This window comes from Peromyscus californicus, unplaced genomic scaffold (assembly GCF_007827085.1).
Source record: "Peromyscus californicus insignis strain IS unplaced genomic scaffold, ASM782708v3 Scaffold_9__1_contigs__length_137607984, whole genome shotgun sequence".
Taxonomy (NCBI): Eukaryota; Metazoa; Chordata; class Mammalia; order Rodentia; family Cricetidae; genus Peromyscus; species Peromyscus californicus.
The window spans coordinates 126153879-127307311 of NW_026294617.1; the positions used below are offsets into that span (position 1 = coordinate 126153879).

The 1153433-nt window shown below is 39.6% G+C and overlaps 2 protein-coding genes and 2 long non-coding RNA genes across 51 annotated transcripts; 2 read left to right on the forward strand and 2 right to left on the reverse strand.

The window, feature by feature from the left end:
* Nucleotides 1–62387: 62387 nt before the first annotated feature.
* LOC128105825 (uncharacterized) lies at nt 62388–68564 on the reverse strand. Its single transcript, XR_008216510.1, has 3 exons — nt 68455–68564; nt 65160–65262; nt 62388–64021 (listed from the first exon to the last, which is right to left on the reverse strand). It is a non-coding gene; the product is annotated as an uncharacterized LOC128105825 (long non-coding RNA).
* A 28-nt stretch (nt 68565–68592) lies between these two features.
* On the forward strand, nt 68593–96000 carry LOC128106380 (uncharacterized). The gene is made up of 3 exons (XR_008216679.1): nt 68593–68764; nt 81594–87738; nt 95825–96000. It is a non-coding gene; the product is annotated as an uncharacterized LOC128106380 (long non-coding RNA).
* A 35029-nt stretch (nt 96001–131029) lies between these two features.
* Nucleotides 131030–762114, reverse strand: Adgrl2 (adhesion G protein-coupled receptor L2). 48 transcript variants are annotated; one of them, XM_052731809.1, is made up of 29 exons: nt 761796–762114; nt 625540–625628; nt 340415–340456; nt 273418–273590; nt 208410–208623; nt 182674–182783; nt 177253–177264; nt 175555–176355; nt 169431–169724; nt 168771–168874; nt 167714–167899; nt 166895–166933; nt 163960–164143; nt 156193–156318; nt 155701–155906; nt 154356–154529; nt 153184–153390; nt 152040–152260; nt 150719–150785; nt 143658–143749; nt 142790–142834; nt 142477–142503; nt 141643–141811; nt 138941–139069; nt 138164–138260; nt 136449–136577; nt 135614–135631; nt 133800–133838; nt 132958–133072 (listed from the first exon to the last, which is right to left on the reverse strand). In XM_052731809.1, exons 4-28 carry the CDS (start codon nt 273488–273490, stop codon nt 133801–133803), a joined length of 3762 nt encoding a protein of 1253 aa, XP_052587769.1. In that variant the 5' UTR covers nt 273491–273590; nt 340415–340456; nt 625540–625628; nt 761796–762114; the 3' UTR covers nt 132958–133072; nt 133800. The 48 variants fall into 48 exon arrangements, with proteins under 48 accessions (XP_052587755.1, XP_052587742.1, XP_052587735.1 ...); XM_052731810.1 differs by having other exon boundaries at nt 132970–133072; nt 133786–133838; XM_052731808.1 differs by having other exon boundaries at nt 133015–133072; nt 135580–135631.
* LOC128106710 (translation initiation factor IF-2-like) lies at nt 307636–349085 on the forward strand. Its single transcript, XM_052732238.1, has 4 exons — nt 307636–307927; nt 308011–308710; nt 320883–320982; nt 342909–349085. The coding sequence occupies exons 1-4, from the start codon at nt 307636–307638 to the stop codon at nt 342951–342953; spliced, it is 1137 nt and encodes a 378-aa protein (XP_052588198.1). The 3' UTR covers nt 342954–349085.
* Nucleotides 762115–1153433: the final 391319 nt, after the last annotated feature.

The window sequence follows — 1153433 nt, forward strand, 5'->3', positions numbered from 1 at the left end:
TTATCCACTTCATTTTAAGTAGTAATTATGCAAGCTATAATATTATATTCTCATAAAATGATAAAGTATTCTATTCAGGTATCTAAATTTAAGGGATAAATTAAAATTATCCCCTCACATGTACCTCGTGATATTCATCCCAACAAAGTTCTCATTAAGACAATTTCGTCACCTTAGGGAGATACCCTCAGGTGATTAAAACGTAAGTGATAGGAACACAGTATTTTCCCCACTACAGTTCGTTCCCTTCTCTCATTATCTTGTTTAGAAACTCATATGCCTTGTCAAATTAGCAAAAATATTAGCAAGTATTACAGTCCTGGTTCCCAACATTAGTTTTGATCATTTAGCTCATTTCTTCATTTCTCTGGAGGCTCAAAAGACCTTTGGCAATTCTGTTAAATGATCTCTTATTTTCCTCAGTAAATGTCATTTCCTTAATCTAGTAATTAATAAGAAACAAAGTCCCGTTTGTTCACTGAGTGCCTTTCTCACTTGTTTTTTGTGCTGTAGTCCTGCCATTTACCATTTTATTTTTTTTGCCAAAAAATGAGGTTATTTTTGCTGCTAACATTTAATTAGATTGCTTGATCCTTGGTTAAATTTTGTGGGTTTCCGTTATCCTACCTATAAGACCAACCCAAATGCTTCTTAAAATTTAATATTTTTATTAACTCATTGAGAATTTCATACATTCATCCAGTGCATTTAAATCATATTCACCTCAACTCCTCTAAGATCCATCCCCAAGCCCCCACCTCCACTTAATTTTATGTTGTCTTTTCTTTTCTTTTTTTTCTTTCAATAGCCCATGGAATTCAATCTGTGCTGTCCATATACTCACGAGTGTGGATCTACACTGGAGGTTGGTGGACTTACTCTGGGCCACACTGGAAGAAAGCTGACTCTTCTTACAGCAGCCTTCAATAGTTGGTAGCTCCACAGCTAGCAGTAAAGGCTCATATGCCTTCATACTTCCATGCTGGAGTGCTGGCTGGACTGACCTGGTATGGGATTGTACAGCTGGATTGACCTGGTATAGGATTGTACAGCTGGATTGACCTGGTATGGGATTGTACAGCTGGATTGACCTGGTATGGGATTGTACAGCTGGATTGACCTGGTGTGGGATTGTACAGCTGCATTGACCTGGTATGGGATTGTACAGCTGGATTGACCTGGTATGGGGTTGTACAGCTGGATTGACCTGGTATGGGATTGTACAGACAACCACTGCTGTTGTGATTTCATGCAGGCTAACTGTTTAACGGAAGTTGATATCTCTTGAAATGACAAAGTGACAAAGCCACTTGGATATGACCCTGACTACTGAATTACTACTACTTATGGTCACAGGGAAATGCATAATACAGACCAAACAAGAATCCTCAATTTTTCACAGAAGTCAGATTTCTTATGAACTACTTAGGCTACAAGTTTGTAGTGAATCATCATGATTTCATGAAGACAAAACTCAATAAACAGAAGATTTTCTTGATTACTCAAAATTTAGGCATAAGTGATGATAGACTAAAGTCATCCACGACTTTAAGCATTTCTTTTCCATAGAATTCAGTGTTTCAATGAACTGTTCTTTGTCCAGAGAATGTTGTCAATGGAGGCCTTTCCTTCTATGGCTCATGTGTACCATTCTGTGGTCACCTCTCTCCCTGTCCCTTCACCCATGTCTTCTCTACACTGTAGCTGTTTAACAGTAGGGCACCAGCTTGGTTAAGTTATGGACTGCTGTTTAACTAGCCCATTCTGGCTCAAAAGCATTGACTGTGGCCTACTTGCCAGGCATTATATGTACACTAGAGAAGAGATGGGTAGCCCTTACTCTCACGGGCGTATAGCTAGAAAAGAAACACAATGAAGAAACGTGCAGGCCAAGAGGATCATTATAAACTGTAAAAGAAAGAAGGAAAAAGAAAAAAAGAAACAGCACTACAACTGAGCCTGTGGAAGTAAGGGACCAGCTATGTATATCCCTCCTACTAAAAGGGGATGTGAACTTGCCCTGTTCAGAAACCTAGCAAGGCCAGTAAAGTTATAGCAAAAGGCCTTGACCTCAAGTGATATATCAGTATTAACATACTCTGTATCTTTCCTCAAAGTCAGTCCATTAATGGCCTGTTTCTTTTTTTTTTTTAAAGATTTATTTATTTATTATGTATAGTGTTCTGCCTGCATGTATCCCTGCAGGCCAGAAGAGGGCACCAGATCTCATTACAGATGGTTGTGAGCCACCATGTGGTTGCTGGGAATTGAACTCAGGACCTCTGGAAGAGCAGTCGGTGCTCTTAACCTCTGAGCCATCTCTCCAGCCCCCAATGGCCTGTTTCTTAACAGTATACAATAGGGTACTATAAATGTCTGCTTTGAAATCAACTGTCAACTCTTTGAGGATGATTACCAAACTTTACATATCTTGTGTCACTAGCTCCATAAAACCAAGAAGTGCCTTGTATGTATATTTGACAAGTGTCAGCCCAAATGTAATACCTGCACCAATGTAACCCTTCCTAATTATAGACCATTCCATTAATCATTTACCCATAGCTTTACCTCCCCATTAACTCACGACAAAATTGCAAGTCTTTCCATTTAAGAATAAATAATACTCTCTACCTTACCTCTACTTTCCCCATAGAGATGGCTCCTTTAGGTTACTCTGTGAACATTTCTTTAAAGTTTTTGTTATATCTATTTATGGGTGTGTGTGTGTGTGTGTGTGTGTGTGTGTGTGTGTGTGTGTGTGTATACACAAATACTCGTGTCAGTGTACACAAGGAAGTCAGAGGACAACTGGGGAATTGTTATTCTCCTTGTGGTTTTTGAGGATCAGACTCATGTCATTTGACTTGACAACAAGCACGCTTACCATCCCACTGGGTCTCACAGGAATGTCTTGAGAGAACTTCTTATTCATTAAAAGGCGTTCCTAACTTCTTACAACCTTCATTTCATTGCAACGGAAATTTACTTCTATCTTTTTATCCAGTTTTATGTATCTGAGTGATTTGCTTCCGTGTATGTCCCTGCACTGCTCTCATGCCTAGTGCCCACAGAGGCCAGAGAAGATGTCCAACACCCTGGAACTGAAGTTGCAGATGGATGTGAGCCATCATGTGGGTGCTGGGCACTGAACCCAGCCTCTCTGCAAGAGTAGCCAGTGCTCTTAGCTACAGAGCCAAGGCTCCCTGAACCTTACTTTTTTTGTTTTAGTTTCTAGTTTTCTACTTTAACAAACATAGTTGTGGTATGTCTGAATTTTAGAGTTAGGTTTGAATAAAGGAATTCCCTACTCATCCAGCAAACTTTCCCAGCTCCCTAAGGAATGTAACCCAGAATTCTATACACACTGTTTCTTTCTCTATGTACCTAAAATGGGGGTTAATTTATAAATCAGGCACAAAAAGAAATTAACCACAATGACTAATAATAAAACAGAATATTGTAGTGATATAGTGTGTACCCTAATACCCTAATAAGTTTACCTGAAGATCAGAGGACAGAACAAGCCACCAGATTAAACATAGAGGCCAGACAGTGGTGGCACACACCTTTAATCCTAGCACTCAGGAGACAGAGATCTGTTTGGATCTCTGTGAGTTCAAAGCCACCCTGGACTACAGGAGATTGACTCAGTCTAGGAGAGAAACAGAGCCAGGAGTGGTGGCACATACCTTTAACTCCAGTACTGGGAAGCACACATGCCTTTAATCCCAGGAAGTGATGACTGGGTGGAGAAAGGAATATAAGGCATGAGGAGACAGGAACTAAAGGCTTTCCAAATGAGGAAGCCCTCTTGGCTAGAGGCCTTTTGGCTAGTCTCTTTCAGCTGAAGCCTTTAGGTTGAGAACTCAGAGACATTCAAACAGAGGATTCATGGAATTGGCAAGATGAGGCGTGGCTGTGGCTTGTTCCTTTGTCTCTCTGATCTTTTAGCATTTACCCCAATATCTGGCTCCGGATTTTTATGATAAGACCTTTAGAAATTCATGCAACAGAATAATCCCAGCAATACATTGTAGTGAAAGATGCTTAAAACTTGTGAACTTTTCATTTCTGGAATTTTCCTTGTAATATTTTCAGATCAGTATCAACTACAGGCAGCAGACACCATGGAAAGTATAACCAAGGCAAAGGGAAGGGAACACCTGTGTATTTCTGAGCAGGAGCCAGCTTGCCCACCCTCCCTGTGGTTCAGATACTCCTGGATGACATTCAGGTAAGAGCAGTGTCTGCCCAGTGGGTGACTGTGGGGATTAAAAGCCCCTATGGGTGAGGGTCCCAGGAAGGTTAGTGAAGTCACTTTGCCCCTCGCCTGTGTCCAGATTCCCTTCTCATGCTTAGTCTTCTGCATCTTTCTCTATCTAAAATTATTCCTTCTGTGGGTTTCAGGCCACCATTTTGTCCTCATTTCTCTTTTCTCGTTCTCTCTGCAACAGCTTCATCTGGGTCCTTCTGCTGCAGTCTCTCCTGAGTGTCAGTATTTACCAGAACTCTCCTTTCAATATATAGCTGTCACTTACCATCACCTGAGAAATAAGGCACACCAAATCCTTATCCCTAGCCTCACGTTCTGGTTTGCTTTATTGTTTCTGTGACAAATACTATGACCAAAAACAGTGTGGGGGGAGGGAAGCAAGGCCAGGAACTCAAGCAGGGCCAATGGAGGGATGGTGCTTACAGGCTTACCTCCCCTGAGATGTTCAAATAGCTTTCTTATACAGCCCATGCCCATATGTCTAGACACAGTACTGTCCACAGTGGGCTAGGACTTCCTAAACCGATTACAAATTAAGAAAATGCCCTGCCGGCCAATCTGATGAAAGCAACTCTTCAACTGAATTCCCCTTACCTGGTGACCCTAAGTTTGTGTAAAGTTGACAGCTGTTGCTGATACTGAAGATCTTCATTTCCATTATAGACCTCTCTTCAACAGATTTCAAAGTGTCTTCACTTCTCTTTACAGCAAGGCCCTCTAAATCAACCCCACTCTCCCTGAAATCAGCCTCTCTCTTTTCCCCTGCATCTGAGGCCCTCCCGGCAGACATTGCTACTGCAGGTTCCCCATGCAGACTAAATGGGTTCTTCACAGCTCTGCTTTCCATTTCCTTCAACCACCAATATTCCTCTGGCAACCTTCCAGGCCTCCCCAGACGGTTTCTTCCTGTCTTTGGCCACCCCAATCACTTCAGCAGCCCGAGTGACCACCCGTCTTAGAAACACTGGAAGCTCATGTCAGTCCTTTCAGGCTCACAAAGATGCAGTCCATCTAGATACAGCGGCCAAGAAGAGCTTTTAAAACGCAAGCCTAATAATGCCATTGCCCTGCTTACAACCCCACGATGACTCCCCGAAGCTTTGGGGACACAGTTCAAATGCATCAGTTTAGTTAGAGACCCTGCGCCTGAGCTAGCTCACTGCCCTTAACAGCTCCCTTCTCACCCATTCAGGAGGCTGCCAGGGCCCTATAAAAATCTACTGTGCAAACCCTCCCAGCTAGGAATTAGGCATGGCTGCTTCCTGGGATGGCAAATGTGTCTGGTTCACCATCTTGCTCTCTGCAGAAGAATGTCTTCTAAGTAGAATGCTTGCTCTGCCCAAGGTAGCTCACAGTAGGGGATCTTCCCACCCTATTCATATCCCAGGCTCTCCTAATGCTTCCTGGTGCCCTCAGCCAGCACCTGAGTTTCTCAAAGCCTGGGAGGATCATGGACTTTTCTCTGTGCTGTGCTGGAGTTTAAACTTAGGGCCTTGGAGATATTTAAACTGTGCTCTGCCACTATAGAATCATCTCTAGAAACTGAAATGATTCCTATGGTCCATTCAGGGCGAATACTTACTGCTCCCCAAGCAGTTCAAGCCACTTCACACCCATGTCACTATTCCCTTCACCTTGCTATACACCTGCTATCCCCTACTGGCCCATAGCCCATTGCATAACACAAGCATCTATTGGCTTACTCAGGTCATCACTCTGGGTTTCAATACTTGAAAGCTTTTAGTGACTCACCCTCTTGGCTTTTTAATTAGAGACTTCTTTCCTGTCTTCTTGATCCTTTCTTCCAAATCTAGCTCAGTGTCTATTGTTTGAAAGTTACATTATTTCTCCTTCTATTCTACTAAAGTCCACCCCAGAGGTCAGGAAAATGTCATCTTTGTATCCCAGTGCCTAGGAAAGTGCTTAGCATAGCGTGAATGCCTAACATAGTGGCTTTTCAACGAACCAATGAACAAATTAATTTCACAGTCCTGAAACAAACTGCATAAATGTCATCTTGAAACATTTTTAGATGCTATAGAAATAGCATTTGACAATAATACATAAAGTTAGCTCCAAATATGTGTTAATATTAGTATTCTTAAACTAGACATAGCCCGAAATATCTCTAAGAACCACATGGTAGCCTTCCCCTTTTAACTTACACTTATAATGTATTGACTCCTTAAAAATTGAAATCAATGACCATCTATTTCCTTCTCTAAAAGGCCTGTATGATGAGGCAGGGAGTCTCAGCAGAGGTTGCCCACCAGTAGAATTATGTTGTATATTTGATGTGGATAGATTCCCATCAGGGAATAAAATAAGATGCCCTCATTCTTCCTCACTGTGCATTTGTGAGGCTCTTAGGAAGGAATATTCGCATTGCAACTTTCTGAGTAAGTTAGCTCCCGTAGTGTTTTTAATTGTGCCATTTATACCTGACACCATTATCCCTATGACTAAACACTATATTGCTGAACATAGATAGTTATTGGATATATTATTAAAACTGGGAGAGATGAATGTATGGAATACCAAATGCTAATATTATTTTCCTGATTTAGCACTTTGTAATTCTAAGCTTCAATACACACATGCACACACACACACACACATGCACACACACACACACACACACACACACACAGGCTATATTTAAATCATTCACAATGAGTCATGTTTGTAACAGCCAGCATTTACCAGTGTTTACTTCGTCGTGGTCTAAGAATTTTACCTACATTAATTAAATACATTTCAGTATTTAGACTGTACAACAATACTGAGAAAAAAGTGTCACACCACTACCCACTTTCTTTTTCAGATGAAGAAATAGGCATAGAAAGGTAAATAGCCCAAGGTCACATAGTCAGCCAATGATGGGACCTTCCTGAAAATCCAGTCACTACTAGGACAGGGGCTCTGTTATTAATCACTCTGAAGTCTTGTATTCATGTATGTTTCAATATAAAACAACAACTTGCATGGCGCTACCAAGAAAAATGCTTTAAAAATACAAAACAGTTCAATTTTGCCTTTCTCATAAATAGAAGGAAGTGCATGTACTAATGAATTCTGTGTAACTCGAATATACATACATTTCATGAAAGCTATGCATTTATCTCATATCTCTCCCACCAAGTAGGGCTCAACCTCATACAGGCAACACATGGAAGAATGGTGCCGAGTGACAATCTGGCAGTTATAAGGTTTTTTGATCAATAGGTTTCTAGAACTAGGTGAAACACATGATAAACGCTTTGTATGCAGTGGTCCATTTAACCCTCATTCATAGGTAGTTGAAACAGTGCTCTCCTTTCTGCTGGTATTTAGAGCAGGGATTTTTCCCAAGGTCACATGACAGTGATTCAAACACTAGCATGTGCTTGCAACATCAAGGTTAAGCTGAACTCCTTAAGTCAGGAGTGTTCTGACTGCTGGGAGACCGTGCACAGGTACTGACTGGCCGCAGGGTGCTCGTTTGTGAAACTCACTAGTCTTAGGTTCTGTGTGTGTAAGTCTAGAGAACCAACACTGTCAATTGTGTGGGTGTTAACATGGGAGAAAAACAGGCCACAAATAAGACTCTGCTCTGCATACTAGGCTCTGCTGCCATTTTAATTTACTTCTCAGTTGTTAATGAAAACCTTGGAGAGAGCATAATGCAGTCCTGACCTTGATAAGAAGGCATAAAGTAAGTCCCCAGAGACACTTACAGGGCATCCCTCTTCTGCATCTGTGTACACCATGCCACATGTTCCTCACCATCAAAGGGCCTGCCAGAATCTTAGGAACACAAACAAAACTGCTGGAGTAGCTGATTGCCAACTGTATAATTTGAGCCAGCCATGATGGGATCCCATTTGACCCCAGCACTTGTGAGGCAGGAGTGGGCAGATCTCTGTAAGTTCAAGGCCATCCTGGTCTACAAAATGAGTACAAGATCAGCCTTGTCCCAAAAATAAATGAATGAATAAAACAAAAACAATGGAAAAGTATAATTTAAAACATATCTTTAAAAAAAACTGTCAGGTGGTGGTGGGGCACACCTTTAATCTCAGTACTTGGGAGGAAGAACCAGGTGGATCTCTGAGTTCGAGGCCAGCCTGGTCTACAGAGCGAGAGCCAGGACATGCACCAAAGCTACACAGAGAAACCTTGTCTCAAAAAAAAATATATATATATATATATATATATATATATATATATATATATATATATATATATCTTTAAAATGTTCCTTTTTAATGCTATAACAAAATCAGAAACATAATGACTGATTGTAATGAAGAGTAAAATATAAATTTATACTTAACAAAAGTAGAACTGGAAAGAATAGAAGTTGTCGTCTAGTCCAGGATCTCACAACAGGAGCTACACTGTGAATATTCATTGAATAAATGAATTAGGTTGACATTTATACCTCAGGCTGCCTTCCACTAAATGGTAACATTATTGTGAACGATGTTATAATTAGTATAAAGAAATATCTAGCTAAAACCTGCAAATACTAGAATTTAAAAACTGGCAATTTTCGAGGCTAGTGAGACTCAGTCATTAAGACCACTGGCTGCTCTTCTAGAGGACCCTGGTTCAGCTCACAGCCCCCATGTGGTAGCTCACAACCATCTACATTACAGAGGATCTGACCAGCTCTTCTGAACTTAGCAAGCACCAGGCACACACATGGTGCACATACGTATGTGCAGGCAAAATAAATACATATAATAAAAATCTACAACTGACAATTCAGCATCCTAAAACAAGCTAAATCCATATTAGGCATGTGACTGGCACCTCTCTAGCTAAATAGTAGACCTGTTTGCAAGTAACTTTAATTGGTACCTTTCACTAAGTCCAGAGTTCAAATCCTACAGTATTTCCTTCAGTCTTTGAGTTCCAAGAGAACTCTCAGGCACAAAAACATGTTAGCATCAGACTCTTGCCATTTAGAATCTGATTCATTCAACGATTCTGTCATTTTTCTAAAAGTAAGAATAAAAGAAGTTTAATTTCATTACTAAGCTCCCGAGACGCCACTGAGCATGCCATTCAACTCAGCTGCAGTTCTCTGAACTGGACAGCAGCTCATTAGTCCTTCTCTTTGTTAAGGAATGCTGCGATCTTCTAGTTATTTGGCCAGATTTTACAAGCCAGAATACATGTTTTTCTTAATGTAGAATGACTCTAAGTCAGTCTGACCAGAAACAAGTAATGATGCTAACCTGAATAATTAGGGTCAGTCTTCATTATTGGAACAAGGGCAGCCTATTCAGAACTCTGTCATAGCATGACCAATATCATCACTCTTTGTTCTTTGTTTTTATATTGATATAATTAAACATCACACATCGAGACATGAGTTAATGGTATGTTGACCCCATTTATAATTATTTCCTTAATTATATATATATATATATATACACACATTTTATATATATATATATATATATATATATATATATATATATATATATATATATATATATATATACACACACACACACACACACAGATCCTATGCTACAACAAGTATGCTATCTTCCAAATTCTCTTAAAAACAACTTGAAAATTTCATTTATAAATCAAAGACAAACTCAAAAGAAACAATCACAGAGTTGTCTCAAATACAGTCTCCTTATTAATATGTCAAAAAATTACATGGAGTTAATTGACCTAAAGTAATGACACTATAGGGAGAAAATATGTTATTAGTCAAAGTGCCCTTTTATATATCCTTGGTAGTCTCCCATACAGACTAATATTGATACAAATTAATTTCCTAGTTCTGAAAAGTACTAATTTGAAGCAACTTGGCCTGATTTCCAGAACTAAATGTATGCCCTTGAACCATGTTTTCGATCCATTTGCAATATCCATCCTAAACACTGGAAATCCTAGTTTATCCTGGCTCTGATTCAACCTTCCAACATTTCTTCTCTGTTTACTTTGGTCTTTTGGAAGAGGTCCAAGTTTGTCTCAGTCTTTGAAAACAGATGAATGAAACTGAAATTACATTTACTGTTCTTTTGGCTCTTGTATTTGTTCTCAAAGACAGATCTAATTCCTCTAGTAATTTTCATAAAGAAAAATTACTAAATTAATTTATTTTAGCATTCACTAAAGCACAGATTATGTATAGCTAATATAACCTCACTCCCATTTTTTACTAAAAAAATAAAATCCTTACTATGGGACAGATTACTGTTTTCCTAGGTATGACTATAAAAAGCTTTACATAATGTTAAGCATTTTAGAATAACCTAAGTTAGACTCTTTTAGAGCTGAAGTAATTGAAGCCTGGGACAGCTAAGGACTTGTGTGAAAGTCCATGGAGAGTCTGGGACTACTGCTGAGCATAGTTTGTTTCTGCTCTCCTCAAACTTCTGTGACTGCAAGGAGAGCTCAGGTTATTCAACTCCTGACTTGATCTTCTAAATTTCCAATGAGTGGTTGAAAAGTCAACTCTTTCTCCCACTCTGTTACTGGACATTGACGTTATCTAGATCTCTCTCAAAAAAAGAAACAGGAATAAATAAATGTCAGGGATAATTGTAAGTCAACATAAAGAAAGTATGAAGGACCTGTCTTGAGAAAACACACAGTTAGTTGGTGGCAGGGTTGTAAAAGCTGTAGAAGATGCCAGCCCGAGAGACTGATAGAACACTCACTGAAGCTACATTTCCAGTATATAACTCTTAACTCCTCAAAGGTTTGCATGCACACAAGCAAAAGAGCCCTCACTCAGCTGAAAGGTATCTATGAATTTTTAGTAGTCTACCCAAATGCTTCAATTCAAACACCCAACATGTCAAGCATTGTCTTATAAAGATATAAAATAGCTTGAGAGGTGCTGCACACAAAGCAAAATAATGTTATTATAATGATCTGCTTAGGCCCCATATTCTTCCTGATTATTTGTTTATAAAGGCATCCAGGCATCAACAGAAGACGGAGCTGTAAATATGTACCTAGCCTAATATGAGGACTATGTTTCAGAAAACTCATGAATGAATCATTTCTTTTTTTGTAAGCCATAATCTTATTTTAAAATGCATAGCAAGCTTTCTATTTAAGGGCACTCTGCAGTAACTCTTACAAAGGATAATTCAAAATAATCACCGTATTCTGTTCACAAAAATGCAGAGGACAGAAGCTGCCTAGACCAGCAGGTGGGTTCTCACAGGTACCCAGCACTGGGGCAGATTGAGTGCCCTAAGTCAGGAATTCACAATTAATGGGGCATTTGTGCCAGGTCTGGGTATGACAAGAATTTAAACCACTTGGACAGCATTATACACAAAATAACAGGACCCAGATCCCATCACAAAAGATTGTGTTACCCAAAACACTATTCTCACTCAAAAGGAACTAACAGTTTATTTTGACCCAAGTATGGGTGACCATTCCTGTAAAGTGGGATTCAGGTTGCCCCCAAAATGGCATGTTCCACCACAGAAGTGAATTTTTACATATAAACTTTTGATAGAACAAATAAAAGCTGTAATTCAAGAAGCTTACCATGTATGGTGGTGAGGACAGCTTGTAGGTTGTTTCTAACAAGGCAGGGAGGGAACAAAAATCACTTTTATATGTTTCAAATGCTCACAATATTCTGAGCTTTGGGACTGCAGAAGTCATCGGTCTGCTAAGACTTTATTCCATAGGTTTTACCTAACAGTCAAAAGAGATGTTATGTCAAATACAGAGGTGGGTGATAAATTGATATTTAAAAAACTGAGGACAGTCCAGGGTAATTTTTCTTTTAATGACAACGCTCTACAAGCAGGAAGTTCTAATCAGTTACTTTTTGTTCCCCCAGAGTTTTCAACATAATGTGGCTTTTTTTTCTTTCAAGGGAACTTCAGTTCACAAATCAAAACCTCTTACACAAGCACTTCTGTGGATGTGAGTTTTGAAATCTTGGAATAAGTGAGTTTACAAGAAAGTCTGATAATAAAAGAATAGGAGGCAGCAAACACAACCAACTCTTTCCAAAGCTTGTCTTTAAAGGGGATTGGACAGATAAAGTATTAATGATTAGAAGTGGATGCTCAGTCCTGGAAGATTTTATTTGTTTAGTTCAGGTCTTCTTTTAAAGATGGAAAGTGCTCTAACCCATTTTTGCATTGACTTGTGTGAGTTTACAGAAAAGGAACTGGTTTCACGGAAGAATGAAGAACCATGTGTTCCTGTGCTAGCCTTGAATAAACAAGAGAGCAAGAGCTGCATATCTCAAGGAGAGGACCTGAATGAGATGGACTGTGGCAGCTTACCCCCAACAGAGGAAGAAAGTAACAAGGAGCATTCTGGAGAGGAAGCATGCAGGGCTGGGAGAGAGCGCGTCCAGAAAAGCACTAGTCATCGGAGCTTGACAATCGAAGTTCCATCTTTGGAACCCACATGATAAGGTGAATGCAGCAGCACAAGTCTGTAACCTCAGCTTTCCTGTAGAGACGTGAGAGTCAGAGACAGAAGACTTGCCTAAAAGGTTAGGAGACAGCCGGCCTGGAGTATATAGTTCAGCAGCATATACCAAAAGATTTCATCTCAAAATAAGATCAAAGAGAGAACTGACTGACGAAAGTTGTCCTCCAAGGCCCACAAATGTGCCAGGGCACCTGTGTGCCCAAACTCACACATATTTATCATGTGCACCCACAGAAGTGAGTAAATGAATGAATTACTACTCAAGTAAAACATGCAGAAATATGATTCCTTCAGATAGCATTCATTTTCCCAGTGAAGAGAGGAAATATCATCAGAGGAGATAGCGAGTATTAAGGACAGCGAAGTACTGATCTACAGAGTAGGACGATATAAAATAACTGTAAAATGACATGTAGAGAATTATTTCCCACTGGTCTGTCACATCACGGAATAAACGCTGTTCAAAAAGGACATACACTATTCTCACAAGTTGATATTGGTGAGTCCACACTGGGACCTACTGGCCACCACATTGTCTCAATGAAGTAGCAAACTATGCTGTGGTTCAGAGACAAACAAAGCTTGCCTTTCTCTATGCATAAAACATTTATTCCCTTGCCAAACTTCAAAATATCATTTGCTCATTTCCAGAGTGCTGATTCCCAGTCTCCAGAATTCTTTAATGATGAAATCACTGAAAATGCCCCGCAACCTCATCTTTGAGCTCTCTCAAGATCCCTCAGTGTATTTCCCTCAGTTTCTGTTCAGCTTGTCCGACCTGCACGACACATACTGAGTGACCTCCACACTTCCATATTGCTTATTTCAGACTTCTTGTCTTACAGTGTTGATGTATTTATGAGAACCTCTGAGACCAAACGAAGCATTTTCCTTCTTGATCCCATTTCAACCCTACTCCATGCAAAGCATACTTTACTTTCTCAAATATTTGTAACTCAAAAAAAAAAAATGCATAGATGCAAAGAGAAATAACCAATGTATAGAGATTGGTCCATGTGTGAGTAGGTTTATGTTTTGATAGGGATAGGATTTTATATACATCAGCTTTTTTTAAGCATCAGATTTGATATGCATAATTTTTTACATACATGAAATAGAATTGGATGTGTATGTGTAACTGCAGAACCTCAGCACTAGAGTTTTAGCATCACAAGCAGGACTTGATAAGGTCCTTCACTCAATGCTTACTTCCTTTACAGGTATAAAAATTGGTGCTTGAAAAATGGCCCAGTAGTTAAGAGCAGCTACTTCTCTTTCAGAGGACCTAGGTTCAGTTCCCCACACCCACCCAGTAGCCCCCAAACATGTTTATTTCCAGTTCTGGGGGATCCAATGCCCCCTTCTGACCTCACTGGACACCAGAAATACATGTAGTGTACATACATACATGCAGGCAAAACACACACATAAAATAAAGCTAAATAAATATTTTTAAAAAGAAATGAATAAGTGCTTCTATTCTCTAAGGCTTGGTGTCTCTCTGCCTGTAAAATAATTCCTCCCTTGAAGTTGTATTTAGGAGGGACAGTGTTCATACAGTTCTGTCACATAGTAGGTTCCTGGTGAGTTACTCTTATTTGTATTACTCTCTTCATAAGTCTTTTTTCCCCTGCAGTGCCAGACATTTTTAATAACAACAATAAATAAATGCCTGCTGAGTTAGATATTGCTATGATTTGATCTTGTTAATAGTAATGAGTAAATTGGTGGGTTTGATGCTTTCAAATCTAAAAAGAAGCCATCTTTTGATGGAGTCTTGCAACATCTGCAGTACAGCCACAATGGGTAAGATGTTTTTAAACTCACACATCAAATCAAATACCAAACCGTCTTCTATCACAGGCATACACAAAACTTCAGGCTGTGGTGTCCCAGCACACAAATCTGTATAGATGCAGGGTACCTGCAAACACAGTCCAGCTGCCAAACTTGTATCTGTCTTGTCCTCTCTTCCCTCCCTCCCTCCCTCCCTTTCTTCCCCCTTCCCTTCTTGCTGCTCCCCTTTCTTTTCCCCTTTCCCTCTCTCCCTCTCTCCTGCTCCCTCTCCTCTCTCCTTCTCACTTCTCTTTCTCTGTCCCTCTGTCTCCCTTTCCCTTGCTTTCTCCTATCCCTGTCTTGATTGGTCCATCTCTCCATGTGCAGTGCCGTAATGTATATATTTACGTTGCTCTTACAACAATCAGATATACCTTGGGCGACCTTATTATCGACTTTGCTGGTTTTCTCTCCACTTTTCTAAATGCCACAGAGAGCAAAGTCTAATGACAGTTAAGCAATTTCTTGCCATCGTACCTTCTACCTTTTCATCAATAACATTTTGCTAAAACAAACACATAATAGAAATGGATCTAGCTCATGTCACCCAAGCTGATTGGGGTGGAATTTCAAGGCCAGGAAAACAAAGCAGAGATTACTGGCTTGATGACTAGAAGAATCAAAGTTACATGAGATTGGGAAGAATTGTCTCCTCATTGATTCCTGAAGTAAATCATTCTCCTAGCCCTTTTACATGTTGACAGGTTAATGGAAAGAAATAGGCTTATTTCTTTGTTTGAGTGATATTCAATTTAATCACATTTCAGTGGTAAGTAAAGACAGTGAAGGATGAAAACCAAAACTGAAGGGCAATGTAGAGGGAGGAGCTGCACTTTGGAAAAAGCAGTCCTTCCCTTTTCAGGGGAATGGGTTCCATTACACAACTGATAAAAGGTCATTGTCATGTGTATTTCATTTGTCTTCTGTTTCATAATGGGATAGGCCAATAAATAAGCTTATCTTATCACTGGCAGAAACTGGGGAATTCACAGCTGCTATTTGTGTTGAATTATAATAGTAATTATAGCTATTGTCAGTATAGTGTTGCACTGTTTTTTAAAAGCAACTGAAAAGATTGCATTGGAGTGAATTTCAGAATATGCAGTTTTTAGTTATCTGACCCTGAGAGAAAAATATTTGACTTTCCGAGTCTTCATTTACTCATCAGGAAGATGGGGAAAGCAGTCAAATCCCCTTGCAGATTTTAGCAAGATTTAAAGATGCAGTTCTTGAAAAGCAGCTACAACTTAGCTGGGCCTAAAGAACAACCGGTTCTAAGACTGGGGAAGACAAAGTCTGTGCTAGCCTTGAAAATGAGAAAGGATGCCCAATAAATTTACTTTTATACTACAAGGTGTTGAGTCAGCAACGAAGCCGATGGATCATGGCAGGAAGGAATGGGGATGCAGAAATTAAAAGGACACCAGCAGCCTTTGTCCACTGTGTCCTAGGACCCCATATGACCATGGATACTAAAAGTCCATTGGGGTTGCTATTTTCATTTTTTTAATGAAAGTCTGGAGCTGTGTAAGATTAGAAAATGTGCTTAATCTTCACTAGTGATTGTCATATTTCATTTAAACACAAAATTCAGGATTGAATTTTTGACACTATTATATCAATCAGCATTGATGGGGGAGTTGACACCCACAAATAGCTCACAAAAAATGCTCCAGATGGGTATAGCAAAAGAGCAGGGTTTCATTCAGTTAATCATCTCTGCATTCTAACACACACTGTCCAGAATTCCCTTCCAAGAACCGTGTCCTAGTCCTGGATGCCCAAACAATCAAAGAAAATTATTAGATTCCAAAACCAAAACATATATTTGATTGTGAACATTCTGAAGTGGCGTCACTTTTCAAATCTGGCCTTTGACCATTTCAGATGCCCCATTGCTGAGAGATGCAATTTTATAAAATATTAAAAGCCAAAGACACCACTTAGAGCCCACATGTTTGAACTCAAGGGCTACTCCAGTCTTCATAACCTGGAAAACAAGAACAAATACCATGACTGAAAATGAATCACCACATGCATTATCCACAAGCTAAAGTAAGTTTTCTTTTAAACAGGTTAAAAAAACAGCAAAACCCATTAGCTCTATAAAATTAAAGCATAAAGAGGCTCAGAAAAATGAAGCTTTAAGCACTTGGATGCACGAGAATACAAGCAGAGTAAAACAGTATGCCTGCTAGGGAAGCAAACCTTTTCGAACAGCTCTAGACTTACAAACCATGGACATTTAAGTGACAATATTAGAGTCTTTCTAGTTGAGCGTGCAAATCACTAAATTGTGTATATAATGGATGATTACATGAGCATAATTAGAGTCTATGCTTGCAATTCACATTGGCATGCTTGATCAACATGCCTGCATTTCATTGAAAATAGTTTATGCACATATACAAATTAAAAATGTTTCATACTATGTATTTTCTTATTTATGATTTATATTTCTGATGCAGTGAAATAGTTCAATGTATATTCCTTGAAAATAATCTTGTTTTCTGCATTATTGTGTTCCATAATACTTTGTGCTATCGGAACATACATATATTACTTATCAGTTTGATTATATCTAGGTGTCATCTGGTTGTACCATAGAGTACTACTGTGCAGAAGGAGATGGTTTTCTTACCTTTTAAGCTTCATGTATGCCCTTTTCAGTAATATTATTAAGTTTCCAAGCATTCAGATCCCAAATGAAGCTTTTTCAGAAGAAACAGGACAGCTAAGTGGCTCACACAATTAACTCCAACACTTAGGAGTCAGAGACAGGTGGACATCTGAGTTCAAGGCCTTCCTGTTCTACATAATGAAACTAAGAAGGAAAAGGAGGAGGAGGTGGAGGAGGAGGGGAAGAAGAAGGAAAAAAAGAAGCATGCCAATCCAGCAAATTCTGACAATCATAGTTTACATGTCCGTTTTCTAAAGGTGGCCTGAGATTGATTACATGTCAGATTTATATAGAGGCCAATAAGATCAAATGGTGCTCAAATGTCACTGTTGCCTATAACTTTTGCAATCATCTCATAGAAAGGAATAAACATTGGCACCTTCTCTTTACTCATTCAACAACCTTCCCATAGATTTCAATGCAGCCCTTCTCAAGACTCAACATGACATCCTAACTCTTGACTGGACCTTTTTATTTGAATGTCTTTCCTGTATTTGATAAACATCAACTCTTTTTTCCTACATCTTTCCTCCTGTCCTAACTTTCCCATTCTCTCAGTCACTCATGAGAATTTTCTCATTGATACACACTTATTTGATCATCCAGTCCTTTCCTTTCTGTTAATTTTCCATTTCCTTTGTCTCTTCCTTTCCAATATTACCTCCCACCTATCATTTCTGAACCTTTAAATACATCAAATCTACAGCAAAGAAATCTCAATGCTCTGCATCCTCTCTACAATCATCCAAACACCACACTGTGATTCATTCCAAACTCTGTCTTTGTTATGCATTGGCATTTTCCACTGATTAACCATCACCAACCTCAAACCTTGTTCAGGCAAGTAACCCTAATTAAACTCTGTGGGACACACACACACACATACACACACACACACACTGGAAGTAGAGGGACTAATTAGAAAGAATGGGTTCAACAGAGGTGAGAAAGTAATAAAGAGAATAATGTGGGAGAATATAATAAAATATATCCAAATATCAAATTGTCAAAGTATAGATAAAAAAATTTAAAAAGTCATATCCAGTCATCAAAATGCAGTTACAGTGTTTCCATATGGAGACTAAAAGGAATCAGATAGGGATGTGTTCTGGATAATTTCATAATGCGTATTCTAGCCAGAGAAATTAAAACTCATAAGACATTAGCTAATGTGTCCAAGATTCCATGATTAGTGAATCTGATATTTAGACATAAGAAAAGTGATGTTGGGAAAAGATGGATTAGAAAGGGACACCCTGGTAGTTTCTAATGGCAGTGTCCATTTGTGTTTCCTACAACACTGTGCCAGTCAGTTTTCTGACACTGACAAAATGCCCAAGATGAACAGCTTACAGGGAAGGAAAAAAGGAATGGAAATGTGATGTCAGCAGCCAGACTTTTACTGGTCCCACAAATACATATAGGCCCTCTTCTTGTGAGGCAGTAGAAGAGAAAAGCAAGGTGGAGTGGTTTGGAAGCAACAAAGCAAAAACGTGATAAGACTGGGTGAAGTCCATGAGTTCCTAAGAGCCAGTGTTCCCGCAATAGCTGAGAGAGGTACTAATGGGTCACTTTCCGTTGAGAATTTTTACCTCTGTATTTGCTCTTCATTTCATTAGTTAATGATTCTGAGAATGTAGTTTAGTGGTAGAACACTTGCCGAGGTCCAGGACTCAATCACTAGCATAGCTAAATAAATAGCGGATGATGCTGACACTGATTGTGCATGCCTATAATCCCAAACTTGGGAGATGGAGGCAGGAGGATCAAGAGTTCTGGCCCTGACTCAGCTATATAGTAAGTTTGAGGCCTGGCTAGGCCACATGCGGCCCCATATTTTTTAAAAAAAACATTTAAAATGTTAAAAGTAAACAAGCAGTATTATCTACTGGCATCATTGCAGCAAGAGTCAGGAATGGCTTACCAAATTAATGAGAGTTAGCATGTAAAAAATTAGGCAAAATGTTATATATGATAAATGAGGCCTTCATAACATGAAAGAAAGAAGTTCTTTCATACTCTTTCCTATGGAAAGACATTCAAATAGAATAAAGCCAACAACTAATTACTTTTCTTCCTAGATTTTTTTTTTAATTCCTACATCTTGGTACCAGACAAGGAAGTGACTCAGTTACTTTTAATTATGGACAGAAGGGTAGATATAAAAATTTCATTTCAAAAACCTATTTAGAGATATAATTTATTTCAAAACCAAAGCCCATCATATTGATTGAAGCTTTAGGAAATCCAAAGTAAAAATAAAAGTAGATTGCAGCCATTTCTGGTTTCTGTTGTAAGGATTTGGCAGCAGTTGAAAGGTTTGGACCCTTTTCATGTGGCATGCCGTGAGATACTAAATCCTGAACGGGCTTCTCTGCCTTCTCCACATTCATCATCAGATGCTGGTGGGCAATGAGCTAGAGCCAGTCCAAGGCCCTAGAGCTCTCATACAAATTCTGTCCTTGCACATGTTAGGTGTCTTTGGTTGTAAATATTGAGACTCTGATTAGCCTCCAACTATAGCAATTCACAGGAACCATCTTGCAGAATCAAAATGGAAATGAGGCAGTATCCTCACCTTAAGAGACAGTTCAGTATCAGATGAGAGACTGTTAGTCAACTTCAGGCACCATGACCACAGAACTGATTGGACTGTCTCTTCCAGATACTTCACAGGATAGTGGGGCCTCAAGTGCCTCTTTTGTCCCTCAAATGCTTGCCTCTATATAAATTCTCCGAAGAGGAAAGCAATCTCCCTGCCCCAGGAAAATTATCTGTTGTTTAATGAAGGGCATTCAACAGCCTTGTTTTATGGCCCACCAAGACTCCTCAGAGAGTAGAGAAGTCAGCCTTCAGAAAAGTGGAGGCTTTCTTAAAAGGGGACGTCTGGGAAGTCAAGAAACCAAAGGATGAGTAGGTATATTAGGAGCCACTGTAGGACTGTAATTTTGTTATTTGGGGATATGTTAAAAGATTTAAGTCCATTTTCCCTAGAAAGCAGAGAGGGGTGGAATGTATCTATTATGGTTTTCAAGTGCCTGTGGAATTACTAAAGTTGCCTGTTTGTTCTCTGCAGGGGAATGGAAGCAGACCTCTGGCTTGGTTAAACTAAAATGCAAGTAAATCAGCTCCTCATTACGTAAAATTACACTATGATAAAGTGGATGAAGTAAGAGATAATGGGCTGGTGTTGGGGACTAGGATAAGGAGAGGACAATGGGAAGAACAAGGGGAGGAAATCAGGGAGAGAATATGAGCAGAGTGCAAGGGTGTTCATGTAAACGCAGAGTCAAGATGGCATCCATTATTTTATTATGTATGGGAAACAGCTGAAAAGAAAAAAAAATTAAGTTCTGGTAGTTCCTCAATAAAATGAGCATAGAATTGCCATGCTGCCCAGCAGGCCTGCTTCTGGGTACATGGATGCCTCTTCGGCCACAGCTTGGGTCTCTACAGTCTCTGTTGCCTGCTGGGTCCCATGACAACCTTCCATCTGCTTCACTGAGGGACTGATGCATACTCTTCCCTCCTTGTGGCTTCATTTGCATTTTCCAAGTGACTAATGATGCTGAGCGTGGTTTCAAGTGTGAGCTGGGCGTCTTCAGACCTTCTTTGGAGAACTATCAGTTTTGGTGCTGTACCTATTTCTAGTTTTTGCTTTGTCCTGTCTTTGTTCCCCTTGTTGTTAGTTTGTAGGGGTTTTTCATGTATTCTGTGTGCTAAGATCTTACCAGATACATTACTTGAAAACAAACAATAGATAAACAGGTTATGGTTTCCCCCTAATGTTCACAATCGAAGAGCCTGCAGGTATACTGTGTATTATGTAGGGCAAGCTTTCATTTGTAGGTTAGGAAACTGAGACTCAGAGAGTCACCCATGGCCACAGATGGTCAGAATTAAAAATAAAATCTACCACATAGATTTTCTAATGTATGGTAAAGACACAAGTTTCTATTACTCCCCTAGACGTCTTGCATCCTAGATGATTTGGACATGCCTTGACAGGATCGCATCTTCTATTTTTCATTTTGTTACCTAAGTCTTGTGATGTAAGATGACTGTAGACTCCCAACATGCAAGTCCAAGCTGAAATGACCGGCACACGAAGCTACCATCCTGCAAAGTCTGTCAGCTCTGTCTTAGCTTCCAAATGGATGCTTCTTATCAATGGGTACGTGCATTTCAAACACGGCAAAAGAAGTCTTTTCGGACATATTTAAACATGAATTTTACCACCTACACATGGATTTTTCTACTTACAAGTTTAAGGAACACACAAGAAAAATGAAAAATCTGTTGAAACTTCTTTACCTGTGGAATCCAGCCCTCTTAAGCTACCTTTTTTCACACAGCCATAGAGAAAAGATAGGACAGGCCACTAACTCTGTCAGCAAAAGCAGTAGTGACCTAGCCTTTCTCAAATGGTTCCAAGGATTTTTCTTGCAAGCCACTGACACCTAATATTCCCTGGTAGTCCTTCCTCAGATTGTCCTGATCACTTTTGGAGGAAATGCAAGAGTTTGCCCTCGTCCGGTCATACCAGTGAGGACAGCAGTTGAGCTCACACGTGCACACTTGCTGACTGACACCTGTCTTACAGCCGCCATCCGGTCAGCAACAGCTGTGCAGCACACTGGGTGCAGCTTCCTCCCACACAACATAACCAGCGATGTGAATTTAAGGTTTAGCACTTAAAGTGGGTATGAAGAAGTCGTTTTCATTTTATCATCAAATTTACCAAGGGAGGGGACTAGAGTGGGACAAGGATATGAAATGAGGGGAGGGGGAGCACACAATCTTTACCAAGGTGACGGAAGTGGTACATCTTGAAGTAGTGCATTGATACAGAGGAAGGGTCAGAACCATGAGAAAACCTCTCTGAGCTCCTCATCCCTTGTATCAATAATGTTCTCCAGGACTTCCTGTGTGCCTCACGTTTATCCTTCCGACCTAGCTAAGCTTACACCTTCTACCTTCTCTGCTTTCCTTGGGAAGTCTGGTGTGACTGTGTAAATCAAGCATTCATTAACTAGGAATTCAAGAATCATTGTTTTTATTCTCATAAATCTAAAACGATATATTTAAAAAACAAAGGTCAGAGTATATATTCACTTTCATGGGAGAAACTTCCATTGCCTTACAAAAGTTTCAAAATGCCTCCAACCAAGCAATCAGTCAGTCAGCCATCTATGATGAAGAACTAGTAACAGTCTAAGTAACTTTTGCCCACATGCTTTTGAGTTCTTCTTATAAACTTTTTAGTTGTAAAAGTATTCCTTCCAATCTGGGAATGGATTTATTCTGAAGCTACTGATGCCCTCAGACAAATTAATTTTTTCAAAAATAAAAAGCAGAAAATAAAACCAGTAAGTAGACAAGGATTGCCAGAACACCCTACCCCTACCCCCCCCCCAACACACACACACACACACTGCATCCCTGGAGCAGGGTTGGCATCCCTTCCTATTTTGCAGTCCTCTCTCCCTCCCTGCTCTGTTTCTGTCACATGTCACTCATAAGGCAGCATGGTCAGCATTCCTCCCCCCCACCCTCTTTTTTTTTTTTCTGCCCTGGCATCTTCCTAAGATGTGATATACACATGTGTTTAATCTTTGCTTCTCTACAAAAGCATCTGGCTTTTCTCAAAATCTCTTTCCGAACACCAAGGAAAGGTCGTGATTGGACTCAGCAACTTGTCATAAAGTGTTTGACCCGAACACTCAGCCCCAGGCCTCACAAAAAGGACTATTTTGCAATGTTGTTGAAAAGCAAGAAGCCACTTCCATGTCATCTCTAAGCAGGAACCAGTTGACGGATGGAGGGAAAGGACAGGCATGGAAGCATGGCATTTAGGAGGAGGAGGATCTGTCCCAGAAAACTTAGTGATGGCCACATGCTCAACCAGGGTTGGAGAATGCGTCTGTACTAGAGTTATCTGTGAAAGGTTGTGTCCGGAATGCACCAATAAGAAAGCATTTTGAGTTGGCGTTAAATATTGATGCAAGTGCGTCTAACTGAGCAACTTCACTTATGCAGTGAAACCTGCACAGAGTTGAATGACAAGAACAATGTAGTCTCAGAAATCCACTAACAAGTGAAATGGAACGTCAAAACTAAGCTCCAGCCCTGCAACTAAATGCCTAGGAAGCCAGTCCCAACACATTCTTCTCTGGGACTCTGCTTATGTACAAATAAAAGAATTGAATGAGCTTGTTTCAAATGGGAAAGGGTGAAGGTTGAATCCCAGACTCTTGAATTCAAGGGCACTTCAGTTCTGGGATTTGCAACCTTGTGATCTATGATAATCAACCTCAGATTTTTTTTTTTTTTTTTTTTTTTTAGAGGCTGGTCCCCAATTACAATGGAGGATCTTGTGGAAGGATGAGGTTAAGACCATTGAACAACAAAGTAGGGCTAGAGGTGTGGAAGTTTTGCAAGATCAACTTCTTGGAATTGTATATTATGCTGATATACAAAGATAATCTTTTTTTTGTCTTAACAGAGTTTTTTTTTTATTTTGCAATACAGTTCAGTTCTACATATCAGCCACAGATTCCCTTGTTCTCCCCCCTCCTGCCACCCTCACCTTACCCCCAGCCTACCCCCTATTCCCACCTCCTCCAGGGCAAAGCCTCCCCCTCGGACTGAGATCAACCTGGTAGACTCAGTCCAGGCAGGTCCAGTCCCCTCCTCCCAGGCCGAGCCAAGCGACCCTGCATAGGCCCCAGGTTTCAAACAGCCCACTCATGCAATGAGCACAGGACCCGGTCCCACTGCCTGGATGCCCAAACAGATCAAGCCAATCAACTGTCTCACCCATTCAGAGGGCCTGATCCAGTTGGGGACCCCTCAGCCATTGGTTCATAGTTCATGTGTTTCCATTCATTTGGCTATTTGTCCCTGTGCTTTATCCAACCTTGGTCTCAACAATTCTTGCTCATATAAACCCTCCTCTTTCTCACTAATTGGACTCCCAGAGATCCACCCGGGGCCTAGCCGTGGATCTCTGCATCCAGATCCCTCAGTCGTTGGATGGGGTTTCTAGCACGACAATTACTAACTTAAGCAACTATGTACAAATGTTTGATATGACTCAACAATATAGTCATCAATACAAAAATATAGTTTGAATTTTAGTTGTAAAAGAGTTTGTCATTTCCTCAAATCTGCATTCTCATTCACAAGCATTGTCATGGGTGACAGATAATATGGTGAAGTACTTCAGAAACTATAGATGTAGCCTTAAGGGGAAATAGCACCCCGTGTTTCACCCTAATTACTTTTAGTTGTCATAAGCCAATATACTCAGGACTGGGAAGATGGTTCAGTGGATATAATGCTTGACCAGAGCTCAGCACCCACATAAATGGCAGGTAGACATGTTGGCCCACTCACAATCCTAGCATTGAGAGACCCTGCCACAATAAATAAGGTAGAAAGCCACCAAGGAAAACCCCCAGTTTCAACCTTGGGCCTCCCACTAATGTGCATAAATGTACACACACACACACACACACACACACACACAACCTGTGCATACACACATACATACCATATATGTATATATATGGATATATATATGGATATATATCTGAAAAAATTCCCCATAAGGAAAAAATATTTATCATAATGGGATTTTTTTTGCTTTTCCAAACTTGTTGTTTTTTAAAATTATGTGTAGTTGTGTGTATGTGCATGCGAGTGCCCTGTCCACAGAGGCTAAAGGTGTTGGACCCCTGGAGCCAGGGTTATAGGTGTTGTGAGCCACCTGATGTGGGTGCTGGGAACCAAACTTGAGTCCTCTGGAAGAGCAGCAAGTGTTCTTAACAGCTGAGGCATTTCTCCAACCCCATGAGTTAAGTATTTGGTATTAAAATATTCTCAGATTCCCCTCAAAAGTTATTAGAGGAAATTTAAGAGACTATATCCTGAGCAGGCAAGAAGGGTTAGCACACAGAGGTACTGCCAACCAAGCCTGACAGCTTGTTTTGATCCCCAGATCCCATCCCACAGACTCCAGAGAGTTGTCCTCATCATCCACTTACAACCATTTGCAAGGATCTACATTCACATATACAAGCACACATTCTTTTTTTTTTTTAATAGAATTTAGATTTGGAAAAACTGAAAATGAGTAAGTGAGAATAATGCCTCCTTCATATTTCCATGAACATGAGTACAAATATCAGAAGTGACTATTAAAAACTAGTGTTATTGATTGCTTCCCATAAATATGGTTAATTACATTGAACCTCAGCATTTTTGGCTGTGATGGGCATTGTTTTTCATTAGAGTGCAATTAGCATGCATCCAACTGTTAAATCACAGGTAAAATGGACCCAAACCAAATGGATACTGTCTGAATTTTGGGAAACACACGGACGCAATGTGTACCACAGTGAAAATACAACTACAGAGTCGTCATGCCACTCATTTTGACCCCCTTTCCCTAAAATTTGAGTTCCTTTTTGCCATTTTCCTTGTGCTATGATGTATTTCCCTCTTTGCCTATTGAGGCTAGTATTAGACATACACAAAATGGTCTAACTGTTTAAGAAACTAGAAATGAAACCAAGTATCTTTGTGAAGTTGGCCATGTCAATGAACTGCCAAGTTTTTTGTACTGGACAATACATTGTTGTTGTTTAACCAACTCCCTCAATTATTTAAAATGCAAAATATGTTTCATTAATAATTGAATATTGTCAAGACAGTTCAAAGTGATCAGTTTTTTAGTTTCATTAAATTTTGTTTTCTTGATGGTCCTGTTGATGAAAGTATTTTTAAAAAAGAAAAAGCTGTTAAAGTGAGTGAGACCTAAGAAATTTTTTAAATCACTGAGGTACCACTTCACAAAAATGATGCTGCCCTGTCAGTTAAACTGTCTTCCCTCTGTGGGCATGCCTCCACTTTGCAGGGGAGATATACATATTGGCATGTATTAAAATAGTCTGAATCAAATTATCATCTAGTTGAGATGGGGATGTAGCTAGGGGACGTCTCAATGACTCAAAATTCCTCAGAGAGGAGCTGCAGTGTCAAACTTGTGATGTGGTGTCAAGATGAAATATGCTTTGAATTTTATTAATAGTATAGAGACATTCTACTGTTCTTCAAGTGCCATGCCAGAACCAGGCAAGTGTTGCCAATAGCAGTGGATGGAGATCCACACTCTTTAACACTCTTGCCACCAAGTACCTATAAAATGTTTATATCTGTAATTGTCAAATTATGTTAATTGACTACTGGAAAAACACTAGTAAGTTGAAGTGTTCAAAAAGTATATTTCTCAGACTCTCTTGGGGACTCTTCAAGCTAGGCACTCAGGGGACCTTTTTCCCTTTACCCCATACCTTGAAAGCACAGTGCCTTAAAATACAATCTTGGTCTTAATTTCATTTTGAAATACTTTATCAGGGAAGCAACCTCATTTAAATACCTGATGAGACATATATAAGGTTAGCAAGAATTTTACCTTCCAGTAGGTTTTGTTTTTTAGCTCAGTTGCACTAATATGTGTTAGGAATATTTACTTAATGTGAAGTTTGTACACACTGTACAAAATATTTCAAGCACAGCTCAGCAACCTCAGCCACGGGTAGGTGTTAACAATAAATCAGGCACAATTGTGACTTGAGAAGAAAATGAAATAAAATATTGGTTCCTGGGAGAGATTTATTTTTCCTTACCTCCTTCTCTCAGGTCAAAATAAATAGAGATTTTTCTGAATGTCATTACAACTTCAATGACTTCTCAATTTTTATGTGAGACTATTCTACTTTCAGGACTATAGATAACAATCCTTGAGTTGCAAAATTCTGACCATATTCTATTAAAATCCTTTTTCCACTTTTCTGTTAAACTGTATTTAATCCTTTGTGTCAATGTGCTAGGGAAGATAGTAAAGATACATCTGAACTTTGCCTGAAACTTCTTTAATCTTTTTTTAAGCTCTCATTCATGTAACACGGCTTCAGCAATCTGATTTCAACACCTCATCTCCCAGGGGAAAAATGCTAAGATTTCCAAGTTCAGAGACCAGTGGGAAACTGGTTCTCCTCCACTAAAAGGTGTTTCATTCCAACCACAGCTTCTCCACAGTGCCTCCTCCAGGCCTTTCAAGTCTTTTGAATTCCAATGGTTAGCAAAGAGGCCTTTTGTAGTTGCTAGAGAGCCCTAAAGCTGAGGGGACTGGTAATGACATCAGGCACAGATGGGCTCAGAGGATTTTTATGTGGTGATGGGGAGAAAAAAAATCAGACCTCTCACAAGGGTGGCATATACTACCAAGAACACACTTACCCAAAGCCTTTGTTCTTCAAGTTGGCCATAAGCACAGCTTCACAACCATTTTCAATTCTGCTTCATTGTCAAGGTTGTTAATGAGGTAGGATCAGCTGTGGAACAGACTGACTGATGATGAGTGTTCTGCTGTGTCCCTTAGCTTCCACTAGACACATGGAAAGATAAATACCTCCAGAAATGTTTGCTTGCAGGTCTGAGATTCTGTTCCCGGCCCTTGACTCTTTCCTCCCAGTTCCAAGAGTCCTCTCCAAGGAAAAGGAGTTCCAAGCTGTTCTTCCTGCAAGGAATGAACTCCACTCTTCTTGCTTTTTCCACTCAGTGCCCATTATCACAGCTAAAATGAAAGTTCTTGTTATCTCCTGCCCCTTTAGCACACTTGGAATATTTTTTGCAGAAGAAATCATGTGTTCTAATGGTGATGATATTCCCAAGCACATGGATATCTGCTGGCAGATGGAGGGCAAGTCCAAGCTCTCTAGGCATGAACTAACAATTAAAGCATCCAGCCCAGATTGACGATGATTGCTGTCTATCAGGTATCCAAAGGCTTTATGACCCAAGCTGACGGGGAGAGTCAGTTCGTGCTATGGCAACAAAACCAAGTCACACTGAACCATATGCTTGATAAAGAGCTTTTCATGTCTATTGAGTGTAGCAGGAATCTTAAAAGTTCTTATTAATAAAAACAAATCCAGACCAGGTACTGGAGTGAAATGCTGGATGGTCAGAGAGACAGAACAAGCCACAGCTAACCTCACCTGGCCAACTTCTCAGCTGATCCTGTTTCCTCAGACTGGAAGCTTCTGTGTCCTCATATCCAAATGGTTCTCAGCTGAACTGTGCTGCTAGAAACCTGAAATCTTAACCAGCCAAATGCTTCTAGTTTCTGGTCCTCATGCTTTATATACCTTTCTGCTTTCTACCACCACTCCCTGGGATTAAAGGCTCGCTTTCTGGGATTAAAGGCGTGTGTCACCATGCTTGGCCATTTCCAATGTGGCCTTGAACTCACAGAGATCCAGAGGGATTTCTACCTCTGGAGTGCTAGGATTAAAGGTGTGAGTGCCACCATTTTCTAGCCTTTGTATCTAGTGGCTGTTCTGTCTCTGACCCCAGATAAATTTATTAGGGTGCACAATATTTTGGGGAACACAATACTACCACACACGGGCAGCTTCAGCAATAAGTTTCTTTGTACCAGACAGAGCTAGATAGAGAGTGATGAACTACATCCAGTTCATATGATGAAAATGGTTCAGTGTGATTTTAAAAGCCTTAACCCCCACCCCAGAACAAACACAAACAACACTGTTGAACTTTTAAAATAATATATTAAATTGTAATAAATGTAATAGTAAACTACTGATCACCTTCCAGGGTTGTTAAATTAAAGGAATATTGTGATACAATGGTAAATGTAATCAGTACCCTCGATATCTTTATATGAGTTTGTTCCTTTTTATTTTTTCTCCTGAAAATTTTCTATGCAATGGAGAAAGTTTATTACTTCTACAATTGCTTCTACATGAAGGGAATCTACAAAGCATCAAAAGTTTAGGTGCCAGAGGACAGTTTGCAGGAGTCAGTTCTCACCTTTCACCATGTAGTTTCTGAGGCTCAAATCCTTGTCATCAGACCAACAGGAAGTGCCTTGTCCCTGTTTGCTGCGATAAACACTATGACCAATAGCAATGTGGGGAGGAAAAGGTCTATGTGGATGACACATGTCAGTCACTGAAGTCCATCACTGAGGAAAGTCTGGACAGGAACTCAGGCAGTAGCAGAGACAGGAACAATGGGGTAAAGCTGCTTACTGGCTTGCTTTCCAGATTGCTCAAATTAACTTTTTTAATTGAAAGTAGATTGTTTTCTCAGACAATATATCCTGGTCATAGTTTCCCCTCCTTCCACTCCTCCCAGTTCCTCCTCCCCTCCCCTCCAGATACACTCTCTTTCTCTCTCATTAGAAAAGAACAGGCTTCTAAGAGATAACCATCAAACATGACAAAATAAAATATAATAAGATGAATCAAAAAACTTTCATATCAAAGTTGAACCAGGCAACCCAACAGGAGGGAAAAAGTCCTAAGAGCAGGCACAAGAGTCAGAGACCCACTCGTTCTCATAGTCAGGAGTCCCATAAAAATGCTAAGTGAATAGCTGTACTATGTATGTAGAGGTCCTGGTGCAGACCCATGTAGACCCTGTGCTTGCTGCTTCAGTCTCTGTGAGCTCATATGCACCTTGTGCAGTTAATTCAGAAGGCCTTGTTCGCCTGGTGATCTCCATCCCTCTGGCTCTGACAATCATTACAAACCCTGCCCCCCCCACACACACACACACTTCTGCAGGATTCTCTGAGCTCTGAGGACAGGGATTTCATGGAGACTTCCAATTTAGTCTTTCTCTCCACATAATGTCTGGCTGTGGGTCTCTGAATCTGTTCTCATCTGCTGCTTGGAGGAAGCCTCTCTGATGATGACTGGATAAGGCACTGATCTAAGAGTATAACAGAATATCATTAGGAATCATTTTATTGTCGGCCTTTTTATTTGTTTATTTGTTTTGCTTTTGTTTGTTGTTTTGTTTTGTTTTATACTGATCATGTTAGGTTCTATCCTAGGTCTCTGGGTTATCCAGTCTCTGGTTCCTGGTCATCTAGGCATAGGCTCCTTCTTTTGCCATGTGCCTCAAATTAAACTAGACATTGGTTGGCTAATCCCACAAGTTCTGTGCCACCATTGTGTAGACAAATTTCTAAGCGGTCTTATTAAATAAAGAACATGGGGCCAAATATAGGGGTGAAAGCCCTAGAGATCAGGGAAATAATGAGAGCCACCAACCACCTTACCTCACCAGCTCTACAACTTCCAAAATGTCCCGACTTCCTGTCTACCCAGGCTTTTATTGCCTTGCTGTTCTGACCTCTCATTGACTCTTAGCCCAGCCACCTCACTTAGTTGTCACTGCCTGTCTGTACAGACCTCCAGGTCTCTATGGTTGGTACTGGGATTAAAGGCATGTATAACCATGCTTGGCTGTTCCCTAGTGTGACCTTGAACACACAGAGACCCTGCCTGCCAAGTGATCGGATTAAGGGTGTGTGCTACCACTGCCTGACTTCTTTGTTTACTTGAAATGGCTTGCTATTTCCTCTGATCTCCAGGTAAACTTTATTTATTAACATACAAATAAAATATCACCACATTTCAGCACAAATAAAATATCACCACACCACTGCCCTAGCATATTTTACAGGCAAGAGAGATGGTAGGTCAAAGGGTTGATGTCCATATTTCTCTTCTAGTAATCTGTAGAGTACCCTCTCTGTACCAAAGAGGCTAGCACATAGGGGGTAAAAGTTCTGTGTAGGCACCAGCTTGACGTCTCCATGTTAAATGGCTTGTGTGGATGTTGTCCTCAGCAATGGGGCCCTGCTGAGAGTTTATGGAGAGCAATCCTTTGTTTTTGCATCAGCCTTGGCTGTTTGGGGATTTCCATGGGATGCCCACCCGCCAGGACCACCTGCCCAAGGGTGGCATCACCCACCATGGACTGGGCACTCCCACATCAATCAAGAAAATAACCCCACAAGCTTGCCTACAGACTCTCTGGCAGAGAAAATTCCTCAGTTAAGGTACCCTCTTCCCAGAAGACTCTAGCCTCAGTCTAGTTGATCAAAAGCAAACAAACAAAACAAAATCAAAACATCTAACCAGCATATACTTTTATCCACTAAGCCATTTTTCCATGCCTAAGTATCTGTTTATTAATAACCACATAATATGTAATATTATGGAAAATGAGTTGTGGTGTACATGGGAATTTCTTGTTACCTTTGTCTGTAACTTTTTTGGATATTTCATCTTTACAGGTAATAGAGCTTGCCAGCAGCTTACTTCCTCTGGAATGCTGATTTTATCTTACACATGCTAACCTATGAAGATACTCCACTGTCACAGTCCACAGTACTACTGGTCAGTCTAACTTGTTCTCTTAAGCCCTTTGAAGTTAGGCAGAATCACATTGCTTTTTCTGACCAAGGAAACACAACCAGTGATGTGCACAGTTTTCAATATTTCAGGACGAAAGTGCAATATTCAACAGCCATTGTCAGATGTTTAGTACAGTATCTTTCCCCCACCTGAGTGGCACTAGAAACACAATTGAACTAGAACCTGGCATGACCCCATCCCTGAGTAACTACCATGACCTCCTCACCGCTTTGTTAGGAGGGAAATAGGCCTTGATACATTGAGCCAATTAAAACCCCAGACTGTTATTACAGGATGGCTTGACTATCCCAGAAGATTACCTGGTTACAGATCCATCAGTTAAATGAAATAAAATTTTCAGAAAACAAAAAACCGCTATAGAAAATTCAATCCATGAGGAACACATGTTTATCACAAAGTATTTATGATAATGGTATAAAATGGTATTTTAGGTAAAATAGAAATAAATAGGGGGAAGAGATGGGATGGAAACTTATATATTGACATTCACCCCAAAAAAATTAAAGAAGAAATTAAATTATCCTTTTTATTTTAAAAAAGAAATAGGAATAGAGTTTTCTCCATGTTGGGCTTTCTGCCAGTTTAGAACTTTTGAATCTTTGAAATATTTCTCTAGATTTGTAGGTATAGAGAGTCCCTCCAGATTCCAATAGGGAAATCCTTTTCGTTGTGCTAAGTCTTGGACTTTACAGGTAGATTTAGTGTTAAGTTCCCTGTGTCTGGAGATAACTCAAGACTGTGATCTCTTCTCAAAGTGCTCTCAACACTGGCTCTTCTTTCCATAATGAGAAAGGACTACTAAAGTAGCTAACATTAAAAAAAGAAAGTTTCTATTAAAAGAAAAAATAGTAATAAAATCCTGAAAACACCCAGCAATAAAGCTATGGGAAGACTCATTTTTCAATAACATAATTTTAAAAGGAAAGCAAATTAACAATCCTTATATACATGTTAGTTAGGTATTCCTTTCACTCTGACTTACATAAAGAGGGGGGAAATGCAGAGAAATAAAATAGGGATGCTTTTGAGCAGGTATCGGGCCTCCATGATATATATGCTGGACAGAAAGTCACTCTGGGCATCAAGACAGTACAATTCCCTCCTTTCCCCTTTTGGAGCTCAGATTAAGCAGAAGGCATTAGAATCTTAGGACTGAAGTCTTCAGCCAGGCATCACTCACAGCAAAGCTCCAGTCCAGTAGGTAAGAAATCTTACTGTGCATGCATTAGGACCTGAGTTCAGATGCCCAGAACCCATCACGTTAAAGCTGGACATGGTCACATGAGCTTCTAAAACTACTACTGGACAGAGAAGAGACAAGAGAGTCAAGGGGGCTTGCTGACCAGCCAGCCCCCTTATCTGAAAAAGAAAAATGGGAGAGCTCCACGTGCAGTGAGAGGTCCCTGGACTCCATGTGTGCATACATACATGTGCACCTAAGTGTACTCATGCGCATTCACTACACACAAAGGAAGAAAAGAAGGGATTCGGGGAGGAAGAAAGAAACAAAGACATAGAGAAGGGGAGAAAGGGAGCGAGAGAGGCAGGAGGGCAAGCAGCTTCTCTCTCGCTCTTTTTTTTTTTTTTTTTTTTTTGGTTGGATTAAAGGCGTGCACCACCACTGCCTGGCTCAAGCAGCATCTCTTAACACACTCTTTGTTTCCGTGCCACCAACCAGAGGTGCCAGCCAGTGCCCACTGGGGAGGGTCTTCTCTCCTTTTGAGAATGTTGAGAATGCATTTACAGACCTGTCCAGGGACACATCTCTTACTTGATTCCTGATCCCGCCCAGTTGACAACCAAGATTAATCATTATAGAGAGAATTTTTTAATAAACATTAAGCTTTTTAAAATTTTATTTTCCTATTTACTTATTCATTGTTTTTACAACAGTCTATTAGAAAGGAATGTGGTATCCTGTTCTCTGTCTAAGGTGCAGCCACTCCTGAGACAATGGCTAGAGGCCCACAGGTATGGGTAGGCTTAGTAACCATTTTAAATCAGATACATGTTGATATTAGCCTCTGCTTCTTGTTGGGGACTGTGCTGCTGCCACCAGCATCCTCCACGAACATCAGCTGCAGCTTCCTAGGCTTTCCAACATGAACTGAAGAGCAATGGCTCTCTGAAAATCTCCCAGGTCTTCAGCATCTGATGGCACTGCAGAGTTGTCCAGTTTCCTAGCCTGAGCAGCTACTGAGTTCTCAGCATTTTCAATGGGAAGACAGCCATCGCTGGACCACTCAGCCCCTATTGCACAACCCAAGCTATACACTCTTTTCCCTTATGTATATGCATTACTCCACCTCTGTTTCTCCAAGAACCCTGACTAATGTGTACAGCAAAGGCTGAAACAGAAGGGACCACAGCCTCTGACCTATTTTCTACAGGAGTGTATTTTTATTTGTATGTATTATATGTATGCATACGTATATTACTCATTACTCTACTAATGTCAGCAATCCTCTTATTGAATGAGTATAGTACATTGTTTAGATTCAACACTATGTTTACTTGACACAGAGGAAAAAACTGAGAAACTATATTCTTATCTTTTGGATTAATTCTACCATATTAGCATGGCTAGTATTGGGAGAAAGCTGAGAATGGAATAGAAAGTTTTCCCCCCAAGGAAGAGGAAAGCTTTACAATGGGGCTAAGTATTAAGAACCGATACCTTCTAAAGACATGGGATTCCTACAGCTATATAGAAATACAAATATAAAAATTTTACGTAGATTTATAGAGGTTAATTGTGTTTACATGATATGATTGTAGGAATGTGACACATATTTATTACCTAAAATAATTAGTAATAAAGTACAACAAGGGAGAATATGAATTGATGAACCAGGACAATAGAAAGAAAATGTAGACAAAATATTCAAAAGCTTAAACGTTTACAATATAATTTCTTTTCTTTAGCACCTTAAACTCCTTAAAAATAACCAAATGGTATTTTCCTTCTCCTGAAAAATCCATTTAGAATTGAATACATAACACCCAGGACTCCCACTGAGTCCATCTCTTCTTTGGAAAACTGCCTCCTGTACTTTAAATAGTCAGGTCTCCATGCTACAGTTGGGTTTATAATCTTCAACAACACACTTCTCATTATTTACAGGAAAATCATTCTCCACAGTGAAGCCTCTCCCTCTAATCCTCACTTCTGTAGCACTCAGGTCCAGAGCCTCAGCGTCCTCGCCACAGATGCTCACAGAATGACATTGACTCCACAGCTAGAGACCATGAGGCTGGGGAGCTGTACTCAGCACTGCAGAGAGTCTGCTCTGGGCAGCTAGACACAGAAGGCAGCAGGGCCTGGAGAGGGCGCGGCGGATGGAGAATGCAAGGCCTCTCTCCAAAGGCCGTTGCACATTTCTAGATATTCAAGGATTCAAAGCAGCAGGATATGGCCTGGTGAGTAGGAGATGCAAATGTTGCTGCTCCCTGTCCCTTTGGTGTCTGACACGATCTGGACCCTGTCAAACATTCCAACAAAGAAAAACCACTGGGTAGCCAGTTGGGATTATGTTCATAATGAGAAGGTGATGTGTTTAAGTGCTTCAAATAACTGTACACTTTGGTTATCCTGATAGCTAATTCTATGTATTAACCTGCCTGGGTCAACAGATGCCTGGGGAGGCTGTTTCTGGAAGGTGCTTTTGGATGACATTAACCTTAGTACCTTGGGTCAAACAAGCTGTGTTCAAAGAAAGTCAAATTGAAAAATTGTGAATTTCTCAATTTAGACTTAGCTTGTATTATTAATTTCTCAGCTTCTTATAAACCCCTAGAGAGTTACTTAGGCAATAGCATTTCTAAATGAGCGTGACCAGAAGAAGAATTAAACTATTCAAGCATTATGGGGAGGGATAATTGTGTTTAAATTCCTATACATTATTCACAATGTTGTTCACAATGATCAGAGGCCACAAATATATAGGCTGCTATAGCCAAGCTCAAGAAATCTTGAATTTAAGCTCAGCCTTAAAAAACAGAAATGGGTCTAGAGAGACAGTTCAATGAGTGATGTGTTGGAAGCATAAGCACACAGACCTGAGTGTGGATCTCTAATATCCACATAAGAAGCCAGACATGATGATGCTTATCTGTAACCTCAGTGCTAGGAAGTGGGTAAAGACAGATGAATCCTGTTAGATTGCCAGGCAACTAGTTTATCCAAAATGGCAAACTTCAGGTTTGGTTAGAAACCCTGTCTCAAAATGATAATAATTATGTGGAGAGCAACATACATAAGATATTCAAGTCGAACACATACATCCCACACCACTTAAGAGACAAATCCAATATGTAAAACACCACATAAGACACATCAGGCATACATTACTGAAAATTGTAGCTGTTACTAACATAAAGCATGCATTAGTGATGCCAATATTTATCAGGTACATTTATCAAAAATTTCATTTGAGGAAATAGGAAGGTTTTGTTTTGTTTTTAAAACGTGGAGGCACAAGAAGACAATTCCAACAGTATTGCACAGCCCAGTGTTTAGTAACAGAGACAATTCTCAATAACTGAAACAAGTGTCAGAAATGTCATGCACTGAATGAAGGGGTCACAATAGCAAGGCCCCCTCCAGGTATCTAAATGTCCCAGACAGTGGCTCTACCAGAATATCGGAGATAAGAGTGACCCAACACGCGATCTGAAAACAATTCTCCAAAGGATTTTTGTTCAGTGATTCCATAGATTCTACCAGTTGCTAGACCTAAAGATGTCAAGAGGTCACAAAAACAAATAATATATAACCCATCAGAACCAAAGAAACCAAGGCAAGGTTTCTCATAGTTTCAACAAAAGAGAAGATAATCTTTGTCTGCTCAGACAAATGAATCCTTCACTGTAATGATTGGTCCTGCTGTTGGAACCTCAAGTGAGAGTCTGTCTGTACAAGTTGCATAAGTTCCTGGAACAGCTTGAGTAGGTTCTTAAAGGGTTATGAGTTCTCTGAATTTATAATTTTTCAGAATTTTTCTCTATGCTTACTCAGTATCTCTCAATTCTCAATCTCATAGTCTTCTTGACCAGTTCAACTCCATTCAAATCAACCCCAAGTGACCTTTATCTTTTGAAATGGCAAATGAGACTGAAAACTTCACACACCCTAGAAGCAAAAATCAGTTTTTATTCTCATATTTATTTTTCTCATTTAATAATTTTAATGACATTGTTTGATTTGTTTTTACTTTATTGACTTATGACCCTTTTGATCCACCTATGGCGAATTTTATGATTCTTAATCTTTAAAAGCTAGTGTTTCGTACAAAAGTAGCTAACACAATACATAAGAGTAAAGCTGAAAGATGATTGGGTCTGGGGGGAATTTCATTTTCCTACTTACTTTCCCTGCCATAAAAACTAGATCAAACAAATTTAAGGTAGGAAGAAGGAACTAGGTTTAAGAATCAAAGAATAAAATTCCAATTTGACCATTCATTGGCTCCGTAAATATGCAATCCTCAAATCAATGTTAGAGCAACAGAGATAATGGAAGAGCCTTGTGTACAGTATGTAAAAGAGCAAGCACAGAATGAGACTGTAGAAGGCAGTTGAAACAGACTATGGCTTCCCAACCCTCTCTCTGTTTTCTGTATTACTAGTCTCTTACTAACACAGGTTAATCTTATTCAGTCCCCCAGCAACTACAGAAAGCCAATGACAAGTCTCATAAAAATATCTGTCTACATATTGTTTTATTGAACCAGAAAACTATGTCCCTGGGCATGATAAAAGGGAACTTGCCGGTGAAGTCAAGGCGATGGAGTGGGTGGGATTCTATTATGACTGTTCAGTAATCATGAAGGCTGGCTGTAGCTCCTCAAGCAGGTAACACTAGCACTAAGGAAACTGAGGCAGGGGGAGTATGCATTGGAGCCAGCCTGGGCTACATAGCTAATTGGAGATTAGCATGGGCTACCTATAGAAAGTCTCCAAATTTTTCAACAACATGTTAGTGGCTCAAACCAGTAACAAATTGTTATCATATAGCTCTGGGAGTCAGAAGTCCAAACTGGGTTCCCACTAGGTACTAACAAGGCTGAGTCCTTTCTGCCTGTTTCCCTGAAGAGTTCATTTGATGGCTTTCTTTAGACTCCAGAGGCTGCTAATAGTCTTGGGTCTACCACCCACTTCTCCATAAAAGCTGACCACTCAGATGCGTTTCTCACATCTCATTGCTATAACACTGCCTTACCCATATTTAGACTTTAGTGATTAAGTTAAAATCACCTAGATAACCCAGGCTAATTGAATAAGCTTAGAGAATTCCAATTAGAGCTTGATTCCATCCGCTACCATAATCCTTCTTTGCTATGGAACTTAACATGTTCATAAGTTCCAAGGCTGGAACAAGTACATCTTTGAGGGAGAGGTATTCTATCTACTACACAGATGTTAAAAGAGAATATACTGGAATACCTAGTGGGCCTGACACATCCAATGTGTGCCTGAAAAATTGAAGAATCAGAGACTGGCAATGTCAGACATAAGAAAGATTCCTACTCAACAAACCCTGCTGGTTTGAATGAGAAAAAACCCGGGACTGAAGGCATGGTGAAGGAAGCCTGCGAACCTGGGAAGGACCCTCACCAACAGTCTATGAGGAACGTGGACTTCAGTCCCAGAGACTCAAGAACCTGAGCTCCGTCAGCAACTGAAGACCCAAGAGGAACCCAGCCTGACCGACGATTTTAACCCAACAAGACCTGAGTTTGACTTGAAACTGACATCACTGTAAGATAATAACCATGCATTGTTTTAAGCAGCTAAATTAGCTACATTTGTGGTTATTTATGACATCAATAGAAAGATAGCAGAGCCAACAGCCTGTGTTGCCTAGTAGGTTCTAGCGACCTGTCTTAGGGATTCTGAATAAGCAGGCTGCTCATGTTTTAATCCCTCAACAAGTTAACATGAGGCACCATATTAATATATAATATGAGTGCTTAGCCCTGTGATGTCTTCCTCTAGTCATGAGTTTCTTTGACTACATGCTGATCCTTCTAATTTCTACTGTCTCCCTTCAGAGCATATATTTTCTACTTAATAAATATATATTAATCACCCACTATAGCACACATTTTGCTGCATATTGGAGAACTAAATAGAGATAGCCTACAATTCTTCAAATTCCTGTGACTCACTATACAGTGGGAGAAAATAAAATATATTTATTTCTAATTGCACAAATTAGTTGCCTTAGTTTCCCTAACAAATACCATGAACTCGGTGGCTTACAAATAAAAGAAATTTATTTCTTGTGCTGGCAAGATGTCTCAGCACATAAATCCCCTTGCCTTGGAGCCTGATGACCTACGTTTTATCCCTGGGGCCCATGTGGCAAAGGAGAGAACCAACTCCTAAAGTTGTCCTTTGACTTCCACTCATATGCCTCGGCATGCACAAGAGTGCACACTTGCTCACACACACAAATAGTTCATCAATTAACTGTAATAGCATATTTTAAAAGAAATGTATTCTTCAGGGTACTGAGGCTGGAAGTCTAATACCAAGGGACCCACAAAATCCAGTTTGGTTGGTTTTCTCACTTGGACATATTGCCAGCTTTTCATTGATTTTCACATGGCAGACAGGATGAGATGATTCTTTACACCCCTCTATAAAAGCATGAATTGTGTTCATAAGGACTGTACCCCCAGGACCTAGTTGTCTCCCCAAAGTCCCATCTCCTAATCCCATCACACTTGATTTTATCAGTGGATTTGATGAGATGGAGGGAGGTGAAGAGAGTTGGATCCCCGGGGCTTGCTTTTCAGCCAGCACATGCTACTTGGCAAGCTCCAGGCCAGTGAGAGATCCTGTCTCAAAAACAAGATGGACAGCCCCTGAGGAGCAACACCCAAGGTTGACTTCAGATTGCCACGTGCATGTGCACACCTGTGCACTTGAAAACCTGTACAAATTTGTGTACCCTCAGTCATACATAAAAACAGATGCATCAAAAATATAAATAAACAAACATTATTTGTAAAATAAATGAATAAGTAAAATAAAATCATACTCAAATGTGAAACTCAGAGGAAAGGGGCAACTCTCCCATTGTTCTTCCTGAAATGCATGCGCTAGTCAGCACACACTCTGCCAGGGCTTGAAATTTCTGAATGGGAAAGTGACTGTATCAAGACAAGTATGAGCATCACCAGGGGAACCAGCAGACCCTGGTCAGTCACTGGTCCTCAGATGACTACATAATGCACTCTGTGTGATACATAGAGATACATATGTGATGCATACTGATGTGGATCACATCAATGGCATTCTTACCTTAATCTAGTGATGAAAATCTAATATGAAGAGGGGAAAAACATACAATGTTTCTAATACATTAGGACATTCTACAAATGACTGACCTTTATTTCAGAAAAGTGTCAAAGGTCATGAAAGACTAATGATTGAGGACCTGCCTTTAAGTGGAGGATACATGGAAGGAATAAGAACAGAGGCCGTGAAGATTTCAGGGTTAGATCTTAGAACAGGAAACAAAAAATACATGGGAAAACCCCTGGTATTTGAATAGTCTTGAACTTAAAGTACTTTGCATTTAACACTAGATTGCTTTTCTGTTACTGCGTTAAAATACTCATCAAAAACCAACTAGGGGGAGAAAAAGGTTTATTTTTGCTTAGAGGTTATAGTCTGTTATCAAAGGAAGTCGGGGTGGGAACTCAGGCAGAATTTCCTGGAGGCAGGAACTGGAGCAGAGACCATGGAGGAGTGCTATTTACTGACCTGCTTTCCTGTCTTGTATAGACTGATTCCTTATCCAACCAGAACCACTTGCCCTGTGGAGGCACCACCTACCATGGGCTAGGCCTGTAGCATGAATCTTAAATGGTCTTATTAATAAAATCAAACCCAGGGCCAGGTATTGGGGTGAATGCTGGAAGGTCAGAGAAGCAGAACAAGCCACAGCTACCTCACCTTGCCAATTCCTCAGCTGATCCTGTTTCCTCAGACTGGATGCCTCTCAGTCCTCATCCAGAATGAATCTCAGCTGAACTGTTGCTCCAAAGCCTGAAAGCTTAACCAGGCTAAAAGCTTCTAGTTTCTGGTCTTCACGTCTTATATATCTTTCTGTTTTTGCCATCACTTCCTGGGATTAAAGGCTCACTTCTTGGGATTAAAGGCGTGTGTCACCATGCCTGGCTGTTTCCAATGTGGCCTTGAACTCACAGAGATCCAGAGGGATTTCTGCTTCTGGAATGCTAGGATTAAAGGCATGTGCTACCACTGCCTAACCTCTATGTTTAATATTGTGGCTGTTCTGTCTCTGACCCCAGATAAGTTTATTAGGGTGCACAATATTCTGGGGAACACAATACCACCACATAGGCCCCCCGACACCAATCATTAATAAAGAAAATACCCTTCAGACTTACCTACAGGCCAGTCTGATGGAAACAATTCCTCAGTTGAAGTTCCTTTTTCCCAGTGATAAGGTTACAAAAATTCACCATCACAATGATATTGTGGCCTTCGCTCTAAAAGGGGTGGAACCTGGGAGGATGGAGCCCATGCGTGAAGTAGACTACAGTCTCATGCAGTAGCCAACTTTATTCAGAGCATCAGGCAATTCATACTGTAGGGGTTAAAAAGAGTCACGTGAGTAAAGTATCCACTCACAAGGGCAAGCTGAATGTGGCAGGCAAGTGGGAGGTGGTGGGCAAGCCTGCATATGACAAAAACACGTTTTCCTGTAGAGCCATGTAAACAAATAACAATAACTAGTTGTGATGAATAATCCGAAGAAAACTCACTCCTGTCTGCTCCACCTGGAAGGACCAGGAACACACATTCCAGGAACAATTCCACGTTTTTAAAGAAACTGAGGTCAAAAGACTCTTGTCTTGTTTTCTTGGAGTTCTCTCACAAGCACTCAGAAATCTCCTCACAGGATTCCATTCTTGGGCCATGTTCTGACAGCCATGTAAAGTTTCGGGGTTTGTTAATTGTACTGTGATAATGTAAGATTTTAGGGGAAGTAGAATGAAATGAGCTGCTGTCACGGTTTGTGCACATGACCTTATGCAGCTAGGTTCATTTACAAACACATCAAAATTCACTCCCTGTAATGCCACCAAGGAAGTTCAGGGAGTGGGGAGGCTGAGGCAGGAGGGTTTCTCTGAGTTCAAGGCCAGTCTAGAGTACATAGTAAATTGTAGACCAGCCTGGGTTACAGTGTGAAACCCTATCTCAAAGAAAGAAGGAAGGGATGGGGGAGAAGGAAAGAAGGGAAGGAGGTAGGCAGAATAATATCTTTAAAACCATCATATCTAGATCGAGACTTCCAGGTCGGCCTCTGTTGAGCAGTTCTCTCTTGTACTGTCCTAGTCATGTCTGGGTGTCTGAAAATCTTCTCTCCAAAGTGGCCAATCAGAGACAAGTAGGAAGCCCAGTGCACAGTTTGGATTGAGTGGAGTGGGGGAAGCTGGGAACCAAATTGAGACGGGCCTGCTAATTTCACTCAGACCACCTGCCTAGCTTGGATACAAGCCAGTGACCTAAACATGATGGGCTATTACCAGCCCTCTGCTGGCATTCTGAAATGACTGCAGAGGGGACACGTTTGGAAATGCCAAGAGCTGCACGCGGCATAAGAACAACAGAGGAGAGAAGAGCAACAGAGGAGAGATGATTTTTCAGGAGTGTTCTACAACACCTTACACACACACACACACACACACACACACACACATTTCATAAGCACAAAGTCATCAGGAGCTCTGCTATGTGAATTAACAGGACTAGTCACTCAAAATAAAACTTTTTCTTAATAAGTTGTGACAATGTACAGCGTTATCAATGGGTCGGGGGGAGGTCCTCTAAAGCACATTTCCTAGGGCATTAGAATGGAAACTTTTAAATACAACAATTACTTTCTAGTTCGTTCTTTTCCTGTCAAGCATGCACACAACTGCTTGTTTTTTGTTCTGAGACTGTTCATAATATAATGAGTGATAGAAGAAAAAGAAAAGCACTATGATCCTCTCACCCCCAATCAAACAAATACATTTATTAACAGGAATTCCCCCCAAAATCTTAGGAGCTTTACAACGTCTCTGTTTTATTTCTTTCCTCTGTCTTTCATTTTTAAGTGCGTTCATACTATGATAAAGTGAAATGTCTCTCTCTTTTATTTTAAATTATTGTTATTGTTCCCTGTGCATGAACCAGTGACTCACACTGTGTCAGATGATAATACACCAGCAAATTTGATATTTAATGGATATAATAGTTGTAATAAAGAAATTAAATCGGATGTCATATGCAGAACGCGCATTCTTTTTTGTCGCTAACAATAAACCGAATTACAGCAGGCTAAATACTACAAAGCGAGTTGGTGGAATGGAAAGTGGCTCTTCTCAGATGAACAGAAGAGGCTCTGGAAGCATCCAAGGAATTGGCCACGCGATGCACTTCTCTGGTGCAGTTCTCTTTCTCAGTCCTTCAGCTTCATCCGTCAGAACGATTGACTCCAAACTCCACCCCGAAGAACATCACACTGCTACCTCTGGCTGTACCATACCCTAGAACCCAGGGCCACAATTTTACCTTTCCCTTATTAAAAATGTTTTTTTCTTTACATAATACATCCCTCTCCTCCTCCCACCTCCTCCCACCTCCCCTCCCATTCAGATCCACCCCCTTTCTATCTCTCATTAGAAAACAAACAGGCTTCTGTAGGATAATAATAAGATGAAGTAAAACAAAAACCAGGACATAGGAATTGACAAAACAAACAAACAAAAGAGCTCAAGAGAAGGCACAAGAAACGGAGATCCACTCATCTGCACACTCGGAAATCCCATGAAAATAGTAAACTGGAAACTTTAATATGTATACAAAGGACCTGTAGGGTAAAAAGTGGAAGAAAAAAACATAAATGAAATAAAATAAAATTAAAATTAAAAAGGTAAAAACAAACAAACAACAACAAAAACAAGAGCCCTGACATGCATTACGAGACCTGGAACCTCCAGTGGTACCCCTGAATCCATCTTCTCTTGGCCGTCTTCTGCTGGGCATGTAGCTTATCCGTAAAGTAGTTTGTTTCCCCAGTGAGTCTCACTTCGATGAAACTAAATTCCTATTTGCAAGTGGTCATCAGTTGGAGACTTCATCGGGGTTAGGAGTAGAGGCATGTGTCCACTTCTCCTTTTAGCTTGAGGGCCCCAACTGCTACAGAGCCATGCGGACAGGGCCACAGTTTTAATATGCATAAAATTTCACATGCTGATGAATGAGTCCACCATGGGCAAACAGCAGGGAGGGCAAGACGGAAAACTCATTTGTCCATTGTCCCACTTGGAGGCGGTTACTTTTTAAATTACTGATATTGGACGCTGTAGGAGTGCCCTTTTTCATAGACCCTAAAGCACTCCACTGGCCCCAGGAGTCACCAAGGCTAGTGGGTTTTAATAGTTATAGATCTTAAATGGAGGGTTAGAAAGTGTTTCTTTTCATTACAATTACAACAAGGAATTAACCCCAAGGGTATCCACTTAATTTCATAATATATAGACTGGAACACTAATGTGGCTCTTCTGCAGTGTAATAAAGAGGCAACAGGCCCTTCTCTCCCCAGGGTGGGTTTCTGTAAAATGTATCACACACACACACACACACACACACACACACACACACACACACACACACTAAATGAAGATGATTTGAAGTTAACAAGCTCCATAATGTGAGCAGCTCTGGTACCTGGTGTGAGCAGCCCTTTATAGGCAGTGAGCCTGGTGTGAACCAGCGTTCACAGGCAGCAAGGCCTGCTGCTGCTCCTTGCAGTGGGTGCTCACTCCCAGCACTTGTCTTGGAATCACTCCACTGACACAGGAAAACAGAAAGTGAGAGAAGGAAAGACCACTTACAATTAAATCCAGAAAGTCACCAGGATGACAGAGAGGCATGGAGTGGGACTTGTTAATTGCCTCAGCACTGAGATGAGACCAGTAGTGCATGCTGGCCAAGTCTGGTCATGTGAACTTAATTCTGCACTCTGTCAGCGACCTCAGCTCAGTTGTGGGAACTCACTTCATGCTGACAGGAACCTGGGGCAACACCAGGGTTAAGGTTGCCATCTCCAGGCTCCAAGTGTCTGAAGCCACTTCCTGGCAAAGATTTGATATCCGTGGTTCCTCCCGTTAGCCCTGGCCATTAAAGGCATTTTTATTTCCCAGGGCTTTCATGATGTCGGATGAAGGTCTGCAGGACAGACAAGAGGAAGGACACTATTTCAGAAACAAAGCTTCAGAAAGAACCAGTCGAGGGACATCAGGAGAGGCAAATGGCAATTCAATAAAGCACAACCCTTCCAGGAGAAGGTTGTTCCCGTATATTAGACATTTCCAACATCGTTGTAACATTTGACCTGCTCCAGGCCTCCCGCCAGCCATACCCTGGGACTCATTTCTTCCTTGCTGCTGAAAGTGTCAGCGAGGTAGAAATCTGCAGACTTCCCAGTCAACTGGAGGGAAACTAATGATCCAAAGAGAAGAAATAGCCAGTCACCCAACTCATTTGTTCACATCTATCATGCAGATCACTTTTCCAGAGCCAGATAAGGTTGTATATAAAAGCCACAAAAGAACTCTGGCTTCAATGAAAAGTACCCTTTTATAAATCAAAGTCCCTAGCTTCCCTCCTGAGATAGGAAGCACTGGCTTGAAGCAGATGTCAAGAGGGCTGCAGCAGAGCACCAGAGATGGAGAGTCTCTAGGGAGGACCACGGCAGACACATATCACGAGAGAGAGCTGGGAAAGTTCAGAGTCTCCTTTGACTGGCTCAAAGCTACAGAAACCATTTCTAGAAGAGTTCAGTATTGTTCTCAAGGCCCAAGTGACACAAAGGGAAGGGACAAAGGACAGAATGAGGAATCCATTAGAAACCAGTAGGGCAACCATGTATGTGGTTTATCAAGTGACCCTCTAATCAGCCAAGCAGCCATGTCTCTATAAGTGCAGTCCAGGAGCCCTGCAGGAAAATGCCCAAGCAATAAATATGTGGATCACTGACCATACTGCCTCCTCCCTTCCTCATTAATCTTCATAGAATACTGTGTCTCTGCATGCTCAGATCCATGAGCATACAAAACTTTAACTCATTAGAAATTGTGCTTATTTCAAAATAACTCCTAAAGACTCCTTCCCTGGTGACTTTACTTTTTCTAAACTCATGGCCTGTGGGACTTGAGGACTTGAAGTATTTAAAAGACATATATACCCACTTGTTTTAGTTTCTCTAAGCATGGCATACCCATATCTGCTCTTGCCTTTAACAACTATAATTAAAAAGAATAAGCTCACCTGTGTAGAAACTTATTTCTTTCTTTAAGTCTTCTTGTGCTGAAAACTGTCAATGCTTCTTATTTTATTTATATATTAAATAGAAAATGAGTACAAAACAATCCTCTAATTATAATTACATGCAATATACACCTTACAATGTTGATTTTCTGCATCTTCCCTTGGCACTATCAAATCAAATCATATCAAATATCAGCCTATCCAATAACAAGCAATTTAATTTCACAACCAACCCAGAGAATATCTAAATTTAGTATACCAGACAATTTGTCTCTGTTGGGTTATTTTGAGATGTTTTGGCTAAACTAATCTACAATAGCAATTTTCACATTGTTCAAGTAACAAATGACTTCAGCTTGCTGGTATTTTATCACTATGAGGGGCTCAAATATGTTCATATCAAATCATACCGGCTAAAATGTCTCAAATATCTACTACTGTTTATTTTGTTTATATACTGTTTGCTTTTTAAGCCTTCTTAGACACCTTAATCTTTTTGATATCTGATAAAACATCACACTATTTGATATGCTCAATTTCACTTTGTTAGGAGTTAGCTGACATTCTGCCAAAACTTAATTTAATATTTCTTGAATGATATAAACACATTATTACATAAATAAGATAGACAAAACCATGAGTCACCCATTACTTTCCTCTATGATAGAAGCTGTTTCAAAAAATGGGATTCACACACATGCATACAGGCCCCTCAAAAAGCCCCTGAATCTTTCTAGATGTCAACATTGCTACCAGAGGAGAATAAAAGGCATTTTTCTTTCTAACTCTGCACGGCCGTAAAATAAAAATTAATCCTCTAACAATTGTTTGAAATGTTGCCAACATGTACCATGCTGGCCAACAACCCTGAAGACAGTGGTCCAAAACCAAAAGCATCCATTTCTATCATGAAACCATTTCTTCTTTCACAGTTCTTGTCTTGTCAATGGAACAAATAATTTTCTAAGGCTGCAATATTTTTGCTGTCATTGTTTGTTTGATGTTTTGGTTTTGGGTCTTTGTGGAGTTATTCACTACCCTTTATTTCTCCTTGATAATCATTCCTATTGTATATAGCTTTGTGTTACGTAAGAACTTTCTTATTTAGACAAAAGGGGGAGATGTGGTGGATAGCTGTTTGAGCCATGCCCTGAAGCACCACCCCTAGTGACACAGCTGTAGCTGTTACACCCACCTATGACCTTGAGGTACCAGCACCTGGGGCAGGGCCACCAAGGACCCTTAAGACCTAGAATGCCCTCTCTTCTTGGCTGTCTCGTGGTTCTGGATGCTAAGATCTTGGACCAAGCTGTTCAGCATGGGACATAGCTCAGCTTTCCTGGACCCTACGATAAATCTCCCGTGATTGTGAGTTTACCCCCAAATAAATTCCTTTGATCATTAAATAGACTCCATGGATTAATCCCAATATTATTCCGTGGTTTTGCTTTATTTTTCTAAAGAGGCACTCTTTGATCATTGCCAGTCTTTTTTTCCCCCCTTGAGACAAGTCTAATACTACCAGGCTCATGCTTGGATGTGACAGACAGACCCTTAGGTAAGAGTCTGGGTCTTTGAGCTAGAGAAAGAGGATAAGGAGTCATAAAGAAGAAATGGAATTGAAATCTCTGAAGTAACCTAAACAGTGAATGAAGATGGAGAAAACATGAGAGAAGCATGGTCTGTGGAAAGGGCAAAGTTCTGGGCCAAGGCTGTCCCACATTTTAACTCTATAGATATTTCAAAGGTAAGCAACTCTGTTATTACTCCTGACAGTTCAAGGTTGGAAAACCAGCTATCAATTTTATCAGAGTTGTGGTTATCAGGGACCTTGATGAGAAAGCTTCAGGGCGGGCTGAGGGTGAAAATATGGTTAGCCTGCCTCCAAAAGAGAAACAAGTTAGACCAAAAGATGTTAAGGAAATCCCAGTGAAAAGGAGCAGAAGATACTGATGTTGTACATGGGGAGGGTTTTAGTGTGTAGATGATGGGGTGGAGGTGTGTGCCTGTGTGTGTGTGTGTGTGTGTGTGTGTGTGTGTGTGTGTGCTTTATGCACGCACATGTGTATAAGTGTGCTTGCCTTTGTGCTCAGGGAGGCTCAAGGAGGATGTCCTGGGCCTGCTCTATCACTCTCCACCATATTCCCTGGAGACAGGATTTCTTACTAACCTGGAGTTGAGTTGTCAAGCAAGCCCTAGAGATCCTCCTGTCTCTGCATCCGATAGTACTGGGCTAACAGGCACAAGACCATGCTTGATATTTCACATGGGTGCTGAGGATTTGAACTCAGGCCTCATGTTTTGTGGCAAATGCTCTTCTCCACTGAGCTATGTCTTCAGCTCAAGTGTTATTAAAAGCATTTATTCATTTCTTATGCATGTTGTGTATGTGTGTGTGTGTGTGTGTGTGTGTGTGTGTGTGTGTGTGTGTGCCTTTGTACACGTACACATGCCACCTGCATGCAGTAACCTGAGGTCAGAAGAAACTCAGATCCCCTGGAACTGTAATTATTGATGGTTGTGAACTACCATGGGGGTGCTCAGAACCAAACCTAGTTCCTCTGCAAGAACAGTAAGTACTCCGAACTTCTGAGCCACCCCTCCAGCTCCTCCAGTACTTTTTTAAAGATAGAAAACGAAGAGTGTACTTGGTTATCAATGCGACTGAAGTATAAGAATGAAACTGTGGCTTTGCAGGCAAACAAGGGGAGGAGATCCAGTAGAGACCAGCGTAGGAGTTCATCATTAGTGCTGGCTGAAGGCAGAGGTGGCGAGGCAGACAGGCTTTTTCGATCAGTGGAACAGCTGCCAGTGCTCAGAAAGTGTCCGTGACCCTGCCGTCTAAGGTGCTTCCTCGCAGACAGAATCTTCTGCAGCCCTCCTTGGCTCTCTTTTTGGCATCATACACTGTGTTAACTGGCTCCAAGTAACAACACAGACCCACAGACCTGGCTTTTTTTTTTGGGGGGGGGGGTCAGGCTATAACCTTAATTCCCCAAATAGAAAACAGAGACCCCAGAGAAGGAGCTCCATGTATAAAAGTTAAATGAATAAATAATGAAAGTTCTAAAAAAAAAAAACAGATCTTTTCTAAACTCCAGATGTTTTAACATGTGCCATTACCACTATCAAGTACTTCTTTTCCTACTAAAAAGTAAAAATAAATAAAATAAAGAGAGAGAGAGAAAGGGAGAAAAGAAAGAGAGAGAGAGAGAGAGAGAGAGAGAGAGAGAGAGAGAGAGAGAGAGAGAGAGAGAAGGGAGGGAGGGAGGGACGGAGAAAGGAAGGAAGGAAGGAAGGAAGGAAGGAAGGAAGGAAGGAAGGAAGGAAGGAAGGAAGGAAGGAAGGAAGACATGGTGACAAAGTCTGTAGGTAGTTGGGTCTATAGTAGTTGGCTCTTGAGAGTTTTGTGATAATCAGCTGGCACCACTGGGCATGCTACAAGCTGCAAACTGAGACCGTTAAAGATGAGCAGGTATTGCCAACACAAAGGATTCCCACTCATCCTGCTGAGGCTCTGCACTGTGTGTACAAATGATGGTGCAGAGAAAGGATCATTGGTTTAACAAACACCCAAGATTCAAAACCATTAAAAAGGAAGAGAATTATCCTTGGATGTTTGCCTAGCACATGATATTTGTCTTCTATAATTTTTGCTATTTTCTACCAAATCACTTCAGAGTTCAGTTAATATTGCTGTGCTGGTTTTCCACAGGCTGTAAAGTGAACCTCGGAGAGATTAAGCGCTCTCCACAAGGGCAGTTATCTGCAGCTGCTGAGCAAAGGCTCATGATCATGCTGCCTGCTTTTCTTAGCCCGACTAAGCCGACTCGCCTTCCGCAGGAACGAAGGCTTGGAGAGGTGCGAGAAGCACTCTGGGCACTACAGATAGTACTAATTTCACTTCTTTGGGCTGACTTGTATTGATCTGCACCAAGAATATTCATGAAAGTAAAAATAGTTCACTCATGAATATAAACCCTGCTATCGTGCTTATGCCTTGGTTGAGTTACATCAAAAAACAACTGGACGTTGTCCGGTGGCCTTAGATTTAACCCCTTGTTACACCAGTAAAACAGAACCTACGCTTAACATCTTGAAATCCTTTCAGGTTATCTTTCGAAGGTAAACTGGTCATCGCTGCCAAACAGAAAGAAAGCAGTGAAAGGAACTTGGGAACTGAGAAAATAGAGCGATTCTCCTGGGAAGGGAGGTGGAGAAAAAAGAAAAAGAGACAGCTCGGTGGACTGCAGCAGGGCGTTACCCTCTTGCTCCAACCTTCTGGTTTTTAGTAGTGGGGGAAGTTTTGTTTTAAAAGCTGGTCATTCTTTTAAGATTGTGTTCCCAATTGAGAAATAACATTCCATTCTTCTCTGTCTCCAGTGTAGGAGAATTTCACACCCTGGTTCCAAACCACATAGTAAAATAAAAACATTCTGCATGGGGTGTAGAATGACTCTTATAATATCCTTCGTACCATGCAAAGATTTTTTGCAAAAATGAGTATAAAGCGATATTGTTTGATTAGGTCCCTCAGATGAGGTCAGCACTAAGCAGCAGAAGAGGGAAATAGATCATCTTACCCGTGAGCTGTGAGGCCTGGCTCCCTCCCTCCTCCCGCCTTTCTTTGCTTTTTGCCAGTGTAGACCCTTGAAAACCACTGGGCTAGGTCTTGTCGCTAACAATGCCATCCTCCAGCTGGTGTAGAGAAGCAGTTCACTGATTAACTAATTCCTGTCTCTGTCTCTCCCTTACTCTGATCCAGTCAACTGCTGGCTCTTAGCCTGGATGCATTTCATTTTTCACACACAATCCAAACAAGGTTGAAAATCTTGAAGACAACACTATACCTGTTAAACAATATTTAAAAAATAGAAATAAATATATTTTGAATTAAAAGTAAATTCAAGTTTATTTCCTGTAGGATAAAGAATGATATATACATTTGATGCATGTGGGTTTGTTTTAAAAATTCACTGTTGAATGAAGAATAAACCATGGAATAGCATAACCAGATGCTTATATAGAGAAATAAAATAATTTTAAAATAACATAAAACTTTTACTTTTTTCTGTTTTCTACACTTTCTATATAATTAAAATATCTACTTATTTAATTCTTTATTAAAAAGGTTCTGTACTGTTAAAATACCTATAGTCCTAGTTTTTCTTTCTCCCCGTTAGGTATGTCTTACATCTTGGAACAGACATTTGTGGATATTATATAATATATATATATATATATATATATATATATATATATATATATATATATATATATATATATATTTGGATTAGGCCAAGTTTCTCCTCTCTGAGTCAGTTGATAAGGCAGGGATTTAGAAAGCAAAAGCATTATATAATCAGAATTTTATTAAACTGTCTGGGATTTTATAGATCATCTGTTGAAACCCTGCATTTTATAATCGAGAAACTGAGAAGGATAAAGTTAGAAAAATATTGAGAGCTGATGTGTGGGTGGAACTGATGGCTGTGATGGGAGGTGAATGAAATTTTCACATTGGTAATTATTTCAGAGTGCTCTGAACCTGGCAAGAACAGATCTAGCTGAGAGTACAACCCTGTCCTCCCAGTTCCTTCTCTTCCCCACTGAATTTTCTGAGGCTTTGCAGCTCCCACCATCAAAATGCTCGTCGCATCTCTGGGGCATCTATGCAGCCAAGGTTACCAAGCTCAGAGATAGTGCTATGGTACTTACTGGAACTCTACATTCTTGGGAGAACTCATGCCATGGATAAGTTGACCCCATTCAGCTTCCCTTCCAGTTTCCAGGCTGTGGAGTCCCTTGCTTGGTCAAGGGACTCCCCTTATCCTGTCCCTCATCTTTGGTCACAACAGCCCCAGCCCAGGCACACCTATCTTGAACATGGTAGCCTGCACATTGATGGTTGATGGGGGACATAAGAACCTAGAAATCCCAGTGGATGCCCTCCAGACCCCAATCCACAACTGTGTTAGGACCCATGTTCAGTGCGTGTTTGTGAATGTTAGGCAGAACTTCCTGGTCTTCATAATACTGTTGCCTTTTAAACAATGCCTAGATCACTACAGATGCCAGATGAGAGATTGTGAATTGGATTGAGAGTAAGTCCATATAGGTTCCCATAAAAATTCTCCAAGGGAATGTACATATTGCTTTAAGTATTTGTAAGTGTAAATAAGCAGGCACTGAAGACATGAAGTCTTACATGCTCTAAGCACTTGGCAAGATGGAAGCAGAAAATTACTTCTGCTTTTCTTCTCAATCTGTGTAGTGACCAGGCAGGAACTCACAGGGACCAAGCCATGGCAGTCATAAACTTTTATGGGTCATTTGCATAGAACCAGCTTTCTCCTGCGTTTGTATGTGGCAGCTTACATGCAACCCTTAGTCGGCAGTTTACAGTCTTTTACCCAGTTACCCCTAGTTTTCTTCACATGTTGAAGGCCCCGGCCCTAGTGCACGTGTATCACATAATTAGAAACACATTTTAAAGGAATTGTTTGGCATTGTAAAGATGTGATTGTTAATGTAACTGGTAAGCCTCTCCGACCTTTTTGACTTGCTCCATTCAGCTCATGATTTTGGTGTGTGTGATGGTAATGAGATGGAGACAACAGTGAAGAATGTCTCTAGGCCAAGCTGGCCAAGAACTCACTTCACAGTGAAGTACTGATCCCCCTACCTCTGGTTTCCACCTACTTCTGCAGACCTGAGTCACCACACCAAGTTTATAAGGAGTTGGAAATAGGACCCAGTGTTTCACAAAGGCCAAGCAAGATCTCTACCAACTGAGTTACAGCCCCAGTGTCTCAACTTGCTTTGAAATTAGTCTTGGTGTTTGCTCTCAGCCACAATTGCACTTAGGTGTTTGTCTTACATGTTGTAGTGACCCTGATTTTTCACTTGGACATTTAATTATCAGTGGCCTTGTTTACCCTGGAGGTACTGTTCCTTCTAGGGTTAATTAATTCTTAGAGATAATAAGAGAAGGCTACATTTCATATGCAAACCAACCAGTCCAGAGCCCCAATTACTTCCTTTCTTGACCACTATGATACTTCTCTAATTGTCCTGGGACCAAAGCAGGATGAAAGAGGAAGTCCCTACAACTCAAGAAAGTCCCTACATATTGGAGGCCACTGAAACTAGTCAGTCATGGGTCTTTTGCCCATTCTTCCTCATGGAAACAACAATAATGACTCTTAGCAACATTTTTTTCTTTACCCCTCCTGTCAGATAGCCAACCCTGATGCCTCCTTTCCTGCTGGTCCTGTGTTATGGTATATACCCTCTTCTCAGGAACTGTGAATAAACAACCACCTTTTCATTAACAATCATCTTTTGACCTATTGATCTCATGATTGTCTAATAGAAATAAAAACTGCATTTCAAAGCAGTTATCTCATTTGACTTTTATGGCATGCTTACAAAGTTGAGTTCATTTCTTCTTCTTCTTCTTCTTCTTCTTCTTCTTCTTCTTCTTCTTCTTCTTCTTCTTCTTCTTCTTCTTCTTCATCCTCCTCCTCTTCTTTTTCTTATTCTCTTCTTCATCAACAAAGAATAAACTCATCCATTTCTAACACTTACATTTTTTAAAAAACAATGTGCTGTAACATAAAAAATAACTTATCTAGTATAATAGACAGACTAGGGTTCAAATCCTTCCTGAGGTATGTCCAACCTCAAGAATCCCAATTATTCTATATGTGAAGTTCTCAGCTGTGGTAGTTTGAATGTAATTAGAACCCAAAAGCTCATAAGGAGTGGCATTATTGGGAGGTGTGGCTTTGTTGGATTAGGTTTGGCCTTGTTGGAGGAAGTGTGTCACTTTTGGGGTGGGCTTTGAGGTCTCATATATGCTTAAATCATGCCCAGTGTCCCAGTTACCTTCCTGTTGCCTTCAGATCAAGATGTAGGACTCTCAGCTCCTTCCCCAAAACTATGTCTGCCTGCACACTGCCATGCCCTGCCATGATAATAATGGAATAAACCTCTGAACTGTAAGCCACCCCAAATAAATGTTTTTCTTTATAAGACTTGCCATGGTCATGGTGTCTCTTCACAGCAATAGAAACTCTAACTAAAACAAAGGACTACTGACCAAGACTCCTGTGGGTCAAGATGTTCTCTGGAGACATCCACTCACCAGGGGTGAATCGTTAATCCTTCCAGATTGTACTGTGTGATTTTTCCATCTCAAATTATAGCATCTATGGGCTTCAGACAGTCATAGAAAGAACAAAGGAACTCATCTGTAGCCATAACTGTCATTGCCTATAAGTGACATATCACATCGATTTTCAGACCATGAGCCAGAAGGCATCATCTAATCTAGCTGCAAGGCAGATCATAAAATATAATAGAGTAAACTGACATCCAGTGGGGACTATTGCACTAATACTTCCACCAGTTTTGAGCTTTCCCCCTAAGGAAATGTCCTTACATACTGCCAACATAGTTGAAGGTACACAAAGCAGTCATGGCCATTGTGTTAAAAAAAATCAGTTATGTTCATCCCCTTTTGACTGCATGGATTCTCCAAGAGTCTAATCTGCCATTCCTTTCTAGCTATGCAGAACATCAACATATATTTACTGATAGAATGTCTTCTTTGATTACTTATACTTTAAAATATAAATGACTAAAATTGGAGTCTACTTTGTTCACATAATCACTTTTGGGGGCTAGAGAGATTTCTCAGAGGTTAGAGCACTGACTGCTCTTCCAGGGGACCCGGGTTTGATTCCCAGTACCCACATAGTGGCTAACAACCATCTGTAACCTCCAGCACCAGGCAATCCACTGACTTATTTTGGTCTCTGCAGGCAATGCATAGAAATACCAGTAGGTATTACACAGACATACCAGTAGGCAAAATACCATATGAATGGTGTATAGACATGCTAGTAGGGAAAACACACACTATGTAATAATCACTTTTGGCTCTAGCTAAAGGTTTGTTTGCTTTCATTGGCAATTGTTTTGATGCTTTAATATTTATTTCCTACATGCAAAACTATACAAGGATATCTATCTCAATTCAAATACTGCTAAGTTTGAAGAAAATTAGACTGTTTTTAGGTACCAAAGAAATTACATCAATCTGCCTTTCCTTCTTTGAGCCACTTTATTTCTATTTCTAATGGCTGCTTCTTTCTCCTCTACTGAGTGTGTCTTTCAAGAGCCCCTTAAAAGATGATTAAACTGGTACAAATTGCATGACTCCACATAATTTTCCAATTGAGCTGCCTTTGGGGATACAATTCTTGTATTACTACTCAGGCAAAATATGACTGCTGGGGTCAGTGACAACCTAAGATTTACCAAAACATATAACAGGATACACTGTGTCTGTGTCTGTGTGTAATAGCCCAGGCTTGCCTTGAATTCCTTGTGTAGCTGAGGCTGACCTTGACCTCCTGATCCTCCTTCTTCTACTTCCTAAGCTCTGTAATTTCAGAAGTGTGTCACATGACCAACTGTACACTGTGGTGGTTTGAACAATGCCCAAAGGGAGTGACACTATTAGGAGTTGTGGCCTTGTTGGAGGAAGTGTGTCGCTGTAGGGGTGGGCTTTGAGGTCTTTTTCTCAAGCTTCACTCAGTGTGACAGTCAGTTGACTTCCTGTTACCTCTGAGTCAAGATGTAGGACTTCCAGCTCCAGCAGCACATCTACCTGCATACTGCCATGTTCCCTGCCATGATGATAATGGACTGAGCCTCTGAAACTGTAAGCAAGGCACCTCAATTAAATTTTTTTCTTTAGAAGAGTTGCCGAGGTCATGGTGTCCCTTTACAGCAATGAAAACCCTAACTAAAACATACACTCTCTAACTCACCTCTTAGCTTCCTTTCAAAGAGAGCTTTGGGTGTGACAATGACTCGAATTTTCAAAGATTACTCTTTAAAAGGCAATGAGAATGTTTAAATGAATAGAGCTAATTTGTTACTTTCAGATTAATGTTGTCTTAGTAGTTTGGAAACTATGAATGTACTGAACCATTGGGTTATTTAATCTGGACCTAGTTAACAGGTTGCAGAAGATCTCTGTCAGTCATAGAACTTCCATAAAATGATATATACAACCTTTTATTGATTTTTTTTCTTATTTGTTGCAATGTTGTAATTTTCTAGTTTATATCCTGAGTGAGTTTAGAAATGGGATCATTACCATGAACTAAAAAGAAATGCAACTTAGGTTATGATCTCAACCATCCACTGAACTCAGCAGAGAAGCACAGTATTATAAATTAAAACAAGAAGGAAACATAATCAATTATGAGCAGAGAGCATAACCAGTCTGTAAGTAGCATCAATGACATCCGAATAACACAACCTTTGTAGAGTCCCATTCCAACTATGCTTGCTCAGTGCTGCGAAGCCTGAGTCAGATTCCCTAACTAAGGTTCTGGGGTATTGTCCATTCCAGCTCCCTCTTACCTGAGAGCAGGAGATGAGGGGAAAGTTAAAGGAAAGTGAGTTCATGCAAACAAACAGCAGGTCTCTGTGTTGGACACATGCTAATTTTTCTGCTAAGATCTAAAAAGTATAATTAATTGCATATTCTGCATCTGAGATCCCAAAGACAACAAGAGAGCCAGTCAGACCTCCCTGGGCATAACAAAATATTTAACTGGAGTGTGTTATTAATTCAAAATTTTGTTTTCTATTGTTTATACTAATAGCCCATCTGACCATCAACAGCTTCAAAAGGATGTGAGTCCAAATGGCCAGGGTAAGTATTCTAATTAAGAATCAAGATTTAGGAGTCATCCAGTCAATTACTTAGCCCTCAGCACAAACAAGTCCAATGAATTCAAAACTATATAGAGATGAGCTTAATCACCAATACATCCATCACAGTTAGGTTTGGGATCCTGTGAGCAACAAATATGATGTTCCAACAGCCAGGATGTGACAAGTTGGCAGGAAAATAAAAGGCAGTCATGATACTGAGTATTATAGGTGGCCAGGTGTCAGGTCCCAAGCCTTCACACAATTGAAAATGATTAGAGAATATTCCCCTTGATAAAGGTTCAGGGCACAAGATGCTGTTGAGCCCAGCAAAGGCAACTTTTCAACTACAGCTAAGGGAAGGTTAGAGGGGCCTAAGTAATAGAAAATAGCCAAGACCGATTTTGAAGCTTCCAATCAAATGTAACAAAGTGCATTCTTTTTTCCTGGGGATTGTGGCCAGGTGAGGGACCAGCTTATGAAGGCAATCTCTGTGTGACATGATTTATACGGAGGCCCACACAACTGCACACAATGGCATACCAGACAAACTACATGGCTTTCTAAATGAGATGGTTGCAAGATTAGAAGTAAACAAGATCATATATATGAAGGAACAAATCACAGCCTTCTCCAGTCACACATTCAATGTTTAATCTCTAAATTATCACAACCAGAGAAACCAGCATTTCCATGACTGTGGAATGAGTGACACTTGGTTTAGTGTTCTTCCCTCCAGGGAGTCTACTTTCCCCAAGAGGCCATGCAAAGAGGTTCATTTGGTCTTTTTTCTGGTATGAGATCATTGACAATGCCAGCTTTGATGTTTATTATCTCCATACGACAAATTAGAAATATGACCCCCCAAAAAAGAGGAGGAGGAAAAAATTGAAGGTGGAACAGACTATCCTGTCATGTTCTTATGAAAGAAGTTCTGTTTTGATGATTTTTTTTTTCTTTTGCTGAAGCCAGGGATGACATTCAATATGCAAAACAGCCAATATGGCCTGAGCACAGACCAGTCAAAATGCATGAAGAGCAACCCCACTCACATAGTGCACACTGGTGCAGCCCAGGTAAGGGCTGTGGCTTCTAAACAATAGAGGCCCTCTTTCCATTTGGAACAGAGGGAACTGCAAGAGCTAGGTTTGTTTTACAGAATCAGATGGAAAAAAAAATATTGCGAAAGTTCCCTTTGTCTCTGTCATCCTTCCTGTGGCTTCATGTTACAGGGCTTTCCAGACTCCTGGCAATCATGTCTTTTCCCTGTTAGACTCAACATCTATGTGCAAGAGTGATCCTCCAAAATAACACTCTGGACACAGATTTGGCCAAAGGAAGACAGTCAGTCCAGTTCAGTCTGTATTTGACCAGAGGATGACTTCTTTAAGTCCTCCAGGCTCCACAGGCACAGATGTGTATATATAGGAGTTTATCTGCCATGGACTGGTGCAGGAACTGGCAGTCCTCAGCAGGTATTCCACCTTCATGGAATCTTTGTTTCTTCTCCCTCCTGCCTATAGGTCTAACTGGAACAGAAGGTCAAGCCTTGTCACAGAGTCACAACTAATGAGAGTCTACTTTCCAGGCCACTGATGTAAAGAAGCTCTGAAAAGGAAACACACAGGAGGCCTAGCCCCTATAACACTTCACTAGCGTCTCCCATGCCAACAGAACCAACAATTCAACAATGGCAATCTCTGCTAGTATTTTTATTGTTGTTGAAGAAAAACACAGATTTCATCATTTCCATATTATCAGTTGTCAAGAGTCCTTAAGGGAGAGGCATCTGGCAGTTTGGCTGGCCTCAAATTTCTTTCTTTCTTTTTTTTTTTTTTTTTTTTTTTTTGCCTCAGCTTCACAAGTGCTGGGACTACAGTCATGTAGCACTACTCCTGGTTAGGATGATTACTGACATTCACTGAAACACTCCTCCTCCAAGGCCTTCCTAAAACAACACTTTGGTAGAGTTTCCTCTCAGTGTCCATGGGTAACTGGCCCCACTACACTCTCTGATGTGTTCAAGTGCATTATACACAATGGAATAATGTTTACATGTAGTCTGTACTCACCCACCCGCTTGCTTTAGGTCACTGCTACATTGCTCACAATGCGGAATACAATGTACATATTATGTAAATAGTGTTTGTGATGTATTGCTTTGTAAATAATGACAAGGAAAAATGTTTAGAGCAGATTTAGTTTTTAAAAATGATCTGCAGATGGTTAAATACGCAGCAGATAGGGAAACTTAGGTCCTGAGAAGTGACAGTGTACACACTGAGGAATTGGTCGATACTATTCTCTAATGCAGTCATCCGACCACCTCCAAATAAAGACATGCATATCCATACAGAGCTAGATACAGTGGAGTGGTGGCAACCAATAAGTAGCTTTGGCATCTTGGATCACTTCCCTATCTTCCACAGGTTTCAGAACCTTATCTGTGGTATAATGACAATAACACCCCTTTGCAGAGTTCTAGGGTGTAGTAAATGACACATGTAAAGGTCCTTAGAGTGGTGTATATGGTAAACATTCCACAACTGGTAGCAAATGGGATCTGTCTCCAAAATGCAGACAAAAAGGTCCTTTGATTCCGACAACTAAGTTTACTAATCATCAGAGGTTCTCAGATCTTCTTTTTCTAATTAATTTTTTTTCATTTTACATACCAATCACAGTTCCCCCTCCTTCCCCTTCTCCCACTCCCCTTCACTTCCTCCACCCCACTCATTCCCCCCTATCCACTCCACAGAGAGGCAAGACTTTCCTTGGGGAGTAAACAAAGTCTGGCATTCCAAGTTGAGGCAGGACCAAGCCACATGCCCCCTGCACCAAGGCTGAGCAAGGTATCTCTCCGTAGGGAATGGTCTCCAAAAAGCCAGTTCATACACCAGGGATAAATTCTGTGCTGTCATCTGTAGCATAAGAAGGAAAGAAATACGGTGCCTACTATCTGAAAGCTTACAGTCAGTTTGATGAGACAGACTGAAGGAACACTAGCCCACTTGACCATGTGGTTCTGGCAGGACCTGCCATTCTCTCCAATTCCCTCTGTGTAGACGAATTGCTAAATGGTGTTATTAATAAAAAACATGGAGCCAGATATTTAGGTCAAAACCGAGAGATCAGAAAGCAGAAAGAAGCCAGCCATGTTCTCACCACTTGGAGATCCTCAGCCAAAGAGACCTACTTCCTGTATACCCATGCCTATATGCCTTTCTGTTCTGACATCTCGTTTCTTCTCTCCACCCAGATATATAACTTCCTCTTCCTGCCCAGCTCTGTCACTTCCTGTCTGTCTGTACAGACCTCCAGACCTTTTTGGTTAGTGCTGGGATTAAAGATACCTACCACCACATCTGTCTCTGTTCTCAGTGTGGCCTTGAACTCACAGAGATCCAGATGGATCCCTGTCTCCTGAGTGATAGGATTAAAGGCATGTACTACCATTGCCTGACCTCTGTGTTTACTATAGTGGCTGATTTTTTCCTCTGATCCTCAAATAAACTTTATTGGGGTACACAGATGAAGTATCACCACACCTCTGCCTTGCTAAAAAAGCATTAGATTACATTCCTAAAGCTAACCACCAAGGTCTATTGCCTTATTTGACTACTTCCTCCTCCTTAGGCCCACACTACCAGGGTCCACCAACCAAAAGTCCCCTTTGGTTCATCTAATTAACATGCCCAATCAAAATATACCACCACATCCTAGCCCATTCTAACAGACACCCTCTCCTTTACTCTTCTTAAAATTATACCTGCAGGGCCATTTTGGGGTTAAGGAGAAACCTGGTGCCAGAAAAACTCCCAGGAATCCAAATAGGGTACCTGAACTGGCCATCTACTGTAATCAGATTGGTGAATACCCTAATTGTCATCAGAGAGCTTTTATCCAGTAACCAATGGAAACAGATGCAGAGATCCACAGCCAAGCACAGGGCCTAGCTCCAAGAGTCCTCCTGAAAAGGGGGAGGAGGGATTGAACAGAGGGGTCAAGGTTATGACTGGAAAACCTACAGAGACAGCTAAACTGAGCTCATGGGAGCAAATGGATTCTGGACCACCAACAGTTAGGGAGCCTGCATGGAACCGACCTGGACCCTCTGCATGTGTGTGAGACAGTTGTGTAGCTGGGTCTGTTTGTAAGGCTCCTAGCAGTGAGATCAGGACCCGTCCCGGGCACTTATCTGGCTTTTGGGAACCTCTTTCCCAGGCCCAGCCTTGATGCAGGCAGAAGAGCTGGGTCCTACCTCAACCTGATGTGCCATGCTTTGTTCAAGCCCATGGGAGGCCTGCCCCTTTCTGAATGGTGACAGAGGAGTGGATGGGGGGTAGATAGAAGTGAGGGGATAGGAGAAGAGGAGAGAGGGGAAATTGTGTAAAATAAATGAAAAGAATGTTAATTAAATAAAATAAATTTAAAAAAATTATACCTGCAAGATCATTTGCTCCTGTTTTCTGCCTGAGTCAGAAAGCAGCCACTTTAACTTTTCTTCTAGGCTTAATGAAGGATCTCTCCATGAAAACAGGTATTTGGGTGTGGTTTGTGCCTAACCCAGGGTCTGGGAGGAAACCCCCACTGTGTGTGTGTGGGGGGGGGGGGTTCTTTCACAGACCTGTATAATCCCATGAAAATGCAAGGAGTGAGCTCAACAAGGACACATATAAAGAGTGGGAAAACCCACACAAGAAGATCAACTTGCCAGATACCCCACACAAGCATTAAATAATGGTACTATGAAGTCAAAGGTTACATGCTAGCCATGCAGATCTGTACTCTTAGACTCTTGTATTAAAATGCAGCCTGTTATGGAAAGTCAACTTCAGGGTATTGTCCAACATCATTCTTCTGCTCACTGAAGGCCTGTGAATTGTATTGTCATTGGAGAAAGTCACATGCCCCCTAGTTGTTGTTTGAGCACAGGCATGTATTTTCTGATCCCTTAGCACAGGCATGGAGTCACTGTTTTCAGGGCACTAATCTTTTTTTCTGTTGCTTATGAAACCCTTCCCAGCATACCATAACACATAGCTGATGTTTTGAGATCTCCCACATCTTCCCTCTAGCCTTTGTTTTAAGCTATTTCATCCATCCATTCCTATTTCAACAGTCTTCTACATACATGTTGATGTCTAATTCTTGAATACCATCTGATGCACCCCTTATAAGAGACTCGGAGAATGTTGCTGAGTTGAACAGATGTGTGGTAAGAAGGGGAGGTCGCTATCTGAGTATCAGGTCACCTCAAATGCACAGCACCCCCATTCTTTTTTATTTTTTTATTTTTTATTTATTTATTTATTCTTTTTTTTGTTGTTTGCTTGTTTTTCGAGACAGGTTTTCTCTGTGTAGCTTTCTGCCTTTTCTGGAACTCCCTCTGTAGCCCAGGCTGGCCTTGAACTCACAGAGATCCGCTTGCCTCTGCTTCCCGAGTGCTGGGATTAAAGGTGTGTGCCACCACCACCCATCCCCAATTCTTACACTAGTGGCAATGTAACCATCTCCATGCAGAGTTCTAGTAAGGACTATGCCCCAGCCTTCTCCAGTCAAAGATTTCCAAGCAGTCTGGATTTGTAGCTTCTCCATTTCCAGGCCCAAGAACTTGCCCCATTTGAGGCTCTGTAGCCTTGCCTTCCTCTCTTTCTTCCTCCGTTTCTTCCTACTGCATTGGAAAATTACCATTAGTTATACTGTTAGGGTCCAAGAGAAGGCCCCAAGAAAAACCAGCAGTCACATACACAATTTAGCAAGAGCATTTATTGTTCCCCACTGGTTGGGGTGGCAAATTGCAACCCCAAAGGGAGGTTTCAAGCTCCTTGTAATAAGAGTGAGGGGAATCCCATGGAGGAGGGATTAATCTGGTGCTGGTTGGTGAAGGAAAGATTAGTCTGGAAGCTGAATGATTGGAGGCTGTAGTGGTTAGAGGCTTGTTGACGGGGGCATCTGCTGAGCCAGCAGAAGGGGCTTTGGGGTACCTGTTGAGTCAGCAGAAGGCTGTGGGGCACCTGCTGATTGGCTGCCCCTGAGTTGTGGTCTTCCCTAGAACCACTTGCTCAGTTCCAGACAGTCCCGGTAAAGTGAAACTAAGGCCTGGTCCCTGGCAGGGCTACTACAAACCTGTCATAGCTCTGGTCTGACCCCTCAGCCCTCTCATTCTCCCCTTGAGTAGTACATCATCTCATATCCTTGAGATGCTTTTTTTCTAAGTTTATAGGCTTGTAAAGTTCCCATTTTGGGGGGCCTTTGATCAGGTGTGACCCATGAAGTATAGAAATAGCCGCTATTTTCCCCATACGTTTCTATCTGGGCCCTATCTCTATCATGTCCAGGGCAAACATAAAAATGGGTGACTTCTTGCAATTTAGTACCAGATACCTTAATCCAACCATAAAACACTCACAAATCAAGCTATAGATCAAGAAACCAGGTCCCTAAAGGGGCTGCATGTGAAGTGTGGATCAAGAACTTTCCTGAGCCAGCATTGATGATTTTCCATGTGAAATTAAAGGGTAGGTGGGAGTTGTTGTGCCCCATGGTGACCGGACTGGAAAGCCCTGGCAGGCATGTGCTAAGGAAGCATAGGGACAAGCCCATCATTAAGCTAGGTGGGTGACTTTCTGGACTCTCAGTTTTAGAGGGTCCTGTGGGTGTACATTGGACCTCCAAAGTCCAGAGCTGGCTTCCTCTGGAGTGTAGTCCTCAGGATCAGCATGTGGGACCATAGGCTTCACATGTGGGAATGGTGAATCCAAGTGGGGACCAAATCCAATTTGAGAGTTGGTCAAACCAGGCTCCAAGGTTTCTTTCCTGTGCCTCTTGATGATCATCAGGTCCAGGTCCCCTAGCCAGAACTGTGGGACACATGAGGTGGTGCCTTCTCATAGACTGCATACAATTGAGGGCAAAGTTGTTTCTGTACCTAAGACAGAACTTGTAGGGAGGAAAGAAATCCTTGGCCATCAAATTCAGCTAGTAGTTCTGCCCTGAGGTTAGGCAGAATGGATTGTGGCCTGACATACGTGATCTTAAATGGGGTCATTCCTAGAGTATAGGGAGTTTCCCTTTGACTCAGCATTTCAGCCTATTAAGGGCAGGGGACACAGGATGACATATTCTCTTCTGTAATTACTTCCAGCTGATATTGGAGTGTTGTTGTCAAGGACCATGAAGGCTAAAAGACCAGTCAAAGGCTGGAAAAGGGGGCATTCATCAGAAGCATATGGTCATTTGACACAGCTGTAGAGACAGGGAACAATCATATTGGCTGAATTGGTCCATATCAGCTTTCAACAAGTCCAGAGTTCACAACTGTTTGCAGTAGGTTGTAGTCAGCAGCTGGTGCTTGAATGTGTCTGTCAGCCAAGTAGAAATCTGTTGAGACAGATATAAATTAGAAGAAAAAGTTAAAATTCAACTTTTAGATCTATAGTTTTAGTAATTGAGGAAGGGGAAGAGTCCCAAGACCAGGAGAGAGAAATATCATTCCCAGGAATACACAGGTAGGGAAACTTAAGCTATACTTATCTAGAGTCCTTTTGACCTGTGAGAAGTGGATCCAAGTTTTATGATTCTCTTGGTTCTCTGAAGCTTACATAAAAATTCTTTGAGTCCTAGCAAAAGCTACAGATTTGGGTTAAAAGCATGTACATTTTCCTCCTGTCCAGAGAACCAAGTTTAGATTGAGCAAAGATGTCTTTGACTTGATTAGAAGCATTTCCAAGTATATATTTAGAAGACAACCAAGAGAAATCTAAAATTAAGCTTGTGACTTAAACAGTAAGTAGTCATTGCTCTGTTAGCTTATCAAAACTCTGTTAATGTTAAATTCTGAACTTTTAAAACCTCAATATAACAATATCACAGAAGGAAAAAGAAATCTGAAGCATTTTCCTTATCTTAAATCATCTATTTATACCTTTGTAACTTGTATTTATATCTTAAATCATTTCCTGAGACCCTTAGAAATTATTCAAGCTTTCATATCCTCAGATCTTTATATATCTCAGTCATAGACTCTCATATCCACAGCCCTTATATAACTTACTGTCTCCAACCCATAAACCACCTACTCAAACCTTCATGACTTACTTTAACTTTCATATCTTAGAACATTTTCTTAGATCCTCAAAACTTGCAAAGACTTTTATATTTTCTTTCCTGTCTCATCATTTATCAGAGATATAAGCAGTTGTTATTATTATCATATACCCCTAGTGGAAAGTTACATCTGAAATCTGTTTGTCCCCCAATATGAAGCCTGTGAGTAAGACAAAACTATCTGCCTTTTCTTACCAAGAGACCCATAAGTTGTAGAATAGTGAGGACTGTGGCCTGATTTTTACTTACAAAGAGAACTGAGAAACAGTGTGCCCATTGCTCTTAAGGCTACAGTCAGTCAATATCCCCAGAGATCTGAGAAGGATAAATTATACCTATTATATCTGAGTAAACAGAACTGCAGACAAGGCAACTTCTGAATCCATTAAAAATGACAGAGACTAGTCCATACCAGATAGCCATCCCAGGCTGCGGGGGTCTCCACAGCATTGGAGACAGAGGTATGAGGACAGCAACAGTCTTCATCTGCCAGGTCCACAAGGTCAAAGTTTTTCCTGTGAAGGAGGAACGGGGGGAAGATCGATCTTACTTTGTCTAGGCAAAGGGGGGCAATCAATTCTCCAGTATCCTACTTGTCCATAGTCTGGGCCAAATCCTAACAGCAGGTGTTGCATTAGGCCATACTGCCCAGTGGTCAGTGTTATCAGCAATCAGGGTGGAGTCATTGCATTGTTCCATATCTTCTTTGGAGACCCTGGAAGTCATTGCTAGGAGCTGGAGTCTCTGTTACAATAAACTTTTTATTAAACATTTTAAATGCCATATTCTGCAGATATCTGGAGTATTTGAGGATTGTTTATCTACTAGATATCTCTGAACAGACAAACTTTATTGCTTGTTTTAAGCTTACTTTTAAGAACATGACTATAATTAAAGAACTTTGATCATTTATAAGATGACTGATTATTTACTTGTGCTCCTTAACAGTCTACAGTAAGTTAGCAGCTTTCATACGACCAGGACTTTCCTTCCTGTTAGGTTCAGCCCTAAAAATAATGATTTTGAATTGAAGCTCTTCTAGTACCAAAATAAAACCTTTTAATCATAAATAATGGGCTCAATAAAGAAACCAGAGCCATTTTGTGCATAAAAATGAAACAGGTTTGCTCCAAGTTGCTAAGGCTGTCTCTCGGTGACAAGGGAAAAATCCCCAAGGCCATATAGGAACAGGAGAAAGGGGGCATATGAGTTGGGGTGTGGCCTGTGAGCAGGAACTGAGGAAGCCTGGCGGCCAGCACTGTCCTTGATAAGCCATGGGGGCACCTGCCCAAATGCTCAGCCCTGGGAAAAGGACCCTCTCAGGGGACTAGAAACTATTATAGAATATGTTCCCATTTATCTAAATTCTCTGAAAGCTTGGTATTAAATATTTGGCAAAGACATAGGTACTTAGGTATAAATCTCTAAGTCAGCTTTTATTAATCTGAATAGACCTTTATAACCTTACATTTTTTATCGCCATATAAAGTGTATTCTAACCAAAGTTGTATCACATATACAGTAACAAATCTAACTTTATATTTCTATCATCATACAACAGTCTTCATCAGTGCTGCTGTTCTTGGTCTGATGGCAACTGTAACATGAATCTTAAAGGTCTTATTAGTCAAATCAAACCCAGAGCCAGGTATTGGGGTGAATTATGAAAGATCAGAGAAACAGAAGAACAAGCCACAGCCACACCACCTTGTCAATTCCTCAGCTGATCCTGTTTCCTCAAACTGGAAGCTTCTGAGTCTTCATCCGGAATGAATCTCAGCTGAACTGCTGCTAAAAGCCTAAAAGTTTAACCAGGCTCTAGTTACTGGTCCTCACGCCTTACATACCTTTCTGCTTCCTGCCATCACTTCCTGGGATTAAAAGCGTGTGTCACCATGCCTGACTGTTTCCATTATGACTTTGAACTCACAGAGATCCAGACAGATCTCTGCTTTTGGAATGCTAAGATTAAAGGTGGGTGTGCCACCATTTTCTGGCCTTTATATCTAGTGGCTGTTCTGTTCTCTGATCCCAGATAAGTTTATTAGGGTGCACAATATATTGGGGAACACAATATCACCACAGGCAACTATTCTTTATACCAAACATAAAGTTAGAGCCATATTTTTCTGAAATGGCTTCTTTAGAAATATTGCTTTTTGCAGACCAAAGTTCCCCATTTGTTTTGCTTTTATCTTATAAGCATTTTTCCCTATTCATAAACATTATAGGAACATTTAGACCACAGTTTTCATTTACAGGCCATAGACATGTTGCTGACAATTTTTAAGAAATAGGTTTTGACTTTTCTACAAAACTCTGAATAGTTAAGAGCTTTAATCTTGTCATTTCATAGGAGGCCAATCACATAGAGCCCTGTAACCTGGATGGCTGTGACATGATGATTAATTATTAGCCTGTATTTTTAATTATATGTTATAATTTTTAATAAGTCTGACATGGGACCTCAGTCCCCTCTTTCCTTTAAAGATTATGACCCCATTCCCAATACAAACATTTTGCAGTGGAGAATCATCAGCTTTATTTTGTTTTTGTTTTTAAATGAAGAAAATCAACCAGAATTAACATACCATGGTCAAATCTCATACCTGCTCTGGCCTTCTACAACTTACTATATACCCTCAGTTTCCAATCTCTGCTCCTCTGGTTCAGCCACACATTCTTATTTTAGACAACTTCCTCTTTCCTTTCTCTTCTCATCACTACTTCAGTGTCCTGCCTTCTTATTTTCCAGACAACATGAAATCTTTTATCGAAGTCCTTCTTGTGGTTTCCTTCAGTAGTCTAGAATATTGTATGGCTATAATATTTTAAACAAGAGTAGAAACATACATATACCATAACAAAAATAACTCTAAATTTACATCAACACATAGAAACCTGTACCAACCTGAAACATCTAAGACTTGCAGTAGTGTGGTGATATTTTATTTGTGCTGAAATGTGGTGATATTTTATCTGTGCTTTAATAAAGCTTTCCTGGAGATCAGAGGAAATAGCAAGCCATTTTAAGCAAACATAGAAGTCAGGCTGTGGTAGCACACACCCTTAATCTGATCACTTGGCAGGCAAGGTCTCTGTGTGTTCAAGGCCACACTAGGGAACAGAGCCAAGTGTAGTGACACACACCTTTAATCCCAGTACCAACCATAGAGACCTAGAAGTCTGTACAGACAGGCAGTGACAAGGAAGTGAGGTAGCTGGGCTAAGATAGCCAATGAGAGGTCAGAACAGCAAGGCAATAAAAGCCTGGGGAGACAGGAAGTCATGATATTTGGAAGCTGCAGAGCTGGTGAGGTAAGGTTAGCTGGTGGTTATTCCTATTTCCCTGATCTCTCTAAGTCTTTCACCCCTGTATTTGGCTCTGTGTTTTTTATTTAATAAGACCATTTAGAAATTCGTCTACACAGTAGTTTTTTTCTTACCCTAAACAATGATAATTTGTAACCAACTCCTCTAAATGATGACAAATATTAATAAGCCATTGGATCAGAATGAACAAAAATCATGTATTTTTCTGTGGAAACAAAAGCACAGTTTTTCTTAGGCAATGTCAGGACAGGAAGGGGTTAAAGGGAAGTAACTGACAGCAAGGACCTTGGTCCATAGTGAAGAATCTGGCTCAGGAAGGAAGAGGAGGGGATTGCCACAGCTACACAGCCAGCCTGTGAGCACAGAGTGCCTACCTGGTAGTCAGTATCCTGCAATAAAATGATTGTCAGCTTCCCCGGCTGTTGCAACAATTAACCCCAGTTTTTCTATCTGGCGTTTGAAGTCCTGCCCCAGTGTGCCACTGCTTGCTAGCCATCACAACACTGCTGTGGGATGGTCTGTATGTCAAATGTGTTGCTGATTGGTCAATAAATAAATCACTGATTGGCCATTGGCTAGGCAGGAAGTATAGGCGGGACAAGGAGGAGAATAGAGCTGGGAAGTGGAAGGCTGAAGAGGGGACACTGCCAGCCGCCATCAGGACAAGGAAGATGTAAAGTACCGGTAAGCCACAAGCCACGTGGCAAGGTATAGATTTATAGAAATGGATTAATTTAAGCTGTAAGAACAGTTAGCAAGAAGCCTGCCACGGCCATACAGTTTGTAACCAATATAAGTCTCTATGTTTACTTGATCGGGTTTGAGCGGCTTGGGACTGGCGGGTGAGAGAGATTTGTCCTGACTGTGGGCCAGGCAGGAAAGCTCCAGCTACACAACACGGCCACCACAGCTTAGCAAATATAGGAAGTGACTCAAGTGTTACATAGTGAGCAGACAAAAAAACAAAAGGACTCAACAGAGACCACAATGTACCAATATGGTGCACAAAAAAAGAAACCAAGAAGGGTTTTGTCTCCCTGGGGAGTTCTGTTTTGCAACAGAAGTGAACTATGTTCCCACTCAAACAAAGGGACCCTCTGTCCCAGTTCAACCAGGGGGACCCTCTACCCCAATTCAACCGAAGGGACCCAGTCCCTCTCAAGTGAGTCCGGGATGACTCCCGGCCCACAGGCAAAGGTGCCTTTAGCATAGTCAGGCAAACCTCGGCCTCCGGATTTAGTTAGCTCAAGCTTCCACGAGGAAGAAACACAGAACAAGGAGCAGAAATACAGAAGATGGAACAGAACAGTGACAGTCAGTCAGAACAATGACAGACCAAGACAAAGAGCACTCACACTAACACTTACTGGCCAGCCGGGTTTTCAATGCTCACATGTCAGGGGGTCTTAAGGGGGCTTCCCGGCCAATGCACCAATTGTTAGGGTCCAAGAGAAGACCCCAAGAAAGACCAACAGTCACGTATGCAATTTAACAAGAGCATTTATTGTTTCCCACGGATTGGGGTGACAAATAGCAACCCTGAAGGGAAGTTTCAAGCTCCTTGTAATAAGAGTTAGGGGAATTCCATGGAGGAGGGTGCATGATTGGTGCTGATTGGTGGAGGAAAGATTAGCCTGGGAGCTGACTGACTGGAGACTGTGGTGGTTGGGGCTTGTCGACGGGAAGGTAAGAAAAGCTATCTTTAGCTAGCAGAAGGCTGGGGGCTTGAGGGGGGAGAGGGGGTGCTGAGTCAGCAGAAGGCTGTGGGGCACCTGCTGATTGGCTGCCCCTGAGTTGTGGTCTTCCTGAGAACCACTTGCTCAGTTCCAGCCAGTTCCGGTAAACTGAGACTAAGGCCTGGTTCCTGGCAGGGCTATTAGAAACTTGTGAAAGCTCTAGTCTGGCTCCCCGGCCCTCTCAATACCTACATATTCTCTCTTCAGTGGTTTGTAGTATATCTTTCATTCTCAAATCCCCAAACTTCTCAATATTTTAAGGAACTGGTTAATATTTAAAGGTAAGCTTCTAGTTTCTCTTTCAAGAAGCCTAGGGACTGCAAAGTGAAAACCTGGCTTTTCACTACAATTGTCTCTGAAATTAGCTTCAAGAACAAATTTTGGATTTCAAAACATGAATATTTCATCCTTTGTTCTTGTCTGGGTGATGCCTCTCCTTGAAACAATGGCTGCCATGACTCAACAGGAGAGATCTGTGGTGCTGCTGAGTGTATACAGAAGGAAAGTACAGAGTAGATTTGAAATAGAGTCTGCCTTCTTGGCCTCTTTTTTTTTTTTTTAAATTTTAATTCTTAATTCCAAAAGACCAGAAAGCGAAATGGCACTGAACACACCTGTTCTCTAACTTGCCTTTACTATCCAATGGCCTAGAGCTCATAACAGGAATACAAAAGTGGGGACATCCCCAAACAGAAAAGCTGCATCATCACCCTGATACACAGGGTGAGTGAATATCCCAACTTCAGCAGAAAGAGGGCTTCCCACTGTGTGCAGTAAACAAGGCTATTCTTCAGAGGAGTGAGGACAGTGGGGGAGGCTGATGTGAATAGCAGAAGCCAAGGGTATTTTAAAAATCTATATGACTTCCTGAGGGCCACCATCAAAGAGTACTCAGTTGGAGTTTTTAATACCAACCCTACATAATAAGAGCCATTGTTCCCAAGTTCTGCAATGTGCTAACTGTTATCCTCCCATTATCTTATTTGTTGTTCTGTGTGGAATGGTTATAGCAAGCCAATTTCCTCTTGATGACCCTGAGGCTCACTCACTTTCTTAAAACCAAAAAGTTGCAGAGGTGGAAAGCAAATTCAATCACTTCCTCACTCTGCAATATAAGCTTTATTCTTTAAGTCTTTGTTCTTACAAGGAACATCGATTCCTTCCCTTCTTCTAAAATCCATCCCAATCTTGACTCCATGAGCTTATAAGCATTTGCTCAAAAAATATCCACAGACTGGGGATGTCACTAACACAGACTTCACTGTCCACTGCATGTGCCATTGCTTGCCTACCTTATGCCTTATCAAGCCATCTAATCTTCATTCCAGTATTGTTCATCTGTCCTCTGAAGTTCCCTCTATGTTGGGGAGGAGCATATATGTATATGAGGTGGATATGCACGTGTGTATGTATGTGTTTGCACACACACACACACACACACACACACACACACACACACACACACACCTCTGACAGAGGCCAGAGGAAGATGTCTGCCGTCTTCCTCTGTCATGCACTGCCATGCTCCTTTGTTGGCAGGGTCTTTCACTATTCCTAAAGCACATACGTCATGGCTAGGCTGGCTACAGCAAGCCCCAATGATCCTCCTGTCTCCCCAGCCTTCAGGGTTGGGTTCACAGGCATGTGAGAGACTACGCTGGCTTTTTACGTAAGTGTTGGGATCTGAACTCTGGCCTTCAGTGTTGTTAAGTGTCCCTTCAGTTTTGAAGACACTTGCACTCTTCACAAGATGCCTCCTGGGATCTGCTGATTTAGGAGTTACTGATAGTTCTCTGAAGATGTCTTCTTTTATTACTTTCCAAATTCATCCCAGTTAACTGTCTCAGATTCACAATGGCCAAGATAGTTCCACCTAAGAACCTTCTTCCAAAGAAAGGGCTGGTACTTGGGTCAAATCTCACCACCATTCTTGGCCAAGTACCCTCTCAACTGACTTTTTCCCTCCTAGTGGGTTGCCTTACGCAGCCTTGATATGAGGGCCTTTGCCTTGTCTTGTTGTATCTTGTTTTGTCCTGTTTGACTGTTTTCTCTTGGAGGCCTGTTCTTGTCTGAAGAGGAAGCAAGGGGGGATTGGGTCTGGGGGTGAGGAGAAGTGAAGGTGGTAGAGTAGAGGGAAGGGAAGCTGTGGTCGGAATGTATTATATGAGAGAAGAATCTCTTCTCAATAGAAAGAAAAAGATAGTTACATATTAATGAGTGACAATTAACTTTTGCTACATAATAATCCCCAAACAGGATGGCTTACAGCAGTATTTATTTTTTTAGCTTACAATGCTGTGGGTCAGCAGTTTGGGTTGGACATAGCTGAGAATTTCCCGTTTCACCTGGACTCGGTGCTTCTGTGGTCACTGCTAGTTTAGCTGGAAACTGGCTCTTCTAAAATGACTTTAGCTAGATGACCGCCTAGACATGTGCATGGAATGGTTGAGCAGAATCTCAAAGTTTTATCCTTAGAACTCATCATGTGCTATAGTTTCTGTCACATTCTATTAACTCAAACAAATTCTAAAGCCAACCAACAATCCAAGATTGTATAAAGGGATCCTGTCTTTTTAATGAGAAATGCTTATTATATTACAGAATAACACAAATATAGCAGAAATTCAAACAACTGCAGTCATGTTTGTAACAAGCCCACCGAAGTATCTAAAACTAAAATTAGTCAGAAAACAACAAAAAAAAACCATTCATGTCTATTCATTTAGCCATTTCTAAAGAATCACAGTTGCTTGCTAAAATGAGATGAATTTTTAATGAAAATGAATTCAGTTTGTTGAACATTCTTCAGAAAATGATCCTCAGCATTGAGTTAGTTACTCATGAAACTTCATGAACAGATGAGAAAATCATTGTCAATAAGAAGCTTGTGTCCCAATAGAAAAAAAATAAACAGATGAATATATGTAATTATAGATACAGGGGTACCTATGATGTTCCAGAGGTAGACACATAACATACAAGTATGTGGAATACTGGGGGATGTTTGATCTCTAAGACCCCCAAAAGAATGAGAAATGTGGAGAGATAATATTGAATCAATAGGTCTCAGACTTTTTGCTTCACTGACAGATCTGGGTTGCCATGAATGATATACTTGATACTAGTGATTATTGACAATGGTATATTTGATACTAGGGACTATACCATTAAAATAATTCTGCCCACCAATCTCCTTTTATTGTCTGTATGTTTTTGTCTTTTTTGTCTAGCCAAATATTAAATATTAGTCAATGTTGCTTGCTTTCTGTCTCTAAAACTCCCCACCACTCAATCTGTTTTTCACATCTATATTCCTCTATTGTTAGCACTTAGCATCCCAGGACTTACTTGTTCACAGTATGGAGGTGTGGCTCCCACTCTATTTGACTCAAGCAATTAAGTGCTCATCCAATATTCGAAGTCTCAATACTAATTAAATATTCATTCATGCAACTATTTATCAAGGACAAGCTACAGTTTAGAAGTATTATATAATTGTTAACAAGATAATAAAAAGCCTCTGTTTTCTTCACTCTACATCTATGGAAAGAGACTGATATTAAAGCAAGAAATACAAAGATGACTTTCAATTATGGTTAATACCCAATAAAGAACAATATACTATAATATGAGAACAACACAAGAAGTATCTAACTAGTCCACTGACAGATGAACAGATTAACCCCAAATGAGTTGGAGAGTTCCAGGGGAAGGACTCTACACTGAGATTATGTATGCTGTGGGTATGCTGAAGCCCAGCACATTGAAAGGGCAGGAAGATGGTCAATGTGGCTATATCCGGCTGAGTAAACAGCAAAATCATTAGTAGCAGGGCATGAAGGATAGAAAATATCTAATCTTCAGAACTGGACTACCTTTCATCATAAAGATATGTTTCTCTAAAATGTGTCCCATTTGGAATGGACAAAACATCAAACTTAGCCTGGACACACACTGTTCAATTCATTTGCAGTTTGTCATTCTGAGGGCACCAGGATTCTCAGCCCAAAAATTCACTGTCAATTCTGACTAGTCCCAGTTTCTTGGGTATTTCCTCAAAATAAAGCTGGCTGAACTTTGTTCAGTAGTTAGGATTTAAATAGATTCTTAGGAGAAAAAAAAATATGTTTCACAGGGCAGACAACATCTCCCAGGGAACTGAATGAAGGGTGGTAGAGGTGTACAGATAGACTCTAATTTGTTCAGTTTTATCTTCTCTTGAAGTTGGTCAAGTTGAAAAGACATGCCTGCTATCCCAGCCCTTGCAGCCTGAGGTTTGACTGACTCCTAGGACAACTAAGGATTCCAGCAACCCCTCATCTGTGTTAACGCTCCAAAAATCTTTCTGTATTTGGAATCTTCTGTTTTAACTTTTCTTGAAATTAGAACTTAGAACAAACGTGCTTCACATGCAATGAAAATATTTGGCTGCTGCTGCATGCAAAATGAAGCTGAAAAATCAAAGCTATAAAAACAAAAATAGAAACCTTAAAATCCTGGTTGGGGGTGGAGCTGAGTTGTAGAGTACTTGCCTAGTATTTGCATCCAGATCCAATTTCTAGTCACACACACACACACACACACACACACACACACACACGCATACACGTACACAAACCTAGTCACACATACCCACACATGCATACACATATGGAGAGGAAGAGGTAGGTAGAGACAGAGAGAGAATGCCTTCCACATTCAAGAGGCTTGCACTTGAGTTAGAAATGGTAATGTGTGTATGGAAAGCAAATCTGGAAGTAGGACCCAACCTTCTTTTCAGGGTACTTGGAGTTTCTCAGTGTACAGCTCAGGCTGTCTTTGAACTCTGATCCTTCTGATTTAGCCTCCTCAGCATTGGAGTTGTAAAGCTGTGTCAGCCTGCCTGGCTTTCAAAGTTCAGGCTTCCCCGAGGCTCACATATCTGGCATTGCTGTAGTTGTTTTTCTTATTGTTCTGATCCTGTAGCCTGTTTAGCAAATAGTTAATTTAAAACCATTGTTCTCTGTCCCCACTTACCTTGGGTTTCCCCTTCACAAGCTAGCAGAAAGTCACTTTGTCCTGAGCTGACGGGCACTGTGTTACATGTAGTTCAGGTCTTTATAGTCAGCATCGTGTTTTGCCACACTTACTCTGCATGTGACCCTATGGTTCATACTGTTCAGTTCATCTGGATTTAAAGAAATCTGTCCAAACTCCCAGGTCAAACGTTTGCAGGTCCCTCCTATTCCCCAGAGGTCACTCTTTCCGTGAGAGTGATGCAGCTTATTATCAATGATCAGAGTTGAAAATGTGGCATAGAATTGAAACACCTTCCATTTTAGGAGCTCAGCTCCTGCCCTAGGTCTTGTTATTTTAAACCTTCAGCTAAAAGTTGCCTGGAGGTGACTGAGTTTTCTTAGTCCCTGGGGAAGCTGCTGTGAATGGCTCTTCACAATGCTTTTTCGGAGAGTCGCCAAGTTCGGTTTTTGCAACCTAAGTGATTATGAGTTTAAATGCATGCCAGGGGCCATTCAAATTAAAGGAAGGAATGAAAGCTTGAAACAGAAAGCTTAAAAAGAATAGACAGACAAACGTGGAAAAAAAGGAACAAAGTCTAAAACAAAGTTTGGGATCTGACCTGCTCCAGTTCACCCCCTCCTTAAGTGGACCAAAGCTTGGGTTCTAATCTCACTGTAAGCGAAGTCCTACAGCAAGCTGGGAGCCGCTTCCAGCCCCAGTTCTGCGATAGAGATTGTATGCACCTAGGACATGGCTGGTACCCAGACCCAACATCTCCCATCATCCCCTGCCTGGAGCTTAGCTAAAGCCTAACTAGCCAGCAGAGCAGCACAGGAAGTAACTCATGCTCTGTTTTCAAATGAACTAATGGCGATGCATTGATTTATCCAGTCAATTATAAGTGTGAGCAACAGCCAAACAGGCACGTTACTTCAGGAAAAAGGGAGAAAAATTCCTCAGGTCACTGAAGTGGCAATTAGCATGTATTGTGAAGAGAATGAGGAGAAGAGGAGAGACGAGAAAGGGCTGATGAGGCAAATTGCCTTTAATTATCTTTAAATAGTTTCTCCTCTTCTTCTGATGCCATAAGACCCCCTGCAGCTCCAAAATAAAATAAGCCTGAGTTTTGTTTTCCTCTTGTAAATAGGAAGGCAATAGCCACTGTGGAAACATGTTCTTAATCAAAGGTATTAAACTCGTGGTTGCTCTTCATTTGAAATTGCCTGGGCTCATTATTACCACAGGGAAGAGAAGTCTAGTCACCATTCATCTCACATCTTGGTAAATTAAAATATTAATTACAAAATATGTTATTTTTGTCTTATATCGTAAGCGATTAGTTACTGTAGTTGGAGAAAAGAGCACCTTCCTTCATCCTGCGCTGAAGCTGGTCTCCTAACAAATCACTCCGAGCGTCTCTATCATTCTTAGAAATCAAATCAGGACATAATATGAATTTTTTTGAGAGCCATATGAATAAATTAGATAGCAATGTCATTACAAATTCCCATACATATATTTGTCTCAGAGATAAGTGTGCAATCACAGTGGCTGCACTCACATGCTAGGGTCATGTGACCTGTACGATTGGCCCTTTGCTGAGCCAGGGGCCTGTGGCCAATGCTGGGCAGAGCTGGAAAGGAAAGAAAGAGTGCTCCCTGTTCCCTTTCATTTCTGCCTCACAATGCAGCAATCGATCTTATGCCCATAGACACAAATGCTCAATCTCTGGGAAAAAAAAAAGGCAAACAAAGGCACAGAATAGGCATTAGAGCCCACTAAACCCTCATTGTCTGCTTCCTCAAAGACCCAAATCACCAGCAAAGTATTGAGACTACAAAAGAAAAGGCAGGCTGCTAGCCAACAAACCCATGAAGCAGAAGATGACATGGTACCACGGTACCTGCAGTCAACGCAGAATGATCAAAAGTTGAGTGCATTCTGCAGGTGAGGGATCTACATTAACTGCCAAGAGCGTCCAAAAGCCACATCCCCATTGCAAAATATTCCTACTTTGCCTGCTACTTGTGTAAGGCTTGAAATACGTGCTCCCTTGTAACCATCAAGATTCTCAGTGAGTAAATCACTACTTTCAGAATGAGCTGGAAGTTTGCAACATAGTACTAACACCCTCCCCCTGAACATCACCAAAAACAGACCTACTTGTTTGTCCACCTTTGTACATACCTCTCCATTAATTCCACATAGCACCAGAAGACTAGCAAAATAGTTACCTTTTTTCATTTTTTAAATGATTTATTTCTTTTTATTTTATATGCATTGGTGTAAGCATGTCAGATTCCCTGGAACTAAAACTACAGACAGTTTTGAGCTGCCATGTGGTTGCTGGGAATTGAACCCAGGTCCTCTGGAAGAACAACCAGTGCTCTTAACCACTGAGCCATCTCTCCAGCTCCACAAAATACTTTTCATTCTTTCATACACATGTTCATTTATCCCTAGCTGCTTAAGGAGTGGCTCATAGGTCTCTACATTCTACAGTCACTGGAAGGGTGCAGGTCATGGAACTTGGCAAGGCTCCACTGCCCAGCTTAATAATCTAAAAGAACAGACTTAAGTTCCTATGCATAAGATTCTTGATATGAAAAAACAGGTCCCTACAATGCCTCTTCAGAATGCCAGCGACCAGCAGAAAGTGTTGCCTGGATGCTATAATAAAGGGTCTGTCATTCTATGATATTACTGGGTAGAATAGCATCTCTGCAAGGTGTTCTGTAGAGCAATTCCCAAGCCAGGTAAGCTTGGAAATGTTAACACCTCAGACCTGTGCTTGCAAATGCACAGTGTACTTTAGCGTATAAAAGTCTCCTCTGAACCCCAGCAGAGAAACCTGTTTTAATATATTTAACATGAAGCACCCTTAGGGATTAGTGTTCTAAAGAACTCCCTACAGGAACTTGAAGAGCCTGAATGGAGTAGAGCGAACACTGGTGCATTTAATGCCATGGGCTTTACTATAAATGTTATAGTGCAGAAAAGTGATGTAGAAAGATTACAATCTTTTTTGATTTAGAGCTCGAAGTAAGAGACTCCAGTCACCAGGGAGAGCAGCCTTGAACACATGGCTTAGCTCTCACATTTCAGTTTCAAACTAAGCGGGCATGTGTGTGTATGTGTGTGTGTGTGTGTGTGTGTGTGTGTGTGTGTGTGTGTGTGTGTGTGTCAAGGAAGGTGAGGCTCAGCCTTATTCATCCTTGAACTTCTAACACCTCAGAGCCCAAAACTCTTATTAGAATTCAAGATGTTTGTAGAATGAGAAAGGCCCAATTTGGAAGTAAACATCACAGAATGGTCTAGTGAGTTTACCCTGTACTTAATTCCATATTTAATCCTATAATCCTTTGAAAGGAGGCCGACTGATCCTCCTGGAAGCAGACATTGGCACTAAGGGAAGAGTGTGAGAGCTACCTTTGAAGATGGGTCTACCTGGGAAAAAGGAAGTCGGGGAGAAAGACTGAGGAGAGAGGGAGGTAGCCCACAGCATAGAGCTGAGGAACAGTCATCCAACTCAATGGGGACCTCAGCACAAAGATGGCAGATATGCTCCCTCTCAGTTCCCACCACACTCTGTTACTGTTTGGGTTTGCTGGGAAGGTCATGGTATGGCAGGCACAAGGCTGAAGTAGCTCTCTACAATGCCCTACCTTGAGACTCCATTCTATCCACAAAGTTGAATGAGACTTTCTTTTCTTTTTTTCTTTTTCCTTTTTTCTTCTATCATTCCTCTTCTTTCTTTCTTGGAATATAGTCATTGTACATAGTGATGGGTTTCATAAAGACAAGGTTATATACGTTTAACCATATTCATTCCCATACCCTCCCCTTTCTCCCTCTTCTCCATCCTTCTAGCCCTCTCCCCTCTCCAGACTGTCAGACTCCTGCCCTCATGTCATACAAGATATGTGTGTGTGTGATTTTATGCATTTATATAAAATATAGACACCACAAATGAGAGATATGTGACACTTTTCTGTCTGGTTCTGGCTTATTTCACTTAATACAATATTTCTAGATGCATCCAACTTCCAGCAGTTGACATAACTTTGTTCATGACTGAATAAATTTCCAAAATTACAAATATGTGCTATATTATCATTATCCATTCACCTGCCAATGGTCATCTAGATTAGTTCTATAAGCTATTGTGAATAGTGCAGCAGTAAATGTGGATGTGAAAGTATCTCTATGGAATTTGAATCAGAGTCCTTTGGTTACATACCCAGGAGTGGAATAGCTGGACTGTATAACAGTCCTGTTTTTAAAGAATTGGCATGGGAAGTCTTTTCCTGAAGTAAGATCCATCAGCATATCTTTATGGTTGCTGCTGTGAGCCTCTTCCATGCAATAAACTCATTAGTAAAGAAATACACAGGGCTTAGAGTGTATACATGGAGAAATGTGTAGGTTGACAGGGAAGAACCAAGCAACAAAGTGCTCTTTCTGGGCCATCCTTCCTCTGCCAAATTCAACCTCAACCTTATACTTCTTCCTTTCAAGTCTCATGTTTTCCATAATGTACTTACCTGTTAATTCTATTATCCCGTTCGTAGCCCAGTAAAATGTTAGTTGCTGCTCTCATTGCTTGCTGTGGGATTTATCTTTCCTGTGTCATCTTCCAGGTTTTGTTCTGTGTTGCTTCTGTTTGTTTACAGATGGCCTCATGACTGATATGGATCTGATAGCAGGTGGATAGTGTTTCATACTTGCCTATTCTCCCCTTTTGTGAATCACTTCCCACCACTTAACACTCGACAAAATAGTATTGGCCAATAGATCAATCCATTAAGTAGACTTAGTTTCACCTAGAAGACTGAATCTATGTTCTCTAGGCTGAATGTTCCAAAAAGACCCTTCCCATAAGCTGGTCTGATATACACATGTATATCTGTGTAGATACACGTCTGCTTCCAGTATTGGCTTTTACTGACCCTCCTTCTGTCAGCTGTAAGGTGTCAAGGAGGGGAAATGGAGACTCAGTGGACATTTCTGTAATCTTAGTCAGGTCTGTCCCACCCCTGTTCTCCAAACTGCCAAACTTTAGTTTTATAATTGAACACAAATTGTTCACAGGCACAATTTGCCAGCAGTATCCCTCCCAATAAGATGGCCAGCATCTGCTCTACAGACAGGTGCTCAGAGGTTCTCCTCCCACTTGCTTCAGAAACCACAGTGGATAACAGACCCTCTTTTCTGTTTTCATTCTCTCTGTCACTCCTTCAGGGAGTGGTAAAGTCAATGCTAGATCCTTAAACCAGAGTTTAAGGAGACTTCTGCTAGTTTGGTCTACAGCCAACCTCTCTCCAAGGATCATCTTTCCATTTCACTGTTTATAGAATGAAACAACATGCTTCAAGGAGAAAGGAAAAGGCTGGGTTGACTCAGTTTCCTTTCTTGCTTGTTTGTTTTTGAGACAGGGTCTGGCCATGTAGTCCAGGCTGGCTCAAACTTGATCTTCTTTCTCATCTTCTTAAGGATGAGTCACTTCCCATGGTCGTCACTGTGCTCACCTCCATAATTTCTTTTTTAAAGTGATTTCACTTTTATGCCTCTGCCTCAATTTAGCGTATAAAATGACATTGGCTTCTAACCTAATGAAGTTTAATCTACTCATTCAAATTTGCTTATCTTTTCCTTCGTTTTAACTAAAATGATCATTTGGCCTGTCTATAATGTTCACAGTATTTAAAACAAGTAAATGTTTTCATGAAAATGTCTTGGAGTGTTTATCATTAAAATTGGTTCTCATTATACCTCATATGTTTATCCATTAGCAATCTCCTTTGTATCCTAATGCTAACTAAGAAGAGCATCAGAAAGCAAGTATTGGTTGATTAGCCAGGTGTGGTGACACATGCCCATAATTCTAGCAATCTTGAAGCTGAGATAGGAGAATTGAATGTTCTAGGAGAGATAAAGCTGCCTAGTAAAATCCTGTCTCAAAAAAATTTCTGATGCTCATGATGAATATTGGAGTGAAAGGGCAACTCAGGAGTAAAAGTCTACTTTTAGGGCTAGCTTCCCCAGGCTCTGATGACCCTCTGCCCCATTATCCAAAAGACATTTGTCCCACAGCCCTGTCTGATGTACAAATCTTCAATAAATGAGACTTGCAAAGGCTTGAATTAAGTCTATCACTTCTCAGATTTTTTTTCTGACTCCTTGTAAAATCTCTTTGGCAAAACCAAGTGTACCATTTGGCCACCTACATACCAAATCATCTCTTTTATAAACCAACGGGCTGTTTTCTTATTTTAAATACAATATCACTATAATTGCTAAGCATTTTCAAATCATGGGTAGAGAATTTTCTTTCTCACCTTGTCTCCTGTTGATATGAATTCAGCCAGGACTCCCTGTATTCTAGGTATCATGATAATTATTAACAATACAAATTACAGGCCTTTGCACTAAAAATGCTACCATTTGTGATTGGCCACAAGTAAGCAGAAAATGGGATATAGAAAGTTATACCAAATTGGTCAGTACCCAAGACTTAAAAAATAATCACAGGAAAGTTATTCAGCTAGCATAGGAAGAACCAAAGCAGCTTAGAAACCAAACACTCAGCAATCATACTAGTAGGTTGTTACGGTTTAAACTGAGCCATCCCAAAATAAGGTCAAACTCCAGCCTTCAGTACAGCAGAATTGGGTCTAATTTGGGTAATAAGGCCTTAATAGAACTAATCAGATTCAAATGAAGTTATTAGAGTGGGAGTTCATCCAGTGTGACCAGTGTCGCCACCAATATCTCCACAGAGAAAAGACCACATGAAGTCACATAGGAAAAAAGCCATATGAAGATGGAGGGCTAGAAAGTCACATTTATAAGCCCAGGAATGCCAGAGTCCCCAGAAAACCACCAGAACCTGGGAAAAGCAAGGGTGCTTTCTCAAGTGTGGTTCATTCAGAGGGGCCAAGCCCTGAAGACACCTGTGTCTTGGACGTCTAGCCTACTGAGTCCCCAAGCATGTTGTGCAGACACATGGAATTGGGCCCACTCCTGGATTCTTCCTGCAGCAGATCAGCCTGTCCTCTGCTGTTACACAGCCTGTGGAATCCCTAGTGCATCCTCTGTGAAAAGTTTCTGGACTTGGTATGTTCTACACATCACCCGATAAGCCATAAACACTTAGCTTCCTCCACAGCCAGCAGCTTGGAGCATCAAAGCTTGTGTCTCAATACCACATCAAAAATCAGGAAGCGCTAGCTGAAAGGAGACACCCGGATGGACTCTGGAGGCGAGCCATGGGCTGTCTTAAGAATGCTCCGAAAATAAATATCAATGGACTTTCACTTGAGTCCTGGAATGCCCTTTCCTGTTCCATATCTACCCCAGCCAGAAATATAAGGTGCTGTGCCCATTTAGTCTAAGGCTTGTCAGTAGCCAGGAGACAAGAGGGAGGAAGTGCAGCTCTCAGGCCACAAAGAGCCCGGTGGTCTTCCTCTTTGCAAGGACAGCGACAGCAAGCACCTGGGCCACAAAAGCACATTCTCTTGAGAACGTGCTCCAAGTAGAGGCTTCAGTTCCTCTTTGAAATAGCCTCACACTACAGAAGGCGTTTTAACAGGCTTCCATAAGGTCCAGCTTCGTGTATGTCCTGCCAGACACTTGAATGGAGGAAAGTAACCAATTTACTCGAGTTAAGTGTGGTTGTGCAAGAGGGCTTCAAGGTACCTCAACTGAATGGAGCTGAGAGGGGGATTGGAAAGGAAGAGCACTTGTTACAGGCCTCAGTGCTCCTTGGAGGTGGATATGCTGCATTAGTGAAAGGCACCACCTCATGGAAACAAAACAAAGCATAACCAATAATGAACCAAAATCAAATCCTGGGGATCCTTGGTCTGGCAGCTGGATTGCTGAGTCAGTAGTATCACATTTCGCTTTTTTTTTTCAATCTTATTTCAGATATAAATATGTTTTCTTTTTTTTTTTTTGTCCATCCATTTATTTATGGCTTTCAATATATCCCTGCTGCAGTTTCCTCCCCCTCCACTCCCAGTTCCCCCTCCCTCTCCCTCAGATCCACTCCTCCTCCATTTCCCATCAGAAAAGAGCAGGCCTCCCAGGGATATCCACCAAACATGGCATAACAAGATACAGTAAGACTAGGCACAAACATTCATATCAGGGCTGGGTGAGGCAGCCCAATAGGAGGAAAAAGGGTCCAAAGAGCAGGCAAAAGTGTCAGAGACACCCCACTCCCACTGTTAGAAGTCCCCCCCCCCACAAAAAACCCACCAAGCGAACAGCCATACATCTGTTCAGAGGACCTGGTACAGACCGCTTCAGTCTCTGTGAGCCCCTATGAGCCAGGCCTGCTTAGTTGATTCTGTAGGTAGTGTTCTCCTGGTGTCCTGGACCCCTCACTTCTTTAAGCAGATGGAGCTCTGCTTTGAAAGGCTGGGCCGAAGGGAAAGGGCAACAGGATCAAACTAGACTGAAGCTAAAGACAATTAACCATGGCTTTCGTGCTAAGATAAGTACCAAATTCAAACAATATCCAAAAAGCAGTGAACTTCGTTTCGGCTGCACTGCAGTATTTACTCATAGTCACTGAATTATCTTTCCCCAGTTCTCCTAAAAGGAGCTGTCCCTATCTCCTTCTCAGGAAAGCACCCAGCTTTGTGAGGCACTTGCCTCCCCCAAACCCCACCTTTTTTGTTTTTCGAGACAGGGTTTTTGTGTGTAGCATTGGTACCTTTCCTGGAACTCACTCTGTAGCCCAGGCTGGCCTCAAACTCACAGAGATCCGCCTGGTTCTGCTTCCTGAGTGCTGGGATTAAAGGCATGCACCACCACCACATGGCTCTTGCCTCCACTTTTCTGTGGTTTATGGTCAGATTTCTCTGAAGGTGGCATCTGGGCCTATCTTTGCAGGTCTCAATCCAGAGCACACACACCATTAATTATTCTGTAATGAATGACTAGCATACATCTGAGCTACCAAAACACCAGCAGCACCAAATTTAGTGTTTTGGGAGGCCATTTCTTCTACTGGAAGCAATACTGGTGTTTCTCCTGTCTGGGATTGTTAAGAACACAACTGGACTGAGCTCTCTACTTTTTGCAGTTCCAGGTGTCAAATCCAGGCTTTTGCATGGTAGCCAGGTACTCCACCACTGAGCCACACCCATGGTTCAAGTCCCCTTTCCTGTCTTATGTTCTTCTATAACTCTCGTTTAGGTACAGCTATGGCTTGGAACACAGGAAATAGCTAAACTAGGCAAGCAACTTACATATTATTAAACAGGTTTACAGAACAGGCACTGAGACTTTACAGTGCTTTATATGTACAGATGTTGCTACTCAAAGCTTTTAAGACTATGTTTATGCAAACTGCATGCTAGACACAATTTCTAGTCTTTATTTAAAGTTGTTCTTTATAAAACACAATAAACTCTTTTATAATTACAGTAGCTTCACTAATAATAGTTTGTTTTAGGAATTCAAAACATTTCATTGGCATTCCCATGTACCTATTTAACACCCTGCTCACCTAGGGATTTTGAGACTGCATCCTCCCCTGCACTCCCCTGGAGGGTGAAAAAGGAATCCCAGTCAAAGATTAAGCTTAAAAAAACAGTGCTTCAGACCTACTCAGAACTGAACATGTGGATTTTAGCAGAAGACTGAAGCATCTTGGCTTCCATCCAAAACAGATTTTGTGAGGGAAATTGTGCAATATCTCCACTAATGAGAAGACTATGCCCAAGCTGCACACTTTATAGTCCAATATTTTATTGCTAGAACTCAAAATAGATGAGGCATTGGGACTATATTCTAGAATGTCAGTGAAGTATCTAATTACTGTCTGATCATGTATGTCATCAACCCAAATTGAAATTACAGCAAATGTCTTAGAAAACAAAATGATGATTCAGAGTCTTTGAGAAAGACAGGTAGAATTTGGATTGGGAAGTCTGAAAATAGAATTGATTAGACTCTGGGTATTAGAAGAAACATGTATAGTAAACAAAAATATGTGTCCCAGTGTTCCCATTTCAAGACATCCACCCCACCTGGGAACCAGAAGTGAATCTCCAAGAAGCACAGCTAGAACTATGTGTCATATCCTCCCCATAGGCATCAGAAGTTCTTCAAGGAGAGAAATTTATACTCTGATTTGCAGTCTTACCTACTGAAATGAAAGAGTGGAAAAAGAAGACTGACTGGGGGACCAGTCCATAAGACTCTAACTCACTGTGTAAGCTCAAATTGCCCCTCCTTTGGAACTTTACTTTTCCTCACTGAAAAGAATAAAAGTAAGAGCAACAGTATTTACCTGGTAGCTGTGAAGATTTGAAATCATGAAGGAAAAGCAGATAACATGTTTCCTGGTAAATACCAGATGTTCAATGGAAGGCAGCTATTATTACAGCTAGAATATTAAATTACCTTTGCCATCAGCATAGACTTGTAGAAAATGAGATTCAGTTGTATTTATGCCCAAAAGCAATTTGTCCCCTATTAAAAAGATTTCAAATGTCAGCAAACAAAAGGGGAGAAAAGTCCTATTTTTTATGTAACAGAAAATGATACATAAAAGCTAAGTGGCTAAAAGGTTAAAACTACATTAAAATTAATAAATCAATTGCCAAGTGCAAGCTGTTGATATTCTGTTCTCTCCACTTTTGTTCTGTTTTACCCAAAGAAAAAACATAGTAAAAGCAGGAACTAGAAGGAGGAGGAGAGACTAATCTGTGGAAGAGAAGAAATCTATAAAGAAGTGAATGAAGGTACTAGAGTGAGCAGAGTTTATTAAAATAATTAAAGACAATTTTGCAGAAAAAAATGAGAGGGAAGAAGTGATTTAAATGTTATGATTCCTATATATCTTATATTTTTCTATACTTAAGTCATCCTGATATTAGATAAAATATGAAAGCATTTTAAACATTTTTTTGTATAAGCACGGCATTAAGGAGTCTATAGAAATAAAAGCAAACTAATAGGACCCTCGAGCAAAGTTTGATCCAAACTTGGCTTTTGCCTTGAGAGGTTTTGTTGAACTTGGAAGTCTTAGGTTCCATCTTGACAGATATAGTAGAGTTATTGGACAGTTGATTCAATCTAAGGTTGTCCCAAGTATAGTGCCTAGTAGAAGATACTTATGTTGGATGAATACGAAAAAACTCCACCTTAGGACAAACCAAGAAATAAAACATTCTGTATGATAGTCATGATCAGTAATGATGTTTTAAGACATAATCTTGATTCTAGATTAATGAGAGAAGAAATACCTCCAGACAGTAAATACAACTGGCCCGTAGACAGTTGAGTGACTAAATATGTGTTTTTTATATGATATAAAGTTCAAAAGCAGGTAATTTCATTGAATATAATGTTTCAGTGTCAGTGGTGTCAAGGGTAAGTGCCGGAAGAAATAGGAGTCTTCTTTATAGGAATTAAAATTTAAGTCTGTTCCTAGATAATATTATGGAATGTATAAGGAAAATATGCCACCCACTGTGGAAAAAAATCACAAAATACATCAAAAGAGAAGATACTATGAATGAGAATCAGGCAAAACAACATAAATAAAATATACCCAAAAGAACCTCATAAGCTCACAGCCATACACAGAATGTGAAGTGAACAACATCGATCTGTGTAAATTTCAAAAGCATGAAAATAAAATCATTGTAATCACTCAGGTACAAGAACGAACAAACATATTGCAAAAAGAACCAAACTAGAACTCATATAAATTGAAAAATACAATTATTTAAGTTAAAAAGAATCAATAGAATGGATAATATTGCTGAGAAAATAAATTAGTGAGTGAGAAGTTAAATTTTTAAAAACTATGGCATGCCCTTAAAGGCGACGTGATGTAGAAAATATACTCAGAAATAAAACTGAGACAAACTGTTCTCATTTCATTCTATTGTTCTGACAAAATACTTGGCCAAAAGAAACTTACACAAGGAAAGGATTTGTTTGGCTCATATTTCCAGGTCATAGTCATCTTTAAGGGAAGTCAAGACAGGAACTTGAAGCAGCATCCATGGAGGGACACTGGTTGATGGCTTGCTCATAGGCTCGAGCTTATCCAGCCTAGAATCACCTACCTAGGGAGTGGTGACCACTCACAATGGGCTTAACTCTCCTATACCAATTAACAATCAAGACAATCTCTTACAGGCATGCTTATCAGCCAGTTTGACTTAGACAGTTCATCAATGAAGCTTTCCTCTAAGATCAGGCTAGGCTGTGTCAAGCTGAAAGCTAAACTTCTCATCAGAAGTTGTGAATGGGTTAAAATAAGAAAACAGAAAAGAGTCAGTAAACACACAAAAGATGGGATACTTCAGAATCAATGAAGCTATACCAATAATCAGATATGAAAAGCCTCCAAAATTCTTCAAAGACGTAATTATAAAGAAGGCACACCTAGAGAACTGAAAATGAAACTAGAAGGTACAGAGATTTTTTTAAGGAGTTTGAATAGCTTGAAGACAGCCAAAGAAAAGTGAAGATTCATTTACAAAGAATAAAGATGATTAAAATGATGGTTGATGTCTCTATATCACTAACCAGAAGCAAGAAACAGAGAAACAATGTTTCACATCTTTAGAGAAAATAACTTGCTGTGTAAAATTTTATATCCTTGAGACAAAGAAACAAACTTTGAAGAACTGGGTTTGGGAAGACAGTTATGCTCTCTGAAAAAACACTGAGGTTTTTGGCCTAATGTGCATCTTCACTGAAGGAAATGATACAGTATCTTGGCAAATACTCTGTCATCTCCATAAATTCTTCCTGAAAGTGTGTCTGGACTCCCTGCATCTGATTAGCATGGTTCATCCATCTGAGTATCACTGCTCATCAACTGTGGAAAATTTAGAAGAAAATAATCCAATAGTCAAGAACAAACTGAGAACACCTATTGTTAAATATGTAAGTACTGATGGCATAAAATTGTCAACTGCAGACTAACATTGAATTGAGTCCTGTAGGGTGTGTGTGTGTGTGTGTGTGTGTGTGTGTGTGTGTATACATGCATATGTGTGTTTATGTGTGTGATAAGTGGGAGTGTTATTTTGGGAGGTGCACATGTGGGGGTGTAGATGTGTTTGCATTTGTGTACTTCAGAACCTCAGGTGCAATGTCGCAGGTGCCTGCCAGTTTTCACTGTTTGGAGCTGGCTAGCTAGCAAGCTCTATTCATGTGCTCTTCCCCTGAATCCTGTCTATTTCTAGGATTACAAATCTGCCTCCATACCTATCCTTTCTTTACATGGATGCTGAGAATCTGAACTCATCTCACAGCTGAGAGATGGTGCATTACCAAATGAGTTTCCCTCCTACCTGAAGTGAGCACGTTTTCATTTCCCCTTTTTGTTAGATTAAATGTGGAACTGAGGACCACATGCATGCTAGATGATTACCAGGACACTGTACTACATCTCCAGGCCCTTGTTAGGCATTTCTTGTGTGTCTCTTCAACTCCTCTTGACCAGGGCTGTGAATCCAGGCACAGCTGTGGCTGTCCTTACACAAGATGTCAAATCAATCAACTTCACCAAGTCACACAGTGGCCACCTGACAACATTACACCTTCCTACCTGAAGGATGTGACACTTACTCAACCCTTAAGTACAGAGTACAAAGTAGTCAATGTCCCCAAGAAAGAATAGGAGTTTTGGGGAAGTGATCATGGGAAAACAGTAAATAACGCCTCAGTCTGGAAATCCTTTGATGAGGCTTAAACTAAGGTGCTAACAGGTTGTACTCTGAACCTGAGGAGAACCGATAGTGCTTATCCATCTTCTCTACTTTACCTCACCTTTCTTCAGATAGGTAAACTTCTTGCTTGTAAACTTTTCTTCAGGTTCTGTTTCTTGGTGCTCAGAATAATGCAATACTTATAATTCATGATAATGGGTAATTGATTAACTGAAGATAAGGGCATCGAAGAATAAACAAGGTATTAAATATTCTAAAACAAAAGGAGATAAGTTGGTGTATTGATCAGGACTCTTTTGAGAAATAGAATCTTTCTTATATTGTATTATAGTAATTATATTTACTATATTATATTCATAAATAATATGGAACATGTGAGATTAGCTTGCATGGTTATTGAGGCTGAGAAATGTGATGATGTGTCATTTCCTAAACACTTGTATGACTCAGTCTGACTCAAGGACCCAAGAATCAAAGAAGCCAATGGACGATGCAGACTACTGTTCAGAGGGAAATGAAAAGATGAGGTATCCTGGCTCAAGTGGGGAGACAGGAAGCAGAAATGGGTTTTGTTTCTCCTCCTTGATTCTGTTAAGGCCTCGTTGGATAGGATGATGCCCAGCCACACTAGGGCAGAGGGCAACCTACTTTATTGAGTCCATCTGTTCAAAAACTGCAGCTGTCCAGAAACACCCTCAAAGATACACTCAGAAACAGTGTTTTGACTGTGGTACCCCAGGAGTCTACTCAAAACATGTAAAAGGAACCATCAAAGTTGAGGAACTGATAAGAGTTTAAGCTCTCTAAAGCCCTTTTACTGCATGAGCAATGAGCAAAATATGAAAAACTTTAGATTTAGTTAAGTGTGCATGTTAAAATATTTATGAAATCGTGGAATTATTAGAGTTATAAAGCATACAATTTCCAAAGAAGGTAGAAAGGGGAGTGGAAGGAGGGGTCGGAGATTCATCCAACTCAAAAGAGAAGAGAAATGGAAAGCTCAGACATGGAAGAACAATTCAAACAACCCAACATTAATTAGACAAACTCTCACAGAAGAGAAAAATGTCAGTACTATACAATCCACTTACAAGGAAGAGTTACATCTAAAACATGAAAACAGAGAACTAGCCAGATAAAATGTGAAACAAGATGACTGAGTAGAAAACAGGGGATGGCCATGGATTCACCATGCTGGTTTCTTTTTTTTTTTTTTTTTTTTTTAAAGATTTATTTATTTAGTATACAGTGTTCTGTCTGCACATATCCCTGCAGGCCAGAAGAGGGCACCAGATCTCATTACAGATGGTTGTGAGCCACCATGTGGTTGCTGGGAATTGAACTCAGGACCTTTGGAAGAGCAAGCAGTGCTCTTAACCTCTGAGCCATCTCTCCAGCCCACCATGCTGGTTTCTGATCTCAACACTCAATTGCTTTCCATGATGTCACCCCGTTACTGAAGAAAAACCAGTATCTTGTTCATCTTTATGTTATTTAACAAGGCAATATCTACTGAATTCATGAAATCAAAACTGTACAAGTGTGCAATCCATCAGAAACTTGCTCAGTCTTCTCAAGAAAGCAATGATATTTCACATAATTTATGAAGATTGATTTGTTCTGGTATTCCTATCCTAATAAATGGCTTTATTTCTCCCTAGAGAATAGCATCAAGGCATGACTCAACCTATAAACCATCTAGATGTGACGTCATGTGTGAGGTGGCAAGTGTGCCCATGAAAGATGGTTTTGCTTCCTTCCTGCACTTGCTCTGCATGTATTTATTTACCTGATCAGTGTCAGATGCGGTGAGGCACAGAGGACACATTGAAAATTAGATAAACATAATCCTTAACAGTTTGGGATTACAGGATTGTTGTTGGAAGGCAAATCTGCAATCAAAGGTATTTTGATAAATGTATCATGCATGCATTTTTAATACACTTTAAATTTTATTTCCTTTAGATTATATTTCTTTTAGGAAATTCCTTGACTGAAAAATAAAATTTCAGCTTGTCTTCACTCTATTAACTGGATAACCCTGGGCTCATAATTCAGTCAGTCAGATCCTTTGCTGCTGAGAAGTTCAGGTTTCTTATCTAAGAATTTGAAAATAATCCTTACCTCTCATTGTGACCGTTACCTAAGATCATCTGCCAGGTATGGCGATGTTTAATAAATGTCAGTTTCCAAAGAATCAAACTGTTACTCCCATTCCCAAAGTTAATATGTACCATATCCCATTTGTAAATATTAACCATTATTCATGCCAGGCATCAAGTTTCAGAGAAAGGGAGATGTCTAGATGTAGCAAGACCACTATTTATTGAAAGCAGGTTTTGGTGAACGAATCAGACATGTGATGTATGCATACCTGTTCATATATCGTATCTGTTACATAGTTGTTGGACTGTCAGCTATGCTTTGAATAATCTACTGGTATTTTCTTGCGATGTGATCATATTATATTCTGTATTGTTAACTCAAATACTTTAGGGCATTGCCCTCCACCCCACCTCCTCCAACACACAAAGGCATCTCACCTACAGAAGACTTACAAACTGCTGTTTTGACCAGTTGTCTCCAACTCCCTCTTTCCATAGCAGATATAGAAATGTATTATTGGACATACTGCATAAAACTAAAGATTTGGAAATTAATGGAGACCTGGTTGTCACAGGATACAACTATGCCTCATGGGCTATTAAAAATGATTAATATATGTCCCAGCAGGCCAACAAAGAGAAGGCCGAGATTGTGCATAACAACGAAGAATTAATTTGACCCACCACAGCAACAGAAAAGGTCGGTCCAACTTACTACATGATGACCGTGAGAATAAGTTAAAGGGTTTCACTCATTAGATCCTAAAAATGGTGTTTTTTAAAAGTGGCAAAAGCCCATAGTTTACTAGAATGAGCCACATATTTGGTCTCGTTGCACTGACTCAACCTTTCACTGGTGAGTGGTACCATACCTTTCATTCACCATGCCAGTGTGCTCTAAGTTAGCTGCATGGGAGGAGCATTGAACAAAGCCTTCAGGGAAAATACTAAACTCCTAAGGATGCTAGGTTGAAAGATGCTTTGTAAGTGTAAGAGTTTAATATTAATTATCATTATTCAAATGTTCATTTCCCCACATTTCCCACTTTGGGCAAACAATACAGAATGTCGTTTCTGCCTTCTGAAACACAAACTAAGGATGCTTGAAATGTTGCAAAGCTTTGTCTCTCTCCTCCTCTGTGTTCAGGGCCACATAGGAATAGATGATTTCCTTCTGCTCAGTAGCTATGAGATGAGCCATTAAATCTCTCAGATAGTTCGCATGTTTTAGTTCTTCAATGAAACATTTTAAAATCAGTTTCTTTTTTTTATTGTTCCTTTTAAAATACTCCTTTCCTAGCTTCATCTATAACACACATAATTTCTTCTTATAACCTAAGTATAGCCAGTCAAGTAATGGACATTTCTAGAATCCACACATGATAGAATAGGCTGCAGAAAATATTTTAAAACCATAAAAATGTATTCCTCTCATAAAATTAAAATCATTAATTATTTTGATATAAATGAATGGAAATAGCTAAATTATCAGTTCATCAGAGACTGGTTTAAAATTCCATCCCAAACTACTTCAAATACTACAGAAAAGTAAGTATCCATCTAGAGTTTATCTAATTACATAAATACTGCCCACATCATAGGAAATCACTCTTGTGGTAGGTGGGAGGAAGGGAGCCTGGGAGATTTTGGAAAAGGCTGAGGTATCTGTTCAGAGATTCTTCCAGTGACCTTGGATTTTTGTCTCTGCCACACTAACACAAATTCACACATTGGTCCATTCATGGGGAAGGAAGGAACTATATTTCTGTTTATTATGTGCTAGGTTCTTGATATATTTATTTTAGTTAAGCTTTACAAGACCCTAAAAAAGCAGATATTATTAGATGCATTTCACAAATGACTGAAGTCACGTGCATAGTGTGTGATAAATTTCACACACAAACCTAACAGTATGTAAATCTAAGCTCTTTGCAGTATTTTCATTCACTTATTCATGCATTCACTTACTTTATTAAATGTTGTATGTGTTCCCCATCATTTACTGGGAATACAAATACTTCTTTTCATGTCTGTGTCTACACATTCCTCTCTCTGTCTCTGTCTCTGTCTCTCTCTCTCTGTGTGTGTGTGTGTGTGTGTGTGTGTGTGTGTGTGTGTGTGTGTGTGTGTGTGTAGGTGAGATCAACCTCGGGTGTCGTTTCTGAGACATCATCCACCTTATTGTTGAGACAGGGTTTCTCATTGGCCTGAAACTCACCAATTAGGCTAGGCTGGCTGGCCTTGGAACCCCAGAAAATTGCCTGTTTCTGCCTCCCTAGCACTGAGATTTGTATACTTAAATAAATACTACTCACAATCACAGGAAATCACTCCTGTGGTAAGTGGGAAGAAGGAAGCATGGGAGATTCCAGAAAAGGATAATTATCTGTTTATAGATTCTTTCAGTGACCTTGGGTTTCTGTCTCTGCCACACTAACATAAATTCACACATTTGTGCATTCAAATATGCACCAGCACTCCTGGCTTTTGAAATGTGAGTTCTAGGATCCAAGCTCAGGTCCTCGCATTTGCAAGAGACTGTCTTCTCCCCAGTCAAAATGAAAATGTTCCTGCAACACAGTCACTGTCTTAGGGAGTCAAGAAGTCCATCCTGCAAAGGAAGCCTGGAGAAGGCAGAGATGTCTATATTTCTCCAAGGTAAGGAGGGCAATTGGCTCGTTCTTTTTGCCACACTAATAATTCTGAATTCCACACTCAGACAAGTGCTACTGTGGGACAAATTTTATTTTTTTCTCATACACATCTCCCTCTTCTACGAATATCCACTAATTTAAGGGAGACAGACATTTAAGAGCTTTCTTATGTTCCTTCCACCCACTTACTCCAATTGTAAAAAACAGACAGTTTGACCTTCTCATAAAGAAGGTGTGCACTCACTGTGTGAGCAGTGTAGGGCTCCCTGGTCTTAATGCCAGTCACCGTGGTGGTTATCAAGACATATGGCAGTACTGGGGGAGACACTTGCAACTGATCAGCACTTCTCTTTCTAGGCTCGCCACACTTCCCAGCTACTCCTAAGCTGTGTTCCCTATCTGGATCCGCGTGTCATCTGGGGTAGCTCACTGGACTTCCTTTTCTTCCCCAGGACCTGAACACTGGCAGGTGATGGTGAGGGAGAATGAGGGTAACATTCCCTGATCGCCATACCCTGAACATAACTGGAGACTGGATGAGGTCCCCGACAGACTGGCAAGAGCTGGAACCCATTTCTGGTCACTTCTAGAAGCAGCTGTAACATGCTCTTCAACTGTCCTGACTGCCAGCCCCCAGTGGGTCTCCCAGGGGCCAGGTCTTCAACAGGTTTCACAGGGAGTACTGCCAACCACTGCACTTGTAGGTGGACTAGGCTAGGGCAATACGCTTGGTTCTGGGCTGTGCGGCAGGGCATACAGAATGAGCTCTTTGTCATTTCTACTCTTTGTGAATCTCCGCTGCTGGACAGATGAAGAATGGCGAGCTACAGACGGACGTAACAAATTACCCATAAAATATATTCATAATCATCTGATAACCAAAAATGGGAGTCAGGCCACTGATCACATTAAACTTCTGTTGCCTTGGCAAAGACTTAAATTAACCTTGAAAAACACCCATAATCCTTTGGTACCTCACAGAAAGACTGCATTTCCCGTCCAGCACCATGGCTGCTTCCCCTGCTTCTTTCCCTGCTCTCCTCTCTCCTCCTGCCTCAGCTACTGTCTTTTGCTCTGTCACTCAGCCTTTTTCTGTCAATGAATGCTTTCTTCAGAATTCTGTCCCCATCCTGGAAGTTATGAAAGGGCTTCTATCATCAGCACACCATCATGGCTTCATATGCTAAAAAATGCCTGTAGATTCCTGACCGAAAGGAAACTTTTCTCAGAATTAAACTATATCTAGCAACAAAATGAGCCTCCAACGTCATTTCCTTTTATTGCTCTCTAAAAATCAAGGGAAATAAACAATCTCCTGCAATGAATTTTTGTGTCAAAAGATAAGAACACGGCCCAACTAATCAATCACACAGCCAGCCTTTTCCCTGTTTCTTTCAAGCCACATTTCTTCATGCCAACTTTTCTTCTGCTTTCTTTGGAAGGGTGGAAATTAGCGACTGCCAAGCACAGATACTGTTTCAGGCTCTGGGACCAAATTTCCTTGTGCCGCACACACATCATATTTAAAAGTAATATGTGTGTGTGTGTGTGTGTGTGTGTGTGTGTGGTGTGTGTGTATACACATATATATGTATATATATGAATGAAAGTAATATGTATTTATTATATTATTTATATTATGTATATAATATATATTATTTATCTCCTAAATTTTGTGAATGAACTCATTATCTGTCTAATCCCTTATTTTCTTAAAAGCAGAGTTGGAATGAACTATTTTATGCCCCTAAATAACTTGAAATCCCAACAATGCAGTTCTCAGCTGTCTCAGCATGCCCATGGGTGTGAGCTGCATTTATAAGATTGAGCTTATTTTACATATTCAGGATCAGGTACATTTCAGCATTTTGGTATTTTCTACCCTGGCTTGAAAAAGCTATTTATTACCACAAAGTCACCTCACTAGTAAATATTTATAGGCAGTTTTATTTCCAGTTTAGGATTTGAGTATCGTATCTTACGATACCTACAAAAGGCATTGTTGATTTGCTATTTTAGCTTTTGATAGAGAACATGTTTATGGCCTGGTGGTGGGAGGTTTCTTCTTTAATAATTTACAAAATTACCTGCAGTAAAAATTTTCACCTGTTCTTTGTTTTCTTCTTGCCACAGAATTGGAATTACATATAAAAGCCTTTCCTCCAGGAGATTTATATCTACCAGAGACAGAAAATCTCTACTTAAATTTTTATGAAACATCAAAATTACAGCCGGGCTTTAGCAAAACAATAGAAAGGAACCTTCATTGGGTGGAGAGTATTTCCAGTATTTGAAGACATCATTCCTTACCTCCCATTTAATCCTGATTTTCTTGCGAAGTTTCCTTTTCCGGTTCTATCGATCCCCTTGTGTGGACGTGCAGTGTGCTCATTTGTCTTTCCATCACAGAAGGTTCTGAGTCCCAACCACAGGGGCTAACTCTAGCCACAGGACCTGCTTCTCAAATGCTTGTGCTTTTCCAATTCAATTTGACATTGTTCCACTTCGGATTGATGTCCAGTCTCTTTCTTTTCCCTAGGACTGACCACTCCGTGCTTGGAGAGGGTGATGTGCAGACCACCTGGTGATCCCAAGTGAGAAACACAAAGCGAATCAGAGACAGAGAAACCCAAAGGCTGCCCTTCATAGCAATTTGGATTTTAAATCTCTCTTTATTGGATTATGTTTTAATAAAGGGTTTATGTAACATCCGCAGAGCTGTTATCAATTAATTACCCATGGAAATTTAAGGCATGTTATACAGTGGTAGTTATTATACCCAGGGCATTAGACATATGCTACATAAAAGATGCAGTCACCTTGAAATTATGCTGGAAAGGCTGCCTTGTTCCTATAGAAGATTATATATTCTAGTGTGAAAATTGAGTTAAAAACCCATCAGGAGATGAAGGTGGCTTGTTCCCATTGGTTTAATGTAGGCTTACATGTGCTTACAGTTTGCTCAATAGAATTTCAAAGCACTGCACTCAGTATTTGAACAATTTTAAGTCCTTCATCCCCACCTGCTTCTGTGGACAGAGGCTGTGTGTTGCAGAAAGCAAGCAAGCCTCACACTTGGGACACTGGTTGTTCTCATGCATCCATACAGAGTTACTCATGGATACTGACTCTGTCCTTGGCTGTATCCTGATGGCTTGAGAACAGGATCACCTGGATCCAGTGTCCAGAGAGGACTAAGGGGAATGATAGGCCAGGGGTAACATGGTCCCCAAGGTCTGACATACAGAGATAAGGAGAAGGGAACCCTCCAGCTCCAGGATGATGGCATCACCCTAAGTGAATAGCAGGGGAGTAGAAAAAGTTCAAGGAAGAGAGGAAGAAAAAGGATGCACTGAATCCAGGCACAGCAGAGATTTTCAGCTCCAAATAACATTGTTCCTCTGAGGATGAAAACTTGTCTTGCTCCTGGGGGAGTTCACATATCATCATCATCGTGTGTGTTATTTCTAAAGTCATCAGAAGAAAAATCACACCCCAGCCTGTTAGCCGCAAGAACTCAGGGAGTTGTGTAAGGCATTTTTAAAACTATAATCTAAAGTATCAGAAAAATCAAAGTTATTATTTTACGACATTATACTACATTGATTTTTAGAAAAAATTACCTCCACAGTTACAGTTTAATTTAAAATATCAGAAACCCATTTAACTACTCATTAAACTAATTTGCACAAAATCTAAGTTTAAGAAAAAAATCTTCCGAATATTTCACTACCTTGAAAATAAAATAAAAGATGAATTCATACATCCATTAGCCTTCATTTCTGATGTGTGTGTTCCTGGGGAGTCACTAAAGGGGAAATTGAAACAGAGGACCCAGACATTGTCCTTAGTCAGTGAATACAAGACCAGGAAAAGATACTCTATCAACATTCCAGGTTAAAAGTGACCTGCCAGGAAACCACACCAAGGGTGTGAGCATCTACAAGTGCCTAAGTCTATGAGAAAAAAACAAACAACAAAAAACTGGGGAAAGAAGGGCACCAAGCACTGATTGGCAGACATTACAGTGTCACAAGACAAGAAAAGCGATGCCCTAGGGAGGATATGCCAGGGTCCATGCCCAGTTCCCAAAACTGCTTATGAAAGGCAACTGTACTTCAGGTTGGACTTAAGTTCAAATATCCAATGGTGATTAGGACTCGGAGGAGGCCTTTCTTCATATCCCTGGGAGCCAAACTTTTCTCTGAAGTACTCAATAGCTCTAATATGAATATTAACAATTCTGTGGAACTGAAAGTGTCATAGATTTTGCCTGACAAGCTTTTCATCAAGGCCTAATTTCCCCTGTTGCAGTTTTGGTCATTCATTGCTGTCAAAAAGTAGCTTCAATGAAAATTCAGCTAAGTACTTATGACCAGTTTTGAAATGAACTATAGCTGATGTATGAAATGTGAAAGATCATCACATGAGAATGGAAATAATCTGTTGAACTTGGTGACTTGATGATGAAGACTCAGAATTGCAGTTACACAGTCAGATTTGTTGTCATGTGGCAATAAATCTCTGGTGATTAACAGTGCACTCAAATCTCTTGGAAACGTGAAGGTACCTGGGAGTTGAGAAGACAAGGATTATCATCATTATCTTATCACTCACAATGGTTTGATTTACCAAGACAAGTTTGATAATTCTGTCTGTAATCCTAAATCCTAATGTTTGGGTCTTAGACAGAGAAAGAATACCTAGAGAGATAGGTAGATGATGGATAATAGACAGCTACATAAGTGATAGACAATAGATTCATAGTATACAGGTCATCAAGCAGATGATAGCAGATAGATGACAGAAAACAGATGATAGAGATGGACATATGATAGACAGATAGATAGATAGATACATACATACATACATACATACATACATATATAGATAAATAATAGTTGTTTAATTAGACAGTTAATTAAACATGTGATTGTGGAGGTAGAAATACCCCATGAAGACATCTGGAAACAGGAACCCCTGAATGATGTGGTAGCAAGGCTCAATTCATGTATACTGAAGTCAAGGAAGTAAGGGTAATAAATTAAAATGTGAACTGGAAGGGCTGGCATCCAAAGGAAGAAGGGACAAAAGTTCTGACATCCAAGGGCGGGAGAAGGGTGTCTCAGGAGCAGAGATGGAGGGAGTACACTGTCATTTTTATTTGATGTTCTATTCAGTTCCCCTGACTGTTGAATGTTGTCGCCTCTCACTCACTGACTCTAGCAACACCCTCACAGGCAGTGCCAGGAAACTGACTCCCCCAATCTTCAGGCACAGTTCAGTCAATCCCTGTTGACAACCTAAAAACAACCTTCATAATATTGAGGAACATACCCTGTCCAAACTTTTTCAAGTGTCAATTTTATATTATAAAATTTTGACCAGACTCCCTAAAAACTGTTTAGCTTGGGAAAACAAAGATTCTCCACTAGCTGATTTAATTTGCATCTTGTCTTGGATACAAACGGCTTGTCATTTCTTGCCAGTTGTCCAGCACAGAAAGACCAGGAATTGCCAAAAGAACTGAGTATGTGGTTGTGTGCTGATGGTGATCTGGAGAGTGGCTGAGACACCCTGAGCTCTGACACATAACATGCATTTGGAAGATGAAGAAAAGATTAATGCTTATCCTAAGATGGAAATTAGAGGAAATCAGAAATGAAGCACAGATTAACAGACAATTGCTGGGGATGTCTTTCTGTATGCTGTGAATGTGTGTTGCTCTGATTTGGTTGATAAATAAAATGGTGATTGGCCAGTAGCCAGGCAGGAAGTATAGTATAGGCGGGATAAGCAGAGAGAATTCTGAGAAGAGGAAGGCTGAGTCAGGAGTTGCCAGCCAGACACAGAGGAAGCAAGATGTGAAGGCAGAACTAAGAAAAGGTACCAAGCTGTGTGGCTAGACATAAGTAAGAATTATGGGTTAATTTAAGTGTAAGAGCTAGTCAATAGTTAGCCTGAGCTAATGGCCAAGTAGTTTTTAATTAATAGAAGCCTCTGTGTGTTTATTTGGGTCCAAGCAGCCTCAGGGCTACGGGAGCTGAGCAGGACTTGGAAAACTTCAACTACAGACAATGGATTTGAACACCAAAGAAATTCAGAGGTCCTAGTAGCTTGAATTATCCAGTTTCATGCCTTTCTTTGATTTCTTTGAATCAAACTTATGGCTTTTTATAATGTAGTGAATCTTAAAGCTTTACTTTTAAATAACTTTAAATATAACTTTTTTTTCATTTTTCTTTATTAAGAAATTTTCTACTCACTCTACATACCACCCACAGATCTCACCTCCCTCCTCCTCCCACCCACCAGCCCACCCTCCCAAGCCATTAAACATCCCCACATCCCCCAAATCAAGGTCTCCCATGGGGAGTCAGCAGAGCCCAGCACACTGAGCCTAGACAGGTCCAAGTCCTTCCCCACTTCACCAAGGCTGTGCAAGGCGTCACACCACAGGCACTGGGCTCCCAAAAGCCTGCCCATGCACCAGGGACAGATCCTAATCCCTCTGCCTGGGTGCCCCTCAAACAATTTTAGTCCAGTTCCTTGGGGGCTCCACATCCACAAGTCTACAGTTCATGGACTTCTACTAGTGTGGCTGGTCATCTCTGCACATCTTCCCATCATGATCTCAATGTCCCCTGCCTGCAGAATCCCTCCTCTCTCTCATGGATTGGATTCACAGAGCTTAGCCTAGTGCCTAACTTTGGATCTCTGCATCTGCCTCCATCAGTCACTGGACAAAGGCTCTCTTAGTCCAATCAGGTGCTGACAGGCTCTGTCTCAGGGAACAGTTGTAGTCTTGGAGGGTCTAAATACAACTTTTGATTACAGGTTGAAATGTAAATATTTTGCTGGTTTGTTTCAGTCTCTGCTCCTTTATTCTTTACTTGAAAAGGCTTGCTGACTCTGGGGGGCTTTATGGGGAATCTCTTGTTGTTTGAGGTAAAGTCTCATTATATAATCCAGGCTGGCAGTGAATTATATTATTTTTAATTTTTTAAAACATTTAACAATTTTTTATTTTAAGTTTATGTGTTTTTTGCCCATATGTATGTATATGCACCATGTGCATGCAGTACCTATGGAAGCCAGAAGATGTCTTTGGATACCTTAGGACTGGAGTTACTGATTGCTTTGAGTAGCCACATGGGTGCTTAGAACCCAGTCTTGGTCCCCTGGAAGAGCAGCAAGTGCTCTTAACCTCTGAGTCATTTCTGTAGGCTTGGAAGTGAATTCTTGATTCTCCTGTCTCAGTTTCCCGGGTGCTTAGCTAAGTCACAGGTGTTCACTGCCACATCTAACCAAAGTCAATTATGGGAAGTAAATTCAAACCAATTAAAGACGAGCATGCAGCTCTTTTAAAATATTACATGGGAGGGCTGGGAAGGTGGTTCAGGTGGTAAAGCCCTTGCCTGGAAGATGTGAGGACCTGACTTCGATCTGTAGAATCCAAATAAAAGTCTGCCTGATGTATTAGTTCATGCGTGCAGTCCCATCACCAGGTGTATGGGAGTATGAGGGATTGGGAAATGTGGTGGAGAGAAGATTATGTTTTGCTGGCCACCCAGGCTAGCCTGATTGGTGACTTACAGGACAGTAGAGACTCTGTTTCATAGGAGATAGATGGTTTCTCTGAGGATGCCATCCCAGGTTGACCTCTGGTGTCTATATGTACATGCACACAGGTACTCCCTACATACACACCCTAATGCTATGTGTTCAGATTATAATCTGAGTAGTTGTTAGGACAGAAAGAGTAACTACCACTAGAAACCTGTGAATGTGAACTAACATTTTTTATGACTTGATGAAGACATTTCAAATCCCCTGTGCCATGTTTTTATATGGTCATTGTATCAGATTTTTTGGCTGTCACACAAAGTAGCACAAACTCATTGGCTTAAAACAACAGAAACTCGCCGGGCGGTGGTGGCGCACGCCTTTAATCCCAGCACTCGGGAGGCAGAGCCAGGTGGATCTCTGTGAGTTCGAGGCCAGCCTGGTCTCCAAAGCGAGTACCAGGAAAGGCACAAAGCTACACAGAGAAACCCTGTCTCGAAAAACCAAAAACAAAACAAAACAAAAAAACAACAGAAACTCATTTCCTCATAGGACATCAGGAGGGCCACAATTCTCTTGAAGATTCTAGGGAGGCTCCTGCTGTCTTTACTAGCTTCTGGTAGATCCAAGCTATTTGTCTGAGATTTGATTTCAGTATGTAGGCCAGGTTAACCTTAAATTGTCTCAACTTCTCAAATGCTGGGACAGGCCTGTGCCACCACACCCCTCCTGGCTTGTCTTCAGCTGTCATCACATGGCCTACTCCTTCTTTTGTGCGTCTCTGATCTGTGTGTGTCTTTTCAAATACTTTACTTTGCTGTTGTGGTTTGATTGTAAGACATCTCTTCATGTATGCATTTGAACACCTGGTCCTAACCTGCACTGCTCTAGGAGGGTGTAGACTCTTGGAGAGGTGACACCCTATGATAGAGGTAGATGACAAGTGATAGACCTTGAAGGTTATACCAACTTTTGGTTCTGGCTTGCTGGATCAGCTTTCTGCCACCTCATGTTCCCTCCACTGCCGTCAACATTGTTCCCACAGCCTTGTCTTCCCCACCATGATGAGCCGTAGCCTTGAGACGGTTGCCAAAGTAAGTCCATTCTCCCTTACGTCTGGTATTTCTGTCAGGAGGATTTATAAAGAGAGTGATACAGTCCCAGTGGTTGTTGTTGGATTTCAGCCCACTTGGATATTCTAGGGTGATCTCATTGAAGATTTTTAAATAACGTCTGCAAAAGCTCTTTTTCCAAGTTAAGTCACACTCACAGGTTCTTGTGGTGAGGCTGTAGACATACCTTCAGAAGAGATAGTATTGAGCCCGCTGAACTCACCTAGCAATGCTGTTCACTCATACAGAGATCATCATTGATTGGTCATTGGTTCAGCATAGGGACTGAAGCTTTCTGAGTCATTGACTCATTGTAAGGTCCCAATCACAGTGACCTTCTGACTAGAAGACAAATCTCTGGGAAAGATGACCCTTCACGTATTCTTTTCTTTATCTTGCTGAAGAAGACCTAATGTCAAATTGCTGGGGCATCAATTACTCTGGCTTCTTTTGGCTCAGGTTCTATATAGGTATTTTATTAAGTATCTTAGATACTTTTTTATTGTCATGAGAAAATACTGTGACTAAGGCAACTTGCATAAGAAAACATTTAATTTGGGACTCACCTTACTCTAGTAAGATTAGAATCCATAGCTATCCTGGACAGCCTGGCAGCAGGCAGGTAGGCAGGCATGACGCTTGAGCAGTAGATGAGAGCTCACATCTCTGATCCACAAGCATGAGGCAGAGGGTGAGGAAGGGAGAGAACTCAGTAACTGGGAATGGCTTTTGAAACCTCAAAGCCTACCCCCAACAACAGACCTCCTCCAGCAAGGCCACACCACCTAATACTTCTCAAACAATTCCACCAATTAGGTACAGTCAAATATATGAGCCTATCAGAGGCATCCTCATTTAAAACACCATGCCAAGTACACACACGTCTCATGAGGCTGTCATTAACAGTGGTGAACATGATGCTGTCAGGTCCCTTCTCCTATTCTCCTCTCTGCCTTGAAAACAACTTTCTCCTACTAGGCTGAAGCAACAGTGTTTAAAGAGTTTTGTTTCTTAGAAGTCTGGAGTTTAGTCAGAAATCAGCAAGCCCCATTGTTTGAGTTCTTTTCCATCATTATCATGATCACCTCATCTTCAAATAATGGACAAGCATTGAGAGGAAGACCTATTTATTAAACCTATTAGTTTGAAGTTGGGAGTTTTTATGAGTTCAAAATCAACATTTGTAAGTGTATTCTTCAACTCCAGAAGACATGGCTGCTTTTTCCTGGTGTCTCGGGGCACTTTTGACAGCAGCCTTTATTTTTAAGAACAAATGCATTAGACAGAAGCAGAGGAGGAGTCTTTATCTGTCATGATAAGGGACATTTACTCTTTTCACTTTTATCCTGTTCCCTTGTCCAGTCTTTACCAAGCTGGCAGGCCAGTGAACTATCCAATCTAAGAATTAATCTCCATAGTAGCATGTGTCCATATCCTTAAGTGAGAGGGTAGCAACCCTGATTCTGCTGAGAGTCAACAACAAAAGTCTCAACACTGAGCCCCTTCCTGGCCTCACCCTGAATAGTTGCCTCACCCCCACCCCCAGTTAGTGTCAATTCATATCTTTTTGCTCTAATGCAACTACAACTGTTACACTTCCTGAGTTCTGGAAATTTTCCTAGGTGAATTGCTGAATCTGGGGGATTGATGATAACCCCTGAATTTGTAAATATCTAATCAGAAGCTTGTGGCTGAAAAAGGAATGGTTCTGTGGAAGACTGGGATCTTTACCTGTGGAACTTATGTCACTTCCACATAGTTGGTGTCAAAGGCCACAACAGCGTGGAATTGATGCTTTCTTGACTGTATTTCATAGGTGCCTATTGTTGCCTGAATCTTGGTGTTTTTAGTTAACACATACTAAATAAGTAAAAGCCACAAATTTACTATCATAATTTTGGAAGTTAGGATTCTAAAATTGGCTAAGTATCATCCTAGCTGAAAGTTTTCCTGTGCCCCACCTGGCCTGCAGTCAGGACAAATCTGTCTCACTCGTCGGTCCTGCAGCTGCTCAGACCCAAGTAAACACACAGAGACTTATATTATTTAGGAACTGTATGGTCATTAGCTCAAGCTAATTACTGACTAGATCTTTCACTTAAATTAACCCATAATTCTTATTTATGTTTAGCCACGTGGCTTCATAACTTTTCTCAGTTCTGCCTTGTCATCTTGCTTCCTCTGTGTCTGGTAGTTTCTGACTCAACCTTCCTCTTCCCAGAATTCTCCTTGTCTGCTTATCCCACCTATACTTTCTGCCTGGCTACTGGCCAATCAGTGTTTTATTTATCAACTAATCTGAGCAACACATTCACAGCATACAGCACAACATCACCCATCATATCATGTTCCTTATAGAGGCTGTAAGAAGAAATATTTTTCCTCCCCCCTTCTTTTTTAGCTGCTCTTCAGTGAAGATGCCTCAGAATGCCATTATGTACCCTCTCTTCCCCCTGACATCATCATCTTTGTATGCTTACATTGTATGGAGACCGGAGGACTACATGCAGGAGTTGTTTTTCACCATGTGGATGTAGTCATTTGAACTCAGCCCCCCAGACTTGCTGGGTAAACACTCTTGCCCTCTGAGCCGTCTTACCTGCTGTCTACTTATGAGGCTCTTGTGGTTATCTAGAGAGTTTCCCACCTCAAGATCCTTAGGTCCATCACATTTGCTCATCAGTGAAAATATTCCCAGGTTTAGGGGTTGGAATAGAGGCTTGTTGGGAACTGTTACTCTGCCTACCACAAACAGCCTTATCAATGGAAGAAGGCTCAAAGGGAGTGGCCTCCATGAGGTTCTTGCTCAAAGCTGAATTTGCATTTTTGAAATCCTTTCAAAAGAAGCAAGTATATTTTGCTAAATGTAATTGCTTTCTGTCTACATAGTCCTTTCGTGTTAAAATTTAATTATTATTACCCTTAGGGTTGCCTTTCTTTAATTTTTTTCCTTTTTATTTCCTCTTACATACCTATTATTATTAACCCAGATCTCTTACATTCAAAGTTTATATCTGAGAATGGAGAATAGGATTCTAAATTCTATTGCTAACTTCATTATTTTTCTTTCTTAAAATGGCTTCTGATCTTAATGCCCTCATTTTTTTTTATTTTTGCATTAACAATACAGCAGCTTAGCAAGCGGATCAATGGATGAGCAGAAGAACTGGCTGTGTGAGTTACAAGTTGGTGACTGCAACTAACGGCTTGCATGTGACTGGAGAAGTCAGTCTCTCTAAAGCGCAGTTTCTTTGTCTATCTCAGGGAAATAACAACAATACGAGTTTTGTTACAGTATGCTAACTAGATTTCTATAATGATAAACTTTACAAGAGTAGACCTGGAATGAAGTCGGCCTTCTTCACTGTCATTACCACTGTTCACCTGAAGTCAGGCCTACTTGCTTTCATAAGAAGCAATTGACACAAGGTCAAGATGTCATCTGTTCTACTCTAAGGCTCCAATGTCCTGGAAAAGTAGGTCAGATGCCAGTTGTGAGTGTTAAAAATGACTGTTCTTTATTATTTAGTCTTTCTCTTTGTTTTTGTATTTGGAAGAAGGTCTCATGAGGCCCTTGAACTGGCTATATAGATGACCATAACCTGGAGAGCCTGATGTCCAGCCTCTACATCCCAACTGCTAGTTTTACAGCTGTCCTCATCATATGCAAGTTGCTTGGGGTCTTTTGAATCAAGAGCATGCTGGGTAGCCCAGGCTGTCCTAGAACTCACAATCTTCTTACCTCTGCCCAAGTACTATGATCGTAGAAGTATGCCATGCTATGCCCAGATAATACCTACCAACTAATTTTTGTAACCTGTGCAAGTAAGTAGTCTTTACTTGGTTGTGGTTAAAGTGGTGAAATAGGAGAGAGGAAGCATTTCTCCCTATCTTCGCTCATTTCTTTGAAGTGCAGCAGTTCATTGTACTCTGCAGCCATATCATCTCCTTTTACTTATCTGGAATCCCTGCAAGAAAAGAAGCAGTGTTGGTCCTACTGATCCTGTTTTTCCAGTATCTGCAGAACAGGGCATGCACATGCATCTCTTGCTAATATTTAAACTAATAAATGTTTTGATTGTTTGTTTCTTCATTTGACCTTTTTCTTGACCTCAATTGTTATTTCTCCTCTCTGAACTGTAGTAATAATTTAAGGGCTAGCCCAATGATTTACCCAGAGTACACTGCAGTTTTCATAAGCTTTTTGCCAATCTGGGGACTGGGCCTTGCCAAAGCTAAGGAAGTACTTTACCAGTGGGCTACAGCCTAATCCTTATTTTTGTTAAGGTATGTCTGACCACTCCATCACACTTACTTTAAGTGTGCTTTAAAATTCTTCCAATTATCTTACTTATCTAGAGCTTACTTTACATTAGATTTTTTTCACCACCTTTTTATCTCTATTAAATATGCACTGAAAGTTACCCCCTCCCCACGCTCCAGCAAGTAGTGTATCACATTCTTGCTATGTGCTGTGTGCCTGACACTGTAGGCAGTGGAGAGATACCCTTTGTCCTGCTCACCCTTTTCCAGATTCTGTATACTTCACAAAACCTTGAGAAACATGTCTATGATCAGTTAATAGTCTTATCATTTTGACTGAATTGTTCAACAAAATGTCTTCTTTTAAACAACATGACTGATTGATATACTGCATGGATCATACAAATTTCAAATGCAACCTCCTGTTTGCACTTTGCAACTCTAAAATGTGTGAGGTGTCTGTTGCAGGGCAACCAGTGGCACTCTAGGGTCATGTGTTATAGAACTTTTGCCTCAAGTTTTTGGACTCATCAATGTTTCCTATAGTAATCTCTTCAAGAAATGAAGGTATGAGTAGGGTTGGATTTTTAGAGCAAATAGCAAACTGTGCTAATGGGAGTCAGTGAGGAATTTAATTATTCTCCCAATTTCCAAAGTCAATGATGTATCACACTAATACATTTTTTTTCCTTTGCCTTTGCTTCATGCTAGTAACTGAAAGTAAAATGATGTCCTGGTTGCCAATGTGTCTGCAAAGGTGTCCACAACAGCATGTCTTTAGTGACTTCAGTGAAGATGTTCTTTCTCCCATTACTATTTGTCCCCATGACCAGGGGCAGAAATGCACAGCACACAGAAACAATGAAGTCGAGCTCTGATTCCAAAGTTGTCATAAAAGTCATCTTTAAATTTGGATAGTTTTCCTCCCAGATGATTTCTATTCTGCATGGTTGATGGTTCTTACCAGTCTTCTAAGGGCATTATATTTTGTTATCATATTTAATTAATTTTACTGACATTCTCAAAATCTTTGAAATTTCTGAAAATAACAAGAATTTTGTCACTGGACAAAGGCTCTATGATGACAGCTAGGTTATTTGCTAGGCTGGTCACCAGATAAACCAGTCCAGGCACCCTCTGGACCACTGCCAGCAGACCAAGGTGGGGTCAACCTTGTGGATTCCTGAGTGCCTCCCCAGCACCCTGCCTCTTCCTATTCCCATGATGTTCTCATCTATCATGGTATCCTCCTCCCTGCCCTCCCACTCTGTCCCTGTTCCAGCTTGACCCTCCCATTTCCCTATGTTCTCTTCCCCTACTCCTCGCCCTCTGCCACCCCCACCCCACCCAGTTCACTCATGAAGATCTCAACCACTTCTCCTTACAAGATTTTTTTTTCTTTTTACATAGAATGTTTCCATTCCTAGCGTGAAAAGAAAAAATATCTGGAAATAAAACAGCTACAATTTACAGCAGGTACATCTCAACCTACCTTTGGGCCACATCTCAATAAAGCTAATTACAGGATGAAATACTATGGCTAGAGGACATGTCTAAGACACTTAACCCATGAACCATCCTATTTTTCAAACAGAGGGTACTGTAGGGCATCAGTTTGGGTTTTTTTCCCCTTGGAATGTCATGGTTGACTGGAAGCTGGGGCTACCAGCACCTCATGAGAGTATTCTAGCCCCCAAAATGATTAACATAAAAACGTTGAGATACAGCTTCGACTGAATGCATACAGATTTCACCTCATGTAATACCAATAAATTTGCAAGTCCAACCATTAGGAATGGGCAGGTGTCCTCTGATTAGAGAAGGTAACAAGAATGGGAGTTATTCAAGAAAGAATACAAATTCCTGGATGTTTCCTGAAGGATGGACCAGAGTCAGTGTTGCTAGGTCACTTACCGAGACATGCAGAGTAGAAGGAGTCAGCAGCTGAGGCCTCCCACAGTGTGAGCCATCTTAAAGCACCACATCTTAGGTAAAACTCAGTGATAAACTACTAAAGCAATGGACATCTGCAAAAATGAAAAGTTCCCCTGAATTTGAAATCTTATAAAGGCAATAGCATTGACTATAAAACCTTGTTTAAAACCAGGGCATTTTTGTATGGAAAAGAGGAAAAGAGAGAAAAGGAAAGAAATGGAGGAACTGTCAGAAAAAGAGGGAGAGAGGAAACTAACCCAGAGGTACTTGAATTAAATGAAATGAACTCTGGCATTCTGGATTGCATCAGTTTCTTTTCTTTAATGTTTATCTCAGTTTACTTTCTGTTTGACTAAACATAAAGTGTAAATGAAAAATTAATTTCACAGAAAATTATTCTACACAGAAACATTCATTCTGTCAGATTCCCTACAATAGATTTTAGTCAGCCACACAAGGTCATTTACTTGTTAAAAAAAATAGAGTACAGATGTGGTAGTACATGCCTTTAATCCCAGCACTTGGGAGTCAAAGGCAGGTGAACTCTGTGAGTTCAAGGCCAGCCTGGTCTACATAGTGAGTTCAAGATCAGCTAGGGCTACACAGTGAGACACTATCTCAAAAAAAATTACTTTTTTGTTTCTTTCTGATACAAAGTGCCTGAAAAATGAATCTGAACTTTACTTTTCCTTAATATTTATTTTATTAATAATATCCATGTATTCATTTGTGTCATTAATCTCTCCAGACATATTGACTTTATGTGTCGGGATGACGCGAGAGCTCCACTGCTGTTCAGGCAGGAAGAGAAGCAGGGAATTGGTTCTTTTGGGGGAAGACTGACTTCCTAGCACGGAATACTACCTGGCCTGAGGTAGTGAATGAAAAATGAATTTCAGCATCATAGTTGGTTTGAGGCATTGAGTTATTGTGGAATTGAGGCATTTTGCCCTTTTTTTGGTCTGTTGCCTCTTTTGTTTGGCTGCTTTGTGCCAGTTTTGTCTAGCTCTTTTAGTTTAGTTCAGTAACTTGGAATTTTGACAGTGACAGTTGAGTAAAAGTAGTTTAAAAGGAAGAGCACTGAACACTCAGGAATGGGGAGTCCAGGCCTATCCCTGGATCTTTCAGCTCTGCTGCCCAGGCTTGCGTGGCTGTGGGACGGCAAATTGAGGCCTCTGTGGTACTTCATTTCCTGTCAGTAAAGGAGGGCTGAGACTGTCTTCCTTGATAAAAAGGACAGTGGGTAACCAGTGTGAAAACCTGTGTTAACCCATCACCTCCACTGTCCCCAGAGAGCAGGGAGAGGATGAAAGTCGGCGCATGTACCCATTCGAGGTGTTTGGCTTTCAAGAGAGAAGGGACAGAAGTCACTTTTCACCACCGCCTCACCGAACTGTAGATATGGTCTTTGGGGGTCCCAGGAAGAGGGGAACTTTCCGTTGAAAACTGTGGGTGTTGTCAACTATCACCTGTGTTATTATCTATAAACATGAGACCGCTAAGCTTGCCAAAGCTTTAAGTTAAGAGAAGCCAGACTCTGAAAGACAATTATCACTTGTTCTCTCTCAGAAAACTTAGACATAGATTTATAAACACATACATCATACATATACACATACATACATCATGAATACATACACACACATATACACATACACACATACATACATACATACATACATACATACATACACATATACATATATACACATGCATGCATATATACAAATACTGTGTTGGTTTGAATAGGAATGGCCCCCATAGACTCATAGATTTGAATACTTGGTCACCAGGGAGTGGCACTGTTAGGAGGTGTGGCCTTGTTGGAGGAAGTGTGCTGTGGGATGTTCTGTATGGCAAATGTGTTGCTAATTAGTCAATAAATAAAACACTGATTGGCCATTGGCTAGGCAGGAAGTGTAGGCGGGACAAGGAGGAGAATAGAGCTGGGAAGTGGAAGGCTGAGTCAGAGAGACACTGCCAGCCGCCACGATGAGAAACAGCATGTGAAGATACCGGTAAGCCACGAGCCATGTGGCAAGGTATAGATTAATGGAAATGGATTAATTTAAGCTGTAAGAACAGTTAGCAAGAAGCCTGCCACGGCCATACAGTTTGTAACCAGTATAAGTCTCTGTGTTTACTTGGTCGGGTCTGAGTGGCTGTGGGACTGGCGGGTTGACAGAGATTTGTCCTGACTGTGGGCCAGGCAGGAAAACTTAAGCTACAGAAGTGTGTCACAGGGGGGTGGGCTTTGAGGTTTCAAAGGTTAAGCCAGCCCTGGTTAAATGTTTTCCTTTATAAGAGTTACCATAGTCATGGTATCTCCTCACAGCAACAGAAACCCTAAGACACACACATACATGCACACATGCACATACATACATGCTCAGGACATGGAATAGACAAGTAACTGTGAAAGGGAGGAAGAGGTTTAAAGGGATGAGGATTGGGGGAACAGAGAGAGTGTGTAGTCTGTGTGACATGAGAGCGAAAGCAGGGACAATTTGGGGGACCAAAAAAGAAGAACCAAATAAGGAGACCAGCAGGAAGGAGACAACAAGAGAGAGGGAGAGATAAATAAAATATAAATATAATTGTATCTATATCTGCGTGTGAAAATGTCACAATAGTAGCTATCCCTTTGAATCATAACAGTAATTAATAATAACAAACCGAGTTTTACAAAGATGTAGATATCAAAACCTGAAATGATTATCATCGTTTCTTACTGATAATGACAGTAATTTGACCAAGGAGGCAGAATGACTCTATTCTTCAAAGAGCTATGTGTCTTTGTGAAACTCATTCCAGCCTGACCAGGTTTGGTTTCCTAGTTGACAGAAAAGACATTGCCGAGGAAGTCATCATTTCCTGTCTGTTTGGAATCTCCACATCCTAACCTTTGCCTCAACTCTGTCAGAAATGGAGATCTGAGCTAGGAATGGTGGTACACACCCTAATCCAAGCACTTGGGAAGTAAGGATTAAGAGTATCGTGAATTCAAAATCATCTTTAGCCTCACAACAAACTTCAAAGCTAGCATGGCCTATAGGAGACAGCGTCTCAAATCAAACAAATTAATAAAGAATGGAGATACAACTAGGGGATGGCATTTTGCTGGGTCCTCTGCTGCTATCTTGCAGTAAGCTCTGTAGGTTCTAGAAGCCCAGGGTTTGTGCTGGGGACACTGCTAATTCCTACCTGAGGAATGAGGGCGCTGAGGGCACACCTGAGTTACTCTCTATGCTCCAGTCAGTGATAGAATGTCAAAGATCTTAGTGCATGACTCTGAACACTGAAAATGGCACACTAAATCTTACCATTCTCCCCACTGTTTTATTAGCATTACCTGTTGAGAGAAGAGTGATTAAGCAGTGAGTGTTATCTTTACTTGCAGAGTCAGAGGAAACAGTGCATGCTGGTGGAACAGTGTCTGCTCTATGATTAGTGAGCGCCCCGGAGGGTAGAGCATTGGAAAAGGACAGCAGCCTAAGGCAGCATGAAGGGACACCCACCACCTCCCTGATGAGATATGAGAGCTGATGTAGTCTCATCCTGTTGCTGTGACAAATACCTTGACCAACAGCAACTTAGGGGAGGGAAGGGTTTATTTGGCCTGGACTTCCAGGTCACAGTCCTTGATTGAGAAACAGAAGCAGGGACTTGAATCCTCAACCACAGAGGGTGCTGCTTGCTGGCTTGCTCACAGGCTCACACTTAGCTAGCTTCCTTCTACAGTCCAGGGCAACCTACCTAGGGATGGTGAGCCCTACAGTGGCCCCTCGTGATTCTCAGGGTTCAAACTCTACACCATGAAACACAAATAATATGAGCCCAAATCTTGCCAATAAACCTCAGCCTGATTCCTGGTACCCATTCTCTAAGATGGTCCCATTACAACACTTAATTCATCTTGCATTTAACACCATTGTGTTGTACTTCTGCTTTTCATGGTGAGTTGAACACAGTCAGTTCCTACCTTCTATGCGCCTGCATTGCAGACCACATGATATTACTATGATCAAATAGAACCATCCAGCCTGGAGGAGAATAGAGCGAAATTAAGCACAGTCTCCATGGGCATTATGTAGTGTTTTGAATTCACCATCTGTGGTTTTTGAAGACTGAACAATAAGCGAGTCAGAATAAAGGAGAATCAACATCACACACACTGGATTGTGATGGGTTTTGTAGAGGAAGAGAAAATGAAGGAGATCTTTGATGGCCAGGTAGGGGAAGGGATTTGGCAAAGCCATGCAGGGGGAACACATTACACACAGGGAGGAGAGAAGATGAAGGTGGGCAATTAGAAGAAAATTAAGGTGTCTTTAGACTGAAGGAGAGCAGGAACTGAATGAAGGGCATAAAATTGAATGAGATTAGTGAAGGAGGGGAAAGAGGGGTAGAAACCAGGCTGCTGAGGATAAACAGAATGGCTGGACCAGGGAGTGAGAGAGACCTTTGTGCTTTGTTCACACTGCCCGTCTGTGCAGGCTATTTCCTCTCCTGCTGAGTTGAAAGGATGGATCCTCAAGTTTCTCCTTTTCTTCAACTTTCTTGGATGTTGTGAAACACCACATCCCTATGATTAGCGTTTTTGTCATTTGAACTTTTGATTAGACTAAAGACATTGCCTACAATTCTTCAACTTGGTCGCAATGATGTGGGAGGGTCTGTTAGCTTACCTGGCGGCATGAGACTCTTTGGCGAACTGTTCACACAGATTTGAATGTTTGTCATTTAGCCACACATTCAAAAACGTGCTTCTCATTGTTTTGCAGGCATTAAATATTTTTGGCAGGATGTTTAAAATCTGAATAAACAAATTAAGCTCTTACAAACGTTAATGACCAGGACAACCAATGCATTTCAGACATCATGGTCACTTCTGTGAGGATAATGTTTATAATGTGCAATCCCACATTTTTACATTTAATTTACTTATTTATCTGAGACAGAGTCTCTTATGTCCAGGTTGGCATAGCATTGAACTCCTGATCATCTTGCCTCTATTTCCCAAAGTGCTGGCATTACTGGCAAACACACCATATTCAGATCTTCTTTTAAAATATTACTGTGGGTGAGCATAGTAACATGTGTGCTATGGTACATGTGTTGAGGTCAAAGGACAACTTTAAGCATTAGTTCTCTCAATCTAGTGTGGGTTCAGTGGATCAAACTTAGGTCTACAGGCTTGCATGATAAGCTCCTTTATCCTCTTTTTTTTTTTTTTTTTTTTTTGGGTTTTTTGAGACAGGGTTTCTCTGTGTAGCTTTGCGCCTTTCCTGGAACTCACTTGGTAGCCCAGGCTGGCCTCGAACTCACAGCGATCCGCCTGGCTCTGCCTCCCGAGTGCTGGGATTAAAGGCGTGTGCCACCACCGCCCGGCCCCTTTATCCTCTTAGTCATCTTGCTGGCCCCCTAACACCTGGCATTTAAAACTAAATTTATAAGAGAAGATGTCTTCAATGTCTTTTCTCCCTCCTGGACATACAGTTACCAGTTACATCCTGTAAATCCTTTTCCTATTATCTCTCAAGAAAATCCTCCTGTGCCTCCCCCTCCTCTTTTGCTTATTATATGAACCATTTCAAGGTCTCAAGACTATGGTTCTCACTTCCAGCAGTCACTGATCACTAGAGTGGGAAAGCATATACAGTTCCATCACACATCTGTGCCTCACTGTCCAGAAGAAATGCCAACATTTAAAGTTGTGTCTTCATGGTCCCTAAACAGTCTGACTTTCACCTCCTCAATGGTACTTCAGTCCCTCTGTATCTCCTCCCTTCTTTTAGCCACTGTGCCATAATGAGAGTTCTTAGAAGTGGAGAATGATAGGTCCTTTTTTCATAACATTATATGTGTGTTCCTGTGTGTGTGCATGTGTATGTGTATGTGTGTGTGTGTCCATGTTTGTGAGGTATGTGCATATGGGTATACATGTGCACATACACATGTGTATGTCTATGTAGAGGTGAGACTTCAAGGCAAGCATTTTTCCCTCTTACTCTTTTCTTATTTTTTGAGCCAGTGTCTCTCACTGAACCCAAAGTTACAGGGATCTGAGTGCCCCCCTTCTCCAGTGATGGAATCATAGATGAATGCTGCCATGCTCCACAAAAGAGCCTCCTGCCGATCTGAACTCATATCCTCACATTTGTGTGACAGGCACTGTACTGACTCAGCTATTGTCCCAACTGCAACATATTACTGAAGGTTTACTTGACTAGCAAACAGCCAGAATTATCTCTATGAGTACTGTTGTTATGTTTATTATCTATAACACTAAAACAAGGGCATCTTTAAATATCTGCACATCTTCAGAAGTATTTAATACATGCATGTGTATGTGTGCATTTTTTTATTTCCCTAGTTCTCAGCTTCCCTCTCTGCTGCTATGTGAGGCTTTATTTGCTGTGGTGTCTCCTTTGACCTGTTCTGCATTGTGCAGTTCACATGTTCCTTATTTCATCTGTTCCACACAAACCCCAGGAGAAGAACCACCCTTCACAGACACCAGAGAGAGTTCTTCTGGTGAGGCAAATAACTTGCCCTATTCACTTGATCTCGTAACAAATCAAGTGCGTGTGTAAGTGGACCCCATGAACATTAGAAGAATATGTCAGCTGAGCACATGAAAGCCAGTTTTATCAAAAAGTTTAATCTATTTAAAACATGCTTTGGTAAAGCTGGCTTGTATAAAGTCTGGGCTTGGAACCTCAGCTCTGAAGGGGTCTTTGAGGAGGGTTTGGAGCAAATCTTCTACCCTAAAACAGAACCACCTGAGACACACGGAAATCTCTTCTGTTTTAAATAGAACACAAAAAGATTTTTCAAACCACCTTTCATAACCCACTGCAAAATTGGTATCTTACCAAAACACCTCCAGTGTAATGTAAATCATCCTGTAATGTCTACTTCCTATTTTTCTTTCTTCTCCAAAACTGGAACCAGTAGTTCCCTTTGATACTATAATAATCCCACTTTCACAGTCTTCAACAGATTTTTGCCTCAGATTATAAACTCCCCAGCTTCTTTGAGGTTGCTGTGTAGTCTTGACAATCTAATTCTCTCTGTGTTTGCACTAAACTTGCTTATAAGTTTCTCACATAACCTCATGAAGGCTAAAACAGAGCAGAGTAGGGGTTGCTATTGATGACCTTTGTAAAAACAATAGCTCGGGAAGGTTAGCCATTCTGCTATGCTGTTGGAGTCACTATTTTTTTTAAATAACCAGATCTTCATAGTCATACTTACATGAGTATATAGTGACTGTATTTGAACATTTTTATTATAAATTGATTATTTCATGATTTTTTTCATTATTTCTATGTATATATTTTTATATTTTTTGTAATCAAATTATGTTTGCATAAAGCCTTATTTACTTGAAAATGGTGTTTCTATACCCAGACCTCTTTATTCAGACTTTTTTTTTTTTTTTTTGGTTTTTCGAGACAGGGTTTCTCTGTGTAGCTTTGCGCCTTTCCTGGAACTCACTTGGTAGCCCAGGCTGGCCTCGAACTCACAGAGATCCGCCTGGCTCTGCCTCCCGAGTGCTGGGATTAAAGGCGTGCGCCACCACCGCCCGGCTTTATTCAGACTTTTAACTTATGAAAAAAAGCGTCTACTTTTCGTATTTAAGCTTTGAATGCTCATGATTTTGTTTTGTTTGCTTGTTTTTGTTTGTTTTTTGCTTCTCCTGTGACACTCTGCCCCCCTCCACAGAAAGTCAAAATGTTTTTACAGTGTTATGATATTTTTGTTCCTGTTAATCACTTCTCATAGAAGCAATGGTGTACCTTATAAACAAAACTAATTCTAGTTGATCTCTGGGTCTATGTTACATTAGTTATAAATGGGTTAAAATGAACTTTAATTAAATAATTGATATATTATGCTAAAGAACTAAGAATACCCAAACTACTCTTTTAAACTGTGGCAAAATATACATGAGATAAAATCAATCATTTAACTACGTTCATGTGGTTTGGTGCTTAAGAAAAGTCACATTATTGTGCAAAACCTTCACCATCATTCGTCTCTAGAACTTCACTCATCTCCTCAAAGTGAAAAGACAACGTGTGATAAAGAGAAACCTGGCGTTTTCTTTCTCTTACTCTACAGTGCTTGGTCATGGCTTTGTGGCTCTTTCCATTTTGTCAGTAGAGCATATGATTGCCATCGGCCCCTTTCGTTACTCTTCCTAGAGGTAGCCTCTTTGTTTTGTTTTGTTTTGTTTTTTGTTTTTGATGGTTTTTCAAGACAGGGTTTCTCTGTGTAGCTTTGCACCTTTCCTGGAACTTGCTTTGTAGACCAGGCTTGGCCTCAAACTCACAGAGATCCGCCTGGCTCTGCCTCCCGAGTGCTGGGATTAAAGGCATGCGCCACCACTGCCCGGCGAGGTAGCCTCTTGAGCTGGTTGGAAAGTTACTACAAATAGTTTCATCTCCAAATCTCAGTAACTAATATATGTTCTGGGAGACAGTTCTTTTCTGTACTGAGACAAGACCAGGCAATTCTAGGACCTTTATTGTTTCAGGTTGGTAAGACTCATGAAAAGGAAGTGGTCAGGATAGAGCAAAGTCTGTACTTGTCCTACCTGTGTCTGAGAACAGTGTGTAAATTATCGACATGCATCATCTCAAATGCAGGGTTGTTAGGCAGCTATCTTCTCCAGCTGGAAATGCTTCCTCCAGGAGGGAATTGGGAGGCTCCTGTTACTATGGAAACTCGTCAACAGGCCTCTCTGGAAAATTCTGCAAGGGACAAATAATTGAGGAGTGGGGACAGGACAGTCCTAACCCATGCTTTTTGGTGATGCAGTTGTCTTTCAGTTACCCAAACTCCTGTGAGTAGCTTAGCACACATGCTTCTCTACATGACCCCAGTAACCTCATTGTTTATCAAGGTTAATGTGGATGCAATCATTTCTCCTATGGATTTCCTATCTCTGGGTGCATAGGCGTTTGTTCACATCTTCCCAGGAAGAATCATACAACCAGTTTGCACTCTTTTTTTACTGAATGAATTTAGAAAAAGAAATAACAATGAGTGTAAGTTTAGTATTCAGAAATGCATACAACACAAGGCATAGATATTGGATGCTGGCTTTCTGGGTGATGTAACTGGTTTAGAAATACATATTTAGACAATGGAAACTTTACTGGTGTGTGTGGGGGGGTTGCTGCAGAGAAAAGAAACTTAAGGGACTCCTTAAGTTAAGAGCTGTATTCTATGGAATTTAAAACCTTAAATAAAAAATGTATATTTACATTGGGACAAAATCCTTAAAACTGACAACTACCCTTAAGAGATCATGATGCAAAGAAGTCAGAGAGTCCTCAGAGGAAGCAGGCAGCTTAGACAAACAAGCTACAGGAAAGGCATTCCTGGAATGAGATGTCCAGCCCAGCATCTGAACTATGGGCTGGAGACACGGGGAATGGGCAGGGAAGGCAGTTTGGTGTAGTCTCCCAGGTGGTACAGGGTCAGATTACAGAGAGCTCTCAAAGTCAGGACTGCAGATTTGAAAATGTTGTCCATAAAACAGGATGTCAAAGGAAAAGAGAGAGCAGAGCCTTGGGAAAGACAATATCTGGAGTTCCTTTAAATGACTGTGTGGGAGTGGAGAATGAGGGGCTTACTTCAGAAAGGTTGGCTATGATGCAGTGTATACCCAAGGCAGCTTGGTGGGACTGGGAGACAGGGTGGATTAAAGATGGGTGAGTAGAAAATAACCTGTTCAAATAGCAGGTGTCTTTCAAATAGTAGGTGCTTTATGGGCTCAGTGTTCCTTTACTTTTTTCCATGAAAAGGGTGTCAACTTGAATTGGTGAGTTGTTGAATGCAAGTAACAAGGAGGAGGAAGAGCAGGGGGACCCCAGTTTCATCTGTGGTCTTCTTATGAGTCTCGCTCTCTGAACACCCCCTCCCCCGTATCGCAGTCCAGTTTACTCCACCATGGTTATTACTGATTCAGGTGTGAAACATCCAAATATTTGTAATATTTTAAAAGTAAAGCCAAACTAGGCCAGAGGGATAGTCTTTGCACACGCCTCCAGTGGAATGCAGAAATGGAAACTTAGGACTCGGACTGACAACCATGATAAGCATGTTCGTGTTGACTTGAAGGCACCACACAGGGCGTCTTTGTAAAGATGTCTTTGGAAGACATTAACATTTAAATTTGTGAACTTAAGGACAGATACGACTGCCCTCCATAGCTTAGCTGTTCTTAACCCATCGCTTGAAGGTCTGAATAGAACACACTTCAAACTTCTCAGCCTCACAGGTTGTAGGCATAGATGGGAGCATTGGCTGTCCCTAAGTCCCCAGGGACTTCATTCAGACTTACCAACTTCCCTAACCTGATGGACAACCCCCCATGACAGACACACAGACACACAGACAAACACACACAGAGATGTACACACAGACACACACACACAGACACACACAGACACACACACACACACAAACCCTAGTGGTTCTGCTTCTCTGGAGACCCCTGACTAACACAGCAAATATTAAGTATTAATTTTCCTAGGAAAATCCTTGCCTTATGTGCACTGTTCATTTAGGGCAAAGCTTATACTGCTTCTCTGATGATCAAACTAGATTCTAGGATAAAAAAGCCTCTAAGCGTTAGTGGGTGATAAAAAGCCTCAGGGATACTGTACTTCATTTCAAACGCTTTCGCTTCATGAAAGTGAATCTTTCTTACAATATCCTGTTCAACACAGGCCCAGGAACACTGAAACTGCACCAACTTGCTACTGATAAACATTCGTATTTACAGCTAACCAATATTATTTAGTACCCGCTGCATTTTTCAGGAAGAAAGGAGCTTTACCTTGCTGTATAAATGTCATTCTTAAATCTTCCGAACTCTGTCCCTGTTCTTCGTGTTCTTCACACACGTGCCTTCCTTATTGGCTCTCGCTTGCACTGTTTGTGTGTCCCTCAGTGTTAAGTCAGGATCAGGATAATTGAATTTCCCTTGAAGTCCAGAGACAAAGTGATTAAATTTGAACCTAAATCTTTCTGAAATCGGCACCTCTCTTGTTTTTCAGATAGGAGAAATTTTACTTGCATTTTAGTAGAGATATAATTATCTTGTTCAAGATACTAGATCTTTTGAGAAACAATACAATATTATCTTGGGGAAAGAGAGGGTAATCAGAAATTCAAAGCAGGTTTTTCTTACAATTATTTTATGTATTCAGGAAGTAATTGAACTTTCCTCGTGTGCAGACATTTGCCATAACCAAATGATAGGCCTTCTAAGGAAGTGGTTCTCTATCTCCCTCAGCACAAAAGCAAAGTGAGAGAAAAATCTAATGCTTCTATGAAGCAAAATGGGAGAACACAAAGTGGTATGGGTGGCAAAGGCTGCTACAGTCAGAGCTGGCCCTGGGATTCTATTGACAGAGTGCTTGTCTAGCATGCATGAAGTCCTACACTCAATCCCCAGCATCACATACACTGGGCATGGAGGAGCCTATCTGCCATCTAGCATTGGGAGTTCAAGGCAGAAGTACCAGAGTCTGCCCATCATCCTCTGCTACCTGAGGCCTGTAGTCCAAACAAGCAGGGCTACAGTCACCCAGCAATGACAGCTGCAATTTATCTCCTCCTGAACTGACAGAGGTGACCTTCGGACTCTCCAGATGTGGGACCACCTTCCCATGAGTCACACACAGCACTTGGAAAGGGTAATCTCAAGCCAGAACTGGGCATGGTGGATATATGTACCCGGATTTTCAAATCCAGTTTTTCCAACAGCAATTCAATTCACCCCCTAAACTGAAAAGCCATTCTACTTCCTATATGCTTCAACTTTAATTTGACTGCTCCCTCATCCTCCACCCCAAATTGATGAGGGAATATGAATGCAGAACTCAGAGTCACGTTCCAACAGAGGCTGAGACTCAGTGCCAGAGTGACAGCCATCCCCATTCTCAGTAAGAACAAGGAGCAAGTGCTAATTAAAATTATAAGCTAGAGAGAGCAGGCATTGAGAAGAAGAAGCCGACCCTAGCCAATAATTCCAGAGATAAATCATACTTGATTTGCTAACATATAGATGTGTCCAGGAACTATGATGTACAAATGTCTTGAATACAGTTCCAATCAACCTGCAGAACAGTAATCAGGGAGGCATATAATGAGAACAGGCTCGTGATGATGAACAACAGGCAACATCAGGTCACCTTGAAACAGAACAGGACACAGAAGCCCAAACCATGGCTGATCTAAACAAGCAGCTTCTTCTTCTGAAATTCGTTCTCTCAGGTTTTGGACTTTCCAAAAAAACAAAACAAAACAGCCAATGATGTTCAGAGTTTCCTAGTTAGTTGAACTGTCAACTTGACACAGTTTATAGTTACCTGAGAGGGAGACTCGGTTAAGGGGTTGTGCAGGTCAGATTGGCCTGGGCATGTCTTTGGGCGATTGTCTTGATTGTTTATCAATGTAGGAGGGTGCAGCTCATTGTGGGTGGCTCCATTACCTGGGTCTGTTCAAGAAAGACAGCTACGCATGAACCTGCAAGCAAGTCAGCATGCAGTACCCCTCCACAGTTTGTGCTTCAAGTTCCTGCTCCAACTTCCCTCAGTGAGGGACTGTGACCCATAATGTAAGCCAAGGAAATCCTTCCCTCCCCTAAGTTGTTTATAGTCAGAGTGTGTTGTCATAGTAACAGAATGAAGCATGGGGTATCCTGGCCAAGTTTCACAGAGCCTCCTGCTCACCCTGTCCTCTGTGCCCTTTAGTCTCTTGAAGGGCTTCTGACTCTCGTGCCTATTCAGACAGTTCATTTCCAGACTGCCAGTGATAGAAAACTACAGGCATGTAACTGTAAGAATCTGAACTGGTTACATTCTCTCACCATCCACAGGCCTTCAGCACTTCGTGGGGCCAACAGCAGCAGCAAGGTGGGTCCTCACAGGAGAATAACAAGAGTAGGATAATGCAAAGTTTCGAACCTGGACACCTTCCACTGCATCATCAGTGCACTCACCTTTATGAAAAGAACGGACTTGTTACACCCGAGAGAGTGATATATTCCACAAGGAAGCAAGGACACTGGAAGACAGCTACATTTAGTCGGACTACTCCATCATGTCTCCAGGACTCACAGCTGTACCTGGATAAGCCCTCACTCCTCTCAGTCTTTGCATTATTTCTGATCCTTCTGTATGCACTCTTGTTCCTGAATCAGACTCTTTTAACTTGGTGAATCCTCTGTTGTCAAGGATGTCTCTTCAAAGTCTTAGACCAATATCTCTTTTTCACTATTTGCCTCTCTGTTGTATACGTCAGTTCATAGAAAGAAATACATGTGAAGTTCTGAGAATAGGGGACCTCCTGGCAAAGGTATACCCTACACATGAATACCAGTGGTTTGTATAATATCTTTTAGTGCCTGCAATGAACTTCTGCATGTCTAGCATGTTCATTAGCATTCCAGGGAATCTGCTCTGTTCCTTAGTGTGCTCTTGGAAGCTACAGCTCTTCCCTGAACATAACAAATACTTAATTAATTTATTAAGTATTACAGTTCATGTCTACACATTAATTAAACATCACATCACACTGTCTTTTAGGCTTTCAAATAAGATAACACTGGACCAGACTCCCAACACCATCATTCTCCAGCTCTCTGGCTGAAAACTGAGTAATTAACTTGTTGAAATTTTAGGCTGACCATTTTAAAATAGCACAGAAAGAAAGGAATCCAAGGCTAGTTAAGTAATATACATTAATATCATTAGTGAAGCTTTATACAGGAAAGAAAAGGCAGGAACCACAGTTCCACACTCTTGCATGAGTGAATTTCATGAACAGAATGTTGATAAACCACATACAAGGTATTGTATCGCAATTTCCACTACATCTATTGTAGGCAAGAATGAACTACAGTGCTAGAAGTCAGGTACTGCTGCATTTGGAGCTGCAATTGATAAGACACAGGAGGTTTGTGGGTCTGCATCTGTTTCTTGATGTAGGAACTACATTTATTATGTTCATCTTGAGAAAAATCAAGAAGTATTAACTATGGTGCTTCATTTTATCAACTTGATTAGATTGTACTCAAAGCACATCTCTGCATATGTCTGTGGGGGATGCTCCCAGAGAGGACTGTCTTGATTGTGGGTAGCTCCATCATATAGTCTGAAGGTCCTTGATGGTATGAAGGGACAAAGAAGTGGCCAGCTTGTGCAGACATCTACTGTGTCTTCCTGTCAGCCGCTGTGATGGGAATTGGTAGGGCCTGCCATACTCTTCCTGCTAGGATGTTCTGAAACCCTCCTGGACCATGATCTGAAAGAAAACTCTCTTCCCTGAAATAATTTTCTTAAGAATTTCATCAGAGTGCTGGGGAAGTAAAATGTTCACTGCCTTTTTAATTGGAATCTGTCATCAATAATAAACAATGAAGGGTATTTCCTTACACGAGTTAATATTAAATAAAGTAATGCCAATAAGGCACCGAGCTTGCCTCACTCTTTTCTCCGTGTCTGATCCCTCTGTCTGCTACTTTCATTCCCGGCCCAGACTCTCTTCACCAGCTGTGTCCTTTGTTTGGAATGATGTCTCTCCAGAGTCTTGGACCACAGAAACTGGCGTGAGAGAACTTGCTCAGCACTAATATTACTTCTTTTTTTTGTTGTTATTTTTGTAACCTGGGTGTGATGAAGCAGCTTCTGTCTCTACAATTTGAAAGCACTAGAGCACCCTTTCGGATTGACTCAACCTGTCTCCCAGACTTTGGTTCCACTATGGCTTTCCCCTGTAGAACACCCAGTGTCTCATCCTATCTGTCTGCTTTCCGTGTACTCTTCCATCTACTTGAAACACCCCTCTGCTCCGGTGTCATCCAGCCAACTCCTGCACAGCTTCCAAAACCCAGATCCAACACTATCTCCTCAATAACCCTTTCCCAGGACTCCATCAGTCAACCACTCTCTCTTCTTTTCTCATAATAGGTGAGACTTTGTGTTATTGGGTTGTAAAAATCTTTTAAAACCAGGTGCTTCCTCTCAACACTAGAGAGATGAAGGCAGGAGGGTCAAGAGTTCAAGCTTAGCCTGGGCTGCATAAAGAGACCCTGTCTAAACAAGCAAACAAACAACAAACAAACAAACAAGCACTTTTGTTTCTGTTTCTGGACATGCCACTTCCCTGGTAATAAAGTTCTTAGACTTTCTGTTGACTCATGTTTTCAACTTCCCCAAGTTATTCCACCTCATTAAGCCTATTTTTCACTAATAAAATACAAATAATATCTGTTACAGACTTGGTATGAGAATTAGAATTTTAAAAACAAGTGAGACAATGCTCTCCAAAAAGAGTTTGGCCAAAAGTCGGTGATAAATGAATGTTCATTACCACAGCTCAGGCAGGGTAAAGGCTTCCTTTACTCTGTGCTCCATCCTAACAGTATCCATTCAGCTAAGGCTAACTACTGAGAGAAATGACATAAGATCTGCGTACAGGGACCTGTGTACTGCTTTGCAGGGAAGAATGAGAAGGTGAAAGAAAAGAAGATGTGGATGGAGATGAAAAGCTGGGCATGGATTTTGTAAATTAGCTAAATTAATCTTTCAGGAGTCCCAGAGGCTTACTCCCCTTTTCTTTCCATAATACATTTTGCTGCACAGAGCTGAGGACCCCATTGGGCCACATGAAGAAAGGCATTTCTCACAGATCAGAGCCTGCTGGCTCCAGGACCACTGCTCATAGCATGCTCCTGAAAAAATTTCCTGGCCACATGGCTGGAGGAAGATAATACCAATCCAACTGAAGTCTTGATGGCTGATTATTTTTTCTCAAACTTAAAGTCACAAGGTATTTATGCTGCTTACAATATCTTCCTAATGAAAGAGGCTGCTATCGATCGACTGCCTATCTGGTGGCGGATGGTGCTGAGGCTCTTTACATATATTACTGCTAATCCTTGGGCCAACCCTGGGCAAGGTAGGCTGATTCCAATTTTCCGGAGGAGGAAACAATTTAGGAGAGGTTAAGTAAGAGAGAAGAGGCTTAAGCCCATGTCTGTGAGAATCCAAAGCTGCGCAGATCCTAATACCCCTGCTTCATTAGATGATTGACACGAATATCTCAGCATACAAATGAACACCAAAATCGAGTAAATATATAAGAAATGGATAACTATTCAAAGGTTTGCTGTTTTGTCTTTATGTATGTTAAAACATTGATAAATGTTACATGCTATAATTATTGTATTAGATAATCAACTATGAGGGTATGGTTTACATGGTTAAATTAACTCCTTCAGCAAAAGCCCTGGCATTGGGTAGGTAGCCAAAAAGTGCATTTCTTCAGGACCAAATGCTTGCATGTAGGTTTGTTTTAGAGGCCCAAACTGGTGGCAAATGCCCCAAGAAAACAACATGTAGCATGTCCATTTTCTCTTTTGAGTGAGTCAAAATTGTGGAGAAATTTGAGTGGAGACCAATGTATGAGGTGGCCCCAATGTCATTAGTCAGTTGTGTTTGTTGTTAGAATCTCAATGTTTTACTAAATTTTACATGGACTGATTAAAATAATTTAAATAAATGCTCCATGAATTAGAGTAAAATAAATCACTCAGGTGACCCTTCTAAAAGGACCTGTAGGGACAAGATGGTAAATTTCAAAAGTTGCACCAGATATGGGAAAGATGACTGGAAGGTGTAAGGATCATGAAAATGTCACTTTGTATGTCACCAGAGGACACTGCATCTGGGAAGTATCCCAGCTGGGGTAAACTATTTCCCATCATTCTTTGCACTCTGGAATTTTCCCATAGTCTACAGAGCTTCTAAACTTTAAGGTGCTCTCTCCTCTCATAGCACCTGAATTGCGTCAGGGTAAAAAGGCAGTTGTAATGGAAGGTTAAAAAGGAGGGAGCGAGATGTTGAATCTGTTTTTTTAAGAGTAGAAGTAAGAGAAATTTAATATAAGCCATTTTATATATCAAAAGAAATAATAAAAATGTGAGGGTTTTTTTTTTAATGTGTTTAATGTAGTCCAGGCTGCCCTTGAATATCATTCCCTTGTCTTAGCCTCCTGGGTACTGGGATTACAGAAATGAGCTGCTTGGCTAATGTATAAGATTTTTTAAAAAAAGAAAAACAGGATTATGAAGCCAGAAGAACACAGAGGCAGAAAAGAACAAAGGCAGGAAAAATACTTATACATGAATAAGAAAGACTAAATCATAAAATGAAAAGATGATACCTAAAAAATACAGTATTAACTAAAATGGTCATAAAAGTAAAGTAATAAAATAATGAGACAAGAGAAAAAAAAAAACAAAAGTTTGGAAAGGTCTAGATGGGAAGAAAGGGAGGGAGGGAGGCAGCGGGAACAGGGACAGAGGTTAATGGCATCCACTGGCCATCCAGCAGCCAGGAGGACTGGCCAGAACCTGCTGCCTTCTTGGAGTGGAGCCCAGGAAGTAAATCCTCTGCTCCCGCTGGACCTTTTCTTCACTTCGGAAGAAGCCGAGACCAGCCATGTAAGGTGCTTGAGACCTGGTTGCAGACTGGCCCCGGCAGAGCTCTTGGGGGTGGGTGTTCAGTAGGGTCATCCTGTTGCCAACACAGAAGTGAACAGAGCTTAAGTAAGCACAAATCTAAGTTCCGATTCCTGCCCACGGGGGCACCACCCTCAAGACTTGAGAGCAACAGTGGGAATTACCGCAAGGAACCGAAAGGGCCAGGGGCTCTAGTGTAACCTGGTAACAGCTGCTGCCTACTGCCCAGCTTGTGGGAGGGGCCTGGTTTTCAAGGGATAGGAAGTGTCACAAAGGGCCACAGGGCAGGGCCCTGCAAACCATCTTATTTCAGTGAAAATTTCATTTATTTGGGGCAAAATTTTATGTCTCTGTTCAGACAATGAAAAGACAAGGAGATGACAAGATATGAAAACCCCAAATGCTGAAACACACTTGAAAATTTTAAATAACATGTTAAAAGAGTACAGGAAACTGAGCTACTGTGATTTTTTTTTTACACAGCTTTTGCTGTTGGTTTGTTTCTTTTTGCTTATTTTTTTCACTTAGCTGTATTGGAAATAAAAATAAAATCTTCAATATTTCAGTTTTGTGTGTGTGTGTGTGTGTGTGTGTGTGTGTGTGTGTGTGTGTGTGTGTGAATGTTGGGTCCACTTCAAACTAATTAAACAGTATTATTTTATTAGTTAGTTGAGGACCCAAAATTGGATGCTGGGAATCAATTTTGATATTTTTCTTCCATTACAGCTTCTTCCTGGTGAACTTTCTGATTAAGTTATAGTCAAATGGATAAACCAGTAACCAAGATGGTCAGTATCACATTGGACTTCCACCTGGCTAATGGATGTGCTTCTGGGAAGATTTTTTTTTGTTTGTTTCTTTTTTTAGCTGAGTAGATTATCTTTACCAGGAGTTTGTACCTCAGAATCTATTTCCACTTCATTTTCTTTTCCATCTCTATGGATAAATTCTAAAGCAACAGAAACACCCCTCTCTGACTGAAAGCAGAGCTCACATCAATGCGATGCTGGGGTCGGGTGGGACATCTTCTTAGAACGCCAAGCAAATTCCTGTCGGTCAAATGCTCAGACTCAGTCAGAGAACATCTGTCATGGCCACTGCCACTTGCCAGCTGGGAGGCCTTGAGAACATTATTTTTCTTTTTTGTAAAAGTGGCAAGCAAAAATTCTCCTCAGAGGACTGTGGGGAGGACTGACTGACAAAAGCATAGGGTTTAGGACAGAGCTTGCCCGCTCTCTCATTAACTACTAAAAGGTAGATGTGGCAAATGTATTCTGCTTCAATGTGCAAATAGTGAATGCGACAAAATGATTCGGTCTATCTTTCAAACATTAGACAGTCATTCTTTTCTCTCTCACTCATTACAGGTTAAAATGACTCAGTGTCGCCCAGCCCTATGTTTGGGTGTAAAAGCCATCTATTTATTATGATTGATACTTCATCAGAAAACCACCAATGACTCTTTATTCTGATCAATACCCTCTGACACCTGTCATTATTGCTCCTGTTCCTTCTATGAGGTCGTTGCCAGCCCTTTTACGAGAGCAGCAAAAAGTCAGTCTTTTTTTGCCTAATAAAGTCAAACGGGAAAGCCATGCGGCTGTAAATGCTAAAATGCTCTTTTCAGAAGCCGAGTTCTGACTCATGATTTAAAAATGCTTGTGGAAAACTGCATAGATTGATCATTCATCATTGGTCTCTTAGGCTCACAGCTCTGGCTTGCTTAAGGATGACTATGCCTTTTAAATATTTCCACAAGATCTTTGTCCTTCAGCTTCAATGGTGCATGTGTATGCATGCATGTTAGTGTGTGTGTGTGTGTGTGTGTGTGTGTGTGTGTGTGTGTGTGTGTGTGTGTGTTTGCTACAGCAAACGAAGATTATGGTAAGCTCACCTGCACCACATTCCCTACTTATTAGTTCTGACTTCAAACACTCACTCACCAGTAACACTAAACCTGTATACATAATGACATTTCACAACCTATTCAGAAAAGCCTCACCTAGAAACAACAGGCTTTTAAAATCAAATCTGCCTGTCAAGACTTCTGAGAAACAGCATGCATGCCATCAGGACAAGGAGGAGGATGCTAGAGAAGCCTTATTTCAAGACGGGAGGAGAATTATTGGAAAATACTCATAGCGTATTTAATTGGCCTAGCTAGTTACTTGTGAACTTCGAAGTTATTGTTAATATTTGTTTTTGTTTTTGACAGGGAGATGCCCCTCTGGACTTGCAAGCTCAGGTCAGTGACCACAGTACCTTCAGATGAACTTGGGTGACTGCCAGCTGCTAAGGCTCAATGCCTTTGCAAGGAGGCACAAGTCATGTGTGCAAAGCAATGTTGCTTAAGGATGCTCAGCCTTCACATTCACACTTACCACTTGGTGGTGGTCTGAGCTAACCTTGTCTGTGATCCTTAGGAGATTCAATATGACCCAACAGAAAATTCCCACTCAAAAAGACAGTGAAGAAGATCGTGGTGAATCTCAGCCTACCCCCAGCCACCTAACCTTTAGTGCTCAAGCTCTTTAAGGTCCCAAACCAAGGAGCAGGAAGCACCTGGTAGGCAGTCTCACCAAAAACATCTTAATTTTATTATACTGGCTGGGAAGCAGTTCTCATTTATTTTGAACTTGCCAGTAACTTTTCCTACTGAAGTTCGAAGGAAAGTCATTTGAAGGAAAGGGGATGATCTGGAACTGTTTCCTTTGTGAAATGCAGTGTGGAGCATCATCCTTGGAGAAAACTTCAGGGTCATGAAGAAAAGCTGGCTTCAGTTCAGAAATCCAAATGGGATGCATCCTTTCATGGTTTTGTTTTGTTATTGTTGGTCTTGCTTTTTTTTTTTTAACTTAAGAGTCTAATGAATAAAAATTTTAGAGTTCAAATGTTTGGACCCATCCCACCCCATGAAACAGAGTAAAGTTCAGTTTTAAGCCTGGGTTTCAAGCTTGAATTGAGGAAAACATACATCATCCACTGCCCTACTCATCTGAATCCACCCACAGGAGAAAGGCATGTGATGTTTTCTTTCGAGAACAAGTAAGGGAATTTGTCCATTTCTTGTCTTTTGGGGGAGATTGCAATGATGATTTGCTGCCAAACAATCCCTGTTTTTACTGGCTACCATACTACCTCCAATGAATGTAGATGAGTTGGAACTGGCATTGCATTTAACTAACTTGTATCAGCTTCCACATAACTGACTATAAAAGCATACAAAATGAACGAACACAGAGATGTATAAATTACTCTAGCAAAGAGAACAGGAGACTTAACTTTCTTTATTATTTTTAAAGAAAGGGTGACTCCAGATAATCTTATATCAAGTATATGTAAGATAAATGGACAACAGAATTCTTATTGCCAGAAAAAGAGGGGAGTTGTCCCAGGTAGAGAAATGGCAAAGATAAAGAACCAGGCATGTAAGAACTGTGGATCTAGGAGTAGTTTCAGCAGACTCAAAGCAAGTAGACAAATAACAAATCCATCAGAAGTTAAGAGATAAATCAAATTTAAAAAGTCAGGGACTAAAGTCATGTCTCAGTGGGTAAAATGACTGATGCACAAGCGTGAGGACGCGAATTCGGATGCCAGCAGGTAGTGGCATATGCCAATAATCACAGTGCTGGAGACAGAGACAGGAAGATCCTGTTAACTCTGGCTAGCCAGGCTCTCCAAAGTGGTGTGCTCCAGGTTCAGGGAGAGACTCTCAAAAACAGGGTGAAGAAATTGAGGAAGATGCCTTGAAGTTAACTTCTGATGGACACTTGTGCCCAAATAGACAAGTTCACCCATACCCCTATCACACACAAACACACACACACACACACACACACACACACACACACACACACACACACACACACTCACACACTCACAAAGACTGCCAATAGACTCATAATTTTAACTTTAAAAATTAATTTGTGCTGGGAGGTATCCCATATTGGATTAAAAGCAACATATACACATTCCTTTTAGTTTATTTTAAAAACAATTGTTATTTTGGCAGCAAAGATGAATGAATTTCCAAATTGTATTGCTTGAGGGTTAAGACTAGTGAAAAAATGCTTTTTGTAAAGAGATCACTAACCATTTAGAGCCCAAGTACTTGTCCCCATCATTTCAGAGCTCTGAGAACTGATGGGAGAGAAAGAAATGGAAGTAACTGAACAGCCAACACAGCCTTTTCTTTTTTACAGTTTGAAAAATTCATGGCTAAAGCAGGCTGATGCTAACGTATACAAAGAAGTATGCACCTTACAATACCTCAGGGATTAAGACTAAAAAAACTGGCAATAATGCCGAAATGACAATTCCTGCTTAAATGACATCTTCTCCCAGAAAAGAGTTTGACAAACTCTGGGCCTTTAGCCTATCAATTATAGGAACTCTTTCTCAGAAGACTGTAAAACCTGGACGCTGAGCTTTTTAAGGAGTCAGTTTCCACTTGGTTACTGCATGGCTCCTCTTCAAATATTATTCAGGATTTACTCTGCCCTCCAGGAGATATGTGAACACAAACTTTAAATTATTTCTCCTGAGGCTGGAGAGATGGCACAGCAGTTGAGATGTTCTTACAGAGGACACGGGTTCAGTTCCCAGCACCTACATCTGCCTATAACTACAGTTCCAGGGGATCTGAGATTCTTCCATGGCCTCTGAGGGCATTAGGCATGCATGTGTTACAGACACACATGCAGATAAAACACGCACATAAAATAAAAATAAACAAATCTAATAAATATTTTAAAGTACAGAAATTATTACCCTTTTAAGATTCCAGTCACATCTAATTGTGTCCAATACTGTCTGACTGAGAAGCATATGAGGTAGAGTTTAGTGGATGACTACTGCACAAACCAGAAAGATCTATCTGTAGAAAAGTTTGCACTCAGAGTAAGAACTTTCCTTCATAACAGATCTTGCCACCCAGAGCAGCCTATTCTTCATGGTCTGTAAACTGGGAATGTGTTCAGAACTTGTCTTTACACGCAACTGAGAAATCCACTGAAGGAAAAAAAAATCAGGTGTATCTTCTGCCCGAATTTAATGGTAGAATTATAATTCTTCACTTATTTTATAGAATTTTAGTTCCCACAGCAACTCATTTTGCAGATTTTGTGTCATAATGAGAGATAATTGTAACATGAATCTATTCTATCCACTGCAAAGATAAGCAGGCAACCTTGCCCGCATTCTTTCACGTCACTCTGGATTACAGCCTGAGATTTCCTGAGGGAAGGTGGGATGGTACTGGAAAGGACCGCTTTGGTCGCGTCTACTGCTTAACATACATAAAAGTGCACATTGCTACTTGAAAAAATTCACATTTATTTACTGTCAAACCGTGTTAAATTTTACACTGGATATTAGTGATGGGCTCATTATTAACAGGTTTACACAAAGGGCTTGAAAGAAGAGCAGAGCTTGGCTGAAACAATTTACATGTCATTAGAACTTTACCATAAAATAAATTAATTACTAAATATAGGCAGAAGGAATATGGAAGAGTAATATTTCTGTTTTATTTTATTTTTTATTTTTTAAAAAAGAATAGGCACCTTTTGTTCACTAGAAAGCTTGTGAGAAGTGCCCAGTGCCCCCGTTGCCCTCTGTTCAAGAATAAACAGAGGGATGACCCAAGACCTCCAGATTTCCCCACGTTTGTGCAAGGCATGGCAGGACTGACTTCAAAGAGTTTTCTCCCCATAACACACACTCTTTTGGCAATAAGAAATTTCAATGTAAGAAAAGGACTAACCTGTCAGAGCGGAACACTGTCTACGGTGGAGAAGAAGCAAAACGGGGTAGAACTTACCATGATGGGAGTAAGAAAACACATTTCCTAGCGTGTGCAACCAAGAGCTCGTCACAATATTTTCTCCAAACTCTTTTAAAATTATTTTAATGACAATTATATCTTAGTTGGACACAAATGTATTTATTTTACCCTAGCAATAGAACAAAATATAATTTCTTTAGCCATTTCTTTTTTTCATGAGAATAGTTCATTGTACAGTTGAGGAAACATGAAATAAGGCCTGTGGCTTGATTGCTACTGGTTAAACATGTTTTCAATTGTTGCCTTAATGTAAAAGGTTTGCAGGAAGTGCAAACGGGTGCAGAATCTCTCTCCTGCTTTTCCAAGTCTTGTCAGGAAAAGTAAGATACAGTCGATTTGTCCCACAGGATCTTAAAGCCTACGTCTTGTATATAATACAATGCAGGCCTACAAAGACGGTGCTGGCCCTATTTACAGACTTAGTTCACCAACTGCCGCAAGTGACTTGGCCGGAAGGGTCTCTGGTTGGTTTCACAATCTCTCTACACAGCAGCAGAAACGTAAAATACCTGGTTGGCATCTCTTTTTCTTTGTAACAAATAATTCAATTTAGTATACTCTGTGTATATACAAAGTTTTCTTATGGTTTATAAAAATTCACAGAACTACGAGGTTCAGTCTATTTTGTTTTCCTACAGTGGAGAACCACGGGTCATCAGAGCCGACTTTTCAGACAGAGTTGGAGGGAGCTGCAGGGGCCGCTGGCAGAGTCTTTATCAATTAATACTTGCGCGTGGCCCTAGGCATGGCTGGACTATTAAAGACTCGTTACCAGCTGCATCTGTCCTTCCCTGACGTCCCCCTCCGGGATGCACCCTTCTTTGTTAATGGGGATGATGTAACCATCACTATTGCCTCTGCTGATCTGGTAGCACATCTGGAGCTGGCGGCCAGCTCCAAGATTTGGCATGCTTTTATAGTAAATGTCCTCGTTCTCACTCCTCCTGGAGGGAGACAGGTCCTCTGCCATGTCGGGGCTGCTCTCCGGGTAGGGAGAGTCTCTTAGGTTGGGCATGCTCGTGTACAGAGAGTCTCTGTTGGGGGACTGGAGGTGGTCGTCGGCCTCGGCCGTCAGCTGGGAGACGTAGCTGTCGGTTGCCTCCGGCTTCACTTTCTTCTGGGGTTGGTACAGAAGCGAGTGAGTCCGCTGAGGGATGAGCGGTGCCTCCAGCTCTTTGTGGCGGAACTCCAGCGCTGGGTTGTCGCCATGCATCAAAGATGAGGCGTCGGCCACGATCGCGTCATCTTCGCTGCTGCTGCCACCGATCACGGGTTTCACCGGGAGCTTGAGCTCCAGGTTGTGGGCTTTGCTGCCACCCCGGAGGTTGTTATGCACTAACTCTGAAATGATCATTTTCTCAAACGCCGTGTCATTCAGACTTAGTCCACAGTCCACGACCTGCACCCCGTCGTGGTAGTCCCCCTTCCGCAGTGAGTAGCTGTTGTTGAAGTTACCATTTAGCGGTAGAGTATCCATGGCACTTGTGTCCCTGGCATTGTTCAGTGAATGTCCTGCAACAGAAAAGCGTGCCGTTACCATTACTGCCTCTGGGCCTCCCGAAAGAAACTGCACTTGTCATATACAAAATGTTTTAATGTCGTTCAGGACAAAGTTGAATTTGAAACCTAACACTTGAAAAGTGCCAGGCCTTCCCGCATTCCCAACGGTAAACAGTTGCAACCCTTAGATGACAGGAAGAAGTGTCCAAAAATAAACACTGTTTTCCAGGGAGGGAAAATGGCATCCGGAATATTACTTGATCAATTTGGGGGACACAGTAGTTCATCAATCAGGTTTTGGTCCAATTTCGACACATTTACAAACAAGACTTCACTCCATGCCCTTGCATAGTTAATGCAAAGCAATTCATTAGTGACGTTTACATTTTAAAGTACAAGACCATGGTTCATAAAATAAAATCAACAGAATTTGTCCTAAACAACACTAAATTAAAAGGAATAAGTCACATACAGAAACCAAAAAGGCAATGTACAACAAAAGCCCACATAACTGGCAAGCAACTTGTAAACAACGATCTAACATTTCCTTTTTCTGGAGATGAAATTAAATGAAACAAAACAACAACAACAACAAAAAGGAATGAAAAAAATGGACAGATACAAAGAATTCATGTTGAACAGAGTCAGGCATCTTTCACACTGACAGGACCAGGGTCCACAAGCACCATCCAACACCACGACAGACAGCAGGTGGAATGACTCACTTTGGACAACTCACATTATGTCTGTCTGCTCAGGCTATCTGGCCTAAGAGTAGCTGATATATAAAAGAAAGTAAAATGATTTATTGTAACATGATGAAGAATTTCTAAGCTTCTCAGCAACTTAGTCAGAGCAAGGGTTCAACAAATTAGATTCCCAGCAAAGCAGCCTCGACTTTTCATTGAGTACTTCTTGTTATTTTGAGTTGTGTTTGCCACTTGATATGTCTAACGACAATGGCCTTAGGCTTCGGAAGGTCAAAGTTGGCCTGCAGCCCTGCAGACTGCATCAGTCACAGTGACAGTACCAAATGAACCAGCAGAGACTACTGTACGAGACTGGCCCAAAGACACCATGGGTATGGAGGTCAAATGCAGAAATGTTAGCGATTTCCTAAGTATGGGTCACAGAAATTAAACCAAGAATAGATATTAACTATGGAATGGGAGGAGGTGTCAATCTTAGCTAATAGATATTTTTTTATTCCTGAAAGAATGAAAGATTGGATAAATCTGCTTGTGATATGAAGAGAGATTCAAGAGGAAAGAAAACAATGGGAACATGCTGTACTTGAATCAGAATTATATTTCCAACAGACACATAAACATGTAAACTAAGACATCACAGTGATTGTCAAGCAAATGGGAAAAAGTCAGAGAAAATTAAATGGTCTACACGATGGGAAATTAGGTTCTTCAACCTCAAAATCCTAAACGGGGTGGGTGGGTGGGAATAATCACCAGTCTACAGAGAGGTCTGAAAAGAAAATTTAAAAAAAAAATCAACAAAAGAATGGCATGATGTTACTGAAATGAAACTGGCCACTGTGAGGCTGCTGCATCGTATGCAAGGCTTGGAGAAGGTCAGGAAAACTTTCATTTTTGGAAAAAGAGGAGAAATGCTCTCTTTATCATGCTCACTCCACTCTTAAAGCTGCAGATATCTTAGAAAACTCATTGTTCTTCAAAGAGAAAAGTCTCTGCATGGTACATACTTCACGACCAACAACTGACAGCCGATGGAGGAGTCAGCATTAGCCCATGCGAGCATACGGAAAGGAGGGCTTGTGTCTGTTATTCCTTCTTTTACAAAGAATGAAATCACTTCCTCATTACAAAAACTGTCAATTCCATTTGTATCACACTGAGAAAATGAAGTTGTGATTGTTATCTATAAGGCTTTCTTTTGTTTCCTTGATTAGGGTCCCTCAAATAAGTGCATTATATGCCACTCTTGCTTTCGATTATTGTTAGAAAACACTGGACACTTTTAAGTTGTCACATGGTGAAGACACTAGCGTCTGTTTCCTCTGCAATGAGATTCAATCATTTCTCACTTTCTTTCCTTTTTATCATTGCTTCCTAAGTATAAAATAATATATGCTGGGTATAATTCAAAAGGTGTTTTCTATGATATACTGCAGATTTAAGACCTCTCTGGTTTTGAAGAGGCATCTTTTTCTGCCCATGTTCAGGTAATTCACTTGAAGACTTTTTGCATAGCCTGTAGCAAGATTACTGTGGGAATGCAGAAATGATAAGTCAATTATTAAGCATTTTGGCTGACAGTACTTCAGGCTTTCGAGAGCAAATTATTTCAGCATTGCACAGACTTCAGTGTGGACAGCATTTGCTACAGACCTCTAGGACTAATGAAAGCCAGTATACAGAGATGCACTGTTGGAATTTGGTAACATTTTAGTTGCAAATTGTGAACCACTTGCCCGCTGAGTCTACTTCATGACTGCTAGGTATGTTTTAATTGTGCCCGTTAAAAATCATGCTGAAAAAATTTACATTTGATAGGCAAAGTTAAGTTTGACTCCCATACTTGTCTCTCTGTAGGTTGCTAGAGGAGAGCATAAGGAAAGTAAGAGAACAAGAGAATGAAAAGAGAAGCTGCAGTTACGTTAAAAAGGAATCGCAAGAAGAACAAAAACAACAGACAAACTGGAACAAAATTCTCTGTTTAATTTAATTGAAATTGTTATTCACAAGTATTATATGCTAGTTTTAACCATATGTTAAAATTTACCAAAAGCTTAAAAAATACTATTGAATATGTTTTTAATAAGCTAGTAAATATAGTCAACAGGACAGGTCAGTGAAAACCTCCCCCTCCCTCAATTAAAAGCCATGGGCACAGACTGACTTAATCACCCCTGTATCCCCAAGGTTCCTTACAAAAAAAGGAAAACTACATAAAGCTGCACTATACTATAGCTTGATTCTATTGATAATGCTGGATGTAGTTCTCTACACCTGGACATCCAAATTATCTTTAGCTAGTTCATTCCAGAAGCAAAATTTGTCACCAAGGTTTAGAGTCAACTGAACAATATATTATATAGATAGGATACCTCTAAATGATATAAATCTTGAAGATGGGCTCTCGGACCATGTGATGTCAGTCCTGTAATAATATATTAAGATTTATGCCACCTGTGTCAAAAACATGGATAATTACTGCAAATCTATCACGACTGAACTCTTACTATAATATAGTGCAGTTTTAGAAGCCTGGCATGGGCAATACCTTACTTTTTAATTTGAGAAACTAAAGATGTAAGAATAATAAATATATAGCAACGAGTTGTTTTAGAAATCGGATCAGAGCTCTGTTTAGCAGCAAAGAAAGACAGTTTTATTTGTAAGTATGAGCACACCTGGTGAGTTAAACACAGGAGCTGAAGGGGCATTACATACAACTGTTTCAGCGAGCAATGTGTTATAGGGGTTGTTAGTGCCGTGGGGTCGAAGAAGAGGGTTTGTTAGTAGGTAATTGCCAGTCATTCCTAAAGCAAAAAAACAGAAAAAGAGTCCATCAGTGTGCTTATTTCAGTGTTACAGTTGCAGTAGTTTTAGTGAATTCATCAGGGCAGTGGGCAGGCTGGCAACGGAAAGTCTGCTGGAATGTTCCTGACTCTATTTGAACTACTGATTTGAAGGAGAAAGGGGAGGGGGAAGTTCAATTCCAGGAATTCGCAGGTGCTTTCTAAGTCCCCCAAGTAAACACCTGCTGAGAATGACATTTACTAATTTATACAAAATCACTGTTAAACAAAAATGGCAATTAAATGCATGGAGATCAACATTATGCTTCAGGATGCTACTGCTTAATATTAAAACCCTAACCACCAAGGCCCAGCAGAGGGACTCTCAAACTTTCAGACTTACAGGTGTGGGACCGTCCCTCATGAAAACATCTGTGTTGATACTGACTTCCACACAAGCAGGGGGGAAAGCTGCTTCCACAGACATGTAAGAAGAATGACAAACTGCAAAGCTGCACTTATTAAAGGCACAGGCATACATGCTGGGGGGCGAGGGGAGGGGATGAATGATTAGACCAGGACGAGAGCGTTGGTTCTGCAATCTCATTCGCCAGGTTTCAGAAGTGAGTCTGTGAGTAACTGTCCTATGTGACAACCATGTCAATAGAATTAGGGCAACACGGGGGCCCTGGTGAAGCAGGGGCGTCACTCACTCTGCTAAAGCACAAACCTTTACTTATCAATCATGTTTCCCACCACTCATGAAATTTGACTAAAGTGAGGTTAAAATTCAGGCTGCTATGGATGTCACACAGACACCCTTTTCATTTCACAGCCGAACTATGTCATGACAGTTGTACATAGCATAAATCATTAAATCAAAACGAAAGCGTCTTTCCATGGACTGGTACAACAACACAAATTTTCCATGCTTGACTGAAATATACTAAGCTTTTATTTGGAAGTACCTGTGGCTTTGTGTTTATGCCTTAATCTTGCTAAGCTCCTACATTTCTGACCTTTATCATTTAGGAACTAAAATAATTTTTTGTAATAAATTTGAGTTTTATTACAAAACTTACTCAACATGTGGAACTATATGGAGGAAGTTGGTTTATATGCTTCCATGCATTTTAATTTACTACAAATACTTTACTACTTAATATTTACTTTAAAAATATGAAATAAAGGAACTTTATGAAAACTATGTAAATTTTCAATGTGAATTTGGCGCTGTTTTACACTAATAGCTACTGTAATTCTAGCAAAGTCTGAGGAAGACAACTTTCACAGATGTCTTAGAAAGGACAAGTAAGCACTAACAAGTGAAACCTTTTCATCTGTAACTAGGTATGTTTTCAAAAATTAATTTTTCCACACATGTTCTGTTATCATGGAGTTTAAAATTGTATTTTCTTCCATTATATTATGGAAATAATAGAAATCTATACATACTTCGATGAATGATGTTAAAAGTTGACCCCCAAAGTTTAATAACTGGTGATTTAAACCCACGACAGGTAAGTCCAGCGTCTTCTCTACAGTTAGTCTAGGCTCACACAAAGCACAAACTGTACGCTGTACCCTCAATTCCCCTAATAACTGACCTTGGTTAAGGGTAGAAGTGCTATTGATGTCACCTGAGATAAAAGAAGATTCAGACTGTTTCCTCACGGTGTCATTCCACATCCTCCTTATACGACTCTATTGACAGGAAACAGCAAGAAAAGCACATTACCTCATCAACACATTGATCATCTTAAATCGTTAGTATAGGACTGTTGTTTGGGCTTTTTAAGAATGTGTTTTGTTGTTGGTCCAAAGATGAGGATACCAATACTGCCCTGTTCCTACTAAGCACTATTTAATCTAACACACTTTGAGTGGGTTTGTTTATTTATTTATTTATTTATTTGAGGCAGGTTTCGTGTAGCCCAGACTGGCCTCAACTAGGTCTGTAGCCAGGGACAGCCATGAACCTTCTGCCTCCATATCCCTAGGGCCTGGATTACAGGCACATATCACCACATCTAGCTTTAATCTTCCACTCTTAGGAGTTGTTTTATTGCCTGGTTTAAAGTGGAGACAAAGAATTATTAAATGAATGTGACGAGTGCCTACTAAAAGCACTGTTCTAGATGACCTGAGAATATGAATTATGACAAACTTCTTAAAGTGCACTCCTCAAAAAGGGTGTTCACATCTACACAACACGTTGAGTACATATTTAAGAAGAAACTGAAATCAAAATCCAAAATAACAAGTGAGTACTTACTACCTAGATCACTACAATGAGGACACAATTAGTACATCTTAAACAGAACATGTCTCCGCAGGCTTTCTCTAAACAAGGTTAATTAAGATGCTGTCAAGCTCTTTGTTACCTGTGTGCCAGAGGAGTAGCGTGCACTGGTGCGGGTGGTTGACGCCTTCACAGAGCTGTGGGGGCTCTCGGTCGGGAGGCCGCCACAGCAGTACCAGTGTCTGAAGCACTTGCCATATTCTTTTCGTACCTGGATTGAATAAATCCAAGACCAGGGGATTAGTGTGGGCACACCGCTTCCTCCTGTTCTCTCTAGCTGAATGACCAGTGAAGAAAACAGAGAAAAATTAAACTTCTGTAGAGAAAACAGGTTGAACTTGACTCAAGTTCAATGTAAGTTGCTGAAATATTAGTCACTAGAGTAACCTCTGTCTGTCCACAGACTGGCTGATTGTAGCTTTACTATTTCATCTGGAGATGCTTTGGAGTTTACTATTATTGTGCAAATTCTGGTTGTTAATACAAAGTGATATAGTAAAGGTCTCTTCTAAGTACTTAGTAACTGTTTCTTGGCAAAATAATTAGACAAAGAAATTAGCATCTTTGATGCTTGGTTGTACATGATCAATTTGGAAGCCCATCACTGACTGACCTTTTATAAGCTTAGCCTTCCTAGGTAGTCAATACATAAACCTCTGGATTGCACATACAAGGCATCTTTGGCACGAAAACAAACCCAATAAAAAGCACTTTTATGCATTTGCCAACACTTAGGAGGGAATTTTTTCCCTGCTTTTTTGCTATGTCTACCTTTGTCACCTGAGGAGTCTTAGGTGTTGGTTCAGTCCATTAGCACACAATAGCATTATTTATGTAGTTTCTATTCACATTAATGAGTTATCTATGCTATTTCTTTTATTCCCTGAAGCTAGGGGATATGGGAAACACAAAAATACTAGCCTAAAAGAAAGTTTGGCTTAACCGTTAAAACGTGAAATCCAAGCAACTGAAATAGGCCCCTCATGAACAGTGAGCAGTATAGAAGTGGGAGGAGTGGGGAGGTGTGGGAAGGGGCTGCTAGGTGGTATATAGCTATACTGGTGTATAAACAAGGTTTTTGTAGATTAAAGCTAGACTTTGAAATTAAAATAGACAAGAAAAAAACTGTAGACAAAGAAAATCTTTTCCAGTAGATTATACAATACTTGAGACCATTCCCATCTCATATTTCTGTTACCTGCCTGCAAAGGCCCCAACTGACACTCCTTCCAAAATTAGATAATTATTGTCACAAGAAGACCTTCTAAGCCAAGCGTACCTGCACTGTCATCTTCTCTGTTTTATTAAGTGTCACATATTAGAACAAACATGAATGGCATTGTGCTTTCAAAGCATTTCCTGGGCCCAACTGGGCTCATTCAAGCATTAAAAATGAAGCTTTCATTTTAGTTTTTCAACTTAACCATCTTATGTTATATTCTTAACAATCTATCATGGCAACTCCCATGAAGAGACATGGAAGACTGAGTAGAACATATTCAGAAGGGCAGGATGTGTGATGCTTTTAAAATGCAGCTGTTAATGCAAGAAGCCAGTGGAAATTCCATGCTCAAGGAATACACACAGCTCTCTGAAGAAGCAGTCTCCTAAACCTTCTGCTGCCGAGGCTAAACTATATGTCAAAGCTCGTGGACATGACCTCTGAGAAATGATCAAGATGTGACCATGTGCTTTATGCAGGATGCTCACTTACATAAGACACACAGAGAAGTGGCAGTGGTTACCAAGGACATCCCTGTACAATGTTTAAAATGTTAAAGTATGTTGTTATTAAAACACAAGGTATCTTAGGAAAAATTCTACCCATGTAACGGTCATTAGTAGCTCTGAAAAGCTGTATAACCAAGACAATGGCAATCAAAAATGGTATTTTATCCAAATAACACCCTCTGGTGTTGGTTTTGCCTAATGCCTATATTGCTGTGACTGTACATTATCTGTCAGTATTTCACGTTCCACTGTCATTATCTCAAAATTACAGCTTATTCAAAGCTGATGGAAGCAACAACACTATCATCTTGTCAGGGCTGAAAACTTAATAGTTTTCACTTTCACAATTCTCTTTCTCTGTTCAATTTAGTGACCATGTAGTAATAACCGAATCAAAGACTACATTAGACATGCAGGCAGGGAAGGGTGATTCCTCGTGAAAGGCACATAAATTCTAAACTTAAATGGCAGCTAAGTTGTTTTCTTGGTTCCTTGGCTACAAATTCAAGGTTTTCATCCTCAACTTTCATTTTCAAATTTATTTTTGCTGACTCTACTCCACATACATGAAATCAAGACAAAATAATCAGAGGTAAAACACTAAATGGCAGTTGTTTTAGATCTTTCAAAATCACTCACAAGGTAACATTAATATTAATCTTTTGTATGTCTGGAGCTTTAAAAATTAATGCTATTTGTCCTTGGATTCATTTTCATTTTGGACTAGTGTATTCCTATGAGTGAGCTAAGACTAAATTGAACCTTGTATTTTTTTAAGCTTGTAACTATATACAGATATTTCACAAACTCTTCCACCAAAGAAGGGGCTCTTGCATAAGCATCTAGCTTGCTGTTGTCCCAAATGTAGACTCAGAAGGTGGCTGGTGCTATGCAACTCTGCAAGGGCGCTTACATTTCCAGACAGGTATTAAAGAAAATTACAATATGACACTGTTTCTGAACAAGCCAGCTGTCAGGAGAAATCTTCTCCAGCCCCATTCTCAAGTCAAAGGCCAAGTGAACGAAGGCTCTCCCCAGGTGTCCTTCACTTACTTTCTTTTGAAGAGCACAGTGGAAGATGAAAATGAACAGTCCCTGGAAAGCATTAAAGGTGGTGAAGAGATATGCCATCACAACAGTCTCCTCATTAACAAAAAGAAACCCAAAGGACCAGGTTAGGCCCAGGAGACACAGAAGGGCAAACGCGCCAAGCACCCAAGACCTGAAAAAATAAAGTGGACTTTTTTTTAACAGGTTCAATGAGGGGAGCAACATTTATCTCATTTAGTAACGACTCAGTAGTAGAGGTTGACTTGCTCTATGTTCACTCAAATTCAACAGCATTTTGGCTTTAACCTTCCATTGGTTAAGAAAGAACAACATTTAGTACTGCAGTCTCCAGTGAGTACAGCAACAGCGGGTATGGCCTTTTCTCGCTCCAGAATGAACAGGCATCAAAACTATATTAAAATGCAAGGCGTAAAATATCCCCCGTGGCTTTACTGTCTTTCGCGTGAATTTTAGTGAAAGAAATTAAGGAGTCCTTAATTAGTTTACTCCTATATTTTTATTCCTGTGGTGTACTCATATGACACTACATAATGTGACACCCACAGAAAGGTTAAATGGCAGATAATCACAGAGAGCCTAACTTCAGAGTCTAATAAACTCGACTGAGGTGAGCCTACGAAATTACAATGAAAGTATGAAGAAGCCTAGCTGAAATGAGTTAAAAACAAAACCAAACAAAACACAAGAACAAGTTGAAAATAAAATATTCTGGCAGAGATTCATCATGAAAAGCTTAAGAGAAAAGAACTGCAGGAAACGGGGCGGAATGAGAAGGGTTTAGAGTCATTGCATTCCATGTCTAACTAATGATCTTACTTGATAAATGGCTTATTATCTTCATAGCTAGAAAGCATTATAAGCAGAAAAGAGAAACAAAATTATTAGACAGAATTAAAATAGAAAGTAATAAGAAATCATTTATATATTTTATAAATTAGTCAAAATTAAGAATGTCAAAATGCAGAGGCAAGCAATTAAAAAAATAAAGGCATATCATAGTTTAAGGATACTACAGCAAACTAGATACTCCAAAATAACTATAAAAATTAAGAGCAATTCATGATACTGACGGATTTGCAAAAAAATATAAATCATGCTATAAGTTCGTTAATGTAGGGTTCTACCTTACCCAGGTAAGTCCGTATTATAGTAGCCATCACAAACACGGTAATTACTGGTGTAGGTGAGAAGACAGAGAGAGGAAAGGGAAGAAAAGAGAGAGACGCTAGCGATTAGCTCTCTCTCTTACCATGCAGCATGCAATGAAGCTGGCACTAACCTATTTAAAACATCTAATTAAAAAAATATTACCCTTACTATAATCTGCCATTTTTTAACATTAAAAATATTATTTTCACAATCCTGGCATATCCAACTTTAATACCTCCTTGAATTCTACATTAAGACTCGCATTTTAAAAACAAATCTGAAAATGCTTCCATAGCTGATTTAATGAATCAACAGCTATCAATTTTGGGTTAATTAGATAGCATTTTCACTAATAGAATAGTGCAGATTTTATTCAGCATTGAGATAAAGTAAACACTTGTTTAATTAGCATGAAAACAACAGATAATCTTCAAGATAACAATAGTAATAGAGTACATTCTCTTAGGAAAACAGGATTAGGAGGAGAAACTGCTCAGAATCCTTAAATCAAAAAGTCATTTAACAAAACAAACTTAATATAATCATATCAGCCATGCAAACAGGACCATCATTTGGAATTGCATTTTAAATTCAAATGAAATCACGATAGTGCTATGAAATTTCCATGAAGCCACAGAAACAATTTCTCCACTCTAGATCAAGTCAGAAATTATCTACTTCTTGACCAATACCCGCAACATGGTAATGGAAATTCAACCTCGAATCAGAAAGGGATTCACTCAGAATCCCTTCTACAGTTGCCAGAAGGCAGAAACGCCTGTGTTCCCTGTGGAGAATATCTTTTACTGAGCTCGTCAAGTATAACAGTTCAAATACAAAATACTTACTTAATGTTTTCCAACCTGCTAGAATCTGGTTTCAAAGTGTTTGAATGTTTCACCATTTTGCACAGCGTGATCACCAGGAAAATAATATTTAGCTGTTTTAATGAAGAAAGAAAGAATCGGATCACTATGAACAATGAATAAAATACATTTTGCAAATTCAGTTAATGAGTTCAGCCAGTTCAGTACCCACAGCATATGGACACTGTATACAGCGAGTCAATTTTCATTTATGTATACAGTGATGGGTTCAGTCTGTGTGGAAAACACCCTGGCTATTATGATCGATCTAACAGATCATTTGACATGGAATTGCAAGCTCATTAAGCCAGTATCATGTGGTAATGATTACATTAATTAAAAAAACCTAAATTAGTTTCTTTAGCTAAGTGTAGTCGAAGGCCTAAAAGCCACCTAATAGAGACCCTGAAAAGAATTCTGAGAAGCACATTTGCATCAAGAATCTGCAGTGGAAGAATTGCTGAGTTCTAAAGACCTGGCTGAGAGCCTACCTCTTGATGGTTACCAACTAAACCAGAAAAATGATGTCTGCACAATCTACATCTAAGGTAACTGAGAGGAGCCAATTAAATAACATTCATGAAACAGTTCAAACTAATAAGAAGGTAACGTTTTTACTGTCTGCATACTTTCCATCTAACTAACGTTAAAAGCCATTTGCCCTTTCTTCCCTTGTTTACACTTGCAAGAACTTGGTCAATTCCAACTGAATGAGTCCTACTAAGTATTCAGCTGTGTGAGGACTTTAGGGGCAATTAAAAGCAAACCAGGGAGGCTGGAATTTGATGTGGAAGTGCTGGATTCCCTAGAGGTCAGATGCGTGGACAAAGAAGAAAGTGGGGGCATTTTGACTGAGGAGAGGCAAAGGCTGGTAAATTCAGCAGCTTCTAGTCACAGACTGATAGTTGGAGGGGAACACTCCCCTGTTTATGCCCTAAAACTAGAGTTAAGTGAGACTACCCCTGAACCCTTCTTGTGGTATTTCATTCCTTCATTCAGAAGCCTAACTGTTCATGGTTTTTTGAGAACTCAGCATAACCTGGGGTCTTCCGGTCCTTGTGGAAGACTCAGGAAGCATATACTGTATGAGGAGATGCACTCTGCTTCTGGGTGAGAGATAATCAACTATGTTATTATATGACCCTTTTCACCCAGTCACAGTGACGCACAAGCAAATGACCCACACTAATTCGTTATTTCTTCTGATCTTATAATCATGATACAGGCCAATACATTAAAAATTTCCAGCTATCCCTATTAATGAGTTTGGGAGCAAGGCAAATACTTTAAGCTGTGTATCATTTTTTTTGCCTGATACATCTTATTATTTCTCTTAGATGTAAAATTTCCTCCTTTAAGGGATAAAATGAGGTTAAGGGGCATAACCTACACATGTTGACAGATGGTCTACCTTTCCATGATAGTTACTTAAGGGCAAAACAGATATTTGTTTAACTTCTTAAAAGAGTTATCAGGCAAAGAGAAAACCATAGGAACATTTCTTGCTTTATTTTTACAGGATTATTCCAGCTGGTTTAGAGACATGCTTTCATTCACAGAGATGGGACACATCACATATTTCACCCAACAGATATTTTCTTGACTGGCTTGTGCTGCACTAAGATGTGTTTATCATGCTGTGGACACTTATGACACAGCCTCTGCCTCTGAGAAATTAGAAATCTCTGTGGTAATGGAGTAAGCACCGATACCTTTCTAAGGAATCATGGTAAAGAGTATTTTTTCCATTTTTCAAATGCAAAGGCAAAAATCAACAGTGTCATCAGTTTACTCTTTTATACACTGGCCGGCCGCCTTGACTGGGAGGCAGCAGAGCACCCCAGCAAGTCCAGGCTCTACTTCGGTTCTCAGTCTACATTAGTCGGGGTAGGAGCTGCTGAAAGACACTCTCTATGTAAATATACTAAATACAACAGTCCAAAAGCAAGGAAAACAAAGGAATGGACTCCAACTCTTAGGTGAGATGGCCTTCTTTACAGAAGTAGATAAAAATCTTTCAATCCTCTATTTTAGAATGCCCTGAATGTAGAGTATTTTCGTTCGTTCGTTCTTTCTTTCTTTCTTTTGTTCATTTGTTTTACTTATTTGTTTATTTATTTATTTTTTTGATACAGGGTCTGATTATGTAGCTCTGGCTGGTCTATAACTCACTGTGTAGACTATATAGACCAGGCTGACGATGAATTCACAGAGATCTGCTTGCCTTTGCCTCGCAAGTGCTGGGATTAAACATGCATGCACCACAGCTATCTAGTTTAGAGTATTTCAAAAAGACTCAAAAGAGAATCACCTTAAAGATACAATACACTCCATGAAAAATTATGATGGAAAAAATAATAAAATGCTCAACGGGCTTTTATATTCAAATTGTTTTTCAAGTGTCTACGAATTTTCCACTTTAAAGAAATGGAAAAAGATAATGATAGCTAATGGCACACTGTCATAAAACTTTCAGTTAACTCATACACAATACTTTAGCCTCTGAAGAAAAATTACTTAAAAACACAGAAGTAATGGAGCAAGGGTATATTTAATAGGACAAAAATGCTGTAGTTTCTAAACAAAGTAATTATAAAAGGAGACTTATAAGGAGTACTCAAGGCACAAGATGGCAAAAAATGTCAATCTGAGAGTTTTCTCCATGCTTATTAAATATTAAAATTTCACTGATATATATTATTTTCAGTGAACCAGAGAAATAGAAAAAATGTTTGTGACATAGATATTGAAAGATTAAATATGCTACCATCACCATACACAGCGAACTTCCTCCTGGAATGGAACAGAATGTTGACTAAAGCACAAAGGATGTTTTATAGTTCTCACTTACCTAATGTTTAAATATTTTAACACTAAATTTCAGTTTCATACAATAAATGTTGTTACTATAATTTTTTCAGGAGGCAATACACTCGACAAAAAATTATGATTTTGTATGTTAGAGTGTTTTATCATACTTCCACTCCCGTTTTCTCCTCTACTTCTTCCTTGTTCTTTTAAAATGGAACAGTGGGACCCAAATCCAGACACAGAAAGGCAGGTAAGAGCAGCTTCAGTAAAATCTATGGTCCAGAACAGTCACCGTAAGACAACAGGCTGCTTTCAAATAAATGACTGTCTACAAACGTGAGTTCCTTTCTGTGCGTTTTTCAAGACATACATGACTTTCTAGTCTATACTACTGTATTTCCGTTTGGTCCGTTTTTAAATAACAGAATAGGTGATTTCATTTACTTTAACTTTTTTCCTTCCTTATTTTATTTTTAGTGTCTTCTCTAGGCTTTGAAAAACTAAAGAAATCCCAACAACCAGACAGCCCCCTATTTCTCACTGGAAGGCAGACAGAGACACAGAAGTGGTGACCACCCACACCACCTAGTCCTTCTGCTGTCACTTTCTGTCTGATTACAACACCCCCACCCCCTAGTCTTTGTTGTCCCCCCCACGAACACAAATACTACTAAATACTAATGTGTTTAAACAAAAGGGAATATATTAAAAGATTTATCAGTGGGTAAGGAAAAGGGCTAGGCTACATATACATGCAAAGCTTTGTCTAAACTCAATTACTCTCATAAATCAGTACATTTAGATTATTAAACAGAACTGTATTAGGTATGTATATTAACCCAACAGCCTAAATACACAGGGTGATAATTTATTTGGAGGGAGGAATTCGTTCAGGAATTATTCCTACATTAACTCTATACTGTGGGCTGATATATGCATGTGGGCATGTACAAGTCTAAACATTCAGATATTTCGTTATTTTTTAATAGAACTTCATATAAAAGTTGGGAGCAGAACCAGAAGGGGGTAAAACAATTCTACTCAGCAAATAAATAAATAAATAAATAAATAACCAAACTGGGATACTCTTCCAATGACTAATAATACCCAATCATAAATGCATAAATTATTATATTTAATTAATACTTTGCTAAGTTAATGGCACTGCGGAGTTAAGCATCACCTATGTTGCTAGGCATGACCATACAAAAGGGCTTTTAAAAAGGGAAAGTTCCCAGGGATTAGAGGAAAGCCCAGTTTGCTTTATGGTCATCAGCTTGCTCCATTGAATCACATCTGTCTGGGCTTAGCAGCTTTAAATTCATTCCACAGCTTGCAGGGCTGACATGGATATGATAAGACAGAAGAACAGAAACAGCGCTCTGAAATAACCTGGCTGAACTGCACATGTTCTGACCCTCTTTGTCCTCCCTAGGGCTTTTGCTACCTGGCAAATGCAAGTCTAAAACCGCACTTGTGTCTCCAGATCTGTGCTGTTAGCCAAGCAGAAACCGATTTCCCCTGGACGAGCAGCCAGAGAGGTGTTCTCTGAAGAAGACTTCTAAGTGAGTATGTGAGCTGAACTCTTACTGAACTGAATTAATTATTAATGATGCAGATGGAGCTGTCCAAATGATAAGAACAGCTCCTGACGTGTCATGATCCAAGCCTTCATTAAACCATTTCAGGCATACTAATGGTTTCCCCTGCTCATTACTAACTGGCACTTTTCTCATAGATATAATAAGTCCAGTGCCTGTAGGCAAGACATTCTATAGAAAGGCATTAAGTAGGAAGTTTTATCTCCCACAGCCTCGTACTTTTCTTCATAGAATATTACAAAGGTATACCTATTTAAAACTATTAAGTTAAAATGATTTCAACTCAGTCATAATTCAAAATACATTTTCTTGGAATAGTAAGAAATGTTTTGTTATAAGAATATTCCTTACAGGGACAGTATATAAAATAATCTGTATTATTGAGATTCATGTTAGAATTACATTTTTTTTTTTTTTTTTGGTTTTGCGAGACAGGGCTTCTCTGTGTAGTGTTGTGCCTTTCCTGGAACTCACTCTGTAGTCCAGGCTGGCCTCGAACTCACAGAGATCCGCCTGGCTCTGCCTCCCGAGTGCTGGGATTAAAGGCGTGCGCCACCACCGCCCGGCTAGAATTACATTTTAAATGTCTTCTATCACCACAGTATCTACTTAGGTGAATGTGTTTTTAACATATATATATATATATATATATATATATATATATATATATATATATATATATATATATATATATATATATATATATATATATATATGCTATACAATCTTATTTCTCAATAGGTTAGACATTGTATTTCAAGGTATTGTTTTGCATTCTCTCTGTGCCGGGATGATTAGAGGGCAAAGCAATCTCAGAATCTCAAGGAGATCTGTATGCAACTGTTACCTACTAGTTTCTTTTGCTTTTAGGTTGGGATATGACCTAGAGCCTTCCATAGTTTAGCCTGAAGGCAGAGTATAAACGATGACCAGAGACTGATAAATAGGGGGCTCTCATTATAAACGGGTGATGGGCCAAAATATCCTTTACCCATTTCTTACTGAGTACACATTAACTTGTTTTTCAGGAAAAAATGTTTTTTAATGTATTAGTTAGCTAACCTTTAGAGATAAAATTCTCAGTCAACAGAAGTAAGCATGTGACAGTTTTAGTCCCAAACATCCTAACACAGCCTTTATATTTAATTCAAAGTACAAATGTTTTTGCTTTAGGAGGTTCTAAAGAAGCCAATGTCTTTAAGGATAGTAACTCTATGTGGCCACCATTAGTCAATGCATTCTAGAATAAACTGAGGTTGTGGTCTCATACACTCAGGGGCAGAACTGTGGCCATTGCCTAGAGAGAATAATCTGATGAGAAATCACCATCTCAGGAACACTGACAATATTTCAGTGGTTTATACAGGCATTCATCTCAAGTGTTCATTTTGCTTTATTAAAGTAGCTGTGTGAAATAACTACAGCAAGAATTAAAATGTACACACTATTTTTCAGTGTTTTCAGTTTTGTTCACCAACAATGTTTTTAAATTAATTTTTTGTGTGAGATCGATATTAGGTGTCCTTCTCGATCATGCTACCTTATGTTTGAAGAAAGGCTGCATACTGAGGTGAAGGACAATTTGACTGGTCTGACTTGCGCGGTGTACGAGGGATCTTACTGTCTCTGTCTCCCCAGCTCTGGGGTTAGAGATTCTCCTGGCCACACTTGGATTCCTTTTCCCATGGCTACAAGTCTTCATGCTTGCACAGCAAGGGCTTTACTGATTGAACTATGAACGTTTCTTTCTGAATTTATTTCTTTATGAAACACTAGTTAACATTAAAACACCCTGTAAAGTTTCTTTAGGAAAAAAAATTAGAAAAAGAATTAATAGCAACAAAATATTTAAAATAGCAACAGCTACTGTGTTTAAAGACATTAATTCTGGATTGATGATATTTAAACTGGTGTTTTTTTTCAAGCTTCTAAAGGCTATTAATACTCATTTTTATCTGCATTGTACTGTAACTAGGTCAAAGTTTTAAAGTATAAAATCCTGATATTGCATTTCCAATATGATTACAGATAATATAAGAGGTTTTAAAAATAACTTAATGTTACTACTGTTGACTTATATAAAATTCATTTAAGAATAGTTACTAATTTTTAAAAAGTATATTAAGTCTTCAAAAGGAATCCTTATTTCTAATGAATTTAAAATTCATTTACTATCCTTTTTGTTAATCTAAGCTTTATGAAGATTTATGATCTAAAAGAATTTAAGGTATGGACATTCACTTAAAAATACTAAATTACTATTAGACTAAAACAAAAAATAAAGTAATGTTCATTTGCCTTTCTAAAACAGTCAAACAATTCTTAACACGGTGGATGAGTGGTTTTTTTTCCATGTCATTTGTTTATTTGTTATTATTATGCTGTTTCAGCACACTGATGTAGAAATAGCACAGGGTACGTTTCAGAGAGGTGGTTTTTCAGGCATAGTTAATTAGCCAGTGTACAACTTTCAATAATGATAACAGTCTAAATACGCAACACAGTATGGTCCTGTTAATAGACGTGTTTACACATCTTCGACTGCATAATTAGCAGTGAAGGGGCATATTTTTGTTTGAGTATGACTGTTACAGTAGCAGTTCAAAAGGCTGTGAAAGTAAGTCTGCTTACCAGAATAATGAAGGTAACAGGCCCAATGAAACTCCATATGAAATAGTTATCAACGTGAAGCCAGCAACTATTTGGGAAGGAGAGCAAATGTATTAAGTAGCTTTCCTGGATCCTTACATGAAGCAGAGAAACAAAACCACAAAAATTCAGCCAAGAAACTATCCCTCCATGTGCCTTTGAAAATTCATTAATCATGGGCAAGAAGAATTGTAATAATTCTGAATTGGCTCTGACCCAACAAAGTTTAGCAGTTTGTTTACTTCGACCTGCAGCAGGTTTCATTTTAGGCACAGTATTGGATAGAAGTTTTCATAGGGAAAACTAGATTTCCCACCCTAGCCCTGAAGCCCTAGGACCTTCAACTTCCTTAGAAATGATCCCAAACAATATTCTACATTGCATCATCATTCTAAAGTTTTGTATATAATCTTCAAAATTTGTCTTTTAGGTTGATCAGAATTAAATTGCTTAACAGAATTTAAAAAACATATTCAGAAGGCATTAATGGCAAAACAGTATAACATAAATATCTCCATTAGGAATGGACAAATACTGGGAGAAAAAGAAAAGCATACAACTTCCACAGCATTAAAGTATATGATGCACAAACTCATTAAGACACACTTTAGCTAGTGGTTCATATTTCATACAATAAGGAATCCTCATTGAATTTCTTTTGTTTATTTCATCATCAATAAAGTCATAGGTTTCTTGACTATAAACAAATCTTAACTAATTTTATCAGAGGAAAAAATAAAGAGTTGGAAGTCAAACTCATGCCTTTAGCCAATGAAATCATTAGAGAAGTGCTATGGCTTCATTCTGTCTCTGCTAATATCTGTATCTTTTAAGAACAAGAAAGGGTGACTCATTTTAATCCTCGCAAAGTTCCGGGTAAAATATTATCAAAGTAAAACACATGGGATAGAATGTATCCCATGCCATAACACTGCAGGAGAATCAACTGCACAGGGAGGTGCGGCAGCACGAGCTTAAGTCAGATGCATTAAGTTCAGGAGAATTTGTTACTTAATATCTTTCTGAGGACAAAAAGTTATTTAGTTTTTCAATTTGTTTCAGGTCAATCTTTTGTGTTAAAAAAGAAGGTCCATAATTTAGAATCTGCCTCACCAGAGAACAAATCCTTTGAACCCAGAAAATTACAGAAGACTTGATTGTAATTTGTGCACGGCATGCCCATTCTCTCCCCCAATAAAGCTTTCAGATGCTATTTTAGTCTGTCAGGGACCCTCACTGACAGCTAACAGGCTTTAAAAACTTATTCACTTGAAAAACATTCAGGTCGCTTGCAATTACTTACGCTGTTTCTGTCCCATAGCTCTTATAGTCAATAGCAGCCGAAACACCAACCACTGTGGCAGGGAACAAGTATCCGGCGACATAATAATATTTCTTCCTTGAATATTCGCTCTCGAAAACTTCAACTAACATTAAGTAGAGCTGAACACCTTCTAGGAACATCCAAGAAAAAGCTGCTAGAAAGAAAAAGTGCAAAAGCCCTGCGAACACAGGGCATGCAATCTGTGAGGGAAAGAAGAAAAACAGAAAGGATATCTGTGAGTACAAAGCGTCCACTCTCAAACGAGAAACAGTCACTGGCAGAATCACTAGTGTTGTTTAAATACCTCATCATCAGTATTTCTCACACACACACACACACACACGCATGCACACAACACACATGTATGCACACAACACACATGTATGCACGCACACACATTTTCCCATAAACGGACACAAGCTAAAGGCCTGGTAAAATATCAAGAGCACAATGTTTGAAAAACAGGCCACCAAGTGTGACAGACTTCCTCACTAAGCAATTACTATTATAGTGAAATTAAGTATCAAGTAGGAATAAAGACCTTTAAATTCACTCCTCAAACTCCCTACAGTGTACTCTAATGCCCCCACCTCGTGGGTGTTTGCTTCACAAGTTTGCAGAACAGTTGAATGAAGACACATTATCTCTATCTATAACAGAATTTTAAAAGCTTGTTTTAATGACAAGTATCTTCACTCTAATTATGTAGGATTAATTCTTTTTTGTTTCTGGGTCAGATGAATGCAGGGTGATGCATTAATGAATTATACTCTGTGTCTGACACTGAGGCCTTGTGATGATGAATAAATGCTGCAAGCGTGAAGAAAAGACTTTTGGTCAGAATGCCTATATAAGCAAAGTAGGAATTTGGAAAGTGCCATCTTTTTATTACAGGGTCCCCTGCAGACTTCTATTGTATAACAAGCGATAAAAATGCACTTGTACTTTATTTTGAATACATTCATAATAACGTTACTGAGTGAGCTGTCTTATAATTTATCACAAGTTATCCTTCACTGTGACCATCAATTGCATCAAACAACAATGTCAAATCCTCATGTCAGCATCACATCTGCACTCACAGCTAGTAGACCTAAGGTCAGCCAACTCAACAGGTACTTACCGAGTAGCCTGTCTTATCAATGCCTATGAGAAAAATAAATTCAGCAATGAAAAGGTTGATACAAAGGTTCTTGTGGATGGTATTGCGGTCACTCTGTAAACCTCGGAAGAAACAGAAGGTGAAGATGCAGATAGCTAGGCACACGAGGGAGACGACGATGCCCACCCAGGTGATGACTTTCAGCAGCAGCTCATGAACTCCGTTATACTGGAAAAGAGAAAGTGTGAAGAACGTCAGCATTCCATATTACCAAGAGGAATGCAGCTTCTAGCCAAGTCTCTAATGAAGAATATTCAGGTGTTCAAGCAAGGGATCACAGATAAAAATGTAGACTGTGTAATGGAGTTAAAGATTGTATTACTGGATTTATTACTTTAAAAGGATTTAACGAAGAGGGAGATTTTATATAGAAAATGATGCAAGAGGACAAATTTTTTAAAACAACTATTAAAACAATTATCTTAAAAATGTAGACAAAACATTTCCATGACATGAAGACTAATTATGATAAAAATAATTAGCATTTTAATGATTGTGCAGCTAATACATAATCCAACTTTTAAGTTTTCCTTTGCTCTTTTGGTTGATACGAAGTTTTGTACTGTTCTTTTCGTAGAATGAGCAGAGTCTGGGGTGAAAACCAGAGTCTTTCTCAGACTAGCCAAACACTACCATTGAGCCACATCCCTGGCCCCATGCTATGTACTGAATATTTTTTATTATATACTATCACCCTCTTTAACAAGAGGAAAAACTATGTAGTCATATTCCAGAAGGTTTTCTGATTTTTTTTCAAAGTCTGCAGTTCTATATAATGTGCCAACTGTTAAAGCAACATTGTGAGAGGGATTCCACAATTCTGTATTGGAATGGCATCCTACATCTGGGAGCCTGTAGTGATCTTAAGCTCCCACTGCTTTCTGTTCTTAAAACCCTTGATTGCCTCTGAAAAAGATCTTTCCACAAAGGTGGGCAGGAACTTAGCACAAGTTTGTAATGTGAGAAAGTACCAAGACTTCTGAGCATACACGGACAGGGTAAGAACAATTAGAGACCTGCATTACTTTGTTTGCTTTTTAGTTACGATAAGCACCCAAAGATGGACTGTTACACAAGCTGTTTTGAATCTCTGAGGTCTTTCCCTGAGACTAATTAGAAGTGAAAATACTTACTGAAATTTCCCTGTGGGCCATGAGAATAGCAAAATTGGTTAGGTGGCTGCATGCACATGTTGTGCGAGTTTTATTAGTGTCAACCAGCTTGCAGCCCTGGGTAGACCAATATCCCATCATGGTTCTTTCTGAGTAGTTCCAGAAGGAGCAGTTTGCATTGAAATAATTGTCAGGCTGGGAAATAAAATGACAAGATAAAATTAGGATTTTACACTCAAAGATGGCAACAGCAATTGTTTAATATGTGTAAAAGGTAATTTAGATTAAACTTTGCATGTTTCAGACAATAAAGTTTTTCATCAGCAAAATTGTAGACTATGTTATACAAGGCACATATCTAGCTTAAAGGGGGGCTTTATAGTCCGAAACACTCTAACGTGTACTCTAAATTACCAGAGATCCATTTCACACAATTACAATTTCCATCTTATGATTTTACCTACTGATGAGTACATTAGACTCTTTCCCTCTTTTCTGATAAGATTAAGGTTGTGAATTTGTTCTAACAAAATCCTTTAGTCACCAAGTGTCTTAAAAAAGAACTATGTTTAATTTGGGGTCCTTTTTATGATTACTTGTTAGTGACAGCTTAGATACACTTGAAACACAGTTGACACCATAAGGCTCTTAAGAGCAGATCAAATACAGTCAATATTAGACAGGCTCTACAACCACATAACCTATTCTTGTCTGTGCTGGACACTTGGTTATCTCCAGGCATTCATTCACTCTACTGTAACAGCCCATCTTCCAACAAAGCAGGAGCCTGTGCTGGGAGGCACCACAGACAAGGCAACCTCCTCAATTCTTAATTTTTAAATGCAATGTTTGATAAAAGCTGAGCCAAATATGATTAATTTTAGTATGTATATGTGCATGTATTTGTGTGTATGTGCTTGCATGCTTGTGTGCATGTGTGCAGATGCATGTGTGTACATGAGCCCAATATAACTAATTAAAAAATAATGATTAGCCATACTAAAAAAATTAGAGTCTTAAGAGTTAATATTCAGATATCCTGCTGCTAAGGTAAGAGTTAATTTTCATCCAAAAACAAATTAGAGTCATTTACATTTTCTTGTTGATTACTGAATTAGCTTTCATTAAGAATACACTTAAGTTCTAATAATCACTGAACCAGGCTCATTTAATTTTATGTTCACAGACTTAAATAAACTTGTGTCTCTGACCCAGTCCAACATTTAAAATTCAAATGAAAAGGTCTTCTCCTTCCCACCCAACCACCCACCCTCCTTCTCCTCCCTGCATCCTCAGCGTGCCAGCCTGGCTTTCCTTTCTGGGAGGGCTAGCCCTCCCGTGACTTCATTAGCATACACTAGCTTACATCAATGTGTGGCAGCGTGAACAGCACCGGGTCTGTCAAGTACACCCTGCTGGACTCCTTGTTGATGGAGACGGAAATGACGTGGGAGTTCACTGCAATGGTGCTGTTGCGACCCATGAAGTCTGCACCCAGCTTTATGGTCGCATTCTCAGTACTCAAGAACTGCCCCAGACTACGGTAAATGATGAACACCAGCTTTGCCAGCCCTAGGGAGGAAGAAATGTTCACAGGATTCACAACAAATCACTTCGGATGAGAAAGCAAGTGGCAAAACAAGAATACAGTTAGAAAATCCAAGGGACCATTTAGGTAGATCTAAATCAAGTCCATTGGGAAAGTAATGCATTATTTCAAATGCTAAGCCATTTCTGCTGTATTAAGGATAAATTTTCAAGACAGAACAGGTTCAACTCCACAGTTTTGTTTTAAAGAGGGAAAAGTAAGGTGGGAAGGCAAGAGAAGACAAGGGAAAAGCAGGGCTGTCCCTCTCACCGTTCCTGCTGTTCTGCTTGACGGTGTTTGCAGAGAGCTGGATGGAGCTGCCGGCCCCCTTGATGCCCAGAGGGAATTTAAAGTCTTGGACCTGCCCTTCGGTACTGAGTACAGCAACTTCCAGAGCTGGACGAAGCAAAGAAAAAAGGGGGGTGGTTATTCTTTAAAGTACAAATAGACAAAAGAAAATCCCAAAGGAATTACAGCTTTCTTTTTTCTATTTGCAAAACTTTGTTCATTTGGAGTTTTTGTATTATGTAACATTTTGGTGACCATCCCTAAGTGGAAAGTGAGTACAAATCTGAATATCTTCATGGCACAGGTACATCTCTTTCTAGATAGAAGAGATTTTAATAGAACTATGTAATGCAAAGTTTGTAGTTACACATTTTTCTAATTTCTACAAGCAGTAAGAGCAGTAGAGAATATTAATGAGAAACTGTCGGCAGACAGATGCAATTTCACTCCCTTCTTTGATACAAAAATAGTCATACCCCTGCACTCTCATTACTCAAATACTATTTTTACATTTTGGTTTTTTTTTTGTAAATATGAAAATACGGGCATTCAGAGATTCTTAGAAGTAATTCAGCCTCAAATCAAACCTCTCAACTGCAAGTTTATAGTGGCGCCTTAGACCCCCATCAGTGCAGACACAGGCTATTGCTCTTACTGACTCACACTGGAAAAGATCAAGCAGCAGGTAAGTAGATGGTCTCCCTGCTTATATTGGTTCTTCGTGAGGGGCAAGGTATCCAGTGTGGAAACATGACTGACTCAAGCATTTCTCCAAAGACAAAACCCAGCAGAAAGGCCCAGAGTGGCCAGTGGCAGCAGACACATGAGAATCATGAGTTCAAAGTCATCCTCAGCTACACAGAATATCCCAACCCAGCCTGGCTTTATGAGACCCTGCCAACAAAACAAAATAAAGCAAAACACTCACACCCTCCCTCTCTAATATATAATTATCTCCTCCTCACACTGAATGGGTCTATAATTACTAATTATTCCTCTTAAAAGCAAATAAAACAACAACAAAAAATCTGAGTTTCATGCAAATTCAGATGTTCCAGGCACACATGTAAGAATTAGCTAATTTCACTTACATTATATTTACTATTTAGCTTAAAAATTATGTTCATAGAAAAGAAAAACTGATATGAACTTTCTAAAGTAATAGGATTATTACTACACATGACTATTGATTTTTAAAGAAATGAAACAATGGATATGAAATAATCAACTTTTTAAAAGTAAGTGTGCATCAGCCAGCAAATATTGTAACAGAGAATAGAAATATTTCAGAAAAATTAAACCTGATGCAAAGAAACTTTCAAAACCTCAATAGTTTCTGACCTCAATGTATCAATTCAGTTTAATATACACTTAATTTTAAATAAATTTATATCTTCTCTTTCAGGAAACAGGATATCAATGTGTGCTAACCACTTCACAAGCTTCTCACTGATTAAAGTGTTACAAAAACAATCCTTAGTAAAATATGTTATATGCCACATTTTAAATATAATAGCCTAGAGAAATCAACAAGTGTAACTAGTTAGTATATTAGAGAACAGTATTATAATTAATCAAGCTTTAAAAATTAAATATTATTAGCAGAAAATGTTCAGTACATTTCAACTTGCTTGATGAAAAATAAGAAACAAAACTTTACAACACAGTAGGAATAAAGGAACAGTTCCCTGAGCTGGAGGTTTTCCTCTCAGAACGGTGGTTTGTGTCCATGCAAACGTCCGGGATGATGAAAACACCCTTTAAAGAAGAAGGACACTTACTGGTGTGTTTTAACTTAACATTATCTTAGAATGCTATGTAACAATTAAAAAAAAACAAAGGAAATGTAAACTGTGAGGGTATAACAACTCATTACTCACAGTAAATAAATGTAATTAAGAAATAGGCCATTGTGTAATTCTTTTTAATTTGAAGAACTCTGGTACTTGTTAGAATACCAATCTATGAGTAAAATATAATTCTAATAAAAATTCCAGCAAGACCTTATGACTGTAGAGGACTTAAAAACTGATTTTAAAATCCATATGCATGAGATGTACACAAAGGCGGTCAAGGAAATTCCTCAAGGAGAAATACTGAGGGGCTCAAACCTCCTAGCATCACTGAAAACAAGACAGTACTGCCCCAAAGCAGTAATACTAGATCCTGCTCCCATGCTGACACTTGCAGAACCTTGTTGGATGACAAGAGACGGGGAAGGGAGCACATCATGTGCTGACAGAAGCACAGAGAGAACCGATTCACTCACACGGAAAAAGCCGGATCAGTGTTTCTACCACAAAACACAATGAAACCGAAACTTCAGAAAGACTACAGGCAAATGTAAAACCACAAAGATGAATACCTTACAAATTTACAAAGTTATAAAACATGGGATCATTGTAAAATCACAGTAGAGATGGTTTTTCTAAAGCAGGAAGCCAAGAGTAAAATGTCTTAGGTATCAAAAACCCCAACCCTAAAATTAAAGACTAATCAATTAATTGTACATCATTATCATGTAAAATAATAGCTTCAAAATAGTTAAAAAGGAAAGGAAAGGAGTTTTTAAACTATATAATCCTCAACAAATTAGTGGTGAGAACACACACAGAATGTAAAGAAATAAAGAGGGAAATGCTGGGAACAACAAATTCACAGATAAAAACAAAACAGGAGAATGAAAAGCAAACAAAAGAAATGCATCAACACATAAGGAAACTACAGGTAAAAGCAGGAACGGAATCAATCCAAACTGGTGAACAAAAGTGATGTCCAAAGGAAGTGTCAGCCTGTGGTGGTGCAGTGTTTTCACCAGTGAGGACAGAAACTGGAAAAATTAGGCAGAGGAAAAACTGGAAAATATTTAGTAAAATGGATTAGTATAGTATGTCCTTTAAAAACTTTCTTGTAAGATACATACACACATGCCTAGAAACACACTGAACAAGAAGACCCACAAAAACTTTTGGTCTACCTTTCCTTGTCAAAATATGGGAATTCACTGAAATGCCTTTCAGGGTAAACTGTGGTATATTCTCAGATCAGATGAATGAACAGAGATGCACCTGACAGTAGATACACTCATGAGAAGCCTAACTGGGAGGGAAAAAAATCATCTAATGGCATGCATTTATAGCATGAAATCATTAGTGCCAATGATATAAATACAGTACACATGTGCAACCTGATTACTAAAATTGTAAAAATGAATCATAAGCAGTGGTTGAGTCTTAGAGTTTGAGGTCAGCTTAGACAAACCATCTCCAAAAAGACCCCAGGATAAAGGTAAATATTTATATAACAGCTAAAAATAAATGAAGGTGATAGTTATTCCCTACTTGATCTTGTCTATCGTGGAGAAGGTCTGTCATCAACTTTACTACCGAGGGAACATCTGTATTGTTTGTGTGTTTTAACTAAAGTGAATATATTATAATATCACCATGCAGCACTGCTGGATATTTATGCTGGTCACTATGGCACATGCCTTAGTCAATAGCTCAAAATGCATACACTTAATTCACTGGAGAGCCATCCAGAGTCTCACTCATCACAGCTTTATTTTTTTTCCCCCTCACTGGCTGCAGTGAGATGCAGGAGAGCCTCTGGGGAAGATGTTGATGGGGCCAAGGGACCTGCCAAGTCCTAGGTCAGTCTAGGCTCAAGGGAGAAGACAATACAGTATAGATAGTAACCAATCCAAGCCCAGGCTCCTGTCCACATAGCAGGACAGAAGAATAACCTCTGTTGTAAATCATATTTCGACTTTTTTTACAGCCATAATACAACTAAGTCTAAAGTGACAGTATGAGGGGTGGGGGGCATGGCGGGGTGGTGGTGGTGAGGAGGGGTTATATTGTCTACTAAGGCCATTCTGAAAATAAATAAAAGGAGATTTTATAATGGATGGGTTGGGCTTATCTTACCTAAACTATCCAATTAGCCTTAATGTCAGAAGGAAAGACAATGAACATGTACCACAGTGTTACTCAACAGAAAGTTCCTGGTGGGGAATGGAGGGTGGGGAGGTGGGGTTGGGGGGTCAAACTTGGCCTGCTCAGATACACTAGATCTAATTAGTGTATTGAACAGAGTTGAATGATGACCTGGAGATGAAATCAGCCAAATATAAAATGTGGAAAAGTCTACAGGATCTATCATCCTCTTTATTTCTCTATTAAAACAATAAGTTTTTTTTTTAAAAAAAACACACTCTTTTAATGAAAGGAAATTAAACCAACATATGGAATATAAAGACCAATTTTTATATCTACTTTAAGACAAAGCATTCATAAGAATAAAAGTGTATGAATATTATCTTCTGAATATATTTTCTTAATGTTTAATTGTACTTTTTCTTAATTTTAAAAAGGATACTGAAGACTCCACATTAATAATGATTTGCTGTAAAATAATACAATGTTGAGAAGTGCAAGCAAGATAAGATTAGGCAGATGATGCTGAAACTAGGTACCTGAAACTTTCAAAACCAAAATTAGAAATGTCTGCTATTCCCAAAAATGAAAAGCCACTTACTGAGGGAAACACTCAGTGTATAGATTTCTGGCCTAAGACATACACAAGGCACACATAAAGAATCCTATTGCTTATCAATCAAAAAGCAACTGAACTAGAGAAAAATAAATTAACAGATACTTCATAAAAAGATGAGTGAATGGGCCATAAATGCATGCAAATAATCCATCAGTTAAATGTTACTTACTGGGCATAGTGGTACATATCTCTAATCCCAGCACTCAGGAGGTTGAGGCTGAAGGATAGAGTTTAAGATCTATACAAGGAGATCATGTCTCCATCATACTAAGTAAACATATGTTACTTAGTAATCATAGAAATGCAAAATTAACCCCAAAATAAAGAGAGTGAGTATTGGAAAGATGAAGAACTAGTGAACTCTTACTCACTGCTGCTTAGAGACCCAGTGAAAATGAGAGCTACCATGTGGTACCAACTCAGAGTGAGAACTGTGACTAGATACACAGAACTGGGAGTAGATCCTTAAAATGGAGTCATACTGAACAACACGACTGAACTACAGATAATCAGTCTGGACAGAGGGATCTCAAAATTAACTCAGCATAAAAGAAGCAAGATTAAAAAAGAAGGCAAGTCAAAGTCAGGAGCCAAGTACAGTGACAGGAAGCAGTGGCTTCCTGGGCTGGAGGTGGGAGGAGACTGCCCTTTGAAGATAAAAATGTGGTCTATGCTGATGATTACATGGAGAACATTTGTTCAAAATTCATGAGACTCACATTCAAAACACACACCCATGAATATAAATTAGACCTCAAAGTTTACTGCAGATGCTGTCCTCATACAATTACACCATTTTTATGGGATCATATATCATATGAGTAAAATCACATTATGAAGTTAAAACTAACTGCTAAGAAGAAAACCAAATTGTTTTAATAATTGAAGATAGAGCCACCCTTTAAGTTTAGATAAGTGTTTCAAAAGAATAAGGAAATAGTAGGCTATTTTCAGAGTATGTTTAAAGACAAGTTCTAGGAAAAACAGAATGTTTTCTTCGTGTTTAAAACAACACATATTTCTTTTTTGGAAAAAAAACTGATTACGAATTAGAAATAAAAATAAATAACTATTTTAAAATGCTTAAGGTGACTTCTATGCTGATAACATTGGGGTAATAAGTATAAAGACTCAATAAATTCCAAGCATCGGTTAGTAATATCAGTAAAATGTATACACTGTATCCTAAATGAATATTCACAACATCTTTAAGCTTAAAATTTCAATAGAACAATCCTTCTGAACACAGAAAGATATATTAAGAAAATGATGATTTACAGACATTTAATTTTCAGTTTGTCTTGAATTGGGACAGAAAATATCTGGGATATATAAATGGGTTTGCATCCCTAGCTCCATGTATGTCAGGGGTAGTGGTGCATTCTGTAATCCCAGGAAGGTGGAGCCAGAGGTTCCAAAATTATCTGAGAAACAGAAACATGTTCTATGGCCACTTAAGGTTTAGAAGATCATAGGATTTAACATGGCCCTTCAAATTTTCATACACAATTGAAGTGGAGGGAAAAAAAATTTAGTTGTTTTTTTGTTTGTTTGTTTTGATTAACATTAGAAAATTTGGGAAACAAATTAAAGTTACAAAATATCACGCCATAAGTCTTTCTTGGATGCATTCACTAAGAGGATGGGGTCCACACCGCTTCTGTGCTTAGGGGTATGCCACTGGACACATCTGAGTTGTGTTCAATGTGTATGAATCAGCAGGAACTACCCTCAGGTCACAGTGGCTTTGGTGTTTTATTCATTTCTTACTGTGACTAAATTGTGTGAACATATTTTCTTTTAAAGAACCAGATACCTAAGATTATGGTGGGTGCATCATTTTGGCTTCATTTATACACTGATATTATCGAGTGATTTATATTTCTATACCTCAGAACAAATTATTTCACTTCATTTGAAAATTTTACATACATGAAATAAGCTTAAGCTTTTCAATTCAGGTGCCATATTTGAATCATGTCATCCTTTTTTTTTCCCGTTCCTCAGTTGTTAATATGCAACTGTGATATTGACAGTCATGATTTGGCAGTAAGACATGGCATTACATCCACAGAACTTCATCCATGTTGCCCTAAAGGAGTCGGCATGGCTTTTGGAGGAGGAGTGAGAGGTCTGGTTCTTTTCATGTTTTTTTTTTTCTTTTTTACTCATAATGAAACCTTTCATTTCAGTAACCTATTAGTAAACTTCAACTGAGGTTTTTCAGATGAAGTCTTCAACCTCACCAATTAAGTGTCAATTCTAAGCGGGAGAAATTTAAATATCAGTTTTTTTACTCTCCCACCAAATGTTGTCAACAATAGATTTCTGACCCTCATTGGCAGTATTTTAACTCCTAGCTTACCTTCCAAAACTACTGATATCTATTTGACAACATAGAAATAAGGCTATTTTATGCAACAAAATACGTTCTTCGCTGACAGTATCTTTTAGTGGGAAGAGGGAGAGATAGTCTCCCACAGGCCAGCTGACCTTCAACCTGGACCTTCTGGCTCCAGCTCTCTGGGATTGCAGAATGCACCATTGTTCCTGGTTTACATGGTGCCAGAGATTCAAAGCCATGGTTTCCTGTGTGCTAGATGAGCACCTCACCTCACTGTTTTGTTTTGTGAATCTCCCTCTAAAGCTATAGCCTAGAATGAGTCTTGGACTCATAGCAATCCTCCTGCCTCAACCTACCAAATGCTGATATTACAAGTATGAACCACTAATCTCCAGCTATTAAACATCTCATTTACCTAAAGGAGGTTGTGTTTAATGTTAACAGTCCACTCAAGTTTTACGAGCTAAAATAGTTGACTGGAAGAACACATAAAGTGATTAAAATTCATTAGGAATTGTTTTAAAAATGGAAAAGCATTTGCCATGTTCTCATAAGAAGTACTTTCATTACTCAAGCAATCTATATTATAGCATTTAAGTGCTCTTATTTTTTCCTTTTAATGATTTTTCAATTGAAAAACTCACACACTCAGAAAAACAACTTTTATAAGATACAGGCAGATTTCAGCTTAAGCATTCATTTTTATTAAATATGATCAATAATTTCTTTTTCTGAAAATAAGTAACTCAGCAAAAGAGAAATCTAATGCTGGGAGATAAATCAGAATGCAAACTTTATTTTCCTTAACACCTTTCTTCCAAATTAAATGTGAGCACAGATATACTCACCAATATTTTCTGTGGGCATTGAAACCCTGGTTGGTTCCAAGAGATTGTCTGCTAGAACAAATGCTCCTTCTTCCAACGTATCCAGTAACATCGTGGCTGTGTGTGCTTGCTCAGAAGAATTCATGTGTTTCCAGGAATCCAAAGCCTCGGGTCTCAGGAGGTTGTCCACTGTGTCAACAATTGCCTGCATCCATTAGAAAATGACCGTTAGTTCTGACTGCTTCCAGAGCACAGGGGATCGTTAACTGCTAACTAGTGACAACTGTGATGTTCACCTGACATGATGATTTACTTTTGTTTCATGACTCGGGCAACTGTAAGTATGGACAACTACTTCAAAACAGCACTAAGTGGATATTAGTGAACAGCTGCTTGACTTAAAGAGTCTGTAAGAAAGGTGGTTTGTTTTCATTTCTCTAATCACACTGCAATTGTTGAAGAGGACATGGAACTCCCAGCAGCAGCTCCAATTCTAATTTACTTGACTTACATGTATGGTCATTCAGCGCTACTGCAGTCACCCTATTTATAACTTCAAAATTTAAATGTAAGGCTAGAAAACACTAATGTTACTGGGGTAGGCCAGTATCTAACAGAAATTTCAGTCACAGTATTTTTTGAATGCGAACTCAAATAAGTTAGACTGCTTTACAGACGTTGTCTATTGATTATCACTTGGGTGTAAGGGTAGCTTTAAAGTTTATAAGTTACCTGTCTACATTTTCACCCTTCCGAATACCTATACAGCTAAAAGATACACACACACACACACACACACACACACACACACACACACACACACACACATTAACTTCTAAGGACTGGGTCTGCTTTTAGAGGAATGAGGAAAATAGCAAAATACTGGAAGGCTACACTGATGATTTAAGGAGAATGGAAATACATATGTGTTGCAACTGAGCTGCAAATATTCCTAAGTGTGGGCTTAATTTATCCCCATGCAAAAGAGCATTAAATAACAATATAACCCAGTAGGTTGGTCCACTGGAGGCAAACTCTGGTGCTCACATTTGCTGTACTTAGGCTGGGGTGTGCTGTGCCATGAATAGCTGGACAGCTGAATTCACTACATGTGTTTACTGTTCCACATGCCTACACATGATGTGCCATTAGGCCCGTATATACATTGTTCTGATCTACTGGTAACTGCTGAGGAAAAAGGACACACTATATATGAAAAACAACAAATAATTGCTAGTTTGAGGCTCTGCACTGAAATGAACAAGGGGAAAAGTTGTCCAAGGTTATTGTCAGAGTGAGATTAATTAGCTTAATCCATCTTATACCCTCGTTCCATCTGCCTTGTGAGCCACCATGACCTCCCTGGCAGGTGGAAGGTACTTCCAAGTGTTGTTAAAGGCTTTTTTCTCTTTCTAGTGGGAGATGGAATGGTCCAGAAGGCTCACATGTATACTTCTTCAGCCAATAACTAGAGTGGAACAGAAATTGGTCTGCTGAGGCCAGATTCATTAGTCACCAAGAAATACAGACTGGAGCCTCTAATCTAAGTTACAATTGAATCCTCTGTAGCCAAGTAGAAACTTGCTTCATTTGCATAGAGTAAGTCAGTTTCTGATTTGTAATCTAAGGAGGCTTATTAGTCTTGTCTGAACAGAGAAACTCATTGGAAACACACTGAAGTGACACTGGTCAGAAATTAAGGTCATATTGCGATGTATCATGTGTATACATTCCTCCTGATGACACACTGACATTAATTTGAAATTCTCCTTATTTATTACCATTTGCATTTTTTAGGTGCGATCAAGATAATCACCAGCCTAGTCATATTCCTGAAGCAGTCTTTTCTTGCCAGTCTACCCTTGGCTCACTGAGTTATGTTTTGGGCAACACACTGATCACTGCATTCCGTACATTAGTATCTTAAGGTAAACTTGAACATTTGAGTGCGAATTATTCCATAGATCTCTATTAGTTGCATCCTTAATCAGATTTTTAGGGGTCTTTAGAACATTACTACCTGAAAAACGGATTTCTCTCTGCCTTTTCTTGTAAAGGGATCAGGTCCAAAGGTGTCATTTACTAACTAGCGAGATGCTGTTCTTTGTGCCCATCCCTGACCTTGCCCACCAAGTTGATGAGGTTTCAGTTTCTGAGTAACTTCTCATTTCCAAAGCCACAAAAGTTCTTTGGTTTGTTCTCTCACTATGTGAATTTGTCCTTTGAGGTTAGGTTTGCCAGGTAATGGCCAACTCCCTCTCCCCGACAGCAAGGGACTTCTAAACTACAGAGCAAACCAAAATACAACAGAACTACTTTGGCTTCCTCACATGGAGATCCTCAGCATGCTGCCTATCGTTTCAATCCACTAGGAAGAAATATTGGTCCTAGCACAAAAGTGCCTCACTGCTCCTATCATGAAAAGATCTCCCACCTATCATATACTGGAACCACCGTAACAGTGTTCGTATTCCATGTCTGGACACCCATACTCAGCACCCTACTTCCAGAAGCGAATTCCCAAAGGGCCAGGACAAATCCTAATTTATTGAACAGTATACCCCAGAGATCAGAAAGCGGTGACTTTTACATGCACATATATTATACCCATACAGTCTTTGATATGATAAACTGCCGAGAATATATCATAGCTGTCTCAGGTTGTTGAATCCAGAGATGACAAGAGAAAACAAAGGGACTACTATGTGCTTGCTTCCAATTCAGAGGATGATCATTAAATTCTTGTATTTTTTTTGATAAACGGGAAAACAGCAAAAAAAAAATCAGTAAAATATTATTGGCTTATTCTGAGAAAAGCCAGCATTTTTGTACAGCTGATATGGGGCACATTATATAATTATCAAAGACTGAAAATTCTGAGTCATGCAGCAAGATGGCGTAAGCGTGGCAGGCAGCCGTGGAAGGGAGAAAGCAGGGGGCAGCACAGGAAAGATACCTTAAGGTAAGCCCTGCATGTCTTCTCTCGTTTTTGGAGCTTTTAAGTAAAAGAAGAGAAAATCAGAGGTTAGATTTTATCTGCTGAAAAAAATGAGGAAAGAAGAAATCCTCAAAAACTAAGTTGGCGTTCCTGATTGTCAAGTGGACTAGCTACAGATCTCCTCTGGGCATCTGGGCAACTCCTTTCACAGGCATTGCTGTCTCCTTACAGTTTTCAGCTCTGTTTTCTTAAGTGTCATTTTTTAATTATTATTTTTAAAAGAGAAGATATATACACACACCATTGTTAAAACATAATAGTCCACTTATCTATGGCTAATTCTGGACTTGAACATCTGAACATGGATGTAATATAAACATAACACAGTAAGTGGCACTTAGACATCTTAGTAAGAAAAACCTGGTGGTGTGATCAGCATTCTCCCAAAAACGGATACATCCTTCTCCCCAAGGCTGCCCCTAATACCACTGTGAGTCACACCTTTGTTTCAAGCATTGACAGCTGCATGTTTTCACACAATTCATTAATCATGTATCACAGAATCACTCTAGCTACAAATGCTAATTCTACAGAGAGAGCACTGACCACATTTAGATGGATCAAGTCACCATTAAGTAAAATCTGTCATAAATGGTGTCATTTAGAACTTTAAGGGGAAGGAGAACATTGCTCCTTTCTCAGTAATTCTTCCTGAGAAATGAGCAAACTGGGAAGTTAGTTCTCTAAGTGTGTGTCTGGGCAGCTGACAGCCAAGTTTTGAAGGGCAGAGAGCCGCCACACACACAGACCCATGTCCTTCAGTGGCAGAGATCCTACCTTGTTGTAACTCCGCCCAGCGGAATCCTTCTCACTAGGTTTCAGCTCCTGCAGCTGAGCATCGAGGATGTCCACCAACTGCTCCATCAGTCTCACTGAGGAGCTCACATCCCCGGCAAACACGGACCCTTTGGTGTGCTTAGCCAGTTCATTGGCTAGACTTGCAGCATTTTCTCCACTTCTGATCTGGAACGACAATTTGTATTATCTCAGTAAACCTCTCTTTCTGCTTGTGGCTTTCAGTTCTCTTTAAGCACCTCTGTTGTGGTCAGGGGAAAAATTGCAAATATGTCAAAATCTGCAACTAATTGAGACCAATAACTTTCTCTTCATCTTAAGAAGATTAAAGGCTTTTAGATCCTTAACACACAAAAGAAATACTTAACCAGACACAAAAAAGAAACAAAGGGGAAGGAGGGGACATTTTTAAATTTTGTTTTTCAATTGGCTCTCTTTTTCCTCTAACCACTTTGTTGTTATTTTAAATTTTTTTAACTTATTCCAATGATGCTGATTTTACATCAGACAACAGATAGTTCTGGCCACCTATTGTCTGTGTTTCAAAACAGGTAGATGGAGGAAAAATCAAAGGGCCCAATATTACAGTGCAAAAATCAAGGGAGTGACGTCCAGGCCTTTTGAAGGGTCATTTTCACACACTGTGTTGTAACCGTATGTGATACAAACATCTGTTTGCATTCTGTGGGTTCAGTTGCAAACTTAATGATACTTGATTTATTGGGCCAATACACTATTTGTCTTATGAACATCAAAAGAACCAGAACAAACTAAATGTGAATGAAATTAAACAAGTATGCATTTGTTAAACAGCTTAACACAGAACACAGCATACCCCCAAACAAATTTAACATTCAATGACTAGTATACAGACAAAACTATGCTTTAAAAGGAAAACAAAAACCAAAAAAAAAAAAATCAAAAAACTTTTATGCAGAACAAAGAACCACAGAGCCTGGTTTAACATAGAAAACTATATTATTTATGTTAGAACTTCAAGCCCTCAATCAACATATCACATCAAAACATTCCAACCCACCTTCTGAGCCAGCTGATTCACCCAGTGAGAGGTGCAGTTGCTGAGATCAGGGCCCTTAGGGTTCCATGTTCCTGTGGAAGCCATGCAGAGATACGAGGCTGTTCCTGTAATGGATGCAGGAAACAAGGGTGAAACCGAAGCCGTATTTTAGGCAAGCCTCTGGGAAATTGGCGCTAACGATCCTAGACTGTGTGTTAAATTTTGAATAAATGCTAATAGAAGGAGTTGGCAATAACCAACACAAAGTAGCATGCAATGCAAAAGATTATAAACAATAAGCATAAAGTCAGCATAGAAACATCTGACATTTAGAACAGAAAAAAAAAAAAAAAAACTCTTGATATTCTTGGGACTCATCCAAAGTGATGGTTATAATGAGAAAGACAGCTATAGGGGAGCCTCACTAGAGGCCTGGGACAAAAATCTCAGGTTTGACATAGGTAGGTAATGTGAGAGGTAATTCTGTGCCTGATCTTAAGTGACTTCAATAGTTTAAAACCCTTACGTTGTATAGAGAAACTGTATTTGTAATGTAACAAAATAAGGAAATTGCCTATTGTAAATATCCCCCTCTACCGAAACTGCTTCAGTGTCCTTTAGAAGTCACTCATTAAACTACAAATGAATACATTATATGGTATAATATATGGCAGGAAATACCTCTTGTTCCCTTGGGACAGGGTCGTTCAACCATCATTCCCCTTTGTGTCTGAGGCCACTTTATCCCCTTCGTTTCTAATGCTTCGCAGAATCTCTCTGGCAGGGGAAAAATATTTGTTACAGGAGGAATTTTGGTTGTAGAAACTGCTGGAGGTGGCTTTGTCCCTCTGCTTCCTTCCTGAGGTCCAGCTACTGTGGTGCTCACGGAGCCTCTCTGTGAAGTAGTGCTTGTGGTTGACACTGTGGTTTTGAACAGCTCAGCTGAAGAAGTTATTGTCACAGCTGTGGTAGGCACTATGAAAAAAAGATGAGTGTATTAATCTCAAACACACCCTCATGCTCACCTACAGTCACTTGTATGTGAACGTATGCATGCATACACACACCCCTTCACCCATCCATATATCCCAAATAAACAAATAGAATTATAGTAGGGAAGGAGAAGATGAAAAAAAAATCACTTCCATTACAATTTATTCATAAGGGTAAAAGATGACCATTTAAGCTTAATGGTAGCTCAGCTCTCAGTGAAATATGACCACATGATTTAAGTGCAATCTCTCCATAAAGCGCTGAACAAATGAAGGCAGTGCAGGAAAATTCTATTATACAAACATACTTTATCAACAAATGCAAAAGATCAAGGGGGAAAAAAACCTCTGACAATTATGGATAATTAGGAAGATAAAAAGATTTGAAGTCATCCACTCCATATCCTGCAGGAAAACAAACACTGACATCTTTCCAGCCAGCAGCCATTCTGGCTTGAGGGATTTTTGAGCATGCCTGATTACATCCAAACAGAAGAGAAGTTTGGCACGCTTACGCTGGTCTGGGTTTGGCATCTTTCCTTTGCAAGGTGGGGATGAAAGGGCAGAGCTCACCATGTAGTTTCGTATCCAGACAGGGGTTAGAACAGATCATGAATTCAAAAATCAAGCTTTCATTATCTCACTGACCCTTAGCAGAGAATGTAAAAGAACTGTAGTTACACATTTCAAAACAAAACAAAAAAAATTATTTTAAGAAAAGTTTTCTTTTTCTTTTTTTTTCCAGTCTTCCAACATTTCTATCAAAGAGTTAAATCAACTAGATTTTAAAACAACAGTACCCAACTGTTGTCTCCACTATAACTAAGCATTGGAAAATCTGTTAGCAAAAATTTACTACAATTTAAAATCTGTCAAAAATATCCAAAAGTTTTATTCTTATTTATAGATACTACAAATGTATTCTTAAAATCCTATGTACAGGGCACCCTTTATTTAAAATATACAAGTAAGTTATTCTTATATTATAAAAATATTAACATTGATATGCTCAAATGAAAATATCTTAGTGAGATCCATTACTATGTACAATGAACAAATATCAATTAAAACCCACTAATTTTGTGTTTTACCTATACAAGTAACAAACTGCAACACTGAGTATTAAAACATACATTCAAAATCACCATTATTTTTAACATTTTAGGCTGTGCCCTACAAATACTTATGTAATTCTTAACAGTTGAGAGAGCATGCTAAGTTAAGGATAGGTGCATCTATTTCTGGGGTTTTAGGTGTGACAAACTTCTAGTTATCATTAAATACACAACACTTTGGTTCTTCCTCCCTCCTCCCATCTGAATGGGAAAATTTTAAGCATGTGTTTTATTTCTAGGTTAAAATGATTGGTCGTATGAGAGGCGTCTATGCACATCAGTCAAATAACATGCCTAGCCAGCTGCTGCAGAAAACTACTTAAACCTGTCTATCTTTGTCTCTGGAAGTTCCCTCCTGACATCTTGTTAAACCTGTGTAATTTTCTTTTGATTACAATGCAGCTAGGCTTTTGGTGCTTTCTCAATTAACATTTGTCAAAGCATCACAATCTTTAGCAAAAGTGTCAAATGTGCTGTCGAATCAAGTCACGAAGGGAGAGCAGGGAATCAGAGGGAACTGAGAAAAGGGCAGAATGAAATGGTTTGGAGTTCCACCACCTTAGGTATCCCTGACACTATACTAATCAGTACACACGGAATCACTCAGATATGTATTAATACCACAATTACTGAGTGTTAGCTATGCTTTGGCAAAGAATAAGGCAATGTTAATAGCACAATCTCACTGGAATTATGTAGCATGGTACAGGGATGGACCCATGTATTTCTTGTCAATATACTAAACTATAGGGAGCAACTAGAATGTGTGGGATTTTTGAAGACTGAAATTTACTGATACTTCAAGGCATACCTTTTTATATTTTATTATTGAAGATGTGTTTCTAAAAATCATCATCTCTTTCCACAAATGGAGACAAATGTCAGTGGGGCATCAGGCAATACATATGCTGGCATTTATCCAGCATTCATAGCCAAATGTCATGACAACCAACAGTCTGGATCAACAGATCAAGTCTTACTGTTGCTCCATGAAGCAGGCACAAATTATCTTTTCACACACATGAAAATCTGGCCATGGAGAAGTCAGGTGACTGATTTAAGGTCACCTGGTTATACTCTTCAATGTTTGGCCTTACCTTTCTATGTAAGAGGTTGTTCAAAGACTGAGAAAGGACAGAGTCCTACAAAGCAATCTGCCCTTATTCTGGAATATGAGAAGGTGAAGTTGCATCATGAACATGGCAAAAGGTTCAACCTTTGAAAATATTCTCTGATGAGCAGCACAAAACAGAATTGTAAAATAAAATACCAACTCTTTTTACAAGATTCTGTTTATCAAAGCATCCTAGCAAACATCCAGTTAGGCTGACTTAGAGCTTTGCCTACCATGTATCATTTGAGTGACATCTAAGAGCCAGCACTAATGAACACATTGGCCTGGTACCCAGGAAGACTTTAATGAGTAGAAAACGATCCTGTCTACCATTTCTATCAGTGGAAAGGTATTTAGAAAATGTGACATATTGAATATTTTAGAAACATAACAAAACTGATTCCTTTGCTAAAACATTTCTTTTGTTACAGAATTATCAGACTTCTCATAGTCAAGACAAACAAATCTTCAGGAAATGCCCCACACTGACCTAAAGATATACTACTTTGTTGTTAATATTTGGAATATTAGATCTGTAGGAAGATTAAGAAATATCAAGTTCTGACCTAAAGATATACTATTTTGTTGTTAATATTTGGAATATTAGATCTGTAGGAAGATTAAGAAATATCTGCCGGGCGGTGGTGGCGCACGCCTTTAATCCCAGCACTCGGGAGGCAGAGCCAGGCGGATCTCTGTGAGTTCAAGGCCAGCCTGGGCTACCAAGTGAGTTCCAGGAAAGGCGCAAAGCTACACAGAGAAACCCTGTCTCGAAAAACCAAAAAAAAAAAAAAAAAAAAAAAAAGAAATATCAAGTTCTATGGACAAACTGAAGAGTTGAAAAAGAACCAGAAAGGATTTTTGACACGTATTCTAGAGAGAGGGAAAGAGGGAAAATTGGAAGTGGTTTAAGACAACAAAGAAAATGACTCACAGGGAGAACAAAAGCTAAACATTCAAATGTTAAAAAAAAAAAAGATCAGGAGACCGAAATAATACACTTGTGCCATCCAAAACTAGAAAGGCTTGATGTAAAAATGAGAAGAGTGTTAGAAGTGATGGGCTAGCACGGTGACAATGCACAAGGAAAGAACAGTTGACTTCGCAGCACCCATTACTCCTTTGGCCACATACAATCCAGAGCCCGTAACACTGCTTTCCATTTTTAAAACATGTTTTGTTTGTTCTATACAGCGTAGACTGTTCTTCAATCCTATAGGCTCTTCTTCCCAGGAGCCCAGTCCATTAAGACTTAAGTAGGAATTTTAGCTGTACAAGTCAGTTGCTGGTTTACTGGTTCACAGAAAGCAAAGACTCAATTCTTCTGGCTGCTCTGTCCCCTAGCCTTATCCATTTCTTGAATCTTGCTTCTGGAAAGCTGAATGTGCCTTATTGGTTTGACCTAAATCTATTGGCCAGGACAGTTGTGGGAGACCCCAGCTCTAGGCATATATAGAACTCACACCTCAGAAGAGAAAGACGAGTCTCTAGAAGCCAAAGAAGATACATTATAAGGAGAGAGAATAAGAATATGGGTCAAACAGCAGCACGAAAAATTTAGGTCAGGTAAAATGTTTTATTACTTAGGGTTTAATAAGGGGTCAATATGAATTTTTATGTTCTGGGAATATGAAAGAATGGCTAACTATTTGGAAAGATAAAACACTGTCATGGGAAGGCTCACTTGCTGCGTGTCTCATTTTCAAACTAGTAAGGACTCTTTCTGAAAAACACCTGAATTACCAAAGCCTTCTTGACTAAATTGCACCACCAAATGTACAAGCACATAGATCACAAGTGGGAAAGCCATTGTGACCGCTTCTCATGTTTAATGAGATGCTTTGAGACAAGAAGGTGAGTCACTGTGTTATGTAAATGGAATCCATACTCAATAAATACATCTATACACTATACATCCTTCTCAACCCTTCCACTATAGCCTCATTAGGAATCAGCAGTTGCTAAGGTATTCCCTCTCTCCCCTTCCCTACCCCCCCCTCCTTTTTTCCTAGTGAGGGGGAAAGATTTACTGCCACCCAAACAAATGTAATAGTTGTCAAGGTGGAGCAGCTTACAGAAAAGGTGAACCAGGGATCAATACAATTTTAGCTAATGCCTGAAGCTTGCCAATGCCTTAAGTCTTCCTTATGTGAGGCTGGAAGGATGAGACAGAAGCACTGTAGTACCTTTTAGAAAAATTAGGATGCACGAAGCATCCCAAACAGCTAGCCTCTAGAGCAAACAGACATCACATACTTTAAAACAAATGATTCTAAGAGGCTATCAGTAAAGATTTATGCTGTTAAAGGAGATTTCACTCCTGAAAATTTAACAACAGATTTTACAGCCGCATTTTTAAACCAAGGCTCTCCAGGCATACATGATTCATCAGTATGCCGTCAATGATCTTTCTTTACAAGTAAAACTCAACACGTATTTTGGTACTCTATGAAGACTCGAATTTGAAATTCAATCATAAAAGCTCTGATTTCCCCTTTTAAGGTACTGACCATGTGACAATATTTAGAAGTTATTAATAACATATTTAAAGAGAAGTGTTTGTGTGTTAATGAGTGTGAATGTCTCTAACAGCAGTGCTTTAGCAGATGGGTGTGTTTTACCTTGGTGAAAAGGTTAATATCATTTCACAAACTTTTCAGTTTTCAAATTTTTGAATAACTTCTAAATTTAAAAAATCCAATTTACTCAGTGAAGGAAATATTAATTTATACCTTAAACCTACAAACATTATTCATTTGAAAAGAAACCATTAGTACACATTCTATGATAATCATTAACAAGTTACTCTTTTATCCTGAGTATGAGGTAATCTCTTTTTAAATAAAATATTAATGTAATTACACCCAGAATCTATTTCTCATATAAATGAAATAATTGATAAATCAAATTATATTTCTAAAAATTTAACACTACTTTCCAAAACAATGTTCTTCTTGAATATATCTTCAGCAGACGCAAGTCAAAAAAATGCTAGCAGAGTTACCACAGATCATTTGGACTCACTTAAAACACATAGCCTGTATGTTCCAAGTGGAATTACAGAAATACAGACTTAAAATTGCCATGAGTTTATCAGGAAATGAAAATGTGCAATTTTTACATGATGGAAGAGGCAGAATTTTGAAGATTCCCTCACCTGCCCAGAGCACAGATGTCAAAACTCCAGAACACAGAACTCTGGCCTTGCATGTCAGACCTAGCCATTCTCTTGGGACATCCTAAAAGACAATTCCCTTAACCACCTGTGCCAAGAAGACTAAAGGCCTGAGAATACGGTGTAATCAGCTCAGAATACAGGTAAGGAAGAAAAGCATTAATGGGTTTGGAGGAATTACTTATGTTTAGCAATGAAATACTAAATCGAGCAATGCTATCATTTCTTGAAGTCAACATGTAAATGAACAAATTGAGTAAAAGAAAATTGTGCAAAACAGGGCTGCAATATACCAGATCATTCTTTGTGATTTAACTATGAGAAGAAGAAAAGCTATTGGGAAAAATTCAGAAGTCCCTTGAAAGAAAAGTAGTACAAATGATGGAGGGCTAACATCAAACATTCTTACCTTGGGCAGGGTCAGGTGGACCAAACTCCAGAGAATACCGTAAAATAAAGTTATTATTCCATACGTAGAGTTGGTTGTCTCTTGGATTGTAATCCACTGCAGCAATGTACTGATACTGGTTGGGGAAAGGAACGTCCACATATTCTCCCCGGCTTAACCGCGTGTTGTAAATGTAGTCAATTGTGTTCTTGCCTGCTTCACTTTCATTGTCTTGGTACACTGACCTGACCACATAGAGAACTCCACATATCATGAAAGCATTGGACGCTGCACGCTTGTCATACACTGTCTCCCATGTTGCTTCGAATCGAAGAGTGTATGGATTTAGCTGGCTAATCACTATCATTCCATTGTTCTGCTCGGTGGCATAAATGACCCATAAGCCATTTTCATCCACTGCCAGGTCAATATCAGTCTTCCCTCCCCATCTGTAGGGTGATGTATCATGGTAGTTGGCATAGTTGATTATGGCCTCACCACTCTTAATTCTAGTCCTCAAGTCAAATTTCACAATATTTCTTGTTCTTTCTTTGTTAAAGAAGACAGCTCCATCATATACCACAAATCCAGTACCATCTACTCGGTTTGGAAGTTTGTATGTTGTTGTCTGGCGGCTGTTTTGAAAATCTTCTAAAGAAGCATATTCTATTAAAGTATCAGTGCGGTAAGGAGTCCAGGGCATAAAATAAATTTTATCTGCAGCCTGAAGAGGGTCCTTGCACCAAGCACCTGCCTTTTGCTCAGCTTCATATATACATGGTGAGTCCACAATTGCTTTCAAGGTCCCAGGACACACAAAAACTAACAGTCACAGAAAAAAGACAAGAAGTGAACAGTTTTAAAAAAAAAATGACAAAGGTAATCACACATCATATTATTGATTACACATCAAAAGAGGAAAATCCATTTTATTTAGCATTCAGTTTTTAAAAGTTTATCTTTTATACGTGCTAGCCTTGTTTTCCAAATATTTTCTAAACAAGTTTCCAGCATATATAGTCGCTGGCATTTATTTTCACAAATACAAACCTACATTTGGGATCACTCATAACTAAGATAAAATTTAGATTTCTGAGTTGTGATTTTATTTAATAATTTGGAAATGCATGCGTCAAAACTTGGAACCTGTGCTTAAGAGTGGATAAGTATTTTATTCCAACCCAAACATTATGACTTCTAAACCCTTATACACCTTTAACACCTCCCACAAAATAAGGCTAATGAAAACTCAATGCAAAGACTTATTTTGAACTTTTTATAGAAGTTACAGGTGCTTCAAGTTGGAGAATATAAATTTTAGGAAAATGCAATCGGGAGTAGAGAAAAGTCAACACAGGGGAAGCATGATGAGATGACCAGGAGACCCTGTAACCATGGCATGCTACGGAGAGGGTTCTGGAAGCCAGGCAAGATGACACTTCAATAACAAGAAAATATCCAAGGGTGTCAGAGAAAGAGATACAGGGTAGAGAAGAAACAGAAAGGGTAGCTCCCCTTCGCCGACTTCAGAATTTTACCCCATCGCCAGATTAGCAGCCAGACAATTTCATTGTGAGCAGCTGACGCCTTTATGAGGTGCATTATGAGGTCCTGCTGATCATTTTAATACAGGAGTGTTGCAGGGGAGGGGAGGGAGGAGGGTCACATCCATAAGGCACATAACAGGGAGCTGGGGTTGAGACTGTGCACATTATTTACCTTTTTGCTCCACTTCTATTTTAAGCATCGGAAGGAAAATAAAAAAAAGTGCAAGGAAAAAAGAAAAAAGATTAAAAATAAATTGACTATTAGTCTAAGATTGAATTCGTAATAGATGCTAAATATAGGAAGAATAAGGAAGTTGTACTACTTTGGATAAAGAGAAACACACAGGAGAACCTAGCAGGAGAGAGATTCTAAAGTTACATAAAAGAACACGGATCAATCATTTTAGAAGATTAAGGAGGCAAGACAAATAAGTTGGCATGCTGCTTCACTTAGTGTGCCTGAATAAATAATGAAACTCTTCACTAATGCAAGCTAAACATACTCTTGCCTTGCCAAAGCCAAGTGGCCTTCTGACCAAGTTTTCCTTTATATATGTACACTACAGACATAAAAGCACGCACAGCTGTGTCATCTCCATTTGGTCTGTGTGAGCTTAATTATCAGACTGACTCTAATGATATCAGCATGGCAGGAAAATATATGTATAAGACTGACAACTTGGCTTTGGAGTTTAAGCCAAATTTAATAACTATTGAGATGACTACATTTCCCCAAAGATATTTAGATGAGAAGTAACTACACAGTCATGCATCTCAGTATATTTCAATTATTTTTCTATTATTTCGTATTTTTAGAAAAATACATCTTAACCATTTAGCAAAATGCCCCCTTTCCAGGAATATATAAATCTCCCTTCACCCAATAGGGACATTGAAGGGGTAGATAATGCCCATTACGTATTAGCAAATTTACTTAAGATTACGTATAGTTTACATTACAAAATTCTAATTTAATTTTCTATATCATATATAATATGCATTATCAAACTTGTAATATTAAATCTATTAAAAAAAAGTAAGTAAAATACATACAAGGGAAAAGCAAGCACAGGTGGCAGGGAGGAAAAGGAAGAAAGAATCATGGTTAGCTCGTTATGACATTGTCTTGACCATCATTTATTAACATATAAAGCAAGCCAAGCCAGCATGCAGCAACTGTCACACCCAGCATTCACATCCAATGTCTCGATCCACAGACCTTATGAAAGGGAAGTGCTTTCACAGGGCAGACCTGGCCCGGGCAGGACATGAGAGTAAGTGTAGGGAGAAAGCCTAAGTGGATTATGCACCAAGGAAGGTGCAATATGATTCTAGTTGACAGGTAGTCTCCTCCAACGAGGGCCCACACAGTGCAACTCTTAGATTTAGTGTAGTCTCTCAAGTATGTTGCCTGAGTATTAAAAAAACGACTCCACTGATGCTGTGTTTCCTCTTCTTCCCTTTCAAAATGCACCACAGTGTGTGACTACTGATTATTCAGAGTGTAGTTGCACATTTTATTACAATCTCAGCTTGATTACATATTTTTCAGAAGTATAATTATTCGTCAAGATAAAACAGTGACCTTCTGGAACTCCTTTGAGAGAAACATCACACAAATATTTTAAAAAAATTTTTTTGCCATAGCAACAGCATATAATTTCTAAATTAAGCTATAACCTGCTTAACCAACATGGTCTGTTTAAGCACTTTCAGGAAACACACTTGTTCTGATTGGTGTGCTTCTGACTGTGTGAGGGAAAACAGGACAAGCGCAGTGTGCTGTTTGGGAAGCAACACTTGTTCTGCAGCACTTGGTCCTAAGATCACTCCTCCATCAGGAGCACATTGTACCTGCTCAGAATCAATAATGGACGGGCATGGTGGGAGAAGGAGGGGAAAAGAGAACATTAGTGTGGAGGATGTTCAGACTGCATTTATAGACAGCTGTATTGTTCCTTAAGGAAACAATGATGCTACTCACATAAAGCAACTAGGTATAAAGGAGAGGATTAATACTTCTTACAACGCTTACTTATTACAAGAGAACTTTAAATCAGTTCAATAAAAATTTAAGGAAATGTATTTTGTATTGTCCATTCAGTAAAGATCACTGAATTATTTTTATTTGATGTAGTAAAATTACAGTGCAGTCACTGAGCAAAACATAAACAGAAATTACTTCATTTATTAATGATTTAAACCATATCATGTATGTAAATGGGTATTAATTTTATACAATTTGTAATTCCAATGAAAACTGAGAAAATACATCCAAAGTCAAAAATTTTTTTAAATAAAATCTTTGATGATTGATGGATGAATCTTTCAAAGAAAAAAAAACTCCATATAAAGATTTTTATATAATCAAAAAGGGCAGATATCTATCAGATCAGCCAAAATTCTATCTACCAGAAGAATATAAAAATACAATAAAATTAACAATGATCTGGATTCGTAATCACATGCCAAATATAAGCAATTTGTCTTAAGAAATCCTATGAATTAATTTGTAAGGATATACTTAATATTCTATGAACCAAACATACAAATACACACCCACCAACATCAGCAGAGGACTCCATGGATGTACAAGACAGAAAACAGACCCCAATTGACTACAGCCTACATACTCGGTATCTGAAGTGACACACTATTTCATCTGAAATAATCTCACATTTATTCATTGATAGTAATTTCATTCATCAACATGAATACAATTTATTCATTAAATGAGAGAACTTTTAGGTAACATTAGGATAAAATCCTTACATACTGTGGCAATTTGAAATAAGTAGGCACAAGATTGAAAAGTCATGCCTACTTATAGGATGTGAACTCCAGTCTGAATAATCCCCTTTCCCTCCAAGGTCCCTAATGACTTTTTAATGTACACTTGCATGCTGTGATACCTACATCCCATACACAATAAAGCATGCCCTGCCCTGCGTGTGTGTACGTGTGATTTTGATACAGAAGTTACCTGGACAAATGTAAAAGGGCACATACAATGTACCTGCCTGTTTACAAAAGAAACCAAAGAGTGGCATTTCTAAGTTCTCTACCGAATGAATTTATTGCCATTTTCCTGAAGTCATGGAAAGTCTTTGAAATCGTTTAGAACAGGATGGAGCACATTGGAGTCTATGAGGTTCCTGAAGGATTTGTTATGGATGGAGATTGGCATTAAGCCAAGTGGTAAGGCATATATGATAAACTATATATGATGGTGACATCTAAGTAATGTGAGAAAGGGTTAAGTAAGTGCTACAGAAAAGAAAATCATTTGTTAAAACAAGGAATAGTGAAAGCTGGGCCCTTAAAATAAAAGTGAATGTGAGGCCAGGCTATCACAGACAGGAGCATAAGGGAAGTGAAGAGGGGAGAATGGGGAGCAATGAGGATATGCAAGGCTAGAATAACCTAAGAATGCTCTGCATTGCATTTGAACATGGGCTGCAACCACGTGGTTTATAGTGTGTCACTGCTGTACGGTATATAGGAATGGTAACCACTTCTAGTCTTCAAAAAGGAAAAAAGCCATAGACTTATTTCTGCCTCTTGCAAACATCTAGAAAGGCAACAGCAAATTAATGACTGGGTTTACTTTTTATTTTGAAGGACAAAAACTAAATAAAAAAAAGAGCAAATACTTCTCTGAGTACAGCTATTTGCAAGTTTAGTGCACAATATACAATACTTCTGGAGAACTGAAAAAGTAAAATTTTGAAAGTTAGATGTTCCAGAAGATATCCACACTTTCCTTTCTTAAACAGCGCAAGAAATTACTTAAGAGTCTGAAAGTAATATTTGCTTAACACTGTTCTTGGTGTCTTAGACTAGGTTACAGGGACCAGGTTGCAGAAAGACAATTCTTGACAGCTCTGACTGATTCCACTGTTTGGGAGTGGATGCTGTATTCCTTGTCTAATTTGAGGACAGAAACCAGGCTGAATTCAAGGGAGAGGGACTTCATGGAACAAAAATTTTGGTTAGCTCAAAAGAATGCAATGTTCCTCGAGTGGCAAAGGAGAGATTAAGTAAAGCCATCGCACTACACAGGAGCAACGCTTTAACAGATCGGCTCACTCGGGGGCTTCCAGTCCTACAAATGGTACAGGAGATACTGAAAACACAAAGCGCATCAGCCATTTCACGTAACACAGGAACACAGAGCAGGCATGAGAAGAGAAAGATAATCTGTGTTTGGCCTTCAACTGACACCACAAACACGCACACACACACACACACACACACGCACACACACACACACACACACGCACACACACACACACACACACACACACACACACACGCACACACACACACACACACACGTACACACACACACACACACACACACACACACACACACACACACACACACAATCAATTTATCAAAATTGTGGCAGAGAGGACAGAGCGTCTCTTCATGGTATATGCTAAAATGTGTCATCACCTTTTTGGATCTGCCTTATTTATCAGAATTTGGCCTTTTGGTGTTTCTATGTTGCGATGGGGTCTCCCTATGTTGCCCAAGATGGCCTCAATCATCCTGATGCCTCTGCCTACAAGGAGCTGGGATTATGGTCACACATACACAACAGCATCTAGCTCCAACTGTTTGGGATTTTTTGGTTGTTTTTGTTCAGGCTTAAAGTATAGAAAAATTTCTGAAATCAGTGAAAGTACTGATCTCACACTCTCACTTCAAATGCTTCTGCACTATTGTGATATTAACTTTTCATTTAACTTTAAAAAAAGCAAAGGAAGAAAAAGCACTTCTAAACTAGCTTGTGACAATTAAGCAATGCATGCAAACCTTTAGGCTGTCTAAACTACTAAGGTATTTTCTCCCCTATCCAATGTATGAAATATAATCGAGAAGTATGCACTCTGTTACTGGAGGGAAAATGCTGGCACCTCTTTATAAAATTTCCAATTGGATTTGAAGTACTCCTGCAAGATTCTAAACATGATGCTAACAGTTTAAAAGTAGAAACAGGTACAAGATTTCAGTTTTTGTCTGTACTCTTGGCTTTGTTTTAAGCAAGAAGATTTCCTCACCGAATCTGGTTTAAAAAAAAAAAAAAAAAAAAAAAAAAAAAAAAAAAAAAAGCTTCCTTCCAGGACATGGAAGAAAGGGGACAGCTCTTGCCTCAGTTTCGGCTCTGGTAGCTTTTCCCAAGCACTCAGGTTACCACGACAGCAGGTAGCCATTCAATCCTTCATGATTAAACTGAAGTCAATTCCTTCTTCAGAAAACTGTGAGCCAAACCAATTTGTCAGCAACTGGTATTGGGCAAAAGTACAGATTTCTATCTGCCCTATTGAATAGCTAATTCAAGTTTGTTTTCTGGAAAAACACTAGCCTTAAAAGCCAAACACTTAAGAACACAGACAGACACTTGGCCAGCATCACACTATGGCTTCCTTCCACACTTCATGAAGCTAATTGGAGTCCCGAGTCTGGGAGCGCTTTGCATGCATAATGGTTTTGTAGGCCATAAACATACGCTTCTTTCCCATGTGTAGTCTTTCAGCTCCAACAAGGAAGGCTGGAGAAAGGAGAAAATACAAACTTCATACTTACTGTAAGGGACACATTCATATTGAACTTCAAGGTATTTGTAAGTTCCGGGACATGGGTCAGGAAATACATCTGACCCAGTAACTACTACACACTGTGTTCGATTGTTGCACCTGGAAAACAGAATCAATCAAGCCTGTGAAACAATGTACTTCTTTTTTACTTGAGAAATATAGTGATATAATATAGAACTTATTCATGAACCAAAAAATGCAGGTGAAATTAGATGGCATTATAAAACTCCTATTTTCTTTGTTTTTAATTTCTGTATCAAGGGTCACACTAAAATGTAAGTAGAAGTGAAAAGAAGATAGTTGACAGTCTTCAAATACACTGTTATGTTTTAATTTTCATCATATTCAATAGGTCCATGGAGAGAGAACAACCAGGCCACTTGATAACATATTTAAGAATTAAAAATTACAACCAGAAACAGGTACAATCAAACACAGGGTCATAAACTGAACAGCTAAGCGGGAAGTTGTCACAGCATACCCAAACACATGTTCTCCCAGATTTTAGCCTCTACATCCAGTCTGTGCTACATGTTCTACCACAAGCACTGTCTACACTCAGGACTATGAGGCACGTGCTAGCCCTTCCCACCTTGCATGGAGAGGCCTGCATACATGACAGAGACATGAGAGGCATCCAGCAGAGCGCCTGGAGCATAGTGTATGTGGAAGCACTGTTGCCGCTTTTCAGAGAAGCCGTGCTTCTGTCTGTGATGTGACTATGTACCCAGTTCTACACCGGGATGTTCTGAAAGTTAATATTAAAAACAATTCCATGAACACAATCCCTAAAATATCCTACATATTACTTTGCGGAAGCATTCACTGTTGTTCTCGTCATTAAGTCATCAGGGTCACTGGAATTAAGCAGTAACTGGTATTCCAGGCAAGATGATGCCTGAGTTACATAAACGCGCCCAGATGTTCTTCTCTTAAGCTTTGTAAAGGCAAGAACTATTTCTTTTATAATTTGATTTGATTACAGCCCAGTGGAATGGAATGTTTGCAGGGGTTTCATTACACTTCTTGATAGTATATACATTAAGAAGGCAAAGCAAGCAGAACCAGGGCATTATTATAAAATTTATTCAACAATTTGAATACCAAATATTCTATGGTGCATAAAATGACCGAAGTATAAAATAGCACTGTAAAGCAGTCTGAGAAAAGTAGACTAGCTCCCAGCACAAAGAACCCCAGGATGGTGGGAAGCAGTCAAATTAACGAGGGAGACATGTTAAGTCACCCACACTGGTATCACTGCAACTCAAAACCCTGGAGAGCTGTCCTGAAGAGAAGCAAAGCGTGAAAGGTCTACAGGATTAAATGGCTACATTTTTTTAAATTCAAGACATATTACAGCGAACTTCAGTGACTCCACAATATTGAATAAATTGTAACTAAGATTGCAATAATACGTTGTAAACACTAAAATAGTTGACTTTGATCTCAGTCTCTGAAACATATAGTATTTTTTTAACACATCCTGTCCCATAAATTTCAAGACCTTGGATGACATAAATGTTATGTCTCTTACAACACAATGTTTTGTTTTGCTCTTTCTCGTTTTTTTTCCCCACTTATTTGAAGAAATTGCCTATGGTTCGCCACTCAATAAAATGAATTATTTTAACACGAATTATAGAAATAATTTTTTATTAAAAAATTTAAAAGAGGGTGGATTTACTATTTCTCAATGGTTCAATATCTAATGTTTCAACTCATATAGAAACATAATTCTGACATTTCATTTTTCTCTTTCCTGGTAGAGCAGTAAGAAATGTCAGTGCTTCCTAAACCTCACTTGATCTTCCGGGAATCCTCAGTCCTACTCTATTCCCCATAAAAACTCAAGTCCTTTGACGTCCTCTTTTGTACTTATTCATATCTAAAGGGGTCATCCTTATGCTTCATGCTCCCATTTCTCAGAAAGCAAGAAAGGTAAACTTCTACATGTTAAACATATCTTTCATATTCTCCACTGTATATATTTCATAATCACTCATATTCTGCGATTTGTTTTCCAAGGGCTTGAAATATACTTGTAGAAAAACCATAAAATAACAATTCAGTGAGTAAACAAACTATACATATAGCATTCCTTCCTCTTTTTATTGAGGTTTTCTTTCACGTCACTAAATTAGAAGAAGGAGAAAGCGAGTTTGTATTGAGGCTGAAATGCATTAAGAATGTGAGGGTTTGGAAAGAAAGTGAAAGCACATATAGTTAAAAAGTCTTGCGATTTATATAATTTTGTGAAAAATAAAAAATATAATGACGCTGGAGAGATGCCTGCGGGTTAAGATTGCTTCTTGCTCTTCCAGAGCCCTGAGCTCTATTCCCAGAACTCACTTCAGGTGGTTCATGACCACTTGTAACTCCAGTCCCAGGGGACTGGACACCTGCTCTTGGTGTGCATGTGCGTGTGCACACACGTGTATACACACACACACACACACACACACACACACACACTTAAAAATGAATATATGGAGAATCGGTGTTTAGCTCAATGGGATCCAGCATACTTAAATCTGTACAAGGTTTGGTGTTCAGTCTCCAGCACAGAAAGAGGAGGGAAGGGAGGGGAGCAGGGGAGAGAGAGAGATTGAGGAAAGTTAGAGTTTTGGATTTTGGACTAATTCAATGGAGTCACTAAGAAGTGGAACTTAATTGTGAACAGGTTAATATAGTCATAGTTGTGGTCACCAGTATCTTTATTCAGAGATAAATGAAAGCTTTTGGAGGTTCAAATACAGCCCCAGTTGGGCTCAAGAGAAAAACACCCAGTATGAGTTCTCAATATGAGAAAAAAATCTGGCAGTTCATTAACCTGTGTGCTGTGGGGAACACCGTAAAACTGGAAATTGCTATAATTGAAAAAAATCAAGAATGAGAAAGCAATTACTTAGCCACAAAAGAAAAGTAAATTCCTACCAAGGGCTCAGCTTTCAATTTTCATTGCCATGGAAATGAAAAGGCAGCATAAGCCAAGAAATGAATTTAATTCTGGAGTCTGTGTCCACATAGGGCGGAGATCGAGCTTGACTCTCCCTTTCCCCACATAAAGAGCTATCTGTATGAGTAAAGTTGTTGTTGCACAAACAATTAAAAGCCTGATATATTTTGGTAACACCTTGTGGATTTTCAATATTAACAACACAGAGAGTAATCACAAAAATGAATATAAGTGAGACAAAGATATAAGAGAAAATGGGTTTCCTATAAAATAGACACTGGATTAATACTTGAAGATTTTAAATACTGTGTATCACACAGAGATGGATTCTGGACATAAACATTTCAATTCCAAATAATGGCACTTGGGCTGTTCTGTAGTGATGAAGATACAGGCATACTAAAGACAGTTAAAGCAGTGGCTATCAGAACGTGGTCTTTAGAACAGGATCAGTATCAGACAAGAGCTTGGAGGAAAGGAAAATGATCACAGCCCACCCAGAAGGGGGGGAACTCAGTGCTGGGGAGAACCCAGGGTAGTTTTAAATAGCAGGAGAGTGTGTCTCATTGCTCTGAACTCCACTAAAACAAAACATGGTAAGTTTAAATATTTCAGAAAAAAAATAAAAGATCATAGAAACAAGACAGAATAAATAGTATGATCTATTGAGGCATGTAATTACAACTTGCAGTGCCAATCTATCCTGCTTGGTCCTGGAGTCAAATGTTTCTGTTGTGCCTATTTTGAGCAGGCCTTACAATTATTTAGTGGTGAATCACAGTAAATATAACATCTAAGTACTTGCATACTGTTGTTTGAATCTTAGATGGTCTTTTAATTAAAAAACAAAACAAACAAACAAAAAAAACCCTGAGCCAGATATTGGGGCAATTGCTGAAAGATCAGAGAGACAGAACAGCCATCCATTAGTTCTTACATCTATGAAACCCTCAGCCTAAAGAGAGTGAGTTCCTGTTCCTCAGGCCTTATATACCTCCCTCTGCCCTGACATATTACTTCCCAGGATTAAAGGCTTATGTGCTTCCCAAGCAAGGGCATGAGATCTCAAGTGCTGGGATTAAAAATGTGTGCCACCACTGCCTGGCTCTGTTTCTCTCCTATACTGGATCAATCTCATGTAGCCCAGTGTGGCCTTGAATACACAAAAGATCCAGATGGATCTCTGTCTCCCAAGTGATAGGATTAAAGGTGTATGACACCACTGCCTGACCTCTATGTCAAATCTGGTGACTGGTTCTGTCCTCTGATCCTCAGGCAAGTTTATTAAGGTACCCAATATATCACCACAGCATATGTCTTATATAAACCTATTTTATAGGCAGGAAAAAAGGAATATACTTTTCCTAAAAGTTTGCTTCATAATTAAAATTTGCTATTTTGTCTGACCTAATTAATCAAATAAATATGGTGCCTCAATCCTTAGAAGGTATAAATGTAACTATCTAGAGTGGACTCATGAGGGAATAATGTCTACTAAACTTGGGAGTCTAGAACACTGTGCATAGTGCCATAAAAATAAATACAGATGTGCTTAAATACCCCTTCCAACATTCAAAACAGTTACTTATATTCTTCATTAAGTTAAATTACTCAGCTATATCACCTTGGTCTAGGGTAGGGTTCAGGGGTAGAGTTCCTCCTCGAACTATGTGAAGCCACGGATTTAATCCGCAGCATGGCAATACCAAAACTAAATAAAAAATCCAGCTTGTTTATTATTTTTATATTATTTCTGACCACAAACATCTGACTAGAATATTAGGAGGTTTTTCTCTATATACATACAGGGAACATCATACCAAACCAGAGATTTCCACATGAAATTAAAACAAATCCAATAATAAATGCTTCAAAACATCACCATATGCAAATAAAATAAGAGGATCATTATACTAATGACCTACATTAATATTGAAAATTTTACATCTTATTCCTAGAACCATCAATTACATCAAGAAAATACTAAATCCCTCTTTACACATTATAAATGGGTTTAAATACGGCAAAACACTGTATGTTAGACCGTATTTAAAAGCCCACTATTATAATCTTTCTAGGCTAACCTGAGGGAGTGGATGAAAAAACTGCAGCCAAATGCTCATCTTTATAACCTGAATTGAAACACCAGTCCGTCTGCAGATGCTTCTCCAGTGACTGCCAAGCCCTCCCCTTTACAGTATACTAATGAACTTTTTCCCAAAAATAAACCCAAATATTGAGACTATTTAAATCACTAATATCAATATATTTCAAGATCAGCAGAAATTGGAGCAAATATTAGAACTTGGTGTCATTGCTCAGGCTTATACCCAATAGATAAGAGAAAAACAAAAAACAAAACTACACAATACTCCAATGAACAACTCACAAATTTCTTCACCATCACAACCAGAAGGTGGGTTACAAAGGGTTTTAAACTATGTATTTGATCCCCTATATGTAGTCAACATTGGTATTAATTTTTAGGATATCCACAGTACTTTCAAAATTAAAATAAACTGCCTCTAGAAAATATGTGTAAATGATGAAAAAGTATTTCATGAAAGAATATTCATTTACATACTAGAATACCAAAATTACTTAGAACATGTCAGGTGCAGCTTGGAAGAGTTCTGAAATCTCAGCTGTCAAGGCTGAGGCAGGAGAATTTTAAATTCAGGGCTGCTTGGTCTTCTCTGACTGACCTTCAGAAAACTTCATACACAAAGCAACAACGATTAATTGGAGAAACACGGTCTTTTTATTTAGGAGAAACAAAATATTTACTGGTTCCTAAGCTACTGACCGTAATTGTATTGAAAAGGAATATAGCAGAGTACTAACTCTGTCCTAACTTGGGAAGATGAGTGCCAAAATAACATGCTTGAACATGATGAAGTACTGGGTACTGGCTTCCTGCTTGCAGTCTGTGAATCCATAAACATTGCATTAACCAGTTCCAGCTCAACTTTCTCATTTAGAAAAAGCATTACCTTCCCTAGAAGTTCATGGATAAGGTTCAACTGGATAAGGAAGATGGACTTTGTGCAATGTCTGGATAACCAGGAATTCCCCGCACCATGAAAATCCCTGCGAACAATGCCCTGGTAGAAAGCAGACACAGATCTGCACACCCAGAGACAGAGAACATGCTTTCCTCCTCCACTGCACTCTCTGCAGTGTGTGTATTCTTTCTTGTGTATAACCTCTAAAAGCAGGCTAAACTTCTCCATGCAAACTTGTTTCCATTCCAACTCTAATCTTGAATTGTACAATTCCCGACAAATTGCTTTCACTCTGCTTCTGATTATCTTATGCTCATTATTACACTTTACCAAGTGAAAGTATGGAGATGAGATTCCACGTGTAATCTATTGTGAGAGGTGTTTTAATCAATAGTCTTGTTCTGCTGATTAAGCAGAGGCTTCTGTTTTGGTAAGATAACATTAGCTTCTCCAGTCATGCTCCAAAAACCATTGGGAATCTTCCCCAGATCATTAGATATGCTACAATAAAGCTTTGGTGCATTTTCTTTTCTTCCTTAAATTACTTCTTCACTGTCCCATCATTCCCCATCACCAATGGCACCGCATTATTACTGCAGCTCCCCTGGAACTTGCACTCAAGCTATGTCTCCAGGCCATAGGATGCCATTTTCAATTGAAGCTTCTACTTGAAAATATAAATTAAGAAAATTTCATTATCTCCTGCCAGGGGCCATTATTCACCACAGTTCTAAGGAAGATTAAAAATGCAAAATCTACCAACTTGAACAAATACTCCAACGTGCAACAGAGAAGCTCGGTACTATCAGGACAGAAACTAAATTCAAGTTTGCTTAAATTTGAAACATCCTGCAGAATTAGTCCGATTCTTTACTGAGTGTGTGTTCAGTGAAGACGGTTTCCACAATTTCCTTCTCTAATTGGCATCTGCTATTTTTAAACTTCAATTACAACAAACTAACAATAATGGGCTTGTTGTTTCTATACTCCTCTCCTGCTAGTTACCTCCTATCGTAAAATGTTCATTTTTAGAAGAAATACAGCTTTCAGAGTGTTAAGATACTAAGAATGTTACCCGTGTTCATAGGACCAACTATAAACAGAACAGTCATGGTGGGAGCCTGGCATATCCCAAGCCACATCTGTGGTGAACTGTATATTCAAATAGGCAGAACACCTACAGCTGAATCTTCTATCATGGATCTAATTAATGATGGAGTAGGAATGGCATTCATTCCTGAGCTGCAAGTAACAATAAGAAATAATAATGTCAGTTGGCATACTTCATTCCATTCAAGTGCACAAGCTGAATGCATTTATAGGCCTTGTAAGCAAACAGGAGGAGATGAGGGACAACAAACTGAAAACACACACACACACACACACACACACACACACACGGAGAGAGACAGAGACAGAGACAGAGAGGAAAGAGGACTTGCCAGCTTCTAAGACTCATTGGAGGTATATATACGACAAGCATATAAGTATATGTTTCTGAATGACAGAAATGATTAATGGCTAATCTTACCATTTCGGCTTGTAAATAAGTATGGTTAACAAAAAATACACAGCAGACACTCATGTCTGCTTCAGTCCTGATCTGATAGAATTATGTCAGTTAGGACAAAGTTTTATATCATGAAAGAAAACAATATACAATATATAGGTTACTTATTTATGCGGGGAAGTACTTTTAATTTACAATCATTCTCATACATGTTAACACCTAAATGGTCTGGTTCTATTATTCTTACACTTGTCCCTCTTAATACAGACAGAGAATAAAATATTCCATATACAGCATCTTACCCCAGAAGCTGGTGAGAGCCAATGCAAAGAAATGTGTGCAAATGAAGTACTCAAGTCAAGCAAGACAGGGAGAGAGATCACCCCAAAGAATCAGGTGACAGTCATCTCTGGGGTCAGGAGGGAAGCTGCTGAGCACTCAATCAAGCACCTCTCTTTTCTCAACTAAAGTTTATAGCGAAATGTCCTCTTATCATCTAAACTTTCACAGTGCTATGGAAGCATGTCCTGCTTTCTTATTAATGATGAAGTGAGAGCTTAAATAACTGCTAGGTAAACATCACATTAGAAAGTTAGAAGAGATGTTCTATAGGAGAGTCCCATTTGTCACATGACCATGTTCTCATAATTCATTTAGTAACTTCGGTTATCTAGAAGAGTTCTACCAGACAGAACTTATTACCTTAGGCATGTTAGGCTATTGCTTGCATGAATTATAGAGTATTGCCTTATTTAGTGCATTGCAAAATCATTTTTGAGAGTTGCTACTGCATCAGAACCTAAAGCACCGAATGCTAGCCATGCATGGACAAATAATTTGGAAGAACTAAACAATTCAAACTCTATTCTGCTCAATCTCCTACATATTAGTGCTATCAAAAGTTCTAATATAATACTGATTTTTTTCAGGGTTGTAGTGATTAAAACTTTCAAACTGCTGTGAGAACAATTGTAGAAAAATCTAACTCTGCATATATAACCATAAAAATGAGTGTATTTTTGTGCTAGGAATACATAAATTTTATTTGACTGTTAAAGAATGTTGTGTGGAAGGAAAGTAGAAGGCCTCCTCCAAAGTAGTTCTGGGTAAGTCAATCAATGTCTGACAAAAAAAAAATCCTATTTAATTCATTGCTATGAGGCTATCATTCTTTTTTTTTTTTGTAGATGTTCAAAAAAGAGTATCATGAACAGCAACACCATCCATGATCAGTTTGTATCTCAGTAAACTTCTGTGCCAGGAAATATAACCACAACATATATGGATCTTAAAGCATATAAATGATTTGTTTCTTGCAGACTGCTAAAAATTATCTTAAAATTCCATTTTAATTATTAAAATAAGCATCTTGAAGTGGTGATGCTGTGAAAAAAACCAACTTTTTATGTTTTAGAAACCACTGAAACTCCTTGCAGTTTTTACTGGACCTTGGGGTCAGTTTAATGCAAATGAGGTTTGACTCACTCTGAGCCTTATTAATCCAGTACAAAATCTCTTGTTTGCAGAAATGCACATTCAACACAAATGCACTTGCTTTTATTAGCAAAACCAGAGGTATTTATTTACAAAGCACGCCACTGAGACTGCTCCATTCATAGGGTCATGAGGTCTAACTACTTAATGAAAAGAATAAGACCATTTTAGTGGGGACAAAAACTATACATTAAAAAATATATATTTCAAAAATATTGCTTTGCATCTAAAGGCTCTAAGACCTAAACTTTTAGTAATTCAAAAAACACCACCTGTAAAAATTAAGAGTAATTATTTATAAAAATGTTAACCTATTATACTTTGCACTTGCATAAGCTGTCACAATTTTAACAAGGGAAATGGGAAATCACTATGGGATGCCCTAGTTAGATTAAATTAGCAGCAAACTTGTTACTAGACTGTATAAAAGACACAGCATAACAAGACATGACCTTGCAGAGCCACAGAGCCAATCTGTGATGTCTTTCTCTTCTATACCTCTTGCTAATTATCTGCAAAGTTACAGACCCTTTTGTCGTAGGTTATTTTTCTTCAAATTGTGAGGGGATTTTGGTTTCTAAATATTTAATTAGTTTTGTTATGATGTGAGAATTGTAGATGCCAAGTGCTTCGATTTCCATACTCTACTCTGTCTAATTATCCTCAGATTCAGATTGGTCATCCCAAATCTTTCTCCTTTGTAATTATTTACTTCTGAAAGATCATTCAGTGAAGAAATATTTTCACCCTTATGGCTCTTCTTTGCCACAAATGGCTCTGCTGGTCTGTTAATTACCCGCTCAGAGGATTAGAGCTTGAAATAAAGCAAAGGAACTGTAACTGGAAGGAGTTTTGGAGGGCAAGACTGAGCCAGAGATGCATGTGGTGCTGTTTGAAAGTCACGTTAAGGATTACTCCCTAGGTTTGAATATGGTTTTGATAAACAGTAAAATTACACCATTGAGATTTTTTCCCCTGATTCTTTATGCTACATAGGTTGTCAGTTAGTCAGTATTATAATGAACAAAGGACAAATTCCCAGTCTAATTGATAACTAATATAAATAGTTTCTGCTTCTACAGATCCCATTTAGATTAAACACTGCAACAAATGTTGATAAGCATCCCATACAAATCAAATTGAATGCTCAGAAATAAAATGTTAAAATTTTTAAAGGTGTGGCTTATTAAAAAAACTTTTACAGCTGTGCAAAACTTAAAAATATAACTCTTTTAAAGTATTTAATCAACTGAGTGGAAGTCTCTCATATCTTATTAAAATGCTTGTAACACTGTTTTTATTAAGTGGCCAGAAAATGCCATTGATCATTATTAAAATTCCGTTCTAGATCACTTCCAAACATGACTTTTCTTCCCCGAAATTACCAAAACACACATTTGTTAATACTTTTATGTTACAACTATTCCTTTATTTCCTGCAGCTTCTAAGATGTTTGGTAGTAAATATATCTCATGGTTTACAAAAGAATGTATAAAAACATCTAGTGTTCTGAAAAAAATGATGAAAAGTTCTGAATGAGCAACTTAATATGTCTTAATAAGAACTGAGTTAATAAATCAGTGTTGCAGGACATATATGGTGTACATGCTTCTGTGAAGGTTCTACCAAGGGAAAACACTTTACTTTCAATACAGCCTGTTAGGAGACTAACTCAAAGGCAACGGATCTCTCTCTACTCACTTTAGCTTTGCACCCTATAAGAGCCATGATATCCCTGATCTCTTACATTGGCTTTTTGAAAGCAGGAGAAATTCATGCTTTGCTTTCATCAACTGAGAATCTACTCTTGTGATCAAATTATATCCCACCTCCCCAGAAGCAATCATACAGACAGTGCATGAATATATGTTTTTTTTTCACAATATAAAGATGTTAGCAGCTGTGCCTTTGTGACATTTGATTTCTGTACTCTACTTTAATTATCTTCAGATTTAGATTGGTCATCTCAAATCTTTTTCCTTTCTAAGTATTTGCTTATGAAAGATCATTCACAAATATTTTCACCCTTATGGCTCCCCTTTGCCACAAATGAAAATGCTGCTCTGTCAATTACAGGTCCAAGAAAAAGTTATATATCTATCAAATAGATATCAAGTTAGAGTCAGATCGGAACAACAAAACAGCCCTGTCAAGACAGTTTTACTTAGAAAAAAAGTCTAATTAACTGTACTTAAAAGTAAGAGGTGAAGCCAGGTGGGGTGCTCGGATCAGCCCCAAGCCCCAGGAGCCTGCCCACCCTTTGCCTTCCTTCCCCTAACCCTCACTTACTATTCAATCTGGTGGCTGCCAAGAAGTCAGTTTTTAAATCACTGGCCTAATATAATCCTCATGAACACAGATAAAGCACCCAAGATCAAGAGAATGTGATTAAGTTACTAAAACCACACCCGAAATCCAAATGAAAACACCTCCTCTGTAGTGCAGCTCAGAACTGATTTCCAACACAAGGAGAACAAAGAAAGTCTCTACAGGAGCAGCCTTTTCATGTAGACCTGCGGGTTCTTGATCATCTCAGTGGTCGGAAGCAGCTAGACACTAGTGCACTACTACATAAAGCTGGCTGCATGGCCATGCTGGAACTCTTGCCTCCCTGTCTGAAGAAGGTTCCCTTTATGGGCTTTAGGTCTCTGAGGTGGAACACTCTGAGCTTCTGGTACCAAGTTTCTCCAGTTCCCAGTGCTACCTCTGTGTGGCCTAAGAAGGTTCCTATGACCAAGGGCCAAGCATGGATGGAGAAAGCCAGTGGAAATCATGCTGACCCTAAGTATTAAGTTCTTCCCTTCCCTGGAATTAGAACTCAAAGAGATCTTTCTCTGTTTTCTTCACCTATGTCTACAAATGTCTGTGCATGTAGTTGTCCATAACTTACATTCTGCTTTGTGCTGAATGTCCCATACTTTATTTTAGTTAGTACTCAATTTGTCAGTGTCTAGAATCAAAGTGCAAACTTCCTATCTACTTGTCTAATAGTATTTATCTCTTAAGTACTCAGCATTTTGTCTTGTTTTATTATATGACTTCAGTGGTTACTAGAGCCTAAGTTTTACCTCCCTGGTAGATGTTAGGCTTCTTGTAAATTCCTGCATTGCTCAGAACTCCTTTTACAAAGAACAGTCACTGAATGAGTGCTTTCTTTTATTTTTTTTTTCCCCAAGACAGGATTTCTCCGTGTAGTTTTGGTGGCTGTACTGGATTTCGCTCTGTAGACCAGGCTGGCCTCAAACTCAGACAGATCTGCCTGGTTCTGCCTCCCGAGTGCTGAGTGCTGGGATTAAAGGCGTGTGCCACCACTGCCCAGCAAATGAGTGCTTTCTAAACTGGACTTCTTATTCTATGTTTCATCTTTTTGTTTGCTAAGGATTGAATAACCTTAAATGGTTTATGAGACATGTCAGTCATCTCCTTTAAAAAAATAAAAGCTGCAGAAATTTTGTGTAGGCATAGATGTTTATCTGAAGATTAAAAACAACAAAGGCCAAAGCTGGAAACACAGACCCCTGGGGTGCTAGAAGTAGTCACCTGAGCCTGGAGGATGGCCCCAAACGACCCTTAACATCCTCATCTGAGTATAAACATCAAATCCTTGAGAGACAATATAAAGAGATCAGTACTTTGTGATTCACACTCAAATTTAATGGAGTCTCATCTGACTGATAAATAGATGACAAATTTCACTGGCTTACCTCTGATAAATCAGAAGTAATCTTTAATCATGACAAAATATTCATAATCTAATCCTTTTATCAAATTGACTACCACCGCAGGAGTCTCGTGTGTTTGCACAATTAAAAACCCTGTGTTAGCTGCATATAATAAGGCATCACATTTGATGCAAATCCTTTCCTATTGAAATAAGTGCCAAGCTGACAGCAGGAAGTAGCTGATAAGAAAGCAACAAGGCATTGCTGATGGCATTCTTGATAACTGAACACAACTCATAAGCATTCAGTCTACAGCCTATTACCCAAAGAGCTCTTTTTAAAATGTGTGGATCAAGGGAAGCTTGCTTCTGTTGCTTCTCAGTCACAAGAGGACAGACACATCATCTTAAAAAGATGATAGATGGTAGGTAGGTAGATAGATTGATAGATAGATAGATAGATAGATAGATAGATAGATAGATAGAAAGATAGATAGATGGTAGAACAAATCTGCAATTACATATAGTAATACCCTGAAATAACCATGTACAAACAATATCTATGTAGAGAAAAATTAACAAGGTGTATGTGGAATTGTGTATTACTATTCTTTGCTATAAAACAATGAACTCTGCTGGAATCAGAGTTAATACAAGCCTCTCAGTGAGCCCTAGTATTCATTTCAATGGAGATATTACAAGCCTCTGCACAATGACTGCATGCTTTTAAGAATATAAGGAAGTGGGGGCGTGATTTGAAAGACTCTTGCTCCATGGCCAAAGGAAAAGAAAGGAAACTGTAATGCTGCAAAGAAAGTGGTAGATGAAGATGCTAAGGTGCAGAAACCAGAAAGGATGAAGTGAGGAGTGGACCTCAGTGTCCCCTCAACCTACAGGGTCTTTTCCATGATGTTACTCTGGCTGTTTCCTTTTCTCCATCCATGTTTGGAAGTGTTGCATCATGCGGGAGATTTGGTGTACCTGCTCTATGTTAGCAAACAGCTGAGTGGTTGGCTACAGTTTTAAGAACATCTGAGCAATGAGCTATACACACGACAGCACCTTTTCTAAACTGAACCCCACAAACACCAGTGTGGACTCTTGCAAACGTATATTTTTGCCAGCTATTCATGGACGCCTTTAGCTGACACAAGAGGGGGTGTGGTGCATCAGAGCTTAGTAAGGATTTGATAGTGCATACTAATGAAGCTTAGACAAAGACAGACTCTTCCTTAGTCAAACCTGGCTCCAAAGCCCTTCAATACAATAGAAATGAAAAGCTCCACGATTTATAACATGTACAAATAACATAGATATGTTTTTTATGACAATGAAGGCAGAAGGCTTCCATTTGATAATGTATTCCTAGCCTGAATTAGCTTTCTTTCAGTAACTTGTGTAGAAGGTGGAGTTCACAGGGACCTTGAGAGCATGAAATACCACTAACTTCATGCACAGGCAGGGATGAGACCAGAAGGCCATATGTTGTGAAGTACCCAACATAGCACATTTGAAAGCTAACAATGCCACACATCTAGAACGGGAGAAGCTCCTTAATGACTGGCTGAAAAGTCATCTTTATCACTTCATATTAAAGACCTATGACAGGCCTTATCATACTGTATACAACCAAATCAATACTACTACACAATTTTAGGAGTTTCATGACTTACAAAAGTGATAACTAAATAAGATATCCAGATGGAACAAGTATTCTAGGTGATAAATTTTATAGGTATAGTTTCCAGAACATATTTATTTAAAAAAAATAAACTCCATGATAGCTAAAACAGTACACTCACAGCCATTATGTATTTTATGATAGAAAATGTGGTCAATTTATTAAGCATATTAGATACATCATTATTAAGAAAAAGAAACATTGGGAGACCTTGCTCTTATCATTGACCCTTAACCATCTCCATTTCAACAATGTCATCAGTGCCAAAACGCCATTACAATGCCTAACACTCTTGAATCTCTGTGGCCTCAGCAGGGCAAAATCTACTAGGTTCAGTCAGGAATTTTTTTTTTTTGAGACAGGGTTTCTCTGTGTAGTTTTGGTGCCTGTCCTGGATCTCGCTCTGTAGACCAAGCCTGTCTCGAACTCAGAGATCCACCTGGCTCTGCCTCCCGAGTGCTGGGATTACTTAAGGAAGACACAAGAGTCAAAATACTATCGCTAAAGAGAAGAGATAACAGGACAAGGATGAAAAAACCATTTTTAGACTTGAACTGGGCAATTTCCTCTTTACCTTCTGTTTCAAAATGCCTAGTTTTAAAACTTAACTGCCATACTTAAAACCTGCAAAACCAATATCCTTGTAGGATTTGTTTTAAACTTAATATCAGCACTGTCCACTGGTTGAGCAACACAGGAAATGAAATCTGAGGTAGAGATCTCTAAGAGGCTTATTGGGAGAGTTCTAAACTCCATCAGAGAAGCTGAGACGGAAGCAGATTTGGGCAGAGTGAGAGCTGAACTCCTGGAAGAGGAAATCATCTGTCTGGATGAGGGAGCTACTGTGAAAGATAGTGAGGCTCAGCCTTGTCTCTGTCCTCTGCCACTAAATAACAGCTGCATCTGAGGGGGAAGGATTATGTCCCCCAAATCCTAGGCAGGTCTTGTGAGGGTATCAGCTGTGAATCCTCCTACAGGGCAACTCTGGGCACCAGGCAAAGAAGAAAAAATGCAGAGCCGCCCAGCACCTCCATAACTATGACAAGACGCAAGTCTATGAACCATTTTCAGTACATCTCATTTTCAGGGTTTTTATTCTATTTTATCTTCTTGTACACACTGACATGTCAATCCTGTTTACTAAGTGATAGTCAATGGGTTTCCTATGGAGCAATGAACCTTAACAGGCAGCTTTTAATTGGCCCACATAGGAAACCACACTACTATTAATTCCTCAGATACAGCATAAAATAAAACCATCGCTTCTCAAACTCTAGAGCAATTAGACCTCTCGGCTATTTGGCTAACTCTACTTCGTGATACCCAATGCAGTTAATTATATTTTTTGATGTTAATAGTCTCTGTCAGTCTTAAGCATAACTTTGCTTTGATGAATATTTAAATTATATTTGAATAAAAAATAATCTTGGTTACATTTCACATTCAGTAATCATTGCGGCTTAATAATGGTCTATTCATCAAGGGTTGAAATAAATGGAAGTGTACATACAAATGTCTTGAGTTGTCATGTATTAGTTATGACAGTAAGCCATCACCCTTCACACACCTGTTTATATATCTCCTTAAAATTTGTAATCGTTTTCATGACTAGCTTCAGACAACACATATGTGATTCCATAAATTAACGATGCAGTGATCTTAGGGCTAGATCAGGATATAATTTAATGTGTAGAGCTAGCTCATCAAATAACAAAGTATGCTTTTAAAAGTCAGTATAAATTTTCTTCTCTGGTCTGGATTTATGGTTCTAGCAAGTTCCAAAGGTAATGAGGGGCATGGAAACTCATCTTCTGAACGATCTCTTGATTAAAGATTATATTGAAACCACTACTAAAGACATGTAACTCAAAACACATTTCTTGACACATAGGCTATTAGAGCATAATAGTAGACGCAGGTGATGGTATGATCTCCGAAAGGGTAGAAGAGGGTGGGTGGAGAATGGGAAAACAATGTCTAACAATCTCATTTGCTTAAAATTTACTTCTCATTTAGTTTAGAACTCACTGATTTCCACCCCTATTAAAGTATGAAGCTTTAAATTAAGTATTTGGCATCAACTGTAGACATGGGTTATTCTATCTCAACACTTTTATTGAATGAATAAACATTTTACTACCATTTAATTAATGTCCTTTAAATAAATTGAATGACTGGGGTTTTTTAATTTTCCGCTTCTTCTCCCAAACTCTGCACGGCACATTTACGATTTTGCCTATTGCATTTGGCAGGTGCCCTATGTACTCTGTACTCCAACCAGGAACAGTCAGGTCAGGGGTAATCTATGAAAGCTGAACAACACTTAGCGTCTCAAATATTTAGTGACTGACAGAATTTTGCAAAAATCTTGCTGGATACACTATGAATACTATTCCCATTCTCCTTCCCCCTGTATTAGGTGCCATGGGAAACATTTAAATTGTGGTATGGCCTGGCACATTTATGCCGGGATTACTAAAAAGTATATAATGAGTAACATGAATATTTTCCACAGGCCATTTCTTCACCAGAACAGCCCCAAACTTCAAATGACATAAAATACTACAACAAATCCAGACTGAAATACCACAAACTGAGCTTCCATTAACAAGATCTCCAAATGAACGCAGTTGTTTTTCAGCCACAAGAAGGAAAGTGAAACAGACAAGTCAGAAAATGGAATCAAACCCTAAAGAGGGTTTAAATGTGGTACACTCTGCAATGTCCAAGAGGAGCATGACCTCCTCTGAAGCACGCTCCTCTCACCATGATATTTTAGCTCCCATCAGGACCAAAGTAATGGAGATAGGTGAGTTTGGTTGGACTGGAACCTTGAAAACGGAGCCTTAAAATCTTCCTCTCAGGTATCTGTCACAGTAATAAATCTAACACATGCGGGCAGTGTGTTAAGTAAGTCCTAAAACTATATCCTTTGGTGCCATATGTTTAGAGATGTCTTATGTTTACTAGTTATATACTACGCTTGACTGGTTTATAGGGAATAGACGAATATTAAGGGGCAACAGAATCTCTTCTTCGATTTTTTTTTGTAAAGAGATTTCTTCTAGAAATATGTGAAACAGATATTATTACCTCTAAAATTAATTGCAGAATAGCAGTCGGCACTAAACAATTTAAATTGCTATAATATATTTAAAGAAGGGCAGAGCACGGTGAGAAGTATGGCTCGTTAAAGTCTGCAAGACAGCTGAGTATGTATTAGGAAAAAGCCCCAGGAAAACTCATTTCTCACACTAGCTCTCCTCAGCCAATGTGCAAGCTAGAACATTAATACTGGTGTGATTTTGCTCTTACTATTACAGTCTGTATGTTAACAATTCTAGGATATAATTTCTAGAAAATAAGGGAAGTCATGACTTTTGATGGCTTAAAGTGCTTTAAAATAACTAAAGAGCTAGCTTTCCCTATTTAATAAAATGCATCAATAAATGCTGAGTGTTAAACTGCTAATCAGAAAACGCAATACAGATCCAGAACGGGCTGGATGTGGTGGTGCACATCTTGAGTGCCCGCACTTGGGCAGGTGAAGCAGGTGGATCTCTGTGAATTCAAGGCCAGCCTATCTACACAGAAAGCTCCAGACAAACAAAGGTTACCCAGCAAAACCCTTCCTCAAAACAACAACAACAAATGAACCAACCAAAACCAAAATGACAATAACAAAGGAATAAGGGCTTTCTCTATCATATATGTATGTGTGTTCAAACTTTCATTGATAGACTCATTAAATGTACAATGGTAAAAGCAATGTAAAATTATCAATTTACCTGGAATAATATTGGAATAATTTATAGTAAACTCCAAAGTGCTAATGTATACATGCATTGCATTCCTGATTATAAATAAAGTTTTACAGTGTAGTGGTAGAAATGCTTATTCCATTATACTTCAGCAGTATGGGTCTATGGGGCAGGGGGCAGAGAGTAACCAAACAAGACAGAAGAAAAAGTCAAATCCGAACCTGAATTATTGACTACAAAACAAACCTTACTGTTTATTTTCCTTTGGTTTTTTTCGAGACATGGTTTCTTTGTGTAGCCCTGGATGTCCTGGAACTCACTCTGTAGACCAGGTGGGCCTCCAACTCACGGAGATCTGCCTGCCTCTGCTTCCCAAGTGCTGGGATTAAAGGTGTGCACCACTACGCCCAGCAATTTCACTGTTCTTTACAACTAAGTTTAAACGTCTATTCTGTGTGCTTACTTGACCTGGTTACCAGAAGGCATAATTTATTTCAAGCTTTTTTATTCATTACCATTTCAGATTAAAGACTCATTTAAGAGCCAGGGTGGGTGGTGGCACACCTCTAATTCCCTCATTCAGGAGACTGGGGAGTTATGGCCCACCGTCTAAGAAAACCCCTAGTTTCGTTGATCTTCATCCTCTCTGTCCAAGACCAAAAAGTAAATGTAAAGTTGTAAAGTATTCTTGCAAGTCCTCAAGTCATACAAAAAGCAGTAACATTGTCTTCAGAGAAAAATGACAATCCATGATCCAGACAAGGGACACAGTATGAACGGGGTAAACCTTATATATGAGAAAGTGTCTGCAGAAACAAGATTGCAGACAGGTGCCCTCCTCTGACATCATCTAGTGAGAGAAATGTCTCACAAACGTCCATTTTACGGGAGACCCCCGGTCCCTGCAGTAACGGCCCTCTGATACAACCCTTGCTTCCTCTTCCTCCATCTAGGTGGGGCCACAAGAGACAGTTAGACGGCTTGTGTTATGAGATATTTTATAATGCATTAGTCTTTCACACACAGCAACTGTGAATGTTTAATATGGGTCATTTTGGGGTTCTTTTTTGTTTTGCCAATAATCTCCCCTTTCTGTAAGGAGCTCTTCGGTTTACATGTTGATCAGTAAGCCACATGCAAAGCATGTGTTAATTAGAGCCGTAGTGGTTATCCATTACTGTACTAAGATTCAAGAATCTATAGTAGCAACTCTCAAACCTATAGTCAAATTTCAAGTAGCTGTCTATAAACAAATTCAGCCAAGAGCAAGAGAATTCCTGAAACCCACTGCCAAGACACAGAAAATAAACTCAGTATATTTTGCATAGAAATGACAAGTCAGAAGCTTCTGAGTTATTTATTTTTCCTCATATGCATTTCATCCTAATGGATAAACGGTTGATAAACCTGACACCACAGACAGATGAAAGCACTTGGGATAAGCAGCCTAGGGGACGAACGCAGTTTCTCAGAAGCTGCAGGCTTGGATCCTGTGGGAAAGTATGAGTATACCGAATAACCCAAGCAAGCACTTACATTGACGACAGACCATACCGACTCCCCAATCCCACAAAACATCTATTCAGAAGAAAACACACAGTGAACTAAGGTCACTACTATGAAAATATGACTAGCATGGAAGAGAGACCTCAAGGTCTGAGAGAGGTATGTATAAAGTTTTACTGTTGTCTGTAAAGAGATTATCAGTAATTGTATACTAATTAAATTAAAAAAAAAACTTCCTAGAGCTCTGACGTGGACACAGGGCCTCTTTACGAAGACTGATTGATCAATATAAAGGCTGAGAGGTTTTTATGTCAAGGAGACTACACACCAACAGAAATCTATAATCATGAAGTCTGCCAGAACTGAGGTTGCATTTTAATGGATTCTTCTGGCTAACGTCTGAGCTTTGATACTCACCACGACTTATAGTAATGTTCCCTATGTGTTGTGTGTGTGTGTGCACGTGCAAGAGAAAGAGAAAGCCTACATGTATTTTCCTTTGTTTAAATAGTTCATATACAATTGATATCTATTAGTATATTTGCAAATAAGTCAGTTTATCAATTTTAAATAACAGAATGGAGCTTCCAAGTTATTGAAAACTGAAATTTCATATCCAGGTGTGATGACTCAGAGCTTATAACTCTAGCAGTTTGCGGGGAGTGGGGAGACAGTAAAACTGAGGACTGGAGACTAGCCAGGGGTACAGAGCCAAACTCTGTCCTAGAAAAACAAAACAACAACAAAAAGATGTAAAAATACATTTCACTAAGGAATTAATCATTCGAGACATAATTATTGGTTTTGGCCTCTGTGCCAAGTAGCTCCACCTTTCTTAGAGGCTCATAATACTTAAAAGGGGAAGGAAAGGACATCATATCATTAGTTTTAAGAACACATAGGAAGAATATGCATGCAGTGATGGAACCAAATATGCTGTCCACAAGGAAAGCTGCAAATTCACCAAGTGTGGTGAATAGAAGTGGAGACAGAGGGCCCCCTTCCCACCTTGTGTTGATAACCTGGTGTTCAACAATGCTACTTAAAGAGACACCACAGCCTAGCGCTACTCCAACAGAGGGTGCCTGGCAATCGCTCTGGCAGGCAGCAGAGTGAGAAGACAGAGCAGTCTTCCTACCAGCTGCACCTGATCTTCCGGTACCCACCAGGCTGCACTCAAGTGTCACAGAGATTCAGACCCTCCAACAAAACTGTGATTTGCTTACTAACCAAAGCTTCAGAGTAGAGCAGAAATCTCTTTGTTACTGACTTGAAAGAGTTCTAACTGTTTTATGTGAAGGTGTCCCCACAACTATTTTCAAAGATTGTTATAAAGCCACCATTATCTGTAACGGTGACTGTCCAATAATTTATATATTCAAGTATAAATAAATCTTTTCAAGGAAAGAATTTAATTCAACTTTTTTAGGATGAACTACTGAGAATACTTTAAAGACAAGCATACAAATTGAATATTACTCATATTTACTAATACAGGTCTGTTCACTCTTCTAAATGATCAGGAAAATAGAAAATAGAGTAACAGCAATTTCACTTCCACAATCTGGAATGGAAACCCAGTAGCCTGATTCTTCACTGATGAGGTGGTAATGGTGGAAAACAGGAATGAAGGCTCTGGCATGAAAGCCAAACACAACAGTTTGTGTCCCTCACCTTATGCAGAAAGGTAGCTTTGCAATTCAATGGAGAATTTCTAGTGTATCTATTTGAGCTTTCCAAAAAGAAATTTTCTATGTTAAAAAAACAAAAATGCCTCTCTTTGGTACACTATTCAATGATTCACTTTTTGAGAGCTCATAGATGGAAAAATTCACTAAACTACTTGAGGCTTTGTGTTTTCAGAGTGAACTGGTTGTATGTGCACAATAATTACTCATTGAGAATCCAGCTGCAAAAACACTGCCTCCCGGGTTTTCTTATGGTTCTTTCCAACTACACCAGTCAAATATGACAGACTTCCTTATGATTTACATCTTGACATACAATGAATAGGGTACTTACAAGCTCCCACTATGAAAATGTTTTTGAAATCATCTCAATCTTGTCTTTCCCTTTTCAATACAGTGTTTATGTTCAAATTGTCACTCTGCTGATTAAATAATTGTAAGCCACAAGTATACTTCAGTTTAAAAACGGGGCTTCAGCTGCTCTTTTTGGAATTATTCCTTTATTGATGCCAATACCCCATATACCTTTTCAAGATCTGATAATAGTGGTAGACAGGTCAACAACATCCATTCCCCAAATATAAATTTTTTCAGTATCTAAATCCTTTCGAAGTATAGCAGCAACAAGAAAGGAGTCCTCGTGTACTTAGAACCAATGGCAATAACTTCATATTGTATCTTGTATGCTTTTTACATCTCTAGTGAAGTTCACCTGTACAAGAACAGTAAGTTTGACACATGTAGTAGGTATTTGCTATGCACTAAATACGTGTATGTGTGTACACGTCTGGCAAGCAAGGAACAGCAGCAGCGTTATCCATCCCCCTCAGACAGACCTGGCAGATGCTCTGCACTAACTTCAAACTGCCTCTCGCTGCTTTATCAGTACAGTGAAAACAGGTAATCATCCATAATAAGTTCTTCACTTTCTGTTCCTGTCTGGCCTGCTTCCAGATGTCTTATGACTATTGTTGAATAAGTGGATCAACAAGAGAAATGGAGAAATGATAAGTAACTAACATGTCATAATATATGCAGGGCACAGACACTTCCCCTAACTTGAAACAACGTGTGCAAAATGTCCTCTGTGTTTAGGGTCTCTCAGCTGAAAGAACTTGAAGCAAAGATGTTTCAGATTATTTTTATGAGTATGGAAGGCTTGCCTATTATACAGAGTAAGTTGTTGGGGAGATAAGACAGAAGTAAAGACTCAGAATTCATTGTTTTACGTGTAACTTGGACACAGCCAGGAAGTAACCTCACAGTGTTTTCAGCAGAAATATGCTGTGACTGCAAATTCTGTCACACAGAATTCCATATGGTAGCATTTTCTGTTTGTGGTACCATGGGTATCACTATGCTATGATCCAGATTTTCTATTTTGGATGCTGAACTCGGAGAACCCCATATTGGTACCACTATGCTACAACCTAGACTTTCTCTTATGTATACTGAACTCACAGAACCCTTTTTACCAAATGAAGCAAAACACTAAACAGTAGCTCTGTTCAGTGATTAGATTTTCAATCTTACACATCTCGTTTGCAATTTGGGCTTAAGCAAAAGTATCTTTGTCAAGCACTATTAATGCAACCCAGACGGTGTCTCAGAGTCTCAATGCTAATTCCTTAAGAACTGAAGTTAGACCACTTCGATGGAACTCTTAAAACTTTGGCAACGTTCTCTGGTGTCTCAAAAAGATCTAGCAAGCCAGTATCCACATTCGAAAATCTACCTATAATGACTGTCAGTTGAAATATACTGATACATTCCATCCCAATCTATCCTCTTAAGAATACATATTCTTACAGCGTGGACAATGAAGGAGTAGTGTTGGCATTTCTTTCCTTCATCCCTCATATCCTTTTCACATCCTCATATCACATGTTTGCACTGTGTCTGTACTGACCACCCCCACACAGAATGCTTGTTATTCTCCTGGGGGACCTGCTAATCAAGTTAGAAATCTCATTATGATACTATGTCCCAGAGGAAAGGACACAGGAGAGAGTGGGGAAAGAAATTACTATTAAGTTCAAGGGTTTTTCTTTCAAGAAATTTAAAAATAATAATAAAGCTAAGTTATGTGACCCGGAGGTGTCCATTGAGCATACTTACTACTTTCTAAATACTGGAAGCCTCTGGTCAAAGCAGTGCTGGAATGGAGGTGCTGCTGATCTTGTTGGTCACAATGACAACAAACTACTGTGAACACCAAGCAATGTTCACTGAGCTGCCATGAACTCCAAAGTGTTAAAAACACAAGGCCAAGAGTTAGGTGCCTTGTGTCCAACGTAGGCTGGCCTTGGCCTACGATGCTCAGTTCAGGATTTTCTTCAGCCTCACCAGAGTGCAAAAGTACACATGTTTGAAACACTCAAATTTTGGTCTTTTCCTGGACTAGAGATATACAGATCCTCCCTCACAATGACCAGCAGCATTCCTCAGCTCCCATCTAGCTGTGTGGTTACAATGGTAAACAGCCTCCAGAAGACATGCATCTGAGTTGGAAATGTTTAAGTTTAGAATGGATTTACTGGGGCACATGACCCTGCTACGTTGAAGAGCATCTACCTACTTTCTGTCATTAATCAACTGGGACTTAGTAGGAGGATGAATTAAAAATCCTCAAATTCAGTGAGGCAGACGTTCTCAGATTACACTCCATTGCAGGTATTGAGGTATTCTGTCACATCTGAGTAAATACCTACTTTATACTCAGCTCTTGTAGACTGAATTACAATCCTCTAATGTAGTTAAAGATGGATCTACAATGATGTGTACACTTAACACAAATCATGATGCATTGGACACTCAGTGGCATCACATTTTATATTGCCTTGAACTTTAATTTTCCCAATTGTGGGCAAAAAGTATTTATTCAGTTACAAATTGTGAAGAAAATATATTTCTGCCTTTTGCCTTATACTTGGAATCATCTTGAGCAACGCATAAAGTAATGAAGGGAAAGGACTTGTTGGATTACAGAAAGGACCCCTATTAGACTTAGACTATGTTTACCTTAACTGTCTATGTACCGTTTGAAGAGGACAGATGTTCTCATTCAGAAATGTATCTCATTTTCAGCCAATTTTATACATGAACAGCACTGCTCCAAACCCATAACCTTCCCTGCAGCCATGGTTGGGTAAAGGTAAAGCCGTTCCCCTGGACATCGGAGGTCATTTAGCTGTTTGGAAGGATTTCATCTACAGTTCCATGAGGACACACGGGAACACACTTGGCTAGATGCTTCTGAACTTGCATCTATCCTTTTTCTGTTGTTGATTTAAGGTTAAGGACTGAGAGCACAGAACAAAACCCAGTTACATGTTGGAAACATTTACAAATAACATAAATGAGAAGATAATTTCCATCCTAAATGTACAAGAATTCTCAAAACTAAACAAGAAGCCTGAGTTATGGCAGGGGTGGGGGGGTAGTGTCTAAGAACTAATAGACACTATCTTAGGGAACACAAACAGAAAGCAGAGAGCACATGGGAATAAGTTCCACATTGCGTATCATTAAGGAATTACAAATTGAAACAAGGAGATGCTTAAAATTGGCTAATATTCAAACACTGTCAACACTAAATGCCAGAGTAAGTGTGTGCCAAGAATTCCAACCATTCTCTGATTGTAGGGGAGCAAAATGGTAAAGCAGCTGCTTTGGAAGACAGTTTGTACACATACATACACTTCCCCCACCCCTTTAGAAATGTGAGTGATGGGGAGATTGGCAGGGGACAGAACTTCTCCATGAAGTCCAGAACAGCCTAAAACTCACAATCCTCCTGCCTCAGCCTACTAAGCACCAGGATTTATAGGTAAGCCCCATCAAACCCAAATGGAGGTTTCTTATAAATTTGCATGAATTTTTATTATACATTCCAGTAGTTGCACTCCTGGGCATTTACCAACATAAGCTGAAAACACAACTCCACATCAGAATCTCCACACACACACACACACACACACACACACACACACACACACACACACAGTGGGGTTACATGGAAACATTGCACTTTACACTCGATTTTGATGTGACCTTAAACTGCTGTAAAACACTCATTTAAAACAACATAAGGATAAGGAGCAATTACTGATGAAGTTCCAGATACATAACATTCTTTATGATTATAGAAAATACTTCAAATTTCTGAAGTCCTGAGACACATGCTTACATGTGAAATATTCCTTCTTTTTATTTTATGGTCTATGAAATGAAGGTGTGTGGTCTAGATTCCTATATATTCTGTCATTTATAGTAAGATGATATGTAGATTTAAACATTACAAAAAACATAATACAATGCAGATATTAACATTAGTGAGTAAAAATCTAACAGTAATTCGCAAGCTTAGCTGTGGGTAGCATCTGTTCACTCTGGAAAGACACTAACTTTAACCATTGGCTACAGTACCTAAAACAGGACATGTGTACACACGTATCTACCTTTGAGTCATGATTTTGAAGGCATCAGGGAGGTAGCAGTCTGTGTTCTCCATCTGAAAGGGGTCCGCATCACAGATCTTGTCGTCTGTCCGACCATAGTTAGCACTCTCAATCATGATGACATCACTGCCTGGACATCGCAGGTCTATAGAATAACCTTCACAGGACAGTTCTCGTCTAACTAACCCGAATGGTAAGGCTGCTCTGCTGAAACCTAAAAGTGAAGAAGATTAAAACAGAAAGTCAAGGTTGAACTCAAGTATTAAATAGATTATTTCAATAAGGCATTTTCAAGAGACATGTTTCATTACAGTCAAGAGGTGTCAGGAATTCGTGTATTTATTCTTAATTAATTTATTCTTAATTCTCATTCTAAAGGTTACTATGAGGTACTTTTATGCATCTTTATCTGGACTCATCATCCTTATAAGACATCTTAAAATTACCTTTAGAAGTCATTTTCTCTATAGTCTAGTATAAACACAACTAAATGTCTTTTGTTGGTTCAAATAAAAACGACAAATTTAACTGACTTCATGAACACTTGTCAGTTTCATATGTATCTAAACATCTAATCAAGGAAGAACTGTCACAAGTGTAAAGACGACTCTTCCATACTCCATCCTTCTGTCCCATTGTTAATGTACACATATTAATTATTGGCAGAATCATTACTGTAACACTACTTTATATTAGAAGGTCTTCCTAAAATAACCGTGATAGTTATGACAATAATACATACAAGGGCACAATAACATTTTTAATTTATAGACACTGTTTGTAAAAGTGACATCACTGACAGGAGACAGCACTGAGCCAACCCATTTCAATAAAGACCATCAAAGAGAGAAAGTTTTTTATGTTACACAATCTATAAAATGAAGTAGACTATCTATTGCATTAGCTTTTCTACCTGTAAGACACAAGAAATGCTTACGTGCTGTATGAATTACATATGATACAACAGGTGCATGCACTAGAAAAGAATCGTGAGTGGAACATAAGTCGAGAATTTTAAGGTTTTTTAAATTATTATTATTAATGCATGTGCATGCTGGGATACATGATGAATGCACTATGGGCACATGAGTGGATGTCAGAGGACAACTTTCTGTAGTTGGTTCTTCCCTTCTACCTTACGTGGGTTCTAGAGTTTAACTCAGGTCATTAGGCTTGTGTGGCAAACACCTTTCTCCACTGATCCACCTGTCCAGGCTAATCTAAGCCAGAATCCCAAACCAGAGAGCCCATGAATTACCCTAGAGCACAGGCCGGTGGTCAGACACAGAAAAAGCGGAGGAGAGACGACAATGATGGAGGAAGACAAGTGGCTCTAGCTGCACCAGTGTGGGGAGCTACCTGGGGATGAGTCACCATAGCAACAGTCTCTCAGGCGCTGCCTGGAGTCCCATTTCCACTTCCTTGCTTGCTACCATCGACAACATCCCTTTAACAACTTTAATGTTTCATATTTGTTTATCTGTTGTGGAGACAGGGTCTCACTCTTTAGCTCTAGCTGGTCTGTAACTTGTTATGCAGGCAAGACTAGCCTGGAACTCAGAGATGACAGGCTTCTGCTTCCAAACTTGACTGGTAGGGTTAAAGGTGTGAACCACCACGCTGTTTTACTATCTCATCTCTATTGTTTTACTTACTCTGCATCCTGTGGTTCACCCCCTATAGTTCAATTACAGGAAAAACCCCCAACAAAGGCAGAAGAAACTGCTTCAAGTTATAAACTTCAGCCCAGCGTGTTGGGTGTGTCTGGATAAGCACACACTGGTAACCCCTTCTGTCTCTGCTGCACAATGCCCTCACTAATTCAAAGCCTTCTAAGAGGTGCCTCATCCTATAAAAGGGTTCCTGTACCACATATTCATATATCAGCACAAAAGCACTCCTCTAGACTCCAGAGGGAAGAAAATAATTAGATAACCTACAAGCATTTCAGGAGGTAGGACAATCCCCAAACCTGGGAAGGTCCCCCTAAAGTCCATGATAATATGAGAACACTGGACATAAGGAGGTGTGTGCAATTAACAAGGATGGAGCATGGACATAAAGCTTGGCGACTCAGGGTACAATGCTACCTGGACAAATGTATAAAAGGTATTTCTTCCCCTCCAAGGTCTGATACATTTGACCCCTTTTCTGATCCTGTATTTAAAAAGCAACTTAACTAATATTGCTACATTTGTCTTATTTAAAAATATTTGTATGGCTTCACAAACTCTTATTTATTTCTGGGGAAAGCAACGTGCAAATTCAAACAAGTGGCATCAATAAAATTTTAGAGTGTAACCTACATTAAAGGCTGAGGTGATTTGCAATTATAATTCCATAATAAAACAGAATAAATCATATTATTAGAAAATCTTAGGAATATTAGAACATGCTATTAAAAGACTGGCTTGGAGCATAGTTCATACTTGGTACTATTTTATAAAAAAAAAAAAAACAGAATTGATTACAAAGTTCTGTGATTTCTAAGCTGTGCCTTTTAGTTTTGGTTTTTGTCAGTGTGCAGGAGTCTAATCTAAGTGAATTTTCTTCTGCTTGTGAAAGCTACTCAAGGAGCAATGTAGCCCAGTGTCTTGCTATTTTGTTAACACAGAGGAAATTATACAGCCTACATCATAGTCACCCAAAATGGTCAAGTAAGGGAAGGAATGATCAGCATTCTTTAATTATTTAAGGGATGTCTAGTATGGAATCCACAGCAGGAAGCAGATCAGGGTTCTTGTGTTTCCACTGCAAAGAACTCAGGAGTTTGCTACAGCAACTACTGTTTACCTAAAGCTACAATGTCTGTTGTTTCAGATCATAAATCATCTCCTTGACGAATTCTGGCTCTTTCCTGTTTTCTTTGAACTTTTGTCTTTACCAACATGCTCACTGGTCACACATGATGCTCATCTTTAACACATATCTACCTGCTAGACTCTGATAAGGTTCTTAGTTACAATTCCACTACCCTGTATCTGTATGGCTTCAATAAATGGTACAGAATCATAATGATAAAGGTACTTGTAGAATTATACATACACGGTCTAATACAAAGCAGACAATGAATAGACGCATCCATACGAAAAGAACAATGGGCACTTAAATCTTTGTGTGTAGGGGGTGGGAAATCTTAAAAACTTGAGCCAACAAAACTCTATTTTTCTAAGTTCTCACTTCCTTTTCTGAACAAATAAAATTAGTTAAAAATTGTGTAAGATTTTCCCAGGTTAAGAGTCTAAACAATATCCTTCTAAACATATGAATGATGTTTTGTTGTATGATATTTTGTTTGTGCTCTGACAATTAAAGCTTTCCTGGAGATCTGCGGGCAGAGCTAGCCACTAGTTAACCATAGAGGCCAGGCAGTGGTGGCACACACCTTTAATCCCAGCACTTGGGAGGAGGAAGCAGGAAGATCAGGAGTTCAAGGCCACCCTGGGCTACAGGATATTGAACCAGTCTAAAAGAGAAACAGAGCCAGGTAGCGATGGTGCACACCTTTAATCCCAGCACTATGGAGGTAGAGACAGGAATATAAGGTGAGTGGAAACAGGATCTTGACCCCTATTCAATCAGAGGATTCATAGAGGTAAAAAGTCTCTAGTGGCTGCTGTTCTGCTTCTCTGATCTCTAGGCAAACTTTATTTGTCAGAACACAAACAAAATATATCATAAAACAATGTTTCAATTTTTTTCCCAGGGACCCACAATCAATAAAGCATCCGCTCTACTTCTCTGAGCTGTGGACATCAGGCATTGGATGCAGTGTGGTGGGACAATGCAGATGATAAGGAACTGTCAAGAAAATTCTCAAAAGTGTCTTATAAACTAGACAGGGTTCCTTTGTCACAGGACAGCTCCTCTCTGGATTAGCTATTTTAACCAAAGACTTATGGGGCAGGAGAAAACACAGAGATGTCAATTACAGAAAACTTCATAAACATTTTTAAGAAAAAGGTGATCTGTGCCTTCTTCAGTCACCCCACATTGCTTCGGTGAAAACTTGAGTGAATGTTGACCTCTTGGTACCTGACATGAAGGTCACAAGAAGTCAGAACATCTTCAGCAAAACTCAGGGCTTTCACTAAGGAAAACCAACGAATGACAAAAACATATTCCTGGCAAAACCAAACACAGTGACTCCTTGTCGTTCTGACTTACAGACAACAATCGCCATGGGTGTGGCTGTCCTTTCTTAATGCCACTTCTTCCTTTACATGACTTCCTTTGTATTCACAAGTGGCCATCCTAGAATACGGATCACTGAATGGGATCATGCCAGAAGAGGCACCCAGTAAGACCTTCTAAGAGGTCTTACTCCAGACCCAGGGAGTTAGGATCTTGGAGCAGAGGAAACTGAGACGTGTGTATTTGTCGAGGAAAACACTCATTTACTTCCACCAGTGATAGAGTGAAGATGTGCCAAGACCGTCTCTGAGGTCTTTTAAAAATAGTTTTATTTCTCTACTGAGACTGTGTATTTGTTAACTCTCTGTCATCATAATTCCTCTTAATTCTCTAATATGGTTTTATTCTAATCTTTGAACATATCCATAATAGCTGCTTTGAAATGTTTACCAGCTAAATCTATCATCTGGGCCTCTATCTAAGGCGGCTTCTGCTAGATGTGTTTTCTCCTGAGTATGGGTCAACCTTCTTGTTTGCATATCTTATAAAACTGTTGTTGAAAACTGTGCTTTTTAGACAATATCCTGCTGGCAACTCTGACTTTAGCTTTTCTTTTCCCGAGCTGCTGCCGCTGCGGCACTTTCTTCAGGGCCTGGCACAGATCCACAGCTCTGACTCCTCCTGAGTGCACATTCACCTTGCCTCTGCCCCGTGCTCTAGTTTTCAGCCTGGATTCCTAGAGATCACCCATCTCTGTGTGCAGCTCTGTGGTCCACCAATGACTGAGCACAAATGTTGCACAGAAGCTAGGAGCCCTTGGGAGTGTCTCCACACTCCGCTGGTCTGAGCGGGAGAAAACATCACTGAGGCCTTCTGAAGTCAGCCTTGGGGACTCCTTCCTGCCAAGTCCTCCCTGCCACCCTCTCTCCTGTCTTATCGCTCTTCCTAGCTAGACAAGCACACATGGAAAAGACACAGTTCCCATTGTTTCCAGGATCTGCCTACCGGACATTTGAGAATGCATGCCTGCACTGTCCTCTCAACTGAAACCCCCATCAAATGGAGCTAGGGAACTAGGAGGCACCCCCATTGGCACTTTCAGTGACAATAGCACTGGACTGTGGTTTCCGTCCTCAACTCCAAAGCCAGTCAAGTCCACCTGGCAGCAAAGCCACAGCTTAATAGGAACAGTGTTGCCCTGCAAAAATGCTACCATGGTGTAGTGAGGAGAGATGGGGTAAGTGGGAGCTTCATGCTAGAGGGCTGTGAGGTCCTACTGTTCCTGGTAGAAGTTCAGTAAATTTTCACAAACAAATGCTCACCATTGCCTGTCTGGCTTTGGTTCATTTCCACAGCCCCAAATAGCCATTGCAGAGCATTTTATCTCACCACTGTCAGAAACCCCTCTGAAGATATTTCAAATGTTGAGTGGCTAATGATCCTTCAAAAACCCTTATTGATGGGAACTATTAAGGTCACTATTTTACCGAGGAATAAATAGAGGCTATGGAAGATTTAAGTTTCCCATGGTTCCACATGCTGGAAGGATGCTCTGACAAGGTGCTTTCCTGACTCTCCACATCATGACAGACATCAGCAGTAGGTCTTGCTACAGAGGGTGTAGTTATGGTGTGCTGTGTGCTGTGAATCTTGGGGGAGAACAGGAGGAGAAAAGAAAACTGTGCATAATGGTCACGTACTCTGTCAAATGGCCACATGATCAACATCACAAAATCCCTAAATTAAAGCCTTGTAACCACATGTTCAGTACATGTATTCCTAGCTGTACTTGCAATCTATTTTTATTTCAATGCCCACCCCTCAAAAAAGCATTCCAACTGGCGAGGTGTAATCCAATCCATCCTGCAATGCTGACAATTGAAGAAAGAACTTGTGGGAGGATTCTGTGAGGGGGGAAAATCAATACTGCATCTTGGTGCTGCACAAATGTGGATACTGCCAAAGAGTGGCGCTCGGAGTGAAATGAACTGCTTTGCTCTGGTTCTCCTCTCGGAACAAATGATTCTGCAAAGACAGTTTCTTCCCCCCAAGCTATAAAATGTCAAGCAATAACTCTCCCTGCTCTAGGCTAGTGATTGGAGTAAATACCTCTGGGCAACAGGTGCAGGGACTTGGGTCTGAAATCATCTGCATTTAGGAGGCAGCTCCCAGTAACAGGCGCACTGCTAGGATGGTAACCTGCAAGGTCAGAACTGGAATGCCACGACTGGCTGTCACATCCTTCATAAGCATCTTTGCAAGATAATATGGTGCTTTGTCAACAAACAGCACATTGTTGGACTTGAAGCATGTGGTAACAAGCACTTGGCCATTCTACCTTGTCTCCATTCAGTCTTGTACACATTTCTGTAGGAATTGTGCCTATAAAACAGGTTCTTATTAACTAGAATATAAAAACCTCACCAGCCGGGCGGTGGTGGCGCACGCCTTTAATCCCAGCACTCGGGAGGCAGAGCCAGGCGGATTTCTGTGAGTTCGAGGCCAGCCTGGGCTACCAAGTGAGTTCCAGGAAAGGCGCAAAGCTACACAGAGAAACCCTGTCTCGAAAAACCAAAAAAAAAAAAAAAAAAAAAAAAAAAAAAAAAAAAAAAAACCTCACCTTCTCTGGTACTGCTAGTCTTAATTATTCTGAACTAACCCCTGTCATGGAGGGTACTGCTCATGCTGTCTTCAGGTCCTAGTGAGAACAGTGGCTTTTGATTATTCGGGACCTCCATGGAACTGGAGCTGTGACTTCAAGCTGCACCGAGACATTAACTCGGGCCACCACTTATTACTAGTGCTGGCCTATGAAATCTCAGAATTACTTCCATTTATATATGCTAATGAGGACTCTTCCTGCAATGAAAGAGTGGTAAGAGCAAGTTTCAAAGAGAAATTAGTTCACTAATAGTTCAACAGTTCCGTTTACCTCTGCATATTCATGGTGTCAATGAAACACAATTTTTAAAATCTCAAGTGCGTAAGAAAACTCTTTATGTTTAAAGGTAAGATGTTAGAGACATGATTTCAGGTAGGTTTGTGGGAGCTCGATGCTGTTCACTTTCTTGACGACTCCAATGTTTAAAGTAACTTTATCAGCGCTGATGAGATGGCTCATTGATAAAGGTACTTGCTGAGAAGCCTGAAGACCTGAGTTCAAACTCTGGGACCCACTCGTCAGAAAGAGAGACCTGACTCATAAAAATTATCCTCTACATCCGTAAGCTATCCTTTGACCTCCAAGGCATGCGTGGCATATGGCTGTCCACACTCATGCTCATGCTCGCTCTCGCTCTCTCTCTCTCTCTCTCTCTCTCTCTCTCTCTCTCTCTCACACACACACACACACACACACACACACACACACACACACAGATATGAATACATATGCATTAAAAAGGAGTATCTAACAGAGAAACCCTGTCTCGAAAAAAAACCAAAAAAAAAAAATTCTATAAAAAAAAAAAAAAGGAGTATCTATTTAAACTAAGACACCAAGGTTTCTGTGTCCACTGATATACAATTCCTTTGAGGTGTATGTGGTGAGAGGCCTAAACTATGACATGTGAAAGCCTTTCACCTATGGCCTTGTTTTAATACTAACAATAAGGAGAACAAAAGTATACAACTTCCATTGCCCAGCATAGGGACACTGGTCTAGAAAATGCAGGAGTCTGTACGTAAAGAAGATTGTGTGAAACCCAAAACACAAAGACGGTATTCTTGCAACAGAAAGCATTCCTTGCATTTAAAATAATATGACTACACCACTCAATACAGAGAGGCACGACATGCTTTAGCTTCTTAAGTCTTTTTTGTTTCTTTTTCGAGATAGGGTTTCTCTGTGTAGTCCTGGATATCCTAGAACTTATAGACCAGGCTGGCCTTGAACTCACAAAGATCTGCCTGCCTCGGCATCCTGAAAGCTGGGATTAAAGTCGTGTACTGGTGACCACACCCTGCTTTAGTTTCTTAAATCTTACTACATTTATTTCATTAAGTGTGTGTGTGTGTGTGTGTGTGTGTGTGTGTGTGTGTGTGTGTGTGTCCATGTGCACACACACGTGCACACACCTGTAGGCCAGAAGACAACCCATGGGAGTCAGTTCTCTTCTCCTACCATGTGTGCCCCATGGATGGAACTCTGGTCATCAGGCTTAGCAGAAAGCATCTTTATCCACTGAGCCATCTGCCCACGCTCTGCCTTAGCTTTCCATGTCATTTGGGTTTAGAATCAGTCACTTATTTTAGATTAAAAAAAGTTCACTCAGATGTTTAAAAATTATAAAGTTTCAAAAAAGTTTACTTTTTAAAAATCTTTATAGTAACAAGTAAAATCAATTTAAATCCAAAAATTCTATAGTTATCTTTGGAAATATATTTTTAAAAAACTTAAAGTAAGTCGGGTGTGGTGGCACACGCCTTTAACCCCAGCACTTGGGGACAGAGGCAGGCAGATCTCTGTGAGGCCAGCCTGGTCTACAGATCGAGTTCCAGAGCAGCCAGGGCTACACAGAGAAACCCTGTCTCGAAAACAAAAACAAAACTTAAAATGAATAAATGTATAATGAAAAACTGAAAAAAAATCTAATTACATAAACTACACGGGGCAAAAATTCTTACATTTGTGAAGTTTCACTAATCCTGGTGACCCTCTGGATGGTCCAATGTCAAAGTGTGGGAACCCCACCAGCTGTCAGGTTAAACACTAACACTTCGAAAATCTTCTCCATATTCTGAGAAAAGAACTCATTATGAGTCCTACAAAACATCTGGGATTAAAGTACTTATTAGAACGAAATTGATCTCTCTCTCTCTTAAAAACTTCCAAATTATCCACCACTGAGTAATAATTCACAAGTGTCATTAAAACACAGCAGTCTGCGTTATAAAACATGACAGGTTTAATCCTGCACTTTAAAGGAAAAACTCCCAGCAAGGATGTCTACAAAAATAACATAAGCCACAGGAAGAGGTGTTTTTAAGAGTCTCAGCATGCAACCATAACTTCTCCAAAGTTCACAAAGACAGACTTCCTTAATTCCAGTCTGCTTCAGAAACCTTGCCAATGGATTTCATATTTCATATTCAGACTCTCAGTATTGTGGAGTTACCCATAGCCTGTAGCTTGGTTGGTAGATTCCTTTTTCAGCATACAGGAAGCTCTGCGTCCAACACCCCAGGACCTCATATTTAGGTACTATGGTGTATGCCTGTAACCCCAGCAATGGAAGAGACAAAAGAATCAGAAGTTTAAAGCCATGCTCAGCCGCACATTCAATCTGAGGTCAGCCCAGGCTACCTGAAACCCTATCTCAAAAACAAAGGAAAAAGAATTCAAACAAACAAAAACAGCCCAAGGCTTCCCTGACAACTGAAAGGAAAGGCTGGCCTCGGGCTTAGATATTCACACTACACCTACTGTGTCCTGCTGCTCCTTTGGACACAGGAATACACCTGAATCAACATGATGATGGACCTGTGTCTGGGTAACTGACATGGAGGGAGGTGTCTCCTTGGGGAAGAGGGTCTTCATCTAACTCACCCTCTGAAAACTAAGCCTGCAGAAGGAACAGCAGCTGGAGATCAAAGTCAGTCAACTCTTGTGGTCATTAATTACACAAAAGCAAAACAAAAAGCAGGGAACCACTTGTTTCTTTTCAAGGAAATAAAGTATTCTTCCCAATATTTCTGTTTCCAGCTAGCTAAAAGCTACTAAAGAGTTAGCATCAGTCAGGAAATCTTCCTAAGCCGTTCACTTTGTACAACTAAGTCAAAGTTCTCAATAGTATCTGTATAATTCATGTACTGTCAACAAAGAAACTAGAAAATAATTACAGAATAAGGAATGAAAAACAATTTATTATCTCAGGTAGGGGCTGCCACCTCTCACTAATGAATAGAATCAATTTCACAATTCCCTTTTCTACCCCTTTGTTATCAGAATCCCATTAATTCTCCCACCCAGACTTGAAGAACTATTTGTTCTTAAAAGCAATGAAATAAGAAGAATACAGAAATGTGAAATTTACTCCTGCATCCAGCATGGTACCCCCAGCCAAACAGACTAAACAAGACCCCATTCCTTTCCTGTAACTTCATTAGAGTCCATTTCAACTACACTTCCAACAAGACTCACAGACCAAAGGGAACACAGATTTAGAGGGCTAATCTATCATCCTCCTGTTGTACTTAAATATAAACAATATATTTTTCTAAAATGCAGAAAAAAAGGCAGAAAGCTACTAATCACAATCTCATTACTTAAAAGGTAGGCTGAACACGGTTCTCAACGAGGGCAGCACCATACTTGAATTAGGACTTCTATATCAATCAACTTTTACAAGGCAACAGTAAACTCTCAAGTGTGAAGCGGCTCCACCTTGGTCAGGGAAGGCCAATTAGTGGGGATTCCAGAATCTGCATTAACAACTCTGAAACTACAGTGAAACCACCCACTCTTTTCTCTCATGCTCAACAGGGAATCCTAAGGTGACTGCAGTCAACCAGTGCTGACTCAAACAGGACTCCTAAAAGAGGAGGGCTCAAGAGGCCTGGCAGCTTCCCAAGGAAATTAATCCAGTTGGAATCCTGCCTTTCAGTTACCCATTCCAATCATTTGTCACTGAAAAAAATACCAGCCATCAATTTCTTTTTCCACTAAAGGATGGAGCAGTTTCACTCTTTCATCTTACACACCTTTATTACTATTTTTTTTTTTTTTTTTTGCAACAAGGTCTCATGTATTCTAGGCTGTTCTTGATCTCACTGTATGGCAGTGGCTGCCCTTGAACTTACCATCTTCCTGTGCTGTGCCCACCTCCTGGAATTACACACTTGGATCACCATGACCAGTTTAGCTCTAAGTTCCTTTTAAAAGTGACAGTTTTCCCTAAAATCACAAAGGAGTATCTAACTTGAAATTTTTCCTTAAAAAAACAAAACAAAACAAATAAATTAATACTACTGAAGACAACCAAGAAGTTGCTTCTGCCAGGAGGAAGAGTTTCCAACAGGATTCTAAGAGGGGAGCAGGGAAATGCCTGCTTACATTTGGCCTCTCCTTAAAAAATTAACTGCTGAGACCCAGAAAGTGTGGAAAGATTTCCTTTTATGTCCTCAAAACAGTGTTTAAAGTTTGGTTGTTGATGCTACATACAAAGAAGTTTAAGACATGGAACAGTCACTTCCTTGCATCAACAACAGATGTAAAAATTCCTAAAGGGTGGTAGGAACTTGTGGGGAAATTGAACCAAACCAGTAACATGACAGACACACACATATGTAAGACACTCCCTGAGCACTGTAACTACTGCACTTCTTTTTTTTTTAAAGATTTTTTTTTTTTATTATGTATACAGAGGAGGGTGCCAGATCTCATTACAGATGGCTGTGAGCCACCATGTGGTTGCTGGGAATTGAACTCAGAACCTCTGGAAGAGCAGTCGGTGCTCTTAACCTCTGAGCTATCTCTCCAGCCCCTGCGCTTATTCTTCTTAATGACACTTCTAAACTAATTAAAAACTCTAAGACACCCCAACAAGTGAAGAGGAATGCATCAGTCAGTCTCACCCCATCATACAAAAGCCAGAGTTGGCTGCAGTGAAACTCATTGCTTTGTGTGCTAATAAAAGACAAAACCAAGCATGTATTATAATTTTGACTTCATTAAAAAAAATCAAGTAGAAACAAGTATTTCTTTCTTGGTCATTTACTTTTTCTTGTTGGTTTGTGTCCTTGGAACATGCTAATTTCTCCCTTAGCTCATTCTGGACTAAGTTAAATAAATTAACAAACTTGCTAGAGGCAACACCTTTACTTCCACACCCTGAAGGAAGCCCACACAGTGTACAAGTCCCTCTAGAAGCCAAAGATGGTACTGTACTTTAGACAGAATTCCAGCCCATGATGAGATGCAGGTATTGTTTCTTAAAGGGCAGAAGAAGAAGAGACACAGACACTGAAAAAACAAATGGTTTTGTGTTGTAGTCCTGTCAACCACTAAAGAAAGAGGTAAAACATGATGCGTCTTTACAAATAAAATTACTGACTTCTCATAATTCCCCAAATGTTATACAAATCAAATACAAATCTGACTAATCCACCACTCAAGAAACTGACAAAGGAGAATTACTCCGATTTCAAGGCTACCCCGAGGTACCCAGCTAGCTAGGGCTATGTATTAAGATCCTGTCTCAAAATTCAAGAAAACAACTACCTTAATGTTGGCACACACACACACACACACACACACACACACAAAAAAAAAACAACTGTGTTTAATATTTTCTGATGTTTAACACAATAACAATAGGATTTAATGACATGCTGAAATAATAGAAAATTTGAATTTCAGTATTCTATTACAAAATTGTAATTCTGTCCATAAAATGTTTGCATATTCATTTCCCTCATTATATAAAAACATGTAACACCATCAATTATACTTTTCAACATAAAAAGCCAAAAAAATATTTATGGGCTACTCATTTAATGCATTAGGAATAGCATAGGAATGGTCAAGTCTCAGTGGATACTTGGTATCAATTTGTTTTGATAACTAATACTAACTGATGTTTGATAATGAATACAGATAGATTAAAAATAATAAAACATGATGACTGAGGTTGAAGTTTCTCACAAAGCTAAATTAGAAAGAACAAGATCTACTCATCAAAACCCTAAGGGTGGGGGGGGGGAGTATTGGAAGAATGATCAGCTGAGTCAGTGTTTTTTTTTTTGTTTTTTTTTTTTTGGTTTTTCGAGACAGGGTTTCTCTGTGTAGCTTTGCGCCTTTTCCTGGAACTCACTTGGTAGCCCAGGCTGGCCTCGAACTCACAGAGATCCGCCTGGCTCTGCCTCCCGAGTGCCCGAGTGCTGGGATTAAAGGCATGCGCCACCACCGCCCGGCGAGTCAGTGTGTTTTAAAATGTCTCCCTTCTGATGTATTCATTTAAATGATCTGTACAGTTGGAATGGAAGGATTTGCTTCTAAACTGTGTTAACTATTTCAGGTCAACAATAACAACTTCTGAACAAGAAGTTACTTGGTTTAGTATCTTTATCTATTAAAAATACAGCACCAGTATTTCAGTACCTCCATTTGAAAACCAGGAATGATATCGAATTAATTAAGGGTTGGTACACAGACTGATGGTTTAAGATGTAGTTTACCTAAAAGTATTACCCAAGTTGAAAAGCATCATAAATTAAGATCAGCAACTACAAATGTTTACTATTGTATTTCTCACTCCACACCCCACACACTTACCACATTTGTGAAGCTATATTATTATTAAGTTCTAGTTACCAATGACAAACTAGCATATGGTGAATCTGCTTTTGAAATTGCAATGAAATTCTATTTATGAAATACAAGCTTCCATCTTCTCCCAACAGATGAAAAACTGTCTCTTGGTGTGGAGTGCTTTACATAGACATGGATTGGGAAAATCTAAACACTAAACACTGAACCAAGAACACCAGGTCAAATAGTTTATAGGAAAGTGCCTACAAGTCAGAGTATCTTTTATTTCATTTGTTTGTGTTTGTGTTTTTTTATTTGTTTGTCTCGTGAGATTGGGTCTCACTGTGTACCCTCAACTGGCCTGCTACGTGGGTCTTGAAGAGATCTGTCTGCCTCTGCCTCCTCAGTGTGAAATTAATGGCACCATCACCACACAGGGCAAGAGAATCCATTTTAAATTAGGTCAAGGAAAGCAGGGCTGGGGATGTCATTTGCTGTCCAAATGCTGGCCAAGGCCTGGGCAAGACCCTGGATTAGATGACCTCTGGTAAACATCAACATCCCCCAAAGCCCAGAAAATGAAGTAAATATGAGTAGCAAATAAAAATAAATACTGTATTTAATGGTCAAGAACAAAAAGAATTTTTTTAAAAAATCAAATTTGGTTGCATTTTCTCCTATCAAATTACCAAAGATCTGGATGTTTATTATAATAATTGGGTTCATAATTTAAGTGCTTCACATTGAGTCATTTTTAATGTTGGAGATATATCAATCCATTTTTTGCTGCTTTTATTTCATGAATAGGAATTGAATGCAATTAAGATCACATTTACCCACATTTTCATTATGTTTATGCTATACTTCAGCTATTTCTGAGATCATGAACTCATAGAATCTTTCTGAAAAGATCCTTACCAAATCCCATTTATGATAATATATTCTAAAAACAATCTAACAATCTGACAGTAATTTGGACAAAAGGAGACAGTGGAAATTTTAATACTACGTAATATCCCACAATAGGAGAGTGATTTAGAGGATCTTGATAAAAGAGAATGGTTTCCTCCTTGAAAATACCATAATATTAAATAACATGATAAAAAATATTGTGGAGTCTGATCAGTTTGGAGGTGGACTCTGGAAAACTAGGAGCTAAGGCCATCATCGGCTACATGCGAATGTGAGGCCGGTTTGAGCTGAATGAGATTTTGTCAAGAAAACCAAACAAAATTATGATTACACTGAGTGATTTGGGATTGGGTGATATATATATATATATATATATCACTAGAGATGCCTCACAGGAGTGCTTGCTGCTCCTCCAATGGTCCTGAGTTCCTGGTATCCACTTTGGGGAGTTCACAACCAAACATAACTCCAGCTCTAAGAGATCCGACACCCTCTTCTGGCCTCCATAGACACCCACACACATATGTCAGATACACAGAGAAACACACACATATACACAAATGAATAGCAAAATGCATCTTTAAAAAAAGCGTTACAAATTTGCTACAGTATACACATGCATGGCGAGAAGGGGAGGTTTGGGAACTCCTTTCTCGCATAACAGAGACCAGTCCATTACACTAAGGGTTCCCAGTCACCAAAATGTACAGGAACCCTTGCCACCAACCCCTAGGGACCAGGTTACAGTGAGTGGATGAGCAAAGAAGCACAGAGCCCAGGAAGATAAGGGAGTACTGTCCCCTTTATGGGAACAACCCAACAATACAACATTTCCTATGCTCAGACCTGAAGTGAAAGTCCCATTACTTTCTTCTTTGTGGCTGAGAGCCACCATATCCTACACAGCAGATCCCTGTGTATAAGCAGAGACCCATGTGGCTTCTCCAAAAACGGGTGTCTCTCACCCTACCTGGAATGCATTTGCCCTGGGTGACCTGTGCCCAGATTTATACCACAGGGAAATCATTTGCTTAAGCAAAATGATTCCTGTAGATCTCGTGGTATTTTCCTCATTCCCAACTCACTCCAAACTGTCTCCTTGCTGTCTGTTTTTATCTACATTTCCCTACTACATCCCACAGTTGGCAATGTTCTGCTGTGTTAAAGTTTATATTCTGCAAGGTGGCTGAGAAAATTACTTGTCTGCAGATTAATTACAAATATAAAAGAGAGAAGCAAAAAGAGTTATCTCAGTACTAGAATGTTACTGTAGAAAAGCTACAATTTTTTTATTCCATTAAATTCTCTTAAATGACAGACACGCACTACAGAGTTGTCTTATTTTAAAATTTGATTCACAAATCCTTATCTTTATAACTTCACAGCATTCTCTCCAGTTGCAAATCCCTCCTGCATGCTCAGCTTTTTTGAATCCTCTCTCATCTAGGGTGTAGGAGTTTCCTCTACTTCAAACCTTCCCTAGACAATAGAAAATTGCCAGGAGACTTACCAAAAGACCGAAGGCAGAGATATAGTATGTTTTGCACATACACCAATTAGGTGCACAAGAGTCCCAAACCACACTAACAATGTTAAGTTCTTCAAAGAGAAGTCATCTGCTACCAAAGAAGAGAGGCAGATCTAGGGGAAGAGATGACTGATGGCTTTGTAGAAGCCAACACAGCAAGTCTCACTGAAAAGACAAAGAGAGCCAGGATACCCTTAGTCCTCTGGTAGCCAGCACTGCAGAATCATCCACCTTTTGCCGAGATGTTCTCGCAGACTCCCCAGTGACATGAATGCAATTCTTAGTTCTGCAACTGTATGCTGCAAGCCTGTAGGCTGAATTAAGTTGTCAGAAACATCTACTTGACACCACAGGCTGGCACTTTTGCAGGTATCCTTTTTTGGGCTCTACTACCTAGCTGTTGGGTGCAAATACACCTTGGCGGTCTTGATCTTCTCTGCTGGGTGTACTATTAGGAACTCTTTAATCATATCACTCTTTAATGCTACTTTGCAGATGTACTGTCTGACACAGCTCATCTGAATCTGAGCTAGGTTTCCAATGCTTGCTAGCAGAATGATCTTGCTTACCAACTTGAGGATCTGGTCTCCAGTTTCCCCACCTATCATATGGGAGTAACAAAGGTCCTACACCCCTTCTTCAGGTTTTGCAAACAATAAATAAATTATATGTAAGGATTAAAATGTAACAACTGCCGAGTGTTTGATTTTGCCAGCACATTAGTGGCGAGGGGGAAGGGGGGAGCCCCAATGTGTCAGCTGGCAATTCTGCCTTCATTAGTGCAGTTTTTAAAAGGTTTAGATCCCATGTCCAGCTATCCAAGGAAACAGACTAATTGGTAAATTATACAGCAGATATAACTGACTACATGTAAATAGTTTGAGTATGATGAAATCATAATTGCAAGCAATTAGAATTAAGCTAATCCCTGTTAGTCCAATTTCTTTCCTCGTTCTTCTTAAAGCTACAAGGGTAGCCAAGTCAGGAAAGCAGCATCTCTCCCAAAGACTGAACACATTCTAGATATACTGCATATTATCTCAATTCTCATGAGGACCCTGGAACAACTCAGGCCAGGAATAACATCCAAGCTACTTGCTGGACTCTTCACTCCTTCCTTTTTCTGACTGGAATTAGAAAAATTTCTCCGAGGGCTGTCCTCTGTGTCCTCTGTGTCACAGCCAAGCAGTACTGCCTCTTTCCCAAACAGAGTCAACAGCATACCCCTGGGTCCCCAAGACTTACCTCATGTCCCTCTAGGAAGTGTGAAATATTCTCTGGCTTCAGGATTTATTTATTTACTTATTTATTTATTTAACCATGGATTTATTAGCTATGGCAATCATCTAGCATGACAAAAACTCAATACAACCTCATTTTTACAACTCAGAACACGACGCTAAGAAGTACTTAAAGTTCAAAGTTGAGAGACTGACGTTGATGCTCCCCCCACATCAGCATACATGTAGAGTCCGATTAATAGCACTTTTCTGTTTCTAGGCCATTTCACCTGCACACTGCTAATCTCATTTACCAGGCAAATCACTGCAATCCTCACACAAACTGATCAAAATCTTTCCTATGGAGATGGAGAATGGGCTTAGTGGTTAACAGAACCTACTGCTCTTGCAGAGGTCTGGAGTTTGGTTCTTAGCAACAACGTCAGGTGTCTTACTACTGCCAGGAACACCTCAAGTCTCATGCACAGACACACACATACATAATTAGAAATACAATCATTCTTTAAAACATATCTCTAGGCACTGAAACTAAATACATTAAATGCACATTAAAAATGTGATCGTTTTGCTGCAACTAAGACTGTCTTATAAGCCCTTTTTATTTCTATTTCCCCTACACAGTAACGCTTTAGAATAATAAGCAATGGAAATTTTCTTTAGAAATTGCACATGAAAAAATTTCAAAGCGATTTAACAGCCAGTAAACATTTTAATGATGCAAACATCATGGCATGTAATGCTGCTGCCATTGTTCTGAGCATCGGTTGCAGCATGTCTTAGTTATCCATGCCAGATGATCAGATTTCAGGACTTCTACTGTCTCCCAAGGAACAAAAGAAAAGCTTCTAAGCCTTTAATCTATTGCTTGGGTCACCTTGATTGTCTGTATAAGACACAAATCATCTTTCTAAAATGCTATTTTATTATTTGGGGGCAAGTAAGTTTGCCTATACACATTACATGTAAAGAAGATCAGAATTCTGTGTAGTATGGTCTCTGTGAACTGGAAAGAGATTCCTATATAGCAAGCTGTGAGGAGCTTTCCTAGGACACCGCACTTTAGGGGAACAAGGAAATATTATTTTCTGGAGTTGGAAAGAGCTGTGTGGATTTCCCTACAGCTGTTGTCACCGTACCTACATGCCTACATCTCAAGCTCCTTGTTCAGTGTTTGGCTGAAGCAAAATAATCATACCCTGAGCTGGGTGAGATAGCGTGCCTCTGGAACCAGTGTGCAGTGGCAGAAAGAGGCAGAAGAATCAGGAGGTCAAGGTCATCCTTAGCTACCCAGTGAATTCAAGGTCATTCTGAGCTACATGAGACCTTGTATCAAAAACAGAATAACGATAATGGTAACCACATGAATACCTGCAATATTTCTAAATATTCTTACTTTTTAAAAAATATTCAATGTATACATTAATTGATCTGCAAAAGTAAGAGAAATAACAATGTCAAAAGTTTGTCAGTAATGGGAAATTATATAATTATCTTTAATAGAGAACTTTACAATCTTCTCAGGTATAATGAGGAATTTCTTTGTGTTAGCTATTTTCCTGGTGCTTATCACACTATGGCTTGAATTTGTGTGTTTTCAGAATAGAGATGGAAAAGAAAACACGCATGAGTAGTACAGAGATGGTTTCAATTATGTTCAAAATCCTCCAGCAAAGTAATTACTTCATAAATACACATTAATGAGCCAATGTAACCAATCATGTCCAAACACTATAGCATCAAATTTTAATTCTTCAAAACAATTCCATTATAACCTTTTAGCTCAATTTCCTCTCACTGAACAGCTCTTACTTGCTACTTTAAGGACTGCTTTTAACGTATGGGAGAACAAGTATTTGTTTGTTTTATTTTATTCATAAAACACGGTCTCCTGAAACTGGAGACCCTCCTGACTCATCATCCTGGGATCCTGAGATGAGACTCTGCCCTGTAGATACTTTCTAGCTTGCTATCAATTGTTCAAACGTTTAATAAGGAATCATCATGTTCTAAGCAGGATACAATCTACTAAAATAGACTTGCCCATTTCTACTTTTAAACAGCTTCTTAAAAATACACAATGAGAGTACATGACACAGTGAAACAAAGGCGAATGAAACCAAAGATGGACAAAGAAAATGATCCTGATTTGCAAGAGAGAGATCAGGAAGAGTAATGTTTTAAAAGTCCAATTATTAAGAATAAATAAAATGAAATAGGGAAGATTCTGAATAGAACTTCAGCAACTAAAGATCACATTAAAGTTGTCATCTATGCTTTCACTCTATCATTTAGCTCTAAATATTTTCATTTAAAAATACTATAAAGGACCTGGAGAGATGGCCCAGTCAGTACAGTGATTGCCTTGCAAAAGCAGAAAGACCAGAGTTGGATCACACAATCAGTGAAAAAAAGCCAGTCAGGATGGTAATTCCACCATAAGAGAGAGTCCCTGCCTCAAAGAAAATGTTGACAGCTCCTAAGGAACCACTCCAATGCCGTCCTCTAAGGGCCTGTACACAGATGCACCAGCATTCACACATGTACCTGTACACACATGCACCTGTGCACACATGCCCCTGGATTCACATGTATTCATCCAAAAATAATACAAATAAATCTAAAATCTATGTGATATGTAAATAGAAAATACCAGTCAAAACATTTTTCTCACAGTTCTGCTAACAAGGCAAATCCCAATATATGTTGGTCTCATTTTAATAATGTAACATTTCACATAAATGAACTTAGATGCTTGGCAAACGTATACAAAATTGTTCCAACACCTTTATCAAAACGCAAAATAAGCTGTGAAATCCTCCAAATCATAATCAGTGTGCTACAGAAACACCGCCAGCACCTAAGGCTTACTTGTTGTTTATGAAGACACATTTCTGACTCACTGGGTGCCATCATTTCACTGCTGGCCATCTCAGATGCTCTGGTAATTTACCAGTCATTTCCATGGCGCTTCTCACCTTCCTTACCACAAGCATTCTACTCATGATTCTTTCAGCTTTGCCGGCCTGGAGGGTCTGATAGGTGTGTCTAGGCATCGAGATCCATTCCTAATTCTTAGAGACAGCATGGAGGACTCTGCTGAACCTTCTATCCACATCCAAAGCATGCAAGAGTCAAATCCCTGCATTCACTACCTCAAATGAATGAACCCAGACCTGTCTTTAAAGAATATACTCTTAACAAAAATTAAAACCAAAGAGGCCAGTGAGACTGTTCAGCACATACAGACTCTTGCCCCGAAAACTTGATGATTGAATTAAGTCTCCAGAAACTATGTAAAGATGGAAGGAGAGATTTGACCCCAATGCTCTTGTCCCGTGACCTACAACACTGTGTCACACTTGTGCATGCACACACACCATGCACATTTATAGTATAATTTTTCACTATTTTAAAAGAATACACTCCAAAATCACAAGCTTACTTCTAGGCATCACAGTCTGATAAGTCACCTGCTTCCTATAATCACAAGGTTTTTCTACGAAGGTCTAACTTGCCACTCTTAGCATTTAGGAATAATTCCAATGTATACAGTACTACTGCTGCAGAGTATCAAATCCTACATCTTTCTCTCACCTTTTCAGCCCCCAAAGATTCTGTGCATGTGGCGTAGTCTATTAAAAAGTAATACTACCTAAGAAAGAGTAGAACATGTACGCTCTCATCTGGACATGCTGTGCTGGGAAAGACTTGATCATGAAGCTTTTACTTGCATTTTTATAAACTATTCTCCACTACAAACGGATTTCTTATAAGAAAACACTATAAATTTACTATGTTCACAATTGGTATCAATTCCATGAACATTTATAATTGTTTTTAATAGATGATTGTGACTTAAAAATATTGTCAAAGTTGCAATGCACCATTTATAAGGTGCTGACTTTGCCCACACTGGAACCCAGGAGGGAAATGCAGGCTTCCTCTCCCTGACTTAGGTAATGCAAACACTGCTGCCTGTCGTCAGACACTCTGGAGGCTGCCTCAGCAACCGCTCTGAATACACAGCCTGCACATTCCATCAAGGTTCTAAGACTGCTAGCAACACCCAGCCATCTCTTCTGCTTAAAGTGTAGATTCTTCTTAAACAATACTTAATATTGGGTATGAGCTTAATAGCCATATGAAGCGCACAACCGAATAATTTTTAATTGTCTATCTTGAGCTAATTACATAGGTGGGCTATGTCTTAATATTTCCAGACTTCAGGCCTAAGTGCATCTTTCTGAGAAAGTGTGCGACATTCCTGGAATTTCAGAGCTATGGTCTTTTAATCCATTACCAGTTTTCTACCAAGGGACAGCCCTCTTGTTTTCCTTACATTAATTATATATGGAATCTTCAGGCTGAAATTCTGACAGCAGGAATGTAAACGAGCTAAGCAGAACTATTTTTAATTAAAAAGAATACATGCAAATATACCATTTTCAATAGAAATTCAATAAATGCTTAAAATTATTTTTATTTGGAAGGTTTTGTTCCTTAAATAAGCAGCACATTAGTTAAGAAGCACGCCACATTTGATTATTAATTAATGCTGAATAAGTAGTTCACTTAAAGCTCTTTCTGCAGAAGCAATGAGCATTGGAAGATTTTGAGGAAGAGAAATCACAGACAACACAAATTATCTAACGGTGAGAAGGAGTAAGCTGACCTTCTGGCAAAAATATTATCTGATTACAACCAAATTTAAAAGACCATAATTTGTGAAACATGTAATGATGGAGGTGACTACAAAGAAAGAACCTATCTATGTTGCATCCAAAATGATACACAGAGATGATGCAAACTAGTTAATAATACTGCTCCCAACAAAAAGATAAAATTCATTTGGAACCTCTGCTTTGGAGATGCCCAAGGGGACTGTTGTTATTGCATTATTATTAAGTACTGAGTAACATCACCCAGTGTAAGCCTCATTTCATCTAAGTTAACGTTTCCTATGTGAACTGTGCACATTCTCACAGAACCGTAGGTGAAGGCCCCTCTGACCCTGTTTGAGACACCATGAGTGTGGGATTGTTTCCATATTCACCTGAAAAATAGTCACAGGGCATTCACATTTGGAAGAGATAGATTTTTGTGGAAATCTCAATCCTTAATTAAATCACAGAAAGAGTTTTTGAAGTAGTAAATAATAAATCACAATGAATCCTCAAACTGGTTGTCAAGGAAACTACTTTGCTTCTGGTGTAATTGCTGTTGTGCCCATTTGCCCTCTCTGACACCAAGCCTCATCATGCATTCTGGTCAGAGACTGAGAAAGTAGCTTTTCTATTCCTCTCAGGCAATCATGTAACATGCATTGAGCTTGACTGAACAGGGCCATGCGACCATACAAATGCTGAATTCAAGGCCTTTCCTTCTCTGTCTGGAGGCAGTAATTAACTAGAAAGCAGTATATTGCTAGCAAGGCTCAGCTAAGAAATGCAACCAAGGTGTCTTGGCAGCCCTTAGCAGCTGTGTTTACAGGATGTTTTTACTAACTTAATAATTTATTATCAGAAGACTTACTCGTGAACCCGCAATCCCCAATGTTTTAAAAGTTAAGTGTCAATGTTCTTTAGATTTCTCTGAAAACAGACACACGAGGGTTGATAAAGCCGTATGTGAAATGGAAGTAAAAGGGCAAAATCAGTGCCAAACAGACTTGGCCAGCTCAACACAGTCTTTCCTTTACTGTCCCCTTTGCTTCCATCTAATTACGTTGATCATCTTTCAGGTAAGAATAACATGAAATAAAATCCTGAGAGAAACTGGCAGCTCTCTGCTGTGAATTCCACACATTGCACTGTTTTCTGTTGTTTGTATTTCCTTGACTAGGATGGCCATAGAAGAGTCCTGTGTACAGACATAATTCTATTGATTTTCAAAAGACTGTATTAGTTCCCTTTGTGCTCTTAATCTGGAACATTTTTAAGTTCACTCAACTGGTAACTTCTCACTACTTACTTCAACCATTACTGAGAGGTAACAGCAATATCAGAAAATTTAATTTGTATACAACAGACACTGAAAAGTTAAAATTATCTTCATCAAAACAATGTCCTTGACTCGGTGCTCTCCTTCTTTCGGCCATGCATACCAGGCTTCTCTAGCAGGTCTGCTCTCTCACCTCTACAGATGGCAAATAACACTGGAGCCTAAGAATTTCCTAATGGTGTGGGAAAACGCACAGGTAATGTGTTTATCTCTTTCCAATGCATGTTTAGTCTGAAAATATTGGATTGACTTTAGTATTTATTTATTCATTTATTTTACGTGTGTTGGTGTTTTGCCTGCTTGCATGTTTGTGTGAGGGTGTCCTACCCCCTGGAACTGGAGTTACAGACAGTTTTGAGCTGCCATGTCAGTGTTGGGAACTGAACCTAGAACCTCTGGAAGTGCAACACCATACATGGCTATTTTTTCTATTTCCGATATAAAAATAAAACTAAAGAGCGATATATTGTATAATTTTGAAACAGTGAGTTAAACAATTTAGTATAATGTTAAGAAAGTTTATTTTAGGAAACCAAATTCTGTCTGTGTGTAACTCTGGGTAGAAAGGGCAAAGATTCTTTAAAGCCATGAGTCAACATGGGATGCTTGTGAGTTGGGCTGTGAAGAAAGCAGTTTTATCTGAAAACAGAAAAAGGATTTAACAGTCTAAGACCTGTGTGATATAAAAGGTAGCAACTGAAGTTTTTTTTTAAAACACCTATGGCAGTTTGTTTGCTTTGTCTTGGTTTATTTTTTTTTCCCTAGCGAAAGTGAGTGTATGTGTGCATGCGTGCCTGGGGTGGGGGTGGGGGATGCGTGTACATGCATGGGTATGTGTATGTAATAGGCCTCCCAAACCTAGCACACTCTCATATGGCCACATGATTCTCCTGTCTTTGTCCAGCTAGGACTGTGTTGTAGACATCTGCCATTATGCCCAATGTTATATTAATTCTGAATTATGAGACACTAAAGGAAAAAACAATAAGGGTAAGTTGGATAGTCCAACTCGTGTAAGCAAAGTATACTGTGGTATCAGAGGGGTGTGCAGGGGATTTCATCGGGGTCCTAACTGCCACTGGGTCATAGGAATCTTATGCTTTACATTTCGTGATGAAGGATCTCTTTCCTGGTTTTGTTTGAAATAACTGAGTTCACTCATTCTTTGTAGAACCAGCAACTGCACAGCATCCTGAAAATAACAGTAGAAGGGAATTTATGTTTCTTCAAAATGGTATGGTCTAAATTTGGTTATCTGCACATCAGACTGAAAGGAAACAGATCACATCATTCCCATTGGCTGGTTCTAATTTAATATGTAAACTGAATATTGCTATCTGTTTTCCTAGACTAATAAAAAATGCTGAAAAACCAGTATTTCTTGATACTCTAGCAGTACTCAATAGTTCAGGATGTTGTGTTTTTCTCTGCTGAAACTCTGACATGAGAAATGCATCACACTGTAGGTACACTCCATTTGGAGCAAAGTGATATGCCCTATGAAATCTTTTCTTTCCCAAAGAAACAAACTCTACCTTAACTTGGAAAGTTAATTATGTGCTTCGGTTTCACAAACCAACTGCTGTTGCCAGCTGCATTCTAAATACGAGTAAACAGAGACAGTTTGAGCTGTCAACAAAAGACATAATTAAGTAGGAAAGACACTGTCAATAAAACATGGCCACATGTAAAACTCTGGGAAGCAAACAGGGCCAACCACATTTGGATTACACAGTATAGTCAATACATTCTTAACCACTAAATAATAGGGTTCAGAAAGAACAATCTGGAAGGAGAAAGGTCTTCAAACATGAATGTGGAAAAACAAGATACTGTACAAGAGAAGATTAAAACAAATTGTTCCCTGCCTTCCTCGAGCTAGGATTCCACAGGAGAATAAAGAGGCACGTAAAACAATATGCAAGCCTGTTTTCCCAACTCTACTAATTTCTAGAAGCATCCAAGAGTTCTCCCATCAGATGCAGTGGGTATTCAGGTCTTAATTATCTGCTGGAATTGGCTGAGATGCTTATGAGGAATCTTATAAACTATGAACACACATTACACATTTTTCAGTTGGAAAGACGTCAAGAGTAAAGAAGGCAAGCACTCAGCCCTTCCCTCCGGCTCTCCTAATCAGAAGTTTGCATGAATGTTTACAGTGATTCTAATTATGTCATTACCCATCTAAGCAGTCCTATTTGGACACACTGTGAAGAACCCATCTTATTTTTCTCCTTTTTTTTTTTAGATAAAATTAACATTTCCTGGGAACAACAAAAGAACCTGAACTGTGTGTGATGTTTTTGTTATAAATGAGTATGTTCAGCACACAAAAGAAAAAATCTTAAATAAATCTACGCAAAGATGTTGTCTCCTGGTTGCAGTGAAAACAGAACTAAAAACCACATGAATTAGGGGAAAAAAAGTCACATCACCATTTCTCCATCTTCACATTTTACACACACACACACACACACACACACACACACACACACACACACACACGTGTGAGCGTGCGCGCGCTCACACACACATATTCAGGAAACTAGTTACACAAATTTTACCTAAGCTAAAGGCTTTTCATAAGACATTTCTAAGAAGCAAACAGAGTTTGTTTAAAAGGAAGGCAGGGGAGAGATGGGCTAGTTCGTTATGTACAGGAAAAACACATACACAACAATGGACTATGCACCCCAGGAGGGCTGGACCGCTTTCAGAGGCAAATCTGGGGAAGATAGGACGAGGAAAGTCTGAAATCTGGGAAATCCGAGACTTCCAGAAAAGCAAAACCACTGACTAGTACCGACTCATACAAGGAACAGACAAAGCTATTGTAGAATGAGGAATTAAAATAAGATTAACAGGACTGAAGCTGTGAAGAAAAGCACGACTTTCGATGGAGAGCAGAGTCACCAGCAGCAGGGAAAAAAATCTCAGAAGTCAATTTTTTTTTTCTCTTTCCTTCAGGTCCTACACGTAGCAACATGAAAACCAGTGATCCGGCCTTAAATCACCCACACATTAACAAAGGATTAACATGCACAGGGCTCAAGAATTCATGCTTTACTTTGAGGTTTTTATCCATCATTTTTTAAGTGTTAGATCAGCAAATATTCATAAGATGAACTAACATTATGATTTCATTTTTCAACATGCAAACCCGTTGGTACCACTCTGTGTGACGTGAGTACACTGATATTCAACAGATACAAGGGACATGTCCCAGGTAGCCCGAGGTCCACCTCCACCATGTGAAGACTGAAGATGCCACCATCCTGGGTGAAGGTGGAGAGTGAGGACAGGGAGAAAAATACAATGTCTTAAATTACTTTCGAACAAGCCAGTCTTATGAAAGAACTTCAGGCTGACAATCCCCCATTTTCTGTGCGAAACAGAAAGGATAGGTGGGGATTCTTGACTCTCAGGAAGACCGATGAAGTATACCTGCGTCAAAAATAACCCTTTCTGAAGCAGGAGAGGCAGTAAAACACTAGAAAACACTGCACATCCCGGAGTCACTCTTAGAAGGGAGACACAGAAGGACCTCCCACCAGACAATGAGGGAACTAGAACTGGCATCATTCTCACCCTCCAGCTTCATACTGCTGCTGTCTTGACTCCCAACCAGGTTAGACTGAACCTGTAAACATGAGCCAAAGTCACCTCCTCCTCCTAGGAGTGGCTGGCACAGGGCTTTTTGTGGGTTTGTTTTTCCAAGCAATAAGGAAAGAACCCGGCATCTCCCCAACTCCTCTCATCTGATGCATTTCTGCCCTTCACTCCTCTCAGGCGGGTCCAGTGCAGCAGTTTCTGAGCCAATCTATTACCTCAGTTGCAAGCATTTCGGGAGACTGGAGTGTGAGTTCAAGGGAAGATAGCATGGAAGCCTCATGTTTAGCCTTCATTTCTCTGTGAGTCTAACAGAGCTCCTTGAGGACCCATCTAAGGTCCTTTTAAATGGTTTGGGGGAAGTGTTCTATTTTCTTTAGAACTACTAACTTTTCATCTAAACTAATTCAACAATAATGCAGGAGGACCAAAATACTACTATAGTACCTAATAGGTCCCTATTTAAGAAAAAAAGAATCAATGTGTTTAAGAATAGGCCCATAAAGCATATAATATAGCCTAGTATTTACTGCACATTTCCCATGATGCCACTTACTCTAGCTTTTAGACTCTTCGCTGGCATTGAGATATCTTACTGTTATGAAACAGTTGAAAAGAACAACTTGGTAATTTAAAATGATACATAATGGCACCTCTCTGGCACTATACACTTTTAACTCCTCTTGTGAAGACCAACTGGCTGGATAGTGACTACTTGCTTTGTGTTCATATTATCACAGCAAAGTAAGGAATAAATGTCCTCCTTTGCTGGGAACCATTCAGTGTAAGAATTCCAGGACCACAAGTGAAGTGGCAAACTGATGACTATATATAAAAAACCATTCTGCTTAATTATTTTCAGCTTTTTGTAAAAAATAATTTAAAAGGTTAAATGCATGTTCTATTTAGTAGATAAAATAAATCTTCAGAAACTAATTTCTACAGTTAAGGAAGAAATCCATCAAAACACAAAGGCAATTTATCAATTGTCATGATTTCTTCAACATCAGTTCAGGTATTTCCCAACATGTTTTGCAAACATAAAATTTAGAACACATATACATGGCAAGTTTAATTTCACAGGTACAATTTTTAATGTTTTTGAAATATTTTCCAAAACCTCGTGCCATACTAAAAAAGTTAAGACACTTGTTTGTAGCTAAAGTTTTCCTGCCTGGCCCACAGTCAGGACAAATCTCTCTCACCCGCCAGTCCCAAGCCGCTCAAACCCGATCAAGTAAACACAGAGACTTATATTGGTTACAAACTGTATGGCCGTGGCAGGCTTCTTGCTAACTGTTCTTACAGCTTCAATTAATCCATTTCCATTAATCTATACCTTGCCACGTGGCTTGTGGCTTACCGGTACTTTACATCTTCCTTGTCCTGATGGCGGCTGGCAGTGTCTCCCCCACCCAGCTTCCTGTTCTCTCAATTTTCCTCTCTGTTAGTCCCGCCTATACTTCCTGCCTGGCCACTGCCAATCAGTGATTTATTCATTGACCAATCAGCAACACATTTGCCATACAGACCATCCCACAGCACTTGTTTATGAATAATTTTAAAAATTCAGTTCACAAATAGGAACACGATCTTTGTTACAATGACTTCTTTGCATCTGTGATGTGGGTTTCAGAGCAGGACAAGAAGCTGTGAGCCCACACTGGGCCACTGAGGAGAGGAGAGAACAGCACGGCAAGGCACAAACACCGGCTTCGACATGAGAGGTTTGTTTACCCGGAAACCCACAGCTTCAGAGTCGCTCCCAAATTTGATCAGGTGAGAACAAAGCTCCAAGGTAATCATAGCACCATTCTAAAGACTGAAAACTCAGTTTATCCAATAAAACTACATAGTATTTTACTACTGCAAGCAAATGGAAGATTAAGATTTTATAGGAAACATTTCCACTCATTTTAAATATATGAGTATACACACACACACACACACACACACACACACACACACACACACACACACACACACGCACACACACACACACACAGATGTAAAGGTATTTTTCTTCCTTCCAATTAAGATCAAAGTTCTGGTGTCAAGCCTAACTCATGATTAACATACCTGGTAAACATTTTTAATGATTTTAATTGCTATTGGGCAAATAAGCCACACTCAATAACTTCTAAAGGCAATATACCTAGACAGCTAACTATAAATGCTTGTAGCAAAAGTAAATAAATAAATAATAAATCAGTGAGCTCTGGCTCACTTCTGCAAAATACCATCGGTCCCTCACCTCCATTTCCCTCTCCTAAACAATCCAAGGGTTTTAAAGAAAATAAACAAAAAATCAAAGTACTGCCCTGCACTTTATAAGTTTATGGTTTCAATAAATGTGGCTCTAAAAACAGATACGACATATGCGAGGTAGTCAATTTACCTCTAGTTCATGGAGGCCATAGTGGACTCATGTCACTCCTAGAATATCTGCCACGTGTACTGCTTCAATTAGTCAGATTTTCAAGGAACTACTAAAAGATAAGCATTATCAGGGAAAGGATGGCAGTTGTTCATCTATGTGTCATGGCCTCCTGATGCAAACCCAATTTGCCTTTGTCCTGACAGCAGTAAACAGCTGCTAGGAAAGGAGCCCCCTTCCCGAGGCTGACTCCCATTATTCCAAGCTTGTTTGACAAGGTCACTCGCTGCGGGGATTTGTGGGGAAAAGAGTTAAGAGTTTAAACCACAGACAACCCAGATATTTGTATTTTGGTAGGATGTGTAAATAAAAAAGAATTATTTGCTCATTGGGCAAATAGGCATTTTACGTTTAACAATTTCAGAAACTTAAAATTCTAAGTATATACATAATTTTCCCGTAGTCCTCTTTTCTTTGAATAGCAGCTATACAAAATATTGAATTGCAAGATAACATTGAAAAGCAAACACTAATGAACAACAGACTATGGCCCTTGACTGCCTTATAAGGAGAGGGTTCCTATCAAGTGCAGAAGCGCTGGGGGAAACCTGAGACTGTGGTAGGTACACAGCTCTTCTTCACTTAAAGTTTCATCAAGAACTTAATTTGTAACTAATTTCATTAGAAAGAAGATGCAGATGACTCCAAGGTCAAAAATTCAAAATTCAATTCTGTCTTGATTTACCTTTAAGGTGGTGTAAACTTTATAAGAATGTCTTACCCATAATCCACCAATGGTCCAATAGGTGAAACTGACGCTAGGAAGCAAGGCTCATCTTGAATTTTCAGGTTCACTTATGACCTTTGACAGGGCATAAATCTACATACATGAAGACAATCTCAACTAATTAAGTTCTTCCCTTACAGAGGTATAAAGGGAGAGTAGAATGGCCATTTTTCCTTGCATATTATGGACAGGAGGCAGCAAGAATCATGTCTTTGTGGTTTTGAAAGTTCAAAGCATGAATAACAGAACTCTGACTCTTTTACACAGTCTTAGGACAATCTACCCTTAATGTCAACTGGAAATCTAGAGTTTAATAGTTAGTGACAGATAATTCACAGTGGTTTCAATTTTTTAACCTCTACATAAAACTAAAGAATTTATACATTTTCCTCCAAACCTTGATACACAACCAGCAGAAGGAATATGAATCAAGAGTAAATTTTAATACTTGACTCATGAATCACTAAAATAAAACATTATTTTCTGTAACGTTGGGGTTTGGAGATCTTCACTGTTTAAGAATTTGGTGTGTCCATATGGAAGGAAGAAGACAAGTGATAATTATCTCATAGGACCTCATTCTCTACTCAAATATTAGCATTATATTCACAGAATGTACTGGCCAAACTTCCCACAAACCAAATACTTAATAAAATTTATCAGTTCTGGTCTCATGTGAAAGAAATTCCAATTCTAAAACTATTTTGACTGCAGTAGTTGGGTGAGTGTCAGAGTCCTTGGAAGAGACCCTGACTCTCATTTCAGACGTACACTCATACCTACTACTTAACAATATTTACATAAAATGAGATCTTTTAACGCAGTTTAGTCAGAATTACAATACTGTTAAAGCATTTATAGGATCCCATATTTAGAGATTTAAAAGTAGGTACAATGATTGAATTTGGTTTGAATTATCCACTGATAACAAATAGTGACATAATAAAATAAGAGGACACTAATGTTAATCCTGGATGACAGACAGCTGTCAATCAGAGATTCCAACACTCTAGTGGCTCCCTAACTGGAGCTCACTCAGGACAGATTGTCAGCTTCATTTCTATTCAGAGGCAGCCAATCACCAGGACTCATTTACATCTCTCCATTTTCCTTACAGCATGTTAACAGCAGGCGGTCCACCCATACCATCTTTGAAATAGGTAGGTGGCTCAAAATGCCTTCATATTTCAGTCAAGATCTTGAATTAAAAATAAACTGGCACTTCCGTGTCATCATTTTCTCTACAAGATGCTAACAGAGAATAAACACAGCACTTACTTGCTCCTGGCTTAAGCTATGGTACTGCACAGCAGCCTCGCTACAGAAATCTGTGCCCTTAAATCCCCCATGCTCTCTAAAGAGTTGAGCATCACTTAAACTCACACAGTAAAGAACAAGCAAGACACTTTAAGTGGTTCTGATATTCCTTTTTAACTTTCTTTTTGCTTACAACAAATTGCTCACAATAACATTAAAACACATCACAAGAGGAAGAACACATTGGGGTTATGCTGGTACCCTATGGCAAGCAGAAAAAAATAAAGACATGCATGAAAATATCCGTGTCCTAATGACAAGGGTACAAACTTAATGGCACAAAATAAAAGACTTTCCAAAAGTATATGCCTCCAAGACACAGTGACATACAGCAAGTTAATGAGCACCAGTATTCAGTGGGGTTACTCCTTATGTGATAAATATCAATGCAAAAATGTTACAGGCAACATTCAAATCATCAATCAACATTACAGGGGATGTAAAAGCAAAGTAGAGGGTTAAAATCACCCAGGTTTAAAAACTAATAACCTTTTCTTGGAAGTAAAAAAGATGACTCTATTCTTGCCAGGTTTATAGACGAAAATCAGAATTAATAAGGAACTGTGGTTCCCACAGCCACAGAAACAAATTGTAGTGGTTTTTTTGTTTTTTGTTTTTTGGGTTTTTTTGCTCTGTATTAAGTTTTCCTTACTTGTGGTCTTGTACATTTCCATGAAGACAGAAATGGTGAGAACAAACCAGTTTACATCTTCATCTTCCACAGAGGGTGATGAACTGAACTTCCTAACAATGGCCGTGCATGCTGTCACCATCCAGAGACAAGTTAGTACTCACAGCTGAATCAGAAGGAAAGCCTACTGAAATAGCTAGGAATTTTCAGGATTTTCATTTATTAGCAACAGCCATTTACACTGACTTCTGACTAAATAAATATATCTTCAAAAATATATTATTTATTAGTGTTTCGACTAGGTAGTATCTTTATAACTAAATTAAAAGGCAAAAAAATTTACAACATAGTTTTATTCAAATAAAAGTCAGCCTATTAAAATTTTCACAAACAGTAAAATGGAAAACCACGAAAAATGTTTTTATGCTATACTAACACATAAACAAAATACAGATAAATACATTTCTATATCATGGCAACCAAAATTAAAAATTTGGTCATTTCATTATATTCCTTGTCTGCAAAAATAATATCATTAGAGTAAAATGTAGTTCAGTGCTAGAGCATTTTTGTCTAATATGCAATAAAATAGGTCCAGGGTTTCATCCATCCCTTGCATCACAAAACAAAACATCAGAAACCAAGCCAAACAAAAAAGAACTTTCATTAAGGTAACAATTATATCATAATTGATATGACATTTTAAAATGTGGTTTACATTCCTGTCTACATTTTTTGGAAGGGGTTCGAGACAGGGTTTCTCTATGTGGTTTTGGTGCCTGTCCTGGATCTCGCTCTGTAGACCAGGCTGGCCTCGAACTCACAGCAATTCTCCAGGCACTGCCTCCCCAGTACTGGGATTAAAGGCGTGCGCCACCACCGCCCAGCCCTGTCTACATTTTTATGTTTGCTTTATTTTAAAATAGCTTTTGCTATTTAAAATGTCACCTTCTGAAGTCTTTTATCTACCAGTATATACAGAAATGTTTCCAGAAAAGATAGATACCAACATTTGGTTTTACTTTGATAGCATTTTAAAAGCTGTGTGTAGAAAAAGATCACTGATTATTCCTCGCTATGATACTGCCTAAGTAACACTCAATAAGATTTAGGGTGTAGATGGAGTAGGAAAGAAAGCTCAATGGTTAAGAGCACTGGATACTTTTACTAAGAACCCAGGTTTGGTTCCTAGCACCCAATTGGCTGCTTGAAACCATCTGTAACTGCCATTCCAGAGATCTAGTGCCCCCTCTGGTTCGCACGGGCACTGAATGCACTCAGTGTACTTACATGCAAGCAAAACACTCTTACACATAAATTTTATAAATTAAAGTTTTGAAAAGATGTAAGAAAGGACTGAAGAGATGGCTCAATGGTTAAGAGCGTTTGTGCCCAATTAGGAGGATTGGAATTTCCCTTCCAGCACTCTGTGTAACAAGTTGGCCTTCCCACAAATACAGGCAACTCTGGATCCTGGGAATCCTGTGCCCTTTTCTTTCCTTCAGAATCATATCCACTCTTTTGCCCTTCATGGGGCACAGGTATTGCAACCATGTGTACATGTGCACATGTGTATAATCCCCCTTCCCCACAAATAAAGAAAATTTATCTTTTTTTAAAAAAAGATTTAAGGAATTCAAGTTTTCAATTTAGACAATTAAGAGTATGTGAAAGTTTTTCTACAAATCTGTGGTTTTAACAAATGCTGAGTTAGGCCCACCTCTAATCTATCTACGATAAATGCTCTCCACATTTTATTCTCCTTCTACAGTGAGCATGAATAGGGTTTATGAACAGACACCTGCACCAGTGTGGATGAAATTAGTTCTGAGTACAAGGCTGCCACCGGCTAAGGCCTTAATTCCACACAGATCTCATGGGTGCTGTTAAATTTTTCACTGTTTCATATGGAAGTATAGTCTTCTTGTTTAATTTTGATATGAAAGAGTATTGTACTGTTTAAGGTATATTGACCATATATTAAAATACAGATTCAAAGATCAGCAAGGCTTCATACTGTAGAGACCTGAACATTTAAAGAAATAAAAAAGAATCAGAAATTACCCTTGACTTCACGAAGAGTCAATCTAATCTTTTTAAAGGAGGCTAACATGTCTATGTAAATAGACAGGAAGTGACCATATCAGCATAGGGCATATGTATACTTTCTAGTCATGTCATTTCATGAATTTCCGATAATCCAATGACTTTAATATTTTGACTCATATTCACCCTTTCTCTAAAACTATGGTGAGGATTTATAAGTAGTTATAAACTGATAGACTAAAATATTCAATCTATGCATATGTGTCACTATTTAATTATAGCAATGTTTTATCTCTGCTTGGGATCTTTCATGGCTGTGAATCAATGTAGATGGTAGTTAATTTATTACTAGTAGAAGGATTGGCCAATGCTAGGTGGATTTCTTGAAAAGGAAAAAAAAGAAGCATCAACAGTATAGTCTAAAAAAGAATGCAGGGACTTTCGAGGTTTTTTTTTTTTTTCATATACTTTTAAAAGTTGCTCTGATCAGGCAACATCTGAGTTTTCTCATTTCTGATGTTTGAGAAATGAAAGGACTTTCAGGGCAAAACTACAGCAAGACAAAGTCTTTGCCCCCAACAACACAGAAAGACGGGAAGGGAGGGAGGGAGAAGGGAAAGGAAGAAAGAAAGGGGTTACTCAAACAAGCCGCAGATGGGCTACATCCCCAGCCTGGCTAATTTCGAAGTATGACTTGACTAGCAGTCACTTCCTTCTCTGTCTCTATCCTCTTGTTGGCATCTGACTTCACTGCTTCCCCGAAGACCTCTCTGTCCCTGCAGTGGTCTTCCACCTCCAACCCTCTTCTTTCTCAATGCTCTCTCCTTGTAGCAGCCATAAGGCCAATGGTCTCACCAGCAAGAACAAAGGTCGGATCCTGGAAGCTGTTGGGATAAATGTACAAGGCACAAGTGCAGGCCACCTCATCTCCTTTGTTTGTTTTGACCCAATTTCCCACAGCCAGTTACTTACATCTTACTGTCAATAATTAGATGATCAATGTGCTAGTCAGTTCTCCACCAAAAGATTTCTTGAACCTCTGATCTGGTCAAATATCTATTTAATTTGTACAGCCCAGCTCATCATTTAGTACACATTGATGATGATACTTTTAAAAACTGGTTTAAACAAAGACAGGACTACTGGCCCCATGAAGACAATATTTTAATGCAAATAAAAGGAGTCCCTTTACCCCAAAACCATAAAACACATATTTTTAAAATGCTAGTAAAGAAATAAAGATAAGGTCTAGATGTGAAAGTTTTAATTTGGCAGGTGGTATGTCAGAGGAAAAAAAAACATCAGTCAAAGGAAAAAAAAATCACAAAAAAATAGAATGATTCATGAACCACTTACGACTATAACGTTTATATATAAAGGACTTTAGTTGTATAGAGGAACTAAAATGAGACCAGTGCCTGAAGTCAAGGGACACCCCAGACAGTCTGCACAGCAGGAGGGAAAAAAAATCCAACTGCAAGATACCACAGGGCTTAGAAAGACAAAAGCCACACTACTGTTTTTAAGGGGATGCAATCCAATTTATCCTTTACCAAGTTCTTAGCTGTGTAAAATGAGCAGAGACAGCAGGGACAAGGATGACAGTGACCCTTGTGCATCACCTTTGTGGAATTTCATGAATGCATGTCTCACATTTAAAGTAACTTGTACCAAAGCAAGAAATGTTTTTTTCCCACAATTTCAACAGCATGTACCATAATACTCAGTACATACAAGTGGTACAGATGATCATTATCAATTAAACATCTAAGATGTATAAAAATAAAGCCAGTAACATTTAACTCTCTCTCTGTCTCTGTGTGTATGTGTGTGTGTGTGTCTGTCTGTCTGTCTGTCTGTCTGTCTCCCTCTCCCTCTCTCTGTCTCTCTCTCTCACACACACACACATACAGACACTCACACACACAGACACACACCTATCAAAAATAGAGGCTTTGTATCATGAAGTCGACTGCAATGGTACAATTTTGTATTTGTGTTAATTACAATTTTATTACCTGGGGAGGACTGCTCAGCTCTTACTTACATTGTCAATTACACTACCAGCTCTGAAATGATAAGAACCACATAGCTAGGTAGAAGGTAAAGTTATCTGTATAACAAAGAAATACCAACTTGGGGCTAGGGATGGACCTTAGTGGCAGAGTGCTTACCTAGAAAGTGTTCACAGGAACGAGGAGGGGTCAAGTAATAATCTAACATAGATAAATAAAATCTAAGCTCTTCATAGACTTACAAGGTAATCCTAAAATGTTATCTCAAATGAAGCATAGATATCACATGGAGATTTTAAATTGAATTACTTACTCTTGAGTTTGCAATTAAGTATTTAGATGTATTTAGTGACTGTAGCTTGTATTGCAAGCCCAAGTTAGCAAATTAGCTCCCTATCACTGCGTCTTAATCTATCAATCTGAGGTCAGTAGATAAGAATAAAGGAGGGGTAATCGGACACTGATTTGCACCTAACTGAAGAGTTGTTCTCAAATACAGAATTAAATGGAACACTCACCATGGGTCTCAGTGTGTTTTCTCTCATGCAGCAGCAGCACTCACTGCCTCTTGCCCTGAACCTTTCTCTAATTGAGATCTACCAAAGAGCTACAAGGCCCTGAGCACACAGCAAAGGAAGTCAAATACCCCAAGGATAAAATTCAGTTTGTTTTCATAGGTACCCTAAACAACACCCCATTCTTCATATGGAGTTCATTAATAAGGCCCCTTGTCCAACAGGATAGCAGACATAATACATGCAGTCTAATTCCATTATTTTTGGAAAGTATATATTATAAAACACAGAGAATTAAGCAATTACTAAAGAACAATAAAAATAATTATTCCTGCCCCAAATCAAACAAGATGCATAAAAGTTTTTAAAAGTAACTACTATTTTGCATTTTTATATTGTATATAGACCTCAAATTATTCTCCACCCAGAAACTCAATGCTGTTCTTAACTATACAAATTGTCACCATAGAAAACAATTTATATTCCAGTAAAAAAAAAAAAAAGCATTTATTTGCCACTTATGTGTGCTTAGAGCTTGCCCTTGGCTAATGGTTGCTGAGAATCATAAACAGATTCCTAGGATATACAGACAGGTCATGGATTTGATGAACGTGTAAATACACCAGGCTCATACACTGAAATTAGAAGTCTGCTGTATGCAACAAACACAATCAATTTAATAAGCTATAAACGTCAATCTTAACTGGACAATGAAAGATTAACTTGCATTTCACAAAACACAAAGCCCAAGGTAAAAATGTCATATTATATAAAGCACAGTTTGAGTAAAAAAGTTCCTGTTGTAGAAAACACATTCAACTTTTCTGTTTTGGTTTGCTTTGAAGATAGCGTCTCATCTATAGCCCAAGATGATCTGGAATTAATTCACAGCAAGCCTCCTGTCTCAGCCTTTCAAGTGCTGGGATTACAGAAGTGAACTACTACGCCTAGCTTCAAATAACCTTTGACTACCACAAAAACAACTTAAATTTTAATCACCTTTTACCATTACTTTTCATTTGTGTCATTTATACACTTTTTAACCAGTGTACTTATTTCTGCATATTCAAAGAAATCCGAATAAAGTCCAAGTTGCATTTTCCGTGAGCCCATAGTTGCATTATGCTAATACAAGTCATAACTATTCTGTGAAGCAGAATTAGAAACATAAGGACTTGACAGGCCTGTCTCAGCATAGGGCTCCTGGGGGACAGCCAAGGCACTGAAGCTGTGACACCATGAAGGAGGGACTGACAGCAATTCCTGCCAGGACCTAGAGGAGGAGAATCCCTCAGTGGAGTGACCTGCCCAGGAGTAGGGGCCTGACCCACAAAGGTGAAACGCACGGGTGGGTGGCAGAGGTGGCAGCGCTTCTCTCCTGTTTTCATATCAGCAAAGTGACTCAGAAGTCAGTCCATTTGGAGGATGAAGTTTGGTTTGAGGGGTTCTCAACCCGTGGGTCAAGAGCCCTTTGGCAAACCTATCTCCAAAAACATTTACATTGTGATTCAGAAACAGTAGCAAAATTACAGTTATGAAGTAACAACAAAAATGGTTTTATGGTTGGAGGGTCACCATAACATGGGGAACTGTATTAAAGGGTCGCAGAATTAGGAAGGTTGAGAACCACTGGCTTAAATAATCTTGGCCAGCTTATTCCTGAATTTTATGCCCCTTTTTCTTAATTTATAGTAGAGGAAAAAATCACTATATGATGGCTATAGGCACAAATTTAAATTCTCGTTAAATTTCACAATCTGTGTTGAATAGTTTAATTAAGTTATTTCAAATAAACTTTTAAATGTGATATAAATCCTAAAGAGAGTCTAAAGCAGACTGATAGTCTTCATGGGTCCTGTCCTGTATGGAGCCTGTGGGATACACCACGAAGTTGACTAATAGAAGTCACTGCATTCCCAAGTGTTTCTCAGGAGAATACATTATTGTCTCAAAATGAGTAGTACTAGCTCACATTTCAGAAAACAGAAAAATTAGGAGGACCCAGAGTCTGGTTTCATTTCTAGAGTGAACAGCTCCAGAGCTATCTGATCTGGGGAAACCATTCTCTACATGGAGAAACAATAAACAGATAATTAGATAACCTTGAAAGTAGCACATGTGAAAGCACTCTAAACCCCCAAATAAAAGGCCAAACATTACATGCAAAGGAACAAAATATGTTTAAATACTTCCACTTTCAATATTTTTAAGACTTCTACTATTACATAATACTTGATTCTAAACTTGTATCATGTCAGCATTCACAACTTAACTTGTGTTTGTCATCAAAACATTAAAAAATCTGCCCAGCACTCGGGAGGCAGAGCCAGGCGGATCTCTGTGAGTTCAAGGCCAGCCTGGTCTACAGAGCGAGATCCAGGAAAGGCGCAAAGCTACACAGAGAAACCCTGTCTGGGAAAAAAAAATTAAAAATCTGACAATACAATTTCAAACATGGCTCACTCATTAACTTACAATACTGAAAATGTTGGCTAGTGTCAAAGCTAACAGGAAACAGTTAAATTACAGGACATTTCAGGAGAACAAAATATGGTAACAGTTTCAGAAACACAGAAGGAAAGCTGAAAGGTCAGAGCCCTGGAGCTAACTTGCTGTCTTTTTCGGAGCAAGGCCTGATTGCTCAAGTGGAAGAGGGAAAGGAGGACACACAGAGTTAACACCGAGGGAAGATTCGAGGTCTGCAGATCAGGACACTGGGGACATGACTCTTCCAAGACAATCAAATCGAAGAAAATGAGGAAATGCCACTTTCCTACTTCTTTGGAAATATTCAGTGATTGAAATTTCCATGATAAAAAGATGTAAATGAAGACACTGATCACAATGAACAGAACCAAATAATCACAGAATTATATATAAAAATGAAGTTTCCATTAACACCACCTACTTGCCAGTTCATTCTCTGGAACACAAGCCAGCTATAATCATTTGAAAGAAAAGACAAGAGGCTTGTGCAATGAACTCCCTGCATGCTGCATATTTTTAGATGGAAAGAGGACCTCACCAAATCTATATGCATTTGCCCAGAGAAATGGTGCAATTAGAAACCTCATGTCGTCTTTATCCCATCCACCCCCATCTAAGTCTCCATATCTGTAAGCTCAATAGCTCACACCAACACCTCATGGATAGTTAAGATACACAGAATGAAGCCATGAGATACATACAACAATTACTACTTAGGGACATTGATGATTGTTTCCATAACATTAGGGCCTGCTAAAGATGCTATGTAAACAGTAGATGATAAAACTCAAAAACTCGCCGGGCGGTGGTGGCGCACGCCTTTAATCCCAGCACTCGGGAGGCAGAGCCAGGCAGATCTCTGTGAGTTCGAGGCCAGCCTGGGCTACCAAGTGAGTTCCAGGAAAGGCGCAAAGCTACACGGAGAAACCCTGTCTCGAAAAACCAAAAAAAAAAAAAACTCAAAATGTTTAGTATCAAATACACTTTGCATAGATCTCGGGGTTACTTACAGTAATAAAAACTTGAATTCTGGCATTTTTAGTTCTACTTACAAAGTAGATGCCACTTATGTGAGAAAACTGTAATTTTTAATGTTAGTCCCATCAACATTTAAGATGGCTGGAAGAATAAAATATCTGCTCTCTTCAGAGTAATTTAATCTTGGTCCTAAAGAACTGCAAGCATCTGAGGGGTGATTTAATACTTGTGACACATAATTCAATACATTTGGGTCAAATGTATTGACTTCTAATCTTTTCAGACAACTCCATTATTTTTGTTCCTAACACTAAATATATACAACTCAACTACCAGTCTTTTTGTATGGGAAAACATGCTCATCTATTCTGCAGCAGGCTCTCACTATATGATACCTCGTTTCTTGGTTTTAATTGGCCCAATATAAACAATTAAATTTCAATTTATACTAAATCAAATTTAAACAACAGCAAGAGACTGAGGTTTCCCACCCATCTGCTGCTGTGATGCCCGAGCCAGCACAATCCACTTCTAGCATCTTAGGGACACTCCCAGCGGGAAGCCAGCGAGTGCCCTCTGGGTCTCATCGTCCTCTCTCCTCTGCCAGTGAAGGATCTGGGCTAGTGAAGCAAAAAGATTGACAAAGTGGTTTAAAGAACTTTCTTCAAATTTCCAGAGATCCTTTCTGCATGTATCCCATAAACCCTGCTAGCCAGAGGGTAGTGGCAAAAATCTGTAACTGAGACACTTGGGAGGTCAAGATCTTCCTAGACCAAGAGTTTGAAGCTGGCCTGAGGTACATGGTGGTGATAGCCTGCCTGTGAAGGACAAGCAGATGGACAGATGGACAGACAGATGGACGGATAGGTAAGCTGAGGGTCCTTAAACACTACCCTGTACCTAAGAGATACACAGGCAAAGGGTGTAACCAAGCAACCCTCCAGTTCCATCCACTGTTAGTTGCCATGACTTGGGTATCTCTAATGTTTGGAGGACCACATGAGAACTGAGGTGAGACATCCTCAATTCCTACATAATAAGTCTTAATGTTACTTAGTCTATAGGTCAAAGATCAATAACTTAGGAACAGTAGAATCTAATTTCTAATTCACATTCTTATATCAGCTAGCTACAGCTACTAATCACAAACCCATCACCTAACTTTGCTGCACAGATGATCGTTCATAAGATAAAGTGACTTCTGGCTTCACACAATCTGTACACACTGTCACCTGAGACAGAAGTATAAACACACCACACACCACCTTCTCTGCCCTCTAGTGCTGTGGCTTAATTCTTAGAAAACACTCTAGTATCTATTTCCAGGGTTAGAGATGTAGGTCAGTGGCCTAGTGTGCTCAATGTTCTGGGATGGACTGATGTATATATTTTCAAATTTTATTTTCTCTACTGTCCTGTATATCCTAGTCTGTTTATTAATTCCTTATTATCTATGATATTCTGATAATCTCATATTGTAATCCAATGTTTCCCCTTAAGTTTCAAATTTAGAAGATTTTACCTTTTGTGCAAGTGAAATAAAATTACAAGATAAACATATTTTTAAATCAATTATTGTTTGCCATATTCAGTGACCAGAAAAGGATCAACAGACTCATGTTGAGGCAGAACAACTAAGCTGAAATTTTCTGAAACAACATAATTCATGATGGAAGTGCTTGGGGGTCTAAATCAAGCACTTCCCATGTCTATCACACTGTGAAGGGTATTGGGAAGTGCTACTGACAGGATCAATAGAATACGATTTCTTTCTGCCTATAACATCACCAAGCTACACCTTTAACCTAGAACCCTCCAAGACATTCTGACAGTTCTTATCAAGTGGTAGATGAGCTCCTTAAATTGATTTAATACCCAAATCATTAACTCATCTGCATAACTAGCTGTGATAAAACACTCTGATAGTTAATCATCCAACTAAAATGGCAGTAAAATGTGCACATATCCTAATATTAATGAAGATGTGTAACGAGAATTAACAACACAAGACAAAGACAGCCATTTGGAAGACAACCCCACCCTCAGTGAACCAGAATGAACTTGGTGTCTGAGAAAAATGAGAACGGTGGTGGATAAGAAACACGCTGGCAGCAGAAAGGGGACTGGAAAGCAGAGAGCCCACCCTCCCAGATCTGCCGTCTCTGTTTAGAGGCAGCACAGGATCTGGCTCCTTTCCAATCTAATTTCTTAATGTTTTAGACCCAAGAACTTAAACCATGTTTACTAATGATGCTCCAGTTACAGCAAGTACCTATATACAGTCTGTTTTCCCCCAAACACCTCCTTTGTCCTGCTAACATGGCAAACAATAAACTCACACATCATAGGAGTATGAACATTTGAGACAGGTTTGGCACATTTAAGAGGCTAAGGTACACTTCAGGAAAAAAATCCTCAGAGTCTGTGTGTGTTGTTTGGTCTTGAAAATACAGAAATCAACCAAGTAATTTTTTCCATGAGGGAGGGGGTGACTATTTGAAATGTTGCAAGAAATATAAATTTCCAGAACTCAAAAATTCAAGTACTTTTTTGTTTGCTTTTTAGGGTCTATAGGCTTTGGATTTTGCTTAATGTCAACAAAGTTCTTAAAAGAATTTTATGTTTTAAAAAAACCTCAAGTATTAAATTCTGAAGGAGAAAAGCAAGTTGACTTACTGAAATCACATGACATGTATTGGAATTTTGAGAGTTGTGTTTGTATAGATACACGAAGCCCTCTAAAAATGAAGATGGAAAATAGTTGTGCTGACACAATGACTCTTCTCTATGCAAACTGGAGGTAAGGGGCAAAAAATGAAACAGATAATGACGTGCACGAAAACGCCATCACGAAGCCCATTATGAGATTAGTATGCTAACCTAAGAAGTTAATTTGAGGGGAAAAACATTTAATTACAATCATGGCAAATGCTTTTAAACAAGACGATGCCCAAAGTATTAAAATATCATTCACTTGGTGACTAATTTTTCTTTCCTTGAATTCTCAAGCCACATCCGTTAAATACAACCTTTCTACATGAATTTGCCTGTTTTTTGTCTTTCATTGGTGGCATCTTTTTAATCCTTCTGACCAATTATCACAAATAATCTGATGTTCAAACATGAACACTGAGCTCTAAACAAATAATTACATGAAGATATACATCAAAATTTTATTTATTCACACAAATGTTTCCCAGCATGTCAAAAAATAAATAGTACATGTTATATAACTATAAACTCAAGGGATAAACTTTTAAAACTCCAAAGCAGACTAAAAATAAGCCAAGCAATGGAGAATCCACACTTTTCCTAAACTAGACAGCAGCATACTTCTGACCTGGAAAACTAATGACGAATGTATTTACCACAATTTCCTGTTTCAAATGCTACATTTTTTTTTTCTTGGTTTTTTTTTTTTTTTTTTTGGTTTTTCGAGACAGGGTTTCTCTGTGTAGCTTTGCGCCTTTCCTGGAACTCGCTTTGGAGACCAGGGTGGCCTCGAACTCACAGAGATCCGCCTGGCTCTGCCTCCCGAGTGCTGGGATTAAAGACGTGCGCCACCACCGCCCGGCTCAAATGCTACATTTTACAGATGACTTTGCTCCTCTCTTTTTCTCCTTCATTTGCTCTCATTTTTATAGCACAGTCTCTGACGTAAACCCTTACTTTAGAGAATTAAAGAAATAAGAACACTAGCCAGAAATGCTTACATCACAGGACCGGGGGGGGGGGGGGGGGGGGGGGGAGGCTCGCAGAGGAAGGCAGATCTCTGTGAGCTTGAGGCCAGCCTGATCTACATAGAAAACAGAAGAAAAAAAGGAATGAAAGAAAAGAAAAAAACTGAAAAGAAATCAAATAAAAACACTAAATCAGACACTGCCTGACTCTGGCTGCCCCAGCTGAGTCTACAAAGGTGTAACCCTACTTAGGCAGAAAGCAAAGACCAGATACAAGCATTTCTTGAACACTTTCATTCTTTCCCAAAGAAGTCCTTTATGTAGAAAACACAGAAAGTAATATTCACTCTCTGTATTTTTAGTTCTTCATACCAACCAGAACAAGTCCTGTTACTAAAACCTCAAAGAATGCAGGCCTTGCTGAATGAAATAATTGATGACTTTATCAGTAAATCACACCAGGGCTCAGTAACTAATTTATGTCCCATGTGCCACCATATCTGCCTGGCCCCTGCTATGCACAGAATTTCCACATTTAGCACCACTATAAGCCAGCAGAGTGACTGATCAAGGAATAAAATAAGGAACATCGGCATCTAAGACTTCATGTTTATTCTGGAGGTGAGGTGCTCAGAAGGTTACCTTCCTTCCAGAGTCACCACCACGGATCACTGTAGTCACTTTTATCTTTGTGTGTCCTCGTTTCTCTAGTCCAGTGATCCATTCATTTTCCTTTTCTATTTGAGACAAAATGCATTCCTGTGCATTTTTAAGGACCATTCTAAAAATATAACAGCGATCTAGTAGTTGACGGCACTAAGAGTGATGATTAATTGCTGAGTAAATACACACAAACATTCCATAATTGGCTATATCTGTTATCTTTATCACCTATGAAGAAGCTGTCACAAGTGGGGTTTTGTCTTAATCTCTGGTGGCTCTGCTGATCGAAGGAGCAAACGCTTGATCGACAAATGGGTTTTTACATTATTTTTCTCCACTTACCCGGAACATTTTTAAGTTATTTAATAAGAAATTCGTATTTTCAAATTACAAGATAATTTCTGAACTGTATGTCTACTATTAGGAACAAAAACCTTCCTGCATACAAGTCCTCAGTAGATGGTGAATGCATGAGAAGAGACTCATATTATGTGAAAGCTGCCACCAGAGAGAACCATCTGTGAGCTGATAAAGGATTTCTAACATTGCGTCTATGCGGTGCCAAAATATCTAGTCGATGCAATTAAAAAAGAAAGTTAAATAAGACGTCTGGCACCAGAGACAAAAGCATATGCTGAATGCTGTCTCTTCCATTTCCCAACATGCTGTCTGGGGCTGTGCAGACCTAGCCTAAGCACGACCCATGTGCATACATGCATGGACCTTTACAACCGTCTGGGGCTGTGTGGACCTAGCCTGAGCAGGACCTTTACAAACACGTCCTTATTTTTAAACCAGGGTGGTCAATTGCCATCGTATCGGCATCTAGAAACACTCCAAAAGTGGAAATAAAAGGAACTGTGCCTGAGCTGACAAGCTGATAAAGGCATTTGCAGCCGAATCTGTCAATCTGAATTCAATCCGTGGGACCCACAGGGCAGAAGAAGAGAATCTACTGCGGCTAGATGTGTTCTGACCTCTGTGGTGCATGTGAACACACACACACACAGAAAAGATGGAGAGATGATAGATAGACAGATGGATATAATATAAAAGTGAATAGTCCTTATTATACAAATTTACAAGCAATGTGAATTTTGTGTCAGTTCTGGGGATGAACGTATCTCTACAGTCATTTACACAATATTGATTTACTCTGTCTATGTCTCCTAAATATGGGTTCATCTCCTCAGCTACAAAATTGACAAAATACTCTGAACTGCATAGATCATTTGGGAATATGACCCAGGGCAGTAAATATAAAACATGTAGCCCAGTGCCTGAGATCCTGAGGAGTTCAATAAGGGGTCACTGTGGCTGTAGATTTATCTGAAAGTACTAAGTAGAGAGAAAAGCTAAAACGTCATTTCTGCATACTCACATCTATTATTTAATCAAAGCAAGACTTCCAGTAAACATGTTATAAATTATGGGATATTAAAGCTTTGGGAATATTTTTAATTCTGGAATTGATTATATCACTGACAAGCTTATCTCTGCAAATCATTATAATAACTTATACTTTAACAGTATTAACTTCATTAAATTGACTCTACAAAGATCCTATCAATTTTTTTTTCTCTCCTTTCCCAAATTTGCTTTTGAATCAGGGTCTCTCATGCAGCCCAGGTTGGCCTTGAGCATGCTATGGAGCCAAGTATGGTACTGAACTCCTGCCCCCGGGTCCCAAATGGATTCCAGGTGTGCGCCATCACATCCAGTTAATACAATACTGAGGATTGGACCCAACATGGCTTACTAGAGAAGCCCCCCACCTGGAGCGTACCTCCATTTTCTCTTTTCTGGTCTTCCATGTCTGAATTGGGTGAGTTCGTCATCCACCTTCATGGCTGGCACTTACACCTCAGCGTTCCAGACACAAAGCATTATAGTCACCAGCACTGCGTTTATCCAAACTCAACCACTCTCAGTACAGACTTTTCTGAGGGGACAAACTTAGCCTGACCATGAGAACCCATGAGCAACAAGACACACAGAACCCTGGCAATAAGTGGGGTTCCTTGGAAAGCTGCTCTGCCACATTACTGAAACTCTGCCTGCTGCTTCCTTACACTAAAAGAGCTGTAGAGCCTACGAGTTCCTCAAGAATTCTAATTGGGAAACAACAGGCAGTTCTGTGGTTAGAGCAGATCTCACGATGCTACAAGCTGCGGTAAGAACAAAACTGAGAGACATGAAATTTGAGTCAGACAACGAAAGCAGATACAGAGGGGATTTCTAAACCAGATAACTGAGCATCTAAGCAAACTCTGAGATCCTCCTGCTACTCCAGGTTTGGTGGTCAAGTAAGACATGGCTGCCTTCCGCTTCACCTTGCAAACCTTACACAAGTAACCTCCACTCCACGGTCTCTCTTCTCAACCAACAACAGATTTAAATGAATCATTCCTTCCCTCGCCAGTCATGTTCCAAATCTCATTGCCACTAACCCTGAAGTCTCAGCAATTCATACCTCTTTATCTGTTATCAGGGCGATTTTCCTCTTGTCTCTCGTTCTTTTTCACCGAAGCTGCAGCAATTGTCTTACTCAAGAAATAGAGTCAGAAGGCATACAGGGCCAGGGCACAGGATAAACCCAGTTCACAGATAGGTTTTATTTACCCCCTTGGTGTCTGAATTTTTTAAATTAGTTGCAATATTTTGAAATATGAAGACAGTATAGTCAAATCCAAGTTCTGACTTTTCTGCAGGGGGTTGAAGCTGAGGAGAGGGGATCAGCTCAGCTGATAATGTGTAAAAAAAAATCGTTATTCAATATTCTTTCTGCTTTCAATAGTGAACCTCACTCCAAAAAAGTAAATACTTCCAGAAGAAGCACCTATAACCATCTCTGAAGCCATCTGATCACTGTCACCTACGTGATGACTCACAATTCTTCCTTCCACAGGACACACAAAGGAAGCCCTTTGTGGCCCGGCTGCAGCAGCATCCTGTGCACCTCGTATCACTCCCTACCTTGAACACACAATGACCTAAAATGTAGACACAATCCACATTTTTACTGGTCATATTTGCCACCCTGCACTCCCTCCTCTAGCATGCCTTTCTCATTCTTTCTTTTTTTCCAGATGAGCAATTCTTGGCCACTCAGACAACTCTGCTACACAACGTTAGCTGGTTGTTCTTGGGAAACAGCTCTCTCTAATACCCTGACTAATAAGATCCATAAATGTTAGAACCATGTCTAGCACAGGACAGCCTGGCCACATGGCAGAAATCAAATAATTACTGCTTAATAAATGTTTGAATATTTGATTTTTAAACATCAATTCTATTTTTAATTTTTTTGTTACATTTATTTATTTGTTTTGTCTTTGTGCATGCATGTGTGTGTATATATGTGTATGAGAGCACACATGCCACTATGTGTGTGTGTGTAGCACAGGTGTGTGCATGATTGCAGGTCAGAGAAAAACTTGATGGGAGTCTGTTTTTTCCATCTACCATGGGTTCCAAGGATTTAACTAAGGTCATCAGGCTGGGCAATAAGAGCCTTTCCAAACTAAACCATCTCCCATGCCCCAACATGAACAATTTTAAACAGAAGGAATTTTGAAGTTTTTTAATGGAAGTAAAACACAGGATCAAGCTTGACAATTTTCACAAATTCACAAAGGTGATCATGTGAATTAAAATATGATGTATCAGACAGAGAGATCTCAGTGGTTAAGATTGCTGATCGCTCTTGACGAGGATGAGGGATCCATGTCTTCTTCTAAACTCTCCAGGCACCCATACATGTGGCATAAACTTACTTATGCAGAAACATGCACATACACATAAATAAAAATAAAGTACTTTTTAAAAGAAGATTAATCACTGTGCCCAAGCTGGCTCCACAGATAAAGTTACTTACTGCCAAGACTAAAGACTTGAGTTCCATCCTGGAACCCACATGGTGAAAGAGAAGAACCAATTCCTGCAAGTTGTCCTCTGTGACATGTATACACACACACACACACACACACACACACACACACACACACACACACAAATAAATAAATAAATAAATATTTAAGCTGTTGATAACCCACTGGACTTATTAGCACCACATCTTACTCATTCTGAAATTAACCGTTTGCTGTCCCCATGAGAAATGTACCTGAATACAATTTCACTGCCTGAGTGGTCAGTGAAAGCACACAGAGACTCAATCAATGCAAATGACAATGGAGTCTGGGTGTGAACTGGCAGGATGAATGCTGGGAAACTGCCATTTACCGCTGTGTGGTGATGTCAGAGGCGAGAACAACTCTCAAGGGCTGAGAGAAGTAACAAGAAGCAGGGTACAATGTTCATATTCTCAACACTTAGCACTTCATTACCTTCCCATAACACAAAGATTAGAAAAATGAAAGCAGAAATAAAAATTTTAATGGGAAATACATCAAGAAAATTCACTGCCCACGGGATAAGCAAAAGATAGAACATAAACTCTTCTAGAAAAAATATTTACATTAGTCAAGAAAGCACAATTAACCAAACTAATTAAAGGATCATTCTGTGAGCCAAGTTGTTTAATTTCAAGAATAGTAACACTGTTACAAGTGCTTCAAGCATAAATTAATTTGAACAGTTCTGAGCAACCTACTGTGATATAAATTCAAACAGAATAAAAATTTTAAATTCTACTTTCAAATATCATAGTACTATATCACAAAAAAAATTAGAAAATGTCAGTAAGAAACTCAAAACAATTATATCATGCAGTAATTTTTTTTCAGTAAGATAAAAAAAACCCAAGAAGAAGCAAGATTCATCTTCAATATTCCTTCATTAACGCTTGGGTTGCTTTCATGTTTTTTGCAATCCTTGAAATTTTCATCACTAGTTATCCAAATAGTTTGTAAATCAAAGTATTTTTAAAGACTCAAACATAAAGCCTAATTAAGCAGTCTAGTTTTCTTTAAACACCAACTCCCACTATTTCACTCTCAATGGTATCTCAAGGCCAACAAAACACTGATGACTTCTGAGCACATTAGGGGGTAAACCCCCTGAAAACCACAATCCCCACACAGATGGGTCTGTTATTCTGTCCTGCTTAGCAGCCTCTGCCTCAGAAACACCTGCACCCCTGCACTATCCTCCAAGGCATTCCTAAAAAACACCTGGGCAAGCCGTTTAGGAAAAGAACTAGACACTGGACGAGATGAGGGAAAATTGTCGGGGGGGGGGGGGAGCAAAATACATATTCCTGGCACTCTCTCAACACTTGTGTGGAACCAAGCTCCAAGCCGGCACCTGGTGAAGGGAACTGGTGGATGTGATGATTCCAATTTACACATTCAGCACAACGTTCTGTCTGCCTGTCAATTCGAAGCAGTTTTCTATTCAGTGATAACAGATACCCCAAAAGAATGCAGTGTTGAAATGCTGACGAGAATTCTGTGCGCTAGCTAGACCCTCTCTTCTGGACCAGCTGCCTTTGCCATCCCAACTCTTGAATGGATTGACAGCTCTTTACTTCTACTATGCTGAGGAGGGTAGGGAGACACAACCGATTTTTACATGTTAGATTTAATGTATTAGTTTTTTCAAATAAATACTGATAACATTTTTTTCTTAAGCAAAGTTAAATACTATTCAATAGCTTTCCTTAAGATTCTGTGGGTATATAGTACAACAGTTCTCACGCATGAAAGTTTATATTTATAGTAAATGGAGAATGTGTCAATATATTTTCTAAGTTGACAGAGACAATGAGCAAATAAGAAACAAGAGAGGAAGACATGAAAAGACATAACAATAAATGAGGTGTGCATCTGCAAATGCTGAATAAAAGAGAAAAAGCTGAAAGCTACGGAGGGACCATTTTACTTCTTTTTTTGTCTGTTCTTCTGACAGTTTTACATATGCATGCAATACTCTTGATAACTGCCCCCACACCCTCTCTTCATTCCATTCCACACTTATCCCTCTTCTCCTTAATGGTCCCTTTTTTAGATCAACAATTTGTGGGTTGGTTTTGTAACAACATTTAGTCCAATCAGGACATGTGTGAGACCACTAGCCTGAACAAGACATTGGAGCCTGGTGGGGTCATCAGTGGGTACAAAAGTCCCAGGCCCTCCCTGACTCTATATGATCATATTTTTAAGGAATATTATAAACACATAATTAAGTTAGTGTGTTTTTTTTTCAGGCAACTATAAATCCCAGGGAACTTTCACATTCTTCTTATACTAACATGACAAACCAATCAACTGTACTTACAAACTGTTAGTATTTATTTTCACATACATACCATTCTCCCTAGAATTACTATATCCCTTTCCCTCCAGGTAATTAGCTACCTTTTGTGAGAACAATGCTATAACAACTCTCTGACGCTTGTCCTATGAAAAAAGCAATCTATTCTTTAGCTGCTTTCAATGATTCCAAAAACTTTCATTTTTAGAATGGATGACTTTCTGAAATAAATAAGTACCACTGAGGATTGAGATATGATAGTGATTTTTTTTTTTAATCTGAGAGGAAACACAGCTACAAAGTTAAAGATAATAACAGACCAACAAACATGAGAGCAGGAAAACTCACTTCTGAAACCTAAATCCATGTTCAATGCATCCTTGGAAACCTGGCTCCTAAGCAAACCTGTGAGTTATACTGTACTGGATGTAGGCTAGAATTCTTAGCAGTGGGATAGAAAACAGCACCTTTGACCCCCACCATTCTAAGACAAATGCTTCCCTCTTCAAGGTCACTGAAGATAAAATATATCCAGTATGTACCATGTATTCACCTAAACAGAGTCTGTGATATTTTAAATCAAACAGAAACAGTCAGAGACAGCAATGTAAACCAGATATCCATTTACTAATGTTGAGAGAGTAAGAAAGTCTGACTGCCAACAACACAGGCTGCACACAACATGTATGGACATTTAATATGTCAAAATAGCATGTTGTGAAAATTCTTCCAGCAAAAGCTAGTCTATTATCACAAACCATAACTAAGTATGACCAGCAGCAAGGTCACTAAGAAGATACTAATTTTAAAGCTAGATATTTTTCAGATAGGCTGTATAAATCTGTATAAAATATCATAACAAAATGCCATTACTTGTTAAAATGACAAAAATGCTTACTTCCTAAAAGGAGCAAATCACAGGACAAGATCATGAGATTTTTCAAAGGACTAGAGGCAATCACTGATCAGCATGCCTACAATGATGTCGTTAAAATTACTTCCAAAGCCTCATCCCAAACCATAGAAAGCATACAGCTGAATTCAGTCACGGGACTTCCGAGAAGTTCCATGTTTAGGGAGAAGCAGCCAATGTCAGCTGACTCAGTTTGCAGAAGGTTACTGTCACCTAGATAATGGAAAGAACTAGAGGAATGGAAACACTGAGCTCTGAGTAACCAGTTTGCGACAATTACGTTTTCAGTACTCAGGTGTGAAGCCTAGTGACACCTTCTGCAAGCACCACACTCCTTAGGCCTCACATTTGTGCATTCAACACCCACACACTCAACATACTGCTTGTAGGTGCTTACTCGTGAAACTCCAGTCCCGTGAATGAAACACATTTAAAACCTTACCTGGGTGCTAAATCTGCTAGAATGTGTTTTAAAATCAACTAAAACACATGAGTACATTATTCTTAGCACTATTACAAATAAAAACATGAATAGAAGATTGTCAGTGGCCTCACGGAACTCACTGGAACATATAAAAGGATGCAAAATGGTCTGTAAAAACAGGCTTACTGGGAAAAGGTGCCTGTAAATCACTCTGTCCAATAAAGGCATGCTCTCACTTCTACTGGTCAGTTCCGATGTTCATTAGGTACTCCTGGACTGTGGTCTACTACACTCACCTATGTTACCATATGAATCCAGAGGATCTGTGCTTGTATTCTTTTTTTTAAAGTTTCCAAAAGAAACCAGTATTCAAAAGTAACCCCCACCAAAATTTAGCACAAAAAAGTAACTAGCACTGTTTTTAAGGGGGCATTATCTTGTGATTTATTTGGCTTGTTTTTGTGTTTTCTTTGAGACAGGATCTTAAGTAGCCCAGGCTAGCTTCAAATTTCCAATCATCCTGACTCTACCTCGAGGTTGCTGAGATCACAGGCATACGCCACTATACCAGACAGAAAATACTAACTGGTGATAGAATCGATGATGTTAACACACAACATATACTCAAAACCTAAAAGTGTGGGAAGAGGAAGGAGGGCAGAGAGGCGTTATCTGAATACTAGATACTAGAACAGAAAAGCTAGCTCAAAACTTTGTTTGCTAGCATAGAAAGCCTTCCAACTTACCCTAATGAACACTTAAAACCATCCTGTGGTGCTGGCAGATACTTGTTATATTGTGCTACAACACATATATTAGTAAGCAACAAACTAGCATCTACCAGTAGCCACTTCACAGAGTAGCTCTGGACCAGCTGAAGGTTTCTAGAGTGTGGATGTGGGGAGTGAGAAGAATGTTTGGGAAGGGTGTATGAGAACCTGAGCCAGGCTTCTAGCTGTGGCACAATGTCAACCATTTGGTGTGTCCTTAAATCGCTTCGGCATAGCAGATCTGTAAATGATCTCTGATTACTATACTCAACTGAAATGCATTCCAAAATAGAAGTTAGAGAAGCCAGCCATTCAAGTTACATATGGGGACTTCTCTTCTATAACTATGTCTTTAAAACTGTAGCCAAGGCCTTAAAAGCAAAAGTAAGCATACATAGTATCCACTGTGACAAATGTACATTTATCTTCTCTTGAGAGTCTTGCTACAATATTAAAATATGTGACCTGAAGACATACTTATATACTAGTTTTTGATGAAATCAGCCTTCTAAAGATGAGAGTAATTTAAGCTTAGTTTAATTATTTTGAACAAAAGTGAACAGAAATATTTGTTCACACCTTGTCACGGGATTTTGAATTTTACAGTATTACACTTTTAACTTGCCTTATCAGTTGAACAAAAGTACTTGAAATCACACGATTCTTACATTTGCTTTAGCTACAAATCCCTGCAGGACACTAAACTAAAATCTACTCACGAATGTTAGCAATAATTAGGGCCACAAATTAAGCCAAATACAAAGTGAATTCAAATGATCAAATGCTGTCACTTTAATGGTTCCAGTCTTCCCTTTGCTTAACATTTCTGAAAGTGACTAAGTGTATTTCGCTCTCCTAGTGGGCATTTAGCATTTTAGTTCAAACAGAGATGAGACCAAGTGGCAAAGATTGACCATCTTGCACACTGGGGTCACACCTATCCCCAGTATTTTTTAATCACTAAAGGTTTTCCACTCAATCTTCACCATCAATTAACAGCACTGTTGAAAGAGGAGAGTGACAGCTGTCAAAGACAAGCCTTCAAGGAAACAGACAGGAGTGCTGCCTCAGGATCCACCGCCGCCGCCTCAGGATCCACAGCCGCCGCCTCGAATGGGACAAAGCAGAGCCTCTGGGAGCTGTTCAGGGCGGACTACTTGCTGAAACTCTGAAACAGAGCCCGGGCTTAAGCAAGCTTCCCGGGGCAAGCCGAGTAAGGAGAAAGAATGACACCCAACGCCCAAACCTGCGGGGATTGGGGAGCCCTGACTTTAACTATTTGACGATGATAATCACTGAGAAATGAAAACTAACTATAATCACCACAGGCTTTCAGAATACCAACAGACTATCATCTCATCAATGTGTACTAACTTAGGAAACTACTTGCTTCTCAATGAAAACTTTCTGAAGATGTTTGGAAGTTGCAGAATCAACACAGTTGTATTATTTTGTTATAAAACAATGTCAATTTTAATATAGCTTTGGTTCTTTGCTTTGTTTTATTTGAGGGAAGGGGATGAGACAGAATCTCATCTATGTAGCTCAGGTGCACCTCAAATTAGCCCAGAACGGTCTGAACGTGTGATCCCCCGTCTCAGTCTTTGCAAGTGGTGGAATTACAGACGTGTGGCTACTTTGCCCAGCTCTTAAGATAGCTTTTCATCTGCCATGGTATTAAACAAAGAAAATCTTGAAATTAATTCTCTCTCTGGATAATAAGCATTAAGTTAAACAGTAGTGTAGTATATATTTTGAAGAATATTTTCTTCTGGAATGACACCTCGCAAGGTAGGAATGTCAGTCAACCAACTGAAGTCAAATGTAACATTCTATGGGGAAAAAGCTGGACTCAGCAATCAAACCTCGATGAAGGGACACCCCTTTCTGGGTCTTAGTTTCTGCATCTGTCACATAAAAGATTCTACAGTACTAATCTCCAAGCTGCCATCCCAGGTCTCAAATTCCTTAACTCTACCAAACAATGAAAACAAAAACACCTAAGGTACCTATATACAATTGTATATACAACTGTTTTTATTTCAAATTTGCTGTTTACTCCAATTCTGGCTTTCAAGGGCTCAAGAGACCACTGAAGACACACTTAATTTGCAATTTTTATTCTCATAAAATTAAATATTATCAATAATTTGTTTTTGTCCTTGAAAGACAGGCAAAAGGATTATATCCTCTGCTGTAAAGAAATATTGTATCTGCTGTAAAAGGAACAATAGAACATCTTTGATTACATGTATTATCAAGTGACATTATTACATGACCCTGAGTACACAGAACATCCTTAAGCCATGTTTCCTGACCAGTTAACACGGAGGTATGCCAGGCCTACAATCTTCTGGCCTTAACATGCCACAGAATTAAAACCGAAGTGCAATGATGACTGTTGAAATTGATGTATGCTGACTTTGAAAAAAGATTAATAGAAAATAACACAAAATAAACTTTCCCCAAATGAGTTAGGACAAAGAACCATATTTCACATTACATGACTGCTTATTAACTGTTACTTTAAATAATAAAACAATGTATTAAGATGATATTAAAATAATGTATCTGTGTAGGGTAAAATTAAAGTAGGGCAGACCCACAGGGGATAGAGGGAAATACTAAGAAGAGGGCAGGCTGCATGGTTGTTCAGGGATTTTTTTTTTCCAAAGCAAATCATCAGATAAAAGGTCATCTCCAAGCATACAAAACGGGATTAAAACATAACAAAATATAACAAGGCTCCCTGCATCCTGAGGCACCTCAATTCTTTCCTTAATAAGGGTCATAAAGCTGAACATGGTGCTGCTTCTGTATTTCAGCCACGTTCTCTCCGTTAAAAACAAATGACTTGCAATGACTGAAATCACTATCATGCAAATTCTGATTTTCTGAACATTTTAATAAGCACAACTCCAGGATACACATCTCCTCTCAGATACTATCAAAGTCTGTGCCACCAGGGAACTCGTCAAACATGATCCACGCCCCAGACACTGAGTCAGAATACAGGTCTTTAGATGCTCGAGCGACTCACAGCCATATGCACTAACTTCCGATGCACACTGTGCTGGTTCTGACTTTTAAGGTTCAGCATGACGTCTCTCTATTTCTCCCCCAGCAGGAAGACCTCGGTGAAAGAACAGTCCTTTCTGAGTCTTAGTTTCTTCGCCTGATAAGTGAAAAATTCTACACTACTAATCTCCAATCTGCCTTTCCAAGTCATTGCCTCTTTCCTATCTAGTTCCCCATCCAAATTACCTAACACTACCACTTCCACAGCACTCTAATATTTAAAAAAAATATATAGTGGGTCTCAAAATACCGTGGGCTCTGTATGCCACCAGCAACGCCCTCCTGAAGTCTCTAGCTTCAGTTAATACAACTGGATCTAAGATCAGACCATGAACCTCCTGCTTTAGATATTCACATAGCTTGACTATCTCTTATCTAAAATACTTGGGTCCAGAATTATTCCTTGTATCAGAGTCTTTCCGACTTGAGACCATTTTCCAAGACTTTCAGGCAAAAACTGCAGACAACAACAAAAACAGCACATGGCCTCAAATATCTGGACTTCAGAGCAATTTGTTTGAATTTTTAGATGAGGGAATGATCAACCTGTACTACAAAGAAAAGAATAAAAACCAAAGACAGAAGTGAGAACTCATGATTAGGCCATAAATATACAATTACATAGAAAAATGATTGCAAAGGAGCGGTTCGAAAGCACCTTATAAATATGCAATGAAACAAAAAGAAATTTTACTTGGCTTTCCTTTACTGAGCAATCCCTTATACAAAACACAACCTGAATTATCCAAACTCTGCTCACTACCACCTCTCTTAACAATCTATCTACACATCTACTTCATAAAGACAAATCTAGATTTTTAAGATGCCATGAAAAACAAAAAACAAAACAAAACAAAACGACAAAAACTCTTCAAAGCAGGGGTATATGACTGGAATTAAAAAGGTGGTATGTTCATCCAAGAGCTTGATCTGTGTCAATGGTCTCTCTGCTTTACTTTTCTGTCTTGTTTTTAACTATTACCGTAAGAATCTGGTCCTATCCTGATTTTACACCAACTTTACCCACACAGACAATTGGGTTAATATTTATTTGCTTCATTTTTAAATTAACTAACTACAGAATTTAGGGACTAAAGGTGTAGCTCAAGGTTAGAACACTTGCCTAGCATGAATAAAGCCCCCAGCACTGACAAATTTCAATTAAAAATATTTAAGAGTTATGGGAAAATACAAGTGAGGAAATATTTAAGACATGGATATAAGGGGTCTTAGTATAAAAATGAAAGAAAACCAAAAAGAAAATAGCTATAAATCAAAAGGGGTGTGTGTGTGAAATAAACCAAATGTAACGAAATCAGGATTGTTATCCAACCTTTAATGAGTGCTCTATTACAAAATCTTATTTTAAATTCTCATTGGAACTCCAAGCGATACAAATATTAAACTACCAGGCACACTAGAAAATACTTTTCAGAATAAAAATGGCATAAGACCATTACCGTTAACGAATGGTCAAGTGGCCGACAGAAAAATGGTCAAGTGGCCGACAACAACAACAACAACAACCCTCACATCACAACTTAACCCGTGAACAACTAAGTACACAGAAAATGTTTCTGTCCACACAAGTCATCCCCAATTAAGGAGTTACAATGAAAGCTTGGGCTGTATTCTACATCACTGCTAACAAGACATAGAGACATTAACACTCTCATGTCCTGGCTATCAACACGAACCCTCTTAGAAAAGGTGACTATGTGCCTACATCTCAGACTAGTCAGAATTCTAGGATTCCAGCCTCACAAAATAACTCACCCCCAAAGAAGTATTTCCTATGAAGGTATTTATCTAGTCTACACCTGAAAAAAATTAAGAACAAATGTCTGGTAAATGAAGGTGAAGGATAAATGTTTTTAAATGTATACATAATACATTCCATAACAGCTATTTAAAGCCGTTATCACGATAAGAGATGCAAAGGAAAATTTTATCTTTGTTTCATACACAATTTTGTATTTATCTGTAACATCACTATGTACATTGTAGAAAAATTTTTTAAAAAAAAGATGTATTTTAGGAAACTAATATGAAAGGTTCAAAGTATGAGCAACGTTACATTGTTACCTTAATTCCTTTTAATTCTCTATCTTTTCTAGTGAAGATGTGTTGCATTCACACTCGGAGTAAAAGGGAGATACTTTTAAGGAAAATAAGCTCTCAAGGCAAGAACACTGTCAGACATGAAAGTCAAACTCAGGAGAGCTCCCGGCGGATAAGAAGAGATTATAAATGTTGTTTGTGCTTCCTGGAGCGCAGATACGGAATTCCCTGCTCAGCTTTGCATTTTAGCCACGAGATCCCAAGGCCGGGACTAGGTATTCTCTTGGAATCACTTCTGTCAAGTTGACAAAAGGAATTGAGAGACAGGGTTGAAAGATGTCAGGAGATATTCACTAATCCACACTGATGTCTAATACATGTAGCCTGCATGGTTGTCATATGTCATTCTCTGTCACGTAGAGGAGGTGAAAAGAAATAAAGAGTGCCACAGGGTATTGAGCATATGTTTCAGTGAGACACTCCCTTAGTAATAGGCAAGATAAATCAGGTTTCCAAGGCATACCAGGTCCTCATTAATAGTTATGTTCAATCATCCGTATTATTATTTCTCTGATATTGCAGCCCAACTATACGGTAGATTTTAAAATAAAAAATAAAAACGCACATGATTTCAAAAACAAAGAATGTGCCTCCTCAAACTGAAACAAATGAATGGCAAATAATTAACAGAATTAAAGGCCTGAAAAATTCCAGTGCTTTCAGTGCTTCCTGTGTTTTTAATTAAGCTACCTTTAATATATTATTGATCGTTGCCAATGTAACAGTAAAAGTGATGAAAGTCTCATTTGCATATAAAATCAATTTCCTAAAATGTACTTTACTTTGAGAAAATCCTAACATGTATTTATAAATATTTGATACAGATTTTTCCACCCAAAATTTAAAGCTTAAAAAGTACCTCATTGCCAAGAACACAGTGATAGTGAGTTTTCTGGGTCAGCTGTTGTGAGAGACACACTAATTTACGATACTCTGTCGCCAGTCGTGAAAATACCGCTTCGGGAATCAAGAGACTCTAGCTATGAATCCCTTTCCCACGCCAGGGAAGTAAAAGACGACAGAATACAAAGTCAGAATTAAATAGAAAGTCAGAATTAAAAGTTAAAAAAAATTAGAACCCAGTTCTTGAATTTAGTCTCTAATTATAAAAGAACGTACACTAGCAGCGAAAACTAGTAAACAAAATGACCTCTATGGGGTTAGGAAGAGGCTAATGGTCCTGCAGCACCCACTGTGGGTGGCTCACAACAGCCTGGAACTCCAGCAGTTCTGGCTTCTCGTGGCACCGGCAGTGACATGCAGAGCCCCCAGGTAGACAGACAAACATATACCTAATTAAAAATAAAAGAGCCGGGCGGTGGTGGCGCACGCCTTTAATCCCAGCACTCGGGAGGCAGAGCCAGGCGGATCTCTGTGAGTTCGAGGCCAGCCTGGACTACCAAGTGAGTTCCAGGAAAGGCGCAAAGCTACACAGAGAAACCCTGTCTCGAAAAAAACCAAAAAAATAAAAAATAAAAAAAATAAAAGAAATCTGCCAGGCATAGTGGTGCACACCTTTAACCCCAGCACTCAGCAGGCAGAGATACGATCTCTTAGTTGGTGACCAGCTTGTTCTACAGAGTGAGTTCCAGGACAACCAGGGCTATGTAGAAAAACCCTGTCTCAAAAACAAAAAATAAAAATAAAATAAATCTTTTGAAAAATGACCTACGTATACTACAAAGAAACATTTCCAAAGCATGTGTGTATATCCTATTATTTTAATTTATGCAACTTTCACATTCAGAAAAAACATATCTTCAGCTAGAAACCAAGTAATTCTATACTATACATCATACTCAAATATGATGCTATCCTATACAATTTATAAGGGGCATTAAATTTACATTTTTAAACCCTATTATACATCATTACCCATGGAGAAGGTTGCCACAGTCAAATTATGTTACACTTGCAAGGCACAATAAGGAATATTTAAGGTGTCCTAAGGAGATGAAGTTAAGAGCTTGCTTTCTTAGAGAGTAAAATGGCATCAGTCTGCACTAAAAATATAAATACAAAAAAAAGTAAATGCTTTGTTTTGAATGGATGCTAATTTACCCAATCTCTGAGTTTAAACAATGAGGTTACATTAGCTATGCAGCGAGCACAGGCACAATTCCTATTAATTTAATGGGAGTTATGACTTCCATTAAGTTTAATAGGAGTCATACAGCCAAATCCCCATGTACCTTGCTGGAAATTCACGTCCTAGACATCAACTAATCAAACACACTGAAATGAACAAAAGTAGGTGATCTTGCTGGGCTCTGAAATCTAGTATGGCTTCTGTAAGTATGCTAGCTCAGGAGGGCCGTACGCATTCCTAGGAAGAAAATGAAGAAGGTACCACTGTGAAGACACTGGCCCTAAGCCCAGGAGTGCCACTAAGCCATGCCCACCCAGCCGCTAATTCTATCTTTGCAATTCAGTGTGAATATTTCTTTTCTCTTCTTAGTTCACTGCCAAAATAGGTTAAGTAAACAAAACAAAAAATAAACAAAAAAACAAACCTTTCCCAGAGTCTATGGTTACACTCAAAGAACCTGACCACCAGGATTAAAAAATAAACATGAATAAATGAAATAAAATAATCTGAAAATGTAAACATAAATCCCAAGAAGGCAAATGGTTTTACCAACTTCTGAACCATAGTGAATAAAATCACATTTTTTTTTCAAAAGTAATTCTCAAAAACTTACAATCCAGGCTGGGACCATAAGCTAGTGATAGTGACTGCCTAGCCTATGTAAAGACCTGGTTATCACGCTTTCATCCAAAAGCTCCTGTTCCCTCCCCACTACTCCAATTATGTCTTTGAGAATCACACCCTCCCGCGATGGATGCAGACTGGCTGATTCCAGGAAACCAGATAACAGCAGGCAGGGATGTTCCCTGATCCTGGGAGGCTGACATGTTCCCTGTGTGTGCACGTGTGTATGCAGGCTTATGTGGATGCATATTTATTATATGAATGTGGACGCAAGAAAAGTGATGCTGGTGGCCTGAACTGCTTTACTCCCCCTTCAGTTCAGCAGAGCAGTACAATCACTTCTTCCACCATACTCAGACTGCTCTGAAAGAAATATCTGTACACCAAGTAGCCTTTCTAATTCATATCTAACTGCATCTCTACCACAGCTACATATTAAAAATAGTAGTAAAAGAGCATTAGTGAAAAAGTTATACGAAAATTGTGCCATTTCCAAACTGGCTTGATACTATTTCCACCAGCATGTTCTCAGATTTTTCCGGATTTCTATAAAAATGTGGATTTTTTGCCGGGCGGTGGTGGCGCACGCCTTTAATCCCAGCACTCGGGAGGCAGAGCCAGGCGGATCTCTGTGAGTTCGAGGCCAGCCTGGACTACCAAGTGAGTTCCAGGAGAGGCGCAAAGCTACACAGAGAAACCCTGTCTCGAAAAACCAAAAAAAAAAAAAAAAAAAAAAAAAAAATGTGGATTTTTGTTTGCCATTTGCATCGGTTACAACATTTTTCTTGGAAACTGGGGTTAGCAACACTGTCCTCTGAGTTAATTAACTAGAATTCAGAGTTGTGAGGTCTAATGATACGTTCATTGCATAAAGAACTCGGCCTAAAACTGACAGTCCTGGCTTTGCTGAGGAACTGCCATTATTTGTCAGCTGTCACTCAAGTGAGCCTTCGTGGGTCTGACTTATGCTTGCCAGGGCTCCATTAGATGGCATAATTTAATTCTCTAGGACACAAAAATTCAATTTACTTTCCTACTTACTGATACATGATTCCACAGTGGGCTACTGTGCTTATAAAACTTGGCCAAAATAATCAAAGCACACCAGGTTCTCCACAGAACCGACTTGTGAAAGGCAAGGTCAGCTCTACAGAAATATAAACCAGTTATATGGAAAAATCTACAAAGCATGTCAAAGTGCAGTCTTCATACTATCACTGTTTGCACAGAGACACTACACAATCTTCAAAAATGCACAGGAGACTCAAGAACAGAGCAGTGCATTGTTTTGGAAAAATATCGCGTGGTAAACTGATGGACCAACAGAAGACAAGTAGCTAAATTTTCATATCATTAGTTTTATCATCTTAAAACATTTCAAATGAGTATTGAATTTGCTTTTGGGTATGCACAGGAAGAGATGAGGGCATAGCTCAGTGACAGAGTACTCCCACGGCAAGCAAAGGTCCTGGGTTCTAGCCCAGCACTTAAAAAAAATCTGGAAGATTTTGCACAAGAAATACGTCATAGTGATGAGATTTGTCAAAGCACTGAATAGACACTTCATAAACTTTGAGATACACCTCTCACATGGGTACTAATAGAGACCAAATTCAAAACCTCGTTAAGCCTCCACACTTATCCAAAGGAAAAAGCACATACACAGGAGAAATAAAAGCACTGAAGGAGGGAGAGATGGCCCACGAACTTCTGTGAGGCACCAGGTTGGTTGGAGGTTTTGCTTTTTTTTTTTTTCCTAATCTTTAGTGGTATGAAAACTCTTACCTCTGGGTTTTACTGAAAGGGTAAAGAACTGGCAAAACTGGTTAAATGTTGGAAAGAATCCAATCCTGGGTGGGCTTGGCAGGTGGGTTTTAGTCGGTGCCAAACCTCGAGGTGAAGCAATGCAATGGCCTGCTGAACCCCAATGCGTTCTGAGTCTCCATTCCCAGCAAAGGAACACAAGCCCCTGCATGAGAGGCCTACTGTGTGCATCTCTCAATCTCAAGCACCTACTCAGGTTGAAGGCCCAATAATGCGCACAGAGGGAGAGACCCACTAGGTTTGTGAGTGTTTGTGAGTTCTTCGGAAATGGTACAAATATTTGTAGATTTATCTCTCGTCACTCACCTCTGCAAAGGCAACAGTGAGGGGATGACTACATGTCCTCGGTAAGAGTGCTTGCTCTGTAATTTTAGGACATGAGTCCAAATCCCAGAATCCACATAAAAAGCTAGGTGTGGCATCGTGGGGGCAGAGACAAATGAATTACTGAGGCTTAATGACAGCAGCCAACTCCAAGTTCAGTTAAACACCTTCTATCTAGGGAATGAGTCCTCAGTGTGTGACAGAAGAGGGCTACCTACATCATCTTTTGGCCTCCATACACCTGAAAAACCACATGCCCCAGCATACAAATATGTACACACATACAAACACAGACAGACAGACAGATACACACACACACACACACACACACACACACACACACACACTTTTAATTGAAAAAAGTAAACTTAGTTAAAAAGGGGAGGGAGGGAGGGAAGGAGAGAGGGAGGGAGGGGGAGAGGGAGAGAAAGAGAGAGAGAGAGAGGGAGAGAGAGAGAGAGAGAAATCATATAAGCAGCAGGTTAATGGCTGAGAATTTAAATTTCTATCTTCTGTCCCATGCCCTTTACACCTAACTTTGATTGGTTTCTCAACAGGTGTTCACAGGTCATTATCTGGCTTCTGGTAATAAAGGCAGACAGTGTCATGCACAACTCTTCCAAGACAACCTCATGTTCCGCCAGGAGACTTTCTAGCAGTGTGCGCTCACTGTGGCTCCTCTTAAAGGCGGCAGTACGGAGTCCCTCCCTGGCTCTTTTCTCGACAGTAGGAGGGAATTTTTTCAAAAGCAACATGTCCCTGGCCTGATGGGGCAAAAATGAAATTTCTCTTAAGAGCAGATATGAATCCTGACCTGAGAGGTGACACACGAAATAAAACCACAGCATCTCATGAAAACACCTCTGCACGCGGCCCCCCACAGAGCGAAGCAACTGTGCTGGCAAAGTGGTCTCTCTATCTTGATTGGAAAATTTTTCATTATTGGACTAATGAGCCATTGGTCCACACCTGGAATCTTTTTCAATGTATAAAAACATTCAAATATAACAGCAGGAATTCAGACAGCGTTTTCCAAAAAAAGCAGATGCAAAATTATAGACCATACATATGATTTTCACAGCAATCCAAGCCTGAGATTCATATTATTAAACTCAGTTTCTGCCTGTTTATCATTATAGTACTAGTTATTCAGATATATTACACTTTTAGATTTCCCATCTTCAATTCTAAAGCAAAAAAACTATGTTGTCTTCAAATTAAGTATTAGCCTGTGTTTAACTTTCGAGTGAATATGTATGTTCCAAATACGGAAATATTTTCAAATAATCCTGAATATGTTAATCATTTAAATTATATTAAGTTGTATTCATTAATCAGATGTAGGAAACAGGGAGAGGAGGCAGAAAAATAAAACACAACTTTAAAACAAGTAGTTTAAACAAACTCCTTCTGACAAAATGAAAATGCTTAATTTGTCAAAGTTCCTCACAAAGACAATGGACAATGGCTTCTCCACACTTGACAGTGTGCCTTTCCCCTATCCTTTTATTACTATGTTAAAGCTGGAACATTGAAAAGTACTAATAAAACCAATCTTATAAGTCCAGTGCTTTACTCTACTGAGACTAAAAGAATCCACTGTATATGCAAGTATTTCTAAAAGTTTTTCTAAGTTAATATATTTTCTTGTTAAGTTTAAATATCATCATGATCTACTAGGTACAACATTGTCACATGTTACCTCTGTGTTCACTTCAGGCCTGATCTAAAGAGCACCTGCGTGACCATTTATTTTTATGTGACTAATACTGAAGACCATAAATAATGTGTATCAGAAAAATCCATTTAGAAACTAATAAATGATAGCTCTCGTTATTTAGAATAAAAAAATCTGTAAGTGTACATTTAGTTCTTTGAAAATTATGTCTGTTTTAAAAACTTAACTCACAATTATTTATAAATTTAAACATTTTGTAAGGAATGAGGTTATAGCTCAGTGTCAGAAATTCTATGTCATTCTTGAAAATAGGGAAAGTTGATTGATATCTTTCTGAAATTTTTCACACTGCAAAGTGTGGATGCATATTCATAAATAAGATACATTTTATTCCAGATGTTGCAGAAATATGACTTGGAAGCAAATTAAGAACTGCAACTTCTAAAACAGGGTTTAAAAAAATAAAAACTAAAGTGAAAAAAGTTGTAACAAAAGAATTCAAGTTTTCTTAAATAAAGGTAACCAATACATGTAAAATACATGCCAAAGGACTGCTGAAAATTACTGTATTCTGTAAATTTATAATGATATCAAATAAGGCATCTAGAATTTTCTATACCAGAGAACAGTGTAAGGAAAATAATTTAGCCACTACAAAATGAATTCAACGATTACTTTTAAAATAACAAAATAAGAATGTAGCCACTTTAACACAAAGAAGATTACATCCTTCATGTTCTCTTGGGTTTCAGAAAGAAAACGTGAACTGTGTCTTACCTTCTGTATTCGGTGAGAAACTGATTATAATGATAAACCACAGACTTCGCATTCTGCAACCAGAAGACACCATTATTGATCCCTTTAAATATTTTCTTTGTATTCCTTAATGAATCTAGTTACAAATGCCCAGCTTCATCGAGCCCAGCAGTCTGCATCATTGATCTTCATATCTGAAAAAAACAAACAAATCCATCACTTACTTTAAGGCTCTGGTATGTCGTCACTGCAAATGCAGAAGCAGCAACCCTCTGCCCTTCCCTCCATTTCGTAAGGATAAAATACATTCTGACTGCATATCCAGGAAGGTAAGTGCTCCTACACATAGAGTATCTGAGGCATTCTGAAAAAAAAGAAGCTCCCCCAAATGCATAGACAATCGTATTCATAAGTAAGTATATATATTTTTTCTAGTAATGATGCTCTCTTAGGAAAGCATGAACGCTTAAAAAAAAATCACTTGAGATAATACATCCATCTCTCCATGACATTAACCTTTTGATCATAGAAGTAGGTTTAGAATACATAACACCTCTAAATAAAGGTATAAACACATGCGCATTTATTGATCATAGTAAAGGCAATATAATATAATATTTTCCTCAGTTGTCTTGCAAGATAGATTGCAGATCTGATGAGCTCATTTTTTTAAACGAAGGTAAATAGTTGTTAACATATGGGTGTATGTTCATTTACAGCACATACACTTAAAATACCATCTTCAACCATTACTTCCCTGCTAATTACTCATAGAAGAAGCAGTTAGTTACTGTCGCAAAACTACTTCATTTTAATGCTTTAGGTTTCCTGCCATGGCTTTTCTTTGAGTAAGGTATAAGTTAAGATCAAAGTAAAATCACTGAGTCTACTTGACCCAAAGAAATACCCAAAGATCCTGAGCACTGTATCTTCAAGGGCTTTGGGGGTTTCTTTTCTTTTCTTTTTGAAGAAGCATCTAAGTCTAGGTTATTCTGAAATTCATCATCTTCCTGCCCCAGCCTGAGCACTGGCATTAAAGGTGTGTGTTACAAGACTGAGTAACATGGCTTTTTAAAAATAACTGATATAGAGTTGATTCTAAAAACTGATATAGGTTTTGATCATCCCTGATGGGCCCATCTTCCCAAACTAGAGAGAGCACAAAAGATTGAGTGTGGTTTCAAAGTATCCTCAGCTCCTAGGATCACATGAAAACAGATCATCTGAAGTCTTCCAGACAACTGGTTTACCTCCTTGTAGGGTAGTATAAGGAGTCATAGAGCCTTATAACACATATGAAATCAAGACAGTTCCCAAATACACTTGAACTTCCTGGTACAGCCTCCCACGATAAGGAAACCACTGTTCTCTTAAAGGTCCCCTCACAAGCTGGAACCATGGAATTGTGTAGTGTTTGCTGTCGGGCAAGGGGCAGGACCAGGGATTGAACTCAAGGCCTAATGTGCACTAAGCGAGCACTATACCACTGAGCTAGCAACCCTAACCTTAAATAAAGAGTTCTATAAAGTGGGGACACTGAAGGCATTTCTACTTTTTGCCTCTCTCAGGTTGTGTACATGACTCAAGACAAATTCTTAGTAATTTGTATCCTATCACTAAAACATGAAAAATAACAGCAAACCAAAACTTCCCTGCTAATCAAGTATTCTGTCACATCATCTGAATTACTCTTATCTGTTAGAAGCTCCATGTACCACAATCTATTAGCCGTTCCCTCTACTCTGTTAGATATCACTATGATAGAACTTCAATGGAAAAGTGGTCAGATTCTAAATGGTTTGAAACATAACATTCATCAAACTACAAAGGGATTATCACAGCTGTCAGCAACAAATATACCAAAAAGCACATAAGAAACAAATCACTGTGAATCTACTCTGTAGCATTTGCATATAAAAACCTACAAAAGTCTCAGATGAAAAGCTATCAAGACATTTCTATTATAAGAAATTGGTTTTCTCATGCCTACAGGTGAAGGGATAAAACTATGTCTGTATACCTATACACACGTCAGCCCATATTTTAGCTCTGTGAATACACTGAAGAGATTTTAGGTATGGTCATGATGAAGGGAGCAGTGGGGATCATGCAGCTCTAGAACACTCCATATGAACTTCTCTACCAAAAGAAAGAAAACAGAAACAAGAGGCAGCATGTTTCTTCCTCCTCTGAATGCAAACAACACAGGAAGCAGGAAGGCATCCAAACTTAATCTGATGGAGACAGGACACATCTCCACATGCAGAACTTACCAGCTCTCTGATAATCTTTCCCAGGGTTAGTCAAAGGACAATCAAAGAAATCTGTAGTCTATACTCACATGGCAAAGTTCCCATCTCAACACTGAAAGTTATTCGACATTAGATGGATTAAACAGCTAGTGCTCTGACACGCAACTAACTCGTCAATGAACACTTTCTCACACATTTCAATCTCTTCAGTCACCTGACCAGGCCGTTGAGAATGATTTCAATATGTGAAGGATAAGCACTCATTGCTACAATTAAAACTGAGCCCGTCTTTGGACGGCTCCATGAGCAAGCAAAGAATTTTGCCTCTCCAAGTTTTCCTTGCGCTGGATTCTCTCCTCTCGTCGAGCTTTCCACACAGGCAGCTTGCCCACTGTACCACTCTTACCCGTTTCCAGTTTCTTAGAGCGATCCAAGATCCGTCTGTCTTTGGTCACCCACTATTTGAAAGAGTCCTTGTTTGTGGGAAGAAAAGGAAGGAAGAAATCAAGGACTGATGTCTGCCTTGTAAGAAACAGCTGCCAAGATAGGCCAGTCTGTGTGGGGGAGAGGGAAAGGCAAGGGAACCGCACAACCAAGGCCTCTCTTGTGGTCTTTGGCCGGCACTACCACTTCAGAAACAGATTTTACACACTGAAATCCCATGTACTCTTTTTAAGGCTTGAGAATGTGAAACACACGTTACAGTGCACAGTCCACTTGACTAGGGGACTCTGTGTAAATGTCTATTTCTGGCAAAAAGAAAATTCTGGAATGTATAAAGTCATGGCTTCTTTTATGCAAATAAAGATGGAGCTCATCTGCCTGTGCAGTAAGTAAAAAGAATATCAAATTTATTTTTTCTCATTCTACAGCCTATAACGAATCACTTTCACATCAAATAAAATTATTTCCAGAAGTTCATACTTTTGAGTGCAATTTTTGAAAACTAAGTCAGAAGATTTTACTGCTGTGATCCAAATTAAAAACAACCCTTCATTGAACAAATGTTAATGAAAGCTGAAATACTTACAAACCACAATCAGCTAAGAATAGAATGAATAAATAAATACGGTGAAAGGAATCCAAGAAAGCTTTGCTCCTAAAATGAGCTGGAGCCGAAGGAAGCTCACACACATACATGAGGCTACCAGACCAAGCCTTCAAACCACCTGCAAGGACCCCACAAAGCCTGGCATGCTGGCGCACACCTATAATCTGAACAATCTGGAGCCTGAAGCAGGAAGATCACAGTTCAAGGCTCAACTGGGTTACAAAAAAAAAGAAAGAAAAAAAAAGGCTACAACTTTAAAAAAAAATAGAGGGGGCAGGAAATTCCCACAAAGCAAAATAAAACTTAGAACAAACGCAGAAATGGGCTACTGAATATCCTCCCAACAAACAAAAGATTACTTTCAATAATACCTCAGATTAACTACTTATTTGTATTTAGATTTTTAGAAAATCTTTTTCCAAACACATCAGAAAGCTTAGCATGACAAGGAGTCAGAATGGGCAGGGCAGCGCCATCTAACAGTTTATGTCTTAGTGAGACTGAAGCGAGCACAGTGCTCCTTAAACTAGCTCTAACTACAATCTTCAGCAAAGCCAGGCTTCTGACGGACAACCTCCTGTGCGTCTGTCTCATTCTCAAAACAAGAAGATTCCAGCCACTTTATCCTAATCTTGCTTCTGTGAACCACAAGCCATTGTCTACAAACCTCAGTCGTGACCTCTTTAGATCTGCACATCCTATTACTCAGCCATGTAAAAAGTCAATTAATGCATCCCTTACTAGGAAGCCTTCCCCAGCTGGGAGTGACTTCCAGGAATATGCCTCAGCACTGTGTACATCCCAACAGCCCTGGACATTTCAGACTAGGCTGTGGTCTTTCAGACAGTAACCTGCTTTTGTGTTTACTAGCTGCAATAAACATTCACATGCCTTCAACTGCCAGTGAGATTACTTCAAAGGGGAACACCAATGACCAGTTCTTAGTCACATCGTTATGTTGCATGGGCAGGAAATCATATTCACCCTGACGATGTGACATATATTTACCAAGTACAGAAGATAGGAGGCTGAATCACTGATAAGCATCATGTAGCTGATAGAACTTAACATCAATGATAATTCAAGCAAAAGGAAATTAAACTAAAATTTGCTAAAACTGATGAACAAAATGTGAGTTTTCTACCAAAAGCAAGGTTACTACAAAGAATCATTTAAGCTGATTTCCACTCGTGGACACGGGACTGCGTAGAACCTTGGGTATTAAATACAAAGAGAAGCCTTCAGACATCAAGGAGGGGAAGAACCATCGGAGACCAGCCAAGGTCACCGACCAGTCAAGGTCACCGTCCTTGACACTGCACACACACCGACGCCGTGGAAGTGAAGCAAGCATGCTCTGGATAAGTATTTCACACTCATATATGTCGACTCGAAATGAAAACCAAGTATGGCTTCACAAAACCTCTCTTTCTGATTTCTTTCTCACTATAAAATTGTAATCATTATCAGAAGGGGTTTCCCAACTCTTAGAAAAAGGGGGGGGCAGCCTTTCCATATTTTACTAACATAAATGCGTATTTTCAGTTTTCAGAAGTGTTTTCGGTTCCATCCATTACAGACAGGCTGGACTCGGCCCTCCTTGCTCAGACCTGAGAAAACACCAACAGCCCTGGGAGTTTTGATGCCCTGAGTGAACCTTCCAAATCACTAATCAGAGATGCCTTCTCAGTACCAGACACTTCTTTGGGTTTTGAGGTTCATTTTCTTCCCTTCTCAAGGACAGCATTGGGGGTGGTGGTGGCTGAGACCTTAAAGCCACGTAGCCAACAGGTAGTCCCCAGCCGCTCTCGCCCCCTCTGTCAATCCTTGCAGACACTGTTATCAAGATACCAGCAGTGCTTCTTGAACACTCTATGCTAAGGTCCCCTTAAGAGTCACAACTGGTCTTACCCTTGACTGAAACTTCTTTGTTGTGAAGGAATAAATCCTCCTCTGGGGCTCAGAGGAGCAGAAAGAGTTGGGGAATTCTCCTACTTGCATCTGCTTTATGCTATCATCTAGGAGTCTTGCTGAGCCGGCAAAAGAGGCTGGAGCTGTGGACATCAGGGCACAGTCGGGGCAGGCTGCCATCCTCCTCATTAAAACCCATCCAGTTGAAATGACAAAAACAAATAGCTGTCATTTTCAAACCAGTATGGGGGACAACTTATGACAGCACAGGAAACTTACAACTTAAGTACCAAGCAAAAGGGGGCTATGGGAAGGGATAGCCACAGAATAGGCAAAATTACCGCACTGTGTATACTGGAAAGCTGACAAATTCCTCAAATTTATATTTGAAAAAAATGTTACCAGTGTATTTTGTACCTATTATTAGAAAACATTTGGAGTATGACAACACAGAAGGTACAGAGTTCTTGTTGGGTTTGCTGTTTCTTTGTTTGCTTGCTTATTTTCACCATTTGGGTAAAGGAAAAGCTATTATGACTAAATGGCTGATTGACTGGCTGATTTAGGGTTTTTGAAATAGGGGCTCTTGTAGGTCAGATTCACGAGTAGCTGAGGGTATCCTTGAATTCCTTATCTTCCTCCCTCCACCTTCCAAAATCTGGGACTACAGGGGAATGTCACCATGCTTTATCCAGAAAAACTAATTTTATTTATGTTATTTATAATTTATTTACAGATGGTGTGCATGCATGAAGTTCACACATATGTGTGCCAATATATCCACACATATGGACACAGGCCCAAGGTTGATGTCTGGTATCTTCTTCATCGATCTTCACGTTATTTACAGAAGTAAGGTCCTTCACTGAACCTTTGAGCTTGTTTACAGCTAACTCACTTATTCTGGCTAGTCTAGACAGCCAGCCTGCTCCAGGACCCTCAGTCTCTACCTCAAGGGTGCTGGAATTAAAAACATCCACATCACATGTGGTCCACAGAGTTTGTTTTGTTGGTTGGTTTGTTTTGGTTGTTTCTTGTCTTTTTAGCTGAATACCCAAGTATGGATACCAGCACTAGACGTTGGACTTGAAAGAGGCCCGATCAGTAATCCTTGTAAGAATGCAAGCTTGGAGCTACAAGGCTCCTTCATTAAGTTCTCTGAACTTACTCAAGTTGATTAGATGGAGGAGCAAACATGTCCATCAAGGCTAAGGGGAATGCTGAGGACCCCTGACTACTATCCACCAACCCATTCAGGTTCTTACTAGCAGTTTCTAGTTGCCTTGCACTAAGAGTAAGTGAAAAAAACATTTCATCCAAAGGGAGATCACATTCTAGGTCAAAAACAACTCATCGGAATACATAGCTATAACCACCTAGCAAAATAAATAAATTAATTAAGCTAAATAGACAAACTAAATCATTCGAAGCGAGAAGCGTGCAGGCTGCTCCAGGGCAGCGAGGAGACAGCGGGCTGGGAAACACACCTATGGGCTGGGAAACACACCTATGGGCTGGGAAACACAAACACACCTATGGGCTGGGAAACACAAACACACCTATGGGCTGAAGTCATGAGTGCTGCCAACGAAGTTGATCACATAAACCCACTCCATATGTCCTAATACAATTTACTTTAGAGTCATTTTGTGATTATGAAAGTGTTGAAAAAAATCAGAAGAATAATGAGTTGATTTTCAAAATGTTTACATGAGCAAAACTAACATCCCTCAGGTAATGATAACTATGAATTAACTTAATTTTTAGTATTTCCAGTTGAGCTACCTTAATTTTACCCATTTATATTGCTATTTAAAGCACTAACAATTATATGTTATAAATTAACAAATTATTCTAGACTGATAGATCTCATGAATCAAACTACCTGAGAAGTTGCCTCTAAGTAAGAAAAACAAACACAAACATTAGCAATGTGTACATCTTCATTATCATAGAAGGAATCAATATTCAAATTCCCTCTTGATCTGAGTACAACCACTGAATGAAATAATAATGATCCAGGGTTGCTATATGTTACAACAACTAGGAGATGATGAGTTATTCTGGAAAAAAGCATGTGAATGATCTTTAAAAATATAGGAAAAATGACTTTAAAAGTATTTAGCAAGACCCCAGCATGGTGGTTCTTAAAGGTAACTCCAGCACTCAGGAAGACTACTACAAGTTCAAAGACAGCTTAGGCTACATTGTCTCAAACAGCAAACAAAAAGCCCAAGAACCAGTGAACCAAAGGGAAAATACAGCATAAAGCTGAAGAAAAAGTGGACATACAGCACCACAGGTTTGCAATAAACCAGTATACAATGCAATTCCCTCAGCAGCTGCCATTTTACATATCATCATGTAAGTCTGTACTTCTTTTACACTGAAGTGGGTTGTATTAGCACACTATCTGGTTCTCCCTGGCTAATGAGTTACGGGTAGGCCTTTCTGGCCTTGGATTCTGAAATCAATGTTTTTATCTTATTTACTTCACATACTAGTTAGAGTCTTGCGTTAGGTTCTAAAGGGATTGTTTGGAAAGACGAAAATATGATGAAGAAGCTAAAACTCTAAGGAGAATTAAAACGTCCTAGAAAAATGTCAAATAGAGAACATACAATTACTTAAAATTATCAAAACTTAATAGTAACCAATTTATTTAATATCAAAATAGGAGAAAGCAAAAAGTTTCTGCATGGCTATCTCCTCGAGATGTCTTAGATCAGCTGACAGCAGCTTACTGAGTTGTTCAGGGCTGAGATCAAGAGCACACTTAACCTGCCTACTGAGAGTTGGGACCCTTCACAAACATCTGGGTCTCAAGTTCAGCACCTGTACAAGCATGTAGGAACATCCATAAACCTACAACTGTGAAGTTGTCTGATTTTCCCACTTACAGACTTTGGTGCTGATGTCACTACAAGTAATATCAAGGAAAGCATTCATGGGCTTCCAGGGTGGCTAAATTCCTATTGGACTGGCAGCCACAGCAATTTATTCTACTCACATATCAACATGCCAGGAGAGACTTCAGGAAAGGACAGGCCCTGAGGTCACCAAATCCCCTGCCACATGTATCTACAAAGAAAACTCAAAATGTTTTTTCTTAGTTTGTAGAGAAAAGAAAATATATCAACTATTTCTAAATAATTACTAGCAGTGTTAAAAGATTCTGTTTGCATTCTTATAAATGAACAGAACAGACTGTCCTCTTCCAAAATCAGAGTTAATACTAAGAAAGAATCTTAGGATAGCCTTGGCTAAGGAGGGAGAACCTATCTTAAAAGTTTAACGCAATGTCGGAGAGGAATTTGTCATCTCCAGAAATAAATACCAACTGTGCCACTTTGAACAGTTAATAGTTGTTAAATAATACAATTTTTAAATTTTGTTGAAAATTCAGAACGTTAAATTTTATAGGTTAGTGCTGCCCACTCAGAGCTGGAGGAGGCCCGAGGTTTTCAGAAAAGTGATTTTTCAAAACGAAAATGTAATTTTACAATCCCTAGTAAAATTTCAGATGACACTAAGGAAACAATAAAACAGTGATGTTTTCACAAAAAGCAAAATAAGGTTACAAAAAAACTTATTCAACGTCTAAGTAACTTTACAAGACTTCATTTGCTAACTAATTAATTCGTGTGTGTGTGTGTGTGTGTGTGTGTGTGTGTGTGTGTGTGTTAATGATTTTCCAAACATTTTAATTTAAAGAGCTTTTCGGGGAGGAGACTGGTTGCGTCATTACATACAAGAAAAGAGGAAAAGCATATGCTTGAGTGACGCCTGCAATCCCGACACTTGTATGCTGGAACAAGGCCAGCCTGGGCTACAGAGTGAGAGCCGGCCACAGGGTTGCGGGGAGCATAGTGGTCGCCTTATAACCTCAGCAGGAAGATCACACATACAAGGCCAGCCTGGAGAGAGTGAGAGCCCATCTCCAGAAACCAAAAAGCTGATGTGAAAAGGTAAGAACCCATGACAGCCAGTGACTCTAGATCTCCTGAGTTTAAAGTTATGAACTGTTTCATTATATTTGGAAAGAGTAAAACCACCAAGCTTCATGCACAGACTCTGAGGGCATCAGAGCAGGGATCAGATAACATCGCTTATGAAGGACCAGGTAGGTAATAGTTTAGGAGTCAATAGACTCTGTCACCACTACACAACTACACCACTGAGTGGTAAAGATGATCACATGACTATCAGTGTCTACCTGCATTACCAGTGCCCTACCTCAGTCTGCCATTTTCAGAAAATTAATCTGAACATTCAGGTACAGGTAAATGAACCATGCTGATGAGAAAAACAAAACAAAACACCATTATACCAACAAGAACAGACAGATGTGTCTACCTCCATACAATCGGATCCATAAGTAACCCTCACCGTGTTGGGGAGGCTTAAAAGAGAGCACAGGACTTTACCCCGGCTGCTAAGCTTACTACGTTGTCTGGCATGGGAAAATGCAAAAGCCATCAAAAGAGCAACAGGAGCCTCAAAAGTAAAGAGGTTCGGAGAAGACCCCAGGTACTCCACCCTGAATGTGATGGAAATGGCTTTTTAGAAAAGTGGCCTCCCACACATAGAGTCTTGGTGCTCCTGACCCTCATGAGAGACACCGAGATCTGTCCCAGTCACACCTGTGTTAAGTAGGAAATTGCTAAGCTTGGGTTTGATGACTTTCTTCGAGAAAGCTAAAAATTGCACTAGGATGAATCACTAACCCTACTCCATATAACTATGAAGTATTAATTACTATATACACTGTTAGTTGAAAAGAATTATTTTCAAAGTTCTTTATTCCTATATCCACAACCAACCCTTGTTTTTAACAGCAAATGTGACTTTCTGCAATGTAATGCCCACTAAAATGCAACAAACCGTAACACACAACTCATAAATGTAACATCTTAAACTACAACAGATATCACATTAAAGAAAATGAAGACTAAACTTTTCTACCAATATTATACACATAAGACAAAGAAGAGAGAAGGTTACACATTTTTAATAAGAACATTATATTATGGTAGTAGTAATCTAGGTGTTTTACTGGAAGTAAAGTGGATTACTGTAAATGAAATTTTAAAATGTCTTTTCCATTTTACAGATAACACAAAATGACTTTTTTTCATGTCTCTGGCGATAAGGATAAATTTGCCACGCATTTAAATGGTGCCTTCGCTCTTCCCACCCAGGCTCATGAATTAATAATTCAGTGCCATTAATACAAGAAGATAAATGATAAAAAGGTTAAGGCGCATGGGCCAACCATATACACACACTTCTTTTAGCACAGTTAATACGTCCCTACCAATTACAGCTAAAACTTTTAAACAGTTTCCAATAGCGTTCTTACGATCTAAGTAGCAGCTTATACACACACGATTTCACAGGATACATTCCTAATAAATCTCCTGCTGGCCCCAAACAATCATTCTAGGGGATTAAAACACAACAACTGTTAGCATCAGTAATGCCGGGCACACTGTGTATTAAAGAAACCCCCTTGCCACTGTCAGTCTCCGGAAAACCTTCCAGACCGACGATCTGATTAAGACCGGATCCGACCTGTACCTTTTGATTGCTAACTTACTCTAACAAAGGAATAAATTATCAGGAAATAGTAATAGAGAAAAACTCCGTGTTTACAATGAACTTCCAGACACGGTTTGAACCTAGCTTACTAAATGTAAAATAGATAAACACTACTGATACCATCTCAATCTAAATTTTTAAAGCCAAAATTCCTCTGAAGCCTTGTTTAGAGTTTGAGGAAGATGCACCTATGTTTTGTAATTTATGGAGTTGGGTTGGTTTGGTTTTTCTAATGTTTTTAATCCCAAATACATGTATCATTGTCTCAATGTGCTTGTTTTAAATATTTATTTATTTATTTATTGACAATAGGGAACCGACTAAGGCCTGCAAAGAAGGAGGAGACGTACTGGCAAGAAAGACAAACTGAAAAATTAAAATTAAAATTAAAATTACATTTGTAAAACATCCAAACCAATCTAACCTCCAAAATACTTTATCTAGTACTCTACTTGTTCAAATTTATTCCCTCAATAATTGTGAATATGGGGGGGGGGATCTGTGTGATTGGTATGTAAAATGAATAAAAAAGTTCTTAATAATAATAATAATAATAAATTCAAAAAATAACTGTGAATATGCCTGTCACAGTGATGTCACTCCACACTTTTTATTCATATGAGGTCTCTTTTCCTTTTTACCTAACCATATTCTATACAGACCTGATACAGTTATGCTAAGACAGTCAATCAAACGACCAGGAACGAATTCCTCTTCTCCAGTCTCCTGCCACCATTCTGAGTCAGGTACTGGGTAGCTGTTACTGGGTCATCTTATGTTAAGTTCTTGATGAAAATTGTCAATGTTCTTCAGCCTAAGTCCCCTGACAGCAGAACAGGTCTGGTAGGGTAGGCATGTGATCCCAGTATCTGGGAGACTAAGGCGGGGGTGGGGGGGTGGGGTAGCAGGTTCAGCATCACTCTGGGTTACAGAGGAAGTTCCCGATGAGCCTGTGTAATTTAAAGGCCCGGTCTCAAAACAGCAAGCAAAGAGAGGTTGAGCTCAAGGCTGGAGTGCTTGCCTAGCATGGGTCAGGCCCAAGCTCCAATCTGCAGCACCCACACCCACACCGAAAGATTTCTGAATGCACAGTTTGTGGGGGCTAAGGTGGGCACCACAAACAATACAAGGATGCTAACAAGGGGCCGACACAGGAGTGATTCTACCATCCCTGTGAAGGTGATGAAGGCAAGCACTCCCGCTGAAGCATGACTTTTGTTCGTGGCTATAATCTTGATTGTGAAGTAGTGAGCACATGTGTAATAGCAAACATACAACAAACTAACCAACTATGGAGAAAACATCATTTTAAATTCATTTCTCCTTCATCTCACATCTAAACGTGAAAATGGCCCCCCTTTCTATGCTTTCCAGTTTGTGAAAATCTAGTAGGACATCATTTTATGTTCGCAGGCCATGCTTGTCTTGCTTGCTGTGTATGTCTGGACCACTTTTGACGCATCCACACTCTTATTTCTGACGGCAACCCCTCTGCCACTTATTCTTTGCCTAAAGAATTTCTTTTGCCCCTGCCCCCATTTAGGTTTATCTTGATTTTCTCTAACTGGAGCCCTGGTGAAACCTCCAATACACACCAGGAAACAAGGCTATTTTTAACCATGGCACTGTGCACTCACCATTATCAAAAAGTACGTGAAGAATCACTTCAGAAAATCAGGAGCTAATTGAAAACAGACCTGGTAACTTTCTCATCCATCACTTCATAAAGTGCCAGATACCGTTCAGAATGCAACAAGCAAACGCATAGGAACCAGGCTGAAGGGAAGACAAGAAGTCAGGAAAGAGAGCAGGAGGGAACAGAGCAAACTGAAGCACCACACGTGCATGATCAGAAGGTAGATTAAGGAAGTCAGTGGGATTCAGACACTGAAGGGCAGACCAGAGACAAATTTCATTCTAAATTAGAAAGAAATTTACAGGAAGATTTCAAAAAGGGGTTTTTTTCCAGGCAGGGCTATTTTTCAATTGAATACTCAAGAGTATGCATTAATAAAATAGCAATGAGTATTTTGTCAGAAAGATGAACTTATTGATATGATACAAATTATCTTATCATTTGCAGCATCTACAGGAGTCAAGCAAATCCCTCCAGTGAAAAATTTAAAACCACTGGGTCTCAAAGCATAGAGGCACCAAATTATGACTGAAACAAAGCTTGCAGCTCCAATCCAAACCAGCAGAATAGTCCCTGAGCAAATTAGTTAGAACAGTAAGTCTCTAAACACACAGAAGCACACATGCACACACACACACATACACATACACATGCATGCATATGCACATGTACATGCACGCATACACAAAACCCTCATAATTTAAAACAATTTAGAATGAAGTATGTGAAATTATACAAAGCTGCTAATATTGAATGTTCTAATTTTGCATTTAGATAAAACCTGAAAATTGTGTAAAGAACAGATTAGACATCTGTGTTGCAAAGTACACCCCAAAAAAATCTTGGTGATTTTTTTTTATTACAAGTGTTTTAAAGTAAGCTTACATTTCCACATATTTAATATGTGGGAAAAATAACTGCTCCTGCCAGTAAACTACCCCCTTAACACCAAAATATAATTGAACAGAGGTAATATATATGTTTAAAACAAAAACAAAAAAAAGTCGCTTTTATCTCCATTCTAAATAAAAATGTGAGCTTGGAATGTGGGTCAATGGTATGGTGTTTGCCTAGCATGAACAAGGCCCCAGAGTCAATTCAAACCTATATTGAAGCATGAAAAAAATTAAATGTTCACATTTTTCTTACAAATGCTAGAACAATCAGTAATCCAGTTCAATAACAACTCATGGGTCATCTCACTTCTATAGGACTGAGAGGTCACCTGAATGTTAGGATGTACCCCAGTCTCCAGTGAGGAACCCACCATGTATCTTGTCTCTAATGCACAATGTTGCTTTTTAGTCTCTGATTCATAGAGACTATGGAAAAAGAATGGCTACTTTGAAATCATACCAGCATTTGCAAACTAATTATCCATAATACATAAATTCAACATTGACAATAAGCCTAAGCAACTCATTTAAAAAGAGACACACAGGTATTAAATATGAAATTTAACAGGTTTTAATAATTAGACTCTGTAAATAGTGTGATATGTATGTCTGTCCTAATTTGGTTAAGAAGCGTTTCTCATGAAATATTCCTCAAACTAAATACAAGGAATTTATTCTGGCATTTCACTAAATTAAAATCCTGAAATCCTACAGCCTTATGTACAAATTTAGATTTTATTAATACTTTAAATCAAACCATAGTTATTATTCAGTTTCATCTAATGCAATTTACAGTAGACTTCTGCTGCGAAAGCAAGAACACAATGAGACCCTAATCAGATTTTAATATAAAGGCATTGTGGAAGGCAGGGAACCACCCTCCTGCCCTCCCCTCCCAAAAAGAACCTTGTCATTTCACAATTAAAAGATAAAGATCGTGCACTGATGATGTATGAGTATCCACTGAAGAAGGGAGCCGTGAGCAAATGGCTCTTAGCATTCCACAACATGTGCTGATGCCAAAAATGTGACCACCTGTGTTAGTATCTCATGTAAAAATTAAATGCCTTTGTCTCAGAGGCTGCTAGATGACTCGGTGGTAACAAGGTTTGGTAACAGTCCAAGCACAGATTTATTAAAATATTATGAAAACATTTCTTGAAATATTTTACCTTACAAACATGAAAAATCTCCGTTTTAAGAATTGTTATTGCTTTTAGTTTCCACAACCGACTAAACACAATGACATTCACACTTCAACACCAACAAGAATGCAGTTAACTCCTTTACTTCATGCTGATTACCTTGAATCTTGTCCCCAGCATGACTGATCCTTTCAGAAGGAAAAAGAAACAAGTCCACATCCGAGACCCTCAGACATGAATCCCTTTGGCTCCCTTTGCAAGACGTTAATAGGTAGGAGGATCCTAATGCTGGGAACGATCTGGGGCCAGGTATGCTGGAGCTGTGACTGAAGGTGGGGAGAATCTACTTTCGTACTTTCTATACGGTAACTACATCAGGCATCGTATCACGAAGGGGTAAGGTTAAAGTATTACCTTTGTACTTACAAGAAAGGATAAGCAACATGTTCTGGCATTTTCAGATAGAGAGAGACACCAACACTTCCTGTTCTCAGTATTAAGACCTTCATTTTGACATGGTAGTTACTGATTTATCATCTAAGCTACCAAAACTAGAAAAACCTATAATAAAAAGGGAGGGAGGCAGGGAGAAGGAAGAAAGGAAAGGAGGGCAGAAGGAAGGGAGAAGGAGAAACAGATAGAGACAGAGAGAAACAGAGACAGAGAGAGACACACAGAGAAAACATGAATAGGGGGACTCAGCCTTGAGCAGAAATGAGAAAAGAAGAAAATGGGAATCTGGCAAAAGCAAAAATGAAAGACAAAAACGGTTTCCAAAAGACATAGGCCACCTGAATACTGGAACCACCATTCACCAGCTTAAATCTACATCAATGACAGGTATGGAAAGCATTTACTGAGGGCAATCTGAATTCAAAACTCTGCCTTATTAGTCTGCATCACAAAACACCCTCCACTCTCTAGAAGCAAGACAACTTTGAGATGAGTCCAGAACACCCAAGATCACATGCCTATTCTACTGTTATCACTCCTGTATCCGTGAAAATCCTGAGCTACTTAGGTTGTAAACTTAATTATCATCATGAGACTCAAAGTCCTCATCTATCTACTCAAAGTACACTGAAGGAGCAGCCTGGTCTACAGAGTGAGATCCAGGAAAGGCGCAAAGCTACACAGAGAAACCCTGTCTTGAAAAACCAAAAAAAAAAAAAAAAAAAAAAAAAAAAAAAAAAAGGAGTTGGAGTAACAGAGTAATGTGGCAAAAGTTCAAATGTGCCGCAATCTAGAAACAAAACTCAGGCTGGGGTATGGCTCAATGGTACAGCTTTAGTCTAGCAAGGGTGAGGCTTGCTTAAGTGTAGATCCCAAGCATCTCCTGCCAAAAGGAGACCCTGAGAGCCCACTGTGACTGAGTCTACTGTGAGCCAACCCATCACTGATGACTGAGCACAGACAGGCTGTTGTTCAATTAACATATTACAAAGGACCACCAATCAAACCTAACACCACTGCCATCTATCATTGGGGTTGATCTTCTATTTCTGTTGGTTTTTGTGGCAACTCATATAATACCATCCAGACAGTCCTGGAACTCATGGTAATCCTCCTGCCTCTTCCTACAGAGTGCTGAGAGTACAGGCATAAAGGACCTTTGAAATTCTACTAAATATTTTTCACCCTTATAGAGAACAAAAGTTAGTAGGAATATTTTCTACTTTTTAATTTTTATATTTAATTAATTGTATTTAATTCAATAAATATATAACATCAGGAATTTATGATAAGAAAAGAGAAAGATTAACTTAGGAAAGACCAACTGCAATGAATAAAAAAAAAAATCTTCAGGGGCAGAGAGATTTCTAAACTACCTGGCAAGGGACAGAATGCTAACAAAGAAAACCTATGAATACTGACAATTAAGCTGGTTGTTTACAGAGCTCTTACAACAGTAGGAAGATTAGAACAATGACAAATATCTCAATGTATCTATCCAGGAAAAAGTAAACATTTCATCTGAAATAGATTATAATAGCTGCCTATCGAGACTCTCATTCATTCATTCATTCATTCATTCATTGAAAGCCTAAACCTTGTAGCTGGAAAACTATACAATGACTCATTTTATACAAGGAACTGAAAAACACACTACTTAAGCACACAGCAACTCACCCCCAAAACACTTATAGGGATAGATATAAAGGATGGGAAAATTTCTATTTTTGCACAAATATCACATGAAAAATACACATACTGCGATTGGGGATATGACTCAAGCGTAGAGCGCTTGCCTAGTATGCACAAGTCCTTCATTTCAGTCTCAAGCATCTCAATAAATAAGTCGTACATGTTAGCTTGAAGCAAACTGGGGCAGTGAGCATTTAGTTATGCTCCTCAAGAATTATGAGAAGCCGGGCGGTGGTGGCGCATGCCTTTAATCCCAGCACTCGGGAGGCAGAGCCAGGCGGATCTCTGTGAGTTCGAGGCCAGCCTGGGCTACCAAGTGAGTCCCAGGAAAGGCGCAAAGCTACACAGAGAAACCCTGTCTCGAAAAACCAAAAAAAAAAAAAAAGAATTATGAGAAAAAGGAAAGTCCTCTCCCTTGTGAAGGGGGTGTGGCTAGAACCTTAGTCCTAGGCTTTGATTCCTCACTCCCCCTTCACTTACTGGATTACACTCAACCATTACAATGTCTGTCCGTCATCACTGCCTCTCACCAGGACTGTCATCCACAGCTTCTAATTAGGTCTCCATCCCTGCCAATATTTCATCACTCTATTTCATGGCTACACAACGTCCGGAAACTAGCAACTCAATGTAATACTCTCTCAACTGAAAATACAAACGGTTATGCTCTACACCATCTTCACTGAGCAAACTCCTAACAGACACATCCCAAACTAACAGCCCAGTTCCGCCCCCTTCCACTCTCAAACACATTCCTCGAAGGCCCAAGCCTTTCTCCTCTTGCACAGCCCTGAAATCGACACTCCTTTCCACACCACTCATTCTGAATGCACGCTTCTTCGCTGTTTCCACGGCTTTCCCTCTACACTTCATTTGGTCATGTCTCCACAGTGTGCAAAGCTCCCGTTTCTTGCGCAAACCTCACATGGTTAGTCCCTTTCTTCAGGAGGGGCCTTAATAAACGTCCATGCACCTAAAACAAACAAAACTAAAGCCGCAGATTAATACTAAACTAGATGAAATGTGCTTACCACGAAGCTTGCTCTTGGAAAGGTTAAAACACGGTATTTTAAAAGACAGAGTTGAAGACTGGTACAAGCAAATGCATATTTTTGGTCTGGTAATTTGGGCCAACTTGGTACCAGAAATTCTGTCAAATATTTGAACCCACATGTGTGGCCACAATAACCTCTGTGGTATTACAGGGAACCAAAAACAACATCCTGAAGGTGAAATCCAAGGCACTGCAAAGACTGTGGATTATTAAAGTAAACCCCAGCCCTTGCCTGCCACTCATACAGGAACCCCACTGAAGACAGTCTCTCTGAGCTAGACGAGGGTAACCTACTTTCACAAATTGTACCCAGGCAGGAACCAGATCTTTTTCAAAAGATACTTTAAGTATACACTATATTTTAAAAAGTCTCTGAAAATACTTCCTATAACACCGAAACTTCCTAGTTGTGGACACATTAACACAGTTTCTTGAAACTGGGAGAGAAAAGTCATTGAAAAAATGGCAAGCGCTGAATCATTCAGGATTGGTAATATCTTGCAGCCTGAGAAAACTAAGCTGCATAAGACAGAGAGGGGTTGACATGGCTGCCGAGTGTTAGGATTTACTCATTCAAACACAGTTATGACCACCATAGAACCCTACTATGTCTGTATACGTGAAAAGTCAGCTGAGGTATCAGTAAAATTAAGTCTTACATGTGTAACAATTTCAAAGATGGAAAGGTCTGTCTTTCAGGTAAACAAGCAAACTGAGTATCTGTTATAGATTTTGAAAGATAGAGGTAAGTTTCTGGTTTTATTAGAACTATGAATGCTTATTTGCTCTTTTTTTTGAATCTGTAAAATCTACATGTGTTAAACCAAAATCACTCTGCTCTGGGTTGGTTATAGTCACCATCTGGGGTGTTCAGCCATCATCCAAACTTGAAGCTTGGATACAGTGAACTTCTAACCTCTGCTAAATCTGTAGCTGTTGGAAAGTGCAACCATGACTGGTCCCCCTTAAAGCTGTCTCTAGTGTCCTACAACAGTGACTTCAAAATCTTTACTTCAGCTCTTTAACACCTACATTTCACTTTGGGCTTTGTGCCAGGAGCTGAACCCAGGCCTTCAAGCATGCTAAGCACATCCGATCTACGCCCCCAGCCCTCTTTTTTTTTAATGAAACTATATGTTAAAATGACGAAAAATATTAAATCTTTCATAAGTACTTGGTATTAAAAGTGCCAATTTCACAAAAGATGAACTTTCAGAGATGAATGGACCTAAAAACTTGGAGAGGTCTGGATGTTCTCCAAAGTTACCATACAAAAGAAAGCTAATGAAAATGGTAACTATTAGCTCAAACTATATCCTGCTTTGTGGGATTCTTCCCAGCATTTTCAGCTTGACTCTCTGTATCTTCAATTATTGATTCATTACAGGTCTCTATCCAAAGCTCTGTGCTCAGAATTCCATACGCTTTTTAAATCCTTGCAATTTTCTTCTTATGAAGTAAATACAAATTAAGGACGACAAAATGCAGTTACCACATAATTTTACCAAGGTTGTAGAATCTGACAGAAAGTGAGACATGAGAAAAAAAAACTGAGATGTGGATCTTACAAATACACTAATTTATAGATAGTCGAACCTGTGTGCATCCAAAGACTAAGATGATCAACCATGTTAAGTCTCAGCCAGAGCATTTAAATATTTGATTTCTCATAAACTGGGATAGAATGATGAAAATCAACCAACTGAGGTGCGTACTTGCGCATGCCAACCCTCTTGAATAAACTAGCTTCCCTGTGCCTTTCAAACCACCCCACCACTCACAGACACTGAAGGGGGCAATACCCACATGGCACTCAATGTCCCTAAAGAGCTCCAACGGAAACTTCTACTAGTCCTTTTCAGGAAAAAAAAAAAAAAGATGTGATACCAAGTTTTACTTTGCATGCTGACAAAGGCCATCATAGTTTACAATAAGTAATCATCATAGTTAGCATTAAGGGGGAACCTTTCACAATGGTACCAAACATGGAGTGGGGTGGAGTGACAAGTTTTCCTGTACTAACCAGGGAGGGCGTGAGTACATCTGAAGTCACACGAGACCACTGTGCATTTCACCTACACAAAACTGGTTCGCCCTGCTGGTAGTCACTAAAAGCACATTTCACTCTTGGAGAAGGGAGGGGTCGGATAGCAGAAATTACTTTGGAGTGAATGGAAAAATATTTTCTTTAAAAATATTAAGATTTATTTTTTTTATTTAAGTATGTGTGCAAGGCTAGTAAGTTTATGTGCACCCCATGTGTCCAGGTGCCCAGAGCCCAGAGGCATGGGGTCTCCTGCAACTGGAGTCACAGGCTGTTATGATTGCCTGATGAGGGTGCTGAGAACAGGTAGAAAGCAAAGTCAGGTCCTTTCAAGAGCAACAAGCACTCTTCACCTCTAAGCCATTTCTCTAACCCCCAGAAAATAATTGTTGAGGAAGAAAAAAACATTAACAATTCAGTGGGATGTGAAAAATATCAATCTATCAAAAAGAAATTTTGATAAAAACTATCCTATATGAGGACATCCTCAAAGTATTAAAGTAATATGCAAAATGCTTAAAAAGTGGTCAGAACAGTGCCAGAGTGTTCTGGTGATAATGGAGCAGTTTTATACGTGCCCAGGAATTACAAGTTATTCTTTACAAACAGGCAACACTGCTTTAACAAGATTACATTAACAGATCAAAACTGTGTTTCCGATTTATTTTTAATTCAACACTAACGTCATGGTGATATGACTTCAATATTCCTGAAATTTTCCTTCTGATTGTCATAGAATTAACACGAAACAGTGAGAAAGAGACCTTGATGCATTGACCCATTTTCAGAACTGTTTTCTGTTTGCTTGCTTTGGCTTTTTACAATAGGGTTCTCACTCTTCATGATAATTCTCCAGCCTCATCGTTCTTAAAATTCTTCAAATATTTAAACAATAGTTGTAATATAAACTATTTAATTAACCATTGTTTTAAACAGATCAAATTCTTATTCTTTAGGCTTTCAAGAATATTCAAAGTATTGAAAAATCAATCCCAAGTATTTTGAAAACAGCAGTATCTGAAAGTGAGTTCTGGGTCAATGAAAAGGATGGGGGCCAGGGCACTTGCTGCCATGCTGGGTAGCCTGAATTTGATTTCCAGAACCCCCATTGTGTAAGAAAAGAATCCACTCTTGAAGGTTATTGACCTCTACATTTGTGCCAAGGCACATACAAGCCCCCACACCCAATACACACACACACACACACACACACACACACGTTACATATGTAAAAAAAACAGTAGACGTAATAGGATACTTGAGCTTTGTTCTTGGAAATTTTTAAATGTTAATGGCAACTGAAACAAATTAAATCTACTCTCATTTAATGGTTTCAATTACAGGTTCCTAGAATAAAATTTTACATAAACTAAATCCAAATATTTCATCATAAATCTATGCAATATAATAAAATATGAAACATGCTTTTACAAGAATAGTAATAAACAATTTCTTTGCAATGGATTCAGAGTTCATCAGTTTCTAAGCCACCAAATGGGCACAGGAGAGGGCTATTCTATTAAACAACAAAGCATAAACAATATACTTGGCCAACGTGTTCATTAATAATTTTGTCACCCCACTTATATGAATTCTATGTCATCATAATTCTACAAAATACTTTATAGGCATTAATCAGGGCTAAATCTTTATGGAGGTTATAATCAGAGAAAAGTGGTTTTAGAATATATTGCTAATATCGTAATGTGCTGCAGCTGTTATCCCAAACCCCAGACGTAAAGGAAAGACTGTCTTCAAATAATTTAAATTGCAATTCAAATAATTTCAACGGGACAGGTATTAATGCTTCACGCTGGTTTGTTACTACGAATAGATCACAACATCTTTGTCATGAGGACCACACCGGTCCTAAAACGACTGCCCAAGGATTTTCTTTGGATCCGTGTTAATCTTTTACTGAGGGACCTAGCACAGATAATAGAACCCTCTGCACTGATTTATATTTTGTCAAAATCAAAATGCCTTTCAAAATCAAGCCTGACTTAAGGAGCAATAGGTACAAATAGTTCTTTGAAACCATCACATAAAATTCAGTGATTAAAGAATTTTACTGAGTTTTACTCTTCTTTCTTAAACATGGAAATCAAAAACAGTAGGCTCACCAATCATATTTACATTAAAATATTTCAACCACACAGACACTGGAGTCAGACATAAAGCATAAGCTTTTATATTTTGAGTTTTTTATATTTCCTTAAGGATTGTTCGATTTGATATGAAGGCAAAACTAAAATGCTTCAATGAATGGGGGAAAGTGTGAAATTTTGAATTTTATTCTTCAAAATAATTGTAGAAATTTAATATTCTATGACCTTAATCCATTGGCTATTTTGTTAAGGGTTGAATGGGCAGTATCATGTGAATGCCACAAAAATCTATCAAAGTATACATAATAAAAAAAAATGTTCTTTAAACCTTTGTTAGACTTAAATTTGAAGACATCTGTGAGGCAGACAAGGAATTCTTTTGAAACAAACAATTAGAAAATTTTACCTTTAAAATAAAAGTGTTAATGTCTAAAGCCTATGGACATGAGAGAATTTAAACCAATTTTAAATATTTTTTTCTTTTTTCTCATCTAGGTATGAAAACATCCAGATTCATAACTTTTCATTCCTAGTTTCAAATATCCACAAGCAAGCTATGATTACTATTTAGAGTTTATGTTCTCTGCCTTCATTCAAAGTACTTGATATAACATTTGACTCATGATTTAAGGAAGATCAAAGACACACTTTTTAAAATGAACATCTTTCATTTTTATAACCCCTTTATTAAGAAAGTTACTTTGACAATATACTCATTACTTATTTGTATTATTCATAAATAAAGTCTATTCATAATATATCTTGCTTTTTAAAAAAAAATCAGTCTGCTCAAATGACCATGGGACCAATGCATACATATTTACTCTTAAATCATAAATTTACAAGTGAGCATGAGACGTTACATCATGAATTTATATTCTTCAAGATTATATGATAAGATTATCTGACAACTTACAGAGACTGCCAGGGCTGTTTCTAATTGAAAAGGGCTATCAATGCCTCCCATAACCATTCCCAATACTGTAAGTAACCAGCAGTATTTTTACAAGAACATTTGAAAACATTTTGCAATGGACTCAGATTTCACTAACCTAGGGGTGAGGGGAGTATCACTGAAATAAATGTTCTACTTTTAAATTTAAGACAATACAAGTAGCACTTACCCTAGCTGTACCTTTCCAATAACATCACAGAAGTTATGCACTTTGTGACAGCCCCTGCGTCTCGCCTCACAGTTTTTCTGGAATGAATTCTGCAGTAACCCTTACCTTGCTGAGAAGGAAGCAGAGGCATGAGCCGGGAGAGGGTAATGAACTGTACTATCAGGCTCTACTTCCCAGTGCCTACCCACTGGGATAAGAAATGTCCCTGCACAGCATTATTTAAGACAATGACACAAAGTTGGCAGTAAGGAATGCCTATCAATAACGCTATTGAAAAGGAGTATGTGGATGCTTGTGTGAAGCACAGCACCGTAATCCTGTTGAAGAATAATTGCTGTTGCTAACAGTTTTACCCTGTTATGAAAATGCTCCATAGAGCTGTAGCACAGACTTGTTGAGATAACACAGAGTGTAACACTTACACAAAAGCCCATGTCAGTGCCAAGAATCTCTCTATTAAACCATTTTTCTCACCTGCAGGGTTACTCTGTATAACAGTAATGATCTGACTCCGCACATTAGGTAAAGATTAGCTAATGGAATAATATATTCAATACAGTGAATTTCATTAAGAATCAAAGCCCTTTAAAATACAAAATAAGTATGTTTGTCACACCAATTTGGCAAAGGGAAAAAGACTATTACATCTCTCTTCAAGAATACATAAGTGGATAACCCTTTTTCATATCCCTCCAACAAGCAAATTCTCAAATATTACTTCATCAAAAAAATAGATGCTGGCATTTTCAATAGAAAAGCAGGCAATGTGAAACAAATGAAAATGACCCACGTACTTACTGCCCTAATTGTCAAAATGCCCATATCCAGAACTCAAACAGTTCAGAATGTCTTGGACATTCCGTTGGCACAGTTCATGAAAAGAACAGCTTTCAATCAAGCACTGCCTGTCCTTCTTGCATTCACATTTTTCCAAGGAATCAACAGTTCCCTCATCCCTTTCTGTAAGGTCCTTCCTGATGGCCCCCTTGTCTAAGTGTCACTGACTAATCTGCTCACTGTGACAAGCAGAAGTCTTTAACCTGAAGGAATCAGTCTTTGTTTCTGAAACAAGAACACATTCATCTAATTTAATCTATTGACTAAGTGCACAGGAGAGGGATACAATTTGCTACTTTGTGTTTATTGGTCATTTAATAATATTTTATACATCCTGGGAAAGGTCCTGAAACCTTATCATCTCTTCCTTAGTGAACATCGGTCTAGAGACTTTTCAAATGTGTTCTCTCCTAGAGGTTCAGTCAAAATAATATAAAATCTCAAAATGAATCAATCTGATGTGCTGATGACTTTTCTAATATTTTTACTAATTAGGGCACACTTGTAGTCTATGAATACAGGAAATGATAAACATTGAACTATTAAATTTCACTGGTATTTGGCCACCCTCAAAATACCTCACTTACTCACACATAAAAGTAAATTGAAAGTCTTTAATATAATTTTCAAGGGTAAATTATCAATGCAATGTGCCCTGACTATTTTATCTCATATACAAGCTCCCTCTGCAGGTAATAACAAGAGTTAGCAAACATATTTGTAATAGCTAAATACTACTACCTACCCTGTTCTCTCATTTGAGTAAAATGATGTTTCCTGAAAATTTGTGATTGACAAATAATTGCCTTATTCTCCACCCTGGTTAAGAAGGTAGCCTGGCCTGGCAGCATGCCCACACTTATCAGTCACCCTCAGGCTATTCACATTATGGGGGTGGGGGGACACAAACAACAAAAACAAAACCTGTTTACACTTAACCAGCTGAAGGCCAAGTGCCCAGCGCATGCTTCAGTCACCTTCTGAAGGCAGAGCAGGCAGGCAAAGAAGGTGCCTTGAAACCAACTGACAGGAAAAGACAGAAACTGTTTTAAATGAATACACCGCACATTTTATCTTAATCTTTCTCTCGGGAACTCCAAAACTGAGGAGAATATTTATTTTTTTAAACAAACTTTTATTAATTTAACATAAAATTGAAAATTTGAAAGACCATTATCTACACTGCAAATGCCATTACCTCTTTTGTAATATTTGTTTCAGAATTGCTTTTAATCTATCTTTAACCAAGACTCACTTCTGCCAAATGTCCATCCACCAGGTTGATATACATTAAGGTGCCCACAACAGGGAAGGGTGAAGACCAGTCTCAAATTCTGGGGGACAATGTGTAAACCCAAAAGTAGCTTAAAGGCAATGGTTGATGACGTCGATTCTATGATTTCTCCTTTCCAACACCCACACCACCCCTTTATAATATGTAAATAATGAATAGAAACAAGCCAAATCTAATTTGATTTGCCTTACATTAATTGATAACCTTATAAAAAAAACTGTTTTCTTTTTAACTTGTTTCTTTTGCCTTGGTTTGATTTTCTGATACAGGGACTCCCTGTAAAACCCAGACTGGTCTCCAGCTCATGACCAGTCTTCTGCCTCAGCCTCCTGTGTGCTGGGATTACATTCTTGTACCACCACACCCCACAAAGGTGATGCTTAAAGACAAAACTGTTAATGAGCAAATGAGAATTATAGGATGTGGGTGTGGTTCAGAGACAGAGCACTGGTCCAGCACGCACAGGGCTCCAGATCTTACCTCAGCACTGCAAAACTAACAAAAATGTAAACAGGGATTAATTTTCATGCTAATTACAGAAACAAAAATTCTATGTCACTGGATTTTTTTTTTACCCCAAGGAAACAAAGAAAATAAGGCAAAGGAATTTTAAAATGTAGGATGTCTGTGTATTTTAAAACCAGTAACAATATGAAAGCTGCCTTTTGTGTGCCTTGTGGGTACCACAGTACTCACAACAGAAAAAGCAAAGGGTATTAACATTCCTCTTTATTTGTCTATTGAAGTAAACAGAGAAGGCACAACTATCCAGGCATTATCTTCCCCATGACAGAGATGCCTAGGGCATTGTAACTCTAGTCTATGATTTCTATTTGTTGATGCATCTGAAACTACATGAAGCAGTTTTGTACTGTATCCATCTTTTTAAATATGGAAAACAAGACATGGAGTATGTTCAGCCTATCTATCTCCAGTGTACCCTTGTCAGTTCACAGGAAGCCTTCAGCAAGCTCTGTGAAAACATGAACAACTATAGAATACAGGAGCATAAACACAAAACAGAACCCAAGGCTGCTCCCAACAGCCACAGAAAGCAGGAGATTCTAAGAACTAAGACAACTTTAAGAATCCCAAAGTTAGGACTACAAGGAAGGAGCTGGGAACGGAACACAAAGGGAGAAGCTTGCTTAGCAGCAAGTAAAAGGCCTAGGCTCAATTCCTAGTACTGGGGGAAGGAGGTGGAAATAGGTGGAGAAAAGGATGTGTAAGAAATGTAATTTCTAATCAATAACCACAGCACCAAACACTAAAAGACAGAGGCTTTTAATGCAGGAGAATAAAATTTCCCTGTGGAAGGTATGTGTGGAGCGAGGAAATAAAAAGGAGAAAAATAAATGTTGCTTTTAAGCGAAGACAGAAAAATCATTTTTAACACTTCTTTTCTATGTGAGTGGAAGCTGAGAACTGATTACGTAATGGTATTCGACAGAAAATAAACACCAAGTATTGAGTTTATCAACATTTTATAACAGTTCACCCATTTTATGGAAAAGCAATGATCACAGCACTTCAGTTTTTCTTTAAATAATTAAATTTAGAAATGAGCATTTTTAAAACACAACAAACCTCTCCTTTGCACTCTCTATAAATAAACAGGGTAGCTATAGTCTACAAAAGAAAACATCAGTCAAAACCAACATCACCTAGTCTGTCCTCCAGCCAGCGGTTGCTTTGACAGGAACTGGGGTTAGATTATTCAGCCATCTAATCTCTGAGTGGTAATCAGTTCGAGGTGTAGACTGACACAACACGACCAGAGGAAGGATACTAACAGTGGGCAGCATAGGCAGTGTATGGTCCAAAGGCTGAGAACACCTTTGAGAGTAGAACAGAGTTGAACTCGCCACATCATTTAAAAAGAGATACCATAATCATACCTGGTTTGCATTTTAAACTTTCATTAATTTTTAGTACATAACTGTCTAAAAATACCAATGTGTCAGGATGCTCAGAATATAAATTGTTTGCTCAGTGTATATGGCTGGCAAAGAACAGGGGTTAAAGAGTGTACTTTGACAGCTAAACCTGCCTTTTTATTAGGACCACTCCGGCGCGTCTTTTTGCCACTACTGTGCTAAAAATTTCATTGTGCGAATCAGAAAAATACAGGGGCTCTGTATGCTTTTGTTCTGACAAAATAATATTGGTTTGATTCGATGGTCTGTCTTACCAGCTTCTGCCATCCTTCACAGCCAAAAACTAACAGTTCACTTTTATGTCCTTAGTTCACTTTTATGTCCTTTTCTTTTTACTACATTTGACTAAAAAAAAAAAAAATCAAGGTGATTTAACATATTCTAAAATAGAACTAAGACTTGGTCATGTATTTCAGGGTGCTCCTCCAGCCTGATTTTCAACCCTACATTTCTAATTTTATAAAGTATTGGATCTAGCTCTTTTAAAAGGCTTCTAGGGGTTTGGATTTTTTGTCGTTCACACACACACACACACACACACACACACACACACACACACACACACACTGCACACCCAGCTGTAACTGGGCTTCTTTTAAGGAAACTAAAATTCAGAATTCAGAGGTTGGGGTGCAATATCATGTCTGCCCTTTAACGTTTATAAGATGCTCCACACAAATTTGGGAGAGAAAAACATCCACGGCAGGACAGACTAGGACCCGTTTTCGTCCCCTACTTTCTTGTCCTGCACTGATTAATGCTTTGCTCTGCAGAGGGAGACATTATATCCGGGCTAAGACAGACCTAAATTTTACCCTCAGGCAGAAATCTGATTTAAACATCTCTATTTAAAGTGACATTTGTCCTCCTCCTTTCAACTGGTTTCCCTAGAAATTCCAGGAAGTTGACTTCATGACCTAAAAACAGCCTGGTGGCTTTTGAGCAGCTCTTGTGACTATCCCTGCACTAGGGTAAAGCTGAGTGCCAGAATGAATCAAGGTGGCCATAAAACAGGTGCCCAGATATCTGCAGCAACGAAGTCTGCACCACTTTACTGCGCTAAGAATTTAAGATCGAGGATTCCATACAACTCTAGTGTTGGTGATAAAAAAAAAAAAAGAAGAAGAAAAAAAGAAAGAAATCCTAAAATGTGTTCTTGTGGATGTTAACTGGCTGCCCTTTCTGAAGGGGGAAGTGTCTTCAGACTCCTGAAATCAGGTGTAGCATTTCACAATGCTGATCCCAAATACCAACTGATCAAAAATTCTAGAAAAGCAACCTCTATAACAAATAACAACACCCAAGAGTACAGTCTCCTGTGCGTTATGTAACAACTGCCATGAAAATAAAAAAATGGAAAGAGAAAAGAAAAAGGGATACATAATAATAATAATAATAAAAATCACCCAGTAAGCAAACACATGCACATTACAACAGGAGCCAACACCCTCACACTGCAAAGCACGGCGACTTTTGATATTATTAAGCAGTTTCGACAATGCTGGCAAGTTCCTACTAACCAAGGTAATCTAATTTCTGTTGCTTTTCAATCTAAATTGATTTTTTTTTTCTTTTAGCTGTTCTGGTAATTGAACAAATTTATACAAGTGTGATGGGATTTTACTTACCACCACACAATGCATAAAATCCTCTATGAAGACAAACAGTATAGCTTCATAGAGCTGTATTTTTGCTGTAATTAAACAAATGGTATCTGGATTTGCTTTGTGCTTTCCAGACATTTCCAAAGCGTCTGCTGTAACCGCACTGTGTTTGAAGGTATTAGGAGTTTGGTTCCTTAAACTTATTCTTTCCAGGTAGAATATGCTTGTCAAATGTAAGAAATTTTCCACAGGGGACAGGGCTGGAGAGAATAATAAGCTTTCCAAAACTTATTGAATTACAATTTATTTTAGAAGTACCCAAACTATTACTTGCAATTAGTCTATCAGACCAATGACCTAAAAATATTGATTTTTAAAAGGTATTTTTAGCTGATTGGACCTTCCTATTCTTATGGCCCACGGCTTGCCTAAAAATAATTACTTACATCAAAATTACTAAGGAGGTTTTCTAGTTTATAACGCACGCTTAAGGAAACCTACGCAGCAGACTGAAGTGCCTGACTGCAGTCTGATGGGTGCTAATTACTCCTTGCTTGTGACCACACCAGGTCAGTATACTAAGTGATATGACTCATAGTACCTAATTCCAGTAATTAACTATCTATCTGTATATTAAACAAATCATTTCCTTAAGCTGTTTCTTAAAGCATTTTTAAAAAGAGAGAAAGTCACCACTTTACCCAATCTTTGAGAACATCTCACGAAACTGAAGAGTTTAGAGAATAGTCCATCTATTTTTCTGATAAGATCACTCTAATTATAGTAATCTAATGATTAAGTACTTTTTTAACCTTTAATCAAGAATTATTTGCAGAGGTGAGCACTTGGGTAGGCCTGAAAAGCTTAGTGTTATGTAACAAAGAGGCTAACCAACCTATGATTTTCCTCTAGCTTTCAAGTAGAAATGTTTTCATCTTTGTTCAAAATAGTTCCAAAACAGTTCTGGATTGAGGCAATGTGAACTTGTAAGCACAAGAGCTGAGCTGACCAACATATCAAGAAGAATCCAAGTCCTTTTTACACCCAGCTACAAAAGTTGCTATTTTTAGTAGTTCATCGAAACCTTCCACTTAAATAGGCATACTTGTACATAACCTCCCTCCATAAATATGCACCTTATTTCTAGCACATATTACCTTGAAAATGACTGTGTTTTTGTTTTACAAAGATCTACTTTGCTAAAGAGCAGGCAGGTGTCAAATGAGCCCCTGACCCTTCCAGACCCCAAAGCAGATACAAAGAATCAAGATCCCAGAGTACAAGCCTCTTGCAGGGAAAGTTCTAAAAATAGCACTTGGCAGGATGCTCAGTTCTTCCATTCTTAAAATTGTATTTGATTCTTAAGCAAAACTCGCCTAACCTGAGTTCTAGTTATCAACACTTAGGCAAGTGGTAAACGTTTTCTATAAAATGAAAACGGAGCGTTCATAGGTGGGTACAGGTGTGTGACGCCCACATACTGCAATAAATCTCTAATGCTGTCTCTAGTGCATACTACATCTGTTAATAAACTATCGTTTAAATAATTTTTCACTAAAGTTAGGTCAAATAAGTATTTTTATAGAAAACAGGGCAGTAACATTTTATGACTTGGGTTTGCAGATCGCCTGTTACTCTGACCTTCACATCTCTGTCAGTTTTCTCAAAACCTATATGACTTAAGGACACTAAAACACACCCTAAAAATTTTAAGAAAGCACACACAGAAAGCTTCAGTACTGATCAAACAAAGCCTTGACCCTGAGTAAACCTTGGTTTTAAAGCTCCCCATCCTCTGCATGTTTTGAGAAACATCCAGAAGCCTGGTGTTTCAGCTGATTGTAGAAACCGCAGCAGTAAAAACTCCAAGTGCTCATCTTAAATTAGGACTCACAGTGCTGCGTGTGAGATCTATGTATTTATATTATTTTTTATGACATTCGGAAGTTCTGTTGGTTGGTTTGATGTTACTCTGCTAATAAAACAGGGCGAAAAGCCTGGAAAACAAAAGTTATTTATTGGAAATTCTCATGTCAAAACTTGAAGTAATTGGTTTGTTCTAGCCCACATGATTCAATATTCTGAATTCCCTAACTACCTGCTCCCAGGGCTATCTGCATTTCTAAATTCGTTTTCTGTTGCCAACACATACCAACCTAGTGATTGAAAATGGCAGCTGAAGTGCTTCAACTGCACGTTAATTTTTCTCTAAGTAGCCCAATTTCGTCGTCTAAATTCTAAGGAATCTCATTTTCACTGCATTTTATACCTTTGGAGATTTGTCAAATTCAGGATCACATAAAATGAAGAACAATATTTTCAAGGCAATTTTTGGATGATCACTAATAGCTCTCAAGGATGGTATGTTTTCTTCCTAACACTTAGCACTCAAAGCAGAGGAGTTACGCACCACTGGAGCACAGGAGTCACAACTACAATCAATTACACCCCCTCCCCACCCCAATACTACAGTACTTCTTTGGCTAGTGAACAAAGCAGATGAACAGCTATCATAAAATGATCGCAGGGTGATGCTTTCCATTGGAAAGACACTAAAAAAAAACACATCTTGATCTGAAAACAATTACCACTCCATTAAACAAAAGACTAAAATATTTAGGCAATTAATGGTGAGTTTTTCCGCTCTGAAACTGCTACATTAGAATTCATTTCCACTATTAAAATAGAAGCTAGGAGTCCCAACCCTAAATAAATAATCCTTCCTCCAAGGTAAGAAGGTCAATTCCTGGCCAAAAGCAAACATCACAGGTAAACCAAAAAGAAAAAAAGACAAGGAAGAAGAAAAAGAAAGAAAGAAGGAAGGAAGGAAGGAAGAAAGGAAGGAAGGAAGGAAGGCAAGCAAGCCAGCTTGCAATTTTCAACCATTCTATGTTTATCTTTGAAAAAACAGTTTTAAAAAACTAAAGTGAAATAAATACAAGTAATTTTCCTCAGAAGAAAATAGTTCTCTCTTGACCTCTCTGCCCTCCACAAATGCCCCACAGACCAGTTTCTTACTTCTTTCTTCACTCAAGTTCTGGGTTGCTAAAAGAAATTCAGACAACATAGTGTTCTACAGATGCTGGAAAAAACTGAATCAAACAAATGCCGTGTTTTTCTTGAAAAACAACTTTAAGCTAAACAAAAAAGTGTCCAGTGCCTGACAAAAATTTAAAGATGAAAACAAAATGGTATCTAAACACAACTACCTCTATTTAAATAAGTCATAAAATTTGAGTCTTTGTCACTTAGAAACCTTTCCAAACTGATACTTGTATCAGAAGTTGTGTTAATAAAGCTCACATGGGCTTTTAATTTTCAACAAGCTCTACTTCCTTTTATTCCCTATTAGTTTAGCAAGTATATAAAAGTTTCCGATGTGTGTCTTATCACAAAATAGCTATTGTTGTATAGACTAATTGGAAGCCCTTCTAATTGTAATAACAGAGCAGAGTGTGTCTTAGAAAAGCTTTGGGTTAGACAGTAAGGCTTTCTCATAGTGTTCCACCAAGGGCACCCCAAAAGAAACGCAAAGGAGACTATCCTAAAACAAAAGGTCACCGTTTTTCCTAAGAACAAACCATTTATCAATAGAAAATAATTGTCTTGCCATCTGCAAGCGCTGCAGAGCTACAGACAATGTTTCTTAGCTCACATAATTACGGAACAGGGAAAGTTGGGCAGCACAGCCTGGATGCTCCTTCCAGCCTGCACCCTTTACAATTCCCACTGCCCTTTGGGCCTCGGCTTGGACGCAAAAGGAAGACAGGCTGCAGTTTTCTCAATTGAGCTGAAGCTAAGAAACCTTTGATATGCTAATCACCCCCTTCAAACGGTAAGAATTCACACTTGCATTAATTCAAACAATTTGTGCAGCATGTGAAATGGCACCTCTTTTAGAGCGGGACAACAAAAGGAACTCAGCAGCAGAGCATGCGTTCCTCGGGATTCCATCACGCACCAGTTTACTGGACGGCGGAGGGGAGAGACAAAGTTCGAAAACACACCTGAACTTAAACAGATTTTTTTCTTTTAGAAGGAGTCTCTTAAGAATTTCTAGTAAGCAGCAAAGCACACTACATTTATAGTTACCTTTGGCTAGGCTCAAGACAGTTCTATCCAACCTGGATGCTGTCACGGTCACCCCCAAAAACTTCTGTATTTCTGTGGACGAATTAGTGGTTCTTTAGCGCCCGTTTCCTAAGGTTTACCCACCACAGACCCTGACTTAGCAAGCGAACTCCCAACAGTCAATCATTGACCAAACGGGCGTGCCTTTCTTCAAGGTTGGAACTAGATAGAAGGTAGGCATCGTCAACTCGGTGGGCAGGCTCAAGACTTAGACCAGAGGGAGAAATGAATGAACCAACCATTGGGGAAAGACGCCTCTGGAAAGAAGGAGCGAGCAGGGGAACCCAGAACTGGGAAAATGCCGAGGAAAAAGCAGCGGGGGGCGGGGGGGTGGGGGGTGGGGGGGCGCTCCTTAGAAACCTGGCCTTTGTAAGGGCAACCATCTGGTTGCCGCTGAGGCTCAGGCGCGCCCAGGCTGCCTGGAGAAGCTGCTAAGCAGCCTGACACCTTTCATGAAGCAGGAGGAAAACATTTCCTCCGTCTGAACAGGAGACAGCACGGTTTGTATCTGGAGGAACGGAATCTAGGGGCCGGGAAAGGGGGAAAGAGAAAAGGAGGGGGGGGGAGTCCCCGCACGCCAGGGAAGGGCTATGATGGGCAGCGCAGGACGTTGCTTTTGGAGGACAGGCCGGACCAAGGGCTATAAACACCCAGGAAGACGCACGTGCCTCGGCCTCTGCTCAGAGACAGCCCCGCGCTCGCTAAAGCCTCCAGCGATTTCTTCTAATCCAAACCCTGCAGTTCAGCGAAGAGGAAAAAAAAAAAACTTTGCGGGTCCCAAGTGCAGGAGTCCTGCACACTCAGGGACGCCTTCTCGCTCCGGGTCGCCCTCGTCCCTGTGGTGTGGCGGAAGGTCTCGAATCCAGGAGCCCACGCCCGCGACGACCCCAAGAGTCTCCCTCCCCTCGTGCTCCTCCCACGACTTCTTCTCCCGGCTGCATTCAACCTGGGGCTCGCACACGACCCAGCAGGCTCCCCACCCCAAAGGCAGCCCGGGAGCCCACGCCCCTTAACTTCTCCTGCAGGCCCAGCGCGGCCCGCTGCTGCCCTCTCACTGCCGGTCCGGGAGCTTCTCTGCCCTGGCCCCGGCCCGCCGAGTCCCCCGACCCCGCTACCCTCCCGCCCCGTCGCCGGGCTTCCCCGGCCCCAGCAGCAGGCGCCCCTAATCGCTGCCAGCCTCAAAACCGGCGCGGCCACATCTGGCTGTGCTTTTCTCTCGTCCTCGCCTCTCCGCACCACCTGACCAACGACAAGAAACGACGGCCCGCAACAACTCATCTAAGCCCTCCCCCACCGTCCCCTTCCCAGGGACTCGCTCCCAGGGACAACCCTCGGACGAGTCCCTGCCGAGCCTGAGGCCCAACACCTGGGGCAGGACAGCCAGGCCGAAAACGCACTTCACAGTCCCCTCCCCAGCCCCGCTGCGTAAAGAACCAAGGGCACCTTCTGCTCCCCAAGCTTTTTAAGAAATGCCCCCCCCCAATAATGCAAGATTAGGCTGGAGCTGCCTCGCAAGCCCGCACCCCCCCGCCTTCTCGGTCCCCAGCAGCCAGCCTGATTCCCGAGAGCGTGACAATAGCCGCACGCGGTCCGGCGAGCGGGCTGCACCGCACAGAGTTCTGCGGATCGATGTCGGCGGGAAGGGCTGCGCACGAGTGGCCAGCGCGGGTCTGACCCGGCGACACGGTCACCTCCGAGGCGGCAGCCCCATCTGGAGGAGCCCAGCAAACAGGTCTCCGAAGTCGGGCACAGAGGCACATGGTGGGCGCTTACCTCCGTGTGCGCCCCGGGGGGGAGGGCCAATCCGGTGCGGGGAGCCGTGCGGGGACACGGGCGCTAGAGAGGGGCCGCGGCGACCGGCACGGGGGGCTCCTGCTGCTCGAGCGCGCGCGGGGAGGCGGCGGCCGCGGCTGGCGGGCCGGACACGGCGCCGCGCGGCTCCTCGGCGTGTCCTCCGGCTCGAGTCTCCACCGCCGTCAGCCGCCGAGTCCAGCCAAGCAGCCCAGCGGCCCGGGCGGCTGCCGGGGGCTTAAGTCAACATCTTCCCGCAGTTTCCCACACGCCGCTCCGCGACCCCGGTGGGGGGGCTTTGCCCACACGCGCGCGCCTACCGCCGCACGCTCCCTTCGGAGCCAAAAAAGCAAAATTCAAAACCGAGAGATGCGAGGACGCTGAGAGAGAGAGAGCGAGGCGGGCGGAGGTGCGCCGACTCGGGAGTCTCCTGGCAGCGGCGGGGGGGACGGGCGCCGGGGAGCGAGGCCAAGTCCGTCAGTCGGTCGGGAGAAGCCCGGAGTGCGCGGGCAGCGCCGGCAGGACCTGCATCCGGCGCACGCGCCGCCCCTGCGGCCTGGGGCACGACTCTGCCGCCGGCCCTTCCTCACATGTCGGGTCTCCTGGCTTGGGGGGTAGGGGGGGCTCTGCGGACGGAGGAGACGAGGAACTCGGGTTCGGGGAAAGCGACGGGAGGAGCCGGGAAGAGCCGCGCCGCCGATGCACAGCCGCCGAGGGAGGCTGGTCCCCTCAACAATCACCAAGAATCCTCCGGTAAGCTCCCGATGGCGCTCGGGCACCTCTGCGTGCGTGTGCGTGTGAGTGTGTGTGTGTGTGTGTGTGTGTGTGTGCGTGTGTGAGAGTGTGTGAGCGCGGAGAGAGTGAGGAGAGCTAGAGGAGAGCAAGGAGAGCAGGGAGCGAGAGACGGGGAGCCCGAAGTCCTGACACGGACTCAGCTAGGGCTGAACTGGAGTCACCTCCTGCCTCCTCCTCCTCCTCAGTCCCCACCCCCAGCCCCCCCACCCCAGGACTGCTAATCATATAAACATATGAGCACAGACCGCGGCGCAGCATCCGTCTCTCCCTCCCGCGTTTGCCAGCCAAGGGGCTTGTGCAAACTCCAAAGAAGACAGGCAGCTGAGTACAAAACGCGGAGCAGATAATCTAGAACTCATTGCGCCCAATGGCCATTTTCCACTCCATTGGAGCAGCTGCGGCAGCGGGGCGCCCGAGCGCAGGGCAGAAGGAGGAGGAGGAGGAGGAGCGAAGGGGGACACTTACAGGCGATCTAGCCTTTCGGGTGGCGGTGGCGACGGCCGAGCAGCCGCCCCAAGACTGGCCGGCCGGGGCTCGGCCCGGTGGGGCGGCCGCAGGGCTCTCCGGGAGGCGCTGGTGGCGGTGGCGGCAGGGGACGCGCGCGCACGGCCGCGGAACGCGCCCCAGAGGCGCCCGCGCAGGCTCGCGCCCCTCCCCTCTCCTCCCCCTGGCGATCGGCTGGCGTCCCCCCCACCCCCAGCCAGGTCGGGGGGTTCGGTATCCAGCCTTCACCCTCTGCACCCCGCCCCCCTAACTCCACTCTCGGCGAGCCCGCTGCACGCTCTAAAGCCCGCGCGCACACACGCACTTTCCAAACATCGCTTTTATTTTGGGATCCCGGTGTAGGGGATCCGGGAGAGCTCGGTGTTCTGGCCACCGGTGGCCCGGCACTGGGGCCGCTGGGGCCTGCGGCTCGGGACCCCGCTCCCTATTTCCCTCTTCCCCTCCAGGCCCAGGAGCTCACTCCTTGCCAGGACTGCGCCCGGACGCTCTGGAAGCGTCTTTTACCCACCCCGTCTCCAGGTTTTCTCTGCTCCGCGCGCCCCGAGCCGGAGGCCCCGAAACTTTTAGTTTCCGCAGCCCTCCTTTTGTGTGACTGCTCGCAGGAGAAAGGAGGTCTGTTCGCCGTGTCTGCCTCCGTCTGGCTGCGGCGCGCAGGGGACGCTCCAGGGCTAATGCGTCTTTGATACCTGAGATTTCCGGCGCGCTCGTTAACGAAAGTTACATTTTTTTTTAATTGCGATGACTTTTTCTTTGTAGTTACATAGAGCTAGCTAAACTTTGACTTTATTGACTATATTTCACAAGAGCGTTCTGTTTGTTTTTTATTAAACTCACCAGGATATGCAACGGAAGGGAAGGAGACTGCAAGGCTTTGCTTGCTAGAACATTCACAGTCCTCTTAGGTCTGTCTCCCGTTTCCATATATTGAAACCGCATAAGCTCTTGTCCTCTCGAAACACTTCCTTGTCCCTCTCTGCTGACAGTGTCAGCAAACGACAGAAACAAGCTGAAAGGACCAGACCACAACAATATCCTGCTAGGAGAAAATAAATAAAAATAAACGTTTAAAAACTGGGTAATCGTCTTCTGCCCAGGAGGTAAATAATCAAATCTGGATTTTTTTTTTTAATTACAAGATTTCTGAGAAGAAAGAAGTAAGTTTTCCATTGTATTCATAAACTACTGAGTTAATGAATTCAGCCATTTGCCTTTGAGAAACTGATTCTCCCAGATTTGAAACCTCTAAAAAACAGGATGAAACTTGAGCTTGTTTGCTTTCAGAAACAATATGTACTTTTTGTTACTGCGGGTATGTTGCAGTCACCACACTTCGGAAATCATTCCAAACAATGTTATTAAAATGTCAACAGGAGATTGCTCTGAAGACTCGAAGATGCTGAATAACAATTAGCATTTGCATTTTGTCACAGAGCCAAATATTTGCAGCAGTAAAGTCATTCAAATACTGGTCAGTTTCGTTCTTGACTGTAGAAAATCTGAAGTTAAATGTGCATATATCCAAATCACATTATCATTCTCAGATTCAAAGAAGATTCTCCTATGACCCCGTTTCTTCTACTGGATGTAGGGTGCTGATAAAATGAGCAGTCTAGAGTGCTTTGCTTTACAGTACAGATACTCTTCACTTGGAAATTCTTAGATAAATCACTTGAAATATCATCCATGCAGAGTTAAAGTAGTCTGGAAAACACACACCTATGCAGAGCTCATGCAAAACATAAGTGTGCTTACATTTTCCCACTAGTCAAAAGCTGTACAAGGAGCAGAAACCTAGAAAAGTTAAGTCCGCCTACTACAGTGGGTGAAAAGAAAGCAGACCGATGATTCTCAGACATCAAAGATCATTAATATCACATTCTCCTTTTTCAAAAAAAAATTTTATTTGTGAGTGTAAAACACAGTATGTCAATCTACTAATAATTTGCATTTGCCAAAAAAAATTAGCTCTTTCTTTTGTTCAGCTTTGAAGGTTTTCATTCATCTGGCCTGATTCACAGGAAGCCCCAGTGAGTGCACAGACCCGTCTAATCCTATTTTCTTTGGGGAAGCAAAACTTAGCCTGAAGTTTTTATTTAGTGAGCTTAGTAAGTAATCAATAGACATTTTTGCCTGAATTAAGCTGGCCATATGTTGGCTCATTTATTTAATTCTCTCAGAAAGAATCTCTGAAAGAAACCACTGTCTACATTTCATATGTCTGATACTCTTTGATGCTCAGGACATAAAGTGAGTTACTCTCCACTATGATTCTAAAGTGACAACATCACACCACACACACACACACACACACACACACACACACACACACACACACACACTTAAAAGGAGGAAAGTTTGCCAAAAGTGAGTTAAAACTCTAGGGAACATAAAATGACCATAAAAAATTTCCAATCTTGATTCAATAGGGTGTATATTCTCTACAGCTCAACAGTTCAGAAAATGTTCATCCTAAGAATGTATACTTGCTATGCCAAAACACACACACACACACACACACACACACACACACACACACACACACACATACACACACACACACAGAGACACACATCTGTAGCGATATCATTTCTCCAAGATATCTTAAATATTAAGAACTTTTAATTCTTCATTATTTAAATATCATAATAGTTCAACTTCCTGGGTATATATACAAGAAAGAATTGGTAGAGCCATCAATTCAATTTAAATGTTGAAGATTAAGCTGTTAGTCACAGCCCTGATGTTTAAAAGGAACAGTTATGTGATACACTCCACAGAACCTGGCCACATGCAGAAAACATAACTTACCTGACACTTCATGACAATTCAAAACACAACCTCTAGCAATACAGGTGTTACGGTAGTAGAAGAAAAAAAAATGAACTGAGTTGCTAAATAGTGTCTACAGATGTGCGCAATGTCAGGGGAATTGGAATATGTTACTCGTTCCTAAAATCCAATGGACAGGACACAACCAGTCAATTGATATCATTATTTAAGTAATGGCAAAGTCATTGATTTCTTCATCATACTTGCTAACTATTTTTTTTTTAAATAGATTCTACAAAGGACAAAAGAAACACCCATTTCCATTTGTTTTATGTTAAATCAACATCTAACCACTCATGGTGATTTCATTCAAAGAAAACAGAAGGAACTCATTAGTTTATGTGGTTAGAGAGATTGGTGGGCTTCAAACATTTTTACCATACATGTTTTCCCAACTGTAGAAACGCATGTTTTTAATTTAAGCAACTTCAAGAAACTAGAAATTATTTCATTCAATAGGCTCATGTATTTCTGATACTGAAATCATGTTAATTTTCAAAGCTGTTTGCCATCCATGTATATTTGTTTACGAAGAAAATGATCAGGTATTTGTCAAAATACAGTCTGAATAGTGACAATTTAGGTAACAAGTTAATGGAGAAAAATGAAAATGGACATAGTGGCAAAGTGCTGGGATTGGTATAAGCCAGTAAACCCAGCTGGTAGCTTCTTCGTTGCCCTGCTGGAGCAAACTTGAATATAAATAAACCAGGTCTACAAGAGGCTACACAGGGCTGCCATGGAGAGGAGGTGCTGGGATGTGACAGCCTAAAGACTGAACTAAAGCAGTGAAGAGAACTATCCCAGAGGGGAGGCTGTTTCTGTCATAAAGAATACATATCTAGCTGGGCCGAAGTATCTCTGTGAGTTCGAGGCCAGCCTGGTCTACATAAGGGAGTTCCGGGACAGGCTCCAAAGTTACACAGAGAAACCCTACCTAAAAAAAAAAAAAATAATACATTTTTACCTGAGAAACTGAAAAGGGTATGGAATAAACTGAGCATAGTGGTGCATGCCTTTAATCTCAGCATTTGGAATCAGAGACAGGTAGATATTTGTGAGTTCCAGTCCAGCCTGGTCTATAGAGTTCCAGGACAGCCAGAGCTACATAGTTGACCTACATAGCTACCATGTCTCAAAAACAAACAACAAACAAACAAAAAGTATGTAAAATGACTCCACTTTTTAGTTCAAAACTAGGAACAAAATTAGTTAGATTATATCCTAAATTGAACTTAGTCCTCTTTTCTTGATCACTACAATTTGATGTTGGGGGACCGGGGTGGGGGGGGGGGGATGGCTCCCTGCTCTGGAAAGCCCTCTGGCAGAATGCTCTAGAGCAGCTCAAAGCAGTGTGAGTCACAAATTTAACTAGAACTGGTGAAAAGTTGCTAGCTTTGTTTTGCTTTTTTTCTTTCTTTCTTTCTTTTTTTTTTTTTATTTTTTGCTTTGCCATGCGTGGAGGGAGCTAAAATGAAATCAAAACTCATTTTCCATGAGACCAGAAACATATGAAAACACTTGGCAAAGCCAGTAAGTTTTTAATTATTCTCTCAGCTCTCTAGGCTCAGTAAATTTTGTCCAAGAAGGCCAAACCTTACCTAAAAGAAGGCAATACAGTCTCAAAATTCAGGATAGGGAAAAGCAGGGTATAAATATGATTATGGTGTACTATACTTAATGATATTATTTAGAATATATAATCATATGAATTTTAAGACTATTATTTTATAATTAATACTTTTAAAAAATATCCACCCATATAAGAGGCTTCATGAGTTTTTCTATACATCGTCTTTAAATATGCATAACTATCTGTAAAGGATTATAAAATTTTTATACCATTACAATTATGATACTTGAAAGCAAGCGAATTAAAAATGATATCCCTTATAATCATTGTTCCACTGAGTTTCTCACAAGTCAAAGTCTTTCTTTTCCACAGACTGTTCCCATAACTCTCGCTAATCTCTGCACCGTAAGGATTTTCCCTAATTGGGTCTATAGATTTTCCTCTATCAGTGCTTCTGCCAACCCAAGACAGAGAAGTGAACTGTTTCCACAGACTCTCTGTCCCAACAGCTCACCATTATCCTGTTCATGATTCATATCCCCGAGCACTTTTTTCTGGTTAATGTGTGTGTTTAGAAATGAACCTTTTCCCATTCTTTTTAATGCATATGAACCTTACCACTGTCAACCATGAAGGTGAAATTTCTTTAAGTTTCTTTAAAAATTGTTGAAATTCAACCAAGATACCAGACTCCGCGTGTGCCATTCCTGGTAAATCATCATACATACATCACTTGAGTGCAGAACAAAAGCAAAGAGATGTTAACGGTGGCGGTGGCTCCATGCTGAACAGCAGCCTCACGGAATCCTCACAATGGGATTTTCCATGGCTCCAGGAATATGACTTTGCCTATTCATATCGCAGTCCACTGCAGTATGACCGAACTTGCTAACGGCTCTAAGAGTCAGATGCAAACTCACAGATGCCCGCTGTGAGTTCTAGAAAGTCAAAAATAGTATTGCATCAGTTTCCGATGTTTGCAGATTAAAACTAAGTTCTCATAGCTGTACAACTTAAAATAGTTGTAATAAATAGTCTTAATATTTTTGAATAAATAAATAAAATGTATTTAATTTTTGAAAATACTTCATGATTTAAAATTGTAAAACATGAGGCTTTTTATTTTCACTCTGTTTGATCCTCTGATTACTTCCATTGGCTTTTACTGACATTTCCCATTGTTTTATTTTCTTATTAATATAACTATGTTATTTTTCAATTCTATTTTTTTTTTGAGACAGGATCTCATGTAGCCCAGGCCAGCCTCTAACTGGATGTATAGCTGAGGATAGCCCCAAACTTCTAAGCCTTCTGCTTCCAGCTCTTATACCTAGGGATTACATATGTGTACCACCATGCCCAGCTCCTGCAGTGCTGGGCATGGAACCCAAGGCTTCATGGATGCCACCAGGCAAGCACTCTCCCAGCTGAGCCACAATGCCAGCACCAATTTTTTTTGAAGATACTTATTTGTTTTATATATTTTGGTAAAAATAAATTTGAGCATGTGAGAACCAGAGTAGCAATTTACAAAGTAAAATGCTGTATGGATTCTTGATAATATCATATAGTTTCTTGATGAGATATTACAATGTCGCCCTTTCCACAATAATTTAAATCATTCCATTGAGTTTTCTCCTCATTGTAAATCTTCATGGTTCATCACCTAGGCCCTACACTACACAATGACATCATCAGCACATGCTTTTGTGATACATAAAAATACATTAGAATGGAATTAATTTTTCTCTGAAACTAATATTCAATTTAGAATCCTATTAAAACCATTTGTATCTCAAAAGAGTACTGAACTGGTATGGTAAGGATGAGATTTTGTTGTGTGAATACTTTTTCAGTATTTTGATTTTAAAAATCACAAAATATTTTTTGCTTAAGGCTAAAAATAAAACACTATTATAACCCGTGAAGCCACTGTGCATTAAAAGGACACTGCTGCACCGTTGCCCAGATCTCTGTTCTTGGGATGCTTTTGTGTGTTTCTCTGAATTATCTACCCTCTAATTCAGTTGTCCTTCCTACTGAAATCACAGATCGCAACAGAACTAAAACGGATTATTAGTGTGCCAAGAGTCTCCCCACCTTCACTATGGAGATATAATTATGGCACCAGTTTAATTACTACTATGTCTTTAATACTTGAATTAATGGCCCAAATGCAAACCATGTATTTTAAATTGTTCAGACAATATAGAATGCACTGCAAGAAAACCTAATTTCCTGTTTGTTATCTAATGGTAATTGAAACACAACAATTCATTATGATGCTGGGTTGTTGTTGTATGTGAACTGACAAGTCTCCACGATAAAGGTGATAGACATAATGAGAAAAAAGCTTTTTAAAAATAAAATCAGAGAGAAATTGAATACAAACGCCAGCTATAAAATGTAAATGGACAAGGAACCCAAGATGGAGACTTGTTTTTAAATAATATGAAACCCAAGAAGAATATTATTTCTTGGGATGCTTTTGTATGTTTGTCTGTATGTAGTCATACAGTAAACAAACCTTTATGTAGTCAAATTAAGAATCTGAGAAATACCTGAAATGATGAATCTTGACATTTTCATGCCATTAGTTAATGCATACTTTTTCTCTAATGCTCTATTGTAAAGGGATTTTAAAGTTTATGAACGGAAGTACACATATATGCATATGTATATCAAGCTATTTTATGCAGGTATGGATTTGAGATCGTAAGGATGGCATATGCTTATGTACAGAAATAAACTATGTAATGTCAAAAATAGATACTGAATTAAATATTTAGAAAATTATCTTTAACTACTTGAACAAATTTATAGGTTTTCAAAATCAGTTATAAAACATTGTCCCTTAAAATGGAAGCAAGTTTATCTTTGCCTAAATTTTCCAGTTAATGAAAGAAATGTTTAAATACTCTACAGTGAGATTATTAACGTCTACAAAACTGAAACAGATGCGTGTCTTAATATACCATTAAATTTATGATATACATAGAACCCTTACATAAAGCTGACGGAAGGCTGGTGCCTCTAATTGCTCTAGATTTATAATAACCTGATCTGGTTTTCCTAAGTACTGGAACCCTTTAAACAAAATTAGAAAGCAGTGTGCCTTGTGTGATTAAAGATGCAATTCCCGTTGGGGTAATGAGAAAAGTTAGAACATGTTTCTTTCTTTATAGATGTTTCTATAATAAACAAGACTGCCATCCATTATATATTTTTGTTACTATGATTTCCTTGTTTTTAATTATAAAATAAACCAACTGAATTTCAGTGGAGGCTCCAATTGAAACTGTGCCAAAATTGAGCTGAAGAATGTGCACTGAACTTCATAAAAATCCTTAAAATTCTTCCCAGGGTTTGGGGGTCTTAGTGTACAAATATTAGTTCATGATTTTCTAGAGCTAAATATCCTTCTGATTTAGACTGTGCAGAAGAAAGTCTTGCAGGCCTGATACACTTTCAACCTACACGATGACATGGAGAAAACTGCTCATGAGTAATGACTGCTAGATTCATATAGATTACAAACAGAAAAAAAATCCAATCTATTTTATCTCTTATACAAATAACATTTACAGCACTGTTTGAAAGTTCACTTGGTGAATTGCAGTGTACAGCTTCTAAGCTCCAAATCAACAAGAATACTTTGTTTTAAATAATGTGAACACTATTTCCGTTTTTTTAAGAAAAAAAGAAATAAGTCAGAAAATGTTAATACAAATATCAACACAAACACATCTGTATATATTTGTGTATCTAGAAAATAAGTGCATGCAAAAGTATTAATTCATTAAAAGTTTATCTCTCATAAAACCTTTATTAGCCCTTGAAGTCTTTGCCACTTCATATAAAATGATTTATCTTTTGAATAACAAGGTTCCATTAATCTGTTTGACAAAGGAATTTTTAAATCATTTAAATAATTTATTGGGATGAATTATTTAAATTCTGTAAAATATATATGTGAACATGTGTATGTGTACATCCATATCTATATATTTTTGTTCTAGCACAATATTGCTGAGAAAACACAGGGCAGTATGCAGATGCACTGTCCTTGACACCACCAGTCTGGCTGGCTGTGGCTGCCGCCGAGGAGGTCTTTGATCACCCACTGTTGGCACAGGACCCCTGTTAGGGGCCATTTGGGCTCCATTTGGCAGCACATGGTGATTTCATGTCAGAGAAACTTACACATTATTTTCTATATTCATTTTCAGTTTTTGCATTTTTGTTGAAATTGTAGGCTGACATAATTTTCAACATGTAAGGATAATAAAGGCAATTATTGGGCCATCATAGAAAACTGCTTTCCTCAGTGTGCTGGGGTAAGTGCTACTGGAGAGTGGCAAACACACCCCCTCCCCAGAGAAAGAAGTGGTCGGTATAAACAGATATGCCTGGAGGAGAGGTAGGGACAGACACCAGCCAACCCTGTGAACAGTACACAAAGCCAAGGGACGTAAGGATTCCCATAAGATGCTCAACAGGCATGCTGTTCAGGAAGTTTCACTGTCCACTATGTCTTCACGGTTATTCATGCAATTTTCCTCAACTAAATCTTGTTCTTTTTCCTCTGAAGATGTGTGTGTGTGTGTGTGTGTGTGTGTGTGTGTGTGTGTGTGTGTGTGTGTTTAACTTTCACAAAAGACAAACAATTAATAATCCCACAAATTTGGCAAGGTTACAAAACTTAGGGCAGCTTCTTATCACTTTTAATTTTAAACGTGCAAGAAAGTTAGCTTTTATTTGAGTCTCTCCTCTGCCAAACTTTTGTTTGTTTGTTTGTTTGTTTGTTTGTTTGTTTTGTTTTTGCCTGCTAGTCCCGCTCTGGGAACCTGCCTTCTGCTGGTTAGTATTTATTTCTTTTGCTCTTTTTCCTCTAGGGCGCTCCTCTCGCCCTTGTCCTAGTTTACCGTGAGTTCATTTAGTTTTCATTTCCGTTTTGTGGAACGAGCCTCTCAACACATTCTTTTGGGGTTCACTTGCCAGAGAGGTCTTAATTTCACACGTAAAATTGTATTGCGTTTTCGTGCCATTTGGTACACTTGCAAAAGCCTGTCTGTCACTTACGGAAAGCCCACCTGCAACACTCGGCACGTCACACATGTTATCTGCTACGCTCAAAGCTTGAAAACGAGTCAGGTCCAGCCAGGAAGCTGAGACAATTGTAAAAAGGCTTTGACATAACAAAGTAGGACTGACATCTTGGGAGGCAATACTCTAAAGAAGACTTAAGTTTTAAAGTCTAAGTTTTTAAATTAAGAAGAAGAAAAGAGAGACAGTCGTAAAGAAACCCCATCCTGGAAGTCCTCGGCCAGCACCACCCTCCTGCCCAAATCCTGGGATAGAACCCAGAGCCCCTCCATGTGCTGGGCCAGCCCTCTTCCACTGAGCCATATCCTCAGCCAGCTCACATTTTGTAGACTTGACTGTAAACTCTACATGACCTAGGAAGTAGTAGGATTACATACTACTCAGAATAGAACAGTGGGTACCAACCACTGAGGTAATTTGGACACACTTCACCTGTTCTCGGAAGCCTTCTGAAGAACAGTGGCTTCCGCAGCATTCAGCAGCTGCAGTTGCTCATGGAGTAAATGGAGTCAGGATGCTATCGTTGAGGATTTACCACTGTACACTTCCGGTCAGCATCAAGGTTACTTGGTCCGGATGTGACAGCACCACTTTAGCCGACGTAGGTATTAGAAGTAAAATAACCTAGAAATCTTGCAAGAATATGTTTATCACCATACGTGGTAAGTATACATACCATTGTTACTTATTAACAAATGGAGTAAGTTTATTTAAATAGCTTGTTTTAGTCAGTTCATTGAAATATTATTGTGAGCTATTTGTAAATTTTCACATATTGGTGATTGCAGTCAAAATCTGAGTGATTTCCAAAACTTAATTTAATGAAAATGCTGTATGTTCTTTTTAGTAAAAACAATCACAAATAATGGCAATTTGTTGAAGGGGTTTTCTAGTTCTTCTATAAATGATCTTATTGTTTATATACAGGTGTGTGTGTGTGTGTGTGTGTGTGTGTGTGTGTGTGTGTGTGTGTATGTGTGTGTTGAGATGATGAAAGTCACACTACTAAGACACTATTTATTGGCATTTGTACCCTGAGCTCAGCAAAGTTGAAATAGTGGTGGCCTTGCCACTTTGCATAGAACAACCGTTCTCCCTTGTACCCTTCCTGTCCCAATCACATGACAGAGGAGAACCTCAGACACTGCAGTCAATGGAACTTTATGTTTTTAATCCCAGCACCCAGGTTTTATTTGAAGGCAAAATGTCTTTGACAAATTATACATTATGCTAAAGAGCATCATACTTCCATCTTAGCTCACTATGACTCACTAAGTTGTCAAAGCCCAAACCTTACTTCTGTGAGCCAGAAACACATTTTAACCATTCTTTTGTCCTGCCAAACCATCAGAAATTTTATTAATGTTATCTTAAAGAGCAAATTTACTAATAGAAATTTCCAGAGAAGTAGACATTGTGCTATCACTTTACATGTTGGTTTTGTTTCTGTCTGTGCTTTTACATTATAGCTGTTCTATGAAATTCTCTTGGAATACAGTGGAATACTGGTTCATCGTGTCAAGAAAACCATACTGACTCTCACTGTATTTGTCTTTGATGATTGGGAGTTTGGAGTCTTAAAGAATCATCACAATGACCATTGTTAACATAGCCTGCTCCACATCTCTGTCTATGTTGGTTTAATTTGTTCTGTACCCCAGGAGCTCCTTAGATTGCCCTTATAAATTATCAGCTGTTAGGGCAGCTTTCCTCAGATGTTACAAACTGCTAAACCATAACAAGTCTTGCCAACAAATGCAATTTGTTTGCCCCATAAATATAGGATCACACAGTCTTTTAGTTTTTAATCTATTATTTGTCAACTTAAAAATGAGATTTGGGAGCTGGGTATGTAGCTCAAGGGTAGGGGTTTTTTTTGGGGGGGCGATTAAGAGATTATGTATTTCTAGCTTCTGGGGCTTGAGGCAAAGGTACCTGGGAACATGGGATATTCTTAACCTCACGCCAGCCTTGAGCATGGGAGGTTTGTTTTGGTAAACAAATGTGCAAGCATGGATTGACAGCGTTCTCCACAAATCCTCTTGCCTCCTCCAGAGCTAGCAAAGCGTCTCCTGCCATGAGTCACCCAGTGTCTGCTATTGTTTCATGTTCTCTCAGGATGGTGTTAAAGGAAACAGAAGTGCATCTTGACCCATGTGTCTGTTCTGTGGAAAGTTGGAAGTCAGAGCAACGGGGCTGTGTGGGAGCTAGGGAGAAGGTAAGATGCTTGTGGTCAGGCATGAAAACCCGAGTTGATCTCACAGAATGCATGTGAAGGCTAGCATAACAGCCTGTATTTGTAATCCCAGTGCCAAAGAGGTAGAGACGAAAGGATCTCTGCATAGTCTTGCTAGCCAGCTAGTTCAGCCAAATTGGCAAACTCCACATTGATGGAACCACTGTCTCAAACTGTAAGGTGGAGAACAGTTCAGAGTACTGACATTGACCTTTGGCCTCTATTCACAGGTACACACACACACACACAAAATGTACGCATACACATGTCTACATAAGCACATACATGTACACATATTCACATACATATGAAAATATATGTACACATATAAACACACAATGACTTGACTTGTCACCCACTTTCCTCTTATCTATTTCCTTTTTTCTTCCAGGAAACTTTGGGCATCTTAGCTTTAAGCTTCACTGGACACTTCTTTATATTCTGAACAAACATGAGTCACATGTCCCTGTATAAGACATGAAGGAATGTACTAAATAGCAGTACAGGTGCTTTTTTTTGTGTTCAAAGGGTACATGTGATGCTAACGTACTTCTTACTCACAGTTCATACTATGCAACTTTCTGCTTACCAAGTTCACATTCTTCGGCTTTCTCCTCTCCTGGCTGGCTGTTACCCCCACACCGATCCCCTTTAATGTCTTCTCATAAGCATTGTTTTCATTCCTGGACCCGTTCAGTTTCCCTCTGTGTTTATCAGAAGCAAATGCCATTTTTTCATTATTTTTGCATCATGTCGTCCCACATAATTATGTTTCACCAAGGGAGGACACATGAAAGAAATCAGACCCTTCCAACCCACAAACGGAAGCAAACAGCTTCTCAGGATTTTCACAAACTGCAAAGTTTAGTAGCCATTGCTCAACAAATGAGTAAGACTCGTGGCCGAAACCACTCAACACAAAATGTTTCAAGGCAAGCAAGCTAAGCTTTAACTTAAAACCACGAGTAATTGACAGCCCCCCACACACTGAAATTCTATTTTTCAGGGGAGAATATTTACCTAGAACCCAGACAATCTACAGAATCTGAATTAAGAATCATTTTCAACATCCCAATTCAGGATGTTTCCTGCATGCATCACTGATGTTACTCCTAATTTTATTTTATACTGTGTATTTCCCCAGACAAATTTCTAGTATGACTACAGGCTATCTCATGGAATGTTACCACTTCAGATATAAATTAGAAAATATGATCATGAATTCCTGCACAAGATGAGAGCCATCTATATGAAACATGTTCATATATATGAAATACGCTCATTTTAAAGAAAGTGTAAGTTATATTGTTTCATATATATATATATATATATATATATATATATATATATAAAATTTGATGATCCTGAAGATTGAGCTGAGAATCACTTATAATAGGTGAACTCTTCCCCACTGAGTCAAATCACACATTGCTGGCCCACAAAATATCTCATAACATTTTGAAATACTGGGTAATATGTAATTTCTAAAAATTAATATTTTGTGGTCCTGTTGGAATACTATTCTCTTCAAACAGTTTCACCAACTTTCAGTTAACTGGTCTTTTCTTTAATTTTGTTTCAGAGCACATGAATACCTGCCAACTGTTTTGCTAAATTAATAATTACCCAGCAGCTTCACTATTAAAACTTTATTAGAACAATTATCCTGTTAATTGGGTAGAGCCCATTAAGTGGAAATCATTACAAATATCTTCCTGTTTGGAAACTGATATTTGTATCTATTACTGTGTTAGCCAAGTCTAAAGTAAACTGACCAAGAGTGATGGCTCATACCTGAATCCCAGGATTCAGGAAGCTTAGGCAGGAAGATAAAGGAGTGTTCAAGACCTGCCTGGTCTGCACAGTCAGTTCAAGGCAAGCCTAGATAGCTTCAATGCACAAAACTCTTACTGAGCAACTGTATTTTGAATTTATATTCTCGAAACAATTATAAAACAAGGCACAGCAAAGCCTATCTGTAATTCTCTAACATCTACAGAGATATGGGAAGTGGAAACAGAAAACCTGAAGGCCAGCCTGGTCTACAGAGACAAGAAACTAGAGGGCTAGCCTGTTCTACAGAGAGCTAAGAAACAGGAGAGGAAGATCAAATAAGGAGGATTGTGAGGACCAACACCCACGGTTGTTCTCAGATATCCACCCTTCCCGTGTGTGTGTGTGTGTGTGTGTGTGTGTGTGTGTGTGTGTGTGTGTGTGTGGTTTGTCTGTCTGTCTATCTGTCTCTCTCTTGCACACACACACACACACACACACACACACACACACACACACACACACACACGCAGAGTTTATTTTTTAACTCATCAAGACCCTGTCTCAAAAGAAATATTTCTTTCTTGTTATCAGACAAGGCTCTTTTTGTTTGTTTGTTTTATTTTGTGTTTGGGTTTGTTTGTTTGTTTGTTTGTTTGTTTTGTTTTGTTTTCCAAGACAGGGCTTCTCTGTGTAGCCCTGGCTGTCCTGGAACATACTTTGTAGTCCAGGCTGGCCTCAAACTCACAGAGATCCTTCTGCCTCTGCCGCCCATGTGCTGGGATTAAAGGTGGGCGCCACCACAGCCCTGGCCAGACAAGGCTCTTATAAATGACATTAATAAAATTAAACTTTCATTAATTAGTGTTTTTTTCTACTTATTTCTATTTTCTATTTCTATTTTTCAACTCATTTCTATTAATCCAACAAATTGAAATATAAAAGATAAAAGTCAGTTCTTAAAATTGAATGAGTGATTTAATCAATTGTGTACTCTATATTCATAAAAAAAACACATTTTCCTTTGTTTATAGCCCTCAACAGAATATATATTTTAAAAAGTAAAATTTCTTTTCTTGATGCTTAATAAAAACCTGATGAATCTACACCTGGCTGAATCCTTTATATTCACTTCTTACTTAACTTCTACAGTTCAGTTCAATCAGGATTTGGTAAATACCACTTGAAATCACTTCACTCTGCAGAAGTTTTAAAAACATGACCACCGAGTTTTTTGGTTCATCCTTTCAAAGAAGCCACAGATGCTGTTTTTCAAAATAAAACTAACTGGAAGATTAATCAGTTTTGCTCACTAACACTGAGCGGGATCTATGGAAAAACAATCTGAAAATAGTCTCATAGTATGAAGTGCAGGCTCACTTGCCTTAATGTTAATTTTAGGCTTCTATTCATTGTTCCTGTGTTTGTTGAAGATCATCTTACTATGTAGCCCAGGCTGCCCTGGAACGTGCTCCGACTCTGCAGTGCTGGGAATAAAGGTATGCACCACCATACACCATCATGCCCAACTCTAAGATAGATTCATGCCCCCCCCTCTGTGTGTGTGTGTGTGTGTGTGTGTGTGTGTGTGTGTGTGTGTGTGTATGTGTGTAGTGGGGGGGGGGGGTCCAAGAGCCTTGTGCATGCTGTGTGTTCTAACCCTGAGCCAAGTGTGCCTTTCAGCTTTCCAAGAGCAACACAAAGGGAATGGCTCTTAGAAGATTGTCGATACTGAGCAAAAGCAGAGTGAGGCCAGAAAAGAACTCACCGAATCCGAATCCAAAGCTGGCCAGTTCCTCGTCCCTCATACCTAGCCCTGACTCCCTAGGGTCTTTTTCTGCCCTCTCCTCCCAGCATCAAGCAAGGACAATCCAGTGTTAACACTCCCGCAGAGATGGCCTTCCTTCTCAACTCTGATGCCCCAGCCAGGGCAACTATTCAAAGGAGAGTCCAACCTTTTTAAAACTAAATCTGCTCAGGAATCAACCACTTTCTACCAAACCCTCATTCTAATAAAAATTCTTATGAGGAATTCTCACAGCCTCTGATAAGTCTTGGAAGAGGATAATGAAAACTCCCCTATGGAATGCTTCAGGTTTCCACCATCAGTTCCAGTGACTTTATAGGGTAGCTGATAAAGCTGCATCATTCATGGATAACCTTCTCTTTCAAACAAAGCCATCAATTCAGGAGAGAAAGATCTCAGGCCATCTGGGTATAACTAAAATATATTACTAGTTAACAACTGGATTCCAAATGCAGAAAAAGTTTTGGTTAAGTTTTGAAAGTCTAGCCATGCTTTGTAGATACAAAATGAATTTTGGCATTATAATCAGTGCCCTCCACCTTTAATCCCAGCACTCGGGAAGCAGAGGCAGGGCAATCTCTGTGGGTTCTGTAGCCAGTTTGGTCTACAGAGCAAGTTCTAGGACAGCCAAGTGTACACACAAAGAAATCCTGTCTCCAAAGACGAAAAAGCAAACAAACAAACAAATAAAAAATGAAAGAACGAAAAAAAAGAAAAAGGGAAAGAAAGGAAAAAAAACACTGGCTGGATTTCTTGGGCTACTTGGCAACACGTCTTCATGGAGTTCGCACTGCGTGTGTCCAGCGGATTTTTTTTTTGGCGGGGGGGGGGGGGGTGTTTCGAGACAGGGTTTCTCTGTGTTGCTTTGCGCCTTTCCTGGAACTCACTCTGTAGACCAGGCTGGCCTCGAACTCACAGAGATCCGCCTGCCTCTGCCTCCCGAGTGCTGGGATTAAAGGCGTGCGCCACCACCGCCCGGCGTGTCCAGCGGATTTAACTGAGGTAGAAGTGGGTGGCAGGTCAAGGGAGGGACATTAGCCAGGCAAAACCTAGACATCTGATGCTGCGCAGACGTTTAAAGGTCCCTTTACGTCAGGGCTGGCCTTCTGCTGTCGTGTCCTGGTGGCTCACTGATGGTTTAGGACCTGCATCTGTTCTCAGCTACTGATGCCCAAGCCCAAGCGGACCAGTTACTAAACATTTTCTTGTTTCCTCCGTTTTAGTCTTCCTCCAGGGAGGTAGGAGTGTTGGGATATAAAAGGAGAGACCAGCATGGGGCCCCTGGCTCAGCTCTGCCTGCTCTTTCTAATCCTGCTACAGGAGGTGTTCTTGCCTGGAGGTTGGCGTCTAGGTCTCGGAGAGAGCCGTGTGTTTCCCATCATCAGGTCACATGGAAATGGGTAGGCTGCAAGTGTAAGTTCTTTAGAATAGTGAGCTGGAGTTTTAAAGAGCGTGTTTTTCAGTCTTGGCAGTCAAGTCTTCGGCAGCTGTGCTGCCCAGAGGGGACCAGACGCAGAGAAAAGTCAAGCCACGTATGTTGGGCCTGCTTGCACCTGCTTCTGCTACACCTCGCTGCCTGGATCCAAGTCCTGTACACGGGGCTAGGATAATGTGGAAATGGCAGGTGTTCATGGGGTATCTGCCTGCCCATCAGCTCTATGAAAAATGAGGAAAGTAAAGTGGCATAGGAAAATGAACTTGCCCGACCAGAAACAAAATAGAAGAAACTGCATCTTTCAGACTCTGTGTAAGTGTACATTCCGTCCTGGTACAGGTGTCATTTCGGTTTTCAGAAAAGCTTTCCTTCCAAAAGCAGCCTTACATAGCAGCCTCATCTATCGATGAAAAACAAGCATGTTTGCGGTCATTCAGGCAAGACAACACCAGCCTTGCTGCATCCTCATCCCTCCTACAGCTCCTTCAGCATCTTCATGAGGCTTGATCTGCTCTTCAGAGATGGAAACACGTTGACCTACAAAATGCTGTACCCTCAGCCCCACTCTGTGTTCTTCACCTTGGTAAATAATTCATTCAACAAATATACTGTGTAGCTATTGAGTGCTAGACTCAATAGACTCAGGGAATACAAAGATAAATAAATTCTGTCTGCCATCAAGAAGATCGGAGGGAGGAAGAAAACAAGAAAAAAGAAAACAGCCACTAATACGACAGCATCCTTAGCTTAGGTTTTTACACCTGTGAGAGAAAGGAATGATTGTCCCCTTAACAGGTGAGAAGAGTAAAGTCTGAAAGTAAGGGGTGCATTGGCATGCATCTTTTGAGAAATGCAAAGAGAAGTAAAATAACACCTGGTTTCAGGAATGCCAAAACAGAGGATGCAGCCTGCAATTTGGTGTAAATCGGCAAGGAGTGTAAACATGTTTCAATATGGAGTAGAATTTAAAATTCAAATCACTTCAATGAAAAGGAAAAGCTCCACAGAGACCTACAGGTTAAACTATTAAAATGATCACCATCATAATACCACCCTACACATCTATTATCTCTGTCCATTTTCCCAGGCTCCATGAGGTACAAGGGAAGGCATTCGGATTTCCACTCCACTGAAGTAGAAGCAACCCTCTAGGCTATTCATAGAGAATAATATGGTGTGGATGAAATTTACCTGCCTAAGAAGGGAGTGGGTGCTATCTAACAGTTATAATGAGCTACGATGTTATCCCCAATGAGCTGTGTATGAGACCTTAGGCAAGTCAATTAACCTTTTCTGGCTACAATTTGCTCATCTGTAAAAATAAAGGCTCCAGATCTTTCATTCCCAAGGGCTTTTCAGTTGGGAGATGACGTATCAGCACCTTGTCAGAAGGGCTCTCAGCTGAGTGTGTGGCTTGGTCAGCTTCTGAATCAACTTCCCATCCCAATACTTCCTATTGTCTCAAGCGCTGTGTCAGTATCAAAGCTAGAGAGAAATGTCTTGATTTCCTGGGTGTAGATTTTGGTCACATAAACAATTTAATTTGTAGGTGTTCTGTTGGAAACTCCACCTCAGCCCCCCTCCTCCCTCTCCAAACTCTGCCCCTCAGAAAGCCTGCCAAGCAGCAGCTAGGCTGCTCAAGACCACACCTACAGGGTATTTAAGCTCTGGACCATAGACTTGCCATGCGCTTTCTCCTGCTCCCTCCCCTGCCTCACTTCTAGGGGGCTTGAGAGCCACCTGAGAGTGCTTTGCTCATTAAACCTGGACTTTTAATTTGGCTTGATCTGGCTTATTTCATCGGCAGAGAAACCCACAACAAGGGATTCAAAATACTAATCAGTAGGTGTATATGCTTGTGCTTGTATGTGGGAGACCAGAGATCATCCTCAAGTTTCACCTCATTTGTTGAGACAAGGTCTTTCTCTGACCTGAGACTCATCAATAATAGCCTGGCTCCCTGCAAGCCCCAGGGCTCTGTCTACCTGTCCCAGCTTCCCCAGCACTGGAAATGAGTGCCTGCCACCCTCCCTGGCTCTGTTTCATGGGGTAAAATAAGCAGACTCAGGACCTCATGCTTGCTGGCAAACACTTTACAACTGAGGTATTAATAGAATGACTATTAATTGATTTTTAGTCCTCTATTTTAATTATGATTAGGCCAGGCAGATTGGAAGGTTGGTGAATAGGCCTTACTAGTTGGAAGCGATGAGCCTACATATACACATCTAATGACCCATGGATGGAGAGACACCGGAGGAAATTCTAGGTGAATGTAAAGGACAAGCCCAGACATGATAGGAATTTGGGATTGTGCTGCAGTCTTTCTGGCCAGAAGAGGTAGGAGGATTCTTTTCTCCTACGGACCACAAAATTGACAGAGCAGCAGCACATCTTGGCACTGGGGATTTTAATCTCCAGGTATCTGCAGAAACTTGAATTCCTTGGAAAGCAAAACACTGACAATTTCTTGACCAGCCTTGCCGATAATTTCATTTCCCAGAAGACAGAGTAAGCATTAAGGAGACTCCTACTCGGGACCCAATTCTGACAGAAACCAGTAGGTAAAGTGGAAATGATTGGAACCTTGGGGGAAAGCAGCCATGCAGTCTCAGAGTTTGATTTAGACAGTGTTCTGCCTATGCAAACACAAATGGTTCTAATGAGCAGGAAAACGGGGAGGAAACTAAAGAAACCAGCATGCCACACGGGGACTCGCTGACAGGCTCTGAATCTCAAGCAGCATGTGCAAGAGGGGCGCACGTCAGGAAGCAGGACTGGATGGAGGCAGCGTGGACCAATAAGCACTCAGCAAGACTAAAGCACAGAATGAGCAGGGGCTCCTGAAAGATGCTGGAAAGAAGCAAGAATGCTGTTCCTTGGCATGGAATCAGGGAGAACAGCAACAAAGGAACAGGCCCAGATTTTGAAGTTGAAGACAAATTCATTCATGTGAAGAAAAATAAAGAAAGCAATTCTGTATTTCTTCCCTTTGGTTCATTCATGTCTCAACTCACATGTCACCTCCTTGGAGAAGACCTGGACCACCTCCTGGGAAACAGTTCTCCATGACATCTTTTACCCTTTGACTTCTCCGTCTCATAATTGCTGGTGCTGTTATTTTACACACTGAGATGTTTTTGTTCTGAATTGGTAAAGGGACTTGGCTGTTTTCACTGATGCATATCTAGGACTTTGCATGTACCAAGCACTACTCAATAGACATGACCTCAGTGTATGGAGTCAAGACCGCTAGACTAGCTTTCTGAAAAGAGAAATATGTGAAAGCATTGCACAGTTTACTAAGAACATAGACATTATTGACATGCTAGCAAGTACTTACATCCTCTAATTACCGTGCTAACTCCATGACTCTTGCGTTATTACTGAGTTACTTCCCTTTCCCCATAAGCATTCAACTACAAAAGTGTACAGCTAACACGTGAGCCAAGAGAGTTGGGGACAGGGTCTCAGCACAGAACTTAGGCTATGCCTGAGGAACTGTCCTAGCTGTCATCATGTCTAAATTATGGGGTGGAAGGTTTCATTGGTTACCTTTATCAAATCTGGATTTTCATGAAGCACAGGAAAGAATATTCATTATGTTAGAAGAGAAAAAAGGCAGAGCCTGAGAATTTAGATCTACGACAGCAGTGTTGTTTTAGGGAGAATAGCTAAATTACATTTATAAACATAAAAGATTTTTGTGATCACTTATAAAAAAATTGTTAGTAGGAGAAATTATTCCACTAAAAAAGAATAATCTATTTTTTTATTTTATGTATCATTTCCTGGAAGAGTTAGTAAACAATTATCTTTGTAATAGGTGCAGACATGTAGATTTTGGCAAGACATTTGAAGTCTTTCTAGCCTTGTGAGCCAGAGAGAAAAGTTCAGGTTTAGGGATAGTTTCCTAGTGTGTTTTCATACCTAGATGAGTAACTGCACCTAGCATCAGTGTTAATGAATCGGTGTCCACCTAGAGAAATTCTTCAGACCAACACCACAAGGCCTTTGTCCATCACCTTGTCTGATGTGAACATTTGTCGGTGACTGAGATAAAGCATGAGGCAGGCATGCCTGTCAAACCTGGGTTACATGAGAAAAAGATGATGCATTAGATTATAAAATCAGGATGTAAATGTTCTCAACAACTGAAAGATGCATAAAATTTAATAATATATAATTTGGTTAGAGTAATTGTGTGGGCCTGCCATGGGACTAAAACACCAACTGCCTAAATTTGGTTTGAAGTCTATGTGACTTAGCAACAGTCCTCCTGGGGGAAGGAAAAGGAGCCTCACCTGGCAGTGAGCCACTGGTGTGGTGGTTGCAAACAACAACAAAACAGGAGTTAAGACTGTGTGATAAATTTAGCGCGTTCATAAAGCAATGGAGGGTGGAGTTAGTCCAGCTCCCGTTTCTGTTGTTGAGGCTGCCATGCTCAGTTCTGGGAGCAGCATTTAAGGGAAGGTACCAATGGAAGATTGAAAAGCTCCAGGATCCAGCAGACAGAATGATAGAGGGACTTAACTGTCCCCTGTGAAAAAAGACTGGAAGAGTTGGGAATTTTTATCCTGAAAAACAACTATACTTGATCATCTTGATGTAAATACTGAAATGATTTTAACCACTGTTGAGGATTTACTGTATTCTAGATGCTGTGTTAACCGTTTGGCATTAATTAATGCTAACAACAAACCTGGGAAGTAAGTTCAGAATTATTTTTATAATCAAGGATATGAAACAGGAACCAAGAGATTTCAGGTGATAAATGCTAACAGATATAAAATTTAAATTTGAACCCAGTGCCTACTCAGTCCATAAATCAGATTTTTCCCCACCATATGCAAACTAAATAGTCATTATGTAACATAGACCCTAGGTAGTAAGGTATATGTGTATACATGTGTTCATATATATATAAATATATGATAAAATTATGTGAAATAAAATAATATATATCCAAAAGGACTGGAAATAGATGTATCAAAGTTTTAACAACAGTTATACTTGGGTACTGAGAAAAATCTTTTTTTCTTGTCTATTTCTTTTAATTTCACAAATCCTTGCTAAGCTTATCTTGAATTTGTAAAATTTCCACCTATATTTTTTGAATTAAAAAAACAATTGCTCTGTCAAAGAGGAATTAGCCTTATTTTAAATACCCCAAAAGAAGTTGAAGTGATACACCTAAAAGCATTATAAGACATTTTTTTCAGTGTAAAAACAGAACCACTCATACTTCAAATTTTTTAAAGAGTTGAATTTTTAAGTTAATTTCTTTTGTGAGACAGGGCCTCATGTAACCCATATTCACCTTATACTTGCTATATAGCCAAAGATAGCCATGAAATTCTTACCCTCCTGCTTCGCCTGTTGAATGCTGGGATTACAGGTGTGTGCCACGCTCCCTTTATGAAAGGCTGGGGACTGAACCAAGGCTTCATGTATGCAACACTGGTGTGCTACCAGCTCAGCCACACCCCCAGTTCAAGAGGTAATGTCTTGATAACACAAATAGTAAGTTCCTTTGAGGGAGACGCTGGCAAAATTCTGGAGGCACTACCTCATCATTCTATTCGGGCCACATTATAATTTATAAAGATTAGAACGTTCAAAATATGAGCCAGGGTAAAATAAGCCAAAGAGTAATTGGTAAATATTTCATTTTGTATGGAGACCTTTCAGACTGCAAATAGATTTAGTAAAATATTTCTCTACTGAATACAGGAGACACTCGGAATAGGGAGAACACAGCACAGGTAATTCTTCACTTCTATAGCAGTCTATGTGCACAGCACTCAGGGATGTCCAAGAGTAGACTTAAAGCCACCATCTTTACTTGCTCATCCAAGTCCCAGGGAGCCCCTGGCTACTAAGATCTGAGTGCAGATGGTCCCTCTAGAAAGTGACATTTGGGCATGACCTTGACTCCTATGTACCACTTTTGCCTCTATGCATGCTCCTATACATTGCCACCCCACCTCCTTAGTCTTAAAATGGGCAAACCGATAAGCATATTTATTTATATATTGTTGTAGATACTGAACCCAGAGTCTCACAAATAGTAGGCAAACACTCAGCCACCGAGCTCCACTTTAAAAAAAAACAAAATTAGTATTTCTATTATCTAAGTCGAAAGCTCTATAAAGATGCCCTCTTTTTAAAACACTTTCCTAGATTATATAACACTTAAAATACTAGGCACAAAACAAATACTTATTGACTTAATCAATTTGGCAGATAGATATAACAAGCTTTTGTTTTCAAATCTAAGGATGGTCAACAGGACTGCCTTTGATTTTAGACAGAATGAAGTTGAGTTTATCTCTTATTGTATTGTTAGTCTTTTCTAGAACACTGCTCTTCTACCTTGAGTAAATACGAAGACCTATTCCTCATCTTATTAAACCAGGTATCACAGCTTTTGAGTGCCTGTGATTCTAGCACATAAGGCAGAGGTGGGAGGTCAGAGTTCAAGGTCAACTTAAACAAATCAAGTTCCAGGCCAGCCTGGGATAAATGAGAACCTATCTCAACATCAACCAATCAATTACCCCAAAGTTTTGATTCACAACTCTAGTTGGAAACCACAGACAACAGACTGCAGCTGGGTAAACAGTGCAGAGCTGATTTTTGCTGCCAAGCAGCTCATGATCCAGGGAGTTTGCTAGAAAATTATGAATGCTTTTATCAGAATGAAGTGCTGAGGCTTACTAGAATACTCCAGGCATGAAAAATAAAGCCTAAACTAAAGCAGTCATCTCAGAAGGGGAAGAGAAAGAAGGCCTCGGGAAGATACTACGTAGGGAGGGTAGACATGGCCAGACGATTGACTAGTGAATACTCCACAGATAATGTTTTCCTTTGCACACGCTACAGATTGTAGTCTAAACAGGAGGTATTTATCCTCACCTAGCTTTTAAGGTTAGAAGTCCTAAGTGAAAATACTAGCCTTGCTAATTCTCCAGAGGCTCTCTCTTGGCTTTTCGATAGCCTTTTTCTTATATGTTCCATAGTCCTCCTCTTTGTGTGTCTGTGTCTTCAATTCTTATCTATCTGTCTGTCTGTCTGTCTGTCTATTTTTATGACACTTGGGATTGAACTAAAGCCATGATAGGCACACACTTTCATTTTCTCTTCTTTTTAAAAGTGTGTGCGTGCATATACATGTATGCATATGTATCTGTATCTTTAAGTACATGAATGTTTTGTATGCATGTACATATGTGTACTCTGTGAGTGCAGTGTCCATGGAGGCCATAGAGGGTATAGGATCCCCTAGAACAGGTGGTTGTGAGCCGCTATGTGTGTGTTCGGAACTGAACCCTAGGTCCTTCTGTAAGAGTGGGAAATGCTGTTAACCACTGAATCATCTCACCAGGTCCACCTCTTCTTTCAAAAAATGACTTATTTTATGGTGTGTGTGTGTCTGTGTGTGTGTGTGTGTGTGTGTGTGTGTGTGTGTGTGTGTGTGTCTGTGTCTGTGTCTGTGTCTGTGTGTCTGTGTGTGTATGTGCGCATGCATGTGTGCAGGTTCTTTGGATATGTGATTTGAAGCCTTCTTTCTTACTCTAATCTGCCTCTGGAAAAATTAAAGTGCTACATTCTGGTCAAATCTGGGCTTTCAAAGTACTTACCCAGTGTGATGGCTAGCCTCAATTGTCAACATGATGAGATCTAGAATTACCTGGGAGATAGGCCATTGGACATGCCTGTTAATCTTGACTGAAATAATTGAAGTGTGGAGACTTGCCTACCATCCCCTGGAATGGCTGGAATCTCAGACTATAACCTTGGAAAAAGGGAGCCGAGCAGCAATGTGTGTTCATCTTTCTCTGCTCCCTTAATGTGGATGCCATGTGAGCCACCAGCCTCTTGCCTGTGCCTCCATACTTTCCTGGCAACTGCCATGTCCTCTCTGTGTCCCTGTGACTGTAAGCCAAATAGACTCTGTCTCCCGTAAGCTGCTTTTGTCAGAGCATTTTATCACAAGAACAGGGAAATTACCCCTAGACACCCGTAAACACCCCCATCCTTCCTTCTGTGGTGGGAAGGAATCACAGGCCTTACTTTCCTCCCAACTTCTAAGACTCCAGCACTCAGGGAGCCCATCTCACGATTGGCTTTTGTTCATGTGAATGCAGTTATCAGGACCATTGCAAGTTACAAGGACGCCACTCAAATCAGCAAAGGCAGTTAACTGGTTTGCAGATCTTTGGAAACTTAATAACTGGGATTAAGGCTTAGAATCTGCCTGTTCTTGGATCTGTCAGCTAATACAGTCTCCCATTTCCTGAGTCTGTCCCATATTTCCAGATCTAAAATTTACGAAGACCAGTTATGAATGGCTGAGCCAGTACAATAGTCGTCAATACAGTTTCATGGGTTGGTGTCCGTCATTGTCATCTCCTCCTTCTCCTCCCCCTCCTCCTCCCCCTCCTCCGTCTCCTTCTTTTCTCCCTTCTTATTTTCTCTTCGTTTTTGAGACAGGGCTATCCTGGAACCCACTATGTATCCAAGGATGACTAGTTTATGATCCTCTTACCCTCACCACTAGAGTACTGGGGTTACAGGTCTATGGTACCATACCCAGTCCATGAGGTGCTGGGGTTTAAACCTGGAGCTTTGTGCATGTTAGGCAAGCACTCTACCTTGTAGCCACATCCTCAGCCTCATTGTTGTTAATGTAATGTCTTAGTTTCTTGGTAAGCTAAAAAGAAAAGTGGTATTTAGTTGGTTTTTTTTTTATTTGTTGTTGTAGGGGTTTGATCTGGTAACAACCATTAGACTAGAACTATCCTGATTCAGTCTCCTGAACACTGGACTCTCAGGCCTATGTACAACTATACCCCACCCAGAGACAACTTCCTTTTGATTCAAAGAGGTACAATTTAGGGACAAATTTGAACTATATATTTCCCCTCTCAGCTTGGGACTATAACTTAAGGCCATGACCACTCTGGACAGACAGTGTGGGCTACTGAGCTTTGTTCTCTGGGCTTCAAGGTCTTGTATTAAGACTCAAGATGTTGTTTGTGCCCTGTCTGAGGTTGGAGTTTCATGCTGATGGGCATTGCTGCTCTCCTCACCACAGCAAGCCATATTTACCCCACTCCATGTCTTCAAGGTTAAAGGTGTTTCAGTTCCCAGCAACCTTTTGGGAGAAAACTTAGTTCCTAAATCAATACAGTGAGATGTAGTGGTTATCTGTTCTACCTATGACCTTGAAGTACAGCCCCTAGAGAAGTAGCAGGTAACTGTTCTACCTATGACCTTGAAGTACCAGCCTCTGGGGAGTGGCCTCCAGGCTACCCTTAAGACCAGAGAGGCACATAGGGCGCTCTCCTCTCTCCCTCGTGGGCTTGGATGGTGTGGACGGATTCAGAAGGCAGAACAGTATGGGACAGGACCTCAGCCTTCCAGGACCCTGTGACAATTCTCCTATTCTGTTTAGTGAGTTTTCTTTTCTTATAAATTCCTTTTACCCTTTAAGCAGACTCCCATGGATTACTCATTATAGTGAGAAGATCTGATGAAATCCAACATTCATGAAAGATGAAAACTTAAAGTCAGTAAAAGAAAATGGGAATTTTGCTAACTCAGTGTGAGGTGTGTACAAAACACCTCTCATTTAATAGTGAAATATCTGAAGTCTTCCCTTTAAAAGTCAGGACAAGACAGATGGGTTGTTCACTGTTTCAACACAATGCTGGACTAGTGGTCAACATAGAGGAACACAGGGAGGGGCATATGTAGAGACTGAGAAAAACCAATTGAACAGAAAGGAGATCAACTTCTTTATATGGGGAATACAAGAGAAAATAGAGAGAAGTTATGAAAATTAATGAAAACAGGTTTAGTAGGTACAAATTATTAGAGAGTTATATTTGAATGCTAAGAAGAAAACATTAGAAACTATCATCTTAAAAAGTAAAGAATCTGAAAGATATAACTGAAAAAACAGTTGTAAGAAGTAGAAGTAAGTTTAATAGATATACATAAAAAATAAAACCCTTCTGAAAAACATTATAATGCTTGGGCATGGTGGCAGATGGCAATGATCTCAGTATCATGGTTGCTGGAGTCAGGATGATCATGAGTTTGCATGGGGCTCTATAGTAAGCCCTTAACTCAAGAAAGAAGCAAAGAAGGGAAGAGAGGAAGGTAGGAAAGATGGGGAAGGTGAAAAGGGAGGGGAAAGCAGGGAGGACAGAGTTATGGAAAGCCTCATACTTGGAAAAGAGAGCATGTAGACAGATTGAAGCAATCCAGATCCTATAGGGACTATTTTTCTTCATCTGAAACTGTAGATTCTACCATTTCAGTCAAATTGATTTTTTAATTCGACTGCTGTGTGTGTGTGTGTGTGTGTGTGTGTGTGTGTGTGTGTGTGTGTGCGCGCACGCACAAGTCAGAGGACAACTTCTGAGAGTTTGTTTTCTCCTTTCTACTATGTGGGCCCCAGGAATGGATTTGGCCTGCTAGGCTTAGGAGCAAGCCCCCTTTTCTACTGAGCCATCTTGCCTTTCTCGGTCTATTTTTGGGTCTACAAAAGAAGACAGGGACAAGCTCTTTCTGAAATCTGTTTATAAGAGAAAAAGACATGGTAGCCAAAGTGCCCCTGAGAAGAAGGAGACAGACTACCCACCAGAGAGCTCAAAAAGTTATGATAAAGCTACAATAACTTAGCAGTGTGACATTGGCAGAGGAACAGACAAACTCACCAAGAGAACCAAATGTTAGCTGGAAAAGGTGTGGACATTTGATTTACACAAGGATAGCTTTGGTAAATCACTGGGAAAAAAGAACGGACTATTCCAAACACAGCACAAAGTCTATAATTTCCTATTTTTCAAAATGTATTTCTACCTCAGACATGAAAGTTGACTTCAAATGGATTAGATTCTCAGATACAAAAAGCATAATGCTAAAACACTTAGAAGACTTAGGTACAGTTTCTGAACTCAGAAGTGCAAGCAGAAGTAGAAAAGGAATGCATGCAGAGTAAAAGTAAAAGAATTAAGAACTCTGAGCCAAGCAGCCCTGAAGGGACAAAATAAATAAATAAACCTCAAGAAACCAAAAATATACATTTGCCACTTGACTAAAAAACACTAACAGATTAGTGCATTTGTAGTCACCTACAAATCAACCAGTCGAGGGCCTTTCAAGTTTAAAAGAGGAACCAGAAAACTTGTTGCCAATAAAGACAAAAAGAGACAACTGTGTCAGTAATCAAGGGACAGAAAATTAAAGTCACTGTTGTGTGAAGTAACTATAGACAAATATGTGTTCGTTTATGTTACAAAGTGTGCAAAATGAACAATTAAATATGTTGAGATATGAACACATGGAATCAAGATATTTGGGGGGAACAGTAAGAGATAATATTGCTTTGGATAAGCAAGAAATAAAATAGTGGGAGGGGTTCCAGATCATGTTCAGCTATGATTGAAGGAGAGGATTAAGGAACTGTTATTGAAAGAAAAAGAGAGGAAGTCAGAGATCATTGTAATTCCTTGTTTTGTTTTTTTTTACCTTGACACTGGCTGGCAAACTGTGTATGTTTGTGTGATATGAATGTGTGGGTGCAGGTGCAGGTGCACATGTGTGTCACGGTCAGTGGACAAATCTTGGCAGTTTGTTCCCTTGCTCCACCATGGGTTCTGTGGATGGAAATTGTGTCACCAGGCTAGAAAGGGGAGTTCTTTGACCTGCTGAGCCATCTTGTCAACGCCACCCCCCATTTTATAACTACTTAGCATTTTTATGTTCCAAGTATACATGTATTTTAGCTATATGATCTACATGATGCAGTTCGATGCAGTTGTTAACAGACTAGAAATGTATTTGTGTAGATTTAATAGGTTGTTTGTATATTTGAGCAACTGCAAAGTGATTATAAATTATTTCAGAAGCTAATTTAGGGCAGAGCATGGGGAAGTTGCAACAGCCAGTTGCTAGCCAGCCTGAACGCAAAAGCAATGGCTAACATCTGGGCAGCGGTGTGCACCCTTTTAATCCTAGCACTCTGGAGGCAGAGACAGACAGATCTCTGAGTTTGAGGCCAGTCTGATCTATAGAGGGAGTTCCATGACAGCCAGGGCCACAGAGTGAAATCCTGTCTAGAAAAAAAAAACAAAACCAAAACAAAACAACAACAAAAAAGGCAACGACTTTAACAGCTCTCCTGGCTGACCACATTTAAAACAGGAGTTTAAAAACAAAACAGGATACTCTAATAGCAGTCATCAGTGCACAGAGAAAAAATGTTTTAAAGAGCCCATCAATTATTGTTTTGCTAATTGGGAAGAATATTTTTTCCTGTGAAATGAACCAAAGAGTTGTGTGAAACCAGAATCCCCAGAGATCTATAATGAAAAAGATGAGGTGAACGAAATTTTAATGGAAGTCGAGAGAAGTGTCCTTATCATTGCTGTTTTCAAACTCTCAGACATAATCAACCCATTGGCTGCTAGTTGATGCTCTATTATATTTTTTAACTTGTCATCCTCTTGCCTCAGCTTCCAAAGTGTTAGGATTACAGATGGCTGCCACCATGTCCAACCAGAACTTTCCAACCTCAAAAATATTTTCACACTTGTGTGATGTACTACAAGCTAGTGAGTTCCTAGTGGTTTTTCCGCTGCACTAAGAGCCTCTCAATTTCACTAGTTATTTTTGATACTAAGCATTCTTCAATCTGCTATGGTGAGCAGGTTTTCACACAAGGACTCCTGGGGCTAAGGATGTACTTGCTTTGTGTACAGGATGCCCCAGCCTTGATCCTCAGCGCCACACAAGTGAAAGTAAAATTGCAAAGATTTCCATGGTCTTTGACGCTTAGTCCTTGTAAAGGCTGGGCATAGAACCCAGGCCTTTACACAGGATCACTCAAGTATTCTGAGCAAACCCCTAACCTGACAATGGTTTCCACATGGGAAAACTGCACAGTGGGTTGTAGGTGGAATTGGTTACTCTTGAATGTTGGTCTGCTGTTCTAGTGAGTTGAAGTGTTTCATCTTCTGGTACGACCTCTCCTTCTTGTGAGCATTTGTTGTTATCATTAAAAAGTGAAGTACCACACTCTCATGACCTAAGCAACAGTGTGAAATCACAGACTATGCCTGAATTCAGGGCACACATTTGTATCAGAATTAAATGGTTTTTAAAAGAACAGTTTTCTATCCCTTTAGGTACCTTAAAAATATATTATTCTTAATTAATATTCACTTATATTTTAGTTCCTCTTGGAGGTAGGTGGGATACACAAATAATTTTATAAATATATATATATATATATATATATATATATATTGTCATTATTCTAGTTGTAAGTTTTACATAGAGAAGTATTTCTCAATTATATGTTTATATACTTATTTAATATCAAACATGTTCTTTTGAATAGTTTATTATTCAAGTAATGTTTTTCTTCTGTTAGAAAAATAATTACATTTATTACAGGAAATTCAGAAAATGAAGAATGGAAACTATTTATTGAGTTGTATTCCCAAGGGCCTGTGGACCCTCTGAGACATTCCCCCAGACCCACATGATATCGCCCCTCTTTTTCGTTTTACCCAGCATGCCACATATCTAGTATACATTCTCTGCCTGCCTTTTCACAGGTTCCAATGTTTGACTATTTCAAAGTGATATTTTTCTTCAATGAAAATGTTCTTGTTTTCATAGTTAATGCTCCAGACACTCAGAACGGACATCACAGTATGTAGTATCAAGTTTCTGAGAATCATTTCTGGTGACCTTTCTTATTCAGTAAGATTCCTCTGTTCATTATTTAGATTGTAAGGAGATTATAATCAAGACTATAACCAAGTGATTTGCTGTGTTGTAAAAACAAGAAGACAATGAAGCCACACATTAAAATAAAATTCTGCCATACCTACCCTGCCTCATGGAAGTTGTGATATATAGTTTAGAAAATAAACATTTTAAAATTCACAGAAACTTCAAAGCCCTGGTCAGACATAAATTTCAATCAGTTTTTCTGTAACAGTAAAAATCCAAAGGTCTCTCATTCACCAACTCTCAGGATGTGTTACAGGTACACAGTCTCTGCACACAGAAGGCAAAACACATCTATTTCAGCCTCAGTGTATATTTTAAAATAAATTACCCCAGGAAACAAAATGTTGAATACATTGTATTCAACTATGATCCAACAAAGGCAGCAAAACCTTCTCTTCCCTTCAGAGAGCCAGCATCGTATTAGGTGAGAACTTGAAATACTCAAGAGACTTGAAAGCCACAGAGTTATCACATGGTTCCCTAGAGTTAGAGGGCAGCACTCCACCTTCATCATGACAGCGCAGCTCTTATGCCTTGCTTTTGCTTGGGAGTTTCAAATGTAGGAAGAGTTCTTTACTTACCATTCTGGGAAAGATGAAATTTATCATCGTATCATAAATACCCTGGAAAGCAAAGAAAATATTATTATTTATTATACCTTCATCTACAGAGGTCCTGACTGTCAAGTGACTGCATCAGCAGCAAATCAAAACGACACAGCTCACAGGGCCAAGCGCTCTTGAACACAGATGACTCGGGACAGGGCTGCCTCGGGATTGAGTGCTTATGATGATGAGCACTTTCAGATGCATAATGAGGCATTTTATTTTCTCAAAATAAGTGCTATAGGGTTGAGAGAATATAGTTGATATGTATTTTTTTCACTCTACCATTTCGCTCAGTTGCATGAAAATAGAGGTGACAGAGATACTTAAAATTCTTTAAGGGAAAAGTTGGGGTATATTCCAGTTTCCCTCAATGAACATAATGACCATTCTTTCTGTTCAACCATAAATAAAGTATCTAACTGAGAACTCAAATGTAGAACCTGAGAAATGAAAAGTGAAGTCCCATGTTCTTTTCAGTTGCTTGCTGCTTTCTATTGATTAACCTTAAAGTCCTCAGTATATCGCAGGATAAAAATTAGAGCAAATTTATATTCTGTAAAGCACCCCCAAACACATGTATCCCCTGAAACACTAGAGGTCAAACTCAGGACCTTGCATGCCAGGCAAGTGCTTTGCCCATGAGTATGTTTCCAGCCCACATGTTGGGTCTCAAATTTACTATGTTCTTTGAAGTTCCTAATAAACATTTACTTTCAGTTTTTTGCATTTAATACAAAATAATTTCTCTTTGTGTTAATAGATATAACATATCAGAATATGAGAAAATATGCTATCACATCCTGATGAGGCTAGTAAATTTTGTTTCTTGTCTTTTTTAAGTATCATAAACATATTTTAAGGGAAATATATCATGTTTCTTCTGTCTTTTGAAATTACACAGTGGCTAAGGGGAACGGAAGTGACCTCAGAAGAATAAAGGGAATTTGTTAGAATATGCTGGAGACCCATACTTCAGATCCTAAACTGTTTATCTAGAGAAGCAGTCACTGTATCAAAACTATTCTTAATGTACATTTAAAATGGCTTTTCCTTAAATCATAATCTTTCTGTAAAAAAGAACTAAGATTTCAAATGTAGATTCTACTGTTTATAGTTTTAAAAGACTATTGGCTGGAAAATAAAATTAGATTTGATAGGTGTCTGTCTGATTAATATTTTCACAAACACACTCCTTTTTGTCTTTATTGTAAACATTGTATGAGAACTGTTTTGGGTTCATAGAACCTCTGCTTCCTTAATTATTGTTTTACATTTTATGCTTCACAAGATGTCTGTTTCTATTAGGTATTTTATTTTTTAAAAAAAAACATTTGGATTCTGTCACAACTCACAAATTTTCCTGATAAAAATATTCCTTAAAAAAAAAAATCTTGCCACATGCCAGACTTTGTTGACTCCCCAAGGCAGACCTTACCCCCTCTGAGGAGTGGATGGGGGGTGGAGGGTGAGAGGAGGGGAGAGCTGGAGCAGGGGAGGGAGGGGGAAACTGTGGTTGGTATGCAAAATGAAAAAAATTAAATAAAAAAATCTTACCATTTGTATCCAATCATTAGTGTTCATAATCCAATTCAAAATTTCTATTTATTGGGTTGTTCACTGAAAACTTTCAACATCCCCCAAACTTATATTTAGAAAGGTATTATTGCATTATATGTGTTTATTATTCACACAGGATTATTAGTGGAAGTTTTTTATATCACTACTCATATTTATAGTTTCTAAACTGCTATTTTTAAAGCATTTTTAGGCATAAGCTCCTGAAGAGGGCAGCACGCTCTAGATATCATTAAATTCTAAGCTCGCATGTGACAGCTTTGGGTTTACTGCACTTTTTATTTTTTGGAACTAGAAGGGAGAAACTGGGTCTATTTCATAGATATCTGCTCCCACGATACAATGAACCAGAGGAAATTCTAAGCAGTTGCCCACCAAGGTCAAAACTGCATTTGATTATTCAAAAAGAACATTCAAATCAGCTACCCACGGCAATGTGTTTAGGGAAGGGACAACAAAATGCTAGTGAGGAGAATTTGCGTTTGGAATATGTTTTATCTTAGTGCTGTGGGTAACTTCTCCTATTGGCAAAGTGTTCACTGTCAAGCCTACTAAAGGGTTAGATTTAATTATCTCACTTCTTGCACATTTCATCTCAATTGCTATGGCAACATTCACTTGCCTCAGCAGCAATGCACACTTTAATCAGATGCTTCCTCCCTGTTTTTCTATGAGCCCAAACTGTATAGTCAAATTTACAACCAAGTCCTGATGAATCTGATAACACGACTTACAGTTTAACGGGTGTCTGGCCTTCACCCACACATACAAATATTCCCAGAGAGGTTTAAAGCTGTAAGACAACTGTAGGACTTGATGTTTGAACTTTCATACTCAGTTGATTTATTTTATTTTACTATCACTGACCCTTTTTATTCTTCTCTTTTACTAGTCTGTAGTCTCTAGCCTGTCACCACTCTGGAGAAGGAAAGGATAAGAAGAAGGAACAGTTTCCAGCATTCAAATGTCAACCCTCCTTAAGAGCCTGATGGATTATTTACCTCCTATTGGAATACAGTTTGGATTGCCATGTCAAAGAGCCCTCCTTTATTTCTTGAATACCAGTACGTGAGGAAAGGAGATAATTAAAGACAGTACAATCTGATACAGGATGCAAAATGCAGATTCAAATAGATAGCTAAACATGAAAAAACTTCAGGCACGTTCCAGGTAGTGTGATGGTCTTAATGAGAAGGAACAGCACAACGTATTAAGCTGTGTGTTTTACTTGGATGACTGTGTACCAGCAACATTGTCGTGCAAATCACTGGCATTTTACAGTCATATTTTAGCATGCTTTTTCAATTGCCACTTAGTAGTGACTAGTAAAACTTCTGTAAGTGGAGGCAGCCAAAAAGATGCTTGCTGTAGCTGAGTTCCCCAAATCTGAAGTTTGAACACCAGTTTCTAATGGCATCTTACATATTACAGATGACTACAGCAGTCAAAACTTGAACATAAAAGACTATTTAAAAATTGTTCTTATGTACTTTTAGCTTTAATTGAGTTCCATATTAGCAGGTTATCAAAATGTCATTATTGAGAAATTGAATTCTCATTAATGATAAAGTTCAGAAGCTAGATAACCCCAGGAGAAGCTAAAGGAAGAGCAGGTGTTAATTACAAAGAGAAACCTATAGGTCAAGATAAGTGCAGATGCTGTCTTCAGATATTTGAAAGACTTCTTATGTAGGGCACATGGAGAGTGTCTGGCACACTGACAAATGGGAGAGCCAGAGAAGTGGACTGCAGCTCTGTAGAGAGAAAAATCTAAAACAATGAGCACTGCTTAAATAATACTCTAAGCCATAAAACACTACGTTCCCTGTCTAGGCATTTTCCAGAACTATTCACATGTGAACTCAATTTTCTCTTGCTTGAATTCTGGGAGAACATTTTAGGAAACATGTTAGAGCCACTCCAGGCCTTAAGATCAGGAGATATAATGAGTCACTTCTTAGTGGATTTTTCTGTATGTCTAGGAAACCTAGCCATGACGCTCAAATAGCACACTCAACTGCACACTGAAAATCCTGGGCTGGACAAACAGGGACTTAGTGGAGAGTTCTCAAAAGCCTCCAAGGCGACATGCAAATTGGTTCAAAGTGGCTTCCTTTCAAGAACCTTTGGAGTCACCAGGGGATGAGGAGAGGTGAAGATTGAATTCTCCTTTTGGTCTTGGCTTTTCCAGCTGGGGTGCTATCACATGTGGCCTCTCCTACTGCTTACGTTAGACTTCCTCTCTGGATGAAAGGAAAATTTTTGGCACGATCCTCAAACTCTACGTTCACTTAAGAAACAATAATTGCTCAATTAAGAGAAGCAGGAGCTTTTCTTCTCTGTCCAAAGAAATTAAAAGATGAAGAGAAAATTACGCATCTCATGGGAATGCTCATCTTCGACATGATTGCTGACTAAGATAAAGGGGAGTTGTAGCTAATTTAGAGATTATAAATATAAAGAAGTTGCTGATTCTTGACTCAAAATAATGTCTACTTTTCATGTAACATTAGATCTGCAAAGTTCCAGTTTATATTAGTTGTAAGTAATATTTCCATTAAGTTTGGGTTTGAAGTTTCCTAGGGTAGCCCATCTTCAAATCATACTAATGGAAGGGGCTCTGGGAAGGTCTTGTGTAACATGTAACCTTAATGTGCTGTGCTGTGCTGGAGTGGGTGACCTCTGAAGAATGGCTGTCCACCAGATGTATGGCATGTTACCTACAGAGCTGATCTTGCAACTGCCAGGAAGTTAACTTTTATTTTTACTATAAAAAAATACAGACTGCTGTATACTTATTAATTATTTACCTCCTTTGTCCTTCCCGTCCATTCTCATCAAACCTTTGCATTAGGGTGTCCTGGTGAAATTTCTCCTACTGGGATGTTGTTACCAAATGGCCCTGAAACTTGCCTACAAAAGGCTCACCCATAAAAGCTTTTACAAGCCAACCCCATTTGGTTGGCTGTGATCCAGCTGTCTCTGCTGAACACAAACATCAGCTAAAGAGAAGCAAAAACTTCCATGGCACCCTGGAGGAACTTTTTGATTCCCCAAATGTCACCACGAACTCACGAATATTTCCTTGTGTCACGAAGACCCGGAGAAAAGGACTGCATCTGTGCAATGCTTGTTCCCATTTGCAAACCTGGTCCCCAACCCCAGACCAAAGACTGTCTTCAATTAACAAGTATTTATTTGATGCCTATCACATCTAAACTTTAAGGATCCAGAAAAGGACAGACAGGAGCTGATTTTAATGGTGACATTTGTTACACGAAAGAAGAATGATGTATTGCTTGCGTATTATAAAACTGAAGATACTCTAGGAGACAACATTAACATAAAAATGAAAATTCAGTGTCTTTTGTTTTTTCTCTGTTTCATATCACAAAATCTTTTCATGTAATTCAACAATGTTACCTCACTGAAGTAGTTTCAACAACAAGAGAAAAGCATAAGTTTTGTGACATCGTCCAATGTGGCACCCTCCCATCTCCCATGTAGACCTCTTGCCTATAAAATGTTAAGGCCTCTATGATGCATCAGAGCCCTGATGGTGAGCTGACTGAACATAGGAAAAGCCTGGACTGGGTTTGCAATGTGCACTGTGCAGCAGTACTGATAATAATAAACATTTAGAAAGTGTTCATTCAATGCATAATGAATGAGTAGTTACTAAAACGAATGCAATGGTGTGGCCCAAATCCAAGAAGTGTTTAGCAAGAACAGTGTCATTTGAAATGATCTTAATTTCATGAAGTTATGGGGCTTTTCACTGGCAGGAGAGATTTGAATAGTGGGTGGAAGGAGGCAGAATTAAGAGCATCAGCAGATTGCTTAGGATACCTCCAAATTAGTGAAAAGATGTAATTCTGCAGATGGAGGATTGAACTCAAAACCTTGTGCATGCTATATGGTGGCTCTACCACTGAGCTATGCCGTCAACTCAGTTTCTCCTTGATGAGGCTACAAGTTTGTGGTTTTGTGTGGTTTAGATGAAAAAATATTGGAGAAAACTGTCTCTCAAAGACAATTTCAATCTGCAACCCTCCCCACCTAGTTAAAATGAAGACTAATTTAGTAGGTTTGCATTAGGAATGCGACCACCCACTTTTAGCAAGTTCCCAGGTGGCCTTAGCGCTGATGCCACACTTGGAATGGGAATACTATGGAGATGCTGAAAGCTAGGCAGCATCCTTCAGACTTGAGAATGACTCTGCCTTGTCTATCAGTCAAGATGAAAACCATGCTCCCAGGAGATAAGTCTGCTAACCCCAGAAAAGCCCCTGAGGAAGAGGGGATGTGAATACAGGAGATCCAGCTGGGAGACTGTCTCTGCTTCTACTGCAGTGTTCAGTTTGGTGGCCAGCTCCTGCTGATACACTGGCTTGAATATTCGGTCAGTTTGAAAGCAGGCTCTCAGTGGAGTGACTGTGGACCTAGTGACTTTGAAAACAAGTGAAGTTTAGGGGGAAACATGGGAATCCATAAATGCTTTTTCTCTTGCTCTCTACCTAGAAAAATGCATCCTTTCCTAAAAAATGCTGAGACATTACCTCTTCTGTTTCTGCCCTATGTAGCTGTAATTACGTCCTTCTATGCATTGCTCAAATTCTGAAACCACTATATCATAACGATGACAATAATAACAATTAGCAAGATGGTGCAACTGTGTTTTGAATGCTCGTTAGTACTGTGAGGCAAATTGCTAAAAAAAAATTTATAATTAAATCTATGTACCGATACTGTGAAAAATGTGGCTAAAAATTGTCTTCATTTATACAGATGAGTATAAAAATAAAGGGAAACTTGTTTGTGAATTTTGTGCCTGGTACATACTAAGCAAATATATTTATCAGAAAAGTGATCAAATGTATTCTACCACATCACAGATTCCTTGTGCATTTTTTACTTGACTTTTTTTTTTCTTTTTTGCTTTGTTGCTTATCTCCAGTAATTATAACTATGACTAACAATTAGTGTTTCCTGTGCCTTGGGTACCACAGTAAGCAATATGAATGTGTTGTTCATTTAATGCTCATAATAATTCTATAATTTAAGGTGTTATTATTATATATGAGGGAAATGAGGCGTAAAGAGGCTAAATAATATGTCTAAGTTTCTATATCTGTAGCAGGAGAGTTAGGACCCATTAAATTGTGTTACTGACAATCATCCAACCTATCTTTAAAAATGTAGACTTGTGGCTGATTTTTAAAATAAACAGCTTCAAACCACAGTACTAATGAAAAGATAATTTCAGGGGCCAACAAGATGTTGGTAAAGCACTTGGTGTGTAAACCTCATCCTGAGTTTGAGTCCTCTGACCCACGAAAAGATGGAAGGAGGCTGCTAACACCACAAAACCCTCCTATGACTGCCAAACATGTGTGTCCCCAGGTACATACATGCTACACCCAAACAATAACAGTGAATAGGTGTTTAAGTTCTTTTTTCTCACATGTTAGGAAAATGTCCATGAAGGTTAAGGAGACTTCCTGTTATCTTCTGGGTCCTATGGGCACACCACCATAACCTCTAGCTAACCCTGCAGTAGAGTCTTTTCTAAGAACTGTCAAATAGTCCAGGTCTTTGTAGTCCTTACATCTCTCTAGCTATCTCCAAATCCCTGTCAAGGCAACTCATTCCAGAACAGAATAAAGAGTATTCCCCAACATGGAATGGCATATTGAAAAGATAGTCTCCTTTATGAATTTTTGCCTTAAGTGAAAGACAATCTCTCTGATACTTTGGTAGTAACAGGAACCTTCTAAGTATCACACACAGAACTCAGCTTAACCTGATTTTTAAAAGTGTCTCTTTTTTTATAGTGTTTTCCCACATACATGCCTGTGAACCACATGTGTGCCTAGTGTCCACACAGGCTGTGCACGCTGTGAAAGGGCATCAGATCCCCTACAGATTGTTGTGAGCCACTGTGTGGGTGCTGGGAGCTGAACTCAGGTTCTCTGAAAGAACAGCCAGTGCCCTTAACTACTGAGCCATCTCCCAGGCCTTTTAATCTAAAATTTTAAGATGTAAATCCAAGCTGGCAAACTAGATTTCTAAGTCTCTGAAACTGTGGTTTTTTTGTGTGTGTTTTTGGTTTTTGGTGTTTTGGTTTTTTTGGTTTGACTTTAAGGAAGATTGCTCTCTGTAAGCATATCATCACACTGCTGAGCCCAGGAGCTTAACCGGATTGTTCAACCTTGCTCCATGAGTTCACATGTTCTAATTTTGGCTGCGTTTGTCTCACAGCCAAGCACTGGTACCACTGAATATAGTGAGTGACACTTTCAGCTCTACCATAGGCTCCTTCTTCCTGGCTTGTGTGTGCTACAGTTCACTTGAAAAATTTATACAGCCAAGGAACCTCTTATTTACCAGGTCCCGTGTTATTTGTCATGCTACAAGGGTGTTGGTGTGACACTGTACTGTCCAGACTGGCTCTGAATTCCAGGCTTAGGCAATTCTGTTCCCACAGTTCCCCAAGTGCTGGGATTACAGGCATGAGCCATCTCACCGGGTATGGATTTAACACTTCTCAAGAGTGTGAATTTTTTTGTAAGATGCTTGTTGTTTGGGGGGTTGTCTTTAATTTTTTATTTTACATTTATTTATGCATTGTCCGCTGGGGCATGCATATCATAGAGTTCATACCAACTGCAGAAGAAAACTGGATGGGGTAGTTCTGGTCTTCTACCATGTGGGTATCAGGGATCGAACTCAGGTCATCAGGCTTGGTGGCAAGCTCCTTTAGCAGCTGACCCCTCTCATCAGGCCTTATTTTTAGGTTCTCCTTTTGCTTTCTCATCAAATTCAGTTTGTTTCGTTTTGGTGGGAATTTGTGACAGTGAGTCATTGCTCTAGATCCTATCAGGTGGCACGTTACTCGTGATAGTAACATTTATCCTGTGATTAAAGCATTGACTGTAAAATGACTCCTTTCTTATTTTATGAGTATTTTCAGAGCAGTCCATTAAGTTGTATTTATTTATGATAGCATGAACTCATGGATGTTTATTTCATTTAATGAATTATAATCTGCTGCGCCAGAACATTCCAATCCTCCTGAATGAGAAGCCACTCCCCAAGAAGCTGTCATCACATAACTGAAGATAGTGAGGCAGAGGGATTAGGATTCCGGAGTTCAACTCTTCATGTGGGGACTTATTGACAGAGTATATGGGGCAGCAAGATCAGGTGGTTGTTGACATTTGGGTCACAAGGAGGCACATATATATTGTTTTGGACAAACTTGATTTCATTTAAGTCAGAACGTGCTTGGTTTATCTTAAGCTAAAAGTCCCATTAGAGTCAGGTCAATTTCTAGCACCAGAGTGAAGCTGTGAAGGTCCCCACACAAGCCTAGTAATGGCCTCATCTACTTGCCGTTCACCATGAAACCGTGAGGAACAAAACTGACTAGGGTTACCCTCGGGTAGTCATGGTGGCTATCCTTCATGGTGGGTGCAACTGTGTCAAGTTGAATCTGTATATCTCTTATTGTTGTTACACATTTGGATCTCCAAATCATCTCAGATATGGTCACAGTAATTATTTTTAATCTGACTTTTTTCTGTAACATGTTTCTGGCACTATGCAAGAACATCTGTGCTTTTATATAAGAAGATATTCTAGGCTAGGTTTTTTTTTTCCCTTGGTTTTTCAAGACAGGGTTTCTCTGTGTAACTCTGGCTGTCCTGGAACTCACTTTATAGACCAGGTTGGCCTTGAACTCACAGATATCTTCCTTGCTCTTCCTCTTGAATGCTGGAATTAAAGGCATGCACCACTTTTACCTGGTGTATTTTATTTTTTCATGCCACATTCCAGTATCAGATCTTTCTCCAAGGATTCTCCATGTTTTTCTGTTAAGAATGGTGGCTAGAAACCAAGATGTGGGAGGAAATTGTGCCCAGTGTGCAAGGGCAGTTATCTTAGGACCCAGAAATAAGGGATGCATGGTATAAAAAACATCTATCTATCTATCCACATACTCAGATCTACATTTATTTCTTATGTGTTTCTGAAACATTGAGAATTTTAGTTCCAAACTAGTCTTATGGGGGCCTACATGGCCTCTATTTTCATTGTCATTGCTACTTTCTCTGACAATGGAGTCCGTCTTCCATTATGTTTCACGTAGTTCCTTATTTGGCCAATCACCTTGAGTTGAGGCAACTTATCTTTTGCTACTGAACACTCCCACCCCCACCACAATGGTCCCTTCACCCTATCAGAAGTTAAGAGTCCCCTCAGATTCTGGATCCCATCCCATACCATCTACGGATGCCTACCTTCCTATTGTCCCACACCACCTATGGATGCCTACCTTCCTACTGTCCCACACCACCTATAAATGCCTACCTTCCTACTGTCCCACACCACCTGTGGATTCCTACCTTCCTACTGTCCCACACCACCTGTGGATGCCTACCTTCCTACTGTCCCACACCACCTGTGGATGCCTACCTTCCTACTGTCCCACACCACCTGTGGATGCCTACCTTCCTACTGTCCCACACCACCTGTGGATGCCTACCTTCCTATTGTCCCACACCACCTGTGGATGCCTACCTTCCTACTGTCCCACACCACCTGTGGATGCCTACCTTCCTACTGTCCCACACCACCTGTGGATGCCTACCTTCCTATTGTCCCACACCACCTGTGGATGCCTACCTTCCTACTGTCCCACACCACCTGTGGATGCCTACCTTCCTATTGTCCCTCACCACCTACGGCTGCCTACCTTCCTACTGTCCCACACCACCTATAAATGCCTACCTTCCTACTGTCCCACACCATCTACAAATGCCTACCTTCCTACTGTCCCACACCACCTGTGGATGCCTACCTTCCTACTGTCCCACACCACCTATAAATGCCTACCTTCCTACTGTCCCACACCACCTGTGGATGCCTACCTTCCTACTGTCCCACACCACCTACAAATGCCTACCTTCCTATTGTCCCACACCACCTATAAATGCCTACCTTCCTACTGTCCCACACCACCTGCGGATGCCTATGCTATTTTCCCATTTCCATCTCCTGAGTTAGGGCTGACTTGTTCAAGACAGAAATGGGGATGAACAGAAGGTAAGGGGAAAGGGAAAGGAAGATGAAAAAAAGAGAATAAAGACCAAGACATATTTTTAAAATCAATTCTCCACAATGTGAATTCTAAAGTTATGACAAATTATTATATTCAATTGAAAATTTTCTTTTTTAATCTGAGACACTAAAAACAAAATAACTCTCTTTTAACTAGACTTCACATATGTGACTGATGTTTATTGAGTGCCTACTCTGTAGCAGTATAATAAATTTTAGTAAAAATCCAATTAATTGCAGTTATCAATTAATCAATGTATTTTACTTACTGACTTTTCAGGGAAATTGGCCAATTATAAGAAACCACATTGAGACTGACGATTTATTCAAAATAAGGTCACTCCTGAAGTTGGCATGGATTTTGCTCTAATTCTTGTGACATATTATTCTATGTAATGAGAAATCATAGAATTATGAAGCTTGGAAAGAATATTAACTCAATCACAATTGGAACATTATGGGCTGACTGTGGATGTCTTAGAATCTTTACAACAAATACAGCTTTATACTGTTAAGATAAAACATTTTATCCCCCAAACATGTAGATTATAGCTTATTCATTTAATGAATATGAAATACTTATCTATTTCAAATGCTGATCAAGAAAATTGAATTCTACCTGGGCATGGTGGGTTGTAGCTGTCATTCAAGCACTTGGAGGTGGAGGCAGAAGGATCAAGAGTTCAAGATCAGCCTCAACTACAATTGAGTTTAGAGCAGCTTGGGTGATCTGGAACATTGTCTTAAAGAAAATCTACTAAGACAAATGATGAGGTTACTGCCTCATAATGGGGAAAGACAACAAATGGAATTCTATAATGTTAAAAGTGCTAAAAAGCAGGGCTGTAGAGATGGCTCAGTGGTTAGTAGCACATGACTGAGTTTGACTCCTAGTTCATGTTGTGTGGCTCACAACTGCCTGCAACTCAAGATCCCAGGTTCTGATACCTCTGTCTTCCATGGATACCTGTACTGACATGTAATACCCCCACATGAAAACAAACATGTGTACATAATTGAAAATAAATTTTTAAAATGGGTAATGCAGTGCTGGAGAGAAGGTTCAGCAGTTAAAAGCACTGGCTGCTCTTCCAGAGGACCTGAGTTCAATTCCCAGCAACCACATGGTGGCTCACAACCATCTACAGTGGGATGTGATGCCCTCTTCTGGCATGCAGGTATGCATGCAGATAGAATACTCATACACATAAAATAAATAAATAAATCTTAAAAAATGAATAATACTAAGAAAAGACGAAGAAGGTCTAGGGAATAGAGCATGAAGAAATGAAGGAGGAGCTGTTTTAGAAAGGTGGTCAGTTTAATTTGGTTTTCTTGTAATCATTACTCTCACAAGAGTTTCTACTAAAAAAAAATAAATGATCATATTTATTTGTTGTATTCCTTTAATATACTTGGGTCATTTTTTGAGGCAAACTGGCAGCTGTCAAAACCATACTGTGGGCCAGAGACATGTCTCATTGCTGGAGAATTTACTGTTCTATCAGAGGACTGGAGTTTGAATCACGGCACCCATATTAGGTAGCTCACAGGCAACTACAATTCTAGCTACAAAGGACCCGACAACACACAGACCTGCACACACACACATCACATGCACACAAGCACACATACAACACACAAATACAATAAGTCTGAAAAATACCATGTGAAGGCACGGCAGCTAGCAATCAAAATGGAAAACTGAAGAAAGAAGAGTGAGAAGAAGTGCACTGGGCAAGCAGTCTGCACGGATTCACAGCTTTGAAAAAGAGATTTTTGTATTGCTTGTTTATTGATGTAAAATTTCTTTATTTAAAGAAACATTTTGTGGTAGTTAAGTTCTGAATCGAGCTGCTGGGAGCTCATCTGTCTTGGAAGAAGATAGACAAACAAAAACATAATGAATGAAAAAGAAAGAAACCCTGCCACTCCTAGACTATTTTTCAGCTGCCTAGGCTTCACTCACTTAAATTCTGTCTTTGTTTCCATAATTTAAGTTTTCGATTTTGTTCAGAAACTTTCTGCTGTTCTTAAGTAAACGTCACATTACTTCTGAGCCTAAAAGTTGTCTGTCAGGACCAACGATAGAGCCATGAATTTAAAGAATTGCTATTGCTACTTAAAAAGTAAGGAAGTGGACATGGCTAAACTCCAGAACAGCTGGGTAAATAGGAGTCATTCATTGTTTCATATATAAAAGAAAATTCATCAGATATAAAATTTTGAGACAGGTCTTGAGCCCCTCTGAATTTTTGATATGAAATTTTGAGACTTAGTCTTCTTTTTGGTGAAGTGTGACAATCTGCCTCTGTCTAAAGTCACCATTTAGAAGCAAGCTCCCCAGACCTAAACATGCACAGTGCTCAGAAGGGGGGGGTCTCTATTCCTTTGAGTTTCTGGATATATACATGTCCTTTTTCTCTTCTCTTTCTCACCACCCCCACCCCCATGTACACACGTGCACACACCCAGCCATATAAATAAAATATTAAAAGAAAAACAATTTTTTAGTCAAACAGACTTTTTATTATTACAATTTCTTTCACTGACCATACTGCACTGTCCCTTTTTGATCCTGCAAAAGCTACAGTAATCCCCTCAAGTGACAACACATTAGGAAAAGAGAGTGGAGACATGGGTACCGTGTTTTCCCCTTTTGCTATGTGTTCCCTAAATAGCATATACAAAAAGAAGCCACATCTTTCGGTTTTTTGTTTGTTTGTTTGCTTCGGTTTTTTTTTTTTTTTTTTTTTTTGAGACAGGGTTTCTCTGTGTGCCTTGGCTGTCTTGGAATTCACTCTGTAGACCAGGCTGGTCTCAATTCACCTGCCTCTACCTTCAGAGTGCTGGGACTAAAGGAGTGCACCACCCACTGCCTAGCCACAGTCACGTCTTAGTAATTTAAAACTTCATGTGTTCAAACATAGAATTTTATAGAAAAAAATCATGGGACTTTTAACATTTTTCATAGATTTATTTTTTCTCACGTGTGTGTGTGTGTGTGTGTGTGTGTGTGTGTGTGTGTGTGTATGTGAGAGGGGGGGCTGGAGACTGAGCTCACAGTCTTGTACATGTCAGGCGAGTACTATATCACTGAGTTAGACCCCTAGCACTAGATTTTTACTTCTTAAATAAATGATCAAGTCTGATTTTGAACTGGAATACTGATTTTCACAGAAGAGAGTAGCCAGAATATTATAGAACCATCTAAATTATGAGGGAAAATTTACCAATAGTGCTGTTTTGTTAATTACACACCTTGACTTTAAACAGCACGTTAATTTACAGGAAAATGCCTTTCACAACATACAATCTTTCTATGTTCAGTTTCAAAATCTTCTTATAGAATATATATTAAACAGTTTTGAGAGGCTTATTTCTCTAGCTCATTGCCTTTGAAATATTTGGCATCCTGTACCTTCAGTATGAATACATTGTTCTTTTACAATATGCCAATTCAGCATAATTGCAATTCACACATATTTGCAAAAATATATATCCAATGGTAAGAAACTAAAATATGTTATTTTATAAATAAAAAACAAGGGCTGGAGAGATGGTTCAGTCAGGAAAGTGCTTGCCACACAGCTTGAGGACCTGAATTGGAATCCTCTGGACTGCTGTAAGAGCAAGGAGTAGTGTGTCTGCAACCCTGGAGCTGAGGAGGAGGAGACAGGAGATCCCTAAGGCTCACTGGCCAGTCAGTCTGACCAATTGGGGAGCTCTAGTCTTACTTCAAAACCATCTCAAAACTAAAGTAGAAAGCAGCAGAGAAAGACAGCTGACATCAACCCCTGACCTCCACATGCTCCTTTGCTGGCATCCATGTGTGCATACCCTCAAACACATGCTCATATATATGATACACACACAAAAAAATAAAGCTATAAAAATCAAAATGAAAATATTTCCAAAAAATAATCATTACATATATGAAGTTGAACAGTAGTTTTATTTATAGCTATACACCCAAAAGTTACATTGTAGGGCTGGGGATGTGTTTCAGTAATAGAGTGTTTACCTAGCATGTGCAAAACACTGTGTTTGATCCTAGCCCTGGAAAAAAAATAAAGCTATCTTTTACTTTATACCTGGGTCTACTAAAACAAACAAACAAACAACTCTGCTACTCTGATTCCATGTTTACTATGCCATTAAATCTCTCTCTGCGTTGATGAGCCTCAGAAGTCATTCCTTTTGCCTCAAGCTATTTTTGAGGTAAACAAAGTCACAGAGAATTTCTTCAAACCTCACATATAAAACTATAAAACGATCTGACCTCCTGGAGGTGGTCATACAGAACTGGAGTACAGAGACCCCCAGGCTGAGCTGGAGTGTGCAAACAGGAACATCCCAGACACCACAGCAGAGCAGGACACTGGCTGAAGTGGTGGTGCTTGTCAAGCTACCTCCTCCCACAAAAGTCCATCAATAGAATTTGTGGTTTGGGCTATACAGTTATATCCAGAGGAGGAAATGTGTTATCTTCCAGAGCATCACTGTGAGGATGAAACGAAGCTGCCCTGCAAGAACGACATCGTCTGAGTGGGTACCACAGGCTAAGCTCTGTTTGGAGTGTTACTCATGACTCGTGGCTGTGGAAGACAGACCGGAGCACAGGAATTTGCCATTTCTGTAGGTGACAACTATCAGCCCTGCTACGCTTTAGTCTAGCAGTACTGACTCTTCCCTTTTGTAAGTGAAGAAACTTAGCAACCTGGCTGACGGAGACCCTTTTTTCCCCCAACATATATTTGATGAGAATGTATGTTGGTGCTAAAGAAAGAATAGTATCTTTTCAAAAAGTACCCAACTGCTTACTTCTTCAGAGATACATTTTAAGAAAAATAATGTCTCTAAGTGGGGGCTGGAGAGATGGCTCAGGAATAAAGAGCACAGACTGCTTTTGCAGAAGAACACAGTTCAGTTCCCAGCATGCAGAGCAGGTGGCTCACAACAACCTGTAACTCTACCTTTATGGGATCTGATGCCCACTTCTGGCCCCACTGGTACCTACCTAATTACACACACACACAAACACACACATATACACACACATTTCATAAATAAAATTAAAAATAATCAATGTTAAAATACTTCCACTTGTATTTTTTTAAGTTTTATTGTGATATCAAAGTTAACTTTTCTTGTTCTTATAAAGGGGTCTTCTCTTCCTAATCCCTTGCTGAATGTTTCCTTCCCAGTGAGAGAGGATTACCGGGGAAGAGTGTTTATCATTACCAAGACAGAAGACTTTAGTATTCGTTACTTTCTGCAATGATTCCAACTCTGAAATGATTTGCAGTCATCCATCCTTGTTTTTTGGTTTGTTTGTTTGTTTGTTTTCTGCCCACTCTGTCCTAAATGATGAAGGCCCTGGAGTTCCTTGGTTCTCAAATTATTTCCTGCTTTGGGACAAATTAGGTACAAGGGCCACCGAGGATAAAATTTAAAGACCTAAGACATATAACATCTCTCAGTGACTTTATGAACCTATCATTCAGATATAATTGCATGTGGTTTTATTTGAGCTGGAACCAGAGACTGATTAGAAAATTACAGCAGGAGACAGAGCAACCTAAGTAGGGGCGTCTGCTTGTTCTAGTCTGCTCTCGCCTGTTTTCACCAGCATCTCAGGCTCTCTGGTAGTAGGTTGCGGCCCAGCTGCTGTGTTGAAATTTTTTCTTTGACAGATATCTAATGAGTTAGGTATATTGAGACATGTTCACTTGGAGCCTGTTTGGTGCACTGTAGTAAGGAAAGAGAGAAGATCTCTAGCCCTGGAGTAGAGTCAACAAATATGCCATGCAGCACACACTGAATTTGTAACGAAGCACCCTAACACATGTGCTTATGTCTTGCATACTTACATATACATAGCACACACAATAATACTATTTTTAAATTAAAAAATAACACCCACAGCAGTCGCATTGTATCTTAGTTTTCTCCTAGACACACAAGGTATAGTATTGATGCAGCTTGTCTCAGGAGTTACCGTCTGCTCCAAGTCAGACTCCAGCTGTGTTTAGTACTGCTTCAACTTTGCATAAGTCGTCTCACGTCTCATTCTAACCATCGCTTGTGCATTTGGCAAATGAGTGTGTTAGATTCTCCCCCTCACCGTCCAGGAGGACCTGGCATAGGAAAATGAAAGGACTGTTGTAACATCCCCAAACATGCCCAAGGCTTCACTGGACACTCATTCCTCAGAGGCTTGTGAACATATCTCTTAACACAAAGAAACACCAATGATTTTATGTGCTCATAGGCTGCACCAACACCTATCAGTTCATATCCTTAAAAGTGATTCATCACACTCTGAGTCTGTATCTGATTCCTACTTAATTTCCCAGAAATATACTTCACTTCCCACTTCCCGGCATTTATACACCATCCTGGTTTTCCCACACCGAATACAATTCGTCACTATCCAGGCCAGACCTTGTCTTTTCCTCTCCTTCGGTGTGGTCATGCACCTCATTGTTCTTCATTATCACTCGGTGATATCTGCTCTATTACCAAAATAGACCTCACAGGCTAACAGAGAGCAGATAAGTTGGGCACTTTTTAAAGTACACATAAATCTTCCCAAAGCTTAAAGCGCTTGAACTAGGAACACACACAAAAACAAATTAAGGGCCTAGGAATGGAGCTCAATAGTAGAGCACTGGCCTAGCACACATAAGGCCCTAGGTTTAGTCCCCAGTATCTCAAAATAAGGAAAGCCGAGAAAAAAATGAGCCAAATGAATGATTGCCAAACACATGAAAATGAACATATGTAGATAGGTAGGTAGATAGATAGTAGACAGACGGACAGATAGAAAGCTGATAGAGGGGCTGCTCACTGCTCTCTCCATATATGGTCACAGAGAAATTTGTATGTGGACATCATACACAGGGGAACTTTGTGCTGGAGAAAAGGTGAACTGTGCATTGTAAGCCACAGCAGGTTAGTGGAAGACAGCCCTGATTTGTCCCTTTTCTTTCTGTGTTTCTGATAAAGCTACATTTTCCCGGGTTTTCCTTCTTTATTTCCTAGTAACAGTCCCTACAACACATCCTGTAAAGTAGTCATTTGCATTTCCCTCTCCTCTTTAAATAATGCTGAGCAAGAGACAAGACAGAGGAACCAGAGGAGGAAAAGCCGACCGTAACTTTAAGTAACTCCTGAGGATGGTCCGGTCAGGTCTTTGTGACTGTCCCAGCCCAGAGCTTTCGTGTCTGTTCTTACACAGGCCAGTTTATCAGCTGCAGCCACTGCTGCTTGCCGCCCTTTCTCTCCCAAGTCACCACACGTAGACACGCACACCCCTCCATTCATTCTCGTCATTCTTTACTTCTTTACCCTGATCTAATCCCAAGTCTCCTCCAAGGAGTCTCAGTTTCAAACCCGTTCATTAGGCTGAAAGTACTTCAATCTTTGTATTTCCTTTTATTCCTTACAAGGCTAGCTTTCTTTCCAAACTCACTTCTTCCAGTTTGTCCCTTGACTTCCTTTCTGCTGATGTCACTGCTTGGCAAAGATGGGATCTGTTATTTTAGTTCTCTGAGGCCTTTCCTGCTTGGTTTGGAAGATTGTTTCTAGATTGATCAGAAGAGGTTAAATGTTAGCAGTGATCTGGCCAAAACATTCCAGTGGTGACTCTCCATTCTATATTTGATAAGTGAGCAACAACTCAGATTTGAGTTCGTGGGAAAGCAATGATTCAATGACTTGAAAACCAAAAATGTTTTGTTTTTTAAACTGTATGGTGGCTCATATCTGTACTCTGCTGTCACTTGGCAGGCTGAGGCAGGAGGGTCTTAAGTCAAAGGTAAAACTAGACTAACTACATAGCAAGTTCCAGGCCAGCCTCAAAAACATAAGATTCTTGTCCACAAGCAAATCCTTGCTAAGAGTGACTGTACAACCAATAACTGAGCACAAAAAGAGTAGGTTTTTTGAATGAGATTATAGCAAGGTGTACCCATTGATTCATTCATTCATATAAACTTCCTTGATTCCTGCTGGATGGGATAATAACAACTATAAGAGGAAAACACCTATTTTCTGGAGTGTTAATTTGAGGACTAAGTTATTGTTTGTTACAGTTACAAATTGTTTGGGCATTTTGATTTGGGAAGCAGTCTTGAATAGTTTAGGCCAGGGCTGACCTAGAACTCTCTGCATAGCCCAGACCTGAAGGTGTTCCCAAGTGCTGGGGTTATAGGCATGTACCATCATGCCTAACCTGTGGCAATTTTTTGCTCCATTTGTAACTCTTTGTGTGATGCCAATGAAGGTAAAATACAAGTAAAACCACAAACGCTTGATTTGAAATGTTCGATTGAATTCTATTTTCCTCAAAGTGGTTTCAAGTATGATAGAAAAGAGCTGGATTTGAAAAATCAAGTGCTTTCTTTTCTTCCTTTCATTTCCCATTTCTTCTGTCAGTGGGACAAAGATTTAGTTATGTGAAGAAGAGAGAGCTGGGGAGATGGCTCAGTGTGTAGAGTGCTTCTGTGCAAGCCTGAGGACCTGAGATCAGATCCCAGAACACACATAAAAGCCTCATGTGGCCGGACATGTCTCTAACCCCAGTGCAGTGGGAGGAAGAGAACCGAAGAGTTCACTGGCCAGGCAGTCTAGGCAAAACAGTGAGTTCCAGGTTCAGAGAGAGACCTTACCTTTAAAAAAAAAAGTGGAAAATTATGAGGAAAAAATAGTTGATATCAAACCTCTGATCTCTATGCAGGCAAGTGCACCTGCACACATATCTACATAATGCACAATAAAAAAAATAGATACTAAGGAAATCACAAAAAGAAGAGAGAGCTATCCATGCATTGGACACTAACCATTAATAGAGGAAATTGTGGTTTTTAGTACATGCAAGTAACTAAACTATGTTTTAAGGTTTTTTTTTTTTACATGTTTCATTTAAAAGAAACCTTTTATGCTCAAACAGCTCCAGGGGGAACATATTCCCAGTTTAAAAGAGAAGAAGCTGAGCAAGTGAACACAGCTAACAGGCGAAGGGAGGGTTGGGGCCGAAGCGTAAGCCCCCTGCATTGTGATACATACCGTTGCCTTTTAAAGACTTGTCATGAAGTAAATGCGTGGCAGTCAACCCAGACTGGCTGTGCAAACACCAGGAAAATATATACCACATTGGCGGCCAGCTTATGTTTTATATATTTCCTAGATAATAAGATATTTGAAAACAAATTAAATTTTTATGAAAATCCTGGGCAAAGTTTACATTTTCCTTTTGTGTGCTCAATTTTTTGATAAAATTTTAATATTTATGTTTTATTTTACAGCAGGAAAAAGCATCTCTTCTTTGATTTCAAAGTCAAGAAAATTTTAGCATTTTCAGGACTGGCCTGACATGAAAGATATTCAAATAATCACGACACTGATAACACTAATTTGATTGAATATTGCTGTTCTCTTGGTCAGAAATATTGAAAAGTTGTCTTCGCCTGATGGTTTTTTTTAACTTAGAAAAATACAATCTCCAAGGGGAATTCAGTCAGGGACTCTTACTGTGGGTTTTAAAGAAAATGTTGGTAAGTCTATGTGCATTTTACACGTATTTTTAAATTTAAATGCAAAAGCTTCCATGTTTTGTAAGAAATAAAGATAACATTTTGTAAGGTTTAATTAAACATATGTAAGTATGATGTTTTTATCTGGTTAGTGCTACGTAAAGTTGATCTTAGACTATGGAGGCTAAATGTACAGATATCATCTCAGTGAAATGTTTCAGTATCTCAGGGGTTTGCAACCTAAATATTAGAATATGTTGCCCAGTAGTCTGTTTTCTAAAAGTACAATGACTCCATAGTCAAAGGAAGGCACACAATTACTTTTCCTTGCACAGCATTTCCTTTTAATTAACCTTTCCCTACCACCTAACCCCCCCCCCCCCACACACACACACTCTTTAGTCATTTCCTATATCTGCTCTGGCCTTAGTCTTCACCTTTACTTCAGCTTGACTCTCTTTACCCTTGTTCCAGAACCTAACACTCCCCTCTCACCCTCTTTTCCTGCATTCCTTCCTTCCTCCCCTCCTCCTTTCCCACTGTGAATGCTCTTGTCTCATCTTCACCTGAGTCTAACCTCTGGCCCACAGTGCACAGAGAAGATGGAAGACTGTCCCATATCCTAGCAACACAACACTCTGGTTTAGGTGGGTTTTTCCTGCATATGAAACGTATTTCTTTTTCCTTTTTGTGGTAACAGAATCCTTTCACCAGGCCTTTCTTCCTCCTGTTCCACAATCCATCACTCTAGCTTTCCACACTCAGCATGCAGGTTCTGACCTCCCCCTCTATTACCATGGAGGGCTCGGCCTCTTTCATCCCTTCTGCTACATTGCCTGCATTTCTTCTTTCAAAAGCTCTTTGGTTCTCTTCATAGCAGCCGATCCTCTTGATATCCCATCGAGGGAGAAAAGGAGAAAGCCCACCAAACAGCTTAACTTTCATACAGTAAATGGGAATGTTGGCTGGAGCTGAGCGGCTGTCTGTGCAGCAGGACAGTCCGTGGGCACTATGGGAGCACAAAACCTTTGAGTCATGTCTGTGTTTGTCTGGATTCCGGATCTGCGTCTGAATAACGTGTGCTTGTCTGAACCCTGTTAGGATTATTCAGTGCAGTTACTCAAGCCAAGAGGTATTGAAGTTCTAACAGAAATGCTGCCAAGCCAGAGAGTTTGACTTAAGTCACAGATACAACAAAAAGGAATAAAAAATGCTTTAAAGCTGTGGTGTGTTAATAGCCACTACCTAGAAGGTAATAATAACTTGCCATCTCAGATACGGCTACTAAATAAACTAAAAATTATGTCAAAGCTTTTCTGTCCTGGCTCAAATAACTCTTTCAAGATGGATAAAATTTATCTAGTGGGAATGTTCTTTAACAGTGAAAAATATGGAATTGACATCTTGTCAGAGAAATATGGACTTTCATTAAAGTGATGTCACCTCAATATTAATGGTTTAGAGGAATAAATACCCCTTTCCCAGATGTGGGCTAACAACTGCCTTATCTAACGCTAACCTTCTTTGGTTGTAGAAGCTATTTCCCTCAAAGAACTCAACTTCCGGAGACATGTATGTGACCACACATCTAAAGCCATGGCTCTCAGTATGAGGCCCTCTGTAGAAGGGTGGAGGTGGGAGTGGACACAGGTAGTGGAAGGCATCTGGCATTGTTAAATCTATTGCCATTTAAGGGAAAGGACCCAGGCATGCTCCTGCACCCACATTCCTGGGACAGGATCAAGAGAGGATGTTGCCCTGTCAGCAAAGCTGAGAAGCCCCACTTAGAACCTTTGTAGCACCTTGGAGTCCTGCCAAGAGTGCTAGGTAGAGCGACTCTGACCTTGGGTTCACTGTGCTGCAGTGGTATCTCTGCATCATTTTATATACATTGTCTACCCTCCAACATTTAAGTTAATACAACCAACTGATTTTCCACTTTTGTAGCCTCTCCTAGGGCAAAGCTGGAGAAGGAAAGAGAACCTAAGAATAACAGTTAACAGACTTTACAATGGGCTCCTTCTCTTTGCCCCAGGCAAGAACCTTTTCTCAACTAAACTGATTGTTTTCTGTCAAAAGTACACGAAATGACGTGGTAGCCTCGGTCAAACCATTATGAATCTTTCAGCAGCTGTTCATAGTAGTGCAGTATGTCCTTAATCCCAGCACTTGGGAGGCAGAGCCAGGCAGATCTCTGTGAGTTCGAGGCCTGTCTGGGCTATATAGTAAAGAATATTAGAGCACCATTAGGTGCCAGCAGTGTTGTAGATGTGTTTACATGGGTGATCATACATACATACATACATATATATATATATATACACATATAAATATATATGTGTACATATATATGCACAAACACACACACAAGCATCACATATATATTTGGTTTTTCAAGACAGTTTCTCCATGTAGCTCTGGCTGTCCTAGAACTCATTCTGTAGACCACCAGGCCAGCCTCAAACTCAGAGATCCACCTGCCTCTGCCTCCCAAGTGCAGGGATTAAAGACTTCTGTCACTACAACCCACACTTGGTTGTGTGATTATATTTGAAGCTTTTCAACATGCCCATCTTTTTTTTTCTTGTAACAGATGAGGAAACGTGAGATACCAGGTAGCTGGATAACACACCCAGTGCCATGCAGCCCGTGATAGAACTAGGGGCCATTTGACCAAGGTTGCACTCTTAGCAGCTCAGCTTGTCATAGGATAACTGAGCTAATTAATTCATCTCTTGTTGTCTGGTGGTGTGGTTTTGTTTTGTTTTGTTTTCTGTCTGCCAGGCTTGCTTTACTGCATTGGTCCATGAATAAATGCTTTGTCTACAGGTGCTAGCACAAAGGCCTTTTCTATGAAAGCTCTTTCCCTTGGCCTGATTATTCCAAAGCAGAAGCACCTGTGTTATCAGAAGGGCATTAGGTCCCTGGGGCAGCAGGCTTAAGAAAGCACCCAGCGGAATGAGCGTCATCCTCAGCAGCCCGAGCCCTGCCGGCTACAACCCTATAACTAGGTTAATTGTTACGATGGTGGCATTCAGAGCAATGATCTCTGAGGTCACGAGGCCAAGGGTTTCTGGTAAAGAGCCCAGAGTTCAGGGTGGAAGGTGGGGCCCAAACAACAAGAGGAAAATGAGGTCAGCCACACGAGTGTTAGAACACAAGGCTGCACCAGAAAAACAAAGGTAGGGAAAGCGCACACTGTCAGGCGCACTGCAGAATGGAGGCAGCCACGCTGCTGAGTGCTGGGGGAAGAACAGTGTACTGCGCTGGGTGGATCTCTTCTGCAGGGCATCCTAACTACCATAGCAACCGTTAGGAATCAAAGCTGTTCTTTCCTGTAATTCCTGGCAGTAAACACCATAAGTGCCGTGCCTTAGTCCTTACTCAGATGGGGCTCCTTCTACATTTCTCTGGAAAGGCGTTCGGTTTGCATTTTGCTCTTCTGGTGACATTCTTATGTTGTGCTGTTCCTATGGATCAAGAGTTAGGGTGAAAGTTCAGAATCTCTTCACAGCAGCTGAGAGGGACTCTGTAACTGTGTGAAAGATGAGCACTGGCTCTGAGAACCCACCAGAGCCCCAGCTGAGAGTCGGCACTCTGGGACGGGTTCTCTCCTGCTGCATCGCTTATCAGTTAGCTTGGCATTCAGTCCTGACCTAAATCCAGACCTGTGGCACCCTAAAGCCACAATTGGGCAATGTTGATACATTTTCTGCATTGCAGGATACATGAGTTTGTTTGCTTTATGACTTCATTATTTATTTAAATTTACTTCTGAGACTGTTGTGGTCTATCTTTCTAGACTGTTTGAAATTTTTGAATTTTAAACTGGGTTTTAGTCTGTTCCCAAGTCCCAAGTTCTATCTAGTATATCAAAGGCTTATTTGATGATTGTGACAAAAACTATTCTACAGGGTAGGTATATCTTGCTTGTCTTGTGGAATTTAGATGCCTTCTGGTTTTTGTAACTATAAATAGAAATGCACACATATTGTTTTGATTTTAATCATGGTCAGATTTTTTAAAGTTTTCATTTCCAGGATAACTGTGGTAGCTGGCTCCTTGGTCAGCTTTTCTTTGAATATTCAGACCATAGTGGTGGCATTTTGAGCAAATGAAAAAATAAATGTATTATCTGACCATGAAAGGTGTAAATATATTAAAGAAAATTGGCCCATAAGACCATGTTCTCTCTTCATGTTTCAGATTTATAAATGAGGACAGCTCAGCTCCATCAGTGTGACAGACCTTCACAGGTGGATCCCCAATGAGGGGTAAGACTCTAAGTTGAGAAGAAAACTTTAAAAATCAATCTGTGGAGCAAGGATGTTGGTGGATTTCAGCTACCATCCCTGGATTTATTCATGGTTTCCTGCTTTTCTTCTCCTGGCCCTGCCCCCTGGTGAGCACTGTTCAGCAGAGCCAAGCAGAGTGTGGAAGCAAGTATCAATCAAACAAAGATGACTAGGCACAGAGATCTAGGTCTGAGGGAAAACCAGGGTTAAAGATGGAATGTGAGCCTGGTGTGCTGCTGCATGCCACTAGTTCCAGCACTTGGCTGGGTGGGTACAGACACTGTCTTTGAGGCCAGCCTGGCTGAGTGCCTCTAGTTCCAGCACTTGACTGGGTGGGTACAGACACTGTCTTTGAGGCCAGCCTGGCTACATACCTAGTTGTAGCACAGCCGGAGCTGTACAGTCTCAGATAACAAGCAGGACCTATGGACTCATTCAGCAGAATCACAAGGAAGGAATGAATGACAGGAGTCCAGCAAGCAGGAGGGTTAGAGAAGTGTGACCTTATTTCTCTACTTTACTGGTGGGCAGACACTGTAGCGGGAATCCCTTATAATATCAAAGGAAGTTGCCTTTTCTACCTGCCTCTTATAACCACTCTTCTTAAATACTTCCATAAACTACTGTCTAAGTCCAATATGTAGCCCTGGCTGATCTGGAACTCTCTGTAGACCAGGCTGGCCTCCAATGCACAAAGACCCGCCCACCTCTGTGTCTGGAGCACTAGTCCACCTGACTGTGGCAATCACCTCACTCCTGAGTTGACTCTTGCTGCTGTGCCTCTCAGGGAAGGTTACTTACACCTCTCTAAACCTCAGTTTCTTCATGATTAGAGATCAGATGAGAGAGTATGACCTTGTATACCACAGCATGCGTTGCACAGAAGGAAATCATTAGTACAAGGTAACTATGTTTGGTTTTCCCCAGTATCAGAACTCCTTGCTTTCACATGATCAAATTAAAAGCAAAGAAAAAAAATAATTAATAAATTGAATATTTTAGGTAAGAGAGTAAAATAAATACCCTAAGATAGTTCACTTTATTTCAGTTTGAGACCTATTGTTAACTTGTGTTTTAATTCAATTATTCTAGCATTCTCTGCTAGCAAATTCTGTTACTTTTCATATGCATGAAGCTTTATATCTTTCATCTATCTATCTGTCTATCTATCTATCTACTTACCTACCTATTTTGTTTGTTTATTTGTTTGTTTTGAGACAGGGTTTCTCTATGTAGCCCTGGCTGTCCTGGGACTTGCTCTGTAGACCAGGCTGCTTCAGAGACCCACCTGCCTCTGCCTCCTGAGTGCTGGGATTAAAGGCATATGCCACCACCACCCAGCTACATCTTTTATTTACTATCTTCAAAAGGTCCCAAACTCCCAAGTGCTATCTTCTCAATACAGATTTATGACAATCACAGCTGTTGCTGTAGTTCATTGCCTCATTGTTTTGGGATTTTGGTGAAGGAATTGGGCTTAAACAATATGTGAATAACTGTTTCTGCTACCACTATCTTGGTCATCATTACATCTTTAAGGTTATATTGGCATGTAAATGATACACAATTAACATGAAGTATTTATTAATAACGATATCAGCTAAATTCTAAGAGCAGCTGAGTTAAAGAAGCCTGCCTCATCTCAAGCATTTCTCTGACAAGGATAATTTCACCTATATTTATTGTCAAGCTATTTATCTGATGGATTTCTTACAGCTGGCATACCTAGAGATTTTAGGGAATACATCAAAGAGTGCTGCGGGGGTGGATCGCAGCATCTTGTGTTCTCTTAACAATAGTTGGCAGCAGGCAGCATTCCTTTCCTCTGTGTTGACTCTGACCTGCTCCAAGGTTAAAGTAAGGAATATGTGATCCACTGCTCGCTTCACTCTGAAAGTATGGATTTCTCACAGTCAATGAAACCTACATGCCCCTTGACTGTGTAAACAGCAATGAGTTGGCTACTGAGAAAATCAAGAGAGACAAGCTAGTGATACTCTAGTGTCTCTAGAGAGCATATTAGCATCAGACCACAAATACTTTGATCAGGGCATCTTCTTCTAGACCATAAGCACTGCAGGGCTCTGTCTCTCTCTTCTGTCCCTTGTCTCAAGGGTCTGTGCACAGTGTTAGATACTAGTAAGTGATCTTTAATGAAGGAACCAGCTGTAAGGTATATAAACACCCCCCTCTTGGAGAAATTGTATTTGTTGCTTAGTCAATAGTGATAAATGATAGGAAAAGTCATTGAGCAAAACTCAGAACCAAAGCAAAACCCAGGACACCTAGGCCATGCTGCCTCAGGCTGAAACAAAGCACTATCAACATGCAAAGAGCTGGCAGTGGAGCTCAGTGGTACAGGATTTGCTCGGCATGCACAGGATCCAAGGTTCAGTGAAAATCAATCAATCAATAAGCAAATAAAAATACAGACTAGAGCATTTGTGAAATAAGATGGTAACTGGCCACACACACACACACACACACATACATACACACACACACACACACACACACACACACACACACACACACACACACTGCAGATCATAAAGCAATTAAAATGGATATGAGCACAATATATCTGCTGTCATAAGAATTATAGTGTATTTGAAATATTAAGATAGTTCAAAAAGAGCCACTAATTCATGGTATTTTTTTGAAGTGTTTGTTTTTGAAGAATGTAAATTTTAAATCAAATTTTTGAAGAAGGAAGTCAGTGTGATGGCACACACCTTTAGCCCCAGCACTCAGGAGTCAGAGACAGGCAGATATAGGCAGATTTCTGAGTTGAAGGCCAGCCTGGTCTACAGAACAAGTTCCAGGACAGCCACGGCTACACAGAGAAACCCTGTCCCAAAACAAAACAAAACAAAACAAAATAATTTCTTCTTTGGAAGAAGGCAAGAGATATCATGTGGAAAATGTTTTTCAATAAAGATATTTTAAAAAATTATATGCATGTGTGTGTGTGTCTCTGCGCATATATGTGCATGTGAATGGGTTGCCTACAAAGGCTAGAAGAGCATATTGAATCCCCTGAAGCTGGAGTTACAGGTGGTTTTGAGTCACCCATGTCCATTCTGGGAGTTAAACTCTGGTCCTCTGCAAGAGCCCCCAAGTGCTTTTAACTGCTGAGCATTCTCTCTAGCTCCACTGGAAAGCATTTTTCTTGAATGCATGTAACATAGAAACACTTAAACAAGAAAACATGATTTAGTTTATGTGCCAATGTTCTAAGAGTGTATTAAACATAACACATGGGTTCATTTCTGTAAATAATAACCTTGAGTCCTACTAGGAGGGAGGCTGACTCAGATAATAACTTCCTAAAGTCAAATTATTGTACTTGCCCACACAGGCCTTCTTAGTCATTGTTCACAGCATAACCACCTGTGAGTGAGATGTTGAGGAAGGCATAATAAATAGACTGTTCTACTGCATCTTGGGGAAATACACTTATAATTTTGCCCTACCCGAATCGTGGATAGCTTAGATGGGGTTTCCTTTGAAATCACAGATTCTGTCTCTATACTGCAGGAGAAAGAGAGAAACAAGCCAACCACTATAAAGAGGAAAAACAACGTAAGCCTTGAGTTATCTAAATCCTCCGAGTAGGAGGGACTTGCAGCATTCAAATTAGCCTTTTCAGGCTGGTGGCTTTTGCCTTTCTTGAACCACTCATCACTGTATGTTAACTAAATAAGTAATACTTTACACATTTTGAACTAGAATAGGTGCTATTATAACTAGGAAATTAGAAATTTGCATACAAATCTTTCTAACATCAAGTATAGTTGATATTTCAGCCTCTGTAGACATGGTGGCAGTTTTCTGGAAAATGAGATAAAAAGAAAGCAGTTGGTTAAAGTGGTGTCAAATGCATAAAAAGGTATGTGCTACCATGGAATTCTTCAGTCACATTTTATGACATATTATGGATCCTCTAGCTAGAAAAGTAAGTTTGGAGAGCACAGAGCTGGGCAATTGCTTGAGTCTGTGTTGACAGTCATGGTTCCATAGGATCTCAGAATTAAAGAGTATATGAGTAGATGTGACATCTTTATCTGGGTGCTCAATGAAGTAAAAGATGAGCCCCAACAGTCATTAAGGAAAGTTTTCATTTTATTTGTGTTTCCATAACTTGGAGACAAATCTGAACAATAGAAGCAATGCCACCCAACATGGCCATTCCTGAACATCCATCAAATCCTACAGGGACTGGAGAATGTGCTCAGGCTGCTTCTCATTAACAATGGAGAAGGCTTGATTTAAACAGTGTAGTGTTCAAATGTTCACAGGAGTAATTTGAGTAAGTTCTTTCTGTTTTCGTGTGTGTGTGTGTGTGTGTGTGTGTGTGTGTGTGTGTGTGTGTGTGTGTGTATGTGTGTGTGTGTGTGTGTGTGTGTGTGTGTGTGTATGTGTGTGTGTGTGTAGTTTTTCAAGATAGGGATTCTCCAGTAACACTTTTGGCTGTCCTGGAACTTGCTTTGTAGACCAGGCTGGCCTTGAAACTCACAGAAATTCACTTGCTTCTGCCTCCCCAGTGTTGGGATTAAATGCATGTGCCATCACACCTTTAAAATAAATTCTCTTAAAAAACAAATTCTAAACAAGGTTAGGAATATTGAGCCCAGAAATTAAATGAGAAAGAGAAAATGGCTTAGCTTTCCCTATAACAGAGTTTGATTGCAACAGAATCAAAAGGAAAAAATTACATATATATATATATATATATATGTATACATATATATGTGTGTGTGTATATATATATATGAATACAAAGGTAAAAAAGGAGGAAATGGACATATCATCAAGTCACTAATTCAGATTAATCATTTTGCTATCTTAGTTCTTTTTATTTGCTTTAGACAGTGTCTTATGCAGCACGGGCTGGCCACAAATTCACCATGTAGCTAAGGGTGACCTTGAACTTCAGTTTCCCTAGCCTCCAAGTTGCAGGCCCACACCACCATACCTGGTTTGTGCCATGCTAGGCAAGCCCTCTATCAACTGAGCAATATCCCTAGCTCCACTTTCGTCATTTTACCTCCTATAGAATGCACAAATAATAATGAATTATTTCAAAAATGCCTCAAGTGTGGCATTGCAAGAGGTAGTTCTTTTTAATTAATTTCTTTAAAGTCAGATATTTTGGGGTGAAAAGATACTGTAAGAAAGCAACAACTAAAATTCCTACATACAGATGCCTAGTAAAAAATAACTGCAAAGAGGGGGTCTTATATTTAGAACAAAAACATCAAATTTGGGGGCGGATAGTTCTTAAAATTGCTTCTGTAGAATCAAAGATGCCTGACATAGACAAATAGCAAAACACCTAAACTGAAAAGTAATCAAAGAAAATCTTAGCATTAGAATTAACACTGGTGTGTTTAGAGTCCCCTGTTTACCACAAATAATTAAAAAGCAGTAATGACTGGACAATTATTTAAATTATATATTCCTAGGCCATTGAATTACTGCTACACAGCAGAAAGTCCTTTCTGGCTCCCTTTGTACACCAGTGTCTAACAAATGCAGGCCTTGTGACATGGCCTTTTAGAGGAAGTTATAATCCTTGTGTATCTTTGAAAGATACACATCAGTGATGAGTTCATATTTGAACTCATGATCCTTCACTGCCATCAAGGTATTTTGGACCGGAGGCAGAGGAGTGATACCCATGCTAAAAGCAAGTAGACCTGAGTCGCTTTCTCTAGTGAACTTGAAACAGGAACACGGATTATTAAGTGCTATAAAGTCCAGGCTTGTGCTGAAGAAGAAAGAGAGAGCAGGAAAAGCCAGAGGCGCCCAGAAGGAAACTGAGTGGCGGTAAGTACAAGAGGAGAAGGCTGATTTCAAGGGAAGTGAGCAGATGCTCTAGAGAGGTTGCCCCATAAAGTGTCCCGCATAAGATCTGTCTGGAGTTCCTATCTTCATTTCTCTGAACTTTGAGATTTCCTCTTTTGAGGGCAGTGTTGAGGTGCTGGGATAAACTCTGGAGTCTTGTGCATGCTCAGTCAGTGTTCTACCACTAAGCTACACCTCTAGTCTCTCTAGTGTTTGCATAATAATATAAGTTTTGCCTAGGTACTAGATTTATGAGTTCAATTTAGGACATGGAGTAAAGGTAAGATTGTGATGAAGGAGGGAGAATTATAAATCAGGGATAGATACTACATTCATATATGTATATGTGCATATGTTCTCGGGATTGAAACCAGGGCTTCATACATGTTAGGCAAAAGCTCTACCAGTGTGCCATACCCTCCTAGCCTCATCTCACTTTGTGTTTTGAGACAGGGTCTTATTTAGTTGCTCAGGCTAAACTAAACTAACTCTGCAGTCTAAGTAGGTCTGATTTTTTTTCCTCAGCCTCCCATGGGCTGTTTATATCTCAAGAAGGAATAATGAGATAAAAGATGTCCAATAACTTCTATAGGTCACATGATTTTTTTTAGTAGACTAGAATCTGATTCCAAGCATATAATTGGATTTTGTTTAGTCAAAACTTTAGAGTTTTGAGACATTCAGCCAAAATTCAAAACTACAAGTTTCTTAGTGTATAAAAATTGTTTTTTTTTCCTAAATAAGCATGATTTGACACAACTTGTACTTTCAAGAGGAATAAGTTAAAATAAATTTGTAATGAGATATCAACCTCTGTCTACAACACTAAAGATAAATCAAAAGTCTCAGAGTTGATGAGGGTTTAAAGAAATGAGTTCATCTCATGCTTGCCTGCCTGCAAATACTTATTGAATGTATCCCAGATGTCAGATACTGTTCCAGGTTCTAATATTCAGTAGTAAATAAAATCCCTGCCAGAATGCTCAAGAATACCCACATCCTTTGAACAGAGTAGTTGTCTTTCTCAGACATACATTGCATTCTTGTAATAGGACACTACTCTGTCATTAGGCATGGTGCTCTAGGAAGGAGTGGCTAAGGAGTCTCTACAGTGGGTCTCTTCCCATGAAGAACACACAAAGGAAGTGTAGCTCAGTGTTTCAGCAGGTACTCGGCATGTGAGAGGCTCTGGACTCAATTCACAGAACCAAAACCCCAAAAGAACTCAAATTAGTATTAGCACTATCAGCAACACTGACCACAGCCCAGAGATACAGTTAACTCTGTATACTGGCATTTTAGATAACTTTTCTTATTTGTCATAATTTGTATTTTGAAGACAGGCTTTTGTATAACCCTTGTTGTCCTCAAACTCACTAGGGGGCTTTGTAGCCAGGGATGATCCAGGAAGAGCACCATGGCGGGATTATTGTTGTACATGTTTGATGCCAACAGTGTCTAGAATATGATTTTTTCTTTTTGTCTTCAGCTGAGTCCATTGCAGAGAAAAACGCATAGACTTAAATTTAGTCCCATCTATTGTCTTATAAACTTTCCTTTGAAAAGTGGTGGTTGGTGAGGAATTAAAGAGCACCTCTAACTGTGGCACTCAGGAAGCAGAGGCAGGAGGGTTAGACTTTAAAGGTCAGCCTGGGCTACTTAGGGAGAGCCATCAGCAGTTTGTTAGCCTGGCATATGTAGGAAGACTTTCCCTGACAGCCTCCAAAAACAGTGTTTGTAGATAAACATTAATTCAGTTACAGGGCATAGGTGCCTAACCAAAACTTATGGCAGTGCATCATGAAGACCCAACTATCTTTCCACAATCCCTCTGTATTCATTTTAACCAAGGAAGAACAAAGCAACAGTAAAATTGTGTGTTACATGATGTGAACCACATAACATGAAGTTCAACCACCATTCCCATGGTTGTTAACACCTCAAATTTGGAGTGTTTAGAGGAATGTCTGTTGTATGGATCACTTTTTGGCATCTAGATGTCCCTGGAGTGGAAAAATGGCGTGGCTCTCCCAAACTCATTCTCCAAGCTATGAACTCAAGTGGGTTTGCTCCAAAAATCAAACTCTAGAACTGTATATACAATCATGTTTATTTTACTCAAATTAAAACTTCCCAAAATAAAATTCACAATGTTTCTTTAGCCATCCATATTGGGCACATTTCAAGCAACAATAGCATTGAATGACTAATGGCTACAGTACTGGGAGATTCAAGTTACATACAACTCTTCTCAGCACAGAAAATCCTCATGGATCGTTCGGAGGATCCCGCGTGACTGACCATTAATTGAAGGACTCGGAACTCAGCTCAGGTCAGTGAGAACCAGGCCCATGACTTTGGGAATGTAATGGGCAGATGTTCTCATAGCTATTGAAATTATAGAGAGCAGAGACAATTGGAGGATTGTTTCTTCCTTAGGGGATATCACGTGAATACAAGATGGGAGAGAAAGACTATTGACCACAGTGACTGAAGGTTATAAGTGTAAGCTATGAAAGCTAGCATATTTCCTTCTTGCTCAAGATAACATGGATCAGCTCTGTGGTTCTGATGTACACCTGAGGGAATATTGACAGAATTTAACATTCATAAATTGAAAAGAAGTTTGGTGGTCTATCCATTTGATACCTCCTGCAAGTCACAAACATGACTCTGAGGATAAAGAGCAGGTTTTGAGTCAAATTTTGACTAGAGTTCAAAGATGAGAGTCATGTAGAATTATACAGACAAATGTGTGCTATTGTCTGTCAGCAAAAATAAATAGTATAAATTTGACTTAGTTTACTTTCTGAAATGCTATAATTGGATCGGTGAGAGGGGTTTATTATAACTGGCAGTCTCTTGGAATCTTGTAATATGATATATATTTATACTGGTATATAAAACTTGGAGGACATTTCCCCCACATTCATTGAGTGCTTAAGTTCACTAGATTTCCTTTATTGGTGTGCAGGTATTGGAGAATGTTTTATTATATGCTTAAAGTGCCTTTTGGTTGATTTTGGTGAAGCTTATTTTCATCTAATGACTGCACTAAATAGCCCTCTATGTTGAGTAGTAGTCATTAATCTATTTATATTTCGGGGAATGAACTGAAGTACGTTAAGTAAGTGCTTTACTGAGCTACGTCCTGTCTTTTTGAATTTGGACAGGGTCTCACTAAGTTGCTGAAATCGGCTTGAACTCACGCTATAGCCTTCCCAGGTCTTAAACTTGTGATCCTCCTGCCTCAGCCTCTTGGGTAACTGGAGTTACAGATTTGTATTCTCTTGCTCACTTTAAAGTAGTACTCTGTATGACATCACCTAAAGAAATTTAAACATAACTAAAATTGTGGAGTATCGTATTTAATTCCCTTTTCTTTTCATTTGTTGCTTGTGCCCAATTTTATATCTACTATGAACTGTTTTGATTGTCAGGGAAACACTTAAATGATTTAGAGTAAATGAGTGGACCAAATGCAAAGAACCAGTTTGCTGGCATGAAATAAATCCTGCTTTCCTTCCAATGAAGGCCTTTCCAAGGACGTTTTCCAAGCACATGTTGTGCAGAAAGGAGAACCATGGCCCCTAAGCTGAGCTGAGTTCTCCGCTTTCACTCTGATGGTCTCAGCAGCAGTGCGGGCTGCATACATGGTCATGATATTTCCATAATAAAGCACAGTTAACAAAAAAGGGAAATGCCAAGAAAATAGATTTGTTTCTGCAGATGGCAGGGGAAGGGATAGAGTACCTGGATGTGTTTCATGACGCAGTTCACAAAATCCTGTTTTCTCTGTGCTCAGTCTTTCACAGGCCAGAAGGTAGAAGATTGCCCGTTTACAGGAAGACTCCCTCAGGAATCAGTGGGAGATGTTCAAACACACTCAGAGTCAACGTGCTGACAATGATCAGGGAAAAAAAAAGATGAACCCCACGAGCATCTGGGCTGTGTACAAAGAGCCATCACGTCTCAGACTCAGGGAGTGATCTATGACCCACCTGGAAAAGTGCATTTAGCTTGGATAAGCTTGATTCCAGAAGAGCAGGGACAGTTGGAGAGAGTTAAGAGAAAACTCTTTTGAATGATGAGGTGACTGGGGAGGTGAGGTTGGGAAAGGGGCTTGGGAGGAAAGATTAAAGCAACTGACTAAGGAACTTTTAAGATTTGACATGATAAGAGCCAACAAATATTTGAGAATAGCAAATACCAAAGAGACATTATTTGGGGTGGTAAAAACTATAGCAAGAAATCAATCCTGCAAATGCTAACATTCTGGTAATATAAGGGGAAGAGAAGGAAACGGAAAAAAAAAAGTTTAGTAACTCTGGAATATTCTCTTGAGAGTATAAGAAGCTTTAATTCATATCCTATTTGTTACAAAATACAAAGAAAACCCTGGGTGTTGGGGAAAAAAGATTATAAGGGATGGGTGGTGGATTATGTTACTGGAGACATTCTCTCCTGCTTAGTATTTCTATAAATCTATTAAATACAAAACACTAATTTATGTTGAACCTTGCAGTACAGTGAGGTTTAAAGCAAACTTTGAAAGAGCCCATTATTTCACAGTTTGCCCTTGGATCCCTGACTGTCACAGGAGAGAAGACAGTTTTTAATCTGCTGTTTTCCAAAAACAATTCAATTAAAAATAATAAAAAAAAAAAAACCCTGAAATCCTGCCCATAAGGGTTAATAGCTGTAGAGGTGTCCAACCGATATTCAATCACAAAACCTCAAATGCTCTCTTCATTAAGCCTCTGGTGTCAGTTTTCTTCCCCTAGCTAAACCAAGATAATTGTTTTGGGGCTAATTTCTGAGGCCATTTAATAACACCTCCTGCTAGACTTTCCATGTAAACTCAGCAAGTAGACGCATCCGGAGTAATAGAAAAATGCTTGTGCTCATTTTATAGCTCAGATTCATACTTTTCTTTACGAAAGAGAACTTGCTGTTGGGAAGTGCCAACCGCCATCCTGACTATGCTGGGCAAGATCGGATTAGGAGACAGCGCTGCAAGAAGGGCCAGGTTCTCCATCGGATTTGTATGCGAATTCCTTCAGTTCATATTTTTATAGATAATGAAATGGATACAAAACATTTCAAGGTTTTTTTTCAGTCAGTAAAATAATGGACAGAGCACCCAAAAGCTGCTGTGATACACTTTGACACTGGGTCATTCATATAAACGGGCTTTGTGTTTTTTCTTCTTTCAAGGAATTCTTCTTAATGCTACATTTTTCACAGCTTTTGCTCTACAGATTATGACGAAAGTGTGAACACGAACTGCAAAAGAGGTCACTACACTTTTAGTTTTGTTAAGGGGCAAATTTTGCTTTATGTTTCCTTTAAGAAAACATTGCCCATCTTTTGGAAGAACTGCCATTCTTTCAGCTTGAAGGAAAAGCAACACACATCCTCCGAACTCTTGGCAGGGCCAGGGAGGCATGCTTTTATAATCAACTAACCACAAAATTAAAATTATGTAGATTGATCTATAATTATTCTTTTGTGTAATCTGTGATGACATGTAAGGGTAAAGGTATGTTTTTGAAAAGCTGGCCTCTAGAGAACATATGTTTTCAGGTTTGCAAATCCACCTTTCTCAGCAATAGTCAATGACTCTAACAGAAACAGTCAAGAAAAATGCTCTGTCGGGCAGCATATAAAATGCATCCTTCCCCTTCTGCGACTGTCATCTTAGTTCCATATATTGTCCTGTGAAATTCCCATTTGTGTCAATGGAGAATCCAGGCACTGGGAAGAGGAAACCCAAAACTCTCACAACAGTGACAGAAGTCTCCAAGCGAAGCAAGAATGCAAACCAAGTATGTGCTTTAAATCTGAGGTATTGTGGCGATCCATTATCCTGTGAGTGCAGTTGAAGTTCAGGCCTGTGTGCTCATTTGTACCCAGGGATGACTAACACACGTGGGATATTCCCTTTGGTATGTTTAATAATTTTAGTCAAAATAGGAAACGTACCTACAGTTCACCTCATGCCAAATCAAACAAGATTAGTCACATGAACTATGCCTCACTGATAGATGAATTCTGATGGGGAAATGTCAAAACATGACACACAGCATTTGATTTGTAGTTGGCCTGCAGGGAGCCATGGTGTGGCTCTCTCCAAAGGAGAGAAAAACTCAGCCAGGGGTCCAGGGGTTCCTGGAAACTACTACAGAAAGTCATACATAACTGGCTTCCAACTGTCATGTAAAAGGCCTTTCTCTTGGAGTATCTGAACACACTAAAGTGTTCTCAGAGCATCCGTTTTCAGCCTCCACTTGGGGAAGTCATGATAATTCAGAGTGACAGCCAGAAACGGAGGCAGAAGAATGGCAAGGACCAATTGTGGAAAAGAACCAAGGCCCACACTTATTGTAAGGGCACGAAGTCCTTCCACAGGCTTCTACAATCACTTGAAAGTCATATCTGGTGCAGGCTTCACAACAGTCCTGTGAGATAACTCTGCTTCCCCTGTTTCAAGAGGAAGACTGAGAATCCTGGTGTGTGTGTGTGTGTGTGTGTGTGTGTGTGTGTGTGTGTGTGTGTGTGTGTGTGTCTAAAGGCTGATACTGAGTGCCTTCCTTAGTAGATCCCTACCTCATTTTTTGTTGAGACAGGATCTCTCACTGAAACTGAAGTTTGCTGTTCTTCTAGACTGACTGACCAGTTGACCTGTGAGCTCTAGAATTCCCTGTCTCTGCCTACCCCCAGGATAGGGATGATAGACACACATTGTGTCTGCCTTTTACATGAGTTGCTGAGGTTGGAACTCAGGTCCTCATGTTCATATTGTAAGAACAATCCACCTGCCCTGTGTTTTTGAAAAATCAAATGGTATGTTATGAAGTTGGACTTGGATGTACTTTCAGCATTCTCGATGACTTCAGATACTGCCCTTCTCTTCACTCTTCCTCATGAACACCACAGAATGTACCTTACCTTCTATATATACTTTTGGGGATAGATATTGATTTTCTTGTGTGTTTTTATCCTGTAATGCTGCTTTTGGTGGTTTTAGGCCAGTTTTGTATAGGTTTTAGATTCTAATTTTGGTGGTGGTGGGGTTGGATGGCTCTTTGGTATGATCCTGATATATCACAGTTGGTTGTACTGTAGCTAGTATTTACTGAGGTATTTGTTTTTTCTCCCTGAGTGCCAACCACATAGGAATGAGTGAAAAAGAGGTTCTCTAGTTTGTTGCTGGGTTATAAAATTCAGACTTGAGCTAATAACATCAAGAAGGATAAAACCACCCAACGAATGCAGACCTCATCTGTCAGGTCCTGTGCTGGATGGTTTGTGAACAGAAGCTAATTCAGTTCTCATGACACGTAGACTCATGTTATTGTGACCCATTGCACAGTGGCCCTAAATCACCAAGGAACCAAGTAAGGTTGTACAGAGTCTGATCTGATGTAGATCTATCTCCCTTGGTTTTTCTCCCTCCATGCTGCCGGCCATGTTTAGGAATTGGGTGACTTTGTTTAAAGTTACAAGTGAACCTTTCTTCCTGCTGGAGACTAAGTGAAGGGCATCGGAAGATAATTGTCTAAACGTCTGTCTTCCCTTCTCATGCTTGTATCTTCTGACTAGACAGCTGACAGTGATCTTGAACCTCTGGTCCTCCTTTTTCTGCCTCCAGAGTGCTGGAATTGCAGATGTGTTCCATTACACCCAATTTATTCTGTGCTGGGGCTGAACTCAGGACTCTGGGCACACCAGGTAAACACTCTATCAGCTGAGCCCAGCCTCAGCTTCTCTGCTCCATTTTCCTATGAAATACTAAATACTGCAGTGCCTTGAGGCTCCAGAGTGGTAACTCCATCTGTTCCCAAGTCATCACTGCAAGCAGAGTGGTACCCATGAGAACAGCACCTTGCTTTTCCTGTTTTTGTCAGCCTCCAAACCTCAGCTATTGGCGAAAGCAAGCTCTCCTGATGTGCATGGTGGGCCAAAGAGCTCTAGTTCCTTTGGTTTCTGTTTCTCAGAAGGTCCTGTGCTCTTGTTCTCATAAAAAGCTAATAAAAAGAGTAAACAGAGGGCTAAGGCATACTCATCTTGAGCACTCAGTAGTGAAATGTGTCTGCAGCTCTGGGTATGTCTGTCTCATTTTTCCAAAGGTAAATTGTGGGGAATACCACAGACATTGTGCCAGGCTGAGTGCTCAGGACACTCTTCCTCAGTAGATGACAAATTAATTCAAACACGGTCAGGAGAAAAGCCTCCTTTCAAAACTCCAGCCAAATGACAAGATTCCAGAAGGATGGTTTTAAAGTATTGAAAGATGATGTTAAGAAAAAATAAAAGAAGGGTGGGCCAGTGAGGTAGCTCAGTGGCTTAAGGAGCTTGTTGCTGAGCCTAATGGCCTGATTTTGGTCCCAGGACGCACATGGTGAAAGGAGAAAACAGACTCCTGAAAGCTGTCCACTGATACCCTCCCATGAGCCGTGGTGTATGTGCAGATGCACACACACACACACACACAGAGAGAGAGAGAGAGAGAGAGAGAGAGAGAGAGAGAGAGAGAGAGAGAGAGAGACAGACAGACAGAGACAGAGACAGAGAGAGACAGAGACAAAGAGACAGAGAATAAATGAAAAAAAATAAAAATAAATAAAGGTTACAAGATACACATGTACACACAAAATTTTCATAGTAATGAAGTATATTATTTGAACTGTAGTCTGTCTTATTGGGATCCGATTTAGGCTGTCCAAGCAAGTACATGCCATGTCACTCGGGAGTGTATACACATCTCTTAAGAACAAGAATGAAAAAAGAAGGACAAACCCATCTGTTTGTGAATAAATGTGACAATTTTTTCTCTGTTTTTCGTTTGTTTGCTTTTTGAATGGATTGCTTGGTCAAATGTTTATAGGACTTATTTTATAGAAGAAAAATTAAATGATATTTTTCTAAATCAGCTTATTTTAGAAAATAAACCTGGTCAGAAGCAACCAAAGCAAGAAGTTATAAAAATTCACAAATAACGTCACAGCTTCAGTTGCCTAAGTTTTTGTAAATCCATCAGAGAAGGAGAGAACACAAAACAGAACAGAAAGGAGGACTGAGCAAAGCAGCTTAGAAACTGGAGGGAGAAGCCTTGCACCACAGGAAAAGAAACAACAGAAATTACAGCTGTTCTTTTACTGGGAAGAAAGGAAGACTTCAGGATAGATTTAAATAGAAGCAACTATGAGAGAAGAAAGAACGCATGCCCAAACCTGTGTTTGGAGGGAGGTGGAGTTGCTACCTGCCACAGTTATGTAAAAGTGCTTCTAATGCCACAGTATTGTTTTTGAAATAGTCAGTATGCAAGACATTTCTCAGAATTTTCTCTTCTGAGTCAGTAAGTGATTTGTCACATTCATTAACTTTTAATACGGAGTTAGTTTGCTAAACCCTCATTATTCCCCTTTAGACTTTTGTTTCACTGTGTATAAAAATATACCAAAATGATGCCGATTGTTTAATCTTAGTTTTACATTTCTAGGAAAACTTCTTTCTTTAGTATTAAACATACTCAGGGGCATTCTCCCTTCCATTAAGTTTATTTAATGTGAAATGACCAGCGACTATCGTGTGTGTATGTGTGTGTGTGTGTGAGAGAGAGAGAGAGACAGAGAGAGACAGAGACAGAGACAGAGACAGAGACACACACACAGAGAAGCAAATGTATTTGTTCATGTGTGTGCATAAATACTGTTCAGTCGATATTTCTAAGCAAAGGTATGTGTAGATGTATTTATTGTTCAGAAGTTTGATGACAGTAATGTTTGCATAATAATAAGGTAGACATTTATTCCAGGTTGTCTGGCACAATCCAGTTTACGTCTCACTCTAGCACAATTATTAGTAGTATCTGTTTTCACTCTTGAAAGTATCTAAGTTTAACCAAAAAATTACATAGTTGCATTAACCTAATGTTAAGGCCCCATGAGAGTCAAAGATCTAAAGCATTTGTGACAAACCCACTAGAATTTCTACATATTTCCATACTGTGAAGCTGTGGGCAATTACTTGTCTACTCTGAGACCCATTTTGCCATCAGAGCACATGGCTAATAGTAGAGTTATTGAGATCGAGCTATTGAGATAACATCAATGCAATGGTATTATGTCTGAGTAGGCACACAAATGGGGGATACTATGACTACTCTGTAAGATTGCTATTCATTTATTCAAGGTGATGGATTTATGCTTAGTGATCAGCATTTTGGTAGGTACTAAGAAAATACCCATTAACTGCACCCATCCCAGTTGCCTCCAGCCCCACCATCCACCAAAGGAAGCTGGTCATAAATATCAGACATCGCCTGTTTATCCCTTCTGGCTTCACACTCATGCTGCTCTGTGATGTTGTATCAGGCCCCTCTGCTGCACAGCAAGCTCTCTTTCCCACTAGTCATCTCCCCGGGAGTTGAGCTGTATTTTGGACCTCTGAACTGTAAGGCAGCCTCAGTTAAAGGTTTTCCTTTATAAGAGTTGCTGTGGTCATGGTGTCTCTTCACAGCAATAGAAACCCCAGCTAAGACAGGTGTCATTTTGATGCTATCCACCATTTTTTAGGGTCACAGTGGTTTGGAACTCACTAGGCATGCTAGGATAGCTGGCCAGCAAGCTCCTTGGATATGCCTATCTCCATCTCCCCAGAACTGGTCCTACATGTATATACCAGATAGCTGACATTTACTATGGGCACTGGGGAGTAAATTCAGATCCCCATGCTTACGTGACAAGCACTTTGCCAGATGAGCATCAACCAACCCTGGGAGTACTATTTAGTGCTTCTGAGCCTCAGTCTCTCGTTTGTAAAATGGGGATATTCTTTTACTTATCAGATCAGATTTTTACATATTAAATGTGATGATATCTGGAAGGCCTACAAGCTATGGAACATGAATTCATCCCATGCCACTTAACTCATTACTTCTTGGTGTCAGCTAAAATGGTTAATGATATTGGGTCCAAGTTGCACTAATGAAGACTAATTTGAATTTTTCCTATAGAAACAAGGAGTCATAATATACATTAACTAGATGACACCTGGCTTACCCCATCAAAATATTGGTGAAACACATTATGGAATCTCATTCAACTATTCAGGTTTATTAGTGATCTTTCCTGCCTGGGCATACATGTTTTTGGAATCCAGTTACCATAGGAACCATATGGTTCTCTTTAGACTTTAGAAAAAGCCTTAGCAATATGGAAACAGAAATGGCATTCCCAGGTCCAGGATCCATTCAGCCAGACATTTTGTCAACCCAGCTCTGCACTTAGGTGTCTCTCCCTATCCTCTCAAATGTATTCTCTAGGAAGTACTGTGGGCTGCACATGTACTACAGCCATATATCACTTCTCTAGAATACTCAAAGCCCAGTCCCACCACCACCACCACCCCCACCAAAACCACACCACTACCAAAAACATTTAAAACCCTATAAATTCCAGCACTCAGGAGCTGAGGCAGGAGGATTACTGTGAGTTGGTAGCTAGTGTGGGGCACGTAAGTGAGTTCTAGACTCTGTGTGAGTCATGTCTCCCTCCTAAGAGAGTGCTCTGAAAAAGCTTGCTTTCTCTGTGACTACACTCACAGAAAACCATTGAAAAACTTGATTTCCATTCTTTCTCTCCCTCAGGCTTTGAATTTCTAGAGTAGGTTTGCAATGTCAAGGCAGCAGACTCCTGGGTATCCTTAAACCATATTGGGGGCGGCGGGGGGGGGGGGGGGGGTGTTCGCAAACTAAAATCTATTTTCAAAATAAAACTAAGACATTATTTGCCTTTTTCAAAGTGTTGACATCGGTACTGAATAGGAAGTTTGACACACAAAGCTGCAGACACCTGAGCTATGGTAAGGCCATGGCACCAAGCATGTCATAGTAGTGTAGTAGTCAGCATTTGCCCAACTTCCGTCTACTTGTAGAAAAACAAAAACAACAATGTAAAACATACAGTAAATTAAAAACCACTGACTTCCATTAAGAATGTCTTTTATGAATGATGAAAACTCTCATAAAATCCCAATCTCTGAATATGTATCAATAATGTTATTTATGATAAAGGGAAAATGGATCCAAAGTACAGTTCAACACCCAGGGAGATGACTAGTGGGAAAGAGAGCTTGCTGTGCAGTAGAAGGGCCTGAGCTCAAATCCCCAACAGCTAAGTAAAACAGAAGAACACGTTATTTTAATCCCAGCACATGGGAGCAGAGACAGGCAGAACCCAGAGCTTGCTGCCAGGCAGCAGAGCTAAATTACATAGCTGTAGTTTCAGAGAGAGACCCTGTCTCAAATCAATAAGGCCAAGAGCAATAAAGGAAGTCACCTCATATCTGCATCTGCCTCTGGCCCTGGCAAGTACATGGACAAGGGCATACCCACATACTTATGTACATGCATTATACATGCACACATGTACACATAGGTGCAGTTCGACTCTGTGCAGCAGTCTGTCTCACCGAAAACACTTGTGAACTGTTAATGTCAGGGACTGAACAAGATGCTCCTTCCACGGATTCCATTTCTACTTCAGGAGCAGCTGACAGGCACGGCGTGGTAGACCTGTGTGTTTTGCAGAGTCATGCCATAGCATGTGAATAGACGAGCCAGTCACTTCAAGGAAGACACCCAGTGAGAGATATTGCCAATGATAAAACGAAAATGTCCTGATAAAAATCATAACCTAATGAAAGATGTGAATCTGTCCTGCTAGCCTGATCGTTTTCCAAGTCGTGGAAATGGACTTTTCTGATAAGCTCAGGAGTGATGTTCACAGAGGTGCTCTTTGCTAGACATGCTTTATGAAATATGGTGGCATTTGGGAAATCCCCGTATGTCAGTGAAACGGTATTTTCCAAGTGAACACTTCATGATGCCTCTGAATCCTGCATATAATCTGTGGGGAAATTGTCATTTCAAATGTAAGATTTACTTACATTTTACTACAAGTAAGTTTTAGCTTAAAATTCTTATCTGTATGAGAGTATGACCATATGTGAGCATAAAATGTGGGTGTCCTTGGAGGTGAGAAGAGGGCATTGGATCTCCTAGGGATGGAGTTATCGGTAGTTGTGATCCATCTGAGGGTACTGGGAATTGAACTCCAGTCCTCTGCAGGAGCAGCAAAAGCTTTTAATGGCTGAGTCATCTCTCCAGCTCCTACAACAGACTTTTAACACTTCCCTAACATGTTTCAGATCCCAGCTTGCTGTGAGCCTCTACTGCAGACGGTTCTTTATTGAACAGAGAATTACGTTTACTTGAAGAGATCATTAGAATATCCTTTCCTTTCCCTGGGTACAGCTCTTCTCTTCATATGCTTCAAACACAACACTGAATTTTGGCAGATTGGTATAGAAGGGGATAGGAGAACTTAGCTGACCTCTCTCAACTCAAGTATCAAACATATTCACAAAATATTTAAATAATGTCACTTTTCTGGCTGATTTTTCTATTTTTAAAATATGATTATTTTTCTTAAAATTGTGTCTTATGGGGCTGGCAAGATGGCACAGCAGGTAAAGGCCTTTGCCACCTGAAATTCAAGCTTAATGACTTGAATTTGATCCCTAGAACTCAAGTGAAGATAGAGGTAAACAACTCCACAAGGTTGTCCTCTGACCTCCACATGAATGCCATAGCACATGCGCACACGGTCACAGTATATTAAAAACATTTTATCATGTGTCACACAACATGGCTTTGTTGTGAGTCTTTTTCATTGGATTAGCAATGGCACATGCATGTATAATAATAAGTTAACATTTATAATGGATCATATGAAATGGGTTTATTGTGAATCTTTTTAGTTGAATTAGTAATTAATTATATATTTAATTTTTTCAGTTTTAATTTCTAATGTGATTAATATTTATGGAAATAACCCACATAAACAGAAGCTCTTAGAATCCTCAATACTTTTTTAATTTGTAAGACAGGGGCTCATAGTCCAGGCTAGCCTCTTACTTATTGGTGAGAATGACCTTAATCTTCTCACCCTCTTCTTTCTGTCCCCTGAGTACTGGGGAGATAGCCGCACACCACACACCTAGTGCATTCCTCGCTGGGAGTCTAACCCAGGGTTCATCCATGCTGGGCAAGCACTCACTGTATCCCCAGACCCTTCCATGACTATGGGAAATGGAAAGGTATTAAGTTTGATACCTACTGCTTCAGAAGGAGGCTCCTTTTATCCTTCTATTCAAGATGCCTGGTTCTGAGTTGCTTCACAGATGTTTATTTAGCAACTAGTAGGTGAAGAGAAGCTGAAATTCTACATAATCCCTGAAAAATCTGATACTGTAGCAGAAAATATCTTGATATAAAATAAACTGTGCATCAATTAAGATGCAAAGTACAAAAAAAAAAAAAAAAAAAAAGCTCCCAGCCCTACTCTTGCTTCATAATGCTTGACTTTAAAACAGACAAGGACCATTCGACCAGCTTTCATTAACTGAATCTACAAACGTGAATTCACGGAGCAAACACTGCTGGTTACACCATGAGTTAGATACCTGTTGTATCAAGGGAACTGGGAACCGGTGTGTTTCTCCTAAATCCCATGCTGTGACAGTCACATCTGTAAGCTTCCTTGTTTTAAGTATCAATTTGTAAATCTCACAATTTGCTTGAGAAAGGGTCATTTTAGGACCTTTTCAAGATGTTTTTAAGCTCAGCCTGATGGAGCCAGCCTGTAATCCTCACTATTTAGGAAGGTGGAGGCAAGATCAAAAGTTCAAAGTCTACTTAAACTGCAGAGAAAGTTCAAGGTCATCCTGGGTAACACAGACTGAGGGCTGGCACATATGAGGCCAAGTACTCCAAAGGAGAAAAAAAAAGAAGTTTTTAAAATTTTGTTTGACTTTCTACTCTTCAGGCGTCAAGATAAAGTCCAGGGCCTCACTATGGTAGGCAAACTTGATACACTACCAGCCCATTAACTATTTTAAAATATTCCACTATGGTTGTATTTTATGATTTCAATACTTATTCATTCCACTTTCCTATAACAAAATTTTGAGTCCCTCTTAGCCTCAGAGGGAGATGGAGAAGAAACACTGAGAGAAGAAATAATGAGGTGTTGAGGCAATGGAGTAGAGAAATTGAGCTCCAGGTAGCTTAAGCCACCCCCCAAATTCTCAGGAAACAAGAAGCATGTTAAATGGTGTTTTGTCTTTTAAATTAAACCCTGTGGTGTTTTCTTCTTCCTCTTGCTACTGCTATTCTGTCTCCTTCCAGCCAAACTAACCGTCTTCAAAGAGAGTGGCTGAGTGATTCCTTTGTACAAGGAAGGTCGTCTGAAACTGTGTTACATATGCGGTGTAGTTGTTAGAACTGAATAGAGAGGTACCAAGTCTCATCTAACCGAGAAAGGTTCACTTTGATTTGTACTGATGGAGTTAATGAACTCTACCCAGGATCTGACCTATTACCCCATAGGTTGCATCCTATCCAAACTACTGAGAATCTTCTCCTCATCTGAACTCTAATCAGTGATGAATCACTGCTTTATTGTCAGAATTTAGCAATTTTGGAGAATATAAAATACGTAGGCCTCTTTCTGTTGATAGTATTTAGATTAAATAAAATTTAGAATGTAGACAGAAAAAAACAGCAAAGACAAAGTGAAAAAAAAACCGTACAAACACATAAACAATCTGGACCCTGCAGTTACATTGTACGACTGTATCTCAGTGAGTGGCCTCCAAGGGTCAGCTGTTTCTCTTCCCAGTCTTCTTGGAGAATCACAAGCTCATCTACTGAGAACAGACAATAGTTTTCTGCAAGGCCAGGTAATTTTTAATGACAATTTTGATCCCTGAGACTCTCAGAGTTTGATGTAAAGTTTGTGCAGGCCCAACCCTCACCCCCAACCTCTGCAAAAATAATATTTAAGTGAAATCCAGAAATATAATGAGGTCATATGACAGACATCTATTTAAGGGATGTATTCCAATTTTTGTGTTTCAAAATATTAAGCAGTTCCCCAACTTACAGTCTAGTATATAATTTAAACGTAAACAAGAGCATTCACAATTTTCCTTTCTTCTAACGTATCAAGGAGAATAAACATGAGCTAAAGCCTTTCCGCCCTCATCCCTAGCTGTACATTGGTTAAACAATCAGCGCTTCTGCAGATGCATGCAGGAAAATGAGGAGCACTCCTACTTCCTCCATCCACCCAGCCATGCTGTTCTGGCAGCACACACACATAATGGAAACAAAATTGCTTTAAATAATCAAAACACACAAGGCACTTTTTTCTCCCCTGAGTGATTGGAAATAACCCTGACAAATGCTTGCATTTGGTAAATTATGAGCTAGCCAAGTTACGTTTGCATAAATATAATGAAAAACATTTTTTAAAAAATTTAGTGAGCATATAAAGCAAAGCATTCTCTTGGTAATGAATTTCTTTGACAGAAAAACCAACAACCATGCAGGGCAACTTTATGAAGGTGCCTCCCTGTGTGCTTAGGAGGGGAGAGAGAGGGGGACCAGAGAGAGAAAGACAGACAGACAGACTGACAGACAGATGGGGCAAAGAGAGGGAGATAGAGAATGAGGGAGAGCGGAGAGGAGGAAGAGGGAGATGGAGAGGAGGAAGATTACACACACATTATATACACAAACAGAACTGTGCAGCATTGTATAAATGACAGGAAGTCTTACAACTAAGTAGAGATAGAGAAGGAGCCTTGACACAGGAAAGGGCCCTCCCCCCCGCGCCCCTCCCTCCGTGTTTTGGAAAGAACACAAAGGCTGTGCGATGCAACATTGTTGACATGGCATGCAGATCATTCATATTCCTCAGACATAACCCTCTGATAACACTGAGATTACCTAGCACATAAACACATAATTATATTCTCTTCCAACCATCTAGACACCACACCTCAGCTGCACATGTAAGCAAGCCTCTGTGTATAGGTGAAGCCAATTTGTGCATGGCTAATAAAAATGTATTTGAATAGGGAGAAAATAATTTCCTTCTCCCAGGTAATATGGTGCGATTTGCTATCCGACTGCTATGAATACACAGAGCATCAAATATGTGGATGCCAAAGAAAACAGATATTTTCAGAATGAAAGGCCAAAAGAAGACAGGCATACATTTAGAATTTTCTAGATTCACATATTCTTAAGCTAGGCACAATAAGCTAGGAAACTGAGCACCGATTTTACTACCCGAATAGGCAAACAACACTGAGAATTTTGTAGCCTTTAACAGTCACCAGGACTGGGGGACACACCTTGACACTAAAGGGATACTATCAAATTCTTTCCCAAACAGGCTAGTCATGTGACACAGGAATTTGTACCTTAGGCCTATACCAAAGAGAGGCCACATCCTAAAAGATAAAGTGGACCAGGAACAAATGGGTGGAGTAGAGGTGATTTTCTTAGGGGAAAATTCCCCTGATTCCAAAGCATGAATTGTAGGAAGTACCTGCCTATCATTTACAGCCTGAGTCACTGAACATCATCTGCTTGTCCCCATTAACTGCCACCCACCTTCAGTCAGAAGAGTGAGTGTGAACCAGTGGGAAACCAAGACAACAGCTCTGGGTGGAGAAATGGGGCAGGGACCAAGTTGACCTGCAGCTGCCTGTCCTCTTCTAGTGCCCTCTCTTAGCGTGAGCTCCCAGAAAGCACACTGCTGCTCCAGGTTCAGCTTTCAGAGTGAGGAGAGACCACAGGCAAGTCCTGCTCCAGCATCTGCCTTCTCTTCCCAGGAAAGAAACTGGCCTTCACTGAGTCTCTCCCGAAAGTCACCAGTGACTAAGCCATTATGACATCTGTCTGTGTCTCCTGTTTGCCTGTTGATCAGGCCTTCTTTCCAGAAACTGCCCATCCCTTGCCCTTTTCCTTCACCAGACAGGGTTTTCCTTTTGAACTTACAAGAGCAGCTCCACTCACCAACCTCTCCCATTCTATACATGGAATCTAAGTTGGATTCTCTCCCATGCCAATCTTGTCTACTCTTTGGGCCACTGACCTGGATATGGGTTTTGAACAGTACCCTGCTTTTTCTCCAGAAAAATAGGTACTAGTACTCCCCAAAACAATGCTGTCCAAACTGAATTATCTTCTCTCCTGTGTTTCCATTCTCTCATCTTTCCTTTATTTTTATTTTTACCCAAGGTCTTACTATGTAGCTCCAACTAGCCTATAATTTGATCTATAGATCAGGATGGCCTCAGATTCAGGGAGGTCTACCTGCCTCAGCTTCTTGAGTGTTGGAGTGAAGGGTATGCACCACCAAGCTCAGCCTCTTTCCTGTTTTTTAAATAAGTCATCTCCAAGCTTTAAGAGCTAAAACCAGACATGACAACTTCCCTGTCTCTTCCACACTTATTTGCAAATCATCAATTCCCTCTCTGAGGGATTTCCACCATTTTCAGCCTCCTCTTCAGCTTTCTCTCTCAACAGCCTCTATAATGCTCTTCAAGGCCTTTCTTCATCCAAACAGATTGACATATTGTTGCAGTAAAACTCTTTGTGAAATGCAGTTTTGTTTGTGTTTACATGCATTTCCATAGCTAAATGCATTTGCTCTAGACATCTGCTTTGCTCTAGACACACTTGGTGCTTTCCCAAGGAAACGTCTTTTCTGTTAACCTCTCACTGCCTCTCCTAGGTGTCAGCATCGAGTGTTGGAGTCCAAGAGGTGTGACTTCCCATAGAGAAGAGGACACACAAGAAAGGCCTGGTGTCTTTACCCTTAGATACCTGCACATGTGGCAATTCTCCATACAAATTGATGTTTAAGACTTTGTGATTTTAGATTACAGTCATTCCATTGTTTAAAGATCTTTAATATTCCCTTTACCAGGCCAACAGGGCCCTGAGATTCAGGATCTGGAAAAGGTTTGGAAGCACACAATGAAGACCAACGGGGACAAAAAAGAGATACCAAGAAGCAGCCAGTAGTTTCTGGGTGTCTTGGTTCGGACTTATAATCCTAGTACTTGAGAAGTGGAAGTAGGAGGATCAGAAGTTCAAGGTCAGCTTTGGACACTTAACAAGCTGGAGGCCCATGTGATGTACATAAGACCTTGCAAGAAACAGCCAGTACCAGACCAGCAGCACTCTGATATAATTTTGTTCTCTGCTCTTTTGCCTACCATCTACAATCATCCACCCACCCACCCAGCAGTCCCTCCCTCAATCTCATAATATTCTCTGCCCCAGTTATGCCATGTTCAAGCCTGTCACACCCAGAGGATGCCCTGGGCCCACTGGCATACATTTAAATGAATGCTGTCCTCTGCTCCTATCTTTAGGCAGACAAACCGGAACAGCTAGCTAAGTGTCTGAATGTCCTAAAAGGTTGATAGTCATTCCAGACATGGAGAGCAAAGTCAGGCATTTGGAGCCTGCTCTCTCTATGCAGTGGTGGATGGGTGTGTTTTCAGGCCCTGGCTGTGTTGTTCACGGTGTCCCACCCTGGGGGCTGGGAGTCAACAGGAATCTGAGGCAGGTAAGGAGGAAGTCACGCTGCTAAAGGGAGGCCTGGGCCAGCTGCACACAGACCTTTCCCTGTAGTTAGGTAAGTACCTTCAATACCTGCAGCCGGCCAAAGGTGAGCAGGAGGAAGAGTGACAAGGTCTGGTTTCCCTGAAGACAAAGCCTCTATCCCTCGCTTCATTTAAAGATTTCTTCCCCACAACCCCTTCCTTGATGGAGGTGACAGAGGGCCAACTGATGAAAGCTCTCTGTGCACTGGCACTGGAAGATGTAAAAGGTGTAAGGCATTCATTAGCTGATTGCAAGTCTGCTCTCCTTTTTTACTTTACGGTGGCAAAGGGGAACCTCTAAGAAAAACTTTGCATTTCTTCTTTCTCCCTCCTTTTCCCCACCCAATTTAATTTTAAGTTTTTGTCAATTCATTTGCAGTTTCTTCTCTCCTGCAGGAAGGCAGAGTCATTTTAATGACTGTGTGATGTCCACCTTCCCTCAGTTCCCAGGAGATGACCTCATCAGTGTCCTCACTAAGATCAAAGGCATCCTCACAACTCTCCTCACCCTCACTTCAGACTTTCTCTGTCATGATCCCCCTCTACTCCCCTCTCTGGGCACAACAAGAACATGACAAACTACATCGCAGCTACCTTGGCTCACTGGTCTCTCCCCAAGTTCAAATTCAGCCTCATTAGTGATACACTTCCCTGCTAATTGTTCTGGAAATGCTGGATATTTTGTCTCCTTAAAAATGAAGTCATACTGCTTTTTTTTTTTTTTTTTTTTTTTTTTTTTTTTTTTTTTTTTTTTTTTTGCCAGGCTTGGTAGGACAGGCCTGTATTCTCAGCTTCTCAGGAGACTGGAAGGATTGGAAGTTCAAAGTCAGCCCAGGCCTGGCAATTTAATGAGAGCCTGTCTCAAAACAAAAGCAAAAAGATCAGAGGACACCATAAACTAGCATGAAATGTCCTTATGTAACCCCATATAATGAAAATCCGTAACTAGGGTCTAGGAAGTGGTTCAGCAGACCATAGCACTTGCTGCTCGAGGGCGAGGAGGGGGCTCTGATCCTGAACATTCCTGTATATGTAGGTGCAGTGACTGCCCATAATCCCCTCACTCACAGGGCATAGCTAGGAGATTCCTGGAACAAGATCAGTGCTTGACTAGCTGGAATTGGAAAGCTCTGGGTCCAGTGAGGGACCCTGCTTTAATAAGTAAAATGGAGAGTGACTGAGAAAGACACCCAATGTCAACTTAGGGCTTCTACATGCATGTACACACAAAAGCACATATGCCCACACAACATGTGTGCCCACATGCATGTGAACATGCATATACACATGCACACACATCACATGTGCACACACACCAAGACTTCCATAAAATGTCACAAGACGAATGGGGACATAGCTTAGTGGCAGATACCAGCCCACACAGAAAACAAATAAAAATAGTTAAAATTTTTTTTAAACATACTTATACTACTAACTACTTTGGGTCCATATTTATTTTTGCTTTCTGATAATGGATGTCTAATCATGATAAACTCACAAAGATCAGTTGTTTAAATCCAGGGTGTTAGCAACTCATAGCTCTGGAAAACTAGTATTTCAGATTCTGTCTGCCACAGGTTAAAGCTAATAAGAAAAGTCTCATATCCATCTACAGGCTGTGCCTATTTTTGTTTCTTGAGATATGACTATTGTTTAAGACATAGGCTTTTGGGAAATAATATTAACAACTTTCTCTTCAGTTTATTTCCCATCAAACTTTTGGGCTTTCTGAATGGACTAGTTCACATGCTTTTCATAATTTAGCTTAAATCTTAAAATGGAGGCAGCTCCCTTTGTCTTAAACAAAAACAGGACTAAAAGATTGGCAGAAAATGAGTCAGTCTCCCTGGGGGTTCTTGAAAACTGACTTATGGAAGGCCACAGATTCTTTTGTATGAGGCAGGCTTTCCGGGGTGGTAATGCTAACTGTGTTTCCTGAGTTGTGTTTCCTCTAAAACAAAAGGTTTTCTGGTGCAGGGACTGTGTCTACCTTGCTTACCCTCTTGTGCTGTGGAGTGTATGGCAGAAAAAGTGCATCATAAACACTTGTACATATGTTGGCAAGGAAACAGTGTTGGTGTGATGCAATGAAACTTGTGGAACTTGAACAAGCACCCTAAAATGGTGTTTCCCTACACCATTTTCTGAAGGAAGTATCATATACCCTTGGGGCTGTAATGTAGATAGAGTGTCCCTGCAGGATGTTTTCAAGATGCTTAGGAATTTGGTTGAATCGCATGTCTGCTAAGATTCAAAGGGCAAAGAGTGGAGACTCAGACCTCTGGTCTTAGTGGAATCAAACACTTGCCCAACGAAGTCAGCCAGTTTTTGGCCTGAAGCCTCTGGACCTGGCTGGGGCTGGCCATAGTAGACTGGATTCTATAGACAAGGCGACAGTCCAGTTGTGACCAGCAACTTGTTTCTCCTAGAGCTTAATTATACATTCCTATTTTTTGACTAGTTTCACCACTTATGAAGCATGATCAGGTTATGTGAATTGTTGGGTACAAGCGCTGCAAAACTGGTTTAAATGCTACAGGTCAAATAGTGATAAATCAGTGTCGCAGTGACATTTACTGTACCCACCTCCTTTTTCACAAATACCCAAACATTTTATTTTAATCGAAAAGAAAACAAGGTATGTCACTGAGGAAAATATCATACACATTTTTGTGCTTGTTATTTAAAGCAAGGAGAAACATCTGAAATCTGTTTGCTAACTGCGGTATGATGGGAACGAGCCTGCAGGCACATTGTGCTGTCCCTGTCTGCTTGCCAGTTCTGCTTAGTCCCAACGTATTAATGAACAAGTGCAAGTATTTGAAGAATCAGCATTTCCGCATTTGCATGCAAACTCTCATGCTGGGTAATTATACACAGAGCTGGCACTCAAATTAATTAAAGCTGATTTCTCTGTGACTGCAAACTGGTCATATCTCCCTGCTTTGCCTTCCTATGAAGTCATCACTCTACATTCAATGTGACACTTCTGTCCCTGGTATTCTCAGGGATGTTAATGTTTGACAATTGTGAATCCGGCAATATTTTGGAGAGCAGCTGACAATAGCTGGGTGGCTTTCTGCTTTGCTCCCCCCTTTTATGGTATAAAGATAAAGAACAGCTTCTGAACGCTTGCTTTGTAATTATCTCAAATAATAACGCAGACAAATTACACATATTGTTCCAGTGGGTTCCCTCCCCTCTTGGATGACTCCACCCACTTGATTAGAGCTTACAAACAATTCATCAAACTTAAAAATTTTGTTTATTTGATGTTAACAAACAATTAGTCTTGATGGGCTTAGTCTTAATTTTGAAAAGGTTATAACAAATGGTGTTTTACTTTCAGAGCCCTGGCTCACACCATTCAAGATCGGGGAGATTAGGAGAGAGAGAAGCAGTGATGACTGCTAGATTTGATTAAGACTTTCTGAGTCCTCATCAAATAGAACAGAATTGAAACGGAGACTCTTATTTGCCGAAGAGATCCCTGAACATTAACTCCTAGGACAGAAGGCTTTCCTAGGCTCTTCTGCAATCAAACCATCTTCTCTGGTTCCTCGCTTCCTCCGAAGGAACTCCTTCTGCCACAATTCTTTTGAAAAGACATCCTCAGAGTAATTAAGATATCGTTATGATTCTTGTTCATAAATTTAAATCTCTGGGTGTGGGTAGTTAGCAAACATCCTCTGATAGGGCCCCTGGAGAGGAGCCGTTTTGACATATCTCCCCGAAGTCACTCCCCACCACTCAGGTTCCATTCACCCTCCTCCTCATTTCTCTGCATCCCATTAGCCAGAAATGGCACAGACAGCTCCTGCCTGGGCTGGCTGTCTCTTTTGTAGAGCAAGCACCACACAGTTCTGTCCCTCCAGTTCACGATGCTGAACCACACTGCCAAGTTTGTCCTAGTAATCTACATTTAAAAGGCAAGATCTGGGAGGAAATTCATAATGTGTCTCTAAGCTCAAAACAAGAGCTGAATTGGCCTTACCTTATCAGGAATCCTGGATCCACACAGAATAGCACGTACTAGCTCCTTTCAAAACTGAGACAGGTGGTCCAAGAGAGGGAGTCCTGAGCCCTTCCAAGAGAGGCTCCTGACCAGACCAGTCACAACACAATGACTGGGATCCTCTGAAGCCTGCCTTTCTGGCCCATCATGAATTTCCTACGCAGACAGGTGTCATATTGGCATGGATTTCGTTGCCAAGTACATTTTAAGAGAAGGGCGTGGCTGCCACTATACAGCCAGTTCCGCTTGTCTTTAAACTCTCTTAACCCTCTGCTTTCAATATTTCGCTCAGGCACCCAGTGACTTCATGAAGTACCCACGCACAGGGCTCAACTCACTGAGGTGTGGGAACAGTATCGAGAGTTAAGTAGCACAGTCATTGTCGTACACAATGCTCGTAGCTACTGGCAAATACCTATTTGCTGAATCAGGATTGGGCTGCGGGAAGCAGGACTGGGCAGTTCGACGGCTTTCTGTTTGTTTCCTTTTTACAAACCATCCTCTTCTAATTAACCAGTTAGCAAAAAGGAGATTCTTCTTTTGATATTTATTCTTTAACACGAAAGCTTTCATCATAAAGGATTACTCCATTTCAATCTTTTTTTTTTAATTACAGCAAACGTTTACAAAACAAAAGGCAGAGACTCCCCCTAATAATTACAATTAAGTCATTGCCTATCTTATTCATTTTGCTCTTAAATTCTTGTATGGCAAATCAAACATATATGACAGTTAGGATTAAAACACGTTCAGTAGGCTATTCATTACTCCTTTTTAAGAGAAAAGAAGTGTTCTGTAGACTTCTTGTAGAAAATCAGTAATTTTCTTTCTCTCCTCCCTCCCTTCCCCCCATCACTTACAACTTGAATAGTAGACAGGTGGCACAATCACTCAATAAATGAGTTAAAATGTTTGATCAGAGTATTAAAAATGTTTGTTATCTGCATATCTATCTTATAGACATTTATATAACTAGAATTTAGGATATGCCACAATCAAATGTATTATCTGTTAATATAAGTATATCATAAACAAAACAATGTTTAAAAAATAAGTGGCTAATTGAATGTGAAGGGTCTGACATTGGCCTATGATTTGAACCTGTGTTGTCAATGGACTCAGAGGTGAGAGTTTAATGTCCTCAAATATCTTGATTCCTTGGTGACATTTAAATCAAGCAAACTTACAATTTTAAAACTCATTTAATCTTAAATATCAAAGTTTTAACCAATATGCCTCTTAAAGTAGGGATTTCTGCCAGCTGGTGGTGCATACCTTTGCCTGCAGAGAGGCAGGCAAATCTCTGTGAGTTCGAGGCCAGCCTGCTCTACAGAGTGAGTTCTAGAACAGCCTGAGATCCTGAGCCGTTACATAGAGAAAACCTGTCTCAAAAAAAAAAAAGGAGGTATTTCTTCTATCATATTGCATTTGCTTCAAGTTGCCCTATATATACCACACAACTGACACATAATGATGCTCAGTTAGTATCTGAGAAGCAATACATGTTTACAGGCATGTTTATGATCACACAAGTGGAAACTGTAAGTGGTGGAGATGAACTCACCTGTAACCTGCTGTGGTGCCCCTGTGTATTGAAACGACACAAGCTATGCATATAGGTGCATGTGGGAATCATTTCCTAAGCAAAGGGAATCCAAATCACTCTGAAAAGAGCACACAACTGTCAGGTTGCTCATTCTTATTTTTATTGATTTTAAAGATCTATCGTCTATATGATGTGTGTGTGTGTGTGTGTGTGTGTGTGTGTGTGTGTGTGTGTATGTGTGTGCATGCTACATGTGTACAGGTACCCATGGAGGTAAGAAGGTATCAGATACCCTGAGCTGGAGTTACAGGCAGTTGTAACCTGCTTGATGTGAGTGCTGGGAACTGAACTCCAGTCCTCTATGAGAGAAGCAGACAGAGGTAACTACTGGACCATCTCTCTAGCACTCACTCTCATTTTAAATAAAGCTCTTCATTAGTTTTAACCATTACATTTCTCAACAATCTATTCTTTAGTATGAGTCTTTTTTTTTCTGAAAATCTTCGTAGGATAAATTTAATCCCTCTTCCACATGAAAGTTATTCAACTATTTGAAAATGGCTATCATTTCCCCCAAAGTCTTCTTTTTTCCAGATGGAACATTCCTTTAATCACTATAATATGATATGGCTTTTAAGGCCTATCATCATGTTGGATGGATTCCAGTTTGTCCGTGTCTCTCCTAAACGTGGCAGTCAGATCTGAATGTATTACTTGAAATGTGGTCTAATTATGCAAAATACAAGCGTACTGCAGTTGCTCAGGACTCTATTTCAAATCATTTATAGAGGCAGGAAATGCACTCTGAAGAGGGGGTGGCATCCTGATCATATTCTTGGTTCTTGAACTTTCACAAAACCAAAATGTCTGTCTTTTGCAGACAGAACTCGGCTTAATCAAATCTCTTAGGTCTTGTTCTTGTTGGAATTAATGTATTGAGTGGAAAAAATTAGTTGTATGCCCATTCATACTAGAGTTCATCTTTGGCACTGGTCCAGTGTTCTAATTACTTGTGGAGCCTGATTTGACTATCCAATGTGTTTGTTATGGTATTTCATTGTGTATCATTCATTAAAAGGCATCTGAGTTGTTTCTATATGTCAGACTGTGTGCCGGTCCCTGATGATACCAAGAACAAGAAGATGAGGCCTTGTCCTGGCATAACTTTACACACAGCAAGGAACCTGTTGATGTACTCACAATGCCTTAGATGCTGTCTTCTAAATGACTGGTATAAAAAAGAAAAAGGAAGTGGCTGTATGTATCTCAACCGCTCTCCCCAGGTTGATGAGAGATAGTTGTTTGGCTCTAAGCCAGTAAGAGAAGAATGACTTTATTAAGTGTTTTTATCAAGGATGGTTAAGAAGCAAGTGAGTGACATGATAGCATTTATTAAACACCGCATTCCGATGACATAAATAGTTTTAACACTTGCTCACAGTTGAAAACTGAGGTTCAGAAAATTTTCGGAACTTTCACAGATGTACTTGGACAGTGTGTTTTAGAACTGCTATGTGAACTTCTAAGCATCTACTCCAAAGTCTATTCCCAATCACTCTCAAGGAAGTGATTCTGACATGTTGGAAACATCAATCATATTAAAATCTCACTCTAACTTAGCTTCTAGGAATGTGTATTTTGATCAAGTGACTTGCCAGATCCAGGTCCACACTCTTCTGAACGAGGAAAGAATTCTGAAGGCTATTTTGCTCTTTTTTTTTTTTTTTTTTTTTTTTTTTTTTTTTTTTTTTTTTTTTGGTTTTTCGAGACAGGGTTTCTCTGTGTAGCTTTGGAGCCTGTCTGGAACTTGCTCTGTAGCCCAGGCTGGCCTCGAACTCACAGAGATCCACCTGACTCTACCTCCCGAGTGCTGGGATTAAAGGCGTGCTCCACCACCGCCCGGTTGGCTATTTTGTTCTTAATGGACCTGTACTAATGTGTAATAGCCAACACTGTCTTTTCAAAATGTCTTCTTTTACTTTATGAATTCTGTGTCAATTTTCTTAGAGAATGATGTTAGGCTCAGAACCTACCCCGAATTCTTGCTAAGTCCTGCTCAGCACTGACCGAGTCTTCCTCACTCTGGCCTGTTTGCGTTGATATCACAAACACCAGAAGCAGAGTCGCTCACGGGAAACTCCTATGTAGAGAAGGCACCGGAACTCACTTTTATCCATTCATTTCAGCTTCTCGGGGGTCATTTACTGTAACTGAATTTATTGGGAGAAAAGTAAAAATTGAATTTGTTCTGCAAAAAGCCTGACATATAAAACGTATCTCAAAAATACTCCCTGAAAAACATCTACCTACCAGGTGCAGGGTGGGGGTGGGGGTCATACAATGATGTACAAGGAAGTAAAAGACAGTTGTGGAACACTTCGGGTTCAGGGGCTTGGGAAGTAAGTCAACTGGTCAAACGCCTGTCTAGCACACAGGACACCCTGGGTTTGATCCCTCGCAGCTTCTGTGATCCCAGCATTCAGGAGATGGAGGAAGAAGGATTAGAAATTAAATATCACCCAAATGAGCTCAAAGTTAGCCAGGGCTATATGAAACCTTATCTTGAAAATGAAAAACAAAATCTCGAACAATTACAATTTACAAGTCTAAATTACATTTGATAATAAAAGCATCCAGGAGCTTTCTCCTGGACGATGTAGGGACACAGCGGTGTTATGCTAATTTACTGCAGCTGGAAGACCATCCTCACTGAAAAATTGAAAAACCCAATTCTGATCAGTTACTTGCAGAAGGGCAATTATGGAAGCTGGTCTGGTTTCATTATCCAAGATGAGTGAGAGTAAAATGCAAAGCTGAAGCATAAATGATGCAAGGCATATTAGGTTCGAGAGTCCTTTTTGTTTTAATTATCTAAGTTTTCATTAGTAAGTGCTTTGAAATATGTGATCCTGTTGTGGAGGTGGCTGTTTCAAGAAAAAAATTGTTCTCTACTCTATTTTACTGTAATGTTGCTAATAGCTAACCTTATATAATTTTCTACTCTATTTTACTGTAATGTTGCTAATAGCTAACCTTATACAGTTGTGTGCCAGGTATTACACTGCTAAACATTTTCCATACATTTTTTTATTTATTATTAGTTTCAACTCTACGATAGAAGACCATCATATCCTCTAAACAAAAAAGAAAACGGAGGCAGAAAGAAACTAAGCAATTTGTCCACTTCACACTGTTAACAAACAATTGAGCCAGGATTGAAATCCAGGCAGAATGTGAACACACCTCTCTTCGTTTACTTTACAACCACTGGATGATTTTTAATGCACACCTTTTATTTTTAAGTGATCTTCTATGACCTATACGCTCATGAAAGGAGATGAATCTTTCTAATTTATTTTATAGAGTTAAATAAACATTCTTTAATGTCTTATCCAAGTTGAGTACAAAATGTATGGTTTCCGTTAGGATTCAGCTCAAGAGAGTCAACTTGATTTCATCAGACAAGACACATTCATCGCCTCTGTTTCCCTGCATAGATGCCCATCTGTGCCCATAACAAACACTGCACCTGTTTGTTTACACGCCTCCTTATCACCAAGCCCTAAAACACTCAGGCCTAAAGGACATTTGTGGAATGAATCGATAACTGGGGCCAGTTCTTATCACTTCTTTATCATTTTTTGACATATAATTTCCCCTGCCAGGTACCAATTTGTCTCCTGCTGGGGTGAGGCAGAACACTGCCTTCTCTAGACTGAATTAATGTTCTCACTATTTACCAAACTAAAAAGGTAAAGACATAGATTCATAGACCCTTTGCTCAAGGGAGGAACTGTGTGTGTGTGTGTGTGTGTGTGTGTGTGTGTGTGTGTGTGTGTGTGTGTGTGTCTCAAGTAGGCCTGGCTAGAGTTGAACTCCCTATGCATCCAAGGATAACCTTGAACATCTGGTTTTCCTAGCTCCACCTCCAGAGTGCCCCCATTTACCCAGTTTCTGCAGTGCTGGGGATTGAACCCAGGGCTTCCTCCATGCCATGCATCACCAATCCACAAGGAGTATTTTTGAAAGCAAATGAGCTTAAAATTCTGAACCTACGATCTTCATATTGATTGCCATCACTTTATCTCATTGCCTGGGATAGATGAGGATTGAAGCTATTCTTCCTAAAATCTCTCTTGTTAAGTCATTGGATCTATATATAGTTCAAACAGAGAAGAAAGCCATAATGCTACCACTCCAACATAACCCTGAGGAGAAGACAGTCAAGTGCAAGCTAGTGCATTAACAGGATATTGCTGTTTCTTCCTCACTTTGGTCATCAGGTCTTCATTAAATAAAGGACATGGGGCAGGCAGGAAGCTGCAGACAGACTCCCAGGAGGCCACAGAGGAAAGAGCACATTGCATGTAGCAACTAGGACTAAGTTTACTCAGGAGAGAGAAATGGGAGGCAGCCTGAGGCTCATCACCACCCATACTGGACTCTGAGGGTATGTGAGCTCTTAGACACTGTAGACATCACTTCAACAATGGGTTCTTGGGCAGGGGAAATGTTGTGCTAGCCCAGGTTCACTTAGTATTAACATTTAGTGATTAAAACAAAAAAAAGAGTAACAGATTTTAGGCTTACCTTTTCATGGAATGGCCTTTTAAAAATCCTCTTACACCAGAGATTCAAATATCAAATGCCTAAAAAGGCCAAGTGAGTTAAGAATAATGAATAGGAGACTGGGCTCTGACAACAGGGTTCTGGTGCCCCACAGGCGTGAGGATCTGGGCCTGAATCTGCCCAATGCTGCTACCATTTTCAACTTTCTATACAATCATATATCCAAATTTTGAACAGGATAATTTTTAAAATATTGATATCTAATTTAACACTTTGTTAAATATACTAGCAAAATGTTGCTTGTGATCATTCTTCAATGCCTTATTTAACTTTCTAGTCTATAAGAGTACTGGACAATCCTTTTACAATTTACTTAAAAGATTATTACAAGCGTCAAGGAAATCACACTGGGTAAGACAGTTTATAAATCAATCCTATTATCATTAACTCCATCAATTTTCATTCACCCAACCATTCTGTGTCTGCCTTACCCTGCTCTGCCTTTGTTTTTGTCCTGCAGTAATCAGAAAAGGAGCGCAGCATACAATGACCTGTTATTCAAGGAACTGGTCCAACATTGCTGGGTACAGACTGGTTGGCAATTTTGCTATCCCACATAATTTAATCTATTTGAGTAATTGGATCTTTGCTTGGCAGTAGGATGAATATAAACACTTTCAAAATACATTATTTAATTTGGTTTTAAATATGCTTATATATGTAAGGCTGAGAGAAAGTGGCTTTAAAATATGAAAGCCACCTTGCTCCAGTCTAAATAACTCTTGCTAACTGAAAGCCTTAAAAATAAAATAGAGTAGACATTATCCAAGTATATTGGTATGTATAATCAAAATAGTCTTTATTTTTAAATTATTGTTTCTTTTCTCTACAGTAAAGATTCTCATGCACTTACAGGAGTTTTGGCTAATGCTTTGTTTAGCCTTATTCAATCTCTGTGCTAAACAAACTAAACAGAGCTGAGCCCGGTGAACACTGGGATGGGTACTAGAATCAAGTATAACCACCAGATAAGGGGAATGGCAGTCTTGGGATTGAAGTGGCAGAGAGCTTTCACTGAGAGCCAGGAAACAAGATTTATCTCATCTTTCTCCCATGAGGTTGGTGTGACCCTACCAAATGGCTGTCTCACAAGTTTTCTGCACTTGGGCCAGTGTGAGCAGACAGGACTGAAGACTTTCATAGAAATACTTGAATTCTCCACAGCTTGTGCACACTTTTAAGAAAGCAAAAATCTCACGAGAGTCTCCTAACTGTTGCCTCGATGCTGGTCAGAACTTCTTCAGAAGCGGTTTCCTAACAACCAGGTCTCATCTAAGCACTTCTGAAAGGACTTCATTTCGTCAGCTGTGCTGGAGGCTTCTGTGGCAGGAGACTCAATAAGGTTCAGATTAAACTTGGGAAACAAATCTTTTGAAGTAGCGTTCTGAATGCCCCGAGCAGCAAGAGTAAAATGAGTCACATGCTTCTTGAAATATTTTACTGTATGTCTTAGGGAATCTAGCAGGAAAAGTAGGCTTGCCAGGGAAGGGGAACAGAAAATGTACAGAGAAAAGGCAAATCTAGAAAGAAGAGAAGCAGGTTGCCAGCTCTGCAATTTTTAGCTGGGGATACTAAAGAAACAACAACACCCAAACAAAGAAAGCCAGGAGCCTCTGGACAGATAGCTAAAACAACTCCCTTTATATTCTAGAAATCCACCCTGCACACCCACACCCACACCCACACTCCCCCCGCTACAGCGCACGCATGCGCTAGAACACACACACACACACACACACACACACACACACACACACACACACACACACACACACACACACCAGGTGCACATGCTCCTTTAGTGGTGAGGTGTGGGTAGATGCCAACATTTACATTGTGAATGAGGCTTCAAGCAAACAATGCTGGAAATATTGAAAGGGTGGGAAGGACGGTTTCCATTATCGATAGTGTGGATCCCAGCTAGAAAGAAGGAAAAATAATTTGCTCCTGTTATCAGTTATGTCCCCTTTTCTTTATCCTTTCAGCCTTGTGAGTGAGTTAGAGGGAAGGACTGTCATTAAGGAGGAATGGAAGAAATGCGGAAGTCAGAGTTGCAAGCTACTGGAAGGAGATGGGTCTTACCATGATTTTAAAAATCCTGCTAGGACTACCCTCAAGAAAGTTTCATAATCGCAATCTGGTAAATGAGCAATTACCATCTGTGCGATTAGATTACTTAAAAATGCTAATTTATCTCAGGCTTCAAACACATTTTTTCCTTCCTTTTCTGACTTCCTCCATCATTCCACCCCAAAGCCATTTCTAAAGTTCTGTTGCTCCCTGCTCACCCACACAGACAGTTCCCTCTGCCTGCAGTGGCGTGCGACAGTTGAGCAAAGGAGGTGGGATGAAGTGTGACTTTTGTCACGTGGCCCAAACGCCACCATCTCTGCTGTCCGCCCTTCCATTTGTATATCAAGATGAGATGTTTTGAAAAACTGGGGTCTTCCAGAATATTTTCTTCCTCTACCAAAAGCCCTGGAATTTCGGAAGGAGACAGACAGTGTGTTACATATTTCTGAAATCTAGAAGTATGTTAAATATAGCTGGTGCTTAGTAAGTCTATGTTCAATAAGAGAACAGTCTTTAGAAAATCTAGCATTCTCTTGGATAGTCATTCGACACGACTAGAGGTCAGAGACAGGGCAAGAATTGAGAAATAAACCCTAAGGAGTCTAGGCAGGCAAACTGCAAACTCTCCAAAGTTAACTTACTGTAAGAGGAAGACGGGCAAAGGCTACTGTGTGACTGAGGCCATGAGATCACACAGACCACTATGCTAAAAGTTACATTTGAAAAACTTCTGTGTAAAGCTGTGGTTTTTAGCAGGAGTTATAGACTTGCTTTTTGGAGGGGGGAATCCCAGGAATGCTCTTCACCCTTTCCTGAGAAAAATAGACATTCATGTTGAGTAGGCAGATTTACATCTTAGGCAAACTTATATCCCAGGTTAAGAACCTTCATCAAGATGAAGCCTTTGAATGGTGAGCTTCAAGGTGCAAAAGAGGCCTTTCAAGGAAGTTTCTGTTCAGGTTCAGAACAATAGGCATCTATCCAGCATACTTGCGAATTCCATCCATTCCACAGGGCTGCACTGAAAGAAAGGAGTCTCATAGGGTGCCACCCCCTCTCTGTGGAGGTTACAGAATGTTCAAGAACACCCCACAGAGAAGAAGAATCACACAACTGGATTATGGTCCCACCCTCAGCTCTCACATCCAGAGAGGGGCACACAGTAGGTTCACAGCACACATTAAATACAGCAGAAGGATGAAGCCTATGCCTTGAAGCTTCAGCTCCAGGCTAAACACATTTAAAGAGACATTGCTGTTAATAATCAACCTCTGTTTTTGCAAAATGCTTTGTCCTACATCTCAAATGTAAGACCCCTGTGATTCCCTGAGACTCAGAGGTGGGGCAGTACTTGAAGGGAAGCTGTCCTTCCTCTCACTATTTTTGATTTAATTAATGTCTGTATTGTGTGTGCATGTGTGTGTGTGTGTGTGTGTGTGTGTGTGTGTGTGTGTGTGTGTGTACACATTTGCGTGCAGTGCACGTGCCTATGCACATTCAGGTCAAGGGAGACATCAGGGGTCTGCTCTATCCCCTAGACACAGGCTGTCTCACACTGAACCCAGAGCTCTGTCTTTTCAGATAGGCTGGCAGACAGCAAGCCCCAGCAATCCTCCTGTCTCTGCTTCTCTCACATCTCCATTGAGGCCCTCCCCAAGCACATCAGCTTGGGTTACAGGCACACAGTCACACCTTTGTGTGGATGTTGGGTGTCAGAACTCAGCTCTGAGGCTGTGCCTAGCTTTTTCTGGCTTTTTTTTTTCCCCCAGAGAAGATCTTTCTGTGTAGCCCTGGCTGACCAGGAACTCACTTTGTAGACCTGGCTGGCCTTGAACTCCAACAAGATTCACCTGCCTTTGCCTCCCAAGCGCTGGGATTAAAGGTGTGCACCACCACCCCTGGCTCATGCCTGGCTTTTTATGTGGGTGCTGGAGTCCCCAACTTGGATGCTTAAACTAACCCAGTAGGACATCTTCCCTACTGAGCCCATCTCCTTTCTGCTCCTTCATCTCCCTTCCCCTGGCAACAGCTTTCTTCCTCTAATAGTTTCCTTATTGCAATGGCAGAAAGAAATGTGTATATGTGTATGTGTGTGTGTGTGTGTGTGTGTGTGTGTGTGTGTGTATTTATATATATATATATACATACATTTCTAACTGAGCCAACCAGGATCTGGACTGTTGCTTTTTAAAATGCTTTTGTAGCCAAACAGATGTATTTCTAAATTTTACTTGCGTTCATTCACTGGCTTCTACACTATATTTAGGATCTATTGCTCATTTTCTTATCATTTTCGATTTCATTGCCTTTGTTTTACATTGGAGGAACCGGAGGTCAAATGCAATCCAGACTGTTCTGCTAAAATCACGTTAAAATCAGAGAGAAACTGTACCATTAACAGTATGAATCATCTGTTTTTTAAAAACAGGAATGTAAACAAGTGTTCTGTCGAGCCCCACCTGCCTGGCTGCTGTTGTGGGGCTGTGTGTATCTGGAGGAAAACAATTCCTCCTTCTCAAGGCTGAACTAAAATTAGGCTCCACCTGCAAGATGTTAATGAGACGTACACAGCTGCATTCCGGAAACAAGTTACTCAGATTGCTTTTGGAACGCTCTGTGTCAATGCAAACTTGTTAGCTCTTTGCCTAATTCCCAAAATGCAGTATTAATTTTAATGGTAATTATTAGCACAATAACCAACTGATAAGTAATCTCAAAATAGATCCAATATTATCAGATTTAAAATATATTCTGATTTTTTTTAAAATCCACACATCCTGTCTAGTTTAACCCCTTACACGCCGCTGCTTTCTTTCCTCCCTGCATTTACTTTCATTCAGGGACAGGAGAGCATGGGAAGTCACTCGAATGGGGCCCAGACTGTCCTGCCTTCGTGGGGCTCCTTGCAGGAGAAGATGGGAAGCACATGCTTTCCTTGCCCTTGATCCCTTCTGTGGATTCTGGAGCTTTCTTCGGAACAGAAGATTCAAATAGAAACCAAATCCCGTCAGGCTTGGGTCCAGCTTTTTCTGCAGATTTAAGATAGGGAGGCAGCCTGTGAATTCTTGCCAGAGAAGGCAAGTCACTGTTCCTACGGAGGACAAGCTTTCCCAGCTCTACTCTGTGGGCCAAAGTGTCCATTTTTGACCCCCACCACTCTTCTTGATTCACTTCAGCGCTTGCCCTCAGAGGGAACGGTTTGCTACAGTTTAATTATTTACTAAAATATAATGTGTCAAAAATCTCCAGCAGGTGAGCTTCAGAGACAAGTGGGTAAGATACTTCCCAGCACGAGGAACTCACATCAGAAAGTGGGGAGTGTGGGGTTGGGGGTGTGTGATCCCAGATTGAGGGAGGTGGAGGCAAATGGATCCCGGAGGGCTCCCTGCCCTGCTAGCCCAGCTTACTTGGCAAGTTTTAGGCCAGACTATGTCTCAATAAATGAAGTAGATGGGCACCAAAGAGGATAGGTACAGAAGTCATCCTCTGGTTTCTACATGCATGTAAACCCCACCACCACCACCAGGAACCACACACACACACACACACACACACACACACACACACACACACACACACACACACACACGACTAACTTTCAAAGAAGCTGTAATTGGGGGAAGGAGACTCTCCCCTTCATATAAATCCAGCCTCAAAAAAAAAAAATCTGCAAAACCCTTTTTATCGTTTCTTTTATTGCAACGTCTTTAGTCTTGAAGGGAGCAGGACAAGTCGGCGGTGCTTCTGATGTGATCTGTTCCCAATGTCACAGGTGTCATCGTATAGATTCTTAGCGTTTTTTATACCTGCCTCTTTCTAAAAGCTCTCTGAGACTCTTTTTAAAATCGGCTAGAAGTCAAATAGGCTCAATTAGGTCCCGAGCGGCAAATTCAGTCTCTGTTAGAGATTAAACAATGGAGAAAATAGCGAGGCTAACGAGAAGGCTGCTTTTCATTACCCTATCTGATTTCATTAGCCTAATTCACGCTTATTAATTATTGGTCTGATGAAATCATCAATTCGGGCATGCCAGGCTCGTGACGGCTACGTTTGGGGAATATTCTGTCTTTCTCAGGCCCTTCCTACAGTGCTGAGATAATATCCTATTTTACTTCCCTTTCAGTGAGCTGTCCGACTCCATAACTGTACCTCCTATGAAGCCCGCATCCCGGGAATAAACACGGGGTTTACCACACAGCCCTGCTTTGCATTGTCAACAGAGAAATAGAAAAAGAGCCGTGAGTTTTCTTTCCTAGAGAGTGAACTCCTGTGTGTTTGGACAATGCAGGTCATTATAGACCGGCTGCCCCCTGAGATTGGGCAATTCTCGCTCATGTTCTAACAAAGGGCTGCGGATCTGGCCGGGGTGGGAGTGGACTGGGCCACTCAGATAAGTTTCATTCACTGTCGGAGCCCAAGGGAACAGCACATGGAGGCAGCGCGGCGGCAGCTCCTGGTGTAACTTTACACTATTTTTTTTCCCTTTAAGTCGTCACTGATCCCTTGGGTTTCCATGTTTGGGGGAGGGGTAGCATTAGAGAAAGGCAGTGTGAAATTGACTGACAGCCTCCTTATAAATAAGATCGCATAGACCACCTCAGAGGATGAAAAGACAGTTATGCCCTCGATGGTTCCCAAGAACCATATAACAAGGCTCCCACTGCGATTTTCAGTTTTAATTTTATTGTTTGGTCTGTGCCTAATGGCAGCAAACAAATTCCCATCTAGGTTAAAATTCAGTTGTTAGCGTGATGTTTCTTCTTGTCTGCATACTTACTAGGGAATGCTGTTTGTTTAGACTTGAGCCTCTCTTTCTGAAACAAAGTCTGTTCCTTCTAGAGTACTAAGAATAATCAGGAAAAACAAGAAACCTTGGGTATCAGGGTTGCCTAAGATTACAGTGTGTCTCCCAAACAATGTGCAAGACACTGATTGGGGTTTTCTAGCTTTTAATTCTCAGGGCAATTCTTTGAAATCTTATTTTATTGTTGTGTTTTTGTTGCTGTTATTGTTGTTGTTGTCCAGGTCCTGGGGGATGGAAGGTAGGGCCACGGACATTCTACAAAAGTGTTCTACCGCTGATTTCTGGTCTCACCCCTTTTTATACTTAAAAAAATAAAAACATGCTGATGTAGTACATTGCAGAGAGTGGCTGGCACTGAAGTACTGCAAGAGCCGTCAGTCATTGTGATACTTTTGAGACAAGGCCACCGTAAGTATCCAGGCTGGCCTTGAATTGGAGTCTGTACTGCAGGCAGGTTTTGAGCTTGGGACCCACAGAATCCAGGTTTCCAAGTATCTAGAACTACAGTCCTGTACAGCCATGCCCAGCTCTGCTGTTTGCTACCAAAAATGAGGAACTAGGGCTGGGAAATGGCCAAGCTACTCATGGAACTTGGGTTTTCGTTTCAGAAGACCCATGTTATTTCCTTTGTCTTTCTACCAGCCTGGAAAGGTGGAGGAGGCAGGCGTTCTCATCAGCAAGGACAACGAGACCCACGGCAGCCACTCCACCCTCCTCATCCCTTTGGGTTCTTCATTATCGCGAGTCCATCTTTCATCTCGATCCTTACGACTCTGGAAATTGGCCTGACCTCTTACCCTCTCCCTTTTATGAAAACACTAACTCTTCTCACACCTCCCTTTGCCTTACACGCCATCCTGTCCACCCACTGGCCCCTCCTTGAGTTTTCCTCCTTTCTAATTCCTCCTACAAACAGCCATTTGGAAGCAATTTCCAGGTCTACCTCCTTCCTTGTACATCTGTCTTTGGTAATTTAGAGGTTAGGGACTGTGTGTTTTCTACTTGTCATGTTTATGCCTCACACTCTGTGGGTACCTAATAAATGCTGAATAATAGCAGCTTTATGATGGTGCAGAACCAGAAACACGGGTTCTCATATTTAGTATTTCATCACCAGCGAGGCACATTTATTCACTGTCAGCCCGAGGCTAGGCACTCACTGGAGTTTGTTACTGGAGCCACGAACCTACCTTTGCATACCAGCTTTTCTCTCTTGTTTTCTTGACAAAAGCAAAAAAACCAACCACCACTGGCCTTCTCATTAAATTTCCGGCATCCCAAAGACAGAGGAAAACTGAGACATAGAGCTTCTGAATGAGAAGTCAGAGTTCATGACAAAACTATACAAAAGAGTCAGTTTCCTCCTGTGTGTACATGTCCCTGGCTTTCCTTTAAGATAGCATGCACAGAAAGAAAGAATTGGGCTACCTGAAATTTTTATTTTCTATAAATAACAAAATACCTCTGTGTTTATGCTATGCCTCAACTAGCAGAGGAATGTATTGTTAAGCTTGAGAAATTTAAGTTAAAAAATGCATTTGCTTGTAAAATCAATATATTTGATTCAAGGGGACTTTAGAGATGGCTCAGTGGGTACTGTTCTTGCCCACAACCTGAGTTTGATTCCCAGCACACAGCCTCCTGTTACTCCAGTTCCAGGAGTGTCTAGGCTAGATTCCTCTAGCCTCTGTGGACACCTGTTCTCACATTGAGTACTCCTTATTCCACATACACAGAATTAAATCAACCTTCAATAAATTGATGTAAACTAGCAGTGGTTGTTCCTGCCTTTCAGACTTCCTTCAATAGATATTTCAGTTCTGTTTCTTTCACCCACCTGTGTAGAAAGAATATATATATATATATAATCACTCTCAAATTGGGACATATTAATTCAGGAGGTAACCCATTGCAGAATTATTGATGTTTTATTGTTGTTTTTTATTGTTGTTTGTAATTGTTAATTCAGTAAATACTTATCAAGCGCGACAACATTCTTTGCCTTATGCTAAACATTGGAGGGTGCTGTTCAGAGTGGAGGAAGAGATATAAACAAATTATTGAAGAAATATGGTATAATATAATGGATATAATTACAAATCCTACAGGAAGATAAATTCTTCTATGTGCCTGAGAAGACTACATATGGGAGGTGACATTTCAGCTGTGTCTCGAAGATAAATGGTTGTTCTCTGTCAGGAGGTGGGAAACACATCACAAGGGATGAGGAAAGCAGGTCCACAGCAGAACTTCAGTAAAAGCATGGTGAACAGAGAGTTAGTTACACAAAGGGTACGATAAGGACTGGGAGAAGTCAACTTTGAATTCTCTGATGACCACATCCCTTGTATATTCCTTTAGGGAGATTAAATTACGTTTTATGGGCATCAGGAAAAATTTTAAGCAGCAGGACAATATGACTCTTTTTATTCCCAGGAAAGAGTTCAACATAAAGAGTGGGTTAGGAATATTCCAGTCTGTGGATAAGAGAGAATTAAGCGGCCATTATTCTATTCAAGGGCTGGTAGTGTGGGGCTTGGTTTAGGTGGCACAGATCAAGACTGGTGAAAGAGGACATGATGAGAAGTGCGGAGGACTTCCAGGTGGGAGTCAAGGAGTCCCACACTTCAAATCCTGTTGATGGTTTAAGATCAAAGTAAATTCGAAATATTGTTGTTATAGCAAACGAAACACCTTCATTCTCTATGAAATCACTTTCCATCTAAAACTCTGCCAGTGCTGGCCAAACAACTGAGCAAAAACCAAGAACAAAGGAAACAAAGGAAAAACCACAGAAACCAGAAACTTCTGCTTCTTTCTTTTGTAAGAAGCGAAATCTCTTTGTTAAGAGTGTGACAGAGTGCTAGAGATGAGCCTGATATGTGTGAGTTTTCAATAATGTTAGTTTTCAAATAGTTAATAATGTTAGTTTTCAAATAGTTAATAATGTTAGTTTTCAAATAGCTAATCATCTTTGTTTCAGCTGATTAGCAATTTGACTTTCAGTTTTTCAATACGACTGATTGAAAATACTTAGGAAGCCGTATTATCAAGTAGAAATAGTTCTAAGATTAGTCGAGCAAAAGTTTTCCCCTGACTGGTGCAGAAGGCTCTTATTACACACGCAGTCACTAACCAGGGGGGTGGGGTGTTTCCTTGGTGTGTCACAGGCCACTTGACTTCTCCTTGCTGTTTCTTCTGTCCTTTGGTTTCGGTGTCTCTTGCAGTTGTGGAGATCTGGGAAAGGATCGGTTTGCACCAGCTTATGGCACTGGCCTGAGATTCATGACAGAATAGAGGATGACAAAAGAAGAGGAAGAAGAAAAGAAAGGACATGGCCTCAAGCACATTCCCCTTCCTTCCCTTTCATTTTACTTCTTCCTATGAAACATCTCCCTGGAAGGATCTTCTATATACAGTGAAGGATGCTTTTGATATGTAGATCAAGCAAAAAACGGTAAATACATGGCCTTGTCTTTCAAGGGTTCCTTATTCTACAATGTGCCTGTGGTGGTGGTGTCTTTGATTTTTCATGAGGGTTTGTTCTCTTAACTCAGTATCTTCCATTGCCCCTTACCACAAAAATTCCTTCCTAAAACCTGCATTCAGCATTTAATCCATCAAACTGCGGCTCATTTTTCTTCTCCTTCCTTCTGGAAGATTGAGTGACTAAGTCTTTGCTTTGATTTTCTCCCTGACTTTAAGGGTTCTCGCTTTCCTAATTGCTACAGTCTGCTCTCTCTTTTTGCCTAGGAATAAACAAAAACAGAAACAACTGAAGACACACAGGACTTTCTCACTCCAGTGTCGCTGATGCAGGTTAAGTCTGACCCTCTGGATCCTGATCTTTCAACATGTGGCCTCAGTTTCAAGATGGGCTTTATGGTGAACGATTGGGTCCTCAGAGTTTGCAATTCTGTTGCAGGTCACACCACGACTTCCATGGCTTCAGGTTAGAGAGCAGGGTCTCTCTTGATAATTCTCAAGGTCATTCGACCCCCGAGTTTGAGCACTGCTTTCTGGACTTATATTTTTCAGTGCCTGTATTCAGGTGAGTAATGATTGTGTACTTGTGTCAACCCAGTTAGTGCCAGTTAGAGCAGCTTTGTCTTGAGGGTAGACGGTCATCATACCATTGATTTCTCTTGTTTTAATACTGCAAGGAATCTGTTTCTTCTGATACTTTTGGACTTGCTAATAATAATAGTCTTAAAATAGAGAATATGAAAAATGTCCAAAGTTGCCCATTAAAGAAAAAGAAAGGCCGAAGAGAAAACGCAGAAGCCTTGTCATTTTATCATAGATACTAAAAATTGAAAAAGGAAATGGTATCATTCAACTTTGACTCTGATTCTTTCTTGGCCTTCCTTAGTTTCCCATAACAGAAAGATATGGAAGTAATGATTAAAGGAGTTTTTTGTTGTTTTTTTTTTTTTGTTTTTCAAATCAGGGTTTCTCTGTGTAACAACCCTGGCTGTCCTGGAACTCGATGGTAGACCAGGTTGGCCTTGAACTCAGAGAGATCCATCTGCCTCTGCCTCCCGAGTGCTGGGATCAAAGGTGTGTGCCACCATGCCTGGCCATTAAACGTACTTTTAATTAGACATTACTTTGGGTAGTATAGTATTTAAAGAAATATGAATATCATTTTAAATAAGAATGGAAGTGTATTCATGCTAACAATTTGAATCCTATGGACTAGACTTTAACATATAATTTTATTTTGTTTTTCAAGGCAAGAAAGCTAAGTCCTCCATGAAATTTTACAAAGAAAAAATTAAAAAAAAAACCATTCTGTATGGAAGAGAGGTTCTCATGCAAACATATTAGGTGAATTTATTTTGCTAAGAATGTTTGTACACATCAAAATTTGAAATTTGTTATAAACTGCATGACTCACTTACTAAAGGAGATACAGCAGACCACCACATGAAACGCTCTGCTGTGCTCTTTGATGCCAGAAAGATTACAAACAGAGCATGGTGGCATAAGCCTTTAATCCCAGCACTCAAGAAAGCAGAGGCAGGCAGGTCTCTGTGAGTCTGGTCTACAAAGATAGCCTGGGCTACATTGTAAAACCCTGTCACAAAACAAAACAAAAAACAAAGAAATTACGTGAAAACACTAGGAATACCATACCTCCGTTGTTAGATACACTTACGCGCTTTAGAGAAAATAAATTAGGCAAGACCTCTTGTTTAGATGTCTTTATTTTTTAATTGAGAGAGGTGTGTGTGTGTGTGTGTGTGTGTGTGTGTGTGTGTGTGTGTGTATGTATACATACTGTGTGTCTAGGTTAGAGGACAATCTTATCAAACCAGTTTTTTCCTTCCATCTTCATGTGAGTTCGTATCAAACTTAGGTCACCAGGTTTGCAAGGCTTGGCCCTTACTGTTGAGCCATCTCACTGACGCAGTACGTGATTTTTATTCCCTGTTGATTACTTCACAAAGATGACATATTGAACATTTATTTTCTTACATACACATGAATTCTACTGTTAGAAGAGTGTGAGAGCGATATAATCATCCTGGATGAAAAGGAGTTTCCCTGGGCCTTGAAATATGAATATGATTTTGAGAGGTAGATAAGACTCAGGATAAATGTTAGGCACTGTAAGATCACATGGGAAGCTGTGGGCAGCCATGCATGTCTGGTCACAGCACACTCTGTGGAGGCTGAGGGAGGCTGAGGTGGCAGGGGTTGAGAGCTCAAGGACAACTGAGGTTGTACAGCAAATTGGAGCCAACTTGGACTACAGAGGGAGAATCTGCCTGAAAATAACAGAAGAATAGAAGAAATGCATGCCACAGCATTCTGAGTTTCCTCTGGTTAAGAATGCCTTTGCTCTAGCCAGGCGTGGTGGTGCACGCCTTTAATCTTAGCACAGAGGCAGGCAGATCTCTGTGAGTTCGAGGTCAACCTGGCCTACAAAAAGAATTCCAGAACAGTTAGGGCTATACAGAGAAACCCTTCTCAAGAACCAAAAAGAAAAAAAAAGAATGCCTTTGCTCTCACGGACGTATAAAACGGACAAACTAGGAATACACAGCTGAGAAGGAAATTCAAAATGATGAATATTCTTTGTTTCAATGCCAGAAATAAGATATTTTCCTCTTTATTATGTGAAATAAATAAGGTTGAAAGCTGGAAATTACAAAAATTATTTTATTCAATGAAGCAAGTAAATACATTCTAAGGGTCTAGGTCCAGTGTGCTCTTTCCCTGAAGCTGGATGGAGCCAGTTCACAGTCTCAAGTGCTGCATCCTATGCGTGGCCTGGAAGTTCAGTGCCAGCAATAAAACATGTAATCAGCTCTCACATGTTTTTAGACATTCCCAATTCACTTTGATCATGACTAACAAGGAAACGGCCATTTCACTTACAATCTGTAAATTCTCCGGGGGAAACTTCATCCAATGCTCAGCACAGTACTTCACATTTTATTTTTAAAATATAGAATGTTACTATCAGCAGTATATTTATCCTTAAAACATTAGTCAGTTTTCCATGATGTAATCTTGGTTCAATGTCCACTGGTTTTTAATTGCCATTTCCCACAAGTCTGAGCTGCTTTTAAAAAACGCATATATTTTAGATTACATCTCATCTAAGTTCAATGAAGAATGGTAACTTTTCCCTGCAGTTTTCAAAATCGCTTTGGGCTGTGTTGCCTGAGGCATCACTGTCCTTTGTGTGGCTGAGTTTTGCTGGGCACAAGAAGATGCTGAGCAAAATTTCTCGATGCCAAGTGTTTTTGAGCTAGTAAAGATGTCCTTAAATATGTATCAGTTCCTATCAGAGGACACAGTTAGCCTGAGTTGGAAGGATACAGGCTGCCGTCGCAATCCTGGAGAGCAACCTGTGAGGGCTTGTTGAAAGCAGGCAATGATTTAGAGAGGGAAATTTCAGAGATGACAGCTGTTTAAATCTAATCAAAAACTCTTTTCTACACCGGGAGACAGTTAGTCTTCCATTTGCTCTAATATGTATCTTAGGAATCTGTAGGGTTTTAGAAGGCAGCAGGAGGCTTCGAAAGTAACACTTGAGAGCCCAGTTTAAAGATAAGACCTGATGCTGCCACTGCCAGCAGATTAAAATGGAGGCAGAGTGGGTACAAAAGGCTGGGTGTAATCTAACACAAGATTCTAAATAATATGTCCAAAAATATGATCTTTTTAACTTAGACTGCCTTGAAATTTAATTTTTTTTCATTTTTTTTTTTTTTTTTTTTGAGACAGGGTCTTAATGACGTAGCCCTGCCTGGTCTAGAACTGACTGTGTATACCAGGCGGGCATCAAATTCCCAGGGATTTGCTTGCCTCTTGCAAACCCCCAAGTGCTGGGGACTAAAGGGGTACAACCAAACCTGGCTTTAAAAAAATGCATTGTTTAGATCTCCATGTGTATGCCACACACATATGCACACAATGATAACTATTAGTACACTTACATGCCTGCCACTCTCAAAGTGTGCACTATAGACTCTTATCACCTAAGAAATAGTCCGAACTTCAGCTCACAGGGCTAGCAGTGTATACTTTTAATCCTAGCCCTTTGGGGAACAGAGGCAGGGGAAGCTAGCCTTGTCTACACAGTAGGTTCTGGGACACCCAGCACTACATAGTAAGATGCTGTCTTAAAAAAAAGAAATCTGAAGCTCATGCTCCCATCTGCATTATAACAGATCCCTGTAAAACTGTGATACACAGTAAGTTTTAAGGCACACAGATTTGAAAAGATACAAAGCTCTCTCCTTAAAACTTGTACATCTTTAGTTTAAAACCGTTTGGAGTTGCCCTCATATCTAAGGCAACTTAGATATGGGGTCTAAAGGTAACGATCGCCAGAAAGTCCCTGTTGAAAAGTCCTGGAGACCACTTCCCAGGCTAGCTGGGGCCTCTTCCCAGAGCTGGTCCTGAAGGGTGTGGCTGTCTGGAAGGGGAAGGTGACACACAGGAGGGAATGCAGGAGTGTAGGAGGTCAGTGCTGGCCCTGATCTAGAGCCTCCATTGCCCAGATCTTGCAATGATAGGAAGTGTGGCTGATTAAAACCAACCTGGAACTATAATGATGATGTTTTCATGAAATCATTTGGTTACCTACTGTTTCTTTCATCTCTCTTCCTACTGCTCCTGGTTGGCAAGATAAAGATGCTGGCTCAGCTGCCTTGTCCTTCCTTGTCACCCATTTTCTCTGTCCCCACTCACACAGCTGCTACTGTTTCTCCAGGAGAGTTCTGTTCCTTCCAGACTGGCATCCACAGGGGCTTTGGGGCCCCGTGCAGGTGTCTGACAGTGACACAGGACAGTATACTTTCCTGGACACACAGGCATGGCTCCCACTGCCATGGTGCATGTTCTCTAATCAGACTGTGAGCAGGGAACAGTCTCGAGTTGGAATTTTTCCTCAAGGTAAGTCAGCCCCAATGGCCCTGGGCACAGAAGAGCACACTTACAATTAAAGAGAAAACACATGGGGAATTTAGAACAGAGTTCTCTGTGCCCTGGAAAAGAGGAAGGTGAAAAATGAGCCGAGTGCAGATCAATTACTGAGGAACATTTGGAAATTCTTTAAAAGCAATGGTAGTCAGCCATCCATTTATTAAAAGGTCTTTTAAACCATCCATCTCACCTAGTTTGAAGACTCTAGAAACAAACAAGTCTCTAAATGCCACACTTTGTTGTATGCTCTTTGCTGGACCGAAGCTAACTCTCCTCCCGTCTTTAGAGAAACAGAGAATCCTTCTTGCCCAACACAGGTGTCTGGACTGTTTGAAACACTCCGAGCATCCTGCATAGCACCTCATCAATCTAATTAAAGATTTGGATAATCACATGTTTTGTGTTTATCTCTCCAGCTATAAGCCTCAAGAGAACAGGGCCACATCCCATTAGGAGGCAGATGGAGCAAGCATGTTTACTAGACAAATGCACATTTAGTCACCTAAGTATACACTCCAAAGTCTTATAAAAAGCATATCCACCCAAATGAGCAGGAATGAGCTCCTTACACAGATCCGGTTTCTCTCTAGACACAATTCAGGTGGATATGTTTGTCTGTTTTCCCTCCAAAACCAAACCAAACCGAACCAAACCCCTGTTAAGTAGTGAGGGGGAAGGTAGGGAGGATAGATGGTAAAGAAAGGATGAACAGTGATAATTTGACCGGCAGTTTCATGGTGCAAGAAGACAGAAGAACACAGACGAAATAACTAAAACACCATAGCAAGGTGGAGCCAGGAGCAGATGAGGCAGAGAGCAATTTGATACTCTCACAATTAATGCCAGTAACTAGAAATCTCAGCTAAAAATGAATCTGTATGATCTGCTTATGAAGAATAGCAAGGAGAATTTACATTAGAAACAAGTTACCTAAAACTGAGTCTGTGATCTGGAGGCAATAATGATACCTGTAGCAATAATGATACCCACCCTAATGTGCTTCAGCAATTATGAAACACCTTTTCATTTTGTTGTTTTTTTGAGACAGAGTTTCTCTGTGTAGCCTTGACTGTCCTGGAATTCACTCTGTAGACCATGCTGGCCCCCAACTCAGAGATCTACCTGCCTCTGCCTCCTGAGTGTTGGCATCAAAGGTGTGCGCCACCACCCCAGGCTTGTTGTTGTTGCTTGAAGCACATTTTTTAACACTTTACCTGGCTTGGTTTTTGTAACAGAAGAGAGAGAGACAGGCTATAATAACCAGGAAAATTTGCTGTGAAAGAACACTTCATTTCACGGTGAAGCCGACAAATTCAGTGTCCCCAAAGTACTTTCTTACTGAATACTATCATAAATATACAGATTTGACTTTTCAAGATTGTTTTTGGAGGGAGAACCATTTTGCTATGATTCCCAAAGGTCTTGTAACCTAATGTTTTTTCTTCAATAATGGTTTATTAGAAGTTAGACAGTGTGTTTAAATCAGCTCATCAGAATACTACAGTAGAGTTGGAGAGTTGCCTTGGAGGACTAATGGCCTTGCACCAACCCTGAGGACCTGAGTTCAATCCCCAGATCTCACAGGGTGGAAGGAAAGAACAGACTTTCCAAAGTTGTCCTTTGACCTCCACGTGGGTGCCACAGCCACAGGCGCCTACCTCCGCATGCACAATAAATGATTAAATGTGGGACAAATTAAATCCTACAGTAGAGCTTCATAAATAATATACAGCAGACCTTATAAATATGCAGTAGATGCAAATTTTGTTATTTATCATATTTGAAAAGGAGATCTGTCCTGGACATTAACTTATAGTTTTACATCCCTTATTCCTTTGTATTTCTACAGCGTTCTTTCCTTAATGCCGAGCTTTACAAAAAGAAAAAAAGGCACTTCCTTTAAAGGATAGTAGGAATGCAATGTTTACAATAAATTTTCCAATGCGCTGATATCTAGAGGTGCATTTACCTTTTATTCAAACGAAGAATAAGTGCAAAGAGTTGCAAAGAGTAAATATGTCAGAGGTGACAGGACTTGTCGACAGACAAGGGACAGTGCAGGGGAGTTGCTCACTCAGCGGCCACTGGGACGCGGCTGTGTAAAACCATCTGTCCATAAACAGTTCTTTTTATGGTTCCTTCCACAAGAGATCAAAATTAAATCTATGCTGGAACATAATTAGAGGATTAACGGCCAAAGCCAGTGCATAAAGGGAGAGATGTCCAGAAAAGTATGATGAGCAGCTTTTTAATGACTGCACTTTAAAAACAAACCCAAATTATGGCACCAGTTGTTCTCTTGTCACGTGAGAGAGGTCACACTAAATAACCCCTCTCTGATTGTATCCACCTCACAACCTCCACCCAGCCAGGGACAGGTTGGGCCTCTTCGATTTTCAGCCTGGTGATGACAGCAAAGCCCATTCTTTGTTGCTCTTACAATGTCTCATGGTCTCAACAGGACATCCAAGGCCCAGCTAGCCAATCACTTCCTGGTGATATTATAAAGAAGCCAACAGGAATCTGTGCATTTTGGTTTCACTGTGACAGGAGTGATGGTTTCTCCTCTTGTATTTCTGCTTCCACACTTCCTTCTCAGATCCCTGATTCTGAGGACTTACGTTATCCGCAAGGCCACACTGTACTAGGTACCTTCTAAAAACGCAAATGTGCTTTCTGTCATAATTACAGGTGTGTTGTCTGTCCCTGTTTGTGAAGGTAATATAGGGTGGCTGACCATCGAGCGCATGTGGGCTAGATGAGCTGAGAATGATGCTCTAGGTCTCTGGGGTGAACCAAGGAGAAAGGAGTTTCTAAACACTCTCCTTGGAAACTAACAGTGAGTGCTGTCGACCTCAAGCAGGGTGTCAGAAGTCTTATTCACTGGTCATCATCACAGGAACATCTAGACGACTGTGTTTACATCAGGTGTCCTTGGGGAGAGAAAAGCAACAAGGGTCTATGGTTTTAGCAACCCCTCCGTTTAGTTGTTTTTCTTTTATCGGAGTGAAGAGCTGCCAAGGGATGCACAGTACATAGCCCACAAAACTACTTAGCCCTGACAGACCTTTATAAACACCTGTTTCACTATCGCATTCCTTTAGCATCGGCCTCTTTCTGCAATCTAAGTACCACATGGAGCTGTCCTACTGTTTCTGAGGAATGAAGTGCACTTTACTGAATATTGTGACATGCAGTAGCTGCCTTGCCTTGAGAGTCTGTTTCAAAATTGATTTAAAAGGATGCATTACATTTTGGCTGGGCATGCACGTGGCTAGGCCCTAGTACTTATTTGTTTGGTTGTTTAGAGAAGATTTTCTACAGCTTTGTTTAGTGCAGCCATTCAGCTTTAGTGGGGAGACATTATTTTTTTATTAGCAAGGGAAGACAGGACCAAACATGTGAGATCATGCATAGGAGAACTTCTCTTCCAGTTCTGCCGACTTGGCTTTTAAGGGGCAGAAGGACAGTTGCCTGGAACAACCTGCAGAATCCTGGGAGTTATTGACATGAACTCAGTTCTCTGCAGGCTCCGGAAGAAGTTAGTCATGGCCATGACATGCTAGAAAAGGAAGGTGCCTTGGCCATCTCTATGCAAAGGCTCAACCCGCTAATGCTGCAGTCTCTCATTTGGAGATTTGTGATTTCTAACAACAGAGGATCTCATACAGAGACACAGTGGGAATCACAAAGTGTACCTCTCAACGTGAATACTGATTCTGTTGTGCAGACTAAGAGCCATAGATACCTCTGCCTCATTCTTTTTCATATTGTATCTGTAGGAGTAAGTTCAGAAATGGGTACAATATAGCAATCGAATACATATAAAATAAATTAATATGGCCTAAAATCTACTCAGATTAAATCCATTTCAGACTGAAGACCCAGCCAGAAACACATAATCAACAAATTAGATGAACTTAATCAAATACATAATATTGACAGATACTCTGAGGCTAGGGGGTGTAAAGAGAAGAGATAATGTGGCCCTGTCATTCAGAGGCCAACACAAAAGTCGTTTCTGAAAAGTGTCTCAGTTATCTGTGCCCTGGTGTCGTTTCTCAGACTGTGGAGACAGTACAGCTCTTTTTCCTACTCTCTGGTAAGCAAGGCAATCAATGAGACATTTCTTGAATCCATGCCTGGTTAGGGAAACTCTTGAGAATTGAAAGAATTTGATTCACAAAAAGGTTTAGTAGCATTCACAGAACGCGTGTTCTAATTACTACATGCTGTTTGTGGAAAAAGCAGTGCTGATTATTTCAGAGGGAAGCATGCCAGCACTGCCACAGCAGAGTGAAATGGGGATCGTGGGCTTCTAGACTGGGACTAAAAAAAAAAACCTTCCTTAGGATGGTGAAACCCATGCATGCAGATTTGAAAGTGTCCTGGAATTATGAAAACATGGCAACATATTTATTAAAATCTGGGGTGGATTTTGCTGTACTATGTATTTTAGAAATCTAAGATATAATGAAAGATAGAAAGTATAGGTGTATGTTCATTTTTTTTAACTTTATAAATACTGTGTATATACCTGAGTCTATGTGCATTGTATGCTTGAGCATGTGCGTGTGTGTGTGTGTGTGTGTGTGTGTGTGTGTGTGTGTGTGTGTGTGTGTGTGTGACATCAGGTACTCTCCATCATTGTTTGGCTTAGGACCTTAACACTGATTCTCTGGTTGAACTGGAGCTGGCTGTGTTTTGGTTAAACTGACTAACCAAAAAGTTCCAAGGATCCACCTGACTCAACTTCCTCTCTCTCCAAGGAGGGGGTCACGGAGCCTCCAGGCCACTTCCTGCTTTCACATGTGTGTGAGATCCAACACAGGTCCTCATGCTTACATAGCAAGACTCCTGTCTGTTGAAATATCATCTCCCAGTCCTGATAAATATTTCTTTAGGGATTGATTATATAGCTGCTTGTTGGACATTGTATAACATACAAAATTTTTCCAGATACAAGCAACATGGAAACAGAAGTCATAAAAGAAAAAGCTAAGTCAAAAGAAGTGATCATCAGTATGCAGACTTTCCTTTGCAGCTGAGATGCTTTAAACCAACAACAAGAGTAGAGAGCAGCAGGAAATAGTTTTCCCATGATCCTTCTTGCTTTATTAACATGGGATAGCATAAAGCAAGATTGGCACCCTTCCTTCTCCCTCAAGAGTCTAAACCACACTGAACAACATTTATCATATTTATTTACCACTGTAGAAAGACACATTCCACAAATCATATGAAGAGAAGACTATAGACATAAGGAGCTGATTCTTAAAGCATATATTCTCTTCCAACAGCAAGCATCTAAACTTGATTTTAATTATTAGTATGGGCAGCAAATGTCTGGAGCCTACAAATGGAGATGTTGTCACAGAAACAACTGCCACAAGGCCACCACCTGCTCAAACCCTTGCAAGAACTCAGGTGTAATTAACAAAACAATAGAATTACATTTATCACTTAGTTGAAGAACTGGACTAGGAACCATTACCAGATGGAACAGAAGTAGTTTTGCTCCTATTTCTTGTAGTGTTGAACTAGATGGTACCCACAATATTCTTTCACTTATACTCTGTCATAATGAAATAGTGCACCCCAGTAAGTATTCAAAATTATATTCAGACTATAAGAAAATGGACAGCAAAGTGGGGGATGGACAATAAGAGTGCACACTTGAACAGAATGTGCGAAATATCCAGGCAGCCATACATACGATTGCCTGAACGCAATGTTTTTCAAGTGTGTGTGTGTGTGTGTGTGTGTGTGTGTGTGTGTGTGTTACTGTTATTAATTACACCAGACAATTGGTATGAACTTGGACCATCTCTAGCCAACTGGCCTGTAAAATCAGCCTATGAACAAGCAGCCATAACTGTATAGTTTTAGATGAACCGATCACTGAGATGAGGACACCGATCAGTGACATTAGTTGCCACACATAGGCTACACGAGACAACAGTTTTAAAAACAATGTTTATTTCTGGAGTTCTGTATTTTTAATTTATTAATTCATGTGCACCATGTGGGAATGGGTGCCCACAGAGGCTAGAGGGTATCTGAGTCCCTAGACCTAGAGTTACAGAAAGATGTGAGCTGCTTGATGTGGGTATAGGGAACCGAACTTGGGTCTTCTTTCAGAATGGTATGTACTATTACTATTTGCTTCATCTTTTCAGTCCTGAGATAATATTTAAAAATTCTAACTATGTGCTTGATTACTGCTTTCCTTTGAAAAGAATGCCATTGGCTGAAAACATCTCTCTCTGCCTGTTGTATTCCCTGTAATTTAAATGTGATTTGGATACTTTTCCTTAGAAATGGTTTAAGAATTCTTTACCTTCATCATCCTTAAAGCTTTTAATATCTAAGAACGTTACTATAGTACAATTCCCTAGTCCAGCAAAAACATGTAATGCTAAATAAGCATGATGTGCAAGGCGACAGCCAAGGCCTTGGAGTAGTATTTGACTTCATTGTCCTTTTTTTCACCCTGTCTTGCTCTTTCCATTGCTTCAAAAACAATAGCATTACATGTTGATTTCATGTTAGTTTCCCAAGGACACGATAAAGAATGTTTTGGCAATGCCATATACACTTAATATACTTAAAAGTACTTTATTTTTTAATCCATTGCAATAAAGAAGGTAACAAGATGGTCATGAGATTTATAGGTGTGGTAGAATCAGACACTCTGGTTAAGGGTTTGGTGTGATGACTCTGTGGGTAAAGGCACTTTCAACCTGAGTTAGATCCCTGGGACCTTCAACTGAATAAAGAGAACTACTCAGTTGTTCTCCAACTTCACAGGTGCACCATGGCATATGCACACCCTGGACTGTGTAGACCTGCACACACACACACACACACACACACACACACACACACACACACACACAGAGAGAGAGAGAGAGAGAGAGAGAGGGAGAAAGAGGGAGAGAGATGAGAGAGAAAGAATAATTATATATATACATATATATGGTACAATAATGCTATGTGAAATATTTAAATAGAGGAAAAATTTAATTTTTATGACTGTAAAACCTTATTTATAATGTATTAATAGCTTCAGAAAGCCTTCCTATAAGTTTCAGAAAGCCTTCCCATAATCCCAGAACTTCACCTTGAGCTCTGCTTGCAATAGTAAATTGTAACTGGGTATTTATCTCCTTTTTATACTAGAACTGTATTCTTTCCAAGATTCAACCATGTTTTATCCATCATTAAATCATACCATGTTTGACCCAAAGTAGACTCCAAAATGATCTTTGATCAAATTAATATTGATCATAACTTTAAAGAGTTCTCTCTGTTTGATCATTAATATTCTTTATTTGATCATTACCAGATTTTATTTTCTTTTAAATTTTTTGTTTGACATTTTTCAAAGCCCTGCCCCTCCTCCTTATTCCAATAAAATCTGGACAACCAGTTCATAGGAAGGCCTGAAAGCTCTATGTGTTTTCCTCACAGGACATCTTTCTCCAGCAACCAAAGAAAAGCCAGTTTAAAACCTGAAGGTGGCTGTGGCTCGCAAGGCATCTGCTTCCTTTCAGAGGTGTTGCTTTCAGTGAGGGAACACCACCAATAAAGGTAAGGTTACAGGTTTTATTAGTTTGACATAGAGAAAACCTACTTCAGTGTCAGAGACTGTGTCTTCACCCTCAGTGAGCTGTCTTAGGTCACAAAGTGTATGGATTACTCAGAACAGACTATTAACTGTTGGGAAAACAAATAAGTGTGTGGGGGTATAATATACAAGAGTCGGAACAGTTTTAACTTTTACAATACTGACACAAACCAATCAAAGAATATAAACTTAAACCCCACATTTGTCATGTCCCCTTAGGCCTACGAGTCTTCCTTCTACAGCTCCAAAATGGGCAGACTTAGCAGGAGAAGTCAATACTGTTAGAGACTATCCAGTTCATTGCTGGAAACGCCACTTGGTAATCACCTCTTAAAGGGTAGCTATGCAGCTAGAGAGATGACTTAATGGATAAAGCGTTTGTTGTGCAATCATGTGATCCAGGGTTTGAATCAACAATGTTCATATAAAAACATGGCATGGCTGCGTGGCTGCAGCCCTGCGGGTGGGGAAGAGCAAAGGGGATCCTTGGAGTTCATTTGCCTGCTAGACTGGCTAATTGGTTAGCACCTAGTCCAATGCAATAAAGTGGAGCATGATCTAAGCAGGCACATCAGCCTCTGGTCTCCATGCTAGCATGCTCACATGCACATGTACATGTACTCATATTCACATGTATGTATCCATACGTCACACATATACATACACACACACACACACACACACACACACACACACACACAGAGAGAGAGAGAGAGAGAGAGAGAGAGAGAGAGAGAGAGAGAGAGTAGTGAATCTGAAAACTCTTACAATGATTATAGTAAGCATATGAGTGTGACTTAGATTGTATCTGTATATTGACATAATGGCATATAATAAATTAATGGAGATAATTTTTAGGAAAGTGAAAGGGACATTGCAGGGGTGGGAGGCAATAGAGAGGGGGAATAGCAAGGTTAAGCAATTTGAAGGGAGAAATGGGAAAAGTTGGGGTGGGAGTGCTAATTAGGGAAGGAAGGGAAAGATAAATGCAGATGGAGGAGGTAAAATAACAGTAAGGGAGTCTGAAAGAGTCCTAAGGAATCACACTATTAACTGTCTACCTCTACCTACAAATGTGTGTGTATATATATATATATATATATATATATATATATATATATATATATATATATCTATATATCATTGAATAAAGATACATAGTTTAAATGAAATGTTCTCATCTGGCATGACAATGCTCCTCCTAAGCCATAGATCAACTAACAAAAAGCCCTAGAACCAGGCAGGAGAAGCCCTGTTTTGAGTTGTTGGTCAGGATTGTCCAAGAGGCTCCCAAAACATTGCATGCTATTGCTGTTGCCCTTGGCTGTCCTCCAGACCTTGAAGGTAAGTCCTTATTTCTGAAGACACTCTGAACTGCAGCCACAGGGCCCAGGAAGCCTCTATCAGGAATCTGACATAAAAGCCACCTCCATGAGGCCTAGCTTTCCATGGTACCAGAAGATGCCATGGAAGCTTCCAAAGGATGGAGTCAACCAATAGTCCTACACAGCTATGATGCCTGTGAACCACATCAAGGACCACCATGGTACCATATAACCCTAAGGGTGCAGCAGTGGCATGCACACCTTGATGTAACCAACAGCTCTCTAACTGGACATGATCTGCTCAACAAGAGGAAATACCTTCCTGGTATTGAAAACCCAGCCAACTACCCAGGGCTAATGAAATCATGGATTGTAGAGAAGAACGTATAACTGCTACTTTACTAAACCAGCACAATCACCAACTACATTCTAAACATTTGTTCTTATACCCACAGATACCACAAGGAAACTTTTCTTTGCAACAGGCGGAGAACAGTGTAGAAAACCATAACTGATCAAAATGTGGAGTTGAAGGGCCCTCTCCCAACTAATATGGCTACAACACAACTCCCACACTTAAGGATCAGGAATCATTGTGGAAGAGGGGGTGGGAAGATTTTAAGAGTCAGAGGACCTGGAAGTTTACTGTGAGATCATGTTTCCTAGACATGTCAGCAGCTACATCCATGAAGTTTCGACAACATGGCTACCTAAATATGACCTGAACAAGGACAACATGAATAGATGTGCTAACATGGAAAGCAGAAAGCCCAAGAGGACTCAGTTCCACACAAAACCTATAGCTAGCTGAGGAATACTAAGAGTGAAATAAATAGTCTTTCCCAGGAAAGAGCACACCAATTAGTTACCCAATACTAAACTGTCAGCCCAGAAAACAGACGTACAAGTAACACACAGATTGTACTATGTATTTAGGAGCGCGCGCGCACACACACACACACACACACACACACACACACACACACACACACACACACTACCACCACCACCAAAAACAATAATTAAAGATAAAACTACCATCAATTTGAAAGGGAGAATCAGGCAAGAGGTTAGAGGGAGGAAAGGGAATAGAAAAATGATGTAATTATATTATAACCTCAAAAAATAAAAATGGTTTTTGTTTCAAGAAACATGTTTTCCTGCACACAAGCAACATTTCATTATATGTGACACTCTGCTTTTCCTGGTAAATACTGCTTCACAGCTCACTGGTTAATGCCCCAAAAGAGCCATTTAGAAATATTTTTTTATATGTTCTAATATGCTAAATTCATGTTCACAGAATGGGATTAGAAAGTAGAGAACCAACTGGGCGGTGGTGGCGCACGCCTTTAATCCCAGCACTCGGGAGGCAGAGCCAGGCGGATCTCTGTGAGTTCGAGGCTAGCCTGGGCTACCAAGTGAGTCCCAGGAAAGGCTCAAAGCTACACAGAGAAACCCTGTCTCGAAAAACCAAAAAAAAAAAAAAAAAAAAAAAAAAGAAAGTAGAGAACCAACGAGACACACTGACAGATAATGCACTTGTGAATGCCATCTACAAGCCACACTGTCCTCGTGAAGTGATCCTTACGAGGTATCCTTCAGTGGCAGAGTGCTCCACACAGACATTGCCCATCCTGTGGTCCATGCTTTAAGTCAGTGTGTTTACTGGGAAGACTGACATCAACAAGTAGTTATCTCTACTAGCTTCTCAGATGAGAACAGAAGCTAGCTTTTAGAAGAAAAAATACAGAAAGAAGGGCGTTTTCTACCAAATTTCTGCATAATCATTCTTTTCTAAGTTCATTTTTTCATTTCTATTGCCTTTACTATTTGGGGGTAAATGAAACAAATGATCATTGTTGATTTCTTGAAAATGTAGCCAGAGGGATGTCAGGGGATGTCTCTGTTGGTAAAGTACCTGCTGTACAAGCATGAAGGCCTGAGTTTGGATCCTCATACCCATGTGAAAGCCCAGTGTAGTGGCACAAACTTATAACCCCAGAGCAGGTTTGGGGGCAAAGACAATTGGATCCCAGGACCTCATTGACCTGAGGTGACAGTCTGGCAAAATCATGTCCAGGTTCAGTGAGGGATTTTCTTAAAGAAATAAGGTACAAAGTGATGAAGCAAGACACCCAAAGTAAACTAAACTCTGGCCTCTGCCTACATGTTTATGTACACATATATCCCACATACATGTGAACACACACACTACATACTTGTGGACACAAACATAACTAGGATGCATTTGATGCCATAAGTTACATATTAGCAAATAAATAAAAAGACATTATTATAAATACAAACAGATAATAAAACATGGATAAATATCACAGAATAGACTGCATGGTTTGTGGCCAGACCAAGCTAGTGCTCAGAGTGCAGGGAGCAGAAGTGTAGCCTCTTGTATGGTGTTTTAGCTGGCCAGGTTCACTAGATTACCATATGCCCCAAGTCTTAGTCTGTTTGAAGTGCTATAGCAAAATTCCTTACATGGAGTACTTCATAAACAACAGTCACTTAATTTTTATAGTAGTGGTGATGGGGAAATCCAAGATGAAAGTGCCAACAGGCTTGGTGTATGATGAAGACTCACTCTGCTCTTTAGAGATGGTGTGGTTAGTGTGTCCTCATATGGGCAAAGGGGCAAACAAACACTTATGGCTCTTTTACAAGGGCAATAATGCCATTCTTGAGGGCTTTACTCTCTGGCTTAATTGCCTTCTCAAAGGTAATGGTCACACTGGGAACTAGGTTTCGATCTACGAGTTCTGCAGGGCCACAAACCCTCAAACCACAGCCCTGTGCAATAAAACCAGGCTGGGTCACTGGTTTATGTTGGAGCCTTGAGTTGTATTCTTTCCCTAATAAATGTCGTGTAGCTCTCTGAACAGTTTAAAATAACGTAGGCTGAGTGCCCCAGCCAGATATCAGCATGCTGCTTTGCAGTCCCTGTGGCTGAAGAGGATTCATGGGTTATGATTCCTAAGCTCTTTCAAAAACATGTTGCAGTAGATACTGCTGTACAGTGGAAAGATTGCCTAACTATGCTTAAAAACCAAATATCTGGTAGACAGCGGATTGTCCTAGACATGGTGTTTAGAGGTAGGGCGGTGTCTCTTACTACTGGAGTCAGAAAGACCCAATAACTTGCCAGATATCAATGCTAGTGAGAAGAACACAGGGATCTGAACTTCAGCCCATCTAGGTTTAACATCTGAGCTAGATGATCTGATCCTGACTTTGGCCACTCATGATCTCTAATGAACATGGACTTCCTGAGTTCAGTGAGGTAGACATCTATGTTTATGTCTTTAAAATAGGGAGAAGGCCTATCTCACAGAATTAATCAAGTGTTTGAGGCAGAATAATTTAAAGTGCTCAGTGTTGCATCCTTCCTCCACAGACCTGCCTCAGGTAAGTAGCCTCTCTGCTGGGCTCTGAGCTAGGCATTCCAGACAGATTTCCCTTCCCACCAGACACTGGAGACCAAGTGAAAGAGAGACAATAGTCACTTAGTGTGGGAATGCATTTAGACATTTTTCTCAATGTATAAAAGAAGTGAAAAGGGGCTACTCTGTTTGACGGGGTGTGGCTGTTTGTGAAGAAGACACCGATCCACCCACTCAGCCTTTCCCAGTTGCGTCCAGTGGCCTGGAACCACCTCCTTTGAACTCTGAAAACAGTCAGGGTGATCTCTGGGGGGACTTTCAAACATAGTGTCTTAATTCTTGCAGTAGATACAGATGTGTACACAAGATGCCCACATGTGACAAGAGGCGCTGAAGACATGTCCATTCAGGCCGAGGGAGGTGACAGCTGTGCTTTCATGGAAGGAGAGAAGTAAAGGTCAAGAGCCAGGGTCACAAGAAGGCGGCCTTTTACCTCCATGGGCAGAATTTCAGGAAGCTGAGATCACTGCTGAGGAGGAAGGAAAGGAATGAAATGTGTGTGGAGATGTTTCAAGAGGAGAGGTGAGAGGTGAGACGTGAGAAAGACAGGAAAGGAGGAAGGAAGAAGAACTCTGGGCAATGTGAGTAACCAGACTGGACTCTAACTCGGTGTACAAGGAGCAGAGAGTAGGAGAGCTGAGCCTGGAAACCAGATACAATGAAGGACTCTTCCAAGAAGCAAGGGCTGTGGACTCAGACCTGTGGGTTGAATTCCTGGTTGGACACTCATCAGATCTGGGAACAGGGGCAACTGATGTAACCTCTCTGAGCCTCGGTGTCCTTTGCTTGGAAACGGCAATACTAAGCGTAATGAGCAGAATGGCATTTATTGAGCAACCTTAAATATTAAGAGACTGATGCCGGAGAGGTAGATAGACCCACCTGATGAGTCACTTGTCACAGCTGATAAGATAGGGACTGGAAGGAATCTGGGCTTTCTGGTTCTGGAACCTCCCTCCTTATAATGATGTTCCCCTTTCTACCCCAGAGTGTGTTGAGAATCAAGTCATAGCTGTCACCTGCCTCACCCTAACATTAGCACAGAACAGGAGGAGACCATGGGAAGAGGAAGAGGTTGTGACCAAACCCTGGAAGCTCTGACACTTGTATTGAGTTCACTGGAACATGTGGGGTTGCAATAGGCCCATGGCACAATCAGAACTGTGACTTAGAAAGATTCATCTTCTAACAAGGAGCAGCTTAAAAGGGCTGGCAATGAGTGGAGACCAATTAGACTTTTATTGTGGTTGTCATTAAGTGAACCCCAGAAAGCAAAGTGGGAGTGGAGGAGGAAAGGAGGAAACAGATAGAAAGGCTTTCCAGCCTGCTGCGAATAGTGGAGCCAGCAGAAGATGATTCAAGGGTTTGAGGATGGGTGACTGGGAATACAGCTGATGCTGTTAATGCTGCCGAAAACCCAAGGAAAAAGCTGGACCTTCAGGGGACAAAGGGTGAGAGCACGTGTTGCAGGCTGAGTTTGAGGTGACGACATGTCACTCAGGTGGAAACATTTGGCAGATGGTGAGCTTTACAGAGAGTAAACACCATGTGCAATAAGTACATGGGAGTCTGAACACTTTTCTTCAGAACATCTTTACTAAATAAGTACTTTGAGTCTCCAGACACATATTCACAAATTCTCTGCACACACTTCCCTCTCCACGTTATGAATGACATGCTTCAATAATTATAGATTAAGGGTAATTTCCCTTTTCGCCCCAGTGTTCCTGGAGGTGTTTGGTATCTCCTGCTGCTGGAGCCTCTGCCCCTTTTGTGTAAGGAAGCAGACTGAGCGTTCTAAATAAAATGATCGCTTATGGCTCCATCTGCAAACAAAATTCTCTCCTTTGCCGGGTCTGTTGAGAATGTACCTAGAAGAAAGGGACTGCAAGACTTGTTATTTTATAAACTTTAACCTCTAGGCACAAAGGACTCCACATAAGGTTTGGATGCAGCATTGTTTGCAAAGATGAAGATAACCGAAAGGCCATCAGGTGGAAAGACACAACACATCTCCCTAGGCAAGGAAAGTAAATGAATCCCCTGTGCACCAAATAAGGGGGAGGAATCTCCAGTATACAATGGAATTTTTAAAAAAAAGTGACACCAGGTGGGTAGTACATACTTTTAATCACAGCAAAGACAGAGCAAAGGCAGGCAGATCTTTGAGAGTTTTAAGCTAGCCTGGTCCACATAATGAGTTCCAGGCTAGCCAGTAGTATAGAGTGAGACCCTGTGTCAAAAAATAAAAAGTTGTAAGAAAGACATCTTGATGAAAAATACCTTATTAGCAGTGAAATAGGCTGGGTAGGTGGCTAAGGTAGATGAAGGGCTAAATGCTGTCTAAGCATGGCCTGAGCTTGAGTCTACAGAGTTTACTTAAACCCACATAGTAGCAGCACACTTGTATAATTTCAGTGTTTCTGTATCAGACGGCAGGGACAGGAGGCTCCCCAGAAGCTTGAAGGGCAGCTATCCTGCCACAGGCAGCAGAAAACAACAAAGGACTCCTGCCTCAAACAAGCTAAAAGCTAAGGGTCTACTCCCAAGGTTGCCCTCTGATTACCACATGTGTGCTATGGCAAATGAACACCTGCACTCACATGAACTCACACACACGTGCATGTAGACACATGCATGAGCACACACATGCACCTGCTCACATGTACACACAAAAGTATTTTTAAAAATCTTGAATATATATACATATATGTATATAATACATCCATTATATTTGACATTGAATTTGAATGAATAAGCCTCTATCAGAATAACTTGGATAACACACTACCAGTTTCTAGTAGTTACAGAGAACAGAAGAAAACACTGGAAAACACTGAGGGAATGCAGTCAATAAAATCCAGACTGAAGGATCTACTCAGAACAAATAATTCATTTAATTAACAAATTGTAATGATAGAAAATAGAGAAAAAACTAGAAGGAGACTATGATTTGAAAAGACAAGACAACTACCAAAACTAAACTGTATTATCTAAGGATGTCCATAGAGCGAAAGAGAAAAGCAGGAGAGAGTCATGTTGAGAGGGGGATCCGGAGACCATAGGCCAGAGCACACCAGCATACAAACCAGTAAGCTGCACGCTTACAGTATGTGATTTTGTGGAGACATGCCCCACTAACATTAAAAAGCTGAAAATTTATAAGGAAAACCAAGGGTTTTTTTTAATTGCTATTAGTATGGTCCTATGTATGAGACAAAATAAAATAGTAAAATTATATGGTTTATATATTTTTAAGTTGTCCAAAAAGTCTGGAAGTATCTGCAGGTATCCACTGACAGTGTAATATGAAACAGAAACAGATTGAGTTTTCATTTTTAGTCAGTGTTCTTCTATATGACTTTATCCTTTTACAATAATATGTTCATATGCTGCTTCTCTAACTAAATGTGAAAACAGCAACCCAGTGTACACAGAGTGAGTTGGTGTAATGGAAGGTCTAGGCTGGAGATAAAGATGCCTCTTATTGGGGCTGAAGAGATGGCTCATTGGTAAAGTGCTTGTCCTGAAAATGTGAGGACCTGAGCTTGGATCCCCAGGGCCATACAAAGCTGGGTGAAGAGATGTGTGCCTGCAATCTCTGAGCCTCTGGTAAGAGAGGAGGTTGAGACTGAAGAATCCTGGGGAATTCACAGACAAGCTAGCTTAATGTACACAGAGGCAATAACAAGAGGCCCTCTCTCAAACATGGTGGAGGCAAGGGAGGACATTCCAGATGTGAGTCATGTCATGTGCCTGCACCTATACACCAATGCATGCACAAACACAATACATCACACACAGAGACCCCCCCCCCAAAGAAAAGTGCTTAATAACCAAGCCAATAAATGGACTTCCGTGGATATTGTGTTGAGAGACACAATTATAAAAATAGAACCATGAATCAGCTTATGGACTGAGTTTGTTTAGCTGGTTTCCTGTCGGATTCCCAAAGAGCAAAGATCCTTTCTATTATTTGATACAACCTCTGATTCATATGTCTAGGCTCTAAAATAGCCTGACAAGATATGTATTTGCCATGTTCAGGAAACTTATGAAACACTAAGATGAGAATCTCTGGTTTACGACAGGAACACACTGTGATTTTTGAACGGATGCTGAAACACGACAAACTAACGCTCAAATGTAAAGAATCTCTTGTTCCAAAGGATAATTGGATTCATGAGTAGCAAACCCCACAGTCCCTTGGAAAACCAGTATTGTTCTGGCATCCTTAATGCTACAAGCTTGTTTTGGATCTTTTACTTTTTTTTCTCCACAGAATAACATCTTTATTGCATTATTTTGTGTACATTTTCAGTGAATCTTGCTTATGAAAACTCTGTTCTAGGCAAGCATTATGGTTCTATTAAGCTGATCAACCAATGGAATACTTGGTCTGTGGGTAAAAGTGTATGAGTCTGTTTGCATGGCTCTGCAATGCATCTTTAGTTTTGGAGCTGTTCGCAACAGATTCTTGATTTGATATGCAGATACTAATGAAGATGATGGGAACTGTAACAGTTTGATTTTCTTGTAGGTGGTAATGAACTCTAAACTGAAATGAAGAAAGAAAGGGGGGGGGGGACCCACAGTGTGCATCTTTGCTTTCCACGATCAACAATTTCCAAGCTATTTAGCAAATATAGGACAGCTGCTTTATTGAGCTAAAAAAAAAGACTAAAAATGTACTGGTAGCACTTTGGACTCTATTCCGATCTCCCTTCAACTCCACACAGCTTGGATTTTTCTGTAATTTTCATGAAAATGTGGCAGGGCACACCCCTCTCATTTAAATCATGCACCGTCAGTGGTTTCCGCTCTGCAACCCAAGCACTTCTTGGGACACATGCCAGGTACAAGATGGGAGGGGCAGCCTGAAAATAGAACGCAGAGGTGGGGGCGGGAAACTGGACAAATCCCTGGGAAATGGCCCAGATGTTAAAGTAGGATTAAGGCAGCATTAGAATCTAACAGGGGCTTAACAAGATTCAGAATGGGGTAAGAAGTACAACCTTGACGCCTGTTGAGTTTTGAGAAGTTGAGGATTTTCTACCCTCTAAACTTACTCCTACGTGGCTTCTTCAGGTTATCAATGAACAAAGCCCGTCTCCCACCTCCCACCTCTGTTTTCCAAGCAAGGATCAATCCTTCATTATCAATAAGTACTTGTGAAGAGCTTGAGTGAAGAACCAGAAGAGGGAGCAGAGAGATGGGGCGAGGGAGAAAGAAAGAGAGGAGAGAATATGGTATAATCTGTTATTTTGTAGAATTCCTATGTACATGGCAATTAAATTTCTGTTGAGAGAAGCAGGTTCTGTCTTCCTGTAAGGAAGGCACACTATGTTCTTATCATCAGGGACTTCCACACAAATGTGCTATGATTTTTAAGTGGGAGCTGGGATAAAGCGTGTGGTTGGGAGATGGCTGCCCAGCATTCAGGAAGGTAGACCTGGGCTCCCTTTGCAGCACCTTGGAGTACTTCATTGCAGTACGCCAGGTGTGATGCCCATGCCTGTGATCTCAGGTTTCACTGTTGACTGTCGCCTCAGCCTCACATCATACTATAGTCTCTCTGTCTCCCAGGCCAGGACCAGGCCTTTTGAACAGGAAGAGATACTTTTCTACTTGGGTGCGGTGGTTGAGAACAGGCTCTGGACTCAGAGTTGGGTTTGACTCACAGTTCCTTATCATGACCTCAGGCAAATTGATTTAATGCTTTTAAGTCTGTTTTCTCTAAAATGGAGATCTTGATAAACCTCCCTCCAGGGGGATGTGGCAAGGAGTAAATAACGCAAGACTTTACGGTTAGCACTGTGTCCAGACTCAGAAAGGGTTAACAGGTTTTAAAAATAGAGCTCTTGAAAAATGAAGAAAAATCCCTTCCAGTGTAGTGAAGTTAAATTAACAAGATAGTCTGAAGACAGAAGTGGAAATTAAATACTTAGTTGGAACTAGTGTGGAGAGTAAGGAATGCCCAGGGAAGGCTAAGGCCTCCAGCCCAGAAATAACTTTGCACACACTAAGAGATTTCCTGTAGGATAAGTTAACAGATCTCTCTAAATGTAAACCCTTGGGGGTAGCAGAAGCAAGGTGATCCTGTTTCTGGGTGACTCACTCTGCTGCAAATTCTTTTCATCAAATATCTAACCTGAGATCTTCATAGCAAGAAGTTGGAATGGAATTTCTTAGTTCACTTTGAGATGGGGTAGTTTCTGAAAGAGCTGGGCAGGTGGAATGTACCTTCAGAGCCTTTGAATTAACCCATGGGGGACTCAGGGCCCTAGGAAAGAGAGAACATTCCAGAAGAGGGAGGAGGAGTCTTGGAAACAAGAGGCAGTTCCAAGATAAACTTCCTGAATTCTGCAACATAATCTGGATTACTAACTTCCCACTGTCAATAGAAATGGTCAGTCTTGGAAGCTGGTGGGCTGGGGCTGATGCCAGAGCTGGAGTATGGTCCGGACAAACCCTGCAATATGTCACAGGCCCTGTGGTCCAAGGCACTATGCAGGCGGACATTTGTTCTTTTTGGCCCGCAGAGTCAACAGCCCAGTGAGTGTAGATTCTTACAGTGAAGGCAGCTTACATTCCCATCAGAATTACTGCTTTATTTTCATTTTATTTTGAGACAGGGTCTCATTTAGCATAGACTGGTCTGGAACTCTGTATGTAGCTAGCCCTGAGCTCCTGAACAGCCTGCTGAGTTGTGACTACAGGCACCATAACTGACTTATGTTGTGCTGGGGAGCAAGCCCAGGGCTTCTTGTGTCCTAAGCAAGCACTCTACCAATTGAGCTAAATCCCCAATCAAAATCACTACTTTAGATAGTTTTTTCCCCCCAAACACTTTCAAGCAGTGGTGCCTAAGAATACCTGTTCCCTGCCATTACCAAACAGGTTGGATAGGATGAAAACTTAAGCTTATAGCGATCTCTCTATGTGAGCTGTGTCCTAGGGACTTTTCACAGCCCCCCAGCCAGCCTATCCTTCAAGAACGAGGAGGAATTTCTCTCTTTGGAGCCTTATAATTAACTCTTCAGTCCCCTGTCTCTATCTAGCGCAATCACATTTTAACTGTAATTATCCAGGACATCTGGGCATGATCTTGAGCCCAGTACTCTGGGAGAAAAATGGTGAGCCTTTCCTCTGTCTTGATACAGTAAACACAAAGGATTTATATAGCATTAAGTTCTGACATGTTAGCCCGATGTGTGCAGCAAGGAGCTGTGGCTGAGGAGTGGGTGGCAGAAGTCAGATGTCCTAAGTGGAGGCCTTCAAGCTGTCTGACTCCCAGCTGTGACCCCTGTAGATCTATAATACAAAAGGTGTTGTCCTCTTGGGTATATACCTCTCTAATACTTCAAATTTGCATGATCCTGTCATCCCTGACATAAAGGTAGTTCTGAGTTCGGTGCTCAATTAAAAGCCCCAGCTCCTTGGTTCTGATCTCATTGCAGGCTCTAGGATATAACTAGCATTTGTTATGAAATCCCACTCTTTCAGGCTGTCTTTAAAAGCTGAAATCCCTAAATACTAGCTTATCAAGGGCTCCAACCACCCCTCCCATTTGGTTTCTTTTGCATCCAGGCACCCACTGACCCACACTGGAATAGGCAGAAGTTACATGAAAAGAAAGCAGGCATAAAGTTAAGTCAAAGCTGAACTGCAGATCAGTGGTTGCAATTTTACCCCAAAGCAAGGCTGTGCTCCTCGAAGGACTAGGATTTATTGGTTGCAACACATGAAGATGTAAAATGCACAGTTATCGCTTTCGCCAGAATGTGTCCTGGCACCAGCCTGGGGAAACTGCATGGAATAGCAAGTTTGGGCTGTCATCCTGCGATAAGTCAGAATTCCGAGGCAGTACCCCATCATGCTGTCTTGTGAGGAGTGAACCTTGGAATAGTATTCATAATGACTAATTTGATTATTATGGTTTAGATGCTTTCATGTTTAAATGAGGCAAACTCTTATGACATTCAAATTTTGCATTCAAATAAGATGTACACTCAAATTGCATTATAAAGTTTAGTTTATTTTTATTTTTTGTGTTTATGTGTACATGCATGTGTGTGTGTGTGTGTGTGTGTGTGTGTGTGTGTGTGTGCACGCACTCGCGCGTGCTCATCGGGCCTGTGGAAGTCAGAAGAGGGCATCATATCTCCTGGAGCTTGAGCTATGGGTAATTCTGAGCTTCCATGTTAGGTACTGGGACCCGAACTTGGATCCTCTGCAAAAGCAGCACATAGTCTTAATGTCTGAACCATCCTTCCAGCCCCTAATTATATTCATTTTGTTCCTCTTATTCTTGGTATACTATAAAATAATGAAAAAATTGTGTGCTGAAAAGAATATGGATTTTTAGTATACAAAGATTTTACTTGAACTTTTTTGATTATGCTGGAATTCCTTTAAGTATGATGCTCCATTATGGATTGTTTATCATCTTCATCATTCTCATCATCATCACCATTGACAGGGTTGTATACAGCCCGTGCTAGCCTTGAGTTCATGTTAGGAGCTGAATCTGACCCTGCACTTCCGGTCTTGTGGCCTCCATCACCTGTGTGCTGAGATTACAGGCCCTTGCTTTATCTTCAGCTGACGGTCAAACCTAGGGCTTTGTGTGTGGTAGACAAGCACTCTACCGAATGAACTACATCCCAGTTCTGTTTGCTCAATTGAGTTGCTGCTTCCTTTTGGAAGAAGCAATACTTCCCTCACAAGATTTTTATGATGGAGTGTGAGTATCTGACTTGTAAGTGTATTGAAATAATACTATATTGGTAGATTGACTTAACAACGATGACCTCCATTTAAGAGTTTGTTTTTCTTGTTGTTTGCTTGTTTTTTTGTTTTTGTTTTTGTTTTTTTGTTTTTTTTAGACAGGGTTTCTCTGTGTAGCCCTGGCTACCCTGGAACTCAATCCATAGACCAGGCTGGCCTCGAACTCAGAGATCCACCCACCTCTGCCTTCCAAGTGCTGGGATAAAAAGGTATGCCTCACGACCAGCAGACAGGACTATTTTCATATATGGATTTTCGTTTTGTTCTCAGTCCCATCCTCTAAAACTGGTAATGCTATTTTAGCTCCATATAGTAGATAAGAAAACTGAGACCCATTGACGTTGGGGAGACAGGCTGCACCAGACATCTTTTCAAAGACCATCCCTAAGAACCTATTCCCTAATGTACAAACCAGGAAGTGCTCTATCAGCCTTGGAACAGACTGTCTGACTGACCTCAGGGTCTTGGAGGAAGATCAGGCTGATCTCTGGGCCTGTGGCTATGTCTCTGTGGTGTTCTGGTTGATATGAATACATTCTATAGTGGAGTTATACCTTTTCACCTCATTTCCTTCTGTAACACACTGCCTTTCAGAGCAGGTTTTAGCTCCTTTGCTACCTGAACACTGCTGGTTCTGAGAACTTCTAAGCAGTAATCAAAGTAAACAAGCGTTTTCTTCCTTTGTTTTGTTTTCTTTTCAGAGAGGACCTTATGTAGCCCAGGCTAGCCTCAAACTCACTATGTAACCGAGGATGACCTTGAATTTATGATCTTCCTGCCTCTACCTCCTCACTGCTAAGATTATGGGCATGCATCATTCCACCCAGGTCTATGGTTACGTTTCTTGCTAGGAACTAAACCCAAGCCTTTTAGTGTGTTAGGGAAGCACTACTGTTAGTGTATTAGGGAATCCACAAACCTGAAATAACATTTGTACCTCTTAGATCAACTTATTTATTTACTTTTTAAAATAAAAACCAAGCGTTGTTTAGCCTTGTGGTTCTCCTGCTTTGCAGATGTGGGTCCCTTGGCACATGGGACTTTGGAGAATGAACTGGCAGTATATTAAAATTAAGTTATATTAGTATCTAAAGAAAGAAACCTATATGTAACTAAAGGGACATATGGTAGGGTACTCAATGAATAGTTTTCATTAAAGGGAGAAAGAAATACAGAGAAAGGGGGGACATTGAAAGGCAAGTTCCTCAGGAAGAGTGACTTCACATCAGGACAGCTAGAGGAAGTAGAGACAGTCCAGGCTGCCTTGGAAAGGGCAGTTATGAGCTCTTAACTACTTCTGTAGAGGACCTAGTTTCAGTCTCCATCATTTGCATGTGGCACCTCACATCTGCCTGTCACTCCAGCTCCAGGGGATTTAATGTGCTACTCTGGCTGCCATGGATACTTCATGCACATGGTTCACATGTAGACAAGCAAGCATCCATCCATACACACAAATAAAAAGTAAATTACAAAGAAAGAAGGTACCGAGGCTTGAGAAATGATTCCACAGTGAAGAGCCCTGTTATCCTTGCAAAGGACCCTGGTTCCATTCCTAGCACTCATGGTGGTCTACAACCATCCATAAGTTCACTTCCATGGGATCTGATGACCTCTTCTGACTGATGTAGGCATTATGCATGCACGCAGAGTACATAAATACATACAGACAAAACATTCATACACACAAAATATATATGTCAAAAGAATAATTTAAAATATTTAAAATGAAAAAATAATGTTTTGGGGGATGTAAATGTAGCACAACTGGTACATGCTTGCCTTAGGTTCAATCCCTAACAACCCTCCCCTCTCCCAAATACATCTCTCTCCATTAAGCCCTTTTATAGACTTATATTTGTTCATTCAGGCACAAAAATGTCTGGACAAATTCTATCAGGCACATGCAGAGTGAATAACACTGATCCCCTGCCTACCTCCTCCCCTGGAGTGGTGGTCACAACTGGAAACTTTAGAAATGTAATGCTGAATGTTTTATAGGAATGCATTCATGTATTCAAAGAGAGAGAGCAAAAGCTGCCCAATGACTCAGCAGGGGAAGGTGCTCTCTTCACAAGGCTGGCAACCATAATTCCATCTCCGGACCTCCGAAAAAGTAGCAGTGAGAACTAACTCCACAAAGTTATCCTCCAGTTCCACATGTGCAACATGGAACATGTTCCCACACATGTCCATCACACACTGATAAAACCAAGATACTTGGGGGCTGGAGAGATGGCTCAGTGGTTAAGAGCACCGGCTGCTCTTCCAGAGGATCCAGGTTCAATTCCCAGCACCCACATGGCAGCTCACAGCTGTCTGTGACTCCAGTTCCAGAGGACCCGACACCACACGGCAAAACATCAATGCACGTAAAAAAAATAGAAGTAAATAATTTTTAAAAAAGAAAGAAAGCAAGCTCCCATTTGATAAGCATTCTGGAGATAAAGGTCAGCAAATGTGAGAACAAGAGGTCTAAACAGACTTAGGCTTCTCTGTTGCCCATTTTTATTTTATTTTTGTATTTTTGAGACAGAATATTGTTGCGGAGGCCATACTGGAATCCAGTTCCTGTGCCCTTGCCTCAGCCTCATGTGTACAGAAATTGCAGGGATGGATGTTTTCACTTGTTCCTTGTTAATAGTTTTTTAATATTTAGAGCTTGCTTAGAGTGACAGCAAGACAGAACAGGATAGATAGATTCAGTCTGCCCTACCTCCACACACATCAACAGCCTGTGTGAGTGCAATACACTTGCTACAACTGTTGAACCTTGACACATACTGCTACTCAGTCTGCAGTCTATATCAGGGTCATACTCAGTGCAGTCTGATTTTGTACAAATGTATAATGACAATATGGTATGGAATGTCTTTTCATATGGCCATTTGCCATCTGTATTCCTAAATTTTGACCTTCTTTGATGAAGCGTGTAAGCCAAGTTTCTCTGTCCTGCCCTGTTCCACAGCTGCTTCCAAATAATCACTCAAAGGTTTATGTTAATTACAAATATTTGGCTGGTAGCTCAGGCTTATTACTAACTAGCTCTTACACTTAAATTAACTCAATTCTTGTCTGTGTTTAGCCATGTGGTAAGTGGCTTGTTAGCTCATTTTTTTACATGTCTTGCTTCTCCAGCAGCTGGCTGGCATCTGCCTGATTCTACCACTCTCTTCCCTTCCTTAGTTTGGTTGTCCTGTCCAGACTTCCTGCCTGGTTACCAGCCAATCAACTTTATTACTAACAATGAGAGCAACACACAGTCACAGCATACAGAAGGACATCCCACAGCAGAAGTGCTTTTTGTTTGTACATTTTAAGCATTCTGTGTTTGTCAGCTTCCCATTGCTATGACAAAATACCAGAGGAAAACAGCTCTCTACCAGTGAAGCATTTATAAGTAATATAAACCATTGAGTGATTATTTGGAAGCAGCTGTGGAACGGGGCAGGACAGAGAAACTTGGCTTACATGCTTCATCAAAGAAGGCCAAAATTTAGGTATACAGATGGCAAATAGCCATATGAAAAGACATTCCACATCATTTAAAAGGGGGCAAAGACTTATGAGGGCTCTTGTTTTTAAAGGTTTCTGTCCATGGACAACTGGGCTTACTGATGTTGGGATGTCTTGAGGCAGAACATCATGGTGGCTAGGGTGGTAAAGGAGTCTGTTCACTTCATGGCAGGTGAGACACCCAGACAAAGAGGAAAGGATCAGAGACAAAATACTCTACAAACTCACTCCCCTGGAGAGCTGCTTCATCTAACTGGGCCCCACTTCTGAGTGACACATATAGTCTCATGCTTGATTAACCCATTGAAGAGAGAGGTTCTGATCCAGTCACCTCTCAATGACCTCCAACCTCTGGACACTGCTGTTCTAGGGACCAAGGATATGACACATAAGCCTTTGAAGGATGCTGTGGATATTGCTTTGTATAAATAAAATGCTGACTGGCCAGTAGCCAGGCAGGAAGTATAGGTGGGACAAGCACAGAAGAGAATTCTGAGAACAGGAAGGCTGAGTCAGGAGATGCTACCAGCCGCCGCCATGAGTACCAACATGTAAGATACTGGTAAGCCACAAGCCATGTGGCAAAGTATAGATTAATAGAAATGGGTTAATTTAAGATAGAAGAACTAGATAACAAGAAGCCTGCCATGGCCATACAGTTTGTAAGCAATGTAAGTCTCTGTGTGTTTACTCGGTTGGGTCTAAGTGGCTTCAGGACTGGCGGGTGAGAGAGATTTGTCCTGACCTGGGCCAGGCAGGACTGGAGAAAACCTCAGCTACAGAAGGACACCCTAGGTTCATACCTAGCAGACTTTGGATATAGCCAGTATCTGCTGCAGAACAGAAATATCAATTACAGTCAGATCTGGCTGGTCACCCCTTTCTTCTGTAGATTAAACCTCTCTCTCTCTTGTTTTGCATCTAAAAAGAAAAACTCACTAAACTCAATGCCGTCAAGTTTTCTCTCACACTTTCTTTTAGTTTGACGGTTTTCTATTGTCCATGTAACTCTGTCATCTATTGTGACTGCTGGTGGCTCTGCCTGTAGAAAAGGTTCACTGTTGTTTGGGGTTGATTGGTTGGTTTTTTTTTTTTTTTTTTTTTTTAACATATCTTTTTTTTTTTTTTAAATTTATTTTAATTTATTTTGCAATACAATTCAGTTCTACATATCGGTCACAGATTCCCTTGTTCTCCCCCCTGATTGGTTGGTTTTACATGAGGATGGTCAATTTTCTCAAGACGAGTTGTTGGAAGACTATCTGCCCAATGCCTCCCAGCCCCCGACCTTGTCTTTGTCAGGGATCTGTTGATCTGGGTGGGTCTAGTTCTGGGCAGTCTGACTGGTCCGCTGATAGATTTGCCTGTTGCTTCACTAGCACCACGTGGTCTGGATTTGCTTTATGATATGTTTTAAAGTCAGGAACTGTCAGTTCTCTGCTCTGCTCCTGTCCCTCGCTCCTGTTGGTTAGTCCCCTCACTTGTCTCTGTGCAGCAGCGAGGACTTGAGGGGATACTAAAGAGCAACCGTGCAAGAGACTTGTGTTTGAGCACAATGGAAAAACTTCGGGTTTCTTGTCAGTATGTATAGTGTTAGCTATGGCTTTAAAAATAGTTATTCTTCATTAAGGCAAGGAAAGCCTTTTTTAAATTCATATTTAAATTCTTTTTAGTCATAACACAGTGTTAGGTTCTAGTGGATGCTTTTTATACATCAGTGGATATGATTGCATGATCTTTCTTCTTGAGCCAGCTTGTGTGATATATTACACTAATTGATTCTTGAATGATGAATGGGTCCTGAGGACCTAGGATACATCCCACTTGGTCATGTATACAACACTTTTTATAGATTATAGGATTTGACTTGCGAATGTTTTGTTGAAGATTTTGGCGACAACATTCATGACAGATACTGGTCTACAGCTCTGTCTTGCTTCCACTTATTCCTCCCTCTCTCCTCTTCCAGCCCTTTCTGTTCCTGCTCTTCATCTTCCTCCTTCTCCTCTTCCTCCTCTTTCTCCTCCCTTTATAATGTTACTTTGTGGAAAATTAACCTTCAAAAACAAAATATGTACCTTGGCTCAATTCCACCTTACTTGCTTGAGAGAAATACCTTAACACAGCATGAGCAGAATGGCACTTCTTCCCCTAGGTTGTTCCCACATAGGCTAGATCACTGATCACTGTTTCACAATAACTGACAAGTCGGCAAAAATGCCTAAGAAATCCTTGCTGAATCAGTTTTGTTCTAATTTTTCAGTACTCGTGTTTCAAAACCTTTGAAATTAAAAGCAAAGAGAAAGATAAGGTGCAGAGGGTGGAATGAACAATGGTAAGATCCAAGAACCAGAGCTTACTGATGGACATTTGACTCGCAATAAAAATGGAGAGTTTGGAATTTGAAGTGTCTTGTCTGAAGACACTCAGGAGGAGAGGGGATGTCTGTAGATGTGCTCAGGGGATCCCATTTATCAGAAAGCTTAGTGATGGTTTCTTTTGAGTCAGAATATACCTATTCTGTTTCCCTCCGGGATGCTAGAAAGTAACCATGGACTAATGATGAGGCAGTGAGACAGGAAGTGTGCAGGCATGTCTACAGCAGTGAGAGAGGAAGTGTGCAGGCGTGTCTACAGCAGTGAGAGAGGAAGTGTGCAGGTGTGTCTACAGCAGTGAGAGAGGAAGTGTGCAGGTGTGTCTACAGCAGTGAGAGAGGAAGTGTGCAGGTGTGTCTACAGCAGTGAGAGAGGAAGTGTGCAGACATGTCTACAGCAGTGAGAGAGGAAGTGTGCAGCCACGTCTACAGCAGTGAGAGAGGAAGTGTGCAGCCATGTCTATGGCAGTGAGAGAGGAAGTGTGCAGCCATGTCTACAGCAGTGAGAGAGGAAGTGTGCAGGCGTGTCTACAGCAGTGAGAGAGGAAGTATGCAGGCGTGTCTACAGCAGTGAGAGAGGAAGTGTGCAGACATGTCTACAGCAGTGAGAGAGGAAGTGTGCAGGCGTGTCTATGGCAGTGAGAGAGGAAGTGTGCAGGCGTGTCTATGGCAGTGAGAGAGGAAGTGTGCAGACATGTCTACAGCAGTGAGGGAGGAAGTGTGCAGGCGTGTCTACAGCAGTGAGAGAGGAAGTGTGCAGGCGTGTCTACAGCAGTGAGAGAGGAAGTGTGCAGGCGTGTCTACAGCAGTGAGAGAGGAAGTGTGCAGGCGTGTCTACAGCAGTGAGAGAGGAAGTGTGCAGGCGTGTCTACAGCAGTGAGAGAGGAAGTGTGCAGGCGTGTCTACAGCAGTGAGAGAGGAAGTGTGCAGGCGTGTCTATGGCAGTGAGAGAGGAAGTGTGCAGACATGTCTACAGCAGTGAGAGAGGAAGTGTGCAGCCGTGTCTACAGCAGTGAGAGAGGAAGTGTGCAGGCGTGTCTACAGCAGTGAGAGAGGAAGTGTGCAGCCACGTCTACAGGTCTGAGTCTAAAACAAGTGCCACCAGCCCGTGTGTTAAAACACTTGGTCCCCAGTTGGGGACACTGCTGTGAGAGCGTTAGAATCTTGGGGGCTAGGCCCTAGCTGGAGGAAGTAGGTCACTGGGGTGGGTTCTTAGTTAAATAGCATCTCTGGCTTTCTCTTCAAGCTCTCTGCTTCCCAGCTTGGCTGTCATGTGAGGAATCAGCTGGAAGCTTCAGCTAGCACAAACATGAGGCAATCTGCTCTATTTTTCTTGCAATGAAAGACAGAAAGCCCCTCAAACTGTGAGCCCAGACAGATCTTCCCTCCCTTAAGTTGCTCTGTCAGAGGAAAGGGAAGCACCTAACATAGAGGGGGACATTTAGCTTATTGTAGCCCAAATTGTTCTGCACAGTTATTTTATTAAAACTTGATTTCCCAGTTAGTAATTCTCAATAGAATTGCCATATGCTCAGTGCTGTAATTATTCAGCCCTGTGTTTTTGCTGTCTCTCTGGGAAAATGAAAAAGAAAGAAAGAAGAGAACATGTGAGAATTAAAAGACTTAGACTTTTTAAAAATTGGAACTTTAGCCAGGAGGTAATAGCACACACCTTTAATCCTAGCACTTGGGAGACAGAGGCAAGCAGATCTCTGTGAGTTTGAGGCCAGCCTGGTCTACAAAATGAGTTCTAGGACATCCAGGGCCATTGAAACCCTATTTCAAAACAACAGCAACCACAACAACACCACAAATTAGAATTTTATATACTTATGTCTCAAAATTAATTTTCCAGGGAACATTTAAGCATTATGCAGGTGAATATGCAACCTCATATAATGTGCTGCACCAGATCAACAAACTATACATCCACTGAGTATCCTGCATATTTACTTGTAAGTTAATAAGTTCATAATTAGAATCAGAAATGCCTATAACTCCTCTCTCAAATTCTGCCACAGAAAAAAGGCTCAGTTTCAATATAATGGTCCATACGTGGATCATAGAATTTATTCAAGCAGAAATGGTCCATATATTCTAAAATCCTATTCACTTATTAAAGATGATTATTGTTTCTAAGGAGAAAATAAAATGCACCAGCACTTTATAATAATAAATACAAATTATGTTTCACATAGCATCCAGACCACCAACCCTATTCGGATGGGAATGTCAGCAAAGGATGCTCTCAGTGTCGGTGGGAGCTGTTTGATCACAGCAGCTTCCTCACATCTCACATGTGCTCTATAGAGGGAGAAGCCCTGGGAATCAGACAAACAGAGCTCCAGGTCATTTTCTGTGACTCGCTAGCTGTGGAACCCAGGTCTTCAGAAACTGAAGGTTACAAGGCAGAAGTGGTGATGGGTGTCTGATGCTGGAAGGGAGAGTGAGGAGGACTGGGGGTTCAAGACCACCCTCAGCTACTTAGCCACTTCAGAGCCATTCTGGGACACATGAAACCCTGTCTCAAAAATCTAAAACATGGGGAGTGGAGAGATGGCTCCATGATTAAGAGTGCTTGTTCCTCCAGAGGACCGGAGTTCTGCTCCCAGAACCCACGCCAGGCAGCTCACAACAGCTACCACTCCAGTTCTACAAGATCCAACACCTTCCGGCTCTGGGGGGCACTGGCCCAAATGAGGCAGACGTTCACACAGACACAAGCACATACATGTAAAACTAGTAAATAAATAAGTGATTAAAAAAAAAAAGCCCAAACATGGCTATTGACATGGCTCATGGGTAAGAGTGCGTGTTGCTAAGCCCGAGTACCCATATGGTGGAAGAAATGAGTGACTCTCTGAATTTACTTTCTGGCTTCCACATGCACAGTGAGGCAAGTAATCCCTCCAAAATAAAAATAGACAAATTACAAGTAAGTGGGTCTGAAATGTTTTTAGAAAGCAAAAACAAAACAAAAAAGAAGCAAGACTATAATTCTTATCAAGGGTTCTGTTTTATTCATAGCAATGGAAATCACCACTGACTTACTTCACAGGTAAGGAACCTTTACAGAAATCCCCAGCATGGCGTCTGCCCTGGTGTGCACTCAGGATTCGGAATGTCTCCTCTAAACGTACAGTCAGTGTGGTGTTTGTTACTTGCTTTCAAAACACTGAAAAGTATTACAACTGGCTTAAGAAGATGCACGATACATAGTGCACGCTTTGAAGGGGGTTTAATCTGTTTTCTGGCCTTACTTGAGCACACGTTTTCTTTAGTCTCTAGAGAACATAAATTAATGGTTCTGAAGAACTCAGTTTGGGGAAAACTGGGCCAGGAAATGGGGAAGTATGGGTAATGGCTTCAAAGCTCCAGAGAACAGGGGGAAAACTAAGAAAAAAAAATTAGGGACAGCTTTTGTAGCCATCCATTCCCATCAGAATTCCCTCCCTTTTCCAATTAGAGGCTGAGTCCCTCAGAGGAAGGCTTCAGACTTTCCCATCAAAGTCCCCCTAAAGCAAGGGACAGTGAGCAATGATTTTACCATGAAAGCCCCCAAGAATCTCCCATGTTACTCCAAAAGACATCTGTTTGCTTAAAGATAAAAATAAAAATTTTTAATTATTGAAAAGTAAATGATAGGTGTCGCACGTACTTGTGCACCCATGCATGCATATGCAAACCTTTTTTTCTGATCAAATTTATGTTTCTGAAAGATGTGCTACTTTAAAAAGAGTTTATTAGTGTGTGTGTGTGTGTGTGTGCTCGTGCGTGCAAGCACTTGCTCATGAATATGTGTACATATGCTACAGCAGATGTATGGATGTCAGATTAAAACTCCAGGACTTGTCTCTCTCCAACATTAGATCCAGGGATTGAACCTAGGTCATCAGGTTCACAGAGAAAGATTTTTGCTCACTGAGCCCTCTCACTGGCCCATGATGTTTCTTGTGATGTTTATAAAACATATAAAGCCAATTCCTTAATGTAGTGTCAGGCAGCCACAAAAGTAGTCCATGTAGTAAGGCCGTATGCTAAACAGTCAACGTGTGTTAACTGCCTATGTTAGTCTAGGTATTGAGTTAGAGACTGGTTTAAAAGGGAGAGAAGCTGTGCCTTTAGGAATTCTTATATCTTTTATTCTATGAATGTGTTTCAGACTGGATCGTGAGTATGAAGAGCAGAGAAGAGATACAGTCAATCAACTTATGAAATGGTACCTCAGTTGCAGCACCGAGTGACATGTGAGGAAGATGTGACAGAAATAAATACTTGAATTGGAGCATCAGGGAGGCTCACTAGAAATGAGCCATTCTGGTTGAAATCTATGGCTAGAGTATGATTTTTGTATGTATATTAAAAATTTGTATATTGAAATCCTAAACCCAAAGTGATGGTACTAGGAAGCGGGGCATTTGGGGATGTCATTAGAGATCAGGGCTTCTTACCAATGAGATCAGCATTCTTACAGAAATGGTTCAAAGAGCTTCCTTAACAAATGCTGCCATCTGAGGACACTTCTATAAGGTTTCATGTTTGGACCAGGCAAAGGGCCCTTGTTAAACACCAAATCTACTGCACTATTATTTTGGATCTGCCATGCTTCCTGCTATGATGATAATGGACTCAACCTCTGAACTGTAAGCCAGCTCTAACTAAATGTTTTCCTTTCTAAGAGTCATGATGGTCATGATGTCTCTTCACAGCAATAGAAAACCTAACTAAGACACACATCTTTGGTGCTAGAGATTGAAACCAAACCTTTTGTACACTATGTTCATGCTCTATTTTAGAACTGGTCGAAACTGTCTATGTGAATCTCATTGCAAAGAGTGGTGGTTTTAAGTGGAGAAATTTTATGGTATGATTAAGATCTACAAAGGTCATCATTTGTTACCTTATGGAAGACAGTCTGTTGGAAAGCAACCTACCAGGAAGTGATTTTGTTGGTCTGAGCAAGAGAAAATGGTTGATTGGGTTGAGTTCTAGTTCCCTTCTCCCTGGTACACTGTGGTACAAAGGTCATAGCAGGGGAGATGATAAAAGAGGTTGACTGATAAGACATTTTGGAAGTAGAGCCAACAGGATGATACAATATGTTGGTCTTGAGGATGGAGTGTAATCTAAGATGACAATTCAGTTTTACCTAGAACTGAATATACAGTTGTTCTATTCACTGAAATAAAGATGTGTAGGTTTGGCAGAGAAGTCAACGACTCTCATTGGAGTATATTGGATTTAAAATGTCTGTCAGATATCCAAGTAGGATGCACAAAGTATGTGATGGTTTCGTTTAAAGGAAAGATTCACAAGACCATATCTCTATTTAAGCCAAACAAGAATCCACAAAGATGTAGTCTACACAAAACTTTCTGTTTCTCCTTTTATATTGAGACTACAGAGTTCATGACACTCTTTGTCTAACCACAAAAGGTTTGGAAAAGCATGGAGAATGGTATAGACTAATAAGCCTCAATGGCTGTATGTCCTTAAGCATTCACAGGCAGATAAGTAAGTGAAAAGGTTATACAAACATTGTCAAATAGATTTTGATATGAAAGAAGTTTATTATAGCCACCTCAGTCATTTTAACACCAGGTGCTCAAAATTTCCCCAAGACTTTTCATCTCCTTAGAGTAAAGGATATGTCTAATGTGGCTCATGAAATCCAGTCCCTGCTCATCTTGCCACTCCTTAACAGCCTCTGAACAAAGTTCACTTCACACAATGGCCTCTTTACTCTCTCTCAGACACTCCAAGCTATCCATTCAGAGCCTTTTCCATTGTTTCTTCCCTCTTTCTGGAATAGTTTCTTCCTCTTCCTCTGTATAGCTTCTCTCATTTAAAAAAATTATTTGTTTATTTTGTGTGTGTGTGTGTGTGTGTGCATATCAGAGAACAACTTGAAAGAATTTGTCCTTTCCTCCCACCATTCCTTCTACCGTGTTTGTTCTGGGCATTGAACTCAAGTCCTTAGGATTGACAGCAAGCACCTGTCCCTACCAAGTCATCTTGCCAGCTCTGCTTCATATTTTTTTATCATTACTTGAGCTCAGTTGATATTTGTTTGCACGTTGTTGTTTGTCTCTCTTGCTAGCTTATAAACATCAACATGCTAGAGGCTTTACTTGGTCTTTTCTGTCTAGTGCTGTATCGCCAGATTCTAGAATATTACTTGATATTTAAGAGGTGCTTGGGAAAGACCTAGCTGAATGAGCCAGGGAATGATTCTTTTTAAATTTATATGCTTCACAATAATTATTTCATGAGTAAGTAAAACATGCTAGGATAGGAAGTCTCAGAGCCATGAATGTTACTACTTGGATTCAAAGACCAAAGGAGGCCAGAGGTAGAATCAGTGTCAAGGAAATCTTTCCAAACAGCACATGTCCTCACGTAAGGGAAAGGGTTCCATGTATGATGCAGGAGGCATGCTTGCAGTGAGACAAGGGCAGTAATTACAAGAACAAGGATGACCCTCTGTAGACCCTCAAGACTTGAGTTTAGGTAAGCAGAAAAGTCAATGACCTGGTTATCAGAATTGAGGTGTAGACCAATGTTATTCAGCCCTGCAGTATGTCAGAGGCAAGCAGGGAACATTTAAAATTCCTTGTGGTCAGTCCATGCCTCAATGCCAAAAAATTAGAACATCCTAGGAGAGGACCCAAGTATCATTGAGTAATTACAAGATTTGGCAATTAAAATTGTTTACTTCATTTATTTTATTATTTACTTATCTATCTATCTATCTATCTATCTATCTATCTATCTATCTATCTCTGTGTGTATCACACACACATGCCATGGTATATACGTGGAAGTCAAAGGACAACTTACAGAAGTAGATTCTGTCTTTGCATTGTGCAAATCTTGAGGCTATCAAGCTCAAGTTGTCAGCCAAGCACCTGCACTGAAAGAGTTCCCAGGAACCCAACTGAAAGCCCAAGAACAGTGGTACACATCTGTAGTTCCGATACTCCATGGCAAGCAGGGAGGCAGAGACAGTAGAATTCGCCAAAAGCTCACACTGGCCCAATTCTGAAAAAAATTGACGGTCAATATATTCAGTTTTGTGGTTCAAAAATGTGGTCCCTAGAATGGCAGCTCTGACATGGTCAGACAATCTGTTAGACATCTAGAATTGAATCACCAGCTCCATGCCAGCTGACTGAGTCAATACCTACATTTGAACAAGATCCAGGGTGGTTATGTGCACTTTATAGTAGAAGAGACACTAATACAGACCACAGGGCAGAGCTGGGCAAGAGAGAAGGGCATTTGTCTTAAACATCCAGAGCTGGGTCAGAGAACAGTAAATTTGCTATGATCTCTAACTCTGATGAGGATTAGATCCAGAGCTGGGAATGGGGACAGGGAGGCTGTACAAATGGACAACATGTGGCCTTGACTCTAGGGGGAAAACAGTTAATGGAACAGGGGAACATACATCACTTAAATGTCATGTATGGCTACTTGTAGGATTGCAAGAGCAAGTTCGCTCTAGACTGTAAATTATCCCAGACAGTGATAGAACAGGTGGGTGACGTGCTTAAATCTGTATTTGGGGTTTTGGCAAGGTAGAAATTCTCAATACACTCTAAAAAGGGGTGCAGGGGGAGATGCTTCAGTGGGTAAAAGCACCTGCACCGAAAGAGTTCCCAGGAACCCAACTGAAAGCCCAAGAACAGTGGTACACATCTGTAGTTCTGATACTCCATGGCAAGCAGGGAGGCAGAGACAGCAGAATCTGCCAAAAGCTCACAGAGCATCTGTCCTGGAGCATGCAGCCTGGCAGAAATAATAAGAGAGGCTCTGCCTCAGTGAGAGGGAAAGTGAGAATCAACACCCCAAACTCTTTGTCTGCTCCACACGTGTGTCATAGCACACACACACACACACACACACACACACACACATACACACACACACACCTCCACTCTTACACACGCATAAATAAATATCTTTAAAAACAATAATAATGTGAAGATAGTTGCAAGAATGAGAAAAATTGGGCTTTTTCTTAGTTCTTTGAAATTAATGTATGTGGATCTACAAGTCTCTAATACTAGGTTGTGTGACTTATTTTAATCACTGAAATATTTAAAATACCATCTAAAATTAGGAGAACACATAGAAGCAAGGCCTTTAGACAGTGCCTTGCTTGGTTAGCTTGGCTAAGATTCTGTTAAATTCTTTTCTTTAGAAATACAAATTTTATTTCCATACCAATAGTAAAACTGACTTCCTTTGCCACTTCATAAAACTATTCTTATAATTATGAACTTTCGAGTTGTGAAGCACTTTACATATTGTAAAGTACTGGTATATTTGAAAGTTCCTTTAAGCTGCTAATCACATCTTATACATACTTCACATGGATGCCAATTCCTTTCAGATATATGGTATGAAGTTTGCTGTGAAGAGTTAATAATCTAGCAAAGCTGCTTAGAAAGAAACTTGAAGCCCAAGATGTATGATTTGCAATAGAAATGGTCTGTTTTCTTATTGTGAAGGTATTCTACCATAGCAGTCTGATTTTTGAATATTACAATTGAGCTACTACATGCAAATTCTAAAGCCAATGAAGTGGAATCAGATTCTGGGCTTAGAGTAGACTCTCTGTCTCTCTGTCTCTCTGTCTCTGTCTCTGTCTCTCTTTCTCTCTCTCTCTCTCTCTCTCTCTCTCTCTCTCTCTTTCTCTGTCTCTCTTTCTCTCTCTCTCTCTCTCTCTCTCTCTCTCTCTCTCTCTCTCTCGACAGAGATAGAGGTAGAGACCTACCGCTTAAATGAATGAATCGTTATAGCAGAGAAGTCTGTCTTCCTCAAACCTGCTTCTTTGTCTAGGATTGCTCAAGGCAGAAGGAGTTGCCAAGTTTGGGAAGGATGGAAAGTCTGATTCCCAACCCTCTGTTTTCCTTTCCTCACTGCTCTGTGTTGTCCACCTCTCCTAGTAGATGTGTAGATGTCACCCAACAAACATTCAGTGTGTCATTTGTGTGGAACACCCCCCCCCCCACCACCACCAGGGGCTGGGGCGATGGCTCAGTGGATAAAGTGCCTACCACACAAACACGAGGACCCGAGTTTGGGTCCCCAGCACTGACATGCAAGACAGGCATCATCACACATGTCTATCACCCTCACCGCTGGGTGATGGAGAAAGGAACTCTAAGCCTTCTGGCCAGATGATCCAGCCAATGGGTGAGCTCTGAGTTTATGGAGAAACCCTGTCTGGAAGGTCAGGTTCAATGAATATTCTGAGTCTCCCAAGGTCAACCTCTCACTTCCATATGTGTGTGCACAGGTGAATGCATCCACATACATTTGCATATAGCACACACATACACACACACACACACACACACACACACACACACACACACACAAGATCTGTGTGTAAAGTTTACTACTAGTAAATTATATTGAAGGCATTTTTTCAGGTATGCATTATTATATGAGCATGTGTGTATATAGGTATGCATATGAATGTATATATGTGACAATTTTCTAAAAATGTTCTTCCTGTCCTGCAGTAAGAAGCATACTTTATATTATAACTTAAAGGATTAATAAAAGAATATATACATGTATGTGTATGTATTTATTATCTATTGTCTGTTATGTTCCAAGGCTACTTCTGTTCTATTTGATAGGGAAACAGCAGTGGGTGTAGAGTTTACATTCCCAACACAAAGCTTAACTTTACCTAACAGTGTTACATAGCCTAATATATTCTATTTCAATCTAATCTTTTCTATATTTCAATAAGCTATTCTTCCTATTTTAGAGAAATACTGCTTATGACCCACTAAACAGATTTAACAATATGCCTCAGGGTTCCAACCATTAGTTCAAAAATATCACCTTAGATAGCGTCAGATCTGATTTTATAAGTTATGGGGATGCATTTGTTAATCCCTGCAGGCATTCAGTATGATATATTTAATACCAAGGAGAAATACACAGAGTTGGCATCTGCATGTGAGTACCATTTTCATCCTTGAAGCTTATATGATTCAACCTTTATGTTTATTACCAATTATTTTCAAAACATTCTTAATATCTTCTTCAACTAGAAATCAATAAATGAAGCTTTAACCATATGTTTAAACTGTCAAGTCCTCTAAGAGAAGTGTGTGGACTAATAGTCACTCTTGCATGGTACATACTAGTAGATCCTCTCTACCTGGGATACAAGGCTGACTTTGTCCTGGAAGCTTGTAGACTTGAGAAAGATATATAGTCTGTGATTTGAGTCCTATCTTCTAAATGCAAGATTCTAAATAACTCTAGAGCCTTACCTAAGATAAATCACATTATTTCTTTGAGAAACAAAGAAATTTAATATAACATCTGAATATTTGTGAAGTAATGCACCATTATAGTTTTCACCTAAAAATGTGTTCTCATATCTGAGGTTCTGACACATTTTGCCATTTGATTGAGTTGGACGTGGGAATGTCTTGTTTTCTCTGTGTCTGTTGTGTTGGCAGGGCCTGGAAAGACCAGGACTGAAGTACTGAGTGAAGGAAGGAAGAATTCCCTTCAACTTGCCTAGGCTGAAAGCTGATTCCTTGGAGGAACTAGCAGATATACAGTCCGCTCATGAGTCCATGTTCTTGCTTGTCTATATGATAATACCAGGGTTTAAAAAATATAACATAAATGACTTATTGTTACTTCATAGGTATAACAAGTGCTTATATCAATCAATATTCATCAAGAAGAGGCAGCTAGTTGTCATAAGAGAAGTCATAGAACAATTAGAAGAAAAATACAAGGTATCAAATGTTTCCTTCCTTTTGTCTTCTCTCTCTTCTTTCTATCTGTCCCTCCCTCCCTTCCTTCCTTCCATCCTGTTTTTGAAGATAGCATCTTATGTAGCCCAAGACAGTCTCAAGTTCTTGAAGTTGCTACATAGTCATAGATGACTTTGAACTTCTCTTCCTCCTGCCTCTGTTACCCAAGTGCTGGTGTTATGGGCATCCTCTTCCACATTCAGTTCCTGCTTTTTAAAAAATATTTTATTTATTCGCTTACTTATTTAGGTCTATGAGTATTCTGCCTACATGTTTATCTATGTATTGCTTATGTGCTTAGTGCTTGCTGAAGCCAGAAGAGGGCATTGAATCCAAGGAACTGGAGTTCCAGATGGTTGTGAGCTACCACGTGGGAGCTGGGAACAGAACTGGGTTCCTCTAGAAGAGCAACAAGTGCTTTTAACTGCTAAACCATCTCTCCAGCCCTATATTTTTCTTTGTTTCTTTGAGATAGGATCTCACTAAGAAGCCCAGGCTGATCTCGAACTCACATTCAGGCTGGTCTTAGGGCTGTGATGTTCTTGCTTCAGCCTCCAGAGTTCTGTGGTTGTATCACCACCCTTGGTTAGTTATTGGTAATTGATTGTTTACACATTCTCTCAGGTGTATACATCCCAGCCTTTAAGGGTCTACATGTAGGGGTAGTGATTATGTCCCCATACTACCGTATTCATAATTCTCTGGAAAACACCCTCAGAGTAAATTTTCTTACCTTACAGTCACTTTCTATGACCAATGTCAACTATAGTCAATATTATTTATCCAGTGTAGTCTCTACTTGGCTCCCCAGGTATAGATTATAATGAAATTTAGTGGTTTTAGAAGTCTTTAAAATATTAAGGCATTTTAAAAAATGTCTGATGGCTGACGTGAACACAAGGATGCAGAGGAAACTCTAGAAATTCTGTATCCGTAGGGCCCAATGTGATCATGAGACAAGAAGACAAACCATTGGTGGTAATTCTCAATGGGCCAATGATGGCTCCCTGTACCTCAGTGCTTAACAAAATCACCACTATGGGCTAGCACCAGGGTATGAACTCATGTTGAGCTGAGCCAAGGGAACTTATGATGGTCTAGAGTATTGATACCTGTCAATTGTTGAGCCCTGCCACATAGGCAACTCTTAAGACATGACAGGGCATGATCAAAATTGAGAGTCTAGACTGTAGCAGAGTTGCTTCTGGGATCTGTCATAGCTCCGTGTTCTGAATCTTTTTCACTCCAAGAAGGTTGAACTTGCAGTTCTGAGTTCCCCCTCTATCTGGCTATGCTGAAATGCCCACTCACTTCTCAGTCTGTCTCAATTCAAAACAAGATAGTTACATGATCTTGGAAAAGGATCTTTAATCTTTTGAGCTTCAGAGTCTTCACAGGGCGAGTGGAGGTGTTTATTATGTACGCTAGCAAGCTTCTTGTAGGAGTCCATAAAATAGTGAACATAAAGTGCTGAGTGGAACTGGAAGACACAGCAGACTTTCAGTAATTGATGGATATTATTATCACCTTTATGCATAAAAAGTTCCCAGCTTACCTCAGTGACCACCTCATGGCCTAGAAGCCCAGCTCAATAGGCCTGCCTCTCTTGGATGTACTCAAGAGGTGGTACTAAGCAGCTACTCTGGAGTAGGGAACCTTTAATAAGGTGTCTACAGTACAGATTATGGGGAGAGAGAAAGTCATTAAGGGCACCAAGCTGGTTGGATAAATTGGATACATACATTGAGTATTTTTTTAATGGTCATGTGCTTTTATTCTTACATGTGCTTTGGGAATATGCTTTTAGTTTGCATGACTTCTGAACCCATTACCCATTTCTAGAATAATAATAATAATAGTAATAATAGTAATAGCTAACATTTTCTGAAAATTACTAAGGGTGCTACAAAAACCTTTGAAGCAGGATGTGTATTTGGCTTGGTATGGTAATGGATAAAGTGTTGCAGCAGGGAGAGTGGAGCTGTCCCCTCCCCTTATTTCTAACTTAGCTCTCTCCACCTACCCACCACCCCTTCCCCTCACCATTCCGCTGTTCGCAGATCTGTAAGTCATCATTAAAGTGTGTAACTGCCAATTTTCTCTTCCTACTGGTAAAGTATAGGTACAAATGCTTTCATTCACACATCAGCAAATATTTATAAATGGTTGTTCTGAGGCACTGGTCAAAGGACTGAGGTAGAACATTCCTGCATGAACAACATAGTCCGGAAACTTAGAGAGCTCCCAGGTCCCCTCCCACGGTCAATCAGAGTCTTGTAGCTAAGTACCTTCTCCCTGTGCCAGATTTTACATGTTTTTTGTTGTTGTTGTTGTCGTTGTTTTAATTTCTCTGTCTCCCACACAGTGTGTGTGTGTGTGTGTGTGTGTGTGTGTGTGTGTGTGTGTGTGTGTGTGTGAATGTACGTGCCTTGGCACAAGTGTGGCTATCAGAGGAGAATTTGTAGAAGTAGGTTTTCTCCTTCCACCATGTGGGTCCCAGGGATCAAATTCAGGTCCTCAGCCTTGCTGGAAGGTGTACTTACCCGCTGAGCCATCTGGCCAGCCCACTTGTGCTGTTTCACAGCTCGTATCAAAGTGCCGTTGCTCATTAAAGCAATGATTTTCTGCAGGAAGTCTACCTTGGTTATGAGCATTGCTTGCTGTCTTTGGCAGTTGGCAGCGAAATATGGATGAGGTGGAGTCCTGTAGGGAAGTTCTTTGGAGCACTCAGCTTTGTAATAACGTTTAGTCTCTGTGTGTTTTGAGTCTCAGGTTCCCCAAGCCTAACAGGATTTCTGACCATTTAGGGGGCGTGTCACTTGGATTGTTAGCTCTGCCAGAGTAGAAAAATACAGCAGTGATTGCCACCAGCTAGTCACTCTTCAAAGGCAAATGGAAGAATGAAATTCCTTGCTGACAGATTTTTAAACAAAGAACTTTTATCTACATAGACACCACAGCTCAGCATGTACAAGTGGGGACGCTCTTTCTAAATAGGGTTTGTTTAAAGGATGTCTTTATGGTTTGAATGTGGAATGTCCCCTCAAAGCTCTTTATTTGAACAGTTAGTCCCCACTGTGTGGTACTGTTTTGGGAAGACTTGGAACCATTGGAACTGAGGGTAGCTACAGGAGAGAGGGGCTGGAATGAAGGCTCGAAGGTGGTGTATCTATTTCTGGTTCTGGCTTGTGTTCGCAGTTTCCGTGTTTTCCATGATGGGAGAAGGCTCAGCTGTAAGCTCCTGCCGTGCCAGCTTCTCTCCCTAACGGACTGGAGTCCCCTGAACTGGTACATCCTTCCTACCTTACACTGCTTCAGGCATAGAGGTCAGGAAAGCTGCCATCAAGAGGTTTGGGCAGCTAGAGGAGCTGGTGTTTTAGTGCAGATCGTTCCACATTGGTGGTTATATGTTTCACTTTTTAGGTAATAGCACTCCAAGGAATGCAACTATAATATAAGGAAAAGGTGCAATGTCAGTCTGCTGTTGGAGCACACTGGGAATGTCTCCTCGGAAAGAGTAAGATAGGACCAGAATTGGCTTTTTCTAAAAAATGAAACGAAGTTCAACTCTCAGGAAATAGATCTGACAGCTCTGCAGTTTGTTTCCCTGGTAAAATATTTCCACTGATGGCTGCTCCATTCCTTCAGGCCTATCGGACACTGACACAAGACTGATTGGACAGTGTGTTTATTATGATGACGTCCTATTCACCGACCCTAAGAGGGAACTCTGAGGAAAAAGAACACCTACTAAATTTCTTGGTCATGCTGGAGACTAATTATTTCCCTCTCAGGAAGTGTATAAGTATTTTCATAACCAAAATGTATTTTTTAATGTTATCATTATTGTTACTATTACTATTTTATTTTATTTTTTGGTTTTTTGAGACAGGGTTTCTCTGTGTAGCTCTGACTATCATGGAACTCACTCTGTAGACCAGGCTGACCTCAAACTCACAGAGATCAGTCTGCCTTTGCCTCCTGAGTGCTGGGATTAAGGTCAAGTGCCACCACCACCTGACTCCAAATGTATTTTTATAAATAGGGGCAATGCAATAGTAGAGAGAGTGCCTGAACTGGTTTACCCCAGTAATCAGATCAGTGAATACCCTAACTGTCATCATAGAGCCTTTTTCCAGTAACTGATGGAAGCAGATGCAGAGATCCACAGCCAAACACCAGGTCAAGCTCCAGGAGTCCAGTTGAAATCTACAGAGACAACCAAACCAAACTGGTGGGAACTCATTAACTTTAGACCAACAGCTATGGAGCCTCCATGGGACTGGACTAGGCCCTCTGCATAAGTGAGACAGTTGTGTAGCTTGGTCTGTTTAAGAGGCCCCCTGGCAGTAGGATCAGGGTCCATCCTTGATACATGAGCTGGCTTTTTGGAGTCTACTATCTATGGTGGGACACCATGCACAGCCTTGAGGCAGGGGGAGGGGCTTGGACCTACCTCTTCTGAATGTACCAGGCTCTGCTGACTCCCCATGGGAGGCCTTACCTTCTTGTAGAAGGGAATGGAGAATGGGTTGAGGAGGGAGGTTGGAGAGGTGGGAGGAGGGAAGAGGGGGATCTTTGGTATGTAAAATGAATAAAAAAAATTCTTAATAAAAAATAAACAAATAGGGGCAATGAAATTCAGAGGAGGAAGGGAAGGAAGGAAGAGAGAAAGAGAGGGAGAGAGGGTGAGGAACAAGAATGACGAAATTAGAAGGAAGCAGGGGAGAGAGAAAACGTGCTGCATCTCACCAGCATTTCTACCATCTTTCTATGTCCTCGTTTGGTTTGCCTTATTCAGGCAATGTAATCCAGCGAAGGATGTTTTAATATGTGGATGTGAGGCAGGGTGTCACTTGTTCCTTTCTGGCCTCAAACTTGAGCTTGCTACATAGCCAAAGATAACCTTGAACTTCTGATCTGCCTCTGCCTTCCGAGCACTGCGATAACGGGTGTACACCACCACGTCTGTCTACAGTGCTGGGGACTATGCATGCCAGGCAAGCACGTCACCAACACAGCTACGCCCCAGCTGTGAGTCATCTTTTTCCTCTAACTCTCTCAGTTGTCTGTTTCTTTATCCTTTAAAGGATGACAAAGTGTGTTTTGTGTCATAGTGTAAAGATGACTAGTGTATTATAGAGAAAAAAAAATGTCTTGAACTTCCCCCCAAATCCCGATCAAAGTGTTTCTCCTGTTGTTATTTCCAAAGAAGATTCTTAGCTTCCCAGATTCTAGCTAAACTGGGAGCCTAATGATGGATACAAAGTAATAGTGTTACAAAGAAATGCCTCAACTGTCTAATTCAGTTTTTATATTTATGGAATTAGATCTCCTGGCTTAGAGGCATTAAACAATTTTTGAGGATTACCCGGTTTTGATGACTAGTCTTTTTTCCCCGTCACTTATTTGTGTCATGGCTAATTCTGTATTAAACTTCAACAACATTTTTTTCTACTAATTTCTCTGCTAAAATTGGCATGCCCAATCTGTGATCAGTGCATCTACCAATCTTACAACTTTTACAATTAGTTAGCTGTATTAGTTTCTCAGAATTACCAAAATAAATACTGCAACTGGAAATTTATTCCCTTGAAATTCTGTGTGCTGGGAATTCCAAGACCAAGGAGGAGATGGGCATGATCAGGCTCCTCTGGTGTCTCTGGGAGTACCTCTTTGGTACCTTTGTCTAGCTCCTGCCGACAGTGTGTAATCCTTGTTATTCTTTGCTTTAAACGTGTGTCTCACAAATCTCTGCTTCTCTTCTCATCTGCCCCATTTGCATTCCTGGGGGAGGGGAGCTTTGTGTTTCCAATGTCCCTCCTTAAAAAGACATAACCCATTAGACACAGAGCCCACTCTAATCAAAGACCCTGTTTGAACTTGATTTTAATTACAAAGAATTTGCTTCCAAACAGTTTTATCCTTGGGTCCTGGGTTCAGGATTTATCATGGTTTTGAATCTAAGATGTCCTCCACAGGCATATGCTTTGAACACCTATATCCTAGCTGTTGGCAATATCTGGGGAATCTGTAGAACCCAATGGAGGTGGTACCTGACTAACAGAAATAGGTCACTTGGGGTGAATTTGAATGTTCCTTCACATGCCCACCTGCCCAGCCTTTCGCTGTGAGGCCGAGCCTCTGCTTCCTGATCTGCCATTGTTCGCTGCCATGGTTGGAGCCGCTCTGCCATGTCTTCCTGCTACAAAGGAGCAAACTGTCATAAAGTCATGAGCAAAGTAGATCATTCCCCCTTATTACTGTCAGGTGTAATTATGACCCAAATAATGCAAATTAACTAACTCAGGACCCGTGCATACCTTTTTGAGGAACGCAAGTCAACCTACTGGTGACTTCCAGCCTCACCAAAGTCTTTGCAAATTGACAATTTTTCTGTCACCAGTACCAATGAATTTTGAAATTTCCCAATCAAAGAAATAGATACTTTTAAATTCTACAATACTTATTGCATTACTTACTTTTCTATTGCTGTGATAAAACATCATGATCAAGACAACTTATAAAAGGGAGGGTTTATTTGCAACTTAAAATTCTAAAGGGATAACAGTCTACCTCTGTCACTGTCATGGTGGGGAAGCATGGCAGCAAGTAAGTACTACACGTGGTGGCAGGAATGGCTAAGGGCTCACATTTCAACCAGCAAGCAGGAAACAGAGAGAAGAAACTGGAATGGTATATGGCTTTTGAGACGACAAAACCGGCCCCTAGTGAAGTACTTCCTCCAGCTTGTCCACACCACCCAGTCCTACCCAACCAGTGTCACAAACTGGGGAGCAAGCATTCAAATGACCAAGCATGTGGGGGACATTTTATCCAAACCATCACACTTAGACTGCACAGTCACACACGAATCCCTTTGGGTGTCCACCGAAGGAGCCATGTTCTCTTGCTGCCTGTTGTTCTAACTTAGCTCTTGTTGACACCTTCAGCTCCAAGTTGCTCTCATTGACTCAGATGTTGACCTGAGATAGTTCCTGCCTATTTGAGGCATAACCAATGATGAACCAGGTCAGTGTTAAGCCTGCAGAAAGGAAGAACTTTGGTTCTACCTCAGACCCAGCTCTGATTCCAAATCAGACTCCTCTGCCTTCTAAAAAGATCATCACTAATCTTCCTTCAAGTGGAAAGAGGCTGAAGAGGTTTAGAATAAAATGACTGCCACCTACTTTGGCCCCTAACTGGCCAGAAGCACTTACAGTCCCTTTAAATTCTGCCCTATCCATATTGATTAAATGACTTGAATCATGAATACAAAATGAAATAGCATGTCAGAAGCATTACAAAACCAGCAAGGATGTTGTCAACGGTCATTAAATAACTTGGGAAAACATGTGTGCTTTAATGTGCATTGAAAATGCAGATTCAGGAGGACATGGGATGCCAGAGTTGGTGTGAGTACGAACACACTAGATCAGTGCAACCAGTGTCAAGTCGTCCTTTCTCACAGCTCCTCTTTGGTTGTGGCTTATTTTATACAACAAACACTTATTTGATCTGAAATAAGGAGGTAAAATCTCCTATCCATACAAATGTTGTTTCTTCTCTGTGTGTAGTGCACATGTGTGCGTGTTTGTGTGTGTGTGTGTGTGTGTGTGTGTGTGTGTGTGTGTGTGTGTAGCTAAGATATGGATATCAGGTTTCTTACTTGGTTGCTTTTCATCTTATTTTTTGAAACAAGGCGTCTATCTGAAAGTGAAGCTCCTGGATTTGACTAGACTGGACGGCCAAGGAGCTCCAGGGATCTGCCTGTCTCTGCTGCCCCACTCCCCAGCACTGTTTAAACTGATTGGCGTTTACGTTTGGAACTGTGGATCCATCGCAGGACTTCATGCTTGCATGGCAGGTTCTTAACTGGAAGAGAGATCTTTCTAGTCTCCTTTCTATTTTTTAATTTATATTCCCCACACTAGAAATGGGATTTGGAGGGGAAATGGCAATTGAGTGGGAAGGTTTTTGTCTTCAGGTATAATCACTCATTTTTGCAAGTCGTAGAGGGAAAAATATAAATGCACAATAAATTGCACTTAGGAGCAGAGGACGAAGTGAGGGAGTGAACAGAGCTATATTTCTGAACTAGATTCCAGCCTGACTTTGTCCTTTCATTAGTTTAGGCTAAAGATTATTAACTCTCTATTGCTGCAGCAGAAAAATATCACACAGACTCAGAAGCTTAAAACACAGAGACATCTTTTTTTCACACAATTCTACAAGTCAAGAATCTGGAAAGCATCTCACAAGGCTGTGATCAGACCATCAGTTAGGCTACCAGCTAGAACAAGTTAGAATTCTGCCTACACTCCAAGGCAGATGGTGGTGTGACCGACCACACAGCTCCATCTTGGAATATTGCTTGCCGTACAGACTGGAGTATGTCTTCATACTGGAGCAGATTTCAAGGATTACTCTGTGGATAAGAAGAGAAGTGAGCTTTGCCTCATGCCTAGTCCACTCTCTCTCTCTCAGCCTTCTTGGATGAAGCTACTGTTTTAGATGGCCAGGAGAGAAAAGATCTTAGCTTCTAGAAGGCAGGAAGCCTCCTCATGTGCGGTGCAGTCACCACGGCTTAGAGACGCACAGTGTAACACTCACGCCTAACTTCTGTGCAGACTCCAATGAAACGCGTGTGAGCGCAGTCCCGGCCTTCCGCTGTTCATTGTTCCATGGCTGGTTCTGGCACTGGTCTCACCAGGAAAGAAAGCCTTTGCTGGTCCAGATGCTCACAAACTCTCCTTTCCTGATTGCCCAGTGGAGGGCAGTTCCACCCTACCCTGAACTTATATATTTAAACATCTACTTAGAAATATTACCAGACTAATCAAGGAATGCTTGTTTTTAATTTCTCTTTCACAGTTTTGGGTCTTTCTGTTCAATGAAACTTGCCTTATTTGAGGGTAGAATACTTCCCTCATATCAATGTAAAGCCATACTGGGTGTATCGGGTGTGTTGTTTAGTTTCATTAGTTATTTGAACCTTGAAGATAGAGACAGAACAAATGTTTCACTTCCATCAGGACAGTAAAGGTGGATTGAAAAGTCAGTATATTACAGCGGAATGTTCATAACCTTCAATATCCAAGAACATGCTACTTACTTCTTTGCCCTATCCATGGCTTACTTTCTCTCATACAATATGGCTCTATGTTTTTATTCATTTTTTTATAAACTTTATGTGTATGGGTCTTTTGCCTGCATATATGCCTGCACACCACGTGCATGCAGTGCCCTTGAAAGTCCGAAGATAACACTGGATTCCCTGGAACTGGAGTTATAAATGGTTGTGAGCTGTCATGTGAGTGTTGGGAATTGAACTCAGGTTTTCTGGAAGAGCAGCCGATGTCCTTAATCCTGAACCATCTCTCCAGCCCTTGTAATATTGTTCTTTAAATTGTTTGTTTCACCTAGCCTCAATCTAAGTAACACAATCCATGGAAACATGTAAATCATATTCAAGTTATATAGTTTATATTTTAATTCTTATTTTATTAAATTTTTAGTTGGTGTGTGTGTGTGTGTGTGTGTGTGTGTGTGTGTGTGTGTGTGCATAGGCCCAGGTCAGAGGACAACTTTTAGACGTGATTTTTCTTTTTCCACTATGTGGGTCCCAGGGGTTGAATTCAGCCTGTCAGTCTTGGGAACAAGAACTTTTACCTGCTGAGCCATCTCCCCAGACCCAGTTTCCAGTTTGTAAGTTTTGCATGAAGCACATAGAACTGAGTTGAAGTGTTGTTGCTCACATACTACTTAGAAGTGTTTTCTCTACCACTAATAAAGCTCAAATAACTTTTGGAAAGTACAAAGAATTTCTCAGACCTTGGTCCTGAATCCCACGTACAGGTAAAGATGATCATAATGGTGATAGTGGCCACTAAAGTTTATTGTGAGTACTCTGTATTAGGGATATATATATGTGTGTGTGTGTGTGTGTGTGTGTGTGTGTGTGTGTGTGTGTGTGTGTGTGTATGTATGTATATATAATATATTTACATAAGTGAGATATATATATATATATATATATATATATATATATATATATATCTCCACTTACTAAATCAGAATAACTATCACATACTTTAAGAGAGAAGTTATGTAACCTGCTGAAATCTTAGGCCTGGTTAGCAAATGCAGGATTTTAACTCAGACTCTCTGGCTCCACTCTGCTCTTTAATTACTCCATACCTTGCTTCTTGGGTTTAATTTGGGATTATAAAGATTAAAAGAAAAATAAATTGCAACACACACAGCTCACGTCCTGTGTAGTGCCAGGTCTAATGTATGGAAACAGTTCAATACAATTTAATGATCCTTCTAGAAGATACATCGGTATATTTTACGTCACCCTTTTGCAGCCGTCACAGAATGGTGTCACGGAATGCCAGTCTTTCAAACTCAGGCTAGACCTGAGTGAGGCTTCTCACTTAGATAACTGAAAACCCAGAAGATACCTGACAATCTTGCTGTTGTGGAATGGAAGTCCAGCTGATGTGAGGAACTTTACATGGTAACTCACAATGACCTTGATGAAAGTTTGCAGGTCGTGAAGACCAATTAGTTGCTATGGTGTCAATGAGTGCAAATTGCTGTAGGTTGTTGGTGAACAGGGAAATCTCTGCTGGGTCAGTGCCCAGGGCAATGAGGTACTAAAGCCTCTGCAGGGGGGCTAGAAGCAGACACCTTTAAAAAGCCACAGCTATGCTGAGCTTTGGGGGTCCACTCATAAACAGCAGTATGTTCCTTCTGCCTTTCCAGCCTGGGTGTGTAAATCAAGGTATTAATCTCAGCCTCTACCTCCCTGTGTGGCCCACATTAATTTTATTTTAGGAGTGATTTTCTTTGTAGGTAGAGAAGCACGTGATTTAACACAGAACTGCTTATATTGCACAACTTCTGATTATCGGTGCAACTTTGGGATATAACTAACAATCCTCATTTTAAAGCATTTTATTTAAAGTTAACAGAAATGAAGACAGTTAAATAGTGTGTCTGTTAAAACATGGAAAACATTTGTCCAACCTTTAAGAAAAAAAAGAATACACAATTCTAAAATGAATCCAGATATTGCCACTTGTTACAGTAATGATTAAAATAAAACTGTCCAAATTAATGATGCACGTACTGTCAAAATAAACAGAGTTCACTAAGGCAATTAAAATTATTTTTATTCCATTAATAACATAAAGTGTCATGGCTGAGGATGATTGTCACAGATGTCTGCAGAGAGCATAGGACAGAGGAGACACCTTGTCTCTGAAAAAACATAACTGTATCCCACAATTGCAGAATGTTTTATTCATATGGTGTTTATGTCTGGATGTGTCCAAGCTATTTGCTAGGTGAACAGTCACACTTGATAGATCCAGGAGGGAATTTCTTGGTACAATGAACAAAAAGAGCTATTTTGTTCTTATGCTCCAACCTCAGACCAAGAGGAGGGGGAAAAAAGCTGTCATAAAAATATGGTCACCTTCCTGTCTTTAAAACAGTGCTAGTGCCTGGGGAAGGATTTTCAGAATGAAAAAAAAACTGGTGACATTACACAGGAAACTCTCTGCTCTTCACCTTGTAATAGTCAATCTTATTTAGACAGTGTTCTCTGAGTGGGCTGGAAACTGTACTGTGCGAGACTGCTAGGGATTCAGGGGCTGCAAACCCACAGAACTATTACATATGACAGAGACCTGGGTCCTCTACTAAAACTTTACTGTTTAGCTCTGTTCCTGGATGCTTTGACAAGTACCATAATCCAAACTACCTATGATAAAAATAAATCACTGCTCCCTACTTAATGATCTCTTGCTTTCTCTGCTTTTCCTGTGCTGAGAAGGGGAAGATATACTCCTTATAATTGGAAAGGGAAAAGGCAATGTAAGCTTTTACAATAAAGCTTTTTGTTATGGAGCTGTAAAGTTTCAGCAATTGAAAATAAAAGAGGCTATAACCAAATGGAAGGTGTATCTCTAACCAGGGTGCTGCCCTGGGGTGTTGATCCGTCTACATTCAAGGGTAATGTTAGGTCACCATCAGTAATAAGAGCGGGTGGAATTTTCTGTTGTTCATTTAGTTCCAATGACCCCTAGAAAGGGCTACTTACTGAAGTGTGTTTGTTTGTGGAGATAATTCCATGGGGAATATTTTAGATTATGCTACAGGAATGGTACTTGCAAAAGTACCATAGGAAAAAAAAAATCACCATTTAAAGAAACATTGACATCACATCCAAATTCTGCTACCTTCCTGGTACCAAGACACAGCCAAGTTTGTGCTTGAAAAGGAAAAGGTTCTCTGTGTGAATTGAGCATCTCATATCAATGACATCATTGTAAATTCATGGTTGTTCACATCCCAGATGGAGAGCAAGCACTCCAAAGCAAAACAGGAAATGAGAAACTATTACCAAAAGCCATGAAAGAAACTAGCTCTGCTGGCAAGTTGAGAATCTGCAATGAATAACCCAAGTGGAGGATACACTTGAGTGGCCATGACTCCCATCTTTCCAAGGGTCATAACATCTGTCGTTCCAGGGACTTGCCCATGGAAACCAGTGCCCAAGCTCTGAAAACTGGGACAGGGTATTAATGAGTAGACAGCCTCAGGTGTAAAATGAATGGCCACCAGTTCAAAATACTGGATTAGCAACTTTACACAATGGAGCATTTGAGGAAATGGTCTTCATAGACCATCTAAAACTATGCTATTTTTTTAAACTCTGGAGAAATTGAGCCCAAATAAATTACCAATGACCAGAAATAGCCTGACATTACAAAATTCTGGCTAAAACAGGACAGCTCAGAGGGTTAGACCTGCCTTTTGTTGCTTTCACCTACTACTAGGCTTATCTGGAATCTATGCTTGATGCCTGGTGAAGAGAAGAGGTGTGGGCTTTATGCCTTATTTTCCTTTTCTAGATCACTAGAATTCAGCTTTGAAAGCTTCTGTTGGGGAGCTTGTGAGAGCTCCAGTGTCCTTACAAAGTTACCTGTGGTAACTTTGCAGGTAATACACTGGATAAGATGGCCTGCCTTCAAACACTCAGAGATTTCAAGATGACTCATTTAGAAGACTATGGTGTCACTGAATAGGGCTGACTCTTCAGATCTTGATACTAGGCCAGAGATGGGCAGAAGGAGATTCGGGTGTGCAGTGGGGCAAGGAACAGAGATTGATATGTATAGTTTTTAGCTATTTGTTTTGAAGCCTTCAATCAGCTGAATTCATGTGAACACAAGAACTCTCTCTGAGATGCTATTTTTGGGTATGGGGGAGAAAAGTGCTTGAAAACATACATGTGACTGCTAATCTATCATTAATTTGCAGAGTTTAAGATTACCTAAAAGATACATTTCTTGGAATGTCTATAAGGGCATTTCCAGGAACTTCTGGGGAGAGAAAACATACCCTGAATGTGAGAAACACCATCCCATGGACTGGAGTCCTGGACGATATAAAATTTAGGAGGAAACAAGCTGAGTATGGCACACATCTGTGTCTGCTTCCTGACAGATGCCATGTGACCACCCTCAAGCTCCTGCCACCATGACTTCATGCTGGACTGTGTGTCCTTTTACAGTGAGCCAGAACACAGCTTTCCTTCCTTTCAACTGCCTTTGTCAGGCATTTTGTGACCACAGCTGTATGTCCTGGATTACTTCTTCCTAAACAGCCCGCCCACCTAGATTTGGCTTCCATTCTTAATCTTAAATACTCTGTAGTTACCCAAATATTCAACACTTAGACGGTGCTATAATCTGAGTGTGTTTCCCACATTTCACGTGTGGTGTACTTAATCTTCAATCCAACTGTGAGAAACCGTGCAGTCACAGGGCTTTGTCCCCATTAGGGAGTTAGCATCACGTGTCTAAGTCCATTGAGAAAAGGATGGTATTTAGCAGCAGATCCTAAAACACCCACTTCTGTTTCAAGATTCTTGCCAAGTCAAGTGCACAGTGAAAGTGGCCTGATAGCAGATGTTTGCATAAAAGCTGTCTCTGGGCCCATTGATTTCCTCTGGAGCATTCTGGGAACTGGGGCAACTACCGTCACTCAGAAGATATTTTGTCTCTGGCCTGCCTGGTAAGGTGTCCTTGTCTTGGAATGTTGGTCAAACAAGGAGGAAACAAGCTGAGTTAATCATTCCACTGTCTCTGTGAGCTCCCCTAAAGCTGCTCTTGCTGTGGTTACTGGGCAGGGAAGCGAGCATGGTGGAGAAGAAAGTGCTCTTGGCTCAGCACTGGATGGTGCAGCACTGAGAAGGTAAGTGCTGCTCGAACTCTGGCCGAGAAACACTGGGAGAGCAGGGCCTCTTGTCCAGTCTAGCATGGTCTAGTGTAGAGCACAGGACAGTCTCGGCTGGTCTGTGGCTGTGACAGACAGGGGGTCCCTGTCTAGTCTGACATCTCTTCACATTCGACCTGGCTCCTCCTTAGGTTCTCTCTCCTGCTGGTTATCCTATTGGTGAGTCTCAATAAGCCTTCTCTACTGCCCTAGTGCAACTTGACTGTGGGAGCGCAATCACAGGAGTGGCTTTGTTAGGAAAGCTCTCAGTTCCTCAGGAAGCTGAGACAGGGGATCAAGAGTTTGATGCCAAATGGGCAGTAGAGTAAGACTGTCTCTGAGCAAGTTCAGTGCTTGATTGTGTATTCATTTTCTGTCTCTGTCTGTCTGTCTCTGTCTCTCTGTCTCTGTCTGTCTGTCTCTTTCTCTCTCTCTCTCTTCCCTCTCCTTTTTGTCCAGTCACTCTACAGTGGGAAGAAGAGATTTATTAAGTCACACAATGAGTCCGTTGCAAGAGCCTGTTGATTGGCATGCATTTTAACAAGTGACACACCCTTTGGGCCACATTTATGTATGCTTGTGATAGATTAAATCAGGAAAGTAAGGCTTACAGAACCAAGCTAGAGGGCCTGGATCTTGTCCAGTTAAAGAGAAAACATTACTTTGCCTATTTATCTCCTTCACAAATATGGACTAGGGAAGAGTAAGGAAGTTTCAAGGAATTTAGAGATATTCTGCCAATAACAATCAGCATGTTGAACCAGTGGAAGTGTTCCGGGAGGAAGTGCCAGAGGCAGTGATGGGTCTGGTTTTATTTAGCACATTTAATAATGATCTGGAAGGGGGAAACACATTAAAATCACAGATTATCCTAAATTGACAGGTGGTGTAAACACAAATGAGGCAAACAAAAGGATATAAAGAATTTAGAACAGAAATGAGATTCCATCAGGGAAAAGAAAAAAAAAAGAACGTCCTCACATCTGTGCAAGTATCCGAAATCAGCAATGGAAATTGTTTTAAAAGTCATTTAGCTCAGAAAACATTCATAGGCTTTGCCCACGTTTATAAGTGCTAACCCCCCCCCCACACTCATAGCTATTTTTATTCAGTTAGATTAAATTGCTTATTCCTATCACTTCAAAACACAGATCTGATCTTGCCACTCCTCTGCTTGAAGGGTCTCATTTTCTTACAAATTCAGATTAAGCTTGTTGGTCCTGGAGGAAACCTTCCTCCACTTCTCCCTTACCCTTCGAAATCTCTGATATGTCTGTCTGCTCCTCTTTCCTCCATGCTTTCAGGCCTACTCACTTGCAAATCCTTAACTACATCCTACCTTGTTGCTCAGGTTACCATGTTTTTCTCTTTCCTGTCTAGTCTCCGAGGGACCTTCAACACTCAGTTCCGGCCGCACCTCCTTCCTAGCTTTACTGTACAAAATCCAACCCCAGCTCTGAGCTCATTTTGGTACCATGTTTTTCATCGCACCTGTCAGCCATTTTAACAATGACAGCGTGCAGATTTACTTAGTGAGCAAATCATTGTGTTCCAGACTCTCCCTGTGTGATGATGCATTTTACACGAATTATCTTTGTAACTGTGACAACCATCTCAGGATGTAGCACTAATGATCTTCATGCAAAGGAAATGGTAAATCCATGTTAAGTTCAGTAACCTGTCCATGACTGAGCAGTTGATGAGTGGTAGGGCTAGCATGCATATTCCTTTCAAAATCTGTACTTTTAAGAATATGCTATTATCATAATTCATTTCCTTGCCTCCTTCCTGGACTGTATAAACTTCTTGAGGACAGGGACCATGTTGTGATCAACTAGCACCTAGAGTTCCTTGCATGATACACACAGCTTCATAATACTATCAACAAAGATAATTAATACTTAATGTGTGCTAATCATGCATCTCTAGCAGCCATCCCAGCAGGTGTGAGGTGATAGCTCATTGTGGCTTGATTTGCATTTCTCCAATGGGTAGTTATTACCTATACAACTATTAGCCATTTGTATATATATTTTTTTAGAAATACCTATTCAAGTTCTGAGCCCATTTTAAAATTGAATTATTAGTCTGTATGTACAGGCATGCATGTGACTATTGATTGTCCTCATGAGTTTGCAGAGGTCATTTTGCAGTCATCTGACAGAAAGTAAGTTTACACCTTTAGGGATCCCAACATAGTACTTGGGAGAGACCAGTTAGATGGACAGCATTGACTCCCTGGTTGTTGTTAGGTCCATCTGCTTTGTCTGAGCCATTCTGAATCCTTCTAAATATTTGTTCCACAAGTTCTCATGTTTATGGCACAGGTCATCTTCAGTTTCTCTTATTTGTTGGTATCTCTTATCTTGACTTTTACTGCTATTCTCTATCAAGGTAGAAAGATCAGCAAAACCCAGACCCAAGGCAGTGCCTATGAGACACAATGGTTAGGGTTTGACTGTGTCCCCCAAGGGGCCATGTACCAGGAAGTTGGCTCTCATTGTGGTGTTGGTAGAAGGTGGTAAGCCTACTGGTGGGTTACTACTGTTTTTCCCCTCACTGTCTGTCTTGCTATGAGATTATCTCTTAGCAAGTTCTTATCAATGTGCCATCTACCATTAAGACATCACAAGAGGCTGAGTCAATAGGGCTGACTTTTATTAGATTTTCAGCCTTCTAAACTAAGAATCAAACAACCCCCTTTTTTTCTTAGTAAGTTACCCAGCCTCAGGTATTTTGTGACAGTAACAGAAAACAGTTTTACACATTACAGAAGACATGTTGGTCTGGATTAGAAAGAAGCCTTTCAACACAGTTATGCTGCAGAGTCACTCATTTCTCTATATTTTCATTTTCTTACCTACAAACTGGCTTTTTGGCTGTAGACCATGGGCCAACTGCATCACCATCACCAGGGAGATGTTTTATAAACCTTTATTTCTGGGTCCCATTCACAAGGATTCTAATTCTGCACATTTTAGATAAGGTCAAGATAGTGTTTTCCTTGAAGTGTTTTGCATGTGCCACTATAGACTGGGTGTTTTTTAGTGAGGACATGATGTGGCTTATTACCCTGGCACACTTTTTAGAAGCTTAGGAGAATGTGCTTTGTTAAAATTGATCATTCATATGTAACAAGGCCTATAAGGTGAGGGATTGTGTGTAATGGGCTAGGTGAGTGGGCTTTGTATTTATTACACTCACAAATGAGGTCTGTGCTGTTAAGAATGTTTTATAGCAAAAAGTAATAGCTGCATTACTTAAAAGCTTTAACAGTTCAAAAACTTTCCCCAGACATTATTTTATTCCATGTTCACTAGAGCAACTTCTTTTTACAAATGAGAGAATGAAGACTTTCATGCATATATTATATTTTATTGTATATTTATTATAAATATATATTTATATATTATATATAAAATATATATAAAATCTTAGTGTGAACCAGGAGCACAGGCACAGTTTGAGTTCTGTTTATCAATGATAGCCTATGATTGTTACAGTGGAGTGTGATGGTTAATATTCATTGTCACCCTTACTCAACTCAGAATTGCCCAGGAAACACTCCTCTGGGTACATCTTTGAGTGTGATTCTGGAGACGTTTAACTAAAGAGTGACAACTCACTGAGAACATGAATGGCTCCATGCCATGGGCTGGGGTCCTGGGCTGAATCAGAAGACCAAAAGTGAGCTGAGTGAAGAAGTCTCTGCTTCCTGACTGCAGATGCAGTGTGACCAGCCACCTCCCACTCCTCCCACCAAGACATACCTGCCACAATGGGCTCTATCCTCAGACTGTGATTTGGGCTCCAGTTGCTCTTGTCACAGTCCCAGGAACAGTAACTACTACAGTGGAGCTTCTGGTTTTTATGGAAGGACAGAGACATTTCATTTCCATAAAACTCAAAAATGTTAAAGTTAGTAGTGTAAGATCCTTGAGTGCCAAATCTCTGAAAGACGTGGGTAGCATAAGGCTCTGCTGAGCCTCTAGCAATTTCTAGAAACCCTGAACATTTCATTAGGCTTGTTAGAAGAAATTGGTTTGAGTTGGTTTGTAATTGGTGGCATTAGAGTAGTCCTGAGCCATTGAGGATCTCGATCTAGAATATTGTCTCTAAAACACCGAGGATCTCAGTCTAGAATATTTACCAACCTCTCAGACACTCCTTCAAAGGGTAACAAAGTGCATTCCTTCCAACCTGCCTTAGTAGATAATATCACAAAATGTTCAGTTGCAGAACCCCTGAAGTCTTGATCCTTTCTGCAATTCTGCCTTTTAACTACTTCTATCACTAAGTCCTATTGACTGTCTGTCCAAACATATCCCTAGTTTCCCCACCTTACCTGATACCACCTTGAATTAGAAAATCAGCTTTTGTGTAAACTGTAGCAGCCTCCCAACTTGTCAACGTGATTCTTTTCTTGGCTCTGCAATCCATTCTCCGCTTTCAACAGAGGTCTCTTAAGATGGAAAGTCTTTATACTCTAGATTATAACTTTGTAATGGATTCAGCTTTGATTTGGAATCAAATCTAACCCTCAGTGTAGCCTTTGCCCCTCCAGGTTCTCACAGTTCCTCTGAGCCCATCTCCTGCTTCTGTTGAGTAAGTTTGTGTTAGTAACATTGCATTCATGTTGGTCCCTGGTATGCAGCAAGCTCTTCTACCATTGGTCACTTTGTTCGTAATTCTCCCATTGCCTGAAAGTCACTTCTCCCACACTGTTAGGTGTAGTTGTCCTCTTCACTCAGATATTACCTTGTCTGTCTTGAGGTGTCACCAATCCCCCTATGAGAAATCTGAAATAAACCCTGTCACTAGCTTGTTTGTTTTCAGGATAGCTCTTGTGATGTAAGGCTGGGTTAGATGGTCCTGCATCCCAGATGCGGCCTGCGTTCTAATGGGAATTCTACCCCCCTTCAGGGTGTGGGAGCTGTTGGCTGACACTAAAGGTCCAAGATTTGGTGGAAGCTATCATAAGCACAGTCTTTGTCTCCAATGAAGATGCTTCACTAAGTAGCATAGCAAATGCCAAAAGTGGATGTTTATTGGTGAAATTAGCACCTTGTTAATTAGCATGATGGAAACTAGAGATGGACTGTCATTAGAGATGTAAAGAGGGATATCTGAGAGGTATAGGTCCTGCAACCTAGCAGGAAGAAGATAAACACAACTAGAAAACCTTCAGATCCAAAGTTGAACAGAGTGATCTTTTTTTTGTATGTTTGTTTGTTTTATTGTTGTTTATTGTTTTTGTTTTTGACACATGGTTTCTCTGTGTATCCCTGGCTGTCCTAGAACTTACTACTAGGTAGACCAGGCTGACCTGGAACTCAAACTCACAGAGATGGCCTGCCTCTGCCTCCCAAGTGCTGGCATTAAAGGCATGTGCCACCATGTCCAATCTTTAAGAGTAATTCTTAAATCTACCACACTGAGCCACCAGCTTACAAGATGTTTTCCCCTTCTTCTCATGTGTATATGTGGTGTGTGTGTGTGTGTGTTCAAAAGAATTCAGACTCTTGTATATAGGTGCATGTGAGTATGTGAGTACCTATGCAGCCTATGCATGTGGATGTGCATGTACATATGTGTACATGAGTGTGGGAGGCTGAAGTTGATACCAGGGATCAACTTGATCACTCTTCCACATTATTTTTGAAGCATGGTCTAATCTCTTATCAAACCCTAAGCTCACCGATATGGCTAGTCTCTCTACCAGCTGGCTCTGGGGAGCCCCCTTATATGCCTAGAATTACAAGTGGGCCGCCATACCCATCTGGCGTTTACATGCTTTTGGACATCACAAGGCAAGTGCTTTAGCCCCTGATCCAGCTCCCCAGTCCTGTGCTGTGGGATGGTCTGTATGTCAAATGTGTTGCTGATTGGTCAATGAATAAATCACTGATTGGCAGTGGCCAGGCAGGAAGTATAGGCGGGACTAACAGAGAGGAAAATTGAGAGAACAGGAAGCTGGGAGGGGAGACACTGCCAGCCGCCATCAGGAGAAGGAAGATGTAAAGTACCGGTAAGCCACAAGCCACGTGGCAAGGTATAGATTAATAGAAATGGATTAATTTAAGCTGTAAGAACAGTTAGCAAGAAGCCTGCCACGGCCATACAGTTTGTAACCAAAATAAGTCTCTGTGTTTACTTGATCGGGTTTGAGCGGCTGTGGGACTGGCGGGTGAGAGAGATTTGCCCTGTGGGCCAGGCAGAAAAACTCTAGCAACAGTCCTGGAACTCTTTTGTTTGTCTGATGCTGACCACAGGGCTGCAGAGTCTGCTACTTGACACTGTCTCTTCAGTCGTGAACGAAGATGGTGGTGGGAACAAATACTAAAAGGACATAGAGGACCACACCTCCATCACAGAACAGGTTTTACCAGCAGTCTTACGTTTAGTAGCCAATAAATTTCATTTCATAAAGTCTGTGTGTGAGAGTCTATGGTGAGTCTTGATTTCATTTATAACCTTACAGCAAAGGTGTAGGGGAGAAAATCCTTCTCAAAGCTTGTGTATTATCTTTTGGTTGTGAGCCTAGCCTTTAATGGCTGAGCCATCTCTCCAGCCCATGTATTATCTCCTGAGGAGACACATGCATGCCAAAAGAGCTTAGTTTTAGTCTATAAAAATGAATGAAGTTCATTTGTATATTTATCTACTTACTTAGTAGTGCCTACTACCTGTCTTCTAATGTAAACCTCTTGAGAGCGGAGGTATGAGGTGATCTCTTTCTAGAGCTCAAACTGGAACCTGGGATCTGAAAAGCAATGGAAAATGTAACAGAGTTGTGTTTTTCAGAGCCACCCATCTTAGAAAACTGGGCCTGAGATATAGTATGAAGATCTACTATGAAGAAAAATATAGTGATAAAAGGAGATAGATTTAGGGTTAAATGAGACACAGACTTCTAAATATCCACAATATTCATGAGCATCTTAAAGGGGTGTGTGTGTTCCCTAAATTGCCTGTCAGCACCTTCCTAGAGCTCAGACTGGAACCTGGGATCTGAAAGGCAATGGAAAACGTAATAGAGTTGTGTTTTTCAGAGCTACCCATCTTGGAAAACTGGGCCTGAGGTATACTATTAAGATATACTATGGTGGTGGGGAAATCTAACCTTGTCTTAACAAGTATTTCCCAAATTCTTTGAGCATACGACAGTTTATTTCTGTGACATTTGCTACCAAAGCCTCAAAAGACACTTGAGGGGGTGGGTATATGACAGATGTGGATAGGGAGTCAGCAAAGCAAACACCCTGCTTTCATTATCCTGGGGAGGTGGTCTGGAGTAGGGGCCATTCTCCTCTTCCGGTTTGCCTCCTGCATACAGAACCTCTACAGCTAGCTCTGATGAGCCAAGAAGCATCTCTTGGGCTCTTCTTACCTTCTGACCCACCCTTTACCCAGAGTAAGGAGGCTGTCTTCCGGAAGCAAGAGTCCTGGGAGCTCCAAGGTGCACTCAAGCACTGCAAATCGTATGTGGATGTGCGACGCGATGTAGCAGAAAAAAATGAGCCCGTGAGAGCTGCTGTAAAGTGGAACTCACTTTCTACACCCCTTTAAGGGTCAGATGGTGCTCACACAATGCACATGCTTCCTTGCCTCTTCCTTTGAGAATTATTACGATGGTGTTTCGCTTTAGTAAGGTTCATGAGTTTATGGCCTTCAGAATGCCCTTGAGAATAAACTCCAGGGACCAAGAGTAGGGAAAAGAAACAGGACTATTAACAGGCTTTTGTTTCTCTCTTCTTTCTATGACACTCCAGATTTACTTGCATTTTCAAACCATGGAAGGGTTTACAGAAGATGGCTATTTTTTTTCTCTTCCTGACTTGGTTAACTAGACATTAAACCATGTCATAAAGTTTGGTAAATAGATTCAAGTGAGAGGTTCCTGAAATACTATGCTCACAAATACATACAATTACATAGCTGAATGTCGGGACGACAGAAGGGCTATGGAGCACATGCGAACGTGAGGGATGAATGGCAAACGGAGAGAGCTTTCTCTCATGCTCTGAATTGCAGGTGAACTATTCTTCCAACTTGGGGTGCTTTGGACTTCCTGCTGTGCTGGTGTTAATTACTATTCATCATGTCATTTACAGTTTAGATGACATTTACTTTGGTAAGCCTTCCCTGAGCCCTGGGTCTGGTGTAGATTAGGAAATATGTCCAGGTGCTTCCAGTATGGCTTCCATAGACACCTTGCATACTTACTTATCTGCCATGTGCCTCTAGATTATAAACTCTATTGTGGTCCCATTATCATAATGATATACATAAGTCCGCAGAGCCTGACACATCAGCTTGTGGGACATAGAAGCTCAATGTGCATTTCTATCTTGGGTAGTAGATGTAGTTTGGGTTTTACTTAGAGTGCAATCATCCTTGATATCCTGTGTTGCATTTGGGAAGACTCACACCAGTATAACTCTTGACAGTCACTGGGAGAAAGTGGAATTGGCCCCAAGGTAATTAAACCAGAATTAAAAAAAAAGCAAATCTTGGGCTCTGAAAGTTCCTAGCAGTGACTCCTGCTGGTGGAGTGGAGCTTTGGGTTAACAAGCCCACTGGATGATCAAAAGGCACCACTGTTTAGAAGGCTTGATTTGTCAGTACGTACAATTGTTTGCTCTGAGGTTTCCTAGTCACATGATTGCAGTGGCCAAGAACTGCATGTGAAAACCACAGACCAGTACATAAATAAATGAGAAGACCCAAGTTATAAACACATGGGCACATGCATCCAAAGTGGCTTCTCTTGAGACCTTTATTTGTGTTTATGTTTGCACAGCTATGTAACATGAAGAATATAGTGTATACATATGAGTGTGTGTTTGTGAGAGGTATAGATGAAAGGACAGAGAAAGGATTGTGGGAGGAAAAATAAAGAAAAAAGACACAAGTAGAGAAAGAAGAAATCAAATGTATAACCAAATTCTTGGTACTTGGTGTAAATAAATCAAGCTTTAAAAGCAAATATGTAGATGATTCATATAAGCTAAACCTAGCTATGTGTGCAATGATTGTTTCTTATTCTCCCACTGTGTTTGCTCTCTGTCCATATATACACACAAACACACACACACTCACACACTCACACACTTTGGATCAGTTACTTACTATAATCTTCACTAATCACTAAATAATTAGCTAAAACAATTTGCTGATGACCAATGTTTGGATGTCCTTTACAGAAAGATCAAGTGAAATGGAAGAGTTTAGAACTCTCAGTGTGATGCGTTGCTTGCTCTATGGCAGATAAAGCCCTACATCTATGCAGGGAATGGGGGGAATGACAGAGTTTTGAAAGTCAAATCCCAGAATGCTCGATTTGAGTTCCGCATCAACTGTCTTCACTTCATTCTAAAAACAGCCACTCGAGCAGTTGGAGAGGTACAAAGAGAGAATGGAAAGACAGGGGTACTCACGACAAGCTATAAGCCTTGATGCTTAAACTGGGGTGGGGGAGAAACAGTGCTGTGTAGGACTTGTTTCGGAAAGTGGTGACTGGTGTTTTCATTTGTGAAAGTGTTCGCACTTAGCCGTTAATAAAGGGATTGTGTTACATGGAGCTCCTGCAGCCCTTACAGAACTTCAGTCTTCAGATTTCTCTTCTTTCATTTAATTCCACTTAACAGCTCAGAGCTGATTTTATTCAAATATGTATAAGGTCTCAAATGGAAAACATTTTGGTAATTTGCATGGCTTTTTTCAAGCCTGTAAAATCTAATCTCCATAGACAATAGAAACAGACTGTAATCTTGGAAATAAGGGACAAAAATGATTGGTGTAAGTCAGTTTTTGAGATGTCATGTTTCTGTAGAGGCAGCTCAAATCAGTGTGGTGTCCTATTCCCAAAGATGGAGTGTCTGATGAAAATCCATCAGCTTCAAGTTCAGTAAGAGACCTCATCTCAAAAAATAAGGTGGAGAGCTTAGAAGAAGATACTCGGTGTTGACCCATTGTGTCTACACTCATGCACACTCATGCACACACATACACAAGAATAGAACAATCTAAAAATAAATGAAAGGAGTGAAGATGGTACACTTCCAGAAAAATTATACATCTCCTCTTGAGCCACACAGGGTTCTCAAAGCACTTTCTCAATCCCCTGTCTTCTACAGGAAGGGAGTAGGCCTGATAAAGAAGGCGCTCAGATTGTTTCATTACTTGGGGAGTTTCACTGAATCTCCTTTCCTCTTAGTGTCTTTGGGATGCTTTCTAGATCCCTTGCTCTCCCAGAATCCCTGATCTCCACTGGCTACTGTAATCATAATAGTGGGCTTTAACTGTCTTGTGTTGGGACCATCTGTTCTTCTCCTCTGAGTAATGGAGTTTGTCACTGGGCACACATAAATCACAGAGGGGAGAGTTTTCTCTTTTCTTGACTTCACAATCATCAAGCACATTTAGAATTCAGAGTTGTCATCAAACGGTTCCCAATCTTCATGGGCAGGGCAGATGCAGAGGGGTTTGTAGCCTCGGGGAAGGGCTGTTAGGTTGACCTTAGCTGCTTCTATGCTGTCCTTGTCTGTGACTTTAAATCACATCCTTGGGCTAAGTGGCTAGGGGGTATTGAACATTACCTATGAAGAGCAAAGACCCATGCTTCAGTTTCATCGTAAAACCCCCATCTTGGAATTTGAAATGAGATTATATACAAGTGCCATGTTACTGAAAGAAGATGAAAGACATAAAAGTGGAAGAAATTACCACATCCTTCTCAAGGAGTATGGGTGTCATGTGAATATTTCTATATCCTGCTCCCTGTGTTGTGACTTATAAATGGGATTCTTTTTCAGTATTTCTCTATTCCTTTCTAAGGCCAAGAATGCCAAGTCCCCTAATTAATGCCAGCCATGCCTGGCACCGCTGAACCATCATGGGCTGTGTGCATTGAAAGATGTTGGACTTGTTACCTTGACCGCAAGCATCGGTAGTTCTGATTTTAGCACTCTAAGCCATATGTCCCAGAAAACACACGACAGAATTTCACTTCTAACACTTGTTTAGAAAGCTCGGCTGTGGGAAGAAGTTGCTTATAGGCAACTGCGGTCTTTTTTTCTCTGACACTTCTGGTGGTCTTCCACATTTCTTTGCTTTTCCCAGGAATGCAGGCACCATACTGCTTGTCTGCAAACTATGCTCTAACTGGGGGGGTTTCAAATGGTGTAGACCTGAACTCGAGGGGCCTGCAGATTTTGCTGCAAGAAAAAATTGACCTGGAGAAATATGCTTGTCAGTTAATGTTCAAGAACCATAAGGCTAAACGAATTTAATATTAGCATTTAAACTTAATAAACGAGACCTCCTGGATGCGCGGAAAGAGTGAAGGACTTGTCTTTGATAGAGTGATCTTGCTCTTTTTCTTCTCTTGAGGGTGATGTGACAAGAGGAAGGAGTATTTTAAAATACACTTGCTCATTCTTGTTCATACTAGAGCTGGTTTTCTCATCTCTCTGACAACATATTTTACCATGGAATAGTCTACCTGAGAGGCTACTCAGGATGTTTGGGGTTGATTAATGTTGGGGGTTGAGCAACCACGGGTAAAGTATAAGAAAACAACTTTTTGTTTTGTTTTGTTTTGATTCTTGTTTTTCTAGACAGGGTTTCTCTGTGTAGCCCTGTCTGTCCTGGAACTCACTCTGTAGACCAGGCGGCCCTCGAACTTACAGAGATCTACCTGACTCTGCCTCCTGAGTGCTGGGATTAAAAGCATGAGCCACCATCCAGCCAGAAAACAAATTTTAAAGCTAGTAGTTGATGATTCTATCTCCCTATGTCATAATGTTGCCACCCTATTGGTCAGCCTGTAGGATGACATGGCTTTAGTCCTGAGAGAGACTTACTGCATTGCAATGTATCTTAATTACTAGAAACACCGCCCCCCCCCACACCCCTCTTTTAAAAGATTTAGACCTTGAACCTGAATACTTGAGGGAAGTAAAGTTATGAGACTGAAGGAAAAGTGACTCCAGGATAGTAGAGTTTGTTGGGTTTAGGTTACAGGAGGAAACCTGATCCAGGCACGCTATCTCACACCTTTAGTCCCAGCATTCCGAGAGGCAGAAGCAGGAGGATCTCTGTGAATTTGAGGCCAGTCTGGTCTCTATAGTGAGTTGTAGGACAGCCAGGGGCATGTAGAGAGACACTGTCTCAAAAAACAAAAAGACATATTAAAAAGGACACATTAGATCTGCAGAAAGCGAGCAAGCGTGTTAGGACAAAGGGAGATTTTTTTTTTTTTTTTTTTAGAACATTCAAACAGGTAGGAAAAGCTACTGAAATTTGAGCAGGAGATGGGTTAATCCAGCCCTGGCACATTACCCTAGCACCCAGGAGGCCTGGGTTTGGGGCCCTACTCCCACAACACAAAGACAACAGAGCAGAGGCAGGACTTGATGTCTTGACTTCCTTCCTTCTTTCACTCATCCTCAGACTCTTTACCACCAAGTGCCAGCAGACGGACCTCAGCCTTCCTCAGTTTACCTCTAGTCATGACTGCATATTTCATGCTGCTGTTTTCTGCTGTGTAGGCGATAACTTTTAATCTTTGAGATGAGTTGTTAATTTTTTAAAAAATAAAACAAAAACAATGAACACAGGGTGAGGCAGGTCTTTGAACACAGCCATTCAGGTTTCTAGGCAGGGCAGTGCCTGGGGACTGTGGCTGACTCTTCCACTGCTCAGTTTTCTGAGACAAGTCACTCTTACTCTCCATAGCCTCTCTCCAAAGTTGTCTGTCTTTCTTGTCCTCTTTCCAAGTTGTCTTTCTTGTCTTTTTTTTTTTTTTGAGGTTCTTCCTGACACTGATTTCTGTTAATTTAACTTCTTTTCTTTTTTCTTCTCTTCTCTTTCCCTTCCTTCCTTTTCTTTCTTTTTTTAATTTTTTGAGACAAAGGCTCAAGTAACCCCAGTTGACATTGAACTTTTTAAGTAGTTGAGGATAACCTTGACCTCCTAATCTTCCCTGCCCCACCTCCTGAGAACGGGGATTACAGGCATATGCCACTACACAGGGGTCAGTTTTAAACTTTTCTTGCTCCTCTTTTGTTTTCTCCTAAGAAGCATGAGTAGCCCTGGGCAGAAATAAAATAGCCTCAATCAGACTTTTCCTCCTACAAGGACTTGGGGGAAAGGGCTTTCTGAGGATGGGCTTACAGGGTTCTAAGTGCTTTCAAACCTTCTGTGAAATTCTTTCTGTGGCATGCAATTCCTGAGGGGTGTGCACCAAATTGATAAACTCAGTGCTAAAGTGAACTGTCTCCTCCAGTCCCCACGAGCCTCTCGAGTGTCCAAACCCAATTGTGCTCCAGTGGGATGGCTGTCCCACAGAAGAAAAGAAATCCTTGAATGCACTATTGACAGCATAAGCAAATTAAAAGACTCAGCAAAGTTAATATTCTCACATTATAACAACATCTCCTATAAATTATTAAAGCCCACACAATTTATTACCCATGTTAGAAGGCAAAAAAAAAAAGCAAGTTGAATCATGAGCTGTGCTACTTAATGATTTATTTTTTTGTTCTTCGATGTGTTGAGCTTTATAAATCACCCTGTTCTACTCTGCACTGCACCAGAGAAAAGCATTCGCCAGTCACCCCTTCTCCCACGGACGATCACCTATGCAGGGCCTGGTAGAGCCTCATTATTTTAGCATCTATCAGTAGCCTCCCTCTCTGTTTGGGCCTGGCCGCTCCTTCTCATTACTACAATGCTTCAGCATGGCTGGAATGACCATGATTTAAGTTATTAGATGATAGATCTAAGCCTTTCTAGAAATAAATATTAACCTCATTATTTAGGCAGGGTGGCAGACAGACTTCTTGTATTCTGTCACAAGCTTTCTAAGTAAATAAAAATTTACTTAGGAATCCCATGCTTTAAAGTCTGGTCTGTCAACTTAACTAAGAGCTAGCCTGATTACATTTCATGTTTTAAAACACACACACACACACACACACACACACACACACACACACACACACATATATATATATATATATATATATATATATATATATATATTATGTATATATATATATATTTCCCTCCACTCTGAGGAACTCATTTTTATCTCTGGTGCCACCACTGACTTGGGCAAGTCAGTTAGCTCTCAGAAACACATTTCCTAATATATTCCTGGAGCATGATGTATTAGATAATGCCTGAAATCCCCTCTAGATCTAAGATTCTGAGAGGATAGGACATAACTGCACATTAGGCAGCAATTTGTGCTCCTGGTGAAGAGAGAGAAGAGATTTGCCTAGCCAGCTCTGTCTCTGCTATACCCTAGCTCAAGAGACCTGGGATCCTCCGTAGACCAACCTGTCCCTTCATGTCTGTGCTGGCCCAGAGAGCAGGAGAAGGGTTTCAAAGGGAAATGAGCCACATTTGAGAGGGGTGAATAGAGATAGGTTAAAATCATAGAGATTGTTCTAGAAGTCATACACAGATGTGAAGACTCTGGAAACTTCTGTTGGGTTGGCTTACAATTCAAGATCTCTAGCGGCTATTTAGTCTGAGGTCTGTAAGTGTTTGTACATATACCCTTTGCAAGGAGTCTTTCATCTCAATATGTTTCTATCTCAGCCTGAATTTCCCTTGAGAATAAATATTCATCTGGGCTGTAGAACCGCCACTTGCATGTCAGATTTTGAAAATAGTGTCACGTTAGATCATTGTCCTAAAGTTAGCAGAAAAATAAACACTCAAGCACAAACTAAGAAGGCATGTAAATACAAGTTGTTTTAATACAGTTTCTCTTGTAAAGGCAATTTGATACACATACTTCTTGGGAATTAAAATAATAGACATCAATAATGCATGGACTACACATTTAATTTGCTTCACAGAAGTAAACAAACAAAGTGTACTTTTCCTTTGGAGCCTCAGAACTTGAAGAACATAGTTTGACCTTTAAAAATTACTTCATTTGGTACAGTATATTATTAAATACATGGATGAATAAATGTATTCATTTAATTTATTTTACATTTAGTGTGTGTGTGTGTGTGTGTGTGTGTGTGTGTGTGTGTGTGTGTGTATGAACACTATGCTATGGCACAAGTGTGGAGGCCGTAGGCAGCATGACAGAGTTTGGTCTCTCCTTCCACCATGTGGGTTCAGGAAATTGGAACTGGTAGTCAGGGTCATCAGTAAGTCCCTTCACCCACTAAACCATTAGCTTGTGCTTGATAAACACATTAGCATTCTAATCTTTGAATATCACTTGAGTGGAATTTGTTTTTGTCTTTTCACATAGAGATCAATCTATTTTTAAGCACATCATTTATGCTTAACGAGTCTCAGTTTTCTCATCTGAAAAACTGAGATAGTAATTTTTACCTGCTTCATAAGACTGACACATAGCTAAAATGTGTTTAAAACAATGAAGGTACATGGAAAAATAAATTATAATGTTGGTTTTGATTACGTGAATGACTAAATTCTCAGTTTTTCTTTCAACAAGAAAGGTGGAATTTCACTCATCTTCTATAAAAGCTCCCCCAGATAATGTTCACACATTCATGGCTTCCTCTTGCTGATAGAAGAGAGGAGACTGTGGAGTGGGTATGGTGTAGAAGGTGTGTTCTTTCAAGTTCCACCTGCAGGACACAGAGGCCAAGGCTTTCTTGATGGGTTAAATTCACTATTGGGTTTCAGCTACATGCCAGGAGCTTGTGCATACTGCCAGATGGATAGGTGTGACAAGGACCCACTAAATGAAGGAAAATACTCTTTCTGTGTAAATACTCTTTCCCCTAAAAAGAGTGATAGATTTGGTAAGAAGGGACAGGGCACACTTGGGAAAGTTAAGTTCAGGCATTGGTTCCCCAAGACCTTTGTATGGTCAGACATTGAACTTATTGTAGACATTGTGGGATAATGCCCCAGGGAAGAACAAAAGCATTAGCAGCTTTTGATAGCATGGAAGGTCCACTTGGCTGATTAGATTGAATCATTGAACCTTATGGTGCCCTAGATATACAATGGAAGACATAAGCACCCTCCTAAGAGGGGAGGCGTTTAGATGAGATCTTTAAGGCTTAGGTATTGTGTCTCATGAATGAACATGAAAGCCTGGATGCATAAATAGTCATTCATTCTGTCAACAACATTAATTGAAAACTCAGGGGTGCATAAAGCCCCACTTGGGTTTATTGAGTAAGCCACAAAAATATCTTTACATCTGTATGCAAATACTTCACAACTGTGAGACTGATGAGTGAGTGCTAGGGATGTGAAGAGGCTGTTAGATGGCGATACACACTTGCACTGTGAATTTCTACCTACTGTTTGCCTGACCACTTATGTGTCATAATTTTCTGTAATACATGTCTTTAAAGGTATTACGGCACTTGTAAATACTAAAATGTGTTCTAGCATCTTGAACAAAATGCTTCCAACTGGATTGCAAACCTTAGCAGTGAAAGCTAGTGGAATATTAGAATGCTTGCTACAGACAGGTTTGCATATGGATATTTCTTGGCGTTCTGAAAAAGCCACAGGCTTTGAATAAATTTATTATTTGCAGGGTGTACAAATCTCAAGTATTGTCTGAATTTACAAAGTCTTTTTATTTTTTTGTGGAGAGTATGTCTCTGCTCTTACAGAAGCACATCACCACATTCTGAAAAGAAAGACTGCCACCACTTGGGACCTCTCAGGGGCACATACTCGAAGGCTCTGGTGTCCTTCCTGAGCCTAGCTGGGTGTTTTGGGTAAATCACCTAAACTTGCTGAGTTCAGTTGACTCTGTTCTGCCCTACCACGCTGCTCTTCCTTCTGAGCCTCAAAGGTGCCTGTGGTAACACCTGGATAAGGACTGATTTCTGCCTCTAGGACTATGCTTAGTATGCAAACAAAGGAACCAAGTTCCTTTGCTGCAAAGTTACTTCCCTAAGCAGCCTTCAGAGAGAGGTGGAGAAGTGGATTGGAGACAAAGATCCTGGTTTTTTTGCTCTGGCTTAGTTTGTAACCAACTTAACTGGTTCAATCCATAACAGAAAAAAAAGAAGAAAAAAGAGAAGAAGGAGCAGAATGAGGGGAAGCAGAAGGAGGAAGAGAAGGACAAGGAGGAGGAAGAAGTGGAGGAGAGATCTTGAAGATGTGAGAACTTTCTCTTCGTATATCACTCTACATTTTCTATCAGTGAGTCCTGAAAGTGGCTAAAAAGTACTTGAATCCTTGTCCTAGAGCAAGGCCCCTTGGAGATCTAGCCAAATCATTTAATCTTCTCATGTGCCAAATGAAAACCCCAGGGCCTGCTGTGCCATGTGTATGGTCCTTGTGAGAATCAAATCAGGTCACATGTGTATTGGTGCTTTGAAAATTGGGAAAGAGTCAATGAATTCACGTATTTTTAATCAAGACAATTGCTGTTGCTATTGTATGCTTCAAACTTTAATCCATTCATCTAGAATGCTTATAAATAATGTTCTGTAGCAGTGAGCTAAAGAGAAAAAATATCAGAGCATAGTAACATAAGTTATTGACAAGGGTAGAGAATTAGAACCACAGGATGAAGAGAAGTGACTGCCAACACCACACAGCACCCACACTGCCCTTTTCCCACATGACAGGTGTCAAAGACAAAGGATCAGAAGAGGGAAGCCTGGCTTTTCCTCATTGTCTCATGATCACTTCCAAAGAACGGCTTCCCAGCTTTCTTTGTACGGAAAGTACCTTTCCGTTCAACTTGAAATTCACAGGGCAGAATTGTGTTTACATATTTTTAGAGTTCTTTCAAAAGTGAATCCTACTATTTAAACATTCAGAAATGTAAGTCAAACACAGACAGACAGAAGGACAGATAGAGGGAAGGTTTTTAAGAAGCAGTAGTTGAGGGTTGGGGAGTTAGTTTAGTAAGTAAAGTGTTTGTGGGTCTAAGGACCTGAGTTTGATCCTCCAGAACTTAGGTGTAAAAATCCTGGTATGATGCAGTGTGCTAGTAATCACAACAGTGGGGATGTGGGGATGTGGGGATGTGGGGATGTGGGGATGTGGGGATGTGGGGATGTGGGGATGTGGGGATGATGTGGGGATGTGGGGATGTGGGGATGTGGGGATGTGGGGATGTGGGGATGTGAGGAGATGAGCATCGCTGGGCCTCACTGACCGCCGCACAGGTTGTGAGGCAATCAGGGACCCTGTCCCACCCTTCTGTTTTGTCTCACCTGTGTCAGGCTGACAGTGTCAGAGGAAGAACATCAGAAGTTGACCTCTAGCCTCCATGTGTACACACCCACACCCACGCACGCTCCCACACACAAAACTGCAGCGAACACTGAAATACTTGCTATCACCTGAAGCAAGCTCAGGGCAGGGAACTGAGACTCTGAAGCCTGTGTGTCACCTCTCAGATTCAAACGAAAATGTGTCAGAACATTTTCATCAACATGAAAGTTGTCCCACCAGAAGCAGAAAAAAAAAAAGAGAGAGAGAGATGAATCTAAGGAGTCTAGACATGGAGTGGGGGAGGAAGAGCCAGTGCTGATGCCTGCTGTGAGCTCCTGTAACCCAAGAGCACAGGGGGCCTTGTGTAGTGGAAAGTGAGTTCACCAAGTGGGAATCAGGTCCTCAGGAAAGAAACAGCTTGGCTCAGTGTTGCCCGTTCTCTTCCCCTTTCATGGCCTTCAACTTCCTGCCAGGAGATGATGTAATAAGAAGGGCTCACAAGATTACTGGCACCTGCACCATGGCCTTCCCTCCTTGAGAATTGTCTACAGCATTCTGTGACAGCAGCTCCAGAGGACTAAGACAGTCTGACAAAGGACTGAGTTTGGTAATACATTTAAATGGCCCAAAGACAGGAAAGCGGATGCCAAAACACTGCCTTCTCATTGAGAATTCATGTAATTTTACTTTGCCAATTTATGAATTGACTGAAGAGACAAGCACTTCACTTCAGTCTGTTACCCTGTGAGTGTCTTAGATATTAATTGATTATGATCACAGTTACCCCAGTACTGGATTTACCACAGAGTGTGTGACTCACTGCCATGTGGAAACGATGATCTCCTGGAACTGTTAATGATTTCAGTGAGATTTCCTAATTACTCAGATACTATTGCATAAAATGAGGTTTACCCTTACAGTCACAACTTAGGTCCATTGAAGAGAGATGTGAGAGATGTAATATTGAGCACATGGATCACAGTCTTGCAGCTCTCTAAACGGTATCACTCAAATTCTTACTGGGAGTTTGCAATTAAGAAACACCCACTAAGTTAATTCCCATGAAGGCTTTTGCTGATCTTCGTTTAGATATCAATTGACTTGCCTTGTGATACTCAATTGCATTTCTCAGTGGTAAGCTGGCTAGGTAGTCATGTTTTCCTGCTCCCATGCCACTTAGGAGACTACCAGTACAGCATCTGACTCTTCATTACAGGTAACTGCAGAGGTGTCTCTCACCTGTCCTAGACTACAAGTTCCCTGAAGGCAGTGGCCACCATTTGATTTTTTATCCTTAGTATCTGTCACAGGCCCAGACATTTGTTCCATATTCAATAAAGTTTTGGTGATTGAATCAAATAGTCACAATATATTGTGTTTATATTAAATATTTCCTCTAGTTCATATAACAAATTGTTATTTTTAGTACTTATTTTTAAAAGAACTGTTTTGTGTATATGCATTTATGCATGTGTATATGTGTGTGTGGTCTGTGTGTGCATGTTTGTAAATATGTATGTGTGGAGGCCAGAGGTCGATGTTCTTTACCTTACATTTTGAGGCAGGGTCTCTCACTGAACTTGGAGCTAATCACACTGATTGTCCTGTTCCTATAACTCCAGTGCCCGGCTTTGTATGTGAGTTCTGGCAATTGGACTCAAGTCCTCATTATGTGAGGCAGGCACATTATGCTACCAACTGAACCATCTCCCAGATCCAAGAAGGATTTATAATGCAGAAGGGCTATGATCACATTTGGGTTAAAAAGAACTGAATCCTTCAAAGTCATTATCTTCCAAAGGCTGGCTGTTACTGCATGCCTTATTGATTTTAAAATTTTCTTTCCTAAAACCAGCATTTATTAATATTTCTAATCACCCAGATATTAAGATGACCAAGGGACACACATGTGATAGGTGAGAGCCACTTTTCCCTGATGTATGCCACTTCCTATGGACTTATGATGTGTTCAAGCCAATCCTCTGGTTTTAAATAGAAAAAGGAGTAGGATAAATGTTTTTAAAAACCCTAACTGCCAAAAAGTTCTGTAATATAATCCAAAATAAATATACCAACTTAACTTTCATTTATAAAAAAGAGCCTAGCAGGTTTAAAAAATCATCAGCAGAATGAATATGGAGCAGAATGACAACCTGATTTATGTAAAGCTTTGGCGTCCACTGTCTTAGTTAATGTTTGATGGAGTGCTTCCATCCACGATTCTTCAGGGAACGAGAAGAAGAGTTTTATTAACTATTTTCAAAAGAGAATGAGGTCATGCCCCCTTTCCAGATGTTTTCCTCGTCATATAATTGTGATGTTTCTTCCAAATCCCCCTAGTTGCCCAGTTCCCATTTCATCGTCTATTGAGCAGTGATTTATACAGACAAAGAAGGAGGGGAGCCAGGCAGTTGATAGGGACCAGCCATGTCTCATGAAGATCCAATATAGAAAATCTCAGGTTGTAAGTGATACTAAACATTCAAAAGTAGGAACCAAGGAGATGGCTTCATCGGTAAAGTCTTTGCAGTACAAACATGGAGACCTGAGTTCAGATCCCCAGCACCCATGTGAGAAGCCAGGCATGGGGACAAGTATCTGTAATGCCAGCAGTGGGGAGGTAGAGGTAGGGAGAACTCTGGAGCTTGTTGGAACAATGTGGGAGCTTCAGCTTAAGTGAGAGACCCTGTCTCAAATATAAGGTGGAGAGTCATAGGGAAGACACCTGGTTTTTACTTTTGGCCTCCACATGTACACACATATGCCTACACATCTACCCAATATGCCCAGATTATGGATGCACTGGAAAAGCTACGCTTAAGTACAACGACAGACAAGTTAGTGATCCACAATAAATAAAATACAAATAACTAAGCTGGCACTCACTAAATGTCTACTATTCCCCAAGGACATTTCTAAATCCTCCAGTAATGGCTTAATTTTTAAATTTTTTCTTATAGTTATAGTATATGTATAGAACAAAATGATGGTTTTCATTGTGCCTTTTTTTTCTTGCTGTGGCATCATGAGGAATTTGTATACATCACATTTTATAGATGAGATATTGAAGGGATACAGACATCTTGGTACCTTGTAGAAGTTCACACTATCAGCAAGGAGTAGAATGGGATGGATTCTGAATCAGTTGGACATGTAAATGCTACAAATCTACTGAACAGTAAGCAGCCGATACAATGAAAACCTTGAGCTATTTGGTTTCTGTCTGATACATACCTGTGTTTCCTGCAAGTGCTCCCTAACCTGCCATCAGCTTCTGTCCACTGGAAAAGTGTTGGTTCTAGTTTGACAAATTGACTAGGAAAAGCGGTAACAACGCCCACTATGGATACACCCAAGATGAACAGGAATCATTCTGCCTTCTTGTTGGCATCAGTAACTTATTTGTATGTGCACACGTGCGCATGTTACCTGTGCACGGCTGTGTGTGTGTGTGTGTATGTGTGTGTGTGTGTGTGTGTGTGTGTGTGTGTGTGTGTGTGTGTGTGTATGTGTGTGTGCATGTGTTTGAGCATTTATTTCACTTCCATCTGTCACAAGTGATTGAAAATGCCTTCGGGCAATGAACACAAGTTTAATTTGTGTAAAAGCATTACCACAGGGGAAGAACAAGCAAGGACCCATCCCCAAGCTATTAAGAGACTAACAGCCCACAGCTGTCCTCTCTTTTGAGAAGGGAAACTGGATTGCATGGGACACTCTCCAAACCAGGCGGCAGGCTGGCAATGCTCTGCTGGAATAAGGGCATGGCATTCCTTCCTCCCTGCACCCCGCTGCCCTATTGCAAGGGAGCGTTCAACTCTTTGATCTAGCTCCCAGAGTTTCTGCAAAGCCCACATACCCTTGTTTCACTTCCTCTCCCAGCCCTCCCCTTCCCTTCCCTCTACTCACCAGTGCCGCCCAAATCAGTCACTTTTCTGAGAATTCTTTTCTTAGGCTTTGCTTCTAGAAAACTGGAATGAAGATGGATGGCACTAGCATTGTTCCTAGGAAGCAGAGGCCAAGTTGGAGATTCTGGAGGTGTTAGCAGTAAGGCTCAGTCACTGGTGGAAGTCTCCACATTTACAGTATTTTTGATGACTGGCATTTGATAGCAGTTGGACTGTCAAAGTCAGAGGTCAGCACACTATACCAGACAGGCTCAGTTCAACACTTTACTGCAAATAAAGTTCCATTAGAACACATTTGATTACGTATTTTCAGACAGAAGATTCAGATTTCTGTACTGGAGACAGAGTCAGATCGTCTATACAGCCTTAAGTTTTACAAGATACTGCTTTGTGGAGAATTTAAGATGACTGCTGCCTAACTCCCCTCCCTGCAGTTAGTGGGTTCTCATCTGAATAAGAAGAGATACCATAGAAGATGTGATTTTCTTGGCTTTCAGAGCTATGGAGAAATTGGAACGTGGAAGACTGTGATTGGTTGGTTCTTGCTAAATACTAAAGTGTTGAAGAAATAATATGACAAGCTCTGTTATTTACCTATGTTCTATGTGTGGGATTATCAAATTGTGCAGCTCCATGTTCCTATGGGTCAGGATTCCAGAGAAGCCTTAGGTAGACCCTAAGCTCTAGAGTCTCTTACTAAACTGAAGTCAGGGTGTCACCTAAAGGCTCCAGTCTTACCACCTGAGAAGAGGGTGATGTCTTCCTCTTGATTGTGGTGATGGCTAAGTGAGTACGCACAATTAACTCCATCCCAGGAATCCAAGGGTAGAAACAGGGAAAATTCATCTCAATACCCCATTCAGTAGTCTGTCTCTCCAACTCTAGGTTTTATGAATCTAGAAGTCCTAGTTTCCAAACAAGCCTCTCTGGAAACTTCTAGCTACGTCTGTTGCCTGCATAGCTTGAACTGCTCTTGCCAGTAGATTGGCTGGTACAATGTGATTATACTGGCAGAGTAACTGACCTGATTACTAGGGAGAGGCAGAAATGAGGTCTAGGAGCAATGTGCATGTCACTTGGAGTTGGGATGTGTTGGGCTCTATCTAGGTGTGTTGATGCCTTGTTCAACTGGAAGGAGTAATCTGCAATCTGACTGGACTCAGGCATACACGTTCCTCGGAAATGAAAATCTGGCACTCTACCAGGCTCTGCAAATGTTTCAGTCTTATAATGGTTCGTCTTCATGTCAACCTAACCAGATTTGAAATAATTTAGGAGACACATCTCTGGGATGTGTTGTTGTAGGATATTTGTACACTGTGTGAAGTTGTATTGCTGTGATTGGTGCAATAAAAAGCTGAATGGCCAATAGCTAGGCAGGAGAGGATAGGCAGGATTTCCAGAAAGAGAAAGGAAGAGGAGAAAAAATCTAGGTCCACAATGAAGATACTGAAAAGGTTGGACATATAGCACAGACTAGTTAACTGAGCCAACTAGAAGAACCCCAGATTAATAAAACCAGGTTAATTTAAGTTATAAGAGCTAGTGAGACAAGCCTGAGCTAAGGCAGAGCTTTCATAATTAATAATAAGTCTCCCTGTCATTACTTGTGAGCTGGCAGCCCAAAGAAAAATCTGACTACAAAGTGTCTATGAGGATGTTTCTAGAAGTCTTTGACTGAGGAGGAAAGAACAATCCTAAATATGGGTACCATTCTTTGGACTGACTAAATGGTATTCAGATCTCTGCTTACTGACTGCCACTGTAGCAGTGTGGTCCATTGCTCCCTTCCCAAAGATTTGCCAAGTCACCTGAGAATTATCCTTCAGGATAAGAGGAGCCAGCCCTGAGGGGCAGTTTCTGTTCTACCACACCCACAGCAGACCAAAGCATGGCTGAAGTTCAGCCTGGACCACATCCTCCCTCTGTTCTTTTCTGGTCTGTTCTTCTTTTCAGAAAGCACTCTCTTGACACATCATGCCTAGAAGAATCACAGTGTCTGGGCCTACTCCTCACATTGAGGTACTATTTCCTGCTGTGAATTACAGCAGGTCATGTTTTGTCTGCCAATGTCTTTGACCCACATCTGACAGTTTGCCTTTGAAGGGCTGTGTGCGCTCTGTGTGTGAGTTGTTTGTTTGTGTTTTGTTGTTGTTGTTGTTTTGCCTCTAACACCTCTTTAATTTATTGCCGTATCAAAGGCTTTTGCTCGTTTTCACTTCTCAAGATCACTCTAACCTATCGAAATCACTCTAGTCTTGTCACTCTCCAAGACATTTGGTGTCCTAATGCCAACTATTTTTTTTTTTCTAACAAACAAAACAAGGTTTCTGTCATCTTATCCTCTGATTAAATATCTTGGCGATTTCCCATAGCTTCCTGGATGAAGTCTCCACTCCTCCACATAATATACAAGGCACTATTTATTGGATTGCAGTTTCAGGTGGAATTATGGTATGATTTTCCTCTTACCACAGAGCCTATGTACAAGCTTCTTATCGCCTGGATAATAAATGCTGTGCTGGGAGTCTACACCATTACTTCTGCCTGGCAAAGGTCTGTAAGTGCTCTTACTTATACTATATTACATAGCTTATTTATTATATTTTTTCTATGAAACCATTATTTACCAACCTAACACTTCTTTTTAAACCTCCTCCCTGGGTTTCCTAGCACTAAGAACACACCTGTGTTATGACATCTGTCATATTTCATTACTGTTTATCAACATGCCTCTCTTGCCTACATGACTCAGAGTGTCACAAAGCCAAGTAACACATCATGAAGCCTCCAATGCCGATCAGATGGCTTCTCACAATACTGTAAAGTGTGTATACAAAGGTTTTGAGGGAAGAACTTCACAGCCCAACAAACTGGTCACCTGTACCCCCATTCCTGCCTTCTGTCATGTTTCCTGCCCTGTTGGGAGGTTTTGAAACTGATGAATCCTTAGAAAATCTGCTGCTTATATTGATCTTAGGACTGGCCATTCCTGTGGCGCATGATTGAATAGGCTTAGCAACTGCTTCCTGTACATTCACACACATTCTCTCAGTGATTTGCAACAAACAGAGGCAAAGAAATATGCTTACATGACATTACCAGAAGATGTTTGGTTAGAAAACACGTGTGAAGTCACTCATTTCATCTCTCCTTAGGGGTGGTAGGGAGTGATAGGAAAGAAAGAAAGAAAGAAGGAAAGAGCTAGTGTACAGGTGTATAAAAATTCCATCTGCTTTATAACTTATTCGCACTGCTATTTGGATGCCAGTTTGACTGATCCTTGTTTCTGACTTGTCTTGACCAGTGGTTCTCAATCTGTGGGTCACAATCCCTCTGGGATCCCATATCAGATATCCTGCATATCAGATATTTATATTATAATTCATATCAGTGGCAAAATTACAATTATGAAGTAGCAATGAAAATAATTTTATGATGGGTGATCACCACAACATGAAGAACTGTATTAAAGGGCCATAGCATAATAAGGAAGGTTGAGAACCAGTAATCTAGACTTACCTATAAGCAGAACAATGTGAGTCTTTGAAACTTTTCAACTTCTTTCAAAGAAAAACAAATCCTTTAAAAAATACTTTTAATGCTGTATTGTAGATCTAACTTCATAAAGTTGAAATAAACACACATGAGAAAAATCCCTGGTATATTATTAGAAAATGTGTTTGTGATCTGTGATTCAACCAGGAGGTAAAAGAGGATAATGAATGTTTCCACATTAAAGGAGGGCCAATAGTTACTGTGGTATAAAACCTGAGTATGAGAATCTGACCTGATAATATTCCTTTCTATCCCCTGAAATCACATTGTCAGCCTTAGCTCTGCTGTCTCCCGTCTCCTGTCTCCGTCTCCTCTGACTTCAAAGGAAGCAGGCCTGGAGAGGGAAGGCATACAACAAGACTGGTCCAACCACCTCTGTGACTCAAACGGGCAAAGGTTATAGATGTGTTTTCCTTTTTTGCATTGGACTTTATACCCTCAGTTATCTCCAGGAAAACCCCTTGCCCAGGCTAATGCAAAGATGTAGATTATACTAACATTGCATGAAATTGAAAGCAAAATATTAATAATAATCCATAATGGTATAGCACTATGGAATCATATTTATTATCACTGGCTTTGATGATAGAATAAAAAGGTAAGTCATTTTAGAGATGTAAATTTTGATGTTAGAGATGTGTTGATGGTAGGCTGACTTGTTCTGTTCTTGTACCAGTTTATATTCTGAATGTGGTCGTTAGAAAGAGCACCGTCTTCCCTCATCTGCTAAAGCACATTATTCTCCTTTAAGTGTATTTGTGAATGTGCGTGTGCATGTGTGGGCAAATTGATTATTTCAATCCAAGTTTGAAATCAGGGGTTGTTATACTAAAGACCAAAGGAATGAATTAGCTTGACCAGGTCGTGAAAAGACCCTCTGTGTAGTACTAACCTGGAACCACTGTTGGATATTTCAGTCTCAACATTCAGAATGGAAAGACAAGCACTGTAATCCCATGGCACCTCTGAAAATGATATCAGGAAATGTTCTCAGAGTCAGCTACTGGTCAAGACTTACACCAAGTTAAACAAAGTCAGGAAGGATCTAAGATTTAGAAAGGCTGAAAGTGAACAGAAGACCTTTAGCCCCTTCTGTTGCAGTACGTAATATTTCCTGTTTGCCAGATATGTACATATCGAACTATCTCCTGAAAGAAAAGCAAGCATAAACTTCCATGTTCCAGGCTAAGTCTCCAGTCCTTTTTGTTTCGTGGAAGTGTCTCAACACAATTAATACTGAGTGAAAGTGATAGCAAGAAGAATAAAACATCCCCAATAGACCTGTCTGCGAAAAGCTGTCTGATTAAACTTCTTAAATGAGTCAGGCACTGGGGAAGTGGAGAGGCAGGGGATCTCTGTGAGCTCAAGGCCAGCCTGGTGTATTTATGGATAGTGAGTTCCAGGCCAGTCATGGCTAAACAGTGAGACCCAATCTAAAAAAAAATTTAAATAAACAAATTCTTCAAATGTTTGGTGTCCTCTTATTGCAAGACAATTAAGCATAATAGATATGTTTTAATGAAGGTTAGCTTGCTACTTGAAATGTCTTTGGTAAAGCTGGAAAGTGATGCAGCAGGTAAAGGCACTTGCCACCAAGACTGTTGACCTGAGTTCTATCTTTGAATCCTCACAACAAGAGGAGAGAACTGATTTTAATGGGCACGTTGATTGTCCTCTGACCTCCACATGCCTGTACATACACACAAAATAAATAAATAACATGATATAAATTCAGATAAATAAAAAATAAATATATTTGATAAAGGCATTTTTCCCTAACAAGAGCACAACTAGCCTAGAGGATTTACAGCTTAACAACCAATTCAAGGAGTAACATGATTTGAAAAAATATATATCATTTCAGTTTGACTTACTTCTGTTCCCAAATACAGAAAACCGGCAAGTAGCATACAGTTATTTTCACCATTCCTAAAAGAGTTTGAATTATAAACAAAGCAGTTTCAAAATGAATTCTTTAGTGAGCCCTCAGGGTTCATGTGCTTTCATTTTTTGCCAGCTCTTGAGGTCCAATTCCCAGCACCCAAAAAGCACAGAAAGAGGAACTAGAACTTTGCTTCCAGGTAACACTAGGGTTTCTCTTCTTTTTTTGTTTTGTTTTTCAAGACCAGGTTCTCTGTGTAGCCCTGGCTGTCCTGGAACTCTTTCTATAGACCAGGCTGGCCTTGAACTCAGAGATCAGCATGCCTCTGCCTCCCAAGTGCTGGGACTAAAGGCGAGAGGGTTTCCAAGAGGCAGTGATGGGGAGGACATTTCATCAGGTGAATCCTGGAAATTGCCAGTGTCACACTCATTTTCTGCTAATCCATGTTTAACCTGCAGCTCAGAAACCAGCTCCCCTTTGGTCCTGCCTTCACATTTCTGTAGCCAACTGTACCGTGTTGAAATTTATATGACAGGCGGTTTCAACACTTTTGTTTAGTTAAATGCAAGAGCATCACTTTAAAAGAAAAGCCCTATTGCCAAAAAATATAAACAGCCCGGACTTTGATTAATATAAATATTTTAGAACCAGAACATTCTGTTACATCTTATAAAAACAGTCCTGATGGGCTGATGGGAAAGCAGAAGCACTTTTGCACATGAGATGAACTCAACAAAATACAGCTGCAGAGCAAAATTTTAAGTCAATATGAATTGTTTGTCTTTTCAGAGGGCTGTGGACTTTACTTGAATGGAGTTATGTTGAGCACTTCGTGTTTCATTAGTAAAAATGAAAGTTTTTTTTTTTAAATAGATTTATTTCTGAAGCAGCCAATTTAAATTTCAAAGTCTTCTAATTTAAAAAGATGCCATTAAAACGATTCCCCCTGCCAGTGTTAGGGTTATTTACTAATAAGCCGCTGGACAAGAGATGTGTGAAATGAATAGATGAGAAACATTGACAGCAAAGACTTGGAAGGGTGATGTTAGTTTATTAAGTCCTCGTTTGTCATGAATGGCCCCACTGCACATAGAAAAGCAATCCTTCTACCTTAAAAGATTAATTCTGGAGGAGGTACCCCGAGGTCAAAGAACACGGGAGCGTGTGCCTAATCTCGAAGAAATCAGTCTATTTCTCACAGCAATTAAGCAGAGGTCTGAGTTTCACCCATGGTGTATTTAAACACAGGATACAATTAAGCCCCAAAGTATTAATATCTTTGCTTTGCAAAATTGCCCAGGAAATAGATTTTGCCCTCTCTCAAATGAACAGCAAGTCAAATTAAGGGAATAACTTGATTCGTAGCTAAGTTGCTTGAAGTAAGAGTGCTGCATTCTTTTCTAATTGCAAATGACTCATAGACATCAGTATAGTTTTTTTCTTTCTTTCTTTATGTTACAATAGGCTGAGTGTTATATGCTTTCCAGTTCCTTTTATCTAAATAGTGAATCTCAGAAGCTTCTTGAAAATGTATTGTTTTCATGTTGTAATTAAATAGACAACTCATTGTGTGTTAAAAAATCAACTCATTATAAAAATCTGAGGACTTATAATTTACCACCAAGACATATTTTAGCTGGGGAGCTTAGCAACGAATGTGTAGAGGAAAAAAAAACTGCAACTCATAAGCAATCAAGTGATCAGAAGGTTTTTCTTAGAGTTATTTTCCTCATATGCTTATCTCAAGCAATGAGCTAATGCTCTAGAGAGAATTATTACAGCTTTAAAACATTGCCTCACAAAGACAAAATAAAAAGCTAAATATAAAAACAGCTAAACAGCTTTTATTTGTTGTACATCATATCCCTAAAGGCAAAAAATTTTAGTAGTACATAAGTTGTATTAAATAAACTACCACTTTTTTTCAGTTCTTTTTTTTTTTTTTTAAAAATCCCTCCTAGAATTAAAAGATTTTTGCCCCTTTTCCAATTTTTTGTTATTTCTCTTTTGTCTACATATCAGATTAACTTTCCATTTCATTGCCAAATCAAATTCTCTTTGTCTTTTTTTTTTTCAAAGGAAGGCAGGGAGGGAAGTTGGTCTTGGAACAGGAAGAGATAAATCAATAGCTTTTGTTTATATAGCTGAATCAATAATTTCTTTTCATATAGGACTTGGTAGCAAGACAATATTTGTTACATAGCATTAGGAAATTCAAGGAGAAATGTGTAATTCACGATTCACAGACTTCCTTATAAAATAATAAACTTGAAGGAGTAAAGCAAATACGATGTATGCAATATATGTGTGTGAGAGGGTACATGTGGGTGCACAGTTGTCTTTCCACACTCTGCCATGCTCATGTTTACTGTTGTATTTCTACCTAACACTCACTATTGCTTTTAACGACTGAGAACAGAGGTAAAGTGCGTAAGTCAATGGTCTTTGAATCCATACTATTGATAGTTTAGGTTGTGTGTGTTCTATGTGTGGTGTGTAAGTTGTGAATGCATCAGAGTATGCAACTGGGTAAGCCTGTGCATGAGCACAGATGCCAGAGATGTCTTCCTCTGTGGCTCTACACCTCATTCCTCTGAGGCAGGTCGTCTCACAAATTGAAAGCTTATTGTTTTGGCCATGTAGCTAGAGTTTTCCTGCCTGGCCCACAGTCAGGACAAATCTCTGACACCCGCCAGTCCCACAGCCATTCAGACCCAACCAAATAAACACAGAGACTTATATTGGTTACAAACTGTATGGCCATACCAGGCTTCTTGCTAACTGTTCTTACAGCTTAAATTAATCCATTTCTATTAATCTATACCTTGTCACGTGGCTTGTGGCTTACCGGTACTTTACATCTTCCTTGTCCTGATGGCGGCTGGCAGTGTCTCTCTCACCCAGCTTCCTGTTCTCTCAATTCTCCTCTCTGTTAGTCCCGCCTATACTTCCTGCCTGGCCACTGACCAATCAGTGATTTATTCATTGACCAATCAGCAACACATTTGACATACAGACCATCCCACAGCATGGCCAGGTTGCCTGACTAACAATCTCCCAGGATCCACCTGCTTCTCTCCCCTTCAATGTTGGTGTGACCCCCTACAATCATGTTTAGCTCTTTTTATGTTTTCTTAAACATCAGTTATGGGAATTTGAACTCAGAACCTCATATTTGCACAGTAAACACTCTTACCCACTAAACTGTCTCCCTAACTTTAGCTTGGGCCCTTTGGAATGTGTGTAGGCTATATGAGGATGTATGGAAATTTGAATCCCACAAAGAATTGTTTTTATAAGACCAATGACTTTAATATACTTCTCACTGACATCACTGGCAACTTGGTCTATTCTGTAACCTTTAAAAGTGCAGTATATCCCAAAATGAGTTACTTATTAAACAAACGCTCTTTTTCTAGTGAAACTGACCTTTAAACGATTATTTCTCAGCATCCACAACAAAGAGAATCTCACCTGTCACCTTTACACTTTCGATGCGCTATCGTGAGTGGATCCACAACCTTTTCATAATGTGGAAGGAACCTGGTACACAACATGGAATTACAAAATGCTAACGAGCACTTTCTCTTTGTAAGGGGAAGTCTTATTACACTGTTAACTTGCTGTGACGTGCAGAAGCTGTGCAAAAGGGTAGAAATAAATTGCTGTTTTCATCGAACTACGACAGCTTTAGACAATACAACTCCAAAGCACTGGGGTAGTCATTTAGCTGCTAAGAGCAATTTCTGCAGGTTTCTCCATGTAACTTTTAAAGTGTGTAGATGTGGATCCCTCTGGGTGTGGGTACATGTGCGCATGAGTGGGCACGGTGTGATAATAAAGCTGCATTTGATTTAAAAAGTGCTGGCCCCATATTCTGGAATCTACACAGCGTTTGTAGACAGTCTGAGCTAAACCTCTACCCACTTAACCTCGTGACTCTATCTGTGTAAAAGGTAGAGCTTTGGTTATGTTTTTAACTGTGCTTCAGAAATAGACATCTTTGTAAAGATGTCATAAGTCCAGTCATGTCTTAGTTATTCTTACTTAAATGGTGATGGCAATTGTAAACTTTATTCAGGAACCAAATCAATCTAGCACATATTTAGACACTTTACGTTTGAAAGGACTGTGCTACCCAGAGTCCCTCTGCCCTAATCATTGGCAGATAACCTAGTTTATACTTCCGTAGAGCTGTGGAACCCGACAGAAAGTTCATTAGCCTAAATATTTTCACTCTTAGAAAAAAAAAAGAAAATTCTATTCTTGAAAAATCCCAATAAAAAAATTTTACCTGAAAATATGGTAACATGCTAAGAGTCCACACTCCACACATAAGGTTATAAACAGGGCACAAATATCTGCTTATGTTCAAGAATAAACATTTGTTCTTGCAGATCTGATGTTTAAAAGATAGATAGATAGATAGATAGATAGATAGATAGATAGATAGATAGATAGTAGATAATAGATAGGTGGATATGCTATGTTTTGAAGGTGTTAGGCTCCAGAATGCTAAGTCCTAATGATCTATGCAACAATCTCTCCCCTTTTCTCTTATAAAATGTGTGTACTGAAATAAATTAGAGATATCTGAGAATTCTGTTAAATGATGAAAAATACCTATTTTTTAAATAATATCTACTTACGAGGGTTTTTTTTTTTTTTTTGGACTCCTATATGATCATACTTTCTAAAACATAGGGACACGGCAGCCACAAGGCTCCTAAGAAAAACCAAAATTAATAATCTTTTGGGGGGAAACGGGCTCTAAAAAGGAAAAGTGAAGATATGTCTTATTTGCTTTCCTACAGTTTAATTTAGAAAGAGGTAAACAAGTTACTTTATTGAAATGTAATCACAAAGAAAAACACCCAGGCTTAAGACTGCACAGGCTTGTTGTTAAGACTTCCAGGGTCTCATTCATTAATTTTGGTGACTGCTGACAAACAGAGGAAAATCTGCAGCTATGCTGAATAAAATAATCATCAAGGGCTTCAATGTCTGTAAACTATTTAAATTCCTGACATTGAGTATTTATAGTAAGTGATGAGCTTTTGACATTCACCATATTTCCACCAGCCCTCAGCTGCCACGTACATACAAACTGAGAGGCTGAGTGAGGATCTTCATACCCTTGGCTCTCCTGGTCATCCGGGGCTGTCTTGACCATGACACAACCAGACACCCCGGTGTTACTGACAGTCTCTCAACTGCCCACTCACTGTCTGGTGCCTCCTCCCCCCACAACCTCTGAACAATAGTTCAGATCCATGACACCCTCTGCCCTGTCAGAGGCAGCCCTGTGGGATAGTTTTCTTTATCCTATGGTTATCATCGTGATCTCAAATCAGCATGGGCTTGCATTCTCAGGCTTCAATAGCCTACTCTGCCTACGAGCAGAGCCAACATTTCGGCCACAGATGTGACCAGTTAACTGTACAAGCAAAGAGGATAAATCCACGTAACAATACTTCATTCAGCGAGGGAATCTGCAGTGGATTACAGTTTCTCTCTGGTTAAGTCTGGTCCTAATTTACTGCTTTTATTCAGTTTTCAACCACAAACGAGCCCCTTATGAGGCATTCACTAGGCAGAATTGACAACTCTTTTTATCTACTTGAAAAATATTTTTGGATAATAATTTATGGTTACAAAATATTTTAAGCAGTTCGAACACTTAAATTCATTCTTTCAATGCTTAAGTGTGCAGTATCCCCATAAAAAAAAAAAAAAGGACCACTAGAAAATTTAGTAATTTTATACACAGTGTTTGTAACAACAGAGTGACTTGGCCACATAGAAACACAGATTTTGAAGAAGAACTCCATGTATTTCACAGAGAGACTCTTAAACACTTTCCTAAGCTCTTAAGTCGCATCTCCAGAGAGCAGCAGAATCCAGAATGGTGGCTACAGGCTGTGAAGATGAGTGAAAAAATAATTTGTCAAGCATTGTGCTTTATTTATGGGTTAAGGTTGAAATGGCATATTTTGAACACCCTTCAGAGGGGGGAAAACTGCTGCTCTCTGAGGACACAGACAGAAGTTCAAGCACTGTTCACACTTTACACATGAAACTAGAAGGCAGAGACCGATTAGGACTTTTATTTATTTATTTATTTATTTATTTATTTATTTATTTATTTATTTATTTATTTATTTTTATGATAAAAAATTTTCTCTGAATGGGATCCTGAACTGATGCTGTCATTTAAACAGTCTGTCTGCAGGTGCCCATTACTACTGGGAGTGAGGTATTTCTCCAGCCTGAGCACCAGTTCACTAGGACTGTTTGGAAAACCGCCCCCCACCATCTGTGTGTAATAAATAGCAAGTGCCAGTACTAGGGTTGTTTGTGAAGAACGTTTTCTGGTTTTGCCAACCAGTGACCTTGTGACTACAGTGGAACCCAAGCAAACGAGAAGGAATGCATTTTATAAACAGAGACAAGGATGTAGTGTGGTTGGTGTCCTTTGAGATGAAAATGTTGCTTTTGTATGGCTTTAGATCTTTAAACCATGGGTACACAAAGCTCCGCAAGTTTTTTCCTGGCAGAATCTGAGCATTCCAGACTCCTTTCTCCTATTTCTTTCTTCTGTTCTTTTCTTCGAAATCAGTATATAGTAATTATGCATAGTAAAGTTTCCATTACGACATTTCCATACATGCAAATGAAGCATTTCCATGGTATTCACCTCCCATTACCCACTTCTGCTTCCCTCCTACTCTGGCTGATCTTTTCAATCCTCCCAGTTAGCTCTTTGTCTGGTCTCATGGTGAGTGAGTGTGTGTGTGTGTGTGTGTGTGTGTGTGTGTGTGTGTGTGTGTCTGTGTGTCTGGTGGTGATTTTCATTAGGGTACTTACAAGAGCGAAGGTGGGGTTTATTTATAGGATCCTGGTACCTTAGCAGTGGGTATACCACTGAAGAAAATGCTAAACTCCTTGATAGGAAGGAGTTCTTTCCATTGTAGAATGGACCTTCATAGGCAGACACTCAGATGAGTTAGACACTCATCTTTTCCCCTCATCAGCCTACATACTGTTTTAAGCTAACTTTTAGGGAAAGCACCTTTAGCAATAAGAAGAAAAGACATTGCTTTAACAAGAAGAGCTAGACAGAATTCTCTACATGTCTGTTCAAGTACCACATGCAAATCATATTTAAAAATCAGATTACGCATATGTTAAAAGGGTAAGAACTACATAAATGTGCAACAAGAAAAAGATAAACTATCATTTTGGTTAGATAAGTAATTATTCCCTCTTTATAGACTAAAATTCTATTTGATTTTCATCATAAAAATGGGTGGGTTTGTTGACTGTTTATTATAACTGTTGGTTTGCAATTCTGTGGAAAACAATTCTTAATATCATTCTTGTCATTTTAGAATGTGTCACCTTCTGCCTTTAAGCTGGTAGAAAGATTTCATTGCCTCCATGATGTGCTAATGAAAATGTAAAAGGAAAGGTTAGGGAGGAAATAAATTAGTCCAGAGCAGCATCGGAGTCAGATGACACTTAATGTAATTCTTAAAACTTTCATGTTAAAATTGTTTCATTAGCAATATTGCAACTAATTTCTGCTACTTGTTACAAATATATTAAAGCACAGACAAGAGTAACTTTAGTAACTAGTGACAGAGGTTGGGGATTGTGACAATTCAGTGAGCTAGCTTTGTTACCAGGCAGAAGTCAGCTCTCATCAGCAGCTGTGTGTCAGTGGGAACAAGATTTCTTTGCAGAGAGTTAGTACTTTCTCTTTGCTTCCCAATCATGGTCCTTAACTTTTACACCAGACTCCAGGTACCCTTGTGTTGACTTGTTTTCTTTCTCTCCCTGCTAATTACTATGTGTAAAGTAAGAATGTGGGGGGTGGGGGGGCATTTAACAGTGAATGACCTCATTCCATAGCTATCACAAAGTTATCCAGGCTAAATAACTTATTTTCTAAATCACTGTAAAACTCCAAGGTTCTAATGGCCCTAAAAATATAATGTCCCTTGTCATGTATTTCCTGAAGGGAAAGCTAGTGCTAGACTTTGGATTCATGCGAAGCAGGAGATTAATATAGTTTGAAAAGAGAATGAAAACTTGATGAGCAATTAATCCACCCGGCACACTATTCTAATGGTTTGTCCCTTTTATTAAGTTTTTTTTAAATCCAGATTTATTCAAAAGAAAATTAAATAAAACATAAAAGGAAATCTTTCTATAGCACATTTCTTAAGAGTGAAGCACCCGTACAGTGAGGCAGGAATAACTGGGCATTTAAATAATTTAAAAAGAAAATTGCAACAAGTTGAACAGAAGCAACTGAAAGTTTCCACCCCCATCCCAGCGCCTTGAAGAAGTGGAGAAAGGAAAGATTTGAAATGGGCAGTAGAAGATGTGAACACAGAGAAGGGGCTAATTTCCTAACTGGACAGTCCTGTGTGTGACAATCCAGGGTTTGGGAAACGACGATCTCCTTTCATAAATGCTGGTTTATGGAGGTTTAAATTTAAAAGTAGAAACTATCCAAAGGTACCACTGAGGTCCTACAGGCTCAATTGCAGAACAGAACCCATCTTGCTGGTGTGTCTGCTAGTCAATGTTATCAAGAAGTCTAACCAAACAATAGAAAAACCAAACCAAACCAAACCAAACCAAAACAACAACAACAACAAACAGACCAGAAAGCCATGCCGTCCGAGAGCATGGTGCAAATAAAGACACATGTTGGATGAACATGGGCAACTCACAGATTTAAGATCCCAACAGTCCAAGGGTTTAAGAGCATTCACTGGGTGGTGGTAGCCCACAACTTTAATTCCAGTACTCAGGAGGCAGAGGCAGGTAAATCTCTGAGTTGGAGGCCATCCTGGTCTACAGAGCCAGGCTACACAGAGAAACCCCTTCTTGAAAAAAACTAAACAAAACGAAATAAACAAAAAAGAACATTCATCTCTGTGGCTAGTGGGGCCAAGCACAGACTCACACAGAGTGTCAGATAAAAGGATCATGACTTTTCCAAACCAGTAGAGTCTCTAGCAGCAGTGTGGTGCAGGGTCTGGATCACGTGACAAAAAGGGAGAAATCAATGCAAGTTTGAAGAGGAGAATGGACAGGGTTAGTCACATCATCAGAGAGCTGGCACTTGATAAAATGCAGACTTCTTGGAAGGCTATTCGAGTGAAGATACTGCAAGGGTAGTCCTTCTAGGAAAATGATAGTGTTGTCAGAAGGACAAGCCTGAGATGCAACAAGATCAAGTCTACAGCCAAGATGCGGACTGGGACCCATATCTTGCCTTTCTGTTTCTTAAAGAGGAAGAACTGGAGGCTGAAGAGATGCTTAGTGGTATAAAGAGAAGCTTGAGTCATCAAATAAGGATGATAACTCTGTGTGTGTGCATGCTCTCTCTCTCTCTCTCTCTCTCTCTCTCTCTCTCTCTCTCTCTCTCTCTCTCTCTCTCTCATACACACACACACACACACACACACACACACACACACACACACACACACGCACCCCTAAATTAATTGCTTGGTAAACACATATCCTTCACCCAAATTATTGGGTTAATCACTGACACTGACACTATTTGCCAAGGTCCCAAGCTGCAGAGCACATGTTCAGGTGCTGAGTGGAAACACCTGAAATGTGGGTGAGTACAATTAAACATTCCATCAACGTTTTTGGCACCTAGCAAATACAGGACCAGATTCAATCTGCTGTACACCCAGTAACCCGGATAAGGACTGCGTGCCCATCATCTCAATGGAGGTTGTCTGTGATTTGCTTATTGCCAAGTAACCCAATTTTAGAATAGCACAAATTTTAATTATATGTTTCATTTAACTGGCACCTGTCCTTGGAGGCTGTCATTAAATTCTAACAAGCTATGATGTGGGAACTATTATTATGTATGATTTATAGAGAGGCAAAAATAAATAAGGAGAGAAGGAAAAGGTGAAGAAGAAAGCAAGAATTTGGCCTGGGAGGCTGGTGTCCCAAGCTGTGGGAGTGAAGGCCTGGGGAGTCCACTGGTCACACTGCACCGCATCAGGTATCTGGAAAGCTCTGGGAAGAGACATCAGATCCTCAAATTTCTGGTGCTTACCTGTGATTTTACTCAAGTCCCCCTTGCCCATCCTTTCATGTTGTGGGTGGAACACTCTCTTCCTGAGCAATGTGATGTCCTAAATAAGATGCTTGACTCTGAGTGTGTGTGTGTGTGTGTGTGTGTGTGTGTGTGTGTGTGTGTGTGTGCATGTGTGTGCTTGATAAAATATCTCATGTAGTCTGTGCTGCCCTAAATCTTGCTGAAGATGACCTTGAACTCCTGATCTTCCAGCCTTTATCTTCCATACCCCTCCCTCCTATCTTTTTTTTTTTCTGATACAGGTTTTCATTATGTGGCCCAGGTTGAGCTGGAAGTCACCATGTAACCCAGTATGGCCCTAAACTCACAGCAATCCTCCTGCCTCCATCTTTAAAGCATGGATTAGAGATGTGCGACATCATAGGCAAATTCTACCAGTAGTCGAGTTCAGTGAACACTGAAATACCCTAGTGCTCTGGTTCTATGTTTCGACTGAGAAAGGCAAGTCTGAAGAGTGAAGGGGTGCTGGTGGAGCTGAGACACACAGCAGGGCTAAGAGAGGAAGTGAGGTGGATACATGTTGGCCCCGGGAGCATGGGTGTTCACACTTTTCTGTTTAATACATTTTCATATTTCCATAATAAAAAAAATCAGTTTCAAGATGCATTTAAATAGCTATGTAGATTTATTTGGGAAAATGATTCATTCTGTGCAATAAAATTTGGTCATCAATGCTAAACCAGAACTTCTTCTGTTAATTATTTTATATTACTATGCTTCTATTGGAGATCCAACTGTAGCTACAACCGTTTCTCACAAAAATAGGAACTGAAAAAAATCTGTATGTTTTTCCTGGTCTCTGCCTTTACAAGGTTTTATTTTATTTTATTTTATTTTTTTATAAGAGCCTTAGGTTTCTAGAGTAAGCACCAAAATATACTTCTCATTTAGAAAATCTAGCTCAAACTGAAATAATTAGCCCTTGCTCCTGATTTTAATGGAAATGTAACTTAACTCCTTCCTTACCATAGCCCTGTTCAGTCCTGCTGTGAACAGTGGTTTACATGAAATTATCAGTAGACTGTTTCTGGCAAAGAAACAAGCAAAATTTGTCCTAAAACAAAGGCAAAATGATAATAAAAAACACCACCTTTTAACCTCTCCAGAAATTTAAATAAAAATATGTGGGGGAAGTCACATTAATAAAGCCTGTTCGGCTTGGGGAGAATACTTTACATTCATGTGTACAACCTCAGACAGGGTTGTGACCCTGCTCGAATGACTACAGCGCCTGCAGCTTCCCTACCTGCGTCCAGGAGGATGTGAAATGATTTTATAATTAGAAATGTTAATAGAATTGACAGAAAAAAGAAAACATACTGGTACTGAGAAGCGCTGGGTATCAATGCCTGTAAAACTAGAGATATTGAATGGGTTGGCTTTTATTCCTCTAGGTGCATAAAAAAGAAGCAACCAAAGAGAGCTAAATATAACCCAAAGTGAGCCGCGTGCATGCCCGAGAGGGGAAATGTGAGGGTCAGCCTGGACTCGGCAGCAGTAGGTGTGTACAAAGGGATGTACCGCAAGCCTTATTTGCGCAATAGATACTGGAAGCTGCATGCTGACGAGGAAAAGCTCTAATTCACATTAAAACTTTTTACCCCTGGCTAAATGGCTTTGCAAGCGCCTTAATGTTCATTTTTATACTGCCATCCCCCAAATTTCCTGTTGAACGACATTTTAGGAAGCTATTGCTGTTCAGGGTGTCGCTGCTGCCAGAGAGGTCCCACGGTCACTCCAAAGTAAATCTAGTTGCCTCCCCACCACGCGACCTGAGAAAATTTCATCCACAGAGCGGATTCAGGGACTTCTTTGGATCTGCTACTGGCAGCATAATACGGGATGAATGAAAAAATAAAGCCCTCAACAGCTGAATGCCCTTAAAGAGCCCTTGGGAACTTTATTGGGTGCCAAATAAAGTGGCCTCCAGTGTCAGCTGCGGGAAACGCATTGTACTGGGCTCGGCAGTCTGTCCCGGCCGCCTATTCATTTCTGGGGAAATTTTCAGGTACTGAATTTTAATCCATGATGCCCAATTATAATTTGGGACCCTTTTACATCAGAGACCGGGCTTCACCCCATATGGCAATTAAGTCAGAACTGCCTAATACACGGTTTTAATTTCCAGAAAGCAGGTGCTGCTGCTGGTCAGTCACCAATCCTTGATTTTCCTTCTTTCTGTGGCTTAAGCAATTTTTATTTTCATACCCCAACGAAACCCCTTCCTCTAAGCATTCAATTCATGCTAGACGGTTTCCAGCCTAACCCCGTAGAGCTTCCCACAAACATCTTTTAAAAGTATTCAAACAGCCGGGCGGTAGTGGCACACGCCTTTAATCCCAGCACTCGGGAGGCAGAGCCACGCGGATCTCTGTGAGTTCGAGGCCAGCCTGGGCTACCAAGTGAGTTCCAGGAAAAGGCGCAAAGCTACACAGAGAAACCCTGTCTCGAAAAACAAAACAAACACAAACAAAAAAGTATTCAAACTTAAAAACAAACAAAAAACAAAAAACATTACTTTGTAGGTGCCTGTTTGTTTGCCATTGTGCAGGAACTTACTTCATTTTTTAAAACGTAAGTGAAGAAAGGAATGGTTACAGTATGCTTAGAATTATGAGGTGAATTCCCCAGGAATAATGACCTTTTACTGATTCAGTTATAGACGTATCCCCCCTCCCCGGACAAACACACTCAAATTTATTAAAAACTGACGAACAAAACCTGAACAAAAAAATTCCAAATTCTTTGTCACTTTGAAACAGTAATCTTGAGCGACATTCTCACCTATGACCCTCTCTTCCCGGGCAGTAGCCACACCCCTTTCATGCATCAGCTTCCCTTTTCTTGGATTTCCCCTCTTAGGTTCAACATCCACAAGTCATGTATCTAGAGGTGAGCTGTCTGGTAGAATAAAACATGAATGCTATTTCCTCAAATCCTCAATGTTTCTAACTGACAGGCCCTCTGTTCTTCAGGGTCATCTCACAGATTTAAGATGTGTATTCATGCTGACATCTGTACCTGGGTTTGTTCCTTGGACTTGTGTTCCATTCTTCAAGTCAATGGCTACAGTTTCATGACTCAGTTTCATCAAAAATCTCATGAGCTTCATCCCAGCATCACAGTGTCCCTTCTGGTCCGACTGTACAAAGAATCCAGGCTCAAAAGACCCACTGAGTAGGCATAGGATTGCCGGACTATTACAGACATCTTTAACAACTTAAAAACTATTGTTTGATTTTCTTTAGAGATGGGCAATAGAGAAACCATCTTACAATATGGCAAACCCAAACCCGAAGGTGATGAATACACAGAAAAATGTTGTGTAAGTCAAATCTTGTCTAGAAAGAATTCCTTCTATATACATGCAGAATGGAATCAGCTTTTGGTTGTTTTGAGACAAGGTCTCATTTAGAGCATGTTGGCCTTAAACTCCTCATGTAGATGAGCTTGATGTTGCCATCCTGTTCATAGTATTGCCTTTATCCCTCAAGTATGGGGATAAAAACCTGTGCACCAAGCCCTATAACTGGCTAGGTGGTTATAGGAAAATTATCTCCCCTAGATAATTTTCTACCGCTGCTGGTGCATGCCTTTAATCCCAATACTTGGGAGGCAGAGGCAGGAGGATTTATGAGTTCAAGGCCAGCCTGGTCTACAGAAGAAGTTCCAGGACAGCCAGAGCTACACAGAGAAACTCTTTCTTGAAAAACTATGACAACAACAACAAAACCAAACAAACAAACAAAAAATCAAAAAAGAAAGAAAAAAATTCATCTCTCTAATATATTTTGTTTAAAACAGAGCCAGTAGAGAAAGATTTGGGAAGCAGATCTTTGTGCTGTGGGAGAGAGCATCTTTGGGGCTGTTGACATCCACCACTGTTTCCTTTGCTGTATTTTAGTTATGACATTTTGTTGTTGCTCTAATGTGTGTTAGTGTGGCTCAGCTGAAACCTGCCCTAGTCATGAACCTCCAATACACTATTGATACCGTTTTATATTCATTTTCATATTCTAGGGATATAGCTGAGTGACAAAATGCTTGCCTAGTGGCCTGGGGCTCAATCCCTAGCATTAACAACAAACATTTTCAAGAGAAAAACTGTGAAGCAATATATTCCAGAAAAAGTGTCTAGAAATTCATGGTTGTTACTTTTGTTTTGAAAAGTAAAAATAGTGAAGGCACACAGACCTGTCACACTACAGTTTAAGGTCTTTTTTTTTTTTTTTTTTTTTTTTTTTTTCGAGACAGGGTTTCTCTGTGTAGCTTTGCGCCTTTTCCTGGAACTCACTTGGTAGACCAGGCTGGCCTCGAACTCACAGAGATCCGCCTGGCTCTGCCTCCCGAGTGCTGGGATTAAAGGCGTGCGCCACCACCGCCCGGCCACACTACAGTTTAATACAAATGTTTATTGTAGAATGAAAGTTGGCTGTGAACTTCATAGCTCCTGATACTGCTGTGCATCTTTACCAGGCCTGTGTCTCTGTCAGTCTCTGGCACCCTGAGGAGAGGTCCAGCAGATCTTGGTAACCAGTGTGTGCCTAGTTCTTAAACATTATAAAGATCCAGTAAATAGAGGTATATTTGTTAAAATGAGTGATAAACACTGCAGTAGATTAATTTAAGCTATGGGTCTAACCACATTAGAATGTGGGTTTAAAAAATTCCTTACCCTCAAAGTAAAAATAACAGAAATAAAAATGAGAAGGACTAAATTGAACTGGTCTTTAATAGCCTTGTCAGAGCCAATAAATGCCTCACCAATTACTCTATTATCTGATGCCTCGTTGCTCCTGTTAACCGGTCTATTTGAAGTCAATGTTCATTTCGTTCTATAATTTTTCAATTTGTTTTTAAGTCTTTATGCCTTCAACTGCCTTCCAATAGCCGTTTCTTACCTGCCATTTATCCTTTGTTGGATGACTTCTTAAAAGCAAGCTAACAGTGAACTTCATCTATCAGCAGACGCCTTGAAAAGCTTGTTGAAAAGTACAAGAAAAGGCAGTAAAGGACTGGGGGTGGGAGAGAGATGTGGTGTAAAAGAGTTAAAATAAATAGGATTTTTGATTCACTTAACACATAGTTATTGAATGCTTCCTCTGGGCTGGACACTGCACATAAAGTCTAGAGGGCTCAAAGCCAGTAAAATTATGACATATTCACAGAACAGAGAGAAGTAAGAATTATCAAAACTCCACCCCTCCAATTCAGTTTAAACTCTAGAATGACATGATGCTTCTAGAGTTATAATTTGATGTGTAAATTATTTATTCTATCTATTATGTATTATATATGTGTGTGTATGTATATATGATGCATGCATATGCTCATCTTTTTTATCTTGACAAATTCGCAAAGTTTCCTGGAATTCTTCAGTCAGGACAAATAATTTAACATGATTCTGTCACCTAAAAGTAAATGTAATTTTAGTTACCTAAAGTCAAGGTAATTATTGTTCACAAGTCAAGAATGTTTTTTTGACCCTGACTTGATAAACTATGCCCTCTAGAGCCACACTAACTTCTTTATTTCATAATTTTTGCTATTGTTACTGACAATACTATTCATCACTATTTTGGTCTTTTTGTGTTTTAGTTTTTGTTTTTTGTTTTTTTTTTTGTTGTTGTTGTTGTTGTTTTGAGACAGGGTTTCTCTGTGTAGCTTTGGAGCCTTTCCTGGAACTCACTCTGTAGCCCAGGCTGTCTTCTAACTTACAGAGATCCGCCTGCCTCTGCCTCCTGAGTGCTGGGATTAAAGGCATGCACCACCACCGCCCAGCCTATTATCATATTTTTTAAATAAAGTTTTGTTTTAGACACCTGTAAGTCTTCTCTCTCCTACAGCTGAGTGAAGGTTTTGGGCCCCAACAGCAGATTTGAGCAGAATTAAACTGTCTACAAATCTGCAAATATTTATCTGGCTATGTACAAAACTCATATGCTAACTTCTTGTCTAGACAACCTTTGGTAATTTGTGCTAAGTAAAATGATAATTTGGATGAGAACAAAATGATTGATAACCAGGGAAAATTTTTAATATCTCCTTCTGGATATGATTTTTGCCCTATATTTGAATATGATGTGAATATTATTCTGGGAATTTTTATCTAATAAAAGTAATATTCTCTGCTCTGAAGGATATTAAAGATCTGAATCAGTAGAGTGAAGGTCTGTGTAACTTTGCAGCAGTGTTCCTTTGTTCCATATCTGTAAGTGCAGACAGGAAAAAACTAGCATGTCTAACTTTTCTAGTCATATATTTTATGCTGGGAACATGGAGTTTCCTTAGAAGGTAACATATTTCAGTGGTTATACTGTCTTGGTTTCAATCTGGCTTAAATGATTCTTGTTTCCTTATGTCCATGACCCTACACAGAATATGGTTGACTGCTTAGTCAATAGGTCATTACAGGAATTATGGAGGGTGAATTTTGATAGCAGGTCATCAAAGACAGTGTGACTTTTATCCTGCCTTCAAGGAGTCAGCCGTTGTGTTGAGAGGGACACTCGGGCAGCTCTTTGGAAAGGTCTCCATAGAAACACAAAGCTTTCTGTCCACAGCTGAAGCATACCTGAGCCTTCCTGCAATGTGCCCATGAGGTAACGATTCTGGAAGCCAATCTTTTGCCCTACTCAAACATCTGACATACTGGTGTCAGTCTCCTACAAGACCTTGTGTAGGGAACACCCAGTGAAGCCACTCCTCAATTCCTGACCCACAGAATCTATGGAATAATGTGGTCAGCAATCTTAAACATTCAGTTTTAGGATAATGCAGCAGATGATAGGAAGAGAAGGGAGTAAGAACTGAACCCAAAGCCCTTCTCAGTCTAAGCCTGTATACTGCTAGTGTTCGATTCCAGACGAAGCTTCCCATGACTGACTGCTTCTGCCTTTGGCTCCAGGAAGATTCCTTAATTATGTGGCTTAGCTTCATCTGTATTGTTGATATTTTTTCTGTGTCTCAGAATATTGAGATGAATAAAAAATCAAAATCCTGGCATATAATAATTGCTAACAACAACAACAATTCCTAATAATAAACAACTCACAAAATAACCAAAGAGATGGCTCCGTGGGTGAAGTAACTTGCTATCAAGCCTGAGGACCTGACTTGGAGTCTCAGGACCTACACGATGGAGGAGAAAACCAAGTCTCTCTATCTCTCTTCTGTCTCTGTCTCTGTCTCTCTGTCTCTTTCTCTGTCTCTCTCTGTCTCTCTGTCTCTCTGTCTCTCTCTCTCTCTCTCTCTCTCTTACACACACACACACACACACACACACACACACACACACACACACACTAAATAAATAAATTGTAAGTAAATGTCAAAATTTTACAAAAGAATTCTTTGGTGTTAAATATTATTAGAATTGACTTCAAGCATTGACCTAAGCATTTTTTAGACTTTTTCTTTCCATCTAACCAAATCTAGAATAGATTTTAAAAGGACTCTCATTCTATATCCAAAAAGTATATGCCACACAGAAAAGCTAACTTGGCTATGACAAATGATGAAAATCAAATCCAGAATGACAAACAGCACATTGTCTCTCACATATAGAATCTAGATTTTTCAAAGACAAAGATGTGAAAGTGAGAGAAGACTATTTTAGGAGGAGGAAGATAACCACAGTGAGGGACGAGCTAAAGAGAAAGTGAGAAAAACAGAGAGGTGAACAGGACCAAAGTCCATTATGTACGTACTTGAGAATTTCATCATGGAACTCCTTATTTTATGCAACTAGTATATATGAATACAAAATTTTTATAAATCAAAAGAAAGAAAGTCATTAAGAGGAGAAAATGGGATAAGTCAATTAGGAAGTAATGAATGTTACAAGTTCCAAGATGGCCAATAGCAAGAAAAGAAGAGGCTATTGCTGACTTGTTTAAAAGCTTGGTACCTGTTCTCTCTACAACACTATACATTAACTACCCAGGGCAGTAACAGGCTGTGACTCAACTAAAAACTACAGGTGCTGACCTCAGGTACAACTACACAATAAGTAAAATGACAGGTGTAGTTTCTGATCTTATTTGTTAACGCCTAAATCCTAGTTATCTTTCTTTTCTTGGCAAAAATGAAAGATAAACTGAAAAATACCATGATCCTTTGCAGATTGCTTGAGTTAGCCAGGCCTCCTTTAATTCATGGGATTACTGGACAAACCCAGTGCCCATTCAGAAAACACTCCTGAAATCTGCTCAGGATTACCAATATTGTCAGCAAAACCTGTTTCAAATTTATTGCTTTTATTCAGGTTAAATAATAAAAGGGTCCGTTTGTCCCACCACATGTACATACACAATTTCAGCTTTCATCATAACCTACAAGTTTAATCCAGTGATTTATGCATTTCTAGCCCATATTCAAGGATTCTGATGAAAAAAAATCACCCAGACAGACAGAAGAACCAGTGGGATTAGTAGGATGTGTGCCAGGTTCAAAGCCAGTGAATTCTTTCCTGAGTAAGAAAAAACAACCTTAACATCGTAACCATCCTTCTAGGGTCTAATCATGTTAATGACTTTTGCAAAAGAGAACGGCTAAGGTCGAGAAAATTCAGAGATGAGGACCATGACTCTAGACACACACTGCATGGAAGGGAAGCCATTGCTGCTGGCAGGTTTTCCTATTTAAAGTGTAGAAGACACCATCCTGGTTTTCTCGGAGGAAATCTGCCCTCTGTGTAAGTCATTGTACTAATGGTTAAATTCGAAGTTTCAGAACTTTTTATTTTCTTTCTGAATCCATTATATCTCACCCAACAGCACAACTTGCTGTAAAAAAGCAGGAACAAATATCAGGTGAGCTGACTTTAAAGACACTTTTCTGGAGTGCAACGCTTTGGTTTAGCATCGTCAGAGAATGAGATCCCAGACAGGGAACAAACACTCTGCTTAGCTATTGTGGATGGCTTTAAACTCCTAAACACATCTAGTTTACGTCTCTCTAAAGGAAAGTATCGGAATGGGTGTGGAGATCTTTCAGTTCCACTCTGTTAGTATTTTGCTTCAAGGACATACAGACCTTTACATATATCAACAACTTCTTTCCTTGTTTAAGGAATAAACCCATTCCATCAGCTTCCTCTAAGAGCCTACAAAGGACATCTTGCTGAGCATATTTTGTCACTTCAATGAACTCGATAGTTATTTCAAAGTATTTTCAACTCTCATTTTGTCATAGCACTGGTGTTTTTAATACCTCGGCCATGTTGTATTTTGTGTTTGTTAACTTTAAAAGACAGTTTTAAAATTTTAATTATGTGCATATGTTTATATGCACATGAGTGCAGTTGTCCATGGAAGCCAGAAGAGGCAATGAGATCTCCTGGGACTGGAGTTATAGATGGTTCATGAGTCACCTCTGGATGCTTGTCCTGGGTGCTGGTAACTGAACTCAGATTCTCTGCAACAGCTCCCCCCCCCCTGCCCGCCTCTCTCTCTCTCTCTCTCTCTCTCTCTCTCTCTCTCTCTCTCTCTCTCTCTCTCTCTCTCTCTCTCTCTCTTTCGGTTTTTTGTTTGCTTGTTTTGGAGACAAAATTTTATGTAGCCTTGGCTAGCCTAGAGCCTAAGGTGTAGACCTGGCTAGCCTTAACCTTCTGTATACTTGTTCCCCAGATTATTAGTGATGTTTAAAAAGATTAGCATTTGGCCTGTTTTTAAATACTATAGACTTAAGAACACTAGTGTGTGTTGCATTTAAATATGCTGGTATTTGGCTGGTTTACAAAAATTCAGCTGCTCAGGTGATATTTAATTTAAATTTACTTGTGTCAAATTTATGATTTATGAATATAACCAAAATTATTTCAGAGTAGCTGGAAATTGCTTCACACTGAAAAATCAGGAATTATTTTCAGAATATATAAGATGTTACCAGGGCATAATTTCCTGGTTGTATGAAAAAGCAAACTATTTTCTGGATAATGCTTAGCCTAATAGAATGGCCTGTTAGGATTTAAAAAAAAAAAAGACAAATTTTTTCTGTTCTGTTTTTCTTGGGGTCCTTGCAGGAAGGTTCATGCTTGCTTAGAACACAGGGAAGCTCAGCAATGTCTTCTTGGCAGTAGTTAGTATTATATTTTTTTATTTTTTTTTTTATTTTTTTTTTTTTTTTTGGTTTTTCGAGACAGGGTTTCTCTGTGTAGCTTTGCGCCTCTCCTGGAACTCACTTGGTAGCCCAGACTGGCCTCGAACTCACAGAGATCCGCCTGGCTCTGCCTCCCGAGTGCTGGGATTAAAGGCGTGCGCCACCACCGCCCGGCTATATTTTTTTATTTTAAAATGAACTCATTTAGCTCTGCTGGCCATTGACACCAGGGCTCTGCTCTGCTCCACTCATTTCATCCTCAGCCCTATTGTCATGTTATTTCAAATGTTGCTGCCATGATGACTCTACTTCCACAAAAACCTACCTTGGGAAATAGAAAGGAAAGCAGGAGGGGGTGGGGGAAGAGAGAATGCACAAGCTTCAACAGATCTGCATTTTCAAAATCAACAGACCCGTGTTTTCTTAATTTGCCAGCACATGACTTACTATGGCAAAGTACATTTTATCCTTATTATTCAAGATACAGAACTGCTAAATTGTCACTTTATCTTTTTCTAATATCTCACGTGATTCTACATTAGTCTAAGGCTACAGACACCTCCATTGGGCTCATGTTTTTGTTGGTAATATGCTCAAGTGAGCAGAGCCATTACTGTTGCCGCCAGCTGTGGGACTGCCAGAAATGATCTCAAGCAACATGATGGCAGCCAGGTTATAGGGATACAATAGCATATTTTCAAAGTGGATACAACACTCTAGTATCTTTTATCCCTAGTAGCCCCCTTTGTATAATATATTTTTTGTTTGTTTGAGTTTATGTTACATAAAGTCTTACAGGCATCTCCAACCCTGTGACACTGTGGCATGATGTCATCGCCTGCAACTTAATGCTGGAGAGCCATGCAATTAAGTTATGAGAGAGAGAGAGAGAGAGAGAGAGAGAGAGAGAGAGAGAGAGAGAGAGAGAGAGAGATCTCATAATGTGTTGGGCATGGGCAGTATTCACAGGTGTCCTGGGGTACATGGATGGTAGGCAGGGCTGTATGCTTGCTAGAACGTAAGTCTTTTTTTAATTCCTTTTATTTCTGTAGTTCCCTATCTCAATCTAGTCTTTTTCAAACTCCTGTTTCATGTAGCTCCATGCAGAAGAGCCTTAGTAGCCTAAACTCCTCCATCTCCAATCTGTTCTACACTGTCTTGTCAATCACATCACCTTCCAAGGTACTCCACTGCACACAAATCAAGTTTGAGGCACATCTCCTTCTAATCAATAGACCCTTATAGATTGCTTTAGTCTACCTAAATCACTTCCCAGAAAATATCTTGTCATCTTGTTGCTAAAGGGAAAACATCAGATGAGATTTCTATCGAGGCCATTGAAGAAGAAAGGCAAATGTATGCTTCTGGGGCACTGGTGGACCTCATCTCCAGGTAGTTCTTACATGATATGGGAGAACTTTTTTTTTTCAAGTCAGAGACATGCACAACAGGGGCATTTGGACTGGGAGTGGCCTTGAATCCAGGCAAATTGCTAAAGGAAGTACGGGCTGCCGGGGTGTGTCAACACTACAGAAAGGCTGCAATGCCTCAAAAGTTCTGCAGAGCAGTCAAGCCAGCCCCATGCTAAAACACAAGTCAACCGACAGCAAATGTGGCTGCTAATGGCTCCTTCAATAACAACCCAGCACATTTATCATCCACACCCCAGAGATGGCTGTGCTGTAATGAGAGAGTTAATGTCTGCTAAACAGCCGTTCCTCACATTCTGTCCTGTTCTCTCGCCGAGGGGAACTCGGGCAAAATTTGTGTTTATATTTTGCACTTTGTTGCTAACTCAATATTGTCCACTGTGTCACTGTATTTGATCATCACAATGGCACTGGGGAAGAACCAGGATGTCCCTGGATTGCCTTCAGGAAACTGACTCAGCTGCAGCCGTCTGTGTTTAGACAGTGGCAATCTTGAGTTATATTTTTAAACATAGTCAGAAGATTCCGGAACCCACCTTCTTTTTATCATATCATGCAAAAATAAGTCATTTATATCTACCAATTTGCTTTCTTGATATTTGAAATGAATGTTTGGTTTTGAAAAGAAATGAATTTTGATCTGGGTAATGTCTGGGTAGTCAAGACATTTCTCAGTTGCAGAAGAAGGTGGGATGCAGCTTTCTGTGTGATGCTACATTATGTCAGGTTTATTCTCTGCTTGAAATAGCAAGGACACGATGAAGGGCATTCTCTTTAGAAATTTTGTTAGAACTAGGCATGCAGATGAGAGTCAGCTGAGCCTTTTGAGATCAATAATCTTTGAGGATGCACGATTGCTTTTTAAATATACTTTGATAGTTCTGGGGTCTGGATCTTGGCTTTAGAACATGCTAGGTAGACACTCTAACGCTGAGGTACATCTTCAGTTCAGAGAACATGTTCTCTACTGTGTGGGGCAGCCTCTACAATGGCTCCTAGGGATCCCCTTTTGAGGCTAACTCCCTTGAGTATGGGTTGGATCTAGTGACTTGCTTCTAGCAAATAGAAAATGGCCAAAGAAGGGATGCCATATAGATTAGGCTCCAGAAAACATGTGGCTTTCTTGATTGTTCACAATGGATGCTTGCTGCCATTCTCAGGGCTGGTCTGGGGAGCATCATCTTGCATGGAAATGAATGAGAAACTCAACCCCCAGAACAGCATAAAGCCTCTAGTGCAGCAGTTCTCAACCTGTAGGTCAGGACCCCTTTTTGGGGGGTCAAACAACCCTTTCACAGGGGTACGTAAGACCATCAGAAAACACAGATATTTGCATCATTATTTATACCAGTAGCAAAATTATAATTGTGAAGTAGCAATGAAAATAGTTTTATGGTTGGGGTCATCACAACATGAGGAATTGTACTAAAGGGTCACAGCATTAGGAAGGTTGAGAACCACTGCTCTAACACAACAACTCCTGAGGAGCTGAGGGTTGCCAGTTTCTATTTGTGTGAGCTTGGGTGAGAATCCTCCAGGATGATCCCAAGGTGGCTACCGGTCTGGTTGTCACAGATGTCAACAGGGTGAAAGCCTGGTTCGATGTCCTCTGTTTGGCTGCACCAAAATTCCTGCCCTGCAGAAACTGAGGTCACTTACCTCATTCTGGGGTAATTCACTTCACAACTGCAGAACCCACACATCGACTTCAATTGTTTTTTCTTGCTTTTCATGGACATAATACTGTCTACTATCTGTGCTCAATTTTAGAAGTGGATTTGATGTTAATTAGCTATGGAAACTGAAGAGTCACTAAGATCATTGCTTTGGAGTTAGACATATCAGAGCTGTCCCTGGATTTAACCATTTATTGGCTTTGAGGCACCAGGGAGTGATGTAATTAGTCTCTGTTCCTCTATTTACTCCTCTGTGAAAGGGTCTACCTACCTCCACTGACACTCCCCACAGGTGTTTGCCTGTTCCTTTGTGTCTTATTGTGATTGATGAAATAAAACAAAATCTTTAGCAAGTGCAAATATGTAGGAAATGTTTGCTGTTATAACTTATGTATTATGGTCTAATAATTTTTAACCTTCTTGCTATGAGTGTCCACACTCTTCCCCTGACACACCATCAATCAGTCAATCAATCAATCATCAATCAGTCTTAAGCACACACAGCCAGCACACCATTCAGGAGGCAGAGGTAAGCCAGCCTCTGTAAGTGCAAGTCTGGTCTGGCTTACACAAGAAGTTCCAGAACAGGGCTTCCTAGTGACAGCTTTCCTCAAAAACAAAACAAAACAAAACAAAACAAAAAAAACATAAATCAAAACAAAACAAAACAAAAAAAACCAAACCAAAAAAAGGAAGAAAGACAAAGGAAAAAATCATAATGATTAAAGCCAAGCACTAGAACAATGTTACAGAATTACAATAAAAACCAGTCCAAAATATTTTACAAGACATAAAATAATTTAATTACATGACAGTAACTGATTTGTGATGCTTAAAATGGAAGCCACATTACAATGGTCTTCACTAGGTGTTTCTGAAATCCTGTGGGGGCCATCAGCCTATTTCCTCTGTCACATTTCTGAAAAGATAATTGCAGGAAATACTGCAACCATTTCACATTCATGGGTCATACTGAGACATCCTTAGAGACATTGTCAGATACACACAGCATATCACAGCACCAGATACAACATGGTGCCCACCTGCCTGTGAGCATTTACAAATCAAACTTAAAAATGTAAGCTTTGCTTTGCAAGTAAAAGAATAAAAAAAAAATGTTTGTTGGATGGGCAAATGAAGGTTTTTCAAGATTCCTGTCTGTGTAAAATGTCAGTGAAATGATACTAATAGTTACAAGGATTTTTCTTTAATAACATTTAATGTACTGTCCATTAACTCCTTGGGCTTAGAGACTAAACAAGGCATCCAAAGTCGGAAATGCAAATCTGTGTACACTTTTCTAGAGAGTAAATAAGAAAACCGTTTGGGAATAGTCACAGAATATTGCTATAAAATTTTTCTTTAAAGTGAAATTTTTATGAAATTCATTTTTTAAACAATGAAAATGAACTTAGTGGAATGTTAAGTGATAGTACTGGGGAACAGTTGAAAACAGAGGTTCTGCAAATGGTATTTTCCAGCTGAGATCATATAATGGAACACTTTGGGCTGAGGGGAAAGAAATAAAATGGATTTATTTTTATTAGAAGAGATACTTACAAAGACTCGTAGAAAACGGTTCTCATTTTTGAGAAGGCTAACATTGCCATCTTTCTCACTAGAATATTACACACACAGGATCTAGCTGGAATCATTTAAGAGACTTCCTTCAAATGAAAACGTGTGTTGGTAAATAAACATGCACTTGCCAGTGGCCATTCAGAAAGAGGAATGACTGCTGTGTTTAGCTGAATCACCTTTCTTACATATGCAAAGGCTTCAAAAAATTAAAATTCATGTCTATTCTAACTGTATACTTCCCCATGGGCCCTTGTGTGTACACTCAGTTTCTCCCCCTGCTATGGAGCCCCTATCTTCTGTTTATTATTTATACAATTGTCCTGTTGTTTGCAACCAAAAATGTATATTGATCTTCGTGAATGTCGATTTATCCATGCAGAAGCCCTTGTTCTTGTATCTTAACAGTGAAAATGAACACACGTGTGTGTGTGTGTGTGTGTGTGTGTGTGTGTGTGTGTGTGTGTGTGTGTTTAGTTTCTTTAAGAAACATTTCAATCAGAGGGACTTTCCTGTAAGTGATGTACATGTATGAACCTTGTGCACTGAACAGAAAGAGAAGAGTTTCTGATTGAGCAGGGGAGACGAAAACCAAGCAGAAGCTTGTTCTTTCCATAACAGTACCTTCTTCTCTTATAAAAACACTAGGCCAGGGCGAGGTTATCATCTCATGAAAACCTACAACCAAAGTGACGTCAGTGTGGAATGAGAATTTTTATTGAATTTAAACAGAAGGGGGAAAATAATGGCAGGAAACAGAATGATTTTAAAAATAAATCCTATGAATGATAATATTTACAGGACAAATTTATTTCTTATAGGTCAAGTATCCTCTTAGGAATGGCTGTTATAGCAGCAAACAAAGTCAACAAAACACTTCTCCAGGGGTTTCTATTTTTGGGTACGGGCCACTCTGAGAAAGAGAAGGGGAAAATAAATAAAATTGTTACAATGTATCAGAAGGGTGAGGTAACCTGAGAGGGGGTGAGCTGACAGGGTGAGGGTGGGTGGGCTGGAAGGAGGGTGGGTGTAAGAGAGGAGCAAAGTAGGTCTCATTGAAAAAGCCGTATTTGAGCAAAGATGGGATCGAGATGAAATTTTCTCTGCAAATGGGAAAAAGGCTTTTGTAGCAGAAGGGAGTTTCAGTGAGATCCTTAGACTAGTGTGGGGTTCCTCCAAGGGGTAATCAGAAGGCAGTGGGGCTGAAGGAGACAGCCTTGGAGAGGAAAGGTCAGAGGAGCTGTTGTCTGGGATGGGGTAGCTGCAGATCAATCAGGGACTTGGAGGGCTTTGGGAAGACTTTGGCCTTAATCCTGACTTTTGAGTGACTTATGATTTGTCCTGATTTTTAACTCCTCCTCCTCCTCCTCACCTTCTACATCCTTATCATTTTCATTGTCAAGGTATTCATTGCTCACCTATTTAGAACGGAAGAAATACATGATTCTAGGGTTTTAGGGGCATCTTTCTGTAGTTTTCTTGATTTCCTTAATTCATAATTATGTGTTAAATTCCTAATATGGCCAAAAGTTTAGATTGAGTCTGCATTTTTAAAGGAGAGACCACAACCTACACATTACTGACTATGGAATGTGTTTCTCTAGGCTGCCACTGAATAGGGCACAATACCAAACATTTCCCATGTGCTAACTTGTCCTCTCAGCAGCCCCGTGGGGATGAAGGCTGGTGTTCGCCCTTTTGTGAGTGAGATGAATGAGGGCAGCAAGATGAGGGAACACAAATTCCTCTCCTAGACATACAGACAGTAAGTAAGCCATCCACCTGACCCTTGAACTTGTGTGTTTTTTGGCTCCAGTGTCTACTCTTGACTGTTCACAACACTTTGTTCTGTTGACATAATCCTTGGCAATACTCATACTCTTTGAAATGTTTTGTCTGTTCATCTATTAACATCCTACTGTTTGCTCAGCATTCTCTGGTCTTGTGAAGACAGGGCAGCTGCTAGCCTTAATAGTGTCTGGGTCTGAAGTCTAGAAGGATATCTCTTCTTCAAGGCCCTTTATGAAGAAGTCAGAAAGTCCTAGCAAAATTCTGATCTTTAAAGAGCAAGGAATGGCTTGGGCTGTTGCTTAGTTTTAGTTTTGCATGTGGCCAGACTCTGGGTTCAAGGTGTGTGTGTACGATGTAATATGGCTGAAGCACAACAGATATTCAACTGCCATTGCTGGTCAGTTCAACTGTGATAATACACACACATTTATCTATAAGTCCAAATATAGAATAAACACGAAAGACACATTTTAGTGTTACTAATGATACGTCATGCCTTTAGACCTTGTGTCCTGGAAAAGTAAGTTACCCGGAAAGCTGTACTTGAAATCTCTATGTGCATCAAAGAATACATACCACACATTGTTCTCTAGAAATGAAGAGCAAAACCCCCTCAGAGGTTAAAAAAAAAAAGACTTTTTTTCTGTAAGACATTTTGAAGTATTATGATAGGCTCAAATTGAAACCCTATGAACTGACATAAATTTGTAATGTTTCTGAACGCTACTAATAAGACAAGCTTTAGCAGCAGTGTATTCTGGCTATCCTTTAGAGATACCTTCAAATTCTTGTCAATTCTGTGTCATGTAGTTTTCATTTTTATTCTAATTAATTCATTTATTTATATACATTGCTGGGACAGGGTCTCTTGTAGACAAAGTTAGCTTGAAAATGACTAAGTAACTGAGGATGACCTTGCATTTCTGATCCTCTGCCTCTCCCATTTAGGCGGGGCTGGGATTGGAACCCAGGACATGCTGAGTAAACACTCTCTTTGTACACATTGAATTCTTAACAAATGCAGAGTTGTATGGTGGGCATATTAAAGTAACACAGTCTATAACCTACAGAGCATAGACCATATTCTGAGTGCTATTGAAATACTGGGTATCAGTTCTTCGTAGTAATTATATCCATCATGGCTGACATTAATCAGTTACCTACTTAGAAGAGTCTTCCCCCTCCCACCAAGATTAGAGTATACCTTTGCCATTAATTTTATATTAATTAGCACTTACCCTCAAGAGATTTTAAAGTATGACTAGTTGTTAATTTCATCCTTACAAATAATGAAAATGAAGTTCAGAGAAGAGAATGGTGAGGCTGAGTTCAAACTCAGGAACTTCTGACCCCAGAGCCCACCACCAGAGAAGGGTGCCTCGAGGTAAATGAGATGGGACAGGAGAGAGATAACTTACTCTCCCCCTCCCCTACAGATTGATAGACAGATCAGAGGTGAAGATATGAAAGAAAAAGTCAGCATAAAAGCAGAACTTTGCAAAGCTGAAGATTCTCTGTGTAATAGTCCCCCACCTCTGTCTGTACTCAATTCAGACCCAGCTCAATTTTGCTGTTTGGAGGCAAGTTGGAATACCTGCACTATGTGCTCTAATTTCCAGTACATGACACTGTCCAAGAATGTCTTTTAAGGTTCATTATATCTCTTTTCTTCTCTATCTGTACTTGCTTTTCAGCTTAGATACAGTGATTTTTGAAAGGGTAATTTGAAGATAACAGGAGACATGAAATAGGAACAGCAAACATGTTTTCAAAGCCTAACCAGGTGCCTGGTAGCATTCCACTATATTAATAAACTCATTTGAAAAGTGAGCACTGGACTTTTTTTTCTTTTCATCAGAACAAATTTGAAGAACTTAGGCAAAACCCTGCAAATATCTATAGCTGAAAGACTTCAAGAAAGAAATCAGATGAAAAAATCTGCATCTCACTCTCTCCCAGGTAGCAACATGACCTTGGAAGTGTTCTCAACAGACCATCTGGTGAAACATTCAGCAGAAGTGTAAGTGAAAGCCATTTTGCTCAAAGCTGTTAGGTTTTTGTAGAATCCCTGCATTTCAATGACCACTTATTTTTTTTTATTTGTCTTGTCTACAGCTAATTTGAAAAATAGTTTGGGGAGTGTGTTACTATAAAGAAACTTACTTTCTTATAGCGGATGAAAAAAGTAGTGTTTGTTTTTAGTTCTTTGGTTCTATACATTGTCTTATCCCTGACGGCTTTGTACTAATCATGTAGATAGTTGAGGATGACCCTGAACCTCTGATCCTGCTGCCTCCACATTCTGAGTGTTATGATTACACACAGGGGTCATCACGCTTTCTGCAATACTGGGAGTAAAACCAAGAGTTTCTTGCTTGTTCAACAAACGCTCTGCCAACTGGCTTGCTACTTTTTGTTGTTTTTTTCCTGTTTGCATTTGTTTTTGTTTTTCAAGACATGGTTTCTCTGTGTAACATCCATGGCTGTCCTGGAACACTCGTTGTAGACCAGGCTGGCCTGGAACTCACAGAGATCCACCTGCCTCTACCTCCAGAGTGATGGCTTGCTACTTTTTAACTTAAATTTATTTACTTTTGTTTCATTACTTGATTAAGATCGAGTCTTACTCTGTAGCTGTCCTGGAACTCATGACAATTCTTCTACCTCAGCCTCTCTGATCTACATTGCAACACCTTTCTTCTTTTTAAAATTTATGTCCACACTGTTTTTTCTACATTGCTGAAAATCCAAGAATAGAGTAAAAATTTTATTCCTTTTTGAGAGTTCTAGAGTTTACCTCCTATTTTACTCACGGAAAATTCTATTTAGCTTATTTTTTGTTTGTGACCAAGTTTCATGTGGGCCAGGCTAGCCTCCATCTCTGGATATATAACCCAGGCTGACTTTGAATTTCCCATCCTCCTGACTCCATCTCCTAAGTGCTGCGATGATAGGCTTGTCTTATGACAACCATCTTTCATTAAAGTGTCCTGTGATGATATTTTTGAATACCTACTACATGCCAGATAGTAAATGCATGTATAAGACTCAGTTTCCATTAACATTGCCATTATTAAAACATACAGAAGCTAGGCAGGAAGCATGCTATTTCAATGCAGTGTAAGATGGCCGGTGCAGTGAATGCTCAAGCCACAGGAAGAGGCACTGAGCTCACTCTGGGGTCAGAGTAGACCCCTCAGAGACAGTGACCAGTATTTCCAAATTTATAAAGAGAGCCACAGTTAGAGGAGAAAAGGCAAAGGGGGCAGCTGGACCTGCAAGGAGCTCAGGCCTCCAGGCCAGCAGGAAAAGTCCTGCGTGCTGGGGACTTGGTGCTTCGTGATGGATGAATCAAGAGTGGGATTTTACAGATGAGCCCCACCTGAGAGGCAACAGCAGCCAAATCACCAGCAGCACAAGGTTTGTGTTGGGTTTTGATGTCGATAAGTCTATTCCTACGTGGAATCCATCATACATGTATGGCTGAAAAGGAAGTCATTATGACAATCACCAAGTGCTTCCCACAATGTATAAAACCAGAGGGGATGTTCTCATTATAAATTAATCCAACCAGTAAAATGGCTGAAGCATATGGCTGTCTCCTGTTCTGAACCCACCTGCCATCCTTCTCAAGAACTAGGGAGGAGATGAAGCTTGTGGTCAGTGGAAGAATGTTTTTCACATTCTCCAGTGTGTCTGAATACACCACAGTGACCTTTAGGTAAACATAACCCAAATTTTAACAACTACCTGGCCATACAAAATCAAGATAGCTTTCGGCCTATTTGTATTTTGCAAATTAAGCATCTCTCTGAAGGCCTGGATTCTACTGCAAGCATCTTTTAGCTCCTCTGCACCTTCCCTGGCTCTGGAAGCGTTTCTCTAGGATGCTAGGTACTGAACTTTGACGAAGAGTCCACTGCAATAACAGTAAAGTTTAATGGCGCATAACTTTGAGAGACTGACAAATTCCCAGCCAAAGTATTGATTCTTACAGAATTTATGAAGCACACGCTGTATTCTGTGTCATTATGGTCCATTTTTGGCTGAAAGAATCATGTAAAATAGATTTTTAAATGAGTGGTAATAGCCAGACATAAAGAAGGTATTGATGTGCGTCTTGGAGGGTGAAATAGCATGCCAGATTAAGGCAGACAACAAATCAAACGCAACAGTCCCCTCTGTTACTACAAACGTAAACTCCCTGTTCCTTTTAATCACCCCCTTCCAGTTCCCATTTAATTTGCCTTCTGTAGACCTCTTCTGAAGAACATTAGGGATGGTAAGATTTTTTTTGCATACTTGCAAATACTATTTTGGGTGGTAGTGAGAGTCAAAGAACTGGTTGCTTAAATTTTGCACAGCAGTTTGTTCTCATGTATAAATAATGTCCTTGAAAATAATGTTAAATAAAATATACTACTAAAATAAATACGTGCTTATAAATGGCACAAATATTGGATCAGGGTTTGAAGACCGAATGGTTTTATCATCAATATAAGTATTTTAAAATAAAAGGAACATTTTTACTTTTCAGTAACAAAATTGCATTCTTCCTTTACAACTTTGAGGAAAGCTCATTTCTTTTCCAAAGTGCATTTGTGAAGCTGTCTCTGTGTCCTCTCTGAGTTGAAAAAGTGTGAAGTTTACTCCACTGTTTCTGGGCTGCTCATCTTAATACCTTTCATAAACAACTGAAATACAAGGTTGCTCCCACCCCTGACATTTTGTTTTGACATGCTTGGGGGAAAAGAGTAGCTTTCAAAAATAGTCATTTAAACTTTGATTTTATGCTTCACTGTGGAATACATGTTTATTAAATGCGTGTCTCACCGACAGAGTAATCAATACAGATTGTGTAGTACATTATGAGGAAACCATGTCTGAGATTATTAGAAAAATTAAATGCCTTATTTTTTGCTTACTTGAGCAATATGGGAAAATTAACTGTTTAAATCCTTTTGTGGACATGACTGGATTTAGCCTAGCTCAAAACACACGGTAGTTGGTTGGCTGCTTTATACACATACATTTCTTTTTCTTTAACTCAAGTTACATTTGCCCTGTGCAGTTATCTATAATCCACCTAATAAACATTAAGTTACCCAGCATCCTAATTTTAAAGAGTAATGTTGAAGAAAAGGTCTGTAGAGCAATGAGAGACAGACAAGGAAAGAAAACTTGAGTGGCTGTGGCTTTCTCTGAAACTTAGTGGTGTTTCCATTCCATTCTAGAAATCTTTCAGAGCTGAAGAGAGACCACCCTGTCTGGTTGTGCCAGGAACCCAAGGATTCTGGACAACCCCCTCCCCCAACCCCACCATCCCATTCACACCTGAAACCCTGCCAGAATCAACTAAATCCTTTTCAAACAGCTGGTTTTCAACAATCCAGGAGTTATCCGTCTAATAAAAAAGTAACTTGGCAGGGAGAAAAAGGCTGAGACTCTCAACAGATTTTTCTCAGGCCCAGTAGAGCCTGAAGAACTCAAGGTCTTGGTCAACAGTGAACAGAGCGGCTTGAGTAGAACCCTGGGACAAGCCATGGACTAGATGCGGGGAGGCTCAGAGAGAGTCAGACTTTACATAAGCATTTTCCCAGGACAAATGCAGGCAAATTCAAACAAAATAGGCTGGTGGGGTGGGAGATTTCAACACAAAATTCAAGGGACAGGAAAGCAAGTCCTCACCTCCAATACAAACATTTCACAAGAGATGTCCATTAACATAAGGCAGCTAACCTGAAGGGCTTCCTGTTCACAGAATCAATGGGAGGTTATTCATACGGAACTGGTTTTGGAGAACAATTTTTAGTTTCACGGATTGATGTGTTAGAAGAAGTCAATGCCATGGATGTCACAAGCAATTTTAAAATGTAGTCGTACTCTAAGATCCTTATATCTTCATATCCTGTTTTGTTTTCTTCAAATCAGTAAAGCATTTGTTGGACACTATTGCAGATTATATACACTGGATATGTACCTAAGTGCATATAATTGTAACATCCAGTCATGACAAGCTAGTTTTACTGAAATGTAAGATTTAACAGATGACGTGAGGAGGTATGTCATTATAACAGCATATTAGACTTTGCAAATGAATGATTCCTAAGGCAACAGAAATAGTTTTGTGTTCTGACTTCCAATCAGTCTTTCATTTGACAACTAAAATTCAGAATCCATCTTTGATCTTGGAGGACTTGAACAAATCAAAGTATAATAAAGCTTGATGCTCAAAGTAACACTCAGACCAAAAATAATTTCTGATAGAATCCCTTTCCAGTGGTGTGTGTAGACCTGCCACAGCTGTGGTGCTGTGGTGTCGTGGTGTTGGGGCTAGCTTAGCTGGTTAGACAAGAGAAAGAATTTGTTTAAGGGATTTAGCATGTCTCTGTTCCCTTCTTCCCATTGAGTATCAAGGATCACCAAATCTAGTAATTATTTATTGGGAATTTATTGTGTGCCACTCCTTACATGTGTTAATCCTGCTCCTTCTGTTCTTTTCCAGGATCTCTATGTTATCCCCATTTCTTGGAAAAAAGAAAGTCAAGGACTCTAAGGGATAACTCTGGATCTGACCTTGGGTCACACTTCAAAGCCCTCTTGAAGCCAATGACATCATACTGCCTCATCAAGAAGCTGGAGCCTTCCCTGCAGAGTGCACACCCAAACTTGTTCTTCCTGTTTTGGCTCTTTCCAGACTCCCCACCTGAATCTTTGGCTTGGGAGACCAGTCTGAATATAGACAGCTGTAAATAAGTCCTTTGCTTGTTTGTAGGTATGTGTAGCAGTGGTCATGGAGAGCTTCGGGGCCCCGCCTCTTCTCTTAACTTTTAGCACTAGAGTTTAATTTACTTTTTTGAAATGATGCTTCACTCAGTGGAGTTGTGACAGGATGAATCTCAAGCAGGGTGGCATGTGGTTGATCAGGCAGACGACATGACTGCCAATTTGGCGTGCTGTTAAGATTAGCCATTTGTGTTGTGAAAACTCCTGTTAGCTTCGTACAGACACAAAGCGTGTGATGAGAAATTGTCTTTATTTTGCTTTGTGAATATCTGCCATTTGATTTTTTTTTTAAAACTTTGCAACATGAGCTGACATCTTCTGGGCTTGCAACACCAATTTTTTTCTCATAGTGAATAAATCCCTGAAAATACTTTCTCTGTAAGTCAACTAACAATGTGTTCAAAAATCACTAGAAATCAATTTCTATTAAGACTCAGATCTGAAATTTACTGTGTGACTTTGGAAAAGCCACTTAACCTCTCCAAAAACCTTCAAATATAAAATGACCGTCATAAGGATCAAGTCAGATACAATCTTTACAAAAGGGCTTTACAAATTGTTGAGAATTATCCAAATGTTAGGGTATTTGTGGGTATCATTTTTAATCGGATTCCTTCCTTTTTGAGAAGCAATCCTGTAGGATACACTAGTGACTATCACCTTCCATCTGTGAATCGCCTTTTGACCCCATTCTAAAAGGGAAAAACTAATACTTCTTGGCTGGTGCTTCTAACTTCCCTTTCTCTGCCAAGAATCACCATGCCAGGAGCTCTAAACAGTACCACCTTCGCTTCCTGATCTTCACTCCATGTTGAATCCTGAAATTATTAGGAAGCCAGGCTTCGTTTATCAATGTCTTACAAACGTTGTTTTCTTTTTTCTGGAATTCCTTCCTCTATATGGTGGTAGTTTATCTTTCATAATCACTGATTACAGTCTAAACTGTCTGTTTGAGACTGAGGGAGGGAGTAACAAGCAAATGAGGGATGATAAATGAGAAGACCTCCATCTTCCTTTCTCCTCTTTAATTCTTCCTGTAATGGGAACACACCCAAGTCTTTGAAAGGTACCCTAGTGCCCTCTGCAGGTTATGTGGATCTCTCCTCCCACAATCTTGTTTACATACCAGTTTTTTTATTTTATTTTTGTGTTTTCTTACCCTGAAACTGTTGGTTACTAAGCTCTTCCCCGTGGGGAACGGCTCATTGACAGCATGCTCTGAAGAGTGCTGGTTTAATGAAGCTGTTGAAGAAAAGGCTCTAAGATGGTTATTTCCGTCCTTGGTGCAAGTTGGGGACGAGAAATGATCCCAGCTATTTGACAAAGCAAGTACATTTTGAGCCCCTTCCCAGATGAGGAGCCATTTACAAGTGACCGATTGGAAGCCTGCAAATACCAGGGAATTATGTTATCTTCCCCGAACTATTCTATGGTAGTTGTAGGACCAGCATTCTGATCTCACAAAACCGAATATTCTTACCTTTACCTTGTTCGTCCTGTTTTCAAAAGTGTCTGCCTTGTCTAAGAATTGCATATGCGACAAATCACTCCCTAAGAGCTCCACCCACCCATCACATCAGAACTGACACAACTGGTCTTCCAGGATGTCTAAGGGTCTGAGTGCTAATTCTAATCCACTTTGTGACCACATCCTGGTACCTTTGCAAATGTCTCAGAGATCAGTGGCATGGTTTAGTGAAGATCAGCAAACACAGTAAACATGGCAGAGGGCTCGATGGATGACTTGAATCCTGTCTAAAGCATCACAGTCCAGCCTACAAGAGCAGAAAGAGGCAGAAACATTTTTGTTGCTTTTGTTTTGTTTCGTTTCTACTAGGTTCTATAATCTAGTAATTCATGAAAACTTTTTGAACCTTCTAGTTCTTGAAATGTCATTCATTCATCTCAAAATTAATAGGCGTTATCAAAATCCTGAGCTTATTTTGCTTACTCCCCAGTGCAGAATGGACTTCCACTGACTCATATCCTTCGTCCTTCAAGAAGCCACAAGTCATGAAAACCTCTTCTGAAACTATTTTGACAGTTTGGAGTAAAAATTCCAAGAAGCCATTGCTACAGTTTTACCTAAGTCTTTAGCAAAACAAAGATCCAGAGCTACAAAGCCCTACAGCTCAAAATTAAGGGTGCAAACGTCTACGTGAAATTTCTCAAAAGCTAAAGTTAAGAAGACTTTAAAACCGCTTACAAGTGGCAAATCTTCTAGCCCGACTATACTTCTTCAGCTCCAGGATTTCCTCATCCTAAGTAGCTTTAAAACTACTTAGCAGCATTTAATTGACGTCTTACTCACTACTTAGCTTACTTCAAGTCTTTCATACACAAGCTTTCCCAATTACAACTTACACACACACACACACACACACACACACACACACACACACACACACACACACACACACAATCACCTTAGCCGGATTTCCAACTGGTGAAAGAATTTGGTGCAATTTCAATTCGAATTCTGAGATAGAGAAGGTGGGGGTGGGCGGGCGGTAAAGCAGCATTTTTTAAATGCCAATCATGACCATCCTGCGAATCCTAAAGTCAATTCAGTTGATTATGGCGAGCATTAAAACGAAAGCGGAAGAAATGGAAGAACATAGACTGGGAGGCATTGAGCTTTGTTTCATCATGTGAAACCCTTTCCTCGGGAGCATGCCTGTCAGGACTGCAGCCATTCTGAGAAAGACTATGCTAGACAGAGTGACTAGCCAAATCCCTATCACGTCTTCAAAGCATTCCTGGATTCTCTTCTCCTTGTGTGATTACTTTCATTATAGGGTTGTAATAAAAAAAAATAAGTAAAATAACAGGGGTATGAATGACCTGAGATCTGCTATGGCTGGAACCCAGTGAGCTTCCTGTTTAATGATTATTGTGGGAATTATTTGAAGTCATTTGAAACAGCAGCCCAAACTCCTGACATTTATCCCTTCCAACCGATTCCTGGTTTGCAAACAGCAGCCTCCTGAGGAGCTAGAGCCCAGGAAGAAGAAGCTGCTAGTCCTGAGTTTAGAACAAAGACACATGCAAAGGGTTTGCTTTGAATCTCAAAGGCCAGAACTTTTTGACTCCTTTTCCAAGACAACAGTCAGGAAATTGGATTTTCTAAATTCTTTTATTTCTGTAACTATTGAGAAGCAGGCCGGACAAACAGAACTGGAGTGAAAGCAGCGTGAATAAGGGAGGTGGGAAATTCCTGGTCCTTAGTACTCATTGGCAGCTGAGCCCAACTGGTCAGAAGATTTTCTGTTTTCTTTCTCTGGAGCAGTCCCTGATGATGGGGGTTGAGTGGGAAATAAGTAGAGAAGTCCTAAAGATGGGGGGTGGGGATGGGGGTGAAACAAACAGAACTTTTGCCCTTCCAAGGAGGACTTTGGAAATCATCTTGTCACAGGTTAATTCTGCTTACTTTTTTTTTTTTAATGGAAACATCTGGAGTGGTGTGGTCACTCCTCACAAGTTGGCAGTATGTTGTGAAATGAGGTAGTCTAGCAACCTTACCACAGAAGGTTGTCCAGAGGGAAGGAAACCGGCCACTGTAGACAAAGGTCTAAGTGGGAATCTTAGTCATGTGCTAAGGACTACCTAATAGTCAGCAAAAGTGGGGAGGGAGGAGACTGCAAGAGGAGATGCCTGGAACACTGTCATGGTCCAGTGAATAAACACAAGTGCTGTCACCAAGGCAGCTTCTAGAATGTCCAGGACAGTCACTCTGAGCTGTCCAGGAGGAGGCATGGGGAAAGGATACTTTGGAGGACACCTCCTGTGGACTGCATGGTCCCACCCTCTCTGAGATTACACAGGCCTCACTTCACATAAATCCCCATGAAGAAGACACACATCTGACAAACATTTCTGACTCACTGAGACAGAAACTGAATTACATAAAGCAGGGCTTAGGTTACCACATGCGAATGAATCAACAATTTGGCCGAAATAACTTTGATACTCCACCTGGTGAGAGTAGGGTGGTGAAGAAGGCCTGGCCAGCTAAAAAGGACCTAGGTCCACGTCATCCATCAGCTTGACATGGTGTGACTACATTCATGATGGCTCTAATTCCTCATTATTCTGCCTTAACATAAGTATTTCTAAGTTTTTTGCCCTAGTTGTGTATCAGTGTTAGACAAGGACTTATAGTCTTGGAGGCCAGGAGGATTGTGGGAAGGGGATAATTTAAATTAGAAGCAAGAGTCCTGTGGAGAGACAGAACCATCAGGACTTCTTTCTGAAAACTCTGGCCTTACCTTTCTAAATGCACTGGCTCAAGGTTGCTTCCCACAGAAGTCAAATTCTATCAACGGCCACCCACTAAAGAGCTCAGCCTCCTCTCCAGGCTTGTTGGCTGTTGTCTGCCTCTGCATGCCCTTCCTAGTGGGGAAGACATGCTCCTCCTAGTACGGGAGATATGGGGAAGTTTAGTAGTGAAGTGGAATTGACAGGGCTCGGCAACTTGGCCAAAAGTTTAATTTCAGGTAGAGAAGAAGGAAGGATGAAATCAGAGAGAGACGCCTTAGACATTAAGCTCTCTTACCAAACAGTACATTAGTGCTGGTGGGAATGGATTTAGAAAAATACAAGGGCCTCCTGATTAATTTCTTGTTGATTTTAACATGCAACTGACAGCTTTACCTGTTTTGTTGTTGTTGTTAGATTCAAACATATCTTCGTTAGCCAAAATATGAGCCATGACAATTAGTGAGCATATTTTTGTCAATGAAAATTATTTTATCTACCCCTGTAGCATGAGCGCCCATGCTTCCTACTTAATGAGTTCTTGGGAAATATTTCTGAATCCTGCTGATTGTGGAAGCACATTTAGATCCTAAAAGCTTCTTCCTTTCTTTTTCTTTATTCAGTTTGTGTGTGTGTGTGTGTGTGTATGTGTGTGTGTGTGTGTGTGTGTGTGTGTGTGTGTGTGTGTGTGTTATGTAGTTCAAGCTGGCCTTGAACTCATTCTATAGATGACCATGACATTGAACTCCTGATCTTCCATGCTACACCTCTGTACATAGCTAAGGATGACCTTGAACTTCTGATCCTTTACCTGCTACCTCTGAGTGTTGAGGTGTCAGGTGTGTGCCATGTTGTCTGGTTTTTGCATGGCTGGGGATTAAATCCAGGGCTTCATGCTAGGCAAGCACTGTATTAACTGAGCTATATCCCAAACCTAGAATCCCAACCCTGGGATATTGGAATAGAGCCCCTGCTTCCTTTTATTTTTCTTACTGAAGTTCTCACAAGTGCTGGCGCTGTGCCTATTACCATGGACCACAGCAGCAGTTACCATCACAAAAGGAGAAAACCATAGGGTACCAAACCTGAGGTGTAGGGTGAGAACACTTAAGTTGTGGGCAGAAGATTCAATGGTCTTTCATAGTTTGCTCCAGAGTCATCTCTGCAGCAAAACAGAGTTACTTTAATTTAGAACCAATGTCTGGGGAAAATGACTTTCAGTTTATTTTAAACCTTTGCTGTGAAGACCTTCTTGGGCTACAGATGGAGCTGAAAGGTGGAAAGCTTGCCTAGCACTCACAAAGCCAGAGTTCCAACCCAACACCAGAAACAATTACAAACAACAGCAAAAAGACTTCCTTAACATGGCACACCAGTTGGCTATAAATAAATTAGTTGCTATATCATTCTCTTTTCTTTTGGGTACATGGTGTATGTGCATATATATTGATGTGTATAGGGGTTCATATGTGTGTGTGTTTGTGTGTGTGTAGGGCGGGTGATGTATGCATATGGAAGCCAGACAAGTTTTTTCAATGGATGTATTGTGAATACAACCAATAGCCTAGGTAGGCACCAGGAATATGCCTGTCTCTACTTTCCAGAGCTGACATTAGAATGTATACCACCATGCCTGGCTTGGTGTGTGTGTGTGTGTGTGTGTGTGTGTGTGTGTGTGTGTGTGTGTGCTGGAGTAATATGTTTATACATGAATATGTCATGTGTGCATGCTGAGGCCAGAGGTTGATGTTGGAAATAGTACACTGCTGCTCTTCACCTTATCTTTTGAGTCAGGGTCTGTCTCTGAGCCTAGTGCTCACTGATCCTTCTGTCTCTGTCCTTCCAGAGTTAGGGTTACAGTTGTGTGTGACCATACCCAGCATTTATGTGGGTGCCTGGGATCTGAATCCAGCTGTTTATGCTTGCAGCACTTCACAAACAGCTAAGCTATCTCTTCAGGACTGATCTTCTTTTCTTACTGAACTGAAATAAGTTTATTATAATCTCTAGAAAGCAGAGTTTCGGTCAGCCATCTGTGAGTTTGTCCCTTATTTAGACTGAAGTGTTTATAAAGGTGGGTGTGTGAAGAGGCCAGAGTTCAAGATTTCTGTGGGCTGGTGTGAGCAAGATCTCAGAATATACTAGCAAAGTCTAAATTGAATGTTCTTTTAATCTTCCTACAACTAGCTACAATCTGGTACCAAGCCCACATCTGTGACCTGGCTTAAATAAGGGATTCGGGGTATTTGGAAAAGACAGAAACAGCTCTGTTGACATTGGTCTCATTGTAGCTACTGACACAGGAAAGTCAAGTTGCAACTGTAATAAGAAATAGTAACAATACAACCTGAGAACTGTTCAGCATAATTCTGTGTATATGCCTGTCAATTCAAGAAACAAGGGCCTTTTTTAGGGTACAGAGAAGATCCTGGGAGATCACCAATCCAGTTCACTATTTTTCTTCCATACTGGATGTACAGTCAGACCTGAATTATTGGTGTAGTATAAGTTGTATTCAGATGTAATTGTACTTTAAATATTACAGCGTTTAGGGACAGTTGCTCTTGGACTCTTTCCCACACGGCAAAAGTGATACCAGACTGATGACCAACAGGCCTGATTCTTTCTCTTGGAAATGTGCACTCTTTTCCTGCTGAGACTAAATTGCAGGAAATGGGATCTGCTCTTTTTACACCTTCTTCTTGGACTCCTTAGGGCCTTTCATAGGCTGTCCTCTCTGTTTGGAATATTCTAGAATGTTTTCTCCATTCTCACAATTTGCACCACCAGGTCATTGTCTTGCAAAAGTGTCCAACATTTGCAGGTTACCCTGCTTAATGCTGGCCATCTCCCTTCTCCTCCTATTGAGACATTTGTAGTTTTTCTCACATTGTTTAAGTTATAACAGCTATATATCTGTCCTTATTTTCCACGAAGGAAGATGCTATGCCAAGCTTTCTCATTATCCTGTCTCTGAGTGTCTAATCAGTGTCCAGCATGTGGTATTTGATATATACTTACTTAAAATAATTATGACAAAGACACAGTGTGAACATTTTTCATTCAATTTCATGGTCCTTTGTAAGATTGGGATTAATTCTTAAGAGAAAAATCATTCATTCAGATGAAAAAAATTATAAAACAAAACAAACAAACAAAACAACTCAAGATTTTAAGATTGTGTCCTCATGAGAAATTCTGAGCAAGAGCTCCAGTTCTAGTGGGTTCTGGCACTGGGGAATTTGAAATTAGCTATTCAACCCTCTCTCTGGTATTGCTGGAAAAGAGAATTCCAGAATGCTGTGGGATGGTCTTTCTGTATGCCATGAATATGTGTTGCTATGATTGGTTAATAAAGAAGCAGCTCTGGCCTATGGCGAACCAGGTTACAGCTAAATGGGAAATGCAAGAGGGAGACAGGAAGAAGAAAGACAGAAGTGGAAGAGACAGCAGCACTGCCCAAGGGTCAACATGCCAGGAGACCTGTAACACCACAGCCATGTGGAGAAGCATAGATTAATAGAAACAGGTTAATTTAAGATGGTAGAGCTAGCTAGCAAGAAACAGGAGCCATTGCCCATATAATTTGCAATTAATATCAAGCCTCTGAGTGATTATTTTATAAGGGGCTATGGGACTATGAGGCCAGGTGGCACTGGAGAAACACAGGGCCATGGGGCTGGATAGGGGACCGGAGAAACTTATGGTTATGCCACAATCTACGTGGCCTTCATGGGGCTACAAGGGCAAATCCCAGGGCATTTGGAGTTAGATTTCACTTAGGGATTATTTCACAGAGCATGCCCACTATGTGCTTAGAGTAACCTGCAAGAACAGTTCTAGAATGGAAAAAATGCAAGCCCCATCTTCTGGGAAAGGGTGTGGAAGATGTTACCCAGCTTTGAGATTGACCTCAAAGAAAAAGACCATACTTCAACAAACAGACAAAATATAACTTTTCCCATTTTATTGATGTTCTATAGGTGTATTAGCTGGAGCTAAAACAATCCTATTAAATCCTTGAAGTATAAACCATCTATGTTTAGAATATAGACTAAAAAGAGAGGAATAACCAGGCTCCCTATGTGCTCAGTCTGCCTCTTCAATCCTGGAGAGCCAAGGGGAATTTTTATGTGTAAAAGACATACGCTCCGTGTTTCTTAGGGCTGCTTTATGAGAACAATCTACATAACGAGCACATGACTGACAGGTTAGCACACAGGGTGTTCTCAGAAATGTCTAGAAAGTATAGCATCGGGTGATGGGCGGGGATGATGCAGATCCTGAGGCTGGGGACGTGGCCACTCAACAGGAAACCATCGCACGATATGGGTTAAGTGTTATCTTAAGATGCTGAACGTTAGACCCATGTGCCAACGTATACTGTAGCTCTAGCACTGTCAGCGTGACCCGGCTCCTCTGGAGGGCAGGCTGATTATTAAATACGGGTGCAGCTGTTTCTGGTCATTACAATATTAGGAGGGAATTTAGAGAGTAGGATCAGGCACTGTAATTGTCTAGGAAAGTATAAGACAGTTTTCCCCAAAGAGCGGATCTGTCTTCCATGATAATCAAATACTCTTGTTCAATATTTATGCAGGTAAAACTCCGCCTAACTGATAATTATCCAAGCCTAATTCTCTTTGACCAACAACAAAAAAATTGTATTATTATTATTTTTTTTTTTGTTTTTTTTTCGAGACAGGGTTTCTCTGTGTAGCTTTGTGCCTTTCCTGGAACTCGCTTTGGAGACCAGGCTGGCCTCGAACTCACAGAGATCCGCCTGCCTCTGCCTCCCGAGTGCTGGGATTAAAGGCGTGCACCACCACCGCCCGGCGTATTATTTTGTTTTAACAAACTTTAAAAAAAATCAAAAGATCACATACATGGAGGGGCACTTTCATGCTGTTTTATCCTGAACTTTGCTCAGTGTTGCAGACCATTTAAAAATTGGACTTGAGGGTGGGGAAAATTTAAAAAAAAAAATTCAAAGTTGGGTGAGTATGGAGGTGAAGACGGATCTGGGAAAATTGGGGAATGAATGTGACCAAAATACATACAATGCAATTCTTAGATAATTAATAAAAATATTATTGTAAACAGTTGCTTGCAATCCATTGACTGACAGGTCGTCAGCACTTTGATACCCTTGGATGGGTTGCTGCCTATATCATTTTATTTGCAGGAAACGTATAATGAAGTGCAAACCTCTCTCTACCTTGCTGTGTTCGTTAGTGTGGTTATGTCTGACCATCTACCATAAATTATGATGGAAGTTATGTGTACAAATTTTAGATTATGGCCTCAGAGGGAAGAGGAGTGTGCTTCCCTATTCCTTCCAGCTGAAGACAAGCAGAATGGCTGGAGCTGGAGCAGCCCTGTTGGATCAGGAGACAGACGCTACAGTTGAAGTTGGCAGAGCAGTTGGGCTGAGGAAGCCTGTGTCTAGGAGTCTGGAAAGCTGCCACAGCCCAGCACTCAGGATCCAGACCGTTACATGCGGGAGAACACGTTTTTATCTTGTTGAGCCACAGTTTGGGTGTTTGTCACAGCAGCTGAACAAAGGTCTTAGTAATAGAAATGAGATAGCCAAACCATAAATAAAGCCTAGTCAAAGTCTCAGAGTTTCTTCTATAAAATTTAAACCTAAAACTGGTTTTAGTGGCAAATAGAAAAAAAAAAAACAAACCAAAACAAAACCTCAGCATGATAATAAAATCAACAACTTGAAATGGACATTTCATTTTGTTTTCTCTTTCTTACTATAATCAAGAAAACAGAACTGGTATAAAGATCAAGGGAAGAGAAAATAGCATATGCACATCCAGGGAGAAAAAAAACCACACTTCATTAGAAACAGTGATGCTGTGAGCTCTAATTCACAATTTTAAAAGGCACAGTATGCATGTGCTTCTGGCAGGCACACCATGCTTTTCTTCTAATTATATTCATATGTAAATATACATATATAAATATACATGCTCATCCAACTTTCCAAATATATACAATGGACATATTCCATAAATTTAAAAACAGTAATTTGAAAATAGAATTAAAAAAACACATAAGGGATTTGAAATGGTTTATGTGTTTGACAAGTATTTCCAAAAATAGAGATTTTTCTTTATGGAAAATGTGCATAGTGATCTTTTTTGGGGGGTGTTACTCTTAAATTATACAGTGTTCCTCCACATGGTCAAAGGTATTGCCTCCCATTTTATCATGATATTGTGTTTACAGAAGAGAATGAGTAAATATCTGAGCCAAAGAGTGCCATGGATCTTGTTTGTATGCTGGATGCTGTCTTTCAAAAAGACAAAGCAAGGCTGGGGATGTGGTTCAGCTAGTGTAGTGCATGCCTAGTATACACAGAGCCCTGGGTTCATTCCCTAGCACAGCATAAATTGCCTGGTGGTACACACCTGTATCCCAGCATTCATGAGGTGGAGGCAGGAGGATCAGACATTCCAGGTCATCTTCAGCTGCATAAGAAGTCCCAGGCCAGCTTAGGCTACATGAGAGCTTGTTTCGAAAAATAAAATAAAAACTACAGTTAGCGCAACCACTAAAGGAAGGTAACACAAAACATTCGCTGTTCCTGGGGCTCACAGAGGTGCAGAGGGAAGGAAAGAAATGCAGAGGGCAGGAAGTCGCAGGCTCAGTCTCAGAAGAGAAGCTGTAGCTCCCCCCCGACCCTGTGGCAGGGCTGCATTGGAACTGGCCAACTGACTACCTCCCTCTCCAAAATCAATATACTATGAAATTATCTGTACCCATCTCTGGTAAATAAATAGCAGAAATCATTCTTGCTTTGAGACATCACTGTGGAGCAATTGCACACATTTGGTTTGTTTTCCTCAGCAGCACTTCAATTTTCCATTTGCCAACATAAAAAGAAAGTGAAACATTTTTATAAAATGAGCCAATAGCAACTACTAAGGCCAAGGGCTACATTGAAATGCCATTGAGGGAACTACCCCCCCCCCCCCCATGCACATATTTATATGATCAAGAGGACTACCTGCAAAGATATATATGTTATACATTCGTATACATGCACTGTAGCTGGAAGGTTTCTCGGGTCCCACCAGGCCCCATGGTCCTGCCCAGCCCCACAGTCCCTCAGTCACTTATAAAATAATCATTCAGAGGCTTAACATTATTTACAAACTGTATGGCCTATGGCAGGCTTCTTGCTAGCTTGCTCTTATAGTTTAACTCAACCCATGACTATTAATCTATATATTGCCGCGTATTCCATGGCTTTACCTGCATTCCATTACATGTTGTTCCTAGGATGGTAGTCTGGTGTCTCCTCCACTCTGCCTTTCTCTTTCCTGTCTCTCCTTGGATTTCCTGCCTGAGTCTGAGCTGCCTTGCAATGGGCCAAAGCAGCTTATTTATTAACCAATGGGAACAACACATATTCACAGCATACAGAAAGACATCCCCTAGCACTTCCCCTTTCCTTTCTAATCAAAAAGGAAGGGTTTAGTTTTAATATAGTAAAATTATATATAACAAACAGTTATTAAGCAAGAATTATAGTTATAATATCTAGTCTATTTGTATTTGGCAAAATTAAACAAAATATTTTATCATTTATCCTATATTTGTGAGTTTAAAGTTTCATATTTAACTTATCTTTTATCATAACTGTGGGACCGTGGGGCCGGGCAGGACTGGAGAAACCTTCCAGCTACAATGTATAGCACACATTATTTGCAGACAATGTTTACATGGTTATGCAAATCTGTAATCTAAAAAAGAATTGAAAATAATTAACATTGAGACTCAGTTTGGCTTCAAGAAATGTGAAAGGTTTTTGGTTTCATGTGTACCAGGAAGTGTACAATCATGGCTGAAAGTACATGTACAACGTCAATGCTGACATTCTTCCTTGTTGAAATGTTAAACCTCTTCAGGGAATTTCGTATTCTGTCTCCCTAGTTTGTATTTAGATAAAGAACCTGCTTTTCAGGGATGTGTTGAATTCCATGTTCTTTGCAGCATTGGGCATTCTACTTGGGCTAGGAGCTACTTCATACCGGAGGACTTTCAAGTAAACACAGCATAGTATCATCTGCCAGCATCCTGGTATGCATTTGCACACTTTTGAAAACACAACCCTAGGAAACCAAATAGCATGGCATGCTGTCCACTCCCTGCTTCCTGGAATGTTCTGCTCTCACTTGGTTTTTCAGGGTTACTTGCTGTGCTTCAAGATTCAACCTCTTTTACTACAAATTTATTTATGGAAGAAAAGTTTTCATTCTGTGATGAATCTTTAGCATTTAGAGAAAGCATAGGGAGGAAAAAGAACACACACATACAGAGGGGGAGGAGAGGGAGAGGGAGAGGGAGAGGGAGAGAGAGAGAGCAGGAGAATGTGCTGTCTCTACAGAGCAGTAACCCAAAGACGGAGCCATTCAATTCAGTGGTTACCAACTGAATTTTCATTTTAAAAAGGTTGAAAAACCAAAGAGATATTTAATTAAAAAAATGACTCCCACATCTTCCTTTGTTGCTGCTTTTCAGTCCTATCAAAGAGACCTGACAACTCTGGGAAAACAAAACCCTTCAGCATTTCTTGGAGCAGATCTCAGTCCTCAGAACTGTGTTTTTTTCTTTAGTGTACACACTTGGGCAACTCAGAGGCAAAACAACAGCTCAGCAGCAGCTATTTCAAGCCTTATAAAACCCATCCAGAGATGCAGAATGTTTGAACCAGAAACCCTCAATTGCGGGATGGAAAAAGAGGGGGAAGGTACTTAAATGCATACTCTTGTCATTGAAATAAAAATTTACAATACTCACCCAGGATTTGAATTAATAAAGAGTCTTTAAGAAGAACTTGCACTTGACTGGGTAATCTTTGAAAGCACTTTAAATAACAGTGGCCTTACTTAGCTCTTGCCAATCCCTTATTTTCTCAGGCATAAACCAGGCAAAGTGTCACTAAGATGGGATGTGCTTCTGGGAATCATAGATTTTTAAAAAAGAAAAGAATATTTAGCCAGGTATGGCAGCTCACACCTGAAATTGCAGCTGTAGGAGACTGAAGCAAGAAGAGTTCAATGACAGACTGGGCTACTGTCTGAAGAGGAAAGGGAGAGAAGGAGGGAGGAGGGGAGAAGAAAGGAGGGGAGAGGAGAGCACAGGGCAGTAGAGGAGAGGAGAGGGGAAGGGAGAGAAGGGAAGGGAAGAGAGGAGAGGGGAGAGGAAGGGAAGGGAGGAAAGGGGAGAGGAGGAGAAAGGAGGAGAGGAGAGAAGAGGAGAGAAGAGAAGAGAAGAGAAGAGAAGAGAAGAGAAGAGAAGAGAAGAGAAGAGAAGAGATGAAATCAGCAACTGACATAGGTCCTCCAACCTGAGCCTGAGTCTCTAGCCCTAATTTAAAACAAAGAGCATCATGGCATTTGTGCTAGACATGAGGAGAGTGATGCCCAGACTTTCCCCCTCTCCGTTTCTATTTCATTTTGTTTTTCATGTTCCAAAAGGGTACAAATAGGTTCCCAGTGTGTTAGTGGCTCATTAATACATGGGTTCCCAGCAGTCATAACTTGAGTCTCAGCTTGAGTGAAGGTGAACTTGGTTTTCTTCTTAAATATAAGGTTTGAAAAAATGGCTCGGGGTTAAGAGCATTTGTTGCTCTTACAGAAGACTGGAGTTTGGTTTCCAACATCTGCATTAGGGAGTTCACAACCACCTGCAACTTTGGTTCTAGGGGATCTGATGCCTTCTTTTGGCTTCTAATGGTACTGCATGACCATGTGCATAAAGAGACAAGCAAGCACATACACATAAATAAAATGAATACAGTATTAAAAATGAATGCATTATTTAGTCAACGCTCTATTTATTGTCTATCTGGTATGTCTTAAGCACGTAATCAATTTCTAGATTACAACAAAGAATCAGATTCCTTACTCCCTGAAACTTCTATTGAGAATTTTCATCAGGGATACCACTTCTCAGACTGGCTGTGGTTGTGGCTCTTCCCTTTCCATGGGCACACATGCAGTATCATGTGTTTCCTTTCTGATTCATCCTTAAATATTTCTTTTCAACAGCATAAGAGCATTTCTCCTTAAACCCGGGTTATTGCACAATTTCTAATCTTCCTTCTTTCAAGAAATCTGTACCTTGCCTTGGGGGTATGGATAGACAGAGCGCCAGCAACTCGTCTTGCTTAACCGGGGTTCCCTCCTTTTCCACGCCATCCTGCCGACTCTACTTGTTCCTGAGAGGAATTCATCCCTGAGTAGTACCCCTGACCCTGAAGGGGATGGAGCTCATTGAGGATGACAAGAGAGATCCAGGAGTGTTCCTAGGGAAAGGAGCAGCTTGGATTGTTCTTAAGGAAGATGCCCAACTGGATGGGAGGGGAGAGAAGGTGCCACCCTAGGCCTGCTGTCACTGTGGAAAGATGGCTGGAAAGGTGGCTGGTGGTCAGGGTACAGTGTGCATTAAGGAAAGACCCTTTGTGCTCAGCACTGTAGCCATTACCTGGGTTAGATTTGAACTGACTCCTCTCCCCTCCATCACTTTCTTCCTGGCAGCCAGGCTGATTTCTTCAATTTTCCTGGATATTTTATACTCATTACTGTCTGCAAGTACTTAGACATTTCTCTTACAAGCTCTATATTACACTCCAGCTCTAAAGCAAAATTCATGATACCACATGTTTGTTGCAGAATAGTATTTAGTCCTGTGATCTTAAAAAGCTGTGCATATACATGTATGCCACTTAAAACCTTCACAGATGCTTATTAGATGCTTATTGACTGCTTACTACACACCACACAACATGTTAGGTGTTTGATTACCAATACAAACAAGGATAGACTCTAGTTTAAAAATCTCAGTTATCCCTTCTAAGTCCTATGGCATTCATAAGAAGATTCATTTCAGTCCTGATGCCATATTACTAGTTTTCCCCAAACTTCAAAATCTATTTGGAGGACTGTAAACACATCTTACAGTGAGTAATTCATAGCTAACAGACATGCATCCGTAGCCTTTAGTCAGACTACATGAATTCTCTATAAATCTACTTGTTACTGGCTCTGTCATCCAGGCAATGTAATTTCCAGTGTAAGACAGAGTTTATATGTTTGTCTCATAAAGGTGTTAAAGGGTATGGTGGTTTGAAAGAAAATGGTCTCCATAGGCTCACAGGGAGTGACACTATTAGGAGGTATGGCCTTGTTGGAGTATATGTGGCTTGTTGGAGGAACTGCATCACTAGGAGGCAGGTTTTGAGGTCTCAAATGCTCAAGCCAGATCTAGCGTGTCATTCAATTCCTGCTGCCTGGTGATCCAGATGTAGAATTCTCAGCTCCTTCTCCAGCACCACGTCTGCCTGCACACAGCCATGCTTCCTGCCATGATGATAATGGACTAAACTTCTCAAACTGTAATCCAGCCCCAAATAAATGTTTTCCTTTATAAGAGTTGCTGTGGTCATGATGTCTCTTCACAGCAATAGAAACCCAACTAAGACAATGGGTTAAATAATGGTAGCATTCTGATCCACCCCTTGGAGACCTGGCCAGTGTCCTGATAACGTCCCCTTTAAGAAAAAACTCCTCCCTCCCTCCTCTCTCCCTGCTCCCTTCCTCTCTCCTGCCACAAGGTAGCTGCACACCTTCTCTTTTCCTTTCTTCCCCTTTCTGTCTCTCTTCTCCTCCTTCTTCCTCTCTCAACCCCCGCCTGCTTTCCCCCTCTTCCCTCCTCCCTCCCCATTTGATACAACTTTCCACATGAGTGCGGCCTGCACGGTGTGAGTGACTTTGCACGGTGCCCTTTGGCTCCATCTGCCAAGGCTGCCGCGCGCGCGCGCGCTGTTTTTAAAATATAGCAATAAGACACTTGGTTTAAGGAGTCCAATACTGCTATGTGCTCTAGATATAAAAAAAGATCACCGTGAGAGGGCGGGGCGATCAGAGGACACCTTGAAGTAACTGGATCTTCCGCCAACTGGATCCTGAGGCTGGAGCTTAGGGTGTCAGGCTTGGTGGCAAACCATCTTGATTGCCCTCGACTTTCATCTCAACCAGCGTGCTGAGGGTAGGTACGGAAGCCATTGACTCAGTTCCTCCCCAAACACATTCAACAGCTACTGTGGTTTGATTTTCTTTTTCTTTTTTAGCTTTTCACTAATTTGGAAGGGAACCATGGGACCATTCTGCTTCTCACCTTCAGTACTCAAAGAACTGAATGAAACAGTCTGCTCTTGACTTTACTACAGAGTAATCTTTGTGTTTAGACCGGCTGGGCTAAGTTCTGTCTTTTCTATAGATCTAGTGTAGCCTGGACTGAAAAGGAGCATTTGATAAATACCTAGTTGTACTCGGTATCTATTGGACAATTTGTGGTAGCATATGACTCAGTGTTTCTCAGAAGAACACTGCAAGACTCCTCTGAAGTGGGCTGTGTTCTTTCTTCCTGCTGTGACCCATTATTGGTAGTTCTATTGCCTTCTCCTGGTTCCTCACTCCATCTTTCATATTAGAATGCTTAGGAGGTCTTGGTCAGCCATTCTCTGGGGGCTGCTCCTCCCTGGCTTTCCCGCCCTTACCTCAACACTGACGCTGCAGCAGGAGATGCTGCCTCCCCTGTGAGTAGCTCTGTCCTCAGACCCTTTCCTCCCACCACCTCCAGGCTAACTCCCTAAAACAGCATTTCCCTCAAGCCTTTTTGCCACTGCTCATTTACTTACCTAATAAAGTCCACAGACCTCAGCCTAGTTTTTAAGACTCTTCATAAATCTCTTTCCACCTTTCCTAGCAACACTTAGATCTAATGTTTGGCTCCATGCATCCTCAGTTCTAGTCTGCACAACTTACTCCTTGTCCTCCCGAAGCACGCTTCTTATTTCCTCTCGTGAGTTTGGCTTCTGCTGTGCTCCCATTTATAACCCACTGTTCTGTTTCCTCCTATCAATACAAACCCTGCCCATCCTTCCAGATATAGCTGGAAGTCCATTTTATCTACAGGATTTCCCTTCTGTATCAGCCAACAATGACCCACTGTTCACTTAAATCCTGTAACAGATGTTTATTGAGTGCTTACTATAGACCAGGCAATATGCTAGGTGTTAGATTACCACTAAGAACAGGGGTCAGCTCTATTCTAAGGAATCTCAGTTACCCACCTTCTAACTCCTACAGCATTTATGAGATGACTCATATTGGCACCAGTTACGTTTCTGATTTTTTTCCCAATCTTCTTAATTTTTTCAGGTAGCTTTAAAAATATCTTACAGTGGGTGATTTATACATAATAGACATTTATTTCTCATAGGGCAGGAGGCAGAGAAGTCCAGGACCAAGGTACCTGCAGATTCAGTGTTTGGCAAGAATTCTCTTTCTCCTTCCAGGCAGGCATCTCTCTGCTTTGTTCTTAATTTACTCACATCTCCCATCACCCTCTCCGGGGCACCGGTCCCTTTCATGAAGACCCTATAGGAAGTGACCTCGACATTCCCAGAAAACCTTACTTCTTAGCGTTGCCATATGGTGGGGGTGGGTGGGTTCAATGTGTGGATTTTGAAAGGACATACATTTGGATCTCAATACCAACCGGAAACACTCTGAGACAAGGAAGCAGCTGTTGAGAAAGTGTAGGGTTTGGTACATAATGTGATCTGCTCTGTCTTTGGGCTCCTGAAGGGGAAAGCCAGACTTCTATTTTATTGGTAATTGTAATCACATCAAATAGACTAAATCCTTGACTTGAACCTGTTAAATGAAAACATTCTATGTTTATATTGATTGTATGTTTGGTTTTTCAACATTACAATGAAGTATAATTGAAAACTTTCGGTGTCTGATTTCAATTTCACTAAAATCTATCCATGAACTTGCTAAAGATGCTGAACTCAAGGTGTCACCAACAACTCTTCCAAAAGTAAATAAGCCAAGCCGAGGAAGTATGGAAATGGATCAGAAGGAAAGGGACCTGAGTCTGAATCCCTGTACTCACTTAAAAAGCCAGGTGCAGTAGCAGGTTCCAGAAATCCCAGCATTGAGGAGACAGAGACAGGTGGGTGTCTGGGGAATATGGGCCGGTCTTTTGGGCCAATCTGCAAGCTCCACACTCAGTGAGAGACCCAGTCTCAAAAACTAAGGTGGAAAAGTGATTTACGAAGACGCTTGGCATTAAACTCTGGCTTCCACATGCATACCTACCCCCATATACACACAGCTATATACCACACATGCATGTGTACATTTGCTCTCATGCATACACACACACACACACACACACACACACACACACACACACACACACACACACACACAGAGGAGGGGGAATAGAGTAAATAAATATATTGTAGCAGGATAAGTATGTTTGCATTAGCTTAGCCCTTGGGCAAACTTACACTAGAATTTTAACAACAAACAGACAACAACAACAAAAATCTGATTTAATTTTCCTGTTCCCAAATATGGAAAGTTTATATATTTGAAATAAACTTTCCTTTGGGTATCACTGACATAGGTAATGGCAAGGTAGAGATATTTACATAAGTAGAAACTATGTTTAAAGTAGAAAAAGATGTAAGCATTATTTCCAAACAATATTTCCCCTCTGAAACAGAGAAAAACCTCAATAGAAGCAAATCCTAATTGGGGCTTATAAAAATTTAAACACAAAGTGATGTTAAACATTAACTATTTTTTTCTCTGCATTTAAGGTAAATTTTTTTTGAAGATGTATAAGGACATTCAGTATTTCTTCTTACTGATTTAAAAAGATTAATTTCTGGCTACCTATTTATAAGTAATTTACCAGCTATCAAGCTGTAGCACTGAGATGAATTTGTTATGTCAATCACTGGATGAGGTACAGGAGGCCCCAAGTAAAAAAATTGTGGATCATAGAAAGCTAGCAGGATAGCCAACTAGAGCTCCGCTATCTTTATCTACAGCGTTTCTGGACCATCCTTGCTGGACATCAACTCTCACAGGCTCAGAAGGTATTCCTCACACCTATGTGCTAAAGTTGCTTTTAATTATTTATAAAACAAATGAATATTAAAGGAGTAACACTGTATGTATGGTACAAGGGGACAAAATGAACTTGCAAATCCACATGATTTTCTCTCTTTAAAAAATCTTAATGATATATTTTAATTACTCTCTCTCTCTCTCTCTCTCTCTCTCTCTCTCTCTGTGTATGTGTGTGTGTGTGTGTGTGTGTGTGTGTGTGTGTGTGTGTGTGTGTGTGTGTGTGTTACTGTGCATACGCTACGCAGATGTCAGAGGACAGCATTGGGGACTTAGTTCTTTCCTTACAACATATTGACCCATAGATTTAACTCAAGAAGTCATTCAGGGCAGAAAGTCTCTCTACCCTCAGAGCTGTCTTGCCACCCTTGATTGTATTACCATAGCTTTAATGTAATTGCCTTAAAATGAAAGCAAAAACTCCATTCAACCTAGGAGACATAATGAGTAGGATGTTTACTTTCTCTTTATATTAGAGGTCACTTACGGTTCATCAATAAGAGGATATAATTAAAAATATCTTTTGGATATATTTATGTGTATGAGTGTTTGGCCTGCATGCATATATGTGCACCATGTATGTGCCTGATATCTGAAGAGTCAGAGATCCCTTAGAAGTGGAGTTATCTCAGCATGCAAATACGTAATTAAAAGTGAGCCATGGATGAGGGTGTGGTTAAGTGGGTAGAGTGCTTGCCAACCATTCTTGAAGCCTTGGGTTTTATCCACAGCACCACATATATCAAGTATGGTGGTTTATGCCTGCAATCCCAGCATATAGGAGGTAGGGGTAGGAGAATCAGGAATTCAAGGTTATCCTTAGCTACACAGTGAGATCAACCCTTCAGATCATGAAACCTTGTTTCAAAATAATGATAATAATAATAAAAAAGTAATAATAATAATACAATAATTGAGCTATAAGATCCTTGTTAAGGAAGAGGAAGTTAGAGTATTCAATATATTGGAATGAATAATAAAAATCAAGCAAGAGTTAACTTCATTATACTAATAATTTAAGAGGTCAGATGAGCTTTCATTATTATCAGAATTATATATTAGTTAACTGGTTTAAATAACTTTCAATGTAAAATTTTTGCTTCCTTTCTCCTTAAAATGTCAGCTAGTGGTAATTTCCTAAAAATAGGAAAATGTATGGAGTCTGAGGTGTAGTTAAATGGTAGAGAATTTGCCAATATGTGTCAATCTCTTGGTACGATCCTCACCACTGCAAATTAAGTAATTGATTAATTAAATAACAAAATATGAAGAAAATAAGCACAAGTACAGGTTAAGCCACATGGAATTTTGTATGATGTACAAGGCTGGAAGAGTAGTTCAGTGGGAGAACACTCGACAGAACTGTGGGAAGCTCTGGGTGTGATCTTCAGATGGAAAAGAGCACACACACACACACACACACACACACACACACACACACACACACACGCCATACTCGGGGCCAATCTCCGCTAATCCTGGGTTTCCAGTTCTCCTGGCTGTGTGGTTGATCATTCATACATTCTGTATACACCATTTGTGTCCCCTGCCTGTGCATGGATTACTTGGGAGTGAAGTGCTCTTGAACTGACCTATGTCATGTCTTCCTATGCCTGTCTAAAGAAACTCCTTCATTCAAATCAGCCAGCAGCTGCCTCTCGCCTTTCCCCTGGTTTCTTGGCGCATACTGTTCCACCATTGCTTATGCTGATTCTATTCTATCAGTGAATTCAAAAAAGTGTGCCTCTGGATCTGGGTATCAATGACCGTATCCTCTCAACACTGCCCACAGCAGACAGCAGTTACTACACACAGGGGAAAGACTACTAAATCATACTGTGTGTTTTGTACACTCAGCCAAAAGAAAAGAAGGATTTAATCCTGGCACATCATCTTTTCCCATGTCTCAGTGGCCTGACACCCTCCTCAATCACATAACTAATGTGTGGAAAGAAGGAAAGCTCTTTGAAAAATCAGTGACCCAGAAAGTTAAAAACCAAAAATTATGAAGCATCAAATGGCATGTTATTTGTCATTTTTCTCCTACATAAAATAGATTCTGCTTAAGTGTCCATGTATAAACATGTTCTATTATTGGGTGTTTAATATTATTTTAATACAGATGTACATCCAAAGTATTTTATTTTAAACTTATTATTTATTTAAAGCTCAGAACAAAGAAAGGGAGAAGATCTGCAATTCATTTGTGTCCTTAAATTCAAATATAACCTTTCCCTTGAATGCTGAAATCATAATTTGACTGGTGTACACTCCATATGTAATTCTATCCTCTATAATGTATTTAAACATTTCACTCTATTTTAATTGTGAAGATTCTTAAAATCCATGACTGAAAAATGTGACATGAATTTCCCACATCCTGAAGCAAGGTAATTAACAGTGTGTGACCTGGGAGGGGAGTGGGAAGCTAGGGTGGAGGGCGGCAGGAAGTGAGCAGCTTTGGGCTTCCAGATAGGAAGGCCTTCAGTACACAACCTCTTCACTTTTTCTTCCATTTCTCTCTCTATTGACTGAATTACTGATTCGTAGCTGCATCCTGGACCTCTTAGAACAATGCTTACATTTCTCTTGTTTTCTTGCAGCTGGTAGCTGTAGAAGATGTGATTCCAAGAAAGAGGGACGGGGAAGTTCCAGGCTTTATCTAAATGTAATCATGCATTATTTGGTACTGAAATCGATTGTATTGCTTAGGAATTAAAAAGCCATGAGAGACCCTCACCTCCTTCCAGCCTGACTGAGATTTACACATTTCAGTTTCTTTCAGAAAAGACTTGCTGGGCAGTCAGGCAGTCTAGCACATTCCATGAAGCCCTCACGAAACCCAAGCTTACCTGTCTTTCAATCTGCCAACCCAGGAACATACCCTTGCCACTGAGACCATACAACTGCAGCAGTGCCAGCATTTGTATGTGTCTATCAGGGAACAGAAAGAAAGAAGGAAGAAGCAAAGCCACAAGCCAATACCACAAAGTCAAGGGCACCACAGGACTTACTTTTTAAGAGACCGAACTCACTGTTGCCAGGTTGGGGTTACTCATCATTCACCTAAGGCTGGTGACAATTCTTCAATAAGATCTTGAGTTCTTGTCCAAATGCCAGCAAGAATGACTGAAGAGTGAGTGAGTCACCGGTTACCTGTGTCACGATAGTCATAGTATTGTGGAATTTTCTGTGAAGTGGGGTTATGGTAATACCCAATTCTTAGGATAAAGTATCATCTGAAGAAGTATGTAAGGTGTGCCACACCTCCTGGATGGCCGTAGATAATACAAGCACTCTAGAGCTGGTGTTGTTACAGTTGACTAAACAGATGCAAGATCACTGATGATGAGATCATTGCATTGGGGTCTACTGTTTATAAAGCTAAAATTAGTACTTCTTTTTACACCTTGGTTTTTCTTCATCCTCTGCTTTGGATGTGTACATTTGGACATATAATTACTGGATCATCCAATATCAATGGAATCCACTGTGATCCCCCTGGGCTGGTATAGGTACCATAGATAGGTCAAGCACCTGGGCGTGTTCATGGGCAAGTCTGTGAGGCTGTAGACAAGGTGTTTAGAATCAGGGAATTGTGAGCATCTGCAGGCAGGATCCATCCTGAACTGTGCTCATTTCACCAGGACCAAATACGTTTTTCTTATAAATAGAAATCAATGTGGCACAGCAGAAAGTTCACAGAACTTGTGTCTGTGTGACCCTGGGCAGCCACATGCTACCTATAAGGTGTGAATGAGGGAAGTAACCTACCTTCCCCAAATTCAAAACACTTAAGGGAAGGCTTTAGAAAGTGTAAATCACAAAGCAAAATCTATAAGCCTAGAAGATACAACCGAAGACATATCTGTGGTCTAGAAAATGATTGCTGTTTATGCTTGTTTTGAGGAAGGGTCTCCCTACCTAGATCACTCTGGTTTCTAACTTGTAATCCTCCTGCTTCATCTTCCCAAGAGATAGGACTATGGATGTGTGGTACTGTGCAACCTACAATGTGCCATGGCTTTATGTAAAACAAGGCTCCAAGATGAATCTCTTTTCCATATTCCAGAAGCAGCATATAGTCAGCCCTTCTCATCCCTCAGGATATGGGTCCTGACTCAAACTATACTTACCATAGTGTAAAACTTGGAGCAGAACCCAGTAGGAAATCAGGCCCAGGGAGAGAGAGTTTTCCCTTTTGTTCATAGTATAACTATGTGTATTCATGTAAAGCTATACATGTGATCAGACACTCTGAGGATCAAAGAAGGAACACTGAGAGATGTCCCTGGGCTAAATTGTAAAGACAGCGACATTTGGTTTTGATATGTTTATATTGATCTTTTCTTTAAAAAATTATTTTTTATGTGTATGTATGTGTACCTAAGTGTATGACTGTGTACCCTGAGTGCAGAAGCCCTCTGAGGTCATAAGACACCAAGTCTCCTAGAACTAGAGTTATAGATGGTTGTGAGCTGCCATGTGGGTATTGGGAACAAAACTGGGGACCTCTGTAAGAGCAGTAAGTGATCTTAACTGGTGAGCCATCCCTGGAGCCCTTTTATCTAATTCTCTGTCACAGCTCTGCCCCCTTCATTTCTTTACGAGGCCCTTGCCTTCTCTGATTACATTGCAAGCTTCCATCTGGGCAGCTTGGCTACTGAAGGTCATGCAGAACTAAGCTTTCTATCCTTCCTTGAATGTCCTTCTCTCAATTAATTTCCTCTTTAATGGGAGTAATCTATGAATGTCTTGATCACTGATGATGTTAACAGAAATGAAACAAAGTGATAGTTTTTCTCTTTGGCATGTATGAATTTTTAAATTTAAATTTTCAGGTTGCATATAAGTAATGGGTTTAGTTATGACTTTTTTTTTCATTTATACTGTCATAATGCTTGAATCTAATACAGAATGGACAGCAGTTCAATTCACAGTTACTAAGGCTTTAGGTATTCTGGGAAGTGGTAGAGAAAAAGGAATCATGGGATGGGATTAAATACTTAAATCCTGCTACCTTGGCCAACTGTGTTACACAAAACATCTGAAAGAAAGACTGGACAAGATGGTAAAAGCATTTTTGCAGACAGTAGGCTGCTGTGAGGTTTTTAGGAAAGGAGAGGCAAGTTCCTCAAGTTCCCTGGGTAAGGGTAGCCATGACCTAAGAGATGAACTGGGGGTGTGATTCTGTGGTAAAGTCCTTGCCCAGCATGCCTCAGACTCTGATGTAATCCCCAGTACCACAAAGTAATTACTGGCATTGCCACTAGTAGTAGTTTGGTGGTAATGAGCACCTTAAACAGGTCCTAGATGCAGTTTCATTGGTAGAGTGCTTGTCAAGTAGGCATAAGGCCCTGGGTCTGCTTTCCAGCATCATATAAAATGAGCATTGCGATGCACTCCTATAATCCTGGCACTTGGGCATGGTAGTTTAAGGTCATCTGTTTTGTTTGTTTGTATTTTTTGAGACAGGGTCTCACTATGCACCTCTGGCTATCCTGGAACTCAGTATGTAGACTAGGCTGGCCTCAGACTCACATAGCTCTGCCTGTCTCTGCTTCCTGAGTGCTGAGATTAAAAGCATTTGCCATCACTGGCCAGCTCAGAATATTTTAAAGCATGAATGAGAGGAAGTTGTGGCAGAGGCCACAAGTACAAAGTCTATTATATGACCACAATATTTAAGGTGATGAAGACCTGGCAAATATCAGCTAGAGGATGAATAACGATTGTTGATAGATGGGGATAGTAGATGATGATTGTCAGTACATATTTTATACATATTTTTGTATTAGATTATAAACATTACACATTAATATTTAAGTCAAGAAGAAGTAACATGCCTAGTGTCTTTTTACTCTCCTACTTTCTCTCTACCACGTCACTATACAAAATATGTTTATGTATCCCGATTGCCAGGCATAGCCATATGCATGTAAGCAGCATTATAGAGATAACAAGACAAATGTTTTATTAAATTTAATGCCTGATGCAGAATTTTAAGTTTGTTGTCTTCCACCCAAATTTAATGCTTTGGGGTTGGGGAACTTAAAGCTTGACAAATCAACTTTCTGTTCTTGAGTTAAAGGCAAATCAAAAGCATTCAGCAAACTTCATGAACATCAAATGTCAATTGCAACAGAAGATTTTGATACAACCGTAAGTAAATCTGAAACATATGGATTGAATTTTCCTTGCAGTATTCTAATGTTTGAAAGGAAAATCTGTGCAAAAACGTGTTGCAGTTTTTCTGAAACCCCTAAAGTTGAAAAAATATTTTTTATTTATTTAGATTTAGAAATAGGATAACCATTTTGCACCCCAAGAAATTTAATTCAAAGCACCAAATTCCCTTAAGCTCTGCACGGCCCAGGAGCTGGCATTGGCAAAGCCTCTCTTTCGGTGGTTCCGAACTGATATATATATATATATATATATATATATATATATATATATATATATATATATACATATATACATATATAAAGTATAGAGTCTCATCAGTGGAGAAGTCAGGGCCTTTCTCTCTGGGGTTCTAACCACCCACATAATGTCCCCCACCATCAAGGTACCCCCAAGAAACACACTCTCTAAATAAACAGAAAATGGAAGCCCAAACAGCCACAAAACCTAAACAAAAACTGTAATGAAACTGTAAAACCCAAGATTTTGAATCAGTCTCCCGACCCTCTGAAGCTGTTGCATCTCTGCTCCTTGACTCACACAAGAACACAGGAGGGCTCTTCAGATGCTGTTTGGTTGCTTGGGGTTAGAGCTTCTATCTTGGTCCTTGAGTTTGGTCTGACTAGACTACATTTTATTATGGAATCCTGTCACACCTGCCTTTTGCTCTGCTGGACTGTATAAATGTATAAAAGATGACAGGAAGATGGACAGTTGGACTCAAATAAACTTTATTATGACCTTCCGCTCTACGGTTGGTGTATACAGGATCATCCTTCAAAGGCAAGGAGTGTAGTTTAGAAAAATCTTGCCCAGGATAAGAAAGCTTGTCCGAGGCAGAGATTCAGACAGAGAATCAGCTTATGATTTGTTTTTCTAAAAATGTACAACTATCACATACATACACACACACACACACACACACACACACACACACACGTACATTTACAGCATAAGCTTTGGGTTTAGGTGCCTTGGGCATTGTGCCTCTGAGCTCTGTACTACTGAGTACCTGAGTACATGTCTTACATTTGATTATATCTCACCTATATAAGATATCTTACATTTTGAACCCTGCTTCTTCCTTTGTAAGTATGGGGATTGTGGTCCCTCCTTCATTAAGCCATTTTAATAAATAATGAAATCAATTGTTTACCTGGAAGAATGTTTTGCATGTGGTTGACTCTCAGTAGATATAACTTCTGCCTCATTATGTTGTCTGAAATCCTAATAATTCATCCTATGGTATTTTGATTCACATCAAAAAATCATCAAAAATAAATGAAACAAAAATCAAACCTTCAAAGACAACATCTATTCTCTGTTAGAAATGTTCTAATTGTTGATGCCCAAGATTACAGATTGATTATAAAACATCTATTCTAAAATTATGACCATTATTCTGGCATTCTCAATGAATGGAGAAAATACTGAGGGATTAAATAGAAAATGAAATAATCTATCTTTTGTCTTTCTAAAAAATTAAGCATTAAAAAGAGGGAAAAAATCCAAGTAGAAATTTTAAAGGAAAATGACGTTTTTCTCATATTAGATATTAAATAAAAACCACATATTTTCTAAGACTCCTTCTCCAAATACATCACAAACTTAAAGATGGCTCCTCCCCCTTTATCAAATATCAAATACTAGCTTGATAGATATTTGCTATTAGCAGGCACTGGGGACTAGGTTAAAAAAATTAGCTAACAGAAAGCATTGACTCTGATTAAGTAAATTCCATTGAACTCTTTCTAGTAAGCATTATTCAGGTCATGAATGCTAATTTGTCCTGCAGGGGGCTGTGGGTAATTACCCAGAACAACTATCAGCTTTATTGAGTTGTTACAAAACAGTATTACCGAATGGTGTGCTGTAAAAGAAGACAACCTTGGTATGGATTCAGAGAAGAGAGTATTCTTTTTTTCCTTCTCTTACTGGGAAGATTTTATAGGCAAAGTAGAAATGTTAATAATCAGCCTTTTGCTTAGGAACATAATGCCCCCTCCATGTCACGTTTTCTGTAATAGTCATGTAAAATTCCTGACATGCAAGGACATGTATCTGGGAAGTGGCACCCAGCTACCCAAAACAATTTTAGCTTTCTGCATACTTAAGATTGCGTCGAATCAGAGCCGTCTTAAAAACGAGGCAAACATGGTACATTGGCTGCGTTCCAGCGACTGCACAGAACTGCTGACATTACTAAAATCTAGATAATTTAGTCCCATATGGGGATCCATACCACAATTATATTGTCCCTGTTTCCACACAGCCCTGATTTTGCACTTCTTTAAAGCCTGGCTTTTTATAATTTTAATTCCCTTCACCAATAAAGCAATTTGCATTCGCACAGTCTTCTGCCTGAGCAAGAGGGAGAAAAAGGCAAAATCTGCAACACAACCTTGTTCTCTTTAGAGTTGATTACAAGGGAAGAGATTCTTCAATGAACCCGGTCTCTCTTCTCTGTTTAATTGATGTGAAACATCATCAAACTGTGAACTTGGATGGTGAGCAGACTGCGGGTGCATGTGGAAAGAGGCACACTTGTTCAAATCCTGAGTTTGATCAGACATATACCAGGACAACACTCAGGTATTAAAAAGCTGGCATGCCCTTGGGGATGGGGTAGTGAATCTTAAAATACTGAGACTTAAAAAAGTATTTTTTCCTAACTCTCTACCATTTACAGAAATAATTTGAAAAATACGCTGTCTTGATCCAGAGTGGCTGATCCTGACACCTCATAAATGTTTAATAAAAAAAAATAATTTCCAGTACACCCTTTTCTCTATAATTTGGACTAAATAGTGTTGAAGTCAAATACTCATGTGAAAAATTCGTTTTCTTTTCTCTTTGACTCATCTTGGAGTAAAAGGAAAAGCGATCATGAGAGAAATGAGTGCAACGTATAATCACACTCGACAAGTGAAGTCTGAGGAAGATTGCCAGCTTGAGGCAAACTCCTTGCCTACCTCCTTCCACACACAAAGAAATACGGGGGGGTGGGGGGAGTTACCAGTGACCATTAGAAGCGTGCTTTCAGACAAATGGGGTGTTAAGAAGCAACTGCAAACCTCTGTAATCATTCACTTATTGAAAACTCTTCATTCTTCTTCCTTCTGGCCTTAACTGAAAGGAAGACACACTTCTTGGGTACCAGCGGTATTAGGTCCATCATGACTTTGGGAGGATTCCAGTCTTTCAAAATGGTCATGTAGCATTGCAACAGCAGCAGCCAGTAACTGATTTTGTACTGTTTTAGATACAATATCAATTGCACTGCCAGGGAAAGTAAGAGATGTTATTGGTTTATTTTATTTATTTGTTTTTGTTTATTATTTGTTTTTTGAGACAAGGTTTCACTTTCCATGCTGTTAACACATGAAGCTCTGATTGCATTCTGAGTTAATGCAGATCAAGTCTCAGGGCACGCTCCTCCTTCATTCTCCTGTGAAAACCTGTGTGAACTTGGATGTACTCACATTTTAGACCCAGAATGCTGTTTCCCCTTTGTCAAAAAGCTTTGTTGGCTGTTGTCACTGTGTGAAGGAGTCGTAAAATGGTTCCTACTCTGAACAAAAAGACAGCTCAATAACGGAGACTTGAAACAGTTCATGGGTACTAACAATGATTTACATCAAGTATTTCTCATTTTTTTCCTACACCTTGACAATGACAAAAGGATCCTGCAGAACTGCCCCCTCCCCAGGGGAACAAAAGTAGTTCTCACTGTTCACTGTAACTATAAGCTATGCCTACTAACAGCCTTTTAGTAGGTTTTTTTTTTTAAAAATCAATACTACCACCAATGCGTATCTTTTCATTTCTAGCCTTGAGAATATAAAATTGTTTTTCTGTTTATCATGGCTCATTTTAAGGGAAAATGAGTACCATATGTATTTCATGTGTAGTATTAGAGAGTTTGTATGCGTTTTTCAAGTTAACACTTCTGGTTCTAACACAGAATTTTCTGCGTACTTTGTGTGTATGTGTGTGTGTGTGTGTGTGTTATATGCATATGTGTGCTTGGGAGTGTGTGGAGGCTGAAGTGATGTGGTCTGTCTTCCACTATTGTTCTCTTTCTTAGTTTTTGAGACATGGTATCTCACTGAACCTAGAGCTCACTATTTGAGTTAGCGCAGCCGGACAACAAGCCCCTGAGACACACTTGTCTCTCTTTGTCCAGCCCTGAGATGACGGATATACATCATGTGAGTGCCAAGTGTCTGAACCCTAGGCTTCAAGCTGGCACTACAAGGGCCTCACCCATGGAACCATCTCTCCAGTCCAGAAATTTGCTTTTAAAGCATTTTCCTTATCCACCTAGGACCTAACTGACCATCACAACTTCAGAGACAGTCCTTCTAGCCTTCAAAAGTGGACCAGGGAGGGTGCTTGCACATTTCTGTCAAGTCTGTTTTAAACTGGAGACTATGCACCTGAGAAATATTATACATTCAGCATTCACATTACCAGTAACACCTTGAACACAGCTAGCTCCACAAGTAGTAATTATTAACACGAATGTTAGTTCAGTCTAATTTAGCTCATTAGTAGGATAACTCCTTTGGTTTCCAAAGAGGCATCATACGTAATGCTTTAATCAGCAGGCAAGACCAGTGTGTTTATCACTATCATTCACTCACTCCTCCCACAAGCCATGTGTGTTGAATGAGCATCCGCTAAGTCTGTGACAAAGTTATGTGAAGTTTCTTCGCTGGACTTCATTGCATTTATTGAGAGACTTGGATGTACCCTTTTCATCTGCCACCCTGGAATTCCCTCTGCTGGTCAGACTTGAAAGGATCAAGAAACCTGTCCTGAGTGTGCATACACTGAAGCCTCGCATGCCATTCAGAGTGGCTGCTGCTGAATGCCTTCCTCCTGTTTGCACACAAGAAGTGATGGGTGCGAGCCATTCACTAGAGAGCCTGCCTGGCACTGAGAGACAGGGCGTCAGGTCAGCCCTGGACCAGTTGTTCCTAATCGATTTGCTTGACACAAGAGATGGAAATAGGGCTTTGTTCCTTGAACCAGTTCTTCAGGCCCTGTGTACAGGGTCTTCCCTGCCCCTGCACCCTACACTCTTTTATGGTTTCTAACATCATAATGTGTCTAGTTAGGAATCTGATAATATGATTTCTATAGTGACCAGAGGCAGGCATGGGGTTGATTATAATAAACTTACAAGAATGGTCTGTTGAAATGTTGCGTGTTCCACATCAGTTGTAAAATGTACATCTGGAAAGGGCAGAAAGTCTGTGCAATAGCCCACAGGAGATAGGGAGGTAGAAGGAATGTTCTAGAAGCAGCTTTTCTGACAAGTCACTTAGCCATGTTTTCCAAAGTGATCCTAGACGATTTCCTATGAAAGGAAGATAGTCTACCCTGAGCAGATTGAGAGAGATGCAGTCATCAAGAGGAGATGAAAAGGTCCCCAGGCTCTGAAAAGCAGACAATAGGGGGCTCAGAATTATGAGCATGTTTGGTGGCATTATGTGTATTTGTGAAATGATCTCTAACTCATTCCACCATGGCAAGGGGTTGGGTAACAACAGCATAGGCATTAAAAGAGGACATTAACAGATCAACAATTTTGTGGGTTGAGTTAAAAGGACACATGACTTGGGGTTTTTAAGGTTAGTGTTCAAACTGAGTCCCGAAGCTACCTTCAGCTGAGTCCTGTATACTCTTGGTACATAGTTCAGCTTTATTATGTATTTATTTTTATTTTATGTGTGTATGAGAGAGTGCCTACATATAAGTGTTGTCCACATGAGTGCCTGGTGCTTGTAGAAGCCAAAATAAGGTATTGGATCTCCAGGAACTGGAGTTAAAAATGGTTGTGAGTTACCAAGTAGGTGCTGAGAGCTAAATGCAGATCACTTACAAGAGCAATTAGGACTTTTAATTGGTGAACCATATCTACAGTCCAAGGGTAGTTCAGCTTCTAAATATTATACTTGAAGTATATGTGGAAGACAAAGGAAAGGCCAGTGTTGGTGGCATTCCTTGTGAGATGGACAAACCCTCACTTGGGTGCCCATTAGGTATTCGACAGAAGGTTGGCTAGGTTACCTTCACAGGTGTCAGGTCTATGTGCTTCACTTCAGCAGGGCTTAGCACCGGGGTTCACTCTCTGCGTTCACCAGCCTGAAATCTGTAATGGTTGCCTGTTTGAGCTTGTGTTTGGCAGTGGAACTGAATGAAATGTGTGTACTAGTCCTCGCCTTCCCATTCAGACAAGTCATCTGGGGTACCTTAGGATGTGCAAGTCGGCTTGGTGTTTTTATGTGTGGGAACTCGGTGAGTTGAGGTAAGTATGCTACATCCATGTCCAAAGGAGGGTTCATGATGAAAACATAGAGGAAGAGTCGGTTGGAAGACAATGCAGGCTCTGTGTCCTTCAGGGTCCTTGCTCCTCAGGGTGACAATGACAAGAATATGTGTGAAACAAGACATGAGGAAAAAGCAGCTGCGTTTGTTTTGTGTGGTACTTTTATTATTCTGGCGAGGATGAAGTGCATAGACAATCTACAGACCACGAGTTCAGTAATTTCTGTAAAGTCCACACAACCTAAACTCCTACTTGCATTTAAAATTGGCGTAGTGCAGAATAAAATTGAGAAGTCGGATTCTGGTAATTATTTATAGTTTTTCTGTAGCAATAGAAACCATGGCATGTCATGAAAGAGGCAGTGAGAAGAGGATAAAGGAAAGTTTTCTGCTCAAAGACCTTTATACTACTTTCTAAGTGATCTTAGAATAAGAGATTCTACATAATTCACTCTGAGCCCAACACACATTACAGCTGGCTCTGAGAGCAGGAACCCTCTCTTAGGAGAATAGAAAGTGGATGTGCATCTGTGTGCATAGGTAGTATCAGCTCTCCACCTTTTCTAAATTACTTCATCTCTGCTATCTCAATGACAACGGTGAACAGGACCTATTCTTAGGGTATCAAGAATTGAATTGGAAAGCAAACCTGTCAGTCCCCTGTCATTGTTCCATTCAACTTTACTCGTCGGCTTGATGGATGCCTTTCTGGTTCTGACATATGATGTATAGCCACTGTTCCCATGTGCTGCCTCCCTCCTGAGGAGCGAGATAAATGGCCATCAAGTAATGAGAAAAAGACTTGAGATGAACGCTGTTCCCACACACATGGTCACCAAGGAGAATGCCACTAATTAGAGGCCAAGAAGCAAACAATTTGTAAATGAATTAGTAAATGAACAATACCCTAGGGGCCCCAATGAGTTCATTTGCTTTTAGAGGAAGAGCAATTTACCCATCTGCACTGGTGAAATCAATCCCTTGTTAGGACTGCTTAATGCTAGTGCCTTTGGGTTGAACTTCCTCGTGTCCACAGTACATGTGGCTAGCAGGGAGGAAAGCTGAGGGGCACAGTCTCCAGGGTGTGGTTTTCATCTTCCTGGAGGCTCAGGGTGGGTTCCCAGAAACTGACTGTATCAGCACATCTCACCTAAGCTTGAAACATCCCAGGATTAGCCATCACATTTACTATGCTGCCCAGGCTGCCTTCAAACTGGGTGCTTAAATAATCCTAGTGCTCCAGCCTCCTGAATGGGTGGTTGCAGATGTAACACTTGCTCATTCACGTCCCTGTTACACTGCAGTTAGAATACATAGTTTGCTTTGGGCATCCTTGGGGGCTTGGCTCTAGAACGCCTGAGCACGCCAGTAAATCTTATGCTAGTTTCTTCTACATTTTAAACTGCCTGTCTGTTACTTGTAATGTACACTACAATGTGAAGGTTGTGTAAGCATTTTGGACAAGATCATGTATTAAATGGAACTCATCCATCTTCATGACTGCAGGATGTATGTAACAGGGCCTTTGATAGCACAATACATAAAAGACATAGAACACAAACTGCAGAGTCCGGGAAGCTTTCCCCACCCATTTAGAATCAGCGTTCTTTGGGATACATTTTGGGAAATGCCATGTGAATTGCAAATTCACTGACCTCACAGAAGTCTGAGTGAGCTTTCTAGTGAAGCAGATCCACCTCTTCCCTTAAGTGCTTAGTGCTTGAAGAGGCAGCCTTGTCTGGGTTGCTGAGAATAATTCTCACCCCATCCTACTCTTTCCAGGCTCCTAGAGTCCTTGAAATTCACACAGAAATATCTTCACTCTTGACTGTCTTTGGAACAAAGGTCGCTGTTTTGGTAGCTCTGTCTGTTCTGATGAGTGCATAACCCATAATTCTTTGTACTCACCAGTCTGTCTGTCTTGGAACAGGGTGAAAAACTCAATGGTAGAAAGAAAGGATTCAAAAGACACAGAATAATAGGTGTTCAGCCCCCATCTCCCTGTGTATACATGATATGGTACTTTTTAGTTGAGTTTGTATGTATGCATGTTTACATGATCACCTGCGTGTACACATATATGTGCACATGTGTGTGCAAGACAGAAGTAGTAGTGAGTCTTTAATCCCTCCTTACTTCAATTTTGAGACAACCCAGAACTCACTAATTGGCTAGATTAGTTGGTCTGTAAGCCCCAGAGATCTTTCCGTAGTTGTCTTCTCAACGCTGGGGTTACAGGTACATGTCAGCATTTTAAGTGAATGCTAGGGATTAACCCAGGTGCTCAGACCCTCTACTGACAGCCATATCTCCAGCCTAAATGAACCCAAGGAAAATGGTGCCCTAACAGGAGTGTATCATGCTTTCTAAACAGAATGTGGGTTTGAAGAGAAGGTTCAGTGGGTAAAGGTGCTTGCTGCCAAGCCTGGCAACCAGAGTTAGATTCATGGAACCCACGTGGTTGGAGAACTAACTCCTGCAAATTGTCCTCTGACCTCCACATGCACTCTATGGCATGGCCATGCAGGTACACACACACACACACACACACACACACACACACACACACAAAATGTAGTAATTTTTAAAGATGAGATTGAACAGTTGCTAAAATGGGACTTCTTGTTACAACAGGCCGTAGCAGAAAACCTTCCTTTGAATGCTTGGCACACATAGGCATAGACCTGGAGGCTGGTGACAGTGGCAGCATAGAAACATCATAGAAATGAATACCCACCAGTTGCTGGGGCAGCTCTCAGACAAACGTTCAGAAACCTGTCTCATAAATGATCTGCTCTTTTTTAAGGATTAAAATGTTGTTGTACATCAAAGTGAACAGAATAAGTTTTATAACACGAAGGACTGTTGTACTTGCATTTCTATAATAATGACATTAAGTGTGTCCTAGAAGGCTAAATGTTGTAACGGTGGTGACTTTTGACCCTGAAGTTAACACTGTTTGCTAATGATGATGCTGCCCATTGTCTTTGGGACCAGGAAACGTTTTGGATCCAGGGTGGAGGAACACAATATTATTTAATTGGAGACCAACATCTTTGAGCTTTGACTCTGTGTGTGTGTGCACATGCGTAGGTTAGTATGCATTCACATGTGTGCACATGGAAGCCACAGGTGCCAGCTGTCTTCCTTAATAGTCCTCCTAATGCTTCAAATTAGGCCTCTTTCTCAAGCTGGAGCTCAACCATTCAGCTAGTATGACTGGCCAGAAAGCCCTAGGGATCCTTCTGTCTCCACCTGCCCTGTGCTGAGATTACAGATGCAAGATACATGGCTTGGCTTTTTATGTGGATGGCTGGAGTGCAAACCTGGGTCCTCATGCTGGCACAGCAAACATTTTACCAACTGAGGCATCTGCTCAGTCCCCAAGATTTGCCTCTTTATGCTATTTCTTTTTTCAGAGAGTTAAATGATTAGTTTTAGGACTCAAATGGCTTCTTTGGGGTGTCGGGGGGGCATGGGGAATCCTCTTTTTCTTCAATGTACATGCTTTATCTTTTTTATTGGTGTATTATATTGGTATAAAACTTGGTAATATGAAATTGACGTCAATTTTAACTATGTGGTTCAGTGACAAGCACATTTGTTCTGTTGTGTTCTAGGCCAACATCATCATGCCAGACTCTGAACTCCTTAAACAGGTCATTTCCACTCCTTCTTGTTCCTCAACCCTGCGAATCACTCTGCCTTTTCCCTGTAGCATGAATCTTAAAAGGTCTTATTAATAAAAACAAACCTGAAGCCAGGTATTGGGGTGAATACTGGAACAAGCCACAGCCACCTCACCTTGCCAATTCCTCAGCTGATCCTGTTTCCTCAAGCTTCTGTGTCCTCATCTGAATGAATCTCAGCTGAACTGCTGCTCAAATGCATAAAAGCTTAACCAGCTCTAGTTCCTGGTCCTCAAGCCTTATATACCTTTTTGCTTTCTGCCATCACTTCCAGGGATTAAAAGTGTGTGTCACCATGCCTGACTGTTTCCAGTATGGCTTTGAACTCACAGAGATCCAGGCAAATCTCTGCCTCTGGAATGCTAGGATTAAAGGCGTGTGCTACCACTGCCTAACCTCTATGTTTAATATTGTGGCTGTTCTGTTCTCTGACCCCAGATATTTTTATTCTGGGGTTTATTAGAGTGCACACTATTTCGGGGAACACAATACCACCACAATCATCAGTATCCATTTTTAGGCCAGCATCATCATGCCAGACTCTGAACTCCTTAAACAGGTCATTTCCACTCCCTCTTGTTCCTCAACCCTGCGAATCACTCTGCCTTTCCCCCTGTCCACGAATTGAAGTGTTTTGGTCTGTAAAATTCCAGGTAAGCAAAATCATATAGTATTAGTCTGGTTTATTTCCTTTAGACTAATATCTTCAAAGTTCATCTTTGTTGCAGCATGTGTCAGGATTTTGGTTCATTATGAGGGTTGAAAGACATTCTGTTGTGTGTATATATAGCACATTTTCTAGATCCAGTAGGATATAGGTGGATATTTGGGTAGCTTCCACCTTTTAGCTATTCAGAACATGCAAAATTTTCTTTATGTTTCTTTTCAATTCTTTTGGGCAATCCTATATTCAATCTTGTGCATGCTATCACACTCTTCTCCACAGTGGCTGTACAATATTAGGTTCCCATGGGTGCAGTACAAGGGTTCCGCCATTTCCATATCCTTGCTTACGCTTGCTTCTCTTTTTATAACAGCCGTTCTAGTGAGGAAACCTACTTTAGCCTTTAGGTTCATGAATATTTTTACTCTTTATTCTGTGTAAAATTATGGCAGTAAGCTGTCCAATCCTCTTCCATTGCAAGGATAAATTATTCCATCTTTCTAATCAGATCTATTAGTTTTGTCAATAAAGCAGGGTGATACTCCATATATTCATAAATGGAGATTATATGAGCATAAAATCTTTGTTCTCTTTGTTTCATTATATTAACAATACCTACTGCCACAGAACACTGAAAACAAATAGAAAACTACTATCTGAATTATATAAAAAGGAAGGCCAAATGGTTTCTTCTGACACCAATTTTGTTAGTATTTATAGCAGGTGGGCCTATGTTCTGGGGTTACTGGTGATAGAATCCATATATCTCTCTGTAACTTTTTGCATTCAGGCTCATATCATGCGGCCTCACGTAGTTTCATAAATACAGGCACTTCCTGCCTGTGGGGTTCTCACAAGGGCACAGATTCTAGGCTCAAATGATGAAACATTGCCTTTGTTGGAACCAACACCAGCAAGATGTTCCTATTAAATAAGACAAACAGGTGGCTGGATGTTTTGTGATCATTTTAACAATTGGGTTCAAGTTCTGTTCCCTCTTCTAAATTAACTGCAAGGAGATCCATCACCCAGGCCAATAACTTACCTGGCAGGTTGTATGGCCCTCACTGTCTAGGCCTCCGTGATCATGGGTGTGAATCATAGCATTTATGCTGCCTAAGGCACCAGCATAAGAAAGCACAGCTTAGACCCAGCTGATTAAGCTGTAGCATAAAACAACACTTCAGTAGTCAGGCACATGACAGCTCACGATAGTTTATTGGACCAAAGAGTATAACATTGTAATTTACTTCTCTAATACATGTCATGTTCTCTCTTATTGTTTCCCTTATGGAGTGAAATATGCAGGAAAGAGATTGCTGTACAAGCTTCATGTGTTATGCCCCTCCAAAATTAGAGGGTAACAAACTGTCTTTATTATCCTGTGCCTTTGGTAAGCTGCCACAAATCACAGAAGCCACTGCAGGTGAGCATCTAGTGGCTTAGAAAGTCAAGGCAAACTAAAAGACTTCATGTCTCCGCCTGAAGCTATTTCTGAACTACAGTTGCAGCAAGACACAATTACTGCACTTCCTGACCCTTCCTTTTTATTGTGAGCTCCTAACCAATTTTTCTTTCTTATTGACAGAAAACCAGGATTTATAAAGTCGAGCTCGATGCAAATATTTCAAGGCTTAATTTCCCCCCTCAATACAACAGCATAAGTTGCTTAGCGTTTCGGTGAGTTTATTTTTCTTTCTAAACTGGAATTCATGGCTGCTCTCCAGCTGCAAACAGCCCCAGTCACAGATAATTTAAAGAGAATAGCTTACTTGTTTGTCAAGCAAACATGTGTAATCTGATGAAATTATTAATGTCATAGTGTGAACTCTCTTCTCATAAATACAGTTAGCAGCGCTGACACTGCAATTAGACTCCAGTGTTCTGGCTCCCTGCTTATTCGCTCAATCTGTCAGTCCAGTGTGGGGGAGACAAATTGTGGTGGGCACTTGACAATGCACAAAAGAGATATAAACCTCCTCTGATTAAACCTTGGTGAAAGATTAAATGGTTCTGAATGTTTGCCAGATTCTTACGATATGACATTTTTAACCACTGGTAATAAAAAGTCCCGTTCAATAGAGGTTTTTAAAAGATTATGGGGAGATCATATGCATACGTCTATATGAGGAATGTGCATGGACACACATGACAGACTCGGTGAGAAAGAACGGTCTCTTTTTACCCCAGAACCAGGCATTATCGCAGTATCATAATATGCTTGGTGCTCTCTGGATGTCTGTAGTGATTTGTTGGAGAGGAAACGACAACTCACATGTTCCCAGGGTGACTGCTTTCTGTTATCCCAATCCACTAGTGAGTCACTGATCATAGTGACCCATTCATAACGAGGGTCTCTGTTCTCATTGGGTGCAACTGTCAGTAAAACTGTCCCACGCCTAATCTAGCAGCAGTCAAGAGTGAGCATACTCATGTCCGTCAGCCTCATAATTTTAAACTCACTTTATATCTTTTCTGTTTTTGATATGAGATCACGTGAAAATAGACAAATTAATAATAATGGTCAACACCTATACTGTACTTTTGATAGCACTTCCTATGTCCAAGGATTGCTCTGGTTACTTCATATTCTTCCCATCATTTAATTCTGCAGACCATACAACTTCTTGTATTTACCCTCATTTGCAGATGAGGGAACCGAGGTACAGAAAGTGGAAATAACTTGCTTAAAGCCAAGTGGGTAATAACAAGTGAATTAAGACTTGGATATAGACATGTAACTATATGAACCTATTGGTTTAAAATTGTACCTGTTGTTACCATCTTTGATCTAGAGACTACTAGCCTTTTATGTTCTGCAAGGTCTTCTCAAATTCCCACTCAGCACAGATAAATACTTGAATATAAAATAATTATAAGTAGATATTTTAAAAATCTACAGTGAGTTCTAGCACTCCAGAGGCTGAGGCAGGAGGATTTCTATGGGTCCAAAGATAGCCTAGTGTGCATAGTGAGTACCTGGCTAGCCAATGCTACATTGCAAGACCTTGTCTCATAAATCTGAAACCAAGCAACCAACCAGACAAAAGCTAGAGCACCACAGACTTGTAATTCTGAATATCCATATTAAGGAATATACTAAATTGGATGATTTCTTTAAATAACAAAGACACCTCTTGTATTTCAGGGTCCTCTAACAACAGAAGCAAATGCAAGTGCATTCATTGAAAATGAGCCCAGAATAGGTGAGCCCTCTCTACCAAAACCTTGTTGGCTTGCAGATAAATAATAACACAGGCAGCTGCCTACACTCAGTTATGGCTAAAACCCCCTTGGAAATTCTGAAGGAACCTACAGGAGTCATTCCAACCCCTTTGTTTTCTTTATGTTTGGTTAGTAAAATCTGTACTAGGGCCCTGTCTCCTCCACTGTAGGAAATGTGTGGGGGAACACCCTTTTTAGGGGAATGGCATTTAAAGCAGTCGGTAGAAGAAACCAGCCTTACAAGGAATAAGCAGAGGACAAAGCGAATTCCTAAGAACGATAGCACTTTCAGTTGTGCTAAACAGTGATCTCCCACTCTGAAAGTTCATTGTATTTATTTGTCATCAGACTAATTATTCTGCACTTGTTGCTAAGTCTGTTGCTTGCTTGCTCGTGAGCAGAGTCACTTCATTCTCTGCTAATCTCTGTCTTCTAAATGTGATAAGCGCTATAAAATTTCTTTCCTTGTATGGGAATTCTAAGGTCTCTTTCCCCCTCTCAACAGCTTGAATTCCTGTATTCTGATTAAGATAGATGAAGTATTTGCATTCTATCCATATTCATAATCTTCTTTCAGAGTCAACCTAAAATACCACATTTGTTGCCCAGGCAGAGACAGGCAATGTGCTAACAAACTCCACAGCTTTTTGTTTCGATGGATAAGGACCCATCACTTTCAAATACAACACAAGAGTGGCCACTAGGTGAATTCAGGCTGTAAAAAAACCAGGACAATCATAGTGTCTTTTGTATGTGCCTGAAATGATAATTAATGATTCTCTTTTTATGCCACAGAAAAGAAGAAGGCAGTGCTTTTGACAGACATGTTATTAATAGTTTCTGCCAACTTGCCATGCATAAAGGGTTTATTGGTTACAACACCAGTGTATGAAGACATTCTTTTCCTTGAAATGTTCAAGATGGTTGTTTTATGGATGAAAAATGAATGCAATCTGTCTACCGCCACTCAAAATTTGGGTTTCAATAATAAAATTAAAACGAGTGTGACATTTCTTACTATGGTATTTAACCACCTGCTTCCTGCTGGTCTGAGCAATGATGGCCTTACCCAGGTAGTCTTCATTTAAGAAGACCCGTCAATATTGTGTCTCATGGTTAATTTATAAAGAAGATTTATTATTGATAAAGGTACTTGCATATTGGCCATTGTTCCTCTGATAAAAGTGAATTCTTTCATCTTGGGTTGAAGGGTTTTTTGCCTTGACAAATAACAATGGATGCTTGGAGCTCCTCAAGAACTAGAAATTTAGAAAATATACTTGGGGGCAATGTACATCAATGATAAATTCTTGCCAGGTGGGTTATGTATGACTTTAGGTAAGAGCCCAATATTTTCTTACTTAACGTTAAATAAAAAGATAGGTTCCCAAATACTTTCTCAGAATCTAGAAGTTAAATCTATAGACTTTATTTACCTTCATGCTAAAATTGTTTTATGAAAGTTTTCTTTAGGGCAGATCTGCTATGTCAATGATTTCTGTTTATCAACTAATCAGGAGAAACAAACACTTTAAAACAAACAAGTAAACAACATGTTACCACATGGATTCACAGTAAAGCAATAGAAATACTGCCCAGCAGCTAACTTAATCCTCCTTACAGAGGGGTGGGAGGAGGGATAGTCAATATTTTAGTAAGTCTTTGGATTTTGTGTCAGACAAAATAGAATTTAGACACATGAAGCATTAGGTTCACAAGTATTCTCATTATTGACAAAAAGTGTCTGGCTTATTTTGCTTGTAATAATCGTTGATTAATTTATATAACCGCTAGGGTTTGCCTATATTCTTACAAACTTTAGTTTTTAAAGGTCATCAGTGGCTCACATGGAAGAGAAAGATGCAGCTAAAAATGTGTGTTTTGCACATTGATCTTTCTTTTATTTGTTGTCTCCGGGAATTTCCATGCAGGCACCCTGACAGGGAATATGTTAATGACATCCACCATGATCACCAACTTTCTCTGAATCTTTAGTCCTCTGTGGGTGAACCAGTCAGGAGGGGAGAAGAGGAATCTCCCCCTCTCTGCTCTGCCTGCTTTAGCGTCTGCTCCATTCCCATTCACTTCATGGAGACCCCGGTTTTCAGATTTTCAGTCTGATATTAAAAAGCATTTGAACTCTTTATTGTAAGGAATTTCTAGTTATCTATCTGTGTCACAGGTGTGAGTCCTTGATGAAGTCTTAGTACAAACTTGTGTCCTCCTATGTACTTGGACAGATTAATTTTATTAAGTGAGAGCTGATAATGGAGGTGAGCAGCTTCGTTTATTTGGGATGTGCCAGCTTTAAACATTTTTCATTAATGGCCTGGAGCTTAGATATTGCAAACAAAAATAAATGTAACCAATGTATTAAAATATCCCAGTGTGAAGGAAAAGTGAGGGGAGTTGTAAAAGGTATTGATTTTCCCTGTTCCATTGTAGGTGTTCTGACAAGGGAGGCTGGCTAGTCCTGGAGACTTTTCCATGTCACCCCGTACTGACAGCCAAAGCACTCTGTGCTCTTGGAGAATTTATTTATTTTCTCAGAGGTGTTTCCTCACTGGTGACATGAAATAAGACTGTAGGTGATCTTTTACGTCTTCTCCACCAATAAAATTGTGACTATGTTATTTCCATAAAGTAGATTAGAGATGATGGTAAAATTGTTTTATGATGTGGCTTTTGAATGGATATTTGATCTTGTCCTGGGAAAAGCTATTTAAGAAAAACCTGCCCATCTTCAGAGAAGGGACTCCGAGATTCCAAATTAGGCTATTAAAAATGAGTGTAGGCAGGCTACAGCATATTCAAGGCATCCCAGCACCTAGGACTATGAGACAGGAAGATTTTGAGTTCCAGGCCAGGCTGGACTACATAGTGATACCTCGTCTTGAAAACCAAAATAGAAATACAGAAAGCAAACGAAATAACCAACTGACAAATCAAAACAGATAAACACATACATATCAGTTTCCAGAGGTGAGACTTTTTTCCGGTTTAGGGTAGGAGAGAAATAAGGATGCCACTACTGATTGATGGAAGCAAGTCTGCCCCTTTAGTGACTGGAAAGCTGCAACGATCTGACATTACCAGCAAGACAGAGCAACTGAATATGCAGGATTGACACTTAGGTAAGAGAGTTTGCAAAACTGGGTGCCATTAGCTCACCGAACACTGTGAAAATGTGAGAGACATGCTTGGGAAGGCTGACTCTGGTGTTCTGATACGATCTGAAGGAGAAACCAACCACTACTATTCACGTTGCTTCTGAAAGTATCCGTCTCCTTCTACATTTCCGCTTTTTCCATACTGCAACTCAGACTGAGAACATCTTCATAGCTTCCATGCTTTGAGCAGAGAGGCTTCTCATGAAGGAAATTATAAGATTTTTGGCAAAGTAGAGAATCTATAGACTAGAATTTTCTCTGTGTGTGTTTGCATGTGTAAAGGTACACATGTGTGCATGTGACCTGGAGGCCATAGGCTAACTAACATTGGTGGTCACTTCCCAGTTGCCTCCCACCTTCTTTTTTGAGGCAGGGTTTCTCACTGCTCTGATACTTAGGCTAGACTGACTGGCCTATGAGACCCAGGTGTCTCTATCTCCCCACTGCTAGGACTGTGAGCTCTTGACACCACACTTGGCTTTTCAGTGAGTTCTCAGGGTAGAACCCAGGCCTTGGGATTTGCATGGCAAGCACTTTACTGACTGAGTGCTCACCCAGTACCTGACCAGTATTGCGGTGAACGACCCTCCTCTTTGCCCCTCCCTCCCTTATCCATGTCATAATATTTCCTCTGGACGTTTTCTCTGGCAGCTATTACTGGTTTGTGTTATAATTTCTTTTTGATAATTCTGGCTTGCTACACACAGAATGACAAAGCCAAGATTTAAATAGAAATGACTTCATTGACCTGTCTCAGCTGACCAGAGACAAACTCACACCCCAAAATAACCTCCCCTCCCTTCCTTCCACATATCCCAACAAAGGGAAGAAACACACAGCTACTTTGTCTTTTTTTTTTTTTTGATGTATTATACAAAGAGAACCCTTTGGAGAAGGAGCCCTAAAAATAGGTAAGCACAAATATATCTTAATATTTCATGAGCTAAAATTTCAAGGGCCTGGAATTAAAGATAGGAAATTCATTAATGAAATATTTACTGCAACTCCAGATCTATGACAGTAAACACTCGTTCCCTGGGAGTCTATCTTTGGACTGTTGTGACTGGGTTGGATATGGTAACTGATAATGTCTCTACTGATCTTTCTTAGGAAGACATTTCACTAAGCCCCGCCCCACACCCCTCCCCCACCAGATAAGGTTTCTCTGACTACCCCTGGTTGTCCTGGAACTCACTTTATATACCAGGCTAGCCTCGAACTCAGAGATCCACCTGCCTCTGCCTCCCTAGTGCTGGAATTAAGGGCATGTGCCACCACCACCTCACTTCACTGAGGACCCATGTGTTTCTTTGCTTCTGAATTTTTCTTCCAAATCGTCTAGAGGCTTGATGACCATGTCTCTTGTATTTTTTTTTTTTTTTTTAGCTGAATAACCTATAAATGGGCTTGTTTCTTGTGAGTAGATCACACTGGTTTTTGTTGAGTTTTGATCCTTTTTGCAGGCATTGTTTGTTGAGTACATGCCATGCATGGCTTTATTATAGGACCAAACAACACACAGTATAGGTTTGACACCAGTAGAGTTGACTTCTGCTACCTACAGACTTTTTCACTCCCAGAGTAAATGCCTTTCCTGTTCTGTCTCCGGATGGAGAAAGAGAACCAGATTAAGGATGCTCATGTGTTCCTATGCAAGAAAATTTAGGACTGATGTCAGCAGAGCCCTCTATGTTGGGGGCTCGGAATAGTCTCTGGTCCACAATATTAAAAACCACATGTGCTTCTAAAACTTATTTCTGAACCCAAAATATTGAACTTCTTACCCAATTTTGAGGATGATTCTTTTCACTCAAAAATCAGTTTTCCCAGTTTAGAAATGAAGCATTCTTAAGTTTAAATCCCACACAGTGATCATTTTCAACCAGAAACACATTTGGACTTTAGTAAGCCTAGGCCCAAGTATAATATTTCTCATTTGGAATGTCTTTTTTTCATAGCAATAACCTAAGTATTTCTGTTTTATTGCATTTTTCATTCCCATGTGGCTTCAGTCAATATACTATCATTATCAGACTAAAGACTTTTACATGCAACTGAATTTCAAACTTATAAAATATATACAAAACTATTTGAAAATTGGTATTTAAAAAGTGAGTAGAATGTAATGTGTGCTTCACTTCTTTGATCATTTTCCAAAGAGATTTACATAAAAACCTCATTTATGTGTATCTCTTTCCTTTCTCTTCTAGAAATTTTGGTAATTCAAACTGTATATACAAAGTGATGAGTGTCTTCAAATCTAATGAAAATATTAGACTCTACAAATATAAATGAACAGAACACAACTACTGGATACTTAACAGTTCTCATGTTTGCAAGAAAGAAACAAAGCATTTGTGACTAACATACGTACACATTTTTAAATAAAGGAGAAGTTTCTTCTTTTCATGTAAAATGCCAGAAGTAAAGGATCAGTGTCTGTAAAGTCACCCCAGATTACAGGGTGCTTGCTCTAGTACCAGCTTCCATATCTATATCACTTTGAACAACCCTAACCAAAACAGAGGATGGCAAAACGTATTCTTCCGTGAGCACAGAATAGATTTAGGGTTCTGTTTCAATGTAGGAATAAGAGGAAGGACTGAGAAATAATCTACCTGAAGTGGTGAGCCATTCATCTTCCAGTCCTAGATTTAGTTTTCTTCCTCCCTCCCTCCCTCCCTCCCTCCCTCCCTCCCTCCCTCACTCCCTTCCTTCTCAGATTTTGTCAAATCTCTGTCTGCTACCTTAGGTTCTAACATGGATCACTTTCTTTCCCTTCCCATTTCAGATGTTGAATCATCTTCTGTCTATATTTTTTAAAAGATCTTTTTAACATTTTCCCTTCGTCTAAAATGATGCCTTTCCTCATCTCCACATTCACAAGCATACACTGCTCTATTTTCTCTTTCCCAGTTGAAGATACACGTACAAGGTCACCATGAGGCTGTATTCTACCTGTCTCTGCTTTGTCACCACTCTCCAGAATAAAATGCTGACGACATGCTCGGCCAGCTTTAGGAGTTTGTTAGTGAGCCAGGTGTGGTGGCGCACATCTTTAAGCCCAACAGGAAGTGGATCTCTGTGAGTTTGAAGCCAGCTTGGAGCCTGGTCTACAAAGTGAGTTCCAGGACAGCCAAGGCTGTTACACAGAGAAACCCTGTCTCAAAAACAAAACAAAACAAAAACAAAAGCAAACAAAAAGGAAAGAAAGAAAGAAAGAAAGAAAGAAAGAAAGAGAGAAAAAGAAAGGAAATTCATTAATGAAATCTATAGCCTATCACCTTGTGTGTCTGTCTAGCCATTTTCACACACATGGTATATTTGACTAACATGTAGCATGGAAGAGAAGTTTATTTTCATTGCATTATAGCAGTTATACCCAAGGAACAGGGCATTGAATCCCTCATAGAGAAATTTGGCATTACAAAAAGGCATATTTGGATGTCTTGTCTGGGGAATGATGCCAGTATATGGCAGGTAGAAACTGGGAATGCTGCCAAGCACCCGGAGCAGAAGGATCAGCTCACCATGCCAGAGTTACATGGCCAAAATATCTATTTAAACCAAGAATATCAAATATCTAACTTTGAAATACTTAGTTATCTATTACATTGTTCCTAAACAGGAAACTTTTGTTGTCTGCATGTGAGGATTTTATGAGTAGGGCAGCAGAGAACTTCTGACACTTATCTCTTAGTTTGCATGTGTGTGCATTCATTTCATGATAGGCAGGAGGCATATTCAACTTCACAAAACCTATAACTTATATTTTAAAATGATTATGGTGTGCCAGTGATAGGGCTCAGCACCTAAAGGTGCTTGTTGTGCAAGCCTGGTTACCTCAGTTCAGTCCCTGGAACCCACATAAGGGTAGAAGATGAGAACAGACTCCACAGGGTTGAGCTCTAACCTCTATATGACTGCTTCCATGCACACATGCATACACACACTGAATTTTCAAGATAATCATGTTACTGATGGGCCCCAAAGCCACGGTATATATTCTAGCTTCCCCATATTCACATATATTCTTGAAGTTGCCATAGAAAAAATTAACCATTTTATAGATATTGAATTTTAATTTAAAAGTGCAGTTTCTTGATGACTAATGAGATTGTGACCATTCCTCATGCCTATAACTATTTGGGTAACATCTGGGTACTATTGGGGCAATTTGTTCCTTTTTACACAAGGTTATTTGCAGTTTTAATGTATGAAGTCTCTCAAATAATGTAGAAAATGAGAAGTAGAATATGAACCGTCCTCACAGTACTGACTTTGCCGGTATTCCTTGTATTCACCTTTATAGGCTTCTTCATTTCTTCCATCATTTTTTTCTTTCTTATTGGTTGTCTCTGGACAATTTCACACTTCTGATGGTTTGAGTTACTGGCCATCATGCATTCATTTCGTTTATGGAGCTAAAACATTTCTTGCTGGTTCAATGGGGATTAATGTGAACTGTGTAGTCTAAGGAAATCTGCATGTCTCTTATACTCTTGAAGAAAAGTTTTGTGTGGTATACAGTTCTTTGGTCAACAGTGTTTTCTTTTAGCATTTTGAATATACTGGCCATTGATCTTTGGTCTCATAATTATTTTGAGGATCCCTGGCATGTGATTGATCTCTTCTGTCCTGCTTCTTTCAAGACTTCCTTTTTGCCTTTTGAAAGCTTGATTAAAGTATGACTTCATATGTGACTCTAGAATTCTTCTCAGTTGAGATTGCTGGTGATTGTATTCATGTGTCCTATCAAATTTGAGAGGATGTACACTTTTCTCTTCATATATCCTTTCATATTCTTTCTTTAACTTTCATTTTTGGAACTCTTACAATGTACATATTATGTACATTGTCCCACTTGGTAACTTACAAGTTTCTGCTTATTTTCTTTTTCTTTCTCTTTCTTTCTTTTTTTACAGAACCCCCTTTAAACTCTGTTCTTCAGTCAATTATTTCTATTGTCCTAGCTTCAAGATTACTAATTCTTTTTTTCTCCTGAACAAATTTGCTTTAAAAATTCTCTAGTCATTTTTTTTCATTTTGGCCATTGCACTTCTTAACTTCTGCTCCTCCTCTCCCCATCTTTCCTCCACCTCCTCCTCTTCTCATCTCTCCTCCACCCCCTTCTCCTCTGCTATCTCCCCTTCACCTCTTCCTCTCCCCATCTTTCCTCTTCCCGTTTCCCTCTTCTCTCTCTCCTTCTCCTCTCCCTCCCCATTTTTGTCCTTCTCCACCTTCATCTGCCCTTCTGCTCCCCAGCTACCTTCCTGCTCCTCCTCCTTCCTTCCCCCATGTCTCCTCCTCCTTTCCCTTCCTTCTCTTTCTTCTTCTTTTATGTTTTCTCCCTCTCACCTAATAGCTCTATTTTGTTCAACATTTTCCTGGCTTCTTCCCACTTTCTGTTAGTTCCCATCTTAAGACAGCAATTTCCAAACTTTTGTTAAGTAAATGTGCTATCAGGTCTTTGCAATAGTTCTTTTGGTTTTCACTTTTGAGATGGATCAGAGTGTCTTGTGCATGTGGCATTTCCCCCCTTTTTTTGAAAAGCAGATGTTGAGATCTATTAATGTGTTCACTCTGAACATCACAGTCTTCTCTTTCTCTGGAGTTGGTTGTTGCTTGTCAATGGTTTTGCTTGCAGCCTTTGATTTGTTTCCCTGTTTTTGCCTGTCTCTGTGGCAAAGATCAGCCAGAAGTATAAATTTAACAGATTTTCAGAACCTTTCTCTGGGAATATATAGTCTCTTCCTAATTTTTCTTACATTTATGGTTTCCTTTGAATGTCCTAGTTTTCAATATCTGACTCCCAAAAGAGGGGCAAGAAGAGAGAGAAATAAAGAAGGTACAAGGAGTGCTGGCCCTTTAAATCTCCAGGAAGCCCCTTACAAGTCTGTTTAGTCAGAGGGGGAATGGAGCACCCACCAATACCTACCTGCCTGCTTTGATTTCAGTGATTAGGCACAAATCCCCCAGGGTAGGGTGCATTAGACTCCCTTACTAATCTAGATTACTGAATTGAATAAATTACTATATGTGCCAAGGAGACTCTCAGTTTCTTAGTATTTGAGGAAAATCTACTTTCGGCCAAGAGACATATGTGCAGCAGTTTCTGTGCTCTTCTCTGGTCTGTCCATTTCCCACATAAATGAGTATTTAGATAACCTCCAAACTCCAAAGTCGTGGTGGAAATGGTTGCACATATCAAAAGTGTCATTAAATTCACTTCCTTACATTTCAGGAGTGCATTTCTGCCATTTTCAAACACATTTTTAGATGGTTTATGAGGTTTGAACCTCCTGTTACTTGTCCTTTAGTATTACTTTGTTTTAACCTCTTCTACCATTCAGCCTGCTTGTTATTTCTATCCTGTAGCCTTATCATTTCTTGCTACCATTGTAAAGTCCTAACATCTCCAGACAGGCATACACTCCTGCTGAATCAGAGGTGAAAAAACTCACCTATTTAAAGCTGGACCTGGTGGTGTGCCCATGTAATCACAGCACAAGGGGAAGCCGAGGCAGAGCATTGCTACAAATTTGAGGTTAATTTGAGCCACATAACAATCAGAGATGCTTAACAGGACCCTGCCTTAGAAAATAAAAGCAACAAAATAACTCAAGTCCTTAGAAATTTGCCAAGTATGAAATAGATTTTCTAAGTCATATGTATGAAAAATAAATTTCCAGGAGCTGAGAATGACCAAAAAGGGTATGGTAGTATATTTTATAAATTTGGAGATAAAAGATAATTTCAGAAACCAAATATGGAATTCTGGGAGAAAAGGTAACGTATCTTTTGGTACCCATTTCAATGAATTCTAGTCACCTAATAGCACTGTACATGATATTCAAGCTTTTTCTAAATGTAGATGATACTCAGCATGAGCCTATAAATCATTGCATTTAGCCTTTTGAAGCTCAGCATGGGTACAATATTTTCTCTGCAAATTAGTTAATACTTAAGGCAAAGATGCCAATGATGTGCAATTCTCTTCTGGGTTGACTTTAGAGACAATTTATAGACCACCCTGAAATATTTGCTCTTTTTAACCAGTGGGCAGGAATTGGAACAGGATCACAGAAGCAGCTTGTCTCCTCATTTCAAGGTGCCTGTCATCAGGTGAGAACAGAAGCCTTGTGAATAGAGAGGGCATCAGTGAAATATATCTAGGGTCAGAAATGGTACCTACTTACTGTTTTTGACCAAAAAGGTTACTTTTTCTGGCCTGATTATTCGTCTGCTCTGGTAAAGAACATTAAAAATACTCAAATCTGCAGAAAGGCACAATGGTACACATTTTTGTCCCAGCTACTTGGCAAGCTGAAGCAGGAGGGTCACTTGAGAGACCAGGGATTTGAGGCCAGCCTGGGCTACTGAGTGGAGAAATTCCTTCTCTAAGAAACAAACAAAATAAAACAACAACCAAGAACTGAACACCTTTTACATATTTGGTGTCCTTTTGCCGAAGATGATGTTGAATGGAAGACTTAGGTGTGTCTGTACAAAACATTTGCCCGATGGCTCAAACATGGACGGTATTAACAAGTCTGCTGAGGCCCAATCAGCCCAGAGAGCTGAGGAAAGGGGCTGGGGAGGTGGCTCGGTGCCACACCGACTGCACGTGTATGAGGTCCGAGTTCAGCTCCCCATTACCCATGCAGGGTGGATATGGTGGCCTGAACCAATCTCAGGGCTCAGGACAGGATGGCAGGGAATTCCTGGAGCAGGCTGGTTAGGTAAACCAGTCAAATTAGTGGGTTCTAGGTTCAAGTGAGAGACTCTGCCCTAATATATAAGGTGGAGAATGAGAGAGGAAGACACTTACTAACCTCTGTCTTCCACTTCTGTGTGTATACATGCACATATTCAATGTCCACGCACATGTAGATATGCATACCCACAAACCAAACAAAACACACATATACACAGAAAAAAAAAAAAGCCTGAGACTGAGGAGAGTTCTGCATGTGAGGCCATGGGGTTAACCCAGCAGGTACCTCACCTCATGCGGAGGTTATTTCTCAGTCTTGGTTCTCCATACTGATGGGCTTTGATCTCCAGTTCTTCACTTGAGTCATCATTTATACATGGATTGTGGATAGGGAATCAGGCTGGACTAATCAATTTTTACTCCCATGCATCTATTCTCATTGGAACAAAACATGGTTCCCAAAAGCTTTATTTGCCTGAGGGTAGGGCAGTGACCTTAAGGCAGAATGGAGAGAAGACTATAGAAACTGTGTGCCCTACAGACAACAGCATGCCTGCCAAGGGATGGATTCTTCCCTCCAGGGATGTGGGGTTCATTGTTCTTGTAAGAAATAAAACAATATAACTCAGGCTCCAACACACCATGTAGGACAAAAATAGCTATGAACATGGCCTGACAAAAGGTGATGATTTTACTTAAAATATCACAAGAGTCTATTTTTTTTTGTAACTCATGGTTCCTGGGCATAAACTTTGTACCTGATAATGTTATGTCTCAAGGTCAAAAGGCTGAGTGGACTCTCCTGTAGATCACACGTAGATCTGATGTTTCTGGTCTTACTCCATATCAAATGTGCTTCTAAGCACACAATTTTGATAAATGACGGAATTCTTATACCATTGATATGTTTCTATGATCCCTTAAATTCCCAAGACCAGAGTAACATGGAACCTTCAGTCCTTTCCTGTAATTGGATCCTCGCAGAGTATGGCCTCCTAAAGGCCTCCACATTTCTCTTCTCTGTTTTCTTAAAAATTTCCTAATGAGTCTGATTTCTTTTTCTACTTTTTAATTAGGGATGCCACACAGATGGTAACTTTGTTTTAGCTCCTGGAACACAAGGCTTTTTCTTTTTGTGTTCTTAGTTATTGAATGTAACTACCCACTCTAGGGTGAACCTAGATCATACTGTACTGATGGACCTTTAAATTTCATGGTTGGGGCAGATCGCACATTTATTATCTGTAAAACCTCTCTGGTTTTTATTTCAAGTTTCCTTCTAAATCATATTTCTTACTCAATTACTATTATTTTTTAAATGTTTAAGACTTATTGTTATCATTTTTATCCTCTCTCTGTGTGGGCTTATTTATGTACATGTGAGCGCAGTACACATGGTGGCCAGAAGTGCTGGGTCCCCTGGAGCTGGTGTTATGGGTAGTAGTATGCTTTGTAACATGCAGGAAAAGCAGTATGTGCTCTTAACTACTGAGCCTTCTCTTCAGTCCATTGGCTCAATTGTTGAAGCAAAACAAAAGATCACATCACACACAAACAAAACAAAACAAGACAAAGCAAATAAACAACAAAGAACATCTTTTCTGGATAGTTTATACATAAAAATCACATGCATGTATAGTTACTAAAATTTTCTTCAGGGGAAAGGTCCCTGAGATATGCAAACTCTAGCTTTATCAAGAACAAAAATGGAATTTTGAATTTAGTAACTGTTTTTCCAGTATACTACATAAAATGATGGAAAAGGCATTGAAACAATATATTTTCCCTTGTAAGACAGATACTTTTCATTTTAAAAGGTTATGCTCAATGGAGTATGGTGGTGAATGCCCACAGTCCACACTTCTCTGGAGGCTGACTGAGGCAGTGGATCACTTGGCTCATGAGTCCTAGGCCTATGTTAGCAACTTAACAAGGGAATCTCTCCCCACCTAAGCAGCAATGTGTGCTAGCCTGTGCTCAGAAAGCAAGAAGTGAATGGTTATATCGTGTAAAAGATAACTCAATTTATCCGAGGCACATAAACAATAAACATCACAGTATGGAAAACTCAACTCTTACTGCCATTGGTTTTACACAGTGGTAAAGACAACAACTCTCCCAAATGCTGCTAAGCACAGTATGCATCCTTGTAAGGTAGTGGTGGAACATGTCTGCCATCTGACCCAGCACTTAGGGCCACTCAAACACCAGAGGATTTAACAGTTTAGATGTCTACGAGGGCCTGTGTTGGAGCTTATTCAGATACCTGGAGCCCAAATGAAATGAATTACTGCCATGGACAGTCTGTTTTCTCTCTTAGTCCTGTCAGCTGTTTCCACCACAAGAAGAGCCTAAGACTTAAGAATGAACTCTTTAAGGAATTAGATTTCACAACACACACACACACACACACACACACACACACACACACACACACACACACACCCCTTGTGCAATGTTGATCAATTGCTCTTTGAATTTCACTCTTGAACTTAGTTTTGTAAAAGTCAGAAGGATGACAGATTTAACTCTCGCATTCTGTGAGTCTAAGCAAGGAGCACTCAGCAGGTACCCATCTGGGGAGGGAAGGAAGATGCTCTCCTTACACGGGAGACATACAACTTAGAGTGTGGAAACCGGTCATTTTGGAAATGCATAACCTTTCTAAATGATCAAGTATAGCAAGGAATCTGTCCTGATTAAGTCCACCACAACTGGTCTCATTTGAGGATTTGATTTAGTCTTTTCAAAACCACAGATGCCATGATACAGAGGAAGCTCAAGGCTCAGACACTTCCAAGAGAGCTTGTCTTATTGGTAAGCATGTGCCGTCGTCTGTTTCCCTGTGCCTATTAAAGAGTTTGTGAGAGAAAACATGTTTGAAAATACCTTGTTTAAGCTCAAGCTTCAACATGAAAAACAACCTGTCTAGCAGCTCTCTCATTTCTAGAACCTAATCATGCTTTGACTGTCAGCATGAGGAAATGTGGGTGAGACGTCACTGCCTGGCTCATTGCTTTGTTTACACGATGGTGAATCTGTGTTATAATCACGCTTGGGAAACAGTATTCCTGTGCATCTTAGAGGTTTATACATTGCTAGGAATAGCCCTGATGGAAAAGTAGTTTCTCAGGGGATTGACTCATCGGAGCACTGTCTTTTTGCTTGGCCTTGCCTCTCTCTTTCCCTTCCTCCTCCTCCTTCCTTCTGTTTCCTTCCTGCTCTGTTTCTTTCCTTCTCTTTTTCTCTCTTCCTTTTTTCTTCCTTGACGAGGTCTTGTGTGTTCCAGGCTAATCATTTTAAATAAAATTAGGGTGACATATTACACACTTCTATGTGCTTTCTAACACATGTTTTCTATATAATGAAAGTATAATGTATATATAAAACAGAAATATGAGGACATATATGATTAAGGAATAAGGATAAAATAATAATCTATAGGAAAGAATTATTTATATCACATCTGTAAATAGATGTGTGTCTAATGTCTGTTGTATTCATGGATATGAAGTATGGATATATTCATGTTATAACATATTGAGGGTTGTGTATTTTTATTATTATTATTTATTTATTTAACAATCACAGTGCAAGGAATTAAACCCAAAGCTCTGTCCATGCTGGGGAAGTGCTCTTTCACTAAACTTCACCCTCAGCTGTATTTTAATAGTTTTCTAATTTTAAATCATACTCATAATTCATAAGCATTGATAATAACGAAAGCACAGATTAAAAGAAAAAGGCAACATGCTTAGTTAATTCCTCCAAGCCAAAGTGGGGTTCATGGGCTTGTATAACATTTATCATTTGGCATTTTGGTTTCATCCTCAGAATTATACAAGAAAGATGAGGTCTATGTGGTCACTGACCTCACTTTGCAATGGTCTGGATTCAAGGTTCAGGATAAAAAGTACAATAGTGATTATATATTCTTTAAGAAAAATGCATTTGCATAGTAAATAAAACATACATTTTAAAGGCTGTACTGGGTCACTGTGATGAATCTTTCATTAGCAAATGTTCAAGAAGAAATATATGGTGACTTATTTAAACCCCTAAAAATATTTCAGCTGCAGCTTATAGTCTGTTTTGTTGTTGCTTTCCTCCTCCTCCTCCTTCTCCTCCTCCTCCTCCTCCTCCTCCTCTTCCTCCTCCTCCTCCTCTTCCTCTTCCTCTTCTTCCTCTTCTGCCTCCTCCTCATCCTCCTCCTTCTTTTAGTGCTTGCCAGACAATTTCTCTACCACTTAGCTAAATCTACAAATCCTATAATCTGTTTTCTGTCAGAATTAACCAGGATCTGCTTCTACTAACCCAAATCATTAGTCGGTGGAGCCGTAGCACAACTAGAGTAGTAATGAACAGCAGTGGCTGACTGGAGGGGGTTGTCGGGTTTGACCTTGTTCAGGTAGTCTGTTCTGACTGAACCGGAGATTAGCCATCTTCAAGAGTCATAGACAGCACTTGTGCACACAGTATGTCTGGAGTCATCAACAGAACATACAGACACGGGAGGGAGAGTCCTAAGGACATGCTGGTAATTGGTTTGAAAAAAAAAAACAAAACAAAAAAACAAAAACCTGGGAGGTGGATGTGTGTGAGATGAGAGAAGAGAGAAGAGAGAGCTGAGTATTTAGGAAGAGATGGAGTCAGGAGCAGGAGAACCAGGGATCGTCACTGATAATAACTGCAAAGCAGCTGGATGTAATCTCCTGTTTGCCAAGTGTTTTCGATCCTCTTTATAAACCAGCCCATACGGTAAATGGGGCCCGAAGTGGGTTAGGGAACATTGTAACCTCATTTCACCTTATTGAGCTATGTGCCAGGGATCTCAGCAGGTAGATCAATTAACTTCCACTAGTTAAATGGGATGAAAATGAGGTTACCCAGATTGACAAAACTCGGATGCTGTTCCCCCTCCAAATCAGGAGGGGTTAGGCTCTGGGCCGAAGCTCTAGCTGGTGGGGCCCCAGGCAGTTGTGTTAGGCTCTGGGTGGCAGCTCTAGCTGGTGGCCTCAGGCGGCTGCAGGTCTGAACTGAACAGGAGCTTTGGCACTCAGGGCCACAGCTCCATCCTACAGTCTCAGCAGAGACAGGGAAATGACATCGAATGGATAGCCACTGTATTAACGAGGATGTCAAAGACTCATTGCATGCTTCCAGTTTTTCTCTCTTCCTACATGGATGCAGGATCTTGATCGAGAAAACCTTCCCTCGTGATTTTATTTGACAACTGACAGAACAAGAACAGTGATTTTCTTTTTGTAAAGCCTGAATTTTATGAGATTATTTTCCTATTGATGATGGAGTTCTTGAGCTTAGAAATCTCAATTAGCTCCATGGTTATTTGCAAAATAATGTTCCAGAATCTGCAGTTACTGCAGTTATGTTTAAAGGGACACTAGATGGGAAACTTTTTTTAAAACATCACTTAGTAAACAATTGTGTTTGGAGGTAGGCAAAGTTCAAATTGTGTTTCTTTAATTTGTATCTATTTTCAATTTTAGCAAGTGGTCTTATGGGTAATGGCCACTTTTAACAGATAAAGGAATGACACAAATGTTGAAATATATGTATGGTTCGCTTAGCTGAAAAAACTGCAGTTAATAGTTCCAGGCTAGGGCCTGGTGCCTCCTGTTCTGTGGGTAGTTTATGTTTTCAGACACAGGTCCAAGGTGAATTGGCCTGATGCTATGGGGCAGAGGCTGGGCTGAGAACTGCTTCTTTTACCCTCAGTATTTGATGGAATTTGTCTACATTGTCTTTTAAAGTATTATTAGTGTCTGAAATGAATAATGCTAATAATGATGACTTTAAAGTTGTGGGAAATGAAGATGTCTTATGGATCACTTAGAATATAGTATAAAAATGAAGCAGTTTTGAATTCTGATAATGTTTATTTGATTTAAACCTATTGCATACATGGACAGAGCCATGAGAGTCTACCTTGTAAATACAAGTATTATATCAATTGAAGTAAAATAGTTTGTTTAGGAAGTAATATTAATTTGACTTATGTAATTCTTTGTCTCCAAAATTTTGTCTAAACTCTGCCAATCACTGGGGACAAAAACTAAGGCCATGTAAGTAAGTGGGGTGCAAGATACATTAAAACATTATTTTGGCGGGGATGAATATGAATAAAGTACATGGTTTATATGTATGAGAAATAAAAATTAAATGTTATTTTATATAACACTTTCAAGCACAATATATATGAGACTTGGTAAAGAAGTAAGTGCTGATGCTCAGTCTGTATAGGGGACAGAAAAGCCCTGAATTCCAACATGAAGTTCACTGTGCAGAGCTGGACCATGCGTTCTGTGTAATGGAGAAAGAACTGTAATAAAACAGAAAACATCCAGTGGCATCTAACTTTTGTTTCATTGAAATAAGGGGAAAAACATACTTCAAATAAATGCATGCAGATGCCTTAGTATTTTCCTGACTTGCATCGATGCCCCGCCCTCAAAAAAATGCTAAAAATGCTAAAAGTACCTCTGAGCCAAAAAAAAGTGAGTGATGGCCACAGAGCATCTCCCTCCCTGTGGATATTACAAAGGGGAATTTGAGCCCTGCTGCTGTTAATGATGACTACAAATCGTAGCCAATCAAACCAGAAGGAGCATTGACCATATTTGCTGTGAACTGCTTAAGGCTTAAACACCAGGGACTCGAAACAAACTGTTCTTATCCCCTTTTCCAAACAGAGATTTAAATGTACAATGCCCGGGCCAGCACCAGCTGCACTTGAAGAGCCACAAGTCCCTGTAAGCTCCAAGGAAATGGAAGGGAGCCCAGTTCACCAGGAGGTGTCATCTTGTTCTAGCCAGCTGGGTGACAACTGGGGTGAAAACGATGAGGTGCTAATTAAAGTGGTGGACATTCTCATTGTAGTAGTGGTCAATGGCACCTGCAGAAGTAGTGAGAGCCTGGGATGCGTGGCCCAGCCTGTCCAGACCTGGGGGTCTCTTATCTCTAGCTTATCTTCTAGCTTTCTCCTATTACAGGTTTAGTTGGCGAGGGTGCCTCCGCCTGCCTCTTGTTCTGATTCACCAATTCTGCTGAGGAATAATTGTGTGAATAATACATGATGTGTGAAGTGTTGAACAAGGGCCCTTGGTGAAAGTCTGGGGGTGTGTTTTGCTTTTTATTTTTTAAGTCAAAAAATTAAAGTATTTGTTAAAATAAGTAGATAAATAATACAAAACAAAAACCCTCAGACAGATGGCTGATATTCTGTGGTCTGGAATACAAGGTAAGGTTGTTCTCTTCATGTTTCCAGTGTTGAACTTGGACTGACCCCCGTGAGATGACGCTGCATCCAGGGCTGCACGGTGATCCGAACTGAAACCATCGCAGCATGGTTTGAGCGACTTTTCAAAACAGAGAGTACAGCACGACCAAAGCAGGCTACTTGGTTAAAAATGAACTCCCCACTTCCTACATAGAATAACATTTCCGGAGTTATATCTTCATAGCTTTAGGCCCTATCACAGATGAACAAGGCCATAATGGAAGTGGCCTTGTGTTTCAGAAGGAGACCTGCATTTGCTCTGCTTTGCACATACACAACCCATGTTTTATTTGAATGCTAGGGAAGCTGCTCCATGGTGATCTTTAAAGAGTATGTTGTATAAGAGCTTATCTATCCAAAAGAAGTCATGTGCTGTCACAGAATTGTGTCTTTGCAACTTTTAAAGATTTTTTTTTTTGACAAAATGACTTAAGATGTAGGTTCATGTAATTTCAGTCCCCTGTAGAAACTGAGGAAATCCATACCCAGTCTCCCTACACTTGTGCATGTTTTCTTCAGATTGACATAAGCATGGTCCAATTTTTCCTGAGATGTCAGTAGCAGTCCTGGCTCCATTATAACGTGCTGTCTTTTTCAGCAAGATATTCAATCCCTCAGCATTACCTTTTTCTCATCTGTAAAATAGGCATGAAAGTTCACCTCAGAGAGCTGTGGTAGGTGATACGATTGGGCACATGGAAACAGTAACACATGAATGGGTACGCCCTACTGGCATAGAAGTAGATCTGTGATGATCCACCGATCTGGAAAATGGATGGAAAAGCAAGCTCTTGGAGAGACAAGATGGATTTTAATTTGGATATGTTTCACCTAAGCATATGTGAGACTCTCTAGAATACTTCCATGGGGATGCCAGAACAAAAGCCAATCATATTTAAAATACATGCAATTAGGCAGGTAGACACAGGTGTTCTTAGTTTAATCTGTGGTATTAACAAGATTCCTTACATCAAGACTCTGGAACAAGAAGGCTGAGATTAATCTCAAAGAAAACCTACAGTTAACTGGTAGAGGGAGAATCGGTCCTTCCAGGGAAAAGGTTCCTCACAAGTAATTCAATCCCAAGCGGGCAGCCCTAAACATACATGTGTAAAAGCAACGCTAAGCAGATGCAGGAGGTTGTAGATGTGCACATGTGTGTATAGACATCTAACAGAAATACTTAAAGAAGGAGTCATGAATTTGAGAGAAAATAGAGGGGTGACATAGGAGGATTTGGTGGGGAGAGAGGAAGGGATGAAAATAATGTAAATATAATACTTATATAGGACATCCTCAAAAAAGTGTAAAAATTTAAAACAAAAAGGGAAAAAAGACCCCGAGCAGGAGGGGATAGAGAGCAGTCTGAGAATGGAGGCTGACGATACTCCATAGAAAATGGTGACAATATGAGGTGTCACCAGGAGACGAAGGCAGACAATAAGGCTTGGAGGTTTATATTGACTGCCACCTTGACAGGATCTAGAATCATCTAGGAGACACTTTGGGCGTATCCATGTCAATGGTCATTTCTAGATTAGGTTAATTGAGGAAAGGAGGAAAGACCCGTGGGTCTAAGATTGCCTGTAAAGTAGAAAGCTCATGGAGCATGAACACTTGCTGATTTCTGCTTCCTGAGTGTTAATGCAATGTGACCAGCTGCCTCACACTCTTGCTACTATGCCTTCTCCACCAACACAGACTTCCCCAGGAACCCTTCCTTCCTTCGTTAAGTTGCTGTGGTCAGGTATTTTGTTGCAGCAATGAAGTAAATATCCAGTACAGAAAGCCAACAGTGAGCAATGTTTAATGAGGCATTTTAATGTAGATGAGGAGTTTCCTTTAAATAGCCCCTTTATGAGAGTTCTGGGGAAGAGAATGCAGTCCATTATGAGGTGGGGAATGGCTAGTTGGAAAGGATGATGACAGGGAAGCATGCACAATCATCCCCTGCCTCCTGCAAGTGAGTCTGTTGAGGAGGAGGAAGAGGAGGTCAGGTGGATAGGTTCATCACAGAGAAAGAGAAAAACATCGTTTCCTTGGTGGTCATGGCTCATCTTTTTCTTTTTTCAGCATGGGAGAACATTTGCTTCATGTACATATTTCTGGTCAGTTTCTTGTGTCTCATTCTTCTTGTTTCCTAAAATGACCCAGTCACTGTGTTGAAAGTCTAGTTTGGATCTTAAGTGTCTAAATGGAGAGCTCAAAGGTGTGGTCTGTTTTCCAAAGCTCAATCTTTTTTCCTGTTTTCTTCCACTGTATGGGTTTTCAAGCCATGCCTTTGCTTAAGATGTCTGGTATGAAGAGTCTCCTCCTCCTGAGAAAGACTCCATTGAGACCCAGCTCCTGGACATTGCTATTGGTAGGATTCTCTCACACTTAGGAACTTCTGCCAATTCTGAACACTTTCATATTTTCTTCACATAACAGAGAAACTTAGCCCCCAAACAGAAATGGAAGCACATGAGCCTGATTCCTCTGCCTTCACCAGTGGCAGTGACATGCTCTTTCCACACATATTATGACGGCCTCAACCTTGTTTTCTGAGCACATTCTCTGGGAAAGCTACTACTAGGTCAAGGTGACATTTGAGAGAAAATTTTCATCCTTACTCCTTGTTCTTTCTCTACCACGTGACACATTTGTTTAGACCTTTACCTTTTATGACTTTTGGGTCTTCTGTACATTTGAGCCCATCTGCTCTCTCAGAACAACACTCCTATTTCAGAGAAGTCCTTGACTGCACTTTCAGAAGATGGGGGAATTTACAGATATCTTATGGTTGTACCATTCTTTCTCCAGCCTCTACCCAATGACGGAAGATTGTCAACTAGAACTGGCCTAACCTTGAAACAGAAAAAACTAGAGATTCCAAATGCCACTTCATAAAAGCATTCTAAAATACATATGCATGCTGTTAAAATCTTGAGGAAACAACTCATCTATGTTGCTTAGAGGCTGGTTGGTACTTTGGAGCAACAAGTATAAGGCAGCGAAGAAAGAGGAAGAACTGGTAGGACTTGGACCGAGCTATGGGAACTGAGATGGTCAGGTGTATAGGGGGAGAATCTGACTATGCACGTTCATTTTGGCAATTTCCTATCAGTTAACAGTCAATGCCACCTTATATTCTGAAAGGCAACAGTGACTTACGCTGTATTATTTTCAAAGTCTCCGGTCAGGAACTTTTTTTTTTAAACTAGATACTGTGGGATGGTCTGTATGTCAAATGTGTTGCTGATTGGTCAGTAAATAAATCACTGATTGGTCCGTGGCCAGGCAGGAAGTATAGGCGGGACAAGGAGGAGAATAGAGCTGGGAAGTGGAAGGCTGAGTGAGAGAGACACTGCCAGCCGCCATCAGGATAAGGAAGATGTAAAGTACCGGTAAGCCACAAGCCACGTGGCAAGGTATAGATTAATGGAAATGGATTAATTTAAGCTGTAAGAACAGTTAGCAAGAAGCCTGCCACGGCCATACAGTTTGAAACCAATATAAGTCTCTGTGTTTATTTGATCGGGTTTAAGCGGCTTGGGACTGGCGGGTGAGAGAGATTTGTCCTGACTGTGGGCCAGGCAGGAAAACTCTAGCAACAAATGGCGCCCAACGTGGTGACAAGAGTTTCCACCTAAAAACTGAGAAAAAAGATTCTAAAACAGAGCTAAAAACAGCTTCCTAATTGTCTCTCTCAAATGAGCGGCAGCTGCCGGTTTGAGCTACTGGCGGGTTGCTGGGTGCGCGCTCGACCTGCAGTATGGTGGGAATGAGGCCTCTGCAAGTAGCACACTAAGCTACATTGTGGATTTAGCCTTTGCTAGTACAAAACAAAAAAAAGAGGTTTCTGGGCTACATGCTGCTTGGATAAAAGCATAGACCCACAATAGCTCCCAGAGCTGGTGGTAAAGTACCACGCCATGTTGGAAAGCTGCGGTGGGCAGAGCCAGCAGCCACAACTGCTGCAGCTTAAAGCAATAGATTCACAATAAGACAGATTCAGATGTAATAGTTTAAAATGTGTGTAAAATATACGTAGGCTTGAAAGAGAAAAAAAAAAGGTGATATATACAGTATAAAAACAAATACATGGTTTTAAAAAATAAAGTCTTTAAAGAGACAGTAAAATTAATATAAAAAATAAGCCACGTAGAGATGACTATTACACAGAGAGTCTGGATTGTGTTGTCTTTGGGATTCTTAACTACAGAGAGATGTTTGATTGTAAAGGAAGCTGAGTTAAACCAGTACGTATATTTTAAAGATACTTTGACTTCAAAATTTGGATGTAAGGATATGTTGCTTTGGAAAAGAGTCTCTTTTGTTTCCGCAGAAAACAAGAGGCTATGGATTTGTTCCAGAGTAAGATACATCAGGTTTGACCAGCCAAGACCCCCTGAAAGGTCTCCAATGACACCATGGCCCAGATGATCCAACATCCAGAATGGTTTCAAGGCAACTGGCTCAGATGATACAGCCTCACGGACTACTCCATGATCCTAAAATTTTCTTTGTGTCCCCAGAAGATACAGCGCCCCCCTCCAGCAGGAAGTAGTAAGAGAAGCTACGCCCAAATTCCCAAATATACCAAGCTGACTTTGGAGATGTGTAAAGGTTAAAACTTTCCTTTTTAAGAAAAGAAAAGGGGAGGTACTGTGGGATGGTCTGTATGTCAAATGTGTTGCTGATTGGTCAGTAAATAAATCACTGATTGGTCCGTGGCCAGGCAGGAAGTATAGGCGGGACAAGGAGGAGAATAGAGCTGGGAAGTGGAAGGCTGAGTGAGAGAGACACTGCCAGCCGCCATCAGGATAAGGAAGATGTAAAGTACCGGTAAGCCACAAGCCACGTGGCAAGGTATAGATTAATGGAAATGGATTAATTTAAGCTGTAAGAACAGTTAGCAAGAAGCCTGCCACGGCCATACAGTTTGAAACCAATATAAGTCTCTGTGTTTATTTGATCGGGTTTAAGCGGCTTGGGACTGGCGGGTGAGAGAGATTTGTCCTGACTGTGGGCCAGGCAGGAAAACTCTAGCAACAACTAGATGCTTACCATTTTGTGTTATCCCCAGTTTTACAGAGCAGCCACTGATGTCAGCAAGCTCTGGCAAATGAGAGGGACAGAAAGGGAGTGCTGTCGGAGTCTCCAGTAAGATCCGGACGGCCTCTGAATGCTTTTAGGCCTTGGCTTCAGTGCAGGGGCACTTGCTACCCTCCAAGGCATTTTCTCAGCAAAGGTTAGAAGGCACACAGATGGTAGCTTGTAGCTTTGTGAGAGTGACAATCTTTCTTGCTGTTACTTGAATTTACATAAAGTAACGATGCAAAGCGCTCATCATGCTCCAAACTCAATCTCAAACAAAATGACCAGTAATTGAAACAACAAAGGTAATTGGCCACGGATGATAGAAGAAATTTCACTCTAAGGAGCTTACTGACTGGAAAAGATTCAATAACTCCAAAGCACTGGAAATATTTTAGGCACCACAAGCCCTCGTTTGAGTCTATTGGCAAGGAGAATGTAAGAGTCCTTGATTGCCTAGTCTCATGCAGTGCTTTGACTAGACTCTGTAATTTCTAAAATGGACAGCATTTGTGGAAATGATCAGCCACGCTCCCCTTACCTACCAAGCACTATGCTCAGACATTGTTTCCCACACCACCTGTGTCTAGTTTACTGAACATGCTAGACTTTATGGAGACAAAAGGAATTTTTTTCTCTCTCTCCAAGTATTGTTTTCAGCTAGATTGTGTCATATTCATTCACTAAACAAGTATTTATTACCTAGCTCTTATGGGTCAGGTAATATTTTAAGCCCTTAAGGCATGGGTTATAATAAAACTAAAGAGATGAACCTTTTTAGTGGTGAGATAGGCAAACATAACAATTGTTTTCTTTTTCCCTGTCTCTGGACTCAGGCGTATTCCATGGTTTGTCTATTAAAATTGTCATTTAGTCCATTAGAACAGTCCATATAGCCCAGATTAAATATTTGTTTCTCATCCAATTCAAAGCTTTCTCTTCCCTAATCCAGTCTGCCACAGCAGGAGCTCCACATTAGGGAGGGCATACACTCTCTTCCTTCTAACTCTCTACTCTGCCTGTGCAGTCTCTTGTTCAAACTCCCTCATGACTCTTTCCAAATGCCAAGTTGGCCAGGTCAAGTTATTCCCAGGGCTCTCTTGTGATAATAACTTCCCTCAGTAGTGGAAATCCCTAAGGATCTCAACAGCCCTGTGGACATCTGTGTTGTGTGAATGCCCACCTCTCCTCAGCTTTGCATCTACGTCTAAGTAAATGGTTCACTTTTGAGCTTTTGCTCATCTTATAGTGTGAAAACGAAAACACACAGCCTTTGCCTAATGGGAGGAAGCTTCCAAGATTCTACCCTTGGAAATGTAGTTTTCTTTTGAAAACCATCTTTTCATTCTCTAGATTCACAATATTAAACTGGAGTTGTGTGTTGTATAAGAGTCAAGAAATCATTTTAGCTAGCTCCTAGTCATCTCTTGAGGATGGTGTAGACATTTCCTGGGAATATCATTTAAGATGTACACAGTTTTCACTTTGCTGATAAGCATGTTTCAAAAGAACAAACAACCAAAACAGGCTGCTCTAGCCGTGGGTTGCATGCATGCTCCTGGGAAGGGCCTGTATCAGTAGTCTCTGACCTATCACAGTAGCATCCCCAACCAGGTCCAAGTTAACATCTAACAACACGAATAAGCATATTTACAAACTTCTCAAGAGAGGGTTGATTCCCTCACAAATCACTGTGATGTGATCCCGAGGAACTCAAATAGCAGTGTGTAAGTGTGCCTTCTGTTGGGCAATAAAGCCTGAAGGATCACTAAATCAGAAGGACTCAGTTCTAGTCTTCTAGTCTTTCTAAGCATTTTTACCTCCTCACTAAGAAAGCAGATGTGTTTCCTAAGCACCTTCAGAGGGACAGAGAGGATGAAAATGCCAAATCTTGTCTGATGCTGAGAGAGCTGAACTCACTCATGGACCCAAGAGTCTTCTCCTTGCCAAATAGAAATAAGGGTCATCCATAGTCTCTGACCTAGTGGCATAAATTTTTCTGGAGGAGTTGAACAATAAAAAACACTTTAAATAAATATAAAAAAGTCAAAACACACAGATGAGGGTGGTTTTATGAGACCTTCAAATAAGAATGAGTGTCAACACTTCTCAGTACACTCCATAAAATGGGAAAGGAAGAAACATTGCCAAACTCTTTTGAAGAAGCTAGCATTGTCATGATACCAAAACCATAAAGACACAACAAAAAGTAAAGTATAGATGAATCTCTTTGCTGGACACAGATGCAAAATATTCTCAACAAAATACTTGCAAGCCAAATTCTTAAAAACATTGAGGGATCATTCATCATGACCAAGTGGTTTTATTTCAGGGATGCAGAGATGGTTCAGCCTATGCCAGCAAGTAAATATGATCCTCACACAAATGATCTCAAGAATAGAAATCACACAGCCATCTTGACAAATGCACAAAAGGCTTTTGAGAAAATCTACAACCCTTCAGGATATACGTCCTGAAGAAACAGAGTAGGAGAAACATCCTTCAACATTATAAAGCCTATCTGTGACAAATCTACAACAAATACCGTATTAAGTGGAAAAAATCCATTAAAGTATATTCTATTTAACTAAATTCATCCAAATATTACTGTATCAATGTAGAATCATCATAAAAATAATCAATGAGATATTTCTTGTTCTTTTCCCATGTTCCAACTTTGGAAAACAGACCCTATTGAAGAGGCCCAGAATGTTTCATTTCAACTGGCCACATTTCAAATGTCTGGAGACCTCCTATGCATAATGCTCACCATTCTGCATAGCACAGAGACAGTTCTTTCTTGAGAACATAGGACTGGACCACTGCTTTTCTGTCATCCTGGGCATCCCCATAGAAACTGAGTGAGCTCTAAAAATCATGTATACGTCTTGAACTTGTGTATATCTTTCTTGATATCACATCTTCCCTGCATCACTTCTGCCTACCAAGGACTCGCAACTCCTCTGCTGTCTCTTCCACCTCTTCCTCATCTTTTATTTCTCCTCACTAATCATCTTCCAACTTCTCCTTCTCTTTTTCTTTTCTTTTTTTTTGGGGGGGGGGGAGTAGGGGAAGCTGAGGACCGAACCTAGGACCTTGTGCTAGCTAGGCAAGCACCACAGAGCTAAATCCCCAATCCCCTCTCTTTCTTCTTATTCTGTCATTAGTTTCTCCCGTTCCTACTCCTTCATCTCCACTCACACTGATCCCTCTAGCTCTCGCGACAGGCAATGGTGTCCTAAGAGTGAACATTGACAGTAGTGGTCCTCAGTAGACCTCCATGTCCTCAGCTCCCTTCCTCCTTCTGGCCGCTTTTCATTCCCAGTTTATCCACAGTTCTTTTTAATTCCTGGAATATTTAATATGTTAAGTTAAATTTCTATGTAACATACTGCCAACATGCAGTGTGGATGTAAAAGCAAGTGAAAAACAAAACAAACAAATAAACCAACAAAAACCAGGCTTCTTAAAGCTGATTTTGGGGGAGGAAATATCCTTTCCTACAGTGTAGTGGTGCTTCTACTATTTCCAGTGGTGGTTACGACATAGGACTCTACTGTGGTAAGTACTAGGAGATAGATGCACTGGAGATTGAAGATTACATCCGATGCGTGAGGTTTCCAGGCTCTCCAACTAGCTCGTTTGGCACCAATGAACAGAGGATTTAGTGATAGATAGCTGGAGCAGAAAACAAACAAAAAAATCAAATAAGAAATGGCTAGAGTTTGGGGAAAAAACATGAACCTATTCACATTCCTATGTAAAAGTAATATGTTTTATTTTTGTTTGGTAGTTTTTGAGGTCCATTCCTCCCTATTTTTTCCTGTAAATTATGACCCCCAAGTTCAAAGGAAAGAGAATTTCATTTCATTTCTCGGTACCAGCACAGTGTTTCCAAATATAACAGCTATTTAATGTTTAGAAAAAAAAAAGTTGTAGCCTGAAATTGGAGAGTTTCAGATTGAAGAGTAAATACCAAAGGCTCATGAACTGGAGTGGTGACAGGAATTAGTTATCTCTACCCAGATCACTAATAAACTGGCCAATATCCTGGAGGAAATTAGTTTAGAAATACTTTAGATGGTGTCTCCTTCTAAATGGCTACTGTAGCTGTGATAAGGTAAGATGTCAGCTCTAAAGGGGAAGAAAAGATGCAGGTCCTACCCAACTCTAAGTAATAAAGATCTCATCTGCAGCTAAAGGAACAGCAGAACCACAATTAGGGCAATTACATTCTGTGCATGAACTCTTTCTTCTCACCACTTTAAATTTGTTTCAGGCTTAAAATCGTTCTTATTCAACAATGGTTTAAAGCTGCAAGAGGTGAAGCTTGTGTGTGTGTGTGTGTGTGTGTGTGTGTGTGTGTGTGTGTGTGTGAGAGAGAGAGAGAGAGAGAGAGAGAGAGAGAGAGAGAGAGAAGCCTGCCCCTCTCTACATAGACAGCAGCAGTGAGCGTGGTAACGCCTCCTCCAAAATGAATACATATAAAATAATCTTATTAATTATTTTAATTCATTTCTAAAGACTGTATAAATGAATCTTGTTGTCTTTTTCTTAAAGAATTATTCTCTGTTCGTGGTAATTTGAACTTGTATCCACCATCCGTGACTTGGCATGCTACACAGAGGGGTGGATTTCATAATCATTCATATAATATTGTAGCACATTTCTCAGAAACTTCTTAATATTGGGCAGTTTTAAAAGGAAGACGAGTTATTTAACCACTGAAGAGGATACTAGTGATTCATCATTAAGTCTTCCAGATAAACATTGTATTGATATCTAGTGGCTACAGAGGCTGATAATAGAAGTATGAGCATCTACTCTCAGACGGTTTCCATCTCAAAAACCTCTTGAATGAAAAATAGGCAGAGTATATCAAATACTAAGTTGCAAATTCTTTTTGTACTGGTATGTTAAATGGCAAAGATTGGTTTTGAATTATCTTAAGAAAGAATTATTTCATGGTTGCCCAAGAAATATTGATGAACCAGTCTGCCTCCATCTTAGGCTTGAAAGCCATCATACAGTAAAGATAAACTAGGTTATTTTAGCTTATGATTAAACCTGTTTCTCAAGGATTGGACTATACTCTACCTGTAACCTAAACTACAAATGGTTCTGTACTGTCTGCTCCAAGAAACAGCAACCTTGCCTTTGTTTCAAAAGGTTATTGTGATCACTTTATTATAACTGTCTTGTTACAACCATCTTGCAAACATGTCTTTGTTTCAGCAGGTTGTTATGACCACGATGCTTTGCTTATGTTCTGCTTCTGTAACCCTGCCTATTTGCCTGCCAAATGCCCCATTTGGAAACCTCTTCTCCTGCACTATAAAAGCCCTTATCTGCCCCATGACCAATGCCGATCTCTTGAACCCTGCCTTTAGGGGGAGATAGCCTGTGTACATGAAGGGAAAAAAAAAGCTTGCTTTAATTAACTTAGCCATGTATCTTCTTGCATCTGTGGGATTAGCAATATAAGCAAATATCCCAGGTACTTAGTCAGATTTCATAAGATACATACATCACAGTATTATCAACATTCACAGAGGTCCGATATAACTGTTCTGCAATTTGCTTAACAGAACTTGGTTCACTTACAGATGAAATACCATCCAAATAAAATCTTGAACTGTTTTGTTTCCAGTGAGGGAACTAAGGTGAGAGACTTGTTGGGGGTTAGGTAACTACAGAAATACTCTCTGAACTTGAACCTAGATTTGCCCAAATTCTCAGTCTGAACTCAGCCAGCCTGCTATTCTCTATAAACACAGAAACAACTCTGTATGGCATTGCCTCTATCCAAAATTAGCAAGTAAAGATGGTTATACTAATCATTTTAATTAGTGCACTTTAAAAATTGTAACAATAGCCGGGCGGTGGTGGCACACGCCTTTAATCCCAGCACTTGGGAGGCAGAGCCAGGCAGATCTCTGTGAGTTTGAGGCCAGCCTGGTCTACAGAGCAAGTTCCAGGACAGGCACCAAAACTACACAGAGAAACCCTGTCTCGAAAAATCAAAAAAAAAAAAAAAAATTGTAACAAATCAATCTTGCTTTTGCCTTGGAGAAACAGTTCTCTTTCTATGTTAATGACACACATAATCATGTGACATACACATGTCTTATAGTTTGGAAATATAACACATCTACAAAGAAAAGGATGCACTTCTGGTATGTGTGTTTTACAACTTGGAAAAATTTTGTGTATTTTTCTTTTCTACTGAAAAATGTGTGAGAAGCTGTCAAAGAAAAGCATCATGGCAGGAAGTAAACGTTGGGCCTGCATTCTTTTCCCAGCACCATTTATAAACACTACTAAGTTTATAAAGGAAACTGATAAAAACAAAAGCTAGTACGCTGGCCAAAGGGATGGCAGGATGCAAGTCAAGGCTGCGGACAAGAACCTTAAGAATGTCAAAAGAAATAGCAGGGTGCAGGAAACAGCTGCTGGTAGAAGGTAGAGTTTGATGGAAGGGAGACAGTGAGGGGCATCTTGAGAGACAGCAAGAGGCAGAGCGATCGGCTCTGCAAAGTCTGTTTGTATAGGAAGCAAGAGTGGCAGGCAGAAGGGTAACCAGGTTTATAATTGTTCTGATAATAGGCTCTGAGTTCATACAAGCTGATGAAGAGAACAAGTATACAAACATGGGTAGCTATCAGTTCCACCTTCCTTCTTGGGTCTTTGAATGAATCCCACTCAGTATAAGCTGCTTACATCTGGACAAAATGCGATGGGGGGATGGCAGGAGAATAAAACTGAAGGAGCACAGTATGCATGTTTCTCTTTTTCCCCTTCATCTTTTGAGTGTATGTGAGAGTATACATGTGTAATGGTTCGCTTATGTACATGGAGGTCATACAAGAAATATAATTGTATAACATGCAGATGTATTTTGTGGTTCAAGAATACAACATATCTCCTAAGAAGAAGGGATACTTTTACGTGTGTGTGTGTGTGTGTGTGTGTGAATATATGTGGTGAATACATGTGTAAGTATTTGTGTATGGGGGCGTGGGCATGTATGTGAAGGCCATAGGTTGATGTCTTCCTGTATCACCCTTCATCTATTTTTGACATTTTTTTTAAGACAAATTTTTCACTAGACATAAATCTCACTGATTCGGTGAGATTAACCAGCTACCAAGATCCAGGGATCCACCTATCTCTATCTCCCCAGTGCTAGGACTATAGTCCTGTGCTTAACCTTTCACATGGCTGCTAGGGATCAGAACTCAGGTCTCCATGCTCGCACAGTGAACCACGCTTCCCCACATGTTTTTCTGCAGGCTAAAGTCTTTCCAGGAACTGTAGAGGTTCCTGTCCTGGACCTCCCCCTAGCCCACCCTGCTGTGAGAGCTCCTTTTGCAGGCCACTCATTGGTGGGAAGCATTTCTTCAGCCTCACAGTCAGTCCACAGGTGACTTGCCTCCAGCTCCAAGGCTGGGGAAAGCTGGGAACTGAAGGATCCTTCAGAAATAAGGGGCTAGAGAAGAAATGGGCATGATCTATCTGCTTAGGAAACACAGCAATGAGGTCTTTATAATGAGCAAGGGAAGGAGCGAGAAAGCTAACATTTTCAGACAGGGAAGCCATTAGGCTGTGAGAAGGCAGCAATCGAGAACCTGGGAACAGTCCACTCTAATGAGATAAAATCACTAAGGATCTCACCTTAGCCCTTGGTTGTAGATTGAAGAAAGTAATAGCGCTGCCTGTGGGTTTCAGATAAAGGGAAGGAAATAGGTAACATTGAAAAGGCAACTTTTTTACACTTTTGTTGGTCATAAGATTGCAAAGATAAATATAGGAAATCGAATGAGATCAGAAAACTCAGGAGGTAACAGTTGATCTTCAGTAATCTGGAGGATGGAGGAGTATAGAAAGGAAAATAGGAAAGGAGTTGAGAGCAGAGGCTGTAAGCCACTGTAACAGAAGCCCAGGGTGTGCTAACCAGATCCAGACAGTGTAGACAGGAGCCATTGGCCCTGACATCGATGGTAAAATGGCTGGCATTCTTTTTAACCGCATGAGACAGCAGGCTGGTGTCTCTTCATATCAAATTAGGCCAAATTTACAGAACTGTCCCCCCAAATTTTGTTGCACATTAGAATTTCCCTAAAAAGAAGAAAGAAAAATAAAAAGAGTTCATGAATACCAGAGTTTTATTCTATGTAGAGAAATCCTGGAAATCAGAACGTGTGTCCTGGGACTGAAGCCTTAGCAATTTTCTTTTTTTTTTTTCTTTTCTTTTTTCCTTTCTTTTCTTTTTCCCTCTTTTCTCTCTCTCTTCTCCTCTCTCTCTTTTCTTATTTGCATTGAATGGTTCTCAGGGCATTTCTCATCATGGACAAGCAGTCTACCATACCTCCAGCCCAAGCCTTAGCAATTGTAGAATTCTAGGCGATGAAGCCAAGTGTGAAAACCACAGACCACAGGCATTGATGACCTCCCCAGTACTTCTGCTAAACTATATCATCCACTTTCATCTGTAGGGGAATTAAAAAGTAGGTGCTATGTGGATAGGTTTTTTTTAAAGAAAAAAATAAAAGAAATCAATCATCTCATGGTGTGGGGGTGTGGCTTATTAATGTATTAACAACCCACATAATCCTAACACTGGACAGAATTGTACCAATTTTTTCCTCTTTGAGATGATGATGTGTTATGTAACACAGTCTGGAACTCAGTATGTAGGTGGGCTGGCCTCAAACTCATTGAGATTCTCCTGCCTCAACCTCCTGAGTTGTTACGATCATAGGTCTGGGCCACCACACCCTGCTGTTTTTGCCGTCTTGACTTCTTATTTCCACTGAGACTCCCTTGTAGTTTATTTTTGTGGTACACTGGATTTTCCCATTCTATCTCAGTATATTAACATACTGAGCACACAAATTACACAACATAGTATGTCAATTGAAAAAGGAAAAATGCTAGGTTGATGAAAACTTGGCATAAATTAGTCACAACATATTCAGAAATGCAGCCTGTCTCTGAGCCTCACACCAGATATGCATAAAAATAGGAGGCCGTGATTATTTCGTGCCCAGGGTATTGGATTTGTGCTAACATCCTTTAAATATTAACAACTCATGAGGTATCAGAAAAGCTTCATTCAAATGTCTGAGGTGACTTCAAGTAACTCATCTTGTTCTGCTTTAAGAAACAGAGGCAATGTTCAATGTGGTCACATAAAAGTTCCTTTCCTAGAAGTAGTCAACTCTTATTAAAAAGTGGCTCAGCAAATGAAAGGGATGCCTCTTATTTTTCTCCTCTGATTAGGCACATTCAATTCTGCATTATCCCACTTGCTTTGATGCCAAACAAGATTAAATTTTCAAATACAGTATGCTAAATTTATAATGTAAGTTTAAAACAAAATTACTTATAAGAAACCAACATCAGCATCCAGGGACGAGGCTGAGCTATTAGCATAATTTACACCAGTGAAGATACTCTGCTCTAATTATTTTTGGCCAATTATCAATTACTGGTCAATGCTAGAATCATTCACCATAATTATTTCCCTAAGGCATCATCCATGGATATAATGAAGAGTTCATCCCATTGCTTTTCTTAGAAAAACAATACTTAGAGGGTTTTTTGTTTGTTTATTTGTTTTTTGTTGTTTTGTTTCTTTCTGTGAGATTTTTTTACTCTGTGAGAAAATCAAATCTAAATCATTAACACTGAGGGTTTTTCTAAGATTTTAAATCTTTAGATCTAAAGTATCTAAAGAAAACAGCTAACTATATCCAGGGTTGGCATGAGAAGTTTCTAGAAAGAACTCTTAACAGCTTACCATTTCGTATTGGTATGATTTTTAAAAAATTAATTCATATTAAAAATAGTTTTTTTTAGGTTGAAAAGGTTAATTTGCACTTCTAAAGTTCACATTATTATTATAGATTCCTTTCTTTGTATATGTGGCTCCTCTCTATTAAAATCAACCCCAAAGCCTGCAAACACCAAGCTTACATTTGAATTCCTAATGACTCCTCCTATTGTCTCATTTCTGTTTGAACCTGTCAATCAATAGTGAAAAGTGCTAATCACTCCCAGAAACCCCAATGTTGCTCACAAAAGTACCAGTCACTGAAAAAAATAATACCGATTGGTCATGGATGGGCAGGAAATCACACCAGGGGCCTGTGGGCACAATGGGGTTTATTAAGTCCATTTTGACCAAGTCCAGTTCTCCCTATATGCAAGGGTCTGGGATCTTAATTTCAAAGTCAGTGAAAATCAGCTAGGTAACCTATGATCATTGGCTAGCCTCTCTCTGAACTGCAGTAGAGGCTCTTATTTAGTTACTTCAGCTTTTCACGAAAGCAGCCTTTATTTTTATTCTTTATTTCTCTCCTTTTCTTTTCTAAAGATAGGGGAGGGATTTAGTTGGATATTTGTTGTTTAAAATTCTTGATTGACCCAACTGTTTTTCAGTTGTTCGTTATTTTCAAATACCATTCTTCTAAGTGACTGAGCATCCACAAAAAAAGTTATTTCCCCTTAATACTCCAATGTAGCAATACCCCTTCTCTAAGCACTGACTGAGCTTATTTCTGAGAAGACGTTATGATGGGCATAAAGTATGGGCCCCAAACTATTGTAGCCTTGGGTCATAGAAGGAATTAAGTTAAACAATCTTATTGTCCCCATTATGCAGAATGCCAAATTTCTCAAAGTCCTTTCCTTAAAAATTTTCAAGAAAATTTAAACAAACAAACAAAACCCAAACCTAAGTAAAATCCACACAGCTTACGTGTTTCCTTCAGGGCAGTAGCTGCAAAAGGCTGCTGAAAAGGAGAGGGAGGAGGACATTGCTATTGGTAAAGAGTGAACAGTAATTACCTTGGAGAAGTCTCCAGAGCGATCGATCACCTTTCTGGTTTGTAAGAACAGGACTGGGAATACACAATAATTGATTTCTATTACTTATGTGTATTTTCCTTTTAGCTTTCCGAAGAAGCAACATAGTTTAATTGACTTTAATTTCAAATTACGTATTTTTATGACTCCTGGAGTTGGCTGGAATTAGAACAAAGAGAGCTGCTAGTCCCAGGAGCTATAGTCTCCAGAGAAGGTAAAACTGTGTGCTTGGGTGCACTCATGTGTGAGTGTGTGTGTGAGAGAGAAGTATGCATTTTAACCATCACAGGTCTTTCCATTATTTCTGAATCCCCCCCCCCCTTTTTTTTAAATAGGCATTTAGGTAGCTGTTAGGTTTGTTTCCCTTGTTTTAGAGAAACTAAGAATTTGTCACAATGAGAAGCTGAGAAAGGCCATATTGGCACAGGTTCAATAGAGACAAGTCCCCTCCATGCATGACAAATGGGCAGAACAATCAGTGGCAGGGTCACACTGAATCATCAGACACAGCCTGGGCCATCCCTGCTGTGATGTCACGGTCCAGTCAAGTTCCTGTGAAACTGTGAGGAACTGACTGTATCTAACCCACACCTTCAACTTGTACTTTGATCATGAAAAGAAAACATACTTCCAAATAACAGAGGCATCTAGTGAGACTCAATGCATTCAGGAGATGGAGAGCCTGGCACTTGAGAACACGAGCAGTGAACTTGAGCTGTTTAATATCTTGCCATGAGATAAAGAGAAAGACAGTTTTCCAGGGAGCATCCTATTCCCTGGCTTCTAATGCTCTGCTTAGGTTTAGCCCTGTGGTTTTACACAATGAGTACACTACAGATTCTTTGATTGTGGTGCCTATCATAGTGTGTTACAATTACTGGTTAACTGGACTTTCTTTCCCCACCCTGCCTTTTTATGATACAATTTTCTCTTTTAAATTTTTTTTACCTGCACCATTTTTATTCAGAGTCTGGAACATTTTAGGTGATGGAGAATGCGTATGGATGAGTTTCTAATGAGGGATTCCCTACTGGGTTGATGATATCATTCAGGCAGACACTGAGATTTCTATTTTTCATTGCTTGGACGAAAGTGATTAGGGGATGGTTTATTCTTCAGTACCATAAACAAAGCAAGGACACACAATGACAAAAGGGAGCATGGCCATGGAAAACGACTTCTCTAGTTTCTGGGATACCAAGGAACTGTAGATACACATGGCAAGTTCTAAAGCTTGCTAGTAGTTGGCACAACCATCATCTAAGGAAGTTTTGAGTTTGGTATGTTATTGTATACTATGTTTCCAAACAAGAAATCTATTAAATTAGCAAGAATCATGTTACTAGAACCAGCAGTTTAAAAGACAGAATTTTTATGAGTCAAAAACCATTTCCTTTCTAAACACACACAAAAAATAATGATTCAAGGAAGCAGATCTATTCAAATGAATAAAATTATTTTAATATATAGTATATCATTATATTTCCTTACAGAGATAAAAATCATGTGTAATATACCAAACCTTAATTTCTTGTATCTTATTTGTCCATTCCCCTCATAACATAGATGTATTATCAAAATTAAAATCTAAAATTCCAGGCTTTGCAAATCATCAAAGAGCTGATATGACTGAAAACTATTTCTGTGTCAAGAATGCGTTAGTACTGTGTAAACTATCTGTCACTAAGGAAGAATCAGCTTGCAGTAAGTACTGAGGCTGCCACTTTAATACCAGAAGATTTCACCCACAATACAGGGGCTGTAGACAATGAAGCCAAGATCGGAACACTGACATCAGGCTGTCACTTGGACAATGCCACCAATAGCATGAGTGACATTTGATGGTGGAACATTAGGGGACTGGGACATAGTAGGCTTGCGCTTTGTCAACTATCCCTTTTCTTCTTTCTCCTCTGGTGGCTATTTGTCATTCTAAGATGACGACAGACTTCCCTTGCCCTGGACCTTTCTGAACTCTGCTGTCTTTGGACATCATGGATATTGCCAAAGAAACTATTTGCCACGCAGTAATTGTATGCCACCCCTCATGGAAAGGTAAAGATAATGAGGCCTGTACAGAGAATAGGCATCCTGTCAAAGGGAAAAAGAGCGGCTTTTAAGACACACAGCCATACAAAGTGCCTTATAGACTTGTCCTGGAGTAACTGTATCAATTAACCACGCTAAAAGCGCGAACTCAGAGCAGCGCTGCACACAGCATGTCTACGGGTATTTTATTATCAAGTCCATTATGATGAGTTCATGTCCTAGACAAAGGGAGAACAGAAAAAGAATTCAGGCTGACAAATTAGACTTGAAATCAGTTTCATTTACATAACGACTGGAAGTTCATTAATAACGGAGTTTTAATTATTCATGCTCCTGTTTCACTAGATACAGCAGTTTCCCCCCTGCTGTGCGGGATGTCTGGATTAGCTAAAATGAACCTTAGCAAACGGATGGGCTGCCCAGAAACTTGGAGGCTTTTCTCTTTTCACACTGCTGGAGCTGGCTGGGGGCAGGGAGGTGGCTTGTGTGTACAAATTGGGGCCCAGTAATGAGCAGGCAGAAGAAGGCAGTGCTGAATAGAGAGCAAGGATACAGGCCGGCACAGTTTTTTTGACTCTACGTTCCATGAGTGCTGAAAAGAAAGAGAAGGCAATATTGCAACTGTTGTGTATGCGCACTCTATGGAGCCTTCACCTGAGATGATAGCGCTTTTACTGTCGGCCGAGATCTCCCGATATGTTACACCTCTGTGAACAAGACTGTGGGTGTGTGGTTCTTCATCTGAGGATATAGGGTCAGGGATAGGGTTTCTTTTGCTTTGTATGAATTTAAAAGAATCAAAAGGAAGAAAGAGAAAATTGACAAGCCCTGCTTTCAATTATCTAGAAAAATCTGAGAAATAGGTAGAAAATAGGCTTTTATTCTTTTTCTTCTTGTGACAGCAATGGTGATATTCCTGGTAATCAACAATGACACTAAGGATCTTTATCCTAAAGAACTTACACTACCTGTGCACACTTACGTTCTTTTCACCCTGCCTGGGTACCACTTTGTGAAGGAAGTAGCTGAAGTTGCTTAGTGTATCTCAGGCTCTTTCAATGTTCACATAGTTTACTATTTTAAGGGACTCGTTCACAAAAAAGAGTATCCCTGATACAAAACACAACCATTTCTCCATGCTTTTACAGGTGACAAAAATGAGTAGAGGGACAGGGATCCTTTTCAATTGGGAGTCCTAGGATTGCTGTAGCATCTGGTTTCCATGGCTATCTTTTGCAAGCGCTTTTAGAAAAAAAGTTGTTTGTCGGAAACAGCCTCACAGACAAGGTCTAGAAACATTGAGCATGAAAAGGAAATGAACGAGGAAGAAACTAGTTTAACCAGAGCTGGCTGAGACTCAACGCATCTTTTACATTCTCCCGGTTACCTTGAAGTGCACAACAATATCATACTCATTTTATTACGACTGAAGCTGAGCTCAAGATAGACCAGACTGTGGCTGGTGAAAGATGAAGTCAGTGTGACCAGAGGTTCCCCCAGTTCTGTTTACGTTTGAAGACAAGGATGCTCACTTTTCTTCTATGTGGTTTATATACTTGTTTCTATCTAGCTTCTCCAGAATATGGTTAACTTACTTAACTATTAATTGACGTGGAAAGTCACATACTTAAACAATTAGTGATGTTCTTAGAACACTTTGTGAACAAGATACTGATGTGAACAAGGGCCATAGGAAAAATTAGTAAAAAATTAGACAGTCTAATTGGCCTGATAACTTTATCTCAAATGCTCCATCTGTTGAGTAGGCCACCAGCAGCTATCACTTCTTGTTAATTTGAGCATACTTCTATGTGTGTATTTTGCTCCATACACAAAAAAACTTCTTCCCTTCCCCCATCCCTTTCTCCTTTTTCTTGTCAAACTCTCAGATCATCTTTTCTGGTCAGAACAACCAGTTTTGGGTGGCTAGTTTTTGTGGTTGTGTATGTGTGCACATGTTTGTGTGTATATGGGTGCAGATGCATGCATGCACAGAGCATATGTGAAGGTCAGAGGACAACCTTGGGTGTTAGTCCTCAAAAGACTTCCACTTTGACTTTTTGAGACATTGGCCTGTGACTTTTAAAGTGGACTCTGGGTGTCAGAACTCATGTTCTTTCTCTTGCAAGGAATGTCCTTACCTAACTGCTTTCTTAGCCCCAGCTAAATTTAATTTCAGATTTTATTTCATTCCTTTACTCATGAGCTGATTTCCCTGCTTTCTCAGACCTGCCCCTACCTTCCTGCCTATTTTATAGAGCTATATGGGAGATTTGGGGTATTTAATTATTGCTGCAGAATGATCAAAGCGTATGTATAGTGTTTTACCTTTTTAATCTTTCAGATGTACATATATGCTCAAGTACAAAGAGAAATGAAATGCCTTAGTGGGGAAGAAAGCACATTGAAAGGATTAAACAAGATCTTTTACTAGAGAGCTAGCCTGAGGAACATGCTGGACTTGAGTCCAGAATGAAATACATGGGAGTTTAATGAGATGTGAAGAGCAGTGCATGCAGCAAGACATTATTGGCATAGTGATACCTCTGTAATAGCCTCAGCCAACCTGAAAATTCATTCTCAAAGGAAACGCTTTAAAACCTTTGACCATTTTACATTTTATTCCTCATTGATAAAGTTGAGGGAATGATTCTTCCAGCCAGGGTTTTGAATGGGCAAGTTCTCTTAGCCACATTCCAGCCCTAAAGACATCACTTTTTACAAGCCCTGCTGCCTAAGCTCCTGCTCTTAACTTAGATCAAAAGATTAACAGCAAAATCTAAAAGAAATCTTGTTTTTTTCTAGTTCCATCCATTTGCCTGCAAATTTTATGATGTCTTTTTTTTTAACCGCTGAGTAATACTCTATTGTGTAAATGTACCACATTTTCTTTATCCATTCTTCAGTTGAGGGGCATCTAGGTTGCTTCCCAGTTCTGGCTATTATGAATAATGCTGCTGTGAACATAGTTGAGCAAGTGTCCTTGTGGTATCATTGTGCATCCTTTGCGTATATGCCCAAGAGTGGTATTGCTGGGTGGTCTTGAGGTAGACTGATTGCCAATTTTCTGAGAAACCGCCATAATGATTTCCAAAGTGGCTGTACAAGTTTCCACTCCCATCAGCAGTGGAAGAGTGTTCCCCTTACTCCATACCCTCTCCAGCATAAGCTGTCATCAGTATTTTTGATCTTAGTCATTCTGACAGGTGTAAGATGGTATCTCAGAGTCATTTGTGGGGGTGGGGATGGTGGGGGAACAGGAGGAGGAGAGAGAGAGGGAACTGTGGTTGGTATGTAAAATTAAAAAAAAAACTTTTAAATTAAAAAAAAAAGAAGATCTTGGGAAATTGCAGCCTGTCAAATGCATCTATTAGGAATAACTGTTGTGCTGGGTGTAGTGCCTTTAATTCCAGCACTTTGGAGGCAGAGGCAGGCAGATTTCTGTGAGTACAAGGCCAGCCTAATCTACATAGTGAGTTCCAGGACAGCCAGAGCTACATAGTGAGAACCTGTTTTGAAACAAACAAACAAAAAATAAGTGTTTTAACATTAAAAAATGAAAATTTTGTTTTAACTTTGAAAATGATTAAACGTGTGAGTTTTCCTTAAGATGGCTGAGATAAAGCCATTTCTTGAGATGGCTGTTGTACAGTTTTGTGTTCATAATTTTTTAAATTTCATGAAGCGAGGGCCCATGTGGGCTGTGCCAGTGCAGTTATTGTCTCTGTACATTTTGATTCTCCAATGGAGGGACCTGAGTGTATCAACCACACTCCAGGGAAGGCTCAGGCTTAGCAGTAGCTGGCCAACACGGAAGAGACTCCATGTCTGGTTTTGTTCTGGTTTGGTGAAGTTTTGTTGTTGCTTTGTTTTTGTTTTTGAGAGAGAAAGAACATGAAGTTGGGTGGGTAGGAACAGGGGAAGTATCTGGTAGGAGTTGAGGGGTGGAAACAATATGATCAAAATATATTGAATGAAAAAAAAATGTTCTTTTTTGAGACAGTGTTTCTCTGTGTTGCCCTGGCTGTCCTTGAAGTCGCTCTGTAGAGCAGGCTTGCCTCTAACTCACAGAAATCTATCCACCTCTGCCTTCTGAGTGATGGGATTAAAGGTGTGTGCCACCATCGCCACCACCACCACCACCACCACCACCACCTAGCTGAATGAAACATATTTTTTAAAAAATTTAAAAAGGAAATCCTTATTTTTAGTTATTTGGTATGAGTCACACACACAAAATAATGTTATGAAACTCATTATCCCTATCACTGACAAATGGTTTCGAACACAAGATCTTTTAAAATTATTAAGTTAAAGCAAGGTCTGGAGAATTGGTTCAGTGGGTAAAGTGCTTGCCATGTAAGTCTGAGGACCTTACTTTGTATCCTAGTGCTCATATTGAAATCAATGTCACTATATGTCATACCAGTGCTGGGGCAGGGGGCTTTCTTGAGCTCACTGGCTGGTCCAGCTGAATAGGTTAGCTCAATGTTCAGAAGAAAAACCTGTCTCAAAATATAAGCTGGACTGCAATCATGGAAGACAACTGATGTTATCCTTTGCCACCCCTATTCACACACACACACACACACACACACGCACACATGCACACACACACACACACACACACACACACACACACACACACACACGCACGCACGCACGCACTGAAACGTTCATGAAACAAAACAACAATGGATACATGGGATGACATTAAACTGCAAAGTTTCCTTCTGCAGGCAACAGAAACAACCAGCAGAGTGGCAGGACCCACAGATAGACGGTCAGCAGGTAGCAGAGCTATTCTGTGTCAGTGATCATCAGGGAAATGCAAATCAAAGCAACAATGAGACATCATCTCATACCTCCTAGGCTGGCTATTATCAAAACAACAAAGACAAGTGTTGGAATGGATGTGGAGAAATTGGAAATATTACAGGCTGTTGCTAGGGATGCAGAATGTTATTTACTATGGAAAGCAGTATGAGGCTCCCCTCAAAAATTAAAATTACAGTCACCATATGGCCCAGCACTGCTGGGTCAAATAGATCTGGCTAAATGAATTAAAATTAGGATGCTATAGAGAAAAGAGTCTCTTGCTCATTGCAGCATGACTCACAAAATGCAAACCGTGTGAACAACCTGAATGTTCAGAGACAACAGATAAAGAAAACAAAGCAATTGCATGTGATGGAAGCTATTGTACTTCTAAAGTTGGAATTTTGCAATGTGTGACTTGGATGAACCTTGAGCATATTATATTAAATGAAACAAGTCAGTTGCAAAGGGAGAAACCTGGATTGATTCCATTTGGATGAGTTATTTAAAGTACAACTCAAGGGGCAGAGAGTATCTGTGTTTGGAGGAGGTAACAATGAGGCATTACCATAAAAAAGTGTGACATTTTAGTTCTGTACGATGAATAAATTCTAGATCTATGTTGTATGACATTGTACATATAATTAATAATGCTATTGTCCCAACAAATGTTTATTTATTTATTTAAAGACAGGGTCTCACGTAGCTGAAGCTGACCCCAGGCCCATTATGTAGCCAAGAATGACCCTGAACTTCTGACTCTCTGGCCATCACCTCTCCAATGCTGAGTTGCAGGCACTTGCCGCCATGCTTGATCTAAGTGGTGATGGAGTCAAACCCAGCACCTCTTGCATACTAGGTAGGCAAGGATTGTACTGACTGAGCTACATCCCAAGCCCCTTAAAATGTTTTAAGAGGGTAGATCTCATGGTAAGGAAACAAAAGCATTTACTTACCATTGGCACATTGCCATTTACCAAATGGAACAGAACGTCTGTGTGGTACAATGATTGATTTTATGAATTTTTGCAGCTTTGCTTAATTGCAGTTTTCTTATGTATAAAGAGAAGTGATAATTCCTCTCTGATTGAGTTGTAAGAATTCAGGACAATAATGCATGCTCACCAAAATGGCCCTATACCTGGTAGTGGTTGTTATGATCTGACTGGAAGTTAAGAAGACCAGTTTTGGCCATTGGGCATTGAATTTATAATTTGATGTTGTTAGATCCATAGCACCAAATTGAAAAGCACATGTAATTTTCTCTCAGTAATGGGATCAATAAATTTCCAAGATGTACCCTCTGTGGTGTGATGTAGGGCCTCCATGCAGTGTAGCAAGTACTGCTGTAGGCTGAAATGGAGGAGCTGAAGCCACCCAAACATCCACTTGTCCCTTCTGGACTGTTTTATGCCCAGAGTATTCAAAAAACTCACTTGGGCATGGGCAGAAGCCTGTTAGTCCAGTACGTTATCATCTTTGCTACATAAAATCTTCCTGTCTAAATTTAAAAAAAAAAAGATTGTTCCTGAAATATATTTCTTTTCCATTTGTAGATCATTTCAACAAGAAGGATAAATTTAATTTAAAGCAAAAAATGTAAATATATGTGCCCCCCCCAGGACATATCCTATTCTGTGTCAATTATTTGATTCTTGGTCAGAAACGAATTATTGTTGATAGCATTAATATTAATTAATGGATAAAAACTTAAATCCTTGATGATGATAGAGAATAATAAATTCTTTTTAAAAAGGAAAGAAAAAAATTTCAGAAACAGTAAGGTAGTTAGTATCCAATAACTAGATTTATTCCCTGGGGTATTCAATACCTGAGATGTTTCCTGTACAAGTGGTTCAATCCCACCACCAAGTACACTGGGACAAGGTTACACAAGCTTGTGATCCCAACACTGGGACATGAAGACAGGAAGATCAAAAGTTCAAGGTGCATAGTCAGTTTGAGGCCAGTCTGTGCTACCTGAGACCTAGTCTCAAATAAATAAATAACTAAACAATAAATAAATAAATAAATAAAAACCTAAATATAACAACACATCATATAAAATACACTATGGCCTCCATCTTGATTCATCTCTTTTTATATTCAGTCTTTTCAAAAATGTATGATCATTTTATTATTATTATTATTATTATTATTATTATTATTATTACTAACATTTATTATTACTATAATCATAATTATTATTATTAGTGTGTGTGCCTGCTATACCCCATGTGTGGCAATCAGAAGTATGTGGAATCCGTTCTTCCCTTTCACTTCTATGTGGGTTCTGGAGATCCAATTCAGCTCACTGGGCTTATGTGGCAAGTCCCACCAGGCCTGGCTTTGTTATTTTCAGATTTATTCAGTTGTCATGCATGTACATGGGTGTTTTGCCTGAGTTTATGTATGTGCATGTGCATATCTGGTGCCTGTGGAGGTCAGAAAAGGGTGTCAGATCCCCTGGAACTGGAGTTACAGATGGATCAGCAGGTGGGTGCTAGGAACTTAACCCAGGTTCTCTGTAAGAGTCACAAGTCTTCTTAACAGCTGAGCAATCTTTCCAGCTCCTCCATTTGTCTCTTCTTGTTTCATTTTTATTGTTTTTTAAATTTAATGGGCGGGTGCTTCTGGTGATGAACTCAGTCATCATGCTATTATGTCAAGTGCATATTTACCAACTGAGTTATTGCCCCAGGCCTTTACATTTGTTTACTCTGACTCTTTTTGCTTGCTCTTGGGATCCTTTTTTCCTACTGTGTTGCCTCATCCGCCCTTCCTATGAGGGTTTGTGCCCAGTCTTATTACCTCTTGTGGTGTCATGCTCAGTTGATATCACTGGGAGGCCTGTTCTCTTCTGAAGGAAATGGAGGAGCAGTGGATCTGGGGCTAAGAAGAGGTGGGTGAGTGGGAACTGGGAGGAATGTGGGGAGGGGAGGTGCATGGGGGGTGTAAATGGAGGAGTGGAGGGAGGAGAGACTGCAGTCAGAATGTACGGTATGAGAGAAGGAAAAACAATCACCCCTGTTGGAAAGAGTGTAAGAGCCAGAGGGGATGGTGAACAAGAGGAGGACAAGACCCTCTAAATTAACATGAACAAAGCTCATATGAACTCAGAGACTGAAGCAGCATGCACAGGGCCTGCATGGGACTGCACCAGGTCCTCTGTGTATGTATTATGGCTTCCAGTTTAGTGTTTGTTTTTTTTTAATGGAATTTCTGAGCGTGTGAACATGTGGGTCTCTGATTCTTGGGTCTTCTCTTGGGCTCTTTTCTTTCTGTTGGTTTGCCTGGTTTGACTTTGATGTGTGAGTTTTTGTTTTACATTATTATACTTTACTTTGTTATATCTTATTATTATTTCTTAGGAGTCTGTTCTTTTCTAATAAGACACAGAAAAGGAAGGGAGTGGAATCAATTGGGAGGGGAGGTGGGGAAGGACTGAGAGGGGTAGAGGAAGGGAAACTGTAATCAGGATCTATTACATGAGAAAGGAATCTATTTTCACTGAAAAGAAGAAAGAGAGGGACTCATGCCACTTGGCTTTGGACGGTGGCTCACTTAGCAGAGTTCTTGCTTAACATGCACAAACCCTGGATTCCATCTCCAGCAACAGAGAACACTGCTCACAAGGTACAAGCCCATAATCCTAGCAACTGGCAGGTAGAGTCAGGAGGCTCAGGAGTTCAAAGGTCATCCTGGGCAACATAACCAATTTGAAGGTAGCTTAGGCTACATGAGACCCTGTTATAACAACAAGAACAATGGTAAGAAGGATTATACCTATTGTGAAACTGGGAAATGGTGACATACTAAGAAGTAACATGCTGTGGAATGAGGGGGGCTTGTTTTAAATAACTATGTTTCCTAAATGGGCAAGAAAACCAAGGTAGAGCCAGAGGTCACAGAAAAGGAAAGTGATGAATGACTTCTGTGTGGGGGCCTGCTGACAGACTGTACTTGATAGCTGAAGAACTTCCTAGCTGACAGTTTCAAGTTTGCCATTCATGTAGTCCAGCCTGCTTGTGTAGCATCTCCAGGTGTGTTTCAATGAGGCACTAAACTTCCTCTCATTGACTCAAGGAGGAAGCCTTCAGGTAGGTTTAATGCCTAAGATTAAGACTGCATTACGATTAAGTCTAAAATGTACTGCCACCAATTAGCCCTCTAGTCTTTCTGTAAGCCTTGAATTTTTGATGCGATCAATGACACCAGTGGAGCCATCTTCTGTGCAGTGGTTATTAAAGATATAAAAATCAATACAAAGATGATACTTGGAAATCTATATCACAAGATAATGAATCACCATGAGAGCCCACTAAGAAGAATGTCAGCAAACCAACAGAAGGCTTGTGCAGAACAAGGTACTTCATGCCAGGAGACTTGCAGCTAAATTTTGTATGAGACAGACATCCACAGACCATGCTTATGGCACAGTTACATGACAAGGTTTTAGTAAAATTAAGACAGAAGTTCAACTAGGCAAAAGTCTAAAACAGAATTAAGAGGGGAGGGTGTCTCTTAAAGAGAAAGAATGGGACACAGCAAAAGAACCAGAATTGAGATGTAAGCCTGAGCCAATAACATCATGATTTAACTTTAATTCACGACAAAATAGCATCAAACTTTATCTGTCTGTAATCCTCATTCAATTTCTTTTAAATGAAGCATGATTTGCCTGCACCTTGCATCTGTAAGTACTGATTGCTATTGGAGTTGAGTCTCAGGGCTTCACAGAATGGCCCAAATTTAATTTGAACTGGGGATTGATTTCGTCTCCTTCAAAGGAAGATTTTTTTCCCCCTCCAAAATTGAGCTGGGGTCTGACATTGCAAGTTCATTTTAGTTTTCCCCTTGATCCAATTACAAGTGGCATGAGAACATTTATGTGCTTGGTCCCTGAGGGATGTCACAACATTGCTAATGATGTCACAAATGGCTAAGAACTACTCTGTGCTTTGAGGAATACGGATTCTCTAGAAGTTCCTTGCTGTGGGATGGTCTGTATGTCAAATGTGTTGCTGATTAGTCAATAAATAAATCACTGATTGGCCAGTGGCTAGGCAGGAAGTATAGGCGGGACAAGGAGGAGAATAGAGCTGGGAAGTGGAAGGCTGAGTCAGAGAGACACTGCCAGCCGCCATCAGGACAAGGAAGATGTAAAGTACCGGTAAGCCACAAGCCACGTGGCAAGGTATAGATTAATAGAAATGGATTAATTTAAGCTGTAAGAACAGTTAGCAAGAAGCCTGCCACAGCCATACAGTTTGTAACCAATATAAGTCTCTGTGTTTACTTGATCGGGTTTGAGCGGCTGGGACTGGCGGGTGAGAGAGATTTGCCCTGACTGTGGGCCAGGCAGAAAAACTCTAGCTACAAATGGCGCCCAACGTGGTGGCAAGAGTTTCCACCTAAAACCTGAGAAAAAAGATTCTAAAACGGAGCTAAAAACAGCTCCTAGTTGTCTCTTTTAAGCTAGCGGCAGCCTGCGGTTTGAGCTACTGGCGGGTTCCTAGTGTGCGTGCTCGACCTGCCACCATATGGCGGGAATGAGGCCTCTGCAAGTGGCACATTAAACTGTGTGGTGGATTTAGCCTTTGCTAGTACAAAAAAAAAAAAAAAAAAGAGGTTTCTGGGCTACATGCTGCTTGGATAAAAGCATAGACCCACGATGGCTCCCAGAGCTGGCGGTAAGCATACCGCCGCCATGTTGGGAAGCTGAAGTGGGTGGAGCCAGCAGCCACAGCACCAGCGCCGTTTCAGGCTTAGAAGGCTACAGTTCAAAGCAATAGGCTCAAGCTAATATAAAAAAATAAGCCACGTAAAGATGGCTACCACACAAAGAATCTGGATTATGTTCTCTTTGATATTTGTAACTAAAGAAAAACATTTGATTACAAAAGCTGTTGAGTTATGCCAAAATGTATATTTTAAAGGTACCTTGACTTCAAAATTTGGATATAAGGATATGTTACTTTGGAAAGGAGGCTCTGCTTTTGTTTCCACAGAAAGCCAGAGGCTATGGATTTGTTCCAGATTAAGACACATCAGGTTTGACCAGCCAAGACCACCTGAAAGGTCTCCGATGACACCGTGGCCCAGATAATCCAACATCCAGAACCATTTCAAGGCAACTGGCTCAGATGATACAGCCTCACGGACTACTCCATAATCCTAAAATATTCTTTGTGTCCCCATAAGATACAGCGCCCCCCTCCAGCAGGAAGTAGTAAGAGAAGCTACGCCCAAATTCCCAAATACACCAAGCTGACTTTAGAGATGTATAAAGGTTAAAACTTTCCTTTTTAAGAAAAGAAAAGGGGAGGTGCTGTGGGATGGTCTGTATGTCAAATGTGTTGCTGATTAGTCAATAAATAAATCACTGATTGGCCAGTGGCTAGGCAGGAAGTATAGGCGGGACAAGGAGGAGAATAGAGCTGGGAAGTGGAAGGCTGAGTCAGAGAGACACTGCCAGCCGCCATCAGGACAAGGAAGATGTAAAGTACCGGTAAGCCACAAGCCACGTGGCAAGGTATAGATTAATAGAAATGGATTAATTTAAGCTGTAAGAACAGTTAGCAAGAAGCCTGCCACAGCCATACAGTTTGTAACCAATATAAGTCTCTGTGTTTACTTGATCGGGTTTGAGCGGCTGGGACTGGCGGGTGAGAGAGATTTGCCCTGACTGTGGGCCAGGCAGGAAAACTCTAGCAACAGTTCCTTTTTTTCTTTTTCTTTTACATTTATTTATTTTTATTTTTTGTGTATGGATGTTTTGTCTGTATGTATGCCCATGCACTGTGTTTATGTCTAGTGCCCAGGGAGGACAGAAAAGAGTATCAGATCCTCTAGTACTAGAGTTACAGATGGTTGTAAGCCACTATGGGTACTAGGAATCTAATATGAGTCCTCTGCATGAGCATTCAGTGCTCTTAAATGCAGAGCCATCTCTCCAGCCTCCATACCCATTATATCTTAATTTTGGCTGCTAGGCAAAGAAGAAAAGAAGCAGGCTTGTCACAGTCTGCATTCACTAAAACACTGTATATTTAATAGACACCAAATTTATGCCTGAGATTTCCCGATTTATAACTATGTAAATAAAGTTTTATAGACAAGGATTAGGAAAGGATGTGTTTTTGTGTATATTGGGTGGTGCAAAAGTCATAAATGTTTCTGTTTCCTCTTTCTGCAAATGCATGCAGGCACCCCTCTCTACAGCTCTCAAGGGGCTGCCCTTCAGGAGAGGCAGGCTCCAGACAACTGAGTACTAAGTCCTTAACTGAGAAGTGTGGTTCTGTGTTCATCTGGAAATGTACTGGTTTACAGAGACATGCCATTGCTTTTCTTGGAGCCTTTTCATCTACCTATCATTTGGATGCCAATATAATTTCCAGAAAGTAACACAATGATTAGGTTCTATTATTGCATAGTAAGTTGGGTTTCTCTGTATTTTCATTGCATGTTTTAGAGGTTGATTTCATTAGCTGTGGCTATTGTGGAATTAGCCAATTTTTGTTGCTGTTGTTTTTTCTCCTAATGTATCATACAGAAGGGAGACACACCTCCTGTCCCTTTAACAGGTCTTTCCAGTTTTGACTTCATTTGTTCCCCCTGCCCCCTCTGCATAGGCTCCCAAAGCAAAGGGACCACCAAGCACTATAAAACAAGAGGAATTCAGTTAGACACAAATAAAGGCAGACCTCTTCCTGGCAAGATCTGCCTGGATGAGCAATGTCTGTGGTTGAAAATACTGTGTTTTCCTGATTGTGCAGACATCTCTGATTGTCCTCTTGAACCCCAACTGCCTGGGGAACAACGCCTCTCTCTTCAACTGATAAGTTTTCATGGTCAGCTTTGTTGATGTTTGGAAGGGAGTGTCTTAAACCTCTGTACAAATCTCCTCCACAATTCCATGAATCCAGTCAGCAGTTCCCAGCATCTCTGGGATCTGGTACTAACAAAGAGCCTCTCTGGTATAGCCTTTAGATCCTATGAAACACTTTTGTGTCTTATGGAGCTACAAAAGCCTTAGCTCTTCTTGCATAACAGGTTTTTAAAAAAATCTTAATAGATATATTTATTAATTTAAAATAGAAGGTTTAGGGCATATGAGGCACTTACCTAGCACGTGTGAGGCCTCAGGTTCAATTCCAAGCACAGTACATTAAAAAAAAAAAAAAGTTACTGCATTTAAAAGCCGGGTGTGATCACTCATGCCTAAAGTCATAGCATGTGAAAGGCTAAGGCAAGAGAAGTGCTGTGAGTTCCAGGCCAGTCTAGGCTACAGAGGGAGACCCTGTTTCAAAAAAGAAAATGATTGACAAGCGATTGATGGGAACATGCTGTGGCTAAGACTGTGAATGCTTGGTCTCAGAGGACCCGGCCCAGGGGAAGGTTCTTCGTGGAAAACTGTGTAAAACAGCTTCTCTGAGGATCACACTCTAATGGCTTTCAGAGAAAAGCTTCCATTTTTTGTTAGTAGATAAATACAAAGGACAATATCTAAACCTGGGTAGAATAATCGAGGGTTTTAATAGGTGGGAGGAGTTAAACAGCAATTCAGTGAGAGTAAAGACCTTCACAGCAGACTGATGGAAAGGGAATTTTTAAAACTGGGCAGGTCAGCCATACAGAGAAAGGTAAGTTTTCAGACAGAGTATGTTCACAAGATTAAAAACTGATGAAGTCTGAACAGACAAAACTAGGAAGGGAAGCAAGCTAGCTAGCTGAAAAGCAGGAGGTGAACCAGAAAATCATCTTTCATATAGCTAATGTGGGTGAGAGAGATGGTGGAACTCACAGAGGGCATTTATCATATTCCATAAAGCATAAGAGACACTTAAAAAACACTATAACTGAATTTGTAAATTAAAAATAGAGATATATTATTTTATTATGTATCATATAAGCCAATATTAATACATTCTTCGTTTCTATGTAATAAGAAACTATTTTAAATGATTACCAAATTAGCACATGGTAGAGGCAAAGAGAATTACCCAGGAATTATACAGCTGGCTCTATGAAGTTGTATTTTTTTAAACAAATTTAGAACTCTGAACACTTGAAGGCATCTGAAAGTCAAGGCTATACCAAGCCCTTTAACAGCCAAAGCTCCTGCTGTGTACTTGGCGCCTATAAACTGGGTGAAAGCAAATCTTAGACAGTCTAATTTTAGGAGAGAGAAAGCAGGATTCAAAGATACATTTATCATATATGTGTCATATATATATGTACATGTATATATATGTACGTGTATATATATGTAAAATGTATATTTGCAGTTCTGAGTTTGAACCGAAGGCCTTGCACATACTAGGCATGGGCTCTGCTGCTGACATGATGACATACAACCTCAGCCACAGTCTGCTGATTAAAGCAAATTAAGACAGGGTGAATTGAGAAAAAAACTAGAAAGAAATACAGCAGAAGGTTAAAAATACTTATGTTGCATGTCGACAAAAACGATAGTCTTCACATTTTTTTCTTGTATATTTAGATATTTGCAAATTCTTTGCAGTAGTATTTCCATTTCTTTCAGAAAATTTAAAAAATAGCAAATCAATGGAAAGTATGAATCTCACCACTAAAATGTCCACAGATACAAAATGAATCCATTTTACCACTGGTGAGGCCTTAAGCTAGAGGAGAAGGTGATTCCCATAGAAATGCAAAGGTATTTTATGCCCAATTAATTGAGAAGGCTTTGAACAAAAGTCAGGGCTCCAGAGCAGGAAGGCTGAGCGCAAGAAAGATTTGATAGACACGGGGAAACTGCAAGACCAATGGACACTCCTCAGCAAGAAGAGGTGCTTGTGTGTAACAGCACAAAAAATATGCAAACTGGCAAAATGAGCTGAGAGAGAGGTAAATGAAAAATGATTAGGAGGGAAACTGGCTTTGAACTATACAGCAGGATTTTGTCTTCTCAATGCTGAAATTATTCAAATCCATTGGGAAATCAGTTTATGGAATGAAAACAGCACTCTGACTCCTGGTCAGATAGATGCCTGTGTTCCTGCCTTAAGTCATCAGCATTGGGTCTGTTTCATTACCACCATAGCGTTGACTTCACCTCCAAGAGAAAGCACATAGCCTGCTTTTACTCTCCCTAATTCACTTGCTCACTCAAATAGTCATTGATTTTTCTGAATCTGTAGCCCATCTGCTTGCAAAATGTTCATTGACTTCATGGGACAGAACAGTAAGTATTGGTTGATGTTAATGTACATGCATGCAATAAAACTGTCATCCCAGACATCTTCTGGTACCTGAGTATGAAGAGAAGGCAAGAGTAGACAATGAGGCATGTTGGAGAGACTGAAAAAACCGTGCATGATGGAGAGAGCCTGGCCTTGAGCCACAGTGAGACTTGGGTTCAAATCCTAGCTCTACTACTCTATTTGGTTTCTATGTTTGATCAAATTATACTTTTGAACTTCATTTATCTTTAAGCTGAGTACTGTATATTATTTCTAAGGTATGTTTTTAAGAATCAAATGAAATGTATATAAATTAGAACACGCCATAGTGGTAGGTCCAAAACAAACTCACCATGGTAAATAAACAATATGATTGTCATCGGAAAATCAGTTTGATTTTTTAAAAGCTGTTCTTTAAACACATTTATTTATGTAATGTGTTTGTTATCATGTGCCTCCGTGTGTATTCACATGTGTGAAGGTCAGGGGACAGCTTTCATTTGGGAGTTCATTCTCCCACTATGCGTCTCCTTGGGACTGAACTCAGGTTGGCAAGCTTGGCAGCAACCTCTTTTCTTCACTCAGCATCTCACTGGCTTTCTTTCCATTCATTCATTCATTCATTCATTCATTCATTCATTCATTCATTCATTTTTTTCAGCACTGGTGGTAGAAACCAGAGCCTTAAGAATGTAAGCGAAGATCCTATACAATGACTTTTATCTCCACCTGTCTTCTCTTTATTAAGATACAATATGTTAGGCCTGGAGAAATGGCTCCAGGGTTAAGAGAAAGTTTGCTGTTCTTTCAGAGAACCCAGTGAAGTACCCAGCACACATGAGGCCACTTAAAGCGGCTTGTGCCTCCAGCTCTAAGGGATCCAAGACCCTCTTCTAGCCTCATTCACATGAGCATATACACAAATACAGACATACTCACACATGAGCACACAGAAACACAAATCATCAAGAAAGCCAATATCTATATATTTTAGGGGACAACATGGTAACTCCATACATGTATTCAGCACTGAGTTATCATGGGATAGCAGTAGACACCTCCCTTTCCTCAAGTGGTAATAAGTTCTGTGTTTGGAACTTTCATACTGTTTTAATTACCTTGAAATTTACCCCAGATTGTCATAGCCAACAGCTCATTCCACCATGCTATAAAGTACTAAAATGAATTCCAATTTCTCCAAGTTTTTCTGTTCTTATAACAATGCCACCTCCTCCTTTGCTCTTCCTGGCTTCTGTTTACCTTCTCTTCCACTATGAGGTAGACTTTTTGTTTGTGTTTTGTTTGGGGGTGGGTACTTTGACTACTGCTGTTGTTTGTATTGTTTTGAGAAAGGTCTCACTCTATAGCCCAGGCTGTCCTGGATCTCGCTGCATAGCCTAAGCTGGCCTCAATTGCATGCACTCCATCCTCAGCTTCCCAGGTCCTTAGACAACCAAGGCATGAGCATCATGAGGTGTTCCTGACTGAGTTCTACTTTTAAGTCACAACTCAGGAGTTAGAGCAAGGGCAGCTGTCATTCCTACACTGTAATTTGATAATGCATGCAACTTAAAATTTTAACATGAAAAGAAAATTTTTAGTTTTCTTTGTCTGGGTCTAGTTTTGTATTATTGACATGAGAATAATGTTAGCCTCCCTAACGCAAGCATAAAAACTCCCCCTTAGATGGTAAAGAGTTAATTCATAAAGCATGGCACAAAAGGCTCAACATCATTAAGGCTACTGACTTTATTAATAGGGTGTCTTTGGGGGAGGGCAGGCCAGAAGCTAATAGAAAGCAGCCTGGTGGGACAACAGGGATGGTGAAGGAAAGACCCCTCAGGAAGGGCACTGGTGGCTGATAGATACTCCCTAAGTCCTCCTTGCGTTTCTTATTCCTGTCGTCAAGTACAGGGAGCAGCTTGAAAGGAGCACCTTAAGAGAGGAGGGTTGATTTGGCCTCACAGCTGAAGGGACACAGTCAATAATGCTGAGGAAATCCAGGTGGCCATAGAGGCTCAATAGGCAGTGTGTCTGTCACATCTTGCCCAAGTAAAGAGCAGAGAGCTGGACCTGGAGGAACTCACTGACCCCAGCCCTTGTAGTCTGTGTCTGCCAGGGAAATGTCACTTCCTAAGGTTTGGTAGCTTCCCAGAACAGAAGACCAAACACATGAATCTATAAGGAACATTTCACATTCAGACTATAATAAGCAGTTTTTGTTCACAGGACCAATGTGTAACTGAAAAGCCAGCAGTGGAGGTGCCTGTCTGGGTAAGGGATTTCCCCTCTTCATCCTAGAATTGGCATTGTTGACCCTGAGAGGAGTCTCTGATTCTCACTAAGCTGGGAATTTTCATGGATGTCTTTTAGGCCTTTTCCTTGTCTGCAGAGTCAAAGACTCCTGGCTGGGATTCCTTTAGCTCCACAGTGAGTTGCCCAGCTCAGTCATCTCCTCCACCTGGCTTTCAGTGATGAGACAGCTCACGGCATGCATATGCAAGCATGATCTCTCTTACGGTTTATCCCAGCAAAGTATAATCCATCTAAGCTCTGTTCATTAAAAATCACAGATTTCATAAAATAATGTATTACTGTAGCTGAACATGCACATTCTTTTTTGTCTGGCATGTGAATATTTTTATATGCTGACTTTATTTGTATAAAGAAACCACAGAGATCTCTGTTTGAAACCAAAAAAATTAGATTTAGTTTACATGTTTTTTTTGGAGTGTGGTGGTTAATCTTAACTGTCAGCTTAGTGAGATCTAGAGTCACCCAGCAGATGAAGTGCTAGGCACTTTTGTGGGGGAATATTGTGGGAGAATACCTCACTGTGGGTAGCACCAAACCATGGGGTGGGATTTGGACTACACAAAAATGGAGAAAGTGTCCTGAGCACAAGCATTCATCATACTCTGCCTCTTGACTACTGATGCGATGTAGCCACCCCCCTCAAGTTCCTGCTGCTTCCTGCCACGATGGGCTGCAACCTGGAACTAGGAGCACATAGAAATCCTTTCTCCCTTAGGCTGCTGTGTCAGGATACTTTGTCACAATGATAGAAAAAGAAACCAAGACACGAAGGATCCGTTTGAAAGTTAACCTTCTACTCTTGCTGTCTAAAGAACCAAAGGCAGCAGACTTAGGACCCACTACATGTTACAGTCTGCTAAATCTTTTTGTTGCTTAGGGGTTTCTCCCTAAATATCACCCTTCAATTTTGAGGTTCTTTTTACCATTTCTTAAAATTATATCAAAGATCTTAGCCAGATAAATGCTAATTACTCTAAATCACCAGAAAGTACCACTGACAATTTGGGACTAGAGCCCAACCTGCTCCCTCAACTGAACAGACATCCATCCCTGCCCTTTATGTTACCATGGTGATCAGTTTACTGATAGAATTAGATTGGAAAATGATGCTTGACTACTTTGCTGTAGAATTTAGAATTTCTAAAGTATTACACCAAAGGCATTGTCTTAACAGCTAATATTATATTCTACCCAGTTGTATTGCTTTCAATGTATTCTATTCTTTTAGGGCATTGTACATGCTGGCTTATATTTATAAAATAAAACAATGAAAGAAATATCTCAGAATCACAAAAGAGAGGAATATCTTTTATTTTTATGAAAAAAACATTTTCTCCCAACAACCTATTAGTAAGACTTGTAACCACTATTTCTATTTTGGCAGTTATGCCTTTTGCCTTTGACAATGAACATTAATATTAGCTAATAGTATCCATTATGGACATGATCAGAGAATCAGACTGGGTATATCTTAGTGTCAGAGGGTATATTTTCCATATATGTAGCTTGAATTAAAACCCTAGGGCCATGCTCACATATAAAAGTTATAATTGTATGGGTTAACTAAGATGATTCTGATATCCATTTAGATCTTATTATAATTATTAGTTTTTCATAGCTTAGTAGACCAGTTATTTAAATTTAAAATATCATATTCTATATTAGATTACTAATGAAAATATGTCTAAAATAAAGATAGCATTTGTAATACATTCCAAGTAAAATAAATGGTATTTCTACATATATAAGTATGTCGATGGCATATGCTATCTTTAATATCATTTTTGGAAACAGGATGTGATTCATCACTGTTTGATCATAAGCATGACAGTGACCAAGGACATTTTAGAGATGAGGACTGTAGGTCCTAAAGTAGTTGATTGACAATTTTTTCACTGAACCTTGATGGTGGTCTAGGATTCTAAAAATGGTGCCCCTGTATTCTTTTCTCTGGTTTGTTACTGTCAGTCCCTTAAGGAAAGCAATATGGTGGAATTAAGCAATGACTTGCTCTTGCCTGGCCTAATAGCATCACGATTTTGCTCCTCGGAAGAGAAGGGGAGTGTGCATAGAAACATGGGCAACTGGCACGTCCACTGGAGAGCTAAAGTCATTAGCTGTCCATGGGCTCATTAAACTCTAATGGTGGTCATAATCATTGCTGTGATTTGGAAGCACTGCCTTCACCCCCATGAAAGGCTTTTTGTTTTGCGGTCTTCCTTTCATTCAGCTTCCTGAAATGCTGTGCCAATCGATGTTTGCATGTTTCCAAGATGGCAACGAGCCTTCTAATTGCTTCTCCCACTACACTGTGTGCTGGCAGGAATGCACCCCACTTTTAGATCACTTGATACCTCCTGTCACCTTAGGACTCGCCAGCACACATTCAGAGGCAATGGAATGCCAATTATTTTCCTTCCTGGCATTCCATGAAAACATGTTGTAACTCCTTAAAGGAGAGAGGGATTTGGGAGTTTGATTTCTTTAATAATTCCCGCAGGGTTAGAGAGAGTTTAAGAGTTTAGCCTGTTGTGGAGGCGGGGGGGGGGGGGGGCACTGGGTTATATCGCAGTAACATCACCCACACCACTACAAAAATTTGTTCTATTAATCATGATATCCACAACCATCAATAATAGTAATACTGATAAAAACCAAGTTTTCCGCCTATAGGAGTTGAGAGATTGAGACAATGAGAGCACTACAGCTAATCAGTAAATTTTATGCTTGCTCTGCACCAGCAACATTTCAAGTGTTCTCAGTCGACTGGCTTGATTGTGTTCTTCCACAGCTTGTCGGAATGTCTACTGTTCTCTCGCTTTGTAGAGAAGAAATCTAAAGCCCATGGTTATGTAACTAGATAATGGTAGAACCACCATTTGGTATTAAAATAACACATTTTTAAATTCAGGTTGGTGTCGAAGCATAGACACTTTAGTTGTTATAGGTAGAGCCAAAGACTGTCTGGGAGAGTGGTAGCTTCTAGGAATTACTCTCAACCAGGAAAACAACAGGCAGTGATGAACAGTGAGTTAAATGCATGAAACCTTCTCTTACAAAGGACTTCATTCCACCTCACTTTATCAACCAGCATCCTTTATAAAAGCCTTCATCCCATCCTACTTCATCAACCAGCATCCTTGCAGAAGAAGCCCAACTGGGGCATTTTATGCCTCTACAAAAGAATGCATTCTCCTGGCTTCTTGCTTCATGCAATTCTAATTCATCTCTCCTTAACTGTGATTTGTGATGCCCACTCACATTCCAAGGCAAGAGTTCCCTACCATCGAAAGAATCCTTTTGTACAACACCAGGATAGGTAGGCAGCCAGCTGGCAGAAACAGACAGCAACTAACAGGAAGCCACACATCCAGTGACTCACGTTTTCATCTCTACCCAGGACCATAATTTTATCCTGAAATAAAGGCTCATTGAACGTCATGACTTAGAAAACCACCCACAGGCAAAGCACCACACTTGTACACTATGTTTGAATTCGCAAGATAGCTAAAACCACAATGTGACTTACTTGGAAATTCATCGTTTATCATTAGAAACTATGTAGGCTCCATAGTCATCAGAATGAGTTGTGGACTTTAGAGGAAATGGCCTGTCAACCTAGAACAAAAACAAAACACCCAACAGTTCAAATTTGGCATGAAAAGATCAAGAGAATTGAAAGTACTTTAGTCTGCACATTAAGTGTTAGCTAAAGGGTTGGCTTCGGAGTCTGGGGGTGAAGGCAGCTACTCACATGGAGGAACACCAGGTAGCAGAACCACCACATTTGCGTCTGGCTTTTGAGGAATCAGTTAAATGAAGAGAGCAAAGGCTACAAACCATTCCTGGAAATGAACAATATAACCAAACCCAGGAGGGAGGAGCCTGCTGCCACCCACCTGGGGAGACAGGTTAATCAGAAGATCAATTTCTCTCTTATCTTAGTCATTAGGCAGCCATTGATACCACCTGCTCACTTTAAACATACAAATACACGGCAGGCATCAGAAAGCTGACGTCATGCTCCAAAAGCCCTCTTTCTGCAGAGTGACAGGAGGACCAGGGTCCAACTCTGACCCTGAGAATCTGGGCATCTGCTCCTCTGGCAAACACAGGTGGGAGGGTGAATCAAGAAGCCAGTCTCCAAGTGCAGGGAGTGGAAGATGGATATGCCAGAACACAGGAGCTATATTTACATATGTGAACGTCAACTGGGACTCAAGAAATAGTAAATGCATTGGGGAAGTTTCTCTCCTCTGAACCAATTCTATCCCTCAAATCCAAAGTGGCAATTCTTTAAAAACACACAGATAACACACAGGTTTTGTTTGCTAATTTTACTGGTTTTGAGGACTCCCTTAGATGTTGACTACTCCTTCCAAAGCATAAGGCAAGGCTCAGTTGTCTGGGTGTGTTGTCAGCTGCTAATGACCAAGATTTAAAATGACTCCATGGAATTCCCAAAGAGAAGCCAGTACTGCCCCGCCAGTGGAATCAGTAGTTGATCTTTTCCTGCGGTAGCTCCTCCGTGTTTCTTTCAGCTTCAACTTTTGCTTAACCGCTGACACTCATGGGAAGTAGAGATGCATAAGGGGAGATCATCACAGCCCCTCACCTGTGCAGCAAATGAATATTCATGGCTGCCTTTCCCTTTTTGTATTTTGAGACAAGGTCTCCTTATGTAGCAAGCTGGCCATAAACACCTGATTCTCACTGCCTCAGATGCTAAAATGTTGAGATTAAAGGTGTGCACCTTCCTATAAAAGGAATACATTACCTCTTAATGGCATGCACCTTTAGTAGCTGGTCGGTTGAGGAGTCAGTGGGTAACTGGTCACCAAGGAATGTCTTTCTGTCAGCTTTGCACACTCTTATTCTAGTCTGAATTACCTTGTCAGGGAGTGGTAACTTGCTAACTTGGGAGGGAGAAGGTAAAGTAAGTTGTTTACCTTGCTTAAAGCTCTGGGATGGCAGCCTGCTAGCTAATTATGGCTCTCCTGCTCCTTTCTGTCTCTGAGAGCCAAAGTATCATGTGTAGGTTCTGAATACTTAAAATTCATTCCTAATTAAGCAATGTGTAGATGGATGGATTTTCTATCAAGTGAGTCTCAAACCTGTAGCAGAAAATGAAGCAGCATTTCTGGCCTGAGACAGAAATGAGGTTAATCAAGATGCTGCATGAGAATCTACTTTCTAATAAAAAGACTCCCCTAGCAGTTTTCTAAAGTGCAGGTTTCTAAGATGGGCTAACCTTTTGTGTATTTTATTTTAATATCTGTGGTGCCGAGGAATTATTCCCGGACATCACACTTGCTAAGCAGATTTCCTACCAGTCAGCTATAGCCCTATCTTCCTCATTTCTATAATTGGAGGTTCTTTATTGAATTTACCCATGATGGTAAATTTATACATCTCTTATTCTTTGTTTCATGTGAAAATTAATTGAGAGGAAATAAGAAAGTAAAATTTTGGAAACCAGAAAGTTTGAGGTTTCAATATACACATGATAAGTCTGACACGAACTGGCAGATTTAAATCAGAACTTTTGGGATTTGAACACAAGATAGAAAGGGTAGCTGAATGAGGTTAGAGGGTTTGACCTTCAAATGGTGGGTAAGTGGGGGCCTAGGGATGTAACTCAGTTTGTAGAGTGCTTGACTAGCATGCACAAGGTCATGAGTTCAATCCCTATCTTCAGCTTAGCATAAAATGAAGCATATTACTGCATGCCTATAATCTTAGCACTTGGAAGATGGAATCAATTGTATCAGAAGGACAAGGTCATAAAGCTTACAGAGTGAGCTCAATGGTAGATGAGTTACATGCCTGTACATATAACAATAGTTAATAAAATAAAATAAAATGGAATCAACGTTTTTGAAGAGAATTGTTCTCTAGGATTTTCCCTCAAATTCCTACTTTTTCAATGAGTTTGGCCACAAACTCCCAAATTCAGCAATTCCCCTGCCTCAGCCTCCCAAACAGATGATATTACAGGTACATGCCACTGCAACTGGCTCTTCCTTTCTTCAGATTTTGAAATTGCTTCCTCTTAAAAACCTTCCAAGTTCCAAACAATAGATAGCATTTTAATACATTTGGTCTAATCAAGGTAACCATTTCATTCACATAGTGGTGATATCTGCACTTACAAATACACGACCGAGACTCTAACACTCCAGCGAGAAACAGTGTCCTGTAAGCTGTGATGTAGGGAAGAAGGTTTCAACAAGAGTCAAGAAACAGTAAGTTCCCAGTAACACGAAAGCAACATTTTCATCTGCCAAATGCAAATAAGCATAATTACCAGTAAACATAGAGAAGAGTACACAATTCACACAAAAAGCTCAAGAATTAACACAGTGTCAGGTTAGAGGGAAGGTGCATCTGGTGTTCTCTTGTCTGGAGGAAAGGAAAAGGAAAAGATGGGGGGTTGTTTTTTGAGACAAGGTTTCTCTGTGTAGCCCCAGCTGTCCTGGAACTTACTATGTAGGCCACCCTGGCCTTGAACTCAGGCATCCATCTGCCTCTGCCTCCAGAATGCTGGGATTAAAGGTGTATGCCATGACTACCTGGCAGGAAAAGCCTTTTTAAAAATGGGGTGGGGGGGGGGTGGGGGCTTATATCCAAGTAAAGACATGTTTAGCTCCCAAAGTTTTGAGCAAACTCCTTTGCCTTTAATGTGTGCATCCATTTCCCTTGTTCTCCTACCTGGACTGTGGTGGTGACCTCCTACCTGTCTGTACCTGCCCATGAGGAGCAGGTCGAATTATTGAGGTGGGCCAATTCCACTCTATCATCTTACATGACACAATCTGAGGAAGCTTTTTCTATCACCACTAACATAGTCATTTTTTAATTAAAACAACTCAGAGTATTCTAGGTTGATTGAAGTATTCATAGAAGGAAGTTTGTCCTCTTAATTGGAAGCTTGGCTCTAGGATAGGGACATTAACCAGTAGACAACCAGTTGGGAACAGGGATGATGTTTGAGCAGGAAGTGAACAGGCTAGATATCCAATTTCGGCACATGAAATGTCTGTAGTCTATAGATCAGAGCAAGGCTAGAAAATGAATTTAGTCAACAATAATTTCAGCAGAATTTAAAATGGAGCATCATTCTGAATAACAGTATGTCATATCAATAGTGTGCCATAACTATACTATAAAAAGAGGCACTGAATAGTAATTAGTACTGTTTAGAACAACTATCTATTAGGTGATTAAAATGCAGAAATTAAGAAGTTGGTGATGGTTAGTGCTCTCATGGCAAGAAGACACTAGTAACATCATACAAAAGAGAGAATGTGCATTAGTAGAGGCTCAGTCTGGGGGAACTGTTCCTGGTATGTTTGAACTGAGTCTAAAGCTGGAAAGATTGGTAGTGGGCTGTTGCAGTCCGACATGAAGATGTTTAATGAGAACCTTGATGAGATGGTAGTAGTAGGAAACCAAAGGACGCAAAAGATGCAAGAGGTGTTTCAGAGGCCATCCCCAGGACTTGGCTACTGATGAGATGAGCAGTGAAGGAGAAGGAGTAGACACAGATAAATTAGAAACATGGGCCCTGCAGAAGAAACTGGGAGGCTACCAGCAAAACTACAGATGTCTGAAGGAAAGAACCAGCGTGGTGCGGTGATAATGAACATAGGTGAGGTCCTTTCTGTTTGCTGTGTCATAATTTCTCTTGGGACAGCAGCAAACAGCCACAACCACATGGTTATAATTAGGAATTGAACAAGGATGGAAGACTTCAGCATCTTCTAATGGATAAGGTGGTTAAAGCTGAGATTGTCTAAAATCACCAAAACTAAAAAAGACAGTAAGACTCCATAGAAGTGGGGATTCTGGGAAATGGCATTATGAAGGCAGCCCAGCTAGAGGTGAGGCAAGTGGGGCTGATAAGTCAGTCTCTTCTCACGACTGTAAGCCCTTAGCAGGATTTACTTAAATTTAATTAAATTTACTTAATTTCATGATGGCCTTTAGAAAATCAGTATTGTTGTAAACTCTACTTTATAAATTAGAAACTGGAAGGGCAGAAAGTTTGCAAAAGCCATATCTTAAGCATGGTAGGGGCAAAATTCAAATTTAATTCTGCCTGAGAGTCCCTGTCCTTTACCACTGTGCACAAGGAGTAAGCAAGGAATTATTGTTTGTTCACTTTTTGCAGCTTTGACCATTGAACGCAGGGCCTCAAGCATTGTGGACAACTAATCTACCATTGAGCTATGCAATCAGCCCAGGATGAGCTAGTTTTCCAAAAACAGTGTTTCCCCGTGCTGGTTAGTGTTGTAGTTTTATAGTTGGCAGTGCTAGGCTTCATAGAAATGTCTACCACCAAGAAGACACAATAGATTAAGGGACTGTTTCAGAAACTACGGGAAACCTATTCCTAATCCCAGTCCAGATACATGTAATGATTTGTTAAAAAAAAAATCTCAAGTCAGTAAGTCAAATAGTAATTTTAAAAATCAAACGTTGTGACACAATCCCCTCCTTAGATAAACCAATCTGTAGATGGTATTAGCCATAGGAAAACACAAAAAGCTTTAGTTTTTCATAGGTAAACCAGTTTGCTTCTGCAAGAGCAGAAAACTTTGTGTGACCCAGACAAACACTGAAATGTATAGCATACTGTTTTCTCTTAAGGACTATCCTAGTTAGGGTTACTATTGCTGTCATGAAACACCATGAGCAAAAGCAAGTTGGGGAGATATGATGGCTATTCTTGGTTGTCAACTTGACTACACCTGGAACTAAAACTCAAATGACTGGGCACACCTGTGAGGGATTGTTTCATGATTTAAAACATTTCAGTGGAAAGATCCACTTCTAATCTGGATCACTGAGGTGGGAAAATAAACCTTTAATCCAGATTTTTGTTTTGTTTTGTTTTTTTGAGACAGGGTTTTTCTGTGTAGCCCTGGCTGTCCTGGAACTGACTCTGTAGACTAGGCTGGCCTCAAACTCACAGAGATCTGCCTGCCTCTGCCTCCCAAGTGCTGGGATTAAATTTAGGTATGTGTCACCACTGCCCAGCTTAATTTTTTGAGGTAGGAAAATCCACCTTCAAACTGGACCACACCTTCTGTTGGCAGTCTATATAAAGGACATGGAAGAAAGAAACTCTTTGCTTGTTCTTGCTCTTGTTAGCAAGTTCATTTCTTCACTGGCATTACAGTCCATTTCTTGAGGATTCTGGCATATACTGAAGACCAGCTGAGGCATCCAGTCTCAAGGACTGATTCTTAGACTGTTGGATTCTTGGCCCTCCTGTTCATAGGTGGGCCATTGTTGGATTAATTGGACCACAACCTGTAAACCGTTCTAATAAATCCCTTTTTATATGTATAGAGAAATTCATTCTATAAGTTCTGTTCCTCTAGAGAACCCTGGCTAATACAGTGAGGAAAGGATTTATTTGGCTTACATTTCTACGTTATAGTAGTCCATCATTGAAGGAAGTCAGGGCAGGAACTCAAACAGGGCAGGAGCTGATGCAGAAGTCATGGGGGGTATGGCTTACTGGCTTGATTCTTATACCTTGCTCAGCCTGCTTCCTTACAGAACATAGGACCACCAGCCTAGGGGTGGCTCCACCCACAATGAACTGAGCCTTCCTGCATCTATCATTAATTAAGAAAACTCCCCACAGGCTTGCCTACAGTCAGATTTAAGGAGGCATTTTCTCAACAGAGGTTCCCTCCTGTCAGATGACTATAGCTTATGTCAAATTGATGTAAAGCTAGCCAGCGCAGGAGCTGAGGAACTTCAGGCAGCTTTGCTATTGATGTGGGTGTGAAAGCCTGCACAGCAGTGTGTATACAATGTGTTCAGAACCAAGGCTGTAGTGAAGCCACATGATGAAGCATGGGCCATCACTGCCAGAAACACCTTAGACTCAAGGTCTGCTTGATTTTGAATTGATTTTTGTTCCTTGTATATTCAGTAACATTTAGTTACACACCTTCATACAGATAACTCAGAGTTTAAGAAGCCATAAAGACATATATAATGAGCAGGAGTAAGCAGGCAAAATAGTCAAATATGATTTGAGAGTCCTTAGACAGAAATATTTGGGAATCCAGTTTAAAGAAATATAGGACAAATATATTGGATGAAAGACCCTAAGGATTTTGTATTCTATTCTCAGAGCAACAGGAAGCTACTGAAGTGGTAATAATTATACTTCAGAGGGTTAAAAGTAACCACCCAAGTTCACATAGCTGCTAATCAAACCAAAAAGGAGCCCAGGTTACATCTATGCCCAGGTCTTTTCTTTCACAAAATCTCACCAAAATCTTGGGCCAGCTTACACAAGTCTAAGGATCCTTCCTGGAGAAAAACAGGGGCTTTAGCAATTTTTGGTATGGGTGGTATTCTAATTTCATTTCTGTTGCTGTGTTAAAACACTCTGACCAAAAGCAGCTTAAGGGAGAAAATACTTTATTCAGCTGGCAGGCAGGCTCATGCTTGGAACTGCTTAGGGGATGACTCTGCCGACAGTGGTATGAGCTCTCCTATATCAATTAACAATCAGGACAATACTCTACAGACATGTCCACAGGCCAATTATTTTCTAAACAATCCCTAGATTAAGTCCAAATCCCACAAATGGGACTCCATACTGAGGTAATTTTAGATTGTGGCAAGTTGACGTTTAAATTAACCAACACAGGTAGTATGAATACCCCATGTCTTAGTGACTTTTCTATTCCTATGATAAGACTCCATGACCAAGGCAACTTACAAAAGAAAGCATTTAATTTAGGTCTCACAGTTTCAGAGTGTTGGATTCAGAGACTATCATAGTGGGGACCACAGCAGTAGGCAGACAGGCAGGATGCTGGAATGGTAGCTGAGAGTTTATATCTTGATCCATAAGCATGAGGCAGAGAGAGCTATCTGGGAATGGCACTGGCTTTTGAAATTTCAAAGCCTGACCCCAGTGACACACCTCCTCCAACAAGGCTTTACCTACTAATTTCTCCCAAACAGTTTCACCAACTGGAGACCAAATATATGAGCTTATGGGGGCATTCTCATTGAATTCACCACACCCTGTTAGTATTATTTATGGATATTTACCATGTTAGGTTCAAATATGATATCACAGTAGATGTGGGAAGACATGATGCATATCATTCTCAATGGTATTCATAACACAGATACAGCAATACTTTAAGAAGGCTCAAGTATGAGTTCCATCTTGACCTTGAAAAAAAATCAGATAGAAAATAATAAATTGCAACATAACAATTAGAAATGACTAGTTCTATATATCCATTTTGTGTGTTTCTAGTGTAAATCTCTATTCTAAATTTGTGTAATTTGAGTTTTAATAATGGGCCTCTAGAGAACAGAGCACTTTCCAAAATCCTGAAAATTAAATGATTTTGACTAGTGCCAGGGTCTCTTTATCAAGCCACTCTTGGGCATACATTTTTAGTTCCTGGTGTTTGTTTTGGGAAAAGATTCCTGAAATTTTAGATCAAAGCTTCCTCATGTCTTTCCACATATCTCATCATGCTGATAAAGGTTCATTTTGAATAAGAAGAATGCAAAGATATTTTCTCCCAAATATCAGGCCAAGAGTAGAAGCTGGCGAGGGAGGAAGGCTATGAAATGCCTTCCATACGGACACCAGTGACTTACAGAAAACATGTGGCTTACTCCTCCCTCTTCTTGTGGCCCATCAGGAGGGCAGGATTCTCATTTCAAATACAAGTTTATAACTTGGATCACAGCTAAGTTTATAGCCTCTGTCTACATTATCATTCAGCTCTATTATTGTCATGTAACCTCCTCTTTAGGAAAAACCAGTGGACCCTAAAATAAAATGATCACAAACATGCAAATGAAGGTAACTGAATTCTCAGGCTTTGGCAGTGTTACTTGAGTTTGAGATGGCCTCAGAAGGGACAATCATAATATTTTTCTGGCTGTCTTGTCTTGATTTATAATTTGAATCTCCATAAATGATAATAGAGAGGGCAATTATCAAAGAAATGGAAAGGGCAATTATCATTAAATTGAAAACACATCACACATCCAACACGATGAATGTCTGAGCTAAAAACAGATTTTGTGGATCTTGCAACTGTTCCAGAGGAACTTAATGGAAGCAACTTTGTCTCCCACCTCCTCTAATTAGCCAGATGACTTTGGATATATCCCCCCTTTTTCTTTCCCTTGGATGAAAACACAAGAGCTGTTCATCTAATCTGCCCAAATAGGCACACTACTGAGGATATGTGAATTTAAGAGAGTAAAGCAATTGTCTACTTAGTGTAAAAACACTTTCCGATCTCTCTCTCTCTCTCTCTCTCTCTCTCTCTCTCTCTCTCTCTCTCTCTCTCTCTCTCTCTCTGTGTGTGTGTGTGTGTGTGAATTCAGGTGTGGGAAGGCTACAGTATGGATGTAGAAGTCAGATAATAACTTCAAGTGTCAGCCTTTACCATCTACCTTGTTTTAAACAAGTTCTCTGGTTTTTGATCCTTCATGGGACAGGCTGTCTAGCCTGAGAGTTTCTTCAATCTCATTGCAAGGGCCCTGGGATTAGAGATATGAGGCATATGGTTTTGACATGGTTTCTGGTGATTTGAATTCAAGTCTTCATATTTGTGGGACAAGTACTTTACCAGCTCAACAATTTCCCCAGGAGCAGAATTTTCCCTCTTAAGGGGGGGGTGGGTAAAAACAGTAGAGTTCTCCTGTCGATACCGGTGTAATTCCAGGGGATACCCTTTCATCTCTACCAAATCATATAATGAATGAGCTTAAGTGAGGCATCTATGTTTTGTTTATGGGCATAAATAACAGACTAGGGGCTGGAGAGATGGCTTAGTGGTTAAGAGCACTCGCTGCTCTTCCAGAGAATCTGGGTTCAATAATCAGCACATACATGGCAGCCCACAACTGTCTGTAAATCCAGCTCCAGAGGATTTGACACCCTCACACAGACATACATGCAGGCAAAACACCAATGTATATGAAATAAAAATGAATAAATCATTTTTTTAAGTTAAAAATAATACCATACTGGACATTGGCATTACCTTAAACGGCCTTTGTCTTAGATAAATCAAAGGACTTGTAATCCAAGTTTATGGCATCAATTTTCATGACTAGGAGATGAAAAAGAAGAGGCAAGTGTTTATGGACACTGATCATAGCAGATCTTAGAAAATGGTGCTGGGGCAGGGGATCTAAACACTGAAAATTACTTTCATTAGCTCTTCAATACAGGAAGGGTAGTTATTTCATGGATTCCGATGTCTGCTAAAGAGGCTCTTCCTCATGCAATTTGATCCAATCAGATTCTAGCAGTGAACAACCAGAATTACCTTTCCTTTCATAGGTAATGTTCACTGAGTAGCCTAGGCTCTGGCCTCTTGATGTTCTTAATGTATGGATCATTAAGAAATGATCTGGGCATCTAGAAATGCCCAGTGAATTTTTGTCATTTTATCTTGGTCTCTGATTCTTACTTTGTGTCTACAAGTAAGTCCAGCATGTATTTCTGGATAGTGCTAGACTAGATGGAACCTGTTTACTTAAGGGCAACAGACTCCAGGTGATGTCAGCATGTGTGGCTACACTGAGTTACAAAACTGGACATCATGGTAATGAACAAAACAGTGAGATAAAATTGTTCAAAAGTAAAAAGGAAAGAAAACTCAATTGTCCTTTATCTGTCAGTTACATTAAATATCTGCAATTTCAGTGTTCTATCTTCTCATGTCAAATTATCTCTGGGCCTGTCTTTGTAAGTCACCCCCCAAAACAGATCAATACAATTTTACTATGCTCAGCATGACTACTGGAGTTACATTCTCCTTCAGATCGGAGGCCCGAGCTATGCCTGCTGGTTTGCTTATTGGAGTATTGAATGCATGTAGTACTATCTACCAGCCAGCAGTATGTGACATTCATGCTAGATAGTCTTCTGAGGATAATTCTCCAGTGAAATATTCTTTTTCTTCTAGCTTTCATCCTACCTAGATTCCACGGCTATGTAAGAAATACTTCATTTTTTTTTTGTTTTGGTGATTCTGAGTGTTGGAATAAGACAGTACACCCCCTCCCTGCCCCACACTGAGCTGTAATGCAAAAAAAAAGTGTGCCCACCATGAATTTATAGAAACACACATGTATGTATATCTGTCATTCACCTTGAATTCTGTGTCCTTATTATTTTGAGGGACTGATTATCTTGGCCAATAACCATAATTTAAAATACCAAGAACTTAAACAACAATAACAAAAAGTAGTGTATTTTCTTTACAATTTCCCACTGTGGATCTGGGAATGCTACTCAGTGATAGAACACTTATCCAGAACCTCTGTAGCCCTGGGTTCAAGGCCCAGCACTGAAAAAAGAATTCCCCCAAATGTCTGCGTGCTTTGAATTTCCTGCAGTTTTGCATAGCAGCTGTTACTAAGTGATTTCCACTCTGTGTACCCTCCCCAAGGCTGGGGAATTTCCTTTGAGTTACAGGAAGTCCCTCTCTCAATATGACACTTACTTCCCTTGATGTCACAATTTCTCCTGATAAGTATAAGCATTTATTTTTAACATGGTTTTAGATCTTGTTCAGTATTTGCTTTCAATCCCTGAGTCAAGGACAGATGGAGAAGAAAGGTCAGCTAGCGGGTCAATGCACTCACACACTGAATGTGGAGTTGGAACAATGCTGTTTCCAAATTTTTAATGTCTTAAAATGTCAAAGGAGTTTGTGAGAAACAGGAGAGAGAGAGAGAGAGAGACAGAGAGAGAGAGAGAGAGAGAGAGAGAGAGAGAGAGAGTTCTCTAACCAAAAGCATAAGCGAAATAAAATTCATGTCGAAAAATTTCCTCAGTAGTATTTTGGAAGACTGATACATTTTTTACAAGTTTTGTTCACCATTTTCCCCTAAGATCTCACAGCTATGTAAGAACTCCGTCCTTTTCATTTTTTGGTGGTTCTGAGTATGACTAAGCCAGTACTCCCCCAGTGAGCTACAATGTTAAAAAAATAGATAGATAGATAGATAGATAGATAGATAGATAGATAGATAGATAGATAGATAGATAGATGAAATCTGAGTTTTCCAAAGTAGGGAAACAGGCAAAGCTTCTATGCAATGTGACCACCATGAACTTATAGAAACACACACAAGCATATCTGTAAATCATTCACCTTAAATTAATGTCTATTATCATTTTGAGGGATTGGTTATCCTGATCAATAAGCACATTTAAAAATACCAAGAACATAAAGATATTTTAAGTACCAAGGAGTTTTCTTAATTTTTTTTTTTTTTTTTTTTGGTTTTTCGAGACAGGGTTTCTCTGTGTAGCTTTGCGCCTTTCCTGGTACTCGCTTTGGAGACCAGGCTGGCCTCGAACTCACAGAGATCCGCCTGGCTCTGCCTCCCGAGTGCTGGGATTAAAGGCGTGCGCCACCACCGCCCGGCGAGTTTTCTTAATTTTATTTCTGGTTGTCTGTACTTACTTTTCATATGAATCCAATGATGTATTTTAGGTCATCTGATTTTACATCTCTGAGAAGTTACCAAAAACTGACATAGCATACAGCAAGCAGACAGAAGGGCTGAAGCCCAGACCTGTCTGAATCTCGGGTCTATCCATCACAACAGGATGTGTCTTAACTGTGCTAGTTTTGGAGGGAAAGTGAGCCTGCTTTACGTATTTTGTGCTTCCTGGAATGTTTTCAGATGAACTGCTCCTTATGAAAGCTAAGGGTATATTGCTCAGTGCTAGAACAGTTAATTAGCATGCACAAGGCCTGGGGTTTCACCCAACAAACAAACAAAATTACAAAACAATCTTCCCTGTGAAGGCTTCATCCTTGTGATTTTGTTTGCTTGTACAGGCTAGGGAAGTATTTGGCCTCTGAATGATGTCTCCAGACTTTGAGTTGTTGAGACAGGATCCTGTTAGATAGTCTAGGCTGCCCCCAAATTCCTTATCCTCCTGCTTGAGATTTCAAAGTGCTGAAAATATAGTTGTGTGACAGCACACCTGGTTTTTCCTCAGTTTTAATGTGCTCATAGTCCTCCCTTAGTCCCATTTTCCAAAACCAAACACCCAAATGTCTATTTCCTTTGTCCCTGTATTCATTGGAGATACATTCAACTAACTCACTACTAGGTCACCAGATATTTACAATCTGTGTCAGCTAGACTTCTAATCTTGGAGGAGAAAAAAATTTTTTTCTATGTCAGGGAAGTTTTTCTCTGAGTAGGAAAACCAATAAACATGTTCATATGGACACAGACACATATCACACACACAAACACACACATAATGACTTAGACAAGATAGTGAGAAACTCAATGAAGAAAAATACAGTAAGGTATGTTCTAGAAGATACTAGCTAATTTCTATCGAGTATGTTTATACGTGTGGAACACTGGTCTATATTCATCACAAAGGTGAATTTGTTTAGTTCCACAGTTTGCTGCTGTATTCATACTAGCTAACTGCAGTGAGCTACAGTTTTCTCCCCTGGGTGAGATGTGGAGCTAATTGCTCTCCCTCAACCTGTGTGTGACCTCATTGACCAGGTTGATGGGTAGAGGCTGGGCAGAGGCAACAGGGCATCTAGTCCTCTTTAAGTTGTCCAGCTCCTTCTGCCTGGTCTTCAAAACCTGAGTGCTCAGTCATAAGTAAAAAGAGGAACCCATGCTGTGAGAACATTCCAGCAATAGTTAGTACAAAACACAGCTCTCACTGCAAAAGGGGAAGTGCTGTGGATGATTGATTGATAAATAAAACACTGGTTGGCCAGTAGCCAGGCAGAAAGTATAGGCGGGACTAGCAGAGAGGAGAATTGTGGGAAGTGGAAGGCTGAGGCAGAGAGACGCTGCCAGCCGCTGCCATGAGAAGATGTTGAGATACCAGTAAGCCATGAGTTACGTGGCAATTTATAGATTAATAGAAATGGATTGATTTAAGATATAAGAACAGTTAGCAAGAAGCCTGCCACAGCCACTCAGTTTGTAGGCAATATAAGTCTCTGTGTGTTTACTTGGTTGGGTCTGAGTGGCTGTGGGACTGGCAGGTGAGAGAGATTTGTCCTGACCGTGGGCCAGGCAGGAAAACTCTCGCTACAGGTAAGACTTTATTCTTGAGATGACATGACTTGTGAACATGGATTTGGGTTACAATAAATAACATGTTTCAACATGGAAATGGTTTCATGAAGTTTTATAGCTAAAGAACAAAGGAAAGTCATAAAGTCTGGTGTGGTGGCGAATGCCTTTGATCCCAGCACTCTGGAGGCAGAGGCAGGCAGATCTCAGTTAGTTAGAGGCCATCCTGGTCTACAAAGCGAGTTCCAGGACAGTCAGGGCTAAACAAACAAACTCTGTCTTGAAAAAAATCCAAAAGCCAAAAACTAGAAACTAAAATATAGAAGTCATAAGTCAAGCCATTTTACAAATGCTTTGATGGGAACATTAGCTAGGTGAGTTACAGGAAAGCAGGAAATACTGTTATCTAGATTTCAGGTGTTGTCTGACGGTATTCTTAGTTTCTCTATTGGCAAGCCAATGCATATGAAAGCTTTCATGTGACAGTCACAAGGATGTGAGGCCAGACACAGAGGTGGATGGTGAGTGACCGTTAAGTGATATTCTCATTCTGGATGTGCAACATTCCAACTCCTCCCAACCACAGAAGTATAGTTTTAATCAGTTAGCCTTGTAGATTCTGTAACATGGGTATGGCTTCTTTCTGGGAACTTCAGTTCATGCAACACACAAAGGCCAGGTTTAATCTGAGCCCTGACCAAGTCCAGCCTGAGAAGGATCAGTACCTTAGTCCTCCAGTACTGCAGGGATGCACCCAGTGTGATCTGCCCAACAGGGTCCAGCCCAAACTCAGCAAAGTGAGAGGCAAGAGGAGTTGAACTCTAGCCCTTTGCACCTCCCGGTGCTTGAGCTGTGCAGTGGATAGCTGGGGCAAGCCCCATGTCCTCTTTACAGATGAGCAAAGCCAAGGGGAAGAATGGTGAACAGATAAATGAGCCACACAGTAGAATCTGGATTCATACCCTGTCAGTGTCCCCAGGCATCCTTAAATAAACCACAAAGCTGCTGGCTAGTTCATGGCCCACTTTCTCAATGGACTCACAATGGCTAAAAGTGAGTCCCCCCATCCAACGGGTGATCCACCAGTGCCCTGCTAGGGTGCTTTTCTACCATGGGACCTTGCACTGTCCTTGTCCCAAAGGTATTATGCTGTCTATGGCTTTCCCGTGGATCGGAATCTTAGTGAAATAAGGAGACCACAAAGGCGATTGACCCACACTAATCTATAATCCTTTCATTGTGTTGTAAAATTATGAGAATTATTCAAGTGAAATAGGAAATTGACTGCCATTTGATTAAATAAAAGGGAAGGAGCACAAAGTAATTTTCTTAAATTGAGGGCAAATAACTGTCACAAAAATCAAATTTCTTGGCATACAAATAGGTCACATCCTTTGTCTAGCAGGCATATTTGGGTGGGAAAAGAGTGAGTGGATGCATGGCCCTGAATACCCTCACCCAGCACTTCCCTCAGCCAGTTGGGCCCCCTGAGCAAGGAAGGAGATCAAGCTGCCTCCAGCAAGCTCAGCAGGCAGAGTTCCAAGGGTATTTACAATTTAGTTTAGCAATTTCCATTCTGAAGACCTTTTGTGCACAGCAGTGGGACCGCTCTCAGCACAGAGGAAAAGCGTCTGTGGATGAGGTGGGCCCCCCTCCTCGGGAAACTCCTGGTAGTCTTGAAACTTTCCTGTTAGACTATTATACAATCCAGGGCCTTTTCCAAGCAGGAAGTATGATATTCCAAAGACAACTTGACCTCCTGATTGAAAATAGGGCTGGGTGAGTAGGTGGGTGGAGGTGGGGGTGATGAGAAGGGGAATGAAATCAGGCCCGGTTTATGTCGATCAAATTCACAGATACAAGCAAGTTAATTTTGGTAGAAACACAAGCTAACATTTTTCTTAAGACAAAAGTTCCAATTATTTATTCTCCTCAGGGTACTTCTCAGGTACTCCCGAGTTTCTAAATGTTCAAGAGTTCCATAAGAAAGTCAACAGAATTACAGAAAGCAGCCTTTAAACAAGAGTATCCTGTTTTGTTTCCTGTATCCTCATTGGGGTGGCTCATCTGAATCCTTGACAGCGTCCAGCTCCAGTAGACAGCCTCAAGATTGTTTGCTGGCGGATTTTACACACAGCTCCTCAGCAGCATGCCTGTTGGTCCCCTGGACCTGTAAGCCTACAATCGCCCTATTGTTTACTTTGCAGTCAGAGAAGCAATGGTCCCCAAAATCCTAACAGCCATGTTCCCTCAGCAGCAGGTCCCCACCTCTGGTTCCCAGAGGGGCTTCAAACAGGCGATAGATTAGCATCTCCATGGCTTGATGCAATCTGTGGCAAACCCATCAGCAATAGCCCTTTGAAAAGTGTGGTCAAGGCTAAATGATTTGCTGTGAGACAATTTCGTTCTTGAGGTAGAGAGAAATTAGGGATAACTTCTGAGGACTGAATGCCCCGGCTGCGGGGGTAATACAATGCCTCAGACCTCTTGCCCTCTCTCAGAGTTTTGTTCTGTTGTAAGGAATGGGGGGAGGGGAAAGCCCAATTGTGTGCTGATGATCAGAACATTCCCTCCATGAGAGTGCAAGAAAGACACATGCCACTACCAATTAACCATCAGCAGGGCAAGGTATTTATCCTTTCTGTCAGATTCTGTGGGAAGTGTGCCTTATTAGCATTGAAGCCCAAAGAAGTGATACAGCAGTCCACATTCACTTATCCTATGAAGAAAAGCAGAGTAGGCACTCTGGATTTGGAAAAGTAAATAAATAAACAAATAATAAATAAATGCTGTTAATCTTCCTGGGCTCTGCTTCAGTCCTAAAATTGAAAATCACCAAATGAAATCTGATTTTCTCCCTGTTTCTCTCTGTGTTTTTACAGTAGGGCAGGGGCTTGCATTTTCAATCAGTCCCATCACAAGCGTGAGAGTGGTCAGGGGCTGCTAATTCTCTCCTTAACCATCTCCTACCCTCCCCCCTCCACTGCACTTTGAGTCAGAGTGGCTGGCCTGGGACTGAGAGATTCTCTAGGGCCCATGTTTGTGGCCCCATCAGAAAAAACTTTTCCCAGCTTTCAGCTGGTTCCTGGCATGTATCAGCCGGATCTGTGGTGAGTGGCAACTGGGGACTCACTTTTCATCCCGTCAGGCTGTGGTTAGGCTTAGTGGCGTTTCTTTCTTATCCCAGCCACTAGGAGTCAATCCCCCTGAAAATAGATGGTTTTCTTTTTTTCCCTGAAAGGGATGGAAGCAGCTCTCAGTCCCCCTCTTTACCCTTAAGACACAAACACAAAACAATCCTGCATGTTCTTTAGGTAAGTTGGGGGAAGACAGGAGAGGGCCAGCTCCCGGGGTTCTCTGCTTCTCAGTTTAATTTATGTGCTTTTCTATTAAAGACCTTAGAAGAGGCTAGTGTCCTGTAACTAAACTGCTGACATAGCGTTTCATTAAAGAATCAGGGATAAATAATACCACTGCTTTTCCATGGTTGAAAAAAAAATCCAAACTTAAAATGTGAAGATTTAGAATGTAATGTTTTCACATTGAGAATGAACCAGGAAAATATTAAATACCAAAATTGATAAGATAAAACAAACAGGAGCTGGTACAGTTATAGAATTCTGGGAATGGAGAGGGCCCCTTGGTACATGTCTTACTTAAGCCAGCACTTGACAGAGTTTAGCATTTCTCGAATCACTTTGGAAAAAGAAAGAGAACAATAGAAGACTGCGAATATTTTATTTTGCCAAGTCAGGCTATTTTAAAGACAACAAGAATTGCAGTCCACCAGCAAGGCTGAAGAAGGGACTCTTCAGTCATTTCTTAAAGTGAGGACATGTGCACACTGGAGTGGTGGGGGCTGATGGAGGAAAGCCATCACCACAGAAAGCAAGAGAGCTTTGTCGGGAATGAGGAGCTGTGACTCCCACGCCACTGTCCTCAGGGGTCTTCAGCAGCAGCAGCTTCCTGAAACTCACCAAGCCCCTTCCCACCTTACAGCATTTGCCTCCCAGCCTCTGACAGGAAATGTGTGTCCTGGGACCCTGACGGAGCTCTCTCCTGCGCTCTAACCACAGGGCTCAAACCCCTCCTCAGGCTCGCAGCCCTCCCTCCTCACTTCCACTTCTCTCTACCCCTCCCATTCGTTCGTTCTTTCTTTTCTTTTTTCTTCTTTCATTCCTCCTTCTTTTCTTCCCTTCCCCTTCCCTCTCTCTTTTGCCCTCCCATGACCGGTCTTCTGTAGCCTAGGGTGACCTGACTCTGTATTGGAGGCTGACTTTGAACTTCTAACCCTCCTGTCTTTATATCCAAAGTACTAGAATTACAGGTGTGCACCCTCCACACCCAGCACTGGGGATTGAACCCAGGACTTCATACATAAGCAAGCACTTGTCCAAACCGAGACACATCCCCAGCCTCTTACTTTATTTTTCTACAAGGAGGTGTTACCGCCTAGAGGTGTGTGGTCATGGTCTGTCTCTGTGGTTCAGTATGAAGGCAGGAGGCCATGTGCTTTTTATCTTCTCTTCACCTTCTTTCCTTCTACTACAATTATACACGTGTGTAATTGCGTAATCCTTTTTCGTTTCATTTTACTGTTGTCAAGAAAATGTTTCTGTACAGCCTGCATTATTTGTTATATACAAATCATTGTTAGTTTTTTCTATATTTGTGTTTTGTCTGAATATGTGTCTGTTTACCATGTCTGGGCCTAAGGCCGGTGTCCTGTTCTTTTCGATTGAAGTTACAGATGGTTGTGAGCCTCCATGCTGGTGCTGGGAACTGCATCTAGGCTTCGTGAAGAGCAGCCAGTGCTCATAACTGCTGAACAATCTTTCCATCCCTGGAAATCACTGTTTCCTTTTGGTTATTGGTGTGTGTGTGTGTGTGTGTGTGTGTGTGTGTGTGTGTGTGTGTGTGTTTTGAAATATGAAGCCACTATTTTTGAGGAACAGATTTAGGGAGCCCCAGCAGCCCAGCTCAGTGCACCGCAAAGGGAATTGGACGCTTGACTTTCCTCGCTGCAGTTTTTTTCCAAGCAGCAGGAGAGCCACGGTTCTTAGAACATGCAACCAACTGGAGGTATGCAGAAATCTGGCTGATTAATGATTTCGGGAGCAGAGCCATTCCTAACACAAAGGTGGGATGTTTAGCAAGGATATGTCTTTTTCCTTCCTCCCAGCATTGCCAGATTATACAGAACATAGCAGGTGGCTCTGCCCTGAGGTCCATAGCTCACACTCCTGTGGCAGAAGATAGAATGACCAGAGGAAAGAACACAGATTCCCTTAGTTGGAGTTTCCGTGGCACAGGGCTTCACAAACAAGACTCAAAGATCCAGGGAAACCTCTTTCCATGCTTAGACTTCCTGAGGACTGTCAGAAGGGTAGTGGTGTGTTATACTTCCACTAACAAAACTGTACACAAGTCCGCGGGACCCAGCAGTGCATAAAGGAGTGAGAACAGACAAAGGAAAATGATCAGATGCTTGGACAGAGAAGGGGAGACCCAGCCAGCTTGGGCTGTTCAGATACTTCTTCATCTCTCTGTGACACACTCCTTCCTCCCAGGTACGGGGCAGAACCTCCCTGTACAATCAGAGAAGTAGGTCATGGAATTTCTCTTTGGCCACACATAGGAAGGCAGGGGAAGGTCAGAGCTTGTTTCTAGTGTTCTGACCTGCCTTGAGGGGAAGAGGCATTCTGATTTCTGTGAATTGCTTGAGGGAAGGAGAACAGAAAGTGGCCCTCACATAGAAGGACAGAAAAGGGCCATGGAGGGACTCCGAAGCTCCTTTGAACATCTTTCTCTTTAAAGTACTCAGTGTGTGAAAGGTCTATCCGTCGGGGGATATCCTCTTCTGAGCCCCAATACCATTTTCCTAACCTTGTGGTTTATTGACACCTCAGAAATTCTCTTTGCAGTTTATCCTAAAACAGAAAATGTTTACTGACTTACAAAGCACAAGTTTCTTCTCAATAGAAAAGGTGACAGCAGATGCCAGGTGAAGCACAATGACCCGTTGTTTCTCGTGATGATTCACTGAGAAGAGACACCACAGGAAAGAAAAGCTTAGAGACCAGCCTGACTACCAACAGCAACGGGTCACCATGGCTAAGGCCGTTTGGGATAGGCATTATGGAGACTTCACAGACAGATATTTTGAAAGTATGTCTACTTTTAGAGCCATATGGGGTGATCCAGATTCATTTTTCTTTAAAAAAAAATTTTACTTGGAAACTTTTTTCCATTCTCTCTCTCTCTCTCTCTCTCTCTCTCTCTCTCTCTCTCTCTCTCTCTCTCTCTCTCTCTGTGTGTGTGTGTGTGTGTGTGCGTGCGCGCGCGCGCCTGCACACTAACTTGTGGGGACCAGTTCTCTCTTTCTATCCTGTGGCATCCAGAGGTTGGACTCAAGCTGTCAGGCTTGGCAGCAAGTACTTTACAGGCTGAGCCATTTCTCTGGCCACCTTCTTTGTTGTTGTGGTGGTGGTGGTTCTTTTGAGATGGAGTCTCATACCTGAGGGATGCTATGCATCCAAAACTACTTTGGACCCTGACTCTTCCTGTCTCTGCCTCCTGAATGCTAGGATCATAGGTGTGCACCCTTGGCCCATTTATGTGATCCTAGGAATCTAATCTAGGACTTTCTTCATGGGAGGAAAGCAGTGGACCAGCTGACCCGCAAATCCAAACCCTTATTAAGAAACTTTGAAAGTGTATATTTTTCATTTGTGGAACATATGGACTGACTCATAAATATATGTGGAAAAGTAGGACTTCTAGTCATCAGAGTTCAGGACCTTGTATCCCTACATCTAGCATGTTGACATGCCAGTGTGCCGTGTATATTGGGTGGCCCCTCTGCCACTGGGCTCCACTCACTGCTGCCACCCTGTTTACTGTAAGCTGAAGAAAACAGAGAACCCCATAGGAGCGAAAATGTCCTCTTGCCTTTCTCCCCTGAAACACGGGCATATAGCATTTCTCTGACCTACCTCCCCTAAATGAAAATCCAAAGACCCCCATGTTCCAAGTATTCTGCCTTATACCTGGAGGGCAATAAACCTGGGTGTACTGGCTTTGCTTCCTGAGCTCGCCTCACTTGTCACCTCTGTTTCTCTTGTCGTATTCCCACCTGATGATCCACTCTTTTGGAACATTGTTTTTTGTTTTTCAGGTTTCATTTCTGAAGGCTCCATGCCACAGAGAATGTTGGGTAAATAACATCACCATGCTTTTCTCTTGTTTATCTTTTACTAGAGGGCAGACAGTGATGAACTGTGGGCTAGATGAGAAAAATATGTAACCATGTCTTTTACAGACTCTGGGTCCAACAGAAGGGGTCTGAGGTATCACACCTACTCAGGAGACTGCAGAAACGTTGGGCATAAACTGATAAAAGTCATCTAAAGGGTATTTTTTTAAAATCAATGTCCACAAGGTCTCAGTGTTTTGCCTGTAGAGAAGAAGATCCAGTTTCTCTTGGCTCTTGCTTCTCAAATTCGGATGAGCAGTAGAAAAGCATTGGAATGCTTTTCTCTTGTCTGTCCTTTGATGTGGGATGTCAGGTGAAAAACTTGTGCTTAGTGAGGGAAAATTGTTTTTTCCCCTTTGTAGATGCCCAAGTATACGCATCAAGCTTGGCACACAGTTTCCGCTTATAAACCAGGTCCAGGATCTCCTTTGCTGACCATTTATGATATTTAGCAAAGGTTTAAATGAGTGAGCTAGAGGAACAATTTTTTTTTTTTTTTTTTTGGATTTTTCGAGACAGGGTTTCTCTGTGTAGCTTTGCGCCTTTCCTGGAACTCACTTGGTAGTCCAGGCTGGCCTCGAACTCATAGAGATCCTCCTGGCTCTGCCTCCCGAGTGCTGGGATTAAAGGCGTGCGCCACCACCGCCCGGCAGGAACAAATTTATAGGGAGAGGACAATGAAGAAAACAGACTTGAGAATCCAAACATACTGGAGTGTGTGTACACGTGAGCCTGTGCTTGTCTTGTCTGTATGTATGATGGGGTTCTCTCCCCTTCCCTCTCCTCTTTCTCCCATTCTTTTATGCATCAGAATAGAATATAGATGGGGATTTGTACTCTCTATGGATCAATCCATCATATTCTGACAACTGGATTCCCAGAAACAGGGAATTAGACTTTTGGACTGGAGTCATTTTCAGTTAGATCTTATAAAGTGCTCACTTGAAGCCTGGCCCATAGTGGGTCCTCTAGCAATATTAGTTACCAGTGTTGATATTAATTGTTCCCTTTAAGACATCACGCATGAGCTAGCAATATAGGGCGAGGGTGAAAGCGCTTGCCCTGCAAGCCTGATGACCTAAGTTTGATTCTGGGAACCCACGGCAGAAGGAGAGAGCCGACTCCCAATATTTGTCTTCTGACCTTCAGACATACATGAATTCACACACATACACAAACACACACGCACACACACACACACACACACACACACACACACACTAAATAAATAAATAAATGAATGAATATAAAAAAATAAAAAAGAAACCAAGCATTTGTGACTGGGTATAGTCAGTGGTAGAGAGCTTGCCTAGGATGTGAGAGTCTCTGGGTTTCATCTCCATCACCACAACAACAAACAGACAGGGATTCCCATGTCTGACAGCTAATTCATGGCTCAACACCATTGCTACCGCTGTGACAACAAACATTTGGTAACACGTGAAGATAAAGTCATCGGACTGACTCATAGTGATGGATAAAGAATAAAATGTTAAGCAACTTAAGAAAAATCAGGAGAGTTAGATTTTTTTAACCATCACCCACTCAAAGGTCAATTTGTCTTATTTCAGTGTCTCTAATCAAGAGGATTAAAAGAAGAAGCAAGACTCAAGCTTTCTGATATTTGGAATAAAAAAAATGTGCATTTACATTTAAAACTGCCTGGGTACAATGATAGATGCAGTCATTTGTGGTAAAAGTGGATTGTGGACAGAGTAACCAGTGAGAATGCTTCTCAAGTATGCACATAGGACAAAATCCTCCAGGCATTAGCAATTGAAGTCTCAATTGGCTTTTCAGCTACACTGTGGTTTATTGTACTCTTTACATCAGCCCTAAGAAGACACTACATAGCATTGTGTCTGCTGGAAAAATCATTATGGTGCAATTAAAAGCAATGTTGTTTCACAGATGAACATGGGTTTCTCGTCTGTGTCACACTCCTGGGCACTTCCTTGAGCCTCTTGTGATGATGTGCACTTGTGATGGTCAAGAGACCCAGCTGTCGGGAAAACACTCAACAGATGGCAGTTGCAGCGGATGTATTACCCTTCCTGGGAGCCTCTCTGACACCCGAGCTGGGGACCTCCGTCAGCGCTGGTGTGCAAATGACTCCTTTCAAGTGACAGTGGTCTGGAATGTTCAGTGACAAAATTAATCTCCTTGCAGAAGTGAAGGAAATTGAATTGCCCTTATGAAACGAAGTGCACAATATAATACTTAAATATATTGTCCCTTTGAAAACTTTTAAACTCTTATAGATAAGAGTGACAGACAGAGAGAAAGTTGACACACCAGTAAACGGACCCCCTTTTTTTTAGGATGAGGTCGAAGCTGCACTGGTCCTCTTTCTCATTGTGTGAAGCTCTATAAAGATTGGTTTTATATTTCTTTTTTTTTTTTTAAAGAGCGATTTAACCTTGGCCTTGGTAATGACACGACTTGTTGAATGACATAGTCTGTAATGAAATTAGCCTAAGTGGTTTGAGAATTAATTAAGTGGTTTCATTTTACATCGGAACTGGCATTTTAACACAAAACACTTAAGCTTCCCTCTTTATTATCATTCCTGTATATGTGTGTGTGTGTGTGTGTGTGTGTGTGTGTGTGTGTGTGTGTGTGTGTGTGTATGAAGAAATCTATGGATGAGGGTTCTGAACAATGTGTCGAACGATGCTGGGATTGAGCCTCATTACTCAGTATTCAGAACGTAGGTTGCTACACAAAGGACTCAGGTGCTGGAGCCTCAGTTCTGGCTGGAGAACATTCTGGTCTGTCTGCATATGTAATTCAATGACAGGACAGTCTGGAATAATAGGTATAGACCTTCCTCTGTGTCCTGCAAAAAATGTCCTAGGTGCACCTGCCTGCTACCTCAACCCCCTTCCCAATATCTCCAAATGGTGTTGGCTTTCTTTACTTTGGCCTAAATATAAATGTAAGCTGTCAAATCTTCAAAGCAGGTTACGTGGGGATTGCTATGTCCTTTAAGGTTAAGTTTAATTTTGTCAAAAATTTCTTTCCTTTCTGATGTCATCAAAATATGTCTTAAGATTTATATTTATTCTAAAACTTTGACACTTATATTGTCTAGTCATGTCCGAGAAGAATAGACCACCTGCTGTATATGCTTTCTGTTAATGTAATCACACTTAGGTCTTACTGGTCCCTCTGTGGACAAGCTATAAGATGAACTCTCTCTCTCTCTCTCTCTCTCTCTCTCTCTCTCTCTCTCTCTCTCTCTCTCTCTCCCTCTTTCCCTCTCTCCCTCTCTTTCTCTCTGTCTGATAAACAAACCAGGGAGCAGAGGCAGGAACACAGCATGGCATAAATGACATAATATTCATTTTAAATATATTGTATGTATTTGAGACAAAAGGATTTCACTTATTCTAAGAGCTTAATGAATGTCAGCCATTGTACTAAGTCCTCTACATACATCATTAGATTTTGTTTTTACACATGTGTGAGATGCATTAACATCCACCAGGGCAGCACACTGGAAATGAATGGTGTCAAAGCTGATCATACACCCGAGCCTAGGTCATCTTCCAGACTCCTTCCAGACTCCTACATTTTTTCAGAGGAATATAAGTATTTCTTGTCTAAAAAATTTACTACTTTTTTTTTCCTGAGACAGGGTTTCTTTGTGTAGCTCTGGCTGTCCTGGTACTTGCTCTATAGACCAGGCTGGCCTTGAACTCAAAGATCTGCCTGCCTCTGTCTTCCAAATGTTAGGTTTAAAGGCATGCACCACCACCACCTGCCACTATTACTCTTTATATGCATTTGTTCGTAGAGTACTGTCATGTTATTAATAGATGTATGGGCTAATTAAGAGAACACTGAAAATATGCATTTGTTTGTATAATGAAAGACATCTTTATGTCTTAAAATACTACAATTTCAGCCGGGCAGTGGTGATGCACGCCTTTAATCCCAGCATTCAGGAGGCAGAGACAGGCAGATCTCAGTGAGTTCGAGGCCAGCCTGGTCTACAAAGCACATTTCAGGACAGTCAGGACTGTGTATATAGAGAAACCCTGTCTCCAAAAAAACCAAAGAAACAAAAAAAAAAAAAAAAAACAAATTATAGTTTCTATGAAAATCTAGTAAAAATAAATACATGTTCTTTTTTTAAAATATGGAATGCTTTACCAATTCCAATTCGCATGTCATCACACAAGGGCCATAACAATTTTCTTTTTATTGTTCCAATTTTAGTACATCGGCAGCCAAATTGAGTACATACATGTTCTTTCGAAGGATTCAGAAATGTTTGTAACAAGTGACTGCTTTTTGAAAAATTCTCTTTGAAAATTTCATGGTAATACAAATAATTTTGTGATTTCCTTTTATGGAAAGTAAATGAAAATTCCTCTTCTTATCTACTGAATGAAATACGTCTGTAATAACACCACTGAGAAGAATTTTAGATCCTTCTTCAATAGCCTACAAATGGTAATACATTCCAGGCTGAGATTGTATAGGAATGACGTAACAAGGCATGTTTTCAAAGGTAATTAATAGATCAGGATCTGTGCAATTTGGGGATTGGAGAGAGGGGACAAATTGTCCCCCCTGAAAAGAAGTGAATTACAGATTATAATGATAACCCCCACTCCATTTGTGCTGGAAATCAAAACTAGTATCTCATACATGAGAGGCTAGCCCTCTACCAATGGAGCTCTGTCTCTGCCTCTATGCATTTTTTTTTTTTTTTTTTTTTGGTTTTTCGAGACAGGGTTTCTCTGTGTAGCTTTGTGCCTTTCCTGGATCTCGCGCTGTAGCCCAGGCTGGCCTCAAAGTCACAGAGATCCGCCTGCCTCTGCCTCCCGAGTGCTGGGATTAAAGGCGTGTGCCACCACCGCCCGGCCCTCTATGCATTTTTTAATTGCAGCAGGATGAATGAAGTGGAGGGGGTAAATACACAGCAGAATGCTCCCCGGTCACCTCTGTGTGCTGCCATGATGATGGTTCAGAAGGACCCTTTAGACAGCTCTGACACTTATGTGGACACAAGGACCTGAAGTGGATCCGTGCAACACAGAAGCACGTGTAGCTTAAATGATGTAAAGAATGTAGAAGCTGCTTGGGTTCGGGTGCTGTGGGTCTGAGCCCCGCAGAGAATGGCACCGTAAAGCTGCTCTCATCATGTGTCGTGATTCTGCTACATAGTTGAAGCAGGTGAGAGAGATTTACTGTGGGCACCACTCCACGATTGTACAGTCTCAGCTCTGAACAGGTATGAACTTCATCTGCAGTTGTGATGTTCACATCAATACAGGAGGTGGATCAATAGTAAAAGGAAGCAGACAAACTGTAGGCTTTGCAACAAATCTGTGGTATTAGGTGGACATAATCTAAGCACTTGTTTTTTCCCTTTTCCTGAAGAATAAACACATAATGGGAGAAAAAATGAGGCTCAGAAGGGATTACATGTCCCTAAATATTTTATGCCTGTATTAAATGCAATGCTGTGCTTTCGAGCTCCATTCTGGAGGAGTATTTGCTCACAATCATTTACTCACCAACTACAAACCCAAGAGCCACCCTTTGAGGTTTCTGTGTGTGGTTTTCATGTTGGCCCTTCTGTCAATGTCCCGCTATCTGCATGTAAAGACCAAGCTCTTTGCATGTAAGAAGAGAGGCAGTGGCAATTTCATCTGGAACATGTCCCTCCGTGCTTTTACCCAACTGATATTTCATGATTTACCTTTTAGTGTACTTCATCTTCCATAGCCCTGAGTCAAACAGAAGCAGCTGCTATTAGGCATGCAATAATATTGAACTTCCCACCAACGACCTGTGAGAGTGTCTTTCTTAGCTTTAGCTACGGAACCCATCTGGCCTTTCCCCTACACCTGACAACAGGGGGAGAGGAGATGTTTACTTCCCATCAGTGCAATCTGGGACAGAATGCATAATTATGCCAGCAAAAGATCTTCAAATCAAAATTCCTCATGTTAGCAGTGATCTGCAGCTCTAGAGGACAAAACAATACACTTTAGCTCATTATCAAAGGAACGGTGAGAAAGCTCAGGAAACACGGAACGCTCCTGCTGAGCCGAATCAATCCCTAGGGTAGAGGGGTCCCTGGCAGAGAATCTGCAAGAGGAACTTATTTTCTTATAACTTTTAGGTGCTCTCTTTAGTGTGGAAGGGTAGGTATTTGAAAAGCCTCCCTTATCATAGTTTTAGAAGATATTTAGACAGATGTAGAACTAGAGAGGTCGAGAAATTATCTATGAAAATAGACTTTTAAAAGCCTAAAGCAGGCCTGGGATGTGGCTTACTTGGTAATGTGCTTTTATAGTATGAAGAGAGCCCTGGGTTCCATTCCCCAGCACTGCATAAATCAGGGTATGTGGTGAGTGCCTATAATCCCAGCACTCAGGAAACAGAGACAGGAGAATCAAATGTTTAAGGTTTTTTTTTGGCTACATAGCCACTTTGAAGCCAACCTGGGCCACATGAGACTCTGGTGTAAAAAAAACATCATCATCATCATCATTATCATCATCACACTACACTACACACACACACACACACACACACACACACACACACACACACACACACACCAAACCTAACTTATAAGATATGTAAAGAGATTGAACACATTTGGAAGGAGAAATATGACATTTATATTATCAAATAAAACACATGTTCTACATCTGAATTTAAGGCTTTTAGAATTATTGTCAAGTTCTTAAAAAATTGAGTACAGGCTATGGCTCTTTCCTCATAAATTTTTTTGTTAACATTGTAACATCTGTAAATTAGGATTTATTGGAAAAGGAAAATGATTATGAATTCTCACTGTAATTACAATCCTGTCAGACAACAACTCTTGCCTAGTTATGATGGTATCTAATCCCTTGGCTGTATACAGTGGACCGAAAGCAGTTTTCTTTTTTAACAATAGAATCCTAGAAGACAGAGGACACTGTGGGGCCAGATACTTTCACTGTGGACAATGTACTTGAAGGTGTTCAATGGGAGTAGACTGCTATCTGTTGCAGCATTCTTTTATTCTTAAAACTAGGGTCAGATTTTCCTCCAATATTTTTTTAAAATTTATTATTGTATTTTAAAGATTAACTTTGTTCATAGTTTAGCAAAAAGAGTGGTATTTACTTCTGTGCATATTAGAAAATACTGAACTGATTGGTCCTATTTTATTGATCTATTTTTGTGTTGGGGTTTGAACACAGGACAGATACCCTGCAGATACCTCTTTGCTGTACAACTTCAGTGCTATCTCTAGTTTTATTTTGCAGTCTCAGTAAATTGTCCAATCTGGCCTCCAACTCACTTAGAAGCCATTGAAGGCCTTGAATTTGTGAGCCTCTTGCCACAGATCAGCTCTAAAGATACCGATGCATTTTCTCAAGTTTGATGATGTTTAGTAGTTTGGACTCACCATTTGGCAAAAATGTAGATAATTTCTACAACGTTCATAATTATTCCATTATGATATATGAAAAAGCAAAGCCATTCACAGTGAGATGGCTGAATGAAGAAAGTGTGTGCGTATGGGGCTTTGCCTCACACACCTGGATTCTCAGTACATAGGAGATGGAGACAGGAGGACAGGAGTTCAAGGTCATCCTTGCCTGTGTAGTGAGCTCCAGGCCAGCTTGGGCTACGTGAGAACCTGTCTCAAGAAAACAAAACCAGGTGAAACCAAAGAGTATAATGTGGTCTGACTTAACATTGTACTGTGTCTAGTCAATGGCTAGGAAGCTGTTCAGACCATTTATGACATTTAGTTTTCCTGCCTGGCTGGCCACAGGCCTAGGGCATGTATACATGGACTTTCAGCTTCATTTCTACTTGGGAAGAAGTCTTCTAAGTGTTTACTTACTTAGAGCAACTAGCTGATTTTCATGTGGGCAAATGAATGTGTTGGTATGGAGAACTGAGCCAAATGATCATGATTCCATTAAAAAAACGCATGATCAAAGCACACATTCCCTTTTAACACACTTCTGTCCATGTGACTTGCTGCAGATTGAAGACCAAGTATTCATGCATCCAGCTCAACTAGTTAGAAAATTTGATTTGGGAATCTTCCCCAAGCTCCTTCCTGAAGTCTAAATACTGACAGGTATTTTATATGATTTTTTCATTCCCCTGTTTGTTCAGTTCCAAGATTTATAGGAGCTCTAATTTGAAGCATGGCAGAAATGTCACTGTGCAGACAGCAGGGGTTTCCCCCACAAAAGTTTATTATAATTGTTTCCAGGCCCAAGGGCAAATTATTACAGGGAAGTATATATTTAAAAATAATGCTTGCATTCTTTTTCCTTTTAAAACTTTGAAAGTAAATCTTGTTGCTTTGGGTTGTTTCTGAGAAAGCAGATGTCCTGGTTGTTTTCTTCTGAGCAGCCTTAGCACATGTATTTGGTAGTTGTTGTTAGAGACCATGTTTTCACAAACAGCCAGGAACAAATTCAGTCTCTCCTTAGCTACACTGTTGGCTGAATGTGGGAGAGCACTCAAAGAAGGTGAACACTTCACAATTCACTGTTACTGTGATCTAGGTCCATAGAGCCTCTTATGGTATGTATCTGTCGTATGGTAGAAAATGAAAATCAACATGGAAACGACATGTCTTGGAAAGGAGGTATATGGATAGATCGGTGTGTGATGGGAAGTGGTAGTTGGGGGTTGATGGCAACTGAAATTTTCCACTGTGGTTAGAGGATTTCTGACTTTTTAAATAACTGATCACAGCTTCGCAGTATTCAAGGCAGAAGAGATTCAAAACATATCAAATCAATTTGAAGAACTGACCTGGTAACATTGGAGACAAGAAAGCCATGGGTGTACTACCAAGAAACACTTCTATGGGGAATAGTGAGTTGAATAAAACTCCCGCTGCGGAAGAGCTTTTCTCTCTACCCTGACTGTGATGACACTCTAAGGCAGAAAGCTGTGATGTCTCTCCCATTCTGCCCTGTTTGTGGCTAACCGCGTGTACATTACAAGGCAGGCTAACAAGAGAAAGTCTTGTTTCTCCTACCTTCCCATTCCTTTTCTTCTCCTCTCCCTTCCTCTTTTCTCCTTCTCTCTTTTTCTTTCTTCCTCCCTGCCCCCTCTGTCTCCCTTCTATTCCTCCCCTACCTGGTTTTGGTGACAGTCTTGCTGTTGCTCTAGTGTGTTTTATATTTGCTACATAGCTCCGTCCAGTCTCCCACTCTCAGCAACCTTCTTGGTACAGCCTCCTGAGTGTTGGGATTACAGGTCTGAGCCACCAGGTTCAGGCACAAAAGTGGGTTTCATATGGCATAGACACTTCAGAATCGAGGAATAAATGACACCGAGAAAGCTGTACTTTATGCTTGAGTTTAAGGAAGAATGGTGCCTGGTACAGAACTGTGATTAGCCAAAAGCTATGTTATCTAATGCAATAGACTGAAATAGGAAACCTTGCAAGGCCTGTTTTTCTGGATTCTTCTTGGGCACTGTGTAGTTCTGAAATCAAAGTCTTACGTGTTTCTGCAGAAAAGACGGGTAGGGTGGGGGTGGGGGAAGTGTTAGAGGAATACTTCCCTAGTGTCTCTGGCTTCTAGTTGCTATGGCTCCCCTTGGGGAAGAGGAATATAAAGTCAGAGAGAGACTGCTTCTGAGATGCTTCCAAAGCCTCAGTTGAAGGTTCTTCCTATGCCCAGTCACAATCCTTCTAGGTTCCTTTTCTCCAGCTCCAGAAGCATGATGCCTTCAAGGCCAAAAGTCTTGTATATTGTGACTTATATAAGAGGAATGATCCAGCTGACAAGAAGCAGACACCATTGACAAGGAAGGAAAAGAGGTTTCACTTGAGAAACTCATAGAATCGAATGGCATACTGGCAACAGACAAGTATCTGTGAGAACTTTTGAACACTATTTTATAAAGTAATAGCCAAGTTAATGAGCCCATGAATCATCATCATAATTACTTGCTAATTTACAAGAGGGTGGTCTTGAACACTTACTCCTCCTGTCTCATCCTCCCCGGAGCTGTGATTACAGGTGTATACCACCACACCTGGCCTTAAAATATATTCTAAAAATGTAACTATTTTTAATTGTATTTAGTAACCTCCAGTTATTTCTACTCCTTTTAGAAAAATTTTCAAAAGTTATTCTATTCCTCAAAGATCACAGCCAACTTTATAAAGTGTGATTTAGAAACATTTAAATTGTAATCTATAGGAAAAGAATAATGTGGTAAGGAGGATGCTTGTTGTTCCTAGAATACAGCTTGGCATAGAAGGAAAACTCTTTAACTCTTAAGGCTGTGACTCCTTCAGCTGCTTCCAAAGACAACGTAAGAAATACCTGGGAAACTTGTTAGAAATGTGCACATTCCTGGGATCCAGGCCAGATCTACTGAGCCCGTTCCAGAGGAATTACACCCAGAACCAGTTTTACCACACACATCCTTGCAGATGCTGTGTAAGCACAGACGACTTTGAAGGCTCCCTTTCAGGAACTCTTCAACCTATGCATTAATTTAGAAGCACCATCCCAAATAATAAACCAGCAGGGTTAGCTGTCTGAAAGTGTGGAATAAAGAAAGGCTGATCATTTCTTCTCATGTCACTGCACTTTGTGAATTATTTTGTACAGGCTAAGCCCAGAACCAAGATAATACTATGGCAATGGATGAGTGCAATTTTCTCAATTACAAGACTATGAGGAATATTATTTGGATGTAAAATGTGCATCTTATCTTTCTTTCCTCATCAGAGGGCCATAATTAGCCAACTACAACTAGGATTATACAAAGGAAATTGACTATTTTGTGTGTCATACATTTAATAATATTTATATCATGTGAAGATAAATAGATACTTTAAAGCTAGCTACAGGGGATAGTTAGTAAGGGACAAATCTCAGTAAAACTGTAACTATTTAACAGGGGGTAGAGATGCTGGATTTGCCAGCCATTAATTCTTTCCCCCTTTCCTTTTATTTTTAACCAGAATGTAGTTTAGTGTGTGTTCCACACAGTGTGTATCTTTAGGAATAAACTTATTATCCTTGAAAGTCCAGAATATGAATGCTCTCATCTGTAGATATTTGCTGAAAGTGAAATTACTTCCATTTTAGCAAAGAGAAGAAACAAGCTGCTAATGTTCACATTTATTCATTTACTTCATGATCCAGCAAATAGTTATTGATGACTTACTCTGTGCATAGTTAAATAAGATAAGGTCTCTGGCCTTGGAAAAGCTCAGTGCTTGAAGTTTTGAGAGGAGTGGATAAATGACATGACAAAGGGCTAGAAAATGGACAAGACAGACTTATCAGGGACTCCAGTTTTCCTTTTCAGAGCCATGGCTTGAGGCTCAGTGAAGACAACATAATTAAACAGCTAACTGAGGTCCTTTAAGCAACGTTCAAGGGTTAGCTGCAGGAAGGCAGTCTCCACTGACATTTCAGGATGAACTCAGAAGGAATCCCCCCTGATTTTTATCACAGATGGTTTCCCACTCAGTTCCTGAGGTTCTGATTTGGGTCACACACTCTGGAAGTATTTGTGAGCAAAGTCATTAGCATTTCCATCTAATTCTCTCTTTGTTGAACCAAGCTGTCATAGGCTCAATAAACAAGCAATAAGTGTTTACAGACCATCCTTATGATCTGCTCTGTCCTTTCCGCTTCTTCTTATAGTATCTTTTGTCAGGCAGCCGTCCCTTCCACGCCATTGTTAAGCAGGGTGTGTCGACATCCTGTTTCTTTATGTAATTATCTCTTTAGGACATGTGATAGTTTTGTCTACTAAACTGACTACCCCCTAACTAGTGAGGCTGCTGTTGCAGGATTTTAACAAAGAGATTGTACAAACAAGGGCACTGGTGACTCTCAATTAAGTATGTGATGAGTTGAAGGTATTTAGTAATAGTTGAAATCAGACAGTCATTTAAATTTCTTCTGTGGTACTATTAATTTCTTTGTGATATCCTTCTAATAGCAGCATACAAACAGAGACAAACGTGAGTTAGACTCTATATAACGTGTACTAGTCTTGTCTTTTCCGGGTAAGCTGTTTTAATTTCCCCTTCTAGTACAGTTGGACAAAACAGAAAGCTCTTGTCTCCAGTGCATGAATGATCAGCTTTACCTTCCCTCCTTTATGAAATGTTTGGTTTAGGTTGGAATGTGCAGTCTAGGAGAAATCATAGGTTTGCAGTGTCCTGTAAATAGCTAGATAGGAAATGAAGAGAATCAAACTTCCTTCTAGACCCTGTGAGCCAAATAGGAGGGGGCACCTTCCCCCCCCCCTTTGAAACAATGGGTAGCAGCACATGTCATGTAATTTTCAAGTCTTGTATACAAATGACAGCATTCTCTGCATGAGATCCCTTCTTAAAGATGAGACCTGTTTCCTAGAGCCTTTCCCATCACACAATAAAGCTGGAGTCTGCGATTAGACTCAAGAGCTATTTACCAGCGCCAGAGACACTGAGGAACTTTGAAAACACTTCCTTCAAATAAGATAATACTCTCCAAGGAGCAACCTCAGCATTTAGTCAACCTGACGCAGTGGGAAGAGTGCCACCTATTGACGGTGGCCACAGACTGACAGCACCTGGTCACCCTTCCAGCTTACCCCCACCCCCACCCTGTTTCCCCAGAGAGCGGAGGATAATAACCTTCTGAGGTGGTCTGAAGTTCACCTAAGTGTTTTCATATCACGCCTTATAATTTGAGGCAAACACATGAATTTAAATCAGTTTTTCAAACAACCAGGCCTCTCTTCTCATTTACTAGAATGGAGGAAAAAATCAGTTTTATTACCTTAAAGATGCCAAACAGTGCCATTTTATTACTGTGGGAAGCTGGAAGTCATTTCCGAACTCTTTTGGCAAGGGTGCTATGTAGAGCAAGCGTCCAATTCAGCCCTTTAAGTGTCTTCTGAGAACCACCACACAGACTGTGATTTACTGTCTCCAAGAGTTAAAGAGACCCTTTCTACCCTCTGAGACGGAAGAAGGAAAGGTGAAGTGTGTTTACCAAGCATCCCAATGAGACTTGCAGGACTAGGGTAGAACTCAGATCAGGGAGCGGGAGGTAAAGATGCTCTGAGAACACGTGTTTTTTCAACATGTAATTCTTATTTTGGTACAAAAGATTATGTTGAAAGTTTTTCAAAGTTGTGGCAGTTTGGGTCTTCCGCCAAGTCACAGATACCTTACAGGGGTGAATGTGGCTCTTTTGCCCGCCCTTCCTTTCCCTCTCACTGTAGTCCAAACAGGTTTTTAGTACACTTCCATAGCAAACACAAGGTTGTAGATAAAAATGTATAAATAGAAGCAGGCATAGTGGTACATACACACCTGTGAACATAGCACTGAGAGGTGGAGGCAGGAGGATTAGGAGTTCAAAACTAGCCTCTGCTACCTAATGAGTTTCCTAGGTCAACCTGGGCTACTTGTGGGCTTGTCTCCAGACACACCTGCATACATACATCCATACATATACACACATATACATGTACACACACACACAACTCTCAAACAACAAAAACTTAAAAAGTTATTAGCATATGTATATAAAATTATTATGTTGTTTAGATATACATGAATATTAATATACATACATATATGAAGAACATAATTCACACAAATATATATACATATACATACATACATATAAATATACATGTATGCATATACACGCTGTGAAGGTACAAAAGTTGAATAAACATATAGTCAATGGAATAAACACATTTGAACAAGAGTCAAAAAGATTTTTGCTTGTTTTCTAATTTGCAACCAAAAGGTGGAGAGACTCCAGTCAGCCTTCTTACCATTTACTTGTAACAAACAAGAATTTTAATTTCTATGCTCTCAGCTGACTCAGATCTCTGGTGGCTGATTTCATGTAATCTCAAAGACACTATCACTGCTGTTAATTAAAACATGTTCACACACATGTCTCTTCTGCCCCTCATGTTACTTTGAGTAGGGGGTTTGACTGACTTTCCTCTTCATGTTGTCCATAGTCATAAGTATCAGGTCCCAGGAGTGAAAACACAGAAAGAAACAGGATATTTAACCAGAGGGCACAGTTACACATTTAATCAAACAGCATATTACACTGTGTAACTACCCGTGTGTTTGGCACACAGTGGGCTCTGTTTAAATATCTGAAAACATATCAAATAATGGTAAGTTATGCAATCATGAAAATAATTGTTCTGTCATAGAAGAGATGAGAAGCTGTCTGCTAGTGCAAAAGAGTTTGATAAATTCTCTTCTTGACAAAACGCGGAGCCACTGACTGCAAGGAGAAAGGCCAATCTATTTACCTCTCCCTTTTTCTGCTTTGATGATTACTGTCAAACGCAGCTCGCTAAGCAGGACGTGGTTTCTTTTACATTGTAAACAGCTCAAAAATTTTCATGGGGCAATGCCTCTCCAATAATGGCATGTTTTTCTCTTTCTGTTTATCTTATTAATTAAGTAACCCATCAATTAATTGTTGTAGCATTGTGGAATAAACCTATGGCCTTGGGCATGCTAAGCAAGAAAGTGCCCTACTGCTGAGTTACGTTCCTAGCCCTTAGAAGAGTATTGCATTCATAAACTATATAATGAAGCTATCTGTAATGGCAGCCTATGGTTTTCACATATGTTTCTGTTGGGTGAAATTATTTTTTATGGAGATGTGGTTATTAATGAGGAAATTATCATTTTATTTAATTTATTTTTGTTCTTCCAGGCAGGTCTGTCACTTGGAGGAGACATAAATTACTGGAAATTGTGTACACTCTGCTCCTCAGCACCCAGAAGAGGTATGTATGCTACAGTAGATCTACACCCAACAAGGTTTAGGATGTCCTTTTGCTTTCAGTGTGGAATTGGGTAAGGGTCACAGAGGTCAAATCCTCCAGTAGCATCTGTCAGGTCAGTGGCTCAGAGAAGAGGAGGACTCTATCCAGACAGCCCAGATGCAAGACATACTGTTCTTTGCAATGGTGACTAGGGAACCAAATGTCCCCTTTCTCAAAGGGGTGTAAGTAAGCCCAAAGGTTCTGCTGCTTGCCCAAGGGAAGAAGGGCTTTCTAAGAGCAAACCTGACTACCACCGTTCTGCATTAGCACCAGTGGCTATTCCAAAGGAACATCAGAAAACAGAATTACGTTTTATGATGAGTTAAAATATTTCTCTTTGAAAAAGACATGTTTGTGTCATCCATTTCTTGTATTATTTTTATACCATTTGTTTTGCTTAGACCTCCCTCTATCCATCTATCATTTGATTATCTATCTATCTCAACCAAGTACTTATATCATTTTATTCTTTTATCTCTTCATAAATCTAACCTATTTGAGGTCTGTGCTTCGTGACTCATACATACACTATTAGCTAATGGCAGGAAGGCATGGAAGTGGGAGTCTCCTCCCTCAAGTTGCTTAGGGTCCCATGGGACTGAGAAAGTTAAGAACTTCTGCACAGTAGAGGGGGACAGGAGATGATGACATTTTTTCACTGAAGATTGAAAAGCTTGTAAATCATACCAATGGTTCTGAGAAGTCTGTCACAAAAGTTCAACTGTAAGAGGCAAATGATAAGAAGTAGGGGGTGGTGATGAGAAAGGTCATTCAAGATACCATGTCTACCATACAGAAAATGTCATTACTAGGGTTCATTTCTGGTAAAAAAAAAAAAAAAATGACAATTTAAAGGAAGCAACTCTTTGTCATATGATGTAAAGTAATGATTCAGTTAGCAGTGACATGAGGAAGTGATGACTTAATAGTTATATGTTCTCTGCCTCTGGAGCCAGACTCTCAGGGTCTGAGTTTTGGCTCTTACTCATTCCTGCAGATAACTTGTGGGGAAGTCACTTGCCTTCTTGGAAATTTGAGAACAATTGTTTATCTCATGGTGAGGACTAAATGAATGTAAACATGAAAAATTCATATGTATGTGCCTCAAAAGAATACTTAATATACATGCGATGTTTAATTTCAGTTAGAGTGAGAGACACAGAGGAAGTTAGTGCAGCACATTCCCGATGTAACAGAGAGGGTGATGACTGCACCATTCAACAGGCTGGAGACCAGGACACATGAAGAAGAAGAGGAAAGCTATTAGCATAGGCCTTTCCTCTGCTCTGCAGCCCACCATGGCCTGAGCCCCTTTGCTTTGCCATGGCTTCCCTGCCATGATGGCCTGAAACCTCTGAGACAGCCTAGTTAGTCTTTTCTTCCTTCTATTGTCTTCTCCAGAAGTTTGTTACAGCCAAGGAAAGAATCACACGTCTATGCAGCAGTTGCTTTTCTCTCAGATTACAGTTGTATTATTGGTGAATGATCATTGATAGCAACATGATCATCTTTTGAGGAGGTGTCACCAAGCTACCACAAAGTGGGGTTCACCTCAACAACCAGAGGTTTCATCCTTCCTAAAGCTTAAAACTTGTACAGATGGAAAAAAATACTGGGAATAATTCAGGAGCCCTCTATTCAAATTTTCTTTGCTACCTTCAAATTGGGGCCTTTTAGCAACATATTTAACGTCTGTGCTTGTCTTGCACAGGAGTACAAACAACATCAGCATGTCTCTCATTGGCTGTTTTGGACATTCAATAGGATGGTGTGCATAGGACTAGCATCACCTGAGGTTCTGTTCCCTCATGCAAGAAAACCTTTAAAAGGTGAAGAAAATATATAATAGCTAATCTGAGCATTCTGAGAAAACTATCTTTCCCAAAATACACTCAGAAGTTTGAGAGATCACATATAAATAGTCACATCTCCATGTGCCAACTCTGGAAAACACTCTTGAATGTTACTGCTGACTTTGATAGCCTGCCTTGGCATCTCTTCCAGGACTTGCTCTCTGTTGCGGCTATTCATAGCACATCCTTGGATAATGCTGTAGGTTAAATGTGGATGGCTCCTCCAATTATGCTGGAGGCAGTAATAACAGTGACTAAAACAGTCATCTGGAAAATGAACTAAGTTTCTCTCTAATATATATATATATATATCATATATATATTATATATCTCATATACACATTATATATATATATACACCATCATCATATACAATCCTTAGAGTAACCCAAAAAAAGATTGCATAACACTAATTGAGTAAAAAGCATTGAACACACTAACCTCTTTGCTGGATATAGATCACATGCTATAAAAGATTACTAACCTTATATAGGATAGAAATTCAAAATGAATAAAAAAAACCTAAATTATATAGAAAAACAGATATTGTGCCGTATCTTTTTATGGAATTATTTTTTAATTGCAAATATTGTTTTAGTCTCTGAAGCCAGTCAATTCAAGCAGTATATGCAGACTGACTTTAAATAAATCCGCACAGCGCCATGTTTCTAATGCCGTAAAATCTTGGGTCTCTCCAACATCTCTGCTGTTTCTTTCTGACATACCAATTACTTAATACTGTTACATCTAAAGCCAGGGTTCGTTAGTCTGCCTGAAGGAGCACAGAGGTTCCAAGCTGGCATAGCCTCTATTTTATTAATTTTTTTCCCTTGCCTGCAACCTGATTTCTTCTGGGTCTGACCTAATTCCTTTGATGCCTGGGGCTCGGAGGCCAAGGCTAATCTGGAGGAAAGGTGAGACAACTGCGGGCTGAAGGAAGGGGAGAGCAACACCTGAGAGCTGTGCTCTTCAAAGCCCAACCGAGCAGCACCGGCAAAGCGGATCGCCCATGCTCTACCCTCGTTTGTAAAGAACTCGATGCGCTGTTTCTAACACAGCTTTCTCCTCTATCTTGATTCTTTACTTCTTTTAGAAAGCTTGTCAACACTTTACAGCTAGGGCAAAGCATTATGGGGGACACAGGTGTGTGTGTGTGTGTGTGTGTGTGTGTGTGTGTGTGTGTGTGTGTGTGTGTGTTTGGTGTGTGTGTGTGTGTGTGTGTGTGTGTGTGTGTGTGTGTGATAGCAAACTGCTAATTAATAGCAAGGTACTCTGAATGAGAAAATGTCTGTTTGAAAGACGCCCTCGGTGCTGTGGAAGCCGTCTTTGAGGGAAAGGTTTGCACCGACTTTTACAGTGTTCACGCGATGCACTCCGCTTTGTTCCTAAGCTGTGGAGCGTGCTGTGATTCAGACTCTCCTAGACCTGTCCGTTTATTTATTGTACCTCTGGGTCTGTTCCCAGGTTCCTTTCCCTTTGGGAAGCAGATTCTTCTTATTGCTCAGCTATGCCGCAGACATCTTGTAGTCGTTAAAGCCCCAAAGGCAGGGCCAAAGGGGCAGATTTTCCTAGTGTCTTTGCTCATCTTGGTTTTGAACTGAGTTCTGAGAGTGGGAAAGTGAAATTTACCCTTCCTTGCACACAAATGGCACACTTCATTTTTGAAATGTGAAGAAGTCATAAATTTACATGTATCTACAGAAAAGGGGTGGTGGTAGTGTCCGCTTGTGATCTGATGGATGAAGACTCCCAAAGCCGCCATTACACCTGCTGCCCTCAGAAGAGGTGCACCATGGCTCGCTTTGGGGAGATTTTCCCTCAACAGATGTTCATAATCACATGGTGCTCACCTTCCCAACTTGATAACCATTTGGCATCCAAGTCAGTGCTTCCTAGCCACGTGAACAGCCTGTACCATACGTAGACAGGATCCACTGAATTTTGGAGCTGCACTCTGTCTAATAGATGCAGCTTCCTGTTTCAGCATATAATTGCAGATTCCAAAACCTTATCTCAGGCAGTTGACTAGATAAATTTATTTATGGGCCATTTAGAATGGGACTTGGTACAAATGTTGCTTTTTGTGTTTTTCCAGGAATTGTGGGGTTGTGTTGTTTATATTTTGCTTTCACGTTTGCTTCTGTTTTAATAGTGGATGCGCCAGTGAACAGGTACATGGCAAGGAAAACATTTCCTAGAAGGGAGGATAGAAGGAGGCAGGAGGGGCTGAGTGAAAAAGAGGGAACAGGGAGAGGGAAGGAGAGAAGAGAGGAGCAGAGAGTCTTGAAACCGGGTAACACAGTGTATAAAACTAACACCTATAATTAGTTATAGATAGAATCCTGGCACACGTTAGTAGGGCTGTGCATTGTTGCTCTATTTTAGCATGAGTCCTCAGAATCAACATTTTTCACACTGATGGAAAATTTGGCAGTTTGATCTGAATATTGTTTCTGGAAGAACTGGAAAGACCATTTTAAAGCAGCATATTCTCTATGCCATCTCCTATTTGACACAAAGAAACAGAAGGTCATTTATGAGAGTGGGCGGGTGCCACTTTATGTCATTGGCCCTTCGCACATAGACTGATGAGTACCTAAGACCAGAAAATCCACCTTCAATTTAGAGCCCAGACCATGCCTTGGAGTTTTACTTTGACAGAGATAAAGATAACTGAAACAGCCCCACATTTAGAAGTTTACACTGCTTAGTTTTGAGATCCATTATAGCTCCTAGTTGGGCAGGTAAAAGATTAATTTGCGTTTGTAAACATGCACACCCTTGGGGGCAGTTGTATTTTATGCATGAGTGAGCCAGGATCTTTTAGCAGCGAATCTATGAAGTTGGCTTTTTTATGCCTTTCATTTTTTTCTTTTAATTTTTTATTTTAAGCACAGATCTAAGTACAAGAACAGCCGATTCCCAATATTAAGCTGTTTGTTGAATTCGTCTTTCAGTTTATAATTTATGTGGTTCATAAACAAATATTAGGTACAAACTTAATATGTATATACATACATTTATTTTCCTAAGACACCAACATTTTTATTACTAAGTACAGTAAAGGAATAATTTATTTCTATCTTATTAATACAACCACCCATTCATAAAGGACTCCAATTATACTAAAATAAGAAGACATTTTAAAAAAATGAGCCTGGTCTTCTTATAGAAATTTCGAAGAGATTGTTTCTATTCTTGCTGTGGTTTTTTTTTACAAAATTATGAGACTCATTCCATAGAATGGCTCTACATAAGCTTTGCTCTGCAAAATTCTCCTGCACACAATTTTATTTTTACAGAATTCTGATGAGCTGCGTGTGGTGCTGCGGAATTCTTCAAGCGAGCTAGACCTAATGCTTATGATAATGATCACAGCAATTACAAACACAATAGATGCCCATTGCCTCTGATGAGTTTCGAATCCCCTAAGAAAGGAGGACCGGGTCTCTTTCTTCCTGAGTGCTTCTCATGTCATAGCCTCATTGCTGATAACTAATAGGCAAAAATGCAAGGAGGGGATGCTGTAATGCCACCGGGAAACAAAAGCAAAATTGCTCTCACTTGCACTTGCTCTGCTAACCCCTTTCTCAGATGATCTTGGCAGCTTTACCTCTCTGCTTCACTCTCCTTCTAACCTCTCATGGCTAGCAAAGCCAGCTCCTCCCCCTTCCCCCTCTCCTCTCTCTCGCTGTTTCATTACATTTTCTTATGTGCATACCATCAAGTCCTCTTGGACACATAATAAGATTTGTGCCAGACTATGTTTCTTGGCTTTAATGGTTAGTTAGCTTTCCAGAATACACATGCAGCTTTATACATGTTTTTATTACTGACATCATGAGAACGCATTGCTCTTATGTTTACAATCGGGTGTTCACCCTTAAATAAAAGCCAGGAGACCCGGTTGTTTAAGGGAATCTTTGAAAAGCAGAATAAAAACAGCTGTTATCTGCTCGAACCATTTCATTTGCTTCCATGATCTGCATGGTAATGATGTGTAGCAGTGGGCAGTCTCCTGTGCTCATTATCTGCCATACATCACAGCCTCTTTCAGGTCGGGATTGGGGCTCTGTCCCAGAGTTCCAACGTGATCATTTCAACCTCACTTCTAACAGGTGCTGGTGTTTGGGGGTGGGAGACAGGGAAGCATAAAACACCTATGCTTGCTCCCCACTGACCTCCGGATTCAGGAGGCTGGATTTCATTGGCAGAGTAGGTTTGAAAGCAAAGCCAGGTCTTTGCTGAAATCTCACTCACCAGGAACACATTGTACACATACCCTTGTCAAACAAATGAACAATAGGGTGGTCCTTATTAATCAAAGCCTGGCTAAACCCAGCGCAGATGAAAGGGAACAATGGACTTTTCTTCCATAAAGAGTTCTAGAAACAGGGGAAATGCCTGTCACTCTCCTTCAAGACACAGTGGGCCAGAAAGGATCTCAAACCACATTAAACCCAAATGAAAGAAAACAACACAAATAAACAGAAAAATTTAAATCCCATTATTGCCAGGATCCAAACCAGAGGCCTGATGACACTGGCAGCCAGTCAGCACACCACCGCCGCCCCAGACTATTTCTAAGGATTCGGTGGCCTCTGCTGGAGAGCTACCTGCAAGCTTCAATTGGTTTGAACACCCCAAGTCCTCTCTCTTCTCATATAACAGATGTTGTTGACTGGGGAGCAGAGTCTTGCTTTGCCCAAAGTCAGTGACTTTGAAATGTTGGTAGAATGTGCTATTGAGAGCTCATCCCTGAAAAAATGCTGTTTGTTATTTTTAATTGACAAGAATTTGCCAATAGCGATAGTTGAAATGTTGGGGGTGGTGAGACAGACAGTTCCGCAGGGGAGGGTTGACCCCTGGGGTCCACAGAACAGGGGGAGACAGCCCACTCCAGCAGCTTGTCTTCTGACACACTTACTGCACACATCAAGACAAAGAGGAGAAAAGTTTTGAAAACAGAGAACTTAAATGATTTTTTGTTACGTGTGTGTGTGTGTGTGTGTGTGTGTGTGTGTGTGTGTGTGTTGAGTGCAATGAACTGGGAATTGGAAAAGCAAGAATGTTTAGGAACACACAGGGGCTGGGGAGATAGTTCAATAGATAAACTGCTTGAGGACTCAAATTTGATTCCCAGAACACATGAGAAAATAACCTGGATAAAATTCCAAGAATTAAACATGCTTGCAATCCAGGGAGATGGATACAAAGGGATCACTGCACAGCCAGGCTAAGGTTAGTGAGAGAGCCTGTCTTAAAAAAAAAAAAAAAAAAAAGAAAGAAAAGAAAAAGAAAAAAAAGTGAACAGTGCCTAGAAAGTGCTAGGTCAAAGGTTGTCTTCAAGCCTCTGCAGGTGGGCAAGCACACATATATATACACCTGCACAAACAACAACATTCACACCTGTGTGTGCACGAATGCGCAAGTATGTACACAAATGCATGTACACACACACACACACACACACACACACACACACACACACACACACACACAGAGCCCATATTCTGGACCCAGAGCTGCCTTGTTTGATCTTAGCTGTAGTGCCTGAGCCTCTTTTAGAACTAGGGATTGGGGATTCTTCTGGAAACAGCGACTTTGTGGAAGACTAGCTGCTACTTTTAGAAAGAGTGTACCTCAGATATTTTAGTAAAATCAGCCTCGATTCTCTCTCAAGACTCATAGCATTATGTTCCCTTGTAGTTCAGGCAGGACCAGAAGGTGCTGAGATGCTACTCAATTCTCATAAGTCTTAAAACAATATTAAACTCAAATCATATTTAGAAGTTTGGAAATTCCCAAGGCAGAGGGTGTGTGTCCTCCACTGATAAAACAGCCCCTTGTATGAAGACTACTGGCGCCCAGCTTTTTTCCAGCGGAAAGCTTTCAGGAGGCACATTCCTCCTCTTTGTTCTCAGTAAAGAGCCATCAACAGAATAGATTAACCTGTGGCTAAAGTTTTTAAAAGGCTCTTCCCAAACTTTTGCAAGATAATTAGAGCCCAGATGGGAAAATTTTCTACTAATAGATTAAATATGTGTGAAACCTCAGATTAATTATAAATGTCTTTTTCAAGAGGACTACAATATTATAGCTTTTTGTGAGGAGATAATGTTTTATTGGATTTTGTGAGGAAATGAAATAAAATCATTTATATAAGAAGAATTCACTGACACTCCAGAATCAGGATTCCACAGTGACTTTCTGGGGAAGGAAAAGAGATTATCCAATTGATTTTTAAAACACTTGTTGGAAAAAATTGCAAAATTTCTTATGGAAACAGGTTCTACTATTTTGGAAATGTGATATTTTGTTCTATACATATGAAACAGTATATTCCAGTACTCATGTAGTGAGCCTTTCTTTTGAGAAGCCCTTGTCCACTCCAGGATATGTTCAAATGTCCTTTTCTCAAGTCTTTCTTTCTCTTAATGCCTGTACTGAAGTCTATATTTAAACTTTCTTAAAGTCCAACTTTGCTTCATGAAAAAGCACTCCAAGTAACTCCATGAATATGTGGAAAAACAACCAATTCTAAATCAACACAGAATCTTTGGCAAATGCTGAAGACTTCATTATTTCAATTTCCTGGTGGTGTTAAGTAAGTGATAATATCTTACTGAAATTCACTTTCAATGAGAAACTGTAGTACATCATGTTCCCCCTTACAGAGTGGGCATTCCTCAGAAAACACTCGCATATGACCAAGGCTTGTTTTGGAGCCATCTTAAAATTCAATGCAGCTTGTTCACACCATAGTGTAAACTTATGCACCAAGGTCTATGTGGAGAAGACAGTTTGAGATTACTTCAGATGATGGAAACTCAGTGGTCCTAGGGTATTCTCTGGGAATGCCAGCAAAGGCTTTTAGAATCTTTCTACAAACCACGTTACATTTAACCCAGATACTACCAAAAGCTGTAAGGATTATAAAGTAGTCTTTATTTGTCTAGTATTCAAACTTAAACTAAAACCAAAAACAAAATAAATAAGCAAAGAAGTAACCACCACTTATTTCTGTGTTAAAAGGAATAAGTGAGACTGTGAGAGAAAGAGAGAGAGGGGAGGGGAGAGAAGACGGGACAACGAGTGAGAGAAGAGCTTGTTTGGATCAGAAAGTAAGAGAGGAAGGGGAAGGGAGAGAGGGACCAATCTCTGTGGAGAGAAGAGCATCTGGTGGGAGGAATCTTCTAGTGACTTCTATAAGAGGGTGAGACATTGTACCAGGGCACTAATGAGCTTCAGGCACTCCTTTGTTGTCTTCTGCATGTTTAAAGACCGTGAAAGAAGCAGCAGAAAGAGCAAGTTGTGGGATTGGCTTGATTCTGTCCCTTCCAGTTGTGTGGTCTTGGCCTGAAAACTTAAGCTTCTCAGTACTTCATCTCCTTATGTACAAAATGTGGCGTTAAAATGTTATAAGAAAGTTGGGAGTGATGGTGCTCACCTGTAATTCCAGAATGCAGGATGTAGAGACAGGAAGATAGAGATTTCAAAATCATCCTCAGCTAACTAGTGAGCTTGAGGTAAGCCTGGGCTACATGGGACCCCTTCTCAAAAAATAAAACAAAACAAAAAACTCATAAAAAATTATTTGCTCAAATGTTCTTGGAAGAGTATCTGGGACATAACAATACTCCACAAGTCTTTGTTACAAAATATTTTCATAAGAATTGTCTAAGCTGGGAAACAATTAATTTCATTTTAAAACAAAGGTGATTGAAGCCACAAAGTTGATACTGGTTGTCTAGGACCCAGGAGCTTATCAATGGTAGCATGAGGTTGACACTTTGTACATCTGATTCCAGGATCATAGCTTCGCTGTGCTCTAGAAATTCTCACAAGGCATAAGGTCTAGATCCATGATCACTTAAGAACCCAGTAAGAGGGCTGGTGAAAAAAAAAAAGGTTTAGTGACTAAATGTACTTGCTTCCAGGCCTGACAAGCTGAGTTCTGTCCTCAATGACCCACATGGTAGGAGAGAATCAACTTCCACAAGTTGTCCTCTGACCTCCACATGTACATTCTAGCACAGCACACACACACACACACACACACACACACACACACACACACACACACACACATGCATACACACAGAGAGAGAAAGAGAGAGAGAGAGAGAGAGGGGGGGAGAGAGAGAGAGAAAATATATGGGAAAACAGTCAAGTAGGAAATGAATATGATCTTCTGATAAAACATCAAAGATGTTGATTTCATACTCTCTCACTTTCATGGATGGAAAAAGAGGTAGGTGAAGACAAGATGCAGAAAAATGTAAATCACAGAAATATAAGTACATATACCCCCCAGCAGCAGTCCTGATTTTTAAACTAATTTTTCTTTTCCATGAGTACCTACTTATTCACTTCCCAATAATAACATCAGGTTTGATATGGGAACTCAGAGGTATCATCATTAAATGAAAAAAATTGTTATGCAAATTCCAATAAAAATTTTAATTGTTTCTATTCTGAGCTTCATCACTTGATACAAGGTCAACTCATCAAGGATACCTCCCTAGATTCCTGAGTGGATCAGAACTGTTACTTAGCTCTCAGCTGACTCACCCCTCACCTGTTGCAGTTTCCGTTACATGTTTTAAAAAATACTTCAAAAAAAAATGAGAGTCTCATATCTGGAAGCATCATGAGTAGAAGGCACATGCCCTTGTCCCCCCCTTAACTCTGACACCTCAGATGGTACTAAGTATGGCATGGGATACCTGCTCCATTAACGTATGCCAGATGTTAGTGTGACGTATCAAAAGGAAGGCTGGCGAGATGGCTTGAGAGTAAAGGTGCTTGCCAACTATCCCAACGACCTGAGTCTGATTCCTGGAACTCACATGGTAGAAGGCGAGAGATAGCTCCCTCAAACTGTGCTCTGTTCTCACACCTCTTCTACGAGTAAATAAACGAAGTTTAGGCCTCCTGGAAAGACTAAGTGAGCGCTGGGCTTAAAGAGCAACTGGCAGTGGTGGTGGTCAGTCTAAATCGAGACAGTGCACCTATGTGGATTGTACAAATCTGCCAAAACAAAAATGCTGTGTGGACAACACTGTGTCATGTTACTTCAGATCAGGATATGGGGTTCAAGTAGAATTTTTCTTTTCTTTTTACTAATTTTTTCATCAGTCTGTTTTACAGTTTGAGTAGAATACCTTTTTATAATTTCATTAGAACAAGCTGGCTGTGGTTTGAACCTGTAAGTCAGAACAATGGTGACCAGAAGGATGGGTGGCAGCGATAATGTCACCTTTCCCTGGTGGATGTTCTAAGTCTGTGTCATGGAACGGTCACCACTCTGACCCTTGGGGGCAAGAACCCCTGTGTGAGTCATCAAGGAAACACTTTCTTCATTGAACTCCGCAGAGAAGTTTCTGTACCCAGCAGGTGAAATAACATACGAGGGAGCCTGGAGACACAGTGCCATATTCCCTCCTGACCTCAATTTCCCAGAGACACTGTGTTGTCTGTTTGTGTGTATGACATATACGCTGGGAAAAGTGCAGGGCTGAGAAAAACTGTGCAGTTCTCAACAGATGTCTACCCTAATGTAGGAGGATCCTTGCGTTGGCATTTAGTTAAGGAAAGAGGCTGGGTTCACTGGTATTTGAGAAAGAAGAAAAGAAGCCTACTTTGGAAAGAATGTGTGCCACTTATTAAATCTGTCCTTGCTGACTCAAACCAGTTTGAGATCACTTAATCCTTTAGTGAAGATCCTACTACGTTATTTCTTCTCTATGGCTGTATTGTATTTTTTTTGGGGGGGGGGTTTCTATGGTTTTAAACATAATATACATTTGTGTTCCTTCTATTTTAAATATGAAAGTTCAAAATAGAATACAATTATTTGAGTTGTAGTTCCCTAGATAGACAATCCCTTGTTACCTTCATGGGTAATCAGGTATTTCTTGAAGTTGATAAATAAAAATTTCAATGAAGGATAACCACGTTTAGAAAGTGCAGGACAATGATACCCATACAGGAGATATTCATAGTATATATGAATTGGTTAATTGATATATATTTATTTCAAGGTGTGGGTATCCTGTGTATTATCTTCATGCAGACATTTAATACAGCTTTTTCTCCATTTAGCTACATTGTTGTAGAAGGGCCTTTCATGATGGAGGAAGTCAGTAAGATCTTCTCATTCCTTGTTTTACATGGGCTTTTCGTCCCTCCTCACCATCAAATTAAAAGTAAAAAACACCCAAATAATTAAAAATGGCAAGCATTGCTATGAAGGTGGTAGAGACAGGAGGCTTACACAAGGGCCACTTGGTCAGTAGGGCAATACAGAACGATTTTACATTTTTGAGGTAGAGAAAAAAATTGAGTAGGGAGAGACAAAGAGACAGAGACAGAGAGAGACACAGAGAGAGAGGCAGAGGAGAGACAGAGACACAGAGAGAGAGGCAGAGGAAGAAGGGAGGACGGAGGTGGGGTGGGTCACACTTGTCTTCACAGCAGATGGCTGAGGCTGGAGCATCATGAGTCAGGTCACCCTGGGCTACAGAGTGAGACCCTATTTGAAAACAGCACCAACAATGAAACAGGAAAGGAAGCTTGTGTAATTTTTTTTAAAATTACAGTTAAGATGGTAGGGACCTGTGAGATGGCTTTGTGGGTAAGAGCACAAGCTGGAAAACCTAAGCTTAATCCTCCGAAGCCGCGATGGTAGGAGAAAAATGACTCCTGACAGTGTTCTCCAGTGTCATATGCATCTATGTCTCTGTCTGTCTGTCTCTCTGTCTGTCTCTGTCTCTCTGTCTCTCTCTCTGTGTCTCTCTGTGTCTCTGTCTGTCTGTCTGTCTCTCTCTCTCTCTCACACACACACACACAGAGGCACACACACAAGAACTATTAAAATTTAAAGTTAAGACTGGCAGAGGTTTCCTTCAGAAAGCGGTATGATAAGGAAATGCTAGACTGTTGAGATGACCTATGAAATCATTTCCCCCTCCCACTTTACAAATGTCCTTCTATACCTCTTGTGCTGTTCTACATCCCTACACTGATGTTTTGGAGCATGGAGCTACAAGTTTCTGCACAACCAAGCTGAATCACCCATCTTTTCCAAAACAATACAGTCAACTGGGACTGTTTAAGCATTGCTTTCTGAGAATTTCTGGTTTTCATAAAACTAAAATTGTCAATAGAATTTTCATAATAAAATTTACCTCTTGTTACCTCCATATAAATAGAGATTAGGGAACCAGTTACATTATCTTTCTTCCTTTTTCCTTTGTAGTGTTAGGTCGCACTGCAGAGGGAGTGTCTGGAAACATCAACAATACTGAAATTTATATTGCTCTGTGCAGATATTGTCAGGAAAAGGACAACAACAACAACAAAAGCTGTGTAAAAACAAGGAGAGGGGAGCGCAATTTTACTCAATAGCCATTCCTTTGGATGGGTCACACACTATTACAGCTGTCCTTTTTCAGAGGAACACTACTCCTCCATAAGATGGAACAGAACATGACAGCCAGTTTGGGCAAAGCTTTTCTAGCTTGGAGACATGGGCATAGTCTAGACGAGATGATTGACTTCAAGAAACATGCATTTCTTTTTTTTTTAATTCTTTTTTAACCCTTTTTAATGTTATATTAGAAAAGAGAGGCAGAACTAATCAAGAGAAATGGTGCCAGTTGGCACAGCCTTTCCCTGGCGTTCCAAGTTCATAGAAACTCCCATCACCCAACGCTCCCAGGCACAATCTCTAACGCCATGCTCCCCGTAGAGAGGCTGCTCCACATCTTCCATTGCTAATTCGAAGCTAGCTTCTCTGGTGGAGACTGGCTAATCCAAGTGTGGTGTTTGGGAATGTGGGATTTGACTAATATGACTCTAATATAGATAAGCTTTTCTTCTTTTACATCTTTGGGGGCTTTGTCTGCCCACTTAGCTTCTTTGTTAGTATTAGCTTGTTCCTGTAGCATACACAATTCAGTAGAAACCGGTTAAAATAGATGACCCCAAAGCAGGAAAAGTTACTTAGGAAGGCAGGTACAAAACCGAACTATCACAAGTATGTCTAAAACCTTCCTCTGAAAGTAGACTTCATTTTTATTGCTTTTATCTAAACAGGAGGGGGTTCCTTAAGGCCAGAAAAAGTTGCTTTTTTAGTGGGGCTTGAGGAGTGGGGAGGAAAAGAGGCGTGCATTTAGTGTCCTTATGTACGGTTTAGGGTTACCAATTGTGCTCATATTGGGACTTTGACCTGTGTGAGCAATATAATACAATCTATCAAATATAAAAGACGGGATTAGGTAGGCCTGGATTCGCATCTTGATTATTTTTAGTTTTTATTTTATGTGTTTGTGTGTGTATATGCCCATGTGGATGTAGGTGCCTCAGGGTGCCAGAAGAAGATGCTGTACCCCCTGGTGCTACAGGTGGTTGTGAGCCACCTGACATGGGTGTTGTGAGCTCAGATCCTCTGGAAAAACAGAATGTCCTCTTAAGCACATAATCATCCTTCCAGCCTTCATTTTGATTCTCTAGTTGAAGGTTTAGTGATTTTTGTGAGCTGCTATTTCTCAGGTTTCATGCTTCTCATTCATAAACTTGGGGTAATGATCACTATAGAAACAAGGTAAGATGATCTACATAAAATATGTAATCTTGTAAATCAAGTATTTATTACAATGTGAGAGTTTAAGGACAACAATGGATGTTTTTGCTGTTTTCTATGTACTCCAGGGCTTCTGAGAGTGTAACAAAATACTGGTTCTTGGATATCCTCTGTGCTAGTTGTGTTTTGTGAAATTGACACAAACTATAGTTATCTGGAAAGAGGAAACCTCAGTCGAGGAATTCTTCTCTCAGACTGGACTGTGGATACGTCTATGGACATTTTCTTAATGATTAATGCGGGAGGATCCAGTCCACTTTGGGTGGTACCATCCCCTGGCAGGTGAGCCTGGGTTATATAAGTACAGAGATGAACCACCCAAGGGGAAGGAAGCTAATGAGCAGTGTTCCTCCGTGGGCTCTGCTTCAGTTCCTGCCTTCAGGTTCCTGCCCTGACTTTCCTCAGTGAAGGGTTTCGGCCTGAGAGTTGTAAGGTGAGATAAACTTTTCTTTCCAAATTGCTTTTGGTAAATGTTTTATTACAGCAATAGCAAACCAAAGTAGGATAGCCTGTATGTTTGCTTTCTTGAAAGGAAAGGTAGGTATGTACCTTCTCATCAGAGAAAGTAGTGCCTAGTGTGGCGTAGATTTGGAGTGTGAAAAATGTAAGTAGGAAAACCACTAGATGTGTGTTCAGGGACCAGAGACTGCCTCCTGCAAGTGTGCAGCTCAGCTGCACACCAAGGGCGCATGAAGATGCACAAAGGAGCAGAAGATTTATGAGAGGTCTGAGAATGGAGATGTGCTCTTCCCTGTCGCCCTGGGAAACTGCGTGAGGCACAGAGAGGGGTGATGGCAAGGCACAGGAGAAGTGGCACGCAGTTGCTAAATTTCCTGGTGGTTTTCATCCTGTGAGAAGATTCTGAAGAGTGACTAGACAGGTGGGAGACAGCAGCAGCAGCAGCTCTGGCCTCTCATGGTCAGTGTGAACATCAGAGCAGACTATCATGGGGCAGATCTTCCGGGGTAGCGCTCACTTCACTCTTTCCTTCTATTTAGTTATTATTACTTTTTATATTCATTCGTTTATTGATACAAGGTCTCAAGTATCTCAGGCTAGACTTGAATTCACTATGGAATAGAGGAAGACCTTGAACTCTTGATCTTCCTGCTTCCACATCCTGAGTTCTGGGATTTTAGGTATATGTCATTACACTGGTATATGTCTGTGATGCTGAAGTTTGAACCCAGGGCTTTGCACACGCTAGGCAAGCATTCTACCAGTGCTTGGGCTTCAAACCCAACCCTTTATTCCTTGCTCTCCTGTTGGTTTTAGCATATCACTCTCCAGCTACAAGAGCTATATGCACTTGGCCACATCTGACTCCTATATTAACAGCCCTGAGCACTGAATAAGTTCTCAGAAAGTGATCTTACTGCATCAGTGAATCAATGCTGGCGAGTTCCAGACAAGGGCATTCGTTTATCCTCTTTGTTAACAAACCTGATTGCCTTTTGTACTTCAAAATGACATATGCTAAGCTGGAGATCAAAATAAATTTCTAACTCGGTAGCTACCCGGTGATTTTTAGCACGAGGGTCTCCTTTAAACGTCCAAACTCTCCATGAGTGTTTGTACTTGAATTATCTTGTGATTGCAAAAGTATATAACACAGCAGGTAGTAAGACAGCTCCCACATATATTTAAAAGTAGTCTTATAAACGGTGTTTGTGGCTGAATCCATATAATAGCAAAACAATCAAAAAGTGGTTATGAAAACCAGTGTCCACCTATAGTGAATTTGTTAAAGAAATTATGCTACATTCATTTATATATATATATATATATATATGTACATATATACAATGAAATAATTTACAGGACTAAAAACATGGTAGGTAAATGTTCACTGATGCAGAGAAATATCCAAGGACACACTAGAGAACAGGTCAAATTACAGCATGGAATACATAGTAGATTTCCCACTATATATGAAACCCACACTAAGCTGCTTTGGTTGGCATAGAAAAGTTTTGGAAGAGTATGGTAAATTGGAATGACTCTGACAGGAGCAGTGCCTTTTTGCTCCACCTTGTCAACTATTAAAATATTTGAACTATCTTCTTATAATAACAGAATATTTATATTTCAAAGATTAAAATTGCACATCCATATATACATGACATCTATCAGGTGTGTATGCACATGTCCACATTCCTCCCATATTAAAACCAACATTTTCTGTCAGTGGAAAAAGCTTCACACATTGCCTTTGTGGAGATTTCTGCAGATTCCCAAAATTTTGTTGGGCACTGAACTGGAATTCAAATTGAAAGTCTTCCTAACTAATTGATCAACTAGTGAGTTTTTAGATGATTTCTGGCTGAAATCGTTCCACTTTCCTGCTCATGACTATTATAGGAAGGTCCAAGTTAGAGTGGAGAGCCCAGAACTTTAGTGGTTCATTTCAGAATGGAGGCTCATGACACTTCTTCTTCCTATTTCGGGGGGAGCCTAAAATCCAGGCAACAGGGTGGTAGGGTGACATCCACTGAATCTTTCATGGGAAGTCTAGTTCAAAACTACCACTTCAACCGTGTCACCAGGTCATCTGGTTAGGAGACTTACTGGCATTCCACCAGGCTACACACTTGAAGTCAGAGTTCAGATTATCTGCTGTGAAATTGTGGTATGCCATTTCTTTCTGGGGATGGTGGCTCCACAGTACAAGAAGTTCAGGATTACGTCCTGCTCACATCTCTGATGACACCCAGCCAGTGCCTAACAGAGTATCTTTCAGATGAGGGATCATCAACAGAGGGCCAGGGAATGAGTGTTTAAGTTATATTTAATAGTTGAGATAACTTTCCAAGATCCTTCATCAGGTAAATGAGACATAGAAACAAATTCTGATGCCCACTCCTGACCTGAGCCTCTTTCAATTCTACCTTAAAGTATTCTTTGCCTACATCTTGGTGCATGCATTTAATTTGACTTAAATTTCTAAGTTATTTGTAGTTTTAATTTCCTTTAAATTTAGTAAATATAGTAAGCTATTTTCGATGTCTCATTTTTTATTATTCTTCTATTTATCTCTATGAGTTCATGCCCATCTATTTTATTCATTCAAAAAATAACTTAAAATCAGTTTGAATGTTTCCCCTTTTGGCTATGTTTCTTTGATTAAAGTCTTCTCTGTATTAAAAGAAAGTGTTTTATTGTTCACAAGGTCTTCCATTTCAGTCAGGTCACTCTATTGAATGTTTGTGGTTCAATAAGGTTATTTATTCAGATGATCCTTCTTGCTAAAAACAGCTAAGAGTTTTATACTAAAAAAGCTGTCCTAAAAGGGTCTGAGCTGACAAGAGTGTAAGGCATTTAGGACAACACTGAAGAAAAATGGAGATCCAGAGACCTGAAGCCTTTGTCCCAAGGATATTTTTGCATCTTGTCAGTTTGGGATTACAGTTGCACACAGTCTTTTAAGAGCACCAGATGTCAGACCTGTAGCAGGACATGCATCCTATATGGAGCCAGTAGGAACCATGGGGAATTGTCTATGCTGTGTTTCCATGAGGAACAAATAATATTCTAGTCTGCTTGGACTGCTAGGAGAAAATGCCACAGACTTAAAAAAATTAAGGAAGAAAAGAAAAGAACAACAACAAAAACCCAAACAAACAGAAAGGTCTTTCTCCCACGTTTGTGCCTAGGAAGTTCACAGTCAAGGCACTGGCAAAAGAGCTCTCTTGGACCTTGTTTATAAAAACATTAATCCTGTCCCTGAGGGCTCTGCCCTACGGACCTAATTACCTTCAGGATCATCTAATGTTTTCACTTGGTGTTATAATTTTAACATGGGTCAGCATAGACATAAGCCTTCGGTTCTTAGTAATTTGGTATACCAAATATCCAGAAAGACAAAGAGATTGGTCAACATGGCTGTTGGCTTGCAGTCCACATTATGTGCTGGTTTGGTGACCCAGGGCTCTTCAGTTTGTGAACCTGGTCTGAAGTGTTACATGGCAATTAGTAGCAGTGGATACATGGCAGAATCAGTATGCATGCTCTTGTGGGATGCCCCTTAGGTCTAGGCCTCAAGGACTTCGCATAGATAAACACACAGGAAACCAGGTACTACATATAAGGGTCAGGGGAACATCACTTAGATCAACTGACTTTAGATGTTGGAATTACCAGTCAAAGGGACTGAAATTATTCTTGCCAAAATACAAGTTTGTAAATAGCCATAGGTAACAGAAGCTGTGAATAATAATCTAAGATTTTTAGAAAAGCACTGCCTTAAAGGACACTGTAAATAAGACAAAGTGACAGCCTACAGAATGGGCAAAGTTCTTCACCAACCCCACATCTGAAAGAGGACTGATTTCCAAAATATATAAAGAACTCAAGAAACTAGACATTAAAATACCCAACAATCCAATTAAACAATGGGCTACAGAGCTGAACAGAGAATTCTCAACAAAGGAATCTCAAATGGCCAAAAGACTTTTAAGGAATTGCTCAACATCCTTAGTCACCAGGGAGACGCAAATCAAAATGACTCTGAGATATGCTCTTACACCTGTTAGAATGGCCATGATCAAAAACACTAATGACAGCTTTTGTTGGAGAGGATGCAGAGCAAGAACACTCCTCCACTGTTGGTGGAATTTCAAACTTGTACAGTCACTTTGGAAATCAGTATGACTGTTTCTCAGAAAATTGGGAATTAATCTACCTCAAGACTGATTGATACCACTCTTGGGCATATACCCAAGGAGTGCTCAATTATACCACAAAGACACATGCTCAACTATGTTTATAGCAGCACTATTCATTATATCCAGAACCTAGAAACAACCTAAATGCCCCTCAACTGAAGAATGGATAAAGAAAATGTGGTACATATACACAATCAGATCAGTGAATACCCTAACTGTCATCATAGAGCTTCCATCCAGTAACTGATGGAAACAGATGCAGAGATCCACAGCCAAGCACCAGGCCGAGCTCCAGGAGTCCAGTTGAAAAGAGAGAAGAGGGATTCTATGAGAAAGGAGCATTAAGATCATGATGGGGAAATCTACAGAGACAATTGAACCAAGCTAGTGGGAGCTCATATACTGTGGAACAATAGCTGTGGAGCCTGCTTGGGATTGGACTAGGTCCTCTGCATAAGGGTCACAGTTGTATAGCTTGATCTGTTTAAGGGCCCCCTGGCAGTGGGATTAGGATCTATTCTTGGTACATGAGCTGGCTTTTTGGAACCCATTACCTATGGTGGGACACCTTGTACATCCTTGATGTAGGGGGGAAGGGGCTTGGCCCTGCCTCAACTGAATGTACCAGGCTTTGCTGACTCCCCATGGGAGGCCTTACCTTTTCAGCAGAGGGGAAAGGGGGTGGATTGAGGTGGGGGAGGCTGGTGGGGGAGCAGAAGAAGGGATGAGAGCAGAATTTGTGGTTGGTATGTAAAATGAATAAAAAGTTTAATATAGAAAAAGAAGTACTGCCTTGCAAAATTTTTAAAAAGATAACTTCAGAAACCCCAATTAAAACCCAATGAACCAATTCAACAGGGTGCAAACACTAAGGGTCAGTAAGAGTACTCAGAACTGACTTCAGAAGTTGCATCAGAGAAGTTACCTAGAGGAAAAGTGAAGACATTGAGCTTAGAATGGAGCATGGTAGTACAATTTAGAGCCTTAGAAGAGGACCGGAGATATTGCATCATTTGGAAAGGACTGCAGTTTTGTTTTTTTTTTTCCCTCAGTTGACACAAGACACTAATTCATAGACTCAAGTGGCCATTTCTGTTTTCAGGCAGAATACACAGAAGAAAAGCTGCTCCACCCACATCTCTGCGGAACTGTGGACGTCCAAAACCTTGGTGCACAGTGTGTGGCAACTGGTTGACAATGAAGTTGAGAAAGTGAACTTTTTGCTAATTAGCATTAATTATTTCTAATTAGCATCGGCACTTCTGAGGTCTGTCTGCCTTGTTCAATCATGTGACATAGACAGAGATTATTTCACTGTCCAACCTTCCGTCTCTTTAGCGACAGGGGATGGTGATGCTCTTTGCCTCAGACGATCCCTCACAGAACTGGAGATTTAGTACATGTACAACATTGCTTTAAATGGAAAATGCATAATGAAAGTAATTTAGCTTGATTATTAATGTAGAAAACAAAACCACATTTGAATAATTTTATACTTACTCTTAATTTTTTTCTTTTTTTTTTTTTTTAAAGTTTACCTCTGTAGCAGAAACACTTTGGTGATATAGTCTGCTCCTTTATGGATTTAAATTACATTTTACTTATGGTGCTGGGGATCAGACCTAGGGTCTCACACATGCTCACCATATGCTTAACCACTGAGTTAAACCCTTGCCCTTGACCCTTCATTGTTTTAGAGAAATGCTGATAAATAAAATAACCTGGACACTTGGCACTGACTCAAGACTACAATAACAACATCAACTAACAGTGACTAACATTGACTTTGTAAGTTCAAGTGCATTAACAAACAGTATTCCAGGATGGGATTTACCAAAACTACCAGCTTGTGAAGAATGTGAAACTTTTTTAGGATCTCAGAAGCCAAGTCATCCTAGCTGATGTTAATTATGAACAGAAAGATCAAATTCTGTAGAGATAAGCATATATGAAATCAGTCAAAATCAGCCACAGTCAGGTAATAGGTACCATATTGTCTAAGTGATCCACTGTCCTTCCTTCCTTCCTTCCTTCCTTCCTTCCTTCCTTCCTTCCTTCCTTCCTTCCTTCTCTCCCACTCTCTCTTTTCTCCCGCCCCCATTTTGGTGTGTATGTGTGCATGTGACAATGGTATATGCATATCTGTACACACAGGTAGGTATGCAAAGGCCAGAAGACAATGTTTGGTGTCCTGCCCTGTCACTTTCTGATTTATTTTCTTAAGACAGTGATCCTCCTTCCTCCACCCCCAGAGAGTTGGGCTACCGATACTCATAGACACATGCAGCTTCTTATGAGTTCGAGAGGTTTGAATTCAGGCCCTTGTGTGTGCGTGTGCAGTGAGTTTTCCATCTGCTGAGCCATCTCCCAGGTGCCCTAAGTGCTCCCCAAGGTGATACGAAAGCACTGTTCTCAGCTATCCTCACTAGGCAGGAAAAAACATTGGGGAAATTATGAAGGTTTATCTCAGCTCAATTTTTGTGATAGCAGTACCCATATTTAACTATTAATATTGACGTGATCATAATATTTATTTGACACTGATGACATACATCAAATTGGTTCAAAACTCTTTTAAACATAGCATGTACATGCCACATGAGGTCCTCAGTTATATATCTTTTGATAAGGCATGATCACAGGAAACATAGGCTCCTAGCATGAAGACCCCTGCTTCTAGGTGTCATAAAGGAAAACATGGTGACAGTGTATGGGTCTGGTCTTGGTGATGGATATATTATTATGTGACTAACAAATAGAGGAGAAAAAAAGAGGCCCTGAGCAAACACACACATACACACACACTCACACACACACACACACACACACACTTTTGAGATGATGGGGACTAGCAAATAATAGCAGCTTGATTGGCACTTACCACATACTGGGGCTGCTGATCATCTCTGGAACCAAGGCTAGCTCAGCTGAGCTAAGTGAGTGGTTTCCTGCTCACTAGCTGGTTCTCTTAGGTCCTTTATAAAGGAAACTGTATCTGTTTCTTTTCAATTAGACATAGGGACAGTCAGACATGTTATTAGATTACCTCTGACTCTGACCTTGTCCTTGTCATTTTTGATGGTAAAGAATAGGAGGGTTTTTTTTTCCAGGAAAAAGAAAGAAAATTCTTTTAAGGTAGTGACATTGAATCCTAATAGATTGGGCTATTTAAACAGAAAACAAATTAAAATTGTTCAGCTGCCATTTTTTTAATCTTCTTGTAATTAGCCACAAGTTCCTAGAGGACATTAGACAATTATAGAAATGTACTGAGCTATGTGGTCTCAGACTTCAAGTAATACTCATTTTCCTGGTTTCTGAAGACAGTTCATTTTCTGTGGCAGTTGTTTTGGGGACCACACCTTTTTTGCTTCTGTGTACATAATTGTGTTTATTGGGCAGCAGCACATGATCTGAAGAGCAGACTTGGAGCAGTTTCCCTCCAAGGAGTCATCTTGTATAGCTACTGTGGGACTTCTATAGTTTTAATTTTAGTTTGCAATGAAATACAGCACAAGCTTTGTCATTAGCATGTTAACTTTTTTTTTTTTCAGATTTGTTTCTTTAATTGTCACCAAAGCTTCATCTGTGCCCAGGGCAGCTATTCTGGTTTCCTGAAGTAACACCTCAACACGTGTTACTTGTTGCTCTTCTCCAGGACAACTGCTAACAGCCTCCGGTATCAGGAAGTGTTTCTGTGTATTTTCCCTAAGTCACTGGTTGTGCTTACTCTTCATTATCAGTGACGTCCTCTGCCTTTGTCTGTTGATTTCATTTAGTCGACATCAGTCATAAATTGTGAGCACATCAAATGTTCTTGACATTTCACTTGTATGACTGTAGTAACATGAGTGTCTGCCCAGATTCCATCCCTGCAGCTTTTGGATTATATTTTGAATTTGAAAAACATAGTCAGTTTTTGAGGTACATTTCTGTGCTAGACTTATATTCATACAGCTTTATGATTTTCCAATATTCACCCAAACCCTCAAAGCTGTACCTCACTAAGGGAAAATAGTGGGTTTTAAATAAATTTATAGGATCATCACTTTTATATGGCCACATAATAAAAGAATATGTGGAAATAGTATTGATGAAATTTAAGCATTCTCTTCAGGTTTATGGAAGAACAAAGGAATGGAACACTGCCACTTTTTATATATTTATCAAAGACTGCCAGACTACTGGCAGGATATGTAGAACTGACCGCACTTCAGTGTACTGTGAACCAGGTGGAGGTTGTGATATTAAGTGGGTAATAACTTTCAAAGTACGTAGGCAGAAGATGTGCCTGCTCCTCATAATCACTAATAATCTGTACGGAAGAAAATAGTTCTGAAAATGTGTCCCGAAACCTCTTGCAGTTAAAGTGAGCAGACAAACTTGATAACGAAGCACCGCTTTACCCCATTCTTTGGCTAAACACCTTAAGAAGTTGCCTTGGGAAGCTACCATTTCACAGATGCAATGTTGCTAAGTGTCATCTGCTGACAGAGACCAGAATGCATTCATCTGCTTCAGATGGCGTGCTAGGAAACCTTTCTTAAAGCATAGAGCACACACAACAGTGACCACAGCTGAAACTCATACCCAGACATCATATCCGCTGGAAACTGTTCTCCTTAATTTGAGAAAGAAGCAATGGATGAGGCATTTTAAATGATTAATTTCGAATAAAAGCACCCAGCAATAAGTAAAAGCACAGAGTAGAATATTTTTCCTTTTTATCTCCAGACTATCTTCTTCTTGTCATCTTACCTAGCCCTGTCACAAATTTTAAGAATGTTTTTCTTGTCTTTCTAATAATTTTCTGTATCTCTCCAATCTTTTCTTTTTATGTTATTGAAACTATGCAACAATTTTTAAGTACTGCTGTTTATTTTTAATTTATTATTACCATGTGCATACATGTATAAATGTGGGTGGGTGCACATGAGCCACAGGGCATGTGTGGAGGTCAGAGGAAAACTGGGAGTCAGTTCTTTCCTTTCACTTTTGGATCCAGGGGTCAACCCCAGGCAGTGCAAAGGAGCCATTTTTCATCTGTGGAGCCATCCTGCTAGCCCTCAGCTGACACACACGTATTTTCCCATATGGCAATCACAAAGATGTTTCTTATTTTTTTTTTTTAAAGTTACTTTGTTTTCTAAAGGAAGTCAAGAAGTCACTTTTTTTTTTTTAATTTATTTATTTATTATGTATACAGTGTTCTGTTTGCATGTGCCCCTGCAGGCCAGAAGAGGGAGCCAGATCTCATTACGGATGGTTGTGAGCCACCATGTGGTTGCTGGGAATTGAACTCAGGACCTCTGGAAGAACAGCCAGTGCTCTTAACCTCTGAGCCATCTCTCCAGCCCGATGTTTCTTATTTTAATGAACCACGTGACGTGCTGGTGTGATACCATACCTTATTTCAGTCTGTTTCCAGCCGATAGACATTTGTATAGTCTCTGGGCACTTTTTTGGGTGAGAAACTCACAATATGCATTTTAACAAATATCTTTGCACATTTGTGTGAGAATTTCCAGAGAAAAAGATTTATAGAAATAAAAACACTGAGGGTAATTTTGCTTTTGATAGTCATTGTTAAACTCCCCTCCCCAAATGTACCAATTGCTTTTCTGCCAATGGGAGAGGAAACAACCTGCTTGCCTGACCTTGGTCAAAACTGGCTTGTGTAAAAACTTAAAAAATTTTGGCTTTGTATTGAATATCATACTTGTTTTAATTTGCATTTCTTTAATTATTAGAGAAGTTGAGCATCTGTGCCAAACTCCCTTCCAGAAGACTCTGTTGTGTTAAATAAACAAGAACGTATGATGACCTATGAAGGCTCAAATATCTATCTACGCACACAAATATTTTTCTCTCCCTCCCTTCCTCTTTCCTTCTTACTCTTCCCTCCTTCTTCCTCCATTCTTTATAGGACACATGGCATGAAAACCATTTGAAGTTGCTTTTCAGCTGTGGAATCTGTCCATATAGACACTGACATAGAGGAGTCAAACTGCTAATTTAATTTTTGATTTCTAGATGAAGACCCTCCTTCTACATGGCCAGGCATTTTTCCAGTGTGGTTCAATAGGAACAGCTCCAATACTGGGTTGAAAGAAACAGTGGATGAATGAGAACAGTAGTATAGGAAGGATGACTTTTGCTTCCCTGAACATCCCCAAAGCCTACAGCATTGCCCAGCTTGCTGTATGTGCCCAACACAAACAGACTGAATGGACCCATGGATGCCCTTGAACCCTGAGCATGCAGGTAAAACAATTAGTATGCTACTTTCCTTATTGGAATTATATTGGAGATTCTCATTGACAAACTTAAAACATTCCAGAATGCTCGTTAGGATCCCAATGAAAACACTGATATTTTTAAATTATCAAATTATCAAGGTATTCATCATTCACTGATAAAGATCTTTCCTATATCCTTTTACTATCACTAAGGCTGAGATCTTGAGATCAGTTATAGTTGTCCAATTTTCTCCTCCTTTCTCACTGTTTAATTTTGGAAGATATTCTATTCAGACAACGAAACAGGACCTTTGAACATAATGAGTTTTTGATCAAACTGTTTCTTAGGTTATGTTCTTTGCCAGCTCCACAACACCAGTACCCTATAATTTTCATTCAGTATTAAAATCTATGTAAAAGTTGCATTTTAAAAAAGCCAACATCCTAACAGACATGGTGGTGTATAGCTGTGGTCCAAGCACTAAGAAGGTAGAGTTGAGAGTAATGATACAAGTGTGAAACCAACCCGGTCTATACAGGGAGGTCTAGGCTGGCCAGGGCTGCATAGAAAGGCTCTGTCTCATGACCACAAGGGAAAAGGAAAATAACATGAACATTGTCATGAAGCTGAACATAGTTGATTTTTCAACCCAGGCAAGAGTGGGTTACTAGACTGTAAAATGCAAAGTAATTGCTTAGCTTGTAAAGGCTCCCCCAATGGGGTGGGATTCCATAATTAATGGACATTCACACTGATATTATTTTAAACTCAAATAACAGGAGTAGTCTTGATAATAAGATATTGAAAGACCCTGCATGTTCAATCTCAATGCTTTTATTTAACAAACATTCTTAGGAAGGAAGAAAATAATTCATTGTAGCTATTCAGGTTGATGTGATTAGTGCAAGAGCTGAGGGATTGCTAGCTGTTGGTGGACAGCAGCCCCACTCCACCAGGAAGTAGCAGATAATGATGACCACAGACATACCATGCTATGCTGAAGCTTATTTAGAACACTGAAGCATAGAAGAGTTCAGTTACGCTTCCTATTGGAGGAAAATCTATAAGTTTAGTTCATGCCAACAATTAGTGAGATATTGAAACACAAATTACAGGAGAACATATAAATCACTATGGAGCTAACAGTCATGACTAATGAATGTCAAGATTTGGCTCAACACAGCCAGTCTAGGAGAAGTAATTTTTAAATATGGGTTTTGAGTTTGACAGAGTGGCGATTTCAGGAATAATTGATGCAATTGTGTGTTTACATTCTTGGTTGTAAGTCCAACATTGGAGTGCAGTAAGAAAGAATTGCCCACAACCAGGAGGAGCTTATTCATTGCAAAGAAAGCATGGTGTCATCAACTCTCTTCACAGAAAAGAACAAACCGGAGTATTGGAAGGAAATGACACATTCCCATCTAAAGGGGCTGGAAGGGATATTAAAGCTTTATATAGTAATTATTTATGACCTAAAGTGAATAGAAGGCCAGTCCTTGACTATGTCCTTAGCTTAAACCAACATCTAGATTGTGGGTGCAAGTGTGCATTCGTGTGTGTGAATGTGCATATATGAATGTGCCACAATGCGCATGTGGAGGATGAAGACAATGTTGGCTTTCATTCATCATCTTCTACCTTGTTTGAGACTGGATTTCCTTGTTGGTTGCTGCATATGTCAGGCTAGCTGTCTTGTGTGAATCCAGAATTCAAGAGACTCTCCTGTTTGTGCCTCACAACTTCTCACAGGAGCTCTGGGAGTAGAGATGTCTGGGGATCCAAACTGAGGGCCCCACACTTCTATGGTGAGCAGTTTGCTCACAGGGCCTTCCCTCTAGTCCCCCAACAGCCAACTTTCTCTTACTGGTGAAAACCAGTAATAAAATATAGGTCCCCATTACCATCATTAATTTTTAACTCATTTGAAGATTTCTGATGGACCAGTGGTGTGAAAGCAAACATGAGAAATACATATTAGGCAAAGTATTAATTTTCAGAAGTTATGTGAAATAAAAGATTATTAATATGACCCAAAATATAATCACATTTAATTTAAAACTAGAAATAGAATTAACTTAATATGTCCCACTCATGATATTAAGAAAGTATTAGTCACTCAGGAATAATCTTAGAAAGAAATTTCTATATCGGATCTAAAGAAAATTATGAATGCTGATGTGGTCTGTACATGATACACAAAGACTTAAACACCTTCCTGAGATCTATAACTCACAACAAAACATATCTGTGAGGGATGAGTGGATTTAATTTATATTTCACGTGTTTCCCACGTGTATTTATATGTTTCAGGCTGTTAAAATAAAATAGGAGTTTTGGGGGAAATTCAAGACTCCTTTCCCCCCTCACATTTACTCATGAAGAATAAGCAAGCAAGATTTTCAAGGTGAATTTGAAACAAACACTGTCACCACCACCAAGAAACACATTGTAAACTTACACCGTGTAAATCTATAGTGTGGGTACAGAAGTAGGCAGCTGAGTGGAAAGGAATAAATAGTTCAGCAATAGATGTTATTATTTATAAAAATGTCATCTAGGGTAAAGCCATTGTAAATCAATTGAACAGTGGGGGGGGGGGTGCTGCTGGAAACGGCTTGATAAACGGTTATCGGTGTGGAAAGTGTCTGTGACTCCCACCTCCCACATATTCCAGTTTCAGGTGGGCTGGCCTGCTAAGGTGACAAAGACCCAGACCATTATTCAACAAGAGAAAGTGTAAGTAAATGCTCAGGTTCCTTTACTAGATGAGCACAAAGTCACAAATGATTAAAAAGCAACTGCAAAACTGCTCAAGCCTGGGAACTGGGTTTGGATCCCTGGCACCCACAGAAAAGCCAGGAATAATAAGGATATCACCTGTGACCACAGTGCTGGGAAGGGAGAGGCAGGAGGATTCTGGTGTATGCTGACTGGTGAGCTCTGAGTTAAGTGAAAGCCTGCCTCACGATGGTGAGAGATCCAGGGAGGCACCATCTTTAACCTGTGTCCTCAGCATGCACAGGCAAGTGCCTCCCCCCCCTCCCCAGGAGTGTGGAGAATTGCGTTTACAAAGATAAGCTTGTTATTTAAAGCAGAATACCTTATTCTATGTTTGATAAAAAGTTAATAACTCTGTAGCTAGAGTTTTCCTGCCTGGCCCACAGTCAGGACAAATCTCTCTCACCCGCCAGTCCCAAGCCGCTTAAACCCGATCAAATAAACACAGAGACTTATATTGGTTTCAAACTGTATGGCCGTGGCAGGCTTCTTGCTAACTGTTCTTACAGCTTAAATTAATCCATTTCTATTAATCTATACCTTGCCACGTGGCTTGTGGCTTACCGGTACTTTACATCTTCCTTATCCTGATGACGGCTGGCAGCGTCTCTCTGACTCAGCCTTCCACTTCCCAGCTTTATTCTCCTCCTTGTCCCGCCTACACTTCCTGCCTAGCCAATGGCCAATCAGTGTTTTATTTATTAACTAATTAGCAACACATTTGCCATACAGAACATTCCACAGCATAACTCTGCATTTAAATACAAAGCCAATCCTGTTTGTAAGTACCAGGCACAGGGAGAAACCAATCCGCAGAAGAGGAAGTAAGACTAGTAAACAAACACGAGAGTATGTTCACTTCATTAGTAGTCAATGAAATGGAAATTAAACTTAAACTGGGAAAAACCAGTTTGTAGTTCAGGCTTCTTAAGACAACGGCTTCTGCATGTGTTAGGGACAGTACGAGGTGTGGTCAAAGGAGCCGGCTGCTGTGCTCATCAATCTCCCCTGTGCAGTGGCCCTGGGCACCAGAACCTGCTCCCGGTGGAAAGGAAGGAGAACCTGTTTGACTGGTCCTGACTGAAGGCAGGACATTCTGTTCACTTAGTACAGGATGCACACTCTCCTAGCCCAAGAAGGGAAACTTAGAGGGAGAAGGGACGGCAAATAAAATATCAATGTTATTTAAAAAAAATCAAATTGAAGGAGAAACGCTGATAAACAGCAAAGAGTAATATTAACAAACACACAATATAGCATCCATTTTCAATGATCACACCAGCAAAAACTAGGATAAGGAAACAGAATATCTGCTAGCAGGATTGGTGGTATGAATTTAAGGTTTGCTACCAGGGGCATCTTTTATACTACGCGTCATTGGATAATAACTATCAATTAAAATTGGCTAAAAGATTAAAGAGTACTTTTCAACCACTTAACACCCAGTGTTTACTAAATACTGCACACTTGCCATTAGAGAACACACTTGACATGAATTTTCTAATTTATTTGTCACAATGTGTTGTACGTGAACTAAGTCTTATTTCTACAGAAGGGGTCATTTAGTGTTCAGGAGGTTAATAGACTTATAAATATCACCCTACTAGTAAACACGGAAACTGCAATTTATGATTTACACAGGGGTAAAGTATGCATATAATGTGAAACACTGTTGCGTGACATTGGTATGCTTTTATCATGTTTCTAGTCTTCTTCTTCTTCTTCTTCTTCTTCTTCTTCTTCTTCTTCTTCTCCTCCTCCTCCTCCTCCTCCTCCTCCTCCTCCTCCTCCTCCTCCTCCTCCTTTGTCTTCTTCTTTTTGTTTGCTTGCTTTTGTTTTGTTTATTGACAGGATTTCTCTGTGTAGCCCTGGCTGTCCTGGAACTCACTCTGTACACCTGGCTGCCTCTAACTCTTCCTGCCTGTCTCCAGAGTGTTGGGGCTAAAGGTATGAGCCACCACTGCCTGACTCTTATCATGTTTCTAAAAAGTGCATAAATAACCAATGAAACATGAAAGTTCTTGGAGATGTGTGTTGTGGTAAGGTAAATTTTTTCCTCCTTATGATACTCTGATAAGTCAGGCCCAACATACTTTAAGCGAGGTTTTTCGTTTTTATTTTTTGTATGTTCTGTGTTTTAAAATGTTAACTTATAATTATGTGCCCATGAGTGAGGGGGTATGAGCATATAAGTGCAGGTGCCTCCAGAGGCAGGAAGAGGGCCTAGAATCCTCCAGAGCTGGAGTCACAGGCAGTTGTGAGGGTCCATGCGGGTGCTGGGAGCTGAATTCTGGTCCTCTGAGAGAGCAGTAAGCATTCATAACTGCTAAACCATCTTTTTAGCACCAAGCTCTTAAACAAATGAAAACAATGAAAAGCAACCTATAGACGAGCATGCTCCACAAAAATGAGCCCGGCAGAGTCCCTCTTGTCACCTCTTGCCATGGTAAAGTCATCCTTTAGAACTGAAAAGGTCTTCACGACTAAACCCCTCGAGTAGTGTCTTTCCTACTTTCTTCCTTTGAGCCAGCAGGTCTCAGTTGAAAATCCTGCCAGTTCCAATGCTGATAATAACCGAAGGATGAAGAAGGTAGTGATGAACATGGGTGGGATCATGAAGGTGCCTTTCCCTGATCCTTCAATTCGGTGGCAGGAACCGAGCTCAGGCCTCTGAGGGACTCTACAATATTACTGTTATCTTTAGTTCATGTGTTAAAGACCCGTTATTATGCCCCTCCCCGAAAATACTCGGTCTCAGTTTGGTTCTTTCTGATGAATATGAAAGTGGTGTATTTATCATCTTGACCTCTGTGCCCTGTCGTTTATATCCTCTGTGCCCTGTGTTGGATATCCCACCAAATCTCAGGCCTTGCAGAGCTTTGGAGCAGATTCATTCTGCATGATTCTTGATGAAGTGTCTGGCCAGAGGCAGGGCGCTTCTCTTCTGGTGTGCAAGAACAAAATGGGCCTCAAGCCAAAAGGGGAGACATGGATAGGAGGAGGGCGAGGGGAGGGAGGAGGAGGGAGGAAATGGAGGCTTTTTAAACAAGGTTGTACCATCCCGCTGTGTGAAGTGAGAGGGGGCGGGTCAACCCCCAGGCATTTGTGGAGCACTGTGGTGTTTGGGCTGCCCCCATAAAACAGGCTGGAAGGAGTCCCAGAATACCAGGATACTAAGCAATGTTTCGTAGGTTGGCAGGGCTCTGCTGTTCCCTTTTCAATGTTCAAGAAGTCTGAAAAGTGAAAGTTGCCCACCCCCCAGGCTGCTGGGAAAGCCGCCTAATGGGTCCCTGGAACAGGTTAGCGAGAACCAGCATGCATATCTTTGGACTTCACAGTTTTGACTTGAACAAAGCGAGATTTTTAAAAGTTTGCTAATTGACTTGCAGAGAAAGGCTGAGGATATCTGCATCCTTCATCTTTCTACAGGGAAACAGGAAGGGAGCCACTGCCAAGCACAGCAAAGGCGAAGCCCCAGAAGGGGGAGTGGGTATTTAGTGCTGTTTTGTCGGTAATGATGCTGCAGCGTTATCAAAAAGGGAATTCTTTCCTTTTATTGAACATAGTACATACAGGACCCAGTACACTTCTCTTAGTTCTATTTAACAAAATGTTAAAGGATGTATTTTGCTTTTAAATATAAGCATCAAGGATAACATTAAAAAAAAATCACTAAGTCCAAGTGACGAACCAGAGCTGAGTTTATCTTCCAGGCCACTGATACAACATAACATGAGTCTAGTGCAAGAATACACAGGGGTTGGAGTGTCTAGAGTTGCGCTGAATCACAAGGAGTGACCCAAGACAGGATGCCTGTAAATAATGTAAAATGATTGTGTACACTGGCATGCTTAGAATATGTCACTTGAGTAATAGACATATTTCAAGATACTTCCAATATATAGGCAATAATATTTTAATGATAATTATGATTATTTTTGTAACACTAGGGATGCAATGCTAATGTGTTATTTTCATCCCCATAAATGATTATTTCATTTTGCTTTAGTTTTTTTTTCATACCTGTGTGTATGTATGTGTGTGGTTGTGTGTTCCAGCTGTGTGTAGGAATGCCTTCTGAAGCCAGATGAGGACGTTAGATCCTCTGGAACTAGAGTTAAGGTGACCGTGACTCTGACATAGAGTCTGGGTGCTGAACTCAGGTCCTCCAGAGGAGCAGCCAGCCAGTATTTACCTTTCATTAAACACCTGATATCCTTTCATTTTGAGCTGTAATAATTCCTCCTCCATGAAGATTTTTTGACTCCTGGAACCACAATGATGTGGCACAAGTTGCTACCATCACACTCTGTAACTATCTATTAAGACAGACATCAAATAAATCCACCCACAGGAATGTCTATCCCTGCATTGGCTGCAAGACTCCTGAGGATAAAGAGAGTTCCCATAATCTGGTCTAGAAACCTAGCACTCCTTTACTACAGAAGTCCCTGTGTAATCCTCCTTTACCTTGTGTGAATATATGTTGCTGTGATTGGTTTAATAAAGAAGCTGACTGGCCATTAGCTGGACAGCACCAGGTTAGGTGGGAAAACCAGACTAAGGACACTGGGAAGAAGAAGGGCAGAGTCAGAGGAGTTTCCAGCTAGACAGGGAAGAGGAAATAGGAGGTGCAAGATGAAAGAGAGGTAACACCATGTGACAGAATATAGATTAATATAAATGGGTTAATTTTTTTTTTTTTTTTTTTTTTTGGTTTTTCGAGACAGGGTTTCTCTGTGTAGCTTTGCGCCTTTCCTGGATCTCGCTCTGTAGACCAGGCTGGCCTCGAACTCACAGAGATCCGCCTGCCTCTGCCTCCCGAGTGCTGGGATTAAAGGCGTGCGCCACCACCACCAGGCTAAATGGGTTAATTTAAGTTGTAAGAGTTAGCTAGTAACAAGCCTGAGCTATCAGCCAATCATTTATAATTAATATGGAGTCTCCTTGTTGGTTTTTTGGAAACTGTTGGGTGGGAAAGAAAAGTCCATCTCCAAGTCTGAGAACTTGATTCACAGAGGAGCCTGAGAACATGAGTGATGTGATTGAATCCCAGTCTGGTTTTCACCTACCCTGTTCTCAAATGAGAGCTGACTGGAAAAACAAATGCTCAGTCCATCCCTACTGCTGTAATGTAAAACTTGAGGCTCAAAACTTTCTCAAGAAAATATGTGCATTTTGCTAACAATTCTGGATATTCAAGGGTACAATGGCAATGTATGTACTGCTCCACTGAGGACTTCCTGGTGGGTGGCACCACTGTGGAAGGAGCATGGAAGAGAAGGAAAGCTCACATGCTAAGATGTGAATGTGGAGCAGAGGTGTGAGCTAGGCTAGGTTTTGTAAAAACCTTTTCTTGAGACTACCTCACTCCATGAGGCCAATATCAGTCATTTTGGGGACAGCTCCATGAATGGCCTAATGACCACATAATAGGGACCTAAGATCCCTATTTAAAGGTCCAGCCACTTAACATCACCACACCGTATACTGAACTCCTAATGTAGGAGGCATTGCAGGAGACACACTCAATTCATATCCTAGCCATAGTAGATAGGGAAAGGCACATATTTAGCCATAGCAAAGAGTGGCAAAAGATGGCTCATCACACCTTCAGTGATCTAGGCTAAGACTGGTGAAATGACATTAAATTCTTAGGAGATGCTTACAATAGTTATGTCTGATTTCTAATATAGTACCAAGAACATGCATAGTCCTGATGGATGTGTGGACTAAAGTGAACAGACAAGTGGTATGCAGCCTAGGCTGGATAACTGATACTGTAACTGAAACCCTCACATTGACTTAGCTTGTGAAGACATCTCAAGATTATCTGGACAGACTTGTCTCAGTCCTTCCATTGGTCTTCTAGCAATTTCTTCTTTGTATTTTATAGGCTTAAATATTTTTAGTTAATCCATTCTGTTATGTTGAGGTTTTGTTTTATGTCTTAGTGTTTGGAGTCAATAACTGTCTAAAATATTGCACACACATATCGTACATGTCTGCTTATATACATAGCTAAGGGATACATTGTCATGTATGCTGTCGATACATATGTAATGATCATAAATACATATATTTGTAAATAAAGATGATCAAAGCATACTGTTGATTTCTGTTGAATGTATCTGAATTTCAACCTTTCTTATACAAGGTATCATTGACTCTTAGGTTTATATATATATAATCTTTCATACATCTAACACACTTTCCCAATATCAAACAATTTTTAAATGTGAATATTGTTTTAGTTTGCTGCTTCAGATTGCCTGGATAGTGCCAGGTTCAAAGTGTGTCATTAAAATCACTTACTTTTAGCCAGGTGGTGGTGTTACACACCTTTAATCCCAGCACTTGGGAGGCAGAGGCAGGTGGATCTCTGTGAGTCTGAGGTCAGTCTTGTCTACAAAGTGAATTCCACGCTACACAGAGAAATCCTATTGCAAAAACAAAACAAAACAAAATGAAACAAAGTCTCTATAAAAGCTGGGCCGGCATAGAGATCTGCAATCCCAGATCCTGAGAGACACAGCCAGGGGCTCTCCTGGGCAAGTTGACTAGCAAGATTAGCCAGAATTGGTGATCTCTGAGTTCAGTGAAAGACCCAGCTTCCAGAAGCAAAGTGCAGAGCAGTCAAGGAGAAACTGACTTCAACGCTGAGCCTCTAAATGTCCATAAACATGCATGTACCACATGTGTACTGAACTAAAGACAAAGCATGTACACTTAAGTAATGTGTACCAAGGATATACGATACCAATAGAATTTTTCTTAGAGGCTTGTGTCAATGTCTTTGTCTAGATCAGTGGTCCTCAATCTGTGGGTCACCCACGACTCCTTTGACAAACTTCTATCTACAGAAATATTTGCTTTATGATTCATAACAGTAGCAAAATTAAGTTATGAAGTAGCAACAAAAACAATTTTATGGTTGAGAGCTCCCACAACATGAGAAACTGTATTAAAGCATCACAGAATTAGGAATGTTGAGAACCACCACTCTAGATCCTCATGGATGAATTTTGTAGATGTCTAACTTACCTTTGTCAATGATGTGCATGAGAAGTGAGTACATTTTGTGGTCTAGGTCTTCTCTGCTTTTGTTCTTTGATATGCCTTGTAAGTTACAAAGCAACCTTTGATCATGTGAAGCCAGTATATGGGATTCTGCCCATTGTTGCCCCATTCCATGGCTGTCAGGGCATACCTTATTAGTAAACTGCTTTGCATCTTGCCAAATTGAGGGCGCTCATTTGTCTATCATTATAGGGATCAAACTGAAGTATTGTTTGACATTCCCAACCAGTTCTCTCTCTGCTTTTTCCGTGTTCACCTTAACTCTGCCTTTTCCAAAGGCCCCCATTTGGAGAAGTGGAATCAGGAGTTAAGAATAGTTTCCATCTTGGAGGACTAAGGCATGCCAGTTATTCAATGTTTTCATCATGTATCGAGCACTTTTACCGAGGTCTGTAAAGAGGTAGATAGAGTTACTGCCATTTAAGCATCCATGCAGGGCTGGGTAGAATGGTGGTTTTCACAACCAGGTACTCACATTAGCTGAATCAGCATCACAGTGGCACTTATTAGCAAGACCAACTTGATCACTACTTCCAGATGTAGTAGACTCTAAACTCTTGGAACAGCATTTAAGAAACCCCTTCCTCTTGGGTAACCATCATGATACACATTAAAATGTGAAAATCATTAGAATTTTACATATATTGCTGTAACAGAGGACTAAGCAAAAAAAAATAAAATAGAAATATAGCATAAATCCAAGCACCTAAGTCGTGTCTACAAATAGACATGTAATGTTTGGTTTTAAGGGCTTCCTCTACAGATAGAAAAAGTAAGAGTCTTTCTAACAGCCTTTGACATATAAACAGAAAACAAGGCTTTGTACTAAACCAACAGAAAATGAGTAATCTCAAAAGCCAGCTCCCAAGTTTGTGTGGTGGTATGAATCTGTATTCCCAGCATTTAGGAAGTGGAACTGGGAGGACCAAGAGTTCGAGGCCAACCTCAGCTACAAAGTAAACTTGAGGCTACCTTGCACTATATGAAACCATGACTAAAAGTAAATTAATAAACAAAATAAAATAAAGAAAATTAATTATCCTGAAATATTTTTGGAATGAGATAGAATAACAAAGAACTAATGAATTAATCAAAAAGCCATAAGCAAAGAAGGCCAACATTCTATGAAGTAATACCTTGAAATTTATTAAAATAAATTGTAATTGGTACATCCAGCAACATAGGGACTTTCCATGTAATGCAGGCCCTGTCTCATGGAGGCAGGCAGCAGCCAAGTACCAGTATCAAATGTGGCTGGGTTGGTATTTCTTTCTGGTGTCTGCTTCTCTATTCACCTTACACAAGGTAGGATCCTCTGGCATTGCCAAATGCCTTTTTGCCTAAGAAGGAACATGGCTGTTGGGAGTTACCATGTACCAATCCCTTTTCAACAATTTATGAAGACTTTTGTTAACATCCCCCATCTTCCGCTCTGTCAGCTGAAGCTTGGCTGCGATGCCTGCTGAAAGAGCACTCTTGAGATACAAAGGTTTCAGAGTTTACTGTGAGGTTCTGCTGACAAGGCAGATGACCTCCCACTTCTGTTAACAATGAATAGATTGTGTGTTTCACACAGGGGTGTGATCTTTACCCTACAGTGTGGGATGGAGGCTCTGTGTTTGCCTATTACATTCTTCCTCCACCTCCATTTTGGCACTTGCTCTGTCTTTATTCATTGCACAACCGTTATTACCATTTGAGTCTGAGCATACTAAATTTTCTGACCATTGCTGTGTTCCCAGCTGCTAACAGGATACCCGAGAGATGATTAGTTCAATTGATAGTGAAAAGTGAATGAATGGTTGATTGCATGAATTTGATAAGTTGTGATGAAGTATTTGATTTTTCTAGTTCAAAGCCATGGTGATTTTTTTAAAATGGCTTTTGTATTTCCTAGTAAGCAATTAGCACAGAAACTATGACAGGAGGTTCGAAGCTGAACATTTACAATGGGTTTCAGCATAGTTCTTGCAAATGATACGTTTCATTTGTAAAGAACAAAGTCATTACTTTCCAAATACCAGTGCCAGGCTAAGCACCTTGAGATTCCCCTTTTAGATTCACAGCAGGCAAGGGCTTACAGAGATGATATTAATGGATGCGTAATGTTTGTAGTGGGAAATACTATCTTTGGAACTCAGGTTTGATTCCATAGCTGTCTGGTCTTCATTGATGCGCTTCCCTCTGTTTTATCACCCCATTTTCTGTCCACTGACTGTCTTTCCCCAATGTCTGTTTATTTCTCTGCCTGTGTCACTTCCACCTAACTTGGTCTGCAAAAATGGAAACAGAGAAAATGATACTTCAGTTTGGGCAGAACCTTGAGTTTTATCTGCTGGTCAGGGTCTAACAGGCATAAAAAGGGGAGATGGTTGGTTCTGGTTTCTTGACCTCTTATAATGTTTCTGAGGGTGAATGATAGCCTAAAAGATGCCTCTTTTCCCAATCAAGTCCTGATATTAATGAACTACAGAAAATGAGAACTTATTCCACTTTTCAGTAACATCTGCCTCACTTGGGTACACATGGCCTAAATGGATAGATTTTTAAAAGCATTTTATTAGCATACTGAAAATTCCCATTAAACGCTAGAGAAGTCACTATGCTACACACTGTATTGAAAACTGCCCTTCTTGAGACTTCAAAGGATGGGCCTAATACGCTTTTCTCATCTATAATATCTATGATTCTATTACACTTAGCATAACTTAATTCTTTTGGTGTCTCCAAAATGAAAATTTATTACATAAAAGTGAAGTTTCTTGAAAGCACAAGACACAAAATCACATTTAATGAGGGAAGAGATGATCTTAAGTGGTACAGCTCATTCCTAAAAGGGACTCAGGTCAATCAGGGATTCTAGAACATGCTGCCTTAACCGTTCCCATAGGAAGAGGAATTTTAACTATCTTCAGATCTTAACCTAAAATTTTTTTTGGGGAGGGACATCTTAAGAGAAACATGCAAGCATCTTTCAAATGTGTATATTTAATTGTAAAAAGAATGTTGTGGTTATGCCAATTTTCATGTAGAAACAATAGCACTTATTTCTGTTTCTTTACACGCACAATGTGGTCCTATCAAACCTCCTTGTTTAGAACTTGGGTCTCTGAAAAAGCTGACAAAAGCACTAGATAGAATGAGGATTGTTTTCTGTTCACAACAAGCGTTGTGCTATTTGTTGAAAGGAAAGACAAATAAATAAATAAAGAAGCCCTCCAGCAATGGCCTAATAGTTTTGGATTCTATGAAGTTTTATATCTTTTCCTTAAAGTTCTGGATCAATGCCAAAGTTCAGTTTCTCCTGTGCCAGTTGTATCCATGAAAAAGAGGTAAAAAAATCAATTAAAGTTAAATATTCTAGAAGAGCTGCGAAATGTATGGAAACAGTATTAAGTTAAAGCCTTTTTTGGTTTCCTTTGGCAGTTCGCCTCCAAATTGTGTCCAAACCACTTTGTTTTGCCATGGAATAAAGGAAGCTGTGTGCTTTCTTTCCTTGGCAGGTGAAGGCACCACTCACACAGAGGGGAACATTTTTTTTCCCTTAGGGTGTGGGGGTGCTGCAGAAACTGGCTGACTGATGACATCATCCTGTAAGGTAAGCTGGCTTCACTGGTTCAGGAATCACTATTAGTTGCAGCAGTTTTCTCTTCCTCCTAACACTTAGTGATGATGAAAAATATGAATAAATAAAAATGCCTAATCTGGGTACCAGATATAGACTGGTGTTTCCTGTAATGTTTTGAGGGCTTCATGCAAATCAGTGCTCCAAGTGAAGGATGCCTGAATTCTTGGGTGTTTTTCAGCCACAAATTCTCTAAGCCACAGGGTTCTTTTTCACGCCCCCATGTTTGTGGGAAATATAAATTGATTTAATCTAGCTTTTCGTTGTGTATGGGGAAGAAGTATATACAATGTGGTGGCTATTCTTTGTAGTTACATCTGGAATGAACTATAATCCAGAAATGGAGGGCACACTTGTGATGTGGATCTAGAGGCAAGAACACAATATGCCTTTGCACCAGACCTTGAGGCTGGAAGGCACACCTTTAATCTGGGCCACACCTTCTGCTGGAAGGACAGTGGAAGAAGGAAAGAGGTATGTTCCTTCCTTGCCTGCTTGCTCTTGCCTTGTCAGTCCATCTGTTTTCTCCACTGGTGTTGGAGTTCTTTGGGATTCCAGCAAATACAGAAGACCAGCTGAGACACCCAGACTCATGGGACTGAGCAACTGCTAGACTCTTGGACTTCTCATTCACAGCTAGCCATTTGTTGGACTCAGCCTGTAAGTCATTCCAATAAATTCCCATATATATGTATATGCATATGCACACACACACACACTATATATATATATATATATATATATATATATATATATATATATATATATATATATATATATATATATATATAAAGTCATTCAGTAAGTTCTGTGACTCTAGAGAACCATGACTAGTACACGTGACATTTCAAATGAGCCAATCACTATAGAACAAGGTCATCCATTCAGTTGAAGCAAGATTATTTTGAAAGCAGAACAGCCCTGTTTAGGGGGTAGAGGTTGATTATATCTGAGTGCTTTTTGCAAAAATCTTTTAACTCTTCCTAATAAATAAACCAACTCTATAAATGGTGAATTTTGACATATAGTCACGAGTGTCAGGTAAGTGTGTGGTGAGATATATATCACTCATGCACACTCATACATTCTGATTTTTAATCTCTGACTCATCTAGTTTGATAGAATAATAACTTGCAGTATATCAGCCTCTCCATGTACTTTGCTGTCATTCATCAAAATTTATAAGATCTAGCATACTGTAATAGTTACTGAAAGAAAGAAATACATTATTGATAATATTAATGTTAAAACACAAACTACATCTAACCTATGATTAAATAAATTAGAATCTTAATACTATTCTGATTATAAATACTTGTGCTTTTTCAGTGATTTCTTAACATTTTCTCAATAGAAAATTCATTATAAATTAAAAATATACTTTTTAGATTTATAATTTATTTTTATTTTATGTGTATGAATGTTTTGCCTGTATGTATGTGTGTACACCATGTGGCTGTGGTATCAACAGAGGCCAGAAGAGGGCACTGGATACTCTGGAACTGGAGTCACAGATGCTTGTGAGCTGCCACGTGGCACTGGGAATTGAACTTGGTTCCTCTGGAAGAACAGCCAGTGTTCTCTTTCCCTCTCTCTCTCCCCCACCCCTTTCTCTCTCTCTTTGATATGGTTTCACTATGTAGCCCTGCCCTGAGACGCCATGCATAGACAGGCTGATGTCAAACTCATAGAGATCTATCTGCTTCTGCCCGAGTGTGGAATTAAAGGTATGTGCCATCACACCATGTCCAAGATTGAAGATATTTTTATGCTAAATTTTTTTTGTTATCCCATGTTGTGTTTACTGGACATACAAACACAAGTCCATATTCTTCTTTTCTGTCTGTTTCCCTCATTTTCCCACGTACGAGGACACCTATCTCTCTATCTTTGTGTCAACCTCGTTGTCTCTCACCCCTCCTCCACAAACCCACACATGTCCCATCAACATTTATTTTCTTCCATGCTTTTTTTCCCCCAGTCTCATAGATCTAGGGCTAATGATCATTTAGGTATCTATCAATCTATGTATATAACCATCTGTCTATATACACACAAAATGGGAATATGTAGAAGACTTGGGTTTGTCAGGAAGGTTAAACAGTTGTGTTGTTCAATTTTTTTTTTAAATGGGGGCAGAAGAGGTTTTTTTTTCTCAGAGAGTTGTGCTGGAGAGAGGAAGGGAAATGACCAGGAGCTGCACATGCAGAGCTGTCACTGAGAACATTTCATACATTAGGAAAGTGTTCAGTGGGACGAGACATGGTGGGGGGTGGGGGTGAGGATTTAGGCTTTATAGGACAGCCTGATAAAAGTGCAGAACTATGGGAGTACAGTGTGAGGAAGGGACTGGCAGGCAGATTATGATTCATTAGGTCTCTAAAGATCACATACTTTGTAGAATAGTTACAGAGTTTTGAGTTTACCTTACAGGTGGCAGAAAGTCATCAAAAGATTTTAATAGTAGGTTGGCATGTTCTTTTGTGCATATAAATTCATCAATACAGCAGATAGGTGCTAAATAAAAAGGAATAAAAAGGAAGGAAAAATACTGACAGCTTAGTTGTGGAAGTGGTCGATGGAAGTACTGAGAACAGAGTGAAGAGCCAATATGACAAGCGTTGGCACACTGGAAGAGGAATACCTAAAAACTACCATTAGATAACAGATGTACTTAAGTTCATGGGATTGGGATGTTTATAATAATAAGGGGCCTGTGAGGATGAGTGAGGTCAACGGGAAATTTGTTAGACATTATAATTGTGTGTGTAGTATATCTAGAAGGGCTATTCTGCAACCAGTTGACTGTGGGTAATGAACTCAGAAAACAGTTGACAGAATTGAAGTTTCCAAGATTTTAAGCATTCACAGAGTGATTAAGACCATGTGAGGAAAATATGGAGCATGAGGAAAACAGAACTTGTAGTAAATAAGGTTGTAGTCATCCTTAACTGATAGGGGATGAGAGTCCAGTGACTGAAGAAGTAGAAGAAAGAAGAGAGCTTTTCTTTTCCATTTTTTTTTTTTTTTTTTTTTTTTTTTTTTCTTTTTCTTTTTTTTCGAGACAGGGTTTCTCTGTGTAGCTTTGCGCCTTTCCTGGAACTCGCTTTGGAGACCAGGCTGGCCTCGAACTCACAGAGATCCGCCTGGCTCTGCCTCCCAAGTGCTGGGATTAAAGGCGTGCGCCACCACCGCCCGGCTTCTTTTCCATTTTTAACAGTGAAATGATTTTCCTGTATCTCAGGTAGGCCTCAAACTCCCTGTATATATAGCACCAAATGACCCTGAGTTTCTGGTTCTTCCACCAGGCTTTGTGTCTGCTAACACCAACGCTCGCTCTTACAGCTCATCACAAAGAGATATTTTCACCTCCCCCCGTCTCTCTCTCTCTCTCTCTCTCTCTCTCTCTCTCTCTCTCTCTCTGTCTGTCTGTCTCTCTGTCTCTCTGTCTCTCTGTCTCTCTCTCTCTTTCCCTTTTTTTGTGGTGGTGGTGTAGACGTATGACTACAGGGGCACACGTGTAGAGCTCAGAGGCCACCCTTCAGGAATCACTTCTCTCCTGTGATGTGTGTTCAGGGACGAGACTCAGGTTGTCAGGCTTGGCCACCAGCGATTTTTCCTGCTGAACCATCTCGCTGGGCCCACGGAAATAGGACCTGATTTGATAGAATTCAACACTTGTGAAGCTTCCACTACTAAATGGAAATGAAATAACTAAAATTCCTTAGAACATTTAAGAAGATACATAAGGTGGACCTGGAAATACTGAAGCATTTCATGTTGAAATTTCTAAGGAAGATAATCTGAGTCCATAGCTTGAGGATGTATTTTGAATTACTGCAAGATAATTTTTTTAGCTTAAATCCAAGGCTAGATTGTTTGAAAGATTAGCCTACCATCTTCTTAGTGTATACTGAGAAGTTGGGAAGTATAGGTAATGGCAGTATACTAGAAAACTGGATGGACAACCCAGTATATATGTGTATATAAACAAGCTCTGCATTCAATTTTATATCCTTTAGTTTTTTTCTAATATTATTTTTTACTATTATTGTCTCTGGGGTCAGAGTTTTGTAAAATTTCCAGCATGTTCTTAGAAATATTTGTACATTATATCCACTTCTTTGGATAAAAGAGGATTTAAAAGGGAATCTACCATGCCAAACTGAATTTCCTGTATTTCTCTTGCTCCCTATGTGCCCTATCCAGGAGAATTATCTAGTGAAGAGCTTCTGAAAATGTAAAGTGCTCATTACAGGGAAATGAGTAAGATTCTTGCTACCACCAGGACTCGGCATTGCATCCCTGGAGTGGCCAATCCAGCTGTTCTTCAAAGGCAGGAAACAGGAAACTCAGGATGACAGGCAGAGGCACGCACTGAAGGTTTCCATGGTGAGTATTATTTATTTGGGGATAGGAGATCATGCATCCCAGACTGGACTTGAACTTGCTGTCCAGGTGAGGATGAGTTGAACTCCTAATCGGCCTGCCTCAACCTTTGGAGTGCTTGGACTGAGGGGCTGCACCAGCACACCTGTTTATATAGCACCAGTGACAGAACACACATCTTCATCCATGCTAAGTGAGAACACTCTCAGACAAGCTGCACTCCAGCCCCTTCGTGGAGGTTTTAGTGAAAAAGGTGGAAGAAGACTTGCTGAGAATCCAAGACTGTCCCATTGTTTCCTTTATTCAGAGAAAGAGAAGAAAATTCAGTGGAATGGTAGAGAATAAAAAGAAACTTATTATTTAGGAAGTCTGTGAAGAGTCCCAGCCTCTTTTAAATGTGCCTATATACTACTGGACACACTCAGCCTTTAAAACAACCTTTGGAGGTATTTTCCCTCTGTTGTAATGAAGGATCAAGTCTAATGTTGAAAGTCAAATAGCTAGTCATCTATGCCACTCAGAGTCAAAAAAAAACAATGTCAATGGCATTGTTTACAACCAATAGATTTCAGCTATAGCTAAGCAAGTGCTAAAATTGAGTGGGAGAGTGATCTGTGTATGTCATTTAGGGCATGCTGTGAAGTCTTGTGACTGTTCAATAATCCACCTCTATTATTCTTTTTCTGCTAATATCACTAGATAATTTAGTGCCACAAACAAATGCCTTTCTGTCTGAAGCTGAAGTCTCTCACTACTTTTGACTCAAGAAGAAGGAAAATGAAACTATTTTATGTCTTTAGTCTTGATAAAAGCAAACTTAATAATAGGGAAAGCAGGCATGATGTAAAGATAACAGATGGCATGGATGCCTTCTGTTAGATAACTCTAGGGAGTGTGTGTGGTGCTCAGTAAAGATAGATGGAAGTATGGATGAAAGATTACAAGGACCATGTATTTCATTTGGTGACTTTCCGACCCAACAGTTCTTTGAGTTTTAACCCTGGCTGCTGTGACATACTCTCTAGACCATGATTTGAAGCCTCTTCTCTGGCTTGATCTTGTTTGACTGACTTCATGAAAATGGACTTGGATTAAGGTTTCATAGCCGTCTTTGTGGCATATCCCACCAGGAAAGCCTGGTTACTGTCTGTCCCTGAGCTCTCACTTCAGGGAGGTCAACTGTCAGACAGTATGAGGAAGTAAGTGAGTACACAGCCCAAATGATTATCCCAATACAGTTTCAGATTTAGTTATCAATATTCTGCTTTTCCTGACTCCTCCAGAATACTATGGATTGTAGAGAATTCTGCTCACTGTAAGGGCACTGTTTAGGTCTGCTCCCTGCACCGATACTCCTCTTTTTTTGCAATCATGCAGACAATAAACAATGCATTAAAAAAAACCTTTGAGCAACAAAAGAATTAAAAAAAGAAAACAAACAGACTGTATTTCTTGTATGAATGGTTGCGATGCCTGGTTCAGTGGTAGACTGTTCACTTGGCATGTTCTAGGGCCTGGGTTCAATCCCTAGCATCAGGAGTAGGGGGAGGTAACACTTGGGTTTAGGCTATAGCTCCATGGTACAGTACTTGCCTAGTACAAGACTGGCCCTGGGTAAATGAGTCGGGAAAGCAGAATTAGCTCTCTCTTTCTCTCTCTCTCTTTCTTTCTCTCTCTGAGAAATCAAATCTGATTTCTCTACACTTAATTTTTAATGTTTCTACTGCATCCTATTTCCTTAGTGGGGAAGAGGTGCAAGGTGCATTATGTGGAGGTCAGAGGACATCTTGAGGGAGTTGGTTCTCTCTTTCTACCACGTGGGTCCCTGAGATGGGACTTAGACTGTCAGGCTTTGAGGCAAGCAGTTTTGCAAACTCGGACATCTCACTGTCCCTGGTTGCTCTTCACTTGGTCTGTGACATTAAAGAATTATCAATTTTTCTGCCCCTTAACCATGTGTTACTACTCATAGTTAGCGTTAGCAGATCTAACCCTTAAAAAATTGGGCTTTGGATATGGAAATATGTCAAGATGTAAGTAGTGAGCTTGGACTCAAGCTTAAATCAAAGAGTGTGAGGTGCTGCACCATGACTAACTATTACAAATATTTTCTTGCTCAAAATTTCATCTCTCTCTCTCTCTCTGGTCAATTTTCTTCTGGTCAGTTTTCTTCAGTCTGATTTTCTTTTCAGGTTTTTTTTTGTGTATGTATATGTGTGTTTTTGTATGTGTGTGTAGAGAGAGTGAAAGTTAAGACACAGCAGAGACAGTGTACTCAGAAATGACGTGGATCATAAAATGTTAAAGAGTATAGAAACCATATCCTTCTTTAAAATCCAGACATATTTCTTAAGTGTTAAATGCCCTTGGAAACAACATTTATAATTGTTTGTAACAAAATCTTTTCATTTCAAATGAAACAGAGAAAGAGAGAGAGGCATCAATGAAGAACATGTTACCAGAGGCATCTGCCTAATGCAGTGGTATAAGTGTATAGACGTCTGTTGTTAGATCATTGTTTTCTAAATAAAGCACATAGGAGTAGAAATTTGAGTCTGCCCAATGGGTATTTAAAAAAAAAAATCACTCAATTTGGAAAGTAAAAAAAGTTTCTTTTTTGTTTTGAGAAATAAATTAAGCACAATTATGATGTTGTTGCTACATGGAGGTAACATTTTTTAATGAATTCCTTCATTAGTAGCATATTGGGTGACTTTTTTCATTTATTTGACCAAATTTTTCAATTGTACAAGCCCAAAGCACACATAACTCTAAATTCTCCACTGCCCACTCTTAGACGAGCATTCTGCTCATTTGTGATTCCTGTATTCCCACAGAGTGAGAATCTGACTGTACAAGAACAAGGATTTTAGAATATTGTCAAAGTTTACGGAAAAGTTGTTATGTTAGGCATCTCCAGAGAACGAATTATTCAGCTGGATTACCATAGGATTGACTCATTAATAGCCTAATTTGAATAATGACTAAGTTACCCTTTAACATGCTTGATTGTAGCAAAGGCATTATTGAAATATCACAGAAAGTGTTTTTTTAAAAATATTAAATCAAAATTTCCTGACTTGATCTTCATAGTAACCAGAAATACTGCACACTACTAAATTTCAAGTCTTCTTATTGTAATGTATTTTTATGTACATTGCATCCAAATAGTCAAGTGATTTAAGATTCCACTTTGGCTTAGTAATATATATCTCAACTACACAAATATAGGCAGCCATATAGAAGTGCTGGTTTGTGGAATAAGACTCAGGTTTGGTGTATATACATCACCTAAAAGGAAGAGTGCAGGAAGGTCCCACAGGCTGGTAAGCCCAAATCTGGACAGGCTTACAGCTATAAAAAGCAGAAAACAGCCTGCATTTTTTTGAATTTCTTTTTTTTTATTAAGAATTTTTTATTCATTTTACATACCAATTACAGATCCCGTTTTTAAGATGCTAGGATTGGTTAGACTCCTGAGTTTCTAACTCCTGAAAGGAGTATTCATCATGTGAGAAAAGATTTAAATGGCACAAACTTAATGAAGGTGGGCACACTTTGGTCTGTACTGATCATTTCTGTGTTCACTGAAAATGACTGGAAAAGTATATATTGTATATTCTGAAAATAGTTTCAAAGTCAAATACTTTACATATAAAGTTTCAGGTCCATATGTCCTCATTTCTTGTGGAGAACTTAATGTCCTGATAGGAGGTCATGGGATACCCTTTTATGACAAATTTTATTGCATTTCTGAGTGTAAGATTTCTCATAGTATAAAAAAAAAGCAGCAGAAAAGCTATAACATTAACACTAAAACGATCAAAAGGCAAAACATGTATGACAGAGTATGCCTATAATCCCAACACCGGGGAGATAGAGGTTGGAGGAACATGAGTTCATGGCCAGCCCAGGCTCCAGGCTAAGACCAAAACAAACAAACAAAGAAACAAGCAGAACAGAAATAATGGAAAAACTCTGGGAGAAACAAATTTAACTAGCTCTTACTTTTAAAAGTGTTCTTATATGACACTCATGGGCAGAGGGACACAAGGTGACGTAATAAAAATACTAACCTCAAAGCCCTTCCCAGCATTAAATGTCAGGGCCAGACTCCCATGGTGTTTCAGTGTAGAAATACTGCACAATGCATGCCGTACTTGTGTTCTGTAGATGTCGCCATCAATACATAGTAGATGTCTACTAATTCTCAAAATCATGATAGAGAAAACTTTAACCTAGAGGACCATGACCATTCCAGGAGTAGAGAGCATTATGTACAGGGAATTTATCTCTGAGAAAAAGAAAAACTGTGCCTAACTGGAGCTGTGGTTCAGTGTGGGGGCAACAGGATAAAAAGTCTAAGGACAGATGGGGGTCTTTACAGGATGGTGGCAAAACAGGATTCCTTTGGGAGGATTTTTTTTAATTGAACTGTACTCATTTCATTGTATATATACATATAATAAGATCTTAACAATAGTTTGTTATATATATATAAAAGCAAGGGAGCAGGGGGAAATGCAGTGTTTATCCCTTTTGGATACCTAGAGGAAATTTCCAGTGAATTCTGTGGTGATGATGTGGAAAATTAGACTCACAGGAGAGATTGTTCATTTTCCCCACTAAGGAATTAGCTTTTTAACTCCATTCATTCATTCATTCCTTCACTCATTTACCTATTCACTTAAACACTTACTGAGTGACTCTAATAAAGGAGTCATCTTTGTAATAAAGCTCTTCATAACTCTGTCCATGTCTTTAAGGAAAACTTACCCAAGGACTTCGGCAAGGCCTTGGCTACCCTGCTTAGAATCAGTAAAGCCCTTGGGCAAGGTTTTTGAAAATTTGCCAGTTCTAAAAGGGCTGAAAATAAAGCATGAGAACAATCAGAGTTATCTTTCCTCAGCAAGAGTATAGCCCAAACCCAAACAGGGCCAGTTTGAGTGCTACTGGAAGACAGCTCCTCTGAGAAGCACATTAGAGCATCTCAAATGGCATTAGAGCATCATACTCAGCATTCTCCAAAATGGCAGTATACAGACTGCAATCAATGGATTCCACTCAGTGGGAATAACACACTGAGAGAACACAGCACTGCATCATCTAATGAATGACATTCAACAGCACAAACATGTATTTGAGCTGCTCTTGTGTTTGCTCTCTTCGTTTGTTTTAGATGAGGCTGAAGGAACAATAAGACAATGCAACTAACATTTCCCAACAGTGCAAAATCAAGGCTGTCTTTGTCTCTTTCTTTTATCTTTTACAGCTCTGTGTTATCTACAGATTTATTGCTCAATTTCCCCACATAGATGCTAGGAAAAAGGGAGACTTTCTCCTGTATGTATTGAAATTTTGGGGAATTCTCAATGTAATTTTTTGTCTTTCCACTATTTCTAGTTTGAAGAGAAGATACAAAAGATCAGGATGTCAACTTGCTTCTCTGTCGGACACACTGGCTGCATTGCTGTCTTCCTCCCCCTTCCCTTCTTTTCTTCCTTCTCTTTAGTGAATATTTATACAACATGTTCAAATACTAGGGATGCAAACATAAAAACAGATATTATTGTTAGTCTCTTGCAGTATATATTTATTTGAGATAGCACATTTATCAAAATACAGTTAGAACAACACAAAACATAAAAGTAAATAAAATTATCAAGTGTGGTTCCAATGAGCAGGATACTCCGTCATGCATAGATGGGAAAGATCTCTTTGACTGACGAATCATAAAACTGAGGAATGGATGACAGACAAGAAGAAAGGCAAACGAAGGGATGGGAACAGAGAGTTCCAAGTAGAGAAAATTGCAGTTCAAAGATTATGCTTGATTTGTGCAAAGCATAGTTAATGTCTATGCTCAGTGAAGACCGTAGCACAAAAGGGAAACCTTTTCTAGATCATAACTTATGGTGTACCAGGTAAAGAGTAGCTCATGTAGAGTCTTGGTGGCTTGTTACATGCCCAATTTTTATTTAAATGAGATATCATTTGAGAGTTTGAAGTAGAACAATGGGATTGGATTAAAATTATTACAAGATAGTCACCCACTCAGGCTGTTGTGTGGAGAATGGACTATTGTCTGTTACAGTAGGTCAGGAGGCTGTGAAGGTTGTTTCTAGATAAAATTTGGAGGCAGAGCTGTGAGGACTATGCAGTGGGTCAGATGTGGGAAGACTGATGGGAAGGAAGTCAGGAGTACTTGTAAGTTTTTGGTTTTGGCAAGTGGATGGTTCTTTCTCTCAATGGGTGTGAGAGACTTGTGAAAACCAGGTCAGGGTTAAGTGAGTTCATGCAGGTAAACATAACATCTTTCTCTTGGGCAGGTCAGATTTAAGATGTTTGTGAGATATGCAGATAGAGGTGACAATGTACAATTGAGGCATAGTGTTGGAGCCCAGCAAAAATGTGAAGGAAGAACAATGATTTAATCATAGCATAATCATGCTAACAACAACATATTGACTGGGAACATGAAATAAATATGAGCAGTATTTGTAATGTGCTGATTTTACATTTGTTATGGTTAGTGTTATCCATGTTTCCATTTACGACATGAAGTGGTGGCTTGCTTTGACGAACTCCAGTACCCAAAAAGGAACTGGAATTATAGAGTGCATGCTGCATGCTCTCCCTATGGATAGAAGCTACTTCTGTTTTGTTTGTTTGTTTGTTTTGTTCTTTTTAACCAGTTTGTATCTAGTTGAGCACTTCCCAATGCGGGTGCAGATCAATTTCCCAGGAATGAAGTAACCATACATTGTTATTAAGCTAATGTAGTCAGTGTTATAGCCTCCATATGGTTCTTCTTGGTCACAGAGGTTCATATTCTCAGGCATGACCTGACTTAGGTTTGTGTATGTCATGGTATCAGTGGTGGTAAGGACAAAGACAGATCTACATTGTCATCCACATCAGCCTGAGAAATTTCCTTAATCTCTTAGGAACCTAGACTCGGGTAGAACCAGAACCTAAGGAATTTTAGGACTAGTTCATATGAAGTAAAGGTGAAATTTTCATAAGAATATAAAGAAAGGCACTCAGTGGAAGAATGATGCACAGCTGGGAGTGTGTGTGTTGGCTTCTCACAGGAGAGTTACACTTCAAGTGTCCTAGTCAATGGGCACCTGTCCACAGGGTCTTGGAGGCTTTTGAGATTACACTGCTCATTTGGGTTTCCTGGAGATAGCTCTCTTCCATGATGGATCTCTTTTTCTTTCTTTTTTTTTAAATTTTAAATTTTGTGTATGTGTGTGCCTACATGAATTTAGATGTTACCACCTGGTGTAAGAGTCTTTGGAGGCCAGAAGACAGCATCAGATCCCTGAAGCTGGAGATAGGGGAGGTTGTGAACAGCCATGTGGGTGCTGAGATAGAATCCGGGTCCTTTGGGGTAGCAGGAAGTGCTGTTAACTGCTAAGCCATCTTTCCAGCGCTGCTCTCCTTTTCAATAACTGAGAGTCTAGGTATATCTGGAGATACTTTGGAGAGATCACATTTTGATAAGATAAAGCCAGGAGCCACTAGGGCTGCACAAGGTGGATAGGATATAGCTTCTCCATATGAAGGAAATTTCTGGGTAGGTACCAAAACAGTTGTAGGTGTATAGTTGGGAAGGGAGAAGAACTTTAAGCAAATATTTCTAATTGTGCTGGAATTCTTGATTTTCAGCTGAAAAGAGGGTTCAATCAGACTCTGGAGTAAACGTCTCTCCTTCATATCCCCTTAATTTTCTCTGTCTTCTTGTCCTGCTTCAATGCTTCTGGACTTCCTCAAGAAGTTCTTTTGGTCAATTCTTTAGCTTAAAGATATTCTGCTTTTTCTTTCTGCGATATATATATATATATATATATATATATATATATATATATATATGCCAAGATTTTAAAAATGTATGTATACATACAGATTTGTGTGTTTACGTGATGTGTGTGGGGGAGTGACGTGATGACATGTGTCATGATACACATACGGATATCAGAGGACAATTCTGTAGAGTTCATTCTTTCCCTCAACCTTGCCACAATTTCTGGAGATCCAATTTGTGTCACCAGGCTGTGTTGTAAGTACCTTTACATGTTGACCCATCTCTTTCGGCCCCTATTCTTTCTTCAACAATGGCCCCTCTTCCTCTAGTGAACTCCTATTCATTTTCCAGATTTTAGCGCACAGAACAATACAGGGTCGAATTCCAGGTCTCTCTGAGGCTTCCCTGCCACCTGCCCACCCTCCTTATGAAATTATCCACCCAGCCATTTGATTGACGATTACCCTGCTTTTAATTATAACCTGAATCTCTCTGTTTTTACTACATCATCTAGATTGGAAAACAGCGAGCACTTAAATAAAATGTCTTCATGATTTCAGAATGACAAGAAATGTGGAATCTTTAAAAGTCAAGATAGAAAAGGAGACAAGCAAAGCTATTTTACTCAGGTTGACTTCCAACAGCATCGGTAGAATTAGTCAAACTATCAATGCCATGTGCTTTGTCGTGGCGACATGGAAGCACAGATGGGCAGTGTCTCCACAGCTCACACATCTGCTTTTGAACTGGAGCAATTCAGGGACCCAGACTGAATTTAATAGGGTGAAAATGTAGGACACCATGAGCTCTGGGAAAATCGAGATTCTTTGCCCTGAGCACACAGGGCACACAGTGGCTTCTTAGACTAGCTCATTGAGACTCATTCAATTCAAGGGAGCAAGGTCACTGCTTTCTTCCCTGCACCTTCCGTATGATGTGGGAAAAATATTCTCCTGCCTGCTTATTAAAAACCCATCTTCTCCCACTTACCTCAAAAACGCACATTCCTGTACACACCAAAAAACTAAAAATCTACCATTTTTATGAATTAGTTCTATGAGGTTTTTTGAGATTATGACAATGGAATTAAAAGGTCTATTAATAGTCTTCCCCACGGAAAAGGCTATACTAATAAGGTCCCTTTAATCTAACATATATCATGGCCGACAGGGGCAGGACTGTGACTTTTGCCATTTGCTCTTCTGCTTTGTTCTTTGTTAGTGGCCACATTCCTATAACATTTGAATGTTTATCAAGCATGTTCCCTTAGCTCATACTTCACAGGAGCTGCATGGATATTAATATCCTCATTTTGTAAATGAATGAATTAAAGCTTAAGGAGCTTAAATATCTTCAGAGGCACAATAGTTTAGCAGAAAGCGCACATGTGTTAGAACTAGGAGAGCTGGCTTTGTATATAGATGTTATTAGGTATTGACTATAAGAACTTGGATAACTTACTTATTAACCCCAATCTCTCATCACCCCTCGCTCTTCACCCTACCCAGCCTTCATTTATTTCCCCTGAAAATGGTGATGGTACAGGTGATTTCAGGTCGTTGTTGGGTTGAGTAAATGACAAGATAAATTTGACATTTTCAGTAATTATCTAATAGGTGCTCAGATTTGCTTTAAAACCAAATCTAGTATTTTTTTTCATAGTATCATGCCATATAACAATAGAGATGAGTAAACATGGAGCCAGATCCTAAAGTTTTGTTAGAAACTTCGAAAGGAATAGGTAATAAAAACTGAAGATTCAAGACACCTAATATTGGTAGACAGAGGGCTGAATATGGAGAGGAGGCCAGAATTAAAAATTGTGGCTGGGAGGAGACTGACGATAATCCCAGCTGTAATGTGTTTGTATCTAAAACATAAGGAGAGAGAGCTTGATGACAGAATATTCTTTCCTGTCTCTGAGTAAAACTCCTGAGACAGAGGGTAAGACAAAGCCTGAGGCACCCCATGTGGCAGTGTGCCTGACTGAGGCAGGGGAGGGGATTTCCAGGAAGACTGTAGGCCTCTTCTCAGAACGACTTAGCATGTGAGTAGCCATTATCTTGCCATGTGTGGACAGACAAGCTCCAAGTACCTCATACCTCAGATGAAAGGAAACCTGTGACTCTTAAGGCTTCAAAAGGAAAGCCTAATGCCTCCCCCCAAGACAGACAGAAGCACCCCTCTGAGAAGATGTTTAGAAGAGATCCTAGTGCCCGTTGTCATTCCACAGCACAGAGGAAAGAACCAGGATTCCTCACCAATAACATGACTTCCCTCCTCACTCCTTCTTTGACAGGCTTGGGAGACTGGGGACTAGGGAATACTGAGTCTAGGGGCCTCATGAACACAAGGGAAGTGTATTACTGAGTTGATCTCTCTGACCCTTCATTTCTTTTTATTTAATCTTTCTAATTTCTGGAGACCTCCCCTATAAAAAATTAATAGCACACTTAGCAATGTGGCCAAGGTCAAAGAGTAATCAGAGGAGACAGAAGCTGAACTAGCAAAACATTCCATTGTTTCCATTGATCTATATGCTTTTTAAATATGACTTGAAAACCACATGTATGTATCTATATGATATGTACCGTATGTAAGAGCTAGCATCCTGCAAGGTATATTCTAAACCTCAATGAGATTTCAGGCTGAATTTAGCAGTTTCGCCCCCATCATTCTTGTTGGAGATGATGCCATTTCCTTACTTGATTTTGAGTCTAATTAAGACATATAAAACCTACTATAGACAGTAGATGTGGGAGTGAGGGAAGCAGTCCAGGTTCCCCCTGTGCTGCCATCTCAGATCCTTTTATTTCTACCTACTGGCCAGTCATTACTCAATAGCATAATTTCGAGTTAATTGGAAGGCATTTCCTTGGGGCTCCTGATGCAAACAATCTTCACAGTCTCCCCAGGCTAGAAGAACACAAGCAGGAGGGGAAACACATGCTGGTGGCAGAAAGAAAAGCCTTTTCTCAATTTTGCACAAGATGAGGACATTAAACAGCTGTCTGTATTAAAGGAGTAGATGAGGAACATTGGTCTAACTGGAACTTATAGAGATAGTGACAAAGTCAGGGTGGGAGAGAGGGGGATCACCATTCAGGTGGTGACCATAGATAAAAAAAAAAGAGGCCCTTGTTGCCCATAGAATACCAGTGGGAATTCTGAAGCTGCTGTGTGTGTGAGAGGCTGCAAAGCTGTAGGCCCTGGGGAACCTGCTTCTCATCAGCTTTGCTCTCCCCAGACAGCATGTTTCCTGCACTGCTGTGCAGCCTTCTCCAAAGTCAGCTGACATCATGCTCCCTTCTCGGGACAACTGTGCCTCTTCATTTTTATCTCACTCAACTAAGCACCTGAAGTATTTTATAATTTACTTTTTGTGCCCTTAATCCTCATGAGTCTATAGATTAAAGGAATATGCATGTATGTGTACATCAATGTAGCTGTAAATATTTGAAACTGAAAGTTGTATGCCAAGTTTCCAACAAACATAACTAGAACTTGGAATGTTTAAGACATGAAAGCTATGTAAATTGGGATTTATTAAGGCATAGAAAAAGCTTGTGCTGGTAAGTAGCAAAGAGCTTTTCAGAGAAAGTCACGGGATGCCAGGTGCATGTATACATTTTAGAGTTGTTTTTTATAAAATCTATTTTTTTACAACCTTTGGAAGCCTTCTGGAAAATGAGAAGAGAACATTATAATATTTATGATACAGCAGTGGGTTAAGTGTCATTTAATACTATGATTTTAACTAGTTACTCAATCAGCAGACAATTCCTAAGAGCAGTGAGAAATGGCATGAGAAGTGTGGAAGCACACGGCTATCTTTGCAAAAAGCTTGCTGCAGGATCTGAGAACCTGGAAGGTGTTTAATTGTACAAAACAGGATGGAATGAACTCCAGGAAAGGTGCACAGGCCAGCGGAGGGAGACACAAGAAGAAAGCTTCTTTTTGGAAAGGGTAGCCAAGGAGGCTTTGCAATATACATAAGGGATAGAAGACGTATTAGTTTTAAATGGGATTGGGAAGCCATTTTTAATGGCAGGGAGGTAAATGCTTTTGTCTTTCAATCAGTGTTTAGTGAGACTCTGCTGTGCTTCTGGCTGTGTTGTGACAGGTATGAAAAACAGTCATTGGATAACGGATACAAAGGTCCTTGCATTTGAAGTATAAATTGGCAGACAGCTTACAGCAGTTGGTAGTTCACATTCTAGGGGAAGATGCACAATCTGTTTCATCACTAAATACTTTAGTGAGTTGGGGCAAATTCTCTTTTAATTTTTTTTTCTTGATACAGGTCTTATAAGTCACAAACTAGCCTTGAAGTCACCATATAGTGAAGAATGCTTTGAACCTCCACTCCACATCTGCCACTGATGGGCTAGAATTACATATTTGGCCAACTGAGTCCTTATCGCCAGTTCAACTTTGGAAACTCCTTAAGCTTTTCTAAGATGTAGCACCCTTTTGGGTAAGTTCAGTTTGGTAACTTTTGTTTTTTTCTATAGGGTCATCAGAAGTCTGAAATTAAGCTACGCATATGAGATATTCATATGGTGACTAATTTAGAGTAATTCTCCAGTGAATTAAAGTCCAACCCATGTTCTTCACCTCATGTTGTCTAATTTCCTAATGTGTTCTCAGCCCATGCAGATTATCAGCTCTACACTTTCCTCCACTTTGACTTTTTTATGTGAAGATGCTGTTCCTTAAGGTGCCTGTGGATGTTAACCTTAGTGTCATCCTATAGTTTTTCTTCACAACTTTTCCAAATCAAACCAATCAACACATCCTGCAATTATTGTTTGTTTACTTTTTTTTTTGGCTTTTTGAGACACGGTTTCTTTATGTAGCTTTGTCTGTCCTGGAACTTGCTTGTAGACTGGGCTGGCCTCAATCTCACAGAGATCTGCCTGCCTCTCCTTCCCTCCCCCATCAGTACTGGGATTAAAGGCATGAGCCACCACCACCTGGCTGCATATTTCTTTCCTGACTCATTCACTCTCCTTTTGTCTTACTTCTTAGTAGTTTCAAACATTGAAAATTCTTCCTTGTTGGTGTGGTGATACCTGGTGATGGGCTTCCTTGTGAACTCAGGTGCATGCTAAATTCCGAACGTAGAAACTGAGACTGTTAGTCCCCAGGACCTGCGATCCTGTTCTGCATTTGCCCTAGGTTCAGATAACATGCAAATTAGGATGCAGCTTTTACTGGAAGATTTTGAAATATTCAAAGACTTGCCAGGATACGTAGAGTGTCAGACCCCAACCTGAACTGTTCATCTCACCAGGGAAGGCTCTGTCAGTGTCCTCCCTTCCCTGCCAGAGCGGTCTCATTGTGGCTGTCAGGTGCTATGGTCCTGTGCAATCAGGACATTAGCAAGTTAACTACTTTTCCTGGGTTCAAATACTGGAAGCAAAGGAACAAGGTTCATAATAACACCAAGTGACCAAGTTCATGTAATAATGTCTTGAGTGATCAGTTCCCCCCCCCCCCATCTATCTGCTCTTCCACGTTTTCTGAGGTTGTCTTGTTTATCTAATGTGGGGCTCACCAGAACTCACAGAAGAAGGAAACTGCTGAGTCTACTACTTCAGCTGTTCAGTACATTATTTCAGTCTGTCTAAAGTCAGGGTTTCAAAGCTGGAGTGTAAGCTGGTTGCACCAACTTGTTATTCAAACCCACTGGATGGTCATAGGGTTGCATCTATTCCACTGGGGATTCTGTCATTCTAAACAATGTATCTAAGGTCCAGAAACTGGAAGTAGATTTGAAAAAACCCAAATTATCTCTCTGTTATAATAAACTCCCCATGTGGATGCAGTGTCTGGGTTGTGCATCACTGGCTGCCACCACCATGCCCACATGGTGTGCATCTGCCCTGCCCGCCACTGTATCTGCGCAGCACGCTCGGGATACCCTCGGGGGTCCCAGACACAATAAATCATAACATCTGTAATCTCAGTACCTAGGAGAGGTGGAGGAAGTTTAAGATTGTCCTCGGTGACATAGAGAGTTCCAGGACAGCCCAGACTCCATGAAACCCCGTCACAAAACAAAACAAAACAAAACAAAACAAAACAAAACAAAACAAAACAAAACAAAACAAAACAAAACGCAAGACAAAACAGAAGTCTCATTCTGGTATGGAAGCCCATGAAGGCGAATCAGAACTAGTTGGAACCAGAAACACCCCCTCATTCCGGCCAGGCCTGCTTTCTGGGTTCCTTCTATTGAGGCTGTCTCTCTGAGGTGGGAAACTGCACGAGCTTACACGTGTAGGTGCTGTGCGACATCTCTGCTGCCATTGTTTGGCGTTGTGTTTTGGCTACCTGCCACTGAAATGAACGGCTTTCAAATTGCTTGAAAAGTGAAATGGCACTTTTGTATAATTTTGGAACAAGGGAGCCACTCTTAATCTTTTCTAAACTGACTCAGACACTTGTCAGTTACTTGAAGGGGTTTATAACGGTGCCACCTATGCAGTCATTGAGGTTCTCGCCAAGCAAGTGCCGCCAGGAACAGGAACACGTCTGCCACAAAGTGTAAGCTGTAAAACATTATTCAATTTGAACCTGATTCTGAGTAGTCAGCCCCTCTCTCTGGGAGCCAAACCTTCTTGCACACACTTCCTAGGTTGTCACGTTGGTCAAAAACATCAAGGACTTCTACCCACTTAATCCTCTTTGTCCGCTTGTCAGAGAGCCTGTCCATTAGGTAGGATTTCTTTAATTGGACTTTGTACTTCCAGATTGCTGTTTCTCATCGGACTTTACAATTCATTGCTAAGTATCATCCTTATAATACACGTAAAGGATTCCAGCCTGGAGTGGCTTCTCTCCTCATCTTGTGGGGAGTAACTCTAATTCTGTACTTAACATCATGTTTTAAAATGAGACTATTTATACTTTTCACACTCGGCGTGGGGTGGGGTGGAGTGGGGTGGAGTGGGGTTAAAGACTTTTTAGTCTTTATGAATTTTGGAAGTTACCAGAAACTAAAAAAAAAAAAACCAAAAAACCACACATTTAGTAAAATGAAAAAGGGGGAGGGAGGCTAAAAACTCTCACAGAAATAAATAAAAAACATCTGGACTGACAACTTCTATAAGACTTCTGCAGCTTCAAGGGCCAAGTGTTAAAAATCTGGAAGTAAAGATGTCCAATAGAAATGCTAAGTGTCACACAAAGGCTTAAGGGAGCATTGTCAAATAACTTAGGGTCAAGTTTTGACTAAGTTTTAAATTGTCATAATCTGGTAATAAATGTCTTCCAGATTTTAGCATTTTTTACTTTGTTACTTTTTAGTTAGTTATGTAAATAAATATAAAAATATAATAGGTATTACTTGCTTAGAACCCTCCTTTGAGTTGTAAGAAAAATGTAGATATATTTTTCCTTCAGGATCAAAGGTGTGTGATTAAAGAATCCATGCTATTGTTATACAATTAATAAATGAATGGTTCTAAGACTCCAGCACACTCAAGTGACAAATTGTCTAATAAAAGCAGAAGTCCACTCGTGAAAAAGTTCAGCCTCTGTTATGAAGCCTAATGCTGTTTGTTCTGTTGTGATGAGGCTGCTTAAGCTCTTTGATGGGTGGTACACTTTGCTTTCTTTATACTTTCAGGCAACACTTCTCTCAAATTCTGCTAGTGGGGTCTAAACCGTTCCATGGTTTTAAGAGCCACTCCGTCCTCCAGTCTTTCCTCTCATATCATTTCAATATTGTGACTCCATGATGTGGATTTCTTCCCTGGTTATTATTTGATGGAAGTCTTAGGAATTCTTTCAAACTGCCACCAAATTATTTTGGATACTTGCTGCTGAATCTTAGAATATCCATTTTAATGTTGATGTACAATACAGAACTCTTTGCAAATACTCATTTATTGAATCTCAGACCTCAGTATAAAGTATATGTGTCATGGCAGTAAGCCCTTGTGTTATTTTCAGGGCCTTCTTTGAGGATGACCCACTGAATCATTAAGAATTGTGCATCCTCTGATGAAATGGGATGAGGCATAGACACAGTTATGTGCTAATCAAATCGGAGTCGTCTGTTTATATGTTTAAAAATCTACTTCTAAAATCACAACTTTTCAAAACAGATACACCTCAAAACAAGAAGAGTGAAAGACAGGTGTGTAATACATTGTAAAGGTACCAAGTACTTCTCATCTTACTCAAATGGAATCTGCAGTCATTATTTTAATTTGATATAGACTGAGAAAGGGGAAAACAACAGGAACAACTGGGGAATGAATGTCTAAAATGCGTTTGAAGAAAGTGACTTTTTTCTCTGCCCCCCACCCCTGTCCCTGACCTGTGTGTACATGGGGTGAGTGTTCACACACCCAAGTGCCTGGTTGGAGATCAGATCCCCCTACCTTATTATAAGCATCAAAAAACCTTCACTCCCCAAGAGCAAGTAGAGAAATAGATAACTGTGCAGTCTGATCTGATGTGGTAAATTGGCTATTCCTATATTCTTCTTGTATCTGTTACCAGTCTAGTATGGACACACTGATGGCCGAATGTTGGGAGAATTTACTGAACCCAATAAGCAAATGCTGGTGCATGGGTGTGTACACACACACTGCTTTAAAAACAGGTTTTTCTGTAATATCTCTTGTTTAGATTTGTGGAGAGGTTGGTGGAAGGTACAGGGTGGGGGGTAGATATGGGAGGAGAAGCTTTTAACGAGTTCGAAATTCAGAGTCCTGATACCATCCCTGCATCCCTTCCATTCTTGTCCTCACTTACTCTTAAGGTCCTGTTTTTCCTTCTCAGTTTACCCTGTGTGCTAAGGTTTCCTGGTTCCCAGGTTAAGACCAAATGAAAACAAACAAGAAAGTTTATACCACAAGGCAACATGAATACAAAGATCAGCTGTGGAACTGAACACCACATAAACAAAGACATTCCCCGATAAGGATGACCACCCATCCTTCAGCCTTTAATAGCACCTGGTGACAAGCAGACACCTCTTCAGTGGCTGTGGAATGAAGCCTGTAGAGGAGCCTGGAGCCACGATTCTCCTGCAGTTAATAACTTTGCTTGCATTGATTGAAGCCTAACCCCAGCTCTTGGGAGGTGATTTTTGCTTGGATATGATGATTCTTTCCGAAACGATCAATAGTTATGAATATACAGTCGTAAAACTTTTTCAATGAAGAAAGAAAATATGGTTTAAAGTGTAATCAAAAATCAGTGTGACCGTTTGAATCTCTCATGTGCTGCAGAGTGTTCCATTAGTGCAGCAAGAGGTCACACAGTTATATACTGTCTCTTAAACAGCAAACATATAATAGCTTTCGCTGCTCCGAACAAATTCATAAATCAATGAAGCATGTAGATACATAACTTTAATTATGATTTCTGCTCAGATGGTTGGTTTATATAATGTAATTGTTTACTCTTTCCCACTACTACACTGGAAATGCTTGGTAGGGACATCTCATATTTCACATGGTTCTCATTAAAAAAAGAAATATTTATTTGTGTGTGTATGTACATGGAGGTCAGAGGATAACTGGTGGGAGGTGGTTCTCTTCTCCTACAGCGCAAGTTCTGGAGATCAAACTCGGATTGTCAGGCTCAGCCATTAAGCCATCTGGTTGGTCTTGTTCTCAGCTTAAGAACGTTTTTCTTCTTGAATGACAGCCAGGAAGAGCAGTCCTTGAGACCTGTCCTTCATTGTGATGTCTTGTTGTCACTATTGTCGTTGTTATTTTATCTGTGGGATTTATTTTCTGCTGCTTTGGGAATCTATGAGATCTGGTTCTCAGGCTCAAGAACCTTCACCTCATTTCATGCTTCTTGTAGTTTGGTTTCAGGAAATTACCCACAGGTTTTAATACGTTTGTCTTTGACCACGCTCTATCCGCTCCCACCCTTACGTACTAAAGCACTAACTGAACGTTTTGGGTCTAAGAACTGGGACAGATGTAAAGAGGAGGGACCACTTTTGTAAAGTTGGGATCTGCATAGAATCAAGGCACATTTCAGTCTCAAAGAATACTTTGTCTTGATCTTGATGCATCAAGGTCAGGGGAACTAAATCAGGGACTGTGCTGTGTAGTGCAGAGGTAAGTCCCCTAGGTTACAGGCTTGAGAACACTCTTTGTGAACCAGATCCCTCACATGGTTGTCCTTGTCCTGTTTCTTCATAGCTTGAGGCATTAAACTACATGGATTCTAAAATAAATTATATATATATATATATATATATATATATATATATATATATATATACACACACACACACACACACCAATGTAGACTAATATATATATATTTCATACCAGATCCTTTCAATAAACTATAAAAAATAAATAACCCCTCAAAATAATATTTTATATCAAGATAAGCTAAAATCTAAAACAATTGATTTATGATTTTTGAGAAAAATTTACATGTAAGGGATATCATATTTAATGACAAAATAAATTCCAAGATTATTTAGCTATCTACAGGAGAGAAAAGGGAAAACGTTACTAATACATGATCTGAACAGTGAATTCGGACAGGAGACTTCAAAGCAGCTGTTCATATAGAACAATTGCTTCTGGTTTTTGAGGTGATAAAGGCTGTATTTGTGGATCTTTATTCTGAGTTGTTCTAGCTTTGCTTATTTGACAGATTCAGGGCTCTTCTTACTTGAAATTTTAGTTCATCCTGAGGTTGGGGGGGGGAATTTGTTATCTAATTAACATATGTAAATACTACCAATTGCAGATTCATACCATATAGCAAATGCAAAACATAGTTCATAAATCAAATGAAGGTTAATTTTGTAAAAATATTTATTATGTATAGTGTTCTGCTGAATGTACTCCTGCAGGTCAGAAGAGGGCACCATATCTCATTCCAGATGGTTGTGAGCCACCATGCATTTCCTGGGAATCGAACCCTGGACCTCTGGAAGAGCAGCCAGTGTTCTTAATCTCTGAGCCATCTCTCCAGTCCCAGAAGGTTAATTTTTAATAAATGGTCACTAAGTTTAAGTGTGAGGAATGGACAACATCCCATTGTGAGTCATTTGGGAAGTTTGATTTCTTAATATGGCCAACAGTTTCTTTCTCCTCCCTCAGCCTCCACAGGCTGACACAATGGGAGTATTTGTAAGAACACAATAACTCAGCTCATGAGTTATTGTCATCAACATTCTTCAATTATTTATTCCATTTTCCTTTGTAACATAGTGTCAATCTACACCAACCCCCACAGTAGATTATTAGCGTTAACTGGCAATTTTTTGATGTTTTATTCTTTGAAATGATCACACGAATGCTTTTTTATTGAGTTATTTTGGACTGAAAGTTTCTGTCTCTTTAAAATGTGCATGTTAAAGTTCTATTTCCTTAGCCAGGCACACGCCTTTAATCCTAGCGCTGAGGAGGCAGAGGCAGGCACATCTCTGAGTTTGAGGCCAGCCTGGTCTTCAGAGCAAATTCCAGGATAGTCAGGGAAACACAGAGAAACCCTGTCTTGAAAAAAAGTTTCTATTCTCTCCTCAGTGTGATGCTGTGAGTTGGAGTCTATAGTTTAGATGAGGTTGTGAAGGTGAAACCCTTATGGTGGGCATAATTGATTTTATATATATGACCAGTTACTCTCCTATGAAGTACAACAAGAAAGTACTCACAAGTTCTGGGAAGGGGTCATCACCTAGATAATACAGTGTTCCTCCACCTCAGTATTTGATTTCCAGCTTATTTAACTAAATATCTTTTATTTGAGCTACCTAGTCTTGAGTGTTTTATTATAATATCCTAAGCTACACATGATGAAATTACAGTTCTAAATTTGGTTAATCTTTCACAAGTCTTTACATCTTCTTATTTCACACACATTAGTCAATACAAAACATAGCTTGTTGATACAAATAGATTATTATATAACAGCTATAAGCATATACTTACAAGTTTCCTGTTACATTCATTAAAAAATCAATTAGAGGTGGCATGCAACTTTATTCCTAGCTCTTGAGATACAGAGTAGGTGGATCTCTGTAAGTTGCAGGCCAGCCTGGTCCATATAGCATTCTTGGCCAGGCTGGGCTGCCTAATGAGATTTTGCCTAAAAAATTATTTGAGGAAAATAATTACCTGCGTATTTTTGTTTCCTTGGGATACCTAGTGACATTTCTAAACTAAAACACAAAATAATTTGGAAAACAAAGACTTGATAAAAAAGCAAACTTTTGCAGAGAAAGAATTGAGTTTAAGGCAGATTTCACAACTTGCTGTCTGTCTGTCATGGGGTACTTGGCTACATTTGTGAGTTTTGACATTTTCATCTACAAGGAAGAGAACAATGGTACAGACCTCATAGGTGATTACAGAGATGAACTAAGTAAGATGCTAAGAGAAAAGTGGTACAGACCTCATAGGTGATTACAGAGATGAACTAAGATGCTAAATGTGATCAGAACCTCCACTAAGAAAAATGAAGTTACTTCACAGAAAGGAGACATCTACTGATGAGGAAGACTTTTTGACATCACTGAAACACTTCACCTAAACAAATTTCAAATTACTTACATGTGTATACACGTTATCACATGGAATCTTTTCCCAGATACTATTTGTGGTCAAATAATAGATTGGTCCATGAATCATAAGAAATGCATAGCTTGATATCATTTAGTAGCATGCCAAATTCAAATAAAGCCAATACATTTTTCATGAAAAATTATTGGAAAAATTATCAGTTACTGTGATAAACTTTGAGTAGAGATTAAATTTGACTCTACCAGTTCCAATTGGAGGAACATCTCAAGTTCTTCAATATTTGTTTTAATTTCCTTATTTCTTTTCTGTTTCATTTTAGTTTTTAGACTTAGTCTCACACAGTAGGCTAGCTTTATGATCCTTCTGTCTTGACTCCCAAGTGCTGGAATTGCAGGCCTGTCACCAAGCTCAGTAATTAGTTGCAGTTTCTGTGGTCTCTTAACACACAGACCTAAAACACAGTCTACAGTTACACATAGGTTCTTGAACAAATGAATACCTAAGTGATATGCTTAATAGAGTAACTTAAGCATGTATCATAATGATTCACCAAAGGGAAAATTTATGTGTCAAGGTTTCTGTCACTATAATAGATTCATGTGTGTGTGTGTATGTTTACGCATCTGTATGTAGCAGACCAAGTTCCATCTTGTTCTCAAATGCCTTCCACTTTTTCTTTGAATCAGGGTCTCTTATTGTCCTGGAATGACATCAAGTAGGTTAGGCCAGCCGGCCATTGAGGTTCCAGGAATCCTCCTGTTTCCACCTCCCTCCTCTCCACTGTTGGGATTATAACACACATCACCACGCCTGGCTTTTTATGTGGGTTCTTGGGCTTGGGCTCAGGTGTTCAGGCTTGCAAGGCAAATATTTGGCCGATAGAACCATTGCCCCAGCCCTAGTGATTATTTATTTTTAAATAAAAATACTTGTTATAATGTAAATCCAGTTGTTTATGTGGATACCAAACAAGCTTTGTATTCCAGGCTGAACCTTTGGGAACTCTAACTCTACTAACTTGGAAAGTTGTGTTCCTCTACAAGTCCTCAGTTGCACAGTCTGTGCTGAACACATTTGCAGAACATTAGCCCTACCCACCGTCTGCTTCACAGGAAATCAGTTTTTATTGAATTCAGACTTCCAAAAGGAAAATATGCAAGCCTAATGTCAACTGATATTTGTTTTAGCTTTAGTTGGAACTGAAATCGATAGTGTTACTAGTCTTTGCTGAACTAATTGGTAGTAATTCTCCATCTGTGTTGATAGCTTTGAACACACACATATATAACAGAGACGTAAAAGTATCTAACTCCCAATGAGCTCCATAAACATATTTTTAATGGAAATCTAGAACTATCTACTAGTATAGTAACATAAGGTGACATGAGTATCATGTTCATTAATCTATTAAAATTTCTAAGAACTAGAAAAAGTAAATAGTAAACTGTGACTTTAAACTTGGAGAGAGTCTGCTGTGTAAGATAACAGAGATGCTCTCTCGACTGAGCAAATGGGTGGCCAAAGTGAGACACTCTCAAGTGTTGAAGTGCCAGGAAATAAAGCCAAAGTATAAAATAGGCACATGTAAGAAACAAATCACAGCCTCCTAACAGAAGAGTCCAGGTGATAAATCATTTCTGTTCCACTGGTCCTCTGCGAAGAGGCCAAAGAGATGACACGTCTTCAAATAAATCCAGAAGCTCTTCTCATTTAAGCCATCTCTGTTGCTATATTTATTCCAGAAACTAAAACAGTATCGTAGCCTCTCTACCCCCCCATCCCAGCAAAAATCAATATTGAGTTTCCTTCTAAATCTAAGAATTAATTTTTTTTTCCTCTCCAGGCAGGGGACTCAGCACCATTTTTAAGCCAGTCCATATCATTTTAAACAACCTTAAGTTAAACATTTTACCATAGCCCCGTGTTATTTCAGGGATGCTTAATCAAGAAATGATTGTCTTTTCTGCCATTCATGGTACCCACTTATTATTGTTATCTTAGAACATGTACCAAAGTTATCAAAGAAGGCTCCATGGGTTAAGTACTTGCCATGTAAATGTGAGGAAGCATAGAACTCACTGAAATCACTTTTGTAAAAGCTGGACAAATATAGTGACTGTCTGTAATCCCAGGACTCAAGAGGCAGAGAAAGATGATCTCCAAGGCAGGGTGACTACCTTTACTAACAGAATGGGTGTGCCCTGGGTTTAGTAAGATACCCTGCTTTGGTAATAAAAAGTGAAGGGCAATTAAGGAAGAAAGCTTTGGGCCTTCACAGGCCCACAATACACGCATGTGCCATGTGCACATGAATCTGCACACACATATGGGAATATACATATGCATATACAACACACACACACACACACACACACACACACACACACACACACACACACACATACACTATCAAATACATAGTAACTTTTGTCCCATGATAATTTCTGGAGAGAATGCCTAGGTAACTTGGATTTATCAGGCATCAACAGAAATAAAGCTTGTTCTAGAATGAGTTTCTATGCAGACACCTCACATTTGGGAGCACATCTCCTCTCTAGTCATCTTGGCTATGGCCCTAAATTCTAAAACACCCTGGAGAAAACCACTTTCTTATCTGGAACGCTACAGACCAGCACCATCGATTTAATTTGGTCCTCATGGGTTTATTGTTGTAGAAGTGCAGCCAAACTGCCTCCTCTTCTTACTTTTAATTTTAATCATAAATGAGTGTCAGAGACAGCTTTGGCCATAGATAATGTGTGACTGCTTCTTAGAATGAGTAATTTCCTTTGACACTGCAATCTAATTCCCTTCCTATTCAGGCAGGACCATGGAGAGTCCAATCAGATGACCCTGCTACCCTGGTGGAGGGAACAAATTGCTTCTGGACCAGAGAACTGATGTAGATTCCTGACCTGAAGCAAACATACGGTGGGCAATAGGTTTAGAGTCTTCAGAAAGCAGAAGCTTGTGTATTAGAGGAAAAGGTTAGTATGTCCCCTCATGTTAATTACACATTGAAAAAGCACAAAAATGACACAACAAAAATATTAATTTCCTTTTATCCAGTTTATATTTTGAAATGAAGGGCTAGAACACTATTTGCTCATCATATCTTCAAATCACTCTTGGTACAAAATGACAGAAAATTAACAAATGACTTTCTGATAAAGATGCAGCAGTATTCAAGGTGTTCTTTTTATATTTCTCATCCATTCATTTACTAAATGATTGAGCACTCAATCTGTGAAATCCAGTTCCAGGCACTGAATTAGTGACATGAGTGCTGCATAGTTCTTCCTTAGTTTCTTTGGTGGGAAATGCAGGCAGAAACATAATGGCAGAAAGACAAGAAACAGAAATTGTACAAACAAAGAAACATAGGCAAAAAGTACACACAGAAGATGGAACAGGTAGACTCAACACCTTAACCTGACTCCACAAGCATAACTTGGAATTTGCAGGTCAGAAACAAGAGAGAAAGACATTTCAGCAAAAGCTTCCTTATGCACACATGTAGGGAGATGCAGAGACTCCAGGGCAGTCATTGAAAGTCATTTGAATTTTGAAATCACAAATAAAACAGATGGGAACTAATGCTGTGGGAGTGGGTCTTTTGGGAGCGAGAAGACTGAGATTTGGAACCCTGGGAAACACCACAAAATGTACATCAAATGAAGGATGAATGGAAAAACAGGCTCCACTGAGGAACAATAGCAAATAGTTATAGTTTCAAAGATCACATTCTATTTCCTAGACACTGTGTTAGGATCTGGGGCTACAAAACCAAATTGCTAAGGCTCTGACTAGTAAGGTGCTTCCAATCAAGATGAGACATGCAATGTATCAAGTATGATAATTAGTTTTGTGGGTTTGTACACATCTGCAGCACACACATGAATAAGAAAATGATCTTTAGAGTCAGATGGTCTAAGTTTTAATTTTGATGTTGTGAGTTATCATTAATAAATTAATTATAGACACAGAAAGATTTGTGAATTATCAGAATGTCTCAATGTGTTTCTGTGCAATGAAGTACCTTCCAAATAAGGTCATTACAAAAATAGAAGCTAAATATCCCAGGGGCAGGTTTTAATTTTTTGCATATGGCACTGCTCAGCTAATATCAATCATACACATGGGCATACACAGGGCATTATGGGAACACAGAGGGGTACTTCTAAATTAGATTAAGATTCAAAGAAGAGAATAGACCAGTATCTAAGTTTTGTGGGATTGCTAAGAACACTCTGGTATTTTAGAATCATGAGTGACATAGCAAAATTAGAACAAGGGCAGTGGGCACTTGATGAGCCAGAAGTTCAGTACAGAGTTCAATGATGGCTGTGTCATGCACTTTCTTAGAACGTTGGAATTGAAGCCAGGCTGCCTGGGTCCAGTTTCTAGGTTGTCTGAAATTACCATCTTGGCATAATCTCAACTGACTTCTCTGCAAAACAGTGACAGCAGTATCTTCCAGGAGTAGATTAAGAAGCACCCAGAACTTTATCTGGCATATGGTAGATGCTCTGCATTTGCTGATACTGTTATCAGACATCCAAGTTGGTGGTAGAGTCAATTCAAAGCAACAGATGCTGTTTCAAAGGAGATTCTTGAAGCCCTGTGTATTCTATATCCTTTCAATATCAAATCACTGGTTGTTTTTTGTTTTGTTTTGTTTTGTTTTTTGTTTTTTAATCATGGTGAGCTCAGAGTTCAGTACTGGTCTTGGGACTGTCGCTTAATATTTTACTTCACACTGCCAACTGTATCTCCATAAAAATTTGTTGTATATATGTTAAGAAGAGTTTTGATTGTATAAGTCAACAGTAACTTTGGGTTAGTTAACTACAAAATAATCATATATAAAAGCATGCCTTCCCCACCCCCTTGGGGGAAGAGGAAACCTAGAACAGAAATTTGAGAGCAGTATTTCATAGACTTGAGGGCACTGACTCAGCCTGGATCTCCATTAGCAGATAGTATGACTACAAATTTCATCAAACACACAGAATTCATGTGACTCCTCTGACATTATATGTTTGGATCTGACTATTTTGTACAATCTGTTGCATAGAAAAAAAACAGAAGAGTACAACAGTGTCTTAGTTAGGATTTCTATTGCTGTGAAGAGACACCATGACTACAACAATTCTTATAAAGGACAACATTTAATTGGGGCTGGCTTACAGTTTCAGAGGTTTAGTACATTATTGTCATGGCAAGAAGTATGGCAGCACACAGGCAGACAGTGCTGAAGAGGTAGCTGAGAGTTCTTCATTTTGATCCATAGGTAGCAGAAAGAGACTGTGTGCCACACTGGACATAGCTTGAACATATATAAGATTTCAAAGTCCACCTCCACTATGACACACTTCCTCCAACAAGGCCACACCTACTCCAACAAGGCCACAACTCTTAACAGTGTCACTCCTTATGGGCCAAGCATTCAATCACATGAGTCTATGGGGGCCATAACTATTCAAACCACCACAAGCAGTGCACTAAATATATGGCATGTCTCTTTAACCTTTTGTTTTTGTCTATCAAAGTCTATAGACAAATGGGAATTTAAGAAAACAGATATGGAAGCCCAGTGTAGTGGTATATACATCTTTAATCCCAGCAATTGACAGGCAGAGGCAGGTGGATCTCTTGAGTTCTAGGCCAGCCTGGTTTACATAGTAAGTGCCAGGACAGCCAGAGCAACATATTGACACCCTGTCTCAAAAACAAAACAATAACAACAAAAAAGAAAACAGATATGTGCAATGAGATAACTTGATAAGCTTGAAAGTAGACCATGTACATGAAATCACTAAATCTCATGGAGCTTTTGGTATCCTCTAGCACAGTACTTGTCAACCTTCCTAATTCTACAACCCTTGGTGACCCGCAGCCATAAAATTATTTCATTGCTACTTCATAACTGTAATTTTGCTGCTGTTATGAATCATAATATAAATGTCTCATATGCAGGATATTTGATATGCAGCCGCTGTGAGAGGGTCATTCAGCCCCCAAAGGAGTGATGGCCACAGGTTGAGAACTGCTGTTCTAGTACAAAGGGAGAAGTGATTTATTTTTTGAGAGAGGTCTCAGAGAGAATTAAATTATCAAGAGACCCAGATGAGGGAGTAGTTTCCCCTCTTACCTGAAGGATGGTTTTAACAGAAGCACCTTGTGTGTTGACAATCACGCTTATTTAGGACCATCTGCACATCTCATTAACAGGCCTCAAGGACATGGGCAATGAGCATAAGAAAATTGCTAAGTCAATTAAGATATAGTCCCAAGTTAGGTGGGAAGATCCAGGAACAGGCACAGTGAACTGGCACCAGGAGGAACACATTGGCTTTCCCTTTCCTGTACCTGGCTGATATCTGAAGCTAGAAAACTATTCCTAATCAACATGATAAATGCAAAGTATTACAAGGAGCCGGTGCGGAGCTCTGCCCTTTTCTCATCTCTGATTAGTACCACAATCAGCTACATTCATACTTTTATGTGGAGATTTAGAAAAAGCACTATCACAGCTCGTATAGGTCTTCAGAAACTGTGTTGTGAATGGTGCAGACAAGGAAGGGAGGTGAGGCAAGGCTGAAAGCTGCAGATAGGACTCGCAGAGGAGGACAAAGTACTGAGAAATTCTGGGATCTAGGTTCTAACTGGTTTTGCTGTTAATCACATGGCTTATCTACTAATCATTATAAGAAGTGCTGAACTCCATGAGGAGAGGCGGTGCCCTGATACCATAACAGTTCGATGGGCCTGCAGTAGGATTTGATACATCCAGAAGGAATAAAACAAGGAATACATCTCATTATCAAATGTGAAATAAAAACAACTTATAATGGTCAGTGATAGGAGAAAAATGGAGGTATTGAGAATTTAAGCAGAGGTTAGAACTATACATGAAAATTACAATTAACAAAGTATTTGCTCATCTGAGAAAGAGAAGCAATTCAAAGTACTCTGAAAGAGACTTTAAATTCTTTTGCACATCACATTTTATTTTCTGTGAATAATGTGTTAACCTTGTGTTTTTGTGAATAGGAATCAATTTTGGCTTGGGAGCAATAGCTTGTCTTAGGTAGACTTCACTGTGATATGTTGTGTGTGTTATCAATGAATGAATGATAACAGTGTGTATCACCAAAGCCACTGAGCCAAAAAATTGTGGGTATAAGATCAGGCTTTAGGTGTATGACAATAAATAATTTGTACACTCTGACCTTTCAAATTGTTTCTGTAAAATGGGATAGTGTTATCCATTTGTGTGTGTGTGTGTGTGTGTGTGTGTGTGTGTGTGTGTGTGTGTGTGTGAGGTGAAACAATTCTCACATACTAGGATATTTTAAGTGCAGAACTCTAAGCAAAGATGATTTAAAAATTCTAATTTACCTTGTTATTACCAGATAATTCTTGGGCTTTAAATTCAAGCCCATTTGGTACTATATTTGGATTGTCTACATATACAATCTTGGACCAGTTACTTACAGTTCCTTTATTTCTGAAATGAGACTTTGAAGATGGCTACTCACAAGTCAGGAGGACTCATTAGTGGTCATAGAAAATGTGCTTTGAGCCAAGAGACATGCTAAGCCCTCGGCATCCCCCACTGTCTAATCTTCACCCTCCACATCCTCCATTTCCTCTTTCCTGGAAGATCTTTCCCCTGTTCTCCAGCTCCCTTGTCTTCCTCACCTCCATCCTGAGAGGATTTCTGCTGTTCCTGACTGGCACCTAATCCCTCTAAGTCCATGACTGGTGATCAATATGTGATAATGACTTCAGACAGAGGTGAACAGTCATTTTTTCACAAGTGCCAATTCTGAGAAAGTAAAAGTGTTAATAGGCCATAATAAAAAAGTACAAAGAACACAATAAGAATTATGTGACTGTACAATAGGTACTTCTTTTAAAACATAAAAGTGGTCATATCTGGATATATTTAGGGAAATTGCAGCATGGAAGGCATTTTTAACTTTTATTATAAAATTATAAATGTCTTTTAATCAATTAATTTATTTTATTTTGTCAGAGAGAATGTGGATTTACTGAGGAAAAGTGAGACAAGAACTTCCTTAGAATGGGAGGAGCCAAGGGAGAAACACTGTAGAAAAGTGTTTTTAAGTGACCACAGTGAAAGGCTGGGGTAATAGATAATTCATGTGAGAAATTCTAATAGGCATCTTACATGCCTTGTCTACCTGATGCTCACATGCTGAGGAAGACACAGATGTTTTTGGAGATGAAGAAACCATGCCACTGGAACAGGGAGCCAATCACATAAGCTCACAGCTGGTGAGGGACTCAGCTGCAGGACCCCAATTTTATGTTCCTTAGAGTTACACTGTTCTGGGAGCTTTGGGAGAGGACCTCAGAAGAGTGGGCTGCTCTAACACAGTACCATACACAAAAAGTACAGGAGGCTGGAGAGGCTATGATCAAGATACAGAAGATTGTGCCTGTGATCAGAACCGGATTTTTGCTTCAAAGCTCTCCTTAGCAGTTGTGTAACATGACAGACGGACCGACAGGCTCCCTTGTTAAGGAGGCAAACACCTTTTGGCCTAATGGCACCTCTTCCTAATACCAGGGTGTAAAGTTTCAATGTACACATTTGAGGTAGAAACAAACATGTATTCCCTATTATGGCTCTTGCTTCCTGGCCTTCAGTCTTGTAGGCAAGCTGGATCTGTAGGCTGAGTTTGTAAGAAAACTTATACCCTGCTAAATTAGTTGGGCTTATTAATGATATATTTTATACAATATGTTAATGGTTCAAGGATTTTTCATGTTTTAATATAGAAATAGAGGTACTAAAATAATTTTGTAGGTTGGATACTTTGTCATTTATCTACTTTGGTTAGCCAATTTTCTTCTCATTGTGATGAAATACTTGTAGAGAGACTCCTTTATGGAGGAGGGCCTTATTCTGGCTCATGGTTTGTACTGATTCGCAACCTTCTTAATGCTGCAGCCCTTTAATACAGTTCCTCATGTTTTGTTGACCCCAACCATAAGATTATTTTCATTGCTACTTCATAACTGTAGTTTTGCTACTGCTATGATTTTTGATGTAAATGTTTTTATTGAAATAGAGATTTGTCAAAGGGATCATGCGTGACCCACAGACTAAGAACCGTTGGTTTAGGATCTACAGCCCATATGGTGGGAAAGGCGTGACAGTGGTGAGGCCCTTGCAGCTCAGCTCCTTGCTTGCAGGAGGGGGAGGCACATAGTTGTATCAGGTTAGCAGTCAGGAATAAAAAAGCTAAAGCCAGAGCTGGTGCCTGGAGTGAGGCCACAACATCTGTCCATACCAAGAATGGACTATTTTCTTCGTCTAATCCCTGTACCAAAAGGTTACAGAATCTACCAAGGCAGTGCCACCATCTGAGGGCCAAGTAGTCAAACACATGGGTCTCCTGACACTTTACATTTATAGCACAGCATTTTATCCTTAGCCCCCACAGGCTTGGGGCCACTTCACAATGCCAAGTGAATTCAGTCCAACTTTGAAAAATCCTCATTTTTTTTCAATTCTAGCAACCATTCAAAAGTCATCTGAGACTCAAGGCCATTTCCTAACTGTGAGTTCATGTAAAATAAGGCCACGTTACATACTTTTATTATGCAATGACACAGAGGAAATATTCTCATCCCAAGAGGAGGACTGTGAAGAAAGCAAGGAAAGAACAGGTCAAAGCAAGATAGGAACCCCACAGGGCAAATACAAAACCCTACAGGCTCCATGTCTGGCATCCGGGGCTTGTGGCAACATCACCTGGGCTCCTACGGGGTTGGTGGGTTCTAACTCCACAGTCTGATGCCTATACTTACATAGATTTTTCTCTTGGGTCTGCTCCTCTCCGTTCCATCAGCTTTCTTAGGCAAGTATTCTATGACCCTGGATCTTCATTGCAACTTGGATTTGCTTTCAAGCTGTGGGTTTCCTTACAGGGTATCTGACACTGCTACAGATTGCCTGGTCTCATCAACCTTTTTCCTTCCCACATAGGTGCCAACCTCCTTGCCCTCCCTCTCAACGCTTGTGTCCTGAATGCCCACACAACTAGTATCATGTGGACAATGCCAAGTTTTTGCTCCTCATTTGAGATATCGCTCAGCCCTCTTGGATCATAGCTGCAGAGCTATGAGCACATTCCCATATACACCAGAGAAAGAAAACATTTGCTTAGACAATTCTATCAGGACAGTCTGAAGCCTTCCATGAATGGGGTCTTGCCTTCAAGATATTATTCCTATTCCTCCAGTACAGAAAGTGTTCACCTTTAGTTGTGTCTAATCTCTTTAATGATGTCTTCTGCCTGTCCTGCCAGATGTGTTCACTTTGGTCACTGCTTCTGTTTCTAGAGCTCTCGTTGCCGAGGCTAATTTTATGTGAGGGACTGAATGGGACTCTTTATATTTACAATTCCTTCAGCACTTGCAGGTCCTGAGAGCCATAGTCACTGTCATTTCCATTCTGCTGACCAAAATGGAAGCTTAGGGAGTTGAAGTATCATGTGCAGTCACCAGCAGGAGGACCAAAGGTTGTGAGTCCTAATACGCTAAAGCCAATTTTCTCTTCTGTCCCTTCAGCTTTCTGTGGGGCAGGTCCTCCCTTTTCTACTTCTCTGTGTCTTCTGTAAAGACAAGACCAGGCTGGGTCACTGGGCACTGGCCATGCTGACCTGTCTCTGCTTCCAAAGCTCTTTCTTTTGCCATGTTCTGGACGTTATTTCTAGAGATCTTCCCTTCCATGTCCCTGTCACTGAGATTTCAGCAGAAAACTTGTCTCATCAGTGACATCTTCTACTGTAGTCCCTCTGTCACATTAGCCTTTCAAAACATCATCTATACATCTCCATTTGGAACTGGGAACATGTTTGAGTGGCTTCCTTAAACTAAGTGTGTGATATTTTTTATTTGTGAGTTGATTAGAATAAAGTGTTTTCATTAAAACTAAGAAGAAAGTACTTTCTTTACCCTTGGAAATATAGCTTGCTCCCAATTTTTTTGATATTAATAAAGCCATTTTACCTTTCCAAAGAAAGAAAAAAAAACTGTCCTCTAAATGCTGATCATTTTTATGAATAATTTGCTTGTTTACTGCAGGTCTCATTTAAGTAGAATATATATTAGAGCAAAATAGCACTCTACTGTAAAACCACAGTATATGCTCATCTCCTGGGTGAAGAGACTTAGGAATCCACATCATTAGCACATCTGCCTGATTGCATTCTTCACTCTACAATTGACTGGTTAAACTCTCTCACAACATAGTGATTCTTGAAGCTAGTATGGATCAGACACAGCACCTAGCTGCCTCACATGTGACTTGCAAGAGAATTAGCAACAGCCTCCTTATTGGCTTAGAGAAGTCAAGAACTTGCTCATTTACATAGTAATGTGATATCAGAATGCAGTTGTGGCTCAGGCCCCTACACCTGCAGCTTTCCCTCTATCACGCACCTACTGGGACATTGTCTGTGTCCCTAGTTAACAAGCTCTCGCCTGGGAAGTGCTTACATCAAAGTCACTCATCCTGCTCCCACCCCATTCCTTGTTTGTTTCTTGGGAATCAGAACCCTGCTGTGGGTGTGTGCTATGAAATTTACCTCATCCTTGCAAAGGTATAAGAAGAGACCCCTACTTCTGCCATTCAGGCTTGGGTTCTTCAGAACCCCTGCATGCTGTCCATGAGACAGGGACCTGTACTTATTGAGGAGAAAAGCAACAACAACAACAAAAAGCATGTGTATTTTTAAAACATCAAAATATAAATCCACAAAGTCCAAACTCAGGTGCTTTTTAAATTTCAGATGAAATTCCACCTCCTCCCCCTTTTGAAAACCAACGCTGTTTGCTTTGATGTATTATTCGAGAAAATAAGGTGAAAGGCACGTATGTTATAGGCACTTGGTTCAATTTACTATAAAAGTATTATTGTTATACATTTAAATATACGTTTCCTCAGGGAAGTCCAACATTTAGGGTACATTTCAAGCTTGCATAAGTTTCAAAGTCCATGTAATCTTTCAAACAAGAGCCTTTATCTGAGATCAAACCTTATCCACGAGAAGGTTTGAGCTCTGTGTTTCTGAAACTCTTGAAGCACGGATATCACTAAACTTGATGGATGTAATTCAACCTGGGGGCTGGGAATGTAGCTCAGTTGGTAGAGTGCTTGCCAAGCACTGAGTTTGAGCCTCAGAACTGTATAAGTTGGTGTGGTGGCTCATACCTGTAATCCCAACACTTGGGAGGTAAAGTAGGGAAGTCAGAAGAAGTTTGGAGTCAATCTAGACTATGCAGCAAGTTCAAGGCCAGTCAGGACTACATGAGATGATCTTAAAAATGACTGCCTGCCTGCCTGCCTGACTGAATGAATATATAAGTAAACAAACACACTTGGTCCTTTAAGTAGCTAAATAACCTATTTAGTATATGAAATATATCATTCAAATTCTATAGCATGTATTATGGTTTATTAATCTCACCAAAGAGAATATAATGTTTAATACTCTTAATTATTATGATATTATTTCTTTTACTGACAATAAAATAGTAGACTTCAGAGTCAAGAACAGACATTGTGTGCGTACATATTCCAGATACAGATGCCACGGCTTTGTTTAGATGATTCCCTTCATAGTTCTCACTACCCAACCTCTATTCTGGCTTTATACTTCAACACCAAGCAGAACATTCTGTTACAGACCCCATATCACACGAATTCCATATTCATATCAATGGTATATAACAGTGAGAGTACTCGTTAATCACAGAACCCACTTGTACCAAATTATCAAGTGAGAAGAAGGTTCAGGGAACAGTTAAGCTGGTGTATATAAATGGGTGTCATATAGACATCCTTACAGAAACAGGAATGACTTAACCCTCCCATGCTTTCTAAAGTTGAATGGCCTTGCTTAACTTATTTTCAAATCTGATGTCTAATCATTTGTTGTGATCTAAATGCTCCTCCACAATCTTCAGGGATGTGATTGTAGATTTTATATCATAATGCATACTAAGCACTCACAGCTCTAACATTTTTTTATGTTTGGTAAATGTCAATAAATCTGTGGCATGCAAAAGGGCACTGCTAACATGGCAGCTATTTGATTTCTATACTTTGTCAAATATATGGACCTCTTAATTCAATAATCCATAAAGGCAATGCTCACTGTGGTTTCCCATTCATGAACCTGACCTTTCCTTAATGTCAAACATCATTTTCAACTAGCAAGGGAATAAAGCATATTATTTATATAAAGCTAATAATTATTAGGGAAAATAAATACAGAGGAAGTAATCATGAAAAAGATGAGCCCTTATTCATTTTTATCACTATGACTTGATATAACACTGGGCATACTCTTTCTCACAGTTCCAAAATATAAAGAAAAATATGCCATATCATCAAAGAGTCTAAATTTATCTAATCATTAGTTCAGAGTCTAAGTAGTGACATGAATTATTTCCAAAGCCATCATTTTACTTGCAAATGTGAGTTCTTTCTCAAAGTGACCTATTGTCTTGAGTTTTTATTCATGCATTTTTCTTGTTATCCAGGGCAATTCTATACTACCTGATTTTTTGTTTTTGAGAAGCAGCTAAATGGATTATGAATATCTGGAAGTTAAAGGAGGACTCCCCCTCCCACCCCTCTTTCACCAGCTGGGTACTTTAGTTTGATGTGAACAAAGAATATTCATCATCAAATATTTATTGGGAGCACCCTGTGCCAGGCCCTGTGCCAGGCATTGTGAGGCATGCAAATATGTCTAAGAAACAGTTCCAGCATTTGCAGAATTGATGCTTTAGTCGTGTGTGAACTTATCAGCCAAATTAGTCTGTTGTTAAACTTTCAAATGCTACCAGCGACAGTTATTAATATGTGTTCCCAGTTCTACAGAAACACCCTTTGAGGCACGCTTACATGTTTTCTCAAAAGCGCACAGCAGGTGTCAATCACGCAGACCTTCAACACTTGTTTTGCACTTCTGTGAGGTGCAGGTAGATGTCAGCCTCCAACCTGGGAAGCAGCTCTTCCAAGAATGTGAAAAGAATGTGTTTGTTGTTGACAGAGGCATGTGTTAGCAGCTGGCAGAAACAGTGATTAGATATGCTGGGTGTTACCAGCTTTTGTACACATAGTCAAGATGGGATGTACTAGGGAAGATCCAGGGGCTGGAGAAGCTGCTCAGGGGTGAAGAGCACTTGCTGTTCTTACAGTGGAACCCAGGTTCAGTTCCCAGCGTCCACATGGCAGTTCACAACCACCTGTAACTCCGTTTCCAGGGAGATCCTACCTCCTCTTCTCACCTCCTCAGGCACTGAATGCATGTGGGGTACTTACACACATTCAGACAAAACATTCATACACGTGAAATAAAAATGAATAACTATGAAAAGGGAAGGATCCATTATCTCTACTGTATTTCAAAGAAATTCCAGTTTTAAACAATCATTCCAGACTTAAGTACATCCAAAATTTCCATAATTACCCCTGCAGTGAGGGTTGACTCAGATCACTCAGATCAAGTAAAATACCTTTCTAATTTTGGGATTGTAGTTAGATAAATTTTCACCTCCTGTGTGTTCCCAGCAGCAGAGCAGTCTCCAAGGTGGAACATGCCTGCACATGTGTTGATATAAGTAAGGATGTGTGACCTTCTTCTGATGTCAGTTGTATCATTCAGTGACATGTGACCGTCTTATCTGTTTGAATTAATCACCACAGGATCAGCATGTGATTATCTTTGGACCCTATTTTCCTGTAAAGCATTAATATATTTAGCTGTTTTGGGTCATCATCATGATGATGAAAGATGAGATGCTAAGCACAGTTGGAACAACTCATATCTTAATAGCTGCTAATCTCATGAACATCCCAGTTGACTGGCATATGGCACATGCCAGATAGAAGCTAAAAAACTAAAAATAGAAAGCCCTCTTGGATGATCAAAAATATTGTTATTTATTTAAGAGCAATTTAATCAAAATAACAGTTTTATTTCCATTTCACCTTGACTCAAATTAAAAATTAATCACCAGAAATATGCAAAGCAAAGCAAGGAAATCTGCATCAGGAGAGCTGTCAGATAACAGTCTGAAAAAAAAAAAATAAAAAAGAAAAATCACAATGTCGAACCGTGCATTTATTATGTACTGGCTGCTGCTAGAGTTTTAGGTGAAGCAGATTAGAAATATATTATGGCATGAAACTGATGTTCTTTTCCTCTGATTCTCTTAACATTTTAAAAATAACAGTTGCTTAAAACCTACATATCCATTGCTGAGCAGTGATGACGCACACCTTTAATCCCAGCACTGAGGAGGTAGAGCAGGCAGAACTCTGAGGTTGAGGCTACCCTGCTCCAAAGAGTGAGTTCCAGGACCATCAGAATGACACAGAGAAACCCTGTGTCAACAAACAAACAAACAGAAAGCCCTATGGGGAAAAAATAAGTTTTCATCTAAAACAAATAGTACAAATGTGGTGGTTTGGACAGTTCAGACTAAATGAAATTATTTTGAATTCCTACTCTATAGCTAGAACTTTTACCTTGAAATCTCCAGGCTTCTCAGACAGGGTTATGCAATAAAATAATCCTAGTTAACAAAATCCCCAAGCAGCTTTTGGTGAAAAAAATTGGCACCTGATTCAAGATAGAGACTCCTAGATAAGGCACTGGGGAAGGAAATAAAGAACAAAAGGAGAGACAGTGTTGTCAAAGTTTTTAATTACCTACTTACTACATACTGCATTTCTCTCCTCTTCCTAAGAGGTTATCAGAATCAACAGTGTGTGCTGGGCATGGCAGCGTTCAGTTGTAATCCCAGTACTTAGGAGGTGGCAACAATAAGATCATGAGTTCAAGGTCATCCTTGGCTATATAGTGAGTTTGAAGAAGCCTGGACTTAGGAGACCTTATCTCAACAAACCAACCAAACCAAACCAAAACAGAATGACAAAGAAGAAACAATAATAGCCTAGTGACAGCACTGCCTCCTAATGGTGACACTAAGACACACAGCCAGGTGTCTGGGTGTGAGTGAGTGTGTGCTCTGAAAAGAATGCAGTAGCATGGCTTTACAGGGCTTCTCCTTGTTCTCTCTTGCTGTGGGATGGTCTGTATGTCAAATGTGTTGCTCTGATTGGTCAATAAATAAAACACTGATTGGTCAGTAGCCAGGCAGGAAGTATAGGTGGGACTAACAGAGAGGAGAATTGAGAGAACAGGAAGGCGGAGGGAGACACTGCCAACTGCCGCCATGACAAGCAGCATGTGAAGATGCTGGTAAGCCACGAGCCATGAGCCATGTATAGATTTATAGAAATGGATTAATTTAAGATATAAGAACAGTTGGCAAGAAGCCTGCCATGGCCATACAGTTTGTAAGCAATATAAGTCTCTGTGTTTACTTGGTTGTGTCTGAGCGGCTGTGGGACTGGTGGGTGACACAGATTTGTTCTGACTGTGGGCCAGGCAGGAAAACTCTAGCTACACTCTCTTTTCTTAGAAAAAAAAAATCAATGACTGTGATGGCTAGAACGTCACATTATCCTGCAAAGAGAAGCCACACAGTGGAAACAGAGAGATGGTAACAGCAAGGACTCCAATTACAGAGTCACCCCCACTTCTAGCCCACTCTTTGCCCAGGTTTCTCTGGATCCGAAGAGAACCAGACGAACTGGTTTAAGCTACTATTTACCTGTCCACAGAAAGGAGGTAAACAAATTTGAAATTCTTGGATACATCTCTGTAGAAGATGCAAATTACACAGGGAATGAATAGGTCTTTTCAATAGACCAGGTCTGAAGCTGATGAAGTGCTTACATACATTTTCAGTGTGAGGGAGACCAAAGTGGCTAGAGATTCCTGACTGAGTTAGGTCAAGTTCAGGTGAGCCTTAGTAGAGGGTATCAACACATCATTCCCTCCATATGCTTTTCAACCAAAGGGAGGGACGAGTTGTTTATCCAGGCTAACTAAATTATTTTTAAAACATGACTAAGTGAGGCAGCATATGTTGTTACAGAAACATGTATGAAAGTATATTCAGAAATGAGAGGTCATGTGATAACGTAGAAACAGAAAAAGGAGAACTTAGTATTCTTAGAAAACTTCTGATCTGGTACCAAGGCTTCTATGCCAGTGGGTTTTGTTTGTTGTTATCACTCCTGAATACTATTACCTCTTTTAGTTTTTTCGAGACTGTTTCTCTGTGGATCTCTGGCTGTCCTGGAATTCACTCTGTAGAGAAGGTTGGCCTCAAACTCAGAGATCTACCTGCCTTTGCCTCCTGAGAACACTAGTATTAAAGGTGTGTGCCACCACTGCCAGGTCCAATGCTGAGCATTGAAACCAATGTCAGACTGTCACACAATTTGACTGTCCTCCTCCACCCCCCGCCCCCATTTACCCTTTTCATTTATTTATTTTTTTTGTGAAAAACTTGTCTTGAAATTTGTATTTACAAATGAAATTAAGATTAATGGTGGTTTTATCGCATAACAAAATTTGGGTCACCCCCTTTTCAGGCATTAATGATAAAATCAGTGTCATTTAAGATCGTAAAATCTGTGTTTCTCAAAACTCCTCCTCCAGGTGAAAACCGTGGATTTCCTACAGCAGAGGTTTGGGGCCAGTGTGGTCTCAGGAAGGTCATGTGTTGGGAATTGAGAGAGCTGGCAACACAAGAGTAGAACGGGGGTGGGAGGTGGGGGTTAGGGGTGAGTGGGTGGGGGGTTAGGGGTGAGTGGTAGGCTGGTGGAGGTGGGTTCATGAGCTGTCACCTTTCACCCTTCAAAAGGGTTAATGCTTGTGTGCTGGGTGTGAGTTATGTGTACAGAGACTGAACAGGGAGTCCCCTCAAACCTGTTTGAGTCTCTTCTGTGAGTGATATTACCACCTTTCATATGATGGAAGGCAGAACGCAGATGTGAGGTTTGAACTTGGACTTTCAAGCCTTGTAAAGCACGTGCCAAGCATTTCTGTTCCATCTGAAATGCTTATTCTTAGGTGTTTTGATATAGCAACAGAGTATGATCTAAGATCCCAGATGAAGACTATCATCCTCTAGTAATCATCCAATGACTGCAGCCTGCTGTAAAGACAGGATGGTGGACAACCGCTTCTGCAAAGGGAAAGGCTTGAAGCCTGCGGTATCTTCTAGGTATTCCTGCCTGCACTTGAAGGGCCTGGCAGCAGGCCTGTTTTCTGGGCACCCCTTTTAAAAGCCTGTTCAGTCTTTTGCCCCCCTGAGCCTGCAGGCTGGTTTCAAAGAAGCGATTTTCACCACTCTGGTGTAGGGTCAGCTGCAGCCGTCAAATGACTTCGAGGGTTATTCAGGCCTAACATAGAGGAAGACAGTCGCTGAAGAAGCAGCTAATAGACCTTGTCAACCAGCCTGAGATTGAGCACCAGAGTGACCCCCACATTTTAAACACTCTTTAGTATTGATTCCAAACTCTTTCAAAGTTTAACACAGGGCAATGTTGTACACGAGAGCAAAGCCCTGGCACACTCATGGTGTAACATACAGAGGGCGTGACATTTGATTATATCTAAGCTTCTTCAAATGCCAAGAGGAATTTGGAGAAAGATATTTGATATTGACTTTTAAAAGGTCCACATAGATAAAATTAATAAATCTTATTAAAGTTTATTTTAGGGATATTGATTTTAAAGTTGAAATGCACCCACAAAGAAAGTCCCATGATAAGGGTAATGTGTAAATTCCTTTAAAACCCATAGTTACTGTAATTATACGGAGCATTTTACAAGCAACGAGGGACTGCTTAGGATAGATGACTGAAATTTAATCAGTTTCTGGCATAGGCTGCCTTCCTTTCCCACCAAGAGAATTTCCAATGCAGGCAGACCTGTTCAGAGACTGAACCTTGCTTATCACACTCGATCTGTCTTTGAGTACTTTTCACAAGAAAGGCTTCCTCGAATCTCCCAAAAGATAAAGGAACAGGGCAGTTTTTCTCAGTAGCATGTACCTTCCTCCCATCCCATCCCATGCCCTTCTCAGTAAACTTAATTCAGTTCTCCAGACTGGCTTTTATACTCACAAGAAGCATTCTGTATTGAATGCATAAAACATGGGCGTGCTGATACTGCCACAGGAGAGTATCCAGTAAGAAAGAAGGCCTAGCCTTTATACTCTTAGGAAGTGTTTGCCCTGAAAACTTCTTTCAAAAACAACTCATTTCATTTTCAGTTTTATTTGTATTAAGTGGTGTAGGCCTGCCAGTCTTGTGAGGAGAAAGCTGAATTTGATGTAGTTTCTTTTATAGCAAGGAGGAAGTGAAAAAATAATCACCAATGATAAGTGTGGAAATTAAACTACCTCTAGAGTTCATGTTTTACAAGGTCAAAATCGATTAGTTTATCTCCCAGCTGATTTAAAACCTATCTGATTATTTCTGATGGCTTAAGATGTAATTGTCTGGAAGTCTAAATAGGATTTTTAGACTTACCATTATTAAAACCTTAGGAACTGAAGATAGAACTGTCTGGCTTGATTACCATACTTTTACTGTTGTGAAAAAATAAGAACTCCCAAGTTGCCATTTGTTGTTCGCATTTTTATCATAGTGCTTAATAAATCTCTGTCCCTAGTACAAATTAATGCTTTTTTAAAATTGTAGTTCATTTAAACGTAGGTTCTTTGTACATAGTAGCATTGCAGTGTGACATCTGAGTCCCAGAGATCAACTGATGGCTGTTGAAGATCATGAAGAATGGCCCATTCAAGCAGTTAGTGTACGACAAATAGCAAGGTTTGTGTTTAGTGTGGAGATTTATCAACTAGACAGAGCACGTGTGCCTGGGACCTTAATGGAAGTCTACTCAAACCTACTTATTAATCAGCCAGTGCAGCATTTTTAACAGATCACATTATTAAAAAACTCCAGATATATGAAAACTGAGCTCTGATGGGAAAGGTACCATCCCTGAACCACAACCGTGAAACACATATTCGTTATTGCATACTACAGTCTGTAAGAAAGAAAAATAAGCTTTTCATTTTTTTTCCTATTTTTTTGAGGGCTAGCTAGCATCCTTTGCCTGAGACAGACCTCTGGCTCTGGTAAGCAGTGTCTAGCAAGCTGTATCTGGATCACATAGCTGATTCTCTGTCCCAGTCTACGCAAGATGTAATTACGTTAAGGTAGCATGTCCAACTTAAAGTTACCACATGTGTATATCTATAGAGATCACATTAAAGAATCTGCTTAAATATCCAAAGCCATTTGTGGAGTGGAGAAATGAAGTACTTCCGATAAAGGGGTAGGGGAATACCTTCCTGGGTATCTAGAATCTCAGCAAGATTTTCCAGGCCTCAGAGATATGTCAGATTTCTCATCTCCAATGGAACTTTCAGTGAGTCAAGAAGTTGATTGAGGACGATGACTCTTTTGATTATCATCTCAAATGACAATGACAATCACTGTGTATTGATTATCTGGGAGCTCTGCATTAAGAAGAGTAAGCACAGGAGAAAAAGCCACAGTAAATTAGTGACTTTTACATAGTAGGTGTGAGTGTCCTAGTGTGGAGAGCCCTGGGCTTCTAACTTTTGCAGCCCCCTGCTGGTACTTCCAGACCTCTCTATTCAGGAGCCTAAGAGAGGAATATGTGCAAGTTAAAAAAAAAATCAGCCAATAGTTGGTTCATTCCAGCTTTGATAGTCAATTAAGTGTTTTACCAAATATTTTCAGTGGCCTAAGTGAAGATGTTTTGTTTTCTTCATAAAAACGTAAAACTTGACATTTATAATTTATTAAACAAAATGAAGCTGGGTTTGTGAGGTGGCTCAGCCAGTGAAAGCGGTTGCTAACCAGCCTGACAGCATGGTGGAAGGAGAGCATGAACTTCCAAAAGCTCTTCTCTGGTCTGCCTCTACCTCTTTCTTTCTTTCAGCATAATTTTTAAAACCCGCAACAAAGAATAACAGTGTGACGGAGGATACCCAGTCTTCCAGAGCATCTTGGCCAGCTGTGATTGTCCACACCTGTTATCCCAGCAGTCCAAAATGGAGGCAAGAGGCTTGAACTAGTGGCAGCCTGACATAGTGGCAGTCAGTCTCAGCCTCAACCCTCGAAACATTTCAGGTAGACTTGACGGCCGGCGGAGCTGCTAGGGGAGAGTCGGCCCTCCTCAGCGAGCGCTCTTCATTTAAAGACTAGTTCTTTCATTAACTGAGCTGAAGCAGTCCTCCTTGTAAAGCTGGCATTTGTGGAATGGATCAGCTTGCTTGAACACAGGATCATTCTCGTCTCTTGCCTGACAATTCACCGAATAGTCAGGCCAACAATATGGCCATGTCTTAGAGCAGCCACAGCTGCTGCTGCCTCCTCCCCCGGTTCCTCCTTCTCCTTCCTCCTCCTCCCATTTCCTCCTCCCTCTCCCTCATCTCCCCCACTTTCTCCTCCTCCTTCCCCCACTTACACTTCTTCCTCCTGTCCCTTCTCACCTTCATCTCCTCTGTTTATTTTTCCTCCTGTCCCTTCTCCTCCTACTTCTCCCCTTCTTCTTTCAAAAATAATCGATCCAGATTCTCATTCTTACTGGAGCCAAAACAAGTTTTTTAATTATTTTTATTTTTATTTCTGCTTTAAAGTTGTTCAGCATGTTCCTCTCTGAAGCAGTTTATCTAGTTACTCTTATCAGGAAATGAAGTCTTCCTTGGCATCAAGTTTCTTTCTTCCCAGCCATATCCAATCCATCACCACAGTCTTTTGATACTCACCTCTAACATACCTTTGGGATCATTTTCAGTCTCCAGCTACTGCTCCACATGAGGTCAAATAACTTTACCCCTTACCTCTTTTGCTTCAACAGCCTCTGCAGGGAGCTAGTTCTCAGCACCTTCTCTCCAGCCCTTCAGCTGCACGTAGCCAGGCCAACCATACAGAACCAGGCCGATCTGTGCAGAAGAGAATCGGTCCACCTTCCTCATCACTTCCGTTCCTCATAGCTTCTCCTGCCATTAGTCTTCAGATGCACCAAGGCCCCCATTTGACTCTGGCTTTCTTCCCCTACCTTATTCTTTATCATGCTCTGACATCCCTCTTTACTAGTCCTTATTTTACAAACCTCTGTCTCACCCTAGGGTTGTGATTATGTGAATTGTATGTGTGATAATGCTTTTTTCCTGGGATGATACCCCCCAACCCCTGTGCGCAGTGCGCACGCTACTTCTTTTACTTGATACAAATACCACTTTCTCAAAGAAGCCTTCTGTTTAGTTTTTCTTGTTTTGTGATTATTTGCTACTACGAATTTACTTGTGTGATTATTTCAAGCCCATCTCATTTTGAACATAAAAATCATTAACAAAATGGGGGAAAGATTAATTTTTTTTTTCATTTTCTATCTCTACCATACATGAGTACTACTTGCTACACAATGTCCATGCCTGTTAAATGATCTCCCAACTGACCCACTTCAGTTGTTTCCTGGATCTATGCTTGCTCTTCTGTTTTCAGGACTAACATGCTTGTTCCATTTCTGTTCCTCATAGGAGATGGGTTTGTAATCCTTCTCTGACTTGGGCCCACATTGACACGTCTTCTCCAGCGTTCTTTATAAATGTAGAGAACTGACTATAATGTGTGGGGTGTGATTGGTAATTGAAGAATGTAATGCTACCATTTCTTCCACTGTCTGTTAATTTAGTCTAAGGTGGTGGCATTCTTTTATAGTCTCCGTGGCTCACTGTGGGTACATATTAACCTGGATCATGTAAGAAGCCACACATCTTTTCTTCTACCATAAAAGTTCCCTGCTAGAAAAGGGCCATTGGAAGTTATGCATAGTATCTTTGATGGCTCCATGGAATCATGCACTCCCTTATGTGTTCCAGGCTGTACTTGCGGTTCTTTACAGTAAGTGGTGTTTTAATGACCCTTTTCGCATTCTTTCGTCTTGGGTATATATACATGTTGTTTACCATGTTCATGTGACATGTACACAAGGAACATTAGGAGGTAGAAATTGCATTACTCTGCAAGGTAGAAGTGAAAAACACACACTGTTTTATTCATATTGTGAATGTTCTCAAGATACAGACAAACTATGAGTTTACAAATAAGCTTAACTGGGTACATGTTTCAGCATTTATTTGTATTGTAGAAGAAGACAGTTCATCAAACTATATGGCCAAAGAATTTTGTTATCTTAATTTTGAAATTATTGTTACATATCAATGATTCCTGAATCATTTTTAAAATTAATTAAAAGCAAAAGTTAAAATGTCTGACATCTTGTATTAGCTATATGTTATAAATTTCTGCTCTTTATGTTCATATAAAGATGAAAAGAACAATTTTAGGAAATTGGCCCAGGAGGCATTGAAGACAAAATAGTGCATGAGTCATATGCTCCTTTACAATTATTGCCTTAATCTAAGAAATAAAATTAATGAATGCAATAAAAGCTTGTGATAATTTGACTTATGATTGTTGTAGCCTATATATAACCATTCATTACAAATGGTCACAATTGCAGTTTCACTCAGAAAGCATTTATTAAGCCCTGCTTCTGAGATCAGCATGGCAGACACATGACCCTGAAGTATACTTTGACCACTCTGTCCTCTTAGAACCAGTGGGGAAAAGACAGGCTTTTTCTATGAGGAATTTGCATATTTCATAGCCTATTGCAAAAAAATGTATAGGTTTATATTAAGATCACAGCATGATGGTCTAGGACTGTGAGGATGTGGAGAAAAAGAGGGAAGGCTGGATTTACTGAGGAAGTGTATACCGGAATCCTGTCTTAAATTCTTTGCAAGTACTGTGCAACACCACGATAGTGATTTCAATAAAACAAATGTCACTAGCAACAGAAGGATAGAAGGAAAAGAAAGAGGCACAGAGGATCAAAGCAGCTGAAATGATGATCCATGAGAGAGGGGTGTCTTTGGTCATTCATAACCTTGAATAAGCTATGGACACTGTAGCTGCAGTAAAAGGCTTTCCTTTTTTTGTTTGTTTTTTAAACCTTAGTGTATTTATTCATTTACATGTGTGAATATGCCACAACATACATGGTACATGTGGAAGTCAGAAGACAGCTCATAGAAGCTGGTTTCTCCTCCCATCATGTGGGTCTCGGGGATAAAGCTTAGGTCCCTACAAGGGGCCTGGGTTGTCTTGCACTGCCACTATTGGCGTCTCTGTCTTGGTCATTTCTGCATCTCACTCATATCAGCTCCCATGCACTCCATTAGTTAAGTCCTTTCTAATACTGTCCCCACTTTACAGACGAGCTTGAGGTTTAGGCTGTTAAACAAGCTGCTTAAGTTCTGGAAGCTTCTAAATGGCAGACCCTGAAACGGAGCCTACATGTATGTGGTGCTGGAGTTGGGCTCTAAATTCCCAAGCATTGCTGAAGTAAGTTTTTGGTGTTTACCCAAATGTTTATCTTGGCATCAAAAGAATTAATTCCAGGTATGCCAGATGTAGGGTTTACTCTCTGTTTATAGAACAACAAAGGAGAATGATGTTATGAAATGTTACTTGTAAATGTTGCTGTTGAAATTGTAACAATTGCTGTAAATGAGATACACAGATTGGTACTGATTAACAGTCAGCAATTTAACCTATGTTCTTGTTCGTTAATTGTAAGACATATTTTCTTAATCCCTTACATCATTGAACATACTCATAGCTAAAAACATAGACATTGAAAACGCAAAAACAGAAGTGACAGTAACTTCAGTCATGTGACTGAAGTTCATTAAACACAGTTATGTTTTTTAAAGGCAGAAAGTGATTTTTTTATTTTATTGCAGATATAATATTTCATTTATCCAACATATGCAATTACTAGAGCTTGGAAAACACAATGGTGTAAATGTCAAAATATGCTTTAGTTGGATATATGTATGAATTTATGAGACTATCATTGATCTCTTCATTAAAATATATACCTTATAGTAATTTTATATTTATATATATGCACAGTCATACTATGTTTAATAAACATCTAATGTTTTAATACATTTTCAGCTAAATGCATGTAACTGAATATGTAGGGAGACCCTTAATTATCTAGGCAGATCTTCTTAAGAATGGCAGAGTTACAAAAATTTTAAAAATAGTTACTTTATTTTCAGGCCAGCATTTATAATTTACACATTTAATTTGCAATGCCTGAAACCATATCTTAACCTCTACTTAAGTTAACTTCAAGCGTTCTTCTGTACAGTACTGCTTCTAGAAGTAAGCCTGGCTTCATTGAACAACAGATCTTATTGGACAGCTATATCCAGAAGAAGGATGCTAGATATTAACAATACGAAGTGTAGTTCCCAGGAGATTCATGGTGTATTATGGGCTACAGAAGAAGATCAATTCTTAGAGATGAACGACACAGTGATGTGGTAACACAGAGGAGAATTCCCGTAATAAGATGATGTCAGCAACCGCTAAGCCTATGGAACTGTAGTCTTTTGAAGACTTTTGCATGGAGGAAGCCATACTGCTTTCATTCCCTTTTGGGCACATGGATACACAACGAGCCTTTATGAGTGCCAAGTCAGCCAGATTTCATTATAATTAGTATGAAAAACACTTGAAACCCTCTTCTCTTTCAACTTGAGCACAACTTCATATATTAAATTATAATATACTTCATGATTATCTTATTAAAACAATTTATGCATCTTGTTTCCTTTGCTTTTTCAAAACACAGATTTCAACAATATATTAGTTATTTATGTCCATAAAGATTTAGACAATAAAAACAAGATGATGACAAGCAACAGAGATTTCCTGAACCAGGGCACCTATTCCTGGGCATTGTGGTGGAGGAACAGAAGTTGACTAGGTGTAAGGTGGGCAATGCTTGTTAGAGGTGGTGAGAGAACTGATACAGAAATGAAACAGAAAGCCAGAAGCAGCTGCATGTTTCCTGTATGATGTAGTTTTTATCCTCAGAGCTATTGGGATCTTGGATAGGATAAGTCTTTGTGGAGGGTGGTCCACTTTACAGTGTGCTGTAAACATCACCAATGTCCATTAAAAAGTGAGGCCACCCCTGTTTGAGAACCACCACGGCAGCAAAAAGAAGCATGGATATTTCTGGACACTGGAACAACACTCTGACCCCACGGAGATTTTAAGAAAGGCAAACTGGGCTAGAGACGGCTCCGTGGCTGAGTGCTCACTGCTCTTGCCGAGGACTCTGACGTGCCACCTGGCACCCACACCTGCATAACAGCTCAAGCGTCTCCAATTTCAACTCCAGCAGATTCAGGTCCTCCTCTGACCTCCACAGACTCCTGCTATCACGTGATACACACACGTGCACATGCGCGCACGCGCGTGCGCACAGACACGTACAAAGGCACACACACATAAGATAAATAAATGTTTTAAAAGGGCAAATTATTTTTGTACTTCTTCAGTGTTTACTCCTCTGATTCCCTAAATCAGGACGTGGGACAAAGGCTGTTCATATTATACAGCTTATCTTTTTTTCTTGAACCTTTTTTTTTTATTTATATAGCTTACCTTTTTTTCTTACCTTCCTTCCAAGTACTTGGAAGCTGGTGTTTGTAATTCAACAATTGCTTAATTACAGGTTGGAGATGTGATACTCACACACATACACACACACACACACACACACACACACACACACACACACACACACACACTGCAGAGATATAAATTCAGATGAGAATGCCTTTGATTTGTTCATTATATTGAATGTTCATCTATGTTTCACTCCTATATCTTCAGGAAAAAAATCAAAATTATAAACTTACCAGAATACAATAGACATCTTGCAAAAGTAAAACCGGGCCAGTCTCAAGGAAGACATGATACTGATCCTAGAGAGTCTCCTTATAGGGGGATGTTTGTTTAGTGCATATTTATTATTCTTCTCTTTAAAAAAGGGATCAGCAATGAAAATTATAAAATATGACTGGCTTACAATACAATATATCCAACTTGAATCATTTTCTAAATCCAAAGACATTTTTAGATGAAAGCAAAGGCAGTCATTTCTACATCATTTTGTGAAACTTAAGCCTACCCAGAGGAAAGGTAATTTTGTTTGATCCTGAAGATCAAGTGAATTTGTTCACCAAACCATTTATTCCAAAAGGTAATTAAAATAATGTAAAATCGATCTAGTCTATGTTTAACAAAATTAACTAATTATGATCTGCTTAAATCATTTAACCTATATAGCTCCTTTAAAAACCGTTGATTTTCTTTGGAAAAATAATATGTGTGTGTGTGTGTGTGTGTGTGTGTGTGTGTGTGTGTGCGCGCGCGCGCACGCTTGTGCGTGTGTAAAATAAAATACATAAAATAAAATGTATAAAATAAAATAAATAAAAAACAAACTACATATATACATATGTATATGTACATATATGTATTTGAAGATGCCTCCTTGTTTTCAGTTGGTCTTGAGATTTATTTTCCCCAAACAGAATAGACAAATAATCAAGAGGAGAAACTGAGATTGCCCTTTAAGTAAGCAAAGGAAAAAAAACAAAAAACAACAAAAACCTCCCATGATAAGGAAAAGACATATTCAGAGGTGAGGAAATGGGACTCTGTATTTTGGAACCTGAAATTTAGTAACTGTCACATGCACTGTTGATGTTAGCATGCTGATGCCCATTGAAAACATCCCAACATGGGCAAAAGGTACACCTGTTATCTGCCTTTCCGTGTTCAAATTGATTGTGGACAACATAAACATATACAACCCAGTGTTTGTTTATGTTCAACTAATTTGCACCTATTCAAGTTAGCATCAAACATACTTTAAAAAGTTCAGCAAATCAGAAGAGCTAATTGCCTGCCACTAACTACATTGATTTTCAACCTATCTGTTCTAATCGTGGAAACACTATGGAGACGTCAAAATTTCGAAGTTTATAGGTCCTTGTAAGTGTCCCTGAGAGCTATGAAATCGTCACAAAAGAACAGAGATTATCTGTGACAACTCAGGGCTTTAAACAGAGTGGCGAAGCTGGCAACCACGTCAGGGGAGGTAACCTCAGGCCCTGGGTGGCTTGCCGATCAACTGCCACCTATTATTAATTCATTATAACTCACTACTTTATTTTCAGATAAAACCATCATTTATGTCATTCCTTAAACCAAATGACATTCTAAAAGACACCCCGTGCTAAAAGTATCAGCTGAACTATCTCTCTACACTGGAAAAAAAAAGAAAAGAAAAGAAAAAAAGAAAAATGCATGAATCTGATTTTTGACAGCAATCTCTGTGAACCATCTCTCATACTGAGGTTGGTTTGTGGACTTGTGATTTGCATTTATCCAATGATACCAAATCACGTGAACACACCTCTACATCTAATCAGGAATTTTTTTCTAATTGAATTATGACCTTTAATCCACCTTCCTCTTGATTATGAATGACAGTGACCTTTACCTAATTTAAAACAGACACTCTCATGCAAAATTATGCAAACGGCACATGTAAATTCTGAATCAAAGATGAGCATAATGGACTGCTGAGAAATTATTTCAGAAGTGTTCATACTGCGGCCCAGTGAGGGCTTGGCGAGTGAGTGAGTTCTTTAGCCTGTGAGCAGTCAGTCTGAAGAGCTGCAGAGCCGTATTGCTGTTTGTATTTTTTCAACGTCTATTTAGAAAACTGGCATGTCAATCAATATACATATCAATTTTGATTATTCTCCTCGGCATTTTATGGCATTCAGGAAATGATCACCATGTAATGAAGTCAGATGAAATTATTTTTCAGGAGAGTTGGCGCACTGTGCTTGAATATTCAATTCATTTCATTTCATATCATTTCTGGCTGCACAGGAACCTGGTGAAAGTCGGCTATAGCACGTGGGGCGAGTTGACTTCCTGATACTGTTTTATCTCATTAAAGAGGAACTTCATGCCCATGGCAGCTGGCGGCCAGCAGTGTTTCTCAGATATATTTAGAAACTACTGTCTCAAGGAAAAAAGTTGAGAGAAGAAAAGCATGTTTACATCCAGAGCCAGATGAGCCCTAACTCTCGATTCCCTTTCCCTGCATCGACTCTCCTTTCTCTTTAGATCAATAGAGACGATTATGAGCGGTCATCACTTAAGGTGAGCCCGGCTTGGAGCACAAACTAACTTAGAGCAGAATCCTATAATCCACCCTGCCCTTTCTCAGGTCATTCCATTATAAACTGAGCAGGTATTGCAAACAAGATACCATTTTTTCCTCAAATTTCACATATTTTTCTTTATATACAAAAGCATAAAAATGATTCGTCCGTGTCTTATATCCCAGACATACATATGTGACTTTGGGGGTATAGAGATTATGTCACAGTAATAGATGATTGAGGGCCCTTTACTGTCAGAATTCCTGTGGACGGTACCTTGTAGAAGCATGTACTTTCATGACTAATACGGTGTGTGTGGGGAGGGGGTGGCAGATTGCTCTATTTAAAATAAACAAATTGACCCTGGCAGATAATAGCATTTTGCACTGCCAGATACATGTTTGTCTTTGGCTGTCGACGTAATCGCACTGACGGTGCTCTTAATGTAATCTTTCCTAGGAAATTAAACAGGTTTTAATGATAAGCTTATAATGGATTGGGGACAGACTTCCAGGGAGAGAACTATCAATACTAGATGTTTGAGGGAGAATACATACATGAAGCAATGTCGAGAGGATCAATGAACATCAGAAAGAAATCAATGGTGGTCTGTGTTTAAGGAACTCATTTACATAGTACCCAGAGAAGTTGCCAAAAGCACACAAAGCTACGTAAGGCCCTCCTCCCTTTCTCCTGAAGAGTTCTTGACATGCACCTTGCCCCCCCCCCCCACACACACACACAGAACTCAAAGCAAGAGTCCTCTTAGGAAGACGTGTGCATTTGTCTAATTCATAGTTCTCAGAAGTTGTCAATCTGGCTTTTCAGAGTCGGTTCTGGAAACTCCCTGTAGCCTGGACAGATGCCACTCACCAAATGGACCCCCAAAAGCTCTGGAACCAGTGCTCATCCCTGGCATGTCTGAGAACAGGGGTAGACATGCTAATTTACGAGCCACAGAGGGGCCAGAGAGGTGGCTCAGCTGTCAAGAGCACTGACTGCTCTTCCAGATGACCCCGGTCTGGTTCCGGGTACCCATATGGCAGCCCATAGCCATCTGTAACTCCAGTTTTAGGGGATCCAATGGCCTTTTCAGACCTCCAACGGCACTGGGTGCACATGTGGCACACGCACACACCTTCAGGCAAAACACTCGTGTACAAAAAATAAAAATAGCTAAATCTAAAGAGCCTTAGACATAACCACACACTGATTTGGAGTCCTCACTCCCAAATGATGTTGAGCCCAGAGAAGCACATTTAGGGAAAACTATTAATTTTAATCAAAATTATACATGACTGCCAGCACCGGAAGCACTGTTTGTTCTTGGCTGCAGTCTGTCTCATTGCTGTAAGGCTCGGAGAGTTTTAAATTCAACTGACCTGAGATGCTATATTAGTAACAGATTAGAATCACCCCTTTCTTGCCCCATAAATCCATTCTTCAGGCTACAAAGGAAAATGAAACTAGGAAACATCGAAATTGTTATGTCTGTGAATGGCGTTGAGCAAAGCATGAATTTAATTTTTGTTCAGAAAATACAATGGGTGGAAAACTATCTCAGTACAGACTAGGCTGATAGCAGCTGCCTTCTTTCCCTGCTATAAAACTGAGAAGTGGGTATCTTTAAAATTCATGTTATGGATGAGGAGGCTGAGGCCTGGAGAGATGAGAATTGCATCCCTGCCATAATTCTAGCCTAGGTCCGTGTCTGAAGCCAGGCAGCTGCTTTGTGCTTACCTTGAAGAGTCAGCTCTGTGATTTAAAATGCCTACTTTTCTCTTTCTTCTTAATCAAGAATGTGAAACTTTAAACGATGGCCACACACCCCTCTCGTTAATTAGATAGAAACACACACAGTCAGCCGCAGCCTCTTGCTCCATCCTTCCCTGAACCTGCTAAAATCGCAGTGGTTGGTTTGCAGTGGCTTTTTTCACAAGCTAATCAAAAGGATTTCACGATAGTGTTTAATATCACTTTGGCTGAAGGTGGAAAAATGAAGCCATTTAGAGCTGAGACCAAACGCCATAGTCTGAGCTTGGCTATGCATTTGGCACTGAAGCTGCTTTGTTTAGTGTCTCCATCCACCCAGAGTCTTTGGCGGCACTGGGAGATTGTTGTTCCTGTGGGCCTTGGTCCATAGACTGGGTTAGGAAGTCCTATTCTTTGGTTATCCCTGCTGCTTGCCGCCAATGTCTGTCCTGGTTTGCAACTGTCTATGTGTTTTCTTGAGGCTATATCTTATTGCGGGTATCTCGGCTCTTTCCCAGGAACACCCTGGCTGGAAAAGCTTTGCATGCTCTCTGCTCCAAAGCCCATGGCTTCCACTGTCTTCCTTTCTACCTGCCCGGTTGCTGCCTGCTAACTCCCTTTTAGAACTTGACTCATGGTCACAAATGCTTTCTGTGGACTTAGTTATAGGGTTGGTAATTCCATCCTTCAGCAGCGTCTCCTTCTACCCTCCTAGCTTCCCTAGCCAATACATTTGTCCTCATAGCTAAAGCTTCCAGGCAAAGAGCAATTTTTGTTAAAGATTAATTACTACTGGATCTTCACTGAGAGTTATTAAGATTTGATAGTACAAGTTCAAAAGCTGCAGACCGTGGTTTATAAGAAACTAAGTCTGAATCCCTTAAAGGCAGCGATCCCTTTCCTCAGCTCAGAGACTATCACTCTCCTCATCCTTCTGCGACTTTCCGTGTTTCTGTAACTTTTGTTGTCTTTCATTTTCCCATTCTTCCCACCTTTCCACTTAATTCTTTCAGAAGTTGTGCCTCTGTTTTATATCAAAATGAGAACTCATAGCGTTTATCATTTGTATTTGGTGGGATCATTTCTTACCTTGTGCTTTTTTAAAAAATCGAACACAAGTTCACTGTTATATTCTGGAAGCACACAGCTTCAGGGTGGGGGCATAGTTACACTTTTTACAAACGTAATTTACAAAATTGAAATATTGAAATTGTACAGAGAAGTGGATCTCTTATTGCCCCTGAAACAAAATTTGAGTATATAAATCAGTCTCACCACATTAAAAAGTAAGCCCATGAATTGTCCAGACACTAATCAAACACAGGCCCTGGGCTTAGCACAGAGGCCAGGTCTGTAAAAAACACAACACAGTCTCATTTTCATCCTGAATTAATTTAAGTCACAACAATTGAGGACTTATTTTCTTAACCTCCTCCCACCCCCAAATTAATTTGAGGTATATGAACTTCAATCATTATGGACAAACAGAAATGAAGTCTGTTGCAGAGGTGGCTCTTATTTTTATTTGGGGGGGGGAGATTGATGGGCACCATGCAATAATAACAGCACAACTACAGGAACAGCAAGAAAGACGTGGTGCTGGTTGAATAGGATTGCAAATTTTGGCTCTTCTGTGAAAACCAGTCTGTCTTCTGAGCCACTGAGGTTTTATTTTTTCGGCTCCCCTGTAATGACACCTGTCGCTCTCAAGTGACTGCTAATACGTCTGAGAATTAAGTTGTCTGAATATTTTTTGCAAACTTCCCTGGAGAAGAATATCTTTTGCTTTTAGTTTTCTATTTCAAGAAGCTGACACTATTTTCAGGCAAAGAATTCAGCAATGGGGTGATGGACTGAGCAACAAGGAGTGCCTCCTTTCCGTGGTTTAGGGTCAGTTGTGACTCTTAACTAAATGTATCTCCCACCAGACTCTCTGCCCAACTTCTCCTTTCATGGCAGAAATACCACCCAAGTAATTTGACTGGGGAAATCAAATGTGAATGGAATGCCTCATAGGCTAAGGAACTCACTCAGCAAGAGATGATGGCAGGATAAACTCAAATTTAAATTAATTCCCAGCTTTTCCCATACCAATGGCTGACATCTACCTTGCCGATCCGGACAAAACTGGTATATTAAAATAACCATAAAGATATGTTCTTGGACTTTCTGCCTGCCAGCAGGTAGAGATTTTGGACATAGAAGAGTAGTCCATCTGCCCAATAGTCTTAATATGATTGAAATGAATACTGGCATCATGCAGTGGCATCAAATTTTTTTTTCATTTGTCCCCCAATAAATGTGTATCTTGTACAATCGCTGCTGACCCATGATTTCCCTATCTTTTCCAGAAGATTGTGTGTTGATCCTGTGTAGGTGTTTGTTTCAATTGTATAGATGATTCCATAAGTCAAATGACCAGAGTGTTTGAATCAGATTCCTGTGGGTGACAGGTGTCAGAGTTCATCTTTCCACACTGGGACAAACCATGATAGGGGAAGGTTGAAGCTACCACACACAGGCAGACAGGCGGAAGGCCACTCTCACTTGCCTGTAAGGACAGGTTCTTCTCTTTATCTTCATAAAAGGGATAACACCAATGACACAAGAATAGCTAACTGTGGCGAGTTGTTCACACTCAGCATATTTAAACATTTATTATCCCGTTATCTGTTCTCTTCATTTGCTTTGTAAATCTACTGGTAATATTTTACCTGGGGAAATTTCCATCAGATGTTCCCAGTGAACAGAAAGGTAAAAGAAAGGGCCACTGCTGACCACACAAGAGATTTTAACGGATGTTTTGACAAGACAGTAGAATATACTTTTTCTTATATGAACAGTTGTTTGCATCAACGTTTTAATTGTTATCAGAACTTCAATGGAGTTAGTAGCAAAGGTAGTTAGAGAAAGCCTTGGGTTAATTTCCGTCATTACCAAGCACTTTACACCACTAATATTCCAAACATATAAAGAGCTGTCAATCTTGTTTTTAGACAGGGAAAAGAAGGGGTGTGTGTGTTTCAAAGACAAACCAGTCAATTACAGATCTGATTTAGTTCTTACACTCTACTGGAGTAACCATTCCTGGCCTGTCTTCAGTGAAATAACTCTTAAAAACTGTGCTATAATGGTAATGCAGATAGAGAGGAAAAGCTATGAAGAAGCTGAAAATCGGAACAAGATCCCTAGTTCTGGTGTGTCAAGACAACAGAAGGGTAAATAGCATATGCTTGCTGTTGGGAGAGAGAAGGAAGTACCCTGACAAATAAGCCAGGAAGGTATTGTTATACGTGATTTCAAAGAATAAGCAGGTTCAATCCCATGTCTGCCACACTCTGTGGCCTTGACAAAGTCAATTAACTTCTCTGAACCTCTCTGTCTTTATCTATGTGTATGATGGTCCTCTTGACCTCAGAGCATTACTATGAAGATTCATATCAGAAGATTCATTCATAACTCTGAATGTCTGCCGATGAAGCAGGCATCGAATGCCTGCTGATAATACAGATTATTTTCCCTCAAGCAGTGTTGCAAGTTTCTATGGCCCTACTGAATATTCTTGAAGTTCTGGACAACTATTAACACCCCTCATAGCATTCCTTTAAGATGATAATTTATCTTTTAAACTGTACTCAGTGAAAGCAGCAGAAGGGAGTCCGGTGGGAATAACAGCCCACTGTTAAGTACAGCCATGAGGTTTATCAGTGCTCTACATTTTGCTGCAAGGCACACTGAAATGGAGTAAATGTAACTTACCCTGAGCAGTTGCTTGAATGAGTTACTAGAGAAATGGGAAGTGTACAGATGAAGCAAAGGAACCCAGGGGGAGTTGAAGGCTGTGACCGTTTTATTTAGGATGCACAGTAAGGCCTAACTAAAGGCATAGGAGGTAGGTCTTTAGAGACTTTCTTGAGGTTTACAAAAACACGCAAGCATCTATAAAAATATCTGCTTTTGAAATAACCCTGTGAAATGATGGCTTGGGATTCCACGGGGAGTGCCTGCAAACCTATCATATCCAAATAATGTGGATGCAAAGAGAATGCCTAGTTGGCGGCATTTTCTCAGTCCCCAGAAGAGCCTCTTGGCCACTTTCTCTGTCTCTCCTTAGCTTGCCTGCTGACAGAGTATCTGTGATATTCCTTTGTTCTGAAAGGGTATCCTTTAGTTTCCCACTAGTCTCAAGTTCACCCAGCTGGACTATCCCACATACCTCTCTGTCTGTTTAGTGTTTCTTGTGCAGGGACTCCTCTCCAAATCCCTTTGGATCTAGAAGAGTTTCCCTTGACCAGGAGTGAGGAATCCCTTTCTTCCCTGTAATACAGAAGCTCAAATAGAATACTCCAATGACAATGACTGCATAGGAGATATTCATGGGCAGTCACATGGCTCCAACAGATACATTCAATTAGCTTTTCCCGGCAAGCCTCAGTTTACTTTACAACTTAGTATTTCAAAGAGTTTTAAAAGAAACTAATTACTAGGTAAGTAATAAGTCAAATTCCTCTTTTCTCACTGTGAGGGGTTTTTATTACACCCTGCTATAAATCACACGCCCCCATCCTTGCAGAGAAGCTTTCATACCGATAGGGCTAATAAAATGCCATGAAGCAGAACATGTTTATCTGTTAAATTCTACATATAGTAACCTAACGAACGCCAGAGACAGAGAGACAGCCCTCTGTACAGTAATACTTGTGTCGACACTTCTTTATTCTAACAATGACAGGGCTTCCTGCCTTGTACTACTGTACTCAAAAATCAGAGTGCATCTTTTCAACGGAACATTCAACACTAAAAGGAAAAAGAAACGCAGAGTTTTGACACTGAGATATTTTATGTGGGTAATAAATTTCTCCCCACAAACTCTACTAACTACAAGTATCTACCTAGATGATGGAATCTGGGATTTATGACATTAGAAAGATTGTGTATACCAGAAAACATTTTTTCCTTCTTTTTAAGACTGTCAACTTTGTTTACTGCTTATGTTCAATTCTATCTCATACAAGGGATTAAATATCCTTGTCAGAGCCATATGTCAAAATGCAAAATCATATTAACAAAGAGTACTTTCAAAGACAGATGACATTATTAAGATTTGGGTTGCAACTGGAATATTCTAATTATATTTGTACTAATTCAAAATATTTTTTGAATTTGTAATTTCATGACATTTTAGTGTGATTTAAAGTTAAAATGACTAAGGAATGATTAAAATATTATTAAAAGTCACTTAAGGGAAACACATTTTCAGTATCACAAGCTGAGGGATTGCTTTCAGAAACAACAAATATATTGTGCAATCTATTAGCCTCTTCCACACATTTTTAACCCAAATTTAACCATTTGATTATTGAAACCATTCTTAAATAATGATCTCCAGTGGCACTATATACACATCAGGGTTTAAAGAGTCTCTTTACATTAAACTTTTCTAAAATACAATTTAAATTTCAAAACAATACATAACAGCACATCTAACAACGGTAACTGAATCCTAACTAATTGTAATACTTCTGCATAGCTTAGTAATTTGTGAATTGTGAAAAATAAATCTATTTGACAGGGCAATAGAGTCTCCAGCTTGTTGCCATTGCAGCAGAATGAAGTAAGATCTACCGTTTCTTGCTGATGTTAAAAACATTTCAACAGTTAATTCTTTTTTATTCAGGGAAAATGCTGCAAGAAGGTTCCAGGTTCAGGCAAACAATACACAACCACCCTTCTCACAGATGAATTTGGTCATGGTGCAGGAGAAGTTAAAACATCTAGAGAGGTTATTATTTTTTAAGAGGGAAAACTTGATAGCGAATTGTATTTCTAGGTTAGAGAGTAGGCACTAATCTTCCTGGCGTTGTAAAACCGGAGCTGGCTACATGGAAAATAAACATCCAAATACCCAACACTTAAACAATTGTGCCTACACGGTTAAGTAACAAAAGCATGAGGCACCTGGAATCGCAGCCAGCATTTGTGCCCAATGCCAGAAACAATGTAAAGCATTCTAGTGACATTTGACAATGAGCAGACAGTAGAGGCATTACAAGCATCTTTAGAAGAATCAGGCTTCCTACCTTGAAAAGACAGATGGAGGTAAGTTCCTTTATAAGAAAAAGTTGTAAGCAAAACCAGGCAGCAGTTGAAGTCAATTGAGTCCTTTCTGCCACTGTATACATACAGCAGTTCTGCAATAAGGGGAGAGATAGAATGGGAGGAGCGGCTGTGAACGAGTGACCTCCTCAGGCTGAGTCCTCTCCGGGAATCACACACTGACAACCAGTTTCTGATTTGCATGGATTATCTCCACTTGACCAGATCCACCGCAGATACATTTAAATGGAACTGGCACAATGATAAAAAACGATGGAAGAGGGAATGAGTGAGTGAGTGAGAGAGAGAGAGAGAGAGAGAGAGAGAGAGAGAGAGAGAGAGAGAGAGAGAGAAACAGACACGAGATCGCAGAGCATGGATAAGCTGGGGCGTGCAGAATTGTGTCTCCGAAGAGCTACAGCTCCCTCTTCATGCCACAGTTGTAAGATAAGAAGCGTTGTCATTACGAGCTGGTTAATCATAGTGAGAAACAGACCGAGATTAGTCCGAATGACACCTGCTCTGATTTCTGTGGACATTTTATGAATCTTATTATTTTGCCAGTAGGATTTTAGACTGTATACCAAAAATATTTAATCAGTACTCAGGTAAACAAATTTGGATAAAGTACCAGGTTGTACAAGATCGGTGCTTTGATTTGAATGGAGCAGATAACAAGGAAAGAACACAATTTGCTGAAAGATTTATTGGAAAGAGAACTGATTCCTGACAACTTTTAAAGAGTTACTTGCGTGTATTACAATGCAAATAAAAACGATAATCTCATATTTATGAATAATTGATTGATTGTCTGGAGGTACTCAAATATGCTACTGAAAAGAGGTAGTTGTTTCTTTAAATATTTTAAAGTCACTGTTTCCATATTGATTTTTCCTATGCTACAGATTTGTCTTTAAATATATAGTTATTATTTAGTTCCCCATTTAGCATCTTCAGAGATTGTCTGGTTGGCTATCTATTCATGTTCTCATTTGAAAGTTGAAAAAGGCAAAAGAAAGCATGATTTTAACTTTTACCAACAGCTGCTTGCTTAGTTCACAGAAGATCTAGAGAAAAGGGGTTGTATTTGAGTGAGTTACCTTGACTTTGCAGAGAGGTGTCTGCAATGCCTAAATGGCCACACAATTAGGCTGATTCCGTGGAAAAACCAGTCAAACCAGATGTTTAATCAAATTGATCACAGCTTTGCAGAAGCCAGTGTTGACTTGGTGAGAGTCAAGTGACACAGGTTGAATATGCTTTAATGCTATACTCTCAACATAAATGCACTTTTACAGAGAGGCATTTACAGAGTGAGGGAGAGATCTCTCAGCAACTGCCCTGCCCCTGTAGCTCTGTCTCTTTTCAGGAAAGATAAAGAATTTGAACACATTGCACTTGCAGAGAACTGACTTGGTGGGCAGATTAAAAGAAATCATAAAAAAATGCTAATGCTTTTCCATGAGATTGTAGGGAAGACCAGGGATTTCTGAAGAGGGCAGACTCAGTAGCAGTAACAGTGTTTAGGAGACAATTGCTTGGAAGTAACGGGTGAAGACAATACTTATTTTCTGTCTGTGACAACCTGTAGTCTGATTGCTATTGGAAGGGATAGCTGCCTTCACTGGCCTATCCCCCTCCCCTTTCTTTCTTTCTACTATCAGTTTGAACACAACTTGTATATGAGCCTGACTTGTAACATGATTGGGGTCTTAATACCGCTTCAGCCTCAAGCTCTTCAAGTCAGGGACTGTACAATTTCCTTAAAGATACTTCTCCAAATAGCCTGAAAGTGTCCTTTATTTAGTTTAGACATTTCATACACATTTTTGCAGAAAAGATATTGAAATTATTGGCCAATCTTTCATATTTTCTATACTAGTCATTCCTGTAAAATTTGGAGTCAGGAATTTTGTCTTCCAAACCTTTATGAAATAAAAAGAATTAAAGTAAATACAATGTAGTTGTTAGGTCATGCATAGGATGGAAGACCAGTAGTAGTTGTGCTCAGGTGTATATTTTCATGAAATCATAATTAGATATTTCTTTCTTGTATTAGGGACTTCTTCCTGAAGGTGTTTAGGATTTAACTTTCTGGTCACCACTAATTGACCCCAAAAGTTACCAGCATTGTTGCTTAATAATTGTAAAATAGGGGCAACAAAATGCCTTTATTATATGGCTGGCATAGGTAATAAAGACAAGGTACCTGGTAGACATTTAACCAGCATAATCTGCTGTTATAATTACTAGGAATCTCTTTCCATTGAATTAAAATGTCTGCCTCCAGGAAGTGTTAGTATGGTGCCCATTGGATGTAGGAAGAAGATGTTTTCTTTGTCTGTTCTTGGCTTTTTCTGTTATATGAGGGAGGCTCATTCCTGATCCCTGACAACCAGAAGGAATGGCATCTCTACCTTTTTTATAAGAGACAGAAATAGAAGCACGGTTCTCAGGAGAGCTGGAGAGTGTTGTGGCAGCAGAGCCAACCTTCTGCACAGGAATAGGAAATGGCTGGTGTGGTACAACGTGAAGGGCACCCAGAAGCTCCCTGGTCCAGAAATATCTCCCCATCTGTCCCCTCCTATTCCCCGAAATGCCACCATTAGGGGCTCATTTCTATGTTTTACTGGCTTCCCATTCTCTTTTCCACTGCACACACTACTGGCAGAGTTTGCACATTAACACATTTACACTTGAGTGATACGTGAATTCACAGTAGTTTCACTTATTCTATCAGAGATAGCTTTTCTAGCAAGTAGGTGAAGATCAGCATTCCAAGAAACCAGGCTTCAAGTCAGGTGAAGAGCAAACTTGTTTGATGTGTGTAGTGCTCTGTGTGGTAATGAAGTTGCAATGTGCGTGGTGCTATTGCTATATTTCTTGTGTATGTATGAATGTATTTTTATGAATATGAATGTCGTGTGTGCGCAAGTGTGAGTGTGCACATGTAAGTATGCACATATGTGTGGGGGTGCACATATGTGTGCAGGTGAACTTATGTGTGAGTATGTATGGAAATCAGAAGACAACCTCAAGTATCATTTCTCAGGTAACACTCACCTTGTTATTTGAGATAGGGTCTTTCATTGGCCTGGAACTTGCCAAACAGGCCATATCAGCTGGATAGCAAGCCTCTGGGATTTGCCTTCCCTAGTGTTGGGATTAAAGTGAATCCCACCATGACTGGCATGTGTGTGTGTGTGTGTGTGTGTGTGTGTGTGTGTGTGTGTGTGTGTGTGTGTGAGAGAGAGAGAGAGAGAGAGAGAGAGAGAGAGAGAGAGAGAGAAGAGAGATACTTAATGTTTGTAAAAAAAATGTATTTAAAATAAAATGTTCTTTACTATATGGTTGGCAAAGAGAATAAAGGCAAGGTACCTAGCAAACATTTAATCAGTAGTCTGTGTTGTTGTAATTACTAGAAATCTGTTTCCATTGAGTTGAAATGCCTGCTTCTGGGAAGTGTTAGTAAGGTGTCCATTGGATGTAGGAAGAAGGTGATTTCTTTGTCTTAGGGATGGAACTTGGGCATTTATGCAAATGGTAAATGGATTCAAGAGTGCTACAGCCATGATTCCCACACTGGCTTGCTGCATGATTCCCACACTGGCTTGCTGCATCCAAAGCCTCCAAAACCAATTAATTTTAAATCATATATGAATAGGCCATGGAGTACTTTGGGTTAGAAAGTAGGTGGAGCTGTGGACTTCTGTCCTCCAAAATACATGTGCACTTTACTGACTAAGCTATTGGCCAATACATAGGAGAAGCTTCAGTCTGCCATCAGAGAGTGTGGAGAAATACTGGACCATGATCCACAAAGAGAAACAGGATTTATTTGTTCATTTGTTCTGTCATTCATTTGTTTCTTTCTTCTTTTCTCCCTTCTTTCTTTCCTTCCTCCATTCCTTCCTTCACCCATTCAACAAAATGAGGACTGTTGGGTTAGACAAACCTATGCTATATATGTAAAAAGTTATGGTGTTTACTGTCTTTTATTACTCCTCTATATGTATCATATGATTAAATTGATTCTAACATGAGAAAAACACATGAAGGGAAAGGACAGAGCGAAAGAAACCAAAATGTTGCTGGGGCGAACAAGAAGTGCTCTACAGATGGTACTGCTGAGTGTCCTTGCAGACATAGTAGGTAGTACCTTGAGAAGAAAGAGAAGGCATCAGTTGTATTTCAGAGTGAGCGACCACATTTCCAGGGCAAGGCAGCAGGGCAGATGACCAGGAATGGACACAAGTCCCACATGCTTAGATCATCATGGGGGGTATTTCATCAGTGATGAGACATGAATGCTGAGCAAGAATTAAGGAATGGGACAAAGAAAGGAGACAGAAATTGAAGCGTAACTGCTCATTTGCCCCTGCATGCCTTGAACATGTGTTCCTAAACTCCCAGCCAAGCCAGCATGTATATAAGTAAGTGTTTCAATGACAAAGAATGCTGTCTCCATTGAGAAAAAAGAGCCAATTAGCTGATTTCAGTCCTTATGAACTGAAATATTTTCAAGTTGTTTGCGAAGTCTCCAGTTCCATTCTATACTCAAAGTGCTCTATGGCCTATTCATATATGAATTAAAATTAATTGTGTTTGGAGACTTTGGGTGTAGCAAATCAGGGCGGGCATCACTGCTGGAGCCCTGGAACTCATTTAGTATTGAAAAACTACAGCACTTTGAAATCCTTAGTGAGATAGATTATGAGCATAAATGCCATTAATACTAATGACGGTTAATAATTAGAAAATCATATTTATAAAAACAGCAATGATAACAGAGTCAAACTCGCCAGCACACCTCCCAATTCTAATCCAAAATGCCACATTAGAAGCTCCCTATTCTCTTTTATTGCCTGAATCTTAGTTATTTTGACATATTTATCCAGAAATTATTGAAGTTTCTACACTTAACCCAGGGATGACAAATTGCTTCTTGTAAATATTACGCTTACAGTAAAATTCACTATAAGATAAATGATTACAGAGATATGGGACCCAGATGTGGGAAATGTATTTGAATTATAATAAGGACTGGTTCAACTTAAAACCAATTAATAACTGTCATTTTCTCACAAACATAATGACAAGTAAAACCTCCAGGAAGGACACCTGAACCACAAAAGGCTTAAAAACTCTGCTTACTAACACAGTGATAGAATACATTAGGATTCTTTCGAGTTACCTTGTAATAATGGTTTTCCTTGCTACCAGCCCACCAGACTGTCACCATTGTCATAATGGAGACAGAAAGAGTGCTTTAGAGGCTGGAGAGATGGTTCAACAGTTAAGAGAACTTCCTGTTCTTGTAGAGGACCCAGGTTTGATTCCTAGCACCCAGATGGCAGCTCACAACCATCTGAAACTAAAGCTCCAGGGGACCTGACTCTCACGTCTTACATCTGTGAGCATCAAGCACACAGGTAGTGCATGTACCTGTCTATACTCAGGACACTGTATCAGGAAGGCTTTAGGTAATGTACTTAATGAATGATTAAGTACATTGGGGTCTTAAAAAAAGTCCCTTTCTTTTTAGTATAGAGCAGTTTTTGCTTGGACTTCCTTCAACCTACACTGTGGTCTGAGGTTTAGTCTGTCCAAGCCCTGCCTTTTTCTGCTATTTTACTTTCATGTAGTTAATTAGTTCCTGGGAAAACCTAGACTCCACCACTCTGTATATTCTTGTTGGCTGCTTTCCAAATAATCGACACGTTTTACTTGAAGAAGAACCAACTGTTCTTTCTACTTCCTTCCTTCACCAGACACGAACTGGGTGCATCCCCTTATATAGCCTCAGATATGCTCCTCCCCATGTTTCTAATTCCCAGATGTTCTTATTTCTAGAAAATAGTTTTGGGGGGTAACAGGCCCCCTAGGAATCGCTCACACTGAATTGTTTCTCAGATCACTCCTTTGTTCCCACATCTCTGGTGTGTTGAGTACGAAACATAGGCATGCTACCAAACACAGAACTGAGGAGTGCGATAGACTCTTTAGACTAACTGCAACAGACAGCCTAGCAGCACAAACAACACGTGGACATACTTAGATCAATACGCCTCTGGAAGACGTTCAGGTTCAGTGCCCAAAGAGGTTCACATTAAGGAGGATTTGAAAGATGTAAGAGAATCTAAAAGGAGCTGGCTGGGAGGTAGTGAGAATTCCTTATGGTATATGGAGAAACAGAAAAATGGATGGTGCTTCAAGAATGAAGTCATTAGCGAAAATGACTAGACATTGGGATTTTGAATTTAATCCTTATCTCTTCCACCAGGACACTCCTATGTTTCACTGCAAGGGGATAATAATACACCATTGTATTCTGTTTGCAAAACACTGTGAGTTCTGAAGACAACAGCATTGTTTCACAATAAGGGTCCATCTTCATTAATGAGTCCTTTGCATCGAGATTCTGCTGTGGGACATTGGTAAAGAAAAGAAACCTCTTGAAAGATTTTAGTTCCTGTAAGTTATTCCTAAAGAGATCCTAGTGACTTATGCAGGAATATACTTTTCTAAACGCTGAACTGGAAAGACAAATGTGTGTACAGAGCACTCGCTGTCACTCTAGAAGTAAATGTAAGTTCACTTAAAATGTAGAAACAGCAACTCCAAGGAAAACTGAAAGAGTTCCATGCTTTACATTAGTATAAAGCAAATGAACATACATTGCTTTGAAATATTATTTCAAACATTTTAATGTCTAAAAACTTTACAAGTAATCGTTATCTTGTTTAGCCTTGGCACCTGTTAATCTTAAAGCTGATCTTTCATTGGAAATAATACTTTACCTGAAAACGCAAGTGATAGACTCAGAGTGTACCATGGCTCTGATGTATTCAAAAGAAAGGAAGTACACCCAGAACACATAACACTCGCATGTTGAATTATGTTTTAGTTTATCTTATCTCTCTCTCCTCATTTCTTTCTTTCTTATTTTCTCATTTATTTCTCTCTTGAGATAGGATCTTACTACTGTGCTGCCCAGGTTGGCTCTACATTCCTGATTTCAAGAGATCTTCTTGCCTCAACCTTCTAAGTAGGTGGGACTATAGGCACCCTTTCTGTACCTGGGTCTTTTCATTAATTTTTAGCATGTGTACAATTTTTACCCTACCTTCCACATTAGAAAGAACTCTTATTTAAAAATTTCCTTGTGGAGATTTGTTGCAGGTATATTAGTTGCTCCATCATCTCAGTACGCAAATTACTTTACAGAAACATTGAAAGGAAGAAAAGGCTTATGTTGGCTCACAGTTCCAGAGGATACTCATGGTGCAGGGAGCACATGGTATAGTATCTACCTCATTGGAGGCAAACCATAAAACAGGGGAACTATTGGTAACCAGAGAAAGTATAACCTCCAAAGCCCACACATTGTGACCTACTTCTATAAACCAGGCCTTACCTTTCAGATGTTCCAGAGCATTCTAAATAGCACCACAAGCTTGGAACATTCAAGCATGAGCCTGTGGAGGACATGTCAGATTCAAATCACACAGTAGTAACCTTAAGAAGCCTCACAAATACTCACCATTTCATTCAAAATAAAAAACAGGCCAGTGCCTCTAACCTGCAATGGCCTACAGGTTCTATTGAAACTTCCTACCTCTGTCCTCAGATCTCTGACTTCCCTTCTAGCAAACCTCTTACTCTCCCCAGGTGGGCCTTTCTGGCTTTCATATGCATCAGTGTATGAAGGAAGCTGCTTTCTTGAGCCTTTGTTATCCCCTTTCCTCTGTGTAGCATGCTCTTCCCATGAAATCAAATCTGCGCAGACTTTTCAGTATTTCTTCTAAAATGGGTCATGCAATAAAGACTTCCCTGATCACAGTATTTGGCTTCCACCCATCACCAGACCTCTCTACTCCCTGACCAGCTGTGTTCACCTTGTTCTCTCTGCAAAGCTTATCTCTTTGACCTCATCTATATTCTGCCTAGCCATTTGTCTCTTAAATGTCTACCCAGGCAGAATGTGAGCTCCATGAGAAAAAGAGATTTTACTTCTCTTTAATGCCTCTTGCCCAGCATTTAGGACAGATGCCCAGTAAATAATTGCTCAATTTAATAAATGAGAAGTTTATGATTTAATGCAAGTATTTATATGGAGATCTCGATGCTCAATGCTTCCCGTACTTCTGGGAAATGTTTCCAAATCCCTCTGAATTCCCATTAGCTACTGACTAGAATCCATATTGCTAATTCTCTGGAGTGGAAGAGCATAGATGTTCTAATTTTATAGGACAATGACACTATTCTGTTATGGCAAGAAGATCACATACAATTTGTACTTAGAAGGCCCTTGGTTTTCACTTGTCACTTTTGATTTGACTTCACGGGAGACTCCAGAACTCTGAGGGAAATAGTAATGAGGGAAGAGCAGCCACACCAACAACAGGTGTTCAGTGTGCAGCCTGGTCTCCTTAGAAGGATGGAAGGCAGTAGGATCAAAGAGTGGGTATCCATGCACTGGTAGTGGTTTTCGGGTGAGGGACAGAAGGCATGTGTACTTACTGATTTCCTTTGATGAAATTTCAAAGAATTTAGAGGATCTTTTTACAGATTGGAAGTTCCAAGCATCCATTTATGTATATGCTTGGTGGCACAAACACACATAGATTTTGCAGGAGTCTTGGCAGTCATGCTTCCTATATAGGAAACTTGGAACTTAAATGCCAATATTCAATGCATTTGCCAATTAAAACATACACATTTACCTGTGTGTGTATGTGTGTGTGTGTGTGTGTGTGTGTGTGTGTGTGTGTGTATGCATGTGTTATTCTTTTCTTCAAAACATATAAGATCATATAAAGCACTGTGTAACAAGTCTTTTTTTCACCATCCTTAGCCATCAGAGGACAAAATGCACAAAAGAGAAAGCATCAGAAACTTCTATCACCACATCTGTGCTATTTGGCTGTAGTGATTTTGCTTTCTTTATTCAATTCCAGAGATATCTGCACAACAACATATCTGTCTGTTGCAAAGCAGGGGAAAGCTGAAACGGAAACAGAAGCAAACAGCAGGAACAAAAATGAGAGGCTGTTTCCAGGACAATTTAGCTCAACTACAACAACGTTTACCATAGTCAAGGACTTAACAATGTTGTGTTATTTTAACTAGGGTTGGAGTTTGGGTTTGACTCAGACAAAAATCCTCAAACACACATCCCCAGCATACCAGGACTTCCCAAACATCTTGATCTACAAAATTAGGCTGAGAACATCATTCAAACAGGATTTTGAAAATATTCTGGGGACTTTCTTCTTTGTTTAAAGCTTGAGATTTGGCAAAGATCACAAGGACAGCCAGCCTTTTAAGAGCTACTTTGGTTAAAAGCTGTGGTGAAGTAAGAAAAGTGTTTACGTATACTGCATTGCAATAAAAACTCACCAGCCTATGTATCCAAGAGAAATTGAGTAAAGCTATTATTTATTTATTTTTCCAAGACACAACTGTAAGGAGCCAGAATTGAATATATGATTAACCTTGGTAATGAAAGATAATAAATGGGCATGTATATTAAAGGAAATTTTGGTAAACCTGGAAATTGCTAATAATAAGAATATAAGAATTTTAGTGGCCAATGGGAATTTCAATATTAGTACCATTTACAGATCTCTGGCATTGTGTTCTCTTAGGGTTTGCAGTACAAGCAGGGTGGGTAGGGTGTGAGCTCTTTTATAATTGTTGTACCTAGCACAAAGTGATATACATTTACCTATGAGTGTATCATACAAGGACATTTTAGAAGTGTATGTAAAATAACTTGGAATGTATGCATTTTATATGAAAATCTTAGAAAAGCATATTTCATTTATTTAACAAATGCACACAGAGCACTTGAATTGCTGAGGATACAGTAGGAAAGACAGCACTCATGGAGTTTGTAGTAAAGAGACTGATGGGAAAGAAAAATATTATCTAAGTCATAAGCACTTATCTATATATCTTTAAGACCCTATATGGTCTGTAATGTGAAGGATAAGAATTAGGTACTACATATATGTGACAGTAGTATGCATGGTTTACTTGGGAGACTTCTAACAATGGGAGCAGGGGTTGTCTCTAATGCTTTGGCTGGCTATTGGGAACATATTCCTCATACTGGATTGTCTTGCCCAGCCTTAATACAAGGGGAGGTACTTAGTTATACCACAAGTTGATATGCCATGCTTTGTTGACACCCATGGGAGGTCTGCCCCTTTCTGAACAGAAACAGAGGAGGAGTGGATTGGAGAGGGGACTTGAATAGTGGTGGGAGGAGGGAACGTGAGGAGAGGAGGGAGGGGAAAATGTAGTGAGGATGTAAAATAAATAAATAAATAAATAAAATTAATTAAAAAAGAAAAAAATTAGATACTATGATATATACTGGTAGAGGACCAAAGTGTTTTATAGAGGATGGTTATATAAGATTTAAGATTTAAGCAGAACAGAGCTGAGATAGAAAAAATTTCTATCTGTTGGAACTAGCAGCATCGTGTATGACACCTTGGTATGGGAAAATATTTGCCTTGCTTAGGAACAAAAGGAAGGATGGAGCAGCGAGTGAGGAAGAGAGTGGGAAGGGATGTGAACAGAGGGGTAAGAAAGTCAGGCTTCTCTGAGGCATGATGCTTAGATTCTGACTTTGCTTCTTTGTATAATAAAATTTGCTGCTCTGTATACAAATAAAATAAAGCCTTAGAAGAATTTGCATATTGCTTCAGGATAAAGGTGGACAAACTTCACACAATCTTTAGTTTGAGATTATCCTTGGCTGCTGCAAAGGGTGAATCAAAGTATAGTGGAAGAAGATAAACCAAGCAGGCAGTCACTGTTTTTATGGAGGAACAATACCAGAGATGCTTGGTTTAGTCTGTCAGCACTGAAAGCCAACAGGAATGAGACATTTAAAATGTGACTGGGATATCTGAAGCTCTGTTGATTGGGTGCTTGAGGTAGGATTTGAATTTGACTCCTAGCACTCCATAGGACAGGATTTGATAATCATAACACCTTGAGAGGAAGAGGCAGAAGGATCAGAATTTCAAGATCACCAAGGTTCGTAGTTACTTCAAAGTCAGTGTAGGAAATATGATAACCAGTGTGGTAAAAGACGGTTTCAACTAAACCAAAGCAAACCTAAAGGCCCCCAAACATGAAAATAGAAGGATACTAAGGACCTTCTAAGACAAGGCAAGAGAAAAGAAGGACTCCAGAATGACTTCTAAACTTCAGGCATTAACAGTGGACCCTGTCTCTTTCAGAGATGAAAGAGAAGATCTAGACTGGAAGGAAAGAAAGTCTTTTAAACATTTTGTGTTTGTAAGAAGCTGGACATCTCCATATGGAGACACAATGATCTCAGGTTGATTTATGTACAACATAAGTGCTCAAAGAAGAGGTCCAGGCCAGGGCACAAATTAGGCAATTTAATAAGTACCTTTCCTGTTGAACACCCTCAATGGATTTCTATTGCTGTAGGATGCATTTTGAAGTCTCCCAAGATGTCACTGAAAGCCTTCTACCATCGTATCTTTCCTGGGCTTAGTGATATGTGAAATGATTTTCCCGGGATTCTCATGTGAATGAAATGAAATGTAAAACAACAGGGAAAAAGCAAGGTGCTATGTTCTGTGTATGGTTCTTTCCCTTCAGGGATCGGGTACTCTCTGAATACTCATGCTGTTTTTACACTAGTATTTACTGAGTAGACTGCATTGACTCCTACCTCGTTATGGTTACTTCCATTTACTAGAACAAATACTCATCATGGGCCAAATAGTTATTATCAGTGTCTTTATTGATACTCAAAGCCTAATCTCCAGAGCCCACAGTACTCCACACATGGTTAATAAACGCAGCCCACACGCATATGAGGCTGAGAAAACAAGATACACATTTGTGTGTAGGGAACTTTATAGATCACTGGGGTAGGGTATTATTGAACTGGAGTTTTCACAAGACAGTAAACTAAATATTCTAATGTGACGTGGATCTTCTCTGAAGTGTTAAATGGAGATGTCTAGCAGATCCTGTGTTTGGTAATAGTGATTTTGAGCTCTTCTGCCATGTTGAATTCAAGGAGGCAGTGGAAAGCAGGGGAAATACAGTAAGAAGAAGAAATGGAAGATCATTTTCCTCCTGCCTAATTTATCCCTCACACATGCCATTACCAGAACAAATGGGCCCTATTTTCTTCCTATTTCTAAACATACTTAGGCTTCTCCTTGGAGGTCACTTTCCCTCTTCAAGGCTGTCTTGGAAGTGGATTTTCAACTGATTTTTATTTCTGTAACAATAACTTTTGGAGTCAGGGAGTTCATTTCATGATGTATTGTGGCTGCGCCCCTCATTCTCTGGGGAATGACCTCGCCTAGGAATGAAGCTGTTGTAGTACTGCCTGGCTCTTCAAGAGAAATTATGATTATGTCTAGAACCAATGTGGTTTCTAATTGGCAAAAAGCTCAAGATCTCTGAGGCTTCTTATTTCTTGGGTGTAAACTATTCTGAATGGCACAGAAGGTCCAGAAGTCTCAGAAGTCTTAGAATGGCTTTACAATTCAGAATAGGAGCCCAGTAAAGTCTGGGGAAACCTGTGTATCAAGAGGGGAGCAATAAATGAAACAGCTTAAGTTTATGCTTCTAAAGTGTTTTCCCGTTGTATTGAAAAGCAGCAATTGTAAGAGCTTGGGTTGTAAAGTCAAGTGCTGTCAGTGGCCAAGAAGGCAAAGTGAGCAGGAGAAGCAGTCCTGGTGCTAGACAATTGAGTGGTGTAGCCAGCCATGGCAACTGGGCAGTGCTGCATGCCCTGTCTGACCTAAAACCATGCACAGTAATTAGTAAACAAACCGTGAAAGTGGGCCTCCAGGAATGTACATCAGATCTTGTTACGCTTTGCTCAGAGAACTTCAAGGTCTCATCTTCTCCATAGAGCAGGCTGTAGAGCTTTCCATCAGTTGCATGGCTCTACTTGACCTGGAATGTCCCTGATCATGCCTCTTACCAACATCTCCTGTTCCCAGCCAGGGTGAATCCTTAGCACCTGCCAATTTTGATCTCAGGCCTTGGTTCTTGTTGGGTCTTCTCCCTGGAATAAGCTTCCTTCAGAGTGAATGTACCCTCTATTAGTTTGGCCCAGTGTCTATGCAGGGGGAACCTTGTTAAAAGTGTTATGCTGTTGTTGTTGTTGTTGTTTCAATTTTCTACTCACTGTATGCTATCTTATCTTCTTGTGTATACATGAGGGTATGTGTGTGTACCTGTGCCTGTTATATCAAGGAAACTCAGTTTAATATTGATCAGATATGTCAATGGACTTCAAGTTGCAGGTATTTATATGATTTTCTTTTAAATATGCTCTGTTGAACTATTTTTCTTTGAATCAGTATGCATTCTTGGGCATATTTTCTTATTTTCCAGGCCACCCTCTTCAAATAACACAATGTCATTTCAGATAAGATGTAGGTCAGTTTGTCTCCTGAACTGCCAGTGTAGGTCTGACTGAAGGGAGTAAACTTCAGTGTGGAGAGGATGTGCCTAACTGTCCCCTCTTTCCTTCCCCATCTTGCCACTTCCTACCTCTTTGTGCTTTTCAACTCAGCATTCTCCTGCTCTGTCCCTGCCTCTCAGGGGCCAATATAAATTATATTCACTGGGTGTGGTTGGTGCTCAGTATTAATTATTAATTTCATGGAGAAATTTTATGTATTTTGCAGAAATCCTCCATTTGGGGAGACTCTTATTGGACTAATGAGTTCTGAATTCAGGCTTACAATCTGTCTTCTGCATAGAGTGATACAAGTCCAACTTCTCCCTACAGCTCCCTTTGTAACTTTCTTAAATGAAATCAAGATTAGCTTCCATCTGTGGTGCAAATTAGCTCAGAGGAACCACCCTTAATTCTTACCCATGACTGTCTTCCTTCTCCTCAACTACCTCCAGTGAGAGAGTGTCCAACCATCTCCAAAGAGATCAACCTCCTTCCTACTCTGCTAAACTTTCTCTTTCCTTTAGACTTCTGCAGCCTTCTCTCAAACTATGGGAGACATGTGTCAGACCTATTAAAATGTCTGAGAGTTCTTTCATTTGGTCCCATCTACATCCAGCTCTGTGAAGTCCTGCTTCTAGAAATCTTTTGACTTCTGTATCTTTCAGAGCATAGTTCCTAAGCAGTTTCACATCATTTTAACATGTTCTGCATGCATCTTCTTGCACCTTTGCAAAACTGATTAAAACTCTAAGAAAAAGAGAGTGTCATGCTTGCCACTACATCACAAATATATTCCATGTATAATTATTTATATGGCATTAAAAAGGTGAGCTTTTCATTTCTTTTGTGGCTAAACCTCTGTAACTCAGAGAAATGCAAAATGAGTCTATCATTCTTTAAAAACTCAGGAATGAAAAGAGTCATGTGAAATATGTGTATATGTATTTAAATGTATACATTTTACGTAAGAGAGTTCAATATATAGATTTGAGTTATTTGACATGAAGAATGGTCAATGTCTGTTAATATATTTGAAATTCCATTATAGTAAGAGCATTATTCTAAGAGTAAATTACAGCCGCATGAGTTTCAGGCAATCAAGACAAGATTATCTGAAAATCTTTTCAACAATTTGTCTGTAATGACACAGAACTTGGGAACAGTATCAAAGAGAACAAAAGAGTTTTTGTATGTTTTGAAATAAATAACCTTTTTTTCCCACCCCCTTTAAAAACAAAAAGAAACAGTTTTAAGGAGAATGGTGATGGAGCATTGTGAACATAATTGAAAACACAGAGAAACTATTCCTATGCTTTATTATACATTCTAAATTGCTGCTCCAGTATCCTAGATCTGCTTAAATAGTTAACAACTGCCAAACAAAATAGTAGCCAGCTCTCTGGAAAAGAAACACCAATTGTATTGCCTACTTGAAGAATTTGGAACAAACAAATGTTGGTGAATGTCTATGCCACACAGAAACCCTGTCCACTGTGAGTCACACCTGCTAGGGATGGGCCATAGGAGACTTAGAGCTTTGGAGAGTTGACATTTGAATTCAACTTAGCAAAAAATGCTAAGCTCTCACTTTCAAACAAAAGCTTAGAACAATAAAATCTAGTCCCACAGAACATTCAAATAAAATAAAAGCTACAAAATAATATAGATAGTTTTATTTTCTTTGGATATTGGTTTTATATAAGACATTTATTTTTTTTTTTCAGAAATCAGGGTGTTTGAGTCATACAAACCTTCTTTATCAATCCCTGTTTTGTTCAGGGCCATTAGAAGAGAAGGTCAAGGACAGACTTGTCTATGTCTTATACTTGGAATAACAATTTAACTACCTACTGAAGTGGAGGGAAAATATTAGCTCTACTAGTAACAAATGAAAGTCACTTACAGGTTGAATAATTGCGATGGATACAAGTACCAGTGACCAAATTATCTGAAGAGGCTTGAAAATTTCAAAAGGAAAGTATAAACGGAAGGAAATGTACATATATTTGCAAAATTGATGGCCATTATTTTCTCTCCCTCTTTCTCTTTCTTCTTTTCCTCCCCTTCTCTGTCTTCATTGTGTGTGTGTGTGTGTGTGTGTGTGTGTGTGTGTGTGTGTGTGTGTGTGTTTCAGTGTGATAGTGTCACATGGTTTGTGTCTATGTAAACACAGTGGCTAAAGAACTCAGGTATCATTCCTCAGGTGTTGTTCACATTTCTTTTCTATTTTCTTCTTCTTCTTCTTCTTCTTCTTCTTCTTCTTCTTCTTCTTCTTCTTCTTCTTCTTCTTCTTCTTCTTCTTCTTCTTCTTCTTCTTCTTCTCCTTCTCCTTCTCCTTCTCCTTCTCCTTCTCCTTCTCCTTCTCCTCCTCCTCCTCCTCCTCCTCCTCCTCCTTCCTCTTCCTCTTCCTCTTCCTCCTCTTCTTCCTCCTCTTCCTCCTCCTCCTTCTTTTTTTTTCTCAAGACAATATTTCTTATTGGCCTAGGACTCATCACCAGTCCCTAGGAGTCATGCTTGCCTTTTTTTGATGCAGGGTCTAAGGATTGAATCACATCTTTCTGTTGCAAAGTAAACAATTTATAGATTGAACAATATCCGTAGCCCAATTAGTTGTAATAAATAAATCATATATGATTTAATCTCAAGTCCTTATTATAAATTGAAAAGGAGCACATTAGTGAAAAACTCAAATTTCATCTTTATTTATAGTTGTTAGGTATTTATGCATTCCATATTTAGAGAGATGCAACAAGGCACAAGGTGAAAAGTCCCAATCAAAGTAAATGATCAAATGTGGAAGGAACTGTTGACACATATTCCTTTTGCTTTAAGCATCTTACTAGGTAGATTTTTGTCCTATACACCCATCTGGAGACACATGGTGGGAGACAATGATGGGCTTGGTCATCCTTCAGACCCATGGAAACCGAGCTCAGAAGGGATAAGGAGAGAAGAGTTTCTCAGGGTTGTGGGGAGGCTATCCTAATTCTCTTGTCTTGCTCCTTTTTTTCTCCTATCACAGTTTCCTAGCTCTTTATTCATTAGCCCAGAGTAGTACAGTATAACTAAATGTTAGTTCTGTTTTATTTTACATCTATATCCCAAAGAAGGGATTTAATTAGTTTCTACAAATATAGAGCTTTAGGAGAGATGCTTTAATCATTTTTCTCATTGCTGTGATGAATACTTGACAAGAAGCAACTTAAATGAGGAAGTATTAACTTTAATTTGTAGTTTGAGATGACGCATTTCATCATGGTGGGGAAAACATGGTTGCTGAGATTCCATTTTAGGCAGTGGGAGCTTGCTGCCACTGCTTGCAACACGGTATTTACTAGGAAGCAAATAGTTCATGCAGATACCCAGGACAGCTCTAAACTGTAGCTAAAGTTTTCCTGCCTGGCCCACAGTCAGTACAAATCTCTCTCTCTTGCCAGTCCCACAGACGTCAGACCCAACCAAGTAAACACAGAGACTTATATTGGTTACAAACTGTATGGCCATGGCAGGCTTCTTGCTAACTGTTCTTACAGCTTAAATTAATCCATTTTCATTAATCTATACCTTGCCACATGGCTCGTGGCTTACCGGCATCTTTACATGCGGCTTGTCATCATGGCGGCTGGCAGTGTCTCTCTTCCCAGCTTCCTGTTCTCTCAATTCTCCTCTCTGTTAGTCCCGCCTATACTTCCTGCCTGGCCACTGACCAATCAGTGATTTATTCATTGACCAATCAGCAACACATTTGACATACAGACCATCCCACAGCACTAAACCTCCAGTCCTGTCCCTACATGCCTATGTATGCCAGGTTGTTCCCCATGTCTAGAAGGTTCCTAAAATAGTGTCATCATTTGGAGACTAAGCATTCAAACACACAAGCTAGTGGGGACTGTTCATTCTAAACATGAGAATGGGCAAAATCTAGCCAAAGAGTATTCAGTGTTTTAGTCATTTTGACTCTTCATGCTCTGATGCTCATTTTGAGGGATCTAACATTAACCTAGCTGTAAAAATAGAATATTCAATCTCAGATTTGCACAGGTAACTTACTCAATCCCTTAGATTTTTAATTCCTAATTCTGGAAGAGGTATTTGTTGGCTTATCTCAGTAATATTGGTCATTATTGTGCCTGTAGACTTCCTGTATTCCATCAGGTGTCTCTAAGAAACAGAGAGAAAACGTAGAGTCTGTCTATAGCTCACACAACAGGGGCAGGGAGAGTCAGTCTTCTTTGGATGTATGTACAGGTACTGAAGGTACAGGTGGAAGTTAGTAGTGCAGTAAACCTTGGGTACACAATTTATGGATCTAATGTGGATTTAGATTATTACTGACACACTGGTAATTTGGGGTTCTACTTCTAGCTTAAGGCTTCACTTAATTTCCAGCATTTTGCCACTGACTAAAGGTTTTGAACACATTGGAACTGGTCCACATGATGACACGAGTCATGTAGTCTCTAGTCTGTATCTAAACATGAGGAATAGTGTGTCGTCAACATTACTGAATTGGTCAGGATTGTTTGTCACAGCAGGTCCCCACAATCAATCCAGAAGTGCCCCAGTCCTTCTGCAATCAGGATTGATTACTATGACAGCCAGCTGTGGCTCATCTATTTCATTGCAGATGGCCACAGTCTCTGATTCCATTGAGAAAAGTAATTTGTCACCAGAACCTCAAAGGCTGCCTTTCCAGTATTTTACTTTCAAAGTCACAGGGAGGGTAAATGACCACTAGAACTAAATGCAGATTGTTGCAACCTGTCATTGAGTGTTCTCTGTGATGCAAATGCTCAAGCAAGGGCTGCTGGCTCCCAATTGTAAAGAGCTTTTGCATAAACAAATTCCAGCAAGTCCCATTGGATATCCTTTCTGGTCCTTGCTTGTACACATGTGACTTATGTCTGGGCTCACAGCTTAAGAAGCCTATGTGATTCCCTCTGACAAATGTATCACTCCAGTCATGCTAATATAGTATAATAATATACAAGGCTCCTAACAAATGGTTTTATTGTTGTAGTTATTGCTTCCCAATGTTGATAAGAATTTATGTTTCCATGCAAAATGACTTTATTCATTTCAGTAATAAAGAAAGAAATAGATGAAATGGAAGTTTGATTTAAAAGTCTGTTTTGCTCAAGATAAGCTGGTAAAAGGACATTTGTTGAAGCTATTAAGAACCATGTTTTCAAAAGCTCCCTGCTAATTTGAACCCTATCAAAGGAACACACATATGTGCACCCATTTTTCAGTACATATCAGAAAACATGAATAATTGAAGTGCTTTTGTGTCCCAGATTTTCATTAAATACAACTCAAATGCTGGTCCTGGGCTTCAGGACTGGGCCAGGTTTACTTTAGCAAAATGAATTAAAGAAATAATGGATCAAATAAAGCTATCTATCAGAAAATCCATACAAGCTGAATTTTTTTAAAAAAATAAGTTTAAGGAAAATAATGGATTTTTTAGACTGCTCTAAGGATATTCTTTTATGATTTTTATGAGTATGTTATTTTGGTCACTCTAGGAACTGATCTTTACCAGACAAAGGAGGTGAGTGTGGTAATTCTTCTAATGAACTCCACAAGAATGAAAAGGAAGAATTCAGAAAAATCTTAGATAATTAATTGCTGCTGCTAAACTGTGAAAAAGAAAATAGGGAAGATAAGAAATGGTGCTAAACTTTCAAGAACTAAGCTAATTCCAAGGCCAGTATGCTATGGGATGGTTTGTAAATGATATAGAAATCGCAAGTCACAGTGATGGGTAACAATGTGTATGTAGACTGATGCTAACCTTTCTGTGTTTTGATTTAAAGGAGAATGCATTATGAGGTTGGGATTTGTGCATGAGCTGGAATGTAAACTTCTAGGAAAGAGTGAGCACTCTTGGATTCTGAGTTCTACAAACATGGTCAGACTTCTGAGGACCAGAGGCTTGTTTTATTGCTTTGTCCTTCACCTGTGACCAAAGGAAGTGGTCACGTTCATCAGAAACTTGTAGCGGATGGCAGAGCAGCAAAGATCAATAGGTTAATATTTATAAACCACAATTCAGGTGATTTAAAGTCTACAGATGCATAAAATAAACATTATGCTAATGATGCCCTATTGATCATAAAAAAATTACTTTGCCCCAGGGTAACACCTTCCGTTTGTTCTCTAAGATGTATGCATGTTAGTCTCCAATAGATATTAAGTCATAGTGCTAATTATCATGTAATAACCTTAAGACTGATGTGGAAGGCAAAGACCTCAGAACACTTTCTGGAGGGATTATGATTATTTATTATTACCAAAGCTTTGTACATGAGGCATAGGGAACAAGAAAACTACCAGCAATGCTCTGTCAGATGAAAAAGCATTAATGAAATTGGCACAATGCATTCTCTTTTTGTAAAGATTTCTTTTCTATTTTAATTATGTACATATGTACATATGTATGTCTGTGTGTGACTGTGTATGTGAGTGTAGGTGCTTGAAGTTCCCAGAGGAGGGCGCTGGACACACTGGAGCCAGAGTTACAGACAATTGTGAGCTACACATGCGATGAAGAACCTAACTCAGGCCCTCAGTAAGAATAGCACATGCATTTAACTGCTGAGCCATCTCACCAACCTCTATGCTCTCTTGCCCTAGGAGTGTGTGTGTGTGTGTGTGTGTGTGTGTGTGTGTGTGTGTGTGTGTGTTAGAGATTTTATAAGTATAGTTCATTACAGATATAATTTAATTGCATTACTAATTCATTTTCTGTTTTCTAATTTTTAAAGATTTATTTATTTACTATGTATACAGTGTTCTGCCTGCATGTATGCCTGCATGACAGAAGAGGGCATCAAATCCCATTACAGATGGTTATAAGTGGGTGCTGGGAATTGAACTCAGGACCTCTGGAAAAACAGCCAGTGCTCTTAATCTCTGAGCCATCTTTACAGCCCATTTTCTATTTTTACATGTGATTTGCTGCCTATGACAACTAAATGCTATATAAAGATATATAAGATGGTAAGAGAACGGTCATTCCCCACTTCTGTCAATGTCATTAGCATTCCTCTAGTCATCCAGATTCGAGACCATTGTAGTGGTTTAAAAGAGAAGAGCCCCCCCCCCCATCCCAGGCTCTGGTATTTGAACACTCAGTGGTGCTGTGTGGTAGAAGTTTAGGATTGTGACCTTGCTGTAGAAGTAGGTCACTGGGGACTGGTTTTGGATGTTTATCATCTTACCTTCCCATGACATGTGAGCTCTCATTTTTCTATTCCTGGACCATGCCTTCTGCTTGTACCTGTGCTTCCCGGCCTTTGGAAGCTTAAGTTCAAATTAACCCTCTTGTAAGTAGCCTCGATCATGGTGTTTTATCACAGCAATAGAAAAATAACTGGTGCAACCATATTTTAATCCTTGTTGTTCATTACCTTGAATCAATTATCTATCCCACATAGTCCAAAATTAAAACATTTCTTCCTATTTCCACTGCCATCTGTCTTGAGTCTCCTTTTCTTCATTGTTGTCATATTTACCTTCCCATTATGCTCACACCTTTCTTCTCTTCAACAGCCATTTTGATGCTGTCTCTGGCTAAAGCCTTCTGTGGCTGCATCCCCCCTCCAGCTAACTATGAATCTAGCATTGCAGTTTCCTATTCACCCACCTTAGTCCTAAATGGTGGCTAAGGACATAAATTATACAGTGGATAACTGAGCCGAATTTCTGTTATGTTTCTAACCCTGTTCCCTTTTCTTTCTGCCTTTTTTTTTCCCACTATGAATTGAATTGGGGAACTTGTACTTGTAGGGTAGATGCTCTACCACTGAACTTTCCCCCATTAGCTCAATTCTGTCCTTTCTAGAACCTAAGATTACTGGCCATTTTGGAAGCCATCATCAGGTTCTGAGGAAGTATGAATGACACAATTGATTCGAGCTGATACTTATTAAACCTCTGTTGCATGACGGGAGATGTCTAAAGATTGATAGTGAAACAATCAATGGGACTTCCCAGGAGAAGAGGTTGAAGAGATGGCTCAGCAGTTAAGAGCATTTGCTGCTCTTGCTGAAGACTCTCTCTCTCTCTCTCTTTTTTAAACGTATAAACTGTATGGCTGTGGCCGGCTTCTTGCCAACTGTTCTTATATCTTAAATCAACCCATTTCTATTAATCTATAAGTTGCCACATGGCTCGTGGTTTACCAGTATCTTAACATCTTGTCATGGTGGCGGCAGCTGGTAGCATCTCTCTGCCTCAGCCTTCCACTTCCCAGAATTCTCTTCTCTGCTTAGACTCTCATTTTCAACACCCACATGTGGCTCATAGCCATCTGCAACTCCAGTTCCAAGGGATCTGGCACCCTGTTCTAGTCTCTGTGCATACCAGATAGCCACTTGGTACAACATACATATGTTCATGAGGGTACACACAAACTTATAAAATTTAGAAATGGATAACTATCAAATGCTACAAGCATATACATACATTTGAAAAATGATACCCTCTTTTCCGGTAACCATTTTGTCAATAGGCCCTCATGGAGGGATGGGATCTCAAAGACCCCTCTCTAGGCATGATAAAATGTCAACAGGCCAGGTCCTGTGCAGCTAAGTACAGATACAGAAAGCTCATGAGTGTAACAGCCATCTCATGCCCAGGAAACAGCTTGTCCCACCACTCCCTTCCATTTCCTGGCTCTTACACTCTTTCTATCACAATCTTCTAAGATGTTCTCTGGGCCTTAGAGGGAGTAATACATTTGCCCCACTATAAGCAATTACTTTTAAAGTGAACTTCAATTTTATTTTACTTCTATTTTTACAAAAAAGTGAAAATTAGTACAGAAAAATTTTTTTCACACCCAGTTATCCCTATCATTAATATTTTACATTGAGACATTAACTTAAACTGAAGGTTTATTTGGATGTATTTACTTCTTTTCAGTGTCTTTTTCTTTCCAATTCAAGGACTCTATCCAGGATAATATATTGCATCTAGCTGCCATTTTTCCCTTTATGAGTTTCCACTGTAACTGGTTCTCACATGTTCTTTGCTGACAATGACTTCAATAGTTAATTGGATGCTACATAGACACAAACACTATGAAGCAAAATAAGGTCCAGTAAAGAGATAGGAGGAAAGGAAACTGCTGGCCCATATAAGTTGGCTGAGGATGTAATTTTTTGAGATTATATTTGAATTCAAACTAGAATTAATAGATCAAGGAATACTATTGTCCATGAAAAGAAATTTCCAGGTCTTACAAATGGCAATAGAGGATCTAAGTTGAAACCCTGGTGGGTCTCACACATATTAAGGGAGCTGGTACTGATGGAATTAAATGAGTGATATGAAGACAGTGGTTACTGGGACCAGTAGCCAATGCAATCATGTGAAAAGGAGCATAGATTTCAGTCTGAACTAAATGGGAAACTCTTGGAGCACTTTGAGAAGATGAGCACAATCTGATGTAATGTTTAAAATGGAGCGAGCATGTGATTTTGTACCATAGCATTATCATGATAGCTTTGATGACTCTTCACCTGCATCACTACCTTCATGTTCTGAGCTCAGGACTTTATTAATATTCCCTTTGCAGGATGTCACAGTATTATCCACTCTCAAAGCCTCCATAGCAATATTATCCAATCTCATTTGATCTTAAACCTCACCATTGTAGGACTATGGTCTCCCAAATCCTTTTAAAGAATCATGTTTTTTCATTTGTAATAATTTGGAAAATATGATTATGATGAATCTTATTATGTTGATGAATGTTTATAATTGGTTGGACTTGGTATTAACATGAAACTAGACATCCTCTGCATATTGTCATTTACTAGTTCATTTTCTATTCATTACTATGATTACATATCAGAGGCAAAGGATTTTATAAAGATGGGAGTTTATTTAACTCCCAAGTTTGGAGATGGAGAATCCAGACAGCACACTGCCAGTCCCAACGAAGGTGGTTCTTGCTGCATCCTGTCATGGTGGTGGCCTCCTGTAAGGAACTTACACAGGGAGAGCTCGCATAGTGAGACAGAAAGCCACAGTCGGAGGAGGGCTGGTCTTACGCTATTATAGAAAATCTTTTGAGAATTAACCATGTGGCCCATGAGAATTAGTTTAGTCCTTGAAAGGACATAATCTGTTTCTCTGGACCCCAGCTCTTCAAAGTGTTATCTTAACCTTAACTCTTAATTTTTTAACATTACCACACAGTTAGTCCCGTAAAATCACCAGAGTCGGCACCATGCATCAAATCATGGTTGCAAATGGACTCAGAAGAGTCCTACAGCAGAAATGTAATTTTACCTTTAACCCTAGAAGGTTACCCAGAAAATGAGTCATAAAATAACTATGGTTAACTGTTTTTAAACAAAACAATACAAAACAACCTAGAAGTAGGTATTATGGGATAGGAAAAGGAATTGATCTTTGATACTTTTCTTCCCTTTTTTTCTTTTATTTTTTCTTTATTAAGAAACTTTTTATTCCTTTTATATACCAACCACAGATCCCATTCTTATCCCTCCTCCTGATTGCCCCCAGCCTTCCTCCCCTAACCCAACCCCGCATCTCCTCCTCTGATAAGGTGATAAGGTAAGGCCTCCCATGGGGAGTCAGCAAAGCAGTTGAGACAGGTCCAAGCCCCTCCCCTCTGCATCAAGGTTGTGGAAGGTGTCCCACCATAAGTAATGGGCTCCAAAAAGCCAGCTCATGTACCAGGGATAGATCCTGATCCCACTGCCAGGGGCACCTTAAACAGACCAAACTACACAACTGTCTCGCTTATGCAGAGGGCCTAGTGCAGTCCTATGCAGGCTCATAGCTGTTGGTCTAGAGTTCATGAGTTCCCACTAGCTTGGTTCAGTTGTCTCTGTAGATTTCTCCACCATGATCATGATGCACCTAGCTCATAGAGTCCCTCTTCCCTCTCTTTGACTGGATTCCTGGAGCTCAGCCGGGTGCTTGGCTGTGGATCTCTGCATCTGTTTCCATCAGTGACTGGATGAAGGCTCTATGATGACAGTTAAGGTATTCACCAATCTGATTACTGGGGTAAGTCAGTTCAGGCACCCTCTCCACTATTGCTAGTAGTCTAAGCTGGGGCCATCCTTGTGAATTCCTGGGAGCTTCCCTAGCTCCAGGTTTCTCCCTATCCCCATGATGTCTCCCTCTATCAATCTCTTTCATTTCTCTTCCACTCTGTCCCTGTTCCAGCTCGACTATCCTGTTCCTTTATGTTCTCATCCCCTATCCCCTACCCTCTATTGCCCCTTCTCACCCCCAGTTTACTCAGGAGATCTCATCTACTTCCCCTTCCCAGGGCAATCCATGCATTTCAGCCAACTAAAAAGTACGCTGGCTGATGCCCCTATAGTCTAAGATAGGCCAACAAGGGAAAATATAACATATTTCTTAGATGAAAATTTTATACAACATGAGAACCTTTGTAATGAAGATCTGAAGACCCAGAATTAACACTCCATTGCTATGATCTGGATCAGCCAATCATGGAGAGATATGGAGGAATTGCAAAGACAATAGTTCTATGATCTCATATGAACAGCCCAAGTGGGCAAACCCAGGATATCCTGGGATTTAGAATTTTCTTGAACCCTCAGTTTTTGTATTTCTTCTTTGAGCCAAGAGGACAAGATTTTCTGGAATTAAGGTCTTAATTTCTTTATGACCAACATTTTCAGAGAAAAATTGAGGATGTTAAAGTAGTATTTCTAGGTTTTATGGCTTGTCTTTGGGGAAAGGGGGGTTCTGGATCCTGCTACCTGCTTTGGGGAACATGACCTTCTATGGTTGGCTGCAGGGAAGGAGGAGGGATATGCAACACAAGGAAGAAGGTGAGAGAGAAACTTTTCTTCTTAGACTGTTCCTAATATCTACTGGGGGGTGTCATCTCTTGAATCCCAATAGTTTGATTATGTAGTCAGACCTGGGAAAGTTAGCCTGTTATTTCCCCAAATCTCATTGTACAGTGTAGAAAGGAGCCATTGTAAGTCACAACTGATAACAATCTGGCTTTATAACAGCTGCAAAGCCTTCCAAATTTCAGGCCTGACCTCCAGGAACATCAAACAGCCAAAGGCAGCTATGAAATAAATGCTAACACCAGGCACTTACTTCCAAAGCTCATTTATTACTTACAGTTAAGTGTTCAGATTATAATGACTTTTTCACCTGTCTCAAATAAAATATTGACAAGAAGCCTACAGTTACATTAATAAATGCCTAATAAAGTTGTTTCTTAGCACGGCCTATCTATTATTCTCACAGCTAATCATGGAGGTGATAATTTTCCATATAGGATATATGAATTTCTTGCTCTATCCCTTGAAATGGCTCTAAGGTGACCCTTCTGCTAGTCTTTGCTAAAGATGAGGAAACTGAGTGAGTATTTTTCAGTGACAACTCATTCAATAAGCCAAACTTCAGACAGGAAATAAGGAATAACAACAACAGTAATACAATTAATACAATATGATGGCAAAGCTAAATATTTATAACAAGAAATTAAAAATCATACTAAATAAATCAAATATCTATACAGTGACACATGAAATGTATGTTTTTCCTTTTACAAATCTCTATGTTGAAAATGTCAATGTCCATAGACATCTCTGCCAAGTTACTGAAGAAAGGACAACTGGCTCTTCTTTCCTTTGGTGTTCCTGTCAAGAAACCTGACAAGGAAGGGCTACAGGGCCGTTTCTCCTATTCTGGTCTTCTCAAAGCACTTAGGTGCTTAGACACATGGATCCCAAGGGCTCAGATACACTCCTCTGATCATTTATGACACAATGGTGAAAAGTAAACAAGATAAAAGCGTGGATTCAGCCTGAATATTTTATTATTGTATTGTCTACATCACTTATTAGTATAGAAGGGCCTCTTTATCCTATTTTAACCTTTTTTTCTTTCATTTTTCTTTATTAAGAAATTTTCTATTCACTCCACATACTATCCACAGATCCCCCCTCCTCCCTCTTCCCACCCCCCAGCCCTCTTTCACCTTGCCTTCTAGATGACCATCTTTTCTGGAGTTTTTCCCAGCTCCTACAGTGAAAATTCCTGAATTACTTCAATACTGCCACTTCTTCCCCGAGCAGCCCCTGGGTGCTCTTGATATTTCTTTGAAAGGAGCAAATTCATGAACCAATTCAAACTCTTTGGCAAATAGCTGTTTATGTCCATATAGTCCCAAGAAATTTCTATCAAAAGTTGAGTTTTCTTCATTCGTTAATTCATCCATTTTTTTCACTCAACAGCTATTGTTTTTGCAACTGTTATACATCAGGAATTGCGATAATTTCTATAGGCACAATAGTGAATAAGGGAGACATAATTTATCTCCACGAATTTTTCTTAATAGCTGAAGCTTATGATAATAAATATAACCTCCATGAGAAATTTAGTATGATTGTAACTAACCAAATTATAGATGAGTTCAGTGTGTAAAAAACTTATAAACTTGTTGACTACCAGGAAGTTGGGAAAGTTTCTTAAGGAAATGATTTGTAATCACCGAGCTGAAGATAAATTCCAATTTGCAAGATAAAATAACCATTGATTACACAAAGAGAAGAGAAAGAATTAGTGAAGAGCTTAAGATAGGTCAGACATAGTTTTGCATCCAAGTGATTTTTAATTGTAAAGGAAAGGATAAAATTATCTGTATTTAGAGTAGTTGAGAGTAATGAATAATCTGATAGACATGCAGTGGGAAAATAGGAATATTTCCAGCTTGGAAGAGGAAGGATGGAATTTGGAGTGTACTTTAAGAAAATCTAGAGAGTGTTGTGTTGCATCTACTCATTCTTCCTTTAAGATACTCCTTTTGAGTATGATCGAGATATTCATTTCTTAATATTCTGTGATTATTAGGATCAGAGAAGTCCTGTAATTGCTTCTACCTGAATGGAGCTTGCCACATACCCACATTTATGCTTCATCTCATGGGTAGCACTGTACAGAACCTATCTGGATCTAGCCCCAAAGTCTTGATTGATTACTCAGGTTTGGAGCTTCCTATTGGATCAAGTAGAACCACACTTACATTTCTGGTTTCATTTCCATTTTGTTTCTGGGATGCCCACTCTACAATAGTTCATATTGAAACAGCACTATGAATGCTGTCTGCCACAGCAGCATAACACTTCATTATTCTAAGACACCTTATTTCCTTTGTCAGTTTTATCATTTGATGAACACTGCAGTGGTTTCTACTTTTTTGGCCATTAATTGTGAATTCCTTTAACTCACATTTTTAAAAGAACATATAAGTTGTTGGTATGAATTGTAGCACCATATGATACTTCATCACTGCTTATATTGAGCAATCATATCTATTTCCTCCAGCTTTCTTCAGTTGTTTGTGGTGAAAACAGATAAAATATTGTATTCTAGCTTTTTGGATGATGAATGTTTTTAGAACCCTGAGCCATACTACCACTCAACAAAACACCACAACTCACTTCCCTCACTTATCTATACCTAGTATGCTGACTGGCTGCACCCATTCTCTCCCCTTACCAACACTGTAATTTTCCTCTCTCCCTACTCTTGCTGCTTTTCTTTCTCGTAGCTCTTTTTGATAGCTCTGCCCAATAAACATCTGCATATAAATCTCAGGCCTTACAGGTTGTTTTCTGAGAAATCTACCATGGATCATTTAGTAGTGGAAACAATCTAGGATTCGTAGCCAACCTGCTAGCTGACTATAAGGACCCCATGCATGGTTGGTGGAGGCGGAAGCATGGATAGCTGTAGCTTGAGTTTTCCTGCCTGGCCCACTGTCAGGACAAATCTCTCTTACTTATCAGTCCCACAGCCGCTCAGACCCGACCAAGTAAACACAGAGACTTATATTGGTTACAAACTGTATGGCCGTGGCAGGCTTCTTGCTAACTGTTCTTACAGTTTAAATTAATCCATTTCTATTAACCTATACCTTGCCATGTGGCTCGTGGCTTACCGGCATCTTCACATGCTGTTTGTCATCATGGCGGCTGGCAGTGTCTCTCTGACTCAGCCTTGCACTTTCCAGCTTTTTTCTCCTCCTTGTCCTGCCTACACTTCCTGCCTAGCCAATGGCCAATCAGTGTTTTATTTATTGACTAATCAGCAACACATTTGCCATACAGAACATCACACAGCAGATAGCTCTTGCCAGGTGCAGCAGAGTGATGCTAAAATTTTCACCAGTAGCAAACTGAACCTTCAATAGTATCCTGATGGAAAGAAATGTGTCTTGGGTGATTGAGTTGTTTGAAAAAAATAAATCTCATAGTTTTGAATATCTGCTCATGAGGGGACTCTATCCCTAAGACAGAGCAGATGGAAGATTCAGAATGCTCACTAATTACAAACAAATGTGAAAGCAGGAGGGCTTATGAGAGAACAGCACCCCCCCCCCCCCCCCCACACACACACACCACAGAGACTCTTCTGCTTTAGGTTCAAAGGCAGAAAGGAGTGATATCATCCCAGGGTTTAATTCTATGAGTAACAAATCTCCCATGGAAGGTGAATTCTCCATTTCCACAATTGTCAAGATGAGACATGGTCCGAGGACCTCTGAGTTTATGCATCCTTGACACCTTGGGTCCTTGAGCTCTCTGGGGTTTTTGAAACATTATATTCCTTCCCATTCAAGGCTACTGCCAGGATGATGCAACAATCTCTACTTTGCAAAAGATCATCAATGTCCAGTATCACCCTTCACCAGCAAGTCAATAAATCTGGTTAAGTCTGAATCAGGGAGGTGAGTGTTATGTCTGTTAAGAAGGAAAAGGAACTGTGAAAAATAAGATGTTTAAAATGCTATGGTATTTCTAGCAAAATGGGGAGCCAACAAAAGAAAATGGGATAGGAAGCAAAAATGTTTGCCTACACAACTAAAAAGGATAGGAAGCTAAGGGTTGCCGAGGTGATAAGTAAATCATATCCATTATCCATCATATTTTTTTTTCTGTAACTGAATCTTTTTTTGAATCTGGAATCACCATTGCCTGACAGTCCCAGGAAGTGAGATCCTGTCACATCACAGCAAGTAACTACAGTAGCTACACCATGGTTCTTCCCCACATTGCACCTATGTTTCATGTATGCACAGGGCAGGGGATGGTACAGATGGTCTTCAGCTATTGGACAAAAGTCTCAGTTGATCTTTATACCCAGGGCACCTCTTGGCCACTAATCCTCTAATAGGATCCCTAGCCCTCTGGCATAAGAGGTAGAACAGGTTGGCCTAGCTTCTGAACTGTTCCCTTAAAACCTAGTCAAAATAGTTAATAAAAAATACTTCATCTTGAGAAAATGGCCTGTAATAATGTTACTATTAAAAACTTCAAGGATGCAAGGGTATGGTCCACAAAATATTTTCTATTCAGTTCCCCAGCATGGTTTCTATGGAAACACAGATGGAGTCTAAAAGATTTCAGGAGACTAGATTTCTGTAGAATCAACCAAGGGGTAGCACCAATACAAGCTGGTATGCTATATATATTGCCTTTACTAGAAAGACTTACATGGCATGTGTATGTGGTACATTGTCCCCAATGTGGCACATGCATCCATCTTTCTTTACCCTTCTGGGAAGACCACAGGCAAATTGAATCCTCATATGGTGAGGGAAAGCATGCATTTACTGTTGTGTTTCTTATTTTGTTCATGCTATCAAAACACATCAGCAAGGGTCTAAACCATTTACACAGACCATATAATATCAGTTTAGATTACAGTACTGGTAGTATTACATTACCGTAACTGAAATGTGGCAAGCATATCTAAGACTTTAGTAAGTATACATCCTCCATAAGGTGGGAGATCAGCATGGTAGTTTGAATGTAATTGGCCCCCATAATCTCATTTGGAGTGGCACTATTAGGAGGCATGACTTTGTTGGAGTGGGTGTGGCCTTGTTGGAGGAAATGTGTCACTGTGGGGATGGGCTTTGAGGTTTCCTATGCTCAGGATACCACCCAGGTTTTCAGTCAACTTCCTGTTACCTGTAAAATGTAGGACTCTCAGCTACTTCTCCAGCATCATGTCTGCCTGCACACCACCATTCTCCCCATTGCTGTGGATAAATAAAATGCTGATTGGCCAGTAGCTAGGCAGGAAGTATAGGCAGGACAAGCAGAGAAGAGAATTCTGGGAACAGGAAGGCTGAGTGAGGAGACGTTGCCAGCAGCCACCATGAGTACCAACATGTAAGATACTGGTAAGCCACGAGCTATGTGGCAAGGTATAGATTTATAGAAATGGGTTAATTTAAGATAGAAGAACTAGATAACAAGAAGCCTTCCATGGCCATACAGTTTCTAAGCAATATAAGTCTCTGTGTGTTTACTTGGTTGGGTCTGAGCGACTGCTGGTCTGGCAGTGAGAGAGATTTATCTTGACTGTGGGCCAGGCAAGACTGGAGAAAAACCTCCAGCTACACCCCACCATGATGATAATGGATGAAGCCTCTGAAACTATAAGCAAGCAACCCAAATTAAATGTTTTCATTTATAAGAGTTGCTATGGTCATGATATCTCTTCACAGCAACAAAAACCCTTACTAAGGTGGTCAGTAAGTATGGTAAAATTCTAGGATGTGAAGCATCCCAGTGGATATTACTCAAGGGCCATCAAATTTTGTGTCATGCCTCCCATCCAGTCATACCAGATTCTGTTTGCTAAGACATCAACAAATAAGGTCAGTAATAGGGTTCCTGGAAGGCTCATTAAACTTTAGGATCAGGAAGATATTTCATTATGGAAGTAAAGAAGAATAGAGTAGGCATCCTGGTGACCCGTGGGGGCATGTCTTGGAATCCCTATATGTAACTGGGGTATGTCTTGGAACTTCTATATGTAATTGTTTTTATGTAGATATCTGTGCATGTTCACATGTGTGCATTTATGTGTATGTCCATTCATATAGAGGCCAGAGGACAACCTTGTGTGACTGCCTTCAGGTAAATTTCTTTTATTTTTAAAGAGAGTCTTAAATTGGTCCAGAACTCATCCAGTAGACTAGGCTGGCCAGTCAGTAAGCTCCAGGAAGCCACCAGTTTCTACCTTCTAATTTCTAGAGTTACAAACATATGCCACCATATCTCGATTTTCTATGTGGATTCTGTGGATCAAATACAAGTTTTTGTGCTTACAAGTCACACAGTTTGTCAACCACTCTGCTATCTCAACCTCCCCACCCTGTATATAATTGATTGGTAGGCAGAGGAGAGTTCAGCTAGAAGTAATCCAGGGGCCAGACTCCTCAGGGATTAGGATCTGGTTTGTACACTTGAACATATTTAAATCATAAGAGGCATTGGATTATGTTCAGAGGAATTTATAAAATAGAAAAGGGAAGATGATGGCATCAGTGATGAACTATATTTTGAACTATTTTTGTCATATTTTATTCTTCTTAGTAGTCCTAGGGAAGAACAACCAGAATTCTAGAGTTTTTCCTGGCTAGGATGAGGTAAGTGAGGTTGAACCACACAAAGGATTGGCTGAAATGGATGGTTGTGTTGTACAGGGCTAAATTGAAGACCTGCTGTATTATAAACTGTTGATTGCCCACAGCCAATGTGCTGATTTGTATTCCCCACAAGATTTTGTTCATAAAGTAGCCAGTTTCTGATATTTTATCATACCAGTTTGGATGTCATTTCTTTTTTTTTTTTTTTTTTTTTTTTTTTTTTGGTTTTTTTCGAGACAGGGTTTCTCTGTGTAGCTTTGCGCCTTTCCTGGAACTCGCTTTGTAGACCAGGCTGGCCTCGAACTCACAGAGATCCGCCTGGCTCTGCCTCCCGAGTGCTGGGATTAAAGGCGTGCGCCACCACCGCCCGGCTCTGGATGTCATTTCTTAATCACTTCAAAGTTAAACATTTGTATGTCCATGCTGTAAGAATTTTCTCCCTGGAGAAGATGTAACAATTTTTACCCCCTTCTGACAAAGACCATAGGACAAACCAAAGTTCATTCTGATGAACTAATGAGGTTATTAGACTTAAACAAAAAGAGGAGTTACTGGCAAGAGTGTGGGTGATCCTAAAGCATCCCCACAGAAATGCCTGCACTCAGGATGATAGCCACTCCCCTATGGACTCACAGAGAGAGACCCTTTGTCCTAGTCTTCCCCAACCTGTGTACTCTAGCACACTCTCCAGACCCTGAGGTCAGGGGTGTAATTAGAGCAAAACTGCATGTGAATGTCTGGGAGGAAGTCCAGTGACCCTCCACTACCACTCCTCTGACAAAATGTCAATAGTACACTGACCTACTCCCCATGGATTAGTCAACTGTACAGCAGTCTGTTTTCTTGGAATCTTAAGGAAACTGACCTAACACATGAGCAGGAGGAAAGATTTCCTGTTCAAAGAAACATCTTGTTTAAAGTCCCAGAGGCAGGTAGTGAGGTATGACTACCTGACAACTTCTTATTAAAGCTGAGAAAGTAGTGGGGAGCCTACTTAGAGGAATAAATGAAGCCAGATAGTGACAGACCACTTGGATAGGACTGATTTCCCTGGATTCTAGATCAACCAATGTGTGGAAGCTTCATGGCTTCTAGAGCAGGTGTGGTGGTTTGAGTGACAGTGTCCCCCATAGAATTACATAGCTGAACACTTGATCATTGGTTGGTGATGCTGGTTGCATGGGTTCTGGGTCCTTTAGGAGGTAGAGACTTGTTGAGGGAAGAACTTCACTGTGGTCAAGGCTTTGAGAATTAATAGTCCCCTTCCAATTTGGTCTTTCTGCTTCCTGCTATAGATAAAGAAGTGATCCTATCAACATGCAACACAATTTCCATCATAATAGAGTCTAGCCTGCTGGGCAGTGGTGGAGCACTCTTAATCCCAGGAGAGGCAGGTGGATCTCTGTGACTTCCAGGCCAGCCTGGTCTACACAGTGAGTTCCAGGATAGCAAAAACTACACAGAGAAACCCTGTCTGGGTGGCTGAAGGAGGGGGTGGTGGGGGGAGACCAACAAAACAAAGCAAAAAATAGACTCTAGCTCTAAGGAATAGGAAGCCATTTAGCTAAGGTTTCTTCTCCAAGGTGCTTTTGATCACAGTGTTTTATCAGAGAGAAAAACAAACAAACAAAAAACAGCAGGCAACCATGGTGATGTGAACTTTACCAGAGGAGCACAGAGCTGTGTGTAAAACTCACTGGAATGGAGGAGGCATTCACTGCAGGAATTATCTTGGCTTCCCCAGTGAGCAAGCATACTTCATGGAGAAGATGGAAACAATGAAAATGGCAGGGATTGTTCTGATATAAGAGAGACTAGAGGTATTTGACTTGCTAGAAGAACAAGTGAGAGCTGACAAAATACAGCGTCTCTGAAAATTTGGTAGAATAATTTTGTGGCCTATAGAGATTGTTATTCAAGACCTGGAAGGTCTAGTTGCCCTTTTCTCAGGAGTGATGTTTTGGGAAACTTCAAAAGCATGGTTGAGCTTTGTGTGAAGCAGTTTCCTACTCCCAGCTTCCCAGCTGACTGAAGAAATGTCTGCTAATGTCTTTCCCCATCACTGTGCCCATTTTCTTTCCAGGTTCTGCCTGTTCCATCATTTTATGGCTCTGTTCTCTTGGGGCTTAGTTGTAACAAACTGTGACTAGGCCCAATAGCCCCTTCTCCATAACACAGACTAGGATGCTCCCCCCCCCCACTTTTAGAGCAGGGTTTCTTAATGACCCCAAGCCTTGAATTAATTATTATTATAGCATTACTTAAACACGTTTAAACATAAAATAGGTATAAACTCTATGTGCTTACCAGCTTTATAACAGTACGTATAAGGAAAACCATTTCACAAGTTCAAGTCAATAAAAACTACAAAACTAATAAAATTTAAATTAAGACCATTAATTTAATGGACAGATGAAGTTGTTCCCTGGAAATTAAATTGCTGCTCACAATCTGAATGACAATCAGCCTCTTTTGAGTTCGAATTGCCAAAGCTATCTTGTCTCTTGATATGGCTTCATTCTCCTACATCTTCCCTATTCACGCTAAAGAAATAAGATCTTAAATGACATTAGTTGCATTTCCTTAGCAGGTACTCATTAATCTTTGAAGCACATTCCTCATTAGTCTTAGCAATTACAGGAGTGCCACTCCACCCTGAACAGAAGTATGTATCTGGAGCCAAATGTGAGTTAATCATATATATACATATATATATATATATATTTGTATATATATTTGTATATATATATATTTGTATATATATTTGTGTATATATATATATATATATATACTTTTTTAAGAGTACAAAAATTAAGTAGATTTTAAAAATGGCATAATTGGTCTAGGGATGGGCTGTGGATTGTAGTGATGTAAAGTTCTTTGGTTCTTTTGAAGAGATAAAGTAATTCCATAGGATTTCATCTTGATGTACCATTAAATCTTAGTTCTTGGTAGAATATGCAATATGTTTGGAGTTACCATGGTTTTGTGTTTGTAAGCCAAAATTTGCATAATTCTCAATTTTCGGGATGTCCTTTTCTCTTTCCCCAGTGATCTGGCTGCCATACAGTGCTCGGCAGTCTGAGAGTCTGGCACAGGGGAGTGGTGGTCTCAGCAACTCCGGCCAGGCTTAAAAGAATGCTGCAAAGTCCTTCTTGTGTTGGCAATGTAATTTGATTGCTGTTCTTTTTGCTTTTTATTTACAAGTTCTTTCTAGTTCTGTGTTGTTTATTTAGCTCTATATTGGGTAACAATTCTCAATTTTACTACTATTTTTTTTGCCCTGTATTTTACAATAATTAAACTTTTTAGAAATGTAATGTTGTGTGTGGATGGTATGTGTGTGTGTGTGTGTGTGTGTGTGTGTGTGTATTTCTGTTAGGCTGTATGCACCTGCATGCACATGTATATGTGCATGCCTGGAGACCAGAGGTTGATGTCAGGTGTGTTCCAGGGTTGTTACATATACAGACACAGTTTCCCATTAAACCCAGAATAGGCCAGTTCAGCTAGTTTCCTTTTGGCCTCCAAAGTACTGGGATTAAAAATGAGGTACCACCGCCCACTAGCATTTATGTGGGTACTAACAGATTCCAACTCTGGTCCTCATGTTTGTATGCCAAAGGTTTTACCCACTGAACCATCTCCCAGTCCATCAAAAATGTATTGAACTATGTATGAATCATTTATATCCCCTAAACATAAACTCCTCTTCAAATTTATTAGAGGAAGTGACATTTCATTGTTGCCATGGAATAATATCTCCATGGAAATAAAGAAAAGTCCAGGTAAGTGAGTTTCAGAGCCTGTTGGCTGTTAAATAGGGGCTGGGCAGAAATTTCAGTATTGAAAAGAGCTTGCTAAGCAAGTGTGAGGATCTGTATTCAAATCCCCAGAACCCACATAAAGCTCACTGTTGTAGCAAAACCATCTGTGTGTAATCCAAGCATTCCTTTGGGAAGATGGAGATGGAGTCATGAGAATCTCTGGAAGCTTATAGGCCAGCCTGCTGCACACGACAGACATACAACAGAGGCAGCTTGTGTCAAAAAGGTGCAAGGTGAGGAAGCACACCTGAGGTTGTTCTCTGACCTCTGCTATGGCACAAGTATGCCCACATTTGTATATGTACATTGTATACATGCTCACGTACACATACACACACACACATACACACACACACACACACACACACACATACACACACACACACGCACGCACGCACGCACGCATGCATGCACGCACACGACCCCTGGTCCACATAGCTAGAGAGCTGCTATTGTTCTGTTCACATTAGCGGGTCTGAATATCTGGCTATTCGTCCTTGTCCCTGGCTGTTCTCTAGAAAATTCACACTCAATGTGTTCTTCAATTAAATTATCATTATATACGTAAACTTATTTTTACAGTGTGCTGCTTAAAATCTTTAGACAACAGTTCACAACTTATAAAGCTGGAAGGTAGAAGGGGAATGTGCATGTAATTCTAGCCACAACAGGTCAGATTTGGTAAAGCACTGGTACCTATTGGATGAAAACCAGATGGGTATATTAGACATGTACCAGAAGGATCTAATTATGACAGTTTACACAGAGCAGGGTCCCCCGGAATACATTCCAAGGACAGCATGGTGGAAGTGTAGTGTGGATGAAAATGAGATGGGGGAGTGCAGGTAGACTGTAACCTGGCAAGCATGTCTTGGGGAACACAGATGTAAACCTGAATCTGGAATTATTTTAAGCATTGGCCTTGGGGTAACAAAAAGCAAAGTCTATTTAGTGGAATTTAGTTGAATGTCAGAAAAGTCCCTGGCTGAAATCATTTGAAACTGTTACATTGCAATCAGTTCAATATACTTGGTGCTACTCTTACTTTTATAACTAAGTTATTTATGCTAATGATATTGAGAATGACAAGAAGACACTTCTTAGAGTTTTTCTGATACTTCTCAAGGATCTCTTCCTGCACAATTTCTGCACCCTGCAGTGGTTACAGATGAAAACCAATATTTTATTAATTTCCTAGGTACAATACTTCATGAATATGGTTTTGAGGATGATGAGGATAAGTCCTGAGTTTTCATATTTTTGATGGTTTTAAAGAACTGAGTGTTACGAAAAATCTAATCAACACATGGACAACTTCCTTCAGTTACTTATTTTCTCCCTAAATTTGCACGTGTATAAAAATTACAATGTGAATATCTGGGGTTGCATCAAAGTAGATTTTTGACTTTGTGCATCTTAACCAAAATTTTCCTTTTTTAGTGTCCTGAAACATGCTTCTGAAATAATGTCTACTTAAGCTTTAATGATAGTTATGTACATGGGAGCTTTCTGATAATTCAGTGTGTGTGTGTGTGTGTGTGTGTGTGTGTGTGTGTGTGTGTGTGTGTGTGCCTCAAACATACAATTGTATTTGGAGGCCAGAAGAGGGCATTATATCTCCAGTGACTGCAATAAAGGCATTTGGGAACTATTGGATATGGGTTCTAGGAACAGAACTCAGTAAGTTCTTTTAACCACTGAACAATTTCTCCAGCCCCTGCCTTACTATATTTTATGTCATACACACACTGTGTCTTTATTACTTACACACTTTGGCAGAAACCCTCACTGACTGTGCAGCTAGGGAAAGGCTTCTTGCTTGGTCTGTGGTTTCAGCTTTCACAGCATCTCTGGTTTGAGGAGTGGATGTTCCTCACTCACCTCTCTCTACATAGTAAAACAGATGACATGAACAGTAACATATGTAATGGCAACACTCATCTCTGGAAAACAGGAATTACCAAGATTGTTTATACAATGCTACTTCTTAATGAAATTTTTCAAAATTCTCTTGAAGCCGCGTTGATGACTTCCCGTAGTTACTTCTTTTCCTGCCTAAATTGGTACATGTATAAAAATTATGCTGTGACTATCTGGGGCTGCATCAAAGCAGAGTTTTTACTTTTGTACATCTTAATCAAAACTTCCCTATTGTCATCTTAAGAGCCTCCTGACACATGTTTCTAATGATGTCTCCTTAAGCTTTAGATGATAGCCATTTCCACAGGAGCTTCCTGATAATACAGTGACTGGGACTCTTGCTGGTTTACCCTCTGCACTTCTGCAGCAGCACAAGAACATGGGAATTGCAAGGCATCAGGACCAGAGGGTGTGTGGACTTGAGCTCTCAGGACCAGCTGTGGTGTGCTCACAGCAATCTACCATCTTCAAGCTGTATTTTCCACCATGGGTCATTTTTCTGTTCTCCTTCAGTGACCACATATACTGAAAGAAAGATGACAATTTTGAACTAAGATATATTTGTGCATTTCTCGCTGAAAAATCAGAGAAGTGTTTATCTCTTTAATCTCTTCACATGGGATAACTAGTAAATAATACGGAACATATTGTCTCAGTGTATAAAATAACTTCTAGGTAATTATCCAGGTCTCTTAAAAGTACAGTAGTATGTGGCTTGTGTGCTCATGCTACACAAATACCCTGCTGGAAGACTTTGGTCATTCAGTTATTTGATCAACACACACCAAATGCTAGATTGTTTAGTTGGAAAATAGCTGCTATTTCTTAGTGTCTGGTTGGATGGAATTGTTGAGATGATAATGCAGATTTCAAATTTTTCCATTTAGTTATTCCGGCTTTGGCAGATACATCTTTGTCATTAACACTTAGGGAGTAATTGATGCATTATCAGCTGATTGCTTATACATTTTTCTATAAACAGATTGTGAGAAATAAGAATATTAGTTTCATTTGACCACCCAAGTTTATTTTTATTCTATGTGTTCTGGAATCAGTAAATCTTTACATGAATGGATCAATATGTACATAGTGAACATTTCACACAACTCTGTTTTTGCAAGCTAACAAAAATTATGCCATGCTATTATACAATAGCATCAAAATAGTAATTGAAAATGCAATTGTCCTTTGAGAGAGAAGGTCTCATTGTGCAGTCCTGGTTTCCTGGAACTCACGATATAGACTAGGCTGTCCTGGAACTCACAGAGATCTACTTGCCTCCACCATCTACCTTTAAAGGTGTACATCACTATGCTAGGCAAGAAAATACGATATTTTCTTTCTACAAAAACAAACAAGCAACAATAAACCAATGTGTGAAATAAAAGATTGAGAGAGAAAGGGAGGGAAGAAAGATACATGACCTAATCTTGTGCTGATGTGAGTCTTAGAAAATCTTGCAAAGTTACTGTATCTCCACCATAGCATTTTAAATACATGAATGCTTATATGTTGATCCAACTTCTAAATTCTCTCTCTGTCTCATCATTCTCCCTTTCTTCCTCATTTCCCTTCATTGCTCCCTTCCTATCTTCCTTCTTCATTCCCACACATATTTATGTTGTATTCAGTGTGAGCAGGAATTTGCCATAAGTCCACTAGAAAGGAGTCGACAGACATGGAGATGTGGATTCTGTTTTATGTTTGGACTTCTTTTTGATACTAACTTTTCTAAAATGTTTGTTCTTTTGTCTTTTCCCACTTATATAAACACTTCTTTAACAAATTAAGAAATGCTGGGTAGTGGTGGCACACACATTTAATCCCAACACTCGGAGGCAGAAGCAGGTTGATCTCTGTGAGTTTGAGGCCAACTTGGTCTGTAGAATGAGATCCAGGACAGTCTCCAAAGCTACACAGAGAAACTGCTGTGAAACAAACAAACAAAATAAATAAATAAGTTAAGAAATAATAGTCACATCAAACATTAGTTTGGGTAGTTGGCCAGGCTATTCTTGTGATAATAGGATTTTTTGGTCATAATAATGTTAGTAACACATTGATGTTTTCCCCTTAATTTAACATAAGTGTTACAAAATATCTATTTTATATTTGAAATGTTATATGTTCCTAATAACTGTTTGGATGGACTAGATTATTCAGTGAATGAAAAATTGATTTAAAGTATGGAGATATATGTCGTATGTTGTGATCTGGCTGTATGTTTTCCTTCTCTTTCTCCTTTACTTTCTCTATTCCTGTCTTGGGTCATGGACTCAGGGCATTGTGAGAACTAGGCAATTATCCTATCATTAAGTTATACTCCATCCCTCACCCTGTGCTGTCTTAACACAAACTCTTACACAATTGTCACAGATGTGTATGTATGTATAGTATGTGTTCTTGCATATATGTATGAATATTCACAAGTGTGTGGGCATATGTGTATGTGAAGGATAAGTATGCATGTATGCATGCATATGTGTGTGTAGAACAGATATTGATGTCAGGAATTTTCTCAGTTGCTCTTATTTTGTTGAATCAGGATTTCTCACTGCATCCAGAGCTTGCCAGTTCCCACTAGTCTAGATAGCAGCTTGCCCATGGTGTCCCCTGTCTCTGCCCGAGAGTGTTGGGATTAGAGGTTGTAGCCATGCTTGCCTGGCATTTATACAGGTTCCATTCTGGGTGTCTTACTTGAGAAAGCCTGATCCACAGATCCATTTCTTCAGTTCTAGATAAAGCTTTATATAAAAAAAAGTCCTATTTGTTTGTTAAAGTAGTCCAGCGAACTCAAATTTATGATTTAAATAAAATAATTATGATTTCAACAAGTTCGATAAGCCAGACTCTAAAAAATTTTAAAGATTTGAAATCTCTTCATGTAAAATGCAATTTTTTTACTTCCAAGAGATGTCACTAAATAATTTGAAAATTGATGTTATTTTTATTCTTTTAGGGGCTGCAAAAGATTGAGCTCAGAGATGCTGAAATGGTAGGTGACCTCTTGATGATTACCCTATGACTTCAACCCCGATGTAATTTTTTTTTTGAGACAAGGTTTCTCTGTGTAACAGTCCTGGCTGTCCTGGAACTCACTTTGCAGACCAGGCTGGCCTCGAACTCACTGAGATCCACCTGCCTCTGCCTTCCAAGTGCTGGGATTAAATTAACATGACCATCAGGAAAAATTATTGTAGCACTGAGAAGACTTCTCTGTCTATAGCAGTAAGATGCCTGTTTTGTAAAGATAGAAGGAGGACCTGTGTCACGCCTAACCACAAACGGCTTATATGACCACACACCAATTAAGGAAAATGGAAAGAAAGTTTTGCTGAAATAATAATAATAATAATAATAATGATAATGATAATAATAATAATAACAATAAAACAGTGTCATTATTACTGAGAAAGAAGGTCCTTGTGTGACTTCCTGTCTTTGGAGACTGAGGCAGCTGCAGTTTGAGCTTGGCTTCCTACTGACAAGATTAAGGAGATTAGTGATGTGTTTACCATAAAATCTGATGTCCCGAAAAAAAAAAAAGCAAATTTGAAATGCAAATCAGAAATTACTGAATCTTTTATGCCACTGTAAGAATTAAAGACTGGATTATGATGAGATGGAAAGAGTGATAAATAGATAAAAGCTATATTTTTAGCTCACAAAAGAAGCAATAAAAACAGAAGCTTTGGGGTTTTGTTGTAGTCTGCAAGTAGATTTGTTTGGCAAACAATAAAAAAACTTAAAAAACATCTTGCTCTAGCCATCTCATCATTTAGACAATTGCCTTTCCTTCATCAAGCCACTTACTTATGGGCTCAATTGAAATCCTTACCTAAATCTCAAATACTTAAGATTCTTATTGCTAACAATGAGAACTGCACATATATAAACAATATGGCTAATAATTATAGTCTTTAATGTTTCAGCTTAGTAGATATATTCATTTTGACTTTCAGGAATTAAAGCGTAATAGATATATCCAAGGATCTTTGTTTATATCTGTAAGATTAATAACCAACTTTACAAAGGGCACTGTGGAGGGAAATGCAATATAATCTTGGACCTTGTTGGATACAATCAAAATAATATTTATTGTCTAATCATGTATTTTAAATGCAGGATTTATAGAATCCCATTAAAGAACATGAATTGATTTTATACTTTTTTATTTTATGTGTATGTGTGTTTTATGCACATGTTGTGCACCACATGCATGATTGATGCCTATGGAGGCCAGAAGAGAGTGTTAAGTCCCTGGAATTGGAGTTTATAGATGATTGTGGGTCTCCACGTGGGTGCTGGGGATTGAACCTACATCTTCTGGAAGAACAGCAAGAGTTCTTAACTGCTGATCCATTTTTCTAGTCTCATGAAGTAAAGCAATCCCAGTCCCCCGAAAACAAACAATAACCAATAGCAACATCAAAACTGGAAAACAAAGTAGGTCTCTAAGCAGTGTGTCTCACTGAAATAAGGTAGCTGTCTGGCAGGAAATGCGAAGAATGCTGCGGGATTGGGACAGCAGTAACTGGGGTCCAGTGATGGAATGTGCCTTGAATGCCAAGCATCAGTACAAGTGAAACTGCATGTTCTTCTCTGTTTAAAACAATTTATATCTTTTTTTTTCTGTGTTCAGATACAAGAACTATTTAGAGAATAGCATGTCTTAGCATGTAATTTGGGAGCAGGGCGGTGGTGGCACATGCCTTTAATCCCAGTACTCAGGAGGCAGAGCCAGGCGGATCTCTGTGAGTTCGAGACCAGCTTGGGCTACAGAGTGAGTTCCAGGAAAGGCTCCAAAGCTACACAGAGAAACCCTGTCTCGAAAAAACAAACAAACAAACAAACAAACAAACAAAACATGTAATTTGGGAGAAAAGGACATCATTGAGTTGAGGTGAGCAGGGACCATGTTAGGCTGATGATTTGAAGAGCCTTGAAGACCAGTACTAAATGTATGTTGATATCCCAGAAGAGTCACTTCAGGTAAGAAGTGAAAGATCGTAAAAAATAAAAAAAGCTTGAGTAATAATATTAGTTGACAACAATAGCACAAATCTTTTGGTGCTTGTACATGACTCTTTTGTAAGTACATTAAGTCAGTAGCTTCTTTGTCTTATACCTGAGGAAACAGAGAAAAAAGAGGACATGACTGGTCTAGGGAGAAGCTTAGACCAGGTTCAGATGACAAACAGAGTCAGAGTGTATTTACTCTGTTGGCTGAAATGAACAGATACTGAACTTACTGATAATGAGAAGGAATTGATTGGCTTCTCAAGTGTAGACCCTTTGCTTGATCTTAGGAAATCCATGTGTGGTAGATAACAAACCTTTTCAGTCATATCATAGTACTGGACTTCTCTGGCTTCCAAGAGAAAGCTTCAATTCCATCATTCATAAAAATGAAGTTCTGGTCATGTGGTCAGATAATAACGGTACAAATGAAAAGTGACACATTGTTTTGGGGTAACTTCTGGTTTGTCTTTCATTGTGTTTCTCTGTAGGACCAAAGCCAAATAAATTGGTCAACTCTGTGAAAAATAATCATGCAAAGTCTAACATTTGAAATGTCCAGTTGTTTACTGGAAAAATGAAAAAAAAAAGACTCAATTTGTGGACATAGTTTAAATGTGGAAAAACAATTAAACACTAAAACTTGAAGGATACTTACAAATTTTCCTCTTAAATTTATTCATAATTAATGTTCTGAAGTCATTAGAGGGCTTGATATAAATTTACTTAATTGGTGTTAAACATTTTATGAAGTGGAATGGAATTATTTTGTTAATAGATTTTCAGTGAAGAGCCAGGCATGGTGGCATATATGTTTATTCCCAGTATTTGGGAGGCAGGGAAAGGGAGATCTCTGTGAATTTGAGGTCAGCTTGATCTATACAGCAAGTTGAGACCAGTCAAGGCTACATAGCAAAACCTTGTCTCAAACAAACAAACAAACAAAAAACAAACAAACAAAAAACAAAAGCAAAATAACCACAGCAATCAAAAAAGATTTTCAACTGAGACCTAAGAATGAAAGACCACTAATTTACTGAGAACCCTAAAACACAAAGACATAGTTAATACACATTATTTATGCTCAACAGTGTTCTTATGCACATGTGCCCAAAGGCTTAGGCAATGGGTCTTTTTTTTAATAATTTGAAAATTAAATAAATTAAATAGAATTAAAGTCGCATATTTCTTTTTTTCTTTAAAAAGGGTATACACACATTACTATGAAGCCACCCACAAGCCATGAAGAATGGGAAGCCAAATTCCAAAAATACCAGCAATTTCCAGTATTTAAAATCCTAAATCATGACATGACACTGGTGGAATTCAAGTTTATCTGGTACATGGAATACTCACACTGAATGTGAGGTTGAGCTGTAGGCCTTGTGTACATCCTACTTCACAAATGAGTCTGTCAGATATGCTAAGACTGTAAACCGAAGATGATGTCCCTACATTGCAGAGAAACCTCAGGTGACTGTCCAGGCAGCTGGCTGCTTCTGTCATAGCTCACATTTTTTGGAAGTCTCTTGTTCGCACTTTCTGTTTTACTAGGTAATATGATTTCCTTCTCGGGTGTCTGAAGGAGTTGAAGATTAGATAGTTGTAATTATAGTTTTCCTTGTTAAGAAATTCAGAAAAGAAACTCACTAAGAGGTGTTAAGTGTATAAGTTTCTAAGACATCATAAGATAGTTTTCTGTTGGTAATACAAGATAGGATAGAAAGTGAATTAGGTATATTTTGAACTTACCAAGATAGGATAGATAATGGAATATTTTCTCTGAATTTGTCAAATGCAAATGGATTAGACATTGTTGATGTATTTATTGCTTATATATATTGTATATAGTAATTGTACTTATTGTATATAGTTCTTCTTATATTAGATATAACTTTTTTAAATTTTTTAGACAAAAAAGGGGAAATGTGGTGATCTTTTATTTGTGTTGAAATGTGGTGATATTTTATTTGTGCATTAATAAATAAAGCTTGCCTGGAGATCAGAGGAAAAATTCAGCCATTATAAGTAAACACAAAAGTCATGCAATGTTAGCACATGCCTTTAATCCTATCACTTGGGAAGCAGGGATCTGTCAGGATCTATGTGATTTCAAGGCCACACTGGGAACAGAGCCAAGTGTGGTGGCACATGCCTTAAATTCCAACACTAGTTAACCATGGAGGTCTGGAGGTCTGTACAGATGGACAGGAGGTGACAGAGCTGGGCAGGAAGAGGAAGTGATATAACTGGACAGAGAGAGCAAATCAGATGGCAGAACAGCAAGGCATATAGGCACGGGTAGACAGGAAATAACTTGCCTTGGAAGCTGCGGAGTTGGTGAGGTTAACTGTGGTTTTCCCTATTTCCCTGATCTCTCAGGTTTTCACCCCTATATCTGGCTCCGTGGTTTTTTTTATTTAATAAGACCATTTAGAAATTCATCTGCATTACTATTTTACTACATGTTAAGTTGGGGTCTTATTTTGGGTAATCTTGTGTTTAAAAGCCTAATCTAAGGAAGAGACAAGTTCACCTGATATCCAAGACTCCAAAGCACACTCCACACAGCCACTGACAAAGCTGTGAGGCATCCTGACCCTTTAACAGTGGGCTTTCTTGTAGCTAGGTAATGTGAAAGACGTAGTAATTATGGCATTAGACTATGTGTGTCATCAGACGTAGACTTCTTCTGAGGTTATTCACAATCACAAAACCTGAAAACAAATAAACAGTTCGAATCATCATGGAAAAGAAGGTGGGGAAATAATGAATGTCCCTCTTGATCATTTGATTCAAGGGAGGAAGAGAGTATGATGGCTTCAGAATACAATGTGATATTCTTTTAAAAGATGCTATTATGGATTTATTTCCAATCATTCCTTGACTATGATTGTGTATTATGACAATGTCATAACACAGTTTTTTGATGGAATGTCAGAAACATTTTACATGTCTATGGTTTCCTGGAAATCCCAAGTACTTTTATAATTAAAAAAAAAAGTCACAATAATAGGCTCCTTTCTTTCTTTTAAGTGTGTGTGTGTATGTCGGGGCAGGGGTGGCATTATCTTCACACTTAGATTTGAGAACCTTCAGCTCAGTTGCTTGCACACCTTTATGGAGTACTTCATTTCCAATCTCTTTCATGGCTTCCTCTTTTGGCCTTACAAGTTCAACTAGCTGAATGTTTTGTCTGTTTTGATGAGCCAGATTAGAAGTCAGTTGAATTCTGAATATTTTTTTGTTGGTTTTCAGTTCTGCTTCAAAGAGATTACTGAAACTCTGGACCTATAAAAACAAAGCGAATTTTGAGATTTTTTTCCTGTTGAAGAAATGGAAGGGAAAGCATCTCTCATTGTTATAATACCCCACACATCGCAAGAAGTACAAGCAGAGAAATCTGTTTCTACCATCAGAATTTAATACAAAATCATGTTCTTCTGTCATACAGAAAATTTGTCATAGATTTTTATCTGCAATAAAAGCAATGTCAAGGGTGCCACATAATACATTTGTAAAGGTTAGAGATATTTTAACCTTCATCTGTGACCAGAATTATAATGGTCAGTGAACCATGGAAGCACTACTGGCTGATTATAAAGAGTGGGGGAAAAAAGGTCTGCAAACGTTAATGCAAAACAGCGTCAGATTCCACAAACCGTAGAGTGGTCAAGTCATTTTGAATAATGTCCTTGAAATTACAGATTTATTACACAAGTAAAAATATGTGTTTACAAATTCCACAGATCTCCTGTCCCTGTAGTGGATTTATATTTTTAGAGTCCAGGGGGATTACAGTGTTGTGTTGGTTAAACTCTGGCAAAGGCCTGTGAGAGCATAGCAGCCACATTATTTAAATGGCTTCCTTTCTGAAATGCCTGTTGTTACAGACTAAGAACAGTGAACAGGATTCTCAGAAACGTAGCATGGGCTTCTCTAGAATTCATACAATACTGCTTTTCAATTCTGCCAATTAGCCAATTAGAAGATGAGAGCAAGCCCTTATAGTTAAATGGAACACCCTTGGAAAATTGAAATCCATTCTCTCCTATAACCCTGGTCCACTTCTTCCCCTCTTCCTGCTTGTGTTGTTCCAGGGTAAGGTTCTGGCCGGAATTCACGTTATCCTTTAATCATGTCCACTATTTTCATATTAGAAGCTGATTTTCAGGTACTACCACTTTTCTTTCAGGCAGTTCACTGACTGCCTGAGCTCTTGCAAGGCAGAGACCTAAGTCATAGTCAGTATTGGTTTATAAGAAACTGCTTCCGAAGGAGCTCACGAGTGAAAGGTGTAATTTTCTTTTCTCTCTCATTACATGTGCATAAGAAAAAATACAAAGTTTGCGTAGGAAAATTCAAACAAAATTTTATTTACTAATTTTTTTTTTATGCTTCAGACATGGCCTGGTTCACATTGATTTCTGTTCATTTTGTTCTTGAGGACAGTGAGTGTTTTGAGTACCAGATGATTTAATTTAGTTGGTTTAACGCACCGTTTCAACTTTCGCCTTTTCTTTGAAAGTTTGTTTCGTGACAGTGTCTGCAGAAGCCTGTTTTCATTACCCTCTATCCTTTAGCCTGAGATCTGTATCAGTTTTTCCCTCTTGCTCATAATCCATTACAGAAAATAGTGTAGCTTTCTGTAGCATGGCCAAAACTCCATGATATGTTTGCAATTTTCCATAAGATTTGTATAGTATAAAGTAGAAATGTTTGCTTTAAGGGACATCTGCTATAAATAAACTGACAGTGTAAATTTTCAGGAGAGCTACACAATTGCTTTAAAGTTGCAAAGCATGAGCCTTCTGTGGAAAGTTTCAGCACTTTCCCACATCCTAATGTGGGAGCTATGTTCACCTCTGTGCTCATGGACCTCTGCTCACCTCCTGGTTCTCAGGTCTCCTTCCCAGTCCCCCAAACTGCAATGAAATTAGTCTGTAATGCTTTCAACACCCTTGTGGGTCAGTTTTCCTTCTCAGAGACACATGTGAATGGCATTAAAATACACGTCCCCCTAGCCCAAAATATTGCCTTGGAATGCCAGCGAAACACGCCGGTTCCTTCAGATTCTGATGTTATCTTTATTGAATAGCATTGCCAGCCTTAAAGGGTCAGCCATCCAGGGCATGGATACATTTTCTTTAAAAATTTTCCAAAATTACTTTTTAAAACTCAGGCTCACGAGTATTTGTCAGTGAGAACAGAGGATCTTGCATTTCTTTTTTCCCAGTTCTCTTGCCGATGTTCGTTATAAAACAAGTAGCAGAGTTCGCACATTACGCTTCTTTCTGAGGCACTTTCCTTTCTTTCTTCTAAATTTGACAATGTCTAAATTTAGAAAAGAATTCTCAAAAGAAATTTTAATTAATTTCCTTTTAGAATCTAAAAGGAAAGAGCCACAGTGCTTTTTCCAGAAACTGGGTAGAAAACTCATTGATTAGGAATGACAGCCATGGGCCAAGTGCACAGGGAAGTTCAGAGAACAAAGTGGGACCACTGCATTAGAAACGATCGTTGCAGACTATAGAAATCTCATTTTAAAATTCTTTCTTTGGAACACTTAAGGTTTTTAATATAAGAAGTGAAATCAGATCATTAAGTAGTTCTTTAAAAATCAAAATATTCGTTATGAGGAAGTGGCTCAGTGGGGAAAGAAGACTGCAGCCGTGCACAGGTGCTCATACAGGTATGTGTGCATGGGTGCTGGTGCGTGCGTGCACACACACATATATACACATACAAACACGTGTGAAAGACAGAAGAAAACATCCCTGCAGGAGCATGGGAGATGGCTTAGACAGCTGCCCTCCTGCACTCTGCCTACTGTCATATGCACACACACACACACACACACACACACACACACACACACACACGCACACGCACACGCACACGCACACGCACACGCACACGCACACGCACACGCACACACAATTTAAAAGCATAAGTATTGAGTTCTGTAGAAAAAAGATACAATATATTCAAGCTCCAACTTTAACAAGTTTCTGGGGTAGATGGAAAAATCTGTAAACTGAAGCTCATAATTTTTGAGATAACAAGGAAGGAGAGAAGACTTTGCAAATATTTCTTCATTTATTCACCACATCTTGAGTATGAAAGTACCTTTCAGTATTCATAGAAATATATTTGAAATTGCTTTTTCATTATGATACCCTCAAGGTAAAATTATTTTATTGGAAAATTGATTTGCTATCAAATAAAATGAAGATAAGAGTTTAACAGAGCTAAAGTAGTCACATGACAACAGTTTGCTTCACAGATAGTACCAGATATTCATATATGTGTACACGTTAATTCTCATGCATGTAACATATGAATATATATTTTAAATTTTCTGGTATTTATTGTTCTCAAGAGTGGTTTTTTGTAACCATTGGGGAAATGATAGGTTGACAACTTTCAGACAGCCTGTCTCCTGAACACACAGAAATTACATAAATTGTTATGGTGATCAAAACCAGTTGTCAAAAAAAAATTTATAAAGTACTTCCTTCCTCCTCTTAAAAATGCTTTAATTTCCTCCTCTCTCTCAGCCCTTTATCTTCTCCAGTGTCCCACCCTGCAGTATGTGTGAAATGTTATCAAAAGCTTTCTGATATTACCATAAATTACTGCGTAAGCAGAGCTATTTCTTATCTGTCAAGGGGCTTTTTCCTCTTTCTTTAGCAATTTTCTCTGTTTCTGTATGTGTGCAAGGTTTTTCCTGCCTCTCTTTTTTTTTAAATGAACTGTACCTAAAAGGCTTTGACTTTTAGTGAGGGAATACTGCAGAATCCTGCTCACAAAATAAGCTTGTGACACCCCAAAGGGGAAAGAAAAGCACTTTTTTCTATTGTTTCTCTTCAATAAGAATTTGCTGGCAATAATTTCTGTATGGTGGGATATATTCCCATGCCCAACTCAGAACATGCATCCTTATATTTAGTACACACTTTTCTTCTTTAAGTTAATTTTTCATTGCACATTTTGTATGCAGTGAGTTTGTGATTTTTCAGTTATTTATTTTAAAATTTGTTGCCATTATGTCTCATCAGTGCTACATAGCTAAGTAGAGCTCTTTTGATAAGAATTCCTTCACAGTGCTCTATTGTACCTGGATAGTCATAATTTTGACAACTATACAATTATCTTTTCTATTGTGAGCTTTCTTAAAAATACTCAGGGTTAATTGGATTGAGCTTCTGTTTTGGAAAGAAGTGGGATCATATTTTGTTACAGACTGTGCAGCCTGAAAAGCCTGAGTATCAGGACTGTGACGATGCTGCCCTAGGCTGAGACAGAGTGCAATTTCTATTTTAGACAGCGCAGGAAAAGAGTTCCACAAGAGACCCAGACTTTGGAAATCATTGTCAGAAATAATGACAGAATATCCAGAAACCTCCTAAAAGAAGAAACCTATGAAGTTCAGCAACCCCACGTGAAAACACCAGTGGCTCATTGGTGGCCTGGAATTTTGTCTTCACACTCACTGACTTGTCCTGATATATATCTATTGGTACTTAAATGCCACTTCAGGTGTATTTTTAAATCTTTTACAATATCAAACATTCAGTTCTTTCTTACACAGTACATATATATTAGCATCTGAAGTAAATTAAAAAGCAAAATACGAGAATGAGGAGGGTTTATATGAGCGAGAATTGTTGAGACCAAGGTTGGATAAAGCACAGGGACAAATAGCCAAACGAATGGAAACACATGAACTATGAACCAATGGCTGAGGGGTCCCCAACTGGATCAGGCCCTCCGAATGGGTGAGACAGTTGATTGGCTTGATCTGTTTGGGAGGTATCCAGGCAGTGGGACCGGGTCCTGTGCTCATTGCATGAGTTGGCTGTTTGAAACCTGGGGCCTATGCAGGATCGCTTGGCTTGGCCTGGGAGGAGGGGACTGGACCTACCTGGACTGAGTCTACCAGGTTGATCTCAGTCTGTGGGGAAGGCTTTGCCCTGGAGGAGATGGGAATGGGGGGTGGGCTGGGGGGAAGGTGAGGGGGGCGGGAGGGGGGAGAACAAGGGAATCCGTGGCTGATATGTAGAACTGAATTGTATTGCAAAATAAAAATAAAAATAAAAACAAAATAAATAAAAAAATAGGCTGAATGGTAGACTAATTTTGAAAAAAATAGAAAAACAAATTTTAAAAGTGTATATTAAATAGGTTTATTTACTTTAAGTTGATTATATCATCCATCAAATAAATAATGATTTCAAACAAACAAAAAAAAAAAAGCAAAATATAAAAGGAGTTTCTCTGACTCTGTCCACATTGATATCTAGGCAACATAGTCAAAAACACTTATGTTATCGCCAAAGACCATGTTTGTCAGCAGTGATTAACATTGTTTTTAAAGGCAACCACCACCACCACTACCACCACCACCACCACCACCACCACCACCACCACCCAACGACAACAACAACAACTATTATTAATAATAGTAAAACAAACAAAACTTGTCAGCTTGCAGGCTTCATCCCTGAAAGGTGATGTTTTTCCCCTCAGCCCAGCTACTAGGTAGGGAGACACTCAGTCTCCGATCACAAGGCACTACCCCGGGAATAAGTCCAGGGCAAATACGCCCAGTTTTGGTTGCCATTCCTAGCTCTTCTTTCACCACTCTTTCCCTTGAGCAGGTATTACGCATAGATAGTAGAGCGAGCAGAGAGCACACTGCTGCTTCTGCTGATGATGACCCACCCCGCTTTCCATACCTGCAGTGGCCAGCGTCACAGTGTGCCATGCCATCACCAAGCTTTGGATGAGCCAGGTCCCCCAATTCAACTTTAAGTTAAGGGGTAAGACTTTGTAAAAGTACTTTTATGAGTTTGAAAAAAGAACATTGACCTATTCCTCTGGTACCTAGTTAGTAATTCAATATATGTATTTATTTAAATGAGTAGATTTTTTTCCCAGCAGTTTTATCCCTATGGATAATTTTCTCAGAAAGTATAAAGTTCATATTATGCAGCCCCAGGCTAATATGGTTTGCACTGTTGCTAACATCTTTCCTTAGTGTAGTCCATCTGTTAAACTGATAAAGCAGTATCTATATATTACTATTAACTTAAGAACACGGTTTACAGTGAGCATTTTATTGAGGGTTGTGTAATTCTGAGTTTTCATAATGTCATCCATATTAAGTAGAATGGTTTTACTCTTCTAAAAGTTATCTATCCTTAGGTCTAAAAATGCAGCTCAGTTGGTATACTGCTCCCCTACAAAATTGGTTGTAGGAGGTAAAGAAAGAAGCAGCCATAGCAGGTAAGAAACCCTTTCAATAATTGAGGTGAAATGCGAAATGATGTGGGCCAGAGTGAAGGCAGTGAGTAGTAGATATGAAACATTTGCAACATTCCCTCTCCCGAAGTGGTATTATTTTTTATCACTAATGCAAATCATCCTTATTTTCTACATCACATAATGATGGTGTCATATTATAGTGTTAACTATTTCAACAATTTTCAGTAAATCATGAGGCCTGTAGTTATGGTTCTTAAAAACTAGCCTTTTCTAGTTGGAAAAATTGGAAAAGTTTAATTGTGAGTAGATTTATATGATATTGCTGGGATATATCTGTTAAATGTTTTTCTCCTATTGAGATATATTTAGCTCACTTAAAATATAATTCAGATCCAATTTGCCATTTTTCTTGCCAGTAAGTCAAAATGTCATAGGAAATAAAGGCAGAGACTCATTAAAGTCCCAGGCTCTTAAAAAGTTGTCTTTTCTTCCCTCAGAGCAGGAAAATTAAGGGGAGGAGTGTGGCTATAATGAATGGGCATCACTAAGAATCATGAATAAGGCACAACTTGGTTGAAGGTTCAGAGCTCTGGAGTGTGACTGAGGAGGAGAGAATTCATGCCGATCACTCTGGTTTTGGAATGTTAAAGTCTAGCCAGCCATAAGCAGGAGAGACAGTCTAACCCTGTCACTGACGTGCTTTCCCCCAAATTTGAATGCTGCTACCGTCGGGTTTTGAAAAACCAAGGAAGGCTTTGGGTGAGAAGGATTCCAGAGGTTCAGGCAACCTCACTTTGGCATTAATCTCTAAAACTGACCCCAATAACAAAACATAAATATGGGTACAGTGACATAAGGACTATTTATGAAACATGGTCCATCTTGGGGGTTCTTTTACAGGAATTAGTGATACAAAGAAAAATAAAACCAAATTCCTCTTCATGGACACAAGCTCAAGTAAGGAGCCAGCCAAGCAACTGTATTTATACTACACCTAACACAGTGATGAGTTAACTTAAGCTGTCACCTTGACTCAAGCATAGGGTCACTTTGGAAGAGAGGACCTCAATACAGAAACTGCTTCCATCAAATTGGTCTGTAACTGTTCATGAGGCACTTTCTTATTTGATCATTGGTATGGGAAAGCCCAAGCCACTGCGAGTGGTGTGAAACCTAGGCAGGTGAGCCTGAGCTGTATAATAAAGCTGAGCAAGCTAGGGGAAGCAAGCTGGTACATAGCATTCTGCCACAGCCTCTCTTTCAGTTACTACTTCCAGTTTCCTGCCTTGAGCTCCTGCTGAGGCTTCCTCAGATGATGGACAGTAACTTGTAAGCAAAACCCCTTTTTTCCCAAGTTGCTTTTGGTCATGGTGTTTATCACAACAATGGCAAAGCGACTGGAACTGGCAGGGAGCAGGGTAAGGAATGAGATGTGAGTGTAGAGCATTTTCGATGGACAGTGTGGAGATGAGATCTGAGTGATTACTGAGGTGAGAACATGGCACGAATGTAGTAAGGATGGGGGCCTGGATGCATAAGATTCCAGGAGTGATAACCCAGTGGGAGTGAGGAGTGACCTGGAGAGAGGAAGAAAAGGAGCAGAGTGGACAACTGGGAAGGACGCAGGGCTTCCGTCTTGTGGTGAGTCACAGGCAACTGATGCCTCCAAAGTGTTCTGAACAAGTTGTCACTCTTGAAAACTCACGGTACAGAGTAGGAACAGCATGGAAGCCTAGAAAGAAGCAGGTGGTCTAATCAGCCACTTGGTAGAACTCAAGAGTGGCCAGGGCTTGAGCTCTGAGGTATTTTCATAGGCTGATATGACAGTGTTTGAAGATGGCCTGGGTGTGTGATGGAAAGTAAGAGAGGATCAATCAGTCCAGGAATCACTATGTAAGTGTTGATGCAAAAAGGTGAAGTCGAGAGGGGCGGGGAGTGAGTGTGGGGATGGAGTGGGGTGGGGTGAGGGACTGTGGAGCAGCACAGAAGTTTCAGAGTTAGGAAGATGGGCTATCTTCTTGGGCTCACTATAAATCCCATATGAGTTTTGAGATACAAAGAAAAACATTACTATTGTTCTGGAAAGTAAGGAGATGAAATGGAGAGGCCATTCAACTTTGCTCCTTTGAGACAAACATAGACATTTTCTATTGCTGTGATTTAAAAGGAATCCTGGCCTACTGAGGAGCTCACAGCATCTATAGGAATAATCGCTGACACACTGGACTAAGTGTGTTGTTGCTCTGTTCATCTTTAGGAAAAACTGGGCCTTATCCCACAGACATCTCTTACTTTTTCCTGTAACAGGGTTTTGTTTTGTCTTGTTTAGCTAGTCATGTGAGAAATTAACACTTGTTATTTATATGCCAATGCTATCAAATTGCCAGAATTGACTAGAGACTAACTTAGTTTCATACTAAAAGTGTTTACAATATCCCCTCAGCTTTCAGGGAGGATAATTTGTTAGCAAGGAACTAGAAATACCTTGAGATAGTGTAGATTTTTTTTTGCTATTGTCTTTATTTTTTAATTATAAATTAATTTCAGCTTAACTTACTCATTTTCATTTTTATTTTCTTACAGATGTATTCCTACCTTTCAGAATGTAGCTGTGGATATTTGATACCATAGTATTTCTAGCCTGTAACATCCCTTAAGCATTGAATCCCAGTGCACTAGGGTTTTATGAACCATCCTTCATCCCTCAAATTGCTTAAGACTTGGAATTGCATTGCTACTGCTGAATTTATTTTCCAGGAAGAATTGATTAAGTAGAGTCAGATAGATGGCTCAATAAGTTAAAAGTCCTTGCCACACAAGCCTGAAGACCTGAGTTCAGTTCCCCGAATCCACAAAAACACAGAAGTAGTGGTTCACATTTGTAATTCCAGTACTTCTGTCGTGTGATGGAAGGTGGAGACAGGAGAATCACCCAGCTGCTCACACTCCAGCCAGACTGAAGTTCTGACAGTGATGGAAACAAGGCAGATCTTGCCTGAACAAAGTGGAAAAAGAAGTTTACCGCTTTCAGTGTAAAGGGCTGTTAATCATCACAGGAAGGCCTGGAAGCAGAACACAGTTCATCTCGTTTCATCACAACGCAAAGCTGATGGAGGGAATTGTGGCTTCTCAGCTCACCTTTTATATTCAACCTAGTCCATGGAATGGTGCTGTCCTTAGGTTTGGTGGATCTTCTCACCTCAATTAATCTAATCCACACAGTCCCTCAGAAATGCCTGGAGATATATCTCTATGGTGATCTTAAACTCCATCAAGTTGGAAATTCAGATCCAACATCACAGGAGCTGTGGCCCCAGCCCTGCGGTTACATTTTAACCACATTTAGTTAACTAGCTATGAAGTTAAGTTTAAGTGCTGTGAAGGTATCCAACTTCATAGCCTCATTTTATTTTAATCTGCAAATTGGAATCATAGTACTTTTTATTTCATTAGGTTCTTTTGAGAACTTAGTAATAAGGTAAAAATAATGAGAGTACTTGAACTCTATAGCAGGTCAGGTATTATTGTTGTCATTCTGAGAGAGAGTCTCATGTGGTACAGCTCGGCCTCCAATTACTAGTCCCCCTAAAGTATTTCCTTAGTGGAGGGATTATAGACATTTACCACTATACCTTACTCGGGTCACATATGGTTTAAAGAGCTTTGCAAGTTTATCATTCTGAGGATGAAATTGTTAATATCAACCAAAACTTACGGCACAGAGGTTGAAATAATAACTAGCTTTAAAGCCAATGTGACCAATGATAATGGAATAATGTTAGAGAGACTGAAAGGTCAGAACTAGTCATAGCCATGAATAGTGGCTGAAGAAGGAATGTGAGGAATTGCTTCTAACTGTATGTGACAAGAACAATTTCAGAGTCCTCCTTTGTGAGTGTGAACATATTGTGGACAAAGATAAAATGCACAAATAACATCTATTTTTTAAGTTGAATAATAGTCCATTTACTTAACTCCATAATAAATGGCTAGGGGTAAATGAATCTGTCACCCTGTACCCCCCTTCTCTGGCTCTGCACTGTTTCCTTAGCCCACTGTTTACTTTTCACTCTGAGACAGTGTTTTCTAAGTTCCTCGTGGGTATCTGGGACTTACTCTGCAGCCTTGGAGTGCCTGGAACATCCTGCCCTGCTTCCTTTACTGATGAGTATCTCTAATACTGTAGGTCGCTGGGGACTCACTAGGCCTGTCTCTGTTAGTGCATCTTCATTAGAAACTGACTCAAATAGTTATTTTCTATTTGATCCAAAGAGATAATTACTATTATTTATTTTAAAAATTTATTCATTTATTTGTATGTGTACCTGTGTGTGTGTGTGTGTGTGTGTGTGTGTGCACACAGGTGTCATGGTGCTCCTGTGTCACAATACACATGGAGAGGACAGAGGATTCCACGTGTGGGAATCAGTTCTCTCGTTACTGTCTGGGTCCCAGGTATTGAACTCAGCTTGTCAGAATTGGAAGCAAGTGTCTTTACCCACTGAACCATCTTGCTGGCCCAAGGTAGATTATTTTTGACAGATTTAACAATTATCTGACAGCTACTAGTTTATTTTATTAAAACATACCTGACAGCAAGGAATTTTGATGATCAGAAATGCTATGTAAACAAAGCCATACACCAAGCACCCGGGACCGAGCTAATCTGAGCCAAATTCTGTACCACAAAGAGAAAAGGCCGTGAACAACCCTCAAGACTGCCAGGTCAAGGTGAAAAGGTCGCAGGCAGGATAAGGGTGGTCTGTCTAGTAGAACACAGAGAGGAAAGACAAGAAAACGAAGAAACGCAGAAATCGGTTGTTCCTTCAGTTCCCAGTGTATAAAGGCATTATATTTGACCTTTCACAGTGTGTTCAAATTTTATCAGGTGCTTACAACATAACAATGAATTTCAAAGTGGGACCAGGAGGGAAGGGCAAGGGAAGAGGTCCAAGTAAGCAAAGAAACTTCCAGATTGTTTGACTTTTATTATTGCCATTTCCAGCTTTTCTGCAACTCCCACAGCTCTGCTAAATCCTCTTGAAAAGGAAATTGGACCGTGATGTTCCCCTGATAGTATTTCTTTCTGCTCTGTGCCCTTGATTGTTCCATTCAACCCTCGCTCTCTGCTCACCCCCCTCCCACTGGCTCAGTACCACTGCAGCCAGTATGTGAGTAGTAATGGATGGTATCGGGAAATTGCAACATTTACATCTTAGCCATGGGTTTGCTAACTAGGAAGTCTCCCAGAGTGTGGCCATGGTTTCAAAGGGGACAGAGAATACTAATTCAGCTTCCTGCAAGTAGAATTGAGTTCCGTAGCTGAACAGTTTCTGAGGGTTCAGTGTAGCAGTGTTCTGTGAGCACTCACAAAAAGTGAAACGTCAGTCTTTGATGGGGGAAAACTGGGCAGTTTCTTGAAATACATAGGATCTTATCTTCTCAGGTGTAAAGGATGCCAAGGATTATGGGATTTCAACAGAAGTGCAGTTGTGGAGCTACAAGAAGTGAGATGAGATGAGTCTAGTAGTGAGTAGTATTTCAGATTCATAAACTAAATGCTACAGATCAAACCAAGGCCAGAGACAAAGGACTGGGTCCTATGAACTAAGAATTTTGCCCCACATAGCCATTTTTAGTGATGGGTGTTGCTCAGTGTTAGAACATGTGCTTAACTCGTAAAAGGCTTCAGATGCAATCCCTTGTACATGCACATACATATATAGTCATTTTCTTAATTTATGAAAAAATTAAATTTCTTTTATTTTGGGATATATATATCCACTCATGGAGCACCCCTCAAAGTCAGAAGACAACCTGTAGAAATCAATTTTCTCATTCTACTCTGTGGGTCCGGGGGATTAAACTCAAGTTGGTAGCAAGCACAGTTACACATTGAATACTTCCCTGGCTCATGTATTCTTACAAAGTACTTTATTTATTTACTTTTGTGGGGGGTATGTGTGGTGTTATGTGTGGGAGTATGTGTGTGAGAGAGTACGCGCAGGGTCATGTGGGAGGGAGCACATACTATGCTGCATGTTTAAAGCTTAGAGAACAGCTCGCATGAGCTGGCTCCCACCTTCACCTTGTGAGTTTGGGGATCAATTTTGTCAGGTTGTCAGACTCAGTGATAAACTCCTTTACCCACTAAGGCACTGCTCCTCTCTTCCTTTTCTTTGAACCTGTATTTCTGGTGACAGATGTAGGAGACAAGGTTGTCTGCCCTACCCCTGTGTTAACTGTCCCTGCACTAGTGTGAAATGAATGTCAGTGATGGAAGCTGGTACATTTCACTGTGCTTACAAAGCCTAACTCTCCTCAGGTGCACATGGTGTTGGGGCACAGGAAATGTATTCTAGAACTTCTTCATGCTTCCAGAGCCCCCAGGATCCTAGCTTAGGAATGCCATTATCTAGAAGGACAAGTAAGCACCTCTGGGGAAGCACTTCCTGCTGAATGACAGCTACTGTCCTGCTGAGCTTTCAGAGAAAGTAGTGTCTTTACCCAAAGCAATCTCTCATTACTTCCTGCTCCATATGATATCTCTAGATAACCTAACAACAGAGAGTGGGAGGGTATTGTTATGAATTCTTACAAATGTCAAGGTTCCTGAGACTTTGAAGTCCTTCACTGAAGGAGGTGAGGGATGCTGTTCTTCAATGTAGTCAGGAATCCTAACCTGAACTATGAGGGGAAAGTCAAACAAAAAGAAACCCAGGAAACCCCTTTTGTTTAAATATTGACAGTTAAGGCTTTGAGCACGAACTATTGAACTGAAGAGCTTGCATTCAAACCAAAGCACAGGTAGGGGGACCTACCACACTGATCTGAGGTTTTTATGGACTTACCTCTGACTCTGCTTCCTCATCTCTGTAATGAAAACCATAGAAGAATCAGCCACAGAGACAACTCACAAGAGCCAGTGCACAGAAGGTACCTTGCAAATACATCTAGTGCTTCAGGATAGTAAACATGAAGGGTCCTCTGTTATCATAATTGACTAAATGTTGAGATTTAGACTTAAGGTCTGTGAGGTCAGCTGCCATGTGACAATTAGCAAATTTCCTTGCTGCCTGAGGTCAACCTTCTGAAAAGTATGAAAAAATATATACAACCCAAATAAGTGTTTGTTACGCATGCTAATCTCAATTATTTTTTGGCCTTTTAAACATACAAAAAGAATGACTGTTTTAATTCTCCAGTATCATTTAAAAAATTTACTCACTTACTTACACTGGGAACTGTGCAATTGTGTTTACTAAAACATATGAATGTTTACTGTAAATGCTTCATTCTTAGTGTATGCCTCCACATGTGCCTATCAAACTTCCTGGGAATATCTTAACCCTCACAAAGTAATGTATGCTATATAAATGTGCATAATTGTGCTTCATAAGATAATGTTCACCCTCATCTTAATTATTTGAGAAACATGCAAATATTTAATTGAATGTAAAAATCGACCCTATACATATTTATTTGATCTATCTAGTCTCAAGGCAAATTCAGTGTAATGAGTATCAGAATAATTGCAACTAGCTTCTATGCAGAAGACTCCATAGTCACACAGACTCCCAGCCTGATGCATCATGATTAATAAAAGCCCCCAAAAGGAACTTGTATAATCTTGGTATGGGTGTTTCTTAAATATTTCTAAGAAAAGGGAAGAAATAAAGTAAAAGGATATTTATTTTTGAAAAGAATCTGAAAATACAGCCCTGGAAAGCAAGGCTTGCTTTGTCTGTTGACATACTGAACTCTCCTCACTCCCATGTCTTTTCTGTTGTGCATTTTGAGTTATTGTGCTTCGTTTCAACAGTCTTTGAAAATGAATGGGTATCCTTAAGCCCCAGCAGCAGGTGAAAATTGAGATGTAAGATTTCAGCACTTATGAAGCGGTTTCCAAGTTTTAAAATTTATTTTACTTTATTTTTTTAGAGGGACCCTATGCTCACCAAGAGTAAAATCAGTGCATCAGAAACATGCTTTGGTTTTTCATTGGAGGATACAAGTGGGCTGGTTTGGTTTTGTTTCTGTTACGATGAGTGGTAACAGGCTTCGCTGATGGCTTCTCTGTCCAATGCACTTTTAGGGATTGGAGGGAAGGACACACACTCCCTTTTATTTTTGGAAGTTAACTTGGAATTTATTAAGAGGTGTTTTAAAAATAGATTGAAAGGCAACCATTAAGGGAGTGAGAGATGCTATTAGGAAGAGAACAGGATATGTTTCAGCATGAGTGCATGGTTCAGAGGGGCACAGTGAGCAAAGAACAGGACTCAGATGTGTTTTGTGAGTTCCAGATCTATTAATTCATAAGTGTTAATATATGAGGGCTGTGATTCAGCACACCCTCTTTTAATATTTTGTAAGTAACAATATTTTATAAAAATATACTGGTTCTTATTTTTCTCAGTGTTTGCCTTGATTATCACCTTTCACTTTGCTCTGCATTTTTGACAGTATAATAATTTGGAGTTCATAGAATAAATTGGGTTCCATAAGAGACACCTGACCTTGTACCTTGTTATATTTCTACTTTAAAAATATGAGATCAATATATCCTTGTAGATCAGTGGGCACTCAGGAGAGTTGTGGTATTTTAGCTCATTTGCAGTGTGAATTGATAAATGTGGCTACAGTTCTCTGAAGTCCTTCATCAAATAATAGTGACAGCCACATAGCCTTGCTGAAGATATTTATATAACTTTCCCCCAAATTTTGGACAAAGACATGAGAAGTAACTAGCTTAAGCTGGAGTTATTTGCATTCTGGGTCTTTACTGTGTTTTAAGCATGCTCCCTTTATAAATGCCCACCTCTATACAAATGATGCAAACTTATTTTATAACTTATTACAAACTTTCTTACAATAATCTTGATAAGTATTTTTCACTAAAATTTCTCATTTGAAATTTTCATCCTTATATGTTCTGTTTAAAGATGTATTACTTATTTTTCCATTTATCTATGTGCCTGTGTGTGAGTGCACAGAACCATGCACATGGAGGCCAGTAGAGGACGTCAGGTGTCTTCCTCTACCACTGTTTGCTTATTTCTTTGAGGCAGGGTCTCTCCCTGACCTAGTATTTGTGTTTTCTCTGCTAGCTGGAAGCAAGTCAGCCCCAGCTATCCTCCTGTCTCTACCCCTGTCAGAGTTGGGGTACAGGCATGTGAATGCCTCCATCATCTTACATGAGTTCTCAGATCCAAACTCCAGTCCTCACAATTGTTCAGCAAGTGGTCTTAATTGCTGAGCAATCTCTCCAGCTCCTATTGTTGTATCTTATGGTGTTGCATATTCTTCAATGGGCTATAGTTTTCTTTTATAAATAGAAGATATCAAATTATGCATACATCTTCATCCACTTGTACACACATTCACAAGCAAAATGCGACATGGTGAAAATATTGTGAATTCTTTTATATTTTGAAATTCCCAGTAGAGAAACAAAAGTCCTGTTCAGATACCTATGGAAAACCTATTGATGTTTTTATGGGTTCTATTATTCATCGATATTAATCAAAAGCTAAAAAAAACCCACAATATCTTCCTGAAATCTTAGCAATTTCATATTTCATGTGTGAAGCTCCACAGTATTTATTGATTACTCTTTGTCCCCAGAAGGTAAATTTTCCAGTGGCGATTATGTAACTAGCTGTGTGATTGTGGCTGGCTGCTAATCACTCGGTTAGTCAATCTGTCCCTACATGATGGAGTTGGATAACCCTTCTGTTTGCCTCACTGGGCTATTATGAGGCTCAGTCAGCATAAAGGTTCTAAAAGTAGAAGTCACAAGACCTATAAACATGCTACATCACTCATATGCAGCAGTATTTATGTTTATACTTAGTAACCATAAACTACAAACATTTCTATGGAATTTACGGAAGCAGGTTTTAGTCAGATCCAGTTGAGAATTAAAATATTCATTCTTAGAGAACAACTCTTCAGCTTTGATGGATACATTTCGATTTGGTTTAATCTATTTATTTAGCAAACATTCCGTTTGGTGAGTAGAGTGTATGGTCAAGGTTCGTGTGGGATAACATGTGAGATGTGTGGGTCTCTTGAGCTGCATCGGGCTTTGCTGTTGAGCTTTGTGGCCCGGGGAATTCAGCTGATGGCGGCAAGGTGTGTGCGTACCAGGGATGCCAGCACAAAAGAAGTCATGACCGGTTTTGCAAAAGCTAGCCTTCAACCTGTGAAGGCTAGCTTCCTAGACTCTGGGTTATAATCTCATCCCTGAATGTGGAATGGACGGGCGCAGACTTGGCAAGGGGAAATGTTTTCTGAAGCTGCGGGACCTAAAGCGAAGCACACACTTCGCCTGAGGCGTCAGTGACAGAAGTGGCCCTGGCGCTGGCCGAGTCTTCCCTGTCTTCTTCCGATTGCACCACCTGCACTCGTCACTGACATGCCATCGCGTCACATGCTGTCATCGAATGTTGCCAGCGATACCGCAGCACAGATTCAGGACTGACGAGTTCTATGGGTGGCACCGCTTTGGCTGTGTATAAAATGCTTGTGCCTATACAGAAACTTAATGGTTTAATTATGAAATACAAAGGCCTTTGGTATTTTCCTACCTACCATCACCACTTTGAAATGTATTATTCTAGAATGCTCAGTTCTTAAAAAAAATGCTGGATTCCATAAAAATCATTTCACACATATGTGCATACACTCACATATACTCACATATAAATGAAAAAAATCAAGTAATTCTTTAAAAAATTACTTGACGAATTTTGACTTTGAATCAGGACAGGATTTCTAGAAACTTCCACAAATGGCCCTAAACATAACCTTTATTATTTTGTGCTATGCACTTATATAAAACAGCATTCTCAATATTAATGATTGTAAAATAAAAATGTCAATCAATTTTGTAAAATGTTGAAGATGCTTTCTCCAGCACCATCAAATATGCCAGTGTTTAATTTTTTATATAAAATCCACCAGGCACATCCATCTCATCATATAAAAATGCTTTTTAAATGGTAAAATTATTAGTTTACTAAAAATTGCCTTAAAATAAATTTCTTTATGATTTACCCATAAATGCTTGGTTGGTGTGTAATCTACCTTGTATACCCATTTACTTAAGGACATACACACATTTTTGAGTGAATGGGTTAATGAATGGAAAGAGTTTAGATCTTATACCCTGGCAGAGATGCTGTGTCTCCTGACTAGTCGTTCTCTTCCTCAGTCTGTACCTGGTGACATGTGAAACCACTTTCTATTGCTTCCTTCAGGGTCTCCAAGTCATCTCATTCTTGGCCCTCAAAAAATGCCAGACTTTTCAAGACACAGGGCTGAGAGTTTCACTCTAGATTTTTAGCCAAAGCTTGAACTATATTATACGGGAAATTGCTCAGTCATGTCTTTTTCTTTTTCTTCCTCCACAAACTACAGCAGGTACTAAGGTAGATCAAGCAGATGAAGTCCATCACGTGTGGAAGACATGAGAGGAGTCCTTCCCTCTCATCACTGCCTTCTGCTTTCTGGCACAAAAACCATTTTTTCTTAAACTTTACTATCCTCATTTTGACAGTTGCAAATATAATATTTCTGCTTGAAATTCTCTGCTATATCCATGTACTTGAACCTAGTTAGGGTCCTAAAAGTATACCATTGGTATCATTTGGAAAGATTTAAGTCTTGCATTGCACACAGAGAAAAGTTATATTTTCAAATATGAATGCACAATTAATGTGCAAAGCAAGCTTTAAATATCCCCATGCAATTTTGTGTCAGTCAAAAGTCTTTATTTTCCACTTATTGAAAGTCATGTTAATATCCAAGAGTATAAAATAATTAAAGCATCTAAACCCCAAATCTTATGACTTGTCCCTGGACACAACTACATAGACAAAGTCATTGCAGTTTTGAAGAAGGATGTTATTGTGAGCTGCCTGAGGAGAACACATGCAGGCTTCATAAGTTTAAGTGGAGAGATTGAAAAACAAGAAAGATCTACTACCACAAGGCTATGAGTACCTAGTCTAGTAAGAGATGCAGAAGTTTCAATAAAGTAGTAATTGGTAATCTTAAATTCAGTGGCAAGAAATTACAAATCTGTCCCTCTCATGATGCCTTCTCTGTGAAATATAGATGGGTTGAGGAGATAAAACTGTTACCAGCAGAGGCCTAAATCTGCAGCTTTGAACATGATTTTTCAGTACGAGCAGGAGCTGCTGCTCCTGGCATGGCCATGCTGACATGACGTACTTAACGTTCTCCTTTTCTGAACATCCATTTCCCCTCCCACCCTGCCCTTCCCCATCTTTGTCCCTGGTGAAAATAACCCATTGTAGTATTAAATCTGTCCACCACAGTTAATTACTCCAGCTGCATGGCAAAGCATTGACTTCCCACACCTTTTCTCCATGGGCTTTGAAGACACAGCTTAATATTGGTTTGCATATTGGTTGCTGTACATCTCAAGCCATAAAGACCATGACAAGTGCTCTGTGCAATAATAAAATATTAATTTCCAGACAAAAAAATTAAGTGGATTAAAGAAGGGGCTGTTGTCTATCCCTGGAGTGGCTTTTAAGACATTAATGTCTATCTATGCTTTGAACATATCTATTTTTAGCTATTCAAAACACATGTAATAAGCCCTAAGTACTGTCTGCCTTTAGAGGAGAAGGATAGAATTGAAACCACCAACCAGATCCTGTCATATCATGACTATGGACAAAGATTTCCCCTTTCTTATCTGATGTCTCTTATTTTTATTTTTGAAAGCATTATGCCAAGTTAAAAAACTTGTTACTTTCCAGTAAATATTGGGGGAAGAAAACACACACACACACACACACACACACACACACACACACACACACACCCCAAGTTTGGTGCATAGATGTGCTTATTTATCAAAAATTGAAAAAAAAATTCAGGTAAATAGAAATAAGTCCTGATAAGAAATGACAAACCACTGGCCGTCAGTCATCACTGAGCAATGATAAAAGCCTTGGGAAGTGAAAAACTGGCGTATGTTTGATTATGTGTTATTTTCTCCAAAGCAGACAATTCCATTCAGAAATATAATTTCATGATGACAGTAGTTTAATTTTTCATTTCACTGTCAGTTTTCCTATGTAACAGGAGCCTTAGAAACAAATAACTGGCTTTCAAATAATTAGCATTTGTCAATGGCTTTTTGAATGGAGGTAGATGGGAAGGATTAAGGTAGCAGGGACTCAGCAACAGCCCACCTTTAGGACAGTGTTCAAGGCAGAGAATAGGCTATGTAGTGCTGATGTGTGTACAAAGCAACCTCTTAGGAAAGCTGCAGAGCAACCGATCAGATGGGAGAGAGTGTCGCCTAATGAGCAAGGCCTAGAGGGATCCCTTTCTCATCAATAATTTTATAAAATATACTCGACTCTCATGGTAAGGGACAGGATGCCATGAGAATCTCTTTCTCTATTTATGTTCCCAGAACTCTCTGATAGAATCAATACTCACAGTCAGGAGTCATTAAAAATGACAATAGTCTCTAATATAATGAAAGCTTATAGAACCTAGGTTTTAAAGGATTTTCCATTTTATATTCAGGACCTAGGTAGAAGATCAGGACAGATATCTTACTGGCTCATGTGCTAAGCTACTGCACATATCACCCTCTATTTAGTGTTCAGAATCCACACTTATTTCAATATTGGAAAGAGTTATCGTTTGACTTTATATAATAAGCATGCATATTATTTTGTGATAGCCTCAAAAGCCCAGGTTATCCTCACATATATCATTTTTTCAACAGTTATATTTTTTATTTATAATTATCAGTCTTAGTTACTGTTCTAGTGCTGTGAAGAGACACCATGGCCAAGGTAACTCTTATAAAAGAAAATATTTAACTGGGGCTTGCTCATAATTTTGAGGTCTAGTTCATTATCATCATGGTGGGGAGCACGGCAGCAGGCAGCCAGGCACTGGAGCAGTAGCTAAGAGCCACATCCTGATCGGTAGGCAGTGAGCAAGAACCTTGGCCTGGAATGAGCTTTTGAAACCTCAAAGCCCACCCCAGTGACATTCTTTCCCCCAAAAGGCCATACCTCCTAATCCTTCTAATCCTTTCCACAGGCAGCAGGAAGACAGAGAACTACTGGGCCTGGGCTGGGCTTGTGAAACCTCAAAGCCTAACCCAGTGACACAGTTCCTCCATCAAGGCCACACCTACTGTAACAAAGACACATTTTCCAATCCTTATAATCTTTTCAAATTGTTCCACTCCCTGGTGACTAAACACTCAAACATATGTAAACATATGAGTCCATGGGGACCATTTTCATTCAAACCGCCACCAACACATAATAGTTATACATATTCATGAGGTATACCATTCCAATACTTGTATGCTGTGGGATGTCTTTCTCTATGCTGTGAATATGTATTGCTCTGATTGGTTGATAAATAAAGCTGCATTGGCCTAATGGCAGGGAAGGATAAGGTTATGCAGTACATTTAAAATATAGACCAGATGAAGAAGGGTGGAGTTGGGGGAGACACCAGCCTGCTGCCCAAGGAGCAACAAGATGCCAGCAGACTGGTAATGCCATGGCCGTGTGGCAACACATAGATTAATAGAAATGGCTTGAGTTAACTTATAAGAGCTAGCTAGCAAGAAGCCTGTCCTATAGGGCATATAATTTGCAATTAATATTAAGCCTCTGAGTGATTATTTCATAAGCAACTTCAGGACTTTGGGGTCAGGCAGGACTGGAGAATCACAGGACTGAGGACTGGGTGGGACCAGAGAAATTTCCCGTTATACCTGTACATACTGCATAATGATTAAATCAGACTAATTAGCGTATGTATGACACCTTTAGATGGCTCAGCCTGCTGTCAAGCCTCTGTTCTTTATTTAGCTGTACTGTTATATCAGGACTTGTTTGACTTAAAGCTTTGTTTATTCTTTTCTAAGATGAGATGGTAAATTTCATTTTAATTTCTTGGTAGAGCTCAGGATTGATCATTTCACAGCGAGGCAGAGTGAGGAAGCAGGATGGAAATGCTGCAACATTACCCCAGGAATTTTGTCTACTCACAGGTATATGCCTCTGCCAAGCACAGAAGGAAGGAGACTGTGCCTCCTGAGCCTTAGTCTTTGGCCAAACATTTGCTAATTACCATCTAGGAGCTCACTAGTGATTGCCTTTCCATGCTGTGGCTTTTTTTTTTTTTTTTTGAGACAGGGTTTCTCTGTGTAGTTTTGGTGCCTGTCCTGGATCTCGCTCTGTATACCAGGCTGGCCTTGAACTCACAGAGATCTGCCCTGCTCTGCCTCCTGAGTGCTGGGATTAAAGGTGTGCACCACCACTGCCCCGCCATGCTGTGGCTTTTATTACCCCTCCATCTTCCGCATGACTTCACTGTGTTCTCAGTTACTCATTCGGAAGTGTGACTCCAGCATATCTCAGGGAGTGATTTGCCTGTTGGAGTAATGCTCTCCAGAAGGGCTTCAGACGGAGCACTAAAAATTGGACCACTTTTTCTTCACCCAGAGTACAGAAAGACTCAATACCTGATACTTCTTTGTTTTCATTAACAAAAAAAAAAAAAAAATGTAACCAAATTTCCAAACTTATCCAGAGAAAGTGAGGCTGGGTGCGTGCACAGGGAGAGGGTTCCCAGGAGCCTTCTATACTTTCTGCTCAGTTTTTCTGTGTTTTCTGTACTAACAATAAAATATTTAAAGTATATTGAGAGTAAATATTTCATTTATACAAATAGGGACAATTTTATAACTTTAAAAATATTTGTTTCAAGCCTCATTCTGACTTTGCTTTGCCCCTATTTAACCCTTTAAGGTTCTTTGTGAATTTGAAAACTTTAGCCCAGTGGTTCCCCACGACTGTTTATTGAATGCAGTCTCCTCTGAAGTTGCAGTCTCCAGTGGAAATTGCAAGGACTTTATAAGTTATTTTTCGGTCCAAGCAGCAGTTTTTAATTATAAAACAGTAGGTCAGAAATGCAGGATACCTGTTGCTGCTATATTTGTGTATATAGCTTTCTTACTGTACTGTAGTGGTTTGAATGAGAATGGACCCATAGGCTCATGTGCTTGACTGCTTGGTCCCCAGTCAGTGGAACGCTTTTGGGAAGGAGCAGGAGGCATGGCCTTGTGGGAGGAGTTGTGTCCCTAGTGGTGAGCTTTAATGTTTCAAGAGCCCCGTGACATTCCTAGTTAACCCTCTTTCTGCCTCTAACTTGCTCTCAGCTACATTCCAGCACCATGATTGCCTGCCTGCTGCCATGCCTCCTGTCCTGATGGTAATGAACTTACCCTCTGAAGCTGTAAGTGAGCCCCCAGTTAAATGCTCTCTTCTACAAGTTTCCTTGGTCATGGGGTCTCTTCACAGCAATAAAACAGTGACTGAGACATGCATACAAAGGAAATCAATGATAATGTTTACAGGGAAGGACAGCAGAAGAAATGACTGTACTTCTTTGAACAAGGATTTCAACACTATTGATTGCTTGCTACCCCAGCCCTGAGAGGCTCATTTGTCTGCTCCTGTGTTTCCTTTACTTCATTTTGATAATGAATATGCTGTAGGGGTAAGTTTCTCGGGTCCTGCCCTGCCCCACAGTCCTGCCTGGCCCTGAGGTCCTTTAGTTGCTTATAAAATCATCACATTATTTTAACATTATTTTCAAGCTGTGTGCCCTATGGTAGGCTTCTTGCAAGCTATTTCTTTTATCTTAAATTAACCCATTTCTATTCATCTATGTTTTGCCATGTGGCCGTGTCATTACTGGTCTGCTGGCATCTTGCTGCTCCTCGGGCGGTGGCTAGGCATCTCTTCCTACTCCCTTTTCTTCTCTCTGTATCTCTGCTTTGGATTTCCCACCCGCCTCTAAGCTGCCTTGCCATAGGCCAAAACAGCTTTATTTATTAGCCAATGGGAGCAACACATATTCACAACATACAGAAAAATATCTCACAGCAATATGCAATCTTTTAATTTGTCAATATAATTATCTAACATACATATCTTCCCCAGACCTGCCTACCTCTCTCCTTTAAAAATTTTTTGAGATGGTGTCCTTTTTATCCCAGGCTCGTCTCTTTGAACCTTGGGCTGACCTTGAACTTGTGAGCCTTTTTCCTGAGCCATCAAGCAAGGTGACTGCAGATGGACACTCTTGGTCCTAGTTTGAATGCATTTTATCTAAACCAGAAATGAGACAGTAAGATGCAAATCTTCTGTGTTGAGTGTTAGCGGAGTGTGTGCAGTACAGTGTTATTAAATAAAGTATATTTAATAACATGTAAATCAAGCCATCTGACACACTCAAGAGGGAAAAATGAACATGGATATAGTTTGGTCCAGCCTTCTGAAAAAAGGCAAAGGCTTTAGGAAGAGATGAATTTATCCAGACAGTCTCTTTCTAATCTCTACCTCACATGTATATTGCATGCTACCACTCAGGATTTAGAAACCAGGGAAACAGAATTCTCAATGTGAGACCTGGCATTCTGAATGTTGAACAAAGAATTGGACACACTGTTCATTGCTTCACAAACAGAATTTTCAGCATCGTAGGCAGCCAGTGCTCCGTCCTCTCTTCGAAAAGAAGCACTTAGATCAGCCACACTGAAGCGGGCTGCCTTGATGTGCCACAGTCTTGGATGGCAAATGGATTTCTTTTTAACTCCCAAAAGTTTAATTTGTTTTCCCAAACTCTAGGGTGATTTTACTCCACTTAAACTATGTAGTTGTCTTCCCTATCTTTTCGTCTTTTTTTCCTGTCAAGTTTGTTTTGTGGAGCAAATGATTTAATCACTCAGGGATTGTCAGCAACGTCATCCTGAGAGATGCCAAAGAGTTAGAAAGTATTCATTCTCTTGCCTTGTATCCACAGTCAAAGGTAGTTTCCACAGGATGAAAGTACAAGGCAGCTTCCTCTCCTGTTCTCTCCTCTGGTTCATTTCTAAATAGTTTAACAGTAAGTTGTACATAGTAAATAGAGAAAAATGACAACTAATGACTGCACTGGAGCATTGCTGAGGTGCAGGGGTGGCTCGATCGATGCTTCATACCCACAAGAAAAGGGAAATGTAGGAATGATAGGAAATATTTTAGAATACAGTCTTCTGTGGACTTGAGAGCAGCTGCCCGTTACCAACAAGAGCAAAGCCTGTAGCTGTTTAAATGCATGCAAACTGAACTAGATAACCCTAGTTAAACACAGCAGAGTAAACCACAGGAAACAGGAAAGGGGGTAAAGCTGGAACCCACAGGTAACAGTGGCAAAAGAAAAGGAAGCTAAACTTGTAAATCGCAGATGAACTGGCTCATTCTTTTGAAAATGAAATTCTTACTTCAGCATTTCAGGGGGAAGAACACTTAAGAAAGCCTTTTTTAGCCTGGAGGTGGTGGCGCACACCTTTAATCCCAGCACTCAGGAGGCTGAGTCAGGCGAATCTCTGTGAGTTCGAGGCCAGCCTGGTCTACAAAGTGAGTTCCAGGACAGGCTCCAAAGCTACACACAGAAACCCTGTCTTGAAAAAAAAAAAAAAAAGCCTCTTTTGCCTTTGCCTGTTTTCACACTATCCTGTTAAAAAATAATCTACCTACATTCACGAAAATCAATTTGAAGGAAGGTGAGATTGGGGAGCCTAAGGAATGAGTGAGAAGGGAAAAAAAGGAGAGAGAATTTCTTACTAACCATTGTTTCAGAGAGCATGGGCTCTCATCAAGACAGAGTTTTCAAACTTCTAAAAGATCTTTGTGTCTTTGTTTGAATGTGATACCAGCAACAGTCCTGACTCCCAGAAGAGGCCTGGGAGTGACACTAAACCGGGGTAGATGGTTGTGTGGAGGGACGCACAGGGAGTAAGCCAGCAGGTATCAACCCTAGTCAAAATAAGCAGGAGCCAAGCCAGCAAGGTGAGCTGGGGTTGGTGCTCCCTGCTGCTGCCTCTCTCAACTGCTGGAGGCACAGGTTTAAAAACTCCAGTGTTGCAGGCAGATGCCAAGCATACCTGAGACCAGAGGATCTGCCTGATTGCTCATGCTTGTTAGGCACGGTCACCATCCGGTCTTCACTGAGCAAAGAGAAATGAAACTTTGAAAAGTCAGTGTGATTTGCAACGATACAAATTCCCACAACATGGTAATAAAGAGGCTACATGATGAAACCCGACAGGATGTTAAGCTTTTTGCCCGAGTGTGGACAGCTGAAGAGGCACGGAATAATACAGTTGTCACTGTGCGGCTTCACCTCCACACGGAGCAAACAAAGAAAGCGTTGTTAATCAGCTCAACTCTGTGGCTGGGTAATCCTCAGCCAGTAATTGATAAATGGGAAAACCATACGGCCTCAACTTCGTGACTCATAAAAGACATGAATATTCATGCCGTCTCCTTTGGTCAAGAAGCGTTCTACAAGCTCCCGCGGCAGGAATTTGAAAGAGGAATTCAGAGTTTCTTGCTCAGCAGTAAAATACCGCTTCACTTTTAAGGCCTATTTTCTCCTATTAAAATTGAAGTTTAGCGATACACAGAGGACCGCGGGCACCGTAAACGCAGGCGAATGACAAATGGCTCTGCGGAAGCACCGTACTTCAGCTTTTTCATAAGCTACATTTGGAAAAATATTAAGTCTCTCAAGGAAACTGAGTACATGCACGACTAGAGAAAATGAAGCCACACTACAGTACCGGAAACACTGACTCCAACTCTGCATTCATAAGGATAATTTATTTTCCAAGCAAACCTTTGCACCGAGCCTCTGATCTGCAGGGTGTACGCAGTCTTGCCTGTGGATCCTTTTGAAATCATTTTCAGCATCAAGTTGGCGTACAGTAAGCTGCTGTGTAGAGATGAAATGACTTAAAACTACCGAAAAGGTCAAGTTTATGGGTCTTGCGTAAATGTGTAAATTTTAGCTTGCAGAAAATGTATGTAACTCAGCGGGGAAAAAAAAAAATCTCAGTGTACATGTGAAAACAACTTTACATGGTGTTTTATGTGAGACTCCTAGAAATAGAAAAACCCCCGAAGCACATGTGTGCTTGGAGACTTTGTGGGAAAATGGACATACAGGATGAAGAATTTTTCAGTTTTCTCAGGTTAGAAACCTATTTTCCTGTGCTACTTTCCCTATAATCCCAGCACCTGTTGCTAGAACTCACATGTGACGTTCAGATCACCTGCTTTTCAAGAGCTGAAAGATAAAAGCAAAGGAAGTGAAAGATTTACAACAAGCCCCCACGGTCAGGCGTGTTTGCATATGCCTGGCGGACACTTCCACCTAGCTAGGTCCAGGTCAGGATAGCCATTTCCGGGTCAGGGCATCTCGGTGACCAAGATCTGTGATGTCCCACTAGCCACGCAAGCGCGCAACGTGGCCATGTGATCTACGCGCTTGCGTGTAGTAGTGACGCTGATCTGTCCACGCCCAGCCTTTAAAATCAGGCGCCATGTTCCCGGTTCTTCTCCACACACGTGTTTCCCACAGGCCTGTTCACTCTCTGTCCCTTTACCTTTAATAAAACTCTTGTTAGCGGATTCTGTCGTGTTTCGTGGCATTTCCTTGCAGGGTAAGCACACAACGCAGCCGAAAAACTAACAGGAAGAAACAAAGATTTGGGAGAGGAAAGACCATAGCGGGTCGGAGAGATACATCAACATAGACATTCAATACTATTTAGGAGAACGAAGTGCTGATCAGACAGGATTGTCCACTGAATGAGGACTGAACAAGTGAGCTGCCTTCCCAGGATGCAGTGCCAGGCAGCCATTAAAACTCATGGCTTGCAGATCAACTAATGATCCTGATTTTATAAAATGAATCCCAAGTGACTTGTGTGATCTCTTTCTCTGTTTCTTGGTCTCCTCTCTCTGTCCCTCTCTCTCTTTTTCTGGAAGAAAGAAGCCAGAAGGCACTAGTTACAATCAGTCTGTGTTTAAATGTCCATGATACTTCTTTAGTTCACCAAATCGCCCTGAACTCTTCTTTAAATGTTTTGGCAGTTCACTGTACTCAGTTCTCCATTTTTGAGTTTCTGTTTTATAATGGTTTAATTTTAAATTACCATTTTTTAATCATTAGTTTTTTTCTCCCCACACAAAATCATCTGTAATCTGAAAATAATAAAAAATTAAATGTTAACATATATATAATTTAAAGTTTTCTGTGTCTATATAATTTTCCCATTTTCAACAATATGCTACATGTAATATAGTCACACATACCTGCTTGTGATCTTTACCCCCTACTTTCTAATAGTTGGAGCCTTGTGAAATTTAAAGCACAATTTATATAGCACAAGCCAGGGTGACAGAGCATCTCCTGTAAGAGTGCCTTGTTTTTCTTTTCACTCTGACTCAAAGTTACTCCCAATGTCAAAACAGCCCAGGATCCATTTCCATTTTCCTGTTATATCATTCATCCAAATCTTCTTTTATATATGAAACAGAGATACATTTTCCTACAGTATAGCTTGAACATCTTCATTAAACACAAATGATTCAGAGAAAGTATAAACTGCTCACTAATTTCTAGCCTTCAAAGCAATAGATGGCATTACTAGTTTGGTTGGCAATTTATAGAACAGGGTCCAGTTGCATTTCAAGTTCACCCTTCCTTCTTCACTTTGAGGCATCTCAAGTGCACAGAAACACTGATGTTAGTGGGAGCACTTACGTGTTTAGGATTGAGATGCTCCCACTAAATCTGTAGACAGAGCTATTAAATTACAAAATACTAAAAAAGCAGCCTTCTTACTCTTGGATCTTTGAAAGGCTTTTATGTTACAGATTTCCACTGCAAACTGTGTACTGAAGCGGAGGTCTTCTACAAAGACAGCATTGTTATTGTTTAGAGTTTTTTCTTAGTTGTTTGGGAAGAGCAGGCCTGGCGTGCAACAAAACAAAGGCACACCCTAAAATGAAATGCCTGCTCACTCAGCTCCCAGCAATCCCAAACCCAAGTCAAGAGAACAGAGAAAGTTCATGCATTTTTAAATAAAAAAATATGCTTGTTGCTTTAATTATAGTTTTTCCATACATATCAGCATGCAACAAAAAGCAGTTATAGTTTACTCTGTCTTTATTTATTTATTTATTTATTTATTTATTTATTTATTTATTTATTTATTCATTTATTCATTCATTCATTCATTCATTCATTCATTCATTCATTCATTCATTCATTCTTTTCTTGAAACAAGGTCTCCTGTGCCCCAGCTTGCCTTGTGCTCCTTCTGTGCCCGAGGATTGCCCTGAGACTGTTGCTCCTGTGTCTCCACCGCCCTAGTGCTAGGATTATAGGCATGCTCCATCATACCCTGTTAATGTAGTTACTCTTAGGTGTAGACAGGTGCCCTACTGACTGAGCTGTATTATTTACAAATTTGCTGCCCAGGGTCCTATAAAAGGACCCTGTGTAATGACCCACCAAACATCACCCCAGACAGATAAACATTCCAGAGTTCCTAATTTTACCAAAGAAAGTGATTTTTAAGTGGGCAGAAAATTGTGCCTTTTTTAAAAGTAAGTTTTTTTGTAGGTATGTGTGTGGGTTGTGTGTGTGTGCAAGCTTGCCTGTGCATGTGTGTCTGTGTTGGGCACACTTGCCACAGGCCACACGTGAAGCTCCCAGGCTCGGGTGTGGACCTCTGCTCTTACTCGTGTGAGTCAGGGCCTCTTGTTCTTTGCTGCCTCTACCGTGTAAACTGGTCACTGAACTTCTGGGGAGTGTCCTGTCCTTGCCTCTCATTTCACTTTTAGAGGTTTTGGCATTACAGACTTGTGCTACCTCACTACCCAGCTTCAGTAAACTCTGGAAATTCAAATCCATGTCCCCAAGCTTGCTCAGCAAACCCTTTACATACTGAAACATTTCCCTAGACCACGTCCCAAACTTTTTGGTTCTGCACTTAGCACTTTCTTTCACTTGTGTATGCATTGGGAATCAAATGCACCGTATGTGAGCTAACGCCACATTGCACCTCTGTGATCCACCCACAGCCTTTGCATAGTACTGAGAAATGAAAGTGACCATTAAATTGGAATTTCCTTATTGACAATCAAGTCCAGCACACTTATGACAGTAGGACTTTCTTGTCTAGATGAGATCACAGACTTCTCACTAATGCAGAGACTGGTATTAGCCAAATAATCAGCAAAAAAACAGTGGCTTCCTGCTTACCATTCTCATTTTCCCCCAAACTGACAACCTGTTGCATTTCTAAAAAAGAGGTAATTCCAAGGACTCTCCAGTGATGCTTATGAATTCACTGGGAACAAACTTAACTTTTAGTGATGAGGACTGACATATCTGAGAAACATTCAATATTGAATTTTCATGCTTTATCTACTGAAATTATAACAGACATTATTAGCTGACACTTAATACAAATAATTCCAAGTGAATCTAAACTCAACTTATTATTGTCTGCCAACACCTTGCTGACATGTTGAATGGACATCCTTGTAAATTATTTTAAATAGTATTAATGACGTGGATCCTTAAGCCCACCAGCCCTGATCCTGCCGGTCTATTTCCTCATGTATTAACTGAATTCAGAAACCTGGAGCTGTGATACCTTTGGCATTCCTTTACAGTTCAGTTTTGGCTTATGGTTAAGTTGAAAATGTTTAATTTAAAACTGAATCCTGTCTCTGAAAAATATTTACCTTTTCTGGTCCAATAACTCTGTATCAATACATGGTGCGGGCGATTATGACTGATGATGAGAGGCCCACTGTGAAACAACCTTCTTGTATACTGTGAATATATACTCCTCACATTGGCTAATAAAGAGCTGAGTAGTCAACAGCCATGCAGGGAAAAGGTTAAATGGAACTTTCAGACAGAAAAAGGGCAGAGTCAAAGGAGTCACCAGAAGACTTGGGAAGGAGCAGGATGAATATGCCAAGCTGAAAAAAGGTACTGCCATGTGGTAGAGTGTAGATAAGAAACATGGGTTAATTTAAGTTGTAAGAGCCACTCAGTAACAAGCCTAAGCGATTGGCCAAGCTTTTATACTTAAAAATAAGTCTCTGTGCATTTATTGGAGAGCCAGTGGTCCTGCTTCAAAACTCTGCCTACATATAATGCCAATATGAGGAAACACGTATCCATATAAAACCTTAGAAAGTTTTTTAAAAAGGTTCCAAACACACAAAAAAATGGAGCCAAGCATGGCTTCCTAGTCTCACAGTCTCATGCCAGATGCACTACAGAGACACATCTCCTGGCAACTGCCTGCAGGATGGAGCCAGCCACCAGCCACCATGTGGTAGTGCCGTGCACTAACCCGAGCCATGCTAGCAGTTGACATAGTAACTTAAGATTCATCTCATATTATGAGAGAACACTACAGATGCTCAGTAAAGACAGATCCAGGTGAAAGAAACTTCTAAACTGGTTACAGTATGTTTTAAAAATGTACATAGGCTTGAGAGAAAAAGATAAAGGGTATATAGACAGTCATAGAAAAAATAGTTTACAAACACTGAAATAATGTATTTAAAGAAAGAATAAAGTAGTATAAAGGAAAATGTAAAATACATGGGGAGTCTGGATCATGTATGTTATTTTTGTTGTCTTTAATTTTTTTTGATTGCTGATGAGCAAACAATAGCTGCTGACAGTCATTGGATTATAAAAACTGCTAAATTAAACTCACCTATATATTTTTAAAATGTCTTAACTTCAAAATGTAAGTCAAAAATGTATTATGTTGCAGGAGAGGTTACACTTTTATTTTCACTGGAAATGCAAGACTAGGGAGTCATTCCAGGTTGGCATGGATCAGATTTGATGGGAGAAGACGTCCTAAAAGTCCTGGCTACAGACATAAAAAAATAAACCTAGAAAAACTACAAAACACATAAAGTATACTTCACCTGCTCAAACATAAAACAAAAAATTATCTTTGGCTGACTTGTGTACAACACAAAGTCTATCCTTGTATTAATGCAGATATGTATGTTACCTTTGAAAATTTATGTGTTTTCAGAGCAAGGGGACCAGACACCAATGAAAGTGAATAGTCTAGGTGATCCAGCATCTCAAAATGCTTCTTTTGCAGTTTTTTCAGAGTTTTGCATCTAGAACAACTTCATGACTGCTGACTGAGATGGTCCAGCCAAGACTTAAGCATTATCCTGATTTTGTAAAGGTTTCCCTGAAGATGCCAGTGCCACTAGACAACAGGAAGCAGAATAGAGAAAACAAGGCCCACATGCCCAAGAGATGGGTTACAGATAATTTGTCTTTGTTGGGGGCAGAGTGGTTCCAAATTGTTACTGGTCATGTTCAAAAGAGGTTAGTGTAGCATGAATTGCTAAATGGTCATTTAATAAAAACCCAGAGCCAGATACTGGGGTAAATGCTGAAAGATCAGAGAGATAAAGGAACAAGAAATACCCACTACCTCTTACCTCATCAGTCTGAAAAAGCTTTAATTCCTTTCTCCCCACTACTTATATACCTTTCTCCACCCACCATATCACTTCCTTCTTAGGGCTGGGATTAAAGGTGTGTGTCTTCCCAAGCAAAGACATGAGATCTCAAGTGTTGGCATTAAAGGTGTGCACCACCACTGCCTGGCTATGTTTCTCTCCTAGACTGAGTCAATCTCATTCCAGGGTAGCTTTGAATTCACAGAGATCCAGATGGATCTCTGCCTCTTGAGTGATAGGATTAAAGGTGTGTGTCACCACTGCCTGGCCTCTATGTTTAATCTAGTGGCTTGTTCTGTCCTCTGATCTTCAGGCAAGTTTTATTAGGGTACACAATATATCACCACAGGTTAGATTTATGTATCACTTTCTGAAAAGAAAATTGGGGGATATAGAAATGACAGGGAAAAAGTATCGATTATTGAATGTACTTTAATCCCCAAAGCAACTATTTATCTCAAAATATTTTACATTGGTATGGATTTTGGTTTATTGATACACATTTAAAGTTATTTTTGTTATACTATTTGTGTGTTTCTACTCTTGTTTGGGGGTATTATGCTTATGCAGCTCATTTAAAAATGTAGTGTATAATTAAAAAATACAGGTTAGTAGCTCTCATCTATAACAATCAAACTTGTAGTCATATTAGGTATGTTTCCAAAGTTAAAGATATATTTAGATAGATAGATGGTCTTCAAACACTTCAAAGACCTATGGAATATGGCATTTAAAATGTTTTAATAACATAAGGCTTTTCTTGACAGTGAGATATGTCTGCTTCTGGCAGCACCAATCCACTTCAGAGAAGATGATAGGCATCAAAGAAACTCCATATGGAGTTTGCTAGCTAGCCATTTGGGCAAAGAAATTTCACTTGCCTCAATTGTTGACACTATGCTGTCCAAACTGGACCAACAGGATATAAAATAAAGTGACTGCCAAACTTTGCAAACTTGTCTTTGCCAAGACAAGTAGGTTAGTCCTTCAAAATTCCTTGCTTCTCAGAAAGGTCTGTCAGATATACTTGGCCTATAGGCCAAAGATGAATGCTCCAACATTACAGACAAACTTTGCTTGACTGTCCAGGCAGCCAGAAGTCCTTGTCATTAGGTAATATTATACCCTTCTGGGGTATTTGATTGAGTTAAAGACTAAATAATAAGACAAAGTTTTCCTTAGTTATAATAGAAGGTAAATTAGTTGTAAAACTTTTGACTCACAAAGATAAGTACTTTCTAAATACAAATGAACTGGATATTTTAACTGTAATTCTTATTTGATAACTGCTTTTAATATATAATGTTTTGCTATGTTAAGGTTAAAATCTTCCTTTTTAATTAGACAAAAAGGGGGAAACACTGTGGAACAATCTTTTTGTACACTGTGAACATGTATTACCCTCATTGGTTAATAAGGAGCTGACTGGCCATTAGCTAGGCAGGAAAAGGTTAGGCAGGATTTGCAAACAAAAAAAGAGTGCAGGGAAGAAGAGGATGGACTCAAAGGAGTCAGCAGGAGATGTGGGAAGAAGCAAGATGAGCATGCCATGCTGAAAAAAGGTACCACCACGTGGTAGAGCATAGACAAGAAATATAGGTTAATTTAAGTTGTAAGAGGTAGTTAATAACAAGCCTAAGCTGTCAGCTGAGCTTTTATAATTAATAGTAAGTCTCTGTGCATTTATTGGGGAGCCAGCAGTCTGGAAGAAAAACTCTGCCTACAGAGGCTATGATAGTTGCTGGATAATGTATTTCAGTGACAACAGTAGGACCTAGACATAATGTTTTCCCCTCTGTGATTGAAAAAACCTACTGCAGCTGGGTAGTGGTGGCACATGCCTTTAATCCCAGCACTCGGGAGGCAGAGCCAGGTGGATCTCTGTGAGTTCGAGGTCAGTCTGGTCTACAGAGCGAGATCCAGGACAGGCACCAAAACTACACAGAGAAACCCTGCCTTGAAAAAACAAAAAAAGAAAAAAAACAAAACAAAACACCTGCTGCATCTGGCCACCATGATAGGGCGTCTTTTCCCCTTGATAGTGTTCTGAGAGTGGGGAATAGTTACAGATACATTTTTAAGAGGTTGAGTTCTTTTCTTCACACACACACACACACACACACACACACACACACACACACGCACACCAATGAAAGTGGCCTTTACAGGAAGCAATAATCCTAAATGACATGTCATTAAGATATGTTTTCTGGGAATCTAACAGAACCAGAGCCATGTAGAAAAAGTGGTAAAACAGGCTGTGTGTGAAGTTATGGGACATAGGCAACTCTTTGCCATGGAGGTGAGTTGCCTTCAGACCTAGACAAGAAAAAGGAGAGTAATTTTATGTGGCTTTGATTTCTCTAAACAAAAATTTCTGCGGAATTCACTTGTCAAAGGAAAGAAGAAACATTACAGGCAGACAGTTGTAGAAAGTGTGGCAAGCACAAAATTGCTAGCTAGCTGTGGTCTTCCTTTCCATTCTAAAAGTAAAGATGTTTCTTTCAAAAAAGAAAAGTAACATGAACATATACTTAACTGGACCTCTGGATAAATCAATATTACCCTAGTGTGCTTGTAAACACACTCAGTCCCTCCCTCTCTCTTTTCCTCTCTCTCTCCCTCCTCTCTCCCCTCCTTTTCTTTCATTTTCCTTAGCAGAGTTTGTTAAATTCTCAGAACCATGAATTGTTTCTGTGATTAATGGGAAAAATAATAAAAATTATTGTGTTTTTTGTTTTAAATTTATTTATTTATTTTACATCCAGTCCAGAGTTTCCCCTCTCTCCTTTCCTCTCAGCCCATCCCCACACCTCCTTTTTACCCCCCTCTATCCACTCCTTCCCTGTTTCTATTCAGAAAAGGGCAGGCCTCCCATGAGTATCAAGCAAACATAGCATGTCAAGCTGCAGTAAGACTAAGACCGAACAAGGCAACCCAGTGTGAAGAATAGGGTCCCAAAAGCCAGCAAAAGAGTTGGAGCCAGCCCCTGCTCCCACTGTTAGGAGTCCCACAAGAAGACCAAGCTACACAACTGTGAAGTATATACAGAGGGCCTAGTCAGTCCCATGCAGGCTTCCTGGTTGTCGATCGATCAATTTTTGTGAGCTCTTATGAGGCCAGGCTAGTTGATTCTGTGGGTTTTCTTGTGCTGTCCTTGACTGCTCTGGCTCCTACAACCCTTTCTCTGTCTCTTAAGCAGGATTCCCCAAGCTCGGCCTAATGTTTGTCTCTGTATCTGTTTCCTTCAGTTGTTGGAGGAAACCTCTCTGATGACAATTGGTCTAGGCACAAATATATGAGTATAGCAGAATATCATTAGGCATCATTACATTGTTTTTTTTTCTCCAGTCATGTTTGGTTCTATCCTAGAACTCTGGGCCATCCAGTTCTGGGTCCTGGCACTCCAGGGAGTGTCAGAGGTGCGTTCCCTCTGGTGGCATTGGTCTCAGGCTGGACCAGTCATTGGTTGATCACTCCCAAAATCTCTGTTTCACCCTTACCCCAGCATACCACATAGGCAGGACAGACTGTAGGTCAAGGTTTATGTGGCTGGGTTGGTGTCCCAGTCCCTTCACTGAAAGTCTTGTCTGGTCACAGGAGATGGCCAGTTCAGGCTACATGTCCCCTATTGCTAAGAGTCTTAGCTGGACTTACCCTTGTAGATGCCTAGGAGTTTCCCTTGCATCCGGTTTCTACCTGTCCCAGAAACACATCCCACCACTTTCCAGTTGTCTCTTTCAATATTCTCCCCCAACTCCGACCTGATCCCTCATGTTCCCATCCCTACCCACCCCCAGTTCACCTATGAAATCTCTTCTATTTCCCCTTCCTAGGAAGATCCAAGCACCCCACCTTGAACTCCCCTTTTTACTCTAGGTCTGGATTATAGCATAGTTATCCTTTACTTAAACTGCAGTCTACAAAATGGGAAAAACTCTTCACCAACCCCATATCTGACAGAGGGCTGATCTCCAAAATATACAAAGAACTCAATAAATTAGACATCAAAAAACAAAAACAAAAACAAAAACAAATAATCTAATTAAAAAATGGGTTAAAAATCTAAACATATTTCTCAACAGAAGAATCTCGAATGGCCGAGAAACATTTAAAGAAATGTTCAACTTCTTGATCCATCGGGGAAATGCAAATCAATGTGACTCTGAGATTCCATCTTACACCTGTCAGAATGGCTAAGATTAGAAACACAAATGACAGTTCATGCTAGAGAGGATGTGGAGGAAGGGGAACATTCCTCCATTGCTGGTGAGAGTGCAAACTTGTACAGATACTTTGGAAATCAATATGGTAGTTTCTCAGAAAATTGGGAGTCAATTTACTTCAAGATCCAGCTATACCACTCTTGGGCATATACCCAAAGGATACTCAATCATACCACAAGGATACTTGCTCAACTATGTTCATAGAAGCTTTATTTGTAATAGTCAGAACCCGGAAACAAACTAGATGTCCCTCAGCTGGAGAATGGATAAAGAAAATGTGGTGCATCACACAGTGGAGTATTACTAAGCTGTTAAAAAAACAATGACATCAGGAAATTTGAAGGCAAATGGATGGAACTAGAAAAATATCATCCTGAGTGAGGTAACCCAGATCCAGAAAGACAAATATGCTGTGTACTCTTATAAGTAGATATTAGCTGTAAAGTATGAAGTATTTTAAATGTTGTAACACATTGGCCAAAGTCATATTTTAAGTCATTAACACTTAAGAAGTCTGCCTTTAGTATTCTTACCCCAGGAACAAATGGCTAAAGTTCCTCTCCTGGTTGGAGATGTATTACAGTCACCTTTCCCCTTTTCCTTTCTAAATCCTAAGGAAGGAGATTAAAATTGTCCTTGAAAAAAAACCTATCTGTGAAGAGCTTTGACATGCTCAGGAAGAGTTCCTAAGCAGAGTTAAAGCTCTTCTGGGAAGGACATGTTTTTCAAGGTTACTTTCTGTTCATTAAAAAACTTTGTAAAACAATGATGAAGAAGAAACCGCCTCCCATCAAGCAATGGATAGCACACTAATCATTCCTGCCTCCCCCAGCCTGGCTTCGTCTTGGTTGAGGGGCAGTGCCTGCTCAGATTCTGTAAGAACTCTTAGCCTCACAGCTACTGCGAGCAGAAAAGGACCATAATTATGCCGCATTTGATCCATATCAAAGCAACTGCTCCGTTCTCGATTTCCATAAGGTAAGCACATAACACAGTGTTGCCTTTCGCCCACCTCTCCACTTTCTAAGGGAAGTTCTCTTTGCACACTGTACTTGAATACCAAACCTTCCTGTTGAAATTTGTGATGTTAAACAAACCATGCCAGTCATTCAACTTTTTAATTAAGGATGCAGTGTTCCATCCCTTTTCAGACATTAAAATTCAGGTGCAGTCATTAATCTTTCTAAACGAATTCACCTGTGGCTAATACTGATGTATTTTCTATGAGGCTTGTCATGGGTTGCCGCTCGCATAACCACTCCACAGTTAATTACACAGGGGATTATCGTTAGTGTCATGAAGATAAAACCTCCTAGCAGCCTTGGAGAGAAGCTTCGTTTTCTTTCTCCCCCCTCCCTTCTATTTTGGAGCAATGCCCTACTTCGTTTTTGTAGTGAAGGATAACACCACAAGTTTGTTTCAATGGCAAGATGAAGATGTAACTCAAGGAATTAGGTAAGAGGTAGGCAGAGCAGGAATTCCTGATTGAGAATTGTGCTATTAAAAACAAACAAACCCTTGCACTCCTTGGCCCAAACACAGGTTGAATTGAGGGTGATATGGGTGGCATGCACCATTTTAGTTTCAGGTACTTGGATTAAATATAAGAGATAAATATTTTCTGAATCTGTACCGGAAATGTTGTTATCATACATGGTTGAATCCAGGACACTGAAGAAAGACATTTGCCATCTTTAGAAGACTTCTCGAGACAGACAGGGAACACCTAAAATGTGTAGGAAACAATGAACGTAAAAGGACTTTATAGGCTAAGCTAACAGTCCTGACAACTATAATCAAAACCAAAGCCTCCAAACAGCATAGAAAATTAAATTAATGTATTTATGTTAACAATTCACATTAACCACATCTAGCAATTCTATATTATGGTAGAAGTAAAATAAAAATGGTTCTTTTTTCATAATTATACATTGAACTTTATATATACACTAATTGCACTTAGTTGTATTTTCTCTTGAGATTTTTATTTACAACACAATTGTATATTCTCAGAAAACAAAGAGAAATGTTCAAAAACACAGATGATGTTGAATGAAAATGCAGGAAACATGTAAGCTTCAGTTCAAGATAGTCTAAAGTCACCTTAATGAATGAGAATTCTTAATTAGGGAGCCTGAAACCCCATCTAAAAAAAAATAAAGAAAAAAAATCAAAACAAATTGTATGGAAAGAATAGAAATAATTTTTTTACCAAATTATTTAATCAAGTTTAAATAGATTTTAAACCTGTTAACCAAACATGGATAATATTATTCTTGGTGTATTTTTATAAAAATGTTAGGTTTAGAAAAATGTATTTCCTATAAAAATTCACATTAGTATAAAATGCAACTAATTGACTGAATATTTTAGTCAATGATCTGAAGCAAGAAGGGACAACCACAATCTCTAGATATACACAGATAAATGAAATATTTTTAAATCTTTTCTTATCTCTTAAAAATTCATTTATTTCACTTTATGTTCATGAGTGTTTTTCCTGTATGTATGTCTCTGTGTACCACATTTGTGTCCACAGAGGTCAGAACCCTGAACCTGGAGTTGTAGATAGTTGAGAACCATCAGGTAAGTGTTGGGAATCAAGTCCAGGTCCCCTGAAAGAGCAACAAGTATTCTTAATCACTGAGCTATCTCTCCAGTGCAAGAAATGAAATATTAAAAAAAGAAAACTTATCATAAAACCAATAGATTTCTTCATCAAGTAATCAGTTTTCCTTCGGTTTCAAATAGACTGACTGCTAAAACTATTAATATGCTTAATAAGTTTAAAATGTATTGGGTTAATATTTCCCATGACATTTCTAGTTCTTTGTGTTAAAAGTTCAACATGGAAACATCTGACTGTTGTGACTTTTTTCAAAGGTCACATTCACATGAATGAAAGCTATGATCACATTTTCTGTTTTTGTGTTTGTAGTTTCAGCCCCTAATGATGTGTTTTCACATTTCACATCCTGTTGCTTGATTTATGCATATGATTCCATTTAAATTGGTTGTAACAAAAGGAGTGATATCTGGGAGAGATGGGGCCTAGGTGTGGACACTTACTGCCTGGTCTCATCGACTCGGGAATCATGCGCCATACCTGCCTCACATGCTCCTTACATCACTAGTGTGATTCTGTGCCACCTCGACATAAGGTGGCACCGTGCTCAGGCTGGCCCTGGAATGGAAGGGGTTCCTTCTGGTGCACAGTAGACATTTATAGACTCATTTCTAAGACTTCCTCTACTTTCCTAAGTCTTCACATGCCTTCTGAAGAATCTCTAAAACTAATGTTAAAAACATGGTAGCAAAGTGAAATGACTAACATGCACACCTATCAATATATAATTTTTCTGTTAATCACAAACTATTTATTCTATATAGCTAACTTTCTAAAAAGCTCTTAACTTAAAGAGGTGAAGATGTAAAATGTCTTCTATGTAGTGGACAACAGCGTACTGCTAAAGCCTCTGTGCGACTTTTAAATTTTTCCTTAACCCGACTGGCATCAAAACCTTAGGAATATTACTTCATATTGCTTTCTTCTATCACGTTTTTTTCAGAAATAAATCATTTTCCTTAAAACAACCTTTACAATAGAGAAGGTTTTGTTCTTTCATAAACTTTACGATAAAATCTATTGGCTTTTATCTATCTTAAATTTGAATTAATTGAGGGAAGTAGAGTTGGTATAAGATGATGTGTACACTTGAATAGCGAGCTTTTCAAATTTCATGGCATTTCCTGCTTCCTATCTCCTATTACCATTAATACTGAGTGTCACAATAGTTTTAAAGACCTGCCGTCTTCCTGCTTCATGGAAGTTGCACAAACTTCATAGTTTCATGTTTTATTTAGGAAGATCCTTTTGGATTTTGATGTTTCCTATCCTTTTCTAAGAACTCACCTCCCTAATCTTTTTCCTCTGAGCTTTTAGAAAATATTTGTCCTCTTCATGAAAACTGTTTAAAATGTACAAAACTGAGGAATAAGCAGGACATTTACAGCAAACTATTCCCTTTTTCATTGTGCGTGCAGATGTGTGTGTGTGTGTGTGTGTGTGTGTGTGCAGGTGTGTGCATGTGTGTAGGTGTATGAGCCCATGTGTGAGCAGGTGACAACCAGAGGAGGAAATCCAGTATATTTCTATGTTGCTTATTCCCTTGAGTCCTGGTCTTTCGTTGAATCTGAAGTTCATCTTTGTGTCTAGGCTGTCTGCCTAGCAAGCTTCCAGGCCCCACTTCTTCACTTCCCAATCCCGGGTTATAGGCACAGGCATACTCAACTTTTGCATGGAATACTGGAATTTCATACTCTGGTCCTGATGTTTGTACAGCATGTGTTGTTACCCACTGAGCCACCTCTACAGTCTAACAATTAATTTTCTATTCATTTCTTGAATTTCTTTCTTGCTCCTTTTGAACAAGACCTATCACAACTCAATGAATGTGAGTATTACCTAAGGATGCTTTTGTAGTTTCCTGAAACTTTGAGGCAGACCTTATAACTGGATTAACTTTTAGGCTGAAAAGCATATTTGTCTTTTTCAGGTATTTAGTAGTAGATAGAACTTAACAGGATGCTAAATTTCATGTATCAAATGCAACAGTAAATATGTTCCAGTAGTTTAAGCTGCATTTGTAACCCATGGTTTGGAGGATTCTTGTGAAGAGCTGAAAGCACAGATTATTAATAAAGTGTATTCTGATAAAAGGTTTGGGCCATCTTAGTTAATGTTAGTCAATAATATTACAAAGTCTTTTAAGCTTTGACCATCTTCTAATGGTAAAGATAGCTACATTGATTGTGATTTATTTGGAAATATTGACAAATATCTGCTGTAGTGAAGCCTTAGGTTTTGGGGGTAATTGTTGGATTGTGTTATTCAAGTGTGGTTTGCACTGAGCCCCTACAACTTTGTTTCACAAATCACCAGCATTACATTACACTGACATACACATACACATACACACACACACACACACACACACACACACACACACACACACACACGTTTTATATGTCTATGTGCATTTATGAATATGCCCATTTGATACAGCCATGTTGAATGCATTTAGAAAAAAAGAAAAAATGAAGTAAAATCAGTACAAATAATATTTGGGACTATTCTTATAAATAAATTCTGTTTGCAAAAATTTTAGAAAGTAAAATACAGTTTCAAAATATTTTCTATTTTACTTTCTTGGCAATTTTATTCAAATAGCTAATAGGTGGTCAAAAAAAACCAAACCAACCAACAAACAAAAAACCCATTTTTTTAGAAGGGAAACTTTGTTCTCATGTAAGTTTCTCAGTAAATTTCACACTGATACTTTAAATAAAGGAGTAGATAAGGCTCTCGTTTCTCAAATCTGCTTAGTTCATTGGACTGGAAGTAATAGTTATAATGACAAATATAAATTCCAGAAAATTAATTTTAAGTCATATACAAAAATGATTTTTAGGGTATTACCTTTCTCTCTTTTCCTTAACTTTGTTTTTAAACATGCCAGAAACTGAATAAACCTATAGATTGAATTGGAGGCTGTTTTTTAAATTCAACAACATTTAATATTAATTCAAACTCTTATATTAAAAAATAAGTTTAACATGGAGAGTTAACAAATTACAATTGAGCTCAACAGTAGCTGCCTTTAATGTTATTTGAAAAAATGGTTTATTTGTTCATGCCATTTTATGTGTACATATGTGTGCCTGGGTGTGCATGTTATGTGTACCATGTTCATGCTAAACCTGTGGAGGTCAGAAGAGGATGTCAGATTCCTTGAACTGAAGTTACAGGTACTTGTACTTGTGAGCTGCCATATGAGTACTGGTAACTGAATCTGGGTCCGCTGCAAGAGTAGTATGCACGCTTCACCATCTAGCCTTTGTGCCAGCCCTTACAATATTCTTAGCCAGTTTCTCTCATTACCTAGCCCTAAGCTTATAGTTCAAGATAACAGTTGTCCTTGTTCATCAAGTTGAAAAGGCACTTCTTAGTCAACCTTTTGTATACACCACAGTAAAAGCATTGCATCTATAACTTTCATGCTGGTTACACATCATAGACATATGCTGCACCCCTAATAGCCTCATACTCTGACTTTGGTTTTATTGCAGACAGCTTGCAAACCTACTGACAGGATCTAGGATGAACATACCCTGCTTTACGGAATGAGATGATTCACTTGCAAGGTTAATGGAGCACCTGTGGTGCAAATCTGTGACCATTCTAATAGCTGTTGGTAGATCCAGACCATTGTTCAGTTATGCTCTTTACTTCGGTTACACACTTTCCTAATCATCACTATCTTCAAGTATCATTGACACAGTAAATATATGAAGCCATGGAAAGGATTACTATAAGTGTGACGGATTATGCAACACAGGATAGTATTGAATCACAAGGGAACTGATGACATTCAGAATATCCCAGGCAGACAATATGTTTTGAAAGCTCACTTTGCCCTTCTGGACACCTGTTCAGTTGTTGCTCATGAGGATCCTGCCACAAGGCGATACATTTGCTATGAAAGCCTTCATTTTCTTCATTTAGAAGTCTATACACATGTCTTGGTGAGAGTGTTTACAGGATGTCCCATTCTAACAAGCGTGGGATAAGCTCTGAAACCAGAAGCACATTTCACAGAGAACAGGCTTGCCTTTTTATCTCAGAGTATTAGGGTTGAGAGCCCAGCAGGATTCATCTATTCTACAAAAGCTCCTCCATCCTGCCCACAGTGTGTGCCTAGCCAGAACACCCACAAGTTGTGTTTTCTCACCAAATGACATTTTCTAGCTGTTCACTTCATATTTGTCACATGTATATAAAATGTCACACGTAATGAAAGCTGGGTCAGTTTGTACACCACTAATCTCATTAGTGTGATGGCTCCAGAAACACACAACAACAACAAAAAGTATCTAGTAAGCCACTGGGCATAGGCACGCCTCGCTCAGCAGGCACCTCATTGAAACACTCACTTCACTAGCTGCTAAGAAAGGCAGCAGTCAGCAGTTCCAGTGTGACTCCAAACTCCCTGCTGCAAATGAAGACTAACTCCTCAGACCCAAATGAAAGGAGCACTGACAGGCCCAGCTACCTTAACGAGCCATCAAGTGCAAGGGTACAGCGTATCTCACCCCCATCTTTCAAATCCAGCAGAATAGTTTTCTTCTTTGAGGCAGGAACAAGGGAGCTCTCTGTCTGTCCATTGCAAGCTTTGTTTTTTTTCTGCCCTATATTCCCCTTTACATTTAGAACGTGGCTTCTCAGACTTCAAGCAGAGGTCTACAGAGACCCCCAGTGACATCACTGCCATTATGGGGCATGTTATACTCTAATCATAACCGTTATGAGCCAGGGCTTCACTCAATTAGCAGTCTGTCATTTTTTTTTTTTGAATTCCCAATAAAGGTTGGTAGTGGTCAGAGTGGCAGGAATAGTCTGCTACTTTTTAAAAGGCCAATTATCCGTCTTGGGTATTAAAGTGATGTTACAGATAATCAGAGAGTTCATGAACTCTGCTATATAGTTCATGGAACTGTCCAACAGTCAATGCCTGAAACAAATATAACTCTTAATTTACTGATAAATTTATGCTTATTTCCATTTTCAGTGTATATGTATGCTGATGTGGGAGTGCATGAATGCATGTATATGTGCATGTCTTGTGCTTATGTGTGGAGGCCAGGGGCCAACACTACTACGGGAGTTTTTATGTGTGCTCTGGGATGAACTCAGGTCATTATGTTTGTAGAGAACGTTCTTTACCGACTGCGCTCTCTCTCTAGTCCTTCTATAATTCTTCTCCTCATAGATATGCAGATGTAGTCAATAGTCTTCACGTATATGATTGATTTCCCTAGACAATAATAAGTTGTTATATATATTTTGGATAATATTGCTAATAATAATTTCAAGTATCTCTTGTATGAAGTTTGTGAGCTGAATCACATTTATAGTGCAAGGCTCTTTCTGTTCCAAGTTTTCTTTCTTGAAAAACCGGAATATTTCCTTGTAATAATTAGAATTATATATCAACAGAGCAACTTTGTGTTGTGGTTATCAAGGAGCTTAGAGCTAATTCTGGTGTCCGCTCACAGCATCTGTACTAGCTCCGTCCTTAGCTTATTGCTCTCTTTCCTGACTCATGGACTTCAATTATTTTAGATATATGCTAGGCAAGTAATCAAACAAAATTAAAATAGAAGATATGTTTTTGAGACAGTTTATCTCTCATCTCAGTGCTAATTAAATCAATACGCTTTGTTGTAGGCTATGTGGATTGAGGATGTAAACCTCCAAATTCATAACGTGTTTAAAGACTGTAACAAGCTTTCTTAGCTGGGCAATCAATGGACATCAACTAATGATCAGACTGCTTCACCCTACAGAATCCGAGGGGTGGGGTGGAGGGGACCATGTAACAGTCAGCTCCAGATAGTACAATGAAAGCTATGATCTTGAGAATTGCAGAATGATATCTTTGTCTCCAATTGCTGGTTCTCTTATGTTCCTTATACCATCATTTCAATTTTGGTGTATCTGGAGGGAACTAAACTCATTTTTTGTTAAAAGTCAGTCACCTTTTTGTGGAAAAGTTTTTAATCAGTTTAGGTTGAGCATCATGTTGCTGTTATCAAGAGAGAGGAGATGAGAACATTTGACTGCATCGAGAGAGGTTGTCATTGTCCTGGGCAGAGAAAAGGGCATTTGCTAGCAATAGGCATGAGGAAGTGTGTGACTCTTCCAATTTCAGATGACATAATCAGAATAAGTTCCCAGCAAAACATGAAGAATTAAATATTTCAAAACTGTTTTAAGGTTTGACTTTACTCTGAAAACATCATTTATTATGAAAGACCAAGTTAATGAGGATATATGATATGAGAATCAATATGAAAGAACTCTACTGTTAAGAAGTTAAGTCAACGCACTGTGAGACAAAGCCGAGAAACTGAGGATATGTCAGAGAAAAGCCATCACACGAAAGGGAGAGGGGCACAAGAGCATGAGGAAGCAAATACTGTCCAAGTGCAGTATGTTCACACAGGAAAACCTCACAGGAAACCCATTATTTTGTAGACTGAATATCACAAATAAGACATATTAAAAGAAAACCCTTAGAGATTTTGGAAGCATTATGTAAGATGCCAAGAACACTTTAGATAGCTGTTGAAGAGTTTAAACTTATTTTCCCAAACGTATCATTTTTAAGACCTTTGTTTAACTCTTAATGTGGTAGAGAATGTCATAGTACAGGCTACTGTGCATTTTGGGGAGGTTTACTGAAGGGTAGAGATGGCATGGATGATACCTCGAAAGGCTGTGTAGACTACATGGAAGCACTGTTCAGAAACAGCCTTCTGAAGAGATAACATCACCCAGACATGACCCACTAGTCACAAGGTCTCAACAGCTCAAGTTTAAACTAGACGCAAACCAAAACACCTGTGAAGGAGAAGAACTAATTTTTAAATGTATTAAAAAAGGAAAACTTAAATCTAATGTCTGGATTAAATCAAAGACTTGACACAAAAATTTAGAGGTCTTTCCTGGCTCATATCTTTTGCAGTAAGGTATTCTCTTCGCTGACCTGATCTGAATGATTGCTCTTTGAGAACAGGACAGAGACACACACACAGACATTTAAAGTATTAACTACTTGGTGACTGTAAAACTATAAGTCTGAAGGTATCATCAATTTAATTTGCTTTTTCCCTCCTGAATAGATATGCTCTTCATTTCGATTAGATAGTTCCTGCATTTGAAAATATACATCCATCAAACTTGAAGGACAATGTATTGTTTCTGTAGTATTGCCACAGTTTTAAAAAATCGGTGGACTATTTCTCCAATTCTATTGTGCAACTTTTTTTGAAAGAACTAGCCTACAGTTTAATAATCATTACAAACAAATTATTCTTACATTTGCTTTCTAAATGTAGTGCATAGGCACATAAAAAGTGCTAAGTAAGAGGTATTTTATCAAACTTTCAAAGCTCTCAAGGTGATAAATACTATAATTTTAACAGCAGTATAAAATATTGCTTGAATACAGATAATATTTCTAAAGACACTAAGAATGTGAAACTCAAGGCTGACTTTTAAAGAAAGAAGAACATTTAAGTCACTCCTTAATTAGCACATTTTTCTTATGGTAATTTGTGGGTTTGTAATTCAAAATTTATAGATGGAATCTGGACCTTAATTGAAAATATAAGATGGGAGATCGAGTTTTGTTATATTGAAAATAGCATGGTTTATTCTAACATAGCTGGGAAACATACTTTTGCAAACAAATGAGAAAAACAAAATAAAAGGATAAGAAAAACTGTAATATTGCACAAACATAATTCTATTTAAACATAATAATACGTATTAATTTTTCCTAGTCAAAACAACAACTCTTTTGTCTCTTACCAATAGTGCTGAAAGTCCGCAAAAAGTCAAAGGCTTAACAAGAAACCTAGGTAATTACTCCTGTTTCTCTTGTTTTATTTAGCAAGGGGACATGAATGAGTAGACATGAAGGTTAAGAATGTTTCACGGAAATTTGACCTAAGGATTATAATGACTCTCAATACATTGATTTGTATTATGGACTAACAGGAGATGGCATAGAGATGCAGAATCAACCTTTGAATTTTTGTAGCAAATATTATAGGCAGCAAAGTAATCGAGAGTAATGTCTTTTAGCTAAGAGAAAGAGCACATGCGTTAACAGAATACAAGACTCAGTTCTGAGTTTTACTTTTCCTAGATAGTGATTATCTTGGGAATTGTTCTTTGATGCCTCTCACAGGAAGTAATTTGGATTAAGCTTAGCAAAGGGCTGAACTTCTTGAAATACTTAACATTCCTTGTAATTGCTTCTTTAATTATTTTAGAAAAAAATTATGGAGAACTGTATTAGCACACTTTTTAATTTGGTTCATTTATAAAATACTGCAGTTTGGTTTTTCAAAGGATGTTAAGACTACTTCTGATGCAGAGTGGTAGTTTATCACTTGTTTTCCTGTGTATGCTTCAATTAATGTCAACATGAATCATTTATTCACTGCTCTCTTTTGTTACAAGGAAGGTATCGTGCTAGTAGATGTGAGGATGAAGGGTGACTTGATGAAAATATTGATATCATTACGGCGATTTACAATTTTAAAAATCTGTTTTCTTTCAGTTTTTTTTCCCTTGATTTCATTTCCTTGATCTAACAAAATGACATACTGTGCTTTAGTAAAATTCACAATGAAAAGATTATCGAGTGATGTAATCTAATCTTTGGAACTTCACAGTAAAGGTCACTAAATTAAGAAGGTAAGTGGAAATCAAAAGGAGCTATAACCTTTATGCTGGCAAGGTATTAACTGAGTAAACTCAAGTTAATTCTTCAACCTCACAGTGACAGAAGGGTTATGAGCAGAAATCTCCCCAGCGATGAACGTACAGTGTTACTGACAGAAACTGCATTTCCCTACAAAATCTTCAGTCTATGGAACTCTGCACACCCTTCATTGGTTTACAGAATACTTTTAAATCTTCAGATATCGGAGATAAGAAATGGTGCTAAGAAGATAGATGCTTAACTGAGTAGTTATTTAATACAATTAAACAAATTACACATTATAAAATTTGTTTGGTTATAGCCATTACTTTGTTGAAATTGTGACACAGATGTATGCATGTCCCACACACATATAAAACAGTAAAAACACCCCCTAATTAAAAAACATACAGTGCTTTTTATAATTTGCACATCTATTACACATTTTAAAACACACTGTATAGTTATAATGTGTTGACATGAAATATCTCTAAGTTAATTTTAATTATAAATAAGTAATATGCACTTTGATGTTTGAAATATTAAGTGTGTGTGTGTGTGTGTGTGTGTGTGTGTGTGTGTGTGTGCGCGCGCGCGCGCGCGCACAGTTATACATTTGCAGACATATAGTTTAAATGCTCTTGAAACCCCTTCCCTTTGGAGGACACATGCAAGCATGCCAAAGCGTGAATGCATTTCATTAGATCTTCGAAGTGTGATTTCTCAATATCTTCAAGCATTACACAAAGTCGATTCAGTGTGGGGATACTCCTGCATTAGAATTTAAGGTTTCTGATCCACAAATGCTCACATTGCATAAATTTTTATAATAACTCACCTTTCTTTCACCTCTAAATAACTATTTTTAGCACTGTCATTGTAGTACACTGAGATTAACTTCTCTAAACATATTCAAATCTGGCAGTGTGTGGCCAAACAAATTCCCTGCATTGTAAAGAAATGCCTCACTAGATCACAGTTCAGACTTTCTTAATTTAGCTTTTGATTTTTAAGTAATTTAAACTAATATCAGAGAACACCGGTCTGGAAAGACAATTTTCTCTTCTAAATTCAGGAGAACTGCATGCAGGAGCAGACAGTGATGTGGAGTCCTGTGGCTTCATAGAGGGCTTTAGTTTCTGGTGATAAGTAGCTATGTCTTCTTAGACAAATGGCTTCTTTTTGCCTTATTTCCCCTCATTTGTAAAACGGGAAAAGACAGGAAACAGAAAAATTAAATAATCCCCAACAAATGCTTTTAAGGAGAAGACACCAGGAAACGATTCAGTGAGTTTGTGTCCCACTCTGTGTGCTCCTCATCTGTCACTGGCAGGAAGTTTTCATCTTAGTTATATTCTAAACAAGATCAAGAAAAGGAGTCTTCATTTCATGGTTTCTTTAAAACTTAGTAGTTTACTTTTAGGTTCAAGTTGATAATTTGAGTGCTACTAAACATTCAAAAATGATAAGTTATAACAAACACACAATTTTACAAGACAGAGTAAAACTTGTTAAAAGAGCAAGTTCATAAGATTGCTTTTTTTGTGTGTGTGTCCAATGAAGTCATAGGTATAAAAGGTAATTTTTATCTTTCAGAAAATAATTGTTTTATTTAATTTTTATGCAATTCAAAAATTAGTCAATTAATGTTAAATTAACTGATTAAACATTTATTTACATTTAGAAAATAAGGCAAAAATACCATTATAATTAAAAGACATATATTAGGTAACTCTATACCCTTAGTATATTAGTAGGTGTTTTTCATTGCAAAATTAAACCATTGGTCCTTTAACTTCAAAAGCCTAGAAGTCAGACCACTACTGATGCTAACAAATATTTAAACAACTTAGAAACAACTGAGAAAATAAAGACCTAATACCAATGAAACAAAGTTCTTATTTGAAGTACAAACTGGAGGGATTAGACATTATTGACCCTGAGGACTGATTGCATTGCTGGCCATTTGGTGGGTATCACTGTGTGCTGTGTGTACTCTCAGGGTTCAAGAGTTTACCAGGCTCCTTTGACCTAGGTTAAAGCTGTTTGAGAGAATCTTCTTTTAGTCTCCATTTTTTCCAACCCAGGACAGGACACGTGCTTGCACGCGCGCGCGCGTGCGCGCGCGCACACACACACACACACCACCACCACCACCACCACACTCACCTCCCCTGATCTTTAATCTGGCCTCTTGAATGTTATTCAACTGTAACCCTAAGTGGATTCACTTACGTGTTCATCAGTTTTCCAAGGTCCATTTGCTCACTCTAATGGTAAATGATGATTTGATATCAGTAAGTAGTAACATATTGGTAAGCTGATTTTAGGTGGGTTACATTTTTGGCTTAAAACACTTCTATTAATCCAACAAACATATATATATATATATATATATATATATATATATATATATATATATATACACACACACACACACACACACACACACACACATATATATATATATAAAACAGTCTCAAAAGTTACAAGAACTCTAATTCTGATAGATTTCAAGTCCTATACCCTCGAATTAAAAAGTGAATATACAATATAAACATAGCTTATAAGTGAAGTCATTGAGAAAGCCTACATTTCAATTATTTATTTGTTTGTTCAGATTAGACAAAAGAAACTCTGCCAAGTTTTCACCTTATTTCCGTTCCATTGTCACAAAGAATGTGATTCATCTCTAGGCTCCAATGCAGTTGCTAGCACAAAACAACAACCATGAGTGAGAACACAAGCACAGGACCACTGCCATTTCTACCTGGAACCAGTGACATCAAAATCAGACAGTGCTTTCATGGTGTGTGCAGAGGCTTGGTCTGCCTACTTTCCCCCTTTCTCATCTTGCCATTGTTAGTGTTCATAAGCCACCCAGGGGCTGAGGACATTCTCAACAATATACTTTGAAGCCTCGGTAAGTCAGCAGGGTCTCTAAGGTTGTATTATGTAAAAGTTAAGTAATTAAATACTGATTACTTACTGTTTAAGGAGGAAAAAAGATTTCAAAGGTCTAGTTTCACAGAGAAGGTTTCCATGAAAATTAAGCCTTTAGCCATTACATACATTCTGCTTGACTTGGTTCAAAAGGACAAAGACAAAACTGTAAAAGCTACCTTTATGCAATGGAGCTTTGTGAAAGGACAGAAAAGCAACTTCCCTAAACAGGATTGCATTACTCTTCAAAATTTAGCCGAGACCCTCTGATAGGAAGGGCCCTATGATTTTGTTTCTGTTTTTTCAGGGTAGGACCGCGGATTCTCCCTTTCCCAACTCTTGGCAAGAGTTAAGATGCTTTCAAAATTAAGATTAAGGTTAAGATTAAGATTAGCTAAAATGATTAAGATTAGCTCTCTAGAAAGTTTGCAAACAAGCAACACCATCTCTTATCTGATTCTATTTTACTGCTCAGCCTTACCAAAAAGCCAGCTGCTCCTTAGAATGCAGATTTTACTCATTTCAGTTCTTCCCACTTCACAATCAGATAGTGGGATTCGGCAGTTTTTCCTCACTGTGACGGATACCTGCGAGAAACACTCGAATAGAGGGATGATGTTTTTGTGCCTGTAGGTTCAGAGTCTGCAGACCAAAGGCAGGCAGATTCCAGGCTCTGTGAAGGGAGACAACATCTCTGCAGTGGTAGCAAGTGGTAGGGAATCCAGCTCAACACCCATTTTCCAGGAAGTGGAGAGAGAGGCAGGAAGTATACATTTCCAGGGACAGACTTTCAGCTAGGCCCCACTTTCCAGGACTTCTGCACCTCCGCAGACAGCACCAATAGCTGTAGACCCGGCCTTCAACACTTGGGGCTTGGAGGATGTTTTGAGAGTGGTCATGCATACTGCAGTTCTTTCCTCCTCCACCCCACCTTGTTCCTCTGGTGATGTCCGTGGGTAGCAAAAAAAAAAAAAAAAAAAAAAAAAAAAAAAAAAAAAAAAAGTCCTAGAGATGAAAGAAATATCAAAACTACTTTTCTTGCTGAAAACCGTCTCAGAGTTTGTCCCTCACACTCGAAACTCCCCTGCCTAGGATGGGATTACTTCCCACTTCATAGATGGGAACAGGAATCTCCCAGCAGGGGTTGGCAAAGCACTTTCTAGAATTTATTTGTTTCTTAGAATTACCATCCACTATCTCTTCACAAGTATGTGGGTAAAGTTACTTAAATATTTATCTGTCTGGGGTGACCATTTCAACTTTGCTAAATACACTCATTTGGTGATGAGAGATGTTCTGAAGATGCACCACCAAGTATCTTTCTTATCATGTGACTATCACAAAATGTTCTTCCAAGAGTCTAGACGGTGTAAGTCAGTCACCCCACATAGCAACAGGCTTTTTAAAAAATGTTTTATTTTTATCCATTCCTCTCTGTCTCTGTCTGTCTGTGTGTGTGTGTGTGTGTGTGTGTGTGTGTGTGTGTGTGTGTGTGTGTGTATGTGTGTGTGTGTATGTTTGGCTGCCTATGAAGGCCAGAAGAGGATATCAGATGCCATGGAATTAAAGTCATTGGTAGTAGTGAACTACCTATCATACTAGGAACTGAACTCTGGTCCTATGGAAGAGCAGAAAGCACTTTTGAACCCCTTAACCTCTGAGTCATCTCTAGGCTATTTTATTCCAAAGGTTTTGTCTTACTGATAATTGTAATGTGGGCACTAAAAAAAAAATGAAAGAAAAAAAACCCTGGAGTATATTGAGTATATTAACAGCTGGCTACTTTGTTGTTTATTATTGTTGTCAAGTATATAACATACTGTACATAACTCTGTGCACTGTCTGCTTATGCATCCCACAGCCCAATAGGCTTGTGCCACACCATGAACAAGTGTGGGATGTACCATCATGGTGTGACCACTATGATATCACGGGGCAAGTGAATTCTTTCAGCTCATTTTAATCTTATAAAACAACATCCAGTCTCTGAAATATCATGTTATGTGGAAAATGGCTCTATTTCCTTAGCCAGCTGCTCTCAAGGAAAAGGTTCCACCTTCTGGTACTGAGAATCTGTTTAGCTTATCAGTCTGTTAAAACCTGTCCATATCTGAAGGTGTTAACAGCCAGTGTGGGGAAAAATGACAGTGGACGGGACAACACGGGGGAATTTACTGGTGGTAAGCCTAAGGAGCAGGAGTTTCGATCATTATGAGCTACTTAATAATCAAACATGTGTGGAGATCCTGCTGGGAAATTTGCTGAAGTTGAAAGGAGAATTTAGATCCCTAAGCAGGCTATCTCAAAATTTCAGGCTTTTTCCAGATACCAACTTGATGATGCTTTTGTAAGCAGACAAACAGAAATTAGATATATTTATCATATACAATATGATGTTTTGAAATGTGTACTCATTGTGAAATAGCTTAGTTAGACCAGTTAACATGTACTTTTGCTAGCATAGTCATCAGGTTGGGGAGCGAGAAGATACAACATCTCAGGATTTTCACAATGCAATGAATTATTATTTCCTGTGATCACAATGCTTTCATCAAGCACATTGAAGTTATTCAACCAACATGGTTGAAATATTATATCCTTGTTATACCACTCCATAGCCTCTAGTAACCAGTGCTTTACACTTTCATCAGTTCAACTTTAAAAAATTCCATGCACATTTGAAATCTGGTGGTACTTATCTCTGCCTGGCTTTCCTCATCCCACACTTTCCTCCAGGTTCCACCATGCTGTGAGAGATGATATGATTTTCTACTCTTTTGGAGCTGAGTAGCCTTTCATTTTACGTAGGAATACAGACCTACATCATATCTTCTTTATTCACTCACTTGTTGCTGGGACAGGTTGATCTATGTCTCATGTATTGTAAATCACACCATAGTGAATATTTAAGGAGCATAAGGAACACACTGACTCATTTTCCCAGGATGTCTACCTTGCAGAGGTACTGCTAGTTGATACAGTGGTTGTATTTTCAACTTGAAAGGTAAAGGGAAAGCCCTACATTGTTTTCCATGATGGGTTCACCAACACACATTTATGTTGATGTTGTACAAGGGTTTATTGTCCCCAACCCACATATTGCATCCTTGTCAATAGTTGCCTCTTTTTTTTGTAACAAAAATCCTAACATGCACAGTGGGCCATTTCTGGTTTTAATGTGCATTTTCTTCATGTTTAGTGAGCCATGTATTTCCCTGTACCTGTTTGTCATTTTAATGTCTTAAAAAAATATATAGGAAATAGTTATTCCTGTCCTTTGCCCTTTTTTAGACTTGTTGCCCATTTTTTTTTTTTTTTGCTACTGAGTTTTAGAATTCCTTACATACTTTGGATATCAAACCCTTTTTAGCTATACAGTTAACACATCCCCATCCCATTCCACAGATGGTCTTCTCACTTTGTTGACAGTTTCCTTTACTGAACAGAAGTGTTCTAGTTCACATTCTCATCTGGAACTTTTTGGTTATTTGTCTTATTTACATGAGAAATACTGAAGATAGTGTAGTCAAAGATGATCTGGGGGCTGGTGATGGTGTAGCAGGTGCAGATGATTTGGGGGCTGGTCATGGTGTAGCAGGTGAAGATGATCTGGGGGCTGGTCATGGTGTAGCAGGTAAAGATGATGTGGGGGCTGGTCATGGTGTAGCAGGTGAAGGTGATCTGGGGGCTGGTGATGGTGTAGCAGGTGAAGATGATCTGGGGGCTGGTGATGGTGTAGCAGGTGAAGATGATGTGGGGGCTGGTCATGGTGTAGCCGGTGAAGGTGTTTCACAGCCCAGCCTGATGAGTTGAATTCCATCCACAGGAACCCACATGATGAAAGAGAGAGCTAGCTTTTGCAAGTTGTCCTCTGATTGCCACATGTGCTCTGTCTCACACATTTTCACAAGCACATACAGACACACATACACACACACACACACACATACACACACACACACACACACACACAGAGGTGTGCATGAAAAACATTAATTTACAAAAGATAGATGCTTTTCGTATGTCTTGGCAGCTGAGCTGATATTTATTTTAATCAAAATAAAACCATAAATATGAGCTTGTAAAATAGTATTTTTAAAAACTGTTATCTTAATGGCAAAACCATTCTAAGTACTTTATAATACATTCTTTCCCTCTGCCCCCCTCTAGTTTAGACTGGTTTGGGACTTATGATCCCCCTACCTCAGCTTCCTGAGTACTGTATGCATGTACCACCACTATTGTCATTTTCTTTTCTGTTTGAAGCAAGTTATATTTATATTGGTGAGGAGACCGTTTTCCAAAGGTAAAGTGCACAACCTGTCCACCAGCATCATTTGTAGGGAGTAGATAAAGAAGAGAGTTGTGGAGAAAGGAGATAAGAAGAGGGGAAGGGAGAAGAGAAGAGGATGGGGGAGGAAGTGAAGGAGGGAGGCAGAAGGTGAGGAGAGAAGCTGGGGAGTGGAGGAGTGCTAGCATCAGAGGTGCACTAAAATGGTTTTCACAAAGAGTTAACAACAATGTGATCTGAGGCAGTGGAGTGAGTTTGAATTTAGAATCTTTTCCTTGCAGAGTATCAGTCTAGCCTCTGAACATTTCCAGAGATTGCAGCAATTGTCATGGCTGCTATAGGCAACGAGAGATGGGAATGTTGCTTTTGTGATGCACGGAAGTGATAAAGTAAGGGAAGCAATACAATCCGATTTCACCCAGAAAAATAGTACAGCTGTGGGCAGACTCATAGCAGACAATGCCTTTGGAATTTCTCTGCCTGAATGACTTCTAGTAAAAAAGTAAGTCAGCCATACACGGGGGACCTTGGCTTCTCAGAAGGTAGGAAGAATGGGTCAGGACCTAGGACTCTGAAACCCTTCAATCTTAGAGAAGCCCATGTTTAAAGATCAAAACCACATTCCTAGGTTTTTTTTCCATATAACTCAGAGGATGTATCAAAATGAAAATGTCATTTCAACTTATGTTTTTATCAGTTTATAATGGCCAGTTTATCTTTATTTATTATTGGAATCTAATAGTAACCTGCCCAGCATACATAGAGCCTCAAGGAGTGTTTTTGCTGTTATCACTGATCATCATGGTTTACTATTCATTCAAATGTCATTTAGAAAGTGTGCTTGCTGCTGATGTCAGACTAGGAAGATTATTAAAGGTTTGGCAGAAACTTGAAAAGCTCAAAGATATGACTGTGCTTTGTAAATGACAATAATATTTGTCAGCCCTATTCTCTATGAAAGAGGGGCTTATAACTAACATGGTCACAACCTATACCATGTCTTCTTCCATGTGCAAAATATTTCTGAGACCAATGTTCATGGATAATGACACCACTAATCATTCCAGAGGACAACATCTAATTATTTTTTTAAGTAATAGTAGTAAGAGCATATCTCTAATGCTTTCAAGTTAGTCTGTAACCCAAGAATTTGGAAATTAAACTTGTTAAATGTTTTCATCTTCTTCTTTTATTCTTTTTTGTTTTTTCTGAGACAGGGTTTTTGTGTGTGTGTGTGTGTGTGTGTGTGTGTGTGTGTGTGTGTGTGTGTGTGTGTGTGTAGCCTTGGTTGTCATAGAACTAGCTCTGTAGACCAGGCTGGCCTCAAACTCACAGAGATCAGCCTGCCTCTGCCTCCCAGGCACTGGGACTAAAGGTATGCACCACCACCACCTGGCAAAATTTCTTTCTTTCTTTCTTTCTTTCTTTCTTTCTTTCTTTCTTTCTTTCTTTCTTTCTTTCTTTCTTTTTCTTTTCTTTCTAATACGGAGACTCAACCATAGATTCACAATGACACCGAGCATGTACATGCCAGGTTGGATAAAAGAGCAATAATTTGGGCTCTTAGATGTAATTTTGTGGGCAACAGGGATGTGAAACAAGTAGATATTTACTTTTCTTTCTTTATGAGAATCTCAGAATATAACTATGGGCTACAGTTTAGTCACGAGAGCTCCATTTAAAACTTCACAGCTGAGTAGCAAGAGAGTAACCCCAAGCCCATTTTTCAATAAGAAGGTGTTTTCTCAGCTATGTCCCAGCAGACACTTGCTTATGTCTTGGTATCCACTGTACCACCTCCCATCCCAGGAAGTAGGGATTGAGAGAGGGCTGGGCTAAATAAAAGTCCTTCAGCTTCTACAGTCAAGACAAATATGAGAGGAAATATGTCAAACGGTGATCTTTACATGCAACAACAACCCTTCCCTTTACAAATTACAAAGTCATTAGACTTTGCTCAAAGTTGGCCAATGGGATGTAAAACAGTTCCCATTTCAATGTCATATAACAGCAGTTATCCCTTTACATATTTTATTATTGTATAACCCTCTAAAATTGCATGCTTTCAAATCTGGTTTTAATCATACCACGTTATAACAATATCTTAAAATGTGTCTAAGACTTTTCAAAAAATATTTAAAAGTTGTCTTTATAACCAGTCTTTTTTATTTATGACTGCCATTGAGGTCAGCTTTTTCTTTTCATTTTTTTCTCATCTCATATCGTGCTTATTATATTTTTTTCATATCCAGGTTGCTGTTGTTAGTATTCTACTTTACGTCACACTAGAGATCCTTAATGTCTCTCTGCATCAAACGACCTTCTGATGGCTGTCAGTGAGGGAACACAGCATGGAGCAGAGGAGCAGGAGGTTACAAACTGCGGGACACAGCTGGCTTGAACACCAAGAAGGGCTCTGATAAACAAGGCTGTGACACACAAATACATTGTCACGGATGGCAGTAGAGGAATCAGCTTTCCAGAATGTTCCCTGGAAAACTGCCCTGTTGTCTGACTGAATTTCTTTAAAGAGTGGATTGGGAGAATGGAGTGTGTGCTTTTCAGTGTTCCCTTAAAGCTGGCAGATTCATGGTGGTGTTTCGTGTATTTATGGCTCTTATTTGTAAATTACAAGTACCTTTTAGAGAGAATGATTTCCTTAAGTCTAAGTAAGAGTTCTTAGCAGTAACTAATATTAAGATTTATTATGGGTTTCATGCAAAGGAATTTGTTTTTTTTTTTTGATAAGCTCCTTTGGATATAAAGATATAAAAGAGAAAAAGCTACCATCTCTTTATCAGCTTGCAAAGCATGCATAAAGGAAAAGAGCTGGAGTGATGTCTCAGTATTTAAGAGCACTGACTGCTTTTGCAGAGGACCAGGGTTTGTTTCCCAGCACCCACATAACAGCTCACAACCACCTGTAACTCCAGCTCTAGGGGATCTAACAACCTCTGTAGACACCAGGCACACTCACTTGCATCTAAGCAAATACATTTAAAAATTGAAACAATACATACTGATATTAAGCATAGCTCTCCCAAATTAGATTTCACAAACTTGAAAGTTACAACAGAAAGTCACAAATAAAATGTAATGACTGAACAATATTTTAAACAGCTCCTACTTTAAACAATAGATTACATGAAATGGCCGAGTAGCATTGTATGCAATCCATGGGAGGCTTTCCATAGTTCAATTGTAAGGTTTGATATAAGGGGAGTTATTATCATGGTAACTATTTTTCAGGCTAATAAAAGTGTAACAAATATGGACTAAAAAAAAAAAAAACCAAAACCTAAACTAAAATCCCCTCTGAACCTCCACCTAGACAGTAAATTTTCCCTTCTGAGTAAAGCACTCATTGAAAAGCACCACCCCTTAGATACCCGGTGCCTTTGTTATTGTAGAGAACACTTGTTCAGAGCCAAGCTCTGCTGCAGCATGTCTTGAAAGCTTCCCTTCGGGGTAAATGTGAGATTTATCCTTGGTGCAGGAAGGGAGGAACAGGTACAGTGAGTGTGAAATCTATGGAATGCTCAGACTTTGAAAACAGTTTTTCTCCTGCTCTAAGCTTAAATTATGGTTTATACACAAGTACACTTATACTCTTTCCTTCTCAAGCAGATGAAACTGTAACAAAACTCTGGTAATTTATAACTGCTGGTGATAAAAATTCTCTGAAAACTGTTTTATAACTGTTTCTCTTTTGGAGGTAACAGATATTTATGTATGATTGTGTGTAGATATTAGTACTCATCTTCAGACGGAAAAACAAAAGACGTTGGAGATAAGGATTCACAAACTATATAAGGTGTTTATAAGAAAAAATTTAACCCTTTCATTATGCCAACTTAATAACGCTGTCACTTCAGCCAGTCAAATATCATTTCATAAAACAGAATGTGATGTTCTGATTAAGTTAAAGGGAATAAAAGTTGAGTGTAATATAATTGATTTCCCATTCCTTAACTGAACACTTGAAAACATCAGCTTTCCCACTAAGCAGGTATTCAGCCATCACCGCTGACTGCTCATTTGTGAAAGCACAGACATCCACTCATTTGTCAAACGGTTTTCTTAACATTACAAAATATTACATTATCACACTGCCAGAGTTTTCTAGCATAAACCAGATCTTGTTTGGCCTGGGTACATATTTAAAATAATACTCAGGGCTATGGATGTCGCTTAGTTGCTAGAGTATTTGAGAAGCATTCACAAAGCACTGGGATCTTTACTTAGCATTAACAGGGCATAGTGACACATACTAGTAAACTCAGCATGCAGGAAGATAGAGACAAGAAGATCAGAAGTTCAAGGTCATCCTCAGCTACATAGTGAATTTCTAGGCCAGCCTGTGATACATGAGACCATATCTTAACAACAACAACAACAACAACAAAAACCCCAAACGCGGTATGTACTACGATTTCAATTAAAGCGAGCTGGCTCTCCTTGCTCTGTGAAATAGTAATGAAGGCTGGGTTAGTCAAGCACTATGGGAGACAAACAGCAGATTTCACAACAGTTCTCCCAGATCTTTGTCTCAGAAACAATTGCTCGAAGATGAAATCAGGTCAGCTTGACATAAAACTAACAAAGACATGAGATCACTCATTTTCAGCTAAAAATTCAGGAAGTAGAGGGCTTGTAGAAGAACAGAAGTTCCCTCAAAACCGCACTGTGGAACCGTTTTGGCACTTAGAAAATATGCCACCTGTCACCAGCAGCTTGGAACAAGCACTGTGGACCTGGAATCTTGATTGGGGAGCCAGCAGTGAGCCCACATCCCTGCCCCACCCTGCAGGGTAGAGCAGTCTAAGGCAGACAGGGATTAAATGTGAAGGTTTGAGTTAAGAAATTATTGTTTGATATTTCATTTAATCATCTCATCCATTAAAGATAGCTCTAATATTTTCACTTTACAGATGGGAAACATGACCCAGAGACAGGGAAATACTTGTTCTAAAACCTATGTAAATTAGAGCCAGAATTTGAACTTATTTTTTTGCATAAATCTATGTATTGTATACTACTTTTTATCAGAATCAATCTTATTTCATTGTATTATTTTTAAAGAATAGAGTGCTCTTTTGAGAAAAGTGCAATTAAAGAAATAAAAACAAAATGGGGAAACAAGTATATAGAAAACATAACATGTGATTCACAATTGCCATGAAAACAGCTTAAACTATGAACAGCCTAAAAATTTATTCAGGAAGGAATTTCTTTGCAGATAGAACAGCCAGGAAGGATTTCGTGTAAGAACCATCAGTCAGCTCTTACTATTGCTGTCTTGCGGTGGTTTAAATGGTATCTCCCAAAGTGTCAAGCTTTTGGATGCTTGGTCCCCAGTTGGTGGTGCTGTTTGGGGATGTTATGGAACCTTTACGGGGTGGAGCCTTGCTGGAGGAAGCTTATCACATGCTCTGAGGGTTTCTAGCCTTGCTCAGGCTCCTGGTCTCTGTGTTTTCTGTGTGGATGGAGTGTGATCAGCCACTTTCCTGCTCCTGAGCTGTGCCATGCCTTCCCCACAACTAATGGGTTCTTTCTTTTTGTAGTTAAAAGTCGAAATAAACTCTTCTTCATTAAGCTGCTTTTGGACCTGGTATTTTATCACACTAACGGAAAAGTAACTAATAGAAACCTCCTAGAATTTCTTCCATGGCCTAGCAAACTTGAAGTGGAAAGCACACAGGAGACATAATACTTTCATTGTATTTTGATACTGAAATGAATAAAATCCAAACTATTTGTTCTGAATAACACGCTTTTTTTTTCAGGAAAAGATTACAATATGTTATTTATGTGTCCTTAAGATAGTCAGGTTACTTAACTATTTTAGGTTCCTCTTTCAAAAGCTGAATGAAGGCAATGCTATTAATTCTATTTCATACATGAGGAAACTGGAGTTTAAATTAATAAGGTAAAGTCAGGATCCCAACCTGGCTCTATTCATTCATGTTTAATTACTGCAATGCACTGTGTCACAGTCAAAAGGACTTGACCAATATCATTGTCACATTGTTGCATGCTACAGTATATGTAACTCCAATCATGGGACCATCATTGAACCTCAATGCAGCCTTGGCACCTCCACTGATCTCCTCCACTGAGCCTTGCAGTGAACATGAAAATCTTCCTTTTCTTTCATGTAGTGAAGGTTATGTTTGTACACCTCACATGGCTACATCTCTATATTCCTTCTGCTGTGGAAACACAGAAGTCATATCTTGTAGTAGTCTCTCTTGTGAATTGGAACAAAGGAGATTCATTCACAGCTTTAGAAGTCATCTGTGGCCTTATATTGACATTTGGTCATATCATTTTATGCATATTTGGGCCACTTTCGAATCTTATTTTGTTGCGAACACCCCCCCCCCCCATCTTTCCATTATTTTCCAGTGCTAAAATGTGGCTATGAGCTTTTTGTATAAACTACAATGAAATAAACAAAGAAACTTTGATTCTGACATCAGGAGTTAGATCTACTTTGGCCTTGACTATTCAATGGAGGAGAAAATTTCTGCTCTTATGAAGTGACTATTACTTTGAATTTTCTGTTTAAATCAACCCTCCATTCCCAGGTATTCAAGTAGGTAGCTCTACAGCTCTAGCCAACCACCTCGTGGTCTGAATTATCCTGTTTTTATTCTCTGCTGGGATTTCTCTATTGTCTTGTAACCACTGTTTATCTGATGCCCTTTATAATGAGTTCCATGTCCTCCCTATTGGGATGTTCCCGTCTATCTATTACAACTCTCTTTGTTAAGGAGGCCAGTGACTGAACTCACAAGTCATTTGATGCTTCTGTCTAAGGAACTTGACTTTTTTTTCTGTTACTTTCACTGCTTTGAATTTTCTTCCCCAGACATCATTAAAATTTACTCTTCATCCCCTTTAGTATTTTCCCCAGGGCCACATCTTCTGGGAAACTGTTCCTTATTCACTCTATTGAAAGTCCTCACCTCACCCTCTCTCTGTCCCCATCACTACCTCTTACAGAGTTTACTTATTTACCTCATTGATTTATTAGGCAAATCCACAATAAGAATATCATTCAAATGGGATAAACATTTTGTCTGTCCTGTTAGGAGTTGTATCCCAAGTTCCTTGAACATACACCAAGCTTTGAATTCTTAGATCAAAGAACAGATTCTTGTTAGAGGTATACAAGAGTCTTGCATTTCCTGGAGGCTGAAGAGAGCAAAGTGAATAACATGGGGGTGAGTAGAGTCCTCTTGATCAAGATTGTGAGAGATGCTTTTATAGTTTACTCACTTTCTATACAATATGAAAAAAACCACTAGAAATGTAAACTAGGAATGTACACAAGATACAGTGATCCTGAACTTGAAGAATCAAGGAGGGCGGAGACATCAAACTAAGAATGTGAATTTAATAACCCTTAGAAGTGAACAGAGAGAGCACAGGTATTCTATTAGGTGGAAGGGGGCTCAAATGAAAAGAGCATGATGAGAGATGTCTGCAAAGTTCATTATACTGTGGTCATAAAGAGTAAACAATGAGAAGAGGGAAGACTTAGTGTTTGAGTTTGTGGCTCCTCTGTACCACTCACCAATGGTTATAGTCAGCAAATCATTTCATCTTTCTTGCTGCTGTTTCTTTATCTGTGATGTGGAAATCACATATCTCTTCTGCAATTTTGAACAGTTAATAAAGTATGAGTTTAAGAAGTTTATTGTAATCCATGTCATTCAGTAAGTTCTCAATAAAGGCTAGTTGTTGATTGACAGGGGAAAAGCAGGGCAGAGAGCATTATAATTTTTTCAAAGTGTGTCAGGAAACTAGACTGTGGACTACCTTGGAGATATGTGTCTCTAGTTCAGTAACTGTTGCTGCATGATTACTGTAAACTAAATATTTCCCCGTTTTACTGAATTGTCTACATGATGCTGGATAGAAAATTAATGTGTTGGCTTTCTGTCAGTCCAAGGGAAGCATAGAGGTGGAGGGGGAATGATTTGTGTTGTCTTTGTACTATTTGCTGAAAACACAATTCATTTTATCTCTAGAAACATATTTTAGAGGTATATTTGTGATCAAATGTCCAGCCAAACTGCAGAAACCAGAGGCAACTATAATGGTAGAAATAACATATGTAATTATAAACATTGTATTCTCATATTTGAACATAGATTTTTTATTAGAATATGTGAATACATATGTATGTATGTATATACATCATGATGTATATTAAAAATAAAGTTTGAGAACATTGTCACACTGTATCTTCCCCACTCCAACACAGCAGATTTAACTTATTTTAAGAAAGAGACACTCTTAAGTAATTCAGTGCTTTTGGGAGGCTCAATCATTGGAATAATTACCTTAATTCTCCATTAAATGAAAGTTATCTTAAAAGAGATGATTGACATGTGCCTGTGCTTTAAAAAAAGATAGACAAAAGAGGTATTTAGTGTAATTATTGATTTTCACTGCATTACACAATATGGGTGGTTAAAGGCCCAATTCTCAGAGATGTAGGGCACCTTGCCACATGCACTTCCCTGGTTACTGACTAGACAGCTTTTCTATACTCTTAGCTAAATGTCAATGGTACAAGTGATTCACTGTTAATGGAGCATCTGTCTGTAGGAAGGTAGGAAGGGCTATCTGTTAACTCCTTTAGACTCTTTATAATCTTTATCATTCACTCGCTTGCTGCATTGTCTGCTTTTGGCATGAACATGTCAACAGGTGTGACAAAGTTTAAGTGTATGTAAGATGCCACCTGCTTCTCTAACTCTGGCATGAGGAAAGGCCTCCTATAAGAAGAGCGGCCTCCTGGAACATTTTGTTAGCTGTCATTGGCTGGAACTCATGTCATAGTATAAGAGACCTGCCGGCTTCTAAGCAGGCAACCCGCCATCTAAACAGATGGGCATAGATTCTCAGCCAAGAGGCCAAGTGTATACAGCAAACATAGGTATCAGGGCCTCGTTTCCCACAGAGCTTGCTAACGTCTGTTTGTCTTGATATCGTACAAGCTGTTGTGACATTTTTCAAGGCACTAAAGACAAATGCTTATTCTGATACATATTTCAAACTTTGATTGGTTACTGAGTACTTATTAAGTAGAAAAGAAGGCAGAAAAGAAGGATTTGAGGTGAACTAAGTCTACAAATGTTGAGTTTTATAAATATATATTCAAGTAAAGGAAGCAAAACTTTAATAAAGTCTCTGGCTTTCCCCTTAAAGCACAACTATTATGAGAGCAAGGAGGATTTTGAGGGTGTGTTTGTAATAATGCATATAGCAAAATTCAATAAGATGTAAGTAATTACAGCAGTGCAAATGACGCACACCGTTTGCACATTTCAAAGTTAGTATAATCCTCTGGTTACCATGTAGCATATATCATGTTCCAAATATATGTGACATCATATAAAACTTACCACACTTGACAACAATGAATATGATTGAATTTATGATGAGACAGTGGCTTCAGAACACTCAAATCAAAACGAGCAATGGGAATGCAAACACAAACTCTCACAACCTGAATATACAGATGTTCGAATGAAATCTGTACACAGTTAAATTTACGTTTGGAATGTTTGCCAAATTCAGAGATACCGGTTTAATTTCACATTTATTTTAAATATGCATAAGCAGATAGATACTGAAAATTAGAGACAGAGATAGAGAAATAAGCAGAAGAATAAATACACACGTGTATTTCCTAGCGTGCCATACTGCATGTGTTCAAGTGCTCAAAACAAAAACCTAGGCAATAAGAGGTACCTGGCATCTAGGTCTGGGAGAAAAGATCCTTAGAGAAGTCATTGACCTGAGGATGTACTTAACTTGTACTTAAGTTTAGAAGAGAAAACAAACCCCAAAACAGAGCCATCTCTCTGCTCTCCCAAATGAACAGATCTGTGCCAAAAGGGTCTGAGAATCAATCTAGAGGGCTCCAAACAGGGAGAGCAATAGATTAACAGCCATAGTACTGCATAATTCTCTGGTTTGACTGCCTTCTTTCCAACATTAAGTTTTGAAAAATAATGGCCAATGGGATAGTATGAAGAGATGGGGACTTAAGAGGTGATAGGTAAAGAGAGCTCCTTCTCCAAGAATGAGATGAAGCCCCTTACAAAATGCCTTCATGGAGATTTTGGTACAATTTCCATCTTCCCTAACATGAAGATCTAGAATTCCTCCTCTCTCGTGATGTAGTGGCAAGGACCTATCTTGGAAGCAGAGTGTTGACCTTACCAGACAATGGAGCTTGCTAACACGCTAACCCTGGGTGCCTCGAAGTGTAGAACCACAAGAAAATAGATTTGTCCTCCTTTGATATTACCTATTCTACAGTATTTTGTGATGGCACCACCAGATAGAGAAAAATTTAAATATAAATAAAATCAAATACTCATTTATATGTTGATAAAATAATAATGTCACAAATTAATTATGGATATGAACTTTTAAAAAGATTTATTCATTTTTATTTTATGTGTATGAGTGTTTGTGTACTTGTATGTCTGTGCACTGTGTGCATTCCTGATGCCTCTGGAGGCCAGAGATGGTGTTGGAGTCTTTGGAACTGGTATTACAGACAGTTGTGAGCAGTCATGCAAGTGATTGTAATCAAACCCAGGGCTCCGCAAAAGCAGTAAATGACCCTAAACACTGAGGCATCTCTCCAGCCCAGAGATGTAAATTTTTTACTCAGAAGAATTCTAAATCAAAAATGAACAAAAATGAAGAAAATATGAAATCATGGTTACTGTCTTTATAAAAACTGGGGCAGGCATATTACTGATGAATGCTAAGTTGGTGGAAAAAACTAAGGACAAATGGAATATTTGCAAAGCCTGGAACTTTATCTTCAAATATTTATTAATTATTGTAAGTTGCCTGATATTTCTTCCTTCCAAGAAATAACTTCATTCTTTACCCCACGTGTGTGGGCTAGACTTAGTAATTTAGTAATTCACTTCCAGTGAACAGTGTGGAGGTAGAGAGGGAAGTGGCGCATGCCTCCTTAGCCAGTTGTCAAAGGTTACCATCCCCAGGAAGTCATTGTAGTGTCAGGTGCACCATGACATAGGACCACATTCTTCTCAAAATGAATACATTCTATTTTGTCATGGGAATAGACAAATTCAAAAGAACATTCTATAAAGCCCCTGTCCTGTGCACTTCCCAAGTGGCAAGAAATAAAAAATAGCAAGATCAAGAAACTACTGAATTCAGGTTCTCGAGGAGATATGATGATTGAGCATGAAATGACATACTATGTTTGACTAGTAGATAGAAAGAGACACTTAAGAATGTCTTGATGAAGACTAAGTCTCCACCTTGGTTGATAGTAGCAGACTACTGTTAATTCTTAGTTTCAAAAAATATCATGGTTATGTAAGATGTCCACATCAGGGAGGTAAATGGTGTACAGGAATGTTTTTGCTGATTTTTCTGAAAAAGCTAAAAATTATTTTAAAGATAAAAGTTTTATAAATTGGATTTGAAAACTATTACTGCCAGTTTGCTAACATTTTAATCTTATAAGCTGACTTGTGTCTTGAAAATGAAGGTGGAAGCAATTCTATTTACCTGATACACAGCCTTGGAACACCGAAACTTAAATTCTTCATTTTCAATACTCTGGAATAAATTTAAGGCACTATATAAACAATTCTTGAATTCAAATCTGAATGGGAGAAATTCAAATTAGGACTATCATATTTAGATCAAGTTGCAATACTATAAATGTGGCTAATTTATAGTTCTTCTCTTCAAGAATAGTCACCATTGCATACATAGATTTTTGCCTACAAACAATGACAGATGGTTTTGTAAGGGCCACTTTTCTTTCGTCCTAAATATAAACCATATGAAAATTTCACGTGGACATTGAAAGTAAATTCATTTTTGAAAATGCTTCTACAATCAGCCACAAACATAGCTACTTAAAGTAGAATACCATTATACAGCTGGTGAGAAATGATCATTTTCATGAAATAACTAAAGTCTATGGCATGGTAAGTCCCACAATGCTCTCCAGACCCCATCTGTGTACCTAAGTAGAAGAGAGCATGTAAAGGGTAAGGCACACAGAGCACCAAGGAATGTGCACACCTGTGAACAGCCAGCTGTAGAAGACATGAGTTTTTATTTAAAAATTAAAGTTATACTGAGTTTTTTAATGATGGAGCTGTACCAGGGAGCCCACGAAAGAAGCAAGTTATGGTTTGGATTACTCTAATTCTAAGTGTATCTTCTGTTAGAATGGTCCACAGGAGCTGGAGAGATGGCTCAGCAGTTAAGAACATTGGCTACTCTTCTAGATGACCCGGGTTCAAGTCCTAGCATCTACATGGCAGCTCACAACTGTCTGTAGCTTCAGTTCCAGGTGGCCCGAGGCCCTTTTCTGGCCTCTACAGGCACTATGAATACACATAATGCACAGACACCTATGCAGGCAGAACATCCAAACACATAAAATGAAATGAAAAGTAAAAAGAAGGATCAGGAAGCACTGCAAAAGCAAGCGTCTCCCACCTCTCTTTGATCCTTCTTTTTCATAATTGGTCTAGAAAGTCTTTCTGAGTTGTCAGGCAGCTCTACTCACCTCTGAATATGTTATTTGGTTTTGGTTTTTTGTTTGTTTGTTTTTGGTTTGCTTTGGTTTTTGGCAGCGTGGTGCATTTGAGGCAAGCATGGTAGATGAGCCCTCTCTCCGGCCCACCCTGCCTGTGTCTAACGCATTCTTATGTCAGCACTCTGTACACTTTATTTTTCTGACTACAGTTTACATGTTCCCATAACTCAGTGGTTCTAATTATAATTGATGCCTCAAGGCTCAAACCAGAGAGTGCCTCCCATCCCTGTCTTCTTCTCTCCACCGCTGCAAAGCAGATCATCCTATGTGCAATGTGCTCACCTTAGATCAGGTCTCCATGGCGCACTGCCTACAGTCTATGACTTCGTCTGTTTTCTTCCCAACTAGGTCATCTCATCAAGACTTAGGTTTCTTTCTTCTTTTGCCACAAGATGTATTTTATTTTCCCCATCCATACAAATACTTTCTATACTATCCTAGAGCAAACTGGTGAAATCTGGCAGTCCAGTTTTGGAGCAGGAGGCCTGTGACATCTTGCAGAGTACCCAGGCTAACTGCAGCTTGGGGCTCGCAGACATCCTGCAGGTGTTTCTTCCCCCACAACATCTCGGAGATGGTGGGACGGGGAAATCCTCCAGTCTAGGCTTTTAGGAAATTCCACCCTGCTCCTCCTGCTCAGTGGTTTCTTTGGTCAGCACGGTGTTCTCCTGCGTCTACATTTTCTTCACTTTTCCTTATCGAAGCTGGCGATTGTCCAGCTTGTCTGTCATTTCCTTCTAACCGTGTAGTCTTGCTCCAGGTCCACACTCCAGGAGCTTCCGCCAGTGTTGCTGCAGCAAGAGTCCAGGGCTTGGGTTTCTTAAGATCATAATCAACATAGTTAGATTTGTATTCCAGTCACAAGAGTGGCAGTTTTGTGCATGGATTGTGAGATGTTTATTAATTAAAAAATGAAAGAAGCCGGGCGGTGGTGGCGCACGCCTTTAATCCCAGCACTCGGGAGGCAGAGCCAGGCGGATCTCTGTGAGTTCGAGGCCAGCCTGGGCTACCAAGTGAGTTCCAGGAAAGGCGCAAAGCTACACAGAGAAACCCTGTCTCGAAAAAACCAAAAAAAAAAAAAAAAAAAAAAAAATGAAAGAAAGAGAGATGGAAAGATTGTTAAAATGCATTTCAAAAATGAGAGCAGAAAACTGGAGGCTTGGAGGCGGCAGCAGAAGTGGAGATCCTGAAGCTTTGCACTGAGGAGGGTGCTTGCCTCACACTCACAGGACCTAAGCTGGAATTCCCAGTGCCCATGTGAAGCCTGCCATAGGGGTGCTTGCCTGCAACCCCAGCCCTGGGAGGCAAATTCAGGAAGATCCCTGCAGGTGAGAGACATCTCAATAAACAGACAAAAATAAAACAAACATATAAGGTGGAGAACAGTAAGTGTAGGAAGACATGCATCTGAAGTTGACCTCTGGTACACATACATACATACATACAGGGAAACAAGCACATACATGTACACACATATACATGCACACACATGTACATACATATGCACATTAAAAGAAACAGTTCCCCAAATCTTGAGCTTCTGAGTCTTTTCCCTTTGCTCTCCCTATCTTTAAAGGAATTCAAACCGAATTTCAGTTGAGTTCCTGAAAATGTTCGGTTCTTCAGCCTAATGTATTTCCAGACAGAGGTGCGCTGTGGGTTAGTAACTCAATGTCTAACAAACACCCTTCATACATATTTATGATAATCTTGAACAAATTCAGTATACAATCTAAGCAGTAAATTCTCTTTAATGTCGCAGTTACAAGCATAGGAGCTCCCAGTGTAACACAGGCTGGCTCACAAAAATCCATGTGCCTCTCTGCGTCTTGGGTGCTGTGAGCTACCCTACCCCACTTAAGCAGAGCAAAAATTAAGATTATAGTTCAAAACACAACCTACAACTTGACGCCTAGAACAATGTCACTGTAGTATAACCTGAGACCAGAGACTAAATTCTGTTTCTGAAAATTTCTAAACAATTAACATGTCCTAGTCTATTCATTTGATCATTCCACTTTGTTTGCATATTCAATATCTCACTGGGCTAAACACATTGATTGGATTGGTTTGACAGCTATTTTAAATCATTTGGATTTATTCCTCCAGCTCCGTTTCTGAAAGCTATGTTTGGCTTAATATTACCAGTCCTACCTGAAACTTAGTAGCAACATATAGAGACATGGCCCTGTAAGTTCACCTGTCTCACAGAGCAGGTGATTATTTTAATCTATTCTAAAGGGAAAGGTTAGCTCTGAATTTTGCTTGAAATAGTATTAGCAATTTTAAGAAAATGAAGACTTCTATGGTTATAAACACCTGTTAATTAATTAGTTAATTCAAGATTTCTGGAGCACCAACTTGTCATCAATTTTGACCCAGAATGAAATGGTGACTGAGCTAATACTTAACTTTTTCAAACTTTCCACCTCTCTTGGTTGTAAACTTACATCTGACTTGTGTGAGATGGACCTTGCTCCACAATACAGCACCAACTCCAGTCTCTGAAAGATAAGCCAATAAGGAGCATATGAAGACCCGAAAGTAATCTCATGAAACAACCCTTGCCCTTAAGAATGTAATAACAATCACAAAGTTAATATGGCACATGACTCTGTTGATAATTTAATAAAACATTCTAATCAGAGCCTACTACATTCACCTGGAAACCTGTTGAAAAGTCATGCAGAGAGGTGACTTTCTTAGATAGTGTTTCTGGCATGAAAGTGACTTTTATGCACACCTCAAATTATGCAAAGGAAAAAAGCTGTTCTGTAGCCTAACATTCTTCCACACTTTACTTTCCTGTAGGAAGATCTTCAGAGCACAACAGAGTTTGCACAAAACTAAAGGACCAGTTGAAGGAAGCTCATAACCTTAAGGAGTCCTTTAATTCTCCTTTCCCCCATTTAGGCTCTGCAGGGATCTTAGGGAAGGCTTCATTGAGCAATTAAATGCTGAGAAACTCATCTGTACATCCAAATTTGGAAAAGCGATGAATATGCATTTTTGCCTCTAGATAGGACTCTAGTATCCACCTTCCTTCAGTGAAGTGACTTCACGCTTGTTGAGTGAGGATCTCCCATGGTGTTTTCAAGTTCACATTAAGTAGGCATCATGACACAAAAAGTTATTTTTTTCCATGCTCAAGAGGGTTGTATAACATCTAATGTGATCAGATTCCTTTCTGAGCAATGAATATGGAAATGAGATGATTGGGCTCTAGGAGTGGGTTCAAATGAACTCCAAGAATTTAAATAACTCAGGCCAAAGGGTATGGATAACTATGTACCTAGGAGAAAGAGTATATGGTGATAATTGCAAGGGACAGATTTTAATACAAATATTAAAATTGCTATGTAATTGAATACCTTTGTAAACAGCCATTACCAAAATGACTTGAGAATGATTCTAACATCATGAAAAGTAAGTAATTTTACCTTAAGCAGGTATATTCCTGACTTAGAATGACTCAGGTGAAGATATATATTAAATTTAAAGCATGATATAAAATAGGATCCTGCTAAGATGTTTCCTTTTTTTTTTTTTTTTATTGGTTCTTTCAGTCTTGGGCACACTATACAGATCAGCCACACTTAACAGATCAGGGAGTGCAGAGCAGTTACTGCTTGGTGTAAATGTTTTCTCTTGTATTTTTTTCCTAGCCTTAAAGTTTCCAGATTTCTTTATTGCTCACTTTGGCTTTGTGCATAGGGCCTGTTCTGTATATAGTTACACAGAACTATGTACATAGTATATATGGAGGTATCAGATGGTAGATGTGACATGAGTCTTTGTTTACAAAGTGAATTTTTTTCACATACAGTTTAAATCCTCTGTTCCCTTTTGTGGGAGCCCACAGTGACTCCAGTTTGTGGCTTGATTCCATCTTGACTCAGGGTCGGAGAGTTCAAGCTTGTCTTATCTTGACTCAAGGCCAAAGAGTTCAAGCTTGTCTTTGCCCCTTAAGGCTGGATAACAGGATGTTTGGCCAAAGGCATGGTTACCAAATGTCTTACTCTTCAAGACCAAATAACAGAATGTTTGGTCAGAGCTGTACTTACCAGATATCTTGAGAATTAAGGAGGGGTTGACTCTTGTTTGTTCCTTGAACCATGATGTCCTTGAGAGGGGGAGTTCTTTTGCCCCCTTGCTTTGAGTATAAAAAGGCTGTGAGAAATAGACTAGGGGCTGCTGTGGTACTGAGTCAGAGCTCTCCCAAACCTATCCTGTGTCTCTGTCTATTCTGTCTCTGCTTTTTCCTAGCTGTCTTTTCTCAATCCTCATTTCCCTATTCAGGACTGTTGGACAGGTCGGCAGGGACCCGACACCCTTTGCAATTGTCTGGTGGAGATGGACTCCAGAAGCATTGAAGAGCTCTCTTGGTCAATTCTGACCAACTCCCAACTATCCAGCAACAAAAGCAAACAGAACCTTCTCACCCCACCTACTCACATCTTTACTGCTCTTTCTATTCACCATGATAGGGAATCCTAAAGAATGGTCTTCAAACTTTAATTCAGTGCGGTGGGACTGTGTCTCTCCTTCCCACAGGTGTGGCCAGTTCCACCTCTTCTGCCCCACCTTTATGGACTGGGCTGGGCTACGGGGAAGGAATGCTGTGGCAATTCCTCCCCAAGAAGACAAAAAGAAAATATTCCAAGAAAGGAAGCTGGGCTGCTCTCCATAGGCAAGGGGACTGTAAGCAGGTCCTTTCCCTTTTCAGTCGAAAAATAGAGAAATTATTTTGTTTTAACTTACTAGGGCAAAACAGTTTCTTTCATCTTCAAGTTCAGTGTGGACTGGTCCTTCCTTCCTTCTTCTCCCACTTAATCTCTCTAGCTAATCATCCCACTGCCTTAGGAACTAACCTAAGAATAACATAACTATTAAACCATTGTTGAACCAACTCTCACTGTGAGTTTTGTGATATCTCTACTGATTTAAGCCACATTCCTAGTTTCTCTTGTTTTGGAAAACAATGGTTTAAAATAGCCATGCTTTAATAGTGCTGTCCCCGTGAGGCCCAGCTGCTGCCACAGTGCTCCTCCTTCTATGTATGGGACTTCACAATGTGTGCTTGCTTCCCCCATCAAACCTGGGGCTCCAAAAGGGCAAAGCAATGGGCAGGTATTAGTACGACACCTAACACAGTGACTGACTTTTACTACATGCTTATAACCTATCTTCAGTGATTGCTAGTTATTTCCACAGTGTCATTTATTTTTATTTTTATTTTTTTTTTTATTTTTATTTTTTTAAATTTATTTTAATTTATTTTGCAATACAATTCAGTTCTACATATCGGTCACGGATTCCCTTGTTCTCCCCCCTCCCGTCCCCCTCACCTTCCCCACAACGCCCCCCCCCCCATTCCCATCTCCTCCAGGGCAAAGCCTTCCCCACAGACTGAGGTCAACCTGGTAGACTCAGTCCAGGTAGGTCTAGTCCCCTCCTCCTAGGCCGAGCCAAACAATCCTGCATAGGCCCCAGGTTTCAAACAGCCAACTCATGCAATGAGCACAAGATCTGGTCCCACTGCCTGGATGCCTCCCAAACAGATCAAGCCAATCAACTGTCTCACCCATTCGGAGGGCCTGATCCAGTGTGGACCCCTCAGCCATTGGTTCATAGTTCATGTGTTTCCATTCATTTGGCTATTTCTCCCTGTGCTTTATCCAACCTTGGTCTCAACAATTCTCGCTCATATAAACCCTCCTCATTCTCGTTAATTGGACTCCTAGAGATCCACCCAGGGCCTAGTCATGGATCTCTGCATCCAGATCCCTCAGTAGTTGGATGAGGTTTCTAGCACAACAATTAGGGTGTTTGGCCATCCCATCACCAGAGTAGGTCAGTTCGGGCTGTCTCTCGACCATTGCCGGCAGTCTGTTGTGTGGGTATCTTTGTGGATTTCTGTGGGCCTCTCTAGCACTTTGCTTCTTCCTGTTCTCATGTGGTCTTCATTTACCATGGTCTCCTATTCCTTGTTCTCCCTCTCTGTTGTTGATCCAGCTGGGATCTCCCGCTCCCCCAAGCTCTCTTTCCCTCGACCCTCGCCTTTCATTACCCCCACTCATGTCCAGGCTGTTCATGTAGATCTCGTTCCATTTCTCTGTCATTGGGCGATCCCTGTGTCTTTCTTGGGGTCCTGTTTTCCACCTTACGCCTGTCAGAATGGCTAAGATCAAAAACACTGAAGACACCTTATGCTGGAGAGGATGTGGAGCTAGGGGAACTCTCCTCCACTGCTGGTGGGAATGCAAGCTTGTACAACCACTTTGGAAATCAATATGGCGCTTTCTTAGAAAATTGGGAATCAATCTCCCCCAAGATCCAGCTATACCACTCTTGGGCATATACCCAAGAAATGCTCAACCACACCATAAGAGCACTTGTTCAGCTATGTTCATATCAGCATTGTTTGTAATAGCCAGAACATGGAAACAACCCAGATGCCCTTCAACTGAAGAATGGATAAACAAAATGTGGTACATATACACAATGGAATACTACTCAGCAGAAAAAAACAATGGCATCATGAGGTTTGCAGACAAATGGATGGATCTAGAAAAAATCATCCTGAGTGAGGTAACCCAGACTCAGAAAGACAAACATGGTATGTACTCACTCATAGCAGGATACTAGACATGAAACAAGGATGAATTGTCTGCTACTCACATCACCAGGGAGGCTATTTTTATTTTTTTTTGAGCGGAGGATTGAACCCAGGGCTTTGCGCTTGCTAGGCAAGTGCTCTACCACTGGGCTAAATCCCCACCCCCACAGTGTCATTTATAGGCAATGTAATTGGCGGGCTAAGCCACATTGATAAATCACTTATTACAGGTATAAAGTTTTGTAAGTCCCTTCCTTTATGGAAATGGAAGTCCATAAGTGCTCCTGAGATGTATCCTGCTCCAAACAGTATAACAGGCCACCAATAACATATATATATAATATATATAATATATATATATATAAATTTCCTTTATTCAATTCTGTCTACTTGTGGATTTGAACTAGAAATTTCTCTTTTTGTTCACACCTTCTTCTTTGTCCTAAAAATATTTTTATTAACAGATTTCCTTAGTCTTCCTTAATGCACTCTTCATTTTATTTTAATTACAGAACTATATCTAAACTCTGTAAAGGAAAATCTCTTTCTGAAGAGAATGTAATGAGAAAGCAATCCATCTCTTTGTGAGAATGAGATCAGTAATATTAATTTACTTCCAATTTAATATTCAACATTCCTTCCTTTAGTCACTGTTGAAGAATGATCTGAGGGTCCTAGAGAGATGACTAAGTCAGGAAAGATGCTATTGCACAAGCATGAGGATCTGAGTTCAGATGCCCAGAACCCACATAATGTGAACAACCAGGAACAGTGGTGCATTCCTGTAATCTCAGCGCTCTTGGGTGGAGCAGGTAGAACTCTGGGATGTCCTGCCCAGCTATTCTTGCCAAATTGGTGAACAGTAGGTTCACCTAAAAGAGACCCTGTTCCAAAAACTGTGTAAAGTGATTGAAGAAGGCACCCGACACATTTGCATACACATGTGTGCATACACACATATACCTATGCACACATGCACTCATATACACACAGATAGCACAGAGAAGGAGCTGAGGACAGTTCTGTTCAGCTATTCTATTGTCCATATCCACCTAGTGTCAGAACTGACTACAGCTGACAGTAGTGTTCACTTGGACAACTCATTCATGCCCTGTCCAAGCAGATGATCAGAGTGAAGGAGTACATTTCCTTCAAACTGACTGAATGTTTCCAAGCCAGCATCTTTCCAATCCACATAATTGGAATCCCTCAACAGCCAACTGGCAAATTAAGAGCCATCTCTGGTTCTTGGAATCATCATCTTCCCAGGGAGAAGACATCTATCTTCTTTAGGCTAATGGCTACTGGAGCGAGCCAAACAGCAGTTTGCTCTAGTTCTTTTTAATGTTGGATCTCCTTCCTGGATTCCATTTTGATCCTGTAACAAGAAATCCTAGGCCTGGATTCCTTCCTTTGAGATTGCGAACTGCTTTCACACCTTGAAACTTTGGTAAATTTCTTCTGTACCAGGACATGGAGCTTGACACTTAGTATGGGTTAAGTGATACTTAGCACTTTACATCTTCCTCTGGAGTCACCCAGTTTTGCGTGTGAATTTTCAGTGTAGGTTTTCTTACCTGAGTATAGAAAAAAATGGACAATTTCCTCACACAAACATGGCAGAGGTTAATTTCGACTGTGTATATGAGATAGGCAGAATTCCTTCAAAGGCTGTGAAACAGCTCCTTGAAAATGATTAAGCAGTAGCTGAAGGTTCTTGTTTATCTTGTCTTTATATTGAAGAAATAATCTCCATTGCAGAAGATAAGAGTGTATGTGGTGATATTATATTCCCCAATATATTGTGCACCCTAATAAACTTATCTGGGGTCAGAGAACAGAACAGCCACTAGATACAGAGGCCAGCAATTGGTGGCACGCATGCCTTTAATCCTAACATTCCAAAGGCAGAGATTTGCCTGTGTCTCTGTGAGTTCAAAGCCACACTGGAAACAGCCAGGCATGGTGACACATGCCTTTAATCCCAGAAATGGATTTCTGATGGCAGAAAGCAGAAAGGTATATAAGGTGTGAGGACCAAGAACTAGAGCTGGTTAAGCTTTTAGGCTTTTAGCAGCAGTTCAGCTGAGATCTGTTTGGATGAGGATACAGAGGCTTCCAGATTGAGGAAATAAGATCAGCTGGGAAACTGGCAAGGTGAGATTAGCTGTATCCTGTTCTATATCTCTGATTTCTCAGAGTTCACCCCAATACCTGGCTCCAGGTTTGTTTTTTTTAAGAAGACATTTTAAGATTCATGTTACAAGTGTGTATGATTATTATTATTTTTTAAATTTTCCTGTACCCTTTCTTTCACACTGTTTTCTTCATCCACTGATGAAACTATCCTCTGGTCCAAATCTCAGAATATATTCTTCATTTCTGTCTCTGCTCACACCTACATGGAATTTATGGAGTCACCCTTTTAACTCTACCTCAAAGCACTTCCTGGAGTACACAATCCCTCCTGATCTCCCCTTTGACTACTTTAGTTCATGTTAGTATCATATCTTACCTAGACTACTGCATTAGATTTACTGTCTTTTTCTTGGAGTCTCCCCCTGCCTCACAAACTGACATTTTAAAATACATAATGCTCACAATCACATGCTTTCTTTAAAGCTTTACTAAGACTTTTGATTGAATCAAGTAACATTTTATTCCTATGGTCTTCAGGTTCATCCTAATGTGGCTTCCAGCTAACTCTTTGGCCTCTTTTCCTTGATGCCGGGAACCTCTTTTCTCTACACATATTGTCTTTGCTTTTACCTTGAGCCTTTGTACTTGTTGTTCCCTAAGTCTAGGACATTCCCTCCCAGCTTCGCTGGGTGACTAGTTCATTCCTGTGATTCACATGTCAGCTTCACGACCATGATTTCACAGTAGCTTTCTTTTGTACCTTTTCTAAGTAAGACCTGAATCATACTCAGTCATTCTCTTTCTTATTGCATCATCTATCCTCTACACCAATGCTGATACTGTCGGCAATCATTTTATTTTCTATCTGACCTCATTATTTCCCAAGAATATTTACAACCCTATCTCAAAAGTTCCATACTCCTTTACATCTCCAGCAGCAGAATAAGGAAAACACAGGGCAGGTGCATGATAAATATTTGATGCACCCGACTCAGTGAGTGAGATTTGTGAGTCTTTACTTCTCTGCCTTGCTAAAAGCTGCTAGAAAAGAGATAAGAAATAAAGGAAAGCATAAAAGGAAGAATTTGCTCTGTGAAGGATTTTTTGGTGCCCTTTCAACAATTAGACACCCACACCCCAGAAAATGACAAGCCCTTTAGACCTGAGCTTTTGGAAGTGTATCTCCAATCAAAAGGGCAATCTTAATTACATTTTCCACATCTGCATAAATAATAATAATGCATAAATAATAATTGTTATTAATAAGCAGTGAAAAGAGGAACAGTGCAGAGACCAAAAGCAACATTTATTTTTCTGGCATTATTTTAAAGATTGGCTTTAGAATTACTGGTGATTTGTCTCTTTACCCCTTGGACAACAGTATCTGGGGTTGAATTTAATAAGTGAAATATGAAACAGGTATAAATAGTCAACACAATAATGAATTCCCTTCTACTCCCAGTTCTTTCTCATTGAGATTTACCTTTAATTAATTATGAGCTCAACTAAGGCTTAGTGTTTGGTCCTTGTAATTTGTGTATGTTATTCAAGGTTCTTATCACTACTCTGTTCTAATATGGCTGAATCTTTTGACATTGACCACAGGGAAGGAAGATATCTTTGGTTATTTGAACTGTAAGAAATGCCATGTTGTTAAACTGCACCTCAAGGTACATTGTCTCAAGTGTTCTGAAATATTCCTTTTTAAATACTCAAGGGACTAGGGCATTATTGATCACAAACAAGACTGATGCATGCCTACAAATATGACCCTTAACTTTGCAAATATCAAAGTTTAGGTTTGGGTAGATAAAATAGAGTAGCAAATTGATACAGATAAATGAATGTCAATACAGATACTGCAGTTTTCCTTGGAATATTTGACTTCTTCTAAGGTGTGTTGAGACCCTTTTTTCTGCTTTGATACAAAATCTTCCGTACAAAGCAATAATAGAATGATTGTGACTATTTTGCATGTTTAGAAGGTGGATAATTTCCCATACTTTTATGACTTCCGGGAAATAAAGATAAAGAATAGCTGCAGATACTTCTAGAACAAAACAGAAAAAATAATGATTAAAAAATAGGGGCAGATGATAGATCCCTTTTATTATTGTAAGTTGAAATAGGCTTTGTGTTGCATTTTAAGGGAAAAACCCTACTCATACACACACACACACACACACACACACACACACACACACACACACACATCTATTTGTGCTCATCTATATATGTGTAAAGTTTTGAACATGAATTAGAAGATACACATGAAGAGATCATCTTTGTTTTAATGTGATACAGAGGCTGAGAAGCATGAATTGATAATATTACTTCCTGGTCATGAAATTAGAAAGCATTGAAGTGGTAAAGGGAAACTTGTGAGTTTGATTCAGAGAAAATTGTGTGATGTCTTTTAAGCATTGTGTGCTGTGCTATTCTCTGAACTATCTAAAACATCATCAGTCATTTCCACATTCATTATTTCACCTTCTGTGCAGAAAGTGTGTGGGGCAGTTTCTAAGATGGTGGATTACAGTATGCATAAAGAGGCTGAAATCATCCTGAGAGCTGCTGTATGGCTGGAAGTAGACTAAGGAAAGGAAGAATGTCTTGAATGACTTGAAACAGTGTTCTGAACACTGAAGACACCTAATACATGTTGACTAATAGACTCATTAAAAATGTCAACACAAATGCACTTGTTGAAAAAGTACGCAGCCTACCCAGTTAACTGAAATATCTTTATATTTGCAAATTGGCTGTCAAAAAATCTGAGTAACAAATCTTATTTATCTGCCATGAAAGAAGCCCCCAAAGTTCTGATACGGGCTATACAAAATGTTTTTAATGATTTACATAACTTGAAAAGTTTTTGTCAATAGTCTTCATTTAATATAGTTTATAGAACTAGAGGTAACTCTCTTTTTAAAAAAGATTCAAAAGTAAAATCTGAATGAGAATAAAACACATGATGTGGACAGTGGGGAAAATCAGATGCTAATCTGGGAACCAAGGAATTTGGAGTAAAAGTTCTAGAAGTTATTTAGCACATGGTCATTTAGCCTTATATAGCAGAACTTTACATACCTGTAGCTAGAGTTTTCCTGCCTGGCCCACAGTCAAGACAAATCTCTCTCACCCGCCAGTCCCACAGCTGCTCAGACCCAACCAAGTAAACACAGAGACTTATATTGCTTACAAACTGTATGGCTGTGACAGGCTTCTTGCTAACTGTTCTTATATCTTAAATTAATCCATTTCTATAAATCTATACCTTGCCACGTGGTTCGTGGCTTACCCGCATCTTCACATGCTGTTTGTCATGGCGGGGGCTGGCAGTGTCTCTCTGACTCAGCCTTCCCCTTCCCAGCTTTATTCTCCTCCTTGTCCTGCCTATACTTCCTGCCTGGCCACTGGCCAATCAGTGATTTATTTATTGACCAATCAGCAACACACATGACATACAGACCATCCCACAGCACATACCAATGTAACTCTTAAAGACATCATGAATGACAAAGTCCTTGAGGCAGCATCTAAGCTCTTCACAGTATTTTAAATTTTAATTGAAATGTTTTTCATGCAATATATGTTCATCATGTTTTTCCCTTCCCCTAATTCTTCCAACACCCTACCCACCCAACTTTATATTATTTCTCCCCTTTACTTCTTTAAAACAAAGCAAGCAAAATCAAGAAACACACACCAAACCAGAAATACAACTAAACAATTAAAATACCAATGAGACAAAAAATGACCAAGCAAGACAAAATGAGATGAGATTAAAACATCTACAAAAATGCCACTGAGTCTACTTTGTGTTGACCACCTACTTCTGGGTATAGGTTCTGCCCTGCAGTATGGTTAATATACACAGTGAGAATCCACTGGAGGAAACTCACTTTTGCTTGGTGGCCAGTATCAATTGCAGACAGCACTTAAGACTATCATTCTGCTGAAGGAAAAGCTATAAAATGGCTCCTAACACCATACTGCTATACCCATAGATCAATGCCTCGCTCAGCCCTCATCAGAGAAGCTTCTTTCTTCAGTGGATGGGAACTGACAGAGACATATAACGACAATGTACAGAGAGTGGGGAGAGTCTTTGGAGCACTCAGTCCTAAATGGGATGTCTTCATCAAAGCCCTCCCTTCAAAACTCAGGGATCTTTACAGAAGAGAAAGCAGTAAGATTTTTAAGATCCAGAGGTGGTGGACAACTCCAAGGAAACAGCATCGTTCAGACACAACAGGACTGATGCACATATGAACTCACAGAGACAGTAGCATCACGCACTAGGACCGACTGCACAGGTTCAAGTCAAACTGGGATGTCACAGTTTTAATTTATTTTTCGAGATAAGGTTTCTCTGTATAGCTCTGGCTGTCTGGAAACTTGCTCTGTAAGCAAGGCTGGCCTCGAACTCAGAGATTCATCTTCCTCTGCCTTCTGAGTGCTGGGATTTAAGGAGTGTGCTATTACTGCCTGGCAAGGGCTGTCACAGCTTTAACCCGTTTCAACAAAGCTGCTGTTCTAATAAGAGCTCCATAAAGCCCTTGGTGTTGAATGATTGAGTTTACCTTTTCAACTCTAGGAAGAACATAGTTTCTTCATATATATTTTATTAAACTACTTACTTTTCTCTTATTTGGAAGCCTGTTCGACAGACATGCTTATGTCCATTACACATTCACCAGCAACAGTGACACTGTACCAAGATGTAACATGGCTGTTTCCCTAAGGACAAAGCAGCAAACGAGGATGCATGGTTCAGTTTGAGCATACAGTAATTTCCCATTTTTGAAATAAAGATAATGCCGTTTCCTGCCTCATAAAAAAATCTTATGAACACACTTAAAATCACAGTTGTAAATCACTGGAATTAACTAGTTACAAATGTTATTCTTGTTTTAGAGAGCACTGACAGCAAAAGAAGGAAGAGCTGTGTCACTCAGGTCTCCAGAGAGACACAGCACATAGGCAGGAAAGACACCATGGGGATTTATTAGGACAATTGGTTCATGTGATTTTTGGAGGCTGAGAACTGTTATTATATGAAACACAGAGTCCTATGGTGACAGTTTTGTAGCTCAGTCTGAAGTTGCAGGTCTTGGCATCAGTGAAGTCCATGGTGTAACTGAAGGTGAGGCCAACAGCCTTAGAATCTAGCAGACTGGTGCTCTAAGTCCTGGAGTACCAAGCTTAGAGCCCAGAGTTCTGATGTCCAACAAGAGCAAAAAGGGAGCATCATACACTTGCATTCCTTAGGCTCACAGACATGTGGATGGTGACTGCCATACTGAGGGCCGATTTCCTCACTCAGTGCCCTTATTTCAGTTAATGATCCCCTCTACAAACTCCTAACACACCAAAAGATTCAATGCCAGTTTTCTAGGTATTCCTTAATGCAATCAGGGTGACTCCTAAAATAACATCATGGGGGGCATTCAAGTTCTCAGGTGAATGTCTCTAGTCATGAAGAAAAAATAGAAGAGGGAAGGGAGTGTTTCTATCATCCCTGACAAAGTAAACCCATTGAATCACTGAGATTTCCATTGACCAACAGTTAGAATATACTCTTGTAAAGAATCCCAGCAAAATTTATAAAATATGAAGGTAGAGAATAAAGATTTTGTGTGAGTTTATCTCAACAAAGACAAAGAACTATAAAAAGGAAAAAACTTAGCAAGAATGAAAAGTCTTAGTAAAACCTCATTTTCTCTTTAGAGATGAGTATGGTTACATGTTTGTGGCTCATCCACTTTCTGTACTATGTAGGTTAAATCTATACCCCTGGGCCTACTTCTCCCTTGCCTGTATGTTTCTGGGTCAAGTCCTTCTCTCTGAGCCCTTACCCTTAGGCAATTTTCATATCAAGTAATGCAAACCAATTTTAATATTAGCCCAAGGTAAACATAATTAGGAGGGTAAATTTTTTGCCAAAAGTGGAAAATTCATGCAATGTGCTTCAAACTCAAATGTAATTTTTGTAAAAAAAATATGTCTTATAATTTTCTAAAGCATATTATATCAAAGAGGCCTGGGGTTATTAGCATCCACATATTATTACATTTTTTCAACAAAGGGAGTGTATTTGAAGATAATTTTTTAAGTTACTAAACTGGCACTTTCTTACAAAATATTCAACAATTTCATATCCTACCTACCAACAAATACCATAAATAAGTATAGAGAACTCCTTAAATATTTAATGTCTGCAAGAGTCATTTTAAGTATTTGAACAGTTAAAAAATAAAATAAAGGATATATGGAGACAGGAAAGTTGGAGAGAGTAAAGCCATTTAGCAGAGAATTGGTTGAATGAAGAGGAGTAAAAAAATGGACTGTTGAGACTATAGGTATGGGATGCATGAGGACCAACGGAGCTGGCTTTGTCCATACTCAAATTTCTCTCACAATAAAAGGCCCAAAGAAATCATTGCAAAATGAAGAATAGGGTGGACAGGATAAGGAACAAAGTCTGAAGTCAATTGTTACGCCAGGAAAAAAGGAGGGGCTAGAAGAGATAAACACTAGTAATTACTAAAAGCTAATGTCACTTTTTGTGGTGGTGGTGGTGGTGGTATTTCTGTGGTGTGTGTGTGTGTGTGTGTGTGTGTGTGTGTGTGTGTGTGTGTGTGTGTGATGTGTGTTCATTCGTATGTGGGTGTGGGTGTAGGTATGCATATATCCTGACACTCCTGTGGAGGTCTAAAGACAACTTTGGGTGCATGCTATCACCTGTCACCTTGTTTGTTACAGAACTCATCAGCGCTGTCTTCACCATGGTAGCTTGGCTGAAAGGTTCTGGGCATTCTCCTGTCATTGTCTTTTTGTCTCTGAGTGAGAGGGCTGGAACTGCCCATGGCTGTGCTGAGTACCCATCTTTAACATGAGTTCTGGGGACTTGGACTGTTCCTCACACTTGCACAAGCAGTTTTAATTTTTTCCCACTAAGCTATCTCCCTTGTCTTTATTTAACTTTTTAAGAGTTGTGATTTTTTTTTAAATTCTGTAGATAAACTTTATATTTTAAATTCTGTGGTTAGATTTTCATGTTATTGTGATTTTGAGGGACCTTTTCTATCTGTGTCTTCTACTTTCTAGACTTTTCTAGTTAGACTAGTTGCAATCTGTGGTTCAATAACTGTATGTTTCACATTTTAAAAGTGAGATTAAGAGAGAAAGACTCTCCGGTTCATCAAGATTATTAACTAAAGGTCCTACGAGAGGGACTCAATTCTTAAGAGCCAGATGGAAGCGTTCCCCTTAGTCAGAAGATCTGCTGAGCTGTAGCATGCTGGACTCCATGGGAAGGGAGAAAGTGGAATTCTAAAGAAAACAAGCTCACTGGACAGCAAGAAGCCCAGTTCCACAAACGTTCTAGAACACCATTTATGTGATGTTGGTTTTCTCTCGTAAGCAGCTTCTATCCATGAGCCCCACTCCTAGTGTCACGTGACCTTATTTAAAATCTTAAACCCTGAAACACTCACTCCTTCCCTATCTGACTTGTTCCTTTTCTCCAAAGCTGCCTGCTTTGCAGCTGAAGCTCACTGTTCTGCTCTCCTCTCCTGGGCTAGCTTGAGGTGGAGAGGGAGACTCAGGACTGGTGCTCTTTTACTCAATAATTTTGATTTCTTTATTAAAATTCTCTTTCAGGGAAGGGGCCAAGTGTCTAAGGGATCAGAAGCAACAGTGATGGGGTTAAAGGCTACAGTGATCTTGTTGAGCATGGCTGAGTCTCAATTCTGGAAACTTCTTGGAAACAGAAGGTAAATTGCATAAGGTTTCTGGGAGAACAAATGATCCCCAGAAGAAAAAAAATTAAAATGCACCAGCTAAAAATCGGCAAACTTGCCTGTGTAAGAATTCTAGGTGGGACTTTTTGACCTTTGTCTTTCCTACAAATGGATCTGTGAGGCTAATGGAAGTTTTATGGATATTAGGTAAAGAAAATAGAAAGGAAAGCAACTTACCCTGTGAACTGAAGGAGTATATAGAATAGTTCTGCAATAGTGAAGACAGAAATGTTTGCCACCAAGCTGATCTTGCCCATCTCTGATTATTAGTGACTTCCCAGATTCTTGGCAGTATGTTGTTCCCAACATTTCATGCTATTCTGTCTCTGTTTATATCTCCCTGGCAGACATGCATTCCAGTTTAATGAGAAGCTCTTCCTAAGAGATGTCCTCAAAGGATTCTATTTGTGTTCTCAAAGCTTGAAAAAAAGACAGAATCTAACCTTTTTTTTTTTTTTTTTTTTTTTTTTTTTTTAGGTTTTTCGAGACAGGGTTTCTCTGTGTAGCTTTGCGCCTTTCCTGGAACTCGCTTTGGAGACCAGGCTGGCCTCGAACTCACAGAGATCCGCCTGGCTCTGCCTCCCGAGTGCTGGGATTAAAGGCGTGCGCCACCACCGCCCGGCCAGAATCTAACCTTTAATAGTGAATTACTGTAGAACTTCCAAGGAGTACGAAGAGGGATGATGAGACAATCACACTGCTATGTAAGACTTCTAGAAATGAGAAAATCTGAAGGTTGATTTAATAGTATTCGGCTTTAAAAGTCATGTATTTAAGCTTTCTGATTTAAAAAAGGTGGGGTGGGGGGGTCTATGGAGATGGCTCAGTCTGAAAAGTGCTTGCATGAGAACTTAAGTTGGCTCTCACAGACCCCATGTAACACATCCAGGGAAGGGGGCATGCTGGGGAAGCTGAGATAGGAAATTTCATAGCTAGCTAGTCTATCTGGATTGGTAAATTCCAGGTTCAGAAAAAGACTCTGTGTCAAAATAACAACAGAAATAAAATGCAATGATAGAATGAAGGAAGGTGGACAGTGATAAAATACCTGCAATGTCCCCTCTGGCTTCCATGTGCACTGTGTGTGCACACATGAAAGCTTATACATACATGCATGCATACACAAAAGTATTCCTCCTCTATCCCCTTCCTTAACCTATATTAAAAGATCTTTAATAGATTCTTCAGCTCTGCTTCAGAAAAAAAAAATAAATTATAAAAAGAGAAAGATGCAACACAGGTGACATTGTCAGGAATAAATAATCACTTTATGTCCTCAGCTTCTGGGCACAGTAAGACCCAATCCCACAGTGCTCGTGGCCGTCCATGCAGACATGTGGATCTCACCATTCTCTGGTCTTGGTATGCGCTTTCTAGCACAGAGCTCTGGACTGTAAGGCATTTGATTTCTGGTAATTAATCAGCTCATCATACATGCTGTGCTTCTCCCCTAGGCCCAGCTCAAGTGAGTGATCCGAATCTGGCTCTAGGTAAAAAGGAATCATTTGTGCTCCTAGAAACCCAGAATGAAGCACTGATAAACAGTTCTGGGGAAAACACTGAATTTAAATGGCATTGTTTTTCTTTTCAAGCCATACATCATCTCAAAAAAAAAAAAATACACACAGCAAACCATTTAAACAAAACAAAAGCAGAGTAAAAACATGTTGGATGCCCTTTAAGCGGAAATCGTTTTGTCCTAATAAAAAGAGTTATCAAGGTTTGGTTGGTGTTCCAGGCTCTGCTGACTGCCTTCCTCTCAGGCGATCGTCTGGAATGTTAATGTTCATTCTTAAACACCCTTGTATTTGACTCTTTATCCCTAGTCCTTTATCTCTGAATTTCTTGTTTGACTTGTCTCCATAATAACCCAGTTACTACTAATTTTATCGGTTGCATTGAAAAATCTAAACTGGTATTAGTAAAATGTTGTGTCTGGAGATTCAGCAACTTACATTCTTTTCAATTACTTTCCTGTCTGCCTGGACAGACATTTGTAAAGTAAGGTTTTGTTATTAGAATTGAGAAGATTCTCATATATTTGTCTTACAGGTAATTTTGAGCCTTCTTGTTTTTATAAATATGTAGTCTGTAACAGGTTCCCTGTTCTTGCCAATTATTCTACTCAAAACTGAGATCAATCAATCAATCAGTTGTCAGGAATGTTTCTGAATTGGCTGCATTTGATTTATAGATGCTATGCTTGAACGTGAAGCAGCGGGGAGCTTGGTGTTTTGAAACCATAATAAACTTTAATGATTTCTAAGACAGCATGAACTTCAGGTAATGCCAACCCACATGATTTTCTCCAACTCTGATTATATTACTCATCGTTATGAAGCAATAATCTTTTTTTTTTTTTTTTTTTTTTTTTTGGTTTTTCGAGACAGGGTTTCTCTGTGTAGCTTTGCGCCTTTCCTGGAACTCACTTGGTAGTCCAGGCTGGCCTCGAACTCACAGAGATCCGCCTGGCTCTGCCTCCCGAGTGCTGGGATTAAAGGCGTGCGCCACCACCGCCCGGCTGAAGCAATAATCTTATCTTAAAGAATTATTTCTTCCAACATCCGACATACCGAGCTTTACAATGAGAGGTTTCATCAGCAGTTCTCAAGAGATTTTTTTTTTTCCTTAAGAGACATTAAGCAGCTCTGGAGATTGGAGGTATGTGATTGTTACAGTTTGGTGTAGAGGTCAGAAAGACCTGCTGTAAAGATCCTGCAATGCATAGACAAGCCCACAGTGAAGGTGGTGGAGTCCATTCTGCTGGGACTGAAAACTTGGGGGAATGTATAGACACACATATCTATACATATGCATACTTATTTGTCACTGTATAGTTGAAGCAATTTTCAGAAATTGAGTATATATAGAAAAGTCAGTCATGTCTACAGTAAACCTGTGCCAGTGAGTGAGCCTAAGAACCTGAGTTGGAGCCTTGGAACTGACAGTGTGAGGAGAGATGTGATTCCTGAGAGCTGTTTGCTATCTTCCACACCAGTGTCTTTGCACACATGTGTTTGCACTCATACATACACAATACACACGCCACATACACACACATAACACACACACATAAATAAAAATTAAAAAAGAATCAAATGACTCCCAAATAAGGTGCACACATATTTTATGTAAATTGTATGAGCTACTTTTTCTTCCCACGGAACCCCCAGCTTCTATGGAATTCCTCTCGTTGGAGAGATAACTTATTCTGAGCAAAATAAAACCAAGGAACTGGGGTGTTCGGGGTGATTTATTGAGGTTGCTATTTATACTTACTTAAGCATTGAAAGTTCAGGGAGCTATTTCCAGCACATTATCCATTTGGGCACCTTTAACCCACCTCATCACCTCCTTCTCGGGCCTCCTGTTGCCAGGCGATAGAAAGACACCTGGTTTCTGCTCGGGGTCAGAGCTTTGTCAGGGTGGGAGACACATTCATAAAGGAAAGCAGTCGGGGCTGCTCAAATAGAGAAGAAGCCACTGCGGAGCTCTTGTTTGTTTTACTTCAAAGCAGCTCACGTACAAAGAAAGGGCCCTTGAAGTCACAAGTAAATGATGCCGACTCTTCGCCAAGTGGGGAAAGTGCCCGAGATGTCATGTTGGATAGCCTTGTGCTATTCTATTCTCTTTCTGACTCTTATTTATAAGCATTCCGTCCATATAAGGAAAATAAACCACATCAGGCTAAAGCATAAGTTAAATATCCAAATCACAGCATGCTGACCGTGAAAACTCACTCATGCTGAACATTTGTGGGTTATCAGGATCAAAGAAGACTTAGCCCACCATGGCTTAGCTTTCATTAACCTGGCATGTATCTGAAGCATTCAATAGAGTGAATGTAGACTAAGCTTGAACTGAGTTTTTCAACTTCACAAAATGCTTGGCCTCTTGGAGAGATAAGTATCAGTTCTAAATATTGGGAAGCAGTAAAAGAACATAAGGTTTCCGCATGTTGCCCAAATACCACCGGCTCAGGATGAAGCTGCATGGGCTGACCATGGAGAAACCTAAAGAGAAATGTCTCTCTCACATAACAACAAACGGATATTCTGTAGGGTATCATACTGTGTCTAGACAATGGGATTTTTTTCCAATTTATATCCAAGATTATTTTAAATGAGAACAATATGGATTGCAAAATTATATGTTGATCCAGATCTCAGAATATAAGCAGGGTGGTCTTGAGATAAATTTCACTTATAGGTCTATTCATCAGAGGGCAACCTGAAGGATATTTAAATGATCTCCTAAATTTGATAGGAAGGACATTTATCTTATAAGAAGACAGACTTATTTGTGTTATATTTCTCTGATACAAAAGAAAAAATATGCTTAGTTCATTTCATTTAAAAATTTCAGCTTTTTTTTGTATTGTTACCATACTTTAATGTGTTTTTTCCACAGAACCAGGGGATTGTCTGCGCTTGCTGGGAGGACTGAGGGTGAGTTCAGGAACAACAAAACAAAACAAAAACAAGAAAAACAAAGTCATTTGAATCAAAATGACTATATGCTCTAGGTGGAAAACACAAGTGCTTTGAAGAAGAGAGAGCCAGTCACAGAACCAGGAACTTGTGAACTCAAGTCAAGTGTTAAAAGTTTCCAGGCAAATGTCAGCATGTGCTGTCTTTCCATGATTTTAAACATGTCATCTTATTTGTCATAAACATGTAAAACATAATGAAAGATTCTTCTTTTTTTTTTTTTTTTTTTTTGGTTTTTTCGAGACAGGGTTTCTCTGTGTAGCTTTGCGCCTTTCCTGGAACTCACTTGGTAGCTAATCATTCTCTTTAAGAAGAATCTTTCAGGGAGCCAGGTGGATCTCTGAAAGATTCTTCTTAAAGAGAATGATTAGAAACAATAATTTTCTAATAGGCTTTACTTTCTTTCATTGTGTCCTTTATTTATATGACAAAAATAGAGATTTGCCATTTGCTCCCCCAGTAGATTTCTAATTCCATGCCTCATTACTTTTCAGGTCAGTTTCTTCCCCACCTCTTGTAAGAAACACTTTAGAAAATAGAGCTGGTACACATGAGTGCACAATGCTACGATTATTGGAAAATGTCATTTAATTTCGATAACTATAGAATCAGAGACAAGTCAAGACTCAGATGTCACCTGTGGTGTGTGTGTGTGTGTGTGTGTGTGTGTGTGTGTGTGTGTGTGTGTGTGTGTGTAAGTATGTATGCATGTATTAGGATGCACAAACATCCTTTGTAAACTAAGGCACAGGTAGATGCAGGTGTTCATAGATACCAGTCAGTGATAGTTTTTGCCATCTTCTCAAAACAGCATCTTTGTCCATCAAAATGCAGAGAAGAAATGATAATGTGGTAGCCAGTTCCACTGATACCTCCACAACACAACTCCTGTACCTAAAGCTCAGGCATTATTGTAGGAGAGGGGGCAAAAGATTTTAAGAGCCAGAGGAACAGGTTTGCTATGAGATGGTATCTCCTAGACATGTCAGAGAAGCTACACCCATGATGTCTCAGCAGCATGGCTGCCTAAACAAGATCTGAACAAGGATGGAACCAATGGGCATGATAACCTGAAAAGGGAAAATTCCATGGGCCTCAACCCTAGTCAAAGACCCATAGGAAGCTAAGGAATGCTGAGAGCAGGAGTAATAGTCATCAGGGAAGATGAATGTAATTGTTTATACCAAGTTGTCAGTCCTGAAATCATATACATGCAAGTAACATTATAGGGTTTGAGCAGGTTATATATATAAAACTAAAGAAAAAGAGACCGTGGATTTGAGAAAGAGAGACAGGGAATTCATGGGAGGGGTTTGAGGGAGGAAAGAGAGGGGTAAGGTTATAATTATGGTTTAATTTATCTATATATACACACGTATATATTTATACATATACATACATACATATTTACATCATTTCTGTATATGGGGCCAGGGAATCACCTTTCAGATATCATACAAAGGAGAAGGCCCTTGGTGAACGTAAATGCCTGATCTCCACAAACATTGTATTTAATTAGAATAGCTATGGTTGGGGCATGGAATAATGAATTTCAATGTGTTTATAAATGATACTTTATTGAAGTAATGTTTGTGATTTACAGTTCATGGTGCTTTGAATGAAAATGACCCCCACAGGCTCATATATTCAAACACTTAGTCATCAGAGAGTGGAACTGTTTGAGAAGGATTAAAAGGTGTAGCCTTGTTGGAGTGGGTGTGGCCTTGTCGAAGGATGCTTGTGGTTGGGGGTGAGTTCTGAGGTTTCAAAATCCATGCCAGGCCCAGTATTGTTCTCTCTGCCCACTGCCTGTGGATCAGTATGTAAAGTTCTCAGCTATTGCTCTAGTATCATGGACATCTGCTTGCCACCATGAAGCTGTAAGCCCCCAATTAAACACTTCATGTTCTGAGAGTTGCCTTGGTCATGGTGTCTCTTCACAGTAACAGAACAGTTACTAAAACACTGTTCTAGAAAATGCCTGCAATGCTTGTAATCTTACATCATCTTTAAAATTATAATTTCTCTAAGGAAACAAGAAGCATTAGAGAAAAAAACTGAAATTACAATCATAATGAATTAAGGCATCCGTTAGAGAGGAACAGATACCTGGCAAAATGTATCTTGATGTGAAATCATTAAAGAGATGCAGAAAAATACTTCTTTTAAAAATACAGTGTTTGCATTTTAATTTTAACACATATAACTTTTCTGGATATGAGAAGAAAACTGTTCCATTAACATAGTGAGTCTGGTCTATTTATATAGATAAATTCACCATGAAGAAGAGGCTCCCAGGATCCCATTCTGCAGTTTAGGAAACTTAGTCTTGAAAATGTGAAATGATTGACTCTATCAAGGTCACATAGAGAGTAAATTGTGGTGCAGCTGTTAATCCATGGCATGTGCCAATACATTACATGGTGTTAATTATGGGTTTTTAAATTTTAAATATTATAGGATTTTGAATTTAAATTTTATTGTAGTTAGAGTCAAAGCTGATTATAAAAATTCCTAGAACCTCCATCGTGAGCTCAGGCCTACCCTGATACTGTGGGTCACAGCTGGGTCCCTGGATACCATGGGACACAACTATAGGGGGGATGTTCTGCTGGTCCTCACCACACAATAGGCCAATTTCCACAGTGGTTATATAGCTACTGAAGATTGAGCTTGTGCCTGAGTCTGAGTACCACATGTTGCTTCTTCTGGGCTGCTCATACATGCAGAGCCTGTGACCAGTTATAGGAAAAATTAAGACTAAAAAGTTATTGTCAGTCAGTAATGGACACAGAGACATCAGGTATAAACACAGCTACACAATGCCCATTCTGAAGTCTCTCTTGCCTAACCTAACATCAACAATGGAAATGGAAAGGGAGGCAAGGCATACAGAGCTGCCCTCCCTCTGCCTGTGCATCAAGCCCAGAATCCCAGCTTCTGTTGAGAGAGAGAGAGAGAGAGAGAGAGAGAGAGAGAGAGAGAGAGAGAGAGAGAGAGATCTATGCAGCACCAGTGAAGCTACAAAGCAGCTGCATCCGAGCTCTGATGGTCACACTGGCTGAGGCATCAAAATATAAGACAACAAAGCTAATAGCATTCCCAGGGGACAGACTATATTTATACTCCCTCTTTGGATCAAGACTTCTCAATAAGCTGTTTATGTAAATTATACATATCAAGTAGGATTTCTTTATCTTATTCTCCAAATTTACAGAGAGAGTACAGAATAAGCAGCACAGAGCATGGATCTCTTACAGACTTCTGGAAACATCCTCAGAGTTGGAGCACAGGAGAAAGAGCATGGGTATGAGGTGTGCTTCTTTCTGAACATGCATAGATGGAAAGAATTTGAAAAAAATGGCTTTGATTATTAGATAAATATTTATGATTTTCTCTGTTTTTTAAAATTCAGATCACTTTAAAATGTATTGCATTTATTTATTTATGTATGTGTGGTGTTGGGGAGGCAGGCATGCCTTAGCACACATAGAGAGGTCAGAGGACAACTGGCAGGAATGAGTTTTCTCCTTCCACCCTGTAGGTCTCAGGATTCATCTTACATTGTCAGGGCTAGGGGCACATACCTTTATTGGCTGAGCCATATGGCCTGTTCACCGAGTCTTTTGGTGGCAGTCATCATCTGGCAGATGTGTATAGTCTTGAAAGTAACTGCTCACCTCCGTATGTAGTACCTGAAGCCAAATCCTTTCTCTAGTGGCCTTTTTCAACAAGACTATCTCAAGACACAGCATCGTCACAGATGCTGTATGCTTTATACAAAGGAGAGTGTAATAGCGGATTAACCACACAGCAGAGAAACAGAAACACCACAGCTTCAGGGCTGTCTGGCTTTGCAAGTTTCTTGGAAAATTTCTCTACATATTGAATATACCTGCTTGAATTTCTAGAAGCTTTCTACAGAGGTAAAGACTGGAGATTATAAGAGTGGGAACATTCAGGGTTGCCACATGAAATTGCAAACATGGGAAGTTTATAGTGAGCCGTTCAGGAGGAGAGCTGATCTGAGTATTAATGCCACCACTTAATTCAGTCTCCAGTGAGAAAGTTCATCACATTCACGCAGCAGCTGATTCAAATTTTAATACTTGGTGCTCCAGAAAAAAAGAAGGAGTACCTACCTTATAACTCTATGAAGTGTGCAGAGAATAAAAATGTTTGATATAAGGCAAGTTGAAGATCTCTGATTTATGTCACCATAAATACTTTATCCACATGCATGGTTAAACTGCAGCGGACATATCATTCACAGCACAGAGCAGAGTTCCGGAATGAAGAACCAGCAGGCCACCTGTCTTTATTGAAAATGACACACTGGAATGTATCTGCAGTTGTTTGACTTGGGAGAGTGGGCCAAATTGTTTTCCCAGATATCCTCTGTAAGGGATAGAATGTTTGCACGTGTATATTGTTACAGCACTTAGGGGCTGATAGAACACTTCACTATTGTTAGAAACCTGTCTCATCATTCAAGGAATGTGTCTGGCTGGCCATATGGGACACCCCATCACGTTATGGCAGGCTTATTCCAAAATGAAACAACAGGTTCACAGAAGACAGGGCCATTCACTTCACTTCAGGCCCTCCCTATTTTCTTTGGAATTTTTCATCCAAGTAGTCAACAGACACAATTGTTAGCTGATAAGCTTGTGGGAGTGAGGAGGCCATGACCTGTAGAATGCTGGTCTTCCACAGCATGTCATCCAGATGCAAATGTCACAGGTGAGAGGAATGCAGTGCCATTGAACAACTCAGCCATTTGTGCATTGATGAGCAAGAAGTGAAAACAGTCAACTGATTTGGAGAAAGGGCATATAATTATACAGTATAGAATTATTAAATTATTAGGTAACAGGTTGAAAGCAATTGCATCCTTTTCCTGATGTTTAACTAAAGGAAAATTCTCTGAATGGAAAAAGTTACAATAAAAATTCAAATTGACACATACCATTTATACAGAGATTTTAGTCTGTTTTGATTGATTATTGCTAATTTCATTGCCTATTATTTGAAGAACATGTTTCTTCATTGGTTCCCCACAAAATGGAACTGTTTGGTTATATATACACATATACAATTGTAGAATGTAAAAAGCACATCTGTCCCTTACTGCTAAATGCCCGCAGAAAACCTTGCAGACTCCAGATAGTGTGGAGTGTCCTCTAGAAGGTTAAAAGTCACTCAGGAGTGACAGTTCATATTCAGTTTTACAGAATTTATGCAAAGATGTGTCATCATTAATGGATTTGGCAAATTTGCTGAATCATCACAATGACACTAGGTCTTTCAGTATGCATAAATTTATGAGCTTTTTTTTCCTTTTTTTTTTTTTTTTTTTTTGGTTTTTCGAGACAGGGTTTCTCTGTGTAGCTTTGCGCCTTTCCTGGAACTTGCTTTGGAGACCAGGCTGGCCTCGAACTCACAGAGATCCGCCTGGCTCTGCCTCCCGAGTGCTGGGATTAAAGGCGTGCGCCACCACCGCCCGGCGAGCTTTTTTTTCAATCAAGATGCAGACATCTGACCCATTATCCAATATATTTGATACTTTGTACTATTTGCAAACTTTTTTTTTCTCCAAAGCAATACACTAACCTATATTTCTCCAGGCACATGCGTTTCACAGCAGTTTTCAACACAATAATTGAAGATCACATAGGTCATGCCTGGTCAAGCGGGGTAATCGTGCAGCCAGTTTATGACTTGGCCTCTGAGGCTCACCTAGCTATGTCTGAAGATTTTAGAGATGCCTTATGTAACACTGCACTCCATAAAGAATACCTAACATCACCCCTTTGATTAACGGGGCCATTGTAAATTAGTTACACCACACATGTATTTATCACTATGCTAAACTCATTCAGGTATGGATTTCTGTGCTCAAGAAGTCTAGAGATATTTATGTGGTGCAGCTGTAGGACTCCCGTTGTGCTGGAGCCTCCCTTTTCTCTTGCTGCAAGCTGGCAAGAGTCCTCGGTTTTCATCCTTGTGATAGTCTCACTGCCGCCCATCCTGTCTTGTGGGCTTTTCTCATCCAGCAAGAAGGAAGACAGAAGCTTGTGAAGTCTTGCCAGACTGACCTTTTATTTACCTACCATTGACAGAATCATACAGACTTCTTTTGTTTTAAGGGTTTTACTGCTAATGCCTCTGGGAAAAAATATGGCAGAGATAAAAATAACAAGCGTGGGAAAGCAAAGAAGGTTATAGACACTAAGAAAGTTCTTCCATGCTTATCCTCTTGCCAGTGGCTCTTGACTCCCTTCTATAGATGAGCATCTGAAACTTCCCTTTGAATTCTGCCCTGTTATTTTGTTTCTAAGAAGGAGGCTAATCCACATGTCACTTTTCCTCTGACCTGTCTGTGGAATGGGTGGTGAGCAATCTCTTTCCCTTGAGGTCTTTGGCCTCGCCTCTTTAAAGATTTAAGCAGATGCAACCATATAAGTCGATACAGTATGAATCTTAAATGGTTTTATTAATCAGAACAAACCTGGAGCCAGGTATTGGGAAGATCAGAAAAGCATAACAAGCCACAGCAACCTCACCTCGATAATTCCTCAAATGATCCTGCTTCCTCAGACTGGAAGCCTCTGAGTCCTCATCCGAATGGGTCTCAGCTGAACTGCTGCTCAAAAGCCTAAAAGCTTAACCAGCTCTAGTTCCTGGTCCTCACGCCCTATATACCTTTCTGCTTTCTGCCATCACTTCCTGGGATTAAAGGCGTGAGTCACCATGCCTGGCTGCTTTGAACTCGCAGTGATCCGGATGGATCTCTGCCTTCCAAGTGATAGGATTAAAGGTGTGTGTGCTGCATTTTCTAGCCTCTATGTCTGTCTAGTGGCTGTTCTGTCCTCTGACCCCAGATAAGGATGCACAATATATTGGGGGACACAATATATCACCCCAAGTCTCCTCTTAGAACATTGTCTGTTCACACAGAACATATTCTCACTACATGGTACACTCTGCTGCCTAAAGTCATGATGTGCTCTCTCAAATAATGCATATTACTTTTTCTAAACTTCAAAGAATGCTTCATTGTGTTTCATATTATATTCACAGTCTCTCCTGTTCTTACCTGCTTTCATAGGTGCTTATATATGTTTTCTTAATTTTTCTTGCACTTTGACATTTAATGAATATAAATGATTCCAGTTTAGTGCAAGATTAGACTATTCTGTTTAGTAAACATGTCTTTATTAGCTAATGAGCTCGAGGGCTCTTACAGACAGTAGGGACATCATTGCCTGCCCCCGCCAATGTTTCATTCCAGTAAGTGCAGACAGATCATGAGTGAAGAAATGAAGCTCATACAGAGCTGGATGGTGACAGATGCTACAGAGAGCATGGACACAGAAGGAATATGCACTTCAGGTTTATAGCCACGTGCTGTGACTCAGAGAACTTAATAGAACAGTGATATTGGAGCAAAGACTTTAGAAAGCAGGAAAGAGCATTATATAGCTATTTATAGAGGGGAGACAAAGAACTCAAGCTCAAGGCATCAGCCACTTAGTTTCTCCTAGAGAGAAAAAATAGCTAGTATAAAAACTCGAAGGTGGGAACATGCTTGGAATAGTGTGTAAAATGTAGGAGGGTAAGGTCATGATCAGAGCATGTGAGAAGCAAAAGAGGGAAATACCAAAGAATTAGAGAAGTTATAACACACACACACACACACACACACACACACACACACACACACACACACACACACACATACACACATGCACACACACTTCTGTTCTTTGTATTCTTCCTAAGCTAATCAGTACTCTGTGGGACATTTTGACAAAAGCAGACCCATTGCAGTGTCTTTAAAGGTATCTTCAAAGACATTAGTCCAGGAATTTCTTTTTATCAAGCCACTCATTATCAAAAGGGTGATACCTGCTAGCCATCCTACGAAGTTATAAAAATGCTCCAGTATTAAGCTAATTCCTGAATTTACTCTTGGCAATGATACAGAAATCTTTCAAAATTTATCCAAAAGGCTCATAGCAAGAACTAACTTTATTTCTCTCTTTTCCTTTGGCATCCTGAAGACTTATTTCCTACTAAGGGTAGCTGTCCTGGAAGTGGCACGGTGTTTCCTTGGAGGTGAAAGTACTTTGTATTCCCCAACATTCAATAAGAGTTATTCACTCATGAATCTCTGAATAAATGGTGAAAGCCAGAAAGTTGGATGTGACAGAATCTAGAGGATGATGTCTGTCTCTGAAGTGAATAGACTAACCAAAGGGTAGGATTTACTTCAGCAAGTAACTTTTATGTAATTCCTTAATAAGAGATAGGACACTGTTCATGGGCTTCCACTAGTGTGGCCGGTCATCTCTGCACGTCCTCCCATCATGACCCTCGCCTGCAGTATCTCTCCTCTCTCTCATCAATTGGATTCCCAGAGCTCAGTCTGGTGCCTGGCCATGGATCACTGTATCTGCCTCCATCAGTCACTGGACAAAGGCTCTATGATGACAGCTAGGTTATTTGCTAGGCTGGTCACCAGAGTAGACCAGTCCAGACACCCTCTGGACCACTGCCAGCAGACCAAGGTGGGGTCAACCTTGTGGATTCCTGAGAGCCTCCCGAGCACCCTGCCTCTTCCTATTCCCATGATGTGGAGCCCCCATGGGTCTGGACTAGGCACTCTGGATACAGAAGATGTTTGTTTGGCTCAAACTGTTTGGGAGGCACCCAGGCAGGGGGATCAGGATCTGTCCCAGGTCTATGGGCAGGCTTCTGGAATCTGGTGCCTGTGGTGTGACACCTTGCACAACCTTGGTGCAGTAGGAAGGGGCTTGGACCTGCCTAGGCTCAGTATGCTGAGCTCTGCTGACTCCCCATGGGAGACCTTGATTTGGGGGATATGGGGTTGTGGGGTGGCTTGGGAAAGAAGGCTGGGGGGTGGGAGGAGGGAAGAGGAGGCATCTGTGAATAGTATGTGGAGTGAGTAGAAAATTTCTTAATAAAGAAAAATGAAAAAAATTAATTAAAAAAACCAAATTGCTAATGTAATCTTCTATGCATTATCTGATACCAGAATGTATAGCTGTCAATCAATGAAAGCAATAAAGGTATAGATTATCTAGGAAAAAAAAAATAAAAAGAGATAGGACACCAAGTAATGAATGCTGCAAAAGTGCCTGAAACAATGTAACATGTGCAAACTGTCTTTGTACTCTTAAGGCTTTTCACCATGCCTTGATATATAGTAAGCGCACTAACAATGTTAATGGACCCTATGCTGCCTAATTTAGATGAAAAATATTTACTGAATGGAAAACATTTCTGATTAAGAATCTGAGCCAAGGTTGACCATATTGAGCCTTGTATGTTTTACAGGAAATCTTGTGTTCTAAAGGCTCCATTGAAAGCCTTACTAGAGCTGTACTGCTTCTAAGGGACAGGCCTCACCCTGATTTCACCCTCGAAATTCTCAGAAGAGTAATTTGGGGATAACATGAAGATGTTTTGAAATAGAGTAGAAATATTTTGAGAAGTCAGAAAAATATTAGATCCAGAAAACTGCAGTGAAGTTAACATAGATATTGTCTGTGTCAGAGATAGATAGAAATAAATTGATAGATAATAGGTAGACAATAGATAGACAAAGGGATAGATAGAGGATAGAGAAATGGAGAGAAATAGACAGGTAGATAGATAGATAGATAGACAGACAGACAGACACACAGATAGAGGAGAGAGGGATAGGTAGGTAGAAGGAGAGAAGGTGGGGAAGAGGAAGAAATGGACCAACTTTAAGTGTCTTCTCTTCCCTCATGCCACAAGTCAAGCTTTGCTTTCAATTAAATTCTTTATGTTTGAAAATTTGTCTGTTCATGGGGGAGCCAGAGTATGTTTAGGCATCATGACTGGGCACTTTCCTGTACAGCTTGTGTATGTATTTAATTCTCTCCGGGCAGTGAAAAAGAGCCTTCAGAATCCACATATTTGTCCAAAGAGATGAGACAGTGGTACTGCACTTCCAGAGGATTGTAGATGTAACCAACGGTCTTATAAAATAAGAAACACAGAGCCAATTCAGAGAAGAAAGCCAAGAGGTCAGAGCTAAGAGCCTCACCCTTCCTGATTCAGGGATCCTCTCCAGCCAAGAGAGCTCTCCGAAAAAGACCTACTTCCTGTGTGTCTGTCTTTAAAGTCTTCCTGTTCTGTCTTCTCATTGGTTGTAAACCCAAACATGTGACTGCCTCGTCACTGCCTGAATGTACCGCCCTCCAGGTCCTTAAAGGCGTGCGCCACCGCCGCCATGCACTTGCTATGACTCTAATAGCTCTGACCCCCAGACAACTTTATTTATTAACATACAATTAAAATCACATTTCAGTATAAGTAAAATACCACCACATTTCTCCTTTTCTATTTTAATAAAAAGAAAAAAGAAAAAGGTTATAACTAACAAAAGAAAAACTATATACAAAAGTACAATGACTATATACAATATATACAAGTAATAAATGTCTAAACAATGTCTAGTCCATTTGTATTTGACAAATTCAGAGAAAATAATTTCATTATCTATCCTATTTTGTTAAGTCCAAAATGTATCTAATTCACTTTTTATCCTAATTAATCTTTAACTATAACTAACTAACCTTCAACTATAACTACCTAATCTTCAACTCCCTCAGAGACCCAAGAAGGAAATAATATTAGCTAACAAAAATAAAAACAGAAAGTGCATGCAAGCAACTTCCAAAAAATTTGTGAGTTGACAGAAACAGCCAGCTCCCTGGACAGTCACCTGAGGTTTCTCCGCAGTGCTGGGGCATCATCTTCAGCCTATAGGCTTAGCATATCTGACAGACTCATTTGTGAAGTAGGATGTACACAAGGTCAACAGTTCAACCTCACATTGGGTGAGAGCAGTCCATGTACCAGAAACACCTGAATTCCACTAGTGTCATGTCATGATTTAGGATTTTAAATTCTGGAAATTGTTGTTGATTTTTTAATTCAGCTGTCCATTCTTCTTGGCTGTGTATATATGGCTTCATCTGCAAATTATCTTTTTTACTGAAATGTGCACCTGACTTCCTTAACAAGCATTGCAATAAGTTTGGAACTTGGAAGATACTTTGTAATACCTCAGCATTCTGCCACCACAGGACTTTGACTCTGCAGGAGTCCAGTAAATACCTTTAACTGTTCAGAGAGTTCCTGTGGGGACTCTTGCTCCAAGTTCCCAATAGGAAAAAAAAAAAAAAAACACCTTCATTAGAACAGCTCCTGCTTTTTTTCTTAGTTATTTATTTGAAATTTTCATTGTACACATGTATACCATTCAGCGACCAAACTGGAATGGCTCACATCAGAAAACTGACTTCAAGATGCACATCTTTCCATGAAATGCGTGTTACATAACCTTTTTCATTAGCTTTATTTTAGATGTATCACACCATAGAGTAGTTTATCTGACTTCCTGCTTGACAATTGAGGCAACTTAGAAGGATGCAGAAAATGTGAGGAAGAGGATATGGAAGGACACTTGGGTCAGTTGTCATCCACCATTCTCTGCACCAGAATGGTGAAAGCAAAGCCACTCATTTCTGCCAAGGGATTGAAGAAAGCATACCAACAAAGGCCAGCAGTGTGGAGGTCCAGATTTTAACTTTTAAAATTATTCCTCCATTTTTCGTTTGTGATATAGATATTAGCCTGTAATTCAAAATTGTGTTTAAAAATACAGTGATACTGAACTTTCCATATGGCCCAAATTCATTTTGAATCACTTCAAGAGAAGAGATGTTTATTTTTTAAAAGAGATTTCATTTAATTTTAATTATGTGTAGATGTTTGTGTGACTGTGTGTAGGTATGTGCACTTAACATAGGTACCCTTAGAAGTCAATGAGGCTCTTGGATCCACTGAAGTTCATCCACTATAAGACTAGTGAACTCTCTTAGCCACGGAACCATCCCTCCAACCATGTGTTTGTCTTGATTGAGATTGAAGAGATGGTTTCAAAGAGCTGTGGGACACAGTACGAACAGCTGAGGTAACAGCACAGGTCTGCCATCTCAGTTACTGAGGAGGCCAAGGATGAAGGATGACAAGTTCAAAGTAAACCTGAAATACAGAGAGAACTTAATGCCATTCTGGGAAACTCAGTGAGAACTTACGCTAAACTAAAAAGTAAGAAAAGAGCTGGGATATAGCTCAGTGGGAGATTTATAGCCTAGAATGTGGGAGGTCCTGGGTTCAATCCCCAGTACTGTAAAATAACAACAAAACAAAATCATGGAAACTGATGTTTCATTTAAAATAAAAACAGTTCTCAGAAATTGCAAAACTTGTTATTAATAATATAGAAAACACACACACACACACACACACACACACACACACACACACACACACACACATATATATATACACACACATACACACACACACTCACACACATACAGCTACCCCACATCATACAAGGAACAAACATTTCACAAAAAGATAATCCCTTTTCCCTATTCAACTAGCTCAACTGTCTAGGCATTTTCCAAATAAATTAGTTATGCTAATGTGTCTTTTCTATTGTACAGAAAGAATTTGTGAATGGATTGAGTCATTTTAGAAAGCATAGGGTATTAACAGGCTATTTTTTTATTAAAAGGGTTTGAGTTTAACTAGAAGCAAAGGTCCCCTCCCTCCCTCCCTGTCTCCCTCCCTCCCTCCTTCTTCCCCATCTTCCTCTCACGATTTGTGTGATTTATGAGTTCTCCAAAGCACATTTAAGAACACACCACAGACTGAGAGCTAATTAACTCTTGCAGAGAATGTTTAGTCTCTCAGTTTTTTTTCCACTTCCAAATATTTTAGAAGTAAAGTTCTTTACTTTCAAAGATTTTACAGATATGTCTAAGGATTCTTCTCATGGGTTGGGTTGTCAGAGAAGCCTGCCATTTAATAGGATCTAGAACATTTTGCAGTAAATGATCCAAAAGGAGAACACCAGATTAGCGTGATTTCTCACTGCACTGAGCATGATCAAATTAAACCTCAGAAATAACCCCAAATTGCTGGCAAGGGAGATGAGCAAAGGCAAAAAAAAAAAAAAAAAAAAAAAAAAAAAAAAAAGCCAGAGAAGTAAGAATTTCTACAAAGAAAAAAATAAACATTTCTTTGTAAGTAAGGCTCATGCCAAAAAACAATGAGAATTGGAATAAAATCTGAGCACACCGAGCCCTGAGAACCAGTGTCAACATTTGGGCATTTTATACATATCAAGAGAGAGGATGCAGCAATACAGCCTTTTAAACACTTCTTCAATGTGAGAGAATTATTTTTACTTCTTTTTGTTTTGGGTACAGTTTAGATACCAAGGAGAATATAATTAAACCAATCAGATGCAGATCATGATGCGGTTTAAACCTGTTTTCTTTTGTCTTCTGAGCTCATAGATTTACAATAATTCTGTTTGTAATCCTGGAGAACTTTGGTCTATTGTGCAGTACTTCAGCAGTTCTCAAGCACTGGTTTCTATTCCTCTTGTAGGTTAGTCTGATTCAACTAAAATTGATGACATGTGCAGACAGTTGTAATTGCTGGAAACTCAACTTGAGGACACCAGGAACAGCAGAGGCTGTAAGAAAGCATCACCCTCAGGAATGAGCACCCATCCTGAACTTCTGATGGCAGCATCTCCACTCTGGCTGCTTGAGTTCGTGGTGAAATGCGGATCTTAGAGCTTATTTAGCAGAAGAGAGTCCACTGTTGAGTCAAACTTAACCAAGGTGTTTGTCATGGTCATCTTTCTCTTCCTCTTCTTGTTTTTCTTTTCTCCCTCCTTCCTCCCCCTCTCTTTGACTTTCTTTCTTTGGTAGCCTAGGTCTTATGTTTCTCAGACTAGCTTCCAACTCATCAGGTAGCTTAGCATGAACTTGAACTTCTGGTCTTACGGCCACCACTTCCCCAGTGCCACGATGACAAGCATTCACTACCATCACTGACTTACAAAGTGCTGAGAACTGAACCCAAGAACTTCCTTCGTGCATGGCAGGCAAACGTTCTACAGAGACACATTCCTAGCGCTAAACTCAATTCAGTTCTTGCTATGAGGGTAATTTAGAAATCATGACTCTAAAATCATTTTCAGCAAAAAAATTAACCTTCTTCCTTCTAGTGTCTACTTAATTCAGAAACACAGGTTATTAGAAGTGGAATCTAAGGACTTGAGTCACCTAAGTCCCTACTGACTTGCATTGAACAATGGATGATTTCTGTCACTGAGTGATACGGGTGGACTCACATCTGTATTGACTCATACAAAGTAAAAATTTGGCCTGATAGCCAGAGAGGGCCACCCCATGTTGTTTGCCTGACAACTGAGATGGTAACCAAGTCTTGTAGTTCATGTGATGGCTTTCCTCACCATTCAGAAAGAACTATTAGACACGCTGAAGAAAGTCCTGAGAATCGTGTGAAGCCACAAAGAAGAGAATTGTCAGAGTTGGACTGTTTTTAAACATAACCTGACTTTAAAACAATGTACTTTTATAATCAATTACTCAAAGGCTGGATATTTAACTTTATTCAAGAGGTGGGTAACCTGGTAGCAATTACACCTAGAATAATGAAGATACTTACATGCTTATGTTTTTCCTTGACCTACTTAACAATATGAAACTCAGGACAAATAAGACAGACAAATATGCTGAGAACTGGAGCCTTGAATCAATATTCAGTGCTTGCAATTCTCCCATCTATTCAATTTCCAGCTTTGTGCTCCTCCTTTGCATTGTTACAGCTTTATTTATTTACTTAGTTATTTACAGCTACTCCATCTTCAGGGTTTTCGTAGTCAAGACAAATCGCGCTCTAATGTACTGAAATCACCAAATGTACTTCATGGAGAAGAAAGGCCACAGAGGTACATCTGAGGCAATGACAGCAGAACAGTCCAATCATTTATGTAAATGTAGTAACTTAAATGTTTTATGCATAAAGAAGTTTAAGAAGTTGTACATTTCAGAAGTTAGTCTATTTATCAGAACCTAAAGAGCCTTTTATCCTTTGCAAAATATTTCTCTCTAAGCCATCTTGGTGACATTTCATTTGTAATGAAAAGGAAGCTCTGAAAAATCCCCTCACTTTCCCTATCTGTAATCAGGAATACTGATTAACACAAGTTCAGTTTTCCATAGCAGTGATAAGACAAAACTTCAGTTTCAGGGTTGAAATAATAATGCTTAATTCTGCTTGTGTTTTCACCTTGCATATTTTGTTTTAACCAGAGTAGCTATATTCCAAGTAATTAAGATGCTACAACTCTCTTTGAAGCCCAGAGCATCTAATCACTTAACAAAAAGGCTTTATTCCCATATGTTAGCTGTTGCCAATTGCAGATGTTTTAGAGCAGGCTGAAGTGACAGACAGCTGCCACTTCTCCCCAGCAAAGATCACCAAGGACCTCTTTGCCCATCAGACCCCACCTTGGCTTTGTAAAAGGAAACAAAGTCACACTTAACTTCATCTGGATTTTAGTCCTACATCAGCCTATGATAAAATGAGCTGTATTGATTTTCCTCAGGAAGGGAATGCTTGCTAAGCACCAAACACCATTTTCTTTGTAAGAAAACAATCAAGGTGCATACCATCTCCTCTCAGCCCTATGAGCCTGGTTGAGTCTTTGCTTAAACTTTTCTTTCAGATAGCTCAAGAGACAAGATGCAAGGAATAAGTTCTAAACAATCTTTCTTTCAACATTATACAATATTCACTTATTAGTACAAATCTTGTTTCTATATTTATTCTGAGCAGAAAGCCAATACACTCACCTAAAATTTATAACATGGAAACATTGAAGAAGTTTTATTTGCAAAAAACCAGCACCAATAAATAACCAAAGACAGCATCTTTACAATTGATACTTGAGTGAAATCAAATGGTTTCTCACATGTTCCAGAGAATATTGGGGGACTCTTTGGGAAGACTTTGAGAGCCTGACATTATGCCCAACAGAACTTCCTATTCCTATCAGATTCTGAACAATAACCTATAACCAAAATTGGTATTAGTCTTAAAATCAATGTGTATAATGCGTTTATGATCTTGCTTTATGACATTTAATTTATGACTGTGGTTTGATTTGAGTTTGGAGAAATGTTGCTTTCCCTAACTCAAATGAGAGCCAAAGCATTTGGAAAGAGATCCTTGATCAAGCTTTGGTCTCTTGCCTAAGCCTAGAGAATGTGCAACAATAGTGAAAGCATTACAATAGTTTGTTGACAAGATAAACACCCAGCAATCTCAAAAGTCAAATTGTGTGTTGTTGTTGGTAGAACAGTCCTGCTTATGCCATTTTTTAATAACAGGAAAGATGGAGAAAAGAAAGTTATATAAACCTAGAAGCACTTCTTTAATGTAAATAGGATTTAGAAATTGAAAGGACTTGAAAAATTATGAAATTTCTCAGATAAATTTTGCATGTTAACTATGAGTTTTGAAATCTAATGGAACAGAAGAATGAAGAAAGTTATTTTTTTTCATGAAAATTCAAACACGAATTGGAACAACAGGCTACAGCATTTCCAGAATAGATAAATACATAATATATATATTGAATGCAGATATGTATTGACTGAATTCATGAATGAGTATCTGAATGAATAAGATAGCTAGCTCACGTTCTTGTGAGCATTGCCAACACAATCCAGTCAAACGTGCTATTATCTTCAGATGGAAATTCAGAACATTATTGCCATATAGTTGATCCCTTTTGAAATGACCGCTTACATCATACTATGTTTATCGTGCTTGAGGGGATGCCACAGAACCTTGGCAGAGCTTTACTGACTTCTGTCTGAGGATACAGAAAGATGAAATCAAAGGAATATAAAAAATTTACTAATGATGTAATGAAGATGTAAGGGAGAGTGGTCCATAGATGCCACCCACCCTGTCATTTGGCTTTCCTTCTTACATTCAAAGATTGAATACTGTAAGACCTCAAAGACAAAGCTTTTTAATGAGTCTGTGGGGCAGAAAGCAAGAGAGACAACAGTTGGCAGATAGGATACTGCCATGGAAACTTTTCATTCTTGTCATCTCAAAAGAAGATAAGAGCGACAAGCATGGAAGGAATATTAGGAGCTGATTTGGAATCCTTCCTTTGCATCTCCAGTACCTCTGATGCTATAGGAAAATGAAATCTCATTTCCAGAAGAGTCCTGAGAAAATATTTTCAATATTAATCTGTACAAACACTTGAAAACAGTGTTTTCAGAATCTGTTGGAATTATTTATTAGCTACTCATGACTCTACTGCTCATGTGCCCCAGGACACTGAACTTGAGGGCAGGGCGATGAGCAAGCAGCTGCAGGTGTTATATTACCCAATTTCATTTCTGCTGTTACCATGATGACTACTTCTGACTTGACACAGAACAGTTGAGCTACTCTTCTGCAAGATCAGAAATAATTGCCTGACCTTGAACCTAATGGCCATTAAGTTGTTGAGAACAGCTGATTGGTCAAATGTCACCTGGGGCAGCAAAGAAACACTCTAAAGCAAAACAAGACAAGTCAAAAAAAAAACAAGTCCATGTTTAAAGATTTGTACTGACTCCTACCCAAGGAGATTAGAGAACATTCTAGACATTGTGTCATTAAGCCAACACACATCAATATGCCTTCATTCAAGTACAGGCAAGTGGAAAGTTTCCTTCTTTCATTTATTATGTTGAAATTCTCATGCATCCGTCAGTTCACCTACATAACTTTGATCATAGGCGCCATCGAAATAATTAGATGGATAGATGGAAAGACTGATGAGTTAAGAGTTCACCAAGTTTCATGTCTGTTAGTGTTGTAGATCCATTAACCGTCAGTTTTCTACTTAGCTTTTTTTCATTGTGTTAAAAGCCTCCATATTTTTTAATGAATGGCTTATCATCTTCCAGGCACAAGACATCATTATTTCAAGTACAAGACAGTAAAACATTTTTGAACAAAAGGAACAGCAGAGACTCCCATGTGATGGATCTGTATTTATTTTTAAAGCAATCAATAGTTGTTTGCAAGTAATTGCAAGCCATAATCTTTAAGTAAGACTGAAAATACACATCTGTGTTATGAGATGGTCTAATACGTTCAAATTGGGAGACCAATTACAGTTCTTCCCGAGGCACCTTGTTTGGTGAATTATCTTGGCAACCCTTACAATGGCTAGCTTTGCGCAGTATATTCCTTATGAATTTCAAAGGAAGGGTAAACTTCCTTGAACTACTGAACTACTGTACTTACTGAAGTTAAGTACTGCATTTTGTATAGAAATCAATGAACCTAATCATACAAGCACAGTTCAACACATCCCACTCAACCATCTTGAAAGTACTTGAATATCATAATTGGTCTGCAACTAAGCACACTTTGTTCTACAGATCTAAGCAAGATGAGGATTCTTCTCAATGTACCATACACAAGGGTATAATGAAAGATTCAAACACCGAGCGGTCTTGTCATTAGAGAGACTACTCCTGAAGTGGTTGCATAGGGCTAAAGTCTCTTGTTCCTATCCTTTAAAAATGAACATCACTGAGCATGGCAAACATGCTAATTATTTTCAAGCAAACAATGAACTCAAAGTTGGAGACATCTCTGAGGAGAAGAAAAAGACATGCCTTTTATCAAAAAAGGAACTCTTCAAGAATAATAACTACTACTTTCAGAAGACACACTGGGTTGAGAATTCACACTAAATGTTTAACACAGCACGCACTCTGTAAGCAATAGTTATCATATGAATAAATTATTTTTGTTTCTGTTTTGCAGATGAGAAAATTGAGGCTGATGTCACTACCTACTGTATACCCAGGGATTGCTAGCTGGAGTCTGGGGGTTTCAGTGTAGACATGAAATGCCTGGACTAAACTAGGCAAAAATTACAATTTGTTATCCTGTTTGTAGAAGATCAGGAGAAGCATATCCTGCCTTTATTGCTGCATATGGATAAATCATGGTCATGAACCATGAAGGGAAAGGTGACTTAGCTGATTTTAGTTGTACCCAGGTCCTTTGTAGCTTGGATTATGGTGGTCTATCTAACATGAACAAATCTCCTATCCTTTTTGTTGTTATTGCTGTTTTGATTCTACAAAACCAATGTTATTTATACCTTCCATACATATCACAAAATTATTTCTTGTGTTTAGGGAACTTATCATTGAATATATTTCTCAAATTGGAATTCTAACATTATTCTATGTGACAATATTTATAATGATATTACCAGGATGTCCAGAGTAATGGGACAAGATTCTTAAAACAGTCATGTATGTTTTGAGAGAAGGATGAAAGAGGGACAATGTGATACTTTACTTGGGGGATATTTTTAAAATTAGTTTACATTTTGATTATTTCATTCATGTATATGTTGCATTCTCATTACTCTCACTCATGCTCTCTCTCATCTTCACGTTCCTGTTAGGCCTTCCTCCTCCCTACAAATCTCCTTCCCAAATTCGTGTGTGTGCGCGCATATGGGTGCGTGCGTGCATGCGTGTGTGTGTGTGCGTGTGTGTGTGTGTGTGTGTGTGTGTGTGTGTGTGTGTGTGTGTGACTGAGCTTAATTAAGACCATCAGTATGACCATGGATTTAGAACTATTTCATGGAGCTTGGTGGACTCATGGTTGGGTTCACAGCTGAATACACTTACTATCCCTTTCTGAATAATCTATCAGCAGCCAATGTTTTGGCATGGAAGAGTAGGGCCATGTGAGCTCAACTCTCAATCCTGAGAAAGGTTAATATGGTGAGTCTTAAGCAAGCTCAATACAGATAACCACAGATGCTGTGGGCTCACATTTGCAACGGCTGAGTTATGTCCAGAAGACAGCATTTGGTAGCCTTTCCCAGATTTTTCAGTGCTCACTTTCTTTCCAACTCTCGTGATGTTTCATGAGCCTTAACATGCTACTATGATACAAATGACTTGTTTAGGGCTGAACAGTCAACCATCATTTATTATCAGAAGACTGATGAACTTTGAGTCTCTGAATTTACCTCTGTTCACGGAAAAAGAGAGGTTTCTCTGAGTAAGTCTGAGAGTAGCATTTGTTTATGGGTATAAATAGAAATATTTAGTAAGCAATTTGACACTATGCCAATTTTACTAAATAACAGTAGTAAGTACCCCCATAGGGCCTATGACTTCCACAGCCATGTGTTTTTTAATAGGTTTACAGTACAAAGCATGGATCTCTTTTGGTGGTGCACATCTCAATTTAATCATAGAATGGCTGATTGCCCCCATAATATCCATGCGCTATCAAACAAATGGGCATATCTCTCCTGGAGAATTGGTACTGAATATTTTAGAGTTCACAGGTGGAAAGAACTTTGACACCCTTTCTTCTCAGCAGGCTGCATAGACCTTTCCACCACTGTGAAAGCCAGCCAACTGAGAGGAAGCCTCCAGCTCAGTCCCAGATGATTTTGTCTGTATCTTGTGACCAAGTTGTGTGGTGTCTTCAGCAATAGGGTTGTATCTTCTGGTTCTGGTGGGCCATCAGAGGAATTGTTTTGGGGGCCTGTGTGACTTTCCTGACTAACAATTTATGTGCAGGTATTATAGTTAAGTTTTACGTGTAAACTTGACACAGTACAGAATTGCATAGGAAGCGACTCTCAACAAGGGAATGTGTAGATTTTTGCTTGGTTTGGGGAAAAGGTCAGTTGAGGGGTTGTATTGATTGCTTAAATTGAGGTGGGGATCAGCCCTATAGTGATCAGCCCTGTTCCCTAGCTTTGGGCTGTGTAAGCATAGAGAGGAGATTTGAATACTGGTAAACACGCACATACTCATTTCTCTTGCACTTGACTGTGGATGTGATTCCTACCACCTTAACTTCCCTTCAGTGATGAAGTGTAACCTAAAATTGTGATGTCTGGGGATTTTATCACAGCAACAAAAATGAAAATATCCCACACTTAGAAATGGGATTTTTGTTTAATAACCATGGCTTCCAGGAATCATTTTCTAGACATGTAGAATATCTTCCTTCTAAAATCTTATTATTATGTACAAGTTGGTTGCAGGTTTCTGTTTTTTTTTCTTCATACAATTTTTAGTCAACCTCCTTCCTACCACTGCCTCCTATCTCATGTGCCTTATCCCTTCACCTCATTGATTAGTCCCCTCCCCCAGTATTTTTCTTCTATACTTTCTTTTTGTTTGTGTTCTACTATCCTTATCTTTTAGAGCACCCATTTTTAGTTACCTACCTTCCACAGGGACTCCAAGTTAAACACACATATCTAAATATGCAAAGCTAGAATGAGAGAGAGAGAGAGAGAGAGAGAGAGAGAGAGAGAGAGAGAGAGAGAGAGAGATTCGTTTTATCTTCCTGGTAGTAGATAATCTTATTCAGTATAATTTTTTCAAGTTCCGTCCATTTATGTGCAAATCGTATAATTTCATTCTTCATAAGAGCTGAGTAAAATCCCATTCTGGCCGGGCGGTGGTGGTGCACGCCTTTAATTCCAGCACTCGGGAGGCAGAGCCAGGCGAATCTCTGTGAGTTCGAGGCCAGCCTGGACTACGGAGTGAGTTCCAGGACAAGCTCCAAAGCTACACAGAGAAACCCTGTCTCGAAAAACCAAAAAAAAAAAAAAAAAAAAAAAAAAAAATCCCATTCTGTATTTGCATCACATTTTTTATTATCCATCTATCAACTGTTAGCTTGATTCCATTTCCTAGCTACTGTACATAGTGTAGGAATGAACATGGATGTGAAAATAGATCTGCAGAAGAAGATAGAGTTTTCTAGGTACCTGCTCATAGTGGTTTAGTTGGGTCATATGGTAGATGTATTTCTAGTGTTTGAGAAACTTCTAGGCTGATTGCCAAAATGATTGTATTGATTCATACCAGTTGTAACAGCAGTGCCTAAGGATATCACTTTCTTCAGGCGAATGCCAACATTTATTGTCATTTTCATTCTTGATGGCTTTAGATCAGGGTGAGGCAGAACCATGAAGAAGTTTTAAGAAATACTTTCATCATGGCTAAAATGTGGAACTCTTCCTTAGGTCTTTCACAGTCATATTATTTCTTCTCTCATGACTTCTCTGTTCAGTCTCACAGCCCCTTTTTAAATTGGGTTCTTTGTTCCCTTTGATTTTGTTTCCAACTTTCTGAGTTCTTTGTATATTCAAGTTATTAAGCCTTTGTCAGATGTATAGATGACAAAGATTTTCTCCCTTTATCCCATTATCAGGGTGTCCAGAATCATGGAACATGGAACACAAGCATTTTTAAAGGAAGATACAGAAGGGACAGTGTGATGTTTTTGTAGCAAGTGGAGTAAGTCTCGGGCTCCAAGTATCTGAAAACAATGTTCTAGTTGCAGCTGAAAATACTGGAGGACTCAGAGGCCTAGCTATACCAGGAGCTGTCAGAGCTATTTTTCTGCTTAGGAAAGTTAGGGAGAGAAATGATATAGAAATATAGGATATAAATATGATAGAATGAAAGGGTAGATTATTGAGCTTAATTTTAAAGAGCAACAACTTGTTTAAAATGTTTTACATTGGTATAGATTTTAGTTTATTGATACAAATTTAAAGTTAATTTTGTTATACCGTATGTATATTTCTACTCTTGTTTAAGGTATTATGTGTATACAACTCATTTAAAATTGTAATGTATCATTAAGAAATACAGATTAATAGTTGATCATCTATGACAGTCAAACTTATAGTCATGTTAGTTTAGTTTTCTAGGTATACATAGATATATTTTAGATAGATAGGTAATCTATATGGCATTTAAAATGTTTTAAAAACTTAGACTTTCCTGGACAATGAGACACATCTGCTTCAGGCAGCACCGATTTACATCAAAGAGAAAGATGGGCGTTGAAGACACTCTGTTTGGAGTTTGTCTTCTTCTTGGCAAAAATAGCCATTTGGGCAAGAAACTGTTCTTGCCTGGACTGCTTGACAAAAATGTCATATAAACTGGATATGCAGGACCCATAGGAAGGTGACCACTGAACTTTGCAAGGCGAGAGGGTCCTTCAGGTTCATGCTTCGCAGAGGAGACTGGCAGACATTCTACAGGACACAGGAAAAAGTAACTGAGAGACTCTAGGCCTATAGGCTGAAGATGGATGCCCCAACATTACAGAGGAACTTTGGATGACTGTCCAGGTAGCCAACTGTCTCTGTCATTCTAGATTTTTTGCAAGTTGCTTACAATGCTTTTCCTGTTTACTTAGGTAATATTATATCCTTCTGAGGTCTTTGATGTAGTTGAAAACTAGATAATTACAATTTTCCTTGGTTATGGTAAAAGATAAATTAGATATAAAACTTTAGACTCACAAATATAGGATAAATAGAATATTTTCCTTAATTTTGCCAAATATAAATAGACTAGATATTATAACTGTAATTCTTCCTTGATTACTGTTTTGTTATACATAATTTTACTAAACCATTCCTTTTTGATTAGACAGAAAAGGGGAGGTGCTGTGGGATGTTCTGTATGCTGTGAATGTGTTGCTCTGATTGGTTGGTAGACAAAAAGCTAATTGGCCAGTAGCCAGGTAGGAAGTATCGGCAGGGTAAACAGACAAGGAGAATTCTGGACACAGGAAGGCTGAGTCAGGAGATGCCAGCCTGCCATCCAGGGAGCAGCATATAATGACACACAGGTAAAGCCACAGAACATGTGGCAACATATAGATTAACAGAAATGGGCTGAGTTTAAATGTAAGAGCTAGTCAGTGGTAGGCCTGAGCTAATGGCTGAGCAGTTTTAATTAATATAAGCGTCTGAGTGATTGTTTTATAAGCAGCTGCAGGGTCTGTGGGATTGGGCAGGACTGGAGAAAACTCCAACTACAGAGAAATTCCTTGCTTTTCCCTAATGTGGGATATTATACTTCTGTCCACAATGGAAGTTCAGTCAGCTGTTTTTACAGCCTGTAATGATTTTCACGAGGCAACCAATCACCTTTTGCAGTTCAAGTACCAGCAGGCACAAACACATGAAACACCGGCTCCCCTACTTTTGCTAATTCTTGCTAGCTTTTCAAACTCTCTGTTCGACTTTCTCAACCTCTGTGGTGACCTTCCCAGTGTCCCTCCACCAAATCTCAGATTAATTAATTAATTTTTCCAAAGTGAGTATTGAGCATCATGTTGGTCTGTTCTCTTGTGCCAAAGCCTGTATATCCACTCAGTCACCAGTTCAACCTCTTCAAATCTTGTTTAACATGGATTCGGGATAAACAAATTGCAATACATCATGTCATCAAGTCTTGTCCAAAAATCACCACAAACTTCTCTCGAGTCACTTTCACTTACCTCAGGGCAATATTCTACAAACTGTATAATGGTAACTACAGAAAAATTGTTGCAAGTCTTCAGATACAATTTTCAACCAACTTCTGAATAAGTTCTTTTGTTTATCCCATTACAATACACCTGTACTGCCCTCCCACATCCTTGAACTTACTCCAACCTATCATGTGAGCTTGCACAGAGATGTCTCTTCTTTCCTGAAGCTTTACTGGGTTTCCCCAAACTTAGGCAACTTTGCTTCTTCTGCATATGCATAACATTTTATTTTCAAGTATAAGTGTTTCTTATGTGTGCAGTGAGTTATACTATTGTCTTGCGATTCATTTGCAAGATTCATAAGGGGAGAGATTGTAGTCTACAGCAGAGTAGAAATCTTTAATGAATATTTTAAAATTAATGCTTGCTATTTAACAATTTTTCATTAAAACTGAACTACAGATTAATCAGATTGAACAAATTCCAACTAATATGTAAAAGATTTAAAAATCCTAATTCTTCCAAAAATATTTGCATTTCATAGAAAATATGCTGAACACACCTGTTGTTAAGGGACAACAAAGTTTTCTCCAGTCCTGCCCAATCCCACAGACCCTGCAGCTGCTTATAAAACAATCACTCAGACGCTTATATTAATTAAAACTGCTCAGCCATTAGCTCAGGCCTACCACTGACTAGCTCTTACATTTAAACTCAGGGACTCACTGAGACTCTGTCCCAGCTGCCAAGGCTACGAGCTGAACCCATCCTGATGATGTGCACTTAGGACAGGTATCTCGGCAATGTTAAACAATGGATTCTTTGCATAATTTGGTGTAGCTGAAGCTTTCCAAGTGACTAGGATTAATTACACAAACAGAAAGCACAAGATACTGAAGCAGAAAAAGTTAAAAGAATGAGTTAAATATTATCTCAAGCAAACAAGATTGGAAACCCTAAAGGTCTGGTTCTCCAGATTAGTCTTTTGGAACATTGTGGAGTTGTCCTATCAGGGAAGCTAAATCCACAGGTTGCATTACTAAGTATGGAGTAAGGAGAAATGCCATTTCAAGGTCACAATAAAATATTATAAACGTTGGAACAGGAATTTCCTTTGGTGTCCTCAACGTTTGAGCCTGCACACCAGTCAGGTCCTTCCTTACACCACAGAGCTGGAAGTGACACTAAAGGATGCTGAGGGAGCGAATATCTATTTCTTCATACCTTTTCAAGGCAACAAAACTAACAATCGCAACCTGGACATGAGCTTTCTTCCTTTCCACCTTTCAGTAACTCAAGTCGGAAGAAACTGTGTTTCCAATCAGAAACCAAGGCACAGGGAAATCTAGGGAGTCACTGTTTTTACCTTTGTTTATTTTGTTTCTTTGAGAAACTGATCTCCCTAGGCAGCCGAGGCTGGCCTGAAATTTGCTATGTAGATGAGGCTAGTCTGGAATTCACCAAAATCTGCATGCAGTAGTGTCCTGATTACTTGGACTAAAGGTGTGTGCCACCAAACCAGGCCTAAGTGTGTCTAGTTTTAACTTTGCAGTCATATAGGTAGAGGCATATGCTATGAAAGGAAGTAAGAATAGACACAGAGTGGCATTTTTTCCCAAAGAGTTTTAGAAGTAGTTTATACTCTTGAAATCTAAAGATTCTTGATGACTAGAGAAGGTTATTGTCAGTGTGTTTCTGAATGATTGAATCTCAAGTAGTATAACCTAACGCAAACATTCTGCAAAATGGAAGAAAAATTCAGGAATTATCTGGGGTCAGCTTCCTAAAATACAGTATCAGGCACACCATAAGCCCTTTTATAAATATTTGAGATTTTATTCAATCAATAAGGACTCTCTTGCTTCTTTCAATGATATTTCATTTTCTTCTAGTTGTAAAATCACATTTTTTTCTAAGCTCTTGAATTTTTCACCAACTATCATAGGGAATAAAGGTGACATGCAGGTTAAACAATCATTTTTAAGAGTGTTGATTGGTCTACACCATCTGTGTCTTCCACTTTTCAGTGTAACACTGTTAACCATGAACCAAGGATAGCTCTTTCTCAATGTTTCGTGTGCATTCTTAGTTTGAGAATATACTATAATAACTGAAAAGGTAAGTGAAATAACAGATTCATTTAATTTTTCTTCAGTTGCTGCATGAATTTTGGTGATAGAAATTTTGCAGAAAAAAAAAATTGCTCAGTCTAAAGAGTTCTTGTCTCACAAGCACGAGGACCTCAGTTTCCCCCTCCAGCATCAAGGTAAAATAGCTGAGTGTGGCTGTGTCAGCTCACCTGAAATCCTAGAGCTGGCATGTGGAATAGCCAACTCGGTGAGCTCCAAGTTTGGTGAAGGTTCCGGCCTCAAAAACAGTAGCACAGTGTAGGGGCACACACCTTTAATCCCAGCATTTAGGAGGCAGATGTAGGTGGATCTCTGTGATTTCAAGGCCAGCACACTGGGCAAAATGTCTGGTCTACAAAGCAAGTTCAAGGCTACTCAGGGCTCCATTGAGACTCTATCTAAAAAAGAATCAAACACTAACTAAAAATAGCAAGATGGAAAACAATTGAGGAAGATATCTAATACTGATCCTTGGCCTCTGCATACATATTCACACGTATGCACTTGCAGCCACATGCATGTACATTCACTACTAACATATACTACTAACAAGTATACACACAAAAGAGAAAAATGGAGTGTGAACAAAATAGTGATGTTTTAGAAATACTGTTCAGGATCAAAAGTATTTATAGAATGTGCATATCATGAAAGACACATGCTATTTATCCTGGGGTAGAATTGTGATTAATGTAACAAAGCCACTATAGCATCCATCAAGTGAATTAACTGGAATTGTGGAAAGTTTGGAGAAAGTCTGCAAGTACATTATTTGATCCATATTTCCTGTGATTGCACAGATGTAGGATATTGCCACGAGGACACAAGTCAGCCACCCACCCACGGTGTATTTGGTGATAATGCAATATCTACATTTACAAATATTTCATTATTGTATTAAGACTTCCAGGTTTAAGAAAAAATATATAATTTGTATATGAAATAGATCTTGATATCTGAAAAATTTTGAGCTCAAGGCCCATGTTAGAAAACAAAAGTACATTTTAGTGGAATGTAATAAACTAATAATGAGTCATAATATGGCATTTATGGCTAACTTATGCTTTTCCTGCTAAAAACATGCAGTATGGTTACAATATAAAAATCCTATATGAAAATCAAAATTGCCAAATAAAAGTTGATAGCCAATGATGGCTTCTCAGTGAAATTGGAGAATTGTAATCATAGACAGTGATGAGACACTATCTTCTCTAATCCCCCTGAAAATACATTTTAATATCAGGGTAATTTGTTTAGTTTCTTATTCTCATGTTTTATACCACTATAATGTTAGAAAATGAAAAGGTAAACCATTCTGTCACTCGTAATCACACACGATTAGCAAACAGACAGGATCTGACATGACACTTCAAAAAAATCTCTCTCGTTAAATGCTTTCTTTAGTACAGTGGAAAGACAAACATTTATTCGTTACAGGCCTCTCTCGGAGGAAAGAGGAATAGGGAGGTAGATATGAAATTCACACTACATAAAGAGCATGTTAGGATCCATGACAGTAAAATTTGTGAGCCAGAGTACATCTGGAGAGTCTGAAGACTCCAACATGGTCCCACTGAGAAATGGGCTGTATGCTTCCCCTCCCTCAGGCATCCCTTCTGAATGGAAAGAGTTGGGCTGGAGGCTCTGCTTAGCTTGTTATCTAAGTATATGCAAAACATATAACTTCACTTCTTATAATCACAGTGAGCAGTTTGCTTGTGCTGATCCCCTTATCAACACACCCAACATGGCCTGAGATATACAGATGAAACTCCATGCATGTAGGAAGAATGCTATGCAATACATTCTAATTCATACTATAGTATGAACATAATGAAATTAGACAGGATGCCTCTAATTTTGAAGGTCCCATGAAGAGCCTCTTTTTTCTATACCTAAATTCTTTTTTTATACCTAAATTCTAAACCATTTGCAAAATAAGACCAAGGGAAAGGAAAATAATAGCCTAAAATATTTGCTTTATTATTGATATTGCTCTTAATTGCCAATGTGAATTACCTCTGAAGAGAAAACGGTATCTTGATACTGAAACTCAAAATTATGTTAGAATTTTCAGCAGTCAAAGCCTTCTACCACAAGATACTATTTGACCATTATAATCAAACTCCCATATGTCTGTGATTTATACTCAAGGTATATCGTGTGTGTGTGTGTGTGTGTGTGTGTGTGTGTGTGTGTGTGTGTGTGTGTAATGTCACAATGAAACATTATTATTCTTATAGGAGCGGGGTGGGGGGAGGGTCAAGGTCATGACAGAAGAATCCACAGAGACAGCTGACCTGAGATCGCAGGACCTCACTGACTCTGAACTAACAGCTAGGGAAACTTCATGGGACCGACCTAGGCCCTCTGCTTGCGTGTGACATTTGTGGAGTTTGGTCTGTTTGTGGGGCTCCTAGCAGTGAGATCAGGACCCGTCCCTGGCACTTGAGCTGGCTTTTGGGAACTTATTCCCCATGCTGGGTTGCATGGCCCAGCCTTGATGCAAGGGGAGGAGCTTAGTCCTGCTTCAAATTGATGTGCCATGCTTTGTTGACACCCATGGGAGGCCTGGCCTCTTCAGAAGGAAGATGGAGAAGGAGTGGATGGGGGGAAAACATAGAGGAGAGATGGGAGGGAGGGGAAGTTGTGGTCGGGATGTAAAATAAATGAAAGCAAATTAATTTAAAAACAGACAAAAAATGTTTTAAAAGAACCCATATTCTATGGGCAGTTCCAATTTTGAAAAAAAAGAGGAGAAGCTCAGCTTGGTTAAGAACCAATTACATTCCAAACTCTTTGATCTGATTAAAAACTCAAATGTGAGAAGGAACAAAGGAAGAAGCTGAGAGGCCAGTAATCTGCCTAAGTGGATCTCCCAGTACCTTCCACTATCAAGCCCAGTGTTAGGACAGAGAATCCAGCTGAAGAACTGCCTCCATCAGACTAGCCTGTGACCACATCTGTGTAGAAATTTCTTGATCGATGTGGGAGGGACCAGCCCACAACAGACAGTATCATCCCTGGGCAGGTATCTTGGGCTATGGCAGAGCAGTAGCTGAATGTGAGTCTGGGAGCAAACAAGTAAGCAGCTTCCCTTTATGGTTCCTGCTTGACTTTCTGCCTGCCATGAATTTCCTCAGTGACAGACTGTGATCAGGATGAAGAAGTCAAATCGATGCTTTCTTCCTCGAGTTTGTTTTGGTCAGAGTGTTTTTATCACAGTAACAGAAATCAAACTAGAATAGGCCAACCTGCTTTGTATGGAGGGAAAAAATCACCATGGAGTGTTCCTTTCTTTTTGTATGTGTGACTGTGTTCATACATATGTGCATATGTTCATGTATGTGCACGAGCAAGTGGAGGTCAGAGGTCAACGCCAGCTGTCTTCCTCCATTACACTACACCTTACTTTTGAGACAGGCCTTTCCCCTGAATATGGAGCTCACACATCCAGCTATTGGGGATGACCAGCAAACCCAAGGGGTCTTCCCATCTCCACCTCCTTGGTGCTGGGACTAGGTGTGCACCACTTGTGTGGATGCTGTGGATCAAACCCAGCTCTCTGTGTGTGTGTCAGCCACATTGCTCATGGCTGATTCAGTCATCCTCCCAAGTCCAAAACTTTCCTATAGAATTGCCACTATAATTTTGAATTAAAAAAAATCCAGATCATCATTTAATCTTAAACTAGTTAGGTTTTGAAAAGTTGTATTCCAGGGTTGAATCTCACAAAGAATAAGCACAATTAAAAACTCAGTTCATGAATCTGAATTGAGTGCTAACTCCATGTTAGGCACTGGTGATACAAAATAAAATTTGTGATTTTTTTTTAAGGTATGTCTAAACCCAGAAGGGGGACAGATTTCCACAAAATCAATAGTGTATGTTAATTGTTGGACTTGAAATACATATATCATGAAGTTGAGATTTAGGAGGGTAATTGTTGGGCCAGAATGGCAAATCCTGGGACTTCGAATAGACCAACACCTGAGGTGAGCCTAGAAGGTCAGTAAAAAATTGCCAGCTGGATGAATTAGAGAAAGGCATATCTGGTATGCAGAAAGAAAATGCATGGGAGTCTTTGTTGGAGAGGAAGGACAGCTGTGAACAATGATCTGTGAGCTGAAATTAATACAAACAGCAATAATCCAAAGTTTGGCTTTTGCCCAGAGGTACAAAGTGTTTTGTGTAACTAATCTCATTTACCTCTGCTACAACTCTAATAGTTAATACAATCACTTCCATTTCACTGAGGAGGGATGGCAGGCTTAGAAGAGGTACAGGTCAGCCTGCCCAGGGAGGTTCTCACCAGCACTGGTTCTAATGATGCTAACTTGCCTTTGAGCTGGGAAGTGATAATGGTTAACAGCATATCTGAAGGCGATGCTGATGAAGGTTCCATCCTAAAGTGTTATAACTCACAATTATACTTCATAGTTTATCCTGTGACTGACATTGGACATACTTGCTTTATGATGGGAAAAATTCTTTATAGAAGGTAGAAGCTTATACTATGAAAACATTCCCCCTTATTTAAACACTCACATCCAGATAAATTAAAAACTAAAACAAGCAGAAATGTGTTCATAGTTAACATATAAAAATTGAGCGTTAATGGCTCTGAATATCCCTGGATTTTTTTCCCATGGGTTCAACCAATGGTTAATTAAAAACATTAAAAAAAATACATCTGAACTGACATACAGATTTATTTTTCTGGTTAGTATTCCTTGATCAAGACAGTATGACAACACTGTCCTAGGCCCCAGAAGCAATCTAAAGAAGATTTAAAGGATGGATTTGTATAGGTCAGGTACAGAGATGACATAAGGGACTTGTGCATCTATGAACATGAATTCTTATATTCATGGAGACTTTGAACTATACAGATTCAATGTATGGTTGCACAATTCTAAAACGTTTTTCCAAACCAAAGTGCTTTATGTGTCTGTGAGTGTGTTTGTGTATGTGAGCACACAAGAGGGTTGGGGTAAAGGGTCAACACTGAATGTTTTGCTCAGTGAGTCTCCATTTTATTTTTGAGGCAGAGTCTTTTACTTTACCCGGAAACTTGTTGATCCGGTGAGAGTGGTTGGCCAGTGAGCAAGGCAAAAACTTGATCAAATGGGCAGAATCCCCCAACACGAAAGTGCTTTCATTGCCCTTTTCTATGTAAATGAAATTGCATAAGAATTCACTTAAAAACAACAAACAGAATAGAACAGAATGAACCAACCCTGAATACTGTCTGTGTTATATTTCCACAAGCTGATTATATAGATTCACAATTTTCACCTAAGTAAATTTTGGGGTCATTCACTCAATCATAAACTAAAGTGAACTACTGATTTATTATGAAATAGTTATTGAGTATTAAGTATGTGATGAGCATGATTCTTGGTAGTGGAGATGTACTAATAAAGGAAGGAAGGAAGGTCCACAAGGTTTACTGTAAAATGAATTGCTAAATGGTCTTATTAATAAAAAAAAAACCCAGAGCCAGATATTGGGGTGAAAACTGACAGATCAGAGAAATAGGACAAGCCACAGCCAACCTCACCTTACCAACTCCTGAGCCTCCAGAGAGAGAGCTACTTCCTGTATACTCATGCCTATATGCCTTTTTGTGTTCTGCCATCTTACTTCCTCTCTCCACCCAGCTACATCACTTTCCTCTTTCCACCCAGTTCTATCATTTCCTGTCTGTCTGTATAGACCTTCAGACCTCTATGGTTAACTAGTGCTGGGATTAAAGGCCTGTGCCACCAAGCCTGGTTCTGTTCCCAGTATGGCCTTGAACTCACAGAGACCCGGATGGATCTCCGCCTCCTGAATGCTAAGATTAAAGGTGTGTGTACCACCATTTTCTGGCCTCTATATTTAATATAGTGTCTGACTTTTTCCTCTGATCCCCAGATAAACTTTATTGGAGTACACAAATAAAATATCACCACAGTTTGCATCCTGGTAGACCCACCCACCAAAGCCGTATGCTTGTACAGATGATATAGAATGTCAAGGGACAAGGGACATGGAAAAAATAAAGTGGATTGAATAAACAAGAAAATCTGAAGGTTTACAATTTGAGATCTGGTGGTCACAGCAATCTCACTGGGGTATTGTTTGAGCAGATATAAAAGAAATTAGAGACTGAGCCACAGAGAGCAACAGAGAGAAGGTGACACAGAAGATCCAAAAAAGGTGGCACTTGATTGGCTCAAGGAGTCTATTGGGGAGGACATGTTCCTGATGGATTTCTATCATAGCACAGAGGCAGCAGAATGTGAGTAGTAAAACCAGGCTCATGGTACCTTGGCTTGGAAAGCCATTATTTTCAACCATTTTTGTTTTTTAAACTTGGAGAGGGACTTTTTGTCCTAATACTTATCTACAGATTATAAATAATATAGTATTAGCCATAACATTTGTATCATGTGAAGCAGCACCCAAAATACTAAAAGTGCACAACAAATGCTAACTCACCTGGAGGAAATTATCATATGGGATATTGGAAAGAATTTCATTGTCTTCAAAATACATTTTCAGACAACCTATGTTACTTTGAGGTTTAGTTACAGGACTTAGCTATGGGCCCAATTTTAATAATGGGGAAATGGGTTGAGACACTCATTCAAGATCCTGTTCTTATTAAGGCTGGAATGAAAACTCAGTCTTTCTCATTTCTAGACTTAAGGGTTTGTTTTTTTTGGGAGGGGGTTGGTTTTTGTTTTTGTGTTTGTTTTCAATTCCAGGCTCCACTGCCTCCCAGAGCTGTGCAGATGTGGACAAATCATCCAGAGAATGTGGAAGAAGAGAGGTAAAAGAATAAAGTCAGATTCAAGGTGTGTGTGTGTGTGTGTGTGTGTGTGTGTGTGTGTGTGTGTGTGTGTGTGTGTGTATGTGTACTTATTTCAAGAAAGTATAAAGGTAATTAGTATTCAGTGCACTTATGGTGTTGTTTTCCTGGGTTCTGTGTTATTAGGGCAAAGGGGAGACCGTGATTAGGTCACGTTGACGAAGATTTATCCCCAGACATACCAAGAACCAGGCGGCAGCTAGCAGTGAGATGAGGCCAGATGGCAGAGAACTTTAAATGTCACTAAAACATTTGAGCTTTCTTTTGGCATCAAGACACCATTGACAATTTGTAGAAAGAGGAGTGATATGGGAAAACAAAATGTGTATATGGGTTTTTTTTTCTTAATTTTAGGAAGAAAATCTTTTAGAACGGAAAGGAGATAGAAGGAAAACAGAGAGAGATTCATTCAAAGAATATCTAGAATAGTCCAAAGGAGAGAGAAAAGATCTGTAGGTCTGTATTTGGCTAAATTGATTTGGCTACATTAAATTAATTTCAACACAATTACTTTCTTTATTTTTCTCTGCTTTCTTTCTTTCTTTTTCTTTTCTTTTTTTTTGGCAAAGCTATCCTATATTTGGGAATTTGGTTATTTCCAGGTACCTCACGTAGGACACATGTGTGCTAGAGACTTCTTCCTGGGATATGTGCCTGTGTGCTGCTCCAGATTTCAGATGTTAACTGTCCTAGTTTGACAGCTTACATCTGAACATGTGACAGGTGCTGTCTTGGAACTTATAAGGAAACACCAGTGCCCATGCTATGCAATGTATAGCTTAGAAAAAGATGACCTTTGCTCCCTTGTTGAAACAGCTACAGCTAATATTTTCTAGATTTTGAAATGTCCTCACTTCTTTCCATCTGGCTGCTATAGCAGCAACCCTAAGAATGCATCAGAGCATCTGGCCAGTAATTCCTAGTATGACTTTAAGGAATATACAGCTACTTAATGAGAGGTGGAGATGGTCCACTGGAAAGCAAAGCACAGGTAGAAAAAGAAATCATCAGCAAAGGCTTCACCCACGTGCCACACTTCACTCATCACAGAGCAATGCATTGAGTTCCTTGTCAACAGCTTAAAATAGGAGAAAACTCTAAGACACTCCATAATCATGGCCAAGAAGTAGACTTCCTGTCTGTCCCTGCTTATTTCTTGATATATCCCAGTATCAAATAATTGAATAAGATTTTGTTTATCTGAGGTAAATGGGAATTGACATCTCTTTGCATATTCTGTATAATTCTTCAAAACAGCTTTTGGTATGGATAGGCAATTATTTTCTTTCCTATCCAAGTTTATTTTAAAGACAAAGAACTTGATTCATTTCATGGTAATGGATCCAGTTCCATTTGGAAATGGATAGTTTCTTTCTTTCTTTCTTTTTTTTAGTAAGCAACCAATGCCACTTCAAAATCCAAGAAGCCACTTCACCCTGGGACTAGATCCAAATGGTGGGATAAAGGAGGAAGGTCCTAACGAATCACCCTTGCAGACTCCATGGGACAACTGAGATATCTACTCAACTCAACTGAGTTTTTTTACTCCTGGTGGGGTGGTAAGTTTGTATACTTTGCCTAGGACATTTTAATTTGGAGTGGGAAAACAAGAAACCAGATAATTTGATGGGAAAAAAGAATAGGACAGATACCAAAATAAACAGACGACAGATAGACTGACAGACAGAGACTATGGTATAATATGTGGACAGAAGAAGACAGGGAAGAAAGTCAGGGATAGTGACCAGAGAGTATTCTCAGTGCCATGTTCTACATGCATTTTAAGTTTTTTGCTTATCACATTGAAGAGTTGCATGCCTGTCTTTTTAAAAATAGTGACCAATACATGCCATCAAGGTTAAGTGATGTTGGGCAACAGAAATCATTTGTTACTTACAGTGGAGAAGATTCAGAACATGGATAAATTGATGGGTGAGAATACTTTCATTTATTTTTGTGAGTTATCTGTAAATAAATAGGAAGATGCACATTGAAGGAACCTCCACAATAAATAATTCACTGCTCTTATAAAAATTTCCTCACCCCAAGTAATTTTGTGTGTATCCAGTATGACCTCATTGGAAGATCTACAGCTCTCCAGGTCAGAAGAACAACACATCAAGATGCCTAAAAGAGATTTCTATGAGCCAGGTTATGCTTTGGTCGACTCCAGCCAGTCCTGGAGTTGGTGCGGTCAATGGAATTGTCCTTAGGATGACAGCCAGGGAGCTTGCCTGGGCCAAGATAAATGCATTAGGAAGCAGAAGAGGAATGCAGCTCAGTGGGCAGTGAAAATCAATGCGAGCAAATTGGCCCCTCTTTGCCTCGCTGCCTTGTACTGTCCATTAAGCCCTATTTGCTGGTTCATGGTTGCTCACTTCATTTACTCTCCAATCCCTTTTTGCCAGCCTGGCATGTCTCCAGGTTAGTGCACTCCTGTTAATTGCCGTTGCCTGCTACTGAATGACTGTCACACGGCCTTATCACCTCATTACTGGGATTGGACATGAAATTCTACACGTGAAACTCAGTGTGAGGCTGGGTTTATTTAGGATTGGGACTTAAATCAGACATGATCTCACAGCTTCTTGGAAATGGAGATTTTTCCATGTCCTCATACCTCCAAAGAAGCCGATTGACTGCATTCATTTGACTTTCATGCTGTTTAGCTGCTGCTGCTGCTGCTGTCACCGTATTGCTGTAGGCAAGGAAGGTGGATGAGTCAAATACGCCATGGTGGAAAGAGGCCTTATGCATCGTCTTTCCATATAGAATCCAGCAGGCCCATCCTAGGTATAGAATTGATGTTATCATGTGGGAGTAACAGACCTCTGTCTCTCTACTTGTTCATCTATTATTATTATTTAAACCAGTGAACACATGGAAAACAGATACATGATAAATTAAAAATTGAGTTCCCAGGACGAGGGAGATAGCTTAGTTGGTGGGGCACTTGCCTTGCAAATGTGAAGAACTGTGTTCAATCCCTCAGAATCCACATTTTAAAAAAATCTGGATGGGGTAGCAAGCACTTGTAACCCCAGCTTGGCTTGTGGAGAATGGTCTGAGGAGGGGAGAAAGAGACAGACTCATCCCTTGGACTTACTAGTCAAGCCAGCCTAGCCTACTTGGTGAGCTACAGATCAGCGAGGGGCCCTGCCTCCAATACAAAGGTGGATGGTGCCTGAGGAAGAGCACACAAGATTTTCCTCTCACCTCAATATACAAGCACATACACATATACCCCATGAACACACAGACACACACAGACACAGACACAGACACACACACACACACACACACACACACACACACACACACACACACACACACTTTTTCTTCCTGTCAAGTATTTCAGTGATGACTTCTAAATCTTTTTTAAAACAATAGCGTTTACTGAGCAGCTACCAAAAGCTAACACATTCTGAAAACAACCCTAAATTCCATTATTTCTGTATTCTTTGTATCAGAGATGAAAGTCAGAGGTTGAACTCTATATTTTTGATTAGCAAGCCCCACAGACATATCAGGAGTCTAACTCCAAAGCTCTTAGCTTTAAAAAAAAAAAAAAAAACACTTTTATTAAAGAGTCTTAAAAATTGATTTCCCCTTCTGCACACCAAAGCACCTCTTGGTAAACTAGAGACAAATCATATAATGTTGAGCTTCAAAAAAATGATTCTGTCTGTGGAAAGAGTGAGAAACATCTACATATTTCAACTCAATACTTAGCTCATCTTTATTTAATAATACAAAGTAGAAAAAAACTTCTGTTTTAAGAGTGCTTTTGTTCCTCCCTCCTTCTTCTCTTTCTCCTTCTTCCCTACTTTCTCTTTCTCTCTCTCTCGCTCTCTCTTTGGATTAAAAATCAGGCCTTGCACATGCCATCTGCAGACTCCACTACTGAACTAGTATACACAACTCTATTAAAAACAAAATTTTTGTACATTTTATTCTCTCTCTCTCTCTCTCTCACTCTCTCTCTCTCTCTCTCTCTCTCTCTCTCTCTCTCTCTCTCTCTCTCTCGTCTGTGGTCAGAGGACAACTTGCCAGAGTCAGTTCTCATCTTCTACATGTGGTCTCATGGATTGAACACATTAGATCTCAAAGAACTCAGGTCTTCAGGCTTAGCACCAAGTATTTTTTGCTACTGAGTGCATAGCTTTCTCCTCTTTACCATAGTTCCATGGTGATATACTTTCTGAAACTGAGAATTGAATTTTGAATTTTTGTACAACTATAGTTCCTGGTGTGTGCGCTCGACCTGCAGTATGGCAGGAATGAGGCCTCTGCAAGTGGCACATTAAGCTGCATGGTGGATTTGGCCTTTGCTAGTACAAAACAAAAAAAAAAGAGGTTTCTGGGCTACACACTGCTTTGATAGAAGCATAGATCCACTATTTCTGAGAGTTAATGGCTCCCAGAGCTGGCAGAAAATGTACCACTGCCATGTTGGGAAGCTGAAGTGGGCTGTCCTAGAACTTGCTTTATAGACCATGCTTGTTGTTGAAGGCCACACATAAAAACTCTTGTTTATTTTCAACAACTTTCTTCACACATCTCTGTGGGTCCCTGTTTCTTTCTTCTCTGTCATGTTCATGCATTTATAGGAAGTATGTAGTTATAACTTGGAGGCTGTGAGTAGAGCACGAGAACTTACTCTCTACATACATCCAAAACCATCTCTGTGACCTTGATTATTTATCTCTTTGTTCAATCAACTTTTGATTGAACACCTAATGATGCTTTGTCTCTCCCATAGGATTTCTGGGTAAATCTCACATTTTTTTCAGATCTTATGTGTGTAATTTTGAAACTAGTAATTTATTATTTTCTATAGGTCTAGTTGCATTCTTCACCCCACAAAACAAAGTTGAAGGTCAGAAGGCTGTCTTTCTAAAATGCTCAAATTTGATGAATACCTCAGTTCTCAGAATGGCTTTTATTTGATCATAACCTAGCAGAGGTTCTAACGATGGATCTGTTGCAATGCCATCACCCCAGATAGCTAGCTTTTGCAAATTTTGTAGGCTTAAGGTTTATGCCCATGATAACTTTCCATTCAGTAAAAATGCATACACAATGTTTAACCTAGATCAGACTTTCAAAATGAAAAGGCTAACTTTGTTTACTGTACCATCAACCCTAAAATACAACTTTCATATTAAATCCAAAGAAAAGCTGGATTTCTGTTTCTAAAATTGAACCTCAGATTCTGAATGGAAATTTGAATTGAAATGGGAAATTGAAGCCTCTGATTCTGAATACATGATTTCATAAGATTTTAAATAAAATAACTTAGTTAAGTGTAGCTAGAGTTTTCCTGTCTGGCCCACAGTCAGGACAAATCTCTAGCTACAAATGGCGCCCAACATGTTGGCAAGAGTTTCCACCTAAAACCTGATAAAAAAGATTCTAAAACGGAGCCAAAACCAGTTCCTAGTTGTCTCTCTCAAGTAAGCGGCAGCTTGTGTGTTTGAGCTACTATGGCAGGTTCCTGGTGTGTGCGCTCGACCTGCAGTATGGCAGGAATGAGGCCTCTGCAAGTGGCACATTAAGCTGCATGGTGGATTTAGCCTTTGCTAGTACAAAACAAAAAAAAAAGAGGTTTCTGGGCTACACACTGCTTTGATAGAAGCATAGATCCACTATTTCTGAGAGTTAATGGCTCCCAGAGCTGGCAGAAAATGTACCACTGCCATGTTGGGAAGCTGAAGTGGGCAGAGCCAGTAGCCACAGTACTGTTTCAATCTTAAAATGCTGCAGTTTAAAGCAATAGGCTCAAGGTAATATAAAAAATAAGCCATGTAAAGATGGCTACCACACAGAGAATCTGGATTATGTTCTCTTTGATATTTGTAACTGAAGAAAAACATTTGATCATAAAAGCTGTTGAGTTATGCCAAAATGTATATTTTAAAGGTACCTTGACTTCAAAATTTGGATATAAGGATATGTTGCTTTGGAAAGGAGGCTCTGCTTTTGTTTCCACAGAAAGCCAGAGCCTATGGATTTGTTCCAGATTAAGATACATCAGCTTTGACCAGCCAAGACCCCCTGAAAGGTCTCTGATGACACCATGGCCCAGATGATCCAACATCCAGAATGGTCTGAAGGCAACTGGCTCAGACAATACACCCTCATGGACTATTTCATAATCCTAAAATTTTCTTTGTGTCCCCATAAGATACAGCACCCCCCTCCAGCAGGAAGTAGTAAGAGAAGCTATGTCCAAATTCCCAAATTATATGTAATTTTACTATGTTAAGGTTAAAACCCTCCTTTTTGAAAAAAAATAAAAAAGAAAAAGGGAAGTGCTGTGGATATTGTTCTGTATAAATAAAACACTGATTGATCAGTGGCCAGGCAGGAAGTATAGGCAGGACAAGCAGAGAAGAGAATTCTGGGAAGCGGAAGGCTGAGGAAGGGAGACACTGCCAGCCGCCATCATGACAAGCAGCATGTGAAGACGCCGGTAAGCCACGAGCCACGTGGCAATGTATAGATTTATAGAAATGGATTAATTTAAGATATAAGAACAGTTAGCAAGAAGCCTGTCATGGCCATATAGTCTGTAAGCAATATAAGTCTCTGTGTGTTTACTTGGTTGGGTCTGAGCTGCTGCGGGAATGGTGGGTTAGAGAGATTTGTCCTGACTGTGGGCCAGGCAGCCCCAGAAAAACTCTAGCTACAGTTAAGTGAGCAACTATCAAACTGTGGTTTTAATATGCAAGAATATGCATATTTAAATTGCACAGGAAGATACACAGGCATGGCTCAAGTCTTTTAAATATTGTATTTACAAGCAAGATGCTTACAATTATAATCCTTGTAAGCAAGATGGTCCTTAGAGGCATATGTGAGAAATTAATTATGAAAAGTAGATAGAGAGAGCCCCTCAAGGGAAATACTACCAGTGATATATTTCAATTTTGTAACATGTTAAAAATGAAAATAATATCAGTGAAGTTGATATCAGAATAATTTCCAAAGTAATGTTTCTTTTTTTTTTTTAGTTTTGTAGCTAGAGACATTTATTATAGAACACTTATTGTTTTTAAAATTCTATTTTAGGTGATTTAATCTTGGAGACTATTAGAGAGATAGAAAAGAAGGGAACCCAATGAGTATATGCATCACAGAATGCTTCCTTGGGGCTACACTTAGATGAAGATCACTCCAAGAACCAGGATCTTCAGCAGAACTGAATTTTAAGTGGTGTTGATACAACCAGATGTGAATATTTCACAGACTCCATTTAACTTCAGTTCCAATATCAGAATTACAAATTAACAAAATGCTGTGGGGTGGTTTTCTGTATGCTGTGAATCTCTGTTACTCTGATTGGTTGATAAATAAAGCTGTTTGGCCTATGGCAAGGCAGGTTGGAGGCAGGTGGGAAATCCAGGCAGATAGACAGGAAGAAGAAAGGCAGAGGCAGAGGAGATGCCATCTGGCCATCCAGAGAGCAGCATGTAATGGTATACGGGCAATGCCAGGGAACATGTGGCGACATACAGATCAATAGAAATGGGCTGAATTCAGTTTTAAGCGCTGACTAGCTAGAAGCTTGAGCCATAGGCCATCCAGTTCACAATCAATATGAGCCTTGGTGTGCTTTTTTGGGTGTGAGTGACTGCGGGACCAGGCGGGACACAGGAAAACTTCCAGCTACAACCAAAGAAAAAGACATCCGAATGTAAAGGATGAAAAACTTTGCACCATGAAAAGTTTGGGAAATAACTGAACTGCTATGCTGCCAATCAAGAAAATCCTCATCTCACAGGAAAACAGAGGGGAAAGGCAAGGCACAATCAAAGTGGTACTTTGCAAAATTTCTTTTTCCTCCTTCTAACTTTAAGGTTAACAAAATCAAGGATTCTAAACATACACCATCGTAATTTTTATAAATGTGCTTATGAATACATTTACAGCTTTAATTACAACATACATAACACATAAACAGGTTGTCAAATAAATTCTTGAGTTCAGTAAATCCAAGAATTAAAATAAAGCTCAAAGCTGCACATAATAATTAATTTAGTCGAATTTATATCTTTTCATAATGGAATCAAGTAAGACACCCTCAGATTTGCTGAAATTAATCGTTCAACAATTATTCATTGTATTTAGTGAATTTAAGAATATGTATAAGAAAGGAACCATTCATTTAATTCAGTAGGCACCAGCAAGTTGGGATTAATGAACTGTGGTATTTTGTGACATTTCATTAATAAGTTTCTTCCCCATTCTGTGGTTATATAGTTTTGTGTACTTAGCAATTTTCTACCAAGTTATGATCAACTAGTAACTAATTTCCCCTATCATCTATTACCTAAGGAATGCAAAATGCCTTCATGTCATAACCAGCAATAGTCTTTGATATCTTTTCAAACAATGCTTTCATGCCATACATTATTGGATTGAAAATCAGGACAAAAATACCCTGGGTGAAGTGTTCTGCTTAGTTGTGAAACAGTATTGAAATGACACATAAAATTAGGACTATACACACATACACACACACACACACACACACACACACACACACACACACACACACACTAAAATAAAGTAAGAGAAAAGAAGAAAAGAAAAAAGTCATGAGGGAAAACTTCCTCCCTATACTGAGGACCTTCTCTGACAATGTGGTGAAAAAAAATAACTTGATTTCATGAACATAACTCATAGTCTGGATTGGAGGGTTTGCTGGTCACAACTTGAGCAATCCAAGTATTATTAGGAATGTGTAAGAGCTTCTTGAAATTTCATGAAATTGCATACCTGTATCATCTGTAGATGTTGTAGTTTCAGATTTAGCTAGAGCTGAATCCAGTGCGCAACAGGGTCATGTCTCTTCTACAGCTTGTGTCGTGTCTGTTGGTTGTCAGGCTGATGCTGCTGTGTATGATACACACACTCAAGAACTATTCACTGCTTGGTCAAATCAATGCAGTTGTGTGGAAGAAACACTTTAAAATCTTCACTTCATTTTTAACTTTTTAATGAAAATAAACATGAGTTGTTGAGAAAATTAATGTACAAGAATAATTGTTTGGCATTTGTTATTTGGGGGATTTTTGATGAAATATGAAAGCTTCACTTCCATTCCATAGCATAGCTGAGAGCATGAGGTGAAGAGGTAGATTTAAATTAAATAATGCAAAAGGCCTGTCCTCCACCCATGAAGGCCAATAGAACTGTGCATAGGCTACCATCTAACTGAATCCACCTGCCCAGACCCTGCAGGTGGCTTGGAACTGAACCTGGCGGTGAAGCACATCTCTGTTCCTGCTGCTCTGTTCTAGTCCTCTATCAGCTGTTAAGTATCCGAGGATCAATCTCTGCGTCAGTGGATGTGGCTTGTTTTAAATGTCTGTGAATGACACCAGAACAAGATGCAGGAAGTGGAAGGAAATTGGACTTTGTAGACTTTGCCTCAGTAGCCATATTCAGATATAACTTTATTCCATTACAGACACGAGCAAAATTAAAACTTAGAGTTTAAGATGGATAAAATCACAAAAGCAACAACCTCACCTCACAAGAATCATTTCCCAGGTGTAAGTTCCCAGGACTCGTTTGTGAAATCTTCTGTGATTTGCAAGCTTTTTAAACAAATCCCTATTGAATGATGGTGATTTACACAAATGAAGTATGTGGTGCTCTACAGACTGACTTTCTTGGAGGGCAATGGCAGATTGTTAGATTCTGGGAAGTTATTTTTTATTACGATTCTAACATTTTGGATTTGGTGAAATCATAGAAAAAGTTATATGGCTTCCCCAGCCCTAATATGTAGGAAGTTAAAAATCATGAATTTGAATCCAGTTCTGTGTAGTTTTACTGTTCTATAATATACCATGTTGGAAGTTTTAATGTTTCCTAAAGCAGAAGTCAGATTTTTTTTTCAGTCCTCTTGGCCTTTACTTTTTGTAGCAATGTATTGATTATAAATACGGTATTTGATTACTCTTTGGTTGGCTAAATCATTCAGTGAATACTCAAACCTGGATTATATGACAGACATGCTGGAAAAAGTGGAAAAGAAAGTGAGATTTGTTCTTGAGATGGCATATATTTTGCACGTGTATATGTATATGTGTGCGATATGCCTATAGGCATGTGTGTATATGTGTTTGCAAGTGTGTGTACATATGCTATTGTGGAGACCTGAAGTTGGTATCATTGTCTTCCTCAATTACTCTTCATTTTATTTATTAAGGCAGAATCTCTCACCAAACATTAAGATCACCAATTCCAGTTAGCCTAAGGGATTCCCTGATGCTTCCAGAGTGTAGCGCTGGGATCACAGGTAGCCACCACACCTACCTGGCATCTCTGTGGGTTGTAGAGATCTGAATTCTGGTTCTCACATTTGCAGGGCTGGTGCTTTATTCACCCACTGAACCATCTCTCCATCTCTAGATTATATAATATTAAGTGAGGTGGACAGAAGGTGAAGAATTTATTGGGCTCTATGTTAAGTTTGACGGTTGGAGGAGCTAAGTCTCATCACAATATAGTGGGGAAAATGAAAAGGTACTAAATAACTCATCAATTTTGCAACTAATAAGCTCAAGAGGTGCTCTTGGGTGTGTGTGTGTGTGTGTGTGTGTAGGCCAGATGTCTGGATATTAACTTAGGGTGTCTCAGGTGCAGTCTACCTATGCTTTCAAGTCAAGGTCTCTCTCTGGCCTAGAGATGGATGATTCAGCTAGGCTGGCTGATAAGAGAGACACAGGGAGCCTTGTATCTGCCAGTGCTTGGATTATAGCAGTGTGCTATACCTGGGGGTTTTGGGGATTGATTTCAGGTACTCATGCTTGCAAGGTTAAGTTTTGGGGTTTTGTTGTTGTTTTTTATTGGTTGGCTTGTTTTCTCCCTGGCCCTACCCTTAGTGTAAGTGTTCTTAGTCTCCTGTTAGGTAGGATGAGATCTCTTTCCAGGATATTTTGCTGAAAGTGTAGATACAGATGTCAAGACACAGAAGCAGACATTGGTGAGAGCTGCATAAATTTAGAAATAGAAGGAGCTCAAAACGTGGATTTGGAGGTTATGCAGAAGCATTGGAGGCATACAGATTTAGAAGCATGGATAGGGATGCCATCATCTAAAAATCTCAGAAACTGATGCCTCCCACCCGAGCGGAGATGGTGCTGCAGTTACACAGCTGGTGCCTGTGGTTGTAGGTTATCAAGCACAGAAATGCAGAAAAGGAGCAGTGAGGTTGTTGAAAATCAAGAGTGATGAGTGAAATGGTACAATCAGAGAGCAAAGAAAAATCTAAGAAAATAACATTTCATAATGCAGCCAAAAGAGACTTTTAGGACGATGGTGATGGCTGTGTTAAATATGACAAAAATGAAGAGGGTTAAGAGGGACTATGGGTTGTAGCTTGAGTTTTCCTGCCTGGCCCACAGTCAGGACAAATCTCTGTCACCGGCCAGTCCCACAGCAGCTCAGACCCAACCAAGTAAACACAGAGACTTATATTGGTTACAAACTGTATGGCCATGGCAGGCTTCTTGCTAACTGTTCTTATAGCTTAAATTAATCCATTTCCATTAATCTATACCTTGCCACATGGTTCGTGGCTTACCGGCATCTTCACATGCTGTTTGTCATCATGGTGGCTGGCAGTGTCTCTCTGACTCAGCCTTCCACTTGCCAGCTTTATTCTCCTCCTTGTCCCGCCTACACTTCCTGCCTAGCCAATGGCCAATCAGTGTTTTATTTATTGACTAATCAGCAACACATTTGCTATACAGAACATCCCACAGCAATGGGTAATACTGAATTGTCATTGGCAATAAGTGCACTGGAAAAGACTCAAGTCTGACTGGGTGGGTTGAGGAGCAAAGGACAGCAGTGTATTCCTGAGCATGTAGCTCAGTGACAGAGTGCCTGCCCAGTTTGTGCGAAGCTACAGGTTCTGCCCCAGCACCGTGGAAAGACACCAGTGAAGCAAATGCACCAGACTTTATTCACTTGTCTGGCACTTAAAATATCACTCAGACAGACCACTACTGCTTACTTAGTATTGAGACAAAACCTTAGGTTGCCTCAGAACATCATCACACGAGTATCAGGCTAACAATACTTTCAGGCTCTGAAACCCAGAAAAGAAGCAATTGTGCAGGTTTAGAGTAGAAATCTATGATTCTTACCCTCCTACCTCTTGCCATCTAAATATCTCTGTCATGTTTATGGTCATGTCTCCCCCAGGAGAAGGGGGGTGCATGAGTGTTTCACTAGGGAGGAGGGTGCAGGATGCAGGAACTTGAGTTTGAGTCCAGCCTTGTGACTGACACCTGTGGCCTTGAACATTTTCCTTGCACCCTCTAAGTCTTCAGTGTCTGACCTGGAACAAATACATACTGCTTCTGCTGATTTTGTAAGTTGTTCAGATGATCAAACAGATTATTTCAGGCAATGTATTTATCATTGTGTCTCACGCCATTAAGTGCTTAATACGTGGTAACTGCTATAATTATTATTTATTATTATTATAATCTGTACTTTAATTCCTTGTGAATATGAATAGGGACATATTCTCTGAGGATACTGCCTATTTTTATGAATATAATTCATCCATAAATATAGATCACTGTAGTTTAGCACACTTACACAAAACACACATGTGCACATACACAGGCACAGCACCTGCACACATACATGCAAACACATACACACACTCATGTGTGCACATGCACAAGCACACACAGACACACACAGACACACAAACACACACACACACACACACACACACACACACACGTGGTGTTTCACTAGTGGGAAGACAGGGTTTTTGGAATATAATAGAGGCTGATCGTTTCACTTCCTGGATTGCTGGGCAAAGGTCATATCTGTCTGATATACACCTTCTCCACCTATAATGGAAAAAATAATAGTTTTACTATAAGGCCAATGTATAAACTGGATGTGGTAACATAAATTTAAAGGGCTTAGCAAGAACATTTTCAAAGTTAAATATATTTATATTTATATACCCTTAGCATTGAATAGAAAAAATGGAATCATATGACATTTTTTATTCTTAAATTCCCTCTGTCCTTCTGTCTTTTTTTTATTGTTGTTTTGTCTTGAGTAATTCTGATTTTTCTGTCTTTTTTCTCTCCCCCTGTGAAGTCTCCAGGTAGGTCTAAGCGTCACAATCTGTCGACAGCCAGCCTGTCAGAAGTAAAATCAAGCACAAACCGTGCAGGCATTTGTGTCTAGTGGAAAAGAGAACAGCTCTGGATGAAGGAGTGTGAACCAGAATTAGTGGGACACTGCCACAGGGGTCTCATGGGGTCTGGGGGGAGTAGAACACAACACTGCATTTTACTTTCATTCTCTTTAATCCAGGATCAAATTTCAATTTGTCTTTTGATAATCTCATCTGCCTCATGGAGCAACTGCTTTCTACCTAGTGAGGCTAGGTCATCTTCCACACTCCTTCCCTCACTTGGATACTTGATAGATTTTTACTTTTAAGTAAAATAAAATGGTTAATAATTTCTCTGGTGTATTTGAGATTTTTTTCAAAAGCATTTTTTCAATCTAGTTTAATCTGTGCTTAATTTAATATATTAAATCTTAATTTAATATTTTATAATTTGAGTTAATATATTTAAGGTGTGTTACATCTTAATTTTATATATTCAATCAAAGTTTAATAAAGTTTCCCTTTAACATCTTGATTAAAAGGACTGTTGCACAGTACTTATGCCTTTCAATTAAACTCCAACCACTGCAGTCTCAGTGGGCTTCAGCGTTCCATCAAGGGCTTAAAGCCTGAAGTCCAAAAAAAAAAAGTGCCAGCAGAAAATCAAGAAATTTTGTTATCAAGATCTTTCAGAATATAATGATTCCTGTGTTTGTGAGCATAATGCTAGCTGCTGTGAAAGGGAAATCCTCAAACTCCAGTGACTTATGGCAGTGGAAATTAGTCACAGAACCAACCAAATTGTTGTTCCTGACTCAGGTGTGGTGCTAGTTCAGAAGGTGAACCAGGTACCTGGTATCATTCTGCCGTGATTAGCCACCATCTGTAGCAAGATCATCCAAATAGGTGACAGGATATTGGAAAACACATGGGTGGGTGCTGGTGAGTGGAAGTAAAAGTGGCATCTACTAGATTTAGTTATGTTCAGCTGATTGGAGTTTAACCACATGACTTAACTCACTAACAGGGGACAATACAACCTCATGATCGAGTTGTGTGAAAGCCCAAAAAGGAAATGGATTTGTTCATGTTTATGATGTTATTATTTGCATTTCAAGTTACATAAACCACTTACTAGATATTTAACCTCCACACTTCCTAGAATCTATCATGAAACTTAAGGTTGAGGAAATGAAAAAAAAAAATTCCTGATTGAGAAATGTCCACTGAGAAAGAAAGCCAACAAAGGACAAGAGAAGTGTATTATTTTTTCATGGTTTTTGGATCAAATAACTGATAAGAAGAAATTTAATGAAAGAAATGTTAATTTGGCTTATGTTGTTAACAGTTTCTTCCAAGGTTAAAACATTCCATTCTTCAGGAAGTTCCTTAAACAGAGGTAAAAAATTCAAAATAGCTCCAGGAAGTTCCTGAAACTGACCAGACTCACTAGACCCCTCCCTGCCAGAGTAAGTAATAAAAGAGAATTCCCTTCCAATGAACTGAAGCTGAACAGCCAAGAAGACTCATACAAGCTGAACTGCAAAGACTCTCCGGGGAGTAAAATCAGATGCCAGGAAGAAGCAGAATGAGCTGAGTTGCTGGAAGAGGTTAAGAACAACTGAGGCACCTGGAAAGGACACTGTCCAACTTGTTGAGCTGCCTGCAGGCTGTGTAGTGTGCTTCAGGTTCCCAACATTTGTGAGCTGTTACCTATGCTGGGTTAGCCCTGGAGACACAGTGTTCTTTGAGTCATTTCTGCTCCTGTAAATAACTCCTCAATGATAAGATGAAGACTTAGGTTATTGAATCTGCTTTGAAAATGCAACTACTAATTTTAAATAATTTATGTTGGATTGGATTTTTGTATATTGTATACAAATTTTGTATATTGATACAAACTTGAGATTGGTTTTGTTAGAAAATACTGTATTTTATATACATATATTTCTAATCTTGTTCAAGGTATTATACCTATACAGTTTATTTATCAGTGTAATGCAAATTGTTAGTCCCTGAAAGTTACTATTACCAACTAATTAGGATATAAAGAAATGAAAGCTAGTAGTTAGTCATTATAATTGAACCTGTAGTCATATTAGGTATGTGTTCAAGATTAAGCAGAGATATATTTTAGATAAACAGATCATCGTCAAACACTCCAGAGATCTACAGAATATGGCATTTAAGATGTTTTAATAACATAGATTTTTTTTTCTTTTTTTATGACTATGAGACATGTCTTCTCCTGGCAGCACCAATCTACTTCAGAGAAGATGATGGGTATTGAAGCAACTCCATATGGAGTTTACTTTCATTGTGGCAAAAGTTAGCCACTGGGCAAGAAAGTGCCCTCACATTGACTGCTGACAGTATGCTGTCCAAAATGGACAAGCAGGACACAAAACAAAGGACTGCTGATCCTTTCCAAGACAAGGTAGGAAGGCTCTATCAGATATGCTAAGCCTGTAGGCCAAAGAGAATGCCCCAATGTTGCCGAGAATCCTCTGGTGACTGTCTAGGCAGCTAGCTGTTTCTGTCATAAATCACATTTTTGGAAGTAGCTTTTTGCACTTCCTGTTTAACTAGGTAATATTATTTCCTTCTTGGGTCTCTGAGGGAGTTGAAGATTAGATAGTTATAGTTATAGTTTTCCTTGTTAACAATTTTAGAGAAGTGTAACATGTGTAAGTTTGAAAGACATCAGAAGATAGTTTTGGGTTGGTATTACAAGTTAGGATAGAAAATGAATTAGGTACATTTTGGACTCACCAAAATAGGATAGATAGTGGAATATTTTTGCTGAATTTGTCAAAGGCAAATGGATTAGACATTGTTGATGTATTTATTGCCTGCATATATTGTATATAGTTTTTCTTATAGTAGTTATAACTTTTTTCATTTTAGACAAAAAAAGGAGAAATGTGGTGATATTTTATTTGTGTACCCCAATAAAGCTTATCTGAGGTCCAGAGAAAAAAGCCAACCACTATAGCAAACATAGAAATCAGACAATGGTAGCACATGCCTTTAATTCTAGCATTTGGGGGCAGGGATCCATCCGGATCTCTGGGAGTTCAAGGCCACACTGGGAACACAGCCAGGTATGTTGGCACATGCCTTTAGTACCAGCACTAACCAAGGGGTCTGGAGATCTGTACAGACAGACAGGAAGAGATGTAGCTGGGCGGAGAGAGGAAGTAAAAGGGCAGAGACAGAAAGGTGTCCAGGCGTGGGTATACAGGAAGACTCTCTTTGGCTGAAGATTGCTAGTGGTAAGAATGTGGCTAGCTTCTTTCTGCTTCCCTGATCTCTCAGTTTTTACACCAATATCTGGCTCTGGAATTTTTATTAATAAGGCCATTTAGTAATTAGTCTTATACCTCACTCATCACATAATTGGACTTTTGTGATATCCATACTTTGGTTTGTTGTGGGATCCCTATTTAGGGTATGTAGATGTGTGTTTCATCTCTCTGCAGGAGAAGGTTTTTTTTTTTTTTTGGTTTATGAGACAGGGTTTCTCTATGTAGCTTTGTGCCTTTCCTGGATCTCGCTCTGTAGCCCAGGCTGGCCTCAAACTCACAAAGATCTACCTGCCTCTGCCTCCTGAGTGCTGGGATTAAAGGCGTGCACCACCACCGCCCGGTCAAGAAGAAGTTTTATAACACAACATCGTATACAGGGAGAGGATACAGTACACAAAGAAGGAGAACAGATGGTGGCAGAAGCATGAGGTGGCTGGTCACAGTTTATCTCTAGTCAGGAAGTAGAGAGTGGGCAGAGAGTTGGACAACATTAAAATACCGAAGCTACTCTCAAATTCCCAGTGACTGTGTCCAGTGGAGCTCCTCATACTAACCTACTGTGAACAGTGTAATTAGCTGGGGTGCCAAGTGTGCAGACCCACGAGACAACACAGCACATACACTCACATATGACTACAATTGCTTTACCTTTTGTTTGAGACCATAGTAATGCCTGTTCCAAGTCAATTAGCTGAGCCTACTCTAGTAAACCAACAGTCTAAGATCTAACAGTCTGGATCAACAGTCTAGATCCTAACAATTCACAAAGGGTTCTTTGTGGGAAATTTACAGTCTTTCTGTGAGTGAGGAACTGTAACTTTGGAGAATTCTAAAAAGCAGGTGCAACACTAAGTTGTCTATCATTTCACAGACTCCAGTCCCTCCAGCACAGACAGATGCTTGAACTAACTCCAGAAAAAGAAGGATGAACAGAAAAACATGAGAGAGCTAGAGATGAGAAATCTGACAGAGTTACAGTGTGTCGTTGGAAAAGAGCACTTTGAAAACAAAACAAAACAAAACAACAACAACAAAACAACCCAAAAACACAAAAAACAAGCAACCAAGCAAAAACAAAACAAAATACATTTTGAGTGATTTAAAGGCTACTCATGAAACTCTTAGGAAGTCTCTTGCCATTATTAGCTTAGGAAAACAAACTTAAACCATGATGAGATACCACTGCAAACCTTAAAATGGCTGGAACTCAAAAGTCAGACCCTACCAAGTGCTGGTGAGGAAGGGAACATAATGGATCGCTCACCTGGTGCGATGGATTTGCACTGGCTTGACTACTTCATACAAATATTTGGCAATTTCTTGTTGTCACATACACACTTACCATATGATCTAGCTATTTCATGCCAAGGTATTTTCCCAAGAGAAAGAAAGAGCATATGTCCACACAAAGATTTGTGCATGCATAGTCACAGAGTTTCATTTTAATAGTCAAACCTGGAAGCAACTCAAATGTCCATCATCAGGTTCCAGCAGCTGTGATACATCATGGAATAGATTCTCTTAGAGAGTAAAAATGACTAAATATTGATCAATGATATAACACAAAGGAATCTCAAAATAATTATGCCAAGTGAAAGAAGCCAAATTAAAAAATAGTACATGCTGTATGATTCCATTTATGCAAAGTATTAGAAAATATAAGCTAATCCAGACTGAAAGAAGATAGTATTATTTCCCCCCTCTGAAGATAGGGGAGGAAATTTGGAGGGCAAGATAGCAAAGTATTCCTCAATACTTCTGAAACAGTTGCAGGTATTTTTAATGTTTTAAGTGTGGTAACACTTTATATAGAGAATAATTCATACCCAATGGTATACCTTAAATATGAATATGTAAGGTTATTAAACCTAATAAAAACCTTTTTCTGTAAAAACAACATGTACTGATTTAAAATTAGGTATTGCCTCTATGATAGTCCTATTAAAATTATAATAAAAAATTGAACCTAAATTGAAGGGCATTCTAACTGATATCTTAAGGCCACACACACACACACACACACACACACACGCACGCACGCACGCACGCACACATGCAAACTTTGAAAGTATATTGAAAAGTAAAAGAAACATAGCGCTGTGACAAATGCTTCGTGATTTTGAAACAAACATGTGAACTTCATAAGACATTCAAATAGTAGATAAGCCCTTCTCATGTCTAGAGGTTAGTACAGAAGGAACATGACGCATCCATGTTAATTTCCTGTCTTTGAGGGCTGTGTGGTGGGCAGGTAAGTTCTGTAGTCTTGTCACGAGTGCATATCAATGTTTGTGGAAATTGTACATCAATATGGTACAACATCTCTTTGGGAGCTTAACTATGAAAGTAACTTTGTCTTCAAATAGTTTTCAGTATCTTTCTAGAAGATTATATTTGTCTAAAGAGTAAAATATTTAAAACTAAAAGCAAAGTCTCTACTAGAAAAAAAACAAAGTGAAAAATGAGTAAGAGATGTGAAGAGATATTTTGCTATCAATTGATACAGGAATGGCAAGGAAGCCTCTTGAGATGTTTACCATAATTAGTCATCATGGAAATGTCAGTCAAAACCACATGGAAATATCCCTTCACGTGTTTAACCTTGAGAAGATGAATGGTATTAGCTGCTGGGCGAGAAAATACAGCAATGGATCTCTGTGTGTTTTTGAAAAAAAGGCTATGAGATGATATTTTGGAAAATAATTTTGCATTTTTTTAAGAGTGTAAATATATCTGACTTAGTGATTTCACTTTGAGTTTTTCCCCATAAAAAATGAAAATTATCTTTATGCAGAGACATATATAAACATATACAGCAGATTTATTTGTAATGTAAAGAACAAAAAGTATGTTTGTAACAGGCGAATGGATAGCAAATTATGACATATCCAACAGAAGACTATTCAACAGTGGAAAGCAATCAACTCTTGAAGCACACTGCAATGTAGATGAGTCTTAAAATAGTTATTCTGAGTGAAAGGAATACGGCACACCAGGAAGTATGCTCTTTGAAACTTTTCATATAAAATAGTAGAAAATAAAATTCTATAGTGACAGAAAACCTAGCATTTACTACACAAAGATTATTAAAGGGAGGGGCTAGAGAGAGGGATTCCAGTTGAGACCTTTCCTACAGCCTTTGTAGGCTACAGCATGGAGATTCTTCAGTCAGCTAAAAACTGAACTACCATAACTGGTGTTGGTCCTATGAATAGAGATAGGTATACGTAAGGGAATTGAAGTTAGTATGTTGAAGAGACATCTGTTCCCACATTTACTGCAATATAGTTGGTAGTGGTGAAGTTTTCTAATTGACAGAGATCATCCAGGCATAAAAATGAATGCAATCCTCTCGCCTTTGGAGCTGGAGGAGATCATGCTCACTCAGATAAGTTAGGTACAGAAAAACAAACACTACAAGTTTTCACTCATGTGTTGGACTTAAAACATTGATCTCACACAAGAAAATTGGATAGTATCAGCTAGAGGTTAAGGGGGTAGGTGGAAAGATATATGAAGGTGTAATGAGCAACCATTGGAGACAAGAGATGAAATTGACTAAAGTATGGTGTGACAGAGGAACCATAACTATAATCATTTTTTATGCATTTCCAGATAACTACAAAAGAAGCCCAAATGTCCCATGCATAGGAATGAAAGCAGGTTGAGATGGGCATGTGATTTATCTCGTTTTTTATTATTGTTCATTGATGGATACACTGAATTATCCTACCATAATCCAGGGGTATAAACAAATGTAAAGTATCAACTTTGCTTCAAGAAAATTGGTCAGCTCTACAACACTCTTGAGGTTGATGTGTATGTCTATTCTCTCACTGTTGATGCCGTCAGTGATGTTTTATAGTCAGTCACCAGGATTAGCAAACTATGTACATTATTACACAAAAATTACTCTTAAAATTTTTCTCAGCAAAGACAGATGAAAAAAAGTCTTTACATAGTTCTTTGTGATCTTAAGGGGCAAAGAACACATGCTTATATCCCGAAGATTTTATGATGCCTGCTTAGCAGAGGCTGTAGTTAAGAGGATGGTTAACATCTGTGTGTGAAATTCAAGGAACTAAGACCATGTTTGGGAAGGAGCCAAAGGAATTCCCCTCCATCCCTGAGCCAAAGGCATGATTCAGAGGTTTTCTTGAACCTGCTTCACTTTCCACGTTAATAATTATTAATGGCTTTTGATTTACTACTGTGGAAATATTTTCCAGAGAAGTGGAAGTCCAAAGATGTCAGACAAAGTCAGTTGTCACAAAGGAAATTTTGGATACTGTTTCTACCAGTGTTGGGATGCATGCCAAAGGAGTCCTCTGACCAGATATGATGATGCTTGTGCCAGTGAGATTAGGATACAAGCACCAACTTCCATTGTATAAGCAGGAAAAGTCCAAAGCAAGCATTGTTCATTGCTTTCCTTCTCCGACTCAAAAGCCTTTTGATTCACTCTTTGCAGGAGGACACATTCCTCAGGCTGAGTTATTAGAAAGCAACAGTGTGTCTGACACTCAGTGTAGCTACTCACAGAAAGCCTCAGGGAGATGGACTGCTGTGGGTTATCTGAATAGTTCTTGCTCTCTTCTTTAGGAAATAAAGACTTCCATGCCCTAAGACTGGGCTTAAACAAGTTCTCTATTCCCAGTACTCATGCCTTAAGGTTACAGGAGTACCTCTGTCAGATAAGAGTGAGTGCATATTGTGTAGCAGTTTTCTCTGAAATTGAAACCATCCATCCTTCTGGGAAGCTCCTTTAGGCAGCTGCTAAGCAACTCAGAACAGGTTTAGGAAGTCCCTGAAGCTGAACAGATTCACTAGGTCCTTCCTTTCCAGAATAAGCAAATAAGACAGTTGATATTTATTCTCAGACAAGCAAAATGGCAAAGGAAATTCTGAGACCAGACTAGCTGCCTGGAAGAAGCAGAAACCTGCAGAGCTGCCTGAAGGCAGTTTAGACCAACTGAAGCATCTGGAAAGGACACTCTCCAGCCTGTTGAGTTACCTGCAGGCTGTGCAGTATGCTCCAGGTTCCCAGCATTTGTGAGCTGTTGCCCATGATGGGGTGGACTTTGATGATGCAGGAGTCATTTCTACTCCTGTAATCCCTCACCCATATTCCTGTAACCCCAACAAAACCACAGTTGGACTTTTGGGGCATCTGTACTTGGTTTGTTATTGAGTTTCTTATCTAGAGTGAGTAGACCTGTGTGTTGTATCTCTCCAGGAAAAATCTTGTCATACAACAATGCATCATTTCATGGCAAGGACTTTGCAATTGGAAAAGTGCATTTTTTTCCTTGTGGGAAATAGTGGTTTCACACTCAATCTGAGTCCGTATTGAAAACAATGAACAAGACATTCCTTGTGTGCTCTCAATGGCCATATAATATGAGACAGAATGGCTTTCTTGCTCAAATCTCTACACTTTTCGAGCTGGTGTGGACACAACACAATCCTAGCCTATCCTGGTTCATTTTTTCCCCTCTCCAAAGAATGTGCACTTGATAGTTACCAATAATAATGTTCTTCCTTTAAGGTCATTTGCTGCCAAACACAGACTTAATTAGAAATAATGGCTGATAGAAGCATATTGACCCAGAGCACTCCATCAGTATCTAGAATGTTCTAATAGATTAATTACTATAAGAAATGGGAAACTACTTATTCAGTACAGGATAAAGTTGACAATTATCCAATTTCCAAGTTTGTATTAAATTTTACTTCTTCAGCTGCAGATTGCCTTTCCCTCCAGACCTAAGATTTGTCTGAGGAATATGTAGGACAACGGAATGCTGAGAGTTAAACACGCAGAATTTACACTGGGTACATGGCCCAGCATGTAAAATATTAGCTGAGGAAGTATTTCAACTCAAAGTAGTGGTTCTTAGAGTAGGTGGAATGAAAGCCTGAATATCAAGACTCAATGCTAAGAATAGCATAACCATTTCATGACTGGAAGATATGATACAGCTAAAAAATGTTGATACCTTAAAAACTTATTTTTAACTATTTGTTCAAATGTTATCATAAATTCTAGACACAAAACATCTATGGTGGCTTGAATGGGAATAGTCACTATAGAATTCTATTTTTAAATACTTAGAACCTACATTGTTGGAACCATTTGAAAAGAATTAGGAGGTATGGTCTAATTGAGGGGGGTATACCACTGGGAATGGGCTTTGAAGTTTCAAAAACACTTACACCGTTCCCAATGGGCTCCCTTTCTTGAGGATCAAGAAGTATGATTTTAGCTGTTCCTGCTACCATGCTTTTGTTCTGTCATCATGGACTCTAAACCTCTGCAGAAGCCCAATTAAACTCTTTCCTTCATGAGGTGCCTTGGTCACAGTGATTTGTCACAGTGATAGGAAAGTAGCTAACATCACCCACACAGTGAACCTGAGCTTTGTGTTTTTCTTGTTGTCTATTGAAGCATGATGTTACAAACACTACTTCTGATAATTTGATAGAATCAAGCTTTGTCAGAGAGAGCATCCCCTGGGAACATGGCAGCCTTCTTCCTATTTAAGAGTCTTTTTTAGTCTAAACAATAACCTCATCATTGTTGTGAGCACATGTTTCTAGAAAGTGCTGCAAATAACAATGATAACATTTTTGAAGAAAAGAAACATCCAATGCCTCCTACCAATGGGGAAACAGCTTCCCTTATCCACCAAGCCTGGGGGACTTCTGTTGTTCATAAGCAGTGCTATGAGTTGGCATCTGTATGACCTCTTTTAAAATGGTGGGCCACATATTCTCAGACAAAAATTAAATGGCACACATGTATCACTACACTTGATAGCATTTTAGTGCTTAAGTTATTGACTCTATCAAATCCATTAAGTATCATACATCAGAAAGAGTAATGCCTGACAACCAAAAGTATATTCCAGAAATTAGTTGAGGCACGTATGATAAGGACAAGAAGCTAAGCAGAAGACAACGCAACCTTCTGACCATCTTAATGCTCCCCAGCTGCCAGCATCCAACAGCTTGGTGGGAAAATTTCAGACAGTGTTTAGCTTTCCTGATTGATGGGATGTTCACATTAACGAAGTTGGTTTTTTCATCAGTTATAATTTAAGCCGCTAAAATGACTACTTCCAAAGGTGACAAACATACAAAGTTTCTGCCTGTGGTCTAAAATTACCAAATCACAGATGTACTCTTGAATATTTAGCAACTTCTGGGAAATAATGTACACCTACCATAAATACTGTCACCCATCTGGACAACAGGATTGGTACCTTAAAGTTCAGTGGCTATGTATGTTCACCAGAACAAAGAGAATCCAGAACATTCCTAATGAGGGACAGAATTATTCGGTAAAATTAGGTTTATTAGCAGGTGAGGTTAATAAAGTACACTCACTACACAGAACAGAGTTGAGATGCCTCCTCTGATTCTGTTGCTGAGTCCTGACATTCTGCTCAGGGAAGACGAGGGCCAGTGGCAAGCTGCTTCATGCCACCTGACCTGGTCCTCGCACCCACGAGAGCGAGCTCATACACCCTCCTCAGTTTTAACTGGTCACATACTCAGAGAAGACCATTCCCATTAGGCCAGACACTCCAAAGGTCATTGGCTGAACAGAACAAATTCCCACAACACTTTCCATTTTTTTTTTGTCTAAATAAAAAGGTTCTAATCCTAACATGAAGCTATATACAAAAAGAAAATTTTCAAGTGTAGTCTAGAAGAAAGAAAGGATAATAACATAAATAGAAATGAAACTACAACCAAAAGAACAACATCAAGCAAGAAACACATATTAAATGTCCAGGCCAAAGGTAATTTGCAAGTTTCAGAGAATACTCCAAAAGCTGTCCTATCTTGAAGAATCTGAATCTTGGACCTGATACACTGTTAGCTAAGATTTGGGATGATTGTAACTGTAACTATCTAGTCTTCAACCCCTTCAAGTACCTGAGAAGGAAAATAATATTACCTCCGTAAGCAGGAAATGCAAGCAAGTGAATTCCAAAATAAGCAGGAAATGACAGAAACAGCTGGCTGCCTGGGCAGTCACCCAATGCTTCTCTGTAATGTTGGGGCATCCAGTTTTGGCTACAGGCCGAGAATATCTAACAAACCATTCTCAGAAGCAGAAAAATTTGAAAGACTGTCCTATCCTGTCTTGGCAAGTTTCCAGAAAGGACAACCCCATCAGCCAGACACCCCAAGGGTTATTGGCTGAATGGAATAAATTCCCACAACGCATTCCTCAGCAAAGGATGCCAGGAAGGAGCCCTTACTTGTAGAAACAGGATGAAAAGTGACCTGGAGAAAAAGATAAAAGGAGACAAGGAAGTAAGGGGACCACAAACTATGAATCCATTAAAAGGCCAAGGAGAAACGCAAAGGCCTGAATTTAAAGCATAGATGTTACCATTTCTGGTCAGGAAAGGCACCATCGGCTAGGGCTCTCGGCAGCAACCTGTCTTGATGTCCGGCATCCCCTTTCACTCTCTCCTCTACTGTCCTTGCCAGCCAGCCTCACATTCTAAACTCACAATGTGTTCTACACTCAGCAACTGATCCAGTCTTCCAAAAGGATATATTGGGTTATATTATTTCTGTGTAGACAATCTTCTAAGGGAAGGACTCCTTGCTAATAATAAAGTATAATGTATCTTATAATAGACTGAAAGACTGTAATTGAGTCGACCTGTGGGTAATTATCCTTCCTCATTTCTGATCTGTTTTTCCTTTGTTCATGATGTCTGCATCACATGTGGCCAAGCTTCTCTGAAAATATTCCCTTACTACTTCATCTTCTCCTTAATAATCTCTCAGCCCAAACCTCAGGCTTCAGAGGAGCCTCACTCAATGATTTTCCTCCCAGCCGTTCTCTGTCTTCCAATTTTCTGTGTCATAATTAATATGTTTAATTTCTATTTCTTTTTCCAGTTTTAACTCACTATTTCCAGCTTTAAAATCAAACCTGTGTAGCAGAGAGATCTCAGCTCTCTTCCACTATTACCCAATTCAGAGGAAAGTGTCTCTCACACTGCAGATCTACAGTACACATTCTCAAATTAATCAAACATCTTTTGTTCAAGTTGCGTTCAGGGAAAACTACTAAAATCTAGATCAGCATAAAATGAAGTTGGAAAATTAATGAAACAGCAAACAGGAAATAGAACATTTCATGAGGGAAAAGTAATTGTCTTTCTTGTTTCAGCTTGGTTACATGTGAGGTTTTCTGTTTTATATTTTCCTCATTTGAGAATAAAATATTAAGTACATATAACATAAAGCAAATTGGCAGTTTATGTATTTAAAAAAAAAACTGCTGCTTTGGTATCCAGTGACAAGCAAATGAAAAATGGATGTTCTTATCCCAAGCACAATCCTAACTCACTCACTTTAACTCAAGTTTGTAAAACAACTCAAATTTTGTTTTTCTGGGGAGAAATTGCCAAGCTAATCAGATATGCCACTTACTCATTTAAACACGTTATGGTATGTGGTGGGAACAGGGTTCTCAATGTTTGGGTGTCAGTGAGACCGCAGTGGGAGGCTCATTTAATTTTACTCAAACCAAAACCACTCTTGGCTATAGGCACAGCCACTGAATGTTAGCCAAATATGTATGAAAGACATTTCCTTTTTCATGTAGCAGGGACCATGCCAAGAAAGGAAGATAAGTCAGTAGTGATTCATCTCCGGGACACAGACATCCAAATCAGTTGTTATCATGTTTTAAGACAAAATTCAGAGTTCATTTTGAGTTTGGAAAGACAAACAGACATTGTTTTACACAGTAGATACAGAAGTGTTTTAAAAATGAATACTTACATAAATAAAGTCATCTTAAAAATAATATTAAAGAAAGCTGAGCATCATGGGACATGATAGTAATCCTAAGGATTTGGAGTATGAAACAGGAGGAGCATGCCTTTGGGACCAGCCTGGGCTGCATAGTGACATAATTTCACTGAAATTGTGGAGGGGAAGTCATAAAACAGGTATTTATTTGTGAGAATCTTTCAGGGAACCTTCCCTCAAAGATCAGAAATTTTGTAACATAAATGGGGCTATTTGCTTCATAATGAGTCAGTTTTGCTGTAAAACAAGGTGAGGTGCTCATATGAAATCAGTCCTTGAAGATGATCAAAAGAGAGAGGAGAGCCTGGAACATGATTTTGACAAGGATTGATTACTTAGTAGAAATACAATTCAACACTGGTGGAACTTACTTTTCTCTTCACTGAAGTTTCTTTCTACTTAGCCCGTAGCTGAGGGCTCCCCAGTGTCATTTTCTTCCGGGTGTCCTTTCTCCACCTCTCTCCCCAGGAGTAAAGAGTCTTAGATCTAAATTATTTTGCCTGTTTAGCAACCACAGGTCCCCTGTTAGCCTTGATTTCACTGAATTGGTTTCTGGGGACTCTGGGAGCTCTTTCCTCTACTATGGCGAGTGCGGTCCATTTTCAGTCCTTGAGAATCATATACTAATATCAGAGGCTGTAGCTAAAGTTTTCCTGCCTGGCCCACAGTCAGGACAAATCTCTCTCACCCGCCAGTCCCACAGCTGCTCAGACCCACCCAAGTAAACACAGAGACTTATATTGGTTACAAACTGTATGTCCATGGCAGGCTTCTTGCTAACTGTTCTTATAGCTTAAATTAATCCATTTCCATAAATCTATACCTTGCACGTGGCTCGTGGCTTACCAGCATCTTCACATGGTGCTTGTCCTGGTGGTGGCTGGCAGTGACTCTTTCTGCCTTCCTGTTCTTTCCTTTCTCCTCTCTGTTAGTCCTGTCTATACTTCCTGCCTAGCCACTGGCCAATCAGTGTTTTATTTATTGACCAATCAGAGCAACACATTTGCCATACAGAACATCCCACAGCAAGAGGCTGAATCCTCTTTGAGTGTTCCAGGGAGCTACAGATGAGAGGAGATGTATCAAAGGAGCCTGAGTCATTGGACTGCATAGGTTATCTCTGTTCTGTCGTGTTTCAAGGAGGAACTAAATGTCCAAGTCTTAATGAAGATTCATTTGTCCAGATGGAGAGTTGGAGCAATAATCTGTAGTAGTGTTTTATTATGTTATATAAATACAACATTCAGGCTTAAAATATGGGAACCTGCATTTGAATTCTTGCCATGACCTTGGAGATGGTGGAGCAAAATTTGTGAGAGTGTAATAGCAGTCCAACCTATTCATTAGATACTGGACTTCAAACATGGAACACTGGACTTTACGGAGCTGTAATTTGTATCCTTTGTCCCCCAGATGGATGTCTGTACCCAGACAATGTAATGGAGACAGCCCTGGGAGTCTGCTCCTTCTCCCTTCTGGGTGGTGCATACCACTAGCTGCTGAGGAAGATATGCATGTGGCACAAAGCAAAGGGATGTCTGTGATACGCCTTTAATCCCAGCACTGGGAGGCAGAGGCAGGAGCATCTCTGAGTGATTGAGACCAGTTTGGTCTGCACAGGCAGCCAGGGCTGAAGAGTGAAACCCTGCCAGAAAGGGGGGAAAAAGGAAGAATTACCACCGCTACTCCAGGCCATTAAAATTGGATTTGGCCAGGTGACTTCTTCTCATCCATGATATGTGAACTGAAGTGACATAAATACTTTCTGCTGTGAACCTTGAGATTCACTATGTGCCACTACCATAATTTTCCCTTCTACTATGTGATTGCCTAGGTCTTGGATAGATTCCAGAATATTTGGAATAAAGACTGACATTGAGCAGAAGGGTTCCTGACCTTCAGTGAATATTCAGCCAGAGCAGAGAAATAATTCTTTGCTCTTATAATCCACTGTGAGTTTGTGTGTTACTTGTGACCATAGCACAATTTAGCTAGTCAGGGAGAAAGGGTGAACACAAGACAGACACACTGTGTGGGCAAACTAGAGTTCACTAAAGGTTAAGGATGGAAGATGATGTGTGTATGCAGACCAGAAGCCCGCAACCTGATGCCAGGAGTGTCCTTGAGCTCCAGAAATGAAGAAAGGGGAAAGTAAGGGCATGGGAACCTTAACCAAGTCAGAACTCAAAACTGAACTCATGTCATGAAGCTGGCTTATGTCCCTTCCATGGAGGTGACTAGAGGTTTCATGTGAGAAAACAAAACAGTGATAGAGAGAGAACATAATAATCATCCTCCACATCTGAATGTTGGCTTAGTCATGTCTTCTTTTCATAATAAAACACATTGACAGCATTGGAACTGCAGAGGTGATTTCTTTATCACTCATACCGTGTGACTGACCAAGTGTCTAAACCCCTGCTCAGACGGAGCTCTTTGTTGTGGTGAGATGAAACCAGGAAATCCAGAACACAGTGCTGTAGCTAAAGTTTTCCTGCCTGGCCCACAGTCAGGACAAATCTCTGTCACCTGCCAGTCCCACAGCCACTCAGTAAACACAGAGACTTATATTGGTTACAAACTGTATGGCCGTGGCAGGCTTCTTGCTAACTGTTCTTACAGCTTAAATGAATCCATTTCCATTAATCTATACCTTGCCACATGGCTCGTGGCTTACCGGCATCCTCACATGCTGTTTGTCATCAAGGTGGCTGACAGTGTCTCTCTGACTCAGCCTTCCACTTCCCAGCTTTATTCTCCTCCTTGTCCCACCTATACTTCCTGCCTGGCCAGTGAGTGATTTATTTATTGACCAATCAGCAACACACTTGACGTACAGACCATCCCACAGCACAGTGCTAAGAATAAAGTCATTTTAGAAGAGTGGCAGAGTCGGTTTGGGGGGACTACTGACAAATATACCACAATGTTCCTTGGGTTAGCAGAAATTGAAATTTTTCTACCTTAAATTCCAGTCAAATTCACACTAAAAAGCTATGGACAGCTCTATAACAAATTTGTTGACCTAGGAAATTTTGTAGAATATAGGCTTGGAAATAAGTGATGATACTAGTAGGAGCATTGTTTTTATCTATTTATCTATTTATTTATCTTAAATTTATGAACTTACAAAGAATTAGATCTTTAAAATATTTATTTTACTTTTAAGTATATGTATGCATGTACTCGTGGCCACAGAGGCCAGAGGACGGCATTAGATTTCCTGGAGCTGGAGTTACCAGTGGTTGTTTGTCATCGTTTGTGGTTTCTGGGAACTGAACTCAGGTTCTCTGCAAGAGCAGCAAGTGCTCTTAAGTCCTAATCCATGTTTCTACCCCCAGTACTGGATTTCATTATGAAAATTTGTAAGCAAACTTTACTTTTTTCCCCTTTCCTTCTGTTCCATCCCCACTCTTCCCATGTGTTCTCCCACGCCAGTACCTGCCTGCCACTTTACATCACATGCGACCCCTTTGTCCTCTCTCCCTTTTTTAACACCTCTTGTTCCCCTCTCATGGTTTACTGTCTAGTTTCATAGTCTACACCCACTCTTACAACCTCTTATTTACATAAAAAAATGAAAAGTTTGGGTCAGCATATGAGAGAGAACATGCCATGCAAAGATTGTGTTCTTGAGAACTGAATTTCTTCACTTAATATAATAAAGCCCTGTGGGGATATACCCAGGGGTGATAAAACTGAGGCATACTAATTCATACTACAACAGTGAATAAGAATCTCTGTTTGTGAGGCAAAATGAACTCTCAAAGTCATTTCTTTTCATTTGTTTGTCTTATTGTTTTTGTTTTTTTTCTTGGTTTTTTTTTTTTTTTTTTTTTTTTTGGTTTTTCGAGACAGGGTTTCTCTGTGTAGCTTTGCGCCTTTCCTGGAACTCGCTTTGGATACCAGGCTGACCTCGAACTCACAGAGATCCGCCTGGCTCTGCCTCCCGAGTGCTGGGATTAAAGGCGTGCGCCACCACCGCCCGGCTTGTTTTTGTTTTTTAAAATGTCATTTGACTTACTTTTTTATTAATTAATTTTTTTCACTTATTTTATATCTTGACCACAGTCTCCCCTCCCTCCTCTCCTCTCCCCCTCTCCCCTTGCCTCCCTTCCGCCCCCACCATCCATTCCTCCTCTGTTTCTGTTCTGGTCAGGGGTTGGGGGAACTAGGAATCCAGTTGGGAGGATTGGGAGTGGGATGGAGGGGGAAGTAATGAAAGAGATGTCTGATGTGGGAGGTGCATTTTGTGGTCAGGGAGAAACCTGGTGCCAGGGAAACTCCCAGGAGTCCAAAAGGATGACACCAGCTAAAACTCCTAGCAATAGTGGAAGGGTGTCTGAACTGGTCATCTCCTGTAATCAAATTGGTGACCATCCTAATTGTCATCATAAAGCCTTCATCCAGTAACTGATGGAAACAAATGCAGAGATCTCAAAGCAGTTTTAATTCACATTTATATATACTTGTTGGTGCAATGTTTCTTCCATTGAGAACTCTGCCCATTTCGTTACCAACTGACTGACTGGCAGTCAACCCTTGCTCAGATCACTTCCTTGTCTGCTTGTGTCTTCTCTCTCCGCAGCATCAGTTTCTGCATTTTTAAAAGTCTTTCCTTGAACTCCACCTAGATATCCAGAGAGCCCTGAAAATCCACTTGGCCAGTCTTAATCCCATGCCTGGTTCCTGCTTCTAATTGTCTAAGCTCATGAATCACGAGCAGTGTTTTCTTGATGAACTACACACACTACAGGTGCCTTCTCTTAGCTCTAAATCTTTATTCAATATTGGCTCTCAACATTTAGGTCCTTGTGTATAGATTCCATGTCTGCTTTTCAATGCCACTGAAAAGCTTCATCATTCATCATGTGGGCCTTTGGAACACATCTCAGCAGTTATTACTTCCTGCCACTCTCCTCACCTCAGAAGACTGTACCTGGTATTCCTGGGCTAATTTCTAAGTATAAATCTGATTCAACCTTTCTTTAAGAACAATCAGATCCCCAAGATCTTGGGATTAAATTTGAATACTTAATTTCAGAATTTGAATTCAAGGATGACAAAGGTGTTTCCTGACCAAGTGAAAATTGTCTGGTCATGCTCCCTGACCACCCCTGCCCCCCATAACAAGAGCGCGTCTCTCGGGGAACTGAGCTCCCTTCTGCAGGGTGTCTCACATTCGTCCTTCTTGTTGTTCTTGCTACTTTACTTTCCAATTTGATGCAGCTTTGTCTTAAGCACTCGAAGTGACTCAAAACGTCTGCACTTTCGGGCATCCATTCTTATTTTTCTCAGTAGAAAAATTACTACCTGCATACAAGTAGAAAACAATTTTCTGTTGCTAAATCACTGCTGGTATGATCAAAATTGATACTGATATCATCCCATATGGTGAAAACAGAAACACAAAAGGATATTTAATATTAGAATAAGCATGTAAACCTTTGCAGTAAGTACAGATGAGTGGACTGTTTGTTTTTGTTTTGAGACATGATCAGGTCAGCCTGGAATTCACTGTGCAGCTTGGCTGGTTGTGAATTCACAGTGTGGCTACCACAGCTGAGCAAGCAGTAAGACAGGACACATTGGAACTTTGCTCTGTTTTCTACTTTCAGACTCCACAAAAATAGTGTTAAATCCCAGGGGGAAACAAATGTGTCACCCACCACTTTGTTCTGCATGGTGTCTTGTGTTCAGACTGTAGAACTGGGATGCTTTAGGATGATTTACTGGGATGAGTTAAAGTACAGTAACCTAAAATTGCGGGGAATTTCCTAATTATTCTGGGGCTAATTGAACCTATAATGTCACTATTGCCATAATGACACGTGACATATAATGTCACGAAAAATATAAAGTCAGAGACTTAAACTATTGAGGGAAAAAAACCAGTATTTTTTCATTATTTTGAGAATACATATTCTGCATTCATAACAAAAAGACAACATTGATTTTGGATACAATCATATACACAGGGCTGCTGAGGATTATAGAAATCTTTTGTTCTACTTATTTTCCTATGACTCTCATGAAAATGTGAAACTGTGTTTTATTATTCTCAAATCATTTACAGAATCCTACATAAATTTTAGACTGGATCTCTGCCTAACACAGCAGACAGATCAAGGGTATATTTCCTAGTAAATTGCAATCCAGATCTTTGTGCCACAAGTTTTCCAGTTTATGAGAATATTAACCATAAAATAATGGTTCTCTGGTCTTTACATTTCAACACAGGGGAAAGTTTGAGCTGAGGAAAAGGAAGCTTAATTAAGATGGACCTCTGAAAGAATTTAAAAATGAACTTAGATACCAGACATAGTTACAGGGTGGAAAGTAACAGTCTATGAAACCATAAGGAAGTAGGGTATCACTCAGGTTGCATCTTAGGTCAAAGCATCTTATATCAAAGGCCACATATTTTTTAAATGTAACACTTTTATTGATTTTTTTTTGGAATTTCCCATCATGTACCCTAATCCCATTCATTTCCCAGTCCCTTCACATGCACTCTTCACCCTTGTAGCATGCCCCTAAGAGAAAATTAAAAATTAAAATATTAATTAAAAGAATACAGATTTTGCTCCTCCATCTTTCCCACCACTCCATCACTTCTCCTTTCTTCTTAGTGGCGTTGGAAGCTGTGGTGTGTCACACAGTATACCCGTTTTGTCCAAACAGCTCTACTTGCAAGTGATCATTGTCATGAGTTGTTGGTTTAGCTTGAGGCCTCTGGCTTTTGGTACACCATCAATACTGGACCCTCACTGAAACTCCTCTTGGGTGTCCTGTTGTTGCCCTGAGTCATGGAAATCCTGCAGCTCAGGTTCCTCAGGACCAGTCCCTTTACCCTCTCCAGAAGGTCATTGATGGGGTAGATGTTGGGGTGGGCCAACTCAAAGCACTGGATGTGGGCCTGGGTAGTAGCTGAAGTGGTCATTCTGAGCCTCCTCTGGGACCACACTCCTCAGGCAAAGGGCAGAGCCAGTTCTTCTGTGCCCTTGCCATTTGGAGTCAGCTCTCACTGGGCCTGGGCAATCAGAGCCAGCTCTCCCGCTGTAGCAGCCAGCGAGGAGCAGTGTTAAGTCTCCTAGGACCAGTGAAGGGTGGGGCTGGCTTAGCATGGTCTTTGGATTTCAACACACATGACTCTCAAAATATTTAATGAATGTCTTTCCAGTATGATCCATTCCTGATTACATTGCAGTTGATAAACAAGTTCATTAGTTCACTGAACTCCTAAGATGTAAGAAAGGCAAAATTGATGAAGAGTAATAGATAAGAACTATGCAGTAGTGACAACTTGTAGAAAAAAGAGGGGTGGGCTGCTGTGGAACAATCTTTGCCCACTGTGAATCTACATTACTCTCATTGGTTAATAGAGAGCTGACTGGCTTACAGTTGTCCAGGATCGAGGGTATATTTCCTAGTAAATTGCAATCGAGATCTTTGTGTCACAAGTTTTCCAGTTTAAGAAGCCAGACTAGGAAGATGCTGGGAAGAAGAAGGGAGGAGTCTGAGAAGTCTGAAGGAGACACCATGAGATGCAGAGCAAGCAGGTTGGGAAGTACATACATGAGGTAAATGAGACTCATAGCAGCACATAGATGAATAGAGATGGGTTAATTTAAGGTGTAAGAGCTAGTTAATAATAAGCCTGAGCTATTGGCTAAGCATTTAAAACTCATATTAAGTCTCCATCTCAGTTATTTGGGAACTGGTGGGCAGGAAATAAAAACTCCACCTACAGTGGGTTGGGGCTGGTAACTGCCTTCTGAGTCCTATTGCTATGGAACAAATGAGACTTGATCACTCTCCTCAAGGATTCATGTGTTGAAGCTTAATCTTTTCTTGATTTTCCTATGGACCAAGTGATCGGTCCTTAGGTTAATCTGTGGCTGCTAGCGGCTTCAGAAGGCGAGATCAGAAGACAAACTAGTACTCTCCATCTCTTGTCATGTAAAACCCCATTCCACCTTGGACCGTCTCTGCAAGAAGGTCACCACAGATGTAGCTAGCAAGCCTGGGGCTAGTGCTGTAAGCAAAAGTAAACATTATATTGTAAGTATCCAACCTCAGATGTTTCAGTACAGAAATGAAAAAAAACCAATGCTACACCCATACACTTAATATACCTCTTCGTGACTCTACAAGCCCACCAAAAATCTAGGAGGCTGAAATGATTATTCTAAATAAGAGGTCAGTAGTTTAAAGTAATTTATAACTACTAAAAATAACCCCAAGATAATTCAAAATGATATACCTTAAGAAGAAAAAAAAATACTTTAGGAGAGACCCATCCATGTTTCTCTATTGGCAGTGCTATTCTTTCTTAACATGCTGCTAGATTTGTTGTGACAAAGAAAGAAGAACATGGCACCTTAGTAGGTAAATAGAAGACAAATACCAAATACCATGCACAGTGCCTATTCTTTACAATGCGTGGTCTACTGAAAGTCACTTTGTGTTTCATGTTAAAACAATAAAATAGAAGTGGGGGGAGAAAGAGAGAGAGGAGAGAAAGAGAAAGAGGAGCTTGTGAGCACAGACAGATGCTGACTCAATAGTTTTGTTTCTGAAGGGTAGAATATTTACTTTTTAATTAGACTGTAAATTCTTCTAGGGAAAGATCCACTCTTTGATTTATTTAAATACCAAGTAGTAGAGAGTTTGGCACTTAGTAATTCCCCAAGAAAGACCCAGCCCAACCAGGTCAACTAACAAAGATTTGCTAATTGCTACCAGTAATTCTGATTTATAAACAATCTACTTTTCGGCTAGAGGGGGAAAATAATGAATATTTAAATAGTGGAAAATTATAGTATGTATTTTTAAAAAACTAAAAAAGTTTCCTTTTTTGAAAAAAAACGTAAATGAATTGAGAAATTGTAAGTGTAAATTTCAATTGGTAACAGGTGATTATTCATAAGTATATATGTATATTTAAAAATGCCTACTCATGTGAAAAAGCATCAATTGACTGGCAAAGACACCAGCACACAGCAGAGCATGAGTGCAGCAGTGTTTTCCTAGACAACACCACTTTCATCAATGCATGGTCTAAACACATAAATCACTCCTTTAGATCATTTTCAAGAAGAACTGGTAGATGTTAACATAGGCATATATACATGTATTACCTTAGTATAAGCTCCTGAATATTAGTAGTTGTTATTTTTTATGTTTCTCATTCTGTTATGAGAATATAATATTGACTACCTTCCATACTGGAAACAAAATATTCTGTGATAGAAAGTATCAATTGGTATCAGATCCTTAGTTCATTAAAGTTAAGAACATGGGCTGGGTGTGGTGTCTTTAATCCTAGCACTCAGAAGCAGGAATAGGCAGATCTCTGAGTTAGAGGCCGGCCTGGTCTACACAATCATTTCCAGGACATGCAGGGTTACATAATGAGACCTTGTCTCAAAACAAACAAAACAAATAAAAAATTTTAAAGTTAATAACATGGAAATGATCTTCAAGTTTGATCAACACAAAGGAAAATATTTAATTAAATTCTTCTTTAAACAATTATTAATATGTGTACGTGCATAATGCATATGTCAGCATATGTGCCACAGTGTGTGTCTGTGTAAATCAGAGGACAACTTGTGCAGCCAATTCTTCCCTTCCATCTTTACATTGGGTTGTGGGTATCAAACTCAAGGCACCAGCTTGTGCAGCAAGGGCCTTTACTTATAGCCACGTCTCTAGTTCCATTTCATCAAATGGTTAACATTACTTAGTAGTATCGCTTTCATGCCATCTACTTAAGTAGTGATGAGTTTTGTGTGAAATAATACTTAAACATAAAGGACTAAGTCTTTACAGTTCTTGGAGTCTATCGGACATTAGCTAGATGTTGTACTCTCTCATTTCTTATGGTAAGGCATCTTTGTAAATATGCTTCCTTCCAATCATATTAAGGGATACAATTTGAAAACTCAACAGTTGAATGTTTCCTCTTTGGGATCCTAAGAATGGTCATATTCTGCAATTGAGGCACAAACAACTCACACACAGTCTCCTCTAGGACAGAGAAATCCCCACTCTGTTGTGTTATTTGAGCCACGTGCAGTATGCTTTGTTCACTCATATGTGCTCGTGAACTGGTACTGGGCAAGGTATAATTGGTGCTGACCCACGGAATGGAAATTCCCATGGTCCTGCTCCATTGATGTGTACCCACCACAGCCTGTTCCATTCAGTCTCCCATCTCTCATTTGAAACTAACTTTGCCTTTTACCCTCTCATCTAAGCCTGTGGATCACATTTCTACATCTACAGCTACATCAACATACTTCTAGGATCCAATTTCTTAGTTCATTTCCTATAGCCTCAGCTTCCTACCAGCTCACTTCGATTGCTGCAACAGCCTCATGTCTTCCCACTTCCCCCTCAGTCTCTGCATTCCATTCTTAAGAGTGCAGCATCACCGATGGCATGGAAAGGTATGGCTAATCTTGCCCCATAATTTCTCCTTCCTGTCCACATACAACTATTTTCCTATTCTTCTCTCCTCCCTATCTGCTAGCCCTTGGCTCTCAGTGAGCACTGGCGGTTCCTAACGGTCTTTGTACACAGTCCAAATATCTGATGGCTGAGTCTCTCATGTACTCGGGAATTTTCTTCAATGTCACATCACAGTGAGTTTTGTTCTGCTTGCTCTCCTGGCAGGTTCAATTTTTCTCTCTTTGCTTCTCTCCTCCTGCCTCCTCACACCCAATCCATTCATTTTTTCCTTTAGAATCTATCAATTTTTTTGTACAAAATATATTATAATATGCTGTTGTTGTTGTACATTTTGTAACAAGGTAATCTCCTATGCAAGAATTCTTCCTGTTCTCTCCCCTTGGGTTTATCCTTAGTATCTAGTAACTTACCTGAAACATTTATTGAATAATTAATGAACTGTACTTTCTTGATCATTTAATGTTTCCATTTTTCAATTTTTAACTTGAGTATGTATATGTATATATGGAATAGATTTATTTTATTATTTTGTGTGTATGAACGTTTGGCCTGAATGTATGAGTGTGCAGCATGTGAGTGCTCTATGCCTGCAGAGACAAGAAGAGGGCATCAGGTATCCTGGGACTGAAATTTCAGGGCTCGTGAACCACCATGTGAATGCTGGGAATCAAACTCAGTCCACTGCAAAAGCACTAAGTCCTCTTAAGTGCTGTGCCAACTATATACCCAAGATGTGAGTAAATTTAAAGTAATAACTACTTTGCTATTTTGAAGGTCTGTACTTCAAGTTTTTTTGCAAGCTCTGATTGACTTTACAAGGCTTGAAAATTTAAGTGACCACACTGATCATAACTTTACTTTGTAATAATGGGTTTCCTGGTCAGGAACGTATGATGAGCAGAATGGTGGACAACAAAGCCCAGATAACAGAGATATTCTTTCAATGTACTCTAAAAAACAGTTGTATTAGCAATAAGTTTCTTGTTCTAATGACTAATTGGTAAACTAGACCACAGGCCCTCAAGACTTTATTGACAAAAATAGATTTTTAAGGTTAGCTGATCAGGTTAGAGTTATTAAGATTGCCTTAAGTTCATTTTTGCAAATGATTAAGGCTCTTCAAACAGACAGTCATTACAATAATCTCTAAGAGTAATGCAATTAGTAAATATGACCTCAAATACGGTAAATATTCAAAGTTGTTGGCCTGGATTGTCCATTAAGCAAGCACGCAAGCACATAAAAGGACACATGTTTTTATACAAAGGTTTATTCCCTTTCAGTGGAATAGTGTTTGTCTTTTACAGTTCTGTTGTAACAGGGATCTTTAATATTCATGTTATCTAATTATAACAATAGGTATGTTGCAGATCAGAATCCATTTTCAGGTAAGGAAATTAAGGATTTCTGTCAGGTCCTACCTAAAAAAATGAACAGGCAGAATTTGTGCTCCTTTTGTTCCTTCTTTCTTACAAATCTGCCATTGTTTCCACAGATCCCATATAATTTCCATAACTTCCTATTGTGCAATCCTTTTTTAATTCACTCCCAAGTCTATCAGGTAGTTTTGTTTCACTAGATGACTATGGTCTTCACTGGACTTAAGGATATTTTTCTTTTTGTAGTCCAGACCTTGTCATTCTTTCTATAATGGTAGCATTTAGCTACTGTATGAGCTGTTTCCTTTCTGCTAATTTTCTTAATGTACATGACACTGCACACATAAAAAATATCATATGGTCAAGTTTGACATTTATATGTCTGTGAATCTATCACCACAATCAAGATAGCAAACCTCACATCAACTTCTCCTCATGTCCTTTGTGACATGTATTTTCTAGATTGAAATGTAAATTTCTAGAATGTGAAAAGTCCCTGTATACTCATTCATTTGAACATTTGGTGCCTAAGTTGGTGATGTTGTTTGGGAAGGCTGTGGAACCTTTAGATGGAGCCTTGTGGGAAAAAGTTAGTCACGGGTGATGGGGTCTGGGGTTTTATGGCTGAGATCATGTCTTATTCCCTGTTTCTTGACCCAGATAGGAAATGACCAGCTCTCTCCTGCTCTTGCTGCCAGACATTCCGCCCAGATAGACTTAATCCCTTTGAATTGCGAGCCAAACCAAACCCACCCTCACTCAAGTTGCCGTTCTAAATATTTTGTCTCAGTAAGAAGTGGAGTAACAGAGTAAACAAAATGAATCATGTAGCTTTTATTTTCTCTTTGTCTCTTTCCTGGTTCTTTTCACCCAAAATAATGATGCCGAGACTCCTCTATATATGCTGCATATCACAAATTCATTCATTTTATTGCTTAGTATTTTTTAATTGTGTGGATACATGATGATTATTTTAACATCTATTTGCTGAAGTACACTTCACTGTCTACAACTTCAGGCTATTACAGATAAAATTGTTATAAACATTCGCATGACTAAATTTTCTCATTTTCTTGGGTAAACACCTAGCTAAATCCATCACGTGAGCTATGTTAAAAATATTTTTGAGAAATCACTAAAATATTTTTAATCAGTAGTTCCTGAGAACTTCAGTTGTACTATTTTCTATGGTCATATTTTAATTTTAGCCATAGTAATGGGTTTTGTTTACATTTTCCTATTGACAGTGGCATTGAGTGATGTTTTCTATTATTTATCATTGTGAATTTCTTCCTGACTAGTTTTTCAATTCTGTGGAAACTATTTATTGTTGACCTGTAAAGGTTCTTTGTGTATTCTAGATGATAATCTTCATTGGACATAATAGTCTCTCAGCATCTGTGACAGTCTGAATCCTTGTACTCCCTGTAGGTACCAGAACCTGTAAAATCTCAAATCCCCTTTAAATAACACAGGTGGTATTTGCATACAATCTCCACATATAACACTGTGTATGTCAACTCAGATTATACTACTTTGTACAATGTAATACTATGTAAATACTATGCATGGAATTGTTATCCTGTACTGTTTATAGAATAATGACAAGAAAAATGTCTGCATGAATTTTTTGAAAACAAAGGTTTTGATATACACTTTGTTTAACACATAGATGCTAATAGAACCCAGGGTTATAGAAGGACAACATATATTTTAGAAACATTTTTGGTGCTCACCCCATCTTTTTCTTTTCTACACAATGTCTTTTGAAGAGCAGGATCATTTAATTTTGATGAAGTTCTGTTTATTGATTTTCTTCTACAAGTGTTTCCGTTGTATGCTTAAAATATTTACCAAATACAAGGTTACTAAATTTTTGTTTTCTTCTAGAAATTGTGTAGTTTTTGCTTTTACAGTCTATCTGTGACCATTATTTTATTTATAAGCACATAAATTGTAGGGTAAGAGGTTGGGGTCAATTTTATTTCATGTTTTGCCTACTCTTTCTGGATTATTTCTTGTGAAGATTATCTTTTCCCACTGAATTTCTTTGGTGCTTTTGTCAAAGACAGTTCCCTAGATATGGGTGTCTATTTCCAGATTCTATTTAGTTTTATTGACTTTCTTATCTGTCTTTAGGCCAATGCCACATCATCTTGACTACTAGAGAACTAGAAATATCCTAACTTCAGAAACTCTTTGATCTCTTGAAGCTCTTATTTTAACTTATATTGACAAGAGAGAGTGATATGCAATGTATGATGTTTTGTGCAGAGTTCCAACACAACCTCTTCATTATACCACTACATACCTGTGAACCATAACATGTTCCCTTCTAGCTGAGAGAATATGGATTATTTCTAGCCCAATGTGAACTCCAAAAATTTTCCCTTTCTTTTGTCATTAAGTCTTGTCACTAGGTAGCTTCCTTTGACAACTTGCTGATCAGTGGAGGACCCAAGAAAGACCATCTATCAATACATCTCTAGATCACTGTCTTCTTTATGGGCACAGTTGTCTTCCTTGTGAAACTGTATCACATCCAGGTCCCTGAGATTCCCAGCCTCCTATTTCTGCTTCCTCAGTCCACAATGAGGAGTAAGTCACCACTGAGTTTCCTGTCTCTGTTTTAACTTTAACTTAGATGTTCTTTCTAAGATTCATTATAGTTTCTGTGTAAGATGTTTTCTCTTAGGAGTCACTGTTATGCACTACCCAAGATATATCTGAAAACTAACCTCATACATTCTGTCCATTGTCAAATTTTCTAATTATTTCACATTGCCTGAAAATGAAGATTGCTGCACTTTTTCAAAGTCCTAAATCCCAAAGAGTCCTAAAGACAGCAACTACCATGTATGGAAGGCAACCTGCTCACTGGGTGTCATCCTGACATTCCTATCTGGTCCTAAACACCTTCTTTTAAACATTCAGTGGTTTCATTCTTCTGTTTTAATATTATACACTCATGACTGATGATCTCTTAGTTCTGTGTGATTGTCACAGTCTGTCATTTTCTTTTCATTTCTCTTTCCTTCAACAGTCTACCTGGACAATATTTCAGGTAATCCCTAAGAGGAACAGAATTCTGTCCATCATACTTTTGTTGCTTTCTTTTCTGATTCCAGAAATTGTGGCTTATTAAAGTTTGCTAAAAATTATTAACATTCTATGGTAGATTTATATACAATAAGTCTGTTTAAGTTTTTAAGATTAAAATCATGCCAAGTAAAGTCTCTAATTGAGGGGGACCTATGGTGATATTTTATTTGTACTGAAATGTGGTTTTATTTGTATGTTAATAAATAAAGTTGTCTGGGGGTCAGAGCTAATGGCAAGCCATAGCAGAAGCTGGGCAGTGGTAGCACACACCTTTAATTCCAGTCACACAACAGGCAGATCTCTGTGTGTTCAAGGATACAGCCAGCATGGAGACACACACCTTTAATCTCAATACCAACCATAGAGACCTAGAGGTCTGTATAGACAGGCAGTGACGAGGAGGTCATGCGGTTGGGTTTACAACCAATAAGAAGGCAAAACAGAAAGTTAATAAAAAGTTAGACACACAGGAAGTAGGCCTCTTTTGGAGGGAAAGGACAGCAGCGGCAGGAAGGGTAAGAAGGTGGATTTAAGTCTCAGCTCTTAGTTACTGCTCTGACCTCTTGGGCTTTTAACTCTGCATTTGGCTCTGTGTTTCTTATTTAATAAGACTTTACATCTACAGGGACCAGCTCCCTCTTTTTCCCCCAGGGTACTCTTGAGCAGGGAGAAATAAGAAATATGTAGATGGGAATATGGAGGAGAGAGACAGTTAGAAACATATAGCCTCAGGAGGGCCTGGGTCAAAACCCACCAGCCCAATCTGTCTCTACTAAAGGGCTTTTAAAGGAATGCCAAGAGGTAGAGCAAAAGACGTCTCCCCAGCACAGCCTTGTGCAGACCATCCCAGACACCTGGTGACCATTCATGTGGTCCAGCCATCCTCTAATACACCCTGCTGTGTAAAGCAAGCTCAGATCTCACAAGAAAACCTTTGTGGGCTCCCAATATGATGATAAAGACCTATATCAAGAAATCAATAGCAGCAAAAGAAAAACCAAAAATCTAATCATTTGGAAATGAGGTACTGCGTGCTTAAACCACAAAGAAATCTGGGAAATCCCAAGAGAAAAATAGAAAAAATGATGAATGAAAGTGGAAACAGAACTTACTAAAATATATTAGCTACAGTAAGAACAATGTTAAGGGGAGAATTTATAGCAGGATAGTACATTACAATTCTTAAAATAAAAAAATTAACTCTACATAGTAAAGGAAAAGATAAAAGAGACATTAGCTCATCACAATATTAACAGAAAAGAGTAACGGTGGCAACAAGTTTGGATATAAAGAAGAGAGAAGGGAAGTTCAAAGTCAGTGAAACCCAAAGTAGGACTTTAGGGTGAACCAAGCTAATAAACCTTCACTGGATAAAAAAGAACAATTAAGCCATGGATAAGTAGAATAAAAAATATGGATGTAGAAATACTTTTTGTTCTTCAGAACTAGAAATAATTATACAATAACCCAGTGAGCAATGGAATACCAGCACACCAGAGAAGCCAAGAGAAACAGTCAAGTTCCAGAGGCATCCAAATAGAAGCTCAGAGGCCGACTCCCTCTTCTGCACAGTAGACCATGCAAATTACTGGTTCTGAATAAATCTAACCTGCCATTGTTTGGAGCTTTCTTTCATTTTATTTTATTGCCATAAAGATAGAATCAGTCTTTCCTTGTTCAAAGAGTATTTGAAGGGAAAGAAAGATCCACATACAAATAAATAGGAGAGAAATAGGGCTGTGAGCAGCAGCGTCCAAAGTATTTATTGCCTGGCTCTTTACAGAAACAAGCAAAAATGTATCCTTACTATACAATTGTAGAAGAAAAAGTCTGGAAGAGGGAAATTCTTGGAATGAACTGATTACAAGCAACAATTTCAAAACCTTTGAAGGAGATTTCCCCAAGAGGACCCGCAGAAAATGCCACCTTTGCAAAGATTGGGGGGAAAGACACTGGAGAAAGATAGGAAGCCAGCGTCCATCCATCCTTCCTAGAGTCATCCCTCCTTCTCTCTGTATCCCCTTTCTTCCTTTTTTTCCTCTCTCTCTCTCCCCTTCCTCCCTCCCCCTCTCTATCTCTATCATCTCTTTCTTTTCTGACCAGGAATACTTCTGTATCCAAGACTGTCCTGGAACTGATGATCTACTTGCCTCTACCTCAGAAGCATCAGAAGTACAGATGTGTGCTCCCATCCCCAGCTCACAAGCACATCTCAGAAGCATTGGAAGTACAGATGTGTGCTCCCATCCCCAGCTCACAAGCACATCTCGGAAGCATTGGAAGTACAGATGTGTGCTCCCATCCCCAGCTCACAAGCACATCTTGGAAGCATTGGAAGTACAGATGTGTGCTCCCATCCCCAGCTCACAAGCACATCTTTGGCTTGGGAAGGCCACCATCTAGAAGTAGTATGTGGAGGTGGAGATGAGTACTTCAGACGATGGCCTTATGGTGGTCCTTATCTAATGAAATAGGGAAAATAAGAGGACAAAATGAGGCACTGGGTCTTTCCATCTGCAGGATCTCTGAGAGTTTCTAGTTGATCACAGTGTTAAAACAAAAACGAAAAAGATGTGGAGCCCACAGGAAGATAATATTTAATCTGTGATCTACATTTGTTGAGCTAGAATATATTTTTCATGTGTGTGTGTGTGTGTGTGTGTGTGTTTATGTAGGTGTGCATGCAGCTGGTCCATTCTCTTACAACAGGGTCTTTCATTGTACCTGTCATTAGGGTGGTGTTCAGTGAGCCCTCAATATGCTATTATACCCTTACCCCCACCCTAGTGCTGGAGTCACCCTTAGGCACTGAGGGAATGTCTATCTTTTTTATACGGGTGTTTGAAATTTGGTCTTTGTGATTTCACAGTAAATGTTACTATGCACAAAGCCATCTTCCCAATCCTGAGAATATCTTCTGGTTTACTGATATAACATCACAAAAATAATTAAGTTTTTATTCACACCATCACAAATTACCTTTATCATATTGTAAAGTATCTGTCACTTTGATTGATAGTAGATAACCTTTTACTATTATTTTATGATTCATATTCCTAATTAGTAGTTGGATAGAAACTATGTTCTCTGACTACTTCGTTTTCTGTTACTATGGTTTACATGTTTGTTTCTGGACCCTTAAAAAAAAGATAAATGAGACACTGATCTTTTTAAATGTTTAGGAGGCCCAAATTTTATTTTGAACAAAATTTATTTGTTTAGCAGTGCACAAATATTTCTTTCAAAAACACACTGCTCTTCATTTCTCTCTTTTTTTTATAAAAGATTCATTTTATTAGTCTTCTCACTACTTTTTATTGTTGACATAGTCTATATTTTCACAGCACAATGAGAGTCTATATTTTTCACTGTTTTAATCTCCCCAAGTTTAATGCTTCAATTCATTTGGACTGAGTTTTGCTCCCAATTTGAAATATGTAATTTAACTTTTGAAATACAAAAATGAATTGTCAAACCATCTTTCCTGAAACATTTCTTCTCCTTGACAAAATACCACATGTAATTTCCTGTTTCTTCACCCTCTATTCTGTCACATGCCATTCTCCTGTCTCTGTGAAGAAATGATGTCATCTTAATTATGAAACTAAGAAGTGAAAGTCCTTCCTGTTAAATTTTTTTTCTGCAGACTGTTCACAGCTTTGTGTGACCCTTTGTTTCTGCATAAGGCATAGAACTCATTTTCCAATTGTCCTAAAAATCTATAATGGATTTCTATCTGAACTTAAAAAGATATAGATTAATTTCATCACATTTGACATATTTGGCATGAATTCCTCCCAAAATATAATGTATCTTTCCATTCATTCCATTCTTTGATTTCTTCAGAAGTATTACATGCTTCTTTTTAAAGTTCTTTTAAAGATTTATTTCATTTTAAATTATGTGTGTGCTGGCATGAGGTTATATGCATGAGAGTGTCGTTTTCAGGGCAGTCCAGCAGAGGCCACCATTTCCCCTAGACCCAGAATTAATGGGTGGTTGTGTTTTGCTGGATCCTAGTGGCTCCTCAGGGGAGGGGATGAGAAGGCATGGCATCAACAACACAGACACTGGGAGTCAGTTGAAGGAAAACAGCAAACTCCTTTATTCAGTAGTGGGAAAGACTTTATATACCCTCCTTTCAGCACCCAAGCTGTGTCCCAATCTGGTGGCATTGTATAATCTTCCCTCATTGGCTAAGCACAATCAGGAACTCTGGACAGTGCCTGTTGCTAGGCCCTCAGGCAGACTCCAGGTTGGCTCATAAGGAAGTATGTAATGTGCATGCTTTGGTAACTGGTTTGAGCTAATTTCCTTGGCCTTGTGGGTCTATCCTAACACACTTGTGAACTTCTCAGAGTGGGTGCTAGGACATGAACTCAGGTTTTGTGCAAGAGCATCAAGTACTTGGTTACCATTGAAACATCTCTTCAGCCCCCCCTTCTTAATTTCTTAAACATATTTTTTTTTATTTATATCCAAGGACTACAAAGTTGTTTCTTTTGTTTTATGTATCTATTCTGCTAAAATTTCACAGTTACTGTGTATATATAGTAAAGCTTCAGGATTAGATTAATCTGAAATCCCCCCCACCCCACTCATGTGTTTGAACATTTGCTAAGGGTGCTGTTTGGTTGGTAATGGAAACTTGGGACATGGGCTCTGGTTAACAGAGTCATTGGGGATGGACTTGAAGGAGATATTTGCTTCCCATAACAGTCACATCCCTTGGCTACCTGCTGAAGTGATCATGTAAGTGGCTCTCACTCATGCTTGGGTCTCTGTGGACTAAGCCAGCACCACTGCCAAGCATTACCACCAGGATGGCCTGAGAAGCTGGGAGCCTAATAGACCTCTCCTTTCTCAGTTTCTGCCAGTCACTGTGCCACAGAGAAGAGAAAGTAGTGAATACAGCATGATTTCTCCCAAATTAGAATAGATCTCTCATTTGTTATAAATTTTACCTATAGATATATTGTATTTCATGTGACAAAATTATTTTATTTTCACTTTTCTAATTATTATGACCTATATTATTTTTTCTTGTCTGTATTAACTGGCTAAAATTATAAAAAAGTAGTAAAGTACAAAATTAATATGAAGATTCTGTTTGTTGATCCAATTGTTGAGGAAGGTCCTCTACCTTCTGAGTGCATTTTGCATTGTCTGATTTTGTGACTAAAACAATCTTTCATCTTTGATTTCCTAAGAATTATTTTTCCACTTACTAGTTGGATTTAAAACATGCTAATTTATGCAATGGTATAGCCCATTCTTTTAATATCCTTTCATTTCTAAGATAAATTATCCTTGATAAGATAGCACATTATTACTTTTTTCAATGGTTTTTGTAATTTCTCCAGTTGAATTTCAAGTTTATCTTCATTCACTAAAGGGATCCATTGACTCTCCACGCATTCTTTTCATTCAAATCACTTCCATACCCTAAGAAAAACTAGTCATTTGATACATGATTTTTGAAGGCACTTTGACCTGAGAGTCATCTTTGTTGAGTTTTTCCTTAGGGATGCTGGATAGTTGCATTAGTTAAGCTTTTATCACTGTGATACAATATTGACATTAATAACTTCTGGGAGAAATTTGTTTTAGATGGTTTCTTAGTCCCATGCTGTTTGGCAGCACATCACAGCAGCATGGGTGCTGTTGCGGAAGCTTGTTCACCTCGTCCAGGCAAGGGAAGGGGCAGGGGAAGGAATACAGGCATGCCTTGGGCAGCACACACCCCTCCAGAGCAGACCCCAGTGACCTACTTCCTCTAGCCAGGCCCAACCTCTTACATTTCCCAACTTCCTACTAATACTGTCATTTGATAAATCAAAGAAAGGGCTAATACACATTAGCTTAGAGACTATTTCTGAGAACCTATTTATTACATGACTCAGTTTTCCTTGGGCAATTCTTAGCCCAATCATGTTGACAAGATTAACAATCATAAATGGAACTCTGTCTTTAATATTTACTTATTTAAGTCAGTGTTCTGTTGTCTGTTCATTTAAAATTTCAGATTTACAAAATTGAACAGTTCATTCTTAGTTTCAATTTAGCATGATTTTAGGTAAACATCCTTCTATTGTAATATATATTTGTGAACATGTTTCTTCCTGTTTCCAGTGTTCCTTGTATCCTGTCTGTACTTTATAAAATCAATTTTGCTAGTATTTGTCACAATGTTTCTGGAAATCATATTTTTTATTTTATTGAGCACCTTTTTTCCTTCTAACTTTTCCATTTTGTTTGACTTCTGATGTTATTTTTATTGATATTTTCTTTCATCTTTCTAGAGAGATAGTTTATTCTACTTTTTTTCACAGTTGAATACTCAGATTATTTTAGTTTTTTCTTTTTTTTTTCATTTTTTGGCCATGGGAGACTTCTTAGGACAAGCAAGTTTATTTGCTTTTTTTTTTATCACCTTAACTTCATGCTATCCATGTTACACACTTGACAATATTCTCTGTGCTTACATCTGAATATTTTGTTTCTTTGAAATATCTTTTTATATGCCTTATTCTTTTATTTTTTGAGGTTATAATATAATTACATCATGTAATGGACAAAATCCTGATCAGTGGAGTTTTGAAGATTCAGTTTGATTCACTAAGTAGTCAATTATAAGGGCTTATAATATCTGTTTGATATTCTGATATCTTCCTTTATTTTTATTTATTACTCTTTTTTATTAAAATAAATTTTTATAAAATATATTCTGATCATTATTTCCCCTCTCCCAATGCCTCCTATAAATATTCCAAAGCAGATAGGTGAACTTCAATAGTGGTGAGGCAGAATAGGGTTAGGAGGGAAATTCTAACTAGAGAGGAGGAAAGAGAAAGGCAGAGCAGAGAAAACCCTGACAGCCGCCACCATGAGAAGCAAGATGTAAAAGTACCAGTGAGCCACGAGCCACATGTCAAAGTATAGATTTATAAAAATGGGTTAATTTAAGATGTAAGATCTAGCTAGTGAGAAGCCTGAGCCAATAGGCCATATAGTTCATAAATAATATAAACCTGTGTGTGTTTATTTGGGACCAAGCAGCTGCGGAATAAAGGTAGGCGAGATTCTACAGAACTGGAAAAAACTTCTGGCTACACATGTCCTCCCCACTTTTCCAATCACCCAAATCTATACTCTGTCTTTCTCTCTATCATTAGGTTGTAAACAGGCATATAAGATATTAAATTAAATTAACTAAACCAAGAATGGAATGAACCAAACAGAAGAAATATTGCCAAAGAAAAAGCCCAAGGAACACATATATATGCAGACACATTCTCATACACAGATATCCAATAAAAACACAAGACCAAAAACTATAATATATAGCATGAATCTTAAAAGTTCTTGTTAATAAAATCAAACCTGGAGCCAGGTATTGGGGTGAATGCTGGAAGATCAGAGAAGCAGAACAAGCCACAGCTTCCTCACCTCACCAATTCCTCAGGTGATCCTGTTTTCTCAGACTGGATGCCTCTCAGCTGAACTGCGCTGCTCAAAAGCCTAAAAGCTTAACCAGCTAAAAAGCTTCTAGTTTCTGGTCCTCATGCCTTATATACCTTTCTGCTTTCTGCCATCACTTCCTGGGATTAAAGGCGTGAGTCACCATGCCTGGCTCTTTCCAGTGTGACTTTAAACTCACAGAGATCCGGATGGATCTCTGCCTCCCAAGTGATAGGATTAAAGGTGTGTGTGCCACCATTTTCTGGCCTCTATATCTAGTGGCTGTTCTGTTCTCTGTCCCCAGATAAGTTTATTAGGGTACACAATATTTTGGGGAACACAATATCACCACAATTATATCTACATATAAAACCTTTAAAGGGGAGAAACAGCCCTGACAAAGCATTATGAGATGAAGAACCTCTAAAAATGCCATTGAGTTCATTTTCTGTTAGTTGTCTACTGTTGGACATGAAGTCTGGTCTTAAGAGTAGTTTGCAGGGCTGGAGAGATGGCTCAGCCATTAAAGGCTAGGCTCACAACCAAAAATATAAGAGTAGTTTGTATATCCAGTGAGACTCCATCAGAGAAAACTAATTATTCGTTTGTGAGCATTATCAATGGAAGACAGCTTCTGGGTTAGAAATGTGGGCTTGTGTCCACCTCCCCTCTTAGCACTGGAACCTCATCAGACCCAGGTCTGGGCAGGATTTCCAGAGAGAGTGCACTGGGTGTTGGTGGATGAGATAAAATGATTGGGTGAGGAAGGAAGGCTGTAGGAGAAAAATAGTTTATTCCCTGATCAGGGGCAGAGAGGAAGGACAGTCCACAGCAGGCAGTCTGCTAGCAACCAGGGGCTAAGTCTGGGGAGTCAGAATTGGAGGATGGGAGAGAGAGTGAAAAAGGTCTACTGTTATGCTGATTTCTAAGTGTGGTCTAGTAACATCTCTACATATAACGCCAGGCTTCTCAATATTTGTTTTTGAGTTGCCAACCTTTTGAAATCATTCATTAAAGAACATTGTTAGTGCATGCTCAAGGACACACTAAACACTTCTTACTGAGGGTTTACTGAAAGGACAGTGGCTTTCAGTGTTTAGATTCTCACCTTGTTTCCCCTACTATCGTGACTCTTAATTTATGTTTTGTCTGAAAGTAGCATCAAGGGCAACATTGATGAGCTTCTCTCTGATTGGAATTGCCCAGCACCCATTTATCAACACTCATTCTCTTTGCTGCTTCTGTGTGTACTTGTACTACAACTTGATTAAACACACACATGAAGAACAACTGACTTCTGAACTTTTAAGTGTGAACCTGATCTCTGAGCCTTGACTGTGGTTACTAACTTCTGTCAACTTTCTCCTTTTTAATTAGCATCCAATGGCTTTCCAGTGACTTTGCTGTCATTTCTTTTCCTTGATCTAATTAATACCATTTTCCTGCATACAATAAAAATAATAACTTTTAACATCCACACTTACTTGTTTTCAATTTATACTTATTTGTTTTACAATCAAATTTGAAGCAGGAATATTTGTTGTTAAGGATGGAACAATATTAATGTTCTTGCCAGCCATGTGCATGGCTTGAATTTGATTCTCATTACCATAAAAACAGAAAATATTTCTGCCTTGTTAATATATCTGGACTAAGAGGCAAATTGATCTTTAGATCAACTAAAAACTATTTTTCATCGACAGACAATAGTTTGCAAAATTTTTCTACTGAACATTTGCTTATTATTCCTTTATATACTCCACTTTTTCCCACATAAATTTGTCTTATATTCCTTAGTGTCTAAGGAATTCCTTAGTGCTATTATCACTGATTAGAAGTCTACCTTTAGTACAACAATGTTTTATTGTAAGTGATATATATTCCTCTTGTATAGTTTAGGATTTGTGTGTGTGTGTGTGTGTGTGTGTGTGTGTGTGTGTGTGTGTGTGTGTGTGTATGTTCTTCTACCATGTGAGTTATAGAGATGGACCTTAGGTCATCAGACTACAGCAAGCATCTTTAACCTCTAGTCATCTTTTTAGTCCAAGAACTAGTTTTTTGAGGTGGTGATGATTTGCAATGAGTGTTTGCTTGATTTTATTATTTACAGAGTTCTGAAAACATTGTGTTTTCTATTTCTCATATGCTGACATATTGTCCTATTTATTTTTCTACTGCTGTGATAAAAAACACCATGAACAAGGCAACTTCTAAAAGAAAAGATTTAATTTGGTTTGTGGTTTAAGAGAGTAGCGTGTTAGAGTCAATGATGAAGAACAAAGGGATAGTTGATCATTCACATCTTGATCTACAAGTAGGAGACAGGGGTGGGGTGAGGGTTGGGTGAAGGAAGGGAGGGAAGGAGAGAGGAAATGGTGCAAGTCTTTTGAAACCTCGAAATCTACTTCCAGTGATACACCTCATTTAACAAGTTCGCTAACCATTCTCAAATAGTTCTACCAACTTGACAACTGGAGACCAAACACGTGAGCCAATTGGGGCACTCTTGCTCAAACCACTACACTTGTTTTCAATCTATTTTCTACTTCTATAAATTTCATCCAAGAAACATATACTCCTTAATGTATTTTTAGTATTTTATAATAGTTTAGAAATATTTTGTTTTAATTAATTTAATTTCCCAATATTTCTTTAAGCAGGAACTATTGTTAGCACTTCCATATACATAAATGGTCAAAAACAGCATGGCTCATGGCCAAAACAACTCTTGAGACTAAGAAGCAGAACTTGGGTGAAATCTGTGTTGTTAATGGTTCAAATGTGAGAAGCAGACTTTTATTAGGAAATACTCTTAATATAGATTCAAGCATGGGCATCAACAGAAAGAATAAAAGGGGCTGAGAAAAACGAGTAGGAAGCATCCAGGACATGCTGGAGGCTCTCATAACAGAGCTGTGTCTGAAATTGGAATATATCAGACCCATTGTCATTTATCAGTTTTATTTCCACTTTTCTTCATTTTTTTCATTTCTATTACACATTATGTACAAACTCACATTAACTTCCATATTATTACATTTTTATTTATCTGCATCTAATATAGTATTTACATATTATTCACCATAATAAATCATCAAAAAAGTACAATGTCCAAAGCAAGTTCAATTATTCCTTCTCTGGCCCAGACCTCCTGCAGTGCTCTGCTGAATGAATTTTTTTTTAACCTCAGCTCTGCACTATTGTTCTTTGTGTTTATTATTGTCTTTACTCATGAATAAAAGTTGTAAGACTTGGGCTTGTGAGATAGCTCAGCAGGTAAGAGCCTATATGCTTGTCAACCTGAGTTCTGAATCTTACATGGTGAAGAAGAGAGCAGACTCCTGGAAGTTGTCCTCTGACCTCCATATGTGCACTATTGCACATACATGTGTACACACACACACACACACACACAGAGATACACACACATAGTCACTTACAAATTTATTTAATAAAATTTTTCACAAATGTTTTAAGACTATGTCTTAATACATCTTATTTTGCCAAGTCTTTCTGAAGAATGTTTCATGGATGGTATGCAATCCCACTGCCTGCTAAGATTTCCTGGTCTTTACCAAATCATGTATGAATTCTTCAGTCTTGTGTTGCTATTCTTCACATTTTGACCCTAGTTTGGTTTATGATGCTCTGGGTCATATCCTATCATTCATATTTATAATACACACTTATTGAGCAATTGCTAAATCTCAAGTGCTAAGGAGCAAATTGTGAGAAAAAGAGAATGTCTGCTATGGTCTGTTTTTTTTTTCATACTCTCAAAACTCATGGGTTGATGTCATAATACCAAGGGTGACAGCATTAGGAAACTGGCTTTTGGGGAAAATTATCAGTTCATGAAGGAAGGTAGAGCCTGAATGAATGCTGCTAATATCCTATGGCAAGTGAGATATCCTGCTATTTTGATCACGTGAGGACTGTGAGAGGGAACCATCTGTAGAAAGCAGACACATCAGATACAGAGTCTACTTGCATTCTCCTTTTGGATTCCTCAACGTACAGAGCAATAAGAGATAAATGTTTGCTCTTTATACTTTTTGTCTGAGTGTGTAATATGTGCACATCTGTCTGTGGGTACATGTGCACATGTAGAAGGTCAAAGAATTCATGAGGTGTCTTCCCTCCATCACTATTTACTTGGTTTTTTTTTTTTTTTAGACAGGATCTCTCACTGAGTCCAAAGTTTATCATTCAGTCTGGGTGTTTGACCAATGAGCTTCAGGGACCTGCCTATCTTTGTCCCTTCCCAGGCTACGGCTATGGCTAAAGTGTCTCCATGACTGGATTTTTAATGAGAGCTTTAGAGATCCAATCCCAAGTCCTTTTGCATGTGTGGGAAGCAATGTATCTGCTAGGCCATCTCCACAGCATGATAGATGTTTGATGTTTTAAATCAGTTAACTTATGTTATTTTTCAAAACCAGCCCCCAAATTAAATAATGGTCTTTCCTCAGAAATGGAATAAATTCTTGTGGTTGGAGCATGCACCAATGCAATTATCAGTGTTAAAAAAATAATAAAATTATAACTTTAATGTTTGTAGTAGAGTTTTATGGAGCAATCACTTAGCACAGTAGATTCTGACCAGGTTAGTAAGGTTGAAACATTTTTGCTCTTGAAGTAATGACTGAAGATGAGTAATGAAAATGGGCATGAAGTGAACTAAATGAGAAGAAGGGGTTTAGAACAATGAACATTCAGAAGACATTTTCAGTCTCTGTGGTAAAATGTTGGTTGAATCCTGCAACATACCAAAGCAAAACAGCATCGCTTGAATGCAGAAAATGAAGTGATTCACTTGCAAGACAAACTCAGATAAGATCAGGAGATGGACACATTGTGCCTCAGAGAGTTTCAGAATTCACTTCAAGGTCAAGGAAACTGCATTGAAAAGGTTTAAATATGGGGGTGACACAGTAAACTTATACAGGAAAAAAAATCACTGTTCTATAGTAATTAGGGTTGTGAGTAACAAAGACAGGCACATGAAGAGTGATGCAGTTAGGGGCTATTGTAGCTCAGGCTAGAGGTGATGAATTTTCACTAGAGTAGTTGCCATGGCTATGTAGTTACCATGGTTATAAAGAGAAAATAGATTTGAGAAGCATTCAGATGAAATATAAACATCTTGGTAATATATTTTATAAGGTGAATTAGCTACAAAGATTCTTGATGAAATTTTGGCCTATTGAACATGAGGATGATGGAGTCATTCATTGAAAAAGTAAATTCAGGAACTCTATCCCTGGTTTTGTTTGGATTTGGAGGTTTTAAGTTGTCTTTGATATATACAGATGGAAGTGACAAGTACGCCATGAAAGGTACAGGGCCACAGTTCAGAGGATATGTTCCTTGAGCCTTTGGCAACTGACACTTCATGTTCTGCTCTATGCTTCTGGCTACTTTAGGGACCTCTTATAAATGGGATCACATAACATTTGTCTTGTTTTGAGTGGCTTATTTACTGAGTATAATGTCCTCAAGATTCATCTGTGTGGTAGTATATGTCAATTTTCCTTCCTTTTAAAGGTAACATACTCCACTGTGTGTGGTTTCTTTTTATTCCTTGATAGGTACTTAAGTTGATTACATCTTTAGTATGCTGTGGATGTAGATGAATAAGCATCTGTTGGAAGTCTGAGCACTTAAAACTCCTGGTTATGTACTCAGAATAATTCTTGGATTATATAGAAATTTGGCTTTTTTTGAGTAACTGCCTTACTATTTTCCATAAAATATTCATTATTTTACTATCAATACATGATTCCAACTTCTGCAAATCCTTGTTAACACTTGCTGCTTGCTGTTTTTCTGATTCTTGTTTGTTTTATGGCAACTAACTTAATGTTTTGAAATTGACTTCATTGTGACTTTGATGGATCTTTCTCTCATAATTCAGAATGCCATACATCCTGTGCATTTTTGACAGATTTGCCGGTATTATATCATCTTTGCATCTACATATTTATATATGTGACTGATAACTGCCTTTTTTTTTTAATAGTGTCAGCAAAATAACCTGATAGAGACAACTTGAGAAAGGAAGTATTCATTTGACTCAGTCTCAGAGTCTTCAGCTCCTTGTTTCAATATGAATGTAGGGAACAGGGTGGGGCGCAGCACGGGTGGCCAGGAAGCAGGGAGAAGTGCTGACAGCAGGCTTCTATTGCTTTGATTCTGGTGTGATTCCCTGCTCGTTAGATGTTATCATCCACCTTCACAGTAGATCTTTGTCCTCAAATATCTACCTGGGGAGCACACTCACTGCTATTCTCACAGATATAGCTCATCAGTCAATAGGGTGATTCTGAGTCCAACAGGTTGACAGGGAAGATTAATTGTCACTACATTTGAGCTCCTTGTCCACTTTTAATAAGGGTTTTAATTTTGTTGTTGAGTTACAGGAATTCTATATATGACAGAGACATTAGCCTGTGGCCAGATATATAAGTTGCAAATATTCCCCAAATCACTTTCAAGCATAAAAAGTCCATTTGGCTCTTACTTCTAGAAAGAAAATTTGATGTTGTAGAAACAACAGTAAAACATCTAAGACACCCTAGGAAAGAAACTGTGAACTAATGCTTTTAAGCATGTCAAGCTGACTTAAAATGTACATGTGTGGGAAAGATGATATTCAATATATAAGAACTTAGCATAAAAATGTCATTATATATCATTGATCAGTGTGTTCTCCTAGGCCTAGCAAGGAGCAATGGGGAATGAACAGGATGAGAATAGACTATAGTTCACTGTAGAACTGAGATCAAAACACACATGGATGTTAGAAAGAGGGAGGCTGTAATTCCAGGAGTAGATGTCATCAGCCCAAAACTGAGCCACAAGTGCCAAAATTTCCCTCCTTAATAAACAGAACCTGGCATTTAAGATCTTATATCATTGGATCAGGAAAGAAACGGCTAAACCAATATAATTTTTCATTGTATTTCTATAAGGAAAGTAGCTCTGAGGCAATCTGCCTGAGTGCTGCTCCCTTCCCCTCTCTCTTTGCTTGTGCGGCTCACATGCCCTGGTTTGGATTACTAGGGACTGCCGATAAGAGCAAATCCGATTTTTGCAACTCAATATTCTAAAGTCTTGTTCTTTGACCAGCTACACAGTCTTTCAATGTGTAAATACAATAAATACGTGACTGTGTCACTTAAAACAACGGTGCAACTTATAAAAACTTTTTAGTGAGAAAAGCAGAGAGGATAATAGTTAAATAGTTAAATTTTGTCAACTTGACAAACTCGAGTGACCTGGGTCTAAGAGCAACCTCCAATGAAGAATTGTCTCCATCACATTGGCCTATAGGCAAATATGTGGGGGCATTTTTCTGACTGATGACGGCTGTGGGAGGTGCCAGCCGACTGTGGGTGGTCCCCTGGGCGGGTGGTCCTAGGTGATATAAGAGAGCAACGAGGAGGAGCAAAGCAGTAAGCAGCATTCCTTCATGGCCTCTGATGGCTTCAACTCTTGCCTTCAGGTTCCTGCTCTGGCTTCACTCACTGATAGATTATAAACTGTGACATGAAATAAGCCCTTTCCTCCCTTCTGCTGGATTGGGTCAGTATATTAATACAGCCACAGAGCAACCTAACTAGGACAGCTTTATTTGTAAGTCTGAGTAACTGAAGGTAAGTCTTATTCAAAACAGTGTCTAATGATCAACATTAAAGAAATGGCAAGTCTAAGCCCTTCTCTACTCTTTCCCTGTTCGCTGAGACCCAGCCCCTCAGGCTCTTCCCCAGTGCTGCAACAGACCAACAGCTGCAGCCTCCCTGTCCACATCTCCTAGGATCCCACAGACCATCCCCTCTTGGCCTCCTTTCCCCCACTCCTTGTTGTGTCCCAACCACCAATTTGGCAGACATTCCCTGCTCAACCACAGGCCATGCCTGCCAGAAGACTAGGTAGGCTGCTCATGGAACTTCTCCTCTCTGTTTGCCCAGACTGGATACTTCAGGATCCTCCCCAGGGCTGCAATACGACACTGACACTAGCTGTAGCCTCCTTTCACCCCTGCTCACATCTCCTGTGGGTCACACAGACCACCCCTTCCTGACCTCCTTCCCCAATTTGTTGCTGCATCTCAGCCTCCAACACTGGCAGGCATTCTCTGTGAACACACCAGCCAAGCAGGTCAGTGAAACACGAAACACAGCTGTTACACTCTCTGAGTCCAGAGAAAAAATAGAAACCAAAGAACAAAACATCCACCCAACAATGAAAACACAGAAATCAGTACCTAACCTATAATCACCCCAAACCCAGATGCCTAGATGCCAGGGTAAGAGCTCAGTGAATAACAGCTAGGACAATATGTCTCCACTACAGCACAGCTATCCCAACTCAGCAGGCCCTGAATATTCTAACACAGCTGAAGAACAAGAAAAAGACCTTTAGTTCCTATGGCCTTGGTTAAGTTGTTTCTGTAGGTTTCCCCATCATGATCTTGACCCCCCCCCACCCTCCATCCCCCTACCTTGCTCATATAATTGCTCTTCCCTCTCTTTGACTGGACTCCCAGAGCTTGGCCTGGTGCTTGGCTGTGGATCTCTGCATCTGCTTCCATCAGTTACTGGATGAAGGGTCTATGATGATGGTTAGGGTATTCACCAATCTGTTTACTGGGTTAGGCCAGGTCAGGTACCCTCTCCACTACTGCTAGTAGACTAATCTGGGGTCATCCTTGTGGATTCTTAGGAATTTCCCTAGCACCAGGTTTCTCCCTAACCCCATAATGTCTCCCTCTATCAAGATGAAATTTAGACCAACAGCTATGGAACTGGATGGACCCGGACTAGGTCCTCTACATAGGGGAGACACTTGTGTAGCTTGCTCTGTTTGAAGGACCCCTGGCAGTGGTATCAGGACCTATCCCTGGTGCATGAGCTGGCTTTCTAGAGTCCATTACACTTGCTCAGCCTTGATGCAGGGGGGAGGGGTTTGGTCCTGCCTCAACTGAGTGTACCAGGCTTTGCTGAGTCCTCACAGGAGCCCTTACCCTTTTGGAGGAAGAGACAAGGGATGGATGTGGGGGAAGCTGGAGGGGGGAGTGGGAGAAGGTATGAGAGAGGGATCTGTGGTTGGTATGTAAAATGCATAAAAAAATTCTTTAAAAATATTTTCAACAAAGAGAAAGACCTTTAAACCAACTATATGAAGATGGTAGAGGTCCTTAAAGAAGAAGTTAATAAATCCCTTGAGGCAATCTAGGAAAGCACAAAGAAACAATTGGATAAAATGAATAAATCCCTTGATGAAATCCAGAAAAGCACAAAGAATCAATTTGAGAAAATGAACAAATCCCTTAAGGAAAGCCAGGAAAACACAAACAATTTGAGAAAATGAATAAACCCCTTAAAGAAAGCCAAAAGAAAACTAACAAGCAATTGAAGGAAACAAACAAAACTGTCCAAGACATGAAAATGGAAATAGAATCAATAAAAATATAAACTTAGGGAATTCTGGAAATGAAAAATTTAGAAATTTAACAGGAACTGCTGAGGCAAGCTCCACCAACAGAATACAAGAGATGGAAGAGAGCCTTTCAGGTGTTGAAAGTACTACAGGGGAGACCTTGCCTTGGAGGAGGTGGGAATGGGGGCTGGATTGTGGGGGAAGGCTGGCGGGTGGGAGGAGGGAGGACAGGGGAATCCGTGGCTGATATGTAAAATTAAATTAGTTATAAAATAAAATAATAAAAAAGAGCAACACTAAAAAAAAAAAAGAAAGAAAGTACTATAGAAGAAATGGGCACACCAGTCAAAGAAAATGTTAAAACTAAAAAATTCCTAACACAAAACACCCAGGAAATCTGGGGCACTATGAAAAGGCTAAACCTAAGACTAATACGAATAGAGGAAGAGGAAGAATCCCAGCTCAAATGCCCAGAAAATATTTTCAACAGAATCATAGAAGAAAAATTTCCTTCCTAAAGAAGATGTATATTTGTACAAGTTTACAAAACACCAAATAGATTGGACAAGAAAAGGAAATCCTTCTACCACATAATAATCAAAACACTAAACATATAGAACAAAGAAAGAATATTAAAAACTGCAAGGGGAAAAGAACAAGTAACTTACAGAGGCAGACCTATTACAACCACATCTGACTTCTCAATGGAGACTTTAAAAACCAGAAGGAGCTGAACAGATGTCCTGCCCACTCTAAGAGACCACAGATGTCAGCCCAGACTACTAACTATATCCAACAAAACTTTCACTCAGAAGGTGCTAGAAGGAAAACTCCAACTTTAGGAGGTTAACTACACCCATGAAAACAGAGGAAATAAATTATCTCATACTAGCAAAAAAAAAGAAGGGAAACACACACACACACACACACACACACACACACACACACACACACACACACACACACAAACAACAAAAATAATAAAAATAACAGGAAACAACAGTCATTAGCTATTGATATCTCTCAATATCAATGGTCTCCATTCTCTAATAAAAAGACACAGACTAACATAATGGATGTGAAAATAGGATCCATTCTTCTGCTGCATCCAAGAAATACACTTCAATATTACAGACAGACATTGCCTCAGAGTAACAGGACAGAAAAAGATACTCTAAGCAAATGAACCTAAGAAGAAGCTGGGTTGAAGCCATTTTAATATAAATATGAATAGACTTCAAGCCAAAACTATTCAAAGGAGATGCAGAAGGACACTACATACTCATCAAAGGAAAAATCCAAGATGACATCTCAATTCTTAACATCTGTGCTCCAAACACAAGGGTAACCACTACTACAGCTTAAATCATATATAGACCCTAACACTGACAGTGAGAGACTTCAAGACCCCATTCTCACCAACAGACAAATAATCCAGATTAAGACTAAGCAGAAAAATACTGACGCTCGCAGACGTTATACACCAAGTAGCCCTAACAGATATTTACAGAACATTTCACTCAAAACACAAAAGAATATACCTTCTTCTTATCACTTCATGGAACTCTCTCCAAAATTGAATGTATATTCAGTTACAAAGAAAGTCTCAACAGATACAAGAAAATAGAAATAACTCCAAGAATCTTATCATACCACCACAGATTAAAGCTGGGTATCAACAACACAAGAAACAACAGAAAGCGTTCGAACTCATGGAAAGTGAACAACACTCTACTGAATGAAAAATGGGTCAATAAAGAAAGAAATAAAAAAACTTTCTGGAATTCCATGAAAATGAATACACAGCTTACTCAAACTTATTGGACACAATGGGAGCTGTGCCAAGAGGAAAGTTCATAGCACTAAGTGCCTACATAAAAAAATTCAGAGAAATCTAATGCTAGCAACTTAACAGTACACTTGAAAGCTCTAGAACAATAAGAAGCAAACATAACTAAAAGAAATAGGTGGCAAGAAATAATCAAACTGAGGGCTGCAACCAATAAAACAGAAACAAAGAGAACTATACAAAGAATCAATGAAATGAAGAGTTGGTTCTTTGGGAAAATTGTCAATGCTGATAAACCCTTACCAAAAATATAAAAGACAGAGAGAAATCCAAATTAAGAAAGCCATAAATGAAAAGGGGGACACAACAGGAGACACTGAGGAAATCCAGAGAATCATAGGGATGTGCTTTAAAAACCTGTACTCCACCAAATTGGAAAAAAAAAAGTGTTGTCTTTTTTTAATTTTCTTTTTATTTAGTCTTTTTTCTTTCATATCATGCATTTCGATCCCATTCATTTCCTGTCCCTGCATATCTGCCCTTTGCCCTTGAAACTCCCCCTCCAAAATAAAATTTAAGAGAAAAAAGAAGAAAAAATGGGGGGCAGGGGGCAAGTCTCATCACGGAAGCTGTAGTCATGAAGTAAATGCTTTTGTCCACATATCTTTACTTGCAAGTGTTCATTGCAGAGTCATTGGTCTGGTTCGAGGCTTCTGGTTTCTGCTATACTACTGATGTTGGCTCCTCACTGGAACTCCTCTTGGTTATTCTGCTCTTGCCCTGTGTTGTGGAAATCCTGCAGCTTTGGGTCTGCAGGACCAGTCTTTTCACCTGCTCCAGCAGATCACAGATGGGGTGGATATTGGAGTGGGTCTACACATAACCCTGGTTTTGAGCCTAGGTAGTTGCAGGGTTGGTCAGCCTGCCAGGTCTCCCTTGTTCTCACCACCAGGGTGAGCTGTCCTACATTGCCTTGGCAAGTTCACCCTTTGCAGAGATAGATGAGCAAGTGGGTAGTGGTGAGAGCAGTTCTACTTTCATGTCCTCAGGGTCAGATCTCCCACACCTATGCCTTCTGGGTCAGCTCCATTGTGTTGCCCAGGCATGGCATAGGGGCCACTTAGGCATCGGTGGGCAGGGGAGGAGGTCATCTCTTCCCCACCCATGCTACCGCATGACAGATGAGTAATGGTGACAGCTCTCCCATGCTCATAAGTTTGGGGCTGGTTCACCCAGCCTTCTGCCAACAGGACTGCTCTATTGTGCTGCCCAAGCAAGGTACATGGCCTGTTCTTCCAAGTGTTGTAGCTGGTGGTAGGCAGGGGGCAGCTCTCCCGACCTTCTGACCACAGGACCAGCTCCCTCACCTGTTTTAGGTATACTCCACCAAATCAGAAGACCTTTTAAAAAGAGATAATTTTTACTAAAGTTATATCAAGATCAGATAAACAATTTAAATGGACCTATCACCTTTAGTGAAATAGAAGCAGTCATGAAAGATTCTCCCAACCAAAAGAAAAAAAAAAAAGAGGCCAGGGCTAGACAGTTTTAGTGTATAATTCTACCAGACTTTCAAATAAGAGTTAGCACCAATATTCCTCAAATTATTCCACAAAATAGAAACCGAAAGAACATTGTTCAATTCATCTTATGAGGCCATACAGTTACCCCTATTGCCCAAACTACAATAAGACTCAACGAAGAAAAAGAATACAGATCCATTTCCCTTATGAACACAGATGTGAAAATACTCAGCAAAATACTTGCAAACTGAGGACTTGATCATCCACCATGATCAAGTAGGCTTCAATCCAGAGATGCAGGGATGGCTCAGTATATGAAAATCAGTAAATGTAATCCACCATATAAACAAATTGGAAGGAAAAAACCACAGGATCATCTTGCTAGGTGAAGAAAAAAGCCTTTGACCAAATCCAACAGTCCTTCATGATAGAAGTCCTAGAGACATTAGGATTGCAGGGACATACCTAAACATAATAAAGGCAATTTACAGCAAGCTGATAGCCAACATAAAATTAAATGAAGAGAAACTCAAAGTAATTACACTAAAATCAAAAACAAGACAAAGTTGTCCACTTTCCATATCTATTCATTATAGTACTTGCCATTTTTGCTAGAGCATAAGACAACTGAAAGAAATCAAGGGGATACAAAGTGGAAAAAAAGAAGTCAAAGTATTACTACTTGCAGATGATATGATATTATAGATAAGTGAGCCTAACAATTCCGTCAGAGAAGTCTTACAGCTGATAAACACCTTTTGTGAAGTGGCTGGATATAAGACGAACTCAAAAAGCTCTGTAGACCCCTATATTCAAATGACAAACAGACTGAGGCAAAAATCAGAGAAACAATGCCTTTCACAATAGACTCAAATACTTTGAAGTATCTTGGGGTGTATCAAGATTTTTTGTAGAACTATCCTTTGACCTCCAGCCTGTAAAATAATGACATGGAAACTTAATATTAATTATGAAAGCTTGGCCTATAGCTTAGGCTTTCCCCCAACTAGCTCTTATAACTTAATTAACCTGCTTTTATTAATCTGTATTTTGCCACGTGGCTTGGTTATCTCTCCTCTGTACTCTGTTAGACTTGTTCCACATCTTGCTGGTGTCTCCTGCCTTTCTTCTCAGAGTTCTCTCCCTCCCCAGAAAACCCACCTACTCTCTTCTGCCTAATTATTGGCCACTCAGCTCTTTATTGAACCAATCAGAGTGACATACCTTCACACATTGTAAACAAATATTCCACAACATTGGAATAACTCTAACCATGCAAATGAAAGACTTGTATAACAAAAACTTCAAGTCTTTGAAGACAGAAATTGAAGACTATATCAGAAGACTGATCCATCTCCCATGCTCATGGATCTGTAGGATTAACAGAAAAATGGTATCTTACCAAAAAAAACCTATAGATTCAGTGCAATTCACATCAAAATTCCAATGAAACTCTTTACAGACTTTAAAAGAACAATTCTCAATCTTCATATGGAAAAACCAAAAACACAGGATAGCTAAAATAATCCTGAACAATAGAAGAGTTGCAGGTATCATCATCCTGATTTCAAGTTGTTCTACAGAGCTATAGTAATATAAACTGCATGGTATTTGCATAAGAACAGGCAGGATAACCAATGGAATTGGATTAAAGACCCAGAAATAAATCCACACACACTTATGGACACCTGATTTTTTATTTTAAAAATCCAGAAATAGACACTGGAAAAAGACAACATCTTCAACAAAATGAAACTGGTCAAACAGGATGTATATATGTAGAATAATGCAAATAGATCCATATTTATCCCTCAGGATAAAACTCAAGTCCAAGTGAATTAAAGACCTCAACATAAAACCAGATACACTGAATCTGGTAGAATAGAAAGTGGGGAATAGCTTTGAATGCGTTGGCACAGGAAACAGCTTCCTGGAACGAACACTGATAGCACAAGGACTAAGATAAACAATTAGTAAATTGGACTCCATAAAACTGTGAAGCTTCTATAAGGCAAAGGTTACCATTGTTTGGACAAAGCAGAACCTTCAGGATGGGAAAAGTTTTTTTTACCAACTCCATATCTAATAGAAGACTGATATCCAAAATATATAAAGAACTCAAGAAACTAGGTATAAAAAAAACAAATAATCCAACTTAAAAAATGGGGCACAGATCTAAACAGAGAATTCTCAATAGAGAAATCTAAAATGGCTGAGAAACACCCAAGGAAATGTTCAACGTCATTAGTCACCAGTGAAAAATAATTCAAAACTGTTTTGAGATTCCATCTTACAACTGTCAAAATGTCTAAGATCAAAAACACAAATGATAGCTCATGCTGGCTAGAATGTTGAGAAAGCAGAACACTCCTCTGCTGCTAGTGGGAGTACAAACTTGTACAGCCAGTGTAGAATCAATATGGCAGTTTCTCAGAAAGTTGGGAATGAATCTACCTCATGACCCAGCTATACTATTTCTGGGCATATACCTAATGGATGGGCCATCCTGTCACAAGGACACTTGCTCAACTATGTTCATTGCAATTTTATTCATAATAGCCAGAAACTGGAAACAACCTAACTGTCCCTCAACTGAAGAATAGATAAAGAAAATGTGGTCTTATTCAGTTGTTAAAAACAAAACAAAACAAAGCAAACAACAACAACAACAAAAAACAAACAAATGAAAACAAACCAACCAACCAAACAAACAAACAAATAAACCAAAAGCAAAACCAGCATCATGAAATTTGCAGACAAATGGCTGGAACTAGAAAAAAAAATCATTTTGAGTGAGGTAACCTAGACCCAGAAAGACAAATATGGGGTGTCTTCACATATAAATGAATATTAACCATTAAATAACTGATAACCAAGCTACAATTCCTAGAAGCAGAGAAGTTAGGTATAGAAGAGGGGTTTAGAGGGACACATGGAACTCCCTGGGAAGGGGAAATAGAATAGATTTTGTGGGAGGACTGGGGATGGTGGGATGGGAGTGGAAGGGACTAGGTTTGGGGGAAGATGGGATAGAGGGAGAGACAGCTGGAACTGGGGGGCATTTAAGGAGTCATGTAGAAACCTAGTGCAGTGGAATCTTCCTGGAATCTATGAGGGTGATCCTAGTTAGAACTCTCAGTAATGGAGGATAAGGAGTCTGAAAAGGTCATTTTTTTGTACCAGACAAGTCTCCCAGTTGTGGAACTGGGTTTTATTCAGTTGAGTTGTTGGCCTAGAGGGTCCTGTGGAGATTCCCAAACAACCCAGGTTTATGCGAGGACAGAAGGTTGCTCTCCAGAAACTGACAGTGGGGCCCTGTTGTGGAGGAAAATATCCAGACTCAATGACTGTAGAGAGATCAAACTGCTGCACACATGGGGCCTTCACCCCTAAGTTCTAATCTCTTTGGTGTAGGAAGGTATTCTGCAGGCTTCCAAAAGAGAAACATGAACACCGACCCATCCACAAAACTTTTGACCTACAGTCTGTCCTGCCTGCAAGATGTGCTGGGGCAATGTTGGCCCAGAACTTGTGGGAGTGGCCAACCAATGTCTGAATTAACTTGAAGACCACTCCTTGAGAGGGAGCCCATGCCAGACACTGTTTGGATGGCCAGGAACCAGAGACTGAATATCACAGAGACCTAGGGTAGAACCAAACACAACCGGCATAATCAAAAAAATCAATGAGATGATTCCTAATGATCCTCTGCTATACTTACAGATCAATCAGTGCCTTGTCTAGTTGTCTTCATAGAGGCTTCTCTCAGCAGCAGATGGAAGTGAATGCAGAGACCCACAGCCAAACATTCTCCAGAGAGAATCTAAATTGGAGGTCCCCTTCTTGTCCCTTTCCCTCAGAGTTCAGGAAATTCTGAGAAAGAGGAGTCAGAAAATTGTAGAAGTCAGAGGGAATGGAGGACACCAGGAGAACATGGTCAACTGAACCAAGCAAAGAAGAGGCACATGGACTCACAAAGACTGAAGTTGCAATTGCAGGGCTTTTAGGGTCTGCACAAGGTCCTCTGTCTATATGTGATGGATGTTAGCTTGGTGTTTTTGCAGGACTCCTAACTGTGGCAGTGTGTGTCTTTGACTTTTGCATCCTCTTGGGACTCTTTTCCTCGTGTCGGGTTGCCTTGTCCAGCCTTAGTGTGAGGGCTTCTGCTGATCTTATTGTGTTTTATTTTGTTATGTTTGGTTATTGTCTTTTGGAGGCATGCTCTTTTCTGAAGGGTGGTGGAGGTGAGTGGATATGGGAGAGAGGAGGCTGGAAGGAGTAGACGGAGGGGAAACTGGTCAGATGTATTGTATGATTGAAGAATCTATTTTCAATAATAATAATAATAATAATAATAATAATAATAATAATAATGAAAGATATGACAAGTCAATACTTCAGATGTGTGCTGCATGCAGTTTCATAGATTAATATTCATTGTATGCTTACTTAGAAGATCAGCACCTGATTTAAGACTAGGAATGCTCAGGTTGAAAGTATAAAAATAATATAATATTCAGGATGAATAAAATCTGCAAATTAATATTTAACATCAAAGTAGACAGTGAATGTGCAGTGAAAAAAATGTAATTCTGAAACTTCTCTTGGTAAGGTAAAGAAATGGGGGGAAACACTTTAATTGGGTGGGTTAGCATGAGATAGACATGGAAATCTGATCATTCCTGCTTTCTGCAGTGCTGATTGGCAGGGTTGACTTGCCTGTGGTCACCTGTCTTTGCCTGTGTGACTTCCAACTCTAAGTGGCCCAGGGCAAGAGAGCAATACTCAATTGAAAAGACAAACATTGAGAGACTTTGTGATTTTATTTATGGAAATACACAGTTGGGATGAGTCTCCAGAATAGGAAGAGAATTCCAGGAAATCCCAGACAATAGGGTAGGATGATTGGCAAAGGTAGCTATGCCACAAAGGTGAAGGAAGGGTACCATGGGGACCTGGTATTTCCAATTTGAAAGATGTGGAGAGCAGAGAAATGAGGGGACTTTACTTTGTTTTTAAAAATTATGCTCTTTTTTCTATGCAAAATATAGGATATTTTAAAGATGTGCCACAACACATTACAAAATGAACTATGAGAATGAAATCAATCAAGCTAATAAATTTTAAATGAATAAATAGCCCACAACATAGTAATAAAGACAGGGTTGCTATTAACACCAATTCAAAACAAAGTGTGTTGACATTATAGTAGCAAGAAGTCACAAATATATAGCAGCTAGCTATGTAAGTTGGAAAAGAACAGGTGCACTGTATCTTTGCTTTGCTTTTTTATGATGTTGGAATAGCTCCTGCAGACTCATATGAAGATTTTGAAGCCCTTTTATAAAGATAGAGAGGTTTAAAGAAGGAAAATGACTCATTTAGAGACCAGGATTGCAAAGGATTTTTAAAAAGGAGCAAGAATTTACAGAAAGACAAAACCTACAGGAAAATAGCAAGTAGCTCTTCTCCACTATCTCCAAGTGAGAACAAAACAAGAAACTGGCTTACATTGTGACAAATGAATATAAATTACATGTGGAACTTCTAGCCAAAAAGGTTTTGAGATACTGGGTGAGGTTCTTTCTTTCTTTCTTTCTTTCTTTCTTTCTTTCTTTCTTTCTTTCTTTCTTTCTTTCTTTCTTTCTTTCTTTCTTTCTTTCTTTCTTTCTTTCTCTTTCTTCCTTCCTTCCTCCCTCCCTCCCTCTCTCTCTCTCCCTCCCTCCCTCTCTGTCTCCCTCCCTCCCTCCCTCTGTCCGTCTCTCTCTCTCTCTCTCTCTCTCTCTCTCTCTCTCTCTCTCTCTCTCTCTCTCTCTCTCTCTTTCTTTTGTCTTGCTCTAAAAGCTAAATTCAACAGCATAGTTTCTCAGCTATATTTGTTAGAAATTTCTAAATTACAGAACATTGAACTTGCATGTGAGCTTACTGTCGAATTTTTATTATTAATGTTCAAGTACAAAAAACTTCTTACACCAAACATGCATATCTGCCTAGACCCATCAGTTTGAAAGAAGAGAGCAAAGGAGCTTTGACTGCCCAAGGAGATCTGTGTTAACTGTAGAGAAGAATTTCTTGCTGTAAAGGAATGTTAGGAATCAAAGCGAAACCCTTGGGGATATGAAGGAATGATGAGCAGAAGACAGGGAGACAGGAAACAGCCCGAGAGTGACTATGCGAAGATTTTATTGCTGAGGTTGTGAGCTTCAAGTGTCCAGTATCTGACTGAAATGCCATTCGACACCAGTATGCAAGGAGGATGAGAGTGTCCCTCTGGGGTCCTTTGCAGATCATTTATGTGGGGTTGTGACATCATTTGGAGATCATTCAAGGTTTTTCTGCTTCCATACTAGAGGAACCAGAGGTCAGGGCTAACCCTGTTGTACAAAGATCCCCCCTAGGCATACTTCTAGCCTAGGTGAACTTGGAACAAGAACTATCAGTGACTGCAGGGCTATACTGTCAGGCAGGTGATTTTCTAACAACTTCTTGTCACAAGGAACCTGAGATGCTTAGGTTTAATTGCCATCTGGACACACCAGAATCACCTAAGAAGGAAGTCTCAAGGAGAGTTTGCCTAGACAATATTGGTCTATATGAACGATGATGGGGATTCTATTGATTATAATAGTTGAGGTGAGTATCGCCATTCCCTGGGCAGGGGATCCTAGATTGCATTAACAGCAAAAAGAGGGAACAGAGCACAGACATTCCTGCATTAATCCACAGCTCTCTGCTCTGAATGTGGATATAAAGTGTAAGCTGCTTCAAGTTCTTGCTGCCTCGACTTCTCCACCAGGATGGGTGTGACCCGAAACTGTGGGCCAAATAAACTTTCCTTTTCGAAGTTCTTCTCATCAGCATGATTTATCAAAGCGACAGGAAACTGATCCAAGACAGGACTCAGTGAAGTTTTTTGTTGTTATTGTTTTGTTTTTTGGTTCAAATTTTGGAATTGTAGGTGTTAATGCTGTGAATATTAAAGCTTTACCAAATTCCCACAGTAAGCAAGCAGGTAGGTCACTCTTACTCAGGTGACTGTATTCTCAGTCATTATTCTAGAGACAGGTATTATAATGTGGAATTGCAGCTGATTTTTATAATTATGGACCATGCTAATCTATTTGACCTCTAATTTGTTTACTGAGTTATTGATCTATTTAGAAAATTGTGAATATTTGGGTAAATGTAGCTTTTCATTAATTGCTTATTGCATATAGTTACTGATAAATTCATCTAATTTCTTTTTTATGTTATGCTAATTTCAGATTTTTTAAAAGCCTTATTAAAATGCATTCTTTATTTCCTAGAGTTAAAAGATTAGTGGTTTCCCCCTTCTGCATAAGAAAATGGAATCAGCTTTCCTTTGCTCCAGCGTTTGATGACATTCTGCTCAGGAGAAAACAAGTTTCCATCATATAAGAATTCACATTCAGCAGTACACTTGTGTCCTCTATTCGGCCCCTAGGAAAATATGATTATGTTAATCGTATTTCTTTGGATATATACAAATTAGGCTCATCGTACAACGTCCAGGAATTACTGTCCTCATGTTTCACAATAGCAAGAATTAATTGAAATCCTTTAGGGTATATGAGGCCGGAAGTATGTCATGTTCATGGTATAGTAGGAAATAATTAGATCTGCAGTGAAGAGACACTCCCAATTAAAACTTTATGGGAAAATGATTCTGAAATTAGCTTTAAGGAAATGTAATGGGAACAGATCATAGACAAAAGGCAACATTTCTCAGTTCTATTAGCAAGTGTGTTTATATCTGTGCACTGAATCTGTTAACACCTTTAGACTCTGGATATAATTTGTGTGGTATTTGAGAGAAAACTAAATCTACACCAGGCAAACAAAAGAGGCTACAGAAGACATATTTGTTCCAATGAGCCACAATGTTTATAGTAGCAATCTCTTACTTTATAATCAAATTTGTCTTCCAATCTCAGTAGGAAATATTACCACTGCAGATAATGTCTATAGAGTTTTAAAGATAGATATTGACAAATAGAGAAAAAAGTTTATTTCTTAAACTTTAGAAATTATTTTCTAGATTCTTGGGTTTTTTTTTTTTTACTTTTTAGTTAATAGATTTTTTTTTGAACTAATGAAAAACACTGTACATGGTCTTTCACTGCTAAGTTGGTTGATCCATTTTCAAAATGGTCTGAAGTAAGGATATTTGTGTGATACCCTAATTTTTGTTGGCTTTTCTTGGAAATTCTAATATAACAACATTAAAACATCTAATTTCTAACTTTTTTTTTTTTTTTTTGGTTTTTTGAGACAGGGTTTCTCTGTGTAGCTTTGCGCCTTCCCTGGGACTCACTTGGTAGTCCAGGCTGGCCTCGAACTCACAGAGATCTGCCTGGCTCTGCCTCCCGAGTGCTGGGATTAAAGGCGTGCGCCACCATCGCCCGGCTTAATTTCTAACTTTTAAATAATATAGTTTGGTTGGAAATTTAGCTCAGTAGTAAAGCATTTTCTCAGCATATATAAAGCCCTGGGTTCCATCCTTAGCAACAGAAAATAAAGTACTTACCATAGTGTCAATACATAAAGTACACTTGCAGTCTTTATTGGGGCAGGAACATTTTATACTTAGGAGAGACTCTAAAATTACAACCAAATGTCTCTGGCCTGTGCAACCACAATGCTCCCAGTGGGTAGCTGCTTGCTTAGACTGCTCTGTACATGGGCAGAGAGATGTGCTGCACATAGCAAATGGAAACACTTTCTATCTGAAGCATTCCTATGCCTGCTGAGGTACAGCTGCAGATGGTTCCCTGGATCATTACCGGCACTGAATTATCTTGAGGAATGGCTGTGTCCTCTAGACTTTGGCTGTGATGCTCCAATTTTAGTTTACACCAAACTTCTTGTGATTTTGAGGAGACTGCGATACATTCATGTGCAGAAATTCAGTGCTCCATGAATGAGCTATTAGGTACAAAGGGAAACATTTTAAACAAATTGATTTTTCTGTGTGGGGCTTAATTCCAAAAGGACTTCTTTGTGAAAAAGTCAAGATCAATAGTTCTGTGCCAAACTAAATTGAATCATGCCATGACTTCAATTTCATAATAATTTTAATGTAATGTAAATAATAAGCTTGCTTTGGAATCTTCCTCAGTGGCTGACCTAATTTCACTAACAGTCACTGTGTTCCTTTCTTCACACCATGTGCTGTTGACATCAGAGCCAGAAGCAGAATCTAAGAGCAAGAAGCATGTGCCATGTGGCAACCCAAGGCAGATGCCGGACGTGCCTTGTATTTCTCTTTAACCTAAACACTGGCAAAACTCAACTCTCTTGTGAATTTCTGTGCAGCAGGTGAATGAATACAAATGAACAAAGAGGAAGTCCCTGCTAGTCTGTAGGAGTTGGGGAAACTATTTGAGGACCATTATGTCAGTCCATTAATTATGGGTGATGATGACACTTTAAAATGCAGGAAATGTGACATCTTTAAAAAGGGCTGAGAGGTGGCACCTGGCAATACAAGCTCAAACCCACACTTGATCACATGACACCAATATTGGGGATGAGATCTGCTGATGGAGACCCATTTGTGTGTAGACAAGAATCTTGAGGGCTCACAGGGCAGTCAGTCTAGCAAATGGGTCAGCTCTAGGTTCAGTGAACCTTGTCTCAACACCATAAGGTAGAGAATCATAGAAGACACCTGATTTCAATCTCTGGCTTCCACATATGCATGGATGACCACCTACATACAAATGTGCACACACATGAATGCACACAAAAAAATACAAAGAAGTGAAGTCTTACTCAAAAATCTCACTATTAGGAGGAGTAAAGTGTAGGTCCCTATCCTACCCTGTCAGTCACCAAGAACAAACATTTCATGCCATCATGTCCTGCACAACTAACTTCAAGTGAGCAGTGAATAGAACACGCTGGACCCTAAAGTGCCAAACAAGCTTGCGTCCATTCACTTTGCAAGTTCCCAGTCCTCTGGTTTTCTTTGCATTTAAAAGAGAAGAGAAAAAATATAAAAACAGCAATTTATTTTTCAAACCTTGGCAGGTGCTTATGTCTGGCCTTGAGTACATTTCATGACATTTCACTGCCACACATAAAAAGCTTCTTTATAAGAAGTGTAATTTGTACATATTTTTGAAAATTAATTTAATAAAATATTCACGGAAAGCAGATTAATTCCTCCATGTTTGTAAGCCAGCACAACCAAATGATGACTGTGGCTTTCTTCCTCTCTCTCTCCCCTTTTGAAACAGTTGTTACTTAGACGTCCATTATGATGCATGCTTGAAAGCAGATAATTGCTAAATTAATATCAACTGCTTCACAAATCATAGGTTTATGAAAAAAATCAAGCAAACTTCTAACATGTGGGTATGCAATAATTGGCAAATAAAGAACTAAAATCTGATAGATCCCTGAAACCTTCATTTCTTCAAAAATCAGATAACTCATTATTCCTTATTAAGAAATAATTTTTTAATAAATTTCTGAAATAACTAGGATTTTTCAGTCATCAGTAGCAACATATTTGTCTCTAAAAATGAGTGTGAAATACTTGTACATGTAATAATGCTTGAAACATTTATTATAAATCATAAGAATAGTTAATTTTCTGTTTATGGAAATAGTATGAAATCTTTTTTCTGTCTATTTTTTTTTGTTTTTGAGACAATGTCTTGCTATGTAGCTAGGCTTGTTGAGATTTTTCTTTGTAGCCAAGACTTGACTCAAACTCACAACCCTCTTTTACTTAGCCTCCTGAGTCCTAGGATTACAGACCCATGCTACATTCCTAGCTAGAAACATTTTAATCACATATCTTGAGTTTAAAGCATGTTTGGGAAATGTGAGTTTTAAGGATTTTTGAGAGACCCAGTTTTAGAACAGATCTGATCATCTTCCTCTTTGTGGCACTTAATGTTACTCAACTTATTTGCACAGCTATTTTTGAAGTCTGAATTATATATCCAACAACATGTTGGGACACTTGGGATAAAGGAAATCTCCCTGAAAGCATGGTGCTTATAGCCTCTGCTTTCCAGGTTATTTTTTAAAAGTTTACTTTCCTAAGTCTCTTCAAGTACTGCTGTTCTTGCAAACAGTTAAATGCTGGCATTCTACAAGGCCTTGGTGATTTAATTCTTTACCTACTAATTCCCTGTGTACTTGTTCATATGAACTGTCAACTTGATACCACCTAGAATCATCTGGGAAGGGAGTCTTAATGAGGAATTATTTACAATGGTTTGGCCTGTAGACACATCTATGGAGGATTGTCTTGTCAATCCCAGCCCATTGTGGACAGCACCATTCCCTATGCATCAGGGTCCGGAACAGTTTAAGAGAGGCAAAAAATAGCTGAGAGCAAGCAAATGGGCTATAGGAATTTATTTCTCTCTGTTCAATATTGTTGGTGCAATGTGTTAAGTTACTTAAGTTCCTGGCTTCTGCTCCATGAAAGACTGGAGGTCTTGCTCCTCCTGGTACTGTATGCTGAACAAACTTTTTCCTCCCCTAACTTGTTCTGTGACATGATATATAATCACAGCAGCAGAAACGAAACTGGAATAGCTACATATTATTATTGTGACCTTCGATTTTCTCCTGTCTCTTTCTCTTGCTTCTGACTAAAATCCAACTGGAAATCTGATCCATAGGACCTTATCAAAATACATATCCTGGCCGGGCGGTGGTGGCGCACGCTTGTAATCCCAGCACTCGGGAGGCAGAGCCAGGCGGATCTCTGTGAGTTCGAGGCCAGCCTGGGCTACCAAGTGAGTTCCAGGAAAAGGCACAAAGCTACACAGAGAAACCCTGTCTTGAAAAACCAAAAAAAAAAACAAAAAAAAAAAAAACAAAAAAAAAACATATCCTGAATTAAATCACTATATACTTTCCACTTCCCATCCATGGAAATCTTTTCCTTTCTTAGTGGCAATCACCATCACCATTTATTATGATCAACTAAATATTGATTATAAAAGGGTTCACGGCTCAGAATTCTAGTCCTAGAAATCTAGTATTCCTAGTCAACTTTTCAGTAATTGGTTTAGTGATATTGGTGTTGTGGTTTGAATATAAAATGTCTCCCATAGGTGAAAATGTTTCAACACTTGGTCCGCAGCTGATATGCTGTTTGGGGGAGGTTATGAAACCATTAAGAGGTGAAGTCTTGCTGGAGAAAGTATGTCACTGAGGACAGCTTGAGGTTTTTGAACCTGACCTTACTTGTTCTCTCTCTGCTTCCTGACTGCCAGGCCTCAGGCTCATGCAACCATGCCTTCTAAGATATGACAGACTGTATCCCTTTTGAAATTGTAAATAAAATAAATCTTTTCTCTCTTAAGTTGCTTTTTTTCAGGGTATTTTATCACAGCAATAGGAAAGAAACTACTACAATTGGTAAGCATTTTCACTTCTTGGTGTCATAATTTGCTTCTCTGTGATGTGAGGATTTTGATTGCTAAAATATTAGCAGAGCTGATGTGATTCTATATGTTATTATCTAATTTGATTAAGATGAAAACTTAGTTTAAGTATTAGTTTTGCATTTTTTTACATTGTTGTAACCACTGTTCAGCATTTCAGAGTAATTTTGGTAAGGTCCCAAGACCATAAAACTGTGGGTTCCTCCCTGACTCTGGGTGGGTCTGACCACTCACAGCAACTGCAACAGAAACTTCTATGATTTCATGCCTCTTAAAGAGTTCACTTCTGAGCCGGGCGGTGGTGGCGCACGCCTTTAATCCCAGCACTCGGGAGGCAGAGCCAGGCGGATCTCTGTGAGTTCGAGGCCAGCCTGGTCTCCAAAGCGAGTACCAGGAAAGGCGCAAAGCTACACAGAGAAACCCTGTCTCGAAAAACCAAAAACCAAAAAAAAAAAAAAAAAAAAAAAAAGAGTTCACTTCTGAGTTTTGAGTGAATGGAATTCTGCAGCTGAGCATGGTTTTTTATTTTTTTTTATCACCAAATGATTTATTTCAAAGGATTGCACCTTTGCTCTTCTGCTCAAATCTACTTTCAAACACTACACTTGAAGAGCCAAACTTCTGACTTGGCCTTGGATGTTTCTTTCAGTTCATTTCTTAAGTGTCAGCATTTGGCTGGGAATCCCTGCCTACAGGGCTGAACTCTCCTGAGACAATGCTGCAAAAGGTAAATATGTTGTGGAACAGAAGGAGGGATGACATGCCTGGTTCTCCCTACACTGCTCCAGTGAGGAAGGGTTAGAGCTGTGCCATTAATTAAAATGAGCCTCCCTTTGTCTTCAATGTATCACATGCACTTGCAAAGCCACTGGTCTCCAACTGCAAAGCATACTCAAAAAGTTGCCTGTGTGAAGAACCAGCCAAGAATAATAATTAGCTTTCTGACATATCAGTTTCTAATGAGTTCCTTATTTATTTTCCAATCCCAGTGTCATATCTACTGAGTTAAAATATTCAGTGTTTCTAACATACCTCTAATATCTGTAAATGCAAAAACATGGCATATAAAGTTAAAACTTCTATTGTATATTCATCCTGAGTAAGTAGATAAATTGAATAATTATAATGATCCATAGGTAGTGAGAAACTCATGTGAAATGTGAGTATATAATAGAATATGAATTTTCATCAAAATCATCAATATACAAAACTGAACTTTCAAAATTTGAGCTTCTATTTCCACCTTATACAAGATTTTAGCAAGAGAACTCAGTCAAACAAATCACAGTTATTTTGGATTTTACTCAAAACACATTCCTCCTCCCTCCCCCTTCCTTTTATTAAATTATTAAGACAATGGTTCTCAACCTACCTGATGCTGTGACTCTTTAATACTGTTCCTCATATTGTAGTGACCCCCAACCATAAAATTATTTTTGTTTCTACTTCACAATTATATTTTGCTACTGTTATGAATCATAATCACAATATCCATGTGTTTCTGACAGTCTTAGTGACCCCTGTAAACGGGTAATTTAATCCCCCATGGGGTCATAACTCACAGGCTGAGAACCACCGGTTTAAGGGCTTCTTGGCATGTGTATTTGTGTAGTGACTTTGAATTGTTTTCACCCTCTACTCTACTTTCTCATTACCTTCCACCTCCCTGATGGAGGCCCTCTCAAAAAGTCCCATTCTACTTCCTTGTCTTATTTTTTTAATTTAATTCATTTTTTGCCCCAGCATGGTTGGGAAATTATTTATTGGAGGCAGAGTAACCTGCCAGTGGCTTCTTCACTGAAGAAAATAAATGACACTCCCTTTCCCAGAAGCCATTAACTGACAAAGATCATTTAGGGCAGACCCCTCATTATTTCACTATTGATGGGGAGGTCCTGTGAAGATCCTCCTACTTTTACCAAGAGATTATACCTAAGCAGAATGTCTAGGTGATATTCAGTTGACATGGATGGAAGTGAATGGTAAGGACACTGTAACGTTATTGTCTGTGAGAAAACCCAGGCCCTTCTCAACTACAGAAATGAAATCAGAGTTCTGGTCTATGCTTGTGGGCATTGTTTCAAGAGCATTCAATTGTAAAATCTATAACTGAACATGGATGGTCATTGATCACTTGGCCCATTCCATATACACACAGTGTGCCACAGCAACTACAGACTTTGTCTACTCTTCTATCCTTTCTTAACCAGTTCTCATCCCTTCTGGCTATCTTAAAAAGCCTGGAAATGATTTTAAAATATACAGACTTTTTTTCTGGAGCTATGAAAATCTTAAAGAAGTGTTTCTTGGTTCTGTGAGACATGTTCCTCCTCATTTTCTATTTCCCTGAGGACTCATGCTGACACTTGGAGCTTTCTGCTTCCTCGCTTTCTCCTTGGCTTTCGAGCTGTCCCACTTTACTAATCTCTAAGTGCATGGAACTGAGTATGTTGTTCCCAGATCCCATGATCATTGCATTATACACAACAATCTTCATTATATAATTGATTTTTCTCTGTAAAACTATTTGGTATATTGTCCTTGCCTTCATTGTTAGGGCTCAACAGAGGAAAGAGGCACTGTTCTTTGTTGATGGTGGAGGTGTGTAGGTTGAACTGGGATAAATCCCACTGGCCAACACTCCTAATTATATCCAGTTACATGAACCTTTATTCAGAAGTGTTTTAGTCCTGAATGTCAAAATCCTGACAGGAGTTATTTTAGTCCCAAAGGGAAGTTTGTGACTCATGATACAAGGAAGAGTTGAATGATCAGATCGCCAAGAGGACTGATTCATTTGGTACCAAAAATATCAGGGGCAGAAAGGTATCAAAGTTTTCCTTCTTTATTTCTTGGGACTTTGCTTGCCAGTTTGATGTTCCAGTACTGTAGATGGCTTTTCCATATAATAGAAATGACAGAAGTTGGTAGTTTCCGAGTCTTACGTCATAAACCCTTTAAAAAAAAATCTGAGAGAGATCACCTCCATCACTCAGGTTCATTTTAAAAAATTGGCAAGTGCCCTGATATTTCTGGCTTGGGTTGGAGCCTGTTTCTTGATCATTTGATTCTAGTCAGATTGATATAAAGCTATGTAGAAGCTTGCTGACTTTGAGAGAGTCATGCATATAGCAATGGAAGGAAATTGCCAAGGAAGTAAGCATGTTGTCCAATACATTAAATGCTCACTGTAAGTAACAGTATATTCCTACCGGTCAGAAAAGTATTCAGTAGGCCTGGCTCCTGGAGTGATGCTGCTGTTGCCATATTTTCCACAGCCTGTACTCTTTGTATCCACTAAGCACAACTGTGGAGGTTCCCAGAACTTCTAAGTGTCTTCCTGGGATGTAAGGGAAAACTTAGGGGTTTTTTTTGTTGTTGTTGTTGTTGTTTTTTAATCATGATGGTCTAAGAACTGTCAATGAAGAGGAGATCCACAAAAGATTGCCATGGTTGAACTACCTGGAAAAATTAAAGACATGATACTGTGTTTCACAAATTGCTGTCTTTGGGATATCATCCTGATATCTATTCTGTATCCTACAGAGACATTAGAAACTGCAGAAATCCTCATGCTGACAAGTTACATGTACTCATTATTAAAGAGATTTAGAAGAAAAGATTGATGGGAGTGTAAAGCGAGTACTGGGCATCAGAGGCCACAGTTTCAATATCAGCCTGTAGTTTAACAGTGAACTTGAGTTAAGGAATTGTAGGCTCTTACACATGTATTCCCCTCTGCTCTTTCCCGGGTTCTCTTATCATGTGATTCAGAATAACCTCCTAGTTAAAGAATTGTAGGCTCTTCTGCATGTTTTCCCCACCTGCTCTTCTCCCGTGTTCCCTCTTCATGTGTCTCAGAACAACCTCCTGTGGCCAATTGTGGATTGAAGATAATTAGGCTTTAATTATCATCAGTTACATTTTCACCTGTTTCACTTTCAGATCCCCATAACTTCCAGTTTCCCAATTAGCTTAGTCATTCTCCAACAAGGAAATGTGGAAAAAGGGGCTTTCTTTCCCTTTGGGAACTGACCTGTTCCCACTAATGTTTCGAGTTATATTGTAGCTCATGTAAGAACTCCCTTGAGGGAATCAACTAATTTTAATATGTAAAAACATATATGCCACACACACACACACACACACACATACACCACAGATATCTCAGATCAAACACGTGTTGTTCTTCCTGTAGAAGCTGCATCTGACTAGACTGGAAATCCTGTCTCTGGGGAGATCAGAATGATGAATATTATTCAACAAGAGAATAGATGGATTAAAATTTGCTCAAATAGGTAAAACCTTGTTTGCAATCTAAAGAAAGCTTTCTGTTCTGTCTTCCTTTATGGTTGCATGGGTAAAGAAGTCTAAAGCAGAATACAAGGATGGTAAAGAATAAGTAAATCAATGTTTGAAAATTCTGAGTTAAAAACAGTTAATGGACTCTTCAACATTCCTGCAAATTTAATATAAAACATTCACTAACCTAACAAAAAGCAATTTGCCAAAAGAAAAGAGGGGAGGTAATTTACTCTGTAGACCTCTTAAGATTTTTATATATTTGTATTGCATGATATCATATATTCCTAGGGATGAAAGTATAGAGAAAACATGTGTAGGGCTTTTCTGGGAATACATGCTCATTAGCATGCAAATCATTTATCAAGATGCAAATAATTTAACTATAATGTGGTGAGGGTCCCCAGAGTAAATAATTTCCATTTTCATTACTGAATATGATACAAACACCCATAATATTTTCCCTGAAAATTATAGTACTTATTTAGAACTCTTTGATCTGCTAACAAACTTTGTCTCCTGAATCTTTACTTGAAAGCATGTGAGTGACCAAGTCCTTTTGTTAACTCACAAGTAAAGACTGGAAAATAGAAGGTCAAGAGCTGTGGAAGCAAGGGGCTTACAGCATGCAGGCATTTCTAAAACATTCCTGGATATCAAAGTACTGATTAAGTGCAGTGCTCACTAATGGTTTTTTTGCATAAATATTAATCAATTTATCATTTATCACCCTTCATTCTAATTATAAAATATTCAAAATATAATCAATGTGTTACTTGGTTCCATGTCAAATATATATTTTCAAATTTAATAGAATAAATAATATCATTAATAAATAATTAGAACTCTCACCCTTTACAGTTTGCAGGTTGTAGAGATGAGTCTCCTGGGAAATTCTATTGTGTAGAGAATTATATGTGATATTCTTGTTAAAATGTTTGGCTTTCTAAGTGGCACAAAATAGCTCAGTGATATTGTTTAATGCTCATATTTTCAGCATTTTTATTTCTAAATTATGGGGAATGAATGATATGGAAGAAAGAAAGGAAGAAAGGGATAGAGGGAAGGATGAATGAGGGAAGGAAGGAGGGAGGGAGGGAGGAAGAGAGGAAGGAAAGGAGGAAGGAAAAGAAGAAGGGAGAGGGAAGGAAACAAGAAAGGAGGAGGGAAGGAGAGAAGGGAGGAAAGAAGGAAAGAAGGGAGAAGGAGGAAATGAATGAGTGAATGAAGGAAGGAAGAAGGGCAGACAAATGAACTGAACAATAGAATTAAATCACCCCTCTCTCTAGTCTGTCTGGGTTACTTACTATGCTCCCTTAAATTATTAACTTCCTAATTTCCTAGCAGTTATTATTATGTACAATGTAAAATGCTGTGGAGAAGGCTGTATTTTATTTTCTACACTGCTTCTTGCTACTTGGTTTGAGGAGTCTCCATGATGCCCTACACAATCCTGAGCTAATTTATAGTCTCAACAGTGCAGGATAGTTCCTTTACCTCCACATCCTCATCAGCTATCCTAAATGGGGTTAGAGAAAGTCCCACTGTAGTTTTGATTAGAATTTTTATGATAGTTGATGATAATGAGCTTTTTTCATTTATTTGTTGGTCATTTGATTTTCTTCTTTTGGCAAGTTTCTATTAAGATAATTTACCTACATTAATATTGGATTTATTTTTACTTTAAAGTATTTTTGAGTTTCATATGTAATGTGGATATTAATTGTTTGTCATTTGACTACTGGGCTATTTATTCCAAGTATATGTTCTTTCCATTTCTATTCTGGATACATGTTCAAAGAAAATAAAATGAGCACACCAGAGTGACACTTGCTTTTTTTTTTTTTTTTTTTTTTTTTTTGGTTTTTTGAGACAGGGTTTCTCTGTGTAGCTTTGTGCCTTTCCTGGAACTCACTTGGTAGCCCAGGCTGGCCTCGAACTCACAGAGATCCGCCTGGCTCTGCCTCCCAAGTGCTGGGATTAAAGGCGTGCGCCACCACCGCCCGGCCAGAGTGACACTTGCATAACATGTTTAATGTCATGCTATTCATGAACACTAATATATGGAGTCAGCATAGGTGCTCATTAATATATGAATGAATAAAGAAAATACATATATCTACAAGGGAATATTAGTCATATAAAAGAATGAAATTTTATGATTTGCAGCAAAATAGATAAAATCAACCATCATTCTAAGTAAAATAGGTTATACATGGAAAGGCAATTACCAAGTGGATTCTCTCATTTGTTGAAGCTTTTAAAAAATGCCAATCTCCATGTTAATTAGTGATTACTACAGAATGGGAAGGTGTGTGTGTGTTGAGATACATACACAGAGGGAAGCTAGATTTGACCACAATATGTTATGTGTATGCCTAGAAATATCATTCCAAATTTCATTAATACCTATCATTAGAACACTTAATTAAAAATAAAATGAAAAGCAATTTAAAGTTATTCACAGTTTGTAGTCACCCTTCACCATTGATGCTTATTGTGGGCTTTATGGATTTCCTAACCTCGTCTTATTGAGAACCAATCTCTTCTCATTGCTAAATCCCAGGTATTTGGCCTCCTGAAGGCTTTGCTTCCCAGAAGCCCATGGTTTTGTTGCATAAAATGGTGTTATTAGAGATCCAAGCAGAGGCTCCCAAGGCATGTTGAAAATGACCTAATATGCCTTCACACATCAAGAAACACCTTTAATCTTTCCCAAAACACATATTAATTGACTTTTCTTTGCTTCCTTCAAGTATCTTCAAGGTTGAAGTAAGCAGTTATGCCCTCAAATAGAAGTAGACAACAGACATTGTCCAGTGTTTGTTTTTCTTTCTATTTTACCATGGTGTCTCATGGTTGCATGATCAAAACATGACTACTTCTGTTCCCAGTATCACATTCATGTTCATGGCAGTCATAAAGGGTATCAAGGAAGGCTGGTGACTTCTGTCTCTACTGTTCAGGTAAACAAATCATGCCCCATGCTAGCATCTTACTTACTGTGTCTTCTTTAAAAGGAGTTAAAAATCTTACATCTTACAAAATGGCTTAACTGAGAATTAACTCAAATTCTTGTTTCCTAAGTTAATGCTTTCACAAATTTGAATAGGTACATTTGCTACTGTCCTCTTCCTTCTCTTTCTCCTCTTCCTCCTCCTGCTTTTTCTCCTCTTCATCCTCTTCTTCCTCATTCTTCTCCACTCCATTCCCACACTGAACCCTTCTACTGAAACTGCATGGCACATCCTCGGGACTGTAGCACGAATCTTAAAGAGTCTTTATTAATAAAACAAACCCAGAGCCAAGTATTGGGGTGAACACTGGAAGATCAGAGAGACAGAACAAGCCACAGCTAACCTCACCTGGCCAACTTCTCAGCTGGTCCTGTTTCCTCATACTGGAAGCCTCTGAGTCCTCATCCAGAATGAATCTCAGCTGAACTGCTGCTTGTAGCCTGAAAGCTTAACCAGGCCAAATGCTTAACCAGCCAAATGCTTCTAGTTTCTGGTCTCCATGCCTTATATATCTTTCTGTTTTTGCCATTAAAGGCTTGCTTTCTGGGGTTAAAGGCTCACTTTCTGGGATTAAAGGCGTGAGTCACCATGCTTGGCTGTATCCTTGAACAGACGGATTTCTGCCTCTGTGATGCTAGGATTAAAGGCGTGTGCTACCACTGCCTATCCTCTATGTTTAATATTGTGGCTGTCCTGTTCTCTGACCCCAGATAAGTTTATTAGGGTGCACAATATTTTGGGGAACACAATACCACTACACGGGACAATGAAGAACTTTACCCGGCTAAATAAAAGAGTTCCTGGTTAGCTTTAACTATCCATTTGAGAGAACATAGAATTGTCTTGGGAGAGAACTTTAATTGTGGAATTGTCTAGATTAAATTGGTCTGTGGGCTTGTTTCTGGGGGATTCTCTCCATTGTTAATTGATGTAATAGAATCCAGTCCACTATGGGCAGCACCATCTCTTAAGAACATGGTCTTAAACTGTATAGGAAAGCTAGCAAAGGATAAGCCTGCCTTCCTGCAAGCAAACAGCGTTCTTCATGGTTCCTGCCATACTTCTTTGGCTATGAAATGAGTTCCTTGGTTAGCGGTGCTGTTATATGGAATAGGAAGCAAGTCTGCCTTCAAATTCCTTGTCTTGACTTTCCTCAATGATGGACTGTGACCTGGATTTGTAAGTCACATAAACTCTTTTATCCTCTACACTTTGGTCACAGTGTTTTATCATAGCATCAGAAAAGATGCTAAAACAAAGAGTGATACATTAATCTCTCTTCAGAGCACTGAATGCCTAGCAGAAGAACAATGGGTTTTGATAACACAAAGGTGAAGATATGCTGTATCCTGAAAATGAGTATAACAAAGTTGGTGCACCAAAAATCAGAGTGCTGAGAGTTTTCATGTTGCCTTAAACTATTTCAGCTCATCAACTGAATTTGTGCTATTCTACTGGCAGAACTGTGAGATTAAAAAATTGTAGTTTCCTTTTTTCTGTCATTATTACACAAAATATTTCTTGAAATATCTTCCCTGAATTAAAGCCATAACATTAAATATGCTTGAAGATCTGTCGCTTTTTAAAAAAAAACTAACCCCCCATCTAGTTGTTTATAGAAACTTAAGGTAGAAATGGCAACTGATTCCCTTGAGAATCTTCCTGTAACTGTCACAGTGTAATAGTCTGTGTATACTGTTTGCAAAGACAACAAAGAAGAAAAGAAACAACTGAGAATTATTAAAAAAAAAAAACTAAACAAAGCATTTTTGTTACCAACATTCGAACAGTGATTTATCCCAAATATAATGACATTACACTTACATCCCACTTAGGGTGTCACATTGCTTGTTCAAGTATTTTGTTTGAAACAGTACAGAAGAGAATTTGATTTGTCATGAAATGCTTTACCCTCTCTCTCTTAGTAAATGGAGTAATAAGTAATAAGAACTTCTACAAAATACCTCTCTGTCCACTTTGTTACTGCTTCAAGATTTATAGCATGTAATTTTTCCAGATTTAAATTCAGACATGAAAATTGGATAAACTAAAAATTAGAAATACAAATATATGTCTGTTTGTGTTTCAGCAACTTGAAGTAGCTGGCATTGTTTCTAATCAAGAATAAAGTCTTAGGCCGGGCGGTGGTGGCGCACGCCTTTAATCCCAGCACTCGGGAGGCAGAGCCAGGCGGATCTCTGTGAGTTCGAGGCCAGCCTGGTCTCCAAAGCGAGTTCCAGGAAAGGCGCAAAGCTACACAGAGAAACCCTGTCTCGAAAAACCAAAAAAAAAAAAAAAAAAAAAAGAATAAAGTCTTTTGTGAGTTATGGTTCCTTCTATGAGGAAACACATTCAACAGATGAGTGCTAATGTGACAACAGGTAAATTTTCCATATGGGGTGTAACTATAAGTTTTCCTGGTCCTGCCTGGCTCACAGTCAGGACAAACCTCACTCACCTGCCAGTCCAGCAGCTGCTCAGACCCAAATAAACACACATAGGCTTATATTAATTAAAACTGCTCAGCCATTAGCTCAGGGTTACTACTGGCTAGCTCTTACACTTAAATTCAACCCATTTCTGTTAATCTATAGGTCACCATGTGTTCAATTCTCCTTTTCTGCTTATTCCACCTATACTTCCTGCCTGGCTACTGGCCAATCAGCATTTTATTAAACCAGTGTACAAAAGCATTATCCCACAGCAACAAGTAGTACCATTTGGCTTCACTATTGAACTATGCTTTATTAAATATTTTCCATGCCTTTGGGATCTACTATAAAATTAGCTGACTAATATACAAAAAATCAGGTAAAGATAAGTCTTGGTTATCAATAGTACACAAATTAAATACTATGATGTTTTAAAGTGGAAAACATAATGACTATATAAAGCCATGTTGCATTTAGGAAATGATTCATTTTTAAATTTATAGTTACTCTATATTTTTTAAGTTCCAGCATCATGTATCCAAGAAGCACCTTCCAAGGTGTTAACCACAATGCAATGTTCACCAAGGTCCTACTAATAATCCTCATAAAGAAGAGTCCACAGGCAAAGGCATTCCTGCTGTAAGAGACAAGCATTGCTTACAACCAGAATTGGCCTGTTGAGTGGTGACAGTAAATGACACACAGGCTCATCTGTTTTAAGAATTAAAGACAAAATTTTAAGCAAAGATTTTATATTTAAAAGTTTAGTAGTTTTATTCAGAAACATATTAGGGAAAAGTCTGCAATTTTTAAAAACCTTATAACTTGTTTGTCTGGTCAAGATTATTGTGAGCTTTCTTTGAATATTGTACAATTTGTAAAACATGTTAATGAGGGAAGCTTAATGCCTATCAATCAAAGAGAATGGGTTGTAAAAAAATAGTATTTCAACAGGAATCATGGAAGAGTTACAGAACATTAAAATGGGACTGCATCACAGTCTAGAAGAATTTGTGAGGATAGGGAAGATTTTGATGAAGAAAACAGAAGTTTGATCCATAATTTATACATCTGTGTCAGGGGCATGAGAAGAGGGAAGGAAAAATGGAAAGGGAAATGTATTGGCCACATTGCCAACAACAAAAGAATGAAGAACTGGCTTTTGGAGTGATCCAGGCTGTAGACAATGAAGACACACTGTGTGGTGATGCTTGTAAAACAATAGACGAAAAGGCAAGAGTAAGTCGTTGTCGTGAAAACTTGGTTCCTGGCTTGTGCAACAGCAGGGCTAATCAGGGAGACAGCAGGCAGAGGAAACACAGACTGGAGAGTGAGGAGATGCTGTGCTCAATTTTGGCGTTGTTGAATTTTAGAAGTCTAGAAGGTACCTAGGAGGAAGAATATGGCAGAAGCTCAGAAGAGTTGTTTGGGCTGGGTATATATAATTGGACATGGAGGCCAGCTGGCACATATATCATATATACAAGAGGAAGTTTCAGAGACCATGTGGATTATGAAAACGAAAAGGCCCAGGGTATAACCCGGATAGACGAGAACCCTGAGAATACCTGGGAAGAAAGTGAATGTTTGTGAGGATAATTAATCTACATCCAGAAATGTAACTTATTAAAAGGTATCATGAAGTCTAATAAAACTAAAAACCTTATTCTGCATCAAGACTCAGAGCATATACTTTTGACTTTATAGAAAATATAATTTTTGTTACAAGTACAAAAGTCTACCACAGACTGCAAAAGGAGTTACAGATAATGCAAAACAAGTGTGGCTTGTTCAATAAAAGTTATTCATAAAGCAAGTAACTGAATAGATTTGGCCTCTAGGCTGTTGTATGCTAATCCTTGAAATACAGTCCTCTGGAGGTGAAGAGGTTATCAAAATAAAGAGTACTTACGCAGTGCTGCAAAATGGCACCAAATGATGAAGCGAGATGGTGTTGTCACCATCCACGAAAGTTCATCATCAAACTGTCTCCAAAAATTTTAATTAAGCCATCACTGTGGAGATAGGAATACTGTGCCACAAGGGAGAGGAAGTGGGGAGGAGGGAGCAGAGAAGAAAACACTGCTTGGAGTTGTGTGGACAGACAGTGGACCTAAGCATGGTAGTGGGTGCAGAGATTGGCTTTAAACTCATAACGACCTACCTCTTTTGTGATAAAAAGGGAAAATTCATGGTTTATTCATGAAATATGTAGACTTTTCCTCAGTACTGACTTCTGTAGAACGGAATCTACTCGTCTGTAGAGGTCTATCGTTCAGTTGGTTCTAGGCGCAAACATTTGAGGAGAGATGACAGTGTTGAAGGAGAGGTAACACAACAGGCGCGAAGAGACCCCCTGGAGTGAGTGCAACACTGGTTAGAGTGACGAACTACTCTCTGAAACTTTTCACGAAGGCACCGGTGCTATCTGCAATAGTCTTTCAAGGAACTCTGCTTCTCGATTCCAGGTCTTCAACATATTTTCTTCGAATACACCTCCAACATATTGTTTTACCTGTCCTAAGCTCCAAAGCAACAGGACCCAGCAACTGAACCACAGGCCAAAATAGACTTATTTCCTCTCATAAGTTAATTTTCTCTGTTATGCCACACTGGTGAAAAGATGGGTATCATAGACTTCAGTTTATACCAAGGTGATAAATGTTGGCATATAAAATAGTTCAGTTATGAGTTATATAATACATGTTCCTGGAATTTCTGAGGCATCAGGAGTCACAAAAAAAAAAAAAAAAAAAAAAAAAAGACAAAGCAAAAACAACATGTAGCTTGTGAAAGAAATAGGTAGGCAGGATTTGAAAGTTAACACAGCTGGGAGAATACTGCAAGATGATTGTCCATACTTTTGAAAGAGATCAAATACCAACTGCATTGTTGTATAAAACATGTAATTTTATTGAAAGAATATGAAGAACTTCTCTCACTAACAGAAAGAAAGAAAGAACACCCAGAATCCAGCATTTCAGGAAACAAAGCAATGTATACAAAAACACAAGCATACATTCATATATATGTAAAAATAATACTGAAACTGTTTCCAAAGGAACTAGTGTGCGTTTGACTCACTAATGTGTCTCCCTAAATGGTTGCCTTCCTCGGTGTTGGTTTAACACAACCTTTTCTCATTTTACTCCGCAGCACTCCATTGCCTTCTTGCTGTTTTGAATGCTTCACCTTGTAATTAGTGGATTCTCAAGCACTGACGGCTACCCTGAGGGCTGAGAATGCCATTGTAAAGTGTCCGGAAGTCATTAGCATCGGTGACATTTCAGAGCAAGGAAAATATTTTCTGCTACATTTACTTCCTTCTCAAATCACATAAATAGTGTGTGTGTGTGTGTGTGTGTGTGTGTGTGTGTGTGTGTGTGTGTGTGTGTGTTTGTATTCAATATATACATAGGTGGGCTCCTTTTTTCTCCAAATTCTTTTTCTATTCTTCAATTCTCCAGTCCTCCCCATTCCCCACCGATTTTCCCCACACCCACCCGGCCTTTGGCCAAGAAAGTCTCACATTATCACTGAATCCTCACTTCACCTCAGCTCTCCTCCCCCCTTTTTCTTTCCTTTCTACTCCTTTTAAAATTTTCAAGTGCAATTTAGTTCTAATTCACAATGGAATAAGTTAATGGAAATTTTGAGAGTAGACAATCAAATCCACTTTAAAAATAGTTAATTTGAATCAAGAATATTCAAATAGGCAACATGAATTTCTAGGAAAAATATCATTTCCATCAAGCATGTCACCTTTGAAATAGTGAGTGTTGGGAGAGGTTTTCGCAGTTTTGGACATTTCAATGTTCATGATTAATATGGTGACTTAGTTTAGAACAGGAAAAAGACAATTTACTGGCTGACAAAATGTCCAGTTATATATTTACATTTCCTCAGTATGGAAAACAGTCATAACACCTAGGGTATTAGTTTCCAGTTTATTGGCCTTTTGCATTTTACACAAAAAGTAGTCTCAATTTCCAATTATTTATGATAATGTGCAGTATTCATTCACCAAGAATGAGTCTGAATCTGTTTCATAGAACTTCATCACCTGGATGTTATTTAAAATACAAACATTTAGGACACAGTTTGGTGTTTGTGTCATTATTAAGGGACACTTGCAACCAATATTAACATTTACATCTTTCCAACAGTTCCTAACAGCAAACTTGTTTTGAATGAGTGTATGAGGAAAGCACATTAATGCTGGAAGGAGTAGTGGGGCCTCATTTACTCTGGGCATAAGATCGGCCTCATTATAAATAAAGACAAGCAAGTGCAACATAAAGAGCATTTATCCCTTTTTAATGGACTTTTAAGTCAGTTTCTCAAGTTGTTGACGAATGTAATAAAATAAAATTAAATTAAAAGAAATGTCAAGGACAAGAAAACAAATTTAAAAATTAACAAAGCCCACGATAAATTAGCAATTACACGTCCATCAAAGGTTTTAAAGAGGGTTGATCTTGGCAAAAAGTGAAAAAAAAGTCAACATTATTGTAGCTTTTGCAGGAACAATTATTATCATTGCAAATTACTTAAACTATTAAGCTGAGAATAATTCAGAAATATCATTAGCAGTCAAATTACTGAAAACGCCTGCTTTCTTTCCCCCTTTGTTTAATTTAAACTTAATGTCTGCTTATTCTCACACAAGCAGAAAATGCTGATAAATAATTCCAGAGCATGCCTAAACATCTCCCTTCACAGCTAGCTTCTAATTTGATCTCTGGAGACCCTTCTCAGTCGCTGAATAAAATATTTTCATTTATTCTAGGAGAGCCTCCTCCACCACAGGTCTCTAATCTCGAGCTGCTCAGTAATGCCTCTAGATGAAGTCCTCAGCAAATCATTAAACTTGTTCAATAACGACGTAACAAAGCACAGGAGAATTGGCGTCAGTGCAGCAAAGAAGTTTTTCAAATGGAGAGAAAGAGGGAGAGAGAGAAAAAAAACTTTAATAAGCCAACCTGAGTTTCTAGGGCAAGTTGGAGATATTATTTAACATTTGAAACTTTGTAGCAGTAATGGAGTAAGGAGACTCTCAAGTCCATGGTGCCAGCATGTCTGGCAGAACCTCACTTGTGGGTTGGAGCAGAGACCCTGAAGTTGCGTTTGCTTTGCTTTCGGTAGGCTTCTGAGGGTGCCTGGGTCCCAGAACACATGCTGGATCCAGTCTGTGCAAAGCACATGGTCTGCTGATCATCTTGCTTGTCCTTCATACAAATGAATGTCCCAATGATCAGATAATGGAAATTACTTTCTCCAAACTGTCTGGATCCATCAAGATGCAATTTGATGACATGAGAACAAAGAAAGACCTGTGCAAAGCTAATTTTTCTGTCCTAGGCTGGGAATTCATGACACACATTGATGATTCATGCTACGCAAGGCACATTACTAATTAAGCAGATATGTGAGCAAAATGAAACAACTTCTTAATATATGAAGGTGTCAGACTCTGCTCCAGTGTAGGGATCGAAATGGGCTACTGTTGCTGAAGACATCTACTGGCTTTAACTCAAGAGCCTAGAGGAGTGACTGGTGTCCATCAACAGGTCTTGTATTGTTTATTACCACATACATTCTTTGCCTGCCTGTCTGCTTGCCTGCCTGCCTGTCTGTCTACCCCCACTCCCCATAGTTTGTTAAGACCACTCCCTTTTTTTTTTTTTTTGGTTTTTCGAGACAGGGTTTCTCTGTGTAGCTTTGCGCCTTTCCTGGAACTCGCTCTGTAGACCAGGCTGGCCTCGAACTCACAGAGATCCGCCTGGCTCTGCCTTCCGAGTGCTGGGATTAAAGGCGTGCGCCACCACCGCCCGGCCGTTAAGACCACTCTTAAGTGTCAACTTATTCGAAAGGAGTAGAGAGGTATTCCTTATACAAGTCCTTAACTTTTCCACTCAAAATTCCCAGATTATGAACTTTAAAAAACAAAGAAACAAACAAACAACAACAACAACAATAACAAAAAAATCCCCAACAACTAAAAGCCAAAACCCTGCCTGTGGTCTGGGTTTATAGCTCAGAGTATAAAGTACCTCTTAGCCAAGTTTAAGGCCCAGAGTTCAGAATTTCAGCCTTTACCTAAAAGTAGGCCAGGCGTGACAGATGCCTGTAATCTCATAACTTGAGAGGCAGAGATAAGGGGTCCACAGGGCCGGGTTGCTGTTAAACTAGCCGGAATTAGTGAGCTCCAGGTTTAGGGAGAGATCCTGCCTCAATAAATAAGGTGGAGAGTAATTGAGGAAGTCACCTGACTTCAACCTAGGTACTCCACAAGCGTGCACACATATGAACACACACATGCATGTCCACAGGCACATCACATATACATACATACCATCACCCAAAGTGACCTGCCTTACTCAGTCTTCCTATTTTCATTTATCATACATACAGATTCTTCTGCTGTCCAGGGGCCTGCGTGTTCTTGAGCTGCTGAGGGAACATCCTGGCTTTTCCCTCACCTGTGCTTTCCTTACATTGTCTTAACCTTCAACTTCTGGCCTCTTACCTACCAGCTCTCTCAGTTACTTTCTTCATGTGGAACAGGATTTTTAGGTGTTACAAGCATTAGGGAAGATGGGGGGTGCTGAAGAGAACTCTGTTTTGCACATGACTTGTGTCCCTCCTTGCAACGCTTCGCTCTGGAAGCCCTCAGAGGAGAGCTCTCCACCCACACAGATGCTGGCAGGAAAGTTGGCAGTCAGACTCTCGGGCCGTGGAGAGAACTGAAGTACCAGACTTGTTTAAAGCAGCACTAAACAAGTGAACAAGCAGATTCAGACAGGAGAAGAAGGCATCTGTGAGTGGAGATGGGGAATGTGTCCTTTATCTTTGACAAATAGAAGTCCCCTTTTAAAAAAATCGTATCTTTTCCTCTATTATATTCAGAGACATTAAGTTTTGATTGCTATCTGGATACAGAAAATGAGAAAACCAGCACAGAGAAGTTGCATTGCAACTATACGTACACACAATTAATACTTGGGAATTTCAAAGTATTTGAAACATGGCTTCACTAAAACATGTGAAAATGCTTTCTTTTTTTTTTTTTTTTTTTTTTTTTTTTTTTTTTTTTTTTTTTGGTTTTTTCGAGACAGGGTTTCTCTGTGTAGCTTTGCGCCTTTCCTGGAACTCGCTTTGGAGACCAGGCTGGCCTCGAACTCACAGAGATCCGCCTGGCTCTGCCTCCCGAGTGCTGGGATTAAAGGCGTGCGCCACCACCGCCCGGCGTGAAAATGCTTTCTAATATTAAAAAAACTAAAATAATAGATTCCTTTAGATTTCAGAAAAGATGTAACAATGTGCTAGGTAGTATCAGATTGTAAACTATTTTATTCCTTATGATTACTTTGTGGAGTTCATCAGAAAATGTCCAAGGTTCTCTCTTCTATTTACATGTCTATTCTCTGCCCCCTCCTTTTCCTCTCCCCTCCCCTCCTCCCTCCTTTGGTATCCTTGGGCCTTCCTTTCCTGCATTAGAGCTGTGCTTGAGTATTTGAATAAAAACACTCGTGGGTCACCAATCACAGGCAAAGACAGAGATGAGAGAAGTGGAGTTGGGAGCCAGCTCCCCTGGTTCTACATGCAAACCTTCACACTACCCTTCTGCATATTACTTAGCCTCTTCACCTTGCTTTCCTATCTAGAGAGCCAGGAGAATTGTACCTACAGACGCACTCTACAGTACCTCAAACACTAGGAAGCAAGAATGCTTTATTATTATCACTAAACTGCAGTGCAGGGAGCAACACATTGGTTCTCTGATTTCTTCTGTCTCACAGCATCACAAACATGTTTTGCCACTGGTCTACTAAAACTTTCCCATTGTGTGTCGTCGACACCAGCTGTTTCTTACTTTTTAATTAGGCTTCATTGTCTGTGGAGACTTTTGCTGCATAGGCACAGGAGAGTTTAGTTCCTTGGAGGGTCTGTACTGAATCAGACTGTAGCAATGTGAATCCAAAGTCCCATGATCTGGAGGAAACTATGGTGCCAGGGTCAGGCATACCTGTTCCTGTTCTGCCACATTGTTGTAATGTGTCTGTGAGTGGGGTGGTAAGATTTATCACCTTGCTTCCAGAGTTAAGTTAAAGCTCAGAATAGAATCAAGAGCACAGTATTGTTACTTGTTTTCTTAAGGAAACATCATCTTTTCATCTCAAGACTTTCTTTGATGTGATCAATTAATTATAACATTTATGCGTGCATATGTGTCTGCATGAGTGTACACACATGTACATAAGGCCAGAAAAGGGCATCACATAGCCTCCTCTGTTACTCTCCACCCACTCCTTTTGATAGAGACTCTTCCTTTGAACTTGAAGTTTTAGTCTTGGCTAGGCTAGGAAGCCAGCAAGCCCAAGGATCCCTCTATCTCTACCCTTCTTACAGCTGGTAATACAGGTATTTTCTGGAATGCCTAGCTTGTTATACAGATGGTGAGTTCTGAAAGCTGATCCTCATGATTGTATAACAAGTACTCTAAATTGCTGAGTTACTGAGTTATCTCCAGCCCTTGATCACAAGCTTTGCTGAGTTTCCATGTCTTGTAAAATCTACCTTCACAGGTCTGCTTCATTTCCATTTGTTCTGGGTCTATAGTAATATACATAATTGTTTAGGTTTATGCCACTGTGACCAAAATTCTTTGTTCTGGTTATAAACTAAGATTAGAAAAAGATCTTCATCATGCTTCAGACCTACAAACTGTTTAAAATTTTTTAAATTTGTCTTTATGAATTTTAACAGATTTAGAAAAACAGACTTTTACTCATGCAGGAAATATTTAGAGCTTTTGTATTGATAATGCTTACTGTGCCTCTTGTAGCACTGACTAATGAGAATACATTCATTGCTTCAAGCAATATGTATTCCTTTTTTTTTGTTTACTCCAAGAAGTATCAATATATTGGAACGTATTTTTAAAAATATAACTAAATAAATGTATTATTGTTTCCTTTAAGAGAAGCTAGTAGGGCAGGGGTGTGGGTGAGCTGGCCCTGAAGAGGTAAGAGTGGGAGAGCTAGCCCCATGGTCTATCACATGGTGGCATGGGTGGATATTCACTTGCCCCTTGCCCCTCCCTCTCATTACCACCTACTGTAGGTGGAAAGAGCTTATTCCACAGGTCATGAGAGTGGGAGAGCTGACCCTGTCCCTCACCAGCTGTAGCAAATGGGAGAGCGAACCCTGAACTGCTCTTGCGCAGCACATAAGAGCTGACTTATTGGCAGAGGATGAAAGCGATCTGGACCTGTAGGTGTGATAGCAAGAGAGTGGCCCCCGCCCCCTCCCTCGTATGCCATGGGGTGGCAAGGGTAAGGGAAATATGCCTCCCACCCCCTTGCCACTTCTGGCAGGCAGGAGAGCCAGCCTTGGGGACATGAGAATGGAAGAAGAGTTGGTCCTGCCCCTCACTAAATACAGCAAACCAGAAAGCAGGCCCTGCACCACCTGTGAGGAAAACAGTAGAGCTGGCCCTGGTGGTGTGAGTGAAACCAGAACTGGCCGGGCTCCTTGCTGTCTGAAACATTGGGTAAGCTAGCCAGGGCTGTTATGGGGATTTTGTCTATGATGTGACCCAGTGTCCAATGGAATTAGACGTTCAAGAGGCGGGGTTTACATTCAGATGATCAGAAATGGATCATAGAGTTCCCTGGTGGACTCAAGAAAGGGAGGCCCCCCGGGAAGAAGAGGTGGGGCAGGAAGATTGCACAGGCATTTTCGAGCCTGGAAGTGAAGAGTAGCAGTGTGTTTCGCTGTCATTAGCGATGATATCAGGTTTTTATCTTTAATATTTGTCCCCAAGATTTATTTATAAACGATAAAAGAAACCACATTAATGGTGCCCATGCGGTGCATTATTAAACCACGGAAAGGGGGCATGATTCTGCCATGCCAACCGCTGTGGCCATCACTGCAGTGTAGAGGACAGTGTAGTCCCTCTCTTCCCCTAGCCCCTCCTAGCCTGCAGGGCATTGGGGGTTTTCCACTGCTGCCCTCTGAAGCACACCCCCCTGGCTCCTCACATCCATTTGTCCATTGCTACCGGCTCCTCCTCCTCCCCAGGCCAATTCTGCTCAGCATGGACAAGTCAAGCCAAAAGCTGCTTTGACTGCTTTGCACATTTGCTTCTAGCCTGCTGAGCCTTGGTGCTGTGTCTCCTCCACCTGCTGGTTGAATACCGTCACTACACCTGATTACCCTTACATAACCCAGCCCTTTGAGCATTGGGGTCAAAGAAGGTAAGACACTTGGAAATGTTTAAATGGTGAACTGGGCTATTAACTAACTAACTAACTAACTAACTAACTAACTAACTAACTAACTAACTAGTTCGTTAATTGAATATAATTAATTAATTAAGTAGACATAAATAAATAAATTTTTAAAAAAAGAAAAAAAGAAGAGGGGGAGGACAATTTTAAAATTGTTTCCATGTTTAAAATTGGACATATCACAATGCAGGAAATCAGGATCCTTGTTATTGCTTCTATGGACGGGAAACAAATAGAAAAGGTAATTGAAGGGATAAACAATTTAGCTGGGATTGACTTAATGTTAGTCATAATTATCAGTTTGGTAATACATATTTTATTCTTTAAAAGTAATTTGATAACTGTGCCAATTATGAGAAATTGATAAGATACAAACCTTAGAAAACTTACTATTCATAAGATACAAGCCTTAGAAAAGATTGTATTGCTACTGATAATATACAAACCTTACAAATACTTACTAAGGAAAATTATAAAAATGTGACTTATCAGTCACAAGCTTTAGAAATGCTCACTAATGAAAATAATAAAACTGTGACTTATTGATAAGATATAAGCCTTAGAAATATGTTTTAATAGAAATAATAAAAATTTGACTGATAAGATACAAGCCTTGGAAAAAATTACTAATAAAGACATAAACAGAATTTAGATCAGAACCTACACCTCACCATTACATTATGAAATTGAAGAGGAGCTGCCAAGGTTATTAGAAAACCAAACTTAATTTATCTAGTCACCATACAGGAACATCCACCAAAGGACAGACACCCCCAAGGCTATGGAAGAGCTTACTGGAAATCTGTTGTAATGTTAGATTTGAGAAGATTTAAGGAAGCAATAGTTTCATATGATATGCATTCACCTTTTGTGAGGCATATGTTAAATTCATGGACAACTAGTAACAGAATTATTCCACAAGACTGGAAAGATTTGGTTGCAGCAATATTGGAAATTGATGCTCAGTTACAATGGAAGAATTGGTGGAAAGATGAGGCTAGTGTCATCAAACAACAAAGTAGGGCTAGAGGTATTGAAATTTCCCAAGATCAATTCCTTGCTGAAGGCAATTATGTTGATTTGCAAAGACAGCCTATATATGATGAACACACACACAGATAGGGCTGAAGAAGCCAGAAAGAGGACTGAGTCATTTACTAAAATCATACAGGGCCCAAAAGAAGCCTTCACTGATTTTTTTTTTTTTTTTTTTTTTTTACCAAGATTGATTTCAGCTGTGAATAGAATGATATCAGATCTGGAAGTTAAACAAATATTAATTGAATATTTGGCTTTTGATAATGCTAATTCACAATGCAAACAGATAATCAGGCCTTTAAAGTTAAAATCAGCACCATAGATGAATAGATCCAAAATACAGTCAATATTGAATCTTATACTCACAATGAAACTTGGATAGGAGAGGTGATTTCCAAAATCTTTAAGAAAAATCAAAATGTCAGGTGTTTTAATTGTGGTAAATAAGGTCATCTACAAAGGGATTGTAGGCAAGGCATTCCCAGAAACAATGGTTTTTTCAAGAGCTAATCCAAACAAAAGGCCCCAGCCTTCAGAGTATGCAGAAGGTAGGGCAAAGGCTGCCACTGGACTAATAAATGCAGATCAATAGGGGACAGGCAAGGTAACCCTTTGCCATTGGGAAACACCATGGGGGGGGGGCTCTTGCAAGCTCCCATGTCAAATTTGGTTCAATCATTCCCTGTCATGTGGGAAAATCCTCCATAGAGCACTTAAAGGACCTAATGCCTGCTGCTAAAATCCATACTGCTCTGGATGACAGAGCAGTCTCAATAGATAAGGCAAATTTTTTCAGAAGAAACCAGAAAACAAGTATTTTGGCAAACTTCTATAAATTATCAAAGACCAAAGGTAAAAATATGGATAAATGGCATTACAAGTGAAGGTTTGGTTGACACAGGCACAGATGTAACCATAATTTCACCAAAATCTTGTCATCCATATTAGCCTTTTCAGGACGTAAATGTTCAACTTCTTGGGATTGGAACTTTATCTCAGGTAAAACAAAGTTCTATATGGGTCAAATGTATAGGGTCAGAAGAACAAATAGGAAATTTAAAGCCACATGTGGCTAACATAGCAATGAATGTATGGCGACATGATTTATTGCAGCAATAGAAAACACAGATCAACATTCCTCCAGTCTCAGAAACAAACCATAAAGTAGAGAATGTTTTTGAGAGAAATATTAGAAAGTATTCTCAAGAGCAAAACAGAATGTTCAAGTTGTGCATAAGCAGAACACAACAGTTGGTAGTCTTTTGAAGGTACCAACAGCCCTACCTTTAAAATGGCTAACTGACAAACCTGTCTGGGTGGAATAATAGCCTTTTACATGAGAAAAATTACAGGGACTAGAACAGCTAGTATGGAAGCAGCTAACTGCTCAACATATTGAAGAATTGACCAGTCCTTGGAATTTTCCTATACTTGTCATTAAAAAGAAATCGGGAAAATGGAGAATGTTAACAGATTTGAGAGCCATAAATAAAGTAATTCAGCCAATGGGCTTTTACAGCCTGAAATTCCCTTGTCTTCTTTACTACCTAAAGGATGGTCTATTATAGTGATTGATTTTAAAAGATTACTTTTTTTTAACCATACCTTTACAAGAACAGGATAGAGAAAAATTTGCCTTCATGGTACCTATTTATAATAACTCCCAGCCTATTAAAAGGTATCAATGGAAAATTCTTCCACAAAGAATGTTAAACAGCCCCACCATGTGTCAATATTTTGTATAACAGCCACTGGAAATGATTCATGAACAGTTTCCTCAATCTATAATTTACCACTATAGGGATGATATCTTATTAGTTGATTCAAAAACAGATACCTTAGAAAAAATATTTGAAGAAGTAAAGAAAATATTGCCTTGCTAGGGATAACAAATTGCTAGGGATTGCAAATTGCTTCTGAAAAAGTATAAAGAAGAGATTATATTAATTATCTAGGATATGATATAGGTTTATAAAAATTCAACCAAAAATGAAGAGCTCAATTACAAACTCTTAATGATTTTTCAAAAATTGCTGGGAGAAATTAACTAGCTATGGTCCACAACTAGATTAACAACTCAAGAACTAAGTAATTCATGTCAAACCTTACAAGGTGATAAGTACTTAAATAGTTCAAGAAAATTATCTCCTGAATCTGAGAGAGAACTGGCTCTTGTAGAAAAAAATTTACAGGATGCACATGTGGATCACTTGGATCCAGAGATTGACTATATCCTACTCATTCTACCTTTCACTCATTCTCCTACTGGAATTCTTATGCAGAGAGAAGAGAATATCTTAATGAATATTTTTGACACACAAACAGAGTAAAAAAATAAATACCTATGTAGAAAAAGATTTCTGAATTGATTCTGAAAGGAAAATCAAGACTTCACCAATTAACAGGAATAGACTCAACAGAAATTATACTACCTTTTGCTAATGCTGAAATTTCCTCATTATGTGACAAAAATGAACACTGACAAGAGCTTGCAGTAATTTTTTTTGGGAGAGATTAGCAACAAATATCCCAAAAGCAAGAGGATTCAATTTATAAAAAGAACCAATTGGGTTCTTCCTCACATTGTACAGAGAACACCAATACCTTACATTCTATATGGATGCAAAAAAAAACCAAACAAACAAACAGGAAAGGCAGGTTGTAAATCAGGAAATATAAGTAAAGTGGCTCAAAGCCCTTATGATTCTGTTAAAGTCAGAATTATTTATTCTACAGAATATTACAGAATATTCTATTCTCATGGTATTACTAGATGTCCAGAACCTCTTAATATAGTTACCAGTTCTCAATGTGTAGAAAGAGTTGTTTTACATATTGAAACTGTTGAACTTATCCCTGGTGATTCAGATTTAACTTTGTTATTTATTCAATTACAAGAAATAGTCAGAAATAGAAATCATCCCTTATATATAACACATATCAGATCCCATACTGGTCTACCAGGCCCACTAGCACAAGGTAGTGATGAAATTGATCAGCTGCCAGAAGGAAATGGGCTAGAAGCTTCAGAATTTATAAGAAACACCATATTATTAACAAAGGTTTAAAGAAAGATTTGTCTATTGCTTGGTAACCAGCCAAGGAAATTATAAGAAAATGTCCTACTTATTTACTGTATAAGCAAACTCTACTATCTGCAGGAAGTAATACTAAGGGTTCTCAAAGAAATGAAATTTCAGAAATGGATGTGTTTCATTTTGTGGAGTTTGGAAAATTAAAGTATGTGCACTATACCATAGATACATATTCAGGATTTCAGTGGATAGCTGCTTTGAGTTCTGACAAGGCTGGTTCTGTAATCATACACTTATTAGATGTTATGGTCAATATGGAAATACCTGTATGTAGATGAATGTCTAAATGGTCTTACTATAAAAAACACAGAGACAGATATAGGGGTGAAAGCCTGGGAGAGATCAGGGAAATAGAGAAAGCCACAGTTAACCTTATCTCACCAAGTCAGCAGCTTCCAAATGAGAGTTACTTCCTGTCTACCCACACCTATATGCCTTGCTGTTCTGCCATCTGATTTGCTCTCTCTGTCCAGCTACATCACTTCCTCTTCCTGCCTAGCTCTGTCACTTCCTGTCTGTCTATACAGACCTCCAGACCTCCATGATTAACAGAGTTGGAATTTAAGGTGTATGCCACTGCAGCTGGCTCAGTTTCCAGTGTGGCCTTGAACTCACATAGATCCAGACAGATCCCTGCCTGTCAAGTGATAGGATTAAGGGCATGTCTACCATTGCCTGACTTCTTTGTTTACTTAAAATGGCTTGCTTTTTCCTCTCATTTCCAGGCAAGCTTTATTTATTAAAGCACAAATAAAATCACCAAATTTCAGCACAAATAAAATATCACCATAGTTCCCCTTTTTTGTCTAATAAAAAATAAAAAAGTTATAACAAGTATAAGAAAAACTATATACAATAAGTACAATAGCTATATACAATATATATAAGCAATAAATTTATCAACAATGTGTAGTCCATTTGCATTTGACAAAATCAGAGAAAATATTCCATTATCTATCCTATCTTGATGAGTCCAAAATGTACCTAATTCACTTTCTATCCTAACTTATATTACCAAAAGAAAACTATTTTATGATATCTTTCAATTTTATATACTCTACACCTCTTAGTGAGTTTCTTGCACAAATAAAATATCACCACAAATAAAATATCATCACACCTGTAGCCATATATTTCTTGGTTTGCTCCCACCCCACCCCCTGTGATCCAGATAAATCTCTTTTACCCATGGTCCCACAGCTGCTCGGACCCAAGTAAACACACAGAGGCTTATATTATTTACAAACTGGATAATCTATGGCAGGCCTCTTGCTAGCTAGCTCTTATATCTTAAATTAACCCATTTCTATTAATCTATGTTTTGCCACATGTTCCGTGGCTTACCAGTGTGCTGGCAAGTTGTTCTTTGGGCAGCAGGCTGGTGTCTCCCCAGACTCCACCTTTCTCTTTCCTGTCTCTGTCCTTTCCTGCCTGCCTCTCAGCTGCCTTGCCATAGGCCAAATCAACTTATTTATTAACCAATGGGAACAACATATATTCACAGCATACAGAAAGACATCCCACAGAAAATACCTGTCAAATTAAGACTGACAATGCTTCAACATATGTGTCTTCAGTAAAATGAAACAGTTTTTTTAATATATTACAACAGAAAGCATATTACATGTATACCACACAAATCCTACAGGACAAGTAGTTATAGAAAGATCTAATTGCACTTTAAAAGAAATTATTAATAAACAGAAAGAGGTAATAAAGACCCCTAGAGATAGATTGCACAATGCTATATTAACCTTAACTTTTTAAAAGCTAGTGAAAAGGGAAGAACAGCTGCAGAGAGACATTAAATAGTAGAAAACAAGCAAACAAATGCTGAACTAAACTAGCCTGTATACTTTAGAGATATGTTGACCTCAGAATGGAAACCAGAATATGTGTTATATTGGGGAAGAGGTTTTGCTTTTGTTTCCAGAGGATAATAATAGCTATGGATACAATCAAAATTGAGAAAGATTGGATTCGAACATGAGAGACCTCTTGAATAGGAGAGGTGATAGTTCATCAAACAGCACGGCAATTCAACCTGGCAAAAAGGAAAACTCTTCACAATTAAGGTATAGGCAGGATTTTGTTTTTGGTCTTTCCAGGACAATAAAAGCATTCATCTAAGAAATCTAGAGACCTTTGGATAAATGAGGCATCAGAAGAAGGGAGAATCATCTGGGAAAAATGTCCCAAGAAAAGGAGTAAATTGATCTAATGGTATAGCACACTTTCAACGGGATAAAATCTCATAAATCTTTTAAATGTTTATTTTTGCTGTTCTCTACAGACATGTTAGGCAGATAGTCTTTATGTAGCCCCAACTTATTAAAAACTAAAGCTGGCTTTGGAGTTGGAATGTGGCTCTCTCCTTCTCTAAGCCCAAGCCTGCTTGTTAAAAGAAAATCCAAAGTCTCTGTCTCATATCAAAAGAGCTACCTGATATGGACAGAAGAAAAACAAAATCTAGGTACTATTATATTGTCACTAATCTCATTTTATTTTGACTCTTTAAAACTTTTCTTAAGTTATAAATATTACTTCAAAATTTAAACTCTCTGTTTTGATATTAATGATCACATAGAGTTCTAACTAATTCTCACTTTAGGCTTCATGTAGCCTCCTGTACATGATTTCAGACTTGATTCTGAAGCAGCTGTTTAGGAATTAAACCTTTGTATCCCAGGTGTATTTAATAGATTACTGTCCTTCAGCTTCTCAAAGATCTGTTGCATATGACATTTAAAATGATTAAGTTTTTTGCAGTGAATGATGAACATTCCAAACAGTGACCTTTGAAGTCTCCAAAAGATGGTGGGGCTCAACAACGATGATTCCACTTTGACTGTGGTAATGCTACTAAGCTGACAAACACCATCCCAAGATCAGCTTTGGACTACAAACTGCTCAGGACAATCTCAAGACCGTGGAGATGGTTCAGCCTCTTACACTACTCAGCTAAGACTTCAGATAGCCTTGCATTGTCCTGTCACACCAAGACTGGGCAACAGCTGATTACTCTGGATGTGACCCTTATCTCTATTTTCTCAGGGTTCCCTAAAAATGCCAGCACCCCATGTCAACAGGAAACAGTCTAGAAAACATAATGTCCACATTTCCAAGAGGTAGGGTGGATGGTTTTTAATCATTCAGTAGTTTATGGATGTTTGTCATTGTTTAAGGGTTTGGCTACAAGTTGTTACTGGTCATGGTCAAAAAATACTATTCAAAGAAGGTTAAATTCAGGGATCTCTTTCTGAAAAGAAAAAGGGGAGGGAGATATAGGAATGATAAGAAAAAAAGGGTAGATTACTGATTCTACTGTAATCCCCAAAGTTACATTGGTATAGTTTCTTGTATATTGATATAAATTTAAAGTTATTTTGTTTATACTGTACGTGTGTTTCTAATTCTGTAGATTTTTTTGTACATTGATACAAATTTAAGGTTACTTTTGTTATACTATACATACGTTTCTATTTTTGTTTAACGTATTATACCTATGCAGTGTATTTAACTATGTAATGTAAAGTTTTAGTCCTTGAGAGCTATTTAGGATAATAAAGAAATACAGGTTAGTAGTCATCCATAACTCTCAAATTTATAATCATGTTAGGTATGTTTTCAAGATCATACAGAGATATATTTTAGATACGTGGTCTCCAAATACTTCAAAGACCTATGGAATATGGCATTTAAAATGTTTAAATAACATAAGACTTTTCTTAACAATGAAACACATCTGCTCCTGGTAGCATCAGTCTACTTCAAAAAAAGGATGATGGGAATCAAAGAACTTCCATATTGGAGTTTACTTTCTTTGTGACAAAAGCCAGCCATTTGGGCAAGAATCTGCCCTTGCCTTGACTGCTGACAGTATGCTGCCCAAACCAGACAAGCAGGATACAAGGAAAATTGACTGCTGAACTTTGCCAAGACAGGGTTGGACAATCCTTTAAAATTTCCTGCTTCTCAGAAATCTTTGTTAGATATTTGAGATCTATGAGCCAAAGCTGGATGCCCCAACATTGGAGAGCCCCAACATTGGCTGACTGTCCAGGCAGCCAACTGTTTCTGTTATTTCTCTTAATTTTGGAAGTTGCTGCTCTGTACTTCCAGTTTTCTTAGGTAATACTATATCCTTCTTAGGTCTTTAATGGGATTAAAGACTAGACAGTTCCAGTCATAGTTTTCCTTAATCATGGGAGAAAGCAAATTAGGTACAAAACTTTGGACTCCTCAGGAGAGTATGGCTGGTGGAGTATTTTCTCTGTTTTGCCAAATACAAATTGACTGGACATTGTGAATGTGTTTTTTACTTGATAATTGTTCCTGTTGTATATTTTCATTTTGTTAATGTTAATACCTTTCCTTTCTGTTTGGACAATACATAATAATTATTCTTACTGTAAATAGTTTTAATATGTTGAAGTTAGAACCTTTCCTTTTTATTTAGACAAAAGGGGGGATTTTGGCAGGGTTCTGTGCTGTTCCCTTTGGGGGAGGTGGTAAGTCAATGACACAGACTCTGGGAGGATATGGAAACAACAAGCTCAGTTTATTCGGGAAGAGGCAAGCCTTATTTATCCTCCAACCCGGCCCAGGGGAAGGTCTGATGAATATGCATCTGCTGGTGTGACATGGCTGCCTCTTATTGGTCCAGGTCATCTCCAGATTGTGTCTCAGCTGCTGTTGCTAAGGCCCTTAGGTAGACCCAGGTTGGCTCTCAGGAAGTATCTTAATTCTGGTTTGGGCCAACTGGCCCTCAAGCCTATTAGGGCTAAGTCATCCCACAGGAAATGTTACAGAAATTCTAAACAGTCTTAGTAAATAAGAAATGCAGAGTCAAATACAGAGGAAATAGCCAAAGAGATCAGAGCAATAGCCACGAGTAGCTTTAGCTTACCACCAGCAGTAGCTTCCTCAGAGAGAGTCTTTTTCTGTCTGACTTGTATTTTTATTGCCTTTCTGTTCTGCCTTCTCATTGACTCTAAACCCAACCATATTGACTTCCTCGTCACTGCCTGTCTATACAGACTTCCAGGTCTCTATGGTTGGTACTGAGATTACAGGTTCCTGTCACCACGCTTGACTTTGTCCTTGATCACACAGAGACTCTACCTGCCATGTGACCAGATTAAGGGCATGTGCTACCACCACCTGACTGCTGTTTATAGCTCGCTTTGACCTGTGATCTCTAGGCAACTTTATTTATTAACATACAAATAAAATCACATTTCAGCACAAATAAAATATCACCACAGAATGTTGTTTATGTTGTGGCCTGATGTCCAACGGAGCCAGATGTTGGTTCAAGAGGTGGAGTTCACATTCAGCTTGTTGGAATGGATCATAGAGTTCCCTGGCAGACTCAAAATAGAGAGGCTCTTGGGGAAGAAGAGGTGGGGCCAGAAGTTTACATGAACCTTTTTGAGCTGGGAAGTAAATGGTGGCAGTGTGTTTTGTGGTCCTTTGTGATTATCTCAGGTTTTTATCTTTAATATTTGTCCCTGAGTTTTATTTTATGATAAATGGTAAAAGAAATCACATTATAGGACAGTGCTGGAGAGCCTCCCTTTGTGGAGCTGATGAGGGAAAGCTGGTGGGCTGACCAACCCAGCTACCACCCAGACCCAGAACTAGGATTAAGAGGTAGCCCACCCAAGCACCCACTTCATCTATGAGCTGCTGAAGCATGTTAAGGGGCCAGTTGTAGCGATTGATAATGCCTGCAATACCACTACCTGTTCACCATGTCCTAGTGAGGGGCTGTGGATCGAAAAACAGAGACAAAGACAGCGGGTCACTCGCCTCAGCAGAATGCCAAATGCTAAATGCTGTTTATTGAAAGAGGGAGGAAACCTTAAATACAGGGTTACAGCACAATGGGAGAACCCCAGAGGGCAGAAGTTCACTACTGATGTTTACAATCTTGCATCTAAGCTGTTAACACCCAATATGCAGGATACACAAACAAAGAACTTCCTTTAAGCATTCAGGAGGGTGGATACCAGCAGGGAATTAGCATAGGGAGGACATCTGGTCAAGGTTGGCAAGCAGGCAAGGCTTTACTCAATATGGGAGGAGATCAGGGCCCTACAGTCAGTCTGCAGATCCAAAGCTACAGGATCTCCATGACACAGGGCAACAATAGGATATACAAGACGAGTTCCAGTGAGGGCCCAGTATAGATAGTGTAGCAGAAGCCAGAGGCCTCAAACCAGAGAAATTACTCATTACAATGAACACTTACAAGTAAAGATGTATGGACTAAAAGGTATATAATGTGTGATTCATTGAGCCACACAACATCTTCCATATTGAGACTTATTTATTTATTTTTACTTTTCAGTTATACTTTTAAATTTTTGGGGTGGGTATTTTGAGGGCAGGAAGTGGAAGTAAGGGGATGGGGAGATGAGTGGGATTGGGATGCATGATGGGAAATCTACAAAGAATCAATAAAATGGTAAATTTTAAAAAAGAGAGGAGATAGTAGACAATTGGCTCTAGTAAAATTAAAGTGGAATGAACAAAATGGCACTAAAAACTTTTTAATTATTTACTTTTTGATAGGAACTTCCTATGCATTTTTTGGTCTGATTATCTCCACTTTTAAATTCAGGGGAAAAAGTAAAGATTTATGTTGAATTAACTTAGTGATGTTGGTCTCCTGGCCTCATACACCTCTCAGACTTTCCTTGGCTTTGGAGTTTTACAGCTGCCTACTCTATGTCATCTTTCTCTAGAGGTTCCAAGGTTCAGCTCACAGGTTACAGTAACAAATTCACATAGAACGGGAACTAAAGTCATGAAAACAGTCCGTATTAGAGTGATGAGGGAGGCCTGGACAGGTAATTATATTTAGAATATTTTTATTGGTGATTAGGAAGATTGATAAAAAAGAGAGAAAGAGTTGGGCGGTGGTAGCACACACCTTTAAACCTAGCACTCGGGAGACAGAGGCAGGCAGATCTCTATGAGTTCGAGGCCAGCCTGGACTACAGAGTGAGTTCCAGGAAAGGCGCAAAACACAGAGAAACCCTGTCTCAAAAAACCAAAAAACCAAAACAACAGCAACAACAAAAAGAGAGTAGATGCCTTTGTTTTTAAACTTGTCACTTGAATTTGACACTCTGTCTTATATGTTTCTTTGAGGAAGCCTAAGATGCTTTTGATTCAATTATCTGTCTAGAGATCTCAGTGTACTTACTCCTGAGATCTCAGTATGAAGGGGAGAAACAGCATCTAGTCTTGGCTCATTGTGTTCCTCAATTTGTCCATGCCAACAAAACAAAACAAGCCCCGAAACAAAAACTAATAGCAAATAGATACATGAATAAGTCATTAGATAATAAATAAATCTCTAAGATAAAATACCCCTTTAATGTCTATACTCATTATCTATTTTGTATTTGCTGACATCAACATTTGACTTTATTTTAACTGGAGAGTAGACTTTTATAAATGCTTTATCATATCTCAGGTAGTTTTCCTAAAGACCCTCCCCTGGAATGTGATGGGTAGTTTCACTAAAATGTCAGGAACTTGGCCTGGAGGGATGGCTCAGTTACTAACATGCTTGCTATGCAAGTATTAATACTTGATTTTTGATCACAAGAATCCACAATGAAAACAAAACCACAAATGGTATAAAAGTGATCCCAGCACAGAAAAGGCAGAAGTAGGTATATCCCTGGGTCTCACTGATTGGCCAGTGTTTGTGAATTGGTGAGCTCCAAGCCAAGGAGAGACCCTGCCTCAAAAACTAAGGTGGCAGGCTCCAGAGAAAGATAGCTGAAACATTCTCTACCACTCACAGGCCTGTCACAGATGTGTATGGTCACATACCCCTTCATAAGAATGTATGCACACATACAAAGCCAACTTCATATAAATTCTAGAAAACAGGTTCTCTTAGCCACCTCTATAACCCCACTGATAAATCAAAACCTCTGATGGCTCAGTCACATACAGAGACTGTGGTAGGTAGGACTGTGAGAAGATTGTCAGGTCCCGAAGAAACCAAGGGAAAGGCTAACTCAGTACCTGTGGCTCCTCCCAGCACCTCTTACCAGAGGTCCCTACCTTAAACTTCTCCTGCTCATAAGGCTGGGCTTCCCTTCCCCCAGCTTCTGATTTCTATATAATTCAGCCATTTTGGCCATGTGCTCTCTTGGCTCCTGGCTGGCTTACTCTTGCCTCTTGATCCAAGGCTCCTCTCTTAGTCAACTTGCCCACTCTTCTACCTCTTCCTCTGCAGATGTAACCATCTTATTAAATAAGAAACACAGAGCCAATGCAGAGATGAAAGCCCAAGAGGTCAGAGTGATAGCTAAGAGCTAAAAACATTACCCTTCACTGCTGCTGCTATCTTCCTCAGCAAGAGACCTACTTCCTGTCTGTTTGTCTTTTTATAGACTTTCTATTCTGCCTTCTCATTGGTGTAAACCCAGCCACATGACCTCCTCAACACTGCCTGTCTGTACAGACCTCCAGGTCTTCTATGGCTGGTATTGAGATTAAAGGCGTGTGTCTCCAATGCTGGCTGTATCCTTGAACACACAGAGATCCTCCTAGCTCTGCCTCCCAAGAGCTGGTATTAAAGGTGTTCACCACCACTGCCCATTTCTGCAATGGCTTGCTATTAGCTCTGACCCCCCAGGCAACTTTATTTATTAACATACAAATAAAATCACATTTAAGTACAATAAAAATATCACCATATTCCTCTACTGTTCTTACCCTCTTTCTCTCCTCTCAGGGCTCAGTTCTGTCTGGACCCTCCGGGTACCTCTGGCTGTACTCTACCTGATATCTAAAATAAAACCCTTCTCCTCAACTATAGTTTGGAGTAGTCATGTCCTCATTTTCACTCAAAGATGTCCTCAGAATCTGAGACCAGTATACCTGTAGTACAGAATTCTGCCTTCCCTATGGGGGAAGAACTGTAGTTTTGATGAATTCATTTTAGACCCCTCTGATGAAAGTGAAGTGATTCTGAGAATGTAACTGAGTCACTTGGTCAAAGGACACATTGTGGTGATATTGTGTTCCCCAATATATCGTGCACCCTAATAAACTTATCTGGAGTCAGAGAACAGAACAGTCACTAGACAGACATAGAGGTCAGAAAATGGTGGCACTCACACCTTTAATTTTAGCATTCCAGAGGCAGAGATCCACCTGGATCTCTGTGAGTTCAAGGCTACACTGGAAACAGCCAAGCATGGTGACTCATGCCTTTAATCCCAGGAAGTAATGGCAGGAGGCAGAAAGATATTTAAGGCGTGAGGATGAGAAACTACAACTGGTTAAGCTTTTAGGCTTTTGAGCAACAGTTCAGCTGAGACTGATTATGGATGAGGACTCAGAAGCTTCCAGTCTGAGGAAACAGGATTAGCTGAGGAACTGGCAAGGTGAGGTAGCTGTGGCTTGTTCTGTTTCTCTGATCTTCCAGCGTTGACCCCAGTACCTGGCACCAGGTTTGTTTTTATTAACAGGACTCTTTAAGATTCGTGCTACAGGGACATGGTCTGGATAGGTTTGTCATAATCAAGACAGTAGAAAATCAAGTGGACCTTTCTGTTGGAGAAGACTCTTTACTGACTTTGAAAACACAAGAAGCCATGTTTTGAGTTGCCAGTGTAGGTCTCCAGGTGATAAAGAAGGAGTGGAGAGTTGTGCCTGGCCAACAGCTCCAGGGAACACAGTGAACTCAGTCATAAAAGCGCAAGAACAAAGTCTGCCAAGATGCAGTGAGTTGGGAACCACTTCTTCCCCTGTGGAGCTTCCACATGGGAAGGCAGCTGGCTGAAGCATTGATATAAGGCTTCCAGGACACAGAAGTAAAGGAAAGTCAGCTTGTGCCAGACTGATGACACAGAAAACTTGAGAAAGAGGAAGTGCATTTTAATCCCATACATTCGCAATTCATTCCACACTAAAAGAAAACTTACAGCTACTAAACCCTATTAGCTATAGTTTGTGCTGGTGAGGAGGGTTGCTTACATTTGGTCCTCAACTATTTATAACTTTTTATGTTTTATAACAGAATCAGTGAGACACAGAGATTTTAGGATTTGTGTGTGTGCTGTGCCCCACGGGCTCAAGGTTGAAGGCTTGTTTGTGTGTGAGCTGTGCCCCACAGACTTAGTGATGAAGGCTTGGTGTCCATAGAGCAGCAACAATTTTGGAAGTGAGGCACAGCCTTGGTGGACATGTGTCATGCCATCAGCCTTAAGGCGAGAACAGTGCTCTCCCCTGCCCCTTCTCTGCCATAATCGATACTCTGACTCCCCTTGCCCAGAGAAAGCAAACCTACCTAAGCCATGGACTGAAAATTCAAACTCTGGAGTATTTTTCCTTCTTTGATCTATAAGCTGTAGACTAGTGAACAGTTGTTTATATTAAAATGTTTAACAAAACTGACCTTTAGGAAATATTATATTAGCTAAAAACTGTGTGTGAGGTAAGAGTTATGCTAAAAGAACTACATTTTGAATTAGTAATAGAACAGTCTGTAAGGATTAGGTTAGAATAAAATCCCCCATAACTGCATGGAGTCTGTAGAGGAATGAGTTTCATGAATCTCTCATGTACCTTAATATACCCACAACAATATAGATGAATGTATAAATATGGATATATAGGTGCATATGAAAGTATATTTCTCTGTGTTTGCCCATTTCAACCCTCTGTGTTTGGTTAGCTAAAGGAGTCTAAAGAAGACTTAGGTTTTGTCAAAGCTGTTTTCACAGTTACAGATACAGATAAGAACTATTGCTTGTGATTGAAAATAGAGCCCTAGATCAAAGCTACACCCAACCTCCCAGCCTGGGAAATCCACTCCAGCTTAGCTATACAATGAAATTTATGGCATTGGTTAATTATAATATATTGAGGTATCTTTTAAAATAGGTTTTATATATTCAGTAGATCATGTATGAAGCCACATCATCATTGTCCCTACTGTTCTCCTCCTGTCTCCTCCTCCACCTCCTTCTCCTTCTCATTCTCTACTCCTCCTCCTTTTCCTGTGCTTACAGAGGAAAAACAAAAATATTACTTAGATGAAACCAGAATTTTTACATTAATTTTCCCAAAGGGACTTTTAAACTATGAGAATTTAACTCTTCATGTTTAGAGCCTAAGCTACATACATACATACATACATACACACACACACACACACACACACACACACACACACACACACACACACCATTGTAACCAGCCATCTATTTCTACAATCAAAATAAATTGCTTGAAAAGCAGATTCCATTTTACATGAAATATCAAAACCCCACAAGTCCATGAGGATATTCAGATACATTGGCCAACTCTGCATTGAAAATATTTTTCAAGCTGTCCACAGCCAAAATATAGAAGGGCAAGGGAAACGGCAATAACAGGGAATGCTTAGGAATTTATTTAAACATTTTATATATAATGAAGAACTTTCCTGTCTGTCACCAAAGATGTTCTGTAGACCCGAAGTTTATACGTCACCTGAGAGTTTACAGAAAATGCAAATGGCTAGGCTCCATGTAAGTCTGAAGGAATCAGAAACTTCTGTAGTGAGGTCTTGAAACTGACACTGTGACTTGCTTTCTGGGTGACTCTAATGGGTGACCCTAGAAGCATGGGACCAACTATATCCCCCCCCCTCAGTTCTCAACGCAGCCTCTCTACTCAGTATTATTATTACAGATGGCTGTGAAAGCTTAACTGTCAGTGTCCAATATGGGAAGAGACATATCTGGATATACTGAAAAATTAGGGACACTAATATAGGAATCTAATTACATAAATAATATGAGAACAAGTCTCACCCCTAGAGGTACAAGAGCGATAGTACCTTTGCTTACTCTGGGACCACTTTGCCTAAGACAGCACCAGAATGGATCTAATTTATGGGTCGCCAAGGAGTGAGCCACCATGCAAGGTGAGTCTGCGGGTGCAGGTCTGCCAGAGACACCACATGAAGCAGAGAGGTGGGAATATAAGCCCCACTTTCTCTTCTTAGTGCAGCCTCTAGTCTTCCACAGTTTCCGTGACTGCCTATGCCTGCCCAGAAGATGAAAAGGAGAAAAGACTGATGCTATAGTACCTTGGAATTAAGAAAACACAATAGGCTCTCAACTCTGCATTTTGATTGGTTGTAGTGTTCCTTAAAGGTCTTTGCTACAAAAAGAAGATTCCTTGATGGGGGTTGAGAACTACACTCAAGTGTGAGTGTAAAGACAAATATTTAGAATTAAGTTAGGGATCATTCATGTTTAATAAAGTGCTGACTGTAGGTTTTTCCCCAAGATCCATAACTTTAGTAGCACTGCGTGGTTAGCTAGGTTTCCTGTATCAGACATGATTTCCCTCTTGTTGAGCTACTCTTATGTCTAATTAGGGAACTGTTGGTTACTGCTAAGGTATGTGTGCCACTGCTGTACTCTTAGAATTATGTTTGTCATTGTTGGGGTTCATAGGCTTCACACCTGGGTAGGATTGTTTGTTGCTTTTCCATTTTTAAGTTTACATAGCAACTCCTGGTACCATTAATGCTCGTCCACATGGAGGAAGCATTCAGTTTAGTCACAGCTCAGGGCCTTTTGAACTCTGTATGTAGGGCATGATGATGTCTTCAGCAATGGGGACTTACCTTCTACCTCTAAGGGGCAACAAAAGCAACCGTAGTAGACTACAGAGCTTCAGAATTCTCTTGGACAACACTGACCATCAACTCAAACGAGGGCTTGCCATCTTTGGTGCTGTGGTTTTGTTATATGAACTTCAACTCTTTGAGGGAACATTGTGAGCCCAGATGGAAAAATTTCATTTAAACTATATATGCATATTTATTTATCGACTTACATATGCTATAGGTATTTCTAGCTAGTTTAGTAACAGTAGGATTCCTCATGACTTTTTTCAGACTTCCTCACTGTTATTTTACCCTGCTTCTCCTGCACACGTATCCCTCCCCCTCCCTGGTTTGAGCCCCCACTTTCCCACTTCCCTGATAAGATCCCGAGTACTGCTGCTTCCCTCTCCATTGCTCCCCCACTCCTCCCACCCCAGAAATGGTTCCTTTTTACTTTCCTGGTTTCTGTAGTTAATCCCAAGTAGGTTCTCACATCTGAAGATGAAGAGATAGGAGCTTCAGATGAGAGAGAACTTGTGATCTCTTTCTTTATGGGTCTGGGTTACCTCATTCAACATGATCTTTTCTAGTTCCATCCACTGACTTGCCTAATCACAATACATCTATAGTACAACTCTAGCACCCAAGGTTCAAGGAACACTGTGACAGAAGAGCCAGAATTATAGTAAGAGTCAGCGGAACAGAGAGTACACTGTGAGATGAGTCTCCTAGATATGTCAGAAACTACAGGCATAAAGTCTCATCAACATGACTATCTAAGCAGTATGTGAACAATGGGACATGCCAAAGTGAATACAGGAAAGACCACAAGGTCTTAACCCCACACAAAGAGCTGTAAGCAACTAAGGAACATGGGGAGCAGGAGAAATAGTCTTCCTAAGAGAAGGTCATCCAATACCAAATGATCAGCCATGAAAACAAGCACAACTAACATTATAAATACTGAGCACACTGTATTTATGTATTTAGGAGTGTGGTGTGTGTGTGTGTGTGTGTGTGTGTGTGTGTGTGTGTGTGTGTGTGTGTGTGTGTAACAAGAAATAATGGAAAAAGAAGCCATGAATTTGAGACAAAGAAAGGAGGAGTGTATGGGAGAGTTTCGAAGGAGGAAAGGAAAGAAGAAATGATGTAATTATGAATCTTAAAAAAAGAAACAATTTCAAAAAGAAAGAAGACAGAATAAAGTCAGTGTAGACAAAGAATCTGAGAGCAAACAGGTGAATACTCTCAAAAAAGGTTAATTTCAATATCCAAAATTGTTAAGAAATATGGATAAATGGAGCAGGAAGCCCCTTTGCCTGATTCTAGCTTCGTACCATTTATAATGAAAACAGAAAATACTGCAAATTCAGCAGTAACTAGAAACACTACAGAAAAATTCATGAAAAGAACATATGACACAATTCAAATGTTGAGATTGCCCGGCATCTGGAAACATGCAGTCAATAGTTTAGTTCATTTAGTTACACTAAGAATTTTAAGTTTCCTCCAGATTCAGGCATGACCTGTATACAAACTGGTAGGTTAAAGAGTGCCCAGGTTGGGGCTGGAATGTGAACAGGCAGCTATGGGCTCCTGTGCCAGTGGGTAGGTAGTATGTGAGGAGAATCAAGGACAAGGCTACCAAGATCTATATTTCTTCCACTTTGATTGATGTAGTATCTACAGAAACGTTTGTGTGTGCTAATTCTGATGAATGTGTATTGTGCTGTTAGCACATCTTTTAATTGTTCAGCTAATTGGCCTTGCTCTTCCTGAATTTCTTTGTAAAGAGCAATTATCTGAGACCATGTTGTGGCAGCTTGGTCCTGCAAGAGATGTGTTTCTGTGAACCACTTAAAATAAACCTGGCTTGTTGAGCACCTGTCTTTACTTGTCTCTCTTGCCCCCTTTCAATTTAGAGAGAACTCTCAGAGGTAAACCACAGGAAGACTTGCACATGAAAATTCCCTGAGGTCAAAACTTATAGCTGTGCCAGGTTGGAGACTCCAGGCATATGACAGCACTTTGGGAGATGGATTCTTATGGTGCCTGCCAAGTGGGAATTGGAGATAAGCAGAGCAAATGCTGGGTTTCTCACAACTTTACTTGCAAAGGTGAAAAATGAAGAAGCTTCTAATTAACAAAAATGGTTTGTAACAACAGTTTGAATTCCAAGTCCTGTGGTTGGGAATGCATGCATATGGAAGTGCAGTTCAGTTCAGTTGCCAGAATTTACAATCCATTTCCTCCCTGCAGTGTTTGAATCCATATGGGCATTAGGGAGGCCCAATTATTGTCAAAGAGGCTTCCGTATTTATGGGACAAGATGGTTAAACTTGGGCAGCTTGTGAAGAGGTGCTTCTGCACAGTTCCAAACTCCATAACCGACTTAGCTAAAGCAGAAATCTAATAGGTGACTTCCTTAAAGGGATTTTTTTTTATTAAAGTATGATTTTTAATATGTATTTTAGGTTATTTGGGGGAAACTTATAAACTTTTTAGGTATCCCAAAGATATCAAATTTTAACATTTTAAAACTCTGTTTTTTTTAAAGCTTGGAAATCTTCCTGTCTAAAGAAACTAATCTGTAAAAATTCAAGATCTATTTATTTATTTATTTTACTCTAGTATTAGCATGAGTGTACTATGTAGATCTGAATAACAATGTAGCAACAGTTCTCTATGGAGATGTAAACTGTGAAACTATAATGTTCTTAATTTAAATACACAAGGACTTTCAAACCTATAGGGGTTAAGCAATAGTAATATTTTAGCAAAACAGGGTAAATGTGCTTTAGTTTCTTTATACACGTGTGTATATGTGATCATGTGTGTGCACAGGTGTGTGCATGGATGTCCTCCTCTGTTGTTCTTACCTTAGTTTTTGAGATAAGGTATGTCATTGAACCTGGAACTCACTAGCTCAGCTAGACTAACTCTCCCTTTCTCAGCAGTCACTAGTTACCTGTAGTTCTTTGTCTAAGGATGAGACCCTGTGAGATTTTCCCCTTCTTTGTTAGCATGCCTATTGATATTGGCATTGGTCTGGTCTTGTTTACGTGCCATTTTAAGAAATGCAGTCTCATAGGAGACTTCCTGGTAGTCTGGCTCTTAGAATCCTTCTGCCTGTCCGTGGTATTCCCTGAGCCATAGATGTGGAAGCTGTGCTGCAGATCCCAAGGATGATCACACTAATTGGTTACCCAATACAAAGTTTCAGCCTTGAAACCATACACACACAAACAAAACTAGACCCAGCAGGTCATATAAATGCATGTATGCATATATACATGTATTCGTATGTATGTGTTTGTGTGTGGCAATAATAACCAAAGAAAAAGAGGTTATCAATTTGAGAGTAAGGTGGAAAGGACATGAGAGGGGGTTAGACAGAGGGGAAGTGAGAGGTGCTGGAGGAAAAGGAAAGGGGGAAGTGGTATAATTATATTTTAATTAAAATTTACTTGAAAGAAAGACCATGAAGTTTGTTGAATAGGAAGATAGAGTAGAAGGATGGCCTGAATATAACCAAAACACATTCTATGAAACTTTCAAACAACTAATTCAAATAGACCATTTGGTCAGCATGGTGGAAGAATTTGTTTTCTCCACTCCTTGCCCCAGCACTGCCATAAGAGTGCATGGCTTTTATATGAGTGCTGGGATTTGAATTTAGGGCTTCACACTTATGTGGCAAACACTTTACCAAATGAGCCATCTCCCTAGCCTCTTTCTAGTTCTTGGTGTATATATATTTGACACTTTGCACTTCCTTGTTATCAACTAAAGCTTTCCACATCACAGATTGCTTTTCAGACATTAAGAGATGTCACAGTAGATGAATCACATAGGTGAATTTTATATGGTTCTGCATACATTTGCTAAACCTATCTATGTTGATTTTTCTTTAGATTTTGAACATTTTATTCATTTTGAATTTAATACAGCTTCCATGTTTTAGAATAAGCAAAAATGGTTTGCATACATTTTAAAATTCAATTGGAATTTTACATTGTTACACTTGCTGAGATTTATATTTCCTTAATAAAACCCATTATTAGTGGTTGTAGCACGAATCTTAAATGGTCTTATTAATAAAATCAAATCTGGGGCCAGGTATTGGGGTGAATGCTGGAAGATCAGAGAAGTCGAACAAGCCACAGCTTCCTCACCTTGCCAAACCTCAGCTGATCCTGTTTCCGCAGACTGGAAGCCTCTGAGTCCTCAACCAGAATGAATCTCAGCTGAACTGTTGCTCAAAAGCCTAAAAGCTTAACCAGCTCTAGTTCCTGGTTCTCACACCTCATATACCTTCCTACTTTCTGCCATCACTTCCTGGGATTAAAGGTGTGAGTCACCATGCCTGGCTGTTTCCAGTGTAACTTTGAACTCACAGAGATCCAGATGGATCTCTGCCTCCAGAAGGCTAGGATTAAAGGTGTGAGTGCCACCATTTTCTGGCCTCTATGTCTGTCTAGTGGCTGTTCTGTTCTCTGACCCCAGATAAGTTTATTAGGGTGCACGATATATTGGGGAACACAATACCACCACAAGTGGTGATACGATTAGAATGGAGACATGAACAGCCATGAGTTTATGGAGTTGTTTTGTTAAAATCACATTGATTCCACAATGTTAAATTTGGGAAGCAACATTTGATATACATGCTGGAATCAAGGTTGTTTAAGCTTTACAATTACCTCATCTAGCTTGAGAATATTAATTGGGCCAATTCAGAGATTCTCTTAGTTCATTTTAGTACACTCTTTTCATGTCAGAACAGGGTGTCTCTGATAAGGAGATGCTGAGAAGCTGATGTGCAGGTCTCACAGATGTACTGTTAGAACCAGCACTCTTGGGAGAAAAGGAGATAGATACAGAATTGGCTGGTAAAATAAACTGCATGGCAAGGCCAGTTCAACACCAAAATAAGCCTCATGTTTTAGGTTAACGGTTTTGTGATGGGGCGCTTGTAGTTATCTTTGACTGCAACACAGCCAGTTGGTTTGAGGGAAGACAATCCTGCATGCCATCATTATTTGGCTTGGAAATTTTATTGTAACTTCTGGCCCTGCTCTGCTGACCTGAGACATCTCCTCCATGTCTCTGCTACATAGGAGTTCTAGGGTCAGGTTTTAGTGTTAGGTCAGGATCCGGAGGACTGCCCAGTCAAATGGGAAGTACTATTATTGCATATATTAGGAGATGAGGAAGGATGAAAATTATGAAAGAAATATAATCATTTTTCAAGTTCTAACGCTGCCATGGATATTTCTTTTTTTGGCGATGGATAAGTGCACAAAAATATATTCAATAATGAAAGTGTAGAATAGCTTCAGCATGGCTATTCTAACTGATTATAAGTGCGTTTGGATGTACAGACTTTGGGTCCAGTTAATTGCTATGGTGTGTGATGTTTTTTACTTTCAGGTTTTTAAAATGAAACTTACAAGAATTCCCATAATAAAAAAGTGCAAGCATGTTTCTGACAAGACGGTATTAAAATTTTCTATTCTAAACCTGCTTTGGCGAATGACAGAAGTCCTCATCACAAACAGAAGCAGTTAAAATCACACTCTCCTGGCCTCCTCTCCCTCCTTTCCTTTCCTGTTTTTTTCTTCTGTTTTACTTTTCCCATTTCACAAAACAAAAAATGTACAGATTAGTGCACTTCTTTCCATTTTCATTGGCTGCGTAAATTTTTTTTTTATCAAATTCTAGTGTGGGTGCACCAGTGATATGGCCAGATTAACTGAAGACTTGTTTTGCAGCAAACAATACTTAACAAAAAAATATTCATTGAGACACAATGAGTGTGAGAATAGAATGTTCAACTATTAAAATAAGACATTACTATGAGGAAGAAATCAATTGTACTTTCTGTTTGGCTCAAGTTGTGGTATGCTAAATATTTCAGAACACTGGTTATTCTTTCCATTTTTGGCATGTTCTTACCTTATTTGGATTTTATTTCTACTTGTAGAAATAAAAGTTACTCATGTAAAGTAGGTTTAGCATAAACTCAGTGTTCACTTATTGTGACCCACTGATTCCTATATGAAAATATGTTTATAAATAAAACATTCAATTTTGTGTTAATTAATTCATGTGTAACAAGTGTATATAACAGTGATGTTTTCTCAGTAGTCATTATTTGGCTAAAAGTGATTTCCTAAAGCATAAATTATCAAGCAGAGTCTGGGATGTTGGCTCCCAAGATGTACCATCTGTGATGATGTAGTCATGTATCAAACTGAAAACATAGAAAAAGAAATAAATCATACTTCAGGTTGGTCTGTCTTCACCCTCAAACATATAACATCCTTGAGTTCTAAAGTAGTTTGACATGTACTGGAAAACTCAACTTTAAATTATTTCATACCCAGTGATTCAAATCATTGAGTACACCATATGAAATTCATGCATTTGCGTGTACGTGAAAATCACACATTTGCATATGTGTGATTGCCAATGCTTGTGTGAATGTGTGTGTATATGATTCTAAAAATTTATTATATCATATATTATATTATTATGTTATATTATGGACCACTAAGGTTGCCTCAGTTTGAGCTTTGACACCAAGAGAACTCAGAGGAACGATAAATGGGTGAGTTGTATATAGATGTTTTCTGAATTTGTTTCTTGTTCCAGCTATATTTAAAAATAAATTGAGATGTTGAAGGACAATTTTGAGATACTAGTTCATACTCACTGCTAAGAAGTATATTTATTGACTAAAACAGCTTTCAATTATTTGTCTCACCATGGGTATGACTGTAGTTGGGCAACTTTATAGGTATACTTATTTTTATTTTGCTTGTCTTATTCACTTTAATTGATTTGTTTCCTCCTCCTGTCCTTCTCCTTCCCTTACTCCTCCTCCCTCCTCCTCTACATCCTCTTCTCCCCCCTCTTCTTCCTCTTTTTCCTCCCCCTCCCCTTCGTCCCCTCCTTTTATCTTACCCCTCCTATTTCCTTCTCTATGCCTTCTATTCTTCCTTCTCTCTTTTGGTGTTGGGTACTGAAGCCAAGGTTTCACACACACCACAACACTGAATTACACAGCAAGCCCTAGGAGGTTTTATTAAGTGGGGCATCATAGAAAACAAAATGTTATTTTTCATACCCATTTCATGTCTATGAATTCAAGTTAAAATTCCTTTAAAATCAGGAACGTGGAGATGACAGCAAATTCTGTGTTCTTCCTTATGTGTGGTTTCTCTGCTCCAGGATCAAGGAAGATTCCTGTGTACAGAAGACCCCATACCCTTCCAATCAGAGATTTGTGCTTACCATCATGAAGATGTGATATTGAAAGTACCACTTAAATTTGATGTTTCACATTAAAAAGTTGCTGTTTTCTGCCCTGTTGCTCAAGTTTAAGTACTGAACAAATGATAAAAGTTGACATGAGTAACACAAATAATAATTATTAGTCAAATGTTCTTATAGCATTTGTTTATAAATAGAATCTCACACTCCTTTTGAGTTTTTATTATACATTATACATCATTGAAATGTATATGTAATAATTTAAAAATTTTATTTAGCTATTCACTATTGAACATTTTAAACTTTGTTTTTAATAAATTCAAACACTGACAATCCTGATATAAAAGGAAAATAGTAAGATATATATATTTATATAGCTCCCTTCTCTGAGTATTTTAGTGCCATTGTTTTATTCAACTTTTACACTCATGACAAAAAATTCAGGTAAAAGTAGTATTGGTTCTATATCACTATATTCACTCTTGCAGGCTATTTTTAAGTGAACATATAAATAAGCTTATTTATTTACCATTTTGGTGATTTACACTATAAATAAGACTGGATGAAAATGGGAAAGTTATGCATATAGGAAACCTTTTCTGCTCTCTCATTTTTACAATAACATCTCATGCCTCACTGTTCATCGGTCGTTCTTTTTGCTTGTTACATGCTGTACCAGCACACTGGCTTCATCTCAGTCTGTCATGTGTAAATGTTAGTTAAATGCTAAGGTTAACTAGTATTCATGAATATCTGAGTTCTCCACTTCTGTGGCATGCTGTATAATTTCATTATACAGATGGGACCTATTAATTACATCTGCTACTGGATCTGAGCTGAAAGTGATATGTGGTGCTTCCAATCAACCTTCCGAATTTCCTGCAAGTTCCATGAAAGCTCTAGTCCAAGCTCATGATGTCCTTTGTTTTTAAATCTCCTAGATGAGAGGATTAGGCCAAGCATGACCATAGACCTATTAATTACATCTGCTACTGGATCTGAGCTGAAAGTGATATGTGGTGCTTCCAATCAACCTTCCGAATTTCCTGCAAGTTCCATGAAAGCTCTAGTCCAAGCTCATGATGTCCTTTGTTTTTAAATCTCCTAGATGAGAGGATTAGGCCAAGCATGACCACATAGAGCCAGGTATTCTCCCTGTCCTCAATCTGCTTTTACTATTCATTAGGAAGTGATCAGTTAAGAAAGCCAAAATCAAGATCCCAGGTTCTCTTATGTTAATGTAATACAAGGACATGTTTACTGTCATCCTGACCACACTATGATTGATAAATACAGCTAAATAAAAGTAAATTGTATATATGTTTGTGTCTCTCAGATTTTATATAGATACATAAAATCATATATATAACATATAAAACAATATATATATATATATAGAAACACACTATATATGTATATATGTGCATATGTATATATAAACACACACATGCATGTGATTGGAGAATAGAAATGAAAGTGTCTGGGGGAATGAAGAGGACAGGGTAGAAAGAAAAGATTGAGGGTCTTGGGGAGAAATGTGTTCGATGGATACTTGTGTGACAGTGCCTTATGTAACCCAGAAACATGGATAATAAATGTATATGTGTAGCTGGATAAATCTTTCCCACCTGCAGGTACCCAAATAACCAGTCAGAGGCTTAATATTATTTACAAACTATATGGCCTATGGCAGGTTTCTTGCTAACTAGCTCTTTCATCTTAAATTAACCAATTTCTATAAATCCATGTTTTGCCATGTGACCATGGCTTTAACTGGTCTGCTGGCATGTTGCTCCTTGGGCAGCAGGCTGGCATCTGCCCTGACTCCACCCTCTTCTCCCTGTATCTCTCTTGGATTTCCCACCTGGCTCTTATCCTGCCTTACCATAGGCCAAAACAGTTTCTTTATTAACCAATAGTAGCACTACACATTCACAGCGTACAGAAAGACCATCCCACAGCATATGTGATTTGGGCTGGAGAGGTGGCTGAGCAACTAAGAGTGCTTACTGCCCTTCCACAGAACCAGAACTTGGTCCTCAACACCCGTGTTAGGCAGCTCATAACTGTCAGCACCTCCAGTATCAGGAGATCTGAAATTCTCTCTCATCTTCCATGGGCACCTGCACTTACATATGCACACACACAGAGACATGTAGAGAAAGAGAAATAAACAAATACATATATACATCAAAATTGTAAACAATTGTGTCTATGTATTGCCAGTAAGTAAACAAGTAGCATGTTTTGATTTTAATTCCAATGAAAATATAGCATTTATTAAATGGAGATCAGTATTTAATGTCTAATGTAATCACTATATATTTTTCTCCTTAAAGGGAATAAAATGAAAATCCGATTTAACAGAAGGAATTAGACTAAATATTCATGAAAGCATTGTCCCATATTTTATTTTTATTTTATTAACTCAACAAGTATTTTTTGAACATCTGCTTTCTGGGTCCAGGCTACACAGTTCTTTAACCCTCATGGAGTTTACCTTCTAACAAAAGAGAAAGGCCACAGTAAACACAAAGAAGAATCAGCTATGTATTCAAGGTCAGTGTGCTCCAGGGTAAAGGGAACACAGTGAAGGAGGCTATAGGATGCAAGAGGGAAAAGTGTTCTTCATGGGCTCATGGGTGTTACATTTGGAGAAAGTAAGGGCAAGAGTACAGAGAATTTAAGGTGGATAAATAAGCATGGGAAAGGCCAAGGGTGGGGGGTTCCACAAGAAACAGAGCAGGGGGAGGACCACTGCAGACAGTAAGAGGAGGTGATACACCTCACTTGGTCATCCCTTCCTGCCCACCCCTTTGCTTGTATACTTCCCTTCACAGTTCTTGTAGCTTCTGTTGATGCTGCTTCTCCACCCTCTCCTTCCCTCTTTGTCTTCTCCTTCTGTGCTTTTTCCTCTTCCTTCTCCTCTTCTCCTCTTTCTCCCCTTTCTCCCCTTTCTTTCCCTCTTCTTTGTCAGTACTAGCCTAACACAGGCTAACAGGTGCTCTCCTATGGAATTTCGTTCTCTTCTCTCCTTTTACTTTTTGAATTTGAGAAAGTGTCCTAAGATACCAAATCTGGACTTGAACTCACTCTGTGGACCAGGGAGGCTTTGAGCTTGTGATCCATCTTCCTTTACTTCCCAAGTAACTGTGATTATAAGCCTTTACCTCCAGGTTTGGCTCCTGGTATATCATGTAGTTTTGATTTATATGCTTATTGTTCAAATTGCTCATATCTTTAGAATATGATCTAAAACTATGAAACTATGATCATCTTCTATTCAAGTCCATCCCCTTGGCTCACGTTACCCACATTCATACAAGCTGATTGTCTAGCTTGTTGGTCAGGAGCACAGAGTCACAGTGAGTCTACAAAAACTTGACAAGTTGGTTCTTTCTCTTTCTTTTGTATTGAATCTTTAATTAAAAAAAAACTTGTCAATAAAAAGTATCACATAGTGAAATTAACCAGACCCAAACTCTATACATCTCAACAAACGTCTATACACTTAGATGGGAATGTGAAAAATGCAGTGCAAAGCTGAACAGCTTCAGAATGGCTCTTCCTACTGGATATATTCTCAATCTTTCAGTGATTCAAACAAGCATGATCAGATGGTCTCACAATGAGGCAGATATGCATAGGAGGTTGTGTGAGGGGTCGTGCTGGAAACAGTTGCTTGACTCCTGTGATATCCATGTTCTTTCCACAGTGGGGCTCTCCCACCATTCTTTGCACTCACGACTAAGCAATTCTTCTTGCTAGTATGCTTTGCTCTGGGCTTTTGTTATTCATAAACCCAGTTTCAAAACAACATAATATCTATAGCAATAATCAACCCACAATGTTGTTGTGGTCCCATGCTGATGTAGTTTAAGCATTTCTTGTATCTGCTAAGGATAATAGGAAAGTCATTTGAAAGGAAATATTTGTATGTTAAAAAAATAACTGTTAACAATTCTAGAAGAAAAGATCATCTTCACCAAAATCTCAGGAAGCAAGTGATCATTTGGAGATATGCCATCTCACTGTGTGCTCCCAGGAAGGGTCAGGTGCTTGTCACGATGGCTCACAGCACAGACTGGAACCAAGTTCCCACAGAAGGGCTCAATTGGTGGAGATATAACCTTTTTTATGAATCTGACCTTTGGAACCAGCAGAGTGGGCAATAACCATTAACAGATCAAATATGAGAAATGTCAGGTGTGGAGCAAGCCTTGACAGAAAATATTTCATCAGCCTAAGCCTTGAACAACCACTGACAGGACCTGGGAGGCCATTCCACAGGCACCCTTCTCCCTTACTCTGTGATAAGCATGACAGGTCACTTCTTTTAGTAGTGCCCTCCTTAGCTAAATGTTCAGCTACAAGAAGATCAAATTGACTCAAGCACACCATAATTCTGAGAAATTACCATTGTGAGGTGACCTAGTTTTCTTCTCATTGCCACAGTGAGGGAGCCCTCATAGAGAAATAAGCTCAACATTTTCAAGTACTCATGTCTCTATTTTTCTAGGCACTGTCTAGTATGTAATGCTACTGCATATTCCTTTAGCCAGAGGCATCTTTAGTTAACTTCCCCAAATCTCCTTCCCCAATTGTTAAGCACTTCTCACAGCTTCAAGTTTAAGGTCACTATAGAACTGGCAACTGGGAAGCAGATAAAAATAGTTATTGGTGAGCAGAGAACACTTATTCTAACCTTCTTTGATGTTTATGTTTTTGTTTTCTTTTTAATGCAGTTGCCAATTAACCAATTTGGTTATGAAGTGACAGCAGTAATCCCACTAATACGGTTTTATGGAGGTGATAACATGTTTGTATTGGCCTTTAATATCAGCAGCGCTATCCGATATCCTAAATTTATGTGCCAACTCAGGGCTAATCCTGTTATAGATCCAGTCATTGCCAAAGTGAGAAACCCCATTAGTGACTTGTTCATGAATGTCTTTAAGATGGACCTTGTTTCTGAACTGTGGGAGGAAAATTGCAGGGTGTTGCTCAGTCTGTGGCAGCAATCCCTGAGCTGTGGAAGTAAGCTACCCATCACTATCCTGGGATCAGAGGGGGGACATAATTGCATGCATCATCTACCACCCAATAAACACTAACAAGTCATGATAAGGGAAGTCGAAGTGCAGGTTTGTAGCTACAGGGAAATGAGATGGGTACTAAAAGGGAAGGCAACATCTGACTTCTCTTCCTAACAGATACTTCTGTCTGCCTTCCTACGAAGTTTTATTTCCTTTGCACTCTTGTACTTTCATCCTGATGACATGGCTATTATTTTATAGCAGTTTCCAGCAGTTAATTAGTGAACTGCACACAAGTGACACGACACCACCTTGCCCAATTATCTCTAGCATCTATTTTTACAGTACAAAGCACTGCCGCTTTGTGGGTTGTCTTGTTCGCAAATTGGCTCAGGAGGCAGTTACTTTAATAGCCAAAACAATGCAACAGTAGTGCCACACTGGTGACACGAGGTAATTGTAAATCACCATGTGAGATCTCATAAAGCTCACCATAAAAGCCCTGGTGATATCATGTAATAAAAGTGCCTATTTCTACTGAGTTAAGCAGCTATCGCTCAGGTTACTGTGCAATCTCAAGAGCCCCCTCATTACTTCACATACAGTGGGGTATGGTGACCACAGTAACCAAAGGATCTCTCTCTCTCTCTCTCTCTCTCTCTCTCTCTCTCTCTCTCTCCTGGGTGTCTCTCTCTCTCTCTCTCCTGGGTGTCTCTCTCTCTCTCTCTCTCTCTCTCTCTCTCTCTCTCTCTCTCTTCTGGGTCTCTCTCTCTCTCTCTCTCTCTCTCTCTCTCTCTCTCTCTCTCTCTCCCCACACACTTCTCCTATATTTTGAATTTCTTCAAGCTGCTATTGATCTTCACGCTGCTTTTTCTCTCTAATCCACCCTCTTCCCTCTTCAGTCACCAGAGAGCTCCTGGCCTTTCATCAGGCTTACACCTAGATCTTTGCTCTGTTTACATGTCCCTGTAACCACATTGATTATTGATTTTCCTTTAGAGTTTGCTGCAGCAACCTCTGTTTAATTAAAAATCATTTCATATATAAAAATACTATCACAGTGTTGTATCTAGAAAGAGAAGCCAGGACAAATTCCCCCCTTCTCTCTCTTCTCTTCTCTTCTCTTCTCTTCTCTTCTCTTCTCTTCTCTTCTCTTCTCTTCTCTTCTCTTCTCTTCTCTTCTCTTCTCTTCTCTTCTCTTCTCCTCTCCTCTCCTCTTCTCTTCTCTCTCTCTCTCTCTCTCTCTCTCTCTCTCTCTCTCTCTCTCTCTCTCTCTCTCTCTCCCTTCCCCCTCATAAGCCTCCAGATTCCCCCCACTCTCAGGCTGCTATAAAAACCTAAAGATGACTTTGAACTTCTGGACATCCTATTACCTGTTCTCAAGTGCTGGGATTACAGGCTCAGATCACCACTCCCAGCTCTAAGCCTGCTGGGAATCCATCCCAGGACTTTATGCATGCCTACCAAGCCCTCTGCCACCCCAGTCCCCATTGACAAAACAAAAGCAATATTCTTTTTGAAACAAATGATGAAAAGGCTTGGAATGCTTCTGTGGCCAATGGAGTCAGTGGGATGGTTTACAGCATCAATTGTGAAGATCTCCATTTTGTCACCAATTACTAAGTACTCCACATTTTCTCATAAAATGTATAAGTCTACATAGTCTCTTTCACTTTGTCACTTAAACATTCTATAACCCTATTTGTATTCAGCAATGTCATATGTAGCTCTCATCTATCTGTCTCTATTCATCTATCATCTATCTATATCTATATATCTATCTCTCTATATATCACTGGTTATTTTTTATGAAGCTGAATCATTTACAGTGAAGATGAAAGAAGCCTGGGGTATGAACTCTTACTACCTAGGAGGATATTGGTAGAAATTAATAATAAGAAAATTACCACCCATGCCATATGCAGCTCAAATTGCTTCTGCTTTTACTAGTTTCCATTATTTCTGAGTATTTCTTCCTATTTTTCAAGAGATACTTTAAAGGATTTTTCCTTTGTTTTTAAAACTCTACCTATTGCTGTTGTTTTATCTGCAATAACTGTGTATGAGGTGTGCATTATGAGCTCCTTTCAAGCAAAACTACCCAAACTTGCTATTCTGAGCACTATTTACACCTGCAGGAGGCTGCTTTCAGGAGCCTGTGTACCATAGCATAACACAGTGGAGTTTTGAAAACTTCTCTCCTGAGCTTTAGAACTACTTGTTTAAGACCTGTGGGAAAACTAGCCATGTTATTTACTCCATTTCTATGCTTAGATTTGGTTTTGAAAGCAAAACGAGCATGAAGTGCCCGAATCCTTCAGACATTCATTAATTCCCAGGGAATTGTGGCCAGTTCTAAAATCTAATCTACTAGCAAAACAAACCTAGGTTGGCTAGATAAAGTTGTTGAGAAGCGGTGATCAATCAAAGGTATTGAGATAACTCCTGCATGGGAATAAGGGTATGGCTTAGGAAGGCAAGGCATTACAAGTATGCACCACTTTTTATTTTGATTAAAATTAATTGTTAAAATTACTTAGAGCTGTTTTATGAGGCAGTAATTATTCTAACACAAAACACAGTGGCATAGTTTCCTTATAGGAAGTAAGCTGCACTCTGTATTTCTATATGTTATAAAATGAGTATGAAATATATGTACACTTAAAATATTACAAAACATGAATTTCTTGGCTGAGAAACCTTTAGAAATGAAGAAAACTGTGTATTACATGGTAAGTAATTTAACTCAGAGATTCAAATCTAGTATGTTGTGAAGAAACACATTTGTATACTTGATAAATATGTACCTAAAATGTGTACTTATGAGATAAGCAATTTAATTGGAGCATACTAAATGTATGCACATATTAATTTTCATCTGGTTGACCTTACTATAGTGAATTGCTAGTGTTTTACCTTTTTTTCAGGCAGTTTATAGTGGCAGCAGATGATAGCTTACATTCAAAATAATTCAATGATTTATTATGCCAAAGTCACAGCTAGTATTAACGTACTTGCCCAATATAAATGTCTGGAAAGATAAACATCCAATTGGATTCAATAAATTGACAGCTGAGTGTTCGCTGATGGAGGACAGACTGTGGGGATAGGACTGATAAACACAGACATTACCTTACATTTGTTCAGAGCAGAGACAAATTTCTACACTATGGTGTACTTCTTATTTCTCTTATAAGAAATTGCTACAAGAATAGTGTGCTATTCAAGCTTGTAATTGATAGGCTGAGGCAGGGGGATAGCAAGCATGAGAGTGAGGTCACCATGGGCTACAAAGTGACTTCTGTCTCAGGTAAAAGATGATGATGATGATGATGATGATGATGATGATGATGCCATTGAATGGAGAAGCATATACTGTAACTATCAGGAATGTTGAAAATTGGTTGTGATTTATACTTTGCTGCAAGTAAGGCAATATATTTGCTATTATCAGACACAAAAACAAAATAGTGTCAAAGAGAAGGCTGTAATATCAGAAAAATCAATGGGAGTATCCAGTTGCCTGTTGTTGAGATGCCATTAAAAGTTCAAATAGAAAGAGGTGAGGAATATAGGCATTTTCTCACTTAATAACAATGCTGGAGGCCTCCACTAAGATCCCAAGAAGGGGTGCACAGGAAGGAGGGAACTCACTTTAGCCCTGCTGGACTTTCTGCTTCTCTCCTGCTGACTCCTCCCATCTATGCTCCCACAAGTTTCATTTTGTAGATATGGACAGCAAATTACTTTCCTGTAGACCGTGTTCTCACCTTTCTCCAAAAGTGATTAAACACACACTTACATAGTCGTCTTGTTTTCATGGATTTATAGCAGGGCTTCTATTAGCACTATTGATTCCTAAGCTAGATAATTCTTAGCTGTGAGGACAGTCTGGTCCATCTATAGGATGATCTACTGCATTGCTGACTTCTACCCACTAGATTTTGTTTACATTTCACCTACATTATGAGTATCAAAACTTGTCCACAGACATTGGCTAGAAGCCTAAGTGTCTCCAGTTAGAAATGATTTATTAATAAAAGTGTGGAACGACAGACTGAATTAGTAGACAAATAAATAATGTGATTTCATATAGGAGACACTTGGTGAGATGAGAAGTTACTGTTTAGTAGGTATGGTAGAGAAATGATATCAGGTCAAGAGAGTTTTCTCCATTTGATTATGACCATGTAGCCTCAGAATGCAGTTGTTTCTGCCTGCTACAGACACTAGGTTTCTTTCTTTCTTTCTTTCTTTTTTTGACGTGCATGTGTAAGTGGTGTGCATTCATGTATGTATATATGGGTGTGTTTGCTTTTGTGTGTGATGTGCATACATGTATGTGTTTATCGGCATATTTGCATATGTGTACTATGCATGCATATGTGTGTAGTTGAGTGTTTTTGCTGGTGTGTGGCACATGTGTCTGTGCAGGAGTTCATGTGTATGTGTATGTGTACAAGCCATGTTGGTACATGTGACTTCCACCTATCTGTCATTTACATGGCTTCTGGGAATCCAACTTATTGTTTTCATGTTTGATTGCTCTACCCACTAATCTCCACAGCCCTTTTCCCTGGATTTCTTAAAGGACTGTTCATTCAACTTGTTTCAAGAGAAGCACAATTAAAACAGCCTGGAGAGTTCTGCAGATGGACAGGCCAAACCACATTAGTGACTGCTCAGGGCAGTAGGGCCATGCAGTTCAGCTTATGGAGTTATGTCTACAAATTTGTGACAGCAATGAAGGTATAGTCAGGAAACATAAATTTCCACAGCAGGCATGAAAAAGTTAATACACAAAATATTAATAATTTCTCCCTTTCCTTCCTTTCATACAAATACCAGCTATCAGGAATGTATTTCTCCCCCCAGAGAATAAGTTTTATAGAAATCATTCTGGGTGGTACAGTAATATGAAATTAGAAAGTCTTTTTATCAGATAATAATTCATCCTAAAATATAGTGCATCTCTAACACCATGAATTAAAATATATGTTGACAAAGAGATATTGCCTTTTACACTGGGTAATACACTTGTATGGATTTATGGTTAGTACATAATATTAAGTGGCCTGGACAGGGAGAGCTCATTGAGCTCTTGGGAAAGACTGTAACTTACGTTTCCTGCTGACTTATGTTTTCCATGGCACCTTAATAAGATTTATGGAATATTTAGTCTTTGATTCTTTAATTATAATTGGCAGGTGTCCCTGAAGCTGTAAAGCAATTAGGAAGCCTAGGGTTGTTTGCTTGTTACAGCAGCGCTGGTGGACGTGCTTTCTGTAGGCTGTTTGTTACGTCTTTTTTCTATTCATTTATCAGTCTAGATTGGGTCTCTGAAGAATAGCATCCTAGCCGTGACCAGCACCTCAGGGCACAGACAAAGACAAGGAACCTGGAGAGCACACAGGTAATTTTATTGCACATAAGATTTGACCATCAGCGATAAAATTTAACACATCACACTATGAACTGCTCTATAGACGGTCATTAAAAGTGGAAGCTGATTTGTTCTTAAAAGCCACCACAAATTTTAACTCTATTAGTACTTGTAAGATATTAAAATATTCTATGGTTTAAAATATCCCTTTGAATGGATGAACCTTCTTCTTCTATACTTATGGACCAGCATTTTTAAACATAAACTTTTGAAGTACAAATGAATGGAAAAACAGATCCATTATCATGATTTATTATACAAAGACTCTTTGTTTTCATTCTAATTCAGGATGGAATTTTACAGTCTTCAAAGAGAGACATTTTTATAAATTTCATGAAGAAAGAACACTTACGTCAGTTCATTTTCCACAGTGTTTTTTCAGATCTATCAATGTTTTTGCAAATTATGATATATGATAGATATTCTCAATGTCTTCATTTACTCAATAAATTCCTATTTCCTTATTCCCACTTGCTGGGTAATGGATGCATGCAAGAAAAAGCAAATACAGTTTCTTTTCTCAAAAGTTTGCCGTCTAAAGGAGAAATTTTTATTCACTTATTTTTTTTTCAATGAATCTATATTGTGTCTCTCTCACTTTTGTTGTTCAATGAAATAAGCCAAGTCCTGGATTTGTGGTATATTTGCTTAGTTAGAAGCATTAAATGTAAATAAATGAGTATGTAATACAAAGAATAAAAAGGAATCAGTGCAAGTATGCTACGCCATACAGTTAGGAACCCTAATATTTTTGTGGTTATGTAGGAAGGGGATTTGTGACTCACTGTTGCAGGGCTGCGTGGGGAGGGGAAGGCATTGAAGTAGGCCACAGTGGTAGCAGTGTGAGGCAGCTGGTCACATTGCTGCTGCAGTCAGGAAGTAGAGACTGCTTAGCGAATGTGTCCAGGCTCTACAACCCCAAGGTATGCTGGTGATGGTCTCATTTCCCAGGTTCAACTGCCTAACAATTCCACAATCTTGTCTTCCTCCCCCTGCTCTTTTATAAGCTTAAATATGATACAGAATAGCTTCCACTTTAAACAATTGTGGTGATACTTTGTTTGTGATCTAACAAATAAAGCTTGCCTGAAGATCGGCATGCAGAGCTAAGCCACTAGGTAGCCATAGAGGCCAGGTAGTGGTGGCACACACCTTTAATCCCAGCAATTGGGAGTCAGAGGTAGACCAATCTTTATGAGTTCAAGACCACCCTGTGTTGTTCAATTCTTAGATGGTCTTTTAATTAAAAAAAAATCCAGAGCCAGATATTGGGGTGAAAGCTGAAAGATCAGAAAATCAGAGCAAGCCACAGCCAACCTCACCTCACCAACTCCTCAGCCTATCCTATTTCCACAGACTGAAAGCCTCTGAGTCCTCACCCTCAAGGATCTCAGCTGAACTTCTTTAGTTCCCGTTTCCTTATGCCTTATATACCTTTCTCCATCCTGCCATATCACTTCCTGGGGTTAAAGGCGTGTGTGCTTCCAAGTACTGGGATTAAAGGTGTGTGCCACCACTGCCTGGCTGTTTCCAGTGTGGTCTTGAACTCACAGAGATCCAGATGGATCTCTGCCTCACAAGTGATAGGATTTATGGTGTGTGCCACCACTATCTGGCCTCTGTGTCTAATCTAGTGGCTGGCTCTGACCTCTGATCACCAGGTAAGTTTATTAGGTTACACAATATATCACTACAACCCTTGTCTATACAAGATTGATCCAGTCTAAAAGAGAAACAGATCCAGGCAGTGGTGGCACACATCTTTAATCCCAGAACTTGGAATCTCATGCCTTTGCTCCCAGTACTTGCTAGGCACACATGCCTTTAATCCCAGCACTAGGGAGGTTGAGACAGGAAGTGATATGGCTGGCTAGAATAAAAGTCAGGAGAGAAAGGAGCTCAGCTTTTTAGCTGAGAAGTTGGTGAGGTGAGAGAGGTGGCTGTGGCTTGCTCCCTTGTATATGATCTTTCAGCATTTTCCCCAATATCTGGCTCCAGGTTTTTTATTAAGACCATTTAGATTCGGACTACATCTGGCATCCATCTTGTGGGGTGTGAATTCATGAAAAAGCTCCTTGCTTATGACATTGCAACCACCAGCTCAGGTCAAAGCTACACTCAGTTATAGTCACTACCCTACCAGCTAAGGAGTTAGCCACTTTCACACATTCCCCTGTGTAGAGAGCTGACTCTTTGGCATCTTCCCTCTCCTGAAGGTTATGACTTTTCCTGGACTCACTCCTCGGACTGCTGCCACACTAATATCTGTCTCACTTTACCATCATCTGAATCATCACCATCAGCAGATTTGGTAAGTCAACTGGGATTTCCTAAAGGGGGTAATTAGTTAAAAATGAGAGGGTTTATTCCCATATTAAAAAACAGGAAACTTTATTACAATGGAAGGAGTTAGGTCTCTGTTTGATAATAAGCTAGACAGGTTGAAAATGGAGTAATTAAGTGTAGGATAATTAGTGTAGATGGGATTTATATAATATCAATTGTAAATATTATTTTTTTGATCATTTTTGTTTTATCATTAAAATGTTGGTCAATATGAGTGAGTGCCAAGATAAAAGTTTTAGGAAAAACTTGTTAAAACAGACTGTAGAGATATTCAGATCCAGACACCGGGATTTAAAGGAGACCCAATCTCAGCATTGAGTTATATGGTTAGAGAGGAACAGCCAACCTTAACTTATCCAGTAACATTACGGAACTGTCAAATGGTAGATATCCTTGAGGTTATGTAGGAGCTGAGTGGACTTCTGTGCAAACGTTAGATTTGAGGAATTTCAAGGAAGTGGTAGTCTCATATGGCATGCATTCACCTTTTGTGAAGCAGATGTTAACACCGTGGTCAGGTTGTAATAGAATTATCTCTCAAAACTGGAAAGACTTGGTTACAGCAGTCTTGGAGCCTGGTCCTCAGTTACAGTGGAGAACCTGGTTGAAAGAGGAGGCTAAGACCATTGAACAATGAAGTAGGGGTAGAGGTATGGAAATCTCCCAAGACCAACTTCTTGGAGAGGGAGATTATACTAATGTAGAAAGGCAATCTCTATATGGTGACCACACCCTGGCTTTATGCTGCACAGCAGCCTTGAGTGCTTGGGACAGAATTGAAGAAGTAGGAAAGAAAATTGAGACATTTATTAAAGTTATACAGGGACCAAAAGAAACCTTCACTGATTTCTTACAAGATTAACTTCAGCAGTAAGTAGAATAATACCAAATTCAGAAGCTAGATAAATAATAATTGAATCTCTGGCTTTTGAAAATGCTAATGCACAATGCAAAAGAGTAATTAGGCCTTTAAAGGCAAGATCAGCACCCTTGGAGAAATGGATCCGAGATACAATCAATATTGTATCTCATGACCATGATGGTGCTTAGATAGGAGAGGTGATTTCCAGAGGTTTGAAGAAAAATCAAAATGTCAAGTGTTTCAATTGCAGTAAACAAGGTCACCTAAGAAGGGATTATAAGTATGGCATTCCTAGAAAAAATGTTTTTTTTTCTAAGAATAATCCCAATAGAATGCCCCTCCTTTCTGGAGTATGCAGAAGATATGGCAAAGGCAGACATTGGACTAATGAACATAGAATGTAGGGACAGTCAAGGTAACCTTTTGCTGTTGGAAAACATCTTGAGGGGCCTCGCACAGGCTCCCCCTGTCAAATTCCATTCAGTCATTTCCTATCCCCATGGAGGAAGCTCCTTCCCAGAGCAATTTCAGAACCTAATGCCTATTGTAAATAACCATATTGCTCTGGATGATGAAACAGCTTTAGGAGAACAAAAAATTCAGGAGAAACCGTAGAACAAATATGATAAAGATTAGATTTGAACAAGAGAGACCTCTTAATTAGAAGAGGTGATAGTTCATCAACCAGTATGACCATTCAATTTAAATTAACTTTAAGATTAACTTCTCATTTGATCAGATATAACTTGCCAAAAGGGAAGCTCCCCCAAGTTAGGGCTGAAGCAGGGTTTTGTTTTTGTCTTTCGGGAGAATAAAGGCTAAGGGAATTGAAGAACACTGGACAAATTAGACATCTGAAGCAAAAGGACAAATCATCCAGAAAAAATGAACTAAGAAAAAGAATAAATTGGCCTATTGGTATATCACATTTCTAACAGGATAAAATTTCGTAAATGTTCCCAAATGTTTGGTTCTGCTTTTCCTCAACAGATATATAATGAAAATGGTCTTTTTGTAGTCCTAGTTCAATTAAAAATTAAAGTGGGCTTTGGAGTTGGAGTACGGCTCTCTCTTTCTCTAAACCCAGCATGCTTGTTAAAATAAAATCGAAAATATCTGTCTCATGTCAGAAGAGCCACCTGATATGGGATAAAGGAAAACAAAATATTAGGGATTATTTTATTGCCACTAATTTCATAATCCTTTGGTTTTCCCTTAACTCTTTAAAGCTTTTCTTATAGTTTAAATATTATCCCCCAAATTATAAGATTTATATACATTTTGTCATGATATTAATGATCATATGGAGTACTAACTAATTCTAGAAAAAGGCTCTGTCTAGCTTTCTGTACATGATTTCAGGTTTGAGTTTCTATCAGATAGCTAGCAATGAAGTTTTTGTACTCTGGATGTACATGACAAATGCTGATCCTTTAATCTCTTTGAGATCTGCTGCATATGATATTTAAAATGTTTAAGTTTTCTGCAATGAACCATGACCACGCCTAACTGCGAACTTTGAATTCTCCAAAGGGATGAGGAGCCCCACAATGACGATTCCACATGGACTATGATAATGCCACTAGGCTGATAAATACCACCCAAAGATTGGCTTTGAGTACAAACTGCTCAGGATAATATTGAGATGGCTAGCTGAGATGATCCAGCCTCACAGACTACTCTAGCCAAGACTTGAGACAAGCCCTGCATTTTCCTATTATGCAGAGACTGGACAACAAATAATAGAGCTATCTCTCCCAGGACTTGACAATCAACCCCAATTTTTCTTTTCAAGATCCTCTAAAGATGCCATCACCTCCAGACAGCAGGTAATAAATTTAAGAATATGATTTCCACAATCCCAAGAGGTGGTGTGGGTGGTTTGTGTTTGTTCAGTGGGTTATGGATAGTTGTTATTGTTTAGGATGTTTGGTTACAAGTTGTCATTGGTAATGGTCAGGAAAAAAGCTGAGCAAAGGAGATTAGATTCAGGGTTCTTGTTTTGAAAAGAAAAAAAGGAATATAGAAATGATAGGATAAAGGATAGATTATTGAATCTACTCTGAAAAGAAAAAAGGGTAATCTAGATATGGTAGGATAAAAGGCAAGATTATTGAACCTGCTTTAAAAAAAGCAACTCCTTGTTTTAAATATGTTACATTGCTGTGGATCTTTGTATATTGATATAAAATTGAGATTATTTTTGTTAGAACATACTGTTCAAATCTTGTTCAAGGTATTGTACCTATAAATCTCATTTAATAATGTAATGCAAAGTGCTAGTTCTTGAAAGTTATTATTACAAACTGTTTAGGATAAATAGGAAATGCAGGCTAGTAATTGGTCACCTATTACAATTGAATTTGTAGTCATATTAGGTATGTTTTCAAGGCCAAACAGAGATATATTTTAGATAGACAGGTTGTCTTCAAACACTTCAGGGATCTACAGAATATGGCATTTAAGATGTTTTAATAACATAGTTTTTTTTTTTTTTTTTTTTTTTTTTTTTTTTTTTTTTTTTTTTTTTTTTTTTTTTTTTTTTTAATGACAATGAGACATTTCTGCTCCTGGCAGCACCAATCTACTTCAGAGAAAATGATGGACTTCAAAGAAACTCCATACGGAGTTTACTTTCTTTGGGTCAAAAGTTAACCACTGGGCAAGAAAGTGCCTTTGCCTTGACTACTGACAGTATGCTGTCCAAATGGGACAAGCAGAACACAACAGAAAGGACAGCTGAACTTTGTCAAGACAAGGTATGACAGTCCTTCAGAATATCCTGCTTCACAGAAATGTCTGTCAGGTATGCTACACTGTGGTGATATTGTGTTCCCCAAAATATTGTGTACCCTAATAAACTTATCTGGGGTCAGAGAACAGAACAGTCACTAGATAGACATAGAGGCCAGAAAATGGTGGCATACACACCTTTAATCCTAGCATTCCAAAGGCAGAGATCTGTCTGGATCTCTGTGAGTTCAAAGCCACACTGGAAACAGTCAGGCATGATGACTCACGCCTTTAATCCCAGGAAGTGATGGCAGAAAGCAGAAAGGTATATAAGGCGTGAAGACCAGAAACTAGCAGCTTTTGGCCTGGTTAAGCTTTTAGGCTTTTCAGCAACAGTTCAGCTGAGATTCATTCTGAATGAGGACTCAGAGGCTTCTAGTCTGAGGAAACAGGACCAGCTGAGGAATTGGCGAGGTGAGGCTGTGGCTTGCTCTGCTTCTCTGATCTTTCAGCGTTCACCCCAATACCTGGCTCTAGGTTTGTTTTTATTAATAAGAACTTTTAAGATTCATGCTACACTAGACCTATTTGCTGAAGATGGATGCCCCAATGTTACAGAGGAACCTTTGGTGACTGTCCAGGTAGCCAGCTGTTGCTGTCATTACTTACATTTTTTGGAAGTCACTGCTTGCACATCCTGTTTGCTCAGGTAATATTTTTTCCTTCTCGAGTCTTTGAGGGAATTAAAGACTATATAGTTATTGTTTTTCTTGTCCAGATTCAGAAAAGAAACTCACTAAAGAGGTATAAAGTGCATAAGGTTGATAGACATCAAAGGATAGTTTTGGATGGCAGCGCAAGTTAGGATAGAAAGTGAATTAGGTGTAAGACTTTGGACTCACCAAGATAGGATAGATAATGGAGTATTTTCTCTGAATTTGTCAAATGCAAATGGACTAGATAATGTTGATGTATTTATTGCCTGTATATATTTATATAGTTATTGTACTTATTATATATTTTTTCTTATATTAGTTATAACCTTCTTTTTTATTTTAGACAAAAAAAGGGGAAATGTGGTGGTATTTTGTTTGTGATCTGAGGTGGTATTGTGTTCCCCAGAATATTGTGCACCCTAATAAACTTATCTGGGGTCAGAGACAGAACAGCCACAATATTAAACATAGAGGATAGGCAGTGGTAGCACATGCCTTTAATCCTAGCATTCCAGAGGCAGAAATCCATATTTTCAAGATTACAGCCAAGCGTGGTGACTCACGCCTTTAATCTCAGAAATCGATCCTTTAATCCCAGGGAGTGGTGGTAGAAAGCAGAAAGATATATAAGGCGTGAGGACCAGAAACTAGAAGCATTTGGCTAGTTAAGCTTCCAGGCTTCTAGCAGCAGTTCAGCTGAGACCCATTCTGGATGAGGACTCAGAGACCTCCAGTCTGAGGAAACAAGACCAGCTGAGGATCCGGCGAGGTGAGGTAGCTGTGGCTTATTCTGGTTCTCTGGTCTTCCAGTTCACCCCAATACCTGACGGTTTGATTTTATTAATAAGAACTTTTAAGATTCATGCTACAGTGATCTAACAAATAAAGCTTGCCTAAAGATCAGAGTGTGGAACTAAGCCTCTAGTTAACCATAGAGGCCAGACAGTGGTGTCACACATCTTTAATCCCAACACTTTGGATATCATGCCTTTGTTCCCAGTACTTGCGAGGCACACATGCCTTTAATCCTAGCACTAGGGAGGTTGAGACAGGAAGTGATATGACTGGGTGGAGAAAGAAATATAAGGCGGGAGGAGACAGGAGCTCAGATTTTTCACCTAAGGTGTTGATGAGGTGAGAAGTAGCTGTGGCTTGTTCCTTTGTATCTCTGATCTTTCAGCATTTACCCCAATATCAGGCACCATGTTTTTGTTAAGACCAATTAGGATTCATGCAAGAAACAATAAACAAGAAATATGAATGTGAAAGCATTTTTTCTCTAATAACTCAAATTGCTTGATTGTGGAACACTGTGATGGAGGGATAAATATTTGGAAAAATATTTAATGCATAAAGAAATCTTCAGACATGTTTTTTGCTGTGGGATGGTCTGTATGTCAAATTGCTCTGATTGGTCAATAAAGAAAACATTGATTGGCCAGTGGCTAGTTAGGAAGTATAGGCAGGACTAACAGAGAGGAGAAAAGAAAGAACAGGAAGGTGGAAGGAGTCACTGCCCGCCGCCGCCATGACAAGTAGCATGTGAAGATGCCGGTAAGCCATGAGCCACGTGGCAAGGTATAGATTTATAGAAATGGATTAATTTAAGCTATAAGAACAGTTAGCAAGAAGCCTGCCACAGCCATACAGTTTGTAACCAATATAAGTCTCTGTGTTTACTTGGTTGGGTCTGAGTGGCTGTGGGACTGGTGGGTGACAAAGATTTGTCCTGACTGTGGGCAAGGCAGGAAAACTCTAGCTACAGTTTTTATATGAATAGGAATGAAGGGAAAGATTTAAAGTAGCATCAGACAGAATTGATTTGTGGAAAAGCTATGTCCTCTTTGAAAGCATCTGAAGGTGTAGTCATGTTTGAGAATTGTTTCCACTCTTTATGTTTCTTATTTCATTTATACAGCATAATATATATTTATAATTATACACCATATAAGTTTACTTAGATATACATTGGTAAATATGGAAAAAGCTTACTCCTTAACTCATTAATACAACATCACAACCTGATTTGTAAGATAATATATAGAGTAAAAATAATGACTGACTATACAAGGCAGTGTGAGTTGCAGTGGGAACTTTGAGAAGGCAAAAGAAACCTCTGCAGATTGAAGCCATAGTCCATGTAAAGAGACTGCAGCTGAACATCACACTGCTCATGATATTTAATTTGAAGTGTCCAGGGTCTTTAATGGAGAATACATTGATTTCACACTTAAAGAAGGAGACACTGTGGAAATATGAAGAAAGGGCAAGTGTCTCTCAGGACAGGAAATAGCTTGAGCACCAAAAGAACCAGGACTAGCATGCTGGGAGCTGAACCATGTCCCTCCAAAGGGCTTACCAATCTCCTAAATATTGCACCTAAACCAGTGATTTTATAAGGAAAGGGAGTCACTGCTGATGTCATCAGGTCACACTGGTGTGGACTCCGGAGTCCTCCTGATAAAATGAGAGGCGGAACAGGGAAAAGGATGAATGGTCAATTATGACAGAGAAAAGACAAGCATCAAGGATGCTGGCCAGCACTAGCAGCCAGGAGGAATAGCAATTGTGGTGTTCAAAGGTACCATAACCCTGCCAGCACCTCAGTTTCAGACTTCTAGACCCCAGAACTCCAATTCAGTGTTCTTTTAATTTCCCAGTTTATCGTGATTTGTTCACCAAAAGTTATCCCCTCAATTTCAGACCTCTGATTTCAGAACTTTAATTTAATTTAGTTTTTTTTTTATTTTTTTATTTCCAGGTTGTCATACTCTGTTCCTCCAAAGTTACCCTCATGCTCTTTTCAGTATAGGCTTTTCTGATTCTTTTTAAAATGTGGTAACTGTAATCATCTTCAAAAAATTTTATGTCCTATATCTCTTTGAACATATATTCTTCCTAAACAATGGGAAGAAACTTATTTTGAAAATCTGCTAATTATTTTACACTTCAGCCTACTAATTATAAAGGATTCCAAAAATACATCAAAATTGTGGTATGACCATGTGGTAGACACTTAAAACTGTTTTTGTAAGTACTTTAAATATGTGAACTATTTTGATCAGATATAGATCACATCTATAAAGATTGCCTCATTAGATTTTTATCTTCCAATGACATGGTAGCTATTTCAGCATATGTAAATAAATGCTGTGATGTTCACACAATGTCTAGTGACACATTTCCCTGAATGCATCTCCATTGCTAAATTCCACATGAGGGTGTTGCTAAACTCTTAAATAGCATCTTATCAAATAAGAACACACATAAAAATGTTTGTATCAATTGCATTTAATATATATATGCACACACAGCAACACATACAGGAATGGAAATAAACAAGAAGAAAAAAATTAGAAGAAATGATGGTTAAATCATGACTGTTGTTAAGTCTCTTTTATGTTAAAAATAAATATAGATTGGCTATCTTGGGAATAAAAATGCTTCCTATTACTTTTTAAATATGAAAATTCACTCTACTTTATCTAGAACCATGAGTGGTCAGTGAGCCACTGCACTGACATAACCATTGTCTAGTTTCTAAGCTGATTGTGGGGCAACTCTGAGAATGTGCTTGTTGCCTCGGACAGTTCCTGGGTCTTAGTATGTTTCAGTTCCTAGTTTCTTGCTAGGAAAATAAAACCCAAACAGTCTTTCTTTACAAAGACCTCTATAGTTAAGAAGTGAGGAAAGCCTGCTTTGAGGCTCTCAGAATTTATTCTTTGTCTCCAGTTACAGGGAGGGAAGTGAAGCCCTGGGAAGACATCCTGGAGGCAGAGGTGGGTGCACCATTGTCTTAGGTGTGGAGTCTGGCACTTCTCTGCAGACAAATAAACAAAGCTGTGTAGAAAGAGCCAGCTTGATCTGAAGTGAATGGAAAAAGAGGTTGCTTACTTTACAGTGGGAATTTTCTGTGCATCTCTTGCCCTATGAATGAAGTTTCTGAGAATAAGAACGTACTGAAATGTATGGTAGCAAGATGCCCACAGCATGTCTGCTTATGGAATAACTGATTTGAGAATACTTCTACAGGTTTCAAATGGGTTCTCCTTGTACCTTAGTTGTCTTAATGACCGATTTTAAGTTAAATAAGGTTACTACAACCTTAAAATCAAAACAGAATTGAAATGATTATGTTTTCACATTAAAATTTAAGTGCACTAAGTGAATAATTGGATTTTAGAGGTTAAAGGGACTGGTTTTGAACTCACCGAATAGACTGCAAGCCCAGTATACCTATTCATGGAGAGGTAAAGTAGTGCCCGAAATTTTTTTTTCTTCTTCTTCTTTTTTTTTTTTTTTTTTTTTTTTAAAGAAAGTTCGTGTTGGCTCCAGATGGAACAAAGGCCTTCTGACTCCCGGGTGACGGCTCCTTCCATTATATTACACTCTACTGTGATGATCTGTCAGAGCAATTCAGGCACAGGCACATTGACTGTCAGTCAACCCAAGCACAATCCACTAAATTATGCTAATTCCCGTAAAAACTGAGATGACACACGGCTGAAGGAATCCCCCCTAGGATTTCGTTCACATACATTTGCCCATTTATGGAAAATTTATCCTGCTCTGTGGAATCTTTTGTTCTCTTTACGCTATTCCTATTGTCAGGAACCCAGGACTCTTCAGGATTCAAGGAATACCAAGTGAGGAAAAATGAGACGTAAATGAAAGAGTTGCTCTTCTCTGTGTGAAAGTGAGTCTTCCCAGTGATTACCTGGAGTAAATGAAATGGGGGAAGGCCTGAGGTGACTTTTCTGAGTGTCACAAACAGATGGAATCTGTTCTTAAGCAGGCCAGAGGCAAATGAAATTTGCATGTGATAAGATTCCAGTAACAAGAGCAGGTAACTCAAAGTCATTTAGTAAATGCAAGATTATCATGGCTCAATGGTGCCTAAAAATTTAATCAAAATGTACAAAAGTAAAATCTACAGCCTTAGCTGTTAAATGGCTGTCATTACTACCAATTTCAGATTCAATTTGTTAAAGATGCCTAACATACACAGAAAAAGACAAGAAGTTCTTACTTGGTTCAGGAAAACTTAGATTAAAGAAGGGAATACCAGGAAGAGATGTCTTGGTGATGAAGGGGCCATCAGATACTCCTAGAATACTTGAGTCAGTAGGGACTTTTGCTTAGTAATCAAAAGCTACATTTAGACATGAAGGAAGGGCTACAGTTTAAGAAATCTCTAAATGAAGTACTTCAGAGATGCCCTCTCCTGCTCAAGGAGAATAATGAGGTTTACAGGATGATTTCCTTGTGAGTCAGCCCTCATTTCCCTACAATGCTCTCTTAAAAATTACATTTATTTGTTAAAGTTTGTGTGTGTGTGTGTGTGTGTGTGTGTGTGTGTGTGTGTGTGCATATATCACAGTTCACATATGGAGATCAGAAGAATTGATGGCATCAGTTCTGTCATTACAAGAGGTGAATTTGGAGTCAGATCTCTGGCTTGGTGGCAAGCACCTTTACTCGAGAAATCATCTCACGCCGGGCAGTTGTGGTACACGCCTTTAATCCCAGCACTCAGGAGGCAGAGCCAGGGAGGTCTCTGTGAGTTCCAGGCCAGCCTGGTCTACAGAGCGAGATCCAGGACAGGCACCAAAACTGCACAGAAAAACCATGTCTTAAAAAAGAAAAGAAATCATCTCACTAACTGTTGTTTTCCCTAATATTTAGATTTCATTATCCTTTGTCCAAATTTCAAATTTTTCATATGTTCTACTCAAAATCAAAATGATATTTAAATAAAAGATAAATAAAACTTTGCAGCTGACAATATGCCACTCTTGGCCTTTCTTGTAATTTAAGGTGTCTTGCATGACTATGTGATATGTGAACTTCATACATATCAGTCTTTTTATCGACCTTTGATGTGAAATATTTTCATGTTGCAGTGGCTTGAGGTGCAAGCTTTCTTTTTTAAGGAAATTCTCTCTCTCATTTATTTTATGCCTAGTGACACTTCCTGAAAATTCTTTATTCCATTGCTTTGCAAGCATCTCTCGTTCAGAAGAGTCTTTGTCCTGTGTGTTTGTACTTCTGTCATCCATGGGTAGACCTCCTGACAAAGGATTCCAGCCACATGTGTGAGAACAGAAGCCATGTCTAGGGTGGAATGACAAGACATAGAAAATGAGTATTTTAAGAATGAATTAATGGGGCTGGGGAAGCAACTCATTTGCTAAAATGTTCTCTGTGCAAGCATGAGGACTCTAATTATATTCTCCAAACTGGCATAAAAATCCAGGCATAGAAGCATGGGCTATATTCCCGAGACAGGGAGATGGATCACTGGATTTCACTGGCCAGCCAGCCTAGCCTAATTGACAAGCTCTGGGTCAAAGAAGAGTCCTTGTCCCTAAGAGGAAGAGGATAGCGCCCTAGCAATGATATTCAAGATTGTGCTTTGACCTACACATGTACACATACAGGCACACCTGTGCAGGAACACACATACACACACACACACACACACACACACACACACACACACACACACACACACTACATAAAAGACTGAATACAATTGCTGAAGCCTCATCTCATCTACAGAAAAAATCTTTAGGAACAAGATGGCACTATGTGCTTTCTGTGGGTGTTTGCTGATCCACACAGTTAAAACTCAGGAGAGATGGTAGTTCAGAGGTAAAGGAGTCACACCCAAAAGGACATGAATAAAATGCTTCTGCATATCATTGTCTATGGCTTGAAGATGATCGTGATCTTATTGTGTGCCCTTGAAACTCAGGCCTTTTTAAAATAAAGCAAATTTCAAAACAGTTACACCCATCTTCTTTTGGTCATTCACTTTTTTTGCTCCAAGATATCTCTGACTCTCAAAGGCTCTTCTCAGAGTCACTGGCTCAAATTACTGTTCTTGACTATTGCTGCAGGAAAATGTAGTTGGCTGCAGTAGAATCATGCTTTGGGAACAGAAAATGTGATTAGACTCAGCATCCTATTTCTTCCTTTACAGACAAGTGATACATTTGCATGAGTTCCTAGAACACTAGAACTAAATGGTGTCTTTTTGATACCCTTTGCTTCATACTACAGAATATGTACCCAAAGTCTCTACACAAACTAGGTATTGATGTCTTATATGAAAGAATTTGAAAGAGAAGCATTGCATTCATTAGTCAAAGGTGAAAAAGACATGACCCCTTTTTGTCTTCTTTTGACTGTTTTCTGGACATTGTTTTTTCACCATGATATGGAGAATGAATTCCTTTAAGAAGCTTGTTCAAATATTGTGGCTATTGAGAATCAGAAAACTAGAACCATTGGTGTATCAATACTAGAAATAAAACCTATTTGGGCCAGGCAGTGGTGGCACATGCCTTTAATCCCAATACTTGGGAGGCACAGGCAGGAGAATTTCTGTGAGTTCAAGGCCAGCCTTGTCTACAGAGTGAGTTCCAGGACAACCAAGGTTATACAGCAAAACCTGTCTTAAAACAAAACAAAACAAAAAAACCCAGATAAACAAAGAAACAAACAAAAATCCCATTTAGTGTTCCTACATACACTTAACTACAGTGTCACCATTTACAGGGAGCTTGTAGAAGCACAGACATACACCTTGGCAGATAGATATGGGGTATTTTGTAAATTTAAGGCATTGTTATTCTGAAAAGAAGACACAAGAATCTGAGCTTTTATTTGTAGCTAGCATGTGACCTGAAAGGGGTGTGTGTAAGATAAGAACTTTTATATCAGTTGTTTTGCAAACATGAAAAATAATGTTGACCATAATTATAAGGACAAGCAGTAATTTAAATGTTATTAAAAGTAGCAAAAATTATCAGGGCAAGTATTGTTCATGAAGCAATGATCAGTTAGTTCTGAGTTGCTCTGTATTATTATAATTATTATTGTTATTATTTTTATTTAGTGTGTGTGTGTGTGTGTGTGTGTGTGTGTGTGTGTGAGAGAGAGAGAGAGAGAGAGAGAGAGAGAGAGAGAGAGAGAGAGAGAGAGAGAGAGAGAGAGGCAGGGAGGGCACATATGCCATAGTACACATGTGGAGGTCAAAGAACAACTTGTGGAGTTTATGTTCTCCTTCCATCTTTATTTGAGTTTCAGAGATTGAATTTATTTACTTCTCAGCCTTTCCCAAGTGCTTGCCTGATGAACCACCTCAAGACCCTTGCTTGTGTGTTTATGACAAAAGTAATAGAAAATTTGCTACAACAAAATTCTAAAAATAACCTTCCTTCCCTTAAAATCTAAAAATTAATTTCCAAGATGAAAGCTACTAATATCAATGATTTTAAATGAACCACTAAAAATGTTCAATCAATTCATTTCAAACACTTACATATTCTCCCCATGTGCACCAAGAGGAGGATTCCAGGAAGTCTAAGCCAGACTGAAGATTTCTTTTAATCCCAGCTGGTTCAAACATGAAGTCTCTCTCATCCTTCCCCTTAACTCTAGGAAAGCAGGTTTGTTTTTTTCTTCCTGCAGAGACATGACTTAGAGTAACTGCGGTGCACAGCTTGAAAGTACAAGACCTTCACTGCTTCTTAAGTCTTCCCTCCCAAGAGGTAGCCTCTTGGTTTAATACATTGGTAATTTAACCTTTTATTTTTTTTAACTTGGTTCAAGGGTGAAGGGTAGAAAGGCAAAACCCAACAGGCTATATTATTTCTTTGCCCTAAGAAATGGATCATTATAATCATATAATTACACTAATAAAAATTAGCCTCGTAAACAACATCATACAAAGAAGATAGCTAAACATTTTATCGTATAAATTGGTTGTAGAAACTTGTAGATTTTTCTTGTTAAGAAACTAAATTACTTTTATAATGATGAATAGTAGGATATATTAATATAAAATTATAGAAATGATCCTCCATTTAAATCTATTTTGCCCCCTAGTGACTGCAAGTCAAAGAATACTGCAAAAGCAAAATTTGTAACTTTCAAAGTGAGATCATGAAAGGTCGTATGATATCTGCTTGGTTTTCTTGGGACGCTGCCTATGGGGAGAGCTAGTTGTCCTATAAGAAATTCACCTGTCTAGAGACTGCCTTGATGAAAGGTCACATTTGACACTCTGACCAGCCTTAAGAACCAGTCACACAAGTGAGACATTGGAATATCTCAAAGAATATCTCTGACCAATGGGTGATGGCTTCTATCATCAGCCTAGGGAGTTCAGGTGAGAACTTCCAGGATAATTTCATTCCTAGTTCCTGAGCAATGTTATCTCAGGAGTCCATGGAGATGCCTGTCTTCAGCTGCTAGCCCTGAAGTAATTACTTTCATATCTTTTGCAACAACACTGTTAGGAGGCTCAGTTATTTGAAGTCACCTTTTATAAGAAAGACAAGTTGTGACACAGATTGTTCAAAACACAGACTTTTTGCTAAACAAAGACGGCTCACTGGACTCTACTTTAATCATGACTTAATTTAGCTTATGACTTCAGGGAAGAGAGATCTGTACCTAATATTTTTCTTCTAGGTGTACAGTTAAATTCAGGCAAGCATTAAATCTTCAAAGTAGTTGTGACACAGTAATAAGGAGAGATTATATTTCCCTTTCCTGAGTATTACCTGTGTGAAATAAAATGGGTCAAGGATCACCATCTACTTCCACTAAGAAGAGATTTTACATTGTTTTATAGTACATGTATGTATGTTGTTTGAAAGTTTGTCTAATTTCAGAAACTGTTGGGAAAAAAAAGCAAATATTAGGAAATAAGTGAAGGGTGATGGGATATCTTTTCAGGACCAATAGGGAGATGAGTTTCAGAAATGAAAGATTTATAAAGATCTAGATATAGATCAGGATAATAGTGTAATTCTGTGTACTTTAAGTAGCAAAGGATAGTTGAAGAGTGAATGAGGTTTAAAAAACTAAGTACATAGGAGTGTAGCTTGCTGTGAATAAACACACATGATTGGAATTCAATAATCATGGGTGTAAGTGTTTATTGATCAAAACAGACTTGGAAGGGAGGGGACACTTAGAAAGTAGGGTCCATTCTTGTTTTATGACATCACTGCCTATTCTCTATCTCATTGTATATCCCTGCTTTTCTTAGCCGATTTCCTTTTTCCTTCCTGTCCCTTCCTGTCTCTTCCTCCTTCTTAGCCCCATCCTTTCTATAAGATATTACCTATACAATTGCTATCTTGATGCTTAAACATTTATATAAGTTTATTCTTTGTAGTAGTTCCCCATCCCAAGCCCTTAAAACAGAAGGATTTTATTCTCAACAGGTTGAAACCAAAGCTTGCTATTTTCCCCCCTGTAATCTGTTCTGCTGACTAATCATCTCATAAAATGAAATCCTCTGTCTTTTTGTGTCTCTCTTTAATTGTCAGCAACAAGAAATCCAACCATATGAGAAAATAACATTTAAACGGCGTGCTAGAAATAGTTTTATTTAGTTTCTTTTCTTCTCATATATCAAAAAGCATAGAGGTTATTACAGAAAGAAGCAGAGTCCGAGCAATGTCACCAGCAAGAACTTCGTGCCCTTCCATCTTCCTGCTGTACTGTAAAGACCCTTTGTCCAATCCTTAGCGTTTGGCTCTGAGCCTCTTGGTTACAGGATGGCTTCATTTAGCGGCTTGATCACAACACTGTCCCTGCCAGGAAGAAGATGGAAGGTGAATGTGAAGGGCAAACGTACAGAGAGAGCATGCCTGTTAAGGGGGACCTCTCAAAAAAGCATCCTTGAGTCCCCAGACAGGGGACTCTTGATTACAGAATTTGGACATTATGATCCCCCCAGCTATGAGAATCTTCAGAAGTAATCATCACATTTGGATACAAAATCATCTGTTCCAAATCGCAGTTCCACGGGGAAACTGAAGATGCAGAGCCACAAAGCAGCAGTTTCCCTCCCCTTCCTCGCCGTAGAAATGGCAAGAGCTGCTCTCAGATTTTCTGTTTCCTTTACATCGCTGGCACTGCTTCTTTGCACTTTAACCAGGCAACACGTTTTATCAGTTCCTATCAAATTCGCCACCCTCTGCTCCTCTTCCCATTGCATTGCTGCAGTGTGTTGACCCATAGTCCTCCTAAAAGCCAAGTCTACATTTTCATTCCCAGGATCTGTGCATGTTACCTTATTTAGAAAGGATTTTTGCTGATGTAATTAAGTTAAGGACGTTGAGAAGCAAAGATTATCCTGGATTATCCTGTTGCTCCCTAAATCCAATGATCCAGCTATTCTTATAAGAGTCTCCTGGGAAAATACAACTCAAAAACAGGCTGGGAATGAACGAAGACAGAAAACAGAGAGATGGGCTCACAGCTATGTAGGCTCAGGAGCCACTAAAGGATAGGGTGGTAGGAACTTTTTCCAGAGACTCCGTTCACCCTGATGAGATCTTGAATTCAGACATGGGGTCTTCAAAACCAAGAGAATAAATTTGTAGAGCTTTGAATCATTAATAATGTGGGGATTATTTATAGCAACCACAGAATATTAGTACAAACACTCTGCATTTGTTTGATTTCTTTTGGGGGCTGTGGAAGCTAGTATTACTGCAAAAGTGCTAACCAGTCTCTTCCTTTCCATACCTCTTAGAGTCCCAGTGTGCACTCTCCAGGTTAGTCTTTCTGCAACAAGAGTCTTCTCATTATTTGTTTTATTTCCAACAACTTGTCATTGCCTATAGGATGAAGTATGATTTTCTCATCAATCATATTGATGCCTTTATCATCAAGTACCTGCCTGGGCAGACACCTATGCTCTGGACTGTGATTTCCCCACTCTTCTATGCCCTGCCTCTTCTGCTTTTTATCTTTTCTGCTAGGACCACCATCTTTCTCAACCCTAGAGGCTTCTCTTCATCATGTACAGATAAATGCTGGCCCTGTGCTCCATAATCTAAGGCCACATTTTTAACCCAATATCTACTCATTCTTCATGTGAAGTTTGCATGCCTAGCAATCTTCATGATTTCCAAGTCTATGGAATGGCAAGTATATAATAAAAGCTTCAATTTTTTAAAATTAGTATAAGAATTAAAGAACATATATTGTCAGCATTGGAGTTGGTTGCTATAGAAAGTGTGAGTCTTTTGACAAGAAAGGAAACACAGTCAGAACTCACTAGGAGAAATGGCTCATTTGATTATAGAGCCTTAGAAACCCTCCATGGATGATCAGCAAACTGGCAACCAGGGGTGCTAGTCCAATTCCAGCCTCCTCAGAACCAAAGAAGACAGTCACAGAACTTTTAATTCTGGGCAGAGGAAGACAGTTCTAGGTCCTAAATCCAAATACAGTGGAATTCTGTAGTCCAAAAGCAGAAACCAGTGTCCCTTCTAGTGATGCAATTCTCCTTCCTCTTGCGTTTGTCCCACAAGCCTCTACACAGCTGAGTGGTTCCCACATCCACTAAGTGTGGGCATTCCTCATGCAAACATCTGAGGTCCAAGAGCACCCTCCTAAGAATGCCTGGCTTTGTCTTTTTGTGTGTGTGTGTGTGTGTGTGTGTGTGTGTGTGTGTGTGTGTGTGTGTGTGTGTGTGTCTGAATTCTGTCAAGTTACTACCTAAAATCAGTTATTGTGGTGAGTGATTCCATCTTGATAAAATGATGTTTACTGTTGGAACTTTGAGTCTTGAACAAATTGGTGGTAAAAATGATGTGTGTTTGTTCTCATGGGGATCTTTGATGAGAAGGCTGAGTGCTTCCTGACATGTAATCCATCAGAGTTGATCTTGTCCTACCCGTTTTTCACAACTGGCTTTGTCTTTCCATTGATTCTTGGAACTACCTCTTTTTCTAATAAGCCTTCTTACTTACACAAGCCATGGTCAGTTTCTATAGCTGAGAACCAAAGAGTGATAACTTCCCTAATGGATAGACTTGTTAATTTGAAATTATAATTGATATTAGTGCATTATAAACAAGATTAAGGCAGGAAAAAGAGGCAATGGTTGGGTGGAAACCAAATCTAATCTGTGCACTGTGACTACCATTTGTCTTACATTGCTCAATGCTCTATATTAACAAAGGGGAAAAAAAGTTGTATGACTCTGGGAGAAATTGAAAGTAAGAGTACATTAAAAATATAATTTCCGAAGTCTTTGTGAAATGTTAAATGTCAAAGATTCAAGATTATTTAAATTTACACAGAGCTGCTTAGAGGAGATCAACTAGGTAAAAACTGTGATGTTTGTCATGTCTAATTCCCGTAATTAAGTGCTGCTCCTTCGACTTGAAAAGGCCTCTGTGGGATTATATTAATGGCATAATGGAGAGTCAAAGAAAAAAATCAAAACTATTATGAAAAAGAGGGATGTTGAAAAATGCATGAGCTGGAACCTTTAGGAAAGGAGAGTGTCTGCTGCGCTAAACGATCAGGATTCCGGGAATGGCCTGTGGTCTTTCATCCAGGACAGGGCACCTCCTCCATTCCTAAAATCTATACAAGCATTAGAAAGGGTCTAAACATAAAGATGTCATAAACTAACTATCTAATTGTTTTCTTGTGAGACAAGATTATTTTCTCTAAGGAAAACATGTTTATTTACTTCTTCAATAAATGACTGTTCATTTTTATTTAAAAGGGAATTTGTTTGTTTGTTTGAGACAAGGTTTTAGACAGCTGAAGATAGACTCAAATTCTCTGTGTTGTCAATGACCTTTAACTTCTGATCCTCTGCCTCCACCTCTCCGTATTGAAGCTGTGTGTATGCTCATGTGCTGCCACACCCTCTTTCTGCTTGCTGAAGCACCCAACTCAGCGTTTCCTGTCCGTTAGACAAGCACTCTGGCATCTGAGCTGCTTTCCCAACTGACAGTGCCACTTTCTGAGGGGTAAATGGGCTTATGGCTTATGTTCAACTCTTAATCATGTTTAGAAATGTAAAATGTCCTTCTCATGGGCCTTCATGACACATATCTAACAATTGGCTTTTCTGATTTCCATATCATTAGCTCAGACATAAACAGTGCAACACTTTCACCAGTAATTGTGACAGGGTCACTGAAAAGTGAGAAAGAGCTCAGAGTGGGTCTCAAAGAACAGAACAAAGAGGGACAGAGTTAAGTCTTAGGAAGTCAAGAAATTTTGTGACCTTAATCAAGATGTTTAAATATTTATGTCTCACTTTCTTTACTATGAATCGGAGAGTATGCTTATTGTTTATTACATGGAATTTCTCTGAGTAAAGCAGTAAAGCTCAAGGGAAAAAATTAACTAGAACAAGATTTTACATAAATGTGATTTATTTCATTAAATCAACATTTAATGCTATCTATTGAATGAAGAGGAGTATATATTACAGAAACCTAAACAGAAGTATTTGTTAAAAATCATAAAATTAGTAAACACTCAAGCCAAAGTATGTTGAAGCTAGGTATGGTTAGAAAGCCTATTGTTAGGAAGACTGAAGCAGAAGAATTTTCTGAGTTTGAAGCCAGTCTGGTTACCTAGTGCCTTCTAGGCCAGGCTAGACAGAGGGAGAACCTGTTTGAAAACATCATTAGCAAAATTCTACAACTAGAAGAAGCAGGGCATAGCAGTGCACACCTGTGCCACACCTCCTTGGAAGTGGAGGCAGGATGAAGAAGGATTTAAGGTCATCAATTCCAACATCAGTTACCTAGTAAATTTGGTGACAGTTTATGGTACAAGGCTACAAAAGATTTTTTTCTCAAAAATACTAAAACCAATCAAGTGTGCACACTGTGTGTGTGTGTGTGTGCGCGCACATAGGTATATGATCTATCTTTGAATATATGAAATAATTTGAGTTATGTAGACAAAGTTAGTGCATTATTATTTATTAATTTAAATGTTATATTGAGGTGAAATGGCTCAGTGGATATAGGCACTTTTCTCCAAGCTTGACAGACAAATGAAGCCCATTTTTGAGACCTATGTGGCAGAAGGAAAGAATAGACTCCTGAAAGTTGTCTTCTGCTCTCTACACCTGCCCTACAGTGTGTGTGCACTCACACACATGCACACATACACATGTGTATACACATAAATAAACAAATAAAATATAAAAGATATTATGTGTACCTATCCTTTTTTATTAAGAATTTTTTAATTCATTTTACATACCAACCACAGATTCCCCCTCTCATCCTTCTTCCCGTTCCCCCACTAGCCCACCTCATCCCCTTCTCCAAAAAGGTAAGGCCTCCCATGGAGAGTCAGCAAAGCCTGGTACATTCAGTTGAGGCAGATCCAAGCCCCTCCTCCCTGCATGTGTACCTATTCTTGCCCACCATGAATAATTAAAGAAACTAGCAATACTAGTAACAGCATATAATAATAATAATAATAATAATAATAATAATAATAATAATAATAAATATTTGTATATATTTCAAACTTTTACGTGAGCATTCCTTGTGTCTGTGACTTTCTTCAGCTATGGATTTCTCTTCTAACAAATGCTGACTTTTATCAATCACTCACAGCACAGTTCAAAGTGAAAGTCTTGTGAAGGTCTGTGGTTATTCGTCCCTCTATGTTTTTTTATTCTTATTCTTCAGCAAATTGTAATACAGAATTCAATCTGTCTATAAGTGCATACTTGTCAAGACATACCTGTACGTGAAAAATCTTCCCATGGTAAGATGTGTTGGTAACACAGAATACTTACAAAACTTGCCTATCTTTTTTTTTTACAATTACATTTTAATTGAGCCATATAAAGCACATATGATAACTGCACAAATACTGTCTACTTGCATAATAATTCAAGGTACATCTTTTAATTTTATTGGTTTTATTGATACTGCTACAGTTTGTGATTTCCCCACAGCTGTTTTTATTTCATGAAAATCATCCTTCCCATGAGCATGACTGTAGCTCTAAGCATTTTATAATAAATGGTTATGATCATTAAACACATGTAGTTAAAGACTTCTTTGCATTCATTTCCTTGTTCTTAGTTTTAATTTTTCATTATCTTTATTAATTTTATATATCAAATATAATTTTAAGCTCCCAAATTAACAAGCTACATATGTTCTGCCTGTCTTTGCACATCCCCATCTCACACAGGATACATCTCTTCTTCATACAGCTTTCCAGTCAGCACTTTGGCTCTCCTCCCGCCTGTGTGGCTGATGGCCTCCCGTTTCTGTCATCGACTGTAGTCCTTGGTGGCTTTCCATCCTCCTGCTCTGTTTTGTCTCCAGTTATGTCTCCAAATCAGCCCCTAAACAGCTCTCCACACTATGCCTCCCCGCTGCCCTCCATACAATGTCTGTGATTGTCACAAGATGTTCTCTTTTGCATTAGCACAGATTGTTATGCATTCCTTCATTGCTCGTGCAGCCAAGGGCACCTCTTAAGAGCTTACTCATTGTCACATAGTGGTGGGGACAATGAACAATGACAGAACTCCTTTCAGGAACCTAGAGTTCTGCCTTCTAGATGGGAGATGTTGGAATCCTGGAGCCTTTAATCATGGTTTTCATTTGACAACATTTCAAACCGCAAGCAGATTTTGCTTTGGACTACATTATAAAATCTACCTTCCATTCTTGAATTGCCAAATGAAAAAAGGACAAGAGGATTGTCATGGTGAGAGATAGAATCTCATGAAACATCAGAACAGGGCTATTGGCAATTCTGTAACCATCTGTGAGGGAACCCTGGTGATTATGTTTATGTTGAACATTATCAGTTTTTCACAAATAATGAAAACAATAATCAAATCTGTGCAGTCAATAAAACATCATGGTTTATATTAGGTTTCTGTGGTAATTTTCAAAACTTAGTTCTTAGCTTTACCTGCAGTTTAACTGAAATGCAGTATTACACTGAGAGTTTTTCTAAAAGCTTGCACAATTTTTTTTGTACTGGGTGTCCCACAAGACAGCATTTCTGAGGCCTAGAAATTATAAAGGTGCATAGACTAAGGCATAAATAAACAAATATAGTTCATACACAATGACCCCAGAATTCCTACACACATAGATGACGCTTAGTTGGTAGAATAATGTCACTTACTATCTACGATTACTACTTACAGTATTTCTTTAAATATTCCAGATATGAATATTATATATAGTCTCATATTGTATATATCTTTTATTAAAAAATAGATTATTTTCTCATGTAACATATCCTGATTATAGTTTCCTCTCCCTCTGTTCCTTCCAGTTTCTTCTCATCTTCCCTACTTTTCAGATACTCTCTCCTGTCTCTCATTAGTAAAGAACAGACTTCTAAGAGATAACGACCAAACATGACAAAATAAAGTATAATAAGATGAAGCAAAATCTATTACATCAAACTTGGACACAGCAAACCAACAGGAGGGAAAGGTCCCAAGAGCAGGCAAAAGAATCAGAAACCCACTCATTCTCATAGTCAGGAGTCCCATAAAAATACTAAGTAAATAGCTATACTATATATGCAGAGGTCCGGGTGCAGACCCATGTAGGCCCTGTGCTTGCTGCTTCAGTCTCTGTGAGCTCATATGGGCATTGCTAAGTTGATTCAAAGGGCCTTGTTCTCCTGGTACTGTATTCCCTCTGAGCCTTACAATCATTTTCCTCTTCTTCCTCTGGTTTCCCTGAGCTCTGAAGGAGGGTGGGAATGGGATTTGATGGAGATCTCAAATATAGACTCTTTCTCCACACAATGTCTGGTTGTGGTTCTCTGCATCTGTTCCCATCTACTGCTGGAGGAAGACTTTCTGATGATGAGTGGATAAGACACTGGTCTATGAGTATAGTAGAATATCATTAGGAATCATTTTATTGATTTTTTTTGACTGGCTGTGTTTGGTTTTACTCCAAGTCTCTGTGCTATCTGATCTCTTGTTCTTAGTTACCCAAGCAGTGTCTGGCATAGGTTCCTTTTCATGGAGTGGAACTTAAGTCACATTAGACATTAGCTGGCTACTCTGACAAGTTCTGCTCAGCCATTGCCCTAGCATATTTTGTAGGAAGGACAGATTGTAGGTCAATGGTTTTGTGACTAGGTTGGTGTCCATGTTTCTGTTTAGGTTGCCTGCATAGTACCTTCCCACACCAACAAGACTAGAACGTAGAATTGAAGAATCCATGTAGGCACCAGCTCAACTTTTCCATGTTCAGTGAGTTGTGTGGATGTTGTTCTCAACATTGGGTCCCATGCTGTCAGTTTGTGGGACATCAACCCTCTGTTTTAACAACAGCCAGGGTTGTTTGGGGATTTTCATGGAACCCACCCTTGGACAACAACTCAATTGAATGAAACCCAGTCCCACCACTAGAAGCCTTGTCTTATAAGAGACAACTGCTTGAGACTTATTTTCCTGGATTCCTCGGGGTTCTTATTAGGATCAACTTAGATCAGCATAGATTCCAGGAAGTTTCCACTTGACTAGGTTTCCACACGAACTCCTCCAAATGCCTTCCAATTCCAGTTGTCTCTCCCCACACTTACATGTTCTCTCCCACTCCTGTTCACACCCACATCCAGTTCCTGTCAAATCTACTCTATTTGCTCCTCCCAGAGAGATCCATGTGTTTTCACTAACCCCTCTTTACCTAACCTCTCTTTGTCTACTGATTGTAGCTTAGTTACCATTTCCTTAATGGCTAATATTCACTTATAAGTGAATACATACCATGTTTGTCTTTTTGGGTCTGTGCTGCCTCATTTAAGATGATTTTTTTCCTAGTCCTATCTATTTGCCTGCAAATTTCATGTCATATTTTTTTTAAATCTGAGTAATGTTCCATTGTGTAAGTGTATTGCATTTTCTTTATTCTTTTGTTGAGGGATATCAAGATTGTTTCTAGTTTCTGGCTATTATGAATAAAGCCACAGTAAACATAGTAGAGTAAGTATTCTTGTGGTAGGATGGAGCATCCTTTAGGTATATGTCCAAGAGTAGTATAGCTAGGTCTTGAGGTAGATTGATTTCTAACTTTCTGAGGAACTGCCATATTGATTTCCACAGTAGCTGTATAAGTTTGTACTCCCACCAGCAATAGAGGAGTATTCCCCTTGCTCCACACCTTTGCCAGCTCGAGTAGCCATTTGTGATGTTGTTCTTAGCTATTTCTAAGAGGTGAAAGATGGCGTCTCAGAGTCATTTTGATTTGCATTTCCCTGATGGCTAAGAATGTTGAACATTTCTTTAAGTGTTTCTCAGCCACTTGAGATTTCTTTATTGAAAATTCTGTTTAGAAATGTACCCCATTTGTAATTGGACTATTTGGTTTTTGAATATCTAGTTTCTTGAGTTATTATGAATTTTGGATATTAGCCCTCTATTGGATGTGGAGTTGGTAAAAATCTTTTCCCATTCGGTAGGTTACCTCTTTGTCTCATTGACAGTGTCCTTTGTTTTATAGAAACTTTTCAGTTTCATGAGGTCCCATTTATTAATTGTTGATCTTAGTGTCTGCACAATTGGTGATCTGTTTAAGAAGTTGTCTTCTGTGCCAGTGCTTTCAATGCTATTCCCCACTTTCTCTTCTATCAGGTTCAGTGTATCTGGTTTTATGTTGAGGTGTTTGATCCACTTACACTTGAGTTTGGTGCAGGGTGATAAATGTGGATCTATTTGCATTCTTGTCATGTAGATACCCAGTTTGACCAGCACTGTTTGTTGAAGATGCTGCCCTTTTTCTGTATTTCCAGCTTCTTTATCAAAAATCAGCTGTCCATAGGTATGTGTGTTTATGTCTAGGACTTTGATTCAATTCCAATGATCAATGTGTCTCTTGTTATGACACTACATGTGGTTTCTATTACTACAGTCCTGTAGTACAACTTGAAATCAGGAATGGTGATATCTCCAGAAGTTCTTTTATTGTTCAGGAATGATTTAGCTATCCTGGGTTTTTTGTTTTTCTGTACGAAGTTGAGGATTGTCCTATCAACTCTAAAAAATCATGTTGGAATTTTCATTGGGATTGTGTTGGATCTGTAGGTTGTTCTTAGTAGAATGCCATTTTTACTATGTTAATTCTACCCATCCATGGATGCTCATGATATTAAAGGGGGAATTCTATCCTTGCTAGTGTGGATCTATAATTTTCTGGAGGGGCTTCTTCAGACTGTAAAGTTCCAATTACATTAAGGAGAATCCAAATTATAAGAATCTAGAAGAGGAAGCCACTATGATGGGCCACATAATCTTACTATGTGGTGGGAAAAAATCAATTAAAACAGTTATACATACACAGTGACAAGGACAGAAAGATTGATAGTTCCAGAGCACTGGGCTATGTGGTTTTGAGTTTTAACTGATACAGCTAGGGCAAATTCTGAGTATATATTATGTAGCCAAGACTAGACAGTCAGGATGGCAAATACTCTGAAAAAATCATAAATTTGAAAGGAACAAGAAATTGCTTTCTTAGAAAACACTCCAAGGGGATTTCAAAAGTTGTCTTAAAATATGTGGAGGATTGTAATCTGTAAGACCACAGACATTTTTTTCCAAATAGGAAAAGAAAAAGGAAGAAAAAAAAATCAGTTGGAGTTTTTGTTTTCCTGGTTTTTGTTTTTTGTTTTGTTTCTAGGGAGATTTTAGTTTACTATTAACAGGATTCAACTGTTAGAGTGATCAAGAGAGTCTCTGAAAGGCAGATCTTGTTACAACAGGCTCCACAGACTCGTGGAGGCATTGGCAAGTTGGGGCTGAATACGCAAAGGCAGAGGCAAACATTGACATATGAGGCTGTATTAAGGGGATTATTAACTCTCCAGCTAAAGCAGACAAAGCCAAAGAATTTGGGCCAGTTGGTAAATAATTACTAAAAGCTTTAACAGTGACAGATTATTAATTGTTGTTACTTGGACATTCTTCCTTGTTCTTTTTTTATTTTGAAAAATTGTGTACATTATTTGTTTTATATTCTGAGAATCCATATTACAGAGAAAGATGTTAATTTTTGTCCTCTACATGCTTTGTCTTCACAGTGTATCCTGAAACTATTAATGATGCAAACAACAATAGAGTTAGTCAGTTAAATGTTGAAAGCATTTTACCTACATAATAAAACTCTTGTCCTTAAGAAGCTTATAATGTTTCTTTATTGTCCTACATTCATAAAAGAACTAAAGGTCATTGTAGGGTAGACAGTATAGAGTCCTATGGATGCTGTTGTTTATTTTAAGAATCTTGTGTAGCATTTGTTACAGGTCAGGCTTTGTAGAAACAGATCTTGGCCTTTGATAGAAAGTATGGCATTTAGCTTCTTTATTGGGGATCAGCAACTCCCATGAAGGACAGAGTTGGACAAAACTTGGCAAAGAAGCAGCTTGATTAGAGGTAGGGTAAACAAATCCTCATGTCTTACCTCTGGAATCTGTCAGATTCAGCAGTTCACAACTGTCTGCAGTACCTGAGATGGCTATTTCTTTGTACCTCTAAATAGTCATTAGATTGATTTCTGGGAATGTAAAAAGTGGCTGGGGTTTGGGCCAGTGTTTCCAGGTTCTTGGAGTCTTCTTAAGAGTTAAATAAAAGTACAGACAGATGGCAAAATAATAAGGGAATTTTATTCAAAGCAAAGTGACTATCAGATTTGTATTTGGATTTTTCTTTGGGCTGCCAGCTCACAATGACACAGACTTATTAGTAATTATGAAACCTTGGCCTTAGCTTGGGCTTGTCCCACTAGCTCTTATAACTTAAATTGATCTATTAGTTTTAATCTATAGTCTGTTGCATGGCTAGTGGCACCTCTCCTCCTGCACATCCTGCTTGTTCTGTGTCTGTCTGGCAACTCTGCATTTCTTCTTCCCAGAGTCCCCTCTGTTCCCAGAATTCCCACCCAACATCTTCCTGCCTAGCTATTAGCCATTCAGCCCTTTATTACACCAATCACAGCCATAGATTTTCACACAGTGTAAAAATATCCCACAACAGTGCTCTGCAAAATATATGTTGTCAAGAGTAACAGTGGGCCTCATGAGTGATGATACTCAAGTGCCTGGTTATTGTTTGGGACTTTCTTTTATGGGGTTCAAGAGAAAGAAGAGTTGAGTTTCTAAAAGGGGTGGAACAGAGAAGGACAGCTGCTGAGAGACATTAGATTGTAGAAGGGACTGCTGAATTAAAACAGCCTAGATACTTTTGGAATGCCTTTTCTTTAAAATGGAAGTCAGAAAATGTATTGCTTTGGGGAAGAGGTTATACTTTTGTTTCCTCAGAAAATGAAAGGCTGTGAATTTTTTCAAGGTTAAAAAGGATCAGGGGAGACTCCCCTGAAAATCCTGGCTACAGACATAAAGAAATAAACTTAGAAAAATACAAGACAAGTAAGTTATATTTTACCTGCTCAAACATAAAAGAAAAAAAAATCATCTTTGGCTGGCTTGCATACAATACACAGTCCATACTTGTATTAATGTAGATATGCATATTACCTTTGAAAGTTTGTGTGTTTTCAGAACAAGACGACCAGGTACCAATGAAAATGGGTGGCCTAGGTGATCAAGCCTCTCAGAGTACCTCTGCTGCAGTTTCCTCAGAGTTCAGAATCCAGAACAGCTTCAGGGCTGCTGGCTGAGATGGTTCAACCTCATAGACTGTTCTAGTCAGGAGTGCAGATAAGCCTTGTTCTTCCCCATTGCATGGAGACTCGACAACAAGTGTTATGGCTAGTTTTCTTAGGATTTGACCAGTATCTCAATTTTCTCAGGTTCCCTAAAGATGCCATAATCCACAGATAACAAGAAGCAGTCTAGAGAACACAACACTCACATTCCCAGCAGATGGGGTGAGTAGTTTTTGGTCATTCAGTGGATTATGGATGTTTGTCGTCATTTGTGGGGATGTTGGTCACAAATTGTTACTGGTCATGGTCAGGGAGAAAGATAAACAAAAGAGAGTAGATTCTAAAACATTTTGAGATTATATTAGAAACAAAGGGATCTCTTTCTAAAGTGAAAAATGGGACATAGTATAGAAATGATGGAATAAAAGGGTGGAATTTTTAGTCTACTTTTGAACAACCACTAGTCTCAATATTTTACATTGGTATGAATTTTTGTATATTGATGCAAATTTAAGGTTATTTTTGTTATACTGTGTATATATTTCTGTTCTTGTTTAAGGTATTGTGCTGTGGGATGGTCTGTATGTCAAATGTGTTGCTGATTGGTCAGTAAATAAATCACTGATTGGCCCGTGGCCAGGCAGGAAGTATAGGCGGGACAAGGAGGAGAATAGAGCTGGGAAGTGGAAGGCTGGAAGAGACACTGCCAGCCGCCATCAGGATAAGGAAGATGTAAAGTACCGGTAAGCCACAAGCCACGTGGCAAGGTATAGATTAATAGAAATGGATTAATTTAAGCTGTAAGAACAGTTAACAAGAAGCCTGCCACGGCCATACAGTTTGTAACCAATATAAGTCTCTGTGTTTACTTGATCGGGTTTGAGCGGCTTGGGACTGGCGGGAGAGAGAGATTTGCCCTGACTGTGGGCCAGGCAGGAAAACTCTAGCAACAAATGGCGCCCAACGTGGGGCAAGAGTTTCCACCTAAAACCTGAGAAAAAAGATTCTAAAACGGAGCTAAAAACAATTCCTAATTGTTTCTCTCAAATGAGCGGCCGCTGCCGGTTTGAGCTACTGGCGGGTTCCTAACGTGTGCGCTCGACCTGCGGTATGGCAGGAATGAGGCCTCTACAAGTGACACATTAAGCTGCATTGTGGATTTAGCCTTTGCTGGTACAAAACAAAAAAAGAGGTTTCTGGGCTACATGCTGCTTGGATAAAAGGATAGACCCACGATGGCTCCCAGAGCTGGCGGTAAGCATACCGCCGCCATGTTGGGAAGCTGAGGTGGGCGGAGCCAGCAGCCACAGCAGCTGCAGCTTAAAGCAACAGATTCACAATAAGACAGATTCAGATGTAATAGTTTAAAATGTGTGTAAAATATACATAGGCTTAAAAGAGACAAAAAAAGGTGATATATACAGTATAGAAACAAATACATAGTTTTAAAAAATAAAGTCTTTAAAGAGACAGTAAAATTAATATAAAAAAATAAGCCACATGAAGATGAATATTACACAGAGAATCTGGATTGTGTTGTCTTTGGGATTTTTAACTGCAAAAAAACATTTGATTGTAAAAGCTGTTGAGTTATGCCAAAATGTATATTTTAAAGGTAACTTGACTTCAAAATTTGGATATAAGGATATGTTACTTTGGAAAGGAGACTCTGCTTTTGTTTCCACAGAAAGCCAGAGGCTATGGATTTGTTCCAGATTAAGACACATCAGGTTTGACCAGCCAAGACCACCTGAAAGGTCTCTGATGACACCAAGGCCCAGATGATCCAACATCCAGAACCGTTTCAAGGCAACTGGCTCAGATGATACAGCCTCACGGACTACTCCATGATCCTAAAATTTTCTTTGTTTCCCCAGAAGATACAGCGCCCCCCTCCAGCAGGAAGTAGTAAGAGAAGCTACGCCCAAATTCCCAAATACACCAAGCTGACTTTGGAGATGTGTAAAGGTTAAAACTTTCCTTTTTAAGAAAAGAAAAGGGGAGGTGCTGTGGGATGGTCTGTATGTCAAATGTGTTGCTGATTGGTCAGTAAATAAATCACTGATTGGCCCGTGGCCAGGCAGGAAGTATAGGCGGGACAAGGAGGAGAATAGAGCTGGGAAGTGGAAGGCTGGAAGAGACACTGCCAGCTGCCATCAGGATAAGGAAGATGTAAAGTACCGGTAAGCCACAAGCCACGTGGCAAGGTATAGATTAATAGAAATGGATTAATTTAAGCTGTAAGAACAGTTAACAAGAAGCCTGCCACGGCCATACAGTTTGTAACCAATATAAGTCTCTGTGTTTACTTGATCGGGTTTGAGCGGCTTGGGACTGGCGGGAGAGAGAGATTTGCCCTGACTGTGGGCCAGGCAGGAAAACTCTAGCAACAGTATTGTACCCTTTTGAGTCTTTGATAGAGCTGAAGAAGAGATAGTTATAGTTTTCTTTGTTACCAAATTAAAAAAAGAAATGCACAAAAGAGGTATAAAATGTATAAGGTTGAGAGATATAAAAGCTTAAATTATTCATCTAAGAAAATGTTTTGAGATCTAAAAAGATAATTTTAGGATGATAATATAAGTTATGATAAAATGGTTTAGGCATAAAACTTTAAACTCATCAAGATAAGGTAGATAATAGAGCGTTTTCTCTAAATATGTCAAATACAAATGGACTGAACATTATGAATGTAATTCTTACCTGATAATTGTTCTCATTGTTTATAGTTTTATTATGTTAGAGTTAAAACTGTTCCTTTTTATTTTGACAAAAGGAGGAAATGTTGCAGAATAATCCTATAACACTGTGTGAAGATGTGTCACTGTGATTGGTTTAATAAAAAGTTGAATGGCCAGTAGGTACGCAGGTGGAACTTCTGGAAACAGAGAACACAGAGAGGAAGAAAGGGGGAAATCACCAGGTGAATTCCGTAAGAACTTAACTCCCAAAACCATTCATTTCCTTGCTGTGGAACAATCCTTTCGTACATTGTAAATTTGTCACTCAAATTGGTTTAATAAAATGCTGATTGGCCAGTAGCTGGGCAGGAAGTATACATGGGGCAACGCAACTAAGGATGATGGGAAGGAGAAAGGTGGAGTCAGGAGTAACCAACTAGACACAGAGGGAGCAGGAGATGAACATGTCATGCTAATAAAGGCACTGCCATGTGGCAAAATGTAGACAGAAATACGGGTGTAGCCATATAAATCTCCCCTGCCCTCCTGTTCCCAAATAACCAGTCAGAGGCTTAATGTTAATTAAAGACTGTTTGGTTTATGGGTTAACTTAAAATATAAGAGCTACTTAGTAATAATCCTGAGCTATCTGCTGAGAATTTACAAGGAGTATTAAGCCTTTGAGTGATTATTTGGGACTGGGCAGTTGGAACTGGAAGTGTCCATTTACATTTCCTCTTCTCTTTTGCAGGATACCCTTGAAACTCACAAGTGAAAGATGATGAAATCTGTTATTACAGAAACCAGAATGTTGCAGGAATCAGAGGAGCCTGCCCAGCAGAACTGATTTTGAAGATAAATATAGGTCTTTATATCCAGGTCATAATATATTTCATCTATTTGAAACATCAATCTATATTCAGTGTATCTAAATCTAATAGTATCCAATATTATTATTGAATGGGGAATGTTTTTCTCATTCTTCCCAAAAGAGGGTTTCTTCTTTGGTCCTGCTGACTACTCATTGGAATTATTGCATATCTATATTTTTACAGTGCATGTGGCTCATTCTTTGCTTGGAAGACACATCACATCAGAACACATGAATAGCATGCAACAGGGTGTCAGGAGCTGCAGGGTAACGTGAGTCTATGTTCTATGTATTGGTCATTCCAAAATGCCCCAGACAGCAGTCTGTCAGGTGCATGAAGATTGCTTTGAGGGCTATAGATAGAGAACTGTCAGAGCTAATCCTCAGTCTGCCCCTTGAACTTAACCATATTCAAACAGTTCTGCAAAGCAATTGAATCCAATGGGGTACCTCAACATAAAACAGAAAGACCTAATCATCTTCACAGAGAACTAAGAAACACATGAGCACAATGGTAATAATTGTTCACATTATGTTATCATAAATGACAATTTTTTTTTGCTTAGACATTATCTTTGGAGGTCCTTCCCTACTCCACACACTGTCCTAGCAACATATCCCTGGGAAAGTAGAATAAATCTTCTGGTTTAGTACAACTCAGAAATGAAGTCCAAGAACTTGTCATAATGGTAGTGATTGCTCTCCTACACTATTAAGCAGGACAGATTCTGACATCAAGTTCAGAAGTTCAGAATAGGCTGAATCAAAGCTACACAGAGAAACCCTGTCTTGAAAAACCAAAAAAAAAAAAAAAAAAAAAAAAAAAGAATGAACAAATTCCAGGAGTGGTGAAGCCCAGTCCAGCCCAGTCAAGGCTACATAGTGATAGCCTGGTGAGAAACAGAGACAGAGACATAGAAGAAGACAGAGACAGAGACAAAGAAGAAGACAGAGACAGAGAAAAACAGAGAGCACAAACATGAAAGACAGTGTCCTGAAACTCTTCTAATCTAGGCTGCTGGAGCAATTTTGAGCGATTAAGAAGAACACATCCAGAATCAAGGCATTTTAAATAAGGAAATACCTTAAAATGATAAGAAAATTAAGAAATAACTGAGATTATATTAACATTGACAAAATTCAGGCTTTTAGGAATAATACTTTTATTGTCTAGCTTGAACAGAAAACACAAAGAACATGAAAAAAAACTGTATTTAAAAACAGATTGTTAGGTGGGGTGCAAATGACATACATTTTAACAAATATCTCATAAACCAGATTGCTGTATAATTTATCACAGAATATATTTTCAAATATACACATACACAGATATAACTTTAAACAGGTGACCTGATTCAAGTTTGTTTTGTGGGCATTTCCAGAGATGGCTCAATGGATAAAAGACTTGCTGTTTAAGCATAAGGACTCAAGTTCATCCCTCAGAACCTATCACCCATATAAAAACTGGCCATCCCATTAGAATCTTAGCACAAGGAAGCTAGAGTCAGGAATTGATTCCCAAAGGCTAAGACTGATACCCATAGTGAGCTCTGCATTCTAGTGAGAGGTTGTGACTCAATATATAAGCTGGAGAGAAATTGCAGAAGATGTCCGATGCCAATCTCTGGTCTTTAAGCATGTTATCACACAGGTGCATAGGCACCTGCAGTTACACATGTGAGCAGAAATGTAAACACTCACATCATTCATACACACACGCGCATGCGCGCACACAAACACACACACACATACACACACACACACACACACACACACACACACACACACACACACACACACGCATGTGAGTGCTTGCATGTGTGCTTGTGTGGTATACCAATCAGAATGATTCTAAGAACGTCATCTGTAATATTTCATATGTTGACCATCATCATAAACTTCATATCCCCACATATGGAAATCTTGCCCATGTAATCATGCACTGGAAGGTACACTTGGGCCATGTGTGCTTCTGATTCACTTCACACATTCACAAACCTGATTCCTCACACTTAACTGAAAAAATGAATCTGATTCAAACTAAATTAAGAAAATGAACTTTTATTCATTTTCTTCAGAGTTGCTGTAAGTGATCCAAAAGAAAGAGAGAGCTCTATGCTTTTCCTTCAGAAAAATGAGATTGTTCCATTTCTCCAACTAAGTCCTACCCTGGTTGTACTTACTTTGGTTTTAACTTGTTTGAAATGACTGATTAGCAATCAGATTGTTTCTCCTATACTAGTAAGACCATTGCCCAGGGCAAACTGCCAAAGAAGGCTTTGGAATCACAGATACAAAAGGAGGCTTTATTTCTTGCGGATTTTTTCTCTCCTATAAACAACTGTAAGTGATAGTGGAGTTAGTGTGAGCTTGGGCAACATTTTTCACTCAAATCGAATTTTCTCTTCCATAATTTGACCTGGGAAAAAAACAATAGTGATGGAAATTCTACCAAGACAGATTAATTCAGGGGTCAAGAAATTACAGAGCAGGATAGGAGAAGTTAATGAATCTTTACCATGTGAAGCAAGGTACAGAAGAAGGTCCTTGGAGAGGCCATAAGCCTGGTGGGGACAATTTTTTTCTTAATGACATGAGAGTTTTGAAATTGAAATCATCTTGAAGACTCAGCTGCTTGGGACAAATCATTTGTAAGGCAATTTTGCTATTAATATTTCCATCCTGTTTTTTTCTATTGATAAACCATATAGTTTTTTACCACAATAATTTTAAATTTAAAATGAACACCTAGTAACTGCATTTGTTCATCTAATTTTCACCCATCAAGGCAGCCTTTGGTTTTCTTCCTTTTTCCATCTGAATAGCTAATAGGATTCTGAGCTAGACAGCTGGAGACTTAGAGCAACCAAATATTGATGGTTCATAGTGGAGTATGGTGTTCCTTTAGTTATTTGGACAACCACTTGTTTATTATTTATTTATTTTAATAACGTACTCTCCTGCCTGTAGTACACAGGGTCTCATCAGCTTTATTCCTCTACTTAGTGTTGTAGCAGAAATATCAGTGTGGAGATCATAATGGGAACCCCACATTTACTGGTCTGACTCTGAGAACCAGTAAAATAAACAGGAGAACAAAGAGGCAAGCCTTTTTCTTACTGGGGCAGAAGGATGTTTTGTGTTACTATGAGAATAAAGCTTTTTATAATTCTTTGAATTATCTACCCAATATAAAAAAGCTGACCTGAACACACGGTTATTTGAAGGCAGCTGATTTAATTCCTTTCTCACCTTCTTTCCTCAAAATTTCCAGTGAACATTTCTGAGGGACCGTGATACCTTATGCCTCAATGTCATTTTCTTGTATTCATGATCAGTGCTTTGGACTACATCTTTGGTGCTCATGTATTTTGCAGGGGTAGAGAGCTCTGTCTAACACTGCTCATACACATTACACATCAAGCATATAGTTGGCCTAAAGCAAAGCAGATGAGATTTGGGGAAAACACCTAGCTCTATCTCCAAACTTTCCTCTATATAGAAAGGAACAGCAGTGGCAGAGCAACAGTGATAGTCTTACCACCTGAAAAATCATAGTCAGAAGGTCTTACGATGTTATCCTTTCAAAGTTTATTAACTTCAGACACACAAGCCAGTGACATTAATTGGCCTATCCTAAGCTACAGTTCTTTTGTCAGCATCCTAGGTGTGTGTAAGGTTTTGTTGGGAGTTGGTTGTTTGGCTTTCTTTAAAAACATCTTAAGCTCATTCTTCTCATTTCCCTTTTTCTTTTTTGCGTGGTATTGTCATAGTTTGGTCACTTCGCTGCAGTTGAATTGTTTCTTTATGTAACATTCTTGCCGGTGTCCCCATTAGCCCTGCCTTGCAGGTTCCTGGATCTCTTACTGGTGCTTTCCTTTGATCCTCTAGACTGGCCCTGGCTGCTTCATTCATCAGTCAAGAAAAACTGAAAACACAGCCTGTGCTAGTTGTCAAGCCCTGGGTTTACCTCACAGAGTCCCCAAGTGGAGCTACTTACGGACAAGATGTGGCATGTTTCAGTTATCCCTCTTAGTTCTCAGCCATCTTCATAAGAAGGTAATTTATGTAATGACATTTAATGTAGGTTTTGACAGTCAAAAGTTCCAATGTCTGCAGCCCAGTTTACAAGGAGGCAGGAAGATAACTTTTACTGATTTAAAAATGTATGTGTTTAAAGTTTTTAGTAGAGTTCTGCGTTTAGGGAGATTTCAGAATTGTGATCTGTGAATATCTTTATTGTCACAATAACAAGTAAGGGTCTGGTACAAGGCTCTTTCTGGATAACCTTGAGGAGAATGAAGTACCATGGGTCCTTGAGTTTAAATACAAATTTCATTTCATCAACTAACTCCTGGACAATCCCTAAAGCAAGAGATTTACTTTGCCTTAATTTTGGTTTCATATCTTAAAATGTTGAAAAATTGCATCTTAAATGACTCTTTATCCTTGATATGAGGGCTTTATCCATGTCTTATTGCATCTTATTTTGTCTTGTCTGGCTGTCTTCTCTTGGAGACTTGCTCTTCCTGAAGAGAAAATGAAGAGGGAGTGGATCTGGGGGAGAGGGAAGTGGGAGAGGAAGCTAGGGAGAATGGAGGGAGGAAAAAAACTGTGGTTGGGATGCATTGTATGAGCAAAGAATCCATTTTCAATTAAAAAATAAGAAATTAAACATACTACCACTCCAGTGCTCATGAACAAATGAAAACACTTTCTTCAATCATTTTGTAGCTGTTGCTGTTACTGGACAGCAATAGAGAATTTGAACAAATTCAGAGCTTTGGAGCTAGGATTTAAATTTTTATTTATTTTTTCCTTAAATGGTCTCTGATGAATGAAATCACTAGATTGAATTTTAAATAACAAATTTATCATTTGAACATTAAAATCTCATGTTACTTCCATTAATAAAAAAAATCTATAATTACCAAGAATCTTCAAAACAAATAAAACAAACTATTGTTAATTAACTTTTTTATTAATTTTTAAATTTATTTTATATACAAACTACAGTTTTGACTCCCTCATCTCCTCTTGTTCTCGCCCCCACCTTCCTTCCATTCCCCCAACCCCCCCATCCTCTCCTCCTCCATCTCCATTCAGAAAGGATAAGGCTCCCATGGGAATCAACAAAGAATTATGTATGAAGTTGAGGCAGGACCAAGCTCCTCCCCTCTGCATCAAGGATGAGTGTGGTATCCCACAATAGAGAATAGGCTCCAACAAGCCAGCTCATGTGCCAGGGACAGGTCCTGGTCCCATTTCTAGGGGCCCCAAAGACAGACCCAGCTACACAACTGTCATCCACATGCAGAGGGTCTAGGTTGATCCCATCCAGGCTAGCTATTGTTCTGGTGTCTGAGAGCTCCCACAAGCTCAGGTCGGCTGTCTCTGTGGGTTTCTCCATCATGATCTTGACCTGGACTCCTGGAGTTTTCAGCCCAGGGCTTGGCTGTGGATTTCTGCATTTACATCCGTCAGTTACTGGATGAAGGTTCTATGATGACAATTAGGGTAATCACCAATCTGATTACAGGAGAAGGGCAGTTCAGACACCCTCTCTTACTATTGCTAGGAGTCTTAGTTGGGGGTCATCCTCGTGAATTCCTGGGAATTTCCCTGGCCCCAAGTTTCTCCCTAACCATATGGCCCCCTCTATCAAGGTATCTCTTTCATTGCTCTCCCTCTCCGTCCTTCCCTCAACTCAACTATCCTATTCCTTCATGTTCCCACTCCTCATTCCCTTCCCCTATCCCCTACTCCCAGCTTACCCAGGAGATCTCATCTATTTCCGTTTCCCAGGGTGATCCATGCATTCCTCTTAGGGTCCTCCTTGTTACCTAGCTTCTCTGGAGCTCTGGATAGTAGCCTGGTTATCATTTGCTTTACATCTAATATCCATTTATAAGAGTACATAGTGTGTTTGTTCTTCTGGATCTAGGTTATCTCACTCAGGATGATTTTTTTTCCACCTTTCCATCCATTTGCCTGCAAATTTCATGATGTTATTGTTTTTCACTGCTGAGTAATACTCCATTGTGTAAATGCACCACATTTTCTTTATCCATTCTTCAGGTGAGGGGTATCTAGGTTGTTTCCACATTCTGGCTATTACAGATAATATTGCTATGAACGTAGTTGAACAAGTGTCCTTGTGGTATGATTGAGTATCCTTTGGGTATGTGCCCCAAAATGGTATTGCTGGGTCTTGACGTAGATTGATTCCCAATTTTCTGAGAAACTGCCATATTGATTTACAAAGTAATTGTTTTCACTCCCACCAGCAATGGAGGAGTGTTCCCCTTACTCCACATCCTCTCCAACATAAGCTATCATTAACATTTTTGATCTTAGCCATTCTGACGGGTGTAAGATGGTATCTCAGAGTCATTTTGATTTGCATTTCCCTGATAGTTAAGGATGTTGAACGAATCTTTTAGTATATCTTGGCCACTTGAGATTCTTCTGTTGAGAAGAATCTGTTTAAATCTGTACCGCATCTTTTAATTGGGTTGTTTGGTATTTTGATATTTAGCTTCTTGAGTTCTTTATGTATTTTGGATATTAGCTTTCTGTCACATGCGGGGAGTTGGTGAAGATTGTTTCCCATTCTGTAGGCTGCCCTTTTGTCTTATTGACTGTGTCTTTTGTCTTACAGAAGGTTTTCAGTTTCAGGAGGTCTCATTTATTAATTGTTGATCTCAGTGTCTGTGCTACTGGTGTTATTTCAGAAAGTAGTCTCTTGTGCCAATGCATTCAAAACTTCCCATGTTTTATTTATCAGGTTTAGTGGCTGCCATCCAGTTATGCCAGCACCATTCATTGAAGATGCTTTCTTCTTTCTATTGTATATTTTTATCTTCTTTGTCAAAAATCAGGTATTCATAGGTGTGTGGATTTATGTCAAGGTCTTCGGTTGTATTTCCTCAATCAATGTGTTTGTTTTTATGCCAATACCATGCTGTTTTTATTACTATAGCTCTACAGTAGAGCTTGAAGTCAGTAATGATGATACATCCAGAAGTTCCTTTGTTGTACAAGATTGTTTTAGCTATCCTGAGGGTTTTTTTTTTCCCATATGAAGTTGAGTATTGTTCTTTCAAGATCTGTGAAGAAGTTTGTTGGGATTTTGATGGAGATTGCATTAAATTTGTAGATTGCTTTTGGTAAGATTGCCATTTTTACTATGTTAATCTTACCTATCCAAGAGCATGGGTCATATTGCCATTTTCTGATGTCTTCTTCAATTTCTTTCTTCAAAGACTTAAAGTTCTTGTCATACAGGTCTTTCACTTGTTTGGTTTGAGTTACCCCAAGATATTTTATATTATTTATGGCTATTGTAAAGAGTGTTGTTTCTCTGATTTCTTTCTTAGTCTGTTTATCATTTGTATATAGGTGGGCTACTGATTTTTTTAGTTAATCTTATATCCTTCCACATTACTGAAGGTGTTTATCAGCTTCTTGTTTTAAGCCCCAGCAATATCCAGAAACAAATAATGTAAATGTTTATTTGTACAAGTGTGTGACTATTTAATATATTTGATGTTAGAACTCTTTAATGTGGGACTCAGTACTTTGTTTAATTATTGGAAAGTCCAGATTATATGTACCCAAATTCAATAGTAACAAGATGAACAGTTCCTTTTCTTGTTCAATGCATTAAAATCCATCTACAGAGCAGAGGCTCCCTTTATTCTAGTTTTCCCTGATCATAGAATAGATCTGGGGCTGGAGAAGATAGACTCTTTGGGAGAAAACCAGTCATTTTTCACATCTTCTCTTCCACTGACTTGTGAGCTTTTGTGTGTGCAAAGGTACCTTTCTGAGTAAGCCAGTGTGACACTTTATTTCTACTGGCCAAATTTCCAATTTTGTTATTCATGTATCTTACTTCATTGGGATTTTTTTCCTAACATCTTTGGACAGCACTTAGCAGCAAGTTAGACACAGTTAGCTTTGAAAGTTGAAAGCTGAAAGGAGTTTATAATTCTTTAATTACTTTATAAAGGCTTCAGGTGAAGGCATTCCACTGGGGTCATATTTAACCCTCACTACAGGACTAAGATTGAGATCCTGCTAATACATTTTTCTTCAGTGTGGGGTGGGGGTGATGAAGCTCATATGGCTGAGGGCTTCACTCAGTACCTCTCCTCTAAGGAACAAATGTGTCTGTGTGAATGACATGTGCCTCTTTCCAGAATATGTTATATTTTATGTAAAAATATAAATATTGCCCAGAACTGATTAACAATTGAATTCTTCCTCTTCAGAAATACTAAAGAAAAGCTCTTCAGATAAAGCTTTGAAAGTTGAAATTTACTCAATGTATGTTGTCTCAAAGACTGTTAATTTCTGAAAAGCTGGGGGATAAATGAGTTACCTTATTCCAATACCTAGCCACTGGTAATCCCCAACTCATATCAGTCTTAAGGGGCATTTTTTTTCTTAAAGAATTTGAATCCCTATTTCTAAATATCATATTTTACTGAGTGTCAAATAGCAACATATTTTGATTCAAAAGTGCTACCTAACTCATAAATAAAACTATTTTTGAACAAAGTCTTCCCCAAATCCAAACAGCTCCTAAATTCATCTTGCTTTCACTGAGATTCAAGTCCATTAGGCACAAGAGAAGATAGACCATCCCACTAATGTATTCCTGGGTTTTGCTGAGAATATCCCATCTCTGCAAAGGGGATTGGCTGCTTCAGATAATTTTCCTAAATGGGATGTTATTGTTGTCTTAATTTTCACATGTTCTCCATTAAGAGGCTTGCTTTATTTACGAGAGTCATCTATGTGTTTTGCAATGGCTCCTACTTAGCTCCTAAGTACAAGCTGGTTGCACTTAAATATTGATTTAAGTCCATAAAGTCCTGATGGTTAGGGTATTGTCTGCATTCACTAATTTTACTTTCTAGAAACTGAACTAAGAAACTTCACTCTGTCATCTAGATATATATCATGTTCCAATTGTTTATCTTTCCATCATCTTCATATCTTTTGAGATGTGGAAGGGAGCTGAAGTGTATGTAATTTCCTAGGCTCTCTTAAAAACAAAAATATAATTACAAAAGCATATATAATTTGAGAAATGAATATGAGAAAGAAAACTACATTTTAAAGAAGCACTTACAATATCATAAAATATTTAAAAATGTATCACTTGTCTGCAACACTCTCGTTACACGTTTTATTCTGTACTTTTTAAACATTTGAAGCATATGCTTATCATGTAGTCATATGTGATTATTCTATAGTATTTCCATAGACTAGTAACTCTATATTTTCTTAGATAAGTATTATTTCAGGTATTTTGTTTTAGAGCATTATAGAAAATATCTCTCAGCTTATTATCTTATTATTAGTACTACTAAATGTGTTTCTTAGGATTATTATCAAATTTGGAAAAATATTTTCCAAGATTCTTTCACATATGAGCTACAAAATACAAGGGACTTTGTCCACTAATGAATATTAAATATTTTCTAGACCAATTATCCTTAGAGCTGTTTAGTGCTGAGGGCAGTCATCATGCTATACATATATGCTGTCTGATCTCTAACTTTGAAATGTCAGTCATTACTGTTGGGTGTAAACTGGGTATCAAGAGTAAAATAAAGTCATTCTGGATACCTGTTTACTGGTTTCTGAAATACATCCATGAATGACTTGTTTGTTTGTTTGTTTGTTTTTGTTTTTTTCAAGACAGGGTTTTGCTGTGTAACTTTGTGCCTTTCCTGGAACTTTGAACTCACAGAGATCTGCCTGCCTCTGCCTCCCGAGTGCTGGGATTAAAGGCATGCGCCACCACCACCCGGCTCCACGAATGACTTTTATCTCATTACCTCATAGTTGAAAAAGTTACTCAGAGACAGGATGGTTGGCTTGTCTTACAGCTCCAGGGAAAACAGTCCATCCAGGCTGGGGAGCTATGACAGCAGCAATAGTAGATGTGGATCTCATTTCATCTGCATTCAGAAAGCAGAGTGGTAGAAGCTTGCACTCAACTCACTTTCTTCTATACTCACATTGGGCCCACAACTGATCTAGTGGAACTGTCCACATTTAGGATGTGTCTCTAGATAGTACCTTATAGCTTATAGCAGGCCATTTCATTTCCATGGTGGGATTCCCAGTCAAGTTGAAATCAAGACTAACCATTACAATGCAGAAGTGACTATCAAACCTAAACCAGAGATCTATAATTTCTTCTCACCTTCAGCATGTCTCATTCACATCATAGTTACAGAACATGAAGAGAAATATATCTGAGAGGCCTATGGAGAAGTGGGGCAAAGTAATGGCAAATACAAGCAAATTTAAGCAAGAGAAGATAATATTACACCTTTACAAATGAAACTGTGTAGCCGTATAAACATGCTGCTGGATCCTATGCAAAGACCTTTGAATTACAAGATGCAAATGTGGGCCCATATACCTAAGGTATTTGTGACCAGAAAGCCATTTAAATAAATCTCTCCACTTATTGTTGCAGATCAGTTATTCATCTAAGCATAGGTTCTAGCTTTGCAGACTTGGATAAATCCCCATCATATTCAAATTATAAAATTCAGATCTTAATGGCTGTCTGGGAGCTAAAAGTTTGTACATTCATTGTAAATTGAATAAATACCATATAACTACTAGGAAAAGAAAAGACATAAGTAAAGGAAAAATAGAATGACAAATAAGTGTTTTCATCGGCTTCTTCTCAAAGAATTGCAGAATTTCTGAGAGCAAAATTGACAGGGATGGCCAGGCTGTATTAGATGACTGCTGAGGAGAGCCAGTCTGGATAGGAAATGTCTTGATCTAGAGTTGCTGAGCTCAGAAGGATGTGATAATCATTGGGTACCAGGCAGTCCTGTGTGTTTTGAGGGTCCAGGAACCACCAAGACTCACAGAAGTACAAACAGGACAAGAAATATGAACAAGAAACCTATGCTCATGCTCAGGGCAGAGATCATGAAAGGATCATGGGATCTCAGAGGCCTGTCCCAACAGACTCCATAGTTTCAGAAGAAAAACATTCTCAGGAGGAATTAAGCAAAGAGAATCATGGCTAGAAGTCACTGTAAGTCTAGAACTTTAGCTAATGCAGCAAAGAAACACAGTGATGTACAGAGTAACAGTGCCCTGACAATCACAAAACACAGCAAAATGAAAAGAATTTTAGGTTTTTCTCATCAGGCTGCGGAAAGTCCTTTTGGTATGAGTGTGCACACAGAGACATGTGAACCCGCAGAACACAGACAAATGCTAAGTAAGGAATGACAGCAATAGTTACTTCAGAAAGCCTGCTAAATTGAACTTAAGTGTGCAGAAGGGAAAACTGCTAAACAAATATTGAGGCAATGGGCTGTTCAGTAGGCTCTTCCCATTCAGAGTACAGATGGTTCTCCTTTCCCCTTCTTCAATGGAGAGGAGGGAGGTGCTCCTGCACAGAACCAACCACATGACAACAGTAATGTTCTCCCTAGAGGGGCAGATTGCTGTCCTACTGCAGAAGGGTGTGTGTTTTATGCTCCAAAAACTCAACAGCAGCTCATAGAGCTCTACTACTGTGATGGCTAAAACTGTCAACTTGACAGGTCTAGAATCACCTAAGAGATAAATACCTGAATGAGTCTTCAGAGGATTAATTGAATTAACTGATTAGGAACAGCAGCCAACCAACATAAATATGACTGCACCATTCTATGGGCTGGGTTGTGAGCTAAATCAAAAGGAGAAAGCAAGCTGAGCACCAGAATTCATCACTAATGACAACTCTCTGACTGTGGGCATATTGTAACCAGTTAACTCAAGCTTCCACTCCCACGCCTTCACTTCCATGATAGACTGTACACACGTAGTGTGGGCAGAAACAAACCCTTTCTTAAGTAGCTTTTATTAGGTATTTTGCACAGCACTAACACACGTAGCTTGTGTGCATCTATGGGGCGTTTATGTGGATTCTGGGGATCTGAACTCTAGTCCTTATGCTTAAGTGATAAGAACTTTATCCACAAACCATTTCTCTAGAACCCAAGAGTATCCTCCCCCATCTTTCTTTTCCTTTTTGATTTTTCTACCCTTTCTTATCTGGTTGTCTTATTCGGGATTTCTACTGTGTTAAAGACCATGATCAAAAGCAACTTGTGGAGGAAAGTGTTTGTTTCGCCATAGAGTTCTCTGGTCACACTTTATTCACGGAGGGAAGTCAGGGCAGCAACTCAGAGCAGAAGCCTGCAGGCAGGAACTGATGGAGAGGGAGGGCATTGAGAAACACTGCTCACTAGCTTAGTCAGCCTGCTTTATACATATGGAGAGAGAGAGAGAGAGAGAGAGAGAGAGAGAGGTTGGCACAGCTCAGAGTGAGCTATATCCTCCCACATCCATCATTAATTAAGACAATTCCTCCAAAAACTTGTCTACAGACCTATCTTATGGAGGTATTTTTGTAATTAAGATTCCCTCTTCCCAGATATATCTAGGTTTGTGTCAAGTTAACAAAAGACAACTAGGACATCAGTGATGACACAAAATTGGGTTTCAGGTCTTGGTGAAGAAAAGAAGAAAATCTTTAATCTGGATGCAAAAAAGCCCCACCCCCCCAAAACAAAACAAACAAAAAACAAAAAAAAGTGGTTCACTCTTGAATGGACTTAGATCTGTACTGGATAGTCTTTCAACACCTGAAGGTGAGAAGATCAATCCAAGGAGTCAATAGAGAGTGAAACTGGAAATGCAGGAGGAAAAGAACTTAGAAATAAAATAAAGTTCCTTTTTGGCCTCTCCCGATTATATGTCAGATTATATTCATCACCTGAATGGGAGGTACACTAATTCTCTTGAATCAACTGCCTACAGAATGTGTAGAAGGGTAGAAGGTGAGAAGAAATGACAAAGACAAGGGGGAAAGTGTTCATCTAAGAAGTTGAGTTATGTGAGTGAGAAAAAAACAAAGACAAAAGTCATTGGAACAGAGCAGGAATGAATAGCTGTAGAAAGAGAGAATGCTCTGATGTCACTCTGTGAGTGGGCACAAGGACATACATGCAGGAGGACAGGAAATGGTGTAAGGCTAGAGTGCAAAATAGATAGATACATATCCACTGTCTTAAAATGCATCCTGCCAGTTCTCCATGAAGAAACAACACTCAGCCATGAGGTGTATTCTGGTCAACAAATTGCACTAAACCCTAGGCTAATGAGTAAGCTGATCCTAGTTCATTCCAGTTGAACTGAAAGATGATGATACCCATGGGGTATATGTCAGGTGGGATGGACAGAACTCTGTAACTGAACATGTATGGAGCTATGAGCATAGAAAATTACTTTAAGCCAAGGAGTTTATTATTATTTTCTTTAATAGCAAGTGATAAACAAAATGAACACTGACATATATTTATCTTAGATATCAACTCTTGTTCTTTTCGTATCTTTATTTCAGTAACATGTAAACTACAAACATCAATGAACCTGAATTTGGAATCCCATCACCCAAATTAAAGGCCAAACATATCCCTTTTTTTCACAGCTGGAGCTATGGAAACAGATTCCAGGGTGCTTGATGGCTAACAAATCTACCCAGTGAACTCCAGATTCTAGGAGAGATTGTGTCTAAGATAAATAGGGTAGAGAAGGATAGAGCGGGATACCCGATGCTGATCTCTGGCTTCTACAGATGGAGGCAAATGCTAGTACAGTGCACATCCGACAATCCCCGCCCCCCATGATTCTGTGCCAGTGTAGCTGGGACTACCTATTTCACTGTGAATCATGAAGCTGTGTCTTCTAATTGTAACAGACAGTGGTTGGCATGGGCTCTTTCCCAATTCAAGAGCATAGTTCTCTGGTCCACAGATGGTGTATAGGTAGCAAGTAACTGAGACAAATTAGGGATATAAACATTTCAGAAACTGCGTGTAATAAGAAAAGTTCATTTGTAGAGTTGTTGCAAGTAATTCCTGCATGTTTTATGAATAACATTTCTTGAAAAAGCATTGCTAAAAATGAAGGGGTTTCTTTCCACACAAAACAGTAGAACTTTCTCTGAGTGTGCCATTGGGTACACATATGATATTTTGAGGTACAGTGGGAATCGAGATGTGGAGGCATACCCAGCTGGTGAAGTTGTCTGCATCTCGGTCTCTCTAGAGGAAATTGCCATTCTGATCACAAACAATTTTTTTCTTTAAGTTAAACATTTCATTCTCTTGGGCGTTTGTTGCCAATGGAGACAGAAATACCACGTTCATCTGGATTTAATACATTTCACACACATCTTGTCAAGTGCACTATTTTCTCAGCAGAAGTAGGATTTTAACAGTTTTTTGTGACTTTTGACACATCATCACTTAAGAAGCCTTCCTTTCAGGGACTGAGAGGAGTCTGGTGTAAAAGCTGGCTTTGTCTTGTTCACAAATGGATAAACAGATGTCATTTGTAGATTTTTCTGAACAAAAACCAAATGACATCATACAAAGGAACCACCATGCAGTTTCTCTTCTTGTCTGTCTTCGTTAACCATGTTGTCTTTGACTTGAACACACAGCAAAATGATCCTGTGACCTGCTCGTTTTCTGCCTGCCCATAAATAATTACATCCAAAACATTTTTCTTGAGTATGTTCCCCTTACAATGCACAGCACTGTTACCCAGGAGAGGTTCTAAGCAACCCCACTGCCTGCCTTGGGATTTACTTTTGTGAATTTTAGTGTATGAGCTCAATTCCTAGGAATGGTGAGAACAATGCTCAGTGAGTGAAAACTCAGAGATTTGAGGCCATTGTTGACTTTATTGTTCAAAGCCAATGTGCTATAGCATTAAAAAAGTAGCTTACTGAGGAAATTTAAGGTTAACTCTGTGTGGGTTGTCACTCTACATGAAGTCCAGAGGAGAGAATATAGTATGTCTGACTTCCTCTTTTCTTTTTCTTTCTTTCTTTTTTTTTTCTTTCTTTCTTTCTTTCTCTCTCTCTCTCTCTCTCTCTCTCTCTCTCTCTCTCTCTCTCTCTCTCTCTCTCTCTCTCTCTTTCCCTAAACTGTGGGGAAGGGTAGATGCACCTACTTTGACAGTGGAATTGTGGAGATTAAATTCTATACAGAGGAAAAAGATATATCTCACACATTTAGAATGTGATCAGGAAATATCAATCATCATTATTATGTAAAGTGTTGCTTGATATTTAATAGCAGCAACAAAGCCATAATTAAATTTTTTATTTTAATTCCACCTAAGTGTTTAAATTATCTAACTCTGTGGAAGTATCATCAGTCATCACTGAAGATATTTAAAATGATAGTCTTTCTGCTGCTACTTGCATGCTTGTTGTTATGTAAGTTTCTGTTAACTGTCCTGAATACTTTATAAGTTAAAGCATTTGGCCACTATCAGTTCTGCTGTGCAGTCTTTCCTTTCTCCACTGGGTAAGAAACTGGTGAAGAAGCCAAAACACACGATGACAGATTCTTGCTTTGGCTAAACTAGAGAGTGCTGCTTTTCCACTCTCATTTCATCCTTGTGAAAACAGTGGTGACAATCGTGTAGGGGAAAGGGGTTTAGCAAGGCTACAGAGTCTCTTCACTATTGCTCAGACCCTGTGTCAAGACTCACATGATTTTCTAAAATCCTCTGTTGTTTATAGCAGTAGGGTGCTGTCATCAAAACTTCCTATAGGAGACTGTGCTGGCACATTAGCATTTGTTATTTCCCAGTCCCACGGTGCATAGGGTTTGAAAATAATTTTGGCTATTTCCCATTTCACACTGTCATTTAGAATTGTAATAAATGGGGTCACTGATAAGTACTAGGTCTGGAATAAATCAGGTTGAAAGTTTAAATTTCATGGCACTCAGAAAAAAAGAGAGAGATGAAAAACAAAGCACATGGCATAATATTTGCTCTTCTAAATTTTTCATCTGTCTTATGGAGAAGAATCTTTTTAATATTTTGAACTCTCCTGAATATGCAGGTACAGAATTGTAGGTACGGTGTAATAGCGATTTAATGATTATTTTTCAATATCTGAATATTTCTTGGAATATTCTGTGTCTCTGTGGCCGGCTCAGCCTTGGGTTTCTTGCTGAAGATGTATTTGAAGTTCTTATCAGTTCAGGGGTAGAAACAGAGGTAGGAGTTGCTAGGTAATTTTTCAGGAAGTTTCATGCACATACTAACACTGTTAATTTCTTGCCCTAGGCAAGAGTAGTCTATTCTATCTCTTCATTATTAATTCCTACTACCTGGCCTGGAATGTAAAGATTTTCTGGAAATTGAGCACATATCTATTTAAACATTTTCTTCCACTTAGCAAGTTCTATCAATCCTTGAAAAAAATAGGAATTTTGCTGAGAAATTTAGAAAGATATACCAAATATTCTAGATCAAAGTAATAAATGGACATGTGAAATGGTTTAGGCAACATGCTTTTCTTTTTATCTCAGTTTAATGTGGGTGGTGAGATCGTAGGGAAGAAAAAAGTCTAGGAAGATTTGGATTTGATCTGAGCCAACAGCAGTCTCTCATCTTAACAGAGATTCCAAGGTCACTGTGGAGTTTTTCCTGTCTCCATTCAGCCAGGTACATAGGAAGTGATTATGGACTGTTTTTCATTTCCTTGTATAGACCATTCCTATGGCTGCTACTGCAAAGAAGTCTGGGAAACACTATGTATCTTCCTTGAAAATTATGAAGCAGCTTATGGACAACATTTATCATGCTTCAGGCTGGCTTTGGACCCCGGCTTTCATTTGTGCTGTTCTTTTCTGATGGTGTTCCTCTAAGTACCTGTGGATCTTATGTTTGTACTTGGCTTGCTTCTTGAGAGTGCCATTCTCTATATATGTCAGTTCTTCTAGGAATGACGTACTTCTCTCAGGACATATGAATTGCTTTAATGTATTAGTGCAGCATTTTGATTACACATACATATTTTTTCTCCAATTTGGAAAATAGGCTTTTGTTACATACAGGAAGCTCCAGGGATTAAATGGTTGTTGCAGAGCCCCTGAGTCTCTGATAATACCTAACCAACATTCCCGGACTATTGAAGCGTTTCACAGATTGCTTTTCTACATTTGTTGAATTTTAAACATTGTAGAACCTGTCTTTTGCTAATAAGAACTTATCAGCTTAGCTCATTTGCATAGGAAAACTAAATATGCAGTTAATTTGCACATTTAAAATGTATAAAAAAGCATTTTCCCTTGCACACCGGGGGGCTCTAAGTTGCACAAATAAGAAACTTTAACTCAAAGACAACCAGAAAAGCCCATGGATATACAAATAGGACTAATTGGTATTTGGTTTATAGCTACATGCTGACAACGATTAAGTTAATTATAAGGCACATAGTGCTAAATTACCATCTTTTTCATCCCATTTTCTGTAATAGCAAGTGCCCCAGAGAGGTTCTGGTTCAAACTCTAGTTAGTCCAAACAAGAATGGAGTTGAAGCCATTCCTAAGTTAACCAGTTAACACATTTTGAAATAATTAATATCATTTTCAGAGAAAATATAAGAAGATCAAGAAAAGATATAGTTAGATAAATGATCACAAGTTCTCCAAATGTTTTGACCATATTTCAGTCTCGAAAAAAAATGAAATGACAATGCCGTGTTCTAAGGCAATATTTTGTGAACAGGTTAGGGTTAGTTTGTTTAGGACGCAATAAGGCCAGTATCATGTAGGAGAGCAATTAGACTTGAAGCCAAGAAGCTTAGATGGCTAGAAAAAAGTTGGAAAGTAAAATAGGTGGCTACAGAGCAGGTTGTTTGTAAATTAAAACAGTGTGTTACCATGTAGATAATAAATTTGTCCTTCAAGCTTTAAAGTGCAAAAATGGTTACCACCAAGACCTTTGTTTCCTTTTAAATTACAAGAGATTTATTCCCAAGTCACTAATGAGACCATTTCACTTGGATTTATTGAAACCATATGAGAATTAAAATCTATTCAACCAATGGAATTTACCAGAAGCAGAGAGAGAAGAGCAATTTCTTGTTTTTGGAAGAAACAGTTTTTAGATTTGGATTTCTTGCTCTGCTTGCAGTATCATCCTTCCAATGAAGATCTAGTCCAGGCATCTGTACTGTGCAAGCTTTGGACATCAATACTCCAGAAAACATGACCAGAGCAAATGAGTATCCTCACCGATACCTGGATATGAAACATCAGAGGAAGGGGCTCTTATAATTATTCTTGCAGAAAGGTTTGTTGAATTTGTAACAATCACATCCTTTCATGGAGTGGCAAAGAAATCAGAGTTTTTTTTTTTTTTTTCAGGTAAAAAAGAAGATAAAGGCAAATATGAAAGCAAGTTGACCCCCTTTCCTTTCATTTTTGCTTCTTACTTCCTGTATGAACCTTGACCAATTATCAACCTGAATGTTCCATAAATAATAGCTCTAAAATGAAGTACCTCAGCAATTAGTGGGGTGGGATTATACCCGTTGGGCTGAGCGAGAGGCAGGAAAGACTGGAACAATTTGCAGCTGTTGTCATCACAAATTTTGGAGAAGAGACAGAAAAAAATGAAAACTATGACAAACCACGAAGGTTGACAGCATTCTATTCTCTTTCACTTACAAAAGTCCATTTGCTTCAACTGGAGAATTACCGCTGTTGCTAAGGCACTGTCTCATACCCAGTAGATGCATAAAGCCTAAAATCTCTTTCTGAAGTGCATACATTGTAATGATCAAGTTATCAGGCCAGAAGTAGATCAGGAGTACTTTAATGATGTTATTTTGTTTGTCTTCTTTTTTTTTTTTTTTTTAGCCCATCCCCTTCTTCATGTAAGTGCTGGAGGCCTACAGTCATAGATGGCTAGCACTATTGATTTATAAGGCAGCTTTAAATTTGTGTGGGCTTATGAAGCCATGAACATTGAAACCATTGAAGTGCAATTTATTTAGATTGGCAGACTACCAATGAGATCCTCAGAATTTACGTACTAGTGTTCTAAGGCTGCTTAAGTATTAATGATTTTATCAAGAAGTTAAGACCACAAACACACCATTCCCTTAAAATTGAGCTAGATTATTAAAAATACACAAGATAAATTTTCATGTTTATTTTTTCATGCTACATGAAAGGCAAACAAACAAACCAACAAATAAAGCCCCATTTTACTCATACTAAGTCACCATAAAAGACTTGGGGGAAAAATGTAGAACATGAGGTGTGTGGAAAAGGGTTAAGAGGAAGGCTTGGTGAAAATGACACCTTTACTAACTACATTCTGTCCTCAAAGCAGACACTATTGGGAATGTGTTCCATGTCTTAACTCTTTTTGGTTTGGGCCCATTTGGGAATACACAGTCCCCTCTGGCTACTGTAAGGATTATGTTTCAAGCTCCTCAGCCTCTCCCTCTTTCATGCATGTGGACACATCAAAAGCCAAGGCACATGGCCACTATAGAATACATGCTGTGTATCACACACAAATAATGAGCCCATTCTTCACATTTTAACACTTAAAGTTCATATGAATGGAGGATTTTATTATATTGTGCTCTTTTGAAGAATGGAACACTTGCAAGAAAAAGGATTGTTCAAGTTGCCCAGAGCTTACAGAAGAGTCAATGCTGTTAGTAGAGCAAAATTTTTAATGGCACTACTAATGAAAGATTTGCTCTCCCACTGATAATAAATGCAGCATGAAACCATGTGATTTTAACAACAAATGAATTATTTTTTTAAACTCATGAGGCTTTTTGACTGCTTTGATATTTAAATCCATTACAAGCATAGGGTTATGAAGGATTAGTGAACTATAAACAAAACATGAAAAGTAGATATATACTCCAAAGATTTGTTATATCTAGAAAGTTAATGGTGAAAATATTCGCTAAATTTTTCCCAAACTTTGCATGGTATCTGCTGGTATTGCTGAAAATATGGTTCGACAAAACAGTCTACCATGCTGAAATCATATGCAAATAACCCATTTTCTTTTCATATTCAACCACTTGTATTGTGTTTGCAGTGCACCATGGAGAGCCAGTAATTGAAGAGTCCTCATTTGGCAGTGTGTTTAAATGTCATGCTAGTCAAGAGTAAATCTGAGTTAGGGCACATGGCAAGTCCAAATAGATTATGACTATTGCTGTAAGACACACTTTTATTACTTAAACAATTAGCTATGAGATTCCATTCCCCAAAATGCATTCTTTGGTTGACTGAATAATTTCTATTGCAATTTGCCTAAGTAGAACTAAATTAAACCTCAGAATGTTAATGACAGTAGAGGTAGAGAACTGAAATTTAGGAGAAGATTACAATTCATACTTAAAATTTACGTATGCAAATTTTTTACTTAATTTCTTGGAACACAAATTAGTATAGATTTCCACATTTTACAGAAAAAATCCATTGGATGAGGCTACATTGAATTAAATAATAAGGTCCTCACATTGCTTTTTTTCAGCAATGCAGAATGATATTTTAGTTCCCATACATTTCTCTGAGTTTTAATTTATAAGTCTATGCTGAGTAGAAGAGGAAAATTGGCAGCAGATAAATAGACAAACACAGCATGGTGTTCCTATGTGTTCTTAAAAATGATCTAAGCACCTAGTTTTATGTATATAAAGATCTATTCAGTGGTTATGAAAGAACACATTTAGAAGACTTAAATTCTAGTTTAAGGGATATAAGGAGAGGGTTCATTCAAGGACAAAATGTCTTCTAGGAAAAAAGCACGAAACCATACTTGGACATTTCAGATATTGGAAATCCCTCATTGTTTATGTGTTTTCTAGATATGCTGGTGGAGGAATGGTAATCTCTTTGTACTCATTCTGTTTTCTAATAGTCTGTACAACCAGGAATAAAGATTGAGGTAATTTCCATACTAACCAGAGGAGTACGTACTAAAAGCTAATATATCTTTTAATGACTCAGGTAGGGCATTGGGTGGGGTAGAAGAGAAATCAAATATTTCTGCACACACTAATTAGGGTTCATTGACTCAAAAAGCAGACAGGCTCCTTGCTAATTGGAAAAAAGTGTTTTCCTTTACATGGTATGGATTTAGATCACAGTTGAAAAAAATGTAGCATCTACCCTTGGTAGATGGGCTTACTTCAATAGTTCTATTGTTAAAGAATGGAACTCAGCAGAGTCACACTAGTAAGAATCTTTCTCAGGAAAAGCTAATTGTAAGCTTCCCTTCCTTTGTGTGTTAGGCACATGTTCAGCACCTTTGACAGTGAGTAGTGACAGATTTCCACTGTGATTTGGCAAATCTGAGAAGATGCTTAAGTTTACAAAATTTTATGTGGAGTGATGTCTGTAGATTAGTATCAGTTCCTACTACATGACAAAAATGTTTCACAGATATTTAAAGAACAATCTTTCCAGTCTTTGTAAGTATTTACTTATATAGGCACTATTACTGTATTCATTTTACAAATAAAAAACATGGCGTAGACATGTTAAATAGATATAAAATGGCTACTTCATGACAAAGCCAGGGTAGTTACTGAAATGATTGTAACCAGAGTCTATGCTTTAAATGTTGGTATGTACAATTATGAAGGAGTTATGACAAGTGTGATGATGATGGTGGTGGGGATGGTGAGGATGGTGCTGTCTACTGAACACTTATGTGTACAGATATTGTACACATAAACCATTTGGACATGTTAATTTATTTTAACATTACCATTACTGGCAAAAGGTTGAAGGAAATTGGGACAAATGCTTAATGATTCTAGAGTGAGGTTTCATACCATGGAGTCTGAGGATTTTCAAAAGGAATTTAGAGGGGATAGTCTTTTTTTTTTTTTCCAGTACTTTACACCTTTTGTTTTTATTTTCAGCTTTTACTTTTATCCAAGGAAGTTTTACTTTTGTTTAAATAGAAAAATGTCCTATGATTTTAATATGGAGTATTTTTTATTCTCTAAATTATTATATTGAAGAACATATATGTATTCTATTGCTATTCTTTTTTTTTTATTTTGCAATACAGTTCAGGTCTACATATCAGCCACGGATTCACTTGTTCTCCCTTCTCCCGCCCCCCTCACCTTCCCCCCAGCCCACCCCCCCCATTCCCACCTCCTCCAGGGCAAAGCCTTCCCCGCGGACTGAGATCAACCTGGTAGACTCAGTCCAGGTAGGTCCAGTCCCCTCCTCCCAGGCCGAGCCAAGCGACCCTGCACAGGCCCCAGGTTTCAAACAGCCAACTCATGCAATGAGCACAGGACCCGGTCCCACTGCCTGGATGCCTCCCAAACAGATCAAGCCAATCAAATGTCTCACCCATTCAGAGGGCCTGATCCAGTTGGGGACCCCTCAGCAATTGGTTCATAGTTCATGTATTTTCATTCGTTTGGCTATTTTTCCCTGTGCTTTATCCAACCTTGGTCTCAACAATTCTTGCTCATATAAACCCTCCTCTTTCTCACTAAATGGACTCCCAGAGCTCCACCGGGGGCCTAGCCATGGATCTCTGCATCCAGATCCCTCAGTTGTTGGATGGGGTTTCTAGACAATTAGGGTGCTGACATCTTATGCTGGAGAGGATGTGGAACTAGGGGAACTCTCCTCCACTGCTGGTGGGAATGCAAGCTTGGACAACCACTTTGGAAATCAATATGGTGCTTTCTTAGAAAATTGGGAATCAATCTCCCCCAAGATTCAGCTATACCACTCTTGGGCATATACCCAAGGAATGCTCAAGCATACCACAAGAGCACTTGTTCAGCTCTGTTCATATAAGCATTGTTTGTAATAACCAGAACATGGAAACAACCTAGATGCCCTTCAGCTGAAGAATGGATAAACAAAATGTGGTACATATGCACAATGGAATACTACTCAGCAGAGAAAAACAATGACATCATGAGGTTTGCAGGCAAATGGATGAATCTAGAAAAAATCATCCTGAGTGAGGTAACCCAGACTCAGAAAGACAAACATGGTATATACTCACTCATAGGAGGATACTAGATGTGGAACAAGGATGACTGGACTGCTACTCACATCACCAGGGAGGCTACCTGGAAAACAGGACCCAAAGAAAGACATGGGGATCGCCCAATGATGGAGAAATGGAAGAGACCTACATGAACAGCCTGGACATGAGTGGGGGTAATGAAGGGCAAGGGTCGAGGGAAAGAGAGCTTGGGGAAGAGGGAGATCCCAGCTGGATCAACAACAGAGAGGGAGAGCAAGGAATAGGAGACCATGATAAATGAAGACCACATGAGAATAGGAAGAAGCAAAGTGCTAGAGAGGCCCACAGAAATCCACAAAGATACCCCCACAACAGAATGCTGGCAATGGTCGAGAGACAGCCCAAAATGATCTACTCTAGTGATGGGATGGCCAAACACCCTTGAGGAGATACTCTTAATCAGGAAGTTCTTGAAGAAGATTCATGCACATGGGAAGGGAATGGAGACTGAAATTGGGAATAGGTGAGCACAGATGACTTTCTTTTTGAGTAAGTTCTTGGAATTTAGAGGTCTTCCATATTTATACTCTCAAAAAATAGTTGGCAATAGTATTGAGATTTTGCCAGCTTATATAAAAAATATCTTCTGGAATTATTTAAATTCTTCATTAAAGTGACATATATGGATATCAACTCTCATGTGCTCACCACAGGAAAACAGAAGGGACAGTTGTATTTTATTCCATTTCTTCTTAAAATCGTGCACAGCAGGACAGGAACCTAGCCTATTGGCTGTGGTATGAGTCTCTGCTAGGATATATGAAGCAGCATTCTAATATTAATAAATAAGCATAAGGAACACATCAACATTGTGTGAGAAAGTATCTTAAAATTTTTGCTTAAAAGAGTGTGTAGCATTCACCTTTCATCCCAGCACTCCAAGTAAAAGACAGGTGGATCCCTCTGAGTTTCAGGTTGGCCTGGTGTACATAGTTAACTCCAGGCCCACTGTCTTAGTTAGGGTTTCTATTGCTGTGAAGAGACACCATGATCACAGTAATTCTTATGAAATAAAACATTTAATTGGGTGGCTTGCTGACAGTTTCAGAGGTTCAGTCCATTATCATCATTATGTGGAGCGTGATGGTGTGCAGGCAAATGTGGTGCTGGAGTAATAGTTGAGAGTCCTACATCTTTCAGGCAACAGGAAGTCCACTGAGATACTGGGTGGTATCCTGTGCATAGCAAATCTCAAAGCCCATCCCCCCAGTGAAACACTTCATTTAACAAGGTCATCCCCACTCCAACAAACCCACACCTCCTAGTGCCATTCCCTATGAGATTATGGGGGCCAATTACATTCAAACTACCATACCCACCAAGGCTACAAATTGAGACCCCATCTAAATTAACAACAAAAAATAAAGAAAACGCTTGTCTGAGCCATCTATTCTCCCCAATACTCTTGCAAGGAACCCTGTTAAACTCACGAGTTAGATACATGTGGGATTTTTTTCTTTGGTACATTGTTGGTGCCCTACCTTGAATCTATTCAGATGTTAACTCCTCCCCAGGATAAGTCAGTTAACTTGGTCAGTCAAATATAGATAAGAAAGTGGGGTTGGACAGTTTTAAAGTCATAGTGTAGTAACTTGGTACAGAAGAGAAGTGGCACTCAGAAAAGCATGGTGTGAGTCACAAAGAAAACAGCTATTTATCAGTTTGATTAGACACATGTTTTTAAGAAGTCTCATTGTTTTTGCATATACATTCTCTGATGAAGATACATATATACTTATATCATATATGCTCACAATGAATAGAGATGGGGCTAGTACATCAAAGGGTCTGGGCATTCATGCTTTTACTGCCTAACCAGAGCTGTTCATGTGGAACAAGGCATTAGTCATGTACTGATGCTAAAGTGCTTTATAATTTCAGTAAAAATGATAATTATAGCTATACAAGGTTGATTAAAATTTTGATCAGAAAGTATTCACTCTTTGCTCCATGGGAGGAAGATAGTACCCTATCCTATAGATCTTGGCTCTTTGCATGTGACCTCTTTGAAATAAGTTTTTAATGAACAATACTTGAATAGAGGCTTGAAATGTGCTTGTGTATGGGTCACACTCACTTGTGCTTCTGCATCTCACAGCGGTAACTTCATGATGTGGTGTCCACTTGTAAAGTTATGAAGGACATGTGATCAAGTTTTGTGTTTAAATATTCTTTTTGTTTTTTAAATTGTATTTATTATTATTACTATTACTTGTGTGTGTGTGTGTGTGTGTGTGTGTGTGTGTGTGTGTGTGTGTGTGTGTGTAGATCAGAGGACATCTTTCAGGAGTCACTTCCCTCCTGCTATAGAATCTCAGGATTAAACTCAAGTCTTTATGCCTCTATGAAGTACCTTCACTGACTGAAATGTCTCAGTGGTCCTGAATACTCATACTTGTATTCACCATAAAATGACCAACATACTACCTGCTTGTCATGCCCTTAGGATATTATTTTATTTCATTTATTACATACTATGCACTATAAAAACTTTATTGTGCAGATTTTTGTCATGTAGATTTCTTATATTAGATTTTGATTCATCTCTCAAGAAATGAATGCACTCAACTCTGAATTCAATGCATTATCATTTCTATGTCCCCTTTTCTTTCCAATTGACTAAAAGGCATGATAAATTCAAATTCTCATAAATGTCAATGATTGAGGTTTGCTGAATTGATAGCTGAATGTGAATTCAACTCTACTTTAGAATTATAACATATTTTCCCAACTGAATTTCAAACACTGATGTTTATAACAGCTAGTGATAAAGTTTGAAAATAGTTCCAAAAATATAAGGTTGCACAGGTATGATAAGATTAGGATATGTAAACACATTTTGAATTACGTGTGTGTGTGTGTGTGTGTGTGTGTGTGTGTGTGTGTGTGTGTGTGTGTCTGTCCTGTGTCTGTGAAGGCTGTATGTACATGTGGAAATTAGAGGACAACTCATAGGACTCAGTTCTGACCATCCAACCTACAGTTTAAGGAAATTGATCTCAACTGATCAGGCTTTGTAACAAACACCCTAATCTACTGAGCCAACTTGCCAGTTGTGGAATGACTGACCCAGGACACTTTTGAATAAGATTTTAGTTCAGTTTGTGTGCATGGGTGTTTGTGAGCATATATGGTTGTGCACAGCATGAGTGTAGTGCTTGTGGAAGTTAGAAGTGAGCCTTGGACCTCTTAGAGTTGCAGATGACTGTGAGCTGCAATGTTGGTGCTGGGAACTGGACCTGGGTCCTTTCCAAAAGCAGTAAATACTGTTAGCTACTGATCCATCTATCCAGCCTCTCACTACTCACTTAAAAATAATTGTAAACACAATTTGTTGATGAAAAACAACTGGGTATCTATGTCACAAAGAGATAGAGGGTGCTGTGCATGGTACATAAGTAATTCTAATATTATTTTGCTTCAGGATTATTTTGGCATTGGAGTAAAGAGACTAATGATAACATGAGCTAACGACTCCTTAAGAATATGCCTGTTTCTCTCACCAGATTGACCTGACCAAGTTGAGTTGACTCTAGCCTTTAAGCTCAGTTCTCTTAAATTGGAAGCTTGGAAATCTTTATTCAAAATAATTTGAATTGGATGCTTAGAAATGAATACAAATTGCCTTATTAAGGAAAATGGCTAGTTTTTTTTCTTTTGAAATTTAAGCCTGATGATCTACCCCAAACAGCAGAAGTACTTTAGAATGAATATTATTGACAGTATACATGCATTCTAAATGCATTCAGGAGACAATGGTATTTTTCCTCATTCATTTTTATGCCCACTCAACCACATTGAAAGCCACAGCCATATATTGTGCCTGAAAGATCAATTCTTACAATCTGTGATTTTCCAACAGTATGTGACCATTAGGAAGCAGCAACACCCTGTAGTTGCTGGGGAAGCAATGACAGGTCTCAAGCCAGGAATCAATTAAACTAAGGAGACTGTTGCAGATCTTTGTTTTCTGGGAAGAGAACAGGTGTTTAATAATTTACATAAATTATGCAAAATCTAAAGCATTTACAGTAACTAGACACTTAGCAACAGACATGAATGAGGAAGTAAATTGGCTGATGATGTTCCTTACTACAGCGTTGCCTGCTCATGTTGCTACTGTTGTGAATCTTTCTGTCAGCATTTTTATTATTAACACTATTTTTCATGGACTGGTATTTCAGGCCTAAGTTCTCCCTAGGATGGTTTTCAAAAGCTCATAGTAGATATGACCATTGCTTAGTAATGGATCATATTTCTAGATTAAGTATTTTGTGTGCAGGAAAAAATAATTTGAATTATATTTAATGTATTGAAACAAGGTTGTAATGGAATAAATTTAAATGCTTTCGAGTAGCCAATACTTAGAAATGCCTCCATCCCAAAAATATCCTTTAAAGATCATTTAAGATCTTCAAGATGGATTGGAATCATTTCATAATATTATGTGAACTGTGTGGAGGTTTCATCTAGAAAAGTAAAAGTTCATGATTTATAATCAATAAACATTTTCTTCTCTTATTTGGAGATTTTTCTATGTACATTGTCATATGTTAAGTTCACTAGGGAGCAAAAATACTATATCTGTGTGTCTGACTAAAATAAGCAGCCAGTCTAGTTGGGAAATAAAACAGGGGCACTTGTAACAATAAATAAAAATGACAACTATGTATATCTGCATCTTGTGTTGGTGTGGCCATAGAATTCTGAATTATTTGTCATGTTAAAATGCTCCATCTCTACACAGTTTTTTCACTTGTCCTGAAATAAAATGTGCTTTCTAAGTAATTAACTAATATATGAACTATTAAAGTGCAACATCACAGTTAGTACATGCTACTGAATCTTGCCGGATATGTGGGAGCCTTACAAACCCTCTGTGCATAAGCTCTTAGGAATAAGGCATTTTGATTTCTGCCTGAAATGCAAGAGATTTACAATTCTCTTAGCATTATATGTTTGGGACAAGTTAAACCCATCTTCTATGGACTGAAAATTTAAACTCATTTTGCCAAACTAAAACCCTAGATAAATTCAAGCCACCCTACTTGTGTCAGTAAAACTAATGCAGTTTATTAGTGAGGATAAATCTACAACCATGTTGACTATTCTCATTTCAAACCATAGCTATGAACCACACAAAGGTTATATAGTTAGGCATTGCCACACACTTCCCAAAGCCTTTCATTTTCCAAGATTTGATACCTCCTTCCTTCCCTCCAATTTAACTAAATTTCTTGTTTCTTTTTTCACTGCGAGAGAAAGAAACAAACATTTAGAAAATTAGTATTATCCATTACACCCAATTGCTTTTGCCATTTTTGCCCTTACACAATTTTCAACACAGTACATAAGTGAATAACATTGTAACTTCATAAGTTAATCCATTGTTGAGCATGATAATTCACATATACAGTGTTCTTTGGATTCCAATACTGGGAGGCCCCTCAGTGTTCACTGAGGCCTGGTTTTATAACTTCTCTTAGATGATGGCCTAGTTTCCTTTCTGCTACTATGATTAAATACTTACAAAATTAATAAATGTAGGAGAGAAAGAATTTATCTTGGCCTAGAATTCCAGGTTTTGGTGTATCATGGCAGGGGATCACAGTGTCGTACACTGGAGACTGCTCAGACTGTCACGTCTACAGTTAAGAGGAAAAAGAATATGGATGCATGTGTGCTCAGTTGCTTGTGCTAAGCTCTGTCTCCATTCTTACATAGTTTAGGACCGCATGCCTAGGTAATAGTGCTACCTGCAACGTACTGGATTTTCTCACACCAATTAACTTACTTAAAATGATTCCCACGGTATATACAAAGCCAACCCAATGGAAACAACTGTGCTTGCAGCTCTCTTCCTAGGTGATTTCAGCTTTTGTCAAGTTGCCAATTAAAACAAAATCACCAAGAATACCAAAATTTATGGATCCTAGAACCTTTTATATAAGTTGGTATTGTGATTACATATTTCCCTCCCATATCTTCCTATCTTTAAATCATTTCTAGACTACTTGTAATTCTTAATTTAATATAAATGCTATGATTGAAAGTATTATACTGTATTGGTTAGGTAATAATGTTAAGAAAGGTATTAACTTGTTCAATCCATGCATGTTTTGTTCACATATTTTCTTTCTGTGGCTGGTTGAACTTAATATAGAACCCATGGATACTGAAGACAACTGTAGTAGAGTACGTGTCTTCAAATCTACTCAAAGAAACAGTTGAAAATTCCCTCCTTCCAGTTTCTACATCAGCACTCTTATCATAGCAGGGCTGGAAGCTATGTGACTAAGGGAGACATATGACTAAGTCACTATGGTTTGAATGTCTCCTCAAACCAGGCAACAGAAACTAACATCCAGCATAACAATATTGGGAGGTGGCCCAATTAGGGAGTGCTGAGATTAGAGGGCTGTAGTGGGTAGCCATTCCAGCTTTGATCTGGAAGTTCCAACCCCCATTGAGACTTTGGCAACTGTCACGCTTACAAGGCGGGGCCAAAGGAGCCACCTGGAGACCTGAGATCTGGATGGGCTGCGCTCTCACTCTGTTCCAGGACCCTGGACGGTGGAGGTGGGCCAAGCAGAGCTCCAGAGAACACCACTGGACTGCGATACACCTTCCCCAGACCCCGCGACCTACCTATCCCTTAATTTGTAAGTTACGCCATTAAATAAATCTCCTTTTAACTACGTGGAGTGGCCTTAATAATTTCACCAATAGAGGGCTTTACCTCCTAAATGGATTAAAGTTAATTATCAAAGGGCTTTCAGTCACAGTATGAGTTCTTGTAATCTCTCATATTTTCATACCTTCTGTCCTCCACAAGAGGATGACAAAGTCTCCACAGATGTAGATCTCTAAATAGTAGACATTCTAGTTCTTAGAACAGTAAGGAAGAAAGAAAAATCAATCTAGTATAAATTATCCAATCTAAGGTAGTTTGTTCTGGCTGCCCAAAATGTTATGTGTACATCTGACCCAGTCTAGATATATATTCATATTTACACTTACTTAAACCATAAAATTCCCAAAGCATTTCTTTAGTATCATTACTGCCTAAGATTCTTTTGTCATAGCAGTAAAAACATTTATTGAATCATGACAACCCATTTCTTCTTTCTTCATCTTTATTTAATCTAATTATATAAGATATATTCTACTACTCCAACAAACTTCTCTCCTCATTGCAATTAGCTCAATAGATAATTTCTAGTCTAAACACAACCTTTGACTCTCAGTGCTTTGGACCCAGATGGTCATTCCTCTGTGGCACAGTCATCATTGGAGTTATGAAACCATGCTGAACTTCCTGCAAATGCTCTACTTTGCCTACATACATAGTCCTAGTCTTTTTCAGTTTCTTGATGCTAGAGTGAATGATATCACTTATCTTCTGTATGAATCCTGTTCTCTTGCTGATATTATCTAGTCTTGAAATAAAAAATATGTGTCAATTATATGAGCATTTACACCTACAGTCCAGGATGCCATCCTAAACTGCAGACTCATTTGACCAAATGTCTACTTAATTTCACTATCTGCTTATCTCAGGGCTGCTGTGGGAGGTTTTTGTGTATGCTGTGAATATGTCTTGCTCTGACTGGTTAATAAGGAAGCTTTGGCCTTTGGCGACTCAGGTCGTATCCAGGCAGAAAATCCAAGAGAGAGACAGAAAGAAGAAAGGAGAGGCGGAAGAGACACCAGCCTGCTGCCCAAGGAGAAGCAAGACGCCAGCAGGCCGGTGAAGCCACAGAACACGTGGCGAAACATAGATGAATAGAAATGGGTTAATTTAAGATATAAGAGCTAGCTAGCGAGAAGCCTGAGGCATTAAGCTATACAGTTTGTAAGTAATATAAGCCTCTGTGTGTTTACTTGAGTGCTGCAGGGCCAGGCAGGACTGGAGAATTACACAGGGCAACTCAAATTCAGCAACACTAGATAAAAATTCCATGTTCTGTTCCCATGCTCAAAATTCTGATGTCGATCATTCTATTTTATTTTCAGAAAATATTGTAGAGTCATAATAGAACCCTATGCTTCATTCATACTATGAACAAGGCATCAGAGCATTTGTTTGGAATAAGATCCCATTTGTCTTTCTACATGAAACATCTCTTGTTGCTTTCTCACTCTTCTCCAGCTATTCCTGGACAATTTCCTCAGTTTACATGCAGCAGAGCCTTCATGTTGGCTATTTGGATTTTTCTTCTGACAATGCTTCACACAGCCTCTCTCCCCTATCTCCTTTCAACTTTTGTTCAAATCCCATTTTTCTGGGAGGGCCATTTAACTCTTCATAAATGCTACAAGATGCTCCTGCTTCTGGAATTCTTAATTCCTCTACTTCATCTTTCTCTTTAATATAAGTCTTGTCATTGTCTTAATGTGCTATATGATTCCTTTATTTATTTTGGCTATTGTGAGTCTGTTTCTTCAATAAAACATATAGTTCACACACTGAAGGTACTTTGGTTTGCTGATATACCCCAAGTTTCTTAATAATGTCTCATAATACATTATTGATATTGAATCCATATTTGTTTAAATGAGTGCTGGACTTGACTAATGTAGTGGGACAGAGTGTCTGCATTGATAATATGTTGAGACCCAGTGGTACAGTGATGCAACAGACATCTTTCTCCTCATGTACAATACCCCTGAGAGTTAGCTACCTTGGGATAAAACAGAATCTGGAGAGCACACTGAGACAAGAGACACTCAGTAACTTCTCCTATTTCTGTTCCCCCCTCCTTCACTTTCTGGTCTTCTTTTAAGTGGAGATAGACTTCCATCACTTACACTGAAAGGAAAAAAAAACTTTTTAAAAAGGTGAAAAATCACAACTAGCTAAGAGATATAAAAATGAACATGGATGAAAGATTTTATTTAACTCATTAACGAGAAAGCTGCTGAGGCGTTACAAGTAATTCAAAGCAGAATCCAAAGAACAAATAAATTTCTAGACCTGGAATATTGAACTGCATATATAAATTGAAGCAAAGGAAAATTAATTGAACCCATACTGGACAAAGCAGAGACAATAAACTACCTTGAATTTGGTTATCTAGACCTTGAAGCTGCAAGGTTGCTCTCACAGAATGAGCGGCAAGAAACCCTGTGGACCTGTACAACCTAGTATATTTTGCCACTGAAGCACACATTTCTCCATGCTTCTGAGGTGTTTTAGTCCACCTGACACACTGATAAAGTAGATTCATTGTGGATGAGTGCTTGTGTTCATTTCTTATTGCTGCTGTAATGCATTTGTATCATTTAACTGTCTATAAACAACACAGGTTTATTATTGAAGAATTCTAAAGGTAGGATGCTGCAGCCCACACAGCTGGGTACAGGAAACCTGAGTGCAAGTAATGGGAGACTAAGAAAGACAGACACAAGCAATGTAAATCTGGGTTTGGGTGGGTAATGCAATTGGGTGGAGATGACAGAGGTCTAGATTCTCAGTGGGTTTAATATATACATCATGAACAAGGAGATGGGTTAGCCAATCTTAGTAGGAAGTCTCTATAGGAATACAGTCTCGGGGAAGGCATGATCTTGCAGTCATCAAGGATGAAGAAGCTGCAATCAGTACTCTCTGCCTTTGCTGTTTTTAGCTAAAGGTCAATGGTCTACCAATATCCTTACTAGGAGATGCCTTGCCATTGTCTACGGCCATGCTCATGTCAACAATGCACACTCACTCAGGACTTTTATCTGCTTTCCACAGAAGAAATGTCAAAATATGTATCTCTACTTAAACTAATAAATAGATTCTTTCTCTGTGAGGAGACTGATTTTCCTGACTTTTCCAGATTACCCAACCTTCATTCTTTGGCTCTCTCCTCAATCTTCAAACCCAACAGCATAACATCTTTAACTATCTTTCTGATTCTGAAGTCTAGTCCTCCTTCTTTATTTTGCATTTTAAGGAAATTGTGGTTACCCAGGGTTTCCATGGTGAATATAGTGTCCTCTCCTTATGTAAAAGTCTGTCAAAGAATCACCTTTAACCCAAGCACAGCCCTCATTTCTTCTTCCACATATCATTATATATTACAGATTCTGAAGATTAGAATACAACTGTCTTTAACATGTGTTTTTCTATCATACTGAACTAGAAGTATCTACCCTTCTTCCCTCTCTTCAGCAGAATTCCCCAAACTTGGTCCAATACTTGGCTGTGGGTCTCTGCACCTGTTACCATCAGTTACTGGATGAAGACTCTCTGATTGGGGTAGTCACCAATCTATGAGTATAACAGAATATAATTAGGCATCATTATGTTGACTTTTACTTTATCCCCCATTCAGTTTGGTTCTATACAAGGTCTCTGGCCCATCCAACCTCTGGGTCCTGATACTCCAGGCAGTGATAGGGGTGTGCTCACTCTCATGGTATGGGTCTGAGGCTGGACCAGTCATTGGTTGACCACTGGCGGAACAATGACATCACAAGGGATCCCACAGAAACAACTAATCTAAGGTCACAGGAGCTCACGGAGTCTGGACCAACAGCCAGGGAGCCTGCATGGGACCAACATATGCACTCTGTGTATGTGTGGCAATTGTGCAGCTTGGTCTACTTGTGGGACTCCTAGAAGTGGGAGCAGGGACTGTCCCTAATGCTTTGGCTGGCTTTTAGAAACCTATTCCTCATACTGATTTGCCTTGCCCAACCTTAATACAAGAGGAGGAACTTAATCCCACCTCAATTTAATATGCCATGCTTTGTTGACACTCATGGGAAGCCTACTCCTTTCTGAATAGAAATAGAGAAGGAGTGGATGGGTGTGGGGAGAGGAGGTGGAAGAGGCAATGGGAAGAGAGAAAGGAGGCGAAACTGCTGTTGGGATATAAAATAAATGGATACATTTAATTAATAAAAAAAGAAAAAATTAGCCAGGCTGTGGTGGTGAGTGCCTTTAATTCTAGCACTTGGGAGGTAGAGGCAGGTAGATTTCTGTGAGTTCAAGGCCAGCCTAGAACTCACAGAGCAAGTTCCAGGACAGGCTCCAAAGCTACATAGAGAAACTCTGTCTTGAAAAAGCAATAAAATAAAATAAAATAAAATAAAGAAAAGAAAAAAGAAAAAAAGAAAAGAAAAAAATTAGAAGTTTCTAACGTTAGCATTCAGGAAGCCCCAGGGATCTCTCTGTTTCTGCTCTTCTAGCACAGCGATTGCAAACTCCACATTTTACATCAGTTCTAGGGTTTGAGTTCAGGTCCTCATGTCTGAGAGGTAAGCATTTTATAAATGAGCTACATCCTCACTCCTATTTTCTTATTTTAAATTTAATTCCCAAATTCTATATATAGGGCTCCATTTCTCTTAAGCTACCCTTGGAAATAATTTTCCTTAAAATATCTATCTTATATGAAATGTCTTTACCTTTACCCAGAAGACCCAAATTTTGTTAGTTTTTTTTTTTAAACATGCAACACAAATTTCACCCGTACAATAATCTCACTTAAATCTCTTCTACAACCTCAATTAAGTCATTTAGAATAAGCATCTATGTTCCTTACTCTTATTTTTAAATATTTATTCTATAATTGGATGAGGCATGTGAATTTAAGCACATTGTAAAGCAATCCCTTGAGGAGCTGAAGGGGTTGCTCAATCGTTAGGAGCACAGGCTGCTCCTCTAGAGAATGTAAGTTCAGTTCCCAGTTTTTATGTCTAGGCTCACAACCACCTAAAATTCCAGTCCTGGCAAACTGACACCATCTTCTGCCTCCTTGAACACTATATGACATAATGCCCAGGCATACAGACAGAGAAAATACCCAGACACATGAAAATAAGTTAAAGCACCAATTACTTGAAAAAGGCAATTGAAAGGCAATTATTAGAATATTTTGCAAAAAAAAATGATAAAAGTCATGTTGGCTAAAGTTTTTGTTTGGGGTACCTTTGGAGGACAAAGGTATTTTTAAAGGGGCTGGTTTTACTTTCCGTAGTTGTTCCCCAATGCGGCTCTGCATTTTGTGTTTATATTAATAGTTAATCAAATAACTATTGGTGTTAAAAAGAAGTAGCTATTGTTTTAAGACAATTAGTTAAGATAAGAAATATTATAGCTAATTATGAGAGGAGATCAACTTATTCACAATGAGAAGAGGGAATGCAGACTGTTCTCTATTTATTTAACATGAAATCTTAAGTGACAAGATTCACTTCCATAAAAAGACAGGTGTCAACTCTTGCTTCTGCTACATTAGGAACAAAGCTCACTCCATTGTATCCTTGAGAGTTTGCACTCCAACCCCCATTGAATATAGGGATTGACTTACAGTGTTGTCTACAAAATAAAACATTCTCTCATTTCTTTAATTCATTTGGATTGAAGTACAAAATAAACTTTTTCAAGTTATATTTTGCACAAAATCCTCCACTTCTTTTGCATAATGGTGCAGTGATATATCCACCTAAACACTGTTTGGACGTTTGGGTAATATACTCAATACAGCAACGTGAACAGCATGAATTAGATGCTCTGTTCATTGCTTAGTAAGTCCAAAGTCCAAGGACTCCCAAACACCATTACGTCAGTGCATCTATAGTCATTCAGAATAAAGATGGTGTATGCAGGATGAAATTTTTATTTCTATATCTAATTATCTCATCAACCTTTAAGAGGTGAAGCCTACCTTAAGTTACCAGGGCAAACCTTGATGTTCAATAGCCCACCCCACTTCCTGTTTATTTTCTGACTGTAGATAGAGGATGACTAGAAACCTCTTTCTCCCACCTCTGTGCTTCCCCTGCCTGGAAGGGCCCTAGCTGGTCAAACTATCAACCAAAATTAGCCATCCATCCCTTAGGCTACTGCTCATCATGTAGTTTTGCACAATGAGAAAGGTTACTATTGAAGGTGTCTAAAGTGGAGCTTGGTAGAGTCATAATTGCTAGCCCCGAGGAAATCAATGCTTTGTGTAATCTTTCTTCCAGTTCAAAATGCTTATCATTTGTAGCTGAAAAATCTTCTAAGGTTCTCAAATCAAGGTAAAGATTGGTGGCTCTAAATAAATTGAAAACATTGGAAAAAAACCTGTAAAAGTAATCCCATAAATCCATTGTTGGGTATTCATTTAAAGATGTAGTTTTAATAACTCTGTCTCAAACTGGAAAATATTCTCTTCACTTCACCAGTTAAGAAGAAAGTATGAGTTCAAACTACTAAAGTTTAAATATTTCAACTTCAAACTTTCATGATATCAAAAACACCCACTTGGAAAACTCTTATGACAGCACTTTGAGATTATTTAGTAATGAAAATAGGAATTTCCCCACTATATGCAATAGATATATCCACAAGGCAGTACTGTAAATGCTGAGTTTATCAGGTTTGCCTTGAAATCCTCTGTGGTCAGGAGGCTTGAAGTGCCATTGGGACGGTCAGCACACAGACACTACCTTCTCTGTTACTCCTCTTTCTTCTTATTCAAGAATTCCATTATTCAGAATTCTATCCACAGGGTTGTTGTAAGAACTTCAGATTTGTTGGTCATTGGTTGACATCAGCTTTTTGAGTTTCTCATATTCACTCATGAATAAGAAATAAAGGGTTAATGGCAGAACACTTGTATTTCCCTGTGTAACTAATGAAGGCAGAGGCAGTAAATGGCTTGTTTTAGAGGGTTGTCCAGGAAAAGATAGGTTGGAATATTTATTCCTCTTTACATAGTGCTCTAGCTCCTGGCTGATTTCCTGCCTACGTCCTCTTAATCTGTTTCATACCCTGTTTCCATTCATGGAAGATATCTCCCAGTTGTAATTCTACTTTTGCTTTTCAAAGTTCAGCATGGATTCTACCTCCCTCTGATGGCTGTTAGGTCAGGCTTCCACCATGGCCAAATCTGAGATAAGCTGTAGACCAAGTGGCATATGTGAGACATGGTCCCAGGAAACAGTCAGAAAACAGGAAAGTGATGGAGCCAAGGGAAGAAAAATAAGTCATGAAGATAAAGGAACAAGCATATCTTTGGGAAACTGAGGTTCAGTTTTAAGAGAGACAGAATTTTCCTATCTAGAGATAAGGAAAGTGTCAAATATGTCTTAAAATACACCTGCCCTGAGATGTAACTGTGTTTTAAACCCCAAATATATCTGGTCTCACTAACCCCACATGAGATGCTCTTGTGTCCAGAATGTCAATGTTGTTGACAGTCAGAGGCCATGGGAGAGGGTAGGTAGACATACTCCTCAGGAAATTTGGGCAGAACATTGTGGACATGTGACATGCCAAGAAGGTCCCCAATTGCTTGTGTCCTTGTGGTTTCTGCTATAAAAACACACACACAAGGCTGAGTGTGGCTGTGCATGCCATAGGAGGTAGAATGCAATAGGTCTGAGACCAATCTGGCTGAACAATGAGAACATATTTCAAAATCATCCAACAAAACCAACCAAAACATGTAGATACGTTCATTTTACATACTACCAATCTCCTCAGAAGAGTGGCAATGCCTTAACATGATTGGGTAGATTTTCTGAATCAAATATTTGTTGAGAACCCTATGCTGTCTTGTACCAGTTGCTCAAACTCTTTGAGTTTTAGCTTTCTCACGTGTAAAATTTGAATTCAGCACTTGATTTCCAGGGTTGTTGTGAGATTCTAGGGGAATTACACATAGACAAACACAGAGAGTCGCCCTGTGACCTCTTTTTCATGCGTTCTTCTTTTTGGTTTATTTTTCTAAATGTTTATTTTGTCCTGTACGTGTTCACATGTAGAAGAAGACAGGCACCCAATTCATATATTTAAGCCCCGCATTTCTCTTCTGCATATTGTCTTCTGTACCACCACTCCTCCAACTGCTTCCACTTATGTACTTTGCAGAAATGAGAAAATTCAGAAGACTCCAAGCCTAAGGATGTAATTGAATAAGTTTTCTTCAAATCCACTCTTTACTAGTTCCTCTGTGACATACAAGTGGCCTGCTACTTCAAGAAGAACCAGGTTGTAAAGGAACATTCCTTATGCCCTGTGTTGTAAAATTCTTCTAGACTTTTCAACACTTTAATTTTCAGGTGATAGGATGTTTTTGGGGCTTAGTGGCTATCCTATTGTGCTTAGCAGAACAAATTAAAAGACATCATAGTTCTCGGCATAGTGATCAGTCTGTCAGTTCTATGAATGCAGAGTCTGTTGGATTTAGTGGCCATGTTTTCTCTCATATATTTTGCTTAGTATTTTTATTTTGAGGTCATAAATAGGGTTCCAATAGTATAGAACCTGTGTCTTTTTCAAAGCTATAACATGCTGAGAAAGTGCCCAGTATCTTCACTCATAAAAGAAGATAACAGTACCCATTCTGGAAGGTTATGGCAAACATTCAGTGGGAAGTTACAAGCAAAATGGTCAGCATAATACACAACAGAAGCTGGGGGTTGTGAGTGTACCTGGAATCCCAACATGAGAGGGGGAGGAAGGAGGATTAGTAATTCAGGGTCATCTTTGGCTGCATAAGGAATTCAGGGTCAGTCAGCCTTACTACATAACACCCTGTCTCAAAAAACATTGAAATATACATGCACAATAGTAAGGTCAGACATTAACATTAGCTTTCTCCCTACTCAACTTTTAAGGTTTCTTCCAAAAGATGGAATGATTGCAGTTTATAAAAGTTTTTGTTTGTTTCTTTGAAGACCCAGTGTTCTCTGTTGGATTAAGTATATAAAAAACAGAAATGTCTGACTGGTAAGCACCATATGCTCTGATGGCTTTTATTTTATTTTATTTTCAGATGATATCTCTTATCACATTAGTGCAAAGCCCATTTCAAAATGCTTCACAGAGTCTTTTGCAGCCTGTAATGAATTTTTTTAAAAGGAGGTTTAAGTAAGCTTTTTAAAAACAGGAGTTTGCAGAGCTGAATAAAAGCTATCCTTAGAAATGTGGTTTCAACTGAAAAAAAAATCTACATGGAAGTGTTTACTGGTAAAGCTGGTTTGATTATCCCCACCTGACGTGTATCACCCTGTGGTCACCACAGGGTAGATTACATAATGCACACTGGTTTTGAAAACATATAATCCATTCTCCCTTGCCACAGTGCCTATGTTTCATGCTGACACATTCAGCTAAAATCCTGTCTGATATATCAAGCTCTTTATTTTGGCTTACTTGATGGTCTGAGAAGGGAAAAAGTGGGCATTAGTACCTTCTTTTCAGCTCTCTTGGGTCCCTTTTAGAGTAATTTCTTTTCAGTAATGGACAAATGTGTGTACGTGCATGGCACATCATTTTTGTCTTTGATAACCATTCCCAGTACTAGAAAATTAATGAAATAGCATGCTGGTCACTCTCAGGAGGAATGAGGTATTGTTGTTCTTGACAACCATATCTGATTGCTGCTGTTCTGAGATCTTTCTCATTTTTGTTCACTCTCCATGTCCACATGGAAAGGCACTTATTGTCACCACGTTTTCATGGCCTCAACATAAAATGCCCTACCATTCAAGTCACTCCGATATTTGTATTAATATACAGTTTTTAAATCATGAGGTATGAGAAGAATAATAAATTAAGCTTCTACTCAGCCAGTCCAATTTTACCTGAAGCACACCACGGAACACGCAGGATCACAGTTGCATGGACTTGGTGTAGTCAAAGAGATGAACCTCTTACTCAGTTCTAAAACATCAGTGAGCTACAAAGCTAATACAAGATAGAGCCTTAAAAATGTGAATCAGGTCATCAATCTTGATAATCGATTTTGCTTAGAGTTTAAAACAACAACAACAACAACAGCAACAAGATGCTTCCTCATTACACAGGACTTTGTATTAACAATAATTGGCTTTTATTTGAGGAGTAAGAGAGGTGCAGCTTTAGGATGATGTACATGTAGTAAGTAGGTGATGTCTAGAGAGCTCTCCAAGATCTGGTGAACTACAGGCCTGAGAAGACAAACAGAGATTCCATTTATTTCTGGAATCTTTTCCTAGCAGTCAGCAATTGACTTGCAAAGGGAACCTGGCATTGTTATACTTATTAGCAAGGGAAAGAGAATCCCCCTGTGCCTGCCATTGTCATATAGTTAACTTTGCCAAAGCCAACTTCTTAATCTGCTTTGGGAATATGGAAACTCCTTGATAACATCTTCTCCGGTTATTATTTTTAGATTAATTTCTTTATGGAAGGACGGTTTCTGCATAAAATATATTGCTTTTCAAATGGTGGAGATGAGGGATGCTTCTGTTATTTCGTTACTAGACTTTATGATATCTCTATTCTCTTCATCCTAACTGTACATTAGCCTATATTCTTCGTACTGGATATAAAGGAAATTTGAAGATAAGCATTTTATCAATTATTTTCCTCTTGTCTCCTTTCTTCTTCATTCCCTCAAATTACTATACTACTCCATATAAAGTTGATAACAAAAGTTTTCACTGTAGAGAACTTATTCTGTCCCGATAGACATAACTTCACACATTGAAATTGTCAAATTCTTGTACAGGCCGTCACTTCTTCAGTTACTGATGCATCCAACAGCCAAGAAGTCCTTATTTAAATATGGAGGGGTAATTCTTGCTGGAAGCATATGATTATGGTGAACTGAAGAAGTCTGAAAACACTATGAGTATTATCTATTGTCTACAGTCCCTGTAGACTTCACTTTATATCCTTTATGAGCATGTGTGCAAAATAAATCTCTTACTTAACTACAATGGCAGCCTTTTCTGGCACATGTAAGCATATCACCAATCATTTTAAGTTAGTTCCTATAATTGTGTATTTTTGTATAATTCCTGCCTACAGAGTGCAAATTTTTGTGAACTTTCTGCAAAAACAGAGAGATTCAGATCCCTAATTCTTTCCCTTTTGAAAGGGGTTCTGTCAATATTCCTTAAGTTGGAAAAGAGTATGGGAGCAGATGGCTGTGGCAAACAGCACATTGAGATTGGGAAGCAGTATGCAGGTACTAGTGAATATGACATTTGGTATTCCATAACAGTCTTGAAAATTAATTTTAAATCAGGCTTCAAAATCATAATAAAGAGCAACTCATATATAATTCATTTCTTTATTCCAAGGGCTAATGTTCAGAGCATTAAATACAATATATGCTGAAAGAAGGCAAAGAAGTGTGATTTTCAATTAAATATATAAAGTGTGTTTAAAAGCCACTAACATAACCTTAGTTATTTTCCTAGGATCATTGGATAAGTTTCTCAGCACCCTGAGACTTTTAGCCCCTAGGATTTCTTAAAATTAAAAGAGAATACGAAGTGAAAGATTTAAAGGAAACTATTTTGAGAGTTTTAATTTTATATTTTATGCAGACTCCAGTTGAATTTTTGAGGGTAATTAGTTGGTCAGATGCCAGAAGTGGTAAATATTTTATACTTGTTCACTGAAACAGGTAGTGGGAATGTCAAACTCACACACATCATCAAAAACCATGCAATTATCATCGATGCTAATGTGTACATGGCTGCCTCTGGGGTTCACAAGCAATCAGAACTTTTATGAAGAGTTCAGCACATATTTCTATTTCTGTTTAAAATAAATATGACTGTCTGAATAAAATTTTTTTACAGAGATGTTTGCAGAATGGTCATATTATGATGGGAAGGTGATTTGTGACAATATCATCCCTTCGGGTTATCACTTCTGATTATCTTAGTAGTACTGCAAGCAGAATATTCTTTAAATTAATAAAAACTTTCATAACAAAAACACTCAAATGCTATTATTTTGAAAATGGAGGTAATAATGCAAAATAATTATCACTTGAGAAGTAGCTTCATAAACAGAGGTTCCAGAACAGACAGGCACTGTTGTCATGATGTTCATTAAGTCCTCTCGCTGTCTCTCTCTCTGTCTCTGTGTCTGTTTCTCTCCCTTCTTCCCTATCTTTTTTACTGCATATTAGCCTTTAAATCAGATTTCAGTTGTTTAAGGCATATTGATGTTTCCGGCCTTGAGAATATCTCCTTTAGAAAATCAGAGAAAAATTAAATGTAAATAGAAGAGATATTTCAAGGTTCAAATGATGCCGATATTGATGCCCAGAAGGACTGTGTTGGCTTGTTTAGCAACTACTTACAAAGCTTTGCAACTGGTTATGTAGCCTCTGCACTCCTCACATATGAAGTGAGGATAGAAGGAATAGAAACCTTACAGTGCTATAGAGAGTATTTAAGTACTGTAGAAAATTAAGATATTTTACTTACTTTTATTATTAGACTTTTGCTAATTGAGAGAAATGTCAGCATGGAAGAATTTAATTTTAATTATAAGACATTTATGGATAGTACAACATGCTGTACCATTTTTGAAGGGTGTGGCATATATTCTATTTGGAGTTTCACAATCTCTTGAAATAAAGATGCTAAGAAAAGCCTTTGACTTGCCAGATACTGTGCAGATTCCTCAAAGAAAAAAACGTGGTATCTAATTGTTGCTTTGGGGTATTCATTGTAATAAATATGGAAATCTGTGCCTCCAATCAAAGATGAAAATTCTCCTACATTCACCCCATGATCACAAAGTACTCCCATACACTGTACTTCCATTATGGGTTCACTGCAAAAATCATGTTAATTGTTTATACTGACATATTACTTCTTGACTCTCTTCTCTATCCATTATTTCAAATTAAAAGCTAAACTTCAGACAGGGAAGCCATGTGTGTAAGAGGTAATGTAATTGAATGAGACAGACATTTATCTTATGTCCTCTGTGTAAGGACACTTCTTGCTGTAGTGTTAGTAGGTGTGCATTAATGTGTAGCTCTACAGGTGTACCATGATGTCCATGAAGGAAGTAGCTTTGATCTGGTAACAAAAAGAAGTCGTGCTCACTGTTCATCTAGTTCATGCACATGGAGTCTAGATGATGTTGCCAAAGACTGACGTAGAGAATAATTACAATGAGTCCCTAGGGTGCTCATCATGCTGGTCTGCTTGTCTATCCCTTCATCACAGCAGATTCCATTCGTCTTTTCTCTCACTCTTTCTCCTCTCAGAACAACCACCTTTCTAGAAACATAGCTATGTCATTCTCCATTATTCATTGTGACAGTAGGTGATCTAGAATTCTTCAAAGAGTAATAGTTAACAGTCCAATCAATTCTTACAAGGATTGCTTTTAACAGCAAGAATACTTTATTAAATACAGAAAAGTCTATTTTAATAGTAAGTTGTTGTTAGCTTAAGGATATAGATTTAAAAGCTGTTGCATTTGAATTGTAGCTTCATCATAGTTAGCTGTGTGACCTCAAGACTTATGCAGTCTCTCTGAACCACTGGTCTTCACCTGTAAGGTGGAAATAATAATAGGATAGTATTTTATGGCTTTCTAAGCGGTGTATAAATTAATAAATACAAAATTTCTTGATATAGCTAGGCACTTAAGAAATCCTCCATGTGTTGTCACTTTTTTATGGCTTTTAACTCTGTATGCTCTCTCCTGCTGAGGAAGAAGGAAAAAAATTAGTGAGCTGAAAGAGAAAGCTAGCCACTATGCACTTATATGCATGAATGGTCAAATGCTATATTTAACAATTCAAAGTTTTAGAATTCTTCTTTCCCATAAGATTAATGTACATATTACATATGTGCCCACACAATGATTCACTGCATGGTCTTTGTAGATTTCTAGGAGAATATACATTTTCCTGGACTGCTGTGGGATTAGAGTTGATAGAGTAACTGGTTTTGTTTGGTGTGATGAAGAATAGAACAGACGTGATCTTGAACTTGAAAACTGACCAGGAATTTGTTAAAACTTGGAAAAGAGCCTTTTGGATGAAAAAAAAGAAAGGATATGTTAAAAATCTTAAGAATATAGTATGCCTATGCTATAGAATGGTGTCACTAAGGTATTACATGTATTTTAACTTGAGTTCTTTGATAATAGGACTGAGATGGATAATTGCATGTAGGGATTTGTCGAGAAGTACTGGTCTACTCTAGTGACCAGCCTAGCAAATAACCTAGCTGTCATCATAGAGCCTTTGTCCAGTGACAGATGGAGGCAGATACAGAGATCCATAGCCAGGCACAAGGCTGAGATCTGGAAATCCAACTGATGAGAGAGAGGAGAGATACTGCAGGCGAGGGACGTCGAGATCATGATGGGAGGACGTGCAGAGATGACCGGCCACACTAGTGGGAGCCCATGAACTGTGGACTGGTGGCTGTGGAGCCCCCATGGGACTGGACTTGGCCCTCTGGATACGGAAGACAGTTGTTTGGCTTGAACTGTTTGGGGAGCACCCAGGCAGGGGGATTGGGATCTGTCCCTGGTCTATGGGCAGGCTTCTGGAACCCGGTGCCTGTGGTGTGACTGGTGCAGTGGGAAGGGGCTTGGACCTACCTAGGCTCAGTGTGCTGGGCTCTGCTGACTCCCCATGGGAGACCTCGATTTGGGGGTTATGGGGATGCCGGGTGGCTTAGGAAAGAGGGCTGGGGGGGTGGAAGGAGGGAGGAGGGGGGATCTGTGGATAGTATGTGGAGTGAGCAGAAAATTTCTTAATAAAAATGAAAGAAAAAAAGAGAAGTACTTTTAGAAGAAACTCCTGTAAGCAAGTGAGAAAATAAGAAAAAGTAGTATTGAGAAGCAACAAAAACTGACCCACACAGCACATAAAATTACATCTTCATCCTCCATGATTCTTATATGGCTTCATGAGTTATTCCTTGTGGATGTGTGAGGACTACATCTTTTGTTTTTACATCAACAAACTGAGGTGTGGGCTGTGTTTTGAAGGGGTAACCTCAGAGAGGTCATCTTCTACTGCCTCTAACGGGCCTGTTGCTGTATTGCTTCTGTATGACTACTTTGATATGCTGACATAGTATAAAAACATCTACAAACAAAACATAAGCAAATTGCACAGTCACATTCAGATGCAAGTTTGGTTACTAAAAGGCCAACCAGTGTGGCATGGAGTAACTGTAACAGCTGGAGGGCTGAATACTCAACCCTGGAGGAAGAATTTGGGCAGTGACACTGGGGTGAAACTCATTTTGTATGTCTCATATTTATTTGTTCTTCTATGCATGCCTCACCTTCCTTTACTATCTGTTAGAACCATCCTTCATTTTATGCTTAATTGTCCAGAGGCATATTCCACCAGTCTTCTAAAACTCATCATGGCAGCATGTAAAGAGCATCTTATTGAGCCCCATTTAGAGATCACATTTTAACGAAATAAAGACTTCTTTAGCCAAACTAACTATGAGTTAAAGGGATGAGTCATCATCCCTTTCTTGGTCTAGTATCCTGGGGATCTAGCTCCATGCAGACTTATTTTCATATACCTGGCAGCTTGGATTTGCAGCTTATTTCTGGCTTCATTCATCTATCAGGTTCAGAAAGTAACTAACCAAAGCTATGCTAGGATTTGATTTTAATTAACAGTCTGGTTCCCAGACCAATTACAGAGGGTTTACATTCAGTTTTGTTGTTTTATTATTAGAACATCTGCAAATTGGCATCTTATCATGGCATTATGCTAACATTCTCATTTAATCTTATGATAAAGCCATAAACTGCCTATTTGTGAAAACATATTTCGACAAGTATGAGGAGTGTATCTACTATATTGGATACCATTCGGACTTTGCAATGGATGTGTTTAATGCATTATGTAATCAATTTGAGATAATCATCAGTTCAGTCCTTAAATCAATCAAGGCTTGGGTCTTTACTGTCTACCAGTGGCTTTAAGACTCTCAGAGGGTATTAAGAGAATGGCTCCTTGTAGGTAGGAACAGTATCATCTGAGAGCTGCTGATTTGATTACCAAATGCAATAGGAGGGTCTTAGAAGCCAAGAGGCTATTGACTTAGTGGTTAATATCACTGAGTTAGGATAATAGGAACCCGAGCAATGATGTCAGAGTGCATTGTGGTGGCTTACTCCCTGTTCTTATGTTTCTTTTTTAAGTCATTGAAGACTTGAAAAGATGATTTTGGTCTATCTTCTTCCCATCTGTCATTCTTCCCAATAGACAACGAGTAACATCTGACTAGGGATCAGAAAGGAAGGGACAAGTACAGACTAGATCTTTACTTCCTTTTTTCTCCCATGAATGAGCTGACTGGAGGGGATATGTGTCCATCTTGGTGTTCATTGTGGTAGGATCTACATTCTTTCTGCCCAAAGTAGGTAAATTAATACCACTTGGAAGTTTCTTTTGAGGAAGTCCATGTACCTATATTGTAGTAATCTTCTAAGATAAAACATACATCCAGAAAAGTACATAGTGTATAAGAAGTATGCTGAGTTATTAGAATACACTTAACTGTCACCATATCAAGAAATACAACATTGCTGGAACATACTTAGAGATTCTTTGTCCTTTCCAAATTCCAGCTCCATTCCAACTGCAATAGTTCAAGCCAGTTAATATAGGTCTATGAAGCTGTTCCTTTACTATCTGACTTCTGTTACTCAATGATTATTCATGCTTCTTCATTATCGAATAAAATTGTAGTTTATTTTCATTCTTCTAACATATTTCACAATATGCATGTTAAATTTACCAGTATAGTCCATTTTGTTCTTTGGCTATCTCTTTTCAATATGTCTGGGAAGCCAGCCAAACTGTCCAACACCGACCATCAACCCCTGAATTATTTTGGACTCTTACTCTTTCACATGAAGTAGATGACCAGAATTATTGTTTACAGATCTACACACTGTGAAGATTTCCTCTCATTATTTTTTAAGTCCATCCCTAAATGAGGTTGCAATTTAACTGTCACTCTTGTTTACACTGTACCTACAACCCAAGCCAATAAATCTGCATTAATTATGGTTCTTCGTTTCCATCATATTCTTCAACTCCATCCGATACCTCACCAGAAGCACATTTGGCTTTCAAATCCTTGACAATATGCTCTTTATGAAAATAGCTGTACATTGCTAAGACAATAGTCATTTCTCTATAATACACTCATTTTTTTCTGAGTCCTGCCTGGAATCATATCTAATGTTCATATTTAACCAACAATCTCTGCAAAAGTTTGTTTTTCTCAACTTTTTCAAAACTCTTCCAGCATCTACCCTTACTCTGTTCCAAAGCCGCATTACATTTTTAGTAACTGCTAGAGTGTATGTTTCTGTCTTGTAATTGTTTTCATTTGTACTTTTTTATACATTATGTTCTTTGACAATTTCATAAATGTATATAATTTTGTTTGTGTCCTAGTATCTTTCTAAATCAATGGTTCATGGACCCTTTGGGTGTCACATATCAGATATACTGCATATTAGATATCTGCATTCCTATTCAAAACAGTAGCAAAATTACAGCTATGCCATAGGAACAAAATAATTTTATGGTTGGGGGTCACCGCAACATGAAAAACTGTATTAAAGGGTCAATGAATTAGGAATGCTGAGAACCACTGTTCTAAGGGTATTAGTTGTAATAGAAAAGGGACAAACTCTACCTTGCTTTACCTTAATTGCCTTTGTGAACCCTCTCTCCATCTTTAGGATCTCACCATAGGAATTTTAAGTGGAACATAACTCGGTCCATTACATCATGCATGACCCAAGATGACAGTTTTTCTGTCTCCATCTGTTGATTATTAGTGTGCAATTTGGTAGTAAGTTGAGAGTGTTTACTTTCTTTTCCAAAGTCCACAAAGACCTTAGTTGTCAATTTAACATTCTTTGGAGTTCAACTAGTCTATCAAGACTTGCATATGATTGAATATGAAGGGTATAGGAGAGAAGGGTATTGGGGAAAGAGAATTAACACTGAAGGCCATTTGAAAATCCATATACAAACCTACTTCTACAGTAGCTTACACACACACACACACACACACACACACACACACACACACACACACACACACGTTCATGGTACTTAAGGGTACTCTCTGTACTACTGAAGTTGAAAGGCGATCATAAACATCTCCCAACTACAAACCCTGCAACCTACAACAGGGACCTGTCTGCAAGATATGCTGGTGTAATAACAGCACAAATGTCTGGGTGTGACCAAGCACTTTCTGATTGGATTTAAAGCCCACTCCATGAGCTGGGATCCATACCTGATACTGCTAAAGTGACCAAGAACCTGAGACCAGATAGGTCACAGGTCTAGGAACAAATCTAGCACTATAATACTGCTAAAAGAACAAAGCAATAAAATGATTTCTAACAATATTCTGCTATACCCACCAGTCAATGCCTTACTCAAACCACACCAGAGAAGCTTATTCTTGCAGTAGACAGAAATTAATGCAGAGATTCACATCTTGGAAATGTGCAGAGTTAGAGACTCCTGAATATTTAGACTTAAATGGTATGTGTTCATCAAACTCCTTCCCTTAAGGAATCTATGCAGAAGAGGAGGAGAAAAGCTTGTGAGAGCTGGAGGTGATGGGTGACTCCAAGGAAACAGTGTCTTCCAGACACAGTAGGACTAATGCACATTTGAACTCACAGGGACTGCCTCAGCATGTGCAAGACCTGTACCAAAAAAAGCCAGATAGGGTCCCAACACTGAAAGGGAGATAGAAAGACGAGATTCCACCCCTAACCATGAAGCTGTACACAGTTGATACACATTGGCAAGAGAAAAATCAGTTCTCTCAATGGAGAGTCACTGGGTATATGAAGCAGGCTTTATGGCAGGCCTGGTGCCCATGGTTATTTGGTCAACACAAAATGAACTCCATGGTAGTATTGTGTATTTTTTTTTCATTTTGCTTTTTTTGGACATATTTTTTTGTCTTAATGGTCTTTTGCTTATTTGTCTTGATTTTTAATTTTTGTTGTTTTTTTTCCCCTTGTTTGTTGTTTTGAAATTTAGAAGGAGAGAAAATGAGTAAAAAGTAGGGTGGGTAGGGAGGTGGGGAGGATATAGAGAAATTGGGGGAGGGGAAAATATGATAAAATTTTTTCAATTAAAATTAAGAATTTGAATATGATCTTCATCTTTCTCCTATACTCTCAGTTAACACCTGTAAATAAAAAGCCCCCTGGGGCATTACAGCTGGCTTTTAATTACCAGTTGATGATCAAAATCCTTCAGTATTTGTTCTACATTTGTTTCCAAAGTCCAAGACAGGTGCATTCCCCAGTATTAATGCCCACCTCCCAATTTCCTGCCAATGGAAGTTCTAATGTATGTTCAATGCTTGCACACAGGTGTTCACCACTAATGTTGAATCTCCATGGCCAACTGGACAGGGAATGAGCTAGCCTCAGATTCCAACTTGTCAGCTGCTTTCTCAGGCTGCCTCTAACACAAGCTGTCCCATGTTGATTTTCCAAGAGCAGGTGCTGAGATGGGGCTCAAGATGTGATGCCCTCAAGAGGGCTGCAGCAGGTGTGGACAGAGAAAAAAGCTGAAGTGAAAGAAAAACACAGGGAACTTTTGATCAGGAGCAAGTCTGTAAGGCTCAAAAATAGCCAGACTTTCAATATTCTGTCTTATTCTGTAATCCTATGAATTGTTGCCCCTGAGCAGGTGTTTCCTTCCTGAAGGTGAAAGTATTGTGATAAATTAGACAGCAGAAGGGTGCTGGCTGGCAGTGGTCTATACAACTGGAAAGGAAGTCCTTCCTTGAAGGAATATCTTGCAAGGAAGGTACCCAAGTACAGCAATGGCACTAGTCTTCCAAGTGTGTCTCTAGAGTAGAGTTTCTGGACAATAGAATGTGTTCATTTTGCATTAGCTCATAATACCAAACTGATAAAGAGTGGTTATAAAGCTCCTGAAAGTGTTAGTGGTTTTATCGCTATGTCAACTTTTGGAATAGTCTTTTGTTTTTGTTTTTGTCATTATCATGTAGCTATTTCCTAAGAACCAAGATATTCCATCCTGGAGACAGACATGGAAAGAGCTCAGTGACCAGCGTTCCTTTGTGCTGTTGCCAGGGCTGCTGCGGGCTTAACACAGAGATTTGCTACCCTGGAGGGGCAGCAGCAGCAGCAGGGGCAGCAAGCAAGAGAGCAAGAGAGGGTGTTTTTGCAGGAGTGAGCTTTTAAGGGGAAAGCAGGTAGTCTGTGCTAGGGTGAACTGGTAAATCCTGACTGGACAAAGTAACCAAATAATTACTTCTGACTGTTGGACCTTGGTGTTTTGTCTCAGGAATGAGTCAATGGCCAAATAAGGGAATAGACCTTGGGGGCTAGAATAAGTAATTTAACAGTCTTTAGCAAGGGAGAGGAAAAGGAGTAAAAGGGCAAAACCTGTCCGCAATTGTTTGGGTTCCCAGGCCTGTGTTTGCCATGCTCAGGCCTTTTGAACCCCTTCAAAGAGAAACGGTGATTTTTGTGTTACCTGATACTTTAGTTATTTTTTATATATATAAAGTGGGTACATTTTGCTATTTTGGTCATAAAATCCTAGCAACATAATTGTGTGGCCCAACAATATCTGCTAAAAATACTTTGGTCTTTCTGTGGGCATTAGCTCCATGATTAGCATCATGTATGGTGTAGAGTAGGAGACAGGTCTGCTTTTCTGAAAGCCTTGTTAGCCACAAGGACTGTAGATAATATCCCAACTATGATAATGAGCAAATTTCCATTCAGAAAAGGCTAGATCTTTCCATAGTAGCAAATAAGTCTCAATGGCCAAAACTCCACAAATTTCACATCATATTTATGTCCTTTGCCTTCTTTGAGTAAACTTTAGTCTTATGTCACAGCCTGCATCTGCAATCCTAATGTCTTAGTGACACTAAAAAGAGAAAGCAAACCCAAGTCTGGAACTTTCTGATTTCAAGTCACTCATTAATTCATTTTACATTGGCCAAAGCTAGTATCTGGTGAGCAAATCAACCATTTATGTGTAGATTATTTTCACACAGAGAAGAAAACAAGATTTGGTGAACATTACCACATTATGTCATATTCCTGTATTGTCCAAGTGTGTTTGTCTAAGGCCAGCTACCTTCTTGTCCAGTTTTTTCCCAGTATCACTCTCTTGATCCCTGTAGCTTCATATATATATATATATATATATATATATATATATATATATATATATATATATATATGAGGAAATCTATACTGATCGGATATATATATATATATCCGATCAGTATAGATTTCCTCATTCTTTGTTCTATCACATTGTCTTGCCCCTACTTTTTAAAAACCCATCGCTCTTGCATTTTCTTTTAAAATTATATTTTGAAAGTTGCAGTAGAGCCAAAGCACTGACTTGAGCTGTAATTGGGATTTTATTGATCCAATGATCCCTAAAATCTTCCAAAAGGAATCTTCATTGTTCTTTTTGTCTAGAAAGAGAAAAGTAACATCTGCATAAATAAACATAGAATATTTCAGACGTGTGCATTGTATATTAGCAAGTAAACTAAACATTGTCCTGAGTTGGGGATTTATGATAAGTGTGGGACTTGGGGATTAAGGTTTGTGAGGAAGTTGTAAGCACTTGTCAGATTTACTGTGAGTACAGAGTTGAATGTCAGAATATTGGGCTGTAACAAACATCACTGGTATGAACTGAGATCATTTTTGCTACTATCATAGTCAAATTCCAAACTCTTGGAGGTACCAAATCTAAAGTATGAAGTGATAAATGCAATGGATGTGGTAAAAATAAAACAAACAAATAAGTAAAGGGAAACATTATTCCAGTGAGTGACAACAGAGGTATTCCTAGAGGAGCTAGGATGTGAGGACACTCCCTGATGAATGATCAATAACTGCATAGAAAAGGCTTCACGGCCCTGCACCCTGATCTGGACCTACCCCTATTTCTTTTTAAGTCATGTAGCTTATTTGTGGAGTTTCATGTTGAAAACCCTAACCATTTTTATTGCGGAATTTGTTCTAACTTTAAGTGACAAATTCTAGGACAGGGAAAAGTGTGACAGCTACATTTATTGCAACAAGTACAAATTTATAAAAGGACATATAATTAAAATTCTGTTTGCTGAATTTCAAATCACACATTCAGAGAAAACCTATTGTAACTTAATTGTGAACAGAAACAGAGGAGGAGTGGATGGGGGCAGAGGAGAAGCGGCGAGGAACAGAAGGAGAGGAGGGAGGGGCAACTGTAGTTGGGATGCAAAATAAATGAAAAAAATTAATAAAAAGAGAAAAAATTTGCAGAGTGTAGCTGGAGAATTTTTCTCCAGCTCCCACCGCCAAGTCCCACCAGTCCCGGAGCCCACTTATAAAATAAACACACAGACTCTTACATTATTTAAAGTGCTTGGCCATTAGCTCAGGCCTATCATTGTCTAGCTCTCACTCATATATTCAGCCCATTTCTATTAATCTTTACTTTGCCATGTGGCTCGTGGCTTACTGGTACTTTACATCTTCCTTGTCTTGGCGGTGGCTCCAGTGGGTCTCCCTTTCCTTCCTCCTTCCTCAATTCTCCTCTCTCCTTGTCCTGCCTATACTTCCTGCCTGGTCACTGGCCAATCAGTGCTTTATTTATATAGAGCGATATCCACAGCAGCAGAGCTTTAAAAAATTTCTCTCATTTGTTTATTTTGTGCTATGGGAATTAATTATAAAACCTTTTGGTAATAGAACTTTAAGGGCAAGCTTTCTAAATTTGTAAGTCAAAAAGTTTAAAGTTATGTTTCCCTAAGTAATTGTAATGAATGTCTATGTCCAAATAATAAGTCACAACACTAAAACGATATGCTATTGTGTCAAAATAAATACAAAAGCCTATATATAGCCACTGCAAGCAACAATGAAATTTTAAAATTCTGGCATATTTTAAATTCCTAACATGTAATTTGAAACTATAATACAATAAAAAACATTATAGCTTATTTTCATGTGTAAATCACTTTCTTTTTCATCTGTATAAAAGTCACCTTTTCAATTTCATTATCACCTCTGTAGATTTCATTTTTTTAAAATGTAGTATATTTTTGCATATTTAAATAATTATCTGCATATTTACCCCAAACTAATTTTAGAGAGAGGAAAAAAATCAGTTTTTGCACTGGCTATATTGCTAGAAAATTGGGATTTTAATTGACTCTGTGTTGAGATTGATTCCTTTCAAGCAGCAGAGTTAAAAGTTCTCAACTCTTACCACAGTCTTTCTCATCTGATTTCAAACTATTTAGTTGGGAGAGTCTGTTCCTTATCAATGTTTGACATTGGTCTGAATAGGAACTAGCAAAATACTACAGATAAATTAATATGTATGTGTCCTTATTAAGCAGCAACAAGGAAAGCAGAGCATATGGCCTACTGCTCAATAGAGTCATCTTTAGGGTAAAGCCCTACCTCTTTCAGAAGACACCAACTTCCATAGCTCCTTAGCTAGGGGTGGGAGCTCAGGAACTCCTTCTACTCCATGTTGGTTTGGTAGCTAGATGGAGAGTCAGTTTTCTTTACTGATGTGGCTTCTGGTAGATTGACCATGCTCTAGTGGCTGGCCCACACTCAGAGGTGTGTGGACAGCACACAATGGAGAACATGAAGCTGTGGGAGGGGTCAGAAGGTGGGGGGATTCAGAAGCTGTGGGGTGGGTCAGAATGTGTGGGGGTGGGTCAGAAGGTGTGGTGTGGGTCAGAAGGTGTGGGGGTGGGCCAGAAGGTGTGGGGGTGGGTCAGAAGATGTTGGGGTGGGTCAGAAGGTGGGGTTTGGTGGGTCAGAAGATGTTGGGGTGGGTCAGAAGGTGGGGTTTGGTGGGTCAGAAGGTGTGGGGATGGGTCAGAAGCTGTGGGGGTGGGTCAGAAGATGTTGAGGTGGGTCAGAAGTTGTAGGGGTGGGTCAGAAGGTGTTGGGGTGGGTCAGAAGGTGTGGGGGTGGGTCAGAAGATGTTGGGGTGGGTCAGAAGGTGTGGGGGTGGGTCACAGGGTATGGGGATGGGTCACAAGATGTGGGGATGGGTCACAAGGTGAAAGGAGATTTGAGAAGACTTAAGAAAAGACTGAGGGGATGAATATTATCAAAATGCATTGTAGAAAATTTTGAAACAATTAAAATGTTTTTTAAAGTTATCATTTTCACACACTAACACCATCTGTTATTAGTAGTGCAGAATACAAGTAATCTTATACATAGAGTCTCACAGGAAAGACCTATTAGGCTCAAGGACTCCTGAAGCAATTATATTTTGCTTGAACACATTTCATTTTTAAGGATTTCATTATTTTGGGTTTTTTTTGCCTTCTGTATTCTTTCCTGGCTATGATATTATTTATCTTTTAAAAACAAATTTCAGTGCCAGCTGGTGACTCCCCTATGCCCCCTTTTTAAGATACCTGTCTTCTTCACCCATTTTGGTTCTTTCCTATTCTGCTGTCAGATCTTTACTGTCCATTTTTCCCCAGACTTATTCTAGGACTATGTTTGTGCTTTTCCTTTGATTTCCATGTTCTTACCCTTGCTGGCCACATCTTCCTGATGTCTTACTAATGCAGTGTCCTTGATTCTTACCCAGTGCTCCCTTGTGATACTTAAATCGTGTAGCCACATGAGGAGGACGTAGCACTCATATATTGGATCGAAACTTATTCTAGATATGTCTGTGAAGTTATTTCTTTAGATGCCGGTAATATTTGTATCATTAGATGTATGATAAAGCAGATCATCCTCTATTACATGGGTAGTCACCACCCAAACTGATTAAGTATTTATAGACAAAGACTTGCTGTACTAGAAGATAAGGGGACTTGGTCAGCTGACTACTTTTAAACTCAAACTGGAAATCTTCTCTGAGTCACTATTTAGCTATATAACTTGGAGAGGTTGGACTTAATAAATCTTCCCATCTCCATGAGAAATCTTAAAATCAGTTCCTTAATGTCCTTGTTTACTGTAGGTTTTCCATGTCTGTGTGTTGTGTCTGCATGGATTTAACCATTTTCAGTTTTATAATACTTGGAGAGGGGAAAATATAAGACAATTAATTGTGTCTATAAGGAATTTTTACACACTCTTTTTGTTCCAAATACTCTTCAAACAACTATTTACATTGTATTTTCATTGTGAAAGACATTATAAGAAATTTAAAGATGATTTAAACATGCACGGAAGAATGTGTATAGGTAATATGTAAATACTGCATCAATTTATATAAGAGACTCAAACATGTATAGATTTTGGTACCAAGGAGAATCAGAGAACCAATTCTCCCTGGATGCTGAGGGATAACTGTACTCCATCCTTTGGTCTTGTTTTCTGAAGAACCATTGCATATCCTGATCTGGCTTAGCATGATCCTCTGCTCTGAACTCAAAACTTCAGGGCTGAAAAGTTTATCATTTCAGGCCGGTGCTGTGAATGAGTTTCCCTTATTTAACAACTTCAGGTCTTTTGGATAGCCCCTAACAACTAGTTCATCACAAATAATAGAAACATCATCAGGCTTGGCAATTGGTCTGCACTCTCAATCAAGGGCAGCGATATACATAAATAACCTGTTCATTGCATGTGCCCCCATGAATTCCAGTCTCATTGCACAATGTTTATGAAGCAAGTAGCAGGACCTTCTAAAAAAGCCTAGAATATTCATTTCTTTTCACAAATAGCAAAATTATAGACAACATAATGATATAGACACCTCCCACCAGTTCCTTCCCGCATCTGTACTTGTGGGCAACTTGCAGATTAAATTTTATACATGTTATCATAAGCAGTAGTCTGGCTATTGTTACTCCAGGTAGCTACTACCCACATTTAAAGGAAGTGAAACCGATGGTTACTCATGACCTCTTTTCTGTTTTTGTCTCCATTAATGTGGTCTCATATCTTTCTGATTTTTCTACTTGAGTGTTTTAAGAAGGGCAAAATTTTCAAATGTTCAGAGTTAATGAACTCCAGGCTATCAAATGTTTTTAAAAAAAACTGAGGGAAAAGCCCAGAATATATTGAATTTACTGATTTTTTATAGCATTATTTAACAAATAGTTTAACTAACATATATGCAAATAAATATATATGTATCCATACATTTATATATATACGTGTGTGTGTGTGTGTGTGTGTGTGTGTGTGTGTGTGTGTGTGTGTGTAAAGTGATTTTACAAAATTGTGAAAGAAATCGTGGTCATCACAACCTGTTAGTAGACCTTTTTCATCATCTACACACCCTCAAAATTCCTCATGTCCATTTGCAGGCCATGTGTCTAGTCCAAACCCTGAATATTAAAAACACCATCATTTTTATTTCTACTCAGATTTTCCCTGTCTGCTCATTTCCTATAAATGAAATTGCACAAGGAACCTTTTGCATGTGGCTTTTCCCATTTAGTATCATGATTTTTAGGTTCATCCAGTTAGTGTCTTGTGTGAGTGACTCCTTTTTTATGGTTAATGATCCAAACTGTGGATATATAGCTTCTACATTTCCAAAGAGACTTTTTTGTGCATTTTCCATTTTTAAGCTGCTATGGATATTGAACTCTAAACCAGTGTCTTACTGTGTATATCTTCTGTTGGTTCCTTGCAATAGTATCTCTGAGTCACATAGCAAATTTGTTTGTATTTTTCAAAATGTCAATACATTGTACTAAATGGGTATAGCATTTTACATTTCAGCAACAGATGTGGATGCTCCATGTCTCTCCAACCGAACCCTTATTATTTTTTGTCTGAGTATAGCCACCTAAGTGCATATAAAGAAATGTTGATTTAAATTTAAAAATTTGTATTCTTCTAATGATGAATGTGGCTTACCATCTTCCTATGTGCTTACTGACCATGGCCTTATTTTCAGTCAAATGCTTATTCAAATCTTTTACTTATTTTTAAATTGGATAATGTGTCTTCATATTTTGAAGGATTTTTAGTTCAAAGATATGATTTGCAATGATTCTCATCCAATCTATGCTTACTTTATATTTTAATAGTATTTTTTTTGAAATGGAAAATTTCAAATTTTAATTGGTGAGTTTTAAATTTGTTTAATGTGTTTCTGGAATATCATTAAGAACTCTTTATGGAACTGAAGGTCATAAAGATGGTTTGTATGTTTTATGCACAGGCTTGTACTTTCTCCTCTTACACTTAGGTACATTATCTACTGTGAGTTAATTACTGCATACGGTGTGCAGGAAGGTTTTAATTTATAGTCTTGGATATCAAATTGACTATCCTTTCCCCATTGATTCCCTTGGCACATTTGTACAAGATCAATTGACCATAAACATGAGAGTTTATTTCTGGACTCGATTCTGTTTCGTTGATCTCTGTCTATCCCTTGCCAGCACCATCTGTGATGACCGCAGCTTATAAAGTTTTGAAATTGGAACATTTATTTCCTATGAGTTTGACTCCAAAATCATTTTCACTCTTCTAAAAACTTTGCATTTCCACATGTATTTTAGAGTCAGCTTAATTTTTTTCTTTTTTATTCATATTCCTTTTGTTGAGGAAGGATGTTTTTCCTATGTTTTCCAGTCTCTATGAGTTAATCTGTACATCGATATATCCTGTTGATTTAGAGATCTTTGTTTTCTTTCTTTTTCTTTCTTTCTTTCTTTCTTTCTTTCTTTCTTTCTTTCTTTCTTTCTTTCTTTCTTTCTTTCTGTCTGTCTGTCTGTCTGTCTGTCTGTCTTTCTTTCTTCCTTTCTTTCTTTCTTTCTTTTTGCAATACAACTCAGTTCTACATATCAGTCATGGATTCCCTTGTTCTCCCCGCTCCCGCCCCCCTCACCTTCCCCCCAGCCTACCCCCCATTCCCACCTCCTCCAGGGCAAAGCCTCCCCCTTGGACTGAGATCAACCTGGTAGACTCAGTCCAGGCAGGTCCAGTCCCCTCCTCCCAGGCCGAGCCAAGCGACCCTGCATAGGCCCCAGGTTTCAAACAGCCAACTCATGCAATGAGCACAGGACCCGGTCCCACTGCCTGGATGCCTCCCAAACAGATCAAGCCAATCAACTGTCTCACCCATTCAGAGGGCCTGATCCAGTTGGGGGCCCCTCAGCCATTGGTTCATAGTTCATGTGTTTCCATTCGTTTGCTATTTGTCCCTGTGCTTTATCCAACCTTGGTCTCAACAATTCTCGATCATATAAACCCTCCTCTTTCTCGCTAATTGGACTCCCAGAGCTCCACTGGGGGCCTAGCCATGGATCTCTGCATCCAGATCCCTCAGTTGTTGGATGGGGTTTCTAGCACAGCAATTAGGGTGTTTGGCCATCCCATCACCAGAGTAGGTCAGTTCGGGCTGTCTCTTGACCATTGCCAGCAGTCTTTTTTAAATCAAATGCATCCGTTTGGGTTTCATTAATAATTGCAGTTATCTTTAGTTCAGTTTGAGAAACCACCATATTAATGACACTGAGCTTTCCAATCCATGGACATGTGCTATCACTGCATTTGTTTAATTTATTATGGTCTTCTTTAGTTAGTCTAAAACCTATTTGAGGACTTACTTCAAATTTTAATTTTTGTAGATTCTATTTCCTAGTACTTTGCACTTATCAGTGTTCTTTTAAAAGGAATGCTAGATTTTTTTTTTTATTTTTGTGATTACAATGTAATTACATTTTCTTTTCCTCCTCCAAACTATATCATATACCCATCCTAGCTCTTGCTCAAATTCATGGCTTCTTTTTCATTGTTATTATATGCATATATGTATATACAAATATATTCCAAAATATAACTTGCTTAGTGTGTATAATGTTACTCATATATGTCTTCAGGGCTGACCATTTGATAATGGAGAATCAGTTGGTGTGCTCCCCCTTGGAAAAGACTATTTCTCCCTTTCTCAGCAATCCACAGTTGCCTTCAGTTCTTTGTGTAGGATCTAGTAATTTGTGGTCTTTCTCCCATTTTCAGATTATCCGTTGCCTGTGGAGATGCAATTCATTTCTCTTCCTCTTTCTGTAATGGACTTTGGATCCTACAAAACCTTGTTCAAAATGAATATACTTATTTGTGTTACTAGGTATTAAATACACATTTACTTATTCAGTGTATCTGTGTGTGCACACACATGTGCAGTCATGCATTCCAACATCTGAGTATAAATTCACAGGACACTTTCAGGGAATGGTCCTCCTCATCTTGTTCTTGAGGCAGAGGCTCTCTTGTTTTTGTTCCATTGTGCTGCTTTTCAGGTTCCCTGTGGGTTCTCCTGTCTCCCGCTCACACACACATAGAAATACTGCACACAGCCAGCAGGAGACCTACCCCATCTCATATTTTTACGTGAGTTCTAAGGATCAAACTCAAGTTGTCAAGATTATACAGGATGTGTTCTTATCCATGGAAGTGTCCCACAGCTCCTCAGTAGATATTCTGAAAATTCGTTTGGCACGAATTTTGTTGTGTTTTTATACACAGGGTCAAGTTACTTGACAAAATATTTACTTTTTCCTTTCCAGTTTGGTTGAATACATTTTGTTTCTTTTGCTGACCCGATTGCACAGATGAGAACACTACATGTAAGCTAACAAGAGCTGAGAACAACCATCCTTGCCTTGCCGCTTGTCTCAGGAGAGCACTGTGTCATCCACCAGTGAGTATGACCTTAGACAGAGGGTTTCCAAGCTCCCTCCACACTGAGAACTTCAATCAGGATGAGGACTCACTTGCAAAAAGCTTTTCTCCATCTACTGAGTTGATTGAATGTTTTCTGTCTTCTCTTCTACAGAACTGACCCACAAAATAATTGATTTTTACATGATGAATCAGCCATGTATCATAGAGGTGATTTTTTTTTTTTTTTTGGTCTAGTCACAGTTACCATTGATTTCTTTCATTATTTTACTCTTTCCTATTTTTTTATTTTCATGCTAATTAATTCCTTACTTCTATCTGCTTTTGAACCATTTCCCTCCTGATTTTTAAGGCACAAATTAAGGTTATTGTCTTTGTATTTTATCACTTTATATCATAAATATTATAATTGTGTGATGGTGGCACTGAAATAATCTTAGTCTAAAATAATATAAATTTCTTTGTTTTCATCCAAGATTCAACCTTTTTTTCAATCTGCCTTTGAATTAAAAATGTGATGTATGTTTTGATTAATTTGGTTTTGATAGAGCATTGAAACTGTTCCTTAACATTATTTTGTGAACTTTTATCCTTGCTTTGTATGACATAAATTTCTGGACTTTACAATGGCATTTTGGTATAATATAATTTCATCAGAAAGTTAGAAAAAAAGTTTCCCTGAGGGTGGCAATGACTTTTAATTATACTTCCTTGAACATAGTTATTTTGTGGCTCCTTTACAGTACAAGGGAAACCAGGCCGTAAACCTAATTGGCTTTGGTGTGTTCCTTGCTGTGAACTCTGTCAGGTGGGAAACTTGTATTTCATGGTTTTAGAGTGAAAGCCATGGTCATGACGCCTCCAAAATGTGCCTTCCTGAAGCCTTACCTACAGGAGTCTTCATTTCAACACTGTTAACTCTTTGCTCCAGGGCCTACTAAACATGAATTTTTCTGGGGCTTAAGGGAGAATGCTAATTATCTGTGAATTGTGCATTCCGCGGTTGAAATGCGTGGGATTTGCAGTCTTGGCCTAGCACTGTGTCAGTGGTTAGTCCCTGAGCTTCTTTCTCTGAGTCTTCCAAGTCCTCATTGCGTCATCTGTGTGCAGTGTACACTCTTTCTCCTAGACATGTGCCACTGAGCTTCTCTGAGTCTTCCAAGTCCTCATTGCGTCATCTGTGCATAGTGTACACTCTTTCTCCTAGACTTGTAGTCAAGACTAAGTGACTGCAGAGCAATTTGCTCAGCATCAATAAATGAAACCTGTGTCACAGTGTCATCTGAAAGACACTGTAAGGAGGGGTAGCTTTTCTGAGAAGCCAGGATTAGAAACAATGGTCACCAAATGTTGGGTTCCTCTGCTCACAGGCCATTTCTAGAAAAACCGCTCCAGCGTGAAATGTAATGCTGCCCTCCCCACAATATTGTTTCTGTTGTTATAAGATTACAAAGAAAAGAACTTTAATTTTGTTTCTTTTGTATTGTGGTGCTAGGGTTCCAACCCAAGATCTCAGAGAGGCTAGGAAGAAATGATAGATTCTGTGCTTTCAACTAAGCGTAGGTACATGCCTAACCCACATCACAGCCACAGATCTTTGTCCTTCTAGGACTGAGTCAGGAATCAAAAATTATCACTTCTAAATGAGCAATATTGTTACATGAACTGGAGGATGGTAGGGATTATTTACTGCTTAGGGTGTGAGATAGGAAGTAAGAATAAAAATTAGCTGATTAAAATATATCAATAAAACATATTGGAAGGTTTATTTACTATATATTTGTATATCATACTTGCAGAGTATATATTTCTCATTGTATTCAAATATAAATTTCTGATGTTAGAAAATGTCAGTTTGCTCATAGATAATTGTGAAGGAAATGAAAAATAAATGAGAGTCCATGAATACACAGACTATCTGCTAGAAAAAGTCAATAAATATGAACACACACACATATATATATTTATATATGTATACATATGTGCATAATATAATTTTGCTTTTACCCAGTCAAATGTAAATGATAAAATTAGTTCCAAAAAATGACTATTAGTGATAATATTTTTTGTGTTTCTGTTAAGTTATCATTTATTATATCTACAGAGAATTACAAAACAATTTCTATAGTGAGTTAAGGCAAAAGGTCCCATCCTTTCTGTGCCATCATTCTGGTCACACATGTAGGTTTTATATTAGTTTTACCACGTCTCACACTTTTTCCAAGTTTGAGAAATAAATGAAACCTGTGTCACAGTGTCATCTGAAAGACACTGTAAGGAGGGGTAGCTTTTCTGAGAAGCCGGGATTAGAAGCAAAGCAACCTGGAGCAGCTAAACATGAAGCAATCAGAAGCATCTTTTGTTTTGATTACAGCAATTACCATAGCTCTTGCCGATTTTTCTATCCACTGCTTACTTATTATCTCATTATTTCTCCAGAGAAGCTAAGGTTGAATGTATCATTCCTGACAACAGAGTCAGTGTGAAGACATTTGTTCTTCTCATGGGGTAGGAGTGGAGGGGGCAGGTGCATGGTGTCTATGGTGACTAGTTGTTGACTGGGATGACAGGGATGGTGTGTGTTTATAATTAGTCCCTGGAAATTAGGTCACTGTTGGTGCTCTGTATTGTTTTCATTTTCCAGAATTCATTGCTGAAAATTGCTGGCCACCTTTCTACTGTGTCCCCTTCCTCATAATAGCTCAACTATAACTTCTGTGTTTCCTTTGCCTGAAACTGAGCTGAGGATTGGTACCTAATAAATCCTGCACCTCTGACTGGTGGTGTACAGGCACATGGCAACTTCAGGAAAACTAGTCAAAACCCATGAATGGTAAAAATACACAGACCTTTCAGCAAAACTCATTACATGAAAAAAAATCTTCAATAAGACACATAACGATCATATTGTTATGTGTCCATAGCACACTGAAGTTATTCTACTGTATAGGAATGCCAAAGTGTAATACTCTCTCAGACAATTTGAGTAGAGGATTGGCAGAAGTCCAATTAATTCTTAGGTGAAACTTTCATACTTAACATATAGAGGCTATCAAGTAAAAGCAAAAGCAACTGAGACTGAAGTTATGGAATGACATAGCAGAAATGGAAATGATAGGAAAGGCAAAGGTAAATGATATCTGTGTAGGAAATGGCTTTACACAACAAGTATAGGGAGCACTGGGTAGTGAATGTCTTGTAATTTCTACTCAGTAAACCTCACAGTTCGTTCAGTAATTATTTTTTCTACCTGGAGTTGATATATACCTGCATTTTTGTAGCTCACCGAGTTTATTTAAGAAGAATATTTTGAGGGTTTTTTTCCCTCTCTTGAAAGATTTTTTTTAAACTGTACCTATCATTGTTGCCAAGAAAAGCATTCACTTTGTCCAATTCATCATGCCTAAGTGTGTATGTGTGTGTGTGCGTGCGTGAGTGTGTGTGTGTGTGTGTGTGTGTGTAAATATGTGTGTGTATGTGTACATTTGTGACTATGTGGGTTTGTGATGTGATGTGTGTCTGTTTATGTGAAGAAACAATCCTCTCTTCCAGTCTTCGCAAACTGCATTCCTTATATAGGTGAACACTATTTTCACTGGATTCTTACAAAGTAAGAGTTCCTTTAGAATACCTGGGCAGATGGAGCTGGGTCACAGGCAGCTTCCATTTTATAGTACAGGAGCAGAGTTAGTGGGCATCATATTGGAGGAGCAAGAGGGGATGATCTGTGCTTGGTCCCTGGAGAGGTAGTACTGCCCTGGTCCACAGCTGAGTCAGGCTTTGGTTGA

Bases quoted from the DNA above. Each gene is read 5' to 3' on its own strand.
- Adgrl2 (XM_052731775.1), bottom strand. From the start codon at position 273,490: ATGGTGTCTTCTGGTTGCAGAATGCGAAGTCTGTGGTTTATCATTATA. The intron at 150,786-152,039 runs GTAAGTAATTGC...CTTCCCAAATAG, and splicing joins AGCTATGGGACAGAAACAGC to TTGCTGGCTTCACGTTGATA. The intron at 141,812-142,476 runs GTAAGATCATTA...TTATTTTTTCAG, and splicing joins GATAATAAGCCATTTATCAA to GTCTTGGGTGCTTGGCGCGT.
- LOC128106710 (XM_052732238.1), top strand. From the start codon at position 307,636: ATGCCCCCCCCCAATAATGCAAGATTAGGCTGGAGCTGCCTCGCAAGC. The intron at 307,928-308,010 runs GTGGGCGCTTAC...GGCGCTAGAGAG, and splicing joins GTCGGGCACAGAGGCACATG to GGGCCGCGGCGACCGGCACG. The intron at 320,983-342,908 runs GTAAGATGCTTG...CTCTTTTACTAG, and splicing joins GTGTGGGAGCTAGGGAGAAG to TCTGTAGTCTCTAGCCTGTC.